Source organism: Lissotriton vulgaris, chromosome 6, assembly GCF_964263255.1.
Source record: "Lissotriton vulgaris chromosome 6, aLisVul1.2, whole genome shotgun sequence".
In the NCBI taxonomy this organism is placed as follows: domain Eukaryota; kingdom Metazoa; phylum Chordata; class Amphibia; order Caudata; family Salamandridae; genus Lissotriton; species Lissotriton vulgaris.
Genome location: NC_141694.1, coordinates 1140160269 through 1141313701, shown reverse-complemented (window position 1 = coordinate 1141313701; position 1153433 = coordinate 1140160269). Strand labels below are relative to the sequence as shown.

Genomic DNA, 1153433 nt, shown 5'->3' with positions numbered 1-1153433 from the left:
CCCGAGCTCACTAACACCCTGGACATCATCTTGTCCTGTGGCAGAGGTAGGAGATTGATTTCCCTTCTTTACTCAGCGATGCGCAGGGACTCGACTCCCCCATTGATGCCTGCTTGGAGGGCCTGGGAGGCGGACCTGGGGATTGAATTGGATCCGGCCCAGAGGAAGCGAATAGGGCTGTTGACTCGTAAAGTGTCATGTAATGCGCGTTTTAAATTGATACATTTTAATTTTCTCCATCGTACATATATGACACCTGCCTCCCTCCACCGTATCTCCTCGGACAGAAGCCCTAATTGCCCGAGGTGTAGTGCAGAACGGGCGGGATTCCTTCACCTGGCCTGGGAAGGCCCCTTGGTTTATGACTTTTGGGTGGAGGTGGTAGCACACATTACCCGGATTACACACCTTGCGATCCAGCTGGAACCGCTACACTGTCTGCTGGCCCTAGTACCCAAGCCCAGGAAGAGGGGACACGCAAGGATGGGAAACTCCAGGATAACTTACTCGCTTGGAGGGCCATGTGTATCGAGGGGATGGAGGGGGACGACTCTGACGCTACTAGTGCGGAGCTGTTTTCCTCCGCTTCCTCGGAGTCTGATGATGGTGGGGAGGGGTCCGGGGCGGAATGTCATGAGGTAGTCTAGCAGTCCCCTGAGCCATGCCGATATTCCTTGTTGCATACACTTGCTTGTCATTGTGATTACCATCGACCACATTCTACTATGAAGACCGCTTTGCAGTGGGCCCTTGCCTACATCTCCTTCTGGTATTGCATCAATGCCACAAATGCCATTCATGGGGGGGGGGGGGGGTTATTGTTATGTTGTTGTTTGGTTGGTACGGCATCATAAAAGAAAATTGGCGACGATATTGAGATTGATCACGGGATTCTGGGAGCACAAGAGCGTATTCCTTTCATTGTTTCGCAGGCTTAACAAGATGCCGCCCTGCCTCCGGGATGTGGGCCATACCTGGCTGTGTGCCTCCTTTTTGGATCAGGCCTATCTGGTCCGTCTGTGTCAACTGCTCTGTTAACTGTATAAATTGTGCCTTTTTATTTTCCTCGCCTACAAAAATAAAGTTTAAAAAAAAAAAAAACATGAAATGTTGCTAGAACCTTTGGAGAACAGGATGGGTTTTTCTGGGAACGTTCTTGAATGGTTCAAGTCCTACTTTTGGAACAGATCACAAAGATTTCTGGTGAATAAGAACTTGTCAACATAATCCACCATCCAGATAGGGGTTCCATAAGGATCAACCCTCTCCCCGTCACTATTCAACTTATATGTGGAACCACTAACAGACATACTCCACCTTGCCAAAATCCTTTTCCGTATGTACGCCAATGGCACTCAAATTTACATTAAGTTCTTCTCCTTAGAGGAGATCAGAACAATGAGCAGAGCTCTACGAGCAGCAATGCAATGGCTAACAAGCAATCAACTTAAACTAAAGGCACTCAATTGCACCCGATCATTGTGGATTCAACCAAATCTCTAGGAATAACGCTGGGCCAAAACCTAAACATGCTGTCACACATTAACATGCTGGCTAAAAGTGCAAGATTTCACTTGAGCTACATTGAGAAATTGAAACCTTTCATTGAAGCGGCGGACCTCAAAATGGCAATCCAAACATTAGTAATTTCGAGGATCGAATATGGATGCACAACACTTTCTGGGCTCCCCAAAATTCCAACAGCACCACTAAAAGCCTGCCTCAATGCAGCAACAAGGCTCATAACAGGTCAAAGAAATTCAACCACATCTCTCCTCACCTGAAAGCACTGAACTGGCTACATTATGAAGCCAGAATTCAGCTCAAACTGGTGTGCCTAACACACAAAGCTCTGCACTTCAAGTCACCAAGATACCTAGCCCATAAACTGGTGATCTCTGGGGGAACAGACAATCATGGAGTGCCAGAGACCCAGTGCTGAAAGCACGTATTTTCCACTAAATTCTCTGTACAACAGAGCGTTCTCAGGTGCCGCACCGAGAATATGGAACTCGCTACCTCCAAACATCAGAAAGCTAACCAACCATGCAAAATTCAAGAAAGAAACCAAGATCCTTTTAATGAGTAAATTCCAACCGTAAGCATTACAGAGCATCCGCACATGGCTCACCCAAATACTCTTGCTCAAGGGCACAAGACTTTCTTCCCTTGAGGTCATGTTCCCTCTAATCTCACAGCCTGTGTATGTACTAAAGCAGTTATCAAAAGAAATAGATGAGTCAACTTTGAACTGGACTGGAATATATTACATGCTATAAAGGACTCTGTACCAGAAAAATTACCATGTTCTGAACTGTGAAGCGATCTGATACCCTATGGGGTCAAGCTCGCGCTATACAAAACACCGAATAAATATTATAACTTAGGTCTCACAGGAGGCAGACAAACTATTTGATTTGGATTACCTGTACTAGTACGCATCATCATGCATGCATTTCCTTTTCCTCCCATAACAGATTTATGATGGGCGGCAGCCAAGAAGAATGTGTTGCCCTTATGAAGTGTCTGTCTTTGTCAAAGCTTACCCTCAAATCCCCTTCCCACCTATTCATGAAACTGCTAGCCCTCTTTCCCTGGGCTGTGTGATTTATTGAGGTGTGACTAAATTAAATTTATACCATTAATTGTTCACACACTTGATGGGGCAGATCTGTGAAAGCAACACCAACTCAAGGCAGGGCGGCGATCTTCTTCTGTTCGAAGTATAGCCCACACTGGCAATATTATATATTAGATTGCCCACCCATGCACAGTATTCAATATTTACATTTATTTTCAGAGAAACATAATTCATAATTGCCAGCATCATCATCCTTCCAGCACTAAAGGCTAAGCTTGTCCACGTCATAGCTTGAGTCAACTTCAGTTTGTAACTTCTATTAGCTCACCATTCTGATTAATTATTTTACTTTAGCATTGCTTATCATGTTTTCTCGTTTGAGAGTTTTCTTCTTGTGTACTACTACTAGTAATACTATAGTCTCTCTCTGGTGACTGTCTCAATTTTTTGTGCAAAGCTTGCATATAAAGCATCATTACCTCAGTTTTTTATTTCAATTTAATTTGTTCCCTGGGAGGAATTTTCCTCATCCTACAGTTTGAGTTTGGCTAGGTGGGAGTGAAACCTCGCCTCAGTATCTGGTGGTTTCACTAGTATTCGACTAATCCATAAGCATGCTGCTACTGTCTACTTCCACCACCATGGTACCTTGGGATAACCATGCAGCCATCACTTCGCCTAATCACAGTTAAGAGAAGAATTGTGGGGGATTTTTGAGCAACAATAATCTATTTACTAGGGAAATTCACATACCCACACCGGCTCAGTGTCCTTAGGAGTTAATATAGTTACAGACTTCTGAGACTAGGAGGAGAGAGTAGTAGGACAAGTGAGAGCACCACATAATTATCTGTTGGTGCGTTACAGTATCAGCAGATTTTGAAAACAGGCTGTGGGGCTGTGCGGCAAAGGAAATAGTGCAAAGTTAAAGAGCACCCCCCAAAAAGGAAATAAATCATATGTACAGCCATAAAAAATTGATTTCCTTTACAAATAAACTAAAGCCCATAGCACATGACCCACCTCTCTCCCTAGCCCCAACCAATGTCCAAAGTAAAGAAAGTCCAATTGTCCAAACAAATGTCCGTAAAGGAAATGTCATGAACCCCAGGATTTCCCCATCTTCCACATCTTCCACATTCCCATCAAGTCCTACTCATGAAACAAAAGATTAAAAAAGGGGTAAGAGAGACCTAGTGGTGGGCTAGGACTCGGAGCGTCCTCTCCAACTGGTCGAACCGCTCCTCTATCCTGGCTTTCCATTTGCGCCATCCTCAGGAGCATGCAGTGTTGAAAGACTCTATAGAATCTTTGGGGGGACCAGCAGTGGTTGATGAATGGAGGCAGGTTGCTGCCTGACCACTGTGCCGTACAACTGGAGACACTGGGGCCTGGCTTGGGCTGTTGGCATTGGAGGCTGAAGCTGCAGCCGCCTCCTCCTCCTCCAAGACCACCAGCCACTGATATTCAGACCTGATGACCTTCAGCTTCCTTTGACGGGTCCTGGCTGATTTTATTTGCCTGTTGGATGATAGTGGATTGGCAGGAGTAGCTACATCAAGAAAGAAAAAAGACAAGTTGTAACCGATATTCTCAGCAAAACAGTAACATATAAAATGACACACTGGCACAGTAACAGTAGCAGTTCATAACATTTGCTGGTATCCTCGATTCCTCGGGCGATTTGATTTTGATGTGATCACAGTTCCAGGCATTAAGTACTATGGAGAATACAAGTATGTTTCTTCTCTCTCGTTTAGCTAAATTAATGTAGGCATGCCAGCTCAGCTTGCGCCCTAGACAGACCTACTCATGTTGCATAATGTGTTAAACTTTGCTACTGTCTGCAGGTGGGACACCAGTACCACACAATTACCTCTTTTCCTATCATGGCCATGCTCTGTTAAATCAAATGCTCACTTTCACCTTGACTACAAAAGCAGATGAATAGTTACTAATATATGAATGATATACAGCATGATGTAAGATACTAATATTGTGACCGTGCAGCCGATAGGCCACCCATGGCTTACACTGGCAATATACCATGGGTAGGTGGTAGGCCTTGAAGGGAGGAGAATGATGATGATGGGTGGGTAGGGGTACATAAAATATGTTTTGCTTGAAAACTATTGTGAGTCAAGGGAATAGTCTGAAATACAACCTCACTAAAACCTTTGAATCAAAAACCTTGATAGAAAAGCGTTCTTTGTTTACTCTTCTTCCGAGGAATCTTTTCAATTTTCTTCCACCATTATTTTTATTCTTCAACCTTGGCTTTGCTATACAGTCACCATTTAAGTTTAACATTATCTTTATCCAGTCTTCAATAGGAATACTAGTACCATACATCCAACCAAACATGGCTATCATTCACAACAAACCTTTCATCAATATACATTTGTAATTTTAACCACCCATGCGTCCTCGCTTTGACCCATCAAACCGCCCAGAGGATTCTTTTCACCCATACACTTTCACCCATGAAAGCAAGCATCATTCCTTTCACCTCTCATCCATCCTTTACCCTTCTACCCATGCATGCATCCTATCAGCCACCTAAGCATCCTTTCACCCATGCATACTTCTCTGCCAGTCATATTACATTTCACATGTCTTTCCTCCTTCCATTCTTCTTTCTCATCAAACCATAAAGGTCTGACTCTTCTTCATGACACTTGCTCTGCTGAGTTGAAGATAGAAGAGGCCACCATTGGTTACCCAATTTCCTCTGTATATGCTATGGCTAAGTAAAGAGGGGTGTCTTCAACTTTTCCCAACTTAGTCTCATTCTCAACAGTACAATTTAAACCCTTGCAGTGAGTATATAAATTGTCCACCAGCAAGCAATATGACTTATCACCGCACCTCACTGCTGCCGCCTCCCCCTATTTATTTTTTTCAGTAGCAAAATTGAAAATACATACACCATACACATCAGTTTGTGTGCAGTCACCGTATGTCCTATCAATAATTTTAAAATATCCGGTAGGGTATTTTGTTTTGTTGGGGGCAATTTTGGAAAAGTCTCAGCCTCAGGAAGACAACCTGTAAACAACTGAACTGAGAGGCATGAGCTAATGGTGAATCTGAGTGTTTGTAAAGAAAAAAGAGTGGCCAACTGCCTCAACAACTGGACATAATGTCTTCTTGGTTGACAAATGTAATGGTGCTGTTCTCCTCCTCCTTATACTTCCAGCGATGGTAAACAGCAATCAGTTCACCATTAACTGCTGCTAATAATACTAGGCCTAGATAAGGAGAAAACACAACTTTGAGGTGGCCAACATGACCATGGCCACTCTCTCATTTTATTGATTGTGCATGAGAAAGTAAAAGAAAGCCTTCTCATCTCAAAAATCATGTGTTGAATACCGTACTTGGGCAGGTATTCTGCACAGCAGCAAAATAGTATTACTGGTAGGGTAGTAAGGACAAATGGGTTCTCTGAGACTTACAGAACCACCACTAGGCAGTCCACAAAATATATATGGGGAGAGGGAAAGCTGACTAAAAAAGCAGAAGAAAAGAAGCTACAGACAGAGGCAGTTTGAGGTGAAATACAGACAGTAGAAATATAAAATAACTTAGTAAATATTAGGATAATGCTGGGATAACACAAGTTTTTTAACGGATAGATCACAGAGGATTTAGAAAATAAATAAAACTAGGAAACATGTAGAAAATAGTTCAAATTAAGGAGCAGTAAAAGTTAGGGAAGTATATATTAATATTGACAACAGAAGGACTTACTGGGGCCAGCAGAGCCATCGGCCAAGAAGTATTCTTCCTGCTGGGAGGCACCTCCATCTCCCCCACCCACCTCTGGCGACCTTCTGCCCCTGGATGCTGATGCATATAAGACATAATTAAAGAGAAAAAAATTATTGGTGGTAAATAAATAATCGTTCCAAACCAATTTTTGGACAGGAAACAGCAATAACATCGAGCTTTCCTAAATCATATTGGCTAGTATCCCGGACTGTCCCATCGATTCCTCAATTCCTAAACCTACCTCGCCAGCCTATTCCAAATACTTTGGAATACACTGAAAAAATGATATTTGCTTCTAAGTTCTGATCTCATTCGCAATCATTCTCAACCCCCTTTGACAGGCCAATTCACTAAGTCTGCATTTTGTATTTAAATGCATAGATGAACGAATGCCTACATCAAATTGATTGTGTACTTGTCACTGTACATGCTACAGTTGGGAATACACAAATCTCTTTGTCAAAATCAATTATTCATATTCAGCCCTTTATATGTATTTCACAATATCATTCTTGGAAATATTTAAAAAAAACATATACACACCAAAGTTTTGATTTTCTCAAAAAAGTTTTCTTATATTGAAAATCAGGTATGGAATAATCATAGACAAAACTGAACAAGGGTTGTCCAAAACATCAATGACATAGGCATCACAGTTACAATAAAGTGCTCAAGTGAGTGATAGTGACAAGTGATGACAGTGTAGTGAAACAGTAACATATACAATTATACATATATATCAGTCCATAATTTGAAATCAATTGTTCCAACCGTCATGTATATTATTTCTTTTTGGTTGAAACTTAGTATGGACAGATAGGTTTAACACAACATCGACGTTTCGACCCTAGCAAATCGTGCAGACTTTCTGGCAACCGTATCGGGTCTTCATCAGGACAGACAACAGGGGACAACCTGGGAAGGAATAAGGGTTTGTTTTAATTCTAGGTGTGTAAGAGGGATTCTAAAAACGTGAGCCAGTACCAAATCTGGCGTAGCTCACCTGAGAGTTTGGAGATTTTCCTGCTTTTTGCCAATTGTCTGGGCAGGGAGGGCGTCAGCCGGCACCCTCAGCAGTGAATCCGTCAGGGTCTGTGGTTAATGTTGAGAATCAATACCCAGCTAATCATAGGTATTTTAAGAAGGTAAACGTTCCTATCCGTACATACCTTATGCAGTAAATGCCGTGGATTTCTTTACCAGCCGGTGAAGAAATTTGAAGGTAGAGGTTATTTCAATCACCTGGGGGGGAAAATGGAGGCCTGGGGTAAATGTAGGTCTCGTGTAAACATTGGTGATAAACCACAATTGATGGTGGACCTGCCCAGGTTAGTGCTATCTTCAGAAGCATTTATAAAGTGTCACACCCTCATTCAGAATACTAGAATTATCGCGTTTAGAAAGATACGAGCATCCATTGACTCGCCGGTTTATTATTATGTAGGTTGTGCACCATCTTGATGAAACAACATTAATCTCACATGGTCCTCAAAAGGTTAATAATACGAGGCCCAAGCTGTGGTGCAATACATTCCGGGTAGTGTTTATAAGAAGCGGGTCATTTAAAAAAAAAAATGAGAACAAACCCTTCAGATATATAAAACAGGGAACAAACCCTTCCGATATTCGTGTCGGAAAATGAAAAGGGGAGAACTGCTCAATGCCTCCAAAATACATTTGATCCAGCTGTTTTTATAGCTAAATTTGGGGTGGTGTACTTCTACATTAATTAACGAGGGCACACACAAAGCGCACTTACTTCGGAAACGAACAGCAAACGTCTGTCTTATTTTCCTCACGCAGTGAGTCATGAAAGTGGGGCCGCGGGTCACGTACTATTTTAAATCATTCTAGCGCGACATCGTGTCAAACACGTGATCACCTCTGTGATCGGCGAAGAGTAAAGACCGGAGAGGAATCTCCTCTCGTGGTAATCCCGTTGATTAGAAGGCGAAAGGTAAAACCCGGTGAGGGTTTGAAGGGATCTCCTCTCGTGGTACAATTAAAGTGCACTTAAGTTATGTAATCAAAACAAAACAACCACGAGTCTCGTAGTAATAGCCTATGTGGTAGGCGAAGGATAAAAACCCGGCAAGGGGTAGGAGCAATATCCTGTCATGGTTCAGTTAATCTGCAAGTTTGTTAATGTAATTTCGAAACAATTACCGCAACTGCCACGGCCAATCAATTGATTATGGCCATGTTTGCAAACACAAAGCAGATCATGAGAGTTTAGCAGTACATACGTAATCCTGGTATATTATGAATTAATTGCACGTCATATCAACATATATAATCCTTTGAAATATGGCACTTGATTTTCCTTGGTCTGAACATGTTACATACAGATGAAACAACATTAGATTTATTAACACACAATAAATAGTTGTAAGCTTATCTGAGATGGAGATGCTTAGTCTATGTGTGGTTCTAAACTTATGTCTATGGGTGAATAATTGCCCCATCGTTAGAATTGAAAGGCGTATACAGTGTCATTGGAGTACCGTAAGGATCACAGTTTGCTCATTTGTAAGTATGTTTCTTCATGTTCGTTTAACCCATGTACTACTGAATCGAGGATATGGATCCAACGGCATTCTTTGAAATTGAGGGTGGATGCCATATTTCCTCCTCTTTGGTGCAACTCTGCTTTTTCAATCACCCACCATTCTAATTCCTCATGTGTGTGGCATGAATGTTGTAATGTTCGACAAGGGGGGCCCCTTGTACTTTGCAACGGATTCTGCTTTGATGTTGCATAATCCTATTTTTGACACGTTGAGTGGTCTGCCCTACGTACAGCTTTAGGCATGGGCATTTGATGGCATACACAACATTCTGGCTGTTACAGTTGGTAGATTTTGTGAGGGCATGTTGTTTTGTCCTGTATACAAAAGAGTTTCCTGTTTTAGTGTTTTTGCACACTTTACAATGACCACATCTTTGGTGGCCTATAATTGGCGGAAGGCATAATTGAGTTCTTATGTCATTGGTCCTAGGTGTTTCAAGGGAGGAAGATACTACATAGTCTTTGATGTTTTTTGCCCTTTTAAATGAACACATAAGGGGCTCTGGTAATCCAATTTCAGGGCCAACCAGGTTCCAGTATTTTTTCACAATTTTGTTGATTTCATGGCTCCTTGTATTAAATGTTGTCACGCAGATTAATTTATTAAATCCTTCAGATTTTTCTTGTGCTTCAAGTAGTGTCTCTCGAGGCCGGTACCATGCCCGTTTACGTGCCCTGTTCAGGAGACCTTTGGGGTAACCTCTTTCTCGTAGTTTCGTGATGAGAAGGTCTGTTTCTTTGAAGTAGTCTGGTCGTCTGGTGAAATTTCTGCGTAGGCGCAAAAACTGCCCATAGGGCAGGTTGTGGCTCAGATTTCTGGGATGGTGTGAATTATACTGGAGTAACGTGTTGCGATCAGTCGGTGTTTTGTATAGGTTCGTTATTATTTTTTCTTCTTCCACTTCAAGGGTCAAATCCAAGAAGGGTAATGAATCCCTGTAATATGCCATGGTGAACTGGATGTTGGTTGAACAGTTATTTAGCCAGGGCAAAAAGTTTTTCAAATTTTCTTCTGATCCCGTCCAGATCCTCACGACATCATCTATATATCTGTTCCATTTCGTTATGCAGTCTTTATGGGGGTTTTCGTTAGAGTAGATGTATTTTACCTCAAAATCGTCCATGAATAGATTCGCTAAACTGGGAGCAAACCCAGCTCCCATCTCCACTCCTCTGCATTGTAGGAAAAAGTAATTCTGGAACATAAAATATTTTCTTGACATGGCGATTTCTAGCAGTTGTACCAGAAAATCCGTAGGTACCCAATGTGGTGACGGACGAGTGTTCAAAACATTTCTGATTACCTCTATGGCTTCATTTTGTGGTATGCTCGTGTAAAGCGAGCATACATCCAAGGTGACGAACAGTTGTTCTTGTTTGTTAAAGGGCTGATTTTCAAAGATCTGAATCGTATGCATTGTATCACGAAGGTAGGATCTGGTATTTAAAACAAAGGGTTGAAGAAAATTGTCCATGTACTGGTTGATTGGTTCCAGAATGGATCCTCTCCCCGAAACTATTGGTCTTCCAGGTGGTTTGCTCATATACTTTTGTATCTTTGGTATTGTATAGATAGTCGGGATCCTTGGGTTAGTTCTATTTAGAAATTTAATTTCTGGTTCTGAGAGATATCCATCTTCTAAGCCCTTTGTAGTCAGAGTCCTGATTAGTCTAGCAATCTCTTTGGTTGGATCTCCTGGTATTCTGGTGTAACTGTTCGCACAGTTGAGTTGTTGTTGGATCTCAGTTACATAGTCTTCTCTATTTTGAACTACAATTGCTCCCCCTTTGTCTGCTGTTTTTATGACAATTGACTGGTTGGCTTTTAATTCATAGAGCGCTTGTCTCTCACCCTTGGAAATATTGTGTCTGATGTATTTAGAATCATTCAATAAGTCCATCACTTCACTCATAACCACTTTTTCATATGCAAGGACCCGATCATTCACAAAATGGTTTGCTGGAGTGAAAGTGGAACAAGGTCGAAAGGCGGTTGCTGCCGGTTTTCTCGTATACTCATCCTTTTGGGCGAAGAAGTATTTTAATCGGATCTTCCTGAAGAATTGTTGTAACTCCTACTTTGTAGTGAAGGAATTCGGTGGTGCCGTGGATATGAAAGAGAGACCTTTGGCTAGGACATTGTGTTCATCACTGGTTAAAGTATAGGTTGGAATGTTAACTATGGGGTCTTTACTGTTTTGAACGGTTATAATACTCTCATTCTCATCTGCGATTGTATCATTCATGTAACTGGTTTCAGCTACCACCTGTATGTTTGGCGTCTGGTGCTGATTTCCCCATGGCTCTGTTGAAGTTGAGTTTGGGGTTGGAAACGAACCCTGGTGTTGGTCTTGCGATTGCCTCTCCCTTGGTTCCATCTGGGGGGACGTCTCCAATTGGGGTCTCTGCTGTTCCACGTGGGATCCTTTAAAAAAGAAGAAGATGTTGACGGACCAAATGAATCCTGGTATTGTGCTCCTGTTGGCTATGGTACGTTTGGTTGGAAAGAGGGATCCTGCTGTTGATATGAGGTCCCTGGTTGATATCCCCGAGGTACTGTATTCCGGTTGGAGGTTTCCGACTCACTGTCAGTTCCGCTGCAAAAGGAAGAATTTGAAAAAGTTGCAAATCTTCTAGGTGTTTGTCGGTTCTTGTTGGTATAGTAGCCTTGTGAGTCTTGGACGTAGTAATCGTCACTTACGTAGGGATAGGTGAGTTTTTTGTCATACGCTTTAATATCCTTAGCAAATGTTTCAAGTTTTTTTATTCAGAGTAGTGGTGTTAAAGTCAGCTGTGGCTTTTTCTGCGTGTCCAAGCGCCTCTTTGGTGTTTGTTAAGGTGCTATCTCCAAGAATTTCCTTCTTTAAATCTGAGACTTGCTGGATCAGTTTTTTCACGTATACAACTGCGGTTTCAGTTCAAAACACCATCCAATGTCGGGAGCAGTTATTGGCCACAAAGCTAAACCCTTCTCGAAATTTGGGCAATTCTATAAAGATTCCTGGCTCGTTTCGAACTTGCAAGCCTTTGGGGATTATATTGGCCTGTAAATATCTTGTTAATAGATGTCCATGCAATCTTGTGCGTATCAATTTTTTCTCGAGTCTTTCCAATTGTGCTAGTTTATCATTCAAAGTAGTATCAGTGGGTGTTACCCCAGTGCCCAGATAATCAAATTCTGCCTGTTAATAATAATAATAATAATACTGATGCTTGTAAAGCGCGAACAGCTACCTCACAAGGAGGTGTCCCGGCTCTAGTAGAGAGCTTTCAGCTTAAGACAGAAACTAGGTGAAATGTTTAGGTTTTTTGCATAAAAAGCCAAGTCTTTAGGAATTTCTTAAAACTTGCTTCTGTCGAGGTGGATTGAATATCCAGAGGCAGGGCGTTCCAGAGTTTCTCCGTGCCGGCAGAGAAGGATCTGCCCCCAAGTCTGGCCTTTCTAACTCTTGGTATGGTTAGCTGAAGCAGGGAGTTTGAGCGTAAATGTCTTTCCTGATGGTAGCGGGGGAGTCTAAGTTTTAAATAGTTAGGGCATATGCCTTTTAGTGCTCTAAATGCCAGAGTAAGAGCTTTGAATTTAATTCTGCTCGCCACTGGGAGCCAGTGCAGTTCGCGCAGGTGCGGAGAGACATGATGTTTAAAAGGAATCGATTTTATGAGTCTCGCAGCCGCATTCTGCACGGTCTGCAGGCGCTGCACCAGATATTTGGGCAGACCAAGGTAGAGACGTTCGAGTAGTCTAGTCTAGAGGTAACGGTAGCGTGGTCTACCGTTTTACGGCACTCAGCCGGTTGGAGAGACAGAAATTTGCGAAGGTTCCTGAGTTTGTGAAGGCAACATGTGGAGACCTGCTGAACATGCGAGGAGAAAGAGAGGTTAACATCGCATCTTACTCCCAGGTTCTTCGCATTGGTTCCAGGGACTGGGGCTGGTCCCATTTCGGAGGGCCACCATAGGTCTGGAGAAGGACACGTATTTTTTCCAAAGAATAATACTTCCGTTTTGGATGCATTCAACTTAAGTTTGTTAGTATTCATCCAGTTGGCTATGTCTTGAAGACAGCCCTTAATTTTGCTAAAAGCAACCTCAGATACTTCATGAAAGGGGAAGACTAATTGAGTATCATCGGCATAAGAGATTGCCTTGACCCCCCATTTGGCGATCAAGGTAAAAAGTGGGGCCAGGTAGACATTAAAAAGTAACGGGATTGAGCGCAGACCCCTGGGGGACACCACACCAGAGACGTTTTGGTTTGGAGGAAAAGGTGCCTAGTGCAACCTTTTCCTGTTCCTCAATTAATTTGTTAATGTATTCCTCTGTGTAGGATAGTGTTTCTTTATGTGACATGGTCTTTACAGAACACACAACAAATGCGTTAAAACATCCTCGCATGTATGCACCTGCACTGGATAACCATTAAATATAATGGGGTGGCCCAGTAACCCTCAGAACCTGGATTCTAAGATATATACAAAAACAATTGTTCTGTTGGGAATACACAAATCTCTTTGTCAAAATCAATTATTCATATACAGCCCTTTATATGTATTTCAAAATATCGTTCTTGGAAATCTTTTAAAAAAACATACACACACCAAAGTTTTGATTTTCTCAAACAAGTTTTCTTATATTGAAAATCAGGTATAAAATAATCATAGACAAAACTGAACAAGGGTTGTCCAAAACATCAATGACATAGGTATTACAGTTACAATAAAGTACTCAAGTGAGTGATAGTGACAAGTGATGACAGTGTAGTGAAACAGTAACATATACAATTATACATATATATCAGTCCATAATTTGAAATCAATTGTTCCAACGGTCACGTATATTGTTTCTTTTTGGTTAAAACTTAGTATGGACAGATAGGTTTAACACAACGTTGACGTTTCGACCCTAGTAAATGGTGCAGTCTTTCTGGCAACCGTATCGGGTCTTCATCTGGACAGACAACAGGGGACAACCTGGGGAGGAATAACGGTTTGTTTTATTTCTAGGTGTGTAAGAGGGATTCTAAAAACGTGAGCCAGTACCAAATCTGGCATAGCTCACCTGAGAGTTTGGAGATTTTCCTGCTTTTTGCCAATCGTCTGGGCAGGGAGGGCGTCAGCCGACACCCTCAGCAGTGAATCCGTCAGGGCGGAATCTGTGGGTAATGTTGAGAATCAATACCCAGCTAATCATAGGTATTTTAAGAAGGTAAACGTTCCTATCCGTACATCCTTATGCAGTAAATGCCGTGGATTTCTTCACCAGCCGGTGAAGAAATTTGAAGGTAGAGGTTATATCAATCAACTGGGGGGGAAAATGGAGGCCTGGGGTACATATAGGTCTTGTGTAAACATTGGTGATGAACCACAATTGATGGTGGACCTGCCCAGGTTAGTGCTATCTTCAGAAGCATTTATAAAGTGTCACACCCTCATTCAGAATACTATAATTACATGACTCACTGCGTGAAGAAAATAAGACAGACGTTTGCTGTTCGTTTCCGAAGTAAGTGCGCTTCGTGTGTGCCCCCGTTAATTAATGTAGAAGTACACCACCCCAAATGTAGCTATAAAAACAGCTGGGTCAAATGTATTTTGGACGCATTGAGCAGTTCTCCCCTTTTCATTTTCTGACACGAATATCGGAAGGGTTTGTTCCCTTATTTCAATATCGGAAGGGTTTGTTCTAGTTTTTTTTTTAAAAATGACCTGCTTCTTCTAAACACTACCCGGAATATATTGCACCACAGCTTGGGCCTCGTATTATTAACCTTTTGAGGACCATGTGAGATTAATGTTGTTTCATCGAGATGGTGCACAACCTACATGCGTCTTTTTAAATAATAAATAAACCGGCGAGTCAATGGATGCTCGCATCTTTCTAAACGCAATAATTATAGTATTCTGAATGAGGGTGTGACACTTTATAAATGCTTCTGAAGATAGCACTAACCTGGGCATGTACACCATCAATTGTGGTTTATCACCAATGTTTACACAAGACCTATATTTACCCCAGGCTTCCATTTTCCCCCCCAGGTGATTGATATAACCTCTACCTTCAAATTTCTTCACCGGCTGGTGAAGAAATCCACGGCATTTACTGCATAAGGTATGTTCGGATAGGAACGTTTACCTTCTTAAAATACCTATGATTACCTGGGTATTGATTCTCAACATTACCCACAGATTCCGCCCTGACGGATTCACTGCTGAGGATGTCGGCTGATGCCCTCCCTGCCCAGACGATTGGCAAAAAGCAGGAAAATCTCCAAACTCTCAGGTGAGATACGCCAGATTTGGTACTGGCTCACGTTTTCAGAATCCCTCTTACACACCTAGAATTAAAACAAACCCTTATTCCTCCCCAGGTTGTCCCCTGTTGTCTGTCCTGATGAAGACCCAATACGGTTGCCAGAAAGTCTGCACCATTTACTAGGGTCGAAACATCAATGTTGTGTTAAACCTATCTGTCCATACTAAGTTTCAACCAAAAAGAAATAATATACGTGACCGTTGGAACATTTGCTTTCAAATTATGGCCTGTTATATATGTATAATTGGACATGTTACTGTTTCACTACACTGTCATCACTTGTCACTATCACTCACTTGAGCACTTTATTGTAACTGTGATACCTATGTCATTGATGTTTTGGACAACCCTTGTTCAGTTTTGTTTATGATTATTTCATACCTGATTTTCAATATAAGAAACCTTTTTTAGAAAATCAAAACTTTGGTGTGATTTGTTTTTTAAAAAAATATTTCCAAGAATGATATTGTGAAATACATATAAAGGGCTGTATATGAATAATTGATTTTGACAAAGAGATTTGTGTATTCACAACAGAACCATTGTTTTTGTATATATCTAGAACCCAGGTTCTGAGGGTCACTGGGCCACCCCATTATATTTAATGACTGTACATGCTACAAACAGGTTCTAAGAACTGAAGTGAGAGGACGTGCACCGCTAAATTATTAATACTTACTATCTTAGTAGTGACAGGACAAAGGAAAGGAGTCTCTCTCTCTAGTCTGCATTACTTAACTTAAGTTCTTACATAATCACCCGACGCAAGCACAAAGTTGCAAACAAGTACAATTAGGTAGAGCTGAGCACCTACCTAGAATACCAAGCACATAATATAAGATGTGTAAACATTACGTAATTTACCTGCATGTGAGCAGCATGCTTGCTATTTGGGAAAATAATATTAACAATTACATAGAACACATAATAATTATAATAATAGTAATAATAATTATTATTATTAGCTACTCACCAAACCCCATAACCTCAACCCCTAGCAGATCCTGCTCTTGGTCCAGGATGTTGGACCCCGCATGCGTCAGCTGTTTGTTGGTGCGCCGGACCCCATAGCAGTGATACACTGCCCGTGCATTCTTGCACACCGCTGCTGGCACTCCTGGAGCCTGTACCCGGACCCAGGTCTGCTGTCTGCCAGGGTGAAGGGGAGGTGGTGCTGCACAAAAGAAAACAGCGCTGCAACCTCCACCTCTGAAAAAAAGGCCTTGGGCTTCTTTGCAGCCTTTTTTGCAAGAGCCTCTGCCATGATGCTGGGGAAGGGGGTGGGGCATAGAAGAAAATGTAGAAAGTATAAAAAAATTATGAAAGAAGAAGGAAGAAAGTAAAAAAAAGTTAGAAAGCAAGTACTAGAGAAAAAAGTACCAAACTCACTAAAAATCTCACAAAAAGTTGAAAAAAATTAGGAATACACTTAAGAAGACCGAGGGAAAGATAATAAACAAAACAGAGCAGAATAAATGTTTGGTGAAAAAGGATTGAAAAGATTTAGGCAGGATTTAAAAGTAGGACCCAGCACCATAACAGAGAAGAAAACAAGATGGCCGTGCACATGCGTGACCGCGTGGTGAAGTTTGTGAGACTTTCCCCCCAAACATGCAATCTACTTTGCCGTACAGCAGAAACATCACCCAAAAGGGCGGGACAAGTAACACTCCACCTCCAATTGGAACTCCTCGTAGAGGGGCAGAGTATTTTTACAGCTTCGCTGAGTTCGGCGTAGCACGACTTCGCAAACCCCTCCTAAGGTTCTTGTCAATACAATATCCCCACCCCACCCACAATATATGGACTTTTCCCAATTTTATGTTGATATGAAGTTAGAATAGCAATTTTATGATCTCTCCCTCCATCCCAATTAAATACACTTTCACCAATGTTTGTGGGAAAGAAGTTGAAATAATAAATTTGACCTCCCCCAAATAGTGAATCTCCCTTCAATCCAGAATATACACTTTCCTCAGAGTTGGTTGGCTTGAATTTTGAAAAGGGACTCTTACCATATATAAAAAATATATATATATATATTTCTCACCAAAAGACAAAACACGCAGCACTCTACTAGGGGGGGTGGATTTTACAAACGATTCATTTCTCCAGCAAGCCATTACTCCTTCCACCACCAATGCGTTTCAACCAACCAATCTACATCAGGGTGCAAAAAGAGCATATGAAAACTAATTATGAGTCTAGAAAACATGTACAATTTATGGTGCACAAAGGATAAGGAAATAAGGGTAGGGCGTATCGCCTGAATAGAGTTTTGAGAAATTATGGGATACTGGGCCTTGGAAATGTGGGTCTTGGGATATGCTATCAAATTGGGCACTATGCCATTATATGAATATAGTATTTGGGGCAGAATATATTTTGTGTAGCACAAATTATAAGAATGAAATTGAAGTCACTGAGACAGAATTTCAAATCGCTCCCATGGGAACCCAAGCCCAAGTATTAAGATTTATCATTACTCTAACGGGGAGAAATGCCGAACACCCTTAGTGACAAGTTTCCTTTAAATAATCCTTGTTAACAATCTGTTTATTGACAAAGGTGACAATGTGTATATATAGTTTTTTGAGTCACCCCAAAAAAAAGTTGCACCGCGATCAAGATCTGTCAGTTGAAACGCGCTGGGGATGGAAGGAGTGATGGCATTCTAGAGAAATAAACCGTTTGTAAAATCTACCCCCTGGGAGAGTGCTGCATTTTTTGTCTTTTGGTGAGAAATAAAAATTTGAGGCAACTCCTTCCTCGCCACGCGCACCAGCTATGAAAAGTGCGCCCTTCGTGTGGGACAACATTGGTGGCTAATATATATATATATTTATATATATATATATATATATATATATATATATATATATATATATATATATATATATATATATATTACCTACTGGCGGTCGCCAGTAGGTATTTATAGTTAGGAACTAGTTTCCATAGGAAATCCGCAACATTCTATTTGGAATATCTTTGGTGCCAGTCGACGAATCTTTGCGAAATTTTCGAAGAAGATGGCCCGCTCTGCTCCTATCCTGAAAGTTTCAGGGTGATTCCTCAAGTGGGGCCAATAAAAAAGGGGGTTCCAAAACGTGTTTTCCCCATGCAATTTCCAAAGGGACCCACAGCCCGAACTGCTGGACGGAATAACATCAAATTTGGCAAAAGGTAGAGTTTGGTTCACAGATCATGCTTTTTGTTAAATGGTGTAAAACCGTGCAGTAGTTCCTGAGAAAATCAAAAGTAAAATCATAGATATATCTATGGGCCTGTAGGGTACGTGTTCCCTTACGAGCACGAGCTGCATGCTAATTGGCTGTCAACTGTCTGTCAACACTCCAAACCAGGAAGTGTTGGCAGCCATCCTATGTCTCGGTAGAACCGAGGCACAAGAAAACTGAAAAACAAGTGTGCAAAAGACGCAAAGGGGGCAGGGTAGAAACACCCTGACCCCCTAGACCTGCTCGGGGGGTCCCACAAGGGCGTAGGCTATGCGTATCCCGCAAAAGAAAACCAAAGCCTGCTTTATTATTAATTAGCCCCCGGAGGGGCCAAATCCCGTAGGCAATGTAGTTTTTATAATGGGGGCCCAGAGTGGCCCACCTGCCCCGGGAACCGCCACCCCCCAGGGATTTAACATTAAGAATGCAGGGGGCTCACGGCCCCCTTGCAGCCCCGGGGAACCCCACCACCCCCGGCTTCTTTTTTTTAAAAATAAAAAATACCTGTGTGGGGGAGCTCAAGCCTCCCCCACACGCCCCAGGGACCGCCAACTCCCCGGGGCACTACATTTTTTAATTGGGGGGTCCGTGACGTACCCCCCAGCCCCAAGGACCACCACCCACCGGGGCTTTTAAATGTTGGGAGGGGGGCCACGCAGCCCCCTCCTGGAGCCTTGTGATGGCCCTGGGAACCGCCAACCCCCAGGGCCGGCTCCTGCAGTGTCCCGGGATGCCTACCCCCGGGACACTGTAGGTTGCTATGGTATGGCGGGAGCCTCGCGGCTCCTACCCTACCATTGCAAACTGCTTTGGTGTTTGGAAGAGAGAGCAGGAAACCTGCTCTCTCTTCCAAAAACTAAAGACTATTGATTTTCTACATGGGGAGCAGCATGTTAGCTGCTCCCCATGTAGAAAAGCAATGCCGGCTCCCGCAGGATGCGGGGAGCAGGCAGGGACTGTGGGGGGATTGGGGACCCCCCATGGTCCCCAGCGAAGAGGGCCAGCCCGGGGCCCCCCTCCCCAAATATTTTTTATTTAAAAAAGAAAAGGAGGCAGGCCAGGCCCGGGGGATGGGTCCCCGGGGCCAGAAGTGGCCCAGGAGGGGGGGCACGCAGCCCCCCTCCCCAACAAAACATTTAAAAAAATGAAGCAGAGCCCCGGGGGATGGGGTCCCCGGGGCTAAAAGAAGCCTTAGGAGGGGGCCCATGCAGCTCCCCTCCCCATTTAAAAAAAAAAAAATAAATTAGGGGGCAAGCCCTGGGGGATGGGGTCCCCAGGGCAAAAAAAATAGAAAAAGAAGGGGTACCAAGCCCCCATTCTTAAAAAAAACAACAACAAAAAACACCGGCATCGCACCGGAGGCCATGTCCCCTTGGGGCAGCACTCTGCAAACGTACCCCCTGGTGCGTTTGCAGAGGAGGAACGAATTCCCCTTGAATACTCTGGGTCCCTGGGGGCAAACTAGCCCACCAGGAACCTCCAGTATGTGTCAGGGCGCTTCGTTGCCGAATGGTGTTCTGAGGCCAAGCCCCTTTTTACACCTCTCAGCAACACAGCTCTGTGGCACTTACTAGAGGTAGCTGGTAGGCTAGTTGCACCCCAGGCACACTCAGTATTCAAGGGGAGTTATCCTCCAACTTAAAAGATGCCACGGGCGCGTTTTCACAGTGGTGAAGGTAGGGGGCAGGGCCTGCGTTCACCTGTGTGCAAACACGCCCTGTGGCGTGGTTTAAGTTAGGGAATGAATTCCTTGTCAATTGTGAAGGTCCCTGGGGGTCAACTAGCCCACCAGGTACCTCCAGTAAGCGCCACAGAGCTTTGTTGCAGAGTGTTGTAAAAAGGTGTGTGACCTCTGAACACCTCTCTGCAACGAAGCCCCCTGGCGCATACTGGAAGTACCTGGTGGGCTAGTTGGCCCCAGGGAGCCTCAAGATTGAGGAGGAATTAATTCCCCAACTTAAAACGTGCCACAGGGCATGTTTGCAGACATGTCACCTCAGGCCACCCCCCTTTCCTTCAATACTGTGTAAACTCGCCCCAGGGTGTGTTTTAAGTTGGGGAATTAATTTTCTTTCAATACTGATGGTCCCTGAGGGTCAAATAGCCCAGTACTGATCCTGAAAAGTAATCAGCTGAACTACGAATTCCGAGTTACTCACCAGTTATAGGGAGAGACCTCGTGCTGCATCTTTCAGCCCACTACTGATCCTGAAAAGTAATTCTAACCATACTTACAGTAACTTGAATTTCCTTCCATAGGCTAACATTGAATGGTGTCACTTGGAAATTCTTCGAAGTGTGGAGTTTTGGAACTTAAAAAAATTCCTCTAAAATCAGCCGTACTACGAATTCCAATTTACTCACCTGTTATCAGGAGAGACCTCAGTGCTGTATCTTTCAGCCCACTACTGATCCTGAAAAGTAATTCTACCCGTACTTACAGTTACTTGAATTTCCTTCCATAGGCTAACATTGACTGGTTTCACTTGGAAATTCTTCTGTGTGGAGTTTTGGAACTTTAAAATATTCCTCTAAAATCAGCCGAACTACGAATTCCGATTTACTCACCTGTTATCAGGAGAGATCTCAGTGCTGCATCTTTCAGCCCAGTACTGATCCTGAAAAGTAATTTTAACCATACTTACCAGTAACTTGAATTTCCTTCCATAGGATATCATTGCCTGCTATATAAAATATAAAAAATAATGAAAATTAAATTTAAAAAACAAATATTACAATTTGAATCTTTTTAAAAACATTTTTTTCAATTAATATTAAAAATATGTAATGTAATTTAAAAAATAAAATATCTAAAAATAAGTAGTTTAAAACAATGTAGTAAATCAGTATACAAAAATATAACAATTAATACATTTAAAAATTATCATTTACAAAACCTTTGAAATTCACTGAAAAAACCATAGGTTTCAGCCACGTTATATTTAGGAATTAGCAAATAAAAAACCTTAGAAATTCACTGAAAAAAAACCATAGGTTTCAGCCGTGTTATAGTTAGGAATTAGAATTTAAAAAACCTTAGAAATTCACTGAAAAATCCATAGGTTTCACACATGTTATAGTTAGCTGGTCATTTCACTCATACAAAACCAGTGCAATTCCCCTGTTATAGTTAGTTCAGCTAACTATAACTTGCGCGCCCGCAATGCACTGCTGATGACGTCACATATTATATCACTCATGACATGGTCAGTGACATCAGTCATGACATCACTGATGACATCTCAAATGACATCATTGATGGCATTACTGATAACATCATCCTTATGAAAGAGTGGCAGACCTCCTCTCACCTATACATCCTGTTACACACCAACACTCATCCACAGAGTTACTTACACACATACTCACACATGCAAATAAACTATCAAACATCCATTTACTTGCATATACATCTATACACACACCACTACACTTACTTCTACAGAAACGTACACATACTTACTCTCTTAAACAATTACTTATAGAAACACATACATATTTATACAGGAAATCTTCCAATAATTCACTCTCACATATACTCACGTATATACATCAATGCTCACATATACTAGTTTAAGACATATGTAGTTAGTTATAAAGATACTATTGAGACAGTCATTCACAAACTAACACACCCATACACACACTCATCCCCCATACAGTCCTGCACACATGCTGTCTTCAAAACACATACAAACAGTGAGTCAGTCATTCATGCATCTATGCGCCAAGTAATAACCCCCACCGAACCATACAGACACTCATACTGATACTCAAAAAACCAACTAATAACCCATATACACACTCACGTAGCTACTCATGAACCCTTGCAGCCACTTATACACAAAGTGAGACACTGATACAGATATTTACAAATGTAAACATTACCCGTTAATACATGTATTCACTAAGACACAGTTATTAAGTTAATTATACAATACATTTTACAAAAAAAACATCCATTCAGACACTTATTTACCCATTTATTCTTCCATGGACCTTTAGATATACATATATAAAAAAGATGTATTTTTCAGAAAGACACACATACACTGGATGATGTCATCAGTGATGCCATCAGTGATGTCATTTGAGATGTCATCAGTGATGTCATGAGTGATGTAATATGTGACGTCATCAACAGTGCATTGCGGGCGGGCGAGCTATAGTTAGCTGAACTAACTATAACAGGGGAATTTCATTGGATTTGTATGAGTGAAATGTCCAGCTAACTATAACATGTGTGAAACCTATGGTTTTTTCAGTTAAATCTTTTAAACCTACCTGTCTGTTGGCTCTTTAAAAGGGATGACTCTTTCTGTGGATTTGTTTACCGGCCAGTCCCGGTCGGAGAAAAGCCCTAACCACATAGAAGTGGTCCAAGCTGCAGTCACCTGGCTCACAGCATTACTTGGCAGGCAAGGTCGTTTTGCAGGATGTTACTTACAGCGCAGAGCAGAGCGAACATTTTCCAGACCCACTGGGGTGTTATTTTTTATGAATAATTACACTCTGGGAGCAGCTCACTGAAGCGTGATTTACTCAACTACAAGCACCAGCAGGCTCCGGGGTGCCCACGCCCACTGGAGCAGGTGCTAATGATTGAAATACTCCAAGGCTCCACACAGAGTTCACGAAGCCTCTGAAGAAATGCTCGGGGAGAGCATGAAACGCACCAGGCTTGCAAATTGAAGGGGACTTTGTTCTTATCTTTTCACGCTGGTTTCCTGCAATTAAAAACGAAATCTTTTAACCTACCTATATGTTGGCTCTTTAAAAGGGATGCCTCTTTCTGTGGATACATATACATATATATATATATATATATATATATATATATATATATATATATATATATATATATATATATATATATATATATATATATATATATATATATATATATATATATATATATATATATATATATATATATATATATATATATATATATATATATATATATATATATATATATATATCGTGCTCACTTGTCCGTCATTACTTCCCTTGCACTCGCGATCGGGTGCTTCTCAAGTGCGGCGATGGACACCACGCAGATCTGCCAGATCCCAAGCTCACTGCATAAAGTTGCACCAGCACTCACAGGAACACTTTAACTCCCGGATTTTATTGGGATTACAACTTACACGACCAGACGCGTTTTGGCTGCCGCCTTTGTCAATAGTAGTTGGCGCCGCCATGAGGCAAGTTTAAATATAGCAGTTCTGGTAACATAAACAAATGACACCTAACTTACTTCAGAAAAGGTGTCGGCCATTTCTAAACCGAAAAATCAGTAAAGAAAAGCATCAACAAACATCAGTCACATCTTGGACATGAATGTTCATCCACATAAATGTTAATAAACATTAATAAAGACATGTCGCCCTGGATGGGTTTACCCATATATTCAACCTAATGTTATTTTATGGATAGCTTATGAGTTCAATTCAAATCGTTCTTGCCCTGGATGGGCTGATCTTGTGACCAATAGATATATATTCCACCTGATGTATAGAAACCCTATTTAACCTTCTTGTCTAAGCTTCTGATATGATTTCAATCACTTATGCCTACCAGTACATACAATAAATGCAGAATCACATACTTTGCAGAGAGCACTAAAGGTGCACGGCCATCTCCTCACCACTATTGAGACCTCCCGGCCTTTTTGTTTGGTTGTCAATGATGTACCATGATTATATATATATATATATATATATATATATATATATATATATATATATATATATATATATAGATTCACTGAAAAAAAACAGGTTACAGGGACATTATAGTTACAAATTATCATTTAAAAAACCTTAGGAATTCACTGAAAAGATCACTGAAAAAAACAGAAGTTTCAGGGACGTTATAGTTAGTTGGACATTTAACTCGTACAAAACTAGAGAAATTCGGCTGTTATAGTTAGTTGAGCTAATTATAACTCGCACCCCCGCAATGAACTGCTGATGACATCACATATTACATCACACATGACATGGTCAGTGACATCACTGGTGACATCTCAAATCTCATCACTGGTGGCATCATTGATGACATCATCCAGTGACTGTGTGTGTGTAAAGTTTAAATATGTTTAATATATCTATAGGCCAAGGTGTATTGAAGAATGAGTGGGCGTATGACGGTCTAAATGAATGATTTAGTAGGTGATGACTGACTGTATAAGTGAGTGATTAAATGTGTCTTACTGAATGCTTGGGTTAGTGACTAAACTTTGTGAATATCTGTCTCAGTCTTTATATTAGCATGTAAGCGGCTGCATGGGTTTGTGAGTAGCTACATGAGTGTCTATATGGGTTATTGATTGCTTGTCTGAGTATCTGTATGGGTGCCTGAGTGCCTGTGTGGGTGGGTGGGGTATGTGAGTCACTGCATGGATTTGTGAGTGGGTGATTCACTGGGTTCAAGAGTGCATCTGTGATGGGCTGCATGGGTAGGTGAGCATGTGTATGGCTGTGTTGGTGAGTGAATGGATGTCTCAGTGGTATATGTGTGAGTACCTACATATGTGAAATGCAGTATATGTGAGTGTTGGTTTATATAAATGATAAATAATAATAATAATAACACATTTTATAAAGCGCCTGGTTACACTTAGAACAGTGTGTCCCCGCGCTGTAATGTGGCTAGCTACAGTTAGTTAAGCAAATCTCCCCTCCAGTTCCTCAGATGCAGACCTCCTCACACTCCCGCCCGGAGAAAAAGGTGGGTTTTCAGTTGTTTTTAGAAAATAAGTTCCGAAGTCTCTGCTTGCATTGCGGGTAGAAGTCTGTTACAATGTTGAGCCGCTTGGACTCGGAAGGAGCGCCCTCCCATCCGAGTTCTTTTAAACCTAGGAACCTTTATCAGCCCTTTCCCGGAAGATCTCAACTCACGCCCCGGGATGTACTGGCTCAGCAGTTCCAAAAGATAAGATGGCCCCTTCCCCTGCATGATACGATGGCTAATCAGCAAGGTTTTGAAGAGCACCCGTTCTTTAATCGGCAGCCAATGAAGAGATTCCAGGGCTTTCTTTGCTGACTCTCTTTTGGGCAACATCAAGATCATACGGGCAGCCGCATGCTGTATGCGCTGCAGCCTGGTGATACATCTAACATTAGCTCCCAGGTACAGGACGTTCCCATAATCCAACCTGGAGGTAATGAGAGCATGAACCATAGTTTTCCTGGCCAAAGTCTGGAGTAGGTCAAGTATTTTCCGCATATTTCTCAGGATACCGAAGCATTGTCCTGCCACACGTCTGGTGTGGTACTCAAAGGAGATTTTGCGGTCTAACCAGATACCCAGGTTCCTGACTTGATCGCTGGGAAAGGGTAAAGGCCCCAATACCTGCGGCCACCATGCCGATGTCCACACAGATGGTGCATTCGCCACTACCAGCACCTCCGTCTTGCTTCCATTTAATGTCAAGCAATTATTGGCCATCCAGACCGCTGTGGCTTGTAGGCACAGTGAGAAATTATTGGCTGCTGCCCCGTCAGGTTGCGCAAGAAACACCACAAGTTGGGTGTCATCGGCATAGGTTACAACTTGAACCCCAAACCTTTCTTGTACCAGATTGTCAACACTTTTCTGAAACCTGCAGCGTGCGAGAGCGCAGACATGGCCTCACAACATCTTTGTGACAGTATATCGAGCTTCTTTTCTGACAAAATTGACGCTATATATAGGAGAATAGAGTTGACAAATACGGATAACAGTAACCAGGATCCTTCTGTTCTGGCGTATATGCCATCCATTATAGCTACAAAATCTCATTCATTTAATGACTTTCCGGAAATCTCACTAAGTGAGGTCCAAAGACTACTTATGGATATTAAAAGTGGAAGTCCGGCAGACCGGCTTCCAGCCAGACTCATGGGCCCATTAGGGAGCACTCTGGGCCCTGACGTTCAGAGGCTAGTAAACCTCTCATTAACATCTGGAGTAGTCCCACAGTGTTGGAAAAAAGCTCTTGTTAGACCGATCAGGAAGAATTCATCTATTCCTTGGACCAATCTGTCTAATCTGAGACCTATTTCCCTTTTACCCTTCTTGGGGAAAATCACCGAAAAACATTCTAATAAACATCTTTCTACCTATTTGGAACAATCAGGCTGCCTCGATCCTTCCCAGTCAGGCTTTAGGCCAAAATTCAGTACGGAAACGGCCTTGCTGTCGATAACAGACGATCTTCGGCTGTACCAGGATAAAGGTTATTCTGTAATCCTGGTACTACTAGATTTATCGGCAGCGTTCGATACCATTTCTCATAACATCCTTATTGAACGCCTGTCTGAGAGCGGAATCGGTGGTACTGCACTGGAATGGATCAGAAGCTTTCTCTCCAACCGCACCCAATCTGTCACCATGGGTGACTTTAGGTCGGAGGAGGTCAACATCACCAAGGGGGTTCCACAGGGCTCATGTCTGAGCCCGACTTTGTTCAACACCTATGTGGCCCCCTTGGCAGCTGTAACCAGAGCTTATGGATTCCACCCAGTATCATATGCTGATGATACGCAGCTGCTCTTCCCTTTTAAACATCTTACACCGGAGATAATACAATCTTTCTCCGACGGAATGAAGGCAGTTGCTAGGTGGATGTCCTCCAATTTCCTTCAATGCAACGTTGGAAAAACGGAGGTGATGCTTTTCGGCGATGTAAAGGTCCAATGGTCTCCTGACTGGTGGCCTCTCGATCTAGGCCCGGTTCCTGAGCCCAAAACTGTGATCAAGAATCTAGGAGTCAGATTGGAACCAGAGTTGACTATGAAACATCACGTCACCATTACTGTAGGAACATGCTTTCACGTAATAGGTCTCCTTCGGAGGATTTTTCCTTTCCTCCCTGATACTTATAGGAGAACCCTGGTTCAGGCTCTGATTATCAGTCGTCTTGACTACTGCAATGGTCTCCTGGCAGGAGCCAATGAAGAGGTTCTTAACTGCCTACAGGTGGTACAAAATACAGCAGCGAGGTTGGTGCTTAATGCACCTCCAAGGTCTCCCTCCAGACCTTTATTGCATAAACTACACTGGTTGCCTATTCGGCAACGAGTGAAGTTCAAAACCTGCTGTATTATTCACAAAGGCCTTAATGAATTGGGACCAGAGTACCTAGCTACAAAATTTGCTCCATACGCTCCTACTCGCACCCTTAGGTCAGGCGAACAACTTTTGCTAAAAATTCCCAGAATTACCAAATCCAGGCAAGGAGGCAGGGCTTTGTCTGTGGTAGGCCCCAGCTTATGGAACTCCCTCCCGCTTTCCTTAAAACAGTGCAGGAATCACCTTCAGTTCAGAAAATGCCTGAAAACCTTTCTGTTCAGCTCATGCTAAACAATTATCTGCTAGCTCATATGAGGCCTCGATTATAAATCTTCCTCCATGTGGCTTCTTTTAAGTCTCTTATCCCAGGTGTCAAAAGCGCGGAGATACTCCTTCGGGAGTCTATTCATAGCGCTATATAAGCACGCAAATAAATAAATAAATAAGTGATCCCTGCTATTGGTGTTACATGGAGGTTAAAGAGGATGGGGCTCAAGCTAGACCCTTGGGGCACTCCCTGATTCAGCCTAATACTTTTCGACCGGTGGGATCCCTGAGCTACTTGAAAGCTACGGTTCTTGAGGAACGATTCCAGCCACTCCAGAGCTCTGCCTCTCACACACCCCTTTTTCAGACACTGCAGCAAGATGTGATATGCTACAGTGTCGAAAGCAGCGCTTAAATCCAGACGGATCAGCACTGTGGTGTGGCCTTCATCCACCAGCCTGCGTATGCTCTCAGTTGACAGGAGTAAGACACACTCAGTCGAGTAGGATGCCCTGAAGCCTGATTGAGTAGGGTGAAGGAGTTTGCATGTTTCGATATGTTCTGTCAGTTGCTTATTAACAAATTTCTCCGCAATTTTCGTGAAATAGGGGAGAAGAGAGATTGGGCACAAATTATCGAACTGCTCCGCGCTAATGTTAGGTTTTTTCTTGAGCGGGAGTACCACTGCCTCTTTCCACGCTGATGGGACACTTCCTGATCCAAATGAAAGATTCAGCAGATGGCGTATATGGGGTTCCAGCTCCTTAATACTTTCCCTGAGTATTTTTGCGGGCGCGGGGTCATTGGGGGAGCCTGATTTAATTTTAGATGCTATGTCAATAAGGATATCCTGCTGGGGAGTACTGAAGGATACTAGTAACTCAGTTCCATCAGATTTTGCACTGGTCTCTTCTGTCATGCTATCTGTTCTGGCGTCCACTGGAAAAGAGGAATACATTTTCCAAACTTTGTCCGCGAAAAATTGTGCCACCCGATCACAAGATTCAACTGAGCCTTTCTGAGGTACGGCGGAGCTGGACAGAGAGTTAACTTCCTTAAACACAGCAAACAATTCCCTAGCTGAATTATCCGCTGCCTCTATTCTATCTTTATAATAGGAGGTCCGATATTTCCTGATCAAAGCATGGTAGGCCTTGAGCTTGACTTTATAAGTCACCCTGTCCGCCACAAAGAAGCCTTTCCTCCAGTGTCTCTCGAGGCGTTTACATGCTGCCTTTTCCTTGACAAGCTCAGGCCCAAACCATGGTGCGGATTTAGATTGCCTCCAGGGTCTGTTTTTGGTCTGGGGGCTGTGTGGTCCAGTGCTTGTAAGATGCGACTATCAAGCGCTTCGCATGCTGCCTCGATCTCTAGACCCACTGGGGACCACCCTGTTCCAGAATATTGTCGAATGTAACTCTGGAGAAGCCGACCCATCTCCTGCGTCTAGGTATGTCATCTGTCTTATGTACTCTCCCCCTCTCTGCCTCTATCTGGAAAGAAATCTGGTGGTGATCGGACCATACCACCGGCACTGGGGGATCGACGGCCAGCGACTCCCAATTAGAGAAAATAGGGTCCAATAAGTGGCCGTGACCATGGGTGGGGAGTTCTGATTTGAGGGTCATTTGCATCGCTGCTAGCTCATTACGGATCTCCAGAGCTTCTGCATTGGTAGTTTCATTAAAGTGAAAATTTAAATCCCCCAAGAGTAGCAGCCTCTCGTATTTTAGGGCTGGCTGTATCAAGTAGTCTATCAGGCTTTCTGTAAATCTGGTCCCTGGGCCTGGAGGCCTATAGACTAGAAACCCTTTCAGGACCTGACTATCCAGGCCTATAATGGTGAAAAAACCAGCCTCGCTCTCCTTCATGTTAGCCGACTCCAAGGTGCAGCCTATTTCTTATTTAAAAATATGGCTAATCCACCTACCCTCCCAGTGGGCCTGTCTATCCTGTTGATGTCATAGCCTGGTGGTAGTGCATCTATTATATCAGATGCAGAGTCATTATTCAACGATAGATCATGAACCTCCATTTTGTGCTTCCCTAAAGGCCTACAGTTAATGAGGGACAGTCTCAACTTCTGTGCAACCTTCCTTGAACTTAGGTGCTGAGCCAAAGTAAAAGTAAATGAACAGTGATTACATCTTTTTTGATCGGAGGAAAGCGTTATACTATGGCAACACTTATCTCCAACCCCTTGTCTTAAATCCAACAGTTGTTTAGCACTATATTCCCTTATGGTTGGAAAACCACCAGGGGATCTGGCCCCTAGCCCCGTACGGCCGTGGACGGGTGCAGACGGGCTTGTCTTTGGCGCGTCTTTGGCACGCCTACAGCGCGCCCGCTGCGCGGTCGCTGAGGCATGGCTCCATTATTGTTATTCGCTCCCAACAACTAGAGCGCTACCCTTCGCCCCCGGAAGTGCCTGGCTCTTCCTGCCCGCCCTCCGCACAACGGTACTGGTTACCGCGTTGGACCGGGCGAGGAGGAAGGAACGCCGAGCTCAGGTAACCGGGTGAGTGTTGTCTGCCCCAGAGGCCCTCTTAGCCCTACCTTGGTTTTAATTTAAAATATCCGCTAGGATTTGCAGCAACAGTATCTTAAAATTATTAAAAAGATTTCTGGCTAAGATACTTGCAGGGATCAACTGCCTCACCACAAACAGCTCGGGGGACACTACCACCGCCCACCTTTGCATGTGTAAGGGAGTGATTGTGAGAGTAGCTATGCTGATGAGTGTGTGCATGTGTCAGTGATTGTATAAGACAGTAAGTAGTTGTTAGTATCTGTGTGAATAAGTGAGGTGGTGTGTAGTACTCTGTGGGTGAGTGGCGGAGTGTGAGTATCTGTATAGGTGTATGAGTGCATATGATAGTGGCTGTATTGATGAGTGACTGCATATATGAGTGACTGTATGGGTGAGTGAGTGGATGTATAGAGAAAGAGGCAGGAGGGTGCAGAAAGAAGGAAGAGAAGTGCAGAAAGAGGCAAACAAGGTGCAGAAAGAAGCAAGAGCAGTGCAGAAAGAACAACAGAGGTGCAAAAAGAGGACAGAGGGGTGCAGAAAAGGGTAGGAGGGGTGCATAAAGAAGCAAGAGAGATACAGAAAGAGGCAGGACGGGTGCCGAAAGAAGCGACAGAGGTGCTAAAATAGGAGCCAAGGGTGCAGAAAGAGCAAGAGAAGTGCAGAAAGAGGCAACAGAGGTACAGAAAAAGTCAAGAGAGGTGCAGAAACAGGCAGAAACGTGCAGAAAGAGGGAACAGGGGTGCAGATATAGGAAAGAGAGGGCCAAAAGAGAAAAGAGGGATGCAGAAAGAGGCAAGAGATCAGCAGAAAATAGTAAAAGAGGTGCTGAAAGAGGCAAGTGAGTTGCAGAAAGGGGCAAGAGATCTGCAGAAAAAAGCAACAGAGGTGCTGAAAGAGGCAAGTGAGGTGAAGAAAGAAGTAAGAAGGGTACAGAAAGAGGCAATAAAAGTGCAGAAAGAGGCAACAGAGATACAGAAAGAGGCAAGAGAGGTGCAGAAACAGACAGGAAAGGTGCAGAAAGTGGGAAGAGGGGTGCAAAAAGAGGCTAGAGAGATGCTGAAAGAGAAAAGAGGGGTGCAGAAAGAGGCATGAGATCTGCATAAAAAAGCACAAGAGGTGCTAAAAGAGGCGTGTGACTTGCAGAAAGAAGCAAGAGAGGTGCAGAAAGAGGGAAGAAAAGTACAGAAAAAAATAACAAAAGTGCTGAAAGAGGTACAAAGGGTGAAGAAAGAGCAAGACAAGTGCAGAAAGAAGCACAGTGGTACAGAAAGAGGCAAGAGTAGTGTAGAAAGAGGCAAGAGAGTTACACAAAGAGGGTAGAGGGGTGAAGAAAGCGGCAGGAGGGGTACAGAAAGAACCAACAGAGGTGCCGAAAGAGGCAATAGAGGTGCAGAAAGATGCAAGTGAGGTGCAGAAACAAGTAAGAGAAGTGCCGAAAGAGGCAAGAAAATTGCTGAAAGAAGCAACAGAAGTTTAGAAAAAACCAAGTGAAGTGCAAAAAGAGGCAAGGGAGGTACATAAAGAAGCAAGCGCAGTGAAGAAAGAACCAACAGAAGTGCAAAAAGAAGCAAGAGGGATGCAGAAAGTGGTACTAGAGGTGCACAAAGAGGCAACAGAGATGCAGCAAGAGACAGGAGGGGTGCAGAAAGAAGCAATTGAGGTACAGAAGGAGGCAAGAGTGGTACAGAAAGAGGCAAGAGAGGTGCCGAAACAGGAAAGAGAAGTGCAGAAAGAGGCAAGAGTATTGCTGAAAGAATTAGCACATGTGTAGAAAGAAGCAAGAAATGTGCTGAAACAGGCAAGTGAGATGCAGAAACAGGCAAGAAAGGTACAGAAAGAGAGTAGACCAGTGCAGAAAGAGACAACAGGGGTGCAAAAAGAATCAATACAGGTACAGAAAGAAGCATGGAAAGTGCAGGATGAAGCAACAGGGGTGCAGAAAGAGGCCAGAGAAGTGTAGAAAGAAGAAACAGTGGTGCAGAAGGAGGCAAGAGAACTGCAGAAAGAGGCAAGAGAGTTGCAGAAACAGGCAACAGAGGTACAGAAAGAAGGAACAGAGGTGCAGACAGAGGCAAGAGAGGTGCAGAAACAGGAAAAAGGGGTGTAGAAAGAGGCAAGAGGGGTGCAGAAATTTGCAAGAGCAGTGCAAAAGAACCATGAGAGGTTTCATTGACCTCCTCACGGAATGTGTCACTGACATGCGCTCATGATTCCAATAACTCCTGGTGGTAGGAGATTTTAACTACCATTGGGACCAACAACTCAGAGAGGCACAGGCAAACAGCTAGAGGAAACGCTGGCCACTCTAGGGATGCAGCAGCTTGTGGTAACCCCTACCCACAAGAAAGGGCACACCTTAGACCTCGTCTGGTCGACTCAGCAACTGGCTGATCTGGTGGACACGACTCCTTGTGAGTGGTCAGACCACTACTTAATCAGCCTCCTAATCCCCCTAGCTAGTCGCCACACACATCCACCGCCCAATTGGAAAATGGTGCGAAGCTGGAACATAATTGAGGGAAAGAGCTTCGGGGACACGCTAAGGGAAAACACGACAAGGCGGTTCAGAACTGATGATCTTGAAGAGTGGTGTGAATCCATCAACAGCCAACTAGTAACAGCCATCAACAAGCTAGCGCCAGCTAGGAAATTGAGAGTGGATAACAAGGGGAAGGGTACCCCCTTGTTCATGGAAGAGCTTAGGGGGCTGAAACAAACCCTTTGTCACCATGAAAGACAGTGGCGCAAAGCCTATGAGCCGCAAGCACTCATAGAGTACAGGGCCAATCTGTCAATCTATAAAAAAGCTGTTCTTAGAAGAAAGGCTGAATTTTATGAACACAGAATTTTGGAGAAATCCAATAAGCAAAAACAATCATTTAAAATCCTGAAGGAGCTGAGTCAAAAGCAGATGCTTGAAGCGCCTTCCAGCCGGGAACAATGCAATAAGTTCCTGTCCTTCTTTTTGGACAAAGTACAAGTCATCCTGGCAGACATAGACAACTCTTCCTTTAACCAACATGTCATGGAAAGTGTTGAGCCACACAAACATAGGATAGAGGGGATCACCTCCTTCCAAAAACTCGACCAGGAGACCCGGTGTCGCATTGCGACCAGTATAAAATCAGGCTCACGTGCAGTTCCATGTCCTCCACCAAGGATTCTTAAATGAGCACTCCCGGCGATTGAGGGAGACATTCTCTCCATAATAAATCTCTCGCTGGAATCAGCAAAGGTCCCCGGGAAAGTTAAGGAAGCAAGAGTATTCCCCGTTCTCAAAAAGATAGGAGCAGACACCACCAACATGAAAAGCTACAGGCCCATATCCAACTTCCTTTTCTGGCCAAAATCTCTTGCCATTCCAATATGGCGCCCAAATTCACTGCATTCCAACAAATCCGTCATCGTTGCATATCACTCTTATCTTTAAGCACTCGGCAGAAAAACGCACATCCCCGAATTAGCAACACAAATTCATGAAACCACTAGCGCACATGTTTAACCCACAAGTAAGTACCATTTTGGATGGCACTACAACGTTTTTATAACAGGAACAGGCTACCGGACTGTTCATCTTTACAACATGTAGTTTTTTTAACAGGCGGAGTACGCTACCGCGAACCGCCATGTAAGTGATCATCAAACTTGTGGATTATAAGGTTTGATATTGGCAGAGCATGTTAATAGCACCAGAGAGCACCCGCATGAATACCGTTATCGGTTTGAAATCGGCACAGTAAAATTAAAGGCACGATGAAATTTAAGAAGCCTTGCACCTTTGTTGTTACCGAAATCCATAAACATATGCTGAGCACAACAGGCACATATAACCAGGCATGAGTTAGAACACCTCTTTCATTCAACCGGACACATTTATTTAATGCACATGTTGTTTGTACTGTTGAGCATGAGACGTTAGATCACCCCATGAAGAATCCCATTCACGGCATGCCAAGATTCTAACTGCACGCATAACTAGAGAAATCACTACATATAGATCAACATTACATATGTACTTTCTTTATTGTTTGGAGTTGAACCCCTGACCAAGGGCGACAGCAAAGCCCGAAATACATTGGGAGAAGTAAACTTCAGGCGATACAAGCAATGCAAGAGATATTAATCTTATGGATGAAACATAACAAATGATTGTGAATAAACAACATTGAAGATGAACTTTTTTTGAAAAAAACTTTATAGAGATTGAGTTAAACAAACAAAACCTTCATAGGTCCCCCCAGAGCTGTGCATGGAGGCAGCTTCCTCTATCACAGAGGTTGCTCAGCATTAGAATTGTGTACTTTACGCTGGATGGAACAGACAGCGTTACCTTTGTAGCACGCGACAACTTGTACAACCAGACGAACTTGGTTCAATTTCAGGCTGTGCGAGTCCTATCCTAAAGACTTGCAAAATCTAAGGACAACACATTCTGCAAACTTTATCAGTGTTCTTGGAAGACCATCAAATACTCGGGGACAGGCAGGCAGGCTTTAGGGCCCACCACAGTACTGAGCTGGTGATGCTGTCAGTATTGGTTGAAATTAGGATCAGAGCTGACAGCGGAAAGCTGTGCGTGCTAGTCCTCCTTTACCTGTCGGCATTGTTTGACACGGTCAACCACTGCCAACTCCAAGAAAGAATCCAGGACATCGGCATTTGGGGGGACAATTCTCCGGTGGATCAGCTCCTTCCTGACGGATCGAACCCTAAAATTACAGATGGGCGATTGTGTGTCCAATAGGGGGTCCATAACCTGTGGAGTCCTACAAGGGTCTGCGTTGTCTCCACTTCTTTTCAACATATCTCAGCCACTAGTGAGGGATCTGGCCCAGATGGACTGCCAGGTATTTAACTATGCAGACAACACTCAAATTATCCTACAAATAGAAAAAACCCAACAAGCCCACACACGGATGAAAGATATACTGAGATTTGTGGTAAAGTGGATTACGGCCAACTCTCCCAAGATCAACCCCGATAAAACGGAGGTTTTAGCCATCACTACAGACTGTAACCCATGGACCACCCAGTATTGGCCTCATGAGCTGGGAAACACCCCGTCACCAGCTCCGGTGGAAAAAAGCCTGGGCATTAAAATAGATGCCAAACTCTCATTGGCCAACCAAGTATCGACCGTGTTAGGGACCTGTGTGGGTCTGCCTAGACAGCTGAGGAAATTATCCACCATCCTTTCTTTCTCGACCATGCGGATGGTGGTGGCTGCTTTTATCCTGTCACAACTTGATGATGGGAACTCACTTTACATTGGAATGCCAGACAAGTTGCTTGGCAAACTCCAGGTGGTGATGAATGATGTGGCGAGGCTGATATTTAAGTTTCCCAGATGTACCCGGGCCTCACCATTACTGCAACAACTACACTGGCTTCCCATTAAACAGAGGGCTAATTCAAAGGCCTCTGCATCACCCACAAGGCCCTGTATGATCAGACACCCGAATACATTAAAGTACACCTGGTGAAATACGTCCCAGGCTGCACCCTAAGGTCTGCCACGAAGGGCCTACTCAAATGTCCACAGTTTAATTACACCACTAAAGGTGGGCGAGCCTTCTCGGTCCTTATCCTGCAACTCTGGAATAGGCCATCTCCACTCCGAAAGACCCCTTCTCCTATTCAGGAAAAAACTGAAGACGTTACTCTTCACAGAAGCTTGGGCTTAACATCCACCACTTAGAGACTACAATCACTTCTGGGACTATAGCTAATCATTTCCTAGCCCTTAGAGACCTGCCGGTATTAAGCGCTCTATAAATCACAATTAGCAATATCAATAGCAAAAAGAGGCAAGTGAGGTGTAGAAGGAGGCAAAAGAACTGCAGAAAGAGGCAAGAGAGTTACAGAAACAGGCAAAAGGGGTGCAGAAAGAGGGAACAGGTGGGCAGACTGACACAAGAGAGGTGCAGAAAGAGGGAAGAGGGGTGCAGAAAAAGGCAAGAGAGATGCAGAAATTTAGAACAGAGGTGCAGGAAGAAGCCAATGCAGTGCGGAAAGAACCAACAGAGGTGCAGAAAGACGCAAGAGGGATACAGAAAGAGGCAACTGAAGTGCAGAATGAAGCATAAGAGTTGCAAAAAGAGGCAAGGGGTGCAGAAAGGGTAGGAGGGGTGCAGAAAGAGGCAGGAGGGGTACAGAAAGAGGAAGAGAACTACAGAAAGAAGCAACAGAGGCACTGAAAGAGGCACAAAGGGTGCAGAAAGAGACAAGACAGGTGAAGAAAGAAGGAACAGAGGTATAGAAAGAGGCAAGAGCTGTGCAGAAAGATGAAAGAGGGATAAAGATAGAGACAAGAGAGTTGCACAAAGAGGGAAGAGGGGTGCAGAAACAGGCAAAAGGGGTACAGAAAGAAGCAAGCGAGGTACAGAAAGAGGCAAGAGAGGTGCATAAAGAAGCAGGAGAGTTACAGAAAGAGGCAAGATCAGTGCAGAAAGATGCAAGAGAGTTACAGAAAGAGGCAAGTGAAGTGCAGAAAGAGGCAAGAGAACTGCAGAAAGAGAGAAGAGGGGTGGAGAGAGAGGAAAGAGGGGTGCATAAAGAAACAAAAGAAGTGCAAAAAGAAGGAACAGAGCAGCAGAAAGAGGCAAAATGGGTACAGAAAGATGTAGGAAGGGTACAGAAAAAGGCAAGAGAGGTGCAGAAAGAGGGAAGAAGGGTACAGAAAGAGGCAAGAGGGGTACAGAAAGAAGCAAATGAGGTGCCAAAAGAGGCAACAGACGTGCAGAAAGAGGGAAGAGAGGCGCAGAAGGAAGCAACAGTGGCTTGCACAACATTAGTACCAATTTAACACCCACATATAGCAATAAGTTAACAGGTGAACATTCTAGGTTTGCAAAGGGCCTTCCACTACGCTGTAACACTTTGGTAGCGTTTGAGCTGTTTGAGCTAGAAAAAAGGCTTTTTTTGCTCAAATCTGCAAATTAGGGAGCAGATGATAAATTATGAGGCTAAGGCAGAAAATGTATAACTGTGCAAAAGTTGGTGCAACCAAACAGTTGCATAATTCCAGTGGCCCTGTTCATACCACTGACAAGGTCCACAAGTCCTCATCAGTGATTCCTTCTTTTTTGTCTCACAGAGTTCACAGTTGAGCTTCTATGGAAATGAGGAAGACTAAACCTAACATTACCACTACACAACCCAGATTACCATACCACATAATTACTCTCCATAACCCATAATCCCACTGTACATAATGCCTTTACATAAAACAACACATAGTTTCTATCCACATAATTTCACTGCACAACATGCCACATAATTCCACTAGACACAACGTACATTCACTCCACTACAAATAACAATAGTATAAACCTTTACATTTGCAACGCCAATAGCTCTAATTCTCACAGATGTGAATCATATTACATTGCAAACACTTCTTTAACTAGTAGTCACGTTTGCAGAATGGTGGAGAAAGGGTGCTGGGCCCCGACCAGCGCTCATGAATTCCACTGTATAGGACTTAAAAGAGGTACCAGGAGGGCTTCTTGGCCTCCAAAGTCCCTCAGAAGTAAATTGGACTTCAACCCCATCCCGTAGTCTACCAGGAGATGCTTTTCTAGAGTCGTGACGAAAGGTGGGCATGGCCTCTGAAGACATTTTAGTGATCCCACTGTGTGGGACTTACTGGCGGCAATAAGAGGGGTAGTTAGCCCCCAAGAGCATCCTTGGGGGCCAACTCCCCCTTGTATAACCTCCAGTAAGTCCCACAAAGCAGGATTGCTAACTTCTCATAGTATGCCCTGCCCCCTTTGCCAACCACTCAGAAAACGCGCTCCCTGGCGCGCTCTTGGATGGGGATTAAAGTCCCCTTCGCTGCTGGGGGTCCATTAGGGCTCAACATCTTGCCTCCAGTAAGCCTCACACAGTGGGAATGCTGAGTGGTGTACAAAGCGATCCATCGAGAGACAGCTCCTGTGACTGGCGCCTGTAGAGCATCGACCACTCCACCCGCGGACCAGTCATCTTTCTGGCCGCCCCGCCAAATCGGTGTTATTCAAATCGCCGGACGACGGCTATCCCGCCTAAGACTTAACCGAGTTTGGCCATATATCTGTTCGTCAATCAGACAGACCTAAATCCTCCTGTGCACACAGAAACTACAACCTCCTGCGGCCCCAGTACACATCCTGGACTCCTGGAGCCTTTTTACAACACCACCCATCCCTTCCCCCGAGGAAGCATACCTATAAAGCATGTTACGCAATATACTCGTATAAGAAACCCTGGCTGAGTGCATGCAATGCATTGACTCCGATGTATTAGATACAAACTCCACGCAACTCAGATGACCAACAGTAACGCCGCGACTGAATATCAAACCTGGCGCCTGTATAGAATTATCAAGCATCCTCGCCCAAAAGAAACGATTCCTCAATGAAGGTGTTGTTAAAAAACTTTGTTCAGGCAAAATTATTCTCTTGTCCTGAAGATGATCCCGTTATAACCGAGCATGGGATCAAAACGTCGACTCCTTTTAGAGTAATTCATACATGTAACTCCACTACATTATTGTTTGTATGAGTAACTCCAGGATACACTGTCAATGTAAATTAATATCAGTGACCTGCAAGCTCACTCTGTTTGCCTGATATTTCCTTTCACTCACTTTTACTTTCTCACTTCCCCCCTCTGTATGGCACAGGACTGTACCCTACTATAACCCCAATGTTTCGGGTTATGTGTTGTATTTTGAGATTAAATAATCTATCAAATCATTAAATATTCCTTGTCCGGCTGGTCAAGGAACTCTGAACTATATAGAAGTCCATTGTGGTCTATATACATTATTTGTGCTCTCCCTTATTCTTGTATGCTCAGGACCGCTTGTTGTTTTGATAAATGAGTGATGTACAAAGGCATTGCCCCCTTTCCCCACCACTCTGCAAACGTGTCTCCTAGCACGTTCTAAGTTGGATATTCATTCCTTTGGGTCCCTGTGGGCCAACTAGCACATTAGGTACCTCCAGTAAGCGCCACACACCTCGATCGTTGACAGTGGTCTGAGGCCAGGCCCCCTTTTTACACCACTCTACAAACGCCACTCATGGTGCACTGCTGCTCGGGGAAGAAGTCCACTTGCGTCCTGAGGTACTCAGGACACAAGGGGACCTCATCGCCCCACCAGCAGTGCACAGAGGTGTGTTTGCAGAGTGGTGTATAAATGGGCACGGCCTCAGTCCACCTCTCTGCAATCCAGCTGTGTGGGCTTACTGGAGGTACCTGGTGGGCTAGTTGGGCCCCAGGGACCCTCAGTATTCAAGGGGACTTAATTCCCCAACTCAGGAAGCGCCAGGGTTGCGTTTGCACAGTGGTGCAAGGAGGGGGCGGGGCCTAAGGCACGATGCTGGCTTTTTAAAAAATATACCTTTAGAAGGGGAGCTCTGTGGCCTCCCTTCTTTTAGTATTTTTGGGGCCTTGGGGACCCTATCCAACATGGCCTGACCCTTTTTTTAAAAAACAAACACAAAAAAATGGGAAGGGGTGTGAGCCCCCCTCCACAGACCAATTTCAGCCCCAGAGACCCCATCCCCCGGGGCCCGAACATTCTTTATTTTAAATAAAGGGAGGTGGGCCATGTGGCCCCCCTCCCAGGCCACTTCTGGCCCCAGGGACCCCATTCCCTAGGGCTGCCCTTAGGATGGGGACCATGGTGGAGCCCCAATGCCCCCATGGTCCCTGACGGCTTCCTGCTCCCTGCCTCCTGCAGGAGCCGGAATTGCTTTTGGCTAAGGGGAGCTGCTAACACGCAGCACCCCTTGCCCAGAAGCAATTCTGCTTTGCTTCATTTTAAGAAAGAGCAGGTTTCCTGCTCCTGTTTCAATGAAGCAAAGCAGAGTTTGCTATGACAGGGCAGGAAATGTGCTCCCGCTCTGCCATAACAAACAGCAATGTCCCGGGGATGGTACTCTGGGACATTACAGGAGCTGGCCCTGGGGGTGGCAGTCCCCAGGACCATCAAGGGCACCAGGGGGGGGGGGCTGGTTTGGACTGTTGGCAGCCAATTAGAATGAAGCTCGTGCTCTGGAGGAGTCAAGACTCCTCCTCAGTGCTCAGATATATACATTTTTATTTTGGGAATTTCTCAGCAACTACTGAATGGATTTTGATTTTCTGAACCAAGAGCTACACTTCTTAAAATCTAGATTGATAACATATCTTAGACCCACCGAGATGATCAGAGAAATGACCGGGGTGTGTCTCACGAACAATTTTTTCTACAGACAGACACAGGGAACAGCAATGGGAACATGCTTCGCCCCAAGCTTTGCAGGTTTGTACCTCGGCTGGTGGGAGGAGCAGGTTGTCCATACATCAGAATTTTTTTCTGTGCCATTCTCTGGGTGCGCCACATTGATGACTTTTTTTGCATTTTGAGTGGAACATTGAAGGAAGCTCTAAAGTTTGTGTCCACTCTGAATGACAATTCACTCTATCTTTTGTTTACAAACTACCTTGATGATAAAACCATAGAATTCATTGATCTCAAACTCTCAGTTGAAAAAGGTAAACTTGTCAGTTACTTGTTCAGAAAATCTACTGCAGGTAACAACCTCTTGAGGGCCGACAGCTGCCATCCGGGGTCTTTGATTGAAAGTATCTGGTATGGCGAGCTCCTTTGTGCCAAGCGGAATTGCAGCACCAATGAGGGTTTTAATATTGAATTTGAAATTATGACTAAGGATTTTTTTTTAAAAGAGGATACTGCAATAAAACTATCAACAAAGCAGTCAATAAAGTCATGGAAGCAGACAGAACCCAGTTATTGTGTCCCAAAATAAAAAAGACGGAAGAACCTCAATTCAAATTTATAAGTATATTTAACAACCAATCAGGACAGCTTTGTAAGAGTTTAAAGAAGTACTGGCATGTCCTACAAACTAACCGCGGCTTAGCACAAGCAATAGGTGAATACCCAGAGATAACTTTCAGGAAAGCTATATCTCTACAGGATTCCATGTGCCACTCTATGACACAGACCAACAGGACCTCAGGCATCATTAAAGGCTTCTACATGTATAACTAGTGCAAAGCATGCAGATATAGCACCAGTTGTAAAACAATCTTATTATCATTGACACATGATCCTTTCAGCATCAACAAATACCTAAATTGTAATTCAGAGTATGTGGTTTATGCTATTTTTTGTCCCTGCATATTGCCTATATAGGCAGTACTATACACAGGACCAAAAAATGCATACTCGAACATATGCGTGCCATTCGTAACAACGACAGAAATTACCCGGTGGCACAGCAATTTCAATCAAACCATGCACAAAACAGCAATCTGCTGAAATTTGTGGTGTTAGATAATGTACCTAAAAGACTGAGAGGAGGAGCTTGCACTAAAGATTTGAGAAGACTAGAGTCCAGGATGATAATCAAATATGATACTTATACCCAAATGGTATGAGTATGGCTGAGGAAATGGCTGTTTGTTTAGGTTAAACAATGCCTGATATGTTAACACCTCTCTTTCTTTATGTAACAGGCTTGTGCCTTTTTATGTGTCTTATCAAATATTGGTTTTAATCATTACTTGTGTTTCTATCTGTTATAGGTGATGAATTCTACTAAGCCGTGACGCTGGCAGATCTAGAATGAGTCAGTAAATTTGTGGATACACCATGATGGAAATCCCTTGAAGTATAATTGATTTGGCGATGCGCTGTACTTGCCTCAATCCGTTCTTACAATTGAGGACGTCAACAGGGCACCTGACTTCGATATTAATGGCCCACTGGGGCATTATCCAGTTTACTCATCTTGAGTTAGGCCCAATTGTTGTGAAACTTGATTGACTGTTTCTGAGGAAATTTATTTATTTGCATATTGTCATACCTTTTTGTCTCTGTTACCCAGTATATGAAGTACAGCTTTTTCATATGTTATCCACATAATGTCTTCTTTGTTACAAGCAAGGGGACACCTTATCAGGGTGAATCATATTAAACAGATTGCTTGTGTTCACGTCATCGTTTACATAGGCCCACTAGGGCATAATTGATTACCTTGTGTGGTTATAACAACACTGCCCACGAGGGCTAGAATATGCAACACATTGATAGGAGTGCTAATCCAGGCACAGTGTATGAGCATTTGTCTTAACTGCAAGTTGTTACTGTCTAGGAAAGGCGAGTGACCCTTTTTGTGCACATGAACTATGCAATGTTTATCATGAACTTATTTTAAATTACGGCCTCCAAATATAATATTGGTATATGTAAATACGTGATTATTACTTTTCCGCATCATTATGAAAATATCCATGCCGTTAATGAACTCCAATGTCACGTTGAAAAACTGCTTAACTTTATTAACAAAAAGGAACATACATTGACAGTATTTTTTCTATGTTTATGACTTTGTCTGCAGACCATGTTTCTATAAATAGATTGAAAACACGCACACGCCTAACTTTGAGCAAGGAGTGGTTGGAACTCTGAAACAAGTTGGGTTTTGTTTTTGTTGTTGCCCGTGTGTGAAATAAAAACATATACTGTGCTGAAAATCGAGTGGCAGCTATGGTGCATTTTTCTATGGTGACGTACACTGCGATGTGTAGCAGTTCATGTTGGATATATATATATTCATCAGTGATGTCACTGACCATGTCATGAATGATGTAATATGTGACATCATCAGCAGTGGGATGCGGGTCCGCGATATATAGTTATTGCATCTAACTATATATGCCAATTTCTATGGTTTTGTGCGAGTAAATTAAGGTTTTGAAAATGCTAATCCCTAACTATATATGGGCTAAAACCTATGGTTTTTTCAGTGAATTTCAATGGTTTTTTAATAGCAAATATCAAAAGCTGTAAAATGTCAAGTACGTGATAGGTAAAAACTTTTTCGTGTTTATGCATGCTGATGTGCTTTGAACGCTGCCCCCCCCCCCTCCCCTCTTTTCTCTTAGTAGTACTCTCTCTTTGCAGATAGTGAAGGGTAGTTAACGCAGGCCTTTACCCCCGTTGTAATCCGTGGTACCTGCTTGTCTCTCCATTTGATTGATTGTTATCCAAGCATTTACTGTTTTACAATTGGTTCTCTTTGGTTCATTCTCTATTTACAAACAAGCACAAAGTCTCAATACTCTGTTTAGTCTTTGCAGATTGTGAAAAATCGTGTAAAAAAATAAAAGTAATCGAGCAAAATCAGTAGGCCACTAATGGAATCTCTTTTTGACCTTGCTAAAATAGAAACATTAGGAACAACCCTTCTTGAGAAATACGAAAATAGTGAGATGAACTGAGCTCCACACCATGAGAACTGCAAGACAACTCGGCTCCGCCACCCACCCCGCCCAAAATAACGATAAACTCTATGCAAATATTATAAATATATACAACACACCAGCAAAGTAACAGGGTAAAACATTTTATTAAATAACTATTTACATAACTATTTTATACTTTTTGTTGCCTGATCCGGCTAGCTCAATCGATCGAGTATGAAACTCATAAACTCTGATAGCAAGCGTTGCTGCTGATGCTAAGCAGACAAAAACTGGTTTTCAGTTTGTACATTCATCAAGATTTTTCCATCCGAGGCTGGTTGAGAGTTTGTAGAACGATAGCTTCAGATTTTCAACATACGGTGTGGTGGCGCGGACTGGGAGGGGGCGCTTGGCTCCTGCCCCCTCCCTAAGTCGTGTTGCCCTGATGTGGCCTAAGATCGACCCCGACATAGGCGGCCGGCTCCCGGGGTCCGGCGGAACTTTTTGCCTTTTGATGACTCATCCATTCTGGACCTTGTCCCACAATCCGTTTGACCTGAAGACACGCTGTAGGGGGGCGCCCCTTTACCGTTTCAGTTGCCATTCCGCCCGCTTTTGCTACACTGTGCCTCTTCCGCCATTCAGCTGTTTACCGCCCGCTCTTGCGACTACAGCGTCTCGCTCACCATGTTGTTGAGTTGCACCCACTCTTGCGGTGCAGCGATAGGCGGCTGCCACAAGACTCTCAAAATGGCGGCCGGCTCTTCAGATTTGGGCGTGATCCACTAAAATGGCCCTGGGACACCTTGGAACTCGGACGCTTGTCTGCTAGGGCTTGGGCCCCCTTCTCGAAAGCGCCCCCTGAGCCTTGAAGATTCTACAAAAGTCTTGGGGGCCCCCGACTCCCGCATGCTTCTGGTGGGGAGCGGCTGCCATGATTACTCGTGGAATGGCCACGACTAAGCTACGAGATGGTGGTGCTCTCATGCTGACGCCAGCTTCAGTCTGAAACATCCAGAAACACTGTAGACTACGAATTCGATCAGTTCCGGTAGCGCCCCAACGTGACCCGGTAGGGAAGAACTTGCCCTCCCCTCTTTGACTGATGGTTCTTGTTGCCTGTCCCTTCTGTTGTCATTTAACAGAACTTTTTAGACTACTGAAAGGGGTTGTGTTCCGACCGCTGATTGGTGGAGACATTTTGACTATATTCTGAACCTACGTTGTCGCGTAATGCGTTATATGACACGCCGCGTTAGCGTACCCGGAAGTGCTCCGGTGCGCGAAGCGCAGCTTCCCGGAAGCGATCCGGGGCGCGGCGCGTAACGTAAGCATAACAGGTTATGTGACTTGTTTATAAAACTTTTCATTGGTTCATTTTACTTTTGTTATTCTAATGATGAAAGGCTAGGTCATATGACCTAAAAATTACGCTTTTCATTGCTTTCGAACATTATTTTTTCTTAAACATGTATGTTATAATGTTCCAGGCTAATGTACTTTCCCGGAAAATTTACAACTGTCCTACAAGTAAAATATATTCCTTTTTTAGCAAAAGGGCGTTTCTTCGTCCCATGACGGAGCCGTTGATCAAAAGATGCTCGGCCTACTGTCTTAGTCGCCGATACGCCTGAATATCAGATTCTTATCGATCACTTTATGTTGCAGGAGTAAAAAACACAACAGCCCTTGACCATTTATCTTAACTGCGTTCCTGCGTATTATACCTTTTATCCGTCATATAATTGGACTGCTTTATTTCACTTGCCTTTTACTAATTCGAAAACAGTGACTAAAATTTAAAACTTTACCAATGTAAATACTACTACCATGTTTTGTTTTAAAAACCTTTATTGTGAAAATGTCAGTATACAAATACGGGCCTATAACCACGTGGGCCGGCCACGGAGCAAACTTGAATCGTATATGATGAGGAAACATTTACACTGTAGAGGAGCGTAACGAGCGGGCCATTAGGTTGCAAGAACTAAGGTGTCTAACAGTTGCGGAATCGGTGGACGTACATTTTGTAATTAAAATACGACAGGGCCACTTACAATAAAATTTTCAAGATATACATTTGCGGGCAAGTACCATGAGTGACGTTAATTCGAACTTGCAATAGTACAGTAATCTTTAACACATCAGAACTTAATATCAATAGGGATGTCCAAATGTTCAATCAGTACTCGTCCCCGCCCGCCATGTGCTTCAAAACTGCATACGTATCTCGTGATATCAAGGTTGTTCAACCAGTACACAACAAGGAGTTACGAGTCCCATTTATACCGGCGCCATTTTGGGCGAGGCCGGGCAGGTCCAGGATATAGTCAAAATGTCTCCACCAACCAGCGGTCGGACCAGAACCCCTTTCGGCAGTCAAAAAAGGTTCAGTTAAATGACAACAGAAGAGATAGGCAACAAGAACCAACAGTCAAAAGAGGGGAGGGCAAGATCTAAAGCCATTGTTCTACAAACTCTCAAGCAGACTTGGATGGAAAAATCCTGAAGAATGTACAAACTGAAAACCATTTTTTGTCTGTATAGCATCACCAGCAACGCTTGAGTCAGCTTTGTGTGAAGCCGCCATTTTGATTCAATCAATAGCGTCCCCCTGCACACATTCAGGGACCTGGTCGTGTCTAAAGGTCAAACGGATTGTGGGACAAGATGCAGAAAAGAAAAGGAAAAAAGTTCCGCCGGACCATGGGAGCCGGCCGCCTATGTCATGGGCGATCTTTGGCCACACCAGGGCAATAGTGAAGCTGCAGCAGGTGCAAATAAGCTTCAGACAGTGTTACAAGCACTGCTCAGAACTCTCAACTATGACACCCAACATCCAGGACTTGCCATCCGGATCTTGGCTCTCAACTATGGCACCCAACATCCAGGACTTGCCATCCGGCTCTTGGCGCCTTGTGCTGGTTCCGACCTATTCACACATCGGTCCTCTACTGACACCACCTCATAAGCCAACGGGACACCCTACGCCGACTTTCGGCGCAGCATTGTAGGATGGCCACACCAGTGCGTCAACTTGCTGGACACCACCTCGGTGCCATCCAGATCTTGGCGCGTTGTGCTGCCTTCGGTCTACTGTGGCCGCAAGTGCGGACGCAACTCAGCTGGATAGCGAGTGAAACACCAAGGGGCGCCCCACTGCAGCCAAGGAGCCTCCATCTTGGGGCCGACGCACAGCATCACATTGCTTTCTCAAACAGCCCCCACTGACTGACGCGACCTCACAGGCCAACGGGGCGCCCCACGCCGACTTTCGGCGCAGCATTGTAGGATGGCCACACCAGTGCGGCAACTTGCTGAACACCACCTCGGTGCCATCCTGATCTTGGCGCGTTGTGCTGCCTTCGGCCTATTCGCACATCGGTCCGCTACAGACGCCGCCTCACGTGCCAACGGATTTTCTACGCTTTTTATACCAGCGCGTAACGTAAGCATAACAGGTCATGTGACTTGTTTATAAAACTTTTCATTGGTTCATTTTACTTTTGGTTTCCTAATGATAGAAGGCTTGATCATATGACCTAAAAATAACACTTTTCATTGGATTAAAACATTTTTTTTTCCCAAACGATGAAAGCCCCACCTTGTTTCTGGATGTTTCAGACTGAAGCTGGCGTCAGCATGAGAGCACCACCATCTCGTGGCTCAGTCGTGGTCATTCCGCGAGCAATCATGGCAGCCGCTCCCCACCGGAAGCCTGCAGGAGTCGGGGGCCCTCAAGACTTTTGTAAAATCTTCAAGGCTCAGGGGACATCCGAGTTCCAAGGTGTCCCAGGGCCATTTTAGTGGGCCAGGCCCAAATCCGAAGAGCCGTCCGCCATTTTAAGAGTCCTGTAGCAGCCGCCTATCGCTGCACCGCAAGAGTGGGCGCAACTCGACTACATGGTGAGCGAGACGCTGTAGCCGCAAGAGCGGGCGATAACCAGCTGAATGGAGGATGAGGCACAGTGTAGCAAAAGCGGGCTGAATGGCAACTGAAACGGTAAAGGGGCGCCCCAGTACAGCAGACGAGCCTCCACCTGGGGAGGCCCGTTCACGAAACCCACCCCCCCCCCCCCGGGGCGCCCCACGCCGTTTTTCTGAGCAGCATTGTAGGAGGCCAAAACCAGTGCGGCAACTTACTGGACATCACCTGGTTGCCATCCACATCTCAGTGCGTTCTGCTGCCTTGGGACTATTCGCACAACAGAGCGCTACTGACGAGGCCTCCCCCCGCACCACCCGGGACGCCCCACGCCGTTTTTCGGAGCTGCATTGTAGGATACAAAAAACCAGTGCGGAACCCAGGTAACATCACCTGGGTGCCGTCCAGAACTCAGCACGTTGTGCTGCCTTGGGACTATTCGCACAAAACACAGCTACTGACCATTGTTGCTTCTTTTTTAAAAAAATGTTTAAATGTATTTACTGTTTTTGTTGAGTTGTATATATTTATAAGTTATTAAAGTGTTATAATCCTACAACTTTGTTGGAGTGCTATATATTTTTAATGTAACACATAATTGTGAAGACTTTGATGTACAAAAAGGCATCCCTGGAATCTTCCGCTTCAGGCTCGGACCCACACACCCTCACAGTGAGAATCCCCTCCCCAAGCACAATACAGGATTGTTATCAGATAGTAGGAACGCATGTGGTGTGACGGATCTCATGAGGTGGGGGCCTTGATCTACTGTAACTCCTTTGAAGAGGGGTGATTCTCTACAGCTGGGGCCATAAACTACACCTGCAGGACTAGGTGATAGCCTGGGACCGACCTGGACAATCGGACACAGAGGAAGAGGAGTGTCAGAGGGTGCGGTAGTGAATAGGGTGAAAGGGAGGTGTCGGGCGGGCACAGGGTGTGATTCTCAGAGAAGAACAGCGCAGATGGGAGGAGGTTTCTGGGCCATGCATGAGAGAGAGCGGGGGTGACCAGTGCGTGGGGGAGATGCTTGCGAGGGAGGGAAGCCATGCTGAGGATCAGCGACGTGCAGAGAGTGGGTCTGGTCAAGGCATCTAAAATGGCTGCCGTGCTCAACAAAAGTGTGGCATTGCAAAAAAGGCAAGATGGCGCAGACAATGTTTATCAATAAGGATTAATTTATAACAATTATTTTTAACAAAATATTTAATCGCAGTGACAAAATAGCGGTCAACAGTTCCTGATTTCCATCGAATCGAACGTTAACAGACGTCACGCAGCAAAAAAAAAAAAACGCTCACGAACAGCGCAGATGGGAGGAGGTTTCTGGCCCATGCATGAGAGAGAGAGCGGGGGTACACGCAGCAAAAAAAAAAACGCTCACGAACAGCGCAGATGGGAGGAGGTTTCTGGCCCATGCATGAGAGAGAGAGCGGGGTGACCAGAGCGTGGGGGAAGATGCTTGCGAGGGTGGGGAGCCATGCTGAGGATCGGCGGCGTGCAGAGAGTAGGTCTGGTCAAGGCATCTAAAATGGCTGCCGTGCTCAACAAAAGTGTGGCATTGCAAAAAAGGCAAGATGGCGCAAACAATGTTTATCAATAAGGAATAATTTATAACAATTATTTTTAACAAAATATTAACTCGCAGTGACAAAATGGCGGACAACAGTTCCTGATTTCCATCGAATCAACGTTAACAGACGTCACGCAGCAAAAAAAAAAAAAAGCTCAGGCACAGCCGCTGGAAGACATGTATCAACATATATGAGCCTCCTCAGCCACCCTCAGAAAACATAAGGAGTCAGGATACGTCTCCCGTACCCCCTTATACCTAGTAATTTAATTAAATCGAAACACAAAATGGCGAATTCCCGTTTCGCTACCAGTTTGCGGCCCGGTTCGCGAACCGAGAAGCGCTTCTACCGTGAAAAATCAAATTTTAATTATTTGCCCCACGGGACCCTTTAATAACCCCAACATCATTCCTAGGGAGTCAAGAGGAGTCTACCTTGCCCCCTTTCATTAAATTCCCCCTTCGTTTTTCTCCTCCTCTTGTCTCTCGATCCTACCGAGAGACAAGATGGCGGCCGCACCGGACTGTTTAGAATGTTGACAGACACCGGAGAGCCAATCAGCTTCGCTACGCAAATCTCTGTTACGCAAAAAGTACGCGATCTGGTACGCTATCTAGGACGCTGTCACAGATATATCTGTTTTTTTAAACGTTAATTTCTCAAAATCCACTGGAGCACATATATTGAGACCCAGCAAAGGCACATCGGGCTAACAGTCCCTATAATTTTGCCAAGTTTCGTGTAAATCCATTCAGCCGTTCGAGCTAAAAGTGAGGCCAAAGGCCCTATGGAAAAATGAATGGGAAAAACGCGTTTTGGGACCCCCCTTTTTTCTCGGCCCCCCCTTGACGAAACCCCCCCAAATTTTCAGGGGCTCATCAGAAACAAAATGTGCCATTTTCCTGAACATTTCAGCTGATTCAGTCCACAAACGCCAAAGTTGTTAGACATAGAATTTTCAAAAGTTCCATAGAGAAAAAATCCTAACTATATATACCTACTGGCGACCGCCAGTAGGTAATATATATATATATATATGAGCAAAACAAATTGTCCTGTCGAAGTGGGAGCACTGTTCAGTTGGTGCCAGCGTTGAGACCAGGACAGTGTCTCAAAATTATTCAATACAAGAAAATGAACACGCTGCACAAATCTTGGATCTTCACACAGTTATTTATTCAAAACGTGCCACACTCCTACGCGTTTGATCATCATTCTAGACTGCACGTATGTGTTGTAGGATTCTTGTTTTGAGTAAGCATGTCGTGCTACCAATATAGGATTTGCCGCAGAAGCATTGTAGCATGTAGACAACAAAAGTTGATTCACATGTGATGCTTGTTCTTATCATGAAATTTTTTCCTTCTGGGTCCTTAAGGTTTTTTATATTTCGACCTATCTTACGTGAAACAATAGCTGCGAATTTGGATCGCGCAATGTGGGTTGTGACACAGAGTGGGGACGTAGGGCACTCAGCCCGTAATTGTCCAGGGACATACAGTCCAAATTTACACACTATGATCCAGGATCAGGTACACTGATTCACGATCTTTCCGCTCGTGCTTCGCACAATAGCGAGCAGAAAGCGATGTTTTCCCACAACTTAGGGAACGCTTTCAGTGAAGTAACATAATGCACACCCCGCCGGTAATCGCGGCACCCAGCGCACGATTCAATTCGAGCAAAACATCAGGGACAACTACAAGTCCCAGCATGCCCCAGATAATAAGAGTGGTGTGCATCAGTATAAATATAGAAAGCAAAAAGGGACTACTCACAATTACTACCGTGACCAGGAACTATGGTTCGAAACGCGTAGGAGTGTGGCACGTTTTGAATAAATAACTGTGTGAAGATCCAAGAAGTGTGCAGCGTGTTCATTTTCTTGTATTGAATATATATAAACGTGAAAGCAATCACGAATGTATTAGATAAACTCCCTATTTGGAAAGAACACCCTTCCAATATGGTGCCCACAGTGGCCACAAGAGGGTGTAGTCCTATGTCTATGTTAATGTCTTAAACTTTGTTTATTTTAATGGGTTGCATGATACTGACCAGTGACACACTGACGAAGGCTCACGCCGAAACGCGTCTGTGCTCACTCGTTCCCCCTGATTAAAGTTTTCTTGCTTGACTCTTGGACTGCGAGTCCTGCATTCTTCCTGTGCAATTAGGAGGAGTTTTGAGCGTCAATGTTGTGCGGTTTTCCTGCGAACCGCTAGCAGCACCCGTTCGTGAGTGCACGGCTTCACGTGGGAAGTGAGCGTTTTCCGAGGAGGAGTCACGCCGTGCACCGTTACAGCTGCTGGACAACAACGAGAGGGACTACAACCAGACCGGCAAGGACGCCGCGGAAGGACAGCGCTGGATTGGCTCCGGGGCTCCTGACGACGAACCTACTTGCCAGTGAGCAGATCTTCTGCATTTTCCGTTTCACGCATAGATGTTAAGCGTGTAGCAGCATTTGTTTAACAGAACGTCAGCAGTACCGAGAGCGGCAAAACGGGGGGGAACGAGCACGGAGGTTGCCGAATGAACATAATAAGATAAGCAACCGTCCCTGTCACTAATACCCATTAACAGGGGCAAAAAAACGGCAAAAATGTTTTCTGATACGGAACGAATGAACGCGGCAAAGGATATGTTTAAACGCAAGGATGCATCTACAAAAGCGGCGAGTAAAACGATCACGCCTACAGAAACAACACAGGATCGTAAATTAAAAGACATTTTTATTAAGCTGGAAAAACTACACGAGCGCGAAGTGCGCAAGTGGTGGGAGGCTACAAGCCTAACAAATTACATCGAGGAAAAGAGAGTACCGAGGGGGCTGAGAGTGCACACGGTACCCTCATATGAACACCCGGACCCCCAACTGCTCACAGACTGGTTCGACCACACAGCATCCTACTGCGAGGGCACATTGAAAATTTTAGTGAAATAGGCCTGGAGCGATAGGGGGAAAGTGTTGGAGGAAATTGACACCATCAATGAGGAGCTAGAGAAGGAAACTGATACGGGGATAAAAACAACCATATCTCAAATGAGAGACCAGATGAAAACGAGATTGGCGAAATATGAACAAAAGATCAGAATGCGCAAACAAGAGAAATATGAGCGTGACGCCAATGACTACGCCACTGGACGCGTCCTAACATATGCAAAAAGGTTTGACGCACCCTGTAAAGCTCTTCAGAAGAGAACCATTAAAGCAACAATGAGCAGTGTACCGGAGACTGAACCTGCCACGTCAGAATCAGACCTGACTGAGAACGAGTCAGGAGATGAGCAACGGAGGCAGAACGACTTGGATTCACAGGATGCGGAACATAATGAACAAGAAGCCCTACCAAAGAAGACCCCTTTTCAGGAGGAATACGAGATAATCAAGAGTACCTGGCTAAGGGGCGGAAAAAACAAACCACCAGATGTGGATGCAAATACAGATGCAGATGTACCTGCAACAGCAACATCAACAAGAGGAGGAGGACGAGGAGGGCAGGCGGCGGGAAAAGGAGGCAGAGGAAGCACAAGGACCTCCCGATGGACGAGCCGTCAAACGAACAAGAAACAATAACTGTGAATTCTGAGGATAACATCGACCAAGCCAGCTTAACTGCCGTGAACTTAACACCTAAAATATTGACGTAAGCAGAATTGGAAGTTTTGGGTCTGGGTCTCACCTTTTGTCCTAAAAAATGACCTCGAGTATACCCGAACAAGGATCGACCTGTTTCGATTCACCAGAATGCTGAAGCTACACAAACACTTCCAGCTGCGCCCTCATCTAAAAAACACCAAGAAGGGCCCTAGAATAAGTGAGATGGATATACTGAGCGCTAAAGACTTGCCAGCGATTGAGGTATTGGAGGATTTACGATTGAACCAATATTCCGACCAACAACAGGAACATTTAACTATCGCACAGCGGGCTGTCCTTCAAGGGGTCGAACAAGAAAGAGAGAAAAGCGTCTTTAAACCTGCGTCGACTTTCGTACCCCAAACACCCTGGGACGTGATAGATATCTTTACAGAGGCAATGAAAAGAGACCTGACCACTTACAGAAAATCACAACCGTCAAATTCAACAAATAATATCACTGAATGTCAACGCCAAGCACTGAAGGGCCTGATCAGCGATGAAACCATAGTGATCAAGCCCTCGGACAAGGGGGGGAACGTGGTTCTTATGAATAGAGACCTGTATAGAACTGAAGCTTTGAGGCAACTTGCGGACACAAACTTCTACAAGGAGTGCACGAATGCTGTATATCAAACGAGCATTACTAGATATGACGCTCTAGTACAAAAATGGTACAATCATAACATGCTCGGGAAGGACGAAAATCTCTTTCTCAGGAACCACACCCCCATGTTACCAACCTTTTATCATCTCCCCAAACTTCACAAAGACATGGAAAACCCTCCAGGCCGCCCAATAATCTCATCTATTGGCAGTTTGACTGAGAACATGTCACGCTTTGTGGATAATATATTGTTTCCCTTAGTAATCAAGTTGAAGTCCTATATAAGGGACACCAAAGACTTCTTGACCAAGATCCAGCAATTAACATGGGACTCTGGATACCTGCTGATGGTCTTAGACATTACCAGCCTTTATACAAGAATTGACCACAGGCAGGGTCTCGAAGCTATTAAGCATGCTCTGGGCCAACGGCAAATGAAATACGCATGCCATAACGAAATGATCTTGGAGTTTACAGAATTCTGCTTAACCAACAACATATTCCTCTTCGAGAACCAGCTGTATATACAAACATCTGGGACGGCGATGGGTACCTGCTTCGCTCCCAGCTACGCGAACCTTTTTGTTGGCTGGTGGGAGGAGCGGGTACCCAGGAGCTGCACAGCAGGCACAGACACAGGGCATGTAAAATGTTGGTATCGTTACATTGACGATTTGTTTATTGTTTGGGATGGAGGTATGAACTCAGCGGAAGAATTTATTAAAATTCTCAACAACAATGATCTCAATCTGCACTTCTCAGGCTCGGTCGGTCCGGTGAGAGCGGAATACCTGGACCTGGAGGTGTACATTGAGAACAACTTGGTGCATACAACATTGCATAGAAAGGACACTGCTGGCAACTCGACCTTGTTTGCCAGCAGTAGCCATCCCACCCAACTCAAGAACAGCATTCCCTACGGAGAGCTGCTTAGAATCCGCAGGAACTGCTCTAAGGATTCCGATTTTGAGAGAGCAGCAGCAGAATGTGTTAGTAGATTTTCCATGAGGGGGTATGGTAACACCTTACTCAAAAATACCCTCAAGAAAGTGAGGAAGATGAAAAGACCTGAACTTTTGGCAATTAACGACCCTGCTACTGAGAGGAACAGGAGGTCTAATAAGAAAGATGGCAAATTTAGACTCATCACACCATACTCTAGGGGAGCTGGGGATTTGAAAGCCATGTTGAACAAAAATTGGCATATTTTGAAAACAGACAGTGTACTTGCAGATGACCTACCCGCCCATCCATTAATCACTTTCAGCAGCGCTAGGTCACTCAGTGACATGCTTGTCTCCAGTCACCTAGAGAAACAGACACCCAAAACCAATTCCCTGAGGCGGATGGCGGGCTTCTACCCTTGCGGACACTGCAAGGCCTGCAGTGGCAGCAAACGGGTATTAACCTTTGATATTCCTGATACCGGTAAGAAAGTGCCTATCAAGCACTTTATTACGTGCAGCTCCCAGTTTGTGGTCTACTGTTTAGTCTGCCCGTGTGGCTTACGCTACATAGGCAGCACTATCAAGGAACTCAAGCTGAGGATCCTGGAGCACCAACGGGCAATCGAGAAAGTAGACACCTCATATCCGGTTGCCCGGCATTTTGCGGAAGAACACAGCAAAGACCGCAAACTACTCCGATTCTTTGAATTGGACATTGTTCCGCCCAATGTAAGAGGAGGAGACAGACTTAGGAGACTCCGCAGACTTGAGTCCAGATACATTGTAGATCTTTCCACGAAACATCCGGGTGGACTCAATAGCGGGGAGGAATTAGCATGCCATCTGGGGAAGTGAAAGTGTAGGAGGTAGAGTATATTACCCTCCCTTTGGGAAGACCGGTACATTTGCTGACAGTCCAACTATAACTAGCTCATTTGTCTGACAGTATTTCAATTGTACTATTACCGTACAGAACGTATTGTCTGAATGTGTCTTCCCAATATGCTCTCTATGACACTCTGCCACATTATATAAAATCTGATCCTGTTCCCGACCGAGATTCTTGAATTTCGAAAGTCTGAATTTTGAAAATTTGGAAATTTGAACATTGACTCTCATCTGAACATTGTGACTCTCATTTGCAGATGATGATAGGTTACCATAGTTGTGGGGGGAATAAAATGTAAATATGTAGATATGTAGATAGCAATCTATGCATATGTATGTATAGGAGTAGCCAACATAAATCATGACAGACTGTATGAGGCTTACTCTGACTAGTACGACCACCAAATTACATACCCACCAGATGGTGCCACTTCTTTGCGTTTTGATCCCCTTTGATCTTTTGATTTCTCTGTATGTATAGATTCCATGTACAGATCTTTTCCTTTGCTGACTCGTTAAACTGTAAGAGCACCCTTCTGCCTATCATTCCAAGGAAAAATAGCTCTCATTTTTCACGCTGAATTCGAATAATGAATTATGAATGAGTTCTACATGAAGGGTACCAACACTCTTATAAGGTGTCTAATGACTTTTTGTTGAATTTTGCACTGTTTGTTTGTAAGTTCATTTGTAAATAAGGCATTGTACCTAGTAACATGGGACACTAGCCGATCCACGGCTCTATTTTCAAACGTGAAAGCAATCATGAATGTATTAGATAAACTCCCTATTTGGAAAGAACACCCTTCCAATATGGTGCCCACAGTGGCAACAAGAGGGTGTAGTCCTATATCTATGTTAATGTCTTAAACTTTGTTTATTTTAATGGGTTGCATGATACTGACCAGTGACACACTGACGAAGGCTCATGCCGAAACGCGTCTGTGCTCACTCGTTCCCCCTGATTAAAGTTTTCTTGCTTGACTCTTGGACTGCGAGTGCTGCATTCTTCCTGTGCAATTAGGAGGAGTTTTGAGCGTCAATATATATATATATATATATATATATATATATATATATATATATATATATATATATATATATATATATATATATATATATATATATTATTTTTATGTTTGAAGGATTGTGTTTAATATATGTTTTTAATTGTTAACATTATTTAAGTCCTTTTTGTTTGTAATATATTAATGTTTGATTTTTATGTTCTTGTATAAATATTTTAAGACCGGTTTGCTATTTATTAAATTATTATTTATGATAGTTGAGTGAATACTGAGTATGTGCTTTGAAATATGTATATTTATTTTTAGATTTTTCATTTGTTAACAAATATGTTTCTCATATTGTTGCTGATTTGCTTTAAATATATTCATTTAATAGATTTTTGTTTTTTCATGGTATAATCTTGTGTATCTTTTATAAAATGATTTTATGGTATTTGTGATTAAATAGATTTGAAATACTTTTTATATCTCTAGAAATTACAAATCTAGTAAATTGATTTCTTTTTCTGTAGAAAGTACTTTTAAGTGTTATGCATGTTTTTAAACAAAGATATTTCTCTAATACGTTTAATTGATAGGAATTACAAATATGTGTTTTATAGATATGTTCTGAACATTTTGGGATACTATTTTGGTGGTAGATATTATTGTAAGTTTATGATTTTTATTTAATGCAGCATTTTGTTGTCGATATTTTTCTAATACCATCATTTTTACTGTCAATATTTTTGTAGTAGATATTTTTTACATTAGAGGTATAGAAGTTTATAAATTGGCTATATATATTTTGACTACAATATTTTGCAGTTAGATCATTTGTGGTAAATATTAAGGACTGCTGATCAATAATGAAGTGCAGTGGTGTCTGTTACAGAAATGGTGTTCCAAATGGTGGGCAAATTCCACTTTCATCCTGTCGGTGATGTTTAAGCTGTGGTGTCAAAACGGTTCCAACTGTAACAACATCGTGCCAGGCAGTGTGATAATTCGCCCTTTAAACTAGACCAGAATTAGGCTTAGAAACTTCTGTCTCCTGCGAGTTCCAGAATTATCTATACATGCTCAAATGCCCAGGCGGCATGATATAAGTGGTAAAAACGGATCGTAAAAACCAAATAAGATGGACTGAACACAAGAGCAACATACAAACAAAATCAAACAAATCTTATGTTGTAGTACACTTCAGAGAACGCAGACCCAATATCAATCAACTGAGATTTCTGGTGCTGGAGATAGTGAGACTCAGGGAGGAAACTGACAATTAAAAAGATCTTAAGAGGAGAGAGTTGTTTTGTATTAAAATATTGGATGCAGGAACACGGAAAGGCCTTAATGACCGGGTAGAATTCTCTTGTTTTTTTATAAATTGACGTTCCCACACTTTTTTAGAGTGGTTCCAATACTCATCAAGATGTATATGTACACATGAATATGTATATGTATTTATATGCACACATAGGTGTTGAGACATGGTGCTTTTTCTTAAATGGTAGAATGACCCCGGTCACTACAGTATTTTTACGTTATTTTGAGAATGGATTTTGAAACACATCGAGCTTGATATGTATACAACATTATTACGTCATGTGTATATAACAGTATTACCACATGGTTCATTTTGTTTAGAGGTAGAATGTGTCTTTGCATCATTGATTATTGTTTTCATTGTTCCAAGACAACGGAGAGTGTTTACTATCATTTCAGTTATCTTTGTAACATCGGTTATTCATTATTCGTTTTATTTGAGTTGCACAGGGTATTTTTTCTGACAACAATATTATTCTTGGCTCATTATGTCTCTAGTCCAGAATCACAACAGACAACTTCAGTATTCATAATCTTCCAATATGGCATTGTGGTGATTGGCATTGTTCGTAGACCCTCTTCTCTTTCACTTTCAATGTACACATAAGCATGTCACTGCTCCTACTTTTGAAATTGATGCATCAAAGTTGTTCCTGATGCCAATGGACACGAAGTAGAAACTTATGAGCAATGTTTGAGCACATAAGTGGGTTAGAAGAATCATGGGCACACCACAAAGAGTAATTCACACAGTGGTTTCACTGAACCTCTGAGCATTCACAGAATCTTCTTAATGAAGATGTATTTTGGTATAGCGCTTTGAAGGTTGCTGTGGATAAAGCCCCAAAGGCTGTGTATGATTTTGTTACTTATTGGGCAAGGTTGTTGCCTGTTGCTGGACAACAAAAGGCTGTTAAATAGCACACTCAGCTTGATTCAGGAATGTTAGTGTTCCTTGTGACATTTGGGGCTCTACTTAAGCTGTTCATAAGTTTCAAAAAGTCCCTAGAGTTTGCTTTCCTGCTGAGAAACAAGGCCTTGGCCCAGAAGGCCTGGTCTGAAGAATGGCTTTCATTCCTGATAAGTTTCCTACATTAATTGTTTGTGCTTCTTAGGTTATCCAGTTTGACTGTTTAATCTTGTGATTGTCTTAGTATGTAAAAGGTCCTATTCGGCCTCCTTTTGGCAGCTAAAGCGGTCACAGAGAGCGTGATTTTTTTCCGGACTTCAGAGGCTGCTACTGTCCAATTTTGTCAGGAGCGGTAGGTTGTCGAATAGCTAAAGGCTGATCACGAACAGTTGTCAGTTGGCAATCGAGGATGGGATAGTGATTATACATCCTTTGTGTGATCCATGGCAAAGTGTATTCAATTGTGCCCTGGGACCATCTTAAGCTCTTGAAGTTAGAAGACTCCAGGTTAACAGGTAGGTTATTAGTAAACTGATGGGCAGGATAATTAATGGCTAGTTCAATAACGTGCGGGCGATAGTCAATCTCCAATTTTTCTTCACATATTTCGACAAACTGGAATGTTTTTAAAAAGGGAAAGAGAAGCAAGGATGCCATTGTAAAATCAATGGTGGAATATGATGTTGATGAGTGATGAGACCATGCTGGGATTTAATTCCTGCCTGAGTTGAAATGCATCAAAAGTGGTCCAGTTGGATTGTGATTTCCTCACCTTCGATGTTCAACATCAGGCGCATTTTGATGCATCCTCTAAAGTGCTACAACCAACTGTGGATGACACCACAATATTTACCCATGATCAAATGCTAAAAGAGATACAGACAGGCTGATGCAACAATTCACCAGGACCTAGAATTTTTCCGCAGCCACTATATAAAATCAACCCTACTTTTTAGGCAATATATATAGTGTCCTCTGTTTCAATAGTTTCATGCCACACAAACAGACCCCAACTCCTGGAGGAGCTCAGTGACCACCCCAGCTTTAAAGGAGGAGATCGACAGCATCCAGAAAAGTACAGACTAATTGCTCTCCTTGACAACGAGGCCAAGCTACTAGTAAAGGAACTAATGAAATGGGCGAAGAATAAAAAGTTATACCCTTTTACCCTTTGAAGTCATACTCTATAAACCTCTTAATTTCTTGTTTAATTTGTGTACATATTTTCAGTTTCAGATATGTTTTGTATTTTTTTATAGATTTCCCCTGAAAATGTCTATGCTGTCTTCTTTTGAATAATTTGTGAAAGACCTAAGTTGGCGTCAAATCAGTTTTTCTCCTTCCCACTGTTTATAATAACGTTATTAGTATCTGTTTCCTTAGAACAAAGATCTAGCACAGGCCTTGCTATCACCTGCACCACTCGTTCATGTGTTTTACAAGGCCCCTGTCTTGCCTGTCTGGATTTTGTCTTATTGGTGAGATGGATACAGAAGTAGGATGTGTCAGGGTTGCGACACTGCATGATGGGGCAATGAAAACAGTGAAAACTCAAACCCTAGACCGCTACCCATTGGCTTACAGGTTATACTCATTTCCAGGTGCATTCGGGCACCTTACAACGTGTCCTTATGGTTGTGGCTCTTCGTGTCATACTAGTTTGCACCTATGATTGCATTCCTGGCACAAGTTGTTTTCTTTCCTATCGATTTCATTGTGTTCATAGGTGCTCTTCCTCTATCTCACTGTTAGCTGTATGGTTGTCTGTTATTGCTCATTGTTTGTGTCCTCTGTCTGATGTGTGCTTCCTCAGATCCTCTCCAATTTGGTTTGTGTGGTTCATTTAGTGACTTCCTTCTGGGATCCTGGTCCTATCAATTAGCATTCTATACCGCTTCTGACCAGTGCAAACTCAATAGAAAGGTTCATTAAGTGTGTCTCTCTCTTTGTCTTAGCTGTTTATTTCCATCTCACTTGTGCAAACAAGAAGTTTTCAGTTCTCAATCGAACAGTAGTGCAACGGTCATTAGCAGGTCCACACACTAAACACTTGACAATGCCCATGTGAATATTCATGTTTTCTACCATCTGATCTTATTTTATTTATAATTATAAACCCTTATTTTTATACCTGTTGCTGACATGTTATGAGACGCAATTCAAGAATCCGTAGTAGTGTACAGAGGGTTCGCACCTCAAAGAAGTTACATTTAAACTGGGCAACAACATGTGTGGTAAACTTTCCAAATATATCCAGCAGCAAGAGAATTCTAATGGTGCCACTAAGGGTAAAAGTGTACCCTAATACCTTGGGTGCACAGACACACAGGAACTAATAACAGTCGCTGTGAGATAAGATACAACATGACTATACCCTGGCACTCTGAACATTTAGAAATCAAAATTTTCGACCTTGATAAGTAGATATCATGAAACCAATACATTCAGTATTTCACAGGCGACCAACAGAGATGAATTCATTAAAAAATTCTATCATTTAATTTATACAGGTTTTTTTCATAACAATTTCTGTTAGGACTGTGAGTACCCCTATTTCCAAACAGGTACAGATGGAAAGATATTACCAAGAATTGTAACACAACACAGTCTTTATCAGCATGCACAAGAACAGCCGACACGTGTTTCGTCACATCCAGTGACTTCCTCAAGGCTCTCGAAAAAACTTTAATAGTCGTGTTATTGACCGACCATATTTCGTCATGGACTATACAGGATGTGGTTGTATCGGGAATCCAACAATGTTCTAAAATTCAAAGTCTGCCCATAGTATTTTCACATGTTGGGCAAGGAAAGTCCAAAAGATCAGGCTCAAACACAGCTACAGATAAGCTTGCTGTAAGTCCATAGTTCGTCAAATTTAGGTATTTAATATTCACAATTGTCATGTTTCGATTATGTGGTCTGGCAGCCCGATGCGGTTTCAAGGTTATTGTGTACCCAGAGAAGTAGTCATATTACTCATATTCAAATGCCAGGGAAACGGTATGACCTTCGAGATATGTTTACGGCATTTCACCAGTGATTCAAAGCTGATCAGGGCTATGATAGGCCCCTTTCATGTAAATCAGCCGTCCGCAGTCGTGGGCTCCAAGTACACTGGTCAGCAAAGAGACAAGACGCCTTGATTTTCATGAGTAAAGCAAATTAGTAACTTTCAATTTTTACATTAAAAAAGAGATCCATACCTTAATACTTGACTATAATATGTAGTTTATGGAAATATTTGATCCATCATTAGTTTGTCACACAGAGGTATGTCTACTTATTTAAATCCATTTTCTCCTAGTAGTTTTACTACAACCAATATTGAGAGTTAGATTTCCCTACAGCACATCTAATGCAACTGCTTTATTATTATTATTATTATTATTAATATTATTGATTTAATTTTATAAGGCGAACATCTACCCGGAGGTTTCCTGACGCCATCGGGCACACGCAGACTGAGAGAGGGAAAAAAAACTATTAGTTGAATAACCATGTTTTTAGGCCTTTGCAAAAGTTCCTATGGATGGCTTCATTCCGAAGTGGCGTGGGGAGTGAGTTCCACAGTGAAGGGCCCAGGTAAGAAAAAGACCGTCCCCCATATGTGACTATCTAGTCCTAGGAACTGAGTAGAGTATCAGAGGAGGCGTGTTGGTAGGTAGGGATGGACTAAGACACTCAAATACTGTGGTGCTGTGCCCAATTTAATTTTGTGCATATATAACACAGGGCCTTGAATTTAAAGCAGTTCTCAATCAAAAGCCAGTGGAGGTCCAGGAGCGAGCCTGAAATCGAAACCCTTCTAGGCACCTGGCAAAGCAGTCTGGCCACCGAGTTATGTACTACCTGCAGTTTTCGCACCACCTCCTTGTTGGCTCCTAAATACAGGACGTTCCTGTAGTCTAGCCGAGAAGTAATAAGGGTCTGAACCACTGTTTGCGTGGGACTAGGTAACATCCAAAGTATTTTTTGAGCCATTTTAGGATGGTGAAGCAGGTTGCGGCGACCTTGACTGCTTGCTGCCTCATTTATAGCGGGTCATCGATGATTACGCCTAGATTATGGACTAATTGCACCGGTTGGGGGAAAGCACCCATTTGGGGAGGCCAGTGTTGGGGGCCCCAAAGATTTTTGTTTTTCCCAAATACTAAGGTGCCGATTACGATGGCGAGAAATCTGCGACCGCCGGCCGGCCGTGGACAGGCCCAGACAGGCGCAGATGGGCGCAGACAAGCGCAGACAGGCTTGCCTTTGGCTGTGCAGCGAGGGTGACATGCCGATTAAATAGGCTAGAGCGCTGACCATTCCACTCCACCCCTAGCAGCCCCAACAGACCTGAAACCGGAAATCTACAATGCAGGCAACCTCCACAACAAGCGGGGAAACCCTGTGGTGGACCAGGCTGTAGGTGTCGAACCTCGTCACAGAACAAAGTGCAAAGGGCAGAAAAAGACAGTAATGTCAATCAATCAATCAATCAATCAATCAATGCATTTGTAAAGCGCGCTACTCACCTGGGAGGGTCTCAAGGCGCTGGGTGAGAGGGTTACGTCACTGCTCGAACAGCCAGGTCTTGAGCTGCTTCCTGAAGGATAGGTGGTCCTGGGTCAGCCGAAGGTCGATGGGGAGGGAGATCCAAGTTTTGACTGCAAGGTAGGAGAAGGATCTTCCTCCAGCTGTGGCTCGGCGGATGCGTGGTACGGAGGCGAGGGCGTGGCTGGTTGATCGTAGCTGGCGGTTGGGCGTGTAGAAGGTCAGGCGGTCATTGAGGTACTTTGGGCCCAGGTCATGGAGAGCCTTGTGTGCGTGGGTGAGGAGCCTGAATGTGATTCTCTTGCTGATGGGGAGCCAGTGCAGGTCTTTCAGGTGGCCGGAGATGTGGCTGTGCCATGGGATGTCCAGGATGAGTCGTGCAGAGGCGTTCTGGATGCGTTGGAGTCTTTTTTGCAGTTGTTATTAAATTATTATTATTATTAAAAGGTTCTTTTATAGCGCATGGCCACTCGGGAGCATCCCAGCGCTTAAGACTGACCAGACAGGGATGAATTAAAAATGGAGATCTGAGTTATCTAGTTTTTGGAAACAGAAGAGTTTTTAACTTTTTCCGAAAGACAAGAAGGTTAGGCTCCTGGCGAAGAGGTGGAGGAAGAGCATTCCACAACCCAGCCGCATTGTGCGAGAACAGACGACCTCCTGTGCGGGCTCTGCTGGTCCTAGGAGCTATCAGCAGGTTTTGTTGGTTCGAGCGAAGATTCCTGGTGGGTTTGTATGGTCTGATTATGTCATCTAGAATGGGGGGGCCACTCCCATAGAGTGTTTTATGGACCGTGCAGAGTGTCTTAAAATGGATTCGCTCCTTTATGGGGAGCCAGTGCAAGGTGCAGAGTGCGGGCTTGGCTGATGTACGATGGCTGGTGCCCGTAAGTAGCCGTGCTGCGGAATTCTGGACAACCTGAAGTTGGCGGATAACCGACACGGGGGCTCCAAGATAGAGCGCATTTCCATAATCCAGCCTAGATAGAATAAGGGACTGGACTATGGTTTTCTTTGCTGTTTCGGGTAGCTGAGGGAGGATTTTCCGAATTGTTTTCAGCAGTCCGAAGCAGGTGGCCACTGTCTTCCTTGCCTGGGTCTTGAATGACAGCTCTGCATCCAACCAAAACCCGAGACTCTTTATCTCGGTCTTTGGGGTAGGTCCTGGACCCATACAGGGGGGCCAATGTATCATGTTATTGAATATGGCTCGTTTTCCTAGAAGCATCAGCTCTGTTTTTCCTCCATTCAATTTCAGGTGGGACAAGTCCATCCAGTTTGCTACTGCCTCCAGGCAACGGCAAAGCCTGGAGAGGGCGGATTCCACCTGATTGAGAGAGACAACTAGCTGGGTGTCGTCAGCATAGCTTACCAGTTGGATCCCAAAGGGAGCTACTACTTCCGCCAGGGGCGCCATATATACATTAAACAGTGTGGGGCTAAGGGAGGAACCCTGTGGCACCCCACACTGTGATGGCATTAGTGGGGAGCAGCTATTTTCTGAAAAGACCTTGAAAGATCTATCACCAAGAAAGGACTCTAGCCACATGAGTGCCCTGTCTTTGACGCCCAGCTTTCTGAGACGAGACAGGAGGACACGGTGGTTCACCGTGTCGAAGGCGGCACTGAGGTCCAGGAGGATAATGGCCGAGCTGACACCTGCGTCCAGAATCCTCCTGGAATCCTCTACCACCCTCAACAGTGCCGTCTCCGTTCCCTGCCCTCTCCGGAACCCAGTTTGGGTTGGATGGAGCAGGTTATGGGTCTCCAAAAAGGATGCTAATTGTTTATTTACCCTTTTCTCGGCAAGTTTACTGATGCCAGGGAGCAAGGAAATGGGACGATAGTTGGAAAAGTCCTGGGGGTCGAGATGAGGCTTTTTTAACAGGGCCCTAACCATGGCCAATTTCCAGTCTTGGGGTACCCTTCCTGATTCAAGTGAGGTGTTGACTAGATGGATGATGTGTGTACTGATATTAGGCAGGGCCAGCTTTAGAATATTCATAGGGGCTGGGTCTAACGGAGACCCGCTTTTTACAGAGTTGAAAAGTGAGGGTAAAGGCTCAGTGCTAAGGGGGGAAAGAAAGAAAGGCAAGGCAGAGTGATATCAGTTTCATCTGGCAGAGGAAGGATCGGTTCTTTCAAAGATAGAGGGGGGAGGGACAGGAGGTTCTTTTGAATTTTTTCAGCAAAAAAATTTGCCAGGTTGTTGCAGTGAGCGTCAGCCTCCTCCGTGCTGAGTGGTGGTGATGGCGGGTCGGGGGCTTTTAACAGAGAGTTAGCTATCTTAAACATCTCTCTTGGGGCATTGGCAGAGATCTCTATTTTTTCTGCGAAAAAGGTGGATTTGGCCACGTTATGGGCAGATTTATATTTTTTTAGAGAGAGTCTATATTTGGTTTTTCTCTCGTCCTCAAAATGTTTTCGCCACTGTCTCTCCAACCGTTTACATTCTTGTTTTAGTGATCTTAGCTCAGAAGTAAACCAAGGTTGTTTAGTGGAACCTTTCTTTTTAGAGATGTTTATTTTTGGAAGCACCTTATCCAATGATGATTCAATCCATTGGTTAAATTCCACATTAGCCCTGCCAATGTCCTGATTGGCCTGGGGTTCGCTCGTGTTCAATGCCTCTACCCATTCATTCATGTCTAATTTTGTCCACCGCCTACTCAGAGTTTTACTGGGCAGTTTTGCTGGACCGGGTGTGGGCGTATTCCATGTGAAGGGGATGAGCATATGATCTGTCCAAGGAATAGGGTATGGCTCAGCTGATGTTAAGTCCACAATGTTTGAAAATATAGGGTCTAAAAGGTTCCCTTTAGAGTGGGTGGAATGGGAGACTATCAGATTCAGTTCACATGCCGCAAGATCCTTAGTTAATTCAGTGGCAATAGTATCTGAGGGATTATTGAAATGAAGATTCAGGTCTCCCAGTACTATGAAATTGGAGACCCTACTAGCCAACTCTATAGTTGATTCGATAATTCCTTCCTGAAATTGTCCAATAGCGCCAGGTGGACGATAAATTAAGAGTCCAGAAAATGACACTTCTGGGAGTTTGGCAGTGGTTCCGGCGTAGAGGGTGTTCCCGTAGTCCAGTCGGCTGATGAGGAGTGCCTGGGTGATGGTCTTCCTGGTTTCGGTGGGGATCCATCGGAAGATCTTGCGGAGCATGCGCAGGGTGTTGAAGCATGATGAGGAGACGGCGTTGACTTGTCTGGTCATCGAGAGGGAGGAGTCCAGGATGAAGCCGAGGTTGTGTGCATGGTCCGTAGGTATGGGAGTGGTGCCCAGGGCAGGGGGCCACCAGGAATCGTCCCAGGCGGAGGGCGATGATCCCAGGATGAGGACTTCCATCTTGTCTGAGTTCAGTTTCAGGCGGCTGTTCTTCATCCACTCGGCGACATCTTTCATCCCCTCATGTAGGCTAGCTCTGGCGGTGGCGGGGTCGTTGGTGAGGGAGAGGATCAGCTGGGTATCGTCGGCGTAGGAGATGATGTTGAGGTTGTGTTGGCGTGCGATGTCTGCGAGGGGGCTCATGTAGACGTTGAAGAGGGTTGGGCTGAGCGATGATCCTTGTGGTACTCCGCAGATGACTTTGGTGGTTTCGGATCTGAACGGGGGGAGGCAGACTCTCTGGGTTCTTCCGGCGAGGAATGAGATGATCCACTTCAGTGCCTTCTCTTGGATTCCGATGTTGCTGAGGCGTTGCACTAGGGTGCGGTGGTAGACAGTGTCGAACGCTAGGGAGAGGTCCAAGAGGATGAGGGCCGCTGTTTCCCCATTGTCAAGCAGGGATCTGATGTCATCAGTGGCTGCGATCAGGGCGGTCTCGGTGCTGTGGTTGGCTCAGAAACCAGACTGTGAGGGGTCGAGGGATCCGTTCATCTCAAGGAAGTCGGGGAGCTGTCTGTTGACGGTCTTCTCGATGACTTTGACCGGAAAGGGGAGGAGCGAGATGGGGCGGAAGTTCTTGAGGTCGGTGGGGTCCGCTGTGGGTTTCTTCAAGAGGGCGCTGAGCTTGGCGTGCTTCCAGCTCTCTGGGAAGGTGGCGGTGAGGAAGGAGGCGTTGATGATGTCCCGGAGATGGGGTGCGATGATAGCGTCGCCCTTGTTGAAGACGTGATGGGGGCAGGGGTCGGTGGGGGATCCGGAGTGGATGGAGTTCATCATGCGGGTGGTGTCGTTGGTGCTGACCGGGGTCCAGTTGCAGAGGGTGGTGGTGGCGGGCGTTGGTTCGGTGGTTGGGTGCGTTGTCTGTGCGCCGAAGCTGTTGTGTATGTCGGCGATCTTGCGGTGGAAGAAGGCGACGAGTGAGTCGCAGAGGTCTTGCGAGGGGGTGATGTCGTTGTTTCCGGCGCAGGGGTTGGAGAACTCTTTGACGATGCTGAAGAGTTCCTTGCTGTTGTGGGCGTTGTTGTCCAGTCGTTCTTTGAGTGCTTTCTTCTTGGTGGCGCGGATCAGCTGGTGGTGCTTGCGGGTGGCGTGCTTGAGGTCGGTCCTGTTGTCTGTTGTCTGGTTGTGGCGCCAGGCCTTCTCGAGGGTGCGGCAGTTCTTCTTGGAGTCCTTGAGTTCGTTGGTGAACCAGGGGGTTTTCTTGCAGCCGAGTCTGCTGGGAGGGTTCTTTAGTGGTGCGAGGTCATCGACGCAGGCGGTCAGCCACTGTGTGAGGTTGCTGGCTGCTTCATTGGGGTCCGTTGTGCTGGTGGGAGGGTTCTGGTCGAGGGAGGCGGTGAGCTGCTCTGCGGTGATCTTGCTCCAGCTCCTGCGAGGAATCTGTTGCGGGTGGTGGTGGGTCGTCGTTCTTCTGAAGCTGAAGTGGATGCAGCTGTGGTCAGTCCAATGAAGTCCGTGGAGTGGCTGAAGGAGATGTGCTTGCTGGATGAGAAGAAGGGGTAAAGCGCGTGGCCGGCGTAGAGGGTCGGGGTGTTCACAAGTTGCTTGAGTCCGAGGTTGGCGAGGTTGTCCAGCAGGGTGGTGGTGTTGTTGTCATTGTTGTTCTCCAGGTGGAAGTTGAGGTCCCCTAGGAGGATGTAGTCAGCGGAGGGGAGGGCGTGTGGGCTGATGAAGTCTGCGATGTCTTCGCTGAATTGCGTGCGAGGTCCTGGGGGTCTGTAGATGAGAGTGCCTCTGAGGGTCGTCTTGGGGTCGGTGTGTATCTGGAAGTGGAGGTGTTCGGCGGCGGTGAAGGTGTTGTCGGAGTTGGTCGAGATGCGGATGGTGTTTTTGTGTACAATGGCGATGCCTCCTCCCATCTGGTTGACGCGGTCCCTCCGGGTGATCTTGTATCCGTCTGGGATAGCGATGGCGATGTCGGGCGCTGAGGAGGCGTTCATCCAGGTTTCCGTGAGGAAGGCAACGTCTGGCGATGTGGTGTTGATCAGGTTCCAGAGTTCGATGGCGTGCCTGTGGACGGAGCGGGAGTTTTTAAAATTCAAGTTAGTTTTAAAAAGCAAAGTGTTAAAATCAATTTATGGAGCTTAGTAGTCAAGCACTGTGATTTTTAGCAGCAGCAGCAACTCATTACTGCGCGCGTCCGCAGCGCGGCGAGGGTGACATGCTGACTAAATAGGCTAGAGCGCTGACCATTCCACTCCGCCCCTTGCAGTCCCAACAGACCTGAAACTGGAATCTATGATGCAGGCACCCTCCACAACAAGCCGGGAAAGCCCGTGGTGGACCGGGATGCAGGCGTCGGACCCCGTCACAGAACAAAGTGCCAAGCAGAAAAATACAGTTACGTGAGATTCAGTTCAAAATTCAAGTTAGTTTTAAAAAGCAAAGTGTTAAAATCAATTTGTGGAGGTTAGTATTCAAGCACCGGGATTTTTAGCAGCAGCAACAACTCGTTTCTGCTTATACGTCTTCATTAACCAGGATTACCATGGCATTTAGATTTCCTGCTAGGAAACCTACAATGTTCAATATTTTAAGCTTAGTTCTTCTAAAATGTCTCCAAAAGTACAGATCTCTGGATCCTCATTTATATGTACACATTGTTTCAAATATTTACTATAAACTATTTTTCCATAATTTTACTTTTATCACTTTCAAGGATTTCAATTAATAGAGGAATGGAAATATGAAGGGTACAGTACAATGCATTACTTTGCAAAAGTACCAGTAATCTCCTTTCATCCTTCCCCATGCTTTATAAATTGACTTTACCATTCCTTCACCTTTTTGTTGTTCTATAAACCCTAGATGTCTTTGCACAACAAATTTAAAAGTACAAACTTCAGCACCGGCTTCCAGTTGCGATTCCGGCACGGAGTTCTAACTACATTGAGGACATTGAAGAATTTCGTGTTGGATATATACAGTAGTAAGAATCCCGAAAGAATGGCACAATGAGGGAGACAAGAAAAGGACAAGGACAAACCACAGACTGCACCTACCAGCGTGGGCAAGGTACAGGCTCAGAGAGATGTGCTCTGCATTGGAACCATTCCCAAGATACTGCCCCCAGCAAAGCGCTCGACGCCAGCGGTAAGCACGGCTTCCAGAGCACAGCAAAGGAAAATTGAAAAGGAAAAGAAGGCGACTCAGACAGCAGCAGCCCGCAGCGAGTCGATTCAGGACGCGCACGGGGGAGTAAAGACAGCTCTGCGATCGTTCGAAACGCTCAAGCGCCGGGGAAGAAAAACGGCAAAGACAGTAAAGATTCTGCACTCAGGCAGCCTACCCTGACGGAGTCCTTCAGTGTTAAAGGCTTAACGTCCACGGCAAACAAACCCCGGTGAGCCATTCACCTCTGCAGGACGCTATGCTGGAACCCGCCGTCCTCGAGGACGTAAGCATTGCGGTTGCTGGGCAACAGGAGGGAGCGGCTGCAGAACACACGCTTCCCGCGGAAATGGGTGCAGTAACTGAAAGCGAGCAGGAGGGGCTGGAAGGCAGCCTTAGACAAACGGCTAGACAGACGGTGAGCAAAGGGGTCACTGGGGAAACAGAGCACCGAAATAATGCCCAGATGTTGAATGCTGTCAGACAATTAGAGACTGAAATGGGCTTGGATAATGCGCAATCACAGTGTGCAAAATGGGGGAGTCTGGCAAGCCTGGAGTCACAAAAAGAACACAGGGAGATAGAAGGAGACAGATTTTTCTCGGTCAATGAAGGCTCAGACTCTACCCCTGTGAGTAGTGGTGAGGATGAGGATAAGGACACTAGTGATTTAAGCTCTGACCTGGAGGATAGCAGTGACTCCAAAGGGAAAAGTACACAGAAAAGGCGGAAAGCAGCGGCAAGACGCGGAGGGGGGGGTCCCCTGCTAATACGCATAAGAAACTTCTCTGGGACTATTCTGCCACTTCAAGCGTGTATAGGGAGGATACCCAAGGGGAAGGAGCAGTAGGGGGGAATGATAAGGGATCCCTAAAGCATGCTACACTGGACCTGCTGTTTAAGACTCTAAAGTAGATGCAGGCAGAAGCCTGGGCTGAAAGTCGGAGAGCCAGGCATGACACAAAAACAATCCAAGCAGCAATCAGAAAAGTAAATAAAAAGTATGAAGAGGTTGAGGAGAGAGTGGAAGTGGTGGAAGAAAGAACAGGAAGGCTTGAGGACAAGGTAACGGGATGGCAGGCATTCAAAATGGAACAGACGAAAGCTGTTAAGGATCTACAATGGAAAGTTGAGGATTTTGAAAACCGCCAGAGGCGTAACAATGTGAGACTTCTTGGCCTAGACTAAGGGATTGAGGGGCAGGATCCAAGAGGATACGTAATCAAATTGTTACAAGGTGCCTTTCCGGAAGCTAAATGGCAATGGGAGCTGGAAGTCCAAAGGGCTCACAGATTTCCATTAACAACTAAGAAAAGACAGGGCGGTAATTGAGATACTTTGCCAAGAGCCATGCTAGTGTTCTTCAGTAATTTTTTGGCAAGACAGGAAATTATGGAGAAAGCCCGGCCAGATTCTAAGAGAACATTTGAAGGAGTAACTTTTTTTGCAAGGCCTGATTTTTGCCATATGACTGTGGAAAGACAATGGCGGCTTAGGCAATTGATTTCTTCTTTTCAGAGTCAAGGGGCTGAGGCATATCTAATGTTTCCGGCAAAACTAAAAGTCATAGTGGGAGGTCATACCAGGATGTTTTTTTCAGAAATAAAGGCTGGGAAATACTTAGCTGAAGTTACTGAGCAGCATAGGGGGAGAAACAACAATAAGTGTGTTGCGTGTTTATCTAGGGTCCTGATCGATACTGTGACCTTATGCCCCTATTCGGCTATAAATCCATTTTATTCCCTATATTGGCATAACCGTTCAAGTGCGATATTCAGAAAGTCATCTCTGACCTCACACGAACAGAGCCACGTTCAAGGATATCTCTCTCTGCCACTTCCTTTGCGACCAATTAGTGCCATGACAGAGCAGAAGTCACTATCTGATATTCCTAGATTAACACTCCGAGTTCTTCAACAAGATAAAAACTCAGCAAACTGGGAAATCCCCCTTGCTATGTTTTGATTAGTAATAGAACTCTAATGAGCAACTGATAGCTATCACTTCCTAGTGATATCTTTAATTGACGTCTTATGTCCAGCAAACTTGCGTGAAACCCGGCACCTGTCAGGTATAAATACTACCAACGTTGCCTTAAGCAATTGTGGTCGAGAGCTGTTGTGCACCCTGTTGTGCATACCGTTGCTGTTGCTGAGCACTGTAGCACTCTGTCGCTGCAGCCTGCTGTCCCTGTGGTGGTGAAGCTACTGATACCATTATCGCTGCTAAAGCGCGAACGATGGTGCAGTACGCTTAGGAGCCGAACAGACGTCCCTCTGCGAACAGCCTAGCAGATCCAGCTGCCCGCGGACGCTGTCCCCCGCCTCCTCCTCTCGACGCGCTGAAGAAGAGCCGCTGCCTTTCTCGTGCAGAGAAATCCAGCTCCGGCGTTTCCAGTTTACCCTCGCGGGTGACAGGGATATCGAGCTTCCCCTGAAGGAGATACCAAACCTCCATCATTCTATTCAGAGGTATGGTGCTGCCTAAACCCTTAAATGAGAATTCTTGAAACAAACCTTGGCAAAACCAACTTAACTTAAAGCTACTTACTTACTCCCCTTTCACGTGTTAGGCTTAGGTCAGGCACACTGGGGTAGGCTTAGTTAGAAGCACCAGTTGAGTATTTTAGCCTATTGTATATATGACTGTATATATGTTTTATTACTTTTAACCATTGTATGGCTAAGAAACCATATCAATGATTTTACAGTATTATTTCGCAATACTTATCTTACTGTACGTACTTTTTATAATAACAAGTTTTGCAATTGTGGCAAATTGTACGAGAAGAAAGACTGTTCAATAAATGTTAACCCTTTATTGACAAACGCCCGTCTCTCTATTCTCTACATCTCGTGAAAGTAAACTGCACTAGACTGACTGAGTGAAATACATGTCTATTGTTTCACACGACCCTAGAGATCGACTCTTGATCTGAGGAGCAAAGTTGTCATGTTGCACGGTTGTTGGAAAACTGAATCCCTTCTTGTCTGTGCCAAGGAAGCTGATCACTTCCTATGCAGAGAAGAAAGTTTCCAGTGACCTCTGAGCTAGTTGGTAACACAACCCAATTAAGTTTAGCATAGTCAGTGGAGGCCTGGAATATCCGCAGTTCCACGTCGATACTACTGTTTATGTTATTCCAATGCGCAGGGCCTAGTGGGAAACTAGGAACTACACTACATGGCGCCCAACGTTTGGTAAGGCGATAAACTAACGCAAGACAGTTAGAGTAACTCAGTCGTGCATATTTCACAGACCCCTTTCTCCCGTAAATACTCCAATAGACGTCTGGAGTGGGTGAAAGGTTAAAATCCGCCCGACCTTAGTAGGAAATGATTCCTATGTAAAGCTCTGGTTTATTCAACGTTGAAGGATACAGTGTTCCAAAATATTGTGCACCTAATCTTTGTCTCCTTGGAGACCTACTCTGCAAACTTCGCATTTTTAAAATGTCAGACAGTGAAGAAGAAAGGGAAGCAGCTAGGCTGGCATCCATACTAATAGAGGAGGACTCGAGTCTCCTACAGGCTGACCCGGATGCTATCGACATCCCGGTCCACTTAAGAAGATCTATAACTTTAAAACTTATAGAAAAGGGACTGACACCTCAAGGTGGTACAGTAATTTTCGTGATAGAGGCTCACGAGTATCGGCAGACAGAGTTATTCTATTCATGGATAAACTTTCCAGCGGTAAACGCTAGAACAAAAGAGTTTCACTATTACAAAATAGAGAAACCTCCGGAAGAGTACGCTCCTTTCGAGGAGATTGAAATTCCACTTAAATTTCAAGAGCACCTGCTCTGGTTTAATGGCGCCCTAAAACACAATGATCACATAACTAGGCTCGGTCCTCTAGGTAGACCAGGAGCCACGTGGCCGGTTCTAGCCAGCTACACACCACATCCTGACATTGCAAGAATGTCTAAGGAAGAGCTGTTAGTACAGCTAAACACATTAATAAAAATACATAGGCAATTAGTCCAATATGTAATGCGGACTGCAACAGTCCAGCCAGCTGTTAATTCACACCAGCTGACCCCTCATCAGGGGAACACAAATAAAATTACACCACAGAACATACAGTCATGTCTTGGTAAAACACCCGTAAAACGGGAACAAATTCCTTTCTGGTTAGCACAGAAAATCACTCAAATAGAGGCAGTATTTCCTGATACTACCCCTATTGAGAAACACAGAATCTTGACCATCTGCTTTCCTATGGGAATCGCACCACACGTGGAGGACTGTGACACTTGGGGTACAGTCTTTGCTTCCATTTATACAAAAACACACGGTGTTCCGTCTATGGCGGTAATACCAGAAGTGCTAAAACAGATTCAAAATGAATTCGGTCCAGAGCCCGCTTTAAATCTAGGTATGAAATTACTGAAAGACTTCAAGCAGGTCTCGGCTATATTATTAGCCAACATAAAAGGAGAAGCAGCATCTGTGGCGATTCGCCAGAAGGTGAGGGAAACAGATATAAAAGATCCTGTTGAGCTTGCAAAAATCATAGAAAAATGCTATGAAGAATTAGGTAGAGACAGCTTGGGTGGGAAACCGGTAAAGCCCCAACTGCTCGAAAGTCCTGAAAAATTATTTATTAAAAATAATTCAAACACTCCTAAAAAGAGCTGGGATGGAAATAAACAATCCACTCCCAAGGAAAAAGTTTTCCAGTCCAGAGGAAGGTCTCCTCGACGGAGGGAAAGAACTCCGACTCGAGAACGCCAGTCTCCCCAGAGGGAGCCCCCTGAGAAAAGATATAACCTTAGAAATAGGGATAATCTGAAAAAACCTGATAGATATCAAAGTATTGATACACGTCCCTCTCGATCTTCTCCACAGAATTCGGAAAGAAGAGGACGGTCAGACCCAGGAGAGCACACCAAGTCCAAAGACAAGGAACCTGCTCAGAGTAAAAATCTCAATTTCAAAAAAAGAAGGTAGCCAGTATTAGAGTAATCAACCATGCCGAGAATACTGAGGACACAGTTGAAAAACGGGGAGTGGGCATTGACAATGTTGGACAGTGCAGCAGAAATCAGTATAGCACGCAAGATCTTGATGAGTCATCTGGAGACAGTGGACACGAATGAATACATTCAGGTTGAAACTGCCGACACCAGACTTAGCGAGCCCCATAAAATATACGATATAACATTGCGTATGGAGGGTGATAAGACTAGGAAAATTAAGGGTCTATTTTGGGATAAGCTCTCAAAAGGCTATGATATTCTGTTAGCTGAAAAAGATTGGCCCCCGGAGTTTGTCAGGGAGTGCCCTCGTGGCGAAGAAGTGATTATGCCTGCCTTCTCGAATCACATTCCGATTCACAAAAAATACACATATGCAAGGAAATGGGCAGTAGCCCAGGCACCTGCATTGTATAAAAATCATGTAGGATGGGATGAGGACTCTCTTCCTCACAAAATCCAACTAAAAAGTGGACCAACTGCCCAAAGGCAGTATCCCATAAAGCAAGAAGCTAAAAAACAGGTCAGGGAGATCTTAGATCAACTTGAGTACCAGGGGGTGATTGAAACATGCACCTCTCAAATGAACAATCCTTTGTTTCCTGTCTCCAAGCCAGACAATTCATATCGTCTAGTTTTGGACTACAGACATCTTAATACATGTTGCAAAACTTTTGCAGTACAAAACTCGCATAGTGCAGCCCTAATGAATAATATAGTTAAGAAAAAATATAAAACGACATTAGACATATCTAATGGTTTCTTTTGTCAAAACATTGCACCAGAAAGCAGATATTTGACCGTTTTCTCCGCATTTGGGTCGCAGAAAAAATTCTGTCGACTCCCACAGGGGTTCAAGAACAGCCCAGGACTATTCTCAGCTAGAGTAACAGAGTTAATACAAATATATGATGATGAGGCATTATCTTACGTAGATGATATTTATCTCACAGACGACAACTTGGATACTCACTTGAAAAGAGTGAACACCATTATACTTGGGTTCGCAGCAGAGGGTTACAAATTCAACTATATAACTAAATTCAAAGATAGAAAGCATAGCGATATCTACTAACCTTGGAATCAAAGAGAATTACCAGGCACCAAGGAAAGTTCAGCTGCTGCTTACGCACAACTCGACCGCGCATGAAGAATACACCTCAACTCCAAACGAGTCCCTCCATGAAACTAACGGAATAAACAGGGCAGATAACATCGACCTTTCACATCCTCCCTCGAATGCAAGACATGAGTCCCATAGAGCCATACTCACAAAAACACCCCTTACATCCCCTAATACAGGAAGTAATGAGGACACCTCCAATAGACCCAGAACTCGTAACCAAACCAAGGATACCAAGAAAAGATCTATGGCAACTAGAACAGATCAGTCATGGAAAAGAGCAAATTGCAATACCCATCCAGCCAGATCTATCCCATATAAGAATTCATCCCGAACACAGAAAGAAGTCAAGGAACTCCAGAAACTCGTAGGAAACCTGGCACAAAACTCGAGGAAAATATCACAGATAATTGGAAGAATCTGGGAGATGGCGATAAGTACGCACACCAAGGTCTCACACATCCAGAATCTCGTACTCAGACCCAACAGACCTAACAGGACCAAGCCCTTGTCTAATGAAGAAGCTTTGGCCTTACTCCGATCCTATGAACAAACCGAACAAATTGCCCTTGGAAGAGAGGAGAATATCAAAACTGTACCCATTGACTCTAACAGAACTTCCAGAAAGAATGACCGGAAAGCAATTTACCAAAATCTACAACATATTCAGCTAACCGCAGCCGAATCTGATAGTGTAAAACTCTTTAATTCACAGAAACCCCTGAAGTGCCTACTTCTTAACTGTCGCTCAGCAACGAAACATGCATCAGACATAGCTGCCCTTATCATTAACAATGAAATTGATCTGGCCATCCTCACCGAAATATGGCTCAATGAATCATCATCGCCTACCATGGATCTCCTAATACCACCACAATATAACATCGTCAGGTTAGACAGACCAAGGAATATAGGAGGAGGCATAGCGTGCATTCACCGTTCAGAGATTGAGGTCCGCGAATTCCAGTCTGACCCCCTAGAATCCTGTGAATACCTTGGTATTAATGTGAGATCACCAAATAATCAAAGTTGCAACTTGCATGCATTTTACCATCCACCAGGAGACAACGCAAAGTTCGCAGAGCAATTGATAGAGATCATAACGACCAACTCTAACTCGGAGGCCAATAACATATTCCTAGGCGACTTTAACCTCCACTGGAACGACGGCAATGACAAGCTGGTCAACTCGCTTAAAGACTTCCTTTGTGAGCTAAAACTTACACAAGCATGCAACCAACCCACTCACACACAAGGAGCGACCTTAGACTGGATTATTTCAAGAAATACAGAGACATCAATCCTCGCTATAGAACCATGTGATTGGTCCGACCATCACATCATAACATTCACGATACCTACAATGAAAAAGGGAAAGACCGTGCAACCACGCAAGCTCAAGAAACTGATCCGAGACACAAAAGAGGCTAATATTGAACTACTGGTTGAAAGATGTGAGAAAGACCTGAAGCCACCCATTAATAAGCAAAATGTCAATGCGCTGACTGATCACTACACTACGGTGATCGGTAATATCGTTAATGACACCATGCCCCAAACACTGAAAAATTGCTCAGAGAAGCCAAAAAATCCTTGGTTTAGTGAGTCACTGAACGAGGACAGGCGCAAATTGAGAATGGCCGAAAGGAAATGGAGACAACATCCCGCCTCACCCGAACTGAGAGCCCTCAGAAATACAAGAAAAGATTACAACAAAAAGATAATCAACTCCAAAAAAGAATTTATCAGAGCGGAACTGGACAATGCCAGAAACAGACCACGAAAACTCTTCGAGATCTTAAAACAACAATCAAATAAACTAGCCAAAACGGTTCGAGAGAACACAAAAACCCCCATAAGCTGCAAGGAATTCTCATCATTTTTCACAGAAAAATCGAAAATGCTAGAAGTTGAACTCACAAACGCAGCAGCCAACCTTATGACCCTTCCTCCATCTAAAAATGAGACCAATGCGTCAACAGAGGGTCTCCAAACAAAAAACAAGGCAAACTGGGACACATTCGAATTATACGACCAGGATAAGATCGCCAAAACGCTGGCCGAAATGAGACCAAACAACCACTATCAAGACCCTCTACCGGGAAAATGTGTAAGAGAAATCAGCCACACGCTAGTTCCAATCTGGACCGAGATAATAAATGCCTCACTTGCACAAGGGATCCTCCCTGACTGCCTAAAAACAGGACAGGTAGTACCCATCATCAAAAAACCGACAGCTGATGCAACAGACCTAAACAACTATCGACCAGTGACTAACATCCCTCTACTGGCCAAAGTCATTGAGAAATGTGTGCAGGGCCAACTAAGCCAACACATCACCAAGTTCTCGCTGTTAGATGATTGCCAGTCAGGTTTCAGAACAGGGCACAGTACTGAGACTGCGATTCTGCATATTGTCGATGATGCCCTACAGGCTCTAGACCGAAATCAAACATGTCTACTGATCCTCCTAGACGTGTCATCAGCATTTGACACGGTAAAGCACGAAATACTAATGACCAGGCTACAAGATAGGATGGGCTTGTCCGGAAACGTGCTGAAATGGTTCAACTCTTTCCTACAGAACAGGACTCAGCGATTCCAGGTTAACCAAGTAATATCTTCCCCGACACCCAATATAATCGGGGTCCCACAAGGCTCAACGCTATCCCCCGATCTATTCAACTTGTATGTAGAACCTCTCACAGAGATCCTTCAAAAATCTCAGATATCCTATCATATGTATGCAGATGACACGCAAATATGCATGAAGATCACCTCCCTTGAGGACATTGACCGAATAAACGAGACATTAAAGAGAGCCCTGAGATGGTTAACAACGAACCATTTGAAACTAAACACCCAGAAAACAGAATTCCTGCTAATCTCACCGACAAGGAGCCAATCTGAAGTTAAGGAATGGACTAAACTGGTGACGGCGCTAAATTGCACCCCGATCCTAGTTAACTCAGCTAAATCACTAGGAATCACGCTAGATGAAAACCTCGACATGAAACAACACATTAACTCAATGGCCAAGAGCGCCCGCTTCCACCTGAATTACTTAAGAAAACTGAAACCCTTTATCTCAGCGAGGGATCTAAAACTGGCTATCCAATCATTAGTGATCTCGAGGATAGAATACGGCTGCACCACATTATCTGGCCTTCCGAAAACATCCACAGCACCACTAAAAGCCTGCCTCAACGCAGCGGCTAGACTAATCACGGGATCGAAGAAATTTGATCACATATCTCCACACCTGAAAGCACTAAACTGGCTACCTTACGAGGCCAGAATTCAAATGAAGATGGCCTGTATTACACATAAAGCGGTTCATTACAACACGCCTAGTTACCTAGCCAAGAAACTTAAGCTATCAGGAGGTAACAGACCTACCAGAAGCACAAAAGAGTTACTATTGCGACCAGCCTTTTTCCACAAGAAAAAGACCTACAACAGAGCATTCTCAGGAGCTGCTCCCAGAATCTGGAACTCACTCCCTCCAAACCTCAGGAAGATTCAAAATACAGCAACATTCAAACGAGAACTGAAGACCCACTTGATGAGTAAATACCCTACATAAAGGAGCCGATGGACTATTGGGATGATCATTTACGCTAACAGAGGGTTGTCCGCGGCATGAAAATTGGAGGATCAATAACTGATATCGAACTGTATTTCCATGGTCAAGCCGACGCTAGACACGTTACTGCTACTTCGTATTTTGTGAACCTATAACTACCTCACTTGTCTGTGAACTTATAACTATATCTCACAGACATAATATATGTAACGGCTTTCTCACCCTATTTATTTATCCATCTTATCCTTGATATGCACTGGATTGCCATATAACCCTACCTCATCGAGCTTGTATTGGTACTAGGACACAAGCTAAACCTCTTTCGTCACCTAATGCTAATTGCACAGACACTAGTAATTATATATCTAATCATGTCCTTACGGTATATTACCCTCTACCTCATAACTATTTGTTGTTGTTGTTATTACTGTTACTATAATGTATACCTGTAACTCTTTTCCCTGTTAAGCGCTCTGATACCCACGGGTCTTGTCCGCGCTATACAAAACTTTATAAATAAATAAATAAATAAACTTTAAAAAGTCTCGAATTGCCCATCTGACAGTACTATTCTTAGGGTACGAATTATCAAGTGAAGGGAAAAGCCTAGCGGACAACTTCTTAGAGAAGTGCACTGTACTCCAAGCTCCAAAAACGCTGAAGAATTTACAATCCATATTAGTTTTTCTGAATTTCGGAAGAACTTACATTCTAAATTACGCAGAGAGGGTTAAACCTCTCTACGAACTAATTAAACCTGATTTTAAACAAATCAATTGGACTCAAAAACACACAGAAATTTTGAGATCACTGCAAACAGACATGTTAGCAAAAACAAAATTAGATACACGTGACAACACATGTGATCTTGTAATCCGAGTCATCCCAGGAAGATGCGGATTCACATACCTAACCTCTAATGAGGGAGAAAAGGTATCAATAGCTTACAAATCACATTTGTACACAAAGGCTGAAATAAAATTCAGTTCAACGGAAAAAATTCTAACTGCGGTTCAGACTGCTGTAGCGAAAGAAAGGCCCCTAGCACAAGGTAAACGAATAATAATCGTAACTCCTATTCCGGCTTTAGAAGCGGTGACTAAAGCAAGCATTCCTAATGCTAAAGCTTTGCATCCGAGATGGATTCAGTGGGTTAATTCTCTTGCTGCAACAGACGTAGTTTACGAATTTGATCCTAACTTAAAAACACAGGAATTTTTACAATATGAATATGAATGTCCTCTGCCAATTGAAATCCTGCCTCTCGAAGAATACGGAAGTATTATATATACTGACGGATCAGCACAACCCGCAGTTGGGGGTAAGCAAGCTTACAGTGCTGCGTGCGCGATTGTAAAAGGTCGCTGGCACAAAGGAAAATTTAGACCACTGGTCACCAAAACACAATCTCTAGAAGATTGCTCGGCTCAACGAGCTGAATTAGTAGCATTTAAGATGGCGCTTGAAAATGCAGAACGTGAATTCCCGACACTTATCGTGTGCGATTCTCATTTTTGCGTCAACTCTTACAATAACAAACTGCAGAGTTGGATTGAAAATGACTACAAAGATGACACAGGTGCCACAATAAAGCATAAATTGCTCTGGAACGAGGTAGCTCTTTTAAGTAAAGAACTACAAAAGACTCACGTGATTCACGCACAGAGTCTTCAACGTGATGGCGTTCACGTTGCAGGGAATTCATTGGCTAATACAGCCACCGCGGAAGCAACTAAACTGGCTTCCGTAGCCACAAAAAAGCGTACAGATAAATATATTGACGGGGAAACCATGCTGGCAGTAAAAACGACCGTAAAAGGCGACTGTGCAGCACTACCCGTAAACTATCCACTCAATTATGCATACATAATCGATGCAAACTCCGTTCCTTTTGCTCGAATCCCTGGAGTGGGGGACAGAGTAATTCCAAACACGAACAGGAGAATATTTTTAATAGCAGACGCACATATGGGTTTGGGTCTGAGACACCAAACAATTAAGGTTTCTCTGACTGAATTACAATCAGTATACTGGTGGCCGGGAATGAGTGTAGAACACCAAATATATGCAAACAACTGTGAAAACTGCAATAGGGATCGCAGTAGTGAACCATGCTACCGGCTACCGATCAGAAACAGCGTAACGCTGCCTGCACCCCAACCTGCGTCCTATTAATCAGTTAAGGCTAAACACACTTAGAAAATGAGGCCCCAGCGCTCGGCTGACGCTAGAACGGTTATAAAAGATTTGCGAGTCTTTATCGGCACATACGCAATTACCACGTTCCATTCTGACCAGGGTCCTGCTTTCAGCTCTCGAGCATATAAGGAGGCCATGGCTATCATGGGAATTGGGTTGCGGTATTCTTGTCTGTCGCACCCCGAAGAGAACAGTGTGGTAGAAAGAAAAAACCGGGACATAAAGCAATCTATAACAGCGAAGGTATTAGGTTCAGGCGCTGGGTGGGTCAAACATTTAATAAGTGTCCAAACTAGTCTTAACAACATGCCAAGAAATTCTGTAAAAGGTTTCAGCCCATACGAACTATTGTTCGGAATTAGAATGCGCGTTCAGGACCTCAATAGTCAGATGTCAGTGGTACAAGAAGAAACAACGCACTTTGATGTAAAGGATCGTTTGGCTGTTTTACAGGAACTGAACGAAACAAGAAAATCCTTAAGCAACACAAAGTTAAAGCAACAGCCACCTACCACTGACGAGGCACCACCAGCAACAGCCCCAGCATGGCCTGTCTGGATTCCAAAGATTGGGGATCTAGTCAGAGAAAAGATCGCGGTTAAGAAGGAATTTGGGCCTTCTTACAGAAAAGCAGTACCTGTCTTAGCAGTCACCGGAACAAGATCAGTTGTGCTACCGCCCCTTGCTGGTAAAAAGGAGAACAGAGTCGTGTCTATCGATCTGGTAAAACCACAAGCATGTGGCCTATAATCAACAGTAGGCCCAGTGGACTCCCAAGAAATAACAGAATACCCAAACTTGCAACAATCCAAGAGGTTCAAACTGAAAGACTCATCACATTCGATCAGCCTGCAGTGCACAATGAAGGACTATGCAATAATGCCATGGAACTCGTGCCTCTTGAAACACAGATTGAAACAGTTCGTCAAGATACAACACCAGTCTACACTAATGTGGCATCAGAAAGTGCTACCGAGAGACAGATTGAAAGAACAATCCCATCAATTGACAGAACTGCCTCTGGTTATTTCATCAACTTCGACAACTTCTCTGAAGATTTAAACGACCCCGAAGTGATGCCAGAAACAAAAAAGACTTTTAAAGAAAAAGCAACGGAACTCTTTCATCAACTAAAAGAAATCTACCTTGTTTCCCCTTGGCTAGAGTTCTGGTTCGGTCTAGGTGTATTTTTCCTCCTACTTTGGCTCATCATGGTACTGTGTTTGGGAAAATTCATTGAAGGAAAATATATTACAATGGACACAGCAAGTCAGAACATCAACCTAGTCCTGAAACCACACAGATCATCACACGTGAAGAAAAGAGAACTGTCAACAGTAAATGTCACAGCAATTCCAATACCTGGTGGGGTTGTATGGGAGAAAACAGACTATGAGATCTATGGTCCGGTCGAAATCCTGAAGTATCCTCATCAACTAAAGGTTTCCTTAAGTGACTTTGTGACACCTAGTACATTCTCTGATGATTGGGACTTTAACAGTATTAATGACATGATGTCTGATTTAGTAATGTCTTTTTTTTTATTTTTTTATTTTATTTTATTAGAGTACGTGTATACATTATACAAAACAAAATCCATTTGTTTCCAAATTTGAACATACTACATAGCGGAGAAATAGTAAGCCTAAACAGTTATAAACATATATAAAATAAAACATACAATCCTATGGGAGAAAAGCTTTCATAGTTGAGTCCTTTCAAATCTTAACCAGTACTTTGGCTCACATTCCCCTGACCACTCATCCTTATAGTTCTCCATCTGGCCACTGGTGCCCACAATCGTAACCCCATCTCTCTTGTTTTTATACCCTTGTGCTCGTATAGGGCACCCTCGATGTTATGGATGCCCAACAGCCTACATATCCACATTTGAAATGTTGGGGCCTCTGTATCTTTCCAGGCCGCTGTTATTAATATCCGTAGTACTGCTACTGATATAAAAATTAAAGCTTCCTCCTCAATCCTTAATTTTAAATTAATATCACATCCAAAAATGAATAGGGTTGGGGATAAGGTAATTTTAACTTCTAGGAGCCCCTCTAAGAAAGCCAATATCTCCGATTTAATAGGGTTAAGTTTCTCGCAGCCATAGAACATATGAACAATGTCTGCAGAGCCTCTGCCACATCTGGGGCAATTGCTATCAACCCTCATCCCCCACTCAAACAACTTAGATGGAGTATAATACAAATTAAATAGGGTTTTAAAATGTTGAGCTTTAAGGTTAGAAGAGCGCAGAAATCTCTTATCAAAAGTAAGAGCTCTATCTAAATCAATTTCTGGGTCCACCAATTTCTCAGCCCAGGCTGCCTCGATCTTAAGCATGTCATCTGGGGAACTTTCCATAAGGATTTTATAAAGTCCATTAATTTTTCGCCCACCTCCCTTCAGATAATCCAATAGGGTACTTCTTTCCCCCAAAATAATTTGTGGTCTTACTGATCTGATTGTATTTACCACCTGAAGGTATTTATATTCCTGCCCTTCCTGCAATGTATATCGTAGCCTTAAATCAGACAATGATCTGCATGTATCCTTCACCATTATTTGCCCCAGTGTTACAATGCCTTGTTGCTCCCAGTGTCTCCAAGATCCATCCATACATAGGTTTGGAAAGAGATCGGAGTTCCATAAAGGCGTATGGTGGTTATACCTTGGAATACCCATTACTTTTTGCACAGATGCCCAGATCCCAGCTATACCCTCAAGTATTTTGTATCGTGATTTCTTGTAATACATTCTTCCAGTTTTTCTCAGAAGAATCCCAAATGCTTGGTCCCCCAATGCCAGTTGAAATATCGATGGAATATCATCAGGGCCCCATTCCTGAGTCACCTTCTCCTGATTGAAGAGGATTGCCATTTCTGTGAGGAGGCAGGACCAATGGTAATTCCTGATATTAGGCATACCTAGCCCTCCCCTTTCCTGCGGTAAAGACATATATTTGTTTGATCTTCTAATCTTGCCATATTGCCACAGGAATTTCATAAAAATTGCTTCAATTTCCTTTATTATTTTATCTTCTAATTTAAATGGGATCGATCTAAGTTTATACAGAATCTTAGGGAACATAGTCATTTTAATGACGTTAGCCCTGCCTATTATTGATAAATGAAGTGTATTCAATCTCCTCAGCTCTTGTTCCATTGATTTCAAGAGGGGTGTAAAATTATCTCCAATTATGTGCCCTGATTGTGAATTGAGTGTTATGCCAAGATACACTACTGAATTGACATATCTAGCATCCTTTTTAATTATATTCTTAGAACAAAGAATTTGAGTCTTAGCTTCATTCAGTCGGTATCCTGAAAATTTCCCAAACAATTTAGTAATGTCAGCTAGATTCACAGATCATGATTATTTACAGGGTTCATCTAGTTATGAGCAGTTATTCTGTTACACCCACTATGGGGATCATTATTTGCACAAATCTGCACAGCCTAGAAATGTTTTTATGTATAATCAATAGGAACATTGTTCTACACCACCTAAAAGCAGTTCTAAAGCATTTTTTGAGAAATTCAAATACTTCTCAGGGTTTAACACCAGTAATGCAGAAACGTTTTATTACAAACTGTTAGATAAAACAGGAATGAAAACAATGCTGACAAATTCTAAATTGATATATTCAGAAGCATTTTATGACAAAATGATGACATTTGGTTTTGATTATTGGAAAAATAATATTGAAACGAAAACAATCTGGGGTACAAAAGATTGGCAGGTGCAAGGCATTGAAGCACTATTTAGAACCTGCATGATACCAGAACAAATGTTGTTTTTAAATGACACAATACACCAAACATCTTGTCTTGGCCTAGCTAAGATCAAAGACCTTAAAACACCGTCTATACCAAAGCCAATACCTGAAAATGCAACTGCAGATATTGAGTTAGACGTAACACAAATTTTAAATTTGAACAGAACACATCCTGATTGGAAAAAGTGGTTAATCTGGCCTACTGACACAAACAGCTGTCAAGATAGATTCCTGAGTAAAACACAGGGGTTAAAAATGACCAGATTAGACTCGAGATATTCCCAGAGACAACATCCAGGGATTATAACAACATACAGTGTAGGGAAACTCTGCCTCGAATGGCTAACAACATCCACACTGGCTGAAATTAAGCAACACTTATCTTTACTAAAAGAAGGTGCTGATTTGCGCGATTTCATTCTTGGACCACGTAAACAGCGTCAAAAGCGTTTCATAGCGACCAGTATCTATGCTGCTTACAACGAGGCTTGGAAAGTCAAACAAATTGAAACTGCTGAAAAAATACGAGAAATTGATCGTATTAATTTGGAGAAATCACTTTCTGTAGTAGACAATGGGTTAATGCCTCTGTCTTCCAGAATATATTCGTTGGACAATATTGTATCCTCTGCCTTTGATGTGATAGACAGAGATTTGCTAATGTTACAACATGGCCAGTCTCAATTACGTTCTATTATAGAATTAGGCTGGACGCTGCAAAATCTTCGTTCAGGCTATGTGCCTTGGCGTTTAATCAACACAACGTCATTATTTTCCAGTTTTAACCTTACTGATAAGCAGATCAGTTTGGCACAGAACGGAGCAGACTATACAATCCTGAGCATCGAAAAACTCGAGAGATTACCATTGACAATGTCAGAGAGTCCTGTCATTGAATGGATAATACACGGAATTATCACAATTCCGATAACAACTTTCCGATTTAAAAAGTGCCTTGAGTACATACCTGCTGGCCAGTATGAACAATTGGGTAAAGGATATGTAAAATCTGAATGGAAATTACCATACACTCATTCTTGCTATAGTGACAGCAACAAAAATGTATTTCTTAGTGGTAATAACTGTAAACATTCACTAAGCGGTATACTTTTGTGTCAGGGTATTAATTTACACGGAGCATGTGATGGAAATTCTAACAACCTTTCATGCCACCAGCTAGTCACACCTGCAACTCAGATAGAGCCCTTCTTTATGCAACTCGCAAACGGGAGTTACATTCTTAGAACGGATCACAGATGTTGTGGCCTCGTGCCAGGGAAAAGTTATCTAGTAGAAGTAAGATCCTTGGTCAAATGCTGTATGCAAGCATTGTTTCCGAGTGGGGCTGCAGACTCAGTGACTCCCATCTGGCCTCGTCTGAATCTCTATTCTATACGAATTGATACTTTAAGCAAAGTTAAATCTGTACTTTTACAGACAACAGTGCCTATAACGTCATCAAAAGAGACGTATGATCTTCTAGTTGCAAGGACAGCTACTGAAGTTCATGACCTTTTATCAACAAATTGCCCCGTGCATTTCGTACAAATGCTAAGCCAACTCCTTAACATGTCTAGTGCCACAAGCGTCCCAGGCATATTCAAGACAGTCTTTACGGGACTGCTAACGCCTTTTCAAGCAATTTTGGGAATCGTTCCTAATTTTGTGCACTCTGTTTTTGGCGGCATACCATTATTTTTGGGACTTGTAGCAGGGATTTTATTTTTGACCCTCCTACTTCGTTATGGCAAGCCTCAGCTCAGACATAGCTCCCATGGGAATGGAAGAGACAATCCTAGCAATGCGCTACCGGGATAGGATAACTAACGTCCTCGGATTGGCCAGGCTGAGAGATCTAAACATGACCTGGTTCCTTTCATTCAGACCTGTATGGCCAAATTGCATTTTACCTGTGCTACGATGTATGCTTTGCGGCGATGAATGCGTGTTGGACATCTGTCTTTCACTTCCATCAGCAGTACCAATGGACGTCGATACTTTGCTCAGTCCAATAACGGCTCACGCATTGTGTTGTCCCCAGCGGCTACCAATCCTGATGACGGCATTTGTGGAGACTCCTGTGCTACAACCAAGTGGTAACAGTGGAGCGAGTGACAAAAGCAACATCATCCAGGTACAACGTTCAGTGAGCATTACTGATCCTGCCTTCGATGACAGCAATCATTCTCACACTTGCCAAGTTACAGCGCTATCAAATTTGGTTGAACTGTCACCTGAATTTGTAGACCAATTCTTTGCGAGCCTGTCTGATATGATGTTCCCACCTATACAGAAACAATAACTTTGAGAAGCTTTCCGACACACAGCGTTCCCATGAAAATCTGAATTCGGCCTTCACTCCTCGTCAACAAAGACTGCTAGCAGCGTTGGAACTCTGTTTCCCCGTTCAAGCATAAATTCTCTTTGGATTGGATATTTTTCAAATATTGACCTTTTTTTGGCACGAACAAATCTTTGCTTGAGGTAAAATCTATTCTTAAAGAACAGAAGTTCATACTTCTATTTTTTACACACACCTAGAGACATAACAACTCACATTAGCCTCTAGCACACATTTTGCAAATGCATTTATATGTGATGATTTATCTCGCCCTTCTTCTGTCAGAGATACTTCATGTGTAATTTTTATGCATAATCGTTCATTGATTTCACATGCCATAATTTTTGAATGATTTCTATGCTTCAAAAAACGTACAGTACCTAAAATCCATGTATTACAAGTACGCCTATTTCGAATGCATTTATGTATTTTGGGGTGGGCAATGTTACACATGCATCCTATTGCTTTAGTTTTAGGAATTTGATGGACATGTAAACGTGGAGTGGGTGTTGCGTGTTTATCTAGGGTCCTGATCGATACTGTGACCTTATGCCCCTATTCGGCTATAAATCCATTTTATTCCCTATATTGGCATAACCGTTCAAGTGCGATATTCAGAAAGTCATCTCTGACCTCACACGAACAGAGCCACGTTCAAGGATATCTCTCTCTGCCACTTCCTTTGCGACCAATTAGTGCAATGACAGAGCAGAAGTCACTATTTGATATTCCTAGATTAACACTCCGAGTTCTTCAACAAGATAAAAACTCAGCAAACTGGGAAATCCCCCTTGCTATGTTTTGATTAGTAATAGAACTCTAATGAGCAACTGATAGCTATCACTTCCTAGTGATATCTTTAATTGACGTCTTATGTCCAGCAAACTTGCGTCAAACCCGGCACCTGTCAGGTATAAATACTACCAACGTTGCCTTAAGCAATTGTGGTCGAGAGCTGTTGTGCACCCTGTTGTGCATACCGTTGCTGTTGCTGAGCACTGTAGCACTCTGTCGCTGCAGCCTGCTGTCCCTGTGGTGGTGAAGCTACTGATACCATTATCGCTGCTAAAGCGCGAACAATGGTGCAGTACGCTTAGGAGCCGAACAGACGTCCCTCTGCGAAGAGCCTAGCAGATCCAGCTGCCCGCGGACGCTGTCCCCCGCCTCCTCCTCTCGACGCGCTGAAGAAGAGCCGCTGCCTTTCTCGTGCAGAGAAATCCAGCTCCGGCGTTTCCAGTTTACCCTCGCGGGTGACAGGGATATCGAGCTTCCCCTGAAGGAGATACCAAACCTCCATCATTCTATTCAGAGGTATGGTGCTGACTAAACCCTTAAATGAGAATTCTTGAAACAAACCTTGGCAAAACCAACTTAACTTAAAGCTACTTACTTACTCCCCTTTCACGTGTTAGGCTTAGGTCAGGCACACTGGGGTAGGCTTAGTTAGAAGCACCAGTTGAGTATTTTAGCCTATTGTATATATGACTGTATATATGTTTTATTACTTTTAACCATTGTATGGCTAAGAAACCATATCAATGATTTTACAGTATTATTTCGCAATACTTATCTTACTGTACGTACTTTTTATAATAACAAGTTTTGCAATTGTGGCAATACATTTCTCTTGTACGAGAAGAAAGACTGTTCAATAAATGTTAACCCTTTATTGACAAACGCCCGTCTCTCTATTCTCTACATCTCGTGAAAGTAAACTGCACTAGACTGACTGAGTGAAATACATGTCTATTGTTTCACACCACCCTAGAGATCGACTCTTGATCTGAGGAGCAAAGTTGTCATGTTGCACGGTTGTTGGAAAACTGAATCCCTTCTTGTCTGTGCCAAGGAAGCTGATCACTTCCTATGCAGAGAAGAAAGTTTCCAGTGACCTCTGAGCTAGTTGGTAACACAACCCAATTAAGTTTAGCATAGTCAGTGGAGGCCTGGAATATCCGCAGTTCCACGTTGATACTACTGTTTATGTTATTCCAATGCGCAGGGCCTAGTGGGAAACTAGGAACTACACTACAAGTGATAGAGCCGAGACACTGTTGGGAAGTAGGTAATTAGACAGAAAGCCAGGTTCAATAAAGGGAAGGAGAGGGAAGCGACACTACAACACACAGCAGTCACACATAGGTCATGTGTGACCTATTTGCCCGTGGAAATGGGGGGAGGGATCCTAAGGAGGGAGGGGCAATAAGGGAGGTGGGTAAGGGGAGGGGAAAACACGAGGGTGTTGGTGATGGATGCACGGAACATACAGCACAGAAACTCAAAATACACAGAATAGAGGATGGTTGGATAGACAGTTTCACAAAAGGAGGTAGAAAGAGAACTAAGTGGGTGGCTAGTAGGGAAAATCCCAGTAAGCATATATAGCGGTAAGGATAGCTTCATTGAATATCTGCGGTCTTAAAAATGGGAAAAAGAGGCAGAAGGTAGCCGCCATGCTCAGATTGTGGAATCTGGGTATAATATGCCGACAGGAAATGCATGTTGTGGGAAAGGATAAGTACATGCTAGATCAGATGGGGTTTGAGGTGCTTGGCTATACAGGACAAGAAACCAGAACTAAAGGGGGAGTAATCCTAGCAAAAAAAGGTGCTGTCAAACTCAGAAGAAAGAAGGAGGATCAAGATGGGAGGTGGGCATTGTTGGAAGGGGAAACAAATGCTGGGAGATTTACGCTTGTTTCTTTGTATGGATCTAAGGATGATGAACCTGAGATGCTGGAACATCTTGAACTAGAACTGTCATTATGGTCAGAGCCTGTAATATGCTGTGGGGATTTCAATATTATTGGACTGGATGGATTGGGCACAAAAGTTGGCGTAGGGGGCGGATATGGTGGTCGGAAGAGAAAGACACACAAAGCACTACAGAATTTAATTCGACATAATGCTCTGGTGGATATTTGGGCTGAGAATAACCAAATAGGGACAGGGAGCACGTATTATTCAGCACCCCATAGGATGATTGCCAGGCTGGATTATTTTTTCATTTCTAGCTCTTTGGCAGGCGGGGCCCCAATAGAACGTCTTCCAAGGATAGTGTCGGACCATAATCCGTTGGTGTTAAGTATCCCAGTGATTAACAGAGGGGAAAAAGAAACTAGCACATGGACATTTGAGCGAGGGTTGTTGAAGGAGGAGAGATATGTCACTCGGATGCAGGAATGGATTACACAATTCTGGGACATCAACAGGGGCACAGCCCCAGTGGATATTGTGTGGGACGCATTCAAGGCTGGAGTTAGGGGGGAGACCTTGAGCTATACACTATTAAGGAACAAAAAGGAAAAGATCAGGATGGAAGAGAGGGTGAGAAAGATGAAGTTGCTTGAAGAAGATTTAGTTCGGGCCATAAGCAGACAATAGAGCAGATTTTGTTGGAAATAGAGTTCAATAAAGCAGAGGCGGGTGAAAGCCTGGCACAGAAAGCGGCAGGGAACTTTCTAGCAAAAAAAGAAAAGTGCTATGAATATAATGAAAAGGTGGGACATCTGCTGGCAATCCTGGACTAGGCAAACCCTAGCAGCAGGGGAGATAGAAGAGATTCAAGATGGCACAGGGAATATAGTAAAGAAAGTGGAAGAGGTGCAGGAAGTTTTTAGGAGATTCTATGAAAACCTGTATGAGCAAGATTTAACTAATACAGAGGCTGGAATTACAGAATACTTATCGCACATACCACACGCAGGGTTAAATCCGGAGGATGAAAGGACAGTTGGAATGTTCATTAACACTCCAAGAAGTAAGAGAAGCAGCATTTAATCTGCCATCAGGAAAAGCAACAGGACCGGACCAAATACCCGCAGAATTTTACAAGACATTCTGGGACGTAATAGGGGAGGATATGTGGGCCAGTTTTAGACAGGCACAGGCAGGAAGGGCAGCTCCGCACTCATGGGCAGGGGCGGACATAATAGTGTTATTAAAAAAGGATAAATCCCCCTTAGAACCAGGATCATACAGGCCAATAACACTCCTCAACGCGGATACAAAAATATACTCAAAATCACTGGCACAAAGGTTAAGTAAGGTCATCGAGGGTTTAGTCATTACATCACAGCATGGATTTATTCCAGGGAAAGGGACAGCCCAGCACACAAGGCAAATGATAACCATTTAAGATGCCGCGGAAGTTGCAGGAGATCCTGTCGCAGCTATTTTCTTGGACGCGGAAAAGGCGTTTGACAGGGTCTCCTGGGACTATCTGTGGAAGGCCATGGAATAGTCAGGGCTTGGCAAGGGGTATATAAAAGCAATACAAGCCCTATACAAACAGCCGACAGCAAGGATAAGAATTAATAAAACCTATACAAAGGCAGTCCAGATAAAACGAGGGACCAGGCAGGGCTGTCCAGCCTCGCCTTTGCTGTTTGCCTTATACTTGGACCCGCTGCTAAAGAAACTTGCTAGTAATCGTAATATTCCCCCTGTTAGGCTGCATGATGAGGAATATAAATTGTTTGCCTATGCAGACGATGTGATGTGGCCATTATAACTCCGGGGCCAGGGATAGCAATAGGTGAAATAGAGCAAGAAGCAAGGAACTTCGGCTTAATATCAGGATATCTTATAAATAAGGGGAAAACTCAGATAGTGCAGAACAGATTCACAACATATCAGGATGTCAGGGTGGATCAGGAAGCGGTATACTTAGGCATTAGAGTTACTGCGGATCTAGAGAGACTGATAGGGATAAATATGGAACCCTTGTTAGGGAAAGTAAAAACTAATACTGAAAGGATTAATAATTTACACTTGACTCTAATGGGGCGTATCAACGTGATCAAAATGGTTACCTTCCCAAATTTTTTGTATCTTTTGAGAGCTATACCTCTATTTTTTGATTGCATGTGGTTCAACAGATTAGAAGTAATATTAAATAGATTGATATGGGCGCAAGGAAACACAAGGAGAGCCTATTGATTTATAACACTCACTAGGGACAAGGGGGGCTGTTGGGCACCTGATTTCAGATTTTATTATCGGGCGACAGTACTGCAATACCCACAGGGGCTGTTTGGAGGGGGAAGTGTCACTCCAAGAGGTGATGGACCCGGTTACGGGAATGTGTGTACAGCTTTGGTGGGCAGGGAGGCGGAGAATGCAATACTAAATATGGTAGACTATACTTACTTCAAACACGCGAAAGCGGAAGGAACGACCTGCAGGCTCCCGACTACATAACTTAGGGATTTCCCCTCACAAATCTTTACTTTGAAAAACCGGACTTTGTTTGGAAAGTAGTACAAATTATGATGAAGAACTGAAAAGAACAAACTGTAATGTAAATAGCCTTGGAAAAGCCCTGGCGCGAATCGCCACAGGGGGCGAAACACGTGTCGGCTGTTCATGTTTTTACCTAAATTAATAAAGAGCATTTTCCTACACAAAATGGACTTTTGACTCAAATTATATGAGCAAGGATTCAGCCCAATGACATAAAGAACTGTTGCTAACACACTCACTATCCCCCTAAAGACTTACTTCAAACACACTAGGTTCAAGACCTTAAGAGCAATATATAAAATTTGGAAGACCGTTGCGAAAAAATTGAGAATAGGCAGATATAACAGATATATAAGACTGTATACAAATCACTCACTCACAGGGGACATCTTCAGAGATGTAGTTATGAAAGAATGGGATAATAAGGGGATCAAGAAATTAGGGGATATAATGGATCCGGAAGGAGGGATTCTACAATACCAGGAGATTCAAAATAAATTTGAGATATCGGGAAGTAACTTTTTTAAGTACCTGCAAGTAAGGAGCTACTTTCATAATAAAAAAGGGGGCATTTTAGGGTTTGGTCATTGCAGGATAATGGACTATATAGAACGCAGCAGATACTGTACAATAAGACAACTATATGCAGAACTTTATGCACTAAAAGGGGATGACAGGGGCAAATATGCCAGGAAATGGATGGAAAAAGTGGCTTCGCATCCGGAGGGACTACAGGCTTCTTTAGACCTAGGTCGGACAGTTTTGTGCTCTGCGACATTACAAGCGCAGCATTACGAAACAGTATATTCATTATACCATACCCCAGCCAGAATCGCACAGTGGGGGGGGGGGGGGGCACTGGAATAATCTGCCCGCCTTGTGACTTGAGTAATACAGATATTGTACACATGTTCGCGCAATGTCCACAATTTTATACATTGAAATTGGCAATCAAGGAATTTTTGGAAGGGTCACTAGGGATTAAGATCAAAATGACAGATGAACTGATAACGCTTGGAGTGATTGTAGGTGCAGAAGGCCTCCCCACAGAATTTTTATTCATGGCAATGGCAGTATATAGGATTGGCATAGCAAGAACATGGCTTGACAGGATGCCCCCCACGCTTCAGATGTGGGTAGCAAGGCTATTATCTACATACAATATGGAGAAAGCTATATATGAGAGGAAGGGTAGAAGGGCAAGAGCACTGGGTGAAAGAGTATGGATGCCCATAGAGAATTGGAAGACTAGGTCAGGTTAGCTCTACTTACTGAAATTAATGGAAGGACTTATTCGCATTTGATATAAAAGTAGAGCGGGTGGTTGAAATAGGATTATTTGTTTATACTGCTATTTTTGTCAGATTCATCTTGGTTTTTGTTTGTATACTAATGTGTATTTTGAAATATGTGTACTGTAACATGTATTGGAATTCTTGGTAAAAACTAAAAATGCAATAAATATAAAAAAAAAAAAAAAATTAAATGGATTCCTGCTGTTTAATCAATTACACTTGGGGGCCAATTACGATACAGCCTGTAAAGTCTCCGACCTGTGGTCGGAGCCTTTAGTGCTGCACTGAAATAGGCTGCTTGGTTTCCTTTCTGACCGCCTCTTTATGATGCTTCTGACAGGTTCGGAGAGTCCGTTCGCCAGTTGGAAGTCAGCAAGTAATCTCAAGGCCAGGTCTTTCCGCCCTTGAGATTACAATCACGGTATCAGACATTGTTTCCATGCCGGCCTGTTCGACATCAAAGCCATGTCAGAAAGCATGTTTGGGGCTCCCAGGAGGGCCCCCTTGAGTGTAGGGCCTCCGGTTGTAGGCCTCCCCCTTGCGGGTAGAATTCTGCCCAACATCTAAAACACCCCCTTATTGTTCTTTTACCTCCCATCTAATTTTTCACATTTAAAAATAATGTTCCCCTATTTACTTTTCTCTTTTTTATCTCCTGTTTTGCAACTAGCTTTTATGTATAATTCATCCCTACAGGGATTTTAAAGTACAAGACACTACTACTGTTAGCAAATAAAAATCTGAAGATTTTTCATAACCGTGCTGATTCTTATGTCTCCACTACAGACAGGTTTAGCTGTCTGTTCCCAGAACTACTTTTTCCAATATGGCTAGAGTGGCCTTGGGAAAAGCCTCTTGCTTCTTTTGTCTATTTCAGTTTCTCCTATTGATTCAATGGCCTCCCTCTTTAGTGTTGTGTTTGTCCTGCCTAAGAACATTTTGTTGTGATTGGATGAATTGTATCCTTATTCTGATGACCTTGCATGCAATCTAGGAAGATTCTTTTTTTCTTTTCTTTAAGCACTTCATTGGAATCCATGTGTTTTCTTGCTTTCTCTTTCCTATGTGCTACTTCAACCTTCACTTTGTATTGTTTCACCTATCCGTAAGTTGCTTCCCAAACATTTCCCATGGTCTGGATTTATGCAAATCAGATGTAAACCTGCATATTGCAAATATTTTCCTGTTCTGTCTTACTATTATTTAAAGGTTTTCAGTACATTGTTATGACATTATATTGTAAACCTGCTGTTTTGTTATTTCATTTTTTCCAACTTAATAAACTTTACTTTAAAAACTTAGAAAATATGTAAAACTGAATTTCCCTAGGCACTCATGTGATGGTGAAGTCTTGCGAAAAGTGTCTTGAATGTGTGACCTGAAAACAATGTTCTGAATAATTAGCCTTTCAGCATCTTTTTGAATCACAAGTACTGTTATTTTTCATGCCAAAACAAAAAGCACGTTTACAGAAGCTTACCCAGCTGCACATCACAGAAATTGTGCAGAATAATTTCCACAATCAAGCCGCAATTACAACAAGTGTTTACAAGCTTTTTATAAGCATATGGTAGTTTATGTATTGGGACAACCTAATCAGTGTTTGAATTGATCATCTCTAGAAGTTTTGCCTAGTAATAAAATATGTGTAAAAAAATTGCCTTTCTTCTTAGTAATCTTTATATTGCTTCTGGCAGTGACAGGCCTCACTGGCACATTTTCTGCAGTTTGCTGATGGGTGAGGCCCAAGCAGTGCAGTTCAGGTCCAACCCCACCATTGCTTCTGCAGGAATCACTGACATAATATCGAAGACAAAAATATAGTAGACAAAAATAGCGATGTAAGAATATCGAAAGTCAAAATATCGACATCCTATCTTTAAAATGTAAATGACAAAAATATCTAAAAAAAATAGAGATGTAAAAAATATCGATGTCCAAAATATTGTTTTAATATATAAAACATTATGTTAAAACAATTATATTATAAAAATAACTAAAAAAATTACTTAGCTATAACATGCATTAAAAAAATTTAATAAAGACATTTGATTTAAAAAAATGTAAAAGAACATATATAAAATGTAATATATAAATGCATATTTACTTAAAAATAATTAATAAACAATTAACTAATTTATTTTAAAATAATATAAATATAAAAAAATGAACTATGAAATATATATATATATAAATACAGCTATAACATAAAATATCATTATAAAAACATTATATTGTAAAATAAAATACTAAAATATTTATACATTTTCAAACTTACATTTTGCACTCCATTGAGTGTAACAGTCGGAAAATTGTTGAATAGCATAAGGGTAAAAATTTACTATTCCCACTGCAATTACTGCAACAGTAGGAAAAGTGTTGATAGCGTAGGGGTAAAAATTACTATTCCCACTCCAGTGAATGCAACAGTAAGGAAAGTGTTGGATAGCGTAGGGATACAAATTACTATTGCCTCTCTAGTGAGTGCAACAGTAGGGAAAGTGTTGGATTGCAAATGGGAAAAAATTACTATTCCTACTCCAGTGAGTGCAACAGTAGGGAAAGTGTTGGATAGCGGACAAGTAAAAAGTTACTATTCCCACTCCAGAGAGTGCAACAGCGGAGAAAGTGTTGGATAGCGTAGGTGTAAAAATTACTATTCCCACTCCAGTGAATGCAACAGTAGGAAAAGTGTTGGATAGCGTAGGGGTAAAAAGTACTGTTCCCTCTCCAGTGAGTGCAACAGTAGGGAAAGTGTTGGACAGAAGAGGGGTAGAAATTACTATTCCCACTCCAGTGAGTGCAACAGTAGTAAAAGTGTTGGATAGCATAGGTGTAACAATTATTATTCCCTCTCCAGTGAGTGCAACAATAGGGAAAGTGTTGAATAGCATTGGGGTAAAAATTACTATTCCCACTCCAGTGAGTGCAACAGTAGGGAAAATGTTGGATAGCGTAAGTGTAAAAATTACTATTCCCTCTCCAGAGAGTACAACAGGAGAGAAAGTGTTGGATAGCAGAGGAGAAAAAATTACTATTCCCAGTCCAGAGATTGCTACAGTAGGGAAAGCTTTGGATGGCGAGGGGAAAAAATTACTATTTCCACTTCAGAGAGTGCAACAGTAGGGAAAGTGTTGGATAGCAGAGGGTTAAAATTAATATTTCCCCAAAATGTTAAGAAAAAGAAAAAAGAAACAAAATACCAACTACAATACAAAAATTGCTAATAACACAAAAATAAAAAACATAAAAAATAAACAAATTACAAAAGATAGAAACATAATTTAATGTTAAAAAGTACTAACAATTAACTACACACATTAATTTATAAAAGTTAAAAAAGCATTTTACAAACAAATAACTACATTTAATATAAATTAATTATAGTAAAGAAATTATTATTAATGATTTTTAAATAAATCACTTCACACCATATTCCCCTATAAATGCACAAACAACTCCTACATAATGGACACAATTAACATATTTACCAATTAATTATTTATAATTAACAAACAATTAATAATTAATAAATAATGGATGAATTACCGCAAACACTATTAAATCAAAATATAAAATAAATATTAATGAATAAAAATGATTAATTACTTTATTCAAATTAAATTACTTCCCAACCTATTCCCCTATAAACCTACAACCCGCTTCTAAAAAAATACCACAATTAACATAATTATCAATGAATTAATTAATTACAATTGATCACCAAATAAATCATTTATAAAAAAATATTTATAAATATTAATAAATAAAATGTATTAAATACTTTATTATAGGTACATTACTTTCTACCCTATACCCCTATAAACCCACAATCCAATCCTAAAACAAATAACATAATTATCAATTATTTAATAAATACAATTTGGTAAACAATTAGGGGGTCATTAGGATGTCGGGCGGATTTGCTCCGCCAGGGTGGCGGTGGCCACCGCCACCCTGGCGGAGCAAATCCGCCCGACATCCACAGCCCAATTCCCCCCCCGCCATATTAGTATGGCGGGGGGGACCGCGGCGGTGCAAAACACCGCCCGCATGTTTTCCGCCCCGGTCGCCTTGCGGCCGGGGCGGAAAACCAGTAACATGGTGGCGGTGTCTGTTAGACACCGCCCGCCATATTACCATGGGCATTTGTCAATGCCTTTCCGTGGCGGCAATGCCGCCACGGAAAGGCATGCGGAGACTCCCTGCGGGGGCCCGTTGCGGGCCCCCTGGGAGTCCGGGGCTTGGGGGGTGCACATTGGGGGTACCTATGGTACCCCCCCGCATTTGAATGTGCAACACGGCAGGCACCGCGCGGTGCCTGTCATGTTGTGCTTTGAAATGCACAACGTGCATTTTTACCATTGCGGCGGGCGGAGATTTCAGCTCCGCCCGCCGCAATGGTAAATATACAGGATGCGCCCGCCTGTGTGGCGGGCGCATCCTAATGCCCATTTCGGGACCCCCGCCCTGTAGGCGGGTGGTCCACATCCCCGGTAGGGTGGCGGGCGGCCAAAGCCCGCCCGCCATCCTAATGACCCCCTTAATATTTAAATTACTTCCCACCCTATTCCCCATAAACCCACAACCTGTTCCTAAAAGAAATAACACAATTTACATAAATATCAATTAATTAATAAAAAATAATCACCAATCAATAATTAATTAATTTTTAAAAAATGCTATAAATACTAACAAATAAAAATGATTAATTACTTTATTATAATTAAATTACTTCCCACCCTATTCCCTTATAAACCCACAACCTGCTACAGACTAAAATACGCAAAATGTAATTAACATAAAATTAATCACTTCTAAAAATTTCGCACATACATTAAAAAAAGTTATACTTATACAAAAAAATTAGATCACATACTTTTAACATACACTATTTAAACACTTATATAAATATCAACATTATTAACGATATTTTTACGAACGATATTACTGACTTCGATATTACAGAAAACGATATTTCTTACCTTCAAGTCGATATTCTGGTCAAGGATATTCTTGCAGTCGATACTATGCCACTTCGATATTCAGAACTCGATATTCTGTCTGTGCACCCTTCAGCAGAAAGGAGAAAAAAGGGATGATAGTAAGCAGAGCGCCGAGGGGTTATTTTAGCAAGATTTTATTGTCTAAAGCCCGCTAGTCGCTGATTGTATTTTTAATGTTCTAATACAGTTTTAAACTAAGCTTAACAAAGTTACCTTGCTTTTTTGAACATTTCACTTTCTGCCTGTCCACGGTCCGCCACACCACTTCCTGCCATTTGAGCGGAGGGACGCAGCTCCTCCCCCAGGCATTCTCATTTTCGGATAGCGATCGTACACACTACTTAATCGCCTTGTGTGCACGGATGTGCAGCGGACTAAGGTAGAGGGTGTGCCACTGGCACGCCGCAGGTGTGCCAAAGGCAAGACCGTCAGCGCCCATCTGTGTCTGAATGACGGCCTGCACCAGCTATGCTGCCCCTTTCACTAGCGCAAAAAAGCATTTTCTGGTCCAGCACTACAACTCCCAACAGTCCCCCATGGCTACAGGGAGGGTGGGTGTGGGTCCAGCACTACAACTCCCAACAGGCCCCCATGTCTACAGGGAGGGTGAGGGTGGGTCCAGCACTACAACTCCCAACAGGCCCCCATGGCTACAGGGAGGGTGGGTGTGGGGTTGGGTCCAGCACTACAACTCCCAACAGGCCCCCATGTCTACAGGAGGGTGGGGGTGGGTCCAGCACTACAACTCCCAACAGGCACCCATGTCCCATCCCAGAGCAAGATGGAGTCTGCCTACCATGTGCAGACCAATGCATCTCCCTCTTCAAACTTACATGTAGGTAGCCATCTTCACAGGGGAACCATCCAATAGCAGGAAAGGACCACACATATCTGTAATAGCCGACTACACAGTAGTGCATTTTCGTACCCTTTTCTTTAGATCAGGGCTTATCAACTTAAGCTAGGGGATAGACATATAAGTATTAGTGATAATCCATCCTTTTGCAAGAGTGTTAGTATATCTTCCATGGAGTTATGCATATTTTGGGCATTGTAGGCCTTAAACGGGACAGACTCCATCTTGCTCTCTGCCTGGTAGCTGGAGAGGCTTTCTAGGTCAAGTGTAATGTTTTAGTTTCGAGGTGTTGTTCGCTTGGAGAGAACCGGTTCAGGCTGGCCCTTATCGAAAGACTGTATTTTTCTCCACTCCGAAGACACAACTCCAGGCCGGCCGGCTGGGAACGTGCCCTTGGTACGGGGAGGTACAAGAATTTGGTGGGCGGCAGGTTACTGGCCGTAACTTTCCATGAAGGGACAGCTTCCATATTAGCGAAAGTGTTAGGCAATGAGTCAGTCAGTCTGTAGGCGGCAGCTAGCCGTTAGCATCTATGCCATTAATTACTTTCAAGGCAGACAATCGCCATTTTGAAGTCCGAGAAAGATTCTGAAACCGAGACTCTCTGAGAAAGACTGAAGGAGAAATAGTGCGGAGCGCACAGAGACAGAGAGAGAGAGAGAGACGGTAGCTGATATTAGCGAGCAAGGTTCCAGTGACTTGGAGGGAAGCCGAGGAGATTGAGCATAGCGGTGCAGACGTGTACCCGTGACTGCTGAGGTGTGATTCCGAGACGAGCCAAGACACAGAGACGAGACGGGAACCTAGATGACTGCCGAGCCCCGACTTCATATTAACCAGGTGATCTCTGCCCTTTCCTTGTTAAGCGCGCGTTCTAACCTTTACTTTTCTTTGCAGCATATACATTGTGTAGTATTGTGTTTATTTTTACTGTAATAAAACACCCCAATTCTTAGTGAACCGACATGTGCCTTGTATTCTTGTTCAATCAGGGTAACCTGGTCTTCTAGTCAGACATTGTTTGCATGAACGGATGCGAATCCCGATCAGGTAAGGAGTGACTGAGCAAGTAGGGAGAGAGGGAACATTTGATGCCAAGAGCAGAAGGTACATATTGTAATTTGGAAAGCTATACCAATTTCTATTATCGTAGTTCTATCCCGAGTAGATAACCAAAGACTTCATCCTTAAGTGTTCATAGGAAAGTGATCGTCGTTGGTACACGGCGTTAATGAGAGCACCTAAGATAGATGGTGTGTAGGTCGCCGGATTGCGGACCGTGTGTAAATGAGAGCACCGGAAGGATACGGTGTGGAGGTCTGCCGGATTGCGGGCCATGTGTAAGTGAGAGCACCTAAGATAGAGGGGTGTGTAGGTCTGCCGGATTGCAGACCGGGTATAAATGAGAGCACTGGGACTGCAGGCCCATGTGTGTAGGCGCGCCGGATTGCGTGTCGAGTGAGCACTGAGGGAGATCAGTGCGTAAGGGTATATAATCAGACCTGCCCCAGGGTAGATCAGTCTGGGCCTAAGAGGCCGCGAGACTAGTAGGTGTGAATAGGATATTGTAGAAAACCAATGCATGTTTATTGCTATTTTCCCCATCCTTAGGTACGAGATGTACATACATATATCTATACCCATTGTAAATACGTTGTAAGGAGGGAGATGTTTACGTTCCGGCTGGGTTAGAGGGGCTCCAAGGAGCTGATTCCATCTGGTCCGAAAATCTGGTCGGTACAATATCCAAGTATTGTCTCCCCACCTCCACAGCACCATAATGCCCAGCACTGTGTACCACATCAATTTGATGTCACCAACAACCATGTCCTGATTCCCTAGAAAATTGAAATGTAACAACAACAAACCTGTCATGTCCACAGCATTGATTCTTAATTTCTTATCCCTCAGGTGACCGAGACTTGACAGGAGAAACCAGCAACTGCCAGCAGCAGTCACACCCCTCACAGCCTGGACTCTCCGGTGATGATCCCCTGGACACCTCGAGTGCGGAGGACTATGCCGGTCCAACTACACTCCCAGGGCGATCAGGCTCCCAGGACATCCCTGCCTCCACCACCTTGGACAATGGAACAACGACAACTACTGCCATTGTGACCTGTGCAGCTACCACCACCACCACCACCACTCCTGCCAGTAATATCCTACCCTGAACCATCGGACGATGATGGACCATCAATATCACAGGCTGGCAGGGAGAGTGGACGGGGGAGGACACAGGTGAGGCCACAGCTCACGAACACAAGGGCAGGTGCAAGCCGAGGTCGGGGACAAGACCCAAACAATCCTGGGACCGAGACCCTGGATGCCATTGCAAGAGTGCAAGCGTCGTACGAGCAGTCGCAGGCACAGGCGGATTGTGTGCGCCAAGACTCACTTGACACCTGCCAGCTGTTGCGGTCCATGGACAACCGTATGGGACAAATGGTGGACCTCATGGGGCAGCAATCAACTTTTTGGAGGGAGTGGTTATCCCGCGCCACACCACCTCCCCCTCCCTTAAGTGGTCAGCGGGACAGGACACCACCACCACCGCAAACATCACCTGTGGCCACTGACAGGGAGGTGTCCCCCGAACAACCTGCCCCCACAGCTGGGTCCACTCAGGCTCCAAGACGGACGGAGAGGCCGTCCAAGGCTGGATCCAGGACAGAGCAGTGGCAAAGCACCAGCCACCCTCACGAAGAGGGGCCAGCACTGACTACACCCTTCCTTGAGCCTGGTATTCACTCTGTGAACTATCTTGCCCCATATTGCCAAGCATTGTCACACGTCTGTTGTACTAGGTGTACATCACACAATGTGGTGTCCCCACGGTGGTGTCATCTGACATGACCTTCAACTCACACTTCACCCTTCACCACCTATTTGTAAATATGTACTAACACTAATCCACACCCTGTAAATAAAAATCACGGAAACACTCAAGGCTGTGTGATCTCCATGTTTAAACACAGGTTTGTCTCAGTTGTTGTCATCAGCAGGTGCATTGATCAATGTTGTTTGGAATCATGGCTCTGTGTGAGTGACCTAGGGGCAATCAGAGAACAACAAGCACAGGTCAGGAAACTGAATCACACCCATCACACAACAACGTACTGCAACATCCCACAAACCACAATCATCACAAACTAAGCGGATCACAGGACACACAATTCAATTCAAACAACTTTATTTCGATTCCAAGCAGGAGTCATAAAAGTATACATGCATAATAAAAAAAGTTAAACAACATTCACAGTTGATATCTACAGTTAAAACAAGATATATTAAAAAAAAAACATTAGTCCGGTAGGAAGAGAATCATCACTAGGCTCATTTCATTGTCAGGAAAAATGCCCCTTAACTAATATCCTATTCCCTTTTTATATTTAATATCGGTTTCTAATCACAAGGGCCCATCTAATAACATTCAGCACTGCATTGAAAATGGGAGGGGTTGACAAAGATAGTAAGTGTTCATAACACTCTCTGTAACAACGGGATCCAAAGGAGACCAACACTGGTCTAATAAATCTGCTTCTGGGAACTTTATACAAAGCACAAAAAAGGGTTAGATGCACAGTAGTTTGAGTAACAATATTATGACAGGGACATGGCGGTAGGTTCTTACACCACCCACCTTGTTTTGGGAAAGCAAAAAGAAAATGTAAAATGTTAAGACAGAAACGTGTTAAATAAAAACGCCATTGTGTGTGAATAATGTAGGTTTGGTAAAGGGGCCTTTGAAGTTTACCCCTTACATACATTGCATGCTTGCTACGAATTAGAGTGCCCAGAGTATTGCGGAAAGCAATTTTGGTCTTTGTTTTTGAATCCTTGCCGATAAGCTCAGGGTAATCGAAAATATCACTTAAACCAATCTTATAAAAGTTATCCTTTACATATTGAAGCCAAGGTATCTCCCTAGTGTGGACACATCAGGGAGCATTGCTCGTACACCATGTCCCACACCCATGTGCAAACTGAACATAACAGAACAGGCAGCATTCACACACCACATCCACCCTTCACCAGCAGACATACATCACTCACTGAACAGCAGCACAAGAGGTAGTTACTCACATTCAAGGAAAGTAGCGATCAATGAGCTGACGCCTCTGGTCCACACATTCTTCCTCCCCACTATCCTCATCACTGGACATTGGTGGGAAAGAAGGCGGAGCAATCTGTTGGTCTGCAGGGTCCATGTTCAGTTCAATATCCTTGCGCAAGGCCAGGTTGTGGAGCATGCATCAGGCAACCACGATTTTGCATACTTTGCCAGGTGAGTATGGCAGGGCCCCTCCGATTTTATCCAGACAGCGAAACCTAGACTTCAGCAGTCCAAATGTACATTCCACCACCCGACGTGTCTTCCCATGGGCCTCATTATAGCGCATTTTACCTGGGATAGTAGGATTCCGTAGGGGGCTTAGCAGCCACTGGCGGTTTGGGTACGCAGAGTCACCTAGGTGGAGAATGACAGACACATACATCATTACCAGGACTGGTGGGAACAGCATGGCACACATACAACACAGTAGTCATCATAGCACACTCACATACAAGCCACGCACGTTCTTGACGCAGGTAAGCCATCAGTTGGGGGACAATGCTGCTCCGCAGGATGTGTGAGTCATGTGCGGACCCGGGAAATCTGGCACACACATGGGAAATGATGTTGTCAGCCAGGCACATCACTTGCACATTGATTGAATGGTAGTGCTTCCGATTGCGATAGATGGGCTCACGTGCCAGAGGTGGAACCAGACCAATATGTGTGCCATCGATGGAACCCACTATGTGTGGAATCGGGTCCAGGGCATAGAAGTCCCCTTTCACTGCAGCCAGCTCTGCCGGACGTGGGAAATGGATGTAATCATCCTTGTAACGCATCATGGCTTCCAGCACATCCCGCAGTACCATGCTGAACATTGATTGGGACATCCCCCTGGCTTGACCAACTGTGTACTGGAATGTGCCTGTCGCGAAGAAGTGAAGTGCCGCCATCACCTTTGCTGTGGGTGTAATTGCTCCAGGATATGGCCTGCGTGGCTGCAGATGAGGTGCCAATTGTGCTACAAGGTCCTGCAATGTCGGTCGGTCAAACCGGAATTTGTGGATCACCTCCTCTTCAACCATGTCCTCCAGCACAGTGTATGGTCGATGCACATTTGGAGCCCTCCTGTGTGGGAGTAGATGGTACCAGATGTAAATTGTCCAACACCGCACAGCTGTGCCACACTATCACGTCTTGACCAACACAACACAAATAATACATGTTGCAGACAATGATTGTATATGTGACGTGACAAAAATATAAGGCACTACAGATAACTACACACACAATGTTCACCCACAAACAACATCATGTGTGTAAACATGTCCAATGGTACGTGCACACATGTTGAAAGAACCGCCAACATCACATGACTGAGGGCCCATGTGTGGACAAGCAACCCCACAGACACACATGGATGTGCACTCACAACACGAACCTGAAACACACCCTCCTTGTCTTCATGCACCCATGACCCCACCAACAATGCTGTGCATCCTCACATGACAGGCATGGACATACTGCAAATATGGAGAAAGAGGGAATTCCACTTGCAGGTGGAGGTGTGCACATTTATACTTAGACCTGCACGGTCTTTATCCAATTATCCAATCTCAATAGAAAATCCATCAAAATGTATCTTAATTTCAAACTTGAATTTATTTGTTTCATTCTTTTCAGTTCTTCAAAACTGCAATTTTTTATTTGTGACGGCTTTAGCTTATACATTCAGCATTTATCCAATGCATTTCGGGTCCTAATAGACCCTTCCTCGGGGGTCTGTGTAGAAAAACAAGGAAAATAATGAGCCACTCAGCTACTATTAACACATCTTTCATAAATGGTACACTGTTAACATCACAGTACTATTTTCTAATGATACAGTGTCTACTATCTAACTCGATATCCCAATATGCGACAAGTTCTCTCTCATATTCCTTCATGGCATTGTGACTGATATATAACATGTCAATGGTAAACTCAAATTAAAACGTATTATCAAGCCTCGAATTGTGCTCGGTTGTTACTCGAAATACCATAGCGTTATAAAGCAAACAGAACACATTGTGATTCAAACTATTAAAACACGCCTGGCTTCGTGTGTGCATATCCCTTAACGCGTGATCGGTCCGCTCGGTATACATTGCATATTTCACAGAACTTAGCCTGCCCGACAACCTAATCAAACGTTTGTTGTGAAAACTTACTGCAGAATGTAACGCCTTTCGCGCCTTAATCCTTTCGCCACTCAGAGTGTCGATGACAAACTGGGACTGCCTATATTCGGTTTGAGACAATTTGATTGGCTACAGACGCGATCATGTGACCGCTATTTTTCTCAACTCGAAAACCAATGAATTATCATTTCCACATAACACTATGATCACAGAAAATCCTTAATCATCAATCATGCACAATATGTGAGGATCTGCAATTGTTTACAAACAAATGCTGAAAAATATTGAAAAATATCTGTGAGTGATATCACGAGATAGCAAAAAAAAAAAAATCAAAACATGAAAATTTCATTGAAGTTGCCTGAATATTCATGGATTATGAACCTGTAAAGAATAAAAAACATTATATACAAGAAAATTCAACAAGTCGTCAGCCATTTTGGAACAGGACTCTAACTTGACTATTCCAAAGTTAGCAAGAGTTCAATAAATGCTTTCCTAAATTATGTTCATAAAAAGCAGGATAATTCTATCCTGTCACTTAATCCTAGCGGTTGTAGACTACCCATTCGGTGAAACCAAAAGTACTCAGACCTCAACCTCTGTTTATGTGTGTCTGTGTCAGGTTGTGGTTTTATCACCTCTAGTATGTCAAAACGAACTTGAGCCATATTGTGTCCTGCTTCAGCCCAGTGTGTTGCTACCGTAGATTTTGAGTTCTTCTGTCGAATATTAATTTTATGCTCAGTAATTCTTATCTTGATCTTGCGTTCGGTTTGTCCAATGTATAGCTTACCCCATGGGCATTTTATGCCGTAAATCACACCTTTTGTATCACAGGTACTAGAATGTAACAATGAAATATTTTTGTCAGTCATCGGGTGTGTAAAGATTCTGCCAACCATAACGTTATTACAGTGCATGCAATTTTCACATCTTTGCATGCCTTTATAAGTTGTTTCATCTTTCTTAGTTGTTTTTCTTTTGAGTAATTCTTTTAAATTCTTAGACCGATTGTATGCAAAGGTTATTTGATTTGCAAAAAGTGGTTGTAGATCAGGTTCTTGCGTAATGAGTGACCAATGTTTTCTCATAATGTTGGTAATCCTGGTGGTCTGTGTGGAATGTTTCAATACGCACACTGTGAGTTTAGTCTCAGTTTTTCTTTTTTCTGAAGTAAAAATTCTCTGTTCATTGCCATTACTTTCCTTTTAGTATCTTCAAGTAAAACTTTTGGGTAACCACGTTTGAGATATTTTTTAATCTGATTGTTAAAAGTGGTAGGTAAATCATTCGGATCAGACGTGATTCTTTTCTGACGGATAAATTGGGACAGTGGTAAATGTTTTCTAAGAGAATGATGATGAAAGCTCTTGTAGTGAAGACCACTGTTTCTGTCTGTTTCTTTGGTGTAGACGCTTGTATTTATCAACCCTTGGTTGATAGTGATTTTGACATCCAAAAAAGACAACTCATGTTGATCAATTTGATATGTGAATTTAATTCTTTCATGCTTTAAATTGAGTACTTGAATATTTTCAATCAATTTTTCTTTCGCTCCTCTCCACATTATAAAAATATCATCCATGTATCTCTTGAATACAATGAGACCAGTTGTCCAGTTTATGTTGTTGATTATGTGGTCACTTTCAAACTTCGCCATGAAGGTATTTGCGTAGGACGGTGCCCCCGCAAAACCCATGGATGTTCCACTGCATTGTTCATAAAATTCATCTTCCCATTGCAGATAGCTATGGAGTAAGGCAAACTGTAGCAATTCCAGCATGAATACTTTGTCAGATCCTGTGATCTCATTCTCAAGTAAGCACCATTCCATAGCTTCAATTCCCTCGTTATGAGGGATAGAAGTGTATAATGCTGTCACATCAATTGAACACAACCATATATATTCATTGCTTGGAATGTCAAGAGTTGCCAACATGTTTAAAAAATAGGTGGTATCCTTTATGTGGGTACTCCATTTTTGTACCAGCGGTTGCAGGAACCAATCTAGGTACTGACCTAGTGGTTCAGATAGTGATCCACATGCAGACACAATAGGTCTAAAGGGTGGTTTCCTTGTGTTTTTATGAACTTTGGAAAGCATGTAGAATTGGGGTCTTCTGGGATATTTGATGTTTAAAAACTGATATGTTTTAAGAGTGATCCACTTCATTTCTAGTGCTTTATCCAATATGATCTTTAATGTGGCTGCAAATGCATTAGTGGGATCCTCATCCAATTTATGGTATGTATTGATGTCTTGTAGATGTGTACGTACACTCTCCCTGTAAAAATCAGTGTTCATTACCACTATTGCTCCCCCTTTATCCGCTTTCTGTATTGTTATCTCTGTCATCTCCGTTAAGGATTTTAAGGTTTGCCATTCTTTCCTGGAAAAGTTGCTTTTGGTGCCACTCAAGTAATTGATCTTTTTCATTTCAGTAGTGATAACTCTTTCGTAAGCATCAATTGTTTTGTGTGAAGTTGGCGCACAGAACGTGCTTTTGGTTTTGAATTCCTTAAGATCACTTTAAGGTTTTTCCGTTGGTGGAAGACTATTGAAAAAGTTCTTTAAACGCAAAAGGCGAAGGAATTTAAAAACTGATATTTCTGTTTTCTGGGCATTTGATTTGTAAACTGGAATGAAAGTTAAACCTTTGTTTAATACATTAATTTGTGCCATAGTAAACTGCCTGTCAGATATGTTTATCACAAGGTTGTCTTCTTTTTCTTTGATCTCAGTTCTCGCTCCGCCTCAGCTTCTTTTACTTTTTCCTTTTCCACTCCTTTGTTTTGGGGGTTCTCCTGTTATTGTGCTCGTTGAAGGTGCATTGTTTGCTGCTGGGCTTATCTCTAAAAAAGCTGTTTTATCCTGTTGATCTTTTCGCATTCTTTGTGTGATTTTACCCATTGGTTTCCTGTTCTGTGCTGTGTCAGAGTCAGATACAACACTCTCTTGTGTTGTTGGTGGTTGTTGTAATTTTCTTTGGTTGTACACTTCTGCCCAACTATAAACTTCCTCTAGCTTGTAGTCTATAGTGTCCCGTCTATATTTTTTGATCTTTCTTTCCTCAATTTCTTTCGCGTATTTTTCTAGTTTTTTGTTAATATCTTCTAGTATTTCTGTTAAGTCCTCATGTTTGTTTAATTCATGTTTTATGCCTTCAAGTTCTTCTTCCACTAGTTTTAATTCTTTTGAAAGCTCATCCACTGTCAGTAAAATCAGATCCAAGCTACATTTATTCAAAATTTGATACCATCTGTTTAGGAAAGCTTTATTGTTCCTGCATAACATAGGTTTCAAAGCAATTCTTAGTCCCCTCAGGATGCGTTTGTTCCTGTGATGGTTCTACTTCAGTTCCCCCATCCACACCACTTAATGTCTCAGGGGAAGAGTGACATTTTCAGAACAGGCCTAATTTTTGGGGTATTGCACTAGAAGCAAGCACAGGCAGCAAGGCAGGGCACGGAGGCCACAGACACCAACCCCTGGGACAGGGAAATCTTTCACAGAACACGACACCAGCTACCCTGGAGTTGACACACAGGATCCTCAAAGGGTGTTGGGGGACAGGGATTCACATGGCACACAGGCATCCCCCTCAAAAAGTACTCCAAGGCAAGGGCACCTCCCAAGGACAGGGACACTCCCAAGGACAGGGACACTACAAAGGACAGGGCACCTCCCAAGGACAGGAACACTACAAAGGACAGTGACACTACAAAGGACAGGGCACCTCCCAAGAACAGGGACACTCCCAGGGACAGGGCACCTCCCAAGGACAGGGCGCCTCCCAAGCACAAGGACACTCCCAAGTACAGGGACACTATGAAGGACAGGGCACCTCACAAGGACAGGGCACCTCCCAAGGTCAGGGCGCCTCCCAAGGACAGGGACACTCCCAAGGACAGGGACACTACAAAGGACAGGGCACCTCCCAAGTACAGGGACACTCCCAAGGATAGGGCACCTCCCAAGGACAGGGTGCCTCCCAAGGACAGGGACACTCCCAAGGACAGGGACACTACAAAGGACAATCCAACTCCCAGGGACAGAGAACTTCCCACGGATTAGGCACATTCCAAAGACAGGACACCTCCTAAGTCCAAGGAGTCTCCAACGGCCAAGGCGCCTCCCAGGGAGCAGGCACCTCCCAGGGCCAAGGGTTCTCCCATGGATACGACATCCACCAAGGACAGGCATACATCACCCCTGCGTCCCCTGAAGCTGGTGTTGTTGAAGGAACGTAAACCACACGTGTCAGTGGTGGAGTCCCCTATACCTCTACTCCCATCCACACCCCGGTGAAGCAGAGGAAGGAGTACACTGTTGTTGCATCCCCCATTACACATGATGCAGAGGGCAGAAGGCAGGGCCACAGTAAACGTCAAGCAGGGTCCAGCACGTCCCCAGAGAGCAGACCCCCACCAGCACATGATCCACCTTTGATGGGTGATGTTTCTTATGAGGCCGCACCACTTACCAGTCCAGTCATGTCCAGGGTGCCCTTACATATCCCAAAGAAACGGAAACACACACCGGTGACACCTGACCACCCCAATGTCACTCCAGTACAGCTGTCCCCAGCTCCCAGAGCCAACCTGCCTCCTGGCCCATACAGTCCTGTGGCTCATCATTTCAGTGGTCCTTGTGGGTCAGCTACAGTTCACTCTCATGTGTCAGAGAGTGGCACTGTGTCAGTTGTGCCCTCTCCTGTTTCAGGTACTGCCACTGTGTGTGTCCGCCACTCTCATGTCTCAGATGCTGGCAAGGTATTTGTTGGTCACTGTACAGGGACATGTCCTGGCAGTGTGTCTGGGTCTATGGCTCATGTGTCAGTCACTACAGCTGTGGCTGTGTCTCACACTCCTGTATCTGGTGCTGCCAGTGTGTCTGGGTCTATGGCTCATGTGTCTGTCACTAGATCTGTGGCTGTGTCTCACACTCCTGTATCTGGTGCTGCCAGTGTGTCTGGGCCTATTACTCACTTGTCAGTCACTAGATCTGTGGCTGTGTCTCACACTCTTGTATCTGGTGCTGCCAGTGTGTCTGGTTCTATGGTTCATGTGTCTGTCACTAGATCTGTGGCTGTGTCTCACACTCCTGTATCTGGTGCTGCCAGTGTGTCTGGGTCTATTACTCACGTGTCAGTCACTAGATCTGTGGCTGTGGCTCACACTCCTATATCTGGTGCTGCCAGTGTATCTGGATCTATGGCTCATGTGTCAGTCACTAGATCTGTGGCTGTGTCACACACTCCTGTATCTGGTGCTGCCAGTGTGTCTGGATCTAAGGCTCATGTGTCAGTCACTAGATCTGTGGCTGTGTCTCACACTCCTGTATCTGGTGCTGCCAGTGTGTCTGGGTCTATGGCTCATGTGTCAGTCACTAGTACTGGGCCTGTATCTCCCATTCCTGTATCATATCCTGCGACTGTGTCCGAAGCTACGAGCTCACACAGTTCACCTGATTCTGTGCTGTGAGGTGCAGTTCCCATAACTGAAATGTGATTGTAATTGATGTCAGGAATGTCCATTGTAACCACCCTTGCATTATTATTGTCCATGGGACGGTGCACATGACACACGTCCTTGTGCTGCCTCAGATGTACCTGTTCTGCTCTATGCCATAGACTCTTGTTGCTCGTTGCCCCTCTCATGTGCTGCCTCAGATGTACCTGTTCTGTGCCATGGACTGTTGATGCACTTAGCCCCTCTCATGTGCTGCCTCAGATGTACCTGCTCTGTTCTGGGCCATGGACTGTTGATGCTCGTTGACCCTCTCATGTGCTTCCTCAGATGTACCTGCTCTGTGCCATGGCCTGTTGATGCTCGTTGCCCCACTCATGTGCTGCCTCAGATGTACCTGTTCTGTGCCATGGACTGTTGATGCTCGTTGCCCCTCTCATGTGCTGCCTCAGATGTACCTGCTCTGTTCTATCCAGTGGCCATGCTCCTGGCTACTCTAGGAGCCAGCCTCTATTATGTGCAATAAAGCAAGTTACTCCTGTGTAGTGGTTTCTCTGTGTCATTCCTGGTTGTCTCCTTGCATTGTTGATATATTGGTGCTATTGTAAATGCTGTGTCTGCCACTTTCACATTACCATTGCCCAGCACTGCTTACTTTAATTTGCCTGGGGGATAGTCATTACAATGTGGCTGTGGGCTGTGTAAGGGTGGAGGAGGCACTCTGAGGCTTATTTTGGAACAACAGTGGCTTACCATGCACTGCAGGTTATGTGGATGTTTTTCATTTGGTGCGTGTGTCACACTTATGATTTGTGGGCACACAGTAGGTTGTTCAGTGTCGACTTTGTCAGTGTACATGTCAGGGCTCATCGTGTGTGTGTTGGTTGTTTATGTGTGTGCAGCAGTGTTGTTTTTTGTGGTGTGTGGTGTATGGGCCCCTGTCTGTTAGTAGGGTGGGTGTGGGGTTGGCCTGTGGGTGGGCCAGCATGTCTCCTTATGTGTGGTAGGCCTTGTGTGTTGGTGTGTTGATGTGGACCTGTGAGCTGTGTGGCCTAGCCATTCCTGCCTGCCTGCCTAGTTGATTGTGGGCATGGTTTCCGTTGTCTGCTCTGCTCCGTTGCGTTGTCCGTGGTGTGGCTGTTTGTTGGCGGTGCATGTGTGTTCTGGGTGAGTGGGATCAGAATCGTTCGATTTTTTTATATGTTGACTTACGTGCATATAACCGTTTCCCATACATTATTGACCCCCAACATGCCACTCCCCACATCGCAGCCCCAGCAGGAACTCCCCTTCCGACAGCGGTTGTTGTGTTTGCGTACCTGCGTCGTCGTCGGCTACTGTCCATGACTTGCTGGTGGTGAAGCACGAAGAGTAGCGAAAATGCGTGTAGAGCTGGGTCCATGACGGCGGTCTGCCTGTGGTGGGTACCTCTGCAATATTTTGCCTCTCCGCTGTGGTGAATCCGCCGTGTTCAGGCTAGTGGTTTCTCCGCAGAGATTTGCTGTGTCATTTACTCCATCGTGATTTCGAGGACGGTCGGAGACGTCATTCCGTACGGGGGTGTCTCTGGATTGGTTACGTCCGCTGCGGGGTCAGGTGTATTTACGCGGCGGTGCATGTTCTTCCGCGGTGTACGGTAATTTGACAGTGCTTCCCATCCTAATATGGCGGACGGACTAGCCGCAGCTGGCGGACCGTAAAAGGCATTTTCCTCATACTCCAGGCCGGCGGTCGTCCTTCCGTCCACCATCATATTCGACCCCTATGTCACTAAATGGAGCTAATCTCACTCAACATGCAAAATCTCCAACTCATTGCGCAGGCCACATTTTAGATTTAATATTTTCGAACATTCCATCCTTGGTAGCCGAGACCAAGCAACAAGTGGTCTGGTCAGACCAATACTTGGTCCCTATCTCGTTTAGTATGGAAATATTACAACCTGGTGGAGAAATTCTCAACATGCCAAAAAGAAATTGGAAGAAATTAACGGCTGCATCCATGGGTCCAGTGTCATTGAAGAGTCAACAACAATCAACTAACGACCCTAATGTAGACACGCCTGCACTGACCAGGTGGATCTCGGCCGCCTTGGACAACATAGCTCTGGCTAGATTAGGCAGAATTTTGAGAAATTCCCCATCGGCCCCATGGTGCTCTGAGGACATCAGAGTGAAAAAAAAAGAATGTAAAAGAAAGAAACGCCTCTGGAGGAAATATTATAGCCCTCCGGCCAAATTGGCCTATAAGGAAACTCTAAAAGAGCTCCAGAAATTGATGAGGGTGGCAAGAAGGGACTACTTTGTGAAGCGCATTAATAGCATGGAGAACTCGAGCAAAAAAATCTTCAGGCTAGTTAGCTCCTTCACTAAGCCAGTGGCACTTGAGAGTAAGATACAACTGTCCCCTTCATTGTGTTTGAAGATATCGGACTTCTTTGAGAATTAAATTTAGAAGGTCTATGACACCTTCACAACAGGGATGGAAACAACTGAAACAGAATCTGTGGGAATCCGCAACATTGAGGATTCTTTTTCAGAATTCCTTCCCATCTCACAGCTGGAATCCCAGGTCAAGATCATGAAATGTAAATCAGGGTCCCCAGAGGATTCGTGCCCCCAAAACTGTGGAGGACATTGGCTCACCTGATTAATCCCACGCTGAATCATATATGGAATACCTCACTCTCCAGGGGTATCTTCCCTGATTCATGGAAGCATGCTATGTTATTGCCCCTCATGAAAAAGCCTAATGTGGACCCGGGAGAGCTCAACAACTACCGCCAGATTTCATTACTGCCAGCACCGGCAAAGATGTTGGAAAAGTTGTTTCAGCGCCAAATGACCAACTTCATTAATAGGCAAGGCATTCTGCATGATTCGCAGTCCGGTTTTCGGTCCGGTATTAATACAGAGACGGCACAGTTGGAGGTGGCGGAGTCAGTAAAAATGACTGTGGACATGGGAGCTTCAGCGATGCTGGTGTTCTTGGACCTGTCTGCAGCATTCAACACGGTGGATCACCAAATCCAACTAGATCGACTTAAATTGATGGGACTGCGGGGGATGGCTCTCTACCGTTACAGTCCTATCTCTGCGACCATATGCAAAGGGTCCCTCTTCAACCCTTTAAGTCGGAAGCAAACCCCAGTGGTGCAGGGTACCGTAGGGCTCGGCCTTGAGCCCGCTACTCTTCAATATATATTTGTCTCCCTTTTTTTTCTTTTTGTTGTCAACTGGGAAGTTAAGGCTATATCTTATGCGGATGACACCCAGTTAGTAATCTCCTTACAGGATCACTCTGTGGACTCTTTCACCAGATTTAAGGGATGCTTGAAGGACATCTCCTGTTGGATGAATAATAACAAGTTAAAGCTCAATACGGAAAAGACTGAGGTCCTGTTCTTTGGCAAGACATCGCCTTCGTCCGCCGGACTGTGGTGGCCAGCAGTAATGGGACTGCTATGTAGCCCCACAACCATGGCAAAAAATGTGGGTGTAAAATGAGAAATGGAGCTTACGTTCACAACCCAAGTATGTCACATAGCAACCTCATGCTAGGGTAAGCTGAGAAACTTGAAGAAATTTCTACATCTACTACCAGAGAACTGTCATAGAATCATAGTCTATGCAACAGTGACATCATGGCTGGATTTTGCAAATTGTTTATACCTGGGTCTTCCTACCTATCTGATTCAGAGATTGCAGATGGTACAAAATGTGTCTGCAAGATTAATAAGAAGAGTACCACATCTCTCCGCATATAAGACAGTTCCATTGGCTACCTGTAGCGAAAAGGATTGAATTCAAGGCCCTGAGCAGGGTCTTTCGGGCACTGCGAGGCAGATGTCCTAGTTACCTCAATCAATGGATATGCTTCTCTCAACAAAGTCTATCATTGAGATCTAAATCTCAGCACCTGCTCTGGGTACCTCAATATGGAAAGGCACGCATTGGGGGCAGATCGTTCACAGTAGTAATGGCCAGACTGTTGAACACTATGCCTGTTAACATGTGCCTGATCCAATCTGAAATGGAGTTCAGAAAGACTCTGAAGACTTGGTTATTTAGCCAAAGCTAGACTCCTGGCAACCCATATCTCCTGCTTACCCGACAGTTCAAGGACACTGCTATTTGAGGTAGCTGTTGCACTCTATAAATACTGATATTATTATTGTTAATATTATTATTGTTATTAATATTAATAACCTTCAGAAGTGAGATCCTGAGGCAGGAAGCATACAGTGATGGAAGAAAGAGGCATGAGGTACAATCAATATTAGACATCCTTGGTATTCAGCAACCCTAGCTTGGGCAGGCCCAAAAGCAAGCTCTTAAAAAACCCTTTGAGGTCTGGCATTCATTAAGTTTACAAATTAAACACTAGCATGCACTATACTATAGTCAAATCTATTGCATTTGTCAGTGCTTGCTGAAAACTGTAGACTTGTTTAATGAGCCTGTTTGAGTCAAAACTCCAATGTGTCTCTTGCTGAGCCTGAAGTGAGTGGTGTGCACTCAATTAAGGGTACTTCAAAAACATTAAAGCATAGACATTTGAGCAGCAGTATTACAGAAAGGTAGATCTCGTATTTCATGTTACATATATTGACATATTTATTACTAAATGCTCATTTGAATTGCTGTCCCATGTATTGAGCAGTACCAGAGCTATGCAAGGTGTGCATTCTAAAGCTTTGTATTCTGTTTTAGGTACTACTACATGTACCCACGAGTGCACTGCTTGCAACCGGTTTTCCTGTAATTCTCTCCCTCCTTCTTTCTCCATTTTCAACATTGTTCTCTTTTGCTGTTGCCCACCTCCTGCAACCACTAATACAAATTAAGCACTGGCATGTACACACTGAGAATGCAAACAGACCACCATACCTACACATAGTCCTTTTCATAAACTTCAGCTAACATGCAAGCCCTCCTGCACAACAACTAACGACGTTAGAGGCATCAATGCACACAGACCAACAGTCAAACATAACCATGTGCAAACGGGAAGCACTGTTGATGCACCTCATGAGAACACTTTTTTTACGGCTGAGTGACATGACCCAGTTGCCTCATCAGATTAATGTATAGTTCAGAGACACAGAGACTTGGGTATTAATGGAGGACACAGGGTGATGTGCTGCAAGTGCACACCGTGCTGAATATAAGGGAGAATCATGTTGATACACACTAGGTCATGCAGTGGTGCCAGTACAATTGTCAGAGTGGGCAGTCTGCCATCAATGTTACATCACTGAAGTCATAAGTATTGTGAAATATGAAAGCATCACATTGAGAACAAGTATAGCCAATGAGCCGTGCGTATTCAGAATGATGGGGAAACAACACGTACAACGCAACTTTTACAACACACTACCTTTACAACTAAACCTTTACATGGCAACATCCATTACAACGCATACCATCACAACGGAACCATTACAAAGCATGTCACTACAACGCATACCACTACAACGCATGTCATTACAACACAGTCATTACAACGCATACCATTACAACGCATACCTACACTATCCAACACTTACCCTACTGTTGCACCCCCTGGAGTTAGAATAGTACTTTTTACCCCTACACTATCAATACTTACTCTACTGTTGCACCCCCAGAGTTAGAATAGTAATTTTTACCCCTACACTATCCAACACTTACCCTACTGCTGCACCCCCTGGAGTTAGAATAGTAATTTTTACCCCTACACTATCCAATACTTACCATACATGCAATGTAATGGTATGCGTTGTAATGGTATGCGTTGTAAATGTAGTATGCGTTGTAGTGGACTGCGTTGTAAAGGTAGTTTCAAAGAATTCGTTGTAATGGCATGCGTTGTAATGGAATGCGTTTTAATGGATGTTGCGGTGTAAAAAATGTGTTGTAAAGGTATGCGTTGTAAAAGTATGCGTTGTAACGACATACATCCAGAATGATGTGGTGTTTAGCGACTGGTTTACTTTGGAGCACACTATTGCACATATATTACTAAAGCATGGTGTCATAGGATACTGATAGACAGCACAATTTCCATTGAAATAACCACTCAATATCCACAGACATGCAGTTTTACTGCTAACACTATTTAGAAAACAAACAACATGTGGGAATAGGGGTTCAGCAAATAATTACCATTTGCACATCACTAGGTAAAGTATCTTGATTTGTTTCTAATAAATATCTTTTTTCAATCATACATCAGAATTACAAAACAAAATAATTTGTGCTTTCTTAATTGCTGATTTATTTTGAAATATTTGTACTGTTCATTTACATGTATTTACATTGCGTTGCATTAGAAAAATGGACATCCTACAGCCTTTCCTTTCACACTTCTTGCACTTCAGGAAGAGTGTCAGATAGTTCACTTTATAAATTCTTTTTACTTTGCAGTCAGAGAAAGAAAAGTGGACTCTAATCTCCATGTTAACGGAATAAGCAACAATATGTCAGAAGACAAAACCTGAAATTTGACCCCTGATTTTGAACACACAGCAAATATGAAAAAATAAAGATAACATTTAATGATATCTGTATTGCTCACTCACCTTCTGAACTCCAGCATGGTTATTTCGGGGGTGGTGCTACTTCCAGCGCCTATTTATAGTAGTTGCTGCGTCATATATCTGGATGCAATCGCAGAAAGCACAGCAAAGAACCAAAATGCTGGTTGGGTGGCACAGCAAAGGAATCACAGAAATTGAGTTTACCTGTTTAAGTCACGAATTTAATAACTTAAAGACTCCTCCCACTTTTGTTACTGGACTTAAAGCTCTTGAACTCCCCACTCCATTTTTGCTGATGGGTATTGCTGTTTTTTTTTAACTCTGCACCCTGGGGCACTGCTGTCCCAGTCCAGTGTATGTGCTCAGACACTAAAACATGGTAAAACACTACTGACTAGACACGCTTACAAAACCAACTTAAAATAAAATCTCAAAGATCTGACTTGAACGTGATTTTCATCAGATATAAACTATCCAGTGCGGGAAGGATCTTTCACAGGACTTGATTCAGAAGTGTGTTACATTGCAGGCTCCAAATACATTAAGAAAATTTGCAGCCTTTTGGGATTTCTTAACATCAAACAGAGTTAGTGTCTACGAGTTTGGCAGTCCGACCCCTGCGGTCACTTCAGATTTACTGCCACCAACTAAGCGGCTGCCTGATCACACCACTAATGCTCAATATGGGTAGACGCACTATTAGTGATAGAGGGAACCTCTGCCCATTGCTTTACCGGGCACACATTATGAGGACATTAGAGCTACTGCCTTTTGCGGAAGCCCTGGCAGAGGTTGGCCGTCTTGACACGTGCAATAAGGTAGGGTGGATAAAAAATGACAAGAATTTGGTTTCAGATGTCGGGCTCAATGGTCCTTGGGTCAAGCCAGTTCCCACCCTGCTATGGAAAGAGGACCTGAAGCATTACTACCGGAAATGGGTGGAGCAGTGTGAGCTTACCAAGCCTACTCTGGGGAAACTTACTGAAAAATTCTTGCTTCATAAACAGGTTAGAGCACTAGAACCCTATCTAGATATAATCCAGGTCTCCTATGACAGAACACTATACATTCAGCTCAGGTTTGGTACTGTTCCTGTGGGCAAGGTTACTGCTAAGTGGCACTCCAGCTCTTTAAGTTTGAGCAATTGCCCCGGTTGCAATACCCAGTGGAGTACGTAGTTCATGTGCAGTTTGCATGTCCTGCTTACACACAGCACAGGGCCAAGTGGCTTAAGCCGGTTTGTCGTCAACTGGGCACACTGAACCATTGGGATGCACTTCATATACTGAATTCAGATACCAGGCCCCTTTTTGCCTGTGCTATGGCTAAGTTCCTAAGCCACATGTGGGGTTTTAGAAGGAAGGCTTTTATGAGATCATCTTAGTAATGGCTAGGTTGACCCGTAGTTTGAATTGCATTATGTGTCCCAGTGACTAAACTAAGGTTACCCCCACTTGTTTTATATGTTGCATAGCACATTATTGTAGATTGATTACATAAACTGATTGCTAGGAGTGCACCCGAAGGTCTACCCTGTGACATCCTCTGCTAGATGCTTTCACCACCTTTCACTAGTTTTATATTTTATATTTGTTTTTAATTGTTGAATCTTTTTTTAAATATATGAAAGATTTTATGGTGTCTAACATGTTTTAACCATACAGGCGTTTTGTTGTCAAATCACAATTCTGGGACTTAAGTTTTTGCATGTCTATTGAGGGCTGTCTTGTTCTTTTATTTTTGAACTGTCTTTTACCATGTAAGTTTTGTGCAGTTTTTATGACTTGAACAGTCGAAATACAGCTCGATAATGATGATGATGATGATGATCTATTATGCTGTTGTCAGTTTTCATAATGAAATCGGGGGAAAGCAGCTACCGTAAAGCGTACAGAGAAGTTTCTCGGCCGTCCAAATTAGGAGTTGGCTTTCCGATGAGTCAACCGTGGCGTTGTGACTGCCTGCTTCGAGTCATTGGAAACAAAGGTTTTGGAGTACATACTCACCTATTCCTTTTCTTAACTTCAGTCTCTGATGTGGATCTCTTTCTTTGGGTTTCCCCTTCACAGCAGCATCTTGATCCCAAAGAAAACAACCCTTTTGGCACTGAAATCCAGGTAAGGCCATTTTGTACTATTACTTATTGACTGAACTGGGCACATATGCTCCAGAATCCAGAAATGGGTAGTAGGTATTTTTTGACATGTGTCATGCATATGTGTGCATTGAAACGTGTGCAGTCATAATATACACACATGCATTGATAAATATGAAAAAACATTTGCCGCTGTCAAAAAGAGCACCGCCGGCATCGTAATACAGCGGGCAGGAGACAGCTGCTGTGGAAGTCTTTTTCGGACCACGGCTGTGGCGGTAAAGTGGTTTTAATACACTGTATTTAAGCGTTATTATTTTTAAATTTAGCTTCAGAACAATATTTTTATTTAAATCCTTATTTTCAGGGGTTTACTGTTTATGTTTAGGTGGGAAAGTAAGTTATATTTCAGTTGATTTCATTTTTTACAGGTTTCAGCTTTCTTATTCGTTATTTATTTAAACAAATGTATACTATGTCATTTCTTTATTTAAACTATGGTTTTATTTTTTGTATTGCAGGTATGTATTTATATGTTTTTTAGAAAATTATTTGGAGTTAATAGTTTATTTGCAGTTCCTTCAAAGTCCAATATTTTCCAAACCATTGTGTAGATCAGAGTAGGAATATTAATTCTAAACCCTTTGGAGTCCATCACTTTAACTCCTGTTGAATAGATTGGAGTGTTTTAAACGTTTAAAGTTTATTGTACAGTTAATAAAAACTCACAATTTTAAAATGTACAAATTTTTAAAAAGTCAGTATCTTCTTTAAGACAAGTAAGGTGCAATAGCTCAAATGTTTAAGAGTGTAAAAGTCTCAGCTTAGATTGCATAAGAATCAGTGGGGTTTTCGTGGCCTTGATGCTTCCAAGTTTCCAAAAACATGGTAGCCAGGGGTGTTGCTTTGTTATTGTTTATCTATTGCTTGAGGAAACCCTCTGCATTTTTTATTTAGTCTTGTGGCCACTATGTCAAAGTATTTTGTTGTTCTGCAGTTTAGCTGAGTTTCATCGGGGTTAAAACAGAGCATCACGGCCTGCCTGCAGCTCGTTATGCCCTTCTGGATCCATGAAGCCCGAAACAAAGAGCGCCTTATGTCCCGGAGATTTGTGCAGATGCAGATAATGTGTAGAGATCCTCTTTCCCAGAGAGACAGAGGCGGCATTGATTTGCAGGGTTTTCCCTTGTCCATGGTGCCAGGTGCGGGGCTATGGGAATTCTGCCCATGCGCATGTTAAGAAACTTATTTTTTGTCTTCTGTGTGAGACCCGTCGTTAGGTACTTTTGTGGTTTTAGAGCGCTATAACCATTCAACACGACCCAACCGTGAGCTCTCTTAGCTAGGGTGGCTTTGTCCTCAATTGATGATACCATCTTGGTGACTTTCGACACCACTTTTTTGAAGGTGCCAGGGTCAGTTGCCGACTCCCATAGGTCTGCGAGTCCTAAGACCTTCAGTGATTCCATTAAGTAGGTCCTTGCAGGTGAGTTGTCTCTGATGGTTAGTTCGGTCCAGAGGTGGGCGTTTAAGGATCTGTAGTCGGCATCTCTGATTTTCCGCCAGCTTTTTAAATATGCGCCTCGTCTCTCCACCGTTTGTTTCTGCAGGCCGAATTCGAGGCGAATTTGTGCGGGTGATGAGTTGGTGGGGAGATGAAAAATTGCCCTGTATGCTCGACTAATGGTTTTATCTAGTGTTGTTGCATCTTTGCCTCGCATGGACTCGCTGCCATAGGTAAGAATGGGCTGTAAGCGAGCTCTTAATACCTGTAGGAGAGGGCCCAGTGACCGGTCAGGGAGTGCTTTCTGTAGAGGCTTTATCGATACATAGAATGTCGTGCCCTTTCGACGAATGGCCTCTAGTTGTTGTTTGAAGGAGCCATTGCCGCCTATTATGACGCCTAGATATTTATAAAAGGCTACCTGGTCTAGCCTCTGTCCGTCCAGGAACCATGCGGGTTTCAGTTTTTTGTGATAGTTTATTGTCATTACTTTTGTTTTGTTTAAGTTAATTGCTAATGAATTGTTTTTTGAAAATGCGTTGGTTTTGTCAAGGAGTTGTTGGAGACCGACGGGGGACCGGCTGATGAGGACTAGGTCGTCTGCATAGAGGTTTGAGAGCGTGGTGTTACCTAGTCTTGGGGCATGAGATTTAGCTGTCTCCAGTTCGCCGGGGAGGTCTGCGAAAAAGAGGTTGAACATCATGGGGGCTAGGACGCAGCCCTGTTTCAGACATTTACTGGTCTTGATTTGTCTCGAGAGGTGCGAACCAGAACCCAGTTTGATCCTGACCCAGGTGTCGGTGTGTAGCATTACCAGCTGCTGGAAAAATGGGCCTGGAATTCCCCATCTGTCCAGCTTCTGCCAGAATTTGTGCCGATCTACGTGGTCGAGCGCAGCGCTGTAGTCAATGAAGACTGGAGTGGGAATTGTAAAGTCAACCCCTGCTAATTTCAAAACTTTCACCACTGTTGCTTAGAATGGAGTGGTAATGGTAAAGCTAACCCAATTCGAGTGCTACACTATCCCTACTGTTGATTAGACTGGGGTGAGAACAGTTAATGTAACCCCACCTGAGTCAAACACTTTCCCTACTGTTGATTACCCTGTAGTGGGAATAGTAAATGTAACCCCTCAGGAGTCCAACACGTTCCATACTGTTGCTTAGATTGGAGTTAGAATAGTAAATGTATCCCACACTACCCCTACTGTTTTTAGAATGAGGGGGGAATAGTTAATCTAATCTACTCCGAGTCCAACTGTTACCCTGCTATTGCTTAGATTGAAATAAGAATAGTAAATCTAACCCCTATGGAATCCAACACTTTCCCTACTGTTGCTTAGACTGGAGAGGAGATATTTCAAGGTACGCACTTTGTGTAATGTTTGTAAATTATTCCCCTGTGGCCCTCTGCTATGGGCCGTGGGGGACACCTCTGGTCCCCCCTAAACATCCATGCATTGCATGGTGCCTGCCACAGGGTTCATGGATGTTCTTAAGTGTATATTTTCTATTGTGGCTTGTGCTGTTGCTTGCAGCACAAGCAGCAATGGAAAGTATAGACTTTCCGACCACCTTCATTCATCCAAATAATGGAAGTGGAACCTCCGACTACTTGTCAGGTGATCCAACTTCCTCTATGGTGCTGGTTGGACTCTTGTCCGACCGTCATTGTTATAGGGCCTAAAGTGTGGGTAATCTTTGTCAATGTTGGCCAGCACAGTCCACCCTAATGGTTGTGAAAGAGAATTTATCCAGAATTCATTTTCACTATACCGCTTATAATGAATGGTAAAAATGCTCAGAAAAAGAAGCTGCCGAAAGAATTAGACAAGCTGACTGATAAATTCTGCAAATTACATTTAGAGTCATAGATAATGGTATGCATATATTCTTCAAAAGAATGTATTCCTGAAATAGTATGGCAACCTCGGCCCTGGATATTCTAAAAAGAGGCTTACGTCTTCTTCAACATAGACAAGTTCAGTTGCAAACAATGCACATCTAAATTAGGCATTACAAACATTCTGAGCTAGAAATGCAATCCAGCAACTTCAAGAAAAAGTGCTGAAAAAGAAGCCACTTACAGATTACTAAGCATAAAACAAATGGAAAAACCCCAATTTTCACTAGCAGAAAATTCACTATCACATGGCTCCTGCATGGAGCAATGTCCCTTCCCATTACAAAATTGTCCGAAATTTAAGTCCCAGAGTTGGTCTTGAAAAAAAACACGTTCCCACATCACATGTGGTACCTACCTACCTTTTGAATTCTCTCGCCTAACTCAAGACAATCCCACATTTATAAGTATATATTCAGTTGCACAAACCCTCTAAGTCATTCACTTTTTGTGATTCAATTACATGACACAGAATATATAATCCTTCAAAGCCAAGTCTTAGTTGCACACTATTGATCACACCTGTTTCTACCATCCTGGTTCATCACATACTTTAGAATAATTTATTTATTTATTTTTAGCATTTGTAGAGCGCACTGCAACCCTGCGGGCATCCTGGCGCTGAGACATACAGAGTAAAGTTGATGAGAGAAAAGCAGCTGATATGAAAGGAAAGCAGCTAATGTGGAGAATCCTATGACTAAGAAAAGGATCAAACTTTGGGGAAGAGCCACGTCTTGACTCTCTTGCGGAACAGCATCAAGTTCTGTGTGCTCCTGATTTCCAGAGGAAGACAGTTCCAGAGGCGGGCAGCTGCCATGTCGAAAGCCTTTATCCTGGGAATCCTGTCAAGGCTAGCAGAGGGTGAGAGAAGGTTGCGTGTAGGTTCATACCATTGGGATCTATCTTGGAACAGTTTGGGTCCCTGTCCATGAAGTGCCTTGAACACTTTAAATAAGGATTTGAACCGAATCCTTTGAGTCAACGGGAGCCAGTGCAGCTCCGCCAGTGCTTGTGTCATTGAGGAGCGGCGTGCTCGAGTCTGAGAAAGCTTTGCTGCTGCTGCCTGGATACTCTGGAGTCTGGCAATCGGATATCCAGGAGACTCTAAGAGCAGGGCATTACAGTAATCCAGTTGGCTCAGTATAATGTTCCTGACTATTTTGGTTCTTGCCTGGACTGGCAGTAATGGTAGCACTTTCCGAAGTCCTCGGATGAGAGTATAACAGCCTCCGACCAGTTTGTTGACATGGGACTCCAGATTCAGCTTTTCATTAAAACTGACCCCCAGATTGCATACTGTGCTCACTGGTGTCAACGGGCCATCTGTGGTTATTGGCCAAAAATCAGTTGGTAGTCCTCGAGGGATCCTCCCACCTTACAGTGTAGAATCTCTGTTTTCTCGATGTTGAATTGAAGCGAGTTGTCCCTCAGTCATTTCACCATTTCAAGCATACAGGCATGAAAGCTTTCCAGAGAATCCGTCTGGTCGCCATAAGCAATTCCTAGGGCCACTCAGGCAAACTCTTCTTCTGAGGGCATCTTGAATTCATCCATGATGACCTTAGGGACAGCCGAGTTAGAGTCGCTTTCCCAATTAAGGTTATTCTTAGATAGCCGCCTCAGTTCTTGATCTAAAGGACCGGATAGGGTCACATCTTTCAGGCCTTCCACAATCTTATTAATTTATTCTTGGAAGAAGAGAGCCAGCCCATTGCACAACTCCTGAGTGGGTTTGATTTTGCTGTTAGTACAGTCAGGGTGGGTCATGTCTCTTACTATCCTGAAGATGTCCCTAGATTTGTTGGATGATTTAAGGATGGTGGAGGGGAAATATTCTGCTTTAGCAGTGGCTAATTCTCTTTTGTATTTTATTAGAGTAAGCCTCCAGCTAACTTTATCCTTTTCCGCGTAGTTCTTCCTCCACTGTCTTTCTGCCATTTTGCAGGCCAACTAAAGATTCCTTAAGTTCTCTGTGTACCATGGAGCTGAGGGGCTGCCTCTTTTCCTAATATCTTTTAACGGAGCAAGCTGGTCGATCTTCCTAGTTAAATGCTCGCAGAGGGCTGTATAGTTCTCTGTTACCTGTTTCTCAGGATTAAACAGGGTCCCTGTCTGAAATAAAGGGCCTGTTTTTGCCTTTCTTAGTAGTCCTTTCCAGTCCCTACCATGGAAGGTCCTTTCTTGCCTATTCAAGGGCCTCGTCTTGCTTGTAATTGACATGCTGAAATTGGCCAGATAGTGGTCCGCCCACCCCACTGGCCGAATTCTCCCCATAGTGATAAGACCTTCCTCAGCAAATATCATGCCTAGGATGTGGCCTTTTATGTGCGTTGGTTCTCTAAACCCATTGTATCAGGCTCAGGTTTGCACAGGACTGAATAAGGTTGTTGAATGCTGTGTCCATTCTTCCATTAGCCCACTGATTAAAGTCTCCCAAGACTAGAAGCCTGGAGTGGGTAAGGGCCATGTTATTAATTGCATCAATCAGTTCTTGCTGTTGTTGTGCATTGACTACACCCGGTGGCCTGTAACAGACCATACCCGTGAGAGAGTGTCCCGTCTGATCCTTAACGGAGAAGCCCAGTATTTCCCCGCACGTGATTTCATCTATATCTAGCAGAGTGATATTCAATACCTCTTTAAAAATAATTCCAATCCCACCTCCCCGACCCCTGGATCTTGGTTTATGAAAAGCCTTATATCCCGCTGGGCAGGCCAGTTCCAACTCTATCTCCAGCCCTGCCGTGGTCCATGTCTCTGTCATAAACAGATAATCTAACTTATGTATCTCTATCAGTAGCTGTATCTCTGTGGAGTGCTTAAGAAGAGATCTTACACGAAGCAGACCACAGTTTAAGCCATCATTTCTCAGCAAGCCAGGCACCATCCTTGTTCCGTTATCTAAGGACGGTTTGCTTAGCACGCAATCATTTTGCCTGTGATATCTTCTAGTCGAGTTGGGCGGCAATTTACTGGGAGAGACATAATCTGTGGGAGAGATGACAAGCAGTTTGTGCAAGACATTGCTTGACCTTTAAGGTCGGTGTTAGGCAAAAGTCTAGGGCAATTCGCCTCCCCCCTCAAAGGGTCGAGGTTCATTAGAGCATCTCTAGAGTAACATATCCTCCCTGGGGCAGAAGAGCCATGGGGACTGGAGCCCGGTCTGAGCGCGGATGGGCGCAGACGGCTTGCCTTAGGCGCACCATCGGGGCACCAGTGGCGTGCCCGCTACGTGTGTCCTCTGCGTGTCAGGCTCATAGATGTTTTTAAGTACACTTCCGCCTACCTACCGTCAGCGTCTGACGTGCCAGGGGGGTTTGTCACGCTGTGTGTGTCTGCCCTCCACTCAAACAGCATTAGCTGCGGTGGACCGGGGTCGGAGCACACAAGCGCGGAATGAGAGTGCCTAGTGCAGTGCCCAGAGTAGCAGCCAAAACAAGGTGAGCAGTAAAACAATTGCCGTAGACTGCTAATTCATTCATTGCCGGTCCTCGGCTGTGCCCCGTTTCGCTTTCAGTATTAAGCAGCCATTTTGTTGTTGTTGTGTCCACTCCTGGCCCGTGTCTCCTCCCCGCTCTCGACCCTCCCTCGCCCCCACCCCCTCCACCATCCACATATGACAGATGCTTCCGCGCGCAGCGTTCACGCGCAGCGGTCGCGCCTCATGCGCGCCGAAGGTGCCCCAAAGGTAAGCCCGTCTATGCCCGTCCGCGCCTGGACCGCGCCCAGCGCCAGACCCCCTGGCCCTCGCAAACCGCACTCCTCCCGCATAACGTATGACGCCGCCACCCTCCTAGCCCTTAACCCCGGACGCACACCACAATGCTACGAAGCTGCCCCGGGACGTACCCACGGTCCCTTCGCCTGCCACTCCTGCAAATTTACCAGCATCAAGACCCATACCATATCCACTAACCCCAAACACAGCTCCGACTCTAGCCACCTGAAGTGCATCCTGCTGAACACCCGTTTGATCCACAGACACGCCACTGAACTCTGGGACCTACTCGACACTGCTTCACCGGACGTCGCTTTCCTTACAGAAACCTGGATGAACGCATCATCCACACCCGACATCGCCATAGCCATCCCGGACACTTACAAGATCACCCGAAAAAAACGCTCCAATCAAACAGGAGGATGCATCGCCATTGTCCATAAGAACACCATCAAAATCACGACCAGCTCCGACGATAACCTTGCAACCGCCGAACACCTCCACTTCCAGATCCACACCGACCCTAGGATCACACTCAGGGGCACCCTCATCTATAGGCCTCCAGGAACCCGTAAACAATTCAGCGTAGACATCACTGACTTCATCAGTCCACATGCCCTCGCCTCCGAGAACTACATTCTACTAGGAGACCTCAACTTCCACCTGGAAAAGAAAAATGACAGCAACACCACCACCCTTCTTGACAACCTGGCCAATCTCAGCCTCAAACAACTTGTTGACACCCCCACCCATGTAGCCGGACATACGCTCGACCCAATCTTCACCTCCAGCAAACACATCTCCTTCGATCGCACCACAGCTCTCCATTGGACGGACCACAGTTGTGTTCACTTAAGCTACAAAACCACCTCGACCCACAACCCCCCTCAACCTATTCCCCGAAGAAACTGGAACAAAATCACCACCGACCAACTCCTCACATCGCTCAACCAAAACCCACCCGCCCTCTCATCAGACCCAAACCAAGCTGCCATCAAATTCAAACAATGGATCACTCACAGCGCTGACAAATTAGCACCCTTGAAAAACCATCACACCAAACAAGACAGCAAAAGAGCCCCCTGGTTTAACGATGACCTTAAGAAATCCAAGAAGCTATGCCGTACTCTCAAGAAAACATGGAGAAAAAACCCAACCACCAACAACATGACCACCTTCAAGGCAGCCACCCACAAACACCACCAGCTGATTCGATCCACCAAGAAATCAGCATTCAAGAATCGACTCGACAACAATGCCCATAACAGCAAGGAACTATTCAATATCGTCAAAGAATTCACCAACCCCACCGCAGCCTCAAACGACATCACTCCCTCCCAAGACCTCTGCGATTCGTTATCCTCCTTCTTCTACAACAAAATTGCCGACATACATAACAGCTTCGAAAACAGTTCCAACGAACAATCCTCTCCGCCCCCCTTTGAACCTAAACCGCCCTCTAACAACCTCAGCGCCTGGAACCCAATCACCACTGAAGACACCATCCGCCTAATGAATTCCATCCATTCTGGCTCGCCAACCGACCCATGTCCCACCACATCTTCAACAAAGCAGACTCCATCATCGCACCCCATCTCCGTGATGTCATCAACTGCTCCTTCAACTTTGCTACCTTCCCAGAAAGCTGGAAACACGCCAAAGTCAGCGCCCTCCTGAAGAAAGCTACAGCAGACCCCTCTGAACTTAAAAACTACCGCCCCATATCCCTCCTCCCATTCCCTGCCAAAGTCATTGAGAAAGCCGTCAATAGCCAACTCGCCACCTTCCTTGAATCCAACAACTCCCTCGATCCCTCACAGTCCGGCTTTCGAGCCAAACACAGCACCAAAACCGCCCTAACCGCAGCATCAGACGACATCCGAACACTACTGGACAACGGAGAAACAGTGGCCCTCATTCTACTCGACCTCTCCGCCGCCTTCGACACTGTCTGTCACAGCACCCTCATACAACGCCTCAGCAACATCGGCATAAAAGGAAAAGCCTTGGACTGGATCATCTCGTTCCTAGCTGGGAGAACTCAGAGAGTCCGACTTCCCCCATTCAAATCAGAGGCAACCGAAGTCATCTGCGGTGTACCACAAGGATCATCACTCAGTCCCACCCTCTTCAACGTTTACATGAGTCCACTCGCTTCCATCGCGCGTCAACACAACCTTAACATCATCTCCTACGCTGACAACACCCAGCTGATCCTTTCCCTGACCAAAGACCCCAACACCACCAAAACCAATCTTCACGAAGGATGAAAGAAGTAGCCGTATGGATGAAAAACAGCTGCCTAAAACTTAACTCAGACAAAACGGAAGTGCTCATCCTAGGATCATCCCCCTCTGCCTGGGACGACTCATGGTGGCCTTCGGATCAGGGCTCAGCACCCATACCCACAGACCACGCTTGTAACCTTGGCTTCATCCTAGACTCCTCACTCTCGATGACCAGACAAGTCAACGACGTCTCATCCTCCTGCTTCAACGTACTTCGTATGCTCAAAAAAATCTTCCATTGGATCCCCGCTGAGACAAGAAAGACTGTCACCCACGCACTGGTTACGAGTCGACTAGACTACGGAAACACCCTCTACGCCTGAATTACATCCAAATTACAGAAAATCTCCAACGCATCCAAAACGCATCAGCAAGACTCATTTTGGACATCCCTCGCCAAGATCACATTACCGGCCACCTGAAAGACCTCCACTGGCTTCCCGTCAACAAGAGAATAACGTACCGTCTCCTCACCGACGCACACAAGGCCCTCTACAAACTAGGTCCCGAATGCCTCAACACTCGACTATCCTTCTACACACCCACCCGCCAACTAAGATCCTCCAATCAAGCCCTTGCCGCAGTTCCGCGTATCCAAAGATCCACCATGGGAGGTAGATCCTTCTCCTACTTGGCGGCCAAGACCTGGAACTCACTCCCCACTCACCTCCGCCTTACACAGAACCACATCTCCTTCAGAAAAGAACTTAAAACCTGGCTATTCGATAAATATTGAACCCCCTCCCCAAGCGCCTTGAGACCCTCTGGGTGAGTAGTGCGCTATATAAATTCTTGAACTTGAACTTGACTATTGATAAATATGACAAAACATTTGCTGCTGTCTAAAAGAGCACCACCGGCATCGTAATACAGTGGGCAGGAGACAGCTGCTGTGGAAGTCTTTTTCGGACCACCGCTGTGGCGGTAAAGTGGTTTTAATACACTGTATTTAAGCGTTATTGTTTTTAAATTTAGCTCCAGAACAATATTTTTATTTAAATCCTTATTTTCAGGGGTTTACTGTTTATGTTTAGGTGGGAAAGTAAGTTAGATTTCAGTTGTTTTAATTTTTTACAGGTTTCAGCTTTCTTATTCGTTATGTATTTAAACAAATGTATACTATATCTTTTTTTATTTAAACTATGTTTTTTTTTTGTATTGCAGGTATGTATTTATATGTTTTTTAGAAAATATTTGGAGTTAATAGTTTATTTGCAGTTCCTTCTAAGTCCAATGTTTTCCAAACCATTGTGTAGATCAGAGTAGGAATATGAACTCTAAACCCTTTGGAGTCCATCACTTTAACTCCTGTTGAATAGACTGGAGTGGGAATTTTAAAGTCAACCCCTGCTAATTCCTAAACTTTCACCACTGTTGCTTAGAATGGAGTGGTAATGGTAAAGCTAACCCAATTTGAGTGCTACACTATCCCTACTGTTGATTAGACTTGGGGGAGAATAGGTAATGTAACCCCACCTGAGTAAAACACTTTCCCTACTGTTGCTTACCCTGTCGTGGGAATAGTAAATGTAACCCCTCAGGAGTCCAACACTTTCCATACTGTTGCTTAGACTGGAGTTAGAATAGTAAATGTATCCCACACTACCCCTACTGTTTTTAGAATGAGGGGGGAATAGTTAATCTAATCTACTCCGAGTCCAACTGTTACCCTGCTATTGCTTAGATTGAAATAAGAATAGTAAATCTAACCCCTATGGAATCCAACACTTTCCCTACTGTTGCTTAGACTGGAGAGGAGATATTTCAAGGTACGCACTTTGTGTAATGTTTGTAAATTATTCCCCTGTGGCCCTCCGCTATGGGCCGTGGGGGACACCTCTGGTACCCCCCCTAAACATCCATGCATTGCATGGTGCCTGCCACAGGGTTCATGGATGTTCTTAAGTGTATATTTTCAATTGTGGCTTGTGCTGTTGCTTGCAGCACAAGCAGCAATGGAAAGTATAGACTTTCCGACCACCTTCATTCATCCATATAATGGAAGTGGAACCTCCGACTACTTGTCAGGTGATCCCACTTCCTCTATGGTGCTGGTTGGACTCTTGTCCGACCGTCATTGTTATAGGGCCTAAAGTGTGGGTAATCTTTGTCAATGTTGGCCAGCACAGTCCACCCTAATGGTTGTGAAAGAGAATTTATCCAGAATTCATTTTCACTATACCGCTTATAATGAATGGTAAAAATGCTCAGAAAAAGAAGCTGCCGAAAGAATTAGACAAGCTGACTGATAAATTCTGCAAATTACATTTAGAGTCATAGATAATGGTATGCATATATTCTTCAAAAGAGTGTATTCCTGAAATAGTATGGCAACCTCGGCCCTGGATATTCTAAAAAGAGGCTTACGTCTTCTTCAACATAGACAAGTTCAGTTGCAAACAATGCACATCTAAATTAGGCATCACAAACATTCTGAGCTAGAAATGCAATCCAGCAACTTCAAGAAAGAGTGCTGAAAAAGAAGCCACTTACAGATTACTAAGCATAAAACAAATGGAAAAACCCCAATTTTCACTAGCAGAAAATTCACTATCACGTGGCTCCTGCATGGAGCAATGTCCCTTCCCATTACAAAATTGTCCGAAATTTAAGTCCCAGAGTTGGTCTTGAAAAAAAACACGTTCCCACATCACATGTGGTACCTACCTACCTTTTGAATTCTCTCGCCTAACTCAAGACAATCCCACATTTATAAGTATATATTCAGTTGCACAAACCCTCTAAGTCATTCACTTTTTGTGATTCAATTACATGACACAGAATATATAATCCTTCAAAGCCAAGTCTTAGTTGCACACTATTGATCACACCTGTTTCTACCATCCTGGTTCATCACATACTTTAGAATAATTTATTTATTTATTTTTAGCATTTGTAGAGCGCACTGCAACCCTGCGGGCATCCTGGCGCTGAGACATACAGAGTAAAGTTGATGAGAGAAAAGCAGCTGATATGAAAGGAAAGCAGCTAATGTGGTGAATACTATGACTAAGAAAAGGATCAAACTTTGGGGAAGAGCCACGTCTTGACTCTCTTGCGGAACAGCATCAAGTTCTGTGTGCTCCTGATTTCCAGAGGAAGACAGTTCCAGAGGCGGGCAGCTGCCATGTCGAAAGCCTTTATCCTGGGAATCCTGGCAAGGCTAGCAGAGGATGAGAGAAGGTTGCGTGTAGGTTCATACCATTGGGATCTATCTTGGAACAGTTTGGGTCCCTGTCCATGAAGTGCCTTGAACACTTTAAATAAGGATTTGAACCGAATCCTTTGAGTCAACGGGAGCCAGTGCAGCTCCGCCAGTGCTTGTGTCATTGAGGAGCGACGTGCTCGAGTCTGAGAAAGCTTTGCTGCTGCTGCCTGGATACTCTGGAGTCTGGCAATCGGATATCCGGGAGACTCTAAGAGCAGGGCATTACAGTAATCCAGTTGGCTCAGTATAATGTTCCTGACTATTTTGGTTCTTGCCTGGACTGGCAGTAATGGTAGCACTTTCCGAAGTCCTCGGATGAGAGTATAACAGCCTCCGACCAGTTTGTTGACATGGGACTCCAGATTCAGCTTTTCATTAAAACTGACCCCCAGATTGCATACTGTGCTCACTGGTGTCAACGGGCCATCTGTGGTTATTGGCCAAAAATCAGTTGGTAGTCCTCGAGGGATCCTCCCACCTTACAGTGTAGAATCTCTGTTTTCTCGATGTTTAATTGAAGCGAGTTGTCCCTCAGTCATTTCACCATTTCAAGCATACAGGCATGAAAGCTTTCCAGAGAATCCGTCTGGTCGCCATAAGCAATTCCTAGGGCCACTCAGGCAAACTCTTCTTCTGAGGGCATCTTGAATTCACACAATCTTATTAATTTATTCTTGGAAGAAGAGAGCCAGCCCATTGCACAACTCCTGAGTGGGTTTGATTTTGCTGTTAGTACAGTCAGGGTGGGTCATGTCTCTTACTATCCTGAAGATGTCCCTAGATTTGTTGGATGATTTAAGGATGGTGGAGGGGAAATATTCTGCTTTAGCAGTGGCTAATTCTCTTTTGTATTTTATTAGAGTAAGCCTCCAGCTAACTTTATCCTTTTCCGCGTAGTTCTTCCTCCACTGTCTTTCTGCCATTTTGCAGGCCAACTAAAGATTCCTTAAGTTCTCTGTGTACCATGGAGCTAAGGGGCTGCCTCTTTTCCTAATATCTTTTAACGGAGCAAGCTGGTCGATGTTCCTAGTTAAATGCTCGCAGAGGGCTGTATAGTTCTCTGTTACCTGTTTCTCAGGATTAAACAGGGTCCCTGTCTGAAATAAAGGGCCTGTTTTTGCCTTTCTTAGTAGTCCTTTCCAGCCCCTACCATGGAAGGTCCTTTCTTGCCTATTCAAGGGCCTCGTCTTGCTTGTAATTGACATGCTGAAATTGGCCAGATAGTGGTCCGCCCACCCCACTGGCCGAATTCTCCCCATAGTGATAAGACCTTCCTCAGCAAATATCATGCCTAGGATGTGGCCTTTTATGTGCGTTGGTTCTCTAAACCCATTGTATCAGGCTCAGGTTTGCACAGGACTGAATAAGGTTGTTGAATGCTGTGTCCATTCTTCCATTAGCCCACTGATTAAAGTCTCCCAAGACTAGAAGCCTGGAGTGGGTAAGGGCCATGTTATTAATTGCATCAATCAGTTCTTGCTGTTGTTGTGCATTGACTACACCCGGTGGCCTGTAACAGACCATACCCGTGAGAGAGTGTCCCGTCTGATCCTTAACGGAGAAGCCCAGTATTTCCCCGCACGTGATTTCATCTATATCTAGCAGAGTGATATTCAATACCTCTTTAAAAATAATTCCAAACCCACCTCCCCGACCCCTGGATCTTGGTTTATGAAAAGCCTTATATCCCGCTGGGCAGGCCGGTTCCAACTCTAACTCCAGCCCTGCCGTGGTCCATGTCTCTGTCATAAACAGATAATCTAACTTATGTATCTCTATCAGTAGCTGTATCTCTGTGGAGTGCTTAAGAAGAGATCTTACATGAAGCAGACCACAGTTTAAGCCATCATTTCTCAGCAAGCCAGGCACCATCCTTGTTCCGTTATCTAAAGACGGTTTGCTTAGCACGCAATCATTTTGCCTGTGATATCTTCTAGTCGAGTTGGGCGGCAATTTACTGGGAGAGACATAATCTGTGGGAGAGATGACAAGCAGTTTGTGCAAGACATTGCTTGACCTTTAAGGTCGGTGTTAGGCAAAAGTCTAGGGCAATTCGCCTCCCCCCTCAAAGGGTTGAGGTTCATTAGAGCATCTCTAGAGTAACATATCCTCCCTGGGGCAGAAGAGCCATGGGGACTGAAGCCCGGTCTGAGCACGGATGGGCGCAGACGGGCTTGCCTTAGGCGCACCATCGGGGCACCAGCGGCGTGCCCGCTACGTGTGTCCTCTGCGTGTCAGGCTCATAGATGTTTTTAAGTACACTTCCGCCTACCTACCGTCAGCGTCTGACGTGCCAGGGGGGATTGTCACGCTGTGTGTGTCCGCCCTCCACTCAAACAGCATTAGCTGCGGTGGACCGGGGTCGGAGCACACAAGCGCGGAATGAGAGTGCCTAGTGCAGTGCCCAGAGTAGCAGCCAAAACAAGGTGAGCAGTAAAACAAATGAAATTAGTTTAAAAACAGGCTCCTAATAAAGCGCCAGCAGAACTCACCGAAGTCCGCTGTGCGTCCGGCTCAGTTTGATTAAATACACTCCTACCTACCTGCCGTCAGCATCTGACGTGCCAGGGGGTGTGTGTCACGCTGTGTGTTTCCACCCTCCACTCAAACAGCGTTAGCTGTGGTGGACCGGGGTCGGAGCACACGAGCGCGGTATGAGAGTGCCTAGTGCAGTGCCCAGAGTAGCAGCCAAAACAAGGTGAGCGGTAAAACAAATGAAATCAGTTTAAAAACAGGCTCCTAGTAAAGCGCCATCAGAACTCACCAAATAATGGTTCATGTCTAATTGTAACCTTATTTGCTAACTATATCAGAGATAATAAAACTTTTTTTTAATAATCTGATATCCCCCACTTTAAATGGTGCTCAAAAATTTTCCCTGTCCTTGAATAGCAACAGGCAAAATGCATTTGATAAACTAAGTAACCTTTTTGCCATAATATTGCAGAAAGAGATCCCATCGACCTCAGCAACAGAAACATTTGACTTACAGGCAGCCCACTCAGTTTCATAGATTTTTGTTGGCTCAGTATCCTACTCATTTCGCAGACCTAGTGCATACTATTTTTAAATTTTCAAGCACAACTGGCATTGTTCACTTCTTCAAAACCACCTGATCTAGTCTAGTGACTGAATATTAGGCTGTATTTATACAGATTCCTTCATTTGTATGCCTGTTTGTTTTTAAGTAAATTTGATGGATTCCTGTTGCACTTATCTCTCTTTGCAGGGTTACCCCCAAATATTTTGCCTTTACTCCTAATGTTTTCTGAATGTGTTTTCTTTACATTGGGATTCTATGCACTGTACCACTGCTAACCAGTGTTGCAGTGCTTGTGCTCTCTCCCTAAAACCTGGACATTTTAATATTTCATAGTTTTTATGGTACTACATTACTCAGAGCCATAAATTAAAAGCTACTAGTGAGCATGCAGATCACATTGTTGTACCCAGTAGAGTAGCAATTTAAAACATGTCTCAAGCCTGCCATTGCAGCCTCCAGTGCAGTTTACCTATAAAATAGACGCTAGACAACCCACAGGGCAGGATGCATTGTATGTAAAAAGTAGGACGTGTTTTTAAGTTTTGCATGTCCTTGTCCTGAAAAAATCCAAAGTCTGTTTTTCAATACTGTAAAATCTACCTCTCCCATAGGATAAAATTGGGTTACCTTATTGCATTTAATAGTTGCTAAATTTGTATTGCAAGCAGGTAGAAATGTCATACTTTCACTCAAATTAATTGTAATTTAAAATCCTCTTTAATGGTAAAGTCAGATTTTAAGATTACAATTTTGAAAATGCTGTTTAGAAAGTTGACCAAAGGCATTTCAGAATTTCCATGTGGTTCCAGCTGGCTGAGTCTGTTAATGGCCCTCCTATTAAGAATGTGTATTGGGTTTTTGGCCCAGACAGAAAGCAACAGGGGACTAGTTGTAGGCAGGATAGACCATCCTAAAAGAATAGTTAGAGGCGGAGTTGTTCCCTGCCCCACTTACATTTAATAGGGCTTACCTCCAGCAAACACAAAGAAACCTGACACTAGTACTTTGTCACCCCAGACTCCTTGAAACCTTGGCAGGGGAAGGGAAGAGCTTTCCAGGAACAGATGTGTGGGTTGTTGAGGAAATTCCCTCATTTCACAGGCTGGGACCAGGTATAAATATTAGACCCTCAGAATAGTCGTGGACCTGCGGACATTACAAAAGGATGGCCTTGCTCCCCAGAGGACTGTCCTGCTGTTTGAGACCTGCCTTTTTCCCAGAAGACTGACCTGCTGCTAGTGACCTGGCTTGTTCCTCAGAGGACTGACCATCTGCTATCAGAGGACTGTCCTGCTGCTTGAGACTTGCCTTGTTCCCCAAGAGGACTGTTCTGCTGCTTGAGGTCCTCCTTGATCCCCAGAGGACTGTCCTGCTTCTTGAGGCCTGTCCTGCTCTGTGAGAAGGAAGGCTCGACCTGCTCCCTTCATCCCAGGCTACCTGAGTGACTCCAAGGGTCAGCTGGCTAACCTCCTGTTCTGAGTTAAAAGGACACAACTAGCTCCAGGGACTTCCCAGCAACTGCCCAGATGACCTGCTACAACTGATCCTGCCTAGACCTGCAGGGACGGGCACATAAACCTGGCTAAGGCCTGCTGGCCTTTGCTATAGTGAGTTCCTGATCTTCAAGAGGTGCCTTTCCATGTCTTGGCACCTTGTCTGGTATCAGTTGAGCTCCTCCTGTGAAATCCTGAACTCTCGCTCAGACTTTGAGAACCTAACTTTTTCAGTGTGACTAACCTGATCCCTTTATCTGTCCCACGTTCCATCAGGGTCAGCCTGAACATGTAACATTCCCCATGGTCTAGCACGGCCAGATGACCATGAGTGGTGATTTCTGCTTTTAGGCACTATCCCTACCTAAAACTTTAAAATAGCATATCTCCAGTTCCACTGATTGTATATTGTTGTTTTGGTCTCATTTTATTTATTACATTTTACTCAATTTTTCTAAATTGGTTTAAAATTTTCCTTGTGTTGGGTTTTCACTTTATCACTGTGTGTGTGCTACATAAATACTTCACACAGCATCTCTAAGTTAAGCTTGACTGCTTTCGTGCCAAGCTGCCAGAGGGTTATGCACTGGTCAAATTAGTGGTTTTTGTGCTTCACCCTGACAGGGATTATGATTGTTTCTTGAGTAAGTTTTTCACACACCTCAATCAATAATTTCTGATAATGGTGTTCCATACTTGAGTTTGTACAGTGTTACTCAGTGATTTTCTATAATCCGAAAATCTCATATAAATAGTTTGATACCAGATTCAACCCTTGTCAGTTCTCCTTGATTGGCCTCCTTCTGCTTTTTCTAAATACACTTCCACTCTACCTGACTTTTTGCACCTGTAAGTCTACCTACAAGCATGGAGTTTGAGAGCTACACTGTGACTGAGCTCTCTGAATTTTGCAGGGAGAGTTGACTTGCAGTAACCAAGAGCTCCAAGATGCAGGCTTTCCAATGGGCCCTCAGGGCTTGGGAAGAGGCTCACCAGTTACACTCTACAGCACAGGAGCAATAGGAGGATGAGGGTGTGAAGGAGTAGGGAGAGGAAGTGATTGAAGGGGAAGAGGAGTGCCTCCTGATCATTGCCCCAGGGGAGAGAGGACAACTCACAAGAGTGAGGTGCCCTGCAAGATCCAAAGAAGGCAGCAGCATTCCTTCCCGCAAACTGTCCCCTGAGGAACTGGAGGACAGGAAGGCTAAATGGGATTTCAGGCTGCAGCTAGTCAAGCTGAAAAGTGGAAGCAGCTGTTGCAAGAAGGGCTACAGTTGGAGCTACTTCCAGAATAGCTGCAGAGGATGTTGCTGTCCAGAGGGCTTTGAAGGAGAGTCAGGCTGAGGCAGATATTGACCAAGCCAAGGAAAAGCTGAGACTGAGAAGGCCTTGGCTGAAAGAAAATATATATTGGCTCATTCAGTAAGTCTCAAGAAGCTGGAATTTAAAGCAAAACAAGCCTCTGTGTCCAGCAATAATGGTGGCAGTGACAGCTCAGCGCCCAGTGGAAACAAGAATGGAAAAATAAATTGTGGGCCTTGTAAAGTGTTTGGCTACTCCGAGGAGGGTCCTGACACTAATGAGCAAGCAAGAGTGGAAAATAACAGAGGGAACAATCTTAGAGTAAAAAGCCAGGTCTGCAGCAGTTTTTTATAACACTGTTCACTCGTCACTGACCATAGCTCGGCCAGCAAACCAATTCAAGCTTGTGGGTCCAAGAGGGTCAACATCCCCAAGAATGTGCCTAACTTTTTGTTTGGGGGATGATATTGGCAAATGGCTTAAGGCTTATGAGGGTGACTTGGAGATGCTTAGGGTCCCTGAGGAGTATTGGGGAGCCAGTCTCTGGAGGCACATTCTGGATGCACGTAAGGATGCACTTATAGCCCTAAGGAAGGTAGATAGGATGAGGTATCACCACATGAAGAACACCCTTGTCACCTCATAAAGGTATAGGCAGACGTTTTGGGACTTCCAGAAGCTATCCCACCAGTCCTGGATAGATTATGTGGCGTACTTTTGTAAAGCCCTTAATGGTTGGGTGAAGGAAAGTAATGTGAGTGATTACAAGGGGCTGTACAGTCTGGTTGCCAGAGAGAACATGTTAGGTAAGTGTCTTACAGAGCTGCACCAACACCTAATAGCAAGTTCACTTACTCAAGGGAGCTTGTCAAGGTGGTGGATCGTTGGCTCAGCACCAGGGTCCAAAAGAAGGTACCTGGGGGTAACCCCAAGAAGGGTGGTTCAGTCCCCCAGCAGAATGAGGAAGAGGCCCAGAGAGACACAGACCAGTCCCAGATTAAGGTGGGGGAAAGGGCTCCCATGCCCCTTCTGAGAAATACGGGAGAGGTTCTGATGGGCGTTGACCCCAGGTGCCCCATTTCCAGTCCGCTGCAGAGATTTTTGCACTACAGTTAGGCCTACCTCTCCCATACAATAAAATTGTGTTAAATTTAATAAGTACTAACTTGTTGTTGGGAGCAGATAGAAATATCATGTTTAGGCTCAAATAATAGTAATTTAAAATCATCTTTAATAGTAAAATAGTATTTTAGATAGCAATTTCGAAAATCCCACTTTTAGAAAATTAGCATTTTCCTGCCCAAAAGCTACTAAAGCCTTCCAGAAGTTTCCAGCTGCCTGGGCTTAATGGCTCCCCCATTAAGAATGCCCATTGGGACCGCACAGTGAAAAACAGGGGACTAAGTGTGGGTATGATTGCCATCCTGAGAGGAGAGCTTGCTTCCAATACACACAAGAGAACCTGACAATAGTCTTTTGCACCCCAGACTTCTTGGAGCCTTGACAGGAGAAGGGAAGAATGTTTGAGAACCAGATGCGGGGTTAGAATAGAAAGTTCCCCACTTCAAAGGCTGGCATCAGGTATAAATAGTAGACCCTCAGAGCAACTTTTCAGTACACTCCTGAATCTGCAGAGGAATGCCTGAAACTGATCACAGACAATTGCCTCCCCAGATCCTAGACCTTTGGCTGGTGATATCAATGAATCTCCTCCTGTGAAATCCTGACATTTTTAATTCTCCGCACCAGACATTGAGAAGGTAACTTTTCAGTGGGACTAACCTAGACCTTGTACCTCGCCCATGGTCTATCGTTGTTAGCCTGAGCTTGAGACTTTTCCTTGGTTTCACATGACCAGATAACTGCGAATAGCGATTTGTGCTTTTAGGTGATATACCTACCTAAAATTGTAAAATTGCATATCTCCAGTTCTACTGTTTGGAAATGTGTTGCTTTTTCTCATTGTATTTAATAAAATGTACTCTATTTTTCTAAATTGATTTGGGATGTTTCCGCATGTGTTGGCTTTTCACTTTATTACTGTTTGTGTGATGCATAAATACTTTGCACAGTGCCTCTAAGTTAAGCCTGACTTTTTGTGCCAACCTACCAGAGGGTTAAACACAGGTTGATTTAGTAACTTTTGTGGCTCATTCACCCTGACATGAACTATGGTTGTTGCTGAGTAGGTTTCCACCCCTCCCACCCATCAATAACCCGATTTCTGACAATACCTTATAATTGTTTTTTTCTTTGCCTGTGGCATTCTCTTTCTCTTTCTAGCAAAGAACATGTATCAGTCTCATCAACAACATAGAATACACCTACCTAGCTAAATACAAACACATAGAGACCCTAGCATTCTATCTGGGTTCTTGGCTCTCTGTACTGAGTGAGTATTGGATAGTACTGTTTCACAACATAAATGCTCTACAAGTGAGACAAAAAGCTTTTGGTACATTAGCTGTATGCAAGAAAACATCCTGGAGATGTATGCCATGTCATCCATAAACATCCGAGACCAAGTTCAAGTTCAGGTTCAAGATTTGTATAGCGCACTACTCACCCAGAGGGTCTCAAGGCGCTTGGAGAAGGGACCAATATAGTTGCACCAAGCCTACAGGAGAGCAATGCACATATCAGCTGTGAAATATGCTCAATATGATGGACTAATCTGAATAATCGAGTCTTCTACAGCTTTTATGCTTGAACCTCTTGTTCAAATTAAAGTAAAGAATGAACCAATATCACCACCTCTGAATGCCATCGCGCTACAGAATCTGTTTCAATGTATTTGTCCATCTCCTTCATTATCAGTTTGTGCTCAGCCAAAATCACCACATTGACCAGCTCACGTGTTGGTGCAAAGATTCCCAGAAATCATGTAAACTCATTGGTTGGGAAAAAGTAAAGAAAATAAACAATTTGTCTGTAACCCAAAGGGAATATACTGTTCCTGCTTTTCTGAAACCAAATGAAGGAAATTAGTTTGTACTGGAACATATTTGTACCTTTGTATTGTTACCCTTCCGCTCCTACATGCAATAGTTAGAAACCAAATATAATGCCTGATTAATGTATTTGATACTTTTCACGTATTCAATGATTTTTCATAACATTATGCTTATTATAGTTACATTTATTTAATGATGTTTTTCATTTACTATTCAGTTTTTGTATATACGTGCAATATATGTTTATTATGTTATTTTAGGATTCACGGGCCTCAAAATAAGTAACCCCCCCCCACATTCCAGGGATATCATGGACACCGTGACAGACACAATTTTAGTCAACTTAAGTCAGCCGGATTTTCATTGCTTCTTACATATCTCTAGCAAAAAAAGCGAGAAGTCCATATTCGTGGCTGCTCATTCTTTGCTTGGTGTTTTCAATGACAGGTGCGACAGCTTTAATATGGTGCCCTTATGTGAACATCTCAAGGTTTTAGTAATGGCAGCTTGAAATCAACATGTGGAATGCACTGGCTTGTTTTGTGTCCTCATGACTAAGTCTGTTTAAGATTTCATGTCTCTGAGACCCACAATATTTTGTAAATATAAGATAATATCAGTAGTCAAACACTATATAAACCATCCATTGATTAGGAGATATATATTCACGCTAAGATTCTCGTCAGAGGTCACACCAGAATGCTTGATTGCTGATCTAGTTACTCTCAGTCGGGGAGTTGAGTCTGGAAGGTTAGCAGAAAGGTTCCTTTCACTGAGAGCACACTTTCCTCCCCGGTGTAACACTAATAGCAAACATCTGCATTAGCTGTCAATAAGTATGGTGTGAGATCATCCTTCAGAAACTTGAGAGGCAAGATCTCAATTCAGTGCTATAGCTGAAGTATAGTGTAGCATTTAGACATAGCTAGACTGTGCTGGGGTAGCAGGAACTTGAGAAACATGTTAGAAATGTTCTATTTATTCTTGTTGCTTATGACAAGCATAAGTTATCTTACATTCTCATGCTGTATAGATAGCTGTGCATAATACTAGATTAACAGCCCGATTCATCATCGGCATGTTTTGCGAGTCTGTAATAGCGAATAATAAGGAATCGCTATTACAGACTCGCAAAACGGGATTCATGTAGGAATCGCAAAATAAATTGCGATTCCTATACATTCCTTTTTTGCGATTAGCATAAAGGCCCATAGGAATGAATAGGGAGTTATTCCTTATTTGCGATTAGCAATTTGCTAATCCCAAATAAGGATACGATTTCAAGGGTGCTAGGGGTGTCCACAGGACACCCTGTAGCACCCCTGAAATGTAAATTAGACTCATGTTGCGCACACACAAGTCCAAAGGACATGTTTGTGTGTAACATACAACTGAGAAAAATGCACAAAAGTGCATTTTTCTCAGTTTTCGTTATTTACCACGAATTCTGACTTCGCGGTAAATAGCGGGAATAAATAGAGAATTCGCAATTTTTTATTGGGTCATGAATAGCATTTAAGGAATCTCAATTTAAGATTCCTTATATGCGATCGCAATTTGAGAAATCGCAATTTTTTGCGATTTTTCTAATTGCGACTACATCACCCAATGATGAATTTCAAATGCCATTTTTGTGGGTGCAAACGGCCGAATCCTGCGATTCGCACAGTTTGCGCCCGCAAAAATGCTTCATGAATCTAGCTGTATCACTTTTAAAATAAACGTTTCAAAAAAATCCATGTTGCCCCTTTTGCTATTCTTGGCTGTGCTATCCAAGAATGAAACATTGTTTGATTTAGCACTGTATCCCTGAAACCTGATTGGGACTCGTATATACACTTAAAACACTGCCCTCGCAGAATTGTTCATTGGGTTAGTGTCAGGACTGCTGTCCAAATTATATTTTTTTCACAGCATAGTGCACTGAACTAAGTTGGGTAGAAATTTGGTCCCCGCGTTTCTGGGAAATCCCAGAATTTGTGTCACTGGGGATGGTTTAGGAATTCATCAACAAGAAAGGGGCTCGACTAAGGCCTACCTATTCATTGTTAAGTGTAAAGAAAGACCTTAGGAAGGGAAGCCTTTTGTTCCTTAAACTATCTGCCACTAGCTTAGCACCAAGCTAGTGGGCAAGGAGCTGGTCCTAAACAACTTTACATTTACTTGCCATTATTTTTGCCTTAAATATTTAACAATTGATGTCTCCGGTTCCCCGTATTTGATTTTTGTTGTTTTGCAGTCATCTTACAAAATGAACTTTTCTCTACTTTTCTAACTTGGCTGTGTGGTTTTTACTATGTTGTGTTTTAAATGTTTATTGTCATGTTACTGCTAAATACTTTACACATTTATCCAAGCTAAGCCTGTCTTATCTGTGCCATAGCTACCAATGTATTGTGCCCCGGTTAAATTACTGAAACTTCGCTTTACCTTGACAAGTTGTGCTTTTATCTCTCATGGTGGAGTCGTATCCACCCTAATCAATAATTACCTTTGGTGTGCCAAGGTGAATCCCATACTCACAAGCATCACACCACATTCTCACTCACGGTCACTTATGTTTAACCTTCGCAATAATTCTAACTCACTCATTCATTCTCAGTCACTCTTTTGTACTCACTCTTACTCCCATTCACTCACCCTCACTCAAATCTTCTCGCTCACTTGCATTCACTCCAACGTACTGCCTCGCTCTCACTCACTGTCACTTATTCTCATTCATTCTCAGTCAGTCATTCTCATTCACAGTTACACTCACTCACTGTTCCACATAGTCATTCTCCGTAGCACTCATTCTTGCTTGTGCTCTCTGTGCACCCTTGCACTCGTTTGTACTCATTCATTTTTCACTCAGTCAATCTTACTCTCACTCATTCTCACTCACTCTAACTCACTCATACTCTGGCACTCAATTTCACTAATTTTAACTCACTATCTCACACTGACTCTTACTCATACACATATGTTTACACATACAAACATGCACACTCCTGCATGCATGTGCTCTCATTCACATAAACACAATCTCACACGCAAGCACATACACAACATTGTTTTAAAATATGCATTACTTACCTCCGCAGCTAGGAAGGCCTGATTCCAACAAATTATCCTTCAATGTTTATCACAATAAGATTGAATATAGAGCAATACTTACTATTAGTACAATAAAAGAATAAGCAGAAAACAAGAAGGCCGTAACCACACCACCCATTAGAATGAGCCACATCTGTGTTCTTGGCACTGATTTTGGCACCTCTGAGGCCAGGGGTGATAAAGATAGTGTCAGGAAGAACAAGGGGGAAGCCAGGGGTCACAAATGCAATCTCTGGTAAAATCCTAAGTGAGGTTCATAAATTGCCCAACCAAACAATTGAAACCCTGAAAATCTACTTTTCCCTAACAAACCATACTGGATATTACCTCCATTATGATTCGACAAACGAGTGGGTGTGGCCATATTTAGGTCTCGGCCAGAGATTTAGACTTCCCCATGCTCCCATTCCATTCACTACCTATGCTTATAAGCAATTCGCATTTAATTTCCCCCTCCACCATTCCCTGATGCTGCCCACTCCTCTTCCTATCCTATGGGAATGTTATGTTTTTTCCCTGCACCCCAGCTGCTTTTAGGGGCATATCAAGAATAGGCGATAAAATTATCGCCGCTTTATCGGCAGGAAACTGCCGCTAAAGCGGCAAAAATGGGCTTCATAATATGTCCTTGTGAATTCCCATAGCAGCCCAGGTTAACACCAGAACCTGGGCTGCTATGGGATTTCACAAGGGCCTATTATCAAGACCATTATCGCCAGTTTCCTGCAGATAAAGCGGCGATAATTTTATCGCCTGTTCTTGATAACATGCACCCAAGTTATTACGCATGCTGGCCTCATCCTGTCACATACGGTTGAATCCACTTACGTTTTTGCTTATCTTTTACAGTTGTTTTCTTAGAGGAGAGAGTTGTTACATCAATATAATGCTTTACTTACAGGTGATAAGCATGTGGTGAAAAGAGTATTTGATAAAATAGTTAATCGAAGTAAAAAGTGGCGACGCTTTTGTCAAAAGAATTACTTATCGGACTTTGACCTACATCTTGTTCCAAAACCTCCAATTTCTATTGTTCAATATAGAATATGTTCTTATATGCCTTTCATTGGTCATGGTACTAACTTAGGGTTAAATTATCATCTTTTAAATATTAACACAACATGAAATAATTTTCAGAGTTAATGCATCACATTACGCAGCACAAGTTGGAAACAGAGAGGCAATTTTGCTCATTGTTTCCTGCTTGCGTTGACTGCATTTCATGCATCAATTCAGAAAAAAATATGCGTATTAACTTTACAAACATCAAACTCAAAAACAGATGGTCAGCTCTGCACTGAGACAACGCAGCTATTAATAATATAACCCTTGGTTTATACATTGTGTACCGTTGTGCCAGTGCATGGAGCAACTGGCCTTTTTTTATTTTACTTAAACATCTTTAGTTGATCATTGGCTGAATGAATGAGTAGTAAGGGAAGCGTAGGGCCTTCTCTTGCCACGTGCACTAAAGTTCTCCTAAATGGCAAGACTTTATATATCAATGGATGCAGTGATTAATAGGTGCCAGCCAACAAGCAAGCACACACTGCCTACTAAAAAAGGAAGCAGCAACAGTTCAGTAATGTATACATGTATGTATATAGATCTTTTGAAACAAGGACGGTGCACTAAAGATAAGTCCAGAGAGCTTTAAGTTCAAGAAGTCCTTTTTATTTATTCAAAATTCTTAAAAAAAACAACCAACAAGTTTCGTTCCTTGCAGAACTTCTTCAGGGCTGAAAAGAGTTTAAAAATAGACAGATTCAGTACACACAATAACCAACATAAATACTTAATTCATACTACAAAAATACAGACAAACATTTCATTAAAATGGCAAGAAAGACAGTTACACTAAAACAAAATACCAATGTGTGATACATTATAAGAACCATTACCATAATTAAAAAGAATAACAAAAAAATGAACATACGAGCAAAGAACATATATATACATACATATGTACAATTACATGATCACAACTCATTAAGTAACCAGATCAGAGAGTATTCAAAACTAGTTTCTAAGTTCACGCATCAAGTAAGCAGTAGAGTTGCTCTTGATATTTCCTCTCTAGTATATTGATGGGGAGCATTACCCAGGCATTTCCTGGATTTCTCTGTAATGTACATTATTGATACAGTATCATTCCCTTATATACTACTTAATTTAAATATGTTTTGTCCTTATCCTGTGCATCGCTGACATGTGTTTTTCTACAGATAACAAATTCACTTTTGATTCAGTTTGGGTCAACCTTGTTAATTAAACAGTATTTTACCGTATCTTCTTATACAGACCATACGTCGCGCCTTGTGAATGAGGGGTGGACTTGTATACTCCATATATTTTTTCACTTTTGGACTGTTCAGATATTACTTTTTTGAGGTGAGATTGCTCCACCATCGATCTCAGTGCTTGGTTTGAAAGTTAGACACATGGCTGATTGATTTACGTTTTTTTGTCCTTTTTCTTCCTTGCTTTTCTTTTCTTTTTATTTTTTCACTACTGTTTTCTTTTTCTCACAGTCATTCTCTAGCTCTTTTCTCTACTCTTTTCTCTGCTATCTAGACTATTGATAGAATTTCTCTAGACTACTGATAGAAAATCTCTCCCTGCTCCCCATCAATATACTAGAGAGGAAATATCAAGAGCATCTCTACTGCTTACTTGATGTGTGAACTTAGAAACCAGTTTTGAATACTCTCTGATCTGGTTACTTAATGAGTTGTGATCATGTAATTGTACATATGTATGTATATATATGTTCTTTGCTCGTATGTTCATTTTTTTGTTCTTTTTAATTATGGTAATGGTTCTTATAATGTATCACACATTGGTATTTTGTTTTAGTGTAACTGTCTTTCTTGCCATTTTAATGAAATGTTTGTCTGTATTTTTGTAGTATGTATTAAGTATTTATGGTGGTTATTGTGTGTACTGAATCTGTCTATTTTTAAACTCTTTTCAGCCCTGAAGAAGTTCCGCAAGGAACGAAAAACGTTGGCTGAGGCTTTTTAAGAATTTTGAATAAATAAAAAGGACTTCTTGAACTTAAAGCTCTCTGGACTTATCTTTATTGCACCGTCCTTGTTTAAAAAAATCTGTATATCTGTTTCTACAGTGGAGTTTTGGTGTGGCAAGCTCGGGACGTGGTTGTGCACAAACAAAAAATGATCGGACTTACTTTGAAACTGAGGTGCTGGACCCTGGTCAGCCACAAAGTTCTTCTTTCTAAAAATGTATGTATATAGTGCACAGCTCAGCAGTCCTTTGCTCTAAGGTTTACCAGATGCTTTAGTTGGCTTTATTTGGCATTTCCTCGACCAATGAATGAGAGAGAGCAGCCAGATACAGGTAGTCCACAATCGTATCAATTTTTCCATAGTTCTATTTCGCAGGGCCTCAAAATTATTTGTTATGGGACTATGTACCTCCTAGCCACAATAAAGTGAAGAGGATTTAATATTTAACAGCAAAGCAGCAACAGTTTATCGAAGTTTACCATAGAGAACCACTGGTAACATACGTACAGGATCATGATTTAAGATCAAGCAACAAAAGGTTATTCTGTCTCTGCAATGTGAAGACATTGTTATAGGAGGCATATCGTTGGCCAATGACACAATGAGACTGGAGAATACATTTCCTCCTGAGATCTGTAATTCTGAATATGTTGCCCTGTTCTGATTCTCTTACTTGGACAGTGTGAGGACCTGCCATATTACCCTTGAGACTGACGCTGCAAAAATGCCGGAGAAAGGGAACTTAAAATGGCCATCGGGAGGAGTCTGTCTGGGAGAGAAACTTTAGGTAATTAGGAAAAGGATCAATTTGAAAAGGTTTCCATGGGTATGGGTGAGTAGATAATGGACAGTGAAAAACCTGTTCTAGAGTCACAATTCTTTTTCGCCGCATGAAAGTGTAAAGGGGAGAAAAGTCATTATGTGACCAATCAACAAATCAATAATCCTCTTGCACACATAGTAACCACAGACAACTACGTAAGGTCAGTTTGTTTATATAAGGGTGTACAAATATATAGAAATTAGTAAGAAGCCAAATCTGAGTACCCAGTTAAGATGATGTAGCACAAACAGTTCAATAAGCAGAATGCAGAGGATCAAAAAGCATTAGTCTATCCCTACACTAATAATAAAGTGGTATCCCTACTTAACCCCTTCTATGCTCATGACGGAGCCGCTCCGTCATGAGCCTCGGTTGAGCTGTGCTCATGACGGAGCGGTTCCGTCATGGCCCGCTCGGTGCGCCTGCGCGGCGCGAATTCCGTGCCTGCGCTGGACGTTCCATTGAGCGGTCGGGGCCATGACGGAACCGCTCCGTCATGAGCACAGCTCAACCGCGGCTCATGACGGAGCGGCTCCGTCACGAGCATGCAAGCGCCACTCGGCCCCCCCGCCCCCTTAGCGCTGCAGCGGAATTCCCGCCGCAGCGAAGGGGCTAAGCATCTTCAGGAAGAAGGATAAAAGGTGTCAGCATATGGAGTCTTTCTAAGAAGCCTCTCCACAATCAGTGGGGAATGCAGCATAAAGCTTGTTCTAAGATGCTCTCTCTCTGAAAGTAAAAAAAGAAGTGGGCACTTTCCCTACTCCCAACAACACATTATTCATGGGTAACATTCCCAAAATCCATTGCGGGTCACGCCATCTCCTCTTGGTACGATCTTTAAGGTGTTTTTCCATGGTACAGTAGTTTTCCTTTTCTTGATACATTTTGCCCTAGGTTTCCAGGCCTTCTACTGTGTGAAGCACAACAACATTTCATTTTGTCTCAAGCCTCATGATTGTAACTTCTTCTCTCCTTGCCTGACTAGTAAAACAAAGACATTATTCTAGCCAACAAGAGCACTTCTTCCACCTGCAACACAAAATGTGAACAAGAACAGATTCCACAGCATGCATGAATTTCAAACTGTTAATCGTAAACCGACAGTTTCCAGGTAACTGCATTTCAGGTCTACAAAATTCAGCTAACATAAGTAAGCATCATATCAGATTTAAGAATTTGCATGGTAAATAAGGCACATTTACTTACATGTAAAACAACACAATTCATAACCACTTTTAGTACATGAGTAATTGTCAGTTGCAAAACACAAATTCTTCACGTTAATGTTTTCTGCTAGTTACATTCACTTTCTACGTTGATTCTCCACGTTACTTTTCAATTGCCTAAAATACATCACATTTTCATTTTAGCACGTTTCATGATTTTACCACTCTGGGTCTTAATACGATGTTGGCACCATATCGGTATGGGAACCACCCAACCATTGGTCGACAGCTCCACATACCTAATTACAATGCGACCGCACATGATGTTGTTGCAAACTCCCATTTCCCTAGCACAAGCTTCCATAGAGAAGTGGGAGTTTATGTGAATCACTGACACACGGTGTAGGGATTCACAGGGCCCCCAACCGGAGGCTCAGGGTGAAGGGGGACCTGCTAGGGGCCCCCAATGTCGGTTTCTGACAGGCTTTCTGAGTCCGAAAGCCCAACAAGGAAAGCCTGTCAGAAACTGACATTGTAATTCTAACGGCAGAAACGCCATCCATTGGGATTACGTGCCGGTCTCTGGCTGGCCGACGAGCTCCTTAAGCCCACCGGAATCCAGCTGGAATGACCGTCCGGTTTCAGTTTTGACCACCTGCATTGTAATGCGACGGTCGAAACTGAAACCACAATGAGGCTCAGAAAGCCTCTGACCTGAGGTTGGAGACTTTCTGAGCCTCATCGGAATCGGGTCTTCTATGTTAATACAACAAAGGACTATATGGGGGTGCGGTCTACACATTTGATGATAATGCACCCCTACAAATAAAATGCGATTTCCACTGCATAGATAGTGTACAGGTTTTAACTTAAAAGGGGTTTTAAATTCGGGACACAGCAAAAATGCAAGCATGACGAAATGGGTGTGGCCAATTCCACACCCACGTGTGGGCGGTACCATAACCAAAGCTTTAACTATACTACAACAATAGGAAAGGGACCAGAGCAGATTACCACTTTTCCAATTTAGGAGGCCATGTGAGAAATTGCACCATCTTTGAGGCTCATGGTTTTAGAGAGCAGTTTATTGTTTCAACCCTATAATCGGCTTCAACACAAGAACATTCATAAATGTGCATGCAATAAAGAACTCTAGTGCATGGGGGCTAATGTACGAATTGTTGCTATTCTCAAACGTTCCCAGTAGTACCTCTGGAAAGATTGTCAGTCACACAGGAGCATACTCCTGAGAATATCACGTGAGTTTTTTTGACATTACCATTACCCCTGTGCTGAATTGTGTTAAGGTTATGTTTCCAAATATAAAAAAAGGCAGCTCTGATATGCAGTGCTTTAAATGATAATATGGAAGTTCATTTACTTATGCAGAGTACCACTTTGCTACCAAGATGTGCTGGTACTGCACAATGACAAATATTGCACCAATGCTGAGAAATGCTGGTACTCTCCTATTCAAATTAAGGCAGGACAAACACTCAGTACCGAATAGCACCTGTCCATTTAATGTACTGCCGATGTACATAAACCACTTCCCCCTTCAGGCCACAGAGTTTGGGGTGTTCCATGCTCTTCCTATTGTGATAGGGGGTTAACTCCAGTTCCTGCCAGCAACAATCTTCCGACCACTTCCAAGGTTGGAAAAACTCAGAAAGTATTTTGAGAAAGCTCGCGTTTATGGCCGTTGACAATCCTCCATGTGCTCATGTTAAATAGGTTTATGAAGCCTTAATCAAAACGGTATGTCAGGTAGCGTTAGAGATTATAATCATTGTCGACTCTGAGAGGCCGGGCAACTAGAATGTTGTACACACGTATGCCCTCAATTTGTACAGTTTCTCAGCAGCGGTGGGAATGCAACGTGACCAAATCAACGGAACTGGCCAGAAAAAGATCTCGATTAGTTCGAGCAGATTTTTCTTGACAAAAACCATCTACATACGAATTACAGAAAAGTACATATATTTGTATTGAACAATTCTGAGTGACGTGTAAGCACCAGGATTTTATTGAATGTTACTAGGAGTCTAAACAGCATAGATAAAATAGAAATAAAAAGTAAAAGGCAAACAAATAAGAGCCGTCATTCAAAAACAAACGCTTTTGTGAGGTTTAGAATAGATTTAGATTCAGTCCTTTTCATTTGCATTTTCAACGGTAAGTCAATGCAATGATGTGGAGCCTGCTGGGTGCTAAATTGCCTAAAAGCCAAAGCTGGGAAATTATTGACTTTACATTTCATATTAAAATTGTAAATTTTGAGCATGAACGATCTGTCCACAGAGGAAAGAAGGCAGTGGGTAGGCACTCTCGAATTCTATGTGGAAGCGCCATTAATCAAGCATTATATATTTAGCCTCACTAAAGTATAATTAGTTGCAAATTAACTTTTTCATAATCCTATGAATTATAATCACATATAACAGAAGAGTCTGTGTTTACTGATCAGGGCCCTTTGTTTTTGAAGCTTAGAATACTTTCGGATAAGTCAGACAGGCGTTGTATTTGAGCATCTCAGTTATGCATAGACAAGCAAGTCTTTTTTATAAATGTTAATCACTTTGAAGACATATGGCCCAAGTCACAAAAAAATCTACAAAAGTAGGCAGATTCATGCCTCCACCAAAGCGTACTTTTCTAGTTTTTTTGTGGTTCATAAACATTCCCAGAAGTGCCTGGAAAACTGCACCTGACAATGACGTGATGGTTTGTGAAGGCTTTTATGCCCCCCACCCCACCGTGTGGAATTTTCCATAGAGTGGAGCACAGTATAGTGGGAATAGGGCCTCCTATGCAAATGTACCCTTTTCATTTTTTTTTATCTGTGGAAATAATATTTTTCCTTTTAGAGAAAGCCCTTCTCCGATACCCCCATCAAATATAGGGGTGATATGCTCCCTTCACATCCTGGAAGGGGACGTACCCCAGTCACTGGCTGTCCGATCATTTCCACGGTAAAATGGTATGGGCAGGAATTTGGAAATGCCCACAAACACGAATTCCAGCCACACTACACCTTGAAATAGTCAATTTCCACTTCTTGAGTGGGATTTATTAATGTGAATTATGCATAGTTGCCTGCTGTTATGTTTGGTCAAGGTTTGGTCCACCCGGCCACGTCTCGAGGGGTGTTTATTGTGGACCCAAAGGAGGGGCCAAATATAGAGGGAGGAAATAAAATCGGGTCCCGGAACCCAGGCGGGATTCTTTCTGGCTATCCTGAACTATCACCACGTGTGTGTGCGTCTGTTTTCTTTCTGCTATCCTGGGGGCAATAACCAATTAGCGGCGTCTTGCGGCCCAGCTCGCGCAGAGACGCGCAAAATGGATGTAGCCTTGCCTCAGCTGGGGCTCAGCTCACGCAGAGGCGCGCTGTGGTGCCACGGCCGGGGGTGCAGGTCCCGCACCTCCCCTACGCGCTGCTCGTCATGAACGCTTCTTCTGGCCCTCATAAGTGTGGCAGCTGGGCTGGGATACCGCTACCAGAGCACTGTGTTGGGAACAGTGCAAAGATGGCACCATCTACTTTTCCTTCATCAGGGAGAGTGAACCTGCTACTAATTACAGCCATTCAAGTACATTGGCAGGCCCAGAAGAAACCCCTACTTGCTGGAATACACAGGCAAAAGTAAAGAAGGGTGCCCTCAGAATGCAGTTGTTGTATCCAGGACCAGGGCCACTTACCTCCACGCCTGCCACAATTTACCTTGGGTCATTTGGTGTCTGTAGTGAGCACGCAAGATGGCTACTGTGCCGCCTGGTGAGCCATTCCTGCTAGACGGTCCACCATCTGCACAGGTGGCCAAGTGGAAGGACTGGCTGGAGCGTCTCGAGATGTACTTCACGGCAGTGGTTCTGAAGCCTGAACGACAGTGCCCCATGCTGTTACACCTCAGTAGTGCTGGGAAAGTTGGTGATGAGGCTGGTCCGCCACATACATATGCCACGTTAAAAGGAACCTTAACAGCTCATTTTGAACCTCTCGCCAACCTGGACTATGAGCGATTTCTACTACAACAGGCGAGACAGCTTCCGGAAGAGTCTGTTGACAGCTTCTAGGCCCGACTCAGAGAACTAGCGAGCATGTGCACATTGTCAGACGTGAATAACGAGATACGGGTGCAGTTAATTCAGGGATGTGCATCAGCGAAGCTGAGGGAACACTTACTTCAAGTCCTGGGGATGCCTATGGCCAACATGTTAATGATGGGGAGATCCAAGGAGCTGTAGAAGGCTCGAGCAGCGCACAGGGAGGCAGTGTTACAACACCAGGTAAAAACGGAGCCAGTCAATGCTGTAACAACTAGAAGCTTGGCAAAGAAGCCAGAACGCGATAAGGTGCAATCTACTGCTAGAACCTGCTATGGATACGGAGGGTCCTTCCTGCATCAATGCCTATGCCCTGCTCAAGGAAAAAAGTGCTCTTTATGCAACAAACTCCATCATTTTGAGAAGGTCTGCCGTTCTGCCTCGCAGAGAAGACCACGGAACAAGCAGGTAAACGTTGTGGACACCTCCCAAACCATGGAAGACGAAGAGGACATGGACGATGATGACGTCGAGGAAGCCATGCAACCAGATGGGTGTCCAAAGAGGCGGATCCCAAAGTGCAGCGTGCTAGTCGCCAGACACCCAGTTCAGGCCCTTATAGACACTGGGGCATCCATCAACATCATGGCAAACTCCATGTTGCAGACCCTTCCCACACCACCGGTCTTACGACACACATCCACCAAGGTGTTCGCATATGGATCTACCACCCCTCTTTCATTGGCTGGGTGTTCACCACCGAAATCACTCATGATGCTCTTTCAACTCGAGCCAAAGTCTATGTCACCCAGGAAGGGTCTGGAATGCTGCTAGGCTGCAGAATGACAGAACATCTGCAACTGGTGGCATTTGCGATTCACCAAGAGAATGTGGAGTCTGTAGTGGCCGAATTCAAGCCCCTGTTTGATGGGATCAGATGTCTCAAGGATCACATGGTCCGTCCACATGTGGATCACATGTCCAACCAGTGGTCCTCAAGCATTGACGAGTTGTGTTTCATCTAAGGCTGAAGGTGGAGGAGGAACTGAAGAAGCTAGAGCAGGTCAACATTATTGAACATGTCGGGGGCCATCTCCCTGGGTGTTGCTCATTGTTGTGTCACGGAAGCCTAAGCAGCCAGGAGAAATGAGGATTTGCGTGGATATGACACTACCCAATCTTGCCATAAAAAGAGAACGTTATCTGACTCCCACCGTCTATGACATTGTGGCTGAAATGAGAGGATCTCATGGTTCTTTAAAATGGATATACGAGTCGGATACCACCAACTTCTACTGGACCCCGAATCAAGAGCCATAACTATATTCTAAATACATTTGGGGCTCCAATGACATAAATGCCTTCGTTTTGGAGTTTCCAGTGCCACTGAGGTTTTCCAATACACTATTCGAGAAGTGCTAGCTAGCCTAAAAGGGGTGCTCAATGTCAGTGATGACATCCTTGTGCACTCCCACACTCCAGAAGAACACCGGGAGCATTTACAAAGTGTCTTCCAGTGGCTGCAAGACAACAGTCTCACTCTCCACCGAGAGAAATGTGCATTCCTACAGAAGGAGATAGCGTTCTTCGGATATCGTTTCTCACAACATGGAGTATCACCTGACCCTCCAAAGGTTCATGATATCCAGATGGCACCAGCTCCCACCTCAGTGACCAGAGTGAGGAGTTTCCTAGGTATGGTGACATACTGTTGGGGATTTATTGACTGACCTTACAGCTCCCCTGCGAGAGCTTATGAAAACCAACACGAGTTGGGAGTGGAGCCCCCATCAAGAGAAAGCATTCCAAGACATCAAGCATGCCCTGTTGGCTGACACCACCCTGGTGTATTTTGACCCAGCCAAAGAATCTGAACTGTCAGTTGATGCTAGCCCCATTGGTTTGGGGGCAGTGCTATCACAGAAGCAGAGGGATGGAGAATGGGTACCAGTTGCCTATGCAAGTCGAGCTCTGACCGACACTGAGCAATGATATTCACATATAGCGAAGGAAGCCATTGCTGTTCACTGGGGCTGCCGGCACTGACATTTGTACATCTATGGCCAGCCTTTCGTGGTCCACACAGACCACAATCCCCTGATCCCACTATTCATGGGGCCTCCTCAAAACCCCCACCAAGGTTTGAAAAGTGGATCCTTAAGTTACAGGAATACCATTTCCAAGTGGTGTACCGCCCGAGGCGTAGAAACTCGCTGATTTTCTGTCGAGGCACGCCCACCAGCCACTCAAGAGGAAGCATCGGCAGTGGGTGAAGTGGAGGAGTACATAAAACTGGTAATAGAACAGTCCCGTCCTCGCCCCATCTCATTGGAAGAGATTGTAAGAGCCACGACGGAGTATGAGTGACTGAAGATGGCTGTTTCTTTAGTGACATCAGGAAAATGGCACCTGCTGCTCAACAAGCTGCCATGCCGAACCAAAGAGTCATGTGCCGCACTGAGTGCCCTTCACCATGTTCACGGTGAAATAGCAGTATCCACTGAAGGCTGCCTCCTGAGGGGATCCCGGTTAGTAATTCCTAAGACCTTGCAACAACGTGTGGTCCATCTGGCACACATAGCACACCAAGGGATTTTAAAGACCAAGTCTTGTTTGCATTGCAAGGTGTGGTTTTCCAACATCGATGACCTCGTAGAAAAAAATGTGGGTGACTGTCCACTCTGTCAAGCAACTGGTGCTGCTTAGCCCCCCGCTCTGGTCAACACCGAGGACATACCAGCGCACCCCTGGCATTGGTCGAGTGCCGACTTTGGAAGTCTCCCAAATTGGAGACACATGCTAGTGGTCATTGATGACTTCTTGAAATATCCAGAGGTTGAAACCCTGGAATCCACCATGGCGAGCAACACCACACCACATTTGGAAAAGATAATGGCCACTCACAGCCTCCTGAAAGAGCTGCGTACAGACAATGGTCCCCTTTTCTCTGGACATGAATTTGCAGAATACTTTCAGTCGCGGTGCTGCATCGGAAGATCACCCCGAGATGGCCTCAAGCAAATGGAGAGGCAGAGCGCTTTATGCGCACGCTAAATAAAGTTCTTCGAATTGATGTGGCTCGTGGTCAGAATATGGGAAGCGCCCTATACAACTTTGTACGAGAATACCGACTCACTCCTCATTCCACGACTCAGGTCGGTCCCAGATGGCTCTGCATCCAACGAGTGGTGGGGGATGACATTCCCCAAGTGGCTCAGCCGTCGAACATACAATCGCAGGTGTTGGTGAGGTTAAAACAACGACAAATCAAAAATGACCGCATATCCAAAACTCGTGGAGACAGGGAGAGACCCCTGGTGGTAGGGGATTTGGTCCTAGTAAAGAATCAGTATCCACGAGGAAAGTTTACACCAACAGTTGAATTGGACCCTTCGACTGTTCAGGCTATAAAGGGAACAATGATCACCGCCCAGAAGGCAGGAGAGACCGCCACGGGGAACATTTCCTGTTTCAAAAGGAATTGATCATCTGTGAGCTCGGACATTAAAACCTTTACCGACAAAGAGAATATGGACACCGAGTCTGGCGGTGTTTCCCTGCCGTCTGAGCCATGTGAGATGAGGTTTTCTTCTTCAGCCCGAAGGGACCTGGTGATCACTCGAAGCCCAGAGACTGTCGCAGACTCACTGCCGGTGGCGGAGTGCCAGAGTCTCCCTGACGATCCGCAGGAGCCCCAAGTGATTCCGCAAGGTGACGATCCGGAGAGTGAGAGCCGTCATGGAAATGAGAGGTATAACCTCAGGCCCAGTCGGGCAGCATTTTCCCCTCTGAGGGATTAGGTGTTAGCCTGATGCAAAGTGTGAAATTAGTTTTTTTCACTCTCTCTCTCTCTCTCTCTCACTCTCGCTCTCTCTCCCTCTCCCTTTCTCTCTCATTTCATGTAACTGTTATGAACATGTTTTGTAAGTTTATTCTATTTTAAACAAAGTAAGAATGTTATGTTTGGTCGAGTTTTTGCCCACCCGTCCACATCTCGAAGGGTATTTATTGTGGACCCCTGAGATCCGGAGCATTGTGGTAGTGACCAGGTAAAGGAGGGGCCGGATATGGAGGGAGAAAATGAAATCGGGTACCGGAACCCAGGTGGGATTCTTTCCTCCTATCCTGAACTAGCAACCAAAAGTGGGACTCTGAGGGGCTTTTTGGTAAGGTTCAGCATACATGCCCAAGTATATTAAACAATAAGGGCTATGCAGTTCCTGAGTGGGTCAAAGGAAGATTGTAGAGGAGAGAGATGTATATAGGTTATCGTAGTCCTATATCATGGAATGGGGAGGGGGAATTCTCCCTTCGGAACTAGGGCCCTCACACACCCAGCCAGCTAGGTGTCATGCTTCATCATTAGAGCTGCTCCTCGTCGGGTCGGTGCTGCAATACCTGACGGGCACCCAATACAGGGCTCTTTAGCGGGGATCTTTTGTTACTGCCGTTTGGTGCGGTGTGGGTGAGGAACCTCGGAAAGTGTACATGTGGTGAAGTGAAAGTGTAAGCTAAAACAGGTTGGGTATTCACAAACCAATTTAAATAAGATGGTTCCCACCTGATTAAAAAGGAAACAGTGAAGACTTATGTGGCAATGTATTATGTGTGTGTATATATATATATATATATATATATATATATATATATATATATATATATATATATATATATATATATATATATATATATATATATATATAGAGTTAGGACCTATTTTCCTTAGGAAATCCGCAACATTCTATTTGGAATAACTTTGGCGCCGGTTGACAAATCTTCGCGAAATCTTCAAAACTAATGGCCAGATCTGCTCCGCTCCCATCCTGTAAGTCTCGGGGTGATTCGTGAAGGGGGGCCGAGAATAAAGGGGGTCCAAAAACATGTTTTCCCCTTGCAATTTTCCATGGGAACCGTTCATCGCGGCTACAGCCCGAACTGCTGATCAGTATTACACCAAATTTGACAAAGAGTAGTCCTTAGTTCAGACTTGTGCCTTTTGCTTAAATGGTGTAAATCTGTTCAGTAGTTTTTTAGATATTAAAGGAAAAATGTACATATATATCTGGGCGGAGCCTAACAATACATCTCATCGTGAGATCTGATTGGCTCTCAGCACTTCATCCAAGAAGTGTTGGCAGCCATCTTGGGATCAATATACATGATGACACCTCATTAAAAAGCTTTGCAGTTAATAGAAGGTTTTAAGACTTTAGTTACATTATAAATCATTTGTTGGTGGTACCATACTCATTTTAGGAATTGTGGTGTGTTCTAAGGTGATTTTACCATGTGAAAAAGCCTGCTGCTGGAATATCATGAATCATGTTTGAGAGAAAACTATTTTCTCATGCTTGTCCCATAGATGTTTGGAAGGTGCTCCAGAAGCTAAAAAGAGAGCATATTTTCTGTAAATTCACATTATCATTCTCAGTCATGTGATAAATGAAGTCTGACATTCTCAGTAAAACATGTACATCCAACAAGGACAGAGACTGTCAGTTGATTCTTTTGTGTTCTACTGCAGCTTCCCAGAGTGTTCTAAAGAACAACTAGAGCGCTAACAGCCTTACTATTGACAACATTATGACACACCTGAAGCCATCTTGATTGGAATAAACTAGTAACACTTAAAACATTTAATTGAAAAAGGAATAAAATGAGGGGGTTCATTTTCTCCTAGAAATTATGGTTAGTGCTGTAGAAAGAAAAATTAGGACATGTTTAAAGTGAGATCTCAAATATCTTCCTGTTATATTTCAACAGGAGCAGCCTGGCAGTTGATTCCTTTGTGTTCTACTGCAGCTACCCAGAGTGTTCAAAAGAACAACTAGAGCGCTAACAGTCTTAATTATGATAAAATTATGGCACACCTGAAGCCATCTTGATTGGAATAAACTGGTCATTCTTAAAACATTTAATTTAAAAAGGAACAAAATGAGTGGGTTCATTTTGTCATAGAAATTATGGTTAGTGTTGTGGAAAGAAAAATTAGGGCATGTTTTAAGAGAGATCCCAAATCCTCTTCTATTTAATTTGAAAATTCTGACATGCAGTGCAGACTTAACAATCACTTTCAATACCAGCAATAGACTTCCAATTAACTCCCTGGTGAGCACTACCCCCTACACTATCAATCAATCAATCAATGACACTTGTAAAGCGCGCTACATACCCGTAGGGTCTCAACGCGCTGGGGGGGGGGGGGGGGGTGCCGCTACTGCTCGAACAGCCAGGTCTTCAGCTTCTTCCTGAAGGAGAGGTGGTCTTGGGTCAGGCGCAGGTCGATCGGCAGGGAGTTCCAGGTCTTGGCAGCCAGGTAGGAGAAGGACCTTCCTCCTGTAGTCGCTCTTCGGATGCGGGGGACGGCGGCGAGGGCGTGGTTGGCTGATCGGAGGTGGCGTTTGGGAGCGTAGAAGTTGAGTCGGCTGTTGAGGTAGCTCGGGCCTTGGTCGTGTAGGGCTTTGTGTGCGTGGGTGAGGAGGCGGAAGGTGATTCTTTTGTTGACGGGGAGCCAGTGAAGGTCTTTCAGATGTCCGGAGATGTGACTGGTTCGTGGGATGTCAAGGATGAGTCTGGCTGAGGCGTTCTGGATCCGCTGGAGTCTCTTCTGGAGCTTGGCGGTGGTACCGGCGTAGAGGGCGTTGCCGTAGTCCAGTCGGCTGGTGACGAGGGCCTGGGTGACGATCTTCCTGGTCTCGGTGGGGATCCACCAGAAGATCTTCCGTAACACTACTCAAACACCACTGCACTACCATAAACCCTAAAACACTACCCCCAGCACGAGCCCCTATGCTACACAAACACCACTGCACTACCCTAAACCCTAAAACACTATCCCCTACAGTACACAAACACCACTGCGCTTACCTAAACAGTAAAACACTACCCCAGCACGACCCCCTATACTACCCAAACACATCTGTACTACCCTAAACCCTAATACACTACCACAGCATGACAACCCACAACCCCCAAACACCACTGCACTACCCTAAACCCTAATAAATCTACCCCCAGCACGACCCCCTATAATACCAAAACACCACTGTGCCCCACTAAACCCTGAAACACTACCCCCTACACTACACAAACACCACTGCGCTACCCTAAATACTAAAACACTACCCTCTATACTACACAAACACCACTGCACTACACTTAACCCTAAAACACTACCCTCACCACGACCCCCTACACTACACAAACACCACTGCACTACCCTAAACCCTAAAACACTACCCCCCGCAAGACCCCCTACACTACACAAACACCACTGTACTACCCGAAAACCATAAAGCCCTAACCCCAACCACGAACCCACAAACACTACACAAACACCACTGTACTACCCTAAACCCGAAATCTACCCCCAGCACGAACCCCAATACTACCCAAACACCACTGCGCCCCACTAAACCCTAAAACACTAACCCCTACACTGCACAAACACCACTGCGCTACCCTAAATGCTAAAACACTACCCTCTATACTACACAAACACCACTGCACTACACTTAACCCTAAAACACTACCCCCACCACGACCCCCTACACTACACAAACACCACTGCACTACCCTACACCCTAAAACACTACCCTCCGCATGACCCCCTACACGACACAAACACCACTGTACTACCCGAAAACCATAAAGCCCTAACCCCAACCACGAACCCACAAACACTACCCAACCACCACTACACCATTACCATAAACTCTAAAACACTACCCCATACACTAGACGAACACCACTGCGCTACCTTAAACCCTAAAACACACCCCCAGCACGACCCCCTACACTACACAAACACCATTGCACTACTCAAAACCCTAAAACACTACCCAGCACGAACCAGCCAATACTACAGAAACACCACTGCACTACCCTAAACCCTGCATCTACCCCCAGCATGACCACCACAATACCCAAACACCACTTTACTACCCTAATCCCTAAATCAACCCCCAGCACGAACCCCTACACTACCCAAACACCACTGCACTACCATAAACCCTAAAAAAACACCCCATACACCACATAAACACCACTGCATTACTTCAAACCCTAAAACACTACCCCCAGCACGACCCCGTACACTACACAAACACCACTGCACTACCCTAAACTCTAAATCTACCCCAGCACGACCCCCTACACTACCCATTCACCACTGCACTACCCTAAACCATTAAACACTACCCCAGCAAGACGCACTACACTACCCAAACACCATTGCTCAACCCTAAACCTTAAATCTACCCAGGCACGACCCCTTACACTACCCAAACACCACTGTACTACCCTAAAAGACTACCCCAGCACGACCCCCTACACTACACAAACACCACTGCACTACCCAATCACTAAATCTACCCCAACACGACCCCCTACACTACACAAACACCATTGCAATACCCTAAACCCTACAACACAACCCCAAGCACAACTCCTACATTACACAAACACCACTGCACTTCCCTAAACCCTAAAACACTACCCCAGCACGACCCCCTACACTACCCAAAATCCACTGCACTACCCTAAACCCTAAAACTCTACCCCCAGCACGACCCCCTACACTACACAAGCACCACTGCATTACCCTAAACCCTAAATCTAGCCCCAGCACGACCACCTACACTACCCATTCACCACTGCACTACCCTAAACCCTAAAACACTACCCCAGCACGACCCCCTACACGACCCAAACACCATTGCACTACCCTAAACCGTAAATCTACCCCAGAACGACCGCCTACACTACCCAAACACCACTGCACTACCCTAAAAGACTACCCCAGCACTACCCCCTACACTACACAAACACCACTGCACTACCCTAAACTCTAAATCTACCCCCAGCACGACCCCATACACTACATAAACACCACTGCACTACCCAAAACCCTACATCTACCTCCAGCACGACCCCCTACACTACACAGACACCATTGCACTACCCTAAACCCTAAAACACTACTCCCAGCACAAACCCGCAAACACTACACAAACACCACTGCCACTACCCTAAACCCTAATTCTACCCCCAGCACGACCCCCTACACTACCCAAACACTACTACACTATCCTAAACCTTTAATCTACCCCAGCACGACCCCCTACAATACCTAAACACCACTGCACTACCGTAAACCCTAAAACACTACCCCTACGCTAGACGAACACCACTGCAGTACCCTAAACCCTAAAACACTACCCCCAGCATGACCCCTACACTACACAAACACCACTGCACTACCCTAAACCCTAAAACACTACCCCCTACACTGCACAAACACCACTGCACTACCCTAAACCCTAAAACCCTACCCCCAGCACGACCCCCTACACTACACAAACACCACTGCACTACCCTAAACCCTAAAACACTACCCCCTACACTGCACAAACACCACTGCACTACCCTAAACCCTAAAACCCTACCCCCAGCACGACCCCCTACACTACACAAACACCATTGCACCGCCCTAAACCTTAAATCTATCGCAGCACGAACCCCTACACTACCCAAAATCCACTGCACTACCCTAAATCCTAAAACTCCCCCAGCACGACCACCTACACTACCCATTCACCACTGCTCTACCCTAAAACACTACCCCAGCACTACCCCTTACACTACACAAACACTACTGCACTACCCTAATCTCTAAATCTACCCCCAGCACGACCCCCTACACTACATAAACACCACTGCACTACCCAAAACCCTACATCAACCCCCAGCACGACCCCCTACACTACACAAACACCATTGCACTACCCTAAACCCTAAAACACTACTCCCAGTACGAACCCGCAAACACTACACAAACACCACTGCACTACCCTAAACCCTAATTCTACCCCCAGCACGACCCCCTACACTACCCAAACACTACTACACTACCCTAAACCCTAAATCTACCCCAGCACGACCCCCTACAATACTCAAACACCACTGCACTACCCTAAACCCTAAAACACTACCCCCTACACTACACAAACACCACTGCACTACCCTAAACCCTGAAACCCTACCCCAAGCACGACCCACTAGACTACACAAACACCTTTGCACCACCCTAAACCTTAAATCTACCCCAACACGACCCCCTACACTACACAAACACCACTGCACTACCCTAAACCCTAAAACACTACCGACTACACTGCACAAACACCACTGCACTACCCTAAACCCTATAACACTACCCCCAGCATGACCCCCTACACTAACCAAATACCACTGCACTACCCTAAACCCTAAAACACTACCCCAGCATGATCCCCTACTCTACCCAAATACACCTCGCTACCCTAAACCCTAAAACACTACCCCAGGACGACCCCCTCACTACCCAAACACCACTGCACTACCCTAAACCCTAAAACACTACCCCCTACACTAGACAAACACCACTGCACTACCCTAGTTGAAATTTGATAGATCGCTCGCCACTTAAATGGTAAGGCAGGTGTAAAAAGGGGCGTGGCCTCGGACCACCTCTCTGCAACGCAGCTCCGTGGTGCTTACTGCAGGTACCTGGGGGGCTAGTTGGACCCCAGGGACCCTGAAGATTCAAGGGGACTTAATCTCCTTACTTAAAACGTGCCACGGGCGCGTTTGCACAGTGGTGAAGGAAGGGGGCTGCGCCTGAAGTGACATGTGTGCATACATACCATGTGGCACTTTAATCCTGAGGGCCACTGGGGGCCAACTAGCCCACTAGGTACTTCCAGTAAGCACCAGAGGACTTTTTTGCAGAGAGGTGGTCCAGGCCATGCCCCTTTTTACACCTCTCTGCAATGCATCTCTGTGGCGCTTACTGGAGGTACCTGATGGGCTAGTTAGACCCCAGGGACCCTCAGTATCCAAAGGGACTTAATCCCCTAACTTAATACGTGCCATGGGCGTGTTTCCAAAGTTGTGAAGGGAGGGGGCGGGCCTTAGGTGATGTGTGCAAACACGCCCTGTGGCGCCTTTTATGTTGGGGAATTAATTCCCCTTCAATCCTGATTCCTGGTTCCTGGTGGGCCAACTAGCCCACCAGGAACCGCCAGCTCTATGGCGCTTACTGGAGGTACTTGGTTGGCTATTTGCACCCCAGGGACTGTCAGGATTCAAGGGTACTTAATCTCCCAACTTAAAACGGCCACAGGGCGTGTTTGCACACATGTCACCTCAGGCCCCCCCATCCCTTCACCACTGTGCAAATGCGCCCCTTAGCGCGCTTTAAGAGGTAGTTTTAATCCCCCTGCCCTATCATGTACTAGGGCCTTACAGAGGATGTCATGCTAATCACATGGTTACCCCAACGCATAGTGTTCCCTAGTGTATGTAGGTATTTTCACTGTATTCTAAGTGTATTTTAGCATACCACTGTCTCTAGACCTGGTTAGTCAGAGTCAGTTACCACCAGTACCCTTTCTGAAAAAGTTGTGGGCGCAGGATGATTTTGTAACAAGGCCTCTTTCTGCTCCTCTGTTGGTTCTTTCTGCACGTCTTGCTTCTTACTGCACTTTTCTTCTCTTTGTGGACTTCTGTTGCTTTCTGCATTTCTTTCGCTTCTTTCTGTGCGTGTTTTCTTCTTTATTCACATGTCTTATCTCTGTAGGCATCGCTAGAAACTTGCATTTGAAAAACCTTTGAAATTCACTGAAAAAACCATAGGTTTCAGCCACGTTAGAGTTAGAAATTAGCATTTAAAAAACCTTTGAAATTCACTGAAAAAACCATAGGTGTCAGGCACGTTATAGTTAGAAATTAGCATTTTAAAAAACCTTAGAAATTCACTGAAAAAACATAGGTTTCAGTGGTGTTATAGTTAGTTGGACATTTCACTCATACAAAACCATAGAAATTCCTCTTTTATAGTTAGTTCTGCTAACTATAACCCGCACCTCTGCAATGCACTGCTGAAGACGTCACATATTACACCACTGATGACATGGTCAGTGACATCACTGATGACATCTCAAATGACATCACTGATGACATCTCAAATGGCATCACTGATGACATCATCCATGTGATAAATTGATGCATCTTCTCACACCCTGATATAACCTTTAATACACCCACTCTAAATTACCGATTGCAATTCTCAAAACCATAGACACTCCAACAGCAATAACTACTAAGGGTGGGCGGGCATCTCCGTGCCGCCCACGGAATGTGTGGAGATATTCCCCTTCCGCCTTTCGCAATGTAGGCGGAGAAACAAGGCAAATCTCTGCACACTCAGACGTAACGGAATTTGGCCTCCCGTCCACCTCCCGCCCGCAGTATTCAATAACATTAAAAACCCCTAAATAACATTTAAAATAAACTTACCTTATCGGTGGCGTATCCGTGTCCATTGCACCTTCTTCTGGGAACTGTGCAAGCGCGGGAGCCTACGCATGCACATACCTGGCGAGGAATGCGAATGCGCGGGCTCCCGCGCATGTGCAGTTCCCAGAAGACTGCACGATGGACACGGATGCGCCGCCGATAAGGTAAGTTTTATTTTAAATGTTATTTTAAGGCTTTTTAATGTTATTTAATACTGCAGGCGGGAGGCTGGCAGGAGGCGGGTGTCGCGTAACAGAACTATGCAGAGAGTGCGTAGATTGGTTCACTCTCTGTGCCGCTCCACGTAAGTCCCTTACCCGACTTACGCCCACCCCTTATCACCACATACACACTCACTGATTCTTAGGTTTACAAACATCCACTCGCTCACCTGTACAGTCACTCGTACTTATGGTCACTCAGTACAGGACTGTCATATGCACTCATACACCTATATAAACACTCTCACACCACCCCTCATCCATAGAGGTACTCACACACCTAGTTAGTCATAAAAATAATTAATCACACTGCCATTTACTCACCTAGACAGTTAAACACACACCAGCTCAAATACTCATACAAATACTACCACATTCTTACGCTCTTATACAATCACTGATACAAGCACACGCCCATCCATACCGCCACTCTCAGAATCACACTCACTCACTTATAGCTATTTATATACTCCAACACACATATATACTGCCTTTCACATATGTAGTTACTCACACATGTACCACTGAGATATACATTCACTCACTAACATGGCCATACACACAGTCACCCACCCATACAGTCCATCACAGATGCACTCTTGAAACCATGCAACCAGTGAATCACCTACTCACACATCTATGCAGAGAGTCACACACACCCCACCAACATAAACACTCAGGCACCCATACAGATACTCAGACAACCAATCAATCACACATATAGGCACTCTTGTAGCTATTCACAAACCCATGTAGCCGGTTACACACCAACAGACAGACGAATACAGACATTCACACAGTAAGATAAGTTTAATCACTCACTTATAGAGTCAGTCACGCACCTACTAAATCATCCATTCAGACACTTATGCACCCACTCATTCTTCAATATGCCTTTCCCTATATTTATTAAACATATCTATAGAAACACACAGCCACTGGATGATGTTATCAGTGATGTCATCAGTGTTGTAATTTGAGATGTCATCAGTGATGTCAAAAGTGATGTCATCAGTGATGTCACTGACCATGTCATGAGTGATGTAGTATGTGACTTCATCAGCAGTGCATTGCAGGGGCGCGAGTTATAGTTAGCAGAACTAACAATAACGGAGGAATTTCAATGGTTTTGCATGAGTGAAATGTCCAGCTAACTATAGCACCCCTGAAACCTATGTTTTTTCCCTGAATATATATATATATATTATATTATATATATATATATAGATAGATAGATAGATAGATAGATAGATAGATAGATAGATAGATAGATAGATAGATAGATAGATAGATAGATAGATATCAAAGTACTCCACCACTGCCTTCAATTCTTGTGGCAAAACCAGAGCAAGGACCACCAAGTAAGTGCAAAATATGTATTTGCTGTCAGCCATTACACGTTTCAGCCCTCACGGGCCTTGATCACATGACAAGCGCCACGCTTCATTCTACCTTTTTAAACCATATCTTAAAGTGACCAGTGCATATAATTAACAGTCATAGATGTCGACAAAAGACTTCTTACTGGTTTTGTTTGACATTTCACTAACTGTTGGTATATTGCATTTTATATTGTTATTTATGTAAATAAAATAAAATAAATCATTGTATAAATACATGGTTATTTTTGTTTGGATTTTGTTATTAACAAAACTCAAAACATAAGTGATTGTTTCTAACAAATCTTACTGTCTTATATAGAACTTCTATTTTGTATATCATACTTCATTTTAAAAGACTTAAAATGTCATTCAGTGTTGATAGTTCAACAAGACTGTTCTTTAAGCCTTATGAGTGAAGTCTACACTTTATAGTTAATAGCTCATAAAGTAAACATCTCGACTGATAAAGTGCAAGTGCAAAATGAATGAAAGTGCATGTGCTACAACACCCATAGGGGAAACATTAAAGTGCTAAACTGACGACAACTCCATACTAAAATGTCTAGTTTTGAGATGGCAGCATTTAGCAGCAATTGTTGTCAATCTTAATATTATAAAGTTGTAACTCCCATTGTTCAAAGGTCCATGGCCACATTTTCTTAGTGGACTATGTGCTACATAGCGTGCTTACACTCTATTCAGTTTTGGAACATTGCTATTATTTTTACAGTTGTTAGAACCAGGTGTATAGGTCATCCATAATGTTGAGTTCCCCATGTTGTGTGGAATCTTAATCAAGGATGTAATGGGTTTCAAGTTGACGTAAGACTCTCTCTCTAGTGCCCCCTCTCCTGTTAGGTGGCACAGCATAAATTAGAAAGTATTGCAAATGTTTTGGATTCAAATACTGGATGTCTTTAACCCCTAGGCCTTTACCCTCCCTGTGCTAAGCCTTTTTTGGGCTATTCTGGGTAGTTAGCACTTAGGCCCCTGTAACCTTTTGACAACATAAGGTATTCACACCAAATTTGAATCTTTTTCTTTCAACATCACAGGGATTCTAAAGGTACCCAGGGTTTGTAGATTCCTCTAGAGGGGACCCAGAAATTAGCCAAAATACAGCTAATTTTTATTTTCGGGGGAAAGAATTGGAAAAAGGGCTACAGATGAAAGCGTCAGTTTTTTTCCCTGCAAATGGTATTAACAAAGGGGTTGTGATGCTTAAATCACCATCTTCCCAGTTTTCAGGGACGAGCAGACTCTTGTTAATGTTAAAAATGGGCATGAAAGCATTGATGGATCCTGTAAAGCTATACATTTCTATAAGGTAGACAACATTTGGAATTCAGAAAAGGGTCATTTATTTATATCCTTCAAGGTTTTTGTATAGAAACTAACAGTTGAAAATAGAAAAAAATGAAAATGAGTTAAAAAACAGCCATTTGTGCCAACGTTTTCACCTGTAAATTCTACTAAGGAGGGCAAATGTTTGAAAGCAATATACCATTATATCCGCTGTGATCCGACCAGGGTCACTCCCACCGGTTTCTATAGTAACCGGTGGGAGTGACCCAGGTCGGATCACAGGAGCCCCAATAGGCGACAAGTTCGCCAGAGTAGGTATGGGAGGGGGTCTTCAGGGGGGGGGGGCATGCAGGGTGGTGGGGGGAAAAGGGGGAAAAAAATTCTCATATACATATTGAAGAATACATTGAATATGGAAGGGAGCAGGTTTTGGGGATGCAGTCAGTATGGCCAATATGAATAATAAAATTAAGTTCATCAGTTGGAACGTGAACGGCCTAAGAGATAGAAGGAAACTTTCAAGGGTTAAGGAATATTTATTTAATGCAGGGGCTCAGGTTTGCTTGCTAGAAGAGACCCACTTAGAGAGACGAGAGTGCGAGGTTGGGTTGGGAAAGTGTAGGTGGGTCCAAGACATCCTATGTTCCAACCAGAATGGAAATACGAGAGGGGTGGCAATTTTGATTAGAGCCAATGCAGGTATCAGGGTTGTGAATTATGAAACTGATCAGTCGGGAAGGTGGTTGGTGGCATCCCTACAGTGTCAGAGCATTCCCTTTGTATGTGCTGTCTACTATGGCCCCAATCAAGATCTGCCGGGGGCACTCCTGAAACTTAGAGCAACTCTTTTAGATCATTCAGGGCCTGTTATTCTAGGGGGTGATTTTAATTTGATTTTGGATGATAATCTAGATCGTACTTCCAGGGTTAAATTTACACCCCCAGCGAAATCCCGGAGGGAGCTTAAGAACATAGTTAAGGAATATAACCTGATAGATGTCTGGAGAGTTAGAAACAGCATAAAGAGGGATTTCTCTTTTTATAGTCATAGACATGGCCACCATTCTAGAATAGATTTTTTCCTTATCGATCAGTCCTTCGACCGCATATACTCCAGCTATTCTGTCGGACCACTCGACAGTGGAATTAGTAATGAACTTTAAAGTGAAAGAACAGCAAAGGAAATGGACTCTGGACAGAGCAATGTTACAGGAGGATGAAACGAGAATGGAACTGATAACTTTGACTGAGGACTTTTTTAAAAACAACAGTGGCTCAGCCACCCAGCAGGTGGTCTGGGACACATTTAAAGCTTTCTTACGAGGTACGTTGACCACTTTGTCAATCGGGAAGAACAAGATTAGTAAAAAGAAGAATGAAGAAGAGCTCAGTAAAATTAAATTAAAAGAGTCAGAACTTCAGGCCACCTCAGCTAATCAATCCAGTACTAAATCTCGCCTACAAAAAGAACTAAATGGGCTGCGGGCAGACTATCAGGCTGGCCTGGACAAGATTCTCAAGAGGAGATGGGACGCCAGCAAGCTCCAAAATTTCACGTATGGAGAGAAATGCGGTCACCTTCTCGCATGGAAGACTCGAATGGATAGGAATAAGAATCAGATTAGTAGTTTACATCTGGGAACCTCTGGTATAATCTCAAGCGATGATGGGCAAATTAGGGAGGAGGCTGAATCTTTCTTCCAAATGCTATATACCGCCAAAGTAAATCAATCTCCCCAGCTATTAGAGAACTGGTTGAGCAAAATACAGCTTCCCTGTCTGTCCGAGGAGAACAAGATCTACCTTTCTTCAGAAATAAAAGAAGGCGAGGTTAGAACCCAGCTGATGAAAATGGTCAAAGGGAAGGCAGCTGGGCCTGACGGACTCCCTGTAGAGATCTATAGGATAATAATGGATCAAATAGTCTCTGCCCTTACAATTTTATGTAATAAAATCTTTATAGCAGGGGAGAGTGCCCCAGATTCTTGGGCAGAGGCTACTGTAACCTTAATCCCAAAACCAAATAAGGACCCTTCAAGAATTGAATCCTATAGGCCAATCTCGCTGTTAAACACCGATTATAAGGTTTTTGCCGGGGTACTGGCAGCGAGATTGGCCACAATGGCTAAAACAATTATCCATCAAGATCAAAGGGGCTTCATTCCAGATAGACAACTAAACGAGCTGACATTTCAGGTAATCACAGCGATAGACGTTGCCGTCAGTAAGAAGCTGCCTTTAACCTTGGCGGCAGTCGATGCTGCCAAGGCATTTGATCAGGTAGACTGGCTATATTTATGGAGGGTTTTGTCTGCTTTTGGCTTACCAAGTAACTTCATAACCACTATGAGATCTCTATATTGCTCCCCTCGGGCAAAGATATTAATCTTAACTAAGTGGGTACCAATTGCCAGCGGGACTAGGCAGGGCTGTCCATTCTCTCCTTTGTTGTTTGATTTGTATATAGAGCCTTTCATGTGTTTACTTAGATCTGATTTGGCATTTAAACCCTTTAAGATTGTTGATTTAGAATTGAAATTCGCATTATATGCGGATGATCTTCTTATGTACACCTCAAACCCGGGGGATTGCCCTGCCTAGAATGGTATCTTTAGCTGAAGAATTTGGTGAGGTTTCCCGTTACTTCATAAACTAAGATAAAACCGAGATTATGGAGTGGAACAAGAGATGAGCACAGCGGGAGTTAAGTTAAAAACAAGCTTTACAATGCAATGGTCTCGGCATTGTTGAAGTTAGAGCTATTGGCATTGCTCATGACATTATTTTTATTTATGTTTTTGTTTTTAAAACATAAATAACTGGCATTGTCATTTACAATGCCAATGGCTTAATCTCTCGCAAATGCAAGACCTATTGCATTTGCACCCACACTCAGAGCCACACACATAGAGCCACCCACACACACATACAGAGCCACCCACACAGAGGCACCCACACAGAGCCAACCACACAGAGCCACCCACACAGTCATTCACATAGAGCCACCCACACACACAGAGCCACCCACACAGTCATTCACATAGAGCCACCACACACACAGAGCCACCCACACAGTCATTCACATAGAGCCACCCACACATACACAGAGCCACCCACACAGAGTCCTTCACATAGAGCCACCCACACACACAGATCCACCCACACAGAGCCACCTACACACACAGAGCCACCCTCACACAGACAGAGCCACCCACACATAGAGCCACCTACAAAAAAAGCTACCCACACAGAGCCACACACACACACACACATACAGAGCCACACACATACAGAGCTGCACACACACACACACACACACACACAGAGCCACACACACACACAGCCACACACACAGACAGACAGAGCCACACACAGACACAGATTCACACACACAGACACAGAGCCACGCACAGACAGACAGAGCCACTGGGGTACAAAGATGGCAGCTGCTGCTGGGTGCAACAGACTGGGGACAGCAACTGCTGGTTCAGAGGCTAGAGGGCGGCCCCTCAGAGATTCTCAGAATTAGTGTTCGAGAAAGTGCGGCAGAAGGTCAATCACAGTCCTGTCTGCTGTTTAATTTATTTATTTATGTGTTTAATTTTGTGGGGAGATGGGGAGGCACTTGATTTGTTCTAAAGCCTCAGCTGCCTGTTTTATGGGGGGGAAGGTGCCCTAAAAACTGAAGTTTCAATGCTGAGACAGTGATGTCCCTTTGGTGCTGCAGAAGATGTAGCTGGCCTCATTGGGGATAGGATGCATTCATGCTGCAAGGGTGTGCCGCAGAACAAATGTGTGCGGTTGGATCCAGATGTTCGTAAAATTGATTGCTGTAGCATTACGTCTCTGGAGGGGGGGGGTCCCTACAGGGGACTCAAACGGCACTCAAAGCTCAGTTTGAAGACAGGGGTATAATGTCTAAAGTGATTTCCCTCGGTGGATATTTGTCTCTTCCCTCATTTTACACTCCGGTGTCCATTGACTAAAGGAGAAAGGAAGCATCTTGGGAAAGCCAGTCACCTTGACAGCAAACAAAGCAGGCCTTACGAAAATATATTTTTGGGGGGGGACAATGCTTAGCTATCACAATGTGTAAACGGTATTTGATTGCATTTGACTGCATTCACCTTATAATCATTGCCCTCAGAAAAAATACCCCTTTCATTAACTAGGTTTTACAAGTCAAACCATTTGAAAAATACATGTAAACACGTTCCTGATAATCCATATTTCGGATTAAATGCATTCCAGCACTCCTGACCCTTTGCAGGCCCCTGCTCCAGGAAAAGCCGGGCGGTGGCGAAGCTATTGCATTTATGCGAATGTTATGTCTTCCACGTGGTGTGTGACAGATAAAGTATCTGTGACCCTCTTGGGTGATTAGCATCGCTATATAAATCCAGTTTGACTGATTGATAATTCCCCATAACTCGATGAATATAGGCACCTATTTGAAGCTTGTTTGCTTGTTCGAGGCCATTATCGATGACCCATTAACCCTTTTACCTGGTATCTTTGTTGGGTGAGCAGAGTGAGGTATCTCAGCAGCAGCCATCTTATCTGCTATGACTATTGTCCTTGCACTGGTCAGTTGTGGCAAGCACTGCTAGTAAGCGTACTATTTTGGTTTCTCGACCCCAAACTATATATCTTCTTACTCACACAATTGTTAAATATTGTGAACTGAAGCATTATATTTTTATTTATGAGTACCAATAATAAACCTTTAAAATATATCAGAAACATCTGCAAAATATACCCATGAGACTGGAGCAAACACATTCCAGTTAGTGTGTCTGACAGATAAAATTAGCATAGTTGACTGCCCCATTAGAGCTTTTTGGCGAAGATAAAACATGTTACATGTTCTGACGCCATCTACTGTATGTAATAAAAGCAAAGGCATATTTTGCACACTCGGGAATATAGACAGCTTGAATTAACCAAGCATGAACCACCGAGCGCCACACTTGTCGATACTCAAGGAGCAGTTTTCCATCGATGGCCGTCTCCGGTGACCTTTCCAATCGCCCTCAATGAGGGATCAATAGCTCGACAGCTTCAATGAGAGTGGACATTGCAGGCCCGCTGTGGATGTCACACCCCTGTACCGCGCGCCTCTCCACGGCCTTGTAAAGAACCCCGGAGGGCATTACCGGAGGCCCGCTCTCCGCAGCGGCCATGACAGCGCCCGGGCCAGCCTCATTAACACAGAAGCATATATATTTTTTGACTGCCTTCACCACAATCTGGAAAATCAAAGCCAGGCGCTGCTCCCTTCGCCCGTGGCCGGCGCCTCGCAGCACACGAAGCGCTGGTAATGGCTTTTTAAATCAAGCGCCTTGTCACTTTCATCACTGTTGCTCGATCGGCGCTTAATTAATTGAATAATTGTTCTGCCACTCGACGTTAGTTACTCCACCTATTACAGACTTTCTCCTTTTTTTGCAAAATAAAACGAGATGTCGCTGTCCTGCTAGATGAAATAATTAAATATTTTCCCAACATCAATTTAAGATAACTCAGTGGGCTAACGTGCCTGCAGCGAAGACCTACATGCAAGCTGCAAGTCACTGCCTGGACTCCCCGTGGGGCAAACTCTGTCCACTCTTCTCATGTTCGTAACCGGTGAGCTGGGCATTGACCCGATCTATAATTTACAGCGCCAAAAAGGGAGTATGTGGGACTGCAAGTGCTACATACAAAAAGTTACGATTCAGAAAACGGGGTGGTGATGGACAGAGTATCTGAATTAAACAGAACACTCATACCCAGTCAACAGATCAGGGCTTGATCCATCACCGTTTTTTAGCTCACTGCACCATCCCAGCTCAGAACCTGGCTACATGCAAATTAGTCTGTCCCTGGCCCAGTGCATCATGGGAACAGGGCAGACCAAACTACCAAACCAATTCTTATACTGGGAAGGAAACAAGCTTCCGGGGACCGGTTTCCGGCATTACAGCCGTCTTCGGCCCGGCTTGCTTGAATCCTGATAGTGCAATGAGCAAGGGACTCACATCTGAGTATACCCTTCCACGCTTATGGTGGACAAAACGATTCAGAAAAGGGGGTGGTGATGGACAGAGTATCTGAATTAAACAGAACACTCATACCCGGTCAACAGATCAGGGCTTGATCCATCACCCGGAAGCTTGTCTCCTTTCTGGTGAAGAATTGGCTTGGTAGTTTGGTCTGCCCTGTTCCCATGATGCACTGGGCCAGGGACAGACTAATTTGCATATAGCCAGGTTCTGAGCTGGGATGGTGCAGTGAGCTAAATAACGGTGATGGATCAAGCCCTGATCTTTGGACTGGGTAAGAGTGGTCTGCTTAATTCAGACACTCTGTTCATCACCACCCCCTTTTCGGAAACATACAAAAAGTGGCTAATGTTCATGCCAGCTCCCATTTAATCCTTCTAATCCATGTCAGGGATAGGCAGACTATGTTAAACGGTACTATGGTAAAACGGGCGGAAGTGAAACATTATTTAAAAACAAGAAATGCCCCCGGAGTCAAGACGCCCACACTCACCGGGTCTTCTGTATCTGGGCTCTTCTCGGCTACGGCCAATAGCAGTGCGGCCCTGGGTTGGGGAGGCGGGACAGCGCCTCACAGAGGATCCCCGGGCTGGCGGCGGTGATCTTCACGGCAGGAAAAAGACACGGCGGGGAACAAGATGCGGGAGTGGGGCGGGAACAAAGACACAGACAGCCGGCGAAGGGGGCGGGGGAAAAAGACACATGATGGGAATTTGTAATTGGAGTGGCTCTGCATGACGAAAAAAGGGGCGGGACTTAAAAAAAGAGACAGAAACGCCCACGGATCGCATCAAGGCGGGGAAAATAGTAATTGACACACATCTCTTCCAATGGCTAGCCTCCATTTACAAAGCTAGCCAATGGAAGAGAGAGGCATGTTAAAGCACCACTGTTGAACTCATAAAATTTCGGCTCCGCCCACTGCTTCGCAGTGCGACGGTAGCCTCAACCTAATGAGGTAATTAGGGGTCTTGCTGGCCCACAAAATTGAAGATATTACTAAAATCAACCAGGATAAGGTATCCAAGGATGTTTGCGCCCTTCTGCAAAGATGGTCATCCCTCCCTTTAAACATCTTTGGGAGGGTTAATCTTATTAAGATGATCATCCTTCCTAAACTCACTTTCTTATTTAATTCCATCCCCTTATCTTCTCATGCTTTATCGATTAAAAAACTGCAAGGGAAACTAGGTTCCTTTATCTGGAATTCAAAAGCGCCAAGGGTATCCTGGAAAAAGCTCAGGAGGACTTTACTTGTGTACTGTCACACGTTTCATTTTAAAAACTTTAGATTCCTGGCAGGTAAGATAGAGGCAACATCTTTAGGCTTGTTATTTTTAGCGCTGTTGCAGGAGGTACCACAGGGCCAATCACACTTCCTTTTTAAGTACGGGGCCCGAAATTAAAAAAAAAAATAAGACTTAAGATTCTGGGGACAGCTATGAGAAATTGGGTTTTTGTGAGGCAGAAACTTGATATTCCTTATTATGCATAGCAGGCTTCGATCTGGGAATCACCTGGAACGCCGGCTTGCCTCCAAGACCAATTATCTTGTCCCCTTAGGACAGCTGGGTTGGAGTGTTGGGGGATCTCCAGGTAGATTCACAGCTTCTCAGCTGGGAGGCACTATATAGTCTGACCGGGGGAACCCTCACGAGGTTTAAATATCATCAGCTGTCCAGATGGTGGTTAACTAAACCCTGGAATCTTAATAAACCCAACCCTAAATTTGATTTAATATTCAGAAGAGATAGGCAGAAAAATCTATTTTCGTACTGGTATACAGCTATGCTAGAAGCTGAGAACATCTCTGAACCTGAGATACAAACATTGTGGAACAATACACCAACACTAGATAATGAAATCTCTATGGGTTTATGGACCGATTCATTCACCATCTTGCAGGCTGTGGTAAATCCAGCCACTCTAAAACGGAACCATTTATACCCTATGTATAGGGCATATATATCTCCAAAAAAACAACTCATGAAATTCTAGAATATTATTGCACAAGATGTAGATTTTTGCCCGCAGATGATGTGCATATGCTGGCTGTTTGCCCAGAAATAAGAAACTATTGGAATCTGGTTCAGGGTTTTCTGGAAGATGTTCTCGATAGTAATAACCACTAGTACTATTCTTTTTGGTTTGGGATCTGCTTACAACATAAACGATCTTAATACAAGGTTTATTTTCTATGTTATACTTCTTGCAAGGCGCGAAATATGCAGAGCCTGGAAGAATCCAATATCTCCTTCTTTTTCTAATTGCCTTAAACACGTTCTTCTCACCAGTAAATCGGATATGGCATGCAATCCCACAAGTATTGATAAGATCTGGAAGCCCTTGGTGGCATGGCAAGACAGGTAAACGGTAATTTGGTTTCCTATGATTCATCCTGGGCCCTGCTGGTTCCTATATCTCCTATGTTACGCAGGGTGCCAGTTACGGCGTGAACATGAGCGGATTGGGGAAGCAGTGGCAACTTGAGGTATCGGGCATTGCTTCTTCTGAATTTGGTCATTTAACATCAGGGCCAAACAGGTTGACCTCTTTCTGTTTGAGCTGCCTAAGTTCCCATCAAGAATTCCATAAAGGTATATGAGGAAACCAAAAAAAAAAACACACAAAAAACCCAGCCATTTGTGCCAACGTTTTCACCTGTAAATTCTACTAAGTAGGGCAAATGTTTGAAAGCAATATACCATTACATCCGCTGGACCATTATGGTTGTGGAAATATACAGGACTTGTAGGTTCACCAAGAACCAGACAAACCCAGAGCAGAAAAACTGAGCAGCGTCTTGCAATGTTTTTTTATTGTGTACCTGATATATAGCAATTCCTTTAGAAAAATATAAACAGGGAGAAATCGGTATGTAAGTCACCTATGTATTTCTGAAATGGGAACAAAATGTAGAGTTTAGAAACAGTAGCTATTTGCACATCTCCAAAATTGTGGGTACCCATACCAGTATGTGAATTATAGGTCATTTTTCAAAGTGACTTCTTTTTTACACATTGTCATACATTTGGAAGGCAGAAATGTATGAAGGTCAATATAGGTAATAACAGTTGCTTCACAATTTTGTGTTCCCCAAAGTCTCCCAATAAAAATGATACCTCACCTGTGTGGGTAGGTGTAGTGGCTGTGACAGGAAACAGCCCAAAATGCAACGTGGACACACCACATTTTCACAGTGAAAACTGACCCTTTTTTTGCAAAGTGCCTAGCTGTAGATTTTGAACCCTAGCTCTGCCGGCACCAAGGGAAACCTGGCAAACTAATACATTTTCGAAAACTAGACACCCAGGGGAATCCAGGATGGGGTGACTTGTCTGGCTCTCACCAGAATCCTTTACGAACCTCAAAATCTGTCAAACAACCCACATTTTACTCAAATTTCTGTGTTGGAAAGTTCTGGAATCTGTGTGGATCCACAAATTTCCACACACCACGCATTCCCCAAAGTCTTCTGAGAAAAATTGTACCTCACTTGTGAGGGTAGGCCTAGTGCCCATTTTTTCTTTTATTTATTTTTATCGTATCATATAGGTAAGCATTAAACAGCAACATATAAGAAAAACCCCTCCATCATATGGACTACAATTAAACTGATCACGCAATGAGAGCTTCATCAATCTTTTAAAGAAGGAAAAATACCGCAAAATAAAACATGTTAGTACCTTTTTATACTTTCAATTACCCTCCTTCCATCTTTTAAGTGGGGTCCATATCTTTTCTCATTTTCCTCTGGCTTTAAGGCCCTTTTTCCCAAATACCCCTTTTTCTAAATTATAAGTAGCCAATAGTCTGCCCAACCATTGCTGGAAATCGGGTGCCAGTGGATCCAACCAAGCTGAGGCAATACATATTCTAACCACTTCCATAGTTATAAAAAGAAATGGTCGATATTCCTCTGAGACATGGCTATTACTTATTCCCAGCAGTATAAATTGAGCTGTTAAGTTCATTTTTATTTTTAGCAATGTGTTCATAAACTTTTCAATTTCCCCTAACCAAGTAGCTAGAGCGGGGCATGTCGCAAACATGTGTATCAGGTCGGCTTCAGTACTGTCGCAGCGCGGGCATGTGGTTCTGTCCTGCCCACCCCACTGAGCAATCCTAGCCTGGGTATAGTACAAAGAGAATAACGTTTTGTAATGTTGTGCCTGTAATCAATTCTGACCAAAGCACCGTCCTTCCAAATTCTAGAGACTCTAAAAATATATTATATTCTGTGCCCATATTCTGTTCCTATTTAGACCTGGTGTTTCTCAAGATCATCCTGAATAAGCACAGCCAACTTCGAGTAAATCTGGCTGATTTAACACCCTTCTTCTGAGCGGCCCACCTCCACAATACCAATAGTATTAAAGCCCATTATACCCCCTTTCTTTTGGGTTAAATACCTCCTGACTTGCAGGTATTTAAAAAAATCTCGTGTTTGTCCCAAATCTAATCTGTCTATCGCTGAATGCTAGTACGCCTGATGTCTCTAAAAGATCTCCTATCAAGCGTATTCCTGCCTCATCCCATCTTGCCATAACCCTATCCCGAAAGATCTCTGGCATTGTTGGGTTTTTAAAGAGTTGTGTGTAGTAATTCAGTCTGCTGGGCCCAACTTTTCTTTTAAAAGATACCCAAATCTTAAAACCAGCATGCAGGGTTTTGAACCTGACTTTTTTGTAGTAGCTTGGATCGTTATAATTCAAAAAGCAACCGAATGCTGCTTCCCCTATTAGTAATTCTTACACATCCTCCACCCTGGGCTGATTCCCCTGCTCTTCTGTCTGTCCTCCCAGGAGGACGCGCATATATTGGAAGGTGGTAGACCAATAATATAATCTTAAATCAGGGACCTCCCATCTTCCTTTCTCCCTTGTTAATGCCATGTATTTAAATGTCCTTCTAGTTTTACCATACGACCAATTAAACCTGTTGAGCATATTTTCCATTTCTTTAAACCGAGATTTTCCAAACTCCAGGGGGATAGTTTTGAATAGGTATAATATCTTAGGAAAATAATGTACTTGCCATTCTAACATGTTTAAACCATACAATGTTTGCCAAACATGTATAACAATTCTAGAGAACTAAAACGCTCTATTTCTGTCCCTAAGATTGCCGCCCCCCCAGAGGAATCAAATGTCCGAAGCATTGAATATACACCCTTCTAGAACGTTAAGTGTCATGTAAAAAGGTAAACAATAGAGGAAACGTGCTCTCCGATTTAGTTTAAAATGGATTTAAAAAATCGAAAGAAACAAAAGAAATGTGTTTCAAACATGAAATGCTCCACCTGAATACTGTTGGGTGGGGCCGTTGAAGTTCCAGAATAATAAGAAAGGTCTTGTTTATAAGATTAAAGAATAAAACCTACAAGGTCAACCCTGATCCATGGAATCACTCTGACATTAAGTGTCTGTTAAAAATGGAGTAAATCTTTTCCCAGGCTCTTCATAATATATACATGACCCTGACTTTCATATACTTAATATCATTTAGTTTGTCTCCAGGTATCAATTTTGACAGAGGCAACCATTCAGTGCTCAGAATATAGGAGAGACTAATCACGAAGTCTTGAGAAAGATGGCAGCATACCATTAAATAGCCATCGAAACGCGTTGACGCATGATAATACACAATCGAGAGAACCCATCTGACCTGGAAGTCTAGAAGATATTTGGCCTAGGTTTAGATGAAAAATAAGCAGGCTCTCTGATGTGTAACTGTGATGACTAAAAGTTGATGTCTCTTGTTTGTCTCTCCCTTAATGTGGATTTTGTATTCTGTCTATAATTGAAATGAATCTTGTGAAATAAGTTTACAATTGCTTTTTTGACTAGGTTTTTAACTTACATTTTTTTTGTGCTAATGAATTGCTTTTAAAATTGTATTGCAATGATGCCATTTATGTGAATGTATTTTGGGAACATGATTTACCAGTTTCATATGTTTTAATCAAATGTGTATTTGTGTATAAATATCTGTTTTCCTCTTTTTAAGAAAATAAATTTTTTTTTTTTTTTTTTATATGAGTGTGGATAGTTTTGGAACCCATATAGCCTAATGTTTATATTTGAACGCATGTGAATGAGTATGTGAATATTAGTACGATATCCAAGGGATATTTTGTGTTATACTGTAATCAATTCTGACCAAAGCACCGTCCTTCCAAATTCTAGAGACTCTAAAAATATATTATATTCTGTGCCCATATTCTGTTCCTATTTAGACCTGGTGTTTCTCAAGATCATCCTGAATAAGCACAGCCAACTTCGAGTAAATCTGGCTGATTTAACACCCTTCTTCTGAGCGGACCACCTCCACAATACCAATAGTATTAAAGCCCATTATACCCCCTTTCTTTTGGGTTAAATACCTCCTGACTTGCAGGTATTTAAAAAAATCTCGTGTTTGTCCCAAATCTAATCTGTCTATCGCTGAATGCTAGTACGCCTGATGTCTCTAAAAGATCTCCTATCAAGCATATTCCTGCCTCATCCCATCTTGCCATAACCCTATCCCGAAAGATCTCTGGCATTGTTGGGTTTTTAAAGAGTTGTGTGTAGTAATTCAGTCTGCTGGGCCCAACTTTTCTTTTAAAAGATACCCAAATCTTAAAACCAGCATGCAGGGCTTTGAACCTGACGTTTTTGTAGTAGCTTGGATCGTTATAATTCAAAAAGCAACCGAATGCTGCCTCCCCTATTAGTAATTCTTACACATCCTCCACCCCGGGCTGATTCCCCTGCTCTTCTGTCTGCCCTCCCAGGAGGACGCGCATATATTGGAAGGTGGTAGACCAATAATATAATCTTAAATCAGGGACCTCCCATCTTCCTTTCTCCCTTGTTAATGTCATGTATTTAAATGTCCTTCTAGTTGTACCATACAACCAATTAAACCTGTTGAGCATATTTTCCATTTCTTTAAACCAAGATTTTCCAAACTCCAGGGGGATAGTTTTGAATAGGTATAATATCTTAGGAAGAACCAACATCTTTATTATAATGCATCTCCCTACGATAGAAAGGTGTAGATTATGCCACCTGTCAAAGTCATTTCTCCCTTTCTTTATTATTGGAGCAATGTTAACCTCTACTAATTGCTCAAGTTCCAATGTAAAATGTATCCCTAAATATGTGGCCATTTTTGTGACCTGTGTGTCTTCAAAGTCAGACTCCCTGTTGACAACGTTTTGGGCCCATGCCTGTCACGGGTACTTGACCTACCCACGCAAGTGAGGTACCATTTATATTGGGAGACCTGGGAGAACACTGGGTGGTAGGAAATTTGTTGATCCATGCAGATTCCAGAACTTTTCCACAAAGTAATTTTAGAAAAATTTGATTTTTTTCAACTAAATTTAAGGTTTGTAGGTGATTCTGAGTAGGAAAATGTTGGGGACCCACACAAGTCATACCTCACTGGACTCCCCCGGGTGTCTAGTTTTCAGAAATGTGCGGGTTTTGAAGATTTCCCAAGATGGCCGCCGAGCCTGGAGCCAAAAACCCAGGAGACGCCCCTTGCAAAACCAGGTTGTTTGTGATAGGTCATTTTGATGTGTCCACAATAAATTTTGCCCCTTGCCTGTCATGGGTACTTGACCCACTCACAAGAGTGCAGTACCGTTTTTCATCAATTGTTGGCTACCTATGCGTTTCGGCAAAGCCTTCTTCAGGGTTTTCATACCAGTGGTTACCAATGCTTTATAATCCTTATGGCGTTTTCAGTAGAGATTTTTTCTTGCACTACTGTCTTTGTTGGTTATCTCTATCCAGAGGAATGATCCTTCAGATCAGCATGTAGGTACCTGGCAATTGTCTCAGAGACTTTTGTTTGACTACCTCATCAATGTGGACACTTTCGTAAACCGTAAGATTCGTTCAATGATTTGCTTGTTCTTTTGAGTTGGAGACTTGATTAGTCTATGGTATCTCTCATGAATTTTTACAAACAACAAGAGAGAGAGGGAGAGTCACGAACACTCTTAGTCCCCAAATTATAATATGTAACAACAACAAAAGAGTGTTCCTGTTCTGGTTAAGGTGGAAAAAGGCACAGAGCACAAGGAAACAACAAAGCCCAATAGGTTTGTTAGGAAAGCCCTCACTCACCGACCTGGTCGGTGACTTGCTTCATCATCGGGCCCCACCGGGTGTGACCGAATGCCACCCCGGTGTGCTTCGACGCCAGAATTACTGCGGAGCTGGTTTTTGTGATGGGAGGGCTATGTGAAGAAGTACGTGAATAGTGTCAAGTGGTGAGGTTAAAATTGCCTTGTATGTGTCAAAAATTTAATTTTAATCAAAGACCATCAAGGACAAGGTTAAAAAATGTGTAGGTGAGTAGGGCCAACTAATTGGATGGTCTTACTCCCACTAGCATTACGTGAAGATGTGAATGGTCAACATGGACATGTTTCAGCCGGTGTGGTATCATTAACCTGGCATTCGTCAGGACCTATGGTGTTAAACCTCGGCGGTATGGGCACTCTAAGGCCCACCCTACCAGAGGACTTGAAAGTTAAAAGTCTGTGAAGTGCAAAAAACAGGGGGCGGGCTTCACCACCCGAAGGTAGGACGCACACACCTCCAGCCTCTAAAGTTTAGAGACTAAAAATAAAAGGCACCTGTGAAGGTTAAGAAAACACAGACAACACAAGACAAAAGAAACATAATTAGAATATTTTGTCAGTTGGTTTGGCCAAATTCAGTCTATTACTGGTGCTCATAGTGCCAGGGTGCACCACTCATGCATAAAAGCAGAGGTGCGTGGCTCTGCCGGTGGCTGAGGCTACACGATAAGTCATATTGTTAATATGGTGGCACTGTCAAGGTAGATTGCCAATTTTGCAGAATCTAACTGTGTAAGTGCACAGGGGAGGGTATTGATACGTGAAATGAGGGCGAAATGGCAGTGAGGATAAACACGCAACATTCTGTCACTCATCGATCAATGGGCCAAATGGCCAGTGGCCAGTCAGCAATGAAGCAGTAAAAAGTGGCGAGAAAAAGCGGGGATTCTCACTTCACCAGGGATGAAAATCCACCCCATAGACCGCGGGAGGGAGGGGACGGCGCATTTGGCACATCCTGTAAAGCAAAACAGAGGGAGGAAAAGGGGACACCAAAACCTGGTCAAGCAGCAGTTAATAGTACTTAGCTTTGAATGATTTCTCAGCCAGACTCGTACTCACGCCCACGGCGTCCGTCTCCTGCAGATCAGCCTAATCGCCCTCAGGACCGGGTCTCGTCGATCCGGTTTGGAGGAGCGAAGGCGGTTTTTAAACGTTGCCGGTAAGGAAAAAGGCGCGACACCGCTTCCGGGAGTCTCAGCCTTCCTACCGCGCATGTGTGGAGGCTGTACTCCAGGACTAGACAGCTAGCCTAATCCAGGCAGAGTACTCACTTCCGGGGATTGCGCGCGGATGGAGGCGCATGCGCAGGCTTGATTTGCTTGGGAATTCGGGACAGTGACACTACTCGTAATGCGCATGCGCAGACGAGGTGTATCTAGAATGCGAAGGGAGAAATAAGAGCGCAATTTGTTGATGTGCGCCTTCGCTCCTCCAAACCGGATCGACGAGACCCGGTCCTGAGGGCGATTAGGCTGATCTGCAGGAGACGGACGCCGTGGGCGTGAGTACGAGTCTGGCTGAGAAATCATTCAAAGCTAAGTACTATTAACTGCTGCTTGACCAGGTTTTGGTGTCCCCTTTTCCTCCCTCTGTTTTGCTTTACAGGATGTGCCAAATGCGCCGTCCCCTCCCTCCCGCGGTCTATGGGGTGGATTTTCATCCCTGGTGAAGTGAGAATCCCCGCTTTTTCTCGCCACTTTTTACTGCTTCATTGCTGACTGGCCACTGGCCATTTGGCCCATTGATCGATGAGTGACAGAATGTTGCGTGTTGATGTGCGCGCACATCAACAAATTGCGCTCTTATTTCTCCCTTCGCATTCTAGATACACCTCGTCTGCGCATGCGCATTACGAGTAGTGTCACTGTCCCGAATTCCCAAGCAAATCAAGCCTGCGCATGCGCCTCCATCCGCGCGCAATCCCCGGAAGTGAGTACTCTGCCTGGATTAGGCTAGCTGTCTAGTCCTGGAGTACAGCCTCCACACATGCGCGGTAGGAAGGCTGAGACTCCCGGAAGCGGTGTCGCGCCTTTTTCCTTACCGGCAACGTTTAAAAACCGCCTTCGCTCCTCCAAACCGGATCGACGAGACCCGGTCCTGAGGGCGATTAGGCTGATCTGCAGGAGACGGACGCCGTGGGCGTGAGTACGAGTCTGGCTGAGAAATCATTCAAAGCTAAGTACTATTAACTGCTGCTTGACCAGGTTTTGGTGTCCCCTTTTCCTCCCTCTGTTTTGCTTTACAGGATGTGCCAAATGCGCCGTCCCCTCCCTCCCGCGGTCTATGGGGTGGATTTTCATCCCTGGTGAAGTGAGAATCCCCGCTTTTTCTCGCCACTTTTTACTGCTTCATTGCTGACTGGCCACTGGCCATTTGGCCCATTGATCGATGAGTGACAGAATGTTGCGTGTTTATCCTCACTGCCATTTCGCCCTCATTTCACGTATCAATACCCTCCCCTGTGCACTTACACAGTTAGATTCTGCAAAATTGGCAATCTACCTTGACAGTGCCACCATATTAACAATATGACTTATCGTGTAGCCTCAGCCACCGGCAGAGCCACGCACCTCTGCTTTTATGCATGAGTGGTGCACCCTGGCACTATGAGCACCAGTAATAGACTGAATTTGGCCAAACCAACTGACAAAATATTCTAATTATGTTTCTTTTGTCTTGTGTTGTCTGTGTTTTCTTAACCTTCACAGGTGCCTTTTATTTTTAGTCTCTAAACTTTAGAGGCTGGAGGTGTGTGCGTCCTACCTTCGGGTGGTGAAGCCCGCCCCCTGTTTTTTGCACTTCACAGACTTTTAACTTTCAAGTCCTCTGGTAGGGTGGGCCTTAGAGTGCCCATACCGCCGAGGTTTAACACCATAGGTCCTGACGAATGCCAGGTTAATGATACCACACCGGCTGAAACATGTCCATGTTGACCATTCACATCTTCACGTAATGCTAGTGGGAGTAAGACCATCCAATTAGTTGGCCCTACTCACCTACACATTTTTTAACCTTGTCCTTGATGGTCTTTGATTAAAATTAAATTTTTGACACATACAAGGCAATTTTAACCTCACCACTTGACACTATTCACGTACTTCTTCACATAGCCCTCCCATCACAAAAACCAGCTCCGCAGTAATTCTGGCGTCGAAGCACACCGGGGTGGCATTCGGTCACACCCGGTGGGGCCCGATGATGAAGCAAGTCACCGACCAGGTCGGTGAGTGAGGGCTTTCCTAACAAACCTATTGGGCTTTGTTGTTTCCTTGTGCTCTGTGCCTTTTTCCACCTTAACCAGAACAGGAACACTCTTTTGTTGTTGTTACATCTCTCATGAATTGACAGCAGTTCATATTGTGTTTTGGTACTTTGGTGTCTCTCCTTGGTGTGCGCTCAATAGATCAATGATGATCATATCTTACTTCATAACTGCGTGCAGCGTGCGTCTAGCTCCAGTCGATTGCCAGCAAAAAAAAAAGGTTGAAGGAATTGACATCACCTTCTTATTGGACACTGGTGCTACCCGTTCTACTTTGAGAACAGCAGGCATCCCAAAGCTACCCCTCACAGGAGAAGTGATCCAAGTAGTAGCCGTTTCTAATAAACAAATTAGGACACCAATCACAAAACCAATAGAGGTATGTATTGGCAATTTTAAAGAGATGCACAAGTACGTGGTGTGCGACTCAAGTCCCGTGAACTTGCTCTGAAGGTATCCATTGAGCAAAATGAACTGCACAATATTTTGCACACCGAATGGTGTTGCAATTCAGACCCCTGATGAAGACAGAGTTTACAAAATCATGTTAGCCAAACAGGGAACAGAAGTAAATGAAATGTTTTCCATGATGACAGAAGACGAGCTACCAGATGAGGTCACAACTACTGTAAATCCAGAAGTGTGGGATTTTACAGGAAAAAAGTAGGATTGATGGCAAATCGAGATCCAGTAAAAGTAACCATAAAACAAGTTTATCCAAATACCCGACAATACAAAATGAACCCGGAAATTAAAGCTGGTTTTGCAGCAGAAATTGATCGATTGGTTGAGCAAGGCATTCTGGAAGAAATAATGAGTAGTCCTTGTAACTCACCCATAAGTGGCATAAAGAAACCAAACGGGAAATATAGGGTGGTTCAAGCTCTGAGAAAGATTAATAACATTGTCATACCATATTGCCCTATAGTGGCAATCCAGCAGTAATTTTATACCAGATACCATGGACAGCAGTATGGTTTACTGTAATTGATTTATGCCATGCCTTTTTCTCCATCCCATTGCATCCTGATAGCCAATTATTTTTTTTTTCAGATTTGAGGAGCATGTTTACGTTTGGAATCGTGTTCCTCGATGGTACACTGAAAGTCCTTCCATTTTTAACCAAAGTCTAAAAAGATGTCTTGAATCTTTGGTGTTGCCCAGACAATCAGTCTTAGTACAATACATTGACGACTTATTAGTCGCATCGAAAACTAGAAGTGACTGTGTTACTGTTCAGTTGCCTTACTGAATCACCTGGCTAAAGGTGGACATAAAGTGTCACCAGAAAAATTAGAATTTTTTTAGAAATGTGGTCAAATTTTTGGGACACCAAATAAAAAGAGGAGTTAGAAAAGTGACCACAGAAAGAATAAAAATAATAAGACATATGCAGTTACTGCAGACCCAAAAAGAAATAGGGATGTTTCTTGGAGTGGTAGGTTATTGTAGTCAGTGGTTTGTGGGATTTGCAGTACTGGCTAAACCTTTGATACAGATGACTAAGAAACGAGCAAAAGATACAGTAGAATGGGATGATGAAAGTATGACGGCTTTCAGGAAATTACGAGACTGTGTCAAGCACCTGCCCTTGGTATGCCAGAATTTACATTATTCTGCTTCGAGAGAGATAATTGTGCACTCTCAGTCCTAACACAGAGACGTGGCCTAATGCGACGTCCTGTGGCATATTTTTCTGCTACTTTGGACCCAGTGGCATCTGCATTGCCAGGTTGTCTAAAAGCTGTAGCTGCAACATGCATTAGTCTGGACCAAAACGAGTCAATTGTGATGGGACACCCTGTAAAGGTGTACGTCCCACATTCATTTGCAATGTTGTTGACAAGAACACAAACTCAGTACCTTATTTCTAGTCGATTGACAAAATATGAACGAGTTTTACTAGGGGCTGAAAATGTAACAGTAGTAAGGTGTACTATCCTAAACCCTGCTACCTTGTTGCCTGATCTATACCATGAAGAGGTGAAAGATGAAGTTGATCATGAATGTTTCGACATCACTGAACTAAGTACCAAACCCCGTCCCGACACACAGAAATAACCGTTAAAGAATGCTGAACATTAGCTTTTTGTAGATGGCTCGTGTATGCACCATGAAGAAGGAGGATTCAGTGCTGCTTACGCTGTGTGTACATTGGCTGGAATAGTCGAAGCATCATATTTACCAGGAGTCAAGTCTGCACAAATAGCCGAATTGATAGCTCTAATTAAAGCTTGTAAAATTGGGAACAATTGGAGAATAACCATTTACACTAACAGTCAGTATGGTTACGGGGTTGTGCATGACTTTGGCTAGCTCTGGATGCAGAGGAATTTCATGACTTCTTCAGGATCCCCTATTAAAAATTGAATTTTTTTAAAGAATTGATTGTAGCAATTCAATTGCCAAAAGAAGTGGCAGTGGTCAAATGCCCTGCTCACCAGTCAGGAAATGACCATGTGACAGCCGGTAATCGATATGCTGGCCAGGTTGCCCAACATTGTGCTAAACACAAAATAGCAGTAGACAAGAAAATTGAAACATGTGGAATCAGCTGCCAACTTATGCTACTTGGGGGCATAGAAACATGTGAGGAAGTAAAAGACCTACAAGATGAAGCAGACATACAGGAAAAGAAGGAGTGGTTGAAAATTGGTTGTCAGAGAAGGGCTGAAGATGGTGTGTGGGTTTATCTAGATGGAAGACCAGTGATGCCAGACTGTATGCTTGCACTCATGGCTAGAATGTATCATGGAGACAACCACATAGGCAGATATGCTATGATTGGACTTTTCAAACAAGATTGGTTCAATGCAAGGTTCAAGAATGTTGCAGAGAGTCTTTGCCAGAGATGCTTAACATGTCAACAAAATAATTCAGGCAGAAAAACAGAAGTCAGCACAGTAAGAATTGGAAGGGGTCCATTGATAAAACTTTAAATCGATTTCTTTCAGTTACCTGTTTGTTGAGGACTGACATATATACTTGTCATAGTTTGTTTATTTTCGAAGGGGGTCGAAGCATACCCAGCCAGAAGAAATAACAGCTTGACAGTGGCCAAACTCCTATTGAGGGAACTCATTCCTCGATTCGGTTTTCCAGTAACTATTGAATCAGACAGAGGGTCTCATTTTAATGATGAAATAATTTGATTAATTTGTGAAGCATTTAAAAGTGAACAAAATCTGCTCTGTGCATACAGCCGAGCGGTTTCTGGAGTGGTAGAACACAATTGAATGGAACAATCAAGTCAAGACTGGGAAAGGTGTGTGCATCCACCCCACTGGAGTGGCCTGATCCTTTACCTCTTGTCCTGATGGGACTCAGAAGTATCCCAGTTAAAAATACTGGCCTGAGTCCCGGTGATATACTCATGGGAAGGGCAATGAGGCAAGAATGTATACCAGGATACATGCTGTTAAATATATCTGATGATTTGGTACTGGAGTATTGCAAAGAGTTGGCTAACCAAGTGCATTCTATCTCTCACCAGATTGGGGAAGACGCTGTTGCCAGGCAGCCGAACCAGGCGCATGATCTAAATCTCGGTGACTGGGTAGTTGTGAAAAATCACACTCGAGAATCGTGCCTAGCACCAAGGTGGGAAAAACCACATCAGGTTATATTGGTTAACAACAACAGCTGTAAAATGTACAGCCTTGCTTAATTGGATCCATGCAAGTCATACAAAGAAAGTGCCAGCACCTGACGAAATAGATCCTCACCTAAATCAAGCAGTTGAGGTGGCTGATGGTTGTACAGCTGAAGGATCACAAATAACAGATCCTGAAGTAGCTGAACAGGAACAACCTAGCACTAGTCAGGATGACTGGATCCCAGTAGTGGGCCTACATGAAGTAATTGTGAAAATAAGAAGTCAAACCTGATTAGAAAGACAGGACGAGAGTGAGGACGAGTTAGGAATAGAAGAACGCGCTCAGATAACAAAAAGTAAAGCTATAAAAGAACCTGAGCAGGACCGATAACGAAAGAGCAATCTACTAAGACAAAACAAAATTAAAGCCTCATCTATGAGTCTGGGAAGGGGCAGCTAGGTCTTAGAGAACATGCCCTGGCGTACGAAAATCAAGAGACTGAAAGACCTGAGCAGGACCAGTTAGGAAAAGAAAAAGTAATTCAGAAAGAAGAAGAAAAACAAATCGAAACAAATCCTGAACAGGGTCGGACTAGAAAGGAAGAACTCATCCAGGCACAAACAGCTAAGGTGATAAGCCCTGGACAAGGTCAGATAGAGAGGAATTCAGAAGATGGAAATAATCAAGCTGTGCCACAAATCAATGAAAATAAAAGAACTCTTGAAGAAGCTGAAAGCACAGTGCAAGCTAAAAGAGTCAGGAAAGGTGATATTTGGCCTAGTATTATTAAGAGACTGAAATACCGCCTTAAAACTATAAGTGAAGAACCTGACAAAGTAAATGAAGTAACTAGCCAATCAGGACAATCTACTAAAAAGCCAAGAAGGAGAAGTCTACGATTGAAAAGACTGAATAATAAATTCAAGGGTCCTGAGTAGACATATGTAATTCTTGAAGAAAAACAATTCTCCAGGTTGTATTCTGTACAAAATTTCAAAAGAGGGGAGAAGTCTTCTTAGTCAAAAATGGCTGATAATAGAGCTGCTGGAAAACCGAAATGAACCTGTGTAAAGAAATGCTGTAGAATATGTATATATGCAGTAAATTTTTAGTACTGATAACATAGTTAGTACTGACAATAGCCATTCCTTATTTAATGGTTACGAACAAACAGAATAGCACTAATGCACATGGAAAAGTAGCTAATATTAAGCAAGACAGAGTAGATTTAGAAGCACCAGATGAGACAGACTTGCATCACACAGTGAATAAAAATGAACCAGATGTATATGTTTTTGCAAACCTATTAGTACACTATGTAGAAACCATGGAAGTTAGCGATTGTTATGTGTGTATGAAATAACCAACATCAGTAGCAGAAGGTGTAACATATCATCATTTACCGTTGACATATGGAATTTGTTGTATTTTCTTAGCTAGTTTATTTGATAGAACTGGAAAGTTACAATATTAATATTCTAACATAGATGTGATATTTTCTGATGTTCTGCAAAACAACATGAACCCATTCCTTAGTAGTAGAGATTCACAATTTATGGGTGAATATTTTCTAACAATGAAAACCATAGATATAGCTGAGGCACATAAGGACAATTTAACATGCAAGTTACATGAAGATGAAAATATATTTTTGAATTTAGTTGAGCAAAGGAGACAGGATTTCCATTAAAGGGCCTCTGAACCGAAACCTCAGATACCTAAGTGGGCTGAGAGAGAAGAATTAATTGCAACTGGCAAGACTCATGCTGCTATGTCCTTAGACCTTGAATAGAAAGGGAAAACCAGTCTCCATAGATTAAAGACAGAATATAACAATATATTTATTGGTCCCAGTGAATGTGAACACAATTTTTTGTAATTGGGGGATGGGGACTAAAAGGTGGAACAGATCCAGTATTTCCTGGAATTTATTATGTATGTGGAAACAAAGCTTATTTTAAGCTGCCTGACCATTGGTACGGGAGTTGTTATTTCGGAATAGTATTCTGTAAATTATATCATGTAAAAAGAATCACTGGAAGCAATGAACATGATAACGTACTAACACGCAATAAAAGGCAAGTTTTTCAGAAATTGTAGGAGATATAGTTAGTGCATTGATACCTTCAGTAGGAGTAATTCTGAATACACAAAGAATTTGTAAATTATCCTAAGTGGTTGATCGCTTATTGACTGACACTGCTGGAGGATTTTTATTGATCAATACTGAATTGGTTGCGGTCCGATCTATGGTTTTACAAAATCGACTTGCTCTTGATATATTATTGACTAAAGAGGGCGGAGTCCATAAAATGTTGAAGGCGCAACATTGTTTAACATACATTCCAGACAAAAGTATTGAAATTCGAGGCGATATCAAAAATATCCCAAATTTGGAAGAAGAGTTAAAACCACTGGAAGTTGACAGTGTATGGAAGAAACTAACAAATGGTATTTCCTCTATAGATAGTTGGTTTTCTAACATAGGTAAAAGTGTTATAGGCCACATAATGATGCTAATAATGGGAATAATCCTATTGGTTTTGGCAATCATGTTCTGGTGCAAATGCTGCAGAAAAAGAAAATGGTCTGAAATGAATGAGAAAGGAAGGAAGAGAAAATATGATGAAATCCAGCTGGAAGAAATAAAAGGGGATATTTACAAAAGAATGAAAGGAAAGTGGAAAACTAAAATAGCTGAAGGAATTGAAATGGGAAATTGCTAAAGTTGGCATCTGATTTGGTGATTAAAATTAGTGATGGCATAAAATGCCATCAGACAGGGGATTGATGGAGCAAGGTCTCTTACGTGAGAAACTTGCTTGGATGCAATCCTCTAAAATAAAGTGTAAAAATGTAACCAACATGTTTGTAAATACCAATAATTGCATTACACCTTTTTACACAATCTAGGGGAAGCTTGCCTATTTGTTTTACTAATAAGTAACCCAAGTGTCTAAATATGGCTGCCGAAAACGCGGGAACTCTCTGCTCATGCGTCTATTGCATCTACGTAGCATAACATTCTTTGCTTTGGAGGGAAATCTTTGCAGCTGCGCACTAACTATTAAGATGACCGCATGAAACTCACATGCTAATGCGCATGCCTTGCTTAAACTAAACCATGCATGTTTATTAAATTGCTAATGCGAAATTATTAAATAAATTAATGGGACTAGAGTAGGAATAAGTGGTATACAGTGGTATTCCATGTTCTAACATGTCTTTCTTTGACTTTATAATTAGTTTGTAATTGGGCCTGGAAAGTGATTGAAATCCCTATCCCACCTGATCCGTGCACACGTGCACTCAAACCCGTCCGAAGTCATGATGTTTCATTTGAAACTCAGCCAAGGATGCTCTAGCCATGAAGCGCTAGGGAACTTCACCTCTCGACCCGATGAAGGGAGGGAAAAGGGAGGGAAAAGAAGACACTCTCACATACACTTTCTCACAGACACTCACTAACAGACACTCATTCACAGACACACTCTCACAGACATTCACAGACACTCTCTCACAGACACTCTCACAGACACTCACAGACTCTCTCTCACAGACACTTGCTCGCAGACTCTCTCACAGACACTCTCTCAGACTCTCAGACACTCTCTCACAGACTATCACACTCTATCACCAATACTCTCTCACAGACACTCTCACAGACACTCTCCCACAGACTCTCACAGACACTCTTTCACAGACTCTCACACTCTCTCACAGACACTCTAGCACAGACACTCTCTCACAGACTATCACAGACACTCGCTGAGACTCTCCCAGACAGTCTCTCACAGACACTCTCTCACAGTCTCTCACAGACACTCTCTCACAGCCTTTTTGAGCTCTCCCTGGTGAGAACACGAGGGCTGCGAGCTAAAGCTGGACCAAATATTTTGCTCACTATTTTACCCATTGCTGACAATCGTTTTTAATCATTTTAAATCGTGTAAATATTTTCTCTGCTGGGGGGCTGTAAATCTTGTAGCTAAAAGGGAATTTTGAGAGGCACACTGACACCCCTTACACGCTGCTGTTTGTTACTCCCTGCCTCGCCCAGCCGTTTTTATTGAATCGGCTGCAAGCGACGGCGGGCGCCATCTTAGGTGTGGCTGGGGCTGCGCTCTAGTCGCGCCGGCCTCCCGCCCTCCTTAGCTATTTAGCCTGGCCTTGAAACCTGCTTCGCTGCCTTTTTGAGCTCTCCCTGGTGAGAACACGAGGGCTGCGAGCTAGCGCTGGACCAAATATTTTGCTCACTATTTTACCCATTGCTGACAATCGTTTTTAATCATTTTAAATCGTGTAAATATTTTCTCTGCTGGGGGGCTGTAAATCTTGTAGCTAAAAGGGAATTTTGAGAGGCACACTGACACCCCTTACACGCTGCTGTTTGTTACTCCCTGCCTCGCCCAGCCGTTTTTATTGAATCGGCTGCAAGCGACGGCGGGCACCATCTTAGGTGTGGCTGGGGCTGCGCTCTAGTCGCGCCGGCCTCCCACCCTCCTCACACTCTATATAAGTAGTGTCATGGCCAGACGGCGCAGCGGGCTGGCGCAGCGGGCGCGCCGGATGCGCGCCGAAGCCGCGCCTAAGCCAAGCCCGTCTGCGCCCGTCCGCGACCGGACACGGCCCAGGGCCATGACCCCTGGCCCTTCTGTGCGCTACTCCTCGATCCAACTCAGATTGCTCAATCCGGGCTATCTTAGCCACCACTGCATCCCCTTGCCTCCTTCAACCGCTGTGGGTATTAACCCCGCCCCGTGCCCTGGATGCAATTATCAATTACCATTGCCACTTTTATCCAATTCACTAGTTCCTGACGCCCCCTCCAGTTTGACCATCACCCCATTCCAGGGATGTCGAGCGGCGCTAATTAACACACGCTCTCTCCCATGTCATAGTCTAGATATCAGTGAGTTTATCATTACTCACGATCTTGACCTTCTCTTTGCCACCGAAACTTGGGGAGATGCGGGCTCGGGACCTGACTTTTGTCAGGCCACCCCGGATGGTTATAGCGTTGTGAGACATGACAGACAAATAGGAAGAGGGGGAGGACTCGCTATAATTTTCAAGAATAAGTACCATACTACGCTTGACCCCATTTCATCCACCAACTGTGAAGCTGCAACCTTTGCAATCAACATTAATTGCAAACAAACTTTTAAAGGCATTTTGCTTTACCGACCTCCCGGACCTCGGAACTCCTTTCTTGGGTCCCTCTCTGAGCTAAATGACTACATTATAGGCTCCACTGATTACACAATACTGGGAGATTTCAACTTCCCTTTGGAAGAACAGGGAAATCACAACACCTCCCAACTTACTGCTGATCTCCTTACTTTAGGACTTCAGCAATTGGTAAAGGGAACTACTCACCAGGCGGGACACACACTAGACGGTGTGTTTACCAATAACTCTCTCATCAAGATATTAGACACTTTACCCCTTACCTGGACTGATCATAGGGCCATCATATTTGGTATTGACACTCGCTCAGTTAACCTCCCCACTTCCAGACCACCTAGCAGGGCAGCAATTCGTGCCTGGAAGAAGGCTGACATCCCTCAGATGGCAAATATCCTGACATTATCCTCCCCTACTATAGGGTCCAACCCTGTCCCCTGAGCTTCTGACTTCCAAGACTGGATTAGGAACGCTGCTGATCAGGTCGCCCCAGAAAAGTCCATCCAACCTAACAGAAGGTCGCCATCGGCGGCATGGTACACAGAAGAGCTTAGACTTCACCGACAACATTGTCGGAATTTAGAAAGACGCTGGAGGAAATCCTATTGCCCCATAGCTAAGCAATCCTACAAAGATGCCTTAACTATATATAAAAAGGCCATCACTACTCGGAAAACAACTTTCTTCTCGACCCAAATAGACAATGCTAGGAATTCGGCCAGAGAACTGTTATTAGTGGTCAATTCCCTATCTACACCTCCGTCGGGTTTCGGAGTAGAACCCTCCCAACTGTTCTGTAACGCACTGTCCACTTTCTTTACTACTAAAGTGGAAGATATCTATGCATCCTTTGGTGGAGATGCAGGGGCCAGATCCACTGCCAGCAGTAAGGAAACTCCCCATATTAACCATGACCCTCTCTCTTCATTTGCTGACACCTCAGAAGACCAAATTAGCAGACTTATTTCCATCACCAAGTCTGGATCCCCTTTGGACCCATGCCCCCCCTCAGTGATGGCTAATTTAAGTGAGGTGATTTCTCACCCACTTATGGAAATCTGCAACACTGCCTTTCAAACCGGCTGTTATCCAGCCCCGTGGAAGAAGGCAGTGATTAAGCCTCTTTTGAAGAAGCCCTCCCTGGATCCCTCCGCCTTGGTCAGCTATAGACCCATTGCCTGTCTCCCCTTCCCGGCCAAAATCTGCGAAGCTCTGATGAATATACAGCTCTCAGAGTACGTCGACACTCACCAACTCTTAGACGAAAGCAGTTTGGCTTCAGGAAGGGACACGGGACGGAGACCGCTCTAATAAAAGCCTCTGATGAAATTAGAACCATCATGGATCAGGGAGGAGCGGCCATCCTAATTCTTCTGGATCTGTCCGCAGCATTTGACACGGTCGACCATGCTATTTTGGTCGACCGTGTCACAGCTCTGGGGATAGACGGTTCGGCTAGAGACCTCATTTCATCCTTCCTGGCCGACCGCACCCAGACAGTCAAGTTGGGTAATTTCTACTCTCCCGTCTCTGCACTACCATGTGGAGTACCACAAGGCTCCTCGCTAAGTCCCACGTTATTTAACATCTACGTAGCGGACTTAGCGAGGGTAATAAAGGCCTATGGGGTGCGATTAACTTCCTACGCAGACGATACCCAACTGGTGCTGGCGATCCACAAGAACGGCACAGCAGTGGCAGCCAATTTTCAGGAGGCCATGCTTGCTGTCAGTATGTGGATGTCCTCCAATTGCCTAAGGCTTAACTCGGATAAAACCGAGGTTATGACCTTTGGCAACCTCGCCCCAGAATGGTCCTCCATCTGGTGGCCCAACCAACTGGGCTCTCCACCCGTCCCAGTGGTAAAAGCGAGGAACTTCGGAGTCATCTTTGACAGCAAACTGACTTTCAACCTTCATGTCAACAAGGTTGTCTCCTCTGCTTTCTTCACTCTTAAGAAAATAAAGAAATTGCTGCCTTATCTCCCCACCTCTGCTGGGAAGACCCTAGTTACCACTCTGGTATTCTCCAAAATCGATTATGGAAATGCCCTCTTCCTCAACACCCAGAAACTTGTGTTGTCAAAGCTACAGTCTGTACAGAACGCGGCTGCCAGAATTCTCTTAAACATTCCTCGCCGCCAGCCTACTACCCTTGCTATTCGCCAGCTTCATTGGCTCAGAGTAGAGAGCCGTATTAAGTTCAAGGCCCTCTGCATTGCCTACAAGGCAGTGCATGGCATAGGACCTAAATTCTTGACTGAGGCACTCCAGCTGTACACCCCTAAAAGACTGCTGAGATCTGCTAACACTTGCCTTCTACCTGTACCTCGCACTAGAACGGCAACTTGGGGAGATCGTCGCTTTTTAGTGGCTGCACCAAAACTTTGGAACCTTCTTCCACTAAATATCAAAAATGCCCCCAACCTGATGAGCTTCCGGAGGCTCGTAAAGACATGGCTGTTTGACCAGTGAACTCTATTATTGCGGTCCCGCTAGTTCACACATGCGCCGAGACACCCCAGGGTAATTGTTTGCGCAATAAAAATTTCAAAAATAAATAAATAAATAAACAGACACTCGCTTACAGACTCTCACACACACTCTCTCACAGACTCTCACAGACTCTCTCACAGACACTCTCTCACAGACTCTCAGACACTCTCTCAAAGACTCTCGCAGAGTCTCACAGACACTCTCTCACAGACACTCTCTCACAGAAACTCTCTCAGAATCTCACAGACACTCTCTCACAGACACTCTCTCAGAATCTCACAGACACTCTCTCACAGACACTCTCACAGAAACTCTCTCTCAGACTCTCTCTCTCAGACTCTCTCTCACAAACACTCTCTCACAGACACTCTCTCACAGACTCTCTCACAGACTCGAACAGATTCCCTCACAGACTCTCTCTCACAGACACTCTCACATACTCTCACAGACACTCTCTCACAGACTCTCACACTCTATCACAGACACTCTCTCATAGACACTCTCACAGACACTCTCCCACAGACTCCCACCAACACTCTTTCACAGACTCTCACACTCTCTCACAGACACTCTATCAAAGACACTCTCTCACAGACACTCACAGACTCTCTCAGAGACTTTCTCTCTCACAGACTCTCAGAGACACTCTCACAGACACTCTCTCACAGACTATCACACTCTATCACAGACACTCTCTCACAGACACTCACCAACACTCTCCCACAGACTCTCACACTCTATCACAGACACTCTCTCTCAGACACTCTCACAGACACTCTCCCACAGACTCTCACAGACACTCTTTCACAGACTCTCACACTCTCTCACAGACACTCTATCACAGACACTCTCTCACAGACACTCACAGACACTCTCTGAGACTCTCTCAGACAGTCTCTCACAGACACTCTCTCACAGACACTCGCTCACAGACTCTCACACACACTCTCTCACAGACTCTCACAGACACTCTCTCACAGACTCTCAGACACTCTCTCAAAGACTCTCACAGAGTCTCACAGACACTCTCTCACAGACACTCTCTCACAGAAACTCTCTCAGAATCTCACAGACACTCTCTCACAGACACTCTCTCACAGACACTCTCTCAGAATCTCACAGACACTCTCTCACAGACACTCTCACAGACACTCTCTCACAGACTCTCTCACAAACACTCTCTAACAGAGTCTCACAGATACTCTCTCACAGACTCTCTCTCACAAACACTCTCTCACAGACACTCTCTCACAGACACTCACTCAAAGACACTCACTCACAGACACTCTCTCACAGACTCTCTCACAGACTCTCTATCAAAGACTCTCACAGACACTCTCACATACTCTCACAGACACCCTCTCACAGACTCTCACACTCTATCACAGACACTCTCTCATAGACACTCTCCCAGAGACTCTCACCAATACTCTTTCCCAGACTCTCACGGACACTCTTTCACGGACACTCTCTCACAGACTCTAACAGACAGTCTTTCACAGACAGTCTCTAACAGACACTCTCACAGACTCTCTCACAGACTCTCTCACACTCTCACACACTTTCTCACAGACACTCTCTCACAGACTCTAACATACACTCTCTTACAGACTCTCACAGACACTCGTTCACAGACTCTCACAGACACTCTCTCAGACTCTCACAGGCACTCGCTAACAGAGTCTCACAGAAACTCTCTCACAGTCACTCTCTCACAGACTCTAACAGACTCCTCCAAAGACACTCTCATAGACAGTCTCTCACAGACACTCTCCCACAGACACTCTCTCACAGACTCTCAGACACTCACAGACACTCTCTCACAGACTCTCTCTCACACACTCTCTCACAGACTCTCACAGACACTCTCTCACAGACACTCTCTCACAGACACTCTCTCACAGACTCTCTCACAGACACTCTCTCACAGACGCTCTCACACTCTCACACACTTTCTCACAGTCACTCTCTCACAGACTCTCTCACAGACACTCTCATAGACACTCTTTCACAGACACTCTATCACAGACACTCTCTCACAAACACTCACTCGCAGACACTCTCTCACAGACTCTCACAGACACTCTCTCACAGACTCTCTCTCACAGACTCTCACAGACACTCTCTCACAGACTCTCACAGACACTTTCTCACAGACTCTCTCTCACGGACACTCTCTCACAGACTCTCTCAGACACTCTCACAGACACTCTCACACATACTCTCTCTCACAGCCACTCTGTCACACACTCTCTCACAGCCACTCTCTCACACACTCTCAGACACTCTATCACAGACTCTCTTAGACACTCTCTTACAAACACTCTCACGGACACTCTCTCACAGACTGCCTCACATACTCTCACAGACACTCTCTCACAGACTCTCACAGCCACTCTCTCACAGACTCTAACAGACACTCACAGACACTCTCACAGACTCTCTTACAAACACTCTCACAGACTCTCTCTCAGACTCACACTGTCTCACAGACACTCTCTCACACTCTCTCACACTCTCTCACAGATACTCTAACAGACACTCTCACAGACTCTCACAGACTCTCTCTCACACTCTCTCTCATACACACTCTGTCACAGACTCTCACAACACTCTCTCAAAGACAATCTCTCAGACTCTCACAGACACTCTCTCATAGACAGTCACACACTCTCACAAGCACCCTCTCACAGACTCTCTCTCACACTCTCTCTCATACACACTCTGTCACAGACTCTCACAACACTCTCTCACAGACAATCTCACAGACACTCTCTCACAGACACTCTCTCAGACTCTCTCACAGACACTCTCTCACAGACACTCTCTCACAGACACTCACAGACACTCTCTGAGACTCTCCCAGACAGTCTCTCACAGACACTCTCTCACAGACACTCGCTCACAGACTCTCACACACACTCTCTCACAGACTCTCACAGACACTCTCTCACAGACTCTCAGACACTCTCTCAAAGACTCTCACAGAGTCTCACAGACACTCTCTCACAGACACTCTCTCACAGAAACTCTCTCAGAATCTCACAGACACTCTCTCACAGACACTCTCTCACAGACACTCTCTCAGAATCTCACAGACACTCTCTCACAGACACTCTCTCACAGACACTCTCACAGACACTCTCTCACAGACTCTCTCTCACAAACACTCTCTAACAGAGTCTCACAGATACTCTCTCACAGACTCTCTCTCACAAACACTCTCTCACAGACACTCTCTCACAGACACTCACTCAAAGACACTCACTCACAGACACTCTCTCACAGACTCTCTCACAGACTCTCTATCAAAGACTCTCACAGACACTCTCACATACTCTCACAGACACCCTCTCACAGACTCTCACACTCTATCACAGACACTCTCTCATAGACACTCTCCCAGAGACTCTCACCAATACTCTTTCCCATACTCTCACGGACACTCTTTCACGGACACTCTCTCACAGACTCTAACAGACAGTCTTTCACAGACAGTCTCTAACAGACACTCTCACAGACTCTCTCACAGACTCTCTCACACTCTCACACACTTTCTCACAGACACTCTCTCACAGACTCTAACATACACTCTCTTACAGACTCTCACAGACACTCGTTCACAGACTCTCACAGACACTCTCTCAGACTCTCACAGGCACTCGCTAACAGAGTCTCACAGAAACTCTCTCACAGTCACTCTCTCACAGACTCTAACAGACTCCTCCAAAGACACTCTCATAGACAGTCTCTCACAGACACTCTCCCACAGACACTCTCTCACAGACTCTCAGACACTCACAGACACTCTCTCACAGACTCTCTCTCACACACTCTCTCACAGACTCTCACAGACACTCTCTCACAGACACTCTCTCACAGACACTCTCTCACAGACTCTCTCACAGACACTCTCTCACAGACGCTCTCACACTCTCACACACTTTCTCACAGTCACTCTCTCACAGACTCTCTCACAGACACTCTCATAGACACTCTTTCACAGACACTCTATCACAGACACTCTCTCACAAACACTCACTCGCAGACACTCTCTCACAGACTCTCACAGACACTCTCTCACAGACTCTCTCTCACAGACTCTCACAGACACTCTCTCACAGACTCTCACAGACACTTTCTCACAGACTCTCTCTCACGGACACTCTCTCACAGACTCTCTCAGACACTCTCACAGACACTCTCACACATACTCTCTCTCACAGCCACTCTGTCACACACTCTCTCACAGCCACTCTCTCACACACTCTCAGACACTCTATCACAGACTCTCTTAGACACTCTCTTACAAACACTCTCACGGACACTCTCTCACAGACTGCCTCACATACTCTCACAGACACTCTCTCACAGACTCTCACAGCCACTCTCTCACAGACTCTAACAGACACTCACAGACACTCTCACAGACTCTCTTACAAACACTCTCACAGACTCTCTCTCAGACTCACACTGTCTCACAGACACTCTCTCACACTCTCTCACACTCTCTCACAGATACTCTAACAGACACTCTCACAGACTCTCACAGACTCTCTCTCACACTCTCTCTCATACACACTCTGTCACAGACTCTCACAACACTCTCTCAAAGACAATCTCTCAGACTCTCACAGACACTCTCTCATAGACAGTCACACACTCTCACAAGCACCCTCTCACAGACTCTCTCTCACACTCTCTCTCATACACACTCTGTCACAGACTCTCACAACACTCTCTCACAGACAATCTCACAGACACTCTCTCACAGACACTCTCTCAGACTCTCTCACAGACACTCTCTCACAGACATTCTCTCAGACTCTCACAGACACTCTCTCATAGACATTCACACACTCTCACAAGCACCCTCTCACAGACTCTCTCTGACAGATTTTTTCTCGCAGACACTCTCTCACAGACTCTCTCACGAACACTCTCTCACAGACTCTCAGACACACTCTCACAGACATGCTCTCACAGACACTCTCACATACACTTTCTCACAGACACTCACTAACAGACACTCACTCACAGACACTCTCTCACAGACATTCACAGACACTCTCTCACAGACACTCTCACAGACACTCACAGACTCTCTCTCACAGACACTCGCACGCAGACTCTCTCACAGACACTCTCTCAGACTCTCAGATACTCTCTCACAGACACTCTCTCACAGACTATCACACTCTATCACAGACACTCTCTCACAGACACTTTCACAGACACTCTCCCACAGACTCTCAAAGACACTCTTTCACAGACTCTCACACTCTCTCACAGACACTCTATCACAGACAATCTCTCACAGACTCTCACAGACACTCTCTCAGACTATCACATACAGGTTTTCACAGACACTCTCTCACAGACACTCAATCACAGACTCTCACACTCGCTCTCTCACAGACTCTCTCACAGACACCCTCTCACAGACTCTCTCTCACAGACACTCTCTCAAACTCTCACACACACTTTCTCACAGACACTCAATAACAGACACTCACTCACAGACACTCTCTCACAGACATTCACAGACACTCTCTCACAGACACTCTCACACTCTCTCTCACAGACACTCGCTCGCAGACCCTCTCACAGACACTCTCTCAGACTCTCAGACACTCTCTCACAGACTCTCACAGACACTCTCTCACAGACTATCACACTCTATCACCGATACTCTCTCACAGACACTCTCACAGACACTCTCCCACAGACACTCTTTCACAGACTCTCACACTCTCTCACAGACACTCTATCACAGACACTCTCTCAAAGACTCTCACAGACACTCTCTTTGACTCTCACAGACAGGCTCTCACAGACACTCGCTAACAGACTCTCACACACACTCTCTCACAGACTCTCACAGACTCTCTCACAGACACTCTCTCACAGACTCTAAGACACTCTCTCACAGACTATCACACTATCACAGACACTCTCTCACAGACACTCTCCCACAGACTCTCAAAGACACTCTTTCACAGACTCTCACACTCTCTCACAGACACTCTATCACAGACTATCACACTCTATCACAGACACTCTCTCACAGACACTTTCACAGACACTCTCCCACAGACTCTCAAAGACACTCTTTCACAGACTCTCACACTCTCTCACAGACACTCTATCACAGACACTCTCTCACAGACTCTCACAGACACTCTCTCAGACTCTCACATACAGGCTTTCACAGACACTCTCTCACAGACACTCGATCACAGACTCTCACACTCGCTCTCTCACAGACTCTCTCACAGACACCCTCTCACAGACTCTCTCTCACAGACACTCTCTCAAACTCTCACACACACTTTCTCACAGACACTCAATAACAGACACTCACTCACAGACACTCTCTCACAGACATTCACAGACACTCTCTCACAGACACTCTCACACTCTCTCTCACAGACACTCGCTCGCAGACCCTCTCACAGACACTCTCTCAGACTCTCAGACACTCTCTCACAGACTCTCACAGACACTCTCCCACAGACTCTCACAGACACTCTTTCACAGACTCTCACACTCTCTCACAGACACTCTATCACAGACACTCTCTCAAAGACTCTCACAGACACTCTCTTTGACTCTCACATACAGGCTCTCACAGACACTCTCTCACAGACACTCGCTAACAGACTCTCACACACACTCTCTCACAGACTCTCTCACAGACACTCTCTCACAGACTCTAAGACACTCTCTCACAGACTATCACACTATCACAGACACTCTCTCACAGACACTCTCCCACAGACTCTCAAAGACACTCTTTCAAAGACTCTCACACTCTCTCACAGACACTCTATCACAGACACTCTCTCACAGACTCTCACAGACACTCTCTCAGACTCTCACAGACAGGCTCTCACAGACACTCGATCACAGACTCTCTCACAGACTCTCTCACAGGCACCCTCTCACAGACTCTCTCTCACAGACTTTTTCTCACAGACACTCTCATACAGACTCTCTCACGAACACTCTCTCACAGACTCTCAGACATTCTCTCACAGACACTCCCACATACACTTTCTCACAGACACTCACTAACAGACACTCACTAACAGACACTCTCTCACAGACATTCACAGACACTCTCTCAGAGACACTCTCACAGACACTCACGGACTCTCTCACAGACACTCGCTCGCAGACTCTCTCAAAGACACTCTCTCAGACTCTCAAAGACACTCTCTCACAGACTATCACACTCTATCACTGATTCTCTCTCAGACACTCTCACAGACACTCTACCACAGACTCTCACAGACACTGTATCACAGACACTCTCTCACAGACTCTCAGGCATTCTCTCATAGACACTCTCAAACTCTCACATACACTTTCTCACAGATACTCAATAACAGACACTCACTCACAGACACTCTCTCACAGACATTCACAGACACTCTCACAGACTATCACACTCTATTACAGGCACTCTATCACAGACACTCTCTCGCAGACTCTCACAGACACTCTCTGAGACTCTCACAGACAGGCTCTCACAGACACTCTCTCACAAACACTCGCTCACAGACTCTCACACACACTCTCTCACAGAATCTCTCACAGAATCTCAGACACTCACTCACAGACTCTCACAGAGTCTCACAGACACTGTCTCACAGACACTCTCTCAGAATCTCACAGACACTCTCTCACAGACAGTCTCTCACAGACACTCTCTCAGAATCTCACAGACACTCTCTCACAGACACGCTCTCACAGACACTCTCACAGACACTCTCTCACAACACTCTCTCTCACAAACACTCTCTAACAGACTCTCACAGACACTCTCTCACAGACTCTCTCACAGACTCTCACAGATTCTCTCTCACATACTCTCACAGACCTTCTCACATACTCTCACAGACTCTATCTCACAGACTCTCACACTCTATCACAGACACTCTCTCATAGACACTCTGGCAGACACTCTCCAACAGACTCTCACCAACACTCTTTCAAAGACTCTCACACTCTCCTACAGACACTCTTTCACAGACACTCTCTCACAGACTCTCACAGACAGTCTTTCACAGACACTCTCTCACAGACTCTCTCACACACTTTCTCACAGAAACTCTCTCACAGACTCTCACATACACTCTCTTGCAGACTCTCACATACACTCTCCCAGACTCTCACAGACACTTTCTAACAGAGTCTCACAGACACTCTCTCACAGTCACTCTCTCACAGACTCTAACAGACTCCTCCACAGACACTCTCATAGACACTCTCATAGACACTCTCTCACAGACACTCTATCACAGACACTCTCTCACAGACTCTCAGACACTCACAGACACTCTCTCACAGACTCTCTCTCACAGACTCTCTCTCACAGACTCTCAAACTCTCACATACACTTTCTCACAGATACTCAATAACAGACACTCACTCACAGACACTCTCTCACAGACATTCACAGACACTCTCACAGACTATCACACTCTATTACAGGCACTCTATCACAGACACTCTCTCGCAGACTCTCACAGACACTCTCTGAGACTCTCACAGACAGGCTCTCACAGACACTCTCTCACAAACACTCGCTCACAGACTCTCACACACACTCTCTCACAGAATCTCTCACAGAATCTCAGACACTCACTCACAGACTCTCACAGAGTCTCACAGACACTGTCTCACAGACACTCTCTCAGAATCTCACAGACACTCTCTCACAGACAGTCTCTCACAGACACTCTCTCAGAATCTCACAGACACTCTCTCACAGACACGCTCTCACAGACACTCTCACAGACACTCTCTCACAACACTCTCTCTCACAAACACTCTCTAACAGACTCTCACAGACACTCTCTCACAGACTCTCTCACAGACTCTCACAGATTCTCTCTCACAAACTCTCACAGACCTTCTCACATACTCTCACAGACTCTATCTCACAGACTCTCACACTCTATCACAGACACTCTCTCATAGACACTCTGGCAGACACTCTCCAACAGACTCTCACCAACACTCTTTCAAAGACTCTCACACTCTCCTACAGACACTCTTTCACAGACACTCTCTCACAGACTCTCACAGACAGTCTTTCACAGACACTCTCTCACAGACTCTCTCACACACTTTCTCACAGAAACTCTCTCACAGACTCTCACATACACTCTCTTGCAGACTCTCACATACACTCTCCCAGACTCTCACAGACACTTTCTAACAGAGTCTCACAGACACTCTCTCACAGTCACTCTCTCACAGACTCTAACAGACTCCTCCACAGACACTCTCATAGACACTCTCATAGACACTCTCTCACAGACACTCTATCACAGACACTCTCTCACAGACTCTCAGACACTCACAGACACTCTCTCACAGACTCTCTCTCACAGACTCTCTCTCACAGACACTCTCTCGCACTCTCACAGACACTCTCTCACAGAAACTCTCTCACAGACACTCTCTCACAGACACTCTCACAGACTCTCTCACAGACACTATCTCACAGACTCTCTCACCCTCTCACACACTTTCTCAAAGACACTCTCTCACAAACTCTCACAGATACTCTCTAACAGAGTCTCAGACACCCTCTCACAGTCACTCTCTCACAGACTCTCACAGACTCTCTCACAGTCACTCTCATAGACACTCTCTCACAGACACTCTATCACAGACACTATCTCACAGACTCTCTCAAACTCACACACTTTCTCACAGACACTCTCTCACAGACTCTCACAGACACTCTCTAACAGAGTCTCAGACACTCTCTCACAATAACTCTCTTACAGACTCTCACAGACACTCTCTCACAGACTCTCACAGACACTCTCCTACACTCTCCCTCAAGGACACTCTCTCACAGAATCTCTCTCTCAGACACTCTCACAGACACTCTCTCATATACTCTCTCTCACAGCCACTCTGTCACACACTCTCAGACACTATATCACAGACTCTCATAGACACTCTCTCACAAACACTCTCACAGGCAATTTCTCACAGACACTCACTGAGACACTCACTCACAAACACTCTCACAGGCACTTTCTCACATGCACTTTCTCACAGACACTCACTCACAGACACTCACTCACAGACACTCTCACAGACACTCATAAACTCTCTCTCACAGACACTCTCTCACAGACTCTCAGACACTATCTCAGACTCTCACAGACACTCTCTCCCTGAAACTCTCTCAGAATCTCACAGGCACTATCTCACAGACAGTCTCTCACAGACACTCTCTCAGAATCTCACAGACACTCTCTCAAAGACACGCTCTCACAGACACTCTCACAGACTCTCTCTCACAAACACTCTCTAACAGACTCTCACAGACACTCTCTCACAGACTCTCTCTCACAGACACTCTCTCACAGACACTCACAGACACTCACTCAAAGACACTCACTCACAGACACTCTCTCACAGACACTCACAGATTCTCTCTCACAGACACTCTCACATACTCTCACAGACACTCTCTCACAGTCTCTCACACTCTATCACAGACACTCTCTCATAGATACTCTGACAGACACTCTCCCACAGACTCTCACCAACACTCTTTCACAGACTCTCACACTCTCTCACAGACACTCTTTCACAGACACTCTCTCGCAGACAGTCTCTCAAAGACACTCTCTCACAGACACTCTCACAGACTCTCTCACAAACACTCTCTCACAGACTCTCTCACACTCTCACACACTTTCTCACAGACACTCTCTCACAGACTCTCACATACAGTCTCTCGCAGACTCTCACAGACACTCTCTCAGACTCTCACAGACACTCTCTAACAGAGTCTCACAGACACTCTCTCACAGTCACTCTCTCACAGACTCTAACAGACTCCTCCACAGACACTCTCATAGACACTCTCTCACAGACACTCTCTCACAGACACGCTATCACAGACACTCTTCACAGACTCTCAGACACTCACAGACTCTCACTCACAGACTCTATCTCAGACTCTCACAGACACTCTCTCACAGACACTCTCTCACAGACACTCTCTCACAGACACTCTCTCACAGACTCTCTCACAGACTCTCTCACAGACACTATCTCACAGACTCTCTCACACTCTCACACACTTTCTCACAGACACTCTCTCACAGACACTCTCTAACAGAGTCTCAGACACTCTGTCACAGTCACTCTCTCACAGACTCACAAACTCTCTCACAGACACTCTCATAGACACTCTCTCACAGACACTCTATCACAGACACTCTCTCACAAACACTCAATCGCAGACACTCTCTCACAGACTCTCACAGACACTCTCACAGACTCTCTCTCACAGACTCTCACAGACACTCTCTCACAGACTCCACAGACACTCTCTCACAGACTCTCTCTCAAGGAGACTCTCTCACAGACTCTCTCTCTCAGACACTCTCACAGACACTCTCTCACATACTCTCTCTCACAGCCACTCTGTCACACTCTCTCTCACAGCCACTCTCTCACACACACTTTCACTGGCACTTTCTCACAGACACTCACTCAGACACTCACTCACAAACACTCTCACAGGCACTTTCTCACAGACACTCACTCACAGACACTCACAAACTCTCTCACAGACACTCAGACACTATCTCACAGACTCTCACAGACACTCTCTCACAGAAACTCTCTCAGAATCTCAGACACTCTCTCACAGTCTCTCACAGACACTCTCTCACAGTCTCTCACACTCTATCACAGACACTCTCTCATAGACACTCTGACAGACACTCTCCCACAGACTCTCACCAACACTCTTTCACAGACTCTCACACTCTCTCACAGACACTCTTTCACAGACACTCTCTCACAGACAGTCTCTCACAGACACTCTCACAGACTCTCTCACAGACACTCTCTCACAGACTCTCTCACACTCTTTCTCACAGATACTCTCTCACAGACTCACAAACTCTCTCACAGACACTCTCATAGACACTCTCTCACAGACACTATCACAAACACTCTCTCACAAACACTCACTCGCAGACACTCTCTCACAGACTCTCACAGACACTCTCACAGACTCTCTCTCACAGACTCTCACAGACACTCTCTCACAGACTCCACAGACACTCTCTCACAGACTCTCTTTCACGGAGACTCTCTCACAGACTCTCTCTCTCAGACACTCTCACAGACACTCTCTCACATACTCTCTCTCACAGCCACTCTGTCACACTCTCTCTCACAGCCACTCTCTCACACACTCTCAGACACTCTATCACAGACTCTCATAGACACTCTCTCACAAACACTCTCACGGGCACTTTCTCAAAGACACTCACTCAGACACTCACTCACAAACACTCTCACAGGCACTTTCTCACAGACACTCACTCACAGACACTCTCACAGACACTCACAAACTCTCTCACAGACACTCAGACACTATCTCACAGACTCTCACAGACACTCTCTCACAGAAACTCTCTAAGAATCTCAGACACTCTCTCACAGACACGCTATCACAGACACTCTTCACAGACTCTCAGACACTCACAGACTCTCACTCACAGACTCTATCTCAGACTCTCACAGACACTCTCTCACAGACACTCTCTCACAGACTCTCTCACAGACACTATCTCACAGACTCTCTCACACTCTCACACACTTTCTCACAGACACTCTCTCACAGACACTCTCTAACAGAGTCTCAGACACTCTGGACACTCTGTCACAGTCACTCTCTCACAGACTCACAAACTCTCTCACAGACACTCTCATAGACACTCTCTCACAGACACTCTATCACAGACACTCTCTCACAAACACTCAATCGCAGACACTCTCTCACAGACTCTCACAGACACTCTCACAGACTCTCTCTCACAGACTCTCACAGACACACTCTCACAGACTCCACAGACACTCTCTCACAGACTCTCTCTCAAGGAGACTCTCTCACAGACTCTCTCTCTCAGACACTCTCACAGACACTCTCTCACATACTCTCTCTCACAGCCACTCTGTCACACTCTCTCTCACAGCCACTCTCTCACACACACTTTCACGGGCACTTTCTCACAGACACTCACTCAGACACTCACTCACAAACACTCTCACAGGCACTTTCTCACAGACACTCACTCACAGACACTCTCACAGACACTCACAAACTCTCTCACAGACACTCAGACACTATCTCACAGACTCTCACAGACACTCTCTCACAGAAACTCTCTCAGAATCTCAGACACTCTCTCACAGACACTCTCTCACAGTCTCTCACACTCTATCACAGACACTCTCTCATAGACACTCTGACAGACACTCTCCCACAGACTCTCACCAACACTCTTTCACAGACTCTCACACTCTCTCACAGACACTCTTTCACAGACACTCTCTCACAGACAGTCTCTCACAGACACTCTCACAGACTCTCTCACAGACACTCTCTCACAGACTCTCTCACAGATACTCTCTCACAGACTCACAAACTCTCTCACAGACACTCTCATAGACACTCTCTCACAGACACTATCACAAACACTCTCTCACAAACACTCACTCGCAGACACTCTCTCACAGACTCTCACAGACACTCTCACAGACTCTCTCTCACAGACTCTCACAGACACTCTCTCACAGACTCCACAGACACTCTCTCACAGACTCTCTTTCACGGAGACTCTCTCACAGACTCTCTCTCTCAGACACTCTCACAGACACTCTCTCACATACTCTCTCTCACAGCCACTCTGTCACACTCTCTCTCACAGCCACTCTCTCACACACTCTCAGACACTCTATCACAGACTCTCATAGACACTCTCTCACAAACACTCTCACGGGCACTTTCTCAAAGACACTCACTCAGACAATCACTCACAAACACTCTCACAGGCACTTTCTCACAGACACTCACTCACAGACACTCTCACAGACACTCACAAACTCTCTCACAGACACTCAGACACTATCTCACAGACTCCCACAGACACTCTCTCACAGAAACTCTCTAAGAATCTCAGACACTCTCTCACAGACAGTCTCTCACAGACACTCTCTCACAGTCTCTCACACTCTATCACAGACACTCTCTCATAGACACTCTGACAGACACTCTCCCACAGACTCTCACCAACATTCTTTCACAGACTCTCACACTCTCTCACAGACACTCTTTCACAGACACTCTTTCACAGACACTCTCTCACAGACAGTCTCTCACAGACACTCTCACAGACACTCCCTCACAGACTCTCTCACACTCTTTCTCACAGACACTCTCTCACAGACTCACATACACTCTCTTACAGACTGTCACAGACACTCTTTAACAGAGTCTCACAGACACTCTCTCGCAGTCACTCTCTCACAGACTCTAACAGACTCCTCCACAGACACTCTCATAGACACACTCTCGCAGACACTATCACAGACACTCACAAACACTCTCTCACAGACTCTCTCTCACAGACTCTCTCACAGACACTCTCTCACAGACACTCTCTCACAGACACTCTCACAGACTCTCTCACAGACACTATCTCACAGACTCTCACACACTTTCTCACAGACACTCTCTCACAGACACTCACAGACACTCTCTAACAGTCTCAGACACTCTCTCACAGTCACTCTCTCACAGACTCTCGCAGACTCTCTTACAGACACTCTCATAGATACTCTCTCACAGACACTCTATCACAGACACTCTCTCACAAACACTCACTCGTAGACACTCTCTCACAGACTCTCAGACTCTCACAGACACTCTCTCACAGACTCTCAGACTCTCACAGACTCTCTCACAGTCACTCTCATAGACACTCTCTCACAGACACTCTATCACAGACACTATCTCACAGACTCTCTCAAACTCACACACTTTCTCACAGACACTCTCTCACAGACTCTCACAGCCACTCTGTCACACACTCTCAGACACTATATCACAGACTCTCATAGACACTCTCTCACAAACACTCTCACAGGCAATTTCTCACAGACACTCACTGAGACACTCACTCACAAACACTCTCACAGGCACTTTCTCACATGCACTTTCTCACAGACACTCACTCACAGACACTCACTCACAGACACTCTCACAGACACTCATAAACTCTCTCTCACAGACACTCTCTCACAGACTCTCAGACACTATCTCAGACTCTCACAGACACTCTCTCCCTGAAACTCTCTCAGAATCTCACAGGCACTATCTCACAGACAGTCTCTCACAGACACTCTCTCAGAATCTCACAGACACTCTCTCAAAGACACGCTCTCACAGACACTCTCACAGACTCTCTCTCACAAACACTCTCTAACAGACTCTCACAGACACTCTCTCACAGACTCTCTCTCACAGACACTCTCTCACAGACACTCACAGACACTCACTCAAAGACACTCACTCACAGACACTCTCTCACAGACACTCACAGATTCTCTCTCACAGACACTCTCACATACTCTCACAGACACTCTCTCACAGTCTCTCACACTCTATCACAGACACTCTCTCATAGATACTCTGACAGACACTCTCCCACAGACTCTCACCAACACTCTTTCACAGACTCTCACACTCTCTCACAGACACTCTTTCACAGACACTCTCTCGCAGACAGTCTCTCAAAGACACTCTCTCACAGACACTCTCACAGACTCTCTCACAAACACTCTCTCACAGACTCTCTCACACTCTCACACACTTTCTCACAGACACTCTCTCACAGACTCTCACATACAGTCTCTCGCAGACTCTCACAGACACTCTCTCAGACTCTCACAGACACTCTCTAACAGAGTCTCACAGACACTCTCTCACAGTCACTCTCTCACAGACTCTAACAGACTCCTCCACAGACACTCTCATAGACACTCTCTCACAGACACTCTCTCACAGACACGCTATCACAGACACTCTTCACAGACTCTCAGACACTCACAGACTCTCACTCACAGACTCTATCTCAGACTCTCACAGACACTCTCTCACAGACACTCTCTCACAGACACTCTCTCACAGACACTCTCTCACAGACTCTCTCACAGACTCTCTCACAGACACTATCTCACAGACTCTCTCACACTCTCACACACTTTCTCACAGACACTCTCTCACAGACACTCTCTAACAGAGTCTCAGACACTCTGTCACAGTCACTCTCTCACAGACTCACAAACTCTCTCACAGACACTCTCATAGACACTCTCTCACAGACACTCTATCACAGACACTCTCTCACAAACACTCAATCGCAGACACTCTCTCACAGACTCTCACAGACACTCTCACAGACTCTCTCTCACAGACTCTCACAGACACTCTCTCACAGACTCCACAGACACTCTCTCACAGACTCTCTCTCAAGGAGACTCTCTCACAGACTCTCTCTCTCAGACACTCTCACAGACACTCTCTCACATACTCTCTCTCACAGCCACTCTGTCACACTCTCTCTCACAGCCACTCTCTCACACACACTTTCACTGGCACTTTCTCACAGACACTCACTCAGACACTCACTCACAAACACTCTCACAGGCACTTTCTCACAGACACTCACTCACAGACACTCACAAACTCTCTCACAGACACTCAGACACTATCTCACAGACTCTCACAGACACTCTCTCACAGAAACTCTCTCAGAATCTCAGACACTCTCTCACAGTCTCTCACAGACACTCTCTCACAGTCTCTCACACTCTATCACAGACACTCTCTCATAGACACTCTGACAGACACTCTCCCACAGACTCTCACCAACACTCTTTCACAGACTCTCACACTCTCTCACAGACACTCTTTCACAGACACTCTCTCACAGACAGTCTCTCACAGACACTCTCACAGACTCTCTCACAGACACTCTCTCACAGACTCTCTCACACTCTTTCTCACAGATACTCTCTCACAGACTCACAAACTCTCTCACAGACACTCTCATAGACACTCTCTCACAGACACTATCACAAACACTCTCTCACAAACACTCACTCGCAGACACTCTCTCACAGACTCTCACAGACACTCTCACAGACTCTCTCTCACAGACTCTCACAGACACTCTCTCACAGACTCCACAGACACTCTCTCACAGACTCTCTTTCACGGAGACTCTCTCACAGACTCTCTCTCTCAGACACTCTCACAGACACTCTCTCACATACTCTCTCTCACAGCCACTCTGTCACACTCTCTCTCACAGCCACTCTCTCACACACTCTCAGACACTCTATCACAGACTCTCATAGACACTCTCTCACAAACACTCTCACGGGCACTTTCTCAAAGACACTCACTCAGACACTCACTCACAAACACTCTCACAGGCACTTTCTCACAGACACTCACTCACAGACACTCTCACAGACACTCACAAACTCTCTCACAGACACTCAGACACTATCTCACAGACTCTCACAGACACTCTCTCACAGAAACTCTCTAAGAATCTCAGACACTCTCTCACAGACACGCTATCACAGACACTCTTCACAGACTCTCAGACACTCACAGACTCTCACTCACAGACTCTATCTCAGACTCTCACAGACACTCTCTCACAGACACTCTCTCACAGACTCTCTCACAGACACTATCTCACAGACTCTCTCACACTCTCACACACTTTCTCACAGACACTCTCTCACAGACACTCTCTAACAGAGTCTCAGACACTCTGGACACTCTGTCACAGTCACTCTCTCACAGACTCACAAACTCTCTCACAGACACTCTCATAGACACTCTCTCACAGACACTCTATCACAGACACTCTCTCACAAACACTCAATCGCAGACACTCTCTCACAGACTCTCACAGACACTCTCACAGACTCTCTCTCACAGACTCTCACAGACACACTCTCACAGACTCCACAGACACTCTCTCACAGACTCTCTCTCAAGGAGACTCTCTCACAGACTCTCTCTCTCAGACACTCTCACAGACACTCTCTCACATACTCTCTCTCACAGCCACTCTGTCACACTCTCTCTCACAGCCACTCTCTCACACACACTTTCACGGGCACTTTCTCACAGACACTCACTCAGACACTCACTCACAAACACTCTCACAGGCACTTTCTCACAGACACTCACTCACAGACACTCTCACAGACACTCACAAACTCTCTCACAGACACTCAGACACTATCTCACAGACTCTCACAGACACTCTCTCACAGAAACTCTCTCAGAATCTCAGACACTCTCTCACAGACACTCTCTCACAGTCTCTCACACTCTATCACAGACACTCTCTCATAGACACTCTGACAGACACTCTCCCACAGACTCTCACCAACACTCTTTCACAGACTCTCACACTCTCTCACAGACACTCTTTCACAGACACTCTCTCACAGACAGTCTCTCACAGACACTCTCACAGACTCTCTCACAGACACTCTCTCACAGACTCTCTCACAGATACTCTCTCACAGACTCACAAACTCTCTCACAGACACTCTCATAGACACTCTCTCACAGACACTATCACAAACACTCTCTCACAAACACTCACTCGCAGACACTCTCTCACAGACTCTCACAGACACTCTCACAGACTCTCTCTCACAGACTCTCACAGACACTCTCTCACAGACTCCACAGACACTCTCTCACAGACTCTCTTTCACGGAGACTCTCTCACAGACTCTCTCTCTCAGACACTCTCACAGACACTCTCTCACATACTCTCTCTCACAGCCACTCTGTCACACTCTCTCTCACAGCCACTCTCTCACACACTCTCAGACACTCTATCACAGACTCTCATAGACACTCTCTCACAAACACTCTCACGGGCACTTTCTCAAAGACACTCACTCAGACAATCACTCACAAACACTCTCACAGGCACTTTCTCACAGACACTCACTCACAGACACTCTCACAGACACTCACAAACTCTCTCACAGACACTCAGACACTATCTCACAGACTCCCACAGACACTCTCTCACAGAAACTCTCTAAGAATCTCAGACACTCTCTCACAGACAGTCTCTCACAGACACTCTCTCACAGTCTCTCACACTCTATCACAGACACTCTCTCATAGACACTCTGACAGACACTCTCCCACAGACTCTCACCAACATTCTTTCACAGACTCTCACACTCTCTCACAGACACTCTTTCACAGACACTCTTTCACAGACACTCTCTCACAGACAGTCTCTCACAGACACTCTCACAGACACTCCCTCACAGACTCTCTCACACTCTTTCTCACAGACACTCTCTCACAGACTCACATACACTCTCTTACAGACTGTCACAGACACTCTTTAACAGAGTCTCACAGACACTCTCTCGCAGTCACTCTCTCACAGACTCTAACAGACTCCTCCACAGACACTCTCATAGACACACTCTCGCAGACACTATCACAGACACTCACAAACACTCTCTCACAGACTCTCTCTCACAGACTCTCTCACAGACACTCTCTCACAGACACTCTCTCACAGACACTCTCACAGACTCTCTCACAGACACTATCTCACAGACTCTCACACACTTTCTCACAGACACTCTCTCACAGACACTCACAGACACTCTCTAACAGTCTCAGACACTCTCTCACAGTCACTCTCTCACAGACTCTCGCAGACTCTCTTACAGACACTCTCATAGATACTCTCTCACAGACACTCTATCACAGACACTCTCTCACAAACACTCACTCGTAGACACTCTCTCACAGACTCTCAGACTCTCACAGACACTCTCTCACAGACTCTCAGACTCTCACAGACTCTCTCTCACGGACACTCTCTCACAGACTCTCTCTCTCAAACACTCTCACAGACACTCTCTCACAACCACTCTGTCACACACTCTCTCACAGCCACTCTCTCACACACTCTCAGACTCTCTATCACAGACTCTCATAGACACTCTCTCACAAACACTCTCATGGGCACTTTCTCACAGACACTCACTCACAAACACTCTCACAGGCACTTTCTCACAGACACTCACTCACAGACACTCTCACAGACACTCACAAACTCTCTCTCACAGACACTCTCTCACAGACTCTCAGACACTATCTCACAGACTCTCACAGACACTCTCTCACAGACACTCTCTCACAGACACTCTCACAGACACTCTCTCATAGACACTCATTCACAGACACTCACTCACAGACACTGACAGCCATTCACAGTCGCTCTCTCGCAGACACTCTCATAGACACTCTCACAGACACTCAGAGACTCTCTCTCACCGACTGTCTCACAGACACTCTCTCACAGTCTCACACTCTCTCACAAACACTCACTCACAGACACTCTCACAGACACTCTCTGACAGACACTCTCACAGACACTCACAGACACTCACTCAGACACTCACTCACAGACACTCTCTCACGGAGACTCTTTCACAGACTCTCAGACACTCACAGACACTCTGACAGACTCTCAAAGACACTCTCTCACAGACACTCACAAACTCTCACAGACTCTCACCCTCTCTCACAGACACTATAACAGACACTCTCACACTCTCACAGACAGGCTCTCACAGACACTCTCTCACAGATACTTGCTCACAGACTCTCAAACACACTCTCTCACTTACTCTCACTGACACTCTCTCACATACACTCTGTCACAGACTCTCACAGACACTCTCTCACAGACACTCCCACAGACTCTCACAGACACTCTCTCACAGACAGTGTCACAGACACTGTCATAGACACTCTCTCACAGACTCTCACAGACACTCTCTCACAGACTCTCACAGACCCTCTCACAGTTACTCACAGACAGTCTCTCACTGACTTTCACAGACACTCTCCCACAGATTCTCACAGACACAGGCACTCTCTCACTGACACTCTCTCGTGCTTTCTCACACTCTCTCACAGACTCTCACACTCTCTCACTCCCTCTCACACTCTCTAGCTCCCTCTCACAGCCTCCCTCTCACAGACTCACTCTCACAGACTCACTCTCCCACTCTCTCTCACTGACTGACACACTCACCTTGACTGACTCTCTCTCACCGACTCTCTTTCATTGACTGACTCTCTGTCACTGACTTACTCTCTCTCACTGACTCTCTCTCACAGACTCTCTCTCACTGACTCTCTCATTGACTCTCTCTTACTGACTGACACTCTCTCTCACTGACACTCTCTCACAGACACTCTCACATATACTCTCTCACAGACACTCACTCACAGACACTCTCTCACAGACACTCACAAACTCTCTCTCACAGACACTCTCTCACAGACTCTCAGACACTATCTCACAGACTCTCACAGACACTCTCTCACAGACACTCTCTCACAGACACTCTCACAGACACTCTCTCATAGACACTCATTCACAGACACTCACTCACAGACACTGACAGCCATTCACAGTCGCTCTCTCACAGACACTCTCATAGACACTCTCACAGACACTCAGAGACTCTCTCTCACCGACTGTCTCACAGACACTCTCTCACAGTCTCACACTCTCTCACAAACACTCACTCACAGACACTCTCACAGACACTCTCTCACAGACACTCTCACAGACACTCACAGACACTCACTCAGACACTCACTCACAGACACTCTCTCACGGAGACTCTCTCACAGACTCTCAGACACTCACAGACACTCTGACAGACTCTCAAAGACACTCTCTCACAGACACTCACAAACTCTCACAGACTCTCACCCTCTCTCACAGACACTATAACAGACACTCTCACACTCTCACAGACAGGCTCTCACAGACACTCTCTCACAGATACTTGCTCACAGACTCTCAAACACACTCTCTCACTTACTCTCACTGACACTCTCTCACATACACTCTGTCACAGACTCTCACAGACACTCTCTCACAGACACTCCCACAGACTCTCACAGACACTCTCTCACAGACAGTGTCACAGACACTGTCATAGACACTCTCTCACAGACTCTCACAGACTCTCACAGACCCTCTCACAGTTACTCACAGACAGTCTCTCACTGACTTTCACAGACACTCTCCCACAGATTCTCACAGATACAGGCACTCTCTCACTGACACTCTCTCATGCTTTCTCACACTCTCTCACAGACTCTCACACTCTCTCACTCCCTCTCACACTCTCTAGCTCCCTCTCACAGCCTCCCTCTCACAGACTCACTCTCACAGACTCACTCTCCCACTCTCTCTCACTGACTGACACACTCGCCTTGACTGACTCTCTCTCACCGACTCTCTTTCATTGACTGACTCTCTGTCACTGACTTACTCTCTCTCACTGACTCTCTCTCACAGACTCTCTCTCACTGACTCTCTCATTGACTCTCTCTTACTGACTGACACTCTCTCTCACTGACACTCTCTCACAGACACTCTCACATATACTCTCTCACAGACACTCACTCACAGACACTCTCTCACAGACACTCTCTCACAGACACTCTCACAGACACTCTCACAGACACTCACTGAAAGACACTCACTCACAGACACTCTCTCACACTCTCTCAGAGACTCTCTCAGAGACTTTCTCTCTCACAGACTCTCAGAGACACTCTCACAGACACTCTCTCACAGACAATCACACTCTCTCACAGACACTCACCGACACTCTCCCACAGACTCTCACACTCTCTCACAGAGACTCTCTCAGAGACTCTCACAGACATCTCTCACAGACACTATCACAAAACTCCCCCCCACTTTCACAGACAGGCGCCCTCACAGACACTCTCTCACAGACACTCACTCACAGACTCTCACACACACTCTCTCATAGACTCTCACGGACACTCTCTCACACACACTCTGTCACAGACTCTCACAGACACTCTCTCACTGACACTCTCACAGACTCTCACAGGCACTCTCTCTCAGACACTGTCACAGACACTCTCTCACAGACACTCTCTCACAGACTCTCACAGACACTCTCTCACAGACCCTCTCATAGACTCTCAAAGACACTCTCCCACAGATTCTCACTGACACTAACAGGCACTCTCTCATAGACACTCTCTCATGCTCTCTCACAGACTCTCACAGACACTCTCTCACAGACACTCTCTCACTCCCTCTCACAGACTCTCACACTCTCTTGCTCCCTCTCATAGACTCCCTCTCACAGACTCACTCTCACAGACTCACTCTCCCACTCTCTCTCACTGACTGACACACTTGGCTTGACTGACTCTCTCTCACTGACTCTCTTTCATTGACTGACTCTCTGTCACTGACTGACTCTCTCCCAAAGACTCTCTCTCACTGACTCTCTTACTGACTGACACTCTCTCTCACTGACTCACTGACTCTCGCTAAAAGACTGACTCTCGCTCAAAGACTGACTCACTCTCACTGACTGACTATCTCACTGACTCAGTCTCTTTCACTCACTGATTGACTCTCTCACTGACTCTCACTCTCTCACTGACTCTCACTCACTCTCTCACTGACTGACTCTCTCACTCACTCTTACTCACTGACTGACCTTCGCCCTTCTGTTATTTATGCCCCCCATAACAAAAAACCACAGCAAGCAACCATTGAGAGAGGCAGATACAAGTTGCCAGCATTGAAAGGACAAAAAAAAAACTCAATACATTATTTTTAATACTTTTTAATACGGTTGTTTAGTTGTACATAATGCCTTTTGGGTCATATCTAAGGTAACACAAATGCTTCTGACACTTCTTTATTATAACTGCAAACTTTTGTACAGCACAGCTTAAAGACATAGGTAAACTCAATATCTCTGGCTAAACACTTATAAGTTCCCAAAGGCGCGACCTATTGGCTATGCCAATGCTTGTTCTCTCTCTTGCAGGTTCTTGTTTCTCTCTTTGGAACATTTTCTTCCATCAATCTCTCCCTCCTTACTTCCCCTATATTTGTCTTTCCCCCTCTTGCTCTCGGCCTATGACTGATGAAGAAAAATAAGTGGCATTGCCCAAATATGAGTGTCAGTGGACCCCACCAGCAATCATTGGCTCAAATTAAGCACTGGTCATTAGCCAACATTCTTGAGACCCTTGAATTAGTGAAGTAACTCATAGTTGGAAGTTGTCCCATGTGAGGAAATAGACAAAATATACAACTGTAACAGATTCGACTAGTCTTGAAAAAGACATGTTTTTTATTCTGACGTGGGTGCCGTAGACTAGACACACTGGCCCAGATTTACTAAAAAATCATGTAACGTAGCAAGACACCTTGCTGCTCTTTGTGACAGGGAGAGAGAGCATAAATGAGCCATATCTACTAAGATATGATGCATCCCGTCTCTCTCCCTGCCTTGGTGCACAGCGTGCCTGCTTTACAGGCATGATTGATTTCTGCAGGAAGGGATCCCTTCCTGCATAAAAACAATCCTCAGAGGCATTTTTCTATTTCTGTGTGTGCTGCAGAATGACAATAAGAAATAAATAATAAACATATTTCTCCTTCTTACTCCTCTGTTGGGAAGGCGTACCATATTGATGCATTCCCAGATTACTATTCTTCGTAAATCTGAGAATGCGCCAAAAATCCATGGGTCCACACTTCACCATGGAATTCCTTCTCAATGCAGAGTAGCTCAAGGCAGCAACTTTTGCTGCCTTATGTTACTCTAGATTTACAAAGCCAAACAGAGCTATGGAAGATGACATAGTAAATCTGATTTAATGCCATGCATTGCCTTGTGCCATCTAGTGGAATGAAGGGAGATTGCAAGTCCCTAGGAAATCTTATCCAAAGTGTCACTACTTTTCTGCGATCTTCCTTACTTGCTTTCATGCAGTTGTTGAGGTATGGCCCTGGACTCTAATGCAGTTAACACCAATATCTGAATTAATGACATTGACTATCTCAGACTTCTTTTTTTAACTCAGTGGACTAGCAACCTTCAATTATTCTGACATGCATCCCTTCTTTAGAAGTGAATTTATGAAAAGCACGGACTGCAACCAACCATCTTTCACAGCTTCATGACAAATTGTTCCTTTGATAGAGATTGCCTTACTACAGGTTAAAGTTATACCCTTCAAAAGATGATTTCTGTTTTGAATAAATAATTCATTTAAGGATTGTCAGCAGGTTGTCATAGGAGGCAATTTCAGTGTCGAAAAACATAACCAGTAGATCCATTACATGCACTCATCCAAGATTGAAAAACATACCCCTGCCCCATTCATTCGATTTGTCAGAGCGACTTTAACATGTGATGCAAAAGTTGTTACATTTACTCATCCATTTCTCCTATCTCTAACCCACTGTTAGTGAGTCTGCTACCTCAAAGTGTGGTTCGGTATAAACCTGTCTTTGCAACCCCTTCGTTTTTACACTGAGCTGTACAGTTATCTGGGACAAACTAAAAACAAGCATTGGCATAGCCAATAGCCACAACAGTTGATGTTGTTGCACCAAGGATATTGTGCTGCATAACTAAATACTTAAAAGCAGGGCTCGAGTCGGGGTACCACGCGGGTGGACGGCGTCCGCCCACTTATTTTACCAGGTGGACGCCGTCCCCCCTGCCAGACAGCTGGACTTCACTTTCAGTGGGGGATGGTAGGGAGGTTGTCGGATTTTCACCGGGAATTGCTGGGGGGTGCCACTCACACCGCCTGAATGCCCTCAATCCGGAATTTAAAGCACATAATTTAGATAACAACTAACTGTTCGATGTACGCAGGGGTGCTTGATTGTTGTACTTTACGACAAGCATAATTACCTGCCTTGTGCCTTCTCACACATTCTGAGAAACGATACGTGTGAAGAAACGCCCCTGGAGGTCACTGCAGGCTCTGAAGTACGCACAGCCACGCAGCTGTCATAAAAGTATGTACTTAACAGTAAGTCGGAGAACGTCCAGTGGCCGTACCTTGGCCAGTAATGTTGGGGGCGTGAGATTCGGATTTTTCCAACACTCGCATACATAAACATAATACAACAAGCGGGTGCATGAGAAGGGCTAAAAGGGGAAGTGGAAAGGGAGATGAATGGGTATTGCAATCGCATTTAAGGGGTGAGCGAGGGGAGGCAATGAGCCCGATGGTGCAAGTCACCTTTCGTGATGTCACTTCCTGTCGTGACATCACTTCCAGTGACAGCATCCCCCCCACTGCTTTTTTTAGGACTTGTGCCCTGCTTAAAAGGTCCCAAAAGCGAGACCTATTGTTTATGCCAATGCTTGTTTTTGTTATGCATTGATTAAGTGGTTCGCCCAGAAACACTGGATGTTGAACGCCCCTTCCGACACCGGAACCCGGTTCTCCAGCTTCGAGGTTGACCTCTCTATCCCTTAGGCAACATCCACACAACTTTAAATCAATCCTAGAATCGGTTCTAAAATTCTGACCTGTTTGTATGCATGTAGTATAAACATAAGATTCCACACATGAACAGACTTTAAACAGAGTCATACTTTAACATTTCAAGAAAATGTGTACTGTTTAATTACATTAAGGTACTTAAGTTCCTTGCTGTTTCCTAATATTTCCAACGCAATACTCGTTTGTGCTCGTTATACGAGTATTACCAAGTGTTTCAAACTCTCGCATACAGAAGTAAAAGATTCGGGTTCGTTGTGGAAAAATGATAATAATATTTTTATTGCATAACGTATTTGAACGTCTTGATAACCTTGACTACTACAATATGGCCGCTGTCATCATCGGAACTCTAGTTACAGGCTCGTTTCAGTTTCGCCCCTCAAAAACATGGCGGCGCTGCAGTCACCTCTTCTTTTTTTCCCACCCGTGTTACTTTGAATTCCACGCACAGCCATGGCGGCGATCAGATGGAGCTCTCGTGTCCTCAGTACGGTGTTAAGAGGTGAAGTGCTCCCTCCTGCATGCATGGTTTTGAATGTTTATTTTTAAGTTGTTCTTGCGCCGTTTGCAATAGTTGTTAAGCGTGCTGCGCATCGTATTGCCTGCCTTGTATATGGGAGCACAAGGTTACTGCTATTTGCCTTGACAATATAGCAACGACTCTCTCATCTAGGGATTTCAGGGCGGTCTTTTGGCAGAGGCATGTCCTTCGCTTTCTGCAGTCAACGTTTGTCAGTCTTTTCTGCCACCAACCGATTTCCTTGCCTCCCTACGATATGAAGTTGTAATTGGGAATTTTAGGGGGCAGAGAGATTATCATAGCCGCAGACTTCATTAAGATACACTTCACAGAAATATATTTTGTCAGAGGGGAGAAAATATTTTTTTTTTAAAAGGGCACGTGACGTTAATGTACGGTTGAGACATGTGGCTGTACTTGCATTTGTTATCCTTTCCAAACATGTGCTATGTTCAGTGCACTTCAGAAAGACTATGCCCCATTCGTGATCTCAAGTCCCTGCGTTTTGACCTTTTGATGTACTTCTAGTCTTGATATGACTTGGTTTCAGTTTATGCAAGCAGGTATTGTGAAGTAAATGAAAAGGATGCTCATAAACCAAAAGTGTTGTCGGCAGCAGCTTTATTCCACAGAAATAGAAGGGCTCCAACTGGGACATCCAATCAGGGCCACAACACGGGAGCTACTGACCAGTAACATACTGGAACATTCTAAGCATAACATTTGTAAAGTAAGAGCCCACCCGTGTAACGGTTAAAAAGCAGTTTAATGGCCCTGGAGCACCAAGTAGATCGAGAAGAGCAGCAAACTCGATTTCCTCCCTGCTCTGCCAGTTGCTTAGTAGCTGTCCACCTAACAATCTAGAACCCCTTGTTACCAGGTAGCCCGGCACGAGCCTCACGGGTTGTACAGTGAGAGAATGTTAAACATAACACACCTTCCCTCTTTAAATGATAAAACAAAAGAATACACATTCTCAAGTAAAATGTTACAATACAGAAAAGCAATACATACATGATCACTCATTTTTTGTAAAATGCAAGAATCAAAATATTATGTATACATCAGTCACTTACTATCTCACAATCAGAACCCAACAACCACTTATCTTTACTCCTGACACATTTGCCATTTCTCCTCGCTCCAACTTCAACCATGCAACCATCATCCTTACCAACTTCATCCTAGTCTTCACCACCCCGCATGCTGGTTGTACTACCCTTCACTTCCAAAGGACCTTCTTCTACTAAACTTCTTCCTGCAACACACCCATCTGCCTCAATTAATTATCGGGCCTTCTCATCTTTCCTTTTTAAACAAACCGTTTACTGCACTTTTTGCGTAATACTTTCACCCTTCTAATTTTATTTTACACACTGTCCCATGTTGGTGATAAGTTTTTCTAGGAACTAGTGAGTGCTTATATATATGCTTCTTTTTACCATTGTCCTTACAGCCTTGAGAAAGTTGTGGTGACGAAACGCGCGCTGGCTGGTTTTCGTGTGTTTTCTGAAACGAGCACTGGACCATCATTACATCTTGGAAGAAAGTTCTTATGACTTTGTCAAGCAGGATTTATATGTCCTAGTTCTTGCCCTTTTGTAGTAAATACTAGCAGCCCGTCCCGACCTTGTCTGGGAGAAACAGGCTTCCCTGCCCCCGCCCGCCCCGACATTGTCCAGCAGCCCGAGGCACCGCCAGGCCCGTCCCCCGCCTGCCCCGACCCCCACCTGCCCCGACATGCGTCCCCTTACCTCAGCCGCCGCTCCTCCCGCCTGTCCGCTGCTCGCACCGCCGCTGACCTGTCCGCTGCTCCTCACGTCACCGCTCCTCCCCCGCGCCATGTCTGCTGCTCCCTTACCTCAGCTGCCGCTCCTCCAGCCTGTCCGCTGCTCGCACCACCGCTGGCCTGTCTGCTGCTCCTCACGTCACTGCTCCTCCCCCGCGCCATGTCTGCCGCTCCTCGTGGCGCTCCTGGACGCCGCTCCTCCCTGCGCTCCTGACGTGAGCACGCATGTCGCGGCCGGCGCTACTTCGGAGGGACTACTTTTTTTTTACTGTAAATTTTTTAAATAACGTTTTAACAAAAAATGTATATAGCCTATAACCATCTACACACCCTGGCGATTCCAACGGTGAATCGGGTGTGTGGATTGACGCTGTGGTTCCCGAGTTTACCCGCCTCAAAGGCTGAAAGTTCTTCTTTTATTATAGTAGTATAGATAGATTCCTAGTGGTGAAAGAAGGGGGTTCCCCGATGGGCTTTTAAGGATGTAGGCAGGCCATAGGGGGGAGAAAACTGAGAATAGAACAAAAGAAAGCAACCCTGCCTTGAGATATAATGGTCCTAACAATAGGATCCAAACAATATGTATGGGGTGATTAATCTAGGAGCTAGCATTGCACATAACAAAAACCGGGTCAATCCAAGTATACTCAAGAGAAGATATTTAGAATATATATATATTTTTGTGTTTTTATACTCTTTGAATTGAGGTAGCAAAAACGTACAAAAATAGATTGCATTTTAAATCCACATAATATTTTTTAGAACATCAAAAGACATACATTGGTGGGGGGAGGGAAAAAAAGAAGGGAAATTCATGCTACATTAAGACCTACCCAGTAACAAACCACACTTCAATCATACTCTCATACTCACTAATTTCGAATTTTAGTCTACCTAATATTCTATCATTCAACTTTCATTCTTCCATTCATTCCTATAGTCCTGGCGTGTGCAACACAGAGATGGCAAATTTGTTGCATAACTCAGGATGTTATTCCAGGCAGATGACATTAATACGGGTCCTGATGGATATAGGACAGTATGCCGTATTCCTGGAAACACAAGCCGACGCGCGTTTCGGTGACAGGCCAGTGGGGCCACACCTTCGTCAGGGCTGGGAGTTGTTAACTGGGAGGGGAACAAGTGTAAAATCTGGAAATAAAAACAATGTCTTAGATTTTTGTTCTATATACACAATACCAGTATAAAGTATTCAAACATACGTTTTCCACTGTTTAATGCATTTTAACATTTTAAATCAACATTGGTTATTAGTATGATACATATATGGTTGACTGTTTGTGGCTGTGCAATGCCAGACTGCCTAGTGACACTCCCTAGGACAGACTCCCGGTTAGGTGAGATCTGTAAAAGGCACAGTGATAACCTTAACTAAATGAACCATTGAGTACATATCATAACAACACTCATATACAAAATTATTTTAAATACATACACACATTCATTCTGGCGCGCATATGACCAAATTTTTACAATTGGGCCAAGGATCCCTCAAGAAAAGTTATTACAATCACTAGTAAAGGTCAAAGGCTTTCTTGTTTAGAAAACCCGACCTCTAGGTGGAACATGTCATTCATTATCACATGTAGGAAGGCAGGGGGGTTATTGGCGTAATTCCTCAGAGGTTTTTTTATTTTGGATTTTAACACAACAAGGGGCAAGCGCGATATTTTTAAGTCAAAACAAAATATTATTCCCACTCGAAAAGATTTTTTGATCTGATTTTTGAAACTTTTTCAACACAAAAAAGGAAGATTATAGAATGATATTTTACCTATATTAGAATTCTAGTCATAAAGACACAGATACTCGTGACCAGAGGTCCTACGCAAGGAGGATAACGCTCTCTACTTCCATTCACACTGGATACCGAAGGTAGTGGTCCTATAATTGAGATAAGGTTAGAGCCTCATAAATGTGATGTTAGTTAGAGCACAGTTTAGGATAAGGAAGTCACAAGGCGATACGGGGGTTAATTATATTTTAAATAAACATTTGTTTTAACGAGACTGTGGTAGAGTTTCCATATTTGTTCTAGGACACAGTTTTATATTGACTCCAATTTGAAATAAATTAAGCTCGCACATCGTCTGAAATTCTAAGGTCCTATGTTAAACTAAAAAATGAACTGGTGTTTCACGAGTTACCTGAAGGGTTCTTGTGAAAGCTCTCCGGCGGTAATGTAAAATTGATTAAACTTCAAGGAACGAAAAATAGATAGTTTCGGAGATACTTCCTAGCAGAAAAAAGGAGCTGGCGGAGGAGGACGTTGTATTGCATGCTGATCTAGGAACCAGGGGATGCTTTAGCTCACTTTATTAAGAGTGCCCAAGCAGGAGGATTAATAAACATTTCCTCTACAACAAGTTAACAACAATAGACAGTCAGACAGAACCTACATCCCATGCCTATTACCCTGGTTCCAGCTCTATTTGGACCATCATCCATATTTTGATGAGAATTATATGTACAATATTGAAATACCTTTCTAAGAGAGCTTTTGCAGAACGTGACTACAAATAGATACATATCGCCTAATAACAAGAACGGCTCGGACAGACCAGATTCCTCCACAGAGAACTATTTGTTTAACAGGATGCCCATTTGAGCACAGTTAAACGTTACAGATAAATCCACGAACCCTAATAACTGCGGGAGAAGATATAAGGACACTATCTTATCCTTTATTGTGCCCTGAAGAAGTCCCAAGAGGACGAAACGCGTCGGCTGTAGCTCCTGTGTGTGTTTTTTCACTTTCAACTGAACTCAATAAAAGAACTCTTAAAGAACACAAGTAACAAACTAATGTGATTATTGCTGTTAACCTCCATCAAAGTTATCAGTTTTTGCAAATTCTGAAGTGGTGCACCTTGACCTTGTTTAAAGTATTTCATAGTTCATGTTTTGAACCAACATTGTAACGGTGGGTGTCTTTGAAGTGTGCACACATATTGTCCCATGTATTACAGTGTGGGTCTAAACCAATCTTGGGAGAATATTTGACCAGGTGCTGTTCTGTTGGGAATCCTCCACTGTTGTCCTTTTTCGTAAACCCCATACATATTGTTTGGATCCTATTGTTAGGACCATTATATCTCAAGGCAGGGTTGCTTTCTTTTGTTCTATTCTTAGATAGATTCCTAGGACTGTTTGTGAGCATGGGTAAGTGTGTTTATATTTTCCACAGACCAAAGTACCATCAAGTAGGGTAAAGCGCCGTCAATTAGTATACATCATGGCTCTTTTTTCAATTTAAATGAGGCTTATTGTATTACTCCTCTTTTTGTTTTCCTGTCCGGCCCCTGTGGTAACGTGTAATGTAGTGTGTGTGTTTTTGTAAGTATAAGGAGTGTTATTTAAATGTGTATGTTTTCCTTAGAGTGCCAGGCCCCAAGCATGAATATGCGGAATTTTGCGTCACATAGTATACAGCATGCCTCTTTTGTCAATGTAAATGAGGCTTATTGTAGTGCGTCCTTGTTTTCCTGTCCGCCCCCTGTGTTAATGAGTAATGTAGTGCGTCTCTTTTTTGAAGTATAAGGAGTGTTATTTAAATGTGCATGTTTTCCTTTGAGTGTCATCCCCCAAGCATGATGTTGTGTAATTTTGCGTCAATTAGTATACAGCATGCCTCTTTTGTCAATGTAAATGAGACTTAAAGGAATTCCTTCTGTTTTAGTTGTCCTGTGTGGCCCCTGTGCTAACATGTAATGTGGTGCGTCTATTTCTTCAAGTGTAAGGAGTGTTATTTAAATGTGATTGTTTTCCTTTGAGTGCCAGCCCCCCTGTTCAACCTGTGATGTTACGGAGATATTTGTAATCTGTCTGTCGTTGTTTGTTTAGCAATTAGAGCTAGGGCTCTGAGCACAGCTTTTTCCTGGCCCCTGCAACAACGTTATACATGTGGAAAGTGCCATAAATTAGCGTACTTTATGCCTCGTTGTGCAATGTAAGTGAGGCTTGTGGAATTGGCCCCTGCAATGTAAATGAGGCTTGTTGATTTGTCCTTGTATTTTTTCCCTGCCCGGCCCCTGTGCAGGCCCCTGCATCAACATTAGACGTGTTTAATTTTTGGGAAAGCAGGCTCGAGGTTTGTTTAAATCACACTGTTTTTTTTTTTACCTGCCTCGAGGACTGAAAGCAACCTCGAAGCTTCTTGAATTAGCCTTGTTCTTGTTTCCGTACCCTATGACAATGTCTTTTTCAAAGTGTGTTTATTATAGCGCATTAAATGTAGTTCTCTGTTTGTTCACCGCGTTAGTGCCTCTGACAGCAATAATGGTCCGAGACAGAGTGCGTGAATCATTCCTTTTTTTATTTTTGTATTAATCACCTGCGTGTTGGAGCAATGGTTGAAGGTTTAGCATATTTCTCGTTTCAATTGCTGTGGTATTTTAATGTTAAGTCGCGTGATTGGTTGTTTGGGTGGAAGGCGCGGCCAACAGTGTTTGCGTTCGTTCATTTTGCGCCATTGGATGCTTGTGCAAGGCTTGCCCAACAGTGACCGCCTTGTGAAGTGGGCTGTGACTTGTGTTACCGCGTCTGTTGTCCTCCCGAAGCCGCGCCCCTTTGTTTATGCTCCGAACCCTGATGAATGTATGGCATAGTCCGTGAGTACTGAGCCCATTGCACAGACATGTTTAGTTCCACACATGTCAAAAACGCTGTTTATGTCACCACTGTAATGCTACAGAAGTCGATGTTTTCAAAAGGTGTTTCTGTGTCCACTTACACCTTTCTTCCTGAAATCGCTGTGTTTTGTGTGTGCTTGCTGAAGGTGTGTTTTGTGTGTGTTTGAGTGCTTGAATGGGCTGTGTTTTGTGTGTGCTTGAGTGCTAGAAGGGGCTGTGTTTCCTGTAACCAAGTGAAGTGTGATGTGTTTTGGGACATGCCCCTCTGGCAATGTTACCGCCCCCTGAACAACGCCCACAAGGAACTACTTTATCCAGAATGTTGTTTGCCCTTCGTAATGTATATGTTGTAGAAATGTATAGCCTATGTCCATCTCCTGGACCTCCCCTTTCCAACGCTGTATTGGGTGTTGTGATTGATGGTGTACTTCTGGAGTTTACCCGCCTCAAAGGTTCCCAGTTCTCGCTTTATAATAGTAGTATAGATGAAATGTCAATATATAAGAAATAAATTATGAATGGAACAGACAACTGCACTTGCTTTGTTTCCTGTTTTATGAGGAATTTCTCCTAATCTGTTTTGGGCCAAACTGACAGATTGTTGTCTTTAATGAAATTTGTGAGTGCCAGGGTGTTTTCCGAAAACACCCATAGGCCTTGTTCCTCTCCATTCTGTTAGCCACTGCTTCAACAACATCCCAGTCAGCATTTGCACTTTTGTCATTAAACGTTTCCGCCCATACACACTTACCGTGAAGAACAGCTATTCTATTCAAATTCCAAACCTTGCCATCACTCAACATGGGGGCATTTTTGCAAAACCTTAACTTTCAAAGGTTCGGAGAACTGACTCTTTCCTTTCTTGAATTTCCAAGGTTTCCTCACCTTCTCTTTTTATTTTTTCATTTGTTTATTTCGTCTGATTAACAGTACAAGTCACACATACTATAATACTTTTTTTTTCTTATTTGCGAGGTACACATCATGACATCTGTAAATTTTCATGTACAGTGATAAAATACTTTCGTTTTGTGCAATCAGGGCTTACGGCAAATGTTTCATCTCAGCATATTGCAGCAATAAAGCACTTATCATCTTAGGTTTACAGTTCAGCGTTTGACAAGAGAAATTACATTACTGTACAAATTAAAGTGAAACATGAAGTCTAACATTGTTTCCTTAATGGCAATAGGGAGTAATAGTTATAACAGATCATCCCCTGTATTTGTACATTTCGGCCAATTTACATTTATTAAGTGTCCTCCGGTATTGTCAAGAGGTATTGTTTCAGCGGTTCCTAGAAAACTCGGGGCCTCGACGAGAGCGGTAGTTCCTCCGCGTACGTCTCCATGGTCTCCCTACAATATATGTCCATGAGCCAGTCCTTGAATCTAGGAGGTCGTTTGCTGCCCCATCTAATGGCTACCCGTCGCTTTGCCAGCAGAAGCGCTACACCTAGAAACTTCCGCCTTTTTGTCAGTGTTAATTTATATATCCCCAGTAAACATACATGCGGTGTATTCGGCACCTGCTAGCATTGTAGTTATTGCCCTCTAATATCCTGTCAATAATCGTGTATTTTTGGGCATGCCCACGCCAAGTGTAGGAAATCGGCATTCATGGCGTTACACCTGACATCTGTCATGTGATCTTAGGCCATATCTATGGAGCTGGGTCGGGGTGTAATAAAATTGGTGGAGAAATTTAAAGTTAATTATTTGTAGGTTACAATTTAGTGTCAATAATTGTAGTAGTGTGCAGCTATATTTCCAGTCCTGCTCCTCTATTTTGTCTTCTAACAGTTTTTCCCATTTAGCTAATGATCTATTGGTCACCTCGCATTGTTCTGATTGTGATGTATTGTATAGGCGGGTGACTAACTTCTGTCCCGTTGGCGCTATTAGTAGGGCCTGTAATCCCTGTACGTTGGTGGCTTTTCTGGGTAGGTATTATATAGCTCTTTAACCGCTGCTTGCAACCGCATATGGGCAAATATCTTAATTGGTGTGCTGTGTGTGCTTAGTGACTGGTCATTTCTTTGTATGAATCTGCCATGAGGTAAAACGTCTTTCATAGTGTAGATTTTCATATCTACTACCAATGGCGTCATTTTCTTCTCTTGTGTTTATGATAATTTCGGGTGGTTGGCAATAGGAAGCGCCGGGGCATAGACATGCAGCTTATTTGCCTTATGCGCCAGTGCATGCCACGCATTTGAGGTGCAGTGCACAGGCTGGATCGAGTCCCTGTGTGTGTAAGGCCTCGGGTCTGATATAAAAGTTGTCAATGGAATAGGTTGTATAGTATCTGTTTCCACTGCTACATGTTAGATGTATCCATGCGGTTTGATCCAGCTAGTGCGCAGTAGAAATACAGCTGCAGATCCGGCGCCCTGAACCCTCCCATGTGGTATGGTTTTGTTAGTGTAGACCAGCTGACCCTAGCCTGTTTACCCGCCCACGTCCGCTTCTGCATTGCTGACCGCAGTTTTACAAAGAAAGCTTGTGTTAACCAGATTGAAATGTTTATAAATAGATATGAAAACCGGGCAAGAAGATAATCTTCTGCAGCGCAATCCTATCTGATAATGACAGAGGTAGTTGTATCCATCTAGCTATTTGCTCATCCAATTTAGCCATTGCCCTACCATAGTTTTCCCTTATGACGAGGTCTGGGTCTCTATGTATCCATATCCCCAGATATTTCACCGGGTCAGTTTGCCTTCTCAAGGGATAATTTAATGCCGGTTGGGTCGTTGCTGGCGTTAGAGGTATAACCACTGATTTGTCCCAGTTAATTCGTAACCCAGCATATTGTTCAAAACGGATGTATTCTCTAATTAAACTGTTTAAATGCGTATTAGGAGGAAGTGTAAATAGTACCATGTCATCAGCATACAATGATATGCTGAGGGGGCGTAGGCTAAACTGTAAAGCGGCTTCCTGATGACATTGACAAATCTAACAGGCAAGGGACTCCAGAATCAGGGTGAACAAGATCAGGGATAGCGGGCAGCCCTGTCTCGTTCCCCTGTTCACCTCTATAGGGTCAGATATTTGTCTGTTCAGCCTAATTCTAGCTGTTGGGGCATGGTATAGAATCTCCGTCCATTTTAAAAATGGTTCAGGGAATCCCGTTCTGGGCAACACCTCAAACATGAACGGCCACCTCACCGAGTCAAAAGCTATTGCAGCGTCCAGCAATGCCACAGTTGCCGGCAGTTCTGGATCCAGATGGTGGTAAGGTTTCCTCACCTTGACCAACATTCCATTTTCTACCACAGTATCTTTAACATTTATTTCTTAAATCATATTGTGCCTTGTATTTTAAATGGGTATCCACAAACAGGGCTCGACAAATCTAAAAAATCTTACTTGACCTGCAGGTCGAGTGAGTAGACTTTTCTACTCGACCTAACAGCAATGCACTCGACCCACAAATTGATTCCATATGATTTTTTTTTAATACATTTGCAGCGCCAACAACCCAAGAAAACGTTGGCTAACCAAATTAACAGCAAATTTTATTAATTTATCACCCATTTACCTCCCTATGTGTGTATTAAAGTGCCGTTGTGAACGTTTCTGCGAACATACATGGCAAAAAAATACCTTATAAACTTTAACATGTCACTGAAATAACATCCATGACAACATTTCAGGCTGGCACTTACTTGTTAGTGAAGATGCTGATGCTCTAAGCTAAGGGTTGCGTTCTTCAGATCGCTGCCTTCTGTCCTTGCTTTTGCTATTCTGTCTTGAAATAACTTTGTGCAACAGGACCAATGTACTTGTATCAATCGAGGTTGAAACAGACTGAGCCATCGGTGTTTATGGCCAGAGATCAAGTTCTTGTTCTTTCAAAAGAGGGACAGTTTTGCATATTCATGGACCGGGAAGGCTGTGTCAAGATTGTCATTGTCCTGTGTTTCCTCTCAGCGAAAGCACTACTGTTGGGGTTGGATGAAAGTGTCAACTTTCGAGCTGTCCACTTGTATTTGCATTAGCGCTCCGTCAGCTTTGAGGCAGAATGTAGCTCATTTTATAATCAGTTTGTGCTGCCAAGTCCTCCAAGTTTTGTTTATACTGCTGTAGCTGTGGTAGTGCTTAATTTGTATTTTAAAAAGTGCCAGGGCTCATGTCAGGAGTCCATTGGCTTGGCAGTTCGGGCTGGACTGTTACCATGAGGCACAGGGGTCAAGACTGATTTCCATTTAGCCAGTCCTGAACTGGGGTGGCTAACAGTGAGCTAAAGAACGATGATGGATTCAACCCAGGTCTGTGACTGGGGGTGAGTGTCTCCAAAGAAGACCAACCGCTGCTCCAACATGGAAAATTGTCAGAAGTATTGACACACCCAACAGTGAATGGTAAAACACAGTGCACACTTATTAAGGAAAATAGTGCTGATTTGAACATAGAGAGTAGCAATAAACTCAGTCGCTATCTTTTGACTCCGTAACAGTGTTGTTTTGACAAGGATGTTTGTGGCCCATAATATGTCTTGTTCCTGGATTTGCTGAAAGCCAATGCAAAACGGCTGGGTTTGGATCAAAAGTGTCTAACTCTGGCCCATCTACTTGGATTCGCATTAAAGCAGACATGGTGTCACTTTTAAGGACCGTACAGAGCTCATTTTTTATTCGGTTCATGCTGCTAAACCCCCATTCACATATTGCTGTTGTTGGACTGATGGAAAGCATGATTTCTAAAATTGGAAGTGCATGTTTAACTTCTTCTGGCTGTTTTTTCAATAGCTGAGTGAAGAGGGATACAGGCTTATGCGACGTCATCCGATTAAAGACGTACAGTTTAAAATCTAGTAACTCTCCAGGGGCAGACTGAATTTCTTCATCAGTAAGTTCCTTTTTGTAGTACGTAACAAGGACCTCAAATTCTTGATCCCCAAAACCTCTAATCTTTTCAACAGAGTCTGGCCACAAAGTAAAATCACTAATGTTAAACAAAGAATGCAGCTTGACTGAGATGTGCTTCAGAAAGCGGTCACTTATAAAAGAAAAGAAAGAGCATTCTCTATTAACTCAGTACTGTCTTCCTTGACACTAGTTTCATTAGAACTGCCTTTTCTAGCAGGCTTTGCCTGTGTTAGTAACAGGACCCCTGCAACATTTCCATCTTTAAAAAGCAATTGAAATTGTGTTAGTGCTTTTCCTTGTTTTGTTTTCAGCAGTATTTGCTTCTGTTGCAACTTCAGAAATAAGACTGTCTTCTTGTTGAAATGCCTTAGACACTTGTTGAAGCAGCTCTGTGAAGTCTATCATGAAGTGCAAGAAATAAAGAAACTTCTCCGATTTTCATGTCATGAAGCAATCCTTTGGCTTTGTTTGAATATTCATCACTACCAGTAGCAAGGTGCTCAAGATGAAGTACTGTAGATTCCCAGTTTGTCTTAAGCGCTGTTACTGCCCTGTGCTGACTTGCTACCCATCTGATTTTCTGCAAGCCACCAAAATGTTGTAACTGCTCTAGATTGTGAGCTACACAGTGCACAACTGCAATGTGATCGCAATTGTCCCATCCTTGATGTTTGTAGACTTCGTCCAGTAGCTGCTTCACAGCACCAGATTTAGTACCGAGGTTCACAGCAGCTCCATCTGTATTCAGACCAATGCATTTCTGGCTCAGAATATCCAGAGATATGGCCATGCTTTCCAGGCCAACCATTATAGCATTTTTCTCTCCGGATGCAGTGGAGTTTTTCATGCTGACTATGTCACACAGATGGGTAACAAGGGTGCCTTCACAAACGTATCGTACATGAATCAGTTCCTGTTCCTGAATTCCTTTGTCAGTTGACCCATCTGACAGAACACTAAGGAACCTAGCATTTTCTATCTGGGATCGAATTGTCATTTTTAGGGTCTCGAAAATTGCTATTACAAAGTTACGGCATGCATGATCATTTGCATAATTTTCAAAATTCCCAGTCAGGATTGTTCTTTTTCTGCAGTGTTTTGGAAACTTAACAAAAGCTTCACCTTGTTTTGCAAGATAATAGGCTGTATTAAATAAAATGTTTAAGTGCCTGATATTTTTTTCATGCATTTTCGTGATTGATTTGGCTATGCAGGTCTCCTGTGGGTTTTGAATTGCTGCTTCATGGAATATGCACTTTTCATGTGATTTGCTCTTGTGCCATTCCAACGACTCCCTTTTGAATTTTTTTGTCACACCAACATATAGGAAAGACTTGGTATCTGCGAGATGAGGACACAAAACTTGAGATTTTTTAAAACTGGTCTCGACTAGGACAGCTTCTTTTTCTTCAATCACTGCCCACTTGAAATCTTCAAGCCATTTCTGTTGTACAACTCTGTCTTTTTGTTTGATCATACTCCCTCTGCTTTTGGTGTATTTCTTCTAATGACTTCCTTTTCCCAACTGCTGAATTCTCTCCTGCATTATTCATTGGAGTTTTAGCTCCAGTGGTTTTTCCCAACCACAACCTGATGTCTGCTATTGCAGCTGCTGTACTCTCTGCCTGTTGTCTGTCTTGTCCTCACTAGTTAGCCGGCAATTGGAGTTCTGGACTTTTATTAAGGTCCAGAGGTGTCAGGGACAACACCCGAAGACCCCTGAGTTCTACCTGTCTCGGTGCACAAATAAACAGAAACACGGGCTTCTCGATGGTGGCGTCAAACACCAAAGGTTTATTACTGCAGGGACACAGAAGTCACAGAAACTACACACGGGCAGATTCTAGGAGCCTGTTCGATTTGCACAAAATGGGTTGCTCCTTAAATACAAATTATTTAGCTGGGGGCAACATTCTCCACATACTAGTACGTTTCTTAACCTTTATGTCCTAAACAATAAATATTTGGCGTTACACAGGAATCGTCAACAATATCTGATGTCAAAACATTACGAACGAGAGGTTCCCACTGTTCCATCATAATCCCATGTTATCTTTTCATTCAAGAGCCGGACCGCCTCATCGTAAATTTCGTTACCTCCCCCTAATAAAGGCCCAGAAGGAAAGGAGCAGAGCCAGGTGCAGAAGATAGAAAAACAGGATAAGAGATGTTTGTGGGTCGTAAATGGGCAAGGCTACCAGCTTCGGCCGCCTAATCATGATCAGGCCAACGAACACGAGAACCAGTATAGCAGGACTGGCCTCAGGCAGGGGAGGCAGCTTTTGCCAAGTCATGCGGCCACAGCGTTTCTGTCCTAAGGTGCACGTGTCACTAGCAAGGTGAATCGCCGGCTAGAGCCTACGTGTCCTTAAGTGAAATGGATTGATCAGAGGTCACTGTGTGTCCATTGACTATGTGAGGGCAAGAATACAAGATGGATGTCATAATCTAAAATGGATACCATGGGTGTATCGGAAATGTGGTTATAACAGGAGTGCTCTTGCTCGTAGCATAGCGAAAACACCAGGATATACTAAATGGACCATTTGCGGTTCATTTGGTACCAAAATTATGAGTTTACGACAATGTTGAAAACACGGGTTCAAATCGTCACGGAACCTCACACTGCTTCTGTCCGCTCTGAGCTAGAATCAAAAACAATAACTGTAACTAATTTAAAATAACATGAAGTTTGTACAAACTACTAAAAGCTTAACATTTGCGTTCAATAATTAATTAGATCATGGCTCCAATTACTTAACTGCATGATCCGATCTGTAACTCACTGGTACTCTCAGGTTCGCACAAAAGCACCCCAATTTGGAATGCGCTCTAATCAATCATGGTACTGAGTGATGTGCAACACCAGTGCTTTCAACTGAAATAACTCACTATCGAGACTAGTCTGCTCTTGAGAAGTGCGGGTTCTAATATGTATGCAGATGGGGGGGGGGGGATGTTATACCTGTTCAGTAAAATTGATAGGTCTGCCTTAAACTTATTAGCGCTCGCATCAAAAATCACGCCAACTGTACTGGCTCCCTTACACCCACTGAGAATGAGTAACTCACAGTCAGGATCCCCGAGACAGGAGTGACGCTTGATATTTTTTCTAATGCTACCCTAATGATGAATGGATGCAAAGCCGCGGTGGTGCAAACCCTAAGCAAACACAAAAGTTCTCAGTACAGCTTTAAGATGGTCTAAGCATTGGCATAGGCAATAGGTCTCGCCTTTTGGACCTTATAAGTGTTTAACGAAATGCAGTTGATGTTGTTGCACCAAGGATATTTAATTGTGCTGCAATAATACTTCTAAGGTTCCAAAGGCAAGACTATGCAGGGGGCACTGTTTGTTGGCCAGTGAGCAGTGAGTGAGCAAGCTCAAACCACCCGGGGGTCTCTGCAAGAAAATCAGTAAAATAATGTGGCCAAATTGTGCATTTGCAGCCCTTTATGTCAGCGAAACGAACTAATTTCTGAACATCTGCTACTCATGAGTTGCTTTGTGCAAGCTAACAGACTTCTCAGTTAGTCACGGTTATGGAAATTTCCCAGCCCTCACAACAAAACTCACCAAGACTGCCCTCAGAATTTACTTGGACAAATAATACTGCATTTGCTCCTCAGTGATGCAGGTGCACTTTGTGCCACTTTAACAGTTTGCTCTCATATGGGACAGCTTTCATTTTGGCACTGGACTACACTAACACACACTAGTTGTTCCGAATTCCCAAGACAGGATCCAGGTCGGTGGACTTACATCATGCACCAACAAGACTATCAAAAGAAAAGGAGGCAAGGACCAAGGTCAACTTACCCACCACAGACACATGGGATCACCAGCGGGCCAGCTACAACACTGCTATGCCAGGCAGGCACGCATAGTTAAAAAGTCTCCGGTCAGGCACAATACGGTTACATATTAGAAAACCTGCTCCCTAATAACCAGCACGCAGCAAAAATAAAAGCTACCAGATCTCTCTGATCTGGACACAACCTTAATCATTCCAAAAACGTACTCCTGGCATTCAGAAATAGGCACTGACAAAACAAATGCTCTAGTTTTAATGTGACATTGGGTGTCTGCCCTGTGGATTCTAGTAGCACAGCTGAGGCTGTGTTGCGTCATCTTTTTATGGAAACAACATCTACGATCATGTGAAGCTCACTCCCCCCTCCCAAAGCCAATCTCTGGGCCTAAACTTACTTTTTGGGGGGAAACTGGGGGCGTGGTAATTAGCGGTCACACAATCGGCACCTTAGAGGTGATGGTGACACTTTCTTGCTAGCAAAATCAAGCAATGAAGGTGAGGGAAACATACAAATATTCACAAACTACACTAACAGCATAGTACATTCACACAATGTTCTAATGCAACTTGCATAAATTAAGCAGTATTATTATAAACTCTGGGAAGACATTTAATTTCCTTTGTACCTTCAGATAACTGACAGAAGTACGGACGTTTAAGTGCAAGTATCGAAACCCTACGCTGCAACACAAACAGCCAAATCAAACTCTCCACATGCGCTTCATCCAGGAAAAGCGAACCTTTTTTAAACAGTTTATATGGGTACAGCACACACTGAAAACAACATTTTACAGACTAATGCAACAACCCAAAGGAAAATCCTTAATAATTTAGCATGCCCTGTGAACGATGCAGAATGATGTGCATCAGAGAAAAAGTGCCCCTCATTGGCCTGGGACATGACCACATGCAAAATAAGGCAAGTCACCCTGTGTAGAATGTGCCAGAGGAGGAACCCTCTAAAGAAATCATCAGGACCCCAAGTTATCAATATTATTTTTGGAAAATAATTAAGTCTCTAGTGGGTCAAGAGCAGTGGTCTCAAACATATAATAAGAGCTGCTTATGTTATTATCCCATGCACTAATATTCGTGATGTAATAGTTACTATATCAGTCAAGATTACATAGTGGCCCCCTCATGCAAGATTTTGTCAGCAGTGATCAACTCGGTGAATCAGGCAGCGTTTCCAGCACAATTGTAAATAAAAATAGGCTTAACAAATTTGGAACGTCTCTACATGTATAAAGTCATAGCCACAGCTGCAACGCCACTGGCCCCAGGGTAATGAGTAATAAATAACCCCAACGCTGTATTATTTCACTAGTTAGATTTAAATATAGTTGGCAAATTCATCTACCCCATGAGTTCTGAAAATGCACACATTTGTATCTTCACTACATGCTTTCCAGTTCTAGATATTAATTCAACCTAGCAAAACCTTTAATTTACACAATGATTACAATTAATTGTGACTGATGTACAACTGAACGGAAATGAATTCTTGGTCTGACTAACTTGCACAGCAGGTACACACAAATCTAAAAGGAGTCTACCAGGGCACTGGAATTCGCTTACATATAAAAGTCTTAAATTACACAGATCGCATGTGTAAAATTAACTGAAACATATGACAGCAAAAATATATTGGGTCTTAACTAACTTTGTTAAATATTCAGAGGTCTTTATTGTGCACTCTTTGAAGAAAGATAATGTTGATTATGGTAACAAACATGTCGCACAAAGGTTAGCGGTTAACATTTGTGGATAGAGCCCCTGCTGCTGGAGAAAGCGCGTTGCCATAATTACTGTGCAGCCCAACCATCGTGAAGAGATTAGGAAATAGTAAAAACGCACGGGCCAAATGCAGCATGAGAAACCAAAACGCTTTCAAGAACAAATAAAAAGTCGGTCAAAATGAAGCCCTTTAGCACGACGTTCCGTTAAACAAAGGGGGGTTCTTGTGTAATCATCGGGTCGAGGGAGATGAATATGTAAGCGCGCCTAGTCTGCACTGGTTCCAACTCTGGTGCCTTTCAATGTCACAGTGTTCAAACAGAGGATCATTATTAAATGGCAGTGCTCCGAAGGTCTCTATCTGTGTCGCATTAGTCAGAGAAACATTACTCTTGGGTATTATGAGGGACATCTTTACGTGTCAGCGGTATGATCTGATTCCACAGCACAGCGTTTCGAGGGACATTACTCCATAGCACTATCATTTATCTCTGGTTCAATCTTTGTATTTGTATTTTCTGAGAAGTATTCCTTACATCAGCAACTACTAGGGAGAACACAATACTCATGTAAATAGAATCGAGGGGCAAGGGTGCTATGATACATATGTGATAGTCCCCATAACTATCACATATGTATCATGGCACCCTTGCCCCTCGAATTGAGTCACTTAGCCGAATAGAGCACATTCTATTTACATGAGTATATGATACATGTGAATCAAAACATATACATTTAATCTCAGTTCCCCACACTATTTACATGAGTATATCAATTCATGAGCGCATTCAACTGCCCTAAGTTCTCAAAATCGGAGAAATATAACCAAGGACATGAACCTCGTGGCATTCGCTATTCAATAGCTGTCGTGGTGCATGCTGGACCTAATAGTTTAAGGAGCAACAGGCCGGAAATAAACTATGCTCAAATGGAATGTCTGATGGGTAACATTTCAGTGTGTTTAGGTCCGGTGTTAATGGGCTTCAAAATGTGTAGGAGAGTTGGGGGGGGGGGGGAGGAAAGTAAGGTATGAGGGGGAAAGTTGTGGTGGAGCTTGAGGAGGGAGAAGGAAATGGAGGAATGTATAACGGAACGGCGTGGACAGTCATGATTTAAGAAGGCCTTTTGGAGAGGTTGGGTTACAGGTGGTTATATAGAAGGGTTTTGGTGTAAAACAAACGACTCCCCTCTGCAAGCCAAATCGCCCTGCACCCGGTCCCGACTCACCCGAAGAGAGCGCGTGGTGGCGTGCTACGTCACTGCTGCACTTTAAGCAGCGCGGGAGCAGGCCAGGGCCGTCATTGATAGCGCTTTCGCATGCTACAAGATTGACGGCCCTGGGACCCACAAAAACAATAGGCAGCGCACCACACCACCACTACTAAGTTAGGTGGTGCATGCATGCTGCCCCCTAGAGCCTTCACCGCCCACCGTACCACTACCACCACTATGCTAGGTGGTGTGTGCACTCGTTGCCGCCGTCGTATCATGCTGCCCCCTAGAGCCTTCACATGCTACTGCACCACTGCCAGATAGCACTCGCCAGGCCGGTCAAGTAGGCCTTGAAACTGACTCTCCTTTCGGGAAAATCACTCGCATTTGCGAGCGGTCGAGTAAATTTTTCAACCCCTGACAAACCTCTCCCCTAATTACTCCCTAGCAAACTTTTGTTCAACGTAATAAACGTACTAAAAGCTCAGAGTTAGCCTTGGTTCTGGTCTCCCGTCCTCTCATGATTTCAAAAGGTGAAACACTCAAGTCATCATGAATAACTGTTCTTTACAATCAAACAGTCTTGAATATTTGTACTTCCCAGTCAGCTGTATTCTTGATAGCCAGGTGCACCACATTTGTAATCACCCTGTTGAAGTGCTTTATCCTACCATTCCCACTAGCATTATAGAGCGAGTTATCCTATGTTTGCCCACCCTGGTAAAATAATCATCAGACATATATTGTACCCAATTATCACTGACCTGTTGCATTTGTAACTCCTCATTCAAGAAAACCTAATCCATAAATGTTAGAACTGCATCAGTGTCAATTCTTCCAACAATTTTAATGCTAGGCTATCTAGAAAAGGTATTGATGAGGGCTTTCACATACTTCTGCTCCTCTCTAATGGGTCCCATGCTGTCATTAGCCACCATCTCTCATGGACTATGCGGAATAGTAGGCTCACTCATGCTAGGCAGTAAAGTCCTTAAGGACGTGTCGGAATTGGAACTAGCAATACATTCTCTTACCATCCTTTCCACAAGCATATCCACTCCTGTCTACCAAAACAATTTTTTGATCATATGTTTAGTTTTGACGTGATTCCCCCAACTCATACCACCTTTGATAGCTAACCAGACAGCACCTTTAAGAACCCTGTTACATCTCTCAATTCATTTCCGCTTGGATTGTAAAGAGATGTTCTATTTTTTATGCTCAACCTCTCAAAATAATTCTTAGCAGTAACGGTTTTGAATTGTACCCCATTGTCACTAATAATTTGTGTTGGTATTCCTTGGTTCATAAAAACACATTCCATGATTTTCTGTACTACTGGGGAATTTAAGCTTTCCTTTATTTTTTATCACAGGGCATCTAGAAAACACATCCATCATGGAAATTATGTACTTAGCTGGAGTACCCAATGGCCCCATGATATCTGCTGCTACAGCGTGCCAGTGTCTCAGGAATCCATGCTTCACACATATTGGGTCTTAACGTTTTGAGGGACATGTCAGCATTTGCACACAAAATACAATTTCTCACTAGCCTTTCCACGGCTAAATCCATTCCTGGCCATCAATAACAGCATTTCACTCTTTGTTTAGTCTTCACGACACCAAAATGACCAACATGCCACATACTTAAAACGTGATTTTTAAGGGATGTAGGGAGGATTGCTCTTTCTCCCCTAAAAATAGTAGCATTGTTCACTGATAATTTGCATTTCACCTACCACAGGCTCCTTAACTGTCCGACCAAACTAGATTTCTTGGGCCAGCCTGGCTCAATCCATCCTATTTGTTGAACTCCTTATCTACCATCATTTTCCTTGTCCAAATTTCTTCAGATACCCTGGGTACTCCTTGGTCATGCACAAACGCTATACTCAAATCATCCTACTCATTCTTACTTCACATATTTCACATTCCTTCATGTCAATAGGCATTCTGAAAACAAAATCAGCAAAATATTGCTTTTTCCTGAAACATACTCCATTCTATATATAAAATCTTGAAGAAGCTTCATCATCCTTGCTATTCTAGCGGAGGTATTGAATAACCTTTCTGTTGTCAATAATTTGTAAAGGTGAACTGTGGAAAGTTAAACAAGCATTGGCATAGCCAATAAGTCTCGCCTTTGGGACCTTTATAAGTGTTTAGCCATTCAACAGTTGATGTTGCACCAAGGATATTGTGCTGCATAACTATATACTTATAGGGTCTCAAAAGTGAGACCTATTGGCAATGCAATAGGTCTCGCATTTATGCGAGTTTGAGCTATTGTCATTGCAAATAACAATGCCTTTTATTTTTATTTTTGTTTTAAAAACATAAATAAAAGTAATTGTCATTTACAATGCCATTAGCTTAAACTCTGGTAACTGCGAGACCTATTACATTGGAAATACTTGTTATTTATAGATAAGTTTGACAGCAACCTAGTTGCCCAAACATAATAGATTCATTTATTTTACACGCATGTGGGGGAAAAGTATTGCCTGTCTGGGGATGTTAGTGCACCATTGCACACTCTATCTAACACATTTACAATTAAAATTGGTAATACAGGTAAAATACCTTTGCACTATTGATGCGCTCTATTAAGATTTATTTGTAGACGTGCAGCCAAGGCAGCAACAGACTTCCCCAAACCATGTATAAGTGCACCAAGACATGCTCTCACCATCATGGAGTTTTATTCTTAATGTAGGTAAAATTACTTTGAACTATTGGAGTGCTCCCATTTTAAATTATTTGTGGGGTTGCAGCCATAACATGAATAACTTTCCGCAACCTAAAGGTAATTTCTGAGTTTATTGGGGTATATGGGACCACTTGTCATCCCCACTACTCTCTCACTGCCACATCACTCCACAGAGAAGATAATCACTCCACATAGAAGATAATAATTATGTTACAAGCGAATCCCCTTAAACGCTTGGTAAGGGATGGCGCTCTCTTCCCCAAATCTCTAGCATTTTCGTTTGTGGTGGGTACCACAGTGTAACTGCACTGTCAAACGCTCTACCCAAATTTATGTAGTTTATTTTATGTTTGCAGTAATTTTTAACCTCATCGCTGCTTGAGAGATTCCTCTGCTGTGCTGGACAGCAATAAAAACTGGTGTGGTCATGACGAGCTCAGCTCGTCATAAGCACACGAGCACTGTGCTGCATGACGAGCTGAGCTCGTCATGAGCATGGAAGGGGTCCAAGCAACTTACTTGCAACAAACTTCACATAATACCATTTTTTATTAATAATTCCGCAGAATGACTTCAAACGCATTGACCTCTAAGTTCACCATGACATGCTTTTCCCATTCTCATTTTACTAACCTTTTTCCTTTTGTGTTTATGAGGGCTTTTAATGCACTCACCTTTATCTCTTTCTCTTCACTATAACACTCACAAAATCACCCATCTCCCCGTACCTATGTTCTCTCGCTCACAAATGTTCAAAATATCACAATATACCCATGCCTATTAACCCCTTTATTTTCTGTCCGGTCTTGCTTCCAGGTGTTCTCTAAACTTCTCAAATGCTCAAACTTGGTAAATCTGTATCCCAATTCCTTCGATGCTCTCTCTCTTTAGTTCAGCCACTCGTACTATTCGTGTCTGCCACCGTCTGTTAATCCCATGATACTTTTCCACTGAACTTCTTGTCACATAATTCCACTACAAGCAAAAATGCATAGCTCTGTCAATAGCAGGTTTGCAGTCGTGTATGAGCAGGGCCACTGGAATTATGCGGTAGGAGAGGGACAAAAAATGGGGCAATTTTGAGTAAATTATGTGGCAAGAAAAGTCAAATTATGCAGCATAATTTGGCACATCTTTTAATAGTATTCATTATTTTGTCCTTTTTTAACTTGGTAACACTAAATCGACATTGGTTGCACCTCATTAGCACCAGTTTAACACCCAAATATAGCAATAAAAAGCAAACAGGTGCCCAGTACAGCTTTGCTATAGGTCTTCAATCCCTGGGGGTACAGTACGCAGGATAATGTGATGCATGGCTAAACACTTATAAGGTCCAAAAGGCGAAACCTATTGGCTATGCCAATGCTTGTTCTATTGTTTCGTCTGGCAATCACCACAGGTAAAATCCATTCTGACGCTTTTACCTCTTCAATAATATCTGCTCCAACAAATTTATCAAGTTCATTTTGCACCTCGCCTCTTAACATAATATGAATATTCCTGGCTTTGTGCAATTTTGGCTGCTGAATCTTTAAGTATGTGATGCTCGAAATTAGTGAGCTTACCAATCTGTCCTGACAACACTTTGGAAAATCTCCCAAGCATTGCCTTACCAACACCCTCACTATCATCCACAATCATTACTGGTTCAATAGTGTTAGGATTCAATATCATATTCAGATTACTCTGATCCTGCCAACCCAGAACAGACAGCCCTCTCTTTACAATGTGCAATTTATCCTGGCTCTTCGTGTTTTTGAATCTGAAAAGTAAAGTTCTGTACCCCAATATCTCTATTTTCTTGCCAGACAAATCCTTCAGGTTTGGCATCTGTGGAAACAGTTTCTCACCCACATGATCAACAAATCTTTACTTGCATACCTTCTCATTAATGATCATACAGGGGGATCACAAATCTGCATACATTTGTATTTCCACCCCACCAAACCTCATCACGCAAAAAGGTTTCTTCCTAAGCTGGTCATCACCACCCGCATTCCACACTACTGAATCTTTTGTGCTAAATACTCTGACATGCTTCTCTGCATCGCAGTCCTCTACAAGACACTTCACTTTGACATTTTTCTTAGCCTTACAAACCTTGGCAAACTGGCCAATTTTGCTACGTACTGAGCTTTTTAACTTGGCGGCTGGATAAAACTTGCTATTCAGAAGACCTCAAATTTTTCTTTCTCATTTTATAACTACTCTTAACATTCTTCTTTGATGTACTACCTTCCTCTTTTCTTTTAATGTTGCCATTAACCTCTTCTTGTATTTTACTAGTCTCACCCTTAACAGCGTTCATACTGCGGCTAGACCTCTCCGCCTTCCTTAAAATTTCAAAGATATCATGTAATTCCACATCTGCATTAACTCATAATCTCTCCTGGATAGCAGGGTGTTTCGTATGCATGACCACTTGATCATGTATAAGTTGCTCTTCTAAACCCACACATTTGCAATCAAGAGATCATTTGCGTAAGGCAGACACATATTCATCCAGACTTTCATTTGCCTCTTGCTTCCTCTTGAAGAATTTGTATCTCACAATACCTATACATACATTAGGTGCACAATTCTTATTGAAAGCTGCAGTTACTTTGTCAAACACAATGTCATTTCCACTACCCAGAATCAATGGCAATTGCTCAAAAACCTTCAACCTCATTGACCACACAGAATTAAAAAATATGCTTGTTTTTATGTTAGTAAGGGTTCATCTTCCCATCAATGTCTATGGTATCTAGATAATACTGAAAATAGGACTTCCAATTCAGCTATTTCATGCATGGTTCAACTCTAGCTAGCCATAACGCTTGTGGGGGAGTTAAAACGTAATTCTGGGTGCAGATGACACATACTTTACTAAAGAATATTAATGTTGCTGGACGAGCATATGCCGGATATAGTTTTTTTAACGGAAACATGGCTAACTCAAGATTCTGAGCCTGATTTGGTGCAAGCCCTTACACCAGGCTACCAGATAGCCCGCACAGACCGCGTCCACGGAAAAGGGGGGGGCTCGCCATCATTTATAAGGACACATATACGTGCCGCCGTTCCCTGGATACCATCGCAGATTGCGAAAGCATGCATTTTGTCATTGAATTCTCCCCCAACGACAGCTTTACTGGCATTCTCATTTATGTTGTAGTGTAGTTCCTATTTTCCCTATAGGCCCTGCGCATTGGAAAAACATAAGCAGCAGTTTAGACGTAGAAGTGCGGTCTTCCAGGTCTCTACTGACTATGCTAAACTTAATTGGGTTTGTACCAACTAGCTCAGAGGTCACTGGAAACTTTCTTGACTGAATAGGAAGTGATCAGCTTCCCTGGCACAGACCAGAAGGGATTCAGTTTTCCAACAACCGCATAAACATGACAACTTTGCTCCTTAGAATAAGAGTCAATCTCTAGAGTCGTGTGAAACAATAGACAGTTATTTTACTCAGTCGGTTGTGCAGATTACTTTCACCAAGATGCAGAGAATAGAGAGACGGGCGTTTTTCAATAAAAGGTATTATTTATTGAACAGTCTTTCTTCTCATGCAAGAGAAATGAATTGCCACAATTGCAAGACTTGATATTATAAAAAGTGCGTACAGTAAAAGGAGGATTGCGAAATAATACTGTAAAAGCATTGATATGGTTTCTTAGCCATACAATGGTTAAAATGAATAAAATATATACATTCATATATACATTTAGCTAACCTACTCAACTGGTGCTTCTAAATACGCCTACCCCAGTGTACCTGACCTAAGCCTAATACTTGGGAGGGAGTAAGTAGCAGTGTAAGTTAAGTTGGTTTTGCCAAGGATTTGCTTCAAGAATTCTTTCTACGGGTTTAGTCAACACCATACCTCTGGAATAGAATGTTGGAGGTCTTGTATCTCCTTCCAGGACTCGATATCCCAGTCACTCGCAAGAGTAGGCTGGAAACGCCGGAGCTGGATTTTCTCGGCAGGAGAAAAGACAGCGTCTCTCTCAGCGCGTCAAGGAGGAGGAGGGGCAGCGTCCGTGGGCTGCTTGCATCTGCTGGGCTCTGCAAGGGACAGCTGTTCGGCTCCTGTATTCACCACACCATCGCTGTTGCTTAAGGCAACGTTGGTAATATTTATACCTGAAAGGTGCCTTGTTTGACGTAAGTTTTTGGACATAAGACGTCAATAAAGATGTCACTAGGAAGTGATCGTTCTTGCATTGCTCATTAGAGTTCTATTACTAATCAAAACATAGCAAGCGGGGTTTTCCCAGGTTGCTGGTGTTTTATCTTGTTGAAGAACTCGGAGTGTAATCTAGGAATCTAAGATAGTGGCTTCTGCTGTGTCATGTACTGTAATGAGCTGCAGAGGCGAGTTTCTGAAATATGGCTAAAATATGGCTCTGATCGTTTATGCCATTATAGGGGTATGAATGGATTATAGCCGTATAGGGGCATAAGGTCACAATATTGATCGGGGTCCTAGAGTAGAACACGACAATGTTGGCTAAATCTAAGCCCAAAGAAATGTACCAAATGGTAAAAAGCCTGACATCCGGGATTACAGACGGTCGTGATTAAAGCCGAGAGAATATTTACACACGATACACGCAGATCAACAAGGTTTCAGGTTCCCGTACAAGCAAACGAGTGACACAGCATTTAGACCCAGCTCAGAGCACCTCTAGGGAGACTGCACAGACATTAACCTCATTAAGTACTACCCCTGAGGAAGGTACCATGAGGGTACCGAAATGCATCGGGCTTGTTAAATGTCAATGTTGATTGATTTTGATAGAAATTGAGGAAAATAATGCTATGTACAATTGTAAATGTATATGTAATTTACATTGTTGAGATGATCATGAGGAATCAATGACTCGCAGTACATAAAATAAATTTTGGTGAAATTTAAGAAAATTAAAAAGCATAAATATTGATGGTATGATGATTTAATTTAAAATTATAAACAGAATAGGTGTGGGAATACACCGAGTGAATAGTGCATGATTGGACTAACCCTCAGGCTAGTCTTAACCATTGTTATTGTTGTAACATTGTTGATCCTTATGTAAAGCGCTCTGATACCTACGGGTCTAGCTAGCGCTATATAAAACTCTATAAATAAATAAATGAGTGACCTGGGCTCCTGCCAATCAGGTGCCCAGGGCCTGTGTTCCTTCCCTAAAACTGTATTGAAGCTAAAACCCAATTGGCACCTCTGGCCACATGTCATCCCCTGGTAAATGGTACCCTAGGTACCCAGGGCATTGTGACCAGAGAAGACCCCTAAGGGCTGCAGCACTTATTGTGCGACCCTTAGGGGCCCTGCACCCTGACACCCACACCCTGCCTTGGCAGACTGAGTGTCCTGGTGCAAACCTAAATAAAGAGTCGACATGGCACACATCCCTCTGTGCCATACCCACAAACCCGCCGCCCTGGCATATATCAGTCACCCCTCTAGCTGTGTGCCCTATGCCAGTGGTGTGGGTACAGGTGCATGAGCCCTGTGCCCCAACAGTACCCAGGACCATTCCTGGGCACTGTAAGTGCAGTGATGCCATTAAGAGTATATGGTGCTGGGAGGTTGTCATTACGAACTCCACAGCATCATAATGGCTACACTGAAGACTGACAAGTTTGATATCAAACTTCTCATAACATTAAACCCACACTGATGCCAGTGTGGGATTTAATGTAAAATGCACTACAGAGGGCATCATAGAGATGCCTCCTGAAACCTAACCTACAATCCACGTCTGGTCTGGGAGACTGCCTAGGCTGCCACACAGCAGACATGTTGCTGGACCCCCGCTCTCCTGGGCCTACAACCATGCAAATCATGGGCGAGGAGCTAGGCCTCCTCCCCCAGGATGGGCAGGGGGAAGCTTCTAAGGCATACCGCCTTTGTGAGCTTCTCTAGACCACTTGCTGTTCTCAGCAACTGGCCCCCACCAGTTCTGACCCCCCACTCTTGTGGGAAGACTGGCAGAAAACCCTATGTGAGGAAAGGGGGGATGTGCCAGCCTCTGCCAACTCCCCCCCTCAGGTGTGAGAGGCGAGGTGAAGCACAACTCCGGGCTCCGGCCATCTTGAGGATGGGGAGCCCTGCCGCATCAGAGATAGGCTCCTGCCCCCCCCTTCCCACAGGAGAGGAGCAAGATAGGGAGTGTACTCACCCCAGGATAGGGACCTGTTCGTCCCTGCCCTTCCCCTACCTGTAACACCCCTAAATGTAGTATTTAGGAGTACCCTGAACCTTCCTTCCTCAGATCCCTATTTCGAAACAAGAAAGAAGACCAAGAAGAAGGAGACCTGCCGTGCAGCTGCTGCCAAGAGGACAACACCAACTGACTTGGCTCCAGCCCTACAGGCCTGTTGATCCTTGAACCTGCTCCTGCTAAATCCAGCGTCTCCTGCGGACAGCAACCTCAAGAACCCCGGAGGACCTGCCTGCCTTGACCCTCTTAGAGACTCACGAGCAGTGGCTCTGCTCAAACAGCCAGCCAGGAACGCGAATCCAGCCCACTCTGCACCCGCTGAGCCCGGCCTGTGCCCAAGTGGACAAAGACCCTGGGGATGTCCCCCCGGCGATTCTGACCTGGAATCCAGTGCCCAAATATTCTCCTTGACGACCCAGACGACGCCTGCCGACTCAGAACCAGGGAACCCTCCTACAGCGACCAGCAGAGGGTAAGATTTCCTGACGTCCAAAGACACCCCTGCACCCCGGCCTCCTATGCCCAACTCTGGGTTGCCTACCTACCCTCCAGGATCCCAACTTACAAGTGTTGGTCGCTCCAGAAGATCGACCGTCCCCGAGCCTGCAGCCTTTTTTCCCTTTTCAAGATCTCCATTGAATAACATTGAGTGCCTGACGGCTCAAAAGCACCCTGCACTTAGCCGCCCGATTGCCCCTGGCAGTGCAACCTGTGTCATATCCTACTTCCCATTTGCCCTGAGCAAGTGACCAGGAGTCCAGCTCCCACAGCCGCGTGGCCTGCTAGCCAGCAGCCACCAACCGAAGGCCCCCTGCCTCTCATTGGATAACATTGGGCCTAACTACCTCTGCACCTGGCTGCCCCTGTGCCGCTGAGGGTGTACCAACTGTACCTACCTGACAATGGGAGACCTTTAACTCTGCCAGTCGAGTACTTACCTAAAAGCCGATAACTCACTTTTCTTCCATAGGCTAACATTGACTGGTTCCACTTGGAAATTCTTCTAAGTGTGGAGTTTTGGAACTTTAAAATAATCACCTAAAATCAGCCGAACAATGAATTACGATTTACTCACCTGTTATCAGGGGAGACCTCAGTGCTGCACCTTTTAGCCCAGCACAAACCCTGGAACAGTACTTACCCGTAACCTGAATTTTCTTCCGTCGGAAACCTTTGTCTGTTTTTCTGTGAAATTTCTTCTAAGTGTTGATTTTTGCAAACTAAAAATATTCTTTAAAAATCATACCAACCACCAAAACGTAATTATTTACCGGTCTTAGATAGAGGGTCCAGTACTGGATTACAAAAGTAACGTGAACATACTTTACCTGCAAATTGAATTTCCTTCCATAGGATATTATTGATAATTTCAACTGAAGAAGTTTGTCAACTTTTAAAATATAATAATATTCTTTAAAAATCACTACTGTAACCGAAACACTTTTACTTAACTGTTTACAGCTCATGTCCCGGGAATGAATCTAGAATCCAGTCCTGTGGTTAGAAAAGTAATCTATAAAATAACTATTTGCATTCAACTAGACATTGTGTTGCCTGTTGCAACAGACTGTAACTATTGCATTCAAAAAGTCTATTGCCTATTTGAAAAGTATTTAACTGAAGTAACTCATCCTGAGAAAGTATATTTTGATACCTTTGTGGTTCTAAAATAAAACAACTATATCTTTTGATACAAAACAATTGGTCTAGAGTTCAGTTCTTGAGTGTGTGAGACCATTTGCTGACTGAGTGTGTACAACAAATGATTTCCACTGTCCTCTGATACTGCCTTACTGCTCGACCAAGCTACCACTTTAGAGAGTAAGGTTATATCTAACTTTAGCCTCTGCCAAACCACTGGGGACTCTATACACACTGTACCTTACTTTGGTCCAGTATATATAGAGCCTTTTTCCAACAGTGATAGAAGTGAATAGGACACCAAGGTATGTATTACCTCCTCATCCATAGTCATTAGCAGTTGAGCAACATACAGCTCTTGTGGCTAGAACTCCCAAAGCGGAACTTGGAGTGCCTTAGTTTGCTATCCTCCCAGAATGGCAGACCTTCTCTTCCTTTCAATTATCATAAAAAGGGGGAGTTAGCTCCCTTAACATCCTGTTTTTTAGTTTCTGTGTTGAGTGTTAGATCCTCAAGCAACTATCATGTACAGTGCTGGAAAGTAGTGGGTTCCTGCCAGATTCTGGTAGCAACCTGCAACTAGAGAGAGATCGTTTTCTTATTTTTACTTACAGCTGGCCCTAAGACAATGGCCTGATTTAAAGCCTTATGGCCATTGGCCCTCCTTTTTTTCAAGTATCATCCTGGCTGGAAGCCATCTGGCACCTAATACCGAGATTCTAATGAGTGGAAGGAACACTACTGCTTATCATTTACCAAGTAGTTAGGAGAAACTATTTGAGCAGGTTTTTAACTTTTTTTCAATTGCCTATATGAGAGATGTGCTTGCTCTGTAAGAATGCAAGATTTATCTGTCTGTATGAGTAATTGCACAAATATTCATTTAAATGGCTCCTACTATCTTTTTTATATTTCTTTTAGAGCAATAATCATCTCACTGCAGGATGTCAAAAGTCTCCCAGGTCTCTTACCACTATAATTTGCTTACGTACAGAAAACATCGGCCGGCTGTTTTGCCATCCTTCGCTCACTCAGGAAGGTTCTGCCCCTCTTACCCCCCCAGGCCCGTGCACAAGTGGTTAGATGTACCATCCTGAGCAGGTTGGACTACTGTAACGCCCTCCTGCTCGGGTCCCCTGAGTATCTACTGGACAGACTCCAAAGGGTCCAATCTGCGGCGGCGAAATTGGCGTTGGGACTGCCTAGGAGATCTCGTGGACCTTTTTGCCCTGGCAAAATTACATTGGCTTCCTCTTAGACAGAGGATTCAATTTAAAGCCCTCTGTATAGTGTTCATGGCTCTCCACGGATGCGGTCCAGCCCCTTTAAGGTCCAAGTTTGTCTGGTACACTCCCTCCAGACACCTTCGTTCATCGGATGCTAAACTGGTAGTCGTTCCTAGATTTAGGAAGGTCAGAGCTGGTGGTAGATCCTTTCAGGTGACTGCCGCCAGACTCTGGAACACTCTCCCCCTCGAGATTAGGGCCACTAATGAACTTTTGCAGTTTAGGAAAAAGGTAAAAACCTGGCTTTTCCCTGGCTAACCTCTCTTCACTGGTTTGCTCTACTGCTTCCGTCTCTATCTGGGTTTGGATTCTACTAGCGCCAGGATGCCTGTAATGGTGACAGTCGCGCTTTACAAGTTCTTAAAATAAATAAATAAATAAATAATACCTCTATTCTAATCCCTTCAAAATTGGTGGGCACACAATGAACTCTGCAGCAGGCGTCTTAACACTGTAAGATATTGTAAAATGCAACCTCTTTGAGACCAATTAAGTAATCTAGAAAAGATTTACTGTCGCATATGTCCTTGTTAATTTCTTTACAGCTGATTTTTTTGGGTGGTATAAATGTATAAGTTAACTGTCAGACTTTGCTTTTCATGCGCCACTGTTTTCCTCCTCCAGACAGTCACCCTCAATTTGTGGGATCCAGGAGTAGATTTTGTTTATCCTGTTTCAGCACTGGTTATGGGAAATAACTTTTATAATACAGATGCAGCTATTGTTAAGGCAAATGTCTTTGTTTATATTGGAAACCTGCTGAAACTGACTCCACCGCTTTCTATAATTCCGATTGGTGTGGATATCTGGTGATTATCATGCAGCCCTGCTCTAGGGGGTTCAGTATATTTGAAACATGAAGTCCTGTTCAGCAGACTCCCTGTTAATTAACAAATGGCAGGATCTTGAGCGTTTCCTTATCAGGAGTGTGCATTGGGGAAGTTCCTCCTATGTTCATGCCACCCTCTGGTGGTGCGCGCTGATTGCGGGTATGGTTTATGGTTGCTAGGAAACCGTGATGTGGTTTAGCATGTCAAAGCCCTATTCTTACACACTATAAAGAACCGCAAAGCGCCTCTTTTTTTTGCCTTTTTACGGTGGGCAAAAAATGGAGAGGTCAGGAAAGGCAAAGCAGAAGACCCAATATGTTAATTAAGTTGCATAGGAATTTATTGAAGTGCCATCTATAGCAACCATAAAACAGATGATCTAAGCAACGCTGACTGCTGCATTTTTAAAGTAGGATTCAAGCCTTGGTCCCTAAAAAGACTCATATGGAGAGCCTACAGAAAGATAATCCAGAAGGTTAAGAAGAGGATGGCTGAGCCGTATATGTGCAGGGACCAGAATTAAATTAGGCCTTCTGTACCACAGCGAAAAGGTGGCGTTTCCAGAATCCTCCAAAACGGAGGAAAATTAGGTATTCTTTTCACTATCCAAATGCACTCTCTCTATATTGTTACAATAATATTGGTGACTTGGGGGAGTGGTGCACACACCAGTATGGTCTCCAATCGTCCAAACAAAAAATACACGTTTACATAGGGTGCTTAAGGAGGAGGTAGAGCCACCAAGTGTTCTTCAATAGGAAAATAGACAACCGTCTTTTCCTCACACTTTGCATTTAAGCTCCAAGCACTCCAAAATCAAAGTCAGGTCGGTATTATTCGTAGATTTCCAATGTTTTTTATTCAGACATTATGTTTCATATTCTTTATGACCGTTCCTTTGTGCAAGATTCTTTACACAACATGCAAGCTTCATGCCCTTGTTTGGTAAGGTTACCAGTTCCTTTGTGTCTTCCAATAATTTTTCTAGTGGAGACACAATCTAAATCGTCGCAAATATTTTTGAAGAGCATGTCACAACAGTTGTCAGGGGGGAGATTAGGGGTCCACTTGGATCTGTATTTCAATTCACTATCCTTGGTATGAGCAATATCAATACCCAGTTGATGTACTAGACCTCTCTCATCCATAGGAATATCCTCTTCAGGATCCAATGAAAAAAGTAAAAGAGTATCCACTGTCTTGTATTGACCTAGTGCTACATGAAATAGTGGAACGTTCTTGGTCTACATTCGTAGGGTGTTGGTAGAAATACTTTTTCAACTTTAGTTTGCGAACAAATTTATACATATCAGTCTTCAGTTTTTCAGTGTTAATCACATCAGATGGACAAAACCCAAAACCTTTCTGCAATACTTTAATCATGTCTTTAGTCAGCACTAGGTTAGACAAGTTAATTACATTAAAATTCATGTGTTTTCCATTAGTATCAGTACATATCACTTCTTTTTGTTGGTCCATGATCTGGTACGCATGCCTACCCTGTTGTTTTACTGTTCTCTTGGCTCGTCTGATTTTCCTACTCTTGGTGTATGGGTATTGCCCTTCCGATTCCCTATTTTGATGTGTTTCATTTCCTCCCAAAAAAAGTTGCTACCAGAATCTGAGGTAACCTCGGTGTGTTCAGTATTGCTCTCATTGTCACTAGATACTGAACACACTGAGGTTACCTCAGATTCTGGTAGCAACCGTTTTTTAGAGGAAATGAAACCTATCAGAATAGGCACAAGTAAAAGCTGGTAGCCATGTTCAGTTCTTAAGTACCTTTATTCAGTAGCTGGTCCAAGTACATCCAGATGGTATATGGTACATCTGACACGTAGTCCAGATAAACAGGTGATGTAGATGTAGGTTAGCCAGTAGTCAAGCCCTTAGTTCCATGTAATAGCAAACCCCACTAGGAGCAGCCTGTCTGCTGCTCAGCCCATCTCTGTCATATCAAAAGATCATATTGCTACCAGTACCAGCTCTTGCTATTATAGTTTGCATCTGCTTCGCAAAATCCTTCCCTACATGCCCATGAACCATCGCAGAACCCTGGTCCAAGCTATGGTCATCAGCCGCTTGGACTACGGCAATGCCTTGTTGGCAGAAGTGGGAGAGACCCTGCTAAGCAAACTGCAAGTGATTCAGAATACTGTGGCCAGAATGGTACTGAATCGCCCAGCGGGCTACCCCTCGGTTGCCTTATTGCGAGAGCTTCATTGGCTTACGGTGAGAAAGAGATCGTTTTTCAAGATCTGCTGTCTCACCTACAATGCGTTTAATGGAACAGGCCCTCAATACCTCCAAAAGAGACTTGTCAAACCTACACCTAACAGAAACCTCCGGTCCGGTGCTCATGGTCTTCTACGAGTGCCGCGTATACGTTTGAGTCGCACTGGAGGAAAATAATTCTCGTATCTGGCTCCAAGATACTGGAATAAGCTACCCGTTCCTCTCTGAAAAATCTCTATTTACAGCACTTTCAGGAAACACCTAAAAGCGTTTTCTATTTTAATTATACTCTCGACTTCCAGTCTCAGGTCAAAATTTCTAGTCAAGCGCCGAAACGCTCCCGGTGATTCGGGCGCTATAGAAATGAGAATAATTTAACAAAAGCAGTCAATAAAACAACATCAGTAGTGTTGGTAATTGTCCTACATTTATGTTGTATTGGGGCACATGCATCAATCTAGGATTTTGCATTTCCTAAATAGCGAAAATTAAGGAATCGCTATTTAGGAATTGGAAAATCCTATGCATCAAGAAATCCTAATTTTTTTTAGGATTTCTTAAATTTCGGAATTTGCGATTCCTTAATTGCGAATCACAATTAAGGAATGGCATCACATTGATTCCTATGGGCCTAGAGGCCCATAGGAATCAATGCCGTTTTGCATTTCTTTTTTTAGGAAATCGCAATTTGTTGATGCATTGCAAGGGTGCAGAGGGGGGTCCAAAGGACCCTCCCTGCACCCCTGAAATGTATTTCAAAGTGCATGTTTCACACACACACATGTCCTAAGGACATGTGTGTCTGTAACATGACACTTTTCAAAATGCATTTTTGTGCTTTTTGAAACAATTTTGCAAATTAACACGAGGGTCAACCTCGTGTTAATTTGCACTTCTTATTTCAAAATTCACATTTTTAAAAAAATTGATGCATTGCATTTAAGGAATCGCACAAATGTGATTCCTTAAATGCATTAGCATTTTTAGGAAATGCAAAAAAAAGCGAATTTTGAAAAATTGTTTCATGCATCCCAAAAACGTATTTAGGAAGTGCAAACGGCCGAATTTACAGATTCGCACCGTTTGCACTTCCTAAATAGGTTGATGCATTTGCCCCATTGTGTCATATGCTGGCTGCAACATGTTGTATGGGGCGCACCGTTCTGGCTTCTTTCTCCATGGTTTCCAACTCCAGGTGAGCCTGTTGGTGTTGGGAACTCGTAGAGAGAGTATCTTCAGGACTAAATAAACTGATACCTGAAACTCCTTTGACCCGCCCTGCCTCTTCAATGTGCAAATGGAACACTTCATATTTGGCAACCAGCCCACTGCCAACATTATTTTGGGGTATTTTACCTATCCTGCTCTCACCGCTACTTCAGCGACTCTCCGGCCTTCGTATTTGTGCTGGTTGCCGCTGCATTCTTCACGCTTATGCTGTGGGTGAACCTTGGCTGCCTGTGGCAGTGAGTACCGCCCTAATTTCTATAACTTCAGGCCAATTGCGAACCCAGAACGAGCTGCATTCATGCTTATTAATGCAAACACATGAGCACCACTTCAAAAGACGCCAGCCAACGAACTAGTGCATGACGTAGATAGTCACCTAAGCTGCGGCCATCTTAGTTCGGGAGGAGCAATCAGCGTTTACATTGAGCTGCCTTTTTTTACACTGGCTTGTGTTGCGCGTCTTTTGTTTTGCATTGGCAGATTTCTGTTTATCTGCCCATAATTCATGATCTCTTCATGACATGTTTGAAGGCAATTGCTCATCAGGCTTACAATTATGGTACTTTGGTTTGTACTTCTTGTCCCAAGTCAAGTCAAGTCAATTAATTTATATAGCGCGCTACATACCCAGAGGGTCTCAAGGCGCTTGAGGATGGGAGGGGAATTACATGTCGAATATCCAGGTTTTAAGTTGCTTTCTGAATGCTAGGTGGTTCTGAGTGAGGCGAAGGTGAATGGGAAGTGAGTTCCAGGTTTTAGCCGCCAGGTAGGAGAAGGATCTTCCTCCCATGGTGGTTTTGTTGATGCGAGGGACAGCGGCAAGGGCTAGGTTGGAAGAGCGTAGCTGGCGGGAGAGGGTGTAGAAGGAAAGTAGTGTGTTGAGGCATTCAGGTCCAAGTTCGTAAAGTGCTTTGTGTGCGTGGGTTAGGAGGCGGAATGTTATCCTCTTATTGACGGGAAGCCAGTGGAGGTTTTTCAGGTGACCAGAAATGTGGTCTTTACGCGGGATGTCTAGTACGAGTCTGGCTGATGCGTTCTGGATGCGTTGTAGTTTTTTCTGAAGTTTGGAGGTGGTACCGGCGTATAGGGTGTTTCTGTAGTCCAGGCGGCTTGTAACCAGAGCATGGGTGACCGTTTTTCTAGTTTCGGTGGGGATCCAGCGAAATGTTTTTTTGAGCATGCGAAGAATGTTGAAGCAGGATGATGAAACGGCGTTGACTTGTCTGGTCATCGAGAGTGAGGAGTCCAGGATGACGCCCAGGTTCCGTGCGTGGTCCGTCGGGATGGGTGCTTTTCCTAGGGCCTCTGGCCACCAAGAGTCGTCCCAGGCAGAGGGAGAGGTACCTAAGATAAGGACTTCTGTTTTGTCTGAATTCAGTTTCAGACGGCTGTGCTTCATCCACTCGGCGACTTCTTTCATTCCTTCATGTAGGTTGGTTTTGGCGGTGAGAGGGTCTTTGGTGAGTGAGAGGATCAGTTGAGTGTCATCGGCGTAGAAGATGATGTTGAGGTTGTGTTGGCGTGCGATGGTCGCGAGGGGGCTCATATATACGTTGGGGCTGAGTGAAGATCCTTGTGGCACGCCGCAAATGACTTCAGTGGCCTCTGACTTGAACGGTGGGAGGCGGACTCTCTGAGTTCTTCCGGCAAGGAACGAGGTGATCCAATCGAGTGCTTTTCCTTGGATTCCGATGTTTCTGAGGCGTTGTAACAGGGTGCTATGACAGACTGTGTCGAAGGCAGCGGAGAGGTCGAGGAGGATGAGGGCGACTGTGTCTCCATTGTCCAGTAGAGTTCGAATGTCGTCTGTTGCTGCGATGAGTGCGGTCTCAGTGCTGTGTTTGGCTCGGAAGCCGGACTGTGAGGAGTTGAGGGATTTGTTCGTTTCTAGGAAGGCGGCGAGCTGGTTGTTGACAGCTTTCTCGATGACTTTGGCCGGGAATGGAAGGAGCGAGATGGGGCGGTAGTTTTTTAGATTGGTGGGGTCAGCTGTGGGTTTTTTCAGAAGGGCGCTGAGTTCGGCGTGTTTCCAGCTTTCCGGGAAGATGGCGGAGTTGAGGGAGCAGTTGATGACGTCTCGGAGGTGTGGTGCTATGATGGAGTCTGCTTTGTTGAAGATGTGGTGAGGGCATGGGTCTTTGGGGGATCCTGAGTGGATGGAGTTCATTAGGCGGATGGTGTCCTCAGTGGAGATTGGGTTCCAGTCATTAAGGATGTTTAAGGGGGGTTTGGGTTCGGAGGTAGGTTGGGTGGGTTGGTCTCCGGGTTGGTTGTCAAAGCTGTTGTGGATGTCTGCGAACGAAGCAAGGGAGTCGCAAAGGGTTTGGGAGGGCGTGATGTCGTTGGAGTTGGCAGTGGGGTTGGTAAACTCTTTGATGATGTTGAATAATTCCTTGCTGTTGTGGGCGTTGTTGTCTAGTCGGTCTTTGAATGCGGCTTTCTTTGCAGTCCGGATTAGTTGGTGGTGTATGCGGGTGGCGTTTTTGAAGGCGTCCCTGGTGCTGGTGTTTGGGTCTTTTTTCCAGGCCTTCTCAAGGGAGCGACAGAGTTTCTTGGATTTCTTGAGATCATCGTTGAACCAGGGGGCGTTTTTGCTGCCTAGTTGGATTTGATGTTTTTTCAGAAGTGCTAGGTTGTCGGTGCTGTTGGTTAGCCATTGAGTGAGGTTAATGGCTGCTTGGTTGGGGTTCGAAGAGTGGGCAGGAGAGTTTTGAAGAAGCGATGAGGAGATCTGGTCGATGGTGATTTTGTTCCAGTTTCTTCGCAGAGTAGGTTGAGGATGGTTGTGCGTTGTCGTCTTTTTGTAGATAAAGTGCACGCAGCTGTGGTCCGTCCAATGGAGAAGTGTGGTGTGACTGAAGGAAATATGTTTGCTGGAGGTGAAGATAGGGTCGAGTGTGTGACCTGCGTAGCGAGTGGGGGTATTGACAAGTTGTTTGAGTCCGAGGTTGGCGAGATTGTCCAGAAGAGCGGTGGCGTTTCTGTCGTTGCTCTTTTCCAGGTGAAAATTGAGGTCTCCCAGAAGAATGTAGTCCTCGGAGGGGAGGGCGTGTGGGGTGATAAAGTCAGTGATGTCTTCACTGAATTGTGCACGAGGTCCTGGTGGTCTGTAGAGGACTGTGCCTCTGAGTGTGGTCTTTGGGTCGGTGTGGATCTGGAAGTGGAGGTGTTCGGCGATCGCGAGGTTGTCCTCTGAGCTGGTTGAGACGCGGATGGTGTTCTTATGGACGATGGCGATGCCTCCTCCGGTTTGCTTGGTGCGGTCTTTTCGGATGATCTTGTAGCCTTCCGGGATGGCAATGACGATGTCGGGGGCTGAGGAGGCGTTCATCCATGTTTCTGTTAGGAAGCCGACGTCCGGAGAGATGGTGTCTAGTAGATTCCAAAGGTCGATGGCGTGTTTGTGAACCGAGCGGGTGTTGAGCAGGATGCATTTTAGGTGGTTGGTGTCAGATCTCTGTTTTGTGTTAGTGGATGATGAGTTGGTCTTGGTGCCGTCATACTTGCAGAAGTTGCATGTGATGGGTCCATGGGTGCGTCCAGGAGCGGCTTGGGCGCAGTTGGGGAGTTGGCCGGGCTTAAGGGCTAGGAGGGTGGAGGCGTCGTATGTAACTCGGGTGGGGAGGGTGGTACGGGGGCCAGGGGGACTGGCGCAGGGCGCGGGCTTGGCGCGGACGGGCGTAGACGGGCTTACCTTTGGCGCTCCTTCGGCCAAAATGAGTAACTTTCCTCAGTTGGTTGAGTTGCACCCCTTCCTACAGTTTCCAGGTAAACCACAATTAACCTGAAAAAATGGTTTAAATCTTTTGAAATTATTTGGTTGTTCTTGAGGCGGAAACATTTAAACCAAGGAGGAAAGCTGCTCTTCTGTTAACTCATTTAGGTGCAGAAGTTCAACAAATATTTGACGATTTGCAGCAGATGTAACCTCCTGCTCAATTAAATGAATCCACCGAATCGGTGCCAAGGTTGGATCATAAATTCATGGAACAAAATAATATTCTCCTTGAACATTTTAACTTCTTCAAAAGAAAAAAGACTTGAGAGGAAACTGTACGAGTACATCACGGCCCTTAGAAATTCAGTGGCAAATTGTAATTTTGGCAATGCTTTGGATATTTATCTTCTGGATCAGGTTGTGTACAGTTGCAGTTTTAGGAAAATTCAGGAGGGATTACTCCGCTGCTGTAATCCCAGTCTGATTGAGGCGCTAGGCATAGAAAAATCTATATAACATTATATTATTTGTGGTAAGCTCATACCCAGTGATTCTGTGGCACTGTTAGCATGGTTCAGGATTGTGATACTGTTAATGCTGTCTCTTCTAAGGAGAGAGTACCTAATTGTTTCAGATGTGGTCCCAGGCAACATATGAGCAATTACCCCTCTTGCCAAGCAGTTTATAAGAAATGCACCAGGTGTCATAACATGGAGCACTTCCAGGGTATTTGTAAAGAGGCCAAAGGTAATGTGCAAATACACTCTATGAATGTCACTTCTCCATTTGATGAATGTACACAAGACCTCTCCAAGGTGGTGCTCACACTTCATGTTCAAGACAGAGGCTCAACCTATTAAAGGTCCTTTATGTGAGGTTCACATTGGAGGGGATCAAGTTCAAGTTCGGGCATTTGTATAGCGCACTGCTCACCCAGAGGGTCTCAAGGCGCTTGGGGAAGGGGTTCATTATTTGTCGAATAGCCAGGTTTTAAGTTCTTTTCTGAAGGAGATGTGGTTTTGAGTAATTCGGAGGTGAGTGGGGAGTGAGTTCCAGGTCTTGGCAGCAAGGAAGGAGAAGGATCTGCCACCCATGGTGGATTTTCGGATGCGCGGGACAGCGGCGAGGGCTTGATTGGACGATCTTAGTTGGCGGGTGGGTTTGTAGAAGGACAGTCGAGTGTTGAGGCATTCGGGTCCTAGATTGTAAAGGGCCTTGTGTGCGTGGGTGAGAAGGCGGAATGTAATTCTTTTGTTGACGGGAAGCCAGTGGAGGTCTTTTAGGTGTCTGGAGGTCTTTTAGGTGTCCGGTGATGTTATCTTGGCGAGGAATGTCTAATATGAGCCTTGCTGATGCGTTTTGGATGCGTTGTAGTTTATTCTGTAATTTTGCTGTGATTCCGGCGTATAGTGTGTTACCATAATCCAGTCGTCTCGTGACCAGTGCGTGGGTGACAGTTTTTCTTGTCTCGAGGGGGATCCAACGGAAGATCTTTTTGAGAATGCGAAGTACGTTGAAGCAGGAGGATGAGACTGCGTTGACTTGTCTGGACATCGAGAGAGATGAGTCTAGGATAAAGCCAAGGTTACGTGCATGGTCTGTGGGTGTGGGTGCTGTACCCAGGGCGGAAGGCCACCACGAGTCGTCCCAGGCAGAGGGGGAAGATCCTAGGATGAGCACCTCCGTTTTGTCTGAGTTGAGTTTTGGCGGCTATGTTTCATCCATTCGGCTACTTCTTTCATGCCTTCGTGAAGATTGTTTTTGGCGGTGTTAGGGTCTTTGGTGAGGGAAAGGATTAACTGGGTGTTGTCGGCATAAGAGATGATGTTAAGGTTGTGATGACGCGCGATGGAGGCGAGTGGACTCATGTAAACGTTGAAGAGGGTGGGACTGAGTGAAGATCCTTGTGGTACGCCACAGATGACTTCAGTGGCCTCAGAGTTGAATGGGGGAAGTCGGACTCTTTGAGTTCTCCCAGCGAGGAATGAGGTGATCCAGTCCAAGGCTTTTCCTTGTATGCCGATGCTGCTGAGGCGTTGTATAAGGGTGCTGTGGCAGGCTGTGTCGAAAGCGGCAGAGAGGTCGAGTAGAATGAGGGCCACTGTTTCACCGTTGTCCAGTAGTGTTCGGATGTCGTCAGTCGCTGCAATGAGGGCGGTTTCGGTGCTGTGTTTGGCTCGAAACCCGGATTGAGATGGATCGAGGGAGTTGTTGGAATCAAGGAAGGCGGTGAGCTGGCTGTTGACGGCTTTCTCTATGACTTTGGCCGGGAATGGGAGGAGGGATATGGGTCGGTAGTTTTTGAGTTCCGAGGGGTCTGCTTGTTGGTTTCTTCAGAAGGGCGCTGAGTTCGGCGTGTTTCCAGCTATCTGGAAAGGTGGCGGAGTTGAACGAGCAGTTGATGACATCTCGGAGATGGGGTGCGATGATGGAGTCCGCTTTGTTGAAGATGTGGTGGGGGCAGGGGTCGGTTGCCGAGCCAGAGTGGATGGAGTTCATTAGGCGGATCATGTCTTCAGTGGTGATTGGGTTCCAGGCGCTAAGGTTGTTAGTTGGCGGAGTAGGATCTGAGGGGAGTGGGGAGGGTTGAACGCTGGGAGTATTCTCTGAGGCGGGAGGGGAGGGTTGAACGCTGGGAGTATTCTCAAAGCTGTTGTGAATGTCGGCAATTTTGTTGTAGAAGAAGGAGGATAACGCGTCGCAGAGGTCTTGGGAGGGAGTGATGTCGTTAGATGCTGCGGTGGGGTTGGTGAATTCTTTGACGATGTTGAAAAGTTCCTTGCTGTTGTGATTGTTGTTGTCGAGACGATCCTTGAATGCTGATTTCTTGGCGGATCGAATCAGTTGGTGGTGTTTGCGGGTGGCTGCTTTGAGGGTGGACATGTTGTCGGTGGTTGGGTTTTTTCTCCATGTTTTCTCCAGGGTGCGGCATAGCTTCTTGGATTTTTTAAGGTCATCATTGAACCCGGGAGCCTTTTTTGCTGGCTGATTTGATCTGGTGCTTTTTCAAGGGTGCTAATTCGTCAGCACTGTGGGTGATCCATTGCTTGAGATTGGTGGCCGCTTGGTTTGGGTCCGATGAGAGGGTAGGAGGGTTTTGGTTGAGTGATGTGAGGAGTTTTTCGGAGGTGATTTTGTTACAGTTTCTTCGAGGAATAGGTTGTGGGCGGTTGTGGGTCAGGGTGGTTTTGTAGCTGAAGTGGACACAGCTGTGGTCCGTCCAGTGGAGAGCTGTGGTGCGATCGAAGGAGATGTGCTTGCTGGAGGTGAAGATGGGGTCGAGCGTGTGTCCGGCTACATGGGTGGGGGTGTCAACAAGTTGTTTGAGACCGAGATTGGTCAGGTTGTCCAGAAGGGTGGTGGTGTTGCTGTCGTGTTTGTTTTCAAGGTGGTAGTTGAAGTCTCCTAAAAGAATGTAGTTCTCGGAGGCGAGGGCATGTGGGCTGACGTCTGTGATGTCATCGCTGAATTGAGTGCGGGTACCTGGAGGCCTGTAGATGAGGGTGCCTCTAAGTGTGGTCCTAGGGTCGGTGTGGATCTGAAAGTGGAGATGTTCGGCGGATGCAAGATTATCGTCAGAGCTGGTTGTGATTTTGATGGTGTTCTTATGAATGATGGCGATGCCACCTCCTGTTTGATTGGTGCGGTCTTTACGGGTAATCTTGTAAGCGTCCGGTATGGCTATGGCGATGTCGGGTGCTGATGATGTGTTCATCCATGTTTCAGTAAGGAAGGCGATGTCCGGTGATGCAGTGTCGAGTAGGTCCCAGAGTTCAGTTGCGTGTCTGTGGATCGAGCGGGTGTTAAGCAGGATGCACTTCAGGCGGTTAGAGTCGGAGCTGTGTATGGAGGAAGGGGATTTGGTGAGTGGGATTTGGCTGATTCTAGGGCACCCATCACAATTGTTTCTGATACTCTACACAATATTTGGCAAACACGAAGATACTGAGTGCTCCTGATGTTACTCCTAAAGCTTACAGGGACCAAGATTTTGACATGCTAGGGTTTTTCATGGGTGTATGATGATGCAACGCAAACAAAAACAACGCACACCATTACATCGCATTTCTCACATCGCGTGCACCGTTACATTGCATGCATCTACCACGCAAACCATTACATTGCACCCCGCCTTCACATGCATTCAAAAGACCTTTACAACCCACACAAGGAGCACGCATCCTATTACACCACAAACTTCTCCCTAGTGGCCCCCCAAAACACACTACGACGCCCTGACACAAAACAGTAAAGTGTAGACACAACGACCTAATATAGCAACGTACCAAACACACTATGACCCCCTAAAGCCTAAAACACTACCATATACTATTAACCCTAAGCATCTTAAGGGGATTTTTAATTTTTGCGATTACCGTTTGGTCTGGCGTCTCTAGTGGTGTATGCATTTCAGAAGTTGATCGATTCCACTTTGTCATGTATTGTTGGCACACAAGCATATCAATATGATTTATTAATTTATGCAGAGTCTGTTTAGGAACATAATGTGATTTGGTCTAAAATGCTGAATGTATTTAAGGAAATCTGTATTACTCTGTAGCCAGACCAATGTCATTTTTTGGTGCACAACTTGGATTACTTGAGGCATCACGTTTCTTTGGAGTGCTTAACCCTACATTTTCCCTGATTCAAGCCATTTCTGAGGTAGCATCCCCCAAAGACAACGATGCTTTGAAGTCCTTTTTGGGAAGGAGTGAGTATGATTACTCAAGGTTTATTCAAGGATATGCGGTGGTGGTCCAGCCATTACGTGGGTTACTACAGAAATATGTGAAGTTTATTTGGGATAGTACTACTGCCCAAACTATTGAAGCAATAAAGGAACTGATTGTCAACGCACTAGCTCTTTTCCCTTTTAAATCCGGTTCCAAATGCATACTTACTGTAGATGCCAGTCAAGTTGGCCTTGGAGCCGTCTTATCTAAACGGCATCAGGATAATGAATACACCATTGCTTTCGCTTCACGCTTGTTGAACCAGCCAAAATCACATTACAGCACTATTGAGAGGAAGGTGCTAGCTTGTTTACGGGCAATTGAAAATGTAAAGACTTTTCTCTGGGGCACATATTTTGAGCTTTCCTTACATAACAAACCCTTACTTCATATGCTTAATGGCAATGGGTTCTAGTAAAGCCTCGGCCAGACTAGTTAGGTTTTATCTAGTCTTCAGGAGTACAATTTTGCCATTAATTATATTCCTGGAGGTCGAAACTTGAGGGGTGACTGCCTCTGCAGGATGCCTTTAAACTATGCTAATTAACTTGATGGTAAGGATGATCAATGTTTAGTTGATAATTTAGATGATGCTTTAACGTCATCTGGTATAGTGTCATTGAGTGAGTAGATGTATGCTTTAAATAAGGATGAGCTTTTATCATCCGTAATACATTTAGCTTCTAAAAGTTGGCCCAGAGAAAGGTCTTTGGTTCTCCTTCTTACACCATTTGCTCAGGTGGTTCTCCTTCTTACACCATTTGCTCAGGTGGAAGGTGAACTCTCTTTGGTGAATGGTTTCTTAATGAGGAATTATGTTTGCATTCCACCATCTTCTGTACGTGAGAAGTTGATCAACGCAGCTCATCAAGGTCACTTAAGTGTTGGTGCCACTTCCAAAAACTTCAATCCGTTTTTTCTAGTGGCCATCATTAGATTCCAAGGTGTCAAATTGGACTTCCACGTGTTATACTTCAGTTTCTTATCTGCCAAAATTGGGCGACACATAAAACTCCACTATACACTCAGAGGCGTAACAAAATTTGAGGGGTCACCCCTGCAAAGTACATCGAGGGGGCCCCCCATTCTCCACGCCAGTCAAGAGTTCTCAGGCCAGCGACCGCCATAATGCATGGGCTCACTCACCCCAGCCATAAAAAATAATTCTGGTTCCTCCATTGGTCACATCCACCCTCCCGTTGGGCGATTTACATACATCAGTAAATACTGCTTCTGCGCCCTCCGGCAAAGTTGCATAACACTGCCTCCAGCCGGCCCACCAAACACATCCTCCTAATTGATGACCCACCTTCAAGCGAAGCTCGCTCACTTAACCACCTCCAAACACAGACCACTGCCTTCGTGCCTGCTACTAACGCATCCATTACACTCTACTCTCACCCCACGAATCCCGCAGTTGTGCTTTTCAGCCCACTTTTAAAACCACCCCTCGGATGTCATGACTTAAGCCCACTGCTCCCCTGTCCATCACCGACAGAAAGACTGATGGCCAGTCCCCATATAACCACTGCCTGCCAGTAAAGAGAGCTTTCAGCTGCTGCCCTCCCCAATGTCCCTGTGGTGGTTTATTCTGAATAGGTTATTTTTGATTTGGCGCTCCTGAGAGAATCTCTCAAGTCTCTTGTGGACCCAACCATCCAGATATCCAAATATCTTTTAGCTTTAAGTTCTATAAAAAACCCTGAATGGAATTACACCAAATCTTAAAAAGACCAATCTGCGTACCAAGATCTAGATTTTTGCCAAATTTGGTCCTATTCCATTCAGCAGTTTTTCCCGTAGCCCTTCTTAAAGAAGTCCATGGAAAATGCATGGGCATTTTGTGTTTTGGGACCCCCTTTTTTCTTGTCCTCCACTTGAAATTCACCCCAAAACCTACCATGCCCAAACTGGGCAAAAAATAGCACCTTTTTGGAAAGTTTCATGGAGATCTGTCATACAGGGCCAACGTTATTAGCAACAAAAAAAACTTTTCCTATGGAACATATATATATGACTTCCATGTTGATTACTAGCTAGAGGTCTTTAGAATTTGCAGTATTTTTTTCAAAATTACCTATCACAAATTCTACTAAGATAATTTTTTGAGTTGGTAAAGAGCTCAGTAATCCTCCCAGCACCAAAACTATTCTTATTCCATCTTTGAACTTTTTCATTTCTAAAGTAGAATTCATTCTTAACTCTCTTTCCACTGTTAAGTGATTTATTCTATATTGCCTGACCATGCTTCCTTGCAATTTGTCTTATTCACCTATATTCCTTTGTCTCAATTTCCCTTGATAATGTCACAAACAGATTACTTTCTATTTCTTGTGGATACCCCTTAGATCCTTGTCCACACAAAAATCTTTATATGGCTGCCAACATTCTGATTTCTTCCCCATTCAGAAATCTTAACCCTTCACTTCCTTAAGCATTGTTCCTTCTTTAAAGAGAGGTCATTGTAGTATCGCTGCTCAAAAACCCTCTGTTGATCAACTTGATGCCATATGAATCCATCCTAACTCCTGTGCCCCTCTTATCAGCTAAAAACTTAGAGAAAGCAATACATTTTCAATGCTCCTGTTTTTTTGAGTTCTCGCATACTTTAGGACCCTGTTTTTCACCACCCATAGGACTGAGACGGTGCTTACAGTAGCTCTGGATATCATTGGAATGATGCTGGATGATGGTATTGTCACTATCCTTATTTTAATAGCTCTCTTGAACCTTTGACTTTGTTACAGTTTCAGCATTCCTCTCCTGTTTTAGCATGATGATTATGATTCACAACACTCGAATTGATTTCATCTCTTTTGACTAGCATGGTTCAAGAGGTATCTCTATCCCAGATTAGGTCTGAATTTTGAACGTTAAGTTATGAGATCCAAAAGGCCCTCTCTTTTCTGTGCCATTGTGGCCCATCTTTAGGCTGTCATTAGATTCTGTGGGTTCCACTTCTGTGCTCGTGTCGATGGCAAAACAGATTCCCCTTTGCTTTCGCAGAGCCCAAAGTACTGATTCTAGCAACATCCCTTCTTGCATGATCATTATCTTCAGTGGAATGGCCAATGGCACCCTTAAGTTTAACTTGATCCTTAGCAGCCCCCATTAGCAGTTGACCTCTGACTTGTGGCACAACCAAACCAGGTTCTCTTTTCACCCCATTTAACTCAGTAAGAAATCTTGTAATTTGCTTGATACCATTTTCTTCTCTGCTCAGACAAATACAGTAGCTGGCACGTGTGTTCTGCTTCTATGTACTATAAGGAAAAGTCTCTCTTTACTTTCTTTTGAAGTTTGACAGTTTGTAACACAACTAGGCATTTTCTCCATTTTAGATTATGACTACAGCCTTTATCTTTGGATTGTATAAATAATTTTTGCACCAGGTGCTAGTGCTTAATATGTGCTAGGCTTGAGGTGGCATGGCCCTTGTTATTGGGGTCCAAATTTTGACACAGAGAAACAGAGAGTAGGTCAGAAAAGGGAGCAGGAAGAGAAAGAACACAACAGGAGAACAATGACAAAGGGAAAAACAGTAATGAAATAAAACTTGCGAGATAAAAATTCTGACTTCTAGTGATAGAAAGAATCAATTTTTGCTGGTACATCGAAATGGCAATGCTCAAAGCCCGGTCTATCTTCAAAATAGGTTTACTCCTTATGTTCCACCACAAGCCTTCACTCTGCTTCTCAGTCACTCTTTTTTTTTTTTTTGAAAATCTGTTTATTAGCATAGTAGGTAAAGCAGTCACAAATATTTCCAATCCCGGAGGGATACAGAGTAATACACATAAAGGTTGCTTAGAACATATAAGTGCATAGTTGTCGTAATTTTCATTTTGTTGGTGACATTAACCGTCACAGTTTATGCAAACCCCTGTCAAAAACTATCCCTCCCCCCACCCTCCACAAACCCATCCGACACTCGCACAACAACCTATGATTGATTAATTAGTAGACCGGGGCACTCAGGGAATCACAACATATGGCTCTATTTGAATGCCCACATAGGTGGATCTAGACCAATACAGAAAATATAAAATGGGGGGGTTCCCCCCACATTTCTTCATAGTGCACCATGGTAAGTGACAGTGCATGTCCGTCCGACCAAGGACACATTTATTGTGCGATCGAAGAGGCACTTGTATCCTCGTCTTCTCCGTCTCCCCCAGATTCAAACATACCTAATATGGTATACCAGTCCAGTGAAATTGGCTTTTTCCTCAGACCCCTGTATTCCTCCCTCTGTAGTGCAACTCCCTCCGCCTTACCCCATCTCACCACTTCCGCCCTCCACAATTCCGGGTCAGGAGGCCTAGCTGACTTCCACCTCATAGTGATGGCACGTTTCGCCAGCAACAGGGCCAGATCCGCGAAACGTGCCGCCACGGATCTGGTGCGCTGTGAGGGCCCCAACCCCAGTAACGTGCATTCCAGTGTTGGGGATCTGTTTAAGGCACCCGCTTCCTGGAGCGAGGAATGGACCGTGGTCCAGTAGTATCCTAGTTTACGGCATTGCCAAAGCATGTGTATCAGTGTTGCGTCCTCAGTGTCACATCGGGGGTAATTACTGTTCGCATCAGGAAACATCATGTGTATGCGGCGTGGGGTCAGGTAGGCTCTGTGTAGAAGCATCGACTGTATAAACTTGAACTTGGGGTTCCTGGCTACTTTTTTGGGGAACTGAAGGATACGTTCCCACTCCTTATCCCTCAGGGGCCTACCAATGTCCACCTCCCATGCTGCCCGGAGTGGCGACAGATCGAAAGCCCTCCCCTTCTTAATACTAGTAGTGAGCCACTTAGTAAGGTGGGCGCCCGTGCCCATCAGGTAGTGCATGGTGATGAGAGGGTTCGTAGCTGGCTCAATGCCCCTAGGGGACCATTTATGTGTGATATAGTGGCGAAGGCCAGAGTGTAGCAGGAAGGTGCCTCCAGGGACTCCATGGGTAGTTCTAAAGTCTGCAAAGGACAGTAGGCGCTCTTCCGCGAACAGGTCCCCCACGTGCGACACTCCGACGTCATGCCATTGCTCCAGCGAGTCCGCCGACAGAGTCCCCGTAGCCAGTGGGATACCCAGGAGCGGGATCGTGGGGGCATAGGACGACTCAGGGGATGTGTACTTTAACGCCTTCCGCCAGTATGTTACCGCCAGTTTGAGGAGAGGTGGGGAATCCCTAGGTACAATTGAGTTGGGCAAAAGTAACGTGTGTATTCTCCCCAATGCATGATCCCTGTCCGTCATGTTAATCTCCTGAAGATTGCGACCTGCTACCCAAAAGGCCAGCCATTGCAGTTGACATGCATAGTTGTAGGCCCTAAAATCAGGCAAACCCATGCCACCGGCTTCAGAGGGGAGTTGCAGCTTGGACAGACCTACACGCCTGCGGCCGTGCCCCCATACAAGTTCGGATAGTAGAGTGTCTAGGACTTTAAAGGTAGCTGCCGGGATCAGGTGTGGCAAGTTAGTGAAGTGGTAGAGAAGGCGGGGGAGCATCACCATCTTGGATATCGCCACTCTGCCGGGTATATAGAGTGGCAGTGTGAGCCAAAATTGTATCTGCGACTTCAGTGCTCTAATGGCCCTCCCAAGGTTACCGTCGATCATCTGACCTGCTTCCCTGTAAATCTGCATCCCCAGATATCTGAAGGTGGTTTCAGCTATCTGAAACTCGTGGGGGGCGAAGGGCAATGGAGTAGTCAGACCAGCGGCTGCAAATGTGAAGCCATATGATTTGGACTCGCTTATGGTCAGGCCTGAGATCGACCTAAAGACCTCAAAGACCTGGGCAACAGGACTCAAGTCGCTCCTCAAGTCTCGGAAATATAAGATAATATCATCCGCATAAGCGGACACTATATGCGCCGATCCATGTCGCAGAATGCCAAACCGGGGGGCCATATGACGGAGCCTACAGAGCAGCGGCTCAAGGGCAAGGACAAATAGGAGGGGAGAAAGTGGGCAGCCCTGTCTGGTGCCCCGTGCGATAGCTATAGGAACTGATATATGACCTGAGGTGCGCACTCTAGCAGTGGGAGCAGTATACAGCAATCTGACCCAAGCGAGGAATTCGGGGGGTATCCCAAATTTCGACAGTGTGTCAAACATGTAATCCCATCTAAGGGAGTCGAATGCTTGTTTCAAGTCTAGGGAGATGCAGCCTTCAGAGCTCGTGCCCTCTCGATCACCGAGCATGAGCTGGGCTAGTCGCCTGAGGTTCATGGCTGTATTGCGGCCCGGGACAAAACCACATTGATCCGAGTGGACTAGTTGAGGTACATATTGCACGAGCCTTGATGCTAACACCTTGCTCAATATCTTGGAGTCAGTATTTAGAAGGGACAGGGGTCTGTAGTCAGCCATTTGAAGCCCTTCTTTATTAGGCTTCAAAAGGGACGTGATTAACGCCTGCATAGACGACTGCGGTAGGGTGGTTGTTCGCAGCGCTTCCAAGTAGATATCGTGTAACGGCGGGGCCAGTAGGTCTATATATGTTGCATAAAAGTCGGCCGGTAGGCCGTCTGTCCCAGGGGTCTTGCCCTTAGGAAGGGCGCGTATTGCCTGTCTGATTTCAGCTATGGTAATGGTGCGCTTAAGGTCTTTGATCTGCCCCTCTGTAAGTTGCGGCAGGGCTAAGTCCCTCGTAAAGGCCTCGAATGCGACCTCTGGAAGGGGCTGTCGGGGGCTGTACAGCGCTGTGTAGTATTCCCTGAACGCAGTATTGATCCCAACCTGGGTGGTGACTGGATTTCCTGCTTGGTCCAAGATTCTCAGAATGGGGTGGCTCACTGGGGAGTCCCTTAATAGGCGGGCTAGGAGGGGGCCAGCTCTATCTGCCTGTGCATGCTGCCTGTTCGTATATTCCCTATAGTCTAGGAGCCTCAGGTCTTCCAATAGCTCTGCGTGTCGAATGTGAGCCTCCTGTAGTGGTGTGAAGGGCGCATGTGTGCCGGCAGCCTCACTTTCTAGGGAAGCCAGGGAGCCCTCCACCTCCTTCAATTGATTAATTATCTCCCTTTTCCTGCCCATTCCAGCGGCCATGGCCGCCCCCCTAATACAGACCTTAAATGCGTCCCATTCCACTTGACAGGTGCTGGCTGTGTTCATGTTTGTGGAGAAATATGTTCCTATAGCTTCGGACAGGGAGGCCCTAAACACTGAGTCTTCCAGAAGATCTGGGGACAGTCTCCAAGTAGGGATGGGGGCAAGTCGCCTGCCCCACTGCCACGTGAGTTCTACAGAGCTATGATCGGACAGAGTTTTCCCCATGTGTTGGGCCTTGACAATTGTATCCGCTACAGAGCGGGAACAGAAAATGTGGTCAATTCTAGTATGTAGCTGGTGTGGTGGGGAGAAAAAGGTATATTCCCTCTCCTGTGAGTGTGTACTGCGCCATACATCAGTCAGGTCCCAGCCCTCAGCCCAACGATTAAGAGCATCCGCTTGTTTCCTACTCTCAGTCGCCTGTAAAGGGGGATGTGACCTATCCATCGTAACATCAAGCACAGCATTAAAATCACCCCCAATAAACCATCTATGACCAGTCCATCCCGTCAGCACCCCGTTCACCGTCATCAAGAACTCCGATTGATTAGAGTTCGGCGAGTAAACACATCCAAATACAACAGCATCCCCGTCCAACATCCCCCGCACAAATACATAGCGGCCCTCTTTATCAACTTTATGCTCTAACATCTGAAAGGGGACAGAGCCACGGAACCAGATCGCCGCCCCCCTTGAAAATGCAGAATAAGAGGTAGCAAATAACTGTCCCCTCCATTTTTTGCGCAGCTTCACCGCCTCAGAGGCGTTCAAATGCGTCTCTTGCAGGCATGCAATCTGGGTTCCCCTGCGGTTGAGCTGGGCCAAAATTCTATGGCGTTTCTGGACTGCTCCCATGCCACGCACGTTCCAAGTGCACATTTGGTAGTTATTAAGCGGCCCCATATCCAATCATGTGGTGCGACTCAGTGAAACTCCCTGGGCCCCATGTCAGGTTTGCGTTGAGATAAGGTGAGTGTGTCGTGGAAACAAATAACCCCTTAACAAAAAGGTCCCCAGGCCAACGTGCCCAGGATCCAAACTGTGGTGCCCAACGTGGGCACAAGTCATTGGAGTCCGTGTGCAGACCGGGGGGTGACAGGCCTCTGTCGACTGTCATTGAGCGGTCTGCATAGGCTCGGTAGTCCTCAACAAAGTGAGTTCCCCATGCAACCCACCAATTGCGAAAAGAAGGGGAGGGGGGGTAGGGGGAGTTCAAGTATACATTACCACCCGGAGGGGATCATATAGTCAGCAAATCAGAACTCCTCCGCTATTTGGGCTGTAATTTTCGGGAATAGCGGCAAGCTGTCCATTGAGCCGGATACCTCCGTATGGGTGTCGGTGGAGGCGGAGTTCCTGTCGCTACGTGCTTGGGCGTCATGTGCTGCTAGTGCCTCCTCCGTGAGCCGCTGCCGGTGAGATGACGATGGGTGGCCTGCCAGTCGGGCATCAGGAGGATGCGTCTTCACAGGGGGTCCATGGGAAGAGTGGAGTCCAGGGCCTGGGGTGTTGTGTCGTCCTTCCGGTGTGCCTCCGCGCTCGTTGTGGCCGTCCCCCCGGGGCTCCTCGAATGGGTCCTGTGAGGTCGGCGGTGTCAGAGTGACCTCCATCCATTCCTCTACCTCTTCTGGTGACTCGAAGAAGTGGGATTTGTTGTCGTGCATGATTTTGAGCCGAGCAGGGAACAGCAGCGCATACTTCATATTTCTGTCCCTTAACTTGCGTTTGACACCCATGAAGGTGGACCTGGCGCGCTGTACAGTGGGCGTGAAATCAGGATAGACTGAAATGTTTTTATCTTCAAATCGTATCGGTGCTTTCTCCCTGGCCGCACGCAGCACAGTGTCCCGGTCTCTGAAATGAAGGAGGCGCGCGATCAGGGGACGAGGGGGCGCCCCTGGCTTGGGGGGCCGAGGAGGCATCCGATGTGCCCTCTCCACGCTGTACAGTGCAGTGAGATCTTCTTGGCCCACTACTTTCCGTAGCCAGTCTTCCACGAATTGGGTGGGGTCCCTCCCCTCACTTCTCTCCGGAATGCCTAAGATGCGGACGTTGTTGCGGCGCGCACGTCCTTCTGCCTCATCCACTTTATCCCAGAGATGTTTAAGCTGTTTTTCCACTCCCTCCAGCCTCGTGGAATGCTCCGTCTGCTGTGGCACTAGGTCATTCAGTGCTAGCTTCTGCTACGCCACTCGTTCCGCCAATTTGTTATGGTCCGCCCTTAGTAGTGACAGGCCCGTTGCCATGTTGTCAATACGCGATTCCAGGGCCTCACGGGTCGCCCGTATCTCATTAAGGATAAGGTCCAACTTTGCGTCCTGGGACCTTTTCCCAGTCGGCGGGATGATGTCCACGTTGGAGGAGGCCAGAGGGTCTTCGGAGCCCGTGGACTGCAGATCCGTCGTAGCGCCCTGTCCATGAGTCTTGCCCCTTTGCTTGCCCATGGCTCTTGTTAGCAGGGTGGCGCCGGAAGGGCACAGCGGATCGCCGCCGCCCTCTCCCGTATCTACTCCGGGCGCCGGGCCGCGTCCGTCGCTGGGTCAGGGAGTGGTGTTGTGCAAGTGTGAGAGCAGCACAGGCCCAGGGCCGGCAGGGAGCGCGTAGAATCCCTGTCCTTGACGTCAGTTGCAGACCAGGCGGCCCACCCAGGGAGGCCCCGGGTGCAGAGCCGTCGTCAGCTTCCCGCAGTACAGGTGAAGAAGGTAAGGTGGCCTTCTGCCAGTGTTCAGTGAATCGGCCTTACGCTGGTGCACTCTAGTAGTCTGGGCCAGTGCGTGGTGGAAGGCCCGCAGAGCTGTGTCTCACTTTCCTGCTGCTGTCCTAGGTCAGTTGCCCAGATAGCCAGGTCCTGCAGTCCACCGTCCCCTGCACACCGCCGGGCACACCGCCCTCCGCAGGGCGTTGCACCGCGTGGAGTCCCAGTCGCGGCTCCAGCAGCCGACCAGTATGTGGGCCAGAGGAGCTCCTCTCGTCTTCCTGCTCGGGCCCCAGTGACAAGATGGCGCCCAAAAAATGCTGATGAAGCCTGCAGGGGGGGGCCCGGAGCAAGAGGCGCCTGTATCTGGTGTCCGGTGCTGTCCGCCCCACTGTCCCGGGCGGCGCAGCAGAGAACGGGCGTCTAGCCCTCGGCGTGGATTCAGCTGGTCAGCCAGGTGAAGAGAGTCTCCGCCCGATCCGTGGGGCACCCAGCAGGATGGCCGTGCAGGGCCCTGCTGTGTAGGCGGGGGCCGCAGGGTCGCCGTGTCATCAGGACACCCCTCTACCGGCGGGGGTCTGCTGCCGGTTTCCGCTTCGGGAGTCCGGCGCGGAGTTGGTCCGTCCGCGCCAGAGGCTATGGGGAGGCCGGGGAGAGTGTCTACTCGAGCCCGGGGCCTCACCCTGCGCAGTAGGCCGCTTCCAGAGTAGCCGCGCCGAGCGTCTGCAGAGCGGGCGGACTGGAGAAGCACTGCTCCGCTTCCCGGACGACACCCCCGGGGGCCTCCGGTGCAAGTATCAGGTGGGTCGCGGTGGGGGAAAGCAGGATTATCAGCTTGTTTTGGGGATTACGGACGGAGCTCTCGGGCTACACGTCCACCATCTTCGGCTTCAGGCCACGCCCCTTCTCAGTCACTCTTTATTCTCACCCACACCAGATGAGCTTGCCTTATCCAAATTATAGAACATGCACCATCTTTTTCCGCATTCCTAGTAATCATCTTTGATTTCACAAAAAACTATGTTTTTCTGGTTTGCAGTCCTCCCTTTATTAGCAAACTGTGATTAAAAGTCCAGCTTAGGACACCTTCAGGCAACCATTGAGCTTTAAAAATTAGACAAATTGGAGTCATTATATGCAGGTCCACTGGAATTATGCGGCAGAGAAAGACCAAATTGTGTGCAGGGTTCACCAAAGTATGCAGCAAGGAAAAACTAATTATGCGGGGTAATACAGCACCGTTTATGATAGTATTAATTATTTAACACTTTAACACTATCCAGGAAAAGGTTTCATCTTATTAGTACCAGTTTAACATACAATTTCAGCAAAAAGAACCTGAAAGGTAATCAATCAACTTTTGCAAAGAGTCTACCACCACATGGCACACATGTTGATGCATTTTAGCAACCTTTTATTTGTTTGAACTAGAAACATTTAGGGATAAAAGATGCTGATTAAGTATCTGATGACGGATTGTGTGGCAAATGCGGTAAATCCATTCTTATGTGAAAAACACTGTGACTGCAGAATCTCATAATTCCAGTGGTCCTGATTGCTTGATATATGGTGTTTTCATTTGGTGCTCCTCAACCGTGGACATTGCTTAAGCAAAGTTACTGGAGGGATACAAACTTCTAAATTAAAGCACACAGCACACCTGACCAAAGGAGAATGTGTCATAAGGCAGTCTTTCATACTAGGAAGCCATTAACGTCATAGAGGAAAGTGTTATTTTGGCAGAGCTATTGAGGAGGGAGATGCCATGAAAGAGTTAAATTTGGAATTATGGGGAATTATTCTATTACCGTTCCTCCTATGATTACTGTATTGTATTCTAATTTCATTTATACAGTGCTCATGAGTCCTGATGAGGTGTTGAAGCGCTACATGCCAGGCAGCAGGCTACTCTGCAAACCCAGGGTTAGGAGTTAATCCATGCATTTACTAACCAAAAATGGAAAATATTCATTAATAAGCACTATTCAATTACAAATCGAGCATACTGTGTCAACTCTTAAACTAACTAGCTTGTTAAATTATACTTTTTTATGTTAAAAAGGAAGCTCAGAGCTGGCTGCCAGCATTCAAACCCATTTCACGTCAGGAGAAGAATGTGCCAGCTGCAGAGCTACTGACATGAACTTCTAGTCCTCTTCTTGGCAAAATGATGTTTTTACTGGTTTTACAGCGTGCTCATAGATATAAAAAGAAATAATTGGATGCATAAAACACGCCAAGCATTTTAACAGAAAAGGTTGTAATTAAGACAACATGCCCATTCATCACCACACAAGTGTCCATCTTTGGCATGGCTATTATAAGGCATGTAATGTTTAACGGGGAAAAAACAAAAGCACGTACAGAATTTTTAAAGGTTCTGGCTGGGGTGACTTTTTCTACTCCCTGCAATGTACTTTGAACTGTCTAATTAAAAAAAAAAACATTAAATAGACGCACCAAAGTAAAGTTGCATCAAAATGAAAGGAAATTATAAAACGCAATTCCTCGATTTATCTCATGTGTCAGACCATGGAGTTCATCTGCCCATTGAGTGCGTCGATCCTTTATTAGTGTACACTAATCACTGCTGCAGAGTTATTACTCCACTTGTTTCCATTTTCTTACGGCAAACTGAAGCCAATGAATGGATCCTTTAAACTTTTTTAACAGCAAATGAAAATGCCTAATTATTTCCGATCTCACACCTCCACCAATCAAGAGTCGAATAAACTTGCTGAAATTTTCAAGAGTAACCTGAATAAAGTGACTGCAGTTCTTTCTCTTATTTTTTTCTCACATAGCCTTGTTGGGCTGTGTGGCGTTTACAGCGCGAAGCGCTGTCTCACCAGAGACCTATTGTTAGCGACTCAGCTTTCCAGGAGACAGGACCTGGCCGCGCGCATCTCCTCTCGAAGAAAGCGATTGGAACGGGCCACGCGCACGAGAACGCACGCTCCATTGAGCAGGCCACAAATCCCTTGCAATCACAGACACACCCACACAGAGAAGTGCGCACACACACACAGGCACACACACAGAGACATACACTTACGAACACATACACGCATACACACGAGCGCACACATACAGAGACAAACACCACCACCCACCCCCTCCGCACACACACGCCCCTACGGTGGAGCCCTTAAGGCTCAGACAACATTTGGAGCCATCAGGCTCTTTGAAATACAGGGGTGCATCGTGATCTTCCCAGCCCATGGTCGGCCAGGGCAACAACACCTACGGAGCCCCCCGCCCCAGCCCTTTTGAACTTACCAGGCCAATCTCCGGGGACTCCGCTCTCAGCACGTTGCAGGGGCAGGCACCGTCCATGTGCCTCGTGCCCCCTCCGCAGAGTTCCCGCTGCTGCTCTTGCCAGCTCCTGTCCCGGGGCTCCCTCTTGGTCATGGGAGCCCGCAACACTTGCGCAGCCTCCTGCTGGCGGCCCGGGGCTCTCCAACGCTCACTGGAGTCCCGGGCCGCAAGACGCATTTCCTCCACCTGCCTCCTCTTCCGGTCCGGACGCGGCCCCGCCCCCGTCACAGGCGACCTTGCCTGACTTCCGGGGCGGCCGCGGCTGGATTCCGGGGCATTTTCTGCCACACAAACCTTGCCAGAAATCGCATTTGTGCTTAGTGGACACATCTCTTTCTTTAACATTTCCTGGTCTAACTTTGAAAACTTCTTCATTCGGAAGTCCAGAATTACTGAATTGTGCCTCTGTCCTCTATATCAGTACTTGCTTAGAGTTGTGGTATTGAAGGGAACTGTTACATATGTAAGAGTATTTCCACACTTTGCTTTTGTCCCCACCGGCAGAAAGGTAAGCTTGGTATATTTTAATACTATTGTCCAGGTAACCAGCCATTCCTAAATCTCTCCTAACCTCGCTTTTCTATTTCTTATAATCCCATGCAATGTGCCTAATTGCAGATTTTACAGGACAAATGTACAGGCAGTAATGGTAGCAAAAACAAGTTAATTAAACCGGTCAAACGACTCCAAATTTAGAATCTTGCAATGATGCAGAACATACGAATGGAAATAACAGAGTGCAGTAGCTTGATACACAACTCATGTCTCACACGTTGGGACATTTGCTGACATTGACACCTGGAGACAACTTGCTTTTGCTATGATCTATATAGTCCGGTACTCTAGCATCTGCCCATATTTATGTTTTGACGTATTGAGTGTAGGGTTCTTGATCAAGTGTGTGTGATGGGATTTGCTAGGAAGGTGTGTAGCTCCTTGCCGTGCGTGAGGTGCATCATCAGAGCTGTGTGAATAATAACTGCGTCAGCCCCGTGCCTGAGGTGCATCATCAGAGCTGTGTGAATAATAACTGCGTCAGCCCCGTGCCTGAGGTGCATCATCAGAGCTGTTTGAATAATAACAGCTGTGAGCCAGTGCCTGAGGTGCATCATCAGAGCTGTGTGAATAATAACTGCGCCAGCCCCGTGCCTCTCTTTGGTCTTCCCTCACTGTACATTTCCCAGAACAGTAAGATATATCTGAGGTAGCTCCTGCCTCATACCCACTTCTGTCTGGGTGTGTCTCCTCCTTCATTTATGAGGGCTGTGCTTCTGTTCTCTGTGAGAATGAAGTGAGCCGGCATAGTGCTTTCAGTGGCTGTTACAATGGCTTGATGATGAGTATGATAGATATCACAATCTACAGAAGGTCCATGTAGACGGTTGGGAGACAGAGAACATGACAGCACCAGCCACACACACATTCACACACACAACCACACACACAACCACACACACACACACAAGCACACACACAACCACACACACAACCACACACACAACCACACACACACACACACAAGCACCCACACAAGCACCCACACAAGCACACACACAAGCACACACACAAGCACACACACAAGCACACACACAAGCACACACACAAGCACACACACAAGCACACACACAAGCACACACACAACCACACACACAACCACACACACAACCACACACACAACCACACACACAACCACACACACACAACCACACACACACAACCACACACACACACACACAACCACACACACACACAATCAGTGCACTCTTTCACCAGACACAAACACCATCAGTCGTCAGTGTACGCTTTCACCGGGCACAAACACCACCAGCCGTCAGTGCACGCTTTCACCAGGCACAAACACCACCAGCCATCAGTGCATTCTTCCACCAGGTACACACCACCAGACGTCAGTGCACACTTTCACCAGTCATCCACACACCACCAACCGTCAGTGCACGCTTTCACCAGGCACACATACACCACCAGCCGTCAGTGCATGCTTTCACCAGGCACACACACGCCACCAACCGTCAGTGCACGCTTTCACCAGGCACACATACACCACCAGCCGTCAGTGCATGCTTTCACCAGGCACACACACACCACCAGCTGTCAGTGCACACTTTCACCAGTCACACACACCACCAGCTGTCCGTGCACGCTTGCACCAGGCACACACACCACCAGCCAGCAGTGCACACTTCCACCAGGCACACATCACCAGCCATCAGTGCACAATTTCTACAGGCACACATACCACTAGCCATCGGTGCACACATCAATGGTTAGCGAATCCACAATTAACTATTGCAGCAATCGCAGTATGGCACACTTTACTTTTAAACATATTCATCTAAAGTGCAGCATGCCACCATTGCTACAAAAATAAATACACATTTTTTTGGCCTACTATTTATTGACTTTTGTTGCAATTAGTGTTGCAATATTTAGCAATGTCAAAAGCTCAAACTTAATTACTGCGAGACCTATTGCATTGCAAATGCTTGTTTTTGAGAGAGCAGTGGTGAAAGTCTTCTTTCTACCTCTGCGGATACTGAATAATGCCAGCTGTTCAACTCTCCATGAACTATCACAGATTATCCAACTCTCCCAGCTCCATCCACTGACCCAACTCTCCTTGACATTCACCTCGGAACTCACTGAAGTGGAAGCAAGTGCCTAAAATTAGACATGCTTTCTGCTGCAAAGTCCTTCTGTGATGTAGACAGAAAGACCCGTCTTGCGCATATTTCTTTTTAAAGAAATAGACAAAACTTGGGCGGCACATTAGCACCAGGGCCCCCACCCTTTTTCCGGGCCTGGCACGCTCTGACTGAAGAGAAACAATATAAGTTGATACTTTGATTCTCTCGAGTCCTAGGTCAGCAGCACGAGGAGCTCGGAGCAGACTGCTGCAGCTGCTTTTGAGAGTGAGACACACAGCTCTCTACCGAAGAGCTGAGGGGGCCCCCTTCATCTACTGAAGACTGGGAAGACCCCCTCACTGCGGGGGTGTCTGTTACGCCAGTGCATACACTGTACCATTTCTGAAGGATGTTTGGACCTAAGTGGCTTTGGATTTTGCAGTTCCTTTTGAGAGGTTGTCGCCAAATCAAAAATATCTGTTCTTGATGGAATACTTCTCAAAGTGGGACTATTCTTGCAGATCTGGAAGGTCCCCCAAGGGAATTTGTTAGAGACAATGGAACCCATTTTACCCCCTCAATGAATGAACAAATTTATTAATAAGTACCAATTAAACATTTGAGGGTGGCCTTATATTCGCCAACCTCCAATGCCATTGTGGAGAGGATGAAAAGGTTTCTCAAGAGGGTTTTCAGACTGCAGTAGCAAACAAATTACCGGTGGAGGACTTTGGGCGCGCGCCAAAGTGCAAGGTTTGTCCTAATTGGATCAGTGGTTTGGTTACTAAAGAAAAAGATTGTCTCTGTGATCTCAACAAGACTGTGAAAGAAAAGGTTTCTGCTGGGAAAATGTCACACCAAATATATTTCCATAACCTGTACAGTCAGTTTCTGATTTTCAGGTTGGTGATCGGGTATTGATTACAACTCCCAACAAGGTTTAAAAAAGAGAGTCAAAGTTTTCTGCATCGGGAAGACTCCCCAGAGTAGCTAAAGGCTCTGTTCTAATTTAGAAAAGGCGGTGGTGGGGAAAAAGGGCTATGGTAAAGCTTTCTTCAGAACAAGCTTACAAACTAAATAAACACAGAAGTAGCTTGGAAGAAGACCGGAACAGTTGATTTAATTAAAGGCAGCAGCCCGGAGATCAAGCAACAGAGTTGGGGTCTAAAGACTGTCAAAGCACATTGAGTTCGACCATCATTTTTAAATTACATGAAGTGTCATAAAACAATTTCTGCATTTCTTTTGTAACAGAAATTTAGGCATAATCACAGGGAGTCATATATCGGGGAAGAGGTCACATCGGGTAAATTGAACAACGGAGATGCAAGTTCATTTTTATATGTACATATATCATGTTTACATCAGCATGGTATTTTTCCTCTCCCTCTATTTGAATTTACATTATTTGAGGTTTGGTGTTTGTCTGTTATGTCTATTACTAATTCTCTAGTTACTTGCATTCTTCCTAACTTGAGCAATGCGTTACTGCAGGAAACCCCGCAATTGTAGGAAACCACACAAAAACAGCACAACAATGAAAATTGGGAGCAATGATGGGCATATTCTGGTCACCCATCAGGGGAACCAGTAAAATAACTCTGAAAACCAGTTCTGCGCAGTGGCACCTCCCTCCTTCTTCATGTCAGCTTGTATATGAACCATTGATTGGATGACAAGAGGTAATGTACAGTTATCCATGTAGTTTCCAGATGATAAAAGTATAGCAGGACGCACTGATCTTGGCACACACTCCACCTTTCATCGCAGTCATCAAGTCCACCATCTACTGATGTTGCATCACCATGAGGCGGATGACTCTTAGTTCTTACTTGATAGCATTTAGGCCAAGCTCAGTATTATTGATCACTTTTAACATTTCCCACCTGGTTATTTGTAACCTGCAGGAGTTCACTTTTGTTTGCAAGCCCAAGAAGGGTATGGACCCTCCTGTGTATACTTTAGTGTCAGAAAGCACTCTGAATACTTCTGGGATATCCTTGTAGCCTTAGCCCAGCCTAAGTAAACAGCTGTTCTTTTTTTTTTCTCGAGCCTGATTCCAGAGAGTTGTTTTCTTCTGTAGCGGATGTTGGATCCACTTGGACAGACCATCTCCTGAGATGACCAGGTTCAGAGTGTGTATGGATACGAAGGTGCAAAGGCCCTGCCCACCAGGGACAAGCTGTGTGTAGGCAAACATTGCCAGTAAACATCCATCAATACGAAGGTGCCTTGCAGATCTGGTACGTGCAGTATTGCTCAACGTTTTTCATTGGTGCCAAGGACGATTGTTCCTTTGCCTCTGAAATACAATGAATACAGAGTTAGTTTCTATACAATTAGGGATTTCCCTTCCCTTCTACCCACATGTACTTATCTAGCTCAGTGTCCCAGAATTCCTGACATTGGGTATCCATACATTTTTCATTCAACCCTTCCCTTCTAGACTCATTTCCCTTGTATCGTTGAGGTGAATGGCTCTGCACTGGAACTGGGGTTACCTTGTTATTAAAGAATACTTACCCAGATACGCTAATGGTCATCCCGGGGCCACAGACTGAGGCAGGATGGACCGGTTTGTGCACTGGTGCGATGGTATTCTTACCTCCAAGAACCTCTTTGGAAAATCTCAGGGCCAAACAGTGACCTCCCCTATGGTGCCCTGCCTGTCCATCATGTCTAGCTTGCTTTGAATGTCGCTAGGCTCAGTGAAAAGGTGTAATGCTGTGGGGTTGGTTTTATACCGGATTGTGTTTATCACAACTCTTGAGGTTCTACTCTACTGGGTTGTATCTTGGCCTTAATCCTATGTAGGTACAGGTGGATGAGACATTATGCTTTTGGAGGGCTATTTCTTGTGATAGGTAAAGTCTGTCTGCACCCACAGAGTTGAGTATCAGCAAACAGACATAGCACAAGAACGAGAGGCTCCCACACGGGTATCCGAGGGCAAAGGTCCGTGGAGCAAACAGCAGACAGGCCCCTATCTTTATACTAAACTAAGGGGCTGGATTACCTGCTAGGTCCCTCCTATGGGTGGAACCTGAGAAGAGGGTGGTTACACCCCTTTCTCTTTGTCCAGTTTCGCGCCAGTGCGGGGGCTAGAGTGCCCCAGCAACTGGTTTCAACCGAGCTATGCATGGAGCACCTTGTGTGCCCCAGGCAGTGTCTGGAAAAGCATCTTTCCATTGAACCCACCCTGCCCCAATCCACTACAGGCTGTCTGGGGAGGTGCAAGCACCTCCCTTGACAGGAAACCTATTGTCCAGGCCTCCCCTGCCAGAGTTTCATCCAGCAGCAGGAGGTCAGACTCGTGTCTGTGGCAGCAGCATCCATTTTGTGATGCTGAGGCTCTGTTTAACTTTAACCGGGTAAAGCAGTAACTACATGTCTTCTCCCTCTAGAAGGGTGGAATGCTACCCCCGCTGCCAGAACTGGTAGTGGGTAGTATTCCACAAAGTGTTTGATACCTTACACGACATGTTTTGATAAAGCCAAACCAAAGTTAGCATTAACTGCGAGGATTATAATGCACTTAAGAGTATATGGTATGGCTTTATCATAGAACAGCTGTGGTGTCAGTTTGGATGGCCAGCCAGGGGTGGCATAATTCATGCTGCAGCCCCTGGTAGGCCTTGGATGCACCTATGCCCTGGGTACCTATGGTACACTATACAGGGGCTCACAAAGGTGACCCAATTCACAATTAGGTATGTACCTAAAGTACATGGTATCAATTTAGAGAGAGAACAGCTGGGCTGTGGGTCTGATTAACAGGCCCACAGCCACACTAAAGTAGAAAAACCAGAGTATCACAGCAAAAAGTGGGGGTGACCATAGGAAGCAGACCCTACTCTCCTACAATGTGTGTGACGCTGACCACTAGCGTCGCCACTCACCCTGAACCCACTCCTGAGGTGGGAGTCAGTGGTACTCGTGCTTATTTTTTTAAATTGTATCTCAGTCGAAACTTGTGTGATTTTAAACTTGCAATACCACCTGTGTTAAACTTGAGGCAGACGCTCATTCCATCCTTCTCCGCACAGCCGATTGAACGCTGTCGCAGCCCTTGAATCGCTAGCGCCCGCCATTGCCGGCATGAACACAGGCCACGCCCCCCCGAGGCCACACCCCCCTGTCCGAGGCTTGATATGTGCGTCGGCAGGAAGCGCAGCGGACGAGCGCAGCGGGAGCGCCTAAGGCAAGCCCGTCTGCGCCCGTCCGCGACCGGCCGAGGCCAGGGGCCTGTCACCCTGCCTCCCACATACAATACTCCCCCGCACACCTACTCAACCTTTATGACTCTTGGCCGCTGGATGATGCAGTTACAGCACGTATTGACAGACTAGGACTGTCCTCTGTTTCCACTTCTCCCCCCCCCCCCCCTGCCTTTACCTATACCCACCGACATCCCCTGCTCAGCGCCCCCAGTCCGTCACTTGACCTCCATATCGGCCTTCTACCTTAACACCAGGTCGGGAGTAAAACATTACCACAAACTCTTCACTTTACTGGACTCCCACAAACCCGACCTACTGTTTCTTACAGAAACTTGGTTCTCCGAGAACTCACTTCCTTCTCTACTAGCCACTCTTCCGGCTTCCTATTACGCACTTCGCTCCGACCGCCCCCCTGGCAAATCAGGTGGTGGCGTTGCCCTCATTGCACGTAAAGACATTATGTTCCAATCCCTAACTTACTCCCCAATTGGATCCTCAGATTACTTGGTCGCCCGCTCTTTCTCTTTCAGCACCCTGCTCACTTGTGTGCTGATGTATCGTCCTCCCTCCTCCCCCCCAACTCTTTCTCCCGACCTTCCTTGACCTGGTAGCAACCCTAGCAGTCAACAACTCAGCTATCCTCATACTAGGAGATTTCAACTTCTGGCCCTCCGATCCGGCCGAATGTTCAACATCGAAGGAATTTTCTGAGTCCCTTCTCTCTCTTGACTTTCTGCCAGCTGTGCACCATCCTACCCATTGCAAAGGTCACATCCTGGACCAAATCTGGTCTCTCAACTGCCCAGTTTCCTCCTTGACTATTTCCCCTTGCACCTGGTCTGACCATTTTCTTATCTCCTTTCTACTACCCATTCGCTCATCCAGTAAGCCCCCCCTTCCCAAAAACATCTGGGCACGCTCCTGGAACCATGTAGATGTGTCCTCCCTAGCCACCTCTCTTTCTGATTCCTGCCCTGATCTCCATGGGCTCTCCTCCCTTGAGCAAGCAGTCTCCATCAACTCCTGGCTCTGCTCGGGCTGCGACCTAGTAGCCTCCCTCAGACGTGTTTCCTCAAAACGCACCAATGAAGCCAATCGCTGGTTTTATCAGGATCTTAAAGATCTAAAACTCAATCTCCGGCGCGCAGAACGCTCATGGAGGCAAGCCTACTGCCCTATCCTAAAGAAACATTATATTTCGCTTCTGACCCAGTACAAAAAATCCATCCTAGCAACCAAGAAAGCTTATTTTTCTTCTAAAATCCTAGCCGCAGAGAATCAGTCCAAAGAAATTTTTACCATCGTTCACGATCTCGCTTACTCCGATATGGCTTCCCTGAAACCTTCCCCATCCCAGCACCTCTGCAACTCTCTCAACACTTTTTTCTTGACAAAATCTCCATCATCAAAGCCAATTTTCCTCCTTCCTCCCCCTCCTTTGTAAATCCCCTATGCCCTTCCAACTCAGCTCATCTTGACTCATTTCCACCTCTTACAGAAAGCGTTTTCCTTTCCATTCTACTGATGATAAAGTCTGGCTCTCCCCTCGATCCTTGTCCTGCACCCATCCTGAAACAGATCTACTCGGTCTGCACTTCACCCCCCCTTACCCTCCTGAACAGTTCATTATCTCAAGGCACCGTAATTCTCTCCCTCAAAATGCTGTCATCCTACCCATTCTAAAGAAACCCGGAGCGGACCCCACCTCACTCGTCAACTATCGTCCCATCTCCCTCCTTCCATTTCTGGCGAAAGTCCTAGAGCGCCACGTAACCAAGACGCTCAGCACTTTTGTAGAGGAAAATAAGATATTGGCCCCTAGGCAGGCAGGGTTCCGTCCATCGCACTCAACCGAGTCCGTGGCCCTCTCGGTTCTGGACACCCTCAGAGAGGGCATGGACAACAATCACCCCCGGGCCCTGGTTCTCCTCGATCTCTCCGCCGCCTTTGACACGGTTGACCACTCCATCTTATTATCCCGTTTCAGGGCGGCGGGCATCAGAGGCGTTGCCCTCGTCTGGCTGTCCTCCTTTCTGAGCGGCCGCTCCCAAGCGGTGCACCTGGGAGACTTTGCAGCAGACTTCCAGGCGGTCAAATGCGGGGTCCCCCAGGGCTCCTCGCTGTCCCCGCTACTATTCAACCTGTACATCGCCCCCCTCATCTTTGCTCTCCAACAGCTGGAGGTCTCTGTCTTTAATTACGCGGATGACCTCCAGCTGATCTTCCCCCTATCTCTTCCCCACAGTCTATAGTCAATTTTCAATCCACCATGACCTTTATCCAGGACTGGATGAACCACAACCACCTGAAGCTCAACCCCGATAAAACGGAATTGGTGCTGAATGGTGGTTGCTCCAGCCCCCTCTTTAGGCTCTCCACCCACCCCATCTCCCTCTGTAAAAACCCTCGGTTTTAAACTAGATTGCCAACTCTCACTTCACTCCCAGGTCAGTTCGGTGGTTTCCTCATCCTTCCACTCCCACCGCACCATCCGTAAAGTCTCCCGTTTTTTTTTTATTCAGCTCTCAAACTTATAGTTATTGCCATGGTGATCTCCCGCCTGGACTACGGCAATGCCCTTTATTGTGGCATGCCCGTATACAGTTTGCGTCGCCTTCAAATAGTACAAAATCAGGCGGCCAGGCTGGTTTTTAACCTACCCAAGTCCCACCATGTCACCCCTCTTCTCAAGACTCTACACTGGCTCCCCATCCGCGAACGCGCCCAGTTCAAACTAGGATGTATCATCTTCAACGCTCGGGTTGGATCAGCCCCTGCCTTCATCACTTCCGAAATTCATCTCTATGTTCCCCCCAGGAAGCTGCGTTCCTCTACCCAACATCTCCTCCAAGTCCCCCGTTTCAAGCGTAAAAAGTGGGGTGGATCCAAATTCTCCACTCTCGCCCCCACTTTCTGGAACTCCCTCCCGGGCCACCTGAGATCCTGTCCTCAATACTCACTTTTTCGCAAAGCTTTAAAGACTTTTCTCTTCACTCAGGCTTTTCCCTCCTAAATTTCCCCCATCTTCTTTCCTCCCGTTCCTGAAGCTTCAGGGGTTCAGTTCAATCAGCGCCATGAAACCGCTCGGTGTACGCGCGCATAACAAATATTTTAAACTCAAACTCATGACCTAGCCGATGTCGGTTGCCCATGTGTTGGTACCATGTGTTGTGGAAGAGTGTGCTGTGTAGTGTGTGCTGGATACACGCAGTTGGTTCAGTGTAAGTGAGGTAGGAGAGGTCCCTACACAAGCACTGTAGAAATGTTGAGGTAGGCTCTGTGACTCGGCAAATTCTCGCTGAGAATAACTGCTGACACACCCATGCTAAGCAGATGATATACGAAAGTGCAACAATACATAACTTTTGGAACTTTGCAGGTCTTGGGATGGTGTCTGGAGGGGGTCGTCTGTAGCTTTCTGGCATCCGGGAGTGTCTTTGCCTGGCACAGTGTAAAGATTCTGTTGTCAAAAAATTGAATGTAAATAATAGTTGGTGATCTTTTGGGCTAGAAGCTTTGGGACTTGTTCAGAGGTTGATACTGAAGTGAAGTGGTGTTATGTAGTAAAGAGGGAGCACGTTGGGCTTGATTGCAGACATGTTGGATAAGAGCTGTGGGTTGGAGGTTAAAAACATGCATCATTATTCGTTTTTAGAAATTCCTGTGCCTGCCCTTTTTGGTGAACATTGGGTATGTTTGTTTTGCGCAACTTTTTAGTGGAGCACTGGAAGGTGGCCCCAGTTGGGAAATCATTTTACGGTGATCATTTTAGTCATGGAGCAACTGAGCTTTATTTTTGGGGGTTATTTGTTGTCATACCCCCAGACAGAGGTGGGTTTCTAAGTGGGGCGATCTTTGTGGGTGTGGATTACTTCTTTATTTACATAACTTGCATTTTACGAATGTTGTCAGCCCTCTAATACTCTCAATTTCCGTGTGTGTGTGTGTTTTTTGTGTGTGTGTGGGTGTGCAGTTTTGCCGATGGTACCTTTTAACCTACACATGTTATTTTATGTTAGATTAGTTTTGTACGGCGCGCAGCTACCCAACAAGGGTTTTCCAGCGCCAAGCCTGAAAGAGGAGAAAAGAAAGAATATAGATGATAAATTAATTATTGGTTGAACAACCAAGTTTTTAAAAGTTTGTGAAAATTCATGTATGAAGTTCCATTACGAAGTGCAATGGGAAGAGAATTCCACATGGATGGGCCAAGGTAAGCAAACAAACGACCTCCCATTCATGTAAGTTTAATCCTGGGCACCAAGAATTTTCCCTGAGTGTTCTATCGTAGTAGACAAGAAGGTTGGTAAGGGTGGACTAGGTCTTGCAGATATTTAGGGGCAGAGCCAGCCTTGATTTTATACATGTAACTCAGGGCTTTAAACTTAACACGGTTTTCAACCTTAAGCCAATGTAGATCACTAAAGACAGTGGAAGTGGGAGATGTTTTAGGAGTCTGGAAGAGCAGCCTGGCAGCAGAGTTTTGTACCATCTGGAGCCTCCGCATAACATCCTTGCTTGCCCCCAATTAAAGGATGTTCCCATAATCCATTCTAGATGTCACAAGCGCCTGGACTACGGTCTTTTGAGTAGGGGCAGGGAGTATCCAGATGATTTTTTTCAACCCTATTTAAATGGTGAAACAGGTAGCTGCCACCTTCATTGCCTGCTGCTTCATAGATAGTTTGTCATCGATGATGACTCCCAAATTACGGACATAATCAGTGGGCTGGGGTAAGGCACCCATTTCACTCTGCCAATTCGTATGTGGCAATGACTGGGATCGGCCCTATGGCATCCTTGGACGATGTTCATGAGGGCCTATGTTATTTGAGTCGACAAGTTGGGTGTGTGGGTGAGCAGATCCTTGCACCTATTTGGGGTCTGCAATGGTCATCTATAGAACTCTTTCCCTCCCGGTGCCCCTCTCTACCTCCGATCCAGGATGCTTTGGGAATGTCTCCCTCTTTTGGACTTCGTGATTTCTTACCCAGTGACACAATATTTTCCCTGTTTTGGTGGGAGATGATCCGATAAAAAAAAACTTTGGATGTTTGGAGGATTAAGGGAGAGAAGGAGGCTAGATCTCTTGCTTGTGACAGGAGTCTGGTGTGCAGCTGGGCTGTGAATAAATGAGATTGCTGCGTGCCCTGGTGAATCTCCCTACTGACTTGGTGCCAAATTGTCGCTGATTTGTGCATGGACTACAGAGTTCTATGGAGTACACCATTATCCCGAGTGCATGGTTAACTTGGCCAAACATAAAAGTTTGACAAAGGTTTCATTTGCTGATTATATATTCTCTCAACAGATCTCTGTACTTATCCATGTACTTATTATATACAAAATGCAAATTACACAGTGCTCGAGTGAATGTGACAGTACATAAAAAATATACAATAAGACATTGTACAATCCTGTCCCATTCAACACTGCATAATGAAAAATCTGATGGAGATTATTTCATATTCAAGATTGACACAATAGAAAGGTGAGCCAGGACTGAGATGTCAATGTTTCAACCTAAGTTGAGTAAAAGGGTCTCCTCTGGACTAAGTCATTTGGCTTACGACATGTGAGAGACGGATACAAAAACCTTGCAACCACACATCAGGTACTTATTCTAATTTGATTCATATGAGTGAAGAGCCTCTACAAAGTAACATTTTACCGTCGATTGTCTGTAGTATCTCAAAAGATCACATGCATTTCATCCTTCTCAACATCAATTATTTAGGAAAAACAATGGCACAATGGTTGTAATCTGTGTATAGTCTCACTGAGTATCTCTCGTAGGTAATACTTTCCTATCAGGAAAAATAAAAATGGGGGAGGGAGGGGAAATTAATTAGTTTATAGGATAGTCAGCACAGCATTTCCTCAATCATGTGCTTCATGCTGCGAGTGCATGCAAATACGTTACACCTCACAGTGATTAGTAATGCTCTATTTAAGTTGTTGAGTTATGCCCCCACCCAGAATCATTTGTGGTGTCACGGACCAACAAGGGACTGTAACATCTAAGTTACCTACGCAAAGTGGCATGCACATTCCTTCTCTATACGGGTGCACGGTAAAGACTCGTGCTGCAGGCACACTTATGAAAGTGTCCTCATGTAATGCAACTGGTGCTATGTAAAGCGCTCTGATACCCGATTTAGGTCAAGATTGAGCAAAATAAAACTCTATTGAAAAAAAGTGAGGTGTACCTGCGTAGGTGCAAGGATGCCAACCCGCGTGTGCCAGTCTAGAAAAACATTATCTTGATTACAGATGGAACCCTGTGAAAAAATGCATAGAACATCAGGTCTTACGACATGCATCAATACTTCCTAATGCTTGGAATGGACACAATTACTATTCAGTGAGTGTGAAGGCTAAAGTTGAGCTAACGCCAATATCCTAATCAGACAAGACCCAACAATGTGACAATCATTGTATAGTATCTGTGATTGTAGAATCAGGTGGGAACAAGGTTTCTATGCCAAAGCAGAATTACTCGTACCTGCTGGCGAAATTACGTGTCTGGTACAGCCATCGGACCCTGAACTAAACAAGCACTGGTGTTGCCAATAGGTCTCGCAATAGGAAAGTTGGAGCTATTGGTTTTGTAAATGACATTTTATATTTGTTTTGTGATTTACAATGCCAATACTTTTAACTTTAGCAAATGTGACACTTTTAGCATTTGTAATGCCACATGTTTTGTATTGACGTGACTTAGATGTATTGATATTACAAATAACAATGGCTTTTAATTTTTTTAAATAACTAATACTTAAATAAAAGTGATTATAATTTATAATGGCAATGGTCCGAAGTAGATAAAATAGTGGAAGAATAGAAAAACTGTGGCACAGAAAACAGGGCAGAAATTCATATCTGGCGTTTGCATAACAAACTAAATCTCAGCATAATTGTTATGGAAACTTTTACCAAAACAAATATTTTGAAGGTAGGTTAATAAAACCCACAATAAGTATTGGCGTTTTGATAGAGAACAGTGTTGAAAATCAGGGGCTGACCCCCTATGTGCCTTTGCGCTTTCACTGGAGGGACTTCCCATGGTTGGGGGGAAGGCAACCTTACTGCCCAGCAGCTGGCCGTAGCTTTGCAGACCTGATGCGAGTCACGGCCGCCAGGCCGTGAAGCGTGAAGCAGTGGGCGGGGAAGCAGATCCCTTTGAAGCTCTCGGAGGCAAGGGTAGGAGCCGTCCTAACGTGGACAATGACGTGAAGATCTGAGGAAATATTCAAATATAAGGAAATGATGGTGAAGAATCACTAGTGTTTAGTAGACCAATTTAAAAAATGATGAGATACATTAAACTGAAAAATCACTGTATTTGATTTATTTTCGATATCCAGCATGTTGGAAAACAAGTTAATTGAATTATACAAAGTCTCTGCATGTTATCTGCACAGAGTTATTATGCAAGCGGGGAATGCTCAACCCAACCTGCAAATGAGCGGAAGTGATATTAAAACAACTTCATAGCTCTCAAACCGGAAGTGGTATCGCATGACCATAGATGCTGTTATGTTTTGTGTTGCTGGGTTCACTTCACCCTGTTAAATATTCAAAGGGGTGTTTTATGAGGGGTCCCTCCCCGTCAGGATGGGGAATGGTTGTGGCTGTGACGTAGAGACATGAGATAAAAAAAAGTCTCAGGTCGTGGCTAGTGGCAGTGTAACATCATTACGGGTCTGTTGTGGTCATTTACGCTCACCAATCAAGACCTGTAATTCATACGTAGGCCATCCTGCAGTTGAAGCACGGAACAGATGTGATCCCTGTATTTGATTTATTTTCGATATCCAGCATGTTGGAAAACAAGTTAATTGAATTATACTAAGTCTCTGCATGTTATCTGCACAGAGTTATTATGCAAGCGGGGAATGCTCAACCCAACCTGCAAATGAGCGGAACTGATATTAAAATGACTTCATAGCTCTCAAACGTTCACAACCGCTTGGGAATGCGAGTCAGGCTCCAGGTCCTTGAACAGTGATTATGCAGCAGGAAGTGACATCACATAACCACTAACATGGCTCAACCGCAAGTGGTATCGCATGACCATAGATGCTGTTATGTTTTGTGTTGCTGGGTTCACCTCACCCTGTTAAATAATCAAATGGGTGTTTTATGAGTGGTCCCTCCCCGTCAGGATGGGGAATGGTTGTGGCTGTGACGTAGGGACATGAGATAACAAGGGGTTCAGCTACTCTGGACCGAGACCTTAGCTGACTGGCACGCTTCTGCTCTGCTCCTTCCTCATTTTCCTCTACTGTTGCAAATTAAATGTGACAACAGGGGACTTTTGTTACTCATTGCTCAGGCATGACCTGATTATACAAACTTTACTTCTCCTCCACCCTCACCTGAAACACCCACAGTTCAGCTCATTCAGGCCGGCGCCAACATTGTAAGGAGTGAGATGTAAGGGAAATTAAGGAAGGAGAGAAGGATGTTGAACAGGGGAGCCTGAATAAGGGGAAAAATAATGATTAATTGCAGTGGGGACTGACACGCTGAAAGACAATTCAGATGGAGACAGCGTCCTGATCTGTATGCTGACCACTCCATGCGCCCCTCTGGAGGTCAGCGCCCAGACATAGGTACAGCCAGCCCATTATTAGCTGGCCCCGGTTGTCCACTGCCTACGCGGACAGTTCGAAAATTCAACCCAAGGTTCTTTTCCCGTTATTGTTTTTGTTACGGAAGACGTTCGCCTCTATGATGTCTATACTTCCGGATCGCCTGGCAGCTAACCGACTGGCCGAACACATTGTAGAGGAAGGCGTAATATGTAAGACCAGATAGCATTGGAGCATTGTCGGCATCTCAGCCAATCAAAGTGCGTCGGTCAGAATAGCGAAGCATTTATTGGCTGCAAAGAGCAAATGCCTTTGATGAATACAAACCCTGTTCTAGAGCAACACGAGTTTATTGTGGTGGGTGAACCGATGTTGAGTTAATCGGGATCCTGTCTGTTAAATGAAAGCTGGACCTTCTCAGCTGGTGGCAGCCTGGATATGGACAGTTAAGAGAGCTGGGTCGACCCTGGAAGTTTCAGACTGCCTGACTGTAGGATCCCGGTCACGGGTAACTCTGGTGGGATCTAGTTTTGTTATAAACGAGAGCATGTCCGAGTGGAGTATCCGTTTCCTTTGTCAAAGATGCGTCCTCGAATAAAAAGCCCATACATTAAAAACCCCGGCACATGAAAAGAACAAAAAGATGCGAGCACAGTGTGAGGGTGAGGGGGCAACGCAGGGGGGCAGGATTACAAACTCCACGGGAGAGGGGAGCAATTGGAGTGCGGCGGAAGCATCAAAGGGCTATGAGAGGAGGAAAGGTGGGAGGGAACACGGCCTGGGGGAAGCTGGCTGGGGAGGGGGAGGAGAAATCCAAGTATGGCTGTGTGCGGGGAGAGAGAGGGGAGGTGCTGGAGCTGGGGAACAGATGCCCGTGAAAGTTTATGGCCCAAAAGCGCGTGCCTGTGGCCACGTGAACTCGAAGAAAACCGCACGAAAAAACCTGTGGTTTCACGAGTATTTTGAGCACTTGAATTCTCGCCATTTCCCATTCCTTCGGAATGGAAAAGGCGAGACCTAAAAAGGAGGGAAGTTGAGATTGTCACTACACAATACACAACCTGCAGCATAAGGCTGAAGTATCTGTGGCTACTTACTGATCGAGACAGAGACTTAAAGTTGTCAACTTTCCGTCCCAGAATCCTCTCTCTCTCTAGCAATTATGAACCACGCGGCAGACTTTATTTCCATATTCTTCATCCATTGCGTGTATGAATAGAATGCAGACTTATGCCCCCATCTTGGTAGAACAAAAAGAGTAGGTGACGCCCGAATTGTACACAGATACATGATGGGGAAACACTCATCTGTATGTTTCTCCCTGTGTACCAGTCCATTCAGTGATGTATGCCCTTTGGTTAGACCTCCTCAGGTACAAGGATGGGGTATATCGGATGTAAGCAAAATTCTAATGTCTAAACAATAAAACCCTGTACAATTTACAGATCAATGTTACACTACCACACTGCATCTTCTATCTCGTACTGGATTGCAATCTCCAGCGTAATTTGTCCTTTGGCCATAGGACAGAAGTTCATTCTAAGAAGTAGGCCTGGTACTATTTAAAAACCTGCGGCAATGGGGTAACATATTGCATTGAAGTTTACTATGTACAGATGTATGGGTACTCAAAAAAATGAACTATAGGCTTTACACTCAAAGACAACATATACTCCGGGGCGTGGCTTACCAACCCCGTCCTGGTGGACTAGCAACAGAGTGGGGCATAGGCCTCTGCATGCACCCAAGATAGAAGTTTTTTAGGTGGATTCCCTATCGGCCAAACATACTGCAGCCCTGAATTTTTCCTGAACGCAGTTAAAGTCTTGAATTTTCTCCTATTGCTGTGTCACAAGTCTTCATTGTTGTGATGAATTTTCAGACGTTAGTATGAAGTGGATATGTTGTGCTTTTGATTTTGAGGCTTACTGCGTATTTTGATTGGGCGATTGTGTAAAGGTATTACCTCCCCAGACAGTCACATCTCACTGCCGTGGATGTGACCCCAGTGCTTGCTGGGCTGGGTTTCCTGCCCCTTTAGGGGCGTGGCCGCGAACAGTGTTGAGGTGAGCTCAACACTGGCCAGCACCAACCGGCGCCACGGCAAGGAGGGAAGGAGAGTGAGTGCATTTTCCAGGGTTGCGCTCACCTCAACACTGTTTGCAGCACCAAAGCACGATGGTAAACGGCCAATTTCCACCTCTACCCACTTGGAAATTGAACTGCATTTGACTTTGATGGACCGCGCTCCCACATGGGATTTATCACCGAGGCACTACAACGCCCAGGAGGCCGTGTTTGCGGCCACGCCCCTAAAGGGGCAGGTGTTCAGCCAGCAGCGAGCCCATTCTCTTACATGACACAGAAGAAGGGATTTGGTGATTCCTGAAACGCGTCTGGCGATTTGAACATTTGAGGAGGTTTCTTTGTTGTGTATTGCCATCAGCATGCTGCAAATAAACATGGTGTTTATTTAACTTCCCAGTGGTCTTTCCAATTTGGGTTCCTGGTATTGTGTTATATATATATATATATATATATATATATATATCTCCAGTATTTGTAGAGCGCACAGCTACCCGGAGGCATCCTGGCCCTGGGGGCCGTTGGGAAGATTAAGCAAGCTTTTGCCTAGAGTCACATGGTGCTGGGCAGACCCTGCTGCCGGGGATCGAACCGTGAGCCCCAGCGGTTTTTATTTATATATATATATATATTTTTTTTTTTTTTATTCCTCTCAACATTCCTGGGCATCAGTGTTGTTGACAAAGTTCTAAAGATTTTGGGGTACAATGGTTAAACCTGTTCCTAATTATTCTGGATGAGTTCCTCAGATTTTTCCGATAGGCCTGGGATCTTCCAGGGTCCCTTGCAATCCTCCAGGCCAATAAGAGCAGACTACCATCTGTCACGAGTGATGGTGAAGAACCTCTGGATTCCACATAATAGGACGATAGAGGGGGGAGACAGATTGGACAAGCCCAAGAAAATTCCAGAAGAACTGAATACCAAAACTTCAGATTTCCCCAAACTGGGGTAAGGATCACTTGGTCTTATTTGTGCTGGTGCTTTCGTGATCATAGCAAATGGCAGGAAAGCATGATCTTTGTCTTGTGCCCAATCCTAGAGAAAGGCATCTGTTGCTGCTGCAGCTGGATCTGGTATCCAACTGTATTACTAGTCTATTTGGTGACCCAACCTTTGTGCAAAGAGGTTTATAGTTTAAAGGCTCTCAACAAGATTTAAAGGCATCTTTATTGCTCACAAAGTGAATGAGCAAATATAATGCCTTTAAATCTTGTTAGCTTGTCACATTTGCTCAGCTTTCAGTGACAGAGGTCCAGTGCATTACATTTAGGTCGAGTACATTTTTTAAGTTATTAGACCTGCAGGTCTAATTTCAATTTTATGATTTTTCAAGCCCTGAAGTAATTCACCACATCTTGTGTCTCAGCTTGTTCTGCTGGCATACGATTCTATTATACAATCAGAGTTGGAGTGAAAGTTGGTTCTCCTTTTCCATGCCTCCATATGAGCCAGTTGCCATCGTTTTCCTCCTAGGCGTCCCCATAGAGGGGCACTACGTCTGAATAGGTGAGACATATTCTTAGGTGAAGGCTGTGAGCCTTAGAAGTGCTTGCTTACGGAGACGACCCAGGAATATTGTCTGTATTGATGAGGTGAATAGGCCCACTATTCTTGTTATTTGGCATAGTAAGTGGCTGGTTTTGGATCACGTTCTTCAAATTCCTTGGCTTATCCAAGCAATCTTTGATTGAAGGCTGAGGGATTTGACTGAGTTTTGACACACCCCTAGAAAGTCACGTTTCATCAGCGACCTCCCTTCACTGATGACGAAACCCAAAACTTCCAAGAGAAAGATTGTTTTAGGCAGTTGGTTGGCACGTCTCCTTAGACTATTTTCCGCTAGTAGAATGTTGTACAAATACACTATGAGTCAAATGCCCTGTGCCTAAAGTTCTCTACTGTAGGCATCAGGACCATAGTGAACCACCAAGGGTCCAATGACAGGCTTAAAGGCAAGTGTCTTGAATTTCTACTTCTGGCTTTTCCAGACAAACTCATGTCCAATGTGCTATGAATCTGGAAAAAGTAGGGAATGAGTCCTAGAAATCCAATCATACCATCCAGCCCCTTGGGCAAAGGATGTACCTTTTTGGAGGCAAGTGCCCTCCATTTTGAAATGGCAGTAGACAAACCACTTATTGAATTACCTAAGGTTCATCACAAGACGTAAGCCCTTGCCCTTTTTTACTATCAGAAAAAGGTTGCTTAGAAAACCCAATGGGTAGAGAAATGTTCATGAAATGGCTTTTTCACTTCCATTTGCTCTACTTTCTCAACTGTCCGTAGCGACCCTTTCAGAGTACCAACATGCACATCTATTCCATGCTGATCTATAGCAAATGTGACAGCGCCAAACCAAGTCTTGTCCATGAAGATAACTTGACTCGAAAGTCCTGCCAATGAAACTGAAAATTACCATGCTCCCAGTTGGAGCTGATTATGAAGAGCAAGGGGTTGTGGTTAACTTGATGGGGCCTAAGAGCAAGTATGGAATGAAAGTAAGATGAAAAAGGAAAAACTGTAATAGATGAAGTTTCTATTCAGTCATGGAATAAACCAGAGTTTCAATCTCAGATGAGATTGTCCTTGATAGGAAGGTGAACCACAATTACAGAGGTTGTTTGTCAGACAGGATTGCCAAAACTCTTTGGTAATGTCCACAAGGAGTTTAGATCTTGTCCCTCAATTGGTTGATATGTTGAACCACTGAAATGTCCATCCACTGCAATATATCGCAGTGAGAGCTCTGTGAATTGGAAACTATTCGGCCAAAAGCTCAAGGCAGTTAATCTGCAACTTCATTTCTACTTGGAACCATCTACCTCACATGGAGACTTCCCTGCATCTTGCTACTCCACCATGAAAACTCGAGTTTTATTTGATCACTATGTCTGTATCCTTCCTGGAAATGTCTCTGCCGTTCCAAGCTTCTGTGTGGCCTAACAGCCATTAATTCTCATCTTACCTCCAGGGACAGGAAGATTTCTTGAGCATATGAAAGGTCCTTGCGGGGATGCAAAATCATTAATTACTGTAAGGGTCAGTAAAGTAATTGACCAGGAAAATTGCTTGAATGAAGGCTTGACATGATGAGCAGTTCAGCATAAAGTGACTTTTTTCACCTAGAACTCTGAGACTCTCCTTTTGGATGAGTTGATTTTCTGATTTGTAAGGGTAAGGTTTGCTGTGTCAGTTTATAAGGCAACTTAAAAATTCTGTTACCATGGTCGGGGTCAGAAGAAATTTGTACTGGTTTATCATGAATCCCAGCTTCTGAAGAGAGAGAGATGCTGCATTAACAGAGCTGAATCTGGTGCCATTATAAAGATTTTGTTGAAATAGATAATCAAAAAGCTCTTCCCCTGAGAAATTGGCCATAGGTTTCATTAGCTTTGTGAAGCACCAAGGTGCTGATGAGAACCCAATGTTGACGCACCAATAATTCATACGTTGATGTTTTCAGAGACAATGAAGGAAGAGCTAATGAGTAACTGAAAGGTAGGTGTCCTTGACATCCAGGTGTACAGTAAAGGTCCCTTGTCTTAAAAGATCTATTAGGAAGTGGATACCCTCCATTTTGAAGTGTCCGTACAGTAGTCATGTGTAGAAGCTCCAGCTGGAACCCTCTCTCAATTTGCACTAAATGTTGCTGTCTTGCCTGTCTGACTCTTTCCCCCACCTGCTTTACTCTTGCTCACCTGTGTAGTTCTCTGCCACCACACTCTCCACATTGCTGTCTTTCCAACCTGCTTCTGTCGAGGTTCATTAATATAACACTTTTGCCTTGCATTTTCTTCATATACGGATCCATTTAATTTCTCAATAAAAAAAAGGTGTGATGGATGGCACATCATTTTGTTGTTGCGAATGAGTTGTTAGTATTAGCAAAATCAATAGGTCCTTAAGCAGAGACTGGTTGACTTTGCCAAAGCTCTTTTCAGAGTAGCAAGCACGCGTCCTAAGCAGGAATGAATAGCATGACTACTGCAGAGAAAGAGGGCCTTAAACCTGCTTAAAATGGCTGCGACTTGTACATGAAGTTTTCACTCTTGCAGCCTTGTTTGAATGTGTGCAGTCATGGGTCTTTTGGACGGAGGCAGTACTTTTCTGTAATTGTGTAATGGCCAGTGTGAGTGTTTAACTTTGAAATGGTCCTCTCTCCTGGGAGTGATGTCGTGTTAGCAAGCACGAAACACACCGATAGCTTGTTGTTTTGGCAAGAATGTTCCAGTTGCTGTGTGAAATGCTCCAGTCAGTCCTCCTGTTCTAGTGGTGAGTTACACGTTGATGAAAGAGAAAATACAGAGGTAATTTGTAACTGATGTGCACACTCAGTAGATATCCAGCGGTGGTAATTTCCTTTGCCTTCAAATACTGATGCTGTTGGGCTGGTTCCTTAGCGTCCAGCCGATGCTCAGATGCTGCTGGTGCTCCTTGGTGGGCACCTGGGTGGTGCCCCATTTTAAGTGATTGTGTTACAGATGTCTGTTGCTCACCTCTTGCATTATTTGATGGCTACGGTTTTCATATTTCCTCAGGTATTTTAAGATTTCCTGTAAAGTGTCTTCAGCCCTGATGGGAATTCACTAATAGAATATATCCAATACATCAAATGTGAATCCCATTAACACAATATGACCACACAGTTAGAAATCAAATTGTATTAATTCATTCTGAATTTGCAAAATAAGGCCACGCCAAAAATGCTTTTTGAGGGTGCTCGAGAACTTGAACACACAGTGCTTGTAGAACACCAAGTAACTGGTGCAAAGTGAAAAACAAATAAAAAAGTAAAACACAACGGACAAAAGGAATGCATCCAAAATATATTGTTCATGAATCATGTCAGTCCAGCAATCCATTGCTCTGTCGGTTTATGTTGACGGCGTTTCGACCTTTTTAGTTTAAGGTAATCAAAGTCAAAGGAAACTTTATTCGATTGAATTTACAATCATAAAAGTACATATATAAATATTTACAACATTTTGTTTTTGTATAGGAATGTGCATATAAACAAGAATTGGCTGTTATGTACAATAAAACATCGGTTTAATCGAAAAATGAGTCGGCTTTACGATGGTACCCAAAATGACAACAGTATAAAAAGATAAATATTTACTGTGCAGAGGCCGCGAGTTGGGTGCGGATTTTCATACAAGCTTTTAAGAAATAAGCGACTGTTTTTGCAACAAAAGGGGAGTCTAAGCATTGTAATGCCAGAAGGGCAGGTCTGCATCTTCTCAGTCCTAATAATCTAAGCAAAGGGACCAACCAACGTTTGCGAGGAATTTCATAAAAAGTACAAAATAAAATTACATGTAGTGTAGACTGAGGAGAACAATCGTCACAGGGACATTTGATCAATTCGCGCGACCAGTCAGAGGGCACAGGAAATGAGACAAGACGATAAAAAGAGTCCAATCTAAATCGGGTTAAAACATATCTATCATAATTTGACAAATAAAAAGACAGATAAGGTTGCAGGCCATATGAGGGTTGGATCATCATTAGATGGATAGTCAATTTCAGAGCACAAGCGTAAATCACTCAAATGCGAGACACATAAGTTCTTTAAAGACTTTCTTGATATGGTCGTGAGTGACGTAGGATTTGTGAAAAACTCTGGACAGTTCAAGTCATTCAGAAAATTAAAAACGAACAATAGCCAAGGAATCTTTTTCCAATGGGTCAGAGTCAGACAGTCTGTTATTAGCGACCGGGTTAGGAGACATTGCTCCTTGGTCCATATACGGTGCCAAAGGAGAATCGGTTGGTACCTTATGATGTCAGATAGGTAGTCCCAACCGAGCTCTGTATGGCTACCGTAATTAGAGGCACTTCGGGGGAGAGCTAATACGTATTTCAAAAAGTCGTTTTCAATTACTTGGAGCTCGTTGACAGGAGCGTAGCCCCATACACCTGCTCCGTAGGTTGCCACACTCATGCATTTGGCTTGATAGATTTGTAATATTACTGCCGGAACGGGCTTGCCCAACTTCCTTGAGAATGAGGTCAGTGCTGACGACGTGCGCTGAAGCTGCAGTTTCCTGCTGGAGATAGCAGGTTTCCATGACATTTGGTGATCAATGAGGATTCCTAAATACGGGTAGTTCCTAGCGCTATCTAACCTGGTGTTCTCAATGTAAATAGGTTTGCATTTCTGGGCTTTCTTGCCAATATGCATGACAAAAGTCTTGGATTTGTTGACTTTAAGACCAAGAGAAAGCATGTAATGGCAATACTTGTCGAGTTGCAACTGGAGCTGATTAGGTGTCCTTGCTAAGATTACCGAGTCATCGGCATAAAGCAGTGCTGGAATCGGGCGGGCATTTATGCAGGGGAGGTCCTTGTTCCCTATCAACATCGCTTGTTCCAACCCATTAGTATAAATGTTAAATAAGAATGGAGCAAGGACGCACCCCTGTCTAACTCCTTTTTTAATTCTAAATGAGTCCGTTAGCTCTCCGTTGATGCCATACCTCACACAGGCTTTGGCATCCGAGTAAAGCTCTCGGAGAAACTTCAGGATTGGGGGATCTACTCCCAGTTTACTAAGGATCTCCCATAGCTTGGAGTGGATTACGCAGTCGAATGCGGAACTTAGATCCACATAGACCAGGTAAAGATTGCCACCTTTAGCCCAGGCGTATTTCCCAATAAGTAAAGTGAGATTAAGAGCCTGTTCCACCGTACCCAGTCCCTCTTGGAACCCAAACTGGAGGTCTGTAATGATCTTATTCTCCTTTGCCCAATCCTGGAGGCGTTCCAGGATGAGTCTCCCAGCGACCTTACCCAGCGAGTCCAAGAGGGAAATTGGTCGGTAGCAAGCTGGATTATCTCGGTCTCCCTTTTTAAAAATAGGGAGAAGCACAGAGGTAGACCAGGAATCGATTAAGCCGACCTGAGAGGCTGCGGACATGACTTGAGTGACTATTGGGGACCATAGTTCAAGGTTATTCACAAAAATGTCTAGTGGAACCCCATCAGGGCCGGGAGCTTTCCCGGTCTTGGAGGACGTTAGTGCTGTGTTCACGTCTCCAAGGTCGAAGTGAATGTCAATTGGGTAGATGTTATCACTGATGGAAAGGGCCTCCCCAGGTGTAATATCGTCGGTAATTGGTGTCGGATCCCCAAATATCTGAGAGAAATGGGTTACCCATTTTTCGGCGGGTACCGCCACGTCTAAATGAGAAGAAGCGGCGTCATCTGCCAAGAATGGGGACTTGACTGTTCGCCAAAATAGCGTACTGTCCTTGGATTTTATACTCTCATGGAGTTGAGCCCAGAGGTTGTTTTTAATTTCCCGTTTACGGGCTTTTAGGGCCAATTTATATTGTCTTCTTAGAAGTGAGATTAGGGCCGTATCCCTGTCTTGGCTATGAAGGGCTCGTTTAAGTGCACTATGGGCCCTATGACAATCGGAGTCAAACCACCCCGACTGTCTTTATCTACCTTCTTGTTGTGGTGGCGGGTAAGCTCCTGCCGCATAGTTACTAGGATCTTAGCGAAACTAGACGGGATCAGCTGAGGGGATGAGGTCTCCTCTAAACAGGTGTATATTTGGGGAAGGGATTGTTGGATGACCCTTTCAGAGACCTCTTTGGGGTTGATCTTAGACCACTTTACTGTATAGCCGTTAGTTTTACCCATCTCCAGGGATTGCTGTGTTAGGAGGCTGGACTTCGTACGAGATAAGGGAACAGTAGTAAGAGTAATGGTAATGCTGTTGGGAAAATGGTCACTAGAGGGGTCTGTGCCAGTGGAAAAGTTTTTCAATCTGGTTCCTAGAATCTGCGAGCACAAAATGAAGTCGATCGTGGACAGCAATCCTCTTCCGTGGAATGTTGGCTTAAAGTCGACAACAGGTGTCACAAGTTCATTCGCAAATTCAAGTTCCAGTGAAAATAAACAGGCATTAAAAGCTGACCCTAGGCTGGAATGGATGAAATGGGTAATGGGGGAATCATGCTCATCTTGGAGGCCACATAAACCTTTGTTGTAGTTACTACATAGGAAAACATTAAAGTCCCCACCCCACACAAAATAACATTGTGACTGTGCATTTTTAACTTTCTGATCATGCAGAAATAAAATGAAATGATTTCCGTCAATGACTTTACACAGTCAGCAGGTGGCACATTATTATACATGTTAATGAAATAATAAATAGAACTTTTATCAGTAAGTAACTTAAGGATTTGAAAAATTGGGGACACTGGGGATACTTCGGTCATAGCGAATGGAATTTGATTGGAAACGTAGATAGCGAGGCCACCCTTGTGTCTTCCTTGAACAGATGGAATAGCAGACATATGAAAGGTTTTAAAGCCCTGGATATGAATCGGCTCGATAGCCCAGGTTTCCTGGAGGCAGACTATATTATGCCTATTAACCAGGTCGATCCAAGACTGAAGATGTGTTTTAGATCTAAGGCCCGCTACGTTCCAATACATGATTGAAAGATCCCTGGTTGAAGGTAAGAGGGGGTATGAGGTCAGCGGGTTATCAGGGGATGTTGGATCACAGGTATGAGGGGACGGGATAAGGGAAGAGGCAGTGTTATTAGAAAGACAAGGAGGTGAAGATGAACTATTTTGTTGTCTTTTGTGTGATTCCTCAGAAGCAATAAAAAGAGCGGGGCTGAGAACACAAACCTGTGATGAGGGCAAATGTGAGGATAAATTTGGCAGGGAAGTAAGAGACTCAATGCCAGCACCGGGCGGTGAGAACTGATTGGGCGTTGCCACCCAATTTTTACTGGAAGAGTGAGTAGTATGGGTCTGGGTACCAATTATGTCTTGGGTATTGTCGGAGGGGACTGATGGTCAGTCAACCATGTCCAAACATTCGTATCTGTTGGATAATGGTGGTCCTCTCCAGTTGGAAAAATGTCCAGAGGCAGAGTTGGAGAAGCCATAACCTGCCCAGTGACCGTGGTATCTGTTCCCATCCCAATTGCCCACTCTCGTCCAACTCCAGGGGGGACCGGTGTTGTGACAAGGAGCCGGGGGGTAGAAATATGACAGGTTATGGGTGGCTATCCCTTCAACGGAAGTGCGGTCACCCCAGGAGCAGATGTGCTCAACCGTATTAGGGTCGTCAAAGTTCACTATGATGCAGTCGCCCTGGATGTTTTTGGGCACAGTGCCGAGCCATGGCACTCTGCGAACGGTGGTAACTCTGTTGTCCAAAAAAGTTGGTAGAGGTCTGTTATTGGACAACCAGTATATAACTTTATTTTTTAGTGACCAAATTGGCTCGTCTTGATTGGGGGGAGTTCCGGAACACCTGTCATGATAACCACATAGGGGGATGCCTCGGGTGGAAGATGTGCGGGACGGCCCCCTCTCTTTCGGTTTCTCTGGACGTTGTTAAATCCAGCCGATTGTTGCTTAGGGAGAGAAGGGGCCGGAGTGGGAAGGGAAGGCGGAGGAAGGGATTTTTGTTGTTTGGGCAGCTGATCATTTGGATTAGTCAAAGGTTGGGGTGGTAGAGGCTTGGGTGGCTTCGGTGGGGCTTGGGGCTTAAGCTGAGCTGATGATGGTTGTTTTTGAATAGGTTTCTGCGGGGCCTTTTGGTTAGTATTAGTGTTGGGTAGAGTCGTTTTTGCCAAGCTGGGCTTACTGGTTTTAGTGTTATTTGGAAGGGTTTTCCCTTGGGCTAAATTGGGATTTTTTGTACTACCCTTATTTGAATCAAGAGCTGAGGACAATTGGGTTAATTGGGCTAGTTGAGATTGAACCTGTTGCAGTGCCTTTTCGATGGGGTTTAAATATGACTTGAATAGTTCACCTATTTTGCTGAGCAATAGACTATCGTTACCGCAGGTATTGGTAGTTAAATTACCATTATCGTCCAAGCTACTGTCACTGTCGTAGCTGCTAGAGCTGCTAAAATTTAGGTTGTCAACAGTAAGAATCGTTGCAGGTGCTAGCGCAGGAGAGAGTGGTTGGTGGGAAGTTAAAACAAGATTTGTGGGTTGGGAGGGGAGATGCGTGGTAAAAGAGGTTTTAGGGGTAGTCATAGATGGAGAAGTAGCGATGTGCTGTAAGTTAGCAGTTTTCCTTCTTTTAGACTTTCTTTTGGGAATAGCACCTTCGCGTATACCCCTATCTTTAGCTGGGGAGGGATCAGGGGCACTGTGAGTAGCAAATATAAGTGGGGATTTTTCAAGTGACAGGTGAGATTCTGACAAATTCAAAGTTGCCGAGAGGTCCACCGTACTAGGGACAGTGTGTACCTCTGCGTGCACTGTCACTGGCAAGGGTAATTCTATTGGACGTTGAGGAGTTACTGCGGTGGCCAGTAGGCCCATAGAAGAATGTCTCGCAATAGCCAGGTCCTGGGAGACTCGTCGATTCAATAGAATAATACCCTGCTCGATGGCATCATTGGCCTTAGTTATAAATTGGTCTATCGGACCGATGACCTCGGCAGCGGCCAGGGCCTGTTTTTTGACAGTGTTTCTAGTATTTCTAGGAGACATGTTGAACAAAACTAATGCCTCGCTACTGTAGGTGGAAATAAGAGAAGCAAGTTCAGGGATATACAGTTAAAATACTGTTACAGCAGTAATAGCAGGGGAATAGAAAAACCAACCAGAAATAAAATGGCCCAGTCCAGTCTTGCACAGGCTTGAACGGGCTTAAACGGGCCCGCCCTTGGCCCGGGCTTCGCCCCGCGCTGCGGGAGGGACTGTACTAGGTCTTATGTCGTGCTGGGGGGGCGTGGCCGCCGGGGGAAGAGGCACCAGCTGTGAGGGCTAGAGGCTGCTGGTCCTCGCAGTCCCCCGGTGTGGTCAGCAGTAGTTTTTCCTGGGTCAAGCGCACGCTGGGAGCGTGCAGAGTGTCCGCCGAATGCGGAACTGCTCCCACAAGCAGCGCGACCTGCCAAATGAGCCCCTGTAGATTGAAGGTTCCTCCGTGAGCAGCAAACAACTCTCCTCGGGAAAAGTTTCAGGCAAGAAGGAGCAAGTGAGCGGCACCCGCGGAGCGGGTGTCGCGAAATGTAAATAGCAGCTAATGGGGGGGCGTGGCCGCCGGGGGAACAGGCACCAGCTGTGAGGGCTAGAGGCTGCTGGTCCTCGCAGTCCCCCGGTGTGGTCAGCGGTAGTTTTTCCTGGGTCAAGCGCACGCTGGGAGCGTGCAGAATGTCCGCCGAATGCGGAACTGCTCCCACCAGCATCGCGACCTGCCAAATGAGCCCCTGTAGATTGAAGGTTCCTCCGTGAGCAGCAAACAACTCTCCTCGGGAAAAGTTTCAGGCAAGAGGGAGCAAGTGAGCGGCACCCGCGGAGCGGGTGTCGCAAAATGTAAATAGCAGCTAATGGGGGGGGCGTGGCCGCCGGGGGAAGAGGCACCAGCTGTGAGGGCTAGAGGCTGCTGGTCCTCGCAGTCCCCCGGTGTGGTCAGCGGTAGTTTTTCCTGGGTCAAGCGCACGCTGGGAGCGTGCAGAGTGTCCGCCGAATGCGGAACTGCTCCCACCAGCAGCGCGACCTGCCAAATGAGCCCCTGTAGATTGAAGGTTCCTCCGTGAGCAGCAAACAACTCTCCTCGGGAAAAGTTTCAGGCAAGAAGGAGCAAGTGAGCGGCACTCGCTGAGCGGGTGTCGCGAAATGTAAATAGCAGCTAATGGGGGGGCGTGGCCACCGGGGGAAGAGGCACCAGCTGTGAGGGCTAGAGGCTGCTGGTCCTCGCAGTCCCCCAGTGTGGTCAGCGGTAGTTTTTCCTGGGTCAAGCGCACGCTGGGAGCGTGCAGAGTGTCTGCCGAATGCTGAACTGCTCCCACCAGCAGCGCGACCTGCCAAATGAGCCCCTGTAGATTGAAGGTTCCTCCGTGAGCAGCAAACAACTCTCCTCGGGAAAAGTTTCCGGCAAGAAGGAGCAAGTGAGCGGCACCCGCGGAGCGGGTGTCGCGAAATGTAAATAGCAGCTAATGGGGGGGCGTGGCCGCCGGGGGAAGAGGCACCAGCTGTGAGGGCTAGAGGCTGCTGGTCCTCGCAGTCCCCCAGTGTGGTCAGCGGTAGTTTTTCCTGGGTCAAGCGCACGCTGGGAGCGTGCAGAGTGTCTGCCGAATGCGGAACTGCTCCCACCAGCAGCGCGACCTGCCAAATGAGCCCCTGTAGATTGAAGGTTCCTCCGTGAGCAGCAAACAACTCTCCTCGGGAAAAGTTTCAGGCAAGAAGGAGCAAGTGAGCGGTTTAAGGTAATCATCATTGGAGGTCTACAACCCCAAACGAATACTTGGGTCTTCTGATACCCAGTTGTTGGTTTGCCCTCAATATAAGCTAGCAACCAAGGGAGGGAGATCCTTTTCGGTTTTGGTTCCACAGATATGGAACAAACTACCAGAACCGCTTCGGAAAGAAGTAAATCTCCTGCCTTTTAGGAAGCTGCTAAAAACGCTTCTATTTAGGGAGGCGTTTGGCCTATTTAAATAGTTGCATCGTAGACCTCTCTTTGCCTCTCTTACGCTTTGAATCATTGTCGTCTGTCATCGGTCTTGAGCACCTAGAGACCTGCAGGTGAGTTGGCGCTATATAAACCAAAGTTAACATTAACATCAGGACAAGAAAAGTGCAAGAAATATTATTGCTGCCTGACAAACAAATGAACAATTTTCAGTCATAGTAGGACTCATAATCAATGAAACTACACATTCATGTGGCCACTTCAGAAATACCTGTGATAATTCCAGGAAATCTGCAAAGTACAATTGAAAAGGGAAAGTCAGCAAATTACCTGGATACAGGAGTAAAGTCTAACAAGGGTGAGCACATCACAGAGGGAAGTGGGGAGGAAGCACACATGGGTGAGCACATCGCAGCAGGTGGTGATGGTACCTCGCAGACCAGAGCATGCAAAACTGGTCACCTCTCCTTCCAGAGTATGCAAGGCTGGGCACCTCTCTTTCCAGGTTGTGCAAGGCTGGGTAAAATGCACATTAGTTTGTGCAGGGCTAGGTCCCTCATATACCAGGTTCCATCCAGGTACGTTTTAATCCAGCGGATGCTAGCGATGGTGCCACTCAGGGCAGAGGAAGCTGGCTTTCAGTGTCAGACCAGAGGCTCCATCATGGCAGAGGCCCTGATCATAAAGGGTGGAGGGCCGAGGACACCCTGGCCCTAGAGTGCGACCACAGGACCTCCACAGGCAGAGAATGCCTAGGGAAAGGCCTCTTAAACCGCAGGATGGAGCAAGGAAGGACCCCTGATGCAGGAAAGGGCGCCCTTATGAGTACAGTATTCTCGAGGAGAGCCGCAAACGGAGAACCCGACTGAGGATTGGGGCTCCTAGAAGAGTGAGCATTTTGTACCAGCGGGTGACCAGCTCGTGCATCTGGGAGCACCTGATTGGGGGAGCGACATTCATTACAAGGCGAAGTGCTGGGTATCTACGGTTAAGGGAGTCTGTAAGTGCCTCATATCATCAAGGACGTGGGGCAGATTTTCTATGTGAGACATTGTGTATTTTTAGACCGTGTGTGAGGGGGAGGATGCCCCTCCCCCAGCCCTAATAAAGGCCTTGGCTCACGGGATCAGCGTGTCCCCAGACGGCCGCTGTTTCAGATGTCGCCTGGAGGTGCAGCTGCTGCACATGGCGGTGACCGGGCTGTGCCCTGGTGCAGAGGCCTGGATTGAGTAAAGGGGGTGTGGACGGGGGGCAGGGGAGGGGAACTTCGGTCTGGTACTCGCACAAGCCCACGGACACCATCAACAAGATGCCCTCTACCCAGTATTCTGGGCCCTGGGCAGACAAGTTCCGTATTTACTTGCCCAAACTTGGATGACAACTTCGCCTTATTTAACTAACTCCTCCCTACATTAGCTCTACCTACACAGTCCAGCACTGCTACCCATTACAGATGCAGACGTGGTCAGCGCTTGACCTTCCCATTGTAGTTAGGGAGACCCGCACAGCACCTGTCTGCCCTGCCCACTGTAAATGTTCAGTAACAACCCTGCAACTTCCTGTCCATGCCACCTCCCTTCATCCAGTGTTCCGGTCTTCTTTTACTGTGTATATTTACAAAATGGGAACAAAGCAAGACTCTAGTCTAGTGAATGTATGGGACAAATCTGAGTCACTGTGGCTGCCTGTCCCACCACATGCATCTACAAGCGGGAATTTGTATTTTGGACAGGGCCATGTTCAGTTACTCATGGGGCATTGCAACGTCACTAAATCCATAATAATGATAAGCAGCTGTAGATCTGCAAGGCTCAGTGATAAAACATTGGCTTGGAGGAGAGAAACGTATGCTTTTGACCCACCCATGCATGGGGCCACAGTGAAGCAATTCTACTGTCTAAAAAATAAAAAGCGTGGAAATAGCCAGCTGCCGACAGCAGGGCTCCAAGCACGGTGACAACAGGAATATGGCTTATCTGAGTTACAGACGAAGTTTAGGATGCAATATCTTCTACGGGAAAGGACCAGAACCCGATTCCAAATTAGGACAGAAGGCACACCACCCAAAATGGACTCTTCAGCAACAACAGTCTTTGGAAGAAAAAATAATAATGATGGAATGCCTTAGACAGAATTTTTTATAACGTACCTAAAGTGTTTTAGAGAACAAATGGTTATGAAGATCTCACGCGAGAGGCGCAGCACCTCATTAGTAGCTTGTGAATACCCTAAAGTTCTCGAAATTAGACCTCTTCTACACAGATCCACACTAATGAAACTATTTCAACCCCTGCCCCCACACCAGGAACAGACTCCTAAAACCTACTGAAACATGTTTAAGCCAGAAATACGTAGTCTGCGTTCATGCACTCCCAGCACAGTCTGCTAATACAGTACTGTGTTAACACACTTGACATTTTAATTTCAAGCCCAAATCCACGCTTCTCTAAAGCAAGTCCAAGAATTCTAACTGTGTGAACGACTGAATGACCAATTCCAAACGACTGACATCCTTCTGGTCCTGCAACTTAGGATGCTCCTGGCCGGTGCAATTGTGTTCGCATTAATGACCCTCTTATTTGCGACAGTGTTCTAATTTCACTGTGGTCCTTTTCCTGTTTTATGCGTAGCACTGTTTCTATTATTTATCATTCCTGTGCACTATGATATGCTATGGTTCAATTATACCATCCTGGACTAGTATGATCTATAACCTGCTGTACCCAGTACTGCCCTACTTCGATTAATTTACAGGTAGCATGTTACCCATTTCAGGTCATCCTTCTAGAAGCCCAATACATTTAAACTATCTGACTACAGAACTGTCACCGACTTGTCACTCTGTTGTAGAAATCACCATTTACGTTTTGCTCCCTGTAAACAAACCCAAGCTGCTGTCACTAAATCTGTATTCCTTCACTTTTGTTCCCAATCGTGACCACAACACATTGGAGCCATCTGAGGCAACAGTCAAAGCACAACAACGAGACCTTTCCTATCAGAAAACCCTAAAGTGGTATAACGATGAAGGGCCTTGAGAGCCATATTTCTGCAAGTTGTGGATGTGTCTTTCCAAGTGTGCAAACAATTTAAGGCACACCAGATTAAGACGTCACTGTTGCATGAAATGTTCACTTAACATATTGCATGTGAAAACCGTGTACTTGTTTGAAAATATAGGTGCACGTTTAAGCAGGAAATAAAGATCATGTGGGCACGCGTCCAAGTGCAGTGTGCGTCCTACACACAGCTGTGGGTGTTAAAACAAATGCTGCAGGTTTAAAACACCAGTGGCCATCTGGTTACGGAAGCAACGCAGACGCCAATACAATGTTCCACCCATGGCCGCGATACTGGGAGCGCTGCGTTGCAAGTGCGTAAAGCTCGCACAAAGAACCAGTGTGCTCAGATATGTTTTACATGGCTCGATCCCTGTGGTCTTTCAGAGGTCGGGGCCTAGGAGTGGCCACGGCCACTGGAATCAAAGGTGGCCTGCAACCCAATACCGCGCTGACGGCCCGGGCGGATTTATGGCCGTATGTGAGGCAGAAGTTGGCAGAGGCGAGACATCCTCGCTTTGGCCCACAGATCAAGGCTCCGATGCTCGTTGATTTATTCTCCAGAACAAGGTAGGGAGAGCTGTGTGCTTTCAAGAGATTGCAGGAACCATCCCAAAACCTCCGGCACTGTCGTCTTCCCATCTGCTTGATTCCCATGTTTAACAAGGCAGTAGTCGAAAGAGGCGGCAGTTGCAGCAGGGGTAGAACGTTGGCTCAGCAGCAGAGGCTTCTTGACACTTTAATGTAAATCGCAGTGACCGATTCAACCAGTGGTGCGCGTGCACCACAGAGGAACAGGGGCCAGGGAGCGCAGCAGCGAGGCGAACGCATGCTGCTGCGCGTGCTAGCCACAGGCGGGATTTGGCGTTGCAAAAGCAGGACATCCGACTGCCTTTGCCCAATCCCGGGCCGTTTAAAAAAAAAAAAAAAGAAACGGGACAAAGCCAATGGCAGGCGGCCAAAGCCTGCTCATGCTCAAGCATGTGTGCAGCTTTCAAAACCCCTTACAAAAGAGCTCTAACTGCGCAAGCAGGGCTGCGCACTGCAACGCAGGCGCAAGCCCTAAAAATGTATACCCGACACCACACTTTGACTAAATGAATTAAAAATAGTTACACCCACAGTTAGTCTCTATTACGTACAATTCACCTGGAAGAGCAAAAAAGAGAACAGTAGGGGCTAAAATTTACTAAAGCAAACTACTTAAAAAGTGAGTCAGGAAGTAAGAATTAGGGCTCAGAAACTTACAAGTAGAGCAAAGTGTTGGAGCTGCTGTTGAGTAGGAAACTGCACTGTTGTGGTAAATAAGTTTCCGGATGAGCATAGGTTGTGGTATTGGAGGCACCAATTTCAAACGCATTACTTCTGTGTTGTGTGATTTATGGTTACCCTGTTCATTAAATAACTTTGTGCGTTTTGCTTTTATGCTAGAAGAACACCTACTGTTCCACTCCTGTCCAAGACTGGGTTTGCGTCGCCAGTCCATAAGTAGGCTGGGCTAGCTAAAATGACACTGTGTGACATTTTTAGTTAAACAAAATCCTATTTAAAATAAGAATTTCATATATTCACACAAAACTCAGGAATTAGTTATGTTTTTAGGTCACTAAAAGATAACAAATAAGATATGACTGGTTAATGGGTAAATTGGGGCTGGGCGGGATTACAGAATAGGAGATGACCAAAGAGTATAAAGTTAACATGAATATAAACATTGTTAGTCAACAAGGTATGCAGTTCACACATTTGATTTTCCTTGCAAAAACGTAACCTGGGCCATGTTGTACAACTACGCTATTCCCGAGGGTCAATCAAAGGAGAACCAGAAAAATGATAAATTATCTTTGAGATCAGAACCAACAGCACAGAGCATATTGAGGAGTGCAAAACTGTGGAGTGTATCTTATTATTCGGTGAGCATACAATGGAAGCTGTACCCATTGCTGTCACTAGAAGTCTAGTCTGGCTTCTGACTGAGGTGAACATAATCCATTCTGCCGGCAGAATTGGCAGAATTTTGTCAACTGTTACTTTTGGGACGCTGGGTCTGCCCAAATTCCGCCAATCGCCAAGTGCAGTGAAATTTGTTCTCACGAACTCCAAAATGGTAAGTTGGCGAGCGAGATTTGACATCGTCCTAGCTTGATTTTCAGTCGGTAGAAGGGCATCTGGTGAGCGGGTTACTCCTATTCGCCCTATTACAAGTGCATCCTATCGTATGGTACTTGTAACAAGGCAGGCATAAGCCTATACCTTGCTGGAAAATATTGGAAGCCCTAAGAATATACTTCATTACGATGAATGCTCTACAGCTCTGTAGTGAAACACGTTCCCTCTGTACAAGACCACAATGACCAGCTCCTTACCGACAGCAGTCTAGGCCAAAATCAGGAACTTCAAACAAACATAGCAGTTTACAAACATGATTTACCATACATTACAACGAAGACACCAACGCTTTCCTTACGTAAAACCTACTGTGCCATTATTCACCAATCAAATATGTAGACTAAATTCTGCATGAATTTAACTCTGACCCACCTCACGTACATCTAGAACATAGGCCCGCATTAGAAGCATGTCAAAATCTCACATAACCCTTTCCGCATAGGACATATTGCAACCATACACTCTTGTGTTAAGGTACTTATGCATTTGCTCTGGACAGTCGGAGAGCAACAAGGCCTCCTTAGTGGAAGTTGTTCGCTATGCGAATGGTAAACCCTATCAATCAATCAATCAATCAATCAAGAGTATTTGTAAAGCCGCTAGGGTCTCAAGGCGCTATGGGAGGGGCTGCTACTGCTCGAAAAGCCAGGTCTTGAGTTGCTTCCTGAAGGAGAGATGGTCCTGGGTGAGTCGTAGGTGGGTGGGGAGGGTGTTCCAGGTCTTGGCCGCCAGGTAGGTGAAGGATCTTCCTCCGGTGGTGGTTCTGTGGATCCGTGGGACGGTGGCGAGGCTGGCGGAGCGGAGCTGGCGGGTTGGCGTGTAGAACGTGTACTTTGAAATATGAACTTTGAGAGTCATCACTGGGTAAACGTAGATATGCAAATGTGCTAAATATGGATATGCTGATGCTAATATGAATGTTTAACCATTTGTGCTGTTGTATGCTATCTATATGCATTAAGGCTTTATTATATTACTTGTTTTGACTATTGGATCGGAGATGCGTTCAGTGAAACGCCTCACACACACCCGCACACACTTTGCAGCATGAGGTAACACACTAGAAATGTTTCATTGCAGAGGAATAATGCGTTCATAGTAATGAAGGACTTACTTGAACCTTCGGGAATTTTCTGTCCAGGTATAGGAGCACCTTCAGGTGAAAACAGACGCAGTCTTGATGTGAAAAGAGTAGTTAAACTTTCTTTGGTTTTCTACTTTGCGCTTCCTTTTTCTTAAGGGGAAGCTGATTAGATTCCAAGGTGAGTCAATTTAATTTATTGTCTTTGGTCAAACACGTTAAATTAGAATTTGGGCAGTCTGCAGCCATGAACAAAGCTTCCCATTCATCATTCAGATTCCGTGACTCTTCTAACCGGGCCCCTGGGATGATGTTAACTGCTATAAATCTCTGCACAGCGACTACTAGCTGATCTGCACTCTGTTCTTTATGATTTAATGCTCAGTTCTTCAGCCTTTAAAGCTCCGATTGTAAAAATCTGTATATGAAGCATATCAAATTCCATACCAAGTGAAGGAAGATTGTGAATACTTCGAACATTTATATATTTTTGTTGCAGAATATTCGACTACATTCATTCATTGGCTTTCCTCTGGACGAGCACAGGTGTGTTGTATACATTTTCGTTATGTGTATATGTGGTGAAGAACGTTGTGTGCCCCAACACTACCTCCAAGCAGTTACCAGGAAATATTTTTGTAAAAACATTATTTTGCTCTGCCTATGCAAACTTAGTTTAATAAATCAAAGCGTTTTCCCACGTTTCGTTCTGTAAGTCAAAGCGATTTCCAAAGTTTCATGCTCTTTTACATTCGGTATAGCTTAGGCTCTGTCGGGGGGGCGGGGGGGGGGGGGTGGGGAGGGGTGTGGGGTGGGGGTAAGTAGGTATTTGGTGTAAGAGACGAGGAGGCATTATTTGGTAGAAAAATACTAAATAGAAGTCTGAAGTACTGAGTGAGTACAGTGGACTCTAAAGCTTCATCCCTCCCAGGCTCAAATAACGTTGTTGAATGGGAGGATTTCACATTAGCAGTCTATCATTGGTGCAAACACCCTACCTTCCTGTACGATAATTGACTTTTGAATCCATCAAATGAAAATTACAGCAACAGCCTTGTCGGGGTAAGGGAACTACTTGTCCTGGATGCCTCATCTTCCATGGCTTTCCGTACACTCTCTTGTGGCTTGCCATTGCCTTAGCTAGGTCACAGTGCTGTTGTTTCCATGGAGTCCTGACTTCAACTTGGAGGCTGCTCATCTGAGGCTGAAGCGAGTGTTCAAATGACATGTCTCTCAAATGAGTGCACTGTGGATGATAAAACGTGATGTCACACTGTATCACCAACTGTTTTATCCAGGAGCATGCTGCTGCAGAAAATCTGTCTCCCTTCTAGAAGTGCACGTATGCCCAAGCTACTGTGCAAGCCGCCACATCTGTGCCTCCCTCTGTCAATAGCTAACCAGACTATGCTATGTGATTTGTATTGTCATTGGATTGTAAAATGCTCATGTTAATAGTAAATCACACCACTGTTGATCTTCCTACTGCCTGTAGACACGAGGCCTCTAAAAGTCTAGAAACACCAGCTTTGTTCTCCTGGAAGTTCTGGAGGTCAAAGGGAGCCTGTCTGGTGCTGAAACCAGCAGTGCCATGCACAGAGGACCATAGGCCAATAGTGTTGCAGCAAAGACAGTCCATTTGAGTGACTCTGCCCCAGCCGTACTTTTCTTTAAGAGCCAACACCTTGTTGGGAAGTCCCTTAATTTACCTAGAGGCCAGTGAGCCTCGTAGGCATCGCCAGTTGACCTGGACACTTTGTTGTCGTTTAGAGTTGCACCCCTGTCAGTGTATCCAGTCGTTAAGAAAAATGGACTGTAGGAAGTATTCTGCTTGACTCTGGAGAACATGCTTCCCTGCCCTATGTTGATCTCCTAGCAAGTCACTAGAAAGCTACTATAAGTTTTCTTGATCTCTACCTTGGGTAACATGAGAATCATGTTCCCACTGCAGTGTCCCTTCTTACCGAGAGACCTTAGAGCTTAGCTCGGAAGTTGAGGGAGCACGTGTAGTGCACCATTCATTTAAAGAGGATGGCTACTGACCTCCTTACCCAGGCTGTGGTTGTCTGACCTTGGTGGCAGCATTGATCTGCACTCAGGTGTACCTGTACCCTTTAGGAGCGATCCAAGCTGGTATGTGTTTCTTTGGACATTCCATCTCCCCTCTGGCCCTACCTTTTCTTTGTAAAAGCTTGGTGGGTTGGGGACGGTACTAGCTCTTATCTGTATATAGCTCAAATTTCGTCTTCTATGACAACCTCCTTCCTTTCTTTTGGGCGATAGTGAGGGCCTCCTGGTGTGGGTTAATTAAAATTTCTCTCTGTGGGATAGGCCGGACAGCTACCTAGAGACTGCAAAACAGAGGCAGTAGGCTGTCCGCATGCACTGATCATTCCGTGAACATGCTGTTAATATGCCATATTGCCTGCATGTTCGTAAAAGGCATCTAAGTTTAAAAAGTAGCTGACTCCTTGATTGGATCGGCCTGATGAATAGGAGATGATCAAAGTTTGGCCTAATCATTTTGTTGTTTGTTCATGGCTGTTAACCTTTTCTGCAAAAATAACACTTGATGGACAGAATGCAGAACAATGCCATACATTCACCCCAGTACAGAGATCTGGGCCTTAATCCATCGTTTTTTTGGATTGCCATTCTTCCCGACCAAGGAACATGGTTTTGGCCTTAAAAGATGTCTCTGTGACACATTACATATAAAAGGTATTTGCCAGAGTGACAAAAGTAGGTGGTATCCCAGTGGCATTCCAGCAGGTAACAAACTATCTGTGATGCGTATGGAGGCGGTTAGCATTTTGAAGCACAAGGACACCACAGACAGTCGCTCAATGTAAGTTAACTTGATGCACAACAACATTGAGGGAGCCAGCGGCGCACCATACTGTCATTGAAGGTAAGGCTCCTTCACCACTGACCTCACCACTGAACTGTGGGAGACTGTGGGTGCTTCCAGTCACCACGTATAGCTGGGGGTAGAGTGCCCTGTTGAAGAACTGACCTTTTAAATCCTTGGTGTCTGTCTCGGGACTTGCATAGTGTCCAGCTTCCTCCCTGCTTATCACGCACTTGTAGCAAGTAGCACCACCCCCCTAGGTGCCCTACTATTAGAAACTCTAGATTGCAACCATCGCTCTGTAATATGGTTGATTTTTGCCTTGTGAGGGTATCCAGCTGGACTGGCACTGTGTCCTGTCACTGCCCTCCTACTGCTAGCCCAGTGACTATTGAATTATTGGGACTGCAGTAACTGTGGTAAACACCAGGTACCCCTACTCAGACCCCTGGCACCACCAGAGCAGTATCCTCACAAAGGAAGGTTGAGCACTTTTGTTGCTTTGTATGGTGTGGCAGTGGACGGATGAGGAATATTAGACTTCATATCAACTGCTGAAACTACTTCACTACAATAAAAGTATTGGTTCCATTGTGCTAGCTTTGAAGATGAGTTTTGAGCACCATGGTCTGTATAGCGCAGTGCTAATTGTGTTTTTATAGTATTTAGCGTCTAGGTGCTATAATACTGTTTGTTGTCACAACCCTTGCCCAGAGGATTGTTGAGATTTCCAATTTCCACTGTGTATCTTAGCTCTATGTTTAGGTTATTTTTCTTGTGCGTATTAACATACTTTTATTTTATAAAGTAAAGCACTGACTGGACATTGGTCTTCTTAGAAGGTATTACAGTGAAAATTGCATTCTGAATGTGTAATACACCTCACCTCCTTTAGTTAGCCGGCCTCTGCTTTGGTTCGCCAAATGCTATAAAGGAGTATTTGGTTATCCAGTTTGGGGTCCATGTTAATAGGAAAATATAAGTCACAAAACTACCAACCTTACAGCAGGCAGGAGTAGCTCCAACTGACTCCACTAGAATGCTCACCCACAGTTGTGTTCCAGTTGACACCTATAAGGTTCTATACAGCAGTGACGGCTGGCATTAAGGGGCGTAGGGGGCGTTGCCTCACCTACCAGCATCGGGGAAAACTAAAGGGAGAAAATGAACACCAATGGGGCAGTTTTAAGAAGTGCTCACTGTTTGGTGCTCCCCCGTCAAACTTGACAGTTAAACTATGTAAAATGTGTATATTGTTTTACTTACTGTGTCTCCAAGTGGAAGAGCATGTGCATGTGCAAAACTGGGCAAGAACTATTCCTCTCCCTCGAGGCGCAAGCGAAGAGCGAGGAGGCGGGTGACATCAGCCTTGTGGGAGTGGCTGCATAAAGCGGCAGTGCATTGGTTTCAAATGGGGCGCTAATGAATTGGCCCAAGGCGTGGTCAGTGGAGCGTCTTTCTGGGTAATGAGAAGGGGCAGGGCTGGCTCACAGTGCACTATCCGCTTAGTCTCCGTCAACACATGCAGAACCTCACATCCAATCCATAGAGGAATAAACCGGAATAATCTTCACTCTATAACCCCAAACCAAGATAACAGGTGCCTAGTCTAAAGAATCCTTCAAACCGGATTTCTTGCCTTCTACTAAACTGCCACTCAGCCCCTAAACACGCCTCTGACATTGCCGACCTCATCCTTAGCATGAAAATGGACATAATTATCCTCACTGAAACATGGCTCAAGGAATCATCCTCTCTATGCCTTGACCTTCTGGTCCCCCCAGACTTCAACATCATTAGACTAGACAGACCTCACAAAATAGGCGGAGGCTTACCCTGCATACATTGATCTAACCTCACCATGTCAAAATTTCACTTGGAACCCCTGGACTCCCATGAATACCATGGGATCTTTGTGAATTCACCAAGCAACCACTCCCTTAAATTCCATATGTGCTGTCATCCTCCTGGACAAAACATAATTTTCACAGAACAACTTATGGAAATCATCACAACAAACTCGTCCCCTTACTCGAATGACATATTCCTGGGTGATTTCACTGGACAAGCAGGTCAATGCCCTTCAAACCTTCTTTGCTGACCACTCCCTGACCCAAGCTGTCTCAGAACCCACTCACTCAAAAGGTGCCACTCTAGATTGGCTCATTTCTAAACAAAATACTATTGAATCGATCTCGATTACCCCTTGTGACTGGTCAGACCATCACCTTCCAAATCCCTTCCTGTAACAAGAAAATCCTCCCACAGCAAATTAAACCTAAACAATGGATAAAAGACACTAAGAACATCAACTGGAACAAGCTGGCCTCCCAATGTGAGAAGGCTCATATCCCCCCAACAACAAAGGAGACGTCACTGCCCTCACTGATCACTATAACTCCACGATGACCAAAATATTCGACCAAGCCCCACCGCCAAAACTCAAAAGAATACCTGACCAGGATAAAAACCCATGGTTCAGTGATGCCCTGAATGAGGAGAGACGCTAACTCAGATCATCTGAACGGAAATGGAGGCAACGCCCCTCACCCCCAGCTGAAACTACTCAGAAAAGCAAGAAAATCATACAATAAAAGTATTCTAAGATCAAAAAAAGACTTCTTTAAATCAGAACTAGAGAATGCTAAAAATAAACCAAAAATACTCTTTGAAATTCCGAATCAACAATCAAACAAGTTGGCCAAATCTTCACTCTTAACATCAACCTCACAACTAAGTAGTGATAAACCTTCCACATTCTCCAGTAAAAAAAAATTCCCTCCAACTTGAACTCAATATGGCTGCAATCAACTAAGCCACCCCAAAGATCAGTCAAGCTACTAACCTGGTACTACGTAAGCGATCTCTACCCAAAAATAACTCTCACTGGTCCAACTTCAAATGTTATATCAATGTTATCACAAAAATTCTAACAACTACTAAACTCAATAACCACTTCAATAACCCTGTCCCAGCAAAGTGCCTACCCCACATCTATCATATCCTATCCCCTCTCTGGACCAAGATCATTAATGCCACGCTATCTCAAGGTCACATCCCGAACTGCCTAAAATCTGGTCAAGTCACTCCTATCCTAAAAAACCGACAGCTAGCAACTCAGACCCCAACTACTTCCGACCAATAACCAACATTCCCATGCTAGCAAAGGTCTTGGAAAATGTGTTCACCAACAACAACTGAATTTGCACATCACAAACTTCAATTTATTGAACATCCACCAATCTGGCTTCAGACCTGGCCATAGCACGGAAACAGCCATCCTACATATAGTAGACAACGCCCTCTTCGCTCTTTACCGCAGTGAAACATGCCTGCTAGTCTTGCTCGACCTTTCATCAGCCTTCGATACGGTCAACCACGACAAACTTCTAAGAAGACTAGAAGACAGGATGGGCTTTTCTGGCACACTCCTTCTATGGTTCAAATCCTTTCTGGAAAATAGAACCCAATCATTCATGACCGACAAGATCCTTTCTCTATCTTCACTTAACCTACTAGGAGTACCACAAGGCTCTACCTTGTCACCCACACTATTCAACTTATATGTCGAACCACTCACTGATCTACTACAGCAGGCGAGCATCTCAACTTTACATTAAAATCACCTCCATTGAAGAGATAAAGTTAATGAATCTAGCTCTCGAAAAAAACGTACAATGGCTAACGACCATCTTCCTCAAGCTAAATTCACAAAAAACTGAAATTCTCTTAATCTCCCCACCAATAACTCACAAGAAATAAAGGAATGGACCAAAATAATCACTGCCCTGAATTGCACGCCAACGCCGATGGACTCCACAATATCACTTGGTGTCACAATGGATAAGAATCTTAACATGCAAGCTCACATTAACTTGAAGGCTAAAAATGCCCTCTTTCACCTCAACTATCTAAAAAAATGAAGCCATTTATCGAGATCCCTGACCTCAAAACTGCAGTTCAGGCCTTCGTCATCTCAAGGCTGGAGTACGGTTGCTCCACCCTCTCAAGTCTTCACAAAATCTTTACTACCCCTCTAAAAGCCTGTCTTAACGCTGCAGCAAGACTTATTACAGGATCAAGGAAATTTGACCACATATCGCCTCACCTGAAGGCACTCAACTGGCTACCCTATGAACTCTAATTCACTTAAAGATTGCTTGCCTTACTCACAAGGCGTTACACCCCAACACCCGCAGTTCCTAGCCCAAAAACGTACACTATCTGGAGGAAACAGACATTCCAGGAACACAGATAATCTACACCTGAAACCCGCAAAGTTCAACAAGATTAAAACCTCCAACAGAGCATTTTCGGGAGCTGCGCCAAGAATTTGGAACTTGCTTCCGCCATTCATCAGAAAAATCGCCTCAACGCTCCTCTTCAAAAAGGAAGCAAAATCATTCCTGATGAGCTAATTTCTCCCTTAAAATCCGCATAAACACCACACCAGCTTCAACTTCTAACTCTTCTATACTCTTCTTCCTTTGATATCTCGAAGATAAGACTTGCTCAAGCTCGATTTGGCTCCCTATCGCAGAGCTGTTCTCTACTCTGCCTGTATCCCCCGAACTTTATTATGTTTTTGTTGTTACTTATTTGCGTTGTTTTTGTCTGTTTTGTTGGTAACAACTGTGCTTTTCATTCCCTGCTCACTTTGTAAAGCGCTCTGTTGCCCTACCTTGGGTCTGGTTCGGGCTATAGAAAACTTAAAAAAAAAAATAATAATAAAATAAAATGGAGTGCAGGCGGTGGTAACAATTGCAGCATTCCTTTCACCTCCGTAAATTAGGCTTCCTAATTGGGTAAGGCCGAGGCGAAAGGGAGTGGCTATGCATTTAGTTTCAGTTTGGCAGGTAGCTCCTATTTCCTGGAGGGGACACAGTTGCTGGAAAAAGAAAGGCGCCTGCAGCCGTGCTTTCAAATGACACGCGTGCTGGCAAGCCTTTTCCCTTTTTTGAACTCCATGACTCGGCAGGCCACGATAGGATGGTTTGTTTTTAAAAGGGCAGGAATTGGACTTGTGCAATGGCTCCATCACAGGCAAAGGCTTTGCTTTGCTTGTTTTGTGGGCAGGGGTATAGTGCGGCCGGGGGGGGGGGGGGGGGGGGGGTCAGAAGAGCTCCTGTTTATCAGACCCTGCAGGTTTACTGACATTTGATTTCACAAAGAAGCCGGCACTGGAAAAACGGCATTTGTAGGTTGAGCTGTCAGTCACCCTACGTAGGCGTTTGCAGGGGTTCATTCTCCGGATCCAGGTGCAGTCTTGCTGGAACAATGCTTCGTCGCAGGGGATGCCTGTGCCTGTTACAGTCCTTTTAAGTATGTAATGTGAAATGTTTGGGGGCGCCTAAACTGTGAACTTGCAGACTTCTTTTGCAAAAGTATAATAATAAAACATAGACTGTCACATGGAAATCCTGTGCAAAGCCATAACAGCAAATATAACACATTAAGCTTTGATTTATTACAAAATATTGGGTCCAAGTAGGCTTCCTTTTTATTCTTTTTCAGAATTCGACATTACATGAGTTCTAATTGCAGAATCTAGTTGAGCTCCACCACTATTTTGAACCAAATAGGCTTCTTACCAATCGAGATATACTCCATACATCTCCTGAATCCAAAACCTCAACATTCTTCCTCACTTCCTTTATGATAAATGGGCTCATAAATGTAAACACACCTTGCTCAAACAACCCTGTTTCCTTTCACCAACACTGCATCGCCCACATTCCAAGAAATCTATTTCAGAGAATGTGATCTAGCAAACCATAACTTGTCTTTTTCCTGGTTTCTTTCTCCTGTCAGAAATCACCCATTCATTCAGTGATTTTAACTCCAGCACCAAATGTCCAGACTTTAACTTTGCAATATTTAGCTTTGAATTTGATGTCTTTCCTCTTAATATAGAAAACGGAGACCTCAATGTGATACTATTAGAAACATTCCGTTGCACCCACCAAGTCTCGTCTAACACATCTTTGAGAGAGACTCTAAATTCCAGAGTTCTTTGAACACAGTCTTTCACCATCATATTCATCCTTTAGCAAGCTCATTAGCCTGAAGTGAATATAATGGAGTTCTCATATGTATACTGGATACATTTTTTCCCAAAAAGTCAGTAATCTCTTATCAATAATATTAGAATAGACTCTAGTATACTTTCACGTGCAAATTCCTCTTTCAAAAATTCAATAACTGTTTTCGTATTCACAAAATGATATTTTACTACCCATTTGGATGTATAGTCTACAAGCAACAAAATGTATCTCACACTGGGGAAGGAGATCAAAAAGACCCATGATATATATAATCCAAGGTTCAAGGGCCACCTCCACAGGAGCTAAAGGTGATGATCTTGTCACCTTGGTTTTGTTACTCCTGAAGAGTTTCCCAACATTTTTTCACCACACCTATTCTTCCCCTGCCCACCAATACCTTTCAGACAACCTTGCCTTAGTTTCGTTCCTCCCCAAATGCCCCTCATGCCCTAACTAGCCCTCCTGGTGGAGCTATTCTCGCTCCTCTGAAACGGTTCCCTCCTTCAAACTCAACTCATCATGCACTTTCCTATTACAATTGACATCAACAGGGATATTGTGAGTGAATGCCTAACAATTCACCACATACTCACTCACTAGCTTCAATTCCTTATCATTGTTTCCAACTCCAATCATCCTTATCAATTGCATTCTCCTTAGCCCATCTACCAAATGCATCTCTCTCACTCAACAGTAGACTGTATCCGAGTGGGATGGGAACCCCGAGCAGCATCCACCAGAACACGAGAAAGACAGTCTGCAGTATGATTACTTGTGCCTGGCACATACTCTACAACAAAATTAAAATAATACAAACCCTCAGACCATCACCTTATCCATGGAGTCAAATTACTACTATTCCTGCCTGAACAGATTTGTACCAAAAGATGAGGGAAACAACCATCACAACGCAACTTTTACAACGCACTACCATCATAACGCAACTTTTACAACGCAGGATCCATTACAACGCATGCCATTACAACGCAGATGCTATTACAATGCATGCCATTACAACGTAAGTATAGGTAAGTATATAATTTCATTAATATTAATTACAATTTTTTTTATTACTTTTCTTAAAATAATTCTATTTTAATTTATTATAATACATTTGAAAATGTTAATTTAATTTTATTTAAATTAAGTAATTAAAATGAATATTAAATTACATTTATTTTAATAAAACCCCCTGGAGTTAGAATAGTAATTTTTACCCCTACACTATCCAGCACTTACCCTACTTTTACACCCCCCTGGAGTTAGAATAGTAATTTTTACCCCTACGCTATCCAGCACTTACCCTACTATTACACCCCCTGAAGTTAGAATAGTAATTTTCACCCCTAAGCTATCCAGCACTTACCTACTATTACACCCCCTGAAGTTAGAATAGTAAATTTTACACCTACACTGTCAAGTACTTAACCTACTATTACACCCCCCTTGAGTTAGAATAGTAATTTTTACCCCTTCACTATCCAAAACTTATCCTACTGTTACACCCCCCTGGATTTAGAATAATTTAATTTTATTAAATATATAGTTTTTTATTAATTTAAATAAATAATTTAAAAAATTGTAATTAAATTAAAAATTATATACTCACCTATACTTACGTTGTAATGGCATGCGTTGTAATAGCATCTGCGTTGTAATGGCATGCGTTGTAATGGATCCTGCGTTGTAAAAGTTGCGTTGTGATAGTATGCGTTGTGAATGTATGCCTTGTAACGTCATGCATCCAAAGATGATGATCCATCCTCAGAAGTGAAAAGAATCCCCTACAAATAAAACTTAAAATGATGAATAGCCCATGCCTTCACTAAAGTCTTCCGCTCAATCGCGGATTAACTTTCTTCGGCTCCTTTCAGTGTGCGTGAGGCAAATGCAGTCACCTTCTCCTCACCTCCCACCTCATGTGAAAGCATTTCTCCTAAACCACGCCAGCGTGTGTCGTGCATAATTACGTTTTTTCACACGTATCAAAAAGCCCAAGGGTAGGCATGGCACAAAAACTGCTTTTTCTTGAGTCAGATACCCTAGCTCAGTCTTCTGACAAGACAAATGTCACTCCCTTCCTTAACAATAGGAGACGCCCATTTGCAGCAAGCCTTGCCGATCCCTCTGAAAGTTAGGCAAGCTAGTGTGCGAGAGAAGCTCAGCGGCCCGGGAGAGTAACCGAGAGTAGAAACCACACTTCCCAGGGTCTTTTGCGTTGAATTATCGCAAACCTACCAGCATCAGTAGAGCGCCAGGAGGTGCAGTTAAAAGTGCACAGGGGGCTTCCCCAGTGCGGGCCTCGCACGCGTGGCCGGGCCCGTCTGCGCCCGTCTGCGCTTGGGCAGGGCCATACCATTGATCAAGGTCACTGGAGAGACTTGCAGCGTAATTACTTCGACAAGGTACTGTTGTAAAGCCGCATTGACTTATCTGGGAGATTACCGCACTTTGGGACTTATAATGTTAATCTTAACATGAGGAAAAGGTTTACATCGGGGCAGGGTGTTGTTGGGACTCTGGACGCTCTTCTCACAAGGGCTGAATCTGTCCTAATTCACGAGATTGAATTAACTGAAAGGAGGCTATCACTGGATCCCCATTATATATTTATATGAGATTCCCCTCCCACCACTTTACCCTCTTCCAGTGTGGTGGACATTTTAGAAGTTTCACTCCCCGTAATTGGTCTTGACGTTACTGCCCCAGTGGTTGTGGCAGTACCGATAAATAGTGATACAACACATAGGTCCCCCGTTACAAGGGGTCAGAAGGCTAATGCTAAGTCTGTGCAGGATCACTCCCTTGTGCCACCATCAAAGAAAAGGAAAGGTCAGAGTAGCTACAAACCAGCCCAATCAACCCTGAAATCCATGGTAAAACTTGCAGGTCGGAATTCCTGCCAACCCAATAGTGAGCACACCCAAAACAACATAGTAGTGCCGAATGAGGGAGCTATCGTGGAAATCTCTAACAATTTAATGCAAGGACATTTTACATGTAATCTGGAATCAATTTTATCTACTCTTCTGGACTCTGTAATTCTTATTCTTAACCACATTGAAGCAAGGCTAGTTAACTTTGAAAACTCATATTGACTCCTTCGCCGAATGACAGCCATGTGGGAGCGTGGGTTCCTTATCTGTTAATCAGCCAGGGTGTAGTGGTCCTGGTAATATGCCCGCTGTAGGTCCTGGTCCTGGTCACCCGTTGAACAAAATAGTATCTTCCAACCAGTCCACTGGTGGTGTATCTCAGAGTCAGTTCATATTCTCACAAGTACCATCTAGTAGCAATATGAGCAGGGATAATTGTTCTCAAACGGGTAGAGGCTTGCCTCTAAACACAGCAAGTAGAATGCCCCCTGCTCGTGAGGTTGCCCGGAGCTCAGCCTCCAATCTACATTTACCCCAGACGTAACACCCTACACCGTGGTGTTGGCAAATGTCCCTATATTGCTGGTTGGTAACATTGAGCACTGGTCAACCTTGCGGAACAAATCTCTCCACTTTCTTAGTGCTAGGACCGTGATCAACATAGACCTCCTATACTCAGAATACAAGATGGCACGCAGAATTGGTTGCTTGGGCCAGTCTAGGAAATCACTAAAAGGGGATTGTATTGTTTTATCCTTCAGGACCCCAGACTTTCCCCACTTAATACTGGACAGGGCGGGCAAAGCACCAGTTCGACTAGATGAGTCGGTTATATTACCCTTGGGGTATTTTTACCCGACATCTCACTGCCGTCCATTTATTCATCCATGCATATGTCTAGGGAGATGGAGCATACTCATAGAGCCAGTCAACGTATACAGTCCCAATTAGTAATCGTTATGACATTTTTAACATGCTGGACGATATTGACTGACCACAAAATGAGAGGAATCATTGTAGCCTTATTGAGGGACAAAAAAGACAGTGGATAGATAGGGTGTTGGTGAGAACACATGTACATAGACCCTGCATTTTATTAGAGGAGCCAATCCTTAAACTCCTAATGGAACGCAAAGTGGTTGAAGCCCAGGGTAAGGGCAATGGGTCTCTCCCCGGGGACCAGAATATACTTAGATCAGATCAGCCTCAAGGGGTTCAGACTTCTTTACAAGCATCGCCTAACATACGGCCCAAATCAAGGCAGCAGAGAAGATGTGAAGCTGACAGTCCTACAGTTATAGGGGCAGCCAGCATCCCCGTCACTAACTGTAGTCTTGTATCATGGAACATAGCAGGTTAACAAGCCAAGTTTAGCAATCCCTTGTGGTTAGAATACATTTTAAAACATGAAACTACTTGTCTTCAAGAAACATGCTTGAAGGACCCCATTCATATGAATGGCTACAGAACATTTAACACCCAAGCGATGGGGGGGTCTGCACGGCAGAGCCAAAGGTGGGTCTGTATATATGTTTCTAACCAGTTAAACTTTGTCAAAATCGAATGTAAGTTTGAGTCCCCCCATTATCAAGTAATAACATTGTTTTTAACTGCTTCTCATTCTATGACTTTGGATAATTTTTATAATAATATTCCACTGACATCGTCTCTAGGGTGGTTGATTCATTGTATAAAGATTTAAGAATAAGGTGTAATGCAAAGGGCCCTGAGAATATGCTCATTATGTGTGGGGATTTTAATTGCGCCCTGTGCCCCAGTGAGGATGACAGATATGTGGTTTTAACGCGGAAGATGGCACACATAGCACTCATTTTTGTCATTCTAGTGCAGAGGAACTTTTTAATGAACTGGTGTTCAACCTAGACCTAGGTTTTGCCAATGACCAATGCACTAGACTTATTCGGATGCCGCAGACATTTAATGGCAGGGGCCTTAGCTCAGCAATAGATTATATTTTGGTGTCAAACATGTGCGCCTCTAGATTGCTCACCTTTCTAGGAGACACAAATTCTGTAAGTGATCATTACCCTTGATGTATTACGGTCAAACTCCCCGTGAGTCGTCAGAGAAGTGACAAACTGGTGGTAGATGAGGCCTTCGCTAACTTAAAACTTGACAAAGTTAATGGGTACACCCTTCGATGGAACATGATGGACCCTGAGATAGTCAATAAATTACTAATTACAAGGTGAAGATCTGCCTTTGACACCTGCCTGAGTGAAGTAGTGTCCCCTGAGTGCGTCCTATCCTCTTTCCAAGACGTAGCAGTCACGGTTAGGGGTGTAATGTTCAAACAAGGTGGTAAAAAGCTAGTCCCCCAGAGGTGCTTTGACTTAATGTGCACTCATGCACATTCTCACCTGAAACTGGAGCTCCACAACATCCCAAGGAATATCATTAAAATCAGAGAAGCCAGAAGGAATTACAAATCAGCACTTTCAGAGAGGAAGAATGCCCTCAGGAAAGAAGCCTGTGAGCTACTTACCTCGGCCGTACAAATAAAAGATATTGTTGCTTTCTGGAAGGCTGTCAAAACACTGTTCCTGACCCCGGGATGGGGGGGGCGGCCCTACCATTGAAGTAGCGATCACAGAGGGTCAATGGATTGAACATTTTTTTAAGATATATAATGGTCCCAGTTCCACTAACAATTATGATACTGATAGCATAGGCCCCTCTTGTCAGCCACTGGACCTATGCTTTAGTATTAGCGAAGTAAGTAGGGCACTCTTGTTAAGCACAGGTGGGAAAGCCTCTGGTCCTGATGGGATACCCATGGACTTGTACAAGTCCAGCGTTACCTTATGGGTCCCTATCTTTAAACAAATAATCAACACTAGTTGTAAGGCTGCTTTCCCATTAACCTGGGTGGAATCCACCATTGTCCCCATATTTAAAAGGGAGACAGTCAGGATCCACCCTGCTACTGGCCCATTTCCCTATTGGACTCCATTGCCAAGGTTGCAGGACACATCGTTTTGGAACGCCTGCGGCTCTGGGCAGAGGAAAACCTAATCCTATCTGACATCCAATATGGTTTCCATGAAGGACTAGGGACTGTGGAGCAGAGTCTAAACCTAGCGATACTCATGGGAAAGTATGTCGGGGCCAAAAAGGTAAACTTGTACTTAGTTTAGTTGATCTCAATGCGGCCTTTGACTGCGTGAGGCACTCAAAGCTTTGGGAAATTCTGGAATCACTTGGGGTCGACAAAAATATTATCCATTTTATCTGCCGCCTTTACAACTGAGTGAAATAACGCGTGCAATTTGGCCTAGGAGGTGAGTGTGCTGTCTCTTTTCCCATTGGAAGGGGGGGTAGGCAAGGCTGTGTCCTAGCCCCCTTCCTTTTTAATCTTTATATCAATGGATTAGGACAGGCCCTCCTTAAAGATGTCCAAGATTTCCCCCAAGTAGGTAACCGCCCCATCCCAGCATTATTCTGCGCGGATGATGCTGTAATCATGTCCCGTACACAGATTGTCCTACAAAAGACCCTAAATAACTTTTTTAACCTCTTAAGTGCTTCGAACGTTCGGCGGCCGACGGCACCACTACCTCAGCAGTGCTGCCGTCGGCCATTGAACGTTCGAACCTCATAGCTGCAATGGAACGTCCAGCACTGGAGCTGGACGTTCCATAGCCATTATGATGTTAACTTCATGAAGGAGCTGGATCTTAGGATTAACATCTCTAAAACATTTGTGATGAGATGTGGTCGTGGGACTAAGAAATGCAAGGATATTTTTGTGGAGGGAAACCCGATAGCCTTTACTAAAAGTTTCTCTTATCTAGGCATTTTGTTTAGTCACAACGACACCTGGGCCCAAGCTGTTGTAACAAAAAAGCTGGCTTTAATTAGAACAACAACTGCTTTAGCCAGCTTCACGCACAAATTGGGACGTAAACCACCTTTGGAACTTTTAAAAATGTATAAAGCTAAATGTTTTGCAACTGTTCTCTATGGGGCCGGGATTTGGGGTTTTGTTAACACAAACTCAATACAATTAGTGGAGAATTCTTTTATCAAATATATTTTGTCAGCATCCTCTAGTACCTCCACCTATGTCTGCCATGCTGAGTTGGGTCTTTCACACATATCAGACCTCATAAAAATGGAACCAATTCTTCTTTGGCAGAGGATTTGGTTACAGGATGAGACTAAATTTAATAGGGACCTACTTCAGGATAGTCTGAGGTTGGAGGGTGTGCTAAGGATATCATGGATTAAGTTCATCCAAGACTTTACAAGAGAAAGAGATATAGGCAAGCTGGAATACTTCACTAACCCCAGTACTATCACCCTGGATTCCAGGAAAAATCTTAGAAAGGAGGTCCTCTCTTTCCTGGAAAGTAAAAGACTATCTGGAGAAGTCTGTAAACCTAATGTTTTGAACCACCAGATGGTCCTTACAACTATCATTCTGCAGCCATACTTCGCTTTTGTGCCAGCTGGCTTTGATAGGTTCCTACTATTCAGATTCAGATTGGGCACAGTACATAGACTCGTTTTTTCCCCCAAGATGAATGATTGGGCAAGTGAGTTACACTTATACCCATGTGATAACCTGTCCTCTCAATCACCTAGCACCTGGTGTTAGTTTGTAAATTTTATACAGAGGCAAGAAAGTTTTGGGGTATCCTTATTTTACAGAACTGGGACAGAGACAATGTCTCCCTGCTTTTATTAAGCTCCAGCTTTTAGAAAATGAACATGTTGCTTGGAGGATATCCATTTTTAAAACAAAACTCTCCACTACAGAAAGAGCATTGTTATTTAGGATTCTGGAGGAGGCCCCTTGCAAACACTCTCTTGATTAATTTTTATGTTTTAATTTGTGTAAATATTCATGTAATTTATTTTAATATGGAATTATTACATATGTAAATTAGTTTTTAAATTCACAGATGACAATCTTTATTCTAACTATGTTTATTTTTTGTCACATGTGCTTTTTATGATTGTTATACCACCATCGAAATAAATCTTTGTTCGGATTCTGTTCCCTTAACAATAATCAATAAAGCTGAGACACACAGGCAAAGTTCTTCATAAGTCTGGAACAATATTTAGCTAATCCCCCAAAAGATATCACCTGGTCAGGATCTGTAGGTATTTGTGCTTGTGCAATGCTCCTAGCTAACTCCAAATGTGATACCTTCTCCACAGATGATTTTGTGTAGTAAAACCTCAACCGATGTCACCACAAATTTACACTTCTCCTTTTTTAAAGCCAGTCCATCTTTAAACACCTGTTTCAAAAGTGCGGCATGTTCCACCACCACTTTCCCTAAACGCAAATTCTCATCCTGGAAGAAAATTACCTTTGGACTCCTTCCAACACTCTTTTCATTACCCTTTGAAAGCATACAGCCACATAGGTTAATCCTGAAGGTATTCACTTAAATCTGTACGCACTCAGTGGTGTAATAAATAAAGTGAGGTGCCTTGAATCAATATGCAAGGGTGGTACTCTAAGGACAGATCTATCACACTAAAAACACCCCCTCATGGTTTGAAAAATCATAAAAATGTTACTAGACCTGCAGGTCGAGTAACTTGAATAATCTACTTGACCTGACTGTAATGTACTTGGTGCATAACCCGGTCTCAAATTGTGGGGGGATTTGCAAATATTTTAATTTACAGAGTCACCTTTTCCTTCATTCTCATTTATGAGTGCAACTTCAAATATGTGAGTTCAGCATTTATGCTCTACAAAACAAAACTGTTTTGTTTTGATTAAATACACTTAATGTTAGTTCCATGTGTAATAAGAATCTAGCCCACATATAGGGTACAATGATCCCTGACTTGCCTCTCAGCTTACTGATAGCATTGCCATCAGGGCAGGGGCAGGAGTGTTTCTCAGTGCATGTGCAATTACTCACTTTTAATAAATGTATTACTAAAGCAGGATGTGGTAGCACATTCATTTATAGACTCTACATTTCCAAGAAACTTCCCACTAGCTTTACTGCTAACACTATAAAATGTATTAACAATAATCTGTGAAAATTGGGGTTAAGAAAACATATTTGTCATTTGCACTTCACCAAGTGAAGTGTTCTGATCTTGTTTTTCCTCCTATTAAGATATTTTTATCATCACACAGAAGTACGAAAAATGGGCTTTCACAGCTACTGCAATTTATTTTAAAATGTTTGTACAGTTGATTTATTTGTTAATTAAATGTGTGAGGAAAAACCCAGTTACCCTGCAGCCTTCTGTTTCACACAGGTCAGACAGTTCACTTTAAAAAATCCTTGAACTCGGCTTAATTGGAAACTGACCTCTGTCTCTAAACAAAGAGCAAATCAATCAACAGGATCAAGGCCAGACTGCTGCCTTGATCCTGTTTGACCTAAGTGCCGCCTTCGACACTGTTGCCCATCATACCCTGGTGCAGTGTTTGAAGAAAGGAGGTGTATCGGACAGTGTCCTTAGCTAGTTGAAATCTTTCTTGTCGGGCCCAGTTTCCAGGTGAGACAAGGATCACATTACTCAAAAGTCATCGAGTTAAGACGGGGTACCGCAGGGATCGACCCTGAGTCCGACCCTATTCAATCTATACGTGGCTCCTTTAGCAGAGATCCCTGATGGATTTGGGATCATGGTTGTGTCCTACGCAGATGACACGCAGCTGGTGGTCTCCCTCACACAGGCACCGGATACGGCAGCCTTCAACTTTGTAGAGTGCCTGCAAGAACTGGCCGCATGGATGGCTAACAACTGCCTGAAGTTGAATGGCAATAAGACCAAGGTGCTTGTGGTGGGGCGAGCTCAGTCCGCTTGGTCTACTGCCTGTTGGCCACAGAGCTTGGGGACTACGCCTGTTCCCTGTGCGCAGGCCAAGAATCTGGGGGTGTGGTTGGACACAAGGCTCTCTTTTGAGTAACAAACTAGGCGGGTGGCAGGTGCCTGTTTTGGAGTCCTGAAGGTCCTGTGCAAAACCCTGGATATGCTACCGGCGGCTGCCAGGAAGACAATGGTCCATGCCCTAGTAACATCGCGCCTGGGTTATGGTAACATTCTTTATCTGGGGGCCACCTCAAAGTGTATGCTCAGTCTTCAGGGGGTGCAGAACGCAGCAGCATGTCTCGTTCTTATGCGCCCAAGGAGGGCTTCGACGAAGGCAGCGCGGGCTGCTCTCCACTGGCTGCCGAAAAGCAAGAGAGTCCTGTTTAAGGCAATGTGTGTTTGGCACCGCATTCTGCAGGGGACTTGCCTTTCCTATTTGTCGGAGCTACTCACTCCCTATGCTCCAACTCGCCAGCTAAGATCATGTGGGAGGGGTTTGGTGTGCGTTCCTGTGACCAAGAGAGCCAGGATGGGTGGACGTTCGTTCCGCCTGTTGGCTTGCCAGCACTGGAACAAACTCCACGTGCACCTCTGGATGGAAGATCGTGAGAGCTTTTTCAGGAAAGATTTGAAGACTTATCTTGTCCCCCGGGATAACTAGGAAAGAGGTGGTTGGGTGGACTTCTTGCAGTGACACCACAGCGCTGGGACACACTGGCCGAGTGTAACCATACGCTTTATAAATGTGCTTATTATTATTTATCATTATTAAATGTGGCAAGATAAATACAAAACTAAAGGCATCTTTATTGCTCCTTTACATTCTGATTGAACAGAACACCTGTTCTTTGTTAACTCTCCAGAATGGGCAAGTAGGTCCTAAATGTTAGGTAAAGGATGACGGTCTCGCCAAATATGCTTAAAAGTCCAAAACACTGGAGCCAGCCACTCTGATGACCCGATCTGTTCTATCACATCCAGTTTCAGCTTCCTCTAGAATTCTTCTTACAGAGGATGTAACATTAAATTGGGTAGTTTTCTTGCCTTATGCATACATGGTGTAGCATTCCACTTTGAAATGATTTTATGCCCAAAACTTTTCAGTAATCCTAATTCCTTGTGAATTACTTTCCAAAAATGTTGTACCATGATCTCTCTTCTAAGTATTAGACAGTAAGAAATGCTGTTCACCAGTACAGAACTCAGGGTAATAAGACTCATATCGCCTTGATGCTACTAACCCGATAGATTGTCACCTTGTTTGGCAGTATAAACCTTCCCTTCTTTTTCTCATTCTTTAAATGGTATTTTCTTCACAGTATAATCAATCACATCTATTTTTACACCCCAATTGCCCACAGGATTGATGTCCGGAGGGAGAAAATAAATAATATATCTTCACCAAACTCCTTCTCCAAGTTCTTATTCCCAATCATCATATAAGGGGATCCATAATCAGTCCACCCACCAAGCTTTGACAGTTAGGCATAGAAGTGGGATGATAGTCAATTTCAACATTCTTCTCACACAGAACAACTGTCTTTTCACATTCTGTGATCCCAGTAAAGCACACAGGTCTGGTTGAGTAATGTCCTTCACTTCCACATCTGAAACATATACCTTTACCTTCTTTTTTATTTTTACTGTCCATAGCAATCTTGTCACACTCACCACCTCACACACTGCATTTCCCATTGCTCTCAGACTATCCTTAATTTCATGTGAAACTGTTATAATTTTTCAGTACATATGCATTGCAATACAACCATGCGTACATACCATGGTAACCTCACACGCCGGATCCTTTATTTATATCTACCTCCTCATTACCTTTCCCATCCCACACTTATTTTACCCAAAAGTTGGAATTTTCGATACTTTCCACAATAGCTATAGCCTCTTTAAAAACATATTTTTGTTTGCCAAAAGAATCTCTTGTGCCTTCTGGCTGTGCACATAGCCAACTAATATCTGGTTAGAGAATCCTTGAGATAACCAAAATCATCCGTTCTTGCTAATTGTTATTAGGAAAAGCAATGAAGGTACCCACTTTTTTTAACTTTAGCATTTGAGAACCAAAATGTTTCTTTCAACATTGTCATGGATATCTCAAATACATTTATGGGTTCACCTTCTCCAAACTTCCATACGCCCTCCTCCCTTCCACATCTAGATTGTGCAGAAGTACAGCTTGTTTTCTAACAACTGAAACTTTTCTCCTCTATGAGTAGAAGATAGGAGTCACATCGTTTCTGCCATTGTTTTCAGGGGAGCACAGGATCTCTTTTTTCAGAGTGAAATAGAGGAGGTTGGGACATGTTCCCAGCTGCCATGATAAAAGCAATTGTGGTGATCCTTGTGATCTAGTACAATACTGTTGTTATTGTCCAGTTCTTTCTAAAAGATTGTAATTTGATGAATAAGAGGAAGAATAGTTAACCTAACATAAACCACCTTGTAAAATTGATTTCCACTGCCTGCTGTATTCAGGATAGGCTATTAAGTTACTGTTAAAGTCACTTATCAGTAAAATCGGAAGATCGGTCCAGAAGGAATATGCTTCCAGTAAGTGCCTCAATTAGTGCTATGCTGTTCTAAATTTCGTAGCCAGTCAGTGAGAGGCTCTACCAAAGCAGAAAATAAAACGTTGCACAGCAAGTTGCATCCTATGATTACATGTGGTGGTATTCATCCAGTCTTGCGAAACCGCAGTGCCACAATCCAGTATGGCCACCACGTTACATGTGGACGTAACGTGTGATGTCAAGGTTGGCACATTACATGAAAGCGCAAGCAATCTGGAGGATGCAAGCAGTTTCTCGCACACTTTCCATAGCAGAAGCCCGAGCACCGCCAGCTAGCCGCGCGCACCAATGGCAATGTCAAAAATTCGGAAAATGCCCTCCAGACGTCTCTTATTAATGGTGGGTGTGCCCATAGCTGAGCTTTTGCCACATAACTCTGACTCATCTCAAGCTTGATTCTACTACTCTTTACAATGAACTACCCTATTTCTATTCTGTACCTCTCAATATATCCTCTACCTCTACTCTCTTACTCATCCCAAACCCCATTCCACTACTATGACCTCCAAAATAACCCTTTCTAAACGTTTCCCTCCTATTCTCCTCCTTGCATCATCTCATACCTCTTTTACTATTCAGATCTCCCAAAAAAGCCTTTCTAAACCCTTCCCTATGACTCTTTTCCCTCCACCTTCCATTTACTCATCTCAAACCTCATCCTATTGCTATGAACTCCCCCAAAAACCTTCCTAGGCCCTCCCTCTTCTATCCCTCTACTATTCCTTTTCAGTCCAAATAACGGAGTAACCTGTCCACCAATCAAATTAATATCATATTTCCCTATGCTAATTCACTACAAATACTTTTTTACTTTTTGGATTCTGTTGTAGCTTGCTACTTGCCAAAAAGCGCTTCAAGACCTCATCAGGGGTAGCAAGCGCTATATAAATGCAATCCCTTCCGTCTTCTATCCCTTCCGTCTTCTATCCCTCCACTATCCTTTTCAATCCAAATAACAGACTAACATGTTCACCGCTCACATTAATTTCATATTTCCCTATACTAATTCACCACTAATCCTTTTTGGGTTCCGGAGTAGCGCGCCAAAAAAGTGCTTTGACACCTTGTCAGGGATAGTAAGAGCTATATAAATGCAATCACAATACAATACAATAACGCGCCACATACCTTGAGTTAAATCTTCCAAGCAGAAATCTGAAGAGGCCTACTGTGGGGTCATAGCAAGGTTGGTTGGACCTGTTCCAAACAGGTTTCAACTCATCGTCAGTGTTCTGATGAACACCCAAGTCACAAAGTGGAAGCTGCAAAGGATTTATTCTACATATGTTCCAGTATAGAACCACCAACCATACAGCAGGCAGTTGTAGCTCCAACTGACTGCCCTAGAATTCTCACCCACAGTTCTGTTCCAGGTGACACATTTAGAGTTCTATAAAGACATGATGTTACTGCAAGAATAATTTTGCAACAGTCCGGTAGTACTGTGACCTCAGGACACTTACAGTGCACATCTTCATTTGATGTAACTGGAGCCCAAGAAGCCGGTAGACACATTGAGTTTCACCCATTGAAATCTTAGGATGATTTTGCAGTAGTGTGCCATTTGCTTCAACTGCATGCAAAGGTTTATCAGTCAGAACTAGTGCACAAGAGTATGGATAGGGTATTAAGGGAGGGGCTGTGAGAGCTAGTAGTGGGTCGAGAGTAAGGCTGGTGAATGAAGCAGACTGAGTGAGCTTAATGAGGTGCTGTTCCTGAGATTTCCAATGGCTACTGCATAAGGAAGAAGAATGCTCAAAGCAGTTAAGGTGGGGATATCGTCGAGAGAGGAAGGTTTATAGGTAAGCTGCAAAGGACGGGTCGTGCTAAGGAGTTTGCCAAAGCATCATTGAAAGTAGGTGGATTAGTGTGCAACTTTCCAGTGGTTTACGTCGACTCAGTAATTACAATCTGACGAGGTGATGCTTAAAGAGATTCGATTTCAGTTCTTTTTGGAACTGGAAAATGGATGCAGCCTGGTGTATATGGACTAGGGTGGGATTCTTCTTGGCTGGTAATTTGAATGTGCCATCTGATGAATCTTTAGCAACCTCTTCTGGTTATTGAAGGGGAGAAAAGGGAAAGCTAAGTGTGAAATCTCTCTAATTTGAGGGATCACTCTACTATCTGAAGTTTAACCCTTTTGTGATCTTTGGAATCAGAGAAGCTGTTCTAAAAGAGTGCAAGATTTGTGAAGTGAAGTGAAGTGAAGTGAAGGAGTTTTATAAAGCGCGACTGCTGCCCGAAGGCGTCCAAGCGCTGGTAGAGGAAAAGGGGTTTAGAGGGGGAGGGAGGGGGAAAGGAAGAGGGAGGATAAGAAGAAGATTTAATTTTTAAATAAGAATGTTTTCAGTTCTTTCCGGAAAAGCGGGAGGGTAGGGTTAGATCTTAATGAAAGTGGCAGAGAGTTCCAGAGCTTGGCAGCGTTGTGTAATATGGGAGATTGTTCTGCTATCACTCTTTACGATTTATAACTCCATTATTTCCATTGGAACTTGTTTGTCTGCATTATGTGAGAAGTAACTTATGAAAGAAAGGTCTGAGTCTGATATTTGTGTATGTAGATTGATGGAACTGAGGTTTACAGGTTGTAGGCTGAGATCCTGGTAACTTTAAGATTGGCTCTGTAGTCTGAGACCTAAGTATATGAGATGTTTAAAAACTGGAGGATAATTGTTAACCAAGTGAAGCCTCAGACTTTTGCTCAATTGAGAGAACTCTGTTGTTCAAGACTGGCGTTTTCTTAAACTGTACTTTGAAAGACAGAGCTGTTTCTGGAGTCTTAGGCATGCCATTTCCGCGTGCACAGTGAACTAGCTCTGCTGTTAAATCATCTGAGCTCTATGTAGTGAAGGGATTGGTATTCTTTTTGAGAAATGAGCCTCTAATCTTTATGGTAAACTGAGTTATAAATCTGATGTCTAATGTGGAGTGTGACGTTTCTGCTACATTTGGAGAATATCTAACCTGTGAAAACAATGTGATCTATCCAAACTATTTGGCTGTCTCTTGAAAATCTTTGCAGCATGGGAATAGCTGGCTGCCTGAGGCCTAGTTGTATTAGATATTGGTAACCAAAAGGCTGATTCTGTATCATCCATGTAATCTGAACAATAGCTCTGCCGTTGTGCTTACCTTGTTAACATTGAAATGGGGATATTCTGGCATTGGAATGTTTGTCCTATTTTAACCTATTACTATTGAGCATTTCAGATGATAACTATTTTGCGGTGTCGGAACAACAACGTGGTTATTTATGAATCAGACACAAATGACTGCTGGATTCTGAATGAAGTCTACTTTAGAGGTATACCATGTTGCCTACATTCTGTGACATCTCTTTGATCTACAAATCCATTTAAAAGAGAAAAGAATAAAAATGTAATTAAACAATGTACTTGTTTCTATAAGTTGATATTGACTCTTGATATAGAAATTTAGGAACAGGAGGTCTTCATATTTTACTTCCTTGTGTGGGGATTTTATCTTGCAATCCTCCCTCCTCATTACGACTGCGTGCTTTTTTTCTTTTCCCTTCCCTCCCTTAATGGCTGTGTTGTGTTCTTACCCCCTCGGTAACATTATTTCTCCTTAACTATTTTAATGGGGATATGGCTTGCAGATGGTTCATGGGATTGTATTTTACTTTGTTGATATTCTTGCCCTGCGTGGTGATTTGTTTGTGTATTTTTATTGTGCCACTCTTGTTACTGTAATGAGAAAGACTCAGTAAAGAATTGAAACGTCAGACATGTAACCAAATGTGGAAACAATAAATATTATACATCGAATCCCTTTTACCCTTCTAGATGTTTTTTCAAGTATGTGGTCTTTGTCATTTCAGTCTATTTTCTAGACCACTGCTTACCTGTAATTCTTTTCTATGTTGGAACTGTATCAGTTCTAGTTTTTAAATATCCGACTACTCAAGCAACTTAAACAATAGAAATAATACCGTCTATAAAAAGCTGTAGTGAGTCTTCAGACTTTCCTCCTTATCAGCATGGAGAAGTTCGACATCTCCAGAGAGGCTTATCAAGAATAAGGTTACCTTATAAACACGGCAGAAACCTAGATATACATAGTTTTGCGCAGTAACTATGGTTCGATCAGTATTTGTCAATGGTATATTTACTTTGAAAATTGAAAGTGAATGCTCTATGCATGCAGTCTAATAGAAGTTTTCAAAGTGATTAAAAACTTATATGCTCACAGTTGGTTGGAGACGTATCGACTTTCTTTCCTTAGGCACACTGCACAACAAATTAAATGCTAAAGTTGAAAAAAATCACATACTGCTCAGAGAAATCGAACAGTTATACAGTTTGGGAATTTCTCATAAATTATTAAAAGTAATGCAACAGATATTTAATACAGTTTCATGCCACAAAATGTTTTGGTATGGTGTCTGTCTAAGTTAAACTCATAACCCACTTCATTGTTTTGTCTCAGGTGAGTGAATGATCGTGATCTCATCGTGTTTGTCTTTACTGACCAATCGAAAATTCCCTCTTCAGTTTCATGGTTTTCTTAAAATCCAGGAAGTCTTTGATCATTCCTGAACACTGTTAAGTGGAGAATTGTCATGTTGTATAATGTCTAATTGTACTTATTGTGATTTTATGGTCTGGACATGCGATAAGACTGTTGTTGACTTTTTCATCTACAAAAATAATGGTCTTGCAAGTTGAACATTGCTGTTTATTTTGTAGATGATATAAAATTCAAGACCGGTTTCAGCTATGTTGCCAGTAATTGTTTACTTACCTGGATGGTTTTCAGTGTTTCCCTGCTCAAATTTCCTTAGCATCTATCGAACTTAGAATTGTATCTAATTGACTTATTTATTTCTGTTGGTACTGGCTCCATTAGTACAGCTCTAAATCACTTCTCGTTTGGAAGTAGGCAGTCAACATTGGCCATTTAATGGCTAACTTTGAATTTACTTTCTCAGACTTTCACTTGAACCTCGTCTTGCAGAGCAGTTTTCGCCACTCAATAATATTTATTTTTTATATATTTCTTGCCACAGCGAATTTATTTTGTGTTTAACAATCTCATGTTCTTTCTCTCTTTTTCGAGTAAAATACAATATATAGTTCTTTCTGTTGTCTTTCTTGTGTATGTTGTAAACTCCAAATATGATGGCCAACAGTTGATTGATTGCGTCTTACATCTTGAGCTTTTGGTATTTCATTAGCTTTTTCTACCACTCCACAGCTGGGTATTGCTTTTGTGAATATGTTGTCACTTGCCCTATCCTTTATACTAAGGAACTCCTTGTCCTACGTTTTAGTGTGCTTTTAAATAAATCGTATCTGACTTATAACACTGTACTCCCATGCCTGTAGCTAAGAATTGATTTAGCGGACTTTGTGTAGTACCATTATCTTATTGTGGATATGCATCTTATACTTAATGTGCACTGTTATATATGATTTGTCAAATATGCGAGTAATAATGATACTTTCCCACTATCAAACGTAATGTATCCATTGATGGTAGTCTGTGGGGTACTTCAGCTCTGCTATTCCATTTTACTTTGCCAATTTAGTGATTCATTTTTGATACATCTGGAGTTTGATTTGTTGACCCATTTGGTTTTGACAGGGGATCAAGTATTATGTTTTAGGCACCAGAGATGTGAGAAATCGTTCCAATTCAGTACTTTTTCCTGACGATGGTCTCACACGCTGATGGTTTGAAGAACCAAAACATCTACCTCCCAAGCTGCAAATATTCGAAATGTAAAATTTTCTATATAACATGAAGGAAACCTAAGATTCTATTATGGACACAGAAGTGTGAAATATGGTTAAACTTTCTTTGCTTGCTTTCCTTTACTTTTGGTAGAAAATTGTACATTCTGTGTCAGAGCCGAAGGCGATTATTGTGCTATTTCAGAGTTCACCATGAGTACTGTTGTATATCTAGAATCAGTTTAAAACGCATTATTTCGAAATGTAGATTCTGGGGTCCAGTTGAGCACCTCCAATTGGAGAAACCATGATAAATGTGCTTAACTAAAGGAGATAACCAGTTTATAAACCATGCCAGCTCTGGCCGACTGTTAATGTAGAATTGGAAATCCTACTTTCTATCTCCATGTCGACTTCACCAAGATAATTATAGTTAATTGCCTGCAAAATGTGCCATCACCATCTTTATCCGTATCGTCTGAGATCCGTGGCAGCAGCAACAGGTTGATGGGAGGGTCCTGGACTCATTTGCACCAGTACCCCTGCCAGGATACTCGGGGGGCTCTAGCAACAAATCGCTAGTTATTGTCCTGAGAGGGAAACCCCCTCTCACATATAATGCACCTTAGCGTGTGCAGCACATAGCTTCTGTTCTGTGTCACTCCTTGTAGCATAGTTCACTTTATCACTTACACATAGGTCCTGAGAAAAGCCAGTTATAATTTAAGGCCTGGCTGAAACATGTAGACCACACTGGATGTAGGATTACCCTAAAATACAACCCCACCCGCATCCTTCCCCTTGCTTTTTAACGCTGCCACAGGCCCAATCAATAAAATAATCTTTCTTGGGATCACTGGACAGTTTTTAACCTCACTAACACTGCATACTCAGCAATATACCTGCTCCGCTGTAATCAGGCGTAGAAGCACAACCAGGACACACTCCGTGTCATCGGGTTGCCCCGATGATGAAGCATGCCACCAACTAGGTTGGTGGGTGAGGGCTTTCAAAAAGGGTAGGCACTACCCCTTTACATACATCATATTACATACACCATTGCTATTTCCCCACACGTCTAGATAGACTAGTTGTCGCTGATTAAGAAGATTACCACAAGGGATCTGGACTAGTCCTCCATTCCTCTCTCTCTTCTTGATATATAACCATCACCATCTTTGTCACTGCAGACAGTTCAAATGAATAGTTCACAGTTCGATCCCTGTCCTTTGGTTGCAAATACACTGACACTGGCTGTGGGCAGAGCTCTGGAAGCTGGTAATTGAGGCAAGGTGCTAACAATTCCAATTTACATGCCCCCCACTTTTTCATCATTAACTGGAAAAACCAAGTGTTGGCCTCTAATTGCTGAAGTCCCTCAGATATCTAGACTGTCAATCTTCCACGTAATTTGTCTACTCCAAGACAACAAACTTCTTTGGTCTAGACAGTAATGCAAAATATAAATTGAATGTTCCGCAAGGAGTCTGGACCCAGTGCCCCTCACTTCAGAAACATTCTTCATCCGCAAGAGAATTGAGCTTTTCAATCTGCCCTTTGACAGAGATTTGATGGAAAATGATCCCATCAGCAGTTGCAAGCAGGAATTCCTACAAGCAGTCCTTACTTCCTGACCATTTTCCTTTGTCCCCCCGCCCCCAAGTTTCCTTTCGCCCCCTGCTGGTGTCTTACTCTAAAATATTGTAGGTTTGATATGAAGATCGCCCTTCCATTCAAGTCCTTCATTGTTTGCATCACCATTGGCTGTCCGTCTACGCACACTCCAGCATTGGGAATGAGTCCGATAAGTGACGTCCACTGAAGGTGAATGATCTTCAACCTCTGTATGGAGTGGGCAGCAGGAATATCATCCATATGGGGGAGGTCGAGAGAACTTCTGCTTTTGCCAAGAGTCAGGGAGGTGAAGCATCCACCTTCTGAGCTTTGTGCAGATCCTTCATGATTCGGGACCACTTGCTAGGAAGTTTGACTGCCCGGCCTGAGTTCATCAATAATTCTGTTAATTCACTTTTCTGTTCATGTTTGGGTCCATCTTTTTCCCCATTGATAAGAGAACATAATTCTGCAACTGATCTCAGATGCTTGTGAAACTCAATAGGAGAATAATACACCAAAAACTAAAAACGTGAGTTTGAATATTAGTCGTAGTAAGTGGATTTGTAAAAACCCTCAAATGTCAGGACCATCAGGTAGCCCTCACTCTATTCCAGATGCACATCCTGATGCCTGCCCACAACAGATCCCTGAGAAGATAGATGCCCTCCATCTTGAAGTGTCAATATGCCTTCCAGGAGCGGAACCGTTAAAGATTTGTCCTTTCTCTATGCAAAGAAAATGTTGCTTAGGAAAGCAATAGGATGTAACAGTGTCCTGCAAATTGCTACTTTATACTCCACCTCCTTGTCTTCTGCAGAGATTTGTGTCTACTGTCTTCTTTTTTTTAAAGATTTTTTTATTAACAGTCATTGTCATTTACATACCGTACGATGGATTAGGCAATTACTCTAACAGTGGCGATGTACAGCATTAATTAGAGTAACAGTATTACTTATTGGAATCTATGGGGAAGGGACAGCATCAAGGTCAGTTCCACGGGGGTGGGGGGGCTACACACATTTCCCCTGTAGGTGTTCTATGGGTCCCAGATTTTGGACTAATTACAGGTCTGCCCGAGTGATATAGACTGTCTTCTCCCTAAACATGCACCAGTCGAGGTGTTTCTTCCAGTCTGAGAATGTGGGTGCGTGAGCCGCCCCCCAAAGCTGTGCTATGTTCTTGCTATTGTAAGTCCCTGAGTGTCCCAGAGGGTTTGATGACTGTTTAAATTTGTGTGTTCCCAAATGTTGAGAATTCATCTACGCGCTTCTGGGTGGAGAGGAACTGCGATTACCTAGCTGATTACCTCATGTAGTTTTTCCCAGTAGGTTTGTATGTGAGTGAAGTCCCAGATAATATGAATGAATGTACCTACTTGATTGCAACCCCTCCTACAGTCCCCTTCCCCGTTCACCCCCATGTGTAGTAGTTGCGGCCCGTCACGTAGGTTCTGTGGAGAATTTTGAGCTGTATCAGCCGCAGGCGCGCAGAGATTGCGATTATTCTAGGGGAGGACACCGCCTACTGCCACTCCTCATCGTCAATTATCATACCGTATCACCCATTTTTCTCGCAATGCGTGGAGGGGGTCCTCCATATTATTTATTATTTTTTTGTTTGTTAACAAGATGTTTTTTTCTGGAAAATGTCAGTCGAGTATTCTGTCTAAGGGAGACGCGTCGGGGGAGGGGGGAGGGAGGACCCTGCAGGAAGGAGCGGTCTAAGCGTGTGACGCACTTGTATGTAGCGAAAGCGCTTCGAGTCCGCTAGTTCATATTGGTGCTGTAGTGTGGCAAACAATTTTATGTCGTTCGTATCCCAGAGGTCTTGGATACGCGAAATCCCTATGAGTTCCCACTTGTCAAACTCCTTCGATTTCCACAGATCCCCTAACCGCTGGGAGTCCCCAACGGGGTAGCAAGCGTGAGCTTCTCCCCCCAGCCCAGGGACCTATTAGCAGCGTGCCATACCGCAGTAGAATGTTTGGTGGGGCCTGTGATGGGATACCTGCTCGGCTTGGAATATAGCACCCGGTTGAAGTCATCTGTCCATGGCGCATCCCGGGTCGTCGTGACGACCATAGGCACCGTGATTTATGGCTGTGAGGTGCGCCGACCAATAGTATTTTTTTATGTCTGGTAGACTAATTCCACCGTCCTACCAGTTGAGGGTTAATTTCTGTAAAGCGATGCACGGTTTGCCGGCCCCCTGGATGTCTCTTTGGAACCCCTCATTTTCCCTGAACTATGTGCTGGGGACAGGATCAAGTGAGTTTTGCAAAGCATATAAAACCCGGGGTAGGGAAATCATCTAAAAAAGAGATGCTTTGCCCAACAGTTAGAGAGGGAGCGCCTTCCAGCTCGTTATGTCTTTGCAGTAGTGGAATGAGATTACGGGTGTAGCGGAGCGTCCGGTTCAGGGAGACTAAGATCCCTAGGTACCTGTACCCTTCCACTGCGATTTGGAGGGGCAGCCTCGCGGCGTCTGGGGTGCGTCGCCCCTGAGGACATAGAGAAGGGATTTTTGCCAGTTTACGCTGAAACCTGAGTATCTACCAAATATGTTCAGGATGTCAAAAACCGCTATCGGAGATTTCTTGGGCGTGGTAAGATATAAAAGTATGTTGTCGTCATGGAGGGAAATCTGGTCTTCCCAGTCCATGGACCACCGCAATCCATGGATAACTGGGTATTTCCGGATCCAGGCTGCAAGAAGCTCGAGGACCAGAGCAAACAATAGGGGAGAGAGGGAGCATCCCTGATGCGTCCCCCGACTGAGTTGCAAAGTCTTCTCATTGTTCACTACTACTTGTGCTAAAGGTTCACTATAAAGGAGGTGTATCCACTGTATAAAGGTCGTCCCGAAACCCAGCTTGGTGAGCGTGGCAAAGAGCTATGACCATTCTAAAGTATCAAACGCCATAGTGGCGTCTTGGGAGACAATTATTGCCAGTTCTTGTATGGTGGACGCTCTGCCCAAGACACCATGGACCCTGCGTAGATTCAATGCCGTATTCCTGTGCGGCATGAAGCAGGATTGGACCGGATGGACTTGGCCTCCAATCACTTTGACCAGTCAATTAGTCAGCAATTTGGCCAGAATTTTGGGTTCAGCATTAAGAAGGGAAATAAGACTGTACAATGCACATTCCGTCTTAGATTTACCTTCCTTGTGGATAGTGACGATGAAAGCTATTCTCTGGTCCAACTGTAGTAGTCCCTGTTCTAAGCTGTCCACGAACATAGCTTTTAAGTACGGGGCCAGTTTGTCTGGCCTTAATTTGTACAGTTCAGTCGGGAAGCCCTTGGCACCCAGCGCCTTGCCTGGGTGCAACGTGCGTATTGTAAGTGTTATCTCTTCTATGGTTAAGGCGCTATCAAGGAATTCACGGTCCTCCACTGAGAGAGTGGGGAGAGAGATGTCTCGGGGGAGCTCAGCTGCATTATCTTCAGAGTGTGGTGCTTTCGTGGTGCTATTGAGGTGTAAACGGAATGAAAGTGGTAAGCAAGTTAGTTAACTGTTTCTTGTGGTTCAGTGTTAGGGGGCACATCAGTTCTATGGAGCTCAGGGACCAGTCTGCTGGCCCATTCTTTTTTTTTTATCGAGCCTTGCAATTAGTTTTTCTACCTTGTCACCCAAGTCGTAACGTCTGCTCAGCCGGTCTCTCCCGAGCGCCTTAGCTTTTTCGGCCACTAAGTCTCTATAGCTGTCTTGTTTGAGGTGAATCGTGTGTAACGCCTTGGGTGTGATGTTATCTGCCAGGTCTTGCTCTAACTGGTAGAGCTCTGCTTCCGCTTCTGATATGTCTTTACGCTTGTCCTTCTTATCACCGGAGATCAGAGACAGGGCTTGCCTTAAAGGCCTCCCACAGTGTCCGAGGTGAATCCATGGTTCCCTCATTCTCCCCGAAAAATCGTCCATGGCCTTAAGCAGTTCTTAACGTATTTTTGGGTTATGGAAATACCATGGGTTGATGGGGGCAACCCTACCCATCCGCTCTTGACTAAACACTAAGTGTACCCAAAGTGAATAGTGATCGGAAATACCCCTAGTGTCTGATTTCGTAGATATAAGTTATGTGTGACCCAGGAACTATGATGTGGTCCAGTCTTGAGAGGCTGGCATGCGTACCAGAATGGAATGTGTAATGCATTTTGTCCGGGTTGTAAGCCCTCCAACCGCCCACCAGTCCATTGCTTCGAGGAAGTCAGGCAACCAACGCTATGACTGTCCTAGCACCCGGGGGGGGATGACGATCCAACGTACCTGACAGTACCGAATTGAAGTCGCCTCCTAGTACCAGCAGCCCCTCTAGTAAAGCCAGTAGGATAGCACTTAGGTCCCTGAACGTATATTGGCGTGTTGGCCCTTAGGGACATAGACTGACATGAGTGTGATGGTTTGACCCTCCCAGGTACCCGTGACCCCAATGTAGCCGCCCGAACGTCAATCCAGGTGGGTCTTACTGTGAGAGGGAATGATTTCTTGAACATAATTCCCACTCTGCGTGAGCTGGATGTGAAGCCAGCGTGGGTAACAATGGTGTAGCCATATCGGTGCATGGCCCTGCACGAATTTCCAACTAGGTGAGTCTCTTGGAGCATAACCACATCAGGCATGTGCCTTTTGATGTGTTGAAGCACCACGCTATGTTTTACCTTGTCCCCCAGCCCATTAACATTCAAACTTAAAATCTTAAAATTTCTGTCCCACTGTGCGCACATCAAAGTGTAAATGGTATTCTACGTCTTTTACATTCCAATCGACCTGTGCTGTCAATGAAAAGAAAAAAATTAAACCAATCAATCAAACGAAATCCCACCACCCGAACAAACCCCCAACCCAACAACCCCCCACCCTCCTTCCCTGCACTCTGGGCGCCCAACTGCCCTTGGAAACCTGCAGAGCACCTGTCGCAGCAACTGGTAAAGTAAAAAACTAAAAGAAGAAAAAAGGAGTGGTATAGCACCCGTCCCGCTGCCCTCACAATTTACATTACGTGTATGAAAAAAAAAACAAGCAAGTCAGTGCTTAATGACATCGTGGTCGACCAGCCAGGATGGGCTCCAGTCCAAGAAAGGTCTTCCTCTGCCTCCTATTAATACTGGGCGTCAACGAGGATCCGGCCACTTCACAAGTGTGATCGCTAGCCTGTAAAGTTAGTCTGAATCATCTTCCCTGGCTGCGGAGCTGTCACCACGACTGGACTGTCCAGAATCACGGTCAACTTGGTTGTATAGCCATTCGGAGGCCACCTCCGGTTGATCGAAGAACCACGCTCGTCCCTCTGCCTTCACTCTGAGTTTTGCAGGAAACAACATGACCTTCTTAAATCATCAATCTCGAAGTTGTTTCTTTACTGCCAGGAAGGATCTTCTCTGTCTTTGAACCATCTATGTAAAGTCTGGAAAGAAAGTTATGTCCGCATTCTCGTAGCGGAGGGGGGCGGTCTTTCTTGCATTTTGTAGGATGACATCTCCGTCTCTAAAGTTCAACACCTTCGCTAGCATGGGGCGTGGAGTGGCCCCGGGTCTCGGACGGCCACCCGGCACCCTGTGCTCCCTCTCTACAACGAAGAATTTGCTGAGTCCTTTAGGCTGTAGGTGCTTCAGGATAAGTTCTTCAACAAAGAGGTCCGGTGGTTTTCCCTCTGCCTTCTCAGGGACACCTAGTATGCGCAGGTTGTTTCCTCTAAGGCGCCCTTCATAGTCCTCCAGCTTGTGTTCTGTAAGTTTGCCGAATGCGCGCAAGTCATTGACATTTTCTTGAAGGTGCGCTACATCTTCTACCAGACTCGCCGTCGTAAGTTAAACCTGTTTGACCTCAGTGGCTTTGGTCAGATCCACCCTGATGAGATTCACTTCAATGGAGAGCGAGTCCATTTTGTGCTCCAGTGAGGTTCTGATTCCTGCTATTGCATCCATGATGTCTTTAAGCGTCAGTTCCTGGCTTAGGCGAGTCCCGAGACTTGAGTCTGAAGGCGAATCTCTGGGGACCGTATAGCGGTCCAGTTTATTTGATTGAACTGCCTTGTCGCCCCTCGGGCCAGTAATTTTAGTTTTTTCAGAGGGCCCCATTTTGCTGTTCAGCCCGCGGCAGGCAGGCCCATTCCCTCTTCTTGCACCTGATCACCACATGAATTGAAGGCCACTGCGTGGGATGGCCAAGGATTTGATCTTCTCCCGCTCGGTAAGTCAGCCAAGAGTACAGTACCACCGATGGGGAATCCCCAGCCAAGGTCGCTCAATGAAGATGGGGTACACTGGGCACTAGTTCTGCCCCTCCCAGAATCCAGCTGTGTCATGGATCACCACTGTCTGCCTTCAGATCTGTTGTCACAGTGCAAATGTGGGGGTGGGGGAACCACAAGCACACAATCGCACCGTCTCCCAGAGGGGAGGGGGGGGGGGCAGGCTAAGCGCTGGCACCAGGAATTATCCCCCAATCCCCATCCACGCCCCCAGGGGCCTCCTCATCCCTCCACCTTCGCACCAGAGAGCAGGAACCGCCGCATTGGCCTCCAGGCACATGAAACGCCACTTGGCTTCAGGAGGGTGTTTCTCCGGCAGTGTGCACCCCTCTCGAGAGGCGGGAGGGCTCCGTCGGTCAGCACCAGGCGGTGGCAATTTTTTTGTGTGAGGGCCGCATGAGGCCCCAGAGTCACGTAGTCAGCCTGCCGCGCCTCCCCACTGGCTGCAATCAGCACTCCATGTCCTATCTCACAAGGACGTGCAGGCCCCACATTGGCGAAAGTCGTAGCTTCGGCCCCCGATCTCCAATCGATACTTGAGTGCCCAATGGGGAGTCCGCACCCCCTCCGGTTCATGGATCCGGGTCAGTTTTCGGATCTATGTGTCGGATAGATGTTGGGGAGACAACGAGGGCAGAGCACTAGGTTTACGCGGCCATCTCTCTGCGCCGCTTGGGCCTAACTCTTAGAACAAAGATCTGAAAGACTCCTGATGAAAGCTGTGCACCATCTGCAACCCAGTAGTTGCCTCCATCTATTTAAAATAGCCTTATCTCTCTCACTTCCTAAGAAGGAAATGACAACCGTGACTAAGGCTTACCTCTACTTTCATGGGATTGCCTCCTTGGACAAATTGGTGAGATTTTGAGAACGATATAGAAACCTGAAGAATCAGTGCATTCCTAGTATGAGAAATTGGTGCTTGTTTTTAAAACACATGGCAGAGTCGAAAACGCAAAGAAGGATGGAGCTAGTGGTTTTATTTCAGTTTTTGTCAGTGGATTGAGATCTGTAATCATATTCAACAAAGTGAATTGTGTTGGCTGATGAAGATCATTGATAAGATCTTGATGTTGGTGAAACACATTCGCAACTATTTTGAAAAAAAGCAAAAGAGGGTGAAGGAGAATATGATGGTCGCTCAGACAAAGCGGTTTGATAATGGATTGCAGAATCAAATGGGTTCAAATATACTTTTTGTACAAAATGGAATAAATTAGGTTAATCAAAGAATGCAAGGTAAATTGATGGGATGGATGCAAATGATGGAATATTGAAATAGAACACAATGTCTCATTGTGGGAGGATTGGGCATTGGAAAAAAGAATGTGCACAGAATCCTAACTGCATTCAAGTAAATTCAGTCCAACAAACTCAGAGGCAATATGATGTTGAACATGTATACTACAGAGCAGAATATGCAAAATCAGAACTCATTTTGAATGACTATGCCAACCAAATATGAGAAATACAATGCAATATAAAGCAGAGTTCAATAAAATGCCAAGATTTTGAATAATGAGATGGCAGGGAGTACTTCGCTATGACTGTGCCTGTGGGGTAGGATTATTGTTTGCTTGGTTGGTACAGTTCTGAAAGTAGACCAGAGTGGCCCATATATTGATGGGGACGTCAATGGCCATTCAGTTTAATTTCTAATTGATATGGGGGCTCGCTGTGTGCAGACCGTTCTGTGAAAGTCCCAAACCTACCATCAGGAAAAAATGTCCAGTGTGTAGGGATCAGCAATAAACAAATTGTGAATCAAATTACATCAGATGTTTCAGTCAAAATAGGACAGTTCGAGAATAAACATAATTTTATATTACGCAAATAAAGTCCTGTGAATTCGTTCGTAAAGGCCTTCTTTGTAAAACGAATTGCGTAATTTATTGCACACTACATGGTGTAGCGATTGCAAGATGACGACTTAGTTTTTTAAAATTAACTCCGAAGACACAAGAGTGGAATTCTACCCAGTTTTGACAAACTGTGACCTGCCTCTGGATTTAAGACATACTGTCAAAGAAGAGGATTTCACAGTCAAATAAATTGGACTGATTTTTAAAAAAACAGATCCGGTGAAAATAAAAAAAATAAATCAGATGCAATATTTTCTAGAACTAGGAAATACAGACTTACAAGAGAGGCTAAGAAAGTGCTTGATAGTCTTTGCAGTTCTCTCGTGATGGGAATGAAAAAATGTAATAGCAAATGGAGGTTTGTGCAAGACCTCTGAAAAATAAATACAGTTGTTGTACCCTGTTGTCCAGTGGTGCTGAATGCATAAGAAGCAACATGGTATGGAAAGAGAATTTGTCATGCGCCTACACTCTGGATGCCTGATTGCAATATGATGTTTTTCCTACTTTGTCATGAAAAAAGATGGATGTGCACTTTCAGTTCTCACCCAGAATTATGAACAACGTGTGCGTCCTGTTGTGTACCTTTTTGGTGTATTGGCTCCTGTTGCTGTGAGTCTTCCAATTGTTTGAAATCTGTTCCAACAGTTTGTTTGTTAATTGAGAAAAGCGAAGGAATTGTGATTGGCCTTACATTAATTGTCTATGTCCCTCATTCAGTCGAGAGCCCGTTGACACAAATACATAACAAATAGTAGAGAGACATAGTATGAGCCTACTTTTTTTGCAGCAGAGAACATATCCATTTGAAGATATAATATCCTAAATCCAACAACACTGCTTTCAATTTTAGAAAAGGTTTTTGAGGACAGGGAAGAATAAATAAATTGGAAATTGGAGCACAACTGCATGGAGGTGACCAAATTCTGCACAAAACCAAGACCAAAGCTAAAGGAAGTTCCATTGGAACTGGCAGATCTTACATTATTTGTTGATAGTTCTTGATGAACAGACCAGTGTGGATAACAGAGACACTTGAAGCATCCTCCTTACCAAATGTGAAATCAGCGCAAGTAGCACAATTGAGTGGCTTAACAAGAGCTTGCTGCTTGTCTAGAAATGTGTGTGAGTTAATATATACAGCCAGTATGGGTTTGGTGGTGTTCATGATTCTGAGCAGCTGTGGTCACATCTTAAAGATTTGACATCTTCGGGACCTCCAATAAAAACAGTATGTATATCGGATTTGTTGGATGTAATTCAGATCACAAAAGAAGTGTCTGTGATTAAGTGCATAACTCATAAAGCTGGCAAGGATAGGGTTACTTTAGGAAATAGATACACAGTTAAAATTTCCAGATATTGCTCCCTACAAGAAGAGTCAATTGTTCAAGGAAATAGAAATGGAGATTTCACAAATAATATTGTCCTGTGTCCAAAGTTCAAATAAGATATATTGTTTCCTTTGGATTTCATTCAGACAACTTTGAATGCACTAAGAGACTTGCAGGAAGAGTCTCCAAAAATGAGAAAAGAACATTTTAAAAGTTAGGCAACTACCAGACGACGCACAGAGAATAGTATTACAGGCATTAGTCAGCTCGAGATTAGACTATGGTAATGTTCTCTATCTAGGAGTCACAAAAAGTATTCTGAACCGACTTCAAGGGGTCCAGAACTCTGCGGCAAGACTGCTCCTCAATCTCCCTGGCCGCACGAGCATGACAGATTACCTTAAGAAACTACACTGGCTGAAGATCGCCAACAGAGTCAAATTTAAGGCACTATGCTACATGTTTAAGATTAGTTCTGGAGAAGCACCTGTATATCTATGCAAGATCGCCCAGAAATACATACCCTCCCGTAATCTGCGCTCCATGAACCAGGCAAAATTTACAGTTCCCAGGGTCAACCGGGCTCGGATGGGCGGCCGCTCATTTGCCCATCTGGCCCATGCACTGTGGAACTCACTTCCGCTCTTTTTACGCCTGGAACCATGTTACCTTCGGTTTCGGAAGGGAATTAAATCATGGCTGTTCAATCAATAGAGCTTCTCCTTTTTTCCTTGTGTAACATAGATCCAAGGCGCCGGGAAACCCTCAGGGTAGCTGTTACGCCATACAAATGCAATAAATAAATAAATAAATAAATTAGGCTATTAAAAGAATGACCAGATCTGTATGGAAATTCAGAACAGAAATATGTCCTGCCGGACTCAATGCTGTTGCCCATGGGTAAACGTATTCCTAATCAGACTAATGCATGAAGAGATAACTTGGTTAGTATTTTTCATAAATATTGGGAGAACACAGGATTTCAACATGTTGAAGGCCTATTTACGAGATTGCAGGTAGACTTTTTTAAGATGCCTCAGTGTAATAATTTTAAGTTTCTCTTTGTAATTCAAATGGGAGGAAGCATTTTCCACAAGAAGAGCTAATAGCCTACAGTTGCCAAATTGTTAACTATATCAACTTGCAGCAGTGGAAAAATATATACAACCCAATATAACAGCAATACACTATAAAAATGTACAATGTATATGCATTGTATCTAATAGATCGGATCAATGGTCCAATCCCTTTTCTGTACTGTTTCAAGAAAAAGGTCCTATCTTTGCATTTCTAAAATTGGGTTTTGGATGTACATATCATGATGAAACTATGTTATGCTGTAATAATTTGGAATACTTTTTGTAATTTCTTGTGTGATTACACGAACTTGGAGTGCTCCAGACAAGTATGGAGTTGCCAAATTGTTGTTGAGGTAGATTGTTGTGGTAGGTTATCACAAGATTTAGACTCTAAGCTTCTGTTGAGTCCGTTCGTGGTGCACACTACAAGAATGAAGTGATGCAAATTATCTGCACAGCCTTTAAGATCATTCAGAGATTTCATTGTAGTTATCGGCCACAATCTTCAGGTTTAGTAGAACCTACCAATGGCACTGAAGAATAAACTGGCGGAGGTCTGTGCCTCAACTGGCCTGAAGTGGCTTGATGCTCTCCTAATTATTTTGATGAATATGAGAAGTACTCCAGATGGAAAGACAGCAACAGTAATGGTGGTGCATTGTATTTCAGTGTTATTTAGTATACACAGTAGCCTTTGATTGTATTGGCATTGGATTGTTTATCCACCAGGGCAGGGTAAACCTTGGGAATTTTTCCTGTATTTATATACGAACTTGTATGTAGATCTAATACGACACAGCCACATCTCCGGACATCTGAGAGACCTGCATTGGCTCCCCGTCAACAAAAGAATCACCTTCCGCCTCCTCACCCAAGCACACAAAGCCCTACACGACCAAGGCCCGAGCTACCTCAACAACCGCCTCAACTTCTACGCTCCCAAACGACACCTCCGATCAGCCAGCCACGCCCTCGCCGCCGTCCCCCGCATCCGAAGAACGACACCAGGAGGAAGGTCCTTCTCCTACCTGGCCGCCAAGACCTGGAACTCCCTACCGACCGACCTGCGCCTGACCCAAGACCACCTCTCCTTCAGGAAGAAGCTCAAGACCTGGCTATTCGAGCAGTAGCAGCACCCCCCCCCCCCCACCCCCCCCCCCCCCCCATAGCGCCTTGAGACCCTCCGGGTAAGTAGTGCGCTATATAAATGCCTGTGATTGATTGATTGAATATAAGTGTTGATGCTTTTCTTCAGAAAATTCTTAAGTCAACTAGAGGTGTTCTTTTTTTAATGCCATCCATAGAATATTGAGGCTGAAGTGAAGCAAATGCAAAGCATTAAGGAGTAGGAAGCTAGGGGTAACAACAGTGGAGTAGAGGATGGTGGCATAGAGTGCCATGGAGCCGAGTGGTGTAGAGTAGATTGTTTCAGAGGAGAGTGGAGTGGTGCTCAGTAGAGTATAGTGGAGTAGAATAAAGTGAAGTAGAGTGCAGTGGTGCAGAGTAGATTAGAGCATAGAGTGGATTGGCATAGAGTGGAGTTGGTCAAAGTATACACATTGGTGTAGAGTGCAGTGGCACAGTGCAGTGCAGTAGTGTGGAGTAGAGTGCATTGCCGTAGAGTGGTGTAGAGTTGAGTGCAGTGGGGTGTAGTGTGGAATTGAGTGCAGGGGCATGGAGTGGTGCAGAGTAGAGAGAGTAGTGGAAAGTGGAGTATGTCTGGTGTGGTAGAGTACTGCTTTACAAACATCATATCTACAGTTTAACCCCTTGCATGCTGATGACGAACCCCAGCCGTCATGCACTACGGTGCTCGTGTGCTGATGACGGCTGGGGTTCGTCATGGCCCGCCCCTGTTCATTTGTTTACAGCACAGGGGCGGAAACGGGCCAGCAGTCAAGGGGTTAAATGACCATTACATTTGAACAGTCATACAGTATATGGTAGGCCAACAATCATGTGTAGGAATGTCATCACCTAGTTTAATGTGTTTCATTTGTGATGTTCTATTTCTAATGTATTCTGAAATATCTGTTCAGTTTATTTATAGACATTTAAATTTTGTTTTGTGCTAGCAAATAAATAACATCTTACAGCCTTCTGACCCAGCATACCCTCAGTAGCCAGCATGATTGTCACTTGAATTCTCTCACTTTGAAGTCCGAGAAAGACAAGTAAATACCAACTTCCCTGAAAGACCATTCCTGACATTTTACCTCGGGCTTTGACTTCACAGCAAATGTGACAAGATAAGAACTGACTTTAAGGCCTGTTTGCAGAAATCTAGTACTAATGGAAGAATACAGTAAGTACGATTTGGGCAAGGGAAGAAACTAACTCAAGCTGGACAGCCTAACACAAATAAAGCCAGCAAATAGTAAGCAAGCAAATGTGAGTTACAAATGACAGTCAATGGTAAGCAATGGGCGGAATGCATTCCCAGGGAAGTTTTCTGGAAGTCCCCAAGATGTTGTTGGCATACCAGACAGCTGTGCTGGCTGAAAAGCTTCAACCAAATATTTGTCCTAAACCAGCATGATGGCTGTTCGTGTATCATCAACGAGCACCTCACATTGCGAATTGCAGGCCAGTAGTTTTGATCCCAAAAAGGCTGACTCCGTTTGACAACCTTGGAAGGCTGAGTACCATTCAATTAAGTCTTTTAGAAACGTTGTTTTATGTTCTTTATATTGCTTATAAATGACAGAAGTACTGTAAGAAAATGTTACTATTGATTTCGTCAAATGTCCACTTCTCTCTTACTCTATTCCTGTTTCGCTTATCAAATCAATTCATTAATACTGTCTACAGTGACAATCCCAATACAAAGCATTTGAATGAAAAACAGGAGTAGCTCTTTTGGAATGTGGTTTCTACAGATACTATGTTTACTTCCCCATGGTATATTCTGTAAACTCACTGTGGTGGCAAATCATTTTTTTGACAGTTTGGAGTTCTTTGGTCAAGTCAAGTCCAAGTAACTTTATTCGTTTTCAAGAAGAAAACCATTAAAGTGCATAAAATCAACATTACAGATTATAATTCAAATAATTTTTTACAAAACACGATAGAGGGTAATTCATACAATTCACTTATTAAAAAAAGTAATAAATAGAAGATAAAAATACAATCCTTAAAATTCAATCTATAGATGGACATGCCATTTGCTTTACGAGGCACTTAATACCCCTACAATGTGTAGCCCTCCCCATAAAAATATGAATTGAACTGTTGGGGTTCAGCTATACAGTCACAAATACCGTTTCCTAATAGTCATTGCAACTTTAATATAGTTGGAAACCCTAATACATATGTTGTATGTGGCCAAAGAGTGCAAATAATTTAAACCTTCAATATATTTTTTTTAAGACCGGGACTATGAAGTTTCCTCTTGGCTCTTTCTATGGTGTACAAAATAACATAAAGTGCAATGTGCTCTGGACTGTCAGATTATAACAGTGGCAGGATACCAAATTAGCTGCCCACCCAGTTTGTCTCGGAAATGCCACTAAAAAGTGCAGAGTAAGGAAACAAAATCTTGTTTAATAATATTGTGTCTGTGTATTTATGGTGAATGTTACATAGAATTGTTGTTGAGCAGGAAATAAACAAGCAACTTATGTTTGCCCCTATGGAGTGCTCCTCTTTTATGATATATTTCGCATTCTGCGGGCTGCCGGCTGGGCAATCAAAGTAATATCCCAAACCGAATGTGTAAAAGCCACCCCTGACAAATCGGAGCCAGGGGATAGTTAGTGCTCCTTCAAGGTTAAAACAGTCTTTTATAATCTCTTTGGAGAACACCAACTCCTCCGATAACCAGATTTTAACCCATTAAAGCAGGGGCGCAATAACTATACCGTGCTCTACAAAGCCAAGCCCCAACCCATGATGATCAAAGGTTGTGGGGGCACTATTTGGAATCATCAGTAGCCTTTTTATAAATGTATTTTCCATGGTTTGTAACCGGCGGCTGTTATGATAACCCCAAACTCCTGCTCTGTATGTTGCCACGGGCACACATTTGGCTCTGTAAAGTGTAACTAGCTCAGTCACTGGCTTATGGCCCAATTTATAGGCAAAACGAAAAAAGTCCTCAACAACCCTGCTCGCGTGTTGCACCCTTGCAGTGACAAGCGAATCCAAATTAAAAAGGTTCCCTGGGTAATTAAAGTTATTCATTTTGTCAACTCTCTTAACCCCACAGCATATTTTCTAGTTTTAGTCATTTGAGGCCCACATATCATAACATATGACTTAATTAAATTAACTTTTAGATCAATGTCAGCCTAAAATCGACAAATGCGTTAAGTGATTTTTGAAGGCCATTTGCTGTCGGGCCAATAAAACGGTATCATCCGCATAAGAGAGTAGCGGAACCTGGTTGCCCCCAAGGCGTGGACAGTTTATTTCTTTGTCTAACAAAAAGCATCTAAGCCATTGGTGTAAACTAGAAATAAAAAAAAGGAGCTAATATACATCTCTGGTGGACACCTTATGTGGAGGCAATAGGTCTAGTTTTTACCCCATGTAGGCCATATCTTATGGTTACAGATGTAGAGGTGTGGAGCCTGCGGAGAAGAGAAATTAAAGGTTCCTCAACTCCCATTTCCCCATGAGTGCTCATAGCTTGTCCTGATTTACAGTGTCAAAGGCAATGGACAAGGCCATAAAGGCCACATGGATAAAACCCTTCCTGGCCTTCATGTACTTGCCCATAATCAGGGACAAGTTGAGGCACCTTTGGGTGGGGCCCACCCCCTTCCTAAAGTCGTACTGTGTTCGTGCTATTACCCTAGTGTCTGTATCCCAGGTTTCAAGTCGAGCAAGAACAACTTCTTTGGTCATTATCTTAAAATTTTAATTTTGGTAATTCAAGTTTTCGTGGCCTTTGGTTTCACAGCTGTTTAAGACATTTTTGAATTGTGGTTTTCGGCTATTTCAGATTACTAGGTTTAATATTTTGCATCCTAGTATGTCACGAAAAGGTAGTTTTAAAAGCAATCCAGTTCCTGAATGACAAAATAATATGAAAACATATCTATTCACTCAGTTAAATAGTAGTATAAAGATAAAAGTGAGTTTGTATCGGATATAAGAACTCTAAATAATGCAGCAAACTGAGACACCTTTTATTTATCAGCTATTTTTTTCAGAAGTATAGTTCCAAAATTGTGAGGTGTTGGCATGTATTACAAAACTCAACAGAGGAGGGCCTAGGGAGATTTATAGACCAACAGGTGTTAGCGCCTACATTGTGCCATTATAACACACAAAAGAACACCTGGTTATTTAGCAAGAGAAAAGGAGAAGAAACAAAAGTAACCTAGCTGTAATGGGATTTTCCTTTTTAAGGATGATTTCCTTCACCCACCAAAGGTGGCATTCTTCATCATTTGCACCATGACAGCTGTTCACGGCATGGGCCGCATCCTCCTCACAATGAGGAAGGAGCTTTTACGATTTTTTTTTTAGACATGGTAGATACCCTAGGGTGAACTGGGGGGTGTGGGGGTGGAGAGGTAAGCAGAGCGACATGTTGACTTGCATTGGTGACACATTCAAGCAGGACTAATCCACTATTCCTGCGGCGTTCTTTATTTTAATCCCGACTCAGGGGTGCATGAATAAAGGTGTACTCGTACCCTGTAGTCCATTTTAAATCACCACATCACTCGTCGTACGCTCTGTTTACCTCACTACCCCCCTAGGTCACCCTTAGTAGCTGAGGGAAATCGTCTTTCAAAAGGAATATCTCATTACAGTTAGGTTACCTTTTGTTTCCTCTCTTTCACTTGGTAAAGACCCAGGTGTTCTTTTGTGTGTTTAGTTAGAATGTATTAACATAGTTTACAAGACCCTTTCAAGCCTATTGTTTTGTCCTAAATAAATCTAATGTCCTAATTTGTCGTCGTGTTGTTCCATCGAGAAGTGCTGTAATCAAACCAAAGGTCTGGAGGATAATGGATTCTAAATGCAGATTTTCTTGCTGTGCCTGTACGGATATTTCCCCAGAGCCTTCTTTTGCTTTCTTTTTGTTTCCACCATAGACCTTTTTTACATATCAGCATTGAAGTAAATGATTCTGCTTCTGGGAGCAACGGTGCTTTAGACAGATTATCATGACTGCCATTATGTACTGTTCTACATAAACCATGCCTCTGCATAAAAATATGCATTATCTGTAATTGAAGACGACGAGATTCTTGTTTGTACTGATTGAGAGTAATGAAGGCGCTTATGTTGGACATGAGAAAAAATGTAGAGTTTCGGTATTATTATTTCGATTATCATATGTGAATATCTGTGGCACAGTGCCTTTGGCTACTAATGCAAATTGCAATAAAATAGTTTTCAGCACTATCATGTTTTTCCCTCACAACTGGGTGTGATAAATATGATCACTAGCTGTAAAACCATTTGAGAATATTTCCCAAGGGACAAAACAGGCCACGTGTAGCGTTTGAATAGAATACTTGGGTATGATTTATAATCTAATTGACCTGCTGGTGCGTTAGTGAACGTTTTTAGCATGTATCTGGGTCTAGCTTTGGCAGAAATCATGGTGTTTGTACTCCTCTGCAGATGTGTGCAGAGTTTCGGTATTATTATTTCGATTATCATATGTGAATATCTGTGGCACAGTGCCTTTGGCTACTAATGCAAATTGCAATAAAATAGTTTTCAGCACTATCATGTTTTTCCCTCACAACTGGGTGTGATAAATATGATCACTAGCTGTAAAACCATTTGAGAATATTTCCCAAGGGACAAAACAGGCCACGTGTAGCGTTTGAATAGAATACTTGGGTATGATTTATAATCTAATTGACCTGCTGGTGCGTTAGTGAACGTTTTTAGCATGTATCTGGGTCTAGCTTTGGCAGAAATCATGGTGTTTGTACTCCTCTGCAGATGTGTGCTGGTCGGAAATGGAGCAGGCGCGAGAGAAAAGTTACTGCGCACTTGCCCCGAACTCTTCAATTGTAGTGGTCTTTTATTGTATCATTATTATTCCTTTGAGTAAAAAAAAAAAGCCTCTTTCACAGCAAATGTGGTATTTTCTTTCCAAGAGTGATATTCATGATGAACAATACTGACAAGTTATTATCAAGGGAAAAGAACGGTATCCTCTCACGTAACAAAACAGTCTGTCATCTCCGGAGAAGGGACTGGATTGAAAGCAAGCAACTAAAACTGAAAGTGTACTCTTACTCATCTATTTCTTTTTAGGTAGAGCAAAGGCGGCATGTGCGCTGCTCGGCGAGGCATGTTGTATTCAGTATGTGGCCTATCTGGGACTTTGGACACGCCCACCCCTTTTGGTTTGTTAGTTGGCTTGCTTTTTAAAATGCCTTTTCTCTGGTTGGTTAATAATGTGCCTCTGTCTCGCCTTTCGGTGCTTGGTTCCCTCCCATTAATAATGTGCCTCTGTCTCGCCTTTCGGTGCTTGGTTCCCTCCCAGTGCATAGTGCCAATTGATTTTTTTGGTTGGCCAGCTCTGGCCATCTCGTGACTCCTCACTGTCTATGTGCCTCCCACCCCACCCCCCCTCCCTTCACGTGAAAATGCAGGGTGCATCCATGTCGTTATCTGGAGGCAGAACATATAGCCCCTTTTCTACAGGCCACTGTCCTGCTGCTGAAGAACAGTTTATTTTCTTCATTGATCCAACAATTTTTATGTTTCACGGTGTTGGTTGCAATCGTAAGTAGCTCAGGTTTTTTCTTTTCCTCCTAGCACTTGTAGTGACTGCTTAGGTCAGTAATTCGCGACGGCATGTACCAGGATTCAACAAACAACTTGACTGTTTAAGCTTCAGGATTTACAACGGGAAACGTTCTGCAGCAAATGTGCTGATGCGCACATCTCTTCTATTGGGGTGAACATTCTGGATTGAATACAGCTTTACATTTTCAGTTTCGGTTTTTCGCAGAGGATAACGCGTGTTGAAGTGGCGGAGCTGCAGTTACAGCCCTTTAACCCATCTCTCTTGACACACAGATAGCTATTTAACATGTTCTCAATTGTGATAGAAGTGCATCTTTTTAAATCTATAATTCATTAATTCACATTTCAGGAAATGCAGAGTGCCTCCAGGGCACGCGTGACTCCTTCTTCCAGTCCTAGCTTTTTAGCTGGTAGCACTTTACATGCTGGGATGTGTAGGCCTGCATTACTAATGTAACTATATGATCCTAAACAACTACAAAGCTGCTCTTGTCGAAGGCCACATGCCATAGAGGCGCTTGACAGCTATGCACTCTTAAAAAATATTTTAAAAAACCCTGAAATACATCCTCTTTAGGTGAAAACTGATCGTATGAAGATGAGCAATGTGAGGCGAATCATACCTCCAAAGGTCACTTAAGACCATGCTTGCCCAGCGTTGCAAAGTTAGAAGAGTCCAATGTTTCTAGCTGTCTAATAACATTTGACACGTTAGACAAATTGATAAATGTACAAAACTATTCATGTTGGTTCTCACACGAAAGTGCAGAAAGAGAGATGCTATTTAAGATGTACGCTATTGCCCAATTTGGAAGAAAACCTTGCCAGACGATATTTTGGAAATAAAGCTGTATCAATAGGAGGACCACAGCACTCCGAGTAGTATCAATGTAATCCATAAGTAATCGGAGTAGACGGGTATGGGGATGTCGAGATGTTCGCCTCCTGACGCTAAGGCGCAGCAATATCAAAACTCGGTAGAGCTCACGCAGTGCGAGGTGAATCTCGAATCCGCCCAACACGCAACAGCGTGTTAAATAATGTTATGAAACAAAGTAATTTGCCATGCTTTTCCAAAGCCAAGGGTTTAATTTGAACCACTTTTCAAAGCTTGAAAACAGCTTAAATAAACGTTGAAAAATTCAAAGCAAGGTAACTGCATCGTTGCAGTCTTTTGAACAGTTCAATGTGTACATATCATTCATGAATGCATCCCCTATGCATTTTGAGCGGTGCTCTTCATCAGGGGGAATGTCTGTGGAAAAATTGAGAAAATACGGGGGATGTAGCGTGAGTAAAGGGCTAGAGATGTCAAAACATGTAAATGTGAATTGCATGCTATTGTAAAACTGGGCCATGCATGTAATGTAGGAGGATGCAGAAAAACAAGCATTTGCAATGCAATAGATTTTGCATTACTGAACGTTTGAGCTATTGGTGAGGCATTATCATTTGCAACCCCAATAGTTCAAAATTTTAATAATGCAAGACCTATTGCATTGCAAATGATTGTTTTTTGCTCTGGCTAGAAATTGGTTAGACGTATAAAGCTCAGGCCTTAATATGGAGAGAGGCAGTGTGGCATATGAAATAGCCTTTTTGTGGGCCTTCACCATTTTCATGACCGTTTCCTAGATCTTGCTAGAGACTGTGTTGGCTGTTGTCCGAGCTTATGTGATTAACAAGAAAGAAATATAGTGAGAGATTTGGGGCCAGCCCATTTAGTCCCACACCCGCAACTACTACATACGTACCTGTGACAGCCGATACTAAAGCAGTGAATAGAGCTGCCACCATTGCTGATAAAACAGTAATGATAGCAGCTGCCACAGTAGTGACAGTCATCTTTAACAATAGCAGTTACCATTGCTTCAACCACACTTGTTGGTGTGGTTCCAGCAGAAACAGAAGTCCCAGCAATAGCTACAATAGCTGAGACCCCCAGAACAGCAACAATTGCAGCAATAAATGCTGACGGGCGAGTGACCTCAGTAGCAACCACTTTTGCAACAACAGCCCGAACCACCTCTGTAACCCCAGCAGCGTTTGGCACAAATAGCGACCACAACAATAACGATTACTGCCTCCACAGCAGAGACGGCAACAGCTGCCAGCAAGGCAGAGATATCTGCAGGGATAACAGATGTGACCACAGCAGGATCAGCTGCCACAAGAGCAGAAGGCCAATGCAGTGAAAATATCTTCTACTACAGCAATAATAAAAGTTAACTGCAACAGCTTCTGCATCAGTAGCAGCCATAATTCTAAACACACAGTTGACCTCTGCGGGTACAACACTAGAGACAACAGCCACCACAGTGCTATCGCACAACGACCAGAGCAATGACCACAGTTGTCAACGCATCCGCAGCAACGTCATCATTCACAGCTCCCATCAGGCAGCAAAATAAGCAGCTTCTGCCGCGGCAGGGACTAGAGCAAGCACAACACCTAGCTCCACAACCGTCTCCACTGTAGCATTAACAACTGCAGCCATAGATGCAAGGCAATATTAATAACAGCAGGCCTGACAGGTTCCAGCACAGATGTGGTTCCTGCAGGTACCACAATAGTAAAAATTGTTGCCCCACCACAGCAGGCAAAACAGTAGCAACCACAGTGTAACAAGAACAGTGACCATAACGGTCAGAAAAGCAGGATTAACAGCATCACCCCAACTACAGATGTAATGAAGCAGGACATATACCAGCAACTATATATTTTACCACTGCTGCAATCACAGCCCAACAACAACATTCATGGCTGACCAGTAACTTCTGCCGCAAAAAAGGGTCCAAAAGGCACCATGAAAGTTACAAGAGAAGCATCCACAACTTTTGCGATGCAGGGAAAATGGCATTGTCCAGTTGCAACGCTCAATTGGGACAACATAAGCTGCGACTACAGCAGGAACCAAAACAGCTGTCACCACAGGAGAACAACAGCAACTGCCACCTCTACAGCCACAACAGCTGCAAGAAAAGCAAATACCACAGACTTAAGAAAATTGGTGACTACTGCATCAACTATTGTTCCCACCACAGTAGTGAGCACAACTGCAAAAGCTGTGACTGCAGCTATTGCTACAGCAGCAACAACATTCCACAGTAGCTGCAAGCAAAGCAGGAGCCACCGCATTAAGAACCACAATCTCAGCAGTGACCACATTTCGAATAACTTGTCACCATGACTGGGGCAACAGCAGAAACCATATATGCAGCCAGTAGATATGGCTTAGCAGCTCTAGCTGTTGCCAATGGATCCTGGGGACCCCAGTTGGAATCCCAGCCTCGGTGCTAGACTCAACATCGTGTGATTGTGGACAGATCACTTGATCTCTATTTTATTTAGGAGAACTATATTGTGTGCACAAAGGTATTTTTGCCATCCTACTTGATGTACATGATCTACAAGACTGTCTTCCAACCCTTCATAATGCTCAGAACCCTGGTACTTCTTAGCTGCGTTTGCGCTATACAAATGCCAGTACATACATACATTACTTTAACCATAGCAAAGACAACAGTTGCCACCAAGGCAGGGGCAACAATAGCTACCAGCAAAGCAGGGACTATGACGACAACTTAAGCTTTAACCTCAGCAGGGAAAACATCCGCAATAGCTGTGCCAGCAGCAGTGACTACAGTTACACCTGAACACTGATCACAGTGACTACCATGACACTGGCAGCAGTACTGACCACCAGTAGACCACAGCAGTGACCATAAGTGTGACTGCTTCAGGAATGAGGATTGCAACATCTACCACGACAGCATGAGAAATAGCAGCTACTAGCAAGGCAGAAACATTAGTGGCCACAAGTATAACCAATGAGATAAAACATGCTTTAAAAGTAGAATGTTTGTATTGATATCAGCCACAGGTAATTACAATGTGCAACATTCCAGTCCACAGAGTTTTTTTAACTTACTCTGCCATTGCAGACATGATCAGCATATGCAAAGCTGCCTTAATCCTGCATCAAGAACATTATAGTCCATACATCTAAGCAGTGTGTCCTCTGAACGAGGGCACAGGCAACCCAAGATCAGTTATTGCCTTTTAAGGCCTCGTCATTGAGATTCAGTTTAAGGCTTAAGTGATAGTAAGCTTGGACTCAAATCCTTTACACTTACGGTGAGAAAAAAAACAAAGTATTCCACTGTATACATCGGTATGCCCCAATGCATCTTGTGGCGGGTCCTTCATTATGGGGAAGGACCTGAGGGCCACTTTATAATACTATTATTGTTCAGTTCAATTCCAGAAGCTTTATTCGAATTGTAAAAACGAATTCATAAAAGCGTACAAATACAATTCAGATTTAAAATAAACAGTTCCGATGCTGGTTCAGTGTCTACATTTAAAATACATAATTTAAAAAAACGTACACAATTTGTTAAAAACATTAAAATCAAAGAATTTCATGATATAGTACAGCGGCCTAGTGAGAAAATTAATTTTGAGTTTTAAACATTCTGCATATTCGGCAAAAACAGGTACAAATTTAGATTTACATCGTGTTTCTATGCCTCACGGTAGCTCTCAGAAAAGAAGATACGATTCCAATGATGCGTTCATTTTCTAGAGTTCTTAATTTATCAAATGCCCCTCTACAAGACCTCAAGCCCCATGATACAAGAAGGGGTTTCAGCAGTTTTTTCCTCGGATGGCTATAAAAGGTAAAAAAGAGAATACAGTGAATGTTAGACTGAAAGGAAACATCGTCGCAAGGACAGATTCTTTTTTCTTTTGACCAGTCATTACACTGTGGGAAGGTTATCAGTCTAAAGAAAGTCTCTAAGCGAAAACGAGTCAGGAGCATACGGTTGAAAGGGGGTTGTTCAATCAAAAGATACAACTGGGCCCCCTTATTAACAATAATCAGATCGTGATCCATGACTGTCTTCTTAGATCTTTCTTCCCGCCATCTTTTTCTCTCTAAATGTTGTAAGAGGAGTTTTTTAAGGGCAGTTATAGACACGTTCGCCATACTATCTGGGTTGGAAAAATATTCAGGATGCCCAATTGCTTGCAGTAGGTCTTTAACATAGGTAAACCATTTGATGTTGGTGGCTCCATCAGATGCCAAACAATCCTTTATTATATCTCTATTCAGGGAGGTCTCTGGATTAACCCATACATTATGCCATAGCAAAACTGGGGATGATTTAATAGTGTCTGTGGCAAGGCTACTTCCATATGTGTCACATATGTTGCCGTACTCTTTGGGGTGGCCAATAGGTAGCGTAGGAATCGATTTTCAACTCGTTGGACGGTTTCCACCGACTCAATCCTCCAGAGTCCAGCCCCATATGTCCCAGTAGAGATACATTTGGCCTTAAAAATCTGGAGCAATTCTGTTACTGGTCTTCCACCTAGCTTTTTTGCAAAATTCACCAGAGCTCCAGTAGCTCTAGTAAACGCAAGACTCCTGGCAGTTACTGCAGGTTTCCATGAGCCCTTTGTCTCAAAATGTACGCCAAGGTAGCAGAATCTGTCGGTAAGCTCTACCTGTCTACCGTCTAGAACAATTGAACAGGGTGTTCTTCGGTTCTTGGGTCCGCATGACATAGTGTATGTTTTAAAAACGTTTATGCGGAGGCCTCTACTTTTCATGAAATCTGAACATTTCAACACCGCCTTTTGTAAACCAACCCTGGTCTGGGACATAATTGCCACGTCATCCGCGTAAAGGAGTATGGGAATGGGTGTCCCATTTACTGTGGGATAATCGTGGTAGACTTCAGTCAGGGTGGATCCAACCTTGTTTATATATAGAGTAAAAAGCAGGGGTGCTAAAATGCACCCCTGTCTTACTCCTCAGCGGAATCTGAACATGTCGGAGCACTCACCCTTCCTGCCAAATCGAACACGTGCACCAGCCCCATTATAGAGTTCTTTGATGAAAGTGAGGATTTGATTGTCCAGACCAATGTCAGATAGTGTTTGCCAAAGCATTCCATGGTCGACACAATCAGAAGCAGAGCTTAAGTCCCTGTATGTTATAAAGAGATTTCTTTTTTTGGCGTGGATATACTTAGCCGTTATTATTGCTAGATTGAGTCCCTGCTCAACGGTCCCCTTACCTAAACCCATATTGCAGGTTGGAAACCACCTCATGTTCTTACAACCAGTCCTGCATTCGGTTTAGAATGATCCTGCTTGCGACCTTCATTAGGCCATCGAGAAGCGAGATTGGCCGGTAGCAGGCAGGATCATTCCTATCCCCCTTTTTATAAATCGGAACTACTGTAGCCTCCGACCAGGTGGTGATGAACCCGATGTTATTTGAGGAGTTGAGCACTCTGGTCAACAGAGGTGCCCAAAGGTCAGGTACACTTTTGAAAACATCTATTGGAACGCAGTCCGGCCCTGGAGCCTTCCCCGCCGGGCTTTCTGTGAGTGCCATGATCACTTCATCAAGATGGAAGTAGATGCCCAATGGCGGCAGACAGTACCTCAGGGTTTCTTGGTGTTATTTCTGGGAGGTCTATTTCATTATAGAGACCTTCAAAGTGTGTAACCCAGTCTTGTGCTGTAATAGCTTGATCTATTTGGGGGCCATGATGGGCTTGAAAAAACGGGGCATTGACTGCCTTCCAGAAGGCAGTGTTATCCTTCTGCTCGGAGGCTGCGTGCAGGGCTGACCATGCCTGCATTTTTAGCTCATTTTTCCTGGTTATTAGGGCATTCCAATAGGCACGTCTAGCTGACTGGATGTTTTCTCTAGATTTTGGGCAAGAATGCAGAGCTTTTTTCAGGGCGGCAAGCGCCTTAGTACAGTTCCCGTTAAACCATCCCTGAGACCCCTTTGGTGGATTACGGGGTACTCTGGTCAAAAGTTGTTTTATACCTGAACAGATTTTTGTAAATGAGCCAACAATGGTATGAGCATCTTCTTCAATTAAAAGGCAATTTTTAAACTCCTCATTGGCGTTCCTAACAAGCTTTTGTAAAAAGTTTGTGGGTGACACCTTTTCCCATTTGCCAGTATTGGCATTAGATTATATATGATGTTGCTCTTGTGACTTAAATCACCATCCCTAGCCTTCAATGTTACAGCAATGTGGTAGTGATCGTTAAGGGCAGTATCAATGATCTCCCAGTTTAATACCACACCTACATAACGGGTTGATAGGAGAGTAAAATCAATAATCGAATTGTACCCTCTCCCATTGAAAGTTGGTCTAAATGCTTTAGTGGGGGTGCAAAGTTTGTTATTGAAAGACAGAGAGAATTGAGCCGATATAGAATTATATTGCTCCCCTAGTTCTGTGTTGGTAAAATGACTCGGGGGGGGGGGGGGCCCTTTGTTGACGTCTCCCTCACCCCACCAACACGCTATTCCTCGGGGACATAGGGGGCAATTAAAATCCCCCACCCACAGCAGGGCCGTGTCTCCTATCTTATGCTCCTCGATTTTAATAAGATCCGTCAAGAGGTTGTTAATGACACGCTCTATAAGTACGAGAGGAATATTATTATAAAAATGTACCAGGACCATATTTGTAGGTATCCCCATGATGTAATTAAAATTTGGTAGTATTCATTAGTGGTGAATTTAACATTTAAGGTTCCAGTGGTGATTGAAATGTAGGTACACAGACTCCCCTTGTGCCTACCACTTTGGCTGGGGGTAGCTGGAGTAAAAAAAGTTTTATAACCCACAATAGGTAATTCCTTGTTAGCCCAAGTTTCTTGAACACATATGATGCTATAATTTAATGTCAATGATTGCCACATCGGGTCATTCATTTTGGCGAGCAGGCCTGCCACGTTCCAGCTAATTCTGCTGATGGGAAGTACAGGCTTCAATAAGGGGCCGATTTCAGTCACTTCAGGAGAAAAAACTTGAACACTTTCCACGAGAGGCACAGGACAGGTGGGCCATTGTCGCCCCTCGGGATTTACTATGGGAAGGGCTTATTGTTGGTTGTACTAATTGAGATTTAAGTATCATTGTGGAGTTGGCTGGATCGGCAGGGTTATTTAAGGTCGTACAAGATGGACAAAGATTTGTAAGACCCATATCATGTATTTCCTGAAAGTTGTTTAAAAAGCTAGTTGCTTGGTTCGGATATCTTAAAACATTGACATTGTTGTTTGAATGGGATTTTACACTGCTGTTGTCAAGACTACCATCTACAATGGGCGCCGTAGGAATGGCCGGGACTATATTGAATACATAGTCTGCCTCACTCACACCCCCCTTACTATCACTCCTCAAACTATCCTGTGTGGAGTTCTTTTTAGTGACAATGCGTTTACTTAAATCCACATTTAACTGTGATGCTAGGGGTGGAGAGCCGTTTGAGGCATTTGATCAGTCGATGTGATTTAGTGCACATGGGACCATACGTTTCTCTGAGGTACTATTATTGTTAAAAAAGAGAAAAAATAGAATATTGGTTTGTTTCTATAGAACATACAGCAAGATATAATCAAGCACACAATACACATTAAGAATGTTAGTGTTATCGTAAACAGGGGAAAGTCCTAACTATTTCATTTACACGGTGACATCAGAGGTTTGGAAGAAATCTCAATTGGGGACTTCATATTCTTGTACGCACGTTCCCCAAATTCAGTTGTGCTTCTGTCGGTAGGTGCGCGTTTCGTAAATCTGCTTCTTGAAGATTGTGTAGCGATTGAGCACTCCCTTCCTTTTGGCAACATTTGGGTTTGGGTTGCTTTCCACGTCTGAGCGATGCCTCTCTTGGCTGTAACCAACACTCAAATAGTTTGGCATATCTGTTCATGTCAAGTTCATCTAGTTTGTCCAGTAATGGGTCATGTGGGTTAATGTCCAGGAGGAAGACGTGCTTAAATACCTCATTGAGGACCGTGACTACAGCGTCTCAGAAGCCTCTCAATACTTAACCAGACCTACCAGGATTTAGCTGCTTTGGGTGACACATTTTGTGGCCTAAAAAAGCTAAATTTACAACCAAAAAATGAAATATTTGTGGTATTTTTGCGGTGGGCAAAGAATTTGCCTACCACAAAAATTCTGAAGGTCTGTGCTTTGTCACTGCCTAAGACTATGCTATGTAAATCTGTAGCGTTCTAGAGTCTTCAGCATCTCAGCACCTGGATCTGGAGGGTGTCTGATACCAAAGAGAGTAGAATACAGTATGACTGACACAATCTCTTTTTGGCATCAGACAAGCTGTACATACAAGGCATCAGTGGTGGTGGGGGGGAGGGGGAGGGGCTGGTAGAGAAGGTTGAGGGTATATAAAACAAGCATTTGCAAAGCAATCAGTCTCGTCTTTGGGACCAGATATATATTTAGCTATGCAGCGCATTAGTCTGGGTGCTGAAACATCTACTGTTTTTCAGCATGGAGGGAAAGTAAGCAGCCCTCACCCCCTCTGTTCTGGAAAAGCTATTTAGGCTGCCAATGGCGCGGGAGAGGCAAGCCCATCTGCGCCCGTCCATGCCTGGACGTCGCCAGACACCAGAAATGCTGGCGGTTTTGAGTCTGGCGGGCCAATCTATACCAGAGAAGTCCTGATGTCTATTGGCCAGCGGGTAAGCCCATGCAGACAGTTTTTTGGTGGATGCAGAGGAAGGACCTTTCTGCTGTCTTAACTGTGGCTATGATTCCCATCCCGGACTGCCCTCCTGTCTTCCTCGGTCTCCACCTAGGCCTGCTATGAAAATGTTATACCTTAATGTCCGCTCTCTGGCTAAACATTACATGGAGATCTACAACTTAATAGAAGATGATGTGTTTTTCCTAACCGAATACTGGTTGATGGGTGTCATGGTGGCTGAACCGGGCTAAGCACTCCCTCCGGGTTTTAGCATTTTGACAGTAAACAGGGAGTCTAGAGGTGGGGGCATAGCTGCCATCTTTAAGTCCTGTCACTGCTGTTCATTTGTTAAGGAGGATGTGGCTGGGTGCGAATACGCTCGTTTTACAATATTCTTTAGCACTCACACTACGATGACAGAATTGTTAATCTACCGCACCCCGGGGCAGGTCTTGGTATTTAAATCGGCCATTATTGAGGCCGCAGGCTCTCTGGCACTGACGGCCACCAATTTTAGTATTATTGGTTATTTAAATCTACATTTTGATTGCTCTGCTGATCCCGAAATCAGCAGTTTGCATGCCGACTTCACCGCTTGCCAATTAAGACAGCTTGTGGGAGGCCCTACCCATACTGCTGGACACTTGCTTGACCCTGTTGTTTCTAACATCCCTTCACTTCTGGTCAAGACACCCAGCCCGGTGTGTTGGTCCGGCCATTTCTTGGTCTCTATCTCTCTCCTGCTTTCAGAGTCAATGGCCAGAGCCGATCTTAAAGCCTTCTTCAAGCGTTGCTGGCATAAACTTAAGCTGGAAGACCTGCTTGCCATCGTATCATCCTGACCCCCTATCCCAGCAGATGATCTAGACCTGTCTTACAAATCACTTTGTGACTGGATCCTTCATGCATTAGACAATCTTATCCCTGCTAAATGGTCCAAGGGTCGCTGCTCGAATTCTAATCATTGGTTCAACGATTCTCTGGCCGCTCTGCGCAGTACCTGTAAAAAACTAGAGCGGGTTTGGAGAAGGGACTACGATCTGGGGACCAAGAAGTCATACCAGGATGCGATTAAGTGTTATCATAGGGCCATCCATCTGGCTCAAGCAGCTTACTTTGCCAGTGAGATCAAGTCTAGGAAGAACCCTGCCAAAAGTATTTTTAAATCACTTAACAACCTTAAAAACAGGAAAGATCCTTCTATCCTAGTGATTAAGATGGATGGAAGCCATTTCTAAATCCTTTCCTACACCCCCTACAGATCGATCCTGTTGCTTCGCAGGCCCCCCCCCCCTATTCTTAATCTGGCAGCCATCCCCCCTATTTCTCAGGATGAGTTCATCACGCTGAGTCTGAAAGTTAAATCAGGCTCCCCTATCGATCCTTTGAGGCCTGCCCAATTTATGGACTCGCTACCTGTACTCCCTACACCTTTGTGTCAGGTAATCAACTACTCCTTCACCACTGCTGTGGTGCCTTTATTATGGAAGCAAGCACGGGTGGTCCCCTTGCTGAAAAACCCTCATTGGACCAGATTAAACCGGAAACCTTCCGTCCCATATCTTTACTGCCTTGGGCTGCTAAAGTGGCTGAGGCCCACACCAATTATGCTTCTCGGGCTTTTTGATCTACACTGGCATCTTGGATCGTTCTCAGAATGGTTTCCGACCTGGCCACAGTACTGAGACTGCGCTCTTAGCAGTGACCGAACATCTGCGGACCATTCTTGATGAGGGACAGACCCCAGCCTTGATATTGCTCGATCTAAGCGCCGCTATTGATACGGTCTCTCACCGGATCCTCCTATGTCGCTTAGAGGACGTTGGGGTGGTGGGTCTGGCCCTGGATTGGTTTCGATCTTTTCTGTCTGACAGAACATTTCAGGTCACTGCCCCCCCCTTTTTCTCCACGCCCATCCCATTAAGCAGGGAGTCCCTCAGAGCTCGGCCATGAGCCCTGCACTGTTGAACCTGTACGCTCAACCTCTGGCTGCGGTGGCAAGAGACCATGGCCTCACCATGGTCTCGTATGCTGATGATACGCAGCTGGTGGTGGCCCTCTCTGATGATCCTACGCGGGGCGCTGCCAAACTTAGGAGTGGTCTGGCGGCGGTTGTGCAATGGATGACCACCAACTGCCTTCATTTTAGTGCTAATAAGTCAGAAGTGTTGTTGGTGGGGAGAGATAAGGGGCTTGGAGTACCCAATATTGGCCGGTGACCTTGGGCAGCGCCCCTACCCCGAAGTCAGTGGTGAAAAATCTTGGGGTCTGGCTCGATCCCACTCTTGGGTTGCAGGAGTACACTAAGAAGGTGGCTGGCACCTGTTTTGGCCTACTCAGAGGACTGAGGCCCATGTTGGGTTTCTTCAACCCACGCGCCTGCCAATTATTAGTCCTTGCGACTATTCTGTCCAGGCTCGACTATTCTAACTCACTCATGCTAGGCGCCAATAAGGCAGAAGTGACTCTTCTTCAGCGAGTCCAGAATACGGCCGCCCAAGTCCTGTAGAGACTCCTTAGAACGTGTTCCGTGACTGGTGCAATTTGCCGCCTGCTTTGGTTACCCATAGCAAAAAGGATTTAATTTAAAACACTATGTTTGGCTTTTAAAATACTAAAGCTTTCTTCTCCTGAGATCTTGTCCAACCTACTGGTTCCTTATGTACCCACCGCCAGCTAAGCTCTGCCGAGCAATATTTGGTTACAGTCCCTCGAGTGAAGCGCCTCAGAGCGGGGGGGGCGGTCCTTCCGGTATCTCGCTGCGGAACTATGGAACTCCCTCCCTATTCAGGTTCGTCGCATGGATTGCTTGCTGTCCTTTCGTGAGGCCACCAAAACCCACATGTTTCCCTTGGCTTAGCCCCTAGCTTTCTTCTGACTCTGCTACCAGCGCCGGGACGCCTCTTCGCTGAGGCAGCTGCGCGCTATATAAGAATACCCAACATAACCTAATGTAACATGAGGTGGCTGGGGGCGACTCCTGCATTGCTCCAGTGCTGATGGGACCCCTAGGAGACGCCCTCTAAATCCGTATATTCTCCTTGACAGTACTGCTTATATAATGTGGTTCATTATTACTCTGCATGTATGCGCACTGCCCTAACTGGCATACTCTGTGATGTCAATGACTAATGGTCAATTGTGCTGTATCGTTATTTTTTCCTTTATTTGTATGTTTTCTAAAAAGTCAATAAAATTGACTATGGGGTGTTTGGATCTGTGAGTACTTTTTTGGGGCTCAAAAGTTATATTTCTTTTAGCATGCTGAGTGAATCTGGAAAGTGAGTCTGATATTCGCAAACAAATGCTTTTGTGAAGTGCAGGCTCTTTTTCATTCTTGAAATTATTAGTGAGTTTACTTTCTACAGGGGTTTTACAGAAGGCGAGTCCAAGATCCACATCCTCCTGTGTAAGAAAGACTACAGAGCTCTTCATCCCAGACTCTGGAATTTCTCTTCATGGTTAAAGCTGCTGAAAACACTTTGTTTAAGTATCCTTTTCAGGGTGTTTAAGTACAGAGTGTAGAGGTTGTGGAAGATTTGGAGTGCATCTCAAGATTCTAGCTTAAATATTTGATTATTTTATTTGATGGAAGAACAGGCTTGAATGAAGTTAAAGTATGTTGGTCTTGTCTTGATATATTTCTTAAAGCATCCTTACTGCATAGTAGTGTTCCACATAGGAATGCTGCGTATAAGTGTGAATTTCAGGCATTATATTGCTCTGATAAATTCTCAGCACAGTCACCCAGTACTAGTTGTCTTGTTTCGCAAAGAGACGTTAAAGTCATGTGCATGCGTCAGTCTAATGTGAGATATGTCTTTATAGTAGTCTGGCACTTTGAGTGGGAAAACCAGTTGTAAGTTTCTTTCATCATGGATTGTACATTGCTCCTTATTGCTTTCTTGGCAGTGATGTCAAGGGAGTGGCACATGCACTGTTCAAGTTGCAAGGAAGGTCTGCTTCTCCGCTACAAAGCAAATGCTGAGTGGTACTTTTCGCACATGACATTTTTCCCATCTGTGCCTTTGCCAATTAAATTAATAATCTCAAGATTAAAAGTTTCAAATGAGTTTAGGGCTGTATTGGATATTTCTTCTGCACTGGCTTGCTCTAATTCTACAATGCCAAGGAAGGTGCTCAGTAATTTACTACGTTTTTGGCTGAAGTAATAATGCACATATGCACAGAAGTTGTTTCACTTCAATGTGTGTTGATTCATTAATCAATTAAGAGTATGGTGATGTTCCAATGTCTTTTATCAATTCCTCTTTACAATATGGGCCCAACACAGAAATAGTTAGTGCTGTGCATTTGGTACAGTACATTTGGAAGTCAAGGAAGTCATATTTCAGACTTTCCCCATACTCATCTACATTTATTAATTGATGTGCAGCAAGCAATTTGTAGAAATTTGATTTCTGTCTCTTTCTGGTCATTGGATATTGATGGAATGAGTTGTGTTAAGGATGGCATAGACCCGCTCAGTGTATGACAACGTGAGCAGTGTTTTGTGGTAGCTGCTTGTTGTTTCAAATAATTGCAATTGGCACACTTTTCTATGTGGCAGTACTTGCACACTGCCTTGATATGATCTGATTTTACAGGGGCTATCCATCGTTTCAATTCATGATCCAACTCCCACTCTTTTCTGTATATTTGTTAGGTTCTCCCGAAACAGAATATGTGCTGTCTTTGTGAGACATCATGTTTACATATAGTGGGTTTACAGCTCGCACATAGCTTACCATTTGTTAGCTTTAGTGTCACTGTCATTTCTTTTGTCCCAGTTTGTCATGGGATGCAGTTGTCTTGTCCTCTTCTTGTGTTTGACCCTCCCCTGGGCACAGAAAAGGTACTTGTGTCCATTCATTGCTTCCATTCTTGGAGCTACTTTTTTCTTTGTAATCAACCAGTCCGTCTCCCATATTACCATCCACATAGCTTTTTCCTCTCATCCGTCTCCCTTCCATGTTGCTTCTTTTCCTTTCAACCATGTACTCTAGGCCACAGCCCTCTCCTGTGGGCCACTGCCCTCTACCCTGGGCCACAGCCCTCTGCTCTGCGCTACTACCCTCTGCTCTGCGCCACTGCCCTCTGCTCTGCGCCACTGCCCTCTGCTCTGCGCCACTGCCCTCTGCTCTGCGCCACTGCCCTCTGCTCTGCGCCACTGCCCTCTGCTCTGCGCCACTGCCCTCTGCTCTGCGCCACTGCCCTCTGCTCTACGCCACTGCCCTCTGCTCTACGCCACTGCCCTCTGCTCTACGCCACTTCCCTACGCCACTGCAATCTATTCTATGCCAATCTGCTCTTCTTTGCACCACTCTACTCCACACCAACGCATTCATGCCACTTTACTCTGCAACACTACTAAATTGCACTTTATGCCACTCTACACTACTGCCCTATACTCTGCAACACTCTACTCTGCCCATCTACACTCTATGCCACTGTACTCTGCACCACCACACTCTGCATCACTATGCCACTGCACTTTACGCCACTCTTTGTTGCTGCATTCTTTGCCAGTCAACTCTGTACCACTCTACTCTGCCATTCCACTCCATGCCACTCTACTGTATGCCACTGCACTCTACTCTGCACCACTCTAGGCCACTGCACTCTGCACCACTCTACTGGACTGTACACCACTGTATTCCACTGCACTATACCCCAGTGCACTGTACGTCACTTTACTCTGCAACACTCTATGCCACTGCACTCTACTCTGCACCATTCTACTGTATACCACTACACACCATGCCACTCTGTCACGCCACTGTACTCTGCCCAGTGCCACTCTACCCCACTCCACTGAACTCTACTCCACTATTGTACTCTACACCACTCTCCTGCACTTTACCCAGTGCGCTATAAGACACTCTGCACCGCTCTGTGCTACCTAACTCTGTGCCACTGTACCCTACACCACTGCACTCTACGCCATTCTATGCCTCTGTTCTCCGCATAGTGCCACTTTACCCCACTCACCACAATGCCACTATGCGCAACTCTACACTGTCACTGACAGCCACTCTACGTCACATCACTGACAGCCACTCTATGCTATGTCCCTCACAGCCACTTTACTTTATGCCACTCTATGCTATGTCACTCACAGCCACTCTACTCATCCCACTCTGCTCTGCGCCAGTCCACAGTACACCATGCCACTTTAGTCTACGCCAGTCCAATCTACTCTACTCTATGCTACTTCACTCAACGCCACTCTACTCTGCTGTCCAATATGCCTAAAAGACATTGGCAAAGCCAATAACTCTTGCTTAGTCAACACCTATTGGCTTTGCCAGTTCTTGTTTTTTATATTTTGCCTACTTGCCCACATTTCAGTAATTAAACCGCAATTGCTTGGCAACTAATCGGAGAATTATGTCTTGAGGGCCAGGGAACCAACTGCAAGAGACAAAATGCTGGCACCGTCCCTAATTCACTGAACTCAGGGATGGGACCTTCGCAGCTACGGTATTCTTTAGAGGCAAAATGTATTGTGTCCAAGCTTCCTTGTCTAATAGAACAAGCATTTTCAATGCAATAGGTCTCGCATTTATTAGAGTTTGAGCTATTGGCATTGTAAATGACAATGCCTTTTATTTATGTGTTGTTTTTAAAACAGATATTAAAGACCATGTCTTTTACAATGCCGATAGCTTAAACTGTTCACCTTCAGACGGGCGATTAAAACTTTCCTGTTTCCCGCCTCTGAGTAGCCGTCCCTTTTCTTTTACCGTGTGTTATGTTATAGTACCTGTCTAAGCGCCAGGACGCCCCTTTGCTGGGGCAGCTGTGCGCTATAAAAATATAAATAACATAACATAACATAACTCTTGCAAATGTGAGACCTATTTAATTGCAAATGTGTGCTTTAAAAAAGAGAAGAAGAGGAGTGAGTCTGTCCTGGGAGGACAAACCAATTGGAGAAAATAGTGCCTCCATAAATACGGCTGAGGAATGGTTCTTGCGTTGTGGTGTCCTTGTGTAATTCATAGGTAAGCAGCTGAGGTGTGTACACTGTAGTTTTCTTTAGCTGCATGTGTACACCATCACCCATATTATACTGAATACTTTAACCTCAAAGTTGTGAATTAAAGGTACTAATTATAAAAATAACACACCTGATCCACACCCACATGCAAATTTTAAACAAATACAATACTACTCGTAGAGGAAAAAAAACCTACTGCCAATGTCAAGCTGAGGGGCAGCCATCAATCACCAAACAAGACATGCTCTACGTGATTAGAAGGTGTTCCTGAGACACGTCCTTCGTGATGGAAACGTCACTGCTTGACATGGTGAACTTAAAAGTTATAAAAGTTTTTTTGGCACGGGGATAAAAGTAAATGTAAGTTCCAAGTGCAGTTCATAAAATAATACAAAACTTTACTAGGGGGTGGTGGGCATCAGAACATGCTGTGATGGGTGCAGTTTGGACATGGCGTGTGACAAGTGCCATGAACCTCTTCTGTACTAAGACTGCAAGATAAGAGGACCGGAAGAGAGTGCGCACTTGAGGCGTCGAAACCCGTGTCAGGAAGTAGGAAAGAATGATGTTTAAGGGGTGTTGGTGGGTTGGAATGGAAGCTGGGGAGGCGGTGGCGACAGCTCACAGGAATGTGCAGTAAGATACAAGTGGATTATCACTGCCTACTGGAGCCCTGTAAACTCACACAGTCTGATAATCACCAACAAATCAATGCCATTTTTAACCAAACCTAGAGGCAGAGTGGTGGCCTCACACATGTCTGCCATGGGCTGTCGCTGCCGCTGAACGCCTCCTCTGTCTTTTGTATCCACCTAGATGCACTCGGGCGAGACTGCTCCTGTGCAAACACACGAGCTATCTCTGTGTGTGGAAAAGGCTGCTCTCATGAGATGGGCGCAAATCACGTAATAAAAACCCTGCCATCTAGCCATCCAAACTATCTAACCATTATAACAACTAACCATCCGCCTCCCTCCTCCCCTAAATTGCTCCTCACATACCCAACGCCAAACACAAACTCTCCGTACTCTCCGCACTCCAGGTTTCGCCCGCTCGCTGCATATTTAAATTAGGGAGGGAGCCAACCCCTTGTGTGCCTTTAATTCACCACCGCAGCCTAGGAGTTTGTTAAAGTCCCCGCCGGGCCGCCGCGCTGCCTGCGACGACCCGGAAGCGGTTGGGCAGCCGGCCAATCCCATCGCGGCACTAACCGGAAGTCCCGCCCCATCGCGGAGAGAGAGAGAGAGAGCGCCACGAAGGCTCCTGATTCAGTCCCGGTCCCGAGATGGGGGACCGGGTGAAGAGCGGCCGGGCGCATGGGGAAGGCGGGGCTCTCATGTGGTGAGAGAGCCCCGCAAAGCGCTACCGCCGCCTGAGAGGCAGAACCACCGCCGAGCACCGCCAGAACCGGTGAGTGTGTTGAGGGAGAGTAGGGGTGAATGGGGGTGGGGTGTACGCGCGTGTGTCTGTTTGAGTGTGTCTGTGCATGCGTCTGTCTGTCTGTGTGCGCGTGTGTCTGTTTAAGGGGGGGTGCGTGTGTGTATGCAGTGTGTGTATGTGCGCATGCGTGAGTGAGGCTTTCTTTGCACATGGGAATACGTGCGCGCTCACGAGGTACAATCTCCGGCAGGAGAAGATCGTGACAGTCTGCTGTCCACATTCCCCCAAAAGTGATTACATAAGTTGTCTCGCCCTAGACAGCAAAAGCTTCGCTTTTGCTTTAGTCTAGGCGAGACCTAAAAACTTGGGCCAGAACACCATCCGGGCTGGCAGCTCTGCCCTTGACACTGGCCCTTATAGATTGTTCGACATCAGCATGGTCGAACTAATCTTCCTGAGGGAAATGGCAAAGCGGAGGGAAGTTAGAGCAAGATAAGTTTTGGAAGAATCCTGGAAGTTTTGTATAAAGAGCCAAAGTGCTCAGCCCTCGTCGATGGAGGTACACTATTTACTGGGCCAGGAGCAACAGAAGCACCTCCCAGAACAGGTTAAAATCTTTAACTGCACAAGCTGAAGGGTAACCCATCTCTGATCATCCCAATTCCTTTTAGCTTTTGCTATAACGTGTTTATAAGCTTTGCGACTCGAAATTATATTGGACACGTCTCGATTGTTGATATCCCAGGCTAAAGGTCTTTCATGTTTGTGACATTTTGTCAAACCAGGGGTTTGCCTTGGTCTTAGCTAGTTTAGTGTTTACCGGAACTATAGAGCGTCCTGATAATCGTTCAAAAAAGGCAGCTTGGTTTATGACTACTTGGTTATGAGAGACTCGTTGCTCACCTTCTATCAATGACATAATATTTTTTTTTTTTTTTTTTTTTTTTTTGGCGTAAAACTTTTATTGATATTCATCATCCACGTTACAACAGTACAATTACACAGTAATCATGACAGGAGATAAGAGCAGAATGTCACGTACTTTTACACAGCTATTCAGCCGACAACCCTCCGGTCCGGCAGCACAGGATGAGGATGATATGGCAGACCAACAGGATGTAAATACCGGAGTCATGAAGTTTTACTTTTAAGGTTCATTTTGTCTTGTTTCATTTATGAAAAATCAAAACCAAACCAAACATAGTGGCTCAATAGTAGTGTATAGACATGAAGCGATATAGAACAGAAGATGCTAGTAGAACACGCCGACCCCCAACCCCAGGCCTACTCCCATCATCCCCCCGCATAGCGTGAGCTGAGTTTCCAACTACAAGAGTACATTTCTAGTCCCACCCCTCAGAGATCCACAGGTTAAGCAACCATTCCCTCCTCATCTTCTGAATCCTCGTCTTCGTCCTCCTGCAGCGGGTCACACAGATCCCCTCTGTACCTATTCCAAGCCTCCCACACCTTGTTCCACTTCTTTGGGTTCGCTCTGAGTTTGTAGACAGTTCTTTCAGTTATCATCAATTTGTCCATGTTTTTACACCATAGCGCCAAAGTAGGTAGCTCCGCCACCCCCCATCTCTGCGCCATATCACGCTTCGCCACCATTGTTCCAATTGTAACCCAGTGCTGTTGTCTGAGGTTAAGATCAGTGCCCTCCCATATATTCAGGAGACAAAGGCGCGGCTCGGGTGTAAGGGAGGTATCAAGGGCCTGTGAGATCGTGCGCATGACCTGCTGCCAGTATCTGGCAATGAGAGGGCAACCCCATAGTGTGTGCAACAATGTGCCCTCCTCCCCACATTCCCTAAGACAATGAGGGGAGTCAGCCCTGTGCATTTTGTGTAGGGTGGTCCTCGTGTAGTACGTTCTGTGTAGTATTTTTAACTGTATGAGTCTGAATCTGGCCGAAACCCCAGCCTCTCTCGGGGACGCCATCGCAGCATTCCAATCCGTCTCATCCATAGCACCCAATTCATCCTCCCATTTTTCTCGCAATTTCTGTAGGGGGTCTGGGAGATTATTTAGCAATTTACGGTATGTGAGCGAGGTGGCCCTTGTTTGCATGTAGTCCGTGAGGAGCCGGTCTTCTAGGGGGTAGGATTCCGGGACTGTAGTTCCCGGTTCCAACACCGCCAGGAGAGCGTGTCTGATTTGGATGTATCTGTATGTTTCTGTGGGGCCCAGGGCATATTGTTGTTGAAGTTGCTCGAATGAAACCACCCCTGTGGACGTCCAGAGATCTCCCACCGTAGAGATGCCTATATTGTCCCACTGGGTGAACCCTTTACTGGTCCGTAGGCAGCCCAGTTTTTTGGTATCCCAAAGCGGGGTAAGCTTCGTGATGATTCCCTTCCACTGTAGCTTGGTGAGGGCTCTGTACCATAAGGTAACTGTGTGTCTAGTGGGGCCAATCAGGTCCTTAAGGAGACTTGGGTTATAGAGGGGGGCCAGGAGAGTTCGTGTTCCCAGTTGGGCCCTGTCCGCCATGTAAGCCGGGTCAGTGTGTGACGCATGGATCCACTGGTTGAGTACCTTGAGTTGGGATGCCCAGTAATAAAGCTGCACATTCGGTAGCGCAATTCCACCATCGTACCAGCCGCGATTAAGTTTGAGGTGAGCTATTCTCGGGGGACGCTCACCCCAAAGCAGAGTGGTGACAACTGCGGTGATTTTCTGCAAGTAGGAGGGCGGAATCATAGCTGGCGTATTTTCAAAGACGTATAGGAAGCGCGGGAGCGCCATCATTTTAAACAGAGCAGCGCGGCCTAAGAGTGTGAGTGGTAGGGACGACCAGTGTCTCACGTCTGCCTTCAGACGGAGGAGGGGGGGTGTCAGGTTCCGGTCGGTAAAGACGGCCGTATCGCTAGTGACATGGATGCCCAAATATTTGAAGGAGACATCGGTCACCACCAGCGGACAGTGCTCAGGGAGGACTGGCCGCGGGCCCATCAAAACATAAAGGACCGATTTCGTCCAGTTGATTGTGTAGCCAGAGGCCGCACCGTGTTTGTCGCAGAGTGCCAATAAAATCGGAACACTCAGTTCGGGGGATGACACGTACACCAACATATCATCCGCATACAACGATATTCTATCCTCCCAGGTCTCCGTCCATCTGATGCCCTTCAACAGTGGTGTTGTTCTGAGAACGATCGCAAGGGGTTCAAGGACCAATGCGAACAGCAACGGGGATAAGGGGCAGCCCTGGCGAGTCCCACGCGCTAGAGAGATCGCTCGGGAGATATGGCCATTGGCCGCCACGTGGGCCATTGGGCCTGTGTAGAGTAGTCGAACCCACGATAGAAACTTCGGTCCGAAGCCCATCCGATGTAGAACTGCGAACAGGTACTGCCACTCTACCATATCGAAGGCCATCCTGGCGTCTAGTGACAAGATGGCCGCCGGTTCTGTCAGGGAGTGTGCCCGTGCCAACGCGCCGTGCACTCTACGGAGATTCAGTGCCGTACTCCTGTGCGGCATAAAGCCGGACTGGTCTGGGTGGATCAGCTGAGAGAGGTGTGGGGTCAATCTATTAGCAATCACCTTCGCCAGGATCTTCGCCTCTGCATTGATGAGCGAGATCGGGCGATAGGATGTACAACATTCTGGAGGTTTATCAGGTTTTGGGATAGCCACTATTGTTGCCAAGCGCTGGTCTAAGGGTAGCGTTCCGGTTTCACGGCAGTTCTCAAACATGGCCAACAATGGCGGGCCTAGTGCGTCTGACATCGTTTGGAACCATTCGATTGGTATCCCATTGGGGCCCAGCGCTCTGCCCGTGTGCAGCGCGCTTATCGCCGTATGGAGTTCCTCTACCGTGAGATCCGCTTCTAATTCAGTTTGCGCCTCCGGCGTTAACACCTCCACTTCTACTTCTTGAAGTGCCAGTTCCGCCCTTTCTGCCGTGACCACCACCTCTGGGGTGTACACCCCTTGGAAGTGGTCTGCCAGGAGGTCAACAATCTTAGGAGGGTGTGTGTGATATATCCCCATGTTGTCCCGTAACTGCAGAATGTGCCTGCCTCCGTCCCGCTTTTTGTCCAGCCAAGCCAGCAATTTGTTGGCTTTGTCGCCCACATCATATACTCTACATGCTGTCGATTCCATACGCTCTAACACCCTTCGGCGGAGAAGATCGTCGTGCTTTTGCTGGCAGAGAGTCAGCGCGTGTCGGGTGGTCTCTGACGGCGTGGTCATATGAGTCACATTAGCCTGTTCCAGCTGTAGTTCCAGTTCTACCAGTTCTAGTTTTTGTTTGCGTTTGTGATCGGTTATGGTCGCAATGGCCTGGCCCCTTAGTACCGTCTTGTATGCTTCCCAGAGAATCGTCGGTGAGGACACCGACCCGGAGTTCTCCTGGAAATAATGTTTAGTGGCAGTTTTGAGAGATTTTCGGATCGGGGGAATTTTTAGATAACCAGGGTAAATGGGATAAAGACGTGTGCGAGCCGTGGCCGAACAGGACAGTGCAGCGATCAAGGGAGAATGGTCTGAAATGCCCCGTGGTGCAATCTGTACTTTGTCAAAAGTGAGTTTGCCGCCCCCCAGTGTGAGAAAATAGTCTATGCGTGACAGGCAAGCATGGGTGGAGGAATAGTATGAATAATGGCGATCAGTAGGGTGAAGTTGTCTCCAAATGTCCACCAGACCCTGTGCATCCAAGAAGTCCCTAAATTTCGTCGGGCCAGTAGGGAGGGAGCGAGCCGGGAACCTGTCCATATCAGTATCAGCCAATGCATTAAAGTCTCCGCCCACTAACAGATCCCCTTCCGGGAGTTCCAGAAGAAATTTGCCTAGGTCCGGAAGTGCCGATGAATGTAGCGCTGGTGGGATGTACGCAGACACCACGTTAATGGGCACGCCCTCCCACTGCCCACACACCGCCGCAAAGCGGCCATGTTTGTCCGCTTTCGTGGAGTGATGTATGAATCGTGACGCCCTCTTCACCCAGACACCCGTCCCCCGGGACCCCGAAGTAAAGTCCGAGTGTATTAACATGCGGTATCCTCTTCTATCCAGAGCCTTGGTGGCCACCCCCACTAAGTGTGTCTCCTGGAGGAGGGCGATATCACAGCTCAGTCTTTTAATACATTGCAAGACCAGCCCTCTCTTCACTTTATCTCCTAATCCCCGAACATTCCAGGACACTACCCGCAGCGGCGGTACCGCCCCCACCCCAGTGTCATGTGTTACTACAGCAGGTCGTGGGGGATCCGCCATATTGTGATCAAGCGTGCAATTGGGTGTCCTAGAGGGCGGGACGGAGCCATATCAAGTAGGGGGTCCCCCAACCCCGTGCATCGAAGCGTGTGTTTGCGCCGATACAATGTTCGAGGATCAGAGGCAGTATACCCGGTGTCAGGAATACGGTCATATGTGACCACCAGCATTTTCAAAATGAGAAGTAGAGCCAAACAGTTCAAACCAATCAACCAACATAACCCCATACCCAACGTCCCCACCCTCCCTGCTTCCCTGCTACACGGACTCCAAACTGCCCGCCACCCCAATTTAGCAGAGTGCTTAAACCCACCCCAAAGAAAACACACAGTTACTTGCTCGTTGGGGGTGAGGAGTACTCCGGAATTAGCGACCCCTCATACCCTCCACGGAGGCCCTCGGCCCAGTGTCCTTGGCGGTTCCAGCCGCAGGCCCAAACTTCAATAGCACGTACATGTGTTCAAGGGTCCACCTCCAGACTCAGAGTAGCCTCATCTCGTACCGGAGAGCTTCTGCCACTGTTCGTACCCTCGGCTCCTGCAGCGTTGCGATCCGAGTGTGGCGAGCCGTTCTTAGTCCGACCAGGACGGCGAGAGTGGGAAGCAGGACGCCAGCCGTCCAGCCAGTCTCGCGCAGTGCTTGGGTCGTCAAAAAACCATGTCCTATTCTCCGCCACCACCCGAAGCCTGGCTGGGAAGATCATAGAATAAGGGAGTTCACGTTTCCTAAGTTCCTTTTTGACATCCAAGAATGTTTTTCGCCGCCTGGCCACCTCCGCCGTGTAGTCCGGGAAAAATGCCACTGTTGAGTTGAGGATTTTTACCGGTGGCGAGACACGTGCCGCCTGTAGGATGGTGTCCCGGTCGCGGTAGTTAAACAGTCTCGCTAGGATTGGCCGCGGCGCGGCCCCTGGTTTTGGTTGACCTCCCGGGACCCTGTGGGCTCGCTCCACAGAAAAGAAGGTCGATAGGCCTTTGGGTTGAAGATGGGTCTTGATGAGTTCCTCCACGTATAGATCCGTAGCCCTCACACCTTCAGACTCCGGAACGCCAAGAATGCGCACATTGTTCCGCCTGGAGCGGCCCTCCTGGTCGTCGAGCTTGTCCTTAAGGAGCTTGTTTTCCGCCATGACCGCCTCCATGGCCGTCTGCAGTTCCGAAACATCCTCCACCAGCGATTTTGTGACAAGCTCTAAAGAGCCTACCTTTTCGGCCATCTTGTGAAAGTCAGCGCGGATAAGGGTGATCTCGGTCGAGATAGAGCCCACCGTTGTTTGGACCTGTGAGAGAGCCTTCATGACATCGTCCAGCGTCGCCTTCTTCGGTCCCCCAGACTCGCCCGGTTTTACGGGGGGAGTTCTTCCCTCCGCCGGAGGGGAAGCAGTCCTATCGTTTGTGAAGCGGTCGATACGAGTCTGGGTTGTGCCGCCTTTCACACCTTTCCCGGCCATCGTTCGTTCGCGGAGGGAATACAGTTCGTCGGTCCGGTGGGGTACCAAGTGAATGCGCAGTCACTACGCTGATCTCGGTTCAAGATGGAGGGGGCTTCCGTCACCAAAAGCGGGACGCCTTGATGGTCCCCGCAGGGCAGGCTGTCGGGCAAAGTGCGGTTGAAAGTCTTGAGAAAGTACGGCCACCCTTCCAATGAGTCTTCGCTAGATATAGCGAGCCGAGTGACGCGGAGCAGGACCGCCACTGGGTGTGGGCCTCTTGCGCCGACCACTTCCTGTCTTTAGCAACCGAGCAGGCTGCACTTCCGGTCGGTCTCAGCGATCACTTGAGGGCCCGGAGGTGGGCCTGTGCTCCGGTTGATTCAACATTCGACGATAACTCCGTCATCCAATGTGCGATTTTCGTCCGGGAGCCTGCCGCCAGTCCCGCCCGGTCCCGGGCATTCGGTGCTACCGTTGGAGGTAACAAATAATCACGGATTATCGTGCGGATAGATGGAGAGGTCGCTTCCCCGCCGGAGCTAGTCCTCTATGCTGCCGCCATGCTCGGCCGCCAGCCACGCCCCCCCGACATAATATTTTTAAAGTCAACAGTGATAACCGAAGTAATCTCAGGGCAGTTGGCCGCTTGATTCCATTTTCGGTTTTACCTACCTTGGTATTTGTACTTTAATGGCCCTGGTGGCCGAAAACAAGTCATTTCAAGAAGGCTACATTCTATATGATGCACTTGCGCTGCTCCCACAAATCAATTTGTGAATACATCCTTAATTTGTAGACTCCACTTTCAAATTTCTTTTCCTTTACAGAACGTTTAAAAAATGTAAATTTTACATTATGGTGGATTATTTTCATACACTTTATTAATCTGTTAATACTATTTAATGTTCTAAGATGTTCCCAGACCAGACGTTAAGAACCTCAGAAATAGAAGATTCACCTATTTTGAAAATTTCCTTGGTTGCAGTCACAACACTGTGGAGACTGTGAACACCAAAGCGTAATAAAACAGTAATCACTTACTAATTGTTAAGGTCTTGTGGTGTTGCAGGGCTTCTAAACGGCACTACAGTTTACTACAAGATGTCTTAACGGTAAGGATTTAATCAGAATATTGCAAATTTAAGGTTGAAGCAATCCTATCAGGATGCTAACACTGACTGATAGCAGATTTCTGCAGCACGTGGGCAAATTCTCTGAGATTTCTTGTTAGCAAAAATGTAAAGCCAACACCCGATCTTGCACACTCTTTTTTACATTCATGTAGACAGTCTCACACACCTACAAAATTGTCAAACTTACCCACCCCCATGTTCCTCACATCTACTGCCTAGCTGCGAAACACTCTGATTCCTCCATCACGTGAGCTGCCAGCGGGGTTCAAACCCTGGTTCCCCAGTTCCAATCTGGGCAGGTCTGGGACGAGCGCGACCACTTTCCAGGTCCATGCACTTGGAGCATAAAATGCATGAGGACCTACCAGTTTTCAACTGGCATCTACAGTACACTCCCGGTTTGAAATTCTGTTTTCCCTGATGAAGGGTTTTCAACCCGAAATGCATTGGGTCATTTAAATTAATGGAACAAGTCATTGGATTCCATTGCCAAATATGAATGGTCCTCTCAAGGATGATTGAGATTGTTTGATCAACAATTTTATGTTGCAAATTATCATATGAAGAGATCAATAAATATTAAGCCAGCAACAACAAGCTTTTCTCTGTGTTAATCTTTTTTATAATTCGGAAAAACGTTTGATTTAATCCAAGGGTCTAATCGTCAGTGAGTCTTGGAACTGGCCAGTGGAGGTTCTGCCAGCTGTTATTTCATTCACACTGTGTGCCCATTGGGACAGTGCACACACCAAGACAGCTCGTGAACAGCCAATAATTTGAATATTCGACAGAGTGCCTGTACTAGGTATCTTTTCATATTTCAGGTCTGGCTGTTAAACCACATCATTTAGTTTATCTTGCTTGCGCGGTCACTTAGAATGTAGGGCTGAAGCAGCAAGTGCAACTTGGGCTAGAAAAAACACTGTCTGCTTTGATTGTCACAGCAGCTTACAGACATACTCCCTCAAAACGCCTCGTTTTAGCCTGTTCCGGAGTACCCTCCCTTTCCATAGGAAGCACTGCTGTAGTCTAGTCTTATCGGCTCTATTTGATCTCAGAGTGGTCTCTGCCCAAGGTGTACTGTACTCAATGACCAAACGTTTTGCAATTTCCAAATGAACTGACAACACACTTTCCGGCCTTAACAAACCTTTACCCCTATCCCCCCCCAATAAGGCAAGTCAATGTAAAAAATGAACAATTAAGGACCCTTGGGTCGAGTCTAGATTTCCAGTACCTCCTGGAGCTGCAATGGCCTACAAACCAGTGCACTCTAACTTACGGCTCGGCACCTACCCAACCTTGCTGGCACAGCAGGAGGCCTGGTGTTGGGAGCTCAGTTATTGTTGATGCCTGTGGGACTGGTAGTCACTGTCCTTGGTCTCAGCCTCTCCATGTCAATCCAGAGACTGTGAGAAGGCTCTGGGCAGGGCAGCAGTCAGTGAGTGACTAACACAGTCAGACAGACTCGCTGCCAAATTGCTGCTGGGCCTAGGGCACGCTGGGCTTGAGTTGATCTTGTGTAAAGACCTAGGCTGCTGCTGGCTGGCCGGCTTGGCTGACTGGCACAGGACACACACCACTTTCAACAAGGTCCAGAGGAGGAGGCTGCGTACATGACTGCTCAAGACTCTTAGCTGGAGGAGGGAAGGGAGGACGTGGGCAGGCCAGTGCATTGGTAGTGGTTTCCTGCCCTACTACAGATTGAAAGCCATGTGACCAGTCAAGCACCACCAAGGGCTGTGTGAAAGTGATTGTGCCGACAGTGTGTAACACTGTTGAAACTTTTCAAGCAGACAGTATGCCAGCATGTGCTCTAATCCTTCTTATTGCACCACTGCAAGTGGCATGACATCGTAAGATAGTAACTGTACGAGCACTGAATCGAGCTTGACTCGACAGCCAGGGCCCGTCCAGACAATGAGGCAATCATTAGCATTGGAAATGCAATAGGTCTCACATTTGTGTTAGTTGGAACTGTTGCCGTTATAAATGCCCATGTTTTTACCTATGCAATAGATATGGCCTCCCCACTTTAATAAAATAGAGAACTCTGTTGTGTTTATGTAGCAAACCTGCAATGGTGCCGTAGCACTGGATGTGAAAATGGCAGTTCTGAACCCATGTTTGTCAAAACAAGCAGTGTTGTGAGGGTGCAGTACCATAGACTGTCACTGGGTGTACCGTAGAACCTCTTTTGGGCACATATGATACTGCACCCTGCAACATGACTAGGCAAAAGATCTGGCACAGCGGTAAGAGCTGCGGCTTGGTGAGCTGGGGATCCCGGTTAGAGGTTGCAACATCCTTTGGTAATGGATACATTTTTCGTGAGCCCATGGGCTAGGTGCGCCATATAAATAAAATAATTTGTAAAGTACGAGCAAAACAGCAGTGGCCTTGGAGGATGATGTTGTGGGAGGGATGAGGGAGAGGCACAGGAGATTAAAGCAACTTCAAGCAAATTAGGCGATAGAAGTTTCACTGCACACGTAAACAGAACAGTTAACAAGCAAAGAGGCAGAGCAACTAAAAAAAGAGTTCTCTCTAAGTATAAATAACCTGAACAGTTATAACAATTGTAAGAGGGGCAGTCCTCAGGGGAGGATACAAAATTCCAAAAGGCGGGATTACTAAATGTATTTACCAATAATAAGTCAGTGTTTCTAAAGGACTTCAACAGAAAACAATGAAAAAGATAGGCCATTTTTCAAGCCCATATCGTAGATACAGCATGTCTCGAAGAGACTGCGTAAGTGCTGCCTAGGCGAGACTTAAAAATAAGAAGCCTTTTGTCATGCCCGCATTGATCCAGTCATTCTGGGGGTAAGCCAGCAGCATGAAGCAGGACCATCGCAGGTGGCGCTTTCATACTATGACTGATTGCTGGGGATGTGTGATTATGGACACAGCGACCGCGCCCAACCCGCGCCGAAGGTGCGCCAAAGGTAAGCCCGTCTACGCCCGTCCGCGCCTGGACCGCGCCCAGCGCCGGACCTCCTGCCCCTCGCGCTCCCCAGCCCTCCCGCATTACCTACGATGCCGCCACCCTCCTAGCCCTTGACCCTGGTCGCGCCCCCAACTGCGTCCAAGCCGCTCCTGGACACACCCATGGACCTTTCTCCTGCTACTCCTGCAAATTCAGCGGCACCGACAACATCTCCGCTACGATCACACCACAGACTCTCGACCCCAACCACCTACAGTGCATCCTTCTCAACACCCGATCGGTCCACAGACACGCCATTGACCTATGGAATCTACTAGACACCATCTCTCCAGACGTCGCCTTCCTAACAGAAACTTGGATGAACGCTTCCTCCGCCCCAGACATCACCATTGCCATCCCTGAAGACTATAAGATCACTCGCAAGGACCGTACCGGCACAGGAGGAGGAATCGCTATCGTCCATAAGAAATCAATCCGCATCTCAACCAGCTCTGACGCCAACCTCGCTAACTCCGAACACCTTCACTTCCAGATCCACATCGACCCCAAGACCACACTCAGAGGCACCCTCCTCTACAGACCACCAGGACCCTGCGCAAAATTCAGTGAAGACATCACGGACTTAATCACCCCACACGCGCTCCCCTCTAAAGACTACATCCTTCTGGGAGACCTCAACTTTCACCTCGAAAAGATCAACGACCGCAACACCGCCACCCTCTTAGACAACCTCGCTAACCTCGGACTTAAACAACTAGTCAATTCCCCCACCCACATCGCAGGTCACACACTCGACCCCATCTTCACCTCCAGCAATCATGTCTCCTTCAGCCACACTACGGATCTCCTCTGGACTGACCACAGCTGCGTTCACTTCACCTACAACAAGCCGAAACCCACCAACCACCTCCAACCAACTCTGCAAAGAAACTGGAACAAAATCACCACGGACCAGATTTCCGCCTCGCTCCTTCTAAACGCCCCAGCCCACTCTTCTAACGCAAACGAAGCCGCCGCCAACCTCACCCTATGGTTATCCAACCCCGCCGACACCTTAGCACCACTGAAAAAACGTCAAAGCAAACCTGGCAGCAAAAAGGCCTCATGGTTCAACGATGATCTTAAGAAGTCCAAGAAACTCTGCCGCTCCCTCGAAAAGGCCTGGAAAAAAGACCCAACCACTAGCACCAAGGACGCCTTCAAAAACGCCACCCGCACTCACCACCAACTAATCCGAAAGGCCAAGAAAACAGCATTCAAGGATCGACTTGACAACAACGCCCACAACAGCAAGGAACTTTTCAACATCGTCAAGGAATTTTCCAATCCCTCGGCCAACTCCAACGACATCACCCCCTCTCAAGCCCTCTGCGACTCCCTAGCCTCATTCTTCCACAACAAGATTGCAGACATCCACAACAGCTTCAACAACCAACCCGGAAACCAACCCACCCTACCATTTGCTGAACATTCTCCCCCCGTGAACACCCTTAACGACTGGAACCCAATCTCCACTGAGGACACAATCCGCCTGATGAATTCCATCCACTCAGGATCCCCCACAGACCCATGTCCTCACCACATCTTCAACAAAGCAGACTCCGTCATAGCACCGCACCTCCGAGACGTCATCAACTGCTCCTTCAACTCCGCCACCTTCCCGGAAGACTGGAAACACGCTGAACTCACCGCCCTTCTGAAAAAACCCACAGCGGACCCCACCGAACTCAAAAATTACCGCCCCATCTCGCTCCTTCCATTTCCGGCCAAAGTCATCGAGAAAGCTGTCAACAACCAGCTCGCCGCCTTCCTCGAAGCCAACAAATCCCTCGACTCCTCACAATCCGGCTTCCGAGCAAAACACAGCACTGAGACCGCCCTCATCGCAGCAACAGACGACATTCGAACTCTACTGGACAATGGAGACACAGTCGCCCTCATCCTCCTCGACCTCTCTGCAGCATTCGATACAGTCTGCCACAGCACCCTTTTACAACGCCTCAATAACATCGGAATCCAAGGAAAAGCACTTGAATGGATCACCTCGTTCCTCTCCGGAAGAACCCAGAGAGTCCGCCTCCCACCATTCAAGTCCGAGGCCACTGAAGTCATCTGTGGCGTACCACAAGGATCCTCACTCAGCCCCACCCTCTTCAACGTATACATGAGCCCCCTCGCAGCCATCGCCCGCCAACACAACCTCAACATCATCTCTTACGCGGATGACACTCAACTAATCCTTTCTCTCACCAATGACCCCAGCACCGCCAAAACTAACCTACACGAAGGAATGAAAGAAGTTGCCGAATGGATGAAACAAAGCCGTCTGAAACTGAACTCAGATAAAACAGAAGTCCTCATCTTAGGTACATCCCCCTCTGCATGGGACGACTCCTGGTGGCCAGAAGCCCTCGGAAAAGCACCCATCCCGACAGACCACGCACGGAACCTAGGCGTCATCCTGGATTCTTCACTATCAATGAACAGACAAGTCAGCGCCGTATCCTCTTCCTGCTTCAACATTCTTCGCATGCTCAGAAAAACATTTCGCTGGATCCCCACCGAAACAAGGAAAACAGTCACCCATGCTCTGGTCACGAGCCGACTGGACTACGGAAACACCCTCTACGCAGGCACTACCGCTATACTCCAGAAGAAACTCCAACAAATCCAAAACGCCTCAGCCAGGATCATATTAGACATCCCACGCAACGAACACATCTCTGGTCACCTTAAAGACCTCCATTGGCTACCCGTCAATAAGAGGATCACTTTCCGACTGCTAACCCACGCACACAAATCACTCTACGTCATCGGACCAGAATGCCTCAACTCACGACTGTCCTTCTACACCCCCTCCCGCCAACTACGTTCTTCCAGCCAAGCCCTCGCCACGGTACCTCGCATCAACAAGACCACCATGGGAGGCAGATCCTTCTCATACCTGGCTGCTAAAACATGGAACTCACTCCCCGCTTACCTTCGCCTTACCCAGAACCACCTAGCATTCAGAAAGCAACTTAAAACGTGGATATTTGACAAGTAATCCTCCTCCCCTTTCTAAGCGCCTTGAGACCCTCTGGGTATGTAGTGCGCTATATAAATTCTCTGACTTGACTTGACTTGACTAACTCATTTTCATGAATTTTGTGCATGAAGAGCCAAAGAAAGCCCAAATTTCAGCAACTCACTGAGTTTATCCCCCAACACTAATGGGAAAATGATCACCCATTTTTGGGACACATAGTCCAATCTGGCAACACTACGCCCACAGTTTTCTAATGACAACTAGAGTGCTAATGTTCTGTATTTACTTTAAAATTGTGGCACACCTATCTCCATCTTTAACCATTTCCTTTAGGAACGAAGAACATGAGGGTGTTTGTTTTGTCACAGAAATTATGATCAGATCTCTTGAAAGTTAAAATTAGCATGCATTTTCTGAGCTGTTCTCTTTGTCATCCATGTCAGTAAAACATTCTGACATGCAGTCTGAGACATGCTTCCTGCAGCAGCCTTTCGGTTAACTCTCCTATGTTTTACTGTTGTATGTCGTTTTAGTTTCCGAATGGATTTTTCCGATTCATGCCCTTATATAGGTACAATTCATGTTGCCCTTATATAGGCATAGAAATCAAGCCCTTATTTAGGCATAGCCCATGCTACCCAAATACAGGCATGGCTACTTCCATCCGTTCACCAAACGTCACAACGATTTCTTGGAAAACCAACTTAAGCCGTTAGGGACTTCCCCTTGCTTGAATATCGATTTCGCTAAGAACTCAGTTACTTTACAATGAACAACTATTCCCTAGGGGTTCATTAATGACATTCATATACCCGACTTTACGTCAAACATGGCATTCCTAAACACCTTCAAGGTATAAATATACCTTCACTTGCTATGGCAAAGGTACGGAGCAGTTCGACGACCTACTTGCCCGACGCAGCTTGCTACAGCAAGTGCCGAAGGAAGCCAACTCTCCAGCTGACGCACTGATCAGGAAGCTGCCCTCCTCTGCTGAGAAATCCAGCTCCAGTGTTTCTGACTCCCCTTGCGGGGTGTTGAGAAATCGAGTCCCGAGAGATAGATACCAGACCTCCTTCATTCTAAGGTATGGAGCTGATTAGAACCTAGTGAAACCTTTGGTAGATTCTTGGCAGAACTAAACCTATGCTAAAGACCATACTTACTTCTTCCCTCGTACTAGACTTAGGTTAGGTACATTGGAATAGGCGTATTTTAGAAGCACCAGTTGAGTATTTTAGTCTGTGTTATTTATGTATGTATTTTTATATGGCTTAGAAACCATACACTGCTCTTACTGTATTATTTCATATTACTGTTCATGCTGTGCGCATTATACTTTGCATTCTGCCTAACGATTGTAGCAGTTCACCTCTCTTGCATGAGAAAGAAGACTATTCAATAAACCTTTTATTAAAAACCCCTGTCTCTCTATTTCTCCGCAAACTCTGTAGAAACAAAGCATGCACAATTGACTAAGTGAAATACTTATCTATTGTTTCCACGACTCTGAAGATAGTTATTTCAGTATTGGGGAAACAAAGTTGTCATGTTTATGCGGTTGCAGAAACGAATCCCTTCTTGTGAATTCAAGAATGTTTCTAGTAACCTCTGAGCTAGCCGGCACTCAGAATTAAGTTTAGTATATTCGATAGAGACCTACTGCCTAAGTCCTACGTCATATTTATAGGATCTACTATTCCAATGCGCAGAGCCTATTGGGAATATAGGAACTACACTATATTACTGCAGCTTCCCACAGTGTTTTAATTAACAGCTAGAGTCCTAAAATGTGGTGTTTATTATAAATAATACATATGGTATGCTAGAAGTCATCTTAAATCAAAGTATTTCCTTTAGAAAGTAAATGAGGTTGTTCTTTTTGTCATAGAAATTATGGTTAGTGCTGTAGAAAGGTAAATTTGAGGACCCATTTTTTAAGAGTTCCCAAATATCTTCCTCATTCATTTCAATAGCATTCTAACATTCAGACTGAAATATGTACTTTCAGCACCACCAGCAACCTGTCAGTTAACTTCCTAGTAATCAACTGCAGCTTTACCACAAAGTTCTAATGAGCAACTAGTGTGCTAATGTTCTGGATTTATGACAAAGGTGTGGCCCATCTGGATGCCATCTTGAGGGAATCAAAGCTGTAATACTGAAACATTCCTACAGATTATACTGCAGTAAATGAAGGAATGAGGGGTTTATTTTTATTGCAGAAACTATATTTAGGGCCTAATTACGAGTTTGGCTGTCCATAGGACCGCCAAACACGCAGTGGAGGTGTGGTGGCGGTTGGGAACCACCGCACCAGCGGTCCAACCGCTGTATTGGTCGGACTTTCATGGGACCGCTGCAAACTCCATAGATCTGCGATCCCTGATGTTGGCGCGACAGTCTTAAGGCCACAGTATGCTTGGTAGTGCCTCTGTGGCACCGCCAAGCATATTACCAGTTTCCTCAGCGCCAGCGGTCTCATGGTGGTTCTCACACCATAAAACTGCTGCCGTTAAGGTTCTTGCCCCTATGCATTGGGGTTCATGCAGGTGGACACATGTTGTGCCCCCCTGTGTGCATGAACCTCTGTTCCTGCACAGTATAAATTGCACAGTCCATGCTGTGCAGGAGCAAGCATTGTCGGTCTAGTGGCAGTGCAGTTCTGAGGCTCACATTGAAGCCTTTAGTCCTGCACCGCCGCGGGCCCGCCTCGCAGGCTGCCAGACCACGCAATGAATCGTAATCTGGTGGGTGGCGGTGAGGTTTGTCGGAGTGGGTGGTGACGTGGCAGCCCGCTATCACACCGCCACTCTAATAAGTAGGCCTTTAATGTTCTAGAAAGCTAAAAGAGGTCACATTTTATATGAGTTCTCAAATTTCTTCGTCATCCATTTCAATAAAACGTGCTGACACACAGTCACACGTGTACGTCCAACCCCAGCAGCAGTCTTTCAGGTAACTCGCTGGTATTCAACTGCTGGGTCACAACCGAGTGTTAATGTACAACTAGAGCACAACTATTTGGTGTTCTAGAGAAAAGTAAGTCACTCTGGAATGTCATTTCCTTGGAATAGGAGCTTTTGAATGTAAAGCAGGCTGAAGTAATTGAACAGTGAGCTGTTATTGCAGACATGAAACAAGAGGGTTAAAAATGTGAGGGCAGGAGTGAGAGTTTACTAATTAGAATAATGTTTTTTAAGAGCTAAAATAGTTCGAGAGAGATATCTGAAATGAATATGTACACCAGACGTCTGCACAAGTAATGTAAAAGGTGGACTGAAAAGCTTAACATGGGGCACACCTGTCGTTTGAGATAATACCCAACATCTTACGATTTATTAGCTGCCGCAACAGCACAATGCATTTATTGTCTTTGTATACAGTACTTAAACATGTGAGTCCTTTGCATTGTACATTTCGTCTTTTATTGTACTTATTAGGATTGATAGCAAAACACTGGATCCCAAAACTGTAAGCCAGAGAATCCTGAATGGCCAGATGATGATACAAGCGCCTGAGGCAGGCCTCTCGCATGATTGATTTTAACATCATTACTTTCTGTTTCCTGCTCTAGGCGGCCTCTCCTGCCCAGGAATTGGAAACACCTGTCAGTTCGCCCCCCTAGCCAGCACTCTGCAGACACACTGTATTATCTCGGCTCCTGGCAGCTTTACGGTGCAGCAATGCAGACACGGCAGCTTCTTCAACAAATGTAAGTGCGTTGATTTCAAAATGAGGGCAGGCCATTATGTGTAAGGCGTGTAGATTTCACTCACAAACTTTTATTCATTTGTACGTTTGGGGAAACCTTTATTAAAGCAGATAACATTTTATATCCTAAAGAAACGTTAGTTCCAGTCTTAATATTTTAATATTTGACTTTGCCAGCTGCTCTATCATAATTTTTTGAACGAAGTATGATGGGAAAAGGCAAAGATATATCACTGTTTTACTGTTTTTGCAGGATCAGAACGATTGGGTAGCACAGGGGACAGTGTCACAGATGTACACAGGTTGTAACAAAAGTGTCAGGTTCACTTAAATAGAATGTCACTTTTGGATTATGGGTGCCAAACAAAGGAGGACATTTGTATGGACTACTAACAATTCCAATGCATTAAGAAAATGTTTTCCTACCAGCCAAGTTTCTCTGAAAAATGTCCATCAGTAGTAATTTAAAGCAACATGGTGAATCCTCGGTTGATTACCTTTTAATTTTCTTCAGGCAAGGAACTTCCATCCAACACTTGTTTCATCATTTATATGTAAAGCCCTTGACGACTTCAGGCAAATGATATGCGTTGTATAGTTTCAGAGTTTCGCTATAAATGTTCTTATTATAAATACCAATCTCTTAATGCAGAAAATAAGCCCTTACTTGAGGATGTAACGCAATATGTGAGCCTGGATGGAGTGGTATCCCCTGCTAGTTTCCTGACTTAGTAGAGGTCCTTGGTGTTTCCCTAACTTAGGATTCATATAATAAATTGCATGCTTTAGTGGGGTGCTGCAAGGAGTGTGTTTACATGGCTATCATGTAGGGATACCACTCCATTTGGTGGTGCTCCATTCTACACATCATACTAAAATATAAATTGTTATTCGAATCCTAAAGCAAGAACACTTGAAGGGCATCCATACTTTGATGTTGGGCTCATCAGAACGTATTTGATTACGCCTTCTCTACCTGGCTTAAAGAGTACAAGTTCACAGGATAAATTCAAGACGCCGGCCTAATTTCGTCCCAACGGGTGCTGAGGTTTAATGGAGCGGTCTTGGGACCAGCCCCCAGATGCATCAAGCATCCATTTTGCGATTCCTTATTAGTGAAAAATAAGGAATCGCTAATAAGGAATAGAAAAATGCTATGCAAGAAGAAATCACTTTAGAAATACCGATTTCTTAAAATTCCTTAATTGTGATTCGCAAATTGCGAGTTGCAATTAAGGAATACCTCCTCATTCATTCCTATGGGCCTAGTGGCCCATAGGAATGAATGGAAAGACATTCTCAATTTGCGATTTATGCATTTGGGATGATGCATCCTAAATGCAAAAATACCGGTCGCAAAAGGGCAGATTCTGAGAATCTGCCCCTTTGCGAGCGGTTTTTAGCTTATGCATCTGGGCCCAAGTCTTCATGGCGACATCTTCTACTACTAGCCTCAGCACGTCACCTCTGCCTGGTTTTTTCCGAGTGCTCTTGGGCTGGTGGACTCCAGTATAGCTAAGGTGCTGATGATAAAATGAGAGCTGTGCATCTTTGCCTGATTACCACCTGCAGATAAAAAGTCAGAATAGTACAGTAAAGGCGAGCAGATCCTCCTTTTTTGTTCTTATGGCGCGTGAGGGAGAATATTCAGAAGAATTCCATTCGCCACAGCAACAGGCTTTTATCACTATCCAACTGCTTGTAGCCTTTGTGGGTTGGTGGAGTGTAATTGGGCAGAGGTGGCACAGTTTGTGATCTAGAAGTTTACAGACCATGATCCTAACAGTGCAAGTAACTTCCCCTTTCACATCTTGTACTGTCGGTTGCATTTGTTTATAGAGTTGTTTGCTAAAAAAAAAAAATTGTTCTGCACACCAACATTGGAATATTTTGTGTGAACAAGCAATTGCGAATTGACTTTGCTTAATGGCAGCTGATAGGGTCCTCTGGGACTAAACAGTCACCCAGAGCATCTTCCTACATACCAGACTTTCACAACTTTCAGCCTTTCATGTAGGCTGAGAAATTCCTCTGTAGATTCTTTTTTCCTACCATGGTTGGTGAACACCCGTCCTCCAAAAAGCCTGTTAGCAAGTGGAAACGTTTTCATTTACTCCTAATTGGCATTTAGGATAGAAACAGTTGCTAGATAGTTTTCAAAATAGGGCGTGATCATTGAGGTGGTCCCTTTTTAGGTTTTGCCTAGCCAATGCTTACGAAGTAAGCATTCGCTAGAAAAAACCTAATGAGTATAGTATAGGGGTTGGAATACGCCCCCGTCATCCATTGGCTAGCTCCATAAACGGAGGCTAGCCATTGGAAGACACGTTTGTCCGTCAATGCAGGACCAGATTCGGGGGCGTTCCCGAGAATTTTTGGCTTTTGGCTACGTCAGCCGAAAGCCTGTTCTCGGGAACGCCCCCAAATCTGGTCCGGCATTGAAGGCACCCGGAAGAAGTCCAGGTGAGTGCTTGCTTTTTTTTTTTTGCTTTTTACCGCTGCCTCGGCTCCCGTTCCCGCCCCCCTACCGCTGCCTCGGCCCCCGTACCGGCCCCCCTACCGCTGCCTCGGCTCCCGTTCCCGCCCTCTCTCACTCCCGGGTGGGGCCTCTACTGATTAACAGGCAGGAGGCTTGTTTTATGAAGATGACGCGCATTGAAGTGTGTTAACAGTATTACGTGTGCAAAGAAATGATCACTAAATGGTTCTGTGCTTTTTGGCCGAAGGGTACGGAACCTTGGAGACCGCAGTGTAATTGGGTATAAAGGAGCCAGGCGGGAGCCTTGTAGGCCTCTGCGCTGGGGGTGTCCCTCGGTGTCATTAGTGTCAGTGATGGTGTCTGAACACCCATGGAGGGGCAGGGCCTCGTTCGCCAGCAGCCTATCGCCCCCTCCACCATAGCCGTGTTACCCACCCCTCGAGTCCGAGCCTCTCTCCGCCTCCCCAGTGCAGCGGCCTCGGTTCGGCGGGATTAATATTTCAACATTTTAGGATAGACGCTTTACCGCTTTTGACATTAAAACTAGAGTGCAGTCAAGGGAGAGAGTGCGTCTTATTACCCGCGATCCGAGGAACAGCAGCAAAACGCGTCATTTAGTCGTCAGGCATCAGCCACGCTCACACTCCATTACAAACTTTGATTTTTTTTTTTCACCACTCCTTCGGCCTTGTTTTTGCCGTGGAGCGGATAGGTTCTTAGGCGCTACAATAGAATCTTCAAAAAGAGAACATGCTCACCAATGAGCAGTTAAATAGATAAAAAGAAAGAAAAGCATACCCCCTTGGGTGGAGAGGGGAGGGGGGCGGTATTGCACTGACTGATGATATAGCGCCAAAAACACTGCAATTTGACTATTTGCGAATAAGTAATTGTTATATAAAGTAAAAAGACATCATTTTTGACGCCTTGCAGCCAAGGCTTGACATCGTCTTTCAGGCGCTACTTTAAAGATTACATAACCATCTGATCAGGAAACGCTCAACCCACTGAGCTATAGAGCCTTTTATTTGTTCCGTCCCATGGCAGCAAAACTATCTTCGGCAACCCCACTTATATTGGCAGGCAACCCTACAAATGTGCACTAATACTCGAAGATTTCTGAAGGAAACCAAGTATAACATGCACAAGTTTTCTTGATGCTACAGTGCTGCATGTGGCTGCATGCAGCTTCGAGCTGCTAGCCCAGATCAGAGGTTCGGGAATACTCACCGACTCCCCGTTATAAATCCGTTCATAGCAATCAATTCCAGGGGTGAATTGGGGGGCAGGTCGGAGCACCCCTCTCTGTATGTAGGCGAGAGAGGTGCTGTAATTGGAATGTCGGCAGTCATATCTGCTGTCACTGTATTGACTTTCGCTCCCCGGGATGATATTATCGAGATGGCCGAACCTCTCTGGCTGTCAGAAGGGCTGAGACAGGCGAGCCCCCGGCCTGGGGGGAGGGGGAGAGTGCTTTGTTTTTTGTTTGTTGCTTTGTCCGTGTGTGTCTGTTCCCGCCCCCCCCCCTCCCGCTGTCAGTGTGTGGCCGTTCCCGACCCCCCTCCCGCTCTCCGTGCCTTTCCTGGTATAACTTACACTTCCCACAAAGTAGGCACAAATACGTGGTGATGCCTTTAGTCGTGACGTGTACCAACTACCAACCAGTCTGTGAGTGAGAAAACAAACCCTTGCGATCGGGAGCGGGGGCCAACAGGACCGGTGTGAGGGCCTCCAGGGGGGGCAACCATGGCTGGCTGCGCGCTCACCCCCCAGGGACTCGCACAGCGCCTGGAACAGGACACCTCGCTTCTCAGCTCGGCGCGGAAACACAGCGTGGGATGGGACTTCCAGACAGACGCACAGACAGGAAACAACAGGCGCCCATCACCTCACACCGGCTCTGGAAATAGGTCCCTGCTGGAGGGAGGGAGGGGGCCAGGGGGGCCGGGAGGGTGCGGCCCGGAGCTGCCAGGGAGGGAGGGGGGGGCCGGGAGGGGGCGGCACGGGGCTGCCATGGAGGGAGGTGGGGCCGGCCGGTAGATTGTGACCCGGGGGGGCTCGGGACAGGCCCGCGGAGGGGGGCAGCGTTCAGTCTGCAGAGACAGGAAGGGAGGAGGAGAAACGCACTCATAGCTCTGCAACAAAGTCGCCGAACGTTTTTGTGCCATTCATGGGCCCTAAGGAGATGTTTGGGAAGAGCCCCTCCCCCCTCCTTCAGTGCACCCCCTCTGAAGGATGAAGGTAAGAGACTGCGCCGCGCGCAGGATGGTACAGACACGGGGGTGTCCGGATCAGGTGTTCCCAACATGGGGGGGTCTGCACCCCCTGGTTCCCAACATGGGGTGCCCGCACCCACAGGGGGTGCGAGATGGGATTTCAGGGGGTGCAACAAAGAGGGGAAGAAAGTATGTACAGCATGCATGATAGGAAGCAGGAAAGACTTCTGTAGAGGCGCGAACATTAATCATGCATTTCCAAGGGTGCGGGACATAGAAGAGGTTGGGACCCCCGGTCTAGGTTCTATCCAGGGTCTGAGTCGGGCCTTTCTCTGGGGCAACCACATTCCATCCCACCCACTGGGCCTTGCCAGGCTTAGAAAAGGCACTGGCCCCCTCTTTCTTCCACTCGTGGCCAATCCCCTGCTTTACCTGTGGAGCCCTTACCCCTTGTATCTAGTCATACCTTGAATTGTACATCAACCAGTGCGATTGATTTTTGTAATGACTTCTTCTCCATGCACCCGGTCCATCCTCCAACCACGCCACATACATCTTAACGTCAGCTTCCCTTCCCGAAAGGGGAACCGAGGGCAATATTCTGGTCCTACTGTTGGAGTAGTCTAAATCGATGTAAATTATTTCTTGCAACGCTCTCTCCACAGATCCACCAGCCACACACTGCTGTATACGCATACCTGACCCATGTGGGTCTCGCTCTAAAAGTCTGTTGGCTTTGCATCCAGTTGCCCATGGGGAAATCCTCACTGCAGAAGACCTCCCGCAGGAGGTCAAGGGCAGTGCTTTAAATGGAAAAAAATAAGTACAGGTACTCAAATTGATTTAGAGGTGTGGCTAGTAGGCGGGGTTATGGGCGGGGCTAGAGGTGGGACATGATACAATGACACTACTACCATCTGTTGTATTATTGCTATGTTTGGGTGTTAAACTGAAATGTAACCTATGCCGCATAATTATAGTGGCCCTAATTATGATCATTCATTTGCCTTGGGCTCGTCAATACTCATATTCTCATGTGCGCGCACACACACACAAGCCTGAGCATACATGCACATACAAAGCAGTCCGCACACTTTCTTTTAAAAAACTTCTGTGGATGCAACATTGGGTAGCTGCATCGGCCCTCGGATGTCCACGGGAGCCTCCTGCATTTCCGGTCTGACAGACTTGTGCCTCCGTGTGCCCCTGTTGCCTGCTTGTGCCTCCGTGTGCCCCTGTTGCCTGCTTGTGCCTCCGTTTTCGTGCCTCTGTTGCCTGCTTGTGCCTCCGTGTGCCCCTGTTGCCTGCTTGTGCTGTGTGGGTGTCTGTGGAAGGCTCTGTGTGGGTGTGTGTGTGCAGAGCTTTGTGTGGCTGTGTGTGTGGGGGGCTTTGTGTGGCTGTGTGTGTGGGGGGCTGTGTGTGGCTGTGTGTGTGGGGGGCTGTGTGTGGGTGTGTGTGTGGGGGGGCTCTGTGTGTGTTTGTGTGTGTCATTTGCGAGAGATAAAGCTAGTGGCATTGTAAATGACAATGCCATTTATTTATGTTAAAAAAAAACATAAATAAAAATAATGTCAAGAGCAATGCCAATAGCTCTATCTTTAACAAAGGCAAAACCATTGCATTGTAAATGCTTGTTTATTTTGCTGTCATGTCTGTTGTTTTTGGGCTCTGGATGGTTTGTTTATTCCTTGGAGTTGTTCCCTGTGAGTGAGTCCAGATGTAAGTGGGTTTTAATATAGCGCAACTACTCACCCTCACGGGTCTCAAGGCGCTGGGGGCCGTTGTGGAAATTAAGTGAGCTATTGCCCAGAGTCTCACTGTGCTGAGCTGAGCTGAGCTGCCGCCTGAGCCGGGGATCGAACCGTGACCGCTGTGCTCCGAAGTCAGCTGCCCTGGCCTCTGCACCACGATGGAGACCACTCCCAAATATTCCAGAGATTGTTTAAAGTGAGGCAGACAAGGGATTTGATCAGCCTTCTTTAATCGTTGATCATCGATTAAACATTTGAAATAAATCTCTATGTGGTCATTTAACCACACTCCACCTCTATATAACAGAAAGTTCAACTTGGCTTGCCGTGTAGTGGCCAAAATGCGTTGTGGAATCATTGTTGTGCCCCAGGCGCTTGCATTGAGTGCAGTTGTCTGTGGCACCCAAAGACTGACCCACCCTAGGCCCCCATGTCTCAACTGCAAAAGTTACTAGCTGGAAAGCATAGTTTTGATAGATCTCCAGAACCTTCCAGAATACTGACCACCAAGTGCCAGTGGAGTCTTATGTAGCCCTCACTGCCTACTGCTGAACTCTCAGCTTTTTGGAGACTGCACCACTCAAACATCAGTGACCTAAACATTGCACTCTGGTAACTGCAAGTTGTCACTGATTAGAGGTGGACAAAACAGTGGCCAAAGGAAACTGGTAATTGGCTCTGCCAGCTGGGGACTTTTATCATAACATAGATGTGGCAGAGCCGTTTATCAATTTCTTGTTCCCAGAGTTCACTTCTTGTCCTGGCAAATGGTCCAAAATGCATCTAAACTTTACTTTTAAATACTTATAAGTCACACTTAAAGTAGTTCCTAAAGGCTCACAGAGCAGGATGCACTGTATTTGCAAAGTAGTATATGTGTACTTAAGTGCTACATGTCCTGGCACCAAAAAACTCCTAAAGTTGTTTTTCGCTGTTGTAAGGCCTGTCTCTCCCATTGACTACCACTGGGTTACCTTATTAACCAGGGCTCGAAAAATCCTAAAAATGGTACTAGTCATGCAGGTCTAGTACCTTGAAAAATCTCCTCGGCCTAACTGCAACCTACTTGACCTCTTTCTCTGAAAGCGGAGCAAATGTGACAAGATAACAAGATTTAAAGGCATCTCTATTGTTCCTTCACTTTGTGAGCAATAAAAATGTCTTTAAATCGTGTTATCTTGTCACATTTACTCCGTTTTTAGAGACAGAGGACAAAAGTTAGTTTTTCTACCTACTGCCAGTAAAAGCGAGTAGGACCTAAAAATAGCTCGTCCTCATTAAATCTGGCTCAGGAATGCGAGCTGGCTAGTGGATTTTTCGATCCGTGTTAACTTAAGATTGGAGGCAGATAAGAGAGATACTGTTTACTGCACTGTAGTGGCTCCATTTGCATTGATTGTGATTACATTGTGATAGCGCTTCGTCTGAATGCACCTCTGGCCATTTACTCAGAACTAGACTGTGATCGTGTGAAAAGCGCCTTAGAGTGTACTTATTTTGCATAGCGCTTTGCCTGCGTGCATTTGACTGTTCATTTCCTTGGGCTGAAATCACTTTCTACTTAGCGCTTCCACTCCACGCTTGTACACGCTCCCACTGCGGCAGTACCCATACTATACCTGGCCCTCAAAGCGCCCCTTTGCCCCCACTGCCAGTGCCCCTTCTCGCCCTGCATTGCCGCGTTTGTTGTTGTTGTTGCTGCCATTTTGGCTGTTGACCCGAGCCTTCCTTCGACCTCGCTCCCGCCTCCCTGCTGCCCCTCCCACCCACGAGAACTACAGGCCGTCCTCGGCCTCTGGAAGAGCTGTGACCATCTTGCCGTCCTGACGAGTGGTCGCTCCCCTCGCATCCTCCTCCTGATTACTGTGGTATCGTTCAGCTCTTCTGCTTGCATTGTGATCCGCTCGCGCGCGCCTCTAACTTAATCCCTGTACATTATTGAATAATTGCATTTTCTTAGCGCCTTGACTACGTGCACCGCTAGACACTATTTACTGCACTATAGTGGCTCCATTTGCATTGATTGTGATTACATTGTGATAGCGCTTCGTCTGAATGCACCTCTGGCCATTTACTCAGAACTAGACTGTGATTGTGTGAAAAGCGCCTTAGAGTGTACTTATTTTGCATAGCGCTTTGCCTGCGTCCATTTGACTGTTCATTTCCTTGGGCTGAAATCACTTTCAACTTAGCGCTTCCACTCCACGCTTGTACACGCTCCCACTGCGGCAGTACCCATACTATACCTGGCCCTGAAAGCTCCCCTTTGCCCCCACTGCCAGTGCCGCTTCTCGCCCTGCATTGCCACGTTTGTTGTTGTTGTTGCTGCCATTTTGGCTGTTGACCCGAGCCCTACTTCGACCTCGCTCCCGCCTCCCTGCTGCCCCTCCCACGCTCCGCCCCCTCAGCTATTCATTTCAATGACCAATGCTCCAACGCGCAGCGTCCACGCGCTGCGGCCGCGCCGAGTCCGCGCCTGGACCGCGCCTAGCGCCAGACCCCCTGGCCCCCGTACCACCCACCCCACCGCATCACATACGACGCCTCCAACCTCTTAGCCCTAAACCCCGGCCGCCTCCCCAACTACGCCCTAGCCGCTCCTTGACACACCCATGGACCATTCACATGCGACTCATGCAAGTATGACGGCACCAACACGATCTCCTCATCCACTAACACCAAACAGATTTCCGAAACCAACCACCTAAAATGCATCCTGCTCAACACCCGCTCGGTCCACAGACACGCCATCGACCTTTGGAATCTACTAGACACCATCTCTCCGGACGTCGCCTTCCTAACAGAAACATGGATGAACGCCTCCTCAGCCCCAGACATCACCATCGCCATCCCGGAAGGCTACAAGATCATCCGAAAAGACCGCACCCACCATACAGGAGGAGGCATCGCTATCGTCCACAAGAATTCCATCCGCATCTCAACCAGCTCAGACGTCAACCTCGCTAGCGCCGAGCACCTTCACTTCCAGATCCACACCGACCCCAAGACCACACTCAGAGGCACCCTCCTCTACAGGCCACCAGGACCCCGTGCACAATTCAGTGAAGACATCACGGACTTTATCACCCCACACGCCCTCCCCTCCGAGGACTACATTCTATTGGGAGACCTCAATTTTCACCTGGAAAAGAGCAACGACCGCAACGCCACCACCCTTCTGGACAATCTCGCCAACCTCGGACTTAAACAACTTGATAATACCCCTACTCACTATGCAGGTCACGCACTCGACCCTATCTTCACCTCCAGCAAACATATCTCCTTCAGTCACACCACAGTTCTCCATTGGACGGACCACAGCTGCGTTCACTTTACCTACAAAAAGACCGTAACCCACAACCATCCTCAACCTACTCTGCGAAGAAACTGGAACAAAATCACCATCGACCAGATTACCTCATCGCTTCTTCAAAACCCCCCCGCCCACTCCTCGAACCCCAACCAAGCAGCCATTAACCTCAATCAATGGCTAACCAACAGCGCCGACATCCTAGCACCTTTGAAAAAGCGTCAAATCAAACTAGGCAACAAAAACGCATCCTGGTTCAACGATGATTTTAAGAAATCCAAGAAACACTGTCGCTCCCTTGAGACGGCCTGGAAAAAAGACCCAAACACCAGCACCAGGGACGCCTTCAAAAACGCCACCCGCATACACCACCAACTGATCCGGACTGCCAAGAGAGCCGCATTCAAAGACCGACTAGACAACAACGCCCACAACAGCAAGGAATTATTCAACATCGTCAAAGAGTTTACCAACCCCACTGCCAACTCCAACGACATCACTCCATCTCAAACCCTTTGCGACTCCCTAGCTTCGTTCTTCCACGACAAAATCGATGACATCCACAACATCTTCGACAACCAACCCGGAGACCAACCCACACAACCTTCTGCTGTACCTTCACCCCCCTTGAACATCCTTAATGACTGGAACCCAATCTCCACGGAGGACACCATCAGACTGATGAACTCCATCCACTCAGGATCCCCCACAGACCCATGCCCTCGCCACATCTTCAACAAAGCAGACTCCATCATAGCACCACACCTCCGAGACGTCATCAACTGCTCCCTCAACTCCGCCACCTTCCCAGAAAGCTGGAAACACGCCGAACTCCGCGCCCTTCTGAAAAAACCCACAGCTGACCCCACCGAACTCAAAAACTACCGCCCCATCTCGCTCCTCCCATTCCCGGCCAAAGTCATCGAAAAAGCTGTCAACAACCAGCTCGCCACCTTTCTCGAAACCAACAAATCCCCCGACTCTTCACAGTCCGGCTTCCGAGCAAAACACAGCACTGAGACCGCACTCATCGCAGCAACAGACGACATTCGAACTCTACTGAACAATTGAGACACAGTCGCCCTCATCCTCCTCGACCTCTCCGCAGCCTTCGACACAGTCTGTCACAGCACCCTGCTACAACGCCTCAGAAACATCGGAATCCAAGGAAAAGCACTTGAATGGATCACCTCGTTCCTTGCCGGAAGAACTCAGAGAGTCCGCCTCCCACCATTCAAGTCAGAGGCCTCTGAAGTCATTTGCGGCGTGCCACAAGGATCTTCACTCAGCCCCACCCTCTTCAACGTATACATGAGCCCCCTCGCGGCCATCGCACGCCAACACAACCTCAACATCATCTCCTACGCTGATGACACTCAACTAATCCTCTCACTCACCAAAGACCCCAACACCGCCAAAACCAACCTACATGAAGGAATGAAAGAAGTAGCCGAGTGGATGAAGCACAGCCGTCTGAAACTGAATTCAGACAAAACAGAAGTCCTTATCTTAGGTACCTCCCCCTCCGCCTGGGACGAATCTTGGTGGCCAGCGGCCCTTGGAAAAGCACCCATCCCGACGGACCACGCACGGAACCTGGGCGTCATCCTGGACTTCTCACTCTCGATGACCAGACAAGTCAACGCTGTTTCATCATCTTGCTTCAACATTCTCCGCATGCTCAAAAAAACATTTAGCTGGATCCCCACTGAAACTAGAAAAACGGTCACCCACGCACTGGTTACAAGCCGACTGGACTACGGAAACACCCTATACGCCGGTACCACCGCAAAACTTCAGAAAAAACTCCAACGCATTCAGAACGCAGCAGCCAGACTCATACTAGACATCCCACGTAAAGACCATATTTCTGGTCACCTGAAAGACATCCACTGGCTCCCCGTCAATAAACGGATAACATTCCGCCTCCTAACCCACGCACACAAAGCACTTTACGAACTCGGACCAGAATGCCTCAACACACGACTCTCCTTCTACACCCCCTCCCGCCAGCTGCGCTCTTCCAATCAAGCCCTTGCTGCTGTACCTCGCATCAACAAAACCACCATGGGAGGAAGATCCTTCTCCTACCTGGCTGCTAAAACATGGAACTCACTTCCCATTCACCTTCGCCTCACTCAGAACCACCTAGCATTCAGAAAGCAACTTAAAACGTGGATATTAGACCAGTAATTTCCCACCCCTCTTCAAGCGCCTTGAGACCCTCTGGGTATGTAGCGCGCTATATAAATTCCTTGACTTGACTTGACTCAAATGAACTGTAATTTAAAGTCCTCGTTAATGGTGAAGTTGGTTTTTATGTTACAATTCTAAAAATATTTATAACAAGGGGTGGTGAGGGACAGAGTCTCTGAATTAAGCAGAAAGCTCTCACCCAGTCAAGAGATCAGGGCTAGATCCAACACCGTTTTTTAGCTCACTGCACCATCCCAGTTTCAGAACCTGGCTGTATGCAAATTAGTCTGTTCCTGTCCCAGTGCATGATGGGAACAGGGCAAACCAAACTACAAAAGCCAATTCTTACACTGGGAAGGAAACAAGCTCCCGGGGACCGGTTTCTGGCATTACAGCCGTCTTCGGCCCGGTTTGCTTGAATCCTGATGGTGCAATGAGCAAGGGTCTCACATCTGAGAATACCCTTCCACGCTTAGGGTGGACAAAAATATTTACAACAAGGGGTGGTGAGGGACAGAGTCTCTGAATTAAGCAGAAAGCTCTCACCCAGTCAAGAGATCAGGGCTAGATCCAACACCGTTTTTTAGCTCACTGCACCATCCCAGTTTCAGAACCTGGCTGTATGCAAATTAGTCTGGCCCTGTCCCAGTGCATGATGGGAACAGGGCAAACCAAACTACAAAAGCCAATTCTTACACTGGGAAGGAAACAAGCTCCCGGGGACCGGTTTCTGGCATTACAGCCGTCTTCGGCCCGGTTTGCTTGAATCCTGATGGTGCAATGAGCAAGGGTCTCACATCTGAGAATACCCTTCCACGCTTAGGGTGGACAAAAATATTTACAACAAGGGGTGGTGAGGGACAGAGTCTCTGAATTAAGCAGAAAGCTCTCACCCAGTCAAGAGATCAGGGCTAGATCCAACACCGTTTTTTAGCTCACTGCACCATCCCAGTTTCAGAACCTGGCTGTATGCAAATTAGTCTGTTCCTGTCCCAGTGCATGATGGGAACAGGGCAAACCAAACTACAAAAGCCAATTCTTACACTGGGAAGGAAACAAGCTCCCGGGGACCGGTTTCTGGCATTACAGCCGTCTTCGGCCCGGTTTGCTTGAATCCTGATGGTGCAATGAGCAAGGGTCTCACATCTGAGAATACCCTTCCACGCTTAGGGTGGACAAAAATATTTACAACAAGGGGTGGTGAGGGACAGAGTCTCTGAATTAAGCAGAAAGCTCTCACCCAGTCAAGAGATCAGGGCTAGATCCAACACCGTTTTTTAGCTCACTGCACCATCCCAGTTTCAGAACCTGGCTGTATGCAAATTAGTCTGTTAGTCTGTTCCTGTCCCAGTGCATGATGGGAACAGGGCAAACCAAACTACAAAAGCCAATTCTTACACTGTCTCCTTTCTGGTGAAGAATTGGCTTGGTAGTTTAGTCTGCCCTGTTCCCATGATGCACTGGGCCAGGGACAGACTGATTTGCATATAGCCAGGTTCTGAGCTGGGATGGTGCAGTGAGATAAATAACGGTGATGGATCAAGCCCTGATCTTTGGACTGGGTAAGAGTGGTCTGCTTAATTCAGACACTCTGTTCATCACCACCCCTTTTTCTGAATCGTTTTTGGCCACTATAGGTGTGGCAGGGTATACTCAGACATGAGTCCCTTTCTCACTGCACCATAAGGATTCAAGCAAGCCGGGCCGAAGACGGCTGAAATGCCAGAAACCGGTCCCCGGTAGCTTGTCTCCTTTCTGGTGAAGAATTGGCTTGGTAGTTTAGTCTGCCCTGTTCCCATGATGCACTGGGCCAGGGACAGACTGATTTGCATATAGCCAGGTTCTGAGCTGGGATGGTGCAGTGAGATAAATAACGGTGATGGATCAAGCCCTGATCTTTGGACTGGGTAAGAGTGGTCTGCTTAATTCAGACACTCTGTTCATCACCACCCCTTTTTCTGAATCGTTTTTGGCCACTATAGGTGTGGCAGGGTATACTCAGACATGAGTCCCTTTCTCACTGCACCATAAGGATTCAAGCAAGCCGGGCCGAAGACGGCTGAAATGCCAGAAACCGGTCCCCGGTAGCTTGTCTCCTTTCTGGTGAAGAATTGGCTTGGTAGTTTAGTCTGCCCTGTTCCCATGATGCACTGGGCCAGGGACAGACTGATTTGCATATAGCCAGGTTCTGAGCTGGGATGGGGCAGTGAGATAAATAACGGTGATGGATCAAGCCCTGATCTTTGGACTGGGTAAGAGTGGTCTGCTTAATTCAGACACTCTGTTCATCACCACCCCTTTTTCTGAACAATTCTAAAAATGGCACTTTTAGAAAGTGGTCATTTTTGTTTCCCAACCATTTGTGCCTTTTGCCAGTGTCCTAAGGCCACATGACTGTGAAAGACTGCTTTTAGGGTTTGTGCATTCCTCCCAGTCAGGACACAAAGGGGACTAGATGTGAGCAGGATGGGCCATACTACCAGGATGGTCCGGTGTGGAGATGTGCTCTGCCTCACTTGCACTTTAATGGGCTTGTGTCCACCACTCAATGAAATCTGACTTTAGCCTTTTGTCGCCCCAGACTTCTTAGAGGCATAAAGGCTCATAAGGCAGGATGTATGGTATTTAAAAAGCAGGATATGTTCTCGGGTTTTACATGTCTTGACAATGAAAATCTCCTAAAGTTGTTTTTCACTGTGGGAAAGCTACATCGTGCATAGACTAACACCAGGTTATCTTATTCCACTTAATAAGTGATAACTTCAGGTTGGTAGCAGCTACAGGAATGCTTCTTTCAATCATTTGAATTGTAATTTAAGATGCTCTGAAATGGTAAAGTCAGATTGTAAGTTACTATTCTGAAAATGCCAAAGTTGGCATTTTTCTGCCTAAACCCAATGTTTAAATGTTTCTTCTGCCTAAACCCAATGCTTTCTGTTAGTGTTCAGGGTCACAGGACTTTGAAAGGCTCTCCTGTTGTGAGTTGTTTACTCCTTCCAGACATGGGGACTAAATGCGCTTAGGTGTATAGCAAGTGGGTCTTCCTGACATGATAGCGAGGGCGGAGTTGCGCCCTGAATTGTTTACGCTTCAAAGGACCCTGCCTGCAGCACACACAAAGGAACCTGCCCTTGCCACCCTAGACAGTTTGGAGCCAAACTAAGTGGAAATGGACAAACTGGCCAGAATCAGGTTGGGAATAGGCTGGAGATTCTCAACACACAAAGGCTGGCACCTAGAATTAATGTGGCATTTTAGAACCTCCCATCAGAATACTCTTGGGCCTGTAAAAGATTCAGAAGGACTGCTCCGCTATCTGCAAAAGGAAGACTGGACCTGATCCCTTGAACCCAGAAGCGTCCCCAAAGTTTAGTATGTTGACCTACTTGAGCCATAGGGTCACAACAAGCTTCCAGAGGCCTTACTGCAACTGTTCAGGTAACCAGCACCAACTGCACTTGCTGGAGTCCAGCTGTCGGCCTCTGCTGGAGTGAGTCCTGTGCCCAAAGGGGTGCCCCTGAGGTTCTGGGCCCTTGGCTGGCACCCGAGTGCACTCCTCCTGTCTCAAGTCTACAGAAAATGCACTTATGTGAAAATCCAGAAGTCTGAACTCTTCACAATTGCGAGCAGGCTCCTGGTGTTTAGAACGGTCACCCCAACTCCAACCAATACGAAGTTCCGACAGTGACCTGCTCTTCGCACCAAATAGTGACTGCCCACATCATCCTCGAAAAGCGAAGCTCAAGCGACGACCACTCCTTGCTCTGATATCAACCTCCTCATGGCCCCTGTGAACGCAAAGCTGCTGCTCCTCATGTGGACTTGAACTTTGAGAAGGGAAAACATTCAGTAGAATGAACCTGGTCCCTGCATCCCTCCACCCTCCATCGCGATCACCTGAATTTATGACTTTCAGTCCAGTGCAAACAGATAACTGTGAGTGGCGTTTTGTGCTTCTCGGTGCTATTTTCACCTAAATCTTTAACAATTGATAACTCTAAGGGGGTTGCTGTCCTGATAAGAAAGGGAGTTAATAGCTCTATCAATTCTGTTTTAACGGACTGCTCTGGTAGGTGGATCTTGGTGCGGGCGTCCCTGGGAGGGGCCAAAGTCACTCTGGCATCCTACTATGGCCCTAACCTAGACAATCCCACTTGCCGTCTCAAGGTACAGGCCAACTTGATTGAGGTTATAACCCCAATAATAATTGGGGGCGATTTCAATGTGCTTCTTAACCCCACCCGCGACAAGTCAAATCACAGCAGATATGCAGCAGCTCCACAAACACGGCGAGCAATGATTAATATGATCCACGATCTCGGCCTGGTCGATGTTTGGGAAGCCAAAGTGGGATTGGGTTCTGGGTTTACCTATTTTAGCAAAAAACACGGCCATTCTTCGAGAATAGATTATATCCTCACCGACAGAGCAAGTCTAGAAAATATGGTAGACATTTCCATCCTCCCATCTATCCTTTCGGATCATGCACCTATAACATTTGTATGTACGGAAAGTACAGTTAAATCCCCTTCTCGGTGGACATTAAACAGAGGTATGTTGCGGGATCAGAAGCTAATTAGTAATATAAAGGAATCAACTGTTAGGTTTTTCCTAGACAATGCAGGGTCAACATCTCCTGAATATGTATGGGATGCCTTTAAGGCCTACATTCGAGGGGTATTCCATAGTTTGATATCTTCTAAAAATAAGCAAGATAGGCTGAAATTCCAAAAAATGGACGAGGAGATATCTAGATTAGAAAAATGCTAGGATACATTGTCAGCCTGAGTCAATCCCTCTAATCCTTAAAGAATTGGATCAAGTTCGTTCCGAGTACAGAATTAAGTTGGAAGAAAAAGTGAGAGTTCAATGGGAGGTTCATAGAATGGAGAACTATGAGTATGGAGAAAGAGCAAGCGCTACCTTAGCTTGGAAGACAAAAGCTGATAGAGCTAAAAACAATATTAATAAACTAATAATCGATGAGGTTGGTGCAACGTCAAGTAAGCATGAAGAAATGCATCAATACCATGGATAGCCAGGAGAAGTTAGTAAGGCCAATTACTGAGGAAGAAATCAGGCTCCATATTAAAAAGATTAAAAATAATAAGGCTGCAGGGACAAATGCCCTGATCCTCTATGAGATAATTGCCCCTAGATTGGATGAGTTATTTAACTATATCTATCCTTTAGAGGGGGGAATCCCTCCATCCTGGAAAGAAGCAACCATTGTGCTCATATTAAAACCTGGGAAAAACCCATTAAAGGCGGACTCCTACAGGCCAATCTCCCTGCCAAATGCAGACAATAAGATCTTTGCTAGCATTTTGGCAGGGAGATTGCTCAAGGTGGTTCCGCAATTGATAGGGGTAGATCAAAAGGGATTCATTCCGAGGCGTTATATACTGGAACAGTCTTTACAACTAGTAGGCTGTATAGTCCTGGCAGTTACACGAGCAGAACCTCTTGCAGTGGCCGCATATGACGCAGCTAAAGCGTTCGACCGCGTCAGCTGGTCCTTCCTTTGGGAAACCCTTAGAGTAATGGGATTTGGCACAGTGTTCATAAGATCTCTAGTTAAATGCTATGAGGGGGCTTCGGCTGCTATCCTCTTAAATGGGGTATTGACACACAGGTTCGAAATTCAGAGGGGTACTTGTCAGGGGTGTCCTATTTCACCCCTGCTGTTTGACATATACATTGAACCCCTAGCGCAAGCACTTAGGTTAGATCCTCAGATTACCCCCTTTTGTGTGCAAGATTTTAATGTTAAACTCGCCCTTTATGCAGATGATCTGTTAGTCTACACCAGTAATCCTATCGTGGTTTTGCCTAGAGTGAAGGACACTTTAAGTGAGTTTGGACGATATTCTGGGTACGCAGTAAATTCTACAAAGACGAAGATTATGTGTTGGGGGGGGTTGAAGGATGGGAAAGGAGTGCCAGCTCTGGATTTAAATATCTGGGGATTAATATTGAGCAGGACCTGGCAAAAATCCCCTTGACAAATCTGAGGAGAGTCTCAAAGGAAATCGATCATCTCTTCCTTAGGTGGAGGAATCTTCCACTCACAATATATAGTCGAGTGAATATAGTCAAAATGATAATTTTGCCAAAATTAACATATCTGTTCAGTGCTATCCCTCTTGACTTCCCCGGTAAATTTCTTGGGAAAGTTCAGAGTAAGATCGGAAGCTTTATTTGGGCCAATAAGACCTCCAGACTATCGTGGAAGACGTTAAAGAGAAGGCTAATTAAGGGGGGTTTAGCACTACCAGATATCCTCTGTTACTGTCTTACATTCCAGTTTAAAAATATTCGATGTCTACTGACCAGTCCCACTGATAACTGGGGGAGGATCCTGAATGCCATGGTAAATCAAGAGATGGGGGACTGGATTTTTGTACAAGTTCGGGCCCCCAGATTCTTCAAGAAAGTACTCCTAAAGGTGATTAGATTTGCACTTAACACTTGGCAAAATCTTAAAGCAAGGTGGGGGATAAAAAATTACTCAGACTTTGCCCCCATCTAGGACTCCCCAGGACTTCCTGACTGCTTAAAAGACAGCCTGGCTGTGCCAATCGCGCGTCCAGGTATTCAAATGTGGTCTGATATAATATCCTTAGATGGAGTTCTACCCTGGGAGGTATTGAGAGCAAAGATTGGCGATTCCTTCTCTCGCTTTAAATTTTTACAACTTCGCTCATGGTATACGGCAGAAAAGGGGAATATAGGTGGGAACTATGAGGTAGAGTTAAAATTCCAAAATCCAGCTCCCATGAAAAAAGAGGTTGGGATATGGTTCAAAAGCCTACTAGATAGAGAGGATACTGAGCTTCCTCCACCATATCTTGTTTGGGATTCATCTATACTGGAGAATAGCTCTGTAGAACTTTACTTTCTATCTATTAACAATCTATACAAGTTTGTCAAGTCTGCTTCTTTGAAGACATTTTTTTTTCACTATTAATAGGTTGTACTATACCCCCCAAAAATTGCTAAGTTCGCTTCAGATCCACCTCCCCGATGCCCTAATGTGATACAATAGAAGCAGATGATCTGCATATGTTTTTTGAGTGCACTTAATTAAAGGGCTTTTGGCAAAATATAGAGTTGGCATTGTCTGGAATTTTTGGTCTAGAGATCACTCTAGATCCAGTCTTGGTTATATTTGGTTAGAACCCGGCCCTTATAAATCATCTATCCAGACTGCAGACTTTCTATGTCTGATCTTGTTAGCCCGAAGGGAAATTTGAATATTATGGAAGGATCCGGCCCCTCCATTATATAAGAAGTGGGTTCGGGTGGCACTTAATATGGCAAGACTTGAAGTGAAGTGAAGGAAACATCTGGTCGCCCCTGGTTTGTTGGGGCAAAGAATTAAGATTGGTGTAAGATAGTCCGATGATTACACCAACCCTCGTACAAAGAAGCTGGCCTGGTGGTCCCGAAAGCGAATGCAGCAACATAGACCCAGGGCGTTCAGGATCAACAGGGTCTTTTATGTTACGCTGGCAGACGCTTACGGTGCTATGAGGACAAAAAAAAAATTGATAACTCCTTTTCTACTGATTGGATATGTGTTGTTTTAATGTAATTTTATTTGTTAAATGTTGCTCAATTTTTCTAAAGTGATTTGGGATTTTTCTTGTGTTGTCCATTTACTTTATTGATGTTTGAGTATTGCATAAATGCTTTACACATTGCCTCTAAGTTAAGCATGACTGCTTTTGTACCTTGTTACCAGAGGGGTAGCACAGGTTTATTTAGTGACTTTTTTGTGGTTCACCCTGACAAGGATTGTTTTTATTACTTGAGTGGGACTCTCACTCCTCAACTAATAACCCAATTTCTTACAATCTCCTTACCCCCCTCATCCAGATCTGTTCCTACATATGCTGTGGCACTTTCCCTGTCCCCTCTTTACTTTCATGCTGACTCCCCACCCCCCTCATCCACACGTCCTTTGCTTTATATCTCCCTTCTTCTCGTTGGATTCCTCAATTTTTCCCCCATGCTTCTCCACTCATGTTCTCTTCATTCACTCTCTTCTGCCCCGTCCTTTCCCTCACCACTACAATCTCTCTGCCTACCATGTCTTCCTTTCTGTTCCTGTTTTCGCTCATTCCCTTTTCCTTATATACTCTTCCTCCCTTCCACTTCCACTCTCTCCTCCTCTCTAGTGTCACTTCCTCCCTATATCTTGTTGTGATGTACCTAGTATTGGTTGTGTGTTTTTGGTTTCAGTATTTGACCATCTGGCCTATATTTATTGTATAACAATGCATAATTGTTATGTTAATATGTCAAGCGCTCTCATAACTCCAGGATGATATAAAACTGTTAAATAAATTATTTAAAAATTCCTATTAGGTCTCTGGAAATAGTGAATGGTTCTTACAACCGGTTTTCTTTTGTCTGTTTCGTTGCTGTTCACCATTACCTCATAGTATTTTTTTGGCACCTGTCAGAGCTGTGGTAAATCTTATCTGAAGTCGGAGGAGTCCTGAATCACCACTATTGTTGCAGATCGGGGGATATTGGTATCACAATCTGCTTTCATGTCTGCCACGTATTCGCCAAAAAACGCTGTAGTAAGGAATACTCCCAGATAATGTGGTCTGTGACTTCTCTATGTACTAAATCTCCAGCATGCAGCACTGGGGCCTAGGTTGGTGCTTGTAATCCTGCTGGTGACCAGTGCAGTTGATGGAGGATTGTAAAGTATCCAAACTTCAAGTGTCTTTTTCTCGAAACCCTCAATCATGGGAATTTTCCGGTCCTTAACCAGAAACTATATTGACAAACCATTCTCCCATCAGGCTTTAAGGGAAGGCATTTTAGTTGTATGAATTGCTGAGCAACAAGGGTCACGTTGAGATTAGAGACCACCTCCTTAAATGCACTCCATGCCCATAAATAATAGAGGATGGCCAAGCATTGCAGTACAGTCAGATGATTTCAGTACATGTGTTATGCTGTGTTACAATTGGTAGTAAGACTATATAGATACGGGAAAATTCAGAATTCCTCTCTGTCAGAAGATTTCATGTCTCCTTCAGATGGCTATCCATCAGTTGTCAGAATACAACTCCATTGTTTTTAGAATAATTATTTTCCTACAATTAGAATCATCCAATTGTTCAATATGGCGGCCTATCATGGATCCTGCTATTAATCCCTTACTACCTAAGATGCCTGCGCCAGGCATGTTATAAAGCTTGTAAAATGGGGTCCATAACTCCAATTTCATATTTCAGAACAGGTTTAGATCTGTTTGCATGGAGTATGTTTCTATCTACATCACTCCAGTCTTCTGCTAGATGGAGGCATGAAAGCAGAAGTTACTAATTGTTGAAGGAGCCAATATAATTTGATATGTGGCAGTCTTGGAACCCTCTCCCCATGCTAAAGAGATGACGTTTTAGTTTCAGGGCCTTTAATTAGCCCCCCTCCCTTACCCCAATAAAAGCACTTTGACACTTTGGTATTTCTTTACATTGATTACAATAAGTATGTAGGAATTAAGGAAGCCCTCCAAAAATGCATTTCAGTGTCGGGCAACCTTATCTGGAAAATTTAAAACACTCCCCACCTGGATATTTGTAGCATGGCCCACATAGAGAACAATGGTTTTGTTTTGTTTCTGTCATTAGGTTCAGATTATTCCGAATTGTGTTTTTTGTTGCTGTATTGAGTCCTATACTAGAGTATTCCATGTAGGATGACTTGCATTCAAAAAGTACCACACATTTCGCATCTCTTTTCTATATTTGGCCTAAGCCTGCAGTATCGCATTCTTTGCCCCTTCCCAGAGTAACCACCCAAAGAGTGCCTTACTGTATAATTTATAGTGGGTGCGCTGAAAGGGGATAGGCCTTTAACATTGTTGACCCATTTTTGTCAATGGACATTTAAAAAGCGGAAATGGTGGTGGAATATTAAAAAATACTATTTTGCAAAAGTGTCTTTGCTAAATCGATCCGCATGGGCATCGAGTTATCTTAGTAGGTCACCTACCGATGTATCCCTACTTGGCACATACCTGACATCTTTGAGGATAATTCTAATGTCACTAAAGGAGAGAGAGAAGAGTGTTATGGGATAAATACAGAGGATAATGAAGTAGCCCGGTACCAAAGGTCACCCATAACCTTCTTGAGTTTGAGAAGGAATTGAATCATGGAAAATTGGTCAGATTCAATATCCTCGCTGATGTTGGAGTCCATATAACTAGGGTACACAGCATCACTTATTGGCTCTATCCTACATTCTGCTATGTGATCCTTCGTTTACACAACAAACTTTACAATGTGTTCAGCATGCTCCCTCACCCCGTTAGATTCCCTATTTTGCCATTGGTTTCTGCTTGGCACTAAAGCCTACCATTTTGTCAGGACAGGGTTGGGGCCTTGTCCTAAAATAGGATTCCACAGTTTTGCCACAATTTTACCATCACAAATTTGATGTCTAGGGAATCCGCAATTGTCCACCTATTGACCACAATAGTCATTGTTCATTAGGGCTTGTCCTATTCCATTCCGCAGGAATGAATAGGAGGAGCCATATTGGGGTGAAACTAAGAGCTAAACTAAGCTCTTAAATGCGGATTTCGAGAAGTGCAAGAGACCTCGATGAGATCCCGTGAACGCGCTTTTGTCCGCCCGAGCCGCCTGCCTCCACATCAAAGACATCTGTTGCTTTGCGCTCTGCCTCAGGGCGACATTTCTCCTCCCCTAATTATTCACTGCATGGCCGGCCGGCACATCAAAGGCTGCTGCTCCCCATGCGTCTCGTCACCCTTCCTCCCTTGTTCTGCTGGGTGTGTTGCTGGTACTGCATGCCCTGACACCCCATGTGTCAAAGGTTGCCCCTTAAAACATCACTTATTTTATTTTCGTTAACATATTTTTTTTGGGAAGGTATGGTAATAACTTCGTTTCACAACACTTCTACACCTGTTACTGTGAAAAATCGATACAAGCGCACTATCGGAAGAGTTTTTGCTTGTGTAAGTACAATAGCTACATTTTTCTGTACGTAATTTAAATGTTTACTTATTTGGAGTTTGACCTACATAAGAGGTTTCTTTGCATTTTTATCACGTGAAGCTAAAAATTCCTATTAAAGCTAACAAACAAATCTTGTGTCTTATAATCAGTAAACGAGAGCATTATTTCTACACTGTTGGCGCAAGGCTAAATATTCAGGGGCTTCATTTGAAACGGTGCTTAAGTGAACGTGATTTCGCAAAGTGCTTTTACACATGCACAGTTAATACAATACATAACGGTGGAAAAACATATTTACTAGATTATATTTCAAAGTTGTAATTTGCCAATGTAATGGAATTTCTACTGAGGGGGAAACAACCTTCTTTTGCCCCTCACGGGTCTGTCTCGTACTTTCTGCTGCCTCCTCCTAAGACCTAGCGGAATACATGGCATGTCTCTGTCTCTCACACCTCTCAGCTCTGCAAAGTGCAAAGCCTGCCAAAGTGCCCTCACACATTGCACCGATGGAGATAGCAACATTCACCGCCCTCTTCCCTTCTCCCTTCCCAATACCTTTCGGTTGTTTATGTGCCTGGTTTTTAGGACTCGGACTATTCCATTAGGGATCCGCTCTGGCTCCCCCGCCCCTAAAAGCTTCTTTCGGCGGTGTTCTTGTTTTTATCTTGGATGTGTCATTGCCATACTGAAAGTTGTTGCGTAGTTTCTGTAAGAATAACAGATGTATGTCAATGAAGTGACACTGAGACTCGGACAGCTTGGTGGTCCTTTCCCTGGTCTTCCCATTTGTCCCCTCATTCCCAGTGAAGTCATTTGTTATCCTCAACAGCAGGCATGGCTGTAGTTTCCTTTTGTATAACAGAAAGAAATGTCTCATCTTTCCGTTTGTTATTGTGCATGTGGGATAAATGCATGACATCTTTAACAAGTAGAGAAGGTGGCACCCTGTTTACCCAGTAGCCCCATCATCAACACCTTTATGCTGTAGGCATCAAAACTTTGCGTTCTGAAACGTGAGTTTTGTTTTTGTATGTGTAGAGTGGGCCTACAAATTTCGACAAACAAAAAGCTTTAATTTATAGAGAGATATCTGTCTTGAGGGGTCCATACGGGTCGGGTAAAGCGCTTACGGTTCTAAGGGCGAGACTTTAACCTCTTTCTGCCCCATGAATTTGACAAAAATGTGCCTTTATTTGTGAGGGTTTCACATCAGAATGTGGAGATGGTCTCTGAATAGTTGCCCCTCCCAAAGTTCATACACATTTTACTGCGCGCATCTGCTCGCTGTCCCACGGTATTCCGCCGAGTTCTCAAGTTTCACAACTCCATGCGTTAAGTATCCCACTCCAGCTGTTTGCTTGGTATTCCTGTTTAATGGGATAAACAGGACTGCAAGACTCAGAATGCAATGGACACATCTATGATTGGGCTATGTACCGAGGCATCAATTTAGGAAACTTTAGAACTGCTTTTAGGGGGGTAGTTTCAGTGCAGAATGCTCAGATGGTGCCTTAGTCACATCGGTAGGCTTGTGTGCCACTGCAGCAGACATTAACGATTCATAATAGAGTAACTATGAGGGAGAGGCTTGGACTAGAGGGATATGGACGTGAAGTTTTTTTCTTGACAATAGTGACCAGTATATCTAGGCAAGGGGTGTGCGAAATTTGCTTTTGATTCGTACATATTCTCGAAATTACGGTAATTACGCACAGTGGGGTAGTGGCGTCTTTTCAGAAGTTTCACATAACAAGTTTATGGGGAAAGTACCAACATTCACTCAGGCCCAACTAGGCACATTTTTTATTTATTTTTTGTACTTAGTGGAGGAAAACCCATACCAGGCTGCTTAGACATCAAAATATGCGGTGTGAAGTCCTTCTTGCTACACCTTTGGATCATAGTGGTCTGAGGAGGAAAGGGGCAGGGTGACTCGTGCATTGTTACACAAATAACAATTCTGGCAGTTTCAGTTCGTGTGCATTAGTCAAAGCTTATTGACTGGAGGCTGCTGTCATGGATGTGGAACTCCACACCACCGCTCAACTCCACACCACCGCTCAACTCCACACCACCGCTCAACTCCACACCACCGCTCAACTCCACACCACCGCTCAACTCCACACCACCGCTCAACTCCACACCATCGCTCAACTCCACACCACCGCTCAACTCCCCACCACCGCTCCACTCCACACCACACCACCGCTCAACTCCACACCACCGCTCAACTCCACACCACCGCACAACTCCACACCACCGCACAACTCCACACCACCGCACAACTCCACACCACCGCACAACTCCACACCACCGCACAACTCCACACCACCGCTCAACTCCACACCACTGCACAACTCCACACCACTGCACAACTCCACACCACTGCACAACTCCACACCACTGCACAACTCCACACCACTGCACAACTCCACACCACTGCACAACTCCACACCACTGCACAACTCCACACCACTGCACAACTCCACACCACTGCACAACTCCACACCACTGCACAACTCCACACCACTGCTCAACTCCACACCACCGCTCAAACTCCACACCACCGCTCAAACTCCACACCTCAACTCCACACCACCGCTCAACTCCACACCACCGCTCAAACTCCACACCACCGCTCAAACTCCACACCACCGCTCAAACTCCACACCACCGCTCAAACTCCACACCACCGCTCAAACTCCACACCACCGCTCAAACTCCACACCACCGCTCAAACTCCACACCACCGCTCAAACTCCACACCACCGCTCAAACTCCACACCACCGCTCAAACTCCACACCACCGCTCAACTCCACATCACCGCTACATCCATCCATCCCCCCACTCCATCCATCCCCCCACTCCATCCATCCCTCCGACTCCATCCCTCCCCCGCCCCACACTCCATCCCTCCCCGCCCCACACTCTATTCCTCCCCCGCCCCACACTCTATCCCTCCCCCGCCCCACACTCTATCCCTCCCCCGCCCCACACTCTATCCCTCCCCCGCCCCACACTCTATCCATCCCTCGCCCACACTCCATCCCTCGCCCACTTGCCCTGCCTCTATCTCTCACCCTGCCTCTATCTATCTTTCGCCCTCCCTCTATCTATCTTTCGCCCTCCCTCTTTCTATCTTTCGCCCTCCCTCTTTCTATCTTTCGCCCTCCCTCTTTCTATCTTTCACCCTCCCTCTTTCTATCTTTCGCCCTCCCTCTATCTATCTTTCGCCCTCCCTCTATCTATCTATCGCCCTCACTATCCATCGCATCACAACAGCATCACTCAGGGGCACCACAACATCACTATGCGCTACCAGAGCATCACTGAACGCCACAGCATCACTCGTCGCCGCCACAACATCAATCTGTGCAACCATTCAACAACAACTAATTCAAATATGTTCTCTCAATGTTTCAAACTTTATTACAAATGTCCCAATTTTTTTTAATATTTCACTTCTGTTCTTGTATTTTCATCACAATAAAATACACTAAACATAATCTTCCAAAAGGTTATTTGCAAAAGTTTAAGCTTTTGCCATTGTAAATTACAATAACTTTTATTTAAGTATTAAATATTGAAAAAAATACAACCCATTGTTATTTTTAATATTAATACATCTAAGTCACGTAAATACAACACATATTGCATTACAAATGCTATAGGTGTCACGTTTGCAAAAGTAAACACTATTGGCATTGTAAATGACGTTATTAATTTCGCTATTTTCAAAACAAAAACATAAATAAAAAATGTGTCATTTACAATACTAATACCTCTAACTTTACTAATGCGAGCCCTATTGCATTGCAAATACTTGTTTTTAGTTTGATCCCTTCTTTGTTTCTAGTATGTTTGCCAACATTTTCAAGTGGTAAACTCTGGCATGCCCTTAGGTATAGTTTTAGAGTTCTAGTATAGCGCACATTCACCAGAGCTTCTTTATGTAGAGCATACCAGTAAAGCCACACCTCACTGTCGAGATCCAACTGACAAATTGAATGCTAATCCATATAGTGGAAGCATAGCTAACTAAAGATTGAATAAGTGAGCTTTGAATAATTTCCTAAAAATTACCAAAAAGGTCTCTCTGTGCATGGTCAACAGCAAAGAGTTCCATGTTTTTGCCCCCACCATAAAAAAAGTTGTTGCTAAAAGCAACTGTTCCTGCTCTGGGAACACAATAGTTGTAGCGGTCACCATGGCTTTAAAATAACCATGTTATGATTAGGCAGCCAAGGTGCTTACTCAAAATAGATAAGATAGTTGCAGGTTTTGTGCTGACACTACAGAGTGAACAGTAGTGTTATGAATTAGTTGAAAGTGAGTCAAAGGTTTTTAGGGGTGAAAGATATGTTACCCTAATCTATTTGTGATTGAGGACGGGCATTGATTACAAACATATGGAATTGTTTGTCAATATAGGGTAGAATGAAACATAACATTTTCAAGTGAACAAAGCGAGAGGTCTTCATCATCTCTCCCGAAGTGTCCAGATCTTAGTTGGAGTCAAAGTAGATGCCCAGATTGCGAACAGATGAAGCTGGTGATGGGGGAAGATCCATTACAACAGGCCATTATAAATCTTCTGGTGCCATGGAGAAATCAGTTCTTTTTTAGTTGGATTTTATTTGGGGAAATTGTTTGACCTCCAGCAGCGGATCAAGGAAAGGCTCTACATTAAAGATGAAACATGTGAGGTGCAGAACAGCCCACAGATCAAGGGTGTGTCGTCATCCTATGTGTAGCCACTGTCTGCGAAGGGATGGAGTAAGTGAGTCAAAGGTCATGTATAAATATATATATCTTTTTTTATGAAGAGGAGAGTATCCACATCTGTGGAACTGCAGTTGAGAGGGTTGTCTTAAAATCTATAAGAAGGTAAAGGGACTGGTTAATAGCGATTTGCAGAAATGAACCCAGTTAATTGTGTACTGTTTTTGAGGCATGCATTAGCAAGTATAGTGAAGAGGATGGCATTGTCAATGGTGTCCCGCGCAGCAGAGCAGTCGAAAAGAACCATGTACCATCTTCCTCATGTCAACAGTTGCTGATACTTCTAACAGCTCTGTGCTTCTGCAGGGTCAAAAACTCACTTGGCAACAGTCAAGAACGCTGTGCTGTCTTAAAAAATTCTGCAGCTGAATGGACACTAGTATTTGAAAAAGATTGTCCGAATAAGGCAGAAGTGATACTGGTCTAAAAACACTCAAATCCAGGGGAAACGTGGATGGCTTTTTCAGAGAAAGCTTCATATTAGCCATATTTGAGTTAGTGTGAACTTTTCCTAATACATGACCGTCATAATAAGAGTCTGCTCCATACTTAATAGGGTCTAATGGTGCAGCCCATGGTTCAAGGTCTAAAGGCAATCCAGAAGGAGGACTGTTTATGGCCTCAAGGAGCGATTCTTGCAAGATGGGAGAAAACTAAGTTCTTTAAGGAGCTAGAGTATCCAGGTTGCACTCTAGATCGCCGTGTACAGACTAAGGGATCGTTTCAGCTACAGTGCCTTTGTAGTATTTATTGTTTTTCCTTGACAGAAAAAGGAGAGAGCTTCACAAAGTATCTTTGAAGGAGTTATGCTTTGGAATGCATGTGTGGCATAGATTTCTCCAATAAGTTGATGCACTTCTTTCCGTAAGTAAGGTTCCTGAACGATCTGTGAGTTACATTAAGTCTTTATCTGACAGGTCTATTCCCTATATGTCTTTACCTTGGTTAAATTATCACTGGAGAATTGGATCCTCTCAATTGCCTTTCAAGTTGGCGTGTTCTAGTTTAAACAATAAATGCAAATCAGTGGAGCGCCAAACAATTTCAAAAAGATTTTCAACCGTCTAAAAATGTTTCGGGAGTCTTCCAATAATAAGTCCTTAGGCAGTATGTTGAATTCAAAAAGATTCTTTCTTTTTTATTTTCAATGATCACAGTTCAAAATCCATATAACAAAAGCAGTCACAATCTTCTTCTCTATTATTATAATTCGTATTCCAAGCAAATTCCAAACGTTACGTCAGCAGACGCGTTTCGCCCTGAAAGGAAATCATTAGGGCTGAAATACAACTATAACATAAATCAACACAAAGCTTCATATTTATGGGTTTCTACAAGTTACATAGTTAATCATTACCCAAATGACAAATCCTATAAACAAATCAGTCACCTTGCCTATATCCATTCTATCACATAAACAATATGTAAATATTTCAAATTAATGAAGGAAAAATCATATACTAATATCAATCAGATAAATCCCATTCAAAGTTTGTTTTAATCCTGTGTCAAGGATATATATTTATGAGCTCATAGTGAGGTACCCCTCATAGTATCCTCATCACATGCAGATTGCCCAAATGAGTTTCGAACAAATTCACACTTGTGATGACCAGTATAATCAAATTGGTCCTCACCTTGAATATGGAACGGCTATTTATATATCTATCTTCAAAGGGTCTTATAGAAATTTAAATGGATTCTGCCGCATATTTATAAATAACAAGGAGAAAATCGCCAATATTAAGCCTCAGTTATCCACCTATATTAAAAAAACGGTTTATTTAAATTTTAACTGTACCTATTTTTATGGCTGGTCTGCCCCATATGCAGATTTAGCAGAATGAAAAAATGGCAGATTCAATTTAAATATTTTCCCATGGCATTTAACTAATGTTAAGACTAACCTCGCTAGATTTCCTTGGTGAAGTCTATGCTGCATGATCTAGTTGACCTGATTCAATTTCTGATATGTTTCAAGCATTATTGCTAAAAGGAGAGAACCAACATCTATTTTAATAAGGAGGCCACGCTAACAATGTATACCTGAATTTACTATTGATTCTCTGGACAGTGTTTTTGACTCACAATTAAAAATACCGGCTCTATGATCTTGTTCTTTAAGTTTACAATCTTTTAGCGCCTGCTATTCATGAAATTTTACTAGGAGAGAAAACTAAGGGAAAACCTATTAATAGCTCATAATCTCCCTTGCTGGCCTTGATCATGTCCCTCTCTTCTGATTGGAACTCACCAGTATTTCCAGTAAAGTGTAGCGTTCCCTCGATCGACATGGCCCGATAAATCCTGCAGACGAAGAGAGAATCGCCTTCCCTCGTGCACATTAGCCAATCCTAATCCTTGGCTGATTTCTATTTCGGCCAATGAGATACAATTTATCTTTCCTGTCTACAGTTCCCTCTCTGGTCCACCTATTGCCATGGACCAATCCTTATCCTGCTATTTCAATCAATTTTGAGCCTGTATCTCTGGTTGGAGTCAATGATAGTTCTTTTCGAAACCGGGACAAAAGCGTCTCAGTGCCCCCGGTATGCGGTGAAAGTTTCAAAAAGTATTATTACGCGGCTTTTACAGTAATATCGGAGTAAGTGTGACTATAATTGAAGTGCTTACAGTCCTGGCTTTAAAAAATTTGAATAATCGTTCTATTTTAAAAAAAAGTGTAAATATATTACCACAAGAAAGCAGTGCTCAATCAGCACGCTATCATGAGGTGCTTTAATTACAGCAAGGGTTTCATTGCTCTAATCCTTCTGACGATCATGTCTTGGTAGGTACCGTGGACCAATCCTTTACGCCGTAATTATAACAAATCCAAAGCTCATGTTCACTGCATACCGGGGGAACTGAGACGCCTTTGTCCCGGTTTCGAAAAGAACTATCATTGACTTCAACCAGAGATACAGGCTCAGGATTGGTTCAAATAGCAGGATAAGGATTGGTTCATGGCAATAGGTGGACCAGAGAGGGAACTGTAGGCAGGAAAGATAAATTGTATCTCATTGGCCGAAAAAGAAATCAGTCAAGGATTAGGATTGGCTAATGAGCACTTAAAACGGGGGAAGGCGATTCTCTCTTCATCTGCATAATTTATCAGGCCATGTCGATCGAGGGAACGCTACACTTCATTGGAAATACTGGTGAGCTCTAATCAGAAGAGAGGGACATGATCAAGGCCAGCAAGGGAGATTATGAGCTATTAATAGGTTTTCACTTAGTTTTCTCTCCTAGTAAAATTTCACGAATAACAGGCGCTAAAAGATTGTAAACTTAAAGAACAAGATCGTAGATCCAGTGATTTTAAAGGGTGAGTCAAAAACACTGTCCAGAGAATCATTAGTAAATTCAGGTGTACATTTTTAGTGTGGTCTCCATATTAAAATAGATGTTGGTTCTCTCCTTTTAGCAATAATGCTTGAAACATATCAGAAATTGAATCAGGTCAACTAGATCATGCAGCATAGACTTCACCAAGGAATTCTGGTGAGGTGAGTCTTAACATTAGTTAAATGCCATGGGAAAATATATTAGATTGAATCTGGCATTTTTTCATTCAGTTAAATCTGCATTGGGGCAGACCAGCCATAAAAATGGGTACAGTTAAAATTTAAATAAACGTTTTTTTATATAGGTGGATAATTGAGGTTTAATATTGGCGATTTTCTCCTTGTTATTTATAGATCTGTGCCAGAATCCATTTAAATTTCAAAAAGACCCTTTGAAGACAGATATATAGATAGCCGTTCAATATTCAAGGTGAGTACCAATTTGATTATACTTGTCATCACAAGTGTGAATTTGTTCGAAACTCAGCTGGGGAATCTGCATGAGAAGAGGATACTATGAGGGGTACCTCACTATGAGCTCATAGGTATATATCCTTGACACAGAATTAAAACAAACTTCGAATGGGATTTCTCTGATTGATATTAGTATATGTTTTTTTCCTTCATTAATTTGAAATATTTACATATTGTTTGTGATAGAATGGTTATAGGCAGGGTGACTTTGTGATTTGTATTGTGGAAATTAGAGAAATTGATGTACATAAACAGCGTTCATTTCCCCCTCTTTCCCGCTCCTCTCCCTGTAAGCACCGTGAATACCGTAAATTGTTGACCGCATCACTCTGCCAGTAAGAGCCCGTACCCATATGTACATGACAGCCATTTTAGGCACCCTGGCCCTTTTTGCCTGCTCATTAGAATCACCGGCTTCCCTTCTGCGCGTATCTGAACCCCCTCCCTCTCTCACATGCATAGACTATGAAACCCTCTCCCTCTGCGCGACCCTGCCCTGAAAGGCAACCCTTCTGCCTGACCCACGCAAACCCCCCATTCCCTCTTGAAGAGGCATCCTTCGCCTTAGCTGACATAGCCCTCCCCAGCTGCACCTGACTACCCCCGCTCTCTCACGCCTAAGTCATAAGATCTCTCTCTCTGTGCGACTCTGTCCCTGTGCACACCCTGGCACCCTCCCTTCTCCCTCACACGGGCAAGTCATAAACCTTCTCCTTCTGCAAGACCCTGTCCTTGGGAGTCACGGCCGCGCCTGACCAGCACCTCCTTTCCTTTCATGAATAACCCCTCTGTTAGTAAACCCTCCCTCCGCGATTGACTGTCCACACATGTCTGAGGTCATCGCCTAAGCCAGGAGATACTGTTTACTGCCTATTGTATGGAATCACTCCTCTTCAAAGAACCCACTATTGATCCTGGCCACCCCACCCCCTGGGCTATGATCAGGCGCACACATCCTAAAAGTTGACGGAACACTCAGCTGCGTGATTACCCTCCCCTCTTATTAGCAGGTCAAGGGTCCCTATTGTGAACATATGTGGGGTAGGATTGACACGAGGATCATGGGGATGTCTTTTCCGTGTTTCACAATGTCGCGATTGTAATGCTAAGTGTTTTGTAAGGTATAAAAGACGACGTTTCAGCTCACTTGTTAGAGCACCTCCCGAAAGACACTGTGTTTCGTGTCCGAAATGACAGGCTCTCCTCATGAGTAATAAATCCTGTTCTTGTGACTCCGGCTTCCAGCGCCCGTCTCTTTATTTTTGTAACTATTCAGAATGGGAACTAAGAGGCGACTTGCGCCAGCCATCCGGGCATCGATACTAGTATGGACTCACATTTTACAGTATATAGGATTTGTCATTTGGGTAATGATTAACTATGTAACTTGTAGAAACCCATAAATATAAAGCTTTGTGTTGATTTATTTTATTGTTTTTTTTCAGCCCTGATGATGTCCTTTTAGGACGAAATGCGTTGGCTGATGTAGTGTTTGGAATTTGCTTGGAATACAAATTATAATATTAGAGAAGAAGATTGTGACAGCTTTTGTTATATGGATTTTGAACTGTGATCATTGAAAATAAAAAAGAAAGAATCTTCTTGAATTCAACATACTGCCTAAGGACTTATTATTGGAAGCCTCCCAAAACATTTTTGGACGGTTGAAAATCTTTTTGAAGTTGTTTGGTGCTCCTCTGATTTTCATTTATTGTTTGTTATTTGTGGTGCTTAAGCAGTGGACCACGCAGAGTGAGCTCCAGTGTTCATTATAATAATCCTTTTTACACATCAGTATAATCACTAGTGCGCCCAAGGTGCTTTACCCTAACTGCTCAGATGTTCTAAATTTTTGTGTTCTAGTTTAAGCTTGGCCTGATTTTTAGAAAACCATGTGTTTTGTTTCGTAATGGTTTTCTTGTTATTTTTTGTAGCAGAATGACATTATCTAATACCTTTGGAATAGCGTAATTAAATGTGCTTATCAGAGCACTGTGGTCTGTGCAGCATTCTCTCCATGAGGGTTGTCACAATAGATCTTTGGCACATGCGAATGGACGCAGGGCTACTTCTTTCTTTTTGCTTACACTGTTAAGAGTAACCAGTATGCATTCCGAATTAGAAATGGTTAACCTCCTTTGAAAAGTTCATATACACTTCTGTTCTCTTTTACTCCTTTCTCTGTAATTCTAAAGAGTCTCAAGATATAAAAGAGCAGCAGTCCCTGCAAGTGATCCTGGCTGTCCTAAGCTATATGTTTGTCTTAACACTGCAGGCCTGAATGAAAGGTCTAATATTGCATATACTTCAGAAGATGAAGCCTCCTTGGCAGTGGTGAGTCAAGATTATCTGAAAGAAACACGTAGTGATAGATTCCTTACCTTAGAATTACCCCCAGGCATCAGAAGGCATCCGGAAACATTTGGTCAGCAGTACTCCTGCGCGTCGGAAGGTGGCGTTGTGCGGCTCCGCGTCTGTGGTTGGCGTCGTGGTCTCTGAGATGACGTGCGCACTGACGTCAGTTCTGTACATGACTTTCTGCACCAGGAACGAAGAGCCATGCAAGATACTCACCACTGGTGCATTGAAACTAGGGCCCTGAAAGGGACGACAACCCTAGAAATCAGTTCGCAGAACGGGGAGGATGTGTGGGGTGGTAAGGAATCTATCACTAACTAATGTGTCTTACAGATATATCGTTACCGAAGGTGAGCAACTTGTTCATCTGAAAGAAACCCGTAGTGATCGAATCCTTACCTTAGGATAGATACCGCAGTAATACCAACCCCGTTGGGGGGTCTGCGAACCAAGATCACACCAGAAAGTTCTGGAGAACTGCACTGCCAAAGAAGCTGTCTCTCCGGACTTGGTTGTCCAGGCAATAGTGCTTAGTAAAAATGTGCAATGAGGCCCATGTAGCTGCCTGACAGATGTCTTGTAAGGGGACACCACGTCCCAATACCGTAGTGGCAGCCGTCGCCCTATTGGAATTGGCGCGCAGCCTCACTGTAGGCTCCTTCTTCACCAGAGAATAACAGGCTTTTATACACAAGACGACCCATCGGTTGATAGTCCGCTTGTGTACTGCCCGACCTTTATTGGCGCCTATGTAGACAACAAAGATCTGGTCATCCACCCGGAACTTTTGTGTGCGATTCAGGTAAAATGAGTGCACATTTTGGGTCCAGACGGTGAAGCCTCTCTTCCTCTCTGGAAGGATGCGGAGGCGGAAAGAAGGCGGGCAAAGTGATGGTCTTCCTGACGTGAAAGGCAGTGACAACCTTTGGCAGAAAGGATGGACGCGTTCTGAGCACAACCTTGTCTGGATGGACAGACAGAAAAGGAGGTTTACAAGAAAGAGCTTGGAGCTCACTCACTCTCCTGGCAGAGGTGATGGCAACCAGAAAAGCAGTCTTCAAAGTTAACAGAAGAAGAGGACCGTTGTGAAGAGACTCAAAGTGAGCGCACATTAAATATGTGAGAAGCAGATTCAAGTCCCACTGTGGAATTACGAGGGGGAATAGGAGGGAAAAGATAAGTAATGCCTTTGAGAAATCTATTTACAACAGGTGACTCGAAAAGAGAGGGATGATCGGGGAGCCTGAGAAAGGCCGAAATAGCAGAAAGGTAGCCCTTGATAGTGCCCAGAGCAAAGCCCTGCTGGGCCAAAGAAAGAAGGAGCAGGAGGACTTCTGAAAGAGGGGCAGAAAGGGGATCCACAGCCTTTGCTGTGCACCATGCCACAAATTTGTTCCACCTGCAGGCGTATACCAACTTAGTGGAGGGACGTCTGGCTGCCAGAATGACATCACAGACTTCAGGAGGCAAGTCGAAAGGAATCAACTGCGGCCGCTCAATCTTCTCGCAAAGAGGTGGAGACTGGACAGGTTCGGGTGGAGGACCGTCCCCTGCTGCAGCGACAGAAGATCCTCCCGAAGAGGCAGTTGGATCGGGGTATTGATGGTCACACTGAGTAGCTCAGGATACCATACTCCTCCAGCCCAGTCTGGAGCCACAGGTTGACTTGGGCCGGGTCGCGCCTGATCTCTTTCAGCACTCTGGGCAGAAGTGGTATAGGCGGAAAGGCGTACTACAGACGCCTAGCAAGTGCCGCCTTGAAAATTCCAACTCGCAGAACTGCTGACATTGCGCGTTCTCTTCAGTGACGAATAGATCTAACCTAGGCTCTCCCCAATGTCGAAAGAGACCTTGCGTCACGTCCAAGTGAAGTTGCCATTCATGATCCATCATGCGGCTGAGTACGTCCGCCCTGGCGTTCAGTGAACCTGCCAGGTGTTGAGCCACCAGGGAAATGCCCTGATATAGGGTCCACGACCCCACCCACCCTGTTTGTTGCAGTACCACATGGCGGTAGTGTTGTCTGTGAACACCTGCACTAATCTCCCCTTGACAGAGGGAAAGAATGCCTTCAGTGCAAGTCGGATCGCCCAAAGCTCCAGAAGGTTGATATGGAGCCTGGACTCCGCCGGAGACCAGAGGCCTCTGATCTCCGCCTCCCCCATGTGGCTCCCCCATTTCAGGAGGCACGCATCTGTCACCACCCTTTTCTCCAGTTGGGGAAGGGAGAGGGATCTGCCATTTACCCAATGTCGGTTTGTGAGCCACCACTGCAGCTGTTGTGCAGTGCCCTCCGAGATCAGGACGTAATTGGACAGGTTGCCCTGATGTTGCGCCCACTGGAACTTCAGGTCCCACTGCAGAGCCTGCATATGCCATCTGGCATGAGTGACCAGACAGGATGCAGGAGGCCATGAGGCCCAGCAGCGTCAGGGTCATCCTGACGGAAACCCAGGCTAGAGGCTGAAAGATCGAAATCATAGCCTGAATATCCTGGACTCGACGTTCGGGAGGATAGGCTCTAAAGTGGGACGTATCCAGAACCGCTCCGATGAAGAGTAGCTTCTGAGAGGGAATCAGGTGTGACTTTAGCACATTGATGGATAACCCCAGCAAATGCAGGAGGCCGGCCGTTGTCTGGAGGTGGGAGACGACTGTCTGGGGCGAGCCCGCTTTCAACAGCCAGTCGTCGAGATAGAGGAAGACTGGAACCCCTGATCTGCACATATGAGCTGCGACTTCCGCCATCACTGGTAATGCCAAAGGGGAGCACGGTAAACTGATAGTGCTATTGGCCTAACGTGAACCGCAGGTAACGCCTGTGGGCTGGCAGGACGGGAATGTGGAAATATGCGTCCTGCAGGTCCAACTCTACCATCTAGTCTCCAGGGTTGAGGGCAGACAAGACCTGAGCCAGGTTTAGCATCTCCAACTTCTCCTTCCGGAGGAAGCGATTGATGTCCCCGAGGTCCAAGATAGAACGCAGGCCCTTGTCCTTCTTGGGCACCAGAAAGTAGTGGGAACAACAACCACGTCCTACTTCTGGCGCAGGAACACGCTTGATGGCCCACTTGACGAAGAGGGCAGCGACTTCCTGTTGAAGAAGTGCCAAGTGATCCCCCGACATGCGGTGGTACTGGGGTGGCATGGCTGGAGGGGTAGTCTTGAAGGGGAAGGGGTAGCCCCTTTGGACTATTTGTAAAACAGACGTGTCCGAAGTTATGTTGCGCCATTGGGGGAGGTGATGGCGAATCCTGCCTCCCACTGGCGTTTTGATGGGCCTGGAAAACCGGACTAGGATGGTTTGGAAGCAGTGGTGGCAGGGCTAGATGTGGACTGACCCGCCCGCTGGCCCCCTGACCCGCCTCGGTAGGTCCCACGTCTGTGGCCGTGCTGAGACTGTTGCTGCGCAGGCCTATGGCTCTAAAGCGAACGTGTCTGGTGCCCCTTTCGTGGCCATTAAAGGAGCAAAAAGCAGAAGGCGAAGGACGACGCGTGGCGGAAAGGCCCAAGGACTTGGCCGTAGCCTGTGAGTCCTTAGAGCGCTCCAACGCACTGTCTGCATTTTTGCCAAAAAGGGGAATGCCATCAAAGGGCATGTCCATGAGGGTGTTCTGGACATCCCCAGAGAAACCAGTAGTTCTCAGCCAGGCGTGGCGACGAAGTGCCACGGTCGTGGAAATCGCCCTGGCCAGTGAGTCGGCGGTGTCAAGGCCACATCGAATCATGAACTTGGTTGCATCTCTCCCATCAGCAATAGCTTGAGAGAGCACTGTCTGGGCCTCCTCCGAACACTGAGGCAGCACTTGCTCCACCGTATCCCACACAGAGTTGGAATAACAGACCAAGAGGCATGCAGTGTTCACAGACCGCAGCCCTGAACTGGCGAAATAATTTTTTTTCATACCGAACTGTTCCAGTTTCTTGCATTCCCCGTCTGGGGTTGCAAAAGGGAATGCTCTTGGGGACACAGAGGCTTCGACAACCACGCTCTCAGGGGTGGGTGTTGGAAAGGAAAATGGGGTTGCCCTGGGCTGGGCGCTGGCGTTGGGCCACGTTGCTATCCACAGGAGCCCCTGTACATTCCCTGTGTCATCTCGGCGACCACAACGCCAACAACGGGTGCGGACCCACCCAACGCCACCTTCCAACGCTCAGGGGTACTGCTGATCAAACTTTCTGGATCCAGGCTGTAGAACAAGTTACTAACCTTCGGTAACGATACATTAGTCAGTGACAGATTTCTTACCTTAGAATTACACCCAGGCGTCAGACTGGATCCAAGAAGACCATTCGAGATCGGAGGGCCCGTCGACACAACATGCAGAGATCGGCTCCAGAACCAGTGGATATCTTCGACGAAGAGGTTCCGCTCGTCCCCGAAGAAGATTCAGACGATCTCCAAATCGTATCCGAGGCAGACGACTCCGATGACTCCATACCACCGGGTCAACGCGTGAGTACTACTGCCCCTGCTCCATACCCAGCACCCAAATCGAAGGCAAAGGTCAACAACACAGTCGCGACCGAAAAAACACTTAAAAAGCCCCGCCATCGAGCCCGGCTCCAAAGGAAATACTTAAGCCTTCCGGTAGCTCCTTACCGAGCAAGCCGCACGTGGCGATCCTACCAGCTCCCTCGGCATCGAAACCAAAAGATGTCCCGGCTCCGAAACCATCGACTTATAAAGACAAATCTAAGAAGCCAGAGTCTGGCGCCTCAAGGCCGACGAGACCAGCTTCTACTCCGAAGCGAATATCTTCGGTACTGAAACCTACAAGGCCAGATTCCGATGCGCTCAAGGCCTCGACCCAGACTATGACTCCGAAAACAATACCTTTGGTGCCAAAACCTACGCCAAAGGACACAGTAACAACTCCTAAGGCTATAGACAAGCAGCAACCATGCCTGGAACCGAAAAAATCGGCGCCGACAAATGTTCCGCAAGGAGAAGAACTTTTCCAACCTGATCCTCTACAAAAGAAGATCTTCATTGACCCAAAGACACGTCATGTATCCACTACACCACACAGGAAAAGGAAATCAGACACAGCACCTACACTTGCAGTGCCTGTCAAGAAGAAGGACTCTGCCACATCTCCTATGCACCCTTCTTCTCCTATACTTCCTTCTCCTTCATCTCCTGTTCCCCTTAACATTTCATCTCCAAATTCTCCTGAGAACTGTCCTCTTCATTCTTCACCACATACACCTCCAAATGATGATGAGTATAGCATAGGGGGAGGGGCAGACCCAGATGAGCCTTTTCCCTACCCTATTGATGATCCAGATTGGGAGAACCCAAACCCACAAGATGTGCCAGATATTCCTGACCCACATCCATATCCATCAAAACCTTCTCCCCCAGAAGACAATATTGGTTTTAGGCACTTACTGAATAGGGCTGCCATCTATCATGGGGCACCATGCATTCAGAAGTGGCAGAGGAAGACTTTTTATTAGATACGTTTGAACAATCACAAAAGTCTGTTCAAATTTGCCTATGATTAAAGGGGTCATCAAACATGCTCCACAAGTATTTAAAGATCCTGTATGTGCTAGGATTCTAAACCCTAGAATTGAGAAAAAGTATAGGCCTGCTCCTGGGGATCCTGCCTACATTAAAGGACAGCTACCCTTAGATTTCCTAGTCGTGTCAAATGCTAGAAAAAGATCAAACTCACAGACATCAGGTGAAGCACCATCCCCTGAAAATGAATCTAATGTGATAGATGTTTCAGGCAAAAGGATAGCTGCACAAGCTACCAATACATGGTGTATAGCTAACACGCAAGACCTCCTTGCAAGATATGACAGGGCTCACTATGATCAGTTAGAGACACTACTACAACATCTACTCAAACTGATTTTAGTAGCTCCCTCGTGAGCACGCCAACAGTGGTATACAACACTGCTAGAACTATCCCTAGTTCCACACCAAAAACTATGTCTGACACCATCCCTGCTAACGCAGAACCATGGAGACATCAGACATCCAGACCCGAGCCAACTGAATCCGGCGATCTGGCTCCTGAGGTCTTAGAGTTTGGTTATCTTAACCTACCACCAGACTGTATGAATATCATTAAAGAAGCCAGGAGACCGACTACTAGAGCTTGCTATGCTGCTAAATGGAAGAGATTTGCCATTTACTGCAACAATAACCAAATTGATCCCCTAGATGCTTACACCCAAAATATCATTTGCTACCTTCTACATTTACAAAGATGTAACTTGGCATATTCATCTATACGCCTACATCTAGCAGTAATTGCAGCATATTTACAAAATAGACAACATCTGTCTTTATTTAGAGTGCCTGCTATCAAAGTATTTATGTAAGGATTAAAAAGAATCATTCCTCCCAGGTTACCACCCTCTCCAGTGTGGAACCTAAACATTGTTCTTACAAGGCTCATGAGACCACCTTTTGAACCTCTACACAGATGTGAACTGCAATTACTCACATGGAAAACAGCTTTTTTAGTAGCTATTACCTCTCTTAGAAGAGTTAGTGAGATTCAAGCTTTTACTATACAAGAACCATTTTTACAATTACACCGTAATAAAGTGGTTCTCAGAACAAATCCTAAATTCCTTCCAAAAGTCATTACTCCGTTTCATTTAAACCAATCTGTAGAGTTAACAGTGTTTTTCCAAACCCAGACTCTGTAGCAGAAAGAGCTCTACATACCCTAGACGTTAAAAGAGCTCTTCTCTATTATATAGATAGGACCAAATCCTTTCGCAAAACAAAGCAACTGTTTGTAGCTTTCTCTCCACCACATAAGGGCAACCCCATCTCTAAAGCTGGAATTGCAAGGTGGATTGTAAAATGTATACAAATATGCTATCAAAAAGCAAAACGTACATTAACAGTTCCTCTGAGAGTGTATTCCACACGCAAACTAGGAGCCTCCATGGCTTTCTTAGGGAACATTCCCCTAGAAGTCAGCTGCAAGGCAGCAACATGGTTTACAACACACACCTTCACTAAGCACTACTGTGTTGATGTGCAAGCAAAGCAGCAAGCTGCAGTAGGCCAAGCTGTCCTAAAAACTCACTTTCAAACTACTGCAACTGATACAGGTGACCACCGCTAGGGGAGACACTTCTGCATAATCAATGCAAAGTGTAGAATCTGCAGCTCATATGCCTCGAATGGAAAATGCTACTTACCAGTATGCATCTGTTTTTGGAATGTAGAGCTGCAGATTTCTACACGCCCTCCCGCCTCCCCGGGACCTGAATCTGTTCCAGTTTCATCTTAATTAGATATACACATGGACATCCCTTCTTTATTTCTACTAACTCCATCATTTCCCATCATGGCGAAAAACAACCTAAGGATGGAGCCGATGCCCATGCGCACTATCGCCCAAGGAAGGAGTCACCTATCTCGGGACTACAAAAGACTTCTTCCAAGACGACAACAACATGCAATCATCCGAGCCCAACACCAGGTGCAAAGTGTAGAAATATGCAGCTCTACATTCCAAGAACAGATGCTACTGGTAAGTAGCATTTTCCTTTTTAACTTTTGGTACTGTCCTCATATTAACTATCTCTTTCACTTGTTACCAGACTAGTCCAGCTGTTCATAATGATTCTTGTAAGTTATTTTGCTGCTCATGCAGCCTGTAACAGTAGTTAAGACATGTTCTAATCTTCAGTTAATTAGGACTGAAGTGTCAGTTGGGCCATATCATGAACTTGCTTCTAGTCTGATGTTCCATCATACATCCTCAATGGGATGCCAACACATGCCATTACTATGCATGCCTTTACCACGCCTCCATTACCACACACTAAGTTTTTACCACTGAACGGATGTCACTACCACGCATATTCCTTGACCACACATTTCTTTACTGTTACAATTAAAATAGAAGTATATCGCAGGTAAGTAAAATCCGAAACATATATACACACACACATGCATATATATTTATAGTCCCTGAAAATAAGTTACAGTGACGTTAGGCTCAGATTTCACTTGTACAAAACAAGAGAAATTCAGCAGTTCTAGTTAGCAGTACTAACTAAAACTTGCTCGCCAGCTATGCACTGCTTAGGACCTCACATATTACATCACTCATGACATGGCTTTTTCCAGTGAATTTCTATGGTTTCTTAACTATTACTCACGTTTCCAGAGTGATAGAGAAAGGAGGCAGGGCCTCTGACTAGCTCTCAGTAATCGGGAGGTGTGGGACTTACTGGAGGTAAGAGAAGGGGTTCTTGGCCCCTAAACACCCTCCGCATTCAAGGGGACTTCATCTACCAACCAGTTGTGTGACAGGAGGTGCGCCTGCAGAGTGGTGGAGAAAGTGGGTGGGGCCGCTCACCAGTTCACAGCAATCCCGCGGCGTGTGACTTACTGAAGGTATCAGGAGGGCTTGTTGGCCCTCAAGAACCCTCAGCAGCCAAGGGGGACTTAATCCCCCAACCAGTAGTGTGACAGGTGGTGTGTTTGCAGAGTGGTGGAGAAAGGTGACATGGCTTAATGTAAGTAACAGGAGGGCTTGTAGTGCCACATGGATCATCATTATCCAAGGGGATTTCATCCACCAACCAGCAGTGCACAAGAAGGTGTGTTTGTAGAGTGGTGGAGAAAGTGGGTGGGCCTCCGATGACCTTTCAGCAGTCCCGCTGTCTGGGACTTACTGGAGGCAACAGTAGGGTTTGTTGGCCCTCAAGGACCCTCAGCACCCAAGGGAACTTAATCTCCAACCAGTAGTGTGCCAGGACGTGTGTTTGCAGAATGGTGGTAAAAGGGGGCAGGCCCTCTGGCGACTTGCGAGCAGACTTTATTTCCATTTTTTTGTATTCTTATGGGAGGGGGGCACATGGCCCCCCTCCGAGGCTAATTGTGGCACTGGGGACCCCATCCCCAGGGCCCAGCCTCCATTCTATGTGCCTTATTCCCACCCTGGCCAACCATTGACTTTCATTTGGGACCACAGGAGGGGCATGAAGCCTGCACGGTTCCTCCTCCTGGAGAAACTAGCATTGCTTTCACACACAGGTGGCAACCCCCTGGGGCTGTGGGAGGGCCGTGCAGTCCACCTGCATTAATTTACCCTTCTTTGCCCTGGGGAGGATTTGGTCCCCTTTGCCCATATGTATATTTCATTGTGCCCCAGGGAGGTAGCTGTCCCAGCGGTGCTGCACGGGCACCGCTTGCATAATTGAAAAGAAGTGCCCTGGGGAGGTTGCGGTCCCCAGTGTTTTATAAAGCTTGGAGGTTGCCCCATCCTTTATGTTTGTAATGCGTGCATGCCCTAGGGATTTGGCAATCCCGGGGGCTTCCTTAAAGAGATGCAAAATTGATAGAATTTGTTTTTTAACCCTGGGCCGGTCCCTGTGGTACCCCACCACCAGTTCTAGGAGATCAGGGTAGTCCTACCCTGCCCCCCTTTGTTTATTTTTCACTTTTTGTGTGGGACTCAGCTCAAGCCGAGTCCTTAGATGGCTGCCAACACTAGCTGGTTGAAATGCTGGCAGTCAGTCAAATTGTTGGACTCACAGAGGATTTGCATCCCTATATATACACATTTGTTTTTCATTTAATATCTCCCAAACTACTGAACGGGTTTACACCAAATCACAAAAAAACAATCTGCGTACCAAGATCTAGCTTCCTTTTGAATTTGATGTCTTTCCGTCCAATGGTTCGGGCTGTAGTTGTGTCTAAAGGTCCCATGGGAATTAACATGGGGAAACCCTTTTGGGACACTCCCCTCCTTATTCTCAGACCCCGCTACACTAAACACCCCAAAACCTTCTAGACGCCATTTGAAGTAATGGCCACATTTTGGGGGAAAATGTCATGAAGCTTCATCAACCAAGGCCAAAGATATAGGAAACTGATAATCACATTTTTGGTAGAAACTCAGCCTTTCACCTTTCCAGCTAAAGTTAACTTGGAACTACCCAGAGTTCTCTGGTTCTTTTTTTGCAAAATGTATGCGTCACTCTGTGCCTGAAAGGAAATTGTTTTGACTTACACTGACTGCTCCCTTGTGTCTGGACAAAGCTATACCTCTCTGAAGAAGATTAATGAGAGCGAAACACATGTCAGGGGTTGCTTTAATTCATTTCACGTTGGCTTGAATGATGTTTACCAATCCAAAGCTGTAATACTGTGCCTGGAGTGGTAAAAGGCGTTAGCCATTTTACAGCTCTGCAAGGATAGCACTGTGGTACTCATAAGCTTAAAAACTTTGCTGTAGAAATTGTAAAAGACTTTGTCCCTTTCTAGCTCGGCATGGATGGCACCGTGCTAATCCTACGCTTTAAGAAATTGATAGAAAAGCAGGCATTTGAGGTGAGCAAATTTAGAGTGTTGCTAGTGTAGAGAGTGCTCTACTCTGAAGCTGCGTTCCACTAAACCTTGAGAACTACCCTGAGTTCTCCGATTCTTTTTTTGTGGGTGTGTGTATATATATATATATATATATATATATATATATATATATATATATATATATATCTCAGTGGCAATGGCATTTTTAGGGGAGGCTGAGTTTAGGGTTGAGGCTTTAAGAAATGGATAGAAAAGCAGGCATTTGAGTTGAGCAAATTTAGAGTGTTGCTCGTATTGAGAGTGCTTTATACTGGAGTTGGTTTTCACCTAAACTTGAGAACTACCCAGAGTTCTCTGCTTCTTTTTTTGCATAATTTATGCGCTACTCTATACCTGAAAGGTAATTGTTGTGACTTATACTGTGTGCTCCCTTGTGTCTGGACAAAGCTATACCTCTCTGAAGAGATTTAATGCGAGTAAAACACATGTCAGGGTTTGCTTTTATTCATTTCAGGTTGGCTTGGATGGTGTTTACCAATCCAAAGCTGTAATACTGTGCCTGGAGTGGTAAAAGGCCTTGGCCATTTTACAGCTCAGCAAGGATAGCACTGTGCTCATCCTATACTTAAAAACGTTGCTGTAGAAATTGTAAAAGACTTTGTCCCTTTCTATCTCGGTGTGGATGGCACTGTGCTAATCCTAAGCTTAAAGAATGTGATCGAAAAGCAGACATTTGAGGTGAGCAAATTTAGTGTTGCTAGTGTTGAGAGTGCTCTACACTGAAGCTGCTTTCCATCTAAACTTGAGAACTACCCTGAGTTCTCTGCTTCTTTTTTTGTGTATATATATCTTATATAAATTCAGATTTTCTCCTTGCGGGGAAGTTTGTTCCTCATGCACTCCCGTGTGACAATTAAAGTTCAAAACCACACCGGGTTTAAGTCGATTGTAAGTTGTTTATTCAGCAACCAGCAACACCTTACGCGTTTCGGTCTCTACGGAGACCTTGCTCACAGGTTAACTGAGTCGACATTATTTTCACAGTTAAATAAAGAAAAAAACTCTTTAAAGTTACATCACTTCCTGTATCTCATACAGGCATTCTGGGACATGTAGTTTGAGATCACTCGCATTTTTTTAACCATGAATGTGTAAGATTCAATTTTGTGTCAAAATTAATACTGTTTGGAATCATTAGAACCATTCAAAACATAAATTGTGGCCCTCTGGTGGGCATTTTAAATTATCCAACAGGTAAATGCCTGAATTTGACACCCATTTATGCGCATTTGTAAATTTACAATGCTATAACGTTAAGCGACCCCAACAGAAATAAAGCCCTCCAGTGGGCATAACCGTTCAGCAACAGTTCCATTCATGAATCTTTAAAATTAACAGTGCAAATAAATTTAACGATATTCAAACATGTCCTAAATTAAGAAAAGTTATTGTGAGAAATACATGTATCAATTAGGGCAGGGTAGGCATCAGTTATTTCTGATCAAAGTGTAAGTACAATTTTACAGGTGGCAGTGTAGTTCTTCGTCCTGATTATGCCCAAAAGGGCTCAAAGTTCGAAAGTTCATAATGTGTTTGGATTCTTTTTGCCTCATCACCAATTCACGGTCTCCACCTCTTTGATTTGGTCCAACACTTTCAATTCCATAGAAGATTAGAGATTTCCAATCCCCTTTGTGTTCCTTCTCCATATGTTTTGCCATGGCATTACTGCGGTCAGAGTTAATAGTAGCTCGAGCATGCTCCAAAATGCGAAGTTTTAGTTCTTTTTTGGTGCTTCCGATGTACTTTAAGGAGCACGGGCATTCTAAGGCATATACAACAAATTGTGTTTTACAGTTTATTAATTGCTCAATTTGCCACGTTTTTTTGTTTGCCATCTGTATCTCCTTGGTTGTTTTGGCAATACAACAGACTTTGCATCCAGAGCATTTATAAAATCCTCTGGGTCACCGCCATACTTCTGGTTTTTTTGTCCTTGAAAATGGCTGTGAATCAATTTGTCTTTCAAATTTTTTGCCCTTCGATAAGTCCCATTTGGATGATCTCCCACAATTTGAGCCACTGTTGAGTCCATATGGAGAATATGCCAGTTTTTTCTAAGAATTTTAGTGATTGCTTGGTTGGCCATTGAGTGTGTGGTGATGAAGCGAATTTTATCTGATTCCTCATCCTCTGATTTTTGTTTGTCAGTGAGTAAATCAGTTCTGTTTATGTCGGCAGAGCGATTCGAAGCTGTTTGAATCCATGCTGGATTGTATTTCCTTTTCTCAAATCTGTTTATGGCTAGATTTTTGTGTTTATGCCAATCATCTTCGTTTGAGCAAATCCTTTTAATTCGGAGAAACTCTCCGTATGGTATGTTCTGTATGAGGCTTGGTTGGTGAAAGCTCTGAGCATGTAGGACCGCATTTGTTGCTGTGCTTTTGCAATGTAGTGTTGTATGTAATACATTGTCTTTGACGAAGATCTCCGTATCTAAAAACACAACCCTTGAGTCACTGATTGTGTAGGTGAAATTTAAACCAAAGTTGGAATTGTTCAGAATTTTGAAATAGGTTTCGAATTCATTTGTTCCCTCCCAAATTAACAACAAATCATCTATGCATCTTAACCATGCTATGGTTTTTTGTACCGCTTCATCATTTTCTGATCTCCATGCCCATGTTTTTTCCCATTGTCCCATTGTAAGCCCCGGGTCGCGTAGCGTAAGCGCGTCGGATGTTTACGTTGCGCGATCGTATTCGCTCGAGTACTTCCGGGTGCGCTTACGCCGTGCGTATCACGCGGACGCGGCTACGCGATACGTCACGATCATGTTTTCGTTTGCGATATTGGCGCTCACGGGACGCTCCCCGGAGCGCGCCCCGGTGCGCTTTTTAGAAGTACGCTCTCCGGGGCGCTCCCCGGGGCGCGCTCCGGGAGCGCTCCAAAAATAAATAAAAAAATAAAAAAAAATGGGATAATTGTAGGGACAGGTAGCCCTATTCTGAAGTGGTTTTTAAAAAAATTAACTTTAGAAAAATATGTATTGTGCTACAGATGTAGCCAAACTGTAGCCCAATGACAGAATGTATCAGAGTGTTCTAAACAACTAGAGCGCTAACAGTCTTACTTATAAAGTGAGATTTAAAGTTAGGCATTAGTATAAAAAAACCCTATAAAATTCACTATAAAAACCATAGGTTAAATACCAGTTATAGTTAGGAATTAGCAAACCATAGGTTTCACACCAGTTATAGTTGGGAATTAGCATTTAAAAAACCTATTAAATTCACTAAAAAAAACCATAGGTTTCACATCAGTTATAGTTAGCTGGAAATTTTACTGTCATAAAACCATTGAAATTCCACGTTATAGTTAGTTGGACTCACTATAACTTGCGCGTGTAATGCACTGCTGATTTAGGGATCGGTAAGGGTAATTGGTGGCAAGTGTATGTTTGGGGGGTGAGGATATTTAGGTGGCAAGTGTATTTTTCGGGGTGGGTAGGGGTATTTCTATGACAAGGGTATTTTTTATGGGAGACCGAGTTTAGGGATATATATCTTAAAATAATCCTCCCCTTAAAATGCCCTTGCCACTGAAATAACTTCACCCATCCTAATCATACACTTGGCACTCAATACCATTACCAACCCCTAAAAATACCCTTACCATCGAATACCATTACCCACCTCTAAACCCAAATATGTATATATTTATATATATATCTATCTATCCGCAGCTATCCTTCTCAATTTAAAAAGATGAGGGGACACGGCAGGGCTTCCAGGGAATCTTTAATAATTATTGGCATGACTCGTTTCGGCGGTAGCCTCATCAGATACCTCCGTTGTTGCAGTCTCACAGTGTCCTTATATTCGTTATGCCCCTCCCTTTGAAGTAGCGCAGGGCTCACCTGCACCACATCTCGTTACGGAGCACTCGGCCTGTTCATGGTAAGGACTGCAGATCCCATCATGCAGTTTGTTCTCGGCATGGACGAATGCTCCCACACAGCTAGGTTTTGTCTTTCTCAAAGTGAGTGTCTGTGTGTGGAGAGTGGTCGGCTTTATTCTGTAACGCTGTGTCCGATAATTCCTGGGCCCTGCACTTCCAACCTCGCAGTCCCTCTGTTGGTAAGGCTTGGAGACGCCGTTGAAGTAACTCCGTCTCTCCGTGTGTGTCACGGACTGTCAGCTGGCAGCAAACCATCTGCCTCCAGATGGTTTGCTGGAAGGACACTTCTGGAAGGGCCCCCTCTGCGTGTCACTGGCTACACGCTAACATGTCCGCAGCTATCCTTCTCAGTTGAAAAAGATGAGGGGACACGGCAGGGCTTCCAGGGAATCTTTAATAATTATTGGCATGACGCGTTTCGGCGGTAGCCTCATCAGATGCCTCCTTTGTTGCAGTCTCACAGTGTCCTTATATTCGTTATGCCCCTCCCTCCGATATATATATATCGCCGGTAGGCAGTTATAGTTAGGACCTAGTTTTCATAGAAAGTGTTTTTTGACTTGGCTATATATTTGTAGTCCTTTAACGAATCTTCACAAAATTTTCGAAAAGTTTTTTGTTGTGCATGGAAACTTTCGGGGTGATACGTGAAGTGGGGGTAAAATAAACAAGCATTTGCAATGCAATAGGTCGAGCATTAGGAAAGTTTGAGCTATTGGTATTGTAAATGACTAATATTTTATTTATGTGTTGGTTTTGAAAATAGCGAAATTAATAGCTTTGTCATTCACAATGCCAATAGTTTTAACTTTCGCAAATGTGACACCTATAGCATTTGTAATGCAGTATGTGTTGTATCTACGTGACTTAAATGTATTGATATTACAAATAACAATGTCTTCATTTTTTTAATAAGTAATACTTAAGTAAAAGTTATTGTGATTTATAATGGCAATAGCTTAAACTTTTGTAAAGAACTTTTGTGAAGATTATGTTCAGTGTATTTTATTGTGATGAAAATCCAAGAACAGAAGTGAAATATTAACATCTTTTTGTGACATTTGTAATAAAGCTTGAAACATTGAGAGAACATATTTGAACTAGTTGTTGTTGAATGGTTGCACAGATTGATGTTGTGGTGGCGACGAGTGATGCTGTGGCATTCAGTGATGCTGTGGTAGCGCATAGAGATGTTGTGGTGCCCCGGAGTGATTCTGTGGTGGTGCTGAGTGATTCTGTGGTGGTGCTGAGTGATTCTGTGGTGGTGCTGAGTGATTCTGTGGTGGTGCTGAGTGGTTCTGTGGTGGTGCTGAGTGATGCTGTGGTGATGCGGTAGATAGAGTGAGGGCGATAGAGGGAGGGCTATAGATAGATAGAGGGAGGGCGATGGATAGATAGAGGGAGGGCGATGGATAGATAGAGGGAGGACGATGGATAGATAGAGGGAGGGCGATGGATAGATAGAGGGAGGGCGATGGATAGATAGAGGGAGGGCGATGGATAGATAGAGGGAGGGCGATGGATAGATAGAGGGAGGGCGATGGATAGATAGAGGGAGGGCGATGGATAGATAGAGGGAGGGCGATAGTTAGAGTAAGGGCGTAGGGTACCGCCCCTAGAGTATACCCTATTCCTGCTACAAGCAGCACACAGCATTGATGACACATGAGCTGTCCTGCAAAAAGTGTACATTTGTGGTCCCTGAGGATCAGTTTTTGCCCCTTTGCTCTAAGACAGCAAAAGTGAGAAAGAATGAGAAATAAATAGAGATAGAGAATGTGAGAGAAAAATTAGAAGAGGAGAGAAAGAGACAGAGAGGGAAGGATGACAGAGTGCAGAAAAACATGTAAGAGAGAAAGAAAGAAAAATAAGGCAGAGAAAGATAGGATAGGAAAATAGAAGAAATAAATGAGGATAAATAGATATAGAAAGGAGCAAAAGAAAGGCAGTGAAGGAAAAAGATACATTAGAAGAAAATTAAAGGAAGAAAAAACGAAACAGTGAAATGAATGAATCAAAGGAGAAGAAAAAAGAATGACAGAACGGCATAAAGAGACAAATATGGAAATCAGAATTGAGAAAGAGGAAAGAAGGCAAGAGAAAAAAGACAACAAGAAAAGGATGTGGTGTAGGGCAAGAAGAAAATGAGTGGTACAAAGGCAAAGAGAGAAGAAGTTAAAATAAAATGGGAAAGGAAAAAAAGGATAGATTATATTTTGTGAGTTATTAATGTCTTGAGTAGATGTTGTTTCTTGCAGTTATTGTAATGATTTAAATAAATCTGTTATATGTATGTGTTAAACAACATCCTATATAGAAGACACAGCCATGATCTAAATATCAAAAGATGATGCAGATATTGAAAATACCACTAGTTACATTAATCACCGATACAAGAATATTGATACATTAAAAAAGCGTAATAGGTTATTGTTGTTGGATAGCTAGGAATGTAATTAAACTAAGAATGAACCCGGGCTAAAAGCATAAAAAGTAAACATTTTGTAAATGTCAGTGTCTTTTACTCTGCATCATGTTTGAAACTGCAGAAAGTGAGAGGTGTCTGCCTTATAGTGTAGAGTCTGCAGCAATTAGGACGGTTTTGTCATAAACTGCTTTGCATTTAAAATATACAAGTCCAGACCAGCAGTGCGCAACAACTTTTAACTCCTTACAGAGTCAATAGATTTCACGCTAACAATTTTTTTAAAAGGTCAAAAGAAAAGCCGAGCGCAAACATTTTCTGAGCCTATTATATATTGGGGTACTTTGCGCATCGGGGTTGAATGATAGGGTAAAAATGTGTGAGCCAAGTAGTACTATGCACAAAGTGGAACAAAAGTGTCTATTGTCTATGTCCTTTTCCCATTCAACAGACACGTAATGGGTGTGAAAACTGTGGTGTGGTGAACTTAACCCCAATGATCGGATTGCGACACAAGTATAACTCATGTTACATGAAATGACAAGTTTCACATAAATACGTTCACCATTACATTTTCTTACACAGCCCAAAGAAATTAAATCTCAAATACTGATTATCCACGACAGATTAACAAAATACATATGTCAGTTAATACGTTCCTATTAATACACATTTGCGGGGGGGGGGGGGTTTGTGTTGGGGCGCTCGGCCGCTGCCCTGTTAGGATTTCACGGTTTGCTGGCCTGGGGGCAGAACGGCTGGTGGGGGTGCTGAGGGCTGCAGGGTGCGTGCCGCAGTGAGTGCATGGGGATAAGGTTCGCGTGTCCGTAGGGTCGGGTTGTCTTTGGGAGGGGGAGGGGGGAGGAAGCGGCGGTGGAGTAGCGCGCTTAGGGGGCGCTCCTTGCTCCGGCAGGCTGCAGGCATTGTGCGGGGGCCTCCGGTTGTTTCGGCGTGTCGGGGTGGGAGGTGTTGCAGGGGGGTGGCCTTGGGGGGTCCCGGCTTCCGCTTGCGGTTTGCGGGCTGCGCGGTTTTGCAAGGACGCTATTTTGTACCTTGTAACATAGATGATGCAGGCCCTTCTTCCACATTCTCGGCAGAAACGCCTCAAATAATAGTCCCGGCTTCCGCTTGCAGTTTGCGGGCTGCGCGGGGCCGCGTGCTCTCCGGCGGGGCTGTCCTGCTGCTGCGGTTGTCCTCGTGGTAGGCGCCCACGTTGGACGTGCTCGTGGTGCCTTGGCGGGGCTTGCTGGGCTTGCTTTAGTGCTTCCCAGAGAGACAGGAGATTGGGAACGCGCGCGCGCCCGGCTCCGATCCCTTTCCTGAACGTTCGCGTGCCAGTCTCCTGTCTACTGGGAAGCAGACCCGGCAACTATAGTATCGCGCCTGCGCGATGCATATGGCTTTGCCATATACATCGCAGGCGCGAGATCGAAAAAGACCAGTGGGGTTACTACAATGGAGTATCAAAAGAAAGAACATTATTTTCACATGTAAATAGATTTTTAATATGTTCAGAGTGCTTTACATAGCACCAATTACGTTACACAAGGACACACATTCATTTTGTGAGGCACGGGGATTTGCCCAGAATCACAGGAGGTTTTCGAGATATTCCCAAGAGTCGAACCGTGTTCCCCAGGTCCGAGGTCGAGCGCCCTAGCAGTTAGGCCAACTCCTCTCTTCTTACCACTGAATGCAGGAGCAGGTTAACTGAGTCATGCCTTTCGTTGCAGAAACAGCATGTACTATCTATGTTTGGGTGATGCTACAATGACCCATGCTTATCACATGTGGTGTACTTGTAGGAAGAGAAAATAAACTTAAGCACTTTCCCTCCCTCGATGCTTCGATGCACCAGAAATGCTTTAATATCAACGGGAGGTAGGCGAGCGTGGGTTAAATAAAAGAATCAGCGTTTGTCGGGCGATCCGCCCATCCTGCACAAAGAGAAGACTGCGACCTGTGTACTTTTGGGAAGAGGGAGGAACACTACAAGCTTCTCTACCAAGTCGCACAGATGAGAGAGTGCGTGCCCTGGGAGCAGGCGTGAGCACGAGCAGCGTTCTGAGTTGTGGGAGGCTGCTTTCCAGGAGGACAGCACCTGGCTACTGCGAGCGCGTTCGCGCGTGGCCGGCGCAAATCGCCTTCTTTGGCAGAAATGCGCGCCGCCAGGTGCTGTCCTCCTCGGAAGCTGAGCCGATAACTATGGGTCTCTGGCGAGAGCGAGCTTCGCTCGCTTCTAGCCGAGACCTAAAAAGGTGTGTTTCCTATGTTAATTTCCATAGAGATTTTGAACACGTTTACTACCCGGAAATATACAAAATTTGGCAAAATTGTAGCATTTGGTCTGGAAAGCACACTGTTATTTGGCGTAAATCTGTTCAGTAGTTTTCGAGATACTAAAGGAGAAAGAAATGTATATATCTGGGCGGAGCCTAAGTACAGATCTCATGGTGAGATATGATTGCCTGTGAACACTTCAACCAGGAAGTGCTGACAGCCTTCTTTGGACCAATATACATGATAGCACCCCATTGAAAAGCATTGTAGTGAATGGCAGGTTTTGAGGGTCACAAAAAGGAGAACCTATAACTGGTGATAACAGATTTTTGTTACAATATAATACGTTTGTAGATGGTACCATACTAATTTTAGGAATTGTGGTGTGTTCTAAGGTGATTTCACTCTCTAAGAAAACATTCTGCTGGGATTTCATGAATCAAGTTTGAGAAAAAACTGTTTTCTCATGATTTTCCCATAGAGGTTACGGAAGGTGTTCCAGAAGCTAAAACGAGTGCATATTTTCTGTAAATTCACTCTAACTTTCTCAGCAATATGAGAATGAAGTCTGAGATTCTCACTAAAAAATATACTTCCAACTTGATCAGCCTGTTCGTTGATCCTCTTCTGTTCCGCTGCAACCTCCCAGAGTATTCTAAAGAACAACTAGAGTGCTAACAGTCTTACTTATGGCAAATGTATGGCACACCCAAAGCTATCTTGATTGAATCAAACTGGTAAAAAATGTGACATTTAATTTAGAAAGGAGCGATTTGAGAGGGTTCATTTTGTCATAGAAATTATGGTAAGTGCTGTAGAAAGAAAAAATTAGGACACATTTTAAGTGAGTTCTCAAATATCTTCCTCTTATGTTTCATTCAAACATTCTGGCATATAGACTGAAACAATCACTTTTAACACGAGATGCAGACTGCCAGTTAACTCCTTGGTGATAAGCAGCTTTACAACATTGTTCTGATGAGCAACAAGAGTGCTAACATTCTGAATCTATGCCAAACATTGGCACATTTGGACCCCATCTTGAGGGAATACAAGTGGAAAACTGAATGTGTTTTCTCCTGAGGATAATGCAGTAAATGAGGAAATTAGGGAGCTTCATAACAAGTATGTCTCCTAAGATGGCGATCAAAGAAAAAAGAGCCCATAGGTAGGACAAATATCACCAAAATATTAGACCAAGTATAGCCCAATGATAGAAGTGTGCAAAACAGTTTATTTTTTTTTGCAGTTTTATATAGCGCAGTCTTGACCCGAAGGTATTGGTGCGCTTTACTTCAGCATCAGTTACATTACACAAAGGGACATTCATTTTGGTTTTAGGTTTGGAGAGATTAAGTCATTTACCCAGAATCACAGGATGTTGATCTGATGCAGAATCTCGAACCGCCAGTTGAAAAGTCTGCAGCTGTGCTCCACATTCTTTCCGCTAAATGTAACATATAGTCAAAGGATCACCTGGATAAAAAACATAAAGGTAGCAAATAATTTAAAAGTGCTTATTCGCTGTTTGTGAACTCAGAAAATATGTCCTCATTTTAGTTTTTTTTAGAGCACTGTTATGTCATTAGATTAATCTAAGGTAGAACGTGGAATTTGAAGGTGATAGCAGTTGATGTTTAGCATCTCATAAGTGCAGACACACTTGTGACACTGATCAGAGCCAAATAAAGAAGTTTCATAAAATATATTGACACCATAGAGGGTGAGGATTTGTCTGTGGAGAAAAAGATGATGATGTTGCATTTACTTGGTCCTCAAGGTTTAAATGTGTATAACTGCATTGAGAAAAAACCTAGATGGAGATATTTTTACAAATGCCTAGTCAAACTTGGATAGTTATTATTCGGTAGTAGTTTGTATTGCCATTGAAAGATGCAGATTCGTTCACAGGAGACAGGCAAAGTCAGAATCTGTTGAAGACTATGTGTTAGTGTTAAAGCATTTAGCAATTAAATGCAGATTTGGTCCACTACATGATGGGCTGATGAGACCATATAATAATGCATGTAAATAGTGAACATGTTCAAGAGGGATTATGGGCACATGGGAATTTGACTTTGAGTAAGGTAGCAAAGTTGGTAAAGAAGACTGGCGTGTCCAATAGATGTGCTAAAGTAGCCTTACATAACTCCTTGGCTAAGACATCTAGTGAGCTTGTTGGCAATGGTTAAAATGGGAAAAAAAAGAGGAAGGTAAATATTCTAAAGATGGACAAAGTGATGAGAATAAGGGAGCTATAAAGGGAAGCAACAGCAAGGATAGGACAGGCTCTTACCAATCTAGAAGTAGAAATCGTGTTAAGCTAATCTTTAGGTGTAGGAGTAGTTACAACCTGGCATTTAGCAAGTGGGGTCTGGCAATCAGTCAAACATTTTCCACTTGTGGGGTCAAAGCGCATTTTTCCAAAATGTGTAGAAGGGGAAAGGTAAGGATGGAAAGGTGAAGATTGTGGAGGGTAACAGTAGCTTGGATTCAGAGCACACACCGGAAGACGGAATAGAAAGTTACGGTAGGAATTATGTATTAAGTATAGAATGGAGGAAAAAGAACAAGACTGAAATCATGAGTAACCTGACTAAAACGTGTAGGAATAAACATGTCTGCGACATTGTTAGGAAGGGTTCAAGTCTTGATAGTAGCAGATTCAGGTTCACCTGTATACTATAGTGGATTGGGGGGTGTGGAAAAATGCATTTGAAAAGGTGTTAGGTCCTCATTTTGTCAAGGCAGACATCACTCCTGAACGTTTCAGAGAGTACAGTGGTGCGGGGTAGAATTGAGTGAAGTGCAGTGACGGAGAACTCAGTGGTGTAGAGTAATGTAGTGTGCAGTGACGTAGGGTGCAGTGGCATAGAGTAGAATGTTATAGTGGCATTAATTGCAGTGATGTAAAGTAGTTGGAGTAGGTATAGTGGAGTAGGGTGCATTGGTTTTAAGTAAAGTGGTGTAGAGTGAATGGGCTTATAGTGCAGTGGTTTAGAGTAAAGTGCAATGGTGTGAAGTAGAGTGGCATGAAGTGGATTGTTTCATAGTAGAATAGAGTGGAGCGGTGCAAGGCAGAGAATAGTGGTGTAGGGTAGGATGCAGTGGAAGAGAGTAGTGGCATAAAGTGGTGCAGCGTTGATTGCAGTGGTGTGGTGAAGAGTGGAGTAGAGTGGCAAAAAAGTGCAGTGGCTGGAGTGTATTGATGTAGAGTAGATTTTTTTCAGAGTAGAGTGCAGTGGCATAGAGTGTAGTGGTGCAAAGCGAAGTGGCTCAGACTTCAGCAGTGCATAGTAAAGTGTACTGTGTACAGAGCAGAATGGTGGAGTTGTGGAGAATAGAATAGAGGTGTAGAGTGCAGCGGTGCACAGTAGATTAGAGTGGTGCAGAGTAGAGTGCAGTGGAATAAAGTGGGGCAGAGTAGAGTGGCGCAGAGTTCAGTGGCAGATACTGCAGTGCTGCAGAGCAGAGTGTCGTAGAGTGCAGTGGTCTAGAGTAGAGTGGCTTAGAGTGCATTGGCATACAGTGGTGCAGAGTAAAGTGATGTAGAGTGCAATGGTGCAGATTACAGTGGTGGTGTCGAGTGTACTAGTTTTGAGAACAGTGGTGTAGTGCGTTGGTGTGGAGTGGGGCAGAGTGGAATGGAGGGGCACAGACTGCAGAGGCATAGAGTAGGTTGTTTCTGAGTAGAGTGAAGTGTGTTAGAGTACAGTGTTATAGAGTAGAGTTTTGTAGAGTGCAGAGTAGAGAGTGGGTTGGCATAGAGTGCAGTGCCCTAGAGTGGAGAGATGCAGAGTTCAGTGACGTAGAGTGGAATAAATTAGAGTATAGTATTGCAGAGTATACTGTCATAGAGTGCAGTGGTGTATAGTAGAGTGGAGTGTTGTGTATTGACTTAGAGTGCAGTGGCGTAGAGTGCAGTGGTACAGAGTAGAATAGAGTGGCATTGAATGCGGTGATGCAGAGTAGAACAAAGTGGTGTATAGTGCAGTCACAGAGCATAATGGCATAGATTGCAGTGGCATAGGGTGCAGAGTATATTGGCGTAGATTGCATTGGTTTGAGTAAAGTGGTGCAGAGTGCATTGCATAGAGTGCAGTGGCTTAGAGTGGTGCAGTGTAAAGTGGCGTTTAGTGTAGTGGTACCACATCCGCGAAATTGATGAGCTGCTGAAATTCAGGAGAGCCATCAAAACGCATCTGTTCCCTCATTTCTTTTAGGATTCTGATCTGTTTGTCTCCTCCATCATTCTGTTGTGTTGTGTCTGGGTTCCCTTCCAGAAGCGCCGGGACGCCCCTTGGCTGGGGCATCTGTGCGCTATAGAAGTGTTATTAACATAACATAACATAACATCTAGTGCAGTGGTATAAAGTAGATTGTTTCAGAGTAGAGTGAGTGGTGCAGTGCAGATTAGAGTGGCTTAGAATGGATTGGCATAGAGTGCAGCATTGCAGAGTAGGGTGGCGTGGCACGGAGTGGTGTACAATGCAGTGATGAAGAGTGCAGTGGTGCATACTAGGGTAGTGTGGGGTAGAGTACATTGGTATAGAGTAGAGACATGTGCAGTGATGATCAGAAGAGTGCTGCGACACAGAGTGGAGTGGTGCAGATTATAGTGCATTGGCGTGGAGTGGTGCAGAATAGTGAAGTGGGGTAAAGTGGAGTATGCATGGTATAGAGTGTATTGCCATTACAAACAACACATCTTTAATTGAAACGGCCTTTACGTTTGCATTCACATAAAGTGTTACTGATAAAAGTATACAGCGCACAAACGATAATATGTAAAAATGTAATCACACAATATATTAATTTGATATTCAGCACCGTTCATTTACAGACATTTATATTTTGTTGTATGCTAGAAAAAAAATAACATTGCACAGTCTTCCTCAGGCAGGCATGATTGTCACATAAAACCACCCACATTGAGGTCAGAGAAAGAAAACCACCAAGCTCCCTCGAAGACACAGCCTGACATATGACCTCTGGCTTTGAATACACAGCAAATGTGACAAGAAGAACAAGATCTAAAGGCCTGTTTACAGAAAGCGAGTTTGTGGAAGAATACGGTAAACAAGGTTTTGGCAACGAGAGGGACAACCTCGAGCTAGACAGCCTAAACCAAAAAAAGCCAGCAAATAGAAATCCAGAAAATGTGAGTTACAAACCGCAAAGCTTATTGTAAACAATTGGCGGATACATTCCTAGGTCAGCTATCTGAATGTCCCCTAGATGTCTTTAGCAAACCAGAGACCTTTGTTTTCTGGTAGTCTCCAATCTAGAAAGGGATCATTTTCAAACATTAATTTAGAAACATTAATTCTTCCCCCCACTCTGACTTCAATGCCATTACTGAACTGAGAGGCAAGTCAGTTGTTGTGTGCACCCTTTGTGTGGCCTGGGTTGCTATTATGTATGGACAACATTATAGTTTATTAAGTCAAACACTGTATAATGTTTTGTATAGCACACATCCTAAAGGCATGTATTTCTAGGTCCTCTTACATGTGATAATAAACTAAAAAGAGGGGATGGAAATTAAACAATTGCCTAGGATCGCACAATTTGGTCAAATGGGATTGCCAGGACTGATCCCAAGTTTTCTGGTTTTGCATTGTGCAATCCAGTCACTAGATGTTCATGCTCCGCTTCCCCTAGCCCCTCTTGCCTGATCCTCAAACTCCCACCCTGTTGGTATCCATGTGGCCCTCAGTCACATCTCCGACCAAACTTTTTGACCCCTGAGAAAATGTTTGCAATTACCCATGATATAGTCAACAACAAGAAGTGAAAACAACAAAAATATATATATTTTTTTTAAAACACTTACCTCTTCCGTCGTCTCTCCACTTCTCTTCCTGACTTCAAGTCCAGGAGCAGGAAGCACACAGACTTCCCTAAGCCGATCATGATGCTTCTGTCACCATGACAGCAGTGTGTTGATTGGTCTGAGCGCTGTGGTTCTGTCCTCAGACGTGGACTATGAGCCTGTGCATGTTCCCCACCAGGCTGTGCATTACAGCCTGGTGGGAGCATGCAAAGTGCACATGACTGTTTGGCTGGCTCAATAAGGCTGGCCAAACTGTCATGAGCACTTAGAGTGTGCCCATTACTTCTCCCTCTGTGACCCCCACCCTAACCTAGCCCCTTAGCTACGAAAAATAAAATGATAACTTTATTATCATGTTATTTTCCCTTTTCCACTGCTCTGAAAGCAGTGGGGCGCTGCTCCTCCACCTTAGCAGGGGAGCCGCCCCTGCATGAGAGCACAATTCCAGCGGCACCTCCTCCGATATGGCGGAGAAGCGCCGTCCCTACCTCAAAACGGCAGGAAAGGAAAAATAAGATAACAAATTTTCATTATCGTTTTATTTTTCCTTTCCTGCCAAGTCTCGGGTGTGTCTGTGTGTGTGTGTGGGGGGGGGGGGGGGGGGGGGGGACAAGAGGAGTGGTAGTGCTGCACTGTTGTCAGAGTGCATGACTGTTTGGCTGGCCTTCTCAAGGGGTGTCAAACCATTATGCGCATTGGAGCTCTTTCCAACCCCAACTGCATTGCTGGGTTGGAGCGAGCTGGTACAGGCTCCCAGGTTCGCTGGGAGTGCAAATTCAGAGCGTTCAGGCCAAACCGGGTGCTGCTCTCATTAAATGAGAGCAGCATCAGGATGGCCGCAGGGGAGGCTGGGAGTCTGTGCCTGCATGGATAGGAGCAGAAGACTCTTCAACCCTCCCCCATCGAAATTCCTAAACAACACCGGCCGCTGCTGCACAATTTGCTTCAGGAAGGTGGTGCATAGAATAATCCCTGTTCAAGTCTTGTATGTTTGTAATGGCTTGTCAATACTTGAATGCAAATTTGAGGCTCTACATAATCCTATTTAATTAATCTAAAAATATTACAGTAAAGCATAAATACATCATGAAAACACTTTTAGCACCAATTAATTTTTAAAAACTGTATCATTCTCCTTCAAAACGGAAAGCAGAAATAGAAGAACGTGGGCTTCCTTTGTGAGGTAAGAAATGGCAGAGGCATGGAGTACAGGATATGTGAAGGCAGCTGTCTAACAAGACAAAAAAGTGCGAAATTGGAAACAGCAAGAGCGGAAGGGGGGACGAAATAGTACCTCAATTGAGTCGGGAGCAGCGAACGAGCACTGATTAAATGTATTCTAATCTTTGCTTGGCCGGTGCTCCACTGCAAACACAGGAAGAGGCCTCAGGGTAGCCATGCACTACATAAATATCAATTCATTCATTCAAGAGACATTTCGGCTGAATTAGCCAAATAGGGATGGTGGAATGAAGAGTGACGCTGCGGCACACAAATGGTAAATTTGGGAGGCCTCAAGTCCTTATCTGTATAAAATAGTGTCTCGCAAGTGAGACGCATGTGCATGCACTCGCAGGCTCGACTCTAAAAATTATGTCAAGTCACGAAAGTGACCATCTGTTTGGATAGACGCATGTTTTAGTAATTCAGTTTAAAATGCACGTTATTTATGAAATAAATCACTAAGGGAAACCACATTTGATCTGTGTTGTTAAAGATGCTAGTTCTACATAAAAAGTCATGACTTTAGTCATTGGTGAGTCTGGGTTCCTGTCAAAGAAGAAGAAATTCACATTTGCTGTTTTCAGGTGGACGCTTAGATGAAGTCTTTCTAACTCTGTGTCAAGCTGTGGAAGGAGATTTTTAGGTCTCGGCCTGACATGCGCTGGTCTGGCCGAGACTTTCATAGGTGCTCTGAGAAATGCTTCTTTCGTGGCGAACAGCTCACTATCACGCGCACAAGCGCGCGTGTGACTTGCACAGCTGATCGCGATCACTTTCGATGCCGTGCGGCCGTGTGCCTTTCACGGCCGGGCGGCAAATGCTTGTTAATTTTTCAATTGACTTTCACTTGCAGTACATGAACCTGTCTTTAAATCATTAAATACAAACACCCACATTAATATATATATATATATATGTGTTACTTGTTTTTATTTTCATTTTCTTCCGTTTTCGTTTGCTATCCATCAAATGCATGTTTACCCGCAGTAATGTGGGGAGGATGACATGGCCCTCTTTCCTATACGTTGGTAGCAGATGACAACCACAGTTATGGTGCAGTGAGCCCTCATCCCTATGGACTGTGGAGCCACTGGGCATATAGCATTAATGTGTTTAAAGCTCGTGCTACATTGACCCCTCTCCTGAATGAATTCCTCATTCGTTGTGTCTCTGATTCGACTCCTATATCAGACAATGCCACTTATACTTTATGCACACAAATTTCCCTTAGCATTTAAACCTGCATCATCACCACCTGGTTTACCTTTAATATTTAGGTTCAGTGAGTTAGTTTCAGTGGGGAAGCTTGCTCTAAGGTGAAGCAGTTCCCCACCTAAAGAGGTATTCCGCATCTTTCTGCTTGTATGAGGCAGGCCCCTTGCCCACTGTTGCTGTTCTTATTTTAGGGTTTGGATAACTTCTTATTTAGGTAGCCTGAAGCAGCTTACCGTTCAATGAGGCTTCCTCATAATGCATATTGAGAGTTCTAGGATGCTGCTTCTCATTCATTACTTCAGCTTTGTATTTATTTCTGTCATATCCACTTCAGTGAGACAGCATTCAGTTCACTAAATAAATATGGATAGATGGATAAATAGCTAGATATCTTTTTGGTGGCCATTTACCTATTTGGTGCACTTCACCACTTTTAGAAAGCTTTATTCCATTTTGCAGCAAAGTGATGTGACCACATAAGACCATGTAAGAGGGTCTACCTATTCCCAAAAATATGAGAAATGAGTTTCAGTAGCAACATTTTACAAAACCGTATTATCATTTTAGTGTGAGTAGCTATATTTAAACACATCTAATATGATTGATAACTTTAACAGCAGGATTCATGTCAGTGCCAGAAACTCCAATACAATTTAAAATATTTCAGAACATGCTTCTCCAGTATTAGGGGTGTCTTTCGTAGATTCACATGCTTGAATATTCCCCGTCGTCGAAGTGGGAGTCCCACGGTACATAAATAGCAGTAATAAATATGCATGTATACATGAGAAATATCATAAATAAAAAATACATAAATATTGCGTAATAGAAATGTAAGCTTGAAAAAGTACCATAGAACAGAATAGGCCCATAGAAAAGCCCAAGGGAGAATTCACTTTAGTAACTTATAGGAGTCATTATGTGTTGGTCCACATTCCAGCCAATCAGGCTGTAGCCTCCTCTAGAACCTTCTCCTCAGAAGCCCAAGTCCTCAGATTTTCTACCGCACGTCGTGTGAAGGGAGTCTCCCTGAGCTCTGCTCAGTTTTTTCCAGTTTCTTCCTATTTTTTCTTCAAAAATGTCTTCTTCAAGGAAAACTTTGTTCAAGGCTTGTCCATCCTGTGGAAAACTGTGCCTTTTTCATGAGGATCCACACAGTAAGTGTATTTACTGTCTTTATCCGTCCCATGTTGCCTCTACCTGCAGGCTCTGTCGCAAATTTCCTCCTAAGACTTTGAGGGACAGAGAGGCTCGTCTCCTTCTGTGGCTACAGAAGTTGAAATCATCTGATAATGTGATTTCCGATGTTGAGAGTATGTCTTCTGGTTTTTCGAAAACCTCTCAGAAGCGTGGGTCTGAGACTGAAGTTCCCTCTCCTTTTCCTAAGAAGAGCAAGAAGTTGGGATCTTTCAAGGATGTCTCCTCACAAGACTTGCTTCAGGGCGCGCCTACGGGACCTGGCTCTCTGGCGTCTCGACCCAAGACCATGCCCTCCGTATCTAAAATGGGCATTGGCTCGTCGAAGGGCTCGTCGACGCGTCCGTCGACGTCTTCAGCGTCTACGAAGTCCGTTTTGGCAATTTCGACGTCGACGACTACTTCCTCCATGTCGACCAGCTCTGCCACGACGACGATCATCTCGTCGACGAGCAGCCAAGAGGTGAGACCCATCTCGTCCATTATTATGATCTCGTCGATCAAACCGTCGACAAAGAAATCGTCGACGCATCCACCGTCGACGGCTCCTCCGTCGACGAAGACCAAGGCATCGTCGTCGACGACCGGATCTTCCTCGTCGACGACAATAACATCGACGCCGACGATGAACCCCCCGTCGACGGCTGCTCCGCCGACGACCTCTTTGTCGACGTCAAAGACTGCAACTTCGTCGACGGCCTCGTCGACGACCTCGTCGACGACCAAAAAATCATCGTCTACCAAGCCTAAAGTTCTTACGCCGGATTCAGCGGCGCCACCCAAAAAACATCTAGAGGGAGCTAAAGCTGTACAACTGTCGTCGACGGGCTCGTTGACGACGCAACAACCTCTACAATCTACTACCACCTTCAAAGTGGTTTCTACTTCGTCTCTCAAGACTGTACCACTTATACAGTTAAGTCCTATTAGGAGTGGATCTCAACCTCCAGAAAAATTGTTTCAATCTGGAGCAGAGGAATCTGGTAATGATTCTGAAGTGGATCACAGTTATCAACCAGCAACCAGCCCATCGGAATTACACATTAAGTGTCAGGAACACAGTGACGAGGATGAGGATGCGGATAATACCGTCGAAGATGGGAATGTCCTTTTTCCAATAGATAACTCACAACAACCAAATTACGAACACTTTACACAGATTCCTCTGTCTAGGGTGAAAAACCTGCAACATATGCTGGATGACTACAATCGTAGGTTTCCACCATCGCTGCCTCCTTCCCCAGCACCTCAAGTGCAGCGACCTCAGCCTCCAGCTCCACACCCTCCGTCTCCAGTGCCTCGACCACAGTCTCCAGCACCTAGGCTTCAAGCTCAGGCGACTGTTGCACCAACGTCTCCTTTGGGTGCTGCTCATGATACAGATAATGAGACTCAAACTCCTCATAACACTGGAGATAATGACACTGATGATGAGGAAATGCAGGAATGGGACAATTATAGGGCACTGACGCCCTCTACTCCACCAACATCTCCAAGAACTTCGCCACCAGTGGATATCGCGAGTTTCCATAACCTTATGGTTCGTGCAGCGAAGAGGTTCCACTTAACGTTGGAAACACAACAAACGGAATGTTTTTTGTATGATTTTAAGGACTTACCGCAACGCCAAACTCATACCATTCCTATCATTGACCACATATGGGATGAGGGTCTAAAGTTAATGGAACGTCCTAATTCCATTCCAGCCGTTTTACCTAGACTAGACAAAAAATATAAAGCTCCGCCTACTTCTCCGGCCTGCTTAGTTTCACAACCTAAGGCAGACTCAGTTATCACTCAGGCGGCACAAAAAAGGTCTCGAAATCCAGCCATACCCCTGACATCCCCGCCGGATCAGGATGGCCGTAAATTGGACTCAATTGGAAAGAAATTTACCACAATGGCAGCGACAACGGTAAGAGCTTCCAACGCTTTAGCCATACTGGGTCGTTACGACCGTCAAATGTGGTCCGAGATCGCTGGTCTACTCCCTCAAATGCCCGACTCCATCCGGGATGAAGCGCAGGCCATCATTCTCGAGGGAGAAAAGATTTCAACGGAAATAATAGACTGTGCCATCGATATAGCCTCTACTGGTTTCCGACAACTGGCGGGTGCTGCAGTTTTGCGACGCCAAGGCTGGCTGAAATCAACAACCTTCCGTCCGGAAGTTCAATCCAGAGTGCTAGATTTGCCCTACGATGGCGAGTCTGTTCGGTAAGCGCGTTGATGATGCTTTGGAACTTATAAAAAAGGACACGGATACAGCGAAGTCCTTAACAACTCTTCAATATAGAAAGAGGCCATTTCGTGGGGCACGAGGTAGAGGAGGAGGAGGAACCTCTACTTTTCGAGGCACAGGCCAATATCGAGGATACTCTTACGACAACAGACAAAGAGGATCCTATCAGTCCCAAAATCGTTCATCCACCTCCAGACCTTACCAGCGGAAGTCCAACTACAGAGGTGGTGCGAACACCAGCAAAAAACAGTGAGAGGACTGTGCATCTTGGAGGTCGAATCTCGAAATTCTTCTCCAATTGGTCGAACATTACCAACGACCAATGGGTCTTGGACGTTGTTTCAAAAGGACACACCCTGGAATTTACGAAATTTCCACCCGCTCTCCCTCCTTCGGGCCCACCTTCTCCCCATTTCAAGGAACTGTTGGCCCAGGTACAGCTTCTGATCAGAAAAGGAGCCATAGAAATGGTACCGCAATGTCAACGCGGCATGGGGTTTTACTCCCGTTTCTTTCTAGTAAAGAAAAAATCAGGAGAGTGGCGCCCCATCTTAGATCTGAGGGCTCTGAACAAGTTCATCGCATCAAAGACTTTTCAGATGCTTACCCTGCTTCAAATCTTGAATTTCCTCATTCCAGGAGAGTTCTTTTCGACTATAGACCTTCAAGATGCATATTTTCATGTGCCTATTCACCCCAGGCACAGGAAATACCTTCGTTTTACAGTCGGCCAATTTCATTATCAATTCAAGGTCCTTCCATTCGGCCTTCGATCGGCACCGAGAGTGTTTACAAAGATTCTAGCCCCGGTGGCCGCCTACCTGCGCTTACAGAGCATCCAGTTTTATCCGTATCTGGACGACTGCCTGATAAAAGCCAGAACTTTCCAACTGACACAAGAACACACACAAGTCTGCATATCCCTGTTCGAAACGTTAGGTTTCTCCATCAATTGCCTAAAGTCACACTTTCACCCTTCTCAACAACGAGATTTTCTAGGAGCCTCGCTCGATTCTCGACTAGGGCAAGTGTTCGTTTCACAGGAACGTCAGAGCCGAATGTTACAGAAAGTTCAGTTCCTGCAATCAAGGCAGTACGTTTCTGTCCGGATGTACAAATCATTCCTCGGCATGGCTTCCTCGTGCATTCAACTGATTCCCAACTGCAGACTGCACATGAGAGTCCTTCAAGAAGAACTAGACAACCAGTGGAAGCAGGTATCAGGGTCGTTCGAAGACAAAATCCATCTAACGCCCCGCTTACAAAGAGCTTTGGAGTGGTGGGCTCATCCTCCAAACATAGCAACAGTTCGCTCATTCAAGGATGAACAACCAACACTGACATTGACGACAGACGCCTCCCTAGAGGGTTGGGGGGCTCATCTCGACGGGATGTCCGTGAGAGGCAAGTGGACGGTGTCTCAGCGCACGTGGCACATAAATCGCTTAGAACTTCTGGCGATTTTCTTGGCCTTGAAGTCCTTTCAAAGAGTAGTGCAGGGACAGACATTGCTGGTGAGGACAGACAATACCACCAGCATGCACTACATCAACAAACAGGGCGGCACAAGATCTCTCGTGTTATCACAACTGGCACAGGAGATATGGGACTGGGCTCTCCAACATCAAATACATCTTCAAGCTGTCCATGTCCCAGGTGTGGCCAATGTGCTGGCGGACTCGCTCAGCAGAGCCCTCTCAGACAACCACGAATGGGAACTCAACCAACCAACGTTGGATTACATCTTCCGACAGTGGGGCCGACCACAATTGGATCTTTTTGCAACTGCTCTCAACAGAAAATGTCAAGGGTTTGCGAGCCGGCATCCACACAAGGAGTCGAGCGGGAATGCCTTTTCAATAGACTGGTCGAACGCCTTCAGCTATGCATTCCCTCCACTGCCGCTCATTCCTCGTCTGTTACACAGAATGAGATTCCAACCATGTCGGATAATCCTGATCGCACCCAAATGGCCGAGACGTCCTTGGTTCTCAGATCTCCTTCTTTTCTCTCTGACACAACCGATACAGTTGCATCCTCTGCCACATCTTCTCACAATGCATCAAGGTCAAATATGCCATCCGGATCCAGCATACCTTCAACTTCATGCCTGGAACCTGAGTACAATGAATTTGCACACATGAATATCGACAAAGATTGTAGGACAGTGCTAGCAAGTGCTCGAGCACAATCTACTGTCAAAACTTACCAGTTGAAGTGGAAGCGTTTCTGCGCTTGGTGCTCCACTAGATCACTAAATCCCATGTGTGCTCAGCCAGAACAAATCTTGCCATTCTTTTTGTCGCTAGCAAAATCAGGACTATCACACTCCACTCTTAAGGTTTTTCTAGCTGCTATCTCTCGTTTCCGCCATGATGGCGTAACATCTTTGTACTCCTCCAGGATCATAAAACAGTTCTTCAAGGGCCTTTTTCGGATGTTCCCTCCAATCCGTCGGCCCCCACCTTCATGGCGACTCAACCTGGTTTTGTCTCAGCTGCTTTTGCCTCCATTCGAGCCCATCCATTCTTCCAATCTGAAATTCCTCACTTGGAAAGTGGATCTGTTGCTTGCTCTGACCTCTTCCAGACGCGTCAGCGACATTCAAGCCTTTACTATACAGCCACCGTTTTTACAATTCTCCAACGAAGCTGTTACCTTGAGAACAAATCCCAGTTTTATTCCTAAGGTTCCCAGTGACTTCCATCTCAATGAACCTATTGTTCTTAAGACTTTCTTCCCTGCACCTCAATCTGCAGCGGAGCGCTCCTTGCACACTCTGGATGTGAAACGCTGCCTTAAATTTTACATTCAACGCACAGCTGCCTTTAGAAAGACTGATCAATTGTTTGTGGCATATGGCCCAGTGTGCAAAGGACAATCCGTAACTAAACAGACTATCACCAGATGGATATCGTCTGCCATATCCTATTGTCATCAACGGGCTGGGAAGCCACTTCCTGCTCCGGTTCGAGCTCATTCCACGAGAGCTGTATCGACTTCTGCTGCCCTCTTTGCGGGGGTACCTCTAAGACAAATCTGCAGAGCTGCTACTTGGTCAAGCAGCCATACTTTTACGAAGCACTACTGCCTGCAATCAACAGAATCCGCGGATGCGGCAGTAGGTCAAGCGGTGCTGCAGAATCTTTTCCGATAAAGGTGAGCCTCTGTTGCTACCCGCCTCCAGTCATAAAGGTATTGTCATGTTTTGGTTTTTTATTGCTTATTAAGTGATATGTTATGCCTAAACTTAATTTGTATCTTCCTTTATGACTAATGTACAGTTTACTGCTTTCTATTCTTATTCAAGCATGTGAATCTATGAAAGACACCCCTAATACTGGAGAAGAACATTAGTTACTTACCTGTAAACTGTGGTTCTCCAGTATTGGTGTCTTTCATAGATTCACATGCGACCCTCCCATCCTCCCCTCAGAGGCTCTCTTCCCCTCAAGCATTTATACTTACTTGTGCTACGAAAATCTGAGGACTTGGGCTTCTGAGGAGAAGGTTCTAGAGGAGGCTACAGCCTGATTGGCTGGAATGTGGACCAACACATAATGACTCCTATAAGTTACTAAAGCGAATTCTCCCTTGGGCTTTTCTATGGGCCTATTCTGTTCTATGGTACTTTTTCAAGCTTACATTTCTATTACGCAATATGTATGTATTTTTTATTTATGATATTTCTCATGTATACATGCATATTTATTACTGCTATTTATGTACAGTGGGACTCCCACTTCGAAGACGGGGAATATTCAAGCATGTGAATCTATGAAAGACACCAATACTGGAGAACCACAGTTTACAGGTAAGTAACTAATGTTCTTCTCTTGCGTTCAGCAAGTAAAGGGACTCATGTTTTGCTGTTTTTCCTCCGACATCTTCCTTGATATTCTTCTTCCTTCACGGTGGGTACCTTCCTCTGCGTTTCATGCTCGCATTGGCAGTAGGTGCCACAAGGTCATCCTGGCTTGCTTGCCAAGTAAGGATGCGTTGCCCCTAAAGGGACAATGGATTTAATTACCAAGAAAAGACAAAATACATGATTGGTAGAATACTTGAATGAGTCTTGTCCTGTTACTCATTACAACTGTATTCCGAATTGGAAAACTCGAAATCCTGATTTTTATCCTGGGCAAATCTGTCACCAAGTATTAAGGGAAAATCATACGTTGGTGTGAAATTTGTCCTCATCTTGTAATGCTGATGAGGGGGAAAATGCTGTTTCCTCCTACAACTACGTTAGCAGCTGGTTAAAAGGAAAAGAATATCTTGTGAATGAACGAGGAGTGTCGGGGTAAGATTCACGAATCTGGGCGCATAGAGGGCGGGGAGTATGTTGTAGCTGTGGCAGTTGTTGCAGGTTTATTTGTTTATTTTATACAGCGCAGACTTTACCCGAAGGTGTCAGAGCGCTTCACAATAGAAACAGTAACGTCACATCAGGAGAAAATTACAAGTGGGCATGTTACAAAAGAAAACGCTATGTTACATGAGGCAAAAGTGACAATTGTGCATGTAACAAAAGCAAACATGATACAAGCAGAGGTAGCAAACGATATGTTACAAGAGGAACAAGCATTTGCATTGAAAAACACTGTTTTTTAACATATTATGTGCAACCTGCCTAAAAAATGCTATGATGCAGGCAGTATTGGCCACGTCATGGTGCTTTTCCCTCCTCACTTTAAGCCAGATAACACAGCAGCCAGTGCCTCTGTGCAACATGACTTAAAGTTTAAAACAAACCGATATGACGCGGTTATCGCTGGCTGAGTCACAGTGCTTTTTTCTTGACTTTAAGGCATGTTGCACAGCTACTCTGCTTTTCCAGTCCTTGTTTAGAACTACACTTTCATCCCTCTTTCTGCTGACCTACCTGTCCATCTAGCTCTACTTTTCCTTCATGTGGGTGAGTGAACACAGAACTGCTTTCACTATTTAAAGACCAAACTATTGGCTTTATCAATGCATGTTTGATGTTGTGTTAACAATGCAGTAATTCTGAGAAGTGAATGTCTATTATGACATGTCGGTAACTATGCTCAGAAATATACCACACAGTTTTATTTTACCGTGCTTGTTTGTCAGAACCTCCTTTTTACTTTAAAAACACGTTAGTCAACTTTTCAGATTAAAGGGTTATTTTGAAAAAATACGCGAAATATCATGTAGGCCATCGAAATTCAACACACTGTGCAAGTAGCTCTGTTGTACTGCTGTTGTTTTGTGAGTTGCATGACTATGAACAAGCATTTGAGATGCAATAGGTCTCCCATTACCAAATATTTGAGCTATTGCGATTGCAAATAATAATGTAACGCACACACACATAACACACACACACACACACACACACACACACACACACACACACACACACACACACACACACACACACACACACACACAACCACACACAACCACAACCACACACACAACTGCACACACACATAACCACACACAACCACAAGCACACACACAACACACACACAACCACACAATTCTAAATGTATACATGCACCCAGGGGGGAAATGCAAAGGGAAAAGAATTAAGCAACTAATAGCCACAATCAATATGCTGAAAACTACCTACCCAAGTGACATCATAATAACGGGTGACTTCAACATGAACCTAATCCAAGGACAGGAGGGAAACCTGGCGACCTTCATACAGCCACGACAGGGCAATCAAAGTAGACAAGATGCAATGAGGAAGAAATGTGCAGCAGAATTGGAAGCCCTCTTTCTGCACACGCTAAATGGAAGGAGCCCGCTAGGAATACAGGCTCTACAATAGATTACACATTAGTAGACCCTGATCTATTTTCTTATATAAACGATTTCCATCTCCTGGAACGGGTTGAAAGCGACCACTATCCCCATGTCTTTACAATATCGATTAATCTAAAAGGGTCGGAGCAGGCGCACCCTTTAACATTGAACACTCAACTTTTTAATTTACAGAGATTAAACTGGAACGAAGATAATATTTCTAATTTAATGGAGACATGTCGAGTATTGCTCTCACCATCAGCAGACGCTCAAGACCCAGTAAAGGCCTGGGAGTCCTTCGAAGTTAATATCAACAAAGAACACCAAAACAAATGCAGAGGACATAAAACAACAAGAAACGGAGGAGAGAAGTGGTATATGTCAAAAATGCGCTCAATAAAAAAACGGCTGAATAGATACCTAAGGTCTATTAAAAACAAGCATTTACAATGCAACGGCCTTGTCTTTGCAAAGTTAGAGCTATTGGTATTGTAAATGACAAATTTCTAATTTATGTGTTGTATTTCAAAACAGATAAATAAATGCCATTGTCATTTACAATGCCAATAGCTTAATCTCTCGCAAATGCGAGACCTATTGCATTTGCACTCACCCACACACACACACATGTGGTGGATGTGGGGGTGGTGGATCTGGTGGATGTGATGGTGGTGGATGTGGTGGTGGTGGATGTGGTGGATGTGGTGGTGGATGTGGTGGTGGTGGATGTGGTGGCTGTGGTGGTGGATGTGGTGGTGATGGTGTATGTGGTAGTGTATGTGGTGATATATGTGGGGGTGGGTGTGGTGGATGTGTTGGTGGATGATGTGGTGGTGGATGTCGTGGTGTTGGATGTCGTGGTGTTGGATGACGTGGTGTTGGATGTCGTGGTGTTGGATGTCGTGGTGTTGGATGTCGTGGTGTTGGATGTAGAGGTGGTGGATGTCGTGGTGTTAGATGTTGTGGTATTTGTGGATGTGGTGGTGGATGTGGTGGGGTAGTTTGTAAACTACAGCATATAATGTTACGAATCCAGAACATCTGAAACCTACAGGAAAAATGCAAACTAAAGGCTTTGGCGAGCAGGGGCAAGTGACCCACATTGTTTGTCGTGGATAGTATATTTTTTTCAATATGCCAGTATAATGGCAGGCATTACAAACACACCAGAATGCACTAAATGCTGATAAACAGAGGCAACCACCAACAGCATCGTGCACAGCGTTCCTCCATCGTAAAATGGAGTCCCCACAAACACCAATACAACGACTCTCCACGGCTCAAAATATACAGCCTGGTAAGACACGGCATCTCTGCGAGTAAACACCGTGCAACCAGAACACACCTGGATGCAAATACAGCCACTGCAAGTTGAACATATATGCCGAGAGATCCCCACATGCAGCAAATACCCAAGCAAAGATAACACACGAGTGCTGCAAATACAGATGAAAATGTACAGCATGCTGCTAATGCAACCGTATTGGAAATACACATACAACATACATGATCCAAGTACCTACCACAGCAAACCTCACTCCTGCGCGCACGCTCGACAGCAGCTAGGCGAGGATCTGATCAGTCTCCCCCAGGTACTCACCGTCGCCGGAGCCCAGCAGGGTGAGGAGCAGGAGGGGAGGCGGGAGCAGAGCGCGAGCCGAGACATCTTCACCACGTGAGGCAGGAAGAGAAGTGAGGAGGCTGGGCGCGAGCAGGGGAGATGGGGTGGGGAGAGGGACCGAGAGGAGGGCAATAGAGGGAAGGAACGAGAGCAGGAGAAGGAGAGAAGGGACGAGGATGGAGGAAGGGAAGAGAAAGGATGAGAGGAAGATAGGGCAAAGGGAAGGGAGCAGCGCGGAAATAACCCGCCCGCCCCAGCTCCATGAAAAAAATGTCGGCCGCAAACATAGTGAGAAAAAAAAATAAAAGACAACACCCACAATGGCCCACCGCTGCATGACATCAAAAAAGGGGCGGTGCTTTAAAAAAACACTGGAACGCCCACGAATCTGCTCCGAGAATGATTGCCACATCTCTCTTCCAATGGCTAGCCTCCATTTATGGAGCTAGCCAATGGAAGAGAGAGGCGGGGTCAAACCCCATACTCTTGAAAACAAAATTTCTCAAGCTGCGCGACACTGCTGCGCAGTGTACACCAGTCGAGACCTAAAAAGGACCCCCACTTATCACAACAAACTATCAAATCGATAGGAAATCTAAAAAAGGAGCTAAAACGTGAAACCAAGGCGGCCAAGCAAAAAGTATAAGGAATACTTGGAGTCCACCATACTCCATCCCAGCAAGCAGCGGAACTCCAAACAGTTCTGGGCTAAAATAAACCTCATGCTAAATGGCAAACAGCTGCAGTTTAACTCTGACATGACAGAGCAAATATGGAGCGCACACATCGATTCAACACATGATTTCACATTGGACACGCGCATAGATAACACAACTGCGAACCCAATAGAGCTCAATTCGACCCCCAATTCGAGAACAACCCCTGAAGCTTGGAATTCCAGCTTGCAAAAAGATTCATCTCGCACCCACAGTCTGGTACAGGTGGTAGCTCGAGTCACGGACCCAACACAGTCATTTCAAATTAAAGAAAGCTGTAAATGTCCCATTTTGGAGCATACAGGAGAAACAGCGCAGATTAACCCCAAAGCAGGTTCTGAGGACTATAAATTACATGAGAGCGGATGGGGCCCCCAGACCAAATGGCCTACCCAACGCACTATTTAGGCAGGATCCTACGTTTTGGTCTAGCCAATTATCCCCCTTGTTCAGTAACCGCTTAAGCACCGGGAATATTCCGGACTCTTGGAGGGGCAGCATTATACAACCGATTTTACAAATCGGGGACTCGTTCAGACCCTAACGACTACAGGTTAATAGCCCTAATAGACGTTGAGGCCAAGATCTACGCATCCAACTTATTGGCAGATCTGAAGACTTGGGTCAGAAGTAAAAACTTGATCCCAATGACGCAAACAGTATTCCGGGCCGGAATGGGTACCCTAACAAACTTACCAGCACTAACTCTCCTAGCTAAGAAAGAAATCGACAACTCTAACATTCTATACACATGCTTTCTTGACCTCAAAGCTGCCTTTGATAAAGTGCCAAGACCTAAATTATGGGCAAAAATGAAAGCCTGGGGCGTCCCTCCCAAATTATTGGGAGCAATCATCAATTTATATTCTCATACTTGGGTCCAAATAAAAAAAAGGGGACGGTTGGTGCCTAACAAAGAAATTTCCAACACTTAATGGGCTGAGGCAAGGATGTGTGTTGTTTCCCAGCCTATTCAACATCTACACCGCCGACCTAGAGCTCCAACTATGGACAGTCCAGGGCGATCCACCGAAACTGAGACAAACAACCATAGCGAGCCTGCAATACGCGGATAATATTGTGCTTCTTTCACAAACCCCACTTGGTCTACAACAGCTAATCTCTCAACTGGCGCTGTACATCTCTAATGCACAATTAATAATAAATCTTAAAAAATCTAATGTCCTATGTTTCTCCAGCTCTCGCAAAAAACGACCAAAATTTGTTTGGAGGATAAATTCTTGTATTCTAACCCAGGTGGATGAATACAAATATTTGGGCATCCTATTAGATCGCCAATTAAAGTACAAACACCATTTAGACCATGGGAACTCAAAAGCAAAACCACTCCAATTCGCCTTCAAAACCATACAAATAAAACTGAGCAGAAGCTCAACTGGTCATTTGCTAAAGGTCATAGCAGCAACATTTTTGCTTTCAATCACATATGGCTCGGAAATGATGGCCACCAAGGACTCAACTTTGCTAAACCTCGCCCAATCAAGATGGTTTAAAAAACTTTTCTCAAATCCGAGACATATTTTCCAAGCACAAATACGCCTGGAATATGGTTTAACAAATCAGATCCCGGCTAGACAAGGGGTCTTGGCCAAATATTACTGGCGCATGAGGGACGCTGAAGAGAACACGCTTGCCCATCACTGTTGGGAAGAGGTCGAAAAACAGGCCAGGCAGACCAATTCCACGTGCAAGTCTTAGGCAAGCGCTCCTATCGCTAAATCTGGAAGAAGCTTGGCACTCACCAATGACATATACAGCTTTTAAACAAATCACCAACAAAGTTGTCAAACAAACATCGCTGCAAATAGACAAAGGATAAGTGGCTGGCAAAAGTCATGCTTGGTTCGTGATGCCAACATACAACCAACTGAAACAACAATCGTATTTAGAAGACTGTTTCAGGGACCACTACAAGAGGAAACTAAGTCTACTGAGGTTGGGGTGGTTCCCGAGGAAAGACCTTACCCCTACATGGCTACGGACCTGGTCAACTTCGGATTGTCGCCTCTGTAACAAGGGAGCAGAGTCGTTACTGCATCTAATATGTATTTGCCCGGCCTTACAAAATCTAAGAAAGATCCTCCTGAAGCCATTCTTAAGAGAAATACAAGTCAGGACCTGCAGGGCGACTTTGATAAAATGCCTTAGCGGGCCCTCAATACAACTTTCCTGTAAAACCGTAAAATTCCTGGCATTTGCTGCTCAAGAGATTGAAAAAAAGACGGCAGCAAAAGAGGAACTGGGACTTATGAACTCCCTGTAGCTGGACACAGATCCTCCCTTATTCTTCTTACAGCCACCCTTCTCCCCCTTCCCTTCTCTGTTATTTTTATACACTCAATCATTTTATTTGAGATAAGAGGGGACAGTTACATCTAATCAAATATAAGCCCCTTTTTGTACAGCACCCCCTGTTATAACAGTCAGTTGCAGGCCCCTACACCTCAACGAGAGGGCGTCTGCTTTACAATAGTCCTACCCCTGTTTTTTTTTACTTTTGAACATTTAAAAACTCTTCCCCCCCGTTTTTATCTATTATGTATATTTGTGCAAAATCGCTCAGGACATGGGGGCTAGTGTTTTATGTTTTATGCTGATTTAAAGATGCTGTTTCATGTTGTTTTATCCTGATTCAAAGATGCTGATGTATCATATGGTGGTAAGTTCCACCCTTTTATGATTTTTAACAAATCAAATAAAGTATTCTTCTTCAGTGATTTTTTTTTAAGACACACAGCCACACACACACACAACCACACCCAACAACATACACACAACCACACACACAACCCGACACAACCACACACACAAGCACAAACAATACACAACCACACACACAACCTAACACATAAGCACACACACAACCACACACACAACCACACACACAACCACACACAACCACACAACCACACACACACAACCACACACACAACCACAAACACACCACACAACACCATACTCACAACCACAAATACAACACGCACAACCACACACACACACAACCACTCACACAACCACAACCACAAGTTTGGAGAAGAACTTTATTGAGGTAAAAATGTGACAATGCATATACAGTCAACTAAAGCTTGAATACAATTATGAACAATGAAATAATTAATAATGGAAATAAAATTCAGGGAAGTCAGTAAAGTTGCACATAGTGGAAAAATTACAAGTCTGAAAAGAGAGAAAATCAAAGAGAGGAAGTAATGTTATAATAATATAATTATAATAATGAAGTAGGAGAGCACAATACATATTAAAATATCAACAATGTAAAGAGTAATGGGTGTAAAATGGAATTTAGAAAGGGAAAATCGAAACAAAAATATAAGACAATTCATGGTGGTTTGGGAACTTCTTCCCACATTGGGCGATGGAGGATACATTTTCGATCAGAAGCATCTAAGAAAATAGTTATAGGGGACCATATATGTTCTGTTTTATGTAGTTGAGATAAGGGAGAAAGGTATCCACGATCAAGTCCATGGTTATAGCAGACACTGTACCACCATGCTTGAAAAGAGAGTAGTGTGGATTGTTTCCAATGTTTTGTTATTTGCTGGAAAGCAACTGCAATTAATACGTTTACAATGGTACTGTTACATGTAAGTGATTGCCAGTAGTCACAGAGTGTGCCTAGAAAAATATTCATAGGTGAAAATGAGTGTGAAAAATGACATTAATTTGAGGCCAAACCTTCAGCCAAAATTGGTGAGTACAGGGACAGGAAAATAGCGTATGAAACAAATCAGCATTCAAAGCATTACATGACCAACGATTGGGGGTGGCTGTAGACTTTATGTATCGCAGCTGGGGTAATCATAAGTCGATTATATAGAAAGAAAAGAGTTTGAGTAGTACTAGCCGATTTTGAAGTCTTACGCATTTTTAACCACAATTTGTCCCAGAGTTCAGTGGACCACGAGTTATGAAAATTCCATTCCCTTTGTAGTTTGATATTAGTCTTATTTCTGTGATCTGGAACTTTAAGTAAATAAATGAGGCACTGGATTGGGCACTTAATAAAGGAAGTATATTGTGTTGAAGTAGTAAAGAGGGAGAAGCTGAAGATAAGGAAGCTAAGGAAGAGGATATGAGTAGGAGCAAAATCTTAAATTTGTTATAGTATAATTTTTGTAATTTATAAAGTACTTGTGCTTCAGAAAAGGTAAGAAACTTATCATTTAAATAAAATTGATGGACCCAAAGCAAGCCCTTATCCTGCCAGGTTTTCAATAAATGGATTTATTGCTGACTTTTATCAGATGATTGTGCCAGATTGAAGAGTTAAGAAATCGGTCACTGTCTGAAAGATGTGAAATAAGTACTGAATGAAAGAGCTTATGTGTAGTGTTGTGTATAGGTGAGGATAAATAGCGTGTTTTAGCGACCTTTGTTCTAAGGGAGTTTGTAATATGTGTTGTGGCATTGTCGTTACTAGCTTACTTATGGTGAGGGTGCACATCTCTGGTTTAATCTGCTGTGCATCCAGTGCTCTCTGGATACTTATTTCCAGTCCAGGGAAGACCTGGTTTGTCAGGTTGGGCTGGACTGTTTTGCATATGGCTGGGTCTGAACTATGGTGGCGAAGTGAGCTAAAGAACGATGATAGATTTAACCCAGATCTAATAGTGACTGGGGGTGAGTGTCTGAAAAGTATCAGCGCTCCTAACCATCATCTAATTGGTGTTACTGTGTTTTTGTGCAGCAGGCCCAAATCTTCAAGGGGGCTCTGAGCATTCCAACCAGTGTAAGTGCAGTCGGTGAGTGCACCTACACCCCCTACTTGCCCCCCTCAACAGAGGTTTGAGTGGACTTGTAGTGGCCCTAGCGGTGCGCCTCTTGCCACACTGTGAGTTTCTCTGCAGACACCATGATCATGCCTTTGAAGACCGTCTGAGACTTATCTGTGCAAAAGATCTCATGAGTGTGTGGGACCATCTTTCATCTTTTTGAAAGTGCTCTCTCAGGATTGGGTGGGGGGGCAGTAGAGGTGTGATGGGAACACGGGGTGTAGTTCCAATTTTGAGAAAACCATTGAATGGAACAGTCTGTCGCTTTTTTCCCTTGCTCGTGTGTTTGTAGCAGGGCATTGTCTTGGGGGTAAAACCATTTTAATGAGCCTACAACTAACCCCCATTGCAAATGAAGCACCATCCCCATTACATTGGGTAGGTGCTAAGTTCCCCCACAAAGTACATTGGTCAGTGGGCCGCACATCCTCCTTTGATGCCAAATGGTCCCTGGTGCTGGCAAAAACAGTAGCTTAATTAGATCCAGGGCAAGTTTTGTATGCTTCGTCCATAATTACCTAATGTTAAAAAAGAAAAAGACAAAGACTGCTTCATCACTCTGTCATATTAGTAAGAAACAGTTTGAGCCCTGAGTTGAATTCGCCTGTTATTATTTATCATGGGGTTAAAAAACTCTATTACCTGCTTTGGCACCTTGTTCAAATAACCGCATGCTTGACCCCTTGTATTTTCCACTGTCGTAAGGCTTTGTGACTTATGAGTCACGTCTTTCACACCAGCCTCGAATTTGCAGGTGGGTATGAGTAATAAGCAGCCTCGGTATTGCACACCATTTTCCTAATAACACATTTCTATAAAATGCAAGTAGTCAATAGTAACCATTTTATTTTACATGAGTAAACATCGCTGCCCACCGAGCAGCCATTGTATTTTCGTGTGGTATGAAAAGATTTGCAGTCCTGAAGTTTAGAAGGGATTTACTTTCAAATGAAAAACACAGTATGACTTTTGTTCCTTGGCTCACGAAACAAAAATTGTATTCATTCTTTTCATACAGCATGAAAAACGAAAGGTGCGTGATTAAAAATCCACAGAATCTGTAGATTTTTTTTTTGCAGTTTGAGGATTCGTAAGACTGGCTGGCTACTTAGACGAAACATTTTATTGTTGTTATACCAAGGTTTACTTAATTTACTACTACTACTAGCGGATTCCTTAATTTGTTATATCTTTCACAATAAGGGTGATGCACAGGTGGTAACATCTTTAATGTCTGTGATGCTGTACTTTTTAGAAAAGTCAGAATTGAGATTTGTATTCACTCACATGGATCATATTGCATCATTTTGATGATTTCAATAACACATATTTTTTGTTCCTTAGAAAATCACATTTTTATTTCATTAATTAATGTCGAGCACATAGTGGCTGTTCCTTTGGAGACTTGTAACATGCATTGTAGGCCTCCAAAGTAGCCAAAATGTGCCAACATTTCTGTTCCCAGTGATACTCCATTCATTGGCTTACCTCTGAAATATGCACTATTTAGTAGTTCCACACACCATGAACAGGATACATAGCACAACATCCATCACTATTGAACCAATTGCATTTGCAACTTGACCGAATGAGAAGGTGTGCTCACAGGAACGAGGGGGGTTGGTACCTGCACATCTGGGAGTGGTAGAACAGCCTTGGTGTAGGTCTTGATAGAGTAGCAGGAGGGTTGTGTAGCATGATATTGGAGCACTGTCATAAGCACTCTATTCGTATCATGGTGTGGGAGCTTGGAAAAATAACAGTACTGCACAAGATCACTTAAGGGGACCTTTCCACCTGAGTCTCAAAGCAATTTAACACAGCATTAACATATATTTTTCCAATTATTACCTACCCGAAAGCTCTGTGCTTTGGCATAAGGTAATCCGATCATCTTAATGTAGTATACATTGGTGGGGGATTCTGGTCTTGTAAATGGTGTATGTCAATATTGTTTCCCGTCTGCAGTTGTTTTTTTTTTTTGCAGGGCTCTCGTCCACCGAGCTGGAAAGGTCACTGATGCCATGTTTAGGTGTTTTTGTCCAGTGTGGCTATTCTCGTACAGTTGCATGGCTCATAGAATATATTATGCTGGATAGTGCTAAATGGGCTGTATACAGTCGCTCAATGTAGTCATGAAATGGAGCACTCACTTCCTAGTATGTAAATAGAAACCAATTGTGCTCTCCATATCCTTTCAGTGACAGCAAATGAGCTCTGGAAAGGGGTTTTGGCGGAATCTGGTGCAGGAGCAAGGAAGGGAAGAGGAAAGAGAACAAAGAAAAAGCTGAAGAAAGATCTCAACAGAGGTCAAAGTCTTGGGGAAGGTAAGCTAAACTACCTTTTCCGTCCATTACTACTTTCCCCATTATTTCACATTTAGGATTACTGTAACTGTATTTCTGATGGAGTCTTCTAACCACAAATTCCTCCCCATTCACTTACATCTTCTAGAAATGTAAAAACAGAGCGCTGGGAAACCATGTGCTCTCCTAAAATGACAGGCTTCAAACCATGACGTGATTGCGGAAAGCAGGGCTTTGGGGTGTGTCCCTGATGTTTGAGCTTGGGGCATGACTTAAATTTGTATACAGCTGGGCACTCATGCATCCGAAGGCGATACAGGACCAGAAGTCAAAGCTGTACCTCAACGAACATAAGAAGTTGGGACTCTCACCTATGTCCTGCTCCAGGATTTGGATTTAGCCTCGCTCCCAGGATGATTTTCATGAGAAGTCTACTTCTTGGTCATGGTCCTCTGGTAAGCCCAAACTGAAGTCTAAGTGCAAATAAAAAAGTGACGTGAGACTCAACCCCATGCCGCCACTCTGCATCCAAGTAGAAGGCACGAGTGTGGCACAATGCCAGTTGTAACATCCAGGGTCCCTGGGTGCAGAGCAGATTCCCCAGCTGGTCCCAGTGTGTCCAGAGTTCCCTGGGCACTCGGTTGTGCTGCAGCACATTGTTCATCAAAGAGGCCATGCTTCAGATTTTCTCTGCTTTTCCGGCTCTCTGTGTGTCTTCAGAGGCCTCGGGGAGATCGAGTCAGGATCTTCCGGCAGGTCCTTCATGGGCACTGACTCCTTTCAACCCATTCTGGGGTCCAATAATGGCTCCAGTACACACAACTACTCTGGTTCCTGTGTCTGCGCTGGGCCTCCACTCATTGACACTGGTGCTATTGCCAGTGGCACCAGAGGAGGATCCAAATCTGACTCTAAAGTCTGACCCAAAACTTAACTTCAGGCCAAACTTGATAGATGTCATGCTATGAAATTACTAAAGTGCAACCTGTTGTCATAGTCTGATTCTGCTCCGGTGCCTATACTAAGGTGGGTTGGCCATCAGAGACTCTGTTATCTTTTTTCTCTGACTCTGAGCAATGTACTCCACCAGAGGAAGATAATGATGGTGTGGTAGGGGATGATGACTCTTTTTACATGGATTTACAGCATACCAGTTGGATTGATACCTCCCATGATAAGTAAAGGGTTGGATTCCCCATTTGGTCCATCGATTGAAGCGACTGCAACATTTATGGCGGTAGCCAGACGGGCAGCTGAGTTACTAGATTTACATCTGCCCTCTGTTCATACCAAGGCTAACATTATTACGTGCACTCTTTAGCCTTGGCCTTCCACATCTGAGTCCTTGCTCCCCTTCAACTAGACCCTCACCGATGCTCTGATGGGCATTTGGTTAAAGTCCTAATCCTGCCCACTAGTTAATAAACAGGTGGTCGTGCAGCAGAGACCCCTGTTTGTTGACCCTGAATTTCTCACCAGACATTCTACTCAAGACAGCACGGTGGTTCAGGCTTCAATCAATATGGTGAACTCCAGTTCTTTCCCCACAACTGTTTCAGATAGGAAGTCTAAGAGAATAGAGGCATTTGGAAAAGGAATGATTTCCTTGGCTATCCTAGCAATGAGATTGGTTAAAGCAGTTTGTTGGGTCACTACACACATACCCTCTGGGACTTTGAAACCAATATCTGGTTGGCAGTCCAGGAACACCATGGGGCCTCTCTGGCTCAAACAATTTATGATAGGCAGACACAGTAAAATATGTGATTGATGCTGGCCTAGACACTTCCTTCTGATTTTCTGGGGAGAACGGTTGGTACCAGAAATATGCTCCACCACCACATGTGGACGTGTTACCCAGGGTTTTCTGGAGATGTGAATGCCTCCATCATGGATATGCCCTCTGATGGCTTTACATTTCTGGTAAAAAAGCCTTTTCTACATTGAAGCGCTCTAAGAACAGCAGAGCCACTGCACCTCTTCTTGGTCTGTTGATTCCCGCCAAGCATTTTCTGCATCAGTTTAGGAAATATATGGACTACTCCAAGAGCTGACGTACAGACAGTAATTGATGTCCAGCCATTGTAGCAGTCACCTCAGTCTTTTCAAGACTGAAGATGGCGGTATGGAAAACACTGTGCAGGCCACCAGGGGCCCAATTCCCTTACCTCTGCAGCAACAATCTATAAACTGCTTTAGTTTACCCTCAGCTGCACACACTCATGCTGTAGGTGGCAGGAGTTTGTAGTCACTCCAATAATGTCTGACCAATAGGCCATACAGATAGTTTAACTTGGTTATGCCATATCCATTCTGTTTGCTCTGTCACTCCAATCCCCCCACATCTGACCGACTTTGAGAAGAGCACCTCTCCATTCTTTTACATGAGGTGTGAATGTTTTGCTCTCCAAAGGTGTTATTGAGAGGGTTCCAGACTCTGCTAGAAGAGAGGGTTGCTACACTCACTGTTTATTTTCCACTAAAAAACGACTGAGTTTTCCTGCCTATATAGGGCCTTTGAATTCTGAACACCTTCCTGTGGAAGGACAAATTCCTAATGCACAGGTTAACCCAGCTGTTGGTCACTCTGGATGTAGGAGCCTTGATGGTGTCCTTGGACCTTCAGGTGGCCTACTTTCATATAAACTTGCGGCAGTCCCGCAGGAGTTGCTTGCGATTCAAGGTCACACAAGAGCATTTTCATATTGCAGTGCTCACTTTTGGCCTTACCAGAGCCCCTCAGATGCTTACAAAAGTGACTTTGGTGGCTGTGGCCAACTTTGGAAGTTGGGGAACCCAGTCTTCCCCTGCCTCAGCGACTGGCTGTTGATTGTGAACTTGCCACAATCAGTTGAATACGACTGTGAAGAAACAAATAAACTTTTGGCATCATGGAGGTTCACGATAAACAAATTGAAGTTGCCCCTGATTCCTTTGCTTAGGTTGCCATTCATTGGGGCTAGTCCTGCAATTCAAAGCTTTCTCTGCCACAGCAAGACTAGGACTTCCGGGCAGTAAGCCTGATGTTTCAGCCTTTGTCCTTGATCTCTGTGAGTGCAGCTTTGCGCACTCTCTGCCTCTTAATCTTAAGTATCTGCCTAGTCGACTATGTCAGGTGTGACATACAGGCACTGCAATGGAATGTAAAGTTCCAGTGGGCCCAGCACCAAATAAATCTGTCAAAAGCCATCCATATTTCAGAAGAGACGTCTTATGACCTCCTCGAATATAACTGATCTAGTGACATGTGCCTCGCCCTTACCAGCCAGAGATGACGGTGGTGATGGATGCATCATTACTGGATTGAGAACATTATCAGTAGGTGGTGGAGATCAGCTGGGTATATTTACCGGAGGAAGTCCTCCGTCTTATCAATCCGTTAGAGTTGAGAGACATTCATCTGGTGTTGAAAGCTTTCTTGACATACTTCAATATTCTATGTGCCAGCTATGTTTGTATAGTCAGAAATGTTTTTGTCAGTTATTTCCATCAAAACCTAAAAAATAATCGTGAACTTAAAAGCTGCCTTTAATTGGTGCATTAGCTAGTATCTAGTCTCTCTGAAATTATATAATTGCAGGAAAGACCTCTAGTAACGAACTCTGTAGTCCGATACCAGGACATGGAATCAATAAAATATTTTATTATCCATAATTCCTCAACAGGAGGATTTGCATGAAAATGTTAATCACATTTTCTTGAGTTGTATTTCAAGAAGGCTAACAATCAGAATATAGACCATATCATGGGTAGAGCTCTGGTATCTCATGTTGGGATAATTTCCATTGACCCCCTTCTTTATTGGTTCTTATTTTCAAATCCCCACACTCTAAAAATCTAAGTTCTTGCTGTTTTCGCCCGAGTCTGACCTGTATGTAAGAGCAGATACCCTCTTGATGGCCTGTATATTTATCTCAAAAATCAGGAACTGAGATATCCAAGGGACGAACAAATGCGTTTGGGCTGAGTGTATTCTGGGAATGGGCAGTGACCTTTAAGCAAACTAGCAAGGGATCTGAGCTAGGTTCAGATAACAGCTTCCAGCGCTGCTTATAATCTAAGGTCAAAGTAGTTAACGATTATAAGTGGGAAAACTGAAAGTCCTGAAGTATTATAATCTGGTTTCTTTTGCAAGCAGCACAAACACTTGCCATTTTTTGTAAATTACCACGAATGCATAACCACATTCCTTGCGGAAGCTTCCATGTAGGAATAGACAATTTGGCAAACCAATCAGTCAATCAAATAAGCATTTATTTCAAATGGACAAATCTACTAATCAGCCACATTTTTCATGGTTTAGAGCCAAATACTATCCCAAAGACGTCATGATAAAGATGAAGAAACCGTCACTACCTCAACTTTACCATCTTTTTAAATTGTATTTTATGTATTGGGATCATAATGTAATCTGTTATCAAAATATACATATGTTTTCTATTTTTTTAAGTGCATTTGAAAATTATTAAAAATCTTGATTGCTGTTATTCAATAATTCCTTTTAGTTTAGTGTTATTTTGAGTTGCTGGTCCTCATTGTATTGTTGAACTTTGTTTTTTTACCTGGGTTTGCTATTTGTCATTATGTCATGATAAAGATATTCATGGCACTGTGTGTAAGTGAATGACTTCATAGGTTAGGGACAGATATCAACCTGTGTCGCTACCAACATCCAAGTCACTACCCTTCAGCACACAGGTAGTCATTCTGGAGGGATACAACTGTATCCCTAGTTTTAAATGTTTATCGAACCACACTTCTAGACCATGTGAAATCGTTCATTTTTGCTTGTGGGTGATGTACAGATCACCCTAAAACTCGAACAACCTTCTGAAGCCCACACATCTAGACTGATGAAGGCCTAAAAGTGGGGCGAACAATGGGCGATGCACAATTAGCTCAAGCCTAACTCCCTAGAAATGGAAATACTGTCCTTTGGAGCCAAGCCCCGTGACATGTGACAGCCGCCAACAACATTAAGTGAAGTCAAAAACATTAGTGTCATTACAGATTCGGTCCACTCATTTAATCTTAAACAAGTAATGAAGAGTGTCTTTCAATGGAAAGCAAATACTTCAATAAGTTTTCCTTTGCCTAGAACGTTCATCCAAGATATAGGTATCCCTGGACTTAGTGATAGTTCCACTGGTGATACAAATGTTCTATACATTTCGACATCGACATCCTGTAAAACTCGTCAGGTAGCTGCAAATAATCTGGAATGCAGCAGCAGAGCTTGACTTGAACACATGGAACACAATGAATCCTGCTCTTCAATGGTTACCAGTGGCAAGAAGAAGATCCTTTCAAAGATATTTGCTAATCATGTGATCTATGGGACAGGGTGAGCCTAAATGCAGTCCATACTCGGATCATGAAACCAACAAAGAAACCATAGATCAGGTTTGGCTCCACACCTGATGGTTTCCTGTTATCAGTAATCTCGCCCAGGTGATAACTTGTTCTTAGTAGAAAAAGGCTAGCTTTGTAATACACATCAACAACCAATAGAGACTTCAAAAGAGAAATAAAAGCCTGGCTGTACCAGTGGGTCAGTCAGTACATGCTGTTATTGGTTGACTTGTTTCTATTTGTTGCTTGTGGTCCTATCCTCACACTGCTTTGCTTGTAACCACAAGCCTGAGCCGTATGACCATGTCATGGTGCCAAGGCCGTACCACACACTATGGCCTTCACATATCACGCCAAAAATCAAAACGAAGAGATGCAACTTCTACGTATGCCATTTGCCCATCTCTGCAGTACCGTTGAAGGAATTACTCAGACTTTCTACAAAGCAGTTTGGGGTTTTGCAAACAGGAAACCACTACAGAAATGCTTGAGTACAGTACAATACCAGCACATAAAGCAACAATACAAAATATTTTATTAATCACTGTTAAAAAGTCATGACTGTGGGGTCTTTTCCAAAATATCTAGTTAGACAAAACCGTGTTTTATGTCCTACTGTTTGCCCCGAAGTACCCGAGACGAAAATATTTCACAGGCATGACACACTGGTGTTGTTCAAAGTGCTAAATGCAGACGATAGTGTTTACCTCATTAACAGTAGCATTGATACAATTTATTTTCTTTCAAATATTATTATTTTAGAGAATAAGATGCAGGTACCTGTATCAAGTGCCCCAAAGATCACTTGCCAATGTCGCAATTTTTGTTGTCCAGGTATATCCTGTTTACCAACACTGATCTGAAGTAGGGCATGCGGCGGAGAAACATGTTCAGTGAATTCACATTATCAGAAAAAAATCCAATCCTAGAGAGCCCTTTAGAAAAAGATACGCCTTCACCTATTTTTTTTTCTTATCTTCGTTAATATCTTGAAATTATTCATGTGCATAATAAAACAACCATTGGTAAAGTCAGTTGAACTGGCCTTGGCAAACTGGTGTGATGGCATATGCCTCAGAAAAAGAAAAAAAATACTTTATGCTGCCTATACATGGCTGCCATAAGCGTGCAATAAAGATGTTCAATTAAACAAATGTAACCGGGCTGTACAATTTTAGCAGTATGGATGCTTCTTAAGAGGCAAATCTATTTACAAGTATAAAAAACCTTTTTACTTTTAATGTATTTTACAGGAAAATATGATTCTTATTGTCTTGTAATTACTGCAACCGAAAGACATAGTATAAAGAACTGCAAGGATGTCTAAAACAGAAATGCATGAAAAAAAGAAAGCAAAACGGCTTTGGTAAAGTAAAGAACTAGTTCACTACCATGGCACCAGCATTGGATCGAGGTGCACGTGTTTCTAGGTGGATGTGCACATGCTATCAGGTCAAATTCTGTCACTTGCAGTGTGAGAATACCAAAGAGCCAATGGCTAAAGTGGCTGACCTGTTGCCCCATGTTGTGGGCGGTGATGGCGGTAGCAAAATGTGAACACGAGTTTCACAGACCAGTAAATGAAGAGAGCAGACCCAATGCCTCTTTCTAAGTATTCTTGTATGTTTTTATAAATGTTTACTTTTTTATTACATGAGTCTGAGGCAGGCTAGGCAGCTTAGGTTGTCTGTATTCCAGACTAGTCTCTAGATTGATCTATATATAGAGAGAAGAAAAAAAGACTGATTGAGAAAGATCATCTTCTCTCCTTGGCATCCCTGAATTACCATGCTTTATAAGCCTCTCAGGTAAGAGGCATCAGCCACTGATTATGTCTCATATTCTATTTAACTCAATTATACATATTATCCTGCAAATCTGCTGCCAAATTTATAAAAAGCTGCCATATGATGGCATGATGAGGGTGTGATTTATTTAAATGTGAGGCTCTTTGCTGAGTTTAGCCATACACTTCCCTCCTTGGTACCAAACCGAGATGACCCTCTCCTCATGTATTTCCATTTATCAAAATGTTGCCTTAATATTTTTTTGGGGACCGACAGCATATTTTCGATTTACATATATTGATAGTTGCATCTCAAGCATTCATATGAGCTTAGTATTGTTAAATTAAGCTCTAGAAGTAATCAAGAAGATGGGGTCTGCCTACAAATGCAAGGCATAGTGTTTGGCTCTTCTCAAGTTGTTTGTCTTATATTTAGTACTGAGTCATTACATGGGGTAATACCGTTACATTTGAACACATTCTGTTGTTGTTTCAATGTATAGGAATCCAGTAAAACAATAATTTCTGTCTGGAGTTTTCTTGGAGGTTTTGATATTTTCTGCCACTAGAACAAGCTTTATAAGTAGTTAGAAATCTTAAGATGTTGCCACAATTTATCATTCAGCCTCCTTATGAGTCAGCACAAGAAATATAATGTTGTGGTGTGCCATTTTATAAAGCAGAAGTTGGCATTGGTTGCAACAGTAGCAGTTGCACTCTCCTTGTAAAGCTGCATGACTGCTGGTGTAGGAAAAGCTGGGTTTGATGGTTGTTGTAGACCAGATAACTTTGTATCTAGTTTCAATTGTACATGTAGCTGCTGCTGACAGTGGTGGGAATGGACAGAGTCACCAACAGTCAAGTTCTATGGCATTCTAGCGCATTGCAATATTTGTCAGTTCATGTTGGACTGCTCCTCTTGGAGAAGGGGCCAGGTTGATTTCTATGCCTCTGGTCTCTCTCACAGTGGGTGTAGAACGATGGACTCGAATCTGGCTTGAGTGATCACCAGTGGATGACATTAATTCAATCATTCATTCCATCACCATGTTTGTTGCGCAATATTGGTTTGACATTGATTTGAGCTCACAATTCTCTGGTTAAACCAGTTTTGCGGACTCTGTTGAGATAGAATTTTCAGCAAGAGCTGGAAGGGACTAGGAAGTATAGGGTAAGAATTGGGTTGAATAGAATTGTATGATAAAGTATAATGGTGTGGGAGAGTGAGTAAAAAATGAGTAGACGTGTAGCATCATTAACAGGTGGCACATTGGTTACAAGAAATGTTTACTTAGCTGTGTTCCAACTTAGTGCTGATTTGTCTTTTAAGTGAATTCCTACACGGAACTGATTGGCAGCGAAAGAAGTTAAAAGCCAAATCGGCATTCACTTTTGGAGCTTTACTGGGAGTGAGGACAGGTTTGCCAGAGTACATTAAACATCCGCTGATGTCCAATTCCCCCAAAGTTTTCCTATTTTCAGTATTTATTGGAAGTTATTAAAATGACACATTATTAGCAAGGTATGCAAATGTAGGTGTTTTTGATGTAGGTCAGTATCAAGTTAATTACTTTGAAAAAGGAAAAACTAAATCTTCTTAGTGAGTCAGTCAAATATTTTGATGGATGGTGGGAGTCTGTCAAGTCACTAGACTTCTTTCCAGGCACGGTCTGTCTGCAGAGCTTTGAAGGTGTACTTACAATCTAAAATGACCCACTGTTCTATTCCCAAGTTGAGCTCATGTAGCGAAACAGCTTATTTCTTACATTGTCCTCACAAATATCCTTTTTAGCTGTGACCTTTTGCAAATATTTGCATGCATGACAATGGATTTGTTTCTCTGAAACTAAACTTGTTTCCACATCTAGCTTTGCACAACATTATCACAACACCCTGACATAATGTACAACGTCTCATTTAGCACTAAGTACAAATGTCATCACTATCTTCATACACTGGGCAACAGAGCTATCCACATATCCATAACCCCACTAATCTATGCGCACATCGTAAGGCTGATTTCTATTATAAAAGATGAGCATCCTGATAGATTAGCAGAGGAGGCCTTTCCACTGAAACAGAGGGTCCTTGCATGCTGAGAAATCACCACGCAGCGGTCTGACATCTTGTGAGGGGTGTTCAGTTTGTGACAAAGATGGGGGGCCTTCACTCTATCCCATCAGGTAATGGGGTTGGATTTTTCCTTGGTGGCATTTTTGGCTCTACACCTACACACTCTAGGTACACTTAGAGTAAGTTTTTCTTAGTAGGAGTATGCAGGATTACTGCCTTATTCTATATGCCTGCATGCATTAATTGTTTCAGCACCATGGTAGAACTATATCTACTTTTTGCGCTATTGGTGCTTGTAATCACGTTTATCTGCTTCTATCTACTAATCATTGCAGCACACGTATTTTATGCAAGAATAACGTTTGTCCAATATATATTATTGAAAGCGTCCCACTGGGTATTCTCTGTATATTTCTCTGAGAATAAGAGAGCACGAGTGACTGAGCGAAAGGTTCTGTATTGTTTCCAAGATCCCTGAGGGCGTCAGGGTTGTCAAGTTCAGTGGTTGCCAGGAAACCATATGATCCCTGGTAGGTTAAGGGGCTTACGGTGGCACTCTGAGCTAGCAGGTCTATTGGCCAACATATCTTGCGGGGGGTCCGGAATCTATATTGACCCCAAGCCCCTAATTTATGTTGTCCGAACAATGCGCAGATCCTACGGATTAGTAGAAACTGCACAACACCACATAAGAAATGTTCTGATGTGAAATGAGGTCAATAGCTGGATAGAAAGAAGATGCAGTTTCACATCGAGTTAAATACAAAATTATCAATTTTGTGCTCATTATGTTAGGTATATCAGTAGAGTACTTTATGGCACCCCAAGGCATTTAAACGCAAGATAAAATACATATACAGACGAGTATGCCGATGACCGCAAGGCAAGAGATCCGTGATTCGCACTGCAGGATATACTCCGCAGCAGATATTTATCTGTAAAAATTAAGAAGTTTCTGATGTTATGCATTGCAAATAACTTAAAATGTTTCACTTTTAGAAGAAAGACCAAAAACTTACTTTTTGATGCATGTGTGGCTGTAGATGCCGTTTCTGGGCATACTCCTGTCATTTAGAGTTAGGCCAGGATTTGTGCAAGTTGCTTTTTTTTTTCGATCTCTTGTCAAGTCACGGGGTACAATGATTCCACCTATTGCCAGTAATGGGCTTTGGCTCCAACTTTAAATTGTTTTCTTTCTGCTGCCTAGTTCGGATGTGTGTTGCAGAGCTCCGGAGCAATACCATTGTAGTGATTTCTTCTGACCTTCTTGGTTCTTCTCCCTTTCTTTGGTATTATTGGTTGCCACATAATCTTTTCCCATATCGACTCACTGAACGTCTACTCGTCCAGGTCTGGGATTGGAACAAATTCGATACCCCGGTATGGGCCTTGCTCTTTAGGGCCTTCCTCCTCTTTTGCCCAAGGCAATCAGGTCTTGTCTTTGATGGAATAGGCGCCTTTCCGCTACTGTCCCCGGTGTTGTGCCAAACATCCTTGGACCTATCTACTCCAGGTTGTAGTTTAGTTCCTATATTCCAAATAGGCTCTGCACATTGGAATAATATATCCTATAGATAATTAGACTTAGGTCTGAGGTCAACTATTTCTAGTTTTCTATCGAATATACTAAACTTAATTGTGTGTGTGCCAGCTAACTCAGAGGTCACTTGAAACTTTCTCGAATACACAAGAAGGGATTAGTTTCTGACAACTGCATAAAAATGACAACTTTGTTTCCCAAGAAAAAGAATATATCTCTGAGTCGTGGAAACAATAGATAAGTATTTCACTCAGTCAATCGTGCATGCTTAGTTTCTACAGAGTTGCAGAGAAATAGTGAGACAGGCGTTTTCAATAAAAAGGGTTTATTGAACAGTCTTCTTTCTCATGCAAGAGAGGTGAACTGCTACAATCGTTATGCAGACTGCAAAGTATAATGCGTACAGCGTAAACAGTAATATGAAATAATACTGTAAGAGCTGTATGGTTTCTAAGCCATATAAAATACATACATAAATAACATTAACTAAAATACTCAACTGGTGCTTCTAAAATACGCCTACCCCAATGTACCTAACCTAAATCTAGTACCCGGAAAGAAGTAAGTATTGTGTAGCATAGGTTTAGTTTTTGCCAAGAATCTACCAAAGGTTTCTCTAGGTTCTAATCAGCTCCATACCTTGGGTAGAATGAAGAAGGTCTGGTATCTCTGTCTCGGGACTCGATTTCCCAACCTCCCACAAGGGGAGCCGGAAACACTGAAGCTGGATTCTCGGCAGGAGAAGGGCTGCTTCCTGATCAGTGCGTCAGCTGGAGAGAGTGCTTCCTCCTGCACTTGCTGTAGCGAGCTGCGTCGGGCAAGTAGGTCTTCGAACTGCTCCGAACCACCGTATCTTGCTAGAGCAAGTGAAGGTATATTTATGCATTGAAGGTGTTTAGGAATGCCATCGTTTGACGTAAAGTCAGGCATATGAACGTCAGGAAAGATTCCCTAGGGAATAGTTGTTCTTTGTAAAGTAACTGAGTTCTTGGACAAATCCATTATCAAGCAAGAGGAAGTTCCCTAACTGCTTAAGCTGGTTTTCTAAGAAATCTTTGTGACGTTTGGTAGAGGTGGAAGTAGCCATGCCTGTATTTGGGTAGCATGGTCTATGCCTAAATAAGAGCTTGATTACTATGCCTATATGAGGGGAATGTGAATTAAACCTATATAAGGGCATGAATCGGGAAAATTCACTTGGAGCTTAAAACGCCACAAAACAAGGTCTGCAACTTCTGTCTCTCCCGAGAGCATGACGAGTCCTCTTGCAAGGCCTGCCGCTCCTTCTGTTTGATGTAAACCCTTCACAACTATCTGGCTCGACATGTAGAAATGTTGTGGAGGAGTGGCTATGATACGCCGGACATCTTTGGCTCCCAGGACCTTGAGGGCAAGTCCCAGCCAGATCTGTCGGCCACCGAGGAAGAGACCTTCTCTCCAGAACCCAGCTCAGGTTCTGAACCAGATATAGAGGACTTGCTTCCCTCCTGACCAGTGGGCCAGGAGTACAGACACCTCACCTGCCTACCTAGTACAAATCCCAGTCCAAGCACCCCCTACTAAGATATCATGCGTACAGCCTCGAAGCCCGCCATCAGACTCTGGTCTGCCACTGCCTTTTGGCCATGATCAACAACAATCGCACACTTCAGACATCATGCCTAGCCTCAGGAAGCAAAGTAATTCCGCGCTGGTAGCTTCTCTGAAGCAGCCCTCAGTGCTTAAGCTTTCAGCATCAAATCCTTGTTTGGCGTCGACCCCACAATCTCTGACAAAGAAAGCCTTCAACGTCAAGACCTGCCTCCTCCGCTGGCTCGGTCAAACCAGTTCTTCAGCAGCTGCATGAAGAAATCGATGCCCATCAGCATCCCAACTTGAGCCATTAACATGATGGACACATCCTTGTACAGGCACTTATCAAGGATGGCTCCTAATGCAAACTCAGCTTTGAGGAAGTCTTTGTTTCGCCACCGCCGCCAAAGCAAGAGGAGACATGACCAGGCAACCAACCCTCCGCCATTGCCTCGTTCAACCCTCCTCTTGATCCTATTTCCTCTTCCTCACCTCCCCCCACCCTCTCAACGCTGCCCACCCTCCCCTTTCTCCTCCTGAGTAACCACTGTCAGGGTTTGGGTAGCATGGTCCAGGGTACCATGTAGACTACTATGACCTGCAGCCCCGGAATGATCCCTGGGATGATTATGAACGAGATCCCCCTGAAGACACAGACCTTTATGCTGCCCAACCCTCCCCGCCAGATGACATCACCTCCAACCACAAGGTCCTCAGCAGGGTAGCCTCTTTTCACAAGGTGGAAATGCATAAAGATGCCATTGAGGAGGAATTCCTGATGGAAACCCTCTTGTCCTTTCAGCGCTCTATGCAATTCCTTCCAATGCTAAAAGGAATACTCAAACCGGCTTCTGATATTTTCAAGGAACCCGTTAAAGGCTGAGTGGTCAACTCTATGGTGGACACAAAATATAAGGCCTCTCCATCAGACCCAATCTACTTCAACGCCAACTTCCCCCCGACTCATTGATAGTCCACACTGCCCCCAAACAGGCCAACTCACTAGGCAGCAATTCATTGTCACCTGATGAGGAAAGTAAAAAGATTGATGCAGCTCAATCCGCCGCCCACTGGCGTATTGCTAATTCCAATCAATCAAAGTACTTTATTCGGTTAAAAATATAACCATAAAAGCATGACATGTAATATTACATACACTATAAAATAACAAAAAGTTCAATAAAAGTGTAATTCCATAAAGACAGACAGTGAATAAAAGAATTGTTACCAGATAAAAATGGTTTAAATCATTACTTTTTTTTAAAAATAGTGTCTCTGTCCATACATTTTAATTCATCAAAGTTTGACCCAAGAGTGGTTCAAATTGATTAAAAGTTGAGGTGAAGTGGCCACTCGAGACAAATCCAGTTCTACCCTTCATGTAATTGCATTGTGCTTTTTGACATGGGGACGGGACATATAATGTTCTGGGGTAGAAATCACTTATGCTCAAGGTGGATATGGGACCATCTCCTATTTGTGGCTGCCATGATTGGAGATGTGGGACGACATATTTGCTCCTAAATTTTACAAGTATCAGATCTCCTGCAACGTCTTTTGGTAAAGGTACTAGCCAGCCCACCCTTCGGACAGATAGTATAGTACCATCGATGTTGGTTGGCAGAGGTCTATTTTTGGTTAGCCAGAACGTGACTTTATTTCTTAGATCCTGTTGTCTTTCATTGTTCCCCTTGGTGAGTTCTGGTACTCCAGCGAGGACGCACACAAATGGAGCGGCCTCCGGTGGCAAATGTAGGAGATTGGTTTTGTATGGCATATTCTCACTGTTCGCCGGTAACCCCTTATGTAACCTAGATGCTTTGTTCGGCCCTGCTCTGGAGTAAGAGCTCTGTGCTTTTGGGCCTGCTTTCAAGGGGTTCAGAGCTGTATTTTGTGAGTTGACTAATTGATTAAGAGTATTCTTGCTTTGTATGACGGATTTAGGCATTTCTGTGGGGCTGGGCGCTGTGACTGGGAAGATCCTGCCAGGGTTTTTGTGAGTGGCGAGTTAGCCTTAATCGCTTCCTTGACACCCGTGAGCCTATCCCCTAAGTTGATTATTTTTTCTATCTGGGGTGATATTAATGTTTCCAACATTCTTTCGATCGAGGCCAATAGAGAAGCCTGAACGGGTGCTGTACTGGCAGTGCTGGGAGTGTTGGGCAGTGGAGAATTTGGGTTTAGTTTTTGTTGCTTTGCCTGACTCCCCATTTGTTTAACCCCATCTTTCTTCCTTTTGATAGAGGAGACCTGTGGTAACCCTGTAGGTTTGAGATTTGACTCTGGTCGTACTAGAAGGGGAGTACCCTGGGAGTTTTCAGTTAGTTGGAGTTGTCTACAGGGCTGGGGACTAATGGCTCCTATAGTGCAAATAGGGGCATTGATTTGCACATTACCTGGTTCCACAGGAGCGTACGTGGATTTGCATAATTTATTTAGTTTGTCCAGTAGCGATAAATCTGGTACTACATCAGGAGTCTGTACAAGAGAACATATACTAGGGGGACAATCCATAGCGGAGGATCGTTCTGTTCTCCCTAGTTCACTTGAAATAGGGAGAGTTACCCTCTTAATGAAATAGTCCATTGTCCCCTTAAGAGAGTGTCTCTGGGAGGAAGTATTTCTGGTCTCCTCCTCCTCACGGGTCATAGCGAGATGGGTTCTATCAGTTACAACTTTGTCAGAATCAACCACCAGGGAAACGTTTAGCTGTGTTAAAGCTCTGCAGGGACCTGTAATAAACTGGGGAGTATCAATGGATGATAGTACCTTATGTCTTTAATTTACTCCCAATCCGTGGTCAGAAATTGTGAAGGGGGGGCCCCGTCCCGGCCTATTCTGGCCCCTGATGGCCACAGATGGCCCGCCCTCTGCCCGGGCTCAGCCCGGCGCTGCCCGCGCGCGTCCCGGTATGCGGGGGCTCTAGCTGTACTTTAGCGCACCTCCGGGGGCGGTACAGGGCGTGCGCGACTTCCGGTCGCTTGGGCGCTGCTGGGTAATGGAGTCCGCCGTGCCGCGATGTCCCAATGATGCGGCGGCCGGCGGTGACTGTGCTGACAAGCAGCGCGGAAATGCTGCAGTGCTCCTAGTGACCCTCCACCGTTCCCTGGTCAGTGGCGTTTTGTCCCCCGCTCCCCCGGGGCTCTAGCTGGTCTTTAGAGCACCTCCGGGGGCGGTACAGGGCGTGCGCGACTTCCGGTCGCTTGGACGCTGCTGGGTAATGGAGTCTGCCGTGCCGCGATGTCCCAATGATGCGGCGGTGACTGTGCTGACAAGCAGCGCGGAAATGCTGCGGTGCTCCTAGTGACCCTCCACCGTTCCCTGGTCAGTGGCGTTTTGTCCCCCCTAATTAATTTGGATTACTTTCCGTGTATGACAGGACACACTGGGATGAAATGAAGGTGCTCCTCCATGAGTATCACAAAAAGGTTCAAGAGTTTGTCTACGAAGGCAAACTCATCTCGAACATCTCCATACACTGTGCACTGGATGCTGCTGACACTGTGGAGCATGGCATTAATTCTAGTGTACTCATCCGTAGGCACACCTGGCTCCATGTCTTTGACTTCAAGCAAGATGTTCGTCAGCATCTCCTCAATCTGCCCTTTGACACCTCTTTGTACCACAGGTTGGTCAGATGCTGGAGAAGATCAAGACTGACACCAAGACCACCAAGGCTATGGATGCCCTCCACACATCCTCTTCTCTTGAGTATTTTTGGCAGCACACCTACAGAGACCGCTTTTAGGCAATTTCCCCGGGGGCTTCCACCTCCTTCCAATGTCTGCTGCCTCTACCACCCTCCTCCAGGGGTTACTTTCGTGGTACCTAATAAGGCACCAACTCCAAAGGAAGAGGTAATGGTTGTTCTCCCAAGGGAGCTCAAAACAGTTATCACTCCTCCCTGAGCACACAACATCTGTAAGTGTTTACTCCAAGGGTTCTACACCACAAGCCAGCACATCACCTCAGACCAGTGGGTGATAGACATCATACTCCATGGTTACTGTTTGGAGCTCACTTTCCACAGTGACCAGGTGTCCTGGAGTTGCCCAAACAGTCCAGTTTTTTGGCCAGCTGCCCCGGCAGATGTCAGGAAACTAAGCTTATGTCCCGGTTTTTAGATAGGATCGGAGAAAATGGTGGGTGATATCTCTTTATGTTTTGCAAAGCAGGGATAGTAAGCAGCTGTTATAAAAGAGCAATTCCATTAACAGGCAAGCTACTGGCTTTAAAAATTGCATTTGAGGTATGTTCTTACTGCCTTTTCTGTCATTCTCTGCTTAGGAGCACTGTCATTCTGTGTTTTGCGTTGAAGCACATTTGTAGTCCTCCTTCTATTTTTGGGGAATGTCTCGGTTGTTGGCTTTAAAATTCTGGTCACCCTATTACTCCACTCCTCCCAACATCCAACCATGCAGACACACCCTCTCTCAAAAACACCAACATCTACCTCAGTAAGAGGCAGACTCTCTCTTGCTCAAGTGCGCCATAGAGCCAGTGCCATCACTTCTGCAAGGCACACTGGTGTACCCCCCCTATTTCATCCTTACAAAGAAGGCTGGGTCTCTCAGTCTTATCCTAGACCTCGGGCTCCTCAACAAGTACACCTTCTCAGAGCATTTCCACATGTTCACTATACATGAGGTCATACCCCTGCTGCAGCAATGCGACTTTATGACTGACCTCAAAGACGCTTACTTCCACATTCAAATTCACACAGCTCGGTGTAGCTAGCTATGGTTTGTGGCAAACATTGTCAGTTTAAGATGCTGCCATTTGATGTCACTACTGTATCCAAAGTCTTTACAAAGTGTTTAGCAGTGGTAGCCGTTCACTTGCGGTCAACAGCATCCACGTGTTCCCTTACCTGGATGAATTGCTGACAAAGAGCACAACTCACCAGCAACGCCTCACACACAACCCTATACTTGAATTGAGGTTTACCATCAATGCCACCAGGTCCCACTTCCACCCCCTTCAGATTCAACCCTATCTAGGGGCAGTATTCAAATCAGCAGTGGGCAGGGTCTATTCCAGTGTTTCAGCCAGATCATTTTATGGTCAAAACACTCCTGTGCCTCCTCAGAATGATGGCCTCCTAAATTTCCACAGACCCCAAGGCAAGTTACACATGTGTCCGTTGCAAGAATTTTTAGTGCAACAATGTTCTCAAGTGGATGGTCAACGGGAAGATCTAGTGTTGGTCAACAGCTGCACTTTTTGCTCTGCAGTGGTGGAATAGCTACAACCTGTTACAGGGGCGGCCCTTTCTCCACCCTATTGCCAAATCACCATTAGCATGGACACTCCCTGAGTGGGTGGGGGGCCCATTTGCAAGACCTCACTGTACAGGGTCAGTGAGGATCCTGTCACCAGGGTCTCCGCGTCAATTGCCTAGAACTGTTGGACATTCAGCTAGCACTGAAAGCCTTCTATTGTCACATTGTGGACAAGGTGGACCTCATTCGTATGGATAACATGACCGACATGTACTATCTACAAAAGCATGGTGACACTCCCTCTTCTCAGTTGTCTGGGTATATCAAAACATTTATCGATGGGCACTCTGCCACAGAGTCCATCTGCTGGCAGAGTACCTTCCTGGAGTAAACAATGCCTTTACAAATCTCTTCAGCAGGATGCCGCAACAAGTCCATGAGTGGAAACCACCCATAAGACCTTCTCCAGTACGTCCATTGGTGTTTGTTTCCCAAGGTAGAACTCTTCACTACTGCCTAAAATGCAAAATGACCAAGCTTCACCTCCATGGAACCCAAACCCACAGTCCATGGGCATTTCACAATGGATGAACTGGTCAGGGCATGTTCCTATGATTTTCTGCTTCTTCAACTTCTTCCGTTCCTGGTTTGGAGGCTTTGTCAGGTGTCTCTCCACCTTATCCTTGTGACTCCCACTTGAGCCAGACTGCCCTGGTTCACCATGCTTTTGGAATTCCTCGTGATTCCGCATCAAATGCTCCCCAATGCGCCTTACCTTCTCATGCAGAAGCATGGATAAATCGGGAATACCAACCCAAAATGCTCAACCTTTCAATTTGAGTCCAGCGGGCTTAGAGTTTGACTAGCTAAACCTTCCTTGAGCATTAATGGACATTCTTAAGGAAACACTTAGGCCCACTACCGTTGCCTGCTATGCAGCAAAGTGGAAACAATTTCTCCACTACTGTTTAGCACAACCCATTGACCATTTTTCAGCAAGTGCCCAGGACTTGTATACTACCTTCTATAATTACAGACCAGTAGACTAGCCTACACTTCCATTGAGCTCCACTTAGCTGCAGTGACTGCCTACCTTCAAAATAGAGAACACGTATCCCTCTTCAAGATGCCTGTTGTCTAAGTATATGTGGAAGGTCTGAAAAGAGTCATTCTTCCAGGGGTCCTCCCCAGTCCCTTTATGAAATCTAAACATTGTTCTCACTAGACTTATGAGCCCTCCTTTTAAGCCCCTCCCTCTGGATCTTCCGAATTAGCCTGAGAAGGCCGAAGCAGGTTGCGGAGAGTTTGGTGGCTTGGGCATTGAAGCGGAGGGTTTTATTGAGCCATATACCAAGGCTCTTGACTTTTTCCTTGGGTGAGGGAGGCACGCCCAGGGAGGGGGCCAGAGTGATTTGAGAGCTAATGGGGAGGGATTGCCTAAAAACATTAGCTTGGTTTTATCACCGTTCTGTTTCAGGTATGATTGAGTCATCCAATTTGAAACTTCTTCCACGCAGGTCCTAAGGTTGTCTGGGTTTGTGTCAAGTTGGTTGAGGGAGACCACCAGCTGGGTGTCGTCTGCGTATGTGATGATTTTAATACCGAATGGACGGACTACCTCAGCTAGTGGCCCCATGTAGACATTAAACAATGTGGGGCTCAAGGATGAGCCCTGGGGGATGCCGCAAGGAAGAGATTTGCTTGGGGAGATGGAGGAACCCTCAAACACCTGAAAGGAAAGGTCAGTAAGGAACAATTCAAGCCAAGAAATGGCCGTGCCCGAGATCCCAATGTTAGTAAGCCGTGAGAGAAGTGTGCTGTGGTTGACAGTGTCGAAAGCGGCACTGAGGTCCAGGAAGATTATGGCCGCTGATCCTCCCTGGTCCAAGATCTTTCGTGCCTCCTCCGTCACTGCCAGCAGCGCAGTTTCTGTTCCATGCCTGGGACGAAAGCCGGTTTGAGAGGCATCGAGTAGATGGTTAGATTCGATTAAATCTACCAGAGTGGCATTGGCGAATTTTTCCAGTACTTTGCTCATCCAAGGGAGCAGAGAGATGGGCCTGTAGTTTTTTAACTCGGACTGGTCGAGATTAGGTTTTTTTAAGAGGGCCCTAACCATTGCACGTTTCCAGGGTGGTGGAACAACGCCTGAGCCTAGGGAGGAATTCAATATGCGACTTTTAGATTTCTTTTGGTTTAGATGCCGCTGTATTGATTTTTTTCTGCGAAAAAAATCGATTGGGCCGTTTTGATCTCCTTTTTGCATACTCTGAGCATGAGTCTGTAGTTGTTTTTACTGACAAAGGAGAAGTCTAGTCTCCATTTCCTTTCAAGGCGTTTGCACTTGTTTTTTAATTTCCGTAGTGCGGGGGAGTACCAGGGGGCCGTCTTGGAACTCCGCTTAGGATCCAGCCACTTAGGGGGAGTACCAGGTCTAAGGAGTTGGACATCCAACGGTTGAAGTCCTCATTAGCTGAGGTAGGGTCTGAATTGTCAGGAGGTCTGGTGTTCACCAGAGTCGACCGCCAGTCATCCAACGGCAATTTGGGCCAATGCCTACGCTTAGAGCAATGAGCTTGTGAGGACGGAGGAGATTTAGAGACCGTCCAAGTGAAGGGAATCAAATAATGATCCGACCATGGGATTGGAGAGGGAGTATGGACAACCAGTTCCGGGCAATTACTAAAGATAGGATTGAGGAGGTGGCCTTTTAGATGAGTTGGATTAGTTACTAACTGGGTCAACTGTAGGGCAGCTAGACTGGCCAGCAAGTGACGAGCAGTAGGGTTGGTGGAGTCGTCAAAATGGATATTAAGATCACCCAAGAGGGTGAAGTTAGCTGGCGTGGTTGCTAGACAAGCTAGTATTGACGGAAGATTGGAGGTTAAGGTCACCCAGGAATCCAGGAGGGCGATATACGAGGACTACCGAGAACGTGTTAGTAGGGGAGAATTCTATAACAAATGGGACGCTTTCACAGTCCGGAATAGGGTGACAAGAATACGGCACTGAAAAGTGTCCCGAAAGCTAATGGCTTGATTCCCTCCCTTCCCGGTTTTACGGTCAAGGCGAGTTATCTGTACCCAGGAGGGATGGCTTGAACCAGATCGGGTTCGGAGTCATTGGTGAGCCAAGTTTCAGTCAGAAAAATAATGTCCGGGCCGTGGTCCTGAATGAGAAGATTGATTTCTAAAGAATGCTCTACCATGGATCTACAGTTTAGAAGGTACATCTTGTATTTTATTGGCGGGGTTTCATTAGGTGGCAGTCCCAAAAAGAAAAAACAGCACCAGGGGCAAGAGGACTGGGGGGAGGCTGGGTCCCACAAGTGATCACAGGGTTTTTGGATGTTGGGCCTAAGGTCAAGGAGCTTCCCAGAGCTGTATGATGTAAGAAATGGAGCGGAAGATGCAGGGTTTATGGACCCTGGCCCCGGTCGGCCGCAGACGGGCGCAGACGGGCTTGCATTTGGCGCGACCGCTGCGCGCGTTCGCTGCGCGGCCGAGATGATGTAATCATCTTATGCTGACAGGGATGTGAGCGGCCGGCCAACTGCACCTCATCACCTCTCTCAGGCATGTCAGTGAGCTCCAGGCTTTAACATTGGAAGAATCTTTCTTTCAAGTTTACAAAGATAGGGTTGTCCTCAACACTAACCCGAAGTTTCCTCATAAGGTGGTTTTTCTCCCTTTCACCTTGACCAATCCATTGGGTTCCCAGATTTCTTTCACTAGTCCGATTCTGTCCGAGAAGTGTAGCTCAATGGTTAGAGCGGCAGACCTTGATGCAGAGGTCTAGCCCGGGACCAGGGTTCAATTCCCCGTCTCGGTGGGTCTTGGGCTCAAAATTCCACGGACCTGATAATTCTCGCCTCGGTGCCTATTCTAATCATAGAGTCCCACTCTGCAACTCTGGGCAATAGCTTGCTTAATCTCCACAACGGCCCCCACAACGCTAAGGATGCCTGGCCTTCACCCTGGGGGTGCCCAGGAGTGGACGTCTCACAGGGAAAGCCAGGATGGGTTCCACAGCGGTATTGGTACAAGCGCCTTGAGACCCTTGCGGGTGAGTAGTGCGCTATACAAGTATCAATTTACATTTACATTTACAGAAAGACTGTGAAGCTGGCCCTTATGTACTCTGTTATTAGAACAAAACCCTTTTCAATGATTCTAAAACTTTTTGCTGCTTCTCAAAGCTGTACAAGAGGCAGGCTCTTTCCAAACCTGGAATAGCCAGGTGGATTGTTAAATGTATTCAAACATGCTATGCAAAATCCAAGATACTTTTGCCTATTACCCCTAGAGCCCACTCTACCCGTAGAAAAGGGTCCTCTATGGCTTCCTTAGGGAACATTCCTATTGCTGATATCGGCAAAGCAGCTGCCTGGTCCGCAGCGCTCACTTTTACTAAGCATTATTGTGTGGATGTATTGGCACACCACCAAGCTAAGAGTTGGTCAGACTATACGCTGCATGCTTTTTCAATCCTCTACAATATGATCAGATTAGCCGCTGCTTAGAGGATGGCTACTTTACAGTCTATGCAGAGCATGTGTGTCTACAGTCACACATGCCTTAAACAGAAAATGTTAGTATCAATTCATGGCATGTAGTGCTGTAGATTCACATGTGTTCACCCTCCTCCCCGGAAGCCTTTTGTTGTTGCAGATGTCTTTTTAATATTTAAATTTTCTCTGCATGATCATTTCTCTTCTGTATCTCAACGCTCCATTTACATCCTCAGCCGCCATACAGAGAACAATTTAACAATGGTGCTGATGCCCATGTGCAACATCACCTATCAGTAGACTCATTGTACCTTGTGAATCGAAGACTTCTTTGAAGAATAACAACTTACACACTTGATGGCCGGAGTCTGCACAGCAAAGTGAATCTACAGCATAAACTTTCCGCAAATAGATTCTTACAAGGTAAGTAGCATTTTCCTTTCATGTTACTCATTCTAAAACACTTTCCCTGAAATCAGGCTAGACGGATAAGGGTCCTGCCCAGTCTTTTCTCCGAATTAACACCTGAAATATCACCCTTCTGTTATCACTATGTTTAATTTATTGTTTATAGTTTTCATTTATGTTTAACACATTGGTCCAGCAAAAAACCCATTTGCTGAACTGATCAACTTAAGACCCCCTTCTCCTTAAGAATAAACCATCCTCAATGCCCGATTTTGGTACTGGAATGTCCCCTGTACAGTGAACAGTTTTGTTCCCCCAGCCCGGAGTGCCCGACTAGGTGCATCTGGTTTCCAGATAATTTTGTTTTTATTATTTTGGCTCTAGCATCACATTAAGCTAACATTCTTGAAGCCTATGCCTGTCATTTGAAATAAAGAAGATGCTGGTCTTTTCCTGTGACCTGGTCATGTGCACTAAGCTTGCTGTAATTAACAGTGGTCTACAGTCCTTGTCTTGAGTAGCACGTAAAGCAGTGGTGACAGCATACTGCGATTTTGAATCCTGACTTGTTACCATAGATTTTATCTGGATCACTGGAGCAGAGGCTTACTTACCTACTCTTGTAAAGTTCAGGTTCTATGAACGTAACCAATTCCTATTGCTAATATCCTGAATGTATGTTGTGTGTGTTTCCTGGATGGTGCATGCTTGGTGTGTGAGTGAGCCATTTTGGATAACCTTGCCTTGGCCTTTGCACAAGATGAGGGTGAGTTTGTTTTCTCAGAAAGTGGAAGTCCATTTTGCTCATATTCCTTAATCTGGAAGAATGTGTCCTAGACACTGAAGTGAGGGGAATGAACTCACGACCCCTTTACAATATACAATTAAGCCATTTGCTATCAACCAGATACTAGTTGGTCTTCCGGAGCACTGCCATTTGGCAGAGGGTTGGAGAAACGGTTGAGACTGCAAATGCTATTGTGCAAGATGAGGAACACTTTAGGTGTAACCTGCCCTTTTACGTTTTGCTGATTATTCCTTCAGTTTGGCTGATGTGGTGCATCTGTTGTCAGTATTAAAGGTTGCAGACTACCCTGCTGTGAGGAATATCTGATAGAGACATCTAGGCGCCGATTACTTACCTTAGAATATCCCAGCTTTTAGGCTGGATCCGGAAGACTTTTGCTCCAGCACCCTTGTGCTCCGGTAGGTGGCATCTGTCGGCATGACGCAATCGACATCATCCGCTCTTGAAGTGTCGTCCTTGTCACCTATATAGTCGCCATTGCCGCACTGACTTCAGTTCTTTACTTTCCACACCAGGTAGCACGATCCGGTAAGAGAGCTACCCTCTTTAACTTTTGACAGGGTTTTGTGACGATTATTTTTTATGTGTAGGTTTTTCTATAATGTCAAAGGTGACTTCTGGATTTAAACCGTGCAGCGCCTTCCATTGCGCCATTTCAGTGACTGGTTCACACTGGATTTGTCTCTAGTGCCTGGAGCACGACCAGGACTGGAGGTCGTGCTCCTACTGCCGGACCATGGCTCTGAAGGCTATGAGGGACTGGGCCCTGAAGTTGCTTGGGGCCCGGCATTCGACTCCACGCTGATCACCAAGGAGGTCTTGTTCCTGGTCGAGAGGAAGGATTGGTTAAGGATCTAGAAGTCGACAGTCCTCGTCCTCCCACTCAAAGTCGTCAGGCCTGTCAGGTAAGAGGCATAAGAAGCACAAGAAGTTGAAGCGTGCTTCAACTTCTCATCTGTCGGCCGACGTGACAGAGGAGTGTTGATTCTCTAAGCCTTCTTCTACAGAACTTGCACCTGGGTCGGCTCCATGTTTCCCTGCCTTTCCTGGAACCGGAGCGACACCCGTCAAGCTTAAAGATTTGTATTTTGGAATGTGCCTCATATTTGGACATCCTGACCCTCCAAGCTCACCTTCAGTCCCCAAAGGCTCAGAAGGGGCTCCATCAGGTTCCGCGCCGGCGTCTCCAGCGCCGATGTCCCCAAATGGACCCAGTGGCGGATCCAGACCTATCATGCCCCTTCAACCTTCCTTGGTGCTGGCCCCCACGCCAAGACTCCAGACTATGCTGGCACCATCCTCATTCGCTGCCGACTACACCCTTGGGTCCTATGTCAGGTCCTCAGCCTTATTTTGAGGGGATACGAATGGAGGAAGATTGGGAGGGGTCGCTGGACCCATTACAAGACCAGCCTGAGTGCAAAAAGGACTGGTATGAGAAATTGGGTGGGGCCGGTGGACTGGATACCTTCACAGATTCTGGCCTGTTTTCCGTCCCTACCATGGCTGTGAGAAATTGGCCTGGCATATGCTGTCCACTTTTCTAGTGGGCACCTTGCACCAGTCCAAACAACCCTTATTGATGGTAGGTTTAAAGACGACCTATATAGAAAGCTATCCTAGTGGTAGCTGTGGAGAGCAGCCTTCAGGCTAAGTCTTGAAGGAATGTAAAGCAGCTTGTTTTACCAGTCTATAATCTCATGAATTACCAAATGAAAGGAGAACCACACCAGGTATATATATAAAATATATGTATTTATCCTAAACACATCCCTCTAGTATCTTTATGGAGCTTTAGGCAAAAGTACTTTCAGTAAACTTATTTAACACACTAATTAGCACAATATATGATTAACCCTAGGGGCGTACCAAACCATATACTAAGAAAGTGTTATAAGAACCACGACTGACATAGATACAAGGCCTAGAGCCTTTAGGACCGCTGGGGCCACCAGGAACCACCCAAGGTAGTGACACAGGGGACCCACGGGGGACACATGCAGTGTCTTAACACAGCCGCAAATCACAATTAACTTCTGTGGGGAAAGTCGTGGTTGAAAAATGACAGATTAAGGACTCTTAGAAGAGGACTTGGAGCAAACCCCTTTAGAACTAGGCAGTTCTAGAGTCAATACCCTCGGGCGCACCGTAGTACTAGAGTTACCTCACCCAGGGAAGCTGGGGCCATAGGTGCCTTTTGATGTCGGGCTTCGTCGTCGTTTTCAATGGCGATCTGCTGCAAAGTGCTGCTGGCAACCAAGTCGAAAGTGTCTGGGTGGATCCAATGGAGGATTGAAGATCTGGAGAACCTGAAAGCAGAGGGGACAGAGTCTGGGTCACTAGCCAGTGACCAGGAAGGCGATGAGAAGATGCGAACTGATGTCGGGTGATTTCAGGTGAAGAAGGTGAATCTTGACTCTTCGGCCACAAAGAACAAGAGGCGTGGACGACGACCAGGAGCAGGATTCGAGCTATCCTACAAAGGATGTTGAGTGCTGCGGAGTCGGTATCCGGATTGGACCCAACAAGCCTTGGCAACGGCAACCCAAGCAGAAAGCAAAGATTGGCTTTGGTGCAGACCAGCAAGGTCTGAGGGACTCACCCTTTGGAGGGGAGTCAGGGCACGTCTGGAGCAACCAGGGAAGCCCAAGAAATAGAAGAGTTCCATTCATGGGGACCCACCAGTCGACGGACCAGGGATCGCGAAGGAGCTTCGAGCGGAAATACTAGAAGCGGGCCCACGGAACCCTCATGGAGTGTAGGCCCACAATCTTCAGTGTAGATGAGGCTCGAGCTTGGACTAAAAGTAGCCCAAAGCACAACTCCGAAAAAGCTTGGGAAGTCAATGTACTAGCAAATGTGCACGGTGTCCAGGAGTTCCGGTCCCACGTCTCTTGTGATGGCTGCTTGACCAGGGGAGTCACTCCTTGACCCCAAGGGAGATTCTTCCGTCTTCTAGTCGAAATAGAATGTCGAAGTTCCAGGATATATGTTGCAGAGTTTCGTCCAGGTGTAATCTGAAGTCCTAAAGACTGGGATCCCATACTTATACTAAGTTAGCGGGTTGGACTTACTCTAAGGACCCACCTTTGGGTGGATCCAGGGACGGGGTGGTTACACCCCTTTCCCTTTGTCCAGTTTTGCACCAGACCAGGGGCTGAGCGCCCCTGCAACCGGTTTGACACCAAGTGTGCCCCCATCACTGTCTGAAAAGCATTCTATGAATGCACCCACCCAGCCCCAATACACTAAAGCCTGTCCGGGAGGTGGTTACACCTCCCTGTGACAGGAAACCTATTGTCCAGGCCTCCCCTGCCGGAGTTTCGTCCAGCAGCAGGAGGTCAGACTCGTGTCTGTGGCTGCAGCATCCATTTTGTGATGCTGGGGCTCTTTTATACTGTGACCGGTCATGTAAGTGTGTACATGTCTTCTCCCTCTAGAAGGGTGGAATTCTACACCCAGTGCCAGAACTGGCAGGGGGGGGGGGGTAGGATTCCAAAGTGTTTGACACCAAACACAACATGTTTCCATGCTGCCATTCCAAAGTTAGCATTTACAGCGAGGTTATAATGCACTTCAGAGTATATGGTCTGGCTGCATCACAGAACAGCCTCAGAGAATAGATTCCGAAAGCTGCAGAGGGGTCCTGCTCATGCATGGGACACCCTCTCACACAAAACCGAGCACTCTGCCGTCAGGATTGATAAGGCCTGCCATAGGAGTGACTTATAGGTTTATATGTGTCAGTGATTAAAGGTAGATATAGGTAACCTATATCTTAGTAAGGGGTGAATGCATCACCATACCCAGGCTGCAGTAGCAGACCTGTGGTGCCATTTTGGAAGGCTTCCCTGGGGTGGCATAATACATGCTTAAGAATCTGGAGTGTACCTAAAATACATGCAATCAATTTAGAGAGGAAGCAGCTAGTCTGGGGTCCTAAATAGCAGTGCCCCAGCCAGACTAAAGTCGAAAAACAGTGAAACACCAGCAAAAAGTGGAGGAAACCATAGTAAGCAGATCCTACTCTTCTACACACCCCCCCCACCCCCACCCAAACGCAAGGACATCAAACTAATCTTGACCAGTTGAGTCTTCATGTTCTAAGTGGAAATATCTGGAGAGTCCCTCTGCATTGGCATGGTTACTCCTAGGTCTATGTTCCACTGTATATGAAATAGAAGGGGGTTCCCCTGGGCAAATAAATGATATAGGCAGGAAAGAAGGGGAAAACACATAAGCAAATAGAAAAGATCACCCTGCCAGGAAAGATAATAAATGGCCCCAGGTGGGATCCAAATCTGGTTAAGGGGGAGTAATATCCAATGAATACCTAGGACCAGGAAAACAGATGGACCGCAGTCAAATCATTCTTTATAGAAAATATATTTTTTTTATTTTGTTTGTTTTGGTGCAATTAGTCATATTTACAAAACAATCAGGAGATAACAGGTTCAAAAATTCATAAAATCATCAGTACTGTTCATCGTTTCATAGTGGGAAGTAAATTCATAGGAAAATATAGTGTTCCACTCACTCCGGGGGGTAAAACAGGGGACTCAACAGACACTCACATCTAACAAAGATCATTCATACTCTAACATGTTCAGTTACTTCATACGGGTAATTCACGTTTGGCCTGCAACAAAGAAGGATGGAATTATAGTTGCATGGACGCGGGTGCCGCTTGGGGAAGGCAAGAAGGTGAAATATTGTTGCCGTTCCTGATAGTAACGCTATAATAACGCCAACGCGTGTTTCGGTGTGAGGCACCTTCGTCAGGGCTGGCAGAGATGAGGGGGGAGGGGAACACACTGGCTGAAAAGTTCAAACAAAGGGTTTTTAAGAGTGTATCCAATAATTCCAAGGATTACATACATATCAATTTAACATTACACAGATTTATACGTGTTTGAAGTTCTCATAAGATTTCATAGATATAAAATTGAGGTTCATGTAACATTTCTGACCATTGTATTATCATCAACTGTATGGGTACATAACTAAATGGTCCTGGTCTAGGCATTCACGGCTTACTCCCAGGATATCAACCCCCGAAGATTGGGAGATAGTCCATCCAACGGGGTAAGCAAGGTGAAGACACAGAACTCCCCCCTAGATAGAATCCTCTTTTCTATTTCAGGGGACATTGGATTGTCTCTTTTGCCCTAAGGGACCCGAGGATCTGAAGTATGAGAATGTGCTAACTTGAGTATGAATGAAAAGCTTATGTAGTCTGATAAGAGATGTTCTGTGTCTTCACCTTGCTTACCCCGCTGGATTGGACTATCTCCCAATCTTCGGGGGTTGATATCCTGGGAGTAAGCCGTGAATGCCTAGACCAGGACCATTTAGTGATGTACCTATACAGTTGATGATAATACAATGGTCAGAAATGTTACATGAACCTCAATTTTATATCTATGAAATCTTATGAGAACTTCAAACACGTATAAATCTGTGTAATGTTAAATTGATATGTATGTAATCCTTGGAATTATTGGATATACTCTTAAAAACCCTTTGTTTGAACTTTTCAGCCAGTGTGTTCCCCTCCCCCCTGATGTAAATAAATAATTTACTCTCTTAATTTCTATGCAGGTAAGTACTTAATCAATAATAACTCAGATCGGATGAAAAAAGACAGAGTCCGTGGTGTTAGAGTTCTAAGGGGTTTTATTCCTCAAAAAGGAATGGTCATGGCCAAGATATCATGTTCTGACCACCACAGGGGTGTCAGAAGGGATAGAGCGCTACATTTTATTAACAGTACATAGCTTATATACTTATTGTACACCATTGAAAACAGTATAGAAGGCGTAACAGCTGAGAGAAGACAAGATAACAATATACACGTGGTACAAGTGCGTAATCCAGAGGCGTGAACTAGAGGTGTGTTCTGGAAACGTCACTGATAGGTGTCACAAAGGGGTGGCACTAACAGAAAATGTTGTAATGTCAGCAGAAATCGGAAACTTGGATGCGCGCGCAGCTGCATGACGTGTAATTGGAGGGGTGCAGAGGACTTGACATTTATACTGACGGAAAGAGACAGAAGTCTGGCATGTCAGATCAACTTGTGCTTCTATCATATCTGATATCTGATGTTTAGGAACTAAGCTATCTGGGCAGAAAGGTCTCTAGAGCAGAAGCTATTCTATACTGACTGTGAGTGCGTGTATAAGCGCCTGAGTGTCTGCATGAGAAGCGTGGGGGCATGGGGCCTTCCAAGGGAGCATGGCAACGGAGGCTATGAATTACTTGAATTAGTTGCATAGAGACAGGTCGGCCCTTTAGCCCTGCAGCTGAGGGAAGGATGTTTACTGAAGCTAGCAGGCAGGAATGTATTTTCGGGGAGGGAAACAGATAACTCGAAGGTTATAGTCAATCTTGGCAGGCAGCAGGCTGAGCTGAGCACGGAGGGCCGCGTTAAAAGTAAGTCAGAGTTCACGAGTACAGGGGCTGCCTGGGCAGAGATTCTCGGAGTCAGAAGCCAGAAAAGAGGCTCGGTGGCAGAGATTCAGGGCCTACTTCAGCCAGGGCTGGAAAACGTAGGAGTATAGTACAAAAAGACGTTGGCATAGTATACTTAGGAACGGACCATTCAACCCATTCATGGTGGGTCTGAAAGAGGACATGTTAACGTTGGACGCAAATGTATTTGCGTCTTCATAGCTGGCACAGGAGGGAAGTTACATGCACTTTAACCTCGTACATGGAGTCGGTGGGGTACGCGCTAGGGAACATAACTTGACCATAAAATTTATATTACCTCATTCCCTCCTTGTTCCCTACGGACCCTTCATGATATATCGATCCTCATGAATCGATCAGTCTGTTCTTGTAACATTATATGTTCATCTTTCTTCTTTTGACTATTTGAGAGAAACTGGAATGTTCAATGCACGATGTGGCACACAGTCCACAAATCGCTGGCCCACACTGTAGGCACAGGCAGCAGCTGAATACTATGACAAGGCCAATGCCTAGGAAGGATAGGATCTTCCATCCCCAAGCGGATAACGTTGTCCAGAACCAACCGGACCAAGTCCAGGTGCCTGGATTCTGATGTATCTGATTTGCAATTTTATGCAGACGGGTAATAGCTTGATAGACAGATGGCGCGTTCTGTGGGATGAAAACGCAGCAACTTGACCCGATGACCTTACAGGCTCCACCTCTATCTGCCAAGATGACGTCAATAACAAGACGATTTTGAAGGACAACAACCCGCATAGCAGATTGCTCCTCTGTTAAGTTACCTAAGGCGGAGGCAGTTTCATGTACTACGGCTTCAAGTGTTCTAGTTAATCTGCGTATTAATTTACTGTTTTGGACAGGTCCTAAAAAGAAAAAGAATCCTTTATTAAAATCGGTGTACTGTTCCCATGCCGTTTCGGTGTAGTCGACAAGTGGAATATCTCTTTTGGGTCTATTCTGTACTAGATTCGTATTTCTATGATAATCAGGGGGAGCTAGGAAAACAGGTGGCAGAAGGAATGCAATATAACAGGTACCATCCCAATCTGGAGGCAAACGTATGTATGCGGTATGACCACAAACAAAATAGGAATGATTGATAGCTTTGAAGGACGATTTACCATGGTCACTGAATTCGACCACAGTAGTGCATTTACTATGACCTACGTGTACTGAACCTTTCTTGCTAACACATAATTCACCAGTGACTGGTAATACTAACATATGGGGCAGAACTGGAGCAGTCTCGGATTCAACAGTAAGGATCATAAGGCTAATTGTGTAATTACCTAATCCATATACTTCATTTTCTAGATCAGTTCCTATTCGAGTGGGAAGTCCCTCTTTATCAGGGTAACAGACGTCGAGCAGGACTAAGTTCAAGTTTCCCCAAACCCAGCCCCCATCGAAAACAGCAATATCAGGATCTAAGGAATTAATTATTTTAAACCATGCCCCACAGGAGCCATTGTGAGTGAACGGGTACGGAAAGAGGGGCAGAGCTCCCTTGTAATTCTGGTAGGGAGGGAGTCGGCCACATATCCAGCAGTCTGTAGCATTGTTCGTCTGATGGGAGTGGTGTAACATACTAATGAATGTGTTATTGCGCAGCGCAAGTCTGTAGGAGAGTTCGTGTGCAGGTAATTCACTAAAAGTGTGTTCAGCAGAGACATTGTAAGCAGATTGTTCACGCCTGAAAATAGGCCAATAAATAGGTAGCAGAATACTGGCAATAATAATTAGAATACTTAGAAAAAACATTATTAACAACGTCACTATACAGTGACTACGCAGTGATTTGCAGTATGTATTTCTTTTGACTTGTCTCTCTCTCTCTCTATCTCGATCTAGGGGATACATGTCAGAAACTATTTAACCGATTCACCTAGGGGAGGACTTAAACAATTAAACTGTCTGACTTGCTAGATCGGAGTTTCATACGATATTGTTCTTGGGGAGTCTTTTCTCGTACAGATACTGTAAAGTCTTTTCCTTCGACACAGTCTTTGGTGGGGGTGGACGAGTCAGAGTCCTGTTTTAGTCCGTTTTTTAGTTCATTGCAAAGTTTGATGTGACTCGTGTGGACCCACCCCTTTCTCCCCTCTATCTTCACGGCGGTCCTGGTGGTAAGGAGAACGGTCTTCGGGGACTTCCAGCGGGGCTCCAACGGACTTTTCCGGTCAAAATTCCGGACGAGTACCAGGTCCCCAGGACGGACCTCGTGCGGCTTTACATCAGTGTTGTCAGGGAAGGCTGCGGCAACCTGTGAACGACATGATTGGAGTGCAGACATCAAGGAGGCAAGGTAATCTGTCAACATATTGCAATCAACATCAGTGATTTTCTTCGGAATGGGCGTCCCCCACATATTCGGTGGTCTGCCAAAGACCACTTCGTACGGGGATAGCCCTGATCTTGAATGGGCAACCATTCTCATGTAGAATAGTGCCACGGGCAGGGCGACTATCCAGTCGACCCCTTTTTCCTGACAGATCTTTGCGAGGCGGATTTTTAGTGTCTGATTATGCCTTTCTACAAGGCCTGCTGCTTCGGGGTGTCGGACACAGTGGAACCTCCACTGATATCCTAGCAAAAGGGAAACCTGTTTCATCAACTCGGACGAGAATGGCTGTCCGTTATCTGAATACACGACACGGGGCAAACCGTACCGTGGGAAGAATTCACGAACCAGCTGTTTGGCAGTGGTCGGGGCAGTGTAGTCTGGAACTGGGTATGCTTCGGTCCAGCGGGACAGAGCACAGACAATTACAAGGACATATTTGAATCCTCGACAACTGTTCATCTGGATATAATCCATCTGGAGGACTTCAAAAGGGTGATCGGGAGGATGAAATCCACCTTGCTCTACAGGGACGCTTTTACCTGGATTGAACTGACAACAGATCATGCAAGTACGCACTTTCTGTTTTGCTGCTGCTCGTAAGTGTTTGTTGTACCAGAGATTTTGCAAACTGTCTAACATCGCTTTCTCTCCTAGATGTGCCGGGCTATGTGCTGTGTTTATCATGCTTTGAACCATTGAGTCGGGGAGAAACCATATAGATTTTCCCTTCGTCATCCAGCCTTGATCTGTCTGAATCCCTCCTAGTTCAGTCCATTTCTTTATTTCATCTGGAGTAGCATGTGTCTGAATGTCAATTACGTCTAGGACGGGATCTCTAACTGCCATACACTTTGTCGGTACTATTGTCTTTGTCACATCAGTAATCTGGGTGTGAGTTAATGCTGTATGTTTAGCTGTTTGGTCTGCCAGGTCGTTACCCTGGGAAACAGAATCTGTAACCTTAGTATGTGCTTTACACTTCATGACTGATATGCCAGAGGGCAAATGTATTGCTTCTAACAGTGCTTGAATGAGGGGGCCGTGTTGAATCTTGGCCCCATGAGAGGTCAGGAAACCTCGTTCTTGCCAGAGGACTCCGAAGTCGTGTACAACTCCGAAGGCATAACGGGAATCTGTGTATATGTTAACATTTCTGTTTTTGGCTAGAATACAAGCTCGGGTCAGAGCGATGAGCTCTGCTGCTTGAGCAGACAGTGTGTCAATACGATGTGTTTCTTTAACTTCAGTTTCGGTGGTCACAGCATATGCGGCCACTAATTCTCCTGTACTTGTTCTCATGCATGAACCGTCCACATAAAGTGTCAGGTCTGGATTTGTCAGTGCGACATCTGTCAAGTCTCGTCGTGGCTTTGTTACTGCATTAATGATCTCTATACAATCATGCGGGGCTGGATCTGTCATAATTGTGGGTAACAGTGTTGCTGGGTTCAGGATGCCACAGCGTCTGATTTCTATGTGTGGCTGGAATAGTGTTAATTCATAACCTGTCAGTCGTGCTATAGTTAAGTGTTGAGTCTGGGTTCTGTTTAACAAAACCTCTACAGAATGTGGAACTTGAACTGTCAACTGATGACCTAGAACAATTGAGTCGCTTTGTCTTATTGCTAACGCTGTTGCTGCTACTGACTTTAAGCACGCAGGGAGTGCCTGGGCTACTGAATCCAATGTACTAGAAAAATAAGCACAAGGCTTATGTGAACCTGCTTGATCTTGGGTGAGGACAGACAACGCTGTACCATCACGTTCTGTAACAAAAAGTGTAAACGGTTTACTGTAACATGGTGTCGCTAAAACTGGTGCTTGGCATAATGCTTTCTTTAACTCTTCAAAAGCTTGTGTGTGTTCCTGAGTCCAAGGGAGGGCAGTCGAAGTCGCTGCCTCCTGTGTCGTTAACTGGATGAGTGGCTTGGCTAGAAATGCATACTGGGGAATCCATTGTCTACAGTACGAGGTGAGGCCTATGAAGGCCCGCACTTCCTTTTGTGTCTGGGGTTGTGGCATATTTGCAATTAACTGAATGCGATCGGGAGTGAGCTGTCTCCCCACTTTGGACAGCAAGTGACCCAAGTACACAACTTGCTGAACACAGAATTGTAGCTTCGAAGGAGACACCTTGTGTCCCTTGTCGGCCAGAAAGTGTAAAACTGTCAATGATGCTTTTTCACATTCGGGCTCACTTCGTGCGGTGATCAGTAGATCATCGACGTATTGCAGTAAAGCGGTGTTAACTGGCATTTGAATACAATCTAGTTGTCTTTTCAGTGCTTGACTATAGATGCTGGGGCTTTCTGTGAATCCTTGAGGTGCGCGCGAAAATTTGAAACTGCGTCCATTTAAACTGAATCCGAAGAGATATTGGCTCTCTGGATCAATAGGTACGCTGAAGAAGGCGTTCTTGAGATCAATTACAGTAAAGAACGTTGCTTCTGAATCAATGGCAGTCAATAGAGATGAGATATCGGGGACCACAGGATATTGTGGAATAATGCATTTATTTAATTCTCGAAGATCAATCACCAACCGATATACTGGCGGTGCATTGGGGTCAGTACGTTTAAGAATCGGAATAATGGGTGAATTACAGATATTTGAGTCAGTCTCGACGACCACTCCTTGGGCAATGAGCTCTTCAATGATTTTCAGTAAAGCCACTACAGCATCGGGTGGTAACTTGTATTGTCTGATTCGGGGTAATACAACACCTGTCTTGAGTGTAACACGGTATGGTGTAATGTGCATACAACCTACATCAGTCGGGCCTTTTGCCCATAAGTAATCTGGTACATTTTTCAATCTGACATCGAATTCTCGCAAAACATAATGACCCTTGAAATCCCGCAGAAAGAGTCTAACTCCCTCCGGGGAACAGCATATTATAGCTCCTAGAGCCTTCAATGTTTTAATTCCTAACAGATTTTCTGGGCATGATTTAGTGAGTAACAAGTCTGTAACACGTGATAACGGACCCACAGCCAGGGGGACTGGTTCGGATACTTCATTTACAATAGGCTGTCCTGAAAAACCAAGGGAAACATTCTGTGAGCCTGAGAGGGGTGCCCCTGGGACTTCATCATGACTGATTGTAGTGCGACTTGCCCCTGTGTCAATTAAAAACTTTCTGTCTTTTCCCAATACTTGACTGTGTACATAAGGACCTTCTTGATCTACAGGAATCTCAATAAGAGGCAAGCCACCTTCCCTCTCCAGGCTGTTTCATGTATATCGGGAATATTCGGGATATGCGGACTGGGCATACTGGTACATCTGCTGTGAAACTTGCTGGGACGCGGCAATGGGCTGCGGCTGTGGTATCGCTACTGTCTGTGCTGGAGTCGAAGAAGCATGCATAGGCTGTGTATTCTGTGTATTCTGTGAAGATTGATGCTGGTTATGGTCTTGTCTAGGCGGATGCGGTCTTTCTTTAGTTTTACCTGTCGCTATGTTATGTTTAAGAACTGGGCATTCATGTACGTAGTGACCTGGCTGTTTGCAGTAATTGCATGTCCCTTTAACGGGAGCTACGGTGTGACCTGTCTGGGCCGTACCCTTTCTGTGACTGTCGGCTGGGACTGTTTGTGCTACTAACATTTTCATCTTTGTATCTTTCATACGTTTCTGTTCCTGATCTTGTTCTTCTCTAATTCTGTTCTGATGATATTGTAACATCTGTAACATCTGGGATGGCGTATTTGCTTGCCATGTACTCTCGACCTTGTACACTCGATTTTTAACTAATGGTAGGGAATTCTCAACTAACTTTGATACAAAAAGATGCGGGTACGACTCGCTACTTGGCTTGAGGCCACTATTAATAATAAAACATTTCTCGAATCTTGAGTAGAAATCGCTAGTATCTTCATCATGTTTCTGTTTACAGGACGAGATGGCGTCCCAATCTTCCTTCCTAGTTGTCAATAATCTGGGCAGAACCTGTACTATCAAACCTGGTAATGCTTTAGTTTTGTCCCCAAGGCCTAACCCTGGAACCCGTTTTTTCTCTTCATCTTCTATTTCTGCCCAGGCAATCTTTGTGTCTCCCACCTCCCATTCCTTTTCCTTTAATTTCTCGAATATACCCGTAGGCAATAATACTTTCAACATTTTCATGATATCATCATACGTGTAATCTCCCATTAGTAACATGTCTTTAAGCTCTCTGTGAAAACCTGCAGGGTCTTTATCATGACACAGGACTAGTTTCTTCATTTCTAACAGTTCCAATTTAGTCAGAGGCGTGTGTACATACACGCGTTTCAAGATTTTATCCTCACCCATAACAGGGTGCACTTCTCGTAAGGGGTTCTGACTCTCTATACTACCCCCGCATTGCATGTGGTACATTTTCCTTTCTGGAGGTGGGGCGGGAACGTATTCAGAGCTTACAAAAGTATTATATCTGTGTCGCTGTTTTAGAATTAATTGAATTAATTTGGTGCTTAAACCTCTCCATCTATCCATAAGTAGTGCTTCTAGTGTTTCATGTAAGGGACCTGGATCAGAATAATGTTTTCTGTATTTGATGAGAAGGTGCTGAATCATGTATACACCTGCTAATTTCTGTTCGTCTGGAGAGAGGTTCAGGAATGTCTGTGCCACTGTGTCATCATTATATATGTCTGCATTCTCGGCCCATGATACAGCTGATCGGGCTAGTTCTTGTTCATCCATAGAATTGAGTACATGGTACCCCATTCGGTCTCGGAGTCTTTTATCAGTTTCCTGAAACTGGTGTTCGGCAGAATTCGGGTTTGTTAGGGCAGAGAAGAAAACTCTCTTGCTTTCTGGACGGATGCCTTTCCTAAGGTAAGTTCCCTTACCTACATAAGCTATGGTGCCTACATTTCTTTCGGATTCTTCCTGTTCTTCTTCCTCCTCGGAGGAAGCCTTTTCTTTCTCTTTCTGGTGTGCTGCTATCACTGCTTTCCTAATCTTCTTGTACATAGTGGCTATGCAATTCTGTCTGTCGTGTTTTCCTTCAGCTATATTTTGACCCCACTTGTTCAATGCATCTAATTCACTCTGATCTGTTCCAGGCCTGTCTCGTTCTCTTATTAGGCAATTTATGAAAAATCGTAGTATCAATGCTTGCATGTCAACTTTCTGTTTCTCCATGGCATCCTTAATACTGTCAGGGTCTTTCCCTGTCTGAACAAACTCATATATTCTATCTAGACGCTCCTTCATTCCTACATAGCATAACAAGTTATCAGTAGCAGATCTTAACCGTAATGATGCCAATATCATTAAATCGTCTTTTCCGGGTACTGGATCATATCTGCAAACTGACATGTTTTCTTTTAATGTGTCAAGGCGGGATGAATTAGAGGAATGGGGAGACCTGGACGTAAGAGGACTCTGCATACCTCTGAGATTGAATCTGTGAGTTGGTGGCGGGGTCTGAGGACCCGCGGTCGCACCTCCTGAAGCGGAAGCTTGTGCATTACCTCCCTGTGGAGTCTGTATCTGAACTTGAATTTGTCGTTTAGGTGGATCAGGCAAACGTGGTTTCGGTAGGTCAGTTTTGAGTACGGGAAGTGGCGGGGCTGGCGGAACGGGGGAGGTCTGTTGCGGTACCGGCGGAACATGACCTGGGGGCGGGGTGCCGCCCCCGTCCCTGTCAGTAGGCAGGGCACGAACAGGCAGATTGGTGTAAGCTGGTGCTACATCCTCTAAGTATGAATTTAGGAATATGTCTTTAGTAGTCTTGTGCATTACTTTAGTTGGAACTAATGGTGACGGCAAATTTTTCGGTATTTCTGAAATGGCGTCAGGTGTACCCTCGGCCAAAAGATACATGTTGTTCACTTGGCTATTTCGGATGCGATCTATTTGTTCTGATTTTACTCGAATTCCTTCAATAACTAATTCGTTTTCTTGGGCCTTTTCTGATTCTTTAAGTCTGTCTTCTCTACGAAGTGCTCTTTCAGCACGTTTATGTGATTCCTTACGCCAAAATTCTATGGCGTCTTTCTGAGATTGTCTGGCTTTCTTTTTCCGTAATGCCTCTTCTACCTTTATGATGCACTCGGCATCCCATGTTCCATTAACTGGCCATCGGTATCTTTCCTCTAGGTACTTTGTATAATCGGTCCATAACTCTAGATACAATATGGCGTCTATGCCATGTTTATTATACATGAAATTACCTGGAGTGTCCCTAGGGGGGATCGGAATTTCTTCCTCTAACATCCCTTTCCTAGTTCCTATCTGCTTTAACTTGTTGAAAAACGGCATTGTGCCTACTTGATACTGAAATGCTCGATCCTTGATACTTAATTCTGAATTTAACTAGTTATACCAGAAAAACACAATGATGCACAGGAAAACAGTCACATTCATACCACGACATTAATCACAAAAAACATTTAAGACATAGATGACTACCCCACTATACTGGATGTACTGCTCAACAGTACAGATACACTGGTGTAACAGTGCAAAAATTCAGAAATTCGGAATACTAGATATACTGCTAAACAGTACAGATACACTGCCTAAAAACAGTGCAGACCGGACTTGTGTACCCAAACCCGTCTAGATACGACCCAGCAATGGTACTCACCGGGAAGCACGGAAACAGAAGGCCTCGGAAAACTCGACTGGACTCGACTCGAAACTTCGGAAAACTTCGGGAAACTTCGGAAAATTTCGGAAAACTTCGGAAAACTGGTGGGCCTCTTGACACCTCGGACCTTGCTTCTTTCGGCTAGGCTCTGGTCGGGATCCTCCGCACTCCTCACCGCCTCGTCTGGGTACTGATCGCAGTCTTCGTCACCTCCGTGGGTCAGAGGGAGATGCAGGAAATCCTGCCGATACGCGTATGTTCCGGCTAACTGACGGCAGGGGACACAGGTTGCAACGCACCAACCGGCGCGTGAGGTAGGGGAGGGGTCCCTATTCGGGCGCCAAAATGATGTAAATAAATAATTTACTCTCTTAATTTCTATGCAGGTAAGTACTTAATCAATAATAACTCAGATCGGATGAAAAAAGACAGAGTCCGTGGTGTTAGAGTTCTAAGGGGTTTTATTCCTCAAAAAGGAATGGTCATGGCCAAGATATCATGTTCTGACCACCACAGGGGTGTCAGAAGGGATAGAGCGCTACATTTTATTAACAGTACATAGCTTATATACTTATTGTACACCATTGAAAACAGTATAGAAGGCGTAACAGCTGAGAGAAGACAAGATAACAATATACACGTGGTACAAGTGCGTAATCCAGAGGCGTGAACTAGAGGTGTGTTCTGGAAACGTCACTGATAGGTGTCACAAAGGGGTGGCACTAACAGAAAATGTTGTAATGTCAGCAGAAATCGGAAACTTGGATGCGCGCGCAGCTGCATGACGTGTAATTGGAGGGGTGCAGAGGACTTGACATTTATACTGACGGAAAGAGACAGAAGTCTGGCATGTCAGATCAACTTGTGCTTCTATCATATCTGATATCTGATGTTTAGGAACTAAGCTATCTGGGCAGAAAGGTCTCTAGAGCAGAAGCTATTCTATACTGACTGTGAGTGCGTGTATAAGCGCCTGAGTGTCTGCATGAGAAGCGTGGGGGCATGGGGCCTTCCAAGGGAGCATGGCAACGGAGGCTATGAATTACTTGAATTAGTTGCATAGAGACAGGTCGGCCCTTTAGCCCTGCAGCTGAGGGAAGGATGTTTACTGAAGCTAGCAGGCAGGAATGTATTTTCGGGGAGGGAAACAGATAACTCGAAGGTTATAGTCAATCTTGGCAGGCAGCAGGCTGAGCTGAGCACGGAGGGCCGCGCTAAAAGTAAGTCAGAGTTCACGAGTACAGGGGCTGCCTGGGCAGAGATTCTCGGAGTCAGAAGCCAGAAAAGAGGCTCGGTGGCAGAGATTCAGGGCCTACTTCAGCCAGGGCTGGAAAACGTAGGAGTATAGTACAAAAAGACGTTGGCATAGTATACTTAGGAACGGACCATTCAACCCATTCATGGTGGGTCTGAAAGAGGACATGTTAACGTTGGACGCAAATGTATTTGCGTCTTCATAGCTGGCACAGGAGGGAAGTTACATGCACTTTAACCTCGTACATGGAGTCGGTGGGGTACGCGCTAGGGAACATAACTTGACCATAAAATTTATATTACCTCAATCTCTGCCAGCCCTGACGAAGGTGCCTCACACCGAAACGCGCGTTGGCGTTATTACGGCGCTACTATCAGGAACTGCAACAATATTTCACCTTCTTGCCTTCCCCAAGCTGCACCCGCGTCCATGCAACTATAATTCCATCTTTCTTTGTTGCAGGCCAAACGTGAATTACCCGTATGAAGTGACTGAACATGTTAGAGTATGAATGATCTTTGTTAGATCGGAGTGTCTGTTGAGTCCCCTGTTTTACCCCCCGGAGTGAGTGGAACACTATATTTTCCTATGAATTTACTTCCCCCCCATGAAACGATGAACAGTACTGATGATTTTATGAATTTTTGAACCTATCATCTCCTGATTGTTTTGTAAATATGACTAATTGCACCAAAACAAACAAAATAAAAAATATATATTTTCTATAAAGAATGAATTGACTGCGGTCCATCTGTTTTCCTGGTCCTAGGTATTCATTGGATATTACTCCCCCTTAACCAGATTTGGATCCCACCTGGGGCCATTTATTATCTTCCCTGGCAGGGTGATCTTTTCTATTTGCTTATGTTCCACTGTATAGTCCATCCCCTGTAGGGAAACGAACCACCTCAAAAGTTTGGGGTTTTCACCCTTCATATGTTTTAGCCATAAGAGGGGCTTATGGTCAGTCTGAACAGTGAAATGAGAGCCAAACAAGTATGGCCTCAGCTTCTTCAGAGCCCATACCACAGCAAAGGCCTCCCTCTCAATAGCTGACCAACGTTTCTCTCTAGGGGTCAACCTTCTGCTAACAAAAGCTACTGACTGGTCCTGACCTTCATCATTCAATTGTGATAGCACAGCCCCTACCCCCAACTCATATGCATTTGTTTGGACAATGAATTCTCTGGATTAGTTAGGACTTTGCAGAATTGGTGCAGTGCACGTGGCCTGCTTCAGGTAATCAAATTCCTTTTGACAGCTGACTGTCCACTGAACTTTATTTGTCATTCTCTTAGAAGTTAAGTCATTCAGGGATGTCACAATGGAACCATACCCCTTGACAAATCTTCTGTAGTACTCAGTCAGGCCCAAGAAAGCTCTGACCGGAGTCTGGGTAGTTGGAGCAACCCATTCCATGATGGTTTGGATTTTGCTCTGCAAATCCAAAATCCAACATTTTCTGGACTTCAGTCCTGATACAGTCCCTGACATGATCAGGTTGCCTGTAAATCTGATTTTAACAGGCAGACTGCCTCCAGTGTCCACTTCATGAGTGCACCACGTAGTCTGACTTGGAGTCAGAGAAAACATATGTCTGAACTGACTGAGCACGTGTCTGCAGTCAGTTTGCTGCTGATCAGTGAGGCTGCCTGCCAAGGCTACTCCATCTACTGATCAATAATCAGGGTTCTGTGAGAGGGTCACTCACTTCCTCCTGTCTCATCAGTAGCCATGAGCAAGCCCATGTCGGCTCTGCCAACATATGGTTTCAGTCTGTTGACATGAAGTACCCTATGGGGGCTCCTGGGAGTTCCAAGATCTACCAAATAGGTAACCTCTCCCTTCTGTTCAACAATAGTGTGGGGTCCACTCCACTTGTCTTGGAGAGCTGCTGGGGCCACCGGCTCCAACACCCACACTTTCTGTCCTTGCTGGTAAACAGTCAGTACAGCCTTTTGGTCATGCCAGGCTTTCAGTAATTCCTGGCTAGCCTCAAGGTTTTTAGTTGCCTTTTTCATATACTCAGCCATCCGGGAGCGGGGACCAAGTACATAGTCCACTATGTCCTGTATAGGGGTTTTGAGAGGTAACTCCCATCCCACGTTCACTAGACACAATGGGCCTCTTACAGGATGTCCAAACAGAAGTTTAAAAGGGCTGTAGCCAATCCCTTTCTGAGGAACCTCCCTGTATGCAAATAAAAGGCAGGGTGGTAGGATGTCTCATCTCCGCCTGAGCTTTTCTAGGAGACCCTTGATCATAACCTTTAAGGTTTTGTTGAATCTTTCAACGAAACCATTTTATTGTGGGTGATAGGGTGGGGTGAATTTGTGGTTCACCCCTCACTCCTTCCACATTGCAGTTAAGTAACTAGACTTAAAGTTTGCATCTCTGTCAGATACTACCTCCGTAGGGAAACCCACTCTTGAGAACACTCCCAAGAGGGCCTTTGCCACAACAGGTGCTGTAGTGGTCCTATGGGGTATATCTTCTGTGTAGCTAGTGGCATGTTCCACCACCACTAGGATAAACCTGTGCCCAGATGCCGTCTGAGGATCCATTGGACCAACAATGTCAATCCCTACTCTCTCAAAGGGAACCTCCCACCACAGGTAGTAGAATCAGGGGGGCCGTTGTGGTGCCACCTGCCTTACCACTGGCTTCACAGGTGACACAGGAGCGACAAAACTCCTTTGTGTCTTCAGAAATGTGGGGCTAGGGAAAGTGAAGGACAATTCTGTCCCAAGTCTTATTCTGGCCCAGGTGTCCTGCTAAGGGAATATCATGGGCTAGTGTCAATAGGAAGCCAATGAACTTCAAAAGTAAAACCAACCTCCTGGCTGCACCAGGCTTTGGGTCTCTACTCTCTGAATACAGGAGTCCATCATCTCAATACATTTTATGGGTGCCACTAGCATTCCCCGCAGCCTCAGCAGCAGCTTGCTGTCGGAGGGGTTCAAGAGAAGGGCAGCTCAGCTGCTCCTGACTCAGATCTTACCTGGAAGGGCCCCCTGTCCCCAAGAACTCAACCTGATCAGGCTCAAGCTCCTCTGGGAAAGTTCCTTCTTCAGTAGCATAATCATCTCCCTCAAGAGACTGATCATCACTCTGAGTCGGGGGGAAGCCTACTTAAGCCTACTGCTCCTTTTCTTGGAAGGCACCTGCTCCATTATTCCAGGATCCAGGGCCTGTTCAGTGTTAGACTTTTTGACCTGTGACCTAGTCACAGCAAACACATTTTGTAAACAGATTTTTTAAGGGGCTTCCACATATGTTCCCACCTGCCCCATTTATCACGCCTCAGTGGAACTTTAATTTGGTTCTCAACTACCTAATGAGCGCTCTGTTGGAGTGTCCTCTGCACAACTGCAACTTCCCGCTGCTTTCCATCAAAACAGCCTTTTTAGTGTCAATAACCTCTGCCAGGAGGGGAAGCGAACTGCAGACTGTCATCCAGGCCTCCTTACCTGACCGTCTTCCCTAATCAATCAATCAAGCATTTGTATAGCGCGCTACTCACCCGTAGGGTCTGAAGGCGCTGGGGGAGGGGGGTCCGCTACTGCTCGAACAGCCAGGTCTTGAGTTGCTTCCTGAATTAGAGGTGGTCTTGGGTCAGGTGGAGGTGGATGGGGAGGGAGTTCCATGTCTTGGCAGCCAGGTAGGAGAAGGATCTTTCTCCCGTTGTGACTCTTCGGATGCGGGGGACGGTGGCGAGGTCGATCGTAGCTGGCGGGTTGGAGTGTAGAAGGTCAGGCGGTCGTTGCGGTATCTTGGGCCTTGGTTGTGGAGAGCTTTGTGTGCGTGGGTGAGTTGGAACGTGATTCTCTTGCTGACGGGGAGCCAGTGCAGGTTTCTCAGGTGTTCGGAGTTGTGGCTGTGTCGGGGGATGTCCAGGATGAGGCGTGCCGAGGCGTTCTGGATGCGTTGGAGTCTCTTCGGAAGTTTGGCTGTGGTTCCGGCGTAGAGGGAGTTGCCGTAGTCCAGACGGCTGGTGACGAGGGCCTGGGTGACCGTCTTCCTGGTTTCGATGGGGATCCACCGGAAGATCTTACGTAGCATGCGGAGGATGTTGAAGCATGACGAGGAGACGGTGTTGACTTGTCTGGTCATGGAGAGGGAGGAGTCCAGGATGAAGCCCAGGTTGCGTGCGTGGTCTGTCGGTTTGGGTGCGCTGCCCAGGGACGGGGGCCACCAGGAGTCGGTCCAGGCGGAGGGCGAAGATCCCAGGATGAGAACTTCCGTCTTATCTGAGTTCAGTTTCAGGCGGCTGTTCATCATCCACTCGGCTACGTCTTTCATCCCTTCGTGTAGGTTGGTCCTGGCGGTGGCGTGGTCGTTGGTGAGGGAGAGGATCAGCTGGGTGTCGTCGGCGTAGGAGATGATGTTTAGGTTGTGTTGGCGTACGATGGCCGCAAGGGGGCTCATGTAGATGTTGAACAGCGTGGGCTGAGTGAAGATCCTTGGGATACGCGGCAGATGACTTCGGTGGCCTCGGATCTGAACAGGGGGAGGCGGACTCTCTGGGTTCTTCCGGCGAGGAAGGAGATGATCCACTCCAGTGCCTTCTCTTGGATCCCGATGTTCCTGAGGCGTTGTACTAGGGTTCGGTGGCAGACCGTGTCGAACGCCGCGGAGAGGTCCAGGAGGATGAGGGCTGCTGTTTCTCCGTTGTCGAGCAGGGCTCTGATGTCGTCGGTGGCTGCGATGAGGGCGGTCTCGGTGCTGTGGTTGGCCCGGAAGCCAGACTGAGTGGTCGAGGTATGCATGCGTCTCGAGGAAGACGGCAAGCTGTCTGTTGACGGTCTTCTCAATGACTTTGGCAGGAAAAGGAAGAAGAGAGATGGGTCGGTAGTTTTTTAGTTCGGTGGGGTCCGCTGATGGTTTCTTTAGTAGGGCGCTGAGTTCAGCATGCTTCCAGCTCTCTGGGAAGGTGGCGATGTCGAAGGAGGCATTGATGATGTCCCGCAGGCGTGGTGCGATGACGGAGTCGGCCTTGTTGAAGACGTGGGGAGGGCAGGGGTCTGTTGGAGATCCGGAGTGGATGGAGTTCATCTTGCGGATGGTTTCTTCGGTGCGGATGGTGGTGGTGGGGGGCATTGGTGCGGTCGTAGGGTGCGTCGGCTGTGTGCTGAAACTGTTGTGTATGTCTGCGATCTTGTTGTGGAAGAACGAGTCGAGCGAGTTGCAGACTTCTTGCGATAGGGTGATGTCGTTGTCTCCGGCGCTAGGGTTCGAGAGCTCTTTGACGATGGTGGAGTTCCTTGCTGTTGTGGGCGTTGTTGTCAAGACATTCCTTGAATGCGGTTTTCTTGGTGGTGTGGATCAGCTGGTGGTGTTTTCGCGTGGCGAACTTGAGGGTGGTCATGTTGTCTGTATTTGGGTCTCTGCGCCAGGCTTTCTCGAGGGCTCGGCAGTTCTTCTTGGAGCTCTTGAGTTAGTCGGTAAACCATGAAGCTTTTTTGGTGCCGGGTCTGGCGGGGGGAGTCTTCAGTGGGGCGAGGTCGTCCGCGCTGTTGCTGATCCACTTCGTGAGGTTGTTGGCGGCTTGGTTGGGGTTCGTTGAGCTGGCGGGAGGGTTCTGGCTCAGGGATGTGGTGAGCTGGTGGGCTGTGATCTTGTTCCAACATCTGCGGGGGACTTGTTGTGGGGGGTGGTGGATCGTGGTCCTTCTGAAGCGGAAGTGGACGCAGCTGTGGTCCGTCCAGTGGAGTCCGGTGGCGTGGCTGAAGGTGATGTCCTTGCTGGAGGAGAAGATGGGGTCGAGCGTGTGGCCGGCGTAGTGGGTGGGGGTGGTCACCAGTTGCTTGAGTCCGAGGTTGTCCAGCAGGGTGGTGGTGTTGCGGTCGTTGTTGTTCTCCAGGTGGAAGTTGAGGTTCCCGAGGAGGATGTAGTCAGCGTAGGGGAGGGCTTGCGGGCTGATGAAATCGGCGATGTCGTCGCTGAATTGTGTGCGTGGTCCCGGGGGTCTGTAGATGAGGGTGCCTCTGAGGGTGGTCTTGGGGTCGGTGTGGATCTGAAAGTGCAGGTGTTCGGCGGCTGTGAGGGTGTCGTCGGAGCTGGTCGTGATGCGGATGGTGTTCTTGTGAACGATGTCGATGCCTCCTGATGTTCTTGTGAACGATGGCGATGCCTCCTTCTGTCTGGTTGACGCGGTCCCTCCGGGTGATCTTGTATCCGTCCGGGATGGCGATGGCAATGTCGGGTGCTGAGGTGGCATTCATCCAGGTTTCCGTGAGGAAGGCGACGTCTGGTGATGTGGTGTCGAGGAGGTTCCAGATTCCACGGCGTGTCTTACCGAAGGTGTTAATATAATTCCACGTGGGGCAAGCAGTCATCTTGCCCACTTTCTATGCTCCTTCCCACCTATCTTAAGAGGAGGGGCGACTCCACCGTGTGGACTAAAAAAAAGTGTTGCTGTTCTAACTTGACTGCACTAAAGAGTTCTGGGTGGATGACTAACTGTTCGTGAGGTGCGTTGGATCAAAGAAAGGTTGTGCAGCACGGAAGAGGACTGTCTTGCGATGAGTCATCCTCTGCATCAAAATTTGCTATGCTGTGGCCAAGAAACAGTCTTCTGAAGGCTTGGGAGCTCATTCCACCCGAGCTAAGGCCATGACTACAGCGTTGCAAAGTGGTGTTCCAGTCCTTGACATTGTCAGGCAGCAACATGGACATCACTGTGCACGTTCACTAAGCGCTAATGCCTGGACAGTCAATTGCCCAGGGACAGGCTTTTTGGCCACTCTGTCCTGCAAGACTTCCTGGTCTAAACTTATCTGCAGTCCCTCTCTTGGGGATGCTATTGCTTGCGGATCTACTCTAAGGTAAAGAATCTGCGGCTAGATGTCTCTATCAGATGGACAAGATACTTACCTCCGGTAATGGCTTATCTGCTAGAGACATGATCTATCCCAGAATCCTAACCACCCCAACCATCCTCTTCACGCTGTGGAAAGGTTTTTAGAGTCGGGACTGATCCCTTTCAGAGCCCTAGTTGTTCTAAACACAACACTGTCAATACACTTCATGGCTCCACGCTTCAGACTTGGAAAGTTGTGAAAAGTAACTGAATTCAGCGAGCCGTGGTGGCACTTATATAGGTGATATGGATGTCACATCCGGCACGGACGCTGCAGATGATGTATCGCGGAGCCGACTGACACCACATACCAATGTGCCAAGGGTATTGCTTGCACAAAAGTCGGAGATATTTCACCTGGGATATTTCTTTTAGAATAAGTAATCTGCAGCTAGATTATGTCTCCACCAGATAAGATGTTGCAGAAGATAAGCAACTTGTCCATCCTAGTACACAAAGCTTTCATCTGGAGGGTAGCCTGTAAAGAGGACACTTGAAAGGAGAATCACCTCAAACTGTTTCTACAGTTGCAGATTATGGATACACTTTAGTTATCTGATTTTGGTTTTATCACTTGTTGTTCCAGTTCCTCGTCCTGTATAGCCATGGAAGGGCTGCTCCACAAAGTACTCTGGGGACTGCTGTGTGTAGCCAAGGCTGGAGCCTTCCTGAAAGCCAGTCTCTCAGGGGTGGTGACATCACCAGAGTCTGGATTTCTTGCTGGAGGAGTTGTGTACCTATTTTGAAGCACCTGGAAGCCTCCATGCTGTAAAATAGAGAGGGGGAAGGAGCCTGCCAACTCTGCAGGAGATATGTCTGTCTAAGAAGAGCACATTGTATTTTGTGTCTCAGTTGTCCAGGGCACCTGGAAGAGAGAAATGAGGCGAGCAATCAGCTGGTCTGCAGTTTTGCGATCCCCATAGTCTATCTGCACCGGTTCTTGGCAGGAGCTGTGAACTGATGACCACAATTGCTGAAACCCGATTGGAGCTGTGATTGCATGCCGGAATTGAGGGGTGTGTGTGTGTGTGGTCACAGTTGCTCATTCATGGTTCAGCCTGTGCGCGGCCATGCCTTCTTGAGTTGTGATCCGCCTGTGAGTGGCGGCTTCTGCCGAAACCTGATGGTACGTCTGTGTGTGGTGGCTGCTACTTCCCAGGGTGATGATATGGCCTATGCATGGCCACAACTGCCCGGAGTAACTAGACAATGCAAAACTTCAACTACCGGTTGTACTCAGCCACTGCAGAGCTGCATCTGCCTAATTTGTAACCAGCCGGAAGAGGTTGCACCTGCTTGCTGCAATCTGGGTCAGTTGGGGAACCAAGAAGGTTCTGTGGCTCCAGCATGGGCCCGTCACCAAGACATCCCACCTACGGAACACACTCCATTGGTCTATCCATGCCTGTGTCAAGCCAGAACTGTGGCTTGTGCTTCTAGGTGCACTATTATATGCAAACCCAGCGAATGAAGCCGGAACCCCAGAAGAGCTTCTGACTGGTGCACATCCACTCCTGTGAGTGGTTGGGATTGCGTCTGAAACCTGGCATTGGAGCCGAGCCAAGGGTTCTATTCCACTGCTAAGTGGGAGACGGACTGTAAGAACTGAACGCACCTGTTTCTGAGTGATTGCAACTGCACTTTCGATTTTATCAAGCTTCTACCTTATACAACATAGCCAAGGACACACAGATCTGAGGGGAGAATCTTGATCAGGGTAGGTGCAGCACTTCCTGTGTAGATCTGAGATACTAGGTTGCATCCCGTTTGGTACTGTGTAGAATTATGTTCTAGTGTGTATGTATTAAAGTGGTTTTCTTTTATAAAGGTCGGCATTCGGCTAGACATTGTTTTTCTGTATTTGAGTGTTGAGTACACCAACACCACCTCCCTTAGAAGCTGGGGAATGCTCGTCATTACTACCTCCCTTAGAAGCTGGGGAATGCTCGTCATTGCTACCACTGAGAGTCCAGTGCAGAAGGGTTTGTAATTTGCCCAGCTTACAGAGTCTTAGCAGGACCCCTGGACATCAGAAGCAAGGGACCTCAACCCTCTCAGTTGAGACCCTGTTGCCCCTGCTTGTGCATTGACTTTCTAAATTGGAGTTTGACACTTACTGATACATCTAGGAATTACATAGGGCCTTTAATACTATTGAAATGTCTGGCGCATTTCCTTATTTCACCTTTTAAATCTGTTACAAATACATGTTGAAAGGATTCTGTATGGTGCAGATGGCTGCTCTGGATAGACCAGTTTTCTGACATTGGGCATTCTGCTGCTTCAGCCTTACATATGGTATCTCAGAAGCTGAATTGTTCTATATTGTCTGCATATTTTGCTTATCTCCTATAGGACATCTAATCCGTCAATGGACCCCACTTAACACAACACCCTGATTTCATATAGCAGGAGAATAGTTGGCTATGACTAGGATTCACTCCTCTCCAAGACACACTACACAACCACCCAGTCACTGCATCAGACCAATGCACATTTTGGAACCAGAATAGAAATCTGCATAAACATATCACCCTCTCAGGAGCACAACTTTGCATCATACCAAACTTCCCAGAGATCGGTGCTTGTTGAGAAAATGTTCTTCAATGGCCAAACTGAAACCAAAAAAATGTAAAACTTCTACAGCTCACCAAAACATAAACATAGAAAACTACAAAATATTGATCTCGAACAAACGTATTTAATTTTGTGTTCACTTGCTCAAACCGTTATTAAAGAAAACATTTAAGAACTCTCGCTTACCATCCACAACCAGAGACATTGAAACAAAACTCACAACTGAGCAACAGAATCATCCCAAAGGGTGCCCAACTTAAGTTGGTGCTCTACTCTTAGTAGAAGATGCTACAGATGTATTGTTCATGTTACTTAACATGGCCTGCCTACTGATCATTTTGATTGTTTATCTGGAAATTCATCTTAATTTTTATTTGATATACTTTAGGACGTTCTGGCTTTCTATGGCCTGGCCTCAATGCCCCAATTGTAAAAAGTGGCACGATTCAAACCATTGGAAAGCGAGATAAAGCACAGTTGGAGGAGATGCAGGCTGAAATCATCCGCCAGAGAGACGAATGGGACAGGAAAAGAAAGGCAAGGGTAAAGAGAGAACGAGGATGGACTGGAAGCTCATGGGGAGGTGTCAGCATTGGACCACCAGATCCTGGCCCGAATGGCGGTAAGCGCATGGACCTTGTACCTGTGCATATTGATGCTGGACTATTTCCATGTCTCTAGTTGTAATTAATGAGGCTGTTTTGTTTGCCATCGTTATTGTCTCTGTTTCAAGAGCTGATTTTATAATGTATAGTTCCCAGATACGTCACACTAATTTGAAGTTTGCTGTTTCATTCTTAAAGATACATTTTCTTACACAATTTGCTAGTGAATTCAATTGAAATTGTTGTTACTGCTAACTTGAGGACCTCATGCAACACAGATGAATGAAATGTGGATGTATGATATAAGGGGGCACAGGTTCATCCAGCTGTTAGACCATTCTGCTTAAGTTTTATCTATTAACTTTATAAAGCGCTGAAGTAGCTCAAGGAAGCGGAGTGCTTCACAAGTAATATTAGCTTTGCATAGTAAGAAAAGTTAAAGCAGCTCCTCTGCAGAGAGCAAAGAGATGTTAATCTTTGAGATAGATTTTGAAAAGTATGTGTATGTATTTCCAGAAAGTATTGTAAGTTAGAGTGATTAAGATGTTGGTTACACAATCCTGGAGTTAGCATAAGGTTGATTTACGTGGCCCTTTTGTATTAATTTCTGGGTACAAGTAAAAGAAGGTATTGTTTGCCTTTGTCTTGTAGGTAGGTTGTTACACCTGTGTAAAGTGCTTTATGTGAGATACAGGCATGTTTACAGTTATTTCTAGCTTGCAAGGAAAACCAATTAAGGGATTTTAGAAGGGGATTGATGTGGTCTGTTTTATTTGTATTGATCATGACCGGACCACATGTTTATTTCCCATTATTTGGGTCAGCAAGTGACTTTACCTTTAAGACTCGTTAAAAAAAAATGAACTAGGATTTCTAATAAAGGTGTGTGACTGAGTGTAGGTAGGTAGAATTGTGTTTGGCACATGTCTAAAATGAATATGTGACATTTTAAGGCTTACAGTCAAAAGGAGAGTGCCTTCTGCCAAAAAGTGATAAGATATCGGTGGAGTGACACATGCTGTTATGTCAAACATTTGTGTTGTCTCTTACATCTAAGGTCACCAGAGAAATATTTTTTTGAGATAGGTACGACCTCTCTCTCCCCCTGTCTTCTTTTTCACACAAACTCCCCCCACACAATCACCTTACGTCCCCCCACACACACACCCATCCCGACACACACAAACGTGTAATCAATTTGAAGAATATATCAGGTGGTACGTATTGTGACAGTGGAAGACAGCATTGTAGGAAGCTCAGTGCTGCATCCTATTTTGTGGAGAAGCCCGAATTGTGCCTAATACGGTGCCAATGTAAACCATGAGTAACCGGTGAGTTTGTAAGAAATTAAAGCACACTTCTCCCCAGATGCCATTAGAGGTATAATAAAAAGACTAAATCTAACACGGGCTGCAGGACCTGATAATTTACCAGCAATTATAATAAAAACGAATGTAGATTGGTGGGCGGAGTTTTTTTCTAATATGTTTCAAGAGATCCTAAAAACAGGCAAGTTCCCAGATAATTGGAAAGGGGCAATCGTCAGGCCAATACATAAAGGAGACGTAAACTCCCCAAAAAACTATCGCCTAATAAACCTATTGGATATAGGAGAAAAGGTCTTTTCAAAAGTAATTTTGGGTATACTAAAGGACTGGGTGGATAACAAACAGATAATACCACCAGAACAGGGAGGGTTCAAAGAAGGCCACTCAACTGTTGACCACTGTTTCGCTCTGTGGTCCATTGCACGGAAGTCGATCGATCAGGGGGGAAAATTATTCGCCTGTTTCGTGGACTTCCGTGCAGCTTTCGATCTGGTGGACCGGGAGCAGCTGTGGTCATCACTGGTTGGCTATGAAATACAGGGTGACCTGCTCGCCCTAATCAAAGAACTGCATACAGAAAACTGGGCACAGATAATCCTGGATAAGGAGGGAGGATTGACGAAGAGAATCCCAATTGAGAACGGTTTAAGGCAGGGTTGTGTACTTGCCCCCCTACTATTCTCTCTGTTCTTAGCAGACCTGCCTCAAAAGCTGAGAGAGGTTAGAGGGGCAAACCCAAAACTGGGAGGAAACCAGATATCATGCCTCCTCTACGCTGATGATCTGGTAATCATGGATCTGACGGAGATTGGGCTCCAAAGAAAATTAAATCGATTCAAAGAATACTGTACTACCAAAAAAATTAGTAGTAAATATGGAGAAAACAAAAATTGTTTGTTTTGGTAGGAGAAAAACAAAGTTCTCTTGGTACCTGGGCACAGTATTACTTGAGAGGGTAGCTGACTATAGATATCTGGGAATGTGGTTTTCTGGTACCCTGAAATGGCATACTCATTTACAAGCACTAAAAATGAGGGCATTGGCTTCCGTTAAAGGTTTAAAAAGATTCAACAATACGTACGGAGAAATGTCGGACAGACCGGTCCTGAAAGCCTATCAAGCAATGGTGCCCCCTCAATTCTTGTATGGAGCCGAAGTTATTTACTTAAGCAGTAAGACCTCCTGGGATAGAGAGGAGGGAAATATATTAAAAAGCCTATTTGTACTGCCCAAATCTTCTATGGTACAGGCAGTCAGACTTGAGTTGGGAATTACCTCGTGGGCGATAACCGCCTGTATGGCCCTTGTACGATTCTGGCAGCCATTGGGAACAGATGAGCTCCTCAAAATCTCCCAGTGGGCCAAAGAGGAAATTACAAAGAGCGACCTACCCTGGGAAAAAGAGGCTAGAGCATCAATATGGAATGCATACAGGGTGCTCGATCTGAAGGTCTGCCCGCTACAAGATCATATAACAATAGGAAAGAGAGAACTAAGGCTCCAAGGCACAGATATGTCCCAAACTTATGACCGGGAGAACCTCTCACAAAAAAGCTCAGTAGCCCACATGACATCTGCCTGGGAGCTTGACTAACACTTTCCGTATGTGGACCGGCTACCAAGTCATAACTTAAGGCGGGAAGTCCTAAAAATGAGAATGGGAATAAACCCATGTTACGCGGATAATGGAGCCCGAAATCATATGATAAGTTGTAATGGGATCTGCACTTGCACTTTAGGTACTACCTGTAATATTATACACATTTTATTAGATTGTATGTGGTTTTTATATTTACGAAAGGAGATTTTACGTCCGATTTTTAAAAATTATAATATTACAAATAGGATGCAAGCTGCTAAATTGTTGATGGAAATGGAGAACTTAGATATAGCCTGTGCCTTGGGGAAATATATGAAAAAAGTTACGGTATTCCTCAGCTGCACAGAGTAAGATCTAATAATATAAGTCCTTGACATCAAATAAATGTGAAAGAATTAGTGATTAAAATAGTGCTGTATGATTAAGAAGATGTTGTATAGGTATGAATTAAGTGTTTCATTTAAATTAATTGTGATAACATTCCGATTTTAAAAATGATAGTTAAAGTATACATATATTAAGATGTAATATGTTTATCGATACCGCCGTGCTATGTATTTACTGTTGTTTTTATTTTCCCTGTTTTAGTAAGATAAGAGGTAAATTGTACTTTTATGGTTGTAACAAACCAAATAAAGTTTGTTTTGACTTGAACCGGTGAGTCCTAGTAAGAGCACACTCTAAAACAGAGCATTGGACTAATCCATCCCTTTTGAAAAATACAATTGTCGTGTGTTAAAGACCTTACTAGTAATACGTTTGAGAATGGTGATGGCCCATGCAAACAACACCACATCATATAATGTACAAAATCATGGATGCACCCAATCCCCCAACACTGCCTCTCTGTTGTAGCTCTGTTGGGCACTGATTTTCAACAAGGCATATTTATTCTAATCTCATTGGAGGGTTCAAAACCAACACTACAGGCATTTGTAAAGTGAGCTTTACTTATCACGTGAGTAAGAAATCCTCCAGTCCATCTTCGAGACTTAAGCTTGTGACCTCCCCACAGATGCTCTAACAACTCATGTCAACACCAAGTGTGAGCATATCTTCCTTTGAATGGGCAAAAAAACAGATTCCCTGGAGACTGGCAGGATGTTGGGCTGGACCTTGGCCTTTCTATACTTTTCCCCTAATTTCTCAGATTCTTGTAGTTCTCGAGAAAGTCAGGAGAGTCTATACTTTTCCCCTAATTTCTCAGATTCTCGTAGTTCTCGAGAAAGTCAGGAGAGTCTAAGGTCTGCATGATTGTGGTGACCTGACCTGGCCTCTCTAAGTTTGATACTCCGACCTACTTCACCTTCTTCCTAGAAAGGAAGGGAGCATTGGTACAAGCTTTCCTACCATTGGTCAGTTTAAACTCTGTTTCTGAGGATTTGCCTTTTCAACACCTTCGCTGAGAACCTAGATGTCTCTACAACTTTCAGAATGTATTTCACCAGAACACAGTCATGAATGAGAGTCTTGTCACTGGCTTGCGGCACAGGACATCATGTAATGATCGGTCTTAAACTGACATGCAGATGTATACCAGCAAGACTTAACTCTTTACCATAGGGCCTTACTGGAACATACTAAGGGAATTATTTACCACATCCACTGATGTTGTCAAGATAAGTTTGGTATCTGATGTATTTATTTTCCCCAGTATGGCATCCACTCGCCTTTTTTGAAACCATTTTAATTAATTGCACAATCACATTTATAGCCATTCAACCAGTTCTAGCCCTTTTTTTGGTTACGTAAAACATTTTTCCATGTGGAAGCAAACTGCATTTTTAAAGGCCAATATACGTTTTTAAATGTTAAGTAGTACAGAAGTTCCTATATTCATGAAATCCTGAATTGACAAACTTCTTAATTGCTCCGCATTCTTCGTTATATCATAGATATACAACCTTTAAATATGTTTGATGGAGAGGGAGAGGGGGGGGTGCAGGAGAAACCTAAACAGTCCACAGTTTTATGAGTCAGATCTTCATAGCAGTCCTCAAATTAATCCCATGCTATGATCAAGCAGGCCGTACAGAACATCCAGGAAAATTTGGCAGAGTGGACTCTCCTCGTTGTTGCGAGTACTCAGTTTCTACGGAAATTACATTTATACTGGCAAGACATACTCCGGTTTTGAATCGGAAAAAGGGGAGTAAATAACTTCAAGGCACCAAGGATCACTCTCCGCATGCGTTGGCACTTAAACATTTTCAAAGAAGTTGTATTTATCTATAGTTGGAAATGCACAGTCTATGGCATGGATACCAGAACTATTAATGTAAGTGGGATTAACCTCCATATTCACTTTGTCTGCCATTCTAGTGTAGTAAATCAAGTTGTACAGTTTTCCAACCCCGCCTACTGTTATAATAAAATCAAAGAAGCATTGACTATACAGAAAGACATTTTCAAGATAATGAAGGAGCTCTAATCTGCTGTGTTACTCAAAGTCTAACTCATTCACAAACGTTTTCAACCAATAGAATAATTTCCTTTTATAAATAAAATTAAATTAGAGGCAGCAATGTTAAAAAAATCAAGTTACTTGAAAACAACAGAACCTGACTCAAAAGCGGCTCCAGGAGTTCTCTCAGATATCGTCTTGACTCCGACATTACCATTGGTTACACGCGCACCACGTGACAACGCGTCTGACGTAATTACGTGCGACGTGATGCGCAAAGGAATCATGGGGGATTGAGTCCAGGTCGCGGCTTCTTGTAAATGCCCAATATACTGGCCAAAAATCTCTGCAAAATTCTTCCCTGCATCCAGATACGGCGTATAGCGCGCCGCATCATATTATAACAATGGGCTCGGTCCCAATATACAAGACAGATGAAATTACGGGATCGTATCCGGCCATAAAAATAGTGTATTGCGCGCCGCGTTTTGGCATTACAGCGAGCTCGGTACACCCAATGATAGTGGCGCACGACACACAACTTCCTTATCTCCACACCTATTTATTGGCAATGCTAGGCCATTGAAACTCAAACCGAGCTCCATTCCTTCAGGAAGGGGCTTAATAGTTATGTCATTTTGGCAACCATTTAGGCAGTGCTCAGCGCCAGGACACCCTAGGGTAACAGTTGCGCTCTAGAAGCTTTATTAACATAACGTAACATTGATAACATAACATTCTGGCTTCCTATACAAGCCAGAATCTGCTTTAAGATCATCTGTCTTACACATAAAGCTCTGTTTGGTGCTGGTTCGGAAGGCATAAAAACCCTCATCAGTCCCTACATCCCTAATAGAACACTCCGGTCTTCCTCGAAAAATCTTCTGGCTGTCCCCAGATTTAAAAAGTCTAGATGGGGTGGCCGAGCTTTCTCTACCATTGCCCCGAAACTATGGAATAGTCTCCCTCCTGAACTGTCTAGCCAACCCTCCCTGTCGATTTTCCGGAAGCACTTGAAGACTTGGCTCTTTTCTCAGGCTTACTAAACCTACCTCCTACCTTATCTGCCCTCCTGCCCCTATTTCTGTGTAGATATGCGCCTTGATGCCCCCCGGGCTAAGTTTGCGCAATATAAGTCTTATTCCATTCCATTCCATCCATACGAGTTAGCAGCAAGAGGTTACAGGTTATATAACAATGCAGACGACTTCCAAATAATCCTACATCTAGATGGCATAATTGCCACACAGCATGAATGCTACAATGTGCATTTTATCTAAAATTAAATGCAAAAGGAGATGGTAATACTGAAAAATAGAGTACACCTATGGAAGCGTATTTATTGGCTGCTTGAGTTGGGTGCTTCATTTGCATTGAGTGCATCCACAATAGTAAAAAGTTTCAAAAACCTTTATTATATGGCAATGACCAATAGTACAGCACAGCATAAGTCATTACTGTAACAGGTGCATTGTAGGGAAGAAACAATAGCAGTACAAAAACCTTACATTCCTACCCAACCCGGGACCCCTCACCCCCTCCCTTCCAAGCAACCCTCCCAATGCCCGCAGCAAGACTCAGACGTACATACCTAACAGTATGACCACAGGAAGTGTCTTAGAACATGAAAAACAGGCGGGCGAAAACTGTCCCAGTAAAACCAGACCAGCACCAACTCCTTCAGCATTCGGAACCTCAGCATCCTTCTGTGCGTTAACTGCCCGCACATCCAGTAATACATACACATCCCCTTCAATTAATCCCCATTTCCCTCGGCACCCTCCTCCTCCGATTGCAGTCTCAGTAGGTAGGTCGTCAGTGGCCCCCAGATATCCTTAGGTTGGGATCGAAGTGGTAATTGCTCTGCGTACGCATGCAGATGTTCCTGCCAGGTAGCCATGTCATGGATCCAATACTTGAACTTAGGCGCTCCTGCCCCATCTACAGGCCACCTGTCTTCTTGCCAGGAGTATACCCATTGCCAGCAATTTCTTATGTAGTGTCTTAATGTCCCCGATCAGTCCCAGCAACGCCCTGAGAGGGGACAACTCAACCGGAGTGCCTATCATACAAGTTAAGCCTGTGAATACCTCCTCCCAGTAAGTGGCGACCTTCGGGCACTTCCATGCCAGATGCATGAAGTCAGCCTCCCTCTGACCGCAGCGCATGCATTTATTCTCTTCACGCAGCTGTAGCCTATGCAGCCGAGCCGGGGTATGATAAAGGCGGTCTAAGACTTTGTAATGCAATAGGCGCAGTCTACTACTGCTGGTAACAGCCTCTGTTTGAGAACAACACACTTCCCATTGTTCATCCGTTGGGGGACTTTCCAGGTCATCATCCCATTCCCTCCTGGCTCGAACTAGTTGGGCTGGCGGCGCGCTCCTAACTCGTTTGTACAGCAATGACATGGTGTGCTTGGGGACGGCAGAGTGCAGCAGTAAATGCAGGGATTGGAATATATCTGGCTCATTCCGGAAAATCAGGGGACACAGCTCTAACGCTCTGCCGTAGTCGGGTGTACATGAATAATTCCATGGTCGTGGGTGTATGCTCCCCAAAGAATTGCTCCTTTGTGCGGAATTGCCCCCTTGCCCCCCCCCCCCCCCCCACGTAGTGTACTGCATGCTAACTAATAGATTGTGGCATAACCGTTCAGTGGTGACTGGAAGCAAAGGGAAGTGTCGTAGTGGCATTCTGGGTGAATACATCAGCCGCACCCCCTCCGCCCGCGCCAACCAGTGCCATGCTTTCACCGTGCAATCTACTGTGGATGAGCCAAATCCCCCTCTCCTTGACAGGCGTAAACAGATACCCCTCAGGTGGCGTTGGGGCTAGTCTTGGAATTATTGTTGACAGTTGTCTTTCCATCAAATCTCCGAGTGGAGCACTGGTGTCCAAATGCATATATCTATTGAAGATGATCCGGAAGTTATTCCCCTTTCTTATTATATTAACTTTAAAAATCGTAATCACGGTTTACATTATATCAAGATTAGATTATGCAAACTCCATCTACTAAGTCCTCCCTTGTAATGCTGACCACAGGTTTGTAAGTGGTGCAAAATGAGGTTGCTCACCTCATTTACAACTTCCCTACGAGCTCTTATGCTACCCCACTGCTGAAACAAATGTATTGGTTACCGGTGAAACGGGATACAATTCAAAACTTGCTGCCTAAATTTTAACGTCTTAAATAGAATGGGACACGTTTTGTGGCTAGGAGGATTTAGAAATATCATATGCCAAGCATCCTAACAACATCACACTTAAACTGTCTAATTATACTTAGATATTTGAAGAAAAGTATAAGAGCCCTTAGTTTCTCTCTTCAGGCACCTACACATTGGAACTCACTTCTGGATGATCTCATCTCCCTCATGAAACGGAGTTCAGGCTTTTAAGGGAAAACCTGAAAATATGGCGATGTTGACAACCTACCGCTGTTGACGTTCTAATGACCTTTTGATAAATCTTCATAGCAGTGACATCGCCAACTCTCAGCACCAGGAAACCTTTGGTAATTGTGCACTCTATCAAGTTTAATTAACATAATACGTTTGTTTTCTTATACTTTAGAATTGAAAGAGGGTGACCAACGAGGTTAGGATTCAATCTTAACAAATCATGTGTGACGACATCTAGACAACCAGTGCACATAGAAATTACCCTCCCCTGAACTAAACTCTTACGTAGAGCAAATATATCCGCTCACCTCGAACTAGACTTTCAAATTAGATTGCATTTAGAAATTCTGCGACAACAAACTGGGCTCTTTTAGGGTCCTTCTTGAAATCAATCAAACCTGCGTGTAACTCGTCCGAGGTAGCAGATATTACAAAACATGCATTTGCAATGCAATAGGTCTCGCATTAGGAAAGTTTGAGCTATTGGTATTGTAAATGACAAATATTTTATTTATGTTTTGTTTTTGAAAATACCGAAATTAATAGCTTTGTCATTTACAATGCCATTAGTTATAACTTTCACAAACGTGACACCTAAGCATTTGTAATGCAATATGTGTTGTATTTACATGACTTAGATGTATAAATATTACAAATACCAATGACTTTAAAAAAAAATAATTAATACTTAAATAAAAGTTATTTTAATTTATATTCCAGTAAGTCCTACATAACCTTAACTTATGGCATTATAACCTCGGGTCAATAGTGCACGCTGAATTCTGAATATGCTCGCCTATTGTCACTTGTCCTATCTGGGCACAGCACCTGCAGTGCAGTCCCTGGGTGGTCGGGAGCGGAGCAGCGCGAGGCGCGTACTGTGCATGCACAACAGCCACAGAAACACCATAAATAGATGTCAAAATTCACACATCTGCCAGGGGTGATGTCATGAGAGCAGGGGGAGAGGATAGATTGCATCCCGGCTATGGTGACCAACCGTCCGTAAATTTCACGGACCGTCCGTCATTTTAGTATGATGTCTGTAAGGTGTCCGTAATTTATGGATCTCAAATTACGGACGCCTTACAGGCATCATACTAAAATCAAAATAGGAATTTCAGTAAGGAATGCAGTTTCACGTGCGAGAGGCCCCGTGAGTTTAAAAGATTTCACTCTGGGCCTCTCGCTCTTAACTTTTAATCTGTGAAGGCTGCCTGCAGAGGCCCCTCCCGGACCTGGCGCAGACTGTGGACTGGTCCATTGTCATTCTGAGACTGCAGCTGATTAGCACTTTAGAATGACAACGGGCCCAATTGTAGTGACAGCTTGTGGGGTGCCTTCTCCTGCATGAGACTAGTGCAAATCATTCTGCCTTTGTCTTGGCGCCATGCTGGAGAAAATAAAAATAGAATCACTAACAGTTTTCACTGTACATTTAAAAGACAGATTTCAACATACAAATACAAAAATACTATTTATTAATGTTTGTTACTAGCACAAATCTTGATTGCAGAAAGGGCCCGATGTCGCTTTGCAAAGCTGCACGCATACTGAAAAACTGTGAAGTGCACGATTGGCGCAACCTTATATAAACTTATTTTGACTTGAATTTATTTTGGTTGTCTATTTACTTATATATATATATATATATATATGATTGTGCCACCTCCTCTGATATGTCTGTAAAACTTATGTTTTGGCCCAAATTTTTGTCCTGAATTTTGACCTTCTGTCCTGAATTTTTGTCCTGAATTTTGACCCTTTGTCCTGAATTTTTACGTTGACTGTCCTGAATTTGCACCCATGCCAGTTGGTTACCCTAATCCCGGCAGACTGGGCTCGGTTACCTCCCAGGGTAGTGCGCAAGGGTCACATCTGTTTCCTGTCCTGTCCCCCACTCGGCCATCCTGGAATCCCCGCCCGCACCCCTTCTCCCACAGTTTGTTTGGAAAGAGAGTGTTTGCTTAGCGAGGTGATGTCGTGTGTGTGTGTATGTGTGTAACACGAGGGTGGCGCACGGCATGTGATGCAGAAGAGGGTAGATGGGAGAGGGTGGAGGCGGAGAACAACAAAGAGATGAACGAAAGAGGCTGTGGGGGCAGAGACAACGCGAGAAGGAACGAAAAAGCGAAGGGAGGTCACAGAGAAGGGACACAGAGGGAAGAGGGACGGAGGAACGAATTCATAGACTGGTGGTGAAAAACGAGGGAAGGGGAAGACAGAACAAAGACACCGAGCGAAGGGGTGAAAGGAAACACTGGCAAATTAAGCTGAGGGGACGGAAAGAACAGTGAGCGACAAATGAGAACTAAAGAAAGAGAGAGGGCACACTGGTAATGGAAACTGAGGGTAAGAAAGAAACAGGGAGAGAGAATAAAGAAGATGGGGACAAAAGCGAGTATAACCTGATCGATAGAGGAAGAAGATGCAATAGAGGTTGGAGAAGCAAATAAGGAGGGAGGGGATGGGCTGGGGGGCATAACTGGAGAAGAGAAAATATATGAAAACAGAACTAAACAAAAAACAGTGCGAGAAAAATAAAGGTATAATTAAGGGGACATGGAAGGGCTGCCTGCCGCTGAGACACAACGCCAGGGTGTGGTGTTCTCCCGCATTCAAAGCAGCAAAAGATCCGCCACTCACCTGCTGCCTAGACACCCAAACAACTGATGTGTCAAATAACCACATACACCTGTACCCCCGTGTTCACGCAACCTTAAGATGTCACACTTACGTCACTGGTCAACAGGGCCAGCTTTAATGATGGTGGCCAGTGCTTAATTTGAGCTGAGCTATCCACATGACGTATAGATCTGTTCTTCGCAGCAGGCATATTAACCGTCTGCGCTACTATGGCAAGTCAAAACTGCCACTAGCCAAAACTCTGACCTCCCTCTCTCTGGCAAGAACATTTATCACAAGAGTTATCTCAACATTTATATTGCTGTCTGGAAGCTCGATGCACAAGGACCTCTGCAGCAGGTGCATTTTTAAATCTGACGCGCTGACTGGTTACCTTTATGCTGCGTATTGCTATGTTTGGTTGTTAAACTGGTAGTAATGAGGTGCAAACAATGCCCAGACAGCTTTAACAAGTGTACAAATGTCAAAATAAAAAAGTAATCTATTGGCAGGTTATCTTGCAGCCAATATGGACACCCAATAAAAAGGCCCCGACCAAATCCCTACTGCCACCCTTGAGTTGAACACACGTATACAAATCCGGCACATTCCTCCCACCAGGCTTCATAGTATCCCTGCTGCCACCCTTGAGGTGAACACATGTATACAAATCCGGCACATTCCTCCCATCAGGCATCATAGTTTGCCAGTCACCTCTCACAAAGATCCACAGTCTCTGGGCCTGCTAGTGCCACCCATAAACTAACACCCAGACACTGTTCCTTTCACATGCGTGACACTGGCGCCCAAAGTAGCACTGTTATGCCTCTGACAGACAGACAGACAGTCGCCGAGTCTGCGCACTCCTGTCACAGACCCTCAAACAATGAGGCGGGTCGCTCTTCTTACACACTAGGTTTGTTACTCTCCCCCACCCGAATACCCTGTCCGGAGCACTGGAAGAGTAACACTCCTGCCGTGCCCTGGCCAAGGCTCCCACGCCCTGGGATGGTCACAAACCTGACCCTGCCGACCGTGACACCCAGTCACTGGGACGGAGTGCACATTTCCCGCCACTCCTAACACATGCACGCAACCACCCCTGCTACAAAATCCCAAAACAATGGGACCGGCCACTATAGAACTGCCGCACGCAACGCCCAGACACCTGGCCCGCCACCCAAACCCAGGGCAGTTCACACAGATGCTAATCCAGACCCCAACACCACACCACCGGCCCCGCGCACTCACGCCTCCTCTGGAAAGAGACAATAGATCTGGGCGTGTTGCGTCCCTGCTCCTGGCGCGGCGCCAGCTAGTGTGTGGCGACACCTGCAACAGCCTCATTTGCATTGTTGGCAACAAGTGCCTCGAAATGATGTCACCTGCTGGCAGAGAGGGACATTGCCAGAATAGCGCCCTGGGTCCAAAGACGCTTGGCGCCCTCTGTCGCTTGTGAATAAAATGGGGCGGAGACAAGCCCCTTTTGTGTTCAGAATCCAGTCGCTGGCTGATTACATCAAATTGTGACCAGCCTCCTCCGCACACCTATCTCTGCACCTACCCCAACTCACCTGAATCACACACCGAATAATTAGCTCCTCACCCTGGCACAAAGCTGTTTGTAGGAGGCGGGTTGGGTAAATAGTGTGTAGCAGCAGGGGGAGAGAGGACAAGAAAGCAAGCTGATGGGGTGTTAAAAAATATAAACAAGGAAGACAAGCTGAGGATCGCCAGGCGCGAAACTGAAAGCACGGTGGGAGCGCACCAGAAGCCGTCGCCGTGAGCGTGCCCATCGGCTGTCCCGGCGCAAACTCCGAGTCTGAATTGGAGACAGACTCACGCTCGAGACCAAATCCCATTCTACAATGCTGCGAGTGCCCATCTCTTATCTCCACTTTGGCTCGTTGGAAGCTGAGCCGACTCTGAGCCGACGACTATAGTTCTCGCAGCGAGAACGCGCTTCGCACGCTTTCGCAGGGCGAGACCTAAAAATTGCTGATGTCAATATCACTTTGAGTTGTTATTTTATGAAAAAATGCCAGCCCTGCAAAATTGGGCTTATCTGCAACCATGCCTGCAAGACCACGAACACTGATACGATTTCTAAGCCTCTGATTTCGCAGAAATGTTGGTCATTTCTTGAACATTCCACAGTTGAAAACCAAAGCTGAAGTCTTAGTCAGTTTTGATAATTCACGTCCCCATTTAGTAAGCGCAATGATGCTATGTGGTTAAAATTGTTAAAATCTTTGGTCTAATTATCAGTTGTAATTTAAGAGTTAGAAATAAATTATCTATTTTGTTGCTACTGGTTTAAACCTCAAACCCTGGATGTTCGAATGTTTCTTTACAACTGACTTTGGGGCAAGAAATCTCGTCTGGTAACAGAATTATAAACTGTGGCGTTTCAACGAAATCTCATAGTGACACACAGGGGATAGGGGAAAGCATTAGGGAATCTGCGGTTGCCGTATGTCATTCCTCAAAAGCTGTAACTCTCCATTATTTCACCTCCAGGAACCGGGGCAGGAAATAACGGAGATTACTTCGGGCCACTCATAAATAGGGCCTTAGTATGTTACCCTGACTTACCCATTGACATATCTTTATCCTTTTCAACTTTACAGGTCTTTCCTTTAAAGTGCTAGTTTTTAATCCTGAATTAATATGCCCCTTTTTGCAAAGTCTAAAACAAGACTGAGAAACAAATTTAGAACAACGCCTTGACCTCTGACAGTCCTTAATTATCAACACTGTTGTAGTATGGAGGATAAACGAGTGGAATCCAGAAGAAGTTGTTTCCAAGTTGTTTATTTAGTAATTAAGTATAAAAGCAACAAACCCCACCAGGAGCAGCCTGTATCATGCTCAGCCCTTCAGCAACTGTCTCAACTCCCTCACTAACATTCTAAATATAAACATTCTAGATTGCAATAACTATGCTGAGCATTATATAATAGGGAAGATATAATTCAACATACTACAACTGTCCTATGAGATACAGGCACAGAGGGTGGGACCTACAACAACTGTTATTTAATGGGAGATTCTGGGCAGATGAGCCTAAGTCAGCCCATCTGTGCCCATTCACAACCGTGGCCTGAGACCAGCTGCCAGTCACTGCGCCACTTCCGTATATTATTTTTGAAAGGATATTTAGTTTTTTTAGGAATTTATCAGAGGTGTTGCCTGAGGAAACGTTAAGGTCCATGTACTTCAATGGTATCCGTAGAGCAACCATTCATCATGCTTTTCGCTCAGATATGTCTTGTGCTAAGCATTGTATGTCTAGCGTCAGATTTGCAAATTTAAATATGATTTCACTTCTAAAACATGGGCTACAAGTTTATGGCTTGATTACTGCTAGTAATTTGTGTTACTTTTATCAGAGATGTGCAACCATTGCAGTTACACTTAAATAAGCACATTTCAACCAAAAAGACATTCTATGAATTGGTTTGTACAAAAGTTAAAAGCCTTTCATTCTGAAAATTTCCATTAAGCAGTTAATTTGAAATGGTTTCTTAGTAATGGTATTCCATTTAATCGATTTCCTATGAAATCACATGCAAAATTTTCAATAAACTACTTCAGGCTATCTTCCTCCTCCGTTTTAGGCGTGGTGCCCTCCTTTTTAGGTTTGGTTGTTTTCATGACCATTTTCATAATATATTACCTACTGGCGGTCGCAACATTCTATTGGGAATAACTTTGGCGCCGGTGGACGAATCTTCGCGAATTTCTCAAAGAAGATGGCCCGATCCGCTCCTTCCCTGAAAATGTGGGGGGGATTCGTCAAGCGGGGTCCGAGATAAAAGGGGGGTCCCAAAACGTGTTTTCCCCATGTTAATTTCCATAGGGCGGTCGAACTCACTTTTAGCCCGAATGGATATCCACCAAACTTGGCAAAATTGAAGGGACTGTTACCCCGATGTGCCTTTGCTATGTCTCAAGATATGTGCTCCAGTGTTTTTTACGAAAATTAACTTTGAAAAAATATATATTGGGCTACATTGGGCTATATATATATATTTTAGAGCCCAAATGTAGCCCAATGTAGCCCAAAGATGGCCACCAGAGACAAAAAAAAAACAAATGTAGCCCAAATATCAGCCAGATGTAGCCCAACTATAGCCCAATGACAGAATGTCCCAGAGTGTTCTAAAGAACAACTAGAACGCTAACAGTCTTAGTTATGAGAAAAGTATGGCACACCTGAAGTCATCTTGATTGGAATAAAGTGGTAACACTTAATACATTTAATTTGAAAAGGAACAAAATGAGGGGTTTCATTTTGCCATAGAAATTTTATATATATATATATATATATATATATATATATATATATATATTCACTGAAAAAACCATAGGTTATAGACCATATATAGTTAGGAATTTGCATTTACAAAACCTTGAAAATTCACTGAAAAAACCATAGGTTAGAGACCATATATAGTTAGCTGGACATTTTATTGACATAAAACCAATGAAATTCCATATATAGTTAGTTGCACTAACTATATATCGCGCACCCGCAATCCACTACTGATGATGTCACATATTACATCATTCATGACATGGTCAGTGACATCACTGATGACATCACTGATGACATCTCAAATGACATCACTGATGACATCACTGATGACATCTCAAATGACATCACTGATGACATCTTCTAGTGTCTGTGTGTTTTTGTAAAGTTTAAATATGTTTTACATATTGAAGAATGAGTGGATGTATGGAAGACTGAGTGTGTGTATGGCTGGCTGGGAGGTGTGTGACTCTGTGCATATCAATGTGTACTTGTATCAGTGATTGTATAAGAGAGTAAGTATGTGTTAGTATATGTGTGAAAAGTATGGTGTTCTGTGTTTAACTGTATAGATGAGGAAATCGAAGTGTGATTGATTCTTCACAGGACTGACTAGGTGTATGAGTGCATATGATAGTGTTGTAATAATGAGTGACTGTATGTATGAGTGATTGTATGGGTGAATGAGTGAATGTGTGTGTAGACGTAGGAATCAGTGAGTGCGTATGTAGTAACTGGTATTGGTGTGTCATGATGTCATCAGTGATGTCATTTGAGATGTCATCAGTGATGTCATTTGAGATGTCATCAGTGATGTCATCAGTGATGTCACTGAAGTATGGTGTTCTGTGTTTAACTGTATAGATGAGGAAATGGAAGTGTGATTGATTCTTTACAGGACTGACTAGGTGTGTGAGTAACTCCATGGATGAGTGGCAGTGTGTGAGTGTCTGCATAGGTGTATGAGTGCATATGATAGTGTTGTAATAATGAGTGACTGTATGTATGAGTGATGTATGGGTGAATGAGTGAATGTGTGTGTAGACGTAGGAATCAGTGAGTGCATATGTAGTAACTGGTATTGGTGTGTCATGATGTCATCAGTGATGTCATTTGAGATGTCATCAGTGATGTCATCAGTGATGTCACTGACCATGTCATGAATGATGTAATATGTGACATCATCAGCAGTGGATTGCGGGTGCGCGATATATAGTTAGTGCAACTAACTATATATGGAATTTCATTGGTTTTATGTCAATAAAATGTCCAGCTAACTATATATGGTCTCTAACCTATGGTTTTTTCAGTGAATTTTCAAGGTTTTGTAAATGCAAATTCCTAACTATATATGGTCTATAACCTATGGTTTTTTCAGTGAATTTCATTGGTTTTTTAAAAGCTAATATCTATAGCTGTAAAATATATTCTTTATTACGTGACGTATCACGTAGCCACGTGAGACGCCTCATGACGCGTCGCATAACCGTGACGTATCGGCTCTGCAGCGCAAACAAAACCCGTAACGTAAGCGTGCCGGAGCACGCTTACAGATATATATTTTTTTTTTAACCTTAATTAGACAAAATCCACACGTGCACATATCTTGAGGCCTTGCAAAGGCACATCAAACAAACAGTCCCTACAATTTTGCCAAGTTTGCTGGAAATCTATTCCCTTAATTTTTTTTTTACTGTTTCTCTTGGTTTTCCCCTTGTTACGCTTACCAGGACGCTACCCGGTACGCGAACCGGACGCTCCAAAAACACAAGATGGCGGACTCCCGTTACGATGCCGGTTAGCTGCCCGGTTCGCGTACCGGGAAGCGCCTCTACCGCGAAAAATCGCGGGGGACTTTAATATCCCCCTCATCAATCCTAGGGGGTCAGGAGGGGTTTACCTTGCCCCCTTTCCTTCATTTCCCCCTTCTTTTTTCACCACATCTTGTCTCTCAAACTTACCGAGAGACAAGATGGCGGCCGCTCCGGACCGTTTACAATGGGGCGCTAACCGGAGCGCTGTCACAGATATGTATATTTTTTTAAACGTTAATTTCTCAAAATCCACTGGAGCACATATATTGAGACATAGCAAAGGCAGGTCGGGCAAACCATATCTACAATTTTGCCAAGTTTCATGTAAATCTATTCAGCCGTTCGAGCTAAAAGTGAGTCTAACCGCCCTATGGAAAAATGAATGGGAAAAACGCGTTTTGGGACCCCCTTTTTTCTCGCCCCCCCCCCTTGACGAAACCCCCCCAAATTTTCAGGGGCTGCTCAGAAACAAACTGTGCCATTTTCCTGAAAATGTCAGCCAATTCCGTCCACAAACGCCAAAGTTATTAGACATAGAATTTTCAGAAATCCCATAGAGAAAAAATCCTAACTATATATACCCACTGGCTATCGCCAGTAGGTAATATACATATAAACATATATAATCTGCATATCTATATAAATATAAATGCATGCATACATATACATATATGCATACATATGCATGTTATTTACATGAAAGTTTTAAAAACACTAATAAAAGCAAAGCTAAAAAGCCACCTCATTACAAACAGAATGGCTTTAACTTAAACGAGGGCGAGATCTATTGCATTTTCAATGCTTGTTTACTTTGGTTCTATCAAGAAGGCATTCAGATGTGTCACACATTTGCCATAAATTCTGAATGTTAGCACTCTAGTTGCTCATTAGATCACTGTAGTAAAGCAAGTGCTCACCAGGGAAGTCTGCTGCTAATCATGGTTTGCAGCCATTTTCCCGCATTTTTTATCCCGCAGACTTTCAGTCCGCATACCATTATCCCGCAAGGTCATTGACCTCGCATACCATTATCCCGCATTTTTTCAAAACGCATGTGCATTTATCGCGCATGCCTTTACAAAGAATTACTTTTTAAAGGCATGTATGGTAAATGCATTTGCGTTGTGAAAACCACGATGACGAGAGAGGTAAGTGGGTTTGTGTTAATTTTTTTGTGGGTTAGTGATTGTGTAGTGTAGTGTTGTGTAGTGTAGTGTTGTGTTAGTGTAGTGTAGAGTTGTGGTGGTTGTTTAGTGTAGGGTCATGCTGGGGGTAGTGTTTTAGGGTTTAGGGTTGTATTGTAGTGTTTGCGTAGTGTTGGGTCATGCTGGAGGTAGTGTTTTAGGGTTTAGGGTAGTGTTGTAGTGTTTGCGTAGTGTAGGGTCATGCTGGGGGTAGTGTTTTAGGGTTTAGGGTTGTGTTTTAGTGTTTGCGTATTGTAGGGTCATGCTGGGGCTAGTGTTTTAGGGTTTAGGATAGTGTTGTAGTGTTTGCATAGTGTAGGGTCATGCTGGGGGTAGTGTTTTAGGGTTTTGGGTAGTGTTGTAGTGTTTGCGTAGTGTAGGGTCATGCTGGGGTGTAGTATTTTAGGGTTTAGGGTAGTGTTGTAGTGTTTGCGTAGTGTAGGGTCATGCTGGGGGTAGTGTTTTAGGGTTTTGGGTAGTGTTGTAGTGTTTGCGTAGTGTAGGGTCATTCTGGGGGTAGTGTTTTAGGGTTTTGGGTAGTGTTGTAGTGTTTGCGTAGTGTAGGGTCATGCTGGGGTGTAGTGCTTTAGGGTTTTGGGTAGTGTTGTACTGTTTGCGTAGTGTAGGGTCATGCTGGGGTGTAGTGTTTTAGGGTTTTGGGTAGTGTTGTAGTGTTTGCGTAGTGTAGGGTCATGCTGGGGTTAGTGTTTTAGGGTTTTGGGTAGTGTTGTAGTGTTTGCGTAGTGTAGGGTCATGCTGGGGGTAGTGTTTTAAGGTTTTGGGTAGTGTTGTAGTGTTTGCATAGTGTAGGGTCATGCTGGGGGGTAGTGTTTTAGGGTTTGGGGTAGTGTTGTAGTGTTTGCGTAGTGTAGGGTCATGCTGGGGGTAGTGTTTTAGGGTTTTGGGTAGTGTTGTAGTGTTTGCGTAGTGTAGGGTCATGCTGGGGGCAGTGTTTTAGGGTTTAGGGTAGTGTTGTAGTGTTTGCGTAGTGTAGGGTCATGCTGGGGGTAGTGTTTTAGGGTTTAGGGTAGTGTTGTAGTGTTTGCGTAGTGTAGGGTCATGCTGGGGGTAGTGTTTTAGGGTTTAGGGTAGTGTTGTAGTGTTTGCGTAGTGTAGGGTCATGCTGGGGTGTAGTGTTTTAGGGTTTTGGGTAGTGTTGTAGTGTTTGCGTAGTGTAGGGTCATGCTGGGGGTAGTGTTTTAGGGTTTAGGGTAGTGTTGTAGTGTTTGCGTAGTGTAGGGTCATGCTGGGGGTAGTGTTTTAGGGTTTAGGGTTGTGTTGTAGTGTTTGCGTAGTGTAGGGTCATGCTGGGGGTAGTGTTTTAGGGTTTAGGGTTGTGTTGTAGTGTTTGCGTAGTGTAGGGTCATGCTGGGGGTAGTGTTTTAGGGTTTAGGGTAGTGTTGTAGTGTTTGAGTAGTGTAGGGTCATGCTGGGGTGTAGTGTTTTAGGGTTTTGGGTAGTGTTGTAGTGTTTGCGTAGTGTAGGGTCATGCTGGGGGTAGTGTTTTAGGGTTTAGGGTAGTGTTGTAGTGTTTGTGTAGTGTAGGGTCATGCTGGGGGTAGTGTTTTAGGGTTTAGGGTAGTGTTGTACTGTTTGTGTAGCGTAGGGTCATGCTGGGGGTAGTGTTTTAGGGGTTAGGGTAGTTTAGTTGTTTAGTGTATGCTAAAGGCATATTCGTTCTAAAAGTTTTCGTTATTTTAATTTGCGGCCTAATAGTACATGCGGGATTTTTTTTGCGGACTGATGGTATGCGGGATTTCGTCATATATTCGCTAATCATACTTTCTATGGCAAAATGAGCCCCCTCATTTTGTTCCTTTTTAAATTAAATGTTTTAAGAGTTACCACTTTATTCCAATCAAGATGGCTTCAGGTGTGCCATACCTTTGTAATAAGCAGGACTGTTAGCACTCTAGTTGTTCTTTAGAACTCTCTGGGACATTCTGTCATTGGGCTATAGTTGGGCTACATCTGGCTGATATTTGGGCTACATTTGTTTTTTTTTGTCTCTGGTGGCCATCTTTGGGCTACATTGGGCTACATTGGGCTACATTGGGCTACATTGGGCTACATTTGGGCTCCAACATATATATAGCCCAATGTAGCCCAATATATATTTTTCAAAGTTAATTTTCGTAAAAACCACTGGAGCCTATATCTTGAGACATAGCAAAGGCACATCGGGCTACCAGTCCCTACAATTTTGCCAAGTTTGGTGTAAATCCATTCAGCCGTTCAGGCTAAAAGTGAGGCCAACCGCCCTATGGAAAATTGCATGGGAAAACACGTTTTGGGACCCCCCTTTTTTCTCGGCCCCCCCTTGACGAAACCCCCCCAAATTTTCAGGGGCTGCTCAGAAACAAAATGTTCCATTTTCCTGAAAATTTCAGCCAATTCTGTCCTCAAACGCTAAAGTTATTCGACATAGAATTTTCAAAAATCCCATAGGAAAAAAATCCTAACTATATATACCTACTGGCTATCGCCAGTAGGTAATATATATATATATATATATATATATATATATATATATATATATATATATATATATATATATATATATATTCAGTGAGAAAACCATAGGTTATAGACCATATATAGTTAGGGATTAGCATTTACAAAACCTTATTTTACTCACACAAAACCATTGAAATTCGCATATATAGTTAGTTGCACTAACTATATATCGCGCACCCGCAATCCACTGCTGATGATGTCACATATTACATCATTCATGACATGGTCAGTGACATCACTGATGACATCATCCAGTGACTGTATGTTTCTGTAAAGTTAAAATATGTCTTACATATTGAAGAATCAGTGGATGTATAAGTGTCTGGATGAAGGATTTAGTAGGTGCATGACTGACTGTATGAGTGATTAAATGTGTCTCACTGAGTGCATGGGTTAGTGACTAAACTGTCTTAATTTGTGCATCATTATATATGTTGTTCTGTAAACTGCTGCATGTGTTGATCAGTAGCTATATGAGTAACTATATGGGTTATTGATTGGTTGCCCAAGTATTTGTATAGGAGAGTGAGTGTGTGTGTGTGTGTGTGGGTGGCTGGGAGGTGTGTGACTCTGTGCATAGATGTGTGAACAGTTGATTCAGTAGATGTATGGGTTCAAAACTGCATGTGGAAACAGCTGTATGGGTGGTTGACTGTGTACATGAGTGTATTGGTGAGTGAATGGATATCTCAGTGCTACATGTCAAAGTAAGTACATATGTAAAACACAGTTCATGTGAGAGTTGACATATATAAATTACTGTGTATAAGAGCCAGTGAATGTGTGAGTGGCTGCATGGATCATTGAAAACTTGTATCAGTGATTGTATAAGAGAGTAAATATTGTGTTAAAATATGTTTGAATAAGTAAGGTGTGTATAACTGTATAGTTGAGGAAATGGAGGTGTGATTGATTCTTTGCATGACTGACTAGGTGTATGAGTAACTCCATGGATGAGTGACAATCTGTGAGTGTCTGTTTACACTGAGTGTATCTAAGGTTATATTAGAGTCTGAAGAGGTTCATCGTATTATCACATGAATGATGTCATCAGTGATGTTGTCAGTGATGTAATTTGAGTTGTCAACGGTGATGTCATCAGTGATTTCACTGACCATGTCATGAATGATGTAATATGTGACATCATCAGCAGTGGATTGCGGGTGTGCGATATATAGTTAGTGCAACTAACTATATATGCGAATTTCAATGGTTTTGTGTGAGTAAAATAAGGTTTTGTAAATGCTAATCCGTAACTATATATGGTCTATAACCTACGTTTTTTTCAGTGAATTTTCAAGGTTTTGTATGTACTAATTCCTAACTATATATGGTCTATAACCTATGGTTTTTTCAGTGAATTTCAATGGTTTTTTAATAGCAAATATCAAAAGCTGTAAAATGTATTATTCTTTTAAAGGAAAAATATATTTTATATGTTTTTAATATAATTTTTTTATGCATCTGCCAAACCCTGACCTCTTAATAGTGCACTGTGGTGGAAATGATTTGGGCACTATGACTGGGGTTGGTCTGGAAATGCTTTTAAAGGACACCTTGCATCAATTGATGACACTGTTTCCCCAAACTACCTTGGTATATTCCAATATATGCCAAAGACAGAAATGGAACTGGTACAACCAATTTTGTCCACAATTTGAGAAAGCACGGAAACATGTGAATAAATCTGTTTCTGCTTACATGAGAGACTTTAGAATGGGTTCAATATACAACAATAACTTGCGTTACAACATGCAAGACATCTACAGAGGAGATGGTGTGCACTTCTCAGATAAGGGGAATAGAATATTCCTCCTGAATTTTAGACTGTGCATTGGAACCTACTTTTAGGTTCCTAAATCAGCCACAGAACCCAATAGCTCTTTTCAGAGCTACCGTACCTCTGATCATTCAAAACGTTTTTCTTTTTCTACATTTTTTCACTATTTTTCACCAAAGTACGCTCCCCGGTACGCTTACCGGTGCACGTACCGGGCGCTCCCCACGCGTTTTTTTTTTTTGCTTATATGAGCGTCCTAAGCCCCCCTCAGAAAACCTAGAGGGTCAGGAAGTGTCTACCGTGCCCCCTTCTACCCATTCCGAACATTGTTTGCCCACCATCTTGTGTCTCAATTCTACCGAAACACAAAATGGAGGACTCCCGTAACGCTGCCGGTACGCGTACCGGGGCGCACACCGGTAAGCGCTCGTTAAAAAAAGGTGGGAAAGTAATTTACAGGAAAACCACTGGAGACACTTTCATCAAATATAGAATAGGCCCTACTACATAGCAGTCCCTACCATTTACCCAAATTTGATGGAATTCCATTGAGACATTTATGCTGTAAGCCTGGCTAAATATCCTGAGGTAAATTACATGACAAAAACACATATGAAGTGTTAGAATTGACAACCAATTAAAATTTTACTTTCATTTTCTACTATTATTTCATGACATTTGATTGGTTATGTACCTGAATATATATAAAGAAAGAGAGAGAGAAACAGCCATTTTGACTACTACTTCCTGAAGTACATTTCAAGAGCATTTTCACTGACAACTTAAACTTCTTTTTGAAAGGTAAGATGTTATTTTAAAAATTTGAAAGGAGAACTATGTTATGCACTTTAAATTAATTTAGGAAAACGTTTTCAGATAGTTATATACTGTCCCTCTATAAGAGTTAGTCATTGAGAAAGGCTTAATGATTTAAATTATTGATTGAGTTAGGCTTCTGTGGTATAATTATGAATTTACTTAGGCTTCATCACAGGCACTTTTTAATAGTTCTACTTCCTGCCTGAAACCATACAGTGCCCAAAGATAACTTCACTGTTAAAACCTGTCTGAACTTAAACCCAACAGTGCCCTGTCTCTACTGATATATTTATTTTTAATGCAATTCACAGCAAGAAAATGGAAGCACAACAGAAGGAAAATAATATTTCATTTCAAATTAAGATTGAAAACAATCCTAAGGAAGAAAATGAAGAAATAGACTTTTTGGATGACACTGTAGACCAAGAATTAATTAAATGTGTTGAAGAATGTGAATCATGGAATGAAAAGGAGGACATACCAGATGAATTAATGTTACAAATTCTTTTAGATTTTGAAAAATCAGAACAATAAATTTAAATTTTAAAAGTTAAAATTGTTTGAGACATTATTCTTTTTTATATGAAAATTATGAAATAGTACCCAAAAAGATATAATATAAAGTGAGACTTAAAGTATACTGTGCAACTTTTTTGTGTTACATAGTAAGTTTGCTCATAGTTACTTCCTTTCTCCAACTATATTATCTCCAATGTGTATTTAACATCTCTTTATCATCTTCTGCCTCCATATTGTTTCTGCTTTCCTGACAGACTATGGTATGAATTCCATATAGCACAATAACTTCTGAATCAACATGCAAGATATCTACAAAGGAGACGGTGTATATTAATTTTTAGACTCTGCATTGGTACCTACATGTTGCTACTTAAATAAAAAAAAACACAAAAAAACCCAACAAAAAGAACAATCGATTAACATACAATATTTGAAAAGTCTATCATTCTTTTTCCCCATAGTACGCTCCCCGGACCGCTTCCAGGTGCGCGTACCGGGCGCTCCCCCGCAAAAAAAAGAAATATTTTATTTTTTTTGCCCCGCGGGGCCCTTTTAAAGCCCCCACATCAAAGCTAGGGGGTCAGGGAGGATCTACTCTGCCCCTTTATGGTCATTTCCCCCTTTGTTTTGGCCACCTCTTGTGTCTCGATCCTCCCGAGACACAAGATGGCGGCCGCTCCGGACTGTTTAGAATGTTTACAGACACCCGAGAGCCAATCAGCTTTCCGCGCGCAAGTCGCATAGCGCGCCTGGAGTGCTCTCCGGTGCGCGTACCCGGGCGCCCTTACAGATATATATTTTTTTGAACCTAAATTACTCAAAATCCACTAGAGCACATATCTTGAGACCTAGCAAAGGCACATCGGACTACCAGTCCCTACTATTTTGCCAAGTTTCATAGAAATACATTCTGCCGTTCGAGCTAAAAGTGAGCCCAACCGCCCTATGGAAAACTCAATGTTAAAAACACGTTTTGGGACCCCCCTTTTTTTCTCGGCCCCCACTTCACGAAACCCCCCAAACTTTCAGGGGACGCTCAGAAACAAAATGTGCCATTTTCCTGAAAATTTCAGCCAATTCCTTCCTTCAGCGCCAAAGTTATTCAACATAGAATTTTCAGAAATCCCTATTGAAAAAAATCCTAACTATATATACCTACTGGCGACCGCCAGTAGGTAATATATATATATATATATATATATATATTCTCACTGGAAAAAACCATAGGTTTCACACCAGTTATAGTTAGGTGGAAATTTTACTCGCATAAAACCATTGAAATTCCCACGTTATAGTTAGTTGGACTCACTATAACTTGTGCGTGCAATGCACGGCTGATGACGTCACATATTACTTCACTCATGACATGGTCAGTGACATCACTGATGACATCACTGATGACATCATTCAGTGAATGTGTATCTTTCTGAAAAATAATTTTTTTTAGATATATGTATATCTAAAGGTTGATGGAAGAATAAATGGGTAAATAAATGTCTAAATGGATGTTTTTTTTGTTTAAAATTGATTGGTTAACTGACTTATTAAATGTATCTTAGTGAATACATATATTAGCGAGTAATGTTTAAATATTTAAATATCTGTATCTGTGTCTCACTTTGTGTATAAGTGGCTGCATGGGTTGGTGAGTAGCTACATGAGTGTGTATATGGGTTATTAGTTGTTTTTTGAGTATCAGTATCAGTGTCTGTATGGTTCGGTGGGGGATATTACTTAGAGCACAGATGCATGAATGAGTGACTCACTATTTGTATGTATTTTGAAGACAGCATGTGTGCTAGACTGTATGGGTGGATGATTGTGTGTATGGGTGGGTTAGTGAGTATGTGTTTTTATAATTGATTGTTTAAGAGAGTAAATATGTTTCCGTTTCTGTAGAAGTATATGTAGTGGTGTGTATATAGCAGTATAATCAAGTAAATGGTTTATTTGCATGTGTGAATTTGTGTGTGAGTAACTATATGGATGAGTATTAGTGTGTAACAGGATGTATAGGTGTATGAGTACATATGATGAGTAAGTACATGCATGAGTGACTATATAGAACTGTTGGTGAATGAGTGGATGTGTATGTAGATGTTGGAATTACCTAATAAGTTGTTGTAATTGGTATTGGTTTCTCCTTTTTTAAGAAAATGTTAGTTTCTATTTTTGAATGTGTGTGTCAAAGGTTATTTTATGCTGATAGGAGGTCTGCCACTTTGTCACAAGGATGTTGTCATCAGTGATGTCATTTGAGATGTCATCAGTGATGTCATGAGTGATGTAATATGTGACGTCATCAGCAGTGCATTGCACGCGCAAGTTATAGTGAGTCCAACTAACTATAACGTGGGAATTTCAATGGTTTTATGCGAGTAAAATTTCCACCTAACTATAACTGGTGTGAAACTTACGGTTTTTTCAGTGAATATATATATATATATATATTCTTCTCCGAACTTCCTCCCCTATCAAAGGAAAGAATGGCCGCACTCACAGGATCGTTCCAAATTAGTTATTTATTTAGCAAAATGACACAGGACGCGTTTCGGCGTACACACCTTCTTCCTGCTGTAATGAAGTACAACGAAATAACCGCCATTTTATCTCTAGGCTTTCCTCAATGTTTCCGGCACGCTAATTAACATAAAGGACGGACTTTGCCGTAACATTCATTTTACTTGGGCGCCATGATGGAACATGCAATTATATTATGAATTCATATTCTTGCTTCATGTAACACCAGTGAAAATCATTTCAAATTAATTTTAAAGTTTGTAACGTTTTGTACCAGTGAAATTAATTTCAACAATTATAACGTTTGTAACATTTTGTGCACAATTGAGCCCTAAATGGACATAGTCACTGTATATCATTACATGAACACAGTATATTTTCAATATCACAATGGCGCCTTTTTACCCAAAAAGAATCAATTCAAAATGTCATTGCTCATGATTAGGTAATAAATACATTCAAATGCACCTTAACTGAAATAAATCACATCTCATCTTAACCAGATACCTCTATTCACATAATTCAGATGTTACCACCTCGTATACAATTTACTACTACTCATCTAACCTAGATGGATGGAAAGTTCTTCCTCTGTGTTGAGACCATTCGTGTTGTTACAGTTCGTAGGTCGATAATATATCGTGACTCAAGCTTACGTTGTCACAGCTCACGGTTACCACCTCACTCACTAGCTGGAATGTAATCAATACAATAAAATTTCAGGAGACTCCTATCACTATTGTGGTACAGGGTGAAGTGTCTCGCTACCGGGTAGGAAGCATCCCTGTTCTCAATTGCCCTAGCATGTTCTAAAATTCTGCGCTTTACTGGGTGAATTGTGCTGCCTATGTGGCTTTTCAGACCTTGGAGGCTGTGGACTCCGTTCTACGGCAGGAAGAATGGTCCTCCCCCACCCCGATAGCCTTCATCATGGAACTAGCCCACATAGCCCTCACTGAAAACTTTTTCAGGTATGAGTCACAACTTTACCACCAGATCCGCGGCACCTCGATGAGTTCTACGTTCGCACCGAGCCTGGCCTGTATCTATATGGCAACCTTCGAAAAAACCCGCATCTACCCACCTGAACAGAACCCGTTCCGAGAAAATCTCACCCTTTGGCGTCGATACATCGACGATATTCTAGTCTTCTGGAAAGGGGATCGGACCAGCTGTGAAGCCTTCTGCACGTGGATTAACCTGCAAGACCCCTTTTTGAAATTCACAGGCACGATCTCTGAGGAGTCTGTACCCTTTCTTGATCTGTCAATCAAGTTGGATCCCACAGCAATCACTACGACCCTCTTCAAGAAAGAGACCGACAGGAACAGCCTGCTTTTGTACAACAGCCACCACACCAGAGCCTTAAGGGATAACTTGCCTTTTGGGCAATTTCTACGGCTTCGCAGAAACTGTACATCAGTAACAGACTACAAACAAGAAGCCAATACCCTCCAACACAAGCTTCAGGACAGGGGGTACCCGACTCGACTTCTCAAGACATCATCAAAAAGGGCTCTCAATAATACCAGAGACTCGCTTCTGGAAGTCCATACTAAGGAGAAAGACGACACGATCACATGCGTGACGTCTTATACAAGAAACTCCACGTTCATAAAGAAGACTGTGAACTCGCATTGGGGAATCCTCAATACGGCGGGCCTGGATATACCTCGGCCCCGTTTTGCATTTAAGAGGACATCCAACCTCAAGGATACCCTGATCCATACTCGCCCCAAGAAATCGAGCACCCGCCCAGTCAATACACTCTGGGATCTGCCACCTGTCATGGGACATTACCGATGTGGATCCTGTGTGGTATGCCCCCAGACTATCCAGGGTAAAACCATAGAACTTCCTAAGGATTTTACCTGGCACCTCAGCAAACACACAAACTGCAACAGCGCAAGATGCAGCTACATGCTAACATGCCCATGCAAGATGATCTACATCGGCATGACGATGCGCACTGTGAAACTACGCATCATGGAACATAACAGCAACATTCGCTGTAAAAAGACACACACCAGGCTGTATGAACACTGTAGACAACATAACCACCTGGCGGAACATATACAATGGACTATCCTTGAATGCCACCCTTCCATTAACCAACAAGCCCTATACAGAATGGAACAGCGATGGGTGCATCGTCTCCAGACAGATGCACATGGTCTCAATGATTCTGTGCCTTGGAATATGCTGGCCAGATAATCCATGCTTGGATTGTTCCTACTCCAGTCTAAGTACCATCCTTCTATATCCATTAAGGCACCTCTAGCATTCGCCCACAGTTGGGGCTACTCCGTTCCAAGATGGCGCCTTGTTGTGAACGCCCACCGGCTAGTGGCTGCCCTCTCTTTCCGCACCACGCTTGTCCGCGTTACCTAGCAACGCTCTCCACACACGCCCACTCACGGTGCCCGCGGCATTCTGCTTCTTAAGCAGCTCAGCTACACACCGATTCACCGGCTGTCCTGCGATCTCGCCGCTGTGGTTGGGGTAGGTGCTTACAAGCCTAGTGCCTCGAGCGAATAAGGTAAGATGTGGTCTACGGACACTATGGTTTTCTGTGGTATCAATTGGCGATCCCTGTGGTTTAACCACCTCGGGACCCACTTGAAACCGTCTTGCTCCGTTAACCACGATCATAACCGGAATATATATTTATTCCATTACTCCCATCTAGGTAACTACCTTACAGCTCAGGCCCCACAAGGACAGTCTGTGGGGACCGTCTACCAGGGACTAAGGGTAAGGACTTCTTGAGAGTATTCGACCCTGGTGTTCCCTTTTTCCTTCACCCATTGAAGTGCTCATGGCTCTGGTTTTAAGTTTCAATTCTTAGTTTAACGAATACACTACTCCTTTGGCTGTAAAACACATATGAGTGACTAAGCATGGAGTGTATAGCCTTATGTATATCAAATTAATGCATCCGTATCATTGATGACATATGGCACTTACAATGTAAACCCCCTCCCCGCGTATATAAATTTATAATTTTTTCTCTCTCTTGCACCTTCACTTTGTTTTGGTAGAGGTAATTGAACCAAACCTTATTTTGCATGATGTTTCCACGTGTAAAATTTTCCAGTTGATAGGCCCAACATTGATTGTGCCCTTCTCTCCTTCTCTCCCCACACCTAGGGCGGGAAATCACGTAGGATTCAATCCTGCGATACCCTGCAGGTTGTATACTTAATTTCTTTCTAAACGGTTGAAATTCCCTGCAAGTTGATGAGCATTTAGGTCCTGAAGAATTGCCCGAGAGGCATGAAACATTTTGACCGCACCATAGGCGAGGGTTGAACGAGGCCAAATCACCTTACTCTTTGTGCTTCGGTACCCCTCCCTTCACCAATTTTAAATAAGGCAGTGAGCCATATCATTAAAGTTTTCTCAATGGACTCTACTGACCTTTTTTAACTCTTCACTCACGCTCACTACTGCACTCTTTTAGGCCCCTCACACACATGCATCTATTGGCTAAGGAATAAAAGAACTCCGCTAAAGAGTAGCACTCAGTGCTACCCGACAGGCATTGCACCGCCAGCCTGCCGTTGGAGCAGGAGGCCAATGATGACACTATACAATCATCGGGTAGGATGGCAACAGTCATCCAGCCTTTTAATTGTGTGAGGCATCCTCAATTCCGTCAAGGGATTACCTTATTCCCTGCTGCACTACCAACGCTTCCCAGAGAGAGAGAGTCATTCCCTCATTTTACTCTACTTTGTGTGGGGAACTCTGTACACGCTTTTGACTTCTGGCTTTTCAGACGTGGACATACTAGGCAGTACATGCAGTATGCGGTGTTACATGTCAAAAATGTATTAATTTTCTTTACCTACTCTTTGCCAGGTGTTTTATAAGTCAAGACTTTAGAACTGTTTCTGCAAGCCTTGCATTTGGAACATGGAATAAAACCCTGTGATAGTACTGATTCTTGGCACAAAAGGGATAAAATACTTACTTATAGGGGCTTTAGCCAGCTTTCTTAATCCATTTGTCTGTTAGTGTGTCTATAATTTTTTTGTTCTGTCCACAACAGTGTACAGCAAAGGGCACAGGGTCATCACACTTCACCACTCGCTTACCTTTCTGTGAGTGATGGCATTCGGCTCTTGAACAGTGTGCACTTACTCACCAAAAGTAGTTCCCATGTACAGTTTTACAAAAATCATCCCTAAACATTTGCGCAGCCAAATGTTATCCAGCATTATAACTACTGTCTTTGCCAGTGCTTGTTTAAATTTGCTATTATCGCCTATTATAAAGGTATGGGGCAGAGCCTGCTAACTTAAAGAATTGTCGCCTGAATTCATTGCTAACTTTTGTGGCCACAATTGTGGCGAAAATTTTGCATGACTATTTTGCAGGCCAATGTCTGCCTGGTTATTAGGCAGGCTAGATTTAAGCCTTCCTATAGCCTGATGCCCATTCCGTTGTCTATCTTGGATGACCTCAGAGAAAAACTAGATGCTGGCCATTTTAATACCTTAGTCCTTTGGACCGGGCCGCAGTTTTTGACATAGTCAATGTTGCAGTCTAATTGGACAATGTCACTACCACAGGTATTTTAGATCCCACCTCTTTGTGGTTTGCGGTTTAAATTGTTTCTTTAAATAGTTTTTTTAATCTGATCAGACACAGGCATTAAAATTAGCATTGCGCACTGCACAAATGTTATCTGCCAGCTGTGTCCCGCATAGATCTTCATTCAAATGTAAGCTTAACCAGTGTCCTGGCCTATAGGGTCATTAGAGCATATATGTATGCTGATGATTCTCAATAGCTAATGCGTTTGGATAACTATCCCTCAAATTACTGCGTTTCAACAAAGTGAGATTGATTTGGGAGTTGATAGAGAGTAATCAAGTTAAACTGAACTCAAATAAAAACCGAGACACTTACTGTCAATGGTGTAGAGACCTCCTGGTTTGATGCTTATTTGCCAGCAGACATTGTGCCCTTTACCAACTCAGTCTGCGCAGGTGAATAGACTGGGGTGAAGATTGACTGCTAATTGTCCCTAAGGGCCAAGTCTTCTCTTTTAGATCATCTTGTATTTATCTTGAAATTCTGCAAAATATTCTCCTTCTGTTCTCTCTGGACAGCAAGCATGACTGTTTCGGCTCTCACAGGATCGTGTCTCGACTATATAAACTCCCTTTGCTTGGAGTGGCTCCAGTTTGTGTTACATAAACTTCGACTCAATCGATTAATGGGGCCCATGCTAGTCCGCTTTTTCATAAGCTTTATTGACCTCCTACCAAGTAGTGAATCCATTTTAATGCCCTATGTATTGAACTTAAGGCCTAGTTAGTGATACCACTGTATTTATCAATAAGAGTAGGACCCTTCGCTCTTCTTCAGTGACTCTTCTGATAGTCCCAAAATGCCAGAACTTAAGAACCAGAAGTTTATCTTTTCTGTGGCCAGAAAACTCAGACAGCTACCATTTCTTGAAAAATTCACACAACCGCTCAAAACGTACTCTTTCGTCAAGCTTATCTTTCTTAACAAAGTTCCATTTGTTCCTGCTTGCCTAATCGTCTATTCTAGGGACCTCTGATGATAATACGCATGACAAATGGCTTATAACATAATTTGTTTGCGGTACCACCAGAGGTGACAAAATGTATGACAAATGCGACTCTCTTCCATCCATTAAAATACTGATCATTTGCACTATTGCAAACACTGTATTTGCACTGACTGTTAATAATTCTTGTTTAATGCTCTATATAGACCTGCTTGTTTTTAGGTCTCGCCTATCGATGCGCATGCGCATCGAGCAAGCGAGACTATGGGGGCTTATCCACTCTTTGTCCAACTTGCAAGGAATCGTGGCGATTCCTTGCAGTGCCCGTGACTTTTAAGCTCAATGCGCATGCGCATTGAGCTTAAAAGCGCGTGCACATCAGTTCCCTCAGCCACTCCAGGCCCCTGCTGCTTTCACACCTCCCCGCTCCGCCCCCTCCCCTGCCCGCCGTGTTGCATTTCTCCTCCCCCCTCCCCTTATCTGCCTTCCCTCCGTCTGTTCCCTCTCCCCGCTCCGCCCCCTCCCCTGCCCCCTCCCCTTCTCTCTCTTCCCTCTGTCTTGCTTCTCCAGCACACCCGGCCTCACTTCTCCTCCCCCTAATTACATTTCTTTCACTGCCGCCAGGCTGCTGTCACTTAATCTCCCCACTGCCCCACCCCCATTAGTGTCCTAACTACACTTCCAAGTCTCGCTACCTCGCCGCCTCCTCTCTATCCCTCTCTCTCCGTTCTTTTCCCATCTCTCCGTCCTCCCCTCTCCTTTTCTCAATATTCTTCTTTTCATACTTGTTTTTGCAGTAATCTGGTACATCTTTTGATTTTCGGCACTATCTCGACTCGTGTAGCTCGTGTTCCTCTGCCCATTTGTGCTTCCAGTATATTCCGTCATAGCCTACTCTCCTGTTCGAGCTTGCTTTAGGAAATTCCTGTCGCTTCCACACGGATCACAAGATGTTTTATCCAGGTTAGAGCTGTGCTGGAGACCTTCGCTCACAGCAGATTGCGGTTACCAGACCCTCGCCTCGACTGCAAGATGTCTCTGCAGAAGAGAAATGTAACTGCGAACACGAGTCTGTCTGTTGCAGACAGTCCTGCAAGATACCGCCAGGCTGGATTACTTGCCATCATAGTCCATTCCTAGGGACACAGTTACTCTGTTTACTAACTTCTCCCTTTTATTCCACGATGTAAAGCTTTGAAACTCTCCATAGTTTCCTTCAAGAGATAACTGTACGCACAACTGTGGAAGCTATGGGTGTCGTCAGCTCTCAGTGCTCGCCAGAGTATCTCATTCCGGTATTTTCAGATAACAGAGCTTCCCCGTCGCTGGGCAGTCTGAGCAAGAAGCTCTCTGCGGTTTGGCCATGCAGATGTATATTGCCACATACATTGAGGTCCGATGCTGCCATGCTCCTTCTAGCTGTCTCTGGTACAGGATCCGCTCCTGACTGCGGGGATGCTTTTCAGTGCCTCGAAGTATACTTTGAACAGTGGCCTTCATGCAGGTTATTGTGCTCCGACTCCCCCTGGCTCCTATCCAGGCAGAGAAGCAGACAGGCCCACCTTCAGCCAATTCTACTACTTGGTGATAGCACGCACAGTGGCCTGCTGGCTGTTGTTGCCCCTTATCTTGAAGTGTCCCTGTTGTCTTTGTACTGTTGCAGCAAAGAGTACACGCAACCAGAAGATGCAGTCTAACCCGCCCCCATAATCTCTGTCTCCTACTGCGAAAACTCTCTAAGTAAGAGTTTTTTTTCATTACCTTTTGCTTACATAAAAGCCGGTTTGGCTCAGACACTTCGTGCAGTTAATTACATCATCAGCACCGATGTCAATGTGTTCTGTCGGGATTCCTAATTTAAAAAAAGTTGAAATGACGCAGCGTCTTTCCTCAAAATTAATTTGGAGCTAGCACTTGCAGGTGGGGGTAAAATGTTAGCACTCCGCAGCTTACAATAAACAGTGCGTCCTGCTTCTCCGCTAAACTCCCTCACCCACCCTCAACCCCTCACCCTCACTCACCCTCAACCCCTCACCCTCACTCACCCTCAACCCCTCACCCTCACTCACCCTCACTCACACTCACCCTCACTCACCCTCACTCACACTCACCCTCACTCACCCTCACTCACCCTCACTCACCCTCACTCACCCTCACTCACCCTCACCCACCCTCAACCCCTCATCCTCACTCACCCTCACCCTCACTCACCCTCAACCCCACTCACCCTCAACCCCTCACCCTCAGTCACCCTCACCCTCACTCACCCTCAACGCCTCACCCTCAATCCCTCACCCTCATTCACCCTCACCCTCACTCACCCTCAACCCCTCACCCTCACTCACCCTCACTCACCCTCACCCTCACCCACCCTAACCCTCACTCACCCTCACTCACCCTCACTCACCCTCACTCACCCTCACTCACCCACCCTCACTCGCCCTCACTCGCCCTCACTCACCCTCACTCACCCTCACCCTCACCCTCACTCACCCTCACCCTCACTCACCCTCAACCCCTCACCCTCACTCACCCTCAACCCTTCACCCTCACTCACCCTCAAACCCTCACTCACCCTCACCCTCACTCACACTCACCCTCACTCACCCTCACTCACCCTCAACCCCTCACCCTCACTCACCCTCACTCACCCTCACCCTCACTCACCCTCACCCTCACCCTCACTCACCCTCACCCACCCTCACTCACCCTCAACCCCTCACTCACCCTCACCCTCACTCACCCTCACTCAGCGCAACCACAGCATCTTCACTAAATATATTTAATAAACTTTAAGCTATTGGCAATATAAAATAAAATCCATTTTATTTACGTATTAATTATTAATTGTTTTTTAAAGCCATTGATTTTTTTTATATCAATACATATAAGTCACATAGAAGTCCCGTTAATACAAAACATGTTGCTTTACAAATGCTAGAGGTGTCACATTTACAAAAATTATAACTATTGGCTTTGTAAAGAAGAAAGCTATTAATTTAGCTATTTAGAAAAAACAACACATAAATAAAAAACAAAAAAATAAATAACACCTATAGCTCAAACTTTACTACTGCGAGACCTATTGCATTTCCAATGCTTGTTTTTAATTTATTTAATACTAATAGGGAATGTGGCATTTCTTGCGTTCTCTCCAAGTCGATCATAGATAGCGATGTAGAGGGCAAAAAACACACATTTTTCATGTGCTAAAGAAACGTCTGGCTATAGTGGTTCAAAATATATGAAGTCACCAGGTGTCCTTTGCATAATACAAAGACTAAGCGAGAGTTTGAGAGACTGATTTAGTAATATCATTCTAAGATCACTGAGGAGCCTGAATTTACATCTACACTGCCTTTAAATATTATATCCTGCAGTAAGCCTGCAGCTTTCTTTCTGTATTACACTTTAAAATATATTGTCTCGCTCGGCTGCGTCAGTATCCAAACGTAGTAGAGAAACAAAGTGAGTTCTCATTCGGTTAGATTGAATGCTGTGTATATGGATTGTCTCGACGTGTTGTTTCTTTGAAAATATTGAGTGTAAGCTCTTTTTCATGTTCTCTTTCAATCAATACTAAAAGCCATGGTGTTATGAAGCAGAACAGAGAATTACTATCCTTCTTTCTGGATGTGGTCGATTTGTAATCTGAGTTAACAAGTTGGCCTGTGCTTTATTGAAAAATATCTCTGCTTATTAATGACATGATCTTTCATACAAAGAAACATTCTTTTTGTAGTCGAAGTACAAAGGCAAAGGGAGTGGGTAAAATCATTGAGGCAATATTGTTCCCTTGCTAAGCATCCTTATCCTTGCAAAGGGTGAATAAAGTACATTCGGACATCCCTCAAGTAAAGGTGTGAGCGTGTTCGTGTTACATTGACATTTTACTCTGTGGCAGAGTTTTATTTATTTTATTCTTATCATATTTGTAGAGCGTACAGCTACTCAGAAGAGTGTCCCGGCCAGTTGTGTTGGGCAGGTCTAATAGCCCGAAATGAAAGTGAGTTTCCTGTAGCGTTACTGACACTGAAGAAGCCCTGTGAAGGAGTGAGAAGGCTAATGTCTGCTGTCCTTCCTGTGGTCCCTCTGCTTAAACTTGGACTATAAATCTAGCTAGGAGCATTGGAACATATGATGGCACCCACTGAAAGAGAGGCAGTGGTCAAGGAGTAAAACATACTACATCTCTTTAAGGGCGAAATAAAAATACTCTTGATGTTTTGAAGGAAGAAGTTCACCATGGGCGGGGCAGATAAGGGAGGGCCAATCTGAGTTACATTCAATGACTCTCCATAAAGGTAACTGTGCTGATCTCAGTCTGCTTAATTTCTCAACTGGTCTCAGCTCTTTTCTCGTTTCAGACTCTGGCAGGGGAATCAGCCTACTGCCAAATAGTCTCCAAATCTTTCTCCCTTTCCAGAACGCATTGTGGTCATCTCATGCGCTCGCAGTCAATGCACTAATTCCAACTCTCTCCCGTCTCCAGCTACCCAACATCTTTCTGCTTTTCACCTATAGGGTCCGTTAGCCTACATGCCTTTACACAGATTCACTATTACCACCATCCACTTTTGCAGCGTATTTGTTTACCTTAACAACTGACCTGCAGTTTACATACTTGGATGATGTATTATCCTCTATGAATTCTTGGTGCAAGCCCTTTATACCACTTTCCTATACCCCAATGCAGATCAAGCTTTTACTTTGCGTGTGTGCCTCAGCATCTTCTGCACCTTTTGAAATCCTTCCCACCTATGACCCTTCAACATACATCCTAGTTTAATTTTTGAAACGTGTTTCAATTCTCTCATTAACTTTGTGAGACCTGTGGTGGTATTAAGAATCAAAGCAAGGGGGGATTCATGTAGAAAGATTATGTATGGGGTTGGGGAAGGGCCCCTGGCTAGGGCTGCTTGCTTCTATCACAGGGGAGGACGGAAAGGACGTTACAACTGAAGGAGAGGCGGAATACTGTAATAGACTTTTCAGGGATGGCTTTATTTTTATCTTTTTAGTATAAGTTTTTCGTTGTCGGCTCGTGAGGCGCTCCCGCGCAAAGGCAGCAGGGTCATAAGGTGTAATCCGGGGAGGCTCCAGGGTGCCGAGATCACTGGTCCGTTCTTCTTCCGAAGGCAGCTCCGCCCGTACCGAGGGTAGAAGAGAAACCGGATGTTAGGATCATATATACACCACGCTCTCAGGGACCGGGGGTGAGGGAAACCAGTGCACGCGTGACTGTTCAAAACGAGGGTGTGTGACGGATTTGTGCTCCTGCGGGTGAGGGAAGCAGGACGACTGTACAGGGGGCTGTACAATTACTCAAATGGGGTAGGGCACGTTGTCCCATCCAACCCGCCATACGCCCCCGTACCTGTTTGAGCCACACACCTCCCGTGGGCGTGTGGCGGGGCGGATCGCTCCTCCTCGGCTCTCCTGGCCTCTGTGACTCGTCTCCTGGGCTCCTCGAGGTCTCGGCTGTTGGGTTCTTCAGGATCTCGACAGCGGGGCTCGTCAGGATATCCTTTCCTCCGGGGCAACGGCTAGCTTTCTCCTCTCGTCTACTCGACTCGGGGAAGACGTTGTCCGTCTCTTCCGGTTCCTGGGGCTCTTTTGACGTCGTTACGTTGAAGGAGGGGGGTGTGGCTACCAAGGATGTTTCCCATCCCTTAAAGGTGTAGGGTTCTTGTTCCTGTATCGTCGGCCACCAATAATCCGGGTCTCCAGCCTTCCATTCGTCTCTGTCCGGGCTGTCAGGGGGCTGCATGGAGGCAATGGAGGTAGGTGAAACAGGGGCGGCTGCCCACCAAAGCGCAGTCTGATCCCCTGCCACGGGGTCTTGCGTGCCCACCCCGTCACAGATTACTACTCACCAGAGAAATTACAGAGCATACCCATAACGATTTTTGGAGTCTTCGTCTTGGGCTTGTCAGTTGTCTCACTTATATTCATAACCTTTTTAATTCGAAGTCTCAGTTTCTCATGTATGACGGCCACATAAGTGCGCTTCCAATCGTTAACAAAATCAATGGATGGTTCATTGTGGTATCATTATAAACAATTATCTGATAGACATTTCTAGCTGGCAATTCCTTGCCTTAGAATTATCCCTAGGTGTCAGACTGGATCCGGTAACATTTCAAGCAGCACCTCTGCACACCGGATAGGTGGCATAATTCAAAATCTTCTTCCGGTAGTTCCAGAACCCGAAGAAGTGTAAGAAGTTGAAGCGCTTTTGGACTTCACCATGTACGTCATCGAACAATGCGCAGCTACACTGATAGAAGTCTAGGCCTTGCTTCCACATGACCTCTGCTTGTGCTTGGGTCCGCTGTGTGCCTCCCGGAGTTTCCAGGAGCTAGATCGACACCCGCCCAACTCAAGGAGTGTGGTGATGTCATGCAGCTCATATTTCTGCTGCCCAAACCCTCTGGAGGGCCTTTGGGCCAATGGGTTTTGAGGGGGAGACCCCACTGGATTCACACCTGCGCGTTTGCCCCCGGAGCCAGTTGGTCTCCTTAGATCTGGAGTGGCTCCTCCTGCGAGACCGTAACTATCCACAGAGTACACTCCAGTGTTGTCATTCCCAGCTGCGCTGACTCTATTGTTGTTCCTTACTCTGACACTGATCCGGATAGGCGTTGTCTGGTGCCAATTGGGACCATGACCTACAAGTGGAGGCAATTTCTTTTTCCTATTCTATGGTTGGAGAGTAGGGTGATTGGGGGGTCTCAGCTCCCTAATGGATGCAACCCTTTAGAAAAGCTTGAGGACAACTGGTATGAGGATTTGGCAGATGCCAGTGGTCTGGACACCTCACCAGACACTGGTTTGGTCCCTCCTACTACCTCTGCTACAGAGGAAGGGGCTTTGTTTGCTGTGGTGGTACAAAGGGCAGCTGAGGCTCTTGACCTTCAGCTGCCCTCTGTGGTGCTTTAGCCATTAGTTATCATCTCTGAACCACTCCTCCCAATGTAATGAAGCACTCACAAATGCCCTGCTTGGGGTTGGTCTATGTTGGACCTGGCCTCGTGGCGTGGTTCCCCCCCGATCCTCAGCGACCCGTTTGCTTAGCCCCGCACCTCGAAATCCCTGGTCGTCCTGTCCATATCTGCCCAAACGCCGACGACCAGCCCCGGCGTACCCCCGTACTCCTCCCCGGCCCTGCGCGCCAGACCCTGCAAGGCCCCTTAGGCCCACCAGCAGCCATTTTCCCTTCCCGAGATCCCGGACTCCCTGGGCCTAGCATGACCCCAGCCCCAGCTGGGAGGTGAGGGCTCCCCGAGGGAGATAAGATAGGGAGTTTCGATTGCACCTCCGGCCTCACCAGAGAGACTGGTTTCTGTCACACCTCTGGCCTCCCCGAGTGCTGGCTCCAGACCCTGCTGGGCGTCTGGGAATTCCCGGACGCATCTCCAACGAGATCAAAGGGCCAACCGCCGGACCTCACCAACGACCAGCCCCCAAGGCCTAAGACCTCCGCCTGTGAGGGTCCGGACATCAAAGGGCCACTGGACTATATCAAGGCCCGCTCAAAAGCTAGCGGGCAGTTGTATCCTGGACAAGAAAGCCATGCTGATCTGATCGCGGCTGACACTTGCGGATAACTGAACATTGGAACTCTTCGAGCCCTGCTGACGCTGTCTCGGCTCTTCCTCGTAAACTACTGAACCGGAACATCGGAGCCCTGCTGACCTTGTCGCGGCTCAATCTTGAACCTTAAAGATCCTCATCGAACCTCCTGAGCCCTGCTGACGTGGTCGCGGCTCCTCAAGAACTATCCTCCGGATCGAGCCCTGCTAACTTCGTCACGGCTCGAGGAGTGCTCTGGTCTGGCTGGACCATCGACGCTACCAACACGAACTGAGTCACCCGGAAGGGAGTAGGACATCCAGTACGACTATCATCTCCCGTATCCCCCCGGCTTGAGGATTGAGAGCTGTGTGCAGGGTACGCATCGTACTGGCCAAACAACTAAGACTGTCCCGCTTCCCTGTTACCCGAATCTCTGAGATTTTGCGACCCCCCTCGATCGCTTGTAAATAAGAGTGCTAATTCCTTTTTCCTGTTCATAAAGAACTTGTTACTGAAAACCTATGGTGTGGTGTACGTTCGTAAGTGTGGTGTGATCTCAGTGTGTATGATTCATTACTCGAAGTCCTTCCGGGTGAGGACCTCTCGTCAAGGCTCGGCATTATTGGCAGGAGAGGAGGGTCACGGAGCAGTCTAGGCCCTGCACAGGGGCTCCTGTGCACAGGACAGTTGCCTGCTGTCATCACCCAACTCCTGTGGTCACCAGTTTTCCACCCAGCACCTCACCCCGGAGATCCTGGTGGTCCAAACTTCCACTTTGAGTCAACCCTGGTGCGCTTCCTATCACTCCACTGGATAGGGAATCCAAGAGGCTAGATACTTTTGGCAAGAGGATGTTCTCTTTCACCAGCCATTGCCTTTGGGCCAATACAGCCACACTGTAGGAAAGTGCTTCTTCTGAGATGGCTAGCCTTCACTTTTTCCTTGATGTTTGATGTGATTTCAAACTGTAAGTGCATTGGGTCCCTGCTAACCAGGTTCCCAGTGCCAGATCTCTTTCCCAAAGCTGTGCCACGATTGGAACAAATTCAGCCACACCTTTAAGGCCCTAGTAAATGTTACCCCTGGTACTTTGGGCATGGGTACTGAAGAGGGTCTAGTGGGGCTGCAGCACTCATTGCGCCACCTCAGAGATTTCTCTCTAAAACTATGCAAACTGCCATTTTAGGCTGTGTGTCTTAGTGCAGAGAAAACCAAAGAGTTGACATGACGCCCTCATGCACTCCATGAGGTATAGGTAAGTCACGCCGACCGCAGGCCTTACAGCCCTAAGGCAGGCTGCACAATACCCCACTAGCAGATATGATCCTATAATATCTGAGCCATTCTTAGATATTGTAAGTGCACAGAAAAGCTGTGAAGAGTACATGGGATGGATACTTTTAGAGCTCCATTTGGGCTTCAATGTACCCTAATATGTTTGGTATCATATAAATAGCTTGTTTTAATAAATCCTCACTGATGCCAGTGATATATTTATTAATAAATGCACACTGGACACTTTAGAGGGTCCTTATAAAACCTACCAAGCGCTGATTTTTGCCTCTGACTAGTCTTAGCCAGCCTTCCACCACCAGACATGTAGCAAGCCTGCTACCACTAGACGTTTCTGACCTCATGGGGTGAAAGCCCGGACTCTCAGATGCCAGGAAAAAAGCCTTCTCTGGGTGGAATTGCTTCACACCTCCTACAGGTCGGGACGGGCTTTCAGAGTGGAAAGCTTCAAAGGTAGTGCCACCTTTGGAGCTGCCGGGTTGCATTTCAAATAGTGGAGGACACCAACCCGCCTATTCTGCTCCACGTTTGGCAGGAGGAAAGGCGGGAAAATTAGTTCAATTAAGATATTTCCCCACATTCAGGCAGCACCACCCCTAAGGTGGGGCAGGCGATGTAGACACAACTTTTCACAATTATCCATTTTGAGAGGGTAGAATAATAACCCAACATGGCTAGGGCAGTGCCCCTTCCCACAGGAAGTGGTCACCTAGTGGGTGACAGCTAAACGTAGGTAGCCCATTGGCTACTACCTTTCACTCCCCTTAATGCCCCTAAATTAGTATTTAAGTGGCATCCCTGGACCTTCGACATACAAGAAAAAGATACAGACAAAGAAGAGCAGCTGCCTGAGAACTGAAGCCCTGCTGCAGAGTAATTGGTGCCAAACTCCGCCTGTTGCCCCATGGCTCTACAATTGTGGTTGTGCTGTCTCGCCCTGCAACTGTGAGGACTCCAAGAACCCCGGAACCCCTCCATCCTTCGCTAAACCACCCGAGAATATCCCTTGTAGTAGAGGCTCTACTCCCCTGCACCAGCAGGCACCGAACCGCAGATTCCAGTTTACCGACTTGCTGCTCCCCGACAAAAGTGGTACTCCAGCTCTGAAGGGTCAGATCTGTAACCGTGGTTATTGGTTAAGCACAGCTCCAGTAGGTCCTGGTGTCCTCCAACTTGGAGTTGGAGGACACCAGGACCTACTGGAGCTGTGCTTCACCAATAACTGTGGTATTGACCCCCTGCAGCAAACACCAAGACAAAGAGCCCACTCTGGACTCCAACTGCCCAGGAATCAAGCCTAGCTGTCCCGGAATTTCTTCTATACTAGCCTGCTCCCGGATACGAGGACTCCTTGACACATGACACCTTTCTACACTGCACCCAGCACTCCTGGCGTGGGTACTATCAAACCAGCCATGGCCCTGTGGTCCTGAAGTCCTTATTTATTTATTTATATATTTATTTATTTATTCAATTTGTAGGGCGCAACAGCTACCCAAAAAGGGGTTCCCGGCGCCTAGATTCAGCTAGTAGAAAGACAGGAGAAGGAAGGAGGCTATTTGAGAGTTATTGATCAAATAGCCAGGTCTTGACATGCCTTCTAAACCTGGCGTAATTTTCCTCCTTTCGGATAAATGGAGGGAGGGTGTTCCAGAGGGCAGGTCCCAGGTTTGCAAAAGATCTGCCACCTACTCTTGCCAGTTTGAATCTCAGCACACAAAAATTGGCCGCTGATTGCGACCGAAGGTTACGCTTGGGAGCGTAAGGGTGGGCTAGAGCTAGGAGGTATTTAGGTGCTGTGCCTGCTTTAATTCTGAACATGTAGTTCAGGGCTTTAAAACGGATTCTGTTCTCAACCCTGAGCCAATGAAGTTTCCGGCGATGACTTGAGACTCAAGTGTTCTTTGGAATATTGCACAGTGGGCGGATTGCTGCATTCTGGACCAATTGTAGTCGGCCGACTACTGCTTTGTTAGCGCCCAGGTACAGAATATTGCCGTAGTCAAGCCGGGATGTTATAAGGGCGTTGACTACGGTCTTTTGTGTGGCAAGAGGCAGCATCCAGAGGATTTTCCTCAACCATTTGACTATGGTGAGGCATAGACCAGTAACTTTACTGGCCTGTTGATTCATGGACAAGGAGTTGTCCAGAATAAAACCCAGGTTTCGAACATGGGTCACCGGGGTAGGAAAGGCGCCCATCTGATCAGGCCAATGAAGAGGATTCCACAGTTCTTGATGCTTTCCCAGGACCAAGATCTCAGTCTTGTCCCCGTTGAGTTTTAGCTGGTTACTCGTCATCCAATTCAGGATGTTTTGGAGTCCTGCTTTGAGTAGAGAGGGGGAGTTTGGACAGGATTCGGATAGGGAAAAGATGATTTGGGAATCGTCGGCGTAAGTCATCAGGGTAAGACCAGATTTTTCAGCAAGGTCGGCCAGGGGTCTGAGGTATAAATTAAAAAATAGCGGGCTCAGAATAGATCCCTGAGGCACTCCATGGGGTGCTCGTAGGGTATCCGAAGAGGCTCTTGAAGAGGTAATTTGGAAGGTTCGTTCCGTCAGGAAAGAACGGATCCAATCAAGGGCCTTTCCGCGTACACCATTTCTATGCAGTTCCTTGATGAGAGTTTTGTGGGAAATGGTGTCGAAGGCCGCGCTCAGATCTAACAGCACGAGCGCGACCGTCTGACCCTGATCAAGAAGCTTTCGAATCTGTTCAGTAACTCCAAGCAGGGCGGTTTCTGTGGAGAAGCCTGCCCTAAAACCTGACTGAGAGGGGTGTAGAAGTGAATTTTCTTCTGCAAAATTAGATAAAGCTGAGTGCACATGTCGCTCCAAACATTTGGAGAAGGCAGGGAGCAGGGATATAGGTCTGTAGTTGGCAAGGATATCTGTATTTGCTGTGGTTTTTTTTTAAAAGAGGCGTAACCATGGCATGTTTCCATAGGGCATGTTTTCCATAGGTCCTTACAACCTTCTTCCTCGAGTGGGACCCTTCCGGACTTTGGTTTAAATCCCCATGTGCAGTGTTCTTTCCAAGGGCCACCCTTCTCATTAGAACACCAGCTATCAACGACCTCAGCACCCTGCTCCCGGCCTAATAGAGGACTCTCCAGAGAATCTGCTGGTGGAACATTGGACCTAGCCTTGATACTTACGGAGAGGTGAACCTTGAAAATCGATTGTACAATTTTATATGCATTTTTGTCTTTTTCCCCATTGAGTTCAGTAGTGCGTAATTGTGCACAAGTGTGTTTTATTTTGCAAACTCTTTGAAATTAATAACTTAAAAAGTGCTTACTGTAGATCAAAGTTCTTAATCTTAAAAATTACATACAAATTGATATTTTTGGAAATTGGTCTCTGATTTATTCTTGAGTGTGTGTCTTATGTATTGCCTCTGTGAGTACAACAACTGCTTAGCACTAACCTCTCATAAGCCTAACTGCTCACCCACACTACCACAAATAGACCATCAGTATTATCTACTTTGGCTCTGTAACCAAATAAGGGACTTGCTGGAATTTCTGCACAGTGTGCTTCGTTTTAGTACTCTCTATATAGAGAGCCAGCTTCCTACACACACAGTTTGGGATTTGGTTGTGCTGCCCATGGTATTGTAGGAAGGCTGAGCCGTAGCACACGATAGCAGACTGCAGAGATGCAGCAAAGTTCACCATTTGTTACGGATTGGATACAACAGACTTTCTGGGCAGATCAATTGCACTCTCAGTGACATTATGGTTCCACCAGTGACTGAGAAAAACTGGCTTCTCTGAGATGTTCAGGCTTCCCTTATAGATGCTCTTTGATGGCTCCCGTCTTTTAGGCATGAACAAAAAAAATCAGCGGTGAACAGCATTAAGAACAGTTGAACTGCTGCCAGGTCCTTGGGCTTTTCTATGTCCCCTCGCCATCCCAGTCTGCTTTTGCCCGCCTCCGTGGGTAGGGTAGGGCTAACGACCATGTCCTTTCCTGAGTGATGTCAGACGGCATTCCGGAAGTTCCTGTGCATAGTCACCATCTTCAGGTTCCTTTTTTCGCTGTTGGGTCTGGAAGCATGACAGAGGAGATCTGAAGTTTTTTGGGAAAAAACAGAGAAAAGTATGAAGATCGACCAAGTTGCCTAAGACTGCAAGAAAAGCAACGGGTTCTCTGTTCCAACGGTGGGCCCGCTGATAACAATCACATGGTCATAGAATAAAGAGGGGAGAGTCAGATATATTAAGGGAAATACTCCAGTGGATTTGATTATTGTGACATTCACTAGGAAGAGGAACAGCACACCGACATCCACAGGCCCACCACCAGAAAAGAATAGTAAGAGACTTGACTTGGTGGAAAGAAGGATGGAAGGAGAAGCAGCAACCCAGTGGAGGAATGTTAACTCCAATTCTCTCTTGTCCTATACAGCCACCAATAATGGGACGAGATGGAGTCCCTTGTGCAACATCTCCCAGAGGGGAAAATTTGCCTCAGACAATTGGGTTTTAAAAATTATACATTACGGATACTGCCCAGAACTACTCAAAGAGCCTCCATAAATTCCCTCAAAACCAAATAAGTTTCTGGGATAAGAGAACATACAACTCAGAAAGGTCAAAGAACTCTTGTACAAGAGAGCCATAGAAAAGGTCCCAATAAGGTAAACTATTCACCATATTTTCTGGCGCCAAAGCAAGACCTGACTTTGAGGCCATTCCTAGATCTCAGACTCCTAAACAAGTTCATCTGTGCGCAACACTTCAAGAGGACAGCAGTTCAAAAAGTAATACCACTCCTAAGGAAAAGGGATTATGTGACCAGTCTAGGTCTAAAGGACGTCTATCTACACATAACTAGGAACCAAAGAGACAAAAAATACCTCAGAGTTTTTACTAGACAAAGTGCATTGCCAAGTCTGGGTGCTACCATTTGACTTAAAGTCAGCCCCAAGGGTCTTCACAAAGTACCTTGCAGCGGTTGCAGCCCACCTAAGAAGACAAGGAATTCATGTCTACCCATATTTATTGGTTAGTAAAAGCACAATCAAAAGAAAGATATCACAGGAAAATACAGTGATTGCCATGCTGCAACACCTTAGGTTCACAATAAATCACTAAATTCTTCACCACAACCGGTACAGGTAAAGGTGTGCCTGGAAGCAACATTTATTTCCAAAACAGCACAAGCATATCCAGTACATAGGAGAGAAGGGGCAATCGCAGAGCAGGCTTGCCTTTACAGAGGGGTTGGTCTCTGACATTGAGGACTTTCCTTAAACTCAAGGGCATGATGGCATCATGCATCCCACTCATAATGCATGTGAGATTACACAAGCACCCCATCCAGGAAAGAATCTGCAACTAATGGTCACAAGCCACCAGGAGCTGGGAGGATCTAGTGGGTGTCGCAGAAAAACCTAAAAATGTGTGATAACTACCTTTTTCCAGTGGGAAAAATGGTAAATGTGTAACATCCCAGCTGTAATATCTATGGATTTGTATAAAGCTCTGTGACAGAGGTTCATACAAAGCCATTGAAAAGAGTTGTCATTCCTTCATTTATGACTGATGCTTACACCATCCTTTTGCTGCACATCCCTTGCTTCCTGTCTGCTGGCACAACCTACTCTTTCAGCACACAACACCAAATGTGTACTGCTTACCTAAAATAAAATTACAAGCTACGAACAGTGCAATGTATACAAACTGTTTGCCAGCCTACAATAAGTATAAAAAACAAATAGCTCTAGGTGTATCATTTGTACTTGTGTCTACTTACAATAATTTCCGAAAACAAATTCTGCAGTCTGCGTCACTGACTGTTCTATGCATCTTCATTTCCATTTAGCAATGATACAAAAGGTGTATTTGTAAGAATGCGTAGCAACAACTGCAAAGACTTACTGTGGGAAGATACTAACTCATTCCACAAAAACCATCAAATAACCACCTGAAGGCAGTGACTATATTGTCAAATGTGGAAACAAAATTCTAAAATGACAAAATTCTAAGGCAAACTACCATGCAGCATATAAAATATTGTAGGCACAACACTAAAAAGCAAAATATTACAAGACCATACGTTCCAGGAATTTAATAGCTGCCAGTGCACTGAATAACCAAAAAAGGCACCCAAAGTGTTTAAACATGTTAACTGATAGGGGTCTTGCATGCCTGACGAGAAGTACCCTGTGAGGTGTGTGATTGAGGAGTATGGCGTCTGGTCGAAAGACTATCACTTGGGTCAGTGGTTTTCCAAAGAAGCGGGCAGATGAGTCCGAGGAGGTGAAGCCGTCTGTGCCCGATGATGTGGTTGGTGTGGTACCAAGGGGCGTCTCTCCTGACACCCTTATGAACTGGTGAAGAGAGCAAAAGGAGAGGGTGTCGTTGCAGGGGCGTTGGGCAGGGGAGATAACACTGGTAGCCTGCTGTGGGACATTCTTGTCAATAGATGCAGGTTATGAGACAATTTGCTTTCATATTTTGCCATACACCTCTCTGTACTGTGTCACTTTTCTTATTTGGGCATAACATGTTATCTTTCATTATTTTTGCACTCTTTTCCTCACATATCTGTGGATCCTGGAGGTCACAGCTGTTCTCCAAGCTTCCTGACCTGAGCACAGTATTTCCTCACTTGTGAAAGTTGTGAGCCCTTTCAAGCACTGTATTTATTTCTTCTTCTCAAAATGTATTCTGTTTTGCATGTTGGTTATTTCGGCACGGAAATGAGTGAAGGGAGCCCAGCTAGAAAAAGGAAAGGGGAGGCCAAATTCCTATGGGTGCTTTGAACTTATGTCCAGTATTGGTCACTTATGACATCTGTACAGTGCATAGTGTGATGCCAGTGTATGCCGCAATCTGCCTCCTGGCGTGTGCCGAGAAGCCTGACCCTGGTATCAACTCGAAGCCAGTGAGAGCTTTGCAGGCAGGTCTGATAGGTTCGCACTCACTGAGTCTTAAACACGGTCTAGGTGCCTGGTGTTGAAGCTAGTCCATGAGCCTCGAGGGAGACCAATGTAGATGACATTGCAGAGGTCGAGACACGCCCAGGCCAACACTCATCAGCGACACACACTGGTCAATCTGGAGAAGTGAGGGTTTAACAGAGAAAGGGGGCTGCAGATTGACACCTTTAGTACCATGAGATGAACTAAAGAGTGAAGCAGTAGTGCAGGGCTCGACAAATCCACTCGACCGCTCGCATTTGCAAGGTAAAATTTATGAGGTCGAACTATTTTTTGGTCCTACTCTCCCTTTCTGGGGAGTAGGAAAGCATACTAACTTTTGTCCTCCGTCTTTGAAAACGGAGCAAATGTGACAAGAAAAGATTTAAAGGCATCTTTATTGCTCATTTGCTTTGTGAGCAATAAAAAGGCCTTTAAATCATGTTATCTTGTCACAATTGCTCCGCTTTTAGAGACTGAGGTCAAGTAGGTTACTGTTAGGTCGAGGAGATTTTTGAAGGTACTAGACCTGCAGGACTAGTACCATTTTTCAGATTTTTCGAGACCTGTAGTGAAAATAAATTGTAACATAGGACAGGCCACTTTAATCACTGCAGAGAGTTGGCTGGATTCTAAAGAAGAAAATATGTTTATCCTCCATGTAAATCTGAATACCTTTAATGCTGATGTGAAAACATCTGATTAACCCCTTCGATGCTCATGACGAGCTCAGCTCGTCATGCAGTACACTGCTCGTGTGCTCATGCGGAGCTGAGCTCGTCATGAACAATGGAAGTAAAGGATCTGCAGCACAGAGGGGGAATTGCTGCAGCACTGATGGTGTTAAGAAAGAACAGGTATGTGAGTAAGACTGATCCTGTGATTTGTTCGCTGCCCATTACATTGAGTGACTTTGTCCTTATCTTGTATTATGTGCTATGAAAAAGAAAATTTTTCATGATTACCATCCACTGAGCTTCCTTATTCTCAAAGGATGTGAATTGCATCACACTCACAAGCCCAAAAATAGGGAGAAATGTGTCTTAAATTGCCTAGTACCTGTGCAACAGATGAGGAATTCGATTTGTAACTCGTTTTGAGATTTTTCTAAGAAGCGGATCAAAAAAGTTGGAACTTTTTTGAAATTTTACGAATCCCAAGTACTGCTGCTTCCTTGATAAAACAAGCATCATGGGAGTGAAGATGATATGGCATAGAGGCCAGAACTGCTGACTCACCGTCTGAAGATCACAGTTCTAGTCTTGGCAGTACAACATCCTGTGATTCTGTGCAAATCACTTAATCTCTCCGGATGAGAAAGCTGAAAGAGGCCAAACTTTATTAATGAAAAAATAATTCCACCAACATGCCGAGGTTAACAGTATTTTCGCAACGGGAAACTGATAAGAGAAGCACACAAGCAACAAGCATTGGTAAATGCAGGAAAAAATGCTACAGCCAATAGAAATTGGGGGAAACTAAGTGTCCCACATAGGAGCCAATGAAAAGCTGGGAAAGAGAGGTGGTGTCGTTTAAGTCCCTTTTAAGTTTATTTTAAAAACAATAGATTTCTCAAGCTCCGTGGCTGTGCAGGCGAAACCAGTGAGGACCAGTGGGACAGAGTTTCCTGTAACACCCACAAGGGTATTAGCCAGGTCCAAGGCTTCAAATCACTGTGCAACATCTAACCGCATTGATACTGATGTCACAGTGACTCTACGTAATAGGTAGAAACTGCTGAGATAGGTACAGGAAACAATGCTGGCAAGAGGAAACATTACATATCCTCTGGTGGTTTGCTTTTAAGCAGCTTTTGGATGGGGGTGCTTGGAGCCGTTCAAAAGATCTTAGTGCTAATGATTCCAGGGGACCCAGAAGTGTTATACTAGGCTGGATGCTGATGTACATTTGGAATAGAGGAATAAAAGATAAGGGCTACTCTGCCTTTTCTTGCTACTTGCCAAGCATGTCCATCCCCAGCTAAGTGAAGACCCTATTGGTATCTCACATTCAGGATGGCGAGCATGAGCTAGGAATGAGAAAATCGCGCATGCCATTCTCGGATTGGAGCGGTCCATCTCTTTGATAGGGCAACCTCTCCTAGATTGTATGGCATAAGACTCTCGACGGGTGACCTGGTTGAGGACACTTCGAAATTCACAGATGCTGCAGGAAGAATACTGTTCTAGAAGATCCGCGGAGAGGCACCAGCCATTTTGGGGATCGGGATGCTTGACCAAAAATATAGTAGGCACAATGTGACGGAGCCAGGGTTTTTTAATAAATCCTTTTGATAAAAGCTATGTTTGGTTTTTTTGGATCATGAAAACACTCATTATAAATGTATTGAAAGTTAAACATTGTATTAGCCGGCAGCTGAAAAAGAGGTAGAGAGAGATTTTTTTTTTTTGACAGGGTCAAAAGAACGCGCTTGTCTGTCATCCAACTGGATTGCAAGATAGCCTTACGTCATTGTTTGTTCATGAGAAGCTTCTTTTCTCAATACCACGATGAAGCCCAGCAAACAGATTTATTACACAGAGAAGTTAAGTGGGAACGAACCCCAACAGTTTCCTGTGGCCCCTTTTGCACTCCCCCCACATCTCCCCCCTCCGACCACTGCTTAGTGCCTTAGTTTTAGAATGTTGTCTGGCGCTTTTGTGCAGCAAGAACCCTCCTGCCGCATGATGAAGCAAGCAGCAAAATACTTGCTCGAAGATGGAGCCGAATATATTTTATCCCATGGAGCATGTAACTCCTCCTTTCTACAGTTAAATGAAAGACCGGTTCATTAGCCTAAAAAATTCCCACTTAAAAAAGGAAGCCATTCCAATATGTCAGACTTCACCTTGGACTACCACACCGCATTTGGCTCCTGGGGTCCAGCTAATCTTCAGAATGTAAACATCAAATGAGTATATATGTAGACCATAACCAGAGAAAAGCAGAATTATGTTTGAAAGTTAGTTGGTACTTTCAGACTAGATTCGTCTTATGGATGCAACAGATACATTATATTTGGTTAGCATTCACTCACACTAAAATGGCTAATATCTCTGAAGTACATCACATCTGAGACACCTCATCTATTTACACTTGGACAATACATGTTTAGGAAATATGAGCTTTAGAAATACATATGTCATTAAACTATAACTTTTTTTTTTACCTTCACAGAAACGTATGAAGATTTTGACTCAAGAGTAATTGAGGTAAGTGGCAGTGTGCTTGCCTGAACAGTACTTGAAAAGTCTGATGCCTCCATTTTGTAGTAAACAAGACTGATTGAACGACTAACGTTAAAAACAATAGCATTAAGGCAGAAAATAATGATTTCTCCTTAAATTGATTTATTTTCACTATGTTTCTGCTGAAATGAAAATCTCAAATATCTACTATTTCTCTTGAAGCCTCTCTTTGGTGCAAATGATCCCTCTTTCCTGATTGGAATACTGCAGCGCATGGTTAGGATAGTGACTCAGACACATTTTACGTAGAGTTTTGTCATGTACACACAAGCGCCAGTAGCCCACGGTTATCAAAATCAATCTAGTGCTGCGGAAGGGATGAGCAGAAAAGACAATGCGATACATCCTCCCGTCTAAGACTCACTCCAACAAAAGGTGTGCTATACAATTAATCAGTACCCTTGTAGCCAAACCAGGATAATCCACACACCAAGTGTAGCATGTCTCTTATCATCAAACAAGATCTTAGTGTTGTTTGGAAGACCCTCACACACCCTATTGGTGCCACGCTTCATCATCGGGTCTCATCCCGGTGCTTCAAAACCAGGATGGGCTCAACCGTAATCCAGGGAGCACTTGGAATATTTTCCTGCTGGATCCTTAAGATATAAAATACCTCTGAACACCCAGGTATTCCTTTATTAACGGTGTTACTAGTATGATTAAAAATTATATTAAAGGGCGGTGTCTATGGAGATAATGATACTACAGAAAACACAAAGAATAACTGTGGGTCTAAGACGGAGGGAAAGCTGTGTGTGTAAAATCGACTATGTGTATGCTTACAAATTAAAGCAGACTACTGGACATTTACCTTTTGTGAAAAGATGTCCATCAGTTACTCTTTCTATACCGCCCAATTCATCATTTGGTCTACTTCACAGTAGGTAGTCCGTATTTTCCATCTCCAAAGATGTTAATAGGAGATGGCTGGTATTGATGGTGTTACTCTACAGGATGATTGGTGGATGTTGTTTGTTCGTAACTGAAAGCTGTTCACAAATCACATATGCACTGCTTTCAGTTACGAACAAACAAATGATGAATTGGGCGGTATAGGAAGAGTAACTGATGGACATCTTTTCACAAAGGGTAAATGTCCAATGTCTTTCCCTCTGTCTTAAACCCACAGTTATTCTTTATGTTTTCTATAGCTTGCCAGGGGGATTATAACTGTGCTGAGGTCGTTAAACTTTCCCTCGGACCCTCCACCTACCTTTTTGTTTGTTGTGATAATGATACTACACCCTGTGTATAGTCGGCATGTTTCAGCCCTAAACCTAAGAGGCCATAGGGTCCACGACTTTGATCAGGTCTAGGTTTTTTTTCCTATAATAATGTAAGTGATATCAAAACAACCTCATTTTATTCAGTCAGGGTTGCTCTCTTGGGTCCTGCAAGAGAAAGTAGTAACACCCGGAAATTTGCATCTGCGGTTCATATTAAAAACCACCACTTCTATCAGTGAGCAGCAGCAACTTTAAGACGCAAATTATTTGTGGTGATCATGTATCCAAACGGGGACTGAAGATATACATATCAACATGAAGACCGGTACATGTGAGCGAACAGCGCGGTCATGTAACATCAGAAACCGCGTAAGAGAGGTTCCACTACCTTATAATATCAAGCCAGTAGGCCACATGGGAAGGATGCGGGAACTGACCCTGTAGTCACACACAGTCGTTAAAGCTAGGCAGTGAGTTTGCAGTCTTTGTGGTAGATAGGCTCACCTCATCGTATGTATCAGGATGAGGGAGATGATCAGAATTCTGACTCAATAGTGCCTTTTGTTGAAAAGGAGAACGAATTGGATGAAACGTTGTTCCAACGATAGTACTATATTGTTTTCCTGTTTTATTTTAATCTATTTCAGAATGTAAGGGTGTATGGAACTCCTGTTGTTCCTTTCTCTCCACGCTTGTAACTTCAAACATTTGATTTCAGCTTGTACTGTGAGGCAGCAAACTGTCGCTTTGTGAAGTATTTGCCACATGAAAATTGCACATTGCTCCACATGGTGGGTCCCCCTGAAAGCTGGCATGAGCCAGTAATCCCTACAAAGCAGCTTTGTTCACATGGCGCCATGTTACAGCTGGGTGCTAATAATGAGCACAGATGTCTCCATCACAAATAACTTCTGCTGGGCTATGGGGGTATTTGTATCCTTGTGTAAATAATTGGGCTAGTTTTGTGAGCGATATTGCCATTTGTTTCGTGGGTTGTAATGGGAGTCACCAAAAGGTACTTCCTTCTGTAAAGTGTTCCTGCTGACCAAATGAGCACAATTTGCACCCCTTTTCCTCCTCATGTATGCTAGTGTAAAATTGGGTGCAGATCTAAATGATGCGGTTAACGTTTTGAACATACACTAAAAAAGTATTACTGTTATCAACGAGGCTCATTGTACTCTAAGGCAAGATAGCTCCCATCCAGATCTCCAAAGTTATGCGTTACCCCCTCCCCCCTTGCAGTATATGCTGCCTTAGATTTCCGTGAATTTCCCAAATATCGGAGAAAAATCACATCACACCGCACTTTATTAAGAGAGCCAGCATTGCCTCTTTCAATTACCGAAGTCAATTGCGCGCCAAGTAAGGCCTCATTCACTCCATTTGCTTTCAGGAAAGCTGCAGGAGTCAGCGCTTCATTTTGTTAAGTGCTTGTTAAGTTACAGTGTGAGAGAGCGGACATGATTTCTAATTTAAGAACTCTGCATGTCTATTTTAGTGCGGAAAACCAATTCAGGAAGTGTAAAAATGTAAAAATTGAGAATTGATTCATATCACTCCCTTGACTATAACTTTATCATCCATAGTGCATTTTAATTTCCATTCTAAAGTGCCACTCTATCTAAAAAGGCAATGTGGTCTATGCACCACAATCTTGCACGGTTAAAATATTCTATTCTGCAGTGGCTGTTTTGAACAATAGTGCTTGGATGCATCTGATGGGTGTGGGAGGACAACAGAACTTCTCATTTTTCATACAGCTTTCACCTGCGATGGCGCGCCGGATTACAAACTCAATTTACCATACTCACCTGGGCCTAAACATTCACACTTTGAACTAGTAATCCTGCTTCTACTTACAGCATATCAGTTCCTTTATTCCTTTTAGGACTTAAACCTATACACCATGACTTACCAATCCTTTGTCACCTATGCTATAAGTCCTAGGGATCGAAAAGGGAATTAGCATAATAAGTAGTGTTTAATATTTTACCTTTCCTGAAATAAGCACAGACTCGGGAGAAGTATTTAAACACTTTATATATGCAAGTTATGTTGAGTCAGTGACCATAATACAGAGACCATACATTTTTACAAATAAGAATTTGATTAATAGGACATAAAGTTTGCAAGAAATCACAGTAACACCTTTAGACATTGGTACCTGGGAAGGGTGAGAAAGGGAAATAGCACAAGGACATACCACATGGATTATATTTACCTCGAATGGTGTGAGGACCAATCCTTGCCACGGGCTGGGGCAAAGATAGGGCTCCCGACTAATCAGGTACCCACAGGACAGGACAGATGTAGATCAGGACAGATAACCTCCACTAGTGCAACGCCAGCGTCACGCCCTTCTCTATGCCAAATTCTAAACCCCGATTGGGTAATCGATAAATCTCAGCAACACCCCAATTCTTCTGAGAGAGTGCCCCACCAGCACCTCTGCTCTCGATCTCCTGCAGCATGCGTTGGGTCAGTGACAGGTCAGATAATCGGACAAGTCGGACAATCTTCTCTAACTAAACCTACCTTAGTTAAACCATTTCCAGGGCAATGTACCACCCCTAAATGTTGCAAATCTATGTGCTTCCCTTCAGTGATTGGTCAGAAAGGCGAGGAGAGGTCATCACACCATACTAAGATGAGGTAATTTACATTGACTTATATTGATAAAGTTCCCGCCCATAATTTACTTTCCCATGATTTTATTCCACCCAGCAATATTATTTCATTTTAATATACAAAGTTTCAAGTCTTTTCCTTTCCCAGGTTAAGAATTCATGGTTCCCAGTCGCGTTGCTGGAAAGACAGTCACTGGCACCAGTTCAATGCCATTGCTTGAGGTTTCTCAAAGTTCTCTGTTCATGCGCAGTGTTTTTCAATATGGCTGTTCATGTCACCCTTGGACCCAAATACGAGCTAATAACAAAATCAAAGAAAAACACATTAGAATACAAAAATAAATGAATGCACTGTATACCACTTATCTCTACTCTAACCCCATTACTTTATTTATACTATAGCATTAATAGTTAAGCAGAACAAACACAATTTAGTTGAAGTGATAGCAGATGCTTTAGTGTGTGAGACCTGAAGCGGCTATCTTGGCACTAGTGTGCATATGCAAGAAATTCCCACCAAAGCAGAGATGCGTCACATCATGTAGCTGTGGCAGACGCATGCGTAGAAATGTTCCCGCGTTTTCGGCGCCACTTTAGGACACTCGGGTTACTGTTAGTAAAAGCACATATTCAAGCTTCCCCAGCTTACTAATAATGTCGTGTATTGCAAATATTAGTAAATAAAACATGTTGATTAATTATATGTTATTTCGAGAGGGCTGATTACAAGCAAGTTTCTGTACCTATGAAACCTTGCTCCATCACCTGCTCACTTTGTTCAGTTTTATGCTATTAGTAATTTGAAAATGAAATACTGGGGTTTGCCCCTCTTCAGTTCTAGATCTGTGTTTTGACAGCATAGTTGCCAAACAGACTAGTTGCTTAGACTAAACATATGGGTTTTAGGTCTGCCAATATCAACCATTTGTTTTCTTTGACCTGCCTCTTTCAGCTATTAGCTTGAGGCTTTGTCTGTGTCTTCTTGGCTCAGGCCAGTGGAGTATTCATCTCTCACTTAATGCTGTTGTCTGTTTAGATGGATGCTTTTACCTCCGAGTGCTTACAATGAACTGCACAAACTGTTACAATTATAACGCACTCTTTTCACTCCTTTCTTTAATTTACTTATGCTAACTGCGTTACACATTAAACTCAGACCTTTTGTCTTTTCCAATACTCTTTTCGGTCTGATTTGACAGCGCATCTTTACCAAGACCTTAAATTATCACCAGAAAATGCTATAAAAAGCATTGTTGATAGACTTTGTCTCTGCCCACATGTTGGTTTTCCTCTTTGCCAGCTTTTGATGGGACATGAGCTGTGTTCTCTCTGAAAAGTGTTTGTGTTGCTCTTTATCTCCCATGAGAAGGCTATGCTCAATGCAGTGTACTCTATGGCCTCCTAGACTCCACAATGGTGCCCCTAAGAAGCTTCCTACACGTGTCAGGCCACTGAGGACCCCGCCTAGCAGACCCGGCAGCAAGAAGGCCCCATGGTTCACCGACGAACTCAAGAGCTCCAAGAAGAACTGCCGAGCCCTCGAGAAAGTCTGGAGAAGGGAACCGACACCGGACAACAGGACCGCCTTCAAACTCGCCACCCGGAAACACCACCAGCTGATCTGCGCCGCCAAGAAAACAGCATTCAAGGACCGGTTGGACAACAACGCACACAACTGCAAGGAACTCTTAAACATCGTGAAAGAGCTTTCCAACCCCAGCGCAGGAAACAACGACATCACCCCATCGCAAGACCTCTGCAACTCCCTCGCTTCATACTTCCACAACAAGATCGCGGACATACACAGCATCTTCGACAACCAACCAACGCACACCATGACCGAACAACCACCCCCCACCACCACCCTCCACGCCTGGACCCCGATCAGCACCGAAGACACCATCCGCACGATGAACTCCATCCACTCCGGATCACCGACCGACCCCTGCCCTCACCACGTCTTCAACAAGGCCGACGCTGTCATCGCACCCCACCTGCGAGACATCATCAACACATCCTTCGACACCACCATCTTCCCTGAGAGCTGGAAACACGCCGAACTCAGCGCTCTACTCAAGAAACCAACAGCGGACCCCACCGACCTCAAGAATTACCGCCCCATCTCGCTCCTCCCGTTTCCAGCCAAAGTCATCGAGAAGACCGTCAACAAGCAGATGGCTGCCTTCCTCGAGACGAACGGATCCCTCGACCCCTCACAGTCCGGATTCCGAGCCAACCACAGCACCGAGACCGCCCTCATCGCCGCCACCGATGACATCCGAGCCCTGATGGACAATGGAGAAACAGCGGCCCTCATCCTCCTAGACCTCTCCGCGGCATTCGACACGGTCTGCCACCGCACCCTAGTACGGCGCCTCAACAACATCGGAATCCAGGACAAGGCGCTGGAATGGATCATCTCCTTCCTCGACGGAAGAACACAGAGAGTCCGCCTACCACCGTACAAGTCAGAGGCCTCCGAAGTCATCTGCGGCGTCCCCCAAGGATCATCTCTGAGCCCCACCCTCTTCAACGTCTACATGAGCCCCCTCGCGGCCATCGTACGCAAACACAACCTCAGCATAATCTCCTACGCCGACGACACCCAGCTGATCCTCTCCCTGACCAACGACCCCGCCGCCGCCAGAGCCAACCTGCACGAAGGGATGAAAGAGGTAGCCGAGTGGATGACGACCAGCCGCCTGAAACTGAACTCGGACAAGACGGAGGTCCTCATCCTGGGCTCCTCACCCTCCGCCTGGGACGACTCCTGGTGGCCTCCCGCCCTGGGCACCGCACCCAAACCGACAGACCATGCACGCAACCTGGGCTTCATCCTGGACTCCTCCCTCTCCATGACCAGGCAAGTCAACAACGTCTCCTCGGCGTGCTTCAACATCCTACGCATGCTACGGAAGATCTTCTGGTGGATCCCCACCGAGACCAGGAAGACCGTCACCCAGGCCCTCGTCACCAGCCGACTGGACTACGGCAACGCCCTCTACGCCGGTACCACCGCCAAGCTCCAGAAGAGACTCCAGCGGATCCAGAACGCCTCAGCCAGACTCATCCTCGACATCCCACGTACCAGCCACATCTCCGGACATCTGAGAGACCTTCACTGGCTCCCCGTCAACAAAAGAATCACCTTCCGCCTCCTCACCCACGCACACAAAGCCCTACACGACCAAGGCCCGAGCTACCTCAACAGCCGAGTCAACTTCTACGCTCCCAAACGCCACCTCCGATCAGCCAACCACGCCCTCGCCGCCGTCCCCCGCATCCGAAGAGCGACTACAGGAGGAAGGTCCTTCTCCTACTTGGCCGCCAAGACCTGGAACTCCCTCCCTCCCGACCTGCGCCTGACCCAAGACCACCTCTCCTTCAGGAAGAAGTTGAAGACCTGGCTGTTCGAGCAGTAGCGGCACCCCCCCCCCCCCCCCCCCCAAGCGCCTTGAGACCCTACGGGTATGTAGCGCGCTTTATAAGTGTCACTGATTGATTGTCAGCACAACTTATCCAGGACCTGAAGAAATATGTTCAAAGCACACTTATTCTGATAGTACTAAATTTGCTTCCCTTGCCACCCCGCTCAATTTCAAAAATAGTTGCATTATTGTCAAAGTTGTCACTACTAGCACCCTCTCTTATCTTGCAGACAAGCTCACCGTTACCGCTGGTCTTCAGCACACCGCAGTTGAGAACACCATCAGACTGCCGACTAGGAAGTGTAAAGAAGAAAAAAATAAGGCAGCAGGACTTTTGCTTGTGTGAACCCAGCATGTTAAACAACTTCCCTATATCCATCAGAATTGTCTAAACCCAGCTCCTTTTTAGGAAAGAGTTGAAGACTCCTCTCTTTAAAGAACACTACATCACAATGTAGTACCGGTCCTTAACCCTCTTGTATCATTGGTTAAATGTATGCTTGTCTTTGAGACTGTATAGAAATCTAATGCCTTTGGCTAGGTTCACACAGTAGAAATGCATACAGTACCCTGACTAGTCAGTGGTATTGGCCTTATTGGTTTATTTCGAAAGGTTATGTCAGATACCATAGGTCTGCTTTTGTTTTTGCTTTTTTGAAAAGTTACGGAAAGGTGGCAAACCTGACTTATTTACTGTAAAAAAAAATGTATTAAAGTCAAAAGGACTTTATGGGTGGATTGGTATTTACCATGTGGCAGCCTGTAGACTGTTTTTGTTGCATGGAATCTCACAGGGTACCATAGTGGGCAATGGTTTTGATTTTCGTTAGCCCCGCTGAAAAAATAGGTGGTTAGAGGTTTGCATTGCTAACATTTTGTTTTGCCAGCTGTAATTGTGTGCACATTTTGAATGATCTGATAGAGACATCTAGCCGCAGATTCTTTACCATGGTTTTTCCCTGGCGTCCGACTGGATCCTGAAGACTTTTCAACGAGCAATACCCCTGCACACCAGTAGTTTGCATCGGTCAGCTCCGCGTGACATTATTATTATTATTATTATTATTATTTAATTTTATAGAGCGCGTAGGCACCCGTAAGTATCCCAGCGCTAAAATCAGTACAACTAGGAGTCAGCAAGGGAAGGGGAGAGACAGTTTAAGGGAAGAGGTGGGTTTTCAATTGCTTCCTGAACCGTAGGTAGTTGGATTCGGTTCTCAGGTAGTGCGGTAAGGCGTTCCAGAGACGTGCGGTGTGAACCGAGAAACGTCTTCCTCCTGTTCGGGCCTTCTTAATTTTGGGGGTGACAATGAGGTGTTCCTGGTCGGAGCGGAGGGATCTAGGGGCTTTGTATGGTTTGATAAATTTTTTTAGGCTTGGGGGACCATTGTTTTGGAGCAGTCTGTGTGCTAGGCAGAGGGCCTTGAACATCACACGTTCTCTAACCGGAAGCCAATGGAGACACTTCAGCGCTGGTTTGGCTGAGGCTCTGGCCGGGGTGTTAGTAAGGATCCGGGCAGCTGCATTTTGGACCCTTTGTAGTTTATTCAGGGTTGCCTCTGGGGCCCCTAAGTAGATGGAATTACTAAAGTCGAGCCTAGAAAGAATCAGTCCTTGGATCAGCAGTTTTTGAGAATTGTGGGGGAGTAGGGGCAGGATCTTTCGAATTGACCTGAGCAGTCCAAAACACGTACCGGCTACCTTTTTTGCCTGTGTTGCAAAAGATAATTCCTTATCGAGCCAGACACCCAGGCTTTTTACCTCTGGTTTCGGATCTGGGATCGGGCCTAAACAGGGTGGCCAGATGTTATGAAGTGAAGTGGGTCCCTTCTGGCCAAGGAGGAGAATGTCAGTCTTTGAGCCGTTGAGTTTCAGAGACGATCTATTCATCCATCCTTGTATCTGCGTCAGACAGTTGTAAAGGTCCGCAGGTTGTTGTTTCGGATGAGAAAGGGACACCACTAACTGAGTGTCGTCGGCATAGCTGACGATGCTCACTCCGAACGGGATAACAACCTCCTCCAATGGGGACATGTAGATGTTAAATAATGTTGGGCTCAGGGAGGAGCCCTGAGGCACGCCACATTGGAGGGGAGTGTCGGAGGAGCAGGTGTTGTTCTCCCAGATTTGAAAGGAGCGTTGACTCAAAAAGGACGATATCCAGGACAGAGCAGTTCCTTCCACACCGACGCTCACGAGTCGTTGGATGAGGAGCTGATGGTTGACGGTGTTGAAGGCCGCACTGAGGTCGAGGAGGATCACTGCCACTGATCCTCCTTCGTCTAAGAATGCTCTGGCCTCCTCCACCGCCATGAGAAGGGCAATGTCGGTGCCCTGCCCGGGGCGGAAACCCGTCTGCGAGTTTTTTAGACGGTTGTTGTTCTCCAAAAATTGTGACAGCTTTCTGTTCACCATTTTTTCCGCGATCTTGCTGGTTCCCGGGAGGAGGGAGATTGGTCTATAGTTTGCCAGGTCGACAGGGTCAAGGGAGGGTTTTTTTTAGAAGTGCCTTGACGACTGCCGCCTTCCAGCTAGGGGGGGCGACTCCTTGTTGAAGGGAGGCGTTGATGAGGTGAGTGAGAAAAGGGGCGATCGAGGGTGCTACCTTTTTGAGAATACGTAAAGGGGCAGGGTCCCTGGGAGATCCGCTTTTAATAACTTGCAGCGTATCTTCGACTTCTTCTACTGTCACTTGTCCCCAGGAAGTGATGCATGGGAGGGTAGGAGAGTTGCTGGCTTCTCTCTCCTCGCTCGAACTAGTAGGTGGAATAGAGTCGAGGATTTTTTGGAATTTCTCCTTGAAGAAATTAGCCAGCTTGTGGCACTTTTCCTCATCAGCTTTGGGGTCTGGTGGGTCTCTCGGTCCCGAGTCAGGGACTTTGAGGAGTTCTTTTAAAATAGTAAAAGATTCTTTACTGGAGCTTGCGGAGTGTTCTATTCTCTCTTGGAAGAATAGACTTTTGGTTTTGCGGAGGGCGGTTTTGTAAATTTGTGAGGCGGTGTGATAGGCTTCCTTATTTTTGTTAGATTTGTCCTTCCTCCAAAAGCGTTCTGATCTCTTGCATTCCTGTCTCAGAGATTTGAGCGCCGGAGTATACCAGGGAGCGGGAGCCACTCTTTTTATGTGTTTAAGAGTGGTGGTTTTCGGGAGGAGTTGGTCTAGTGAAGATGTGAGCCAGGAATTGAATTGTTCGTCGGCCGGGACCGGATCCATGGAGAGGGCAGGTGTCTAATCTGAGAGTAAGCTGGCCCACTCTGCCGGTTCAAGCTTTTGCCAACGTCGGTCCGTCACTCGGATTTTGGGGGGTTGGGGGAGTGCTGTGGCAAGGTCCCAGGAGAAGGGAACAAGAAAGTGGTCTGACCACGGAAGGGGGATGGGGGGATTGGCGGCGCCGCGTGACGTCTGTGTCTCCTATATAGGCACCACCTTGGAGAGCTGATCTTGGTTCTTTTCTTTCCACGCCAGTCAAGTGCTGTTCCGTGGAGAGCTACCCTCTGTCACTGTTTTTTACTTTTTGTCAGTCCCTTTTTAGTGTGTAGACTTTTGTCCATCATGTCTCTGAAGACCTTTGGATTCAAACCTTGCGCTACCTGTCAACCGCACCATGTCAGAGACGGATCCACATCTGGTTTGCCTCGGGTGCCTGAAGCCCAACCACTACTCGAAGTCGTGCTCGGACAGACAGACCATGGCTCTGAAAGCTTTGAGGAAGCAGTCCCTAAAGCTACTTGCGGCCTGGCACGCTGAACTGAGTCGCACAACTCCTAGGAGGTCTCTTTCACGCTTGATCGAGAAGAAGATCTGGGCACCGCTCCCGGGAGTTCCAAATCCTCATTCTCCCATTTGAAGCAGTCAGGTAAGATGCATAAGAAGCACATGAAGTGGAAGGGTGCTTTGACTTCTCCTGGTCTGTCGGCCGACGGTCTAGGCCTCATTCTTCAGAACCTGTGCCTGGGTCAGCTCCATGCTTTCCTGCCTTTCTGGGAGCCAGGGTGAACTCCGCCCAACTTAAAGAATTCTATGATGTCATGTGCCTAATATTTGGGTGACTTGACCCTACCAGCGCACCTTTGGGCCCTGTAGGCTAAGAGGGGGCTCCATCGGGGTCAGCGCCAGCGACTCTGGCCCCAATACTCCCTCTCCCCCATGGATCCAGGAATGGATCCAGTCCGGCGCTGGTTGTGCCATTGCATTCTTCCCCAGTGCCGGTTCAGAAGCCGATGCCCCGGTGCTGCTGGTACTCTCTGGCGGCACCTGGCCCATTCTGATTCCAGATGACCTGTAGCCGGTACCGGCACCAATAGAACCTCTAGGTCCTAGGTCGTTTCCTGAGCTCTATTTCTAAGGGCTAGGAGTGGAAGAAGGTTGGGAAGATTCACTGGACCCTTTTAGAAGACCAGCCTTATCATGAAATGGACTGGTGTGAGGAGTTGGGTGGGGCCAGTGGACTGGACACCTCTCTAGATTCTAGCATGCTTTCTCCACCTACTGTGGCTATGGAGGAGGTAGCTTAATTTGCTATGGTGGTGTGAAGAACAGCTGAGCTCCTGGACCTTCAGCTCCCTTTGGTGGTGGTCAAGACTTATAATTTGACTGAGGTCTTGCTGTTAGATGTCTTCTCTTCTGAACTATTCCTACCCTAAAATGAGGCCCTTATAGATGTCCTATTAGGTATCTCATCCAAACCAACACAGGGGCTTTCATGAATAGAATAATTGTCCGCTGCCACCACCCTGTTCCGGGTGACCCAAGCTTCCTGGCCACCCACCAACCCCAGAGAGCTTGGTGGTCCAAGCCTCTACCTCCCATGGCCGTTCCATTATGCTCCCCTGGATAGGAAATCCAAGAGGCTGGATAGTTGCATTGCAGTCGGTGAAAACCGAACGCTCATTGGGCTGTTATTCACTCTCCCTGTGGGAAACAGTTGCACAAAGGGTGCGATGAGCACAGTGGTTTCATCACTGTGGCTATTCAACGCCATGCCTGGTTTTGGACTTCTGGCTTTTTGAGGGATTCCAGCCCTCTCTCATGGACATGGTCCAGTCCTCAGGCCTCACAGTGGCAGTCCCCAGGCTGCCTTTCGCCCCTTTCCTATCCCAGCGACAAGCCTGAGCAGGTTCAGCAACCTCAGTGTGGACGAGGACATGTCAGTCACCCCCAGCATCCTCAGCCTCCAAACCCTCCTTGTCTTGCCTTTCAAGTTCATGGTTGGCCAGTTAGTGGCACGATCTGCCATCACCTCAGCTGCTGGCTCAATATCAAATTACACAGAAGGGTCCTCCAGAGAGTCCAAAGGGGCAACTTTCTCCCCTTTGAGTCTTCCCCTCCCCCTATGCCTCCATCTTACGACAGGCTAACGGAGGATCATCTTATTTTGCTTCAAGAGGAAGTCATGACTCTAATGGCGAAGGGAGGCATAGAGAGGTTACTGGCGCCATAAGCAGGCTTTGGTTGTTATTCTGGTACTTTAAGCTTCCGAAAAAGGGCAAAGGCCTTCAGCCTATCCTAGATCTACAAGCCCTCAACTACTTCCTCATAAAGGAAAAGTTCACAATCCTCACATTGGCTCAGGTCGTGTCTGCCCTGGACTCTGTAGACTGGATGGTAGCGTTGGATTTCCTTCCTGTTCATCGGTGCTGCCTGCTGTTTAAAGTAGGCCACAAGCATTTTCAGTTTACTGTGCTCCCCTTTGGCCTTACCAGTGCCTCTCGGGTGTTCACCAAGGTGATGATGGCGGACGCAACTCATCCGCGCTGATCAGGGGTGTCAGTCTTTCCCTATCTCGATGACTGGCTGTTGAAGGCTTGCTCACCCCAGGCTGTTGTCTCCCACCTCCACACTACAGTGGATCATCTGCATTTGTTGGGTTCCACTATCAATGTACCTAAGCCACACCTGACTCCCTTTCAGACACTCCCTTTCATCTGAGTTGTTCTGGACACAGTACAGTTTCGGGCCTATCATCCCTTGCAGCGAGTCCAGGATATTCGGGCTATGATTCCGATGTTCAGACTCAGTCCTAGATTTCGGTGAGAATGACTCTGAGGCTGGTGAGTCTCATGGCATTCTGCATCCTGCTAGTGACACATGCCAGATGGCATATGCGAGCTCTGTAGTGGGACCTAAAGTGTCAGTGGGCGCAGCATTCTGGGAACTTCTCTGATTTGGTCCAAATCTCAGAGGGAATTACACAGGATTTGCAGTGATGGCTGACAAACTACAATTGGATCACAGGCAGACTCCTCCCTTCCCCCGCCAGGTCTCACACTAGTGACAGATATGTCACTCTTGGGATGGGGAGACACCTGGGAGAGGTGGATATCAGAGTACTTTGGTCTCCGGCAGAATCTGGACTCCACATCAGCCTGTTTGCGCTCCAAGTGATTCATAGAAAGAGAATTTGTTAGCAGCAGACTGGACTACGGCAACGCACTCTACGCAGGAATCCCAGCCAAACGACGACTACAACGCATCCAAAACGACTCCGCCCGACTAATCGTCAACGTCCCCCACCGCAGCCACATCACCTCCCATCTGAGAGACCTACACTGGCTCCCCGTCGACAAGAGGATCATCTTCAAGCTCCTCACCCACGCACTCCAACGCTGAACCAGCCTACCTGAACAGCAGACTCTGCTTCTACACCCCTACCGGCCAGCTCCGTTCTGCCAGCCTCGCCTTCGCCGCTGTTCCCCGCATCCAACGAACAACCTCCGGTGGCAAATCCTTCTCCTACTTCGCCACAAAGACCTGGAACACCCTTCTTACCCACCTACGGCAGACCCAGAACGTACTCGCCTTCAGAAGACTCCTCAAGACCTGGCTCCTCGAGCAGTAGCGGCACCCCCTCACCTCAGCGCCTTGACACTCTCTGGTAAGTAGCGCGTTTCACAAGTACTCTGATTGATTGATTGATTGAAAGCCAAGTGAAAGCCTTTCCTCCTTTCATCAAGGGGTGGCTAGTACAAGTGATCACAAACAACACCACTGCCATGAGGTACTGCAACAAACAGGGGGTGGTGGGGTTGTGGACCCTTTGTCAAGAGACTCTGCTGGACTTGGCTGGATCACCAGGGCATATCCCTGGTGGTTCAACATCTGGCAGGTTCACTGAACGCCACAGCAGATGAACTCATGCCTAGTGGATCATGAAAGTAGTTTCCATTCCAAGGTGGCGCAAGGCCTATTTTAATATTGGGGAGAGCCTTGGTTAGATCTTTTCGCCTCTGCAGAGAAGGCACAATGTCAGCTGTTTTGCATGCTGGAGTAAAAATTGCAAAGACTAGAGGCCCCCTGCTACTAATGTGAAGTTCACCTAGGCACGAAAATACATACTGTAAAGTTTCTAGGGCAACTTCAAGTTATGTTTAAAAATGTATCATGAAAGTGGTTTCAGGAGAGGAGACAAAGTCACTCAATGTACAAAAATATGTTTCATTAAATATATTATACATATATATATATATATATATATATAATATTTTATACCATATTTAACGTATTGTGACAGAGGAATCACTATATCATTCTACATGCATACTGCACTCATTCATATACCCATACATGCAGATCACATATATGATATCACAATTTATATATTCAGTCGGGGAATGATGAATTACTGCCACATCACTTTTTGGTGCATTCCTCGACTGAATATATAAATTGTGATTAGCATTGCGATAGTGTATCACCACCCACTTACAATTCTTTCAAATCAAATGTATTGAATGTTTCTAAGAACTCAATCATATATGTGATCTTTATGCATGGGTATATGAATGAGTGTAGTATGCATGTAGAATGATATAGTGTTGTCTCTGTCACAATAAGTTAAATATGTATAAATGGAGAAAATATTTAATAAAACATAATTGTGTACATTGAGTGATGTTCTCCTCTCTTTAAACCACTTTCACGATGAATGTTTAAACATAATTTGAAGTTGCCCTAGGAACTTTACAGTATTGCATGCTGGGGTATCCACGGCGGCTCTCTCTCAGAGAGGCTTTTCGTCTCGAGTGGAGCTCAGGCCTCCTGTATGCCTTTCCAACCATACCACTCCTGCCCAGAGTTCTCAAGAACATCAGGACCGAACGGCCGGGCCCATATAATCCTTGTGGCCCGGACTGGGCATGGAGAGTCTTGTATATCAAGCTTCTCCAGCTGAGCATCAATCCTCTGATCAGGCTGCTCCTTCAGGAGGATCTTCTGTCTCAGCAGCAGGGTTTCTCCACCTGTACCTGTCAACTCTACACCTTTTTGCGTTGAGATTGAGCGGTAGCATTTGACAGCATTCAACCTTCCTTCAAAAGTCTGTAATATTATTTTGGCAGACAGGTGTCCCTCTACTGAGTCGGTGTACACCAGCTGAGGTAACAAGTTTTTAATATACTGTACAGAAGAGTCTTTTGACACTCTTTCTGCTTCCTTATCTGTTATATTACTTTTTATTTCAACCCTTTCCCAGCAAAGCTCTATCTGGGCACTCTAAAAGGGATCCTTCCAGCCCTGCTTGCTTTTCTTCAGCTGCCAGACCAATCGTCTTTATTTAAATCTCCCCTTGTGAATAGATTTCTCAAGGGCCTTTTACAATGTTCCCACCTTCCCATTTCATCATGCCTCAGTGGTACCATATTTTGGTTCTCACCTTCCTAATGTGCTCTCCATTTGAACCTCTGCACAGCTGCCACCTCCGGCTGCTTACCATCAAGACTGCTTTTTTAATGGCAATCATATCTGCCAGGAGGGTGAGAGAATTGCAGGCTTTGTCATCCAATCCGCCTTACCTGACAACATTACCTGACAAGTTGGTGCCTCACACTAGGGCATCTTTGCTACTGAAAGAGGTCACACCTTTCCATGTGAGGGAATTGGTCACCTTGCCCGATTTTTACACTCCTCTGCATCCCTCCAAAAGGAGCGACTCCACCCTCTAGATCCAAGAAGAGCATTGTCATTCTACTTTGACCACACTAAAGCATTCCGGGAGCATGACAGATTTAGTCTGACAACTAAAGGAGGGAAGTCTCTTTTTGTTCTGGGTGCTAAGGCTTGGAATAAGCTTCTGCCTTATCTTCGGTAATTGTCCCATAAAAATCAGTTTCGGAAAGCCCTAAAAACCTGGATGTTTTCCCTCACAGATGCCGCCTGCAGAGCACTAGTGTAAAGTTTATTCCACTGAGCTGCTTCTTCCCTCCAATCTATTTCATCTGGGTTGGTTAAGCGCCAAGATACTCCTTGGAGTGATAGGAGCGCTATAAAAGTGTCCATTACATTTACATTTACATGACCAACTCTTCATGAGGTACGTGGGAACTAAGAAAGGTTGTGAGCTGCAGAAAAGGACTCTCATGATGAGTCCTCCTCTACATCCAGACTTGCTACATTCTGGTGAAAAAGTATTCTCCTGAAGGCTTAAAAGCTCATTCCAACAGAGGTAAGGCTTCTACCACTGTGTTGAAGCGTTGAGTTCCAATTGTTGCTACCACGGCTTTGCAGCGTGGAGTTCCAATCCTCGACATTTCTCAGGCAGCACCATGGGCATCCCTGCACACGTTTACAAGCACTACTGCCTGAACAATCGAGTCTTTAGGGACGACCTTTTTGGCTGCTCTGTCCTGCAAGACTTACTGGTCTAAACTTCTCTGCAGTCTCTCGTCTGGGGATGGTATTGCTTGGGTATATAGTCAAAGGTAAGGTATCTGCCACTAGATATGTCTATCAGATGGGCAAGTTACTTACCTTCAGTAACGCCTTATCTGGTAGAGACATGATCAAGCCGCAGATTCCTTGAAGACACACCTTTCCTCCATGCACTGTTGACAGGTTTTTATGTTCATGGCTGATCCCTTTCAGGGCCCTAAGTGTCCTCAACACAAACACACCAATGTCAGTGTACTTCATGGCTCCGCTTCTGGCATGGAAAGTAGTGATAAGTAACTGATGTCAGTACGCCGACATGGACATCACTATAGCTGTGTTCGGTGTCAAGTATGTCACGCGTAGGTGACCGATGCCACCTACTTGCACGTAGTGATTGCCTGAAGAAATATCTTATCAATCCAGACTGATGCCTGGGAAATTCAAAGGTAAGGAATCTGCGGCTAGATCATATTTCTACCAGATAAAGTATTACCGAAGGTAAGTAAGTGTCCTTATAGCTGTATGTTTGGTAGTTGACTTGAGGGAAATCTTATTCTCACTATAATAGGCCTTGTGTTGGTTATGGTGCGATTGGCCTTGGTAAAGGCTGATTGGTTCTTTGAGAAAAAATACGGAAATGCAAGAGGTCCGATCTGTTTAGAATGAAAGGTTACAACAAAGGGGGAGGCATGTAAATGTAAATGTAAATGTACAGGAATTTATATAGCGCAAATCACCAAGCGGTTTCTAAGCGCTTGCTTAGGGAACCCGTCCTGGTATTCCCCTGTGAGATAACCCCAGCAGGGTATCCGCAAGGTGAAAGCCAGGCATCCCACCGCGAGGGGCTATTGTGGAGATTAAGCAAGCTATTGCCCAGAGTCGCAGAGTGTGAACCCGTGAATCGAGTAGGCACCGGAGCGAGAATTGTCGAGTCCATGGACATTTTAGGACTCAAGACCCCGCCGAGCCGGGAATTGAACCCTGGTCCCGGGCTGACCTCTGCTTCCAGGTCTGCCTCCTCTAACCAGTGAGCCACACTTCTCCACATGGCATGACTTGCTTATTGTGAAAAGCCAAAAGGCTTTTAAGGGTGGAATGAGATTACACTCTCGTAAAGCTTGTAGAGAGGTATTTTGTTACAGAAATACACGTTTGGTCCCAGAACCCATGCTGCTTATTTTCCATGTTATCAGTTTGTAGTTATTGAGTGTATTACTCATAGAGCCAGCTACATGGCAATCTAACAAAGGACCCATCCCCAATCACTTCCCCCACACCCAGCAACCCCTGTATATAGAGCCAACACATGAGAGACTGGGACAGCATAGGACAATAATAAAAAACTGTCTTCCCAACTCCCCATCCTCCGAGAAGCCTAGCAACGGCTGGTCATCCAAACTATGCAGATCATTAAGTTAATAACCTATAACATCCCTGCTCCAAAAAACATAAAGAGGCAATGAGGGGGAAAGGCAAAGGCAGTCTTCCAATGCCTACGCTGCATCGGCCCGAGTAGTAATTATGATAAATCACAATTGATGTGACCAGCATAACTAGGAGAAAGAGTGGCACTAATCAAACAATTTTGTCTGCGGATTCGGTAGTCACATCCGGGGGCCCAGCGTTCTCAATGTGAAGTGGGCCTGAGTCAGAGGCTTCCTCTGGGTGGTCTGAGCTACTTTGATTTTCTTTATTGGATTTCATTACCTCAAACCGCAACGCTGTAGCTTGTAATGCTGTCACTCGCCCTATTTCTGATTGAGACTGGGTAGGTTTTGTTAAAGGACCTGCTCGCAAGTGTCCCCCTCAACCTACAGTGCTTTCAGAGGTGGAAGGGCGCCTCTTCTTCAGGTGCACGGTTTTTGACAGACCCTGAATGGCCCACCTCCAACCAGGACAAAGTCTCAACTGGGTTCTGGCAGAAGTGGGAGCGACCATCCAGCATTATTTTCAGTTTAGCTGGGAATATAAGAGAGTATTGAACCAATTCATCACGGAGCATCTGCTTTACTATACTAGACGGCGACTTCTTTGGTTTGCACCACCTCAGTGAAGTCCAGGACCAATGTGGCCTGACCATTCCCAACGCAGAAAGGGTCCGCCTCCTATGTCCGTTGCAACAGCATATCTCTGTTTTTGTAGTGTAATAGCTTAGAAATTATAGGTCTGGGAGGAAGACCCGTGGCTGGCGGTTGGGCTCGTACTTGTTGCGATCTTTCTAGTGTAAAACAGGTTGTGAGCCAGGTGTGGGGCACCACCGACTTCGACCAGTGCTCCAAGTAGACTACCATGTCAGACCATTCAGTGCCCTCTCGAAGACCTACTATTCGTCTGTTGTTCTGCTTTCTGCACCCCTTCGCATCTTCTGCCCGATTTTCCTGTTGCTGTACTAGATCCATGAGATGAGTAATTTGGGTTTTCATGATTTGGTGCGAGGGGTGCAGGTCTCTAAGGGCGCTTTCATTGTCGTTCACCCTGGTAATCCACTTCTATTAGTCTGCACGGAGCAGGCTCAGTTCAACTGATACCTTCCCTATTTCCCGTTGGAGGGTGGACTTCGATTCTTCAGTGACCCCTATCATCTTGTGCAAGCTGAGTTGAGAGGTTCTGGTGGCATCTCTGAATCTGTCAATTCCTGCTGTGAAACTGGCTATATTAAATGAGATAGAAAGGTGCCAGGTTAAGTTTACATCCAAAGTATTAATGTCTTTAACAAGATTTAGTTAGTTTAAGGTTTTTGTAACACTGCAGCATCCATGCCCGTTCAGATTTCAAGAGTGCTGTACAAATGTTAAATAGCATGTGTAGAGTTAGACGTTAGTAGCAGGGCACAATACTTCAGATCAGTGTTGTTGACTCTCTCAAACCTGAGTGGCCTATAGGCTTAGTTGATGATGTTTGGATTCAAACCTTTGACCAGCAGGCTACAAACTCAGGGGGAAGAAGCGGGCACTTTAATAGCTGTGCTGGAGATTTTTTCACAAGAGATTAAAGGTGTTGTTTATAGGTGGATTCCAAGTGGGTGATGCATTCAAGTTAGAACCAAGCAATTTCTTCCAAGTTAGAGGAGATGAACTTTAATCATGGCATCTAGGTTAGGATTAGGCTCACAGCTAGACTTGCCACTGTGCCATTTTAACACCTTCGCTGCTAGGTGTTTTCCCCTCCTGTGCTGAAGAATGCAGGATGTCAGTGTTTCATGACGAGCTCAGCTCTTCATCAGCACAGCTCAACCGTGCAGCTCGTCATGAGCATGGAAAGGGTTAAACTCGTGAGTCGGTACGGGCGTGATATTGGGACGTTTAATCCTAGTCGGGCAGAGTAGAAAATTCACGAGCATTGCCAGGCAGAATTCAGACAACGAAAAGAGTTTTAGGGTGTTTTCATTGTTCTTGTCTCCACAAGGAATTTTTAATGGTTTCAATAATGTTTGATTTAATGACCAGGACACTGTGTAAGATGAACCTAGGACCTACAGAAGGATGATGGTCCTTTAATAAGTAATTCAAAGTGAATCTCCTTCACCATTGTTCTTTTCCATGTTTTATGTGGAGGAAGTGTGATCACTATTCTTTATGGATCACAATTTAAAATCCAAAACAACGTTTTAGAATGGCCTATGTGAAGCCGCATTCCCTGTACAGGCAGTTACAGTGGCCACAGAGCTGTCAATGAGGGAAATCTCAGGGCCCACAACAATCAACACTTGAGCTACACCGTCTCAAACAGAAAGAGGGGGGTGACCTATGCACCCTGACTTGGTAGTTAACACAAGAAATCAAGGTTTAACTAAAGAGTATAAGGGCGGGGGTCTGTACAGTACAGCCCAGTAATGCAAGCAAGAATAAAGTATCAATGTCCAGGCAGGAGTTGTGTGTACTTAGTCATTTTAATAACAAATGTACAGTAAAAACAATACCTTAAATAAAGTCATTACGCATTGAGTCAATACTTCCACAAGTTTGACAAATGTAAGAAGCACAAAACACAAGCAGAGCAGTTGTAAAACACCATATAGTTTTAAAACCAGAGCCTCTGGCTAAACACGTTTTACTATGGGTCCAGAATTCAAATGGTCCCAAGTCTGTAATGATTGTGAAGTTTGGGACGTCTAAAACAATTCTACAAGCAGATATGGATAAAGCTGCAATGTCCTGCAGGTTGGGCACTTGGAAGCGAGGATGAAATGGATAGAACTAACAAAAGGTTGACTGAAAGAGGGGTGTGCCCAGGTGCACGTGCAAGGTTGATCTCTCAGACAGCCTGTCTCTGTCTTAGTGACAGGCCGTCCATCAGCCTCAGTCTTCAGCAGAAGTTCATGAGCATCAGTGTTGAAGACGGTTGATTTCTAGGCAGTCCGCATTCAGCTCGTGGTGCCCTCAAGCTACTATCGGCTTTTTGGAGGTGCAGGAATCCTTGAGGCTGTTTTGAGGGCCTTTGTTGCTTGGCGGGTAAGAAAAAGGCTGGATTCTACTCGAATCTTCCAGGAGGACTTCTCCTGGGAAAATGAGGGTTTTCACCAGGCTACCTGACGCATAGCAAGAGGAGGCAGAAGAAATGGTGAAATAAATTGGCCTCTGTGGGCAACACTCACCCACCTTTGCAAACTAACTGCATTGGTGGGAACATAGATGCTCACAACGACTTAAGTGTAACCCCAATAGTAGGTGCAGCAGTAATGCTCGTCAGCCTTGTCTCTTCAAACCTTTTGCACATCACAATAAATGTTTGCGAACACTTGTGTAACACTAAAAGCAGGCACCCTGGCAATGTTTTTGCGCACTTCATCATGACTTGGGCACATTATTGTTAGCGAATTAGGAAGATGATGTATGCACATGATGTTTGCAAACATTTATTTATTTGAAAGTTTTGTATTGCGCGAACAAGACCCTAACGGGTATCAGAGCGCTTTACAGGGTTGGTGTAAGTAAAGAGAAAACAAAAACAAGTAGAGAGAATGTAGGTGAGACTAATACAAACTATTACTAAAACAAACTAGCAGGTATATCACAGGTACATAAAAATAGTTCAAGTACATTTAACAATGAGAATAGCCTTCACTTCTTTTTTGAAGAATGCTGTAGAAGGATTCTGTCTCGTTTCAGGGGGCAAAGCATTCCAAATCCCGGGAGCCATTCCTGAGAAGGACCAGTTGTAAGTTTTTTTTCTTGACAAAGCGTTGTGGTTTCAGTAGGAGATTTCTGGAGCTCCTGGTGGATCTATTAACACAGGATAGTACTAATTTCTGAGCTAGAAACCTCAGAGTTTTGTGAGGAAGGGCGTTGTGCATCATGCAAGTGATTTTCAGATTAACTCTAGCCTCGAAAGGTAGCCAGTTGAAGGCTCAAAGGTCAGGGGAGATGTGACTGTTTGTGTTGGAACCAGTGATGAGTCTGGCAGCAGTGCTGATTGCAGCTCTTAAAGGGGCCGTTGTCGCTCTGGGAAGGCCGCTGAGAGTGACCCTCCCATATTCCACTCTGGGGATTACTAAAGCTTGCACAGCATGCTTGAAATCGTTTGCGGGCAGGAATGGTTTTCATTTTTCTCAAGGTGTTCATTTGAAGATGTTCTTCTTTTGTAGAATTCAACACAAAGAGGTGCTACAAGGGATTGTTTTTGGATCATTCAGTCTTAATTCTGAGCAAAAACTCCCTTGGGGTGTGAAGCGGTGTGTCTCCTTTAGTTGACTGTCACCGAATTTTCTAATACTGTATCAATAAAGTTCTTGAAGAAACATATTAAACGCGTTGGTCGGTGAGTTGGAACAACGATCATATGACACGCTTAATGTTCAGTGTGATCTCTTTCAATTAATGAAGAAAACTAACGTTTCAATCGGTTGCTGAGGTACAGATTTGTCACATCAGAAGAGTTGGACGTTGTTTAAAACTGTTGGTGATTTCTATTAAGGTCCGGTTTGAAGGGACAGCGTCTCCTTCTTCCGTGAAACAACGTATCCTGGCTCAGTGGTCAATCAGTTTTTGCTTCAGCAATTGAAACATCCTCGTCCTGATGATGGTCTTTTTGACATCTGCAACCAAGACCGAAACGTCGACACTCCATCAACTCCACTAATGTTGTTTTCCAACACATATTCGTAACCACATTTAATTGATCATTTTGGGTTATGTTTTGTTTACTAAATAGGAGCTGATGTGTTTTGTCATGAACTATAGATAAATTGTTTTCAATCTTTGTTCATGATCTGTTGCTACATTTAGTTTGTACATTTATCTCCCACAATTTGTTTTCAGTAAAGATTTTTTCAAACAAAAAATCCCTTTGCTCTGCTTTTCTTCTGACCTTCCACTGATTCGTTTATCCATTTAAAGAAATATTGTTATCCAGTGGATACAGTTGAGTGTTACTATGGTACAACTCAGAATTAAGACTGAATGATCCAAAAACAAATCCCTTGTAGCACCTCTTTGTGTTGAATTATACGTTGCCCAAGCCTACAAGGGTTTATTGGGTTTCCCCTGCTTACAACTTCTTTTGTAGAGGCACTGATGTATTTCCGCATGTTTAGGTTTCTGTCCAGGGTCACTCCCAGTGATTTCGCGGAGTCGATAATGAAAGGTTGAAATTTGAGTGCTGTTAGGTGGTTCATCCAATCGAGGATGGTGGTCGATTGGTTGGGGGAGCAATTAAGAGGAATTCAGTTTTGAGGGCGTTTAGTTTCAGATGGTTTTCCTCCAACCAGATCTGCGTTTTTTGAAGCGTTTACTTGGGAGATTTGATATCCTCAAGTGAGTGGATTTTTATGTAGAGTTTAGTGTCATCCGTGTACATGTGGTAATGTACATTGGATGAGCTGAGGACATTGATGAGTGGTTCCATGAAAAGGTTGAAAAGTGTAGGGGAAAGTCATCATCCCTGTGGTACTTTTAAAGTGACTGGGACGGTCACTGGATAGTGATTATATTATATAACAAATATTTGACCACAAACATTGATACACCAAGGGGCCCACACTGTCCCGAGCATCGGACTTCAGTTTTCATTGGGAGTCCAGTATGCAATGCCACAGGCGCACGTAGGCACCCTTTAAGCAAGAAATTGGCTATTACGATCCCCAACTCAGCGAAAAGTTACCTAATTAAGGGGGGAAGTAGATGGAGGCTCCCTCTTAAGACTGTTGGTAGAGGAACAAATGGGTCACTTCCCTTTCGGGGCTCGCCCACAAGAGGACCTTGAATGCATCAATATGTAGCTGGGAATTCCTGATGATTAATGCAGCGGGGGAGAGCTTCAGAGGACAAAGGGAAAACTTGGCGGACGACAGAAGCGTAGCAAGTGATTGCTACCTGGAGAATTTATGACATGGCATTATTAATTAGATCCAATGTGTAACAAAACATTTTTGTTTTGAATGCAAGTGTGGCTGGAGAATTGTTAGAGTAATATTTTGTTATAATGGTAGCGCTAACGTAATTACACCACAATTATAGTTGGGTAACAGAAGTGACATCACACAGGCTCCGACTCACTGATATCATAGGAAGTGACTTATGGTTTTTGATCCATTCCCATCACTAAGTGTCATCTTCCAGCATTTGAAATTCATGAAATCACACTTATTTCAAAATGGCGGAGACGTAGACACAGGTTATGCATAAGAGGTGCTTGGGGTAGGATGGGGGTCACATTTACAATCCCTGATGACTCTTTATTGGATCCCCTGCCGCCCAGTACTATATAGCACAGAATGCCTAGCATAGGTTTTATTTACAGGTTTATGTTGAAGCGACTGAGCACTAAAAACCTATATTTTTTGCTTCTAAGACCCTGTATTCACAAGAGCTACCGCAGCGGGTCGCAGTACCTGTCCCTAAGTTAATCTTTGCCTACACCAATGCATTTTCCACAGCAGCTGTGCTTGAAAATTATTTACATTTCGAAACTACTACTTCTAGATTCCCCCCTACTTTTGGAGTAGATTTTTTGACTTTTAAGGGTTTCATAAATCTACCTTGGCATAGGTGCCTTTTAAATTTTGGAAAGTTGTAGATTTACTTGTTTGTACTTGTGCAAATAATCAGCATGAGTAATTGCATTCGCCCTGGAAGGGCACTGTCTTCTATCTTATGACCTGGCAGCGTCCCAGAGGGGTTTCGGTTTACTTCCGGATTGGGACCGAGCATTACAATGCTTTCTGGATACTGGAAAAAACTGGGCGGGGGGGGTCTCATAAAGTGGCGAGGCCAATGTCATTGTGGGTGTGGCTTAAACACATAGGCTTAAAAACTGTTTATCATAGGGTGCCGACCGACGTTTATTTTGTTGTTTCTGTCAGTGCATCAAGATATGACACAAAAAGTAACATCATACCTATAAAAAGTCAGAACTGTTGCCTTTGTCACTGGTTGTTAATTTCATAAGATAAATAATAGTTGAATAACATAAATAAGCAGCAACTATTTCCTGTATATAATATTGAAAAAGCTTCCACTTCAAGCCCTGGGGACACTACCACAATGTTGCTGTTCCTGAGTTTCAAAAAGAGAAGGGAAATCCCTTCCTCCTACATGACCTCATGCTGTAACTTCTCCACTACTGAGACGAGAGCAGTGTGAGCACGCACACATCGATGTGCCTGCTGTCACCGCAGTCTAGAACAAGCATTTACAATGCAATGGTCTCGGCATTATTAAAGGTAGAGCTATTGGCATTGCTCATGACATTTTTTTATTTTTTTAATCTTCAATAAACGTCATTGTCATTTACACCGCCAATAGCTTACTCGTTAAATAAATGGCATTGTCATTTGCAATGCCAATAGGTTAATCGCTCGCAAATGCATGACCTATTGCATTTACACACACACACCCAGAGCCACACACACACACACACACACACACGGGGGAGCAAGCACAGCCAGGGGGCGGGGGAGCAAGCACAGCCAGGGGGCGGGGAAGCAAGCACAGCCAGGGGGCGGGGAAGCAAGCACAGCCAGGGGGCGGGGAAGCAAGCACAGCCAGGGGGCGGGAAAGCAAGCACAGCCAGGGGGCGGGAAAGCAAGCACAGCCAGGGGGTATGGGAGCAAGCACAGACTGCTTTTGCCTGTCTCTAAAATACCCTTGTTGCTCAAAACAGCCATCCTATATTGGAAAGCTACATTGAAATACACCAAATACATACATAAAATACATACATAAACTGTTTGACTATAGCAAGTACAATGGAAAAGTCATATGTCACTGAATGTAAGATTGGAAGACCAACTGTGTACTGTGTATTATGTTGATGATTCCTGAAACCTATAATAATGCCATGCTCGATTGTAATGATAACCTGAATAAAACCAATAAAAGTATGTTTAAAAAAAGCTAGTAGCTATTTTCTTTTATGTTGTGTGCACCCCAGAGCTCGCAGGCTAGAGTATTGTGCTGAGTGGGCCCCCTGCAGCTTGCGGGCCGCAGCACCACGGGGCCTGTGCGGGCCTGTGTTACACCACTATGTTTAGAGGGGGCTGGGTGAGTGCTCTAAGATCTATTTATTGTTCTCACTAATCATGGTTCACATATTGAGATTAACCTAACCTTTTAGGTGGCGCTAAGAGGTGAAATACGACAAAGCCTCTGCTCTGTGGGGCCGGGCGAGAGGTGATGGTCAGAGTGGAGATGCAGGGGCGCTACAACAAAGCCTCAATAACATGTAAATGGTCTTTTAAAGACCTGCTAAGTACTTTGGTGCGGCTGTCTGGGTGTGTGCGCTGAGGAAGCTGAAGGCTGACACAGACAGACAGACACACACACAGTGAGATGGGGGAGGGAGAGGGAGGGGAGAGAGAGGGCAGGAGGGAGAGAGGGGGCAGGAAGGAGAGAGAGGGCAGGCGGGAGAGAGATATGGAGAGGGAGGGCAGGAGGAAAGGGTGGCCAGGAGGAAAGGGTGGGCAGGAGGAAAGGGTGGGCAGGAGGAAAGGGCAGAAGGGAGAGTGAGGGCAGAAGAGAGAGTGAGGGCAGAAGGGAGGGCAGGAGGGAGAGGGAGGGTGGGCAGGAGGGAGAGGGAGGGCAGGAGGGAGAGGGAGGGCAGGAGGGAGAGGGAGGGCAGGAGGGAGAGGGAGGGTAGAAGGGAGAGGGAGGGTAGAAGGGAGAGGGAGGGTAGAAGGGAGAGGGAGGGTAGAAGGGAGAGGGAGGGTAGAAGGGAGAGGGAGGGTAGAAGGGAGAGGGAGGGTAGGAGGGAGAGGGAGGGCAGGAGGGAGAGGGAGGGCAGGAGGGAGAGGGAGGGCAGGAGGGAGAGAGATTGAGAGGGAGGGCATGAGGGAGAGAGAGATGGAGAGAGAGATGGAGAGAGGGCAGGAGGGAGAGAGAGGGCAGGAGGGAGAGAGAGGGCAGGAGGGAGAGAGAGGGCAGGATGGAGAGTGAGGGCAGGATGGAGAGTGAGGGCAGGAGGGAGAGTGAGGGCAGGAGGGAGAGTGAGGGCAGGAGGGAGAGTGAGGGCAGGAGGGAGAGTGAGGGCAGGAGGGAGAGTGAGGGCAGGAGGGAGAGTGAGGGCAGGAGGGAGAGTGAGGGCAGGAGGGAGAGTGAGGGCAGGAGGGAGAGTGAGGGCAGGAGGGAGAGTGAGGGCAGGAGGGAGTGGGAGGGCAGGAGGGAGTGGGAGGGCAGGAGGGAGTGGGAGGGCAGGAGGGAGTGGGAGGGCAGGAGGGAGTGCAGGAGGGAGTGGGAGGGCAGGAGGGAGTGGGAGGGCAGGAGGGAGTGGGAGGGCAGGAGGAAAGGGTGGGCAGGCTGGAGAGGGAGGGCAGGCTGGAGAGGGAGGGCAGGATGGAGAGGGAGGGCAGGATGGAGAGTGAGGGCAGGATGGAGAGTGAGGGCAGGATAGAGAGGGAGGGCAGGAGGGAGAGGGAGGGCAGGATGGAGAGTGAGGGCAGGATGGAGAGTGAGGGCAGGAGGGAGAGTGAGGGCAGGAGGGAGAGTGAGGGCAGGAGGGAGAGTGAGGGCAGGAGGGAGAGTGAGGGCAGGAGGGAGAGTGAGGGCAGGAGGGAGAGTGAGGGCAGGAGGGAGAGTGAGGGCAGGAGGGAGAGTGAGGGCAGGAGGGAGAGTGAGGGCAGGAGGGAGAGTGAGGGCAGGAGGGAGAGTGAGGGCAGGAGGGAGTGGGAGGGCAGGAGGGAGTGGGAGGGCAGGAGGGAGTGGGAGGGCAGTAGGGAGTGGGAGGGCAGGAGGGAGTGGGAGGGCAGGAGGGAGTGGGAGGGCAGGAGGAAAGGGTGGGCAGGATGGAGTGAGGGCAGGCTGGAGAGGGAGGGCAGGATGGAGAGGGAGGGCAGGATGGAGAGGGAGGGCAGGATGGAGAGTGAGGGCAGGATGGAGAGTGAGGGCAGGATAGAGAGGGAGGGCAGGAGGGAGAGAGGGGGCAGGAAGGAGAGAGAGGGCAGGCGGGAGAGAGAGATGGAGAGGGAGGGCAGGAGGAAAGGGTGGGCAGGAGGAAAGGGTGGGCAGGAGGAAAGGGCAGAAGGGAGAGGGAAGGCAGATGGGAGAGGGAGGGCAGAAGGGAGATGGAGGGCAGAAGGGAGATGGAGGGCAGAAGAGAGAGGGAGGGCAGGAAGGAGAGGGAGGGCAGGAGGGAGAGGGTGGGCAGGAGGGAGAGGGTGGGCAGGAGGGAGAGAGAGGGCAGGAGGGAGAGAGAGGGCAGGAGGGAGAGAGAGGGCAGGAGGGAGAGTGAGGGCAGGAGGGAGAGTGAGGGCAGGAGGGAGAGGGAGGGCAGGAGGGAGAGAGATTGAGAGGGAGGGCAGGAGGGAGAGAGAGAGATGGAGAGAGAGATGGAGAGAGGGCAGGAGGGAGAGAGAGGGCAGGAGGGAGAGAGAGGGCAGGAGGGAGAGTGAGGGCAGGAGGGAGAGTGAGGGCAGGAGGGAGAGTGAGGGCAGGAGGGAGAGTGAGGGCAGGAGGGAGAGTGAGGGCAGGAGGGAGAGTGAGGGCAGGAGGGAGAGTGAGGGCAGGAGGGAGAGTGAGGGCAGGAGGGAGAGTGAGGGCAGGAGGGAGAGTGAGGGCAGGAGGGAGAGTGAGGGCAGGAGGGAGAGTGAGGGCAGGAGGGAGAGTGAGGGCAGGAGGGAGAGTGAGGGCAGGAGGGAGAGTGAGGGCAGGAGGGAGAGTGAGGGCAGGAGGGAGTGGGAGGGCAGGAGGGAGTGGGAGGGCAGGAGGGAGTGGGAGGGCAGGAGGGAGTGGGAGGGCAGGAGGAAAGGGTGGGCAGGATGGAGTGAGGGCAGGCTGGAGAGGGAGGGCAGGATGGAGAGTGAGGGCAGGATGGAGAGTGAGGGCAGGAGGGAGAGTGAGGGCAGGAGGGAGAGAGGGGGCAGGAAGGAGAGAGAGGGCAGGCGGGAGAGAGAGATGGAGAGGGAGGGCAGGAGGAAAGGGTGGGCAGGAGGAAAGGGTGGGCAGGAGGAAAGGGCAGAAGGGAGAGGGAAGGCAGATGGGAGAGGGAGGGCAGAAGAGAGAGGGAGGGCAGGAAGGAGAGGGAGGGCAGGAGGGAGAGGGTGGGCAGGAGGGAGAGGGTGGGCAGGAGGGAGAGAGAGGGCAGGAGGGAGAGAGAGGGCAGGAGGGAGAGTGAGGGCAGGAGGGAGAGTGAGGGCAGGAGGGAGAGTGAGGGCAGGAGGGAGAGTGAGGGCAGGAGGGAGAGGGAGGGCAGGAGGGAGTGGGAGGGAGTGGGAGGGCAGGAGGGAGTGGGAGGGCACGAGGGAGTGCAGGAGGGAGTGGGAGGGCAGGAGGGAGTGGGAGGGCAGGAGGGAGTGGGAGGGCAGGAGGGAGTGGGAGGGCAGGAGGGAGAGAGAGGGCAGGAGGGAGAGAGAGGGCAGGAGGGAGAGAGAGGGCAGGAGGGAGAGAGAGGGCAGGAGGGAGAGAGGGCAGGAGGGAGAGAGGGCAGGAGGGAGAGAGGGTAGGAGGGAGAGTGAGGGCAGGAGGGAGAGTGAGGGCAGGAGGGAGAGTGAGGGCAGGAGGGAGAGTGAGGGCAGGAGGGAGAGTGAGGGCAGGAGGGAGAGTGAGGGCAGGAGGGAGAGTGAGGGCAGGAGGGAGAGTGAGGGCAGGAGGGAGTGGGAGGGCAGGAGGGAGTGGGAGGGCAGGAGGGAGTGGGAGGGCAGGAGGGAGTGGGAGGGCAGGAGGGAGTGGGAGGGCAGGAGGGAGTGGGAGGGCAGGAGGGAGTGGGAGGGCAGGAGGGAGTGGGAGGGCAGGAGGGAGGGCAGGAGGGAGTGGGAGGGCAGGAGGGAGTGGGAGGGCAGGAGGAAAGGGTGGGCAGGATGGAGTGAGGGCAGACTGGAGAGGGAGGGCAGACTGGAGAGGGAGGGCAGGATGGAGAGTGAGGGCAGGATGGAGAGTGAGGGCAGGATGGAGAGTGAGGGCAGGATAGAGAGGGAGGGCAGGAGGGAGAGAGGGGGCAGGAAGGAGAGAGAGGGCAGGCGGGAGAGAGAGATGGAGAGGGAGGGCAGGAGGAAAGGGTGGGCAGGAGGAAAGGGTGGGCAGGAGGAAAGGGCAGAAGGGAGAGGGAAGGCAGATGGGAGAGGGAGGGCAGAAGGGAGTGGGAGGGCAGGAGGGAGTGGGAGGGCAGGAGGGAGTGGGAGGGCAGGAGGGAGGGCAGGAGGGAGTGGGAGGGCAGGAGGGAGTGGGAGGGCAGGAGGAAAGGGTGGGCAGGATGGAGTGAGGGCAGACTGGAGAGGGAGGGCAGGATGGAGAGTGAGGGCAGGATGGAGAGTGAGGGCAGGATAGAGAGGGAGGGCAGGATAGAGAGGGAGGGCAGGAGGGAGAGAGGGGGCAGGAAGGAGAGAGAGGGCAGGCGGGAGAGAGAGATGGAGAGGGAGGGCAGGAGGAAAGGGTGGGCAGGAGGAAAGGGTGGGCAGGAGGAAAGGGCAGAAGGGAGAGGGAAGGCAGATGGGAGAGGGAGGGCAGAAGGGAGATGGAGGGCAGAAGGGAGATGGAGGGCAGAAGGGAGATGGAGGGCAGAAGAGAGAGGGAGGGCAGGAAGGAGAGGGAGGGCAGGAGGGAGAGGGTGGGCAGGAGGGAGAGGGTGGGCAGGAGGGAGAGAGAGGGCAGGAGGGAGAGTGAGGGCAGGAGGGAGAGTGAGGGCAGGAGGGAGTGGGAGGGCAGGAGGGAGTGGGAGGGCAGGAGGGAGTGGGAGGGCAGGAGGGAGTGGGAGGGCAGGAGGGAGTGGGAGGGCAGGAGGAAAGGGTGGGCAGGATGGAGTGAGGGCAGGCTGGAGAGGGAGGGCAGGATGGAGAGTGAGGGCAGGATGGAGAGTGAGGGCAGGATGGAGAGTGAGGGCAGGATGGAGAGTGAGGGCAGGATGGAGAGTGAGGGCAGGAGGGAGAGAGGGGGCAGGAAGGAGAGAGAGGGCAGGCGGGAGAGAGAGAGGGAGGGCAGGAGGAAAGGGTGGGCAGGAGGAAAGGGTGGGCAGGAGGAAAGGGCAGAAGGGAGAGGGAAGGCAGATGGGAGAGGGAGGGCAGAAGGGAGATGGAGGGCAGAAGGGAGATGGAGGGCAGAAGAGAGAGGGAGGGCAGGAAGGAGAGGGAGGGCAGGAGGGAGAGGGTGGGCAGGAGGGAGAGGGTGGGCAGGAGGGAGAGAGAGGGCAGGAGGGAGAGAGAGGGCAGGAGGGAGAGAGAGGGCAGGAGGGAGAGTGAGGGCAGGAGGGAGAGTGAGGGCAGGAGGGAGAGTGAGGGCAGGAGGGAGAGTGAGGGCAGGAGGGAGAGGGAGGGCAGGAGGGAGTGGGAGGGCAGGAGGGAGTGGGAGGGCAGGAGGGAGTGGGAGGTCACGAGGGAGTGCAGGAGGGAGTGGGAGGGCAGGAGGGAGTGGGAGGGCAGGAGGGAGTGGGAGGGCAGGAGGGAGAGAGAGGGCAGGAGGGAGAGAGGGCAGGAGGGAGAGAGAGGGCAGGAGGGAGAGAGAGGGCAGGAGGGAGAGAGAGGGCAGGAGGGAGAGAGAGGGCAGGAGGGAGAGAGAGGGCAGGAGGGAGAGAGGGCAGGAGGGAGAGAGGGCAGGAGGGAGAGAGGGCAGGAGGGAGAGTGAGGGCAGGAGGGAGAGTGAGGGCAGGAGGGAGAGTGAGGGCAGGAGGGAGAGTGAGGGCAGGAGGGAGAGTGAGGGCAGGAGGGAGAGTGAGGGCAGGAGGGAGAGTGAGGGCAGGAGGGAGAGTGAGGGCAGGAGGGAGTGGGAGGGCAGGAGGGAGTGGGAGGGCAGGAGGGAGTGGGAGGGCAGGAGGGAGTGGGAGGGCAGGAGGGAGTGCAGGAGGGAGTGGGAGGGCAGGAGGGAGTGGGAGGGCAGGAGGAAAGGGTGGGCAGGATGGAGTGAGGGCAGACTGGAGAGGGAGGGCAGGATGGAGAGGGAGGGCAGGATGGAGAGTGAGGGCAGGATGGAGAGTGAGGGCAGGATGGAGAGTGATGGCAGGATGGAGAGTGATGGCAGGATGGAGAGTGAGGGCAGGATGGAGAGTGAGGGCAGGATAGAGAGGGAGGGCAGGAGGGAGAGAGGGGGCAGGAAGGAGAGAGAGGGCAGGCGGGAGAGAGAGATGGAGAGGGAGGGCAGGAGGAAAGGGTGGGCAGGAGGAAAGGGTGGGCAGGAGGAAAGGGCAGAAGGGAGAGGGAAGGCAGATGGGAGAGGGAGGGCAGAAGGGAGATGGAGGGCAGAAGGGAGATGGAGGGCAGAAGGGAGATGGAGGGCAGAAGAGAGAGGGAGGGCAGGAAGGAGAGGGAGGGCAGGAGGGAGAGGGTGGGCAGGAGGGAGAGGGTGGGCAGGAGGGAGAGAGAGGGCAGGAGGGAGAGAGAGGGCAGGAGGGAGAGAGAGGGCAGGAGGGAGAGAGAGGGCATGAGGGAGAGTGAGGGCAGGAGGGAGAGTGAGGGCAGGAGGGAGAGTGAGGGCAGGAGGGAGAGTGAGGGCAGGAGGGAGAGGGAGGGCAGGAGGGAGTGGGAGGGCACGAGGGAGTGCAGGAGAGAGTGGGAGGGCACGAGGGAGTGCAGGAGGGAGTGGGAGGGCAGGAGGGAGTGGGAGGGCAGGAGGGAGAGAGAGGGCAGGAGGGAGAGAGAGGGCAGGAGGGAGAGAGAGGGCAGGAGGGAGAGAGAGGGCAGGAGGGAGAGAGAGGGCAGGAGGGAGAGAGAGATGGAGAGGGAGGGCAGGAGGAAAGGGTGGGCAGGATGGAGTGAGGGCAGGCTGGAGAGGGAGGGCAGGATGGAGAGGGAGGGCAGAATGGAGAGGGTGGGCAGGAGGGAGAGGGGGGGCAGGAGGGAGAGGGAGGGCAGGAGGGAGAGGGAGGGCAGGAGGGAGAGGGAGGGCAGGAGGGAGAGGGAGGGCAGGATGGCGAGAGGGCAGGAGAGAGAGAGAGATTGAGAGAGAGGGGGCAGGAGGGAGAGGGAGGGCAGGAGGGAGAGGGAGGGCAGGAGAGGGAGGGCAGGATGGATAGAGATATGGAGAGGGAGGGCAGGAGGTAGAGGGAGGGCAGGAGGGAGAGAGGGGGCAGGAAGGAGAGAGAGGGCAGGCGGGAGAGAGAGATGGAGAGGGAGGGCAGGAGGAAAGGGTGGGCAGGAGGAAAGGGTGGGCAGGAGGAAAGGGCAGAAGGGAGAGGGAAGGCAGATGGGAGAGGGAGGGCAGAAGGGAGATGGAGGGCAGAAGGGAGATGGAGGGCAGAAGGGAGATGGAGGGCAGGAAGGAGAGGGAGGGCAGGAGGTAGAGGGAGGGCAGGAGGGAGAGGGAGGGCAGGAGGGAGAGGGAGGGCAGGAGGGAGAGAGAGGGCAGGAGGGAGAGAGATTGAGAGGGAGGGCAGGAGGGAGAGAGCGATGGAGAGCGATGGAGAGAGATGGAGAGAGCGATGGAGAGAGGGCAGGAGGGAGAGAGAGGGCAGGAGGGAGAGAGAGGGCAGGAGGGAGAGAGGGCAGGAGGGAGAGAGGGCAGGAGGGAGAGAGAGGGCAGGAGGAAAGGGTGGGCAGGAGGGAGAGGGCAGGCAGGAGAGTGAGGGCAGGATAGAGAGTGAGGGCAGGAGGGAGTGGGAGGGCAGGAGGGAGTGGGAGGGCAGGAGGGAGTGGGAGGGCAGGAGGGAGTGGGAGGGCAGGAGGGAGTGGGAGGGCAGGAGGGAGTGGGAGGGCAGGAGGGAGTGGGAGGGCAGGAGGGAGTGGGAGGGCAGGAGGGAGTGGGAGGGCAGGAGGGAGTGGGAGGGCAGGAGGGAGAGGGAGGGCAGGCTGGAGAGGGAGGGCAGGATGGAGAGTAAGGGCAGGATAGAGAGGGAGGGCAGAATGGAGAGGGAGGGCCGAATGGAGAGGGAGGGCAGGAGGGAGAGGGGGGCAGGAGGGAGAGGGAGGGCAGGAGGGAGAGGGAGGGCAGGATGGCGAGACAGCAGTCACTCGAGCGGACAATCATCAATAATTTCAGCATAGTGACGACGTCACCAGAGTGCACAATTATCAACATTTTCATCGTTCACACATAAGAATAATGGGTCCACATTAAAGAAATACATGATTAATGGGTCCACATTAAAGAAATACATGATGTATTTAATAGAGAGGATAAAGGAATGCAGTAGCTTAATTACAACAAGTAGGACAAAGCCAATTTGAGGTAGCAGGAGAAGACAGGAAATAGGTGAAATGGTACGGGCATATGCTAAATTGTTTGAAAATGAGTTTTCAGGGCACAGTACAAAAGAGTTGCCAGGGAGGGTGGTGATATAAGAGTTTATCAAAGGCCTAGCTTAAGATTTTGTTTTCAGATTTGCCTAACCAGTGACATGAAATGTGTCGACTAGTTCAGAAAGTTGGTTGAGTGGAGGATTTTACAGCCAACCCAGTTTGAAGAGAACATGTTAGCCAGCATTGAGCTTTCAGGCTGTGGGAAGCAGCATGTCAAAAAACACAGCAGGCTGTTGAAATCTCTGTGAAACTTGTAGGTCATTTATTGGAATGGCTGGTGGGCTTACTTAGTGCATCATCCTTTCGAGGTTAGAAACATCAGCACCTTTGCATTAAAGCTGCATGTCAGTGGGAAAGTTTGTGGTCATTTCAATTTAAAATCGGCTGATTACAAACGACAGTGGGCCCACCCCTTCATGCTTTAGTTATTTATTTATTTATTAAAAGTGATAGTTTTTAACCATGATTTGAGAAATATTCCTGCCCCCACCCTCATAAAAATGTTGTTAATGTGTATCGTATATGTGGCTAGATGTGTATTAGATATGGAAAAAAGTTTAGGTCTAAGAAATCAAATTAAAGAACTTTTGGTAAAAGCAGACAGCATTTGAAGGTGCGATCATATGTCAAAATGGCGGCTCAATTAATTAAATGATTTGCCCTCGATCACATCATTTGAAGCCAGATTATGGGTCGAGAGCGTTATGCAGATCTAGTAACATTTTCAGGATTTTTCGAGGACTGAGTACACTTGCTAATAACCAGCTATATTAGGACTGTCAGGAGTGATTTTTAGGTCTACACTGAAAAGCTAATTGAGTCAACCCTCTAAAACGAGAAAATACAGATACTGAAAGTACTTAATACCAATTAATAGTCTCATTGACTGGAAAAAAAGGGAGCTTTCAGCATGATAAACCTCTCACACAATTAAGAACTAAAACAAAAGAATCAGGAACATGGGTAGTCTGGCTTCAGAGCAGCTCCATTCCTACAGAGCTCCACCTCCACTCTGGGTCTGGGGGTCTTGAATTGCGCCAGGCCTTGGAGTTCACCCCACTGCATACTGGCCATATGAAGGAAACGGGAGTGCACCAAAGGTATTTAGTCTTGCCTGTTGGGTGGAGACAACTAACTAAGATTAACATACGAGGCAGTGGCACACTGGCAAACACGCGCGAGTAATTGAGAGTGGTTCCACGCACGATTTCCGAGTTGAAAGAAAACCAGAACGCGTCCATCAGTTAGTTCGTGTGCCTTCTTTCAGGCTCAACAGGGAATTGGGGACGTGGGATGTATGAATATATATATATATATATATATATATATATATATATATATATATATATATATATATATATATATAAAAAACAGAGACGTGGGGCACAGCGAGATGCTTCTTGGTTGAACGATGGGGAGGGGGGCTTAACGAAAAATACGTGCTGTATACATCGTCGCTGGGTTAACGTATATCAAACTAAAGAATTTGCTATATGCGGTTTCGGTATGAAAGATGGCTAAATACAAGACATCTTGTGCCTGGAACAAGGTTAAGGTACTGGTACTTAAACTTGAATATACTTTCGGTCGTTCGAATCTGTAATTAAAACAGAGTTAAATAGCAGTACGATACCTTTTTCAGCTCCATATCTATAGGAGCCGCCATAGCGATCTTTGTGTCTTTAACTCAAAGAACGACAGCTCCCATCAGAGTTCACACAACCGGCTACTGCGTCTCTACGCGACATGCACGCAACGAGACGTCTTACGTCACATAAGTTCGTCTCACCGTTAAAGGGAAACGACTACCCGTTAGAGAAATGACCCTTAGCAACGCGATCCCTTTACTGTTTGTCACGTCATTCCCTGAGTTGCCCGAATCGTAAGCAACCCAGGTCCCTGTTGTGCAGGGCACGTCCCACACAGCTTAAAGTCTAGAGGTGGGGAGCTAGCAAATAAATAGGGAAAGCCGAGTCAGAGTTGGGGTCCGGCTTGGTTCTTAGAGACAGTCCGTGTACTTGCCGAGCCCTGAAAACATTTACAATAGAACTCATTCAACAACAATCGCGTAAACAATGGAAAAGTCTCTTTAAAAACGTGTATTTCTGTAACATGTGGAAGTTTTCACATTAATAGATCACATTGTAGCAATGCACTGAGAAGTACATATTAAAAGTGATAGTTTTTAAGCATTCTGTCTTCAGCAAGTGATAGTTTTTAAGCATTCTGTCTTCAGCCTTGCCGTGGCCTAATCACGATTACGAATGCGGGAGGGAGGGGTGGGGGCCGGGGAGCGGCAGAGCACGACGGAGGAGAGCTGCAGCAGAGGGAGGGGGGGGGAGGCGAGAGCACGACGGAGGAGGGCAGAGGGAGGGGGGAGGCGAGCGGAGCCAAGCAGCTCCTAAAAGCAGCAGGGAAGGGAGGTGAGCAGCTACGAAAACACGACCACGTCTCTCCGAGGCAAGGAGACAATGCCTCGGAGAAACGCACGGCCATTTTCGGATTCGGGGGCGTGTTTTTGCGCCCTGAGTGACAGACAACGTCACAGGGCTAAAGAATGCAAAAAATCACGCCCCGAATCCGAAAGAGACGGAGCTTCTTTGGAGGGACGGGTCCCTCCTTCAATGGCTGGCCTCCTTTTAGGAAGCCAGCCAATTGAGGTGAGACGGCCGAGGGAGGCGGGTTCCAGATCCCTACTAAGTATCATACGATCTCCTCCCGGAAATGCTGGCAAGCCAGCATTTCCGGTCCTCGACCGAAAAACCGGACCGCCAGGGCATAAAAACAGAGCACGATAGATACCCGTTAAGAGGCCCCCTTTAAAAAACCGCCGGTGCTCAGACCCGGTGAGACCTGGCCCACTTAAAGCCCAGGGGATATGTGTGTCTTCCCCCAAATAAGAGTTTGCACAACCATGTCGGCTCGATAGCTCTTTTTCTTTTCTCTTACTCGTGTGGAAAATATGCTAGGTAGATGTATTTTTCGTCACGAAAAAGTTGATTAGCATTCTTGACAATACACACTTTTTTTCTTTGAAGATGGATTTGCCATTTGCAACCACAAACCCACCGTTTTGTAGACACCTTTTATGCTTGGTTTTACAGAGGCTTTATTTTTCATTCCCTTTTGCTTGATACAAGAAAGTGCAAAATCCGCCTTGGTGTGCCATGTCTGTCTTTTTTGAACAACGCACGATTGAGCCAGTATGACCTCTTGTTTATATTGCTTTCATGGCCGAGTGGCGCAGTCTGCACCGATTTGTCATTAGCCGTCTGCTCCTCTGCAGATGCCATCTGCTTCTTTCTGTATCTGGCCAGACAACAGTTGCATCCCAAGCAGCGTTCCCTGAAGGCATCATTTTATCTTTAGTGACAGACCGTGTGGCCGAAAGTCAAGGTACCAAATATGATGTGGACTTCAAAGGAATGCTTTGTGATGGATAGGTTTTGAAAGCTGGTGGGTACACATGCCTGCTGAGAGGAAATCTTCATCTGCTGTTGCCATTAAATGATGTCAGCTACGGCGGGCGTTGGCATCAGGTTCCATGAGCAACAAGTTTGATGAAGATACCTGTATTTATACTGTAAAGCCTAACCACTGGCAAGAGGTGTGTATGTATGTGTATGTGTATATATATATATATATATATATATATATATATATATATATATATATATATATATATATATATACAAAATTTGTTTAAAATTGTTGTTAGTTTACTGTATATAGAAAACTACCTGACCAGATTGTAAATACTTCATTTGTGGTAAAGGGTTTATAATCGTACTTCACGTGAATTGTAAATACTCATTAAAAAATGACTACGAGTATGTACTAGCCAAAGAACAGACTATGCAGGGTTGGAGGTCTAGATGACCATGGAAATGGTAGAGGGTACTTATACACAGCACTGTATTTAAATAAGGTCTAGACCAAGGGACTCTATGGTCCAGTTGAAGGCAGGAAGCCGAAACGCGTAGACCGTCCATTTGATGCACTTTTCTTTGCACATGGTGTGTAAATAAAATAGTGGAGAAAGCTAACTGTTGCTGTGCCGTGTCTTTATCTACGCGACTCGTAGGAGAAGAAGCTGATGTGATATATATATATATATATATATATATATATATATATATATATATATATATATATATATACACACACGCATATATATACACACACATAAATACATGAATCACTGGAAGGATAGAGGTGGATGTTAAATTAAATGCAAATTCGATCTAACCGAACTTTCACAATAAACGTTTCCCAACGAGGAGAAAAGTGATGCAGGGAACAACCTAGATCGTTTAAAACCATCAAGGAGGAAAGAAAAAACTAACCTTCGCAATAAAAATGGAAAAAATGAAAGGTTCGAAAAAGCTTTACAATAAAGAAAAAACGATATCCATTTCGCGAAATGGGCAAAAAGGGAAAACAATAACTATAATCAGTAGAGGACACCCTCCCATAGGTGAGGTTTAATAGGTAACTTAGCAGACTGACAAGGCTGGGTTTAGATCAACACACAAAGGGCTAGACCTGCAAAAGTAAACTGCTTAGATTCTGCACTGAAGAATAAAACGTGTCATCTATACAGCTGCACCCTTTTGCTTCTTTGCAGGGGTTGCGACTTGAAGCTGCAGATACACTGGACATTTACTGAATTTTATTTATGTCATTTGTAAAGCGCCTTCTTTCAACAGTGAATAATAAGAAGAGTTCCCTTCTCTAATCTTTTTTTTGGGGGTTGGTTTATATAAAGGGTGAACAAATCCGATATGCACAGTCAACGCAAACATACACTACTAGCTATTAATACTCGATGCAGATACCATGTAACCTTAAAAGCCCGCTAGAAAAATATGTACCAGTTAATTCTGCTATGGTAAGGGTTAGCATGTTTGGGCCACTGTCCCGTAATCAAGGAGGTTAGTAGGAGGTAATGTGAATACCTTCTAAGCATTGAGTGTCGTTTGATTTTCCCAAAGGTCCTTAGGTGCCCGCAAGGCCAGAGTTCTTGGATATACAGTCGTCCAGGAAGTACTCATAGACCCTTTTACTGTATTCATACTGTGGTTGCTTAACGATGCCTCCTGTGGTTGTGCCTCTCTTCTGGTTGACCTTGCCCATGTATACACTGACTGCTTAATGATGCATCCAGTGGCCGGGTCTCTTGCCACTGAGTTTACTCTATTTGCCATACTCCACTCCTAAAATTGTAGGTATGTGTTGTACGGTCTGTTGTCCAGTTCTCTGCTGCACCTCATCCTTATGTACAGCAACATTGCGCAGAATGCGGGAAGCCAGGGGCGGCTCTAGGCTCATGGCGGCCCTGGGCAGGGAGCGTAGGTAGGGAGCCCCGGAAGAGGAGGTCCGGGCGGGGCAGAGCTCCCCGGAGCTCAGGGGGGGGTCAGGGTGTTTGGAAGTGAAACAGAGTCAGAGGCCACCAAATCCCTGCCAGGGGCCGCCACGCAAATATTTATCCATCCTCAGAGGATTATTATATTAAGGATATATATTGGCGTGGTGGCCCTTGGGGTTTGGTGGCCCTTGGGGTTTGGTGGCCCTGTGCAGGTGCACAGCTTGCACATGCCTAAGGCCACCCCTGGGGAAGCACATCTTTGAACTTCATGCGCCTCGCCCCCATGCAGCCCAGTCTACACCCACCATCCCATCAAGCCTGCACTTTGAAAGGGCGCCAGGTAACTGATGCAACTCTGAGTGCTTCGCTGCCTCTTTATTTGTATAAAGTGCTCTGTTAATTCTACAGCACAATACAAAGGAAAACACTCAATGCCCCATTAGTTAGATCGAGTGATATCCCAAACTTTCAACAAAGATGCTTTTTACTCCAATTTTCACAGATTGCATTTGCTGGCATCGGAATTCATGTTTGCGTATTTTGAATCGGGTAAAAGCGTGTTATCTTGACAGTAGCCTGCAATTTAATATGGGACCATTTATGAAACTAATTGGAGACTTCTTCAAACAGATTGCGAAATGCTTATTTTTCTTCAATCAGATTGTGAAATACTCAGATAACTTGGCTCACTTTTAAAATCCATATTGAAGTCTGCAGTTTTGAGTGATTAAAAAGGTGCTTGTTGCGCTTCATGTTGCCATTGTGGACCTCGGATGGGCCCTTTGCAGCTGGTCCCTGGTAGTGGCAGGAGCGGAGAGCAGAAGTGAACCCCCGTCAGAAGTGAGCCACCTCTGGCCCTCACTAGCCCGCGGCCGTGGGCCTGGTGTATGTCATTCAGCACCTCCTGCGGCTGGACAGCGGCCCTGAGACTGGAGCCGTGTAACCCGTCTGTCCCCAAGGCTGTGCTGCCTCGCGCGCCTTCACTGCGCTGCCGTGCCAGAGTTTGGCTTGACATTTCGGTACCATTGTAGAATTGACGTCAATCCTGGGGCTGGAGCGGGAGTCAAGGACTGAACAGGCTTCTTCTCAGCAAGGCCCACGTTTTTTTTTGTATTTCAATTCTTTATTAAAATGTTAACACTCGCAGGCAAACAATGATCAATAATTAATTGTCTGCAAAAAAACATACACAATGCTAAGAATACAATATGAAATATGAGCAGGAATAGCACAAAAAAAGAAAAGTAAACATAATAAGGAAAAACAATGCAAGTATCTCAGAAACGTACAAAGATGATAAGTTAATGCATCACATTTTAAATGAATTATTACAAGTACGAAATAGTGATATGCAAATAATATATAACAGACTATACACACTGAAGGACAATAAAGAGTCTAAATCACTGCACACCTAAGAAGGGTCCCCAGATGTTATCAAACTGATGTGAGAAGTGTGGCTCAATGGTTAGAGCGGCAGACCCTGATGCAGAGGTCTAGCCCGGGACCAGGGTTCAATTCCCGCCTCGGCGGGTCTTGGGCTCAATTTCCTCGGACCTGATAATTCTAGCCTCGGTGCCTATTCTAATCATGGGTCCCACTCTGCAACTCTGGGCAATAGCTTGCTTATTCTCCACAATGGCCCCAACAACGCTAGGATGCCTGGCTTCACCTTGGGGGTGCCCAGGAGTGGACATTTCACAGGGAAAAGTCAGGAAGGGTTCCACAGCGGTATGCGTTACAGCGCCAGGACACCCCCGTTGGGGTATTAGTGTACAAATTACATTTACATTTACATGTAAATTGTCATTTAGTTTATAAATTATTTTCTCAAAGTTAGCCACGTCAACCATACCTGCAAGCCCGGAATGAAGCATTGGTATAACATTAGTTCACCAAAAACATAAAATATTATTTTTAATTAGACTGTGGAGAGCCAGCCATTCCATTCTGTTGCGGAGATCCCGCGAAGGGAATCCTTTGAGGGCAAGTGAGGAGGAATTGGGTGAGATGTGCCTCCAGCTAAATGTACGAGAGCCTGTTCTCTGCAAATGTTGCCCAGGCGGACAAAAGCCTCTTTTGGATCAGGACACATCACTTCTGCCCTTCTTGTGCTTGCTTTTCAAGAATTACTTTTTACTTTTGGTTAAGCACTCAATGAGTGTCTATGTGTTTCCCAGCTGTCTCTCTTGTGTCCTTTTCATACCTGGCTGCACTCCATTTGCTCTCTTTCACCTCTAGTCTTCTCCATGCCCCCCCTCAATGTTTCTTTTATGTACTCCTCTTACATTACTTTATTTCTTGTGTGCTTCTCCCCCACCCACTCCATGTTGCTGTCGCTCCCGTTGCTTCCCCCACCTCCGCCCTCTGTTTTGCCTCTGCCCCCACACTGTGTTGTTCCCACGCCATGTTTTTTGCGAGATTTTGCTAATGTGAAAAAAAAAATGTCCCTAGGCCCGATCCCACCAAATTTTCTTTTCGTTCAACACACAAAGGCACCCTCATACAGATGAAATTCGGAGGTCACGAATTGAGAGCCACTTCTACAAAGTGAGCACTTTAATAATAGGCATGAGCCTCGCACATTTACCACTGGACTAATGCAGTCTGGTTTTTCACAGCAAAAATTGACATTACAAAACCTGAGGCTGTTCTGATTAAGTAGACATTATTTACTGTAATGCTTGTCTACAGGGTCTCGCATTGTGAATGAGGTTTTCATATGTTCCTGGTTCAAGTACGTCTAAAAGTTACTAGTGTTCTTGTCTTCTTCTAAGAATGTATTTTGCTCTCAATCTAGAGACTGCAGGCTATGCTGAGCTCAGTGAAGTGACCAAAAAACTCAGCCACACTATGCAGAGTTCCGCAAGCGGCAGTGTACGTTAGTTCATGCCATTTGCACTGATTTTTAGTGCTGGGTGTCTGTCCCTCGCTGGAAAATCATTGTGAACTGCACCATGTGCAGTGCAAGAGGGCTCTACTTCTTCTCATGCGCTAGCTTCCTCAACGTGAACTGAAGGTTTCTCAATGTGAGCGGTCGCGGCCATCTGCGCTGCCAGCGTTGAGAAATCTAGTAGGGAGGCTCTCTGGAGTAGGATTTAACTAACGTTGGCGAGCGAGGAAAAACTGCAGCGCGGAGTAGTAAATACTCTGCAAACTCCATGAGCGGAGCAAAATTTCATTCCTAGGCCTATACCAAATACACTCCATGGTGTGTGATTAGGAGATGGGACAGGCTCACTTCTGTTGCCCCCTTGCAGGTTGAAGAGGGGGACTGGTGTGTAATGTGTGCAAGTGCCCTTTCAAATTTACCTTCTCTCCTCCTGCGACTACACCTGTCTGCATGCAAGAGACACACAAGAGGATGGTTTACGAGGTACGGTTTACGGTTGACAATCCCCAAGCCGAGTTTGAGGAGGAGCCATTATGTTTTCAGGCGGAGTGACAGACTTTGTGAATGCCACCCCTGGTTTAAACAGTGTCGCTGCTTCGTCTTCGGAGAAGGGGCTGGTTGTCTGGGATAACCACAAGTAATTGCCCCTTTCCCTAGCAAGATGGGAAACTTGTCAAAACCAAAATTATGTTCTAGGAGTATTGTGAAATTGCTCTAATAAATCTAGTGCTTGAAAAGGGGGCATTTTATGCATATCGGAGGACTGTTCAAATTTTCCAAGTGACCCCTGGATGGTATGTGTAATACTAGTGTGCTTCCACCAATATAGCCACTGTTCAAGCTATCACACATTCACACCCTGAATCATTTTCATATATTGAGACGTCAGTGCCTGTATATATCTATACTCCTATAATAAAGTAGTAACTTTCAGGCATTGAGGCGGGTAAACTCGAGAACCAGAGCACCAACCTACACACCCGATACACCGTTGAAATCGGCAGGGTTTGTAAATGGTTATAGGCTATAAAAATTTACAAAATAAACGTTATTTAAAAAGTTAAATAAAAAAAAAGTAGTCCCCCCCCCAAAGTAGCGCCGGCCGCGACGTGCGTCGTCACGTCAGGAGCAGGGGAAGAGCGGCGTCCCAGGAGCGGCGGACATGGGGGGGGCAGCGAGGAGTGCAGGAGCTGCGGCAAAGGTAAGGCAATTGGGGTCGGGGCAGGGGGGAATACTCCAAGCGGGTAAGCTTCGCACACGATGGGAAGCAGATTTATACAGGCACGAATCGTAATAGAAAACATCCTGATATATCCACATAAATTATCGTGCAACGCACAAAATATACACGTATTCAGTTTATAATATTAAATAGAGGCTGTTTTGTGCCTCAGAAAATAACCGGATGTATCATGGAACCTCCCCTAACTGCCCTCCATGTAATGCTACGGAGTCTGATACCACTTCCATGATGTGGCCTGTGGTTCGCGTTTGTTTTGGAAATGGAGCACAACTGCACTCACTACCATCACTGGTTGCGAAGCTCATAATTCACCGGAGCAGTGTGTACTTGGCCTTTCCACACAGCCGAAACAGGGCAAAAGGGGGACTTGGGGGGCAGCCGAGCCGCGAGGTCTGCCCCCCGGGCAGGTTTGGGAGGGGGAAGTTGGAATCATGGAGGCGGCCATTTTGTCGCTGTTTGGGCTGCCTGGGATAGCCCAAAGGCAGCCCAATTAATACTAAACAAGCCCAAAGGGGCCATATAGGGGGTTTACACTTCCGCCCAGCCACCATTTTAGGTATTGAAACCTGGTGGCTGGGACCGTAATTAGCAGCTTGTCAGGAAAGTTTTAGTCAGGGGCTTTTTGTTAGGCTTTTCTGGGGCAGCTTTCGCTAGTTTTAGGGCGGGGGGCTTGGCGAGGGTCGAGTCCTCGAGGCACTACCCGGATGTGGCGAGGCGGGCGCCCGGCGGGGCGGGCTTTCGCGGCGTGGCGGCGGCGGCCATCGCCTGCGCGCCGCCACAGAAGTTTGCGCGTTTCCAGGTAGGGGTCAGGGCTGCGCAGATACCAGGAGCGCGGCCCTGTTGTGTGACGGGCGGTGTGGGGATAAAACAACGATGCAGGGAGGGCGGACGAGGCGCGCTGCTAGTGGCGCCTCGCCGTCCTTCGGAATGGAATCGGCGGGGAGGGCGGGGCGGCAGGAGACCGTGGGCGGGTAGCGAGGCGGAGGGGTGTTGCGGCCGCCCTGGCGCGGCTGGCGAGGTCGCGGAGGCTATGCCGGTGAGCGGGGCCTCCCGGGCGTTTGGTGCACCGGGCGGGAAAGGGGGCGGGAGGGATGGAAGCGCGCGCCTCAGGATCGGGGGGGAGGGGGGCGGGGGGGAGAGCGTGCAGGGAACTCGGGCGGAGAGGGGGGAAAAAGGGGATGTCGACAAGGGGAGGCAGCCCACCACAGAAGGGGAGCCAGGAGAGCGCTTCACCTGCCTGGCAAGAGAAGGGGACAGGGGGGCTGGCAGGGAGGGTGCTGAAGGGGGCGCAAGGTAGGGGGGTACCGAAGGGCGGTAATGGGGGCAATGCGGGGGGGGGGTTCTCACCAGCATTGCGGCTTTGGTAAGACCCAATAGGGCAGGGAAAGGGAGCGGTAAGGGTTTAGAGGTTTCGAGTCATGGGGTGCCGGTGGAGGGGGTGGGTAGGCGGGAGGGGAGCTGGCCGGGGGAGGGGACCGGGAGTAGGGGGGTTAATATGGAGGGGGTACGAGGAGGTCGGGGGGATGAAGGGGGGCGGGGGAGGGGGGCATGCGGTGCAGGGTCCCAGTACACCAGCAGTACCTTTTCTTTGGCAGGGGGTCGGCCGGCGTGGGGCTCCGGACTTGGTATGGCTTGGGGCGGCCCGGTGGCACCAAGGAGAAGGGAGGGCTGTGCTTCCTGCAGCAGGCCCGGAGTACGCGAGGGTCTCGACGCGGCTGGTTACGAAGGCCCCAGGCGGGCTCGCCAGTCCCTCCACCCACAGGGCCTCCAGCGGCTTGGGGATTACGAAGGCCCCAGGCGGGCTCGCCAGTCCCTCTCACCCACAGGGCCCCAGCGGCTTGGGGTTCGCCAGCGGCCATGGAGCAACGGCACGGAGGACTACTTGACTAGACTTGGTATTCAAAGATAAAATAGTGGTCCGCAAGTGCAATCTTTGCACGTTTACCAATCAACTCAGCTGGGGACTTGGTGAGAGCTTCGTTTCCTTTTATAAGACAATGCGGATGACATTGGGGGGCTACAATTGTGGAATGCTCGCGGGCAAGCTTTACACGTCCTTTGGGCCAAGGATATTAATTTCATTGCCATGTGCTTTTCATGTGCTTTTCATTATACACGCTTAGTCACACTTGTGCTATCTCTACCATAGGAGTTCGTCATTACCACATCAGGTTTTCTGGGTCCTCAACGTATTCGGCCAGTAGGGTAGGATAGATAGGCAACCTGCAACAAGCAGTCTACCGGGAGGATGGGGTGGTCCTTACGCAGGCAGCATGGGTAAGCTTAAGTCTCTCTTAGATAGAACGAGGAGGTGGTGTTAGTGGGACAATATGTGTATAGTTGTGGAAACAGTGGAGGAGTCCTGTGGTTATGCAAACGCTATGGTCGGATGTTGGAATCATTGGACAGAAGTTTGTGGAGGTTGAAATACATTAGACACGAGTTTGTGGTATATTTCTTTCCCAACACATTAGTTCCAATATATACAAGAATAAGATATCGCAAGATCTACGGATGAAGGACGCGGCGTTCTGGTTAGGGTTCTTTTTCGGACAAGCGGCCATTAAGGGACAGAAAAAGGGGTTGTTGGGGATCAGGAGTACCCCTGAGGGGTAGCAGTGGGTAGGTTGTTATTCCGTGGTGGTGGCTCGCAAGGTCGGGCAGGAGTGTGTGTTACTCGCTTGGGCGAGGTTGGGTCATGTAGCCACATAAGAGATCTCTATTGCGGGTGGGAATGGAGACATGAGCGGGCAGAGAGGCAACAATGCTATGCCTTTAGGGTGGTCCAAAGTTGTTGCGGAGAAGTGGGAATATGGGGGCTATTAGCCACGCGCCCGTTTTGGTTGGAGGCAAAGTCAGGCATTAGTCTCCATACCATTATGGCCGACATGTTTGCTGTGCAGTTGGTCACGTGATCGCAGGAGCGACCATAGCGTAGCTGCACCCATCAGCGAAGACTGGACTGTTGAAGCGAGTTTAGTGAGGGCGGGACTGAGTTAGGCAACAATGGGTCTGTATGTTTCACTGTGGCTGGGTGTTTTTGTTGGGTTGTACAGCGCTATGCACGGAACTCGGACATTACTTTAGTTTGTCACGTTACGTTTCCTTGCGAGGTTGCACGGGCAAAGTACAGGGGATGTAAGTGCAGTTGGATTCGTTCATGGGGGCGCTACGGTCTCATAACATGATTGAATATCGGTACTGTGGAGTACATGTGTTCAATTTTAGTTTCGGCTCGAAGAGTGGCGGGAGGTAGGATAATCGGATTAGTGCTGGTTACACAGCAGTAGGAGGATATGTATAACTTCAGGTGGTTGCGGTGGGGACTTTGGTTCCTTTTTGAGAACGGACAATTAGGTCTTGGTTGCCGGCCGTGATGGTGAGTACTGAGGAGCTAACATGGATGTTGGTGGAGTGGGCATTTCACATAGTAGGATGGTGCGGCACCACTGATTGGACAGCCGTTTGAGACCTGGTTTACGTTTGACTCCACGAATATCTGATGGTGTGGTGGGGTTTTGGTACACGCGGGCACGTTGGGAGTGGAAGAGGTGCAGGGGCATTGTGATTATGCTCTTGGGGGCATTACGTTGTGGTGGGCAGACGATACATATACATGTTCTTAGGGGATTGGTCGTACAGATGTGTGGTGGTACATGTGTGATTTTACAATAGATTCATGGTGCAACACTTGTCCTGACGAGGTTATCGGAGATAATGGTGTGTGGGACCGAACCGGCAACGCTATGACACTCTTCCATATACAAGAATACTGAGCATGGCATTGGGATTAGGTATACAAGGGAGGAATAATGTTATATGGCGATGTGCACTTATTGGCCATATAGTGTGGGAGAAAGGGTCGAACAACACCGTACATGGTAAACCTGGGCAGCTGTGGATATTTGAGTCGCCAGACATGAATGAAACATGGCTTCACATGGGGATGTACGTAAGATAGGCTCTTAGGTAGCTTATGGAAACTGCAACAATTTGATTGATAATAATCAAGGGGGCGGTATGGAATGTTGTTCACTAGGGGCCACAGATATGCTCGTAGGCATCTTATGCAGACTGCAATGATTTGATTTGATAATAATACCTGGAGCGTTGTGGAATGTTGTTCACTATGGTGCCACAGTTGAAGGTAAAAATTAACTTTAAAATAATTCCCTAAGGACCACTTTATATTATGGTCTTTGACTAGGCCCAGTTCCTGGGGAATATTGTCTTGCCATATGTCTGTTCCTTAGGTAGGTGGACACGGATTGCCGATGGGTGCGCGAGGTCCGGCGCGTTGTTGAAGGTTTCGTAGGTTCCAGCAATGGTTGTACAGAACGAGCGGGTCACTGGGGAGTTTCAACCCTACCTGGATGACTCTTTTTCGGGGCGGGGCCCCGGACTCCACGAACTGCCAGGTGGCCTGGACAGGTTTCAGGAGATCACGGAGGTCCTTGGGGTGCCATTGGTGTCGGACGAGGCAGTGGGGGGCCACGCACGGCGCTGTCACCTTTGTGTACGAAGCTGGTCTCGATGTTGCTGGAGGCACGGTTGCCGGCAAGCGAGCAGCGAGGTTGTGGGCTGCTCAAGGTGATGGAGCCAAACCACAAAGGGCTAGTGTGGGGAAATTCAAAAGACAAGTGGGGCCAGGCACGGCGCTGTCAATTTTTGGGTATTGAGCTGGGCTCGGTGTTGCTGGAGACACGTTTGCCGGCAGACAGGCAACAGCGGATGGGGAGGCGGATAGGGGTGAGGGAAGCAAGGAACAAGGTGCCAGTGTTGAAACTTCAAATGACAAGTGGGGCCAGGCACGGCGCTGTCAATGTTGGATTTTGAGCGGGTCTCGGTGCTTACTGGAGGTGAGGGAAGCAAGGCACAAAGTGCCGGTGTTGGAAAGTAAAAAGACATGGGGGACGGCATGGTGCTGTCAAATTTGGGTATGGAGCTGGGGCTTGGTGTCGCTGGAGACACGGTTGCGGGCAGACGAGCGGCGGTGGATGTTGAGGCGTCTCGATGGGAGGGGGGCGAGGCACGAGGTGTCAAGGTTGGAACGTCGAAAGACGGTGGGGCCAGGCACGGCGCGGTCAATTCTGGGATTGAGCTGGTATCGGTGTTTACTGGAAGTACGGTTGCCGGCAGGCAAGCAGCGGCGGATGTTTATTTATTTATTTATTTATTTATTTATTTTTAGAGTTTTCTATAGCGCGAACTTGAACCGATTAGGTTATCAGTGCGCTTTACGTAGCACCAGTTCTGTTACATGTTATCACAGCAGTTTACATAGAATCAGTTACGTTACACAGTTCAGGAACTTGAACCGATTAGGTTATCCAAGCGCTTTACATAGCACCAGTTCCGTTACATGTTATCAAGGCACTTTACATAGAATCAGTTACGTTACACATTTCAAGAACACGTTTCTTTTTGTTCTAGTGAATAGGGTTATCTCTTCACACGGGGGAAGGGATACACCTGGCTATATTGTTGAGCGGCTCAAGGGGATTGAGGCATGGCACAGAGTGACAGTGTTGGAATTTCAAAGACAGGGGGCCGGCATGGCGCGGGGACATTACACGTCGGTGGCGATGATCTGCAGTGGATCGGCGTTAAGGGCGCAGCGGAGGCTTTGGAACGTGCAAGGGGTCGATGAGGGGGCATAGTTATTGACAAGTGTTGCTCTTGAGGCCGGGAATGGTTTCTTAGCTCGGGGCGTTGTGGATTTGGATGGCGGAGTACTCGTTGTAAAGGGGGCCGAGTGGCAAGCACGGGATAGCTTATTTGGTGGTAAGCTGGTCTCAATCCTGAATGGTTTCAGGTTGCATGGGTCAGGGAGGCCCGTTTGTTGGGGGGGTTGCACTGTGAGTGGGGGCAGGCGGTGGCATCTCAATTTCTGCATCAACAAAGGGGGGTTTGGGGGGGGCAGGAAAAGGGGGGAGGCGAGGTGTACTCGCCTACCCCACTTTCCCTGGGTGGCGGAGTTTGGGTTGATGTTGGCCAAGTTTGGCTGGAGTTCGGGTCTTTATCATTATGTTGGGGATTTGGGGAACGGGAGCGGGGAAAGGGTAAACAGTTTTGGAGTTACATTAGAAGGGCTTAGTTACAGTTGCAATAAGGCAGATAGGTCTGTAGGTATCGATAGGTTTTGGAGTTAGGATGTAGGGGAGAAAAGTGGATACATGAGGATGTAATGGAATTGTATATTTGTATATGCAGGGTGGGGGGATTGTATCATGTGGGGATCGTAGGGGTGGGGGGAGACAAAACCTAAGGGGTCAGGTAACTCGATGTTTAGAGAGGTGTTAGTTTTGTGAGGTGGTTCCAGTTTTTATATATGTGATGTGCACCTGTTTCAAATAAAGCGGCCTTTTACACACACAAAATGGTAGTCGGTCTTGATTGCCCCCCTTCATCCCTCCCAAAGCCTCTGAGATGCTAATTGCTTTAGCGCTCTTATTGGCTCACCGAAAGAAACCCATAAATTGTAAAACGCAGCAACCCTCCTTCCACCACAAGATGGCAGTCAATAGCTGTGCAATTTTTGGAAGCCGAAAGGGAGCCCTTACATAGGGAAGAACGTGGAGGATCGAAGCATTTGCATTGCCCTAAGTTGGGAGAGTATGTTGATAGCTTTGAAATCGTGTACCAAAAAGCCTTTTTGCTACGTCCATGAACTCCCCTGACTGTAATTTTCCTTCCTTAGGTAAATATGTAAAAACACATATGTTAAAGCAATGACACGTTTCCTGTGTAGATACTTACGCTTTTAGATACAGGGAGCCCCAAAGCTATAACCCCGGGTACATGGGCCGGGCGGGGGGGCCTGGCCTGATGGACAATGTCAGGGCGGGCGGGGGTCGGGAAAAGCTGCCTGTTGCTCCCGTACCAGGTCGGGAAGGGCTGCTAGTATATATATATATATATATATATATATATATATATATATATATATATATATATATGTATATGTATATGTATATGCACAAACCCTCCTTCCAAGAAAAGAGGCAAAGACCCAGGAGGAAACAATGGGAAGCACTCATTTATTTGCACAATTGCGAATGCATTTCGGCAGCCTTCTGCCTTCTTCAGTTCCCAAAGCGTCCTGTGAATGGTATCACATGCTGCAGGTGAGTCCCTCATCTTAAACGCTTGCTAATGCAAGCCAGCTCCACCCCCTGCAGCAAGCTCCACGCACCTGTGCGTAGTCCCGAGTGTGGCACAGGACTACATATCCCAGAGTACAGCATAATGAGGTCTGGGAGCTGCGGTGCAGGAGCGAGGCACAAATGGTGAAAATGTCATTGCGGGGGGGAAGGGGAACAGCATGCGCCCCGTGGAACATCGGGATGGAATCTCCCGCTTCGGTGTGCAAACTGCCGAGTGCCTCCTCGAGTCCCCCAATACCACCTCAACCACGTCATCCAAAGAGTCTGTAAAGCAGGGGCTGATCCACAATGTGCTCTACCCGGCATGGGATTAGAATTCCCAAAACTGCTTGCTTTTCTCCCCGGTTTTCGTGGCGGGCTCCCAGCCTTTCCAACTAACGCTGGTGAAACAAGACGAACTGAAAGTTCAGGTCCCAGTGAAGCCGGTGCCCAAAGCGAGGTGGGGGTCTCTGTAAAGCGTCTCTGGGTGACGCTGCCATTGATGCACAAACCCTCCTTCCAAGAAAAGAGGCAAAGACCCAGGAGGAAACAATGGGAAGCACTCATTTATTTGCACAATTGCGAATGCATTTCGGCAGCCTTCTGCCTTCTTCAGCGCCCAAAGCGTCCTGTGAATGGTATCATATGCTGCAGGTGAGTCCCTCATCTTAAACGCTTGCTAATGCAAGCCAGCTCCACCCCCTGCAGCAAGCTCCACGCACCTGTGCGTAGTCCCGAGTGTGGCACAGGACTACATATCCCAGAGTACAGCATAATGAGGTCTGGGAGCTGCGGTGCAGGAGCGAGGCACAAATGGTGAAAATGTCATTGCGGGGGGGAAGGGAACAGCATGCGCCCCGTGGAACATCGGGATGGAATCTCCCGCTTCGGTGTGCAAACTGCTGAGTGCCTCCTCGAGTCCCCCAATACCACCTCAACCACGTCATCCAAAGAGTCTGTAAAGCAGGGGCTGATCCACAATGGGCTCTACCCGGCATGGGATTAGAATTCCCAAAACTGCTTGCTTTTCTCCCCGGTTTTCGTGGCGGGCTCCCAGCCTTTCCAACTAACGCTGGTGAAACAAGACGAACTGAAAGTTCAGGTCCCAGTGAAGCCGGTGCCCAAAGCGAGGTGGGGGTCGGGAAAAGCTGCCTGTTGCTCCCGTACCAGGTCGGGAAGGGCTGCTAGTATATATATATATATATATATATATATATATATATATATATCTGCTTAAACTCCGCCTCCAAGAAATGCTTCGCAGCAAGCAGACACAGACCCAGGTCCAGTACAAAATGCTTTCGCGTTTAATCGCCCATTACGCGTTTCACCACCGAAGTGGCTTGATCACATGACAACGCCAAACAGATTGTAGACCAGTTAAAAAGCCACACCATTGCACGCAACTATGCAGTGAATGATAAACATAAAGTAAATCTTTTCTTTGAATCGCAAGACGACAATTAGGATCAGTTATAATTTTCCTATCCTAGTATTTACAAGGCAAACATGAAAAATCACTGTTTAAATACATAGGTTAACACATTGATATAAATATAGTTTAAAATACATAGGTTTCCTATATCTTAGTGCAAAAATATATTTGGTACAAAAGTATATAAAGTACAAAAATATATATAAAAGCTTATGTTTAAAATCCATAAAAATGTTTTATCCACAATATTTTTGATTTGATAATGATTGCATAAATGCATTAAAATTACCAATAATACAGTGATTAAATGCAGTGTCACAATCTGACCTGCTATGTAATTTGCCGTACTGGATTGATTGTAATTTAAAGCTTTAAATGCGGGTTTTTATCCCCTACAGGACTTCCAACATAATTACCATGATATATTGATAAAACACTCAATATTGTCATGAGTATAGTCTTATGTAGTAATCCATGGGTCGTCATTGCCAGCGAGATAAGAAATCATGATAAAAATAAAGGTGCATAAAGTGATTAAAGGTTAAAAAACCAACATGCTTTTTGGTTAAGAGAAGCAGTCGGCGGGTCATGGAACATGTTTGAAAATCAAATATATTAGATTGAGATTCCTGATTCATTATGACTTAAAGTGTAGTATTCAATGACAGGATATGTATAAGTCATTATAGAGCATTCTGAGGGCAAAATGGAAAAGGATTTGTGGAGCAAAACCAAGTGGGTCGGAGGAACAAATACTGATTATTTTTCATAGGCATGTGTGTAAGTCTTCTGTGGTGTTTAAGCCTCCCGGGTTTTTACTGTTGAGGTTTAGAATGTAGCGTGTCTCGAGTTTGCGCATTTTCTGTTCCCTGTCACCACCCTTTTTGGTCTTAGGGATGGTGTCAATTACGTAGTATGAGAGGTCCTGCAAGTTGTTATTATGGACCTCTCGAAAGTGTCTGGCGACAGGGTAAGTGGGGTCATGATTGACAATGGCCCGAATAAGTTGCAAAACTCTCTTATTGGCAGGAAGTTTCGTACTGCCCACATATTTTAAAAGACAAGTACATTCTAAAACATAGATAGCGTATTCTGTTTTGCAGTGAAGTGGTTTAGAAATTTTCATTTCTTTCTCACTGAAGGCTGTATGATAGCTTTTTTTATTTACACCATGCTCACACGCCTTGCATGCATTGCATTTAGTGAAACCATTGGATGCTTTTAGCCATTTGCTGGAGGAAGTAGATTCAGGGCAACTAGATACTAAGTTATTGTACATAGAGGTTCCCCTCCTAAAGGTAATACTAGGTCGTGGTGGCATATCAATACCTATCACTGGATCATTTCTTACAAGGACCCAGTTTCTATTAATGATCTTTGTGATTGCTTTTTCCTGGGCACTATAGGGTATAATTAATCTCAGATTCCGGGTTATTATCTTCTTTAACCACTGGTTTCCTGATATGTTTGGGGACAATGAGAGTTTCCCTATCTAATTCTGATGTTTTATTGATAGCTGCTTGTATAGCTTTCAACGAATAACCCCTAGCAAGGAATCTTTCCATGCATTGTATTTGGGCCTCTACTAGGTCTGATGGATCGCTACAAATTCTTTTTATTCGTAGCATTTCCCCATAGGGGATGCTATGTATTAAGTGCCTAGGATGAAAGCTAGAAAAATGCAGGACTGAAATGCCAGCTGTATCTTTTCTATACAACTTAGTTTCCACTTTAGTATTTGCCACATACATTTCTACATCCAGAAAGTAGATGCTAGTAGCACTGATGGACGAGGTAAAATGCAAATTAACATTGTTGGAATTAAGAACACTGACCCAAGCTTGAGCCTCCTCCACTGAACCATTCCAGTCAAAAAACAAATCATCTGTGTATCTATAGTATAACTTTACATGCTTATTGTACCATTCAGCGTGCGTGCCCTTGAGGACCAGCTCCTCCCACCAGCCCATAAAGATACAGGCGTAACTGGGGGAGAAGCTGGCCCCCATAGCGACACCTCTCACTTGCTGATTGAATGTTTGATTGAAGGAAAACATATTGTTATTTAGACAGAGAGTAACCATGTCTAAAAGCATGTTATCGTGTTCAGGGCACATTGCTCTTCTTTTGTTTAGAAAAAATTTGAAGGCCCTTAGACCATCTTTGTGGTCGATGCAAGTATACAAAGATGATACATCTAATGTCAAAAGATGAAAGTTTGATTTCCATTTGAAGTCTTTGATTTTACTTAAAAAATCACTGGTATCCCTTAAGTATGATGCCAAACCAATTACACAATCTTGCAAAAAGAAGTCAATGTATTTTGAAGCATTTTCTAAAAGGCTCAATCTGGCCGAGATAATTGGATGTCCCGGCGGTTTTAAAGCGTTTTTGTGCACTTTAGGGATGAAATAAATGTTCGGAATGACTGGATGATCGTTTCTCATGAATTGATATTCGTCTTTTGTTATGAGACCAGTGCTTTTCCAGGCAATTAATTTCATATAAAATGCATTGGCAGTTTCCTTGATGGCTGATGCACTGCTGAGCCTATAGCAGGTCCGATCATTTAATTGGGACATAGCTTCCTTCATATATTCCTCATTGGACCATAACACCACATTTCCCCCTTATCAGAGTTTCTCACAATTACATTTTCGTTTTTTTGTAACTTGGCAACCAAATTTTTATATAGTCTATTTTGACTTGATAATTTATTTTTAGATGCACAAGTTCTGTAGTTAAGTTTTTTAATTTCCTCTGTAACATGCTCATTAAAGATGTCTATATAATTGTAGCATTATCGGGTTGAATTTCGATTTTTTTCTTGAAGGGCGTTGGTATCAGCTCTATTTTATTGTGTATTGTAGACTGGCTATAGTTTTCCAAAAACAGGGGTTTTGCAGCGTGAATCTTTCTGGGTTCACTATGCTGTGCATATTCCGCGGTCTTGTGGTTGGGTCCGGATTCGTAGTCTTTTCTTTGTTTTTTTTTGTTTTTTTTCGTAGCCCAGGTGGGCGTCGGCGTCACCCCTCCTCGGGTGCATTTCCGGTGACGTTGGCATGCTTCCTGCGGAAGCTCCCACCCTTGGGCGCCATCTTCAGATTCTTTTTTCCGCGGTCGGGTCTGGATCGTTCCCGTTGGGCTCCAGACATTTTTGGAGAAAGTACAAGGAAAAGACTGAAATTGGAGAAGAAATTCACCAGAAGACTACGGAAGACTTCGCCGATCACTGACGAGCGAAAAAGAAGGAGAAATCATCGAGGACTTCGACAATCGTCGACGTCCACGCGGCCAGGGAGGCCTGAACACTCGATGATGGACAACACGCCGTTCAAGTTCTGCCGTAACAGCCACCACAAGTACGCGCAGAAAGACCAACACCCGGTTTGCAACCTTTGCCTACCGGTACACCACAGAAGCGAGGACTGCAATGCCTGCTCCGCCTTCGCCCGAATACCCTTCGTGTGAGAAAGAGCCAGAGGGTAGCGCACGCCACCCTCCAAGGAAAAGCCCCGACGCCATCGCTGTACGAGCTGGGGATGTTATCTGAGGAAGAGGACAACGCTGCCGCCGAAGACGACCGCTACACGGTCGTAGAGACCGATTACACGAAGACATCTGATAAGGTAGGAGACTCGTCGTTCCCCAAGAACACGAGAGACTCTGAGTCTCGAAAAAACGAGGGCAAGACCCCGAAAGCGCCGACGCAGAAACACCTGGCGTCCGCGACTACCCACAGGCCCAGCGGATCCTCTGAGAAGGAGTCCCCGGCGCCGAGAGCTGTTGAACAGCAGAAGTCGTCAAAAATCGCCCCCGAAAGGGACCGATCGACGTAGAGGGAGAAAGACCCTAAAGCCCCGACGCCGTCCAGGGACCCGAAACCCAGTTCAACGTCCAAGTCTTCGGCACCGAAAATCTCGCCGCCGAGCCAGGCGCCGAAGAGTGGGGCCGAACAACCCGGCGCGGACAACGCGGCCGAGATGGAGAAGAAAAGAAGGCGACTAGAAGCCGAAATGGAAAACATCTTGCAGCGGAAGAAAGATTTCGACACCAAGATGAGAGCCTTCACGATTCCCCACAAGACCAAGCCACCCGTGCTAGAACTGGTCGAGGAGGAAGACGAAAACGTCGAGGAGCTTGAGCCTGGCGTCGAAATGGTCGACGACCAGGAAGATGACGAGAACCCCTACGAGAGTTACAGCTATGGGGAAGAAGAGGGACAGCAGGATGGACGCCGAGTCGGCCACCTCTGACCCGCAGGAGGAGGATTACCTGGATGTCGACACCGAAAGCCCGGAAGAGGCGGTCGACACATATCCCTCGAGGCCATCGCCGCCGGACGACATCGGGGCCTAAAACTCGATGATAAGGTCTGCGGCAGCAGCTTTTAAACTCAAGCTCGACGAAGAGAAGCAGAAAGCAGACTTTCTTCTCAAGACATTTCTCCCCACGCAAACAAGGAGCCAATATCTGCCTATGCTCGATAGCGTCTTGGCGCAGGGGATGGAAGCATTCAGGGAGCCCGCAACATGCAAGGCAGTCACTCCCAGAACGGAAAAGAAGTACAAGCATTCCTCAAAGGACCCAGCCTACATTCGAGGCATGGTCTCAGCTGACGCCATCATCACGGCCACAGCAAGGAAGAGGGCTAACGTGCCCACTACTTCTGGGCCACCACCTGATAAGGAGAGCAAAAGGATGGACTTAGTGGGCAGAAGGATCGAACGGAATGCCGCGACCCAATGGCGCATGGCTAATTCCAATGCCCTCATAAACAGGCACATGTACCAGATCATGGAGGAGCTGGGACGGCTGGTGAAAGACCTGCCCCAGGAGGCCAGGCAGAAGGCCGAGAAACTGGTGGAAGACGGGAAGAATGCGGCAAATTGTTGCCTCAAGACGGCCCTGGATGGAGCAGACACCTCCAGCAGGCTCATGATGATGGGTGTCACTGAAAGAAGACACGCATGGCTCAGAATCTCGGGCTTCAAACCAGAGGTGCAACACAGCATCTTGAACACACCGTTCAACGGCGAGACGCTGTTCGGAACAACAGTTGACGACAAACTCAGTCAACTAAAGAAAGACAATGAAACTGCAAGATCCATGGGAGCATTGCAGTTCAGAGGCAACAAAAGGGGCACCCAGTCACGGAGGCCTGGCGGAAGGGGTGGAAACCAGCCAGGTACATCACACCAGGCTTTCCAACAGATGCACCAGGCGGACTCGCAGGCGCAACCGAGTCAGCAGAAGCAGTCCTGGCAGTACCAGTCAAGAGGCCAGTCCTTTCGAGGGAGAGGAAATGGACGAGGACAGCATAAAAGAGGGGGCCAGCAGCCCGCCTCTAAATGACTTCAAAGAGATCCGTGTGCCCGCCCACAGAAAAGATCCCAGGGGGCAACACGTACAAAGGGGTCAAGACAAACTGGACACCTACCACCACATAACACCAGTGGGTGGAAGATTAAGATTCTACCTCCAGGAATGGAGAGAGATCACATCAGACAAATGGATCCTCAACATCATCCATTTTGTATACTGCATAGAGTTGGAAGGGAGGCCAACTAGCAGGAGACCAAAGAGAAAGCCACTAGCAAACGAACAGCTAGAGCGGCTTCAGGAAGAAGCAAAAGAACTCCTACAAAAGCAGGCCATAGAACTGGTTCCCTTCAAGGAAACAAACAAGGGAATATACTCAACGTATTTCCTCGTGCCAAAGGTCGACGAGACAATGAGACTTATTCTGGACCTGAGGTTCCTGAACAAATTCATAAGAACACAAAAATTCAAAATGACCTCCCTGCAGGAGGTGCTACCGCAATTGCAGATCGGAGACTTCATGGTCACGATAGACCTCAAGGACGCCTACCTGCACATCCCAATGAACGTAAAGCACAAGCATATGCTCAGGTTCACGAGCATATGCTTCACAACACTAGCCTTCGGGCTAAAATCAGCACCGAGGGTCTTCACAAAGTGCCTCGCGGCAGTCGCAGCGCACCTACGAAGGCAGGGAATACACGTATACCCTTACCTGGACGACTGGTTAGTGAAAGCAAACTCGTACCAGAAATGCAAGCAACACGCACATACAGTGACGAGCACGCTAATAAACCTGGGGTTCTCCATCCATTGGAAGAAATCGTCACTGGAGCCGGAGCGAGTAAAGATCTTCCTGGGGGCACAGATCAACACCTTACAGGGCAGGGTGTTCCACAGCGAGAGGAGAGCAAGAGCCCTGGTGAGGGAAACTCGCCTCTACCGGAGGGGACAAGCTCGGACAGTGAGGACTGCGAGCAAGATCTTGGGGATGATGGCATCATGCATCCACCTGGTACCAAATGTACGACTTCACATGAGACCCATCCAAGAATGGCTCCAGGAACGATGGTCACAGGCTTCAGGCAGTTGGGAGGATCTAGTGGTTGTGACGCACGCAGTGCAGAAGGAGATGGCATGGTGGACCATGGAGAACATAACAAAGGGAAAGCCTCTAACACCCCCAACACCAACAGTGACCATCACCACAGACGCATCCCTGAAGGGAGGGGGCGCTCACATGGAGGAACTCAAAGTGAGGGGTCTGTGGGCACCAACAGATGCGACAAAGCACATCAATTACCTAGAATTGAAGACAATCTTCCTTGCACTGAAAGCCTTCCAAACAAGACTGTACAAGCACAAGGTGTTGCTACAGACAGACAACACCACAGCGATGTTCTACATCAACAAGCAGGGTGGAACACAGTCAACCACGCTTTCAACACTGGCGCAGGAGATATGGAGATGGGCCATCCCCCTCAGGATAGACCTACTAGCCATACACCTACCAGGGAAGGAGAACATTCAAGCAGACTGGCTCAGCAGACAGACATCGGCATCCCACGAGTGGGAGCTCAATGCTCAGGAGACGAGGTGGTTATTCAACAGGTGGGGAACGCCATCAGTGGACCTGTTTGCAACACGCCAGAATGCAAAATGCCAAAGCTTCGCATCCAGACAACCCGAAGAGGGGTCCCTTGGGAATGCCCTATGGATAGATTGGTCCGGGACATTTGCTTACGCTTTTCCCCCGATACCACTGATACACAGAGTACTGAGCAAGTGCAGAGCGAGCAACATGACCCTGATACTGGTCGTGCCACAGTGGGCCAGACAGACATGGTACTCGCAGATCATGGAGATGACACAGAGTGCACCCCACAGATTCGGCAGGAGAAAAGACCTGCTCTCCATGCACAACGGAGAGGTACTGCACCCAGAGCCAGAGAGCCTGAGCCTAGTGGCATGGCTCCTGAGGACATAGAGTTCGCACACTTGAGACTGCCAGAGAGCACCCTCAGGGTCCTTCGGGAGGCACGAAGGCCCAGCACACGGAAGTGCTATGTGGCAAAGTGGAAAAGATTCACGATGTGGTGCAGGAAAGAAAGACTTCACAATAAAATGAAGAAGGACTCCACAGTGCTAAAATACCTCACGCACTTACTGGAGAAGAACTCCTTGAGAGTTCACTTGGCAGCGATAGTCGCCTACACAAGGGGTGAGATGGGCAGGAGTTTCTTCACATCACAGGTTGTGAAGAGGTTCCTGGAAGGAGCAAAGAGGATCGCACCACCCAAGCGTGTGCCGCCACCGGCATGGAACTTGAACATAGTCCTAACGGAACTCATGAAGGAGCCCTTTGAACCACTCCACAACGCCTCACTAGAAATGCTAACCATGAAAACAGCTTTCTTGGCTGCAATAACGTCCTTACGCAGAGTAAGCGAGCTTCAAGCGCTAACGCTACAGGAACCCTACATACAAATACACAATGACAGGGTTGTGATGAGGACCGACCCACACTTCATGTCAAAGGTGGTGTCCAAATTCCACATGAACCAGTCCATACAGATACCGAGTTTTTTCCAAAAACCAACCACTAGCGCAGAGCGAGCTCTGCACACCCTAGACGCCAGAAGGGCGGTCATGCACTACATTGAGAGGACAAAGGGACACAGGAAGACAAAACAGTTCTTTGTGTCATTCGCCAACAGTTTCATGGGAAAGGCAGTAATTAAAAACACTATTGCACGATGGATCGCGCAAACAATTCAACTCTGCCACAAAAGGGCAGGGCAAGAACTAGCAGAGGGGCCACGTGCCCACTCCACTAGGAAAAAAGGTGCTACAATAGCCTTCCTGGCTAACACACCCATACAAGACATATGCCTGGCGGCAACATGGGCTTCGGTGCACACATTCACGAAGCACTACTGCGTGGATGTTCAGATGAACAAGGAAGCACAAGTCGGACAAAAGGTGCTCCAGCACATATTCAAAAACCAAAGCTCATCTTCCACCCAGCCGCCACAGAAATGAGAAACCGCTACAAAATCTATGCACAGCATAGTGAATCTAGAAAGATTCACGCTGCAAAAGGAATAGTTTCTTACCTGTCGGTGTAGTTTTGCAGCTTAAAGATCTTTCTGGATTCACTAGCGAACCCACCCACCTCCGCCAGAAAGATGAGGCTGGAGAGGGAAGAGGTGGTCAAAAAAAAAAAAAAAAAAAGTAGAAAGGACTTTATGTACAAAGCGGTTAAAAAGTTTCACCTACATAGAACATTGCCATCACTTCGGAGATGAAAGAAACACGGAACTAAGAATCCAAAGATGGCGCCCAAGGGTGGGAGCTTCCGCAAGAAGCATGCCGACGTCACCGGAAATGCACCCGAGGAGGGGTGACGCCGACGCCCACCTGGGCTACGAAAAAAAAAAAAACAAAGAAAAGACTACGAATCCGGACCCAACCACAAGACCGCGGAATATGCACAGCATAGTGAATCCAGAAAGATCTTCAAGCTGCAAAACTACACCGACAGTTGTCAATGCGGCTTTCAATGTGTAAGTCAGTTAGAGCTGATAGTAGTGGGGCCTGCGATGAGCTGGATATTTGTTGTTCCGATGTATCAATCACAGGAGTTTAAAGTGATCTTTTTGACTCGTTCAATGCATGAAATTTGCGCAACTTTAATTTTCGTATGAATTGGTATATATCCATGCGAGTATTTGCATAGTCAAAATTGCACTCGTTACAAAAACATAATCCCAAGGCTAAAATGTGGGTTTCCGCCTTGTTCAAAACAGTCTCTGTTAAGTTGATGACCGTTTTTTCCTCATCGGACATTGGATTCATAGTTGACTGCGTTTCCACCAGCCCCTCCCGCGACCCTTGTTGTTGCTGTTCTGTGGGGTTGGCGCGTTTGCGGGCTTTGCGCCTTTGGCTGCGCCTGTAGTTTCTCCTTTGCCTGCTTGATTTTGCCTGTTCCCTGATCTCAAAGTTGCCTTGCGCTCTTTGGCTAAAAAATCAATTTCTTTACCAGGCGACGGTGCCACATTCGGTAAAGTTGGTGGAATTCTAGTTTCATCGCCATCAGTTTCACTTTCAATTGCGGAGCTGTTATCGGAGTATGAAGATTCCCCTTATTGTCTGTTGCTTGAAGTACTGGCCTTAGCTTCTGCTGTTTGGATTTGATATTTGCGGCTGGCCCAGTCGCGGAAGAAGCCCTTCTGCTGGAGCGGACCCACGGTGATTTCAAAGCTGAGGGCACTGAAATGGGAAGCACGAGCCTAATGGAATGCTGTAAGTTGCAGCGCTGTAACCAGACTTTTTTGCTTTACCCACTTGGGAATGAAATATTATAAAAACGAACTTCATGCAACTACTCACTGGAGTTTTATAACTTTGTGCAAACTACGTGGACCAGCATGCTGTGTGCTATGGCAACGCCCGCTGGGGGAGGTTCACCTTAAGCAAAGTAGAAGCACCTGGGGCATGGAATTTCGAGCACCATCAGCCACTGAAGAAAGTAAACTGAAACGCGTCTGGCAGAAGCTGCTGTTTGATTTATTAAAGCAGGATTCTTGGTGCAACGCTGTTGTTTTCCATTTAATGAAGTGCTGTACAAACGTGCTGGGAGGCTTTTTTCTCAAGGGCAAACTCTGTTTGGATTTGATATATATATATATATTTTTTTTAAAGGTACCCCATTCCATACATCATAATAATATTTTGTAAGTCGTAAGTCACTGAGGAGTTCCATGTAGACGGCAGAGGGTTATGAAACTCTGAGGTGATTTGCAATATCCTTATCTTGTATCCCAGGGGTTACTTCATCTCATATAATACTTGTTCACTCCATCTCCTTTCCCATAAACCACTTAAATCCTTGGTGCGTAGTTTTTTCATATGAAAAAGCAAGCATGTTTGCAAACATGAAGAATGAAAAATAAAACTTCTAGTGCGAAATTAAGCAGAACAAAAACCTGTTCGATATTTGTTGCAAACAGATATATTAGAAACATTTTAATGCAAGTCCGTTTTCAAAAAACAAAATCTGCAATAGCTCGAAATGTATAGAAACATGAAGAAAGATTTTAGCTTTTCTCTAAGGAGTGCAAAAAATAAACGTATTCTACCTGCTTGCCATTGTAAGCTATTAAATGGAGCAGAAGAAAGAAAAGCAATGTTCCCTATGTTGCTTTAAACAGCTGCTTTAATTATGTCCTGTGACCTGATCTGCCTCTGATCTCGCCAGAAGGCCCTGGCAGAAGGCATTGTGACATCAGAACTCAACAGTAATAACCTTATAATAGTTGAGTTCTCACGCGATTTCTTTACAATCGGCGACTTGGTGCATTGCCGAACTTAGTGACAGCCATTTATACAGGGATTACAGAATCCTGTGTATTCTAGACACATATCTAAACGATTCATGTGCATACACAGCCCCTATCACTTCCATGCATTGGTGTATGCAGTGTTAGTCCTTACATTGAATAGTGCTTACAGAAACACAACCCCACTCTTCTAGCCTACAGGTACAGCTTGGGAATCTGTCTTTAAAAAGTAGTACTTTTAGGTTCAGTGCCTACATTGTTTGTGTACCAAAGGTGAGAAGAATGCACATACATCGCTATGGAGTGTACAAACCTGTCCTCCTGAGCAGAACCCGCAGTGCCCCTTTCAGGGGTTCATGATAAAGAGACAGAGAACCCTTTGTTCAAAACATTGCCTTCTGGGCTATCCTGTGTACTTTGCTGCACAGACACTGTTTACAGTGCCGGCTGCTGTCAACAAAAAGTGGTGAGGCAGTACAGCAGAAAATAAAGAAAAAATAAAGAAAAGTGAACTTATTTACCACTTTGGTGCTCTTCTGCTGCTCTGCTCCTGTCCTGGCAGTTCAACGGGCTGGTGCACAGACTCCCCTACACCAATCCAGACTCTGCTTTCATGCTTGTAATACACTTACTCAGCATTAGAGAAGCGCCCGGATTGATCTGAATGGATTGATTTGGTCCTCACTCAGGGAGCCTGCACCTGTTGTCCACCGGGCTCTGCAGCACAGCTCGGGTTGGAGAAATCGAATTGTGCATGTCGGTTTGTCAGTACTAAAATAGCCATCCACACTGACATGCGCACTTACAGTGTCCACCACTCCTCTTTGCTGCTGTCTGTCAGGATGGCCCCACCCCCAAGACTCAGCTCTGTGACATCGATGAAAAATAAACTGATGTTTTATTATCATTTTATTTTTCATGTTTGCATCTGCTGACTCTCAGCAGTTGGGCGACACTCCTCTGCCCTAATAGAGGAGCCACCACTGACTGTTTATATGTGAATGAGCGGGTTATAGCTCAGTGAGGCTCCCGTTCCTGGAGAGAGCCATAGGAGTAGGGGGCTATGTGCTACGCAGTGTACAACCATGCCCAGTAGAGCATACACTGCAGGCCCCAATCACGGGGGAAACAGACGTATGCAGAGAAACCTCTGTGCTGTGCTAGGCTGTCCCTTCCCTGAATGTCCTGTGTATGTGGCTTCAGACACTGGTTTATAGGCGGAGAAATAGTTTTCTACCTCCTCAAAGCTCCTGTCCAAGTTGTGTGATCCATGGGCAAGGATAAAGACGTAGTTTGAGGTCCATTATCTAGCAAAGATGTCTGTGGTTGGATGACTGGTCTATAGGTGACACTCTAGTAATCGTGAAATGAGATGGATGTTGTTAATTGTACGGCCAATGCCCTTGTGCACAGTGAATGGCTTGTACATGTCTGGATTGAAAGGTGCCACAAAGTGCTTAAATAGGCAGTAAGCTATGAAAGAAGCATTCAAAGATGTGATATTTATAGGCCTTTATATTGACTAAGTTGGTGTTTTTTATACAGCGATATGCACATTTCTATCCATACTAATATTATAAAGAGAGAGCCCAAACCTTTGAGGCGGGTAAGCTCCGGAACCACAGCGCCAACTGGAACACCCAATACAGCGTTGGAAAGGAGAGTATCAGCAGATGGACATAGGCTATACACCAGCCCAACATATACATTAGAAGGGAAAAAGAACATTTGGGAAAAATTAGTCGGTTGTGGGTTGTGCTGGGGGCGTGTGCATAGAGCGATGGGCGCGGCATTCGTCAAAACCCAACCCTGCTGAATGATACCGCTTGCGATGGGCACGCCATTCGTCAAAACCCAACTCTGCCAAAAGCCAACCCTGCTGAAATATACCGCTTGCGATGGGCACGGCATTCGTCAAAACCCAACCCTGCTGAATTATACCGCTTGCGAGAAGCGTTGTGTTGGGGGCGTGTGCATAGAGCGATGGGGGCGTGTGCATAAAACGGGCACGGAATTAATCAAAACAAAGATGGATTCCACTGCTTGTGAGAAGGGGAAGTTGCATTTGCCATTAGAAGCGGAAGTTGCATTTGGCATTGTTGGCCGTTGACGTCATGTAGTGCGTCTAAGTGGCGCTACAGCAGACAACCTCATTCAAGGCTGCCGCGTCGCCTCGAGCGGACACACACGTTTGCATATTGCGGCAAGGACAACAAACAGAAGAGCACACGCTCACCTTCAGCGGTACCGAACAAGGGCTTCTGAGTGGACGCATAGGCAAGTTTTAAAATAAATTTGCCTTACCTATAACAACCATTGCAGACATTCTATTTCATCATTTAGTTCTTACCTTGATTTCTTCAGACTACAACTCCAAACATGAACAGGGCCTAGACCAGATTAACTAACACTAATTTTGACTAGCTGCATAACATTAGTCATTGGAGATTAGCTCTCTTTGTGGCTAATACTTTAAGCTCTTAAATTAAATCACTGAAACATTGCAAATGGTAATTCCCATGATCCGATATAATTTCATATTTAGATTTACTATTTGGATTTTAACCTACCTGTGATTCTTGGAGCTTAGTAATGCTCGGTTTGATTGAGTTTATGAGTGCATTGTTTAAGTTTCTCTTGCTTTTAGTTGAGGTACATCTTCCCCTTCTCTTTCCAATTGTAGCATACACCATCGCCAGGGACACCTCGAGTGGAGACGATAGACCCAATTCTTTAGGGTAAGGTTAGGAGTTATATCTGATGTCAAACACTGGAGAGCGTGCTCCCACCACATCTAGGTCAATTTAACCAAGAATTATTTTGGTTGCATTCTATTTCTCCTCAGGCCACGGAGAAGTGGAGTCCTTCATGTTTTGGTGATCACTTTATGTATGTGTGTTATTGTTTTGACTACTGTTTAGTTTGACTGCGATTAGGAGAAGTGACTGCATATAGGTCCTGATGAATGCCGCACACCGTGGAGAAGAGTATTTTGAGGGCAGAAACATGTACAACAAAGACCATACTAATCCCAGGGTTGTAACTATACCTCCCTGAGCACTTGTTTTTAAATATTTTTTATTGTAACCCAGACAGACAACAGTAAAGTCTGACGTCTGCCATGGAGTTAGTTTTAACTTGCCGTCTTTCTTGATCACTATAGTCACACTATATTTTTTCACACTCTGCACTACTCTCCCATACTACTGACTAACATAGGGTTACCTCGAAACATCTGAAGAGCTCCTCCTAATTAGTTTCGGAGTCATCGCTATCAGGATTTGAGCATGGTCAATCACCGAGAGGGATAAAGTTTTTGCGAAAAGTTGTGGAAAATGTTGCATATGTCGATAGACCCCCTAAGAAATGAAGGGAGACTTAGGAGGCTCAAGCTTAATCTAGAGGCAGTCAACTCTAGGGATAGCTGATGGAATTATGCTGGTGAACCTAAGGTGCTTCTTATACTCCCCACCACCACCACACTATTTTGCCTATTTGTCTGAAGAAGATAATAGTCTGCCAGGAGAGCGGCTAGAGTATCCAAAGAGGATTCGTCTGTTAACCAAGTTTCTGTTACAGTAAGATAGTAAGATATCCGTTAAATGCACAAAGTCATCTTTTATTTCAATGCCAGGAGTACTACCTAGAATGTGTTGAACAGTATTTGTGTATGCAGCGCATGTAAACAATCATCTGAGTCTCTATCTGCAAGTGTTGGCCCATTAAAGCCAGACCTATTGGTTTTACCAATGCTTATTTTACTCAGTTTTATCTTCGAGCTGGATAAATTCGACTTTTTATTGAAAATGTGGCAAAGTTTCTTTTCATCTGCCAAGGCACAGTCACCTCAAGGGTATCCTTTTAAGCTTATGCAATTTGCCTCGAGCACACTCAGACTTCCAATATGTAGTCTGTTCTGTTCGTTCCAGACTGATCTATATTACGTAGCTCCTTCATTCCGCACACTGTGAAAACCCCCGACTTCCTGTTATCTGGAAACACTATTGCACTGCAGGACGTATTAGTACGCAGCGACATACTGATGTTTCAAAACCTGTCTCACATGATAAGCAAGCACTTATTTCGTGCGTTGTCAGCAATCGGCTATCGTCAAAAGGTCAGCCCACCGACCTTGCAGAAGCTATTGATGGAGCAAGATGGCATCCATCTTGAATCTTCATGGGTTTTATGACCTCTCAGGGGCCGGTGCAATGAAGTTTCATTACTCTGGTAAATTAAACAGCTATTGATTAAGGAAGGTCACCCCAGTGAACTGAGCGGTATGCCTGATCTGAAAAAATGTTATCTCTTGTTGCCTGCCTGTATGCTTGCATAAATGAGGCCTTTATACACTTGGGTAATAAACGTAAACAGATTTTCAATATTGGAACATTAAACTGTGAAAGAGAATCGTAGAACAAGGGAGTGTGGAAAGAGATAATATTTTAGCAATATAATTTTTTTCGTAACAAAGAAAGTAAGATTTTAATCATTGGCACTGAGTAGACCTAAAATGAACTAGGCAAATTATCCATTCCTGGTGGGCCCCTTTTTTAATTAAAGCCCCAAGTATTATACACAAGAGCAACATTTGCTCATTTCATAGATAAAATGTGCAGTGACTTTGTCAGAAGTGATTTTATCTGGGGTTGTGACATGTTATTGTGCCATGGTTAACACCAGGGTATGTTAAAAAAAATTGTAATGATCAGAAAGGGACTTTGGTGTATTGAGAAAGGCAGTCTATGCGTTTTGAAGCTCTCTCCAAAGAGGCTAAGATGTTGTTGTTGTTAATTATTTGCATAGAGCATTAAGCTGATTTAAAGCAAGAAGAGTTTGAAAACACCGGCGGTGCCCATCGCTCTAGGCACTCCTTAGTATTCCTTTTCTTTTCGGCATCTTTTAATTATATACTTGGCTAAAGACCATCAAAGTTTCCCCATTTACAGAGGCGGTTGACTAATAATAGGAATGGAGAAAGCAACATCGGGGAGCCGGCTTTTTCAAATCGTTTGTTCCTATTTTTTGTGTGGCAACAAGGGGGGGGGATTCAAATTTTCTTTCCTGATGAAGTACATGTATTTCTTGCAGGATCCTATGAAAACTACGCAAAGTTCGCTGGGTCCTTGGCTCCATGTGGAAATCAAGACTTTTACAATTTTTTTATCGCCAGTTTACGTTTGCATGCAAAATTCGTGATTTTACAGTGTTTCACTGACCGTGTCCCCTGTCAAGTGTGTCATGTTGTGAGTACTCGTGGGCCAAATGTTACAGGTACGTTGATGCACAGTGAGAAAACTACATGTTCTGTGTATCAAAACACGCCTCTCCAGGGCTTTCTCCTTCCCGGCTGGATTGCATCTAGCGCCTGCACAGAGTTTCGCAGCAAAGACTATTTACTGCACGCATATCGATGAGTGGAAAAGATTTCATAATAGTTGGACCCTTTCCACTCTGGGCCAGACTGGGCGTAGCGGGCACCAGGCGTTTCCCAAGTGGGCTGGAAGGGTGTGGCTGGTTTTGAAGAGTTGGGGGGGCTTTTGTTATAGGGAGCCCCCTGTAACAAAATGACAGCATTCCTCAAACATCTCCCCCCCCCACCCCCCAACCCTTGTGACCAGTGATTCGCACTAGCACCCAGGGGCTGGTCTAGCTGAATTGCTAGGGCTGGTTTGTGTTCCCAGTCCGGCCCTGTTTCCATTGCCCTAGTGATTCGGTTAGTTGTTGCCAAAATTGTATTCTCCCACTCCACAAGCAAGGTCGGTTAAATACATTTTCTCTACATACCTCCTTTAACCGGTCTTTTACGTCCTATGGAGACTGCTCGACTAACTCCTTATGAATTGCATACCTTATAATCTACACGAGAGAAAATATCAAGTTCCTCTCATTTATGCTCCACCGTCCATGTCCTTAACCCGTTTCATGCGCCGCCGATTTTGCGGAAGTGCGGCACTTCCAGAAAACGGGTCGACCATTGACCGACGGCAGTACTGGATAGGTAGTGCTGCCGACGGCAGCATGGAAGGGGTTAATATCTACTCCAAACAACATAGCAGTTGGGCTTACCTGGAGTCTTTGATAGATCACCGCAGATATAATCTTACTCACCTCCTCCCAAAAAGAAAGAAGCTCCTGCAAGTGGCAACCATAGGCATATTGTCAGCAGCAGAGGCACCTGGTTTCTTACAACTCGGATCATGACATTTTTTCCAACTAGCCAGTCTTTTCAGGGTCCAATAAACTCTATAGAATGTAAAAAGATGATTCTTCTTAAACGTAGCTGGGCTGACAAAAGTGTAAAGAGTATTTAGAAATACTTGCTATAACATTAATAGCTCCACATCTGGTAAGTGACCATCCTATACTTGATGCATGGCGGTCTCTCCTTATCCTCAGCCATGCACAAAGTCTGAAACCATCTTGATACTTCTTTCTTGACTACCCCCTCCCAATGCAGCTCTTCCAAGGACCACCCGCCGCCCCCGCTGGTTCATCAAAATTTGGACCATAGTAACCAATATATGAAAAAGGATATTGCACCAACTGAATATGTGCAATTATCCATCTGCCATATGGATCGGTCTCTGGCCAAATTACTGTAATCCAGTTATTACCTCTTACCAGGAGTGCAACCCACTTATTACTGCCTATCTGTGAATACAAACCACCTCTTGAATGCAAGACTGACTCTCAGCCACCCTCTGCAAGACGTTTCCTGTAATAAACATGAACTGCCCCCCACTTTCAAAAACTGTCCTCTGCCTTTTCTTTGAACTCAGCCCGTTCACATTCCATGAAATTATGTTCACTCTTTGCCTAGTCATAGTGATGAACCTACTTCCTAAGAGAAGGCACTGCGTAGGTGAAGAGGATAAATATTTAAATATTTTTCCCCAACTTGCTCTACACCATCCCAGGGAACCCCCATGAGTCTCCCAGCTGATTATAGCAGATTCGAATACTCCCCATAAACCTACACCCATTGCCATTAAACTACTACATAAGGCAGCCATATGCCAAACTTAACATAGTAAATAGATTAGATGTAAACTGTAGCGTCAACAAAGGACGTTCATGAGTACACCCCTCTGTACATGTTGCAGCTCAAGCTAAAACTACACCAAATTAATATGAAATGTTTGTGGAGGCCCACAGCCAGACTCTGGTCTTCTGTGTAGCTTCCTTCATACTTTGGATGAAATCACCCGCCTCCTCAGTCTTTACCACTACCATCTTGTTCCACTTCACCTTCAGTGAGGCAGGGAACTTATTGGCAGACTTCTGTTTGATCACACATGATACCGCTTTATACCTCACTGATGTTACCTTCAAAGCAGTGCTCAGAATTAAATTCTTCACCATAAATGACCAGAAAGTTTCCAACATCTTCCATGGGAGTTTCCTCTTTGGGTTCAACCTGTGAGGAACTCGATACACCATTTGGATTTGCAACATCAAGGTCTTCATTTAGCTTAGTTATGCCCACACTAATCACACCCTGCCTACATGAGACCAATTGCAAACGATTTGATGTATACCACTTCAGCACCCTCAGGGACATTCGATATTTTAATATTGTTCCTCACTGCCTGATTTTTAATTATTTTTAGGATCTATTGAATGTTTTTTAATTTGGCTCTTAACTTGTCTCTTGACTTCTATCGTTTTGCAGTTGATAATAATAATAATAATATAAATGTTTATAAAGCGCCTGGTTAAACTAGGCTTGTGTGTTCCTGCACTATGGTACCAACAAGAAAAGAAGCAGATTACCAAACACCATCCCCCCCATTCAGACTCTGACGCCCATTAATTAATCAGTGGGGAATAAGAAGGTTTTCAATTTCCTACGAAAAGCTGTCTCCGAGGCCTCCAACCGAAGCTCCCCTGGGAGTTGGTTCCATTGTTGACCCGCCATGAAACAGAAGGAGCGCCCGCCCATTCTTGCTCTCCTGATAGTGGGTATCTTGACCTGCCCTGTTCCGCTAGATCTAAGTTGGCGGGAAGGGGCATACGGAGTCAGAAGGTTATGTAGATATGTGGGCCCCTTCCTGTGTAGAATCCTTTGGCTTACACACAGAGCCTTAAACAGGATTCGCTCCTTGATTGGGAGCCAATGCAGGGCAACCAGGGCCTTCCTGGAGGAGGCTCTCTTGGGTAGCATCAGAACCATGCAGGCTGCTGCATTTTGGATACTTTGAAGCCTCTGTATGCAGTTGACATTAGCACCCAGGTAAAGGACATTTCCATAGTCCAGCCTAGAAGTTACCCGAGCAGGGACCATGGTTTTCCTGGCTATGGTAGGCAGCAGGTCCAATGTCTTATGGAGTCCACACAAGACTCCAAAAAATGTACCTGCCACCCGCCTTGTATGGTGCCTTGTATGGTGCTCAAACGAGAGCTTGGGGGTCAAGCCACACCCCTAGGTTCCTAACTGGTTTACTAGGCACAGGGATAGGACCCAGGGTCTGTGGCCACCAAGCTGATGTACATTAATCAGAGTACTTGTAAAGCGTGCTACTTACCCGTGAGGGTCCCAAAGTGCTGAGGGAAGGGGGTGTTGCTGCTACTGCTCGAAGAGCCAGGTCTTGAGCAGCCTTCTGAAGGCGAGTAGGTCTTGGGTCTGCCGTATGTGGGTAGGGAGGTTTGGTGCGGTGGTGCGTGGTTGGTTTCTTGAAGGTGAAATGGATGCAGCGGTGGTCGGTCCAGTGGAGTTCTGTGGTGTGGTCGAAGGCGACGTGGGAGCCTGTGGAGAAGACTGGATCCAGCATGTGGCCGGCAGCGTGAGTGGGTGCGGTGACGAGTTGTCTGAGGCCGAGGTTGGCGAGGTTGTCTATCAGGGTGGTGGAGTTGGCGTTGTTGTTGTTCTTGAGGTGGAAGTTCAGGTCCCAGAGAATATATATATATAAAATATATATATATATATATATATATATATATATATATATATATATATATATATATATATTCTCTCCAATCCTGTCGATCTGTGCTAGAAAACAGGTGCTGACTCCGTGGGGCCTTGTTTCAGAAACAAGTTTATTTTCGTTTAGTGCTCAGATTGACGCGTTTCGAAGGATACAACCGTCTTGCTCACAACAAAGAATAGCATTACGTCAGTGTTTTTAAACATGTCAAGTGCTCATTGGATCATGTGATGGTTTACCTGTAGTCATGACAACCAGTTTGCCGAGGTCACTGGAAATTTACAGCGTTACATTTTACTTAGCCACAATTGTTCTGTTTTAGCTTTACTTATTGTTTCCGCTGCACATTTTTACATCAACTCAAAAATAAAAGACAATTATATCGCATTGTCGATTATTAGCACACAGTTAATTTTAACATTGCTAACATTTTTCTTTTTGTACAAATACCAACCGTTTGTACTTTTTTCCGGTTCATGTACATTTATGATTTTTGAGAACGTAATAGGTTTAAATAATTCGTACCGCATTACATATACTGTGTCAATTAAGAATCATAGTCATATTATATAAGGTCTAGTGCCCGTTTAATCAGCTTGTGAACAGTATTACTTTGGGAACCTATTTTTGGTCAGGTTCTCATGAATAAAGCCCAAGTGGGCAATGAAACATTTAAAATGCAGTATTAAACCCAACTAAGTTAGTTTCTCATTTGTACATTGTCTTTCTCTATCTCTCTGCTTGTCTGCAATGATAGATCATATTGACTTTTGAAACCACCAATAAATATTGTGAACATGTTTTTTTGAGTTTCTTATGATACATGACATGTATCTAATAAGTCTCATTTATTTTTACAATTCTCCTGCGGGGAAAGGTTTGGGGAACACTCAGAAGCTTCTATGAAAACAATTAACTTTATGTAATTATAAGTGTACGCTTAGCACTTCGTCTGAATTCAAACCTTGTGGGGCCTTACTGTCTAGGAGAATAATGTATCTCGATTCTAGTCATCGGAGGGCTAGTTGTCTATTTCCCCCTCTGATGTTTTTCTTCACATGGTCTATGACGAAGTACTTGATATTTTCTGCTTTGCCCTCATGTTTTGAATTGATGTGCCTTGCCACTGGATACGCTGGGTCATTATTTTTTATGGCCCTGAGATGCTGTAGCACTCTTACGTGGGCAGGATGTATTGTGCTTCCCACGTATCTTTTCTTGCAACTACATTTCAAAACATAGACTGCAAAGTCTGTTTTGCATGTGTAGTTTGCTTGTATCTCTAGTGGTTTTTTCCTATATGGGACCTCTACCGTGGTAACGTTAGTTCCATATTGGCAGGCTTTGCATTTCATCTATACTACTATTATAAAGAGAGAACTTACACCTTTAGGCAAGGTAAACTCGGGAACCACAGCGCCAATCTACACACCCGATACACCGTTGAAATCGGCAGGGTGTGTAGATGGCCATAGGCTTTAAAAATTAAAAAAATAAACGTTATATAAAAAGTTACATTTTTACAAAAAGTAGTTCCCCCAAAGTAGCGCCGGCCGCGACTGTGCGTCGTCACGTCAGGAGCAGAGGAGGAGCAGCGTCCCAGGAGCGGCGGACATAGCGCGCAGGGGAGGAGCGGTGAAGTGAGGCCAGCGGCGGAGCGGAGAGGCGGATATGGCGCGGGGAGGATCGGCGGCGGACAGGTGGTGAGTGGCAGAGTGGCGGAGCGGAGAAATATGGACCGGCGGTGTGAGCAGCTGAGGCAAGGTAAGAATCCGGGGCAGCCATGGTCGGGGCGGGCGGGGCACGGGCTGCTGGGGAATGTCAGGGCAGGCGGAAGTGAGGGAAGCCAGCATTTCATGTTTGCGTGCTCTCCCGCCCCGGCCCCCGCCCGCCACAAAATTGTCCGGGACACAGACAATGTCGTGGCGGGCGGGGGCCTGGGCGGGAGAGCACGCAAACCTGAAATGCAGCCCCCAGCCCACTTCTACCCCAGGCAACGCTGGGGCGGGCTGCTAGTACACTTATAAAAGCCATTCTTAGTTTTTAGCCATGGTGATTCTTTTTTCTTTAACACTGGGGCATTGTCTACCAGTTCTTCCTTCATGCTTTTAGATTTTCTAAAAGTCAGTTGCGGTATTTTGTTGCAACTTTCTCCTATCACTGGGTCATTGCGGACTATGGGCCAATGTCTATAGATTATTTTTCTCAGTTGTTTATGATAGGCATTGTACCCTGTGATAAGGCGTGGAGTCCCTGTATTTTGTTTTGACTTTGGAATTTCAGTTTTAGGGGAGAACAATAAGTCCTTCCTCTCCCTAAGTTCACATTTTTGTTCCGCTGTTTTTAATGTGTGTTCAGGATAGCCTCTAAGCCGTAATCTACTGAACAGATTCGCCTTCGAATTTCTGTAGCCTGTGGTTGTGCTGCAATTCCTTTTCATTCTAAGGCATTCTGCATAGGGGATGTTTTCAATTAAGTTTGGGGGATGAAAACTGAAGCATGTAGGATGGTGTTTCCTGCGGTGGGTTTACGATAGGTATTGGATTGTATTCTACCTTCTACCACTGATAGTTCTAGGTCTAAGAAATGTATCTTGTTTTTACTAGTTTTGCAGGTAAACTTCAAGTTTAAGCTGTTTTGATTAAGTTTTTCAGCAAACTCTCTTGCACTTTCTTCACTTCCTTTCCAAATTGCAAAAATGTCATCAATGTAACGACTGTAAAGTGTTACATTGTGTGTCATTTCTTCAATGTGTTTTACCCCGTGTACTTGCTCCTCCCACCAGCCCATATGCAAATTAGCATAGCTGGGGGCGAAGCAAGTACCCATGGCAGTCCCCTGTGTTTGTCTGTACAGCAGTTTATTGAAGGTAAAAGTATTGTTCGCCAAACACCACTCCGTCATTTGGAGCAACATCTGTGTATGTTGGTACAGATCAATGCTTCTACTTCCCAAGTAATGCTTGATGGCATTCAGACCATCTCGGTGTCTTATGCTTGTATAGAGGCTTTGTACATCCAAAGTCATAAAAACAAAGTCTGATTCCCATTTTATATCATAGATTTTTCTCAGAAAATCTCCACTGTCTCTTGTGTATGATGGTAGAGTTTTTACAAAGGGTTGTAGAAAGGAGTCCACAAATCGACTTGTATTTTCAAATAAGCCTCCTATGGCGGAAATGATGGGTCTTCCAGGAGGGCAGGTTGGGTTTTTGTGCACCTTAGGAATTAGGTATAGGTTTGGGATAACTGGGTAATTGTTTTTCAGAAATTCAAATTCATTCTTTGAAATAGTTCCAGCACTTTTCCAGTCATATAGGCTCCTATAGTATCTCTCTTGGATGTTAAGTATGTTAGTCTCACTAATCCTTTGGTAACACTCTCTATCGGATAATTGTGATAAAGCTTCTGTATTATACATATCCAGAGGCCAAAGGACTACGTTCCCTCCTTTATCTGACCAGCGCACAACTACATCTCTCCTTTCCTTTATTTTAGTCATCACCTTTTCATATGCTGATCTTTCATTTGCATGTGTCTTGTAGAAATCATTGCTGCTTGTCCACGACAAGGTTTTTAAATCACGTATGACTTTTTCGGAAAAGATGTCAATGCAGTCCTTGGGCATGATGGGGCAGAACGTAGATCTCGGTTTGAATTGCGTTCTTGCTGTGCCTGCAATATAAACTCCAGCATATTCTGCCACATCTTGGGTGTTCATCATGTCACTAGCTTCATCAGTGTCCAGATCCACCATTTCTCTGATAAAAGGCATATCATCAATTTGCCAGCTTGTGTCTCCTGTTGGTTCTTTTTCACTATTATTTATTTCTTTACAATTAAAGAAATATTTTTTCAATTTCAGTTTTCGTGTGAACTGATGCAAGTCTATCCGAGTTTGAGTGTAGTTAAAATTGGTACGTTTACAGAAGGATAATCCTAATGATAAAGTCTCTTCTTCTTCGCTTGTTAAGGCCATGTTGGTTAGATTTATGACTGTGTTTTTGTCTTTCCCATCTGTTTGTGTGGCCATTAGCGTTTGTAGTTTCTTCTGTAGTTCTGTTTCTTTGAATTGTCCTTTTGCTGTCTTGCATTTTCCCCATCTCCTGTTTTTTCGTTTCCTGCTTTTTGTGTTGATGTTTTGTCTTTGCTGGAGTTCTGTCGTCCCCGTCGTGGTCTTAGGGTTCTCAGTCTCTCCTCTCGTATATATATATATCAAACCTATTTTGGCACAAATCAGCTTAACACACGTTCCACTTTGCTTATTTAAAAAAACGCAAGCTGAAATATCTTTTGTTACCAAACAAGAATCCATTTAAAACAGTTTATGATTTTTTAAAGTACATTTTAAAAACGTTCATAGGCAGCAAACACCTTTCCCAAACTGTGTGGCTTGTTACGACCTTGGCGTGGTCCTACAACAAGTGCTTCTAATGACTTGAATTTGGCGTTGACACCTTCTTTAAAGGAGCCAACCAGTGTAGAGAAAACAGGCTTCTTAATTTCTGTGTATCTAGCAATCACCAACCACCAGCCAATAGGCATTCTGGAATGGTAATATATCCGATGACTTCAGAATGGGTTTTGAGATGTAATGTCTTGATTAGCCTTGTTCCTAAATAACCTTGGGCAGTGCAAGTCCTGACAATAACCACAAGAGAGAATGGTAGGGTCATAGGGATATTTAGAGACCAGCCCTGGTTCCTATCCCCATTTACTATAATCCTAACAACAAATAGAACGGGGGGGGTCTAAAAATGGCAATCTAGCCAAGTAGCTTACACACATCCAACCGCATGTCACAACAAAAAAGGAAAATTAAAGGTGAGAAACAAACATGGGAGCTAAGACCAGTGAGTCAATAGTAGGATCCTCAAGCAACTATTAGGATTCCCATCAAAATTACCATTGTGATGAAAATTCTATTTTGGTAATCCACCCGTGAGGATGGTGCGTCTCTTAATCATAGAGACTGGCTGCCATCCATAGTGAAAGTTCGCTCAATTGGATCCAACTAAGATAGAGAACAAATGGTGCATCCCCCAGTTTCTCAGACCACAAGGGAATCCAGTGCAGTGCAAACAACAAAAGAAGTGGTGATTTAAAATAAAGTGGTGAGGAAGAAAGGCACACATTTTAATAGTATGAACAACCTCACCCCCTAATCTAAAAAGAGAACCGTGCAAGGGGCAGTTTCAACAAATAACTGCAAAACGTAAGGCCAACATGTTTCAGCCAGTAGGGAAACCTTTACCCTTGGCTTTCTTTAGGGTCTCTGCTCTTAAACTTTGCTACGGCAATATTTGAACGAAAGCTAGTCATTACATTATTTTCACACAATATGGATGGATAGAGGGATGGGAGCCCCCTGGTTTGATGAAGCTTTAAGAGCTAAGAAACAGGCGCTCCGTAAGGTGGAGAGAGCCTGGAGGAGGGATTATAATATCAACACCCGGAACCTATATGTGCAGGAGCTTGCACACTATAAAAAGGCCATATTAGCTCGTAAAGCAGAATTCTTTAAGAATAGAATAACGACAGCTCGGGTTCCACAGAAAGAAATTTTTAAAGTACTCAAGCAATTGAGAAACATCAAAGAGCAGAAACCTGAGTTCTCCCAGGAAGACTGCCAGAACTTCCAGGACTTCTTTACTAGGAAAATTGAAGACCTCCTGGGTGAAATCTCCCGGACGCAAAGGTTCGAATGTCCATTACATATTACGCAGGATCCCCCTGATGTACACCATTTTATAAATACACTACCCTTGATTACCAAGGAGACGCTGGCTAGCCTGGCAGAGAGAGTAAACTCGGGCTCGCAGGCAGATCCCTGCCCGCCCAGTGTTTTTAAGCTCGCGATGTCAGGAGTTGAAGAGGATGTACTTACCCTCTTCAATAGATCCCTAGAGAGGGGACAGGTCCCGGTTTCCGTTAAAGAGGCCAGGCTGATCCCGCTTCTTAAGAAGCCAGGGGCTGATGTTAAAAATCATAAAATCTATAGGCCCATCTCCCAACTACCTTTTCTGGCTAAAATGATTGAGCAGCATGTTTTGAGTCATCTTTCAAAACATTTGGAGACCAACACCCTGTTAGAGCAAAATCAGGCTGGTTTTCGAAAACATCACAGCACGGAGCTGGTGATGGTATCCATCCTAGACGAACTAAGATGTAGAGCTGACAAAAAGATCCCGGGGGCCCTGGTGCTCTTAGATCTCTCAGCTGCGTTTGACACGGTGAATCACAACCTACTGCTGAAACGCATGAGAGATCTGGGCATCGGGGGGACCGCGCTGGGCTGGCTAACATCATTCCTGCAGGGAAGATCGCAGAGGGTCCACTGTCAGACTTGGTCTCTACACCAGCGGCGATAACATGCGGAGTGCCGCAGGGATCTGCCCTCTCACCGCTCCTTTTTAATATATACTTACAGCCACTGATTTCTGCTATACATCAAATGGAATGTCAAATTTATAACTACGCCGACGACACACAGATTATCATACAAATTGAGGAGTCACCTGGTTCCCAGGCTAGGTTACATAACATCTTAAAATTCACGAGTAACTGGATGTCTTCCAACTCCTTGAAGATCAACCCAGAGAAGACCGAAGTATTGCCCATCACCATCTCGGGCAACCCTTGGAACGATATTCTCTGGCCTCAGGAGTTGGGTAGGACTCCGATACCAGTGAGAGTGGTGAAAAGCCTGGGTATCCATATTGATGGTAATCTATCCATGAAAAACCAAGTGTCGTCGGTGGTTGGTACATGCGTTGGCCTCCTAAGGCAACTTCGGAAAATCTTTCCAATGCTCTCATTCTCTACACGAAGGACGGCGGTGTCCGCAATGATTTTAGGACGTCTCGACTACGGGAATGCCCTCTATGTTGGGCTTCCCCAGCACCAACTCTCGAGATTGCAAATAGTGATGAATGATGCAGCTAGACTGATGTTCGGAAAATCCGGAAACACCCACGCCTCTCCTCTTTTACGCCAATTACATTGGCTTCCTATTAGGCAGAGGATTCTATTCAAAGGTCTGTGCATCGCTCATAAAGCAGTTTACGGCAATGCACCCAACTATATTAAAGCCAGACTGGTGCAGTACACCCCTAGAAGGACCCTGCGCTCGTCTGAGGACGCTCTTTTGGTAAGCCCGCGCTATCGTTTGACCACCCTTGGTGGAGCGGCCTTCTCAACCACTCTTCCCGCAGCCTGGAACAAACTACCATCAAGTCTTAGGAAGGAACCAAATTTATTGCCTTTTAGGCGATCATTAAAAACGGTGCTCTTTCGAGAAGCGTGGGATGTGATATAACTCGGTTGTCCGCTCTCTGAAAGGATTCGTTTTTCAAGTACAAGCGCTTAGAGACCAATCGGTGATAATGCGCTATACAAATGTAATAAATAAATAAATAAATAAATAAATAAATAAATAAATATGTTCCACCATTTTGCTTTTGTTACCTATCCAAGCAATAGCTGGATATATTTTGCCGGAATACCCGGTCCTATTGCATTTGTTTAGCAATTTAGATTAAGAATTACCAAGCCAGACATAGTTTCCCACTCTGCATAATGTTTGATCAGACGCTGTATTGTGCCTGTCATGCATTGCAAGCCCCTGCAGTATGTTTGTACACTTGCAAACAAAGGTAATGCTTTTTCTTCTCCAGCTCTAGGTGGCCTTTGTTGAAGGTTGAAGACATGTTGGTACATCTATTTTTATATGGACAGGGTTTAAATGCGCATTTTATATAGATTTGGCACATTTAGAAAATCATTTTAAGGCGCGCTGACTGCAATTTTCTGGCCGGAACGGGGATTGCAGTGGATTTTTTATGAGTCCAGATATAGCTTTGGATTGAAAATATAAATGTGGTTTTCGGCCGCTTAAAAGCCGTGCAGCGCCTTTGAAGGTCAGCAGATTTGAGGTGTTCAGACCGACGTTTTCCATTAGCGAGTCACGTCTGCGTGATTGCTGTGCCAACATAACTCAACGTAAACGTTCAGAGCCCTGAAATATTTCATTTGTCGAAATCCTTTGAGCCTGTATTCGTGTTCTCCTTGCAGTCTCCTGCAAGGGTTCCGCAGTAATGTCATTCTAGGCAAGTAAAATACATGCTAATCATCTTCCTGCCTTCCAAAGTCGTTCTTCTATGTTTGTTGTCCGTGTCCTGTAACTAATTATGCAAGCACTAACGAAGGCAATGGGACCACGTATGTATTGGTTTGTGTTGTAATCTAAGTAAATGGTATTTTCCTCGTCCTCCCCTCTTCACGTGTAACTCCAGCCCCCACCCCTTTTTTTGACCATTCCATAGAACGTTCAGGTGAAGCTGACCTTGGAATGTTGGTGTAAGCACTTAAACGGTCGGATGTGTGAGGATCTCGTTAGAAAGTACTTCTTACCTCAAGTTGCCTTGGAAGAGTTATTTCAACAATTTCCTTGCCTTTTAAGTACAAAAATGTTATCTGTGTAAAAAATCGAGTTCTGCCCGAGAAAAATGGCAGTGCACTTGCTATGTGTGTAGTGAATGTTAAAGCCCAGAGAGTGACGTGTTTTTGTGCTATTGTCTTCAAGAGCCTATTAAATGAGGTGTCCTCTGTAGTGCTTTTCCTAAACAGGGCATCTCCAGTGCAGTGCAGGTCATTGGGTGTTTAACATCTTTTTCTTCATGTGCTATCTATCGACCTGCGTGATGCACACAAAGTAGTCTTTCTCAGTGTTTTCTGCAGTGTTTATTTTATGCTTGCTATACTTTATATTTATATTTGTTGCAGTGAACGCTGAGATTTTTGTTATTTTGATAAATAGCAAAGGTATTTGTATTTTTAAATGTCAATGATCGGACGATACTAAACTGAAATTTAAAATCCGAAGGGATGTCTTTTAAGCCCTTTCTGTAGACTATAAAACGTAAAGTTCCTGATGGGTCGCAGTGTAATCCATAATATTTTAATAAAGTGCATATTTTCCCGTTCTTTTACTTGGCAATAATTTCAGTCATTGCGTGAATTCCTAAGGGCTAATGATGGTTCTTTGCCTCGCCTCAAGATAATAGTGGGTGATTTTAACACACATCTATGTGGGAACCCTAGTTTGAGAACTGTTGGCCAAATGGGATGTAACAGTATGGAAGGAATTCATTTTGATCACTCACGGAGGGGTACAGGTTTAAATGACTTATTGAACGAAAATAACTTTTTTACAGCAATGTCGATAGTATCGGAGCAAACTGTTTTTCCAACCCCTACTTTTAAAGGACATGCTACAGGGACTTACATAGACCATATTTTACTTTCGGCAGACTTTGTTAATATTGTTGAAGATTTCTCAATTCATTTGAGCATTTATAGCGACCATAACCCTCTTTGCATTAAAATGAGTGTGAATATACTTGAAAAGCGCAACTCTCATGAGGATCGTGGCCTTACAAAATGTGTTAATGGCAAGCGTCGCTTAAAATGGTCAATGGTGGATTGTGAACAGTTTTATTCCTCTATTAATAATGTGTGTAACCACAAACTGACAGTATGTACATCTCCTGTATCAGCACCACTACAAATCTTGACATCTTTTAAGGAGATTGCCAAGAAAGTGGAGTCAATTTTAACGTTACCTACCAAAGGGAAAGTCAACCCAACTAGTAACCCAAAATGGTTTGACAGCGATTGTTCGAAGGCCAGTCGCGAGCTTAAGAAAGCCCTAAAAATAAAACCTAGAGACCCGTTGCTCATCAGGGATTTGCGGGCTGGGTACAAGAAGTCACTTGCCAATCGCAAGCGAGCAGTAAAAAAAAGCCTATGGGAGTCTGTTAGACCCTGAGACTTTGAAAAACAGCTCGAAGTTCTGGGAGATTATCAATAAGCCTATATTTGATCATCCTAGTATTTCCAATGTGGGCACTAATATCCCAGAGGAAGAATGGATTAACCACTTCAGCTCTATTTTTAAAAGCAATGAGTTGCAGGCAGAACGCAGTTTAAATGAAAGTAGAGAAAATGTATTGTTCTTCTCAATTGATGAGGTAATAAAGGGAATTGAAGGGCTATCAAACAACAAGGCCCCAGGACCTGATGGTCTCCCTCCTGACCTCTTTAAATCCTGTATAGCACTTTGGGCACCGGTCCTTACAGCAGTACTTAATGCGGCTGTGTCATGTGGATGCCCAAAATCATGGGGGGTATCTACCATTGTGCCCATATTTAAGAAAGGAGACCGTAACAGCCCTGTTTGTTATAGACCAATATCACTAATTAACTCCGTGGTTAAAGTTGTCGGAGGTGTAATTTTGAATAGATTGGTCAGATGGTCAGAGGAAAACAAAATAATATCCCCAATCCAGTATGGATTTAGGCCCGGACACTCCACGATTTCTCAATGTTTGAATTTATACCTCATTATCGGGAAGTACACCAAGGCCCGAAGAGGAACGATTCACATGGCGTTCATGGATCTTTCCTCGGCTTTCGATTGCGTGAGTCGGGGGAAGCTCTGGGGCGCCATGGCGAAAATGGGTGTGGACCAAAACTTAGTTAATCTGTTAGAAGATATGCATTCTGACACCAAAGCGAACGTTAGATACACTCAAGATCTAAATGTGACTAAAGACTTTGGAGTGTATCGGGGTGTTCGACAAGGATGCATTTTGGCCCCGTTCCTTTTTAACCTCTACATAAACGATTTGGAAGAGCACCTTTTAAGTACCAATACAGACTACCCGTACATTGGCCGAAAGGGTCTGCCGGTTCTGCTATATGCGGATGACGCAGTCCTTTTATCTAGGACTGCCAATGGACTTCAAATTTTATTAAACTCCTTTTACTCTTTCATGAAGTCAAGAGAGTTAAGTATTAATAACTCTAAATCCTACATAATGAAGGTTGGCCAAGGAAACAAAAAACCAAATCGTTTAAACGTAAATGGAGTACAAATCCCTGTAACACACACATTCTCTTACCTTGGGGTCCTCTTTGATAGTCAACTAAATTGGGGACCCGTGATTCAAAAAAAGAAGGGAGAGGTCATCAGGGTAAATGCGGCTATACTGGACTTTTCCAGGAAAATGGGAAATAGTCCAGTTGCTGCACTACTCCAACTTTATCAGGCCAAAAGTGTCACCACAGCATGCTACGGTAGTGAAATATGGGGATATGCTGCTCTGGAAGCCCTAGAGATAGTCGAAAATAACTTTCTAAAACAACTACTAAGGGTTCCCAGGGGTACGGCAAATTTTTCTGTGCATGTGGAATTGGGGGTTCCCTTTGTATGTGACAAAATTGCAGTGAATTCCCATATTATGCTGGATGAATTGCTGGTTAAATGACAACATACCACTCACCCAGCTTATTTTAAGAGAAACACTTACATGGGATAACAGGATGAAGGTTCCCTGGGTAAAGTACTTGTATAAGTGCTTTACCGACTTAGGCCGTCCTGAACTTTTCTTATTTCCTGAATCCATTACTAAAATGGATGTTATTGTGGTCAAGAAGGCTTTTATCGATTCTAGACACCAGGATAGGGAGTCATGTGAACTAAAAAAAGAAAGTGTACGAAATCATGTCCTAATTAAAAGCACTTTGTTCATGGAACCTTACCTAACATGGCAAATGTCTAGTTACGACCGTTTTTTATTGACAAGGTTCAGGTTCAACCTGTTTCATTTTCTGTTGGCTGTTCCTAGGGGATCTCATCGTGGGCAAGTGTTGCCGGCTTGCGGCTGCGACGATAAGTCTCCGCAAGACCTGGCACACTTTCTGTTCTTTTGTCCCTTTTATGTTATACCGAGGAAGTTATATTTAAAACCCTGTTTGAAAAAACTAAATTTTTTACAATTTCGTCCTGCACTACATTTTCTTCAGCTGCTAAGATGTGAATACACCCTGTATATATGTAGTTTTTTAAAATTGGCAGTAAAATTCAGAAACAGTATGGATGGATAAAAATATTAACATATGAATTGCTATCTTTTCTAATTAAGGATTCTTTTAAACTTTTTGAATGTACAATGTAGATCTGTCCCTTTTATGACTCTATTATAACTGAACTCTTTTTTTTATGTATAATTGTGTTATTAATTGTAATGTAAATGCTTTTATGGTTGTTAACAAGAACAACCGAATAAAGTTTAATGACTTGACTTGACTACTTGGCAATAACTATGAGGTTATTAACTGTGAGCCAATCTAATCACCTTTTTACTGTCAAAACATGTAGGGTACATCACACACTAGAGCACTATACAGAGTCAAGCATTCATTGTTAATCACATTTGAGAGAGATGTATTTTACAAAGTCGGGCACAATTTTAATATTTGCATATGCTCTGCTTGAATGTGGATGTCACCTATTCAAAAAGGGCTTGAGGTGAAGTTGTTTCAGTAGCACATGTGGGCCTATTAATAAAGATATTATGGAATTTGTAAAGTAGTACTCTTTGACGTACCATTATTGCCTTTGTGAATTGGTCTACAAACATATAAAATGGGAATATTCAGTGAATATTCTAATCCAAAGAGAATAAATAGAAAGGACTTCGCTGCCTTCCACCGTGGAGAAACAGTGGAGCAACTGTTATGCAACAAGGCATAGTATGCCCGAGGAATACACCCCAGTGTGGTTGGTAACAGACCAGAGAAATTATTTTTATGAACAAATTATGGAATAGTCTCTGAGCAACTCATCCAGGATCCAGGGAGGCCAAGTTGGTGTTTTCCCCTCAAATGTCCTGGTAATAAAGGCGTGCCCCTGGAATGCAACCATACTTGCTGCCTTTGGCCATATGCAACGTTACAACCAAAGAAAATGAAAAGAATAAAACGTATTTTCCTTTCATGCATCCCTTTCACTACTTTAATATAGGGGCAATCATGGATGAAGAATGTAATTGCACATTGAAAGCATCTGATAATATCCTTGTCTATGTTTTTCCTCTAAATCTCACTTCATATTTACCAAGAAAGATAACCAGAGAGGCAATATATGGAGTCTTGTCTTGAGTACTTAGACCCTGGATAAAAACAAGTGTTATTTACATTAGGACCCCTCTTGATTAGGTGAGATAGGATATTTGGCACATTTGTGGATATATTTACATCTTCCGCTTGTAGACCAATAGTAATACAGTATTACTAATACTCCTGTGTTAAAGAAAAGAAAAAAAAACGTTTTAGATACGTTTTTCTGGGGTCATTGGTGGTTAAGATAGGATCCCCTTGTATAAAATGCTCCTTGGACGCCGTGGATCTTCTGTAGATTAATATACTGTTGCCAGTCAACACCCTATAGTTTTATTAGCCAAGAGCTCCTTCATTGGGTAGCTCACGTTCTTTATTATACTACATATTGGTGCATTTCACACGAAAGAATACCTTTAACGTTACCTTGCAGTGTTATGTATATCAATGGCAAGAGCATAGCTTTAGAGGATGGAGCCTTATGGGTAGAGCGGTCGACCTAGAGGCTGAAGAACCAGGTTCGAGTATCAACAGGGACACTCAAAATCCTGTGATTCTGGACAAATCACTTAATCTCCCCATGTCTAACAAAAATGAATGTGTCCCTTTGTAAGGAAACGGGTGCTCATGTAAAGCACTTTGATACCTGATATTTTCGTGTTGAGTTCCCGCTATATAAAACAATCTTTGCGTTCCTTAATGTTATTTATACCATGACAGGTGTGATTGAATATTTATAAAGACATGTTTTATTTTTTTAAATTTGGGTTCACGGAACACATTCACTGTTTTGTAATGATAGCCATCTGTCTTATTTTAGTAGAACGTTTTCTTGATCTCTGCGTTCAAGGGAAATAACTTAGGTGTCTGGTATTGACTGATTTGGAACTATATGGAAATACAAAATGCTTTGCAGGTCTGAAGCATGTGGTCATTCCTCTGTATTGTGTGCATGGTGACGGCCACACATGCCAGGTTACCTCTACTGCCGTGCACAGTGTCTGGTCTCGTTGGAGCTACTCTTATGGTCTGGTCCCCACCAGTGTGGAGCGCCATGCTCACACGCATTTGCCTTCTCACATCACTGAGGTGGAACAAAAAGATGCAGAAGCAGAGGAAAGAAAAAGATGGTAATATGGGACAGACAGAGGACTAGCTGTAGATCCTGATCTCAGTGAGAACGCTCAGAGGAGTACTACACCTACAGGATAGGTCTGCATGTAATCTTTGACAGGTTCCAGTCTAAGTAAAATGCCTTCCTCGGAGCACTCCTCTGGCATTGTGGAACTTTTCTGACCAGTGATTAGAAATTATTGAGGTCCAATTCTCAAAATCTGTTATGTACTTCGCGATTTGTTAAAGCTTGCTTATGAGGCAGATCCTTCCCAGTGGGGGCTGCTAAGCTGTGGAACTCTTTGACAAACACTATTTGTCAAATTGAATCAGAGCCACTATTCAGGAAATCTTTAAAAGATACAAAAAAACTTGGCTATTTAGCCTAGGTTAGTGTTCTTAGGGTCTTCTTTTTTCTGTCATCTTCGTGTGACGTCTATTGCTATAAGTTTGGCACACGTCTGTTTGCGTTAGCTGTTAGCGCTTTATAAATGTCAGTATTATTATTATTATTAACTTCCAACATTTTGCATACCTCTCAAAATATTAGCAATCTATTCTGTTAAAGTAAAATATTTTAACAATTGGTTAAGTGTGTAGGTTTAACAAACAGTTCATATGGAATTCATTTAAGGCAAAGGCCAACAAAACTGTTACTGTATATTAAACTTCTATAGCAAGAATATTTTGCTGAGCGCAGGGATGGGAAGTCAGTCCTGACACACAACATGAATGGCGTTATTTAGGTGGAAAGGGATTCTATCAGAAATGTGACCGACGTCCTATCCCTTGTATTACATGTGCCATTGACTACTATGTACATTTAACTCCGGGGAGCCCGTGTATGACCCTACCTTGTTCTTGAACCCACGCCGCACTGCCAGTGACTGCTGCCTGACCACCCTGGGACCGGTAAGAGGCTGTTTGGTGCCGGTTGCACCGGGAGGGCGCCATTGCCCCAATGTCAACAGGGACTTAAATTCCCAGCTGCACTAGCGGCGGGGAAGCCGCAGCCACGCCGTGGAGCAGCGCGGGAGCCCGTGTATGACCCTACCTTGTTCTTGAACCCACGCCGCACTGCCAGGGACTGCTGCCTGACCCCCCTGGGACCTGTAAGGGGCTGCTTGGTGCCGGTTGCACCGGGAGGGCGCCATTGCCCCAACGTCAACAGGGACTTCAATTCCCAGCTGCCCTAGCGGCGGGGAAGCCGCAGCCACGCTTGGGAGCGCCAGGAGGCGCATAAAAGGGTGCTTGGGCTCCCGCAGCTCGGGACGCGTGTTGGCGTGCCCGGGCCATGTTGGGCGAAGCCCGGGCCCGTCTGTGCCCGTCAGGGGCCGGAAGAGGCGTGGCTGGGCCACGTTATTTCCATTTTCCTTAGTGTAACGTATAATGGCTTAGTCCTCAAATCTTTTGTTGTTTATTTTATTTATTCCTTCTTTCTGGCTTTCGTGGGTGGCCAAAACATTTATTATTTGAGTTCCAGGGGAATCTTTTATCTGCATATTGTATTGTGGTGAAATCAGATATAGGTTACAAATAGTGGGGCAGACCTATCCCCTGAAGCCTAGGCTAATCAGACAAGTTAGTAGCTATGGGGAGGAGAAAGACACAGGCGAACCAAGAGGAACCCATTGCTGCTTCTAGAGCAACAGTAACCACCATGGACGCCTTCCTGTCAAGGGCTGCTTCAGTCATTGACAAGGAGATTGAATTGGTTAATAGGCGCCTTTCCAGATCCCCCTCCAGTGGCCTATATCCCCTTTTGGGTGGCCACAACAATTGTTCTAAGCGATCTACTGATGAGTGACAGTCCATTCCCTTCTCCCCGGGGCAGAGTAGTTGCAGACAGGACAAGGATGCGCTTTTCCCTAGTCCAGAAACTCGGGGGGAGGCACCCCCTAGGCCCCTGTCCCCGGTAGTGATAGTTGCAAACAGGAAGAACGCTGATCCAACAGCTACAGCAGGGAAGGGTGGGATTGGCGGGAAGACAAATGACCCTGTAATCGAGGTACACTGTGAACCTACTCCTTCTCAACATTTGAGGGAGGCCATCCTCTCTACTGGAGGTATGAAAAGAAAATGTAAAGCGATAGGTAGCGAAGCTAAAAAGACAAAAACCAGTGCGGCGACTAAACATCCAGACGATATTGGGGTATCTCCGGCAGTAGTGTCCCCCATGCTAAAGCATCCCACACTGGAAGTTTTTAAAAGCTATTTTGAGTTCTATGCTGGAAGAAAGGTTGTCCCCAATATTGGCCAAGTTAAACTCTATTGAGCAAAGCATGACAGACCAGTTCAAAATCTTGCAATTAACTTGTTCATCAGACAGTACTACAATGGCGGTAACCAATCCAAATACTACGTCAGACATCCCGCGAACTTCAGGGTTATCCAGGGACCCTCGTCCTCCCAGTATCACGAAGGCCCGGGAATTAAAAATGGATCACAGTAGTTTAGGGGGAAGGCCAGTTGGCTTGAATGACGGTCGGGTAATGAATGGGTCTTGTCCAGCAAGGACAGACGACCAAGCGATTCAGGACCCAGGGAATAACATGGGAAAGCTGCCGGGATATTCCACCAACACCCTGCTGAATTCCGTAATCATGAACTTACCGCTACAATCTACCCCTTTGGTAGTCATCCTTGGGAACGTCCCGCCACTCTCACTGGGTATTACCGAGGACTTCTCACAACTCAAGAATAAGGTCACCCACTACTAACACTCCTGTGGGCACAGTAGTAGAGCTAAACATTATCGGGGTGCGCCGCATGGGTTGGTTGGGTAATTCCAAGAAAGCGTGGGGGGGGAGATTGTATAATTGTGAATTTTAACAATCCAATGATCGTGGAAAGAATCCTAAGGGAGGGCTATGGTGGCCCGACTAATAGAGATTCGGGTATCTAGATTTTGCCCATGGGCTTCTTTTACAAGCCTGATCCCTCAAGGGGGAACAACTCGACTGTGCTGTGTAGTTGGCAGCTTCAAAGACCTGCTGGAGATCGTGGGACCAGACACCTTACCCCCTTGGCAGCGAGACATAATGTTCAGGAGGATCGTTACTTTTCCCCCTTTCCGCAGGGGCATAACAGATTCTCTGCACTTTCGAGATTGGACGAATGAGATTGACTGAACATAGGTGCAGATTCCATTGAGCCATCTGCCCAACGTCCATTGTTTATTCAACTGCTTCTAAATAGCCCAGGCTTCCCTATGTTGTTGTCTCTAGGGGTGCCTATTCCAGAGCCAAGTGCGGTTTCACCAATTACACTAGCGGAGGAGTCTAGGGAGCAAGTTGTCGGTAATGTCCTTTCCTTGAACATTGCAGGGCTAGCGGGGAAGTTTCATGATCCGTTGTGGTTATAGTTCATCAGGCAATTCCCTGTGGTTTGCCTCCAGGAGACTTGGATGGTGAACTGTAATATGTTTCTAGAGGGATATAAGGCTTTTTTTGTGCCTCCCCGTCAGATAGTGGTAGAGCCAGGGGCAGCCTGGTTATTTACACAGCTTTGTCTTTGAACTGTGGGATCAGGGAACTTGTCACCTCGAATTTCAAGCCCTGTTTCTAAAGCGAGGAAATGTGAGCCTGTGCTTGATCAACTTCTACAATGCAGTAAATTTACGGGGGTTTGTAAGGTTGTTCAGTTTAGCAACTTTATTAGACAGTATTCTGGTCATGTTGCTCATAGCCTTAAGATAGCTGGGGACTTTAACGTCCACCCATGTGGTGATCCTGCAACCACTTTCATGGGTGATATGGGATTTGCCAGGATGCGGGGTCTTCACTTCGAACACTCTTCTCAGGGGGGCGCACTTAATGATCTACTTAATGAATTCCTCCTGATTTCCTCCATGACTTCTGCTGCTGTATCCAGCAAACAGTCTGTCCCAACATTCAAAGGTCGTAATGGTGGGACTTTTATAGACCACATTTTGATCTGGGCTGGTTGGCAATCATCTTTACAGGGGTTCACAATCTTAGATAGTATTTTTAGCGACCGCAACCCTGTCTAGGAGTGTGGTCTGTTGAAAAGGCAGGCAAGGATGACAGCCCCGGGCACGCTGAGACCGACGGATAGAAAACGCCGCCTTAAGTGGTCTCAGGTGACGCCAGGCCTATTTTATGGTAAGGTACATGAATCATGTGCCCCGGAACTAGCACTATGTGTGGCTCCTGACTCTGTACCTACGGGTGTCCTCAAAGCTTTTGAGGGGATTGTTTCAAAGGTGGGAGCCCTATTAACCAGCACAAAGATCCCTGTCCAGGGACCGGAAATGGTTTGACCCTGCATGCACTAAGTCTGCCAGAGAGCTAAAGGTAGCCCTGAAAGCAAGCCCAAGAGACCAACCCCAGATTAGGGCCCTCCGTCTTAAATATAAAAAGACATTGGCAAAACGTAAAGCTGAACTAAAGGAGGCAACATGGAGGGAACTTTTAGATCCATGTACGCTAGGTAGCAGCGCAAGATTCTGGGGATTAATTAATAGACCCTTGTTTGATAGGGAGGGGGCAGAGGATATGGGTTCTAACATAACTGAAGATGAATGGGTATCCCACTTCGGGTCCATATTTAAGAGTGCCACGCCATGTGTACATCGCTTTGGTGGAGCTTTAAATGAACCCCTGATCCCATCTACGCAGGGTGAGGTGGAGAAAGGCATTTCAGGGTTGACGTGTAACATGGCCCCAGGCCTGGATGGTATCCCGCCGGACCTCTATAAATCAAAACTTTCCCTCTGGGCCCCGGTGCTCGCGGCTTTGATTAATGCGGCGGCAGGGGCCTGCTGCCCAGAGTCATGGGGTACCTCAACAATTGTCCCGGTATTCAAGAAGGGCAATCGTAATAGCACTTCTTGCTATAGACCGATCTCCCTCATTGACTCTGTGGTCCAGGTCGTGGGCGGAGTTGTGTTAAATAGATTGGCAGCCTGGGCAGAAGGTAATAGGATTATTTCTGACATTCAATGTGGGTTCCGCCCAGGGCATTCCACCTTAGCCCAATGCCTTAACCTGTATATGATCCTCGGGAAATACACGGTTGCACGCCAGGGTACGATTTACATTGTATTCATGGATCTTTCCTCCCCCTTTGACTGTGTCAACCGAGGGAAATTGTGGCAGGGCATGAAGGTCATGGGCGTGGAGGCTAGCCTGGTTGATTTTCCGAGGGATCTACATAGGGACACAAAGGCAAACATAAGGTTTGCCTAGGACCATAGGGTATCCAGGAATTTTAAAACTGAAAGGGGAGTACGGCAGGGGTGTATCTTGGCCCGTTTCTTTTTAACTTGTATATTAATGATCTGGATAAGACCCTGGTAGAAACTGGTACCGATTTCCCGTATGTGGGACGCAGGGGTCTGCCCGTCCTGCTTTATGTGGATGACGCAGTTCTCCTTGCCAGAACCGCCAGAGGCTTGCAGTGATTACTTTATACTTTTCGTAATTTTATGGCTGAACGTGATCTAGCAATAAACAACTCAAAATCTTCTATAATGCAGGTCGGACTGCGCCCCAAGAAGCAGTATCCTTTCAGAGTGAACGGTGAGAGAGTGCCCATAACTCCAACCTTTTCATACCTGGGCGTCCTCTTTGACGACCGTTTATACTGGGGTGCCTTAGTCCAGAGAAAAAGGAGGGAGATCACAAGAGCGAACACTGCTATCTTCAATTTTGCCGCAAAAATGAGTAAGCGCCCAATTGCGGCAATGTTGAAGTTATATCAGAGAAGTGTGGCTCAGGGGTTAGAGGCGGCAGACCTTGAGCTTGAGTTCGGCCCGGGACCAGGGTTCAATTCCCCGCCTCGGCGGGTCTTGGGCTCAAAATTCCACGGACTTGTTAATTCTCGCTCCGGTGCCTTCTCGATTCACGGGTTCACACTCTGCGACTCTGGGCAATAGCTTGCTTAATCTCCACAACGGCCCCTCGCGGTGGGATGTCTGGCTTTCACCTTGTGGATACCCTGCCAGGGTTATCTCACAGGGGAATACCAGGACGGGTTCCCTAAGCAAGCGCTGAGATGCCCCAGGGTAAGTCGTGCGCTATATAAGTTTCATTCATTTCATTCATTTCATTTCATTCATTTCATATCAGGCAAAAAGTGTTGCAATCGTCAGTTACGGCAGCGAGTTATGGGGTTATGTACCATCTGAGGGTATCCAGGTGTCAGAGAATCATTTTTTTAAACACCTTTTGGGAGTACCAAAAGGGACCTCAAACTTAATAGTCCATGAAGAAACGGGGATCCCATTTATCTGTGACACCCTAGCATTGCGTCCCATTCTCTTTTGGCTCAACTGTTGGTTTATAAAGATTTAGTTCTTAACCATCAGATACTGAAAGAAGTCCTGTCCCTGGATCACATGCTTAATATTCCACGGTTAAAATATATAAAGGGCTGTTTTGCGGAGCCAGGGCGACCGGACCTTTTTTTAAGACCTGATTTTATTACTGCTGGGGATGTGGAATTTGTAAAAAAGTATTTTATTACACTCAAAAAATGTAACAGAGATGAGGTAGACCCAAGCGTCCGTAAATTTATGATGCTTAAATCTACACCATCCACGGAGCCATATTTTCTGTGGTCCATGTCTACCCATGAGCGTTTTTTATTAACTAGGTTCCGAATTGATTACCGAGGGGAAGTCATAAAGGCCAGGTGCAACCACCCTGTGGCTGCGACGGAGTGTCTCCGCTTAGCCTGGGCAGCAAATTCCGTTCCGTTCGCCGAATTTGCAGAATTTGGGTAATTTCGCGTTCTGCGGAGAACGCAAATTTGCCCAAAATTCTGCGTTCCGTGACTTTGCGAAGTTTTTTGCGTGTTAGCGTTCTCAAAAGGCGTGTTCGTGAGATGTTTCCCAAGAGCCCGCAAGCAGCAATTGCAAACAGTAAAAAAGCATCGCAAACTAGCAATTCCGCATGTTCGCAGAATTTCTGCGTATTCGCAGAGATTTTTTACCGTTTCGCTGAGATTTGCGTAACGCAAATTACGCCCACCCCTAGTCTCCGCAGGACTTGGTGCACTTTGTTTTTCTGTCGCCTCTATGACGTTCCCCGGAGGTTCTTTTTAAAGCCACTTTTAAAGAGGTTGCTTTTTGACGCAGGTCTACCCAGCTCTATGCTTTTTACAAATGTTGAACCCAGAATGCACTTTATTTGTGGTTGGCTTTTTAAAATCTTCATTGAAAATCAGATATTGTTTGGAGAACTAATATATCCCCACCTTGTAACTGCCACCTTAAAAGTCAACCCTTGAGAGTTCATATGTTCTCTGTTGCTGACTCGTTTTTACTGTATAATTGCCCCCATATTTTCATAGAAATGAATTTCTATGTACTGAGATTAAGATATATATATATATATATATATATATATATATATATTTCTCACAAATGTTACTATTTTAATGGATGTAATGTACTGTAATGTAACTTTTATGGTTTTTCAATTTTTAAAACCTAATAAAAAAGTATTTTGAATGAACTCTGGGGAAGGGACTTCCTCGCATGTGTGATGTAATAGCCAGTTCATCAAACTCTAAATAAAGCCTTCATTCTTTTTGAAGTCCATTCACATAAGTAGTAGAGCTGCAAAGTTACATGCAGCATATTGTCCTAACCATCACCTGGAAAACTGCCACGCATGCCGTGAGAGGAAGCAAGCTGGACTACGGCAATACAACACCCTCTAGGATCAACAAAAACAAACACCAGGCTGCTGCAGAATATTTAGAACTCAACAGCCAGAATCACTCTTAACCTCCCATGCCATACTCACATCACAACATACCTAAAAAAGCTCCACTGGCTCCCCATTTCAAATTGGCATAATTCGAACCCCTCTCCCACAATTTCAAGGCACTATATAACACTTGCTCAGCATACCTCAGACATTACATCTGCTTTCACAAAATTCCAGACCCCTCCCCTCCTCCGAACTCCTACTTACACAGGGTCCACGCATATGAAAACTAGCGTTCAGCCTTCTCCTACATTTCTCCTAAAGCGTGGAACGACAATACCACTGCACATAAGAGCCTCCCCCTCACACCTTGAAGTCCATTACAAGCTGAAGGCATGGCTTTTCGAGTAGTCCCACTACGCCCTAGGTGTGCTCTGACTAACACCTGCTGAGTGTCAGGATTCTCTCCCGGGCATTAGTGCGCTCTACACTGGGCATTGCATAGTATAACAGTATTAACATAACATAATACTAACCCAATTTACCTCTCCCTTACAGCCTTTTGACTTTGATTTTACAAAATCGTAAACACATTAGGATTAGTTGCAGAAACTGAAAGTCATCAGACCCCCCAAGAGTGAAAGCTTACACCTGCTCGGGGTAAGACTTATGGAGGAAAGGTTGTTTTGCCAATTCCTGACTGAAATCCGGTTGGGTCCTTTTGATTCACAAAACTCAGTTTCGTGATACCAAGCGCTGGGACAATGCAGCGTGTTGTGCTAATTTCCATTCACAACATCAGGGCGCATTTAAAGCTCAACAACACTTGGTCAGGAACTATTTTCATCCAGATGTAATTCTTCACTGACTCAGGGAACCTGCCGAGTGCATCCATACATAACACTGTGGTAAGACGCGGCTCTTTATGTTACAATATTCCCGTGTGAAAATATCGGATTATCCTAACTGGAAAATCTAGAATTTTTTTCGTTTTGATTCGAAAGCACAAACACAACAGCAGAGCTCCACTGATAGCGAACGGTCTATAGTTTCTCCAGTTTACTCAGCACTTCCCACTCGCACTTAGCCAGCGAAGATACATCGCATGCCACAGCATCCATCAGACTTCGAGAAACACTGTCCTTTAATGCAGGCAGACAGGCTGATAGGTAAATCTCCTATTATTGGCAAACCGAGGCAGGTAATCCATGACTCGAGATGCATGGAAGCAAGTATCTTTTCAGGCAGAAAGACAAAGTGCAGCAGAACGGCCAGAGAAATGCCATTCAGTGTTAATGTTGCATCAGCAACTCTAAGATGCCACGGGGATGTATCCGTAACGTTAACAGTGTTTTCACAGCATATCTCTGCTCTTTGTGTGGGCTGGTAGAGCTCACAGCTGTCCTGGGGTGCATTGCTGCATATTTAGGGTTCTCACGCTGACCACAGTTGTGGGACCCGGTATCACTGTGTGTAGTTTGTGTAATGATGCATTTGTTCTGTGTAGTTATTGGTATTCTTTCTTTTGGTTTTTAGTGGAAAACAGATGTGCAGTCTAGTTTATCTGAGTTTCTATTGGATCTTTGTGATGTTTTTTCTGTCAGGAATCAGCCAAGACCCTGTAATTGTAATAACATTTTATGTTATGTTATGTTATGTTATGTTATGTTATGTTAAAATCAATTTATAAAGCGCTCGTACGCCCGTGGGCTTCATGGCGCTATAGGAAGTGTGAAGAGTCCAAACAACATAATACTAAGCTAACAAAGGCTAATGGTAGGCTTGAGAGAACAACCAGGTTTTTAGTCCCTTACGGAAGGTGAGCAAATCCTTACTCTGCCTAATCGGTAAGGGGATGGAGTTCCAAAGTGAAGCTGCTAGATGGCGAAAGCAGCAGCCGCCCTGTCGCTTCCTTTTAAAGCGAGGCACCTCCAGTAAGGATTTTTGAGCAGAACGCAGGCTTCTAGTGGGAGTATATTTAGAAACCAGACTGCGAATAAAGGCAGGGCCTTTATCTTGTGTGGCCTTGAAGGTGATACAGCCAGCTTTAAAGGCAATGCGTTGGCAAATCGGAAGCCAGTGTAGCTTTTCTAGTCCTGGTTTGATAGAAGACCATTTTGGCTGTTGTAAAATGAGTCTAGCCGCCTGGTTCTGGACTAGTTGAAGTCTCTTTGACAGGCACACTGGAAGTCCCAGGTAGACGCTGTTGGAATAGTCCAGGCGGGATGTATAATGAATTTCCTTAAATGGATTTCCAACTATTTCTCTTCATTCAGTGGTCAGTCTGTGTGTTATTCAAGTGTCTGTTCCGCCCACCATAGCATACAGCATGGGGCAAAGGTCAGCACATTTAAGCAATTGGCTTGCCTCTGTCAGAGCGATGACATTTCACCATTGCACAATGTGCACTTGGACAGAAAAAGAAGTCCACGTGTACAGTTTTACAAAAACATTCACAAACTTTGGCAAAGCCTAAAGTTGGTAGCTAATGTTATATCTGTTGGATTTGCCAATGCTTGCTTGTGCTTGCATCCATGAATAGTGGGACTCATTCCATTAGAGTGACGATTGCTGGGTAATTGAGTGTTGGTTGTTATGGTAATGGGTGCTGCGTTCTGCTGCCCTACCGATTCCATTGGGCAGACCATTAGCACTAGTGTCGCCATTTGCTGCCACGCTTGGCTTAGGTCCAACGGTTTTTCAAAGAATGTCCAGTTTCCCTTCATGGACATGCCAATTGACAGGAATCACCTGTTTGGGGAGAAGGCAGACTCTGCTGCCAACCGGTTCAAGGAGGTCAAGGTCACAGCACGCGCCCTATGCTTATTTGCTTCACATTGCCAACCACAGCAGAACTACCACTCCTTTTGCAGCTTCGGCAGAGGTACCCAATACCTCCAGCCAATCCAACCCACACAAGGCTCCCAGCAGTTTTGAGATCCAAGATGTGGTGTCCACTGCCCCCGTCGTCAAGGAGACTGTTTACCGAGCGTGTACACAGGCTACCATAGCAAAAAGTGGTGGGTGGGGATAAGCTTACACCTTGTGGCAGGCACCCCATGGTGCCAGACACACTGTGCATACATGGAAAGGGGGGACCGATGGGGTACCCCCACAAGACCGATTCGAAGGGCCCTGGGTGCAGGGTGCCATCTACAGACCCCCAAAGTCCGATTCCCACAGCTGTTTCGTCTTGCTGAGACGAAGTCGATATGGCTGTCCTAATCGTACTCGCTCTTTCAGAAGCCGGCTTCATTGAGTGGCACAGTTCGGCTGCAAACGATTTGATCAGGTTAGGAAAATGATTTGGTCGATGCCAACGAGATCTTTGCATCATACTTGGTAGTTCGGAATGGTGGAAGAATCAGTTGGAAGCATAGGCTCCGAATCAGATTTGCTTGTCCAGAACCCATCTGGAGGCCTTCCTAACTTGATCGTAATCAGCCCCTTAGTGGAGCGCAGGCACCTAGTGGGAGGAAGGATCCAACTATTCTTGCCACGTTGGCAAGCCTTATCAGACAGGTGGGTCCTGTATATTGTTCAGAGAGGATATGCCCTACGTTACCTTCTATTGCTCCCACACCTTATACTGTCCCCCCTACTCCCCCATTGACTGACTGAGGATCATCTCTTCAGGAAGTGGAAGCTCTTTTAGCCAATGGGGCTATCAGTAGGGTGCATGTGGCAGAAGTAGGCTGTGGTTGTTATTCCTACTACTTCCTGGTGCCCATGAAGGACGGTAGCCTTTATCCTATTTTAGAACTGCATCCTCTCAATGCCTTCGTACAGGAGGAGAAATTCAATAGATCACCCAGGCCCCGGTCTTGGCTGCCCTTGAGACTGGATGATGGCATTGGACCTGCATGATGCCTTTTTCCATTTACCCGTCCTGCAGGCTCTTTGGCACTATCTGAGGTTCGTGGTCAGACAGGAGCATTTTCAGTGTACTGTGTTCCCCTTTGATTTCACCAGTGCCCCTCGGGTGGTGCTAGCAGCACACCAGAGGTCGAGAATGAGAGTCTTCCCGTACCTCAGTGACTGGCTGTTGTATGCAAACTCTACCCAGGCAGTTGTCTACCACCTCCATACTATGGTACAGCAAGCCACCTGTTATCTTTGGGTTCGCTATCAAGTTTCCAGTGACCACACCTGTCTCCTTCTCAGACGCTTCCATAGATTTGAGCCTGTCTGGGCACGTATCGGTTTGTAGACTTTTCCCAGGGAAAAAGAGGAGTTTAGGACACTCAATCTACGATCCTTATCTTTCTGCCTCAGACCTGGATTTCAGTGAAATTGGCTCAGAGGTTACTGGGACTGATAACCTCCTGTATCATGGTTGTTGAGCACTCTAGGTGGCATATGCAGGCTCTGGAGTGGGATCTGAAGTCTCAGTTGGCCCGATATCCAGCGGACCTCTCTGACCATGTTCCTCTTTCAGAGGAGAATGCAAATGATCTTTAACAGTAGTTACTGAACAATGATTGGGTCAGCAATAGACCCTTTCCTCTTACCAACCCAGAGCCGACATTGGCGACCAATGCATCTCTTCTGGATTGGGGTGACCATGAGGGAAGGAGGTGGAGATAAGAGGCTTCTCTTCTATGGCTCCTTATCAACCTTCCATCCATCAAGCGGAGGCTGGTTTAGGTGCTTATGTACACCACCACAAGCATGTGATACTGCAACAAACGGGGAGAGGTGGGTTGAAGGACCCTGTGCAAAGAGGCTCTGTGTCTCTGGAAATGGTTTGACTACTAAGGAATTTTCCTGTTGGTGAACCAGCTGGCCGGGTAGTTAAATGCAGGACGACCAAGTTTAGTCATCCGCTCCTTGTGGTTCACGAGTGGAAGTTACACTCACATTTGACATAAGATATCTTCCACTAATGGGTAGACCCTTTGTTCAATCTGTTCATTGTCGCAGAGAATGCGCAATGCCAACACTCCTGTGTTTTGGAGTCTCCAAGGCTCCCACTGGAGACCCATTATGCTTCGAGTGGAACTCTGGACTCCTATATTTATTTCCACCCATGCCACTCCTGCCTCAAAGTCTCAAGATCATGGCTAGACCAGGCCCAAGTCATCCAATTGGCCCCGGATTGGGCATGGAGAGTATATCAAATAGAAAGAAGTCGGACACCTAGGCGCACAAACAAGTACTGCAATCATGAAATGTTGTAAAAAAATAAAAACAAGCCCGTTTTTCTAGCCGCTATCAATAACAGGAAATCAATGCCACAATAGAGGCAATAGTAGTACGAGGCCAGCAGTGTGGAGACGTCACGGACGTATCAAGGACACTCCAGAGGGGGGTTAAAGTCACAACCGAGGCAGAAGACTGAGCCTCATCTGCAGCCTAATGTAGCCTAGAAAGGGCGCCAAGACGACCCTAGGGCTTAATTTAGGAGTTTTGAAGTGAAGCATAACCTTCCGTCTCAATGTTAACAAAATACACCGTTATTCAACCAGTCCTGGTGTCTGGTAAAGTGACCTTCAGTCATTCTCTGCCCAGCATCGCAGCAAAGCTGTCGGGTTTCTCACTGTGCTGCGAACGTCAGCGACATACACCTGGGCCATGGTGAGTGGTACCAACAGCAGCCTAAAATAAATCGTCTCGTTAGTGAGTCTGTATCGATAAGATGCAACGCTGACTTGCAAAGACATTATGAAAAGCACAGGAACAGCACATTTCAAAAAGCGAGCCCTTACACCTGATGGCAGATTTTGCACGTTTTGAAAGCTAGAAAAAGAAATAATCTGGAAGTCTCCCAATTTGCCCTGCATATATATGTAAATGTATTTATTTGGGATTTTTGTGACGTGCTGCTAACCACCCTGTAATGGCTTCAGAGTGTTTTGGAGAAGGGTACCACTAAGAGGGAGTGAAAACATCAATAACAAATCAGTGCCGAAGCTGTGTACGGCTGGTTGTCCTGCAGCGATTAATGATATAGGAGGAAGAACAGCACTAAATAGGATCCTGAGATTGCAGTCATGCCTCGATGGAAAGAGGGATTGTAATAGCATAGGTGAAGATGTCTGCCAGCCTTGGACATAAAAGCGTTAAGTAATCTCGAGGAAATTGAATCTTTTTTTTAGACCAAGAGCTGCAAAGGAATGTTGAAAGTACAGAGGCCTGGATGGACGAGTAGGAATAAATGCCATTGGATAGGAATAAATATAGTAAATAGAATGCCCATTATCAGACAAAACTGGATTGAACATGGATATACTGAACCGCACGGAAAATCCTTAAAACCAAAGGCTCTTTAGGTGGAATAGAAACAAAAAGTATTTCATTGCACTGAGAGTAAGTTACACACTGCTGTCCTATCTTCCCAGTTTACAGTATGGTTGGCGAATCTAAACTAACCGAAAAACTGCTGCTTTCTGTAGAAGGGGAGGGGGGTGATACCAACTCTTTCTCTGCCCCTGCTTGCAGATCAAAGAAACATGGGGTGGAACTGCGTAACTTCCTCAGCATCACAAATGAAACCAGCATGTACAAAGCCAATAGGTCTTCGAGATCGATTAGATTTGTTAATGATTTTTTCAGCCGTGTTGCACGGCAGCGCAGCTGCATTGCAGCATGGCAAAACCTTTTTTCTAAAGTGCTATAATGCGGTAAATGCTCTTAGCTATATATGTATATATATGCACAAGAAAAGAAGTGCTGAGGCCAATTCAAGGAGCATCTGCAATGTTTGTTTTAATGCAAATGTGGCTGAGGTACGTAAACGTGATGCGTTTCGGCAGCAGTGCCTTATTCATAGGTATGTAGGTAACACGACATAGGTCCTTTTATGTCCATGTCTCCACGTGACCATATAGCTGAATGCATACAAGTCCCACAATGCATGAGTATTGCAATCAAGAAACTTGCTGTGTTGTATCATTCATTCAAATATTTCTTAATAGCGTATTTTGACCACAGACCCACAGTTTAATACTGGTCATGTTATTTCCATTCATATTGCTTTAGTGCATCGAAATAAAGTGTCACATGTAAATTTAAAATTCACTTTTCACACCGTTATTAACAGACCTCACTTTCTGTCCAGCTGCCACATTGTGAGTATTTATTTGTTAGCGTGTAGTAGTCCGGAATTGCCACGACTCTACACTTCTCGCCTCGCTTGGGATTTATTGTGCAACACAGACTTGTGTGTTTCGGCTCAACGGAGCCTTTGTCATGATAAGTGATCTCCTTAACGAGCCGACTGATGAAAGTTACAAGAGGGCAGTGAATGGTCCCTTCAGAGCAGTCCGGAATAACTGGGTTTGCTGAACTTTTGGCCTCTGGAAAATATCCCTATACTTGCCATACTAACAGGAGAGATTTGGCCGGTGAAGCACGTTTCCATTTCAAAGTCTTTGTTCTGCTGTCTCTGGCAAGGACATAATACAGTCGGCACTGAGGCACTCAGCACTTTCTTGAAACCACATCCCCTGGCAGCACATGTGCCATGATGCGCCATCACGTTGTGGCCCACGCCGAAAGCGTATAAAGGCGGCACCAGGGCTCCCGCGGCCTGCAACTCTCGTTTTTACCTTTCCAGGCACTGATGCATGCAGCACTTTCTTGGAACCTCATCCCCGGGCAGCACACGCGCCAGGAGGGGCCATCACGTTGTGGCCCACGCCAGAGGCGTATAAAGGCGGCCCCAGGGCTCCCGTGGCACGAGACGCTCGTTTTTTAGGTCTCGCGGAGTCAGCGCATGTGCTGCTCAGCAAGACATTTAGTCTGTGGGCTTTCAAAAGTCCTACCAGACGCTTTTGCTGGCCACGCACACAATGACGAGCGGAGGGTCCATATAGCTTTCCTCTCTCGTCATTGTGCGTGCACATCGCACACCACTCGCCAGAAGTGCAGCTGTTTTTTTTTCACTTTTTCCGCACGCGCACCACACGCATGCTTTTTCTTTTCTTCCAGCACACGTGCGCGCACACACAACTCCAGAGTTTGTTAATAGGAGGGGCTAGAGTTCTAGGTTACACGCATCTCAGCGTAAGAGGGAGTGCAGCACAACCTGATGCCTTGGGAGTGACGGACAAAAACGGTAGCGCACTGCCCACATGGGCGAGAGGCAGCAGGCGTCACATGGCCATCGGTTCCTGCTCTTGGGAGAATAACAAAAATATTCCACGTTTGTTCCGCACTGTTGGAAGAAACGTTGCATTTTTAAAGCTCCATGCACTCTTAATTTGACCAATTCTGTAGAGGATGGCTCAGATGAGGGTAGTTGACCAGATAAATGAAAAGCATTAGTCGATTGATCTTCGTTATCTTGCATTTCATCTGGACGCTGCTGGTTGTGTTTCTGAAACTGACAAAAAAACAAAACAAAGAGTCTGCCTACTGTAAGAGGAGCCAAGTTTGCGGACAAATGTTTGAGTGATAACTAAAGGCATCCGTGTCTTTTTCGTATGTTGCTTCTCTTTCGAATGAAGACTCAGGACATCAGGATATAATTATATTCAAATAAGGTGTTCAGGGGCAGTAAGTAAAGGAGCAGACCCATCGAGCTAGAGCAGATTTAATTTCACTGCAGAGAGCCTTCTGATGGTGAAGGGAGCACCCAATATAAGGGAAACAAGGATTAGGTTTATCAATAAGTAAAAGAGTATTCCCTACAAAAAGAGAACACTATAGGGCAAATGCATCAGTGGTTATGGTGCGAGGGAGACTTTTTTTTAAATAATAAAAGCAAGTTTCATATTAGTGCACTGGTCAACCCACCAGCAAAAGAGTTAGCCGTGGTTCACTCTTGTCAATCCCAGGGAGTTACTTTCTCTATTTCTATACAATGACGCTCGCTAACCCCAAAACCAAAATGCTGCAACATCAGAACAGTGGCTAATATAATTGTAAGTCATCACACATTACACTGGCATTATGCTGTATTTCCTTATAGGGTTTGATGCCAACTTTCAGTCATTTGGACAAAGTGGTTCTTGGTTCACCTGAATTTAACTAGAATATGGTTACATTTTAAATAAAGCTATGGCATCACCTAAGATGCTATGCCCTTTGCACCTCCTACTCCCTTTGCTTCACTTCCTTACTAACCAAGGGGCATATGTAGGTAATTTACATTTTGCGATTCTCAAATGGCGATTTTTAAGGAATCGCTATTTGAGAATTGCAAAATGGAATGTAGGTAATAATTCACAATTTTTTTGCGAATCCCTAAAATTACTTAATTTTGATTAGCAAATTGCGAATCGCAATTAAGGAATAAGTGTCCCATTCATTCCTATGGGCCAAGAGGCCCATAGGAATGAATAGGGATACATTGTCAAATTTGAGAATTGCAATCCCAAGGGTGCCAGGGTGTCCATAGGACACCTGTTGCACCCCTGGAATATGCCTGTAAGTACATGTGGCACGCATAAATGCCCTAAGGGCATGTCTGTGCGCCACATGGCACTTTGAATTAAAAAACAAAATGCATTTTGACAGGAAATCGCAAAATACTATCTACTTGAAGTAGGTGGTATTTTGCGATTTCTTAAGCCAAAATCGCAATTTAAAAGGTACCCCTACATAGCATTTAAGGAATCGCAAAATTGCGATTCCTTAAATGCTTGAGCAAAATAAGGAATCACAATTTTTGCGATTCCTTATTTTGGTATGTGGCACCCACATTCCAAAACGCCGTTTGCGATTCGCAAACGCCGGAATTCTGCAAATTCCGGCGTTTGCGAATTGCAAACGCCTAACTACATATGCCCCCAACTCCTTAAATACAAAATCTAGCTGGGGCTAAACCAGTGCACTGTGTAATAGGATATGACAGTCTATGCCCTGCAGTCCGCATTTGTGCAAGCCTCCAGCTTTAACAAGCATTGGCATAGCCAATATGTCTCGCCTTTGGGACCTTGTAAGTGTTTAGTTATCCAGCACAATATCCTTGGTGCAACAACATCAAGTGTTGCATGGCTAAACACTTATAAGGTCCCAAAGGCAAGACTTTCTTGGAACCACATCCCAGCATCACATGCGCAATTGCATTGCGGCCGGAGGCGCATAAAGGTGGCCCCAGGGCTCCCGTGGCGTTTGACGCGTGTGGGCGGCCGGTCCAGGCGATGCCCGGGCTAAGGGCGGGCCCATCTGCGCCCGTCAAAGCCCGGATGAGGCTGGGCTGGGCCCAACATCTAACAAAAGAACAGAGGCTCCCAAAGATACTTCACTGAAGGTTCTGGTTCTGATATAGGTTGTTACAATCAAGGGTTTAGTACGAAGTATGGCCATGTCCAAAGTCACCAGCACTCATCCGGGGGGTGGAATAGCAGGGACATTAGATGCCTTCTAAACGAAGGCTGAGTCAGTCCTAACCCACCAAATAGAACTAACAGAGAGGCGACTCTCCCTGGACTCCCTAGCTATTCAGAAGCGTTTCTCTTTAGGACGCATACATATGGTTAGTTCCCCATCTCCTCTTCATCTGCTCATTTGCACTTAGTAATACCTGCAACCCCTGTGGCGCCAGCGGCACCCGATTTTGATATCACTGAAGAATCTATTAGATTTGATTAAGACACAACTCCAGTAGATATGCCTTCTTCATCTTTGCATATGTATGTAGAACCATGTAACTTCTTTGCTGTCAGCTGTACGTGATCCTGGTATTATCAAAATTTACACTAGATCCATACTAGTCTCAATGGGTCGTGCGCCCAAAACACTACCCATCACCAACAGTGAGCCCCCTGTAAAAGAAGAAGGGGTGTTGCTCCTCAAAAAGCAAAAGCCTAAACAAAAACCACAACCAACTAAGCAAAAAGGACCCGAAGATACGGATCCAGGGATAAACGTGCATCCTTTGGCAAATGACGACACTTTCACACCAATTGTACTTGGGAGCGACAATGAACTGTGAAAAAGATTTGAGTCATTGGTTTCCGCCCTCTTGAACCCCCTATTAAATAAACTATCATTATTTGAGGAGAGATTGCTGCACATCGAAGGGTTGGGTATATCATTGCATAACCTAGGTGCATGTTCTTGTAAATGCTGATGTCCAGAAGTACCTGTGGTCCCCCGAGCACCCGCTGGGAGAAGGCCTTTGCCAATGGTCCGTAATAATGAGGGACTACAATCAAGTGTGGATAATACTGTAGAAACCCCAGTCACAACCCACATTCGTTACCTACCAGTCTAACGTTTAACTCCACGAGCACGGCTGGAAATATAAACCCTCAGCTTCATCCTACCACCTCTATTGATGTGCCAGTTAACAGTGCAAGGTTGTCATTGCAGGGGGTTGAAGGAAGGAAGATCAGTGTAAAGCAGCGGGGTTTAGCCACGCAGACACTTCCCAACACTTACCAGTCCCTACACCTTCTAAGGGCCTCATCACCACTTGTACTGATTATGGGCAAAGTTACACCCCTGAGGAAGGACCAGTCTGAAACTACGGTCCAACTAAAGAGCAAATCCCTGCACTGATTGACTAATCAAACCATCAGTAGCGAGATGAGGGGGGCCCCACTGGCAAATCAAGTTATAATGGCCATAAGGGTAGAGTAGTTAGGACTGGCTCAGAAAACACTGGAGGGTGATTGCATGGTTTTAAATTTTAACATTTGTTATATGCCGAAATTTCTTTTAGACTATTTATGTTGGGACCCAAGTAATGGTACTTAAATCAGAGCATTACTTTATTCGTTTTTCTATGGCACCCTCGCATGATGAGAATCAAATTGATTCCTCTAAAAACTCCAGCAAACAGCTATTTGAAGTAGTGAAGCAACTAGCTGGGAAGCTTACAGATACAGCCCCTTCTCCTTCACAGGCCCTTTGTGATTCTTTGGCTAACTTCTTTTTCACCAAAGTTAACGACATCTATTCTGAGTTCTCAATTAAAGACACTCATGTTCCTCCACCTACTCAAATTAACCCTCCCACTTGCTTATTGACCCAATTTGAAGGATTGGAGGAGGATCAGATTAGGGACATTATGATGTCCATAAAAACAGGTTCGGCTCTAGACCCATGTCCTCCTAAAGTCTACCTACCAGTGATTGACGTTATCAGCACCACCATCACACAAGTTTGTAACATGATCCTCAGGTCAGGGATATATCCGAACATGCTAAAGAATACTCTGCTAAAACCGCTCCTAAAAAAACATCTTTAGATAAGGAGCTGTTGAAAAACTATAGACCTATCGCCAGCCTCCCATTTCTTGCCAAAGTGCTTGAAAAGGTAATGAACATTCAGCTGGCTGATTATCTCGAGCAAAACAAACTGCTGGATGATACGCAGTTCGGGTTTCGAAAGCTCCATGGCACTGAGACGGCTCTCATTAAAGCCGCAGACGACATTAGAACAATCAGAGATCATGGAGGGACAGCAGTGCTTATTATGCTGGATTTGTCGGCCGCCTTCGACACGGTCAATCACTCCATCTTGATTGACCGTGTCGGAAATTTGGGCATCCGATCCAGTGCTAAAGAACTACTCACCTCGTTTCTTTCCAGCAGAACTCAAGCAGTCACGCTGGGTCCTTTCAAATCACCAGAGCTTGCCTTACCTTGTGGAGTTCCTCAGGGCTCATCGCTAAGTCCAACACTGTTTAATATCTATGTGTTGGACTTGGCGAGAGTGATTAAAACCTACCATATGAGCCTTACCTCCTATGCTGATGACACCCAGCTGGTGCTCGCTATCAATAATGACGGGGAGCAGGTAGCGGCACTGTTTCAAGAGGGTATGCTGCTATTAAAGACTGGATGCAGGCCAACTGCTTGAGGTTGAACTCCGAAAAGACGGAGGTAGTTATCTTTGGTAAGATCGCCCCACAATGGTCTCCTGAGTGGTGGCCTCCGTCTTTGGGAACTCTACCAACACCGTCAGCTAAGGTCAGAAACTTGGGCATAGTTTTTGATGAGAAACTTAATTTTGCAGCACACGCCAACCAGACAGTAGCAAATGCTCACCACAAACTTAAATTGATAAGGAAAATTCTCCCATTTCTCTCTGACAGCGCGGGTAAAACAGTGGTGAGCACACTTGTGCTCTCCTCCTTGGACTACTGTAATGGCTTGTTTGCCAATGCACAATCCCGGGTAATCTCCAAACTCCAAATGATCCAAAATGCGGCAGCCAGATTGTTATCCAGAACTCCTAAATTCAAATCAGTTAGTCACATAATTAAGAGTTATCACTGGCTAACAATTAAAAACCGCATTAAATTCAAATCCCTGTGTCTAACTTTCAAAGCTACTCACAACCAAGGCCCAAGGTTTCTGCAAGAGCAGCTTTCCATCTACTGCCCATCAAGACAACTGAGATCGATGCAGTTACATCAGTTAGCAGTACCCCGTACCAGAACGGTTACTTGGGGAGACAGGCGCTTTACAGTGTCTGCAGCCAGACTCTGGAATTCGCTTCCGCTGACTATCAGATCGGCACAGTCTCTCCTTCAGTTTAGGAAGCTGGTGAAGACTTGGTTATTTAACCAGTAATGAATCTTCCGCCTAAAACGCTGCCATTACTCAGAGATCCTTTTAGTAATCTTAGCGCCAAGACGCCCAAGGGCAAACGTATGCGCTCTACAAATCGTATAAATAAATAAATAAATAAAATAAATGATGGTTAGTGAAACCAGTGTATACACGGGGGAGGGGCACTCAAAGTATAACGTACAATGCAATGTAGGCAATATAGGAGTAACCATAGAGATCAGATTTGCACCCCTTAGTGGTCTGAAAGAATGTGACTGACTAATTCCCTGTGAACATCGGGCCCACCCAAGTGATAATGGGTCAATTAACCATCAAGCTCCCTACCTGAACAAGGATAGTAAGGATCCCATCCCATGTGAATTAACAGGCACCATAGACCTGGTAACTTTTCCAAAACCAGCTCAGCTATCTTATATTTCGTGGCACCTTGTAGGGTTACTGTCGAAACTAGAGTCCGGGGATTGCTTAGAATTAATTGAAAACCAAGATATCTGTGTACTCTAGGAGACATCATCCACAAACCGATTACATTGATTAGGATATCTTAATTTTCATAAACCGGCAATCCAAGGGCAGAGGGGCAGGCATTAGGAAGGCTAACAATTTGAGTAAAACAGAACATTTGTTTTAGAATACGTGAAGTCCCCATTGACAGCCCAGATATTATGGCTATTTGTCTTCAGATTAATACGAACGCCAAGGTAATAGTTGTCAATGTTTATGCCCAGGGGCTCACAGGAGTAAGACTTTCTAATACAGTTGACATCTTAGAGGACTTTTTGGAAAGGATGACTGGTGTCCATGACCTAAAAATTGCAGGGGTTTAATACTACCTTCAAGCCCCTTGACCATGAGGATTGTAAACTTACAGAAGAAGAAGACGTACAATGGAGTATCCCCAGCTTAGAGCTGCCCCCAATTAAGAGATGATTTGAGGCCGCATTACAACTTAAAGCTCTTTGTTTGGAGAGGGGACTCAGGGCAGTTAATGGGGGACACCTTCTGATAAGCAGGGCTCCCACCCCTATAATAATGGTGTGAGATCGAGCAGAATTGATTACATACTCATTAATCTTGAGCACTGGTCTTCCATTAGTGACATGGAGGTTAAGGAGAGAGCTGAAAGTGATCATAATCCCCTTTTATAAAAAAATAATGTCCCAGGACATAGTTTGCTGCCAACCCCGACAATTCTCTGCTCCACTAGTGACTCCCTGCTCTGTAATGATATGAAGAGGGTGAAATGGGATAAGCTAGTGGAAAGCAAACAAACACTCATAGGTATAAGGGCTGATGTCACTAACACACTGGCAGAGCTACAAGTTGTCACCAGCCAGTCCCAGATAAACAAAAAACTTAACAAGGGTTCACGAAGACCTATTTGATGAAATCAAAACCTATTTTTTTTTAAACCAGCAAGTCGCTCGAGTAAGCAGATGGGTAAAGATGCTAAGTGGTATAACAAGGATTGTAGGGTAACCTACAAGTCATTGGTGGCTGCCATAAAACAGGAAGATCCAGCCACAGTCAAGCTAATCCGTCAGAAGTATAAATCTACAATGTACAAAGCTAAAAAGGACCGGGACTAATTGAGATGGTTAGACCTCGATCAGGCCAGCCAAGGGAGAAACTTGCAATATTTTTGGCAGCTGGTAAAATGGGTAGAGGGGGAAAGCACCTTTGCCACTCTACCATTTAGCATCTGAAACGTGGTTGTCCCATTTTGGTAAACAATTTGCCGCATAGGATGAAATTGAAGAGCCATATCAAACACCGCCATGTGATACAGTATTGCACTTTGAGATGGGGAGATTGAAATAGCCGTGGGTTCAGTTACCAGCGGAAGAGCCTCAGGCCCGATGGTGTCCCGGCAGATCTGTTCTTATATGAAGGGATATCTGGCAAGAGTATATACTCCTGCTAGCGAATGCAATAGCCAGCGGGCGTCCGTTCCCGACTCCTGGAGGGGTGTTGAGATTTTGCCAATCTATAAAAAAGGCGATCGTTTTTGCCCAGATTACTACAGGCCAATTAGCCCCATAGATGCTTTCCAGAAAATAATAGCAAGAATGGTATTAAACAGAATCCAAAATTGGATTAACAACAAAAACATGCTGACCCCACTGCAGGCTGGATTCTACTCCCACGTTGGTACGGGAGACAAGGTCCTTCGCTTTGTACTAATACAATTGTAGTGCTGGCGGGTGGCACCATCTACGCTGCTTTTGTGGACCTAAAATCCGGTTTCGACCTGGTCCCCCCGCAACAAACTTTTGTGGGTCCTTAATGACTTAGGGATGCCTACAAAACTATTATCTGTTGTGGTGAGTCTTCATATGGGGAATTTTGCCATGATTCGATTCAGGGTAACATTACTAAATGATTGTGCTATCTCTTGCAGGCACAAAAATACCCATACTTTTTTTTTCAGAACAAATTTTGTTGTCGTCGAATTGCATATGGGACACTGTCCCTCAATATTTCGAAGGACCATCGCATACAGTCAATTCAATGAACGTTTGATATTAAACTAACCCTCCCAACTTCCAACCCACTCCCCTCCTCCCGGATCCCGCCCCCATCCCCGCACAGTGTCTACATAGTCCATACTCGGCAATAAGCGAATCACTAATAGTGTGTACTCCTTTTCATGCCGGGTCCACCAGCAATTGTACTTCATCAACGTCCTGTGGTGCAGGTGGTTCCAGCCACAGCCCTCTATAGTCCGCCCATCTCTTCCATATCTTAAAATGTTTACGGGGACAGCCCCTGGCCTCGAACACCGGACGCTCCAGCCCCATGCAAAAGTCCAACCCCCTCTTCCACACTTCCAGCACGGGGGCCCTGGGGTTCTTCCAGGCCCGGACAATCTCTCTTTTGGCCACTGTGAGGCCCAGAACCAGCAGATGGCGTTTGTATACGTTTCCTCCAACCTGTTCCATGATATGCAGGAGGCCCAGCTGCGGCGAGCGGGGGAGGTCCCAGCCCAGCACCTCAGATAAGCAGTCCCACACTCCCATCCAAAATCTCGACAGCTTCTCGCACGGCCATACTGTGTGCACAAACGTACCAGCCGCCGCTCGCACCGCAAGCACTCAGGAGAGGCAATCAAACCAGCCCTCCACAGTCGTTCTCTGGTATAAAAGCTCTGTGCAGGTATTTAAATTGAACGAACCTTAGGCGCACTGCTATTGCCGCTCCTCTCGGGGCCTCTAGGGCCTCCCTCCAGTCCTCCTCTTCAAACGCCCCAATATCCCCTTCCCACACGGTGCGCAAACCATCTAGTGAAGAGGAGCAATGTGTGACCAGGGTTTGATAAATGTTAGAGATTTTCTTCTCCTCCAGTTCCCCCATAAACACCTTAGCCTCAAGGGGACTTCTGCACATTTAAGCGTAGACCTGATACCTCCCCAAATATGCGCATTATCTCAAAAACTCTAGGACCCGTCCTATCTATATCAGTAAGGAAGAAGAGGACATCGTCGGCGTAGAGTGCAATACGATCAGAAGGACCCATCTCCCATTTGAGTCCCCGCAGCTGTGCAACAATCCACACCCATGCCGCCAGCGGCTCCATGGCCAAAGCAAATAAGTAGGGTGGGAGAGGGCAGCCTTGCCTGGTACCTCTGCCGATGGAAAAGGGTTTCGAAACTGCTCCCGCCACTCTCACCGATGCCGTTAGGTCTGTGTATAGCAATTGTAGGTAGGAAAGGAAGCGAGTCCCAAGATTCAGGCGGGACAGAAGTGCTCGGAGATAGACCCAACTCAAGGATCAAATGCTCTATCTGTCGGCCAGAAGGAGCGCCGTTTGAATTCCGGCAGTTCGGGCCACCTCCACCACCACCTGCTCGCGACGAATGTTGTGTCTCGTCGCCCTATGGGGCATGAAGCCAGCCTGATCAGGGTGAACCAGGTCTGTAATATAGGGGAGGAGACGATTGGCCAGGTCTTTCGCCAAGAGCTTTTCTTCAAAATTTAAGAGCGATATCGGCCGGTATGAAGAGTGGTGTTCGGGGGGCCTCCCATGCTTACAAAAGACCACAATTTCGGCATGTCGCCAGTCCGCCGGAAGGCGACCCCGTTCCCTGGCCGCCTCTAGTGCCTTTCTGTAACGTGCCCCCAGTTGGAGGTGAAAAGTCTTCATAAATTCGCATGGGAACCCGTTAGGTCCAGGGGCCTTCCCGGTGTTCAGCTCCCCTAGCGCTGTATCCAACTCCTCCAGTGATAGAGGGAGTTCCAGCCGGTCGCGACCCTCGTCCGAAAGCGCGCGAGGCGGAAGGTCTGCCAAGAATTTGTCATCGTCCTCCGCTGGGAGAGTGTCTTGGGGGGCATAAAGGGCCGCGTAATATTGCGCGAAGCTGGCTGCAAGATCCTCCGGGGCTGTCACAGGGCCCCCAAGCTCATCGCATAGTCCCGGCAGGGACTGCGCCCGGAAGGTATGTTGGCAGAGTCTGTGGAGCATGGTACTGGATTTATACCCCCACTGATAGATTCTACTTTGCGTAACCAACCACAGTTGGCGTGCCTCATTTAGCAACAGGGATGTATAGGATTGCTGCGCCAGCAGTAACTGCCCGGCCACCTCAGCTGAGTCGCCAGTACAACTCTCCCCCTCCAGGTCTCGAACCCGCCCCGCTGCCTCTTCTAAATCCCTCCTACGAGTTCTGCGGGCTTCCCCGCACCAGGCAATGTCAACTCCCCGGACCACGGGTTTTAGAGCTTCCCAAAGGATAGCGCCATCTGTTTCGGGCCCATCGTTATCTTCCCAGTAGTGGGATATGGCTTCTCGAATATGCGACCAGTAGCTATCTTGTTGTAGGTGCCATGTGGACAGGCGCCATCTAAAGGGCTGTCGCTTCCTATCTAGGTAAAGATTCAGCGTCGCAGGGGAGTGGTCAGATATGCCGCATGGGAGTAGGGACGTAGAGGCCACCCTCCCTATCCAAGGGGAGGGAATGAACAGATCGTCTAGTCTAGAGAAAGATTGGTGCACGGCGGAGACATAGGAGTATTCGCGTGTCTGAGCATGCTGGTATCGCCATTAATCAATCCATCCCATCCTCTGCACCATGCCGCTCTGTTTCGTGGGGGCGTCTACTGAAAGCCCCCCACTGGGCCTATATCGGTCCAGCCGTCCATCCATCACATCATTCCAGTCACCACCCACGATCGCCAGTACATTCGGGATATCGACCCACACCTCAAACAGCTTTTCAATAAGCGCCTCCTGCAGGGGGGGTGGGGCGTACATGCTACCAAAGACCATCGGCTCATCTCCAACCATACCTTTGACAAATACATATCTACCATGGGCATCAATCCATTGCGTCTCATGCACATAGGAGAGCCTGCGATGCACCAGAACTTGTAAACTTGGGGATTTGTAGAGCGCAGTTGTTGCCCGTGGGCGTCCAAGCGCTAGGAAAATCGTGAACCTACAGAGAGCGGGGAAGGGGAGAAAAGACAACGGTTTAGCAAGCAGATGTGAAAAGATGGGTCTTCAGTTGCTTGCGAAACATAGTAAGGTTCTGGGTGGCTCTAAGATGGAGTGGTAGAGCATTCCAGGCCTTAGCTGTGTTGTACATAAACGTCCTTCCGCCGGTTCTAGATCTTTTTATTCTTGGGACTACTGCCAAGAGGGTCTGGCTGGACCGGAGACTCCGATTTGGGATGTAATGAGTGATCAGGTCATGGGTAATGATAGGTCCCATGTCCCAGAAGGCTTGATGGGCTATACATAACGCCTTGAACAGAACCCTCTGCCGGACCGGTATCCAATGGAGGCTTATTAGCCCGGTCCTAACTGAGTGTCTGTGTGGGATTTTAAGTAGAAGGCGAGCTGCGCTGTTCTGTACAGTTTGCAGCCTACGAAGGGTATATTCAGGTGCACCCAGGTAAAGTGCGTTGTTAAAATCAAGCCGGGAGTGAATGAGTCCTTGAATGGCAGCCTGTTTGGCTTCCAGGGGGAGGATGGGGAAGATTTTCTTTAGTACTCTCAAAATGCCAAAACACGTGGCTGAGAGTTTAGTAGCTTGGGTGTTGAAGGAAAGTGAGCTGTCCAGCCATACCCCAAGACTTTTGATGGTGTTTTTTGGGGTTGGCGGCGCTCCTAGGCTTGGGGGCCATAGGGAAGGGGGAAGTGCTGGCTCTGAAGGTCCTAGGAGCATTAGCTCAGTTTTTCCTGCGTTCAATTTCAGGGATGATGACGTCATCCAGCTCCTCACTTCCTCCAGGCATTCTCTGAGCCCGCCTGGCGCAGTTCGAGATGACTCATGCGCCAGTGAGACCACCAGCTGCGTGTCGTCCGCATATGAGATGATTTTAACTCCAAATGGGCGGACGACACTGGCCAGTGGCCTCATGTATAGGTTGAACAGAGCAGGGCTCAGAGAGGAACCCTGAGGAACTCCACAATTTAGAGGTCTGCTGGAGGAAACTGAGTCGCCGTCAAAAACCCTGAAAGACCTGTTCCCCAGAAAGGACTCAAACCATGCCCAGGCTATATCCTTAATCCCCACACTAGCCAGGCGGCTTAGTAAGGTGTCATGACACACTGTGTCGAAGGCCGCGCTTAGATCAAGGAGGATCACTGCCACTGATCCTCCTTGATCCAAGATTTTTCTCGCTTCCTCATGACCATGAGGAGGGCGGTCTCTGTCCCGTGCTTGGGTCTGAAACCTGTCTGAGTGGGATCCAGTATATGGTGGTCCTCTAGATAGGGCACCAGCTGTTGGTTCACATATTTCTCCAAAACCTTGCTCAGCCAAGGGAGCAGAGAAATAGGGCGGTAGTTCGCCAGGTCAGACGGGTCCAGATTGGGTTTTTTGATCAGTGACCTGACCATGGCCTGCTGCCACACGGGTGGGAGAGTGCCAGAGGAGATGGAAGAGTTTAAAACCTCTCTGATGACGGGCAAAATGGTATGGGATGCTGCCATTAGGATGTCAGGAGGGGCAGGGTCGGACGGGGAACCTGATTTAACACTAAGGGCCAGTGATTCTAAAGTGGAGAGGTCTAGTGGGGGGAAGTGAGTTAAGGTATGAGGGGTGGGGGGATGTGGCAGGCTGGCGAGGTTATTAGGTTGAGTGGACAGGTCGGTGTTTGGAGGAGAAAAAGCTGAATAGATTTTGTTTATTTTCTGATAGAAAAATTCGGCAATGTCATCGCACTGGGTGACAGATTTCTCGACATGCACCGCTGGGGATGGATTTGTTAGCTTTTTAATGATCTGAAAGATCTCTTTAGGTTTAGATCTAGCATTCAGGATTTTTTCGGCGAAATACGTCGACTGAGCTGCTTTTATTTGGGTTTTGTACTCGTTGATGGTTTCACGGTACCGGATTTCATTATCCACTGATTTGTCTAAGCGCCAGCGTCTTTCCGCCCTTCTACAGAGACGCTTTTTTTCTCTGAGGGACTGGGTGTACCAAGGGGCGGTTTTTTGAGGCCACTTCAGTACAGTCTTGCTCATTGGAGAGTAGAGTCAAGAGTTTGGGAGATCCAGTTGGTATATGCCTGGTTTGCTAGGGCGGGATCATCCTGAATTTCTGGTTGTGAGCTAGCCAGTTTTGTGCACCACTTATCAACCTCAAGGCGCGTCCAGGCCCGCCTGAGTTTGGTGGTGGGAGCCGGAGGAGAGAATTTAGGTGTGGTCCATTTAAAGGGGATTAAAAAATGGTCCGTCAATGGTAGGGTGATGCCTGGGTCCACTGAGATCTCAGAACAATTTGAGAAAATTGGATCTAGTAAATGACCTTTTTCGTGAGTGGGGAAGGAAACACGTTGAGTAAGTTGTAGAGCTGCTAGGTCATCTGATAGGATAGCAGCTGAAAGGTCCGAGGGGGAGTCGAAGTGCAGATTCAAGTCACCCAACACGGTATAGCTAGAGGAGGTGCTGACTCTACTGGCCACATTCGATGGCAGAGATAGAAGAAACTGCTTCGGGAGGCCGGGCGGACGGTAAATGAGAGTGCCTGAGAAGCAGATGTTAGGCGAAAGGTTGATGTTAAAGCCCATGCTCTCGCAATCCAAGATGGTCTCCGGGGAGAGACGACAAAGGTATTGCTCCTTGTGGATGATAGCAAGGCCTCCTCCTCTCCCTTTTGGCCGGTCTTGCCGTGTTATTTGGTAGCCGGTGGGGAGGGACTCTACTATCGCTGGGCTGGACTCGCTGGTGAGCCAAGTTTCCGTAAGGAACAGTAAGTCCGGGGGGTGCTCTTCTATCAATATGGCCATTTCGGCGGTATGCTTAGGCAGCGAGCGGCAGTTTAACAGGAGCATTTGGAATTCCTGTGTGGCTGTTGTACGCGGGTTAGGTTTGAGAGGCGCGGAACAGGTAGGGCAGGTTGAAGGAAGGTCCATGGCTTGGAGGGAGTGCCGAGGTTAGCAGGAGGCCTTAATTTATATAGGGAAGCTGGCGTATAACGTATCTGTGCTGACGGCTGGGGGGTAAGGGGAGTGGCCCAAGGCCCGGACTCGGCGCGGAAGAGCGCAGACGAGCTTGCCTTATGCGCGCCTTCGGCGCTCCTCGAGACCCCCTCACAAAACCTGCATGATACACTTGCTGATAACCATACCGCTGCAAGCTAAGGGTTTTGGTACCCTGGAGGTGTGTCTCCTGCTAAAGGAGAACATCCGCCTGTTCCCCAATCGCAAGACCGCCCCTCGTTTTATTTTGTCCATCATTCCCCGGACATTCCAACTCACCACACGTAACATCACCTGGGTCTGGCCCGTTCCCTGAACATCAGAAATTATCAATAGGAAGGAAAAGCAAGGCCCTGGGCTTTTGGAGCCACACACACATATTTATGCAGCTGAATTCGCGCAGACACTGTGACCAACCCAACTACCCTCTCAACAGCACTCCTACCCCCCCCACCCCACCTACCCGTACCCACGACCCCCCCTCTCTTCCCCCACACCCAACTACCCTCAAAACGCCCCACATCTCCCCCCACCCCATACCTCAGCAACATTGAAGTACCTGTCGCGGTATAGATCGTCCCCGACCCCCAACGGGAGGTCCGAGACCCACTATCCCAATGGATCCCCAAGAACTACCCAAGCAATGTCAACGTACCCCCCAACAACCAAACACTTCCCAACCAAGGGGCTATGTCCGCCCTTGTCAAGCCGTCCCCCAACCCGGACCCCGAAACCCCAACAAAGTTACTTGTTCAGCTGAAGTTCCAATTGGCAATCTGCAAAAATTGTCCATGTTCAGGAGGAGTGTAGTTACCCCACTGAGTCCCGATCCGAGGCTTGCCATATCCCTCGGAGGCTATGATGTAGGATTCTGGGAGTCCGTAACCTCAGCAGCCTCAGCAGCAGCATTCCCTGGGGGAGGATTCTTCTCATTACGGGATCTCCAATTACTCCTGCTACGTGACCGCCAGGGGGTCCGAGGGGGCCCCGCTGTAGAGGATGTGTCCGAATCCCGACCCGGGGGAGTGTGCACCCCGATCAGGACTGTCTCATATGTCCAGGCAAATACTTCCTCTGGAGTATTGAAGAATTGAGTCTTGGACTGGAAAACTACACGTAGGTGGGCAGGATAGAGCAGAGCATACTGGATATTGAGGCCCCGCAGTCGCGCCCTGGCCTCGGTGAAGGATTGGGGCTGTTGCTGTACCAGCCTGGTGTATTCCGGGAATATTAGGATCTGGTGGCTTTCAAACAGCAGAGGTTCCTTCATGCGCGCTTGTCGCAGGATCGTGTCACAGTCGTGATAGTTAAGCAGTCTCGCTATCACAGGTCTGGGACGAGCTCTCGGCTGCGGTTTTTGGGTCAGAGCCCGGTGCGCGCGTTCCACTACGAAACAGCGCAACAGGGAGTCCGGGGGAGCCACCCCTCCAGCCAGTGGGTCAGGAAGGCCTCCATGTCGCCCTTCTCGCAGCCCGCCGGAAATCCCACAAAGCGTAGATTGTTTCTTCGAGCGCGCCCTTCAGCATCCTCAGCCCGTAAGGCAAGGCCCTTCTGAATACCCTCCATATTGGCCACCTTCTTTTACAGGGTTGCCACGTCGTCCTCCACTCCCGTGATTCTCGTCTCCGCTTCTGTAATGCGAGCCACCGCAGTACGCAAGTCCTGGCGCAGTAAAGTAACGTCGGCTTCCCAATTTTTGCGTCTAGCATGTCTCTGGATTGGGTTATCGCCGCCATGAGGGCGGCGTTGTCGGGGCCGGACGCTGGAGGGCTCCCCGCTGCTACCGCATTTCCAGGGGGCCCGGTGAATCTGTCTATCGTGCCTTGCTTTGAAGTGTGCCCACCGGTATTGCCCCTCGTCATAATGGTTCGTAGATGCCGGAACCAAGTCCAGGGCGCCTCGGGAGCAGTGATCTAGATGTGGACGTCCACCTCCTGGCCAATTCACGCGGCCGCCGGCGTCAGTTCGCCTCCTCGCACCAGTGGCACCACGTTGGGTTAGTACCCCCCTTAGATTCCAGGCCGGCAGGTGCACAACGTTGGGTGCCGGGTCCGCCTCGACTGCACCGTCTTGTAGGTTTTACCCCAGGGGCACCGCCACCAGTCTGCCGAGGACCACCATCTCGGGGCCAGGCCCCAAAGTACAATCATCCGCTGGGGAGGCTCGCCTCTTCTGTCCAGCGCCACCGCAGCGTCCCCGGCCGATCCCCACCGCACTATTTGTCCGCAAAGTCCCGGCCCTTGGCCTCAGGAGGGTCCTGTAGTGGCCCCGCAGCGTCGCGGAACTGGGCGGAGGCCCCAGCTCACCATGCATACAACTCTGCCTGGGTGCGGCAGGTAATCCCAGTCAGGGGCCCACGCTTCCCCCACAGTGAGCGCCACAATCACCAGCAGGAGTCCAAGAGAGGGTGGGAGGATAAGTGGTCCGTCGCGCCCACAGCTCCGCAGTGTCTCCCCCCGCCCGATGCGGCCGCCGAATGGGACTCACGCGATCTTGCTGCCGTGTCGCCAGGCTCCGCTCCTTTCTCTGGCCGCGCCGTGAAGCGTGCTGCAGAGGCGCACGCACCGGAAGTGCCGAACCGCCCACTGCTCCCCGGCCACGTCGGCCACGCCGCCCTTCCGCCCGGCTGGTAGGAAAATCGAGGCCCCGGCCTCACAGGCGTTAGTAGGCCGCGCCGCCTCGGGACCCAGATCTCTGCCCAGCCGCCGACCTCAGCCTCTAAAATGCGGCCGGAGTACCACTGCCGGTTCCGATTGCCAAGAAACTCCAAGTCGGGCGTTTTATGGTCGGGGAGACGCAGAATGTTTGCCGGATATCTGCTCGGCGGGACGGAGCTCGCCTAGGCTGCGTCCGCCATGTTCACCGCCGTAGCCACGCCCCCCAAAAAATACCCATACTTTTGTTTGCAGATGACACTCTTGTCATCTCAAAAACGCAGAGTGGTTTGCAGTGGGCATTAACGAGGTTTGAAGGTTTCTGCAAAGCTTGTGTCCTGGTGATAAACGCAGGTAAAAACAAATGTTGGGGCTATCCATGGAAGGGTGGATCTAAATAATGAATACCTCGACCAAACAGACTCTTTTAGTTATCTAGGGATCACACTTGGAAACAAACTCATTCGGAAGCCACAGATAGAATCCATGGCCTTAAAACACTGTCACCTAGCTTGTGCATTGTCGAAAGAACACAAGTCTTCATTAACCAAGCCTGTACGTCCAGTTCTTAAGATTGACAACCCCAGAATCATAGCTTCCGTATTATACAGTACCAAACTCTGGGGTTTTGATAACTTAACGCCAATAGTTTTAGCCCAAAACAAATTTGTGAGAAATTTCACCGGTTTACCCCAGAGTACCCCACTTAAGCCAATATTCTGATTTAGGTTGTAATAGATTGCTAAATTTTGCCCACTAGCGTTTTGGCGTAGATTATGGACCACTCCCGAGCTATCGCACTATGCCACTGCCCTAAAAGATGTTTGGGAAAGTGACACCTCATGTAAAATTAAGTGGTTTCAAAATGTTAAAAATACACTGGTCAGTATGGGAGTGCGGCATGTATGGGATTACCCAGAGGGACAACTGTTTCTTTCTAAAAAAATAAATGAAAGAACTTTACTGGTCTATGTTTCCGAGGAATAATATCGAAGCCACAGAGACGAAGTCCTTATTGGGTAAATATTTAGAGTTTATGCCTTGTCCCCAGGATTAACATTTCTGGGATGTTATAACCAAACCAAGGGATAGACGTCTTTATTTTCAATTTCAGGTGGGCTCACTACCAGTGAACTAATTTACATTTAAATGGCACTATTTAAACAACAGTAAGGCAATACAAGGAATACGCACAGCCCTGGAAAATAAGATGGATACGGTCACAACGGAGGTAATCTTGATGCGGGCAGACGTGCATAACATGGGGGAAAGGGTGAAGGTCACGGAAGATTGTTTCCACCCGTCAATCCTCCACAAAGGAGTTGGAGGGCACAGTGAAGAAACTACAGGTGACGACAGACCTTGAAAGTAAGCTGGAAGATTATGAAAGAAATAATGTCCGCATTTTCTTGTTACTGGAACAGGCAGGCCATGGATTTATTTGTGGAATATTTGGTATAGAAACACCTCCAGCCCCGCTCACTCTCTCAATATTTTTCTGTCGAACGGGCCCATGGGGTACCGGGGGGAGCTCTGAAGCCTGGTGCACCTCCGAAACCTGGTGCACCTCCGAAACCTGGTGCACCTCCATGTCCCATCCTAGTCAGGATATTCAACTATAGAGACAGAGACATGATTCTTCAGACTGAACGGACAGCCCCCGCCGAAATTTGAAAACTCCATAATCACCTTTTTTCCCGACTTTACAGTCAAGGTCCAGAAAATTCGGAGCTCCTTTTTAGAGGTAAAACGGGCTCTGCGCGAGAAAAGCATAAAATATGCAATGCTTTTTCCAGCCAAGCTGAGGGTGAAGGCTGAGGGGACGTCCTGGTTTTTCCTGCCCCCAGAAGAGACTTGGGAATGGCTGGAGGGGTGGTGAAACTCCGGGGACCCAAAATCAACCTCGCAAGGGTCTACGCAGGTACAGGACTCTAGACCAGATGGCCGAGGATCCAAAGAAGGCCTGAAGTAGGACTTGGGATTAGGTGGCGCTGTTTAACAGGGGAAAGGGCCATGAAAGTTTGACTATGCTGGGGGGGTTTGGGGGGGCGATAGGAATGGGTATTCCAAATGGTGAGGCGCAACGTGGAACATTTTATGTGTAGCTGGGGTGCCGATATTTGCTAATCTTGGCCTATTCAACCCGTGGTGTACTAAGAGGTGTCTTGGGTCCGGCTGAATAGTTTCTCAATTGTCTGGTGTGTGTTGCCCAATATATATTGGCTCATGGGTTTACAAAATATTGGTTAGGGAGGATTTAGGATTGCTGGTGAGACACGCGAGACTGCGTTCCCCTCATTAAGGTTTGTGGGACATGGGTACACCGGCACTCTGCAAAGTTGGGGGGTAAGCAGTTTGGAGTCCACGTTGCAGGGAGGCAGGGTGGAAGAGGGTTGGGAAAGCTCCTTGGTGGTTGTTGTGGTTTAGTGTATTGTTTTATCTATTTTGACATACTATCAGGAACCCGTGCATGAAAAATGTATGCCCTACTCTTAATAAGACCAACTTTGCGACCGGCTGGGCAGCCGCCAGATTTGTTATTGTATGAATATAGAATGAATCAAGCGGAGGGTTCGGGGTAACATCATTCTGAGAATTCCACAATGCGGTCTGTACCTCCCACATGACAGAGTCCGCAAGCCAGAGGTACTTAAATACTCTCATGGAATGCAAATAGATTGGGGGATAAAATAAAGAGGGGAATTGTGGTACAATATGTAAAGAGACAGTCCCCAGATTTAGTCCTCCTGCAGGAAACGCACATACAGGGTACTGAGTTTAATACCCTGAATAGGTGGGGAAATAAACTGGTGGCCCATGCAAGATATACAAGGGGTCAAGGGGGGTGGGGATCTTCCTCCGCAATCATTTCCCTATTGAAGTGAAAAAGGTCACGCATGACACATTGGGCAGATTTGTTACCCTATTGGGCACCTGGGAAGGCAGGCTATTCAATATCACTTCCCTATATGTACCACCGCGATTGCATTCCTCAACCCTGGCGGATTTGGGTTCATACTTGCTTCTCCTTCCAGAGGGGGAGGCGTTAATTGAGGGGGGGGGGGGGCTGTAATGCGGCCCTGAATGGGGACAACCGCCGAAGCAAGGGGAGATGGCCAGCAGGACTTGGGAACGTTTTTAAAAGCACTGGGGCTGGTCGACATCTGGAGAGCGTATAACCCGTCATCTCGCCAATACACCTTTCACTTGGGAGTACTTGGGAGTCTGTCTAGAATTGACTATATCTTTGGCAGGGCCAATCAAGTTGCTATGTTCAGAGACGTGGAACATCTGCCTAGAGGCATTTCTGACCACTCACCGGTCACAGTCACATATGGGGGTAGCCCCTCAGCTAAAAGATACGAGATGGCACTTAACCCCTGGTATTTGCGCATACCAGCCATACGGGGCAGGCTTATTGAGGCGACAGACCTTTACTTTACTGAGAACAAAGGTTCTTGGATTGAGCCTCCACGTTATGGGAGGCGTACAAGGCAGTAATTAGAGGGCATGGAGTGGCGGGGATAGCGGGTCACAAGAGAAAAAACCGTAAACAGCTCCAAGAAATAGAGGAAGAGATATCTCCCCTGGAACGCAAATTGGAGACCCAGCCAACTCCCGACACCAAGCATAAATTGCTCTTAAAACAAAAAGACTGTAGAGATCTCGCTGAAGAGGCGGCCAGGACCCACCACCAGGCGATGAAAGTCAAGTCTATTAGATTAGAGATAAGGCCAGCAAACTATTGGCATGGTTAGATAAACGGGAGCAGCTTCTAGATGGGTTTTTGAACTAGTAACAAAGGGAGGTGACAGCCATAAAGATGGACAGAGTATAGCGGATGCTTTTGCTACGCATCTGCAATCGATATATGACTCCTCTAGGAAGGAAGTCCATTTACGAGGAAGCACAGGAGCTGCTGGCCACTCTTAATCTTCCAGTTCTATATGACTCAGAAGTAAAAGAATTAGAGGCGGATCTTGCCAATGGCGAAGTGATTAAAGCAATTGGTGCCTTACCGTCCGGGAAAGCAATGGGCCCAAGTGGGCTCCCAATTGAACCATTAAAAAAAATGCATCCACGATTGCATCCTACCTAATAGACATGTACGACAAAAGTGTGTCTCTGGGAGTTCTCCTGGGTATGCAAAGTTTGGCAAATGTGGTGTTGATCTATAAAGCTGGAAAACCCCCGGAGAACTGTGAATCGTACCATTCGATCTCATTATTAAACCCGGAAATCAAACTCCTGGCCGCAAGGCTATCGCCCTTGCTCCTTAAACGGATTCATCCAGACCAGTCCAGTTTCATGCCTGGTAGAAATACTGCGTTCAATTTCCGGCGTCTCAACGGAGTGTTGGGCAGGGCAAGCACTATAAAAGAAGAAGCAGACATTATGTCGCTGGACACCAAAATGGCGTTTGAGATGATTGAGTGGCCATACTTGTTTGCGATGCTTGAACGTTACGGATTTGGGCCAAAGTTTTTGGCATGGGTGAGACTCCTTTACTCGGAGCCTCTGGCAATGGTAACAGTAAACAGGGCCCACTCGGCGACTTTCACCTTACAGAAGGGTACGAGACAGGGTTGCCCACTTTCAACCTTGATTTTCTCATTGGTTCTGGAACCTCTAGCGATTTTGATTAGAGGTAATCCCCTGATAAGGGGGCTAAATTGGGCGCCGGATTGGGAGGACAGAATCTCCCTTTACACAGATGATATTTTTCTTTATTTGGCCAAACCCCATAACTCGATTCATATAATGTTGCATATCTTCGCCCTTTTTCAAAAATATTCTAGATACACCATTAATTGGGACAAATCACTCGTATATATATATTAGCTGGGGAGGGTTTTGTTCTGCCCAGAGTTTCGAGGCTAAAGTGGTTACAGGCGGCTTTCGCTATTTAGGGATCTATGCCACCTAGGACCCAGTGGCGTTTTATGATCAAAATTTGGCCTCCCCACTTTGTTGCCTACAAGCGGACGTTAAACATTGGAAGACTTTGCCACTCAGGTTATTGGGAAGAGCAGCACTCTATAAAATGATGGCCTTGCCACGCTTCATTTACGCTCTTCAGTATACGCTCTTTCCTGTTCCGAACAAATATTTTCAGACAGTAGAATCAGAAATGCGAACTTTGCTCTGGAACAATGGTTCTCCTCGCAGCTCATTGGCAAAGTTGATGAAAAGTTGGTAAGGCAGGGGTATTGCTCTCCCAGCGATTAAAAGTTACTACTGGGCCTCTCAGCTGGTGGTGATGAATCAGTAGGTGCATTGGCCGAAAACTGACCCTGCCTATAATATAAATAGGTATAACATGACACCAGGGACATATCAGAGGGCATTATATGGAGGAAAGAAACATACTTCATTGCATACTCCAACAGCGACTACTGTGATGCTCTGACAGGCGGCTGCCTCCGCACTAGGATGGAAAGATAAGATTACGGAGGCTGCCCCCTTCTGGACTCTTGGCAACCTGTGCGGGATTTGATATGTGGGATCTCATTGGGCTCTTGAGGGTTGGAGATGTTTGGGCAGGAGGTAAAGTGGTTCCCTTTGCAGACCTCCAGCGTGATTATTTGTTGAGTGTGGGAGAGACCTTTCGATACTTGCAAGTCAGAAATGCGTTGCATACGGTACAGATTTGACGGCCACCTCGCAATTAGTAGATAGCCACCTTCATGACTATCTTAAAGACAAAGCAATCTCCCTGACTTATAAAAAGATATTAAATAACATACCTGACGGATTAGAGAAAACCAGAGCCGAATGGGCGGAGGAGGTGGGCAATTTAGATGATGAGTATTGGAGGGAAGCATTGGCGGCTCCCCGGGAGGTTTCAATCCGGTCCAGATTCAAGCTAATCCAGCTCAAGCTGTAGAATAGAGTATACTATACCAGTGTGTTTTTGGTTAAGGTGGGTGACTTGAGTTCCTCATTATGCCCTAGAGACTGCGGTCAAGAGGGGACGTACTTTCATCAGTGGTAGGATTGCCCGATAGTACAAATATACTGGTGTAAAGTGACAGGTAAAATGTGGGAAATCTATGGAGGTCACTCCTTGGTCATGTCTTCTTAATATTTGGGAGGTAACGGATTTTACAGCAAAGGAAAGGACCTGGGTCACCCTGGGCAACGTGGTGGCAAAATGCGATATTGCAAGAACCTGGAAGGGAGCCACTGTGCCTAAACTCCGTGATTGGGAGGGCAAAATGGACTGGTGCATGCAGATATATAGGGTAGTATATAATGGGAGGGGATGTAAGGAGAAGTGGTCCAAGATTTCGGGGAACTGGAACAAATATAGAGGGATGTTATGTGCCCCACCGAACCCATCCCCTCCCCCGCAGGAGTGAAGACTGTCGGGCCAGAGGATGGTCGTAAACTGAAAGGATATGCCGTAATGTATGAATCAGGCTGATCAAACGGATAGAATGTGAATATTACATGCTCTGTATCATTTTATCAACTGTGTTGAATTTGAGCAGATTTTTTTCTTTTTTATCAATAGAGTTATAAAAAAAAGTGTTCCAATGGAATTTAATGTGGTGAGTATTTTTCATTTGTATTTAACAGCATTTGTACAAAGGCACACCCACTGAACGGAACACTGGTCTTAGCCCATGAGCTTGTTTCCTCCTGGCACCCTTAACCCCCCCCCCCCTCCCACACACACACAGATTTGTTTTGACCATTGAGATCTGTTAATAAGATTCGACTAGTCAATTGATAATTTTCTTTCAGTGACCATTTAGCATTTTTTAGGTCTCGCGTCAGCGAAAGACCTATTGCTGCCCGTATTTGGGAATGTAGACACGAGAGGGGCACGAGCGCAGATCGCAGATTTCACCTCGTGGGCGCGCACGGCGCCGTGCCCCTCTCGTGCCTCATGTTCCCATGCGCAAACACAGCCACACTCACGCATGCGCACATACACAGCCATACACGGGCACACACACACTGCATACACACACTCACCCCCCCTTAAACAGACACACGCGCACACAGACAGACGCACGCACGCACAGACACACTCAAACAGACACACGCGCGTACACCCCCACCGGGCTCCTCTCCCCTTAGGCATGTTCGCCCCTTTCCGATGTTCTTCACGACGGGAGCTGCCGGACCTGGTAGAGCGGGGGCTGCCCACCGATGTTCTTCACGACGGGAGCTGCCGGACCTGGTAGAGCGGGGGCTGCCTGCGCGGCATTTCTAACCGGGGCCGAGGCTCTCAGAATGAAAGTTAGAAATGCCGCGCATGGGCGGGCAGCCCCCGCCCTCCCAGGTCTCGTCACAGAACACGTAATACACCCAGTGGATAACGCGTGAGGCTGTTTTACTACCCTAATTTCTACGCTATGTCTAATGCTTTTTTGTTTTCTTTTCATTTCGCGGGCAAATGCTTGTTTCACTTTCCCGCCCGTCTGTGCATAACACATTTTTTCCCGTCTGTGCAGTGCTTAACATCGCATTATTTCTTGAGTAGTCTATTTTCTTTGAAAATTTACTTCTAAGCGTATTTGCACCAGATCTACCTATTAGGCTTCCAATAACATTTATTAGCAGTGGTAGCACTCGACAGACTCACTTCCACGGCTTGAGAAAGAAGGACTAGGTTTCAGATCCTATTATTTTTTCTGGCCTTCCTATGGAGTTCCCTAACTTGTCCAAATAATTATGCCTTTGTCGCAACGTGTACAGCTCACTAATGGTGCAGAGCAGTGTTTTACTGGGTTACATCAGCTCTTAGTAAAAATAATCTATTTGTCTGGCACTATGAGACATAGGAAGTCACCCCTTCTGAAGCCTAGAGTCAAAATGGAGGTTACCATCCTCGAGTCCATCTGAAACGATCATCTTTGGTGACCATTGCTTCATGTCCCCTCTCATGACTGGGTCTCTTGGGCTTGACTGGTTTAAAGCTGAAATGGCTTTATTTTGGCTGTCTCGCGAGTGTATAGTGCTGCCCTGTACACTTTGAGAAGACAGTAGTTCATAGCAGAATTATATGCCAGGCGAGTGGGTCAAGCCGACCTGGGGCTCATTTACACAGTTGCTGCAGAGACTCCCGGGCCGGCCACAGTATCATTCATGTGGCATCACGTGACTGCGCAACAATAATGAAAGACTCTTGTGTCCAATTGCTGACAGCCTGTTGGCAGAAAGTCAGTGTATCTGAATGAGGTGGGCAGTTATGTTTCTTTAGTTTCCCGCCGTGCCCGCTTGACTGCCTGTGTTCGCTCGCCGGTTTAGTTGGTGCCACCACCGTACTAGCGTCGCCGGTGACCATTCAGGATGTCGCACAGTCATCCATTTGCTGCACACAGCCTTCAACATGGGATCATGATTCAAATCACTCACTCACTGGACCCCCCACTCACACACCCCACACACACACCCCCCCACCCCCACACACACAACCCCAAACACACACACAACCCACACACAACCCCACACACACACACCCCCACACATACAACCCCACACACACACAACCCCACACACACACAACCCCACACACACAACCCCACACACAACCCCCCACACACACATAACCACACACACACAACCCTACACACACAGCCCCACGCTCGCACAACCCTACACACACAACGCCATACACACAACCCCACACACACAACCCACCCCACACACAACCCACCCCACACACAACCCCCCCACACACAACCCCCCCCACACACAACCCCCCCACACACAACCCCCCACACACACAACCCCCCACACACACAACCCCCCACACACACAACCTCCCACACACAACCCCACATACATACAACCCCCCACGCATACAACCCCCCACACACATACACAACTACACACACACAAACAACCACAAGCACACACAACCACACTCAACCACACACACAGCCCCACAACCACACACACAACCCCAAACACAAGATACATAACCACACACACAACCCCAAACACAACAAACACAACCACACACAAACCCCACACACACAGTCACACACACAATCACATCCACAACCACACCCACACACACAACCACAACCACAACTATCTATCTATTTATCCATCCATCCATCTATCTATATATTTATCTATCACACTCTATCACCCTCACTCTATCTATATGTCTATCTATCGCCCTCACTCTATTTATCTATCGCCCTCCCTCTATCTATCGCCCTCCCTCTATCTATCGCCCTCCCTCTATCTATCGCCCTCCCTCTATCTATCGCCCTCCCTCTATCTACCTATCGCCCTCACTATATCTATCGCACTCACTCTATCTATCGCATCACCACAGCATCACTCAGCACCACCACAGCATCACTCAGCGCCACCAAAGCATCACTCAGCGCCACCAAAGCATCAATCTGTGCAACTATTCAACAACAACTGGTTCAAATATGTTGTCTCAATGTTTCAAGCTTTATTACAAATGTCACAAAAATATGTTAATATTTCACTTCTGTTCTTGGATTTTTGTCACAATAAAATACACTGAACACAATATTCACAAAAGTTATTTACAAAAGTTTAAGCTATTGCCATTATAAATTATAATAACTTTGATTTAAGTATAAATTGTTTAAAAAAATGAAAACCCATTGTTATTTGTAATATCAATACATCCAAGTCAAGTAAATACAACACATATTGCATTACAAATGCTATAGGTGTCACATTTGCGAAAGTTATAACTATTGGCATTGTAAATGACAAAGCTATTAATTTCGCTGTTTTCAAAACCAACACATAAATACAAAAATTGTCATTTACAATACCAATAGCTCAAACTTTCCTAATGCGAGACCTATTGCATTGCAAATGATTGTTCTTAATAGCCTCCAACCACGGGAACGTCCGTACAGTGGACTATTTAGGAAGATATTCTGATTTTCTTTCTGTGGGGCCATAAATGTACCCCTACGTGCCTCTCCCGTAGGAATGTTGGAGGAAAACGGAGACCCTTGCTCAGTGCTTTCCGGCTCCTCTGTGAATTTGCATAAACAAATGGCAAAAGAGTCGCATTGACATATAACGATTGCCACGGTAATTGCATGCAGCGTGTTTCAGGTATTACTTGAGCTTCATACTTTTCGTTATTGACTTTTGGCTTTGAGTGCTAAATAATTAATTTGCAGGTGAGGCCATTTAATATCAGTGGTGGTGGGAGTTAGGTTGTGTGTCGGCTGGGTGGAGCCTAATGTACAATGGTGCACTTGAGATTGTAGTGGGAGCATACACTTGGACACCAGTGTCTGTTTAGACTCGAGTGCTGTTCCTTTCAATGCTGTTTAAAAAAAAATGTTAATGGTTGTTGGTGTGGTAGGACTGGTTTGGTTTCAACCTTCATATACCTTAATAACTCTTCATATGCATGCCTTTTGCTGCTTGTCTGTATTCTTAACAAACTTCGATCACTTTAAACTGCCAAGTTTGCGATTGGACAGAACGCAGAAGTGGTGGGATTGAATGGCTGTCTCATTGTGGTTGCTCACTGGGTCACCTTAAAATTTTCGATGAGGATTAGGCACTATGACTTATTACACTGGACAGTAATATAAACGACAGGACCGACCGTAGACCGAAGTTGGAGTTGCGTAATAATATATACCCCAGCAAAGTCCAACTAGGTAACCTTAAAAGAAAGGAAAAAATAACAGTGCGATACTCAATATATCACCCTATGTTTTGATGAATGGAACAGCCATTGTTAGCAAAGGCCATGTGAACAAAACATTGGGGCAGATTTACAAGCCTGTTGCGCCTCTTTTACGCCGCCATTGTGTCACTTTTGTGACGCAGCGGCTGTACAAATCCAGTGCCATGGTGCGGGGTACTTATGCTGCATCAAAACCCTGCGCCTGCTTGAAGCAGGCGTAAGGATTGACGCAGCATTGTAAGGATAGGGCACCCCGAGCCTTGCTGGAGCTATGTCGCGCTTACGGCGCAACTCCAGCAATGCACCGCCTTTGGGGCAGCAGATGCATCACTCATCTGTCCAATTTTGCCCCCTGGTGCGCCGCATTTACAATGCATGTCCATGGTGGTGGAGCCGTGATGCACAATAACTGGCGCATCCCTGCTGATATGCAGGGATGCGCCAGTTATTGTAAATCTGACCCATAATTTTTAAGAATTATTTATTATAAACATATGAGACACAGATGGGCATTCCATCAATCATCGTAAACGCTATATATGATCAGCTTGGAGACTAAACACAGGGGCTGACAGTTAGACATGACCGCCCGAATGAGTGAATAAACATGAGGAGAGACTATATACAAGATAATTGAAGAGAACGGTTGTGATTATATAGTTCGTAGTGTTCAGTCCATTGATCTCTGCATTAAATTAGATTCCAGAAACATCTGGATGGTCGTGTTTCAGGGCCTAAATGGACATAGACTCCTTCTTGTGCTCAGTTTAGATTTGTCTTGCGATACCCGCAGACATTATAGGCTCAATGGAGTTACCAGTCTAGAAACCCCAATGCAGTGCTAAAGAGCCGCAAGGTTTGCAGGTGGTAGAGCTGAGCAAATTCCAAGCCCAGGTTGCCCAAATAGTGTGCAGATTAGTTCCAGTATGATTACACTACCTGGAGTTCAGACTCTTCTGACGGAGAAGAAGTATGCTGGAAAACAAGCTACAATGGCTGCAAAATGTTTTGATTTTAATACCACAGAATCCATGTTCTTTGTGCCAAAGTCGTATTTGAATACTGAAAAGGCTGCTGGCAAGAGGTGACTAGACTATGATTGTGGCTTAAAATTCCTCCCATTTTTTATGTGAATATTTTTTGGGTTTCGCCTGCGGAAGGCTGCGCTCTGCGCAGCTTTTCGGCGCAGGCGAAATCCATTGATTACAATAAGGACTTCAGGAACGTCCCCGGGCTCCCATTGGCTAGCTCCATAAATGGAGGCTAGTCATTGGGTGCCGGATCTGTCCGTCAAGGCCGGACCAGATTCGAGGGCGTTCCCGAGAATTTTTCTCTTTTGGCACGTCATGCAGCGGTGGGCGGGGCTTTTTTTTTTGGGCTCGTCGAGGTTTGTTTGGGCCATTCCCAACATAGGTGCAATAATTCCCTCTATAACTAAAGAGGTGCTGCATTTTCCTACGAACGCTTGCTAATCATTGCTTCTTTTCAATTATAAAAAAAAAAAATTCACTCGATTTCCTGCTGTAACGTTTTCCTTGGCACGTACGATGGATGCTGTAGGCTTTTGTTGTTTTTCGTGAAACCGCCATGGGTTTTTAGTTGAACCACCCAGTGCGCTGTGATTGGTTCTCCCAGCGACGCGTCATAGCGAGGACGCGCTGTGGTTGGCTGCCGTCGGGAAGACTCCGCTGACGTCACTGGGGGCTCGCCGAGAGAGCCGCGACCTGATTGGTCCTCGTCACCCGGTCGTTTCTCAGAAGCTGCCGGAGCCTCGTCCAAAGAAGATTGCGGGGAGAGGAGACCGAGTCATCGATGACCCGACCCCGCCGAGGGATCTCCAAGTGAGTTGCGCACCCCTGGCCTGCCGTCCCAAGTGCAGAGAAGCGCACCAGCTTCCCGGCGCTCGCTGGGGGTGCTTGGCGCTTCTGTGCCTCAAGTGGTGCATTAAAGGCTGGTGCATGGAGTTGTTGTGCTGCTTCGACACGGCACCCTGTCCGATCCTGCTGAGATGGTGCTCCCTCCCTCCATCTTACGTTGCTTTCATACATATTGCATAGATCTGGTCGCCTTGTACGCTCTCCGTATCGGATGCCATGTAGCGTATGCAAGGGGTAGAGATCTGTTTTGATTATTGTAAATACACCAGGCAAAATTAGACCCACCCCTCACAGACTCCGACGAGACGGATGTCCACACGTGGCTGAGAGCGGCCGGCGCGTCTACCAAAGGGAGCTCAATTGGATTTTGGCTAAAACAATGTTGACTTTGCTGGGTAACCATAATAAAGAGTTCCCAGCCCTGTGGACAGGCTAGACTGCTTTACTGGCAGCGCGGTAATATGCAAATTAAGCGCTGGGTGCGAGGCTCCTTTTCGGAGAGCACTGTGATCAACAAAGATGTCAGAGAGCTCTGCATGTGTGACTAAGTACTTTAATGCGGTGATCCTGGGCAAATCACTCCTTTCCCCTCTTTTCTTATTGACAAAAGCCGACAGTGCTTAGAAATCTGGCAGGCTGTATGAAGAACTATGTAAAACATACGGGAGAGATCACTCCGTTCAGGCTGGAGGAGCTGTAGGTAGCTGCAGTGTGTTATGATTATCTGATAGTGCCTTCTATCGCTAGTAAGGCTTCGAATCGCTTTCTTAGCGTGATCGCCGTTTTCATGCTATTAACGGATTCAATGAAAACTATGCTGCACCGGCCTATCTATAAAGCTGCAGGGTGTTGTTTAAGGGAATGGCGGGGTGTAAAAGCAGAAACCCCATTATTTTAGTGATTTCATTTAGAGTTGTACTATGGTGCAAAGTACTCACTCACACACACTCTCACTCACTCATTCACTCGCATACTCACTCACACACACACACACACACTCACTCACACACACACTCACTCACACACACACTCACTCTCTCACTCACTCACACACACAATCACTCACTCCTGCCAGCCCTCCAATCGTAAGGTAATAGGGCGCCAGGGTGCTTGGAGTAGTTCAACAGTGTTAATGGGATCAGGGGAAGTGACAATTCCCCCAAAGAGTGGGTCACTCTGGGGAGTGGGCTCAGGAGAGACCCCCATGCCGTGGGCTTCCAGTTTGTCAAGCTTCGCGCCCGGGCTGTGTGGGTGTGTGTGGGAGGCTCTGTGTGGGGGAGGCTCTGTGTGTGTGTGGGTGGGGCTCTGTGGCGGGGCTCTCTGTGGGTGTGTGTGTTTAGCATTTGCGAGAGATTATGCTATTGGTATTGTAAATAACAATGCCATTTATTTATCTGTTTTCAAAACCAACACATAAATAAAAATATTGTCATTTACGATGCCAATAGCTCTAACTTTTGTAAAGGCGAAACCGTTGCATTGTAAATGCTTGTTATTAATATGGAAGTAATCACACATACAAGGGCAATCAGCAGAGAGGATGACAGATCAATTAGGGTAGAGTAGCATAACCAAATGGCTAAAGATTAACAGACTGCGCGGGGTGCTCGGGTAAAAAATGAATATGAAGCATTGTTCTTATGCAACAACACAAATACATAGGTAATAATCGGAAGGGTCTAGAATAGGAAAAGTTCACTCAAGTTCTGGAGGGTTCTGAGGATATTCTTTACTAAGATTAGATTCAATATTTCTCTCTGGTTGGCAGAGCCGTGTTAAAGAAGTCACATTTTGGAGACCATATTAGCTTGATGAATGCTGCAGTTGATTTTCAGAAAAACTATTTTCAATTTTGTGAATAGGATCGGGTGAGTTCCACCACTTCAATCAGGGCTGCAGGTCAGGATCCTCTCGACCCGTGGTAAGTTGCTGAACTGATTCTGTCTGTATGTCAAGTCATTTCGTTTTACTCTTAGAGGTTTGCAAGGGTAGGTTAGGCAAAAAAGATCTTTGAGTGATGGATTGCGGTTTGGCAAGATGATTTACAATATATTTCTCAAGATTTTTTTCCAGAAGTTGCACCGTCTTGGACAGAGAAGAGTGTATGTTTGATATTGGCATTCCCTTCCTAACAGCACAGACAGGAGTCATTGCTTCATTTATTTACTTAAGAGTTATTTATAAACACTATTTTGTAATTGTATTTATATGGAGCTTACTACCCCTGAAAATGTGTTAAAGTGCTGTTTGGCGAGTAGCCTGCTACTCTGGAACCCAAAGGTGGGTGGATTAGTAGAGGGAAATATAAATTGTTATTGGGAGTGCTGGGATTAGTAGACATGTGAGTCCGTAAGTTGGTTGAATAGGATAACGGATGGACAGCTGAGCTTAGAAATAATTATGTGGGTGTTCATAGTAGTAAAAGAGTTTTGGGATGAGTTGGAATGAGCCAGAGAGCCTGTTAGTTGGATACATCGGATAAAGGAGGATGGATAGATGAGGGTAGAGTTTGCAAAGGGTTATTTGGGAGTTCATAGAAGTCGAAGAGGTTTGGCATGAGTTTGAGAATGGATGTAGGAGATATTTTGGAAGTGAAGTAGGATGAGTCATAGAGTGGTGGTTTGAGGAGATTAGTTAACATTTCCTTCTCTGTAGTGGGACGTCAATATATAAATATGTAGATACATAAGCACACAAGTGGTATACATACTAGAGATTTTAACATGATATGCATATTGAAAATAATCAGGAGATATAAAACTGTACATAGATAAAGTCCATGCATGGGCACATATTTAGAAACATGCTTTCCCTTTCTGATGTCAATTAAGGTTGGGTAATGGTTTCTATTATTTTTTTAATTTATATTTGTTCCCCAATATTTCAATAGTGAAACACTTATAGCTTCAATTGCTATAATAATATGCACACAATGAGTCAGACATGTGTTATAATAGGAAAATAACCCAATAAGCATACACTCATGGTTATTGATGATCTACCTTTAAATGGATATAAAGATAAAGTTATACATATGTGTATTTATATAAAAGTTTCTTTTTATTTCCGGCTTTTAAAATATATTTTTTCATTTCTCTAGTAAGTAAAAAAATATATATAAAGAGATAAATACCCATTTTTTCATCAATTAATTAGTATTCTTTGTTTTATTTTTGAAATATTTACTTATGATATTTTTTAGGTAATAAGTGATCGTAATTAGAGACCAATAAAGATGCAGTTAAATTTTTTATGTAATTTATGTAATGACCTCTATACATTTTCTGCATTAATAGAAGGACTATATATAGTTTAACAAGGGGTAATATATGCATTTTAACATTTGTTAAGCATGAATAAAAGAAAGTATATATATTTTTTATTCATAAGTAATCTGTGCAACTGTACAAAGAAATGCACATAGCTGAATACATATAATCAAAGTATACATGTTTACAAATACTTGCATATGCACCATTGATGTCTTGTGCACACTATTTCTGTAGATTTTTATTTTGAAAATAGCGGTCATTTAGGGAAGAGGCAGATCTTGAGTAATCTTCTAAGGATAAGACGGTCATCTGTGAATCTTGTGTTTGTGGGAAATGAATTCCATAGTTTGGCTGCTTGAACATAGAAAGATGTTCCACCCATGTTTTTTTTTCTGGTATGCTGGGATTTTGAGGCGGGTTGTCAATCTGGCATGTATGTTGTGATTTCCTTACTGATAAAAAGTGGTCCTATTCCATGTATTGCTGTGTGGGTGATACAAAGCCGCTTGAAAGTGGATCTTCTGCTAACCGGTAACAATTTAGGGACCTTAAGGCAGGGGAGATGTGAGTGTGTGGCTTTATATGTAGGAGTAGCCTGGTAGCAGAGTTCTGAATTTGTTGTAAGTCTTTTCATAGTTTTTAAAATTTGTATAAACTTTATTTAATGTTTTACATAAACATAACCATTGGTGTGCACCCAGGTACGAGCAAACAAAATCCATATTCATGCAATGCAGTGACAGTGGTTCAAAAGTATTTTCATAGTCGATAGAGATGACCCATGGTAGAGGCAATTGGCATGAAAGAGTTTAGATAGTATAAGAGAGCTAGTAGCTTGGACCTTGTGTGGACATCCTAGGCAGGGGAAGATGCATCACAACGTCTTCATAGTAATGAAGTTTGATCTTGCTAACTTATCTCCTTGAGCATTCATTTATTCTTAGGTTCCTTACTTTTGTGGATAATTTAGCGGGTGGTCCTAGATCACCAGGCCTCCTGGAGAGTGGGTCATAATTTTTCCAGGTGCCACAGGTGAGTTTTTCTGTTTGGAGTGCATTTATTTGAGATAGCTCCATGTCATCCAGAGATCAACGGCGCAGAGGCAACTGAAATGTTATGCGTTTCCTATGTTTTGATGCTTTTCAGTTTAAAAAGTATTTGTGTCATCTGCGTGGTTATGTCAAACCAGCATTTATTGATCATTGTTGGTAATTAATTTATGTAGATGTTGAAAAGCATGGGTGAAATGATAGAGCCTTATGAAATCCCTGCTTTTATGATGTAGGGTTTGGATGAAAAGGAATAGTATGGATGGCATTGGTTCTGTTTTGTAGGTAGGATGTGATCTAGTCGAGAGCAGTCCTTTCTATGCCGGCTTCATGGAGTCTTTGGATTAGAGTGACAGGATGACCTGTGTTGAAAGCAGCTGAAAGATCCAAGAGAAACAGCGCAGCGATCTCGTAGGGGACTTCTGTGTTTTTAAGGTTCTCTGATGGGGAATTAAGGCAGATTCTGTGCCTGTTTTTAGACTGAATCCTGTTCGGAAGTTGCAAATGAGGTGAATGCTGCTCTTTCTGTTACTTTGCTGAAGAATGGTCCATGTGCAATAGGTCTGTAATTGTTTGAGTCTTGAAGGTCCAGGTTTGTTTTCTTTAATATTGGGTATATTTATTTTTTAAGTCTTTGGGAAACAATCTTGTTTTCAAAGAATATTTGTTCTGACTTGGGGAGCAGCAGAGGTTATAAAAGGATGCTGCGTTGAAGCTTTGTGGTGGACAAGGGTCATAGTGGCAGCCTGCTGGCCTTCTTGTTTTGACAAGATCCATAACTTCAGTGTCTGATAGTTATTTGAAGGAATGTAGAGGATTGGATACCCTAACCTTGGGAGAATTGCTGGAAAAGGGCTAGTGCTGTTTTTTGTCATTTGGATCAAATAGGCATCCAACATGTCTGCTTTGGCTGTGTAATGATTTGCCAATTTGTTGGTAGAACCTTGGGAAAAGGGATGGCTTTATTTTGTAAATTTAGATTTACAAAACTCAGTGAGTATGTTATAAAAGTATTTGTTTGTACATTGTGCATTCAGAATTTTATTTGAATAGTATCTTTTTTTATCTTTTTTGATGAATATATATTCTTGTGTGATTCTATAGGCGAAGTTTGTCTGGAGTGTCTGTTGTGAGCCAAGTGCGTTGCAGCATTGCAATTTGTTGTTTTATCTTTTTTAGTTCTGCATTCATTCAAGGTGCATGTTTTCTTTTTGCATGTATTGTTGTTTTTAGTGGAATTAAGACATTAAAAGGTTACAGGAGCCGCTCAAAGAGTTTGTGTACTGATTCTATTGTGTCCAGGTCTGTGTTGAATGTTAGTTGTGTTTCTAGGTCTTCCAAATTAATTTTGTTCTAAGGTCGATATGTGCCTGCTGGTAAGTTGACCTTGGGTGTGGAGAGTTGTGTTATCTTGTGTTGGAAAGCTACCAGATGGTAGTCTGACCACTTTACTGGAGTAATCCTTTGAAACGTGACTTTCTGGATTGGCAAAAGTGATATCTAGGATGTGTCCAGCAATGCATATGGGTTTGTCTGTAGTGTAATTTACCTGACGATGGAGGATTATCCATAGGCCTTACAATTTGTGTCATTTCAGGGGCAAATGCATACCTGTCAACTTAAAATTGAGAGTCATGTGAGGTGTAATCCCATTAAGGTGAATACAAAATGGTCCACAGTTGTAGGGTGTTGAATTACTTCAAGTTCGCAAACCCTATAGAATGCTGTCACAAGACTGGATGATGTCATCAGTGATGTAATTTTATATGTTGTGAGTGATTTAATATGTAAGGGGAGAGGATGTGGAGCAAGACCACTGACTCATTGTCAGTGAATTTGCTCTTCCCCTTGCAGCTCCACCATCAAGTCAGTGAAGGTGTTCGAGGACCTACTCACCCGCAGGTTTTACCTGTGCCTCATCCCTGGTGGTCCGGTGGACCTGTGTCTCTTTTCTCTCACTCCGCTCTTTCTCTCCTTCCGCTCTTTCTCTCCTTTTTCACTCGTTTTTCACTGATTTCAATCTCCCCTTTTACTCTCCTTCTGTGTCTTTCCTCCGTTTTCACTTGTTCTTACTGATTTCAATCATTCCCTTTCACTCTCCTCTCTTTCCTCTGTTTTCACTCGTTTTTCACTGATTTAATCTCCCCTCACTCTCCTTCGTTGTCTTTCCACCACTTTTCTTGCACCTTTCATTGCCTCATTTCCACTCTTTCCTCTTTTTTTGCCTTTTTCTGCCCGTTTTTCCCTGCAACTGCTGTGCCAGTGACCCCTCCCCCCAGCACGACCAACACAACCGGCCCAATCCAGCTCCCCTCCCCGCTCCTGAGCCCTCCCCAAACCCTACTTAATGGTGGCGGCTGTGGGGACTGGCGAGCAAGACCACTGACTCATTGTCAGTGAAATTGCTCTCCCCCCCCCTCGCAGCTCCACCATCAAGTGAGGCCTTCCCCCGTACCCCTGCACTCTCGTGTGCTGGTGTTAGAGACCCTCCTCCACCCGCAGGTTTTACCTGCGCATCATCCATGGTGGTACAGTGGAACTCTGTCTCCTTTCTCTTGCTCCGCTCTTTCTCTCTGTTTTCACTCGTTTTTCACTGGTTTCAATCTCCCCCCTTTTACTCTCCTTCTGTGTCTTTCCTCCGTTTTCACTTGTTTTCTACTGATTTCTATCTCCCCCTTTCACTCCCCATCTGTATATTTCCTCCGTTTTCACTCGCTTTTTACTGATTTCAATCTCCCCCTCTGTGTCTATTCTCTGTTTTCACTCGTTTTTTACTGATTTCAACCTCCCCCTTTGACTCCCTCTCTGTGTCTTTCCTTTGTTTTCACTCTTTTTTCATTGATTTAATCTCCCCCTCTCGCTCTCCTTCTGTGTCTTTCCCCCACTTTTCTTGCACCTATCGTTGCCGTATTACCACTCTTTCTTCTCTTTTTGCCCATTTATTCCCGTTTTACCCTGTCGGTGCTGCCCCCATGGCCCCTCCCCCCCAGCATGACTAAGGTGAGCGGCCCAATCAAGCTCCCCTCGCCCCTCTCTGCTCCTGCCTCCCAGCTGTCCAGCCCTCCCTGACCCCTACTTAATGGCGGCTGCTGCACGTCCATGCAGCAGGTGCGCTAAAGGCAAGCCCGTCAGTGACCCTGCCACGACCAGCAACAGGAAGCCTGGACCTCTGCAATGCCAATGCTATAACCCAGCGGCACTCCCGCTCTCAACTCAGGACGCAACACCAACTGCAAGCTAGCATCACCAGCCGACACCCACGGACTCCTCAGCTGTCACCACTGCTGGCACACCTGCAGCACCGCCAAGACCACGGATCCGGTGCTACCTGCCTGTAAGACCACAACCCAACCGAGGACCCTGCAATGCATCATCATCAACATCCGATCCCTCCACAAACACGCCAACGAAATCTGTGTACCTCCTCGACAGCACTACCCCGGATGTAGCGTTCTTCACTGAAACATGGACCAACACCACCTCTGGACTGGACATCGCCATCGCCATTCCCCAAGGATACAAGATCTCCAGGAAGGACCGCCCCACCCACCCGGGAGGAGGAATCACCATCGTCCACAAATCCACCCCCCACCTGAGCACACTCCGACGAGCCCACAGACCTGATGGAGCACCTTCACTTCAAGATACTGGCCAGCTCTACCTTCACTCTCCAAGGAACCCTCACTTACCGACCCTCCTGGCCCCGCAGACTTTTCACTAACAGACATCATCTCCCTGCATGCCATCGCGTCCACCAACTACACCCTACTGGGAGAACTCTACTTCCACCTCGACAACCAACTGGACCCCAGCACCACATCCCTCCTGAACAACCTCCACAAAATTGAACTCCGCAAGACACACCCTCGACCCCCTCTTCACAACAGGTAACTCCATCACCTTCAGCCACACCACCGAACTCCCATGGACTGACCATCGATGCGTTCACTTCACCTCCAGAACACCCACCATCCACAGACACTTGCACCTGCTCCCACAAAGAAACTGGACCAGAATCACAGATGACCAGCTAACCTCATCACTCAGCAACACCACCCCAACCATCTCGGAAAACAACGACCTTAACATCGCAGCCTGAACCCTGCACAGATGGATCTCCGACAGCGCCAACACAATAGCCCCCCTCAAGGAAAATAACAACACCCACGTCAAGAAAGCCAGTTGGTTTATCACCAAACTTCAAGAGTCCAGATGCACTTGCCCCCGCCTCGAACAGGCCTCGAGGAACACCAAATCCACATAAGCCCACAACAACTTCAGAGCCGCCACCAACGCCCACCACAAACTCATCAGAAAAATTAGGAAAAAAAGCGATTGAAGACAGAATCTACACTCACGCACACAACAGTAAAGAACTCTTCAACATCATCAAGGAGTTCGCCCAACCCACCAGCAATCCACCGGCATCTCTCCCTCACAAGACCTCTGCGACAAACTCCGCACCTTTTTCCACTACAAAATCAAGAGCATCTACGACAATTTCAACGAAGACAACCAACACACTGAACCCTCACCAACCACCACCAACACCCTGAAGCCAGCGATCAACAACTGGACAGCCCTCACCATCGAATACACACTGAAGACGATGAGTCAATCCACTTGGGGCTCCCATGTTTCCCTGCCCCCACCACATTTTCAACAGAGCCGCCGACACCATCGCACCCTTGCTCTGCCACACCATCAACCACTCCCTGGCAACCGCCACGTCCCCCGACGACTGAAGAAACCCTCAGCGGACCCAACCGCCCTCAAAAACTTCAGACCCACCTCCCTGCTCCCGTTCCCAGCGAAAGTCATTGAGAAAGCCATTAACGGCCAATTCGCCACATTCATCGAATAGCACAACATCCTCGACTCCTCCCTATCCGGCTTTAGAAAAAAACACAATACAGAAACCGCCCTCCTCGCTACAACAGACGACATCCGCGCCCTACTGGAGAAAGGAGAAACAGCAGCCTTCCTCCTCCTTGACTGGTCAGCGTCTTTCGACACAGACTCTCACCACACCCTAATACGCAGACTTCACGACCCAGGGATCCAAGACAAGGTCCTCAACTGGATCCGCTCCTTCCTCTCTGGCAGAACGCAGCGGGTCAGGCTCCCCCCCTTTCCTCTCGGACCCTACACCTACCACCTGCAGAGTCCCCAGGGGTCCTCCCTCAGCCCTTCACTCTTCAACGTCTACATGGCTCCGCTCGCCCCCATCGTCAGAACCTACGGCCTCAACAGTGTCATACGCAGACGACACCCAACTCATCCTCTCCCTATCCAACGAACCCAATACCGCCAGACTCAATTTTCGAGAAGGCATAAAAGCTGTCGCTAAATAGATGAAAAACAGCTACCTACAACTAAACACTAACAAAACAGAAGTACTCATCATGGGCCTAAATCCCACAGCCTCGAACAACACCTGGTGGCCCTCGTCTCGTACTCCTGCTTCCACACACTCTGCCTCCTACGTAAGACCTTCAAATGGATCCCCCTTGAACACAGAAAGACTGTCGCTCACGCCCTTGTCACCAGCCGACTCGACTACGGCAACGCACTCTACGCCGGAATAAACAAAAACCTCACCCGCACGCTACAGAACATCCAGAACACCGCCGCAATACTACACCTCGACCTGCCAAGACACTGCCACATCTCCCAGCACCTGCACACACTCCACTAGCTCGATATCAAAGCTAGAGTCACCTTCAAGATGCTCACCCACGCCCACAAGCCCCTCCACGACACCGGACCTGCATACCTGAACAGCTGACTCAAATTCCACGCACCCCAGAGGACCCTACGATCATCCCAGCTCTCCTACGATGTGGTTCCCTGCACCAGAAAGACCAGATCGGGAGGCTGCTCCTTCTTCTTCCTCAGGGCCCGAGCCTGGAACGCCCTTCTGCTCCACCTCAGACAGACCGCATCGCTCCCCATCTTCGCAAGAAACCTCAAAACCTGCCTCTTCAACAGACCCCCCCCCCCCTTGATGGACTGGAGCCTGCTAACCCCCCTCCCCCCTCCCAAGGCCTTGAGACCCTTACGGGTGAGTAGTCGCGCTTACCAAACACCTGACTGATTGATTGATTACAGCTACAGCCGTCAACCTCGATGCTGTGGACCCGCATTTGAGTCTCGGCAGGGACGCTCAACATTCCGTGGTTCTCGGCAAATCACTTAATCTCCCCGTGCCTTACACAAAATGTATGTGTCCGTCTGTTATGCAACTGCTGCTCATGTAAAGCACTCTAATATCTTCGGGTCAAGTTTGCAATATATAAAACTCTGGGGGGAATAAAGTCATAAGGAGTGCATGATGGGCGTTCAAGTCATGGCTCAGCAAGCTATATCAGGGGAATTTCAGAGTTGTTGTTTTTTTTTTTTTACTATAACATCACATTAACCTTTGGTTTTATCAGTGAATGCCTGGGGTGTTTTTTTAACGTTGGCTAAGATCTTATTACCAGACCTACCTATAATGTAACTTTAACATTTGTTTTTTTCAAGTGAATGTCTGCCTTTTTTTTATCCTAGCAAACCTAATAAGATGATGTGAGGAGCACTGAAACTTTTCGGACAATCACCCCTATTCACTATTTGATCTGGGTTGAATTCATCATTGTTCTTCTGCTCACTTCGCCACCCCAGTTCAGACCCAGAAAAGTGCAAAGCAGTCTTGACCCTGTTCCTCATGGGAACAGTTCAGCCCGAACTGCCAAGCCAGGTCCTCCCTGGACCAGAAACAAGCATCTTGGGACCAGTTTCTAATCGTGACTGGGGGTGAGTGTCTGAAAAGTTACAGCACCCTGCCCATCATCTCCTTGCTTTTTTTTTGTTCACCCGAAGTTGGCAAGTTATGCCCAGATGAGGGTCTCTCGCTCACTCTGCCACTGGATTTAAACCAGCCTAGCTGATGAGGGGTGTTGCCCTGAAACCAGTCCCATTAACCTTTAAATAGTGTCATGAAATCACAGAGGGTCTGAAAACCCAGTGGTGAAATAAATTGAAAAAAAAAGTGTGGGCTCTCGCGCATTAAAAATTAAAGCCCGCAGGGTGGGCAAAGGCCTGGGCGTGGGGTTAGCAAATGTGCGATTTAGGGTGAGGGGGCGCACAGTCCCCATCCCTGAGCATAGCAGAGGCTCCAGGAACCCAATCCCGAGGCTGAAAGTCACTAGATGGGGAGGCCCTCCTTCCAGAGCCATAGCATGGCACTGTGGGTCCCATCCCCTAGGCTGGCTCATGGACGGTTTTCCGGGGTCTCCAACCTGCGGGACACAATCTTTTCCCGAGAACGGGGGTAGGTAAAGAGTAATGTGCTTCCAGCTCACACTCTGTAGAAAAGAAAATGCACAGAATTGCTCCCACCAAGCGGGAACCAAAGAATACTGCCCACTCAGGGTGGGAGCAATGCCAGCTCCTGCTGCACCAGGAAGGGGTGCATGTGGGAAGTCGGCAAGGCTGCTGGGGCCATGAGACTCCCATTGCAGCCTCCAGTGAGGGATCAGCTGTGGAGTAGGGTGGGATGGCTTGGCTCTAGGGCACCCCACTTAAAAAAAAAGCCACCTCCTGCAGGAGAAGGGAGCCCCCTACAAGAATAAGTGTTTGCTGGGCCCTGGGTGGGACCCATTTAAATGGAAAAATAATTGCCTCTTCCGTGGCCCTGAGAAATGGAGCCACTTGCAAAGGAGCCGGCGGGCCACTGGGGCTCCGCCCACCAACACCCTATTAAATAATTTCATAAAAATAAAGCAGTGGGTGTCCTGGGTGGGACCGGGAGATGTAGCAAAAAAAAAACATAAAAAGTCTATATAAATGTGTGGCCACAGATTCTCATTTATCATTCACTGCTCCTTCAAGGAGCTACCCATAATGCACTGCAAGGGCTATTTTTTTATGTTGTAGGGGACTGTAGGGAGTTCTGCAGCCCCCTCCCCCCCCCCCCTCCCCCAGTAACATTAGGGGGAAAAAACTGTCTCCTGGGTCATGGAAACCATGATCCCTGAAAAACGTTGCCTACTTTTTAAAGCCCTTCCCAGGCATGAGCTTTTGCTCTACAGCTGGGAGTGCAGCAATCTCTAAGGGCTGGTTCTATGGCTGTATTTTATGTGGCTTGCACATGTACAAAAAAGATGCAAGGCCTTCTTGTGTTGGTTTATATGATTGAGATTTTGTGCTGAAAATTGTAAGAGAAAGACTCCTACATGTTTGCTTTTTTTGTTGTTTTTAAATGTCTACTCATTTTTCACCCACAAAATGTAATTAAAACGATGTAAAAAATCTGACATTTTAAAAAAGGTATTACATTTTTTTTTAACTAATCAATATTAATAAACATTGCATTGTGGGTATTTTGTGTATTATTAAAATATACATTTGATTACAATTATTGCTTATTTTTGGAGAAAGATGGTAGATCTGCTTTATATATAGAGGGTTGGGTGGCTGAGGTGGGTGAGGGAGTTGGCTGCACTTGACCAGGAGTTTGCTGCCTGTGCTCTGCAGGGGGTTGGATACAGGGCCTGGTCTAACACCCCACCACGCACAGCGAAAGCCCATGCACAGCAGAGGTTGGCTTCACGCATCATAATATACTATTACTTTATGTTAAAATAAACCTAGAAATACACTGAACAAAAACAAAGGTTAAAGTGACAATATAGTTAGTCGAAGATGTCAGTTAACAAAATGTCATTTAAAACGTACAAAACCACTGAAATTCACAACTTACATTTATTTCAAGTAACTATAAGTCTTACCCTATGGTCATTATAACTCGTGCCACCGCCATACACTGCTAATTACCCCACGCTTTACATCATTCATGACATCTTCTATGAAATCATTAATACCATCACTGCAACATTTGCATTTAAATTATTGATGAGAACACACTGCTTGGCGGGGCCGTGAGTTATAGTTACATATACAAGATCCTTTCCAGGACAGCTATAACGCGATCATAGAAATTCACATAAATAAACAATCAGAGTTAAAACAAAATCCTCCTTGGAGGGTTTCTTGCTGGAGCTAGCAAGGTCGTTGTGGGTAAAGTGATTTGTGCATTGATGTAATAGCACACACCAGTCCAAGAATGAAGTGCTTGATATGTTTATATGGCAGCACTGATTCAAGGTCAGGTTGGGGTCGGGCTCGATTTCTGCCAAAACAATGTTAAAGTTCAGGCTTTAGAGTCCCTCCGATAACAGATGAGCACTCCGATTTGAGGAGCCCTGTGGTTTAAGTGCTGTGCCCTTCCAACATCTTAGTGGCACAGTTGAGAAATATAATGAAACAATCAAATAAAAAAGGAACCACCCTGCCACTGATAATTGAAAGTGGAATATCTTGCTATTAACTGGGATAAGTGTACTCAAAATGACCAAGCCAAAAAAAAATAATATAAATCAGCTAGTGCTTGAATTTATAAATAAATTTATAAATAATTCATACAAAATTCTCCAAATATATTTGAACTTCCTATATAAATCCTTTAAATAAATATGAAATAACCAGAACTAATACTCAATTGCTAATGTACGAAACAGGTTTTGTCCCCCTATCAAATTACATCCATACCTACTCGCATCTCACTTCACTCAAACCATACACAAACTACTATCACTTGCCACACAATGTACTATATTCTATCTTCTTTGGTATCCACAGTACAGTAAAAGAGTTTCACATAACAGGAGCAAGAGACAATACATCAGGATACTGAGGAACAGATTAATGCTTCATATGTTTTTCAATGTTGGCTGGGCACATTATTATTAAATGTATTCATATAGAACTAATCAAAGTAATTTAAGTGCCTAGATCAATCACTGCTTAATCCAATATTGTGTAAATTAACATAAGCTTCTTAATAAGATGTTGACATCCTGGTGCTCCTGTTGTAACCTGCGCTGACGTGTGTTTCATTGACCACCCCTATATGGCTTACACCTTTATTCCAAAAGACATGAGATGCGAGGAGGTACAAATGAGAAGTTTTAATGTAATTTTATAGGGGGCCGAAAACTTGTTTTGTACGTTTATCAATTGAGTATTATTTCTGTCTAGTTAATATTTTTTTAAAGGATTGATATAAGAAATTAAAATGTATTTGGAAAAGTTTGTATAAAATATTTATAAATTCAAGTACTAGTCCATTTATATTATTTTGATTTTCGTGGCTTTGTCATTTTGGGAACATTTATGCAGATAATAGCGAGATAATCCGCTGTGAATTATCAGTGGCAGGGTGGTTCCTTTTTTGTTTGATTGTTTCATTGCATTTCTCATTGTCCCCTGCCTAAAGTATTTCAGGGGCCCTCTTTTGATTAACAGTTGAGAATCATCAGGGCCTTGCATCATGATTGCAATGGATTCCCTCTGAGCAGAGCTACTACTTCTGGGCGGCAGGTGGTTTGTTCGTTGATGTAACTGCAACCATCAGTCTAGTAATAAAGTTCTTGTTAATCTGGAAGCCTTGTCTCAAGATCAGGTTGGGGCCGAGCTGCATTTCTGCCTAATCGATGTTAAAGTTCAGCTGTGAGTGTTCCTTCAATAGCAGGCTTCCCCTTGTATTTGTGCTTGCAAGTTATATTTGTTTTTATGCAGTGATTTATTCTGGCAATCGGTGCCTTTTGATTGCCTCTTGAATGTATTTTGCAGGAAGTTCTGTGCTTGTCAAAACCTTATATATGTGGCAGTCATTTGAATCTTCTCTGTTGTTTCCAGTGCCTGAGGTCACTGTTGATCCATTTGTTATCAGCCTTGCGCCTCTTTTTGGGCTTTTTCTCTATGGGGACACAGTGAGCAATTCGGTTAGTACCCCATGCAAGGTGTTTATAATATTGAAAGGACAAGGAGATTATCTAAAACAAAAGGGGTATGGTGAAAAACATTGGCGAAAGCTCGGCGTGATAAGTTTTTTAGACATTATTTACCTTGTTCATTAGGCTAGCTTTTAACAGTTTGAGACCACAGTTTACTTGGTTGAATGAAGAAAGATTGTGAAAACGAGGCTGGTTTGGAAGCACCAGTTGACTGTTTCCCAGACTAATGTCAGGGCCTGTTCAATGTTAGGGTTTGTTAGACCTGTCAGCTTTTGGGTGGTCTTCCCCCAAACATTTTGCCTGCACTCCAGTTGTGCTGCAATTTCATTTTGTTTGCTTTAGGACTCGTGCACTTTACCTGTGCTAACCTGTGCTAGAGAGCTTGTGCTAACTCCTTAAATGGTACATTTGGTCCAACCTGATTGGTACGTTTAATTTACGTATAAGTCCCCAGTAAAGTGGCACAGCATGCACCTAGGGCCTGTAAATTAAATGCAGCAGGTGGGCCTACTACACTTATTGTGCCACCCAGTTAAGTTGCCCTTTAAAGCATGTCCCAAATCTGCAGTTGCAGCCTGTGTGCAGTTTTAAACTGAAAATTCACCCTGTCAAAATAAACAATACATAAAAGACATATAAGCTACCACTAAACAAGGACCTGAACAGTCCATAGCACAGATTCATTGTATTTAAAAAGTAGGAAATGTGTTTTTAAGTTTTACACATGCTGGAAGGGAAAAACTTCTAATTTTGTTTTACACAACTGTAAGAACTACCTCCCTCTTATGATACATTGGGTTAGCCAGTTTACATTTAATAAGTGCTAACATTTGATTGGGAGCAGGTAGAAATACCCAGTTTAGACTAAAATGAATTGTAATTTTAAAACCTCTTGAATTGGTGAAGTTGGATTTTTGGTAACAATATTGAAAAGTCCACTTTTAGAAAGTTGACATTTTCCTGTCCTAAACCTACTGAGGCCTTCTAGTAGTTTTCAGCTGCCTTGGTCTGGAACGCCTATTGGGCCCAGATAGTGAGTATTAGCGTCTGTGTGTAGCTCGGAGAAGGCCATCTTGCTAGAATGGAAGGGTCGAGCTGAGTGATTCCAAGGCCTGACTTCCTGTTCTGAGCTACAGGGAAACAACAAGCTGCAGAGGCCTCCCTGCAACTGCCCAGCTGACCTGCTCCAATTGGCCCTGCCTGGACCTGCAACTGGCCCAGCCTGGACTTGTACCTGGAACTGGACCTGGAACTGCCTGAGCAATGCTGGCCATTGCTGGAGTAAGTTCTTGATTCCCAAGAGGTGCCTCCACAGGTCCTGTACCCTTGGCTGGCATCAGCTGTGTTCCTCCTGTAGTTTTGAAATCTGCTTGTTGGAGTTTGAGAAGGTAACTTTTTCTGCAGGACTAACCTAGTCATCGTATCTGACCTGCACTCCATCCGGGTCAGCCTAAGCCTGTGATTTTCTGGTGTAGCACAACCAGACACCCACAATTAGCGCTTTCTACTTCTTGTCGCTATTGTTACTTAAACCTTTAAAATGTCATATATCTGGTTCTGCTGATTATATTTTTGTAGTTTGGGTCTCATTTTATTTATTAACCTATACTCCATCTTTCTAATTTGGTTGGGATTTTTCTTGTTTTGTGTTTTCACTTTTTTACTGTTTTTAGTCTGCATAAATACTTAAGACAGTGCCACTTAATTAATCCTGACTGCTTTTGTGCCAAGCTACTAGAAGGTTAAGCACAGATTAATTTAGTGACTTTTGTGGGTCACCTTGACCTGTATTGTCGTTACTGCTTGAGACAGGTTTTCACCCCCTAAATCAAAAACCCAATTTCCTACAGGATTGATGGAACGTTGTTATTACTCCTGATGTATTTACAAATGGTAGCAGTTTTGGACAGAGTTTCCGGTGGATGTTGGTTGATTTGTATGAATTTGTAAGGAAGTTCTAAATTGAATTCAAGTGAGATCATTCCCTTGATATTTTTTTCCGTGATCTAGTCTCATACATTTTCCTGATTACCACCAACCCAGGCACCACCATGCCATCCCTCTTTTGAGGAAGCTGCATTGGCTTCCCATCACACAACGCTGTGCTTTCAAGGTCTGCTGCTTCGTTTTTAAATCCCTGAATGGTAGGAGCCCTAAATTCTTGGACAGCCTTATCCTGAGGCATGTACCATCCCGCAACTTGCGCTCCGCCCACATCCTTTTCTGTCCACCCCCTTCTTTAAACTGAAGCACCTGGGTGGTGCCAGGTTTGCCGTTCTAGCTCCAAGAGTCTGGAATTCTCTCCCCTTCGAAATTCGCTCCTGCCCTGACCTCTTAGACTTCAGGAGGCTCCTTAACACTTGGCTGTTTCAACAAGCTTAAGAGTAACCCCTAGGACTCGGGCACCCCTCAGAGTAGCGCCATGAATCCAACTCAGTGTTTGTGCCCTATATACATTTTTTTAACATAGCATACCAAGGGTTTGTCGTTCCTGAAGGATTTGGAATGGGGGTGATAGAGCTGTGCTTGTTTTAGTGGATTGGTGTTGTATATACTACTCTACAGCCAGGTATTCCTGAATAAGTAGTGGTAGTCTGAAGATGCTGTACACTATAGATTTATTCAACCATTCAGTTCTAGAGAGACCAAAGTGCTGCCTGTGGTATTTGTTATTTTGTTTTTTGGTTGATGTGGGAATACTAAATGTTCAGTCTGCTTTCTTGTTGGTGATGCTTCAAAATATTGTTAGTTCTATTAGGGTCGTAAGTAATGCTTCAAGTGCAATCCAGGTAGGGATTGTTGTGAGGTAGGAGCAATTGACAATCTTGTCTTGTCCTTATCTGTACTAAATTCGGTGAAGTTGACACCTCTGAGATTGTTTGGCAGGTGGAGATTCTTGTTTTAGAATTACTTTTCTTAATATTAGGTTGACTTCTCAAAGGAATGATGGCAAGAAAGGGAGTATGAGCATAGAGCATGTAGAATAATCAGAGTGAGCATCATCAAATTTAACAGGAGGAGTTACTAGGAAGACAAACCCCCATGCATACAGGAGGCTCCGTGCCAGAACTCGTAACCTCTGCAGGTCATGGTGCAGGGCCTTGCAGACTTCGAAGGCGAAGAGTTGCAGATTGATGGGGACATAGGGGTGCTAAGGCTTAGGACTCAAATAGGTTTGAGGCATATGACACAGCAGGCCCATTCTTAGTGTTTGTTATAAAAGTTCAGATACAGCTACCAAGCAGCACACTAATAGGTGTGCAGGCTGGAAAGAACTGAGAGTATATAAACCCAAGTGGCAAAAAAGTCAAGCTACAGGGGTTAACCAGGTAGCCCAGTGGTTCCGCCAAACTTTTTCGACCTGGGGCTCCCTTGACCCATTGGCGAGTGCCTGTGGCTCCCCACTGTTACTTTTTTGGAAGGGTGGGGTGGATATAAGCCCAACCGTGGGAGTATTTGCATTTTTCTCCCTGAATATAATTGGGATGAATCTGATGAAGGTATTATAACCATATACGTAGGGTGTTTAGTATTATTAAAGTAGCACCTTTAATTAAATATTTCTAGTTACACTTCTCTGCCCATGCCTTTTTCAGAGTACCCTCTCGAACTTTTTATCCCACTTGCAGTGCTAGATAGCCCCCTATGCATGTAGGCCCCATTGCAAAAGTGTTTGTGCGCACGAAGAATATTTGCATGCACTTCCATTTCTACCCATGTTATACGTGCCAACACACCTGTCTCAGCAGTGTGACTAACAATTTTTTAAACCACATACAGCTTTATTTTTGCTGTCTCCCTACAATTGCTTTTCTAAACGTCCCGCTTTCTTGCTTCCAAACATTGCCATTATATATATGGTGTTTTCTTCCCTGTGCTCAAGGAGAGAGCAGGCCTGTCTGGAAATGTGTGTGTCCGATATGAATGTGTGCTGAAAGTTACTATGATTCAAGTACAAATGTTGATACATAATAATACTTAGTGTGTTTAATAGACAGGACAACTGTACTTTCCGGATGACTTGCATTTGTGTAAGATGCATTTGGAAAAAAAACGAAACTATTAATGAGTCTAACATAATAAATTAGGCATCTTCCACTTACTTTGGGAGTGTTGGAACGTGGGGATCCAGTGAAATATGGAGGTCATATCCCTCGACATGCCATGTCATGAGTCACAGTGGAGCTGTGCTCATGACGAGCTGAGCTCGACAGAACGGCCCCGGCCCTCCCATTCACAATTGATTCCCCGCCTGTGTGGGAGAATCAATCAGTGGGCGGGGTTGTGACGAGTCCAGCTGAAAGGAGCTGCTTCGTTCTTTGATGGGAATGCATTTCTCTAGTGATGACACTGCCCCTTGAATAATAAAAATATGGGTGTTGTATCGGGATGTTGTAATGGGAAGTCTCATTGCCCATAGCATAGTGGACGACTTGCCTGGACTTTTCTTTCGTACTGTCATTATATCACCAGGCCAAGGGAGAGCTTTTGGGGAAGACTACTATAAATCTTTTTAAAATAGATAACTATTACCCTCTGCAGAAGATCAGCACCAGGTGGTTACCTTATTTTGCAGAATAACATTCTGGACTCAAGGAAGACTCAAAGTTCAAATACTATTGCATCGTTGTACCCAAAATAAAAAACAAGGTGACCTGCAAACAGAAGGCAACAGAAACAATTGAGTAATTTCTGCTTGACTTGTAACCACCACTGTGTAGAGGATACAACTGTTTTGTAATCTCATCTGTTTGGCTGGAGCTCCCTCTTGAAAGCAATCTTCTGAAAAATAACCATGTGCCGAACAGTGGTGGGTTGTCCTGACAAACTACCTGACAGCGCTCGATTGGAAATGACCCGTCGCTTAACTACAATGTAAGATTACCACATTGTAAATGGTTATGCCAAAGCTAACACCTCCTAAGACTAGTCCCTGTCTCCTGAGACATCCTTCTGTCAGGATGGGCCCTTCAAACTTGGCTGAGGCTCGGATAATCAATGTTCCATATATTAGTTGCTTCCTCAACAGTTCTCTACCTAGCCTGTCATCCCAGGAGGGCTCTTAAAAACCTTGTATATTGCCTCTTTTCTGCCATCTAAGATATCAGATTGATACTACCAAGACTGATGACCCAGCCTCTACCACTCCTATGCAGGAAACATGACTTTGCTCAGCTGAACTTGAGGCAGCCAATGAGGCTATGGATTAGCTCCACATGCAGGTCAGCATCACTCTCCCTTTTGAAAGACAAGCCCTTTCCCCTCAAAGAAGCAGATAAACCAGGTAAGATGGAACACATGTCCGACCTCCGAGGACAAAACTGCTTGATCGTGTATGACCCATTACTGACCCCACCACCTCAGTGACCCCTGGCTGGGTGGAAGACTTGCATCTACTAACTATGGCAATTTAACCGCAAAACACGTTGCCAGCATTAGACCCATTTAGAATTTTTTTTTTTACAAAGTTCCCATTATGTGGTAGCAAAGCACCATGTTTGGCCTAACAAATTAACACATTTAAAATACAAAGCCATGAATGAAACTAGGAGTAGGAAATCTAGATATACCTCTATATTCTTTCCTCATTAAAATCAATCACCCATTGATCATACTGGGGTGGGGGCTTCTGTAATATCCAAAAAATAACCTCTGAAGACAGAATACATTTTTGTCCATCCTACTCGAAAAAAATCATGCAGTTTTGCAGGGGAGGGGGGCTTCTGTAATAGCCAAAAAATAACCTCTGAAGACAGAATACATTTTTGTCCATCCTACTCGGGGAAAAAAAATCATGCAGTTTTGCAGGTCATGCCGTCATGGTATCCTGTAGCTTTTGTGAACTGGAGAAACCCCGAAGGACCTGAACACCCGCTTTTTGACGGCCATGAAGGTAAATACCCTGCCGCATCAGAACACTTCAAGGTCACGGTGCGGAAATCTGCATGACAATAACGCCACACGCCTCGCTTTAATCAGACATATCCGTCTGCACTAATTAAAAATAGATTTTCCCTGAGCTCGAGATGAAATTGGTTGAATAAAGAATTTAAGGTCATTTCAGAAAATCAGCTTGAAAGATGAAGACATAATTACCAAGTGAGTAAATATTTGAAAAAGCATTATCGGATAGGAAACAAACGTTAAATATTTGATTAAGCACATCTGTTTTGTCTGATACTGTTTTAACGTACGTGCTTTATTTGCACACAGCAATCTGATTTACATTTGCTTGGGCACCCTTTGTATTCGCACTACGCTTGTAAAAAGTGATAAACGGCTAACTTAATGTAATCAAACGTTAAGCAAAAACGTGTTGATTAACAGACGATTTAAAGGAAAAAGTTGTATGGAAATGTTCATTATGGTGGCCTTTAGTGTATGTTCCGACATTGTGTTGAAGCTGAAATTCAGATCGTAGGTATGATGCATTCGATCCTCATACAAATCTGGAAATTCAATATTTTTTAAAGCGTGTATTTTTTTAACAGTTTTTTTATGCTGCATTACTTCTTCGGAGCAGCTAATGACCATTTACTTTGGCAATATGTAATTGTGCATTTCTCCATCAGGAGGGTTTTCATAATCAATAGTTTAAATTGCTAGTTGTAAAAAGGATCCAATATGAAATAAGCCCAAAGTAGGACAATTATTTTATGTGAGTTATGATATGCCTAACTAAGGGTTTTGTACTGATGCATTTACAGAAATTTTAAAACAAAAAATTACTCCCGATTGTTACTGTTAAGCCCAATGAAGGTTCATAGGGGGTTTTTACTACTGACTTGGCACACTGTCCAGCATTTTCCCACCCATTCTGAATGTAGTAGCTATGGAAGCCAGGTTGTGTGCTCCATGAACCAATAACTGTTTTCTCCTTATATGCCGCAACCTTTTATTTTTTTATTTTAGGTGGTTAATGAAAAAAGGCTGTTTTATTAATGGGCTCTTAACTTGTATAGGTTTTTTTTGCGTTTGCGCTAATTTATTCTTGCTTTTAGGTCTTGTTGGAGTTATACAAACATTGCCCTTTTTTTTGTGCTTTCTGTTTGTTTTTGGCCTTACAGATGGCCCCCCCCCTCCCGAAGAATAGAGCAATTGGCTTTAGGATCCCTGGCTTCATCAGATTCTGCCTCATAGTCTTCATAGTCCTCACAGGAGTCCAGATCGATATCCGTGGCGATGTTGATAGCATCTGTTCCATCTATTTCCTCCAAATGTGTGGGGATCATTAATTGTTTAACTGTGTGAGAGTTCTCTTTGGTTTTGGCTGGGATGCACTCTTCTGATTCATTCAGAGGTAAGGGAACAGTACTACTATCTTCCTCTAGTATTGACGGCAAATTAATGTCAGAATCGTTCCCCTTATCTGAAGTCGTCACCCCTTGCCGCTCTCCCCCTTGTAACATCGGAATATCAAGGACTTTAGATGTAAGGGGGTGACCTTCTTGAGCACGATTTAAAGGGGGAGTAGACGAAGTGCACTCTTCCCCCAAATTAACGATATTTGAGCCCGGACCCACTCCATTTCCTTCAGCTAAGAGACTCATTTTAGCCGTTAGTTTATCCCCAATTTTAACAGATTTAGTCTGTAAGTTTTTAATGTCTTTGCCGGCTATAGGCGGTTTCTGTACCTGTTTGCCTCTGCTTTGTGCTTGGTCTCCAATCCGATTATGTTTTCCAACTGCTGTGGGTGTTGGCTGTGCTGGTATTGTCTCCGTATCTCTTGCATCTTCTTTCTCTCCCCCACTGCCGTCCTGTTTAACCTCTGTCTCCTCAGCATTATGATTTACTGCTGTTGGCTCTTCTATAATTTGCGTTGGTGCATTTGGTATGTTTGCAGCAGGCGTGGCTGCAGAAGCAGTAGTTGAAGAGGTAGCCTGCTTGCTCCTGGTAGCTCTTGGAGGGTTCAGGCCCTTAGGAGCCATCTTGCTCCGCCACCGCCAACCGCTGGAGGTAGCAACACTGAGTCTCAGCCCAATCCAGTTGAGCCCCGAGCCGCTGATCCAGACCCGGAGCACTCGTCGGAGTAGTTCAGTCGGATCAGAGAAGCTGATCATCGGTGTCCAGACGTGCTGCGGTGCGTCTTAATCGGAAAACCAAGTCTGCTCTGCTTCGGTGAGTGTGCTTCGAGGTAGACAGAAGACAAGTAGACAGAAGTCGAGGCTATCGAGACATTGTTTCCAATTTAGTTACTCCGCTCTTGGAAACAGTCTGCCGCTGCCGGTGAGCCAAAAGTAGCAAGCTTCTTGTTCCCTCTCAGCCGCGCTTCAATGTATCCGCATTGTAACCAATTGTATCCTTTTTTTTAAAAACTGCAACAGTTTCGCCGTCTCTTGAGTTGTAGATTACGCCGGCTTTCCACTCCGTGTAAAGAAAGGGAAGGGAGGAGAAACTCGGAGCTTCTCAGACGAGCCGCTACAGCAGACCCTCACTCCGCCATTTTAGGTCTGTCGCTCCATAGGATAGAGGCAAAGGGCTTAGTTAAAACCCTGGCATTAAGACTCTCAGGGGGGAGCCCCTTGGACCCTATGACCTTAGATACCTCATCTACTGAAACAACTCCAAGTATTCTATCTAGCAATAGCAACAGCAACAGCAGCTTACAACCAACAGAGCAGATCTTGGAACTGACTCCAAAGGAAAATGGGGGCCCTACCACCTCCAACACACTAGCAATGACACCTACAGCAGCAGGAGGCTCGGCTTATAGCGACATATCACCCACTATTAGCGGGCATCAGATATCAGCCACTGACTCGAGAAATGTATTGACGACTAAAATGACCTTTGAAGGTACCGATTTTGAAGTACCACCCGGTCCAAACTCAGAAATTACAATGATTAATCAATCGCCTTCAGATGAAATAGTACAAATACTAAGCAATCAACGAGCGGAGGCACAAGAATATTATCTTCAACTGAGGGAAGATAACAACAAGATGCAATCTTCCCTCTCTGAACTTACAGCAAAAATTGGTGGTATATCACAAGAAACAACAGAGCTCCAACAACGAGTTGCGGAGGTAGAAGAGACCACTACTAAAATAGCTGCGTCATCTGAGAAACATGAAGATCAGATCTCTGGGCTTCTTAAGAGAGTTGAGGACTTGGAGAACAGACAAAGACGATCCAATCTGAGACTTTTTGGGATCCCAGAAAAATCAGAGGGATCAGATCCAAGGGCCTATATTGTCGGTATACTCCAAAAGGCCCTACCTGACCTGGCTGATTGGGACTGGTATTCGCAGATACAAAGGGCCCATCGTTTGCCACTATTTCAGAGAAACAAAAACTCACAGTTTCCCCGTCCATTCATAATTTATTTTGGGAATTTTCTTTTGCGCCAGGCTGTGTGGCAGAGAGCACGCCCTAACTCACCAATCTTGGTTGGGGAGATGTCACTCTTCACTCGCTCAGACCTAAGCAAAGAAACTATGGACAGGCGGTGGCATCTCCGAAAACTGATTGACCCCATTAAAGCTAGCGGCGCCCAGATTTTTCTACAAGAGCCAGCACGCCTTAAAGTTATTAAGAATGGGCGCACGCATTATCTCAACGATCTTAAGGAGGCCGAAGCTTTTCTAGCCAATATAAACTCTGAAAAAAGCTAAACTAAATTTACAGAAGAGTTATATATTTAGGGAATCTTTCTAGTCCTTCGAGGGTCCTTTTAGGGTCCCCCTCCCTTTTGTTTTTTTGATGAAGCAATCAGATTATGCATAGGTTTATAATGATTTACTTTAGGGAAGGGGGGGACAGGGAGCTCACAGGGACGACCCTCTACACGAGCTGCCTCACCAACGGCAGCTGAAGCTGAAGGGTGGTTCCACCCCGGCAGGGGTAGGTACCAGGGGGGGAAAGGGGGGAGGGACCTTCTCCGCAGGTCATGCTGGGTGGGGGGTGGGTGAGGGGAGGAAAGCAAAAATTAGTTCACAGGCTGACAAGGACTTGTTTGAAGATAGGCCAGACATGGATGTTATGGTATTGAATCTGAATTGCAATAGACAAAGTATTATTTGTTCATGGATTCAAGAATTTACAGTGTTTTTGCTACATTCTTTGCTTTTTTGTATATATAAACGACTAATTGGTTTCTGGGAACAGAGATCGATGTATTTGCTAAATCTTTTTAATGCATGAAATAAAATGCCTAGCCTGGAATATAGCAGGCTTGAATAGCAAAGGCAAAAGATCTTTGGTCTCCGAAGAGTTGAAATTATACAAGCCACATTTTTGTTTATTATCAGAAACACATCTTATTTGGAAAGATAGGAAATTACTCAATCAATTAGGATATGAAATCATGGTTTGTTCGTCTGCTGGTACATCAGTAAGAGGGGTGGCTATTCTCAGAGATCGGCGAGTTAGGTTAGAAGTCATGCAGACTGCTCATGATAAAGATGGCAGATGGGCATTAGCTCAGTTTAAGTATGAGAATAATACATTTGTACTGTGTGTGGTATATGGATCAAACACAGATGAACCAAGGGTCTTCGATCAATTGAACATTAAACTGTTGGACTGGGCTGGGGAACTTATAATTATGGGCGACTTTAATTGCATCATGGATTATAAATTAGATACAACCAGACCAAATAGCCATCAACGGATGCATAAGACGAGGGCAGCTATATTAGACATTTGCTGCTTACATAACATTAAAGACGCCTGGCGACACCTTTACTATAAAAGACCGGGGTATACATACTATTCGGCACCCCATAAATCATGCTCCAGATTGGATATGGCCTGGGTCAGCGATAATATATTAAAGACCTGCTCTATGACCCTCTGCCCCTCGTATTTCATCTGATCACAATGCCATAATTATATCATTTTCCACACCACACAGTGTAGCTCCTCCGAGAATGTTTTCCTTTCCTAGATATCTCATCTTAGATCAATCTTTTATTTTGCAGCTGAAAACCCATCTTGTTGAATTTATTAGCATCAATAAAAACTCGGCTCCATGTCATATAGTATGGGATGCTTGTAAGGCAAGTATCAGGGGCTTTACACAGGCCTATGTGCTTAGGCAGAATGCCGAACGTAAACAGAGTCAAGTGCGGGTAACAATGCAAATAATAAACCAAGAAGAGCAATTAGCCTTAGCATTACGACATAATTCGCCTGCTTGTACGGATATTAATCTTAAACTTAGTAAATTAAAAAATGATGCAAAGAAAGATCTCTACCGGAAGTACAGTACCAATATTCACAAATATAAAATAGCCCAATACGAGGGAGGGGACAAAATTGGCCGTATTTTGGCTTATAAAGTGGCGGAATCTAGAGCAGGTTCGTTAATCTCCAATATCAGGGGTTTAGATAACAACATTTATAATAATCCACAGGAAGTGCTAGAGCAATTTGCTAGCTTCTACAAAACTTTATACACCCCAGAAAATAAACCGGATTCTAATCTTATACAGGACTATATAGATAAAAATACACCAAGTAATGATGACAGGCCAGATCTGAGTTCCTTGTCTGATGATATAACAATGATATCTACACCAGGCTATCAATTCCTTGCCCGGGGGCAAAGCAGCTGGGGAAGATACCATCCCACTAGAGCTATACAAGGCGTGTCTGCCTGAATTAGATTTATTATTATTAGAAGTTATGCAGTTAGTAGGAACACATGGAAATGTACCTAAATCATGGAATAAGGCGAAAATAATATTTTTTCTAAAAAAAGATAAACCGAAAGAAGAGATGGGGTCATACCGACCAATCTCATTGATTAATACTGACGCCAAACTTTTTGCTAAAGTACTTGCACATAGACTGGCAACTGTTATGCCCCAATTAGTTAACACACAACAGCACAGCTTCATTTTTGGGAGAGATACCACTTCACATGTAAATATGGCTATTACGGCGTTCGACATCGCAGAGATAGAGTCCACCCCACTAGGCATGATCTTATTAGATGCTGAAAAAGCATTTGACCGAGTGGGGTGGAACTATCTCTGGAGTGCGCTTTCAAAAATCGGCTTAATGGGAAGGTTCTTGAGGGGGATACAGGCCCTATATAATAACCCCATTGCTTGTACAAGCTATAATGGTTTGATTTCTTCAGATTTCCCAATCTTGCGTGGTACACGCCAAGGCTGCCCTCTCTCACCTCTTCTATTTGCTCTTTCTTTAGAACCTTTTTTAACGGCCCTCAACTCTCAAAACTTGATTTTTCCTTTCAGCTCAGGCTCAAAGGAGCTTAAGCTGACAGCTTATGCTGATGACATTGCTGTTTATACACACGATATAAATCAGGCTCTAAGAGGAATTAAATTAGAAGCAACTAAATTTGGGGAAGTGTCCGGGTACAGGCTTAATATACAAAAGACCCAGATAATTGCCAATTATTCACCTTCCACGGCTACCCCAGAGATTTGTAAGGTAGCCACCTATCTTGGCGTTAAGATTACTGCCAAAATACAAGAAATAAATTATATTAACTACAACGAATTAGTCAAATCCACGGCCTCAATTTTAAAGAAATGGCATAGGCTACCGCTGAATATTATCGGTAGAATTAATCTTATCAAGATGAAGGTATTACCTAAATTTTTATATTTATTCCGATCGATCCCGTTAGCGTTGAATAATCGGTTTTTTCAACAATTAGACGGTATCCTTAATAGTTTTATTTGGGCCTACAAAAAAACAAGAAGCTCATTGAAACACTTGAAAAATACCACGAATGAGGGAGGGCTTAATTTTCCTGATTTTAAGTTGTACGTTTGGTCTTCATTTGTTTTACGAATACGTTCTTTACTTCTTAAAGGGGAAAGTAATTTTTTTCATCAATTTATGTTGAAACAAGAGTCAAACATGTTTTTGTTTAGAGTAAATGACCCAAATTATTTCAAGAGGGTAAGGTTCAAGACGGCCAGGGATATAGTAAAGATATGGAAAAACATACTGACTTATAGCGGGACTTCATTTTTTCATCCAAAGCTACCGCTTTGGGGCAACCCAGGTCTCCCAAGTGTCTTTTCCGACACTACTAATAACATTTGGGCCAAGAAGGGAATTAATACATTGGCCGATTTATATGGCCCACAGGGGTTTGCTGACTTTGGTACGCTTAAAACAACATACGATTTACCAGAATATTCCAGATATAAGTACTTACAGATTCCTGATTTTTTAATCAATAAAAAGAAGATTCGAAATATTACGGAATGTGACATATGGACTAGTTTGTATTCTAAAAAAATCAAATCAGTTATTAGCGGGGCGTACAAGCTACTCGTTAAATATAAAACAAATGATTTGTCTAAAATAACGGAAAAATGGGGGACCCTACTCGGCTTAAACGTCACCATAAAGCAAATAGAGAACTCGTTATCTAATATTAATAGGCTAGTCAGATCTTCCAGCCTTAGGCTACAGCAGTTTAGAACAACTTGTATGCTCTATTACACTCCGGCAAGAATCTCTAGGTGGTCCCCTAACCCTGACTTCACAGATCGCACAAAATGCCCCAAATGTCTTGAATTAGCTGCTAATCTAGTACATATGTTATTCTCTTGCCCCAAGCTTAAGCCTTTTTGGGATAAGGTCCAAGATGTATGCAGAATCAAGAAGATTGGGTTGCCCATGCTTTCTGCTTCCTTAATTTTGTTAGATTGTAATACTTCCCTAATCTCTCAATCTTCTTTGGCAACTATACTAATCTCCTGTGCTAAACTAACTATCGCAAGAGCTTGGATTGCTACGGACCCACCTACGGTTTGGGACTGGTGGGCTCTAGTAATGGAAATATATTCCATGGAATTTGCCCTAGCAAACACAAGGGGCGGACGCTCTTTGGTCAAATTTGAAAGAAAATGGGGAACTTGCTGCTTGACTTGATATGACTCTATCAAGTCTTATCTTTATTTGACTCATTATGAAATGTATAAGTTACTTTCCCCCTGCTGTTTTTATGAATTTATATGTAAAATTTGGTGTTCTACTAATGATAACCCTAGTATTTCTTATTTCCTATGTATTTGATTTGTATATTATAACAATTTTCTCTTGATATTTTCCATGTCTCGGACATTTATATGTATTGGTTTTTTTGTCAGCCTGTTTACAATAAAAGGTTAAAAAAAAAAAAAAAAGAAAAAAGGCTGTTTTAGATCTCAATGATAGATCCAAGTGATGCTTACCTAAGAATTAGCACACTAACACAAACCTGTGCAGGACATTGATATGGAGCAGCCCCTTCATGCCTAGGTGCAGGCCAGTGCTTTCATCCTTGTGTGGCACTGTCATTGTCTGTGTCGACTGACCAGCCAATGCACAAACGCTGAAAGGAAGTTGAGACCATCCCAATCGGCATCTGCATTCCTAATGAGTGAGACCAAGGGATCTTCTATGCCCCTCATGGCCTGTGCTGACAATGCTCCCCTCCCAGGTGTTGCAACAGTGGAAAATGCCCTACCTCTGTGCATGCTTTGCTAACAGGGGAATGTACACAGTCTGTGGAATTCCCTCATTTGCATGGTGACATGCTACCAGAGATTAAAGGGTGCACTCTGTGTAAAATAATCTCACATTTCACATTTGTTATTAGACAAGTGACCTTGTGACTCCTCCTGGGATACCAAAGTCCGACTCCGCTGACTGCAAGCATTGGCAACGTCAATAGGTTTTGCCTTTTGACCTACTGGCTTTGCCAATTGTTTTTAGCCATGCCGAACAGAATCCGAGATGCTTTGGTGTGTTGCTAAAGTTTAACAAAACAAAAGCCTTTGAGGAGGCCACCTGCATCATTTTGTAGGCATTCACAACAAGCAGGTGCGTGGCTTCCAGATAATTCAATAGCTTTTTTTTACTGATGAAAATGTGCAAAAGTGTTTTGTGTTTTTGTTTGTTTTTAAGCAGGTGGGTAGCTGAAGGAAGACTGGGAGAATGGCAAAGCTACAGGGGGGATGCTGGGGACTTCTCGGCGAAGTCATAAGGGGGGCCGTGAGGGTTAGAGGAAGCAACACGAGGAGGGCGGGGGTTAGTGAAAGCAACATGGGGAGGGTGGGGGGGAACATCTAAGCAAAAGAGTGGTGGGAGGGGGAGCCCTGAAGAACAGGGGAGGGGTTGCAAAAGAAATGAGGTCGAGTGCTGGATAGAACTCGACTGTAACAGTAGGGATGGGCGAAAGCAAAAAATATATAGGGGTTCGAGCAAAGCATCATGGTGGCAGGGGGTGGAAGAAGTGGGGAGAAGCATCCAGGTGTGAAGCCGTCGGGCAACAGAGAGCAATGGCAAGTGCAGAGGGAAAGACCTGTACGAGGCAGATGGCTTGAAATTAAACACACTCTTATGGAGTGCTTCACACAAAAGCTAAAAGTAGTGCTTGAAAAGCAAGCAGTGGAAGCGGCGATGGCAGCAGAGGTTTATTTGTAAAAAAAAAAAAAAAAACAGGAAGTGCCGGGACTCGCGTCAGGAGAGAGACAGCTTGCAACAGACCATTTCTCCTGTTAGCACGGTCTAAAACAGAACCAACTACTTACCATGAAAGTGGGGAGAGGATGTGGCATAATGATCAGAGCTGGGGACTCAGGTTCGAGTCTCGGCGTTGGCTCAATATCCTGTGATTCTGGACAAATTATTTAAACTCTCCTTAAATGAATGTGTTCTTAACTGGTGCTGATGAAAAGCACTGGTGTTGATGATTTTGTGTTGGTGCTGAGCACTGGAAACCACCAGCTCAAATTGAGCACTGGATGGTAGCCAATCAAAGAGATAAAAGTGGCAAAGCTCCATGAGAAGGGAGCAACACAAGATTGACACACTGTGACACGAGTAAGAAGCAGGCACATGCGACTGACAAGGCATGCCAACCAATGGTAAAGCAATGGGTGTGTTCCAAGTTGTCTGTTCTTGGTAAGTCTTAGTATTTCGCACACAGGCCTTGTGTGCGCTCTCAAATAAGCTCAACCTAAGAATGGTCAAAGGGCTGTTTGCACTTGGTGCAGTATTTCAATGATCTGGACCGTTTTTCTTGTATGGATTGTGACAGGCTATTTCAGGTTACTGGCACCTTTGTATATTGCTAGTCCGGGATCTGTCTGAAAACATCTGTTTGCATCTGTGTAGGCATCATGTAGAAGAGAAAGATAATGTGCTCTCCTTTGAGCCGCCTTTATTCCACACCACTGGCATGCACTGATGTCACCCACCGGGTCCTGTGATTGAAAAGAGTATTGGTCTATGCCTCCAGTGTGCCTCACCTTATAAAACGTTTGGAAATCACTGCTGTTATACTTTAACATTTATTACATTCATGTTTTATTATTACTATATGGTTTAATATATTTGCTTATTTCCACCATTTTTTACTTTTACAAAGGTTTATATTTCTGCTGACCATATTCTCCTACTTGTATTTTAATGTTCTCGCACATATTCTACCTAACTGATTAGGCCGTGCCTTCCAGACTGCGGAAGCGGTCTGCTTTGAAAGACCTTTTGCGGGCTTACGAAAAACTTGGTGTGCTAACAGCTCACCCTTTGCTTTTGCCTGCATGCTTATTCCATGGCTTGCCTTCCTCTTCTTGTGTTTATTCCTCCCTGAAGCACCTCCTCTTTACTATCCTTTTGATTTGTGGAGGTGTGGCCTTCCACTGTTAACTTTTATGGACCTACTTTTTCTTTTTGGTTCAGCGATCCATGAGAGTACCTGTGTTTTCCAGCTCTTGCTCTCTCCTGTGGGCTTGTCTTCTCCCAAATACCCACCACTGCGCTCAGTGTTACTTTCTTCTTTATGTACTGCCCATTCCTTCTCTCCTGTGAGCTTTTCGTCTGCCAAACTCTCATGTGCTCTTTGATGCTCTCCTTTATGTGCTTCTCCCCCACACCCTTGTTGTTTTCTCTTTCATGTGCTGGATTTTCCCTCCTCCATTGACATGGTTTTAGTTGTTTTTCTATCCCCCTCCGCTCACCAGTTGCATCTCCCTCGCAGAAAATTGTTGCCAACCCCTGTCTTAACAAACAAAACTGAAAAAACACACTGTGCAGTAGCGAAATAAATATATATATATATATATATATATATATATATATATATATAATTCCCTTTCAGGTATAGAGTGGTGCATACATTATGTAACAAAAGAAGCAGAGAACTCTGGGTAGTTCTCCAGTTTAGTTGGAAAGCAGCTCCAGTATAGAGCACTCTCAACACCTCAAATGTCTATTTTTCTATCAAAGTCTTTTAGAGTAGGATGAGGACAGTGCCATCCACACCGAGATAGAAAGGGACAAGGTATTTTACCATTTCTACAGCAAGTTTTTAAAGCATAGGTTTAGCACAGTGTTATGCTTGCCAAGCTTTAAAATGGTCAAAGCCTTTTACCACTAAAGGCACAGTATTACAGCTTTGGATTAGTAAATACCATCCAAGCCAACCTGAAATGAATAAAAGCAACAATTTTGATAGAAAAGCTGACATTTGAGGTGAGCAAATTTTGAGTGTCGCTGGTGTTGAGTGCTCTATACTGGAGCTGCTTTCCACCTAAACTTGAGAGCCACTCAGAGTTCTCTGCTTCTTTTGTGTGTGTGTGGGTGCGTGTGTATGTGTTTGTGTATGTATATATATATATTCACTGAAAAAAACAGAGGTTTCAGATCAGTTATAGTTAGGAATTCGCATTTAAAAAACCTATTAAATTCACTGAAAAAACCATAGGTTTGACACCAGTTATAGTTAGCTGGAAATTTTACTGACATAAAACCATTGAAATTCCCACGTTATAGTTAGTTGGACTCACTATAACTTGCACGTGTAATGCACTGCTGATGACATCACATATTAAATCACTCATGACATGGTCAGTGACATCACTCATGACATCACTCATGACACCATCCAGTGAATGTGTGTCTTTCTGAAAAATAAATATGTTTTATATATGTATATGTAAAGGTCGATGGAAGAATAAATGTTTAAATAAGTGTCTTAATGGATATTTTTTAAAAAGAAATTGATTGGTTAACTGGCTTATTAAGTGTATTTTAGTGAATACATATATTAGCGAGTATTGTTTAAATATTTAAATGTTCGTATCAGTGTTTCACTTTGTGTATAAGTGGCTGCATGGGTTGGTGAGTAGCTACATGTGTGTGTATATGGGTTATTAGATGTTTTTTTAGTATCAGTATGAGTGTCTGTATGGTTTGGTGGGGGTATTACTTAGTACATAGATGCATCAATGACTGACTCGCTGTTTGTATGTGTTTGGAAGACGGCATATGTGCAGGACTATGGATGGATGAGTGTGTATATGTGTGTGTTAGTAAGTGAATGACTGTCTCACTAGTGTCTTTATTAGTAACTACATATGTTTTAATCTAGTATATGTGAGTATTGATGTATATAAGTGAGTACATGTGAGAGTGAGAGATTGAAAGAGTTCTTGTTAAAATAAGTATGTGTTTCTATAAGTGATTGTTTAAGAGAGTAAGTATATGTAAGTTTCCTTAGAAGTAAGGTGGTAGTGTGTGTATAGCTGTATATGCAAATAAATGGATATTCAATAGTTTATTTGCATGTGTGAGTATGTGTGTGAGCAACTTTGGAAGACTGTCGGTGTGTTACAGGATGTATAGGTGTATCACTACATATGATGAGTGAGTATATGTATGAGTGACTATATAGAACTGTTGATGAATGAGTGGATGTGTATATAAATGGTGGTTACTGAATTGGTTGTTGTAACTGGTATGGGTATCTCCACTTTTTTTAAAATGTTAGGTTCTATTTTTGAATATGTGTTTCAAGGGTTACTTTACAGTGAAAGGAGGTCTGTCACTCTGTCACAAGGATGGTGTCATCAGTGATGTCATGAGTGATGTCACTGACCATGTCATGAGTGATGTAATATGTAAAGTCATCATCAGTGCATTACACCCGCAAGTTATAGTGAGTCCAACTAACTATAACGTGGGAATTTCAATGGTTTTATGTCAGTAAAATTTCCAGCTCACTATAACTGGTATCAAACCTATGGTTTTTTCAGTGAATTTAATAGGTTTTTTAAATGCTAATTCCCAACTATAACTGATCTGAAACCTCAGGTTTTTTCAGTGAATGTCACAGGTTTTTTAAATGCTAATTCCTAACTATAACTGGTGTGAAACCTATGGTTTATTCAGTGAAGTTCATAGGTTTTTTAAATGCTAATTCCTAACTATATATAAGGCCTCAAACCTATGTTTTTTCAGTGAATTTCAAAGTTTTTTAATAGCAAATGTCTATGGCTATGAAATGTAATATTTCTTTTCTTTTTTAAAAACATTTTTTGCTCTGGAGCGCTGCTGGTGCGGCCCCGGTGAGCGCACTGGAAAGCGCACTTTTTCGGCGCGCCCCGGGGCGCGCACCGGTGAGCGTCCCGTTAGCGCTATTGCCGCGAACGAAAACATCATTGTGACGTATCGCGTAGCCACGTCCGCGTGATACGCACGGCGTAAGCGCACCCGGAAGCACTCGAGCGAGTACGATCGCGCAACGTAAACATGCGACGCGCTTATGCGACGCGCCCCTGGGCGCGTAGCGTAAGCGCGTCAAGTCATGTGACCTAAAAATAACACTTTTTATTGGTTCAGGACAGTTTTGGTTTCAAAATGATCAAAGCCCTGGTCATGTGTCCTTAAAATAACTCTTTTCATTGGTTGTTATCAGTTTTTTTAACCCCACCCATTTCCTTCATTTCTTCTTTCACTTTGGAGACAGCAAGACCTGGTTTTTTCTGTCGTACCATTTTGTGCAAAGAATGGCAGCTAGACCATCCAGCAGTAGTGAGGACTCAGATGGCTTCATTCAGGAAGAGCCTCCTCAGCCCAGGATCAAGGAGCATTTTATTTGGAATTTTTTTTCAATACCTGAAGGATTTAAAAAGGTGAATGCTCCCAAAGTAGAATGCCAAATCTGCCATACTGTGCTTTCCCGAGGAGACCCAAAAAGGAAGTACAGCTTTGGCAATTCGACAATGATTCGCCACGTCCAACGCAGGCACCCCCAGAACTATGCCCGAGAGAGTGTCCGAGACCTGGCACGTAATCCCCCAAGGGATGGTGCCTCTACATCTTCAGGAGGACCCACAACATCAGGGAGAGGACGTGCAGCGGAATTGGAGAGGATTCCGAACATTCAACCTGTTTTTAGTGACATTACTACAAAATGCAAGCAATGCGATGAACTGCTTTGCTATGGTGAGCAGAGCATCAAGCTCATTGCACGAAAGAGGCAAGAACACCGCTGCCTTCCCCAGCCCTAATTTTTCCCCTTTTTTTTGCTCCTGTTAAGCAGTTTTGTTTTTGTCCTGAAAAAAACACCAAAAAGAAAAAAAAACAGTTCTTTTTAGAACTACCTCCAAATTATAAAAAAAAGGCTAAATTTTTAAAAAACTCTGTCATTCTTTTTTCTCCATGGTACGCTCCCCGGTGCCCGTACTGGGCGCTCCCCCCGCGAAAATCAAAAGAAAATTACATTTTTTTTGGCCCCGCAGGGCCCTTTTATGGCCCCCACATCAAACCTAGGGGGCCAGGGGGGGGGGGTTTATTCTGCCCCCTTATGGTCATTTCCCCCTTTGTTTCTGCCACCTCCTGTGTCTCGATTCTACCGAGACACGAGATGGCGGCCGCTCCGGACTGTTTCGAATGTTTACAGACACCCGAGAGCCAATCAGCTTTCCGTGCGCAAGTCGCGTAGCGCGCCCGGTGCGCGTACCGGGGCGCTGCCATAGATATATATCTTTTTTTGAACCTAAATTACTCAAAATCCACTGGAGCACATATCTTGAGACATAGCAAAGGCACATCGGGCTACCAGTCCCTACAATTTTGCCAAGTTTGGTGGAAATCCATTCAGCCGTTCGGGCTAAAAGTGAGTTTGACCGCCCTATGGAAATTAACATGGGGAAAACACGTTTTGGGACCCCCCTTTTATCTCGGACCCTGCTTGACGAATCCCCCCCAAACTTTCAGAGAAGGACCGGAGCTCGACGAGGCAAATTTGAGGAATTTTTCAGGCAGATTAGTCAACCGGCGCCAAAGTTATTCCAAATAGAATTTTGAGATTTTGCATTGAAAAAAATCCTAACTATAACTACCTACTGGCGACCGCCAGTAGGTAATATATATATATATATATATATATATATATATATATATATATATATATATATATATATATGTATATAATTGTTTATTTACTGGTCCATCATGGATCGGTAAAGAAAAACAATGGCACCCGTGTCCATACACATGTAGGGATGTAAGAATGCATTTACATGAATTGCAAAAGAAAAAAAATATATATATATTTTACACAAACCTCCCCATACTGCTATGATTCCCCCCGGAAAAAACACTTTATTGACCCTCCCCTCTTCTATCCCTCCACTATCCTTTTCAATACAGCTAATAGACTCACATGTCCACCGCTCAAATTAATATCGTATTTCCCTATTCTAATTCCTCACTAATCCTGTTTGGGTGCATGCTTCCTGACAAAAAGCGCTTCAACACCTCATCAGGGGTAGCAATCGCTGTATAAATGCAAACTCTTCCCTCTTCTATACCTCCACTATCCTTTTTCAATCCAAATAACAAACTCACATGTCCACCACTCAAAATAATTACGTATCTCCCTATACTAATTCACACTGATTCTTTTTGGGTTCCGGAGCGGCGTGCTATTTGCCGAAACGCGCTTCAATGCCTCATCAGAGGTAGTAAGCGCTATATAAATGCAGTTACAATAAATCTCACAAATGCGCCTACAAAGTGATGCCGCCATGTCCTGCATCATCATGCCTTTTTTTCAATTGTGTATTTTTATTTTGGGAGTTACTGCCAACAAGTCCAAAAGCCGAGATCTGTCCGCTTTGCCAGTGCTTGTTTGAAAAAAAAAAAGCCAGAGGATCACTGCATATGCATATGTTAGAGGTGTTCCCCTTTACTAGCCAATATATCCAGTTCCATCAAGATCAGGACCCCTCCCTAGAGGGTGGAAAATGAAGGTTGGGCGCTGTAAGGAGATTATCATAGAGGTGCAGGGAATTCTTTAAAGGGCTAATCTATCCGACCCAACTCTCATGCCAGCCTAGAATACGGGTGCGTTCAAACAGCTGTGCCACTGGAATAGTGAAGTCGGAGGTCCCCAGCCCCATTGGCAGAGCTTGAATGGTACTCCTTCCATGATGTAAGATCAGTGGGAGCAAGGCGGCAAGGACTCCTATTTCTCATGCTTCTGGAATTGGGGTAGAATGTGCAGGATGATGACATCTCCAGTCCTAGACTATCTGGCAATAAGTGTCAAGGCATTTCATCTTAGAAGGCAACTGCGAAGTAATATCCCTTCAATGGAAAAAAGTGTTCTCAGTCTTAAGACGTTCTTGTGCTGTGTGTGCTGCTTTTAGGGTTTGGTGTTTGTGACTGAAATAAACAGTTTAGGTTTTTATGTGGTTTTGCTCAAATATAGCTTGTTAAGATGTGTTGACTTCCCATAAGTCTCGAGGAATCCGTGAAAACCTTTCCCGTAAAAATTAGTGCTCAAGAGTTATCCAGGCCAGCTACCCAGAAGTCACTGAAACCTATGCACAAGAAACCTTTACTTGTTTCCCTCTCATCCAGATACTTAGGAAGTCTGCTTAAGAAACATCTCCTTGCGTAATACCTAGTCTCCTTGTAGTTTTCAAGTGTGCATTAACATTTCAAGAGCACGCTCTTTTTATTGTATGCATGGATACTCAGTTGTGCCCATGGGTTCATTACTTCCTCGTCAGACCTCCCAGTCACAGTTATTACCTCATGAGCAAATAGCTTCTCCCCCAGAACTTCTAACCAAAAACTCCCCTAGCCCATCCCTACCCTTCAGGCCACTCCCACATCCTGTTGCTTATATGCCTGACCGACGTAAGCACATCATGTGTTTTCTCTACGGACTGATTCATGCAAGACTCTCTACGGGCGGTGTCTTCTGTCTCCTTTGCATATTTTCAGGTGAGTGTTGGCCGGTCTGCTATAGCGACCGTTGTGTGGGAGTTATGCTTCAAGTTCCTGCTATAGTGGGACTGTGCTTTGTTTGACGAGCTGCCTCTTTGCCCTCGTCCTTGCCTCCTCAGGCTTTCTTTGGGGATTCCCCCCTTCTGGGTACACTCCCTGCTATAGCGGGATTGCCTGGGGATGGTCTGTGGGTTTTGGGGCTGCTGAAGAGCAGAGATGTCTTCAGACAATTGTGGCTGTGGCGGCTTTGTCGGCGCACCTGAGGCGTTGCGGGACTACCCCTCCTCTGGAGAGGGGGGGGACTGTCAGCGTTGATATTTGCCATTGGGGGCGATGGTCCCATCAAGAGCGGGATCGCGTTGTCTCTTTTGGGGGCATGGAGTCTCTGCTGCGGTTGGCTTGGTGCCGACTCCTTGGAGACTGTGGACATTGGTGAGTTATGTTATGGCTTCCACCAGCATGGCTGGTCTCTATGTGCCAGTCCACGGGAGCCGGTTGAGCTCTTTCTGGCTCACTGTAAAGCTGCACTATGAGTTTCCCGCTAGCCTGGTGGAGAATTATAGTGGTGCTTTTGCTCCTGTTGCCTGATTTCCATGGGGGCCAAGTTGCTTAACACTCTTGTCTAGGTTTGCATGGTTTTTGGTTCATTACTTACATGGAGTTTCCTGGTGTTGCTGGTTGGCCTGCATGAGTTATCAATTGGTGCTCTACCTCGGGCCCCTAAGACCTGGGCCTGTTTCTGTCATTGTTTTTGCTGTGGTTTGGGCAACTCTGATTGGCTGTCTTCTGTGTTGGCTTCCTGCCTGATGGAATTAGTGGGTTCTATATGGGCTTCCTCTGATTGGCTTACAGGGTCGTTTGTTGATTGGTGCGTATATATATAGGGGTGTGTGCTCCTCTGACCATAGTTCATCGTGGATGGGAGACGGTCAGAGATGAGTGGGTTCCAGGAAGAGGAGGTGCTGGTTGCTGGGCGTTCCACTGCGCTTTCCTTGTCTGATGTGCAGTAAATTATTGAAGCTGCAGTGGCTGCGGCCTTTCTGGCCAGGGAATCCAAGGGGTCTAAAAGGCAGATGTTAGATGCCCTAGCAGTCCATAATCCTGATGAAGAGTCGGATGAGGAGGTGAAGGTTCTTTTTTCCAAGGAGCTGACCTTCACAGTATACTGCAACATGTGTTGGACAATTTGGGGTTCCCTGATCCCTCAGAAGGTGATGAACCTGAGGGCTTTTTTACCAATCATCAGAGAAGGGAGCTTGCGTGTCTTCCTATTCATAAATCAGTGAGGAATGTGCTGGAGGGAGAATGGAAGGATATTAACAAGCATACCTTTCCCCGGTTTCTGGCTAAAAGATATCCTTTGAAGGGGTTCTCATAGGAGTTTCCGTCGGTGGTGAAGGTGGATTTTCTGCTGGCGGGACTGGCGTCTCAGAGCCTAGTGGTTTCTGAGGATGTGGTTCTGTTAAAATGAAGGATGATATGTAGACAGGTCATGTAGGTAAATGTTATGGAGTTATTCTTTAAGTTACTTATTCCGTTATAGGTTAGAAGAAGATGGGAAGATCTTTATTGTGCCCCACCAGGAGCAGCCTCCTTGCTGCTCAGCCCATCCATTCCAACTGACCCTTCTTCAAGCACAAACACTCTCAACATTCAATTGACCTAACCATTGGCTGAGCAGCAAGGCAGAGAACAACAATGGGGAGGATGCATTAACCCAATAGTAGATTACAGCACAACTCCCCCCTTATAATGATTATAGAAAATTAAATGTATGCAGGATGATAAAACACACACAACACGTTGGACATAATTAATCAAAAACTACATGCCCTTCCAACCTAGGAAAGACAGAAAAAATGAAAGTTCTAAACTTTAAAACAGTGGGTGCGCACCCACCTCACTTCGCCCTCCAAGCATAACTACGCACAGGGTATCTCTCAACCCTAAAACAGTGGTTATATCACACCACCTCGCCTCACTCTCAAGGCACAACTGCATACAAACAGGGCATCTTCACCACCCCAAAACAGTGGGTATATCACACCACCTTGCCTCACTCTCAAGGCACAACCGCACACAAACAGGGCTTCTTCACAACCCCTAAACAGTGGGTAAAATCCCCACCTTGCCTCACATTAAAGGCACAACTCACAGGGTATTCTCTAACCCCAAATAGTGGACACACAGAGTACACTCAATCCCCTAAATAGTGGGTACTACATAACCTAACCAACCTCGCCTCATTAATGGCACAACGCACAGGGTATTCTATAACCCCCCAACAGTGGACTCACCACCTATCTCGACGTTTATCACAACTAGCCTCGCCCCGGCTAGATGTAAAGGTGGTAAAATCCCAGTCACACCAAAGGACGTCTCAATCCTCCCACCAGGACAGGAACAAACTCTATATAGTATAGAAACAGACCACCAGTCACAAATCCACAATGCCATTAATAAAATATACCCCCACTGCCACAACAGCATTATAATGCATAAACAAAATCAAAACCAGCAACACAATATTCCGTTCTCTGGTGAGCAACCATCTCAACCGAACAATTCCACCCTTCTGTAACTGCTGCTGAATCTTGGAGCACTTCAAACTTAAATAGTTCAGTCAGTTACTTTCCTCCACATCGTGTTTCAGCTTGCACCCCACAATGCCTCAACTCACCATTGAGTATTGAGGTATACATTCAAGTTATACTCCATCTCCACACTTGAAGTACTAAAAATTATATACCAAAGAGCTATACTTACCTATAGCCCAAACACCTTATTTATCAAGAAAAAGTCAGTCGGCAATGGAGAAGGTTCAATCGTTTATTTTGCAAAAGCGCCCTATATAGGTGAGCCTCTCTCTCGTCCTCCCCCTCAAAAGGGGCTCAGAGGAGACTGCTGGATTACAGTCAAAACAGTGCATATATACTTTCGGCATACCTCATGAAAACCCCCTACATGGAAAAGTACAACTTCTTGTGAAGCCAACAGGAAAACCCATATAAGGCACAATTGATTGATTCGAAACTCAGCTCAAACTATTCCGGGGGTAGGTCAGTTAAGGTCCCTCCCTTTCGTTCTTCGTTCTTGGTCACGGGAGTACAGGCACAACGCCTGCGAGAATGTGCTCATCCTACAAGAAAGACAGATGCGACCTTGAGTTTCCTAAGTTAGAATCAATGGTCCATTCATAGCCCAGGCCGACCTCTCAGGCTCTGTACACGGTAGCAAGTCATGTCTTTCCCTAACTAAAGGAAGAGACCCAGGGAAATGAATACCAAAATGGAGTTTGTTCAGTCAAGGCCCGATTCTTAATGTATGCATGGTTCGAGTGTATCTACAAGGGGCCCTCCTAAGGTGGCATGTTAATATATTGGATACATCAGGCCAACATTATACAATATCGATTTATATTCCTTCACACTTGCCAGTAGTATAAATGCTGCAAAACAAAAAAATCATGTTCCTCCTCCGCTTGCTTCCGACACACGCTGAAACTCGTTTCCAGTTCTCTTCGTCGCAGCAGTGCGCATTCTAGCTTCCAATCTATCACATCAGCATGATGTTCAGCTGACCGACGTCACAAGAAGAATGCATGCTCCTCCTCCCAGTGCAAGAATGACATCCACGAGCCCCCGCACGCAGCTCCAACAACGGTAAGGCTCCAACACGTTGAAGTTTATTTGTTTATTTAAAACAACATTCCCGCTCAGGGAAAGATGCACGCCAGCCACACGGCCTAAGTTTGAATGCTGCATCACACTCGTGCTAGAAACAGACAGTGGAATGTATGCTTACCACGGTGTTTCAATGATGGCAATTATCCCTCTCTTGTGCGTGAATTAAAACACAGCTGTTACCTCACCTCCGCTGGTTAGTCAACTCTAGTAATGTCACAAATAACACTGCAAGTACATCGAAAGTCTCCATGGTCAGATCCTTGTTGCGCTATAAGTTGTAGATCAAACGGCCATACAGTTGTTAATTGAGCTGATTATACTATGAGTTGCCAAAAGTTCAATGCCTTACAATCTTCCCTTTTCCTGGTCGCACGCTGATCATTTCCTCAGTAACAATAGTCCATTTATTGCCAACAACAAGGGCTGGGCGCTTCCTCAGGCTATCACTAGACGCACAGGTTATCTTCTAGGTTTGCAGGATGTAAACAGCTTACTGCTTCTGCTGCACACTGCGCTGGCTGTAGACTGTCTGTTCAAGTAGACACTGGTGGGGCTGCCAGGCGCAATTCCTCTTTACAGGTTCTCATCTCAAGCCTTCAATTTCTTTATCCTCATGTCTTCATCTAAGATTTTTCTATATTTCTAGTGGCACTTCAAATCTCTTCTGATTCTGTATTAAACTTCCCTTCACGCTTGGGTCTCCTCCGCTCGTTGCCAGTGTTAAAATGAAGGATGATACGTAGACAGGTCATGTAGGTAAAGGTTATGGATTTATTCTTTAAGTTATTCTTCAATTATAGGTTACAGGAAGATTGTAAGATCCTTATTATGCCCCACCAGGAGCAGCCTCCTTGCTGCTCAGCCCATCCACTCCAATTGATCCTTCTTCAAGCACAAACGTACACAACATTCCAATGACCTCACCATTGGCTGAGCAGCAAGATAGAGAACAACAATGGGGAGGATGCATTAACCCACCAAGTAGATTACAAAAGGTTCCCTCTGATCCTGGGGTCCAGAGGATTGAAGGGGCTTTAAAAAGGTCCTTTGCTGCTTCCAACCTTGCAGTTCGTTCTGCTGCTTACACTAGCTATCTGGAGCAGTCTCTTCTGAAGGACTTTCAGGGTTTTGCAGAACAGCTGTTACAGGATGAGAATCCCTCTGAGTCTTTGATAATGTTGGAGCAGCAATCGCATTTCCTGGCTGACTTGTCCTTTATTCCCTTAGTGCTGCTGCTGCTGCGGCTGGGTCCTCTGTGGCGGCTAGGAGACAGTTATGGCTTAAACCTTAGAAAGTGGAGGCAACGCAGAAAACTGCTCTCATGAGGATTCCTTTCACAGGCCCTGAACTGTTTGGGGAACCATTGGAGACTTTGATTAAAAAGATGGCGGAGGACAAAATGCTGTTGGCTCCGGTCCGCTGTTCGCAGAAAGGGAAGTTTACTGGTTATAAACGGCTTTTGGTCAAACATTTCAATCCACAAGTCCCAAGGTCAGCAGGGTGCCTCCAGTTCTGCGGGTCCTTCCAAATCATGACTATGTGAGGGGTTCGGAAGGGGCTCTGGTTTGGGGTTGCCTCAGGTCTATTTCTCCTGGGAGGAGTTTGTCTGGGATCAGTGGGTCCTGCGGATTGTCAGACTGGGATATCAGATAGAATTTGGGGAACCGCCAGGGGATGTGTTCCGGCGCTACCCCTATTCTCAGATCTCCATTCAAGTGTCTGTCTCTTTTGGGAGGGTTCAGGACCTTGTTTCCAAACAGGCTGTGGTGAGGGTGCCTATTATTCAGCAGATTCAGGGGTTTACTCGATCCTTTTTCTAATATAAAAGCCCAATGGGGACTTCTGTTCTGGATCTGAAGGCGGTGAATTTGTGCATCCCTTATCGGTCCTTCAAAATGGTGTCTCTACAGAACTTTCTGCCCTTCCTGTCCGTAGGGGATTTCCTGGCTTCTCTGGATCACAGGGATGCCTACTTTCATGTGCCAGTGCACATGGCATCCCAGAGGTTGCTGCGGTTCTTTGTGGGTGTCAAGCATTACTATTTCCAGGTATTGCCCTTTGGTCTCTCTGCCTCACCTAGGGTGTTTATTAAGGTATTAGCGCCCTTGGTGGGGTTGTTGCATGCTTAAGGGATCCAGGTTTTTCCTTAATTGGATGACTGGTTGATCTCTTCCTCTTCTTTCCTTAAGGCTCAATCCAATACCCAGGAGGTCTACCGGCTCCTGCAGTAGTTAGGGTGGATTCTGAACTTGGAGAAGTCCCATCTGTCCTTCGCTAAGGAACTGCTGTTCTTTGGGGTGTCTTCAACACCAAGCTGGGGAAGGTTATCCTGTCGGAGCCTCGCAGACTGACTCTGGTGTGCGAGCTGAGGAAGGTGTTTGTCTCCCCTTCTTCCGCGGCGGGTGAGCAGTGGTTACAAATTCAGGGGTTGATGTCTGCTACCATGATGATTGTTCCTTGGGCCCGGTTGCACTTGTACCCTCTGGTGAATCATGTTCTGGGGCATTGGAGTCCGGGGTCTCACAATTTCGAGCAGTTGATTCAGGGGAGTGTGGAAATTTCCCTTTGAATTGTCCTGGTATTTTTTTTTTTGGTTTTTTTTATACTCAAGGTTGCCAGAAGCAAGGAGCAGGCCAGGAGACGCTAGAGTCCCGGTGAAAACTGGACCAAAAGTTCTTTGATACCCATCTCTGACGGTGTGCAAACCTTAGCTCCTGTGGTTCGAACAAGTTAAATTCATGTAACAGCGTCATTAAGGAGGAGAAGGTCCCCGATAGATGTTGCTTCATGCATCAATAAATAAATATATACAATTCCCAACAGATGGAACCAAGGAACCAATAAATACTAGATTAACCTTGGGGAGATTTGTACAAACATTTTTGTTAGCCTGAAGAAGGTGGGACACTATCAGATACCACCGAAACACGTCGCTTCTGTGTCTAAGAAAAATACGAAAAACAACGCCTGGCCTGAACATAGGTGGCCCAGCTAGAAAATTTGTAACAATATCTTGTGAAAAAAAGAAAAATAACACCTATGTGTATTATGTATGTGATGCAAGAGCACTTACATGGAATTGTTTTCTAAGTGTTTTCCCATGTGAGACAGGGTGTTGATTTGAGATTTAGAGATTACATTTTTAAATTCTCCCTCATTAGTGAAATTGGGTGTTTTAAAAAAAAAAAATGTTGTTATACTTTGTAAAGAGATCTCTTAAGAGATACGTTTTTAACAAAAAGATTAAAGATGTTAACATACAGTGAATAATAAAGATTCATGATTTTTCTACATTATGTTCTTGGGTTCTAACTGGTGCTGTCAGAGAGAGTCATGATTGGAAGTGTGTGGTGTGTGCATAAAAACAGAGCCCAAAGGGATTATTGTTTTCAGTGTTTACTACTGGTGGGTGGAGGACCAGAACCTCTTGCAGGGCTCTCCCTTTGTGTCCCAGGAGCGGTTGGTGCGGACTACAGATGCCAGTGAGCTGGGTTGAGGGGCTGTATTGGCTCAGGAGTCTGTTCAGGGGATCCAGTCAGTCCAGGAGGCAGAGTTGTCTTCAAATTGGAGGGAGTTGAAGGCAGGGCAGTTGTCCTAGACTCATTTCCTTCCTTGTGTACTACAGCGGGATGTGCTGGTGAGGACAGACAACACGGTGGTGGTGTGTTATGTCAACCACCAGGGTAGTGCGAAACTTGCTTCCCTCAACTTGTTGTCTCTGAGGGTGTTGCATCTGCCGGGGGTTTCAAACTCTGAGGCGTATCGCTTGAGCAGATTGTTTCCCTCCCAGTCGCTGGTGCTTGACTCTTGAGGTGTTTGGGGGGCTGATGGGGAGGTTTGGGGTCCCATCGGTGGACCTATTTGCTGCCCTGAAAACGCTTTAAAGAAGTGGCTTTGCTCTCTGGTTCAGTCGGACTCGGTTTGGAGAGTGGATACGCTGTCCTTGCGGTGGGAGGGGGCCTTGATGTATGCCTTTCCTCCCATTGCCTTGCTTCCGAGAGTCCTGATAAAGATCAAGTTGGATCAGGCTTCTGTAATCCTGGTGGCGCCTGCTTGGAACCGGAGGCCTTGATTCCCTCTGTTGTTGAAGTTGGCGGTGGGCCCCTGCTGGCTGTTGCCAGTTGTTCCTTGTCCACGGTCCTATCCTCCTCTGTCCCGTGATTGTCTTGTCCACTTGCATCTTGCGGGTTGGCTGTTGACAGGATGAACTTTGTGGCTATGCGGTGTTCTCCTGCAGTGGCTCAGTTTATCCAGCAGTCCTGGCGCCCTTCGACTCTTAAGTACTATGCTCGGCATTGGGTGTCTTTTCAGGGTTGGTGTGCAGGTCAGGGCTGGTCTGCTATGGAGACGGATCCTGTGTGAATCTTGGATTATCTGAAGGATGGCTCCAACTTGGGTCTGGTTGTGTCCTCCTTGCGTGCTCCGTTGGTGGTGGTGAGGGCCTTTCGTGGTCAGGCCTGTGATCCTGTTATTCCTTTAGTGTCCAGGTTGCTGAGGAGTTGTTTTTTCAAAAAACCCATGGTTAAGTCTTTTGTGCCTGGTTGGGATCATACTAAGCCTTTTCGTAAGGTGGTTTCCTTTTTGTGACCTTTGGCCTGGCGTTTCAGGGTCTGAAGCCTTCTGGTGCGACTCAGTTGATGGCTGAGGTGGGCTGTGGGACGCATATGAGGCTAGTGAGGTGCTGCTGTCTGGGTTCGGTGCAAGGGAAATCAACTCAGGTGTGTCTGCTTCCTGGGCTTGTTTTCAGGACCTGTCTATGGCTGAGATTTACAAGGCTGCTACTTGGAGTGCTCCTCACACTGTTATGTCCCATTACCGTTTGGTGGTGGGTGGGCCAGAGTCTGCTGGGTTTGTTGGCGCAGTGTTCCATTCTGTTCAGGTGGTGTGATTTTCTGCTTGTGCTAATAAAGTCTGTTTTCTGCTATATGGTGAAGCCAATTCTTGCTTTGATATCTTCTCATGTGGTAATGACTGTGACGGGGAGGTCTGATGAGGAGATAATGACCGGAAAATTACCGGTAATATTCATTACTCCGAGACGTAGATCTCCCCGTCACAATCCTGGTTCCCATCCCTCCCTCCCTGTTCAGCTTCTTGTTCTTGGGGGTACCGGATGTGCTAACGTGGGTCAGGGGTTATGAGCCACAGGATGTGGGAGTGGCCTGGAGGGTAGGACTGGGCTATGAGAGTTTTACTTGGAAGTTATTGGGGAGGATCTATTGCTCATGAGATAATAACTGTGACTGGGAGGTCTACGGTTCAGAGTAATGAATATTGCTGGTAAGTAGCCGGTCATTAGGTGCAGCCAGGGATAGCAGCTGCTTTCCATACATGGCTCTGATACTATCCCTGGGTTGTTTGTCCACAGTTTCTCATGCAATTTCACGAGACTCCATCCCGATATCCCCGACGTAGCCGTGTACATCCACTTCTCCAGTTTCTATGCAATTTGACAGCAGACCTGCATAATGTACCTTAACTTATCAGCATGGTCAGTTACCCCTCCTACTGCGCATGGGTGTTCATAACTTGGTCATCGTAAACACCACTAGCACCATGCCTCTTTATCACCCTTTGAGCCCACACACTATAGTTTCTTGTCCATTAGCACTTTTGTCCTGACACAAGGGCTTCACAAGTAAAAAAAAATTCCTGACCTCTGTCCCTTGATGGCTCACCCCTTTTATGCTATCATTCTCTGACGCAGCTTTTCTTGAGACCCTGATCTCTCTTTTTCATAACCCCTGCGGTCCGTTTTTGATTCATTCTATCCTTTACCTATAGAGCACTTTCATAAATTTGTAACCTGGTCCTGATGATGACCTAAAATCATTACAGGCTGAAACGCTGTTGACCCTGCAGCGCAACTCAAGGCGCCATCCTTGCGGTCCAAAAATACCACTTTTGTTTATTATTGAATCACATGTATGGGCACCAACTGGAGTCCATTGTATATATTATTGTTTTTCTGTGCCGATCTCCTGCTATATATACCCCCCCCCCACTTGTGACTTGCGCCGTTCACCTTGACACGAGCACTTGTGCACAGTTTTGTAGCAGGTTACATGACATTTGATGTAACAAAGTGCTTTTTGTTCTGACTCCTCTATTAATTATATGAAAAAGAATTTGCACATTACATTTTTGTTGGATTTCTTGTCTCCCTTCCACTTTTCTTTAAAAAGTCCCTTTTTGCAACATATCGTGTGCATAATCTTCTAAAAATTGCCAACTAAAAAACACCCATTGAGACGCTGTATGTTGCATATTATCCGCCCGGGTCTCTTCTGGGTTTAAGGGTATCCTCCTGTAGTTGATACTACTAACTGCTGTAGATAGCACACCTTCTTTTACGCCTTAAGCTTGTGCGAGCTGACGCAGACGCGTAGGCGCAGTCCAAAAGTAAGTATCTTGTTAGAATGCGGGGCACACTTCTGCTGCTCCGCTATTATCGTTAACACATGCTACGTAGGAGGCACTCTTGAAGATGCGAAACAAATCAAAGACCGTACATTTGAGTCCCTGGATTAACGCCGTGATAGCTAAAAAGGCACAGTTCGGAGACATTCGCTCTGGCAACCCACGTGCACTTGATTGTAGTGAAGCAGGACAAAGGACTTAAATAACGGAAGCAAATCCCACCCTTGATTAACCATCATTGGCAAAGAGCAGCGCTGAAGTGATAACAGCCTCTGACTGCAGGAGCGCCGGCTAGAAAGGCCTTTCAGAGTGAAGGAGGAATGCGGTTTTAATGGTTGACTGAATACATTTCCCTTCAGAGCTGTTCAGAAACAGCTGACAAGGACAATGTTATCTGAATGGTGATATGTGGAGACCTTTAGCGTGCCAACACTGCCATCGTCCGGGCAGAAGGCGCATGTTCAACCTCATTCAGTTAGATACCTGCGTGCAGGAATCTTGAACATATTCTACGCGAGCTCTGCATTCAATTGTGTTTAATTGCGCGGCTGTGTATCGAACAGTTACTAAAGTATTCTAATGTAATCCTTTGAAGATAACATGTAACGCTAATAATAACATTAGAGAGAGGGTGTAGCCTTAAGTCTAGAGCGGCCGACCTTGAAGCTGGGCAACGACGCTCAACACCCTGTGATTCTGGGCAAATCAAGTAATCTCCCTGTGCATAACAAAAATGAATGTGTCCATCTGTAACGCAACTGGTGCTATGTAAAAAGCTCAGATACCCGATTTCTCGGGTCTAGTTTGCGCTATATAAAACAATTAACATGAACGAGGCACAACGTGCTTACTCTTTAGTCTAGTGAGTAGCTACTAGTTTGTTATGTCGCTTCGTACCTCTGGTGTGGTACAGGTGCACTTTGATTAGTCTGGAGTTCCCGGGCTCTCATCAGAGGTCATGGTTTGGAGGGCGCATGCATGGGCGTCCGCAGGGGGGAAGGGCGGGGGGGGGGGCAAGGAGGGGCGCTTTTTATTTTTTGTAGGATGCATATTGCGCTTGTCTAGTGCATAATTTAAATTGCGCATCCAGACGTTTATAGCGGGCAATAATTGGGTTGTAGTTGAAAACAGTGGGAGTTTTTCTCAGAGGGGCAGTATGGTGTTCAGTGGGGGAGAGGATGTGGCACTATGGTCAGAGCTGCTGAATTCGGAACTGGGAACCAGGTTCAGCCTTAATAATCAGTCCACCAGACCACTCTCCTGCGAGAGCACAATCACATGCTAGACCTTAGATGGCTTCGCAACACCGTAGAAGTCCTGGTGTCTTCGCACCAGCAGGTGGACCCTAGCATGACAAGTGTAGGTTAACCTTCAAGGCTTGTCCACCACTATCTATACTGAAGTTCATCTCCAGTCTTGCGGGCAGGCCTATGAAGCAGCACACCCTAGAACAACAGTCACTGAGGTCACAGGTCCCTTGAGAAGGGCCAGCTCTAGGGTGGTGCAACCAGTGTGACCGCACTGGGTGCTGACTTTAGGTGTAGACATCATGTTTGCAAGTATATTATGGTTTTAAAAACACTTGCTGCCTCCTTCCTGGCTTCTAGCAATTTCCGGCAACAGTAAAAATGTCATGATGACTCTGGTGATTAATGTTCATCCTAGAGAGAGATCAGAATTTTGGCTAGTGGAAGTTTTGACTCATGGAAAGGTAGCTCAGAGGGTTATTGTACCGGCTGCAAAGAGCATGCGCCATGCAGATCACCAAGTGCACATAATGTAAATAGGTCAGTGAGCTACTGATTTTGTCAGAGATCCTTCTGTTACTTGCAGTTTAGAAGTTAAAATCCTAAAGCTATTAACTGTCATCGAAGAACTGCATACAAACTGCAAGGTATAAATTCGAGCGTTATCTTCCCCCCCCCCCCCCCCCCCCCACTCCCCCTCCCCTCCCCCCGTCCCCCAGTCTTTCATTATCCTAATGTCCCAAAAAGTGTTCTTTTGGACAGAAATCAATTCTGATTATTAAGGAGAACCCCCAACCATGGTATTAAGTTTAAAATTCCGGGTATTGTATTTCTCCAGACCAATCACTATAAAACTATACGGGCTACTAGTATGGTTGACATGGGACTCTTACACCTTGTAGTTCTTATTCTTATGTAACATTTTCTGTACAGTGATTTACACACATATTGATTGTCTCTGTGTAATGTGTGTGATGTAAAGTGCTCTGACACCCTACAATGGTATGAGTGGCGTTGTAAATCAAATTAAATGCATCTGAGAGAGAGTGGTTATGAGACTTGGGGGGCACAGTTAAAGGGTGGTAGTGAGGGAATCCATGGCACAGGTGGTCATTGGGGGGCACTAACAAACATTAATGCACAGGATACCACCAGTGCTATGGCTGGCCCTGCCCTTGAGGCCAGTCTGCCTCACCCAAAGGTACCTCCATTGGCCTAGTTTCAGCAGCAGCAGTTTCAGCAGCAGTAGCTGCAATTTACCAGGGACTGGCAATGCAGGATTTGCACACACCGAACTAAGGGGCCGATTATGATAGCGAGAAAAGATCCCCCGCCAGATTAGGATGGTTGGAGCACCCTTTTTTCCGTCCGCCGCTTTTCTGCCGCGGTCGCTTTCCGACCGCGGCGGAAAAGCTCTAACATCGCTGGCGGTGTTTATCAGACACCGCCAGCCATATTAGGATGGCGGCGCTGCCTATGCCTTTCCACAGCGGCATTTCCGCAGTGGAAAGGCATACGGTGTTTTCTTCGGGGGCCCGTTGCTGGACCCCAGGGGTGAAGGGGGGATGGGGGTGTACCTCCCTGCCTTTGCGTCCACGAAGCGGCAGGCACCACGAGGTGCCTGCAGCTTCGTGCATGCAAAGGTAAACATGCATTTTTTAACATTGCGGAGTGTGCTGCTTCAAGCAGCACCCGATGCAATGTTAAAAATACAGGATGTGACCGCCAGGGTGGCGGTCACATCCTAATTAGCATGGAGAGACCGCCGCTGCGGACGGTCCCCCCTCCTCTGGGGTGGCGGACAGACGCAGGTCCGTCCGCCATCATAATAGGCCCCTAAGTTAGAAAACTTCAGTCTCCCCACTTCATTCACAAGCACTTTTAACATGTGGTGCCTGCTGTCGGGCCACTGGAATTAAGTATGCAGCAAAGGATGACAACATTATGCCGTAGTGTTGACTAAATTATGCATTAAAAAAAGGCTGCAGCGTAATGCAGTATATTTTCAGATATTTTATTATTTTGACGTGTGTGCACATGCTAACAGTCTCTGGAAAGATTTTGCCTTATTAGTACCAGTGTAACATACAAATGCAGCAGTGAGAAAGGTGAACAGTCAACCTTTACAATAGACCATCCACTCTGCAGCAACACAAGTCACATTTTATATGAACTTTTGATATGTTTGAGCTACAAACAATTTATTAGTTTAAATGGTCAGATCATGCAGCAGATCTTGCATCAATAGGCAAATATGGCAGAGCCATAATTTTTGAGAAAACATTTGCAAACTAGGATATTTTGCCATTCATGTTTGAACTGCTGTTGTTGAAAAAGGGTGAAGTGCTGTTGACAGAAACTCCATGGCTCGGAGACAAATGGCTTGTGTTTCCACATTTTATTGTATTTGGTACATTCTGTTATTAGAAGCATATCACACTTTGTGAATATATTATAATGTCAATAACTCATTATAACCTTAAATAATCATGTGTATCCATTGGTTGATTAAACTGTGCAGTGAAATGCCAAACAAACACAAAAAATTGGGATGTCTGCGCATTCTAGCCACACCTCTGGCTCCACCCACAGATCCAATCCTTGGGTTATTCCGGCCATCTGATTCTCCGCCCACTGTTCCCCTACTTCGACCACTGTGTAAGACTCAGCATCCCTGGACCTGTGATGTGGCGCAGCTGCGGGCGCCGCATGTGCCACATATTTTCGGTGCCGGGCTTCCGCATAAGGGAGCTGGCCATTATTGTATCCCTAAACATGCGCACGATGTCAGTTTGACATTGACTACAAGTAGAGGGACTCTAAGTTTCTTAAAAAAAATATAGCTAACATTTGGACCTATACATTTTATTTTGTATAAATTAATTTAATGTGTGTAACATTTAGCAATGCCCGGGGAATTCTAGTAAAGGGAGCACCCACTGTCAAATCACTAGCGTGTGTGATTGCTACATTATTTATTACTAACTTTGACGTTGTGCTTTAACTTTGGAGAAAAGTTATCATGAATTCTAGCACCAAGAAGCCAATATTGGTAAATATGTGTGCTACAAATAATCCCTAACATACACTGTGCATACAGTATATTTAATCTGGTGCTTTAATCATAGGCTGTTTTAAAGTATTCTGATAAAAATCGAATTGTGCTGAAGGCAGCCTTGATTGGTGTTGGATCGAGGACCCAGAAGTCTGCACACCTAGCAGACAGAGATAAAGCACCTTGTCAGAAAGTTTAGCATTTTCCATACAGGTTGTGCTTGTTGGCCTATGGCAGGGTCAGTCACATGTCTGGGATTCCTGGCATTTAATTGAGTCTATCCTAGTTCTGCGCCTCAGTGTTTCGTGTGCCCCACCTGGAACACATCATGTCAGAGGATGGTGATGACGTTAACAATTAGCCCCCCCCCTCCCCCTCCCCCCTGGAAAAATGTCTGCGGACGCCCATGGGCGCATGGCTGTGGCTTAGACTACATTGTGAATACTGGGTGAGGTACAACGTTTAGAAATGCGATATGGGCTTGATGCTCGAATCGAGCTTAGTGGGGTCATGTTAATATTGGGGAATACAACAAAAGGAGAATGTGAAGTAGTTTAATGCAATCGGTGTTTGTTTCTGATAATAGTCACGTTTTTATGGGCTTTCTGTATGCCAAGTGGTGGCTCGTTATCCTTAGTTTGTTCGGGAACGTGTTCTGAGGTTTGCAAGTCCGATCACCCACCCCATCAAGTGTTTTCCCTTTCTTTCTGTAATTTTTGGTTGTCAACAATGGTGCCTTTCTCTATCTGGGAATATTCATTTGGTAACAGAGCGGCCGTTTTAACGGAAGAAAAGTGGGTCCTGCTTGTGGTTCACCCTATTAACCATACATGGAGCTGTAGATACGATTCTTCTAGCCTGTAGGAGTGCAAGGTCTTCAGTGGTGGGGTGATGGGCACCCCTAAGTAGGTTTCACAGTTATCGGACCCCGCCTACAATCTTAAGTTTACACGGGGACCCCAGAAGATACCCTCATCGGTGCAGCATCTGGGCACTGAAGAATCAATAAATCAGCTGCCACCAGCGAGGAAGGGGCTGGGCTGCATGTAGGGCGGTGCCCATGGGGCATCCATGTATAGTTTGTGGTCCTTAATATCTCTTTTTTCGCTCTTTCTTTTTCTCTCTCTACGTCTCTCTTTCTCGCTCTCTCTCTTTCCCGCTCTCTTTCCCGCTCTCTCTCTTGCTCTCTCTCTCTTTCACTCTTTCTTTCTCTTTCTCTCTTGCTCTTTCTCTCTCGTTCTCTTTGTCTTTCTTTTTCGCTCTCTCTTTTGCTCTTTTTCGCTATTTCTCTCTTGCGTTCTTTCTTTCTCACTCTTACTCTCTTGCTCTTTCTCTCCCTTTTGCTCTTTTTCTTTCTCTTTCTCAATTTCTCTCTCTTTCACTATTTCTTGTGTTCTCTCTTTCTTTCTCTCGATCTTTCTCTTTTTGTCACTTTCTCTTTCTTTTTTCTTTCTATCTTTCTTTCTCTTTCTATCTCTCTTTTTCTTTCTCTCTGTCTGTCTTTCTTTCTTTTTCTTTTTCTCGATTCAGAAAGGGTCTGTGTCTAGTGTCACAGTGAGTTTTTGAAAAGTCTAGATCAGGTTGGACAAGAGATCATTTTAGGCTAGCTTCGCTGTCATATATCGGAATGTATTTTTTCCGTAGGTTGAGTTAATAGGTTTTTTTTCTAATCATCAAGAGACTGGTCTCTTGGAAGCAGTTGATTAGGTTGAAGGCGTCAAAGGATGGTCTTCGACCACTTATTCTAAAATTGACCTGTGCTCTCAGGAAACCTTGTCAAGGGAACAGATCAGGGATATTTACATGCTCAAGAATGCGTTGAAAAGTGAAGCTTGACCATGTTGACCCATGGGGTTTACTTGTGGGTAGTGGGCTGCTTTCTTTGTGGCATGGTTCCATGTGCTCTGTTTGTCATCTCTTAGGTGAATAGAATGTGGATAATTTATTTGTGTGATTATACCCACTTTGTATTACTGGGTATGTTGACCCTGTGCCTTCTGAGCTTAACAAGAGGTCGCCCCCCCCCTGCATTTCTAAAGGTACTGTTTTGCGGGCCTTCCTGACACTGTAGCTGGTCTGCGACGCTGCGGTCAGCCAGAACTGTTTGGAATTTGTTGTTCACAACGGCGTGATCGCCCCAAGCGGAGCTATCGACTTAAAGGAACTTCAGTTCAAGTTTATTTTGAGAACTGAAGATTTCTGAAGTACTGTATTGTGGATTTTTAATGTTTTTGGTCTTGCCTTCAGTATATTAAAAACAATGGATATTTGTCTAAACCAGTGTGGTCTCCTTTTGTAGTGCTTTCACTTTGCTTCTATTGGTTATGTACAAATGCTTTACACACTGCCTCGAAGATAAGCCTGGCTGCTCTTGCCAAGCTACCAAGGGGGTGAGCAGGGGTTATTTTAGGAGTGTAACTCCCTTATCCTGACTAGAAGGAAGGGTCCCTACTTGGACAAAGGTGCAACCCCTTGCCAACTAGAGTCCCCCTTTTCTAACAACTAGTATTGTTACTTGTTTGACAGTGGGAGACATCGCTCTGGAGCCAATATCATCTGCATTCAGAATTCGGGTTGCCAGGTGATTTTACACCTATTCCGTAATGCACGGACTGCACATCCTGGCACCCGGAACTGTACCGTTAGAACTTTCCCTTTGGTAACAGCTGCTATGCACGTATTGCTTATAGTATTTGCACATTTTGAAAGTTTTTTTTGATAATCACAGATTTTAATGGTTTTACCCATCTAATTTACAAACTACTTCAACTATTGAGTGCCAGTACAAAGATGGCCTTATTGGAGGATAATACAACATAAGTCAGGCAACACCCAGAGGCACAGCCTTGTCACACAAAGCACTTCAGGTATGAAGCACTTTCGGCCTGGGTGGCTATTGCAGAACTGATACCCACAGGGGCCCGGTAAGATCAAGGCAGTAACGCACATTTAGGGGTTCGCTGGGGGAGTGCGGATGAATATAATCTATGGTGATGCCAGGTTTAGCTTTAGGTAATGAATTTAAGTATAATTATAGGTGCTGCGATGAAATGGTTTTAATTAATTGAATATTATGTTTAGATACTCTGCTCGATGTAATGATTTTTAATCACAGTTAAATGTGTTGTGATGTAATGATCTGAATTAATGGAACATCAGTAAAATATCTCTATGAAAAAAATTGAAGCAACAAGTTAATCTTTCTTGCAAGAAATCTGGTTATTAGTTCAGACAGGAGGATGTCCCACTCAAATATTAAACACAATCCTTGCCAAAGTGAACCCCAAAAGCCACTAAATTAACCTTTGCTCAACCCTCTACAGTCAGGTTTAACATGGAGGCAATGTGTAATGTGTTTGTGCAGCACACAAACTGTGATAACGTGAAAATACAACACCAAAAAATCCCAAATAAATTTAGAAAAATTGTGTAATCTTTAATAAATGAAATGACACCAAATCAACAAAATTGCAATCAGTGAAACAGGAAATATGAATTTTTAGAGCTTTAGGCACAAAGCACCAACTGTGGTTTATTACCTTAAAACACTGGACTGGCTCAAAGTCACAGGCTCAGGCCGTCACAAAGGAGCGAGTGCCTGAAACAGAGTTTGCCCCGCTGGGAGTTGTACTTTTTGTCCTTGATTGAGGCACTGCAAGGTCCTTCGTCGTTTTGTGGTTCATCAGTTTCTGTGAGGCAGCTGATTAGGAGCTGTGATGCGAGTTCCTGCATCAGTCTGTGGCACTCTGCACTAGTTCTGGTTTAGCCTCCGATCATGAGCTGTGAGGTGCTATGATGCAAGTTGTTGCGTTGGTCTGCTTTGGATCTGGTGAAACTTTAAGTTGAGCGGGGAGGAGGACACTCTTACTCCAGCCAAGGGTCCAGGACTTTGAGGAATGCACTTGAAGGGTCAGAACTCACTCTCACAGAGGACAGACGAGGGGCCCATGCCAGTTCAATTTTGGTCTGGTGAGCTGAAAAGCATGGAAGGCCTCCGAAAGCTTGTTATGTTCTGGTAACTCAAATAGGAGGTCAGTCAACTGACCCTTGGAATCACTTCTAGGGAGCCTGCCTGGGTTCAAGGCAAGCAGGTCCAATCTTCTTTCTTCAGATAGGATGGCAGTCTTTCTTCTGAATCTTCCACAGGTCCAGCAGTGCTCTGTAGATAGGTTCTGAAGGTCCCATTTTTATACTTGGTACCAGCTTTTGTGTTGGAAGAATTCCCTAACCTTCTCCCAAAACTGGTTCTGGCCAGTTCTCCCCTTTCCTCTGGCCCCAAATATTCTAGGGTGGCAAGGGCAGGCCTGGTGTCTGGTTCTCTCGTGTGTGTTGCAGACAGGACACTTTGAAGTGTAATCTGGGCAGGGAACAGCGCCTCCCCAGCCAGCATGTCAGGAAGACCATTTTACCTCCGACATAAGCTACTTTTCTTTGTCTCATGGTCTGGAAGCAGTACACAACCCACAACAGCAGAGTCATTCACAGTTACTTGACTGGCTGAAAGACACAGTTGGTTTGAGCAGGAACATGTCAAATTTCTAAAAGTGGTTTCAAACTAGTAACTTACAATCCGACGTTACCATTAAAGAGGATTTTAAATTGCAATCCATTTGAATATGAACACAATTTCTCCATCTGCTCACAATTTGAATTGAGCACTTAAGTGTAATATAGCAAACCAGTACTAGTCTTTTTCAAAAGTGAATTTAGGAGTTTTTCACTGCCATGACATGTAAAACGTAAATCAATATGTAGTACTTTTTAAGTACCATGCACCCTGTCCGTAGGGGTGGTTACCGCCTACATAATTACAAAAAAAGGTGTTGGCCTGGCAAGAGGTTTTTTTTTGCCAAGTCGAAATGGCAGTTTATAACTGCACTACAGGCTTCAGTAGCAGGTCTGGGACAAGCTTTAAAGTTCTACTTTAGTTGGTGACAAAATGGGTGCTGCTGCCCACTAGTAGCATTTAATTTACAGGCAGTACTATGTATTATAGACTTAAAAGTGCTTTAAATGTGCCAATTAGGTGTGGGCCAATATTACCATGTTTAAGGGGAGAGCACAAGCACTTTAGTACTAATTAGCATGAGTAAAGGGCACAGAATCCTAATGTCAAAAAATAATACAGCTACAAATGAGGGAGTAAAGGCAACAAGTTCAGAGGAATACCAAGCTAAGATTGTAAGGACTAAGACTTCTAAACAGACTGGTTTACAGATTTGTGTTATTCGACATCATTTCAATAATGGCCAAAGGAATGATTTTTGTTAAACCACGCTCTTAAGTGTTCTAAAAAATTCAGATGGGCTCACTGTGAGGCCTACTTCCACCAGCCAGTTGAATAGCAGGCATTTCTATGCTCCCATTCCTGGGGGGTGGGTTCAGCCTTTCAGTTATTTAGGCTTTGGCTCGCTCCTGACTATTGGTTTTAAAAATATATGATGAATGATATAAATACTTTCAGGGACTTTTAACCAGTGGCCTCTATCTATTGGTCTGTTAAATTGATATTTACTTTTTCTGTCCACCAGAGCATATATTAATGGGTCAGCCCAATTAAGCTGCTGGCTTCTTTCACTTTGAGCGCCAGATTTTTGCTACCTTAAAAGTAGTCCCCTTCAGTGGTCAGCATGATCCACTGCACACCACCATCTAAGGGACTTCACGGAGCTGTGGTGCTTCCAGGAAGTCTGTGCGCAAGTGGTTTTGCAGAGGCGAATTCAGCAACTGGATATTTCATTCATCACTAGAAGCAGTGCCTGAAATGAGCTATGTAACCCGTTGTCACAGAGGCTGTAGTGACATCGGGCTTCCTAATCACATTTTTTTTATCTGACACAATTTTGTTTACGTCAGTGTATTGTAGCACCCTAAAAAACAAAGATTGCCTTTCTCCCTAATCCGCTTTTTTTATTTAGTATGTTCTGTTGTAAAATACAAATACCGCCACTACTTTCATGCCACACATGAGGTAATAAAATAGCCTGAAGCAGCTCCCGAGTCAGCCTGTAGAAAACATCCGGCTTTGTGCTTGTCCTCGTCTCTTCCCTTCTCCGTTGTTCTCTTTTCATGAACAAATAATACATACAAATTATAAATGTATTTACTGAAACCCTTAAAACAAAACAGCAGCATCTATCTTAAAATACGGCGTTTCTCTCTGAATCAACATGGTAGTCCTTCCCCTATATGTATAACGATCTCTTCCGGGTCGTCCTGCTGCTCTAAAAGCTTCAAGGGCACCATGACGTCAGATGCAACAGCTAAAACCCCCACCCCTATGTTCCTTTTGCTATTGCGCACATGCCCTTCACTCTCCAGACACAGACTGTGATCTCCAGTGATTCCAAGGCCGTGGCACCGACAGCCAACAAAAGCACTGCATAAACCAGGTGATCCCGTTTTCTCAATGCTTCTCAATTCTTGCCTAGCTTTGTACAACACTAGTTGGTTAATCTTGGAATGTTTAATGAATAGGTATTGGCAAGCTGTTGGCAGATCTCAGCTGGAGGACACATTGCTTCTAAATCTGTCGGCCACCTTAAAACACTAAAAAGGAAAAAGACAAAATATGTCAAAAACGTTCAAAGACGTGGGCCGTGCATGTGTGGCCATCTTAGAATTGTGTTTACAAACTTTGGTTTACAGGTCGATGATGGTTGATGTGTTACTTTCAATACGTAGGTCATCTCTGAAACGTAAGCTAACAGCAAAATATGAGAAAAGCATTTTGAGATGGACTCCCACCCATCCATGACTATTGACAAATGCTAATGCTCTGCGGACACATATTAAAGACCAGACCCATTGGCTTTGCAAATATTTGTTTCAATAGCAATTTGTATCTGAACCATTGTAGTTGTCCTTCACTAGTATGGAATGATATTAAACCAGTTTGGTGCATTGACAATTCTTAAAAAGGCCCCAAAATTAGATTACTGTGCGTTGTTAAAGTTATTCTGCACTGTACACACTACAACACGTTTCGCTTGTTTATTTGAACGAATAATAGAAACATTCATTTTGCAGTTAAGGGTCTTTATTTTTTTCTGTTGAAAAATGCATTTAATGTGACTACCAAAGAAATACTACAGCACTTTTCGATTATGTAATTGAACTAATAATAGAAATACTAATTTTACAATGTTTGTTCTTTCTTTTTTACAGTTGAAAAATGTATTTAATATGACTGCCAAGGAAGGAAGGAAAAAATCTGTGAGTGCACTGGTGGTGGTGGGAAATGGAAATGGTGCTGCAGGTGAGTGAATGTTTTTTTTGGTTAAATGAGTTTGACAATGATTACTTTGTCGTGGTCATATGATTATAAACGGAACTCCAAATTCCTTTGGAAGCATTTGCATCATGGAAAATGTGGGGCAGCCTTCAGCCTGCCATGCCCCAGACCCCAAATTTGGATAACTTTTTAAGTTTCAATGTCAATGCAAATTAGTAATTTCGTGTGTGTTCGACCAGTCATTTGCTGTCTAAAATACGAAAGATTTTGACATACGTGTTGAGGTGGTTGGTGCGAAATAGCGAAGAGACTTCTCAGTTGCTTACTTTATTAGGTCTCGCCTCTCAATGCGCATGCGCATTGAGCAGAGCGAGACTATAGCGACTTAAACAGACTTTACCCAACTAGTATCCCAACTGGCGATTTGGTGCTGTGCCCGTGCGCTTTTAGGTCAATGCGCAAGCGCATTGACCTAAAATGCGCGTGCACATCATCAAATCGCCATCTGGTCCCCAGCAGCACTCCTCCCACACCTTTGAAGTGAAGCTTAGCTTCACTTCAAAGGCCCCTGCTGCTTCACACCCTCATCGCCGCTCTCCCCGCTCGGCCCCCTCCCCTGCCCGCCGTGTCGCATTTCTCTTCCCCTTCCCCTTCTCTGCCTTCCCTCCGTCTTGTTTTTTTTTTTACCTGCTCCGCCCCCTCCCCTGCCCGCCATGTCGCATTTATCCTCCCCCTCCTCTTCCCTCCGTCTTGTTTCATGTGGATTTGCCACTACGTCTGGACGTTATGTGTTTGAGATGTGTAGGTAGTAACACCCTCTGTTATTACAATTGGTGCAGAGCTCAGACACGGCTGGCCCTGCCTGGTAACGTGCTGCGTTTGTCCAGTGTGATTGTTTCTTCTTGACACCGTCTGTGTTGCCAGGCATTGCTAGAGGCGCTCTGTGAAGACGGAGGTTTCTTAGGAGACGAGTCCCCGTCAGGGCAGACAGGAGCCTGGATGTTATATTCAGTGCTTGCTTTTGAATCCAGAGGGTGCGAGAATGGGCGCGCCTGCTTCAACATTAGCCCCAGTAGGAGCCGAGGGCAAAATGCAGCCACCCATTCCCATTTTGCCCTTAACACTTACCACCATATTGGCAACTATAAGTGCCTATACTCTGGTAGCTTACAGACAAGGTTTAAAGGCATCTGTTAAGATCCCCATTCAGCTCCCTCCACTTCACGCACAGTGTTTCATTTGAATTTGCATGTTACAATTGGCATCACGGCCGGCCAGCCGTGCTTTCAGTTTCACGGCCGGCACTTTAAAGGCCGCTCTCCCTGCTCCGCTCGAAGCCAGGGACCAATTGAAAGCAGCCAGCAACATTACACCTTAGCCCAGACTACTGAAGCACTCTTGTACCAATGCCTGTCTAACCGCAGAGGCGAGCATTCACAGTATGTCGGGCATCTGAGGAAATGCCATTTTTATTCATTTTTGTGGACGTTTTATATAGCGCGCACTCAACCAGAAAGTATCAGAGCGCTTTACACGAGATTAAGTGAGTTTCCCCGAATCACAGGATGTTGAGCGTCCCTGCCAAGACTCGAACCCGGCTCCCCAGCTTCGAGTTCGACCGCTCTTGCCATTATGCCACATCCTCTCTATTGTTCCTGCCACTGGATTACCAGAACTGGTAAATGAAATATTACACATAATTCAGAAGGAAAGGAGCAATAACACACAGACGCACTGAGTCTGCATTCCTTTCTTCATTTAAATGTGTGAAATTGACACCAGCGTTTCATTGATGCTAACGGGCATTCCCCGCAGTTAAGTGGTATTACCGCATTTTGTGACGCATTAGTACAATTTTTTTCTAAAGCCGCATTATTATGTTAAATACATGGAAACCTCATTTGCATCCGTAGCACAAGTTTTAAGATCTCCAAACTAGCTTTAAATGAAAGCGCAACTCACTGTTTGCCTAGCCCTCCACCTCTATCACTACTGCGCCTGCTTCAACATTAGCCCCAGTAGGAGCCGAGGGCAAAATGCAGCCACCCATTCCCATTTTGTCACCATATTGGCAACTGTAAGTGCCTATACTCTGGTAGCTTACAGACAAGGTTTAAAGGCATTTGTTAAGATCCCCATTCAGCTCCCTCCACTTCACGCACAGTGTTTCATTTGAATTTGCATGTTACAATTGGCATCACTGCCGGCCGGCCGTGCTTTCAGTTTCACGGCTGGACGTATTTATGTACAGAATAGGATATGCCCTGTCATTACCTTCCCTTGCTGCTAATTTCAAACTGAACTCTCTATTGAAGCTGGATATTGGATTATACTTTGCTTATGAACTGGCTGCTATTTATTGCTTTTTGAACACTTTGGGATATGTTTTGGTATTTTAATCCTTCTGCTGTTAATCCCAAAACCCTAACTTTTTTTGTTGCCAAAGCAGGCAATTGTTGCCACCTAAATGCTTGAAAAATATTTAGTACTGACATTCTCCAAAGTTATAACTATTGGCATTGTAAATGACAAAGCTATCAATTTAGCTATTTTAAAAACCAACACATAAATAAAATATTTGTCATTTACAAGACCAATAGCTCCAACTTTTCTAATGCGAGACCTATTGCATTTCCAATGCTTATTTACTATTGATTTGAAGTAAGTTGCTGCGTGTCCCTTACCTCACAATGTATTTGTGCAACGTGTTTGACACAGAGTTTCGAATAATACATCTAGACAAAGCCGTTTGTAAAATACATGTAGCTGGGCCGATATGAAAGACACTGGAACACAACACTACACGCTCTCTTGTGGCTAAGCATTCCCTTATATATTATCATAAAATATGATTACACAGTTACTTTCAGCTATTTGGTTGCATGGCACTGGAAAAAGGAGCAGCAGAACTCATGCTCCAGCTCTTTCATTTTCGTTTGAAGCAGCTGAACATAGCCATGGTTTAGGTGCTCGAGAAATGTCTTGAATTAGGATAAAGAGCATAACTGGATTGGAAAGACATTCTATTAAGTGTGAGTTTGTACCAAGAAAGTTACATGCCCCATAGTTTGTCTCTTTAATTTGGGAACTATTGAGAAAGTAGTGACTGGGTGTCTTAAGGGTCTAGACAAATGAAATTAGGATGAAATGCTATAAATCATATTGTAATCTGTGGATGCATCTTTACATGTTGTTATTGCCTGATGTTAATGTAGACTAAAGGGACACCAAAATAATGCCCGTCCATGCACCCTGAAATCGCCAACAGCAATACGTTTATTTTGAGCTGAATCATCATGTGAGCCAATCAACATTTCGAGTACTTAAATTATTCTGGAATGAGTGTGGTGGAGATGGAGGCATATTCCTGCTTGAGTCATGGTAGATAAAATATTTACAGTGTCCCCAAAAGGTCTCATAAGGGAATTGGATTGGTCATGTTTTTTGTGAAATTACATAGGTCTGTCCTTCTAAGGTTACAATAGTGTATGCACACTCGGTGATTATTTACCGGGTACCACAAGACGGATGGATAATTGACTTGTATGTAAATGACTACCATGGAAAGTGAAAAGCTATGGTAGGACATTGAAGTGGTAGATCAGAGCTTTTAATTTATTAGGTCCAGAAAAGAAATACCAGAATTGTGGTGAATGCAGGAAGGTAAGTAATCAGCAGATAGCAATGCTGGATAACATCAAGAATCGAATGCAGCAAAGGGGGAGGGGTAGCGCGCCAGCGAGCCTAGGTTGGAGCTCCAGCGGCCCACTTCAAAAAAGGTCGCACTGTAGCCACTATAGAAGGGGAAGGCCTCTACCTACCTGAAATTGCCAGGCTGGTTGGCGACTGGTTTGGAGCGAGGAGGAGAGTGGATGCTGGCATACCCATTGCTGCAGTGGTGAGACTATGGTGTGGTTCTGTAGTGTGGCCTGATTCCCGGCTTGCAGCATGCAGTCTCAACAATTAAAGGACCTGAGCCAAGAGGCCTCTGACTACCGCAGCAGGGGGTCCAGTGTTCTGGTGCACTGAGGAGCAATGCTGCAGCAGCCTGGATCCATGCTTCAGGTGAATTGGCAACTTGCGGATTGGGGCAGTCTAGGCCTGGTACCACTGTTGCCATGAGCTGGAGCGACGTTTGGACCCCGGGGTGGAGATTGCTGTGAGCTCCCCCTCCCACTGGGGTGAGAGATTTGGAATCCATTGGGCTTTATGCTCTGCACTTCACTGCACATTGACTTCCCGCTCATTGGAGTTTGTCTCCAGCCCATGGTTATCTCAGAGCCTTCTGAGGGCATGGTCGCTTGTGGATGTCTCTTTCCCTGAGACCTTTGGCCTTGGTCCCGCTGTCTCTAAAACATGGCAGGCCCCTTTAGGAGGTGGGAACCACGTAGATGCGTTTCCATGGCCTATCGAGTCCTACAAATGCAGCTGGGCAGCCGTCCCATGATTTCTGCACCCCTGAGGGGGACCTTGCACTGCATCTTTGCTCCCCCCACCGGTTCAGTATCTGGATGACAGGGTGCATCAGCTGGGCTGAACTGTGACCCTCTCCCACTCTTCATATCGTGACCCCTGCCTCTGGTATGGGATGCAGTCTAGTGATTCCCTGCACAAATTGTGCACAGAAGTGTTCTGATTGCCTTGGCTGGAGGCTTCTGGAGCAGGGAGGGGGTAATGTTCTGGCCTGCTGAATGCAAGGAGACGAATGGCCACGCTCCCTCTCTGCTGCCTTCTACTATCATCTAACCCCTAAGTGGAACTTTGCACTACTGGACGTTTCATCCCAACTACACTGTGGCAATATCTCTGTGCTCTTTCTTCTGTACTGCACCTAGGACCATAATACACTTTGCTGTAGCTACACCACTGCACACCACTGTCTTTGGCACAGCTGGGGCTTTATTACTGCACTCATGGTAGCCCATCCCAATGCCAATCTACTGTGGTCAGCACTGTGAAGCCCCGTCCCTGTGGCAGCCATGCGCTTTACAAATCATATTAACATAACATAACATTGTCATGCCCTAGGTGAGCAAGATAAATTATTGCATTCTGAAACCTGGGAAAGGCTGACCTTAGCTGAACATAGAGGGGGACTAGGAGTTCTTTAAGTTCCAGCATACAAGCTCCATAGGATACTAAGTTATACAAAAGATATGCAGTTCCCGGGGAGAGGGAAGAACGGGGGGAATCTGGGTCAGGGAAACTGAGACACCAGATCAGGGGATCTGATGGCTCAGAAGCAAGAGCCCTCACACACCCGTGTGGGTATCATGCTTCATCACCAGGCAGCCCCTCATTGGACTGGAGCAGCAATGCCCAACGTGCCCCTCTAGAGCAATGGGCCCCCTTTGCCAGAGATCTTTTGAGCAAGAGAAGCCGATGTGAGGTGTAGGGGCTCTAGGTGTAGATTGCTGCAATGGGAATTAGGAGTTTAAAAATAGCTAATAGATACCCAATTAAATTCAATAGGTGGGTTCTCTTGTTATAATTAAAAGATAATAGGTGGCTGAATGTGGAAGTAATCGTCCTACCCAGTCATAAAATAGTGTGTGTGTAGGTCAACATGTTTCTTGCCTCAACTGTCGCTATTGATTTGGGCAATTATTCAGAACTCAAAATGAAACCTAATCTACTTGTGGTTGGGGAAAATGTATGTAACATTATCACATGACCCCAATCTACACCTAGAGCACCTCCACTCTACACCTCACATTGGCATTTCTTGCTCAAAAGACCTCAAGGAAAAAGAGCCCCGACGAGGGGCCCGTTGGTCATTGCAGCAACAGCCAATTAAGGAGCTGCCCCATGGAGAAACATGACACCTACACAGGTGTGTGAGCGCTCTTGCTTCTGAGCAATCAGATCCCCTCATCTGCTGTCTCGGTGACCCTGACCTAGATCCTCCCGTCCTTCCCTCGCCCCAGGAACTGCATACGTTTTGTATTACTTAGAAGGATGACCATAAGCCGATCAAGCTTCACTTTGATAATAGGCACTCCACAGTGCAGGCAAAGGGTCAGGATTCTGCAACATGAAACCCAAGACATGGACATTGCCACTCTTTTGAAAAATAAATTAAAGACAGTTTGCGTTCCATTGACAGCACATTAGACACACTCGCTTCTAAAACGGATGAATTTCAGGGACGAGTTGATAAGTATGAGTCTAGACTTATGCAAGCAGGAGGGAGAGTATCAGATGTGGAGGACACGCAGAACAGATCAGAACTTGCCCTCTTCTCTACTATACGTGAACTGAGAGTAATAAAGGCCAAAAGAGGGATTTGGAAGGCAGATCCAAACCAAACAAAATATGGATAGTAGATATCCCTGAATCTTTGAGAAGCGACAACATGGAGCTATTTGTGGAGGATTTGCTGGATAAATTGTTTAGTCACAAGACTTTCTCAGCTATCCTTATAGTGGAAAGTGCACATCACTCTTTGACTCCCAAATCTAAGCCCAGACAAAACCCTAGGCCGATCATAGCGAGACCCCTAAATTACAGAGACTACATATTGCGAATGAACAGTGTGACACCAGACTTTAAATACAACTGCTCTCCTGTGTCATTTTACCTGGATCTCACCCAAGGGATTCTTTACAGTGATCTGGAAAATTTTCATGGCTAAAACACTTCAATATTCCATGCCGTTCTTGGCCAAGTTCTGGTGGAAGTGTAATAGCACTACTCACTTATTTATGTAGCCGTAAACTGCACTTGCATTATTGAACATCACGTATTTTTCAGAGTTTTATATAGCACAAACTTGGCTCGGAAGTATCGGATATCAGATCGCTTTACATGAGCACCAGTTGCGTTACACAAGGATACCTTCATTTTTGTTAGCCACAGGGAGATTAAGTGATTTGCCCAGAATCACCGGATGTTCAGTGTCATTGCCGAGACTTGAATCCAGTTCCCCAGATTTGAGGTCAACCGCCCTAGCGGTTAGACCACATCCTCTCCCCTGGATGTCAACCCGGAGACCTCCGTCTTTTGAGTATACCAGCCAGGCTTCCACCCAATAGACTTCTAACACTGCTTTTTACTCAACTACTACCTCACTGCTGATGTGGCGACTGATTCACACATGATCTCTTGCCCAGATCCTGGGTTTGTTCCCCAGATATGTATATTTACATAATTTTATTGCATTTATATGTTGATAACGAACACTCTACTGATTATATGTTGATATACTACTATACACTAACTGTCATCCACTTAGGTAACATATGATGTTGTTACTCCACCTGAATAGCAGGTGGCGAAAGGTAGAAAAAAATTCTATGCATCCTGCCCAGGGCTAAGCCCTGCTTCCTGGTCCCCCTCACATGTGGAACGTATTCATGATGTTTACATTAATCATATGGTTTGAACTTCTTCTGCAGGTTGTCAGGAAAAGGGTAATGATTGGGGTTGGGAGGGGATTTAATCTTGATGTTTCTTGTCTGTGTATCCACAGTCATCTTGATGGGTACGGGCATACTGACAATGTTTCTACACCAGCATTGCTGGTTGACCACTCTTGAGGCACGGCAGTTGAGGCTGGTGAATATATATGCCCTAAGTTAGATGATTGTAACTTTATTGACATTATATTACATCTGTACTCTTAACTATGGAGATTAGTCAGTGGTATGGAAGGGATGGTGGGGATTTTAATTTGACAGTCTCTAGGCCGCTAGACATGTTCTAATCACACTGTGTTAAAGTTAAGAGTGCATGTAAATCCAACTCAGAATAATATAGTGTGGATTAGATTTAATTAAACTGTAAGGGTTTTCCTGTTTGCCCTTAAACAACAAACCTTCTTACACCACTTCACTTCTAAGCCAACCTGTGAAAGGAGGAAAACGTATATAGATTTATTTTCTAGAAGAATCTTACCTGCCTGTCAGACAGCGGTACATTGAAGATTGCCCGGTATGACCCGAGTACATGAACCAAGAGATCCAGTCTCTTGACTTGATGTTGCCAAAACCCTGTCTGTTGGGGGAGCTGGTCTCTTTTGCTAACTGTGCCCAGGAGTGATAGTCTAGTCAAGACAATGCAAGCCACTGAGTTTGGTAATAAGCATATTTTTTATTTGAAAGCTAAAATATAATTTAGTTTGTGATGTGTTATCATTACTCACCTCTGGCCATTTAGACATATAATCAATCAACACCAAGGAATATTTAGGAGAGTTTCCCATCACACCAAAAGAACCAGCCACATGAAAAGCTAGGTTGCACCAAGGTGAGTTCTTTACAGCAATGGGATTGATAGGAGAAGGATAAGTTACCTGTGTTTTGTCACTAACTACACACTCACCACAATCCCGAACACAATGTTCGATGGACCTGTGCACTCCGCCACCAGAAGTCCTCTCTAACTCTACGTTTCATGGCATGAATGCCAAGGTGAACTTTGTTAGCTAGATCCAAAACTTTCTTGTGCATGCACACCAGTACTACCAATAACCCCCCCCACCCCACCCCCCTCCGCAGAATTCCATCCACCAGGGACAATTCATCGCTTAATCTCTTGAAAGGGATCAGCTCGGGAGCTAAATTCATGTTGTTGGGCCAACCATGAACCATAAAATCCATCACCCTACTGATCTCAACATCCTCTGAAACAGCTAGCTTCCACCTTCAACAGTGTCCACCGCTCCACCTACATCACACACCATTTCCAGGTCCTCCCCCAAAGTGTCATCAGCAACCACCGTGAGGGGTAACCTAGACACAGTTGGCAACGTGATTCTTCACACCTGCCACATACCCCAAGCGATAGTTAAACTCATTAAGTCTGTAATGCCACTTGGCTATGCTTGGAGTGGCTCTGCTACCCCCTTTGGTGGTAAAAAGATCCACTAATGGTTTCTGGTCGGTTCTCAGAACAAATTTGTTCCTCCATTAAAAGTTCTTAAAATATTGTACACCCTACCACAGGGCTAGGGCCTCTTTTGCAATCGTAGAGCAAGTATCCTCCGCCCGCAGTGCTTTAGAGGTAAAAGCGATGGTCTTCTCCCTACCGTCACCTCTCTTCTGCATAAGAACAGCCCCTAAGCCCACATTGCTAGTACCCGTAGTAACAATACAAGGGTCATTGATGTAAGGGGGCGTGCCTGTACAATTACCTCCTTCAGGAGCTTTAAATCGCAACCACACTCATTCGTCCACTCATACCTTTCATTCTTTTTCATGAGCTCACGCATACACACCGTCCTGTCTAAGAAGTTGCCCACAAATTTGGCATAGTAGCCCTCCAGCCCTAGGAAGGAATTAAGCTAAAATATTTACCTTGGGTTTGACCCCCTTACTGGAAATGTGATGATCCAGATAGTCTACACCTTCCAGGAAAAATTTACATTTGTCCTTCCTCCGCATTAACCCACTAGACCTAATAATCTCCAACACTTGCTTGACCCTAGTATCATGCTTTAACTCGGTTTTCCCATAAATAAAAATGTTGTCTTGGAAAAACATGACTCCTGCAGTGCTCTTAAACAGATTCCCCATGAGGCGCTGGAACACTGCAGAAGCAGAAGCAGATACCAATCCAAACGGCATGCGTATATAACGAAAAGCACCTTCAGGTGTGACAAAGGACATGAGGTGTCTAGAGTATTTTCACAATTCCACCTCGTGGTAAGCTGAGATAATGTCAAGTGAGAAGTACCTGGCACCCTCCAAGGCTGCTAGCATCTCGTTGATGTTGGGCAGGGGTTGGCGATCCACCCATATGTTGAAATTAAGATCTTATAAGTCCACACACATCCTGAGAGACTTGTCCGCCTTGCGTGCAAAAACGATGGGTGCCAACCTCTGGGATCCCTCAATAGGCTCAATTACCCCCATGGTGCACAACCGCTCAAGTTCCTGCTTGGTACCTTGCGCACCTTGTGTGCAACTGCCTTGGCACCCTCCTTAAGGACAATACAGTGTTGAAAACCCTTCAGTTTCCCCTGCTCACCACTAAAAATCTCAGGAAACCTTTGGATCCAGTCATCATCGGATAAGCGTCCCACTATGACTGCTGTGCGCAGGGGTGGCAGGCAAAGAGGTAGAGTAGAACTGTCTAGCTCCTTGTTTTGACAAAACCATATCCAGATGATTGGAATCCAGGATGATCCCAAGCTCACCCTGCTCTTCCCACCCCAATAAATATGCACCATCCTAAACAATGTATACTGTTCCCCGAGCAAAATCCCCTTTGAACTATAACTCTCCCTCAAACTTTTCAAGGACCTCCACTCTTTTTCCACCAAACGCAAAGATCTTTATGCTGGACTGATTCACCGAGATATATCACTCAACCTTTCAAGGTCCTTGGCGGTGATGAGTAAATGGAGAACCTGAATCGGCAAGAAATCTTACATTCGTGCCGTTCACCCTTTTTGCACACACAGGGGATTTCCTTTTATGTGGTTAAACAATGGAAGCTATTTCGACAACACCGTCCGACTGCATGGACGAAGAGGACAACATTAACAACTCATTGCACTCATTTTCCTCCCCAGAATCAGCATAGTCCTCTTCCATGGTTTTCACAGTTTGCAACAGCCCCTTGTGCGTTCCTGTAGCCTTACATACACGGGCCAAATGCCCTTTCTTGCCACATTTGAAACATGTTTGGGTTACAGCAAAACAAAAGTTACAATTTCCCAGGTCTGACTTGCTCCCACAATGGAAACAATATAGATCAGCCTTCTCGAACTTGGGTTTGGATGAATTAGGCGCAGGTGTAGAAACGCTAGTCACACTGGCGTTGGCACCCTTCACAGGTTTGTTATTGTGTTTTGCACTAACCAGCTTAACTTCATTTGATAGCGCTGTCCCACCCATTTCTTTCATACAAAACTGAGACTGCTCAATGCTTTTAGCTAGGGTGAGAGCAGTGTCCAAGTCTGTGTTGTATTCTATTCTAATATGATGTCAGTCTGGATCATCAGAAATAAGAGTTTTTCCTGAATCTTTATATTGCACATAAGTTCAATTAACTGATCGCAGATTATCTCATCCCTATAATTGCAAGTGGCAGCTATGGTTATGAGTGAGCCCACAAACTCATTGATGGATTCGCCAGGAACCTGAGCACCTTGCAAAAAAATTAAGTGAAATGCAGCAATCTAAAATGGCCGCACACAACGTAATGAGGTAGCATTACGCGGGGCAAGGCCAGTCAGGCAACGACTCCAATCGACGTCACAGGCAGGGGAGGCGCGTGAAGCAACGCAAGATTTGCTTCAACCACGTGAACTTCCCCAAAATCAATGCAAAAGTACCTCAAAATGGACAAAATCCTGCCTTGACAGAAACAGTATCACAACGGGAAATGTCAGGAATCCACGACGATGGTTAGATCATCAGAGTTTACAGCAGAAGCTCATCGGCGCCACACAGAGAAAAGCTGAAATGGAGTCCAGATGAGTCGGCCAGCAGGCCCAGGATTCATGTTATGTTCCCAGTATAAAAATTGGCTTGGTAGTTTGGTCTGCCCTGTTCCCATGATGCACTGGGCCAGGGTCAGACTAATTTGCATATAGCCAAGTTCTGAGCTGGGATGGTGCAGTGAGCTAAAAAACGGTGATGGATCAAGCCCTGATCTTTGGACTTGGTAAGAGTGGTCTGCTTAATTCAGACACTCTGTTCATCACCACCCCCTTTTCTGAATCATGTTCCTGGATCTGGCACGCCCATGACGCCATGAGCGTGCAACGTTGAGTCATGTGACTTGCTATAATAAAGAGAGGCCCCGCACGCACGTACGCAGTCAGACGCGCGGACGGAGAGCCAAGAAGTTATTCCCAGTGTCCGTCTCAGTTATTTCTAGGGCCACGTGTCAGGCCTAGTTAGACCTAGATGCCCTGGAGTGTAGGCCCCAAGTTGTTACCCCTAAGGCTACCATTCCCTGATTCAAGAACACAACAATTGGCGACAAGGGTGGTTGCCGGATCCTCGCTCGGGGTGCGTGTGTGCCTGCTGTCCCGTGCGGTGGCCGCGAGCCCGTCCTTTGGCTCGTGGTGCTCGTGCCCCACGGCATCACACGCCCCCGGGGGGTGCGCTTGGGAGGAAGACTTCGATCTCTGGGGGATCACAGGTGAGCCGTGCTGCTCAGCGCTATCCTGCAGTGCGCATCGTCACGATTGCCCACCCGCGACAGGAAGCCGCGTGCTCTCTCATCGGTGGTTTCACACCCAGCGCCGCACCTGGCCCCTCGGCATGTGCGTGAAGCGCGCTTCTGTCCGTCTGGCACGACGATCTGGGCGGCGCCCTGCCTCGTCTCACACATCTGGCGGACGCGGCGCCTGCCTGTCCCGCCGCTGGCCTTGCTCGCCCGTAGTAAGTGCGCCGGTCGCACACGCCTTTCCGGGCTCCCTGAGGAGAACTCCACGGTCACGGAACGGCCAGGTTCCGGGTGCCGGTAGTCCAGTGCCTAGCAGAGGCCCACGTCCGGCCCCTTCGCGCGCCAGCTCAGGTGAAGTTCCGGCCCGTCGAAGGCCTGATCAGGCGCTGCCAGGGCGATGGCCACGATTCCGCCCATCGAACCGTTTGTGGTGGAGGGTGCGCCCTCGACACTCGCCCCGAAATGGAAAGAGTGGGTGGACAGACTCCTAGTATTCGAGGCCACGAAAGTCCACAAGGAACAAAAGCGAGCCATGGTGCTCCACCTAGGAGGCAAGGACATACACTCCATCGCTCGGACACTCACAGAGGCGACCCCCAAAACTCATCACACGCTGATAAATGCCCTAAATGCACACTTTGCACCCATGGCCAACCAGGACTATGAACGCTATGTATTCAGACAAGCGCGTCAGCTGCCGGAAGAGTCATTGGACACCTACCACACCAGACTCAAAAAGCTGGCGCTGTTCTGCGGGTTCCAAGATGTAACGGAAGAAATCCGTGGTCAAATCATACAGGGCTGCGCCTCTGTCAAACTGAAGGAAAGAATACTGGAGGAGTCAGGCAAGCCGCTAGCCGATATTCGAACTCTCGGCCGCACGAAGGAATTATCCAAAGCCAGAGCGGCGCACATGGAGGCCGCACTGCAAGCAACCGTCAAGGTAGAACCTGTCCACAAGCTTCAAGTCCAAACACCACCCAAGTGGCACAAAAAGACACCACACACACAGGGTGGGACATCTGGACACTCATGTGGATACTGCGGAGGCCCGCGTCACCCGGCACCAGAATGTCCAGCGAGGGGACAATGCTGCTCATGATGTGGCAAGCCAAACCATTTCGAGAAAGTGTGCCGCTCGAAGAAAGTCCGTAGGCCCCGCCAGGCGGTAAACACCGTGAAGGAAGGCGAGCAGAGCCACAGTGACATGGACGATGACGAGGAAGAAGAACGATCGGTGCACAAAGTACACATGATCGGCACCGCCGCTCGTCGCACTAGAACGCTCCCTCAATGTTCAATCCGTGTAGCGGACCAAGACATAATGGCGGTAGTGGACACAGGAGCGTCCATAAACCTCATGAGCGCCTCGCTCTACAGAACCATGGCCACGCCTCCGGCCCTGAGCCCCACTCCCATCACTGTCTTTGCATATGGACAAGACATCCCCCTCAAGATCCGAGGGAAGTTCCGAGCGGCAGTCCGCCATGGGGACAAGACAATCAAAGCGAACATATTTGTGTCGGAAGAGGGACAAGGCATGCTACTAAGCTGCAGAGCGGCCGAGGACCTAGGTGTGGAACATTCGCCTTCGGGGTCCACGAGGAGTCGGTACAACAGCTCCTCATGGACTTCCCTGACATCTTCGAAGGCATTGGACGTTTCAATGGCCGTGAAATACACCTGCACGTCGACCCCACGGTACAGGCCCTGCGACATAGACGCATTGCATTCCATCTTCGGCCGTTGGTGGAAGAGGAGCTTCGCAAGCTGGAAGCGGCTGGCATCATCGAAAAGGTCTCAGGTCCCACCCCCTGTGTGTCGCCCATCGTGGTCACCAGAAAACCGAAACAGCCAGGGGCAGTAAGGATCTGCGTGGACATGCGCCTCCCCAATGCGGCCATAAAACAAGAGCGTCACATTACTCCCACCATTGATGACCTCATCGGAGAAATGGCCGGGGCCTGCTGGTTCTCGAAGCTAGACCTACGGTCGGGATACCACCAGCTAGTACTAGATAAAGAGTCGCGAAACATAACCACCTTCTCAACTCACATTGGCCTTCGGAGGTACACCCGGCTCAGCTTTGGAGTTTCCAGTGCAGCGGAGGTGTTCCAGAATGTCATCCGGGAACTGATCACCGGCATACCAGGGGTGATAAAGGTCAGCGACGACATAATGATACATGCCCGCACCATTACAGAACACAATCACCGACTAACACAAGTGTTTCGCAGGCTGAGAGAAGCGGGACTTACGCTCCATAGAGAGAAGTGTGAATTCCTACGCACAAAAATAGGATTCTTTGGATACGTCTTTTCGGCAGAAGGAGTCAATCCAGACCCCGACAAAGTAAAAGACATCAAAGACGCACCACCCCCCACCACTGTCACCGAAGTCCGGAGTTTCTTTGGCATGGTTAATTATTGTGGGAGGTTCATCAGAGATCTTGCCAACCTCACACTCCCCCTGCGTGAACTCACAAAGGACTCCACACCGTGGACCTGGGGACCGGAACAGGAGAAGGGCTTCCAAGACATCAAGGCGTCCCTCTCGAGCAACACAACACTTGCGTTCTTTGATCCCCGAAACTCCACCCTCATAGCGGTAGATGCCGGGCCGGCCGGACTCTGAGCTGTCCTGATGCAGAAGCAAAGGGACGAAATGGACTGGGTGCCAGTTGCTTTTGCAAGTAGATCTCTCACAGACACGGAGCAGCGGCACTCCCAAATTGAAAAAGAAACCATTGCCATCCACTGGGGGTGCCGGCATTTCCATCTATATGTATATGGCAAGCCGTTCACGGTGGTAACTGACCATAAACCATTAGTGGCCCTGTTCTTGGGGACCTCGACAAAACCGCCGCCCGCATTGAGAAATGGCTGCTCCAACTGCAGGAGTACAATTGCAACATTGAATACCAGCCCGGGGCAAAGAACCCGGCGGACTACCTCTCACGCCACCCCAGGCCAGCCACCCCGGAAGAAATGGAGGAGGCCGAAGAAACGGAGGCCTACGTCAAATGGGTGATTGCGCAATCATGCCCGCGGCCCCTCTCCGTAGGCGACATTGCGAATGCCACGGCACAGGATGCCTGCCTCCAGAGGGCCAAAGAGGCTCTCCGAACAGCGAACTGGCACCGAGCCAAGGAGAGTTGGAAGGCGCTCACGCCGGAAGCCCAAAAGATCATGGAGAGCCTGCATCATGTCCGGGAAGAGCTAAACGAGGACGAGACTGGGTGCCTGCTGAGAGGGCATCGTCTAGTAATACCTGCTGCGTTGACCGACCAGGTGGTGCAACTGGCACATGTGGGTCACCAGGGAATGGTCAAAACCAAAGCCCGGCTACGAACAAAAGTGTGGTTCCCCCTGATGGACGAAATGGTGGAGAAGGCGGTGAGGTCATGCACTGCTTGCCAAGTCACTGGAGATGCTCCTCGTGAAGCCCCGATCATAGTGGAACCCCGGCCCCAACGGCCATGGGAACGGGTCAGTATGGACTTTGGTAGCCTCCCGGATGGAAGACACACACTGGTAATGATCGACCATTCCAAATACCCGGAAGTGGAAATAATAACCAGCACAAGCGCCGAGAACGTCATCCCCAAAATAGAGAAAATTGTTGCCACTCACGGGGCAATGCGCGAACTCCGCACAGACAATGGACCCCCGTTTCAAGGACAAGAACTGGCTACTTATCTGTCATCCCTCGGCACCCAGCATCGACGCATCACTCCTCGCTGGCCTCAGGCCAACGGGGAGGCAGAGCGATTCATGAGAACCCTGAACAAGGTCATTCGCATCGCCCATGACAAGAACCAGTCAGTGGAGATGGCCATCTTCACGTTCCTCCGAAGCTACCGACAGACCCCACACTCAACCACAGGGGTAGCGCCAGCACATATCCTCATGGGGCGAGTGGTGACTGACTCTATCCCTCACCATCCAAGGTGGTCACCGGAGGGGGCAAACGAAGATAGAATTGCGCAGAAAAGAAAGGCCACTTTTGCTCGAATCAGTAAGAAGAGAAGGGCTGTGATGATACAATTCAACAGAGGCGATCTAGTGCTTCTTCGAAACAGGGTAACCAGTGGCAAGTTCAGGCTGAACTATGAAAAAGGACCATGGTGAGTGATTGGCGTAAAAGGCACCCGCATCATAGCAGCCCGGGGGCGGGAGACAATAACAAGAAATGTATCCCATTTCAAACGGTTCCATCCTGAGCCAACATCACCCTGTCCCCCACCGTCCGACAATGGAACTGAGACTGCAACCAGCTTTTCACACCAGGAAATAACACCCAGCCACGAGGTCACACAGAGAAGCAATACTAGAGCAGCCGAGAGTGATGAGCCGATTGAAAGTTCTGGGGCCCCGGAGGACATGCAAGATCCGGAGGTGGCAGACAGGGAGGCGCCGGCGACAGCCCCAGTCACAGAGAAAGACATCCCGAGTCGGCGAGAGTCGCAACACAGACTGAGAAGAAACCCCACACCTTCCTGTTGGCTGCGCGACTATTTCACGTATGACTGTTCCAATAAAAACACATGAGTGTGATGTCAGTAATCATGCCCCACAAGTTTGGAATAATGTTTTGAGCAGAGTGTGCTAATGGAAAATATCATGACAGACTGTTCGATAATGTTGGTATATGTTGTTGTTGTTTTTTCCTTGCTTTAGGAGGAATGTTATGTTCCTGGATCTGGCACTCCCATGATGCCATGAGCGTGCAACGTTGAGTCATGTGACTTGCTATAATAAAGAGAGGCCACGCACGTACGCAGTCAGACGCGCGGACGGAGAGCCAAGAAGTTATTCCCAGTGTCCGTCTCAGTTATTTCTAGGGCCACGTGTCAGGCCTAGTTAGACCTAGATGCCCTGGAGTGTAGGCCCCAAGTTGTTACCCCTAAGGCTACCATTCCCTGATTCAAGAACACAACAATTCACACCAGGATGTGGAGGCCGAGGACTGGACAACTTGTCGCCACTGAAAGAAAAACGAGAGGCAGGTAGGTTCATCAGCTTCCTTTATTCCAGCCTCCCGGCAGCAACTGCCAAAGCCCTGGCATTCCGTGTTCCAACTTCCACGCAGGGAACACAAAGAAGGAATGCACGTGCACCAACCCACACCAGATCCCAACAACTACTATGTAACTTGATTAGTAAAGTGTTCAGAGTTATTTTTGCTGTTTTATATAACACATACTTGGCCGGAAGTCTTGCAACGCTTTATAAAAGAAACAGAATACGTAACCAGATTTCTAGGCATGGGGAAATTAAGTGGTTTTGCCCAGGATCACAAGATGTTGAACTGAGTCTGGGATTTGAACCCGGTACACCAGTTTCAAAGTGCGTGGCCTTAGGAGCTACCCACATCTCCTCCCAATGAGGGGTAAGTGTACCCTGTAGAAAAGCAGCCCCCCCTCCCCCTCCCCCCTCCCCCCAGTAACTCATCCTTCTGAGATCTACGCAGAGTGCCATTACTTCAGGGCGATAATAACACCTGTTATTTGGAACAAAGCGAATCGGCAGAAATGACAATAGCAATGGCCAGATGTTCTTGTTTTTCCTTATTAACGTCTTAGTTGGCAGCAATTCCAAAATGTTTTTATTCTAAATTTATCATTTTGTTTTTGATAAGAGTTATTTGTGATCCTCTCGAAAACAAATGTGTGTAAGCAGTTTCGGGAAATCAACGTTTATCTAGTGTTGAAACAGCTTAGCAGGTACTGCTAAGACAAACAGTGAACACACGATGACTGGAGCATTTAATGCACGTTAAAAGTTGAAGCCATTCTTTTCCAGTTGAATTTGACACCTCTTTATTGACTTTGAAGAGATACAGCTCTTTCAGACATCTTTCCTCACGAGATAAGGCCACAGTTGTGAGGAAGCAAGGAGTTGGTGTATGTGTAGGAGTTTATTCACCCCATTTGCGATCGCCTACAGCTCAATGATAAGTTGTAACAGCCATTTTAGGTCCTAGAGGCGCTGTAATACTCAAAGGTGGTTTATCTTACCAGAATGTCCGTGTCAAGTTTTGCAAAGTGTTTCCCTGTTCATTTCTTCACATTACAGAAGCTATACAGAAACCGTTTTTTACCTGCGTCTTGCTATGGCAATACTTCCTCGGTTAATAAATAAATGTTGAATTTGATTTTTTTTTGTAGGCTTCGCAATAGGAAAAGCATCTGAGAGAACAGTTGCACTCCGAAAAGTAAGTATGCATACGCTTAGATGCATTTCTAATACATTAATTTAGAAAGTATAATTGACAGAGACCAATAATCTTGATTTTCCAGTGCACTTCGGTCTTCATTTTTAACATGGATGACTCGAACTTAAGCACCAGGGCCTTATTCCATTGGGCATTTTTCCAGTAACCTGGAGGCATTTGAGGCCGATTTTGAAAATCCAGGGCCTTTGGTGGTGGCTCTGCCAATATTCCTACCCTCCGGACGTTTACTCCGCCAGGCACGACGGTTGTTCTAGAAGGGGGAGAGAGAGGGAGGTGGGGTGGTAGAGAGAAAGTGATCCGAGCTGGAGAAGAGAAGGTGTGAAAGGACGGATGGAAACAGACAGAGAAACTGCCAGAAAATGAATCGAGGGCGGGTTGTTATGATCATTTTGCCATGGCGGAGAAAAGGAATATATGGTGTATGGCAGGGGTTCCCAAACTTTTGACTCCTGAGGACCCCCATTGACTCACCACTAGAAGCCGGGGACCCCCAGCAATTTGTATGATTTACATTTCAAACCAGGATAAAACAATCTTTGTTGGCGTACTTCAATGATTCCCTTATTATCACCCTTCAACAGTGCCTCTCATTTCTCCATAGAACATCTGTCACATGTATTTCATTTGTTTTATAGCATCTCTCATACATTGTAGGATGTCAGAGCACTTTACATCACATACATATAGAGACAATGAATCATATGTGTAAATAAGTGTAGAGAAAAAGTTACATAAGGCAAAGGGGACTAAAAAGTGTAGGATTCACATGCCATTCATGCTGGTAGGCATTTTTAAAGAGTACTTGGTCTGGAAAAGCACAAACTCAGGATTTTAGAACATAACACAGTGGTTAGCATTGATTTTAACAGTAAAAATCTATTTCCACCCAAATAAACCCCTTTAGCAGCATCAGGATAATGAAAGACTGGGAAAAAACATAAGTTACTAACATGCACCATGCAGTGTGTAAGCAGCTCTTTGATTAACGTTTATAGGTCACTGTGCTAGATTATGATTGCCTCTTATGAGCTGCAGTGTAACACAAGAATCTATGTGACAAAAGCAGTAACCCACTGACCTATGCACATAAAATACTGTTTTTTTAAAATGCATGGTACACATTCTTTGCAGCAGGCATATTAACCCTCTGTGCTACATTAGATAAGTCAAACCTGCCACTGGACAAAACTCTCATCTCTCTCCAGCAGGTACATTAATCACTGATGTTATCTTGACACTTTTATTGTTGCTCCAAAACTGCGAATTCTACAAGGAACTTTGCAGTGCTTTTAAAACTGCCGCCTGAGGACCCCCTGGGAATGTGTCACGGACCCCTGGGGGTCCACGGACCCCAGTTTGGGAAACACTGGTGTATGGGATTTACATGTTGGAACATTACTATGGTGTTTGCACCCATGCCGTTATATGCTAGCTAAAACAAGTGCATGCCTTGACCATCTCCCGAAAGTCAGCAGTCTAACACAAAATGAGGAATTAGTGGGGAAATCGGACCTGGAATTACTGATTTTCCTGGTAATTCCTTGCTCCAAAGTGGACCCTCCTGGTGCAAGTCGTAATGACTAGATGTTCTCCTCTCCCAGAGTTACTGGTAACTCCTTATTTGTGGCCTTAACGACCCGAAAAAAAGGCAAAGAACGGCAATAGGTCTCAACTTAATCGGGGCAGATATCGTTTGTCTTCAAGAAACCCATGTGGGAGGGTCCCAAATACAAAATCTAAAAGCTCTTGGATATAGAGTGGTCACAGCTACAACTCAGGCAAACAAAACACAGGGTGTGGCTATTTTAGCACGTGGTGGGGGTCTTCAATTTACGAAATCAGCTGCAGATAAATTGGGACGATGGGCCATCACCGAGTGCCAATATGGTGTGGGGAAAAAACGAACTATCTGCTCGGTATGTGGGTGTGTTACCGATGATCCAGATCTTTTGGAATTTTTGTCTAATGAACTTGCACACTGGTCATTACCAATTATTGTATGTGGCGATTTTAATATAAATCTTCCATCAGACTGGTCGACGGGGCATAATAATTTCACGTATCAAGGCAGGAAACCGAAAGTATTTAGGGCCCTTGAAGAACTCTGCAGCATACACGGGATCTTGGACTGCTGGCAGACCAAATTCCCAAACAAGTCAGGCTATACCTTTTTCTCCCACCCGCAGCATAAACTCGCAAGACTGGATTATATATTTGCCTCACATTCTATTATCACCAATTGCTCCATAGATCGATTACTGAGGTTACTGTCTGCCATAATCCCCTAATTATAAGTATTGATACCGGGAAGATGCAGTCCAATCACAGCAGATGGACTTTTGAAAGGGCTTTATTGTTTATTGAAAAATATTGCCAGCTTATAGAAAATTGGATTCCTGAATTTCTAGAACCTAATCTCAGTAGTGCCCCGCTGGAAGTAGTTTGAGACACACTCAAGGCGGGAATTAGAGGAGAAACTCTTAGATTCTCAATTAAAAGCAACCAAGAGGCAAAATTAAACTTAAAAAACCAACAAGACAAATTAGCAAGAAAGGAGGAAGATCTGGTGAGTGCAATTCAGGGAGGCCCCAATATTGAAGGGGCTATAAGAGATGTTGCTATCGCAAAAAACTTAATTATAGAAACCTTCACCCTAAAAGCCATCTGTAAAGCTACCGTGAAGAAGGAAAAGATTTATGAACTTGGCGAACAGGTAGGACACCAATTAGCGGTTCATACAAGACAGGAGAACTCGGAAAATACGATCAAGGAGATTAGAGACCCCATCAATGGCACACAAAATCCCAAAGAGATCAGGGAAGCATTTAAGAGATACTACACGGATCTATACACTGAGACTTGTAAAAGTCAATCCAAAATTGATGAATATTTTGATTTAGATACAGGGACTGAACTACCTCAAATCGACCAAGACAGACTGGCTGAGGTACCACAATGGGTCTAAATACTACTTTCAATAAATAGCCTATCATCAGGTAAAGCAGCCAGGCTAGATTGAATCCCGTCAGAATTTTATACTAGATTTAGTAAACAATTGAAAGGAATTTTAACAAAGTTGATGACCCAAGTTTTCCAGGGAGGACGTCCACCTGAATCCTGGGCTCGGGCGAAAATTATTGTATTTCCCAAGAAGAATAAAGACCCCACTGAGTTAGGGGCCTACCGCCCAATCACGTTAATAAATAATGACTCTAAAATGTACTCTAAATTGCTAGCTGGCAGACTCGCTCCAGTAATACACAAAATCATTTCAGTCCGGCAACATGGATTTGTCCCAGGCAGATCAACCACCGATCATATTCAGAGGGTGATCACACTCTTTGACATAGCGGAAGTTACAGGAGACCCTATGGCACTGATCTTGTTAGATGCTGAAAAAGCATTCAATAGGGTCTCCTGGCAATATCTATGGACCCTCTTATCTATGTCTAAGAGTTGGATCGGGGATCAATTCATCAAAGCTATTCGCATGATGTATGTCAACCCAGAAGCGGTGGTAATGATAAACGGGGAAATATCAGACAACATCAAAGTGACGAGAGGGACAAGGCAGGGCTGTCCGTGCTCCCCTCTACTATTCGCTATATTCATAGACCCGTTCATTCGTAGGCTAGAAACTAACCGAGCCATAACACCGATGAAGACCCCCAACGGAGAAACTAAAACACTGGCATATGCCGATGACATCGCAATAGTCACAACCAACCCAAATGAAGCAGTGAATCTAATGGAAGAAGAAGCAAATAACTTTGGAGAAATTTCCGAGTATAAATTAAACCAAAACAAAACCCAGATTATAACCAATAACAAATGGAGCTATTGCGATGCTAGAGTCGTCGAAAACGCAGTATATCTAGGAGTTAACATCACCTCAAATCTAAATAATTTGGTTAAACTTAATGTGAGCCCACTCTTGAAACAAACGTAAAAAACATTGAAGAGATTGCATAATCTACACTTAACCATCATTGGTAGATGCAATCTAATAAAAATGTTATTCTTCCCTAAATTCTTATATTTTTTCCGAACTATTTGCTTAAACTATGACCAACAGATCTTCAAAGAAATTGATGGTATCTTTTCTCGTTTTATCTGGGGGTATAGCAGATCACTTAGAGCCATGAAATTCATCACTCTACCAAAAGATAGAGGAGGTCTCGCCTTATCTTATTTTAAAATTTACTGGTGGGCTACAATACTCAAATACAGCCGAGCTTTTTTAACTCCAAACTTGGACTCCGATCAAGAGAGGGGGTCCCTACCCCACAGGAACTTATTCTCGGTAAAGAAACAGGAGAACATCTTTGGCGGTTGACTTATGATTGTCATTTTAAAAAGGTTCGCTTCAAAACCTTAAAAGGAATATATACTGCTTGGAATCATATACGAAAACTTCTCGGGATTGGAAGGTTTTCGTATTATACGACCATCCATAGAAATAACAATCTTCCAGAGATCTTTACTGACACATGTATAGTAGTGGGTCAGTTCGGGTATCACTAAATTTGGTACATTCTACAACTCAACAGGTTTTAGCTCATTTGAAATCTTAAAAAATAAATTTGGTCTAGAACACCGAGATTTCTTTAAATACCTGCAAATTAGAGATTTTATAATGAAAAAGGGGGACGGCAGCTCACCCTTCCAGAAAATCCAGATAATCGAAACAATAGTTCAAAATAATAGAGTTAAAATTGGTGAAATCTATAATAATTTAACAACCAGTTTACCCGATGATTTGGACAAACATATCCATAAATGGCAGAACCAACTAGAAATACCAGAATCCTCAGTCCAGAAGGCATTCAAACTTTCCCAATCGCTATTAATATCAACCAAATTGCAATCTCAATGCTATAAAACCTTCTTTCAACTTTACTATACCCCTAAAAGAATAGCCAAATGAGGCACGGGTAAGAGGACGCAATGTCCTAGATGTGCACTGCCCGAAGTAGATATAACCCACATGTTCGCCATTTGCAGAGAACTCTGTACCATCAGACGGGAGATTTCCATTTTTCTTTCAAGAATCTTTGAAACAAATATAGAGATAACAACCGCTTAAATAATCCTGGGGGTAGAAGGCGATACTCTACCGAACCAAATGACGGGACTTATGTTTGTTGCAATGGCAGTACTTAGAATATGTCTGGCATCGGCTTGGCTTGACCCACATCCACCCACATTTCAGCAATGGCGAGCATGATTGTTAGCAACATATAGCCTAGAGATAGCTATCTATAGCAGGAAGGGAAGGAATAAGAAAAGGAAAGGATTAGCAATATGGGACCCCCTTTTACAATGGATAGAATATGCTGAATAATAAAGTACTTAAATCTTCCAATATAATTTGCATTGTATTATATACATACTTGTATAACACTATGTCTGCATCCACCAATGTATATATATGTTAACTTAAAATTCCTGTATGGGCGCGAGGAGGGAGGAGGGGGGTGGCGGGGTGGGTTGTCTCTAAAAAAGGTTAAAAATTTCAATAAAGAACAGTAAAAGAAAAAAAAGACAGAAAATAGGGCATGTCAGCAAACTAAACGTTGCCCCTTTAGTAAATTAGAGAGCCAGTAACATGACCCATATCTGAAAAATTGGGCAGTTTAAAACATTTAAGACGTCCTAAGTGTTTTGAAAGGTATGGAAGGGTGCATGATTTTGAGCTAACTGCAAACAGGTTTGTTTTAACATCATGGAAATCAACATTGAAAATCGGCCCAGCAAACCATAAAACAGACCCACAAACAGCCCAAAAAACGGCTCAAACACTGACCTGTCAGATCAGCACATTGGGCACCGCCTGATTTTCCTATATGCCACTCCGACCCCGTGACGTACACAGCATACCTGTTCTACGAATGGTGGGCACACAGAATCCCTTAAAACCAACAAAACAAATGTCAGTATTTCAATATTATATGCAAAAGTTTCCAATTGACAAAAGCTGTGGGGAAAATGTAATGATCAATTAATTCAGCAATCCACATAATTCCGACTCCTGTTTGTGCAGGGTGCGGAAGGATGAGTTATGCCAACTTTTACACCCTAATTATTATAAATTCTGTGCCTAACAATGGGCCACTCACAGTGAAGTTACTGACGAGCAAAAATGGCGTCTGCTGCCCAATTTACAGTCTTCAGCTCAAACTGAAGGCTAAGTTCAGTCAGTTTGAGTTTACTCACAGTAGCCATCGGAACACCTTAGTGCTCACAATGTCACCATTTGTTCAACCCAGTTTGAATATGTTTCACAGTTGGTTGAAAGGGTACATTCATTTTATTATAAATGTTTCAGTATAGAGCGATAGATGAGTTCCATTACTGTAGTAGAACTAGTAAATAACATTCAAGGCTAGTGCATCATTGAGGTATCATAATTTTGGATGCATTACTACTGGTTTTATTGGAACTGTTTAAGTCTCATGAAGTATAATTAATTCCTGTTGTCAAACTTAAAATAAAAGAAACAATACAAATGTTTGTTGCTCTTCTGACTGTCCTCTTCCACCTCTCCTTCACGCTTCATCCATCCATGGGCAATGCAGGAGCCATTCGACGTGCTCCGAGTAGGGTGCCCCTCCTTCAGATCTCTACTGTTTGAAGATACTTCTGGCCCATTCTGTGTTCAAGTGTTATGATTCCCATGGAGAGCCAGGGACTGAGCCCTTTTTCTGCTGAAGGACACCATATCAGTGGAGACCAGCTCTCATTCCTCCCAGGTGTAACACCAAATTATTAAAGAACCACACAATAGGTTTCAGCCTCTGCAAAGGGCAAAAGTATCAACAGATATATCACAGCATGATAATAAAAAGGCAAACGGTGCACAGTCAGTCTCATAATGCTTTGAATATTAATAGTTTTTTTGGTTTTTTTTTTTACTTCTAGGCAAAGAACAGAGCAATTCACTATTTGCACTACATAGAAAGATACCAGGACCACACAAGTAAGTAACATCCAGCTTCTAATCTTGATTATATCTTCATGTACAGCAGGCTTCTTAGTGGATTTCCCAAAAACATTTTGCTTTTCTCCTCCTGTTTTTTTCTGATCCTCTCTGTGTGGCCTTAGTGCTATGAGCACTTTCCCACTGAAAGCGTGTGTGCCCTTCCTATACATCCCAGGAAGTTGTGCTTAACTGATTAGTTTAGGTGCTGCATCTGTAAGTACCCTGTTAAGAGGTAAACCATATACCTAGGGCAGGTACTGCACTGGCTACTAGAGTGGCCCGCAGCCCTAATTGTGCCACCCACAAGAAGAGCCTTTCAAACATGTCTCAGTTTTCACCACAGTATGAAGGCTGCAGATCCTGTATAGTTTAGCACCTTCAGACATTGCTTATTTTAAGCAAATTGTGTCTTTTTTGCCCAGTGGTGCATATAGTGTACACTATTCTTAGTAGATACTTTTTAATACTCTGTAGTGTGTTCCTCAGGAGAGTTTCGCTGTCTTCAAACAGTTTGGCAGGGTCTCCGTGGTGTGAATACTGTTTATAGTACCCATTTCTCTTCTCGTATCAACTTCCTTTCCCTATGTAGGTTTGGTGACTGTCAGGGGTTTGATACAGATAAAAGCTGTCCATAGTAGGGCATTAATTTGGGAACATACATTCTGTATTTTTAGTAACTTGGCTTTCTCTGAACAGGTGTATACAGATTAAACACCTTATGCAATGAGGGTTTCCCATATATTTGTGGTTGACTGTTAAAGTGAACTACTCTACCCGTGAAGTGTATTGTATAGGGTTAATGTAGCGCATAACCAATGCTTTCTACACCTAAGGGAGCTGTTTCTGTGATGGCATTAATGATGCCTCATATTCTTCTGCGCTATTTTGTACTTACTTTTAAAGCTCTAATGCTGTAGCCATTTATAGAGCAATGTATACAAAAGAAGCATGGATGATGCCATAAGTGATGTCATTTGGGATGTCATCATTGACGTCATAGAACATGTCATGGATGATGTATTATGTGAGGTCATAAGGAGTGCATTGTGGGGGTGCAAGTTCTGGTGGGGAATGTCTGTGCTTTGTTTTATTTCAAAACTTTAATGTTATCACTGACAAATTACCTAACTATATCATTAGTTTAACCTCTGTTTTTTCTGTATATATATATATATATATATATATATATATATATCTTGCTTTCTTTTTTTGCTTAATTTATGCTGCACTCTAAGCCTGAAAGGATATTGTTTTGACTTATAATGGGTGCTCCCTTGTGTCTGAACAAAGGAATACCTCTCTGAAGAGCTCATAATACAAGCTAAACACCTGTCAGGAGTTACTTTTAATAATTCTAGGTTGGCTTGGATGGTATTTCCCCAGTCCAAAGCTGTAATACTGTGTCTGGAGTCATCACAGACGTTTGGCATTTTTCAGATCAGCATTGATGGCACTAGCTAATCCTATGCTTAAAGACTTTGATGTAAAAGTGGCAAAATACGTTATCCCTTTTTAGCTTAGTGTGGATGACACTGTGCTAATCCTATGTCTAAAAACTTTGCTTGAAAAACAGACATTTCAGGTGAGCAGATTCAGAGTGGCACTTGTGTTCTAGGGTGCTCTATATAGGAGCTGCTCTCCACCTAAGCTTTGGATCTACCCTGAGTTCCTTGCTTCCTTGTGTGTGTACGCATATATATATTATGTAGTTATAGTTAGGACCTAGTTTCCATAGGAAGAGCGTTTTCTGTTTTGCCAATAACTTTGGTGCCGCTTTCCGAATCTTCATGAAATTTTCAAAACAGAGCAATACTTTGCCTGGTACTGTAATTCTGTGAAATTTGGTGGAGTTTTTGGGTAAGTCCACTGAATTCTGCGAACTCCACACAGGCCTGGTAGAAAGAGGGAAAATAAAGGTCAGCAGCAAGCTGTAAGAGACAAAATAAAGGTTATAAGTGAGTAGAACAGAGGCAGAAAAGGAGCAGGAAAAGGGCAGCACCCACACAGGCACTCATGCACCCCCTCATAGAACAATTCAGACACCCACCCGGATACTCACACACCCATTCACAGACCCTCTCCAGACACTCACTCACCCACTCACATAACCAGTGAGACACTCATAGGTTACAGTTAGGGAATAACATTGAAACACCATAGAAATTCACTGAAAAAAACAAAGGTTACAGGGATTTTGTAGTTAGGAAATAGAATTAAAAAAGGAGAAATTCGTGGACAAGCCAAATGTTACATGGACGTTATAGTTAGGCTCAGATTTCACTCGTACAAAACCATAGAAATGCAGCAGTTATAGTTAGATGTGTAAATTATAACATATGCACCCGCAGTGCACTGCTTATGACCTCAAATATTACATCACTCATGACATGGTCAGTGACTTCACTGTTGACATCTCAAATGAAATCTCTGATGACCTAATTCACAGAACCATTCACACCCCCATGCAACATCTAATACATCCACTTACACACCCACACAACCACTCACATACCCATTCACAAACCCATAAAAATACTCATGCACCCACTCACTAATGCATAACACTCAAAACCTTCTAGAAAACACTCAAAATAACTGGATAATATCAGTTATGTCATCTGTGATGTTATTTGAGATGTCATCAGTGATGCAACTGACCATGTCATGAGTGATCGAATATGTGATGTCATAAGCTGTACATTTCAGGGACGAAAGCTATAGTTACCTCAGGTAACTATAACTGCTGATTCTCTATGGTTTTGTACCAGAGAAATCTGAGCCTAACTATAATGTCCCTTTAACCTTTGTTGTTTTCAGTGTATTTATATATTTTCTTTATTGTTTCCTAAGTATAATTCCCCTGTAAGCTTATATATATATATATATATCATGTGATCAAGGGCTCCAGGGCCCGAAACGCGTCATGGCAACCATGAGGGTGCACAGGGTGAAATAAAGACGCTTTAAAACAACCTCATCGGGTCCGTCTTCGTTATTTGGCTTTTACTGAATATCGAAGTTCCAGTCATATATATATATATATATACACACACACACATATATATATATATATATATATATATATATATATATATATATATATATATATATATATATATATATATTAATTACCTACTGGCGGTCGCCAGTAGGTAGTTGTAGTTAGGATTATTTTCAATAGAAAATCTCAACATTCTATTGTGAATAACTTTGGCGCCGGTTGAGGAATCTGCCTGAAAATTTCCTCAAATTTGCCTCGCAGTGCCCCGGTCCTTCCCTGAAAGTTTGGGGAGGATTTGTCAAGCGGGGGCCGAGAAAAAGGGGGGTCCCAAAACGTGTTTTCCCCATGTTTATTTCCATAGGGCGGTCAACCTCACTTTTAGCCCGAACGGCTGAATGGATTTCCACCAAACTTGGCAAAATTGTAGGGACTGGTAGCCTGATGTGCCTTTGCTATGTCTCAAGATATGTGCTCCAGTGGATTTTGAGTAATTTAGGTTAAAAAAATATATATATCTATAAGCGCTCCCCGGTACACGCACCGGGCGCTAAGCAGCGCGCTACGCGAGTTCGCGCGCGGAAAGCTGATTGGCTCTCGGGTGTCTGTCAACATTCCAAACAGTCCGGAGCGGCCGCCATCTTGTGTCTCGGTAGGATCGAGACACAAGAGGTGGCAAAAATAAAGGGGGAAATGGCCATATGGGGGCAGAGTAGACCCCCCTTGACCCCCTAGGTTTGATGTGGGGGCTATAAAAGGGCCCCGCGGGACAAAAACATATTTTTTTTTTATTTGCGCGGGGGGAGCGCCCGGTGCGCGCACCGCGGAGCGTACCGGGGAGCGTACCATGGGGAAAAAAGAATGATAGTTTTAAAAAAATGTAGCCTTTTTTAGGTCTCGCCTGTCGATGCGCATGCGCATCGAGCAAGCGAGACTATGGGGGCTTATCCACTCTTTATCCAACTTGCAAGGAATCGTGGCGATTCCTTGCAGTGCCCGTGACTTTTAAGCTCAATGCGCATGCGCATTGAGCTTAAAAGCGCGTGCACATGCCCCCAGCCGCCTGCCTTGCCTACTCTCCCGCCCCCTCACTTCTTGATTGCATGGCCGCTAGGCCGTGCCTCCCCTACTCTCCTCCTCCTACTCTCCTCCCCTCGCCGTCTGTTCCCGCACTCCTCCCACACCCCTGCTCCGCCCCCTCCCCTGCCTGCCATGTTGCGTCGCATTTCTCGTCCCCCCTCCCCACAGCTCCCCTACTCTCCTCCTCCTACTCTCCTCCCCTCGCCGTCTGTTCCCGCACTCCTCCCACACCCCCGCTCCGCCCCCTCCCCTGCCTGCCATGTCGCGTCGCATTTCTTCTCCCCCCTCCCCACAGCAATGCCCTCCATTTTGACTCGCTGCCTCCTCCTTGTTACTAACTTGTCCTTGTTTTATTTATCAGAGCCGTCCAAGCCGATGCCCTCTAACACCCTGTTCCCACCTTAAATCCACTGCTACTCTCCCTAGATCCCTCCGTCGCCTGACTATTCCCCTTCTGCTACTACTTTCCTCTTCCTACATATCTCTTGCCTACTTAGTCCATGTTCTCGACTTCGGCGCCCACCTCTGCCTATCGTTGGCTCTTCTTACACCTCCTCTTCCTCTCTCTGCACGGCACCTCCTCTTCCCCCTCCCACTCAGACCGACTGTGCTGTTTTGAGTAATCAAAGGTATGTACTTTTTACTGACATACGATTTAAAAAACCTCGTTTAGAGAATTCAAGTCGGTGTAAAGTGTTGTCCATGTTTATACCCCCTGGTTGTTGGGTTCTCGTCGACTAGTTTTAAAAGTGGCAAACTTTTGAATACCTTTCCATTCACTTTCAGTATTGGCTTTAGTTTAACGGCTTTCAGGAGGTTCTGAAGAGCACGTTAGTTAGGCTGCTGAAACTTTATTTGACCATAGGAAATCCTCCCGTTTTGTTTTTTTCAGTCGCATGTACTATGCGAGTGACTTTAACGTAGCACATTTTGTACGATGTTTTTTTTTTATTGCGGCAGAGCTCCTGACGGATTTAATTGCGGCTACAGTTTTGACGAAAATCATATGCGGCATCTCAGGAACATCATAATAAACTGATGGGGACTCGGTGATTTAGTTATTCATGTAAATCATGGTACAGAAATCCGCGCGCTGTTTGCCTGGGGGTGGGTGGGTGAGCCTGGCAGCAGTGACGGGTCCTGGTGTAAGTTTCACAGCGTTCTTTCCTTTCCGGGTGTCCGACAACACACAGTATAGGGCTCGACTGCCTATTTATTACTGAGCCGGGCACTCTGGTAACAACCCCCCCTCCCCAATCATCCGTCTAGGACAGGGTCTTCAGAGCGCATTAAACTCTCTCGCCCCTCTTTCATATTTACATGTCTGCCCGCTCCCCTCACAGTGAGACCAGTAGCAGAAAAGGGCAGGAGGGGGGCAGTATATATTTTTTAAGATTGTGTGTCTATTTCCACATAACTCTTCTCTTTACACAGTTGAGTAGCAGTGAGCTTTACAGATGATTTGTGAAATGGTAATTGTGTGGCTCTGGTAGTTGTGAACAGAGGTTTTTACCAGCTCCAGAGCCGAAAGTGGGTTTGCACCGTGTGGATGTTCTGCTGGACTCCTCTGAGAGCATGACACAAGAGCTCTGCGAGGTGGTGCGTGGTCATACATTTGTGAACGTCCGTTTATTAGTATACTAATAGTACATGTTTTAATTGGGGACATGTTTGCACACCGGCATGACATCAATGTGTTTATGCCTCACTGGTGCAATGTATGAAGCACACGGAAAGATGATAATAGGAGCGAGCTTACTAGTAAACTCCGATTCATGCATTTATTACCAGTGTTTTACCACTTCCTGTGCTCTAACTCTCCTTTAACACCTTTCGCAACTATCGGCATGAATCCATTATCGGCACGGCGTAAAGCATGTGTGCAGGTCCGCAGAGAGGGATATTATTTATTACCAGGGGGGGGGGGTCGTGATCAACTCGTGCCCTCTTCCGAATCAACGTTAAGCTGTACTAGTTTATATAGCGGACATTTTTCCACTGTCCTACATCCACCACCCCCTCACACCCCCTAACCCTCACCCTCACCACCTCACACACCCTCACACACCCTCAAACACCCTCACTCACCCTCACCCTCACACACCCTCACACACCCACTCACCCTCTCACACCTGCTGCACTCTCCTGCTCTCTAGAGATGTGGCCTAAGGGCCAGAGCTGCCATCTATGTCACGTAAATACAAAACATGTTGCATTCAAAATGCTATAGGTGTCACATTCGCGAAAGTTATAACTATTGGCGTTGTAAATGACAAAGCTATCAATTTAGCTATTTGGAAAACCAACAAATAAATAAAATATTTTTCATTTACAAGACCAATAGCTCCAACTTTTCTAATGCCTATTGCATTTCCAATGCTTGTTTATAAATTGGGTTTAGTTCTAAAAAGAACTGTTTTTTTTCTTCTTTTTGTTGTTTTATATTTTTTTAATGTTTTTTTGAACATTTTGGACTTTTTTTGGCTTTTATTAACTATTTTATATTTTTTTGTTATTTTTATGGGGAGAAACAAAAAACAGGGAATTGAAAACGGCTCAACTGGAGCAAAAAAAAAAATGAAAAAAATATGGATTTTTGGGGCATTTGTGGTTGTCACCAGCACGGTTGATGAGTGTTATGCTTTGCTCACCATAGGTGATGGTCTTACCACAAAAAATACAAGAGATCTTGTATTGCCCAAACTTTTGTTGAATGTTTGGGACCATCTCCCTTGTTTCTGGTCCCGATGGAGTTGGTTGCTTTCGTTTGGAGGTGCTGGGTGAAGATTGGGGAGGGTTGCTGGCCAGTTCTCTCAACTCTGCCGCAGCATAGTTGTTGGGATGCTTGCGCTGCATGTGTCGAATCATGGGGTTATTACCAAATGAATACATCTTATTAAGGTTCCCCCTTGAAAGTTCAATGCCACAGATTTGGCAAGTCACCTTTGGCGCATTCACTTTCTTCTTTCCCTCTGGGATGGAAAAAAACCTCCCATACAATGTGCTGCTTTGGCCTGTATGGGGTATTGTCTTCTGGCAGCCACCTCCTCCCCTCCTCCTCCTCCTCCTCTTCTTCTTGACCACCAATGTCATGTTGTGGTGGTCCTCTTGGTGGTGGTGGTGGTGCAGATTCTCCAGCTGCTGCTGCTACTGTAGCCATTTTAAAGTACAAAATATTACTCCAAGATCTCCAAACAGGTCTTCCTCAGTCAAAGGACAAAGTCAGAATAAGGAAAAAAGATGGGGGCTTTCATCATTTGGAAAAAAAAACTGTCCTGAACCAATGAAAAGTGTTATTTTCAGGTCACATGACCCAACGCGCTTACGCGACGCGCCCCCGGGCGTGTCGCGTAAGCGCGTCGGATGCTTACGTTGCGCGATCTTATTCGCTCGAGTGCTTCCGGGTGCGCTTACGCCATGCGTATCACGCGGACGCGGCTATGCGATACGTCACGATGATGTTTTCGTTTGCGGCAATAGCGCTAACGGGACGCTCACTGGTGCGCACCCTGAGGCACGCTGGAAAACTGCGCTTTCCTTGAGCACACCGGGGCGCGCACCGGGAGCTCTCCAGGGCAAAAAAAAAATATATAGTATTATATAAATATACAATATAGGATTCATTATAAAAAATATTACATTTCATAGGTTTGAGGCCCTATATATAGTTAGGAATTAGCATTTAAAAAACCTATGAAATTCACTGATAAAACCATAGGTTTCACACCAGTTATAGTTAGGAATTAGAATTTAAAAAACCTATTAAATTCACTGAAAAAACCATAGATTTCACACCAGTTATAGTTAGCTGGAAATTTTACTGACATAAAACCATAGAAATTCCAACTAGCTAGTTGGACTCACTATAACAAGCGCGCCTGCAATGCACTGCTGATGACGTCACATATTACATCACTCATGACATCGTCAGTGACATCACTCATGACATCACTTATGACACCATCTTTGTGACAGAGTGACAGACCTCCTTTTAGTGTAATGTAACCCTTGAAACACATATTCAAAAATAGAAACTAACATTTTCAAAAAAATGGAGATACCCATACCAGTTACAACAACCAATTCAGTAATTCCACCATCTATATACACATCCACTCATTTACCAACAGTTCTATATAGTCACTCATACATATACTCACTCATCATATGTAGTGATACATCTATACATCCTGTTATACACCGACAGTCATCCAAAAGTTACTCACACACATACTCACACATGCAAATAAATTATTGAACATCCATTTATTTGCATATAAAACTATACACACACTACCTCCTTACTTCTAAGGAAACTTACACATACTTACTCTCTTAAACAATCACTTATATAAACACATACTTATTTAAACAGGAACTCTTACAATCTCTTACTCTCACATATACTCACTTAAATGCATCAAAACTCACATACACTAGATTAAAATATATGTCTTTACTAAAAAAGACAATAGTGAGACAGTCATTCACTCACTAACGCACACATATACACACTCATCCACCCATACAGTCCTGCACATATGCTGTCTTCAAAACACATACAAACAGTGTGTCAGTCACCAACCCATGCAGCTACTTATACACAAAGTGAAACACTGATGCATATATTTCAATATTTAAAAGTTACTCACTAATATATGTATTCAATAAAATACACTTAATAAGGCAGTTAACCAATCATTTAAAAAAAAAAAACATCCATTTACACACTTATTTAACCATTTATTCTTCCATAAACCTTTACAAATACAATGTTATTAAACATACTAATTTTTCAGAAAGACATACATTCACTGGCTGGTGTCATCAGTGATGTCATGAGTGATGTCACTGACGATGTCATGAGTGATGGAATATGTGACGTCATCAGCAGTGCATTGCAGGCGTGCTTGTTATAGTGAGTCCAACTAACTATAACGTTGGAATTTCTATGGTTTTATGTCAGTAAAATTTCCAGCTAACTATAACTGGTGTGAAACCTATGTTTTTATCAGTGAATATATATATATACATATACACACACACACACACAAATATGCATATATATTTTACGGAGTTATAGTTAGGATTCCCAGAAATAGGAATTCCTCTTGTTTTTGCTGCCAAATAACTTTCTACTCGTTTGAGGAATCGCCACACAACCTTTCAGACATATTGTATTTTGTAATGATGGAAATGTTTGTGGTGGATCGTTAGGGGTATGCAAAGATTAAAGGGAGGGCCCCAAAACAGATTTCCCCCATTGTATTTTCCATAGTCCTTTGTATTCAATGTAGCACAGAAACGACTGAAGTTATGAAGTTACAAGAGCCAAAAACGTAGTCATAACTTTTGTTTCATATGTAACACAAACCTACTAAAATAGCAAGTAAGCTCAAAAAATGAACTAATTGCATATGTAAAGTTTCAGAATTTTCTTCATGACAAACTGAACAACCCATTTATGCTCACATGCTAATGGAAACCAATAGAAATTTGGCTAGCCTACGAGAAGATAAGTTTCAATTCTATTAAAGACGCGGAGGTGGGGATTATGCTCATTCTCTCTTCGCTTTTATTAACAATTTTTTCACAGCAGCTCATCGTGAATCTAACAAAAAACTCCATTTCCCATTAGCAGGGAAAAGAAAACAACAACTTCTTTACAGTCCTTCCACACTTTTCATAACACGCAAAAGCAGGGTAAGAGATCGTGCGTGTATTGGATTTGGTACGCCTACTCACTGTGAAAGTGACCCCGTCAGGAGAGAAAACTCTGGCAGTAACATCTAACGCCCGAACATCTGAAACTCTCCTACAGAACACCAAACACAACAACATCGCCAACTTGGCTGATAACTCTTTCCTAGAAAGGAAGCGATTGGGCTGCCAGGACAACAATAGATTCAACACCTGATTCACATCCCAAAGCACTGCATAGCGGGGCTACGGTGGGAGTGATAACCTTATCCCTCTAAGAAGTTTGCAAACAAAGGGATGCTCTCCCAAAGGGGCTCCGTCCACAGGGGCATTCCCTGCAGAAATCGGGTTGCCAGGACCACAATAGATTCAACACCTGATTCACATCCCAAAGCACCGCATAGCGGGGCTCCGGTGGGAGTGATAACCTGATCCCTCTAAGAAGTTTGCAAACAAAGGGATGCTCCCCCAAAGGGGCTCCGTCCACAGGGGCATGCCCTGCAGAAATCGTCGACCGAACTGAGTTTATCGACCTGTGCGCTAGACCTTTCTGTGCCAACTCTGCCAAATAATTCAAGACATGAGGCAAGTCCGCGACCACGAGATCAACTTCCCGTCGCATACACCAACATACCCATCGTGTCCAGGCAGAGCTATAGCTCTTGGATGTGTTGTCCGCCCAAGCCCTGGACAGCAAGAGCTCAGCGTGGCTCGAAAGGCCTGACAATCTCCAATGTTGCCTGTAATCCGCCAGGCCATCAACTTGAGTGAGCCCTCTTCCACCAGTCGGTGAGGAGTCCCCTCTGGACTCAACAGGAGACGGGGAGTTGGGAAGAGTGGCATTGGAGAATCCCAAGAAAGTTCCAGAAGAACCGGAAACCAAAGTTGCGACCTACAACGCGGCATTATCAGGACCACCGAGGCCTTTTGCCTGCGAACCTGAGCCGCCACCCGCATTATCATTGAAAACGGGGAAAACGCGTAAACGTTCTCCCGACTCCAATCCTGACTGAATGCATCCAAAGCCGCTTCCAACGGATCCGGTCTCCAACTGAAGAACCGGGGAAGCTGCCACTCCAGCCGGCAGGCAAACAGGTCGACTGAGAATGGGTCCCCACGGTCCTGCAAGTAATGGAAAATCTCTGGGTCCAGTTTCCAAACACTGGCGTCTCGGAGATGGCGGGAGTGCCAGTCTGCCACCGAATTGTCCTTCCCCGGAAGATACTCCGCTGTGATAGACACCTGAAAAACTGCTTTGCCAAATTCGCCAGGGTTTTTAGGTCTCGGTAATATCCGGTCGCAGACCGGAAGTCCGAGAATTAATGTTTCCCAGTAGGACTATTTGTCCCGCCTCTGTTTTTGCCTCTCTCCCATTGGCTGGCTTCCTAAACAGAGGCCAGCCATTGGAAGAGAGAGCTGTCCCTACGAATAGGCTCCGTCTTTTTCGGATTCGGGGGCTTACATTTTGCTGTTCTTTAGCCAGTGACGTAATCCGTCACTCAAAACAACAAATACACTCCCCCGAATCCGAAAATGGCTGTGCGTTTCACCGAGGCATTTTCTCCTTGCCTCGGAGAAACGTGGTGGTGTTTTCGGAGCTGCTAGTCTCCCTTCCCTAGTGCTTTTAGGAGCTGCTCGGCTCCGCTCGCCTCCCCCCTTCCCTCGGCCCTCCTCCGTCGCGCTCTCGCCTCCCCCCTCCCTCTGCTGCAGCTCTCCTCCGTCGTGCTCTGCCGCTCCCCGGCCCCAACCCCTCCCTCCTCCTTAAAATTGTGTTGTGACCTCCCTATTCATGGTGCAACGCTGACCTCCACCCCCGTGCAGAACTCTTGTTTATTGTTGTTGTGAGGAATGGCTCCGATGTTCGGGTTCGGTCTTGTTTTTCCTCCTCTCCTTTCCTCCTCTATGCGTGGTATGGTCCAATTAAGACGTGATCTAGCGCGGAAGGTGTAGGGTTGAGTATTATGTGTGAATTTAAAATGAGAGAAAATACACAGGATTGCGATTTTACAGGTCCCTTGGCAAATGGCGGTCGGTAAGAAATTTACATTTTTGTAATACTTCACATAACGCAACTCGGGGAGGAAACCCTGCGGTGATGAATACAGCTGCTGCATATATTCGCTGAATGGGCGATGTTTTGTTATGCGATCTATCCAGCGGGATGACGGGGTCACTTTAACACTCGCCGCTGACTTCAACCACGGATTGCTTCTCGATAGCTCGGATAATTGTAAAGGCAACTATTTAACCTTTCACTCTTTCAAGGTTGGTGACCACATTGGCATTGGTGAGTTTACTAGTGACATCTGTGACTTACAGCGCTTAGAATGGCAGATGGTCAGCGTGTCGCGCTGTGGAGAAAATGATTATTGTTATTGACATGCACTTCCTGAATCTGGTATTTCTAACTGTTCAGATGGGCCAAAGGGGTTAAACTAACTCCTCTGACAGATGCTATGATTTGCAAGTTAAGCGCTAGGATTCCTGCTAGGCGATCTCAGCCTTTCATCATTCCGACATCGGTAACTTGGTTACCATTTAACTTGTAATATGCAGCAGTCTATTTCATAGACCTAGAAAAAGCAGAAAGGTGGTGTAACAACGTATTATATAAAAAAAATGTTAGCGCGTCCAAACCCGATTTACCAACTGTCTAATTTGACCGTGTTCTGGTATTGACTCGACTTACATGGATGTGCAGAAGGGAACATGTCTGACCCCCTTGCTGCAGCAACGCCCGAATCTCCTCCAACTCTGAATGTCTGAACTGAGGGGTTTCTGCAAATGCAGAAGGAAGAAAAAGACTTCAGGCATGTTAACTATTCCTGCAGGATACAACCCGACGCAATCATTTATTGGCACTTTAATAACAGTCGTAATTAAAGCAGCCTCACCCGAGCTGTTCTTTGCTCAAAATGTGAATGCCTTTATTTTTTTTAAAAAAGCGACCACTAGGGGTTTCGTTTTCTCTGTTTTTGCTCATATATGTATATATATATATATATATATATATATATATATATATATATAATATATATATATATATTTTTTTTTTTTTTTTTTGCAACCTTCTTGAAGTCAATTGAAAGGTTTGTGGTGTGTGCAAAAGTTTAGCTTCGCAACATCCATGTAAAACTCGTTACTTTTGCTATGAAATTGTGTCACGTGCGTCCTTGTTTAAGTGCATGTACAGTGACGTCCTTTGGTGAAAATAGTGTTTTTTAGTCATTGAAATGCCATTGTGCCTAGATAAACTGGACACAATGTAAACCCGAAGAGAGATATTCTGCATACATTTTCCAGGAGGAACTTGCGTCTCAAACGTACATTTAGCCTGAATTACAACCAGCATTTGGTGGCTAACTTTACTAGAGTCTATTCGGAACATTCTCCCACAAAGGAATGACAAAACCTCAAATGTGTAAATAAATAGAGAAACTTCTTAGGCGTTTTAAAGGACGCAAAAATCTGACACTTACCAAAATGTTCCTGGCAAAAACAACAGAACAATCACCACTCGCTGTTTTGAAATTTTTCAAGATGTTCTTGCATTTGACTTTGGGGGAAAGGGTTGGTTTGTAGCTAAAGCAGCGGCGTTCAAAGTGCCGAGGGGGCAGCCCCTAGGGGGTGACAAGTTAAAGGATACTTCAGTGTGAGGCTCTGTCACACAGAGATCGTGAGTGCACAAGTCAGTAAAAACACTGATATAGTGCTCCAAACTGAAGGCGTGGCATATTAGCGCTAGAAAGAGGCTGCCTTCTTCAAGCTGAAAGGTCCCTGAAAAACAAAAGCGCAATTACCAATTGCCGGATGGACAAATTGGCATTTTGAAGGCCTTGCTGGAAACCATCACCATGTTTAAATGCTAATTAAAAAAGTGTGGCATGTTTAGTGATCATTCAATTGTCACTTTCCTCCTAAATATCTCCCATGTACCCCTCACTCCTTGTTTTAAACTCCATCCCCCACTTTTGTAATCCATCGCCTATTTATTGTGGGAGGTACCTTCCTCTGATACATCATTGTGTACATTCCTTGCAGGATATTTCGCAGTCCCCTCCCTAATCTTTTCAATTAATTGGTAGCTGCCTTAATAAGCCCCACATAATAGTTCGCGCAAACAGTGAAAGTCTTCGCAGTACATTTGAGTGCCCCGAACCGTACTTTTGCTCAGCATGCAGCTCAGCGCAAATCATTTAAAGACTGCTGGGGCTTTTAGGCAAGCAGCTTTAATTTGAGATAGTGACTTCCCTGCTTAATCGCACTGAGTGATTCTGAGCAGCAAATCGCGACACATTCTCTTACCTTACAGTCTTCTCTATTGGATTTGAAAGCACTTAGAAGAAGACTCTTCGCAAGCATTACGAGCTATATTAAATCAGGACATTTTGAAACTTATCTCGTGCAAAAGGGAGGCTAAAACTTTCCGCATAAAGTCCTTTTATGTCACAACCACCCTTCACTTTCAGTGAATCGACTCTGTCTGTGTCTGTGGGGCTCTGTCTTTGGGGCTCTGTCTGTGCTGGGGCTCTGTCTGTGCTGGGGCTCTGTCTGTGCTGGGGCTCTGTCTGTGCTGGGGCTCTGTCTGTGCTGGGGCTCTGTCTGTGCTGGGGCTCTGTCTGTGCTGGGGCTCTGTCTGTGTTGGGGCTCTGTCTGTGTTGGGGCTCTGTCTGTGTTGGGGCTCTGTCTGTGTTGGGGCTCTGTGTTGGGGCTCTGTCTGTGTTGGGGCTCTGTCTGTGTTGGGGCTCTGTCTGTGTTGGGGCTCTGTCTGTGTTGGGGCTCTGTCTGTGTTGGGCACTGTCTGTGTGGCTAGCTTTTTTTGTAGGTGGCTCTATGTGGGGGTGGCTCTGTGTGTGTGGGGGTGGCTCTGTGTGTGTGGGGGTGGCTCTGTGTGTGTGTAGGTGGCTCTGTGTGTGAGTGGCTGTATGTGAATGACTGTGTGGGTGGCTCTGTATGTGTGTGTGGGTGGCTTTGTGTGTGTGGCTCTGTGTGGGTGCAAAAGCAATAGGTCTCGCATTTGCGAGCGATTAAGCTATTGGCATTGTAAATGACAATACCATTTATTTATGTTTTAAAAACAAAAACATAAATAAAAATAATGTCATGAGCAATGCCAATAGCTCTAACTTTAACAATGCTGAGACCATTGCATTGTAAATGCTTGTTGACCGCGTGCCGCCCAGGTGATTGATATACCTGACCGCCGACCCATTGTCTATTTTTAGAAGGACACCTGAATTCTGTCCTTGGTCCAGAACCGAATCGCAAAGGAGCCCGCAAGGAGCTCTAGACAGTTGATATGGAGACGTTGTTCCTGCAGAGACCAGCTTCCGCCTCTGGAGAACTGCCCACACCGCGCCCCCCAACCGGATCGGCTGGCGTCCGACTCTATCACCAAGTCGGGAGCAGAACCGAAGATTGCTCTTCCATTCCACACTTCCATGTGGGACAGCCCCCACTCTAATTCCTCTCGCGCCTCGGCCGTAAGCGGTACCACCGCGAATAGGTTAGGCCTTTCCGCAGGTGATGTGCCTTTAAGTGCTGCAGGGCCCTGTAATGCAGTGGACTCGCGAAAATAGCCTGAATAGAGGCAGAGAAAAAGCCCGCCAGGCAAGCAATCTGCCGCAAAGAAGTTGTCCGCTTGGCCAGGGTTTGGCGGATCTCGTGCCGGATCTTCGCCGCCTTCCTGGAAGGCAGACTGAGCGTGGCCGAAACAGAGTCTATCACTAACCCCAGAAAGGAGACTCGCTGGGTTGGTGACAGGACGGACTTCTGCTCGTTGATCACAAATCCCAGGCTTTGGAGCAAGGTCACTGCTGTCTGTAGCTGGGTCCTCAACTGCACGGGGCATTGGGCCATAATGAGGATATCGTCCAGGTACACTATCAACCGGACTCCCTGTGCCCTCAAATATTCGACTGCTGGTTGTAGAACCTTGGTGAAACACAAAGGAGCCGAGGAAAGGCCGAACGGAAGACAGCAAAACTCGTACGCTTGACCCTTCCAAAGAAACTGTAGGAACCTCCTGTGCGGGTGAAAAATCGGTACCACCAGGTACGCGTCTTTCAGATCCAATCTCACCATCCAATTGAGTGGCTGGAGGACATACCTGAGCAGGTGTGTGCCCTCCATTTTGAAATGTCTGTACACCAGCCACTCGTTGAGTTCCCTCAAATTGATGACAGGTCGCTGACCCCCATCTGTCTTGTCCACTAAAAAGATATTGCTGAGGAAACCCTTAGGGTGGACCTCCGTCCGGCACACCGCTCTCTTTCGGAGCAAACCAGCTACCTCTTCGTCCACCAGAGCTGCGTCCGCTTCACAGAACAGTATCGGCCGAGGCCTGACGCTCTGTCAGGGGGTCGCGAGAAATTCTATTTGGAAACCCCTTACCGCCTGAAGCACCCAAGCTTCTCCGGTAAGAGCTTCCCAAGCGGGAAAAAACTGCGCCAGCCTGCCACCCACTCGCAACCGCCCAGCTGGTAATACACTTACCGGTGGCTCCTCCGTCTTGGCCTCTGTAGCCTCCCCGTCCGCAGGAATGTTGTCTTCTCGTGGGGTAGAAATTTTGGAAACCGCTGGTCCGTTTGGTATTGGCCACATCCGGAGCCTTGCCCTCTTCCCTGGGGCTGTTGATTTTGTCGCCGGGAGGGTGGCTCCTGCCCCGACTGCCCCGACTCTACAACGTGTGCCAGGGGTTCCATATAGATGTTGAATAAAGTAGGGCTCAAACTGGAGCCCTGTGGAACCCCATGGTTCACGCTGAGAGGAGATGACTTAAAGGGTGAGCAATACAGCTGGAACGATCTATCAGTAAAGAAGGATTCCATCCAGGCAAGAGCAGATCCTGTCACACCTAAATCCGAGAGGCGAGACAACAGCGTGGAGTGCAGCACGGTGTCAAATGCTGCGCTGAGATCGAGCATGACCAGCGCTGCCGTCTCGCCTTCGTCCACCATCTTACGGATGTATTCTGTGGAATACAGGACTGCGGATTCGGTGGAATAACCTGGTCTAAATCCCGATTGGGATGGATGGAGTAATGTTTCTCCCCCCAAAAATGCCATGAGTTGTTTATTAACTATTTTTTCAATAATTTTGGCACAGTACGGGAGAAGGAAATAGGTCTCAGGTTTTGAAGCTGAGAAATGGGGATATTCGGTTTTTTCTTTAAAGGAATTACTTGGGCTATTTTCCAAGCCTCTGGAACCAGACATTCCTGAAAGGATAGCGTAATCATATAACTAATATGATTAATAAGTGTGCTTTCCATAATGTCCTTACTCCTTTTCTGCGGGCACACATCATTAGGGGATCCTGAATGTATTCCATTTATGATCTTAAGTCACTTTATCAGGAAGGACCTGCGCCTTTCCGCCGAAAGGGCGCAGTTTGCGTGCCCCATAAAACAGATGGTGTGCTGTGCCCAAGCGGACAAAACCTCAGGATCGATAAGGGCACCGGAGCTACGGGCCTCCTCTGCCATGTCCAAGATCTTTTTCATTGGATCAAGGGCATCCAGCAACTTGTCCTGGCATGCGCGCCTGGACCGATCAATCCCTTTCTTAGGGTCTTTTATAAACTTTGCTAAGAATGTAGCCATCTTCCCTTCTATCACCGGGGTGAGGAACACCTTACCCGCCAGAGTGGGACGGGGGCACTCCGCCCTCAACCTACTCCTTGCCTTATTTTCTAATGTCTTCGAAAGGCGGGACGCTGCATACAACACACAATGTCATCTGGGTCCAGCATATCCGATATGCCCGTCTTCGGAGGATCAGTAGACCCCGAAAGCCGCCAAGATCTTGAGGAGCCTGCATCATCGTCCGAATCGTCCGGATACCCCCTTCCTGGGAAGGAGGGGAATCTGGGGGGGGGGCTTCTGGGTAGGCTGCTGAAGCACAACAATGGGGGCAGTAAGCTCCAGGAATGCCTGCTTAAGGCGCTCAAATGTGTCCGGATCAACCCCTTCTGCGCACTTTTTCATGGGAGGGGTTGGGCCCTTGCGTTCCGCCAGCGCTGGTCTCACCACCTCGCAGGGGAAGGTCCCGCCGCTTTAGGAGCCACCTTGACATAAACACTTTTTAAATCTTGTCCGCCAGGTGCTGTTCCATGGGAGTCATGGGCTCATTGACTGCTCCATATATGGAGTCATCCACTTTATTGTAAAAGTTGTCGTCCCACTGCAGGTACGCTAGGGAGTCTTCCTCCTCATAGTAGCCCTGCTCCTCAGTTGTGTCCATAACCGCCCCAGACTAACACAAGCACCACAGGAAGACTGGGTAACCCCAGGATCACCACCCCACACAAGGTGAGTAGCGTTTTTGGGCTGAGGAGCCCTCAGACAACTTTTGGCTGCCAAAGGCAAGAATTTCGTCGGAGCTATCAAACCCTATCAATCAATCAATCAATCACAGCATTTGTAAAGCACGCTACTCACCCGGGAGGGTCTCAAGGCGCTGGGGGAGAGGGTATGTTACTGCTCGACCAGACAGGTCTTGAGCTGCTTCCTGAAGGAGAGATGGTCTTGGGTTCGCCGAAGGTGGGTGGGGAGGGAGTTCCATGTCTTGGCTGCCAGGTAGGAGAAGGATCTTCCTCCGGCGGTGGCTCTGCGGATGCGTGGTACGGTGGCGAGGGCATGGCTGGTCGATCGTAGCTGGCAGGTGGGTGTGTAGAAGGTCATGCGGTCGTTGAGGTACTTGGGGCCCAGGTCGTGGAGAGCCTTGTGTGCGTGGGTGAGGAGTCTGAACGTGATTCTCTTGCTGACGGGGAGCCAGTGCAGGTCTCTCAGGTGTCCGGTGATGTGGCTATGACGGGGGATGTCCAGGATGAGTCGTGCGGAGGCGTTCTGGATGCGTTGGAGTCTTTTTTGAAGTTTGGCTGTGGTTCCGGCGTAGAGGGTGTTCCCGTAGGCCAGTCGGCTGGTGAAGAGTGCCTGGGTAACGGTCTTCCTGGTTTCAGTGGGGATCCATCTGAAGATCTTGCGGAGCATGCGCAGGGTATTGAAGCACGAAGATGAGACGGCGTTAACTTGTCTGGTCATCGACAGGGAGGAGTCCAGGATGAAGCCCAGGTTGCGTCCGTGGTCCGTTGGCTTGGGAGCGGTGCCCAGGGCCGGGGGCCACCAGGAGTCATCCCAGGCGGAGGGTGATGATCCCAGGATGAGGACTTCCGTCTTGTCAGAGTTCAGTTTAAGGCTGCTGTTCTATATCCAGTTGGCGACGTCTTTCATTCCTTCGTGTAGGCTGGCTCTGGCGGTGGTGGGGTCGTTGGTGAGGGAGAGGATCAGCTGGGTGTCGTCGGCGTAGGAGATGATGTTGAGGTTGTGTTGGCGTGCCATGGCTGCAAGGGGACTCATGTAGACGTTGAAGAGGGTTGGGCTGAGTGAAGATCCTTGTGGTACACCGCAGATGACTTTGGTGGCCTCGGATCTGAACGGGGGGAGGCGGACTCTCTGATTTCTTCCGGCGAGGAACGAGATGATCCACTCCAGTGCTTTCTCTCGGATTCCGATGTTGCTGAGGCGCTTCACTAGGGTGTGGTGGCAGACAGTGTCGAACGCCGCAGAGAGGTCCAGGAGGATGAGGGCCGCTGTTTCCCCGTTGTCGATCAGGGTTCTGATATAGTCGGTGGCTGCGATTAGGGCGGTCTTGGTGCTGTGGTTGGACCAAAACCCGGACTGCGAGGGGTCGAGGGATCCGTTCGTCTCGAGGAAGGCGGCGAGCTGTCTGACGGTCTTCTCAATGACTTTGGCCGGAAAAGGAAGGAGCGAGATGGGACGGTAGTTCTTGAGGTCGGTGGGGTCCGCCGTTGGTTTCTTCAGGAGGGCGGTAAGCTCGGCGTGCTTCCAGCTCTCCAGGAAGGTGGTGCTGTGGAAGGAGGAGTTGATGATGTCCCGGCGATGGGGTGCGATGATGTCGTCGGCTTTGTTGAAGACATGGTTTGGGCAGGGATCGGTTGGAGATCCAGATTAAATGGAGTTCGTCGTGCGGGTGGTGTCTTCGGTGCTGATCGGGGTCCAGTTGCAGAGGGTGGTGGTGGCAGGCGTTGGATCGGTGGTAGGGTGCGTGGTCTGTGCGTCTAAGCTGTTGTGTATGTCGGCGATCTTGCGGTGGAAGAACGAGGCGAGTGAGTTGCAGAGGTCTTGCGAGGGAGTGATGTCGTTGTTTCCGGCGCTGGGGTTGGAGAACTCTTTGACGATGCTGAAGAGTTCCCTGCTGTCGTGGGTGTTGATGTCCAGTCATTCTATGAGTGCCGACTTCTTGGTGGCGCGGATCAGCTGATGGTGTTTGCAGGTGGCGTGCTTGAGGGCAGTCCTGTTGTCTGTGGTCTGGTCGAGCCGCCAGGCTTTCTCGAGGGTGCGGCAGTTCCTCTTGGATTCCTTGAGTTCGTCGGTGAACCAGGGGGTTTTCTTGCTGCCAGGTCTGCTGGGAGGGTTCTTTAGTGGTGCAAGGTCATTGGCGCAGGTGGTCAGCCACTTGGTGAGGTTACTGGCTGCTTCGTTGGGGTCCGTTGTGCTGGTGGGAGTGTTCTGGCTGAGGGAGGCGGTGAGCTGCTCGGCGGTGATCTTGCTCCAGCTCCGGCGGGGAACCTGTTGCGGGTGGTGGTGGGTTGTAGTTCTTCTAAAGCTGAAGTGAACGCAGCTGTGGTCGGTCCAGTGGAGTCTGGTGGAGTGGCTGAAGGAGATGTGTTTGCTGGATGAGAAGACTGGGTTAAGCGTGTGGCCGGCGTAGTGGGTGGGGGTGTTCAGTTGCTTAATTCCGAGGTTGGCGAGGTTGTCCAGCAGGGCGTTGGTGTTTCTGTCATTGTTGTTCTCCAGGTGGAAGTTAAGGTCTCCTAGGAGTATGTAGTCGGCGGAGGGAAGGGCGTGCGGGCTGATGAAGACTGCGATGTCTTCGCTGAATTGTGTGCGTGGTCCTGGGGGTCTGTAGATGAGGGTGCCTCGGAGGGTGGTCTTGGGGTCGGTGTGTATCTGGAAGTGCAGGTGTTCGGCGGCGGTGAAGGTTTCGTTGGAGTCAGTCGAGATGCGGATGGTGTTCTTGTGTACGATGGCGATGCCTCCTCCCGTCTGGTTGACCCGGTCCTTCCGTGTGATATTGTATCCGTCCGGGATGGCTATGGCGATGTCGGGCGCTGAGGAGGCGTTCATCCAGGTTTCGGTGAGGAAGGCGACGTCCGGTGCTGTCGCGTCGAGCAGGTCCCAGAGTTCCACGGCGTGCCTGTGGACGGAGCGGGTGTTGAGCAGGATGCACTTCAGGTGGTTGCTGCTGGTGCTCGAATTGGCGGGGGTGGTGCAGGAGAGGCAAGTGAATCGGCAGGCTTGGCAGGCGAAGGGTCCGTGGGTGCGTTTCGGGGTGGCTCGGTAGCAGGCAGGGTTCCGGCCGACATTGAGTGCGTTGAGAGTGGTGGCATTGTAGGTCCGTCGGGTAGACTTGCATCGGCGAGGGCCAGGGGTCCTGGCGCTGGGCGCGGTCCAGGCGCAGACTGGCGCAGACGGGCTTGCCTTTGGCGCACAATCGGCGCGCCCGCTGCGCGTGCGTGGAGGCGTCATAAGAAGGGAGCCGGGAGGGAGGGTCCGCTGGGTGGTGGGAGCGGGGGGGCCAATCGGCTGGCGGGGGGCGGGGCCGCAGGGAGGCAGCGGCCGGAAAGACGAGTGCTTGCGGCTCAGCAGCGGCTGGGTCGCCTGCAGCGGCAGCAAAATTTCAGGACAGGAGCAGGTGGAGCGTGGGACGACCTGGCCTAGGCAAGGCACAGTGGTTGCTCCAGAAGTCAGGAATGAAGTCCCCTTAAGAAGGGAGCCGGAAGGGAGGGTCCGCTGGGTGGCGGGAGCGGGGGGGGCTAATCGGCTGGCGGGGGCGGGGCCGCAGGGAGACAGCGGCGGGAAAGACGAGTGCGGGCGGCTCAGCGGCCGCTGGGTCGCCTGCCGTGGCAGCAAAATTTCAGGACAGGAGCAGGAGGAGCGTGGGGGCGACCCGGCCTAGGCAAGGCACAGTGGTCGCTCAAGCTCCCAGAAAAAGTACAGGGTGATCAACACTGCATGCCGGGTGTCCTTGTGGCAGTAACACTAAGCCACACCAGCTATACCTACCCAAGTAACCGGGCGTGCAAAGGGACGAGCCCAAGGTGCAGCGCACCACTACCGACCCGCAGCGCAGGCGTTAAACAGTACAGGGGAAGCGATTTCGTACCGACCCAGTTCTCTGCTGGGCGCTTAAGCAGGCAGAAACCAAGTTGGGCGCGGACCTGAGCGGCGACCGGAGTGCGTCTGGTGAAACTGACAGAAACACGCTCTGGTGCACCTCGTCGCGTCGCCCCCCGTAAGGAACGCTCTAGCATTCCCGCGGACCAGAAAGGGAATCTGGAAAAGGAAAGGTTAGATTAGCACAAAGATTCCCCAATAAAACGTTCCCAAGTGCACAAAACCATCACCAAGCAGGGACAAGGAAAAACACTTATCTCAAGCTGCCGAGCAGCGAAGAAAGAGGGCGGGCAGGAAGTGACAACACGACTTATGGCCTGAGTGTTATGGACAGTGTGGAAGGACTGTAAAGAAGTTGTTTTCTTCTCCTTGCTTATGGGAAATGGAGTTTTTTGTTAGATTCATGATGAGCTACTGTGAAAAAATTGGTAATAAAAGCGAAGAGAGAATGAGCATAATCCTCGCCTCCGGTCCTGACATAGAATAAACAAATATTACATCTTAATCTATTTACGTTTTTTTTGGATGCTCTCTGGCTCACAAAATAAATCTGTGCCCAACAAGCCAAACAAAAAACATGGCCCTTATGCACTCCAGCCACTGAGAGCGCGATAACCCGGAATTTGTGTTTATGAGGTGTCGGGATCGCCGGATTAGACAACGAGCGATTGACCGGGTAAGGTGCGTGTGGCACATTGGAGTTTGTCGATATATGACTTCATGAACTGTTATTATCGTCACAGAGCGAGGGGGTACACAGCGGAGAGTAATTGAAGCTGCGCATGCAGCATTGGACAATATAAACGATGTTTGTGGAGCAACGCTCTGTGAAGTTCTATGAACATAATAAGATGTTGATGGAGTTCATCATGTTTGGCCTTAATAACAACATGTTTCTATTAGGCAAACAACTGTATAGGCAATTGTCCGGAGTGGCAATGGGAACCTGCTCCGTCCCCAGTTTCGCGAACTTGTTCGTGGGCTGGTGGGAGGAGCAGGTTGCCTGAGTCGATGTCAATCAAGAATGGAACAACAGAATCATAGATTGGCATCATTATATTGACGATCTTTTTATTATTCTAGAGTGCCCCTTAGATATGGCGGCCACCTACATTGAAATACTGAATAGTAACAATATCAATCTAAGATTTTCAGGAGAAATCAGCAAAACATCAGTCAATTATCTAGATTTGACAGTGTATATAGATGAGAGAGGGAAAATCCAGACTAAACTCTATAGGAAGTTTACTGCTGGGAATTCGACTCTTCACGCCACCAGTGGTCACCCCAAAAAACTCATAGACAGTATACCTTATGGTGAACTCTTGCGTATCAGAAGAAACAACTCTAATGACATTGAATTCCGCAGGGCTGCCAAACTAAGCATTGAACGATTCAGAATCAGGGGCTATAATGAGGGCATTCTTACTCAAGCTCTGAATAAAGTAAGTAAACTCTGTAGGAAAGACTTACCTGTATCCCGCAAAGGTGAGAAAAAGAACGGTGCTTTGCGAGTGATTACCACATTTTCAGAGAATGCTGGCGAAGTAAAAAGAATACTGAGAAAGAACTGGAATATACTACAGACTGACCCCATAATTAGAGAGGATTTACCTACCAATCCCCTAGTCACTTTCAAAAAAGCGAAAAGCCTAAAGGACCATCTGGTTAAAAATCACTTTGTAGCACATACTGCACAACCTAAACTTCCACCTTTAAATTGTTTTTACCCGTGTGGATGGTGCAAAGCCTGTAAGTACAGCAAACGGACGTTGACGTACAAAGTTCCAGGACTTGTTGCACCCAGACACATACAGAAATTCCTCACTTGCTCCACACCTTATGCCATATATTGCTTAAACTGTCTTTGCGGGCTTAGATATATTGGCAGCACGACTCATCCCGTAAAAATGAGAATCTTAGAGCACATGTGTGCTATAAATAATAATGATGAGTTGTATCCCGTAGCCAGACACTTTGACAGAGAACATAAACGTAATAGGGATCTATTGACGTATTTCTGTCTAGACAGTGTACCAGCTAACATAAGGGGAGGAGACCGATTGCAAAAGTTGAGGCGATTGGAATCGCGTTACATTATAGATGTACAGAGTAAAACACCGCTGGGGTTGAACATGCATGAGGAATTGGCTGTACATTTGGGATAACGTGTATTTTATGCAATGTTTCAAATATGCACATGTAGTGGGGTCGGCTGACCTGCACAATACCCTTATTGACTTATGATGAATTGATGTAAAGATGTCTTGCCAGGTGCATATGACCGGATGGTCATGGAGGTTGTAATGAAATCTAAACTTAGTGTTTCTTATTTATGAAATGTATGCTAGCATAAAGGATAGTGGATTGCATGGCCCATTCAGGGCTTGATTTTAAGACAGGTGGGACACATATGTGGCTATAGCCCATCCAGGGCGAGATATGATTGAATCCTAAGTGGTTCATTTAAGGTCTCAGATAAACATGAATCAATGTGAGACTTTTTCGTGTAAACATTATCAGTACTTGCACGTTACAAGATGGCGGCTCCAGTAATGGGTGCGCTAGTGTCCTTTGTCTATTATGATGAAATGTTCACATGCAACTGATTATAAATGAATGATGTATGCCTCGCGCATTTGTATGACAAATTGACGAAGGCCGATGCCGAAACGCGTCTTTGCTATGCTGTGAGGTTTACGAAATAAATCATACTGTAAACCACCCCCACGAGTGCTGCGATCCTTTTACAGGGAGAATACCTGTGGATGCTGTGAGCCGAAATATATATATATATATATATATATATAGATAGATAGATAGAGATATATATATATATATATATAAATAATATATTGTATATATATTTTTTAGCAATACACAATTCTGGTGCCAAGACAGCAGTAATTGTTCAGTAAAGATGTCTTGGGAAGGCAGCGTTCTTTGAAAATAAAGCTGCCTTAAACTTCAAAAACATCAAAGTGAGTGCGTCTTTACTCAACAATTACTGCTGTATTGGCACCAGAATTGTGTATTGCTAAAATTGATACCGGCGTGGTCCTGCTGGAAAAGTCGCACCGTTTGGAAGAAGAGCGCCAGCGTCGGACACACAGGGCTACATTGTAGAAAATATATATATGTATATATATATATCTCTCCAAGAAGGCTCTTCCAGGTCAGGAAAGATCGAGCCACACCGATCAGGTACTTTCATTCAAGTTTTATTTTCCAGGCAAAACAGACACGTTTCGAGCGCAGCACAGGCTCTTGGTCACATGACCATGGTCCCGAATCACATGCACAAATACTGGCATTTTAATGGAAATGAAAATCAGACTCTGTGTTTACAACATCACACAGAGTCCATGTCATGGTTTAAATCATAAATAAAATTATTGTTTCAAGCACAATAAATGAGCAATTATGCTTCACTTCGCTTGGTAATGAATTATGGTGGAAAGTTGAACCGCTGTTAATGTATTGAAACATCAGTTAGTTTACAGCTTACTTTCAACATATCTTGGGCAACATCCTAGGTATAGTACCCTCTGATCTCCAAGTAGTGCATACATGGGTACATGGGCATTACACTGGACGGAATTCATATGTGGTTTCAGTCATTTCTCATAACTAAAAATCAATCAAAGAAGGTACTCTAGTTACTTATATAGGATGCTTTTGCTCAAAATTAAATTCTTGGGTATAGTACCCTTAATAATGGTGTTTGATATACAGTTCGTGCATCATGTACTACTCCATGTACTACTCTCCTTATGCATGCTCATACAGTGTCATTGCTGCTTATAGTCATTTGTTTCAAGAATCGTACTTGAAAATCAATCAAAAATAAACTTAATCAAAGGAGAGTACAATTCGTATAACCAAATTTACCCAACTCCGTGCTCATAACTCTTATCAGTAGTGTGTGACTCAATATCTCATGCTTATAACTCATATCGCTGACGTGTGACTCATTTACTCCATCATACCCGGAATAATCTGATAAGAGAAGGAGAGGGAGAGACAACCAAGGTTAGAGGGAATGAATACATGCAAAACAAGTTGTGCCATCTTACAGTACTAGTTAATGACATCCTGTAGATCCTAGAGATAGCTCATAAATAATCAGTTATATCACATTGTTTAGATAATCACATATTATTGCATCCATCCAGTTACGGTGATCAATACTTTCAAATGAGATAGCCCACGATAAACTCATAAAAATTACCAAAGGGAAAAAGTTGTTCTTAAAATCAGGGTTTAAGTTAAAAACAACTCGGAACTGAGTTCCTAACAGGTAGTGGGAGGCAAAGTCAGTTGGTTCTAGCACAGATGTATATACATTTCTTCATTGTATTTATCCCCATCGGGACGACACACTATGTATATATATATATATATATATATATATATATATATATATATATATATATATATATATATATATATATATATATATATATATATATATATATAATCAGAACACGACACCAAAGGATAGTAAAAACAATATGGCTGCCTTTTCATTTTCTAAAAACAGCCATTACCCAACTATATGCTGGCTTTTCATCGCCATGTACAAAGATATACCGCAAAGTTACTGCGTTGTACAGTGGGCCAAAATATAACAATGGTGTAGTACCCTTGCGTCACACATGGTGTTGCATGGGTAGCGCAATACTTAAATCAGATTTACAAAGCAATGCAAGGCACGGACTGTCAGCAGCCTAGCGGACTTCATCCCCAGGCAGTATTGTGCTAGGTGGCACGTTTGCAAGGTGGTTGAGAAAGGGGGTGTGCCTCCAAGGTCTCAACAATCCTGCTGTGGGGGACTTACTTGTGGAAACAATAGGGGTTCTTGGTCCCCAATGACCCTCAGCAGCCAAGAGAACTTCATCTCCCAGCCAGTTGTGTGACAGGAAGTGCATCTGCAGAGTGGTTGAGAAAGGGGGCGGGGTTTCTGTCAAAGTCTTAGCAATCTCTCTTTTCATCGCCTTATACCATGATATACCGCAAAGATACTGCGTTATACAGTGGCCCAAAATATAACTATATTGTGGTACCACCCCTGCGTCTCACATGGTGTGGCATGGGTAACGCAATACTTAAGTCAGATTTACAAAGCAATGCAAGGCCACCATCAGGGCCACTGGAATTATGCAGCAGTGGGGAGCCAAATTATGCAACAGGGTGGAGTAAATTTTGGGGCAAGAAAAGAAAAATTGTGAGGCGTAATGCAGCACATTTTGTGATAGTATTACTTCATTATTTTGACATTTTTAAACTGCTTAACACTGTCTGGTGCATTGTTAGCAGCCACCTCAATAGTGCCAGTTTAACACCCAAATATAGCAATACGCAACAGAAATGTGACCATATAAAGAATCCCAAGCTCTGAAATCCAAATCAAAAGTCTCCACAGCTGTTGATATAGATGTATTCCTCCACTTTATTTTCTGTTTTTTAATCTTCATATACGTCCACTAAATCCAGAGCAAAAATGTAGCCAACACATGTTTTGTCAATGGCAAGTCTACCACTGACTTCATCAGGGCTACAAAATAAATCATAATTGACCTTTGTCCTGAAATCCTCCCAACCTAAAGTTAGTCCACCACCACAGTGACAAGTAACCACATGAAAAGTGAGTATATAGACCCAAGCCAGGAATATACTAGTAGTTGTAGTAAAGAGTAGTAACCAATGGTGACACTATGTCAAATTCCACCTCAAAATCATCCATTCACAAGAAGTAACTCCATTAAAAGGAGCTTACGAATCGAAAACTAGAGGAGAATAAAATGAAACTAATCCAGTAAAACCAACTCATTTCCCAGAGTAATCAAGAGCATGCCACACTTCACACTGCAGTACAGTTTGTGTGCTTTGAACCCTACGGTCCTTCTGCATAGAAGCAACTGTTTACTCACCTACAGAATCTAATATAAAAGGTCCAAATACTGTATGATTACATTAGCTACTATATTCCACATTCATATGTAAATATAATGAATGTGTCATAATTTCAGTTATCAACCATAAATGTAAACCTATTATGATTAAAGTAAAAACTTATTACTGTATCCTATGTTGTTGACTCCTGCCCTAATCATGGGTGACTTCTTCAATTCAATAAAAATAACTATACAGTATCCACAAAATAAAATATATATATATATATATATATATATATATATATATATATATAAGTATTCCTGTCAAAAACAACCCGCATATCATCTTAAGCTGTGACAAAAAATATAAAATCCACATGGTGTAATCCAAAAAATATCATGAGGAACTAGAATCAGCCTGTTTAGTCGGGTGCTACTTATACAAAACTAGCCTATGTCAAATATACACCAAAACAATTATCTGGGCATAACCAAAACAAATATTACTCTGATGGTAATCTCATAATTATATGACCCCAATTCTGATAATGCCGTAATGATCAATCCTATGACCAAAACTGCATCTGTATTTGAATACAACACATGTACAGAAAGCAAGAGTGATCGCCCGTAACCATTACCAGCATTTAATAATCCAAACTCTCATTAGATTTTTGTTAAAAGCTAAAATAACTCTCTCATCCATCCTCTATATGTTTCTCGACCAGCAAGATCAATGGTATTGCCCGGGGTGCAGAACCCCTAATACATATATGCAAACTGTCCGCGTAACTTTACCCGAAACCACATCAAACCCGCTTTATCATGATTTAAGACAAATAGCCTTAACTTATTAAATGGATGATTTGATCATCCCAAAATGCAAACAAGTGCTAATACTCGTCTCTTAACTGTAGCAAAATATTTCTCACAAGCGTATATTTCCTTCCCCTTAACTGCGTGCCACATCTGCGCCATTTATGCTTCCGTCTCATCTAACAACATGAAAAACGGACTCTCCCGATACTGGTGTATGATGACGGTGCCATATTTGTCCAGTCTTCTAACACATAGTAATCCGGAACGTCAACTGTGTGCATTTCTATGTTCTGTGCTCAAATTTCAAAGCCTTCATATCCACACCGACTTATCATACCTTTATGTATATGCCCATCACATAAGCAACGTAAGACACTTACCAGTATAGTAACAATATGCTTCTGTCCCAACAAACAATGGAAAAGGACTATCTTAATCCTGGCATACAATGCCAGCACCTTGTTAGACTAATCTGGAGCGTCTATTGTAATGATCCGTAACGTTCATAGCAACACCATTTGTAATTTCCTGTGTATTTGTATGTCAAATGCTAAAGTTATATTCAAATAGCAAATTTATTTATATCTTCAACAACTTATTATATATATTTGCATGTACCTACCACTTGATCTATGCACTAAACACATAGCTTAATAACAATTTGGTAAGCTTGCGCCGCCTTTATACATTTCCCGGCAGCTATAATTTCAGTAAATAACTCAAACTACTACTATTTATGTTCAAAGTACCAGTATATCAAAAACAGAACACCATGTGAGTTATATTTCAATCGTCCATGGATCGTATTTGTTACTTGCCTAGTTCCAATGGCCCTGGCCACCATCCATGGCCCTGCGTTGATTGGTAAATCTGGAGAAACGCAAGGCAACACAATTCGCTGTTTTGTATTACCCTGCACACCATAATCTACATTACCTCTAAATCTCTCATGTGTATGTATGCTAGTCCACTGTACTTCACTACACTATACACAACTCATATCTAAGGTATGCCAGTATACGCCACTCCAGTCTACACCAGTTGTCTACTCCATACCTCTCCATTGTACAAGACTCCGCCCTATGCCACTCCACTCTCTTGCTCTCCACTGTATGCCACTCCAGTCTGTGCCACTCTACTTTATGGTAGTGCACTCTACACTATTCAACTCGATGCCACTCCACTGTACTCTAACTACGCTATTTCACTGTATGCCACTTAACGCCACTCCACTGTACGCTATTACACTGTATGCAACTTAATTCATTGCCACTCTTCTGGAAGGTGTTCCACTTTATCCCACTCCATTCTGCACTATTCCATTTGACGTCACTCCACTGTATGCCAGTCCATTGTATGCTATGACACTATACTCCACTAGATGCAACTCCAGCCTACACCACTCCACTGTATCCACTCCACTGTATGCTACCACAGTCTGTGCCACTCCACTGGACACCACTGCAGTCTACTCCCCTCCCCTCTAGGCTAATCCACTGTGTGCCAGTCCCCTACACTCCAGTGTATACTATTCCAGTGTATGACACTCTATTCCACAACACAATACTTTTCTATACTCTAAACACAGCACTCCACTCTACTGTATGAGACCCCACTCCAATTTATAACAGTTTACGTGACTCTACTCTGTGCCGCTACACTCTGACATGCCAATGCACTCTATTATACTTTACTCCACACTGTGTTATGCCACTGCAAAATACTTTACCTCACTCTACGCTAATGTACAACAGTCCACTTTACGCAGCTCCACTGTTTGACAACTACTGCATTCTATGCAACTCCACTCTACAACACTGTACTACACCGTATGCCACTCTCATACTTTACTCCAGTCTATACTACTCCACTGTACAATACTGTATGTCACTGTACAACACACTACTACACTCTATGCCGCTCTACGATACTCTGGTCCACTATACGGCACTGTACGCAACGAGGTGTATGCCCCGGCAACTCACTTTGCTCCATTGTTTGCCACGCCACCCTACACCATTCTACTCTGGAACACTGCATGCCAATCCACCCTCCAATACTCTACCATACTGTACTGAACACCACACCACCCCACTCCACTCTACTAGACTGTATGCTACTCTACTATAGTCTGCAACTCTTTCCAATACTATACGCCATGCCACTCTATTCATCTGAACTTGACTGTAAGCTAAGTCACTCCACTCTGTTGCTCTCTACACCACTATAGTATACGTCACGCCACTTCACTGTATGCTACCCCACGCCAGTGTACTCCACTCTGCACTGGTGTACCTAACTCCGCTCCATGTGCCTCACTGTCTGACACTCTACTCCACTGTATGCAACTCCACACTATTCCCATCCACTCTGTCACTGTACTCCACTGTATGATACTCCATAGTATGCCATTACACTACTCTCTATGACACGCCATTTCACTATATGACATGGCATTCCACTCTAGGGCACTATCCTCCACAGTATTGTATGACATTCCACTTGACGATACTCCACTCTACGACATCCTACTCCACTTCACTCTATAACACCCTACTCTGAAAGTCTAGGACACTCTACTTTACATTGAAGCTCCAATTCACCTTACAACTTCCTGCTCCACTCTACGATGCTTGCATTCACTGAGACACCATGCCAACGCACAACACTTTAATACACTATACACTACCTCACTCCACAACACTCCATTGTACAACGATAGATGTACAACACTCTTCTCCCACTGTCTGTTCAACACTCCACATAAATGACACTACACTCAATGGCACTCGTGTACGATTTGACATATATATATTTTGTTTTTTAATTAAAAAAAAAAGAAAAAACATTGAAGTTACGTGAAAAACCCAAAGTTTAAAGCTGTTATATTTAGGAAAACATGTTTTCCCTATTTAAACCAAACGTAAACCACACAAACTATAAAAATTCGAAAGTTTTTAGTTATAACTTTCATTACAATTTATCACCATCTTAAAATTAATATAAATAGCATACCTCCACACACACTCTTCTCAGCTCGCTAAACAGACAACTCTAACTATAACTCACCATATTATACAAGATAACAATGTTTTTTTGTTTTGTTTTTAAATAGATTAAAAAAATCGAAATCCTACTCAGTTTCTTAGAAATGTATTCACATTTATTTTAAATTTCATAAATGTAATCAAAATGTTGATCTTAATCTGTGTGACTTTCTTTGACTTGCAGCTGTTTCGCCATCAATGGTAGTCTGATTGCTAACTACTTTTGCTTGGCCTAATATATTTCATGTTACATCAGATTAGATGTTTCTGCAACAGTGGGGTTGAGCCAGAGGCTATGGTATTAGTGTGAGTCCATGAGCCGACCCCTTCTTGTGTCTTAGCAATTTGTTTTGTTAATTGAATAAGAGATACTGAAGGTTTATCCATGGACCTGTTGAAGGAATTTTCACTGCGTTCTTCTCTTTTGACGAGTCATTTATGTCTTTCATTTATATATTTTACGTTTTCTGTCAGTTGAAAGGTATTTGTAATAGCGATTTCTTGTTTTTCCTCTACAGTGATTAAACTGGATGAGCTATTTGCTTTCATTGACTGAATACGTCCAGTGGTATTGATTTGCACAGCTGATTCTGCTTAATTTACCAAATTAAAATCATGTTCCTCATGGGACTGGTCAAAGGCTATAACAACAGTGCCCGGTACATTATCAGTTGTTGAGGCCTCTGCCCATTACGGTCATCTTATGTCATTGAGTTATTAATGCCCTCCAGGTGATTAAACTCAACATTTTGACTGTCCAGAACAATTGTCTCAGAGTTTTCACACAACTCGGAGGCACTTGGAGATATCTCAAACATGATGTTTATCATCTCCGATTCTTGTGCTGATTGATAATGCGAATTAACATTTGACATAAGCATATAGTTTTGACATGGAACAGTTCTCTGCGCAAAGTTCTCCACAATTTTCGTAAAATCTATTCATAGACCCAGGTATAATTGTTAACATTCCTGTAGAGATATTTGATGCAGTGAAATTAGTCTTGGCTGCTGGTAATATTCAGCCTGATTCATCAAGCCGAAATCGGCTCGCAAAGGGCCAGATTCTGAGAATCTGGCCCTTTGGAAGCGCTATTTTTGCATTTGGGATTCCTCATCCCAAATGCAAAATTCGGTAATAGCGATTTCGCTATTTTGCGAGGAATTACATTTAAGGAATCTCTATTTGAGATTCCTTAAATGCAATTCATCATCCATTTAAAATTTGCGATTTCGCAATTTCGGCCCGCTATTTACCGCGAGGTCAAACCTCGTGGTAAACAGCGAAAACTCAGAAAAATGCTTTTAAAAGCATTTTTCTGAGTTGCATGTTGCACACACACATGTCCTTTGGACATGTGTGTGCGCAACACCTGTTTAAATTAGCATTTAAGGGGTGCTACAGGGTGTCCTTTGGACACCCCTGGCACCCTTTAAATCGCTATCTTATTTGCGATTAGCAAATTGCTAATCGCAAATAAGGAATAACTCCCCATTCATTCCTATGGGCCTTTTGGCCCATAGGAATGAATGGGGAGTTATTCCTTATTTGCGATTAGCAATTTGCTAATCGCAAATAAGGAATCAGTAGGAATTGCAAACATTTTTGCTATTCCTACATGAATCCCGTTTTGCGAGTCTGGAATAGCGATTCCTTATGATTCGCTATTTCAGACTCGCAAAGCCTCCCAATGATGAATCAGGCTGTAAGTGTTTTCTCCACTGTTTTGAGATTTTCGGTGATTTTTATTAGTCTTTGCAAAGATTTTTCGACATTTGCATCATCTGTTAAAGAGAGAAAGAGAACACTTAATAAAATAAAAATGTTCAGAAATATTCAAAGTGAATCATTTATGAGGTTTGGAAATGCTTAAGTCAATGTGTATCACCAAAAATTAACTCGGAAATGGTCACACTTTTTTTTTTTACACACTCTGAAATACATAAAGCCAGTGTTAAGAAGCTGCGCTAAAAGTTTCAAAAGAAAAAAACAACACATTGGCTTCACATGTGGTAGAATCTTGAGACAACACATTATTGGTCCAGGTATTTCAACATAGAACTTTAAAAGATACATAAAATAACATTGACAAGGAAAAACATAATCTATTTTTGTCTCCAGCCCATCTAGGCCCGACATGGATGTCGTCAATCACATCGTGCATCATTTTCTTCTATGTCCTCATTATGAGCACGGGTGTAGGGCCCCTGCCTGTCATCATGCACGCTTGATGGTGATTTTGTATGGCCACTGGTGTTGGAGTCTTTTCTTTAAAAAATCTGTCATAAGCTGTAACAACTTCATCTGTAATAACCTGGAATTCCGACTGTAAATTTTGTCTGTCTATATTTTACAGTGGTCATTATTAAATCTTCACGAAACATTGCTGGTACTCGACATGTGAAGAGAAAAATAAGTCTGAAATCACAACAAATAAATGATACCACATTTGCATAAGGAGTTAGTTTTGGATATAAAATAATAATAGATGTCACCATAAACATCTGCCACATAATAACATAAATAGGAGTAAAAAACAAGTCATATTTTCAATTCCCTCCAATCTTAAAAGCAATTAAAAAGAATATGGATGAATAGTACAAACCCTGAGATTGGAAGACTATAATATAACATTGTAGCCCACTGTAGTGGGCTGTAACGCCCATTAAGTGTTCTAGACAGAGGCAGGAGCCTATAATAAGGGAAATAATCTTTAATGTCCGATATAGCCCACTATGGTGGGCTTTAAGGTTGTTGCAACATTCCACCCAACCAGGCTGGAATGCTCTAAATAAAAATCAACTCCAAAAGACCTGGGTGGTTTGAAGTCCTCCACAGCTCCAATACCTTTGTTTCACAGCTGTTGCTGGGAATGTTCAACAGTCAACATCCACTCGCAGTGCCTTTGTAGTTAACCATTAAAAACACAGCAATGGCTGTTAAAGAAGCCTTATGTTTGAACGATAAATGGATGAAAGAATAAATGGATGACATAATGTAAATACGATTGGATTGCGTATACCAATGGGTTTGTTAATAGCAGGTATACACAACATATCAAATTACTATATCCAGCCTTCCTCAAGGATGGGGCATGAAACTGCTGCATAAATATATGTCAGGGAACTTTGGACGAACAAATCATAACCCTTAGGTATTATTATTATTATTCTGAGTTTTGTATAGCGCCTGGTTACCAATAGGCATCCCAGCGCTTACCAGAACATAACACTACTAAAAGAATGCAGGGATTAAACGGAGAACAAAAAAGTTTTTAAAAGTTTACGGAACCTGAGAAGACTAGCTTCCGAGCGCAGTTGTAGGGGCAATGAGTTCCACAAGGAGGCCACATTTATTGAAAACCTTCTGCCACCAGTTCTTGCCTTTTTCACCCTGCCAACCTGAAGGAGATGTTGGTGGTCAGAGCGAAGAGAACGAGAGGCCTTGTAAGGCTGGACCATCTCCTCCAGAATAGGTGGACCTACCCCGTGCAGAACTTTGTGGGCGATGCAGAGTGACTTGAATTTCACCCTGTCCCTCACAGGGAGCCAGTGCAGTGCCCTCAACGCCGGGCGGGCAGATTGACGCCTAGGGAGACCCGTCAAAAGCCTGGCAGCCGCGTTCTGCACTTGCTGCAGTCTGTTCAGGGTAGATTCGGGTGCGCCCAGGAATAGCGCATTGCTGAAATCCAGCCGCGAGATGATAAGTCCCTGGATGAGAAGCCTTCGAGTGGCCGCTGGGAGCAAGGGCAGAATCTTCTGGGCTGAACGGAGCAGGCCAAAGCACACGCCAGCAGTCTTTTTGGCGTGGGTTTTAAACGATAGGTCCTGCTCCAGCCATACCCCAAGCTCTTGATCTCCTGCTTGGGGGGGGGCATCGGTCCCAGACAGTCTGGCCAGCTGCTGGGGGACAAAGATGGAGAGGAGTTCCCCAGCAGCATCAGTTCCGTTTTGGAGCCATTTAACTTTAGGGCTGAGCTGCACATCCACGTGTAGATCTTTTCAAGACACGTGTGCAGCCGGTCGGGATGGTACGCCGACTGGGAAAGGCCTACCACCAGCTGAGTATCATCAGCATAACTGATGATTTTAATACCCAGCGGCCGTACCACACTCTCCAGGGGGGCCATGTAAACGTTGAATAAGGTAGGGCTCAATGAAGAGCCCTGTGGCACACCACACTGGAGAGGGGTTGAGGATGATTTTTCCTGGCCTTCCCACACCTCAAATGTACGACCTTCCAGGAAGGAGGCGAACCATTTGAGGGCCAAACCCGTGACCCCCACCCCCGACAGCCGTTGGAGAAGCACCTGATGGTCCACGGTGTCAAAAGCAGCGCTGAGGTCCAGGAGGATCACTGCCACTGATCCCCCCGAATCCAGCATGCTCCTCGCATTCTCCACGACCGCCAGCAGGGCGGTGTCAGTCCCCTGACCGGGGCGGAAACCCGTTTGGGAGTCGCCCAGGAGGGAATTGGCTTCCAAGAAGTTGGAAAGGCGGCTATTCACCAGCTTCTCAGCCACCTTACTGATACCCGGCAGCAAGGAGATAGGCCGAAAGTTGGCGAGATCGGCGGGATCGAGGTTAGGCTTTTTCAAAAGAGCCTTAACCACCGCCCCTTTCCAGCTGGGGGGGACCACCCCATGGGCGAGAGACAGGTTTATCAAGTCCGTCACAGGGCCGACGATAGTAGATGACACCTGTTTAAGATATTTAATAGGTGCTGGGTCTTTCGGGGAGCCGCTCTTCATAGATCTCAGCACCGCCAAGACTTCCTCCTTAGTGACTGGACCGAGGGAGGCCAGCTCCACCAATTGTAACTCAAGTTGAGAGCTGGGATTGTCCTCCAAAGAGGAGACCTCACCTAGCCGGGGAAGGGAAGCCAATATGTTGTCGATTTTGCTTTTAAAAAACGAGGCCAGTTCTGTGCATTTTTTGCGAGGGTCCTTGTGGAAAACCTGAGGATCGGGGGCATTCAGTAGCTCCTTAATGACCCTGAATGACTCTTTGGAAGAGTTGGCCGCAGACTCAGGAATGTGCTTAAAGGTGGGCTCATAGAGGCACTCACATTTGGAAAGAAGCAGTGATAAAGCCAATCGGTCTGGCATTGCACGCCATATTTTTGGAGTTGGCATTTTTTGTTTTTTTCAGACATGCATTTTTCAAAGCTTTGTCGGAGAAGCTAGCGAGCCCTCATCAAGCTTTATAAAAAATAACATAGCATAAGGCAATTTATTTTGATGGCGAAAAACATACATTAGCATAGTTGCTAGCACAAAAGGGAACTCCTTTGTTTGTGGATGTGCTTCTTGTGAAAGGCAGCATGCCGGAACTTGCAGAGAAGTCAGCCTGTGACTAAAGTGGGATGACCCGTTGCCCTATTATGCATGCTGGAGTGGGCACAAGAAAAATGTGAATGACACAACTGGCTAATGGATGAAGTCTGGCTGATCACCACTACAATTAACTCTAAGGACGGAAAACATGCACTTACATGAGGAAACACAGACCCACGCAGAGGAGGCAACTCGGGTGCACTCCGAGCCAGAATTCATGATGGTCTTACTGGATGAAACACAGAAGAACAAATACGATATAAAGAAACCTTGGTGCACGATCAAGGGGAATACTATTTGCATTTTCATGAGAAAACAAGCAACTCTCACTACAGAAAATTGAGATTTATTCATTCTGAAGCATAGGTAAGTTCGTGTAAATAGATGTTTTGTTAGGAAAAAGATACTACTTACAGAAAGAATGTGAAGTCCTTCGCTTCTAAAAACCGATACTAGAAGAAGGCCACATTGTGTCAGTAACCTCACTAGGGCATATATGAGCGCCTAGAAATACTTAAGCTCAGGATGTGAGATTTGCAATAGAGTAGAACAAGCCAAAACATTCACTGGGTGAGTGGAGCCAGATCCATGTAAAGGATGGCCTCTGAATCAAAGAGCCTGCACAAGAGCCAAGCCATGGAAAAAACTGGCATGTAACATATGCCACAAACATCTAGATAGACTATGATAGTGTGTTCATAATTCACAAAAGTATTACAAATAAGAGTTTTGAAACATTCACTGAAGTACATTCCTGCCGCCAACCTGATGTTAATGCTATCAGTGATTTAAGAGGCCAGTTCTATGCACCAAATATAAGGCCCAGATTCTGATAATAGCTGGAGCAACATTTTAAGCTATTAATTCAGCATGAAAGTTTTTTGTACCACAGATATTCTGAATGCAGGTATCTGAGGGTGCTTTCAATGTGATAATGATCATGTGTGAAGGTTGATCACACAGGTTTATCAAGCTGGGATTCATTGCAGAATTTTTTATTTCACACTGTAATACAACAAAGGGTATCTGAGATCAAAGGTTAAAATGCAGGCAGAAATTTACAATCTGTTTTATTTATTTAAGACACTTTTGCATAGCATGAATCATGCCCAATTACAGAAGTGTTCATCACAAAAGACACATTGGTGGACATTTAAAATGTCAACAAATGTGTCAAGAAAAAAACAAAATTTAAAGGTCTATTGACAGAAAGCAAGCACTCATGGAAGAATAAAAGGAGGAGGTAAACAGGCTGTGCGCACGGGAGGGACAAAGGCATACTGGGCAGCCTAAAAAAATAAAAACAACCCAAATAGAAAGCAAGCATTCGTGAGTTACAAAACACAAAGCCAATGGTAAGCAATGGGCAGGAAGTATTCCCAAGGAAGCTTACCGAATATCCCCAAGAAGGCTTCCACCTATAAAAGCAATACATTTTCTCAATTTAGATTCCTGAATTTTTAACTTTTAGGTTTAAAGTATTTTATTGAAGCAGGGTGGGGTAGGACACAAGGGGGCAGGGAACAAATGAACCACAGGAACCGCACATCAGTTCGCATTATACAGCAAGTACAACAATGCAGTCACAATTTTGCAAGGGGCTCCATCCGACTCGGGAGCATAGCTTTCGCACCTGTGGGCACGTACAGACAACGAGGGGGGGGGGGGGTGAGAAAGGGAGGGGGGGTGGGAAAGGAAAGAAAGTCAGGAGGGGAGGGACAAAGGAGAGAACGAATGAAAGAAAAAAGGGGGGGAAGGGAAAAAAAAAAGGGGGGGGGAAGGGAAGAGAGGAAAAGAAAGAAAAAAGGGGGGGGGGTGAAGGGAGGAGAAACATCCCCGCTCCAAAACCTACCTAACCAAACAAAACCCCCAACTACCATATCCCAACCCACCCCCTGTACTGTGCCAATGTCTACAGTCTCCACTACTGCGAACTCTCCATGAATCTCTGCTATACAATACCGACCCCACCCAATCAAGCAGGCGGGTCCGGTGGCGGCGTCAGCCGCAACAACCGAAGGTATCTAGGGCAGGTGATCTCTCGAAACTCGGAACATAACAGGCTGTGAAAGGGCTCCCACAATTCCTCAAAGGTATCAGTATCCCCCAGGGCCACTAAGGACATCTTCTCCATTCCAAGAACGTGCCATAATCTGTGCAGCCAACCAACTACAGAGGGAAGTGTTGTGGTGCGCCAGTGTATGAGAATATTCTGCACCGCTGACCCCAGCGCAATCGCTATCTGTCTACCTCTCTTAGACCTAAGGGGGTACATCAGCCCATTCGGCAGCCCTAGCAGGACATAGGCCGGGAATCTAGGCAGTTCTATCCCAAAGCATTTGTCCACCTCGCCCAAGACCTCTTCCCAGTAAGGAGCCAGCAGGGGGCATTCCCATAGAATGTGTGTTAGTGTACCAGTGTTGCCACAGTTGCGCCAGCACGTCCCTGGTATTGCCCTGTCCATCTCGTGCAGTTTCTCCGGAGTACGGTACCAGTAGGTCGAGATTTTAGTGAAGGTCTCTGTAAGACCCGTGTGGTAAGCCGAATGGCGTGCGCGGAAGGAGATGTGTTCCCATTCTTTATGGCTCAGCTCGCGCCCGAGCTCTCGCTCCCAACGTTCCCGACCGGGGTTGTGAATATGAAAGGAGGGGGGCTGCAGCATTCTATACAGGTCTGAGATCAGTTTAGCGTCCGACGTGCGAGTAATTAACCAACGCTCATACGCCGTGATTTCCCGGTGTGCCGCGTCGCGCACTTGGGGTTGTAATGCCCAGTGGCGCGCCTGCATGTATCGCATGCGCTCCGTTTCCGGGAGGCCATAATCCCGTCTCAAGTCCTGGAAGGAGACAACCCCCTCAGGGGAGTACAAGTGATACAGAGTGCAGCAGCGGGCCACCCGCCAGCGCTCATAGGCACCCGGTTCCATCCCAGGGCCGAAGTCCGGTTTGCCAATGAGCGGCGTAAAGGGAGAGGGGAAGGTGGTAAGCTCGCATCTGGCAGCCACCGAGTCCCACGTCTGGAGCGGGACCCGCGTTACCAAGGACGCATAAAGATTGGGGGGCCGATGGGCCCGCCTCAAGAATGGCACTTCCTGCAGCGTCCTACCCGCCACCGCCTGATCCTGGAACAGCCAATGCTTATCAGACTCCCACCGGCTCCATTCCACGAGATAGCGGAGCTGAGCGGCCTGGAAATATTTCCGCAAGTCCGGTATCCCCAGCCCTCCGGATTCCGGTGACAGCATAGCGATGCCTCTCTTGATCCTCGGCCTGCGGCCCTGCCACACGAACCGTGCAATGGCAGTCTGAGTCTCCGCAAGCCACCCCGCGGGGGGCTGGAGCGGTAACGCTCTGAAGAGGTAAAGCACCTGAGGCAGGAGGGTCATCTTCACCGCGGCCACCCTACCCAGTAGCGACAGCGTGCCCTTATCCCACCGGCCCAGTTCCTCCCTGATTTTCGCGCCCAGAGCCGCGTAATTGGCCGTGACCATCTCCGGGAGGGAGGGCGCCAACAGGATCCCCAAGTACGGGATCCGGTCCCTGGACCAGCTCAGAGGGTAAAGCCTCTGCAGTTCCACCCTAGTGGCAGCAGTAAGCGAGATGTCCAGGGCGGCTGACTTACCCAGGTTCACCTTGAAACCCGCCACGTCAGCGAATAAGTTCAGTTCCTCCACACAGGCCGGCAGCGATCTCCGCAGGTCATCCAGCGTCAGAATGACATCATCCGCGTACAGGCTGATCGCATGACGGAACCCACCCATCTGGACGCCGATAATGTCAGAGTTCTGCCTAACCCTCTGGGCAAATGGCTCCATGTACAGGGCAAAGAGCAAAGGGGAGAGCGGGCACCCCTGTCTCGTGCCCCGCTCGATGGGGAAGGGTCGAGAGCTGCCGCCGTTCACCCGGACCACCGCAGATGGGAACCGGTAACAGTTGAAGATCAAATGACGGAACCTCTCCCCTATCCCGAATTTGCTCAGGACTTTCTCCAGGTAGGGCCAATGCACCCTGTCAAAAGCCTTCTCCGCGTCGATGGACAGGAGCATCCTCTCCCCAGGGATCCTGGAAGCCTTCTCGAGAATGTGCGTCACCCTTTTCGTGTTATCTACCGTTTGCCTACCGGGCACGAAGCCCGCTTGGTCCGAGTCAACCATGCCGGGGAGGTGCAACGCCAGGCGTGCGGCTAATATACTGGTGAACACCTTCAAATCCGTGTTCAGCAGCGAGATGGGACGGTAGGACCCACAAGCGGCCCTATCCTTGCCCGGCTTCGGAATCACTGAAACCGTGGCCTGGAGAAATTTGGAGGGGATGGCTCCCGGCTCTGCGAAGGAGTTAAAGAGGCGAGTCAGCAGAGGCGCCAGCTCCTGACAGAAGGTTTTGTAGAACAGCGGGATAAAGCCATCCGGACCCGGGGCCTTGCCCAGTTTGAGCCGGGATATCGCCGTGACCACCTCCTCAATACGTATGTCACGCTCCAGATACTGAGCCTGATCCTGTGTCAGCGACGGGAGCGGGACCGAGTCCAGATAGTCCACCTCAGCCTGGGCCGAAGGGGCCTCCCCGGAGTAGAGGTCAGCATAAAAGCTGCGAAAGACGTCCGCTATTTGCTCATCGGTCGTGACTCTACCTCCGGCCGAGTCCAATAGTTCCTTCACTCGGTGCTGCTGGTGCTGCACCCTAAGTTTGTTAGCCAGGAGCCGCCCACACCGATCGCCCCCTGTGTAATATTTGTGTTTCAGGCGAAGCATCGCATACTCCGCCCGGTCCGTGTCGAGGGCCGCCAGGAGCTTCCGCGCCGCCTTCAGCTGTCTCCACACCCTGGGGGCCCCTGTCCTATGATGAACCTGCTCCAGCTCCCTCACCTGCCGGGTGAGCTCATCCCTCTTGAGTTGTCGGTCCCTATTCTCGGCCGAGGAAATCGCGATAAATTCGCCTCGGAGCACGGCCTTGAGGGCTGCCCACTGTGTCGCACGAGAAGTATCCCCATTATCGTTCACGGTCTGAAAAGCCAAAATGGCCGCCCGGATCTGATCCACCACCGACCGACCGCCTGTGCAAAAGCGTGTCTCGGAGCCTCCAGACCCCTCTCGGCCGAGCCACCGGCGGAAGAGTGAAAACGCCCTCCACCGGAGCGTGGTCAGAAAGAGAGAGGACCCCCACGTCCGCACTCGAAGCCAAAAGGAGCATTGGGCCCGACACTAGGAGATGGTCTAAGCGCGCATAAGATCTATGGGCGTGTGAGAAATAAGAGTATGCGCGGGTGGTGGGGTGGAGGCGGCGCCACATGTCATGCAAGTCCAGCTCCTCAAGTCGAGTTCGAATCGAGCCCGAAAGCTCACCCAACTGATGGCGCCGCTGCACAGACCTGTCCAGTGCCGCGTCGAAAACCAGGTTCAAATCACCCCCCAACACTATGTGCCTATCAGAGGTGGATGCAACGTCGTCCAAAGCCCTGTGCAAGAATTGATCCTGATGATCATTGGGGCAATAGATGGTGCCAACAGTCAGTGCCAATCCCCCCATCTTAATCTTGTATACTAGAAGTCTCCCTTTCTGTTCTGCTACCTTGCACACGACCTCCCCCCTGAACCCCCTAGAAAACAAGATGGCCACCCCCGCCGTCTTGGAGGTGCTAGAGGAGAATAGCTGCGTGGGGAACTTAGGGGTACGCATCCGCGAGCAATCCTTAGCCAGCAAATGGGTCTCCTGCAACAGGCAGATATCCGCTTGTGAGTTCTCCAGCAAGGATAACACTGCCCGCCGCTTAACCGGATTGTTCAGCCCTTTCACATTGATAGTAAGCACCTTAAGAGCCATCAAGGAGGGAGTTCAAGGAGCACACATCAAGAAGCAAAGCCCCGCAATCAAACACAGAAGGCACCATTCGAGGCCTCAAAACAGAGCAACTTTGAATCACCCACTGGCACAGTACAGTCCCCGTACCCCAACACCCCCCAACTAGAAAACCCCCCCCTGCCCCCACACAACCAAATCTACACCACCCCCCGCTACTGGTCCCCCTTCTAGGTCCCAGAATCAAAACATCTGCCCGCCTGTCCCAACCCCATTCCCCGCTTCCCAAACTTTCCAAAAAAGACATTGTCCCAGTCCGGCCCGAAACGGGCAAGGCCGTGGTAAGTCAATCTAGTGGACGTCCAGCCACCACCACCAGCACTCGCCCTTCCTCCCAGCCCACCCCCCGGATCCCCGCACCTGCAATAAGAATGAGCTAGAGTAGACTCCCCCCGGAGTGAGTTCAGGCCGTCAAGGCCACTTCGCCGTTCGTCGCCACTCTGGAGGCCTCCTGGATGGCAGCCGCCATGTCCGCCCGGATTGCGGGCGAGCCCGGACGCTCCGCCGGAGGAGAGGCCCCCCCCCCAGCTTGTCGCCATCCGTTACGAGTGCTGCGCCTCCGCCGTGGGGCCGGGGTATCTGTGTCCGATGCTGTGAGGCCCAACACCGCGCAGACATCCTGGAGGGACCGAAGCTGATGCAAGACACCGTTCCACCTAAAGATCAGACGGAAGGGGTGTCCCCAGGAATACTGTGTCTCATGTTCTCGAAGGAAGTCTGTGGCGATCTTGAAGGATTTCCTCTTCTGTAGCGTGACTGTGGATAAGTCCTGAAACAGGGTCACAGGGTGGTCCCGGAATCGGAAGGGTTGCTGCCCTCGTGCCTCACGGAGGATCCGCTCCTTCAAGGGAAAATTCGGGAGGAAGGCCAGAATGTCCGGAGCGGGCGCCGTAGCTCTGCGGGGGCGACCCACCCGGTGTGCCCGGTCTATGCGAATCCGAAAGTCCTCCGACTCCCCCAGGATCGCCCGGAAGAGGGCCACCAGATATGCAGTCACGTCCTCACCCTCCTCACCAGACGGCACACCGCGGACCCGTATGTTGTTTCGCCTGGACCGATTTTCAAGGTCCTCGGCGTGGGCCTGTAACTCAATCTGTTGCTCCCGCAGCCGCAGGAATTCCTGCTGCAGATGGGTGATCTCCTCATCTCTGGAGTGACCCGCTTCCTCCACTGTGTTCACACGGTCCCCCAGGGAGTCCATCTCTCTCCTTACTTCGCGGACCTCCCCGGCCACCTCACTCTTGAGCGTTTGAAAGTCCTCCCGAAGGGAGTGATCTCGTCACCGGGGGCTCTCCACCATCCGCCCCCCTGGTCGGCGCCGGGGAGGTCGCGGCAGGTTGGGCTCCTCCGCTGCGTAGGGAGCCCCGTCCCAGCATTTCCGGCAAGGTCCGGTCGCCCCGTCGCTGTCCCCTAGCATTCGACATTGTAGCTCAATAAAGGACGCTGAGGCTCACTGTCCAGCAAAGAAAGCAGCTATAAGCCATCCGGGGGCAGCCCACACAGAGAGCACCGGGAGGCCCGGCCGAGCTTCACAAAATGGCCGCCCAGTAAAGTCGAGGGGCCAACGCCCAAGATGGAGATCCCCTCTCCTTCTCCGATCTGAGAGCCAAAAATCCGGCCAGTGGGCAGAGTCACAGTGCAACGTTCGCCGAGGTCCACGGCTTCAGGGAAAGATCTTCCCCGGGAGACTCGTCCTTCAGTCCCACACAGACAACCAGCCGAAGCGATCTCCTCCAGCGGGCCTCCCCAAGCCACGGGCTGGCGTAGTGAGGCGATGCCGACTCCGTCTCCGCTCTGCACCTCCGCTACGTTCCGCTCCGTACAGCCGCCGTCGGACAACTCCGAGCCGCTCGCGAAGCTGCTGCCGACTCCCACTCCAACAGCTCATGTACCGCTGCGGGCTTCACCCCTCGGAGGCCGGTCGCTCCGTCGCGCGCCGAGGGTCGGGAGACTCGCGGCCTCGGGCTCACACTCGGGCCGTACAGCAGGGTCCGACCCGGGCCGTACCGGTCAGAATCCCATCCCCGACGGCGCAGACCAGGCTCAGCAGGCTCTCCACACCTCCACCGTAAGCACCAGGCTCAGTTGCCGCTTGATCCGGGGGGGAATCAGCGGTTACAAGCGGTGCAGGAATTCAGGGGTCCGGGAGCTCTCGGCAAGTGCGACCGCTCAGCCCGCCATCTTGGCCACGCCCCCCAATTTTTAACTTTTAAATGTGTTGTATCGGATATTTGAATGGCTTTTCTTGATTTAAGATACAATAGTGGATTTATCTCATTAGGGGTGTTCTTACACATTGGAATAGAGGTTAGGAAATATTTTCTTGAAGAACTATTAGACTGTCCCTTTCTTATTTCATATCTCAGAACATTTGAACAGCTTCCCACCTTTCCTTTGTGTTTTTGCTGGCAGACTTTTGTTTCACAACTGTGTTTTCAAGGGATCTTAGTTTGGTGATATTATGGCATGTCCCCCAGGACAGATAATAATTCTCCTTTCCTAATTTCCTGGCCAAGGGTGTTGGCCTGGCTGGTCTCTCTTTTCACTTATATATATGTCAGTTCTTTTTTGTCTCTTCAAACCTTTCTCTCTGGGTGGCCCAAACCAACTCATTGCCAATGTTGGACCATATCATCTCTCAAGTATTACAGACTAATTTACCCACTCACCATTCTGGCTTTGTTACTGGCAAACCGATTCTGTGCCACATTACCCGAATATGTTCCTTCTTTGTAGAGTTAGGACAGAATGTCTCAAACAGTGACATTTTTCTTATGTACCTTCTCAGAGGAGAAACTGTTAACCTGTTCAAAAGTACAGTTGCAGGAGTGTTCATTCCTTGCTCAGGAAAAATGTTGGCAGTCATTTTCTAAGTGTGCTAGGCATGGCAATACCGAGAGCTAACAGCAGGTTTTATGTTATTCGTTATGATATTTTTATTTGTATCTTGTCGCTAGCTTAAGAAAAGCACAGCACAACTAATAGTCATTTAAAACAACAAGGGGAGGAAATAAGTTGTATATGTTTGTCATGTAACCCCAGATATAGGGAGTCGGCGTAATCCAGTCTTGACTGAATAAAAGCAATTATCACAGAGTTGTGTAAGCTGTTTTAAATTAGACCCTTCCTAGAAAGCATAGATGGTAAAAACAAGTAGTGGCCACTTGGGAAACCTCAGGGACCAGTGTCCGCCTATAGTTGAAATAACTTAAAAATTCCAAAATACTGTGAATGGTCTGTGGCCAAGCTGTGAGAGACAAGTCATTGGACATGGATGTTTTGTTTGAGCATTGCATGAGAGTGCATAGGCTTTCAGGATTTCTCATTCTTTTGCTGCTTCCCCCACCTTATATCCTTGCTCCCCCCGAGTGCTCTATGAAGCTCCCTCCCTCTTGTGCTTTTTATCCCATACCCGCTCCCATCCCACGTGCTCCATATTTCTTCCTTGTACCCTAGCCTGTCTTTTGCTTCCATGCTTCCTTCTCCTCGGCTTTTTATTATTATTACTACCCCCACCCCCTCCCCACACTCTCCATTGCTCCCCCTGCACGAAGCCCCTTGTTATCCCCCACCCCACTATTTGCAGTCATTTAAAATAATAACCTTTTTTTTGGAGGGCCCGGCATCCTCCGTTTTCTGCCAGGTGAATGCACTTTTAAATGAGCTCTTTCACATAAGTAAAAAACGTACAGCTTCCTTATATCGAGAATTTTTTTTTTAGGAAAATTGCATCCTTGCCAATCAGTAGCACGTATTCATGATGCATACATTGGTCATGCATGTGTGTGCCTTCTGAGTGACGCAAATTATCACCTCTTCACCCATTTTGTATTTTCTTTTTTTTTTTGCCGATGCTGCACAGCAATGCCAAAACGCATTTTGCTTTTTACCGATGCTGCATGGCATGTCGTAAAAGCATTTGCAGAGTCCGTATTCAAGACTTGTTGGCCGTGCCAGTGCTTGTTCTTATTCATGTGACTTACGTGCTGCTCTTCAGTTCAGTCGAGAAACAGACTGTATACATTTTGCTTGTATTTTGTAAATTACGACAAATCATTATTATTGAACCTTGGCTGCGTCATCTAAAGTTTTTTTTCTTTTATTGTAGTTTATCATGACATTGCCACAACTTACAGACAAACCAGCATCCGGATGAAGAAGAAAAACAAAGGTAATTAAAACAAATGTAAAAATGAATACAAGCGTGTAAATACTGTCTTAAGGATAGAAATTCAGAGGTCCTAAGAAATGAAGACCACGAGGCCTATACACAGCACATTTTCTAACTACACTTACTGCCAGATCCTAAGTTGTCTCCTACTTTGGACTTGATTGCTGTGCTTTGTTGCCCTCTGTTTCTACTCCATGCTGTTTAATTTAAGAAAGATATGTTACTGGCATGTGTATCTGTAAGTTCACATGCTGTTCATGCTTCTGCCAATAATGTTGGGCTCGGACTTGGGCAAATTGTTTTTCTTTGAAGAAGTCTTCGATTCAAGAGTTATAGTGACCACCTATTGCAGGTAATGCGCATGGGCATTGGCTCCATGGCTAGATTGTTTTTTCTCTGCGGTCTGGTTCGGACATGTTTCAATCGAGCTTCGGATAGGTGCCTTGTGGTTATCTTCTGGCCCTTTTGTTTATTTTCCACACACCAGTAGACAATCCCTGCGTATCTTGCTGCTCGGAGTCTTTGTGCTTCCTGTTTGTTTCGATGTATGGGAACTCTTCGACAGCCTGTTCCATGTTTGGTGCAGAGAATGTCCAAACCCTGATTGAAAGGACTCAATTACAAACTGCCCTGAATGTTGAGCAAAACACCCCCTGGGCAGACCTCCACCAGTTGTGTAATCTCTGCCTCTCTGCGGACCATAACAACGAAAAGGCACTGCGTTACTGTTCAAGCTTGATGCCTCGCTTCACAGTCTATGGTGCAGCAACAAGGGAACCACACCCACGTTTTCTTCGGCAAATGGGACGTTGAAATCAAACCTCAGCCAGGGACTTTGTCTGCCAAGCCTCAGATCTTCTCTTCCGAGGCATGTTCCTGCTAGGAATCCGAGGGGGAAGGCCCCCGGTTGGTGCTGGTCCAGATAAAAAGTAATCTGCTTTGAGGACAACCTTTCTCCTTTCTTCACCAGCCCAGCTAAGAATGGAGTCTGAGCACTGCCCTTGAGGGGCTCGGACTTCTCGCCCTGAAGCCCATTAACAGGCTTCTGGTCTACCACTGCCTGAAGGCCTTGGTCCGCACTGAAAACAAGCTTTGGATCCGCACCCAACCACCCCTCAGCTCCCAAGCATATCTTGAAGCTTCACCTCTCTGTGCTGACACCGCCTTTGGATCAGTGCTGAAAACGCACTCCAGGCCATTTTCGGCTCTGAAAATGTGCTGAAATCCACCTCTGCTCCAGTGGCTTTAAAACAAACCTCTGCACCTAAGTGCCCGGTATCCAAGGCTCTGTCCACCACTGCTTCCAAGGATCACTACAAGCCTGTCCTGCAATGACTCCTGTAAGAGCACGATAGGAGAAGCGCAACCTAATCCACATATAAAGTGGCAGGATCCTCACTTAGCCACGTCTAAAGCCTCAATTCCCATTGCCCCTCAAAGGAAATTGTCTTTCAAAGAAGCCCTTGACTTGCCATCTAAGCCTCAAGCCAAAGTAAAAAGGTGACATAACCATGACACCAGTCCCATGCATCCTCAGCCTTGTCCATCACAGCATCTTCTGTCCCACCTTCTTCCTTTGCCTTCCTCTCCATGCCCTCCCCCCCTGCTTTACCTCAACCACCTCCTGTCCCTCTTTCTGAATCACCAAAGGGTTCTGCACATTCTGTCCTTGAGGGTTGAGAGGGGTGCGGGATGGGAATCACCCAGGCTCTCTTCAAAATCCTTAACATGTACCCATTGATCCACAGTCACAGGATTATCGGTTGGATGTCTAAGCTATCGACCCCCTTCGGGACACTTATCCCGATCTCTACACAGCCAGGCCATCCTCCCTGGATGACACCACCTTGTAACGTGAGGTTCTGCACAGGGCAGCCACTTATCACAAAGTAGAGAAGCACAAAACACAGGATGATGAAGATTTTCATGTGGAGACTCGATCCTCCAGGCATTTCTTTGCAATGCTAAAAGGGATGCGAATACCAACCCCTGAGGTCTTCAAAGAGCCTGTAAAGGCCAGGGTAGTCAAACAGAGAATAGCCAAAAAGTACAAAGCATCACCTTCTGACCCCCCATACATTAGGGGACAACTTCCTCCACATTGCTTGGTAGCTCACAAGCTTATCAATTCCCAAGACACTGGCGATACACCACCACCTGACAAAGAGAGCAAAAAGATAGATGTGGCAGGTAAGCACGTCGCTGTTAAATCATAAGTACATTAGCGTATTACCAATTCTGTTGGCCTGATCTCCGGGTATGACCTGGGGGCTCTGGGATGAGATAGAAGACCTCCCCCAGCAGCTCCTATAGCAGTATAAAAAAGAGGCCAAGACCTTATTGCAGAGGATAAAATAATATTTGACACCTCTATTAGGTGGGCCTTCGACGCTGCCGACACCAGAGTACACAACATGAAGACAAGTGTCCTGATTCGCCACCAAACCTGCCTGTGTGTCTCGGACTTAAAGTCTGAAGTACAGGAGCATCTGCTTAACCTGCCCTTCGTTAGGGAGCATCTCTTCAGACCGCAGGTTGAACAGATGCTTGATATTTCAAAAAAGGACACTAAGACCGCAAAGGATATGGGTCCCGGTACCCAGGGGTGTCAAATCCACCTCTCCCGATGCCTCTTCCTCCCTTCAGAGGCAGCAGAGCCAGCAAATTCCTTCATGAGGCTATTCCAGGGAAAGTCACAGGGGTAACAACTAAAGTGTAGAGGAAAGAGTAGTGCCGCCAAGGGCGCTGCAACGCCAAGCAGTTACTCGTTCACTCTGCCCCTTCCCCGATCACAATGCACTTATGCACTTATTGGGGGCAGACTTCAGGGAGTTTTCTGCAGTGGGCAGAAGCCATCTCAGATCATTGGATCCTCTCCATTAAAGGCCAGGTATACAACTTGGAGCTCACCTCCACCCCACCAAACATCCCTCCTTGCATACAAACTCTCTCCCCTGAACATGAACGCCTCTGTCACTAAGAAGTTGAGGCACTCATTTGCTAGGGGACAAGCAAACCTGTGCCGCTCCACCACCACCACAGCAAAGGCATGTACTCCCTGTACTCTGTCAACCCCACGTACTCTGTCAACCCCACGAAGGACCCACCTCTCATGCCCACATTCTCAGACCCCTCAACAAATTCCTCCTACCAGAATGTTTCCAATAGTAACTCTAGGATCTCATCCTTCTACTGCAGCAAGGCACTTCATGACCACCCTCACGCTGAACGACACCTGCTTTCACATCCCGATCCATGCCGCTCATTGTGTGTACCTCCAGTCTCCGCCCATTTTAGGAGTGCCTAGCTGAACAGTGGTCACAAGCGAAGGGTCACTGTGAGGATATTGTTTTGATCTGTAGCCTTACTCATTCAACAACAACCTGTTCCAAGGAATGCCTTTTTCTCAACCCAGTTCCACAAGCAAACACAACGGATGCTTTCATCACCAGATGGGGGACACAGTTACAGGTTTTGACCATTCTGGGTATGTAGGCACCCCATCAACAGTGTCTCCACATCAACTACCTGGAGCTGCTGGTCATTCTGGGAGCCATACGGGGAGCAGAGATGTGGTATTCATTTGGGATACCGCTGATTAGTTTGTCCTCTGCAACATTCAACCCCAGAGGACTTCCTCATGGCACACTGGCACTGAACCACCAGGCGGTGGCGACTCCTGACGCCAGTTCTTCCAGAGGAGCAACCATCAAAAACTAAGGCCGTCCTTATGTAGGTCTAGGAGGCTCAAAACTAGCTGAACATCAAGCACATAGGGAAAAATCCCAACCTGAACTTATACCACACCAAAGATATTGGCAAACTATGAATGATATCTTTGGTGTCAACTCAGATCACACCCAAATGCCTGTGGTGGTGTCTCATGATGATGACAATAGCAGGGAAGGACAATTTGCTACCTTTTGCCTCTTTGCACACTGTAGATTATTTAGCATTGCAACGTGCCAGTGAGCTGGACATATCCTTACAGATAAGAAGGTGGAGTGTACTTCAGGGCTGACATCCCTGAAAGTAATTTTTGTTGCCTTCCTCAACATAGCTTGGTAAAAGTGTTGGATGTAACCCTACCTTCAGTGAAGGCCAGATTCAATATACTTACAGTAGTCCTACAACCCACTTCAGTGGCATTAGATCTGCTGCTTCAATGTAATGAAGCCTTGCTAGATCTCCTTAAGGTGGTTTAGGACAATCACACCTTTGGCCCAGCTGTGAACTGGATGATTGCAAGGCATTATAGGCCATCCTCAGGGGCTTCCTAGAAGCCTATCCCTCACTGGAAAGCTTGGTGCATGAAACGTTTTCAATCAAACAGAATCCAAGACCTTTCCCTATAGATTCTCAAGACAGAAAATCATAACAATTGGAAACCGTAGAGAAGAATGTTTTCTCTGCCGACAGTTTACCCTTAATGTCTATGAACACCACATTACTTTTTAACCAGGTATACTCTTAACATATGTGCGATGGCAAACATGGTGGTTCCGAGTTGATCAGACCACTAGAAATGACCATTTTATGTGGTGGTGAGCGATGGCCAGGACATTTGCACAGGCAGATCATCATGGTAGGCTTGGACACAGTGGACATGGTGGCCAGGGCCATGGGTTTATCCATAGCCCTGAAGAGACACACAGGCTGAGGTTTACTGGCTACTCCAGTGAAGTACTGGTGAGTCTTATGAAATGTCCTTTGAGACTCGACTTTTTGGGGGCAAAGTTGGCTTAGCATTGGAGAGATTCATGGCGTAAAAGGCTACTATTCAGTCTTGGGAACTTAAATCCCCAGCCCAAGATTACAGACAGTTATGGAGCATCTCCAAAGCATTCACATTTTGCCAGTGTCAGTCATCCCAGCCTGTCCAGCAACTTAACCAATTTCGGCAGCTATACCGGGTCACAGGCAAAGGAAAAGGCAGACATGCCCAGCAACCCTCGTTTTCGCACTTCCCCAGACCATCTGGAAAGAGACTTTAGCTTCTCCTTAGAGTTGCATCTATGGCCAGTTGGAGGAAGGGTGTTTGCCTTTCCTCAGCCTTAAAGTCCTCCTCCTCAGACATTCCAGGACATTTGGATATCATTGTGAGGTTTCGGAATGGAGCTACTGTTCGAGTCCTGATGGTCCTCTGCCTGCTAGGTCTGCTGATTTCCTGCATCCTACTGGTCATGTACACATGCTGGCACACGAGGGCTCCCACGTTGTGACTCAGTGGGCAGTGTTTACAGCATGAGGGAGATCTGTTAGACACCATTGTGATCTCTCGGGCACTGTGGAAAATCTGGCTTGGTGGTTGATGGAAGACCACCAGTCTCTGATGATGACCTTCATCCCATTTAGCTGTGACTGATGTGGTGACAAATTCATCTACCTTCAGGTGAGTTGCTTTTCTGGAGTAGCTATAGATCAGCGGCATTTGGTCTCTAGACGAGCAGGGATTTCACATTTGCTTTTGAGGGCAATTCGGCTAGTTCTCAAAACCTGCCTCCCTTTCCAGTCAGTCTTTCCTGATGTTGAAAAATGTCTGTAATTGGTACAGCAACAAGCAAGGAGGAGTTGAGTCTCACATTCTGTCGAGAGTCGGTAAGACTCTGAGCTTAGGCACACCAGCCTTTGATCTAGCTTATTGCGACCCATTGATCGATTCGCTGAATACTTGGGAGACCGCCTCAGTCTGCGTCATCTTGCAAAATGTGAGTTACATCAACATTCAGTGGTGGTACAACTCCTCTTTTCCCTGTGAGGCACCAGTGGGTGGATTTCTTTAAATTTGCGACAATGTCCACTGTTCTCTGCCAACCAGTATCTGCCTTAGAGAGCCAGGATGGTGCATTTTCCCCATCACTGAGGGATTCCGCCTATTCCCTTCATTCCTCAAGTTCTGAGAAAGATTCACTAGGACTTGGGCCTAAGTCATCTTCATTGTTCCGTTCTGGTGGTGATTAATGTAGAACATAGATCTCCTGTGTCTCTTCCAGTGTTCCCCGATCTGCCTTCCTCCAATGGTGGACATCCTCTCCCAGTCAGAGGGGTAGGTGCTGCACTCCAACTTCCAGAGCCTCCATCCTCATTCCACTTGCATGCTTGTAGATTGAGTGGGGGCACATGAGCTCCTTCTACCTGCCTCCAGGGATGGTTGATGGAATTTTGTCGGCTCGTCTAACCTCCACCAACACGGTCTACTCTGGAAATTGGAATAGGTTTTGTGGCTTGGTATGCAGTTCAGAATGCAGATCTCTTGAAGGATCACTTTCTCAGATGTTCCCGCTTGCTCCCACTGAACAACATAACTACGCAGTGGGTACCATCAAGGAATACATACCATATGGCCTTGTCAGCATTTTTCTGCTTTCCACACCAAACTTCCCTGTTCCTATCCCAGATCATGGCCAGGTTTTTAAAGGGATTAACAGATATTTCCACCAACTCCTTTTGTCATGCCCCAATGGGACATGAACCTTGTTTTGACTTTCTTGATGAGCACTCCTTTTAAGCCTCTCCAAAGTTACCAGCTCCGGTTCTTGATTTTTAAAACAGTTTTCATGTGGCCCGTTACCTTGCCAATGCATGTCAAAGAGTTGAAAGCACTGACGTCTTTCTGCTTTAGACCAGCTTCTTCCCAGACATATTAGTTATCAGAACTAAAGTGGCTTTCCTTCCTAAGGCGGTGACCCCTTTCCTTGTGAGTCTGTACACTACCCTTTCTGCTTTTCCCCCTCATTCTAAGTGGGGGCAAGATTGTTTTCAAATCAGTTGCACCAAGGAGATCAGGTTTGACGAGCAGCGGTTTGTAGGGTATACAGCAGAAGAGGACTTCATCATGACAGATAACACTATGTATAAGTATGTGCTTCAGTTTTTGTAAAAAAGGAGCTGCTTAAGGGAATCTGGACCTATTCCATCAGGGTAAAGCCTTCTACCTCGGCACTGGCCCGGGGTGTTTCTGCGGGTGAGATCTGTCATGTGGCTATCAAAGTGTCCTTTTACACCTTCTGCAAGCATTATTATTTGGATTCAGCTGTGAGAAGAGATGGCTTGGTGTTCCACAATGTCCTCTTCTGACCATTCAGTCAGTCCCACCACTTGGGAGGGGTAATGCTTTGGGATCTATCCAATAAGTGAGGATTCTGCAGGTATAAATATCTATCAAACGAAGAAGGGTACTAACCTTCAATAACGATCTTTCTGATGGATACTGAATCTACCTGCCGGTTTCCCACCAACCTCCTTATTCTGAAAGATAAAACCCCCTGTGGGTAGCAGGGCCGGACTGAGACCAGCATCCAGCCCTGGCAGGTTGCTTCTCCACCGGCCCTGGTAATGGGAGGGGAGGGGGTTGTTACCTGCAAAGCACTGCTACCACTTTTCTTACAGAGGGCCGATATTACAGCGCTGCTACAAAATCGGCACTCTGTAAGAAAAGCGGCCCCCTGTGGCCACAAAACCGGCCTCCAGCCCACCGGGGAAATGCCCGGTGCCCGCAAATGCCAGTCCGGGCCTGGTAGGTAGTAGTCGTTTTAAATATTGCACATAGTTTGAAACATGTAACTTGGGTGAGTTGTTGAAAAGAAGCGATATAGACCAGGTAATTAACTTCTCTTTCCATACCTTTAGCCTTTCTAGTATGGTAGATAATGATAGTCAAATAATGGTTTCCCTGTTACACACGATGGCTAACTTGCCGAAGCAGGTATAACCATTAAGCTGTGTCACTTGTGTTGAGACTTGTGACTTGTCTGTGGAAGGCAGATTCATGCAACATGTGCATTACCCCTCTGCACGCTCATACTCCTCCCCCCAAAACTACACCCACCCTGCTTCAAAACTCAAACCTATCCCACAGAGATAGTATGTCATCTGGAAAGCAAGAGAGATCGTGCAGGAGGCACATTAACAATGTGAGCACATTGTCTACCATAGTAAAGTGTGGTCTTCCAGCTTTCAAGAGGCATCTGCATCAGGTGTGTTCACCCTGTTAGGAATATTGTGGTCAGTGGAAAATGCAGCTTCCATGCTTCACTGAGATATGCTGCAGTTTCATTAACCAATCAAACTATCTTACTGGTATTGGTACCTGTAAACTGCAAAATACACATGGATCGCCACACCCATTACCCTACCAGAGAGCACCTTGCAACCTGCAGGCCTTGCGGATCTGTTCAACATGTCCTAAATTCACTGCTTTGTGATCAACTTCTTTTAATGACTTTTTTTATCAAACACACTCTATGCTTAGGTTAGTTTGAAAGGCTTATTTTACCCTATTTGATAGTGTTTTTTTGTAAGCTGCTAGAGGTATATAGATGAGAGAGACCACATTTTAAGTGAATTACCTTAAGGTAGTTAATGATAGGTGTTGCTGGCTCCTGAGTGATATTGAGACAATATAATAATAAACTCTTACACCTTTGATGCGATGCATGCTCTTTGATTGAGTCTTATCATTAGGTCCCTAACGCTGCAGCCAGCTCCTCCATATAAGAGAAGCAATATAATATACAGTGGATACTCCCCTTATAAACGTAAACATCGTGACTTCAGCAGGTTGTTTTCTTTAAGTCATTATATACCCAATTTTCGAATATCCGAATCATGGGAGATCCATTGAAGACAATGGAATGGCTCAGGGCCAATAATGGCTGGTGCCGGCCTGCTGCTCCACAACAGTCCAGTGTTTAGATTTCTGTTACTCCCTTTGTTTAGCCATTCTACCCCCAGTGGGTGGAATGTTCTAGCAGTTCTATAGCCCCTGTGCCTGACCCACTAGTTGTTGTTAAAGGCCCTCACCCTCCATATACCCCTTAGTCCGAGGTCAGGGCCTTTTACTACCATTATTGGCCTTGACAGCAGGTTATAAAATGCTTAATTAATTGAGGTTGCGCATGCACCAACTAGCTGCTCTTTACAATGACCTCTGAGGAATTTACTCTGATGCAACGCTTTCCAGCGGCCAACTTTTCATTTTGAGTGTGTGGGTTATGGATTGGATTTACTTCATATGGTTCTTTTTTTTACATTGACGGATATGTTTAATTAGTGCTGGCAGCTTTTGACATACTCCTGCAGTAGTTTCTACTGCACAGATCTTCAGGTCCAATTGGAGGTCATGGTTGAGACAGTCATATTGAACATCAAGGGTTGGACTCCCTGGGCATGTGCAGTGGCGTAACGAAACTTGAGAGCCTCGCTCAAAGATCATGGAGGAGACCCTCCCATGCTCTGACCCAGGCAGGAGCTCTGGGGTCAGCCGCCCATGAACAGTGCCAGAGAAGCCCCCTGCAGCTTGGGCCCCCGCCCGCACCCCGGGGGTTATTGTTACTCCAGTGGGCAAGAGGGTGAAGATCTAGAACCACCTCATAGATCTGAAGGTAGTTGTCCTATGTCTCCAGGAAGTACACCTCTCATGCAAGATACACAACACTGATTACTCCTCCTTCTATTCTTCTTCTTGAGCGCAATGCAGTGGCCAACTTTTTCTATAAGAATTCCCACCTCTCGATGTCAGTTGTCAAGTTGAGGAGTGTAGGTTTGTCAGGGATCATGTGGCATTAATGTTGATGTAGAAATGTTATCCCACTCCATAGTCCCCAACACCAGCCACGAAGAATTGCTGCCACATTCTTCTGGACCATGTCCACTTTGATGGCTGTAGTATCAATCAATCAATCAGAGTACTTGTAAAGCGCACTACTTACCCGTGAGGGTCCCAAGGCACTGAGGTGAGGGGGGAGGTGCTGCTACTGCTTGAAGAGCCAGGTTTTGAGGAGTCTTCTGAGGGCAAGTAGGTCTGGGGTCTGCCGTATGTGGGTAGGGAGGGTGTTCCAGGTCTTGGCGGGGAGGTAGGAGAAGGATCTGCCTCCGGAGGTCGTTCGTTGGATGCAGGGGACAGCGTCGAGGGCGAGGCTGGCGGAGCGGAGCTGGCGGGTGGGGGTGAGGAAACTGAGTCTGCTGTTCAGGTAGGCTGGTCCGGTGTTGTGGAGTGCTTTGTGTGCGTGGGTAAGGAGCTTGAAGGTGACTTTAATCTGGTTTGGGATGGGAATCTTGATAAGTCCAGGGGATATACTTCATTATCAAAGGTGGATTCCAAAAGCTCTGTGAAACTTGGATATCTGACATTCGAGACGTTGATTCTTTTTGCGTGACAGTTCAACTGAACAGTTGACTATATCTTTTTGAGCAGTCCTTTGATCTTTGGTGGCTAACGCATCCGTGCCTGATAATGTTCTCTCCCAATATCATGATGTCAGCTTCATCAGCTGATGGCTCCCTCACTTGGCAAGAAAAAGAGTTACAGCCAAGCCTTTACCAAGATCCAGTGTTTAGGTGTGGTGTGGCTCACTGGTTAGAGGCGGCAGACCCGGGAGCAGAGGACGGCCCGGGACCAGGGTTCAATTCCCGAAGCGGCAGGGTCGTGGACCAGGGTCAGCGGACTCGATAATTCTCACCTCGGTGCCTACTCTAACCAGGGATCACACTCGGCAACTCTGGGCATTAGCTTGCCTCATCTCCACAACGGCCCCCCACCGCCGGGGATGCCTGGTTTCACCTTGGAGATACCCAGTAGGGACCATCTCACAGGGAAAGCCAGGACGGGTTCCCCAGTGGTCTACTGCGCAGAGACACTTCTTCGGGAGTCTATTCTAGCGCATTACAAACCCACAATTAATTTTTTAATTTAGGGAAAAGATTTTCACCGTAATTGCCGATTATTTTGCACTTATCAGAGGATCTGAGGACTTCGGTCCACTTTTTGGGACACTTTTAAAACCGTTCTCTGAGGTATGATCATAGCACTTCTTTACATTGTATCCACAGGTTGGTTACCATAAACTAGAGACAGAACGTAGAAAGCTGGAGATTGAATGGAAAATCAGGTTCTTTGAAAAAACAATTTGCATATTACCATGGCTCGCTGCACTATATGGCTACAGAAAATCAGGCGGAAATGGTGTTATTGTGCCTTAAACAAAAGTCCTACTGGTTGGATAACATGCCTGGGATGCTGTTGGTGCGTCCGTTGCTTGTACAAAATGAGAGGGCTGACATTGGATAGCTCCTTTCAACTTCGAAGACCTTACTAGTCAGGGGTTTACAGAAAGTCTGTCAATTGTGCTGTTATTATGAATATGTTTCCCTGGGTGTCCCTGTAGACAAAATAGGTATGGTTGAGACCCTGGTGTGCTTGGAGCCCATGGCTATCTAGAAAGCCCCTGATAGAATGGATTTGATTTTCTTTTAGAAGGTTCTGCACCGAGTATGCTCTTTCCATGATGTTATCAGGTGGAGCTTGGTAAATTATGCTGGCTTATTTGCCAGAATGAATCTGATTGGCTTTGGGTCCTCCTTCCCATAAAATCTTCACTGGAGAATGGAACAGGGTTTAATTTCGCCTCCCCTCCATTTAGCATTACGTTTCGAAGCCCCAATGAGAATAAACGCAAGTGTCGTTCCTAAGATTGGGGGGGGGGTAAGCTTTGGTTGGGAAAAGCATAAATTGTATTTTTTTACTCGCGGTATTCTATTGATATTGAGTGATCTGAAATCTTCGCTTTCTTTCCTTATGCAGAAAATGACATCACTTTGAACAAATAGCGAAGTGTGAGATTAATTTGGGCACATCGGAGGTTATTTATGTGGCCTTTGCCGTGATAGTTTTCAGTGATTTCAGGCCACTACCCCTTTTAATTCGACTGCCGACTTGATTACATATTTGAGAATTAAAATGACCACGTGAATATATGACCTGTGCAAAGTCTACTTTCTTCGATTACTCATAATTACAAGGCTTGACCTAGTGAGATGGAACCGAAACGTTCTTTCTTGGTGGAGGGGGCTATTCCTTTAAAAGCAGTGTATTGCCCAGAGTCATGTATCTTTTCCAGGCATTACTAATTGTGGTTGACTATGACTTAAAAAAGATATACTACCGTAACTTTTACTTGTCCCCATAAATAAGTTATTACCTGGAACGGTGAGTCTGAGTTCTTTAAGATGAGTATAACGGCGTTAGATAACAATAAACAACTAGTTAGTAAATGACAAAATCGTGTTCTGTGGTTAACACATGCTCTATAAATGCAAAATGTTACGTTATGCTCTAATCAGGGTACATTGACATTGCCCAACCTCTCTGCCTCTTGCTGCTCTGCCACTCCCTTCTCTGCCTAGCCCTCCCTCCGACACTCACCCCCGCACTCTTCACTCCACCTTATTCCCAATCTTTGATGCTGTATACCCTGCCTCTCATTTCTGCAATGACCACTGTAAACCACCCTAGGATGTAGGTTGAGCATTATGCCAGCTACAAACGTGTACCTTGCATACTCGCGTGTATATATACATTTTGGATATATGGCTATGCCCCAGGCGAAGAGAATAATTATGAGATACATAGATCAGTAGAAATACTTGATCCAAAATATTTGCGTCTGACTCCTGGTTAGGTGTTAAAAAGATTAATCAATTGTAAAGCACAGAAAAAAACTCGCACGTATGTTCCTTGTTAGTAAAACATAACTTTTGCTTAAATTCTAAATACAATTTTAAATGTTCCATTTATAAATTAGTTTTGAGTAACAAATGGCCATTAGTAACTATTTTAAGCTAGGTTTTCTAAGGAGAGAGCACTGTAAACTTTCGTGTGCCTATATAATAAACTGTACCTGTCAGACCCATACGGGTTCTCTTTTTTTAAGACTGTTTGCTTTCCAAGTTGTCTTGATAACTTTTAGATGAACCGCTTTCTCTTTTTCAGGTTATGGTCTTCATTGCCACCGAGCCATTATTACTATCTGCAAGTTGATCGGCATTACCGATATGTATGCGAAGGTTTCTGGATCAATCAACATGCTCAACCTCACCAGAGCGCTTTTTCTTGGATTAACCACGCAGGTATTTATTTTTTAGTTAAAACATTGGACAACATTGCATGTAAACAATTTTGATTAGGCATGCGAAACTAATTCTAGATGAGCATGACAAGACTTGGGATGCTTCGATGTAGAGGCACTTTAATTAATGAAGGGTGAAGCAGAAAAGAGTACGTGCAGCACTCGCAAAATGAATTAGTCTATGCCAGGGGTCTCCAAACCGGTCCCGGAGGGCTGGATCCATGCCACATTTTTTTTGATATCCCCATTGAGCTAGATGTAGTAATTTTAAAAATCTGGCATGGATCCGGCCCTCCAGGACCGGGTTGGAGACCCCTGGTCTATGCCCTGCATCATTCTAGGCGTTGTAGCAGACGTGAACAGCTTTTAGTTTTGTCCAGGTAAGTTCGTAGATTTATATTGAGATGTTTTCTGATATGTTTCATGTTTGATGTGCTCTTTGCTGCTTACTTTGCCGGTGTGTTCAGTCTTGGTGCATGTTTTTAAGCCAGCACTGGCTCTGCTGTACACTATGATTGGAGACAGTCATTTTTGCACCACAGGTCTTTCATTACAGCAGTTTGAGAATTCAGGGCAAGACAATTGCTGTGCTTCAAGTGTGGATCGAAATAGTGGATTTCATGTTTTTTCTTTCCCAACCCTCGCAGAGGCTTACAATTGTCTATCATTATTGAACATTGTGATCATCATGGCATGCGCATTTGATGGACGGCTGAAACTGCTGACTGTTTCCTTCAGAGTCCCATGTGACACACAAGCAACGGATTTTCAATACATCCGCACACGGTTGGAAGAGAAAATTAGAGGGTCGTTAACTCATCAGTCACTAGTCTTAAATTTGCTGACTGGGGCATTTGTTTTATGGTAGTTTGAGCATTTTGCCAAAAAGGAAGAGTATTATAAAAAAAAATACATGTTTTGAAATCGTGAGTAGAAAACGTATTACTTAGATAACGGATTCTGCAGTTGACTGTACTCGAATAGAATTTGTTGTTATGAAGAAAGATGTATGTCACATCAACCACAACTCTTCCTTGCACATTCTCCAGTTATTTCAACTGTTGCTCTAGACGTTTTCTGAAAATCTGGTCTGCATTGTACATGTGGACACAGGATCTCTGTGAAGGAAAAAACGGAACCAATGGATATTTCCAACAGCCTTTATTCAAGTATTTTCCAGAAATCACTCCTCAACCACCGCACAGCAACCTGATCGCCAGTTGTCGAATTCTCAGCTCCCAGTGTTCTCAGAACACACAGCCTGTCCAAGTGCTTAATTTGTAAAACATGAAGTGCAGGTGCTCAAATGTTTGGGGGGAGGACACACCCAATTCCCTGGCACCTCACACTTCCTTCATTGGCCCTACCCACTTCCTTTATTGGCTCCACCCACATCCACAAGTCTAACACATCAGAGCCACCACTTCACTTCTCGAGTTCCACAAGAAGCTGAAGACCTGGCTCTTCAGATAAGCACCTCAGAGATGAAAACTAAAACACAAAGCAAGACAGAAAGGTCAGATCAGGATAGGGTGCAACAGGTAACAGCACGGAGATATACAAGTATGCACTTTTGTGCATACACCAGATATCCTTGCTCTCAATGCAGTCCCTTAACACTTTAAACACACTTTTACCCAGTGGTACCCTGCAGCACAAGGGAGATCTTTTATCCAAATGAACAGATATCACATGGAAGGAACCACCATTCACACAATACATTTTTAATACACTGTACACACAATCACAATGCAAAATCATGTTAACCTAGTGACTTACTACCACACAGACATTTGCCACACGTCAGACTCTTTACCACACGTACAAAACTGAATCCTTCCACTAGGAACTTTATCACACTGGCATTTGTCAGCTTTTCCCACATATGTGTCTTACCACAAGACCTTTACCAGAAGAATTAATCACACAGTCCTTGGCCCTGTGGGACTTTGATCATACCCACCATGTAACATTCATAAAGCTTCTTTTAGATAGAAACAAGACCTCATATATTCAAAACAGGAAATGGTCACAGAGATTATTTACAATACTTTTAGTCAGCTGCTGTACTACAATATTGAAAACACACTTCACTATCCCTGAATATTTGATGAAAACACATTTATAATTTGGAGAGTATATCTGTGCACTATAAGTGACATGGCCAAGGAGGGCACGAAAGAGCTGAAACTGGATCAAACTCAAACCTTTTCTGAACAGTATCCCCCAAAATACGTTTGGCCCGGGGATAACAAAATCCTTATAATGTCCTTGTTCTATCCTTCCTAAAACTCAAGCCTTCTCCCATCATTTGTATAAGTTTTAAGGGTGAGTGTTAAGTTCAATGCAGCAGGGAGGCTCAGTGTTTTGTCTGACACAAGTTTCTGCATCATTGACCCTGAATAATAACATTGTGGGTGGTGGTTTCTTCATGAGCGATCCGATAAAATAGTGACATGACTGCAAAAGATTGTCTTTAAAACTAAGAAAGACTGGCAGTGCAGTTTGTGTTTGTTTGAACTACCAAGTGTTAAGAGTAAAGCAGTGCTATGTTTTGGGCTGGTGTTTCTCAGCATTATTTTTGACCTTATTGCATTAGCAACCGATTATGCCTGTGACTGAGTTAATGCAATAAGGTCAAAAATAATGCTGAGAAACACCAGCGCAAAACATAGCACTGTTTTACTCTTAACACTTGGCAGTTCAAACAAACACAAATTGCACTGCCTTTTCTTTCTTAGTTTTAAAGACAATCTTTTGACGTCATGTCACCCACAATGTTAATTATTCAGGGTCAATGATGCAGAAACCTGCGAGACAATAGGGTTATCGCACACTTTGAGGCTTACCACGAAAATCCAGGTGTTTGTATCTCTGTGGGCCACATCTTATAGAACTACCAACATGACGACCTCGTGCCCCTTCCCCGTTTGGATGTGTAAAATAGACTCCCATTCAAACATGGCTTCGGACCACCGTGCGTATCGTCGGCCAATAAAATGCAAAGCCATCTGATTTCAGCAGTTTGTAATCCGATAGATGGAGTGGGGACTGTCTAGAGAAGACTAATCTTTCCTTGCTCAAACTACGTCTCAAAGTAAGCAGCGTAAGTCCACGACTGCATTAAGCTGGCAGGAAGTCAACTGTGTTAACAATTAGCACTCAGAAAACAAACAGCTGACAGTCCAGGTGCAGTACTTCCCATTCTACATTATCATCATGACGTTGAGATGGGATTATTATTATTATTTATTATTATGTTTCTTATATAGCGCCTGAATCGACCCCCGAAGGGGTATCTCCGCGCTTGCCTTGGGAACCCGTCCTGGCTTTTCCCTGTGAGATAGCCCCTACAGGGCATCCCCAAGGTGAAAGCCAGGCATCCCGCCGCGGGGGGCCGTTGTGGAGATTAAGCAAGCTTAATGCCCAGAGTTGCAGAGTTTGAACCCATGATTAGGTCAGGCACCGAAGCGAGAATTATCAAGTCCGTGGACATTTGAGCTCAAGACCCTGCCGCGTCGGGAATTGAACCCTGGTCCTGGGTCTGACCTCTGCTTCAGGGTCTGCCTGCTCTAACCAGTGAGCCACACTTCTCCACCGGTATCCGGGATCCGTCCTCCAGTAACAAACTGTCCTCACTTCTGGCGGCTGTTGCAAACAGGGTCACTGACTCCTTCACCGTCGGCTGCATTAATAACTGAATTTGGCAGGGTGCAGCACAGCTGACAGCACGATGCGGCCCGGGCCGGTGCCCATAGCCCCAAAGATTTCAGATTGCTATGTGTGACATTTTCATAATTTCTGTGTAATTATGAGTGACATTTCCACATATATGAGCGATACATTTTTGCGAGCAAAATCAAGTAATGAAGATGAGGGAAACACATAATATCAAAAATTATGGAAATGTCACACAGAGCAATCTGAAACCTTGGCAGCTATGCTGTCTGTGTCCAGATGCCTTACCGTTCTGGTCTCGTCCGTTTTCTGAGGCTTTGAGGGCCTGTCACTCTCCATATAAACAAGCTCTGGGGTTAGGATATAAATGACGAACACCCAGGGCTAGCCTGATGAAGAATATAAACATCGCCCTGTGGTCAGACAAAACTCTGAAACTGACTGCACAATAGATAGCATGCCCCACTGGCGAAAAAAGGCTGCAGAGCTGACTTCGAAACATAAGCCCGACCCACTTTCAGACCGCCAGCCCTATGTAGACATGCTCAGATGAGATAGTGTTGTACACTGAGAGTTCCTACGAACATGAATTAACGTGACTTTATTTACAGCACGAAAGTCTCAAAAGAAAGTATAACAGGTTGGTAGGAGACTGGCCATTTTATCTCCTAGGCTTGTCACACACTCGCATAAATAGCCCACACACGAAACTGTAGAAGGCAAAATGCAGTGAATATGTTTCTCGTAGTAGGTGTACGTATGTGACCATGTGTGTGTGTTTGTTGGGCGTGTTCCATGCTTTCGGTGGGTCTGAAAATGTGATTGTGTGTGTTTGTTCGTTTTAACAGCGTGTGAGTAAAACTGTGTGTTTGGCAGCTTTCGTGTGTGTTTTTGGAGGTGTGTATAGTTGTTATGAATGAGTGTGTAGGTGAGCGAAAAAGCAAATGTTAATGGCAAACCTGTATTTGTGTGATTTCCGCAGTGATAGTCCGTTAAAATTGTCCTGCCAGCAGCTGCAGCTGCGAGCACCATGATTATGATTGGTTTGGGGGCGTGCAAATTCAACCTCCTGCCTCCCACACTAGCACGCCATGCAGAATGTGACGTCCCCCACGCGCCGACGTGTAACACAGCCTGACTGGGCCCGGTGACGTCAGGCTGATAACGATCTTGCTCACTAGATGTTCTGAGCCGGAAAGAAGAGCAATCTCTGACAATAAACAATCTCCGCTCGAGCGGCTGATTTCACCACGTGTGGCAGTGCAGGCACTAGCAAATTGTGCCTGGATGAGGTGCCACTCTCTAGACATCCACGGCAGACATGCAGCCTAAGCAGAACAGGTAGGTAAATTGATTAGGAATAGTTTCTAGGTTCATCGCATACCGGAGCATATTTCAATAGCCCCGGTCCTGTCAAATAAGTGCTGGTGCTAAGCACCGGCACAAATTAAGCACTGGCCTGTCCATATTCCAACAAGATCATTTGTTCGATGCAATTGAGATACCACACACCTCCCACGTTATATAACACAAGGTAGAACAGATATATCTTATGACAATGTTTACAACTAAAATGTTACTCTGAATTAAAAGATTCAAATATTACATACATAAATGGTGGTTGCCACCTTCTCTTCTTCTTACCAAACCCTTACTTTCTGTGTTAAGATTTTTATCCTCAAGGTTTCATAAGCATCACGATCCACCACAGTCCCCCTCCCTAAATTCCAGACGTGACTGTCTTCCAGGTTCACAGCATTCCGAGACAATTTAACTACTTTCAGGTGGGGGAAATTTTGACAAATTAATAAGTCCTTGTAGATTTTTTGCCGTCACTATGTTACCAACAGCATAGCGTACAGAATGTCGACTATCAAAAAGTTTGCTCCTTTCACTTATCATTTCCTGCTGTTTAGCTCGCCAGTCAAGACAGACATCGGAAGAGCCAGTATTTAGGGCGTTCATCCAATGATGACAAATCAGAGAATTAGGTTTTCTACCTCTGAAAGTTTCAAAGGACACTCTGCCAGTTACAGAATGTGGAGTCAAGCGACACACTTCCACCCTTAACAAAATGTCCTCCCTCCAGTCCTTACCATGTAGGCTGGCAATCTAAATATATAGAACCCTATTAAACCTTTTCACCAAACCATTGGTCTCTGGGTTTTAAAGAGAACACTTTTATGCTTGATGCTTCTTTGAGGCAAAGTTTTCCATTTCTGACTAAAACAATTTAACCAAAACACAGAAAGGAATCCTTGGGTCTACAGGTATCAACTGCCAAGTTGTACATTAAACCACCAAACCTAGGGCATCCCTTCTATGGGATGGTTTCCCTCTCCCATCGAACGGTGGCATGCTTCATCATTGGGAAACCTCGTCTGTGAAGCCTAGTCAGGATACAGGCTACAACTCCTCACTGAGACGGAGGAGCTCAGGGATGTTTGCGTACTAAGAGAAGTATATTCTAAATACACAAATGTGGAGCCAGGGGTGATGAGGGCAACTGAGCAGGTGAACAAAAGTGATTTAAAACGAACTACAGGGTTGGCAAAAAACTTTAATAGGGTGACCCTGGGCTAGTGTTAAAAACAGCATGGCGCAGCGGGAGTATTAAACCTGCCTATGTGCCACAGAGGTCAACATATTTCAGCCTGTGACCCAAAGGGCGTTGGAGCTTTCTCGAGGACCTAATGATGCTGTTGCTCAGTATGCTCCAACAAACAAACATAAATCATATTAACATAGTGTATACGAAACCATCCAGTAATCCCATGGAACACTAGAGGGCAAAGGATTCACTGGCGGTACCTGTGGGAGACATATTTAAAAAAAAAAAAACTTAATGGAAAAATATACCTAAACAGTATATATCTCCTAGCCTTTTGCATTCTTTGTGGGTGTTTAGTTACCTTTGAAGGGAGGGTATGTAAAGGCCGGATTACCTCTCACACTCTTGGTTGTGTTCAGGTAGCCAAACATACCCTTACCTACCAAGATGCTTTGATTGCCAAAACAACTGGAGCAATCCACTCAGTGGCCTTCACTTTCTCAATGATCCTTTCCTTATTTAGCCTCTCAAATTCCTCCACCATTCCTTGCCTCGGAGCAGGGGGAATTCCTCATACTATAGAGGCAACTGGAATGGCAATCTCTTACAACACTATTTTGTGGGAATAATCTGACGACCATCCTAGTTTGTCACAAAATACATCTGCAAAATAGTTATGTATTTTAGAAACAAATTCTCTTTGTTCTTTCTCTTGAACAGAATTAACAGGCACTGCTGCTATATTTCCCCAAAGAAAGGAGGCATACTGTCCTGTAAAAACATCAAACCAGTGTCTCTTTGGTGAACCTAGCTGGTAATGCTGTCACTCTTGGAGAAATACCTAAAACTTTCTTGCTGTGATGCCATCTTTGCATTCCAAATGTCCAAGTTTAATATCTGGTTTGTATAAATTGACCTTGGCTTTTAGATGTTGCTTGTAAAACACACTACGCACAAGTGAAAATGATGCACCTGAATCGGACAACATTTTCACACTGAGCACATTGACGCATGCATAGTCTATTAGCCCATTCTTACTCTCAGCTTGCTCCTGTAGAACTATCTCTCCACACTGAAGTGTATTGTTTTCCAGTCATCTTTCACCACTACATCGTATTCTACCTGGCTGTTGTAGCAATGATGAAGGTGGTGAGGCACAGATCCTCCACGGTGGAAAGGCATACTGAACCAATGAATATTTTCAACAGTCTTTATTCAAGTGTCTTCTAGAAATAATTCCTAGGGCACGTCACCACAATCTGATCTCCAACTGTCCTATTCCTAACTCCCAACTGTCATTAAGAGGCTGCAGTTCCCTAGTGGGTTCTCTACGTACATTTTGGCAACAACATGCCTATATCTTGGACAATCCAAAGTCTTTATATGGTCAAAACTCCCAGTGCCGGGTTATATGTACAGGCACGTGCTTCACAGGATCACATTATGTAACATTTCTGAGACAATTATTGGCACTGCTGTGACAAATATGTATTAGAATTTATCCAAAGTATCACTGACCTATGTACTCTCAAATGTTCTATAAATCTGTACATATCTTGACAGATAGTGTGAATGAGTAGATAGATGTATGTGGTATGTATATGGTTGCATCAATGTTATCTTATGTCAATGATTATTTAAAATATCATGAATACATTTTCTTTTCTAGAATTCACGTGTCTGTCTCTCCAGTATATGTCTGTTTGAAAATATATTCATGAAGTTGCCCTAGGACCATTACAGTATGTACTATTGCCCTGCCCAGAGTAATTTCTGGTCGAGAGCAGAGGGCCCCTATATCTATACAGTGAATATATTTAGAAAGTGTTCAAAATAATAACATTGATACATTTATTTACCTTCCTGTGTTTGTGGGTTTATAGTCTAAATATCTACTATAAGAGGGTGTTAGGCACTGTCTGTTGTATCAGGCTGTGAGTTGTAAGTGGTAGGTTAGTTCAAAGACACATAACGTACCAGACTGGTACTTAGTTAACACTGTGTTACATAATTGTAAATGGTATACTAAATGTATTTTTGCAGTGAGTCTCAATACTAAAAAGGGGTTCTTTGAAAAAAAAATGTTTTTAGTAAAATTTGCAATGAGAGCAAGGCACTCATTTTTTTGCGTCCTGGTTTCAAACAGGAAACTCATCAAGAACTGGCAGAAAAGAAACAACTTCACGTTGTAGAATTTCGTGACGAATGTGGACCCTTACCCCTTGTTGTAGCCTCACCTGCTGGACTGGTCCGCAAAGATGGGGAGCCCGAAGATGAAGTTCCGGACACCAAGCTAGATTGGAATGATGTAAAGGCTGCTCAGGGAATGAAGCGTTCAGTCTGGGCAAATGTCAAAAGAACAGTGTGGTAAACAGGTGTCTAATTGTTGCACAAGAATTAAAATAAACCTGATGAATAGGAAAAGCCTTTCAGCATACAACAAATGTCACAGCAGTGTTTGATTTGTTGGAATTCCTGTGCTTATACATAGTAGGTCCTCTATTTTATATCAACATTTATTGTTGTCTGTAAATTAAATAAACAATGCTTTTGTCAGCTTTTGTTGGCACATGTAATAAATGCATTCTAAATTTGCCTGTTCATTTAAAACTGATTTATAGAGTCTGTTTGCCAGTCCTCTTATTTATAATGTCAGTAAAATAGAAACACATATAAGCATTGCAATAATTGCACTTACCTGTAGGGAGAAGTGCTTGGGGTCGCTGCATGATGATCTGCTGTTGGTCAATATTTGCCCATATTGCCGTCCACTGCAGTGATTCTTCGCAACTAATCACTGGCTATGAGTTGGAATGGCAAGGCTTCGATCGAACCACCCACTGCGCACACTAAATGAGATGTTGATGATGACCTCATTGCCACCGAAGGCGCATGGTTCCACGTTCTAGATTTACTCTGGAAACTGGTCAATAACTCTTTCTCTACATAAAATTGTTGAGGGGAGGAAAATCGTTAGCTAATCAATCAGTGCAATTACAATTACAATGAACTATTACTCAGAAGAATCGGACGCGTGAATCAATTTTGTAAATTTATTACAAAGCCAAGAACAAATGGACATAGAAGCACCTCAGGATGAGGGTGTAGAAGTACATTGGAACTAATACAAAACCAAACCTATGAGTGAAATTAGGGCAGTGCAACATACACAGAATAACCAGTTCCAGAATCAGGATGCAGAAAATGATGGATCCCACATCTAGATTCCCTTCATTGGAGGTCCTTAGGTAAAAAGCATTAGTCTGTCCCTACACTACCATTAACATGACATTCCTATTTAGCATTTCCCCAAGGCAAGATTTAAAAGGTGTTAGCGCATAAAGTCTTCCTAAGAAGCCTCTTCATATATATATATATATATATACATATACATATATATATCTCAATACGCCTTCTGCACCACGGTCCAGTGTTAAGAAGAAAAGCACTCCTGGGGCGTTTCTCAAGGCAGAAGTCCCGGGCACTGTCCTTAACTTCAAAAACATGAACTTAAAAGTAACATTCCAAAATGCATTGCGTCATCACACCATCCAAGCAAGCCACCTTCTTGTAGGTTACTTTCCACACAGCAGCGATGCTCCCAGGCCTTGGCTAGATGAACTTTATTCCTAGGCTCACTCCGTTGAGAAAGTACAACAGTCCTTTATTATCAGTATTACCGTTCAATGTATCTTCTCCTCTCTAAGCCCAACTCCTTAAACAAAGACATAAATCTAGCTAACAGATGAATTTCTCCACCTGCAACATGTGAGAAAGAACAAATCCATCATGCACATGCTCATGTGAGAGCTTCCAGGGGAAAATACAATTTAGGCCCACAGAAATTGGTCAACATAAGAAATGGCACATAACCTCATAAAGGTACGCATATAAAATGAACATTATTACTGAGCACATCTAAGTCAACACATTACAGAAACATCAATTTGTAATTACTCATTAGCTACATGTATGAATGCTACACATTAATAGTTTTGTCTAATCATATGTTGTTGCAACATTCATTTCTTCACGTTTACATTGAAATTATCTCTACCACTTCACTTTTCACGTTATTACAGTACACATTCTAATGACCCAATGTTAACACCACAAAGGATTATATGCGGGCGCAAACTATCCATGAATATAATGCACCCCTACAAATGAAAGAGTAAAATCGTGCTCTAACACTTATAATCTCCTCAAGAAACTGTGAAATGCTGGGACTTATACCCGGGCGATGTCAATACTTAGATGCACATACACAATCAACAACCACAGCACATGCACAATCGTCACCAATAGTTTCTAAAATAGCATGAAGGTGTGGCCTTCATTGTGTATCATTATAGTTGGCAGAGATTGGGTCAACTATGCACTTCTGTTTGTATGTGGAACTTAGGTAGCTGTAAGGACAAAGATGCTGCTATGCGAAACAGGACGTGTGACGCACCTTTCAATGCATGCTTATAAGCATTGCCATTAAGGATAAGTAAATATATCGTAATTCACAAATATGTTATTGCAAATTTTCACCATGCATTCACTGTATTAGAAACCCACATTAATCTAGTCAGAAATACTCTTGGATGAAGTACTTGGATCTTGCTGTTTGGGTCAAAAAGCTGGGGATTCTGGTAAGCGTATCTACAATTGAGTATTTCCACGTTTTCTCATCAACTCATGTGGCATTCATAATTCAACTGAAACTAGCATCATGCTATATCAGTAATCTCAGTCTGATTAGCATCTTAAAATGATGGATGACATCTCTGGTCCTGCTCCATTTTTGACAGTAGCATGTACCCTTCTCCCCTTAGGCATGGCACAATAGAAAAACGTTATGGAAGCTTACTTGCATACTGTTGATGGGGACACCATTACTAGCACACAAAAACAAGCATTTCCAATGCTAGGCCTCGCATTTGTGAGAGTTAGAGCTTATTGACATGGTAAATGACAAATGTCTTTTATCTATGCGTCTTTTGTTTGGAATGGATGTATGTGTTGCGTAGTGGAATTATGTGGGTTGGATTGAAGTTGTTGTAGAATTGTGTGTGGTGGAATTGTGTGGTGTGTAGTGGATTTGTGTATTAGGGTAATGTGGCAGGGTGTGCAGTGAAATTAAGTGGATAGTAATTATGTGCTACTGAGTGTACTGGAATTATGTGGAGTGCGATTGTGTTTCATGAAGTGTAATTTTTTGGAATGGTATTTTGTGTTGTGGAATGGTATGTAGTGGAGATTACTTATGTGGCATGCTGTTGGATTGTGTGAAATTATGTGGAATTTTGTGGTGTGTATTGGATGTATGTGGTATGTTGTGTTATTGTGTTGAGTTGAATTATGTGGCGTGGAATGGAAATGTGTAGAGGTTAATTTTGTGGTGTGGTGTTGAGTGGTATTATGTGGCATGGTGTGGAGTGTTGCTATGGGGCATAGACTGTATTTATGTGGTATGGAGTAAAGTGTCTTTATGTGGAGTTGAATTATGTGGTCTTGAGTGCTGTTATGTGCAGTGTAATTATGTTGCGTCATGAATTGTTTAGGTCTGAATTGTGGAATTGTGTGGCGGTGTGTTAAATTATGTGGCATGGAGTGATGTATAAATGTGTAAAATGGAATTATGTGCCATGTTGTAGAGTTGTATTTTTCTAGTGTAATTATGTGTTTTGGAGTTGGGTGTAAATATGTGGCATGGAGTGTAATTATGTAGGTTGAAGTGGAATTATGTGTAGGTAAATTGTTTGGAGCTGAACTGTGTTGTGTTGAGTGCAGTTATGTGGTTTGGAGTGGTATTAAATTGCATGGAGTGCTATTATGTGATGTGGATTATGAGGTTTGGAGTGAAGTGGAATATGTGTTTTTTAATTTTTACGACTGTAATTATGTGGCATGGAATGTTGTGGGTGGATTTATGTATAGTTGAATTGTTTTGTATGGAATTATGAGATGTTCAAATGAGCTGTGTGGTAGAATTACGTGGGGTGGATTTGGACAAGCCGCACACGCGATGTCTTTTATGTCATGGGGTATAAAGTTGACGATTGTCTCTTTATCTTTGTACAATTAATATGGGCTGTTTCTTTAGCTTTATTATTAGTAATTTACTAATGATGCGTGTTTGCAACTTTACACCTGCACTGTACTAATTTACTAACGAGAGTGGCAAACGAAAAGGTTAAAGAGATCATATAAAAACAAATCAGTCTTTATAACAACATTTACACGTTTTCAAAAGCTGTAGCTCAATAATATCTGACAAAGGACTTCTATAAATATAGTGAATGATTACATGTATTAGGGATTTTCACTTCTCATGAGCGGTGCGACCACTGTTGAATATTGTTTCGGTGGTTAAATGAAAACATGTCATAAAACATTGAAACACAGCGTGGCTATTCAAAGTGCCCATTATGTGTTGTAAGTAGAGTGATCACCTGACTGAAATGTTCTTAGACAGCCATCTCAGATGCACAACTTGGAAATAAATGAATGCCAACATGTGTATGCATAATGAGAACGTAAAAAACATGAAATATTATTCCCAGGCCAACTACCTGACTCTGTATACAGTACATACAGAAGTATCCCCTCGATAATGCATTTTCCATTAAATGGCCAAGTATTCACAGCTGATTGAACAATATGCAGCAACCGGTAAAACGGTGCTAGGCGGATACGTGTATTTTCCTGAATGTTCAATCATGAGGTACCTGAAAATAGCAATGCACACGTTATTTTCCTGTAACCAACTAACTTAACAGTGCTGCTGATAACACGAGAACTGTAAATGGTGTCTTACAGCGGCTCCAGCCTGAAGGCTGGTTTGCCCTTTGGAACTTGTGGTTGCTTTCCAATAACAAACAAACAAGTAATACAACGTCGCCACCTGCTGCACATAACTGATATAACAAATGGAGAACTTACCATGCCAAAGCAAATATATACAAGCAGGAGAGAGGTTGTGACATAACCTCCACAGCCGAATTCGGACCTGGGGATCCAGGTTTGATTCTTGGCGTTGGTATTGTCTTTAAAAATAAAAAATAGAATGTAAATACAGGACTATCTATCACAATTGCAGGAAAAGAAATATCAAGCAGGAGCAGCTGTGAGCTGCGCCCACCGGTATTTCTAGGAGGAACCTTGAACACAGATAGGGAGTGGCGAGGAGTGACGACAGCACCAAAAACAAAATAAAATGAACATTGAATGAAGCCTGTATTAGTTTAAATAAACAAAAAAAACATTGCACAAAGCGTGTGCAGAATGAGCATCAGCTGTGAAGGGGAAGCACTGGTTACTGATTCTGCCTAGAACCAGGCCAACAAAAAGAAAAGAGTGCTCTCCTAGTCCCATAAATTAGCATGAATAGTAACAGCACATGTAAAAGGGGCAGTCCTCGTGGGTGGTTACAAAAGGAGGGACTCCTAAGCATATTAACCAATGAAAAGCAGGCATTTAGGAAGGACAGCCAGAGGAACCAATTAAAAAGATAGATGATTTTTTTCACTCTCATATCCTAGATATAGCATGTCTCGGAGAGACCTTGCAAGTGCTGCCTAGGCGAGACCTAAAAAACACTTCTTATTCACAATTTGGAGCCTTGTCAGTTGTAAAAACTTTGCCAATACAAGAAGTGAAAACATTATCAAATCCAGAATGGTCTGGAGGTTAAGTTGTTGCTGTGGAAATTGACAAATCCCTCACAGGAATACAAATATTGAACAAGAGGTTTTTGCCAGCGAAGAATATTGTGCTTGAAAGACAGAGATGTCTCTAAAGGGCTCAGCAATGCAGGGAGTCTGCAGTTGGAGTTTGATAAAGTTACCTCCCGCCTGTAATTTTTGGGAAATAACAGATGAAATGATTTGAGATTGTGAGGCAATGTTGGTTATTATATGGTGTTGTTGTGCCACCTGTTGTTATACACTCACCAACCCCTTTAGGACCAGTAGGCTTTGTTTGCTGAACCTTAGCTCAACCTGGGTAGCTGTGGCTATGAGCACTCAGGCTTACACAAAGGAACAAGTGTTAGTCATTTAAACAGCACCTTAACAATTTAGTCACCAAAAAAATCAGTCACTAATTTGTGAAAAATAGTGTGTTTTTAGATACCACAAAGAAGACGATCCATCAGAGAGTTCCGGAGTTATAGATTTTACAATCCACAGTAAATATGCACTTTTTTTTAAAAAAAACTCTGATGCGAACGAGCATTGGCAAATTCAACAAATTTGATTCAAACACTTTGAGCAAAAAATGTGGCTAGTTGTATTGCGGTGACCAAATCGGACAGGGAGCCAGTCAGGGGGCCCAGCAAAGTCCACAAAAATAGTTACCTTGCAGGTAAGGAGCAGTCCTCAAATAGTTACCTTGCAGGTAAGGAGCAGTCCTCAGTCTGTTCAAGGCTCTTTTATCCTTTGCTGTAGTATCCTATAGATAATAATATAATAATAATAATATTTGAGCCCTCATATGCTTATTGAAATGTAGTACTGTGGCCAATATAATATTTACGCCAGCAGTCGAATACAATAGTCCTTATTTTTTTCTCCTCTAACAATCCGGAGCACAAAAGTGGTGAGTGTAGTTTATTTTATTGTTTTCACACTGTCATATAGAATACAGATGATTCAGTCAACTTGTTTCGTATGACAATGGATTTTCAAAAGCGAAAAATGTACAATAGCAGTAAGGATGAGGAATATGACTCGACCATATCCAATTCAAACAGCAGGCCCAGGCTATTTGCCAATCTGACATAGGTAATAACCTGTCGATATTGTAAAGTGCTCCAAATGATAACGTTTCGTCTTCGTTAGGTGTTGCTTACTTGCATTCAAACCTCTTTCATATTGCTGAAGCTTAAGACCAGTGTGAGCCCAGATATTTGGCCTTGGACCTTGGTAAGTTTAGTGCCTTTGGCCTTGGTAAGTCACATACTTGTTGTATGGCCTGATACTTCCTGCGTTAATCCTACCCCATCAAAAACGATGCTATGGATGCAGGATGCTGAAGGATATTGTAGATGCAATGCGGTCGACTGGGTGTAGCTGCTGCTACTTCTCGATCCACAAAGTGGGTGAGGTGGTCTTGGCCCCAGGGTCAATGTCCCTCGAAGTCCTCTTGGTCTTTATTGAAGTCCAGTCACCACTGGACTAGCAGTCTCTGGGTACCACAGTCACAACCAGATCCTTCCCTGAGTGATAACTTGCCTTCTCTGCGAACAAACTGCGCTGTGAGAACTCTCCTGGGTCCAGCAGCCTTGGGTGCAACTTTGAGCATCTGGTCCTGGTCTCTGGTGCTCCACAGCCGTGGTTGAAGGCAGTGTGAAGAATCTGGGCTAACAACTTGTCCCAGCGGGCCTCTTCATCTGTTGTGGTCTTGTGCTGCAAACATTAGGTCAGCCAACTGACTTTTGAAGTCTCTTGCTTCAACTGAGCTTCAGAAACGACTTCTCCATGAGCAGTACATCGCAGGCACAGTCCCTTCTTTCCTAGCCACCAGCTTCAGCAGATGCAGTCCGCGGCTCTGCATCCGCTCTTAGCTGGATCCTTGCTGCAGCAGGGCAGTCCTTCTTCGGTCCATCGTACAGTTGAGATCGGAGTTCTGGGTGCCTGGGGAGCCCTTTTTATGTTGAGATAGTACCCTCAGTGTAGACTCAGTCAGTAGCCAATGGGCTACTAGGTTCCCTCCCTCATGATCACGTCTTGGGAATTTTGACATCTGGCTATCCCAGGATGCATCATTCTGTCCAGTTCAACATGGCAGAACCCCTCTCTCCGCATACAATTGGCCCTAGTGCAACCCAAAGGTGTAGTTTCCAAGGGGGTTACATACCCCAGAGAAACCGGTTTGACTTCTAGTTTGCCCTTTCCTGTCCCTAGTGCCAGCCTGTCTACCTAGACAATGGAGCAGCCCCCTCCCAAGTGTTTCCATTTGACTTTCACATGCTGCATCTCCTTAGAAGCTTGCCTATTGGGCTAACACCCATGTGACTTCCTGCAGGAGGAGGGGGTAACACCCCTCTCCAGTGCAGGCTTCTGTTGTCTCCTTTCCTAGGAGTCTTTAGCACGTCTCCCCAGAAGGGTAGTAAACTGTCTCTGGTGCAGACTCCTTGTACAACCGTTAAGGGCACGAAAGACTATAGGCAACAAAGTGGCAACTTTGTAAAAGTTGCACACCACAAACTATTACACTACAGAATCTATTCTGGCTTAATGTAACAAGTTGTTTGATACCTTGGAGTATCAACCTTGGCTGCACCATTCAATGGTTAGCAAAGCTGAGGGGTTCAGTGTGTAACCCTTTCACTTTGTCAATGGGTCGACCAAGTTCTTCCGCAGTAAAAACAACAGTTTTGCATTCTTACTGTCAGAATATGTGAAATACATGTTCTGCCCGTGAAATATGCTGCACCCTGCCTTAGCGGTGTCTTACACATAATGCAGGGAAAGGCCATGCTTTGCCATTGCTAGCAGTTCGAAACTGCTCTTCCTGTATACAATGAGACTTGTGCCACAACCCGTCCCTGGTTTACCTTACTTACCTGCCCTGGGTACCATATACTAGGGGCACATAGTAGGTTAGCTTATGGCAATTGGCTATAAGTCAATTCATCATATACGTTTTGAGGTTAGGACACTGGCACAGAAGTCTAGTTAACATTCCTCAGTGCACTGTAAGAGTAAAAAAAAAAAAACAGCAGCGTCAGTCTGTAAACTTGGGGGGTGACAATATAAGAATAGGTGTTTTCTTACAGACATCAATTGATTGAGGAAACTTGCAATAAGAAAGTTTGAGAGGTTTAGGACCATAGAAAACTCGGAAACGTATTTCAGAGAGATATCTGCAGGAGTCAAAACCTTGTTTTGCAAAGGGATCAAAAGTTCCTAAGGTAAGGATGTCTGTAAAGATTTAAAAAGAGTGCAGGGAAATCAACTTGAGTAACAAGATGACAGATGAGATAATGACTCTAGTGCAAGTTTTAGGTATGGTGGTCAAAACCATATTGCTACAGCAATGAACTGTCCGGAGATATTTCAAACAAGTGCAATGGCAAGAGTATGCCAGAATGTACAAACAAAACATTAGTGTGGAGGAAGAGATAATAAACTGGGATGATGGTGTTTTCGCCTTTTTGCATTACCGAGGAAACAGTCAGGGAATGCAGTGCTGGCAAAAGGGTGTGAGAAGCATGTAGTTTGCCTCAGGTCATCAAAAAGAAAACTGGATTGCAATATTCGTATTAATGGCATAGAAATGCATGTTATGCCTGACTCAGGGGTACTATTTACCTTGCTTGGACCAGAGGTATTTAAAGAATATTGGTGGAGAGGCTGACAGAGTGTTAGAATTTGAAGGAAAAAGAGTGTTGTACATCACAAGGGAGAAATCAATTTTTTGTAGTTGGAATATTCATGGAAAACTGGACATAATTCTGAACTCGAATCATCTTTATTGTAGGATCTCTAGATAGAAATTTTGATGTATGAATGCAACATCAGTGAATCAGTGAATCAGTGGGTGTGCAATTTTCCTGATGTATTTTTAGAATACTTACGTAGATTAGAGCGATTTCAGCAAAAAAAATGTTTTTAATAAAATGCCATACCTGTAGTTCAGATGGTGCGGAGAGCACCTTTGTATATAAGGGAAGAATTGCGGAAGTAATTAGACAAGATGTCTAAACTTCACATTATAGGGCTTGTCGAAAGGTGGGAGTGAATGACCCTGGTTGTCTTGTCACTTAGAGGTGACAACTCATTGCGCATATATGTAAAGCAACACAATCTAAACCGTAATATTTGGATTAAATGAGAGCCCCTACCAAACATATCTAAGATGTTTTATATCCTATTAGAGCTAGTGTTTCACGACTCTCGATATGGCAGTTGAATATCGGCATGTGGTCCTTCAAAACACCTTACCTCTTGTTAAAACAGAAGGAGCATTTCACAAAAGAAAATGCCACCTGGTTTAGCATTAGCGTCCTCTGTGATCCATAGCCTTATGTCTGAGGTGTTTAGTAAGATCGAGGAAGTATTGTATTTTCAGGATGGCATTTTGAATAATGTAGCGGAGCATGATGCCAGGTTCGTGAAAGTGTTTGGGGTTATATAGGACCGGGATTTACAATTTTTTTTTTTTTATTTGAAAAACATTTATTGATGTATTGCACAGTACAACAATGTTGAAAAAAGGCCACAATCCAAGCTCAGGCATCAATGATGCATGTAGTGCAATTTCCTCAGCAAATAGGAACACAAACTAACTTATCCCCTCCCCAACAAACCCCTAGATACAGGTCAAAAAGTAATGTAGAGTTATCCAGTCCAAGGTTATGCAGTCCAGTAGCATATATGGATAAGCAGCAATAACCTGTGGCATTCAGGAGGTCACAACAGTGTTCGGAGATAAAACATCACAAGTAGAATTACATAGCATCCCGCCCCTAGCACCCAGTAATGTTAAGTGCTATAAATATGATCTTGCCTCTTCCTACCCCAAGGCCGAATGCCACTGCACCCCGGTCCACCAGTTCATGTCTCATGTGGTTGCTCGTGAGGGGGCAGGGCCCATTCTCCGGCACATCTTCCCCCTCCTCCTGATCTGTCTGCTGCACAAGAAGATATGAGATGAGTGGGTCCCAAATGTCTTTTGGGAGCGATTTGGTGGTGGGCATGTCTGCATAATGGTGCATGTATTCCTGCCATGTAGACATGGCGTGAAGCAAATCTTTGGGCACAACCCCTCCCCCACCTACACACCACCTGTCGCTTCGCCAGCAGCAACCCCAGCGCTAGGAACTTTTTGTGTGCTGTTTGGATTTCTGTATGAATCCCAGCAGAGCTACGAGCGGGCATGGTGTTACCTGGCTACCAATCATGGTTGACAATCCCTGAAATGTCTGTGTCCAGTAGGCCATCACCCAGGGACATTCCCACGCTAAATGCAAAAACCCCGCTTCTTCCTGGCCGCATCGTATCACTATCGCTAAGGCGAAACCTATGGAGTCTAGCTTGGGTATGGTATAGACAGTGCAGAAATTTGAAATGAATGAGGTGCAACCTACTGTTGCCGGTTACCGTCTCTGTTTGCGCACAGCTTAGCTCCCACTGTTCATCCGTCAGGGCTATATTTAAATCTGTATCCCGTTCCCACCTGGCCCGAAATGGGCTCGAGGGCGGCGAATATCGCGCATGTCGGTAGAGAAGGGATATGATGTGCCGAGGGTTGTCCACTTGTAACAAGGCATGCAGTGGGTCCAATGTGTCAGGTTCTTCCGGAAAGGCAGGCACCACATCTTTCACGCTCTGTCGGAAGCGGGTGCGGATTTACAAATTTGAGGTGGAGGGACTACTTAGGGCGTCACATAATCCAGAAAGTAGTATAGCTGAAAATGAACATTTTTAAAGCGATTGAAGAAGTGTACGCCCTTTCTGGGGACTGACTGAATTTTATCAAATTTGTTCCACACTTCACCCAAATAAAAACCACAATTAGGAGGTTTCCTTAAGAAAGGTAAGGGGCGCCTGCCACCAAGTAGTACGGGTGCGGCGGGAGGATAGAAAAATAAACTAAAACTGACAACTTTTTGCGGGCAGCCACAACGCCTCCGTCTTCTTCTGTTCCTGCAGGAAGCACACCCAGGCTCCCCTAAGTCTATCACAATGCTTCTTTCACCATGACAGCAGGTCGTGATTTGTCTAAGTGCTGTGGTTTGGCCCTCAGACTGGGACTATGGGCCTGTGCATGTTCTCCACCCAGATTATACAATACAGCTGGTGGAAACAAGCAAAGTGTGCATGACTGTTTGACCGGCCAAACTGGCATGCACACTTAAGTGCCCCAACCACTCCTCCCCTGCTGGCTGTGACGACAGCCGAGATCAGTTCCGCCCGTCCCACCTTCCTCGCTATGGAAAAATAAAATGATAATAACAATGCTATTATCATTTCATTTTACCTTTTTCCACTGCTCAAAGAGCAGTGGGGCTGGGCTCTGCCACCTTAGTGGAGGAGTTGCCGCTGAGAAAGGTGTGACGTACGTATGGAGTAGCGAGTCTTAAAGTACATTTGATGGTGTGAGTGCAGACATTGTGTCAGCTGAGCCATTAAAACCTTTTGATACCAGGAAATCAAGTATCATTATAGAGGATGCTAGTAATGATGGTTTAATGGTTTTGCTGATTCAAAGAAGGGCTGATGGAAGAGAAGCGTATTTTAAGTTACAAGTCACAGGTGACTAAGCTGTCATCAGTCACTCCACATTGAAACACCCCTGGTGCCATGGTTCAACCTTGGGTCTGATTATCCTGGGCCCATTCAAGGTGTTGGGTGAAACCTCTAATTACACTACTGTGCTTATTGAATATATGACAGTGGCTTGAAGTTACTTTTGTGAAGTATGTCAACACACAACATTAATACATTTTCTACAAAATGTGTTAGAGAGGGCTGTCCCAGTGAACTTGTCACAGACAACAGGACACAGTTAGTCTCAAAAGAGATGAGAGCGTTTTTGGAAATGCATGGTATCAAACATGTCAGAACATCTTTATATCATCCAAAAATAATGGCATGGTTGAGCACTTTAACACCACTTGGAAAGATCAGGTGCAGTTATCGTTGATACAAACCAATTGTTGGTGTGTAACTGATGGTATGCTGTGGGCTATTAGAACAAATTCCAATACCAGCATAGTGGTGTCTCCTTTTGTGCTTTTGAGAGGGCATATGCAAGGATCCAAGCTGAAAAAGGATTGGGTGGAGCGATTTGAAATCAATCCTTGACAAGTATACAAAGTGGTGAATGTGAGGAAACTGGTGCAGGGAAAGTATAAAGGGAAATGTAATCTGACTTGTGAGGAAAAATTGAAGATAGGGAGTTGGCTCAGAAGAAAGAATCCTGGTTATGTTCAGAAGTGAGAATCCAAGTTATCATCCCTGATCTAGGTGAACTGCATATCCCCAAGTGTGGTGCAAACAAACAATGAAAAGTTATGGAACAGAGAAAGCCTGGCTGTGGTACCATGTTACGAGGTTGGTTTTGTGCACCATTATTTGAAAGTTGGAATGGGTAAGGCAAATGATGATTAGCGATGAGATAATAATAATGGCATGTGTAGAGCGCAATAGCTACCTCAAACAGAGGTGTCCCAGCGCTTAATGGTATTTGGAGCTGAGGCTCAGCCCCACAGTGGAGTTAGCCTTGGCTTCAGAACCAAGTCTTCAAGATTTTCCTGAACTCACACTCTGACTCAATCAGATGCATATGGGAGGCCAGAGAGTTCCACAGATTTGCCGTTCTAACAGTGAAGGACCTGCCATGCATTTGGACTTAGCATGACTTTTTGTCAGTGAAATTGCTCTCCCTTGCAGTTCCACCATTAAGTGAGGCCTTCCCCCGAGCCCCTGCAATCTTGAGTGTTGATGTTCGAGGCCCTCCTCCACCCGCAGGTTTTACCTGCGCCTCATCCCTGGTGGTCCAGTGGACCGCTGTCTCCTTTCTAACGCTCTGCTTTTCTCTCCCTTTTCACTTGTTTTTTCCCTCGTTTCTATCTTCCCCTCTCCTTCTGTGTCTCGCCTCCTTTTTCACTCGTTTTTTCCCTCATTTCAAGCTCCCCCTTCACTCTCCTTCTGTGTCTTTCCTCGGTTTTTCACCCTCATCTCAACCTCCCCTTTGCACTCTCCTCTGTGTCTTTCCTCCACTCTGCGTACCCTTTTGCTGCCTTATTGGCACTTTCCCCTCTCTTTTTGACCTTTTGCTCAGCCTTTTTCCACCCGTTTTTCCCCCGCTGCTGCTGCCCCTGCGGCCCCTCCCCAGAAGCAGGACCAGTGCAACCTGCCCAATCCAGCTCCCCTCCCTACTCCTGACTCCCCAGGCCCCTACTTAATGGCGGCCACTGCGCAGCCGCGCCAAAGGTAAGCCCGTCTGTGCCCATCTACGACCAGCGCCAGGAACCCTGGATCTCTGCCCCGCCAACACTACGACCCAGTGGCACTCCACGCACTCGACCCAGGCCGCAACAACTACTGCAAGCTAGCTTTACTGGCCAACACCCATGGACCCTTCAGCTGTCACCGCTGCCATCAAACCTACAGCACCGCCAGTAACACGGACCCAGCACAACCCGAACGCAAGAACACACCCGTAAGCAGAGAACGGCCCGGGACCAGGGTTCAATTCCCGACGCGGCAGGGCCGTGGACCAGGGTCAAAACGGACTCGATGATTCTCGCCTCGGTGCCTACTCTAACCAGGGAACATACTCGGCAACTCTGGGCATTAAGCTTGCCTCATCTCTACAACGGCCCCCCACAGACGCCGGGGATGCCTGGTTTCACCTTGGAGATACCCAGAAAGGGACCATCTCACAGGGAAAACCAGGACGGGTTCCCCAGCGGTCTTCAGCGCCAGGATACTCCATGGAGTCGCAGCGCGCTTTACAAGTACACCCACACACACCCTATGCTGCTACTTACTGGTGGAGCCCCCTGCTTCTACTCACGAGACTGCAGGATGAGTTCGACCGACCCCAAACAACCAAAACTACTTGTTGAACAATCCAAGCCTGCCCTGCTCCAGGGTACATAGAGAAAGGGGTCCCAGTACGTAATAAACAATTTAAATCAGAAATAGTGAAAAATATACACAAAAATACATATATTGCATAAGCACACTTGTTATTTAATCACAGTGTGTTTCAAAGTACAGAACGTAATGAATATATTGTTTCGTCATCCTCATAGTAAATCAGTGCCCCAAGCAGTGTGAGGGTGAGTAGTGAAGGGAGAGGAAAATGTGCAAGGTTTAAACACAATATAAAATGCAATTTCACAACTTAAAGGCTATGCATGAATACAATTACTAAACCCTGGCTTCACCATAGAGCCAGCTACAGAGAGAGACATTCATTTTGTTTAATCCAAGGAGATATGAACATTGCTCAATGCGCTTGTATGAATATCTTGTATGTTGGTTGCGCAGGCTGTTGGAAAGTTATGACCCCAAAATAAATAGGTAGGTAACCGTTGTGCCTTTGAACGGGGACTTCATCAGGACGTGGGGGGTGTGGCGGGGCGCTGGGGGTCGCATAACTAGTTCCAGGGCTCCCTTTCTGACACCAATGGTCTAGAAGAGATGCTGGTCCAAAGGCCTCGCAGACCATTGCTGCCATCATGGATATCATCTACACTGGGTTTTGCTCAATTGAAGCCAGATTTGATGCATTCGACTTCATGATTAAAAGCCTAGATTGACAGGCCACCAGAATGGATAGTGCTGAAGAGCGTATCTCTGGTCTTTAGGATGGAGCAACGACAACTGTGAAACGATTGGAAAAACTGGAGTGCATATTCAAAGTTGCGGCATAAGACCTTGAGGAGTGCTCATGCTACAATAATATCTGCATCATGTGAGTTGCGAAGTCAACAGATATGGGCCACACAGATACTCTCGTTGACCACCTCCTGGAAGATTTGTTTGATTTCTAGAGTTTCACAACAACATTTGTGGTGTAACGTGCTCATAGAACTCTTGATACCAGACCACCGCCCATCGCAGCCCACACCCTATCATTGTGTGTCTGCTCAATTACAAGTATAGGGACACAGCACTGCGGCTGGCTCATAAGTCTCTGTACAACTGTGTACCGAAATAAAGAATCACCAAACTGCTTCGTGTTCAGTGTGATTGTCAATCTCACATTTGGGGACGAGTGACCTGCGCTAAGACAGACCATAAATTACTTTTTTGACAGAGGAGAAGATCGGTCACGCCTCTCCCCTACCCAAAGAAAACTTGCACAGAGACCGCAATGATGAAAATACTTGATATAAACACTCAATAACACACGTCGGATCACTGAAAGGTATATTTTTACCTTTAAAGCCTTATGCTAAGTGAAAGGCTGACTGTTAGTGGCTCGAGCAACAGTTGATTTCAAATCTGCTCACGTTGAGCTGTGTAACGAGAGAACGTGAGGAAGTTCTGCTGTTGATGCTGCATGACAGTCCTTTGTTGTCTTTGCACAGGACTTGTTTGTGAAAGCGACAGACGCCACGACTCTTATGACTTGTGTGCATGTAGCGGCCATATTGATGGAGCAAGGTTGCGCATGTAAAGCGACTTGCTTGTACTCAACCCTCTCTAATAACTCAAAATGTATTAACTGTGTTTGTCTTATTAATATTGCATTTCGCGACATGTTGGGTATCTACAAGAATCTTGCTTATGTGTTTCTACTAACAATAATTCGCTTGCACTAAAATGGCCGCTGCTACGCGGGATTTTCTTCTGCGCATGCGTATGTCACACTCATGTGACATGACGTACTCTATGCTTTGGTGAGAAACTTTTGCTTCTGCGCACTAGAATTAAGATGCCTGCTCTGTGTCAATAACGTGCAAGAAGCTTGCATCGCTGCTTTTGCTAAGCTGTTCATTCTGCCTAATTTCTAAAGCAATAGTAAAAATTAAGTAATGGGAATAAAGTAGAGATATGTGGTATACAGTACATTCATTTATTCTGTGTTCTAAAACTGTTTCTTCTCTATTTTTTCATGTAACGTTAATCTTGGGCCTAGGAGGTGTTATTACTCCATCTTGAAAACCCACACTGCGCATGTCAAACTCCAGAAGGAGCTGAAGTCATTTGACATTGAAGCAATGCCAAGCTTACAGCACACTAGAAGATGCACCTGGGAATATAACCTCCTGACCCCAAGCGGAAGAAAACCTTGTTAACATTGTATTTCTTAAAGAACATCCATTGTTGGGTGGGATAAAGATGCATGGGAAAATTAAATTTGATGGGCGGGAACGTTAATAGAATATTCAGAAATAAAAGTTTCTTTTTAGTCTGGTGTGATGATTTCTCCCCGTTATTTGTCCAATCAAAATTGGGGATCCTTACACTTACACTCTGACGGAAGATTCGATAACCCAATCGGGGTTAGGCTGTTAGCTGCAGAGAGTGTTGTAGTGTTGGCGTAGCAACTTTAACTGTGGGTGCCCGTCTTAGCCTGTGGTGGTCCTGTCCTGATCCAATTTGGCTGCACCTGTCCTGATTTCTGGTCGGCACCTGTTGTCTTACTGGCACTTGCACTTTTGGGGTTCTTTCTTCTAACTGACCCATGGCCAGGGTTAGTTATTCATACCATTCTAGGTAAATATTCTATGTGAGTATGTCATTGTACTGTTTCCTTCTCTCTTCCCACCCTAATGTCAAATGCGTAAAGACTGCTTTATAAAATCTTTGCATATTTTCATTCTAATCGTTATTTTCCTGATTGAAATATTTCTGGTTACAAATGTTTGGATTATGACTTTTAAAGAATTTTAGATAAAGAGTTTAAACTGTTCCCGATTTTGTGGTTATTATATGAGTGCAAATGTTATTTTTTTCTACCTATTTCCTTGCTAACTCCCTGATCCTTTAGGACTTTTAGGTACCGGTGACAAGGATTGGTAAGCCAATGGTATAGGTTACTAAAAACGTATTTATATAAATCACTGATTTGAGGAAAGTGCACAGGTTACCGGATGAAAACTCAATCATATGTTGTTTTATGGGCCCAGGTGAGTATGGTAAAACAGAGTTGGGTGACCTGCGCGCCCTATCAGTATTTCTTTTGGTAGCAGAGGAAAGGTTAGGGATTAGTTAAGATAGGTAGGTAGTTAGTTAAGTTTGACTATTGACTGTATTGATGAATATTGACTTGTATTGATTTTATGTATTAACCAAGACTAGTTCGTACCTGTTTTATGTTTTGTCTGGAATCCCTGGGGGCAGAATAGCGGGTGGTAAGTAGAAGCCACACTGCAGTGAGGTCACTTGCTTGTAGGAAGTAAGTGCATGGTTAGGTAGAACCGGAAGCACTATTTTGGGGGATTTTCTTAATTGATAGCCAAGTGTTCGCTAGCAAATTTTTTGGTGTGATATCACCTAGAAAGGGTCACACTGAAGGAGTAGCAGGTTCTTCTGAGCTTGATTAATAGCAAAGGGGTTCACTGGTGGAACTTTGGCTTTAAAATATCCTAGAGAGGATAAGTCCGAAGGAGTAGCAGGTTCCCTAATGTTTGCGTGAAGGGTAGACGGAAGGGAACTACTTGTAGTGAGTGAAGAGTAAGCGGAAACAGATTTACTCTCAGTGAGTAAAATTATCTTTTCTTTGAATTAGTCACTCAGGTACAGTGGCAAATGTTTTTACGTTGTTGAATAATAAAATCTGCATTAAAAGTGAAAGACATTAAGTTTTCGTATTACCTTGCAAAGGAGGGAGTCAGTCGCTGAGCTGCGCTGACGTCACTCAGAGCCGCGCAGGTATTGGTTGAGACAGCGGGTGTGTAGCTGAGATAATACTTGTAAAGGAGAGGTGAGTACAGGAGCGTGAGAACTAGTCTCACGAGAAAAGCCGCGCAACTATTGGTTGGATTTATTTTGAATTCAAAATTTTGATTGGTGACTGAAAAATAGAAGACACGCTGGTATTGGAAGTAATTTTGTAAACAAATTGAGTCATCCTAAAGGTTTTGGTTTAAAATATATGTGGCATATTGGTCCGATTGTAGAAGGTAGACCCAATATAAAATATCTAGGGTTTGCACAAGAACAGTATATAAATGGAAGACCTCATATCATGTACAGAGAGAAAAGAAAAATGTCATTCATTAAAAGATTTAAGAACTTTTTCAATGAAGATAAAGCAATTAAAACAAGAGAAGGAATTAATATTCCACCACCAAATATGCCCGCATCATACATGATGGTTGAAAGGGGCTATCACACTTGTGTGTGGTTAGAAAATTGGATGGAGTACACTAAAGATGATGGTGTTTTAGCATTTCCAGAAAATGGTACGTTTAACAGCAGAGTTCTGTACAATTTGAGAACTCATATGAATGAAATAGATCCCAGACCTAGATTAACACAATATGAGGCATTAGAGGAATGGGAAACTGAGGCTTTTGAGCGAGACAGACCCAGAAGTAACAGGAATTGGAGTAAGTTTTATCCCGGATTTCCAAAAGAGACAAGAGACAAACAAATGAAACAATGGAGACAGTCCATGTTAGTGAAAGGATTATATCCTGTATTTACTTTAGAAGATCCTACAGGAAGTAAAAAGACTGCGAAAACGAAACATTTTGAAGTACTATAGAAAATAACATAAGGAGCTATACTTACCAATAGCCCCAATACCAGTTACCCAATAACCAGTCAGTTGGCAGTGAAGAAAGTACAATAGTTTATTATACAGAAAACTCTTTAGAGGAGCTTCTCCCATCCTCACTCAGCAAGGTGCTTGGAGAAGACTGCTGGCTTGCATTCAAAACCACACATATATACTTTCAACATAGCACATGAAAACATGGAAAAACACTACTTGGCTCTTGGCCCTCGAGGAAGGACCATATATGGCACACATGATTAGTACAAAGCTCTGCTTTAGTTATTATTGGGGAGGTCAGGAGGGGTGATACCCGTTCGTCTCAGTGCCCTGGAGTGCAGGCACGGCTCCTTCAGGAATGCGCTTATCGCACTCAAAGCCAGGTGCGACCTTGAGTTCCAGAACAGGGGAAGAATAGGTGTATTCAGCTGTCTCCAGCAAATCAACTAAGCTAGTGCTTGACAGCAGGAGAAGGTAGCACATCATCACTGTTTGTGCCTAACGCAGACAAGAAAAGATGGCGTCTGTATAGCTTTCGGCCTACTCGATGAAAACAGGACACACGCACACAGCATATACCCTTACTAACTCTGCTAAAGAGGTTATAGATTACATTCTATGCATACCTGTACACTAGGAATATATAGATACATCATGCTAACACGATATACATATTCGACCCATACCACTAACATAGGGGAAATTAGAGTTTTATCCCTCAGAACCACCCTTTTAGCATGATGTAGCTAACTAAAAAGAAGTCAGTCTTCAAAAATTCCTTCATCAATCTGCATTAGGTCTTTTATTTCTTGCTGAACTAATTGAGACTTTATGGCCTCTGGGGAAGGTGTGGTTATGGAAGAGGCAAGTTTAGTAGCACAGTAAGAACAACAAGTTGGTAGGGCATCGGGCCATTTGAGCCCAGTACCCTCTTTTTGGCCTTTTTTAATTTCAAAATTCCGTTGTATTTCTCAACCAATCCCGCAGACTGGGGGTGTCGGGCTGCATGAAACTTCTGCTTAATTTGCAATCCATTAAAAAACATGACTGATAAGCTCTGCATTAAAGTGCCCCCCGTTATCTGTCCAGATCACCTGTGGTAATCCATAGAGCGGGAAAAACTCATTTATCAAAGATTTTGCTGTTGCTAGAGCAGTGTTTTCCTTGGTCGGGTAGGCCTCCACCCATTTATTAAAGGCGCATACCACGACCAAGACATATTTCAGATTATTCACACGGCCCAATTGGATGTAATCCATTTGGAGCACTTCAAAAGGCAAAGATGGTGGTGCAAAGTTCCCACTGAGAACTGGTTCCCTTCCTCCCCGGATTGTATCGCAAACAAACCATACAATACTGGACCAAATGGGCAGCGGTCTTAGAAATATTAGGATTGTTCCACATGGGGTCCAAAAGAGCGCAGATGCCCTTTGCCCCTGTGTGTGCTGGGCCATGGTCACTACAGCGTTAACCAATGCGTTAGGTAGTCGCCACCTCTGTTTTTCAGTCAAATCAACCCAACAATAATTTTTATCTAATCTTCCCACTTCCTTTTCCCAACGAGCCAATTCAGCGGGGGTAGCTTCTTTCTGTATTTCTCGGACACTTTCCATAGTATTATCAAACATTTCCGTTTCTGCAACCCGCCTAGCAGAGGTGATCAAAAGCATAGATGACATTTTGGATTTTGCAGTTTCCTATGCTATCTGATCAGCAAAAGCATTTCCTTCACCCACTTCATCCACTACTGCTTTATGTGCACTGCATTTAACTACAGCCACCTTTTCTGGTAACGTTAAAGCTGCCAGTAATCGTAAATTCAAAGGACCATGTTGTATTCTTTGACCATGGGAACTGAGGAACCCTCTCTGCCCATAGGCGGCCGAAACTGTGAACCACGCTGAAGAAGTATTGGCTTTCTGTATAAATGTTTACTTTCAATCCTTCACTCAACTCGCAAGCTCGAAGTAATGCCACTAACTCAGATGCTTGTGCTGACTGATAGGGTACTTGAGAAGCCTCAACTACAGTGCGGAGGGTCGTAATCGCATACGCAGCTGTTGTCGTGCCATCTGGTAACTTGAAACATACAATTCCCATTGGGGGTCAGATAGAGGAATGTCTGTGAGGTCTACCCGCCCCTTCGTTTCTTCTTCGGTCCTAAATATACAATCATGTATGTCATTTGTTTTTTCATCCTAAGGGAGGGGTAGCAACGTGGCAGGATTCAGAGTGGCACACCGCTTAATCGTAATATGGGGAGCAAACAAAGTCAATTTGAAACCAGTAAGACGAGCACTCGTAAGATGCTGAGTCTTTGTTTTGTTCAATAATGTGTCCACAGCGTGCTGTACCATCACTGTGAGGTCAGTATTCAGAACGAGCCCTTCCGACTGTAGGATGGCCACGCAACAGCCGCAGTAGCCCTTAGACAGCTAGGAAGCGCTCTGGCGACGTTATCCAACTCTGCCGAGAAATACGCACAAGGTCTTTGCTTACCACCAAATCCTTGTGTATTAACACTGAAAGCGAACAACCGTCCACCTCATGTACATAAGGCACAAAAGGTTTTCGGTAGTCAGGAGTACCCAAGACTGGTGCAGAGAAAAGCGCAGATTTCAAAGAGTCAAAAGCTTTCTGACATTCATCAGTCCAGGGTAGAGGCTCATGCACATCTTTAGTGGTTAAGTGCAGGAGAGGTTTAGTAAGAAGAGAGAAATTAGGAATCCATGGCCGACAGTAAGAGGTTATGCCAAGGAATGCACGAACATCACGCTGAGTACGAGGTACAGACATGTTAGAAATAGTAGTCACACGTTCAGGAGTTAGTCTCCTCCCCTCTTTTGACAGTAGATGACCAAGATAAGTCACCTCCTGTCGATAATATTGGAGTTTAGAGAGGAATACCTTGTTACCGTTGGCTGCCAAATGAGATAATGATTTAACCGTGGCTTCCTTGCAGCCTTCCTCAGTATCGGAAGCCACCAACAGGTCATCAACATATTGGAGGAGCACGTTGTCAGGGGGTAGGGCCAACTCATCTAATACTGCTTTCAAAGCCGGACTATAAATGCTGGGACTCTAGGTGTACCCCTGGGGTGGCCGGCAAAATTGAAAGCTGCGCCCAGATAATGAGAAGCTGAAAATATGACGGCTATCAGGATGGATCGGAATGCTGAAGAAAGCATTCTTCAGATCGATAACAGAGAAATACTTTGCAGTGGGGGAATCATAGTAAGAATAGTAGTGATGTCCGAAACCACTGGATACTGCGGCACCACTATTTTGTTAATTTCTCGTAGGTCAATAATAAAACGATAAGTATCGACATGATCAAACTCATTTCCAACAGGGGCCTTATTTAAGATCGGTATTATAGGGCTATTGCATACATTTGCAGCGGTTTCTTCCACTACACCTTTATCACTCAAATCCTGAATGATAGCAAGCAAAGCCTTTTCACCAGCCGGTGAAATCTTGTACTGAGGTATGCACGGAAAACAAGCGTTTGGCTTTAACGTGATAGAGACAGGCGGAATTTTTAATAAACCGACATCCGTATCCCCCATTGCCCACAGAGTCGATGGACTGACAGCGAACTCCGGAGGGAGGGGTTCAATCTTGGTGAAACATTGTCGGGTATGTTCACCAGGTGATTGTATAGTCAAATAAACACCATCAGGAGAACAATGAATTTCTTTAGCAAATCCAATCCCAACAGATTTTCCCCGCAATGTGATGTCTACAAAAACGGAGAGTCCAGTGTGACCGGGCCAATCGTGAACGGAACAGGTTTAGAGATGGGGCTCACTACTGGGATTCCAGAAAATCCCACCGAAATGTTATTTCGCCCAGACAGAGCAGCCCCCAGGACCAGTGAACGGGTATTCGAACTATTCATCGCATCCATATCAACTAAAACGTTTTCAGAAGTCCCCATCAATCGCCCTTTCACATAGGGCCCTTGCTGATCAACGGGTACTGATACCTGGCCTTAACTCTGTCCATGGCTGTCCTATGCATAGCCATACCCATCGGTTCCCTCAAACACACAATCCTCGTTGTAATACTGCCTTCCTCTTGGATTATCAAAGTAATTATTTCCTGACTCCTCATGCGATACTTCTTCTCTTCGCATATGACTTCGATCTACGCCACCTCAGCTTCTTCCTCTTCCCCTCACTGCCCCGTTCCGAGCCCGCAACAATGGACACTGAGCTCGCCAATGCCCTTCCTGTTGACAGTAAGAGCACTGGTTTATTCCAAGGGCAACAGCTTGACCTCCTCCTCGTCTAGTTCCCGCCCCTCTCGGGACAAATCCTCCCCCGCCTCGATCTCTGCCTCGTCCTCTTATAACGTGTTGTAGCAATACTCGTGTCTTAAGGTCCTTTGCTTTCTTTTCCGACTTATCCTTACTCTCATTTTCCCTATGCTCGTAATACTGGTCCATGCTTAGTATAATCGAGGGTGTGGAAGTGGTCCAAGTACTCTCAGCGGCTTGTGACCGTGCAGATATCTCGGGTAACAAATTAGTCACAAAACGATTAACAAATAATCGTACGCCTCCTTCCACAGACAAATCCTGTTCACTAAAGTCAATAAATACCCCTTCAAATCTAGTAAAGAAATCCGACACACTCTCATACTGTTTACACGCTGTCAATTTATCCTAGTCTACCTTACGAGGCTGAATCAAGGAGTGCATGTAAGTACTAATCCGACCTGGCAAAGCCAATACTTCAAGTCTAGGTTTATCGCCAGGCTTTCGTTCCTTGTCCCAGTCCTTAATCTGGTCCCAAGTCCCTCCCAACTCCGCAACATGATCCTGATCATGCACGTGACGCCATACGTCAACGGGGACTAGTAAGCCAAAAAATAATTCAATGTCAGCTAAGGTCATGACAGCTGAAGAGGCTGCCTCTGTGAGTTCCTTATAGCAGTCAGTAGGATTTTTATGAGGGTCGGGGAGTTGCGCCTTCAGGGAAAGGACCTCACTTCTTTTCCGAGGGGTTTAGACACGTGCTCCTGAAACCGTGCCGCCACACAAGCTCTAGTTGCCTGATTCTGATTATCTCTTAACTCTGATATCTCAGGATAATAAATGAGATGGACTTACCGCATAGGATACTGGGAATCCAAATTAGGACATTTCAGGTGCAGTCGCCCTCTATATTTCACTAGAGTCTCTATATTCCTATACACATCTTCCAAGCCTAACTCAAATTTATGAGCCCGGTCCAAAATATCATACATTACTTGTGGGGCTCTTCCATCCGGAAAGCATTGTTCCCACAAGGAAATAAGACGTGTAGCCATATGCTCCAGGGCGTGTTGTTGCACAACAGGCTCATAATCTCTGAGAGTACTCCATATACGGTAATAGTATACACAGGGTTCCGCATCCATTGGGACGCCTGATTCGCGACCGTCCGTTTGTCTTCCAACCCTACCGCTGATCGAGTGTACAATCGCTGTGCATCAAGATAGGGAGTTTGATCGGCTAATGTGGGGTTTGTGCTTGAAGACTGGGAAGCCCAAATTGGAGAAGGGGAAGCCAGAACAACCGTAGCTACAGAAGGAGGGGACAACGCATCCAGTATTAGAGTAGCCGATCCTAATACTGAGGGAGAGAAAACGGAAAGAGTTCCTGAAGGAGCAGATATAGGGGCCCCAACAGGAGCCGAGGCCACTGGGGCCGAAGCTGGAGTCAAAGAAACGGCAGGATATATGCGTTTTGGGGCATAAAGGGGAGGTGGATGCGTATCTAACAAATCCTCTTTCTCATCCTCTGGTCCTAGTCACTTAACATGTATCCACCTGCAACCTGTGTTGTCTATTTGCGCAGTCAATATTTGTCTGTCTGATTTTTATCATACGCTTTGGCCTTTTGTGTGATCGTCTGACTCCCTTTCAATTTGCATAACTTCTCCTCCCTAACGCGCCTGCGCTTTGCTTCCTCCTGCCACATATTCAAAGAATCAAACATTGCTTGTCGACTACGTTTAGAAAATAATCGATCCTGTAGGTATTTAATTTTTTTCTCATCGAAAGACCCGGTTAAAGGCCATTGCAGTTCCACATTATCTTTGGTATACTTGTGCCATAATGTATTAAACAAAATAGGCGAAAGACCATGTTTAACATACATATCATAACTCGGACTACCCTCTGGCGGGGCAGGTTGACTTTGATCCAATCGTGCGCCCTTTCGGCGACAACATTATCCAAAACATAATTTAGTAAAACACGACATCCTTATTTACTAACAATCTGATTTCATTCAGAAAACGATCCTTCAAACGTGGCCATGTTCCTACATTCTCACATTTTGTCCACCAATCAAACTTCAAACAAAAACAATACAAACAGAAACATGTTCAAAGGGAAAAATTCAAAGCGGCATGTCGTCTTCAATGCAAAAGAACGGAGCCTGTCGACTCCCGTTCATGGAGAACCAATCAAACGCAGATTTCAAACCAACAGATACTGAAATCAGGCAGTCCGGAGACTACCAAGAGACCGTCAGACAGGGTTTAACTACAGACCGACCTACGGACCATCCCGCAATCTTCCTGGTTCACCCTCGGGACTATTCTGACTAAGCCCGCTGCCTTAGTGTCACTCCAGATATGTCCCGATGGCTACCCAGGTGCAACTACAGGCTTTTCCGAGAGCAGTCCGGTCGGGCGCACACCACATGTGTCACACACCACATGTGTCACACCAAGGCGTCCGATCGGTATCTCTGTTAAACAACAAACAAGTCCATGGAGCATCTACCCGTGCAGCCACAATGCTGCCCTGTCAGACCCACAAAGTTCTCCATGGTACACTGACCACCAAATCCAATACAGTTAACTGTTATAAAGCGCTGCTCAACAGCGTATTTCCAAAGGACACCAATCACAATTCGCTCAACTGGTGCACGCAGGTACAATTGTGTATTCTCCACTGCCAACTCCTGGAGACCAACACGGTCAGCTCCTGTGTTACACCCACAGGACTCCGGCGAAGGGTCACTAGCAGCTGGGGCTCCCTCATCGCGAGAGCGGAGTAAGTCAGAATCTCTGGTCAGTCCACCCACTCGACCAGAGCTCCCCTTTTCTGTGTCCTTTTCTACCCGTTTATGGGAGGACGACCCCAACGCGGAGCCCCACTAGAGTCACCAACTGAAGTACTATAGAAAATAACATAAGGCGCTATACTTACCAATAGTGCCAATACCAATTACCCAATAACCAGTCAGTTGGCAGTGAAGAAAGTTCAATCGTTTATTATACAGAATACTCTATAGAGGAACCTCTCCCATCCTCACCCATCAAGGTGCGTGGAGAAGACTGCTGGCTTACATTCAAAACCACACATATATACTTTCGACATAGCGCATGAAACACCGTTGATGGAAAAACACTACTTGGCTCTTGGCCCTTGAAGAAGGACCGTATATGGCACACCTGATTAGTACAAAGCTCTGCTTTAGCTATTATTGGAGAGGTCAGGACAGGTGACCCCCATTCGTTTCAGTGCCCGGGAGTGCAGGCATGGCGCCTTCAGGAATGCACTTATCGCACCAAAAGCCAGATGCGACCTTGAGTCCCAGGACAGGGGAAGAATAGCGTGTATTCAGCTGTCTCCAGCAAATCAACTAAGCTAAGGCCTGACGGCAGGAGAAGGTAGCACATGATCACTGTTTGTGCCTAAAGCAGACAAGAAAAGATGGCGTCTGTATAGCTTTAGGCCTACTCGATGAAAACAGGACACGCACACAGCATATACCCTTACTAACTCAGCTAAAGAGGTTATAGATGACATTCTATGCATACCTGTACACTAGGAATATATAGATATATTATGCTAACACGATATGCATATACGACCCATACCACTAACGTAGGGGAAATCAGAGTTTTAACCCTCAATTTAATGACAAGTGGAGAATCAGATGATGATTAATTAGAGGATTTATTAATGAAAAATCCACCACCTTATAATGAGGAGCCAAGTACAGTTAATTCAAGCGCTCAGTTCCTGAAACCACCTCTGATTCCGCAAGTGGTACATGAGACTTCAATTGAAAAGGTACTTCAGGAAAGACAATGAGAAGCATTAAATAAACAAAGAAGTGAGTTAATTCAGAAAATTTCCCAATTGAATACGAGTCCTGAAGCCCTGACAATTCCGGTAACTATTGGCCCAGTTGTTCCTCTGTATGGAGATAAACAACCTAGTCCTAAAAATACCGTACTAACTACACCTGTAGTACAGCCTAGAAAAGAATCCTTAATAATTGATGATCAAGCAAGTGAATGTGAGTCAGTGATTTCCCTGTATTGTGTATTAATAAATATGCAAAGTATTGTGTATTAATAATTGATTATCAAGCTGTGAGTCAGTGATTTCCCTGATGGATTTACCAATAAGACAACCTTTGAGTGACTCGATCAGGTAAACCACGCCTATAAGTTCTAGAGAAGTACAAATGGAGACATCCTCAGTTACAAGAAGGGCCACGGTAGTAGCCCCAGAAGAAATAGAGAGATGGTCACGAGAAATAGAGAAACCAAGGTCACAGCCAAAGGTATTGGACATATTCAAATTAAGAGTTGAATTAGAAGAAATGATGGCTGGAAATGTGGGATTGGACAGATTAAATACACTCAGTGAGGACGAGTTGTTCATATGCAAGAGCATAACTAGATATACAAGAGTGTTTCATGAAAAATGAATGGATATGGCAGCTAATATGGGAATTGACATTGGCAAATCTAAAGTGTTACAGAAACCATATTGAGCTGAATTTTCAGACAAGGATTTGGAAAATATGAATATGTCGGGTAGAAAGGTACAAATTAGGGAGCTTATGACATTATTGCAAAAATGGGGTGACATAGAAAAATGGAAAACTAGATGGTCAAACAAAAAAGAAGAGGCTCGAAAAAAACAAACTGCATCCGAATATGTATTAAAAGAAACAAAAAAGGTCGAAGGGCTGTGTCCCATGAGAGAATTGCCAGGTGGAGGTTATGTACATGTCTCATGGTCCCGACAGGATATTTTGTCATTCACAAATGATTTCCCAAAACTTCGAGAGAAGCCTGTAGAATGGTACAGACCAGTTGAAAGGGTTGTGAAGGTTTCAAAATGTTTATTAAAAGATTTTGATGGGTTGTTTGACATTTTCTTTCCTGTAGATTTGTGGACAGAATGCCAAATTGCTGTTAATTGGCCTAGTGATGAGTACCCTAGAGACCCAAAGACAGGAGCACCTTCTGATGAGGTGATGAAAAAGTACAATGAAGTAATACTGTACCTCAAGGGGAAAGTACCTGCAAAAGAAACTGATTGGACTAGAATAGATAGAACTACCCAGAATAAAGATGAATCTGTGCATGCATATTATGAACGCCTGTTGCAAGTATTTAAACAGTACAGTGGTTTGGACAAAATTGACATGAAAGATATGACGCATTTTATCTATCGGTTTGTGTCAGGATTAAGACCAGAAATTTCACAATGGATTAAAGATCATAAAATTTGTTGGCAGGCCAAGCCGATAGATGAAATACTTAAATATGCAAAGTATTGTGAAGATGAACTTGATAATAAACTAAAAGAATTAAAAGAAAAAGTAAGGTGGGCACAAGTAAAATTATCAGAGCAGCAAGAACTTCAATTAAGTCAAATAAATAATAACCAGACTCAAGGAGATGATAATGGGGGTAAGCCATGGGGAAAATTCAATAGAGAGGAAGCCTAAAAGAAGTTCCTTTGTCAATGGTGGGGCAAGTTGGGGCACTGGAAGAACAAGTGTAAGGCTGTGCAAAATAACACTGTTCAAACTAATGATTTGAATTCACAGACGCAGAGTGAAGTGCCATGGAAGCAACAGCAGCAGGTAATACAAAACCAGTTACCCCTTGCACCTATACCAGATTTTAGGAACAAAGCACACCAAAGTGTGGATACCACAAATTGGGAGGGAAGTGGTAATAGAGAGGCAGTGACATCACAGTTTCTGTTGAGTGACACATTTTTCGAGGAGGAGACATACTGACGGTGCCTGAGAGGGGAGGACGAGGAGTGCGTACTTGGCGCTTCCTTGCCGGTAGACCAGTCAGGTCCATACATTGACTGAAAGGTTGAAGGAAATGATGTCACCTTTCTATTGGACACTGGTGCTACCCGTTCTACTGTGAGAACAGCAGACGTCCCAAACCTACCCCTCTCGGGAGAAGCGATCCAAGTAGTGGGAGTTTCTAATAAACAAATTAGAACCCCAGTCACAGAACCAAGGGAAGTTAGAATAGGTAATTTTAAAGAAATGCACACATTTGTAGTTTGCTATTCTAGCCCAGTAAACCTGTTAGGCAGAAACTTGTTGTGCAAAATGAATTGCACCATTTTTTGCACCCCAAGTGGTATTGAAATTCAAACTCCAGATGAAGACGGAATTTATAAATTAATGCTAGCAAAACAAGAAATGGAGAATAAAAAGTTAACTATAGAAGACCTACCAGAAGAGTTACAGCATACTGTAAATCCTAATGTGTGGGGTTTTACCGGAAAAGATGTAGGATTAATGGAAAATGTAAATCCGATAAAAGTAACAGGAAAAGAAGGTGCAGTTTACCCAAATATTCGACAGTACAAAATGAGCCCAGAAATAAAAGCAGGTGTTGCAGCAGAAATAAAGCGTTTGGTTGAAACAGGCATTTTACAAGAAATCATGAGCAGTCCATGCAATTCGCCCATAATTGGCATAAAGATACCAAGCGGAAAGTATAGGGTCGTACAGGACCTTCGAAAAATCAATAAGATTGTTGTCCCATTCTGTCCAGTTGTGCCAAATCCTGCAGTGATTCTGTATCCGATACCGTCGGAAGCTGGATGGTTCACCGTAATAGATTTATGTCACGCATTTTTCTCGATTCCATTACACCCAGACAGCAAATTTCTTTTTTCTTTTGAATTCGACAGTCATGGAACCGCGTTCCTCAGGGGTATACAGAGTGTCCATCGATCTTTAATCAGATATTGAAAAGGTGCCTTGAATCTCTGGTTCTGCCCTGACAGTCAGTCCTGGTTCAGTATATAGACAACCTATTGGTGGTGTCTAAAACTCAAAATGACTGTGTTGTTGATACCATTGCTTTACTGAAACATTTGGGTGAAGGAGGACACAGAGCGTCACCTGAAAAGTTGCAATTTTGCACCACATTAATGAAATATCTGGAGCACCAGATAGAAAGAGGTGTTAGAAGGGTTACCGCAGAAAGGATCAGAATAATCAAAAACATGAATCTACCTCAAACTCAGAAAGAGATCAGAATGTTTCTTGGAGTTGTAGGTCACTGCAGGCAATGGATTGTGGGATTTGCGGTCCTAGCAAAACCATTGATACAAATGACAAAGAAAAGAGCAAAAGACCCGATAGAATGGGATGACAAAAGCCTGACTGCTTTCTTGAAATTACGAGAATATCTGTGTACAGCTCTAGCATTAGGGATTCCTGACTATTCAAAAGTCTTTGCACTATTCTTTGATACACAAAATAATTGTGCACTTTCAGTTTTGACCCAAACTCACGGTCTAATGAGACGTCCTGTGGCATATTTTTTTTCTACATTGGATCCAGTGGCATCTGCATTGCCAGGATGCCTGTAAGCAGTAACTGCAACCTGCACAAGCCTTGATCAAAGTGAGTCCATTATTATGGGACATCCAGTGACAGTGTATGTTCCACACGCAGTTGTGATTTTGTTAACAAGGACCAAGACTCCGTACCTAACTCCTAGTCGGCGAAGTATGAGCGAATCATTGTAGGTGCAGGAAACGTAACCATTGCCTGGTGTAATATTCTGAACCCAGCAACACTGCTACCTGATTCACACTTTGCAGAAGTGAAGGGATAAGTCGAACATTATTGTATCGACGTGACTGAATGCAGTACAAACCCACGTCCAGACAAAAGAGAAGAGCCAATAATAAATTCCGAATATGAGCTATTTGTAGATGACAAAAAATTATTAAACACGATGTGCTTTAATGCTGGGATGCACTGTTCAAATCGCCCTATAAGGTGCAATACTTTCTTTAAATTAAACGTTATCACAAGTTTTTCAAATGTACATCAAAAAATCTTTTAACATTCATAAGATACTTCTTACAAAATTGTGCCTATGTGGCAACAGTCCTTTCAAAAGTACAACCATGTGTTCACATTCTTCAAAATTCACAAAAATCAAAGAAAAATAATTATTTCATTGCAAAATTCAAAATAGATATGATTTTCTGGTTTGTAGTGCTCTGCATTTTATTTTTCAAAGACATGCAAAAATCATTCCACATTTGCAAGCTCCGTTCATTAGTGCTTTCCAAAATCTATTTGTAGTTGAGTCATGTATGAGACATGAGGAAGGAGGTTTGAGTGCTGCCTATGCAGTGTGAACATTGGGGAGTCCAGTTGAAGCATCCTATTTACCTGGAGTCAAGTCTGCACAAGTAGCTGAATTGGTTGCATTAACAAAAGCCTGCAAATTTGGGAAAAATTGGGAAGTAACCATTTACACTGATAGCCAGTATGGTTACGGGGTTGTGCATGACTTTGGCCAACTCTGGATGCAAAGGGAGTCTCTGACTTCTTCAAGTACTCCTATTAAAAAGGGTCATTATGTAAAAGATTTGCTGAAAGCAATTCAATTGCCAAAAGAAGTGGCTGTGGTCAAGTGTGCTGCTCACCAATCCGGAAATGACAAAGTGACAGCTGGTAACAGATATGCTGACCAATTAGCCCAACATTGTGCCAAATATAAAATGGCTGTAAATAAGAAAATTGATGCATGTGGAAACAGATGCCAACTTATGTTGCTTGAAGTTGTGAAAACGTGGGAGGAAGTGAGAGATTTGCAAAATGAAGCAGAACCGAAAGAAAGGGAAGAGTGGAGAAAAATAGGTTGTCAGAAAACGGCTGAAGATGGTGTCGTTGTTTACCTTGATGGGAGGCCTGTGTTACCAGACTGTATGCTTGCTCCTATGGCTAGGATGTTCCGCGGAGATTCACACCTAGGGCGGCATGCCATGATCAGGATGTTCAGACCGAGTTGGTGCAATACGAGGTTCAGGAATGTAGCAGGTGTCTAGTTTGCCAGCAAATGAATCCTGGAAGGAAAACTGTAGTGTTGCCAGGAAAGATTGGAAAGGCAGAAGGCCCATTTATAAGACAACAGATTGATTTCATCCAGTTACCCCATTGTCGAGGACTAAAATACATTCTTGTCATTGTTTGGTCTCAAAATGGGGGGAAGCTTACCCCACACGTAGGAATGATAACATCACTGTAGCCAAACTCCTACTCAGAGAACTCATACCTAGGTTCGGTTTTCCAGTAACAATTGAATCAGACCGAGGCTGTCATTTTAATAATGAAATAATTGGCCTAATCTGTGAAGCATTCAACGTTAAGCAAAAGATGCACTGTGCATACTGCCCAGAGGCTTCTGGAGTGGTAGTGCAACTAAATGGCACAATCAAGTCAAGATTGGGAAAGATGTATGTATCTATTCGATTAGAGTAGCCAGATGCTTTACCTCTTGTTCTAATTGGACTCAGAAGTATTCCAGATCGGAACACAGGCTTGAGTCCTCATGAAATACTAATGGGAAGAGCAATTTATTTATTTATTTATTTAAGGTTTTTGTAGAGTGCGTAGTAACCCTAGAGCATCCCAGCGCTAAATGAGGCAATGAGGCAAGCATGGGTGCCAGGACACAAGCTGATAAATATATCTGATGATTTAGTACTGGAGTACTGCAAAGAACTGGCTGACCAAGTGCGTTCGATCTCTCACCAGGTTGGGGAAGACGCTGTCGCCAGACAAGCAACTCCAGCACATGACCTGAACCCAGATGATTGGGTAGTGTTAAAGAAACACACTCGATAATCTTGCCTTGCACTAAGGTGGGGAAAACCACGTCAAGTAATTTTAGATACCACCACAGCTGTAAAGTGCGAAGGAGTTCCACACTGGATCCATGCCAGTCACACAAAAAGAGTGTCTGAACCTGATGAAACTGAAGCTGAAGGTTGTGCAGCTGAGGGGTCTCAAGATATCGATCCTGAAGTAGCTGAAGAGGAAAAACCAAGCACCAGTCAAGATGATTGGATTCCAGTAGTTGATATATCTGCAGAATACGTGAGAACCAGAAGTCAGACTTAACTAGACAGTCAGATTGATAGTGAGGATGAGATCGGTCTAGAAGAACTTACTCAGATTGCAGAAATCCAAGCTAACAGTAATTCTGAAGAGGACCAGATAGGGAACGATAAAGATACGCAGACAATCGACACCCCACCAAGAACTCCAAAGTCTAAAGAGGGACAGATAGGTATTAGGGCGAAAGCTCAGGCAGATGAAAATCAAGGGTTCAAAGAGCTTGAGCAGGGCCAGATAGGTGTAGAAAAATGTGTTCAGGAAGAAGAAGGTGAATCAAATCAAACTCAAATTCAGCAAACACCTGAACAAGGAGAGATTAGTGACCAGGCTGAAGAAACTGACATAAGACCTGGACCAAGTCAGACAGGGAGGGATACAGAGGATAACATTGAAATAGATGTGCCAGAAATGAATGAAAATAAGAGAACACTGGAAGAAGGCCAGAGCACAGTGCCAGCTAAAAGGCTCAGAAAAGGAGACAAGTGCCTAGGTTTGTCAAAATACTGAGATTTTGTCTAAAGACAATAAACTAAGAACCAGAACAAGTAAATGAAATAACAAGTCAAGCTGGACATTCTACAGTACAACCAAGAAGGAGAAGTCCCCGACTGAAAAGACTGAATAACAAATTCAGAGGCCCTGAATGGACTGACGTCATCCTTGAAGATTTCGAGAACTTAGAAATAAGTGACGAAAGTGATGACAAATTAATTGCTGATCAGACTGACAGAGAAGTGAGACCCACTTGAAAAATTTCACAGGTTAAAAAGCTGTGTAAAAGCTATAAAGAGGGGTTAAGTCTCCTTGGTCAGAAAAGGCTGATCATACTGTTAATGGTAAACCGAAAAGAAACTGTTTAAAAACATGTTGTAGAATATGCATATATAGTATAGTGATAGTACTCATAGTATGATTAGGTCTGACAATAGCTATTCCTCACATAATGAGTAGAGACATGAAGAATAACACTAATGAGCTTGACACGATAGATACACCTAGAAGAAAAGATACACAAGAAAAAGCACTTAACATTAAACAACAGAAGGTAGATTTAGAAGCATCAATGAGGAAGAGTTACATTATACTCTAATTAAAAACGGAACTCACTTAAATGTATTTGCAAATCTATTAGTACACTATATAGAAGCTATGGAAATAGAAGATTGCTATGTGTGTATGAAATTACCTACATCAGTTGCTGAGGGGGTTACGTATCATCATTTACCCCTAACATATGGTATTTCATGTAGTATTTTAGCTAGTTTACTCTATAAGAAAGGACCTTTGCAGTATTACTATTCTAATTCAGATGTGATATTTTCTAAACTTCCTATACGTAGTAACCTGAATCCTGTACATACTAAGAGTGATGTAACACGTTATATGGGTGAATACTTTCTAACTATAGGTACAATAGATATAGCTGAAGCACACAAGAATAATTTAACATGCTTATTACGTGAAAAAGAGAAAATATTTTTGAATATGGTTGAGAAAAGGAGAGAGAATTTCCAAAGAAAGGCAAATGATGAGAACCATAACATTCCTAAATGGGCTGAAAATATAGGGTTCACCCCATATGGCAAGACTAATGCTGCTATGTTGCTGGATTTTGAAATGAAAGGGAAACTCTGTCTCCATAGAGAAAGAACAAGTTATTATAACAATATATTAATTGGTTCCAGTGAATGTGAACACAATTATAAGGTAATTGGGGGTTGGGGTTTCAAAGATGCAACTGAACCTGTGTTTCCTGGAATTTATTTTATTTGCGGAAACAAGGCTTATTACAAACTGCCGGATCATTGGTATGGGAGCTGTTATTTTGGAATAGTATTCCCAAAGATATATCATGTAAACAAAATTACTGGAAACAATGAAGAAATTAATTAATTAATACGTAGCAAAAGAGCTAGTTTTGGAGAAATAGTATGTGATATATTTAGTGCTTTGATACCTACAGTGGGTGTGGCTCTGAATACGCAAAGAATTTGCAAGTTGTCAACAGTAGTGGATCGTTTATCGACTGATACTGCAGGAGGGTTCTTAATGGTCAATACATAATTGGTTGGGATCAGATCAATGGTTTTACAAAATCGACTTGATCTTGATACATTATTAGCAAAAGAGGGAGGAGTCTGTAGAATGTTGAAAGCGCAACATTGTTGCACTTACATAGCACCACAAAAGTGTTTAAATTAAGAGGTATGTGAGAAATATTACTAATTTGGAAAAAGAACTAAAACCACTGGAGGTTGATAGTGCATGGAAGAGACTTACCGATGGTCTCTCCTCTATCGGTAGTTGGCTTTCTAATGTAGGAAAAAGTTTTGTAGGTAGAATACTGATGCCAGTGGTGGGAATATGCCTACTGATTTTAGGGATAATAATTTGTGTCAAATGTCGTAAGCACAAAAAGACATATACAGTAAATAAGAGAGGAAAAAAGAGAAATATTGATGAACTTGAGTTAGAAGAACTGAATGGAAAAATATACAAGAAAGTGAAAAACTTTCACATGAATAATGAAAAGAAACAAAACAGAAAGTTTGAAGAAATTGAGTTGGGAGAAATGTGAAAGTTGGCACCTGCTTCATTAATTAGTGATGATGTAAAATATCATCAAAGAGGGGATTGATGGAGCAAGGTTGCGCATGTAAAGCGACTTGCTTGTACTCAACCCTCTCTAATAACTCATAATGTTCTAACATGTTTGTCTTATTAATATTTCACAACATGTTGCATATCTAGAAGAAGCTTGCTTATGTGTTTCTACTAACAATAATTCGTTTGCACTAAAATGGCAGCTGCTACGCGGGATTTTCTTCTGCACATATGTATGTCACACTCACGTGACATGACATACTCTATGCTTTGGTGGGAAACTTTTGCTTCTGCGCACTAGAATTAAGATGGCTGCTCTGTCAATAACGTGCAAGAAGCTTGCATTACTGCTTTTGCTAAGCTGTTCGTTCTGCCTAATTTCTAATGCAATAGTTAAAATAAAGTAATGGGAATAGAGTAGAAATAAGTGGTATACAGTTCATTCATTTATTCTGCGTTCTAAAACTGTTTCTTTTCTATTGTTTCATGTAACAATAATCTTGGGGCTGAGAGGTGTTATTACTCCATCTTGAAAACCCACACTGCAAATGTCAAACTCCAGAAGAAGCTGAAGTCATTTGACATTGAAGCAATGCCAAGCTTACAGCACACTGGAAGATGTGCCTGGGAATCTAACCTGCTGACCCCAAGTGGAAGAAAATATTGTTATCATTGTATTTCGATAAAGTACATCCATTGTTGGGTGGAATAAAGATGCATTGGAAAATTAAATTTGATGGGCGGGAACGTAAATAGTATATTTAGAAGTAAAAGTTTCATTTTAGTATGCTGTGATGATCTCTACCCCTCTTTTGTCCAATCAAAGTTGGGGATCCTTACACTTACAACAATGGGGGGGGGGGGGGGGGGTGGTACACTGCCCTGGAAAATAGTATAACTAAAGTAGGCTTTGTTAGCAAATTTGTCCGACTTGTCCGAACAGCAGACCTGTCACTGACCCAACGCACTCAATAGGTGAACGAGAGCAGAGGTGCTGGCGGAGCACTCTGACAGAAGATTCGATAACCCGTTCGGGAGCAAGGGTGCTTGCAGGGCACTCTGAATGAAGATTCGATAACCCAAGCGGGGTTAGCTGTTGGTGTGATGATTTCTCCCCGTCTTTTGTCCAATCAAAATTGGGGATCCTTACACTTACACTCTGACGGAAGATTCGATAACACAATCGGGGTTAGGCTGTTAGCTGCAGAGAGTGTTGTAGCGTTGGCTTAGCAACTTTAACTGTGGGTGCCGGTCTTATCCTGTGGTGGTCCTGTCCTGATCCAATTTGGCTGCACCTGTCCTAATTTCTGGTCGGCACCTTTTGTCTCACTGGCACTTGCACTTTTGGGGTTCTTTCTTCTAAATGACCCGTGCCAGGGTTAGTTCTTCATACCATTCTAGGTAAATATTCTATGTGGGTATGTCATTGTACTGTTTCCTTCTCTCTTCCCACTCTAATGTCAAATGCGTAAAGACTGCTTTATAAAATCTTTGCATATTTTCATTTCTCATAAATGAGGCCCATTAGGTTGATCTATTGTGCAGAGCCAGTGCAGGTCACTGTAGAATCGAATGCAGCATACATATCCTCACACTCCTCAAGACAGACTTACTTGTGAAGCTGAGGAGGAAATCGCATGTGTCATTTATAAAATGATTTATCAGGGCATTCTAAAAGAAGTCCTTGGTAGTCCATGTAATTCAGGTATAATGGGCTTGAAGAAGCCTAGTGGCAAATGGAGAATATTACAGGATTTATACAAAATGATTGATATAGGCCCAGATGTACAACCATCTTGCATGCGCAAAATTGGTCCCGAAATGATCTGCGCATTCAAAAATAGTTGTACCCAATGTATGAAAGCCTCAATTGCGATACAAATGAATGCCGTCTCGCAAAAAATGCAACCGCTTTTTGCGTTCCCAAATTGCAACTTGTAAATTGCGAATCGCTAAATACAATGTACAGAGCAGTCGCAAATTGTGGTTATGCACAATTAGTTCCATTTTTCCATGCAATTTACCACTAACCAGAAGCTGGTGGTAACCAGACCCAGCCTAGCCTATTAAACTAGGCCCAGAATGTATCAGAAATCTTTCCACAATGGCTGCCCTGTAAGTGATAAAGAGGAGGATGCAGATACTGGCTGCCCCGCAGAAGAGGAGACAGGAGAGGATATTCAGAGTCAGTCAGGCCAACATTGCTTGAGAAGACAGAGGAAGAGATTTATGACCAGTACGGGCTAAGTAGCACTGTCATCCTAGACCTTATAGATTCCTTGAAGCCACAACTGGAATGCAAAACCTTGAGCTAAATGCAATCCCCACATATGTGCATGTGTTGTGCTCCCTCCACCACTTGGCCCTGGTAGCTACCAGGATGTCATTACAGTGCCGGGAGGTGTGTTGCAAAGTGCGCTTTTGCATTTCATTCACAATTTCCTAGATGCCATGCCACACCACATCCATCAACACATCTACCTGCCCAGGGATGATGAGGAAATTGAAAATACAAAACTGGAATTTTATAGATTAGCAAGGTTTCCAAGGGTTATAGGGTGCATAGATAGGACCCATGGGCCCATATGTCCATCATCCCGCATATTCCTTAATAGGAAAAGCACATATTTCCTCAGCATTCAAGTTGTCTGTTACACCATAAACATCATCATAGACCTGGTTGCCAAATATCCTGGAAGCACCCATGACTCATACATTTTCATACACAGTTGCAAATACCATAAATTAGAAAGAGGTGATTTTAATGAAGGATGCCTAGTAGGTACAGATCTTTCCGGTCCCCAGAGAAATGTATTTGAACGTTTATGTCTGTATGCATGTTGTCTGACCATCATATATCCTTCACCAGGTGACCGTGCGTATGCCTTGCAGCCATGGATCATCACAACGTACCTGTCTCTCAACAATGCACATGAAAGGTCATACAACAGTGCACATTTGGCATCCTAAAATCGTGCCTCAGGTGCCTACACAAGAGTGGAAGAGCTCTGCAGTATACACCTGAGACTGCAAAATACTGGCAACATGTGCCATGCTTCACAACATGGCCTGCAGGGTGTATTGCCCATGGATGTATCTGACTCAGAATCGGAGGATGAGGACCCAGGACCACCTGCCCAACAGCAAAGGAATGGTAGCTCTGCAGCAGAGGGGAGAAGGCACTGGGACCAGATAGCTAGCAATTATTGTTAAAGGTATGTCCAAAGTAATCACATACTACCCTCTACATAAGACAGGACAAATTGTGACTTCCAATTGGTACTTTATTGTGCAAGCTTGCACAAACAAAATCAGGACAGCCTGTCCGTCTTTAAATATAGGCCTGAACTAAAAAGTAACCCCGTGACCAAGGAACAAGATTGTTCCGAACCGTGTTGGGCTTTTGAAAGAATACAGGACAAAACCTGCTGATTGCCGCAATAAAGGACCACGTGAAAAATAAATCGGAGTCCTGCCGCTTTCCTTGTGCGCGTTCTCAACGGGGGCAACTCATTTTTTGTAAATATGTATATATATATATATATATATATATATATATATATACATATATATATATATACATTGTCTCTGGTTATATATATATATATATATATATATATATATATATATATATATATATATATATATATAAGATAGTCCCCAACCGATTCAAATTAAGGAACAAGCACCCTTCATTGTGGGGTTCTCTCGTTTATTGCGCAGATTACATCAGGCTATGGACAAACAGGAACGCGTTTCGGCAGACAGGCTGCCTTTCTCAACCGGGTTGAGAAAGGCAGCCTGTCTGCAGAAACGCGTTCCTTGGGGACCCCCCATGGTCCCCAAGGGAGTGGGCCAGCCCCAGGGGATGGGGTCTCTGGGACTTTAGTGGCCCGGGAGGGGGGCTACGCGGCCCCCCTCACCCCAAAAAAAATTTTATAAATAAAAAAGGGCAAGCCCTGGGGTATGGGGTCCCCGGGGCCAAAAGTGGCCACAGGAGGGGGGCAAGGCAGCCCCCTCCAAATAAAAAAATAACAAAAAAGGCCCATGCCCGGGGAATAGGGTCCCCGGGGTAGATTATTGCCTTAGGAGGGGCCCCTTCCAAATTTTTTTAATTGTTTAAAAACAATTTGGGGCAAAAAAAAATTGAAAAAGAAGGGGGGGCTACACTTCCCCCCTTCTTAAAAAAAAAATTTAAAAAAGGAATCGCGGCTGGAGGCTACACCCCCTTATTGCACCACTCTGCAAACGCGCCCCCTGGCACATTTGCAGAGGGGGAACAAATTCCCCTTGAATACTGGGGGTCCCTGGGGGCCAATTACCCCACCAGGTACCTCCAGTATGTTGCAGGGGGCTGCGTTGCAGAGAGGTGTTCTGAGGCCATGCCCCTTTTTACACCTCTCTGCAACGCAGCCCCCTGGCGTATACTAGAGGTACCTGGTGGGCTAGTTGGCCCCCAGGGGACCTCAGGATTCAAGGGCACTTAATCCAGCAAATTAAAACGCGCCACAGGGCGTGTTTGCACACTTGTCACCTCAGGCCCCGTCCCCTTCCTTCACCATTGTACAAATATTCCTCTAAAATCAGCCAAACTACATATTCCGATTTATTCACCTGTTATCAGGATAGAACCCACTGCGGCATCTTTTAGCCCAGTACTGACCCTGAAAAGTAATTCTAAGCGTACTTATAGTAACTTGCATTTCCTTCCATAGGAATCCATTGTGTGGTTTTCAGCAGAAAAGTTTCTAAGTGTTGACTTTTTTAAACGTACAAATATTCCTGTAAAATCAGATGAACTACGAATTCTGATTTAGTCACCTGTTATCAGGCGAGACGTCAGTGCTGCATCTTTGAGCCCAGTACTGATCTTAAAAAGTAATTCTAACCGTACTTACCAGTTACTTGAATTTCCTTCCATAGGCGAACATTGACTGGTTTCACTTGGAAATTCTTCTAAGTGTGGAGTTTTTGAACTTTAAAAAATTCCTATAAAATCAGCAGAACTACGAAGTCTGGTTTACTCACCTGTTATCAGGAGCTGCTTCTTTGAGCCCAGTACTGATCCTGAAAAGTCATTTTAACCGTACTTACCAGTAACTTGTATTTCCATCCATATGAATCCATTGTGTGGTTTTCACCAGAAAAGTTTCTATTTTCACAAACTAAAAATATTCCTTAAAAATTGCCTGTATGACTTAAATGCAGTCTTTCGACTGTTTATGGGAGATGCACCTGTGCTGGAACCAGGATCCACCACTGAGTAAGAAAAAGTAACGTTAACACTACTTACCTGATAAATGAATTTCCTCCCGTAGGATAACATTGGTGATTCTATGTGAAAACGTTTCTAAGTGTCTTCTTTTAAAATACAATAACATTTCTTAAAAATCACTACTGTAACCAAAACGCTTTTACTCAACTGTATACAGGTGATGTCTCAGCACTGAATTTAGGAAGCAGTCCTGTGGTCCTATGGTTAGAAATGTAATCCAAAAAGTAATTAATTGCATTTAACTAGAAATTCACATTGACCTCAATGTTGCATTGGGTTTGAAATTGAGTTGCCCATTGCAACAACTATAACTACTGTACTTAAAAGTATATTACTTATTTGCAAAGTATTTAAAGTAATTCATTCTGAGAAAGTATATTTTGTAATGTAATGTATAAAGTAATTATAATGTAATTTGAAAAATAAAATATCTAAAAATAAACGGTTTAAAAAATGCAGAAAATTAGTATAAAAAAATAACAATAAATACATTTAAAAATTGTCATTTACAAAACCTTTGAAATTCACTGAAAAAACCATAGGTTTCAGACCTGTTATAGTTGGGAATTAGCATTTAAAAAACCTTTGAAATTCACTGAAAAAACTATAGGTTTGAGGCCTGTTATAGTTAGGAATTAGCATGTAAAAAAAACTTAGAAATTCACTGAAAAAAACATAAGTTTCAGACATGTTATAGTTAGGAATTAGCATTTAAAAAACCTTAGAAATTCACTGAAAAAAACATAGGTTTTCGGGGTGTTAAAGTTAGCTGGACATTTCACTCGTATAAAACCATTGAAATTCCCCCTTTTATAGTTAGTTGTACTAACTATAACTCGCGCGCCCGCAATCCACTGCTGATGATGTCACATGTTACATCATTCATGACATGGTCAGTGACATCACTGATAAAATCTCAAATGACATCACTGATTACATCACTGATGGCATCATCCATGTGACAAACTGATACACCTCATCATACAGTAGTATAACCTTTCAACTCTCATTATAAAATATGGAGTATCTTGTTTGAAACCATTCACATACCAATACAAGTTTCTAAAAACCCATTTAGTGATTCCTACATCTACACACACATCTAAACACTTACGTATACATTCAGTCATAAGTGCTAACAAAGATCAATAGAATACTATTAAATATACTTATACACCTACATCAACATTACACACCAGCACACATCCTATTCACTTATGCAGACATCCTACTCACTTATGCAAACAATTGATCATACTTATATTTACTAAGCTACACACTTACACAGACACCACTTTATTTATTCATATAGTTAGAACATCATACTTAGTATGTTATAAAATCACTATTACAAGTATACGGCTATCCATACAGTCACACATACAATCACTGAGTCTTAAGTATACTTATTTATATACAACTGTCACATACACTGCTTTTTATATTTCTTCTTTGTTGGACATATATCATTCAGAAATATATTTACTCATGACCACACCCATAAAGAGATTCACTCACTCAAACAACTGTTTCCACATACACTCTTAACCTCATATACCTACTAAATGAACTATTTACACATCTTTAGACAGTCATACACGTCCCACCCAACCACATCCATTCATTCACTATCCCATACAAATACTCACTTAACTAATTAATAACTAATATAGACTTTCACTTAGCTAGTAACCAACTTATGTAGTAGTTTATGTAACAAGAGATAGAGTGATACATGTATTCACAGTTTAATCACTACCCCATATATTTAGTGAGACACTTTAAATTCGCCACTTAGACAGTTAATCACATTGCTACTAAATCCTCCATTCAGACACGTATACATCCACTCAGTCTTCAGGGCAGATTGAGATATATATATATATGTGACATCATCAGCAGTGGATTGCGGGGGCGCGAGTTATAGTTAGTACAACTAATTATAACTGGGGAATTTCAATGGTTTTATACGAGTGAAATGTCCAGCTAACTTTAACACCCTAAAACCTATGTTTTTTTCTGTGATTCTGGCTATATATATATATATATATATATATATATATATATATATATATGCATGCATTTTTTTGATTTTCCATCCAGATTCCATTTACTGGTATCATGGCGAAGAGTAATCCATTCTCTACTTTCCAACCGGTTTGGCTCCAGGGTAAGAGACAGTTATTGCCATGTACATTGTCTTACTGAGAACTGTATCACCCCTCACCCTCACCAACCTTCTCACACGTCCCTTTGTGTCACATGTCCCTCACTTTTCTTTCTGGATCTAGGGATCCCAGTACCGCTTCACCATTGTGAATTGCGTTTTTTTCTCCTCACAATATGAACAAATAGGACTCATTCCAGCACACTGTTGGAATAATGAACTCACCAATAGCTTCTTTTTTGTCATCCGCATTCTTAACGTTCTCCCATCACCTCCATGTCGAGTACCCTGCCATCTGCCTATTACAGTGTTGTTCTTTATTCGTGTGTTTGGTCGTAACTTCCACTGAATATGTTAAACATGTATCACCCAAATGTTTTGTTTATCTTTCATACACGGAGTCACTCTGCACATCTCCGATGCACTAAATTTGTCTTCCAGATTATTGCAACAGTACCGTAACATCATAATCACTGTATGTTCACCTATCAAACGGTCTGTATGTTGTATAGGGTTTCCACAGTTAATTGGTGTTTTTCACCTATGTCACCTTGTAGGGAAGTTTTCTCTCCATCTCCAGTAACCATACCATGCTATGATTTATAATAATATTAATTGTATCATTCCCAGCCCTGAAGAAGTCTGGGAGTATTCTCCTAGACGAAACACGTGTTGGCCATTTGTTTTTGATGGTTGCTTTCCACGATTGAAATTAAAGAAACAACTCTTCTGCGAATGTTATTGAAATTGATTTTCTCATGGACTTCCGCTATAGTGATCTTATATGTGTACACTAATGTATGTGTGCCCAGGATTTGGTACCTGTACTAAAAAACAAAAACCTGACTGGGTGCTCCAGCAGTGGGCTGACTTTCCATACACTGTATGGACTGCTGGGTTTGTCGCACTAGCCGCACCCTGGTGGCAGGAGAGCCTCTGTATGGAGCTAACTGACGTGAGGCTGGTGTCACACTGGCTGTAGCCTGGGATGTGATTGCTGCAGCTGTGGCTGCGAATTCTGGTCAACTTTGCCCACTTGATACTCGCCAATCCAACCCTTCCTCCATCTGGGCCTGATCCGGGATTCCCTTTGTGTTATCGGCACTGAGCTTTCCTCCCAGTGGTGTCTATGTGGCAAAAGATGGAATGAGAAAATACAATATGTAAGTCACTATCTCAGTGGTGTTACATTGTTTATCAGCTCAAGTCATTCCTTAACTACACTATATATGTCACAAACTACATCTCCCATGATGCATTATTTGGGTTGATTGTTTTGGGCAATGGATTTTTGGGTGTGGATGATTAGTATGCATGGGCAGGACGGGCTTAGTGGTGATTTGAACATCTTTAACACATTTCACACTTACCAGGGTTTGGTATTGACTGTGATGTGTCAAGGGTCAAAAGTCCCACAACAGCCACACTCTCTGAGGTATTCTCCAACATGGACTTATCTGCAGATGGTTCTGATGCAGTGGATGGCTCTCCTTTGGTCCCTTGTGCCTCTTGCGGACGTGCTACCACCCTCTCCTTGGACCTAGAACGCATGTCATACCAGCGCTTCCTAATGTCATCCAGGGACCTGTGTGCCACACATAGGGCATTGATGCGCTGCTGCATTCCATGACAGATCTTTCTTTTGTCTGCCTCAGGAACACTGTGTGAGACCCTCTTAAATACCTCCCCATGATGATTGCAGCATTCTTCGATGATTATGTTGAGCTCCTTCTTGGAGAACTTGAACTTCCTCAGCCGCTCCTTGCCACCCTTTGTCACTGGCCTTGCTGCTCATGGTTTCAGTGATATCAAAACAGCAGTGTTGAATTGTCCTGCTGAACCTTACCATGTGCTAGTGATTCTGCTCAGGACTATCCTTGGACACTACTTCCTGCTTTGGGGGTCCTTCAGCTCAACCAGGAAGTGTTTTCCATGTTTTTTTTCAGTATTGCAATTTGCATGCACAATATGGGCTTGTTTTTGCCATTCTCGCTATATGTGTATGCAAAAAGGGCTTTTCTGATGAGTACGCTATTTGCGAGCATTTACGGACACGCAAATAGCTGCTACCCAAAATAGCGATGTGTCATTAGCGACTTGCATTCATGGGTTCTCTTTTGTTCGTAAGTATAATTTCGCAACTCGCAAATTTTGAGTAGTACATCTGGCCCATAGTGATTCCATGTTGGCATGAATCAAGTAGTGATTTTGTTCTAAATTCGAGCCAATGAGGAATTGTTCACTGTGATTGATTTGTGCCAAGTGTTTTTCTCTATCTCTCTTCATCAGGTTAATCAGTATCCTTTTGCATTCAGGTTCCAACATGAGGTCCTTGTCAGATGTAGAGTACCACAAAGGTATACACGAAGTCCCTGAATCTTTCTACAAATGCTCAAGAAAATTTGGAAAGTTTACTTTTACTTTGTGACGCACTACTGATGCAGTATAATGATGATTGCAGCCAAAACAAAAGAAGACTAAGCTGGATACAATTGATTTATTACATCATTTGACTAAAAATGTGTCCCCTATTAAAATGTAGTACCTGCCAAAAGGCAGTCATCTATTTGAGACGCCAAATTGAAAAAGGAATGAGACAGGTGTCCAAATAAATCACTTGTGATTTTGAGAATGAACCCGCCAATTACACAGAGTGATGATTTTTCTAGGAATGGTTAGCAGATGTTGTCATTGAATTCCAAACTTTACCTTGATCACCAAACCCCTACAAAGGCTGAATTACAATGATGTTGGTGATCCGCTGCATAGGAGCAATGAATATATGAAAGTCTTCCTGGAGCTCAATGCATGAGAATGACTTTTATTTACGTTCTCAAGAAGGATGTACACTCTCTGCTCTTACTCAGCAGCTTGCATCTGGGAAGAGACCCATTGCATACTTTTCTGTAACACTAGATTCAGTAGCTGCTGCTTTGCATGGTTGTTTAAAGAACACTGCAGCTACTGCTTAAGCATCAGGACAATGTGAAATAATTGCGATGGGATATACACTTATTGTGTGGGTTCTACATTCAGTTGAGACATTGCTATTTCGTATATGCACTCAGCATCCCGAAGTAGGCACTTAACTAAGTATGAACACATCATATTGGTGGCAGAAAATATTTCAATTAAATGTTGAATACCCTGAAGAAGGAAGCAGAAAAATTGGATGATGTAATTGATGACTTTGAGCATGAGTGTATTAATGTAATTAATTACAGACCAAGCCAAGACCAGAGATTCAAAACGTACCACTCGAGTTGGCTGATTTAATTCTGTTTGTGCAGGGTTCTTGTCAGAGAGACCATTATGGAATTTTTTTTATCAACATATACAGTTTGCGCATATTTTTGTGAACAGATTATTGTGCTACAATGAACTGCCCCACGCTTGTACAATTTTGGGAAAATCTGAGCTGTTCAATTATACACCCACAATTATTATATTTCCTGTTCGCATCAGTGTTTGAAAAGGACCATTTTACTAATGCCCTCAAGTTTTGCCCTAATTGTTGCCTAAGGGATTATTTTTCTTAGATGCTTCCATCATGGTAATTCTACCAATTTAGTTTTTACAAATTCGGTACCTTGTGTTTTAGACTGAGAATTGTTAAGAGACTGTATAGTAACAAAATGGCTTCATGCAAAACATAATTTGACTTGACTCTAAAACATTGTTTTGATAATTTTTATTTTATTAGAATTAACTTGAATCTTGGTATGTATTTATGTAGACATGCTTCTATCCATATAAATAATATGTTATGGTATGTTATGTTACGGACATTTATTCGGCGCACAGCTGCCCCAGCCAAGGGGCGTCCTGGCGCCTGACAAGGAAACCAACACAACACAACTAAAAAGACAGCAGACTAAAAAGGAACAGGCTTAAGAAAATAAAAAAGTCTTGATGGCCCTACGAAATGAAAAGAGATTATCAGACGCACGTATCTCTAAAATAAGAGAGTTCCAAAGGGCCGCAGCCCGAACTCGAAATGAGCGGCCTCCAGCTCGGCTAAGCTTGAACCGAGGGACAACTGCGAGATCCTGGCCTAAGGACCTCAAGGGACGGGCAGGGACATAAGGCGTCAAGAGATTCGTAAGAATCGGAGCCGACGAGCCCTTAAAGATTTTGTAGGACAAACAGAGCACTTTAAATTGAATCCTCTGCTTGACAGGAAGCCAATGCAGAGACTTCAGAGTATTGGCAGCGGAGCAAAACCTGGGCAGACCAACCACAGCTCTGGCTGCCGCGTTCTGCACCCGTTGGAGACGTGTAATTTCAGCTTGGTTCACCCCAACCAAAAGAGAACTGGCATAGTCCAGCCGAGAGATCACCGTCGCCTGCAACACCAGTTGCCTGGTTGCGGCATCAAAAAACTTCAAGGCTGGTCTTAGTCCTCGCAAAATGCCAAAACAACTGGCGGCCGTTCTCTTGGTATGGGAGACAAAGCTAAGGGCGGGATCTAGCCACACTCCAAGATTTTTTGTCTCCATTGCCGGAGTCGGGGTAGGTCCCAATTCCGGAGGCCACCAAATGTCACCCCATAGTTCTGATTTCTTGCCGATGACCATAATCTCAGTTTTCTTTGCTTTCAGCTGGAGATGGTTAGAATTCATCCAGCTGGCAAGCGCCCTCAGCCCATTCTGGAACCTAGGGGCATCCAGATCAGAGTCCCCGCTGAGCGTGACTGCCAGCTGAGTGTCGTCAGTGTATGAGACCATAGTCAGGCCCCACTGTCTGACGACATCCGCCAGCGGCCTCACGTACAGATTGAATACCGTGGGGCTCAGCGAGGATCCCTGGGGGACCCCCTGGTCCAGCGGAGGGAATTTGGACTGATGGGGTGGAATGGCTACGCAAAAAGTACGATCGGCAAGAACGGAACCACTGGAGGGCAGTCCCTGTGATACCAGCTTCTTCCAGGCGCTGGAGAAGAATATTATGAGAGACGGTGTCAAAGGCGGCGCTAAGATCTAATAAAACAAGCGCCGCCGTTTGACCCGAATCTAACACCATGCGCAGATGTTCCACCATGTAAAGAAGAGCTGTCTCCGTGCTGTGATCAGCACGGAAGCCATTCTGCGTAGGGTCTAAGATGTTTGCCCGCAAAAGGTGGTCAGAAAGGACTCTGTTCACATGTGCCTCCACGACTTTCGGAGGCCACGGGAGAAGCGATATTGGGCGGTGGTTCTCTGGTTTAAGAGGATCTAAGCCAGGCTTCTTCAAGATGGGCGTAACCACCGCATGCTTCCAATTAACAGGAACCATACCAGTAGAAAGTGAAAGGTTAATCAGGGAGCGCACCGGCAAAAAATCGATAGACAACGGGTCCCTAAAGAGAGCTGGTCTCAACGGACCTGCCGGAGAACCGGACTTAATATGTTGGGCCAGTTGATTAAAACTCTCAGGCGATAAACAAGGGAGAGTATGCAAGGCCATGTTTTCTTCGGGCTTAAGGGAAGGTCCGACATCCAGAGTGGAAGTGGAAAAGGTACAACGGATGACTTGGAGCTTCTCCACGAAGAAATTCGCCAAGGCCTCACACTGTACAATCGAACCCAAGTCATTAGTAGGGGCTTTTTTTGCCATCAGATCTTTGAGAGCCTTAAAGATCGCTTTGGAAGGGTTAAGGCTGTTGCGGAACTCGAAGGAGTAAAAAGCCGCACGCGCTCTGCAGACCGCACAATGGTAAAATTTAACAGTGGCGAGATATGACTCTTTTTTATCAGCGAAAAAAACAAATGTGCAGAGGGTCAGAAGGGGAAATAATTTAACGACCTGTCAACTCATGCCCCTAAGAACGAAGTAAAGAACACAAGAGGAGAAGACCAGGTCCAAGGTGGTGTGGTGTCTAGAGTGGTGACCGTGAATCGCACGGAAAAGTGTGTGAAAAAAAAGGATTGAGTCTCGCTGGGCTAAGAAACCCATCAGATCACCCATGTGGCGGTATATCATCATATGGGGTTTTTTTGGTAGTCTCTCCATGTACCGCCTGTGCCATCAGATGATGGTGCAGGAATGTAAAGCGGCACATTTTAGCCCAGTCGTAATCAAAATGTAATCTGGAAAAAGTGCAGTGCTATAGATAAAGTGCTTACTAAAATTGACTACCTAGACTGAGAGAAATGTGTAGGTGTCAAAATTAAAAACCCGCCTAGTAGTAAGTGAGTGAAACTACATATTGGCGCTGTGCAAAGTGGTCGACTAGTTTCAGCTAGAAGGAGTGTTTACTCTAGCTTTCATCAGGGCCTTTAAGAAGACAGGCTACTGCAACACAAAGAAGAAGGGGGGTGTACACACATGGAAGAGAATAAAATACATCCATATCATACAGTGTACTCGTGAAACTCATGTATCACCCCAAGACATGGCACCTCAGTTTCCATTGAAGACAGGAAAGAGATCTTCTCCCTGTCAAAAGAACAAAAAATACAATGTATTTATATTCACACAAGAATCCACATAACCCAACAGACACCATCAAAACAGAGAACACCTGCAAGAACAACTTGAGTTCTGCACAACAATATAGCATATTAGCTACATCACAAAGAGGCATTTCCTCCTAGTGGTACTCACCCAGGCTTTGTGTGTAGTGTAGTTCCTAGTTTCCCACTAGGCCCTGCGCATTGGAATAACATAAACAGTAGTATCGACGTGGAACTGCGGATATTCCAGGCCTCCACTGACTATGCTAAACTTAATTGGGTTGTGTTACCAACTAGCTCAGAGGTCACTGGAAACTTTCTTCTCTGCATAGGAAGTGATCAGCTTCCCTGGCACAGACAAGAAGGGATTCAGCTTTCCAACAACCGTGCAACATGACAACTTTGCTCCTCAGATCAAGAGTCAATCTCTAGGGTCGTGTGAAACAATAGACCTGTATTTCACTCAGTCAGTCTAGTGCAGTTTACTTTCACGAGATGTAGAGAATAGAGAGACGGGCGTTTGTCAATAAAGGGTTAACATTTATTGCACAGTCTTTCTTCTCGTAGAAGAGAAATGTATTGCCACAATTGCAATAATTGTTATTATAAAAAGTACGTACAGTAAGATAAGTATTGCGAAATAGAACTGTAAAAGCATTGATATGGTTTCTTAGCCATACAATGGTTTAAAAGTAATAAAATATATATACAGTCATATATACATTAGGCTAACATACTCAACTGGTGCTTCTAACTAAGCCTACCCCAGTGTGCCTGACCTAAGCCTAACACGTGAAAAGGGGAGTAAGTACGTAGCTTAAGTTAAGTTGGTTTTGCCAAGGTTTGTTTCAAGAATTCTCGTCTAAGGGTTTAGTCAACACCATACCTCTGAATAGAATGATGGAGGATTGGTATCTCCTTCAGGGGTCTCTCTCGATATCCCAGTCACCCGCGAGGGTAAAACCGGAAGCGCCGGGACTGGATTTCTCTGCACGAGAAAGGCAGCGGCTTCTCTTCAGAGCGTCGAGGAAGGAGGGGGGACAGCGTCCGCGGGCAGCTGGAATCTGCTGGATGTCTTCGCAGAGGGACGGCTGTTCAGCTCCTTAAGCGTACTGCACCATAGGTCGCGCTTTAGCGGCGATAATGGTATCAGCAGCTTCACCACCACAGGATAGCAGGCTGCAGCGACAGAGTGCTAGATTTACCAACACGGGGTCGTGCAGGCAGCTGGCTTCAGTAGCTCGTACAACAGGCATTGCTTAAGGCAACGTTGGTAATATTTATACCTGACAGGTGCCGGGTTTGACGCAAGTTTGCTGGACATAAGACGTCAATTAAAGATGTCATTAGGAAGTGATAGTTATCAGTTGCTCATTAGAGTTCCATTACTAATCAAAACATAGCAAGCGGGGATTTCCAGGTTTGCTACGTTTTTATCTTGTTGAAGAACTCGGAGTGTTATCTAGGAATATCAGATAGTGACTACTGCTCTGTCATTGCACTAATTGGTCGCAAAGGAAGTGGCAGAGGGAACTATGCTGGAATGTGGCTCTGTTCGTGTGAGGCCAGAGATGACTTTTCAGAAAATCGCACTTGAACGGTTATGCCAATATAGGGAATACATGGATTTATAGCCGAATAGGGGCATAAGGTCACAGTATCGATCAGGAACCTAGATAAACACGCAACACCCACTCCACGGGTTAATGTCCATCAAAATTACTAAAACTAAAGCAATTAGATGCATGTGTAACATTGCCCACCCCAAAATACATAAATGTATTCGAAATAGGCGTACTTGTAATACATGGAATTTAGGTACTGTACGTTTTTTAAAAGCATAGAAATCATTCAAATAATTATTGCATATGAAATCAATGAACGATTATGCATAAAGAATTACACATGAAGTATCTCTGACAGAAGAAATGCGAGATAAATCATCACATTAAAATGCATTGTAATAACATGTGTGCTGGAGGCTGGTGTAGTATTGTTATGTCTCTAGATGTGTTTAGAAATAGAAGTGTGAAGCTTCTGTTCTCTAAGAATAGTTTTTACGTTAAGCAAAGAATTGTTCGTGCCACAAAAGGGTCAATATTAAAAAAAAATTGTCCAATTCAAAGAAAATAGATTTCCAAAGCTCTTTACAGTTTTTGTTGATCAAAACTGAAGGCCGAATTCAGAGTTCATGGGAACGCTGTGTGTCGGAAAAGCTTCTCAAAAAGTTATTGTTTCTCTACGGGTGAGAACATCGTATCAGACAGGCTCTCAAAGAATTGGTCTACAAATTCAGGTGATAGTTCAACCAAATTAGATCGCGCTGTAACTTGGCAGGTGTGAGAATGATTGCTGTCATCGAAGGCAGGACCAGCAATGCTCACAGAACGTTGTACCTGGATGATGTTGCTTTTGTCACTCGCTCCACTGTTACCACTTGGCTGTAGTACAGGAGTCTCCACAAATGCCGTCATCAGGATTGGTAGCCGCTGGGGACAACACAATGCGTGAGCCGTTATTGGACTGAGCAAAGTATCGACGTCCATTGGTACTGCTGATGGAAGTGAAAGACAGATGTCCAACTCGCATTCATCGCCGCAAAGCATACACCGTAGCACAGGTAAAATGCAATTTTGCCATATCGGTCTGAATGAAAGGAACCAGGTCATGTTTAGATCTCTCAGCCTGGCCAATCCGAGGACGTTAGTTATCCTGTCCCGGTAGCGCATTGCTAGGATTGTCTCTTCCATTCCCATGGGAGCTATGTCTGAGCCGAGGCTTGCCATGACGAAGCAGGAGGGTCAAAAATAGAATCCCTGCGACGAGTCCCAAAAATAATGGTATGCCGCCAAAAATGGAGTGCACAAAATTAGGAAAGATTCCCAAAATTGCCTGGAAGGGTGTTAGCAGTCCCGTAAAGACTGTCTTAAATATGCCTGGGATGCTTGTTGCACTAGACATGTTAAGGAGTTGGCTGAACATTTCTACGAAATGCACGGGGCAATTTGTTGATAAAAGGTCATGAACTTCAGTAGCCGTCCTTGCAACTAGAAGATCATACCTCTCTTTAGATGACGTTATAGGCACTGTTGTCTGTAAAAGTACAGATTTCATTTTGCTTAATGTATCAATTCGTATAGAATAGAGATTCAGACGAGGCCAGATGGGAGTCACTGAGTCTGGAGGCCCACTCGGAAACAATGCTTGCATACAGCATTTGACCATGGACGTTACTTCTATTAGATAACTTTTCCCTGGCACGAGCCACAACATCTGTGATCCGTTCTAAGAATGTAACTCCCGTTCGAAAGTTGCATAAAGAAGGGCTCTATCTGAGTTGCAGGTGTGACTAGCTGGTGGCATGAAAGGTTGTTTGAATTTCCATCACATGCTCCGTGTAAATTAATACCCTGACACAAAAGTATACCGCTTAGTGAATGTTTACAGTTCTCACCACTGAGAAATACATTTTTGTCACTGTCACTATAGCAAGAATGAGTGTATGGTAATTTCCATATAGATTTTACATATCCTTTACCCAATTGTTCATACTGGCCAGCAGGTATGTACTCGAGGCACTTTTTAAATCGGAAAGTTGTTATCGGAATTGTGATAATTCCGTGTATTATCCATTCAATGACAGGACTCTCAGACATTGTCAATGGTAATCTCTCAAGTTTCTCGATGCTCAGGATTGTATAGTCTGCTCCTTTCTGTGCCATACTGATCTGTTCATCAGTAAGGTTAAAACTGGAAAATAATGACGTTGTGTTTATTAAACGCCAAGGCACATAGCCTGAACGAAGATTTTGCAGCGTCCAGCCTAATTCTATAATAGAGCGTAATTGAGACTGGCCATGTTGTAACATTAGCAAATCTCTGTCTATCACATCAAAGGCAGAGGATACAATATTGTCCAACGAATATATTCTGGAAGACAGAGTCGTTAACCCATTGTCAACCACAGAAAGTGATTTCTCCAAATTAATACGATCAATTTCTCGTATTTTTTCAGCAGTTTCAATTTGCTTTACTTTCCAAGCCTCGTTGTAAGCAGCATAGATACTGGTCGCTATGAAACGCTTTTGACGCTGTTTGCGTGGTCCAAGAATGAAATCGCGCAAATCAGCACCATCTTTTAGTAAAGACAAGTGTTGCTTAATTTCAGCCAGTGTGGACGAAGTAAGCCATTCGAGGCAGAGTTTCCCTACACTGTATGTTGTTATAATCCCTGGATGTTGTCTCTGGGAATATCTCGAGTCTAATCTGGTCATTTTTAACCCCTGTGTTTTATTCAGGAATCTATCTTGACAGCTATTTGTGTCTGTAGGCCAGATTAACCACTTTTTCCAATCAGGATGTGTTCTGTTGAAATGTAAAATTTGTGACACGTCTAACTCAATATCTGTGGTTGTATTCTCAGCTATTGGCTTTGGAATAGACGGTGTTCTAAGGTCTTTGATCTTAGCTAGGCCAAGACAAGATGTTTGGTGTATTGTGTCATTTAAAAACAACATTTGTTCTGGTATCATGCAGGTTCTAAATAGTGCTTCTATGCCTTGCACCTGCCAATCTTTTGTACCCCAAATTGTTTTCGTTTCAATATTATTTTTCCAATAATCAAAACCAAATGTCATCATTTTGTCATAAAATGCTTCTGAATATATCAATTTAGAATTTGTCAGCATTGTTTTCATTCCTGTTTTATCTAACAGTTTATAATAAAACGTTTCTGCATCACTGGTGTTAAACCCTGAGAAGTATTTGAATTTCTCAAAAAATGCTTTAGAACTGCTTTTAGGTGGTGTAGAACAATGTTCCCATTGATTATACATAAAAACATTTCTAGGCTGTGCAGATTTATGCAAGTAATGATCCCCATAGTGGGTGTAACAGAATAACTGCTCATAACTAGATGAACCTTGTAAATAATCATGATCTGTGAATCTAGCTGACATTACTAAATCAGACATCATGTCATTAATACTGTTAAAGTCCCAATCATCAGAGAATGTACTTGGTGTCACAAAGTCACTTAAGGAAACCTTTAGTTGATGAGGATACTTCAGAATTTCGACCGGACCATAGATCTCATAGTCTGTTTTCTCCCATACTACCCCACCAGGTATTGGAATTGCTGTGACATTTACTGTTGACAGTTCTCTTTTCTTCACGTGGGATGATCTGTGTGGTTTCAGGACTAGGTTGATGTTCTGACTTGCTGTGTCCATTGTAATATATTTTCCTTCAATGAATTTTCCCAAACACAGTACCATGATGAGCCAAAGCAGGAGGAAAAATACACCTAGACCGAACCAGAACTCTAGCCAAGGGGAAACAAGGTAGATTTTCTTCAGTTGATGAAAGAGTTCCGTTGCTTTTTCTTTAAAAGACTTTTTTGTTTCTGGCATCACTTCGGGGTCGTTTAAATCTTCAGAGAAGTTGTCGAAGTTGATGAAATAACCAGAGGCAGTTCTGTCAATTGATGGGATTGTTCTTTCAATCTGTCTCTCGGTAGCACTTTCTGATGCCACATCATTGTAGACTGGTGTTGTTTCTTGACGAACTGTTTCAATCTGTGTTTCAAGAGGCACGAGTTCCATGGCATTATTGCATAGTCCTTCATTGTGCACTGCAGGCTGATCGAATGTGATTAGTCTTTCAGTTTGAACCTCTTGGATTGTTGCAAGTTTGGGTATTCTGTTGTTTCTTGGGAGTCCACTGGGCCTACTGTTGATTATAGGCCACATGCTTGTGGTTTTACCAGATCGATAGACACGATTCTGTTCTCCTTTTTACCAGCAAGGGGCGGTAGCACAACTGATCTTGTTCCGGTGACTGCCAAGACAGGTACTGCTTTTCTGTAAGAAGGCCCAAATTCCTTCTTAACCGCGATCTTTTCTCTGACTAGATCCCCAATCTTTGGAATCCAGACAGGCCTTGCTGGGGCTGTTGCGGGTGGTGCCTCGTCAGTGGTACTTGGCTGTTGCTTTAACTTTATGTTGCTTAATGATTTTCTTGTTTCATTCAGTTCCTGTAAAACAGCCAAACGATCTTTGATGTCAAAGTGCTTTGTTTCTTCTTGAACCACTGACATCTGACTATCGAGGTCCTGAACTCGCATTCTAATTCCGAACAATAGTTCGTATGGGCTGAAACCTTTTAGAGAATTTCTTGGCATGTTGTTAAGACTAGTCTGGACACTTATTAAATGTTTGACCCACCCAGCGCCTGAACCTAATACCTTCGCTGTTATAGATTGCTTTATGTCCCGGTTTTTTCTTTCTACCACACTATTCCCTTCGGGGTGCGACGGACAAGAATACCGCAACCCAATTCCCATGCTAGCCATGGCCTCCTTATAGGCTCGAGAGCTGAAAGCAGGACCCTGGTCAGAATGGAACGTGGTAATTGCGTATGTGCCGATAAAGACTCGCAAATCTTTTATAACCGTTCTAGCGTCAGCCGAGCGCTGGAGGCCTCATTTTTTAAGTGCTTTCGTCTTAATGGTGTACACTGGGACGCGCTTCTCCTCTTTGATTGCGCAGATAGACCGCCTTATGCTGTCTAGCAGGGATCCTGAAACTACACTGGCCTGTTCATTACTGTGATCTCTGTTGCAGTCTTCACAATTTTGAGCAAAACATTGAATGTCTATACTCATTCCTGGCCACCAGTACTCTGATTGTAATTCTTTCAGAGAGGCTTTGATTGTTTGGTGTCTCAGACCCAACCCCATGTGTGCTTCCAGTAAGAGGAAGCCCCTCCTGCTCCTGTTTGGAATTACTCTGTCCCCCACTCCAGGGATTCAAGCAAAAGGAACGGAGTTTGCATCGATTATGTATGCATAATTGAGTGGATAGTTTACGGGTAGTGCCGCACAGTCGCCTTTTACGGTCGTTTTTACTGCCAGCATGGTTTCCCCGTCTATGTATTTATCTGTACGCTTTTTTGTGGCTATGGAAGCCGGTTTAGTTGCTTCCGCTGTGGCTGTATTAGCCAATGAATTCCCTGCAACGTGAACGCCATCACGTTGAAGACTCTGTGCGTGAATCACGTGAGTCTTTTGTAGTTCTTTACTTAAAAGAGCTACCTCGTTCCAGAGCAATTTATGCTTTATTGTGGCACCTGTGTCATCTTTGTAGTCATTTTCAATCCAACTCTGCAGTTTGTTATTGTAAGAGTTGACGCAAAAATGAGAATCGCACACTATAAGTGTCGGGATTTCTCGTTCTGCATTTTCAAGCGCCATCTTTAAAGATCTGATTTCAGTTCTCTGAAGCGAACACTTTCTTACAGATTCAGTTTTTGTTACTTTCGGTCTGATTTTACCGCACAGCCAACGACATTTAATGATCGCACATGCTGCGTCGTAGGATTTTCTCTCTACGTTGAAATGCTGTACAGAGCTATCTGTATAGATTATACAGGCATATTGTGGGAGAGGCAGAATTTCGATTGGCAGAGGATATTCTTCTTCATACTCTAAATCATTCAGTTCTTCGTATTGCGGGGCGAAATAGTATTTCACGTCTTCCGCTCCTAGAGAATCTATGCACTGTATCCATTTCGGATCCAGTGACACTGTAGGCAGGTTTACTGGGCTGAATAGCGCTTCGAAGGCGGATTCCGCTGTGAGGATGTTAATCCTTTTGCCGTGTGCTAGTTCTCGTTCATTTGCTAATGCGATTTGTACTGCGTTCACAGTTCTTTCTGTGTGACTGAATGTTTTTTCTGCTTGTGTGTACAAGTGAGATTTAATTGAAATTGGTACCTTTTCTCCCTCATTAGAGGTTAGGTATGTGAATCCGCATCTTCCTGGGATGACTCGGATTACAAGATCACGTGTGTTGTCACGTGTATCTAATTTTGTTTTTGCTAACATGTCTGTTTGCAGTGATCTCAAAATTTCTGTGTGTTTTTGAGTCCAATTGATTTGTTTAAAATCAGGTTTTATTCGTTCGTAGAGAGGTTTAACCCTCTCTGCGTAATTTAGAATGTAAGTTCTTCCGAAATTCAGAAAACCTAGAATGGATTGTAAATTCTTCAGCGTTTTTGGAGCTTGGAGTACAGCGCACTTCTCTAAGAAGTTGTCCGCTAGGCTTTTCCCTTCACTTGATAATTCGTACCCTAAAAATAGTACTGTCAGATGGGCAATTCGGGACTTTTTAAAGTTGAATTTGTAACCCTCTGCTGCGAACCCAAGTATAATGGTGTTCACTCTCTTCAAGTGAGTATCCAAGTCGTCATCTGTGAGATAAATATCATCTACGTAAGATAATGCTTCATCATCATAGATTTGTAGTAACTCTGTTACCTTAGCTGAGAATAGTCCTGGGCTGTTCTTGAACCCCTGTGGGAGTCGACAGAATTTTTTCTGCGACCCAAATGCGGAGAAAGCGGTCAAATATCTGCTTTCTGGTGCAATGTTTTGACAAAAGAAACCATTAGATATGTCTAATGTCGTTTTATATTTTTTCCTAACTATATTATTCATTAGGGCTGCACTATGCGAGTTTTGTACTGCAAATGTTTTGCAACATGTATTAAGATGTCTGTAGTCCAAAACTAGACGATATGAATTGTCTGGCTTGGAGACAGGAAACAAAGGATTGTTCATTTGAGAGGTGCATGTTTCAATCACCCCCTGGTATTCAAGTTGATCTAAGATCTCCCTGACCTGTTTTTTAGCTTCTTGCTTTATGGGATACTGCCGTTGGGCAGTTGGTTCACTTTTTAACTGGATTTTGTGAGGAGGTGAATCCTCATCCCAACCTACATGATTTTTATACAATGCAGGTGCCTGGGCTACTGCCCATTTCCTTGCATATGTATATTTTTTGTGAATCGGTATGTGATTCGAGAAGGCAGGCATAATCACTTCTTCGCCACGAGGGCACTCCCTGACAAACTCCGGGGGCCAATCTTTTTCAGCTAACAGAATATCATAGCCTTTTGAGAGCTTATCCCAAAATAGACCCTTAATTTTCCTAGTCTTATCACCCTCTATACGCAATGTTATTTCATATATTTTATGGGGCTCGCTAAGTCTGGCGTCGGCAGTTTCAACCTGAATGTATTCATTCGTGTCCACTGTCTCCAGATGACTCATCAAGATCTTGCGCGCTATACTGATTTCTGCTGCACTGTCCAACATTGTCAATGCCCACTCCCCGTTTTTCAACTGTGTCCTCAGTATTCTCGGCATGGTTGATTACTCTAATACTGGCTACCTTCTTTTTCTGAAATTGAGATTTCTTATTTTGAGCAGGTTCCTTGTCTTTGGACTTGGTGTGCTCTCCTGGGTCTGATCGTCCTCTTCTTTCCGAATTCTGTGGAAGAGATCAAGAGGGACGTGTATCAATACTTTGATATCTATGAGGTTTTTTCAGATTATCCCTATTTCTAAGGTTATATCTTTTCTCAGAGGGCTCCCTCTGGGGAGACTGGCGTTCTCGAGTCGGAGTTCTTTCCCTCCGTCGAGGAGACCTTCCTCTGGACTGGAAAACTTTTTCCTTGGGAGTGGATTGTTTATTTCCATCCCAGCTCTTCTTAGGAGTGTTTAAATTATTTTTAATAAATAATTTTTCAGGATTTTCGAGCAGTTGGGGCTTAACTGGTTTTCCACCCAAGCTGTCTCTACCTAATTCTTCATAGCATTTTTCTATGATTTTTGCAAGCTCAACAGGATCTTTTATATCTGTTTCCCTCAACTTTTGGCGGATCGCCACAGATGCTGCTTCTCCTCTAATGTTGGCTAATAATATAGCCGAGACCTGCTTGAAGTCTTTCAGTAATTTCATACCTAGATTTAAAGCGGGCTCTGGACCGAATTCATTTTGAATCTGTTTTAGCACTTCTGGTATTACCGCCATAGACGGAACACCGTGTGTTTTTGTGTAAATGGAAGCAAAGACTGTACCCCAAGTGTCACAGTCCTCCACATGTGGTGCAATTCCCATAGGAAGGCAGATGGTCAAGATTCTGTGTTTCTCAATAGGGGTAGTATCAGGAAATACTGCCTCTATTTGAGTGATTTTCTGTGCTAACCAGAAAGGAATTTGTTCCCGTTTTACGGGTGTTTTACCAAGACATGACTGTATGTTCTGTGGTGTAATTTTATTTGTGTTCCCCTGATGAGGGGTCAGCTGGTGTGAATTAACAGCTGGCTGGACTGTTGCAGTCCGCCTTACATATTGGACTAATTGCCTATGTATTTTTATTAGTGTTTTGAGCTGTGCTAACAGCTCTTCCTTAGACATTCTTGCAATGTCAGGATGTGGTGTGTAGCTGGCTAGAACCGGCCACGTTGCTCCTGGTCTACCTAGGGGACCGAGCCTAGTTATGTGATCATTGTGTTTTAGGGCGCCATTAAACCAGAGCAGGTGCTCTTGAAATTTAAGTGGAATTTCAATCTCCTTGAAAGGAGCGTACTCTTCCGGAGGTTTCTCTATTTTGTAATAGTGAAACTCTCGTGTTGTAGCGTTTGCCGCTGGAAAGCTTATCCATGAATAGAATACCTCTGTCTACTGATACTCGTGAGCCTCTATCACGAAAATTACTGTACCACCTTGAGGTGTCAGTCCGTTTTCTATAAGTTTTAACGTTATAGATCTTCTTAAGTGTGCCGGGATGATAATAGCATCCGGGTCTGTGTATTCGGGACCTTGCTGAGTCGCATCTGCTGCGCCCCCAGTGGTTCCGTTATTTTCTGGCATTGTAAAAATGCGAGGTTTGCAGAGTAGGTCTCCAAGGAGACAAAGATTAGGTGCACAATATTTTGGAACACTGTATCCTTCAACGTTGAATAAACCAGAGCTTTACATAGGAATCTCTTCCTACTAAGGTCGGGCGGATTTTTAACCTTTCACCCACTCCAGACGTCTATTGGAGAATTTACGGGAGAAAGGGGTCTGTGTGAAATATGCACGACTGAGTTACTCTACTGTCTTGCGTTAGTTTATCGCCTTACCAAACGTTGGGCGCCATGTAGTGTAGTTCCTAGTTTCCCACTAGGCCCTGCGCATTGGAATAACATAAACAGTAGTATCGACGTGGAACTGCGGATATTCCAGGCCTCCACTGACTATGCTAAACTTAATTGGGTTGTGTTACCAACTAGCTCAGAGGTCACTGGAAACTTTCTTCTCTGCATAGGAAGTGATCAGCTTCCCTGGCACAGACAAGAAGGGATTCAGCTTTCCAACAACCGTGCAACATGACAACTTTGCTCCTCAGATCAAGAGTCAATCTCTAGGGTCGTGTGAAACAATAGACCTGTATTTCACTCAGTCAGTCTAGTGCAGTTTACTTTCACGAGATGTAGAGAATAGAGAGACGGGCGTTTGTCAATAAAGGGTTAACATTTATTGCACAGTCTTTCTTCTCGTACAAGAGAAATGTATTGCCACAATTGCAATAATTGTTATTATAAAAAGTACGTACAGTAAGATAAGTATTGCGAAATAGAACTGTAAAAGCATTGATATGGTTTCTTAGCCATACAATGGTTTAAAAGTAATAAAATATATATACAGTCATATATACATTAGGCTAACATACTCAACTGGTGCTTCTAACTAAGCCTACCCCAGTGTGCCTGACCTAAGCCTAACACGTGAAAAGGGGAGTAAGTACGTAGCTTAAGTTAAGTTGGTTTTGCCAAGGTTTGTTTCAAGAATTCTCGTCTAAGGGTTTAGTCAACACCATACCTCTGAATAGAATGATGGAGGATTGGTATCTCCTTCAGGGGTCTCTCTCGATATCCCAGTCACCCGCGAGGGTAAAACCGGAAGCGCCGGGACTGGATTTCTCTGCACGAGAAAGGCAGCGGCTTCTCTTCAGAGCGTCGAGGAAGGAGGGGGGACAGCGTCCGCGGGCAGCTGGAATCTGCTGGATGTCTTCGCAGAGGGACGGCTGTTCAGCTCCTTAAGCGTACTGCACCATAGGTCGCGCTTTAGCGGCGATAATGGTATCAGCAGCTTCACCACCACAGGATAGCAGGCTGCAGCGACAGAGTGCTAGATTTACCAACACGGGGTCGTGCAGGCAGCTGGCTTCAGTAGCTCGTACAACAGGCATTGCTTAAGGCAACGTTGGTAATATTTATACCTGACAGGTGCCGGGTTTGACGCAAGTTTGCTGGACATAAGACGTCAATTAAAGATGTCATTAGGAAGTGATAGTTATCAGTTGCTCATTAGAGTTCCATTACTAATCAAAACATAGCAAGCGGGGATTTCCAGGTTTGCTACGTTTTTATCTTGTTGAAGAACTCGGAGTGTTATCTAGGAATATCAGATAGTGACTACTGCTCTGTCATTGCACTAATTGGTCGCAAAGGAAGTGGCAGAGGGAACTATGCTGGAATGTGGCTCTGTTCGTGTGAGGCCAGAGATGACTTTTCAGAAAATCGCACTTGAACGGTTATGCCAATATAGGGAATACATGGATTTATAGCCGAATAGGGGCATAAGGTCACAGTATCGATCAGGAACCTAGATAAACACGCAACATGTGTGGGTGTCGACCTCACCTCGCCCGGCAACCGCTCGGGAAATTGAGGCCCCGCTCAGATGTGTAGAGAAAAGGGGGCACAGTTAGCGCACAATCCTACTGTGTCCAACCTAATCACTAAATACACATATATCCCAATGGAAGTGTGATAATCTCCCATCTAACCTGCCTCAAATGCCCCTGCCAGTCTATCAACATAGATTGCTAATAGTAGGTAGACGCCCTGAAAGGGAGAACTGAGATAATGATATTATTATTGCCAATGGCGACACAGTGACTGATGTTGTATAAAGCACTGGGTACTGTAATGTAAGCAGCAAAAGAATGCTGTCATCCAAGAAAAGACCCAAGTCTAAGATATTATACTTGAGAGGTACTATACATATCGTGAAGGGTAGCAACAAGAAGTGAGCAAACGACCCAGAAGAATAAGTCAAAAAAACACTACCAAGGGTAATTTACCAACCACTCACTCCTGGCACTGACCATACAGCTTGAGAATACCATTAAACAGTCACTGCAAGCTTGCTCCACTCACCTATCCGTCGGTACCCAACGCTCAAAACCGAGCAGAAGGGGAGGCATCGACGGGTTCGCCTGGTACGTATAAGTATCAGGGCTTCATTAACTTCTATCGCTTGCTGCCTTCCCCTGTGCCCATTTCTGTTTGGCTGTTTTTGAGTCTGTCCAGTGACGTGACTTTCCATCTTACTAGCACATTGTACCTTTCAGAGTGCTTCTTAGACAGACCAAGCATTGAGTCTGTTTGAGCAATTTGGTTAAATCATATCAATTTTTCAAACACTGTACTTTCCATCTTTTTCGCTTTTACTACATCGCTCACAGCACTGCCCCTTTTTCAATATAACAACCCGTCACTGCCCAATTACATTTGGAGGATTTCTATTCCCTTTTATCTGCGAATCGTGGTGATCCATCGTTGTTTGACCTCAAAATATTTGTAGAAAAGGAAAGAAAAGGTGATTTTTCCTTGCCTTTAGTTTTAGCATAGGCACAGCATATGCACTATGAGCGCCATTGCGCTACATAGAACAGATGTGTTTTACATTCTAAATAGAAATCAGTTTGGCGGCTCTACATAATTCTGCGCATGCGCGTGGATACAGTGTTTCCTCAACTGTATCCGGGAGCACTTCTGCGCATGCGCGGTGAGACGAGTACCGGAACTGAATGATCTGCCTTGCGAGCGTTCCCAGAGATCAGTCTCTCACTCGCCCAGGTGAGCACTCTCCTTTTTCGAGTCACACGCAGATAGGATGCATTCTCCTATTGGCCGACAAGTTAATGAAGCCCTGATACTTATACGTACCAGGCGAACCCGTCGGTGCCTCCCCTTCCGCTCGGTTTTGAGCGTCGGGTACCGACGGATAGGTGAGTGGAGCAAGCTTGCAGTGACTGTTTAATGGTATTCTCAAGCTGTATTACCCTTGGTAGTGTTTTTTTGACTTATTCTTCTGGGTCGTTTGCTCACTTCTTGTTGCTACCCTTCACGATATGTACAGTGCCTCTCAAGTAAATATCTTAGACTTGGGTCTTTTCTTGGATGACGGCATTCTTTTGCTGCTTACATTACAGTACCCAGTGCTTTATACAACATCAGTCACTGGGTCGCCATTGGCAATAATAATATCATTATCTCAGTTCTCCCTTTCAGGGCATCTACCTACTATTAGCAATCTATGTTGATAGACTAGCAGGGGCATTTGAGGCAGGTTAGATGGGAGACTATCACACTTCCATTGGGATATATGTGTATTTAGTTATTAGGTTGGACACAGTAGGATTGTGCGCTAACTGTGCCCCCCTTTTCTCTACACATCAGAGCGGGGCCTCAATTTCCTGAGCGGTTGCCGGGCGAGGTAAGGTCGACACCCACACAAAGCTGGGTGAGTACCACTAGGAGGAAATGCCTCTTTGTGATGTAGCTAATATGCTAAATTGTTGTGCAGAACGCAAATTGTTCTTGCAGGTGTTCTCTGTTTTGATGGTGTCTGTTGGGTTATGTGGATTCTTGTGTGAATATAAATACATTGTATTTTTTGTTCTTTTGACACGGAGAAGATCTCTTTCCTGTCTTCAATGGAAACTGAGGTGCCATGTCTTGGGGTGATACATGAGTTTCTCGAGTACACTGTATGATATGGATGTATTTTATTCTCTTCCATGTGTGTACACCCCCCTTCTTCTTTGTGTTGCAGTAGCCTGTCTTCTTAAAGGTCCTGATGAAAGCTGGAGTAAACACTCCTTCTAGCTGAAACTAGTCGACCACTTTGCACAGCGCCACTATGTAGTTTCACTCACTTACTACTAGGCGGGTTTTTAATTTTGACACCTACACATTTCTCTCAGTCTAGGTAGTCAATTTTAGTAAGCACTTTATCTATAGCACTGCACTTTTTCCAGATTACATTTTGATTACGACTGGGCTAAAATGTGCCGCTTTACATTCCTGCACCGTCATCTGATGGCACAGGCGGTACATGGAGAGACTACCAAAAAAAACCATATGATGATATACCGCCACATGGGTGGTCTGATGGGTTTCTTAGCCCAGCGAGACTCAATCCTTTTTTTTTCACACACTTTTCCATGCGATTCACGGTCACCACTCTAGACACCACACCACCTTGGACCTGATCTTCTCCTCTTGTGTTCTTTACTTTTTTATCAGCGTCATAGGCTTTCCGCCACTCTCTTTCAGCACATCTGCACGCCCTCTTTAAAGTACGTAAAGAACCATCGTACCAGGGACTAGGGTTCCTTGAGCTACATTTGCTCAGGGTCACCGTAATAATAGCATCCAAGGCACGAGTGATCCACTCACAAAAAAGGTTGTAGCCCATTTCCACGTTGTCAAACGGGCCAAGTGGATCCTCAGACAGAGTACGGTACAGATCCTCTAATCTGAGTTTGTTCCAGTGTCGCCTCGGACGACTCTGGCCATGGGTTTAGAGGGGGGCTCGTACAGTTGGCACTGGATCCTGACCAAAAAATGGTCCGTCCAGGTGAGAGGGGTAGCAGTTAACACCCTAGCCTCTGTAAGATTGGAAAAGAAAGGGTCCAAAGTATGGCCTCCCACGTGAGTGGGGAAGGAAACCCGTTGGGACAATTGGAAGGCTTCCAGATCGGCAAGCGTACTGCTGACAGCCGGGGAGGTCAGACTCTCAAAATGAAGGTTCAGATCCCCTAAAATGGAAAAATTAACACAGTCCACGGCCAGCATACCTATAGCCTCTGGAAGAGCCTCCCTAAACGCCACGTCACTACCCGGAGGACGGTAGATTACCAAGCCGGAGAAAGAAAACTGGGGGCTAACAGAGATCTGGAAAGAAGCACTCTCGCAGCCCACAATTTTTAAACCTCTCCAGACGCAGTGATAGCAGGATCTAACGGCAAGCGCTATCTCCCCCCCCCCCCCCTAGTAGGGCGATTAAGCGAGTACACCGTATATTCAGGTGGAAAAGCCAGGTTGAGGATAGCTGTATCAGCCTCCTGCAGCCAGGTCTCAGTAATACAAAAAATATCGGGTGACTCATCCTTAATCAAGTCGTAGACAGCCTGGTAGTGATTCACCAGTGACCTGACATTAAGGGTCCAAATACTAAGTGTGCGTGGGATAGATTTACTCCTGGGTGCTGCCAATTTATCCATAGAGCACGGAAGATCGGGAGTACAAAGCGCCCACCTACCACATATACAATGGTAGGGGCCACACAATGGGCTCACAGGAACCGCATCACAACTGGCGACCTGCTGTCTGAGGGATAGTAAGTCATCTCTAGAGTAGCAGATCAACGCACTCACCGTACTCCTAGCAGGGCCAAGCTCGGCCATGGTTGGCACCCCCGGCACGTCCGGCCGCGGACGGGCGCAGACGGGCAGGACTCTGGCAAGACTCAGGCTAAGCGAAGGCGCGGCCGCTGCGCGATACCGCTGCGCTCCGGAGGGAGCATTAAGTAGGTGTCCGTCTGTGGAGCCTGCGCACTAGAGCGCTCTCAGGTAATGGTGCCTAGATAAACAACCCCACTCAAAGATGGCGACTGAAGAAGTAGTAACCCCACCCCAGGAACCGGACCCGGATAACCGAATACACAACATAATTACAATACTAGTGATTGTAGTTAAGATTTTAGAAATAGATTTGATGGGTTCTTTGGGAAAAAATGTAGGGAAATCTGCTTGTTGATTAAAAGAGTATAATTAATGTTTCTAACTGTTTCTGCACACACCTGTCTACTTGTGTTTCAAAAGAAGTATCCTATGTCCAGTTATCCTAGTCATATGGCTTAACATGTAGCATTTATTCTTCTCTTGTTATGCAGCTGGATTTTTTGAAAGAATAAGAAGGAGATTATAATGTTTCTATAGCTAAAATGCCAGAATTGTAACGTTGGATTCTTCTATTAAAATAATACTCCATTATGTTTTATTATTCAAAGACTAACAGCACAAATGAGGGGAGTGTGTCTAAATTGACTTGTGTAGGGCGTAATTGTAATAGAAAATATTAGAGAAGAGAGTAAATTAGTATCAGTGGTGTTGAAGGAGTGGCGTTTCATTCAAAAAATTAGACCATAATCAAGAATTCACAGGTGCATACTAGAGTTTGGTTTTCGCAAGAGAAGAAAGGATTTGTGTGGATGATGTGTGCAAGACGTGATGGTGGGATACTTCAGTTATGATTGATACAAGTGTGTTTAGTTATAATTATACAGTTAATAGAACTTTTATGTTGGGTGAAGACTCTACATTTAGAGGTATTTATAACATATGTGGTAAAACAGCTAATTTTAGCATTCCAAGTAATAGGTAAGTTATTATTATTTAGCATTAGTTTTCCCCAAAATCTATCATATAACCAGAACGCTATCAAACCAAGAGTGTTTTTTTCTCCGATTGGGGTTCTTCAATCAGGTGCAGCTTGGTTTCTGTTCAAGGAAGACCCGGCCTGGTAGTCCTGGCTGGACTGTATCGATTGGAGCAAGGCCAAGACTGATATGTATATGGCTGGATCTAAACTGATGAGACATGCTGGGCAAAAGAACAATGGAATGGAATGCTACCCCGAATGATTGCCAGTGGTTAGAATTATTGCAAGCATTTCTCCCCTAGCCTTTTGTTTGTATTTGTTTTTTAGGCATTCGATCTCCCTCACTGCTCATCTTTATGAGAGTCCTATACCTTTACTACGTGCAGTTTATTTTTCCCAACCCCTGCACAAACACATGTTGACGCAGGGAGTGGAATCGCAAGCTTACAATTAATTACTACTTCACTGCACTTTTTCCAAGGTGAATTAAATTACCAGGGGAAGAGAGCAGGTAAATGCCTGTACATGTGGAGTTCATTTAGAAACACCCTAAAATCTGAATGTTATTTCCCACTTGAATGATAAAAACTATGGGCCTCATTTATGAGAAATAACGCATCGCTGCGTGAAAGCAGCGATACGTCACTTCTCTGTGCGCACTCCTTGCATCATGATTCATGCGTCATATTTATAATATGACGCATCATGTCACATGGAGTTATAGATACGTCAGTATTTCTGAAGTATCTGTAGGCGTAAAAGTGACGCATTGCTGGAGTGTGTCACAAAAGTGACGCAACTCCAGCAATGTGTCCTTTCACATTGGGCAAGCCCCATGTGAAAGGGCCTGCGTCAGTCTTACGTCTGCTGTGAGGCAGGCGTAAGAAAATGACGCATCTACTAGATTTCACTGCATCACTTCCATGACCCTTTCTTGCGTCAAAATGCCCCCCCTTGCATACATTATACCTGGCGCAGGTATAATGTGGAGCAGGGGTTTACAAAGTGACGCATCTACCTAGCTGCATCACTTAGTAAATATGGCGCAACAAGAAGCATTTTTTACGCCACTGGTGCGTCACAAAAAGTGACGCACCAGTGGCGTAAAAGTGACGCACAGCCTCATAAATTAGGCCCAATATCTATAGATATTTATTAGCTCTGATAAATACTGATCGCTGGGGCACTGATTTTTATCGAATCCAATAAATAACATCTCCTTCTGGGCCACCTGTCAGGAGGGCTGTTGGACTTGGCCCTTTTTGCAGGGTCATCCCTAAACCTTTTTGCCTTTCTCCTAGTCTTTAGCACTGCTGTCCAGTGTAAAGTGCGTGTGCACTCTGTGATATATATGGTTAGATTGGTCTACACTTGTTTGGCCTATTTTATTTACCTGTCAGTCCCTTGTAGAGTGGTATCTGAGATACCCAGTATGGTAAATCAAATGCTACTGGTGGGCTTGCAGTGCTGATTGTGCCAACCACCAAAGTAGCCTTTCAAACCTATCTCAGGCTTCTGCCATTGCAGGTCCTGTGCGTGCAGTGTTACTGCCACTGTGACGTGGCACCTAAAGCGTGTGCCATGTCCGTGACCACCCTTTTACTACATGTCAGTCACCCCTAAGGTAGGCCCTAGCTAAGCCTATGGGCAGGGTGCATTGTAGTTAAAAGATAGGACATGTATCTTAAGTGTGTGACATGTCCTGGTAGTGACAAACAGCCATATTGATTTCTCACTACTGTGGGGCTGCCCTCCCATAGGAATGCATTGGGGATTTCCTGATAGGTGGAAAGAAGTCCCTGTCCCCTGAATAGGATGGTGCCTGCTCTAGTGAATGCTGGTTTCACCCCCCCTGTGGTGTTTCTAATGATGAGCCCCCACCTAACAATGGGGATGAGGAGCTCTGTGAACAGAGTGCTCCAAATCCCCCCTGAACCAGTTGCATCTGGTTCCCCCAAAGACCTGTGCTGGTGCAGACAAATAGAAATGGTGTATAAGTACTGGGGCTGTGACCCCATGAAGAAATGCTGTTCCTGGACCTGAGGAACCGCCACAAGGGCTTGCCTCCCTGCTGGAGGGCCCTGTGTGCTGCCCTCCCTGGGCCCAGCTATGTCCCTTCAACCCTGATGGACCTAGTGCCCTGTGAGAGCTTTATTTTTCTCTAGGAGGAGAGGAGCATTTGTTTCTTGCCTAGCTTTGCAGCGCTGAGCTGCACCTTGTATGGAGGGAATCCCGATGTGGGGATTTCCCCCTAGTGAGGACTGGAGAGCGGATGCCCACCCCGTGTTGCACCTGCCGAGTGGGAGCCTACCCCACTGTATGAGTATTTAAATGGCGGGTACCCACCCCGCATTTGACAGTTACTCGCTGGTGCCCACCCTTCTTATGTGCTCACCAGCGGGAGCCCACCCCGCTCTTATGCAATGTCAAATGCGGGTGCCCACCTCGCTTCCATCACCTGCTACGTTGCGGGTGCCCACCCCGCATTTTGGATGTAGTAACAAGCGGGTGCCCACCCTGCATTGTTACCGGGAAGGAGTGCGCGAGAGACCGAAGTCCCACACCCGCACCGAGGCGGGACTGGAAAGAGGAAGCTGCCTAGGCCGCCAATGGCAGCGCGCCGCAGGGGAAATCTGGTGAGCAAAGCCTGATCCTGGGAGGAGCTTTCCCCTACTGAAAAAAGAAGCCAGGAGGCAGCTGGAAAAGAGTAAAAGGGCTGCAGCGGGACCGCAGGGCTCCCTTGGTGAAGGGAGAGCCCTGCGTGTGCTGCACCAACCAAAGAAGTCCAGAGAGAGCAGAGTTGCCACTGCAGAGGGGAGAGACCGAGGCACGTTGTCAGTGCCTGCGCCTGCCGCAGTGGAAGAGTCCAGGAGAGCCGCCCTAGTGAGAGAGGGCTTTGCCCTGCAATTTGTTGGTACAGGTGTCTGTTCTGGTGACTGGTCACAGCTGCCCCGCCTGACAGTGGGCAGCTGCAATGCTGGGCCCATGTTATTTTTCTTAGGAGTCCCAGTGGGGGTCTTGGGCAGGTGCCGACCATACGGGAGGATGCAATCATAGTCTCTCTTGACGCCACTATGGCTTTTGATACAATTGAATGGCCTTATTTATTCTCTGTGCTCACAAATTTCGGATTTGGGCCGGGTTTCAGCCGATGGGTGCACTTGCTATACAGCACTCCTAAGGCCCAAGTAGTTGTGAACAACAAAATATCTGAGACCTTCACCCTTAGCCGAGTGACTCATCAAGAATGCCCCCTCTCTACACTGCTATTTGCTTTGGCCCTCGAGCCCCTTGGATCCGTAGGGACGTAATGGCCCCGTGGTATGCGGTGGTCGGCAGACTGGGAAGACCGCATTTCCCTATATGCGGATGACATCCTTCTATACCTCACATCCCCTAAGAGATCCCTTATCTCCGTATTCAATATCCTCGCCATTTTTTGCGGATTCTCCGGGTTTCAAATCAACTGGCAGAAATCTCTGCTATATGTCCTTTATGGGGGGTCCTCCCCCCGCTGCCCCATATCGATAGTCTCAGAAGGCTTTAAATATCTTGGCATATTTATTTCTCTTGATCGCTCACTTCGATATGCCTGTAACCTTGCTCCCCCACTAGAGAGACTCAAGAGACATCACAAACTGGAAATCACTACCACTCTCTCTACTGGGCAAGGCGGCCCTTTTTAAAATAATGATCCTTCTCTGCTTCCTCTGTGTCCTGCAAAACTCGTCCGACCCTGTCCTAAACTCATATTTTAAAGAAATAGAGGGGCTCCAGCGAGACCTTCTCTGGAGTGGGAGACCGCGCATAGCTTTGCAAAAACCTACGCTCAGCTGGTATGGCGGGGGAATCTGATTACCCGACATCAAAAAATACTACTAGGCAGCACACCTTATTGCAATAAATCACAGCACAAATGGCCGGCTCAATGGCCAGGGTTCAATATGGACAAATGGCTTCTTCCAAATGGGACCTACACTCGAGCCCTGTACTCCAAACCAAACAGATACCCACTTACTATCCCTACCAATCACACAGTGAAAGTCTGTCATTCGGCAACTCAATCACTAGTCTGGAACGACAGATTGACTCTTGCCACACCTCTCTGGGACTCGCAAAAGCTAGGGGACCTGGGAGACTCTAAAGGTTTTGCCAAACGGGATCTAATTGGTATTTCCCACCTTAAGGACCTCAGGGACAAAGAGGGAGTGACCCCCTTTGACACCCTCCAAAGTCAGTACGCTATGACTAATTCGGAGCTTTATCGCTACCTGCAAGTCCGGCAGGCATTGCAAACAGTATTGCCCTGCAACTCCTCCCCACCAGAATCTTCCCCACTAGAAGACAGGCTCCTAGATGGCAATTTTCCCAAAAAAGCTATCTCCCTGACTTACAGAAAACTCATCAATAACATGGACGATCCCCTGCTGTCCCTACGAGAAAAATGGGCTGGTGAGGGTATTGAGTTAGGATATGAAAGCTGTCAAGCAGCAGTCTCTTCCCCCAAAACTGTCGCTATCCGGGCACGTCTCCGCCTGGTGCAGCTAAAGATCCTATACAGAGCTTACATAACAGGTCCTCAACTGACGCATATGGGTGGTCCAGCAGACGGGTCTTGCAGGAGGGGGTACCCACAAATGGGCACGTTAATGCACATAATATGGCACTGCGAGCCAATCCAGGCATATTGGCATAAGATACACTAAATAATGAGCGAGACCCTGGAGATTGTAATTAAGCCAGAAGCCCCTAGATGCCTCCTGAACATCTGGGAACCAACAGACCTCAACATACTGGGCAGATTGGTCGCCAAGAGGAACATCACTCAACTCTGGGGGGCCATCTTATGCACCTACAGTCACTAACTGGAAGAAAGACCTCGATTGGTGTATGATGAGGAAAAAGACAGTATACATGGCCCGGGACCGCCCCTGAAAATGGTCAAAGATCTGGGCCCCCTGGAATGAATACTTTGGCATCATAAGTACTCCTCCCTGTACCTTTGATTGTGATGATCCCCCCTCCCCGTGATTTCCAATGCAGGCTCTCATCAGCAGCAGACTCGACTACGGAAATGCCCTCTACGCGGGAGCCCCGACCAAGCTCATGAAACAACGCATCCAAAACACCTCGGCATGACTGATCCTCGACATACCACGCCACGGCCACACCCCCCCCACCCACCTGAGAAACCTGCACTGGCTCCCTGTCAACAAGAGGATATCCTTCAAGCTGCTGACCCACTCACACAAGGCACTCCACAAGACCGGCCCAGCCTACCTTAACAGACGGCTCTCCTTCTACATCCCCAACCGCCAGCTACGCTTTGCCGACCTCTCACTCGCCACCGTCCAACGCATCAGAAGAACAACCACCGGGGGGGAGATCCTTCTCCCACCTCGCCGCTAAGACATAGAACACTTTCCCACTGAGCCTACAACAGACCCAAGACCTGCTGACCTTCAGGAGGATACTCAAGAACTGGCTGTTCGATCAGTAGTGCCGCCCTCCCCCAGCGCCTTGAGACCCTCGCCGGTATATAGTGCGCTTTACAAATGATTAATTGATTGATTATCCTACTGTCCCAGTATGTATTTTGATTTTATTGTACTTCCTATGATTGATTTAAGTGGAACTGTACCCATATATCGAGATTGTTTAATAAAAAGATTTATATAAAAAAAAGAGTCCCTGTGGGGACTCATGGCCATGTGGTGCCAGCGAGAAACTGTGTTATCCCCGTGCACTCAATTTTTAGCAGGCAATTTTCTTGATGAATGTTTAAATATGATCTGGTTGGCGCCACATTTGTCGCACGTAGCCTGACTGTGCCTTTGAATAACAGGATGTGGTGTGGGGAGAATCGACTGCCCACCGAAATGTGCGCACAATATACACTGAAACACACCGGTTTCTTCACAAAATTCAATTTATTTACTTCAAGTTTAGACTTTCTTGACTGATTCTTTTAAATCCAATATTTGGTCCAGAAGCTAGTACCATGCATAATGACAATCTTATGATGCAGTCTTCATTTTGTTTCTGTACTCTAGTATACCCAATGCATTCCGGGTCAACAAACGAGGACCCTTCATCAGGGGTCTGTAACAAAGGTTAAACAGAACCAAATCAGGTACTCCACTATGAATAAGATAAATATATAGCAATCGTACGAGTGTGAACATGCATACCTAAGATTCAAAAACCCAAAAGTGTCGAAAAAATGGAAAAAAGTGCCTGACAGAAAAGTGCCTCACAAAATGAGATATAAACGTGGAAACTACGTGACGGATGTGAATTAATGGAAATGCGACGGGAGGTGACTGAATTGTTAAGTTAAACAAACGCTGCGGGCAGAAACTATACAGTTTTAAAAATCATGGGACACGCGCTGTAATGTGCCGAACTTAAGCGGGCAAACATAAAGTGAAACATGCACGATATGAAACAGATTTAGCTCCAATAGCTTCGAGAAACTTACATAGGACCGGACAACACCGCATCTCGATTGAGGTTCAGGAAGTATAACTCACACTGCACGTGATAGGTCGAAATATGGAAACTCACTGTCATGTGATCGGCGTGGACTGGCCAATGGGAGCGATGTTCATACATAAAGTCAACGTCATGTGATATGAGTGTATACACTTCAGGGGAAAGGAAACGGCCCGGGACAATAAAGTTGCACAAGTGAAAAACACTAGACGAAGCATAAACCATGCATATAACGGGAAAGATTGATTAAAAAGAGATAGAAAAGAAAAATGGGTTAAATATACATTCTGAGGTTATAAAAAATAAATGAATAAATAAATAAACGATACATTGACGATATTTTCCTAATATGGAAAGGCTCTAGACAACGACTAGAGGAGAATATTTTCACATTGAACTTGCACAATGATCGTATCAAATTTACCCATACTATCGACAAAGAGAACATTATGTTTTTGGATGTCAAAGTGAGAATGTACAATAACAAGATCAGCATGAAAGTTCACAAGAAAACAACAGATAAAAATGCCAGTCTTTTGTTTCAAAGTTTTCATTCAGAGTCTTTAAAGAAACATTTCACAATACATCAGATTAAAAAGGATCACCACGAATGATCTGGATCTACAAGAATCATTTAAAGAGCAAACTAGGATATCCCCAAGACATTTTGAACACATCGCTTAAAAAAGTTACAGAACTATCCAGAGAAACTCTCTTACAAGAGAAAGTAAAAATTCCAGAGTAGAAAACTGTTTGTGTTATGAAATATTCCACGGAATCTACCAAAATCAAACGCATAATCAATAACCATTGGCCATTGATTCAACTGGAACCTGACCTGAAGGGTCTTTACAGTGAAAAAATCACATTTGCATTTCAAAGATCCAAAAATCTCAAAGAACTGTTGAACACACCCAAGAAAGAGAATATCATATGGAAAGGAATGTTAAGATGTCAAAATTGTACTCATTGCAGTAACGTCATTGTGGGCAACACGTTCACCCACCCCACGAAAGGCAATCAAATTGAACTGCATTATACTAGCACTTGTGACACCACCAACTGTATCTATGTCATCAAATGTTCGAGTGGCAAAATATATGTGGGACAAAGGGAGCGTAAAATCGAAGTTCGGATCACCGAACATAAGAGTAACATACGTCTTGCCAACATGAAATCAACTATAGCTTGCCATTGGAAAGAAGCACGTCACCAGATTGCTCAATTAAGATTCATGATTTTGGAGAATATTCCACAGCGCAGAGACATGGATCCTTAGAAAACAAAGATTGAGAGCAGAATATTATTGGATCAAAAAACTTAACTCTACACATCCGATCGGGATGAATGATCGGATTGAACATTCATGTTTTCTGTAATATGTTATCAAAGCCACAGCATAGTCTGATGACACATCCTGTGTCCCACCTCGATTTATGAATCATAAGACTGTTGATCTTCTGTAATGTCAAAAAAAAAATCATTTATTTTTTATATCCTCAGAATGAATATTTAACCCATTTTTCCTTTCTATCTCTTTTTAATCAATCTTTCCCGTTATATGCATGGTTTATGCTTCGTCTTGTGTTTTTCACTTGTGCAACTTTATTGTCCTGGGCAGTTTCCTTTCCCCTGAAGCGTATACACTCATATCACATGACGTTGACTTTATGTATGAACATCGCTCCCATTGGCCAGTCCACGCCGATCACATGACAGCGAGTTTCCATATTTTGACCTATCACGTTTAGTGTGAGTTATACTTCCTGAACCTCAATCGAGACGCGGCGTTGTCCAGTCCTATGTAAGTTTCTCGAAGCTATTGGAGCCAAATCTGTTTCATATCGTGCATGTTTCACTTTATGTTTGCCCAGTTAAGTTTGGTACATTACAGCGCGTGTCCCATGATTTTCAAAACTGTATAGTTTCTGCCTGCAGGGCTTGTTTTACTTAACAATTCAGTCACCTCCCGTCGCATTTCCATTAATTCACATCCGTCACGTAGTTTCAACTTTTATATCTCATTTTGTGAGGCACTTTTTTCAATTTTTTCGACACTTTTGGGTTTTTGAATCTTAGGTTTGCATGTTCACACTCGTACGATTTCTATATATTTGTCTTATTCATAGTGGAGTACCTGATTTGGTCCTGTTTAACCTTTGTTACAGACCCCTGATGAAGGGTCCTCGTTTGTTGACCCAAAATGCATTGGGTATACTAGAGTACAGAAACAAAATGAAGACTTCATCATAAGATTGTCATTATGCATGCTACTAGCTTCTGGACCAAATATTGGATTTAAAAGAATCATTCAAGAAAGTCTCAACTTGAAGTAAATAAATTGAATTTTGTGAAGAAACCGGTGTGTTTCAGCGTATATTGCGCGTCCATTTTGGTGGGCAGACGATTCTCCCCACACCACATCCAAGTGGTGCCAGCGACATTTCCCGTGGAGGCAAATTATGTTGCGAGTCCTAGAGTTGGGCTCCTCCGAGGCACATTGTCGGTGCCTGGAGCCCTTGGAGGCCCCCCGAGGGCTCTGAGGTGCACATGCCCATTTGGCCACATATTTGTTTATAGAGTTCCAGTCAGGTTCCCATAGGGTGCAGTGAAGGAACCAAAATATTAGACTAATGGACTATACTCACCAATAGCCCATATACCATATACATGAATAATAAGTCAGTCGGCAATGGAGAAGGTTCAATCGTTTATTCTGCAGATACAGGCCCTGACGGGGGAGCCTCAGTCTACACGACCCCTCGGAGGTGCGCAGAGGAGACTAATTTCCTACAAACAGGGCAAAGCATATATACGTTTCACACACAGCACGATGTCACCTTACTAGGAAAGATACAACTTGTCAGTGAGCCAACAGGAAGACCCATATAAGGCACAATTGATTGCTAGCAGCTAGGCCTAAGCTATTCTGGGGGTAGGTCAGTGAGGTGCATCCCTGTCTACCTGTAGCTCGGGAAGTACAGGAACGGGCCCTGCTAGAATTTGTGCATCCCACAAGAAGGACAGGTGTGACCTTGGGTTCCCCGAGCTACAAACTAGCGAGTGGAGCAGACAACGAAGTCTGCCATTGTGGTTTCGTGCAGAAAGCCTAATCACGTGATTTCAGGGAAACAGTGCTTGTCATGGAGAAATGAAACAAGATGGCTCCGGTCATACCTATAGGTTTAAGCAGCGCTACAGTGAATCATTCCTTACTACAATAATACACTGTGAATAATGCTATGCTAACGTGCAGTTATAGGGTTATATGGTATATATTAGGCCAATAACATGTATTCATCATATTTATATCCCATCAACAGTGAGTGCCAGTACCCATCTCTTTGGCTGCACAGCTGCACCGCAATTAGCTGCAGCTGCAACGTTTAGGCCCATGCATTGCGCACTTTTTGGAGGTTATTGCATAATGTGTTTATGCTGGTGAGGCCTATTGCATAATGTGTTTATGCTTAGGATGGTGTCTAAGGCTAATGTGATAATGCTTAGGTCATTATTGTACCAGTAGTTACTGGTTGTGGTTTATACTTACTTACCTGTTCTGATTGGCCTGGTCCTGTATATAATTCCCCTGTGAATATTGCCTAGTACCAGTTGGCACAGAGTAAATGTGTGATTATGTTTCTAATGTGTTTAAAACAATACAAAGGCTATTTTTTATATAACCTTGTGTGGAGTTTCTTTTGTAGTGTGCCTAGTGTGTTGCTGCTGTGAGTGTGTTTTGCGCAAACGCTTTACACATTGCCTCTGAGATAAGCCTGACTGCTCGTGCCAAGCTACCAAGGGGGAGAGCAGGGGTTATCTTCTGCGTGTAACTCCGTTGCCGGAGTGGTGGTTTCTGCCTGGCTGAGGCGCAAGCCCTAGCCAACCAGAAATCCCATTTCTAACAAGGGCCTTGACCTTTCTACATAAGAGTATAAAACAGTCATAAGCACAGCAGGAATTCCCTCAAATATATTTGTTTCCCATGATTTGCATCCGCTCAGTGGTGGTCAAAAGATGTGATAAGATATGATTGATGTATCCAACAGAATACCCCATAATTTTATAATGGACCTATTTATTCATTTTTGACCAGTCTTTGCATGATTAAGCAGGTATCTACTATACATTGTTTCTATCAAAACAGCCTGCTTCATAGGTAGGATGCAAAACTCTGCCACCCGTTGCAATAGATAGTTTGAGATCCATCTCATACAAATCTTTCTTGTGTCGTCAAAATGACAGCTTAGTATATTTCTATGACCGCTCTGGCACTGTAAAATTGGACAGCTATATATAACTGGTGATATATACTACAGCCACGAAAAACACTTTCCGCTCCTGTCTCACCTACCCGGTAATGCTTGATTATTGCCACCAAACCCCATCAGGTACTTGAACCCTAGGTGCGTTAGTATTCGCTATAATTCTACATCATCAGTAATGATTGTGGCATCTTTGACTGTCCTGTATTAGACACTTCCACTTCCCTCTTTTGCTACTCTTCATACTGTGAAAAAGTGATTGGCGTGCCTGAACTATTCCCCACCCTTTCAAAAGTCCTTTGTTTCTCATTTTTCGTTCAGATTTTTAATATAACCCTTTTACTTTGAGGGGAACATGAGCCTAGACCAAACAGGTGAGATCAGTGCTTTAAATGGAAAAAAATAGGTGCAGGTACTCATTAAAATGTGCTAGAGGTGTAATGAGTGGGCGGGGTTAGGGGAGGGGCTAAGGGCAAGACATGATGATACTTAACGACTTCTATAATAGTTGCAGCCCCCAGAAAAAACACATGATAGATGTGTTTATATAAACAAAGCAAAACTCATTACACAAAACGAAAGAGAAATGTGATATGTTAACATTTTGTTTTTTTTTAGCAATAGTTGCACCTTCTTAATGGCATAGTGTTAATTGCTGTTGTTTGGCACAATACTATGTATTTTTGAGCATGTGAGTAGGAAGAAACTGAAAATACCCCCACTTCGAACCAAAGGTCTTATGGCACCAAACAAATAAAGCAAATCATCATGACCCTCCCCAGAAGATAGCTCTCGTCTCTTCCATCGATCTATCCATTCATTCTTTCATCCTACCATTTACCTGCTGATGTCCACCATTTACCATTTACATTCTGTCATCTATCACTCACATCCATCCATCTATACATCCACCCTTGCTCAGTCATCCATCCTCTCACTCACTCACCCACAACCCTCCCTACTACAGTCTAACTGTGCTGAGAAAATAAAGGGTCCTGCTTCGTAATATCACTGTCAAGCAAGGATGTTAAACACTTTGCATTACTAATAAATCAGCAAAACGGCTAGTTTAGACAAAACATAGCGCGTTTTCAGTGTAGACAGGCAACTCTAGTGTGTCCATTTGCAAAGCTCTGTCTCTTCTTCAGAGAGCCATCCAGTGTGTCAATATGGGACCTAACGTGACCAGGGGAACAGTAACATCAATCAGGGTTGGCAGCACTAGTTTTGAGCTTATTGAGCATATCAGAAAGCATTCTATGCACAGACTGGATAATTGAAGCATTTGGCGTTAGAAAGGTAGGTGCCTCAGTACAGAAAGCAGTTAGATTAGTGCTCCAGTGGCATCTTCAATCGCATTTTCTGGGCATTAACCCTCCGACCAAGAGACAGTACGGGAAGTGAGACAGTCCGCCGCCAATGCCCCTGATAAATATTCTATATTTAAAGTGTTAACCTGCACTGACTTTTTACTACCTGATGTGCTGCGCTTTGAAAATCACACCTGCACACTAGCAGGTAAAATGAATCTCGACCCTGCTCTGTCACGCACAGTGTGACAGTGAGCACCGGACATTATTCAAATGGCCCTGCTGAATAGCTCAGCAGGGGCTCAGATCAGGGCTGCAGAACTCGGCACCTTCGCTGCCAGAGACTCGTTCCACTACGGCCGATTAGCGCTCACAGCCTATGAGCCTACCCTGTCATGAGTACCGGTACTCTCCACAGCAGTAGAGAAGTGCCGGTACTCAGAGTGATAAATTTAAGAAGTGCTGGTACTCAGTACCGGTGAGTACCTGACCATTTAAAGCACTGGGTGAGATCAAACAAGGTGGCACCTCTGCTTAACTGATGAGCACGACATCAGGCTCTTGCAGCGCCTTGTGAGAACGGTAAGCGGCCTCGTGACATGAGCACCCACCTACATTCTGGGTGAGAACCACGCTCAAAGCTATTTTGGTAAGAAAGCTTAGGACTGAGTTAAATAGAATACAATAAGTGTGCAGCCAGATATCTAAACCATTGTGACCGCATTCACCTTATCTGAGGCCAGGGCACGAGTTGGGGGTACACGCGGGTGGATGGCGTCCACCCACTTTTTTCAGAGGGTGAACGTCGCCCACCCTGCCAAGAATTTGAGCCCCACTGAAAAATGTGTGAACTCGTCCCGGTGTAATTTCCAAACACTGGGACTCTTTCAGTAGTGTCTGCACGTTGTTTGCTTTACATCTGCAACAAGAAACAAGCAACAACATGCAGGCGGAGTCGGGATGGGGCTTTCTAATTTAAGACTCCAGCTAGGTCCATAACGAAAGCCGAATTTGAGGAGTCAGCAGGCCTCATTTCCTTTCAGTCTCTTGGTTGAGAGCAATCAAGAGCCTCACACCTGATGCAAATGAAGCGGATGGGAAACAAAGTCTCGCACCTGGTTAGCTCTTCACACATACTTAAGAAGGGCAGCTTTTCACTTTGTTCAGTCCCTTTTTAGAAGATATGTATGCACTATAAGAATATCCGATGTATTGATCTTTCCCAGTTTTTACACAAAGCAGATTGCACTTATATAGAGCTTACTTCCCCTCCCGAGGCGTTGAAATAATTTAACCCCTCCCATGCTGATGACGGAACTGCTCCGTCATCAGCTACAGTTGAGCTGTGCTGATGACGGAGCGGTTCCGTCATGGCCCAGCCGCCGCGCCTGCGCGGCGCTGATTTCGCACCTGCGCGGGCGTACTAATGAGCGGGGCGGGTCATGACGGAACCGCTCCGTCACCAGCATAGCTCAACCGCGGCTGGTGACGGAGCGCTCCGTCACCAGCATGCGGGCCCCGCCCCTTTAGCGCTGCGGCGGAATAGCCGCCGCAGCGAAGGGGTTAAGAATCACTATTTTTTCTTGTTTAGCCTTACTCACTCCAATGCAGGATGTCAGAGTGCTTTACATCAACATGTGAATATTCCATGTACAATAAATTATGAAAGGTTGTAAATGAATGTACAGGATGTGTTACATAAGACTGGGGGACGGCAAGGTGTACAAGTCACAGATCATCTTCCATAGCTCAGTGTGCTATTATCCTCGCAATGCGCTCAAACGTACACACGATAGACCTGCTAAACATATATGTGAGGGCTTTAGACCTGATGTCACTTCTTGTGATATCAGTTCCTGTAAAGTCGTGGCTTGTGATGACACTTTCTATGATGTGATTTCCTGTGATGCCAAGCGTGAAATCGTGCGCCGTATGTTGTGCGCGGTGATGTCATCCGCCATGATGTTGCGTGCTGTAATGTCACTTGCATACTGCCAAACTAGGTCAGTCCTCCCACTTCTTCCTCCCTGAGGCAGACTTCCGAGGCCCGCTTCTGAGTAGCTCTTGCTGGAACGGTCTAGTATCGGCAGGTAGTTGAAAGTTGGTACCCGGTATGCTGCCATATTTGTTACTATTGATGCAGTGCAATGGAATTGTAAGCAAATGCTGCCACCTAACGGACAGTGGTACAAAACGCACCATTATACTCCATCCAAATATCAACAATCATTCTTCACCAAAAAAAGTTTAAATTAGGCAGAACACATAACTAACATTCACAATCAGTCTAGACAAATAATTCCCTTCCTGTACACATCCCTTTCTGCTCAAAAGCAATTCTGCTTAAAGCACAGGCCCCCTGCACCATGGTAGGAGTTCCTGTGTTGGCGCTAGGCAGCAAACTGTGAAGCAGCACAGGAAAAAGGCGCGAATGAGCTGCATCATGTTAAATACGGCTTATTCCTCCCCTTTTCCTGTCAAGCAGCACAGCAATATGGCTTATTGCGCTGCGTCACCTATTGATAAATATGCCTCAGAATGGCTTTAAATTTGGACGAACCTAGACTACCGATCATGTACTTTCTTTGACATCAACAAGTATGCCTTCTCCTTTAGTCAATAAAACAGCACAGCTGGTACCACCACAAAGACTCAAGATCAAATTCAGCACAGACTTCCCTTATGAGATAAATATACTCGGGGAAAAAATCCTTGCATAGCTACAGCTCCTCGTTCAAAAGGCATCAGGTATGACCTAATAGATCCTGCAACCATACTGGTGACACTAGATGACAGAACACAGGAATTCTATGACCCGCAACATCTGAAACGTTTTCTCGATTCTCTGGAGCAGCCATTGGTGGAAATAGAGACATAGGAAAATGGAGTCCATAGCCCTCCGAAATGGCTTTTAATGCCCCCAAGCAAGAATTTCACATAAAGGCGTAAAAAACGCAGACATCCCAACGTGGGGGAGTGTCAGGCTTGTGGGAACTCGGGAAGAATCGTCACTGCAGGATAGAATCAATTCAAGATCCCCCTTTAGTTCAAACATCTCATGGGTACGCAGAACAACAAGGCCTCAACTTTCTGCAATTCCTGTTCCATTAGCATTGTAATAACAGATGACAAGTTAAAATGATGCTTAGAGATAAAGCTCGCAGTTATAAAGTTAGAGGCGCTCACTGACCTCAAGTATCACTAGTTTTTTTAGTTTGATCAACAGGAGACCGTATCGACTTACGTATATCTAAATTTGTCTCAGACTTAACACACTTTGAGGCATACTTACAAGGTAATGGAGCTGAGGCAGAAGTTGCAGTGCCGCACTTCCAAAATGCAGGGATGCTCCATACTTACAACAATGTGGCGTCTCCCTTTGTTTTCCCTAGCACTAGTGCTAAAAACTGCCGCCTAGAGCCACAACACACACCCTTGCGCCACAGTGCAATGGAGTCTGTGTTGCAGGGAAAGATTTTTTATGTGCAGTAAGGCATTCTTTCCTGCACATAAACAATCCTAAATCAAGTTTTGCTCTTTCTATGTGTGCTGCAGCACACATGGAAATAGAAAAAAAATAAGGAGAAATAAAAGTATTTTTCCTCATTGCGCCATTCTAACGCTTGCATGGCTTTAGTTTTAGGCGCCGTCTCAGATTTACACATCCTTGTAAATCTGGGACAGTGTCAAAATGCAATGGGAGTTACGGTGGAATGCCCACAGCAACACCCATTGTAGAGAAAACTGCATGAACGTGTGCCATATTTACAAAACGGCGTTAAACCACAGAAAGTAGTTTAAAATCACTTTGTAAATATGGAGCAGGGCATTGCACCACAAGAACACCAGTAAAAGTGACGTTCCAGTGGTGCTATCCCCTTGTAAATATGCCCCTTTGTTTAGAATACATTATCCAGGATCACTTAACGGGCTCCATCGAAAGAAATATGGAACAAGTGAAGCCACTATCGATTTGGTCTCTCAGGACCATATTATTAGGTTGGTGGTGTAAAAGCGGGGCGGCACGCACCACCCCACTCACACACTGCCAAACTCCACCATGCACCAGGTTACAAGTAGTCACCAGGTCGGGTGATCCTACAGCGGCTGGCCTAACGGTGCTGCCTTTCAAAGGCTCATAGGAGAGCCTCAGAAGAGCAGCACCATGGGTCCGCCACAGCGCATTCCAGCGCGGCATGGACTGTAAAGTCCATGCCGTACTGGAACAGTGCTCCTCCATGCATCACCATGTGCTCCTCTGCATGTATCACCAGGCCCTAAGCTTCCTCATCACCAGCATTTTCATGGCATGTCTGCATGAGAGCCCCGGCGAGGAAGAAACTCATAATATGTTTGGCAGTGCTGCAGCTGCACCAACAGCATATTGCGATCCTCAGACCACCTCGTCACCGCCATGGATCACGGATACCTGGTGGTTGCTGCGGTATTGGTCCTAATTGTAATAGAGCAGTCGTACCACTGGTGCAGCAATTGCCGCACAGCCACTGTGGGGTTGGACCACCAAACTCATAGGGCCAAATTTATGAGAAGACTCCATATGGCACTGCAAGCCATTTGTCTGTGCCACGCTGATTCACTTTCAAACCATAGGGATGGAATATATATACACGGTTGCACCGTGGTTCAAGGGTGTATGCATTGTGGGGAGATTGGTTTTGTTCAGAAAGGGAGAATCACAAGAGGTGTTTTCCTGTTTCCATTTGTGCTGCAGAATGCAGCACGCATAGAAAGAGGAAAAAACAAGAAGAAATAAAACATTTTTTCTAGTTGCACCTCCCTACGCCTTCCCAAGGGAGGCATACGTTTCTGACGCTCTCCTCGCTTTATGAAAGGTTGTACATCTGGGAATGTTGCAGAATCCATTGGTGTTGCTGGGAACATTCACAGCAACACCCATGGACCGCCCCTTTCACGCAAAGTGCTGCATGAAAAGGAGCTGTATTCATAAGGGCAACAAAAAAAGTCACACAGGGTGGCTTTACGTATGCTTGTAAATATGGGGCAGCAAAATGCGCCACCGGTGCATCACAAAAAGTGACCCACCAGCAGCGTACAAGGCTTGTAAATATGCCCCATAATCAGGCCCTTAAAGTTAATGGCCTAACAAGTGATGTACTGGGAGAGAAAGTTTTGAGCTGCCTCAGGTTTCAGATACTGGACATTGACTTGTTACAGGAGACTCATATGTCACAAATAGAAGCAGAGACACTTATGGGACTGGGTGGGAGCAGTGCTAGCTACCTCAAGGTCTGTCACACTCCAGACATCCCACATTGTACAACACCGCCCGACAGGAAATGTGGGGTTCCAATTCTGATCCAAAGAACTTTTCCAGTGACCATACATAGAACATGTCAAGACCAAGCAGGCCACTGTTTTTGTGAAGTTAACACTCCAGAATCAAGTCGTTGTAATAGGCTTGGTATATTTCCCCAAAACAAAGAAAACAGGCTTTTTTTGCAACGCTTCACAGAGTAATACATGAAACTGTGATTGGGAGTTACTCAATTTTACTCATAGACCCAATCCTAGAACGCTCTAGTCACCCTAACCTCAGAAATAAGAATGGCAGGGGAATCTTAAAGGACCTGATGTCAGATCACACACTTGTCGACTCATGGAGACTCTGAAATCCAACAGGACGGAAATATATTTGTTTTTCATGCCCACAGAGAACGAAGACCAGAACTGAATCGTTTTTTGATTCACACTAGACAACTCTTAAAGGTTATAGGTTGCAAAATAGGCTCCCATTCCATCTTGGACCACGCACCAATTGTTTTAGGGTCAGATGCTTGTCCATTTTCTCTTTTCCCCTTCGTTTTCGTTCCTTCATTCAGTTTGTAATGTATTCCTTTTTGGGTTTCACCTGCAGAGGGCTTGCAAAAACGGTTATAAAAAGAAAAACTCTTAAAATGGCTTGGAGCCTGCCCATTACTTAGCATTGGTTCGCTCCCACCTTGCGTGCTTCATGAATTCCAATTAGTCAACACCTCTCGCTCCTTCCTGCTTTCTCCCAGGGCGTCGAGCCTGGACAGAGTAGTTTCCAATTTGTGGCTCTTGTCTTTTTACTGGTAGCAGACTACTTAGAGGTACTTTTATTTTTTAAATTTTTTTTTAAATGTTATCTTCAAGAGTCCATATTTCTGCAGTCACGTCCCGCTCCCTCGTCTTGCTTTCGCCACCTCTCCCACTGACCAGAGTTGGTGCCCCTACCACCTCCGCTGTTTTCCACAAATCACGTTTATCCCAACCCCCTCCTGTACGTTCTCGGTGCTCCCTCCAACACACCTTTGTCTTTTTGTATTTATGTCCCATAACGCTGTTCCTTCCCACAGATACCTTATTTTTTTGTATTTATGCCTCTTCAGTCCTAAAAGCTGTATTACAACTCTTTTAAATACGTGCACATATTCATAGCTGCCAAGGTTTCAGATTGCCATGTGTGACATTTTCATAATTTCAGTGTTATTATGAGTGACATTTCAATGACTATGAGTGACACTTTCTCGCGAACAAAATCAAGCAATGAAGACGATTGAAACATATAAATATTAGAAGTTAAACCCATGTGAGGAACAAGAAACTCTAATATAAATCTTAAAACTGCTGCTATACAGGAGAAATGGAAGGACACTAACTAATATGACACAGATAGCTCTGCCCTTAAACGGGCCAATTGTTTCTGCTAGGAATTCTCAGCTTCCATGCTCGCAACAATACCAGAGTGCACATTAGTGTTATTAAAAATGTTAATTGAAAGTACAGAGAAACGCCATTAAGAACAGGGCACTCTGCAGCCAGCCAGCACTTGACTGTAGCGCCTGAAACACTACACAACATTCGGAATGACATAATATTGCAGATGTAAAACAAAATAGATAACAAAAGATAATGCAAATTTTCTTTTAACTCTTCTATGTAGTTTGATAGATGTGATGAAAACATTTCGTAATGGAAAAGGTCAGAAGTTCGTAATGTAAAAAAATAATCCTACAGATTATGTAAGTTTTACTTGTCTTTCATTTTAAAGTGTGCGCGCTATGATTTTATATGCAGTTTAAAGTGAACTGTGCCTATACCTTACACTTGGGCACTGCCAACAGCGATGCGGACCAAACATGACAGCTAGAATGGGTTGACCCAGGCGATAGCTGTAATCATTTTCAAACTGGGGCCATACTGCGTGATCATAGGGGTGCAGACTGAGGAGGAGTTCAGACACATGGCTTTACCCAGGAGCACGACCACTTACAGGCCTCAAAGACAACAAAGCATAGGGTTGCTCTGGGCCACCTTCTCTGGCCGTGGAATTGACAGGCACGTCAGCACACGAAAATGTCACACATAGAAATCTGAAACCTTGGCGGCTATGTCAGTATCAGACGTGTTTAAAATAATTGTGCTTTGAATTGGATTAGCAGCGACCCAAACACTTACTTGTACTCTTTAGCAGGCAGCGCCATCAGCGGAAAGGGCCAGCCCGCTGCAATGACTTTCTGCAGCCCCACATACTACTCCTGGCAGCGGCCGCAGTGGGTGCATGACTCGCTCCGGTCCCGTAAATCTCATGGCTGCTAAAGTGTAGTACAGCACTCCTCCGACCATGAAGATGTGTGTCCAGTCGCGTCAGGTTCTCCCAAAATTATGCAGCGCGGCCGGCCCTCAATGCGGATGTGAGGCAGCTAACATCACTGTGGCCCTACGGCTCGTCTATTAAACATGTCCTCACTTTAGTAAATGCAGCGGCGGGCGAGAATATACTTTGGCGCCCCTGGTAAGTACCTAGCTGTGTCAGCCAGCATCGTGCTAAGAGGGCGGCCCGCCCCCGCCATTAATTGAACTGCGTGTCAAACAACTTAAGCCGTGGCGCGGCAGGAACTAACAGCGGCGAGCGCCAGCCTGGAGCCAGCGCCGAGGATTGTCACAATGTAGCCGCCTAGCGCTGCCGTGCTCTCACTCAGCCCACTAGCTGAGTGCTGCCATTTTTACAACATACATCATTAACTATTTATGAAGTAACAGTAGCTGCTGGCATCGGCAGCAGCACATCTCTCGGACTTGGAGCAGCAGGAGCCATGCACAGGCGCCCCCAGTGGCGGGAGCTGGTACGTCGGCAAAATGCGTGACAATGCATTTCAGTGCGGTGATGCGGAACACCGCACTGAAATGCGTGAGTGTCACACCTGATGAGTGACACTTGGCAGGACTGCATATTTTTGCTGATATTTACAATGTTAAATTTGCTCCATACTATATATTTACCAAATAATTTTCTTTTCAAATTAAGGTTATATAAAACCCACGTGCTTTCACATGGTGAGATCTTTGCCACCAGCGTTCTGCCTTTAGGTAAATATGTTCTTACAACCAGCATAGGACGTGCCAATCTTTTCAAAAGGTAAACGACTCTCCGGAGAGAGAGTTGGAGTCACTGTGTGTACAGGAACAATATAGATCAACATTACAAATAGCTGGTGTTGGGCAGGGGAGTCAGCATTGATATTGGAAAAGCAAATCCCAAAAGCAAATCAGTATGGTGCAACATGCAGGGTGAGCTATAGCGGTTTCCTTTTTCTCAAGATATTGGACGACGTCTGTCAAGATGACGATGTAATTATTAATCACAGACGCTTAGTAATGGGCACATTTATAGCTCCAGTTACAAATCTTTTGACTACAGGAAACCCTTGTTTTGTCATTTGAACGTCTACATGCTTCTGGGGACAGAAATACTCTATTAAGTGCCTGCTGCCTGCCATACTTTGCTTCCATTTTCATTCTTACAACACTCCTAGTTATCCACTGCTGAAATCAGTTTACGATGTCGGACCTTAGGGGCTCTCAAATGTACATGTGCAACCCACGTATTCTTTTTGACAAATTTGACCATTAGTGTGTCATACTTGTTCCGTATTGCCTTTAGCAGATGCTTTTCATCAATATGTCCCATTTGCATTGTCAACTTTTCATTATAAACAGATCACATCTAAGGAATCTGGAATAACTTTTCCCATAGAATTGAAAAGGGTAGTGAAGGATGTTCAAGAATCCATGTAGTTGATGAAGTATATTTATTTAAAGTAAGATGGTACAGGAAAGTAGTACATTCATTAGGTAAAAGTAAAGGAAATACAACCCACACCAGGAGCAGGATGATACCAGCTCAGCCCTATCTCTCAACTTAAATCCTAGAACTCTGAAGCATTCTATTACATCATGATTTCAACATTCTACAGGGTTGGGCAGGAGACTATGGGAAAGGAAGTATGAAGTGAAGTCACAACACATCTTCCCCTTTTACAATATCAACAAAAACATAAGGCTTAACCCTTTCGATGCTGATGAAGAGCTCAGCTCGTCATCACCCACGGGTGTCATGTGCTGATGACGAGCTGAGCGCGTCATGGTGCCACTAAAATGGCATTTTCCAGCACAGGGGGAGGGGGAAACGCCCAGCAGCCATGTGGCTAAACAATGCAGTAAGAAGAAGACAAAGTAGAGAAGAATATGAAAAACACAAGAAGAAAGAACAACAAGAATGAGAATAGGAGAAAGCAATGAAAGCATAAAGTGGAACAGGTATACAACACATGAACAAAAAACTAGAAAACATGAAAGAAACACTGCTAGGGTGCACTGAAAAGCACAAGAACTAAGCCAGAAAGAAGAAAGATAAGCAAGTATGAAACAAGGAAGACAGGACATTTCCTTCAACGACAAAATAGGAAAGAGGAAGAGAAAAACAAAACGAAGAATGCACAGGACACAAGGGAACAAAAATTTCAAGATATAGCGAGGCACACCAGTTGGCCATACGGAAATGGATGCATGAATCACGGAACGCTGAATAATGAACAGAAAAAGAAGAACAAATAAAAGCAAGAAAATTACTCCAACAGGAGAGCATAAGAGATCTCCAACACATGAAAGTGTTAAGAAGAAGAGTGTGGAAAAACCACAACTGAAAGGAGTAATAATCAAGAATGAATTAAAGGTAAACCTTAATTGCCAGGAAAATGTCAGAATGAAAACTTTGCACAAAATTGAAAAGAACATGGCATAACTTCAGAAGAACATTAAATAACAGAGGTTCCGTGCAACGAACCGCTGTGAAAACTCATGAGTGAACATAGTGAATGAATAAGAAAATGCAGGAGTCGACATCCTAGAACAAGATATTAGAATTATGTGAAATGAAACATTCTAAATTAAAACCCGTGAGGAAATACACAGTGCAAGAACTTAAGCGAAGGTGCGAAAATTCTGCATCCAAACAAGCATAGTAAATTGAATGTATCAAAAATACAAAGAAACTGTGAAAAGCTGTACAATACAATAAGCAGATGGCACTGCCATTAAAAGCGCACACACTGAGGCAATTAAAAATGTAAAAATCAATGGTTGTTTACTCACGTAGTGTCAGAAACACAGTTGTCAAACCTCCAAAATTGTTCCTCTCAGAAACGCAGCCTGTAGTTATTGGAAGAATGCAGGTAGCGCTTGCTCGCTTCCTCAGTTTACCGCATTTAATAAAGTATATACCAGCTAACACAACACTAGTTTTAAATTGGAATGATATAAGGCTAGATGGTCCTTCTGGGCGGAAAAAGTGGGAAACAGCAGACAGATGCCAGAATTTGTTTTCTTGTAGGTAACATCCCCTCATGCAATCCGTTTGGCGGTCTGGTCAGAAGACCTTTGATCACGATCTGCCTCACCATCTTTTGTTAATCTGGTAGCAGGAGCCCCAACCTAAACATTGCTTGCTTTTCCTCACATGCTGTCAGTTAACACTTCCCTCACAAATCCTAGACACTGGTCTACATTCTTTGTGTGCTTCCTCAACTGCATTCTCTCATAAAGAGGGTGCATAAACTGCCTGCAGCGCCTAGATGCCATGCAAGTTGCTCATTTTGCGCTTGAAAAAAAAGAGCTGACCTCTTAAACATTAACCAGTGTGCTGTGAAAGTAGCACTTGCAAAAGAAACAATTGATGGACCGAATGTTGGACAATGCAAACATTCACCCCAGTGTTGGACCTGGGGTTACCAGACTAGATAGGGTAGCTTGGCTCAGAGTAGGAAGGCCTCATCAACAGGCATATGTGTAAAGCTTGCGTCTCACCCTTCAGTAACAGCGTCCATCCATTCCAAAAATGACACTACACCATAATTTATAAAAGTAGGAAAAGCTTTATCTTTCCTTAAATCAGTTACGTAGGTGTATACAATTTTCCAAGTCAATATTTAAATTATTTTCCTGCAAAATCTATAGCTGTAAACATTTGTTGAATCCTAAGAACACAATTCCAGAACGAATCTTCCTCTTCACTTTCAGAATGTTATTACATAAATTACTCGTAGATTCATTACATTTCTTAATAGGAAGGAAGAAGTAAGTACAGGTGTTAATTCTGCATTCCGGTACCTAAATAAAGGCATCAAACAGCTGACGGCCTAGTATGCTATCTGCAGGACATCATGGTACATCATTTTCTTACATTACATTCAGTTTTCAGTTGCTTTTAAGAACATAGCCCAGATTCCCCTTGTACACTGGTTGGGATTTATTAGAAAGGATTATCCACTTTAGGGGGGGGCAGGTCTTTGAATTAGATCGATCACTTGAAAGGGGGCTATTCATCCAGGATTCTTAATCTCCCATTTCAGTCAAGACAGACTTCGTTCCCCTCCAACTATCTTCCTAATTCTAGCCCCAGATCAGCCCACATCCGGCTGGTGTAGCACCTGGGTTAAGGACTTGCACTCAGTCGCTCGGTCCAATGACTCAATTCAGTTAGTTTACCTCCCAGGGCTCTTCTTACACATTTTCTGTGCCTGCGGGATGAGCCAATTACCTCACGTCGCCACAGGGCCTTTGATGTCTGCCCGGCCTCCCGCTTTCCCACTTACTTGACACTCGGTGGGGGCTCAGAGGGTCTGGGGGCCTTTGCCAGTTGAGGAGTATGAAACCCCACCTTGCGCTGCCTTCCTCGGCAAAGAAGGGCCCTTAGCGGCTGGCTCACGGAGGAGGGGGGGAATCTCCGCCTACTCCGGCTGGTTCTTCCTCATCCAGCCGGGCTGACTCACCCACAGGACCTGCGCGCTTGATAGACGCCGCCTCGTCTCTGTCAGGCGACTCCTCCCAGGCTGCCCACTCGCTGGAATGCTTCCTTGTAGGTTCGCGCTTCCGGGCCTGCGCAGGAGACAGACGCTGCCGCCTCTCGCAACCGGCAAGACGCTTCAGGCCGCTCCCTCTCCGAGACACTTCTCTCAAGCACCGCACCACTGGGCCTGTGCAGAAGTCAGACGCGGCCTTCCTCCTCCCGCTCAGCAGCAGCTCCAACGGCGCCACCACAGCAGGACTTCCCTCGAACCCCGACACCACCAAACTGGAGGGGGCCCTCACGGCTCACCAGAACTCGAGATTCTACGTCTCTGGACGGAGGGCAAAGCAGCTGCTGGACCGTGCACAATAACGCAGGCGAGGAGACTGCCTTTAGCAGATGCTGGTCTTGAGATGACGATGGGGGTGGTAAGAGAGAGGGGCCCAGTGACTTGCTGTTCCTTTCTTCTGGGAACCTCACAGAGAGGCTAAACGGCACATCTCATGGGAGGCTGAATAAGGCAGGGCTATTAGCTCTACACCGACCCCGGCAGTCACCAGATAGGGGTCAGTGGAAGGGTCAGTTCCTCTACTCTGGGGATAACTGAGCAGTAATCAGGTTTAGGGTGCCTAAGCAGGGTCAGATCTAAGGCCAGGGGCGATAACGGAGGAGAGAGAGCGCTTCCCCGAGGGTGAAGTCAATCCTCTCAGTGTTTCACCGCTCTGATGTCCTAGCCTGTACTCCAGCTAGCTCTCCAAGATCGTTCAAAAATGGTCGCCCTGACCTGGCCTTTTTATATGCTGGCCTCAGACTTCCAGAACCAGCTAGAAGGTTCTAGAGCAGCTCTATGTTAACCTATGGGCCCCTTTTCTTAAGTGACCCTTATGGCAGTTACTGGCCACCATTTTGTGGGTCTTGTAAATTCAGTCAGAAAGGCACCTAGGCCCCAGGAAAAAGACTATGAGGGCAAAGAGCACCTAATCCCTAGGTCAACACCTGAAAAATCCAGTGGACATCAAAAATAAAGAGATTGAGGGGCGAAAAGGGGACAAAAATAAATAAATAGGAGGGACCACCCAAAGGGCCGACAGGTCTAACACGCGTCCCCCCCCAGCTGAAAGTGGGGAGAGCTACCCAACCCCTTGGGAGTCCTCATCACTAAGGCGGAAATACCTAGAGAGACCGTCTGCATTCGCGTGGTCCACTCCAGGCCGATGTTCCACCCTGAAGTCCATTCCCTGTAGGGAGATGGACCATCTCAACAGCTTGGGATTCTCCCCCTTCATTTGCATCAGCCAACGAAGGGGGCGGTGGTCAGTCTGAACCAGGAAGTGCGAGCCAAACCGGTATGGCCGCAACTTCTTCAGAGCCCATACCACCGCAAAGGCTTCCCGCTCAATTGCACTTCACTTCTGTTCCCGGGTAAGCAGTCTCCTGGACAGGAAGACAACAGGCTGATCCAGACACTCTTCATTGAGTTGCGATAGCACTGCCCCAATGCCATGCTCTGATGCGTCTGTCTGGACAATGAACTCCTTGGAGAAATCCGGGGCCCTCAGGACTGGTGCTGCACACATTGCTTGTTTCAGCTTCTCAAAGGCTTGCTGACAAGCCTCTGTCCAGACTACCCGTCGAGGTTGTTTCTTGGAGGTGAACTCAGGGAGGGGCGCAACAATAGTGCCATACCCCTTCACAAAGCGACAGTAGTAACCTGTGAGGCCCAGGAAAGCTCGGACCTCAGTTTGGGTCTTGGGGGAGCTCCCAGGCCATTATTGCCTCAATCTTTGCCTGGAGGGGCTGCACTGTTCCCCTACCCACCAAGTGGCCTAGGTACACAACCGACCCCTGCCCGATGGACATTTACTGGCCTTGATTGTCAAGCCAGCCTGTTTCAGGGCCTGGAGAACAGCTTGCAAGTGACAAAAAATGGTCCTCCCAACTGCTGCTGAAGACGGCAATGTCATCCAGATAAGCAGCGGAGAAAGCCTCCATTCCAGAGAGGACCTGGTTCACCAGCCGCTGAAAAGTGGCAGGGGCGTTCTTGAGCCTAAAGGGCATCACACAGAACTGGTAGTGGCCCTCAGGCGTGGAGAAGGCTGTCCTTTCCTTTGCTCCATCTGTAAGGGAGATCTGCCAGTACCCTGAAGTAAGGTTAAAGGTACTCGGGTATTGGGCAGCTCCCAGCCGGTCAATAAGTTCATCCGCCCTAGGGATCGGATGTGCATCAGTCTTGGTCACTGAGTTCAGTCCCCGGTAATCCACACAGAACCTCAGTTCTGGAGTGGTGCCCGGTGGGGCAGCTTTTGGTACTAGAACCACCGTACTGGACCAGGGGCTACTGGAAGGTTCAATGACTCCTAGCTCCAGCATCTTGGTAACCTCACCGTGGATGCTGGCCTTCACCTTGTCTGACAGCCGGTAGGTCTTAGACTTCACTGGTGGGCTGTCTCCTGTGTCCACATCATGGGTACACAGGTGGGTCCTTCCCGGGACAAGGGAGAACGAGGAGTACTGCTCGAAGACCTGGCGGCAGTCCTCTCGCTGCTCAGGAGTTAGGGATGGGGAGAGAATCACTCCCTCCACCGACCCATCCTTTTCTTGAGACGAAAAGAGATCAGGGAGAGGCTCGCTTTCCGCTTCCTCTGCACCATCAGTCACCATCATCAAGATGACCTAGGGCCTCTCATGGTGGGGTTTGAGGCGATTGGCATGCAGCACCCATAGGCCCTCTCGAGGGGTCTTAAGATCCACCAGGTAGGTGGCCCTACCCTTCTTCTCCAACACCTCAAAGGGGCCTCTCCAGCGATCCTGGAGGGCACTTAGCTCTCCAGGTTCCATCACCTATACTTCCTGGCCAGGCTCCAACTCCACCGGGTGAGCGTTGTGGTCATACCACTCTTTCATCACTGCTTGGCTGGCTTCCAAGTTGTCAGAAGCTTGCTTCCACAACTTTGACATTTGGCTCCGGAAAGCCAGCATGTAGCTCACCACATCTTGGGGAAGCTTCCTGGGAGACTTTTCCCATCCGTCCTTCACCAGGCTGAGAGGTCCACGTACAGGGTGCCCATACAGAAGCTCGAAGGGGCTGAAGCCCACTCCTTTCTGTGGCACTTCCCTGTAGGAAAACAGCAGACAGGGTAGGAGGACGTCCCATTTCCTCCGCAGGCTCTCAGGCAGACTTATCATGCCTTTCAAGGTCTTGTTGAACCTTTCCACCAGACCATTGGTCTGTGGGTGATAAGGAGTAGTAAACCGATAGGTAACTCCACACTTCTTCCACATAGCCCGCATGTACGCTGACATAAAGTTGGTCCCCCTGTCGGACACAACTTCCTTGGGGAAACCCACTCGGGTAAAGATCCCCATCAGGGCCCTAGCCACTACAGGTGCAGTGACAGTCCTCAGAGGAATTGCCTGGGTACCACGTGGCGTGATCCACCAGAACCAGGATAAACATGTGACCAGCTGTAGTTGGTGGATCCAATGGCCCTATAATGTCGATGCCCACCCTTTCAAAGGGGGTGCTAACGACAGGAAGTGGTTCCAGGGGAGCTTTCAGCTTCACCCCTGTCTTCCCACTGGCTTGACAGGATACACACGTCAGACAGTATGTGTCGGATGCCACTTTCATCTGAGGCCAGTAAAAGTGGGGGACAAGCCAGGCAAAGGTCTTGTCCTGCCAAAGGAATTTCATGAGCTAGTTCTAGAAGAAAGGCTCGGTACCGTTGAGGGACTACCAAGGCCTGTGATGAGCCGGGCAAAGGTACCTTTGTTTCACTGTAGAGGAGTCCGTCCTCCCAGTAAATATGGTAGTTCCCTGCAACGTTCCCTGCTGCGTTCCCTGCTGCCTGGGCTTCGGCCTGTCGCCTCAGTCCCTCAAGGGTCGGGCACTCCTTCTGGCCCTTACACAACTCCTCCCTGGTAGGCCCTCCTTCCACATGCCACTCAGCAGGGATAGGTAAGTCCTCCAGGGAGACTACTTCCCCCTCCACGGACTCCTGGCCCACCACCACAGGTGGCCGATCTGTCTCATGGGGCGTGGAAGCCAAAGCAGGCTTCTCCTGTCTTCGGTTCTTTCCCTTTTTGGCAGCGGGCTGGGCCATTGTTCCAGGCTCCAGCCCAGGCGAACTCCGTCTCCGGGTAGTCGAGGGCCTTGTGCTTGCACAGGCCCAGTCAGGTGTACCCAGCATCTCCGAATGAGTCCGGTATTCCACCTCCCTCCAAGCATTGTGCTCCATGTCATTTCCCCAACAGAAAATCGACTGGCACGGCAGGGCTTACGGCAACTCGAAGTGAACCTGCAACCCCTTCCCACTCAAAGGGAACCTCGGCCACAGGGTAGTGGCCTAATCTGCCGTCAGCCATCGCGGCGGGTGGAGTACATGTGGAATCACCTGCTCTGGAGACACCAGTTGACTCCTTACCATAGTCATACTGGCTCCTGTGTCTCTCAGAGCCTCCCCTCTCTGGCCATTGATGGTGACCCATTGCCCATACTTTGTAGTATTTGAGGGCACCTGGATCTTAGGAACCATCTCCCGTTCTCCCAGGGACACTAAGGTGACACCCGCCCACTCACCCCCCTTATCTAAGGCAACTCATCCCCGAGCACTACACTAGCTACTCCTGGGGTTTTTCCTCCAGTGGGAGGGGGTGGTCTCTTTGGGCACTTGACATCTCCCTTATAGTGTCCAACACCACCACACAAAGCAGTGGATAACCCTTGGCTGCTGACTTTGGCCAGGATGAGGGTTTCTGGGCGGGTTAGCCTTAGGGGTGAATCTGGTTCCCTTTCCCTGGAAACTGTTTTGGGGCCCTTTTGAGAACACCCGCTTTTTATCTCCCCCCCCTCCTTCTGGGGGGGCGCCCTGTCCGGCCCTTTGGGAATCCCCACCAGTCCTCTTTGAGGACACCTGGGTACTTGCCCAGTTGCCCGCCTCCTCTGCAAGCTTCCGGGGGTTGGTCAGCTTGCTGTCCACCAGGTGTTGACGCAGCTCAGGAAAACATTTCTTGAGTAGGTGCTCCTTGAGTATAAGGTCATACAACCCCTCATAGTCCCCCACCTTGCTGCCTTGCACCCAGCCCGCTAATGAATTCTTTGCGTAGTCTAGGAAATCCACCCAATTCTGTGTGCCTAGTTTGTGACTACCCCTAAACTTTAGACGGCATTTTTCTGGAGTCAGTCCAAACTTTCTGATTAGCGCCACTTTCATGGTGGGGTAGTGGGTTTGCTCCCCCTGCTCCAGGGCCAAGAGTGTGTCCCTTCCTGCAGGAGGCATGTACTTATACAAGCCACCCCCCCCCCCATTGTTTCTCCAAAATCCCATGGGCTTTTAAGGAGACCTCATAGGCAGCTAGCCACTTAGCAATATCATCACCTGCGCTGTAGCTAGCGACTACATCCTTTGGTAAATAGGGTCTGGGTTCCCTGGTTATTTCCTTTGTTACGCTGCCACCATTATCAGGATTGGAAGTCCTTATTTGCAGGGCCTTGAGATCCAGCTCCTTAAGAGTTACTTCATGAGATAGTCTCCTTCCCTCCTTTTCCAACTCCAATCTAGCTAACTTCCACCGTAGCTTCCTCTCTTCCCTACTGTCCGTCAGTTCAGCTTCGGTTAGACTCGTCCCCGAGACACTGCTGCCCTCCCTTGAAAGTGTCCTGGGACCTGTCAGTAGGTTCCCCCCCTCAGTTTGGTTCAAAAGCTCTGCTCCAATGACAGTGTCTCTATCAACCTTTTCCAGTTCCTCCTCCAAATGAGCTTCCACCCACGCCCTCGAGCTGGTTTGCAGCTCACTTTTCTTGGCACCCTTTTTGTAGAATACCCCATTTTTTGACAGAAATCCCTGGAGTTGGGCCGCAGTATAGGTCTCCATCTCCTCAAGGTTTAATTCCATTATGTGATAGGGTATTAAATGGTACTCAGGAGAGAACAAGGAAGTATGTGATGTGAGGACAACCTCCACCCACCACCAGGAGTAAATTTGGAAACCCTAAATTTTAATCAGGGAGTCCGCTTGGAGAAAACTCCAGGTGTAGGCCTATGGAGTACACTAGGTTACTATAGAGTGGACGCAAGCACAGTTCTCATCCCACTGCTGGACACCAATTATGTTGGACTTGGGGTTACCAGACTACATAGGGTAGCTTGGCTCAGAGTAGGAAGGCCTCACCCACAGGCATATGTGTAAAGCTTGCATCTCACCCTTCAGTAACACAGCGTCCATCCATTCCAAAAAAGACACTACACCGTAATTTATAAAAGTAGGAAAAGCTTTATCTTTCCTTAAATCAGTTACGTAGGTGTATACAATTTTCCAAGTCAATATTGAAATTATTTTCCTGCAAAATCTATAGTTGTAAACATTTGTTGAATCCTAAGAACCAGTCCAGAACAAATCTTCCTCTTCACTTTCAGAATGTTATTACATAAATTACTCGTAGATTCATTACATTTCCTAATAGGAAGGAAGTAGTAAGTACTGGTGTTAATTCTGCATTCCGGTACCTAAATAAAGGAATCAAACAGCTGACGGCCTAGTATGCTACCTGCAGGACATCATGGCACATCATTTTCTTACATTACATTCAGTTTTCAGTTGCTTTTAAGAACATAGCCCAGATTCCCCTTGTACACTGGTTGGGGTTTATTAGAAAAGATTATCCACTTTAGGGGGCGGGGGGGCGCAGGTCTTTGAATTAGATCAATCACTTGAAAGGGGGCTATTCATCCAGGATTCTCAATCTCCCATTTAAGTCAAGACAGACTTCGTTCCCCTCCAACTATCTTCCTAATTCTAGCCCCAGATCAGCCCACATCCGGCTGGTGTGGCACCTGGGTTAAGGACTTGCACTCAGTCGCTCGGTCCAATGACTCAATTCAGTTAGTTTACCTCCCAGGGCTCTTCTTACACGTTTCCTGTGCCTGCGGGATGAGCCAATTACCTCACGTCGCCACAGGGCCTTTGATGTCTGCACGGCCTCCCGCTTTTTCACTTACTCAACACTCTGTGGGGGCTCAGAGGGTCCGGGGGCCTTTGCCAGTTGAGGAGTATGAAACCCCACCTTGCGCTGCCTTTCTTGGCAAAGAAGGGCCCTTGGCGGCTGGCTCACGGTGGAGGGGGGAATCTCCGCCTACTCCGGCTGGTTCTTCCTCATCCAGCCGGGCTGACTCACCCACAGGACCTGCGCGGTTGATAGACGCTGCCGCGTCTGTCAGGCGACTCCTCCCAGGCTGCCCACTCGCTGGAACGCTTCCTTGTAGGTTCGCGCTTCCGGGCCTCGCAGGAGACAGACGCCGCCGCCTCTCGCAACCAGCAAGACGCTTCAGGCCGCTCCCTCTCCGAGACACTTCTCTCAAGCACCGTGCCACTAAGCCTGCGCGGAAGTCAGACGCGGCCTTCCACCTCCCACTCAGCAGCAGCTCCAATGGCGCCACCACACCAGTACTTCCCTCGAACCCCGACACCTCCAAACTGGGGGGGCCTCACGGCTCACCAGAACTCGAGATTCTACGTCTCTGGACGGAGGGCAAAGCAGCTGCTGGACCGTGCACAATAACGCAGGTGAGGAGACTGCCTTTAGCAGATGCCAGTCTTGAGATGACGATGGGGGTGGTAAGAGAGATGGGCCCAGTGACTTGCGGTTCCTTTCTTCTGGAAACCTCACAGAGGCTAAACGGCACTTCTCACAGGAGGCTGAATAAGGCAGGGCTATTAGCTCTACACTGACCCCGGCAGTCACCAGATAGGGGTCATTGGAAGGGTCAGTTCCTCTACTCTGGGGATAACTGAGCAGTAATCAGGTTTAGGGTGCCTAAGCAGGGTCAGATCTAAGGCCAGGGGCGATAACTGAGGAGAGAGAGCACTTCCCCGAGGGTGAAGTCAATCCTCTCAGTGTTCCACCGCTCTGATGTCCTAGCCTGTACTCCAGCTAGCTCTCCAAGATCGTTCTAAAATGGCCGCCCTGACCTGGCCTTTTTATATGCTGGCCTCAGACTTCCAGAACCAGCTAGAAGGTTCTAGAGCAGCTCTATGTTAACCTATGGGCCCCTTTTCTTAAGTGACCGTTATGGCAGTTACTGGCCACCATTTTGTGGGTCTTGTAAATTCAGTCAGAAAGGCACCTAGGCCCCAGGAAAAAGACTGAGGGCAAAGAGCACCTAACCCCTAGGTCAACACCTGAAAAATCCAGTGGACATCAAAAATAAAGAGATTGAGGGGCGAAAAGGGGACAAAAATAAATAGGAGGGACCACCCAAAGGGCTGACAGGTCTAACACCCAGTCACTAGGATCTGGGTTTAATCCATCATTCTTTTGCTCACCACAACACCCCAGTTTGGACCCAGCCATACGCAAATCTGTCTTGACCCTGGTCCTTGTGGGAACAGTCCAGCCCGAACTGCCAAGCCAAATCCTCCCTAGACCAGAAACAAGCATCCTGGAACCGGTTTCAGGGCATCACCCTTAATCAACCAGGCTAGCTCGAATCCAGTGGTGTAGTGAGCACGGTACCCACGTCTGGGAATACCATACTCACTTAAGGCGACATATGCAAAAGAAACAATTGATGAATGGTGAAGTGGAAACTGTCACAGTTCCTCGCAAAAATCCATGATGTGCAGACCAGTAGTAGCCTGTATGAGTCTTGGTTCTGGTCCAAAATCTGTTCCTTTGCATAACTCATTGCTAAAACAGATCCGTGAGTTTCGCTCACACTGACATCAGGTGTGATGTCATGGTTGCTGTCGGAGTTCCTTGCAAAAATCAATGGTGTGCAGACCAGTAGTGGATTCCTGTATGAGGAGTCTTGGTCCAAAAACTGTTCCTTCGCATATTTCACCACCAAAACAGATCAGATTTAAACGCTTGCTGCTAACATCACGTGTGAATGGACGGTTGCTGTCAGAGTTCCTCCCGAAGAACAACGGTGTGCAGACCAGTAGTGAACTCCAAAAAGTGAAATACAAGCACTTTAGTGACAGCCTAATTATATTTGTACTTTGGAAAAACAAGAGGGTGGAATATATGGCCCAATCAGCAGTAATCTTAAATCTATTTTCTGTGCCACACAAGGCCATGCCTCACCCAACAATCTTCGTACAATAATGTAGCCTTGAGTATCCCATATTGCTCTCAAATCGCACCCACCTCCTTACACTAATTGTTTTCCGCAAGAATCTTATAGCATGCACTTCCTGCTCAGAAGGCCAGTGTGGTGATGTGATGCTGAAAGAGGCTTGTGTAGATTCTGTGATGTCATCTAGAGTGTTAGCAGGGATCCTGAATGTTCAGACAGTGGCCGCTTGTGCCTTGGCTGTGCCAGCTGGGCCAGCTCTCTGTACCCCCACAATAAATTCTCCAGTTGGAAACCTATTGCTGTGTCCATCCTTCATTTCAGTGGCGACGAAGGTGGGATAAGACTCATCTTAGAGGTATTGCCTACCTATGCCCCTGCGGCTCAACTGAGTACAATTTTGTTTTTGCTGCCCTCCAAGGCACTCCTGCTTCAACATGTACAGAGAGCCTTACCCTCGTTAGTTTCAGTGCCTTCCCCGCGCTTTGCCCCCGGATGCCACCTTTTTCCTGCCAATGGTCTTATTCTACGAACTGAACTCCACATTTGCCGCCCTATTGAACTTCTCAGTAACTGCTTTGGGGGGTTTTGTGGGTCTTCACGAAGATTAGTATTCCGAATTGCTCGCATGTATTCATTTTATTATATTTGTGGGCATTCAAGTGTAGGTAAACGAGAGCAATCAAAACTGCCTGTTTGAATACTTTCAGACGTGCTCTCACCTCGTGCTTCTGGAAGGAACAACATGGAATGGTCCAAGAAAATCCATGCCCAGTCTCTGCCAGGAGGGGGTACCGAGATTCAACTGTACCTTCAAGTACTAGAACTTTGTCACTAGCATTGCAACGTGAACATTGTTTTACTAACTCCTCAATTTGAGTGTCCATTCTGGGCCACCATAAGTTGGTCCGGCATGGTCTGGGTTGGATACCATGTTCGGAGATGACGTGACTCAATCTCCTTTACTTTGAAGGTACATTTGCTTTTTTGTAAGGAGACTCCTCTCTTTAAGGACATTGAATACCTGATCAATGACAGAATCATGTTCGGCTTCAGTTTTGGTAAAGATGAGAATGTTGTCTATGACGTCTACAACAGTGAGCCATACGGCCAAGTGGATCCAACAATTAAACGCAATGTGCACAACAATATTGACAGCCCAATGTATATGTATCAATCCAATCAGTTCATATATAGTCCCAAAAAATGTCCTGGATGACAAAACAGGATAGCCAAAGGGTTTCGTTCACACAACTTCACCAGGACCAGAATTCTCGTAGGTCAAGAACTGGATTATTGGAAAATTTAACAAGACTCTACTCTCTTGTAAATCTCCGCTTTGGTGGTTGTTCGTATACAAAATTCTTTATGGACCAAGTCCAGACTCTATATGAACCAATACATTCAAATTTGACTGTCAATATCGAGGTTTGTTGAATGCTCTCAAATACACAACTGCACTCTGAAGTCTAAAGTAAATGAAGGAAGAAAAGGGACCTGGGATAACAGCAATACGTCTCCTAGCGGTCTTCCTTTCACCTGCGTTGCTGCCAGAGAAGAAGCACTGTAAATTCTCCCCTTCCCAAGTTGAACATAATTACACTGCTGTGCACGTATGTAAATTCAAGTTATATGCCATTGTAAGCTTGACATTTTATGGCTGTTAGTGAGACTGTCCTACTGCTGCGGAGTCAGGCAAAGATATGAACAAAACCATAGCTTAATTGAAGGTAAAGCCTTTTGTGGAAGTATGAAAGTTGTGCCTAATCACATTTACACCAGCCCAATAGTCAAAGCCTCTTTAGTACTCTGGAAAGCTTTTCTCTTTAAAATGTACTAAAATGGTAGGACGAGAGCTCTGCTGTAAAGCCAGACCTAAAAGATGGGATACTGGTTTGGTCGAAGATAAGTGATCTGTGTGTGTACACCTGAACAGAATCCTATAAGTCATGGGTTGCCCGTGGATAGGCATACTGACACCTACCACTGGGTTCTATAAGGTGTATGGTTTTTTTTCTCACGATTGCTTAAAATCATTGGAAATTATACATCAAGTACTAAAAACATAATTTAGAAGAGCAGTGCAAGTAGCTTAAAATAGGTCATAACTGACATAAGAATAATGGTCATGGAAATCTCTACAAAAAAGTAGTCACAAGAGGAAGTAGGATTAAAACACAAGAGTTAAACAGCAAGTGCAGCGTATGTAACTAGACATTATGAACCCAATGCCCAGTTTTTAAGCATATGCGGGCACAATAACCATTTTAGTAGCATTGACTTTGAGAAACAAATCAGACTCCCTGAAAATTTTTCCTCCTCGACCTAAACTTCCATTGATGAATGCTTGATTAATGTTTCAAACACAAATATTGGCTAGTTGCACAATGAGACGTGTAAAGTTAATTGTTTAATAATTTATTTTATGGTACAAAACATTCTGCAAAAACCATCAGAACCATCAGAACAAAGAAAACATGTTCATATTGAATTCATAAAACTGAATTGCAATAGTACATTCATCAACATACACATGTAAAATATTTACAAGCGCTAATTTGCTCCAGGAAAAATCTGGAAGCTAATCAGCATAGCATACATTAAGTTTGCCTTTCTTTTGCTTGTGATGTAACCGCCCAGGAGGTTTTGGCTGGAACAGGGGGTACAAAATCGAACTTCAGTAACAGACATTTCACAGAATCCTTTTAATACTGTTGCACTTTTAAAAAGGCTGTAACCATCTTAAAATCAATCCACCAGTACCTGGCCGACTTTTTTTTTTTTTAACACCAACAGCCACATACTACTACAAACCAAATTAATTTAATTTTCAGCAGAGACCAGGTGGCCCTTAAAATTGAGGTAGAATACCAATTTAACAACGTATTAAAGTTAAAAGTATAGTAAATTGCACATATAGACAGATTTCTTTTTAAAAATAGAACAGTTACATCACAACATCGTTGAACGGACTAACCCAATGATTTAGCAAAGACAGCAGCAGTTTCAGTCCGCAGTTAAGTCACAACCTTCGCAAGTTCTGTTTGCTTTTTTTGCTTCCTGGCAGTGGTCCTTGTTTGACATGGTTAGATGTGTCGGGTCTGCTGCTCATACAGTCCTTTGAAAAGTGGTACTTACAGTGGCACTTTGTGCAAAAGTCAAAGCCACAGCTATCCCTACTGCATGTAGCCCTATGCATGCAAGAGTCATATTTTGCAGGGGACAGACAACTGACGCAAACTTTAAGGCTCTCATCATTTTTTAGGGATTTTGCCACCTGAAAAGAAAACAAAACCATGAACATTAGCAAAATAATAAACCGCTCCATTACACATATTTTCAAGACTGCATTGCGTATATATGGATAAACTATTTCACTAATATTCCTCTGAACCTTTAGCTAGTTGAAGTAACATCGAACCTGAATTGTACTAGATTATTGCTTACATAATATAGCCCAACTGTCCTAAACAGTACACAAAATTGAAGTCCTTGTAATAAATCTACATGAAGTGAAACTATATCTAGTACATTTATGTCAGACTATATAGATAGGATTGTCCGACATACACGCACTCCACATATGTAGGTATCAACATTAACTGCTCAAAAGTACAGCCTTGAGGTTTTGGAGTTAAAGACGATAGTAAAATAAAAGGTGGTTTAAAAGGACAGTTGTAACCCATTATTAATACATGGGATTCTGCAATCATGAATAAAACGTAGTGACTAGTTTCTGCATAGAGAATTGGTGACCCACCACGTTAAAGTTAAAAAAAAAAAAAAAGATTCCGGAACTCCGCTATTAAAAGGTTATTCCAGTCAAGTTCTGACGTCACAATTTTTACAGCCAGAGCAAGCAGCAGGGTCATAAAACATGGCCAAAATCTGGTGCAGTGGCTGTGAAGAGTGGGCGGGGTCACGTCAGCCAACAGATGCACAGCACTACGGCGGTAGTGCTCACGACGACTGTTGGCAGACAGAAGCAGCGAACGGGTTAAAGCAGGGGTCTCCAAACCGGTCCTGGAGGGCTGGATCCATGCCAGAGTTTTTGGATATCCCCATTGAGTGCATGTAGTCATTTTAAAAAATCTGGCATGGATCCGGCCCCCAGGACCGGTTTGGGGACCCCTGGGTTAAAGCAACAAATGGAACGTAGCTTCTATTCAAATTTAATCGCTTTAGACAAGCAGAGAATGTATTTTTTGCACTCTACAGAGAAATGCTAGAATCTTTCTACATATCACGAGCTACTGCATCTTTTACAATCAACTTACACTGAACTGTTTCCAAATCTGCTTGCAATTATTAACAGGGTGTGAGGTTTCATTTTTCACTTTATTCAAATTTGTAAACCTGCTTGCTCTCACTAAAGAGAAGCAGTCAGGTTTTTAAGTGTTTTTTGGGGAAGTGTGTGACCATGTATTATATGAGATACTCTGCCTAGTTACTCTAAATGGTTATGGAACTCCTCCTTGACTTGTGTCTTTAATTTTATAAAGGACTTTCAAATACAGTAGGATAATGAAAATAATAAGTAGTCCTATAAGGATTTTTTGGGTAGGCTGGGATGACCGGTGGCATGGGTTCAGTGTGAGTAGGTTTAGAGCAGCCCAGAGGAGGGCGGCTATTGGAGTAGCGGCAGCATGTTTGCAAAATGTAAATAAACAAAAAGCTAAGACTGTTTGGGGGGGGGGGGGGGGGGAAGAGATGCAATGTGTGTGATGAAAATGGGAATTTAGTGGAGAGCGAGGGGCAGATTCTGTCAATCCCCAAAAAATAGGTGGGCTTTGGGAAACGTGTCAAGGCGCAAGGAAGGAGCACTAAAGGTGGAGCTGGTTACGGCAGCTACACAGGAAAGCCTGAAACAAGCAAAGGGTGTGGAACATATGCAAGGCAATGCGTGTCACAGAGAGGTGGTGGGTGCAATACTTGAAGTGTACCAGGCTGACGCAGCAAGAACGTATACATGCCAGCTCACAAAGCGCATACTGGAGAGGAGCCGGAGACTAAATATGTATCGCGTGTGTCCCCTGTTCACGCATTTTTGAAGAATCGGTGTGTGTAGGGAAGGAAGAGAGGTCAATCGTACAAATTTGACAGGCGTTCGAAAGACGAGGTATTTTACTAGCACCAGAGAAGAAAATACAGGAAACAGGCAGCTCCCAGAAGGTATGGAGAATGTAGTTAGACTGCATAGATTTGAGTGTATTGTGAACATGACAATTCTGCTATGTCAGCTACTGTCAAATCGACAGGTAACCAAGAAGGTGTAATAAAAAAACAAAAGTTTGATATACATTTCAGGAATTTGGAAGCTGAGAAAGGAGCAGAGCAATTGTCTATGTTATTGACCCTGCGCAAAGATTGCATTCAGCTTGACCTGCCTACTGTCAAGGTTTAGAGGAAATTAGCAGGTCGGTGGGTGGAGAATAATTTAGAAATCAGTACTTAATCAGAAGGATATGGTAGTTCACAATTTTGTCACCTCAGAGCATCCTTCTGAATATTACTACAGGAAAACAAATGAAAGAATCAGTAAAATTAGAGTAGGCACCAGCAGAGCATTAAGCGGCTCTTGCACATTGGTCTGAAGAAAAAAGGGAGACTAATGGCAGATTTGCCTTCAAGGGAGCAACCCAATCAAATGTCAGTATCTTAAAGGAGATTGCATGATGGAAGAGTTTTTGTGTGTGGGGTTGAAAGATTGTTATCAGTGGTGGTCCGCGTAATGATTGTCGAATTTTGGATAAGGAGGACAACAGCGAGGAGCTTTTGGGGAGTTGAGAGCATAGGAATGAGCGATCACGTGAAAGGTACGATTGCACAGAAAAGAGGGTGATGGCAAGCTTTAACAGGGAAAAAAACAGCGTTTTTAGTATATTGCAGAAATTTAGGAGACGACCAAGCAATTACTCAACATGACATGAAACTGAATCTACAAAACATGTGAAGACACAGATACAGGAGTGTTCACCACAACTACTAAAAGGTAGGGGGGCTTCATGGTTGCCAGTATGGGAACTAAGAGTAATTTTTCTGCTAATGGCAAAAGATCAATTGGAGAATGAGAGGGGAAATTGTTTAAGGATTGTGGTAGATGCCCATACGGTACAGAATTATAAGGATCAGATTAGAATGCAAATAAACGGTTATATGGTATTTCAATGCCTTTGGGCTCATTTATCAGAGAAAAGTACAGAATACGGAAGCATGAATTTATAGCAGTGTTCAAGCTGTTACAAAGGGACACTATCGAAAGAAGGCTCCAAAGAATAAGAGTAGCATGAGTTAGCTAGGAGGCCAAAATGTACCAAGAAATTTGGGGACCTGGACATCCGCATTTTGAATTTCTGCAAGTATTTATTGAGACATCAGGATAGAGCATTAGCAACTTAGTGTAAACGCACATATATAGATAGGTGGGTGGCATTTACTCTGAATTTTAGCTTTAATGAAGGTCATCCACCCAGGCTCAAGCCACAACTCATACAGCAAGTGGTTTACCAATTACTGATTGGTCTTTTCAGCAGCTTCCCACCGAAGCCAGGGCAGAATAGTATGGAAAGCAACTGTTATAGGCAGCAGCATGTAGGAACTGTAATAACGGATTTTGCAACAGGCCATTTTGCCATAACAAGCACAAATGCTCACACTAAGGGGAAAGCATCCTCATGCAGTGTTTTGCAGTATCAAAATATACACAAAGGCTCATAGCCCCTTTAGTTTTGAGGTATTGTCAACCTAGCTAACGGAATATGCAGATCTTGAGGCAGCAAAGTTATTTTGCGATTTCACAAATGGCTGTAAAGTGCTGCATTCTGTCCATCAATAATTCTTTTTGCATTTGTCACCCCAAGTGGGACGGGTATGCTCAGACGTGAGTCCTCTGCTCTCCGTGCCACTGGAATCAAGCTATCCTGGCTGAAGAGGGGTGAAACCCCGAAACCGGTCCTAGGAGGCTTGTTTCCAGTCCAGGGAGGACCTGACCTGGCAGTTCCGGCTGGACTGTTCCAATTGGGCACAGGGTCTACACTGGAATGGCATGGCAAGAAAAAAAAACGATGGATTTAGGCCCAGATCTCTGTACTGGGATACATTTATGACATGGATCTGCATTGTCCATCAATTGTTTTTTGCATTGGCCAACAAGGACCTAGGCAAAGATGGGTGGATGACCTAGATATCAGCAAAAGTTGCCGGATATAGTTCAACAAAAACTAAACTCAGACAAAGGCAGACAGGATTGCAGGACATTAAAAAAATGTATTAGTTTGCCCCTTTAGGTGCTTTGCCAAAAAGGGTCCAGGTGAATATAGACTGATGCACCATTTATCATGGCCAGAGTGACATTCTGTAGATTTTATTTCTCAAGCAGATTCTGTGTGTCTTACGCATCAGTAGATGCTTTCAAATTGGTAATAGCAGGAAGAGCAACATAAATTGGTAATGGTATTTACAATCAGCATTCCGACTTATTAATAATACATCCTTCTGATTTTGAACTGCTGGGCATGCAGTTTAGTGGTGCCTTTTATGTAGGCAAAGTCCTTGGAATGGGATGTTCTGTTCCATATGCTCCGAGATATTTAGCAATTTTTTGCATTGGATTCTTCATAAGTAGGCAGCTGCTTGAAAGCTTTACAGAAATGTAAAACCTGTATTTTCCGGCGTATAAGACTACTTTTTAACCCCTTAAAATGTTCTGGAAATTCGGGGTCGTCTTATACGCCAGGTGCCAAATTTGACAGTATGTTTTCATGCGTTTCTACATAGCGCGGGCTACACCCGAAGGTGTCAGACCGCCTCAATAGGAAATGGTGCAGCTTAGGGAACTCAAACACAAGAACGAACGTTACGTAGGCGATGGTGGCACTGTGGAAGTATCAAAAGCAAACCCACTGAAAGCAGTCTTGAAAGAGGGAAATAAATTACAGTTATGGTACCGGTAATCCACTCTATTGTTCGAGGCAGAGGGGAAATCATCTGGCTCCACCACAGGCTATGCTAATGAACAGAAGTACGGTAATTTGACCAGAACTGATGGCAGTCCACTACAGGCTACGGTAGCCAACGCAGAACAGCTTAGGGAACTCACAAGAACGAACGTTACGTAGGCGATGGTGGCACTGTGCAAGAATCGAAACAGAACACGGTATCAGCCCCTCGCCAGCCAGAGGCAACAGTGCGGCCAATACTGCACGATTGCTCTGAAGACAGGGCACTCAAACACTGTGCGAGTATCGAAAGCAAACAAATGGCGCTGTGAGTCCTACCTAGACTGCAGCTGCACACGCGCCTCCAACCTCTTGCACATCCCCAGGCAGACGAGGCAGCAGGACGTCCGAAAATATAACGGGCAGCGCTGAAGCACCTAAGATGGCGGCCCCCACTGTGTTGCACATCGGTAACGCGCTACTCAAAATGTGCTGATCTCTCTCTCCTTCCATAAATCTCACGCTCATCGGAAGGAGAGGAGCGTCTGTACCACATGATCTCTGCGCTGGAAGTGGGGGTAGTCTTAAAAGGTGAGTTTAGCACGAAACCTACATTTTATCAAGAAAAGTAGGGGTTCGTCTTATACGCCGGGTCGTCTTATACGCCGGAAAATACGGTATATGGCAAAATAACTTGGTCTATTATTGGCTTCAGACTAAACAGAGGGGCCAAGCACAAGACTTTCTAGGTATTGAAATAGATACTACACAAATTATAGGTAGGCTACCATTGGCAAAATTTGGGGATAGTCAATTTTGCTTTGGGTGATTGTTAAGGAAAATTGAAGCCAAGGAAGATGCAAAAATTATTAGGATACTTCCATTTTGCGTGCAGCGCAGTCGGAGCTGGAAGAACTTTTTGCATATGCCTTGGCAAGTCTATGTCGGGAGATTATTTACCTCATCATAGGATAAGAATTTATAGAGCTATTAGAGAAGACGAGATTATTAGTCTTAAATTTGAGGATTTCAATGGGGTCTCATATTTCTTGAATGAAGATTCAGATTTACTCCAATGCCTTCAGTTCTGGTATATTCTGGGAAGGGCCTCTGGGTGCGGAAATCTGAATATAGTACTTGCTCACATGGTCGTAATATAGCCGTTTTAAAGTTATTCACTTTGCTTGTTGCCTTGTACGTGTGGGACAAAGTTTCATTATAGGCGATTTCTGTTGAATGTGGACAATTTGGCTGTAGTAGAGCTAGTTAAAAAGCGAGAGACTCTAGTACTGAAACTTTTACAAGCTTTTATGCTGAAATGTAAACAGCTTAACATGGTTTTCAAATCTATGTATGTTTCAGGCAAATTAAATATAGCAGACTCTCCGTCTCGTTTCCATTAGCAGAAGTTCCACTTCCTCGAACTGGATGCAGAGAGCAGCAAGAGAGGTCCTGCACAAATTTTGGGCCTGGGTGATTTAAGATAGTCGAGCTTGTAGAAGATTCCTTAGTTGCATCCACGAGAAAAAGTTAACGAAGCACGGAAAAAAATTCTCATTTATGGTAACATGGAGTCTTGCAAAGGAAATGGTGTCAAAACGGGGGCAGATTACGGTTTTGAATTTCATTTGAAACAGAAAAGCTAGTCTCACCCCACTATTTCAGGAAAATTAGCAGGTATCTGTATGGACAGCTATGGTGGGGGGACATGATCCAGTTCACAGTGTGTTTGTAAGTTTTAAAGGGGTTGAGTAAGGTACAGAATAAAAACACTCACGGAAAGCAGTGACAATCTGTTACAGCAGTTGCTATTGCAATTAGCATTGTGTCGTAATGAGTCTGAAACATTTAGGCTATGCGTGTGTTTTTTGGGGGGGCATTTAGAGTATCAGTTACTAGGTTTAAGAGTCAAGTCAAATGATGAATATAGCGCGCTACATACCCAGAGGGTCTCAAGGCGCTTGAAGAAGGGTGGGGGATTACTTGTCGAATATCCAGGTTTTAAGTTGCTTTCTGAATGCTAGGTGGTTCTGAGTGAGGCGAAGGTGAGTGGGAGCGAGTTCCAGGTTTTAGCTGCCAGGTAGGAGAAGGATCTTCCTCCCATGGTGGTTTTGTTGATGCGAGGTACAGTGGCAAGGGCTTGGTTGGAGGATCGTAGCTGGCGGGAGGGGGTGTAGAAGGAAAGTCTTGTGTTGAGGCATTCGGGTCCAAGTTCGTAGAGTGCTTTGTGTGCGTGGGTTAGGAGGCGGAAAGTAATCTTATTAACTGGGAGCCAGTGGAGGTTTTTCAAGTGACTAGAGATGTGGTCTTTACGCGGGATGTCTAGTTTGAGTCTGGCTGCAGCGTTCTGGATGCGTTGGAGTTTTTTCTGGAGTTTTGCGGTGGTACCGGCGTATAGGGTGTTTCCGTAGTCCAGGCGGCTCGTGACCAGTGCGTGGGTAACCGTTTTTCTAGTTTCGGTGGGGATCCAACGAAATGTTTTTTTGAGCATGCGAAGAATGTTGAAGCAAGATGAAGAAACGGCGTTGACTTGTCTGTTCATAGAGAGTGAGGAGTCCAGGATGAAGCCCAGGTTCCGTGCGTGGTCCGTCGGGATGGATGCTTTTCCAAGGGCCTCTGGCCACCAAGATTCATCCCAGGCGGAGGGGGGAGGTACCTAAGATATGGACTTCTGTTTTGTCTGAGCTCAGTTTCAGACGGCTGTGCTTCATCCACACGGCTACTTCTTTCATTCTTTCATGTAGGTTGGTTTTGGCAGTGTTAGGGTCTTTGGTGAGTGATAGGATCAGTTGAGTGTCATCAGCGTAGGAGATGATGTTGAGGTTGTGTTGGCGTGCGATGGCGGCGAGGGGGCTAATGTATACGTTGAAGAGGGTGGGGCTGAGTGAAGATCCTTGTGGCACGCCACAGATGACTTCAGTGGCCTCTTGAATGGTGGGAGGCGGACTCTCTAGGTTCTTCCGGTGAGGAACGAGGTGATCCATTCCAGTGCTTTTCCTTGGATTCCGATGTTTCTGAGGCACTGTAATAGAGTGCTATGACAGACTGTCGAAGGCTGCGGAGAGGTCGAGGAGGATGAGGGCGACTGTCTCTATTGTCCAGAAGAGTTCGAATGTCGTCTGTTGCTGCGATGAGGGCGGTCTCAGTGCTGTGTTTGGCTCGGAAGCCGGACTGTGAGGAGTCGAGGGATTTGTTGGTTTCGAGGAAGGCGGCGAGCTGGTTGTTGACAGCTTTCTCGATGACTTTGGCCGGGAATGGAAGGAGCGAGATGGGGCGGTAGTTTTTGAGTTTGGTGGGTCAGCTGTGGGTTTTTCAGAAGGGCGCTGAGTTCTGCGTGTTTCCAGCTTTCCGGGAAGGTGGCGGAGTTGAGGGAGCAGTCGATGACGTCTCGGAGGTGTGGTGCTATGATGGAGTCTGCTTTGTTGAAGATGTGGTGAGGGCATGGGTCTGTGGGGGATACTGAGTGGATGGAGTTCATCAGGCGGATGTGTCCTCAGTGGAGATTGGGTTCCAGTCATTGAGGATGTTCAAGGGGGGTGAAGGTCCTGTAGAAGGTTGGGTGGGTTGGTTGTCGAAGCTGTTGTGGATGTCTGCGATTTTGTTGTGGAAGAATGAGGCTAGGGAGTCGCAAAGAGCTTGAGAGGGAGTGATGTTGTTGGAGTTGGCTGAGGGGTTAGTAAATTCTTTGACTATGTTGAATAGTTCCTTGCTGTTGTGGGCGTTGTTATCTACTCGGTCTTTGAATGCGGCTTTCTTGGCAGTCCGGATTAGTTGGTGATGTATGCGGGTGGCGTTTTTGAAGGCGTCCCTGGTGCTTGGGTCTTTTTTCCAGGCCTTCGAGGGAGCGACAGTTTCTTAGATTTCTTAAGATCGTTGAACCAGGAGGCGTTTTTGCTGCCTAGTTTGATTTGACGTTTTTTCAAAGGTGCTAGGTTGTCGGCGCTGTTTGTTAGCCATTGGGTGAGGTTAATGGCTGCTTGGTCGGGGTTTGAGGAGTGGGCAGGGGGGTTTTGAAGAAGCGATGAGGAGATCTGGTCGATGGTGAGTTTGTTCCAGTTTCTCCGCAGAGTAGGTGGAGGATGGTTGTGGTCTTTTTGTAGGTAAAGTGAACGCAGCTGTGGTCCGTCCAATGTAGAGCTGTGGTGTGACTGAAGGAGATATGTTTGCTGGAGGTGAAGATAGGGTCAAGTGTGTGACCTGCAATGTGGGTGGGGGTGTTGACAAGTTGTTTGAGTCCGAGGTTGGCGGGATTGTCCAGAAGGGTGGTGGTGTTGCTGTCATTGCTCTTGTCCAGGTGAAAATTGAGGTCTCCCAATAGAATGAATTCCTCGGAGGGGAGGGCGTGTGGGGTGATAAAGTCAGTGATGTCGTCACTGAATTGTGCACGGGGTCCTGGAGGCCGGTAGAGGAGGGTGCCTCGTAGTGTGGTCTTGGGGTCGGTGTGGATCTGGAAGTGAAGGTGTTCGGCGCTGGTACGGTTGGCGTCTGAGCTGGTTGAGATGCGGATGGAGGTTTTATGGACGATAGCGATTCCTCCTCCTGTTTGTTTGATGCAGTCCTTACGGATGATCTTGTAGCCTTCCGGGATGGCAATGGTGATGTCTGGGGCTGATGAGGTGTTCCTCCATGTTTCTGTTAGGAAGGCGACGTCCGGGGAGATGGTGTCTAGTAGATTCCAAAGGTCGATGGCGTGTCTGTGGATCGAGCGGGTGTTGAGCAGGATGCAGTGTAGGTGGTTGGTGTCAGTTATCTGTTTTGTATTCGTGGAAGAGGAGTTGTTCTTTGTGTCGTCGAACTTGCAGGAGAAGGGTCCATGGGTGTGTCCAGGAGCGGCTTGGGCGCAGTTGGGGAGACGGCCGGGGTTTAAGGCTAAGAGGGTGGTGGCATCGTATGTGATGCGGGAGGTACGGGGGCAGGCAAGTATGTAAAGAAGAGATTTTTGGAACAAAATAGAATACACCTTTGGTCGAGAGCATCTAAAACAGATCAATTGGGTCGAAGTAAATGGGTAATGTTTAACGGGTGGTGCTGAATGTTGTTGCCCAGTGGAATAAAGAAATTTCCCAAAACATTAGGGGCTTAAAACAGCAACATTTTCTGTCCTGTAGATGGTTAAAAATCTGACTATTTAAAAATGTATTCGCTGTATTATGATAAACATCGATTCACCTGGGTAAAGATGCTAGGAGTTATGGAACATTCTTTCCAGATTGGGGCAGCAACTAAAGGCGGTAAGACTGGGCAGGTCTTGGCCAGATATAAGGAGGATAGGGAGATGGAAATCAAAATGTAATGTTGTGAAAGAAAATAATCACTTCTTGAAAACATGGCTAACCCCTTTCTTTAGTTTAGGTTGTGTTCATGGGCCAGTAGATCTAAAAATGAATACCAGAATAGGACATTCCAACATAAAACGGGCATCCTTATATGCAGGACAGCACACGGACTCCCACGTTCCAGACATGAGGGGTATGGAAAGGAAAAAGATGTGCTGGTAAGAGTCTGTTGGCTATTTTAGGAGAAATATGCTAGATTAGAGGAGGTCCTGATATGTTATTAATTCATCAAGGTGAAGACGCTTCAGCAGATCTGTCTGGATTAGCACTGAAAGCAAATGAATGTGGACTTCTGCCATAAAAAACAACTGGGGTGGTATAATTGTAATTTATATAGCGCATTATCACCAACGGTCTCTTAAGTGCTTGCTTTGGGAACCAGTCCTGGTTTTTCCCTGTGAGATAACCTGTACTGGGCACCCCCATGGTGAAAGCCAGGCATCCCGCCGCGGGGGGCCATAGTGGAGATTAAGCAAGCTATTTCCCGGAGTTGCAGAGTGTGAACCCGTGATTCGAGGAGGCATCAAAGCGAGAATTATCGAGTCTGAACATTTTGGGCTCAAGACCCTGCTTGATTTGTACTGAATTTTTACCTTCGAAAACTGAAGAGGAGTTAAAGGTCATGCGGCAATGGGCAAGACAAGAAGAAAACTAAACAGGGTGATGAGAGGGTTTGGTTCCAATTTAGGAATTGTAGTATTGGCTCATGGTAATTTAAGTGATGCAAATAGGTTTCGTTTTGCTGGGGTACATATTTAAGTAATATAGAGAAAGCATAATATTTGTTGGAAATTAGGTAATTAGTTGCAAAATTGTGGAATGAGAAAAAGGGGTTCTGGCAAAACACTTTAAAGTTCAATGAGATGATTAATTATGGTTTGGACAGGAAAACTCTGGTTTCCCGGGTGGCCAGTGTTATTCGACAGTCTGGAGCAGGCTTATCCATCTTCTTGGAAGGACGACAGAGCACAGGGGATGTAAAGAGTAAGCGAAGCTGCTTTGAACAACACTAGAGCAGATTGCTTGGGGATGCTCGATTTGGGGGGAGATGGTCAGATTGGGTCATGCAAGGAAAAGGCAGTGAAGGAAGAATTGTGAAAGGTGAAAGAACATGTTTTTCTTGAAGCAATGTTGTGAAAATTAAAGAGGGTGAGTGTGTTTAGACTTCTGTATTGCTTTGGGGCAGTTAAGCAACAGCCTTGGACAAATTGCACACCAACATAACTGCAGACAGACTTTAAAAGCTAGTTTGAAGGCAAATGCGTGAACTTCTGTGCATCTTCACCCCTCCATGTTAAGTAGTAATTAAATTCTCGCAAAGCGAAAAACATTTAAAGCAAGTCCAATTTACCTCTATAAATTGAGTATGACGACTGTACTGCACAGTTTCCTCTGTAGTCTGCGTATGACGTGTTGATTTTTTAGAAGACTTTGATTTTGGACTGGTGGCTTTTTGAACAGATGTCAATGCTGCACGACATACAGCATAAGTTCTTGTAGCAGCATCTGGTGACAATTTTGCACTGTTTGCCTGTTTTCAAAAAAGGACAGTAGCATTAATATTTATTAAATAAACAGAGCCACAAACATTTAAAATGCCATCACATATCTTGCGGAAACATGAGGGGCAGTCAGAAGCACGATCCAAACTATTGTGTGAATGCAGCAAAAGAAATATATGGGTAAACTGACAACTGATAAATTTTCTGGAATATTGACGAAAGTATTTTACAAGTACAATCTGCTTTCAGTTATCTCCGCCCGAGAAAAAAATCCCACTTGCATTCCAAAATTGACAATTGCTCAATATTTGCAGCATCTTTCTAGACAAATGCATGGTATCATAGTAGTTAATTAACAGACTGATGGTTGGCATCCAGCTAGCTTCCCCAGCATTGCATAAACAGAAGCTCTTGCATTAATGTAGGTGGGCCTGCACCAACTCCTTTCATCCGGTTTGCCCTCCCCAGGCACTGCTCAGTCTGTGCTTTTGCGCCGACTTCACTGCATTCTAAGGGCTTCTAGATGCACATACATGAATCTGCAGTGATCCCATTAACCAACAAAGGTTTCATAATAAAAGTGCACCTCCCATGGTTTAAAAAAATAAACCACCTTTACATTCCAAGGGACCTGCTCTTAATCAACCCACCACAAGCACTACCAATGGACGACTGCACTGGCAGAGTTGGCCTGGGGTAGGAGAGTGCTACTTATTCAACCAGAGTGCCTCTTCTGTTTCTGGCCACTGCTGAGACTACTCTTCCAGTACACAATATTTCCCAATACTCATTGGGGGGGGGGGGGGGGGGGTCTGATTTTAGGAATTCTCCTGCCTTGTTATTTATCTGGTTCACAACAATAAACCTCTAAATCAGTTGCTGCAGATCCCTCTCTTGATATAGACTTGATTCTGCCTGTTGGCCGGGCTACAAGTTACATGATAAATATAGAGTCCCTGATGCACTACATTAGTCAAGCCTTCTTGGTGTTGCAAGACTACAGACAAGTTGTGGGTACCTTATACCAGGTGTAAAACTGTCACCCACACCATCTGCCTCCTTATTTCTTTTTAGGTTTGACGTTTAGCAGGGGTGCAGGTAAGCCAGGTTATTTTTTTCAACTTGCCTAAAGTAGCTGGTGGCGAAAAATGATTGTATTTAAATGTATCCTAAACTGTATCATGCCTATTGAAATGTTTAGAAACAATCAAAATGTTGTTGCTTTCTATCCAAGAAAGATTATGTATATTTAGGAAGGAATGATACCCTAGGAGATAGTTTACTATTTAACAAGGACACAATGTGCCACCTGAATATAGCCTATCTAGAGGCAATCTCATACACAGAAAATTAGTATAACAAGAAATGGTAAAGGCTTTGGGGTATGGTTGCTCCTCCTTTTGTTGTGATTTTTCTTCACAGTAGTGTCATGAATTTGCCTCAATGCCAGGTGGTCACCTTATCAACACAACAAGTTCAGCATGTCCCTTGTACATTCTGCACACTTCGGCTAAATGCGTATGTCAACTTGAAAATGTTTCGGCAAAGGAAGAACAGGACATTTGTACATAAGTATGTATGTAAGAACAGAATACTTACAATGACCGTTTCCAGCTTGGTTAGATATAACGGGAATGCCCACTTATCAGCTGTTAACAGGTTATTCCAGGTTCTGCTTACACGTGCCACACTATTCAAAGAGGGACAACAACAACAAAAAAAAAGCAAAGTCTTAATACAGGAATTTTGACTGGCAGATTAAAATGTTTGAAATTAAGACTCACTAGTGTACCCAAAAAATGACATTTTTCCAATCACGTTGTGCAGGGCTGCACTCTAGTTTTGTCAGGAAACAAGCCTTTTGCCAGTTCTTAAGTTAATTAACGAAATCTTATCACTACAACTTGTCTTTTGAGGCATACTGCACACCCGCTAGCCCATTTCCCTTATACAAATAGCTAGCGGAGCTAGTATTACAATGCAAGCCCAACATAACTTGCTGCCTAGCACCAACGCAGGCACTCTTGCACCATGGTGAAAGGGTGCCTGCTTTGTAAGCAGGATTGCTTACTGACAGGAAAGGGCACCTTCCTGCACAAAAACAGGCATTCTCCTCTTTCTATGGAAGCACACATAGAAAAAGAAAACGAGGATAACTAAACATTTTGCCTTGTTTGGGCCATTCCCAGGTCTACCACTTACAGGGATTTATCAAAATCCATGGGTATTGCATGGAAACAGTTACGCACCAACCATGGAAAGCCTTGCCGGCAGAGTGCCAAGTAACGCTTCATTTTAAGCTGCGATACTCCCTATTTATCAACCCACTCAGGGCCACAGAAGGTGGCCTTGTGTGGCTTGATAAAAACTGCACTTAAGAGTTGCGGCACACTCCTCCTGTAGCATTCTGCAAAACTGCCACACCCTTTGGATAAAAACCACCCTTCGGGTATTACCTAATAGATGGCCAGTTACACACCAGTATTACTTGACACAAGGCTTAATTTTCGCTTAACCCTCAACACAACTTTTTTAAGTAACAAGCCTTCCAAATGTGTAAGAGGCTGAACTGCCTTTTTCGAGAAATGAATATGTGCGCTGGTAAAAGTACCAGCGCAAAAAGTACACGTTAACAGTTTGCCGACCAGACAGAAGTAAACTTACTTAATTAAGTCCATATCACCAAGATGTCTTAAAATGTGTGCCACAAGGTGTCTGAAATCCCTGAGGAAAAGTTCGCCCAGAATATCCATTTGATCCAAGCCCATTTTTCTCCCAATTACATTCTTTAGTCCAAAATTTTTCTGGGAAGTGACAGAGTCCACAACATGCCAATCCAGCTTTGCATTCCTCCTGAAACTCTTTTTCAAAGTTGAGCACACAACCTCTTCAAAACAGACAATGGGTAAATTAGGTTTCAGGAATTGATGTGGAGACTGACTACGCAAGCGAGTTGGAGTATCATCCAAAGAGACATCTCCAAGAAATGCACCATCCCCAGTGTCTATTAGATTACTGTTCAGCATGGAATTATATCCACTGTCTTCTTGGAATTCGCTACATTCAAGATCCAGGGATCTATACACATCGTTCCCATTCCGAGAAGTCACATTTTGATTTTCTTTGTCGTATTTTAGCTTGCATTCATCTTTACTGTCCAAGGCCCTTGCAGCCACAGAATCCAAGTCACTGTATGTGTGCTGCTCTTTTAGTTGACCAGGACATGGCTCTTCCTTGTAGTCTATGGTGGAGAAAACTTCCAATTTTGTGTCCGTTGGAGGTTCATGCTTTTTGGGTGATAGTCTGGTAGCGACATCACTTAGGTGGCACTTCATCTTGAAAAGGCTGGAATTTTTAAAGTATCCTGAAAAGAAGACAAATACGTCAAATGCTGTTGCAGATATCTTAGCTGAAAATATAATCTACAGCCAAAAGCAAGATGGCTAACAGTTTCCATAATTTAGCAAATAAGCTCAGAGACCATAGCTCAAGCTGGTTCAAATGACAAGGCTGGATAACGTAGCAGGCACAAGAGTCCGGACTACAGGAAGCCTCCACATGAGCGATCACATGGTTACTAGCACGAAGAGCATGCTTTTAAGGAGAACTTAAATGACAATGTCAAGCACAGCCATATGCGCATGTGATGCACATCCCAGAACCTTCGTCAGGCCAACAAACCAGTCTACCTTGAGATTACTTAGGCTCTGTAGTTAAACCCCGCTCTTAATTGTGTAACATGAAAGCCCCAACCCCATTACAACACCCCCCCTTAAACAAAAAGTTAAATGGGATATCTACAGTTACAAAAATTTTAATAGTGACCTGGAGATAAACCTATGCACTCTTATCACCATCTCAATGCTGGGTACTAAGCATGGTAGTCCTATTTGACAACTGTTTATTGCAAATATACAGATCACAATGTAAGCATTATCCTTTTAGGCAACACTACCTCTACATCAAGCTCGGAGCCGTCTGAAGTTTGACGAACCAAATAAACAAATAAACGCAGTGACCACCTTGCAATGGGGGCTGTCTTTCTGCAATAAATGGTTAAACAAAAATTGCTGGGCCAAATATGTGTAAATATTGTGATGCAGTCTGGGCCTTTCTGCGTCAATATCCTGGCATGTCACTGTAGCCCCAAAGAATAAGAAAAGTTTACGTTGTTAATGAGACGAGTCATGCAGACATGTATCCGACTGGGACCAGTTCACTTAACCCTTATTGTCTGTAGGCGCGAAGCATCAAGCGAATATTGAGAACTGACGTGATAGTAAGCGTGATGGGTTGCTTGCCACAGCCAATGCTCTAGAAACAAAACTTATAGAAGAACATGATGACCTACTTGCCAATCTGTGTCCAAAAATGCTTATAAAACATGGATATCTTCGGCCACCATTCTAACAGCGGGAAGGTGGGGGAGGGAGACACATTTAAACAGTGTCCAGCCATCGGAACGGCCAAGCTACTTCGAAAACTGCAGGGTGACATCATGGGCCCATCGAAATGAGACACTGCCATACCAGAGGCTGCCCTTGTAATAAAGATTTACACGGGCGGCAAATACATCGGGGCTTCACGTCTGCAAGCGAAGGTCAAGCCGCTCCCTTGTGGATTGCTTCATAATTTATTTTAATAACCTAAAAGTTTTAATAAATAGATTAAACAGTGTCATATTTACTATTTTGGGGCACTTTCCACTAGTTTCCCCACAAGGTAAAAAGATCGAACTTTCTCAAAAACATTAGGGCTGGGACTTCTGGGTGTACTCTACCTCAGATGGCGCTCTACAAAAAATATTAAAAGGACATCTTTGAGCACACCCAGTTGGAAGGACTGCCACGAGATACCGCCATCAGCTTCGGTCTTTAACGCTGGCGGATACCAACGCCCGGCACGCACTGCGCCTAGAAGCGCGCGGGAGGCGGAAGCTAACAGCCGGGCGTACGTTTCTAGATTGTATTCCAAGACTTCGCCCCCAACCCGGTCACAGAAAAACCGATCCTCAAATTAAACTGTAAGAACGCGAAATTATTTAGTATTCCTCAGCAGCTGCATAACGCATCCTGCTCTATGCGCCATTACCAGTCACGGGATGACGTCTAGATAGGGGGTTTGGGGGGTGGGGGGGGGGGGGGGGGGGGCGCAGCGCCCAAGCACGGATAAAGGAACAAAAAGTCACCCCGCCGCCTTCCCCCATACACGTTCACACGGTTAGAAAGCGACACCTGACTCGCCACTGCTTTTGACCCCATTTACACTGCGCGCTGCCCGCCTTTTTGGCGCAAGGTCCTTTGTTTCACAAAAATATACCGGCTGCCCTCCTACAACTCTGCGCGTATCAGACTCGCCAGGCACAAACAGCAGCGATAAAGGCGGCAAGTTCAACTTTAAACAGGTTAACAATACCCCATGCCGTGATTCCAATGAGGGTAACTGTGGTAAAGGAGATCTAAAATTTCTACCACCTTTGCTAGACTTGCTATTAAGCATACTTAAATATCTCTCACACACTAATGGCAGTGCTGTTCATATTTACAAGGTTCCAAACCCTCCTCGGACAACAACGAAGGGGGGGGGGGGTGGTCGCTCTATTCATACCGCTACACATCCCCCCCAACTCCGCAGTCCAGCTACCTACCTCTGACACCCGCTGCTCGCCTCTCATAAGTTTCTGCGGAGTCCGGACAAGCCGATAAATATGTTAACTGGAGAGCGCGGAACGCGGGCTGTCTACAATGTGATCTGTCTGGAGCAGTAAAAAGCGCCAGCTGAGAACTCTTTAAAACACCTTTGAATTTCGTATCCAAAAGTCCTCATAACCAATCAGGAGAAGGCGGGAGGGATAGAAGGCATGAAGCTACCAATCGAAATGCTCCAAAAGTCAAGCCTGTGGCGGTAGCCAACCAGCGCTGGCCTGGAAGGCGCACAGGACTCTGGGCACGTACATAGAAGGGCGGATAGGGACATAAAAGACGGACAACCATACAAGAACAACAATTCCCTTTTGTTACTGAAAGAGACTTTCCTGGCCAACACTATTCGTATACCATTCGGTCCTACAGGTAAAACTGTAAATGCATGTAAATAAAAGTGTAAAAATATCGTTAGTCACGATAAACATAATACTGCAATTAACTACTCTAAAACGGATACGAGCCCTGATCGCCTTTTTAATTAGAACGCAATGATTTGTAGCAAACTAGAACTCTTTCAAGATGGCCACCAAACATCTATGCATTAGACAGCTAAGAGAGACTAGTCCTAGCGCCTGAGTACACATTTAGAGCAAGACAGCTAACTAAGCGCATACCTATAAATGTGTACTGGGTGTGATTGAGTGGGATAACCTAGCCTCATTGATTTGCTTCTTAGTAAAGCAGGTTTTAACAGGGCCATTGGAATTTTGCGGCAGGGAAGGACTAAATTATGTGGCAGGTTTGAGTATGAATGAATGAATGAATGAAAAAGCTTTATTCGATTTTAAAAATACATAAAATCATAAAAGCAACAGATTCAATTTAATACATACAATAGTTCATATGATATAATGGTTAAAAGGAACAATTAAGTTTAGAGAATATTTAAGCTTTTCAGTTTTTTTAATACACTTTTTAAAAAACCTGTCATTTCGGGCGCAGTGTATACATCATTAAGTGATAAAAGAAACAGTAAGTAAGTAAGTAAATGTTTTATTTGTATATGATTAATTAAAATCTTTACAAAATTGTAAAACGTCCATAATTGTTGTTACTTAAACATAGCAGTAGGATGCATAAAATTACAGTGTTATTGACAGTTTTATGGTTTCCCTCAAGGGATTTAAAAAGTTCATCTATCGTGGTTAAGTCTCTTTCTTATTAGGTCAAAGAACTTCACAACTTGACAGTTCAATTTGATGTCGCTGGTAGAGAAACATAGTTTGGCTGCCTGTCTACAGGTCCGAACGGCATGTAGGTTAAAAAAAGGGCGTAAGAGATTGAACCTCAAGTCCTTTACGCTAGGGCAGATGCAAATCACATGGATTATGTCCTCCTTGCCGGTTTTGCACACGCGACACTGTTGTGAAGGGTTATTTCTCTCCCAAGGTGGAAGATGTGGAAGTATGGGAATAACCCCAAGGCGTAATTTTAAGAATTTTTCTTTAACATTTATTTTCATGCCGATACCGAAGTACGCTTGTGGCCGCAGCTTTTCATAGTCACCCACCGTTAGCCATCCGTGTGCTCTATTTGCCAGATCTTTCTTGTCTTCTATCGCTGAGATGATGCTAGCTGATTTTTTGGCTACTTTTTTAAAAGACAAGAGATCGATTGATGTTTCCCAGGTATCAATCAGGCCTAGAACTTTGAGTGATTCATATAAGTAGGCTCTCGGCTTGAGGTTGCGGTGCCGAAGTAGTTCTTCCCATAGGTTTGCACATAAAGATCCAGCGTCTGCATTGCAAATTTTATGCCAATTTGTTACGTACACGCTCCGCCTCTCTAGAGTTTGTTTCAAGATACTGAATTCTAGTCGAATCTGAGCCGGGGAGACGTATTTGGGAAGATTAAAAATAGCCCTGTATGAATTGGCAATGAGTGTATCCAGTAACGCCACATCCTTACCGTGGTGTGATTCACTCCCATAAGTGAGAGTCGGTTTTAATTTGGCACTCAATATTTCGAGAAGGGGTTTAAGTGTCAGGTCTGGTAATTTGACCTTCAATGTTTTTAGAGCCAAGTAAGTCATTGTAGCCTTCCCTCGCAAAGATTTGAACTGCGCCCTCGAGGTGTTATTTGAGTCCAAGATTACTCCCAGGTACTTATATGTAGTAACCTGATCGAGCTTTTCCCCATTCAAGTACCGAGGGTTCTTTTTTTTTCCTATAATTCACAGCCATCACCTTTGATTTATTAAAGTTTATTTGTATTGCATTTTTTTCTGAAAAGGCATTGGTTCTGTTCAAAAGATGTTTGAGGCCCATTGGAGTACGACTTATCAACAGCAGGTCATCCGCATATAGCAGGTTTGAAAGGGTGATTTTCCCTAGTTTCGGTGCATGGTTGGAGCATTGGTCTAGTTGCCCAGGTAAATCGTCTAGAAAAAGATTGAATAGGATCGGTGCAAGTAGACATCCCTGTTTTAATCCTTTTGTTGAATACTAAAGAAAGGGAGTCAGAGGGAGGAAAAAAGCTAAGGCTCACCCTCCAAATACTATATTCAACATAAGGTCTCTGTTACCAGATACCTGGGAGCCTTGCTAGTTACTATAAATCCATACACAACACTCAATGGGGTTGGTCTGGGAAGTCATAGTAGATAGAAAAGGAGAAATTGCTCTTTTTCTAGGTGTCCCCTCACTCACCAGGGTTGCCCCGTGGTGACCTGCTTCATCATTGAGGCCATCCCAGTCCTCTACGGGCTGGGGCGTGCTGCGACTTGCGAATTACGTAGGAGCACTTATAAATGACTATGTGTGGTGCAGATGTGATAGTGGAGTGGACTAAGTGATTTATTAAAAAATACCTGCCCAGTAGGTTTTCAATAGACTTTATTCTTGCCTCTAGGTGGTAATATTAAAAATGGGGTGGAAGAATAGGGGCCCCTAAACGTAATGTGTTAAGGTGTACCTATCAACTCCTATCGTCAACATGTTTCGTGCATACCCCAAGCACTTCTTCGGGACTACACAGGGACCAGCCCTGTGTTCGCCACTCCTTAGCTCTGTAATGAGTTCTTATAATTAAATTAAATAAATGCTGCAATCTATAATTAGTGCATGCAGTAATACCTACGTATTTATTCCAAACACGTGGTTCATGTCATGGGACCTAACTGTGCCCCATGGACTCGGAGGGGTTCAGTATCCCAGCAAATTTGCTTCAAGAATACCTCCCTCTTTTAGGCACCTACTAGCGTCCCTCCGGTCCTCGTGAACTAGTTTCACCCATAGTTCTTCGTTCCTTCGCTGCTGGTTGCCCCATTTTGTCCGTTTCAATTTTGTTTTGGCTTCCCGTAGGGCAGTTTGCAAGCTATGACTTGTAGGATTCTTTCGCAACTGTCTCAGTAATTGATTTACTAATCTTTTTTGTAGTTTAATTTCTGGACATGAGTGAATCCCACAAAGGGGCAACTGTTGATGATGTAAATTGGTGGGAACCTTTTTTACCATTTGCTCCCTAATGGTTTTGATGAAAATGTCCCAGACATCCGATCCCTTAGATGCATAGCTGATGGCTTGGGAGAAGAGATTTTTCGCCATGGAGCTAATTGAATCGATGTTCCCGGCGTTACAGCGAAGCCGCCTTAAATTTGGGGCAGTATCTGTGTCGAGGCCTATAAAGGTTTCGGTTCCCTGGTGGGAAGTGGTTTTTATTATGGCCTCTTGTGGCAAATGATCACTGAGGTCGCTCGTACCTATTTTAAAGGACTTTACCCGACAAAGCATGTTTAGAGATGTGAACATGTAGTCAAGATGGGAGGATTGTTTATTCGCATGGAAGGTGGCAACTGGTGGATCATCACCAGGGTAGCGGCAGTTCAGGGCCCTTAAGTTGAGTTGTTCCAAGTGTCGAAGTAAGATTTTTGAATCCTTCGTTGGATTCTTGTTTTTTATATGGCCTTGTGTCGGCACGCCCCATGAAGCGTTCAAGTCCCGGGTAAGGTCACTAAGTTGCTCTTTATTAATTAGAAGCATATTGAAGTCCCCTGTCAAGATGAATGAGTCAGACATGCTTTCCTCCATTATTTTTTTTCATCAGTTTGGCTAGGTCTTTCGCACCTTTTTGTTTGTCTTTGGGATGTATGTATGTGTTAATTATAGTTACTGCTTGGGGCTGCTTGTTTAGCCAAAGTGGGATTTTTACCACCTGAATGACGCTTGGGGGAGGGATATTAAGGTCCATTGCCTCGATTTCACCTATTGTCGATATTGATGCAAGAAGCATCAGACCGCCTGATCTTCGGCCAAAGGTTGAGTTTTTATTTGCTGGAATGCAGCAGGACGTGAACCCTTGGAGCTCGAATACTTTTTCTTCCCAAGTCTCTTGGAGCAGGATAAGGTCAAATGTAGTCAGATATTCTAGAAACTCGGGGCCATTTCTTTTGCTCGCCAAACCGTTAATGTTCCAAGAGCAAATTCTAATGTCCATATATCCCTCTGATGGGTTGGTGAGTTCTTTCCCTTTCTGTCAGTTGTTGATAGTAGAACTTACGAATGTACGTTGAATTGAGTTCCAATTGTGACCAGTTTTACTTGATGAACAGCTGCTAAACTTTTGATTTTGTTCAGAATTGGGATTTTCTAGAGCTCGGGGGCACGGCCCCGGCGAGCTGCTTCTTGCTCCTTTTAGTATTGAGGTAGTGCTTTTTTGTACTGGGGGTCTGTCTAAAGGAAGAAAGGGAGTAGGATAGCGAGGTCTTTCTTCGAGTCTCAGCTCTATCCCCCATAGCTGAAACGTCACTATTTCTTCCATGATTTTAAGTGCTGTCTCAAGTGAGTGCCAAGTTGCTTTTGTGATTTCTGGGCGATGAGGTTCAGTGTTTGACTGGAATTCTATTGCCAAAAGGTCAGATGAACTGATATTCGATAGATTTGATATTGAATGCATTAGCCTTATTATGTTTCCCCTATTCAGTATATCACTCCTGCCATGGGATGTATATTCCGGGATAAAAAGGATTGATGTTGGACTGTTCGAAAACTGTGGTTTGGTTGGGTCCGACGGTGGTCTCTTGACACCCTGTTGAATTAGTTGAGAAAGGTTGCTTGGGCCTACTATGACTGAGACGTTTGTTTGCTCGCGTTGATTGGTGACTATGTACGGGTTCGGGGTGATACTAGCCGGTATAGGTGTCAAATGTAGGGAGGACTCAGTCTTGTTAGCCGTGGCGGTATCCACTCTTTCTCGTATTGGTACGAGTTCAGGTGGTGTTGGTTCCAGGTTAATAGAGTTTTGTGCCACTTGAGTTTTTGTGAATTGTAAGGTTTTCTGCTTAAGTTTTTTTTGTGCAGGTTTCTTAGTAACCATACTTGTCAATTTTGAGTGTGCCAATGGGGATGCTGATGATACAATTTCAGAAGCCTTATACTGAATGGATTGTTCCTAGTTGGCTGTCGGAGATCCTGTGACAGTTGCTACTAAAGAGAAGGAGTTAGAATATATTACCATCTTCTTATTTGAGTTTTTTCGAGCCCGATTCCTTCCTTTCCTTTTGTTCTTTCTTCGAGACTTAGAAGATTCCTGAGCAGTTGTTGAGAAAGGTGTGACTGTAGTAGCAGTCGTGATGGTTAGCTCAGTTGCCAGTGGTCTAGTTGGTAATATTTCAGGTGAAGATGCGATGATGTCTGACCTCCGCTCGATTGAATGTTCAATTAATAAGTCTGTTGGTGTCATTAGGACATTTGAGGGTGGATCGGAGGTTTGCGAGGTTTGGGTTGGTAGAACTGCTGATTTTAAGTCGCTTATTAGTGCCCCCAACATCGTAGGTAAAGATGATAGTTTATCTAAAATTGGATCACAAGATAGTGGTTGTGATACAGTTGGTTGGGCCGCAAGGATGGCGTCTTGACCCCTCCTTATGAGGCCATTTAGTTCTGAGATTTTCCAGTCAATTCCTGAGATTGAGTCAGCCATTGTCTGCAAAACACAAAGCTGTATGTCCACTTTTTGAGATTGGAATTCCAGGGCTGTAGCCGAGAGTTGCAGTGTGTTTAGGATCGCCACCCAAATTGATTCGGGAACTGTTTTTCCTGGGCTATAACTTCTCTCGGATCTTGGTAATGCATCAGCGGTGGGCTTCCATTCGGATGGGTGACGGTTATAAGTAGCCACTAGTTCTTCCCACTCCTGTGCTGCTATAGAAGACATGTCATTATCATTGTCATTGTCTGGAAAGTTCTTTGTGGGCAGGAATCATTGTTCGATAGTAAGGTTCCGCCCTGGGTGGCCCCTTGCACTTCAGGCTTATTGATCGCCGTTATTTGTTCGGTGGTGCTACTGAGGATTAACTGGAGTGACTTGGATAGAGCCGGGGAGGTAATTGGCATTGGCGGTAGTTTGCTCTTCAATTACTAATTGCTCGAATGGGTCTAATTTCTTTTGTTGGGTTTGGAGAACTGCTAACTAGTTGAGGCAGTGGTAGAATTTCCCTTTCATCCTCTTTGTGTATCAAAGCCTTGATTTCCATTGTCACGTCTTGTTTGCCGAGGTGACGGGGGCTGATCTTGCTAGGGTGGTTCTTACTCTGCTGTACTGGATATGAGTCGGCCGCTGTGTTTGGAGACTTGGCCTCCGTTGGTATGCTCCAGTCTTTTTTGGAGGCTTGACTAGCGAGCGTCAGTCCCCACGTATTGGAGGGGGTTGATTCGTGGTCTTCCTGAAGGGTGGATGCTGCTGCTCTACTTGTTTTCGGCGAAGTTGGTGTGGGAATGACAGTCGCTATCTCATGAGTGGGTTGGCACAGAGTTTCCACTGGGGTGGGTAAGCCTATTTGGCAGCTGTTCATGCGGCTGGAGTCGTGTTCGTCTTTTAAAAGCAGAGATTGCAGACCTCTGATGTTCCCAGTCATAGAGAATATAGCTGTTCCAGGATCTTTAAGAAAGGCGAACTTTGTATAGATCTTAGGTTGATGTGAACATATCCTTTTCTTTGCTGGTGTACCGTTGATCGTTACAAGATTAACTAGGTCCGTTGGTGAAGGTTTTCCCATTTGAGGTATTTGAGGTAGTCCGAGCTGTCCCGATCTTTGTAGTTGTAGTTGTTGTGGTTGCTGGAGGGCGGTAATTAGGGAAGGTGATGCAGCGGGGACCTTGACTTGACCGTTTTTGTTTAGCGGTTGAGTTGTGCGCAACTTAGATGTTTCCATTACTGTAAGGGGTGAGGCCTCTATATTATTTGTATTTGTATTTTCTTGATCGTTTATACTTGATCCGAGTTCCTTGGGGGTATTCAGATTTATTGAGAGTGTTGACTCAGGTTTCCCCAGTTTTCTTTTCCGCGATCTCAGTGTAGAGTTGGGTTTTGGTTGTTGCCTGATCATGCCAGATCTCATTGCGCTCCCTTTTTGTTTGGCTTTAGTGTGGTTTTTGTATTTCAATAGCTAACAAGATTGCAGAGTGGACTCGTGAGGGTCGGGCCTCTCCCCCTGTGCCCAGTCTCTGATCTCAATGTGATTAATGGGGAAAAAGATTGCTGTAAGCTTTCGGTTCTGAAAGGGAGATTGGCCCTGTGGCCCCTGTGGCCTTGCTCCCCTTCCTCCAGCCCTCCAGTCCTAGGTATGGTTGAAGGTATGGTTGCAGGTGTAGTTGCACATGTGTTTTGCGGAAGACCAGGTGGTCCAGGTGGTTCTCGTGCCCTGTGCCAATTTCACTTCCTGTGTCTGCGTCTCGCGGCTTGCTCTCCCCACCGCCTCCTGGGGGCAAGCTTCCCCCTCTTGCCCACAGGGGCGGGGTACAGACGGATACAGACGGCTGAACGCAGTCACAGTGCCAGTTCCAACTTGGAGTAGAGACCGGGTGAGGACCGGTACAGGGGTAGGAGCAGAGCGACGGGTTGGGAGCAAGGGAAGACGCTTACTCACTCATGCTTGCTGGTTGCTGCACCACTTGCTGCACCACCTTTGTCGCTCACCACCGTCGTCGCTCCTTGGCTTACTGGACTCACTCAGGTGTTTCACACTGCCCGCCAAAGCCTATGCCCACACAGATGAGCTGGCGAGCTGTGCTGGAACCCTCTTACAGCCTTACGGCCCCAATCCGAAGCCACGAGGGGCCGACAGGAGCAGCTTCAGTCTAGGGCAGGCGGGTGGGCAGGCGGTTCAAGTATCTGCGGCGTGGAGCAGGTGGAGCAGGCAGCCTCCTCGTCTTCGTCTCCCGCTCTGGTCTGCCCCCCGCCTCCACTGACTCAGGGGCTACGGCTTGCGGTATGGAAGACGGGGGTGAAATGTCGGAGCCCGGCAGGACTGGAGGACTGGAGTGGAGACGGCGTTCTCAGCCCCCTGCTCGGACCCCGCTCGCCGGCTGCAGCTGCTGCGTGGCCGGTACCACAAGGAGAACGGTAGGCAGGCAGGCAGGCAGGCAGGTGGGGGGGTGCAGCGGGGGAGACTCGATGGGAAAGAGGTGAGGACGGCCAGCACACAACACGCCGTGATCCGCAGCCCGCTACAACAACTGCTTCTGCCTCTCTCGGTGCCTCTCTCGGTGCTCCACAAAACACGGTCTGGACTCCATCAGCTATCAGGTCAGACTCAGTAGGGCCGGCCTGCATTGTCTCCATGTTCCATACCTTTTTAAAAGTGGTTTAATCCACCTCAACCTTTCTTCAACATAAAATTTACAAAAAAAGGTAGCATGCAAGGTTGATTGAACTGACATATTGTCACACGGACAACTGCATAGCTTCCTGTCCCAGTTGTTCATGTTTGGGAAAGTTATTAAACGAAAAAAGATGTTAAACCTAAATCTTGTCAATAAATATAAATCAAAACCATTTAAGCACCAATTTAAATAAGGTTGAATAGAGTATGTCACTAGTGTGACTTGATGATGGGACACAGATTTCTTAACCAGTTCTACTCCTGCCCTTAGAGTTTCCAGATGGTTCCAACAAAGCAACTTCAAGTCCTTCCTGGTAATATTACACTGTGATTCAGGTGTATGATAAAACTCAGGTCTCCCTAAATCATTAGCAAACTTGCAAATATAGGTCAACCAGGGGATTCTAGTTGCCCAATCTAGGCTCATACAGTCAATAACAATGTCCCTATTCAGGCTAAGGTCGGGTGAGGTCCATACTCGATGCCACAACAATAGCGGTTGCAGATTGTGTTTAGGTGGAGTAATGAGGTGGAATCCCGTTTTGATGGCGTTAAGTTTGAGGTGGTTGACTAAACCAATTCTGTGTATTTTGTAGAATAGCGTTGAGGGTTGTGAAATCATCTGCAGAGGAGATTTTCATGTACAATTGGGTTTCATCTGCTTACATGTGATAATAAATGTTAGAGGTGACTAAAAGTCTACTAAAGATTCCATGAACAAGTTGAAGAAAATCGGTGAGAGAGCAGATCCCTGTGGGACCCCTAGGGTGAACACAGTGGGCTTGGCCAGAGATTGGTTGACCTTGACTCTTTGGTTCTATTATGGAGGAATGAAGTAAACCATTGAAGGATGGTCACTGATAACCCAGCCTTCCTTCAAGTAGGTTTAGTAGATTGTTGTGTTTCATAGTATAGAACGCAGACGATAAGTCAAGGAGGATAAGAAGACACGCTTCATTGATAATACATCATCCAAAATGTGTGTGAGGGCCATTTCTGTGCTGTGACATTGGCGAAAGGCTGACTGGTTTAGGTTAAGGAGTTGGTAATAATCTATGTGGTTACAGAGTTGGCTATGGACAATAGTTTTAATTAACCCACAATAAAAATTCTATGACTATGTAGAAAAACTAAACAAACTAAGTGGTATTCTATCCCAAAAGGTGATGTGCCACAAAACAGAATTAACTTTTGGAACAATATCACAGACCAATTTAGCAATTAACATGGATTAAAAAAATGCATAAGGAAAATGCTACTTACCAGTATACATCTGCTCTTGGCATGTAGAGCTGCAGAGTTACACACTGTGCATAGATCGCCACCTAGTGTTGGGCCCGGATGTTTGCAGTTTGTGGTTGTCCTGAAAAGTTCCTTGGAAGTCACGAGATAGGTGCCTCCTCCTTTGGACCACAGTGCGCATGGGCATCAGCTCCATCCTCAGATTGTTTTTCGCCATTAAGGAAATTATGGAGCTTTGCAAGAAAAGGAAGGATGCCCATGTAATCTGTATCTAATTAAGATAATACTGGAACAGACAAGGGGAGGCGGGTGGGCGTGTGTAACTCTGCAGCTCTACATGCCAAGAACAGATGCATACTGGTAAGTAGCATTTTCCGTTCGAGGCATATGAGCTGCAGATTACACATGGGCATAATTGTATAGCAGTACCCACTCTTAGCGGAGACCACCCCTATCTGTTGCAGTAGTTTGAAATAATGTTTTGAGAACAGCCTGGCCCACATTAGCTTGTTGTTTGGTTTGCACATCTACACAATAGTGTTTTGTGAATGTGTGTGGTGTAGACCATGTAGCTGCTCTGCAGATGTCATCTAGGGGAATGTTCCCTAAAAATGCCATTGAAGCCCCTATCTTCCTTGTAGAGTGGGCTTTAGGAGGAACAGATAACTTACGTTTAGCTTTGTGGTAACAAATCTGTATGCATTTTACAACCCATCTAGATATCCCAGATTTTGAAATGGGATTACCCTTGTGTGGTGGTGAGAAAGACACAAAAAGTTGTTTTGTCTTACGAAAGGGTTGTGTCCTCTCGATGTAGTATAGCAATGCTCTTTTGACATCCAGGGTGTGAAGAGCTCTTTCTGCTACTGTCTGTGGCAGCGAGAAGAAAACTGGCAGTTCCACAGATTGATTGAGGTGGAAGGGAGAAATGACTTTGGGCACGAATTTTGGATTAGTACGAAGAATGACCTTAGTATGATGCATTTGCAAGAAGGGTTCTTGAATGGTTAGTGCTTGTAGTTCACTAACTCTCCGCAGAGAAGTAATAGCTACTACGAACGTAACCTTCCATTTTAAAAATTGTAGTTCAAATTTGTGTAAGGGTTCGAAGGGAGGTCCCATTAGCCGTGTGAGAACAATTTTTAAATTCCACACAGGTGAAGGTGGTACTCTGGGAGGAATTATTCTCTTAAGGCCTTCCATAAAGGCTTTAATAGCAGGCACTCTGAACAGAAATAGATGTTGTCTGTTTTTCAGATATGCTGCTATTGTAGCAATATGTAGTCTAACAGGCGTGTAGGCTAAGTTACATCTTTGGAGATGCAGTAAGTATCCTATGATGTATTGAATAGACACGTCTAGAGGATTAATGTTGTTGTTGTGACAATATATTACAAAACGTTTCCACTTAGTTCAGAACATGCTCTAGTGGTTGGACGTCTAGCTTCTTTTATGACATTCATGCAGTCTGGAGGAAGGTTCAGATATCCAAATTCTAGGATTTCAGAAGCCAGATCGCAAGATTGAGCTGAGCTGGGTCCGGGTGCCTGATCTGCCCACGGTTCTGTGTTAAAAGGTGTGGAGACAGGTATCATTTTTGGTGCAGTACTACAGACAGTTGTAGCAGTGTGGTGTACCACGGCTGTCTGGCCCACGTTGGAGCAACTAGGATGAGGGTCAGAGAATGCTGCTGTAGTTTGCGTACTACTAGTGGCATGAGTGGTAGAGCTGGAAAAGCGTACGCAAATTTGTTTGACCAGTTCATCGATATCGCATTGCCTTTGGACAGTGGGTGTGGATATCTGGCGGCGAAGCTTGGGCATTTGGCGTCTTCGTGGATGGCAAATATGTCTATCTGAGGTTGTCCCCACATCTGAAAGAATGGTTGAAGAACTTGCATATGAAGTTCCCACTCGTGGGTCTGTTGTGTCTGACGACTTAACACATCTGCTATGGTATTTTGTACTCTTGGAACATGCTGGGCTAGAAGGAATATGTTTTGAGGTATAGCCCACCGCCATACGTCCTGTGCTAGTTCAGAGAGTTGCAGGGAGTGTGTTCCTCCCTGTTTCTGTATGTAATACATGGCTGTCATGTTGTCCGTGCTGACTAACACAGCTTTGTTTGATACTTGCTTTTGGAAAACTTTTAGTGCTAGGAATATGGCTAGTAACTCCAGATGATTGATGTGGAGTAACTTTTGTTGCAGTGTCCACCTGCCTTGCATGGTGCTTTCCAGTAGATGGGCCCCCCAGCCGGAGAGTGATGCGTCCGCTGTCAAGATTATTTGAGGAGCTGGTTCTAGGAACGGTCATCCCTTGGAAAGGTTTTTAGTTTTCCACCACTGCAGAGAGAGATGAGTCTGACCGTCTACCAACACTAGGTCTGTTAATTGATCTTGAGCCTGGTTCCATTGACGTGATAAGCACTCTTGTAGAGGACTCATTTGAAGTCTTGCATGGGCACTATGAAAATGCAAGAGGCCATCATCCCTATGAGTTGCATGAACACTTGTGCTGGAAGGGATTGTTGTGGCTGAAACTTTGTGAGAAGAGTTTGCATGTTGGCTATCCTGACTGGAGTGGGATAAGCTAGTGCTGTTGAGGTGTTTATTGTGGCACCAAGGTACTGTTGTACTTTGGATGGTTGCAGATGAGACTTTGTGTGATTTATTGTGAACCCCAAGTTGTGGAGCAGTTGGATCGTGGCATGAGTGTGTTCCACACACTGGTTGTATGAGCTGGCTTTTATGAGCCAGTCGTCGAGGTACGGAAGACATGGATGTGCTGTCTTCGTAAATGTGCTGCCACTACTGCTAGGCACTTGGTGAATACTCTTGGTGCTGTTGTGACTCCGAATGGGAGTACTTTGAATTGATAGTGCTGCCTGTCTATTACTTCCTGTGAGCCTTGTGAATGGGAATGTGGAAGTATGCGTCCTTGAGACCTAGAGAAGCAAGGAAGTCATTTTGTAACAGGAGAGGAAGGACTTGTTGGAGTGTGACCATGTGAAAATTGTCTGACTGTATGTATATGTTTAGCGGTCTGAGGTCCAGAAAAGGCCTTAGAGAGCCGTCCTTCTTTGGGATCAGAAAATATAGAGAGTAAACCCCTTTGTTTTGTTGATGCAGAGGAACTGGTTCTATTGCACTTTTTTCTAGCAGAGATATTACTTCTCGCTTTAACAGTGATAGATGTTCTTGTGACATTGGACGCTAGTTTGGGTAGCATGTTGGGGGGGGAGGGGGGATAGATGTTAGTTCTAGACAGTAACCTGAATGAATAATTTGTCGCACCAAACTGTCTGATGTGATGTTGATCCAGGCAGGAAGGAATTGTTGCAGTCTTCCCCCCACAGGAGTGGAATGTTGGGGGGGAAGGGTAGGAAAGTCATTGGGTAAGGGTGGAGGCAGAGCGGGAGTTGTTGGTTTTGCCTCTGCCTTTGTTGTTGTTACCCCTGTAACCCCCTCTCTGGTAGCCCTTAGTGAATGTGGATTGGCTAGGGGTCTTGTAAGAAGTGGAGGGACTTTCGGAGGAGTAGCCTCTTGTGTTGCCTCTATATGATGAGCTACGAAAAGAACACCTGGGAGCTTGCTGCTGCAAGGCTCCCATGGATTTTGCTGTGTCATGTCTTTTTTCATTTTTTCTAAAGACACGTCAACATTTGGGCCAAATAAATGTATCTCATCAAATGGCTGATTAAGGATAGAATTTTGTACCTCAGGTTTAAAACCTGAGATACGTAACCAGGCATGTCTACGTAGAAGGGTACTGGTATTGATTGCCCTTGAGGCAGTATCTGCAGCATCTAGGGCACAACAAATGGAGGTATTAGTAATATTTTTACCTTCCTGTATAAGTTCATTGGCCCTATTTTTATATTTGTCTGGTAGATGCTGCATTATGGACTCCAGTTCATCATAATGTGCCCTGTCATATCTTGCCAACAACGCTTGGGTGTTGGCATGGCGCCAAATGTTAGCTGCCTGTGACGCTGTTTGTTTACCGGAGGCGTCATGGAGCTTAGATTCGTTATCTGGTGGTGAGGCCTCACCTGATGTCTGAGAATTAGCACATTTACGCGCATTAGACACTACTAAAGAATCTAATGGTCTTGGACCTTTAATGTAAACTGGATCTGTAGGGGCAGCTTTATATTTTTTCTCAATGCGAGGGTTGAGGACCCTAGCCCTGACATGATCCTTAAAAACCTCTGTTGCGTGCTTGATGACACCTTTAAGCATTGGCAAAATGGCAGTAGACCTTTGTGTGTTATCAAAAGTGTCTAATAGGAAATCTTCCTCCACAGTATTGGTGTGTAAGTCAACCCCATGGTACTGGGCAGCTCTTTGGACTAGTAGGTTAAGACCTATAGTGTCCTCTGGTGGGGAAGGTCTGAAAGGATATACATCGTCTTGTGGGACGTAAGGCACATCAGGGGTGTTGTAATCATCCCATGGATTAGGTGACTGAGGGGTACTATTGGTCCCTGTTGGGTCATGTGCACCCCCACCTGTGTCATCAGAGACTGATACTGCATCATCGACGGGATTAGTGGATGGTGTAGGCGAATGATGTGGTGGAGGAGGTGTAGGAGGAGGAACAGTATGGGGAGGTGGTGGAGAAGGGACCCTTAATGGAGAGGTTGCAATGTCTCTCTTCTTTGGAGGAGGAGGAGGTGCCAGCGCCTCAAGTGGTCTCTTCTTGGAGCTAAGAGCTAGTTGACCAGTCTTAGGATCCTTTACAAGAGTTTTTTATTAGGATCTGGTGTAAAAAGTTCTTCTGTGTACAGCAGATCCTTCGGCGTCGAAGTTTTCGGTTCCGTAGGTTTTTTCGGCACAGAGTCGGGAGCTGGTCTTGGGTCTTTTGGTTTAGAAGTGTGCCCTTTTGAAATGTATTTTACCAGAACATGTTTTTTCGGCTCCGAAGCGTGTGAATCTGAAGCTTTAGGCGTTTTTTTACTCGGCTCGGAGTGCGATTTCAGCATAGATGAGCCGCTGCCAGTCTTCGGTGCTGTGTTCTTAGGTGTCGGAGCAACGGTCAGCGTGGTTGAGGAAGATGGCTTCTTCTTCGGTGTCGTATAGGATCGGCACCGGGAATAGGCTAACTCAAGCCAAACCGCCTGAAGGCTTAGTAGGCTTCTTTGCCGGGCCCGAAGGCGGGGCGTGGGAAGCAGTCTCTCGGTGTGCACCCGGGCCCGAAGGTGAGGGTGTGACCCAAGCCTTTTTTGAGGGTGTCGAGGAAGTGTTGGAGTCGACGGTCTTACTTACGACCCGTTGAGCTGGAGTGATGTCCTCGACGTCTGAGTCTTCGGCATCAGAGGAGCTGGTGCTCTCTTCGGCGTGCTGGTGTTCTGGCATGTCAACGCACTCTTCAAAAATGTCGTCGGGGATCGAAGCTGACGAGCGAGCCATAGTTCTTTAGAGCTCGTCGGTCCTGAATCGTCTTCTTGGAGCGGAAAAAGGCACAAGCGGAACAGTCTTTGGCCTCGTGCTCCAGAGAGAGACAAAGGTTACACACCTCATGTAGGTCGGTGTGGGGAAACTTCAACCCCCTATCGAGGACACTTCTTGAATGGCGTCCTTTCCATGAGCCCGAGAGTAAGGCCTTCGTCGCCAACCAGAATGGAAGACTTCGAAGTGGTGAAGAATCGCGTCGATGTGGAGCGCGATCGAAACCATACCGTTATACTGAGTGAAGATTGCGCACCAAAGGAAATTCGGTTCCAAACCGGAGCGCAGCAAACACATCCGAGCCGGATGGTGGAAAAAAACAATCTGAGGATGGAGCCGATGCCCATGCGCAATGTGGTCCAATGGAGGAGTCACCTATCTCGTGACTCCCAAAGAACTTTTCAGGACAACAACAAACTGCAAACATCCGGGCCCAACACTAGGTGGCGATCTATGCACAGTGTGTAATCTGCAGCTCATATGCCTCAAACATGTTGTTCTCTGTAGTGTGCACAAGAGAAGCCCAGCAGCAAATTGTTTATTTTTTAATATATTAGCGAAACAAAACAGTCACAGAGGCCTAACAGAGTTTGTTTTCAGGTTACAGGCTGTCAATGGAGCCCATATGTGAAGAGTAGTGGTAAAGTTCCATAATCACTTTGCAAGGCAACTGGTTTGCAAAGAGGCATAAAGAAATTCATGTTTGGGACCCCAATAAGACTATATGCCCAGGAACACATTTGTTTGGGTTTCCCTCAATATCACACTCCTTTAAATTAGGCCCATAGTTTCTTTAAAAGATATTTCTGAACGGACATTGAGTTCATACTGGGAGTACTTAAGTTCCCATCCGTCTACCACTTCCTGGAGATAGACCTGAATGCTCACTGTAAATAAAGCCTAAGAGTAACTTATACACAGAGAGTCAGTAACTTGAAAATCCAATATGCTTAATAGTTACTACTTCGGTCCTTTACATTTGTCAGCAGGAGAGTTATCCCCGGGGCTGAACAGGCCAGGATTGGTGTTCCTGCATCTAGGACTGCCAGGTGCAGGAATGCTAGGCCTGGTTTTATCAGTGCTGACATTCCCCCTGTAAAACCACTGAGGAGCACTGCCTTCCCTCAGTCACAGCAGAGCCTGCGCTCTCCGCTCACAACCTCCTGACCTCTGCTATTTAACACAGCTCCCCTCAGGCAGTAAATATGAGTGAAAAAGACCCTGGAATTAAGGACAACACAGTAAAGGATCTGGTATCTTCAGCTCCATATGGTTATTTTTCATTTTTGGGGCTAAAACTTAGAAAGCCCGGAGCAATGAGGGGAGGAAAATATTGTTCAGAATCGATAATGCCGCCTCTAAACTCCAGGCAACCCGTAATGAGGACCTTCTTTTCCAGGACCCATAAAAAAGGCTTCAGAACCTCCTTAAGGTACTACTTTATCAGGCTATACCGGTTAACCAGTGTATTAACATAAAGGCTATGTTTTTTTTGCGAGGGAACGCAATCCCTGGATCTTAGCATGGGAACCACATCAGAGGTGTGGGGCAGTGGTCAACAGGAAACCGGGGTACCAAGAAACATAGTTTTAATTAGTAGAAAAAAATGGACTACTATAGAACACAACATTTTATTTTATTGGTTTTCGTTCCTGTACTTTGTTATTCAGTGCAGTCGTGTAGCTGTGTAGCTGTGTTGTCACAGGCAATATAAACCATGAAATACAAAGAAACAAATAAAAGTAACATAATTCAGATACCAAGTCAATGTCAACTCTCTGGTGTTTAAATTGAGACGTGAATGGAAAAAGCAATTGCTTAATTGAATGTCCATTATAGATTGGGGTAAAATATCTCTGCATTTACAGTTTAATCCCTCCTTTCTCATATATAAGACTGAATATTAGCCTTGCAGAGAGGGCGCCCGGTCTCAGTGTCTGCTCACTAAAATAAAGTGAAGGTTATAGACTTTACAATGAGCTGTACTGATGTGCACTATTGATTCTCATCCTACAACAAATCATTTGATCATGGGTAAATCATGCTCACTGAACCTTTATCCCCTTACCTGCACTGTCTGAGTACTCGTAAACAGGCTCTGTACAGGAATGACCATGGAGTTGATATTTCCAGGACAGACCACCATTGGGGTATTTGGTTGCAAGAAACCAGAGTGATCAACTATGGAAAGGAGAAGTCTGTCTTCATATGAGCATGGCCCCGGCTAGAGTCCAGAATCCCAGCCATTTCATGGTCAAAGTGAATGCTGGCACTTCCAGTCACCCATGTGGCATGTAACAAACTAAGCAAGGCTCCTGGTTGCCTCGGCGACATCCACTAGTCTGTTTCATTTTAACATCACTTTGTGGAACAAAATGCAGGGTACACTTTGTGAGGGCTGGCTGCTAGGAAGTGCCATGTTTCGCCTTCACTCGATTCTCATAACATGACGCAGAGACAAGAGTTCACCACTTTGTTTGGGAGGGCATTTTACCTATGGCATTCTATTTTGAAAGAGAACATGCATGGGGGTTTGAGCTAAGGGTTGTGTTTGCGAAAAGACTTCTTGGGGGCATTCTGAAATCTACCCTGGGAATGCATTCCGCCCACTGCTTACCATTAGCTTTGTGGTTTATAACTCACTATTTCTGGCTTTCTATTTGCTGGTGTTATTTGTTTTAAGCTGTCCAGAATGTATTTGTCACACCTGTGGCGCAAACCTTGTTCACCATTGCCCTTGTATTCTTTCACGAGTCCTCACATTCTGTAAACAGGACTTTACATTTTGTTCTGACCTTGTCACATTTGTTCAAAGACAGGGGTCAAATGTTGTGCTCCGCCTTCCCAGGGAGCCTGGTATTTACTTTTCTTTCTCTAACTTCAAAGTGAGAGGATTAATGTGAAATCTTGTCTGGTACTGGGAAAGAAAGGTTTTTTCTATCAACCAACAAAATTTTAATATCTGTCTTTGACCTGTGCAAATATTTCAGAATATATTAGAATTATGAAAGCACAAATGAAGCACATTTTTTATAATTCGGAAGTGTGATAAAAACAAATATTTTCATGGATCAAATCAACACACTAGGTGATGCCATTTCCACATTTTATCGTTTGAGCACTGTATAGGTTATCAATAAAACTACCTGTACAAATGTAATTGCAATTCAATTGAAAATGTGTTGTCTGTAATAGTACATCATGCATACTCCACACTACACCACTCCACTCCACAACACTTTACTCTATGCTATGCGGATTTATAAAGCGTGAAGATAACAGACAACTATAGCCATGTTTTAGGCATTTTTCTGAAACGTATTCCATTCATTTTGTTTCTCAGCTCAGACAGAATAGCGTTCCATAGCTTCTGCCTACCCATCTAATCCTTTGGATTCACTCCACCTTGGGTGGGTAGTAGCACCATTGAAGATCTTAAGGTCCTACTAGGGGTGTAAGGCACCAGAAAGATCGTTATGAAATGGTTGATCGCCCTATGAGCCAGATAAACTGCTTAACACTTAATCCTCTCCTCCACTGGAAGCCAATGCAAGGAACCCAGTCCACTTTTAACAGATGAGTTCTTGGGTAGCTTAAATTAATAATCCTTTATGCTGTGTTTAGGACAAGCTGTAGTCTCTTAAAAATGTATTTGTTTGAACCCATACACAAGGAATTTCCATAGTCCAAGCAGGAGAGATCAACACTTAGGCTTCTGTTCTCCTAAATTGTAAGGGTTGAAGTTCTAGGATTTTTCAAAGGGTTCTAATCATGCCTAAGCAAGATGCTGTTATTCTTTTAACCTGGGCATTCATGGATAAGGTACTGTCCAACCACATTCATAGGCTCTTTATCACAGAGGACGGGTTGGTGGTGCTCCCAGGCACTCTGTACATCTGAGGGTTGTTTGCGGAGTTGGCTTGCTTCCTAAAATCCTCAGCTCAGTTTTATCTCCATTCAACTTAAGAGAGCAGTTCGCCATCAAACATGCAAGTTTCTCTAGACACAGAGACAGTTGTTTATGTGAGCCTGTCCTTGGGGAAAGGGAGAGAACTAGTTGGGTGTCGTCAGCGTAAGAAACAATCGAAACCCCAAATTCCTTCACAATATCTCCAAAGGGTGCAGATAATGTTAAAAAGTGCAGGGCTCAATGCAGAGCCCTGCAGCACCACACATTGTAAAGGAAACACATCTGAGTGGCAGGGGGTGTTTCACAGATTTGAAAGGGCCTTTCTTCCAGAATTGAGAAGCCAGTTCAACGCACCATTTTAATTCCTATTTTACTCATACCGAGCAACAGTGTCTCATGGTCCACTGCCTCGAACGCTATGCTCTGGTCGAGAAGGATAATGGCCGTAGAACCTCCTTTGTCCAGTAATATTTCAAATTCTTTGGTTATGGCTAATAGCGTGGTTCCATGTTGTGTTGTGGATGGAACCAGTCTGGGTGGGGTTGAGAAGAGAGTTTTCCGCCAGGAATAATGAAAGGTTTTGATTAATATGTTTTTCTAATATTTTTACCAAGGCTGAAAGCAGGGAGATCGGTCTGTAGTTCCTGGGACATGTAGGATCAAGATTCGTTTTTTCTTTTTTTTGCAGAAGCGTGACCACTGCATATTTCCAGGCTCATGGAACTATTCTAGTGGAAAAGGATAAGTTAAGGAGCTCCAAAATTGTGATGAAAATCTCTTGGGCTGCTTGTAGCAGAATGTGAGGTGGTGCCAAATCCAAAGGGGATCCAGATTTAAATTTGCCAAACAATACTAGAAGTGACTCCATAGTAACAAGGAGGAAGTTCCAGATACATGCCCTCTCCTAGGGAAAAACATGTGTCTCCTGCAGGATAGACAAAGCTTCTTTTGTCTGCTGTAGATTACTATAAATAACAGAGGCTTTATCTTAAAAGTATGCTGCAAGTTCATTGTAGCATGCCAATACAGGGAAAGGATGGTAAGTGACTTGACAATGGGTAAGAGTTCCCCCAGGGCACTGGCTGCATTATTCATTACTAATAAAATCCTGTCCGGCTGGACAAAGGACATACGTACTATCCAGTGTATGCCTATCATTTCCCTGATCCTGATAAACTAGGGTCCACTGTTCCTTATAATAAACAGCATTAATCATTACAGCTTCATAATATGATGCCTATGCCTTTTTAATTTCCCGATGGAAATGTCTAATAGCTATCTTGTAGGAGAGTTACGTTTTTTTAATAGTTTTCTCTCCATTTTCTTTCTAGGATTTTACATCTTTTTTTAAAGAGACAGGATGAGCCATAAACAAGGTGCTGACTTCCCTTTATTTCCCTTCTTTATAGTAGTAATAGGGATCATTTCATCAAGAGAGTTCTTGATCCACACTTCTACTATAGCATTTGCTGCCCCAGAAGGTTTTCGAATGGACAGTTTGGTAGTAGCTTGGGAATTCATCCATATTTCTTTATTCAGTTTTGACCATCTATGGCCTAAACTTGAAGTGGTCTTATTGTCCAGTGGATGTGGGACACCCTCCAGTGTGAATGCCACTTCACTTCCATGTCACTTTACACTACGCCACTCTACTCCACTCCATGACAACCCATTTTACTTTACTCCACTCTATGACACTTTTCTCCACTCTATGCTACGGCACTCCACTCGAACTCATTTTACTCCGCTCTATGCCCTCAACTCTACACCACTCCACTCTCCACTCTATGAAACTCTACTTTACTCCACTCTATGACACTCTACCCCACCCAATGCAATATATGCTACTTCACCTTACGGCTCCACTCTACTCCTTTCTGCGACTCTGAGCCATTCCTCCACACTGTACGCCAATAAATTATTGAAAATTTGCAGCTCATTCTGGGTACAAAGTAAACTGGGATAAAAGTGAGGCTATTCCACTTTCTTCTGGTACCACAACAGCTTCAATAGATGGCCATCCTTTTTGTTGGAAATCATCACAATTGAAATATCTCTGAGTTCTAGTTAATAGAGGCCTATCCAATCTGATTTCAGATAATCTCGATCCTCTTATAACACAAATGGGAATGGATTTTGCTAAATGGTCTCTTTTAGGCTTTTCTATGTGGGGAAGGGTGCAGGCTGTTAGGATGGACACCTTGCCTCGCTTTACTTACATATTAGGAATGCTCCTGATAGTTATTCCCTTATCGACATTGCGTCAAATAGACAATTGTATTAGGTCTTTTGTTTGGGGTTCTATCTGTCCTCGCTTAGCTGCCACCAAACTAATGGCTCGACGTCCTTATGGTGGTTTAGGGTTACCCTCTTTGGAACATTATTCCTTAGCCCTACACCTTTCATAACTAGTTTATTTACTCCCAAACTACAACGACCCTCCACAGTGGGTTCAAATAGAACACTCTCTTCTTAATCGAAACAATGGCCTTAACTTTCGTTATGGTATTAGATATCCACGTTCTTCCCCTCCACATCCGGTGATGCAAGCTACTTATCAAGCATGGCATTGAGCACATCGATTAACAAAAACTTCTTTCTGATTACATTAAAAAGCTCCACTTTGGAACAATGAAAGTATTCGAATAAATAGTAAAGCACTTCAATGGTCTATTTGGATGTCATGTGGCGTCAATACACTTGATCAAGTCTTATCAAATGGGGAGCTAAAATCATTTGATCAACTCATCCTTCCATTACATGTCCGCAACGTCGCCTTTTACACACTGCACTCTCCACTTCTAAAATATGTATCTTAAGACATTGGCAATTATATAACCCTCCCTCGAATGAAGAATGGCTTGTAACGATGTTTCAGACAGCGTCTCATGAACGTATTCTATACCGACTTCAAAATCAAGAGGAAATCTTTCAACAAGTATGGAATCCCTTTCTTAAAGACCCCTAAACGCCCTTTTTCTCCTTTCATATATTCTCTTTACTTTCTACCTCTTTATGCTTAGACAAGGAGTCTGTCTTTATCTATCTCTAAATCTATTTCTACAATTACGCTTGTATAAATTTATTTATTTATAAAGTTAAATCTATTTAAATTTTACTTCCTTGTATACTTGTACTTGCGTTAATATTCACTTATGTACTCCTCTACTTACTTATGCTTACTTACAATTTTTTCCTACTTATTTCTGTTCATTTTTCCTTTTAGCTTATCTCATTTTTTCCCCTTCTATTTACATTTCACTCCCTATCAATTTCCCTTATATCTTTCAATTCTCAACCCTCTTTACCCCTTTTTTCTATATCTTTATAAATGTCTCAAGGATACTTGCATATTGAAATAAGTTTACTTATTAACTTACTCTTTATATCATATAAGATGCCCTATGTAAATTTCTAATTTTCTACGTTTTATGTGATAATGATATCCTCTATGCTTAAAATGTTAATTGCAATTATATAGCTTTATATATATGTATTTATTACAGGTGTTTTCAGTAAAATATTTCGACAAAAAAAGAAAAACACACAATAATAAATGAAATTAGCTTATCACTTCCCACTGGACAGAAATACAACCTACTCTGATTAAAATACCTAGGGAACAAAAAAGATTGATTTTTCTACACATTATGATTTATATATGTTTTCATTGCTAAATAGTGATAGCGGACAGGAACAGGCCACCTTGACAGCCAATGTCTGCAATTAATGAAATACATAGCACACTATTTCATTTCAACTGCTGCCTTTGCCATTAAATTATAGTTACAATAAAAGTGAGCGGACATATCAAACTTCCAATACCCCTCTCAGTGGTGGAAAATACATTCCAATGATTCATGAAATCATAAAATTGAATGTTCCATTTTACAGACAAGTACGCTGGCCAAATTCTGATTTGCATGGGTACTCTGGCTTCAAAGTCACCAGTGGCTGACTGACCTAGCTAAACGTGGCTAACATAAAGGCTTTAGCATGGTCCCCTGTTGGTTCATGGCCACTTCACATTTCTCCTTATTAGCATCTCTTAAGGTAAAATTATTCCTGAAGTTGGTGCACACACATGCGGAACCGTACTTCTCAGATACAGTTTGGAAGGCTGCTTTAGAAGCATCCTGGTGGGACCACTCAAAAATTCCTTAGTCTGTTTATTTGTCTCATGTCTTCCCGATTCATGAATGTCTCGGAGTAAATGCTGGTTTTACAAGACTATTGGCTATCAAGTGCCTCCATGATCGACAACATGTGGGAGTTTAGTGTCGGCACCAGCTGCGTGCCGGACACATGACGCACTCAAAAGCATGAAAATCACACAGACGGTGTCACAGTTGGCAATTCTTAGAAAGTGTACCTTGGCTGCAGTTAATAAATAAATATTCACTTGACTGAATTTAAACTGCTATTTTAGTGGAAGATGTTAATACAGAAACACACCTTTCATATTGATAGTTTGTCCAAGTACAGCGTATGACCAAGCTGTCCAAAGCAGCATGCTGAATTTTCTGTGTTTAATACTTCACTTAGGCTGGAGAGAGATGATGTGAAACGTAAACTGATACAGGCTTTACTCTAATTCGGTTTGCGGGTCCTGTCCAATCAAGGGTCGAGGTCCTATCTGAACAAGACCATACCTATGTTGCAAAATTATGCTCCAGTAAGCACAAACAGTGTGAGAATCTAGTTTCAAGACGGTGATGATTGATTATGGTCTGTCTTGCTAGGCAATATTTCCTCTGCTGGACTGAACATTGCTCTAATTGGGTCAGTCGCAGTAAGTAAAATAAAATCTTGGTTTTGGTGTGACAAGTGGCGTAGGGATGAAAGCCCTTGCATCGCAATCAAAGCTGTGCCGTCCTGCTGCCTGTTCTACTCTGCATGGACGGCTCTTTCGTAATGGCGGAGGAGATCTACCCCGCTAAAAATGAAAAATAAAATGATAATGAAAGCATTTTATTATAATTTTATTTTTGCCTGCCTGATTGCCGCTGAGGCAAGTCTTCAGTGGGGCGGGGCCAGGCAACGTCCCAGTGGTGCAGAGTCGAGCGGAGTGGTGTAGAGTGAAGTATGCATGGTATGGAAGCGCACTGCCATTACAGAGAACACATTTCCAATTTAAATGACCATTACATTTGTACACATGTACAGTTTTACTAATAAAACGATACAGTGCGCAAACAAAAATGTGTGGAAATTGCATCACCTAGTGTAAAGATTTGTTTTGATCATATTAAAGTATTTGTTTCCAACACAAAGAAAAGGTGCTTCATTTGTGTTCCTAATTCTGATTTATTCTGAAATACTTACACAGTTCATTTAAATGTTGTCATGTGCTAGAAAAAAACCTCAAGAAAAGATTGTCACATCAATCCTATCTGTAAGGTCAGAGAAAGAAAAGTAAACGCGCCCTACGAAGACAGCGCCTGACATTTGACCTCTGTGTTTGAATGCACAGCAACTTTGACAAGATGAGAACAAGATTTAATGGGCTGTTTACAGAAAGGGAGTTTGTGGAATAATACAGTAAACACGGTTTAGGCAACAGGAGAGACGAACTGAACCTGGAGAGCCTAAACCGAATAAAGCTAGCAAAAAGAAAGGCAGAAAATGTGAGGTAAAACCCACAAAGACAATGGTAATCAAGGAGCAGAATGCATTCTTAGGCCAACTTTCGGAAAGCCCCAAAGATGTCTTTAGCTAACCAGGCAGCTGCATTGTCTCAATACATTTGTGAGAGTGAAGCTACATTCGTTTTTTTCATGATTACTAACGCGCTTGTTTTTTTAGTAAGCATGTTCCATTATTAGGGTAGGCCGAGGACGATTTTTCTTTAACACCACATACTGTTTCACAAAGCACCTGATGTCAGTGATTAAACTGAAGTCAAAGTGAAAAATAAAAATACAGCAAATTTAAACTATATCAAGATAAACGCTTATAATGAAACACTGTGGTTAAAAGTTCCAGACTTGATGCGCAAAGGAAAAGGAAAGAGAGAAAGTTTTCCAGACCAGTAAGGGAGATACGAATGGGCATTCATATATAAAAGGTACATGGAGCTAAGACACAAGAAAATCTTTCCAAAGACACCAACACATAAGAGGTATCATCTGCACAGAGGTAGAATTAATTCACTAGCTTTAAAACTGGTTATAGAAGGGTTTCCAGTACTCTTTTCTAGATTTTCTAATTAATAACCCATGTTTGATTCATGCTAATTATGTGATACTTTACCTATCAGGTAAAATGAAGTTTTTTCTTCAAGTAATACACAACCAACCAGGGATGAATACTGCTATAGCTTTTCATAGTTGTTATTACATTGATGTAACATGCTTAAGAAGGCTAAACTGAATAAAATATTCAAAGTATAGGCCTATTATGGAGCAATTCTACCTTTGGAAATACACTGAATGATAACATTAAATAATCGAATATAGAGAGAGTAAAGATAACAATTTTATACAAAATACTAATGCGAAGTCAATTGCACTCTCGCTAGACTTAGAGCCTGCTTTCAAGATGGTAATAACATACCAGAAACCATGCTGATACACAAGTTGAGGGCCCGTCAAACCAGCAAATGTATCTGTGACAATAGGTATGCCAACAGCACTGTACATGGCACCACTGTGGTAAAGCTCCAGGCCTTTCAGACCTTTTACCAAATATTATACACTGCCAGCCCAAACCAACAGGATAGGAGATGCATACTTGGCTTTGTCAATCTTTCCAGAATTTATAGTGAATGTGCATCTGCATTGGGTGAGTCTGTCACTACTGCGGAGGTGCTGGGGCTAATAACCAACTCAAACCATCCAAAGCACCAGGTCCAAACAGATTGACGGCCCTCTTCTATATTAGATTTGCCCACCCCCCAAAGCTATCCTATTTTAACCACCCTTTTCAACATTCTTAATGCTGTGAACAGAGGCACACAATACATGACAGCCCCCTCCATAACGCTGATCCCAAAATCCTGCAAAGACTTAACCCACTGACCATCCTACCGGCCCATCTCCCTCCTTCACTTAGGCCTTAAACTCCTCGTCTAGGTTTTAGCAAACAGTGTAGACAAATTACTGCCTAGACTGCTCCACTCAGAACAAGGAGGCTTTGTGCTTATCCAGTCCATAAGCAAAAAAATCAAACTAGCCATACACCTCATAGAGTTCGCCAGGAGGATGGTCAAGGATGTCCGGTCTTTTGACGTTGACAAAGCGTCTGACATAGTGGACTGGTGCATGTTCTTTGGCGTCCTGAGGAAATTTGGCCAGGTTGAACATATCTTTGTTTGGCTTACAGCTCTCTACAGTAACCCAAAAAGTGAGGATAAAGGTAAATAGCAACAAATCAGCCCTCATATTCATCCATAGAGCTATCTGTCAGGGATGCTCACTGTTCCCTCTACTTTTTGTTCTCTTCCCCGAACACTTGAAATCAGCCTCAAATTCACCGTATTTCCTTTTGCTGCATCTCCTTTAAGGTGTCTCCTTCATAGATAAAATATATTCCTCACTCTCAAGGAATCCAAACTTTAATTTTTGGCTTTAGTTTCCCTCTTGGAGGAATTTCAGGCTGCCAAAGGCCTACAAATAAAAATGACGTAATTGGAGTGTTTGATTCTAGTGGGGTTAAACTCCTTTGCGTAATCATTGCTTGACATAACCCAATTTGACAATGGACTCGATCAAATATTTAGGAATTCAAATGACGCCCAACATCCAACAATGTGGTCGAACACATTTTCAACTCCTCTTATGTGATGCTAAACTAACCCTGACAGTGTGGAAAAAACACTAACTTACCTGGGTGAGGCACATTGTGGCCCTTAAACTGCCCATACTGCCGTGTAGCCTTTATATCTTCTAGGCCATGCCCCTACCTCTCAGCAAAAATGACATAGTAGGCCTCCAGGCAATTGGCATGCATCATATTTTTAAGGGGACAACGCTTGAGACTTTCTACCAAATTCTAAATGAGGCACCCTAGAAAGGCTGGACTGGGGTTGGGGGGGGGGGGCGGCGGAGGGATACCACATCTTCTATGCTACTATCAAACTTTCCAGTTACACTATATGATCGCATGGCTAGGAGGCGAAACAGTGCTGCTACTTGACCACACCTGGGCAGCCAGAACCTATGTACATATCTGCAGTCAACAGGCTAGCACTTACTGTTTGATATTCTATAGCATGCCAGCTTACCTCATTGCCCTCTCCTCTTACACCCACCATAGACAATGCAGACTTCACACCAGGTTTGTCGACCCACAACTTTAAATTTTGGTGACAAAAGATTATGTTCAGCTTCACACCTTTTACACGGATAGGACCCATTGAACTTGGCCCACTCTGAAAGGCATAGAATTAGCACCCTCAGAACCATTTTTCAGTTCACTTCTGAACCTACGGAGGACTCTCAGAGGACTGTCCTGCTACCTGCTGGGTATTGCAGAGAACTGCCTTGCTGCACCAAGAGGATTGCACTGCTGCCTGAAGTTTGCTTTGTGCCCTCTGACGACTGCCCTGCTGCTTAAACCCAGGACTTCCAGAGTAGCTCCAAGGGCTAACTGACTGGCCTCTTGACCAACCATCTTGAACTCACACCTGGACCCAGCCTGTGTAAATCCTGACCCTCCAAGTGGTACCCCTCCAGTCCTGGACCCTTGGAAGTGGTGAAAGGTGCCCAAATCCTAAACTCTGGACGTAAAAGGTTTTCAGCCAAAAAGTGCTCTAAGAAACCAGAAGAGATCGGGACTTACATGCTCGCCGGTCTGCCCAAAGTGCATCGCTGGTCGGCCTGACTTTGTGGTAACTCCTGCCACATTCTTCTCTGCAGGAAGCCAATCTTGTTAAGCAGCGCTTGGAACACTCGCTGGATAGAGCCTGCAGCTTCATCCTGCTCGAGATTTTCGACTTCCATAAAAGAGACTATATCCAAACATAGAAATCTTCACTGTGACTTTGTCCAGTGGCTCCCCGACGACAACTCCTCCTCCTCCTCAGACACAGCTGGCTGCTTTGCTCAACTGAACGTTCCCTTTTCAGACATTTTGTTCCAAAATATCTTTTGTTCCAAAATATCTTCTGAGTCCACAGTTAAGCGGAGATGGGACTCGACATGCCCTGGTCTCCCACGACTAGATGTCCTCACTTGGCTTATAGATATTTTAGTCATGAATAATCTCATTCCTCACAGGGATGGAAAGGTCTGTGACACTGAGGAGGAATTCACTTCATACTTTCTTCTTGATGATGATTTCTGTGAGGCAGTGGAAGCCTAAATTCACACAAGGCAGTATCTGACGTATTCTCTCCCTTCGAGAGAAAAATCCTAGGGATAGAACAGAGGTGCTTTGTACCCCTCCCTCAGAAGGAAGACATGGCAGGACCCTCCACAGTCACAGTACTTCAGGGGAGGGCCGGGTCTGTAGACCTCAAGGGGAGCCCGACACATTCTACCCTTAGTGTCGACCTCTAACTTTTGACTGGCTAAAAAGAGCATTTCTATTTCATAACTCACACCCTGGCGGGGAACTGGCATCTGCCCCTAAAGTCGTGACTCAACAGGGGGCTCCTCCTGCCCGGAGGGTTTTGATCTATGCCCATGAGAAACTCTCAAACAAAATGATTCACAGGGAACTCAGATGGGGACCTTGGCATCCCTTCTCCAGATTACCCTACTGCAACATCTAAGAAGCCCCAGAATACAATGCTTACTGCCACCATGTTTGAGATGCTGGGCCCTGAGAATATCCACCACCCCTGTTCCTCAGAGAGGGCCTAGTGCAAACAAGAAAAAAGTGGCTGCAAATGTGGCGGGAATACTTAGGAAACCTCTGGACAAAGAAGTACGGAACCAAGCCAGGGCGGGATGCCCCTGTCAGTCCTTGGATGGCACAGTGACTTTTACTTAGGAGAGTGATGCCATGACAGCTACTTTCCTGGCTCCATATGTGCGGGACAGTAAGAAGAGGATTGAATGCTCTTGGGGCTCTTGTCAGGACAAGCGCTTGACATAATCAATCCCCTGACAAAGATCCTCGGCATGGCAGAGGAGGCATCAGGGCCACTAATTTCCCTAGACATCCTCTCCAGGTAGGCACAAAGTGCGGTCACTACCCTAGAGAATGCAAATTGTGCAATCTCTACTGAGAGGCGCAGATCCTTTTTTTGATCAAGGTTGATCTGAAACTAGGAGATCGCCACTTCTGACGCTGGTGCCGTCACTCAGAGCTCTTTGGGGATGCTTTAATTAAGGAGCTCGGCAAATTTGTGTAAAACTTCACCACTTTAGACAGAGTGCACACTTCAATGGGGAGGATATTCACTCTAAAAGTTTTCTATGGGGCTAGTTGAGGCCGCGGGTACTGGGCTAACTGCTTCCCCGATCAAGCCCCGCCCATGGATGTAGGAGAGGGCAATGGCAGAACAAAACCAGATAAAGGCGTTTTCCCCTCCTGAGGTGCCCAGCGTCTCTGGGGATGCACAGGCTGCTTGAGGAGAGGCAGCAACCACGCACCTGCTAATGGTGAGTGTTTGCCCTTCTTCACAGTTAAGAGTAGGGAGCAGGTTTTTTCAACAGGTGAAGGGTGGTAACCTATGGTACTCGGGTACAGCCCTTCCGCTCTTACTCTACTTTGATGTCAGAGCAAAATGCTACCCTGGAAATAGAGATAACAAATATGTTGGACAAAGGCACAACCACTCCCACAGTGGCCCATCCCAGGTGTTTCCTCAGCAATGTGTTTCTGGTGGAGTAGAGGGATGGGGCACAGCACCCCATCATACAACTCCGGGAGTTCCATGAGTGGCTGGTTTTACACCACTTAAAGATGGAGTGACCTCTTACAGGACATCTTGACACCCAATGGCTGTCTAGCTCATCGGAACCTAAAGGATGCATTGTCTCACAGTTCCAGTTTATTCGACGCATCGCACATTCCTGCAATTCGAGTTCACAACACTTCCTTTCGGTCTGTCCAGGACTTCGTGGTTGTTCACCAACGTGTTGAGGCAGGTAATGGAACACCTTAAATCAAGGGGCATACATTTGATTATGTACCTGGATGACACTTTATTAATAAAACAATTACCGAGAAAATTGTATTAACATCACATGACACTCAACCATCTGCAAAACATGGGATTCATAATCAACCAAAGGATAATCGTTACTATCTCCGACAGAGGATCACATTCCTAGGATTCGTAATAGAATCTACCTAGGTGACACAGAGTCTCTCATCTTGGAAGGTGGTCAAGATCAAACACGCATTTTGAAAAATGCTTAACAAACCCACCCCCTCTCTGTGACAGATTGAACATCTGATGGGCATCCTCTCATTATACATAATGGAAATCTTCTTGAGCCCACTTCATTACAGAGCACAGCAACACCTGGAAGCTTTTCACCTGTGCAGGGATCTCTATGGTCCTCCAAAAGAGTTTCTCTGAGCAGGGATCTCAGGTACTCAGAAAGAGTTTCTCTGTCAGAGGAGGACAAAGTGGGAATAGGCAGGTGGGTTTCCCACAAGAAGGCCTGGATAGGGAAGTGATATTCAACTCTATATCAGATCTGGTGATGGAATCAGATGCCATCAGAAGCAGTTGGGGTGTCAGATGAGGGTAATTCTCCGCAGAAGGTCTGTGTTCCACAGTAGAACAAGGCCTGCATATCAATTGCTTGTTACTGCTGGCAGGAACCTTTGCAGTGCAGTGTTGGACTAAAGAGAGTATCAAGTGTTTGGTCCTCCTAAAGATGGACAACGTTGCAGCAGTTCGCTAAATCAATTACTTAGCAGAGATGAAGTCTTGAGTTCTTTAGGATCTGGCCAGAACTTTCTAGAATTATTGTCTAGAGAATCACATCTCTGTGTCAGCAAAGTAACTTTCAGGATGTTCCAACCGAGTGGCAGATGGCACTCACGGCATCTACAGGATTAAAGCCCCTGGCAATTGGATCTGAGGGTATCCTAACTAATCTTAAACATATGGGGACTGTTCATAATGGATCTGTTTTCAATTTGCCAGGACCACCAACTAGGCAGGTACTTCAGTTGGAGGCAAGACCCGCAAGCTGCGTCAATGAAAGCATTCCTTCAGCACTAGTCAAAGGAAGCAGGCTATATCTTTCCCCCGATTTTTATGATAACACACATTTCTGCCCAGGTACGAAGGCAGCAGGCAGATCTGGTGGTAGTGACACTGTCATGGAGATCTCAAATCTTGTATCCATTTCTGATGGAACTTTTCTGGACTTCTCCAATTCGTCTTCCCCTGTTTCCGGATCTCTTTTGTGAGCCATCAGGAAATACTCACAGACTAATCTCTGAGGGTACGTTACATCATAGAGTACAGCAGATAACAGGGAAAGATGGAATGTCCCAGGACTTTCGCAAGAGGCTGAAACACAGCTATCCAGAGCATGGGCTGAAGGGGCCATTAAGTGATATAAATTGGCCTGATTGAAATGGATGGGTTGGTGCCTGCAAATTGACCTGGATCATGTGGGGACTGACATTGTACAGATCCTGAATTTTCTGAGGGCATTGCATATAGGTTAGTAAACATGTTCAGGTCTGCTATTTCAGCAGGACATACTCCCATCAAGGATCTTCCTATGAAATACATCCCCTGGTTAAAATGTGTTGAGGGCTATACACCTGTCCCTTCCACCAAAACCAAGGTACTCTCTGGGACATGAACAGAGTGTTGAACCTTTTTCTCTCATGGCAGAGTAGTCTTATACCTCCCAGAAGGAGCTGTCTGGGAAATAGGCTATGCTTATATGTTGGCTACTGCAGTGCAGCTGATGTCAGGGCTCGAGACATAAAGGTAGAGTATTCACCCCAAAGGGGTTACCTTTCACATCTCTAGGAGAACAAAATGTAATTCCGAGATTCTGTCGTACCCTGATTTTCAGAATGTACCAACACTGTGTGTTGTGAGGGGTATCTACGCTTAAAAAACTATGATGAAGGAAATCTGCCCGACAGATGAAAGACCTCTACGTATTGCTATGTGAAAACCCAAAAAGAAGGCGTCTTCATCTACCACCACCAGGTGGGCCCGCTGGGTGATGCAGGAGGCTGGAATAGACATACATTTTTGTCACACATTCGGTAAGGGGTGCCATGGCCTCCAAGACAACCGCAACGGGGGCTCAACTGGAGGTTATCATAAACGCAGAAAACTGGTCTTCAGATTCAACTTGGAAGCGGTTTTATTTCAAACCAATCTCTGATTTGGCAACTTTGGTAATTGAGAAGCTTTCAACCAGCATATCCTCCCCTTCAGTCCTGACATGTAATGAAAATGTCCTTGCTATCGTACCGGAAAGTTTAAATTCTATAAAGAAGACGGAGGAGATAATTATCCCATCTAATTATCTGAAGTCATGTTAGCCTCTCTCTGTTGGATAGGTATTATTACAGGAACAGCTAAAGGGTTACGCTGTATCATATAGGTAATTATATTTCATTGGCATTTGAATTGTCATAAATTTAAGTTGTTTAACCGTTTACAAGAATTTTTTAGGTTGGATTATCTTGTAAAACGTGAGGTCTTGAGTTATGATTCATTGGAGTGGTCTAGTAACAGGTTTTGTCCTCCAGGGAACGAGTCTGCCAAATAGGACTACTCTGGAGCAGATATTGGATGTCTGTCAAACAAAGAAAGAGGGGGCAGGACGATAGCTGTAGGGAGGGCCGGCTTTAGAGCGGATATTGCCCAGTGCGACAGTAATTTTTGCCCCAATCCCCAAAAGGACCTCCTCCTTGCATTACCTGACTAACACCAGGCAAAAGTTCCCTTCATCTCTCTGTGGCACCTATATCACATACATTTCAATTGATTTAAAGCACTGATAAAGGCTGGCTTTGCTAATACGAATGTATATCTACCCAAACTAACCCTTTTTACGACCATTGGGATAGATAATGAAAGACTGGGAGGAAAAAATTATATCATTATTTATGCAGTTTGCATGCAGCTCTTTGATGACAGTTCTTAACAGTCACGGATTTATATTAGGGATGTATCTTATGTACTGCAGTAACAAATGGATCTTTGTGACAAAAGCAGTAATCCGCTCATCTATCAGTACAAAATACAGATTTGGCATCTGCATGGTACGTGTTCTTTGCAGAAGGCATATTAATCTTCTGTGCTACTTTATGCCACTAGACAAAACTCGGATCTCTCTATCTAACAGGAACATTAATCACAAGAGTTATCTAGATATTTTTATTGCTGCCTGAAAGCTGGATGCAGAAGGAACTCTGCAGAGGATGTTTTTAAATCTTACATTATTGGAAAGCACAGTGCCTCCCCCTTGAGGCCAGCGTCCTCTCCCCAGGTCAGAGCCCAGTGCGGCCACACCAGTCGCATCCACCTAAAGCCAGCCCTGCTGATGCTTATATGTGTGCCACAATGTCACTTCCAATGCAGACGACACCAACACAGATGAGATAAATGCCACATACTGGTACTGCTCAAGATTTTCCAGATTAAGCAGACATCTGGGAAATATTCTAAGGTAAGGAATCGGCAGTTAGAGGTATATCAGACGTACTATAGCAATACAATACGACTTGAAAGCTATCATGATGAGGACTGTTAAGGCTCCCCATCTTCTTTCCCGCCAGGGCTGGCTCTAGGGCAGTGCGACCTGTGCCACCACACTGGGTGCTGGCTTCGTGGGGGTGACGTGTTTGCAAGTTTATTATGTTTTTAAAGCACCTGCTGCAGCGTTTCTTTCCCCGGCAATTACCAGGCCTCACAAAAATTTTAAGATAACTTGTGTGATTAATTATCTTCCTGGAGAGAGAGAGCAGCGTTTTGTATAGTTGAGGTTTTGACGTATGTGAAGTTAGTGCAGAGGGTTAATATGCTGCTGCAAAGAACGTGTACCAAGTAGATTATAGAGTGCATATAATGTAAACAGATCAGCATGTTACAGCTTTTAAGAGAGACATCTTTTTGTTACTTGCAATTTAGAACTTAAAGTCCTAATATTCAACAGGGAGCTAATGACGTTCACCATAGAACTGTATACACACTGCAAAGTATACATTAGAAGATTGATTAATGTTGCATAAAGGGTTAATTTGGCTAGAAATCGATTCTTATTATTAAAGAAAACTCAACTATGCGTTTTTTTTTCCGACTCGCTTCTCCACACCAAGCACTCTTAAACTATACTGCCTACCAGTATGGATGACATGTGACTCCTACACTTTTAGTCCTTTGGCTTATGTAATATTTCCTATACACTGACTTACACATGTATGATTAATTGTCTGTGTGTGTGTGATGCAAAGTGCTCACACACCCTACACTGGTATGAGCGGTACTATATACCTAATTCAATGCACTTGAGAGAGTGTGGTTTTGGAGACTTGGTCACTGTTAAAGGGTGCTAGTGAAAGAACTGTTGTGAAGTGGTCATGGGGGGGGGGGCACCAACAAACATTGTCGCACAGAGTGCCACCAGTGCTAAAGCCGGCCTTGTTTCCCGCCCCAATATTATGCTGGCAGAAAGCCAAAGCAATATATGAAATAACTCACTCAAAGTGTAACACTACCCCTAAAAATCCAATCACAATGGCTGTGACCACCCACCTGAAAAAAATGACGCTTTTGCCAGCAGTAGTTTCCAGATTTTGCGTTATAAACGCTGAAAAATGCAAGGCTCCGTATGCTTGAGTTTAATCAGGATATCCAACCAAAGGTACATTCTCCGTGTGTGGGACACATTCTTCACTGGGAGTTTCATACAATTACTCATGAGGCCTCAATCAGTATGTTAACTGGTTAAAATCAGCAGTTTAGAACGGTCAGAATGCTTTGACAAGTTCCGGCCTTTTTTTTTTTAATTTGTTTGTGGTCAAGGAGCTTCTTCAAAATACCCAAACGAGCACAATGGCCACTGTTTCCGCTCTTTCAACTCGTGCTGTAATTCAAAGAAACATCTTCCCGCAAGAAAATAAATTCCAATGTGCAATCATGCTTCAAAACTAAAACTATGTAAAAATGTTTCTCGATCAAGTCCTGTGCCCATACTGCATGGAAACCTTTCAGTGTGTAAATGCTGGTTACTGCTTGTTCAAGTCAACAACCAAAACGAAATCAAAATGCATAAAAATGAGTGGGGTAAAGCATCTAAATACTTATTTTATTCGAAATGTTATGTGCTACCACATGTGCTCTCAAAATGCAAGATAGTTTGCAAGAGTCTGAAGCAGAAGACTACCATCTTTTGATTCCAAAAAGTTCAGTGTTTGATGGTTTCCGCAGACTAGGGGCAAAGGTCAAGCCTGACCACTTGAGTGAAAAATATGTTCATGCTGAATTTGTGTTCCACAAGCCTTCACCAGGGCACATTCTTCATATTTTCCTCACTGAGTCAATGTAAAGAAAAATATTTTCATCGCTTTTGAGAAATAACTTCTATCAGGGATTCATAGTTGGCATAGTCTCTCAAAGACTGTATCATGTCATCTAACAGTTCTTCCCCCAGCAGAAATCCTTGAATGTCATGCAACGACTTGTTTATCCGATGGTCAGTGATTCGGTCTTGAGGAAAGTTGTAAGTCCTGATCTTCTCAGACCTTCCTTTTGTCCCAATCTAGTTGAGAAAACAAACAATATGTCACATTTACAATTCTGGAAAAAACAAAGCAACACACCTGTCAATGTATTTAAAGAATCAAAGCCATTTCAGTGTGAAGAAGTAAACCGAATTTTGCCTTATGAACATTAGAGTAGTTGCTATCTCCCTTACGGACACTACACGAACCCCACTATATAGGCTACATTTTCAATTTGTTAACGTAACGGATTCGTATAATAGCAGGAATATACCCCTAGATGCATCAACGTTGTCATTTGCGATTCCTTAATTGCGAAAAATAAGGAATCGCAATTAAGGATTCGCAAATGGCAATGCATCATTAAATTCGCTATTTTATTGAAATTCGGTAAAAATCGCAATTTTTACCGAATTCCAATAAAATTGCGAGTTCCAAATAGCGAATCCGATATTCCCATTCATTCCTATGGGCTGAAATGCCCATAGGAATGAATGGGAATTGCGAATTCGCAATTCCAAATCGGAATGCATCAAAGCCTTTCAAGGGTGGAGAGGGGGGTCCAAAGGACCCCCCCCCTGCACCCATGAAATGCACTTTTACATGTGAGTTACATACACACATGTCCTAAGGACATGTGTGCCTGTAACGTACACGTTTAAAAAATGCATTTCCATGCGTTTTTAAACATTTTTGCAAATTACCACGAAGTTCAACTTCGTGGTAATTTGCATTTGCAATTTTTAAAATCGCAAATGTTTTGAGGATGATGCATTGCTGTCAAGGAATCGCAAATTTGCGATTCCTTAACAGCAATCGCATTTTTTGGAACTCGCAAAAAAAAGCGATTTCCAAAAAATGCTTGATGCATCCCAGTAACCAATTTAGGAAGTGCAAAAGGCCGATTTATGCGAATCGCACCGTTTGCACTTCCTAAAAAGGTTGATGCATCTGGGCAATAGAGACTATTCTCCAACGTGTTTCTCAAGTGACCTAAACAGTTCACTGTAAATGGAAAATGCCAACATTAGCAAGAGGAAAAGACCATGCTATGGCGCGACATCCGATCCAAATCACAGGACTTTATCCACACATTTCGTTCAAGAGCGTGGGCATCGCAGCCCTTTGATGGATGAACTCAGACCCTTGACACTTTGGTGCAGGATGTCGACCAATGAAGCATTATGACACAAAAAAACTGCTCTGCTTATATGCTTTCTACCTTGGATGCAGCATGTCCAACCAATACTTAGATAGGGATTTCTCACTATTAGTACAATCCTGCAGGAATTATGCCACTAGAAACGAAAGACCTAAAGATAATATATTGGATAGCTTTACAACAACAAGCATTTACAATGCAATGGTCTCAGCATTATTAAAGTTGGAGCTATTGGCATGGCTCATGACATTTTTTTTTCATTTTTTTAAAAAACATAAATAAATGGTATTGTCATTTACTATGGCAATAGGTAAGCATTAGAGTAGTAGAGAGTATTCGCGGACACAGAGCCACACACACAGAAAGCCACACACACACACAGAGCCACACACACACACAGAGCCACACACACACAGAGCCCCCCCCACACACACAGAGCCCCCCCACACACAGAGCCCCACACACACACAGAGAGCTCCCCCCACACACAGAGCCCCACACACACACACACACAGAGAACCCCCCCACACACACAGAGACCCGCACACACACAGAGAGCCCCGCACACACACAGAGAGCCCCCCACAAACACACACAGAGAGCCCCACACACACAGAGAGCCCCCCACACATTTACAATGCAACGGTCTCGACTTTGCAAAAGTTAGAGCTATTGGCATTGTAAATGACAATTGTTTTTATTTATGTGTTGGTTTTAAAAACATATAAATAAATGGCATTGTCATTTACAATGGCAATAGCTGAGCATTGATGTGTGTGTGTGCTCATACTGCTCACTTCTCACTAGTGGAGAAGTTACGGCATGAGCGTTGTAGGGGAAGGGGAATCCTTTGAAGAGAGTCATTTTCTCTCTGTATTTCCCTTTTCTTTTTGAAAATTAGGAGCAGCAACATTGTCTTGGTCATTGTCTTTGTGTCACCAGGGCTTTAAGTCGAAGCTTTTCCAATATTATTTGCAACCTATAGTTGCTGCCTATTTATCTTATGTAACTAACGACTATTGACAAATTCAATAGTGTTGACTTGTTGTAGATATGTTACTTTTATCATATATCTGGATGTAATTACAGAAACAGCAAAACATAGGCCAGGCGGCACACTATACTATTAAGCACAGACTTTTAGTTTACATGTTTTTAAGCCACGCCCTTAATTATATTGGCCTCGCCCTTTTGAGAGACCCCCAGTTTTTTTCATCCCACTTAAAGCCCAGCCTACATGATTTACTTCTTGCCCCCACCCCTCAGAGAAGGTTATTTCTCTGCTCTGATTACTCTGTCCAACCGTCACACGCTGCTGCACTCACGCCCGTACCTGCACACTCCTCCGGGTTCTTCTCCTCAGTGTGACTGCTCGCCGGTATGATCTCTGTGTCTCGGGCGGAGCTGCCTCGGAAAGGGAGAGGCACGGAGAGGGAGAGAAACAGTAAAGAGGGCTGGGGAGGAAGAAACCGAGATGAGGGGGTAGAGGAAGAAAGGACAGCGAGGAGTGGAGAGAACGGGAAAGGCAGAGAAAGTAGGCATTTATGGGTCATTAAATTCAAAGCGGAGATTGGAGGAAACTCAGACAACACTGGATTTAAAGAAAGAGAGGGACGTAAGGTGGAGTGGAAAGAGAGAAAGAGGCAGAGGGTGCACAGTAGACAGTTTGGAGAAGCAGATAAAAGAGTCAGGGAGAGGCAGAGAGCAGGGCAGGGGGAGACCGAGAAAGCAAGAAGCAGTAAGCAGGCAGTGAGAGAGGAAAACGAGGGGCGCCTGCGGGGGCAGGCACAGAAAGTAGAGGGGGAGAGAAGGCATTGAAGAGGGTAAGAGTGAGGCAAGAGGAGGAAGAGGCATGTTATGGAGGGTGGAAGGCAGAGAGACGGGGAGCAGAGAAACGAGGGCGAGGCACAGAAAAGAGAAGAGGGCAAAACAGGGAGAGGGAAAAAGGGGCAAAGTGAGACGGCAACATCGGGAGGGCAATGGAATGAATGAGGGAAGGGAAGAAAGGGTGAGAGGAAAGTACTAGCAAGAAAAAGTGACTGGTGAGAGAAATGTGGAGGGGATCGAATGATGGAGAAAGAGAGAAGCAAGGAGAAGAGAGAAGCAAATAGAAAAGAGGGCAAGAGAGAAGCAAGGAGAAGAGAGGGCAATGCAAGAGCAGATACTTGGAGACGCGAAAAGAAAGGCAGAGAGAAAGCAACTAGAGTCGACGAACACAGACCGTGAGATGCAACCTCGATGCAGTGCCATAATTAAAGGCATGTCATGTCTTGAAAAGTTAGGTCAAGTTCTTTGCGATTTCGTCAAGATGTCTCTGCGAGGCGAGCACCTGCTGCTGGCATCAGGAGCGACCTGCAGGCCAGAAAAAGTTTTCACCCCAGCAGGGCCAACGCAGCCTTTCATCCCCTCAAACCGGGAAGGATTAAAACGGGAGCTAATAATATTCATTTAAATCAATGACACATGTGGTAGCGGAGTTGTTAAGCGGGGAGTGGGAGCGTGGAGGGCAGGACCCATGCAAGCACCAACATTGTGAATGAACTCCTGAACCTCCCACCCCTCCGATCAAACACACACACTGCAAGTAAATAATGCGACCTCCCTCTGAACGTGGCCCCACGCTTCGCGGCAACCGCGGACATTTTAAAAGTAAAGCGCGGGTGCCGCGATTATCCCAAAATGAAAGAAATAGAAAAAACATATTTTTCTTTCATTTTGGTATAATCGCGGCACCCGTGGATTACTTTTAAAATGTTACAAGTACAGCGCAGGTGCCGCGATTATGCCAAAATGAAAGAAATAGATGTTTTTTCTATTTCTTTCATTTTGGTATAATCGCGGCACTGAGTACACAACACGGATCATGCCCACAACGACGTCATATAGCTCCTTCTTTATACAACAGACTGGACAGCCGCTATATGTCATCCTACTTGATTAGCATACTGGAAAGAGAGGGAGGGGTGTGTGAGTGGGTAAATTGGGTGTTCGGTTTTCTACATAATACTGTTAATAGCATCCCACCGGCCAGTCGTTATAGGTGGCAGAATGTGGAAAACAAACCAAACTTTATTCGACAGATTTAAACCATAAAGATAACATGTTCCCCCTCTGTACCTGGGCCTGGCTGCGCTGTGTGGAGAGGATGCACAGTGTGCTCACGCTGCCTGCACGCCCAAGTCGGCCCTCTGATTGGTTAATAAGGAACACCAATCAGAGAGCTGAATTGGGCGTGCAGGCAGCGTGATGAGGGGCTCTCTCTCCAGATGACGTCAGGGAGAAAAAGAAGACAAAAAACGCCCCCGAATCAGGAAAAGACGGGGCTTGAACCGAGTGACGCCCATCTCCTCCAATGGCTGGCCTCTGTTTAGGAAGCCAGCCAATAGAGAAGAGGGGCGGGTTCAAGCCCTCTACTAAGAAACATTAAATCTCGGAGCTCCACCCACACTGCTGCTCAGTTCGACGCGAGTCCGAGACCTAAAAAAAGGATACAGAACCCAGGAAATGCACCCTAACTAAATGTTTCTAGACCACCAGTGTGCCGTGAAGTTCAATACCTACTTAGATGAGATAGTTCCCATACATACAAAAATCTTATTTATGAAATGTAAGTATGGTACTCTTGTTATTTGTAAGTGCAACTACTTTAGTATTAACTGCTGGAATAACTACCTGTAACTTGCCGTGATTTTCTCTTTCTTAGTGAAGTTTTTTTGAAACGAAAAAAAAGTATGGTACTCTTGTCAAAGCAGGCGTCACTGTACATTTGTCTAATGATGCATCTTGCGCAGCAAACTGCTGCTACTGTAAAACCACTTGGGGAGATATGACTCTACTTTTTTTCTATTTTGCGCCTGCTATCACAGCAGCCAAAATAAATGGATTATACCTGTTTATTGGAACCTCGCTAATTCTTTGAGCCCAGAGTTCTGCTGGTTCTACATTTATTTAATACAGTGTTAATGGTGATAAAGCACAGCTCATTAAAAAGCATAATTCAGCAAAACACCGAAATACCCACATACAGTTAATTATTCTGATGCTCACGGAGGAATGCATTCCTCAAACAAAAGAATTACACTCCAAAATGGAACAATGAACAAAAGATTTCTATTTTACCATTAAGGTGTCTAGTGCTTAGTGGTAACTGCAAAAACAACAAGTGATGGCAAAGTCCATAGGTCTTGCCTATGTGAGATTTATTGACTTTTCGAATATTTTTTAGCTAAGTTGCAAATGGCTGAAGGTAATCTAAACAAGCTGTATGACACAACTAGTGTTGCCCACATTATAGCACTTTAAAAATAAAATCAGTAATGCTGCACTGAAGCCAGTCAGCGCTGCTGTATAATCGGGCTAAAGAAATGTTGACAAAGCCAATGGATCTTGAGACCTATTAGCTTTGACAATGCTTGGTATGGAATGCTATATGGCAAGATTTAAGTATTTATATAGTGTTTACAGCAGCTGAAGTGCTAATGTTAAATAACGCAGAATGCCCTTGCCAAGCTGTTAGTGTGTCTAGATTCAGAAGCATTTTAGGCCAACACAAAAACTGTGTTAATTAAATGTGCCATATGGATGAGCTGAATGTAGCATAAGTTGTAGATGGAAAGAAAAGTCCAATAGGTTACAACCTTTATTGCTTTGTGTTACTTTGGGTGCAATGGTTGCAAAAGAACCCAAAAACACTCCTGACTGCTTGTTTAGTAGTAAAATAAAGCAAAAATAGGTGTTCAGTGGGTTTCCTAGACATTTTGGTTCCTATGCCACTGCACCTGTTGCTTCATTCAAAACGAGACCCTAGTGCCTGCAAGTTACTTGCACTTCTGACTGCTTGTTTAGTAGTAAAATATAGCAATAAAAGGTGTTCAGTGGGTTTCCTAGACCCTTTGGCACCTGTGCAACTGCACCGCTGCAGCATTCAAATCTTGACCCTAGTGTCTGCAAGGTAATTGCACTGGTGACTGCTTGTTCAGTAGCAAAATATTGAAATAATCAGTGCTCAATAGGTTTCCTAACCCTTTTAGCCCCTGTACCACTGCAACATTGAAATCACGACCCTATTGCCTGCAAGGACAAATGAGAAAATTGTTTCATTCCAGTAATACAAGTGTTCCAAAAAGGTATAGTTGAAGACTGAATCAATAATTATTGTACAGCCAAACAAAGTAAAGCATATTCTTTACACATCAAAGTGAAAACCAAGCACTGATAAATTGTGTTACAATGTGGCTTGCTCTTTCCTGTGAAAATAACTTCTCCTGTGTTTGATAGTGAATGGTCCATAAAAATATGTTAGGCTGACTGAGAAATGCGGTTTTGTATTTTTTTCCTAAAAAGACAGTTTCATAACTTAATTTGACTTACCAAAGAAACTGTATTTTGCAAAAAAATTGCAAATGTTTTGAGATGGATATGTCTAAAATAAAGACAAGCATTTGCAATGCAATAGGTCTTGCATTACTGAAGGTTTGAGCTATTGGCGTTGCAAATAATGCAACACCAAGAGCTTAAACTTTCAGTAATGTTAGACCTATTGCATTGCAAATGCTTGTTTATTATTATATCAAGTGGACTGGGCTTTGAGGTCTAGCAAATAAGGAAATGGTTTTCATTGGGGGTCTTTTTTGTGAAAAAAGAAATGTATTTTTCTTAAACCATAACGCAAAACTGGCCAACACACAAGTCGCTTCCTTGGAGCTAGTAATAGTGCCGAATGTCAATACAAATTCCTATTTATGAGATAATCAACATCCAATTCTACAATTAGGTGAAAGTCTGGCTATTAATAAACATAACAAATAAAGGTATTAGTGCTTTAAATAACACAATGTTATTAATGAGAGCAAGGTAATGTTCGCGAATGTTAAAAGGATCGTGTCAATTCATCATGGCATGATGACCGCTGTGGTCTCATAGTGCGTGGTCTAGTAAAGTATTCCGGTATAGCATTCAGTACTGCTTTGGTCCTAAGGAATACGACTTGTGTCGTGAAACATGTGTTGGCCAGTTTTGCGTTGTGGTTTAAGAAAAACTGATTTCTAGATTCAAATAATGACCACTAATCCATCAATGTTCTTTAGCTCAATTCGCACTCCCAGTTCAGACCCAGCCATATGGGGAAGAGTTAACACACTGAAACGGTTCCTTGGCAGGCAGTATGTGGGAAGAGCAAAGCCAATCTCCGCTGAAGGCTACCAACCCCATAAGCAAGCTGCAGGGCAGTCAGAGGGCTCTTCTCCCAGAGGGATTGCTTCTCACTGTAATATTCTCATGTGGAAGTCCGTGGGATCAGCCAGATAGGTGGACTCAAGAGGTACATCTGGGGATATTATTCCTTGACTCTTTCACGTGACAAGTTGCATTTTCACCATAGCTCACTGCCTAAAGTAAGAGTGTGACACTACTAGGATCAGAAACGTCACTGCTGCTCAGGGAAAGTCAGGGTGCCCTTGCCTGAGACAAGGGCTGGGTTGGGAGAGATCTCCTGAGTGCACGGACGAGTGAGTCTCTAGGCTTGTGAGAGTGCAGATGAAAAAAGTATGTGAAGATCTGTGCCTCAAGTGCGCGTGTTAGCTTAGTTTTTGAAAGTTGTGGACTTGTTGTCTGTGATTTCACCCTGCTGGGGACAGAGTGCGTTGCCATGTAACCACGAACATGGCACACAATCTGTTTGCATTTCTTTGGAGGCACTTTGGTTAGTTCTAAAATATGACAAGTCCCTATTTTGTATGAACACAACAGACGGGTAGTGTTCCCCTTGGTGAAGGCAATACCAAAGATACTGTTCAGTTTCATATAGGGGCCGCCATCCACCGCCTCTCATCCCCAACTTACGGGAAGTCTAGTGCAGGGTGGAAACTCTGTTTCATACATATATTCAGAGCACCTCATGCTACGGGTTTATGTCACAATATAGATTTCTAGTACACATTTAAAATTACTCGTTAACTAGTTTTAGGTCTCGCCTATACCATTGCGCAGGAATGGATAGGGGAGAATTATAGGGTTGGATCAGGAAAGCTAAACCAGGCTGCAGATTTCGACGAGTGCATGTGTTCGTGCACGAGCTTCCATCCGCCTGCCTCGCATTATTGCCACCAGCAGCTTCTCTTTGATCCGCTCCGCCCCCTGCTGCACACGCTTTCCATCCGCCTGCTTCGGGCATCCACATCAAAGCCATCTGTCCCTGCTGTTCACACTTCTTTCACGGCCGCGAGGCCGTGCTTCAAAGGGATCCGCTCACTTCTCCTCCCCCCTCGCCTCCTCTCCCCCGCCCCTCTCTGACTTCACATAAGACGATATTTGTAAGTTCACCAAACCTCTTTGGTCTAGAGTCTCATTGTCTGTGTAATCGTTCATGTAAAACAAAACGAGACTCCATGCCAGGCACCGACCTGCAATCAGCTAATCGCGCTGCAGTAAAAAAGATAACACTCGGCTGACACGGAGTCTCACAGTGGCCCTGTCACTTGCGAGGCTTGCAGCAATTCAATGGCCAGCCGCCCGCCTGTCGCCTCAGACTCCCGGCCGCTAAAACAATCACTCCCTCAGCAAACATGCACAGTACGCCTCCCACATCATCAGGCACAGCAGCTGGCGCCACTGTTGCAATTAATTGGGGTGCAACATAAAAGTATTACACTGAAACTGCGCTTTCAATATTTTGTTTTATTTTGTAGGTTACCACGGGCGCAAACATGGGGATTACACGTACAAATCTTTACTTAAAGCACAGTGGTGTGTGCCTTTAAAGATTGCCTTTAATAATGTTGCCGAGCGTGCCTACACGTGAAGGAGCTACTATTAAATCGCCGGGGGCTGTGGGGCTCCTCCTTTCACCAAGTGACCCGCTCTGGCTTTCAGCACGGTCCGTGAAGAAGCTACTATTTATTCATCGGGGGCTGTGGGGCTTCTCCTTTCACCCAGTGACCTGCTCCTAATTAGCAACAATGCCGGGCGCATTTGTTTGTTTTTTCGCATAATAAATAATATTGCTGCGTGTGCCTACATGTTACAAAAAGTGTACAATAATATTGAAGTGTACTATATTATCTTGAGAGATATTTTGGTATCTCGCATCTTTGATAGCATCCTAAATAATTAACTCGCGCCACGACTCGACTCGCACCAGAAACTACACCAGTTGGAAAGTCGAGCCGGAAGTAAAAGTCAACCATAAGCGGAGGCAGGTCACGGAATTGCTGCTCTCGCTGCCTATCCAGGAGTGAGGTAGTATCTAAAAGTTGATAATGTTGCCTAATAAAAATATACTTTTACACTACTTAACGTACTGCACGTTCATGATGACATTTATTCTGAACAGACTGCCACACTGCAGTCTCTTCTCACTGTACTATGTCGTTTTCAGCATTGTTCAGACGCACTAACCCCCTTTTGTGTGCTGGGGTGACGGGTGAGCCACTACCGTGTTGGTCGGACCTGCTTGAAAACAACTACTCGCTCCGAGCACAGGTGTCATTGCTAATATTTTTGATGCTTCCCTCGTCTTCCTAGCTTGATTTTGCTCACAAAAAAGTGTTACTTGTAGTCATTGGAATATCACACATAATTACACTGAAATTAGGAAAATGTGACAATAGCAATCGGAAACCTTGGCAGCTGTGAGTCACTAGTGCTTCCACCTGAGTATTTAAGTTACATACTTGCTTTTTAGAGGCGGCGTGCAATCAGCAGCTGCCTGCAGTCAGTGAGCGCCAGGCCCGGAGTTAGAGAACTGTAGTTAGAAGTCGTGGCAAAGCTACAGGCTACCAGCTGCGGGCAGTGACCAAGTGTGACTGTGTGAAGAATGGCTGTACAGTGTCTTGCACCAGGGAATGTTGTGCCACATCGTGTTATATGAAAATACATTCATAACCCATTCTGATTAATGCAATATTATGCTGCAAAAAACTGTGAGGAATAAACACCACCGCTGTCATCTAAGTGCTGGTGTTCCCTCAGTCGGAGATCGCTAACACTAGTGCCTTTAATTAGTTGTTTGCTGGACACAGTGCGTGCTTAGCTGAGTTTTGCTGCTACCTTTATCATTTTTTTGTTACTCTGGACCTAGTTAGGCCACCCTTGAACCATTGTTTGCCCTAATATACTCTATAACCCCTGGTTCACTTTATGGGGTACCCTTGTTTCTTATGCTACCTTAATCATGGCACCAGAGGTCCAGGTCTCTGTTGTGACTGGTGCTGGCTGATGCATGTGTGCTCTGCTCAGCTGACAGCTCGGTTGAGACAGAACTGCACCCTGCAGGATGGCACTCTTGTCCTCCAGCCCTACAGCGTAGGCAATGTCACTGAGAGACTTCTGGTCAGTGCAGGCTGAGTGGCAGCAGGATGTTTTTATTTCAAATTCCTGTCACGAGCAATAACTGATTCTGCCGCCCACAGAATGAATAAATTAAACTCCATGACCTCCTCCATACTGCTCCCCTCTATCTATCGCCCTCACTCTATCCACCGCCCTCACTCTATCCACCGCCCTCACTCTATCCACCGCCCTCACTCTATCCACCGCCCTCACTCTATCCACCGCCCTCACTCTATCCATCGCCCTCACTCTATCGTCCTCTATCTATCTATCTATCTATCTATCTATCTATCTATCGCCCTCACTTTATCTATCACTCTCACTCTATCTGTCTATCTATCTATCTATCGCCCTCACTCTATCTATCGCCCTCACTCTATCTATCGCCCTCTATCTATCTATCTATCTATCTATCTATCTATCTATCTATCTATCTATCTATCTATCTATCGCCCTCACTCTATCTATCACAATCACTCTCTGTCTATCTATCTATCGCCCTCACTCTATTGATCGCTCTCACTCTATCTACCGCCCTCCCTCCCTCTATTTATTGCCCTCCCTCCCTCTATTTATTGCCCTCCTTCCCTCTATTTATTGCCCTCCTTCCCTCTATGTATCGCCCTCCCTTTATCTATCGTCCTCACTCTATCTATCGTCCTCACTCTATCTATCGTCCTCACTCTATCTATCGTCCTCACTCTATCTATCGTCCTCACTCTATCTATCGTCCTCACTCTATCTATCGTCCTCACTCTATCTATCGCCCTCACTCTATCTATCGCCCTCACTCTATCTATCGCCCTCACTCTATCTATCGCCCTCACTCTATCTATCGCCCTCACTCTATCTATCGCCCTCACTCTATCTATCGCCCTCACTCTATCTATCTATCGCCCTCACTCTATCTATCTATCGCCCTCACTCTATCTATCTATCGCCCTCACTCTATCTATCGCCCTCACTCTATCTATCTATCGCCCTCACTCTATCTATCTATCGCCCTCACTCTATCTATCGCCCTCACTCTATCTATCGCCCTCACTCTATCTATCGCCCTCACTCTATCTATCGCCCTCACTCTATCTATCGCCCTCACTCTATCTATCTATCGCCCTCACTCTATCTATCTATCTATCGCCCTCACTCTATCTATCTATCTATCGCCCTCACTCTATCTATCTATCGCCCTCACTCTATCGCCCTCACTCTATCTATCGCCCTAACTCTATCTATCGCCCTCACTCTATCTATCGCCCTCACTCTATCTATCGCCCTCACTCGATCTATCGCCCTCACTCGATCTATCGCCCTCACTCTATCGATCTATCGCCCTCACTCTATCGATCTATCGCCCTCACTCTATCGATCTATCGCCCTCACTCTATCGATCTATCGCCCTCACTCTATCGATCTATCGCCCTCACTCTATCTATCTATCGCCCTCACTCTCTATTGCCCTCACTCTATCTATCTATCGCCCTCACTCTCTATCGCCCTCACTCTATCTATCGATCGCCCTCACTCTATCTATCGATCGCCCTCACTCTATCGATCGCTCTCACTCTGTCTATCGATCTATCGCCCTCCCTCTATCAATCGCCCTCCCTCTATTTATCGCCCTCCCTCCATCTATCTATCGCCCTCCCTCCATCTATCTATCGCCCTCCCTCCATCTATCTATCGCCCTCCCTCTATCACCCTCACTCTATCTATCGCCCTCACTCTATCTATCGCCCTCACTCTATCTATCGCCCTCACTCTATCTATCGCCCTCACTCTATCTATCGCCCTCACTCTATCTATCGCCCTCACTCTATCTATCGCCCTCACTCTATCTATCGCCCTCACTCTATCTACCGCCCTCACTCTATCTATCGCCCTCACTCTATCTATCGCCCTCACTCTATCTATCGCCCTCACTCTATCTATCGCCCACACTCTATCGCCCACACTCTATCTATCGTCCTCCCTCCATCTATCTATCGCCCTCTCTCCATCTATCTATCGCCCTCCCTCTATTTATCTATCGCCCTCCCTCTATCACCCTCCTTATAAGAATTTAGCTATGCAGCACATTAGCCTGGGTGCTGAAACATCTACTGTTCTTTGACATGGAGGGAAAGTAAGCACCAAACTGCATGACACACCAGTTATGGGCATCGAAATTGGGGTTATCTTTGAACTCCAAAACCAGTGGCACAGCATGGCTGCATTTGCAGATATTCTTATTTCTTTAACATTTTACTCCTTTTTACTCCGTATTTCCTCCACTCTTTCGCTGTAAATCATTCAAATCCACATGCAAGGAAGTGCAATTGCCTGGGTTTTCTCATGTTTAAGTGGGCCATCCGAACCTCTTCTTCAAAAACACGTACTGAAGCGAAATTCATCTGAAGCAGTTTATTATTGCCCAATGCATTTCGGGCCTCTGGGGCCCTTCGTCGGGGGTAACTGAAATTAACAATAGGACATATTTTAAAAAACTACTGTATATGTACACTCAATTTCATTACGTTATGCTAGTGGTACAAATTACACACAGTTTCTTCAATAGCTGACTTCTTGAACCTTCAGTAATGTTACCTACGATGTGTCAATCCAACTAATTTTTTTCTCTCCATTTTATGCGAAACACCCATTCACCCAGTCAATGACTCCCCTGTGATAACCTCATCATCCTATTCTACCCCCATCCCTAACCCTCCTCATACTTCCATTATTCTGGTGCAAAACCCTCCCAGCACGTTGTTCACTTTTCTCATCCTTATACCTCCCTTTGCTGAACTGCACTCGTTCCTATCCTTTCATCCTTTTCTCCACTCCTCTCTACCCCACTTCCTTCCTTCTCACTGCTAATTACCAATTTATCTCGCTACCTTCCCTGCATCCCAGTCCTTCGTAACACCACCGTTCTACTTACTAGGGACGTCACCAGTGAAAAAGCACGCAAAGAATGGACATTTGATCTTAAAACAAGAGGAATTCCAGTCAAACATAAGGAGTGCAACCAGTTTATATAGGATGTTGTACACCAGTTATGGGAACACATGGAGAGAAATATTGACTTTCAGCAGGAAACGATATAGTCCAAAGCTCTGTTTTTAATATAAAAGCAGGGCCTTCGGTGGTCATAGCACTGAAAATACAAATTTTGAAAAAAATATTATTGTCTACGGGTGCTTGTGGAAGACAATTCCTATGGACTGGAATCTAGAGAATGCTAAAGTGATTCGGATATTTTACTGACATCTGCTGGTCGTTTTCTATCAAGAAAGTTAAATAGAGGCAGTTGCCAGAAAAATAAAAAAAAAGTCCCTCAGCAGAAAGCAATTCTGGTATTTTACTGACCTCTGCTAGCCATTTTCTAATAAGACAGAGGCAGTTGAACAGTAAAATAAGTCACTAAGCAGAAGCAGACAAGTCCTAGGGCTAATCTCCAGAGCCCACAAAGTACATACACATATATGTATATAAAATACATAGAACGGTAGTGATGGCTAGAACAGTCGCACATCAGACTCTTTCAGTAGTCCAAAATAATTTAGTGGGTATCAGAAAAAGAGATTACGGTGCCATTCAAGGTAATGCAGGCATCCGACTACCACGGATGCTTAACCCACAAGTATAAAATACCTGTGATCAAATATCTTGAAACTTAGTCGTACCTCGGCACTCTAATATTTACACTCAAGCAATTTGCAAAATGTATCATAAAAATGAAAAAGTCAATATTCTAAATCTTACTCAGGCATGAATCTCATAAGTAGAGGAACAGTTAAGATTGTATTTCACAAAAAGAGAACATCCAAGAAATCCAGTATGTATTGTGTTTGATTTAATATATACTGAAAAGTGTTTAGATACCACGAGACATTGAGAACCAGGTGGCAAAACAAAAAGTGTTTACAGTAAGTACATGATACATCATTATATTGAGCACTTTAGACAGAAAGTGATGGCCAAGTGGGGGGTCCTAATCCTAGGGCCTTCCCAGTCTTGATAGTTGGAGGAAGCCGATGACAGCCGACACGTGCTTCTTTACATTTATGTAACTTTCTCAAGGCTTATGATAGTGGTACTGTCTGGTAGTTGTTAGTCCCATCCAATTTAGTTGTGGTGTATGTCTCAAATGCGAAAAAAATGTAATTTCTGTCACTCTTTAAATCAAGTGGTTCTCCTTCAGGTATGGAGTCAGAAATTCCACAAAGGTGAGTGGACACTAGGCAGGATACATCTAGTAGAATCCTGGGACGCGATCAAGAAGTAGATTACCCCGTTTTGAATTCACAATCAGTCAATGTGAATACTTTAAAGAAACACCATATATTCGCATTAGTAGAGGGGTCCGTAAAGGGCGTCAAGAAATGTTTGTAGTAACAAACAAGGGCTTTTGATGCGTCCTCGTAAGAGAAGCTACAAAGTGGTCCGGCATTCGGGGCAATCCTATACGATATGTGAGGGCCTATACATATCGTATAGGATTGCCCCGAATGAAATTAGGGAACCTATGTTTCATGCGGATATATAAAAATGTTGACCCAATGCCAGCAAACCAAAAATTTTTTACTACTTAAACCATTATCAAAAGTTAAAACCTAATATTAAATCAGTGTTGTATAGCAAACTCTATCCCCGATTTATTTCATTTACAGAAAGTTATGCATTTCTTCCGTGTTGTTTAACCCATTTGGCCATTTGCTGTCAAATTCAAGTATCATCTTTGTTTTCAATTGATGCAATTGCCGTTCAAGATCCCCACCTCTGCGAGATTTTGGTATAGCCCCTACCACATAGTATTTGAGGCATGCCACATCATTATTATGACATCTTCTAAAATGGTGTGCTACAGGGTAAGCTGGGGCAGAATGTAAAATAGCTTGAAGATGCTGCAAAATCCTGACGTGCACCTGTAGCTTGGTACTCCCTACATATTTTAATCCACAGGTGCAAATCAGGACATATACAGCAAACTCCGTTCTGCAATAATAACTTCCGGAGATTGCCACTTCTTGAGCACTGAAAGGGGTTCGAAAGTGAGTAGTATTAATCCCGAATTTACATGCTCTACAGCTAGAACATTTGCGAAATCCAGATATTGTTAGCGAGTGTTTGTTTCGGGACTGTTTGCGATTAATCTACACCCGTGGGGAGAGTATATATATATATATATATATATATATATATATATATATATATATATATATATATATATATATATATATATATATATATATAGTCGCATTTGACAGGTACTGGTCATCCCTTCATTTAAACTGCCAGACGAAACGCGTCTGGCAGTTTAAATGAAGGGATGACCAGTACCTGTCAAATGCGACTGCAGCTTCCAACAAAATGGGCGAAAATATATCTACCTGTGTGTCTCTTCCATCGAGGGCAACTCTTTTGGTGGATTTGTTGCGGCATGCCTGGCCGCGGAAGAGCCCCGCCGCAGCCTGCGGTCCCGCGGTGACACTGATATGTGTTACTGACATAGCGGGAGGTAACATCGCATTTGGACAGCACGAGAAAGCAGCCTCTTTTGCAACAGGACTGTGTACCAACCCACTTGGGAATTTTATTGAACTAATGAGAGGCAAGAAACATTGACAGGCTCACTCGAGCAAAACTTTCGGCACCACGACATCCAGAAGGCTCTGCGGGCCACGCCCACTAAGGCGGGAGTCATGAATATATATCAGGTGCACTGTTGACTGTCTGTTTTTTGCAAGAATGCCATTGATGAAGGGGTACAACCCGAAACGCGTCTGGCAGTTTAAATGAAGGGATGACCAGTACCTGTCAAATGCGACTGCAGCTTCCAATAAAATTGGCGAAAATATATCTACCTGTGTGTCTCTTCCATCGAGGGCAACTCTTTTGGTGGAGATATATATATATATATATATATATACACACACACACACAAACAACCACCTCCCACATAGTGAACCGTGGAAGGAGACAAGGACTCCAGGCAGGTAAGATATAGCATCTGTTTTATTTGATCAGATCAGCCTCAATCCCGAAAAATTAAAAGAGAGATGCGTTTCGGCTTGCTCAAAGCCTTTGTCAATCTAATTGGCGCCATTACAACATTAATCTATATAGCCCAAATAGCAGATCCCACACAAGCCATAAACATAAAGAGCATACTATCAGAGGCACAAAGTCACAGTGAAAAAACATGTAAAACATATGCCAAATTCCTTTGCATAGTGTCAACCCAGAGACACCTAGATTCATAGCATAGTGCACATTAATCACTGTTTGAAATGCCTCTCTGTTTCACAAAATAAATTTTAACAAGCCCTCTGCCCTGGTAGTGAATTAATAGTATATGCGCCGAGCTGCCAAACCCTCATTTCATGATGCCTAAAAACATGAACTGCAAAATATGCATACATTAAAAGAATCGTGACGATAAATATCCCCTCCAAAGTCACTTGGTAAAACCTCCTGTGTGAACCATGTGTGAACGCTGGAAACCGCTCCTTCAGCAATTAGCATCTGACTTGCATTTTAAGAGAGAAGTTCACCGTCAACCCAGTCTCTGAGATGTCAGAAAATAACAGGTTTAAATGAAAGCCATCTGGATGGGAAATGAGGCCGCCGCTTCTCCGGGGATGCAACTAAACACATAGTGTGTGAACATTACTTGATAAGTCAGCTTCCCAGTGCGTGTTTGCACCTCAACAGAACTACCCATCCCATAATGCATCATATCGACATGCGTATATATATATGTATGCATATATATATATATATATATATATATATATATATATATATATATATATATATATATTACCTACTGGCGGTCGCCAGTAGGTATATATAGTTAGGATTTTTTCTCTATGGGATTTTTGAAAATTCTATGTCTAATAACTTTGGCGTTTGTGGACGGAATTGGCTGAAATTTTCAGGAAAATGGAACATTTTGTTTCTGAGCAGCCCCTGACAATTTGGGGGGGTTTCATCAAGGGGGGGCCGAGAAAAAAGGGGGGTCCCAAAACGCTTTTTTCCCATGTTTATTTCCATAGGGCGGTTGGCCTCACTTTTAGCTCGAACGGCTGAATGGATTTGCACGAAACTTGGCAAAATTGTAGGGACTGTTAGCCCGATGTGCCTTTGCTAGGTCTCAATATATGTGCTCCAGTGGATTTTGAGTAATTTAGGTTCAAAAAAAGATATATATCTGGGCGGAGCCTAACCACACATCTGATCTGATTGGCTGTCAGCACTTCATCCAAGAAGTGTTGGAAGCCATCTTGGGACCAATATACATGATAGCACCTCATTAAAAAGCATTGTAGTTAATAGAGGGTTTTAGGACTTTAGTTACATTATAAATCATTTGTTGATGGTACCATACTCGTTTTAGGAATTGTGGTGGGTTCTAAGGTGATTTTACCATGTGAAAAAACCTTCTGCTGTGATATCATGAATATTGTTTGAAAGAAAACTAATATCTCATGATTTTCCCACAGTGGTTTGGAAGGGGATCTATAAGCTAAACTGAAACCATATTTTCTGTAAATTCACATTATCTTTCTCAGTCATGTGAAAATGAAGTCTGACATTCTCAGTAAAACATGTACATCCAACAAGGACAGAGACTGTCAGTTGATTCCTTTGTGTTCTACTGCAGCCTCCTAGAGTGTTCTAAAGAACAACTAGAGCGCTAACAGTCCTACTTATTACAAAGGTATGGCACACCTGAAGCCATCTTGATTGGAATAAAGTGGTAACTCTTAAAACATTTAATTTAAAAAGAAACAACATGAGGGGGTATATTTTGCCATAGAAAGTATGATTAGTGCTGCAGAATGAAAAATTAGGGCGCATTTTGAGTGACTTCTCAAATCCTTTTCTATTTCATTAAAACATTCTGGCATGCAGTCTCCCAAAATGGCCACCAGAGACAAAAGAGCCCAAATGTAGCCCAAATATCACCCAGATGTAGCCCAAGTATAGCCCAATGACAGAATGTCCCAGAGTGTTCTAAAGAACAACTAGAGCGCTAACAGTCCTACTTATTACAAAGGTATGGCACACCTGAAGCCATCTTGATTGGAATAAAGTGGTAACTCTTAAAACATTTAATTTAAAAAGAAACAACATGAGGGGGTATATTTTGCCATAGAAAGTATGATTAGTGCTGCAGAATGAAAAATTAGGGCACATTTTGAGTGACTTCTCAAATCCTTTTCTATTTCATTAAAACATTCTGACATGCAGTCTCCCAAAATGGCCACCAGAGACAAAAGAGCCCAAATGTAGCCCAAATATCACCCAGATGTAGCCCAAGTATAGCCCAATGACAGAATGACCCAGAGTGTTCTAAAGAACAACTAGAGCGCTAACAGTCCTACTTATTACAAAGGTATAGCACACCTGGAGCCATCGTGATGGGAATAAAGTGGTAACTCTTAAAACATTTCATTTAAAAAGGAACAAAATGAGGGGGTATATTATGCAATAGAAGGTATTATTAGTGCTGCAGAAAGAAAAATTAGGGCACATTTTGATTGACTTCTCAAACCCTCTTCAATTTCATTAAACAATTCTGACATACAGTCTCCCAAGATGGCCACCAGAGACAAAAGAGCCTAAATGTAGCCCAAATATCACCCAGATGTACCCCAAGTATAGCCCAATGACAGAATGTCCCAGAGTGTTCTAAAGAACAACTAGAGCGCTAACAGTCTTACTTGTGACAAAAGTATGGCACACCAGAAGCCATCTTGATTGGAATGAAGTGGTAAGTCTGAAAACACTCAATTTAAAAAGGAACAACATGAGGGGGTTAATTTTGCCATAGAAAGTATGATTAGTGCTTCAGAAAGAAAAATTAGGGATCATTTTGAGTGACTTCTCAAATCCTCTTCTATTTCATTAAAAAAATTCTGACATGCAGACTGAAACATGCACTTTGAATACCAGCAGCAGACGTCCCTGGTGAGCAGTAGCTTTACTACAGTGATCTAATGTGCAACTAGAGTGCTAACATTCAGAATTTATGGCAAATGTGTGACACATCTGAATGCCTTCTTGATGGAACCAAAGTAAACAAGCATTGAAAATGCAATAGATCTCGCCCCCGTTTAAGTTAAAGCCATTCTGTTTGTAATGAGGTGGCTTTTTAGCTTTGCTTTTATTAGTGTTTTTTCAACTTTCATGTAAATAACATGCATCTGTATGCATATAAGTATATGTATGCATGCATTTATGTTTGTATTTATATAGATATACAGATGATATATGTTTATATATGTATGTATGTATATATATTCACTGAAAAAACCATAGGCTATAGACCATATATAGTTAGGAATTAGCATTTACAAAACCTTGAAAATTCACTGAAAAACCCATAGGTTATAGACCATATATAGTTAGGAATTAGCATTTACAAAACCTTGAAAATTCACTGAAAAAACCATAGGTTATAGACCATATATAGTTAGGAATTCGCATTTACAAAACCTTATTTTACTCACACAAAACCATTGAAATTCCATATATAGTTAGTTGCACTAACTATATATCGCGCACCCGCAATCCACTGCTGATGATGTCACATATTACATCATTCATGACATGGTCAGTGACATCACTGATGACATCACTGATGATATCTCAAATGACATCACTGATGACATCACTGATGACAACATCCAGTGACTGTATGTTTCTGTAAAGTTAAAATATGTCTTACATATTGAAGAATGAGTGGAAGTATAAGTGTCTGGATGAAGGATTTAGTAGGTGTATGACTGACTGTATGAGTGAGTGATTAAATGTGTCTCACTGAGTGCATGGGTTAGTGACTAAACTGTCTTAATTTGTGCATCATTATGTCTGTTGTTCTGTAAACTGTTGCATGTGTTGATAAGTAGCTATATGAGCAACTATATGGGTTATTGATTGGTTGCCCAAGTATTTGTATGGGAGACTGAGTGTGTGTGTGGGTGGCTGGGAGGTGTATGACTCTGTGCATAGATGTGTGAGCAGTTGATTCACTAGATGTATGGTTTCAAAAGTGCATGTGGAAACAGCTGTATGGGCGGTTGACTGTGTGCATGAGGGTATTGGTGAGTGAATGGATATCTCAGTGCTACATGTCAAAGTAAGTACATATGTAAAACACAGTACATGTGAGAGTTGACATATATAAATAACTGTGCATAAGAGCCAGTGAATGTGTGAGTGGCTGTATGGATCATTGTGAACTTGTATCAGGGATTGTATAAGAGAGTAAATATGTGTTAGTATATGTTTGAATAAGTAAAGTTTGTATAACTGTATAGTTGAGGAAATGGAGGTGTGATTGATTCTTTGCATGACTGACTAGGTGTGTGAGTAACTCCATGGATGAGTGACAGTCTGTGAGTGTCTGTTTACACTGATTGTATCTAAGGTTATATTAGAGTCTGAAGAGGTTCATCGTATTATGACATGAATGATATCATCAGTGATGTGATCAGTAATGTCAAATGAGATGTCATCAGTGATGTCATCAGTGATGTCATTTGAGATGTCATCAGTGATGTCATTTGAGATGTCATCAGTGATGTCATCAGTGATGTCACTGACCATGTCATGAATGATGTAATATGTGACATCATCAGCAGTGGATTGCGGGTGCGCGATATATAGTTAGTGCAACTAACTATATATGGAATTTCAATGGTTTTGTGTGAGTAAAATAAGGTTTTGTAAATGCGAATTCCTAACTATATATGGTCTATAACCTATGGTTTTTTCAGTGAATATATATATATATATATATATATATATATATATATATATATATATATATATATATATATATATACATATCCCTTGAAAGTCAATTGCCTCCTACAATCGATAGACTCTTACACACTATTCAATGTCGTGTCAAAGGTTTATAATCCATAAGGTTCCGCCACTGGAATACCCAAAGGACGTCACTGTTCTTTCCTGCGTAGCTTCTAGAAACATCTGGTCTATTTACGCATTTCAGTATAACCGATTTGCTTTCCTAAGGCTGTGTTGACCTTGGTTACTTACATGTTTGTGCCTTTTAAACGGCTCTTATGTTACCTGGCTCCAACCGGTTCTTTATTTAAACAACTGTGTTCCCTCTCACTCTATTCTATTCGATTCGAAGAGCCCTACAATTGTGGCGTGGATTGTAGAACGAAAGAGACCAGAAATTAGCTATCGATTTAATGTTTCTGGGCTTTCTAGTCCTCTGTTTAGCAAATGTGCCTATAAACAACCGGTTTATGTTGAAAATAAAGGCCGTGGGAGTACGGGGGGGGGGGGGGAATTATCGGTCGGTATGGAAGTTTTCATGGACTAATTACTATGTGCATTTGCGTACACAAAAACGCCGCTCACTTTCTCGGAAACTTTAATTGGGAGTTTTGTTACCTTTGTATGGCGGTGCTCAAAATGCAGATGCCCTTCTGAACGAACTGGGCGCCCAGCAGAGGTAGAACAAAGACTCGTGGCTAACTCGCAAACCGCGCGGACACTGCAAACCTTTCAAGACAGTAGACTGGATGATTCACAGGGTGTAACGGCGATCAGACGAGCGCATCTGTTTTACTGCCTCTAATTTGTAAAATTGGAACTGCGACGCTGTCAGGGTCGCGTGAGACGATTTCTTTCTCTCGTGAGATAGAGTGAGCTTGCAAGCACCGCGGGTAGAAATAGAATCATAGCCAATTCAACATCCCGAATATATTGTCATAGTAAGGAGAACGGGAACATAACTCCCCATGGCTCCATTTGCTTCATTTCATCTCACCCTCTCCTCGCTTCGAGGGGAAGGAACACAACAACCGAACACATCTTTTTAAATGCCCGGATCCAGCTTTAAATGCCAACCAGAAACCCTCGTGAAACAAATGCTTAGCAAAGCAAATAGGTTTCGCCTGTGAGACCCATTGGGTCTGCCAATGCCTTTTGTTCATGTATATAATGCGGGTGTGGACAGCGAAGGAATGGGTCGGGTAGCAGGAAGGGAAAAGTAGCACATGAGGGAGGGTTGAGCTAAGGTAAGTTTTTACAAAAAAAATAACGAATTCACCAGTTGCAGTTTACTAAGCGGACTAGAATTTGCTCCCCTGCAACATGGAATGCTTATGACATCATATAATACATCTCTCATTACATTCCACCCACTGTGGATTGCACCACCAAAATTCAAATAATGTCAATATCAATAAAGAATGTCCAGAAATGTTATATCTTCACATCGTGTTTTTTCTATTAATTACATCCAGGTCAGTAACAAAGGCTAATGTGCCGAGCGGAAAGTGGCGTCCTCTCCAGAAGAAAGGGTGTCCGTGCAGAAACTTTTGCACGGACACCCTTTCTTCTGGAGAGGACGCCACTTTCCGCTCGGCACATTAGCCTTTGTTACTGACCTGGATGTAATTAATAGAAAACGCAATGTGATGCCTGTGCACATTGGACACAGCCAGCACGCCCTGATGAAGTTCTGTTGAACGAAACGCGTTGGTTGCTTAAAAGAAAATTGAATAAAGAAGAAACAAAAGAAAGCTATAACATTTCTGGACATTCTTTATTGATATTGACATTATTTGAATTTTGGTGGTGCAATCCACAGTGGGTGGAATCTTTCATTTGTCTTGGACAAAATAAATGCCTCTTGGGAGCAACAGGGGCAGTGGTAATGCACACCATATGAGCTAACAGCTCTGCATAAAATAGATAACGGAGACGGGCAGGCTCAAGGCCTACAGTGAGGTGCAGTACACTCAAAAAATCCCCTTTTTTGAGTGTTGTGTTGAGTTGCTCTGGGACAGGGTCATAATCTCTCATTACATGTTAAATTACACCACTGATTACATCCCATGTGACATCATGTATGACATCAATGATAACATTACAGTCAAATATACCGCAGAGATACTCAGTGTACTGTACACGTGTTTCCACAAAATGGAAATAGTGTAGCCTTAGAGGCAAGGGTCACTGTGCGTGTTTAAAGTTATATTTGGCACAGTTTAGAAATCACTAAAGTTTGAATGTACGTATTACTCCATGATAAACAAGGTACCAACTTCGCTCTCAAGAGGAGGGTTGTAGAGGTATGTTTGAGAGTAGGATGAGGTATGTTTGAAAGTAGGATGAGGCTTAAAGCAAAAGCCTGTTCCATAAAATCAGTGAGAAAGGCCAAATCGTCTGTTGACAACAGACTATCCAAAAGTGGATGTCTGTGCACCTGCCCATGTTAAACAGTTGCAAAAACAGTGCTATAGACCAATTCTGCGTCCTTTATGGTGTGTCGCTATTTACTTCTAGAAAGTTACTAAAGATTTTGAGTAATTGCAGATTACTGAATAATGTTGAATGTATGAGTGATCCACTTAGAGATGGTTCAACTTACAAAAGGTGTTGTAAGCATGACTAATGCTGTATGTCAGTGTGCTCACCTCAGGAAATGTGTATAGAGTGTATTTTACCCAACTACAGACGCTGTCCTTAGGGCCTGGCAGAAGGGGTTTTATCAGTGGCAAATCTTTACAAGTCAACCTCTTGACTTCAAATTGCAGGTCATGTGAGCTCTTTAAGAGGGTGGCCCCGGTAAGGTGAGAAGAGTACAAAATTTATTTTTGGAAGGTGGTCAAGGTTAAAAAAAAAGGGTGACTTTATTAAAGTCTATGGAGGCATTTTGTTTGTTAGGGGGTGAATATAAATAAAAGGACAGCATTATCCACCAGATGTGGGTGACTTGGCAGATATGCTATGTGTCCAGCAAGTGGTCAAAGGTTATACCCATTATCATTTGATCAGCAATAGAAAATTGGGCACAGGTGTAACTTGTTGAAATACTTCAAGTCAACTAACTTTCTAGGGTGTGATGTCACCAATGAGGCCATTCGAAATGTCATCTGTGTAGTCATTTAACATTTTATGAGTGATCTAATATTTGAAGTACTAAGCAGCACATGATGGGACACAAGTTATAGTTAGCTCACAGAAATATAAGTGGCGAATTTAAGATTTTTTATTTTTTATAACATCAGTTGCGGTGCTATATAACACATAACTGTAAAGTCACCTTCGCCTTTTGTTTTTGAGCGAATTTGTGCCTTTTGAAGATCTTAAGATACCTAACAATAAAGTCCCTTTGAAAGAGATATTTATAAGGATGTCAGCGTAACGTGACTCGGGTAAGTCACTTCCCCTCCGCTACAGCTCCGCCTTCCTGACAACTTTTGCCACCTGCTCCTCCCTCCAGATCGGCGCTCTCCTGCCCGCACGAGCGCCGCCTGGACTGCCTGTGCCTTGGTTGTGTGCCCGTGTGCCTGCCCGCCCCCTTATCTTTTTTGTACCCCCGAGTGAGTGAGTGTTATTTCCTGGTTCTTCCATCGGGCTCCTCAGCCCAGTCTTTCCCGCCACTGCCTCCCGCGCGGCCCCGCCCCCTACACCTATTGGCTTCTTCCCTCCCACTTCCCAGCTGACCCCTCCTTCCCTCTTATGGAGACTGCTGCGCGGCCGCGCTGTTGGCGCGCCAAAGGCAAGCCTGTCTGCGCCCCTCCGCGCCCAGCGCCAGGACCCCTTGCCCTCAACGATGCCAGCCCACACGACAGACCCACACTGCCGCCACCCTCCACGCACTCAACTCCGATCGGAACCCCACCTGTAACCAAGCCACCCCAAAACGCACCCACGGACCTTTCACCTGCCTAGCCTGCAAACTCACCAGCCCCCGAACCTGCACCGCACCTGCCAGGCCAGACACCAGCAACAATCACCTCAAGTGCATCCTGCTCAACACCCCCTCCATCCACAGACACGCCGTCGAGCACTGGGACCTCCTCAACACAACATCTCCAGATGTCGCCTTCCTCACAGAAACCTGGATGACCGCCCCCTCAGCCCCCGACATCGCCATAGCCATCCCGGATGGATACAAGATCACCCGGAGGGACCGCTTCAACCAAACAGGAGGAGGCATCGCCATCGTTCACAGAGACACCATCCGGATCATGACCAACTCCGACGACACCCTCACCGCCGCAGAGCACCTCTACTTCCAGATACAAGCCGACCCCAACACTACCTTCAGAGGCACTCATCTACAGACCCCCGGGACCGCGTACTCAAATCAGCGAAGCCATCGCAGACTTCGTCAGTCCGCACGCCCTAACTTCCCCAGACTACATACTCCTAGGAGACCTCAACTTCCACCTGGAGAACAACAATGACAGCAACACCACCGCCCTGCTGGACAACCTCGCCGACCTCGGACTCAAGCAACTGGTGAATACCCCCACCCACTACGCCCGCCACACGCTTGACCCCATCTTCTCCTCCAGCAAGCACATCTCCTTCAGCCACTCAACCGGACTACACTGGACAGAAAACAGTTGCATCCACTTCAACTACAGTAGAACCACGACCCACCAACACCCTCAACAAGCACCCCGCAAAAGCTGAAGCAAGATCACAACCAACCAGCTCACCACCTCCCTCAGCCAGAACCCTCCCACCAACACGACGGACCCCAATGAAGCAGCCCGCAATCTCACACAGTGGATCACCAACTGCGCAGATGACCTCGCACCACTAAAGAACCCCTCCAGCAGCCCCAGCAGCAAGAAAACCTTGTGGTTCTTCGACGACCTCAAAAGCTCCAAGAAAACCTGCTGCACCCTCGAGAAAGCCTGGCGCCATGACCAGACAACACAAAACATGACAGCCCTCAAAAACGCCACCCTAAAACACCACCAGCTGATCCCCACCACCAAGAGGACAGCATTTAAAGAACGACTGGACAACAGCACCCACCACAGCGAGAAACTCTTCAGAATCGTCAAAGAGCTCGCCGACCCCAGCGCCTGCAGCAACGACATCACACCCTCGCAAGACCTCTGTGACTCACTCGCCTCGTTCTTTCACCGCAAGATCACCGACATACACAACAGCTTCGACGCACAAACCACGCACCGAACCACCGAACCAGCACCCCCTACCACCATCCTCTGCACCTGGACCCCGGTCAACACTGAAGACACCACCCGCACGATGAACACCATCCACCCCGGTTCCCCCACGGACCCCTGCCAACATCACATCTTCAACAAAGCTGACTCCATCATCGCACCCAAACTCCAGGACATCATCAACAGCTCGTTCGCATCCGCCACCTTCCCGGAGAGCTGGAAACATGCAGAGCTCAGCGCCCTCCTGAAGAAACCCAACGCGGACCCCACCGACATCAAGAACTTCCGCCCCATCTCGCTCCTCCCTTTTCCTGCCAAAGTCATAGAGAAGAACGTCAACAAACAACTCTCCGCCTTCCTCGAGACCAACGGATCCCTCGACCCCTCATAGTCCGGCTTCCGAGCAAACCACAGCACCAAGACCGCCCTCATCGCAGCTACCGACAACATCAGATCCCTGCTCGACAACGGGGAAACCGTTGCCCTCATCCTCCTGGACCTCTCAGCAGCCTTCGACACCGTTTGCCACTGCACCCTGATACATCGCCTCAGCAACATCGGAATCCAAGGAACGGCCCTGGAGTGGATCAACTCGTTCCTCGCCGGAAGAACCCAGAGAGTCCGTCTCCCCCTTTACCGTTCTGTGGCCACCGAAGTCATCTGCGGCATCCCACAAGGATCCTCGCTCAGCCCCACCCTCTTCAACATCTACAGGAGTCCCCTCGCAGCCATCGCACGCCAACACAACCTCAACATCATCTCCTACGCCGACGACATCCAGCTGATCCTCTCCCTCACCAATGACCCCGCCACAGCCAGAGCCAGCCTCCAGGAAGGAATGAAAGACGTCGCGGAATGGATAAAGCTCAGCCGTCTGAAACTGAACTCAGACAAGACGGAAGTCCTCATCCTGGGACCATCCCACTCTGCCTGGGACGACTCCTGGTGGCCCCCTGCCCTGGGCACCGCCCCCAATCCAAAGGAGCACGCACGCAACCTGGGCTTCATCCTGGACTCCTCACTCACGATGACCAAGCAAGTCAACGCTGTCTCTTCATCCTGTTTCAACACTCTGCGCATGCTCCGAAAGATCTTCCTGTGGATCTCCATAGAAATCAGGAAGATGGTCACTCAGGCCCTCGTCACCAGCCGACTGGACTACGGAAACACCCTCTACATGGGAACCACAACCAAACTCCAGAAAAGACTCCAACGCATACAGAACGCCTCTGCACGACTCATCCTGGACATCCCCCGCCACAGCCACATCTCCGCCCATCTGAAAGACCTGCAAGGGCTCCCCGTCAGCAAGAGGATCACGTTCAGACTCACTAATAGTTTCCAACATTGGTGGAAAGGAGTTGTGGACCCATCACACATAGCAGTATGTCATACGCGTATAGTAACATATTGTGGTTTGTATAGTGGGGAACATCCTTTACCACGCGGATTTTACTCCGCAGTACCCTTTCAACGCGTCTTTAACAACGCAAGTCGTAATCACGACTTGCGCTGGAGGGCGCTACAGGACAAGGAATAAATAGTTTACTATCCAACACCTTCCCTACTGTACGTAGGCTGGTGTTGGAATAGTAAATAAAAAAATTCCTAAGTCTGCACCCCTACAACGCAAGCCGTGGTAACGACTTGCGTTGTAAAAAACGCGTTGTAACGGTACGCGTGGTAAAACCATGCGTCGTACATCCTTGTATAGTCTACTTTTCATCTGGAGATGCCTCATTTCTGCACTGCCTTGCCCTCCTTCTCTCCAGTGAACCTAATCCAGCTGGTAATCTTTGGTGTCATCAATATAAAATGATAAAGCCCTTTTTGGATCCAAATGATGGAACCTCTCTTCCTCTTGACAGATGAGGTGTAGCGCAGAAGGCTGGAAGAGTAATGCTCTGGCTAATGTGAAACAGGGTGTCATGCCGAATGAGGCACAAGTCTGAATTACTAGTTTGTCAGGAAGGAACTGGGTGTGTGGAGGTTGAAAAGACAGAACATGAAGTACGCTGACCCTATTGGGCGATATAATAGCCACCAGAAAGACTGTTTTCAAAGTAAAAAAAAAACATAGAAGACAGCTATGCAGGGGATCAACGAGAAGACAAATAAAGAAAGTAAAAACCAGACTGAGGTCACATCACAAAGGGAGTACGCAGGAACGGATGCAGCAAGCCTTTCGAAAATGGAGTTACAAGGAGTAACTGAAATTGCTGCAAGAAATCCGAGATGGCTGACCAATAATCTTTAACAGTGCCCAGACCTAGGTCTTGCTGGGCTACAGGAACAGCAAAACCTCAGCATGAGGTGCATAAAGAGAGTCCACATGACATGAGGGTCACCAAGTCACAAACATATCCCAAAGGCAGGCATAGAGGGATATGTGGCTGCCAAGTTCACATTGCAAACCTCCAGGGGGAGATCAAAAAACCTCCCCTGTTGCTGTTCAATCTCCATGCATGAAGGTGGAACGTACAAAGGTTTGGGTGCAGAACTCTGACGGGGGAACCCTGATTGGAGGACAGATCATCATGCTCAGGAGTGTGGGATACCATACTCTTCATGCTCAGTCCGGAGCAATTAAGATGACTTGGGCCTTGTCTCTCCTGATCTTCATGAGATCTTCTCAGGGCAGGAGTGGTATCAGCCGAAAGGCATTTATGAGTCCTTAATTCTACTTAAGCCGAAATGTGACTCCGGGTGAGAATCACTTTGGAAACTCCAGTGCACATAAGTGCTGACACTTATGCGTTCTCTGCAGTAGCAAATAGATCTAACCATGGTTCTCACCAATCTCAGAAGAAATATGCAGCACCTCCAGATGTAGACCCATTCATGGTCCGCAAAGCATCCACCCCTGAGTTCTTACATCTTGGCGTTCAGAGACCCTGCCAGGTGCTGTGCCACTAGAAAAATGTCCTGACATTTCAGCCAAGTCCAGAGGTGCTGAGCCTCTTAGCCCAGGGTCCATGATTCTACCCCACCCTGCTTGTTGCAATAACACATTGCAGTGGTGCTGCTCATTAACACCTGAACTATCCTTTCTTCGATATATGGAAGGAAGGGCTTCAATGCCAAGTGAATCGCCCTCAGCTTCAGAAGATTGTGTGGAGCTAGGATTTTGCGGACAACCAGGATTCTTCTGATCTCTACCTCTCCCACATAGCCGTCCCTACACCGGAGGGACACATCGGTCACCTCTATAGCCTTTGGGTGGGGAGAGAGTGGAGTCTGTAACTGACCCAACAGTGGTTCATGAGCCACCACTGCAGATCTTATGCAGTTCGCTTTGATATCTGGATCAGGTTGGAGAGATTCCCTTGTTGCTGTGCCCACTGGGGCTTCAGGTTCTACTGCAGAGCCCACATATGCAAGTGGCATGCTTTAACAGCAGGATGAATGAAGCCATGACACCCAGCAGCTACAGTCAGTCTCACTGAAATCTAGGCCAGAGGCATAAATATCGGAATTATGGCCTGAATTGACCAGACTCGCTTCTTCAGAGGATAGACGCGGAACTGCCTGTGTACAAAATGGCTCAACTGAGAGGGGGCATCTGAGACGGAGTCAGGTGTGACTTTTGAATGCCGATAGTAAACCCTAGTGAATGCAGACGTTCCGCTGTAGTCAGGTGATGAACAATAAATGCTTGGGGCGAGACTGCCTTTAATCGGCCAGTCTTCAAAGTAGGGAGAAGACTGGCACCCCTAACCATCGAAGATGGGTTGGAACCACTGCCATTTTCCTGAACACACAAGGGGCGCTGGTGAGGCTAAACGGGACCACAGTGAGCTGAAAATGCCCATGTACCACAGGTAACATCTATGGGCTGATAGGAAGGGAATGCTGGAAATACGCGTCCTGCATGTCCAACACTACCATTAGGTCTCTGGGATCCAGAGCAGACACGACCTAAGCCAATGTGAGCACCCTGTATTTCTTTTTTTTCAGGTAGTCGTTGAGAGGGTTCAGGTCTAGTATAGGACAGAGGCTTCCGGCCTTTTTTCGGCACCAAATAAACGCGCCCTACTTGTTGTGTGGGCACCCTCTTGACGGCTCCTTTGGCCAAAAGAGCCTGCACTTCCTGGTGAAGCAAGAAGTGATGTTCCTCTGTAAGCGATTCTGGGGATGGTGAGGGGGGGCGGGGGGGGGGGGGTTCTTGGGTGGTTGAGGTTTCCAGAAATGGTACGGTGAATCCCTTCTGGATGATCTGAAGCACCTACTTGTCAGATGTAATTGCCAACCATTTAGGCAGGTGGTGCATAATCCTGCCACAACAGGATGGTTGTGCTGGATGAAGGAAACATTAGAGGAGTTTTGAGGCTGAAGCAGCTGGAGGGACAGGGACGTCAGAGTACGTTGTGACTGGATCCTGCGTCCTTTCTGGGCTCCGCGTCCCTGTCCTCATAAGTTCTGGGCAGGATTCTGGACTGAGTATGGCAGGAACCGTAACCATCCAAGGTTTCCCCTGTTGCGGACAGGTTGAGAGGGAAAGGACAAGTGATTTGGCAGTGATCCTGTTCTAGCGAAAGCACCTGAGTTCCACATTGGCCTTATTGCCAACTAGGGGGGGCCATAGAAGGGCACACCAATCATGAAGACTGTACATCCCCCGAGAACCAGGTAGACCATAACCAGGTGTGGCGACGCAGCTCCACAGTAGAAGCCATGGCTCTACCCAGGGAGTTCCATGGTGTCTAATCTGCACTGGATTGTGAATTTTGCAAAATCCCTGCATCCACCAGGGCTTGGTTGACTATGGCACATCCTTCCTCCGGCAGTATGGGAAAGAGTTGTGCAATGAATCCCACAATGCATGGAAATATCAGTCAAAGAAGCATGCAGTTTTCACTGACCACAAGTCAAACTTGGTGAAAGAAAAACATACACTTTCCAAAGGTGTCCAGTCTCTAGGATTCCCTATTCTGTAGTGTGGATGGGAACAGCCTCAAGGAAACCACCAGGCTCTCAAGGGAGGGGTGCTGGGAAAGGAAGGCCGGGTTTCCAAGGTCAGGACAGTGCAGACAGCCAATCATACAGTACACAGGAGTCCCTGTGGGAGCTTTTGTCCATGCCCCCAGGAACATGTCAGTGAGGACTTTATTATAAAGAGCATGGGCTCAGATGAGTCCGCTTCAGTTGAAGCACCTCTCTCAAGACATTCGTCTTGACTTTGACAACTGGCAGCTGTAGATTGTGACCTCTGCCACCTTGCACATCATGGTTGCATAGGATGCACCTTCCTCGAAAACTAGCACAGAACGGTAAACACGCCTGCATCTGGAGAGGTATCCAGGCCACTTGCATTGGCCTGCTCTTCATCACAGTTATCATCTGGGTCCTCCAGGTTACGTCATCACCTCCTTCAGGATTCAGGAAGTTAGGGGTAATAGGAAAGTCCAGGAGATGTTTAGGCCAAAAAGGCTCCGGCATTGATGTGGAGTAAACTCCACGCCGGCACCAGGTTGGCATCTAGGATAATAAATGGGTTGTCATTGAGCGCCGCCAGTGATGGTTCACGTATGGACGAGCTTAGGTCTGAGGAAGCACCCGTAGTGGTGTTATTCGGGTTCCAGTTAAATTGTAAAACTAAATTGTAAATTGATACTTGTATAGCGCACTACTCACCCGCAAGGGTCTCAAGGCGCTTGTACGAATACCGCTTTGGAACCCATCCTGGCTTTCCCTGTGAGGCGTCCACTCCTGGGCACCCCCAAGGTGGAGGCCAGGCATCCTTAGCGTTGTGGGGGCCGTTGTGGAGATTAAGCAAGCCATTGCCCAGAGTTGCAGAGTGGGACTCCATGATTGGAATAGGCACAGAGGCGAGAATTATCAGGTCCGTGGAATTTTTGAACCCAAGACCCGCCGAGGCAGGGAATTGAACCCTGGTCCCGGGCTAGACCTCTGCATCAGGGTCTGCCACTCTAACCATTGAGCCACACTTCTCCACAGTTCAAGAGGGCTTGGCTGGTGCAGAGGGCAAACTCACCAACAGTAACCCAGTTGGGGCACATCTTGACTGTGTGGGGCCCAAAGGCGTTCTAGAGGGAGTTGGTGGTACAAAGATGGCATGTACTGCATCATAAAATTTATCAAGCTGAGCAGGCGTCACTCTGGCACTGGGAACTTGGGGTACCACAGAACGGCCTTGAAGCCATCTTCACGGGCAGGAGCGGGCCTGGATGCATGCTGCAAAGAAGGTGAAGTAGGAGAGCGCTTTGACTTCTTCTTGTGCTTTTTCAACTTACCCATTACCTATGAGGTGTTGGAGCAGGAAGATAAACCTCCGCGGGAACGAATTCAGCCGCAGACATGAGATTGTCTACCTGAAGGAGAGCCGGACTGAGAGTGGCGCTGAACCTTCTTCTGCCACACCACCAGAAGCTTCAATGCGTGCTCATGGATTGCCTTAGGGGGCATCAACTTGCATTCGACCATAGGTAGGGGTCAGACTCAGACATACCCATGAGGTTTGAACCCTGAGGGATTAGCAGAGGGCATAATGCCCTATGCACACAGGGAACAAAGCTAAAAACATGCTAAAATAAAAAAAAGTGTGCACAGTTGGCGCGAAAGATTTGCGCCGTTGGTGCGAAACTAAAGGAAGTGATGACAGTGTGCTGGGGTGGCAACTATATATAGGCATCGCAATGTCACTACCAACTCAGACGAGCCGAACTATGCCATCTGCCGGAAGGTAGAGGTACTGCTCAAGATTTTCCGGATTCAGTCTGACGCATGGGGAATATTCTAAGGTGAGAAATCTGCAGTTAGAAATCTCTGTCAGAAGTACACCAAAAGTAGTTTGAGCTCGAATCGATCTAAGTATATCCTAGAGTATTTAATGGGTAGTCCATAGTCCCCTGGGGTTATCTCTAATCTTAGGTCACATATAGTTTGAGCTATCTTCTAAGCCTTGATCTGTTCCCTCATAGCAACGCTGTGCTCTAACAATGGAAGGGACACGTTTGCTTCATTTAACACGTTATGCTCATCAGTTGCATCCATTGTGGTTACTTGTGTGTAAAGGTTTGTGTAATATTGCCAGAAACTATCATGAATCCCTTTTTACACGTGGACTGTAATAATATTTAATATCTTAATAGGCTTTATTTCCTATTTACTAACCATGCCACCAGCCTTCCTGGCTTGTCAACATCATGCTGTTATACTATATATTTCCTAGAATTATTTTTTCCAATATTGTCTGTTGTTATTAGTAATTTCATATTCTTTACATTTCTCTCTTCTTCACATCCATGAATGCGTACCTCCGTATAGCTGTCAGTTCATTTTCAGGTTCATTAATTCGATTGGTATGGTCCCTCCTCACCTGAAGTGTGACGCTTAAGCATTTCCCCAAAGGTTACTTCAAAAGCCTCCCTCAAGATTACCTGCAAATCTATCATGTCCTCAGTAAATTCAAAATATTCTTTGATCGTTTTTCCTAAATCAAGTTGCATACACACCATACCTGTCGGACCTCAAACCAAGACCAAGTATAAACACCGTGGAGCTACACAATTACTTGTTTTTATCATGATCAAATCACAGAAAAACCAAATACAGCAGTAAAGAATGATAGATTCTCTTATTGTTGGGAATCCATATATATGAACTAGTGGCAGTACCCAGGGCGGTCACGGGGGGCGCAAGTCATACCTCGCTTCCATTCCAGTGTATGTACCAGTATCAACCTCCCTCCACTCCGCCCAGTGGGATGTGTTGGCCTGAATAGGGCATGGGTTTAGCTCCTGAAACAAAAACCTATGCAAAGAACCCTTCCAATCATCCCACCCATCCTGTCCGGGCACCGGATGGTGTCCGGCCATTGGACAAATGTCGTAAACACTGCAAATAGAAACAAATAGAGAACAAACTATCAGTTCTATTCCAATACTGTGCACTGAAATGCGTGGCAAGCAATGCCTCACAGCTCCTGGTTCTCAGGGCCCTCATTGACCCTCCGGATGGCCGGCCAACTCCCTCCTCCGGAGCTGTATTCAAAGCATAGCCCACAAGGCCCCTTAACACAGTAATTGGTCTTACCAGTCTCCCCATGTGAATTTTTCTGTTTTAGGAGCTACTCATGTACTATTCAGGACACCACCAACACTTCTGCGTGCACATCCCACCGGGGGGAGGAGAGGGGTTTGATTGTTGATACAGATACATACCCGACATGGCTGAACCACCGCACCTGGTAACTTGACACCACAACACAACTTGCTGACGAGGAATGTGAGGGGCATGGCTACTCCTACTAAGAGTCACCATGTTCACTGCTATCTCAAATCAGGACATACAAATATATAGTGTAAATACAGGAAACACACATTATGTTGGCAGAACTCCATAAAATCCATGAGAGATGGAGGGCCCAGTTGTACAGAGCGACAACGTTGGGATATGCAAGGGAGGATACTGATATGGATTGTGCCGGGGGTCCAGTTTGAGGTGGTGATGCACAGGGTGGACCCGGATGGCAGGTAAGCGGTGGTGGAGGGCCACTTTGATGAAATGCACCTTGCGCTCCTAGCTGTTTATGCCCAAATGCTGGTGATCCTGCGTTCTTGGATGGCTTCACCCCTACTCTGCTCCGTGAACCCCACGCCCACACCATGTGGGGGAATGACTTTAATTGCATACTGGACATTGCCAGTGACTGCTCCCTCCCACCCCGGACGGGGCAGATTGTCACAAAATAACCCAACATTTTCAGGGTTGGCTAACCAACAGTATACTACACAATATCTGGTGCCTGCACCAACCAGAAGACAATGAGTACTCATCTTATACCGAGAGGCACAACTGACACACTAAGTTAGATATTTTTCTTTGCTGTGCAGCGATCAGTCCCATTATTCTTCAAACTAAAAATGTGTCACTGACACTGTCTGATCAATGCCTGCTTCTATTGATGATGCGTTGGGGGAGGGCCCAACCTTGTATACCTACGTGGAGGCTGCAGATGAAGGCACTCCATGAGGCTCCCTTCCACGACACACTGGCAACACACACCACACAATACAATGACTGGTCCCTGGTAAAGTCAGGACAGTCATTGATAGCAGTACCTTCAAATTGCTAGCGGCCCTAAGACCTTAAAAACGAAAGGATTAGATCCCGATCTCTAAAGTTCAAATTACATGGTATTACAGGGTGCGGTGGGGCCCCCGGTGAGTGGAGACGACCTGGCAGTTGGTGCACCCGCTTGGTTGAAAAAACCTGGGTACCCTGCCAGCCAACACAGTGGACACCAGCCACTTCTCCAGGAAGAGTTCCGCGCTCCAGGGAGCCCATAACGTGAACATTATTCCATTGTGATTGGCCCTCAGCATCCCCTGCCTTCCCTGCAGGCCAGGGATGTCCACCCACATTTCCTCTAAGTGAGACTGCAACTCCTGCACAGTGGGGCTCATTGAGGTCAGAGCAGACTCTGTGTCGTCCACCCTTTCCACCAGTTTCCCGTGATCAGTTTGGAGCAATCCCACATTAATGGGCACAGATCTAGCATTGACTTCAGGGCGCTCTTAGTGTCCAGGATGTCGGGCAGTGTCTTTTCCAACTGGCTTGAGTGTTTATCCAGGGTGGCTTCCTGGTGATGCAAAACACTCTGTATTGGACCCCTGTCAGTGGGCACGGGGACCACCACCGAAAGAGAAGGGGGTGCTTTGGGGGACCTTAGCTTCACCATCCTCCCACATAGTGGGGCCAAGAACCAGCAGGGTCCCCCCACCTTCACTACCGCACTGCAGACGCACCGCACACTCCGAAACCGGTCAGCAGAGCACCTCACCAATTCCAGGGTGCACCAGCACAATAGGACTCACCGATGGTATCCACAGTTTACTGTCTCATTGCCTCATTCAGTACCATAAGACGGCCACCTCCGGGCCTGCATAGAGTGGCAGCACCACGTCGGGCCCCCATCTCCCACAGAAAGTACAAAATTTTGGGCTCTGTTAGTCAGTAATGTCCAGGGCTCCTCTAGGCTCTATGGGCTCTCGCAGTGAAGTCACTGGTCTGCTTCTCCAGGGTTCATACATGCAAAGTACTCACTATGATTGCCAAAAACCAGGGGTGGGGTTTGGGGTGGGGAGGGAGGAGCCCCACCAGGCTTCGCTCCGCAGGCATAGCAAGTCTGCTGGGGCTGAACAGGTGGTACCCCCCCCCCCCATGTGCTGGGGCCGCACTGCCGGTATTCTCTCTCTGAGGGGGCAGCCGTCGACCAGGTAACTGCTGCAAGTGCAGTGGCCTGATCAGCTTTACACATGCCTCAACAGGTCACGCTTTATGCCTCCGCCCTGGGGGTCACCTATGCTAACTGTAGGATCCGGGGACAATTAGTCTCGTGTTGGAGGGGTGTCGCTAGGATGGGGGACCCCTCCCTTCACCTCCACAAGGTCCCTCATCCAGTTCAGACAGGAACTGCTATCTTACCCTCGAGTACATGCCGCTATGTGGGATGGACACGCCTTTGGCCGCCTGCCTCAATGCGAAACAGACGTCCAAGGCCTCTGGGGTATAGGGGCTTCAGGATGTATGCCGGGGGGTGGTTCAATATAGCTCCCTCAGGGGACTTGGGCATCCAGCCCAGGCAGTTTGAAGGAGGATTTCATGTCAAATAATTAGTTAAGCCCTTCAAGTAGTTATTTAGGTGTGAGCATTTCTTCGCATTTTAAGTTGCTATTAGAGTCACAAACTCACACTTGATACCTGGCTGGGGCAGGCGTTTATCACTCAAATACCGGAGATGCCATATTTTGGTGTAATGGAATGCTTTATCTAGTTTATCAAAGCAGTTTTACTGCCTTTCATGGTGATGCACAAACAGGTCGGAAGGAGAAAGGCATGTGGGATATCTGTTGCAGGTTTTTAAGTCCTTAAAGATTCGCTGGGTCTGGATTCACTGTAGTCTGGGTAAAAACAAATGCAAAATTAATATGTATGTGATTGAATATGCTACTTACCAGTATGCATCTGTTCTTGGCATGTAGGGCTGCTAACATTCATATCTTTGCATTAGATCGCCACCTAGTGTTGGGTCCGGATGATCGCACATTGTTGTCCTGGAAGAGTCTTCGAAGTATCCTGAGATGGGTGGCTCCTCCCCTGGACTACAGTGCGCATGGGCATCGGCTCCATCCCCAGATTGTTTTTCGCCATTGTGGCAGAGGATGGAGTGGCAAGTATAAAGGATGTCCATGCTAATGATTGAATACAATAGTATATCTGCAGCTGCGACAGGCACCGGGGAGGAGGGCGGGCGATATGAATGTTAGCAGCCCTACATGCCAAGAACAGATGCATACTGGTAAGTAGCATATTCAGTTCGAGGCATGTGGGCTGCTAAATTCATATCTTTGCATAGAATACATAGCAGTCCCTCCATCAGCGGCGGTTGCCCGTGCCAGCTGCAGAAACCTGAAAAAGTGTCTTGAGAACAGCCTGCCCTACAGCCGCTTGCTGTTTGGAATGTACATCAACACAGTAGTGTTTTGTAAAGGTATGTGGTGTAACCCACGTGGCTGCTCTGCAAATATCCTCTAGAGGAATGTTACCAAGGAAAGCCATGGATGCCCCCAACTTGCGTGTGGAGTGTGCCTTTGGGGGTATTGTTAAAGTGCGCTTGGCTTTATGATAACAGATTTGGATGCACTTAACAATCCATCTGGCTATTCCTGCTTTGGAAATTGGGTTGCCTTTGTGTTGTGGTGAGAAGGCAACAAAGAGTTGTTTCGTCTTCCTAAAGTGTTGTGTCCTGTCTATGTAGTACATCAATGCCCTCCGTACGTCCAAGGTATGGAGCATCCTTTCCGCCACTGTTTGTGGGTTCTGGAAGAATGCAGGCAAATCGATAGTTTGGTTGAGATGAAAATGTGACACCACCTTTGGAAGGAATTTGGGGTTAGTACGTAGTACCACCCTATTTGGATGAATTTGGATGAAAGGCTCTTGTATCGTGAGTGCTTGCAACTCACTTACGCGTCTTAGTGACGTAATGGCAATTAGGAAAGCAACTTTCCACGTTAGGAATTGCAGTTCGCACGAGTGCATTGGCTCAAACGGTGGTCCCATCAGCCTGGTGAGGACCACATTGAGGTTCCACACGGGAGCTGGCGGTGTTCTTGTTGGAATGACTCGTTTCAGTCCTTCAAGAAACGCTTTAATTGCAGGCACCCTGAAGACTGAGAGATGCTGCCTATTTTGAAGGTAAGCTGCGATGGCGGATAGATGTATCCGAATAGAAGTGTACGCTAGTTTGCACTTGTAAAGGTGTAACAGATAGCAAATGATGTTAGGGATAGATGCATCTAGCGGGTTTATGTCATTGTTTGCACAGTAAATGACAAAACGCTTCCATTTTGCGGCATAGCATGCTCTGGTTGACGGCTTCCTCGCCTCCTTGATGATGTTCATGCATTCAGGAGGGAGGTTCAGGTATCCAAACTCTAAGACTTCAGGAGCCAGATCGCTAGGTTGAGCTGTTGCGGATCTGGATGCTGAATTTCTCCATGGTTCTGCGTCAGAAGTCTGGGCGTGAGGCGCAGTCTTTGATGCGGGACCACTGAGAGCTCGAGGAACGTGGTGTACCATGCTTGGCGCGCCCACGTTGGAGCAACTAGGATGAGTGTCATGGAGTGTTGCCGTAGTTTCCTCGCCACCAGTGGTATCAGGGGTGTCGGGGGAAAAGCGTAAGCAAATTTGCCTGACCAGTTCATCCATATCGCATTGCCCTGCGATTGGGGGTGTGGGAACCTGGCGGCGAAGCTTTGGCATTTTGCGTTTTCCCTTGTGGCGAACAGGTCTATGTCTGGACGCCCCCACCTTTGGAAGTACGGCTGGAGTACCGATGGATGTATCTCCCACTCGTGCATTTGATGACTGTATCTGCTGAGCAGATCCGCCATCTGATTGTCCTTCCCCGGGAGGTGTTCTGCCATGAGGAAGATGTTCCTCTGAATGGCCCACTTCCACATGCTCTGAGCCAGGTGAGACAGCTGTGGTGAGTGGGTGCCCCCCTGCTTTTGGATGTAGTACATCGCGGTCATGTTGTCCGTCCGGACTAACACCACCTTGTTGCACAGATGTACAATGAAGGACTTGAGCGCCATGAAGATCGCCATCAGTTCCAGATAGTTGATGTGCATCTTCTGTTGCTGCGTCGTCCATAGTCCCTGCACTGTGTAAGTGAGCAGGTGTGCTCCCCATCCCTGGAGAGATGCGTCCGTTGTCAGGATAACCTGTGGCACTGGCTCCTGGAACAGTCGGCCCTTGCAAAGGTTGTGTGGAGTCCACCAATGCAGAGAGTTGTATGCCCGACTGGTAACCAACACTAGGTCTGTTAATTGCCCCTGAGCCTGTGTCCACTGATTTGCTAAGCACTCCTGGAGCGGGCGCATATGCAACCGTGCGTGAGGGACTATGAAGATGCAGGAGGCCATCATGCCTATCAACTGCATGAACACTCTTGCTGGAAGCGAGTGTCCCGGTCTGAACTTCTGGATTAAGGACTGCATGCCGTCTATCCTGACCTGGTTTGGTCGTGCCGAGGCCGTCAGGGTATTGATCGTCGCACCCAGAAACTGCCGGACGTGTGCCGGCTGAAGGTGTGACTTCGGGTAATTCAACGAGAAACCCAGGTCGTGAAGGAGGTGAATGGTAGTCGACATGTCCGCGGCGCACTGCTGTTCCGATCTGGCTTGAACGAGCCAGTCGTCGAGGTAGGGGTAGACATGGATGTTCTGCCTCCTGAGGTGCGCTGCTACAGTCGCCAGACACTTGGTAAAGACCCTTGGGGCAGTCGTGACTCCGAAGGGTAGGACTTTGAACTGATAATGCGCGCCCTGGATAGTGAACCTGAGGTACTTTCTGTGGGACGGATGTAATGGAATGTGGAAATAAGCATCCTTGAGATCTAAGGTTGCTAAGAAGTCTCCTTTGTTTAACATAGGAAGAATCTGCTGCAGTGTAAGCATGTGGAAATGCTCTGACAGTATGTACAGATTGAGGGGACGGAGATCCAGAATTGGTCTGAGAGATCCGTCCTTCTTTGGAATGAGGAAGTACAGAGAATAAACCCCTGTGCCTTCCTCCCCCACTGGCACGAGCTCGATTGCCCCTTTTTGCAGCATCACCAACACTTCCTGCTGCAATAAGTGCAAGTGCTCTGCGGACATAGGTCTTTGCCTTGGCGGAATGTTGGGTGGAGTGGACTGTAACTCTAGACAATAACCGTACTGTATAAGTTGTCGCACCCACCTGTCTGTGGTGATGTTGGTCCAGACGGGCAGGAACTGCTGTATTCTCCCCCCGACAGGTGTTAAATGGTCGGGGGGCAGTGACAGAGAGTCACTGGTTGCTTGGGGCAGAGGAGCGTGAATTGTTGCCTCCTTTGCCACGTCCTTTGTTGCTGTTTCCCCTGTAGCCCCTCTTGTTTTGTTTGGGGTACGAGGACTGTGCTCCACCTCTAGGGAACTGTGACTGTTGACCCATCTGTCCTCTGGTGACTCCACGGGCACCTGAGCGACGAAAATTATTGCCCCGAAACTGCTGAGATTGTAGGGCCCCCATCGATTTAGCAGTTTCGGTGTCCTTTTTAATCTTTTCCAGGGTGGTGTCAACATCTGGACCAAACAGTCTATCTGGATTGACTGGTTGATTAAGTATGGTTGTTTGAATGTCAGGTTTGAACCCCGATATGCGGAGCCAAGCCTGTCTTCTGAGCATGACACTGGTGTTAACGGCCCTAGCGGCCGTGTCCGCGACATCAAGTGCGCACTTTATGGCCGCGTTGGAGATCAGTTGTCCCTCCTGTATAAGCATTTTGGTGCCCTCTTGAAACTGCGGAGGCAGGTGTTCTACAATTTGCTCTAGTGTGTCGTAATGTGATCGATCATAACGTGCCAGTAGTGCCTGTGTATTTGCAATACGCCAGAAATTGGCAGCCTGTGCAGCCACTCTTTTGCCTCCTGCCTCTAGCACTTTGGACTCCTTATCCGGGGGAGGAGCTTCACCCGTTGTTTGGGAGTTGGCCCTCTTGCGTGCGTTTGCTACCACCAAGGAGTCAAGCGGCAACTGTCCTCGAATGTATGCAGGGTCTGCAGGCGCTGGTCTGTACTTTTTTTCAATACGTGGGTTGACCACCCTTGCCCTGGTAGGCTCTTTAAAGATGTCCGCAGCGTGCTTGAGGACCCCTTTGAGCATAGGCAGTGTCTTTACATTTCTTTCTGAAACTGAAAAAGTGTCGAATAGAAAGTCTTCCTCAACTGGGTCAGCATGCATGTCCACGTCGTGATTAGCAGCTGCCCTCTCAATCAGTGCATGAAAACCTGCTGAATCCTCCGTAGGGGATGCACGTGTACTGAAGGACTGTGGGTCTTGCCCCACATCTTGGTTGCCTTGGTCCCCAATGCCATAATAAGAATCTGGCTGTGCATCAGGTTCATTTACTGGGAACGTGTATTGTTCATCTTCACCATAGTCCCCACTGTCAGAGTGGTCTGGAGACGGTGTTGGGCTCCTTCCCACAGGAGGTAGAATAGGTTCCATGAGGCCTGATGCGTCCTGTGGAACCTTCTTCTTCTTTAGGGGAATGATGTAGGATTCCACCGGCTGCGAAGTGATCTTCCTCTTATAAAGAGTTAACTTCCCCGTGTCCGCGTCTATAAAACACTCCGAATCCTCTTCAGGGTCGAGCACTTGACCCGAAGATGTCCCCGCCGTAGAGGAATCCGACTTCTTTGGCGTCGATTTCGAGGAAAAGGCCTTTGGCACCACTTTTGGCGGTAGAAGGAAAAGGAGCTTACTTGCCGGCTTGACCGGGACGTCTGCCGCCTTCTGCGTCGACGGCGTTGGCGTCGACGAGGAAAGAACCTTGTCCTTAATTCTTTGTAGTGAAGCAGCCACGAGAGATGCGTCGGTGACCGATGTCTTTGGCACCGATGAGGTGGCCTTGCCTTCGGATGCGACGTTCCGTTGGTCCTTTGGAGGGATGGACGGCGCCGGACCCGAGTCCCTGGATCGATGCGCAGATGTCCCCGATGGAGCCGGGGCAGTGTCGGTCGCCTTAGCTGGCTTCGCCGGCGCCGGCGCGCTTGTCTTGTGCGTGCCCCCCTTTTTAGAGGATCTCTCCTCCGGCGCCGATTTCGACCCCGTGGAATCGCCGTGCTTCTTCGACTTCTGCGGACCGGAGGTCGACGGAGTCGATAAGGCCGCCGGTTTATTTGTTTTCGCCGTTACGACCGCCATCTTAGGGACGTTCGAGTCCTTAACTTTCGGTTTCGGTTTCGGGTCGGCCATCTTAGGTGTAGTCGAGACCGTTGCTTTCAGTTTCGGTTTCGAAACCCTAGGCGCAGCAAGTATGTCCGTGGCCGGGCCGACAGGCGGGGCCGTGGCTTGCGCTACAGGGTCTTGGGTAAGGCCGACAGGCGATCCCGCGACCCCCTCCTGATGTTCTTCAACTTCGGGGCATAGCTCGTCCCCTGAGCTATCTTCCTCGGCCCCATAAACCATCACGTCGTCCCCTACCTCGTCGACGTATTCAAGGCCCTGACCCACGACTCCGTCGTCGTCATATTCCGGATCGGCCTCGACCTCCGTCTCAGGCGGGGAGATTTGAAGATGATGGCTCTGGTCTTCTTCTTCTTGGTCGCCGAAGATGTTATCCGGATCCGGGGCCGTCTGTTTGGCCACAAGGCGCACCGCGCGCCGAATCGTTAGAGTTTTCTTCGACCTGAACTTCGCACAGGCCCGGCAACTTCCTTCATCATGGTCTGGAGAAAGGCACTTATTGCAGACCGGGTGTACATCTACATGTGGGTATTTGGACCCACAGAGCGGACAGAGTTTAAACGGACTCCGCTCCATGTTGGGAACTTAGCGTCGAGTCGCGATGAGAAGGCCTCGATGTCCGAAGAGTAGTTAGAAACTCCGGTGATTCCGGCTCCGAGAGACGGAAGAAACTCGAGACCGAACGCAAACAATACCGACGTAAAGAAACCCAAAGCCTTTTGGCCGTAAAAAATGATGTTTATTCGGTTCCGACGGAGAGACGTCGAGACCGCATCCGAACCCAATGGCGGAAAAAAACAATCTGGGGATGGAGCCGATGCCCATGCGCACTGTAGTCCAGGGGAGGAGCCACCCATCTCAGGATACTTCGAAGACTCTTCCAGGACAACAATGTGCGATCATCCGGACCCAACACTAGGTGGCGATCTAATGCAAAGATATGAATTTAGCAGCCCACATGCCTCGAACTTATTTCTACTTTTTTGTGGAGGAGCATCTGATCTCTACATCACAGTTTCTGCATCATTATTGGCGACAGGGTAAAAGGCAGCTTTTGATGCACAGGAGTATGTGTGTGCACTGTGGATCCAGAGTCTCCAGACGGACTCCACGTCTTCAAACATTTTAGGGATCAATATCTCAGAGGAATGACTCCAACAGATATTTTTCAATATTTTTGGGGAGCCCCAAAAGATGCATGTTGTTAAGGCTTAACCTGTACTCCAAATCAACAACTTTCTTTTTGTGTTTTTTTAGTGTTCCTGATAAAATTGTCAAGGACTGAGTATGCTCCCAAGTCTTGTCTGTCACATCCAAAATGCTCTTCTTAGTTTCAGATTTTCTGTCTCCCAATTGATAACTGTCTTGTCTTAAGTGAATTATATTTCTAACTCACAAGGGGAAAGGGGGAAGTGTAGCCACTGTATGTCGACCCCACGCTTTCCTTTCACAAACAGGCACTCACAGTTGCAGGCACCTGTTTCCAAATCATAAGAATGTTGAGAAAATTCTTTGATCTGCTACCCCTACACGCTAGAAAAACGGTTGCAGTGGCCCCGATCTTATCTCGCCTCGATTATGGCAATGGTCTATATGCAGGAACAAAAAAAAATTGTGATAAAACGACTACAGGTGATTCAAAATACCGCCGCCAGGCTGGTACTAGGACTCCCTAAACGGTCATCCTCGACTGATGCCCTAAAAACCCTCCACTGGCTACCAATTCATAAAAGGATCTAATTCAAGATCCTAACCATCACCTATAAAGCCACCATTGGTAGTGGGCCACAATATCTGAGAAATCATCTGAGACCGTACAAACCTAGTCGAACTCTGCCGTCGTCCAATGAGAACTTACTCACCAACCCCCAATTCAAACTGAAAACCCGAGGAGGAAAAACTATAGCCACACTAGGAGCAAAAGCTTGGAATCACCTGCCCACCCAACTAAGACACACCAACAACGAGCTCATGTTCAGAAAGCTATTAAAAACTTGGATTTTCAGCACCTCAGATCAGAAAATCTTAGCACTAATCTGACCCTTCTGCATTTATCCTGCTCTGCATTTTCCCCTTTTTCCCCTCCTATCTTCCCCTCAGCCTCTGTCACATAGCGCCAAGATGCTCCTTGGAGTGAACGCTGCGCTCTATAAATACCCATTTCATTCATTCATTCATGTCCTCCCTAGTCAAATGCCCTAATCACAAAAGGTATGATAGTTTCAGAACAAAGTCAGTTAACTGTTTTTCTATTTGGTTTAAAACGTTCACATCCACAGTAGGGAGATCAGAACACTGCTGTCAGAACATGACAGAAAATAATTCTTATAGAAGTGGAAGCCTCACACACATATTTGTGTCATGCGTCATCATAGGTGGCTGGCAACGGTCTCGCTCAATTGAAATTGCATGATGGGCCTTTTGATGAATGTGTGATTAAGGACATTGCCACCCTCCCAGACAAGGAGCTGGTATCCCCTAAAATCCATTATGGGGTGCTTCAGCCAAAGAAGTGAATATTTAAGCAGCTGGTTCTCACGCTGTGAGACTTTGTGCCAGATGTTTCCTTTTAGTCTGGGCACAAAAAGCCTCAACCGTCGTGCTGGGACAGCGCAGAAAGCCCAGTTACACACGGTCTGCAAGCTCCACATCTGGCAGACACTGTATGGTGCTGGCGCAGGAGCTGGCATTTTCACTCACACAACATACGGTCCAGGTGGGAAGGAAGAAGGTTGCAGACTGAGCAACCCTGAGCATCCCGCCCCATCCCCAGACTGGCAAAGGGGGTGGAAACAGTGCCTGGGGCTTTCCTGGTTCTGGGTCCCAGGGATGGGTCACTGGAATCCACGATGGAGGACTAGCCCAGACAGGCCTTTTTCTTTTTGTGTTGGGCCCCAAGGAAAGAGTTCCCTTGAGCAGACTTTATTACATTGAGGGGGGCCTCAACGCATTCCCCTTCCCCCATAACGCACTGCACCGACCCCGGGGTAATAAAATTAAGTCATGTTGGAGCGTCAATCGCTTCGTCCCTTGTAGGTATATTTAAATGGGCAAGTCTTCCAGGTTGAAAAACTCTTGCTCCATTTGCCCGATTTTGCATATCTTCAACTCACTTTACTCCTGGTGGTGAACCCTAGCTGCCCGAAGCAAACAGGCACACTTTGCATAAAGCTGGTTTAACAGGCTCTGTATGCCAGTCCTCTACTCTCCTGCTGGTGAAGACTTCCTGCACAGCCCACCACTCCTACCCATGCTCACAAGCCCTAGAGCCTCCAGGTAGTCTTGCATGGCACTTGGGGTGGCAGAGGAGTCCAGAATTTCCCCAAACTGGTGCTCAGGAGAATAAGGTGGTCAGGGCCACTGACCTAGGTGAGATCTATATCCTTTGGGGGGCAGCTGCAGGCAAGGAGTGGAGTCAATCATTGATTATTTCTCCCTTTGTGTGGGAAGGCCTTTGTTCCTTCTGCTGAGGAGCCAAAAAATTGACTTAACCCAGCAAGGGGATAAAAGATTAGGAATCTAATTATGAGATGTGCCAGAGAAATAGGATACTTCTTGATGACACTTGAGATGCACACGTATGCTACTGGGACTGATTATGCAAACTCGATGTGCATGTTCCACCCCAGTTTGACACCTTGTTGGACTTTGTAGGCCTAAAAGGAGACAAAATACACTTTAAGGCAGATTTAACCTGTGTGTATAATACAATGAAGGATTGTAGATTCATGGGAAAGCTCAACTGACACATCTATAAATGCCCACTAGTACCATCAGGCTTACCCCAGGTCAGCACTTCGCCCAACATGTCCCTTCTGTGCCAACCTATCTGTATGTATTATGGTAGTCTCACACAAGCACACAAGTGCACAAATATTCATGTGCAACCAGCCCAGTGCCCCTTACTCTAGCTGCACAGTAGAGGCCTTATCTTTGAAGGCAAACTTTGGCGGTAAATACCCTCAGCACAATTAGTAGGAAAATACGGTCAGTGAGACTCAGAAAGCGAGACTCTCCCACAGTAGAGGTCCAAAAACAAGGTGATCAAAAGAAAATCTGAGCGGACTAAAGATGGATGGAAATCCAACCCCCCCCCCCTATTTAGGATTGAACTCAAAGATGAGCCCTACAACAGTTCAACATCCTTTTATTATATTTCGCTGCTCTGAACAGCTGTACCGTTACTACACATTGGAACAGGTTCCCTATAGGAACTTCAGGTTTGAGTGTTATTCAGAATCAGAATGTGGCAATTGGACCAGGACCTCTCTGTGGCCCTATAACGATATTCATACCTCAAAAATGAGGTGGGGGGGAGAGAGGAAACAGTTCAAAGGTACACTAACAGCATATTTTTACACATGGGTATTTCATGTGTTTTTAGGAGAACTCACACTGATCTGCTAACTTCCTCATTCCCTACTCAGCTTTGCTTTAGAATTCACCACATATCAGGATCCCCATAACCCACTCTAGAGACCTTCATAGCTAGCAAAAGATGGCTTCCCAACATCGTATGTCCATTGAAAACATTGGTTTGGGAAAACGTGATCCAGTATTTCTATTTTCCTTTAGAAAAGTATTTCATTTAATTACTTATTCAAATAGTGGGGGTATTTAAGAAAGCAGTACCTAGGTAAAAATCAGTTCTCTCTGGTTTAATACTAATTCTTAAAGGCTTTTCTTTTGCATTGCCAAACCACCGTTGTGGTGGTCCTGCTGAATGGGTCTTATCAGTTTCAAAATAATGTAACATGAGGACAGCGTTTATAGAAGAAGAAATCTTCTCTAGGAATATGAAGAAAAACTAGATGTGCTGCTCTTGGGGCTCTTAAAATTACAACCATATAAAGAACAAAGCACTATTCCTCTTTAAGTCAAGGGTAAAGGGTAATTGTAGCAAACTGCTAAATTATAGTTTACAAGATTGGCATAGTATGGATTCTGCATGCATATGGAATTCTTAATTTCACTGAAATTTCATAACAAAAACATTATTATTATTCTTAATTATTCATAAAAAAACATCATATACATTTTCAGATCTTTAAAAATAACCGTATATATATTTATAACTCTGGAACCAATTACATATTCAGACATAACACCCTCTGATAACATGTTCTCAGATCTAGCTCCATTCTTTCTATAGATTTAGTTTATTTTTCATTTATAAAGTTTTGTATAGTGCAAACGTGACCCTTACGGGTATCAGAGCGCTTTACACTTTTGGGTAAGAGGGATACAGTATTGGGAGGCAAAATAATCATCACATAATTATGCAAGACGTGTGCAAAACTCCTGTAGGTATGGGAACTCTTCACATAAGGGTACAGTAATGGTTGAGGAACATTTGAATGTACAATGCATATTAACAATGTTATTCCCAAATATATAACCAAAGCACAAGTCAATCAAGATGACCGAATAGCGGGCAGTAATAGAGTCTAGTAGCCAAGGCCTAATCGGGCAGGAACTTTAGCATTAGGATTTTTTTCACTTCCTTTTTGAAGGAAGCAGTGGAGGAGATTGTACAGATTTCAGGAGGAAGAGAGTTCCAAATCTTTGGAGCAATGTCAGAGAAGGCCCGTTACGTAATCTCTTTTTGGGGAAAATCTGCGGTTTCAGGAGCATTGTACTTGCACTTCGTGATGCTCTGCAGCCCCCCGATAGTTGTAGTTTTTGAGCCAGATAGATGGGGGTCTTGAAATGAAGGGCTTTGAGTGTCATGCAGGCAATTTTTAACTGAATTCTGGCCTCGTAGGGTAACCAGTTTAGGGATTTTAGGGCTGGGGATTTGTGTTCTTCTCTTTTTGTTCCAGTAATCAGTCTACCTGCGGCATTAAGGGAAGCCCTTAGTGGGGCCAGGCTCTGTTTTGGGAGACCACAAAGCGCAGAACTACAGTAGTCTAGTCTTGGCAGAACTAGAGCTTGTACCTCCAATTTGAAGTCTTTCTGTGGAAGGAATGTTATGAGAATCCTTAGTAAACTCAACTGATGTTTAGCTCCCTTGGTTGCACTGTTGATGTGGTTCTTGATATTCAAGTGCATCTCTAGCGTGATACCGAGGGATTTAGATGAACAAATAATGTGGGGGGAGCAGTTGAAGGCTGTGAGGTGTTTCATCCAAAAGGTCAATCTTTGGAATGTGATTAGGGGTAGCGATGAGAAGGGATTCAGTTTTGGATGTTTTGAGCACGAGGCAGTTGTCAGTGAGCCAGTTTTGAGTGTTCATTAGGATTGAGTTCAGTGAGATGATGTTTTCTGGGGAGGTGATTTTCAAATAAAATTGAGTTTCATCCACAGGGCGCTAGGTGGCGAATGACCAAGATGGCCGCGCACCAGTGAGGCTCCCGCCGGACCGGGCGGAAAGATAATCTTAATCCACATCCTACGCGATATATAATGCCCTAAATGTGTGCCACCGGAAAGCGGATTAAGTGCTGACTGCAGCGGTAACATTTGTTTGCTGCGGTGACACGACGTGAAGAAGTGGCGAGCTGCTTAGCCTCAGGGCGGGAGACAGCGGTGAGGTCCTGGAGCGCTGTGGCTGCGGTGGAGGCCAGGAGAGACCGATGCTGCATGGGCCTGTCAAAGAAAGGTGGCGCTAACAGTTTTCGACCTGGACCGAAGTGCGGACTGCAGTGATACGCCTAACAAGAGCTGGAAAATGGCAGAGGGAACCTGAGACGACCGCCTCCCAGACCCTGCAACGGACCAACGGTTCGTAAGAGAACAAGCCCGGAGACCTGCGTACCATGACACCCGACCGACGTGGCCTGAATCCTGAACGCGGAGAACAGGTGGTGCTGGAGAGCTCAGACAGCGGAAGGGGAGCAGACACTGGCATTTTATCGGCAAGGAGCTGCGAAGACTAAACGCACAGTGCACAGCCACGAGGACTCGCCATAGACTGGGTAGGTGCTAGCGCCGTGGCGAGGGAGCAGAGCCGCCATTTTAAGCGCTGCACGCAGCGGCAGAACACAGAAGCCCCTGCAGTTTGGAGGTGTCTTGGGGAGAGCATCCCCGGAATATTAGCTGCTGCATTGCGTAGGCTACCCCCAAGAGAGAGAGCCCAGCACATACGGATGCCGGGAGGGCTGTAACACTCGGGGGCTCCTTGGCGTCCATTTTGTGACAAGGGGGATAACCAGCAATGCCGCATTAGGCCACCTTACGCAGGAGGAACGGAGTGGGAACACAGTATACGAAGGCAGCGAGTGCGATGGGCAAAGCACAGACACCTACGGCACGAACAGTGATAATCCACCTGTTAGAAGGGTGTACTCAGCACCCAAATTAGCCAACATGGGGAGATCAGAGGCTAAACAGGCGAAATTATCTTTTGACTCACGGAAGCCGCCCGCTCGCATTCTATGGAACGAGCGGACTCAAACTCCACAGAACCATGGGAAGACGACTGGAAGGCGCTACTAGTGGGCATGAGGCAGAGTCTCACATCCATCGATACCAAGATGGATGTCATGAATACCAGGCTGGACGCGGTGGTCACCAAGCTTGACCAGCACGATCAACGGATCAAGGAGGCAGAACACAGGGTATTGGAGCTAGAAGATGGAGCGGCAGCCAACAAACAACATGTGCTTCAGATGGACAAATTGCTAAAAGTAATAGCAGACAAAAATGAGGAGTTAAAAGCAAGATCGCGGAGAAACAACGTTAGCGTTTTGGACCTGATCGAATCGACGAATACCGGAAGAATGGAGGACTTTCTGGAAAAGCTAGTGGCTGAGCTTTTTGGCAAGAATTCCTTCTCAGCACACATGACGGTTGAGCGAGCCCATAGATCGCTGGCGGCGCGCCCGCCGTCTGGGGCGACACCGCGCCCAGTGATTGTACGCTTTCTGAATTATCGAGACAGAGACACTGTGTTACGCCTAGCCGGAGAGAAGGGGCAAGTGCGATATGAGATCGCCACCATGGCCTTTTATCCTGATTTCACGCAGGCAGTGCAGGAAGCCAGTCGAACGTTTGCAGCAGTGAAGAAGAAGCTTCTAGCACAGGACATATCGTACGCCAAGCTGAACCCCGCGAAATTGAAGATCAACCATCTGGGAAAGCAGCATTTCTTTAATACTCCTCAACAGGCGGAGGAGTATCTCAAACAAACACGCAGAGCAGCGGCCCAGGAGGCAGCAGCACGCAGGAGATCCAGATCGCAGTCACCCCAGTCGGAACCAGGCTGAGGCCATGATCCTACACAACACTGAACTAAGAAATGTCAGGGCACAGTGACTTTCTGAGAACTTTTCCGAGTTGGTGATGTATCATGTTTGTTTATTGACGTTATAACGTTTTCCTCCTGGACACTCACCACCGTCCCTCCGATGCAGCCTGCTTAATTAAGTGGTGCAGCAGGAGGGTGAAATAGGGGGGTTGAGTGGGCAAGGTGTGAGCCCCTAGTGGACCCCTCACGAGGGCATACCCCTCTACTGTTGTAATGTAGGGAGTCAGAAGAGAGTCCTTTGATCATAGACTTGGGATGTGGGTGGGAGTAATTGTTCGGCAAGTTGGGGGAGCCGGAGTGGGTGGGGGAGGGGGACTCGGGGAGGGTATGTTGTACAGTACACAATTGAGAGGCACACACGACATACACAAATGTAGGAACATTACAACCAATCGGAATGGCAGTCACCACAGACAATAGGAATGACCTAAATGTTCCATCTTGGAACGTGAGGGGGCTGAATGACCCGTGAAAAAGGAGCAGGTGCTGGGATATCTAGATCGGCATCATGTCATGGTGGCCCTTCTGCAGGAAACCCATTTACAACCCAGTAGCACACCCCAATTCGCAACTAAATGGGTGTCCATGGATGTTTTGCATCGTACTCTGGCTATTTCAGAGGGGTGGCCATCCTTATTAGGCGAGGGGTCCAGTTTGTGATGGGTGGGATGGATGTTAATGGGAGATACTGTCTGATTTGGTGGAAACTGAACTCACGCGATGTAACCATTGCAAACTACTACGGACCCAATACTGACGATACACACGCCTTGCTCTTGCTGTGGGGTAAAATCCAGACGCTAGGATCTACATATGTTATATGGGGAGGGAGGACATGGGGAGACAATCAAAACCCCAGGCTGAAGCGAGAGCTTCTTGCTCTCCAGCACCTGCTCTAAGCGGCTCTGCGGCAGGTCAAGCCTCAGATGGCCGCCGGTACCTGGCTCTGCACCTCCGGTCCCCGTGCCGCCATGCGGGACTACGAGAAAGAGACCGCCTTCCTGGGAGAGTGGGGGCCCTTCCAGCACAACCAAACAGCAGAATAACTATGGGTCAAAGAATAGAATGTGTCTTTTCAGAAGTGTGTCTGAGTGAGTGTGTGTTGAAACAGAGGTATGAACAGCACACAACAAAGTATCGCACTTGATGAGAAGATGTCCATCAGTTTATCGTTGTTTACCGCCCTGTCATCATTTGGAACCTTTCCCAAGACGTGGAAGCAAAGTTGTTGCTATTTTGACACGGGAAAGGAAAGTGCGTGGTAACTTACTTGATAAACTGAAGAGCAGTGCAAGAAAGAAAGATTGTGAGAATCAAAAAGATAAGAGAAAGGAGTGCTCTGTGTTTAAAATTGGATAATGAACGCTAAGGAATTTTATTCTGGTGCCGTTCATTTCCAAGGTTAAAAAATTAGGTGCAAGACTGTCAGTGAGTAACCCTAATAATCACGGATTTATATTGTAGTGGTCAACATGTTTCTGCGGTCTAGTGATCAATGAATATCTGCCGCTTCATCAGGACCTAAAGTACATGCTACTGCTCAAAAGTGCGTTAAAAATAGGATACAGATATCACCTTATCAATCCTGGTGTCCTCCTTTAGGGTTAGAGGAACGTGCCTCACCTCACCTGGCAACAGCTCAGGAGGATAGTGCACCGCTCTGCCCGTCGGTACACACGGCAGCCGTCTGTGCTGCTGGGGAGGCCCTTCCAGCACACCATCTTCTTCCTGCTCAGCGCCAGCATCATCCCCAATGGCTTCAACGGGCTCTCGGCGGGTGTCCTGTCCGCCACCCCGGAACACCGCTGCCTGGTGCCCACTGGTGCCAACCTCAGTGAACCTGGAGGAACGCCAGCCTGCTGCTGGAGAAGCAGGCGGGTGGGGTTCAGGCGGAGAGCAGGTGCCGCCGGTACCGGCTGGAGCTTCTGACGAACTTCTCGGCCATCACCTACCCACACGGTCCTGGGGCTGGCTTTCCCTTGATCTCCTTTCCTTTTTCCCCCACGTCCTCTCCCCTCTCACTCCACCTCCCCTTTCCCTCTTTATTTGTCTCTCCGGACTTTGGACATAGTTCTTCCTCGTCTCCCTGCTAGGGCTTCTTCCTCCCCTCCTTTTTCTATTAATTCTCTCAACCTCGTTATTTGTTTACTGTACCTTTCTACGCCATTGTGACTGATGTACTTTGTAACACAGTATTCCTCTGCCATTGCGCTGTGATACCTACGGGTCTAGCAAGCGCTTTATAATCCTTTTGATGTATCTTATAATGCAACGCTTCCCCTGGTTATGAGCTCTGATACCTCCGGGTCTAGATAGCGCTATTTAACCTACGCAAATCAATTAAACTAAAAACTGTTTTTTTCCTGAAACGTTAAGACCTGAGCAACATGGCTGATGTTCAGTGGAGCTGCTTGACAGCTAATGAGGAGTCTGGCCCTGGTTATCCCCCTTGACCATCACCTACCCAGCCGGACATTGGGCATTGCTACTCCTCGTCTCCCCGCTATTACTACTTCCTCCCGTTGTTTGTTTATTGTACCTACTACACTATTGTAACTGCTATAATTTGTAACGCAGTCTTCCTCTGCTATGGCGCTCCGATACCTACGGGTCTAGCCGGCGCTTTATTTTCCTTTTTGATGTACCTTATAATTCAACGTTCACCTGGTTATGCGCTCTGATACCTCGGGGTCTCGATAGCGCCATATAACCTTCGCATAGCAAATAAACTAAAAATGGGCTTTTCCTGAACACGGAGACCTGAGCAACATGGCTGATGTTTAGTGGAGCTGCTTGACAGCTAACGAGGAGTCTGGCCCTGGTTTTCCCCCTTGACCATCACCTACCCAGCCGGACATTGGGCATTGCTCCTCCTCGTCTCCCCGCTATTACTACTTCCTCCCATTGTTTGTTTATTGTACCTACTACACTATTGTAACTGCTATAATTTGTAACGCAGTCTTCCTCTGCTATGGCGCTCTGATACCTACGGGTCTAGCCGGCGCTTTATTTTCCTTTTTGATGTACCTTATAATTCAACATTCACCTGGTTATGCGCTCTGATACCTCCGGGTCTCGATAGCGCCATATAACCTTCGCATAGCAAATAAACTAAAAATGGGCTTTTCCTGAACACGGAGACCTGAGCAACATGGCTGATGTTTAGTGGAGCTGCTTGACAGCTAACGAGGAGTCTGGCCCTGGTTTTCCCCCTTGACCATCACCTACCAAGCCGGACATTGTGCATTGTTCCTCCTCGTCTCCCCGCTATTACTCCTCCCTCCCCTCCCTCCTTCGAATTACTGTAACATTGTTTTATGTATATTGTTCATTAATATGCTTTTGTATCTGATGTAACTTGTAACGCAATGATCCTAAATGTAAAGCGCTCTGATACCCTCTTGGGTCAATGTCGCGCTATATAAAACCTTATAAATAAATAAATAAATAAATAGCAAACTACTACGGACCCAATACTGACGATACACACGCCTTGCTCTTCGTGTGGGGTAAAATCCAGATGCTAGGATCTACATATGTTATATGGGGAGGGGATTTTAATACAGTAGTAGACCCACAAAAAGACCGATCCCATGCCTCTGCTGCACACTACACCAATGTGCAGCTCACTCTTCACGACATACTAGAGTCTGATCACCTGCTGGATGCTTGGAGGCACAGTGATCCCTTGCAGAAAGAAGGGACACACTATTCAGCGGTGCATAAAACATGGGCCAGGCTGGACTACCTGTTGGTGGCGGTGGGCATGGCACACTGGCTGGTTAAGGTGATTCACCTGGCCCGCACATACTCGACCACTCCCCGGTGCTGGTGACCTTCCGAACTCCGATAGATCAGGCCCCATATCTTAATTGGCGACTTAACCCCCTGCACCTACAGGATGCAGTGTTTAAAGCGGAAGTGGAACAGGAAATTCAGGACTTATTTGCGAGAAATATAGATTCGGTAGCAAGCTTAACAACAGTGTCGGAGGCATTTAAAGTGGCAGCGCGAGGATGGTGTATCTCTAAAGGAGGAGGTATCCTTAAAGACCTACGTAGGGATCTACGCAGACTGGAGGGCGATTTAAAAACACTGGATAGAGACATAGCAAGCAGGGAGGAGACAGGAGAACTGAAGGCTAGACTGAGGGAAAAAATTACGGAATATGAAGAGGTGGCAGATAGAGAATGTAGATTCAGAGGGAAGCCTTACCTGGCTTGGGTCTATGGGGAGGGGCACCGCCGGGGAGGGCCCAGGCAAATGCAGTGCGCCCTCCTAAATTTAACAACTATATAACTGAACTGCATGATGAACAGGGCCAGATACATAGGAACCTCCCTGAGCAGATTAATACCTTTGTTGCTTATTACAAAAAGCTCTACACCTCGCAGAGGGGCTCCCCTTTGGAATTGCAGGGTTATTTTGAGGACACAGCATTGGCATGGCTGGGGATACACAGCGCACATTTTTAGCTCTTGAACTGGAAGTAGAGAAGATAACGGAGGCAATCATGCATATGTAGTCGGGAAAGCACCAGGATCGGACCGATTGCCGGTAGAATAAAAAAAAAACGTATGTGTCCATACTTGTACCTATCATGAAAGCAGTTTTCTATGAGGCGTTAGAGGGAAGCCTACCGTCCACCATGAGGGAAGCCCAAATAATGCCCTTGTTGAAATCCGGTAAACCCCCGACTAGTTGTGAGTCATATCGCCCCCTATCACTTTTAAACTGTGACACTAAAATCTTAGCGAAAGTATTAGCAACAAGGCTTAATCTCCTCTTAGACCGAATGGTGCTGCCCGACCAAGAGGGATTTGTCCCGAGCCGAGCCACATCCCACAACCTTAGGACTCTCATGGCGGTACTACAAGATATCGACCCGACCAGCCGCGGAGGCTGTCTTTTTGGACGCCATCAAAGATTTTGACTCGGTAGAGTGGGATTACCTCATGGGGACACTGAGGTATATGGGAATGCCAGACGCTTTTGTAAACTGGATAAAACTGCTATTCGCATGGCCACGAGCCGCCGTGCTACTCAATGGATCCAGATCTGAGTCATTTGCAATCACTAGAGGCACGAGGCAGGGGTGCCCACTCTCCCCAGTTTTGTTTGCCTTAGCAATAGAGCCCTTAGCAGTGAAATTAAGACAGCACCATAACCACAGAGCACTGGTGTCCCCGGCCAGGCAGTTGCTTGTCTCCTTATTTGCAGACGACATAACGCTGTATATTCACAAACCACAGGATAACCTCAACCCGGTACTGCTGGAAATCTCTAAATTTGGGGCTATTTCGCGAGTGCAGATAAATTAAACAAATGTATTTATTTATTTTTTTTAAATTGGACTAAGTCAGCAGTCTTCCCCTTCACGGAAAAAACAGCTCAGCACCAACTTGACTACCTTCTGGTGGGGGAAACAGGAGACTTTAAGTACCTGGGTTTACACGTTACAAGAGACAAAGAAGCACTAATGCTCACAAATTATGGATTGGCTATAGACAGGGTGACGGATAAAATTTCTTAATGTATAAATTTGCCCCTCTCAATGGCAGGACGAATATCTTTAATCAAGATGACGGTACGGGCGAAATTTTTATATTTGTTTATAAATATTCCTTACCAAACGGGCAGATTTTTTTTCAGCACATTAAAAACGCAGCTGGTGCGGCTCATATGGGGGGGTAAGCAAGAACGGTTGAGCATGGCCACACTGATGTTACCATATCATCAAGGAGGATACGATGTCTCCAATTTTGAACAATATTACTACAGTGCACAAGCACACTTCGCAATATACTGGTTCCATCCACCCCCATTCATGCCTCATCTTGAGGTGGAATATGGTTACATGGCCCCGACACCCCCAGAGGGATATTGGTTTACACAACCCAAAGAGAGAGGGAGAGACCCGTTCACGGTGGACTGCAAAGTGAACGCATGGAGAAGGCTTGCACGTGTGGAAGGAGTGCAGCTGATGTACTCCCCTAGAGTGCCGTTGAGACATTTCCCGCTTTTGCCAGTTATAACCGAGAGTATATGCCACAAACTGCTAGACAAGCTGCAGTATAGAACCTGGGGTGATCTATACGTAGGGGGGCAATTCCACACGAAAGAACAGTTCTTTGGGGAGTGGGAGCCCACGTTCATGGATACGTTTATATACACCCAACTCAGACAGAGTGTAAGAGCTAAAACCCCGGAATTCCCAATGGAGCCTGATGTACTGGAGTCCCTGCACCTGCTCTTGCACACTGACATCCCCAAACATACCATATCGTTGTTGTATAAACGGGTGAGAGGCCACGTTTGTGAGGATAATGATATCCAGTTTTTAGTAAGGATGAGATCATAGATATTGGTGGCGTGTTTACTAGCTGACCTGCAATTGAGAAGTAAGCATTTCAGTTGTTCAGTCAATTGGGAGTAGGAGTCTGGCGGATGTTAACCCGCTAGTGGTTTTCGCTATTTATAAAACTGGAATTGTAGACAGGTTCTCTGTAAGGGTTGGCGTGGACAGTTTGGATTTGACCCGGTAGGGACTTGTCAGAGCATAGAGGGAGTGAATAAGATACGGGTAGATCAAGGGTCTCGCTTGACGATGGATAGTCCTTAAATCTTCTGGGGCAAGAGGAGGCTTTTGGAAGGGGTGAAGTTTTCAAGGTGTTGGGAAAAGTGATGGGGACAGGGGAAGGAATTGTGTCAATATGGACACTAGTTTGGTTCCCTTGTGATCTAAATATGCCGAGTAAGGGGAGATGTATGATAGTAATGGCCTTCAGTTCTCTGAGTTCTTTTGTGATAAGGCGCAGGTGACACAAGATCTCATCAAGACGAGCGGCCCAATCTGGTTTTTGGTAGTTGGATAAGGGTTGTGTGGGTGGTTCCAGGGGGTTGGGGGGGGGTCCTTCAGTGATTGCTGCGGGTACCAAGGAGGCATAGGGGAGGTTAACTCCATGGCTGCTAAGGGTTTTCCCCCCCGGTGCTGGGATCCCACATTTACCATTGTTCATGACGAGCTCAGCTCGTCATGAGTGTATGGAGGTGTACATCATGACCAGCTGAGCTCGTCATGAGCGTCCAAGGGGTTAAAGAGAGTGCATAAGGCAGTGTGGTCTTGTTGAGTCTCTGTTAAGGAGAGAAGAGAAGCCGGTGGTGCATGGCGGGTGTTAGGGTTTGTGTGTGGCAGATGTGATGAGGGCAGAGAAAGGGGCGTGCTAGGGTAGATCAAGCAGAGAGGTCCCACAAAGGAAAAAGGGGGTGAGAAATACGGAGAGGGACCCTCAACAAGATATCCAGTTTGGATCCGTCTAGAGCCCGGAGAGGTGTGAGGGACTGTAGGCTGCTTGGTTTGTAGGTGATGTAGGCTGTGTAGGTGCTAATGATACTAAGTCAGGGGACTGGATGAAACCGAGTTCGCCTCTGGAGTGAGTGGGGTTATGATCAGATTTGGTCACCCCAGGCCTGGGAAGGGATCAGAGATTGAAAAGGTTTGTAAGATCATGTTTTAAGGGGGAAGGAGAAGACTTGCAATTAATAGCTGTCTTGAGGGTCGTGAAGGTATTATCCATCTTGGCTAAATTGTGATCCGAAGCTTGAATTGGGATAATCCCGTTCTTGTAAAGGGAAATTGTAGCGTTCGCATGGTAGAGTGATGGGGGCGAGGCTGTAAGTTTTAAGCTGTACTGTGTTTTCCTGGTACCTGTTATCCGAAGCATGGAGTGGAAGACATTCCTCCATTGTGCCTTTGTTCTGGTTGTTTTACATGAATGAATAGTTTGTGAAATACTGTTTTATCAGAATAACATGCACAGTGGGAATAGTAATCTCTTGTTACTCAACGCAGCCTTTCAGTAGGCCACAAGCTTTAACTCCACCTTTGTCAGGACACGCATTTAATTGCATACATATATATCACCAACTTCATCAGAAGAACCCAGAGGATACGCCTACCTCCTTACACCTAGGACCCCCAGAGCATCCATCATCTGTGGCGTCCCTCAAGGCTCATTCCTTAGCCACACTATCTTCAATAACTACAAAATCCCCTGGTCAGCGTCGTCACAACCCATGGACTAAACATCATAGCCTACGCAGGCGACAGCTAGCTCAACCTCTTGTTATCAGAAGACCCCTCCACCAAAAGACCCAACTTCCACAGATGCATGACGATTGTCGCCGACTGGATAAGAAGCAACTGCCTGAAACTTGACACTGACAAAACTGACCTCCAGACACTCTTTGCTCCCACAGACCTGAACATCGACCACCTACTCACTGGCAGGGACCAGCTCACTACAGTAAACACCACAGTCATCATGAACTCGTCCACTCAGGATCATCCACGACCCCTGCCCCACCACATTTTTAACGTTGGAAGCAAGGAGATCGGCAGATAGCTTACTTCAATCCTCAACGCATGCATCACCACAGCCACCTTCCCAGAAGAATGGAAGCATGTAGAGGTTAAACCCTTTTTCTAGAAACCGTCTGCCGATCCCCACAGACTCATAAGCTAGAGCCCCATCTCTCTGCTACCTTTTCCCTCCAAAGTCGATGACAAAACAATCAACCTTCAACTCACTGAACACATGGGTAAGAACAACTGCTGGACACCCCCCAATCTGGATTCCGCACCAATCCCAGCAATGAGATGCCTGATCGCTGCCACAGACATTAGAACCCTCCTAGACCGGGAAGGAACTGAAGCCCAGATCCTACTTGACCTCTCAGCAGCATTCAAAACCAAATCCAAACACAAACCTTAGAAGAGGTTTCATCACATCGGAATCCAAGGTGACGCACTTGAATGGATCGCCTCATTCCTAACCAGAAGAACCCAGATGATCTGCCTAGCTCCTTTCGCCTCCAACCCCAAGAGCATCATCTGCGGTGTCTGTAAAGGGTCATCCCTCAGCCTCTTCAACACCTAAATAAAACCCCCGTGCAAACATCACCCAGTGACTGAACATCATATCCTACGTAGACGACACCCAGGTCATCAGATATCAGAAGATTCTCCACCACAAGAGCCAACTTCCAAAGATGCACGATGAGCATATCTGACTGGATGAGAAACAGCTGAATGAAATTCAGCACCAACAAAACTGAGGGTCTGATCTTCGGGAACTACACCTGCCCTTGGAGCAACTCTTTGAGACCTTCCGAACTATGCCCGCAACCTTAGCACCATCCTTGACAGCAAACACACAATGAAGAGCCAGATCAACTCAGTCTTTCTTTTTGGAGTTTTATATAGCGTGTAGTAGACCCGAAGATATCGGGTATCAGAGCGCTTTACATGAGCACCAGTTTTGTTACAGACTAACACATTCATTTTTTTTTTGTTAGGCACAGGCAGATAAGTGATTTATCCAGAATCTCAGGGTGTTGAGCGTCGTTGCTGAGATTCGATCCAGGTTACCCAGCTTCGAGGTCGACGGATCTAGCTGTAAGCCTACATCCTCCCCCACTCTCTTCTGCCATCTTCTTCACTCCTCACATGCTCCACAAAATCTTCAAATGGCTCCCCATCAGCACAAGATTAGCCATCATCGAAGCCCTGGTCAAAAGCCTGCTGGACTACAGAAACACACTCTAAGCATGAATCACCAACCACCTCCTGAGGAGACTGAAGATCATTCAGAACGCTGTGGCCAGTCTCATCCTCGCCCTCACCAAACTGACCCACATCACCCCACCCCCCACCTCATGAAGCTCCTCTGGCTCCCCAGTCACGAGATATCAATTCAAGATGCTGATCAACACCTACAAAGCCCTCCATGATCAAGGACCAGTATACATCAACCAGCGCATAAACATTTAGCTACCTTTCAGACACCTGCACTCCTCCTCCCTCTCCCTTGCGCTCACACCCCCATATCCGCCGATGCAACTGTGGAGGTCACTCCTTCTCCTAACTCTGTACCAAATCCTGGAATGGCCTCCCGCTTCATCTCTGGACCCCACCCTCTCTTTCAGAGTTCAAGAAGAGACTCAAGACCTGGCTATTCAACTGAACCCCTCAAAACAGCAGCGCTCAGTGCCTGGATACCCACTTGGGTGATTAGTTGCGCTCTACAATTCCTATTCATCTTTACCAAGCAGAGTGATTGTTTTTGCCTGTTCCACAAATGCTCATATTGAGATAAAAAACATTTTTGCTCACTAAAAAATATGGCCTCCAGTCTCCCACTGCAAACCAGTCTGGTTATCTGCTTATTACCCAGATGGGTGATACTCCTATATTTTATTTTACTTTTCAAATTACTCCAGGGAACGTGTTCAACCTTTTTTTTTTATTGAGACACATATACATTTCTCATTTACTGTGTAACCCACCTCAAATGGGGGCTGCGTACAAATTCTCACACCACTGTGTAAATGCATTCCTTGTCTTTCAGCAATCTGGTCAGACTAAACAATTTTTGTTTGGTGCAGTCTACAACTCGAATTTGCAATATGACAATCACCAATCCCTAACAAAAGGCACATCTCACCTCTTCCAGACATTATGTACTTTTCCTGTAAACTCGAAACAAAAAAAGCTGATTTGAGGCTCACCCACCTGAATTTTTCTTGCACTGTGTCTCTTGCTCATTTCTTCATCAAGCTTCATGCTATACAATTTTGCACGGAGAACCTGCATCGCTTTCTCTTTATTTTTGATCTGAGACCTTTCTTGTTGACATTCAGACACCACACCTGTTTACCAAACAAAGCAACAGAAAAAGAACATTATATAATAAAGTAATCGTATGCTTTAAGAAATCACAGATTGAATGTAATGGTGTCCCTATCTTAGTCTGTAACATGATTCATGGTTTCGTTTCTCGGAGGACAGAAAAGTTTACCAACGCGTCACTTTAAGATGCGGTTGCAGAGACAACTATGCTCTACTTTGACAAGTCTCACCAACTTTTTTCTACTTTATCTTCATAGAGAACGTCATAAGCCTAGTGTTCAAAAAGATATAATATTTACTATTAAATCTGGTATTTTATCATGCATATGCTACTGTGTGGGGATGACCAGAAATATTTCTAAATCGCTGGTCCTGGGTTGTGGCCTGCAGCTGTCTGAGGATGATTCAGTCTCGATGAGTTATGGACTTCATTCGGTGTTCGTATTAATTTAACTGATAGTCTGCTTTGAGTGGTAATTTCCATGACAATGAGGAAATGCTGTACCTACGAGTTGTAAGACACCCAATTCCCCCCCCCCCCGCTCTAGAATTATGATTTGCACTCAAAGCAGTGAATGATACTGCTGCAAGAGAATTGTGTACAGAGCTTGCTTCCGAGTAGGTGCTTGAAATCTATTAGTGCTAGAAGCAGTACAGCTGTGAAACTGTCTGCCCTTCATATGCTCTAGGGTAAATGGATGCTGTTGGAGAACAAAGTTTGGAACACCATATGAAAGAAATGCAGTCTTCCAAGTGAGAGACCACTGGGTTCTGCTTTAAACAAAGTCAGTAGATCTTGTCTTGCTTCTACGTGAAGGCATGTGGTAATCAAATGGATTGCTGTTGGGTCCAGAGCTTACATAACAGTTTTATGGAGTAAGTTGGAGAGGCTGGCACAAGCCATTGAGTATTGTTCACACAAGGCGCCTCCCCTAATCAAGAGGGGGCTGTGACATCGCAGAGTAACTTGAAAAGAAAAGCAAAATAGGGTGTAGCGGCCAGGCTTGAAAGGGATCTTGTTAACCTGGTGCTGCATCCAGGATCTAGAACTCATCCTTCCAATTTGTCCATACAACTCTCTACCTTGGGGCATGACATCACAAGCAGAGAGTTAAACCAGATTAAGTGGCTAGGGCATACGAAAAGGGTTCGGATGAAGAACAATGCGGAGAAGGAGCAATAGCAGGCCTCCATGAATGAGACAAAGGCACACAAAGGAATTTTACAAACCTCTTTAATGCTCTTTGATCAAGAGATAAAACAGGAGTACCATTCTGATAGTGCATCCGACAGCCATTAGCGAGTCATGACCTTATGCATGGCATTAATCTTTCAGGGAAAACAGATACCTTATTTTCAGGTCTTAATGGTAGCTGTCTGCGCAACGCTTCAGAACCTTGGTAACTGAATCAAAATAAAAGAAATAGTCCTCTACGACTAGGTGACTGTGAAAGAAGAAGCATCAGGGAAGATTAAGAATCTGGAATTATACACGCAGGATCTAAAAGCAAAGATCTTCATCATTGTTCACAAGTTTACAACATCTGTGTAGGGAACTTGAAAGACTGAGCTAACAAAAAGGCTTCAGAAAACTTTTTAGAGGATGCTAGGAGAGTTGTGATCTTTAGACTAGGTACGCCCCTTGTATTGGATCTCACAGATAACCAACACCCTGCAGCTAGGATTCAGAAAACATTTGAACAGGTCTTAAAATCAGAGATGTTTACAATTTGAGAAAATTATGGTCAATGGATTCCTCGCACAAAGAAATTGACTTTTTCATGGATGATATTCTATTATTCCTAAGTGTACAAATCAGAATACTATTTAGGGTGGGCGACTTTCCACCTCAAGGAAAACTCACAACTTGGTAGGGTGAAAACTGAAAGTCATTAAATTAACTTGTGCTCAACCCCCTGGTAGCTACAGCGCAGAGCTAACAAACTGAACTTAAATGTATGCAAAACCAAAACAGTAATAAAGTTAAAACACCAAACTGTAAAAATCCTAAACCAATTTAGAAAAATAAAGAAAAATGTAATAAACCTAACAAGACCAAAGTGACAAAACTCGAATATGGGGAACCAGAATTATGAACTTTGAAATATTTAAGTGAAAATAGGGCTAAAAAGCACCACACGCCTAAGGTAGTAAATGGTTGTGGTATACCAAGACCTAGGTGTTGTTGAGGCAAGCCAGAATGAAGGCCCGGTTGGATACAACAAGTTGATTGGTCCCAGTTAAAACTTTAAAGTCCAAAAGTTACAAAAAGTTTCAAAGTCGGAATACAAAAAGGGACTTTATTATTGTTTTTGTAAGAAAAGTTGTCTCCTAGCGGGACAAAACTGAAATTGTTGCATCTGCTATGGAACAGCAGTACAGATACCTGCAGGAGTTTGGTCCCATTAAGAGCCTGGATACCCAGAGGCCTCTTCACTTCTTCCAAGCCCAGAAAGTGGGGTACCACATTTATGCCTGGCACTAACTCAAGGTTACTTCTTAACCAATGGGGTAAATGTTCCTGGGACCAGCCCTGCCCACTTTATTCAGTATTTCCCATTTGGTTTGCCAAAATGCCATGAGTCCAGGCATTTTCAAGATAGCAAAACTCTAAGGCCACACTAAACATGGGCTCTGGAGGTTGTGGGTGTGAGGGCGTCCACTATGGTAATCACTAGTGTCCTTCCACATCTAACACTAATATTCAGTTTGAAGCAGGCTCTGTACACTCAACAAACCAAGTAACACAAGTCTGGTAATATAAAAGCAGGGTCCTTCAGCAACCAGGCAAGGGATACACAAAAATAGTTCTGGCACCTTGTTCTCGCCCTTTCAAGTGCACCAAAGCGATACACGTTGCTCAATAGACATTTCAGGCAGTCTTTGAAATTGTGGGGTCAACAAAATGTCCTCAGCCCCCACTTTGCAAATTCTATTGAGCACAGAGATATCTCTGCCCATTCAGGTTAGCCTTTTGTGTGCTCCTGGGAGGAATTTCAAGCCACTTTCACACTTCCTCTTGGGCGGAAAATAAACTCTTAGTTTCTGGAGAGTTAATACAAATTGGCCATCAGCAAGAGAAAATGGTAACCTTTTGGAGGTTTATTTTCCATAATACTTATTAAAACTCAAACGTTATCATTAAATAGGTTATTTAATAACTATTAAAAACAGTTGCTTATTTTGCTACCTGTCCCATTACTGCGATGCAGAATTAGTATCTTAAAGAGGACTCTTATTCTCTACATAGGACAGCTTGGCAGCCTCTGAGAAAATAGTTTTTATGGCATAGTCAATACAGGGATATGGAAATATTAATAGTCTATCTGTCCCACATCTAAATATCCTGCCTCGCTCGTGAAAGAGTTATTTTGACAAGTCACACCACATGTTCTACACTGCATAAGTCAGTCTACACAAAGTAGACCTGAAGCCATGTTTGCATTGCTACTATAGTGGATGGCACAATAGGTTTTGCAGTCCACTTGTGGCATTTAATTTCCAGGACCTGGAGGTATTTTCTACACTATATACTTGGGATTTACAGGCACATTAAGTGTGCAAATCAAGAATAAGCCAATGTAACGATATTTAATGTAGAAACGTAGGCACGTTTCTCCTGGTTAGTGGGGGTTAAAGTGCAGAGTTCTAAATCTAGCAAAAATAGCATTCTGAAAAAGGTGAAAAACCAGTGGTGACCACACACAAATGGCAGATTTCCCACACTAAGTGTGCCCATATTGTTGGTACTGCCCTTACTTCATGAATTGGAAACATTTAGAACAGTAGTTCGAGCTACAACATTAATCTTTCCACGTCTAAGTAAGCAATCACATTAAGCAAAAGTAATGATTGAAACCTTGAATGGTTGTTTTAACCCGATACAGGCCAAATAGTATTAAATATTTAAGGATGCACATTTAAGAAATACCAATTTTCTCTCTCTGGCTAAGTAAACAAGTTTACTGCAGGAGTCAAAGGTAAACTGACACACTGGAAAGGACTATATACTATTAGGTTTAGTTAGGATGGAGTACAATAGAGTATGGTTAGGATAGAGTACAATAGAGTATATCTGTATCCTACAGACACTGTTTTGTAACTCCTTTAGGCAATTAGACAAGCTTCAAGAATTCCTTATACAAACCAGGTCTATAAGTAGGTTAGAAGACAACAGTTTTTATACATATTTTTATAGCACTTGGCAGTTTCCAAAACTGTGGATAACAGATTTAGCTAATATTCATTTTCACTGTCATAAAGTTACGGACCTCGTAAGGATGGAGGTTGATTAACCTTTTTTGGAATTCAAACTCGTAATCGCAGTTCAAAGAAAGCTATACAGAACTGCTTTGAAATGCCTGCAATTCTGAAACACATTTTTATATAATGCAAGTGTTGTGGCCCAAATGCATTGCTTTAAATGATTCTAACAGGGTAACGAATTTGAGCTGCCACTGATGATGCTTAAGCATTGGCGTAAGATGCATGGAACTGTTCTGGTGAAGTTGGGGAGGACATAGGGCAAGTATGTATACATCTGAGTTGAATTTTGCAGCATTAGAAGCAGTAATTTTATTCCTAAAATAATTAATTAAGTTACGTCTAAGGTGACTCTCTTAGTCCTTGTCCGTGGGTTCCCTAGCATGAGCGGGCTGAGGGTTACAGACCGCCTAACAGAGGCAAAAAAAATGCAGTCACTGCTGTTTAATTAAAGCTATTCATTCTTGGTACCATACTCTATGTTTGCATCATACTCCGACATGCAACCTTCCCTTGGATGGAAGCACATGTTCCTCAATAGCCTCATTTAGAAGGAGGCAGCAAAAAGTATTTTGTTTGGAGAACGGCTGAAGGAAGCTGCTAATCATGGAAGAATGCTGGGACTAGGATTAACGGAATTATAAGAAATGTAATAATGTCCTACTTCTAAATTCGGCCTCTCTGACATTCTGAAGCAGTATAAAGACTCAACTGCACACAGAAAGTAAATGGTAGAGGTGAAATAAGCAGATTAAGTTTTGCAACAGGGTTGCAACGACTCTGCTGAGTAATGCCAAAAGAGTTGTTGCGGAATAGACTACATTGCATCTCTACATACATCTGAGAGGTACATGTCTGAAGCAAGTCAATGAAGCTCCTGTGGTGAGCTGGACTGTGCTTGAACATCAGATGTAAGTGTCCGACCCTTGCGAGGTACATCAACAGGAGATGCAGCATGAGATCCATCTAGAAATGTGATCTTAGTCATCACTAGGTAAAAGTTAGTTCTTTCCGGAGGTCACAACCCCAATTCAAGCTGGGTAAAAGTGTCCCAAAGGTGCATAATTTTCTCAGTCAAAATCTGTTTGTTTAGGCAGATTTCTGTAATCTTTTTGGGAACCAAGGATGTGTGCGTCCTCAGCACTACACTGCCCTAATGAAACACGGAGTGCGATTCAAAATTCTATTGGGCTTGAACTCAATAATGCACCTGGCTATAGTAATGAGGACTAGAAAGACAGCCTTCCTAAATAAGGATCCACATCCTACACAAAGATTTGCCCTGAAAGGTTTGCGCATTCCTCTGACCCATACCACATTCTCATCCCAGCCCACACTGCGACATATGAGGGGAGAAGCCATTACAGCTGCCCAGACTGGTTTCTGAAGATCTCTTAGGCAGCTCAAAAGGATTCCCCTGGCATGTTCCTGTAGGCACAATTGACTGCAAGATAATTCTCCAGGAATTCACTTGAATGCCTGATTATGGTACGTCTAAAGGTGACATAGTTGATTGAGCAAGTTTATTAAGTATATCCTTTGACAGGATCCAACCTCAGAACCTCAGGCACCTACTTTTGTACGGTGCTTTGGTAGGGATCTTCCAATCTCTCCTTTCCTCTGTAAAATGTTATCTAACAGGCAAAGTTTCCAAATCTCACAAAATAAAAAAAAATAAAAAAGCAAGAACTGCTTTTTTTCAAGCATGTTACGTTATGTTGATCTTTAGAAGACAACTCAGAGAAAGATGTAGGGACTATCCACCGCGTCATCTTAGCAACAACGGCTGAATGGAATTACACTTAAATTTACAAGGAAGTAGATCTTTCCTAGACATACTTTTTGTGATAGGGAACAAATCAGTTCAGCAAAGTCTAAAATATTTGAATTGTTATAAAGGGCCCATGGGCTTTGAAGGGATGTTTTGAACATCTGCACCATTAATTCGCAAAGTATCTTGCGTTCCACCAATCGAGTGATCTAATTAGCTGGCCACTGTAGGTCTATTTTGTTGCACATGCTATTACCTGATCCAATGGATTGGAAGCTATATTTGTGGAGCCCTATCTCAGAAAATGAAAAATGGTGCAATGAGGCACGAGAAGCTTGCACAAAGCCAAGCAACATGGGTTTGCAGTGCTAAGCTTGCCTTACAACTACAGAAAAATGTATTACGCTCCGGTATACACCAATTCAAGCTAAAGACCTGCACTTATCCACCCACCGCTCTTTGACATGCTGGACCATCAACATCAGGAGCCACAGTAACAATAATTGTGGAAGGATATTGAAGTGGGCTGGAGAGCACCACCACTTCCCAGGAAGGATGTAGAGTGATCAATCAAGGGCAGAATGTAGACTCAAATGTTAAACAAAATAATTTAACAAATGTAAAAAATCCGTCACAGACTAAAACAGAGATCCGCAGATTCATTGGAGTAGCGCCCTATTTTCAAGGATTGTCAATTTTGGGCTGTGCAGATAAAAATAGTAAACAAGCAGTTGTGCAAGACTATTTGTAGTTGATGACTGAAGTCTGCAGCTAATAGTCAGAGAGCTCTATACGTGAAAACCATGTGCAGCTTGTTAATGGAGCCTCGATAAAGAGCATGCATAAAAGTCATGCTCTCATCTAGAGGTGCCCAAACAGAGGCCACACACAGCATTTGCCTTAAAACGACATGCAAGGTATGTTTTTTAAAATTCAGAATTAAAATAACCTTCACATAAATTCCCTTAGACATTTTCACTTGAAAAAACTTTATAATTGCAACGCAAAGATCTAAAATCAGTTTAAATGTGTCCGTTATGGTAGTAAGTCATTTATAACTTCCCCAGTGTACTGCCCATGACCTCACGAATTACAGTATTGCATCAATAAAGCTTCTTTCGCAGCTCAGACAGACAACCAAGGTCTGATGAAAAAACAAAACTATGGGCAATGGCAAAATAAGAGTATAACAAGGTGGGACATGGGGGTTTTGAGAATCTCTGTACCTGCATGCAAAGCTCAAATTAGGATTTTGGGTGAGGGCACTTTCAGGATCTCACCAAGGGCCAGCCTTTGGACCTGGGAACACTGGGGATGGTTGAAGGCCTTAACCAATGGTTGTTAGAAGTAAGGACGCTAGGTGCAAGTGCACGTACAACTTTTGGCTAAGCTCACCTGGGTTGGGCACAGAACCTGGCCTTCGCATGCTCTGTCCTGGGTATAGAACCTGGCCTTCAGACAGCATCTATACCCAAACAGCCATGCTAGTCATGGATTTTAGGCCATGAAAAACATGGTCTTGGTGCACCACATGCTCCATAGCCTAACCTACTGGGCAAAACAATTGGTTACTCCCAGCAGATTCTGGGAGCATACGCATAACTTGGAGGAGGTACTACACTCATTGCCTCCATCCCCTAAGTGTTCTGACATGTCTATTGGTCACACCAAGCAAGCTCAGGGTGTAGAACTAGCATTCCAAAAGGCCCTACAATGACCCATACTTCCCATACATGTGACTGATACTAGCTTACAGCCATGATCAGGAGATTCTGGGAGCACAACCTGCCATTGGGCCAAGCTCAATGCCCCAGGACCATATTCAGGTAGAAACAAATTTTTGTCTTTCAGTAACATTTCCACAATTTCAGGGAAACGTTATGTAGATAAGTAAGCATTTGCAAATAAATTGATTATGTAAATGGTTATATGATGTGGTACACCTAGATGTTATAGATGGCATCGTTGATGCCTTCCATGACCTCATAGGACAAATCATAAGCAATGCTTTGTAAGGAGCTATGGATGCATAGCTGCTGACAACTGGTAAATGTAATTGCTTTTCAATCATGTGAATAATATCCCTTTGTAGCAGGGATTCTGCTCCTACACAGAACTGTACATAGAGACTTGGAACCTCAGTGAATTAGGGTGTGCCAAAACTCACCTTAGTAATCAAAATCCCCTACCAGACTAGCAATCAGTGTCTCATTGGTTCTTCCATACCCCCAATGATTAGACAACCCAGAACATGGAACTTAGAATACCTCAGGCAATGGGGAACACATGAACACTCTTTCGTTATACACTCATGTTAGTCCAATACGGGGAGTAAATGAAGACACATGCAAGTTTGAAATATTTATTTCTAATGCTGTGTTCTTAGGCACAGTATCTTAGCTAATACAAGCAGACATATTATAAGCAACAAGCTTATCAGCATAGTTATTATTACATAAAATACAACAGGAGAAAGAATGTTAAAATGCTAAATGGAAATAGGCTAAATTACACCTAGATTTCACAGTCCTTTACTATTAGGTTATTTTATATCTACAGGAGGTCTCTTGGGTTTACAAGGGCGGCCCCATACCTCTGGTCCTAGTAGAAATGGATCACATCATTTTCTACACCAGATCTCTGCATGCAAATGTTCTCTAAAAAAGTGTGTGAGCATGCCTGCGCAGTGCATTATCAAACGCGCCAAAATCAGAGGTGGCCACAGCTGCATATATGTTATGTCTAGAACGTGCGCTGATCAGACCGAACAACAACGACGGTGTTGAAATAAACTTGAAGGCTTCGGCACTCACTATTCAGACAAAGCTTACCAAGCAAAGCTGCTATTATAGGAAAACATATTATTCTCGTGTGAATCAAAACAGTCTGCTAGACTCTAAACATTTATAATAATGTGTGCCGTGTGCAAAGGCAGCAGAAAAGAAAAATGGCGTTTAAACTTCTAATAAGCTCATGCTAACTTAACACAGTGTAAATGCAAGGGTCAACCCCCATGACACTTCAACTTAAGTTGTTTGGGAAAATGTGTATTGTTTTTGTAATTCACTATTTTGTCTTCTGAGTAAAAATCAATAATGTGCCTTTAACAAATATTTTTTTTTTAAATGTCTGTTGCAGATTCAAACAATTTTCAAGTAATCACTAAAATTAAACAGTGCATTTCCTACTGACAAACAGATCTAGTCTTAACTAAAGAAGCACTATTTATTGTTGACTTAGGCAGGGTGAGGTGGGGCTAAGGGAGGATGACAGATAAAGAGACAGGGTGAGCGAGAATACATGCATACATACAAAAGCCACCCTGAACCATGTCCTTTCCCTTCTTGCTGTGATTACCTGTTGGGATGTGGACAATCCGCACCGCACTATCAGTGGTGTTTACATGTTGGCCACCAGCTCCACTTGCTCTCTTAGTCTCAATTCGTAGGTCCTTAGGAATAATTTTCAGATTGATCTGCAGAAAAGGGTAATAATAGTTAAGAATAAATATCCCTAGAGACAAATACACTTGATTTATTAAATGTTTGTATAACATTTGGTGATGGGAGCCTTATTTCCCACTAAAACAGAAGCTGTGAACAAGCAGGAGCCCTTCGTGTAATCTCCTCAGGCTTGGTTTACGCTCAGCATTCAGCCAGATGCTTGGAGGTTGACAGAGTTGAGAGTGTAGCCTTTACTTGTTGTGCAGTGCCTGCAACTCTGCTATGACCTTCTTCAGACTAGAGGCCAAAAAGTGTGCCTTCTTACTAACCCTGCACCTCCTGCTTCTGCAGATCCTGAACCTTCTGTCCTAGCAGCAGTTGCTGTTCTGAGACTGAAACAAAAAGGCTACAGGACTGCTACTCCATCATTCCATCAACATTAGGAAGAGGTTGAAGGGAGAGCAGATCAACGTGTAGGGCTTCGTCAAACATAGCCAGTGAGGGTCAACCAGTTTCATAAGGGGCTTTCTCAAACATTTCCAGATTCTCAGTTAGGAATTATTTTTTAAAAAATGTTCGTGCATGTCTTAAGTTGGGTCTATCACTGTAACACGTCCAATCTTTAGATGAAATCAGAAGGAACTGTTAAGAGGTGCTAGAAATCAATGAGGCTTACAAAATAAAGGCAAACTGTAGAGAAATGTATTTTAACTAAGCCTGAAACTAAAAGAAAGATCTTACTTGGGAAACCAAATTAAAGACGAAAGACACAACAAAAGGATTCATTACATCTTAAAGTCTTCCAAACACCTAACCTCGATCCCAAGCTTATTAAATACCTTTCCAAGCTGGGTAGGGATCCTAGGAAGGGTATGGAGAGGTCCCTTAAAATTTGTCAGGACCGACTCCTTGATATTTTAGGTCCTCTGGCTAAAACCATTGATGCTGCTGAAGACTGTCATATCAACTGTTCCACCTTAAACACTGATGTTATCCGTGGTTGTAGTCAAAGGGGATTGGTTCTTTTAGGGAATGCCAATGCCATTCTTTACTCTGAAAGGAGAAGGGTTGTTCTTACCAAGATAAGCCCAAAATTGAGGGACCTAGCAGACAAAGAACCTTCACTCAACCCTAAGGGCCTACTTTTTGGTGAAGACCTAATCAAAACATTAGGTAAATATGTATCCACCTTTACAGCTTTGGATAAGGCCTATCAAAATATGAAAAAGGTTTTCAACACCAATAACCTTTTTGGCAGGGTCGGAAGAAGGGGCCAATCTTTCGGCCGATTCAATTCCAGACCCCACTCGAGATCCAGAGGTTTTGGCGGAAGAGGCTACCAATCCTCCAGTCAACCCCAGTTCTACCCTCCAAGAGGAAGAGGCTTCCGGTCTAGAGGTCCAAGAGTGAGAGGAGGATCTAAGGATGCCAATCAAAGTAAGTACTATCATTCCTTCTTCCCCCTCCCTTTCTTCCCCAAAAGTGGGAGGCAAACTAAGTTTCTTTGTCCAAAACTGGAAATTAATTACTCAGGCTCCTTGAGTGCTAAACACTGTAACTGGTTTTATAATAGATTTTATAGACACTCCAATTCAAAATTCTTTTCCAAGAGAAATGTCCCTCTCTTCGGAGCAAGAGAAGATAATAGAAGAGGAGATCTCATCAATGCTTCAGAAAGGTGCAATTGTAGTAGTCCCTCTGGAATTTCTGAGATTTATAAGCACTCTTTTCCTTTTCCTTGTAGAAAAAAGCACAACGGTTGGAGACATGTCATAAATCTGAGGGAACTCAACAAATACCTTGTTTACAGACATTTCAAGACGGAAGGCATCCATCTTCTGAGAGATCTCTTGTTAGAAGGGGACTGGCTAGTCAAATTTGATCTCAAAGACGCTTACTTTACCATCCCTATGGCCAAGGAACATCAACCCTTCCTTCAATTTATTTGGAAAAACCATCTCTTCCAATTCAAAGCTCTTCCCTTCGGCCTCTCATCAGCCCCTTGGTGCTTCACCAAGGTAATAAGAGCAGTCGCCTCGTCTCTAAGAGAAAAAGGTATTCGCATGATCATATATCTAGACGATATCCTTATTATGTCTCAGGATCATTCCCAAATCCTTCAAGACCTCAATACTGTTGTGGATCTCTTGGAGAAATTAGGATTCATTATAAACAAGGAGAAATCGATCCTATCTCCCTCCAGAACTATGAAATTAATAGGTTTCACTGTAGACAGCCCAAATTGCCTTCTTCTCCTTCCACCGAAGATGATCTCCAAAATCAAGAAGGAGATAAGACATGTCCTGAAACATCAGAATCTTACCTTAAGGGAACTAGCCAGACTCCTGGGTCTTCAATCTTCCTCTATACAAGCTATCTTTCCAGGCCCGCTAAATTATCGAGCCCTTCAGAGGATAAAAGGAAAGGCTTTGTGAGCAGGCCTCCGGTATGGAGGCCATGTTTCCTTGAACCAAGATGCCATATTGGAACTGACCTGGTAGTTGGAGAATCTGGATGCTTGGAACGGCAGAGCGATTTTTGGTTCAGCACCAGATTTTATATTAGAATCAGATGCGAGCCTTCATGGCTGGGGTGCCTGTCTCCTAGATCAAAACACTGGAGGAGTTTGGTCTCAAGAGGAATCTTCACACCATATAAACTATTTAGAACTAACTGCAAGCCTTTATGCTCTAATGAGCTTCAAACACTCCCTTCAAGGCAGATCAGTTATTCTGAAAATGGACAACATGTCCGCTGTCGCCTACATAAACTGCCTGGGAGGTACCAAGTCGGAAGACTTGTCGAACTTAGCAAAGACACTTAGGCTGTTCTGCCTAGAACACAAGATCTCTCTAAGAGCAGAATACCTTCCAGGGGAATCAAACCTTTGTGCGGATTGGAACTCGAGGTTCCTCTTGGATAACTCTGATTGAAAACTCAACACCTCTGTGTTCAACTACCTCAACAACCTCTGGGGTCTCTTCCAAATAGATCTATTTGTGAGCAGACTGACATTCCAGTTGGAGAATTTTTACAGCTGGATGCCCAACCCGGGTGCTCTAGCAGTGAAAGCTTTTCTCCAATCATGGGTAGGGATCAACGCTTATGCTTTCCCTCCATTTGCCATGATCCAGAGAATCCTTCAGAAAGTGAGACATCAACGCTCCTCGTGACTCCCTTTTGGACTTCCCAAGCCTGGTTTCCGACTACCCTGGAACTGTCTTACGATCTTCCTTTTCTAATTCCTTCCCTCTACGATCTTCTTACAGACATAGACAGTCAAATTCACCCTCTGGTTCAAACAGGGAATTTGAACCTTCGTGCCTGGAGAGTGTCAGGAGATCCAATGATCTCGCAAGACTTTCGTCAACAGCTTCAACTCTCCTCGGAGAATCATGGGCCCCCGGTACACATTACCGGTATAACAACATTTGGAAAGTTTGGTTACATTGGTGCATGGGAAGGGACCTGGATCCCGTGGAAGCACCTATCGTTGATATAGTCAATTTTCTTGGAGAACAATTCGATAGAGGTCTAAGTTATAGATCTATTAATTGTTATAGACCGGCTATTTCCGCTGGTCATGCTCTGGTCAATAGTAAAACGGTAGGTAAAAATCATATTATTTGTAGAATCCTTAAAAGTATCAGACTTAGAAGACCTCCAAAACCTAGATATCAATCTATGTGGAACGTTAAATTAATTCTTAACCTTTTCTGTAGTTGGCCAGATAACTCTTTTGAATAGAAGGAACCTTTCGATCAAACTAGCTACTCTTCTTTGCTTAATTTCTTGTTGTAGGGTCTCTGATGTTAAAGCTCTAGATATTTCTTATAGATCTTATGATATGTTTGGAGTCAAAATTGAACTGCACAGAAGAGCCAAGACTATGTCTGACTATTTTTTATCCACGCTTTGATTTATGTAAAAAACTCTGTGTTGTGGATTGTATGAAACAATATAATTGAGAATTAATGCACTTCGCCCATGTGGTGTAGATCAGTTACTTATATCCTTTCTTAAACCTCACAAGGGTATTACCTCTGCCTCTATTGCTAGATGGGTTAAAATTGTTATGAACCTTTCATGTATCGATCTGAGTGTCTTCAAACCTCACTCTATCAGAGGTGCAATGGCCAGTAAGTCTTTTTGGTCAGGAGGTAAGTTAGATGATATTCCTAAAGCTGCTGATTGGTCTAATTCTAGAACTTTTGCTCATCATTTTTTCAAACCAATCACTCATATGTCTGATGTCTTACATAGCTATCAACATGCATAATGGTAGCCTCCGGTCTTGTAATGAAATTGCGATTCTCCTATTAACATGACTAGAGAATCTGGATTTCATTAAATACACGGAGGCTAACATTATCCCTCCCACCCTTTCCCATAGGTGGTTGATTTTATCAGTTAATATACTTTTACATTGTGATACGCTTGAATGCTTATGCTTATTTTGCACTTACAATGTTTATACTATTTTACAGTATTGTTGTTGTACTCTTTTACATTTTATTCTTCTTTCAGATCATTTATTTCTCTTTCACTTTTCAGATAATCTCGCTTAACTACTTGTTTTTAACCCATGGACCAGTTTATTCATCTGTCATCTTTCTCGTGATACACTAAGAACTTTTTGGAGTTCTACTTGAAGTTTATGGAATCCCTTCTTGCAAGTTTATTGGACATTTCTTTTCTTTACTCCACATTTAAAAGAGGCTGGTTGCCTAGTGCTCATGCCTTTTTTTTGTGTGATAATGTTTGTGATGTATGCAGCTTTCTCTAGTCATGTTAATAGGAGAATCGCAATTCATTACATCTTCTCCAATGTACACAGAGACCTCAAACCTGTCAACAATCAAAATTGCTATGTAAATTCCAATGCCATTTTAAAAACACACCTGGATGAGTATGCATCGGTAATATTTAGCAAACTGTGAAAACCGAAAAGAACTCTGTCCATCACAATATAATAAAAACATACACAAGATCAGAATAGAACAAATATTTCAATACACCAGAACCACTGCAATTCTTAACATGCTTCCACTACAATATGTGAGACTGGGACATGAACAAAACATACAATGCAGAACAAGAATGCAAAATTAAACTATTTTTCACTGAGAATGAAATCCAATGTGCAAGCTTCCAGCCACAAAGTAAATGAGCAAGAATAACTTCTGACTCAGACTGAAACAGAATTGCACACCATCTCTTCAAAACCATAGGTTTCACAACATGTTTTTACCTTTTGTCCAATTGGAAAATTGATAATTTGAGAATTGTAATTGATTAGCTAAACTGTATATATTTCTAATATTTGAAATTAAACCAGGCTAATTTCTCTTTAAAAGAACAATAAAAAAAAATGATAGAAATTGGTCAGTCTCTACAAACTAAGTGTATTAAGAGCCTAATTACAAGTTCGGTGCAATCAGGAACAATACACTGCTCCCTCAAGTAATCTGCCCAACACCCCCAATCTTGTTTAACCCCTTCCATGCTGGGCCGATTTTCCTCGTGTGCTAGGCTTTTAAAGAATCAATGGCTTAAAGACGGCGCCCAGCCGTCATCAGCACACGAGCACTGTAATGCATGACGGATGGGGGCCGTCATCAGCATGGAAGGGGTTAAAAGTATGTGTCAGTAATTTGGCTCAACACAACACGGTCACATATTTTCTAGCACTTTTACATTAAATTACATTGAGCAACAGAGGTTTCCAGGGTGGAGGAATGTGTGGAAGATGGGTATTGAGGAATAGATTATGCTTATTGCGTTATGACAGACAGCAGCCAGGAATGTAGTCATACAAATGTTTTTTTCATGGTGTAGGCTTGTAGTTTGGTAAATGATGTTCACTTGACGTGCTTTTGTTGTGAGTTCATGCTTGTGTCTAACATTTTTTTTCTTCTCACTGCTGATGTGCGCTGTGTGTAGGGCAGCGGTTCTAAAACTTTTGACTTCTTTGGAACCCCACTGACAATTACTGAGTCATTATTAGAAGCTGTGGACCCTGGCTAAACAATTTCCATGATTAGAACCTCAAAACAATACACAAAAAGTCAAAAACAAGAATGCACCAGACAAGTGCTCAAATATTGAAATATGCCTAATTCACAATCAAATATAGAAACAGTTTTCAAATTAGCAATTTTGCTTCACTGTATTCATTAATTGATTCATTTTAATTGATTCATTTTAATATTACTTAATTTTGTGAAACAGTCTCAGACCACCAAGGGTCCTTGGGCCACAGGTTAAGTACCGCTGGTGTAGGGCACAAACATCTTCAACAGAAGCCTTTCCAGATACATGGTAGTGGAGCTGAAAATGAGCCGCAGCAATGTTGGACAAATGGGGCTTCCACATCTAAAAGCTCAGTGGCGGATGGATGAGAATTTCACACATTTCCTCAGGGAGGAGGCAGAGCTATGATTTTGATGTAAAGTTTTGGTTCAATCTACATTTACTCTGAGGCCTTCACCAAAGAGATTAGGGAGAAGGCTATGAAATATCTGTGAAATAAGGAATGTGATAAAAAGGTAGGAAGAAACAGGTCACTTGCAAAGAGTCAATACTTCGTCAAACTGAAGTCAAAAAGTTAGTGCTTAAGCTAGCATCCACATATTGGGCAAGGAATACTTGGATGACAGCACAATTCCAGCTGTATGTGCGGTGGACAAAACTGAAAAATTCCTATACTGTCGTGTCACATGTGATGTGGTGATTCACAGGTGGATTTGGTGGCAAGAGCATCAGTTATAGCAAGTAGGCGTAAGTAGACAGGGAAGGGCTGAAAGAGGTTATTAGGGACACCAAAATGCATTGCTCAGTGGAACTGGGCTCAAGGAACTAGGCTTCACACTTAATCCTGAGGAACGGCTAGCCACCATCTCTGGAGGGTGCCCAGTGAACCATTGCAGGTGAGGCTCTCGCCAACGACTTGAAAGCTGCAACGATTGCTATGATAGCCAGGGCAGGCGGCAAATTTACCATTATATTAGCCATTTTCTCATTCTAACATTATGGTTAAGGTTCTTCTTGCTAATGAACTGTTGAGGGGTTTCCAATCCTTAATGTTTCCTGGCCAAACTGGTGAGGGTTTGCACAATTTTGTGTTCATTCATGATGCCATAGCCCATGCCCATTTTCTTTCAGGCCCATCCACGTTCATCCTTGTTGACTTAAAGAAAGCGTTTAATACACTTGACTGGAACTATCTCCATCACATTCTTTGGAAGAGGAGTGTCTGCCACTGCTCCCACAGCTAATTACTTGGGCCAGGTAGCAAGTGTGAAGGTGAACTGGTACCTCTGTGCCACATTTCGTATTGAACAGAGGATCAGGACATCATGAGCCACGCCGCTCTACTGAATCTGGTGTCCCAACCAAGGGAGTTTTACACTCTGTCAAACCTCTGTTACAAATTAGCCGTCAGATCATTTTCAAAATCACAGAAAGTGTAGGAGAGAAGGGTCTGCAATCCTATGATCACCCGGACTTTTTGCTTTTGTTTCACTGGTTTACGACTTTCTCGGGCTGTGGGCCTGCTAATCAGACCCACAGCCTAGCTGTTCTCTCTCTAAATTGATGCGTGTACCTTAGGTGCATTACCCAATTGGAACTGGGCCACCCTGTCAGACCCTGTAACTCAGGGCATCGGTGTACCCAGGGCCTACCAGGGGCTGAAGCATGTATTATGCCACCCCTGGATGGCCATCTAAATCTGACACAACTGGCTGCACGACAGCTGGGGCAACGTAGCGTACCCGCTCGTTGCTTTAGGTATAGTAGCCCTATATCTAACCGTACAATGGACACCCGAGTTCCTATCAGTCACTCCTATGGCAGGCCTTGACAATCCTGAAGGCAGAGTGCTGGGAATCGTGTGAATTGGGTTCTGGCCCGAGCCGAGCCCGGTTGCAGCTTGCGGAACCAAGACCCAATGGCTGTTCCATGATAACGCGTACCATATCGGTAACTCCGGTATCGCGTTATCAAGACATGTCGAGTAAGGTGTCATACGAATCGGGATACTGCCCCCTCACCAATTCTGGCGACGAGGTTAGCATTCCGCCCTTCTAGAGGGACACGACATGTACGTAACTGTGAACCCCGGTTAAAGTTAATTAAAGCCTCAGCTCCACAAAATGGATGCCGCCACCACAGACACGAGTCTGACCTCCTGCTGCTGGGAGTCCTTCCAGCGAGGAGAGCTTGGACAAAGGGTTTCCTGTCAAGGGCGGTGTTCGCACCGTCCCAGACAGGGTTTGTGTGTTCTGGGTAGGTAGGGCTTTGCGAGAAGGTGACTGCGGAGTGGCACCCCGGTGCTCACTACGCATCTGCCGGTCAGAACCAGTTCCAGGGGCGCCAGCCCCTGGCCTGGGGAAGTCCGGCAGGGGAGAGGGGTGTAACTACCCCCCTTCCTGGTCCCACCCTTAGGGCAGGACCTAGTCATGTACCCACCCCTTTCTTTAGGATAAAGGCCGGAGCGGGGACCCTTCCAAATTAGATCATCTTTGAATCAAGAACTACTTTCTACGAAAGGACATTCGAGACTCTTCTCAAGATTTCTCCCTTGTGACTAAGGAGTAGTCACCCTGCATCCGCAGGCACCATCTAAGAACTCTGCGGTTTGCTGCAAGTCCTTCCTCAGGAATCCGACGGCCCAGCTCGACGAGAACCGGCTTCCCTGGCACCTCTGACCTCTACCCACGTCATTAGCTCAGCTGTGATCTGCGGGTGCGACGAGACCTCGAGGGACCGGCCATCATCAAAACCTGCACGCTTTCTTAATCAGCACGACCATCGAAGTAATTCTCTGGTGAGTGCTCTGGGGTCCGAGAAGCCCCGACCCTGAGCAGCTCCAGCACCGAAGTGCAGTCTCCCAGCATCTCCACGATCTGCGTGGGGCCCTTCTGCTCGCTGCTCAGCACGTTGTCTGGACACTAGCCGCTGGCTTGTGCCCTTCTTTGACGACATCCGACAACCAACGCTGCTGGTCTGGTTGCTCCAGACTGGCCCTTGCTTCCATCTTTGAGAGAAGCATCCCGGACCCTCCTGGTCCACTCAAGACGCCATTTTAGGCCCACCACGTGGCCCTGAAATCTGCCAAGGCTTGTTGCCCCAATCCTGGGCCCAGCGACGCCGACAGCATCAACCTTCGTGGGACAGCTAGCCCTCCATCCTGGTAGCCGACAACGCCTCCTAGTCCGTGAGACTGCAGAGCCTAGCGTCGCCCACTCACCTAGTCGAGGTGACGGCCAACCGGTGCCTTCCTGGTACCCTCTGACTACTGGCTAGTAGTACGAACTTGGTCCCCTCTGCTTTCAGGTATCAACGATCTCTGATCCAGGCTTGGATCTCTACGAACTATTCAGCACTGGTCGCCGGCCAGCAACTCCTTTTCTTCCGGCTCCTGGCTCGTCAGCGAAGACCCCGACGCCTGTAAGACTTGTGCAGCCGCAGCCCTCGTGGCTAGGTAACTTCGGCATTTCGGTGCCTGCATAGCCTCCTTACTCTAGGGTCCCGAGTCCCTCGCTTCCGACTTGCCTTATCGGGTCCGCCCGAGACCACTAAACTTTCCGTGTCCTCGGACACTTGTTTTAATTGTGCACTTGAAGTATTTTCCTAAGAGTTTTGGTTTGTGCTTAGTACCCTGTCCTCATAAAGAGTCCAGGGCTGTTGTGATTCTTAATAAATATTCTGTTTATTTTCATAACACTTGTGTGGTGTCCTTTCACTTGGGGTTCAAGGGGTATGTGATGGTATAACAGCTGGCTTAACACGCCCTCTAGAGTTTAGCCCGAAGACTGCTCGTATCCACGCTACTAGGATAGCTGGTCTAAGGTTGACTTACAACCAATCACCATAAGGGTCGTTTGGAACGATACATAACGGTCGCTAGAATAGCGAACGCTGCATATCGGGCCAACTTCTCACAGAAAGCACAAACTTATGGGTGGGGAGGAATTTCTAAATTAGCCCCAGACACAGCAGGAAAGGCAAATTGCTGTGCCCATCTTGGACGAGAGCTTGAGATTGCTTTTATATAGTATAATCGATAAATTAACTGTACATTGTTTAGTTTATGGAACATATTGTAACATCCACAACAAAGTAATATTGAGTTTAAATGTAAACAAATCTTAGCAATAATAATACTTTTTATTGAGACAAAATAGTCGACAACTTAGTTGAATTTGGCCCTGTAAATTAGCATGTCCTGGAAATATTTGCATCTATGAACGAGTTTTCATTGCTTGAAGAATAATTAACCGAATAGCTTCAATGTTCAATATAACAGCCTATAACCGGTATCTAGATGGACTTGTTTTTTCAAAGAGGGAATATCTGTTGTTTACGCAAGCATTTGGTACTGATCTACAAGCCTTTTAATAGCAGGGTTATTCATTATCCTGTGGGCACTTTTGACAAATGTATTATATTTTTCTAATAAACCCTGGGGATCAAGATTGCCTGAATGAAGGAGGATAACATTAAAGGGTTAGGAATCTTCAGTTTTTAGGTCTCGCCTAGAGAAAGCAGCGCTTGCGCTGCTCTCGCGATTGGGCATACCTTTTGGAATCGATTCTGCGGGGGGGCGGGGCTTGCATGCATGTGTCTGCATGGACAAACATGGTTGCTCTCACCATCTGTCCATAGCTGACAGCATGCGCGTGTCCGTCTGACTGTGGACAGCCTGGCGCCATCTTGCAATGCTTTCGTTGTCATAGCAACGAAAAAACGATCGCTTTCACTGCCGCTTGTTGACAAGTAGTCGCTGAAGGCGAAGTGTTGCCTTGTGTGAACGTGTATGTATCGCGTTAAGCTTTAAACGATACCCCTACCAGCACAGTCGGTGAAATGTTCAAGTTCATGGTTTCTCATACCTCAGTGGTGGTCGGCAAAAGCTGGGGACCCAAATGTCATGGAACTGTGTTAGTAATTTTAAGCATGAAAGTGGCAATGTTTGAAACTGTCAATCGCGTAGTTGGTTGGCTTTCAAATATTATCTTGTCTGACGCACTGAGTGACCTTACGAAGGAGACCGTACATTGATAACAGTGAAACTATGCTTTCTTTGTTGGACTAAACATTTCCGCTACACAAACGGCATTTATCTGCCAGAGCATTAACATGTTCACATGTCCCAATATGCCATATATGTTGTCCAGATTATGAATACATGCCGCTCCTTTTAAAGCCCTGGCGCTCACATACAATGGAGTGTGAAATCTTTCACCCACATCCTGGAAGTGCACGCTTCCGCTATTTGGCCTGAGTGAGTTCCACTTTGCCCTTTGGAGACTTTCCTCCTAGGGCACGTCGGTGTTGAATTTGTATTCTTCTTGTGGTTGCTTCCTGCGCCTGCCTACCGTGTTGCATTCGCAGTTGTTTTTTATGTTATCTTGCAGTGCAGATGACATTTATTCAATGAAAAGCCTAGTGAATAGCCGAGTTTGAACTGCAGCTGGGATGTCAAGCCTCCTTATCACAGTTTCATATATTCAGACCTGCCGATCTCCAGCTGCCAGTAGGCATTTTGACATTTGATTTACAAAGCATATTTGAACATGTGCATATTTTTACCGTTAGATAACGGTCTTATTAAAGCATTGGTGGTTAGCTTTACCTATCTGCTAAACTCGTCACTCCCAGCTCCAAACTAAACTTGTCACTTCCTGTTCCGAATCTGAGCAATCTACAACTCCATTTGTTGTTGCCTTTCGTCACCACTGAGAAATGCCAGGAAGAGTCTGCAAAGTACTTTGAGCAACGTCTTGCACTTCCTTGAATTCAACATTCAAACTTCGAGTCTGCCATGAGGAGTTGCTCTGTTCTATAGCTGTATGAATGGGATCTGAATGATGACATGGTCAACTAAATCATACTCTTAAAAGTCCTGGAATATATATATAGCTGACCCGGAGGTAAGCGATTTATCATGTGCATTTTTAAAATTTCTTTCAAGCATTTGCAATGCAATAGGTCTCACATGTAAGCGACTTTAAGCTATTGGCATTGCAAATGACAATGCCTTTTATTTATCCATTTTAAAAACGAAAAACAATAATAAAAGGAATTGTCAATTACAATGACAATAGCTCAAACTTGCGTAAAATGTGGGACCTATTGCATTGCAAATGCTTGTTGAATTAGTAATGAATGAAGAAAACATTCCAGGGGCTAGTCTCACTAAATTTCGCAATCTGCGGGGTGGTACAAAAAAAAACCACCACAAGCTAGATAATCTTTTCCAAAACAGTTTTGTGTACACACATTTTAGGATGGTATCTGCATCAGGAATGTTTCAAAAGAAAATGAAGAATGTGCTGGAGGGGACAGAAGAGCAAGTTACTTACCTTCGGTAACACGACTTTGTTAGGGAAACAACTAGTGGAAAGTGTCAACTGGCACGGCTTGTAGCTCGCTGGCCCTCCTCGCTAATATAATGGCCACTAAGAAGACTGTTTTGAGAGTCAAGAGTCACAGAGGGCAGCTGTGTAGAGGATCAAAGTGAAGAACTCATCAGACAAGTGAGGACCAGACTGAGATCCCTTTGGTGCATCACAAAGGGGGTAGGAGGGAACAAATGCTGGAAATCTTTCAGAAAACAATTCACAACAGGTGACAAACTGGGAAGGTTGGTGCAGTAACTGCAGTAAAGCTGAAATGCCTGACAAGTAACCCTTAAAAGTGCACAGGAAAAGGCATTGATGATCTAAAGAAAAAATAAACAGCAACACCTCCGACAGTGGTGCAGAAAGGGGGTCAATATAAGGTGAGGAGCACCAGACCACAAATTAATCCCAACGGCAGGTGAATATCGTTTTGGTGGAGGAACATCTATCTGCCAGGATGACATCCCAGACCTCGGGAGGAAGAAAGAAAACCCTCAACTGCTGAAGTTCAATCTCCATGCATAAATATGGAGCGTGCACAGATTCGGGTGCAGGACACTGCCTGGCTACAGTGACAGGAGATTCTTCTGAAGGGGCAGCCTGATCAGAGGACCAATGCTCATGCTCAAGAATTCACGATACCATACTCTCTGTGCTCAATCCAAAGCCACTTGGGTCCATTTATTCATAACCTTCTTGAGAACTTGGGGCAGGTACTTGGAACTTGGTATCAGCAAAAGGCATACAGTAGTTCTGAGTTTCAGAATAAATCTCAGAGTGAGAGTCGCTTTAAAAACTCTAACTCACAGAAATGCTGAAATTGCACTTTTTTACTGGAGGTGAACAGATTGAGCCAAGATTTTTCCCATTCCTGGAAGAGACCTTGTGCCACCTCCGCGTGTGTGATCTGAAAGGCATCGAGGGATGAGTTTGTCCACAATGGTGTTCAAGGAGCTTGCCAGGAAAATTGCCTGCTGATCCAGCAAAATCCAGAGGCGCAAAGCATTTGTGATGCCATTAGGAACAATGCATAGACCATCGAATCCATTGTGTGTAACCGGTTCCATTTGTTGTGCTCTCACACATTTGCAGGGTGTGGAGGGGAGGGGATGTTTTCACTCTTCACTTGTTTTCCCTCCTCTCCATGCAGAGCAAGCTGGAACATGTTGTGTGGGATGCGTGCTTGGTACCTTTCAGGGCAGAAATTGTTGTTGCCAGAGAAATGTGCGGAATGTACAGCTCTGTTTTGAAATCAAAATGCAGGAGCGTAGTCAGCTTCTGTCTTGACCCAGACACAGACCAGTATGGTCTATTCGGTTTTCTTAACAGAGGAAAGGGGGTGAGGATTCTAGAAACTTCTCCTCAAGTTGCGTAAAAGGTATTAAAGGGGCAAAATCTTGGCGATGAAGCACAAGCTCGCCTGTTGGGGTGGACGCACTGCCACAGGAAAAATCTTCATAAGTTCCAATCGAGAAGTCTGGCTGACTGTCAAAGGCTTCTCGGTGGAACTGACCAGAATGCTGGATGAAACTCGCTCGGTAGGGTTTTCTCTTTATTCTTTATTCAAATTAATTACATACCTTCTGAATTTCTTTGAGCCATGTACATATTTTATACGTCTTCTTATTTTGCCTATCCGTTATTTGCATTTCCCTCTTTTTTGAGGTTGATATTTGAGATCTGTATTAACCAAGATATTTTGCCTTCGTTTTAAAAGTGTTGAATTATTAAATGCACGTGTTTCATTTTAAATGCCCTTGAATCAGTTTCCTCGACTCGTCTTGAGAGTGCTGATCTCTTTTTGTATGTGTGATATTTGAAGGTGCAGTGGTACATTTCTAGTAACTAACACAAAAGTGTCTATGGGTCTAGCGTGGATATTGTGCCACTAGTGATACAAAGCAGGTCAATAGACAAAAATGTAACCAGAGGAGGAAAAAGGAGGTGGAATCATGTGATCCTAACCTGGCCTGAACAATTAAGGATACCCGTCAGTCACCACACGGATCCGCCCTTCATCATTTGGGACTTCTTCTGGACCATAAATTAACGAGCTGCGAAGTGATGCATGAGGATAAGATGGAACATCCTCCATCATCAAGATAACCCGCTCAATGGTCTAAGTACTGGTGGTCAGTGATCTATGTGATAATGGGTGACTGATTTGCAGTGCAAGTGAAGGTGGAAAAGTGTAATAAAATTGGGTGAGGGAGCAACACGTTAGTTTATTCTTGTTTCTGCTCACTCCTCCAATGTTAAAAACAGAACAAAGCGAAGCAGTTTTCAACAAATAACTGCCTAGATGAAATATAGGTCAACATGTTTCAGCAAATATTATGGACAGAATAGTCCTTGCCTTCTTTAGGACCTAGAAAATGCTGGTGCTACTGCAAAGTGCAAACTCAGATAAGCAAACAGACCGTGCCAAAAAGGTGCAAAATCATAATATGAAAAGGAACATGATCACCTGTAATCCTAGGTGTCTGCTATCTTCCTGTGTGTGGGTCATACGTGCCACTAATATTAAACAAGGAAACAAAAGTGTAAACAGACAAGTATGCATCAAAGATGGTATCCAGGCACAGAAAAGTAAGCGTTGAAAGCTAGGCCAGACGCTAAATATCAGATTGGTTATATTCAAACCAACTCATTGGTGGACTGGCTGTTTATTACATTAAAGGAACACACTATCACTTTAATGTAAGTATACTCCAGCTTCCCAGTTGCACAGGAGAGATAGGTCTCACCCCACCTGGCAGCAGCTCAGGAAATAAGGGAAGCACCGCTCTAGATAAAAAGGAAAGCAGAAACACGAACCAACAGGTCAATGTTACCTATCCTAGTTAAAGCAGTATACACTTACGAAAAATCATGTGCAGGTGAGACAGGGGGGGTTTCTTTTGGTTAAACCGTGCCAATGTCAAGGAGAGATGTTACAACTGTAGCTGTTGTTGTGATCTATGAGCTATGTAAGCGTTCATATGTTGAGGGCACCGCGTTTATACGTCATCTCTGCCTCAATTGGGCTAAACTGGACAGAGATGTCGAAAAGGCGCTGTTCTGTGAAATGTCACATAAATGAAGATATTGACGCTACTTACTTAAAAGAGAAACTTGTTTGCCAGTGTCGTCTTGATCAAACACAGTCCTAAATGTCAAGGGGCAGTTGCTATCCAGTCCGGCAGCAAAAATGCAGCATGTTGCGGTGATCAGGAGGGAGAACTGAATAAATATACAAATACAAGTGGAGGACAGCTCACCTTTCCGTCGGTACTTCTTGCCGGCATCCAAAGCCGACTGGGGAAGTACCGATGCGGAAAATAGCCTGCATTTTATGTAGCTCAATCACTGGCTAGCCTTGAGTCATGTGGTCTATGTCACGTGATCACAATGTTGACACCGTCAGTGTGTCTAAACCACCACGAAGGATAGAAAGCACCATAACTCATGAAAAGATGCGATCCCATGGCACTGACATATTTAGAAAAAAAAATTTTATTAATGAGAAAAACGCGCGTAACAACACGCGAAGTGAGGGTGGGAAACCCGAAGGATCATGGAAACAGTCCTTCACAAAGTGCTGTGGGAGTTGTAGTAGTTAGACCTACTGATTATCGCTACTCCTGATGGTCTACAGTCAAAATTATACAGAAAGCCTATGGTAAAGAACTCCTTGCTCTGTTATGACAGCCACCACCCCAGATCCCTCAGGGATAATTTGCCTTATGGGCAATATTTGAGAGTACAAAGGAATTGCTCGACAGAGACAGGATTTAAGGAACATTCCAGTGCACTACACAATCAACTTTGTCTTCGGAAGTACCCTCCTAGACTGGTATGCCGTTCACTCAAACGTGCCAAGAATAACAACCGCGAGGCACTATTGGAACCTCCAGTACCCAAACAGAGCTTAGAGAGATTGACGTTTGTGAACACTTTCGGCACCCTGTCCAACAATATACAGAAGATAGTCAGAAAACACTGGCCAATATTAAATTCTGGCCATGAGTCAATTCTGCCCCCACTATTTTCATTCAAAAGAAGTCCCAACTTAAGAGACCAGATTGTACACACCAGACCCAGAAACAAGATACCCAGGGCTCTGGGTACTATTTGGGATCTCCCTCCGGTTGTGGGTCACCACCCTTGTGGCTCCTGCTCAGCTTGTCCCCAAACCAAGAAACCTTTGGAGATTGACATTGGGACAAACAGACCTTGGGTACAGAAAAAATTGACAAACTGCAACAGCGACAAGCTGATATATTTGATCGTTTGCCCCTGTGGGCTCAAGTATGTAGGGATGACTACACGTAAAATCAAGATCAGAGTATCTGAACACAAAATCACCAAAAGATGCAAAAGACAGGCGATCAAACTCACTAATCACTTTTTGGAAGCACAACATGACCCCATAGCATTTCAATGGACGGTCTTAGAACAGCCCTATATTCCAGATCACATTACAGATCTCACTAGATAGTTACTGGTGAGGGAGCAAAAATGGGTTTACAAACTGGGCACCAACAGAATTGGACTAAATGACGAAATTCCCTGGTCAACCCTGTGATTGTCCCCAGATACTTTTGGGATAAGCCATTTTCTGTCGCCATTAATAATGTCCTGTCTTTGCCTGAGCAACAAGATGATTAGCTAGATATACAGGCCTCACGTTCTACATGTTTCTTGAACTGATCATCACATGTAGTGCCTTTATGAGTCTTAACCATTGATAACTCACCCACCTCTTGGGAATATTTCCCACATCATGTGAGATAAACCACAAACATCTTCGTTATTGCCTCACTTTACTCAAGGTGGTCAGCTCTGTTCTGGTGCGTATCCTTTATTGTCGCCTGGCACCACTCCATGGGACTCTTTTTGGATTATCACCTTCATCTGATAATCATGTATATCCTTGTGATCCTGTATTTTGATCAAACACACTTTCTCCATGTGTTTTTTCTTAACCCGCATCTCGCGGGCTTTATTGCGTAGGTTTGTTGTCTATTTTTGCTCCCATGGTTTGCTGTTGTTTCAACTACTATTACCCCCAAGATTCATGGGCTTCTACTCATTTCTCGCGCGATGTGACGCGCGACTGCTTCTACAGACTAGCGTTTTTCCTAATGTCAGTAACCATTATTCAGGTTCCTTATCACTATATTGGAACTGTGCGTAATGAGTTCTGCTCCATTTTTTATATCAAAATGTATAAACTGCTATTTTGTGAGCTTCAGTGTGATATGGTCTGCTCACGACTACGACTCCCATGTTACTTTGTAATTGACTAGTACTTTCACCACCTATCACTTGTGCAAGTTGTCGTGCGTAAAGCTTTTGCAAACGTGTTCTTCTTATATGTCAGAGACCATCATTCGGACTTTTCATTTGAACTGTGTGTAATGAAGTCATGTTCGTATTCTGAATTAGATTTAGGATAACATCTTTTCATGAGTTATGAGTGCTTTCTATCCTTCGTGGTTGTTTAGACACACTGACGGTGTCAACATTATGATCACGTGACGTAGATCACATGACGCAAGGCTAGCCAATGACTGAGCTGCATAAAATGGAGGCTATTTTCGCATCGGTACCTCCCCAGTCGGCTCGGATGACGGCAAAAAGTACCGACGGAAAGGTGAGCTGTCCTCCACTTGTAGTTGTATATTTATTCAGTTCTCCCTCCCAATCACCGCAACATGCTGCATTTTTGCTGCCGGACTGGATAGCAACTGCCCCTCGACATTTAGGGCTGTGTTTGATCGAGACAACACTGGCAAACAAGTTTCTCTTTTAAATAACTAGCTTCAATATATCGTCATTTATGTGACGTTTCACAGAACGGCGCCTTTTTCGACAACTCTGTCCAGTTTACCCCACATGAGGCAGAGATGACGTATAAACTCGGTGCCCTCAACATATGAGCGCTTACATTGCTCCTAGATCACAACAACAGCTACAGTTGTAACATCTCTCCTTGACATTGGCACGGTTTAACCAAAAGAAACCCCCCTTTGGCTCCACTGCACATGATTTTTCGTAAGTGTATACTGTTTTAGCTAGGATAGGTAACATTGACCTGTTGGTTCGTGTTTCTGCTTTCCTTTTTATCTAGAGCGGTGCTTCCCTTATTTCCTGAGCTGCTGCCAAGTGGGGTGAAGCCTATCTCTCCTGTGCAACTGGTAAGCTGGAGTATACTTACTTAAATTAAAGTGATAGTGTGTTCCCTTAATGTAATAAACAACCAGTCCACCAATGAGTTGGTTTGAATATAAAAAATCTGATATTGCGCGTTGCCTAGCTTTCAACGCTTACTTTTCTGTGCCTGGATACCATCTTTGATGCATACTTGTCTGTTTACACTTTGTTTCCTTGTTTATTATTAGTGGCACGTATGACCCACACACAGGAAGATAGCAGATACCTAGGACTACAGTTGATCATGTTCCTTTTCATATTATGATTTTGCACCTTTTTGGCACTTTCTGTTTGCACATCTGAGTTTGCACTTTGCAGTAGCACCAGCATTTTCTAGGTCATTGAGAGAAGGCAAAGACTATTCTGTCCATAATATTTGATGAAACACGTTGACCTATATTTCATCTAGGCAGTTATTTGTTGAAAACTGCTTCGCTTTGTTCTGTTTTTAACATTGGAGGAGTGAGCAGAAACAAGAATAAACTAACGTGTTGCTCCCTTACCCAATTATATTACACTTTTCCACCTTCACTTGCACTGCAAATCAGTCACCCATTATCACATAGATCACTGACCACCAGTACTTAGACCATCGAGCGGGTTATCTTGATGATGGAGGATGTTCCATCTTATCCTCATGCATCACTTGCAGCTCGTTAATATATGGTCCAGAAGAAGTCCCAAATGATGAAGGGCGGATCCGTGTGGTGACTGATGGGTATCCTTAATTGTTCAGGCCAGGTTAGGATCACATGATTCCACCTCCTTATTCCTCTTCTGGTTACATTTTTCTCTAATGACCTGATTTGTGTCACTAATGGCACAATATCCACACTAGACCCATAGGCACTTTTGTGTTAGTTACTACAGTAAGGGAGTGTGTCTATGCTTGGTCTCTTAAAATTCCCTAGGGCCCCCGTCCACCGTAGTGCTGTTGCAGTGGTACATTTGCCTCAGCTTGAGAGTGTGGATTTTAGCTGTGTCCTATGGTTTCAAATCCGAAGCAATACAAGGGTGTACAACCACACCCCATACTGTTTGTTGCAATCCCACAAGGCAGCGGTTTTGTCTGTGAACACCTGACCCAGCCTCCCATTGATAGATATAAAGAAGGCTTTCAATGTCAAGCATACAACTCTCAGCAGCAGAAGACTGATATTAAACTAAGATCCCTACAGAGACAAGAGTCCTTTGATCTCCACCGCTCCCAGATGCCGCCCCAACCCAGAAGAGGTGTATCGGTCATCCCTGTCAGATCTACGTGGGGAAGAGAGAGGTGTCTGCCGCAGACATAATAGTGGATTGTCAGCCAGCACTGCAGATCTTTTGAAGTCTCCTTCGAAATCTGGAACAGGACGGAGAGGTTCCCCTGCTGCTTCACCCAATGGGACTTCAGAGCTAGCATATGCCATTTGGCATGCTTTACCAGCAGGATGCAGGAGGCCATCAGATCCAGCAGCCTGAGAGTCAGTCTCACTGAAATCCAAGATAGAGGCTAAAACATTGGGATCATAGCCCAAATATCCTGGACTCTGCTCCAGAATGTAGGCGTGGAACTGCAATGTATCTGTATTGGCTCAGATTAAAGGGAGCATCATAGAATGAGTCAGGTGTGACTTTCCCATGTTGATAGTGAACCCCACTGATTGCAAAAGGTTCACTGCATTCTTGAGGCGAGTAATGAATGTCTGGGGCGAGCATGCCTTCACCAGCCAGCTGTTGATGTAGGATGAAGACTAAGGTGCTAGTGAGGCCGAAGGGGAGCACAGTGACGTGAAAAATGCTTACTGCCCACCGTGAATCAATGCCTGTAGACTGGCAGGACAGGAATGTGAAAATAAGCATCCTGCAAATCCAACGCTACCATCCAGTCTCAAGGGTAGACAAGTCCTGTGCTAGGGTGAGCATTTTGAATTTCTATTTCCGCAGAAAGGTGTAGTGAGGGCACAGATCTAGTATAGGATGAAGTCGTTCATCATTTTTCTACGTCGGAAAGATGTGGGAGTAGAGACCACAAACTACTTCTATCGTAGTCACCCTCCCAATGGCTCCTTAGGCCACAGAGCCTGCATTTCGTGATGGAGAAAGCAGAGGTGATCCTCAGTCAGCAATTCTTAGGATAGTGGCAAAGGCAGAGTGGTTTCAACTAATGAGAGCGTTTACCCCTTCTGCACCATCTGAAACACGCACTTTTCAGAAGTAACTGCAGACCACTAGGGCAGGTTGTGGCTGTACTGAATGGAGGGTGTAGCTGAGCTGCTGGCAGTTTGGAGACCTTGTAATTTATAAGATCCGTGGCCCATCCACGAAAAGACTGAGCAGGTTGTTGTAAAGGCAGGTATGGCTGATGTAGCAGGCCCCAATAAGTACCCTGAACAAGTCTGCGGTAGGGGCAAAAAGGACTACTGCGGAGATTGAGCAGATGGAGAAAAACAAGAAAGATTTGATGGTAACCCAGCTCTCAAAAGAGCTTGAGCACTGTGTCAGCTTTACAGCCAAATAGGCAGGAGCTGTCAAAGTATATGTCAATCAGGGACACCAGGACATCCCTGAGAACCCAGTGGACTGCGACCAGACATGGCGACACAGTGCCACCATAGAAGTCATGGCTATCCCTACAGAGTCTGTGATTCCCAACCTGCGACTGATGGTGAACTTTGCTGCGTCCCAGTCATCCACAGGGGCTTGGTTTAGCAAGGCACAGGCCTCCTAAAGAAGCATGAAAAGAAGCTGTGCAACCACGTCCCACAACCCATGGGAGTAATGGCCCAAGAAGCATGCTGTGTTACCAAACCACAATGTGTGTGTGTGTATATGCGTTAGGGGGGGGGGGTTGCACCTGAGCCCCTTTGTAATGTTTAGCTCAAGCCCCCAAGTGAACATCGGTCAGGGAACAATGGCTCAGCAGAATCCACTCCTGGGTGAACACCTCAGTCTAGATGTTGGTCTTGACCATAACTGCTTCCAACAGCAGGTCAAGAATGTCTACTGCCCAGCACATCATGGTGACAAAGAATGTGCCATCCTCTGAGACCTGTACTGGAGGCGAAAGCATGCCAGAGTCTGGGGAAGTGTCCAAAGCATGCGCATCACCCAGCTCCTCGTACTGGTTTCCAGCTGGATCAGAGTCCTCCTCCATAGAACCAAACCCTTCCTCTTTATATCCCCATTCAGGGCGAAAAGGACTCAAGTGGAGAGAAGTTCTAGGAGTTGGTAGTTCCTCAACAGTGCCTCATCGATGGTGAATGGCTCTGGGGTGGTGCCGGTTCAGATTTAGAGATAATGATAGGCTCATCGCCAAGTGGGGCTGGTGGTGCTGGGGACGGCGAAGGAATGGAGGGAGCAGGGGTAGAAGAAGGCACCATTGGCAAAGGCGTTCCGGATCCGGAGGTAGATCCAGAAGTCCCAGCAGGCGTTTGGGGCGAACCTGCAGGCAGTAACATGGCCGGGAGACCTCAAGGCTCCGCAAATGCATTCCAGCTGGAATCAGTGCCCCAAAGAGGGTGAACATGGAGACAAATAACTTTTTTTAACGAGGCAGGTGTCACCCCAAATCCAAGAACTCAGGGTAGCGTAGAGTGGGCTCTAATGTGAGCTCTGGATGTGGAGTGTGGAAGCATGGCCTAGATGCACACTGTTTGGACAGGGAACTCAAAGAATGTTTCAAGTTCTATTTCTTGTGCTTCTACGACTTACTCAACTTGGAGGAATTGGCCTTAGAGCGCAAAGTCAATTGTCTGCGGGAAGGGCTTCGACAATAGACCCAAGACCTGCCTCGGGAACGGAAACTGGTGCATTGAGGAGCTTTCATCAGCGGTGCCACCAGGAGCTTCATCAGCAGCTCGTGAATCACCTTGGGGTGCATTGACTTGCACTTGGCTCAGGCCGTGGAGTTGTGACAAAAACCCAGGCACCAGAGACAAACCAAGTAGGGAACAGACACAGGCAACTACCTGTGACATTTCCCCACAAGGTTTAAACCCTGGCCTATAGGGTTCGTAGGGGACATGCCCTTAGCACACTTGGGGCAATAGCTCAAAAATTGCCAGCAAAAAGGTTAAAAAAGATGGCCAAAATTGACCAAGGTAGCTTTTCGGATCCACGCTGCTGGCGTGTGATGAAAGGAACTGATGTCAGCACACCAGGGTTGGCTTATATGGGCACCATGAATGTCACTTACAAAACGGATGATGCAGAGCCGATCACCACCACCTGCAGGCACGAAAAGATACTGCTCAAGATTTTCAGCATTCGTTATGAAAAAACAGGGTTAGACCCAATAAAGTCAATGGGGACCTGGGTAACAATTAGAATGAAAGGAAGGGGTCCTCAGACATAGAACAAAGAAATTTACAAGTTCATTCTGTTGTATTAATTCAAAAAACAAAGTTATTGGATGCAAAAGAGAGTTTATTTCAAAATTGCATATACATCCTATTCAATTGGATTTGGATTCATATTATAATCACCAAGTTTCTGAACATGTGTGTGCCCACATTCACAACGGGGAGGGGTGAAGTGAGGGAAGTGTCAGGGATGGGATAGACATGGTCTGAATCATTCAGTGACAAATCTTATTCTTATTCTGAAAAATATGTACAAGTGGTCCCTTAAAGTAAAGGCCACATCATGAGGCTCCTAAAGAGTCCAAATTGTAGCTGGTAAAATAGGCCTAACTCCGTTAGAGCGATAAGTGCCTAGATTGGGACCGGAGTTGGTCTGCGGTTGTGTAGTCGTCTACGTTTCGACCCAAATAGACAGTAGGATTCTTTTCCTTACGGACGGGTCTTCATCAGGACAAAGAAGTTGTGGGTGGGCAAACTCCTAGGGAACAATTAAAAACTAATTAAACACACACATCTCGTTATGAATTCAAAAGAGGGTGGAACAAGATAAACAGTTAAAAGCCGTCTTGTCTTTCTATGTCTGATTCCTACATTGTTAAGTTAAACAATAGTCAAAAGACTAGTTCTCACCTTCCGCCTGGGCGAGAGGGTGTGATCAACTACAAGATATTCTTCATCCGGAGTCAAGATTGGTAACTGTAGATAACCAGATTGGTTCAACAGTTTTTTCGGATGTCAACTAATACAAACGAGAGTTAAACAGTAAAGTGAGATTATAGCTCATCCCTTTTCTTAGATTGCAAAAAACTAGGCTAATATAAACAGTAAGAGCATGTTTTGAGAAGTGCCACATTATAGTTTTACCTATTGGCCTCTGAACGTGCGAGTCTTATCGAGTTCTGACAAAGTTTCTTATCAGTAGGTATGGATTGTCCGCCTACAGAACAAGAGAGGTTATTTATCTGCAAAAAGATGTTATTTTGACTATAGCCGCACATGATGTCTAAAGGAATGTACCCGTGGAGGGCTTACCACTATCATCTAGTTTGTGGGGTGAAATAGAAATGACTTTGCGTAACCGGCACCCCTAAGTCGCTGCTTCTGTGTTTCAAACTATTCCATGAAGAATAACTACGAATTTATGAGAGAAACCTGGATGTGAAAAAGAGAACATTTACAAATTAAAAAAAAATAATAAAAAAAAAAAAAACTGTGTTACTCGGAAGAAGGGTATTCACTCTGTTATCGAGACGTTTTCAAACAGAAAATAACTACTGGTAGATATCTTATAGGGCTTACCACTAATAATTAGTAAAGTCTGGCCATTGAAATGGAATCTGCCTATGGTTAATTATTCCAGTCTGTCGTGTTCGGAAATAGGTTTATCTTAAAATTGGTAAACAAAACCCTAATTACACATAAACAACAAAAACTCAGAATGTTCATTACTAATCATTGCTTATTGTATCTAAGCCGAAAAACTGGCTGTAAATGGTCCTAATTATAAAAGTTACCGCTTTTCTGTTGAGGGATGAAAGCATCTATCAGGTGCAAAAATAATGGATCGTGCCTGAGGGTTAATGAAAAAGAAGAAGAAATAATCCATTTCTATTATAATTACGCTACAATATTCAATTAGGAAGAGCCTTATTGAAAAAATGCTTTTACCTTCAATGGTTGATGGCTATAATTGAAGGAAGACTGGATCCTACGCAGTGTATTACAGCCTCCTACCGAAAAATGAAACAAACAACCCAGGGCTCTGTAAGATTTGTTCGCGATCTCGCCGCATTTATTTATATGAGCCAGGCGCAGGCAGTAATTACCTTAGGACGTCCACCAGTACGTCCGAAATGCTGTCATGGGGTGCCCAGTATTCAGTTTACCAAACGCGGGACTGGCATTTCCGTCCCGTGTACGGCTTCGGTTGTTTTTCTGTAAGCTGAAGCCTCAAGACTAACCCTTCCTGGTTGGCTTTGGATGGGCGGGGCCTCGTACCATCAGGGTAGAAAAAAGACTCTACCCGTGTGAGAACTTGTAGTCCAGGTTACCCTCGAGATTTAGAACTACAAATTGAAGTTCTATTTATATTATTCATTTGTGGATTCCTATTTATATTATTCATTTGTGGATTCGGCGTGCCGCTATTCAGTCTTTTCTGCTGCTAGTTATAAATAAAACAAAATAAATTCCCAGATCTATCGAAAAGGTTAAACTTTTTGCCAATCTCGATATTTGTTTGTGAATCATCTTATCATTAGAATTTTCTCTATATTGAGTGCACTTATCTCACAGGATAGTGTATACTCATCAATACAGTAATACAGAAAGATACATTATATACAGGTGCACACGCATATAAAAAAGATTCGGTCAACGTTATATTGCGCATTCTTACCCTATTAAACATTCAAGTACATGCAAATGCGAACAAAAAAATAAATAAATGAGTGCACTTATCACGTAGGATAGAGAAAACTCAAACGGTTTACGCATAGTATAGTTGAAAAAGAAAGAGAAATTATCAACTCTCATTTGTATGATTTAGAAAAAAACTAGACATGTTACCCTACAGATTCGCTAATTGTGCAAAACTATTTTCAGATTCATTGAGTCCCTCGGCTACAGAGTTAAAGATGTAGATCCATTTAAGCTCTCTGATATTCAGAATATTGGATAGATCTCCGCCCCTTGGACCTAGTGTGACGTGTTCCAAAACTACCCATTTCAGTGATTCAGGCAAATGGTTATGTTTGGTGCAATGTTCAACTAGAGGTGCCCCAGGTACCCTGCATCTGATTCTGCTGCAATGTGAAAGGAACCTTGCTTTTACACGCTGTTGTGTCTGACCTACGTATATGAGATCACATGGACAGATTATTCCATAGATCACATTTTTAGTGTTGCAGTTCGTGTGATGTTTGTGTGTATGTCGATGTTTTTTAAACACAAAGTCTTTACATTGAATGGTCGAGGGGCAAGCCTTACATTTACCACATCTATAGTGTCCAACTATCCGTGGTTGTTGCCAACACGAGGCAATGGTAGGTTCTGGTGGGTACTCTAGAAAGGATGAAACTACATAGTCTTTTACATTCCTGGCCTTTTTAAAGGCATGCATCGGTACATTTGTTAGATCCAAATCCTTAGCAATAAGGCCCCAGTGTTTATTTATAACCTTCTTAATTGAGTTGCTCTTCGTGGAGAAGGTAGTAACGCAAATCATGCGTTCTTCTGATTGGCTGTTGCGTGCTGACGGTTCAAGAAGTGTTTCACGGTGGCAGAACCAAGCTCTTTTTCTAGAGCGTTTGATCAGCCGCTTAGGATAACCTCTCTCTATTAGGCGTTCCATCAAAATCTCCGATTGTAGCATATAGTCTTCTTTTTTGCTACAGTTCCTTCGGACACGCAAGAACTGTCCATAGGGCAAGTTGTCTCGAAGGCTCCTAGGATGGTGGCTGGAATACTGCAACAGTGAGTTCCGTTCTGCAGGTTTTCTGAACAAGGTGGTGTGTAGTGTGCCTCCCTCTGCCACTAGCGTAATATCGAGAAAAGCAATCTTCTTGTTACTAGCTTGTATGGTAAATTGAATGTCTGGAGACCGTAGATTTAACCATGAGTGGAAAAGTTCCAGTTCATTGTTATTGCCCTTCTAGATTACCAGCACATCATCAATGTACCGTACCCACAGTTGTATATGGTGTTGAAAGGGATTTTGGTCACAGATGACAAAGGTCTTTTCATAGAAGGCCATGAACAGAATGGCCAAGTCCGGGGCAAAAGCTGCCCCCATAGCCACGCCCTTCTTTTGCAGGTAAAACACATTTTGAAATATAAAAAAGTTTCTCATCATTGCAATCTTCGATAGGAGGATTATGAATGAGGTTGGTACTTGTATCCGGGCTTCACGACTGTCAAGGGCTTCAGTGGCCACCATTAGGGCTTCCTCCTGTGGGATGCTCGTGTAGAGCGACACTATGTCGCACGTTACCAGTAGTTCTTCATCAGGATTAAAAGCCTTACCATCTACTAGAGTGATGGTATGTGTGGTGTCCCTCAAGTAGGTGGAAGTAGCTTCAGCTAGTGGTTTTAGAAAAAAGTCTATATAACGACAGAGGGGCTCCAGAATGGATCCGCACCCGGAGACGATGGGTCGCCCTGGGGGATTGTGTAGGTCTTTGTGCACCTTAGGTAAGGTGTTTATCGTCGGTATGCGTGGATGGCTCTGATTCAGATATTGATATTCCTGATCCGTGAGGAAACCTTGTTGGACACCTTCCTGGGTAACCCGTTGGATTTCGGTAGCCAGGTCTCGTGTGGGGTCCGATGTTAATCCTCTGTAACTTACGCCATCGTTTAGCTGGCGAAGGATCTCTTCTTTGTACTTCGAGACATCTTGAATGATGATCGCCCCGCCCTTGTCGGCTGGCTTCACAACAACCTCGGGATTGGATTTAAGTGTGTCCAATGCTGCTCTTTCGGTCTTCCGAATGTTATATTTCACATAAGTTTTCTCTCTCAGAATTTCTTTAACCTCGTCAGTGATGATGCTCTCATATGCCAGCATTCGATGGCTCATTGCGTTGGACTGGGGCACAAAAGTGGATGGTACCCTAAATCCAGTTACCGAAGTGTTCCGTGGTGGTGGTCTGTTTTTGAAGAAGAATCGCAATCTAATTTTCCGAAAAAATTTGGAAAGTTCCATTAATGTATTGAAACAATTGGGGGCAGTTGTAGGGACAAAAGACAGACCCTTACTGAGCACCCTGAGTTCATCCTCATTGAGTTCATGTGAAGACAGGTTGATAACAGGTGTATCTGTTGTTTTTACCACCTGTAATTCTTGCGCCTGGTGGATCGTTCCCCGTGTTCCTCCGGTTGGAATCGCACCTGTTTTTGTCCGCGGCCTCTGCCACCGTCGTTGTCCCACTGCATCGCGGGGCCTTGCTGTCCACGTCCTGTCCCTCGATTCAAATTGTTGCCTCGTCCGCGGGGCGGTCTCCATGTCCCCTGTTCTAAAAAAGAGTTAGGCTGGTATTGAGAACGATAGTTATCTTGGTATCCGTAGGAATTGCTGTTACCCGCTTGCTCTGAATCTTCACCTGAACTGTAGGAAGAGTCAGAGAATGTAGTGAAACGTCCTCTAGACCTCCCACCTCTATAGCCCGGATTCGTAAAGCGTCCCTGTTGATCCTGACGGAAATAATCCTCAGATAGATACGGATACGTTTTTTTCTTATCGTAGAATTTAATATCACGGGCTAGTTTGTCAAGCTTCTTCTTGATAGTTGAGGTCTCGAAATCTTGAAGTGTTGCAACAAGTTTAGATAGAGCCTCTTTGGAATTGGTAAGGGTACTGTCACCTGAAATGCTTGCCTTCAATTCGGCTATCTGTTTGGTAAGGGCCGCCACCTGTTCTGCTGCAGTCTCTATCCCCAACACCATCCAGTGTCTTGAACAATTGTTTGCAACAAAACTGAATCCTTCACGAAATTTAGGGATGTCTACAAAAATTGCAGGTTCAACTCTGACTTGCAGGCCTGCAGGTATAATATTATTTTGAAGGCATTGAGCGAGAAAATGTCCATGTAGTTTTGTACGAATCAACTTCTTTTCTAATCTCTCTAACTGAGAAATTTTGTCATTTAGGGTAATGTCGATGATGGGTGTGCCAACCGACAAAAAATTATTTGCCGGATCATGTAATAGTTGATCAATGTAGTCTTCAGTGTAGGTAAGTATTTCCTTATCTACCATGTTGGTGAATCATATAAACTTAATCAAACAGTTTGTAACAAGAAATTCAGAATTCAAGAAAACACGGAAAGACCTCCACAAGGGAGGTAGCATAACCTCACAGGCCAGCGCCTGTACAGACTGTGTTATGAAAAAACAGGGTTAGACCCAATAAAGTCAATGGGGACCTGGGTAACAATTAGAATGAAAGGAAGGGGTCCTCAGACATAGAACAAAGAAATGTACAAGCTCATTCTGTTGTATTAATTCAAAAAACAAAGTTATTGGATGCAAAAGAGAGTTTATTTCAAAATTGCATATACATCCTATTCAATTGGATTTGGATTCATATTATAATCACCAAGTTTCTGAACATGTGTGTGCCCACATTCACAACGGGGAGGGGTGAAGTGAGGGAAGTGTCAGGGATGGGATAGACATGGTCTGAATCATTCAGGGACAAATCTTATTCTTATTCTGAAAAATATGTACAAGTGGTTCCTTAAAGTAAAGGCCACATCATGAGGCTCCTAAAGAGTCCAAATTGTAGCTGGCAAAATAGGCCTAACTCCGTTAGAGCGATAAGTGCCTAGATTGGGACCGGAGTTGGTCTGCGGTTGTGTAGTCGTCTACGTTTCGACCCAAATAGACAGTAGGATTCTTTTCCTTACGGACGGGTCTTCATCAGGACAAAGAAGTTGTGGGTGGGCAAACTCCTAGGGAACAATTAAAAACTAATTAGAAACACACCCATCTCGTTATGAATTCAAAAGAGGGTGGAACAAGATAAACAGTTAAAAGCCGTCTTGTCTTTCTATGTCTGATTCCTACATTGTTAAGTTAAACAATAGTCAAAAGACTAGTTCTCACCTTCCGCCTGGGCGAGAGGGTGTGATCAACTACAAGATATTCTTCATCCGGAGTCAAGATTGGTAACTGTAGATAACCAGATTGGTTCAACAGTTTTTTCGGATGTCAACTAACACAAACGAGAGTTAAACAGTAAAGTGAGATTATAGCTCATCTCTTTTCTTAGATTGCAAAAAACTAGGCGAATATAAACAGTAAGAGCATGTTTTGAGAAGTCCCACATTATAGTTTTACCTATTGGCCTCTGAACGTGCGAGTCTTATCGAGTTCTGACAAAGTTTCTTATCAGTAGGTATGGATTGTCCGCCTACAGAACAAGAGAGGTTATTTATCTGCAATAAGATGTTATTTTGACTATAGCCGCACATGATGTCTAAAGGAATGTACCCGTGGAGGGCTTACCACTATCATCTAGTTTGTGGGGTGAAATAGAAATGACTTTGCGTAACCGGCACCCCTAAGTCGCTGCTTCTGTGTTTCAAACTATTCCATGAAGAATAACTACGAATTTATGAGAGAAACCTGGATGTGAAAAAGAGAACATTTACAAATTAAAAAAAAAACAAAAAAAAAAACGGTGTTACTCGGAAGAAGGGTATTCACTCTGTTATCGAGACGTTTTCAAACAGAAAATAACTACTGGTAGATATCTTATAGGGCTTACCACTAATAATTAGTAAAGTCTGGCCATTGAAATGGAATCTGCCTATGGTTAATTATTCCAGTCTGTCGTGTTCGGAAATAGGTTTATCTTGAAATTGGTAAACGAAACCCTAATTACACATAAACAACAAAAACACAGAATGTTGATTACTAATCATTGCTTATTGTATCTAAGCCGAAAAACTGGCTGTAAATGGTCCTAATTATAAAAGTTACCGCTTTTCCTAAGCGGCTGATCAAATGCTCTAGAAAAAGAGCTTGGTTCTGCCACCGTGAAACACTTCTTGAACCGTCAGCACGCAACAGCCAATCAGAAGAACGCCTGATTTGCGTTACTACCTTCTCCACGAAGAGCAACTCAATTAAGAAGGTTATAAATAAACACTGGGGCCTTAGTGCTAAGGATTTGGATCTAACAAATGTACCGATGCATGCCTTTAAAAAGGCCAGGAATGTAAAAGACTATGTAGTTTCATCATTTCTAGAGTACCCACCAGAACCTACCATTGCCTCATGTTGGCAACAACCACGGATAGTTGGACACTATAGATGTGGTAAATGTAAGGCTTGCCCCTCGACCATTCAATCTAAAGACTTTGTGTTTAAAAACCATCGACATACACACAAACATCACACGAACTGCAACACTAAAAATGTGATCTATGGAATAATCTGTCCATGTGATCTCATATACGTAGGTCAGACACAACAGCGTGTAAAAGCAAGGTTCCTTTCACATTGCAGCAGAATCAGATGCAGGGTACCTGGGGAACCTCTAGTTGAACATTGCACCAAACATAACCATTTGCCTGAATCGCTGAAATGGGTAGTTTTGGAACACGTCACACTAGGTCCAAGGGGCGGAGATCTATCCAATATTCTGAATATCAGAGAGCTTAAATGGATCTACATCTTTAACTCTGTAGCCGAGGGACTCAATGAATCTGAAAATAGTTTTGCACAATTAGCGAATCTGTAGGGTAACATGTCTAGTTTTTTTCTAAATCATACAAATGAGAGTTGATAATTTCTCTTTCTTTTTCAACTATACTATGCGTAAACCGTTTGAGTTTTCACTATCCTACGTGATAAGTGCACTCATTTATTTATTTTTTTGTTCGCATTTGCATGTACTTGAATGTTTAATAGGGTAAGAATACGCAATATAACGTTGACCAAATCTTTTTTATATGCGTGTGCACCTGTATATAATGTATCTTTATGTATTACTGTATTGATGAGTATACACTATCCTGTGAGATAAGTGCACTCAATATAGAGAAAATTCTAATGATAAGATGATTCACAAACAAATATCGAGATTGGCAAAAAGTTTAACCTTTTCGATAGATCTGGGAATTTATTTTGTTTTATTTATAACTAGCAGCAGAAAAGACTGAATAGCACCACGCCGAATCCACAAATGAATAATATAAATGGGAATCCACAAATGAATAATATAAATAGAACTTCAATTTGTAGTTCTAAATCTCGAAGGTAACCTGGACTACAAGTTCTCACACGGGTAGAGTCTTTTTTCTACCCTGATGGTACGAGGCCCCGCCCATCCAAAGCCAACCAGGAAGGGTAAGTCTTGAGGCTTCAGCTTACAGAAAAACAACCGGAGCCGTACACGGGACGGAAATGCCAGTCCCGCGTTTGGGAAACTGAATACTGGGCACCCCATGACGGGATTTCGGACGTACTGGTGGACGTCCTAAGGTAATTACTGCCTGCGCCTGGCTCATATAAATAAATGCGGCGAGATCGCGAACAAATCTTACAGAGCCCTGGGTTGTTTGTTTCATTTTTCGGTAGGAGGCTGTAATACACTGCGTAGGATCCAGTCTTCCTTCAATTATAGCCATCAACCATTGAAGGTAAAAGCATTTTTTCAATAAGGCTCTTCCTAATTGAATATTGTAGCGTAATTATAATAGAAATGGATTATTTCTTCTTCTTTTTTATTAACCCTCAGGCACGATCCATTATTTTTGCACCTGATAGATGCTTTCATCCCTCAACAGAAAAGCGGTAACTTTTATAATTAGGACCATTTACAGCCAGTTTTTCAGCTTAGATACAATAAGCAATGATTAGTAATGAACATTCTGTGTTTTTGTTGTTTATGTGTAATTAGGGTTTCGTTTACCAATTTCAAGATAAACCTATTTCCGAACACGACAGACTGGAATAATTAACCATAGGCAGATTCCATTTCAATGGCCAGACTTTACTAATTATTAGTGGTAAGCCCTATAAGATATCTACCAGTAGTTATTTTCTGTTTGAAAACGTCTCGATAACAGAGTGAATACCCTTCTTCCGAGTAACACCGTTTTTTGTTTTTTTTTTAAAATTTGTAAATGTTCTCTTTTTCACATCCAGGTTTCTCTCAGAAATTCGTAGTTATTCTTCATGGAATAGTTTGAAACACAGAAGCAGCGACTTAGGGGTGCCGGTTACGCAAAGTCATTTCTATTTCACCCCACAAACTAGATGATAGTGGTAAGCCCTCCACGGGTACATTCCTTTAGACATCATGTGCGGCTATAGTCAAAATAACATCTTTTTGCAGATAAATAACCTCTCTTGTTCTGTAGGCGGACAATCCATACCTACTGATAAGAAACTTTGTCAGAACTCGATAAGACTCGCACGTTCAGAGGCCAATAGGTAAAACTATAATGTGGCACTTCTCAAAACATGCTCTTACTGTTTATATTAGCCTAGTTTTTTGCAATCTAAGAAAAGGGATGAGCTATAATCTCACTTTACTGTTTAACTCTCGTTTGTATTAGTTGACATCCGAAAAAACTGTTGAACCAATCTGGTTATCTACAGTTACCAATCTTGACTCCGGATGAAGAATATCTTGTAGTTGATCACACCCTCTCGCCCAGGCGGAAGGTGAGAACTAGTCTTTTGGCTATTGTTTAACTTAACAATGTAGGAATCAGACATAGAAAGACAACACGGCTTTTAACTGTTTATCTTGTTCCACCCTCTTTTGAATTCATAACGAGATGGGTGTGTTTAATTAGTTTTTAATTGTTCCCTAGGAGTTTGCCCACCCACAACTTCTTTGTCCTGATGAAGACCCGTCCGTAAGGAAAAGAATCCTACTGTCTATTTGGGTCGAAACGTAGACGACTACACAACCGCAGACCAACTCCGGTCCCAATCTAGGCACTTATCGCTCTAACGGAGTTAGGCCTATTTTACCAGCTACAATTTGGACTCTTTAGGAGCCTCATGATGTGGCCTTTACTTTAAGGGACCACTTGTACATATTTTTCAGAATAAGAATAAGATTTGTCACTGAATGATTCAGACCATGTCTATCCCATCCCTGACACTTCCCTCACTTCACCCCTCCCCGTTGTGAATGTGGGCACACACATGTTCAGAAACTTGGTGATTATAATATGAATCCAAATCCAATTGAATAGGATGTATATGCAATTTTGAAATAAACTCTCTTTTGCATCCAATAACTTTGTTTTTTGAATTAATACAACAGAATGAACTTGTAAATTTCTTTGTTCTATGTCTGAGGACCCCTTCCTTTCATTCCAAGATTTTCAGCAGGTTTTTTTCTGGGTTTGGTAGAACACTGAACTTGTTTTGGCTAAATGTTTTCAAGGGTCATAAGTCCTATGCACGAAATTAAGAAAAAAATTTAAAAGTTGAGTGAAAAGATGCTTACCAGAGGTCTCTTGTTACTGTGAGATCGACATTTCCAATGCTATGACTCTGAATGAGTCTAATGAAGAAAACTATTTTCACTGCAGATGCTATCTTAAAAGGGTGGTCTGAGTGGTTTTAAAACAGTTGAAGAATGGAAGGAAGCATTTGTTCTGTGAGCCTGGGCACGTGGCAGAAGAAAACTACTTGATTATATGAAGAAAGGCCCTAGCGTGTAGTACGGTGGTGTAGAACTTTGTGTGGATATTGCCTTTCATGGTAAAAATCAGATCTTGATAGGTATTTTCAGACAAAGGCTCAGAGAGAACTACACCTGGCATTGCACGGTTGTTGAATGGTTGAAGAGATTTCAATTTTTAGGAGAAGCATGTTGCTCTGTCAAGTTTGCCAGTTACTGATGATGTGGACAGTGAATCCTGTAATAATGAAAGTTATAACATCCTGTGGGTCAAGCAAACAGCACTAAATGAAAGAGTGGATGAAGGCAGAGTCTATTGACACAGAATTCCAGACACTAATGGGAAAGGCTTTGAAAGAACCTATATATACATTTTTTTTAAAGATTCTTTTCATTGAAATCAACAATCAACGGTACTGATTTCACAAGCAGTGCAGATTTTAAGTCACAGTAATCATTAACATGGTATACATGGGCAACTTATGTCAATTACATTCCCTTTGGTTAGGTTGCTCCTGTATTTCAGGCTTCTGATTTGTCAGGAGAAAATTGCGAGAGTACTCTAGGCGGTACACAGATTATAAGAACATATTTGAAGAGAACGTGGAGATGCGAAAAGGATCTTTGGAGATGGTAATTTCAGAAGAAAATCTGCTGAGTAGGCTGAAGGGAAGGCAAGATGGCCGCTGAAGCGCTGTAGGAGTAAGTCGCACTCAGACCCCTCTCCGACCTATGCATAATTCCGGGCTTCAGATGGAGCTATGAAAGCAGTATGCAACTTATACTTTGGAGTCAGCAAGTAGGCAATAACAGACTGAGATCAAAATACAGCGGTGGAATTTTCAGCGTTATACGTATTTTTGAGAAAGTGAAACTATTGTCCATCACGCTCTTCAAAGCATTTCTGACAGAGCTGGCGTCTCGAGGGAAAGACAAACAGCAGCAGCAACAGCCCATACCTAGCGGTGTAACCAAAGAAGTATTCCAGAAAGAAGCGGGAAGAACGGCACTATTCCAAAAATGAAAATGCCACCTTCTGCCAAACGATCAACCCCTACAGTATCCACAGCAACCAAAGCCCAACAGCGCAAGCTGGAGAAAGCCAGCGAGAAAGAGAAAGTGATCAACCAAAGCAAAGATACACAAAGCGGCAACAGCAGCCAAGCGGCACGAGACATGTTGGAAAAGAAAAAGAATGACCCTGTTTACCGGCAGCCGTCGGTTTCAGAAGTTTTCAGCGTTAAGGCATCACTGGAGGCGTCAGGATCCACTACGGTAATCCCACTGAGCACGGCAATCATGCCGCCCGATGGATCAGGCAGGAACGTCCTCGAGGACGCAAGCGGAGGCGTTGCCAGGCAACCAGGATCCACAGAGCTCACGCTTCCTGCAGAGCCCCTGGCAGCGAGTCAGGCGGACGACGCCGAGCGAGAGCTGGAGCAGGGGAGCCAGGACGAACGCTGGGATACAGTGAAAGAGGTGAGATAGGTTGATGGCGGGGCAGAGGTGTTGAACACAGGACAAATGCTAGAAGCCCTTATAGAGGTGGAGGCAGAAATGCGGGAGGAACAAGCTCAAGCCCAAAAAAAAGATAGCGCTACAATGAGGGAGGACGCTGCAAGTCCTAGACTACAGAACAATTTGGCAGAGGTTGATTTTACAGAAGGAGCTGAGGGGGATAGGTTCTTCTCAGTTCCTGAAGAATCAGAATCAACGATGGCAAGCAGTGATGAGGAAAGAGACTCTTCAGACTCATGCTTGAGTTCTGGTGATAGTGGCAGCTCCGGGGGGAGAGGTACGCAAAAAAGGCGCAAAATGACATCTAGAAAGGCAGGCTCCCCCCTGAGTTCATATAAGGGTACGCACAAGAAACTTCTATGGGACTACTCTGCTACCTCTAATATGTATAAAGAAGATGGGTAAGAGATTCAAAATGATGGAGGAAAACTAGATATAATGTTTGCCACACTAAAGCAGATGCAAATGGAGGCTAGAGCTGAAAGCCGGAGAGCCAGGCACGACACTAAAAAAATCCAAGCGTCGATCAGGAAAATAAATAAAAAGTTTGAGGAAGTAGAGGAGAGAGTTATTGGAGTCGAAGAGCGAACTGGTAGATTGGAGGATGAAGTCACAGACTGGCAAGCATCTAGAGAAGAACAGACTAAGATTGTGGAGGATCTACAATGGAAGGTGGAGGACTTGGAAAATTGCCAGAGGCGCAATAATGCCAGGCTTCTTGGAATTGAGGAAGGGGTGGAGGGGCAAGACCCCAGAGGATTCGTTATCAAGCTGCTAAAGGGAGCCTTTCCGGAGGCGCCATGGAACTGGGAACAAGAAGTACAGAGAGCCCACAGGTTCCCGCTCACAGCAAAGAAAAAACATGAAGAGGGTTCAGGGGCACTCCCAAGGGCCATGCTAGTATTTTTTGGCAACTTCCTAGCAAGACAAGAATTAATGGAGAAAGCTAGACCTGATTCTAGAAAGACGGTTGAAGGAATAACATTCTTTGCTAGACCAGACTTTTGCCATGTAACAGTAGAAAGGCGATGGAGACTTAGGCAATTGATTACTGCATTTCAGACCCAAGGAGCAGAGGCTTACCTAATGTTCCCAGCAAAGCTAAAGGTTATCTCTGCAGGTCGAACAAGAATGTTTTTCTCCGAGATAAAAGCAGGAGAGTTTCTGGCAGAGCTAACAGAGCAAGGGGGAGCTAGAAGGAAATAGGAAGCAAAAAAGAAAAGAAATTATACAATGAAAGTATAAATGGGAAAAGATGGTTAACTTAATGAGCCTGACAGTTAGGAATATCAATAGGCAAGATATGCTGAGGGGAGGAGAGGGGAGCGACGCTACAACGCTCAGTGGACACGCATAGGTCAGGAGTGACCTATTTGCCTGTCACAGGGGGGGGGGGTCAGCAGCTTGGGAGGGGGGGGAATAAAGGGTGGGGGGTGGCGGGAGGGACAATGGCACTGGTGAAGGTTGGTGTTGCAATACAGTACAGATTTGTAAAATATATAAGGAAGAAGAAGGAAAATGTACAGATAAAGTCAAGAGAGTAGTTGAAGAGATGGTAAGAGTTAAACTGGAGCCTTGGCAGTCAGGATAATTATGATTAATATTTGTGGTTTAAATAACGGGGAGAAAAGACAGAAGCTTTCTGCATTGTTACGATTTTGGAGAATTGATATAATTTGCTTACAGGAAACGCATGTAGCAGTTAAAGACAAGTTTATGTTGGATCAAATGGGATTTGAGGTTCTTGTTTACAGGACAGGAAGGGAGAAACAAGGGGGTGGCAGTTTTGGCTAGAAAAGGTACTGTAAAAATTAAAAAGAAAAAAGGAGGATCATGATGGGAGATGGGTAATGCTAGATATAGAAACTGCCGCAGGAAGATGTACACTGAGCTCACTGTATGGCCCAAATGAGGATGAACCTGAATTAATTGAACTCCTTGATGATGAATTAGCATTGTGGCCATAACCTGTGATATGTTGAGGGGACTTGAACATCAATGGTCTGGACGGCCTAATAGACAAGAAGGGGGGCAGATACCAAGGGAGGAAAAAAAAGATATTTAAAGCTGTACAAAATCTTGTTCGACATAATGCGTTGGTGGATATGTGGGCGGAACTGAATCCATTAGGTACAGGAAGCACTTTCTACTCAGCTCCACATAAAACAATAGCCAGACTGGATTACTTCTTTATATCTAGCTCACTTGTAAGCAGAGCCAGAATAGAACGTCTCCCCAGAATAGTGTCAGACCACAATCCGCTGGTCTTAAGTTTATCAGTGCCCCAAAAGATGGAAAGGATAAGATCTACATGGACATTTGAACGAGGGTTGCTGAACGAGGAGGAGTACATTACAAGAATGCAAGACTGGATAACTCAATTTTGGGACATGAATAGGTATTCAGCTTCAGCGGATATGGTGTGGGATAGCTTTAAAGCAGGAGTGAGGGGAGAGGCACTAAGCTACACACTGGTAAGAAGTAAGAAGAAAAAGGAGAAGGTGGAAGAGGAGATCAGAACTCTGGTGGGATTAGAAGAGATGCTAGTGGATGCAATAGGCAGACAAGAACCCATCGAACAGATCCTAGTGGCCTTGGAAGTACAGACGGCAGAAACGGGCATTACACTGGCGCAGAAAACAGCAAGGAACTATTTAGCAAAAAAAGAGAAATGCTACGAATTTAATGAGAGGGTTGGTCACTTGCTCGCAGTCAGGACCAGACAAACTCTAGCAGCAGGGGAGATAAAAGAAATCAAGGATAGTACTGGGACAATTGTCAACAAGGTGGAGGAGGTACAGGAGGTGTTTAGAAGGTTTTACGAGGTTCTATATGAACAAGACATAAATAACGGAAATCTAGAGGCAGAAAGTATGGAATATCTCTTACAAGGGCCACAGGTAGGGTTGAGTACAGAAGAGAGGGACAAGCTAGATGGGCAATTAACAGTCCAGGAGATAAGAGATGCGGTATTTAGTCTACCATCTGGCAAAGCAACAGGACAAGACCAGATACCCGTAGAGTTCTATAAAACTTTTTGGGATGTGTTAGCTAAGGACATTTGGTCAATTTGTTGTTTGGCACAGGGGGGCAGAATAGTCCCACAATCTTGGGCTGGTGCGGATATAATAGTGATCTTAAAAAAAGATAAACCTCCAACAGAACCAGGCTCCTATAGGCCGATTACATTGTTAAATGCCGACGCAAAGATATTCTCCAAATCTTTAGCTAACAGACTGAGTAAGGTTATAGAAAGGGTGGTTTCCCCAGCTCAACATGGCTTCATACCTGGCAAAGGGACTATACAACATACTAGACAGTTGATCACCATTTTAGATGCAGCAGAGGTTTCAGGAGATCCTGTCGCGGCTATTTTTCTGGATGCCGAGAAGGCTTTTGACAGGGTCTCCTGGGCATACTTATGGAAAGCCATGGAGTGGGCAGGTATAGGCAGGGGATATATAACTGCAATTCAGGCACTCTATAAGCACCCCACTGCTAGGATAAGAATTAATAAATCCTACTCAAATGCGGTACAGATTAGACAAGGGACTAGGCAGGGATGCCCAGCCTCACCTCTATTGTTTGCCATATACTTGGATCCGTTTTTAAGAAGACTCACACAAAATATCAAGATTCCTCCAGTCACACTGCATGAGAAGGACTACAAATTATTCGCTTATGCAGACGATGTGGCCATCATAACATCAACACCAGAGGGGGCACTGATTGAAATAGAACAGGAGGCAAGGAATTTCGGCGCGGTGTCAGGGTACCTAATAAACAGAGGAAAGACACAAGTAATACAGAACAGATATACAACATTTGTAGACACAAGAGTAGTCCCCGAAACAAGGTACTTGGGTGTCAGGGTGACTGCGGATTTAGAGAAACTAGTGGAGATTAATATGGAACCACTGTTAGGAATGGTCAAAAGAAACATGGGGAGGGTTAATAATTTGCATTTGACACTAATGGGCCGTATTAACTTTATCAAAATGGTCACTTTCCCAAAAATGTTATATTTGTTTAGAGCAATTCCCCTATACTTTGAAGGCACATGGTTCAACAGAATAGAATCAACAGTGAATAAATTAATTTGGGCACAGGGGAAGACACGTAGGGCATACCGTTTTTTGACATTATCAAGAGAGAGGGGAGGCTGGGGGGCACCGGATTTTAAAACTTACTATTGGGCGACAGCTCTACAATATTCTAAAGGGCTATTAGGAGGAAGCGATCAGCAGGATGAGAGAGCATGCCCAGCGAACGTCGATGAAGCACTTTTGGGAAAGGCGGCAGAGAATGCCCTAGTCACAACTGTGGACTATGTCTATTTTAAACACACAAGGTTTAAGACCCTGAGCGCAATATACAAAATTTGGAGGGCAATTAAGAAAAAATTAGGACTGGGTAGATATAATAGATATCTGAGGCTGTACATGAATGACGATCTCCCGGCAGAGATTTTGAGGGATGCAGTCATGAAAGAGTGGGACGGCAGCGGGATTAAGAAACTAGGAGACTTATTGGATATAAAAGGAGGGTTCTTACTGTTCCAAGATATACAATACAGACTTAAAATAGCTGGGAATAATTTCTTTAAATACTTACAAGTGAGGAGTTACTTTCATACAAAACAGGGGGGAGCAGGAGGAATGACAAGCTGTAGGATAATGGATTATCTGGGGAGCAGTCTACTGTGCTCAATTAGACAGTTGTATGCAGAATTACAGGTATACAAAACAGATGACAGAGAGAGATATGGCAACAAATGGGTGGAACAAGTGAGAGCTCATCCTGAAGCCCTGCAAGCCTCATTAGACTTTGGCCGAACCATCCTGTGCTCAGCCACACTACAAACCCAACATTACAAAACAGTCTATTCGTTATATCATACACCTGCTAGAATTGCCCAATGGGGGGGAAGCACTGGAATAACTTGTCCACGCTGCAACTCAACAGGTGCTAACATTACTCACATGTTTTCACAATGCCCGCAACTGTATACTTTAAAATTGGCAATAGAGGAGTTCTTGGAAAAATCTTTGGGGTTACAAACTAAACTAACTGATGAATTGATAATATTAGGTACAAGTATAGGAGACAATAACATGCATTCAGAATTCCTGTTTATGGCTACAGCAGTGTTTAGGATAGTTGTTGCAAAAGCCTGGAAGGACAAATCTGCACCGACGTTTCAGACCCGGATAGCAAGGCTACTTTCCACATACAATCTAGAGAAAGCTATATATGATAGAAAAGGTAGAAGGGCAAGGGCCTTGGGGGGTAGGATTTGGCTTCCCATCGAACAATGGAAGAGCAGAAAGAATTAAAAGTACGCTTCTCTGTTTTCTTTTATTTGTGGCTCTGTATGGGCTACATCAGCGTTTGCTTTGTTCTATTTTCTTTATTTTTTTTTCTTTTTTCTTTTCTCTTCTTTGTCATATGTATAACTCTGTAAAAACAAATCTGTACTGGGAAAAAATTGTAATGGAAAAAAAGTGTAATGGATTTAACAGAAAAATTGCGGGGGGGAGAAAAACTGAATAAAAATATTTAAAAAAAGAAAATCTGCTGAGTGGAAGAAGTGTCACGTCACCATCATACATAAGGGTGCATCTTCTAAAAATACCTCATGGTGGACCTATGGCTAATGTTGATGTGAGGTAAGTTTATTTGTGGCCAAATATGGATGTGATGATTGAATATGTCGTGAGGGACTGTTAGTTTAGGGTTACCACAAATCTTAGGTCACATGAATAGTTATTTTCCAGTTACTATTCCCACCATGTACTATTGAAGGTTGGGCTTGGACACCATGGGGCCATTCAATCTGCTGCAAGTAACAAAACTATTTCTATTGTTAGTAGATTACCAATCAAACTGGATGGCTGTGAAGAATGTGAGTTCGATCACAATTGTTGGGGATACTGAGTTCTTATGGGAAGAACCTATAAAACGTGGATAACTCATACTACTGCATAAAACAATAAGGTACAATTTATTAATGCATTTTTGGAAGCATGGGTGAGGTACATCAACAGATGGTGCCATATTCTCTGTAAGCCACTGGGTAAGTATAAAGGATTTATTGCCTGCCCAAGGTTAGTATTCAAATAACAATGCTGGAAGGTGTGGTTGTGAGGACCTCAGAGTGTGTGTGGTGTTTGAGCACATTACACTGCCCGTAGTGCAATTCCAGGAAGATCACCCTGTGAGTAGTTGGGAGGAATACCTCCTGCTTGAAAGGTATATTTGGTCTGGTTTAGAGGAAATTGAGAGTCTGATGTCCAGAATTCTGGGGTAAGGGGAAGTATTGTGGCAAAATGGTTGACGTATAAAAGAAGATATGGCAACATGGGAATAGAGATTTGGTTTACCTGAAGAGGCCAAGGATGTGGAAGATAGATCAGTCACAGTACACTAGCCCTCAGAAAAGCTTTTCAATGAGCCCGAATTAGGTGATTATTGAGAAATGAGATGTCTGCTGGGTGCACAGATTTGGTAGAGGGGATGCTAATAGGAAGGTGGAAGGGAGACATTTGTAGAATACACTGAGAAGTGGTGGAAGGTGTTTGAGTTACAGTTGTGGCAGGTTAGGCACCAATAGTAAATTTGGGAAAGATTATACCTTCCGAAAGATAAGGAATATGCTACTTACCACTATGCATCTGTTCTTGGCATGTAGGGCTGCTGACATCTGTGCATAGATCGCCGCCTATGATTGCACCTTGTTGTCCTGGAAGAGTCTTCGAAGTATCACGAGATAGGTGACTCCTCCCCTGGACTACAGTGCGCATGGGCATGTTCTCCATCCTCAGATTGTTTTTCGCCATTGTGGCAGAGATGGAGATAGTAAAGTAAGAGATGGCCATGCAAAAGATAATGCTGCAGCTGCGACAGGCACCGTGGAGGAGGGCGGTCGATATGAATGTCAGCAGCCCTACATGCCCAGAACAGATGCATACTGGTAAGTAGCATATTCCGTTCGAGGCATGCGGGTTGCTGAATTCATATCTGTGCATAGACTGTATAGCAGTATCTCCTCTAGCGGAGGTTACCTGTGCCAGCTGCAGCAGTTTGAAAAAGAGTTTTGAGGACAGCCTGGCCTACAGCAGCTTGCTGCTTTGCTTGCATGTCTACACAGTAGTGTTTTGTGAAAGTATGTATGGTAGTCCATGTGGCTGCTCTACATATGTCTTCAAGAGGAATATTCACTAGGAAAGCCATGGATGCCCCCATTTTTTGCGTAGAGTGTGCTCTTGGGGGACAGTTAAAGTGTGTTTCGCCTTTTGATAACATATTTGAATGCATTTAACAATCCATCTGGCTAATCCGGACTTTGATATTGGATTTCCTTTATGTTGTGGTGAAAAAGCAACAAATAATTGCTTTGTTTTCTTAAATGATTTTGTTCTGTCCACATAATAAAGCAGATCTCTCTTTACATCCAGTGTGTGTTGGGCTCTTTCAGCTACTGACTGTGGATTTTGGAAGAACACTGGCAGTTCTATTGATTGATTAATGTGGAAATTAGATAGGACCTTTGGCATAAACTTAGGGTTTGTTCTAAGAACCACTCTGTTAGCATGTACTTGCATGAAGGGTTCTTAAATTGTTAGTGCTTGTAACTCGATAACTCGCCTGAGTGAGGTAATGGCAATCAAGAATGCCACCTTCCACCTTAACAATTGCAGTTTGCATGAGTGTAGAGGTTCGAAAGGAGGTCCCATAAGTCTGGTAAGTACTATATTTAGATGCCAGACTGGGGAAGGTGGGTGTCTTGGAGGGATCACCCTTTTAAGACCCTCCATAAAAGCCTTTATTGCTGGTACTCTAAACAGTGAAAGGTGTTGCCTGTTTTGAAGGTATGCTGCTATAGCAGCGAGGTGTAGTCTTATGGAAGAGTATGCTAGGTTGCATCTTTGAAGATGCAGCAGGTAACATAAAATGTTCTGTATGGAAGAATCTAAAGGGTTGATTTGATGATTGTTGCAGTAAATGACAAATCTCTTCCATTTAGCTGCATAGCAAGCTCTCGTAGTTGGTCGTCTTGCCTCTTTAATGATGTTCATGCAGTCAGGAGAAAAGTGAAGGTATCAAAATTCCAAGACTTCAGGAGCCAGATCGCTAGGTTCATCTGATTGGGATCTGGGTGTCTGATTTCTCCATGGTTCTGAGTTAGAAGATGGGGTGCGAGGCACAGCCTTTGATGAGGAACTACTGAAAGTTTCAGGAACTTTGTGTACCATGGCTGTCTCGCCCATGTGGGAGCAACTAGGATCAGTGTGAGTGACTGCTGCCGCAGTTTGCTTGCTACCAGCGGAATCAGTGGTGCTGGGGGAAAAGCGTTCACAAATCTGCCTGACCAGTTCATCCATATCGCATTGCCTTGTGACAACGGATGTGGGAACCTGGCGGCAAAGCACTGGCATTTTGAGTTTTCGTTTGTGGCAAACAGGTCTATCTCCGGGTGCCCCCACTACCTGAAGAATGGTTGGAGAAGTTGGGGGTGACTCTCCCATTCATGTAGTTGCTGACTGTGCCTGCTGAGCAGGTCTGCTAATTGATTGTCTTTCCCTGGGAGGTGTTCTGCCAGGAGAAAGATATGTTTTGGAATTGCCCACTTCATGCTCTGTGCCAAGTGGGACAGCTGTGGAGAGTGTGTTCCTCCCTGTTTCTGGATATAGTACATTGCCGTCATGTTGTCCGTCAACACAGTCTTGCTGTACAAGCATTTTTGAGATGCTTTCAGGGCTAGGAATATTGCTAGCAACTCTAGTTGGTTGATATGCAGTTTATTTTGTTTGACTGTCCAGAGGCTTTGTACTGTATAGTGAAGGAGGTGGGCTCCCCAGCCTTTCAGTGATGCGTTTGCTGTTAGTACTAGTTGTGGAACCGGCTCTTGGAACAGTCGGCCCCTGGAAAGGTTTTGTGGATTCCACCACTGCAGAGCGTGACTGTCTACCAACACTAGGTCTTTCAGTTGTCCTTGAGCTTGGTTCCACTGCGTGCAAGGCATTCTTGCAATGGACGCATTTGAAGTCTGGCAAGGGGGACAATGAATATGCAGGAGGCCATCATGCCTATGAACTGCATGATGGCTCGAGCTGAAAGAGAGTGTTGTGGCAGAAATTTGCGAATGAGCATCTGCATGCTGGCTAACCTCGCTGAGTTTGGGTATGCCTTTGCCACTGAGGTATCTATAGTAGCTCCCAGATATTGTAGTGTGTGGGACGGTTGTAGATGCGATTTTGGGTAGTTTATCGAAAACCCTAGGCTGTGTAGCAGCTGAAGTGTTTGAGACGTGTCTCTTGCACACTGTTGGTACGATTTTGCTTGTATCAGCTAATCGTCTAGGTACGGGAACACATGGATGTATTTTGTAAACACTCTTGGAGCCGTGGTCACCCGAAGGGGAGAACCTTGAATTGGTAGTATGGACCTTCTATTGTAAACCGGAGATATTTTCTGTGAGCTGGATGGATGGTTATGTGAAAATACGTGTCCTTGAGGTCCAATGTTGCTAGAAAGTCTCCTTGCTGTAGCCACGGGAGCACTTGCAGCAGTTTGATCATATGGAAGTGCTTCGGCAGTATGTATTGATTTAGGGGTCTGAGGTCCAATATTGGTCTGATGGAACCGTCCTTCTTGGGAATAAGGAAGTATAGGGAGTATACTCCTGTCCCTTGGTGTTTGAAAGGAACTGGCTCTATGGCCCCCTTTTCCAGCATGCATTTCACCTCTTGTTGTAGCAGGGTGATGTGTCCTTTGGACATAGGAGGGTGTCTGGGTGGTATGTTTGGTGGGGTAGAAGTGAGTTCTAGGCAATAACCATGCTGGATAATTTGTCTCACCCACCTGTCCGTGGTAATTGCGTTCCAGACAGGTAGGAATTGTTTGAGTCTGCCTCCGACCAGTGTTAGGTGGTCTGGAGGTAGCGTGATGAAGTCACTGTTTTGTGGCAGTGGAGGCTCTGGTGTTATTGCCTCCACGTCCTCTTCCCTTGTTAGTGTTGCCCCTATAACCAACTCGGTTAGAGTTCTTGTTAAAGGAACCTTGGGTATTGCCTTTGTATGTAGATGAGGTCTGTGAAGTATTGCCTCGTGTAGCTGCTCTGTCTGAGGAGCGTCGAAAGGAACTTCTGTTTTGCTGAAACTGCAATGCACCCATTGATTTCGCAGTTTCTGTGTCTTTCTTCATTTTGTCTAAAATGGTGTCGACTGCAGGGCCAAAAAGGTAGTCTTGATTGACTGGTTGGTTAAGAATGGTGGACTGCACCTCGTTCTTAAAGCCCAAAATACGCAGCCATGCATGTCGTCGTAGTAAAATGCTAGTTTTAATGGACCTGGCTGCAGTGTCGGCTGTGTCAAGCGCACATTTGATGTAGGCGTTTGTAATTCATTTTCCTTCCTGTGTGAGGTCATTAGCTTGGGCTTTAAAAGGCTCAGGCAGGTGTTGCATATAGTGTGCTCTGTCGTAACGAGCTAGCAGAGCTTGTGTATTCGCAATTCTCCTTGAATTGGACGCCTGTGATGCCACCCTTTTACCCGAGGCTCTAGTATTTTGGACTCTTTATCAGGGTGAGGAGCCTCCCCTGTTGTCTGTGAGTTGGCCCTTTTGCATGCATTAGCCACTACCAGTGAGTCTAATGGTAACTGACCTCTGATATAGGTAGGGTCTGTAGGGTCTGCTCTATATTTCTTCTCAATCCTGGGATTGATTACGCGTGCCCTGGCTGTATCTTTAAATATATCAGGCGCATGTTTTAATACCCCCTTTAGCATAGGAAGTGTTCAGTAGGTGACGGCTTTGTTGGGTATGAGGGGACGTCAGGGATGGGATGCATGTCATATGGGTCAGTTGGCATTTCGGGGGTTAGGATCCTCTGGATAGTCATAATCATGCTGAGGATCTTCCCCTGTGTCGCCCTCATTGTCCCCATAGTGAAGAGAGTAAGGAGCAAAAGGCGTAGTAGGCATAGTGGGATAGAAAGGAATGAAGGGTCTAGAGGGAGAAGTCCCAAAATCCTTTTTCTTTAGAGGAATGGGGGAATGAGAGTCCGTGTCCAGTGGTCTCTTCTTCCTGTGTAGGATTGTGACTTTACCAGTCTCAGGATTAATATATATTTTTGCCTGGTCGTCTGATGGATCTGGATGGACGAGTTCTTCTTCCACTGTCCGTGGCTGTGTCTTTGACTTCTTTGGCTTAGTCTGTTTTGGATCGACTATTGCCTCTGGGTCGATAACCCCTTCTGTTTCGACAACTTTCGGTGCCTAATTGCTTTTTTTTTGGCTCAGACCCTTTGTTCGGGTCGACAAGTGATTTCGGATCGACCGGGTTTTTCGGTGCGACACGCTTCTTGTGCTCAACAGGTTTTTTCGGTTGACTGTCCTTTGTCGAGTTGATGGCTTTTTAGGATCGATCGGTCTTTTTGGAGCACTTGTCTTTGGTTCGATAGCCTTCTCCGGCTGGATCACGGGCTTCGATACGGCACCCTTTGAGTCGGCGATCTTCTTCGGTTTGGCGACCTTCGGCACAGCAGGTTTTTTTTGCTCGGCGGCCTTCTTCGGGTCGGCGCCCTTTGGGTCGACGGCCTTCTTCGGGTCGACGCCTTTAGGCTGTACGGCCTTTTTCGGTTCAACGCCCTTCGGGTCGACGACCTTCTTGGGTTCTAGAACCTTCTTTGGGATCACGTTACTTGGCCCTGGGGTCTCTGAAGGCTTAGTCTTTGGTTTCGGAGCCGAGCCGGACGGCGGGGCTTGCAAATGTTTCTTCGGATCTTGGCTAAGGCTTTTTGGCGATGCCTTGACCGGAGCCTTTGGTAACGGGGTAATCGGTGTCGGTGGCAGTGTACTCACGATTGCCTCAGTGGGATCTCGTCGTCGGAGTCCGAGTAGTCCTCGACGGTGATGATCTCTCGGTCCGAATCTTCAGCTTCTAGAAGTTCTTGGTCATCATCGAAGATGTTGTCTGGTTCCCGTGCCTGTCGCTGCATCTCTTGCCTAGCGGCCCGACAAATCCAGATGGTTTTCTTCTAAAGGAATTGGGCACATGCTGGGCAGGTTTCTTCCTTATGGTCTGGTGATAGGCACTTGTTGCATACTGTGTGTTTGTCAGTATGCGGGAACTTGGATTGGCATTGTGGGCACCTTTTGAACAGGCTCCTTTCCATCGACAGCAGGCCCACGTGGCGTTGAAAAGGCCCAACGGCACGCGTCGACGACCGGTTCGAGATGGAAAGTTCGATCGAGTCAATAAGTACAGAGCGAGAACAATACCGTTGAAGTCGAAGGTCTTTTGGCCTTTAGAAAAGTTTTGTTTTGCTTCCGAAGTGGGAGTATATGAATAACATCCAAACCCAATGGCGGAAAAAAACAATCTGAGGATGGAGAAGATGCCCATGCGCACTGTAGTCCACTGTAGTCCAGGGGAGGAGTCAACCTATCTCGTGATACTTCGAAGACTCTTCCAGGACAGCAAGGTGCAATCATCCGGACCCAACACTAGGCAGCGATCTATGCACAGATATGAATTCAGCAGCCCGCATGCCTCGAACAAAATGTTGCCCAAAAATCTGCTCTAAAGTGCATAGAAGGGTCACTTTTAGGTGAGATAGATTGATGGTCATTTGGAGGACATTTTGGAGTAGTAGCCTGAGATCCAAACATTGCACTCACGCCTAGTCATCAAAATCCCCATGATCTCATAAGTACACCTGGAAAGCAGAGTTTACTATGTCAGCCCAGAGGATCAAAGTCTACAAACAGTGCAATTTTTAGGTTTTTCAGAAGGGGCTGCCCAATATATGGCACCTCACCCCCACCCCTTACCTGCCTGCACTCATTTGTAATGTAAAACCTTCTTTGATACAACACTCAGTTGCCTTGTCGTAATGTATGAGCTCTATAAATGTTATAACTACACATGGCCCACAAAACAATGCCCTGTAAGTTAAAGAAGTAAATACAGGAAACAGTTAAAGAGACTGAGATCAGGCTTAGTTAAAATACATCCCCTTTCCAATTTTCATGCATTTTGTTCGAAGGGGTAGAATGATTCTCAAGAAAAAGAGTTTAGGCTGATTGATCAGAAATATTTATAATGATGTTGTCTGAGCACCTAGGCCAAATGGATTTGTCTTTAGGTACTCATTTTGTTATTTAGGAGTGGTTTTGTATAGCGTTGGAAGGTGCCTCTGAGTGACACTGTAAAAGGACACAAAGATGTATGAAAGCAGAGGCTATGTTTTTTTTACATTTTTTTTATTTATGCTTTCCAATTTACAATATAGAACATTTCATAATGTCAAATTCATGGCACTGGTACATTGTACATAGCATATATAATCACAGTGCATAAATCACATTGTTTGCACTCATAACATCACGCGTATTGAGATTTACAGACATGGTAAGAGCAGGTGTCAGCTTGTAGGGCGAGGTTGAACAGGGTAGCAATATAAGTACAGTACAGTCACTACACATTTGTAAGCGACAGCAGGTAGGATTTGAGTGGTCCCCAAATGTCACAGGGCTTGGATGCAGATGGTAACTCCTCTGCTTAGCATGTGAGCTGGTCACGGCAATATGTCAAGTCCTGCAGCCACAGTTCTGTTGTAAGCACTATTCTACTCTCCCAGCAGATAGAGATCCTGTGTTAAGCTAAGAACAGTGATAGACACATTTTTTTTACTTTAGCCCCAATCCCCAGCAGACACAATCCCAGGTTACAGTCAAGAGTTTCTTCAGTCTTCAAGCAAAGAATTCGTACAACTGAGCCCCAATATTCAAGTATTTTAGGACATTCCCAAGCAAGGTAGTAAAAACTGGCCTAGGCGCACCATAACGTTTACAGGAGTTAGTCTGTCGGAGCCCAAATTTAAACAGTTGTGCAGGAGTATAATACAACTGATGCAAGTATTTAAAATGCACCAAACATAGATTGCCATTTGCCCTCAATTGGCCCGTCAGGCAGCAACTATAGAACCAGTCCTCTTCAGAGAGCAGTTCTGGCAGCACAGCATTCCATTTATCCCAGGGGTACTCATAGAGACATCATACCTGTGTTTCCCCGAGTTTTTTTTTTAAGTGTCTGCAGCAGCGAGAGAGACTCTTGCTGCTTTGTCGGGGCTGCCGGCGGGCGATCCTAGGAATGGCCAGAGTAAAGCTGCAGGGGCCTAAGGAGAGGTGAAATACAAAGGCATCATTAACATGCAAATGGTCATTTAATGACCTGTGAAGTGCTCGGGTGCGGCTGTGAGTGTGTGTGCGCCCCGGCTGGCGCACAGGCAGGGTGAGGTGACAGAGGGAGTGGGAGGGAATGGGAGGGGGTGGGAGAGGGGGACGGAGAGGGAGAGAGAGAGAGAGAGAGAGAGGGAGGGAGTGAGTGAGAGGGAGGGAGGGAAGGAGTGAGTGGGAGGGAGTGAGTGAGTGAGTGAGAGGGAGTGAGAGTGAGAGTGAGTGAGGGAGAGGGAGTGAGGGAGTGAGGGAAGGAGTGAGAGGGAGGGAGTGAGTGAGTGAGGTAGCAAATGAGTGGGAGTGAGTGAGTGAGAGGGAGGGAGTGAGAGGGATGGAGTGAGAGAGGGATGGAGTGAGTGAGAGGGATGGAGTGAGTGAGAGGGATGGAGTGAGTGAGAGGGATGGAGTGAGTGAGAGGGATGGAGTGAGTGAGAGGGAGAGAGTGTGTGGGAGGGAGAGAGTGAGTGGGAGTGAGTGAGTGAGTGAGTGGGAGGGAGGGAATGAGTGGGAGTGAGTGAGTGAGTGAGTGAGAGGGAGGGAGTGAGTGAGAGGGAGTGAGTGAGAGTGAGAGTGAGGGAGTGAGAGGGAGTGAGTGAGAGGGAGTGAGAGTGAGAGGGAGTGAGAGTGAGAGTGAGTGAGGTAGAGGGAGTGAGGGAGAGGGAGTGAGGGAGAGGGAGTGAGTGAGAGGGAGTGAGGGAGAGGGAGTGAGGGAGAGGGAGTGAGGGAGAGGGAGTGAGGGAGAGGGAGTGAGGGAGAGGGAGTAAGTGACTGAGAGGGAGAGAGAGAATGAGTAAATGAGTGGAAGTGAGTGAGTGGGAGTGAGAGGGAGAGTGTGAGAGGGAGAGAGACAGGGGGAGAGAGGGAGTGGGAGAGGGAGTGAGTGAGGGAGAGGGAGTGAGTGAGGGAGAGTGAGTGAGGGAGAGTGAGTGAGTGAGGGAGAGGGAGTTAGTGGGAGTGAGTGAGTAAATGAGTTGAGTCAGTGAGAGGGAGTGAGTGAGCGGGAGTGAATGAGAGGGATGAAGTGAGTGAGAGGGATGGAGTGAGTGGGAGGGAGGGAGGGAGAGGGAGGGAGTGAGAGAGTGACTGTGAGAGTGAGTGAGAATGAGTGAGAGGGAGTGAGGGAGTGAGTGAGAGGGAGTGAGTGAGTGGGAGTGAGTGAGGGAGCAAATGAGTGGGAGTGAGTGAGTGAGAGGGAGGGAGTGAGAGGGATGGAGTGAGTGAGAGGGATGGAGTGAGTGAGAGGGATGGAGTGAGTGAGAGGGATGGAGTGAGTTAGAGGGATGGAGTGAGTGAGAGGGATGGAGTGAGTGGGAGTGAGTGAGTGGGAGGGAGGGAGGGAATGAGTGGGAGTGAGTGAGTGAGAGGGAGGGAGTGAGTGAGAGGGAGTGAGTGAGAGTGAGAGTGAGGGAGTGAACGAGAGGGAGGGAGTGAGAGGGAGGGAGTGAGCGAGTGAGAGAGAGGGAGAGAGTGAGAGTGAATGAGTGAGTGGGAGAGGGAGGGAGAGGGAGTGAGACGGACAGGGAGAGGGAGTGAGATGGAGACAGAGAGGGAGGGAGTGAGAGGGAGGGAAAGGGAAGGAGACTGAGAGGGAGGGAAAGGGAGGGAAAGGAAGGGAAATGGAGGGAGAGGGAGGGAAAGGGAGTGAAAGGGGGTGAGACAGAGAGTGAGTGAGAGGGAGGGAAAGGGAGGGGGACGGAGAGGGAGTGAGAGAGAGGGAGTGAGACAGTCGGAGTGAGACAGAGGAAGACAGGAGAGAGGGAGGGTGAGAGGGAGAGAGAGCTAGAGAGAGGGAGGGAGACCGAGAGAGATGTGTGTATGCCGGGACGGCTCAGTGGACGAAGGCGTCCGCTGCAGGGACCTCAAGGTCAGTTTTATGTTGTTGCTCTAGCCCCCCCCCCCCCCCACTGACCCTGCCCCCCCACCGATGCGGCCCTCGGACACAAACCAAACTGTAAATATGGCCCCCGAGAGAAAGTTTGTGAGTACCCATGATTTATCCAAAGCAGTCGCTCCCCCAGGTGTCGTGCCATGTTGCGATGCCCGATAGAGTTTCGGGATTAGTTTGGTCCTAGATTTAGCAGTGTATAGGAGCTGCAGTGCCTCAAGGGTTGGTGGTTCAGAAGGGAAATGTGGATTAGGCTCGTGTATGGCTGAGCGCAACCTAGTATATTCAAATATCTGCAACAGCGGAGGCCTCACCCCGGGTGGCCAAGCCTTCTGAGGTTACGAATTGGCCTCCAGGGAATGCAGCCGCCATAACGGACAAACCCATCTCCGCAAGTGTCTACAGTGTACCAGCCTCCTGGCTAACTGAGATCTCTGAATGATGGAGCAGTGGCATGTTAGGAGCATATAGTGGTAGTTTATGCGCCCACTGACCGAGATCTTGCCAGGTTCTGGATGTAATTTGCACTGTATCAAATTACCCTTTCTCATATACCATGTGCGAGTTTACTATCATGGTCTTAAGCGGTATGGGATGGCCTGAACGCACCTCTACCGCCACATGTAGGATGTATGCCGGGTCATGTTGCCAGTAATACGCATATTGTGCTAGCGCACAGAGATAGTAAAGAGGGAATTCCGGTGCCGTATACTTCCCCTGGTCATACGGAAGTGCGAGTGTCTCCCACTTGAGCCGATGTTTCTTTCCTCCCCAGGCTAGTGTGATCAGGAGTGTTCGAAGAGTGTAAAACAAGTGTCTCGTGAGACGTACCGGAATATTAAAAAAAATATGTAAAAATCGTGGAAGTTCCACCTTTTTCATTAAGGCTATGCGGTCGGAAATTATAGGGGCCATTTAATACAACGATTGACCTGCTCTTCTAGTAGCGTGATGGCGGTGCCAAAATTAGTTTGTATGACTGTCTGTTGGTCCCTATGCAACCATTCTCCCAAGTATTTGACAGCATCTGTACACCACGTTAGGGGGTGATCAATGTCAAATTGTTGGGTGCTATAGGTGAGAGTCAGTATAATGGACTTGGACCAGTTGAACCCCAGGCCTGAGAATCATTCAAATCGAATGTACTCTCGTATGAGCTGTGCCAGAAATTGGACGGCTCTCAGACATATAGCATCATGTCGTCTGCATACATGGAGAGTGCAAGCGGGCTTTGGAAAAACCGCAAAGCCGACGCAGCATGGCGCTGTCTGAGGATACATGCTAAAGGCTCCAGCACCCGCGCAAATAGCAACGGCGATAGTGGGCAGCCCTGCCGCGTGCCATGGTAAATGGAAAACTTTTCTGACAGTTCCCCATTAATTCTAACTCGTGCCTTTGGTCTAGTATACGATTCAGAAAAGGGGATGGTGATGGACAGAGTATCTGAACTAAGCAGAATACTCCTACCCAGTCAACAGATCAGGGCTTGATCCATCACCGTTTTTTAGCTCACTGCACCATCCCAGCTCAGAACCTGGCTACATGCAAATTAGTCTGTCCCTGGCCCAGTGCATCATGGGAACAGGGCAGACCAAACTACCAAGCCAATTCTTTAACTGGAAAGGAAACAAGCTTCCGGGGACCGGTTTCTGGCATTACAGCCGTCTTCGGCCCGGCTTGCTTGAATCCTGATGGTGCAGGGAGCAAGGGACTCACATCTGAGCATACCCTTCCACGCTTGTAGTGGACAAAACGATTCAGAAAAGGGGGTGGTGATGGACAGAGTATCTGAACTAAGCAGAATACTCCTACCCAGTCAACAGATCAGGGCTTGATCCATCACCGTTTTTTAGCTCACTGCACCATCCCAGCTCAGAACCTGGCTACATGCAAATTAGTCTGTCCATGGCCCAGTGCACCTTGGGAACAGGGCAGACCAAACTACCAAGCCAATTCTTTAACTGGAAAGGAAACAAGCTTCCGGGGACCGGTTTCTGGCATTACAGCCGTCTTCGGCCCGGCTTGCTTGAATCCTGATGGTGCAGTGAGCAAGGGACTCACATCTGAGCATACCCTTCCACGCTTGAGGTGGACAAAACGATTCAGAAAAGGGGGTGGTGATGGACAGAGTATCTGAACTAAGCAGAATACTCCTACCCAGTCAACAGATCAGGGCTTGATCCATCACCGTTTTCAGATGCTCTGTCCATCACCACCCCCTTTTTAGGTCTCGCCTGTCGTTGCGCATGCGCATCGAGCTTGCGAGACTATGGGGGCTTATCCACTCTTTAACCAACTTGCAAGGAATCGTGGCGATTCCTTGCAGTGCACGAGAAATTTAGGCTCAATGCGCATGCGCATTGAGCTTAAAAGCGCGTGCACATGCCCCCAGCCGCCTGCCTTGCCTACTCTCTCTCTCACAGCCTCCCCCAGCTCCGCCCCCTCACTTCTTGATTGCACGGCCGCTAGGCCGTGCCTCCCCTACTCTCCTCCTCCTACTCTCCTCCCCTCGCCGTCTGTTCCCGCACTCCTCCCACACCCCCGCTCCGCCCCCTCCCCTGCCTGCCATGTCGCGTCGCATTTCTCCTCCCCCCTCCCCACAGCAATGCCGTGCCTCCCCTACTCTCCTCCTCCTACTCTCCTCCCCTCGCCGTCTGTTCCCGCACTCCTCCCACACCCCCGCTCCGCCCCCTCCCCTGCCTGCCATGTCGCGTCGCATTTCTCCTCCCCCCTCCCCACAGCAATGCCCTCCGTTTTGACTCGCTGCCTCCTCCTTGTTGTTTCTGTTTTGTAACGCTCGTAATCCTAAATCCTTATACTTTGCAACCAGTTCTCATGTAGATTGCTCTGACACCTTCCGTTAAAATTCGCGCTATATAAACTCGTATAATTAAAAAAATATAAATAAAATAAAAATTTCTGCGAGCAGCCACTTCAGGATATCCCTCCACAGTGCAAGGCGCCTGTCGCGGATCTGCCCGCTCTTGAGGCCTCAGACGGCTGGCTATTCCCAGGCGTTGTTGTTGGCTGGCGGATGGGGTAGATGTTTCTTGGCCTGACTCCCCCCCGCTCCGCCCCCTCCCCTGCCTGCCATGTCGCGTCGCATTTCTCCTCCCCCCTCCCCACAGCAATGCCCTCCGTTTTGACTCGCTGCCTCCTCCTTGTTGTATCTGTTTTGTAACGCTCGTAATCCTAAATCCTTATACTTTGCAACCAGTTCTCATGTAGATCGCTCTGACACCTTCCGCTGTGCGGGAGAGTAATACTGTGCAGGCCAGGGCTAAACTATAGGCCGCCGTCTGTGTAATCTCCTGCCATCGCCATCTGTTCCCCCTCCCCAGCCGCCAGCACCTCCCCTCTCTCACCCCGCACTATCAATGTAATGGTTTGAAAAATGTTGACAAGCTGGCAAATCCAATCACGCGGAGAGAGCCGTGGCTGCACATTGAGGATGCAACTGTCTGCACAGAGTCACAAATCTTTACCATCACTGACCCGAGTGGATTTTTTTTAAAACATGCCTTGTCATTTTGGATCTCAGGTGCTGGAAAACCAGGATTATAAACTGACAGAATATTTCAATAAATGAAGGATTGCCTTAAGTGGCAGCATTTAAATAGCGATCATGCAAGTGTGTCGTTCATGACCTGTTCCCTTAGGGTCCTTTCACTTAAAGCCAGAAGCCAGACAACGTGATCAATGGTTACATAATCAATAGGATTTTTCATATCCCCACGGGAATTATTCACAGGGTAAGTGGTCTAACAGCTTCTGTGCTGGCATCTGGAAGGTGTATGCTCGAGCGTCTTCATAACTGCATTGACACACGTTTAATATAATTATGGGACAGTCACACAAGCACACACACCACAATCACACAAATACACAACACTCAAACACCCTCACACACCCTCACTCACACCCACCCTCACCCCCCACCCTTAGAACACACGCACCCTCACTAACCCTCACACACACACCCTCACACACCCTCACACTCACACACCCTCACCCACCACCACCCTCACTCACACACCTTCACACCCTCAACCCCTCACCCACCCTCACCCTCACTCACCCTCACCCACACTCACCCTCACTCACCCTCGCTCACCCTCAACCCCTCACCCTCACTCACCCTCAACCCCTCACCCTCACACCCTCAACCCTTCACCCTCAACCCCTCACTCACCCTCACTCTCACTCACTCTCACCCTCACTCACCCTCAACACCTCAGCCTCACCCTCACTCACCCTCAACACCTCAGCCTCACCCTCACTCACCCTCACCCTCACTCACCCTCACCCACACTCACTCACCCTCAACCCCTCACCCACACTCACCCTCACCCACACTCACCCTCACCCACACTCACCCTCACCCACACTCACCCTCATCCACACTCACCCTCAAAGCCTCACCCTCACTCACCCTCAACCCCTCACCCACCCTCACTTACCCTCAACCCTTCACCCTCAACCCCTCACTCACCCTCACTCTCACTCACTCACCCTCAACCCCTCAGCATCACCCTCACTCACCCTCACCCTCACTCACCCTCAACCCCTCACCCTCACTCACCCTCACCCACACTCACCCTCAAAGCCTCACCCTCACTCACCCTCAACCCCTCACCCTCACTCACCCTCACTTACCCTCAACCACCCTCACTCTCACTCACCCTCAACCCCTCAGCATCACCCTCAACCCCTCAGCATCACCCTCACTCACCCTCACCCTCACTCACCCTCAACCCCTCACCCTCACCCTCACACCCTCAACCCTTCACCCTCAACCCCTCACCCTCAACCCCTCACTCTCACTCACCCTCAACCCCTCACCCTCACTCACCCTCACCCACCCTCACTCACCCTCAAAGCCTCACCCTCACTCACCCTCAACCCCTCACCCTCACCCTCACTTACCCTCAACCCTTCACCCTCAACCCCTCACTCACCCTCACTCTCACTCACCCTCACTCACCCTCAACCCCTCAGCATCACCCTCACTCACCCTCAACCCCTCACCCTCACTCACCCTCAACCCCTCACCCCACCCTCACTCACCCTCAACCCCTCACCCTCAACCCCTCACCCTCACTCACCCTCGGCCCCTCACCCTCAACCCCTCACCCTCAACCCCTCACCCTCACTCACCCCCAACACCTCACCCTCACCCTCACTCACCCTCACTCACCCTCAACCCCTCACCCTCACCCTCACTCACCCTCACTCACCCTCAACACACTATCACACTACAACAACACACAAACACTTACCACCACAGCACCACTCATCACCACTACAGCATTACTCAGCAGACAAAGGTCATACAATCAAAACATGTACGCTTTTAACAGGCACACACACCAACAGCTATCAATGGACGCTTTCACCAGGCATACACACACAACAGTCATCAGTACTGCAGTAGTATGTATAAATGAGACTGTTGGTGTGCGAAATACGGATGTGGTGGTGCAGAGTGATGCTGTGTTGTTGCTCAATGGTACTGTGGGGGTGCAGAATGATAAGGTGGTATTGCTGCGTGTTGCATTGGTGGACATCAGTGATGCCGTTGTTGGGAGAAGTGCAACTGTTGTGGTGCTGAGTTATGCTGTGGTGGTAATCATTGAACACCAACACAGCACCACTCATCACCAGCACAGAACAACACATCACAACAACAGCATTACTAAGCGCCACACTAACATCACTCAGCAACACACAAACATCACTCTACACCACCACAACAACATCATTCAACAACAACACACTATCACACTACAACCAGACACAAACACTTACCACCACAGCACCACTCATCACCACTACAGCATTACTCAGCAGACAAACGTCATACAATCAAAACATGTACGCTTTTAACAGGCACACACACCAACAGCTATCAATGGACGCTTTCACCAGGCGTACATACACAACAGTCATCAGTGCATCCTTTCACCAGGCATACACCCACACAAACAGGCATCAGTCCACGCTTTCAACAGTCACACACACCACCGGCCGTAAGTGCACGCTTTCTAACAATTTTTTAACGTAGCACACACAATTACAGCTATACAAGCATGCTTTGGTGCTGTACAGTACTGCAGTAGTATGTATCAATGAGACTGTGGGTTTGCTAAATACGGCTCTAGTGGGGCAGAGTGATGATCTGATGTTGCTCAATGGTACAGTGGGGGTGCAGAATGATAATGTGCTATTGCTGCGTGTTGCATTAATGGACCTCAGTGATGCCGTTGTTAGGATCAGTGCTACTGTTGTGGTGCAGAGTTATACTGTGGTGGTAATCATTGGACAACACTCTACAACGACACTGCACCACTCATCCCCAACACTCATCAGCACTACAACATTACTCACCAGACAAACGTCACAGAAACAGAACATAAACAGTGCATACATACTACCAATAAAAATACTTCAATGTGAACAACAAAAGGACAATGCAAAGCGGCGAAACAAAACACGTACGGCGAAACGCAAAACAAAAATAGCCAACAGCAACATAAAAATATTTTTTTACAGGAGGCGAGTTCAGACGGAAGTACACTACAGGACCCGCATACCAAAACGACACGCGCAAACATAACTCAATGCATGGCAAAAAAACGAACTAAATAGCAGCCATTGATAACATGAAAAAACACACTCTTAAGAAAGGAGCCGGACAGAAACCAAGTGCGAGCAAAGCAAGACCCCAAACAATAATTAGATTCATATCACAAAAAGCAAATTCATAGACAAAAGTGTAACAACTCACAAAGGCACTCTTTGATAATATGAAAATAAAATAGTAATTACCTGTCGATCGTAGCAGCTCATTCACTGAAATGTAGAAAATAAAAAAACAACACACAAAGACAACATAAACAGTGCATACATAATACGTTACCCTCACCCTCACTCACCCTCAACACCTCACCCTCACTCACCCTCAACCCCTCACCCTCAACTCCTCAGTCGCCCTCACCCTCACTCACCCTCACCCTCACTCACCCTCAACTCCTCAGTCACCCTCACCCTCACTCACCCTCACTCACCCTCACCCTCACTCACACTCACCCTCACCCTCACTCACACTCACCCTCACTCACACTCACCCTCACTCACTCACCCTCAACGCCTCACCCTCACTCACCCTCGACCCCTCACCCTCACTCACCCTCACCCTCACTCACCCTCAACTCCTCAGTCACCCTCACTCACCCTCACCCTCACTCACCCTCACCCTCACTCACCCTCACTCACCCTCACTCACACTCACCCTCACTCACCCTCAACGCCTCACCCTCACTCACCCTCGACCCCTCACCCTCACTCACCCTCACCCTCAACACCTCACCCTCACTCACCCTCAACTCCTCACCCTCACCCTCACTCACCCTCAACGCCTCACCCTCACTCACCCTCGACCCCTCACCCTCACTCACCCTCACCCTCACTCACCCTCAACACCTCACCCTCACTCACCCTCAACTCCTCACCCTCAACACTTCACTCACCCCCACTCTCACTCACCCTCAACACCTCACCCTCACTCACCCTCAACACATCACCCTCACTCACCCTCACCCTCACTCACACTCAACCCCTCACCCTCACTCACCCTCAACCCCTCACCCTCACTCACCCTCAACCTCTCACCCTCACTCACCCTCAAACACCCTCACCCTCAACACCTCACCCTCACTCACCCTCAACCCCTCACCCTCAACCCCTCACTCACCCTCACTCTCACTCACCCTCACTCACCCTCAACCCCTCACCCTCACTCACCCTCACTCACCCTCAACATCACTCACCCTCACTCTCACTCACACTCACCCTCACTCACCCTCAACGCCTCACCCTCACTCACCCTCAACCCCTCACCCTCACTCACCCTCAACACCTCACCCTCACTCACCCTCAACTCCTCACCCTCAACACTTCACTCACCCTCACTCTCACTCTCACTCACCCTCAACACCTCACCCTCACTCACCCACACTCACCCTCAACACATCACCCTCACCCTCACTCACACTCAACCCCTCACCCTCACTCACCCTCAACCCCTCACTCACCCTCAACCTCTCACCCTCACTCACCCTCAAACACCCTCACCCTCAACACCTCACCCTCACTCACCCTCAACACCTCACCCTCACTCACCCTCAACACCTCAACCCCCCCTCACCCTCGACCCCTCCCCCTCAACCCCTCACCCTCACTCACAATCACTCACCCTCAATCACCATCAACGCCTCACCCTCACTCACCCTGAACACCTCACCCTCAACCTCACTCACCCTCACAACACATATTGTGTTACAATAGGTGTCACATTTGCAAAAGATAAAACTATTGTCATTGTAAATAACAAAGCTATTAATTCGCTATTTTCAAAACAAGAACATACATAAAAAATGTGTCCTTTACAATACCAATAGCTCAAACTTTCCTAATGCAAAACATATTGCATTGCTGTGCTTCCCTCCCCTGCTGCACTCTCCTGCTCTCTACAGAAGTGCCCTAACGACAAGAGCTGCCATCTAAGTCACGTAAATACAAAAAAATGTTGCATTCCAAATGCTATAAGTGTCACATTCGCTAAAGTTATAACTATTGGCATTGTAAATAACAAAGCCATCAATTTAGCAATTTTAAAAACCAACAAATAAATACAAATATGTCATTTACAAGACCAATAACTCCAAAATTTCTAATGCGAGACCTATTTCATACACACATTCACGGATCAAGGGACTTTATTTATTTATTTATGTAGTTTGTAGAGCGCGCAGCTACCCCCGAGGGGGTGTCCCGGCGCTAGAACCTGAACCTCCGGGGGAGAAAGAAAAGAACAGGGAGGGAGTCAGAGGATAAAAATCAGAGTCCAGAAAAGAGCCAAGTTTTGAGTCTGGCCCGGAAGATGGATTCAGAAGGGCAGAATCTAAGATCGATTGGCAGAGCGTTCCACAGTTTTGCCGCGATAACACTGAACCCGCTGCCGCCCATTCTGGTGAGTCTGAAACGGGGAGAGATCAGAAGGCGGAGGTCGTTGGATCTCAGGGATCTGATGGAGTGGGATATTGAGACTAGTTTTTTCAAATAATTGGGTCCGAGGTCATTGATAGCTCGGTAGGCGAGGGTAAGGATCTTGAACTGGATACGGCTGGCCACCGGTAGCCAGTGAAGCTCCTTACGATAGGCGGAGACTGACTGACGGTAGGGGATATTACCA

The 1153433-nt window shown here is 45.0% G+C and overlaps 3 protein-coding genes across 3 annotated transcripts in view; 1 reads left to right on the top strand and 2 right to left on the bottom strand.

Annotated features, from left to right (window-relative positions):
- Positions 1-224457: 224457 nt before the first annotated feature.
- On the top strand, positions 224458-865065 carry MRPS5 (mitochondrial ribosomal protein S5). Its single transcript, XM_086927225.1, has 11 exons — positions 224458-224563; positions 398618-398755; positions 478505-478630; positions 528373-528606; positions 579952-579986; positions 770812-770902; positions 789171-789217; positions 796160-796217; positions 843259-843321; positions 856091-856227; positions 864602-865065. The coding sequence occupies exons 1-11, from the start codon at positions 224515-224517 to the stop codon at positions 864824-864826; spliced, it is 1203 nt and encodes a 400-aa protein (XP_086783351.1). The 5' UTR covers positions 224458-224514; the 3' UTR covers positions 864827-865065.
- A 102277-nt stretch (positions 865066-967342) lies between these two features.
- On the bottom strand, positions 967343-985632 carry FBXO5 (F-box protein 5). Its single transcript, XM_086927224.1, has 5 exons — positions 985374-985632; positions 982391-983090; positions 981326-981416; positions 979576-979755; positions 967343-968228 (listed from the first exon to the last, which is right to left on the bottom strand). The coding sequence occupies exons 2-5, from the start codon at positions 983059-983061 to the stop codon at positions 967974-967976; spliced, it is 1197 nt and encodes a 398-aa protein (XP_086783350.1). The 5' UTR covers positions 983062-983090; positions 985374-985632; the 3' UTR covers positions 967343-967973.
- Positions 985633-1020306: 34674 nt separating this feature from the next.
- The window catches only part of MTRF1L (mitochondrial translation release factor 1 like), a 248651-nt gene continuing 115524 nt past the window's right edge, over positions 1020307-1153433 (bottom strand). The window contains exons 5-7 of the mRNA XM_086927223.1: positions 1092340-1092457; positions 1082832-1082968; positions 1020307-1021283 (exon numbers count right to left, since the gene is read on the bottom strand). Coding sequence (XP_086783349.1) covers positions 1021083-1021283; positions 1082832-1082968; positions 1092340-1092457 — 456 coding nt within the window. The 3' untranslated portion in view covers positions 1020307-1021082. The remainder of the gene's footprint in view (positions 1021284-1082831; positions 1082969-1092339; positions 1092458-1153433) is intronic.

Excerpts from the sequence above, each read along its gene's own strand:
- MRPS5 (XM_086927225.1), top strand. The coding sequence starts at position 224,515 with ATGGCGGCGATCAGATGGAGCTCTCGTGTCCTCAGTACGGTGTTAAGA. Across the intron at positions 478,631-528,372 it reads AGGTCAAAGTCTTGGGGAAG|GACGTTCTGGCTTTCTATGG; the intron begins GTAAGCTAAACT and ends GATATACTTTAG. Across the intron at positions 789,218-796,159 it reads GAACAGTTGCACTCCGAAAA|GCAAAGAACAGAGCAATTCA; the intron begins GTAAGTATGCAT and ends TTTTACTTCTAG.
- FBXO5 (XM_086927224.1), bottom strand. The coding sequence starts at position 983,061 with ATGAAGTGCCACCTAAGTGATGTCGCTACCAGACTATCACCCAAAAAG. Across the intron at positions 981,417-982,390 it reads GGTGATATGGACTTAATTAA|TGTGGCACGTGTAAGCAGAA; the intron begins GTAAGTTTACTT and ends CTCTTTGAATAG. Across the intron at positions 979,756-981,325 it reads CCAAGCTGGAAACGGTCATT|GCAAACAGTGCAAAATTGTC; the intron begins GTAAGTATTCTG and ends TTTTGAAAACAG.